Source organism: Lycorma delicatula, chromosome 4 (genome assembly GCF_047948215.1).
Source record: "Lycorma delicatula isolate Av1 chromosome 4, ASM4794821v1, whole genome shotgun sequence".
NCBI lineage: Eukaryota > Metazoa > Arthropoda > Insecta > Hemiptera > Fulgoridae > Lycorma > Lycorma delicatula.
The window spans coordinates 132,806,293-133,959,725 of record NC_134458.1 but is presented as its reverse complement, the minus strand read 5'-3'; the positions used below and the strand labels follow the sequence as shown (position 1 = coordinate 133,959,725).

The window sequence follows — 1,153,433 nt, the reverse complement described above, 5'->3', positions numbered from 1 at the left end:
TTCAAGTACGAAAAGGATATAAAAAATGTGAAGCAATACGATATATATATATATATTTTTTTTAATATGTCTCGTGTTTCAAATCATAATTAATTATTTATAGTTCAAAAACCACTAAGTACACACATATATAAAAAATGATGATAGATCCGAGGGTCCCAAAAGGATTGATAAAAAAAGATTTTAACACTTACAGGTGAGATCAGTCTTATTTTTTATATATGTGTGTACATGGTGGTTCTTGAACTATAAATAATTAATGTGTATTATTTATATATATCGTAAATACATTTGTATTTATTTATATTAAATATAAATAAATACAAAAAATGAAAAGAAATAATAGAATATAAAAAGGATATTATGATACAAGATAAGATAGAAAGAATGAAGAAATGTTCGCAACCAGTTAAATAACCGATGACAAGAAAAAAAGGCTGTCAACGTAACAATGAACCTTCAACGTTTCCTCACTGTACATCTAACGTACTAATAGTAATCCCTCTGCCCACAAACAATATTGGCAATTCGTTAAAAATACCGTTATATAATACTACATTTCAAATACAAATTTTACTTTGATCGATTATTTATTTTTTATAACAATTAATTTTGTAAACTAAGAAAATCTTTAAAATTTTTAATCAGTAAATTACTAAAAAAATAAATAAAAATCCTGCTAACAATATTATATTGAAGCGGAAATTATGATTTTTTTTTAACTCATCCGATTATAAACAAATTTTTATCAACGATCACTACATAAAATACATATATATTAAGGAAAAATGTTAGTTGATATTTTAAAAAAGATATAACTGATAAAATCAACCCAGAGAAACGCATACATGAAAAGTTAAACTTTTTTATAACTAATAATATAATTATAATTTTAATTGCTTAATTTCATTTATAATCTATTTTTTGGTTTTATAAAAATTCAAATAAACAATTTTTTTTTTTATTTATTACCTAAATTAAAAAAAATTGATTGTAAATGAATAAAATATTAATGGATTAAACATATAATACACAAACATTAACCAAAAAAAAAAAAAAAATCGAACGATTTCGGCTTTCACGTCATCAGGAATATATACAACAAAATTAATACACATTGTAACGACGAAGTCAAATTTTTGTGTACATTTTTATCCGTATGTTTTATTATAATGTTAACTTTTTATTAATGTTTTGGGACAAAACCAACAGTTTTTAATTATGACAAATAACTATGTAATAATTTTAAATACTATATTCTGATGATGGCGCAGAAACCGAAAACGCTCGATTTTCCCCCTCAATATAATTAGTCGTTAATAGTAATGTTTTATTATTTTTGATAAAATTATATATATTACATAATTTTCACCAACAGTCAAACAATATTAATCGGGTAAATTTCCAAATATTAATTTAAAAAAAATATATTAACTCAAATTACATAAATTTTTAAAAACGAGAGAAAACACAAAATACCTTTTTTTTATAGATAAAAAAGTTTCATACAATTTCTTTAATTCTTAATTATTATTCTTTTTCTTCTTTCGATGTCTCCTCCTTTCTTCTTCCAGTGACTTTCACAAAACTTCTTCCATCCCTAGTAATTTATTAGGTTTTAGCCCCTTTCATGAACTTAATACTTCTTCCCCTTTTATTGTGTAACATTTGGCAATTTCTTTAGCAATTTGCTTTTCGTTCAATCCACCCTTATTCTCGTCGTACTTTTAAACAAAGAAATATCCATCTAATAAAATTGTCGTAAAATAAATTTGAGCAAATAAATTATGGTATAAATATAAATTTCGAAGTGAAATTTAACAGTGTAATGTGAATATAGATATATATATAACAAACACATATAAACGCGCTTGTTAATATTGATTAAATGTAAATTAAAAATAATTTTTTTTTCTGAATACTTTAATAATAATTTTCACTTCAAGAATATATCAACATACTACCTTCCTCAGTTTTCCCTAATTTTGGGTAAATTCTTTTCCATTAAATTTTTACGTCTACAAAATTAAACCTAAACATTTAAAAAAATAGATCAATGAATTGCTTATTAAAAGTCAGGTGGATTTTATTAAATTTTATTTCCTATGAATTTACTTAAATTCTTAAGTTTTAGATACTCGTTTTTTTCATTATCGGAATTCGAAAAGTAAAATTAAAGTTACTTAAAATGTTCAACTACAATAATATGAAAAAGTTTCATTTGTTTTTTTTCTTTAATTACCATTTCACTAGTTTAATGATGTTTTCGATTATTTTTTTAATATTCTGTATCAATCTTTAAGGTTTTAATTCGTCCTACATTCACGTGCACAATTATCTGTTTAGTATACTGTTCAGAAAGTGACGCAACCTTATGGAAGAATGTTTCCTTCTCCAGTTGCTGGTTTAAATGAGGAAAATGAGTTACACAAATCAGCATAGAATATTCATCATCTCCCAATACATTAGATGTCCCAGTTTTGCCGAGAACCAGAATGCCTTCACAGAAAAGTACCGTGTGGATACACTAAAAATGCCCTCCATCAAGCGGCTGTACAAGTTCCAAGAGATAGGGAATGTGGCATACGAAGCCAAAAGTGGTGGACCGAAAGTGCTAACACCAGAAAAGTTGGTCAACGTGCAAGCTGCATATTCTGTTAATCCACAGACGTCTGTACGGCGCCTACGTAATCAGTCTGGTCTCTCATTTGGTAGTGCAAACACGGCATTGCTCAAGTGTTTAAAGATGCATACGTACAGAATTCGTGTTGTTCACGAGTTGTTACTTGTAGACACGGGAAAACTTGTAGCTTTCTGTCAGTGGTCATCTGTAACGCCAGATGGAAGAAATCGATGATTGGTTTCGGTCTGACAAGACATGGTTTCACCTTGATGGATACGTTAATGCACAGAATACACGCATTTGGTGCACGGAAAATCCACATGCACGCTGCACCAGTCTCCTCTGCACGGACAAAAAATTGGTGTTTGGTGTGCAATGTCACGTAGACGAATCTTCATGACATTCTTTTACGGCAGTATGAACAGTGAGCGTTACATACAGATCGTACAACAATTTGTGAACACTATACTTGTAGACCCGCTAGAGTAAAAGTGGTTTCTGCAGGACAATGCTACAGCTCTTACAGCCAACAACACTATGAAGTTTTTGGATCAGTGTTTTAATGGACAAGTGATTTCGAAGGGGTTGTGGCACCCTCGGTCTCCTGATTTATTTTCTTGTTCCGGGTACCTTAAGGATGCTGCTTACAAAATTCATCCTCACATCATTCCGAATTGCAGAGTGAAATTCAACGATGTGTCGCTGCAATTCCTCAACAAACGTTACAGCATGTGCTTAAGAGCGTGCAATGTCGTATTCAATTATATGAATCGTGCAATGGAGGGCACTTTCAACTATTGTAACTTACTCATTTTCCCATAAGGTTGGGTCACTTTTTGAACACTGTATATTCCAATATTGTCCTTTTATTAATTTTATTTTCATTACTTCCTTCTACAAAGAGATTTAACATTTTCTTTCCTTTTACAATATTCAGTCCAAATTTTCAATGCTTTACAAATCATCTTAAAATTTTTCTTCATTTCCAATTCTGTCAACCGACCTAAATTTTTAATATTTTCTTTAAAACTACAATTCAAAAATGTACACTATTTTATTCCATGTTTCGCCAACACCTTTATTATCGGGGACTGTAAACGGATTTCGTTAATACACTAATTTTCATTTCTATTTTTTTTTTTTTTGAGTTTGAATAAAAGTTAAGATTTAATTATTTTTTTGGATTACAAACTGAAAAACAAAAAAAAAATAGTTTTTTCTTCCTACTTTTTGCACTTATTTATAAATCAAATTTTTACATTCTGCTGATATTGAAACACGTTTTATCTAGCTCCGAAGAAGGTAAAAAATTCACAAATATATATATAAATAAACTGGAGGAATACATTTGAATCTGTGGATTGAGAAGCTAAAATTGTATATACGGTATCTGTATTCTAAAGAATAATTAGATATATTTAAAGAGAAAAAAACTATCTAAAACCGAACTTTCAATAGAAATGCATTTTAATGCAATTTAAATACGTACTAAATTCTCGATTTTTAATGAAGAATTTTAAAGGAGAAATACAATTTTCAAACTATGAAGAAATGTAAGGTTATTTTTTAACAATAATAAAAGGTAAAAACCTGATTTCGATAAAAGTTATAACGTTGAAATACATGATTAATTATTTAAAGAAAAAAAATACTAAATGGAAAGAATATATTCTTAACGAGGCATTTCAATCCTGTCATATCCTAAAATATATAATCTAACAGATTATCTTTAAAGAAAATAAAAAATCCTGAATGTAAATAAAGAACAATAAAAATAAATTGTTTTTTTAAATTATTTAAAATCAATTTTTTACAATTTTTACAAACATAATGCTTTTTGAATGTTTGAAGAATTTTATCTGATACTTAAATAAATTAATTAAATTGTCCAGTTGCTTAACAACCAAATAAACATTTAAAATTCAACACATATTTTTTTGTTGTTGACGACTTACAAATTTATTATGACTTTTTACTGTAGAACTTAAATGTACGCAGTCAAACAAGTTAAATATTTATGTATTTTTTTCTTGTTATCTGGACTAATCTTTATGGTTTAATATTTAATGCCAATAAATTGAAAGCTTTGATTACTAGTTTCAGTAGACTTATGTCCAGTATCGATTTATACGCTGAGAAAAAGAATGAAAAACTATGGACCTCAATCTTTTTGAATTATCTTTGATTTTTTTTTAGTGTTGTATTATTTACAGCGATTATTCTAAAGGCATGAAAATATGCAAACAACGAGCCTTGAATTATACTGTGAATTTTATTTTCGACGCTCAGAAAGATTTCTACATTATTCTTTTTAAATAATAAATTGTCAAACAGTTTAATTCAGTATTTTATAACTGAAATATTGTAAAATTTATTTTTAAAACGATATATTTTCTTATTTAAGGACTCTTTTTAAAATTATGTCTGTACTGGATAAAAGGTATATGCATCTACACCGAAAAGTAAAATTTAATGAAGCATTTTTAGTGTGTCAGCCCGTAGGATGTGAAATAAATAGTTAACTTATTTGTTATACTAAGATCAATGGATTACTTTTAAAAAAACGAAAAAGAAAACTTTGAGCTCCTTATTGAAAAACTGTATTTTTATGTAATTCTATTTTATTATTGTCTTAATTTCTATGATTTTACTTTGTTGAACAATATAACATTTGTATTTCTTGTTTTTTTCTATTTTGCGGCTTATATTAATTAATCATGACTATGAAATAAAGCAAACTATAATTTTTATTTTTATTTTAATCTTAATCTTAATTTTCCTTATTTTTCTGTTATTATGAGAGATATATTTGGAAAGGATTTTTACAGCCGGATATTTTGCTGACAATAAAATATGATAGAGGTTGCCAAAAAAAATGTTGATATAAATGTCCTACGTCTTTTAAACGGGGTAATTATATCTGTACAGCTAATATTTCACTAATAAACTCTTCAATTTAACATTTATCAGTATCTTTCATTAAATTTCAATTGAATTTTTCATTTCTATTTCAATTACATTTATGATGTTTTGTTAAAGACAAAAAATTCCTTATTATGTGTGTTTATTTTGATTTCAATTGTTTACTTTATTAATTGATTTTTCAATAAATTAAATTACCTTGTGCATACTGTTATAAATACGTTACCGGTTTCAATATAAATTATAAAATACGGTTGGTCGATTCAATTTCTCTTATAAATGATAAAAAATAAGATTATAAAAAAGAACACCGCTTGAGTAATGAATTTATAGGTACTCCATATGTATTAATTTACATTTCAAAAATAAAACTTAAAAACAACAAAGAAATGAATGGATAGAAGAATGAATTAATGAATAAATGAAATATACAACAATTATTAAATAAAATAAAGAAAATAATTGCAATACATAATAGTATGAGTTAACAATGAGTTATAGCATAGCAAGTTATACCCCAACAGATGTTCATGATATAATTCAACTTGTGTTGTTCTGAATTGATTAGCAGCAGAGAATGTATAGTATAGTATGTTCTGAGCCTAGAGGGGGATATAAAAGTGGGTTGGGAATGGGGTGGATGTAGTAAAGAGAGGGTCTGAATGTGGGATATATGAACTAAAGGGAGGGAGAAATATATATTGGCATAAAAGCGTGCAGTCACAATCTTTAAACGGATTTAAAAGTCAAGATTGTATTTTTAATCTATTTTTTTCCCAGCCTGCATTTTATTACACACAATATATTTTTTTTTATAAATATTTACAAAAAAAAAGTAAAAAATAATATAGGTTGTACGACATACGTATAAACTACCCATGGTCAGAACCTACATTAAACACTATCCTTTTTGCTAAGAGAATGTTTCCATATTTCTTGAATTTATTTTAAAAATTTATCGGAAAATAACAGAACCACCCATATAAAATAACACTTCATGATAAAAAAAAAAGTGTTACGGTAAGTAAAATAAAAATATTGAAAAAATTATTAATAATTCTGAAAACATTCTCAAGTACTTTAACCAACAGACCCAAGTAGGATAAATTAAATCGGTTAGAGAATAAGCGGGACACTATTCTTCTAAAATTCAACGCTGGAAAGTAAACGGATAGGTTTACGCTTATACAAAAATAAATATTAATATTTTTCTTTATTTGGCTTTTTTAAATTACATGAAGACATATCTAATTTTCCAAAAAAATAAAATAATCAGGATATCTAGGAGTTGTGATAAAAATCCAAGGACATTTCAGATTAGATTATTATTGTAATACGTTGTTTTGAATGAATGGATTAGCTGATTTTTTAACATTTGATCACGTTAAAATAAATATTAATGTTTTGAAATGATCGAAGGTTTTTTAAAGGTTAAATTAAATGTCTGTTTTTTTTTTTTTTTTAAGGAAAGAGCGTAGATGAACTCTACGCTGAAAATTATTTCATTAATAATAATTTATTTTTATATATGAAGTCAATGAATTAAGTAAACACAAATAATGAACAAGTTGTTAGGGATGTAGGATGTAGAGGGTATACTGAAATGAAACGACTAGCACTGGATAGGGAATCTTGGAGAGCTGCATCAAACCAGTCAAAGACAAAAAATATAATGAACTAAATACATATTTTAAGAAATAAATTTCATCCTAAGTAAACATAACAAGAAAATAATAATATTAAAATACAATTTGTTACAGTTATCATAGCGTAAATATACAGGTACATAACTGTCCAGTAATAGTATTAGAATTTAATATAAAGGCGGACCTCTACCTCGAAACAACCAATTAGACTAACGCAACAACCCCCACCATAAATTGAACCGATCTGCAAGTCGTCAAAACTAATATAACTTTAATTTACAATACACTTTTTAGTTGAAGAAATGAAAATACTTCTGCAATATTTACAGAAAAAAAAAAAAATTGTTTAATTCTAACACCCTGTAAAATATATTTGAATTTAATACATTTTTGTATAAAAATAATAATTATACAGACGTAAAAAACTACCAATTTTTTGAAATTGTTTTATTTTTAATTAAATATTTTTACCTAAAATGAATCTATTTGATTTCGAAATTAACTAAACTGCAGCAAAATTTTATGATAATTTATATAAAATAATATTTAATTATTTTACTTTTAATTAACACAATTATTTATTTATTTTTTTAATACACGGATCAGCGGTGTAAGTCTTTTATATTTATAGTTTTATTTTATATGAATATCATTAACATAATATTATACTAATTAAACAATTTTTTTAAAAATAAAAAGAAATACAAATGAAAAAAGAAAGGCAAAAATTGGGTAAGATTTTTTTTTTTGTTAGAACTTTGAAGACACGAAGATTAATTTTCAACGATCGAGATACAACAGGAAATACCACCATTTAGTCAAGGTTACAAACAAAAGAAATATAACTAAGTTCTGAAAAAATGTATACCTGCAACCTAAATCAATTTACAGAGAACCAAGACAACAAAATTAAAAAAATTAAATTTACTAATAATAGAAAAAAGAGGAATATTTTTACAATTACTTGATTAAAATAACAAATTAAATAAATTAACAATCTACGGTTTTTTTTAATTTTTTTTTTTTTTAAGATGTTAATTAGTTATATGATGTTTAAACATAATATCAATATTTTTTTAATATAAATATTTATTATTACAATTAATAATATGAATAAAATTCACACTCCTCTGATCACTGTGGAAGAGTGATAGCATCTTGGCTATTCATTTGGAGGTTCCGGGTTCTAATTCTGATTAGGTATGGTATTTTTCTCAAGCTAAAAAATCTAATATATACCATTACCGGTAACTATTACTTGGCGTCAGCCTGTTGTTAGGGTATATATAAATAAATAAATCACAATTACATTTTAAAATGTTATAAAGTGATTTATATATCAAAACGATGGATAAAAAGGATATAGGTCATGTAAAACGAAATCATTCCTTTTAAAGAATAAAAGATACATGATAACATTGAAATTGTTTTACAATTTAACGCATGGATAACATTGACATGTTTTGCTTGAGGCGGTAAAAAAGCACGAGCTTGCTTTCGACACTACATTACTCTCTCTATTTTCTATGACTTTCCCTTTATAAATAGACAAGTATACGATTTGATTTGCATTCTTGTACATAAAATATTTTGCCAAAGATAAACGATTCTGATATTTAATAATCTATATATTTTAATAAATAATTACTATAAACACTAAATAAAACTTGCATTTCATTTATAGCGAAGTTTTCAAATTTAGTATTAAATTTAACTCGAATAAAACAACAAATTGTTTTCGTCAATTAATAATTCAAAACTTTATTTAATAATGATTAAATTTATGATAAACTTATAGTAGTTATATTGTACATAAAATTTATAGACTCAAGCACACACGCAAATATACCTTGTATAAAATATATTTAGGTACCCTAAAATAAAACCACTATTTCAAAATGCCTTTCTCATATGTAATATCTAAAACAATGAACGGAATTTTCCCTGCGGTCATCTGAAATCGAGTTAAATACATACGTGTACTGTTCTCATATCAACCGAATCATTTGACCACACCTTACGTCATAACATATATACATATTATATATACACACATACATACAGTCTAAGCTAGCAATAAACCCACAAAGAATTTGTGTACGTGTGTGTAAGAAAAAAGAACAAAAATTAAACGGTTTTTTTTTCAGTGGAGTTAAACTTATTTAGCAATTCTAGTAGGCAATATGAAAAAAAATTAAAATTAAAATGTTTGCATTTCTGAACATGAAAATATATTTATACTCAAAAACAATATATTGTTATAAATCTATATCACGTTAAAAAATATATAAATAGATATTAATCGGGCGCGGTCTAAGAATACAAAAAAATGATGAGAGAAAAAATAAGTTCAACATTAAATTTTAAGATTATAAATTTTTATAACCTTAATATTACAAAAATTGGACCAATGGAATATAAAAAAAAATCCGCACGGTGTAGAGAACCGTTGTATGAATGTACCCAGTTATACAAAAATTCTTGTACAGTTCTGCGCAAGAAAACCGATTATTCGTTATTTTATTTTGTATAATTTTTTACGCAAGAAAAATATACAAAACATAAATTAAACGAGAAAACTAAAAGAGCTATAATTTCTTTTTATACATATATTAAAATATATTTTCTTTTTATACGAAAATTCAATTATTATAACCGTAATTTGATGAAACAATTAAAAATAACGAGTAGATCCTATTAGACCCAATACACAAGCATCAAGATTAGACTCATTCACCACTGTGACTTACTTCATAAGCGCGTATGAAAATACACCAATACAAATTCAACACAACCTCAAAATGAGGTTCTTGCCTGTTGTTAACCTTAAGCGTAACTCAAGAACGACTCATCAAATCTACATCTACATGACTGGAATTAGTCTTTAAGCACGCATTTTACCAATGGTAGGGAAGGAAAGAGAAAAACAAAGGAGTTGGGGGTGAGCGTGTTGTAAATAGAATAGGTTTTTAGTATTTTTTTAAAAATAACATTATTTTGTAATAATAACGCTGCGGAACAAGAAGGGTCAATAGTTGATTAATAATTAATTATTAAGCCGGTCAACTACTGTTTAAGGGAATCTGATACAACACGAACGCGGTTAACCTAATCGGGTATTTTTTTTCATTACATCCAGCTACTGTTTACCAGTATTTACGAATTTCTTTTTTTTATACTATGAAAAGTATTAAAAAGCAATATTACGAGTTAAACAGAAGTTAAAGATTTATAATATCGTTAAAAAAGGGAAAAAAATACAAAATTCATGAAAAGCCATTAAAGCAAATTGATGATAGCGTCGGCAACAGTATAACAGGAGAAGGCGAAAAAGAACAATTGTTTTTAAAAACAAATTACAGTCAGTAAACAGGTCATTACTTGAAGGTTATAAAAACGAAGAAATGGAATCCGTAATGAGGTAGGGCGGCTTTGGAATAATATAGAAGAGGTGGCGCAGATGTAATGAAGGTTGAGAATACAACGGGGCAGGCAAAAAGTTTCCTTTCTAAAGCCCAGGAGGGGTCAGTTCCAATAGAAACGACATGCCGCGCCGAGTTGTATTGCCGCCGTATACTGAGACTGCCTACTTGGTTCGTATCTCCACCATTCGACGCTCTGCTGCCGCTTTATACACCTCCTGTCGGCCTGCTAGTTTCTTAACACAGTACCCTCTCGCTTATATACCCAGCGGCTGACGTCGCTGTATATGCATGTATAGTCATCGAAAGAGCCGTTTGTTTGTTACCATGCTGCTGCTGCCGCCTTGTTCTACGTTTTTATGCAATCCACCGACCAAACAACTAACTGAATAACAAAACTCTTACAGACTGTATACAATGATCTGACATCAGCAAAAAAAAAAAAAAGAAAAGAAAAAAACCACTGCTGATTCTATCAACTATTAATTACTGCCAACAACCGTTTTATATTTACAATATTCATGTTCTCCCTACAGCAAAATTCAAACGTAAAGGTTTCTATACAACCGAACAAGAAAACTAGTTGGGAAAGACATACAATACAGTTTAATATTAAACACTTGTATAAAAATAATAATATATATTATCAGTCAACATCAAAATGTCATTATTTCGATTAGTATAGAGTGTTGTTACACGTATTTCAAATTATTTTATTATTATTTATTTTACTTTTTATAAAATATACATCGCAATATAATAAACAGTAACGTTCCATATAATATAATTACGGTAAATCCGGACTAACTAAAACCGGTTCAGTTCAGGATAATCGAAAATAACATTTTTTTAAAAATAATTATTTTTGACTCTGAAATAAATCTATTCTATATGTTTTAATTAATGTGCCTCCTTTAAAAACGTTCATTATATATATATATAACACACACACAAAACTTGTCAGATTTTTACTGACCTTTTTTTATTTTTTTAGAAAATGATGTAAAATATAGAATAGTATAAATTTTATTGTAAAATAAGTTCTTTTAAAACATTATTAATTTTGAAATAAAATGTATGGTATACAGAAAAAATAAATCAGTTAAAAATTGTTAACCATACTTTATTTTTAACTAAAAGAACATTAATAAATTATAAAAAAGGTTAAATAATTACAGAGAGATTAATAAAAGGTCACTGCAATAACTTTTTCATATGTTCTCTTTTATTATTTATATGATTCTTTTCAAAATAAAATACAGAAAAATTTAATAAATGATTTCGTTGATATGTTTTAATTAGTTGGTATGAAAATATGTTAACAGAAATAAAATATAATGTTTTTTAACAAATAGTTAATAGTAGATCTTTAATAAATAATCTCATACTTTATATACGGATGTAATCTTATGTTACAATAGTTATATATTTCACAGAAAAAAAAGCAAACTAAAATTAGCTTTGAATCGACTTAAAAGACTTCTTCAATAAAATGTCACCTTTTATAACAAGAACATATATATATATATAATTCATCCTTAGAACTGGCCAGCCGTAATTCGATGAAAATTTAGGTTAATTAGTCTAATATAATATTAGCCTTATGTAACATATAATATTACGCACCAGTTAATTTAAAAAATCAACATTTATTTTAATTCTGTGAAATAATAAATAAAATTTATTTTCAAATTTGTATATCAACCCTAAAATAAATTGCAACCAACCACTAGAGTAATATTTAAAAAAATGCTCTGCTAAGAAAATTTTTTAAGGGGTTACCCACCTAAAAACAATATTAAAAAGATGTTCGGGGCACAGTTCTTGATTAAGCAGAAAAAATTAGAATCATAAATTTCATAATAGATTTTCAAAATCTTGGATCAAGAGCGGAGGCAACGTATCACATACGATATTTGATAAGATAATATTCTGTCATTGTGTTTCTTCAGTGTTAATGTCTTATAAGTTTTTCTCCCTAATAGTTTTACGCCAACCAAAAATGTATATATAAGATTTATTTTATCGTCATTAAAATTAAACATTTTTAAGCTTCACTTTCAACAAATATCGGTGTGACCGACAAATGTGTATCGAATGACATCAGAGGGGGGAAAAACAAAAAAAAAAAAACTGTTAAATAGTATTACACAGTCGTAGCTAACATTACACAACTGCGATCAGCTAACACTGAACTGCAGGTCATTCAACTTTTGTCTGTAAGATAAGATTTTTTTTTTTAAATTGACTTAGGAAATTTTTAAGTTAATTTCAAAAGTATATTCTTTTTTGTCAAGTATCTAACAGAAATTTCAATGACTGTTCATTGTTAATTCGATTCAAAATCGAACTATTTCGATTTTGATGGAACCTTATTTCTGGTTCCATCTTTTTTTTTCTTGATGATATCGCCACATAAGTTGGAAACTTGTGCATGGGATATAGAAATGGAATTTTGTACTGTACTGTAAAAGAGATGTCATGCTGGACCGCCGGGATTCGAACCCGGGACCTCCGGTGAAAGGCCGAGACGCTACCACTCAGAACCTTTCATATATTTTTATTTACTTATCTTCCTTAGTAACATACTACATGTAAAACATATCCGAGTTTACAATATTAAAATAAAAACGTAAAAGAATTATTGAAATGTCAACTAGACCTATAAAATCGTAAGCCTCTCGCTTATAGTTTCATAAAATACGAAATAATTACGTAATTTATGATTAAAAATATAAATAATAATATTATACTGCAAAATTAAAATTATAAATAAGGAAATCGGCGAAATATAATTTGTTTTAAAATTACCAAACAATTTATTTTAAATTACACTGATAAATGAAAGGTAAAAAAAAGAAATATACATGTTTATATACATCATGAATAAACTAGAATTTCTACATAATAATTAGTTTAATAATTATAACCAGTTATAAATCATTATTGTTATTATTATTATGATTATATTATAATAACTAATTAAAGTAATTTTCATACTACAATTTAAAGGCGACTGATGTTAGTCGAAGCTATCAGCAATAAATAGACATGAATGAATGGTTCATTCAACATCAATCAATCATCTTAAAAAAAAAATCATTTGTACTCGTACAGCAAGTAAGAGTAAGATGGAATATTAAAAATAAAAAGAAATAGAAAGAGGGCGACAATAAATTACAATGTAATAGGAATGAGAAAAATAACAACATGAAAAATCACTATAACCTAATTTCAATAAACAACTGGCGTACAATATTACTATTACTACTACTATTATTATTATTTCTATTGAAAAAGAAGAGATAATTTGAAACCCAATATTGTTACAAAACCCAATAGACTGAAAGAGCTTTAATTAAAAATTGTTTAAAGCTTAAAGTTAGTTTCCCTGTAAGTCAAAAATAATGGAATAGCTATATTAGAAAGTAATTGGTAAAAATATTTAATTAATTACGTTTATTTTCCTAACATTATTACTATACAGTACAAGTAAAATCCGCCTTGCCATAGCGTGATTTTTCTTCTAGCTGTGGAAAGGCGCTTGATATACTCGATTTATTTTAAGAGTTATCATTTTGTAAACAATCTGCGTGGCGTTGTAATAGACTGTCTCGAAAGTTAGGGAGTACAAATTAATAGCTTAGCCAGAGAAAAAATATTAAAAAAACACAAATGCCAAAAAAAAACATTGCCTTTAATATAGGATAATTAAAGAGCGTGTGGGTGACAATTTTGTATTAAACCTATAGTAAAAAAATGTTTAAACGTATATTAACAAAAATCAACAGTTTTTGCATTTTTTTTTTAAATTATGTATGGGACATACACAATATATATATATATATTTATTTATATAGCCTATGACACTCCCGGTAACACAAGGATTCCAACGCGGGGTCATACATCTAAATCGGTTCAGCTGTTGAGCTGCTACGGTGGAACAAACATAAAAACATACATACATACACCTAAATACATTACATTCCTTTTTGGGCAGTCGTGTATTAAAAAAATAACAGTAAAAAATGTAAGAATGATCAATTTATTATTTAGTGTTTTCATGTGGGGCTGATTGAATCGAGTTATTTATTCGAATTAACTACATGACAGCTATATTTTAAAGTTATATCACTGTTGACAAAAAACACGATAGACAATAAAGTATTATAAATACTGATGAGGACTAACAAATTGAGTCACCCGGTACATTACAGCACCAACACAAACACTCTGCAGTAAAATCTCACTACACAAATAACAGCTAGGATAGCTCTTACGCTGTCTTACGCTGAACACAATACAGTTACAAGGTTCGTTTGATTACGGTTTTTAAAAGTTTGTTGGTCACTTAATTTAAGAAAAAGGAAAACGGTTACGTTAAATAAAAAACATAGTTGCCATGGTTACTAGTCAAAAGGTCAAGCTATACGTAACATTTTAATTACTATTCTTATTTATCTTTCATTCGAGAGTAGATTTCCAGTTTAATTTTCACAGAACTACATGAAAATTATTTGATTTATTTAACGAATCTATTAGATATATAATCTAGAAATGTAATATTACATTATCAAATTTTAAAAAACTGAAATTTCATTAACATAACAGGAAAAGTACGCAAGAGATTCTGATTATGATCATTATAAAACGGATAATAATTATTACTTGTTTATTTGTTTGTGTGTGCGCGTTTGTTAAAGTAAACGTACAAGCAATACGAAACTTTCAAAGATTTTATTAAAATTAAAATAAATTTAGGCAAGATAAAAATTTAAGATATGAAGTCTAAAAATAAATATAAAAACAAAAATAATAATCTTACAGTCGTCAAAAAAGAATTCAATAAAAGCAACTAACTTAGATCAGTATTGTACTGGTTTACCCAGACAGGATTGCAGTAGGGAATTCGCGGGTACACCTACCTCTTAACCATTAGCTGTGAATCGGGTTACTGATTTTCCATTAGTTGAGGTAAGCAACGTTCCCGTCACCAAGACTAATATCCTGTGTAACTGGGCTTAAACATTATTCAGTTTCCTACAGGAAACAGGAATAGTAGTAGTAGAATTCTTCCCCCACCGATTCAACAAGATTATCTTCCCTTTTTTTTAAGAAAAATAATTAAACGGTATTGTAGATAATTCAGTAATAATAAATAAATAATTATAATAAATTCTTCCAAAACTAATTTTATTCCTTCGATGACTAATGTATTAATTCAGGGAAGAGGAATTTATGTTTCGTATAATGTATGTAAAACCTATCATCATAACCATAAAAAGAATTATGTAATAAACCAACACCATTCAATAACCTTGGATTCTTACAGCATTATTATAATAATCTTGCTTTTATTATGCATAACATCACTAGTAGCATTCTATTAGATTTAAAAGACCTTAAGGGAATAAAATTACATTTATGTTCATTCTACCAATATACGCTTCGTAAACATTTTCTCTTCATTTTATATAAACAAAAAACAAAACAAATAAAACACCAAAACATCTACCTCACATATGCTTATTATCGAGCAAGTCGATATTCTAATATAAATTAAATCAGATTTAATCCATAAATTAAACAATATAGAATTAATTTAAAGAAAGTTAACTGTTGTAAAAGTGTTAAAAATGATTAAAAAATGAATATCTTATTAGTCTAATGTTTAATATTTTTTTATGATTAACTAGTGGCTGCTAGCTGCTCCGCAATGTATTATTACAATACAATGTTATATAATTTTTAAAAATCGCGTAAAACCTATTCTATTTACAACACGTCTCACCTCCAACCCCTTTGTTTTTCTCTTTCCTTTTCTACCGCAGGTAAAATTCTTGCTCAGTACTTATCTCCAGTCCGTCCAGAAGTTCCTTTGGACGGATCAGGCTGATTTTTTTTTTATACTGCTCGGAATGGTCCGCAGATATGTGATAAAGTATTGGCAGACTTTCAAATTGATTTTCCTGTGAGTAATAACCTCGGAAAATCCTCAATTAAGTAACAAATGAGGATTTTTTTTTTAGGGATTCTCAGAGGAAATTCAAGTTTGGGATACGATGACATTATATGACATATCTGCGAGTCATCTCAAACAGAATAAATAAAAACAGACCGATCCGTCCAGTAGAACGTCCAGAAATAGGTTTTCAGCCCATTTTTTTTTTAATATGTAAGAAAATAACTTTAAATCGCTGTAAATTTTCATTAGAACGAGGTAAAAGTTTTATTTTATATATACATATATGTTAAAGTAAAGATAGATGTACAACATATCCAGATAATAAAAGAACCTTTTTCAACAACTATCTGAAAAAATAAAGGAAACCTGTGGGAAAACTACAAATATATACCGTAAAATATTTCAATTTTCATTGAAGAAGAAAAAACAGAAAGAAAATGTAACAAAAAAATTGTAAAAAAGTTTAAATAGCATTATTTAAGCTAGCGTAGAAGATAAACCAAAGAATCTTTATGTAGAAGTAAGAACTTAATAATTATAAGAGTAAAGATACTAAGATAACATCTTAAAAGAAGATTATAAAACTGAAAACGAAATAAAAAGATAAACAATAATTAAGGAATAATTTAAATGAAAGGAACAGTTAAACAGTAAGATGAAATAAAGTCTTGAAAATTAGTTTTACGAAATATTACGTTTGTAGCGTATTTCTGTGTGAATATCAGATAGATAAGAAAGAGAGAAAAAGAAAATTGGAAGCATATGAAACATGAACATAACAGAGATCAGAGAAGATTAAATGGAAAGAAAAGATGAAGTAATGAGGCTAATTAAGGTTAATTGAACAATTCAGAATCGGAGAGACTACTTAGGACAGATCATCAGAGGAAAAGGAATGATTAAAACATTGCCAGGATTTCTCTCTCACTCACTCTCTCTCGCTCGCTCACTCTCTCTCTCTCCCCCTCTCTCTCTCTCTCGCTGTGTGTGTGTGTGTGTGTTGCAAAAAATGGCCGGAATTAAATAAAGTTCTAAAAGATAATGAAGAAGGAAAAAGTGCAAAGGAATTGTCTTCGACCACAGGATGATGACGGTTTTACTCTATACAACATCAAAAAAATTTGTTGGAAAATGTTTTATAAAATAAAAACAGAATATGGCAGAGGAAAGCAAATGTACAATGAAACGGAAATTGTGATCTTTATTTGTAATTAGAAAAATAAAAAAATTTAATTAATTATTCTAAAGTAATAATAATAAAATTGGCATATTAATTTGTAAGTTTATTTTATTTCATATTCAATTTTTCCAGACGAAGCTAACGATTTATAAAAACGAGAGTGGAAAATTTATCTTTTTTCGTGTAATATACGTAACTACGGAAACAACGTCAATAAAAGATGGAAAGCATCAAACCTTTTTTTTATTTATTTTTTAATCGTCTAAACTTAGATCTGAAAAGATAGAAAATTAATTTCATACAGTAGGAGTTTTATTTTATGAAATAAGAGATAATTTAAATTGAAATTTTTTTTTCTTTAATATTTCATACACTTTTAATCACTTATTTTTTTTTTTTATTCATACAATAATATTTCACTTCAGATCTATATTTTTAATCGCAATGGCAAAAAAATAAAATTTTTATATTTTACTAGCAAAAAACGAAGGAAAATCTAGAATAACAGCGATTATCATATGTACGTAGGAATTTCAAAAAACTGTTCACATTTACTAAACGTATTATATCATATGAGTTTAAGGTCAAACAAACTTATGAACTTTTCCGTCAATTAGCGGATTTAAAATAGTCAAATTTAATTAAATATTTACAGTATATTTATATTCAATCATGAAATACAAATGTATCATTAAAATATCTTCCAAAATTGTAGTTGTAGAAAAAATGGAAATTTAATGAGAAATAGCTAGTATTAGTCGGATTATATCTATCACGTTAGTTAGAAGCTTAATAACTTGTTTTATAATAACGGTAAAAAACGGAGAGTGGTATTTTAATATATGTATATTTCTCAATTAATGAATAATTTCCAGTTAAATCATGCAATTTCAATCCGTTATTAAAAATTTCCCTTAAATAAATTGAAAAGAAAAAAAATATTTTTACGACGTAAATATACGTCAAATTAACTTCTTAATAATTAAGTTGTCCTCTTTCATTTTAAGCGGTGTTTTATTTTAATTAACTTAATCCATTTATCTACTATTTTTCAAATACCAACTATTTCAGTCGCTTATTATTTAATATTAAAAAAAGGAAACTATATGTTCAATTAGATATCACTCGAATAATACAAAATTCGTACAGCAATTAATAACAAATTATTACAGCAGCCTTAAAAAATCCTAAATTATGTCCTGCGGAGAGAAGAAAGTATTGTTAACTTACGACTACATATAAGCTACTACTGTAGACAGATACTTGTTTGTAAGATAGTGCATCGGAATTAGTAAAAGATCAAACGAATTTGCAAACATGCATGATACGCAATTGCATTAAGACTGTTCCCTCGTAATTATTTTAAATGTATTGCAATTTTCATTACAACAAAAAATGTTGTTTTTAAAGTTTATTATCTACTATTTATTCGAAACAACTTTGAAAAAAAATTTTTTAAACCACCTAAATTAAAAGTCGAAAATGAAAAATTTGCAAATTTCCCAACCTCTTAAGAAACAGTTTTAACATAATAGTTGCCCCAAGTTTAAACAAAATTGGTTCATCCAATCTGAAGATATTTAGCAAAAGCAATGCTACTACACTAAATGACACGTTTAATTGAAACTATTGTTTAAATGGAGATGATTTAAGTATTATTCTTTATAAAAAAATGTAATTCAAGGTCAGGCGTAAGAAAAGGAAATAAATTGTTTACATTTTATAAGAGCATCTCATATTGTTTAATGTTTCCACGTGTATTTATTTTTATCGTTAATACGTATTACGGTATTCTTTTTAATACAATACGTATGTATTTATAATCAGTTGATCGATTTCAAAAATTAATGACCGATTGTAATGTCTTGATTCATACAGAAATAGTTTGAAAATTGCCATTTTACGCGCCATAAAAAAAAATGTTGAAATTACATTGATAACTTAGGCGGTGGTGTGATGAACTGTCGATAACTAAAGAAAATGTTTTTATTGTGAATAGTAGTTACAAACTCCGGTAAGAAAGTTACACTACATGCTACTCCGTAGTCTCAACTAAACGTGTCATTGAGCGAGTATACATACATATGTTAGTGTACGTAAGAGTGCACAAACATCAATTTGGAAAAAAGTTTGTTCTTTTAGTCTTAATGGACTCCTTTAGTTTGAGAAACATCGAGATTTGTAAAAAAAAATCGGTAGTGATTTTTTTCTGACTTAACCTAACCGGGTGTTAGTTTCAAAACGCAAACCAATTTAAACAAAAATAATACGCTATATTTAATGCTACTACTTATAAATATTATAATTATTTGTGCAAAACAATAGTGCGATCAGAGTTTTATAACAAATGTTGAAAGTGTCCACCATTTTCATCAATGCAAGCCTTCCTCTTTTTCATATTCTGTGTAACCTTCCGTAGTGTACCTCATCCAATTTCTCGTAATTCTTGAATTATGTTATCTTCAAGTATTTTTGAATACACAACCTCTTAGAGATTTTTTTTCTTCCAGAGAAAAAAATCCGCAGTAGAAAGATCAGTTGATTTAGTTGGCCATAAGCCAGTCGATAATATTCTTTCACCAAATAAATTTCTCAAAAGATCTATTGTTACTCTTGCCGTATGACATGTGGTCCCATCTTATAGAAACCGCGAATCTCTATCATTTAATTATAAATTTGCAATTAATTTCATTAATATTTGTTGGTAGAGGTCTGCATTAGAACTGTTTTCAAAGAATATGAGGCCAATTATACTTCGCTTGGAAACTGTACACCACACCAATTTTCTGTGGGTGTAGAGGTTGTGAACGGATGATGTGAGGATTGTTGGAGCTCCAAAAGCGATCATTTCGACTATTAACGTAACCACTCAAATGAAACCAAGCCTCATCTGTAAAAAATTATCCAACACTTTAATGCTCTTCCGAACAACCTAGGAGCATAATCAATTGGTTTTAATTCATATGATACATGCATTCGGTATGGCTATAGGAGCCGGGTAGGTTTAAAGGCACTACGCTGAGATATTTCTTTAGTTGGGCAAGTATTCATAATGATTTATTAGGTGAGTAGCTTAACGGTATTAAATATACAGCCGGTATTAATACTTACCGGCTTCGGTAAGTAGTTAATGACGAAACATATATATGTTTTGTCATTAACTACTGAACGTTTTCGGTTATGTTTCTGATTGCAAGAAGAATCAATCCTTCATATTTTTTTATCAAACGATGATTTGATGATATTTCGTACTTTCTTACCCGGGAACTGTAATTGAAAAGCATTTTGGCACAAAACAAAATATTTAGTTGTAAATAATTTTCCACGATAAAAATCCTTTTTACCGTATTCAAAACCAATTCTTCTTAATAAAAAACACAAATAACTAATTGTTCACAAAAAATAAATAGAAAATTACATCAGCTGATTATAAAATAACAAAAATAGGTAGGTGCCAACCTCTTCATCCGAAATTATTGTACTAACTTTTTAAAAAAGTATTTTGCTTGGGTTGCATTATAAAATAAATACCCAGTACATGAGTACAATATACAAAATATATATTCGGGAAAATAAAAGGATACTTTCATTGAGTTTTTCTTTGTCAAATTATTTTTTTACAAAAAAAAAAACGGATAAATATCAATACAAAAAAATGGATTTTTATCGGTATTATACAAGTTTAATTTCAATGGTAAAGGTAACTTACTAGTAACTAGTACTGTAGAATAAAACAGCTGCAACGAAAAGTTTTAAAAAGTAACTAACTTCAAATTGGGAATTTTTATGGCGTTATAAATAAAGAAGTGTCTTCTCGAATATATTATCCTAACATTTGATTCTACAAAAAAAAAAAGATCTTTCTACAAGTAGCATTAAGCGAATAAAAAAATAAGTGTACATATACACTAAGAGTATTATTAAATCATTACGTCTACTCACAAAACAAATTAATTTTATTGTTTATTTTTTTTTTGTTTTTTTTTCTTCTTTTCTTTTTTATATATAAATACTTAATGTTTTATTTATTCCATTTTATTTTTATTTAAAGTCTTAATGTGATGAAACATCTGGTTTTATCATTAATACTAACCAAATTAGGAATAATAAACTCTTATAGAATAAAATATCTATACGAAGTAACAAAAGATGCAAGAAGAAAATGTTGATTGTAAGCCAATACAAGTTAACGGTGTATTTCTTTCTTTTATAGAACTTTAAATTACTCAATTTTTTTTTAATCCCTTATAAAGAATAAGTACTTACAGACTATTCAATGTAGAGAAACCGGTTAAAAAAAAAACGAAATAAATAAATTGTATTTCTTTTTCTTTATTTGTTTTATAATAAATTCTTTAACTTAGCAATTACGCTACAAAATAAATTACCTTTACAAAATAAATACCAATTACAATAATTTATATATATTTTTTTATTTTATCGTTAACAAATAAACATTAAATATAGTAAACAAAGGTAAATTAATATACTAAAATCTACATTAGAAATGATTAGACTAATAAACAAAAATAAAACTATAAATAAATTAATTAAAATACCAAAGAAATCTAAAGAACTACTTTAATTAAAATAAATATTAATTATATAAATTGTCCAAGAAGAGTGGTGTAAACTAAATGATTGTTTAAAAACAAAAAAAAAATATTGTTCCATTTATTTATTTTTAGCTTTACAATTACAAAACCTTTTAATATAATTAGCAAAAAGTTTGTTAAAAAACTCGTTTAATATATTAAAAATATAAATATTTGTCAAGTGATACAGAATTACACCTACATTTTATAAAAATCATAAATTCATCAAAAAAAGTAAAATTAATTAAAATAAATTAAAAAAAAAAAAATAACATTTAAGCAGTGGTTAAAAATTATTAATAACTTAGATATTATTAATAGAATCGAATGATGTAGATATACATCGTTTTTAAGTATTGTACACAATTGATGGGTAAAGAATAGTAACATAAAAAGTATCATGCGCAGATCATGAATATTAAGTCAACTGCACATCCATGGAGTACAAACTAAAATGCAATAAATTTACTTCATCGTGATATCAGTAATGTACTTAATTCATAACTGTAACTGTTAATTTACTATGTAAATAATTTTACTGTTTTATTTTTTAATATTATTATAAAACGATAATAATTATATTTCCTCAAAGTTTAGCTAATATTTTTAGTAATCCAATTTAATTTATAATAAAATGGCACAATATACATACATGCATGCATGTGTGTGTGTGTGTGTGTGTGTGTGTGTGTGTGAGTGCGCGCGCGTGTGTATAAAAACAAGAACTACAATAAAAGAACATAAATCGATTTTAATCCTTTTTTCCTTGTTATTGTTCCTCGCCTCACGGAGCCGGATCCGCAACTAAATATAAACTCGGCTCCGAGGGGTGCCATAGCTTCTAACTTCCTCGTCGGGAATAAAGTTCCCGCCAAATAGCCGAGACTCAGTCTTTTTGGCACCGTGCCACTAACGAGGGACCCCCAAAGTTCCCACCACCGGGATTCATTGACAGGACGTCAAAAGTGACAGACTCACCTGTCGTCTAACGAAGCTCCCGAAGAAACTCGTCCTGTGACGTGAGAGCATCCACCCTTACCAGTCAGGGCCGTAGTAGCACCCGGAAACCGGAGGTGGAGGTCCTCTCTTTGGCCCTGCCGGACGGAGAGGACTCTGGTTTCTCCTGGTGAAACTGCCCCTTTCACCGAGCGGAGAATCTGAAAAGGTCGCTCCGACTTGACCACAATTGTAGTTAGTAGTCGGTGGACCCGCGGGTCGCTTCTTACCTGCCAGCATCGATGATGGTGATGCCCGTGCCAGACGAACGAGAATGTGTTTTCCCATCCTTCTCCCTGCGTACTCGACGGACAGCCGTAAGACTTGTCCGACCCGTCCCTGTGGACCACAGAAGCACACCCGCCGATCGTGTCCATTCTCTAACACCCGCGGGATGGACCTGCAAATAGCAGAAGCCACCCCACGATCCCTCGCCGCTAAATCGATGACCAGAGAGTAATCGGTCCGCCCAACCTACAGAGCTTTCCAAAGCACTGTCATATTCTGAAAATGCTCAATCCCAACCGCCATGTCAACAATCCAGGCGGAGCCAACTCCTTCGTCCAAACTGTCAGTAGCCTCAAAAAGAGCGGAGGACTGGAAGATGTCCTCGGGCCAGCCCCTGAGGACCAGCTGTTCAAAATCAGCATCAGGGACCTCATCTTCGACTGCCCGCCGCAGCTCCTCAAGCGACCAAGTTGTAGCTCGACCGAATCCCCCATCCGGAGTTTGAGTTGCCTCATCAGAGACAATCTGGTAAGTCTGTGTGGCTTCGTTCTTCATACTTGGCCACATATATGTTGCCTCTGAAGTCCCCCTTCTAGTCGGTTTAGAACTTCCTCAAACGACTCCAACATACGAACGCTGCGGCCCATGTCTCCAAGAGCACTCCTTAATCTCGAACTTAGTTGTCGAGTGTTGTTGGACCAACACATTCAGCTCCCTCACATTACAAAAGAGAAGTCACATACTGTTGGCAAAACACTTCTTCTGTTTTACAAGAGCCGATTCTGTACAAACTACACGCCGTTGTCCTGCAGATCCTTCTTCCCCCATACCGGAAACGTCCGTTGACGACTCGTATCTCTCCAAGTCAGAAGCCTCCTCCGTCGAATATAGGAAACTCCAACCGGCCCGAGACTTCTTCTTCCCCTCACAGGCCGTAGGAGAAACACGTAGTCGACGCTTCCCTTCATGCTTTACCGATCTCTGTCCGTTATCCTGGTCGTCACTCGACCCTGTAGGGAGAAACGGAAGATCTATTTCCTTAACTGACGAATCAGACGAGCCAACAACCCTCTTCTGACGTCGAACTGTTACCTCTCCAGTCTTCTTCGACTTACTTCTTGAAAGCAAGAGATCAGCACGCCGAATCTCCGCTATAACCATCTCTTCAATACTCTCACCACCACTGCTGTCAGACAAATTTCCTGCACAGTGACCGCACACCATCTCCATCTGCAGGATCTCCGACCCGTAACAGGAGAAAATCCCTCCTCATCGATCGGAACGTCGCCCTCAAATCCACCTGGATCTGTCATATCAATTAAGTATAATACAAATATATATCAAGTAATATATGCACGTTATAAAAAAAAAATAATTAAAATAAAATTATTCTTACAAATTCGACTTAATAGACTAGTGTAATAGTGTAATAGAATAGTGTAAACCGAAGGTAAACAGAGATCTAAACTCACATTTTAACCTTAAAAAAGTACATATTGACTTATTCCGTAAGAATTAATAGTGTTTATTTATTAAATAAATTGGTAACTGCTCCAGTGTAAAATCAAAGACACGCACTAAAAATATATATTAATTTCCACAATATACTAAAATAATTTCAAAAATATTTTATGTTAAATAATAATTGTTTTACGTATATTCAAAAAATAATTTAAAGATATCAAAACTAAATTATGCTCCACTGAGACAATATGGGGAGGAACAAAAATATATTGACCAATATTAACTTAAAGGGAAATGAATTTTAGTATTTAAAATACAGATTTATATTAGTTTAACCTCAACTCATGTCACCTCTAAAAAATACAAATGCAAGTTTAAAGTGCTTTATCCAAATTCTTCTTATAAATTTACTTATCACGAAAAATTAATTATTTTATGAGCTACTGTGTAACAATTAGTCCAAATTTTCATCAGAAAAAAGTGATTTTTTTCTTATTTATCAAAAATTATATTAGCCTAATTAAAAAATAATATGAAAATATCAATTAATGCAGTTTCCTTGTTCTATTTGCTCGTGAAAAATAATTATTTTAGAAATCTTAGAAAACTGTAATTTATCCAGATAAAAATCATTAATTCGAATACACATAAAAATTAACAATGGCAATCGTTTTGCAGATTATGACAAAAGAGACCTTTTTTTTTTTAAATCAAATTTCCACGATTCAAATTTTTACTATAGAATAATATGTTTTTTTCTTTCAAATAGGGTTTTTTCCATAGGAAAAAATATGGAAAATAAAAAAAAAATTTTAAATGTAAATTTTTTTAATGGATACAATTAATTTCGTGTTTTTGATGGTTATATTTTTAATTTAAATTTTTAAGTTAAATACTTTTATAGCATTTAAACTTAAAAAAATAAATAAAACGAGTGATTAAGGACAACAGAGAAAATAGAGATCGAGAAAACGTATATAAAAGCTGTTGAATTTTTCATGGGTAAAACTTGTAAATAAATAAATAAATAATGATTTCCAATCCAGTGTTAGAAAATGTATAATAAAACAGAACAAAATAAATCAAAGTATTACGGTACATTAAACATTGTATGTGTAGTAAATTTATTCATTTATTTGCTAACATGGATAAAGGGTAAAAAAAAAGAAAAAAGAGGACTACAACTAGTAATAGTAATAAGAGAATTGGGATAGAACAGAGAAAAAGAGAGGGGTTGAGAGGAAGGTGAATACAAAAGAGAGATAGCGATATTCTCTGGACACCCATACATTGTCCTACCAGAGTACACCTGGTGTACCTCTTCTATACAGCTACAGAAGCCCACCTGCCATTGCCACAATGATGGAACAGTTCCCACAATCCACTTGACCGATACTGGTCGCTACTATTGTGCCCTTCATATCTAAAACGCAAGCGTATGTGTAACTTTATAAAAAAAAGATGAAAATAAAGAAAATTGTAAATGAAAATTTAATAAAAGACTGTACAGGACTGCTTTTAAATTACATTTGAGAAAAGAAAGAATTAGTTTATTTTAATTTAACGGCCAATAAATTCAGCTTTAATAGCAAAAATATATAATTCCATATACAAGACTATACCTAAACACGGTAGAGAGTAATGACAAATTTATAACGATTAATAACTTAAGGTAAGGAAAAAAAATAGTAAATTCACAATGATAAAAGGTTGTTACAAGTGTCGTTTTCAGAAAAGTATCTGACCATGTAAAATATTGTATTTCAGATTCCAACACGGCTTCCGTCCGAACTACTCTACAATAACTAATCTTGACACATTTACATCTGATATATCTTATCATTGGATATTGGATCTCGGGTGGATGCAATTTCCCTTGACTATAAACCATTTGACAGTGTTGAGCGCTCAATATTATTTTTTAAAAATGCATTATTTGGGTTCCAAATTAAGACGTCGTAGTACTTTTGTATTATTTGGAGGATGTAGTTCAGATATGTTTTGCCATAACTTCGGGAGTTCCCCAAGGAAGTAACCTAGGCCCTCTTTTATTTTTATTATTAATCAACGACCAACCTAGCTGTTTCAGATATTCAAGATGTTTTATGTATGCGAAAGATATTAAGATTTATCGCTCGATCCTTTCTAACGATGACTGTATTCTGCTCAAACAGAATCTTATACGATTTTACGGTGGAATCATAAAAATTGTCTTGAATTAAGTATTAAGAAATCAAATACATAAAATTCACCGGAAATTAAATTATCAGATCTACAAATACTCTATTAACGATACAAATCTGGTAAGAGTAATTGTGATGAAAGATCTCGGAATACTACTGGACTCTACATTGACTTACTTAAAACGGATTGACTTCCTAATCAATAAGATTAAATTTCTAAGACTCTTATATTACAGGAAATTAAAAAACCTTTGTCCTTTGGAATATCATTCAGAATCTGAAAGGAATATTTAACATCGAATCCTTAAAGGTAAGGCGGGAAATCGTCTCAGTGGAATTTTTTTAATAAATTTATCAATCACTAGGTGGAGCTTTCGTCGCTGCTCGAGCGTGTTTGTTTCTTTGTGCCTCCAAATATACCTAGATCCGATATGTTGTTTGTTATTCCAAAATATAATACGGTCCACCAATATTCTAAAGAATGTCTCACCTCTAAAGAGTTTTGTCTCTTGTTAACAGATTAAATCCGACTACCGATATATTTAATTAGTTTATTTCAGATTGAAAAGTTACGTTAATCGCTCACTATGCCGTAGCAAATGAATAATTAAAACCAGAATGTATTGTTAATTCTACGTTTAGTTTAGTTTTATAAAGTTTAGATAGCATAATTAGTTGTAATTAATTTAAGCTGAAAACGTTTTTGAATGTGAATAAGATTATTAAATGGAGCAATCTGTTAGCAATTTATATAACTGCTAAATAAATAAACAACTCGTAACAATTTTTGTTGATTAATAGCAAATATTTAACTATTTTGAACAAATTAATTACCATTTTAAGCCATACAATTATTAAATGAGAGAAAATAATATTATTACTTTTTTTACTTATTAAAAAAGTAATAAATCACAATTCACTATTATTAGTTACTTTAACACTAAATACAACATAAAACTACAAAATTCAGTAGTGCTTTAATATTTAATAAATCCATTCATTTACAAAATTAGTGATAAAAAACCACCAAATACGAGGAGCATTCTTCAATATTGTATTTCCAACATTTCAAGAGGATTTCAATTAAATAAAAATATAAAAACATTACGATGAAATATCCGTTTAGTGAACCCATTCAATACAAATAATATATATGTATATAATATATTTATTGATAAATGAAAACAGAATTATTTACCTTTTTTGTCTTTTTTTTTTGAGTTTTACGAGCATCAACTGGTGCGGTCATTAGCCCGATGGAAATTTGTAGCGTACGAAATGTCATGCCTGAATGGGATTCCAACCCGGGATCTCTGGATGAAAGGTTAAAACGCTACCACTCCCCCCATCGGCTTATTTAATTTTTAATATTATTCGGTACAGTATGATTTTACTATATGTTTTGTTGAGGTTATCGATTTTTAATTACAACATTAATAAACCGTAGATATAAATAAAATAACACCAGTTTCAAGAATGTCTCATATATAATTTTCAGTTATTCTGCATTAGTTTCCCCAGTTTAAATATTAAGATTTCTAAAATGCTGTACTATATATATTTTACCATGAGAATTCAGAAAAAACGAAAACCGTCATTGACCGAATTTTTAACGGTAAAATATTATTATACCTCTACACAAAACAACATGTCTCTTTTTATATTACTAATTTTTTTAAAAAAGCTGATACAAGCATGTTAAAAAAACAAGATAAAATTTATGAAACTGTAAATAATAGTAGTATTTATTTACGTTGTTATATTATTATGACAAAATTATTTTTCTACAATCAAACTAAAATCTGTAATTATGTAAATTTTACATAAATAATAATATTTAGATTACGTCGTCCGTACTAACGTTGTCACGATAAGCAAACGATTTACCTTTCTCTCTGTATATATCGCGCGCGATGTGTGAATGCATAAGTCGGTAAGGTAGCCAAATAAATTAAAAATTATTATATAATAGTTACATTTTTATGTTAATAAATAACAAAAGTAAGTTTGCATATACGTAAAACATTTTAAAAGCTCGCCTACGACATGACACATATGTATAAAATAATAAATAACATGTTAACCTGAAATAAGTAAGTGAATAAATAAATAAATGTAATGTAATATTAAGTATACACTGAGTACATATCTAGAACTACATGAAAAATAAAACAAATACAATAGATAAACTGTACAGTACAGTTATTCAATATTAGAACCGCAGAAGTAAAGTAACACTATCTCTTTTTTTCATCCTCAAACTGTCTCTGTTTAGTAATCTCTTTCTCTTTCCCCATATTCACATATATACGCGCCTGTGTGCAAACAAACACACACACAAAACTCGATATCGTCTCTCCTGTGTCGACTGGCTTTCAGCCCTTTACTAGTTCCCTTGCGCGATTACACCCCTTTTACAATAAACTAGAGTAGTAGGTATATTCAAAAGGATCAATATCTCGGGACAAGTTTGATTAGCATAAAGTTAATTAGCATTGTGCAGAAGGCTTTACGTTAAATTATACTAAAACTTTAAATGATATCTTACTATTAACAAATTTTAAATACGCCTAGAATAATTAAAAAAGAAAATGTTTTTAAATTTAACGTTATTTTTTTTAGATTATTTTAATGATATAATATTAATTATTATTAAATGTTACATCATTAAAATCAATTATTAAGTGTAATAATTACTATTTTTTATTGTGTTCTAATTATTTTAAAAATTATGTTTAAATTATCTGAATGGGGAAAAAATATTTATAATTTCATAAAATTTATAAAAATTAGCTTGATAGATCAAATCTAACCATATTTAAAACATTTTAAATGTAAATAAACAAATATATAGTATCCATGGAAATAAAATTTGAAGTCTAATTATAAATTTGTATTCTTATTTAGAATTTCAAATAAATTTGACCGACTATCATTCTTTAATATTCTAGAATGTAAGTTACTGAAAATTTTGCTTTTTAATTAAAATAAACAATTCAAATTTTTCAAAATATCAATAAAAATCGTGATTTTAACTATTCAAGCAGTGAAAAAAATTAATATATTTTATATACATTGGATTTCCACCGTATTTTAAGATCGTTTTTCCAGATTTTTCCTGACTAAATTAGTAAAAGTTTCCTATCATAATTTTATGCTACTACCGTTACTACTACTATGCAAAATATATACCGTATTTGTTCGAAAATAAGCCCCCCTCGATTGTAAGACCCTTCAAATTTTGCGGGCAAATTTTACAAAAAAAAAATTAGGAATGTTAGTCCATCAGTTTGACAGGCTGTAATTCCTAGAAAAACAGTTCTTCGGGAATTTCTTTGTTATCTGTACATACACCCAATTGTTGGTCAAGGACAAATTTTACCCTTTCAGGTGTTTGCGAAACAATACTATGGTATTTGTCGAAGGGGGAGGACGTTGACCTTCACACAGTATCAGCTTCAATGGTTCTACCTGCTTTCTTTTTATTAGTAAAACAAGACCTTTAGTTAGAACAATAGCAACTTTATTGAAAGTTACTTTTTATTGTTTTTTATCTGTGTTACCGGTAAAATGAATTCACGAATTTTTCCCGGTAGGGTAAAGTTAGATGTTATGGAATTCGCTGAAAAAAATGGTGTACGAGCTGCAGGTCGAGTATTCGGTACAACCAAACATTCGTTACTGGAGACATCTGAGAGATAAACTTAAAGCCGCGAAAAAAAGAACTCGATGTTTTCGTGGTCCTAAAAAGGACGCCATCCCGCAATGGATGATCTCTCTATAGAGACTGAGTGGGTGGAAGAGAAGAGTGCTGTATAGTGACCTGTGAAATGACACAAATGAAAGGGCGCGAAATAGCAGAACACCATATAAATGCGAGTGACTTTAAAGCCAGTCGCGGGTGAGTGGTTCGATTAATGAGAAGAAAGGAATTCACTTTGAGGCGGATAACTTCTTTGTGCCAACGACTAGCAGCAGAATATACTGACAAAGTTTTGGAGTTTCAACGATACGTACTTCGTGAAACAGGAAAACATCAGTACCCATCTCAGATTCTTCTTCTTTTTCCTGTTTAGCCTCCGGTAACTACCGTTTAGATAATTCTTCAGAGGATGATATGTATGAGTGTAAATGAAGTGTTAGTCTTGTACATTCTCAGTTCGACTATATTGAGATGTGTGGTTAATTGAAACCCAACCACCAAAGAACACCGGTATCCACGATCTAGTATTCAAATCCATGTAAAAATATCTGGCTTTACTAGGACTTGAACGCTGTAACTTTCGACTTCCAAATCAGCTGATTTGGGAAGACGCGTTAACCACTAGACCAACCCGGTGGGTTACCTCATCTCAGATTGGAAACACCTATCTTTTTTGAAATGCCGCGGAACACAACTGTAAATAAATCGGGCAAATCCACTGTACTGGTGAAAACAGCTGGAGCAGAAAAAATAAGATGCACAGTTATGTTAGCCATTTGTGCAGATGCGAAAAAATTGTCTCCTTAAGTCATTTTTAAAACAAAAATTCTGCCGAAGGGAAAACTACCAAGAAGTTTATATGTTCGCGTACAAAATAAGAGGTGGACGGACGCGAAACTAATATGGGACGGTTGGAAGTCGTTTGGAATCGTAGCCCTGGAGCAATGTTAAAGAAACGAAGATTTCTCGTTTTAGATAGCTTCCGTAGCCATCTTGAAGATTCTGTGAAGATTCGAGTCGATTAAATGTACACAGATGCTGCATTTATTCCGGGAGGCCTCACTTCTGTGCTGCAACCCTTGGACGTGAGCATTAATAAGCCGTTCAAGGACCACCTTAAAGTGTTTTACACTAAATGGACGGCAGATGGAAATAACATATTCACGAAGAGTGGACAAATGCAAAAACCTTCAATAGAGTTTCTTTGCAAGTGGATTGTCAAACCTGGGAGGAAATTACTCCGAAAATGAAAATCAAGTTTCAAAAAGACTGGCATCTCCTGCTCATTGCATGGAACGGAAGATCACCTCATATACGAGGATTCTGACGACACAGCTAAGGGAGAGACTGACATGGATGTGGCTGAAGACGAGGATGATGATGAAAGCAGCACGGATTGCAAGTAAACAACAGTGTTCCGGGTAATTAAAACACAATACCGCATTTTCTGCACTGTTGTTAAAATAACGGCAATTGGTTCGAATTATAAATTCGTAAGTCGTTCATTTCTGTTTTCAGACATACCGGTACCTGTGAACCTGAACAAAGCCACGCCCCTGATGTCAAATGGCACGTATCCTCAAATAACAAGACTTTTTATGTGTGTAACTTACAATAGTTAGTGTTTAATAAAACATACTAAATTTACAATTTGGTAAAGTTATTTTTATTTTCATTTTCCGAAATACCCGTTTGTAAGACCCGGCTCGAATATAAGACCGCCTCCCAACAAGTTTTGGAGTATAACTGCATAAAAAAAGGGGGTCTTCTTATTCGAGTAAATACGGTTAAAGTTAATTTTTTAATGACTTTTTTTACAATATACAATTAAAATTAGATTATTTTTTGTGATAAATTGTTTCAGCAAGTTACACTGCAAAGTAAAAAAAAAAAAATAATAATATTTAATAAGTTTCTTGCATAAAAATTAACATCATAGTAACTAAAAGTAACATAGATAAGAAATAAAAACTACTAAAGCATTTTTTAAAAATAATTGGCTTACACGTAAGATTGCTTAAAAATTTTAAACAAAAACTAACCTACATTATTTTGTAAAGTAAACAAAAAATATATATATATTTAATAACCTGGTTTGCATTAAAATGCTAAGAAACACAGATTTCAATTTAACGAAGAATATATGAAGGATTACAACTTAAACAAAACTAAAATCACTGTGAATATAAGTAATACAGATAAGGAAACTAGAATAGAACATCTTATTTTGTACAGAAAACAAAGGTTATCAACATTTACTTGAAAAATATTTTGTCATTATTATTCTAACGTATTTGCAGAATGCCATCAAAAATATGTTGCGGGGACATGATTAATGAAGTAGAGCAATTAGTAGAACCAGGCTGGAATTTTGACGCTATACAACTACCAGGAAACATCATTTTAAAGGTTGCATCAAAATCTTCAATGAACTTAAGGATAAATTACTTTGTACAACATTGAGAACCCTCATAATCTCCACCTTAGAAACATCGTCTTTATAAGAAAAAGAAATAATTAATTGTGTTGTCATTTTGTGTAAATGAAGTCGACGATCAGATGTATTGTTTGCTGCTGAAATGCTATTACTCTGACCAGAAGATCCAGAGAAAGAACACACAGATGTATCTCAACCACCGTTCTTACAACTGTTGATCAAAGTTTTAGTCTGCTGAGTTGAAGTGCAACTGGGAGATAAAAAGGTTTTAGTGAAGGCTGAGAATTACTTATCTTAATTATTTCATTATGCTACTTTACTGTGCGAAATCACTGTCTTTCGGCCCATATTGCCCAGTCCAAAACGTTTTTCACACACATTACTACCTCTTCTCAACCGACTGAATTCTGGATGTAAATTTATATCTAACAACTGATCAGTAAACAGAATCATTTTAGATGCCATTTAAAAGCAATTAATTACCTAAAATGCAAAAAAAGTTCATGGTGGTTTGAAAGAATTCCAACAAAATAGTTAACAACCTTTTAAATTGTTCAATGGTGACTTTTTATTAAAATTTCACCAATGAAAAAATTAACTGCGATTTGGAATATTCCTTCTTTAATATAATAGAATTATTAGGGAATATAAGTAAGAACATGACATTTTAACGGCTGCACGTAGTTGCAATGTGGTGGGCGAAGGGGGTCGCCACTTCCCGAAGCCCGGAAAGTATAACAAATATATTTTGTCATTACGTAAAAAATATTTTATTAATAACTAACGTTTTTAAATTTAATTCGGTAACAAAAATGCAATTAACTGAATTTTTTGCAATATTTTCTGAGTTTTCTAAAAATTCCTGACTAAGTTTATATTTCTTGAATTTTTCCGCCTATGGGAACCATGTATACAACAAGGTATACGTGTAAAAATTACGTTGACGGGTGAAAATGTACCTCGCAGTGATTTTTTTTTTTCATATCATCTGGAATATTAGAAAAGAAACTTTTTCTTTTTTCAAACACATAAATAAAAATCTATATTTATTAGCCCTATAATCCTTCTCGCAATAGAAGGAATGTACATAAAATATTAAGCCGCTTTCTGAAGATTGATTCAGTAGAAATTAAAATTAAAACAAAAAACATCAGTTTGTTAAAAATAAAAATTTTTAAACGTTTTTGTTTAATTGTTAAATTTAAAGTGCAATTAATGTTCTATAAGATGATTTTAGGGCCGGCCTCCGTGGTAGGGTCTTGGCCTTTCATCCGGAGATCCCGGGTTTGAATCCCGGTCAGGCATGGCATTTTCACACACGCTACAAATCGTCTGAAGCAGTAATTAACGGTGGTCCCGGAGGTTAAACAAAAAAAAAAGAAAAAAAAGATTTTATGATTGAAAACTACAAAACAGAACGTTATAATTTAACTGATAATAATACGCCTGTTTTTGATTCCTTCCCGGAAGTTCCTTTATTCCAAACAAAAATAATGATTTAATTAAAAAATTCAGAACTGCATCATCAAGCAATAATAAAATAAAATATTTCTTATGATATTATGTAAAACAAATAAAAAGATAGAAAATTAATAATAAATAGTTCTGATTTTTTTTTAATATAATAAAACCTTCTGTTAAAGTAGAGGATTTAAAAAAACTGTTTTAATTATAAATTTAAAAACAAAACGGAAATCATTATGATTAAACATATTCTGTCCGATTATTATATTCTTTTTCTCTCATTTATGATGAAGAAAAGATAACAAGAGAAAAAAAATATAAGTTAAGTCGAGGATGGATTTAATTTAGACGGCAGAGGTTTGAATATTTTTTTAATCACCCGGTTTACTCGCCCATTAACAAGAAAGAAGTTTTAATCAAGAAATGAAACAGCAAGCCAAAACAAGGAAGGTTGAAAATAACTTGGAGGAGGGGTGAATGAATAAAGAGGAGGTATAAGGAGTATAACAGAAGAAAAAAAGGATAGAAATAAGGGGTGAGCGAGTGACGGGAGTGAAAAGGAAAAACTCTTCATCAGACTTACAGACAGACATTTGTGCTGTACGATTTCTCCCCTAAGCCTTTTTGCTATTCATCTTTACTATTCTCACAATCTTACACATTTCCCTGAAAATATTTTCAGTGCATTTTCTTTCTGCTCAACAATTTTATTTTCATACTTTGACTAAAATCCTAATATTCCAAATAAAATATCAAGTATCTTTCAACTTTTTTTTCTTTCAGATAAATCCTGTATTTTATATTTCTTCATGACAACATTCCCGTCGTTTTTAAGTTTCTTTAGATAAAAATAAGCTTCAAATCTACCATGAATAAACCACACAATAAATACAATAACAAAAAAAAAGGAAGAAGAAAACAAACATAAATTTAGCAGCGATAAAAAACTGATTTTATCACGAAAATTCTTTATTTAAATATTAGATTTTTTTTAACAAGAAAAAATAACTTTAGAAAATTATTACCTGCAAAAATGATTTCCATTTGAATGATTAATTCTATACATAATGAAATCTCTTAGTATTCAAAAATAAATTCCCTTTTTAATGCGGCAAGAAAAAAACGTATAAAACGATAAATTATATATAAAAAATAATTTTACTTTTATCATTAACTTACACTTAAAACAAAACAATAAAAAAGTATTAATATCTTAATAATAATATTTTGTTCCTTAATCTAAATAAATATTTTAATAGAAAAAAACATGTTTTTTTGCACAAATTATTTATATTAGTACTAAGGTACCACATTCGAAAAAAACATATATGTTCAACAAAGAGGTCGTAATAAATATGAGATATTTTAATGTAATTCAATAATTAAACTACATATAAAATGACTAATAATTTAATAATAAACAAAATAATTTCAAACATTTAATATAATAATTGTATAATAATTAATAAGTATTTGAAACAAAAAAAAAATGGAACCGCTACGAAGACCATGAAATGTAATGCACGTATATAGAATTATAAGATTACCACCTGTCCCTATCGATGCTGTATATTATTATACGTACTATATATTGGGTCAAAAAGGTTTAAGCGAGATACCTCGATTTTTGATGATTTTATTAACGGTATTATACATCTTGTGCAGAAACTCACATTACCTGCCCTACAGATCATATAACATCATCTAACGACGCATACATGCACAATATCAGTATTCCCATCGCCCCTATCTACTCGCCGGACGATGAAAAAGATCTTTTTGCCAATTTTCAGCCCGAGTTTTTGCGTCTAAAAACGTTTCTAAACATCATGGAACCACCGCGAAAAACAGCTGCGTCGATTGCAACAAGATTTATTTTAATCGGATTAATAGGAAAAAAGTTACGCACGAACAAATATTTAAAAAAATATACGGGTCGAATACATACCTCCTTTTTTGAAGTCGGTTAAAATTTCGGGGTTTTTCGGTTAACACGAGTTAAACGAAATAGGGTATGATTTGTTACTAAAAAACTTAATGGATAATTTTGATTTTAACATAGGTCTACGCAAGCTTTGCAACTACCGGGCAGAAAATCCCCACCACAGGATTTTCAATCATAGATAGTCTTCTGTCAACAGATTATACCATGGATGAATTGGTTCAACAGGGTACGGAGTTTTCAACATGAAACTAGCAGGATCAGACAGAACCGAAAATGGAAAAAAGAAGGGATAAAGAAAAAGAATGGGGGATAAAAAATGATCACAACACAAAACAAAAAAAAAAAAAAAATCAATTCTTAAAGGAAAACTGAAGAACACCTCCAGCAGCAGACATCCTTATTACTTGCAATTCCACGTAAATCATGCCAGTTTCATATACATGGAAACAGAGAAAATACACTGATCGAAAATTTTGCGTCGACCGACTTAAATGCTGCAATAAAATGTAATTTTCCCATAGAAATAAAGAATCACCGGATAACAGATAAAAGATTCTTAAGGGCATAATTTTATCCAACCCAGGAATTATCCTCATATTAAATTATATAAAAACTATATATAAGATGTTCATCCATTCCATCAATGGAAATGGAATGTAATCTTAAAGTCAAAATAAAAATGTTTATAAGTCTTAAAACTTAAATATAGTAATTTAAGATAGTATAAAAGTATAAAAATTTATAAATAAAGTTGGGTAAGAAGAAACAATAAAACAAAAGGAAATAAAACAGATTATAGGTAAATAAGTAAGACAATGAATTCAGGAATTTTAGAAAATATTTCACGGGTCGAGGGTAAAAATGAAGATAACGAACAAAAATTGAAAATGAAAATATGGGAAAGGTTTATAAAGATTAAAGAGAATAACCTTGTTCAAAGGTTATGACAAGGTCCAAAGAAATTTTGGAAATTTAAAACGAAAGAATATTTGTTGAGAGATTTATTAAAATGAACAAATGTTCATTTTACATATGTTCAAAAACCTACTATATATATTCACTTGTATGTAAATATTTATTACATATATATTTAGAAACAAATGTTAAGCAAAGGAATGGAAAAGAAGAATAAAGTTAGGAGAAAATATAAAAGAAGAGTATGAATAAATAAAGATTAAGAGAGACGCAGAATAAGAATATCAAAGAAAAACGGCAAGAAACAACTGAAAAGAAACCAAAAGAAGAAAAATACAATAAATAAAAATAGAAGTAAACAAAAAAAAAAACTTAAAAATAAATGAAGTACGATAAGACAAACCTAAAATAGATACATTAAAATGTTTATAATGATGGTAATAAAAAACTATACGTATATTTCATATACATAACTTATATTTAAAATAACATATGACCTCTACATAATATAACTATATTTCTAGTTTAGAAATATATCTAACTTACACAAATTGTAATGCAATAGTAATCTTTGCACTGAATGGCAACACTGTATGATCATGAGAGCGACTGATATTCTTCCTAAGACCGAACTATAGTGTAAACGAGGGGAAGATATAAACGGTAATAGGATAATGTTGACCACGAAAAGATTACCCTTGTTAACTAGAGGGTGAAAACAGGGTATGACGGGCTGCGTGAGCCAGTTTCTTTATTGGTTTATTTTAAAGCCCTAATATAAAACTGTGTAAACACTGAGCCGTTCCTCATTATATAAAAATAATATCATCCATTTTTTTCATTTTGATTAATCTGTTAATCAATTCTTTTGTTATTTTTATTTCATATAAATTTCTAAATACAAATAATAAAATAGAAACCGATCAAAAATAGGTAAAAAGATTTCAATTAGTAAAAAAAAAAAAAAAGGTGGTCGAAGAACTATTATCCAACATTAATTCTAATGCTGAGAAGAATAGAAAATTACAAATGCTCAATAACTGGAGTTTTAGAAAAAATCTTTAACGGAATGAATTATTATATTTTAATATTAAATATTTAACCCTATTCGTAATCAAATTAATCAATTTCAATAAGTTTTTTCTTTCATTTTGTAAAAGAACTTCCTCTAGTGCAGCGATTCTCAACCTTTTTAGCTTCACGACCCACGACATGTAAAAAAAAAATATACAATGAATATTTCGCAAATCCCCAACCCCAACCCATTGAAACCTAATTAAAACTTTTTATCTGCGGCTGTTTGCTAAACTATGCGATGAAATGGGCGAAAAGAAAAATCTCTTTTATTTCACACAGAAGTCAGATTGTTATCGCGGAGAAAAGTGTTATAACCCGGTTATTGGAATTGCAAGATGAATTAATATTTTTCTAGGATAAAAAAGCCGATGTATTTTCGCATTTAAACGATTTGAATGTGAATTTACAAGGACGTGATAAAAACATTTTATTAAAGAAGTTTGACATTTGGATTATTCGCCTTAAAGCAAAAATGTTGATATGTTTCCACTCGCTTGCGATTACATCGAATAAAATTTGAATGAAGAAGACACTATTATTCACCACAGTTTGGAAATCATGAAGATGCATTTGCGTGAGCTAAAAATTGAGTCGGCGGAGTATTTCCGGGAAGATCAAAATGATCTCTCGAAGAGATGGCTACTGAATCCATTTAGTGAAAACATTGATGGAGCTGCTAGTTACTGGTTGAGATTCACGACCAGCTCATCGAAATGTCTGTCGATAAAAAGTTACAACTACGATTCACATCTGAAGATTTAGATATGTCGAAGTGAATATGGAAATTTAGTCAAGGAAGCATTGAAAATATTAATACCTTTCGCCACATCTTATCTCTATGAAAAGGGTTATTCGTCTATGGTTGCGCTAAAAACTAAACATAGGAATCGTCTTTTACTACTTCAAAACGATTTGCTTTTGTGTGTTTCTAAAGTAGATCCCCGTATGGAGGAATTTTTAAATGAAAAACAAACGCAACCATCTCATTAATTTATTCTCTTTACATGTATACTTATAAACGTAAGTAAAATCTATATAATAAAGGATGTTTTTCTCATAAAATGATTTAATTATTGTTTACGTGTAAAGTTGTAAGCTAATTTTGCGACCCCCCTTTCACAACACCGCTATCACCGTGAGGGCCGCGACCTCCGGGTTGAAAAAACCCTGTTTTAGCGCTTCTGTTGTAAGTTTTTTCTGTGTAATTTAAGTGAAAAAGTTTTTAAATACCGTAAATAATTTGTAGATTTAAAAAAAAATTTATCGTTGCTTAATTTTTGTGTTACTATTATAGCACAATGACATACATTTATAGTTCGTATTCAAAGGATTTTCACCTGAAACTCAAGAAAATTAGTCAGAAAACATAAATATAAAAGTAATACTTATACCCGCATTACAAATAGTCTTATCTCACGCTTTTATCAGTGTCTATATCATTTCATTTCTTATTTTTATCCAGACGCACGTTTTTCGAATTTACGTTTTTTGTGAATGGCTTTTATTCTTACGTGAAGCTCTTTTTAGATCTAAAATATAATAAGAAAAATGAAAACTAATTTTCAAAAATAATTTTTAAAAAATAATTTGTAGATTTCAATTATTTGAAATTGACATTAAATTAAGGATTAATAATTTTTTGATATTATTTGTTTTTAATTTAGCGCTGACATCTAAAAGTCAACATTAAAAAAAAATCGAAAAAGTATTTTTTTTATTTTGTAGTAAATTATTGAAGTTGGTTTTATTATATCATTCTCCAATGAATGATACGATTTTTACTGATTTTCACCCAGCTTAGGCAAATCGTTGAATAACGAATATTTTTTTTTATTGATAAAAAAACTTTTTTCCCGTTTATTTTAAATCAGAAATCAAAGTGAAATCAAAGAGTTTATTTACATCAAATACACTGATAAAATGCTTGGTAACCGGTAGGAATATTTCATTTATTGGATTTTTCAAAGTAATCATTTTGTTTCAAATTGATGACAAGCTGGTTTTATTTAGTAACTTTTCGGTTACATACAACACACAATTTTTTTTTTTTAATCTACATTTAACAATAATTAAAAGGAAAAAAGTAGTAAAGAAATCATTAAAGTTGTTTCTTTTAATATCACATAAACAAAAGATAAACAAACATAACTCATTAAAAAAATAAATCGCAGAGAGTTTATCCTAATTTAGTTAAACCGATAGAACAATTTTATTAATAACTGCATCAAGTAAATTAAAAAAACTACTTTAATATTATATATCCTTAAAATTAAAAAAAAATAACTTACGGTAATACGTACGAATTAGTAATTTGTTTTAATAATATAATACTTAATCTATTAAAAAAATAATACTAACATACTCTTAAACATATAAAAACATTTAAACGAATGCAATAAAAGGTCTTTGTACTAAAAGAAGCATTAAAAAAAATAATACTAATAAAAGACCTGCGGAAATACACAAAAGCTTACAAAACGACTTTTGCGTAATAAATATTTCTTTTACCTTTAAAAAAAAAAGCTAATCGTTCAATTAACCACACTAATTTTTTAATGTCGTATATAAAAGAGAGAAAAAGGAATAATAAAACAAAGCAACCAATTAAAATTAAATTCTTGTAAGCTGTCAAACGTATGAACTAAAATCCGATAAGGAAACTAAGGTAGATAATAAAATGGTATAATTGAAAATGAATAAATAACAAAAATTGATTTCACAAAAAAAAATATGTAAAAAGAGAAATTTATTAATAATTCATGAGTATTACAAAAAAAGTAAGAACAAATTTTAAAAATTTACAGTTAAGATAATAAACTCCATGTCATATGATTTCCTTAAATACATTTTTTTTTTTTTTGTATTAAATAATCTAGAAAGAGATTATTTCAACTTTTTTAATACTCAAATTGTAAAACCTAAAAGGAACAAAGAACTATCTGATGAATAATTAAAAATAGTATTATAAAAGAAAAGAATGTAATACTTTGTTTAAATTAAATTTCATTCTACTTCTAAGGTCATGCACCTATAGAATAGATATAAATAATTAAATAAAATAAAAAAATTGAATGTCGTTCTAATTTCATCATTACCTTGAGTAATACTAGTTTATAATATAACACAGTTGATCTACCTGTTTGTCCTTCATAATTGTTGAAACTAAAATTGTTTTAGTTAAAAAAATTAACGCAACTCCTAAGCTTTTCTATTAAATTTTAAAAAATAAAAAAAAGCTAACATTTAATTACTTAAAAATTAATTTTTACCACAATAATAATACCATTTTAATTCAATCTTAATTTTTGAGAAAACGTAAACGAATTTTGAGACTGAAGTAACTAATAAATAAAAAATCTTTTATTGTGATCGATAAATAATAATATACCCGTATAATTCTCGTCATTCAGAAGGAAATTATAATTAAAAAAAAAAAACAAATTAAAAGAAAAAAATACGTAGATGAGATTATTTCCATATTAATTATTAAATATAAACATGAAATATGTTACAATAAATATAAAAAATTACTGCAAAATAATTCACAATTCAGAAGAGGCTATTGCAAATTATTTTGAGCACATATTTATGTACATGTTGAAACGGGATAGAGAAAAATTAGTATTATTTAATAATTCATCAACACAGTATTACTGTATCCGTAAAAGAACATTTTTTAAATGTATTTTTAATAAATTGGTAAGACGATTTTCAAATGGTTGGGCAATTTATTCAAAATAGCAACGGAAACATAGTAAGCCATTTTCGCCTAAGCCAATATTATTGTGTTGAATTATACGAAAACAGTATCGTTATCTCATTTGGTAGAGGTGAATATTGTTTTCTTTTTTTAAAGAATAATTAGTGACTATTCCTTTTTGCAAAGATAACACATTCATAAATAAAACAACAGTAAGTTAACATATTTAATTTTCTAAATGTAGGTCTACAAAATTCATCTTCTGCGTAACAGGTCTGACAATCTGACAACCATTTTTGTATCTTGAAATCTCGTTCTGACTTTTAAAGGTAGCCCCAACAGACAACATTATACTTTAAAAAGAAATATATAACCATATTAAAAATATTTAATAATAATTACAAGCTTATGGTTTTGTTAAGACCCTTGAAAGAAATACAGTATGTTTGATTTTGTTGCAAATGGAATCAGTTTGATTATCCCAAGAGAATTTACCTAATAAAATTTCATCTTGAAAACAGCACCTCTGGAGATTTCACCTGAAACCCGGCGTGAATAGTTGTGGAAGGAGAAATTATTAGATGAAACGGGTATCGTACCCAAAGAAGAGCTCCGTAGAGGATTAGCGGGCGCTGAATCGACTTTGAAATAGAGCGGCAAGAAGTCGAAGTAATATGGTGAGAGATGACGATGTGCAGAAAGTGATAGGTGTGATTAAAGATAGATCCAAACAATAGAACATCTGCTCCTGTTCGCAAATTTGTGAGAGAGAGGATTGCATACATGAAATAGTGTTGGTAATAAGTGACAAGTAGGATCATAGCTGCTGAATATTGAAAGTAATAATATAATGATATCTTTTTATTCCCGGACACGAAAAGTAAGCATCTAGTAAAAAATAAAAAAATTCAGCTTCATGAATAACAAAAACACTATCGTTATCATTAATGGGAATTCAATCCCGCGATCAACAATTTTACGTTTACCTAAGAAGCAATATACAACAGTTTTAGCCATACTTAAAGTAAGATGATTAAAAACCATCCAGTAAATAATTTTTTGAATCGCTGTCTTACAATTTTCAATTTGATAAAAACCAAAATGAATTAAAAATTCTACGAAAGGAATCAATTTATGATTAATAAAGAACTTCAGCGTAAAAATCGATAAGAATAAAATTAAATGGGAACTAAAAGAGAATAATTAGATAGGATAATATAATATTCCATAATTAGGAAATTTTTATTTTTTAGATAGTAAAATTACAAACGATGGACGAAAAGAGCAATCACGCAGAAAAGCACTTACTTAACACCAAATATAAATCTAAGAATTACAGATAAATGTTTGAAAATATTTGCGCAAAATGTAGTCTTATGGTAGTGTAACATCAGCAATAAGAAAAGCAGAAAAGATAAGAACAGAAGCATTTGAGAGATATTAAAATGAATCGGAGTGGTAAGAGAAACTTGAAAAGGGTTGGTGACCCACGCATTAGAATACACACATTTAGTTAACTTGGTGATAGAAGGACGTGTAAAAAGAAAACTCGATAGAGGATGATGACAAAGATTGGAGTATATGAATAAATTAATTCAGGCTATATAGACAGTAGTAAATATATTAAGATTAAAAGATTAGTCGACAACAGAAAGGAAACTGAAATTAATTAAAAATATTACGTAAAATATAGATTATATGTAACAGTACAAATTAAACAGATTTTAAGTTGTACGCTCGCAAACAGTTTTTTCACAAACGCAGGTACACAAACGATACATTAAAATATAATAATAACATGTTACAACAATTCTCCAACAAAGTATAAATAATAAAAGAAATGACTGTACTAGAGGGCCTACATGTGTTCAGGTAAAAACCACATTCCTTCTCATTGTTAAAAGTATAATGAATGGTCTTATTGTCCGGGGACCCTCTAAAACGTAAAAAAAAACTTAGTGCTGTGTGAACTTTCTACAATATAACCTACAAGTATCAACTATAAGGTAGGTATAATTCAATCTGTAAAGTTGGCAATAATTTTATGCCATAACATTAAACGTTTAAGACAGATGGTTATTTGCAATCCTGCCAACAAAGTTTAAAAAAAATATCATTCTATTTTCTTTGTTACAATACCTTAAATACTTTTAAATGATTCATTATAATGAAGTATTTATTGTAATTTTATAATAAAGTAAAAAAATAATAGGTACGTAATTTTTCTTAAATTACAATCATTTTTGGTCATGTTTTTTACTAAATTATGAGGCAAAGTATACTCATAAATAATATATATAATCAATACATCATACATTATGTATAATTATTTAAATTTATCTACGGTAATGTTAATAAATATAATACGCAGTTTATGTCACAATTATTAACAACTTAATTCATACATAGATCAAATATAATTACTACTTCTACCCTATGATCAGAATTACCAACTTACCGAATCATAATTCCCAAACAAATTTTAAATTAATACTTCCAAAACATTATAATCGTAAGATTTTTTTCTTTATTTTTTTACTTCCTTGTACGAAGTATAGGAAGTATTCTGATCGCGAAATAATTCGGTTTTCAGATTTCAACGGAAATATCCATTTTGACTAGTTTCAGAGTGACGTCTACGTACGTATGCATGTACGTATCTCGCATAACTTAAAAACGATTAGTCGTAGGATGCTGAAATTTTGGAATTAGGACTGTTCTAATATCTAATTTTGCATCTCCCCCTATTGATTGCAATCGACTGAACCAAAAGTGTCCAGAAAAGCCTAAAATCTCCTAAAATTTGGATTTAAGACGTTTTTTTAACTTCAGTAATAAGCTTTTCATTGAGAGCTTTTCAACGATGTATCATAAGTGGTTTTTATTATTTTCATTGGTTCCAGAGTTATAGCCAAATGAAATTTTAATTAATGAAATATTTGGATCTATAAGGGGAAGGCACATCGGTTCGAATCAGACTTCATCTCCTTTTTTGTTTTCTAACTTTTTTAAAATTTATTTTTTTAACCTTTTTTTAAATTAAATATATTGATTTATTAATAATTATTAACCTGTGATTATAAAAAAAGTTTTATAATACATTATTCAATAATAACAATTAAAAAAATCTCTATCTTTACATTCATCATTCTCTGTTAATCTTTTTATTCTTTCCTTGGTCTTAACGTTTTCTTCCTCTTTATATTTATCATCTTCTCTCAATCTTTTTATCCTTTCTTTGGTTTTAACATTTTCTTCCTCTTTATATTTAATCATGTTCCCTTAATTTTTTTTTTATTTTTCCCGTTAACATTTTCTTCACCTTTATATTCATCTTTTTGTCCTTTTTTGATTTATATTTCTTCATGTATCTTTCTTTTTCCTGTATGATTGTTCATTTTTCATTTATGATTATTCACCAAATAATTCAATAATAAAAACTGAATATTTTACACCGTAACGTCGAAATTAACATTTGTAACCAGTATAGAGGAGTTCACTAAACGGAACGGTTTAATTATCATTAACTTTTATTTATACGATACAGAAATCTGAAACTTCTGTTAATCAGCAACTCACAAAGATACGAATAATACCGATCAAGTAATACGAGAAATAAAAGGACTTTTACTCTAACCTAATAGTTCATGTAAGACGATTGAATTAATAATTGTATAAATATTTGATGTCAATAAAAATTAATATTTCAGTAACCGTGTAACTGTCCACTTTCTTAAAGAATTGGGAGGATCATATCTCACTTTTAAATGGAATAAATTTAAATGAAGTACAGCAAAAAATGTGTATATGTAATAGGCGTACAAGGTAGTCATATGGTGTCCACATCAGATTTTTACAATCACGTGACCATAATTTGTTAATAAATTAATAACGTAATGTTGCATTAAAATAATAAATAATTGAACAAAAGTTTTGTATATTTTCCCCTCAGCAATATTAATTACTTTATTAAATTTTATTAGGATAATAAGAAATGAATATTAAAACGTAACGGTGAAGAGACAAAATGATTCTCCGTATTTTATAACAATTAGTCGGGTGACGAAGCATCAATTAATTGATGCGGCAAAGAGATAACGTTTCTCTTCGACAATTATTTTGGCTAATTTTCGGTAGTGTTTCTTATATTTTATTATAACCATAACTCATAATGTTATGATGATTGATGATAATGAAAAGATATTTTGTTTTATTTTTTTTGGGGGAATAACAGTTCCCAACAGTGAGTAGATTGCGTGACAGGGTGAAAAATAATTGCAATTTTTTTTACACGGTATACATCTACAATCTGCTGTATAATAAAGATGAAATTATATCTTGAAAGAGAGATAATACAACAAGAGATCCCGCAGAAAACCTGACAGGTTTTATATAAAATTACAGTTAAAAAACACACAAACGAAATAGTCATTTATGATATAAAAAAATCATCAAAATATTTTAATTGTTTTTACTGTAAAATGATATTGGTGAAACTTCTTTTTTTTCATAATAGCATCGAATTTTGAAATTTTGGCTTTGATACAATGTTACAAGTATGTAGATTTATGTCCAAAACGGTTAAATGACTGGCCTCTCTTTTTTATCTTTTTTCCGTGGAGTTGTTTATATGTATGTATTTTGAATTTATAATTGATATTAAAACAATAATTCAAGAATTTATTTGCAATTTAATTCATTAATCATTATTTAAAATTCTATCCATAAGACAATATTATGTCTTCCTTTCTAGAATTAAATGGAAAATATATATATGTACAGAATAATTATAAAGAAAAATTTAATTTGAAATTATTCTAAAATATATAGTACTGATATTCATCAACAAGATTGCTTTTATTCAAGGACAACTGCAGGGAGATCTACTTTAAGGATATGGGTACACGATAAATTGGATCGGATTCTAAAAGAATTAAAAATGATTTAAATAAAAAAGTAAAATATAAATTTACTACGATGAAGTACAAACAAAGGAACAGAAGATTACCCATTTAAGCTTGTTTTAATAACCATTTATAGTAATATCTATGTATTTTACGTCAGAGATATCAAACAACATTTCGAGCTGATGATAAAAGGTACGAGAATTAATTCTTGATATACCTTTCAACAGGCATTAAAAAAGGTTAATATAATACCGTTAACTATTAATTAATTATATTATAAAAAAATCAAAAATGTTTTTTTTTTGTTTTTAATAAATTAATTTTAATTAGAATAAATAAAGGAAATGTTAGTTAAAAATAAATAATTACAATAATTTCAAAGCGGAAAAAATAACTCAAAATAAATAAATTAGTTATTTCCGTGAATCTAATTCTACTAACATCATCGTTAACATGTTTAATAAAGACAATAAAAATATCACATAAAAATATATCAGATAATTAAATTATTAATTATAAATGATTGTTATTAATACAAAGTTAAAAATTTGAAAGTTAAATTAATATTTATCACGTCTTTAACAGAGTAAAATGTATAAATGAAATTTTAAAAAAACCCGATATTAAAATAAAATAACAGTTATTAAATCAGATAAAAAAATAATAAAAAATTAAATTAAAAAAAAATTAAAAAATTATTTATCTGAATTTAAATAAACTGCATCATGAAAGTACGACATATGGCCGATTATATGGAATTATCATCTGTATTAATTATAGTAATATCTGTAGTACCAATCAATATTAATATAAGAGGAAAAGGATAGAATGAAATAAAGTGGAAGAGAAAGATAGAAAAAGTAATAGTAGTAATAAAAAAAGTACGGTTGAGAAGGAGGGGGGAAAATCGTAAAATAATTTTACGAGCCATGTGGCTAAGCACGTTCTTAGAAGTTGGTCGCGGATGAACCTGAAGCGTTCAATGGCATTAGTAATAATACTAATAAAAAATAATACATTTATTCATTCTACAATGTTCCTTTACTTGACTTACGTCGTAATCCTAAAAATAAAGTAAATAATTTATTTTCAAAAATAAATTAATCTTTTAAAATAAATTAATAAGTACCATATTTTTTTTTTTTTTTTTTTTTTTTTTAATTAAAATCAATATCAATTAGGTTGCTAAATTTTTTATAATTATTATTACTTTCCCATCGGCTCTATAGCTGTAGAAGGGAAAGTATTGAAATCGGTCCAATTTGGGCATACGCGGTTTTCACCGGATCTTGACGTTTTCACACCTACGGAACCCAAAAATTCGGATGGAAATTTTCCGGATATTAATGTTCGTATGTACGTGTGTGCGTTCGGTGTTGGCCTCTAAATCATCTTATATCTCCAGAACTACGGGACATATTTTGACAGAACTTGGTCAGATTAATTCTGTATGTAGGGTATTGTTTGGGAGAAAAAATACATAATTTTTTTTTATTTTCAATAGATATCATAATCTATTTTATAAAGTAAGTTGTTAAAGTTATAATAGTTTAAAAAATAAATAAATTTAAAAAAATGATGTTATTGACCACGTAAACAACAGAATGGAATTTTTAAGTGACCTACAAATAATTGAGAACGACCATAAATTTTATCAAAGGTTTTACATAATAATTTAAATTCTGTAAAGGGATCCGGATACGGTTCAGGGTTCCTTCTACACGCTACACAGTTTTGGAGATTTTACTTTAAGGAAACCTGAAGGATCGCTTCAAATAGCTCTTTAGTATCTACAATGAAAAAATCAATTTATTGAAAGACGTACTTAAATTGGTCTACACAAAATCTGTTGTTCAGTGATGTGTTGGAAACATCCTGGGGTAAAGATATCCCTATTTCACAAGGGGGTTTGAGAAGGATGATGCCTAGTGCCTGTAAAGAACCTAAAATACTCTTTCATATCTTTTTATCGCGTTTCGTGGTCCCTCTGTAAATAGATCGCCTTATCACTTTCCTATTATCTTTCATCATTTCTTCCCAGGTAGTTTTCAAAAGGTTTTTAGTTGAAGTATGTATTAAAAATGTATTGATGCTTTGAGTTACTGTGTTTTTTTGTATTCGTATGGTTTGTTGTCGGCAATTCTTTAGTCACATAACCCACCGGGTTGGTCTAGAGGTGAACGCGTCTTCGCAAATCAACTGCTTTCGAGGTCGAGAGTTCCAACGTTCAAGTCCTAGTAAAGGCAGTTACTTTTATACGGATTTGAATACTAGATCGTGGATACCGGTGTTCTTTAGTAGCTGGGTTGCAATTAACCACACATCTCAGAAATGGTCGACCTGAGACTGTCAAAACTACAGTACACTTACACTCATTCATACCATCCTCATTCATCCCCTGACGTAATACCAGACAGTGATTCACAGAGGATAAACAGGAAAGGAAAAAAGAAAAGGTTCTTTAGTCACAAACCTATCAAATCTCCGTGGCGGACTGGTAGCGTCTCAACCTTTCATCGGAAGGTCCTGAGTTCGAATCCCAGTCAGGTATGTAATTTTTCACAGGCTACAAATTTTCATTCTCATATGGCAAAATGTCCAAAACCGATCCAGGGAATCTTATTTCTGGTAATGGTACAAAGAGCTCAGGTTTTTGGTGACGTACTTATCATGCCAGGCTTCCTAATGATCCCTAAAAAAATGCAAAACAATTGTATTGAACTGTCTTCCGTAATTGGATTTGTATGATACAGTTAGTTACCTGAGTAATGGTTAGATAAAAAGTGATCGGTCTATGACTTTTTGCTTAACAATAATCTATATAAAATTTTGGTGTAACCGCTGGATAGTCAAAGCATCTATTTTATGATTTATTTTTAGTTTTTATAGCTTTAATCATTAGCAAGGATATGTACTAATGCGATATCTTAGGTTTTTAAATTTATTTTTATTACATGAAGTACTGAAAACTGTGGGTTAGTGGGTTGGAGGAGGGAGCACGGAGATTTTCAGTAACAAGTGCGCCTGCTCAGAATACCACTCTTGGCAGTTCAATCGACCTAAAAATTTTCATACTGTCTACCACATGTAATTTTTTTATAAAAAAAAAAAAATAAATAAATATATTAAAACAGAAATTGTACTTTCTGAGTTTTCATAAAAATATCAACGATGAAATGTATATTTCATTAATAAATAAATGACACGATATAATTTGTTGTAAACTTTAATTTTTTTCTTTTAAAATTATAACAGTTCAAGCTGAGGTATTTTATTTTATTATTCAAACAACTGTTTTAGACGAATGAAAAAGAAATATTCAATTTATTAATACATATAAACTTTAAAATCAGTAAAAAAAATTACAACTGAAAAAATGGAAAAAAATACGAACAGTAGCCTTGGGTAGACCGATTCTGATATTGTACGGGCAAACTGCGATAAATGAGTTAATCCCTTAAGGAACGAAGGAAGGGAGCGAATGTAACGACAACGTACTTCTCTCCCTCTCCCTATACGTTTCTCTCACCATTACACTCCCGTTCCACCGTCATCCATTACCTCTTTTTCTCATACATTCTTTCTCTTTTCAGGTTTTAATTAAAATATTCTTCTACTCTTCTATAAGCTTAGTCAACTTCAAACCTCCGATGCTACGTTAAACCCTACTATAGGGATTATGACAGGAAAAGCAATAACTTAAAAGGAATAAATTAGTCCTTTTAACAAATAGTAAATTACAAATTCTGTTAAAAAGAGAAAGATAGAGTTCGTTCACTTTTATAAATTGACTACGATTTAGTCATATAAAATTAATAATCTTAAACAAAATGTATGTATATAATTATTAGATTAAATAAATTCCCATAATTAGTTTTTAAAATAAATTATTTGTAACTGTTAGAACCAATTTTTTTGTATAAATTATCGAAGTACAAGGTAATAATAATTATCCTAAAAGTAATGTATTTTTAAGCGGTTATTAACTTACAATTAAATCCTATAGGATTTAGTTTTAGGAAACTAGTTTTAGTTTTAGTGTTGTGAGGAATTGTTAAGAATGTAACTGATTTATCAAACTTAGAAAGTTATAGATAATTCATTTCAAATAAATTTACGTAAAATTATTGTAAAACAGTTTGAAACTAGTATTGAATAAATAAAAGATATAGTTTTGTCATCAAAAAATATTAATTTTTAATTTTGAGTAAGTTACCATCATGAGGTGCTGGATAAAATAGTTTGAAACAAAGAAATACTATATAAAACCTTTTAAATATACTATGCAATATTCATTTTGTTCCTAAAGCCATTTACGGGATAAGGGGAGATAGAAGCCTTTAGAAATCTTATGGTTTTTTCCTTTTACTTGTTTCGTAATAAACATTAATATATTCCTTATAATGTAAAAGAATGATCATCCGCCCTCACACGTCCCCATGAAATTTCTACCCTGGTCCGGTAACTCTTCACAGGGAACTTTACTAAGAGGGTTTCTTTTAGCCCTTTTCTGGATTCCTCCCATTATTATATTTTTTACTACTTTCTTCTTAATCGGTAAGAATCCGTTACTCAGGTCCGATATACCGATCTTGTTACACTCTCCCCTCCTGAAAGCTGTTTGTCCCGAACAGCTCCCTGATAAAACGCCAGACGATCCAGATGAATTATCATTTTCTTATTTATTGAACTGCGCTGATTCCTGTAGACCAAATCGTTGACTCTGTTCAATGCGGCGGAAGGTCCTTCCCAAATGGTCTGGCGTTTCAGAGATCTTCCCCTTGTCTTCCTGACCCGATCTCCTTCCCGGAACCCGGAAGAATTTGCCCGGAGGTCGTACCTTGCACCTGCTTTGACTTCATCTTCTTGAAGGTGTTCTATGTACCGAGCTGTTTGATTCGGGATCTTCTCTTTCAAACTTCTACGAGCTGCCCAGAGTGCAGGCTTACACCTTCCCGAACGGCTCCTCCCGCTACAGTCTTCTTAGTAGGTCCGAAGTTGAACGGAAATAGTAGACCTCTTTTTGCAGTCTACTTTTCAGTGGCCTGGTTTGCCGCAGTTCCAGCAGACACACACATCTAAATAAGAGTTAGCACTTTCTATTATCTTCTCTAAATTCGGTAATATAATTATTGAATTTATCCACAATACGAGACATATTACACATCTTTTCTTTTAGTTTATTCATATTTTCGTTCATCTGAGTTAAGAAGGCCATAATGTCCTCCTTACTAACATCCATCTTAGCATTAATAAATTACTGTTACAAGCACAAAATAAAATAAAGTAAAATAAAGGATATGAAAAGAGAATTTTTTAACGTATGAAAAATCCCATTCCTGATCGGGATTCAACCCAGGAAAACCGGATGAAAAACCGAGAAGCGACCATTCCGCCACGGAGATCGGTAATTAATATTTTAATAATAAAAATCACCGATAAAAATATTTAAACTGTTTGGAAATAAAAAGAATAGGATAGTTTTATTACAGTGAATATTAAGAGTAAAAAATGTACGTGTAAAGGCTATCACATAAAAATTACATGCACGCGCGCGCGCACACACACACGGGGAGAGAGAGAGAGAGAAATACAGATAATATTTAGGAATAGAAACATAAAATATACAAAAAATTAAATTATAATGAAATATAAATAAAGCAAATGTTCCAAAAATATAAAAAAAGTGCGTTCTAAAAGAAAAAACTATACAAAGGAATTCATTATATATTAAATGAAAAAAGCCGTAATACTGCAGAGGTTTAAAATTACTACCATTTGTACCTACGAGCAAGTCCACTTAAGATTTCATTTGAACGAATGAAAAAAGATAGAGACAATCGGCTGGATAGACGGAGAATTTTGTAGATGTACACGATGAAGACATGGAAAATACACGAGTATGTTTATTGACCCGACCCGGCGACCAGCAGTGTGTGGCAAAACCGAAGGAAAGAGAAGAAGAGAACTGGAAAGGGGCAAGTAGGAGAGGAAATAAAGAAGAGGGAGAGAGAAAGACGGAGATATAAAGAGAGAATAGCCAACAGCAGTTTATAACTTTACATCAGTTACTGTACACTGTCGATATTAATAGATAAAATAACTTTAATCTGGCCAACCGACATAGCAATTTCTTCTTCTGTAATTGGATAAATTACATTACACTACGGTAAATAATATGCTATTTTATTTTACTAAAAATAAACGATGCATCTAATTAAATAAACAATTAATTAAAGAAAGAAATACGAAGAGATTGTTTTTAGAAAATACTCATACAAACCGATTTAACTTGGCGCTGTGTTCAGCCATGTGTTTTAGACTTTCACCATTTTCAAAATGTTTTATTTTTTTCACTAGTAGCCAGGTCGTTTATTCTTTTATCCATTTTTTAAAATTCCTTTTTTTTACTGACATAAACTATATAGCCTAATAATATGTAAGTCTCTAGGATTTTTTAATAATTTGAAATCTTTCAGCAGATTTTTTACTTGTTCAATAAATTATATTCTAAATTAATTATGTTACATATTACTAGATGTTTTGAAATTATAATCCAATAAAAACTGATAGAGGAAGAAACATATTTAAGCAATATTTTTTCTGGTTAATAAAATACCGTAAAAGCAATGATTTATTGTAGAATTTATAAAAATAATCAATAGTATCAATTATTAATTAATCAATAATAATTCTAATTTATTTTTACCAATTACCAACTTTTAACAATAGAACTATCTTCGATTATAGATTTTATACTTTTAGTATGACATTTTTTAAAAATTCTCTTTATTCTTTACTCTAATAACTGTAAAACACAACTCATTTTTGCAGTGTAATGGATACTTGTGTATATATATATACTTGTATATATACAAGTTTTATAATTTACTTATAAAACTAAATTTCCCGATATTATATATTAAAAAGAAAGAAATAATGTTGCGTTAGAATCCCAAACGGATAGGTTCTTATACAAAATAAAAGTAAAAGATATACGGATATATTTGGAAAAAAAAAAAATTTCTCCTGAGAAAATAAAAGAAATATTTGTAACTTTCATAACAAAGTCTCTGTATTACATGAATAAAATAATACAGCATTGAAAAAATCTAATGTGGACAACACATGACTTCCTTGTACGCCTATTAAATTACACATACACATTTTTTTATAATCAGAGGTTAATAATTATTAACAAATCAATATATTTAAATTAAAAAAAAGGAAATGAAGTCGGATTTTAACCGATGTGTCTTCCCCTTGTAAGTTCCAAATATTTCATTAATTAAAATGTTATTTGGTTATAACTCTGAAACCAATGAAAATTAGTAACTCTTATGATATATATCATTGAAAAGCTCTCAATGAGAGCTTATTACTGCAATTAAGAAAAAACCCAAAATCCAATCTTTTTGGAATTTTGGGCTTTTCTGGACAATTTTGGTTCAGTCGATTGCAATCAAAAGGGGAGGTGCACAACTAGATGTTACAACAGTCCTACATCTAAAATTTCAACATTCTACGGCTAATCGTTTTTGAGTTATGCCAGATACATAAGTACGTGCGTACAGACATCACGCCGAAAGTAGTCAAAATGGATTCAGTGATGGTCAAAATGTATATTTCCGTTGAAATCTGAAAACCGAAATTTTTGCGATCACAATACTTCCTTTGCTTCGTACAAGGAAGTAAAAAATGAGATAAAACTTTTATCATATAAAATAGATTTTCATTATCCCGAGAGAAAAAAAACTTAAAAAAATATTATTATATAAAAACATATAAAGGATAAAAACTATCTTATAAAACAATTAAGGTTAATTAAAATATTTTTAACATGAATTTTACATAGCAAAAAATATAATGGAATTTACAGGTTGCAATGCATTAAATCTAAATTAAAAAACAAATTTATTAAAGAAATTCTTATAATTGTAAATTCTTTGTCTCTCAAACCAAAGAAATTTTGGATATCATACAATTTTTTTTAAAAAAGATAATAAAATTTATATATTTAGGAAAAACGATTCAACAAAATGGCGATCCATGAAAAAAATGGGAAAATGGAGAAAGCATGCGTAATAACAAAATGGATCTAAAACAAAAAGTTTCCTTTTAATAACCGAAAATCCCGATCTCCGTGGCAGTGGCAGCGTTTCGATCTTTTATTCGGGGATCCCGGGTTCGAATCCCGGACAGGCATGGAATCTTTCTTACGCTAAAAAATTCTACAAGCTTCTGTGGAGAATTAATTCATCAAGCAGAAAAAAATAAAAAATAAAAATATATCTTAAAAAAAAAATATAAGAGATTGTAACTAGGTAATTAAATCAGAAAGTCTTTGCTTATCAAAATGTTTAAAACTAAAGAAAAAAAAGGAAACTTAGTAAAAAGAGAAAGAAAAATTTTAAGATCCACAAAAGAGAATGAAACCTTTAAAATAAATAACTCCAAATTATAGAAAAACAAAAGCCATTCAATAAGAAAGAAAAGGTTAATGTTTTACGGGCATCTTTTAAGAATTAAAAAAAGAAAATATACCAATTCTTTAAAAACTGTATTAACTTGATTTTCAGAAGGCAGAAGAGAGTTGAGAGAAAAACTATCTCTGAATAGGAAAACCATTAAAACGAAAATTTTAAGAAAAAGTTAAAAAATTGGAAGGTTTCTAAAACAAAAAAAACCTAACGAATTAAGATCCAGTATTTGGAAGGCAGAATGAAACGGCAGTATGAAATGAAGGACTGGACAGAGAAAAAACAGAATAAGACGAAATAAAACATACAACGCGGTCCACTGGGGCCAAATTGAAAAAATAAAAATAAATTCAATCTAAAATAATGTAATACTTTTTCAATACCTAAACCTTTAAGCTTTTTGAAATCAGCGCTAAATTAAAACACCCTTTAACTATTCCGTTAAAAACGTTACAAATTACACCATTCATTTAGCGCCGGTTTATAAAATATAAATTAAAAAAATTGAAAAAGTATTTTTTAACTTTTTTATATTTTTTAATTAGATTTTTAAAAGTATTTTATATGGGTCAAAATAACAATACTGTGTTCAAATCTATATATATATATATATATAAACTGTCTGTTTAAAGAAGTATTTCATAAGAAAAGTGCAATAATGAATAACTTGTTTTCATAAAAATAATGGACATAAAAAGATGACATGAGAATATTACTTAGCCTGAACTAAAGCATTCTTGAGTACAAATGTATGTATGTCATCTTGTACCTCAAATTTTCAAAAATATTCTTTAACCTTTCTCAAAAATATTTATCAATGAAGTATCAAATTATACGTCATCTCACATTCATTTATTACTGCTAGCATAAATAAATAATTAAGATTAATTATCTGATTTCTACGTATATCCTCACATTTACTATAATTAACAAGCAAAAAAACTACGACTTACAAAGGTTTTATACAGCGCATGCATGATATTTTAATAATAACATTTTCACATGCAAAAATAATAAATAAAACATAATTAGATGCAAAATAATTAAAAAGGTAAGTCATAAAATTTAATTATTTATTTTAAATGATAATTGATAAAAAATAAATTCCCATGAACAAAAAAAATTTCAAGCTAAAACTAAATTCTTTTTAATAAAACAAAAAACAAATATTATAGCAAAATAATAAGACTTTTTTTTAGAAAAAAATAATAAAAATAAACAATACCTAAGAGAGGAAGAAAAATAGAAAGAAACAGTGTGAGAGAGACAGATAAATAGGATAAAACAAAGAATAAAAAATAAAATAATATTAACAGATATAATAACTCAGATAAGTTCTTTAGTAAAACGCAATAATTTCCCACTAAATTAAATGTTGACTACTAATAAACTAATTAAAAGATAATTATACCATCAAATAACGATTGATTATCTCTTTAAAACGTGCGCGCGCAAGGTAGATCAGATAATACGCGCAAGCACACACGATTAAACACTAAATAAATTAACCGCATTTCAATTAACAACATATATTAGTTGACGTGACATCGCACCATAACCTGTCTCTGAACAGTTTTACAGGTTTCCATATAAGAAAACCTTTATAGAGCTAAGAAATAACAAGAAAGAAAAAAGATTGTATTCACTAATAATAAAAATGGAAGATAAAATAAATATAATTAGCCGAGTATTGAAATGGTTTTTTTTTAAATAAAAAAAGCAATGAATAATGAGTAATAACAATTTCAACTAAAAAAAAAAAAAAATTATTTCACAAAAATAATTTCATACGTACAAAAAAAAGTTATAATTAGAACATTCGGAATCATTAAAAATAAATAAATAAAATAGATACAAATAAGTTTTAACAACCAGCACCCCAGTTTTTATTTGAAAAGTTAAGCAAGAGGAAAAAACATATTTACTGTAGTTTAAAGAGTAGGAATTTCGTGGAAAAGATTTTGCCTATAAAAAAAAAATTATAACGATTTTTTGTGTTTACAAACTTTTATTCATTTCAACACAGAAACGGGTTGTAAATCATACTGAGTTTATGTCATGCATTGTCAAATCTGTAAATATTCTAATTAATTTTTTAAATCTACGAAATAAAAGGTTTAAATATTACCTAAACATGGAATTTTATGTATTCGAACGAAACCAAAACCTACATTTAATTATGGATATGAATATTTTTTTCGTAAAGTCATTTATTTATTAAAAAGACATAAACTACATAAATTGTTACTACACATAATACTAACTGATAGTAATTGTAAATAAGAAATCCCTTGAGAAGAACGAAAGAAAGTGGAAATCCATGACGTGCGTTGAAAAAAAGTGGGGACTGCGGACTCTGTGGAGGACACAATGAAAGGTAAACATTATCAACTGTGTGCGCATAACGGTCACAAAAGCAATTATTTTATATTTAATAGTAAAGAGAAAGATATAAATTATAACAAGTAACCTTTAAAAAAATATCTTTGCTTCTAGTAACATTATTCTTATTACAGGGAAAAATATATATATTTATTTATAACAAATGTCAACAGATTAAAGTCTAATTATAATCAATTAATTATAACAAGATAAAGATGGAATTAAAAAAAAAGAAGAAAAAAAAAGAGTTATATACAACAGAAAAAAATTACAATAAAAAAATAGAAAAACGTTCATAATAAATTGGAAAAAAAAGCCTGCATAAATTATAAAAAAACGCGTACATGCATGTGCCAGAGGCTGCCAGCTGCATATCAAAGCGAACGATAATTTGCAATAATGACAGACATATGTCTGTTTACATGCCCTTACAAGCAAAAAAATAAAAAATAAATGAACAAAAAATTTAAATATTCAACCTTAATAAAATAAATTTTAACCGTCAATTATAATATTTAGAAAAATCGAAATGTACATTTTTTAACTCGATGAAAAATAAAACGTACTGCAATACCACACGCGCGTACACAAACAAACATTAATAAAACTATAAACATTATAATGTATATAAATAAAAGACAATCTTCGTTTTGTATGTGCCCTAATAACTCAAAGACTACTTAACCGACTTCGCTGAAAATTTCAAAATTTATTATTTCTCCCGGGACTGTTTACATGTCATTAGTTCCATAATTTTTAATCGCACAATAACTGTCTGGGAAGTCGATATTGACAACGATCGATATAAACTATGACAATCGATATGACGATATCTCTTGATATATACAACGACATTAAATTTTGTAAAAGAAGTTTTAGGTTATTTATTTATACAATTATTTTTTAATGATTTATATAGCAGTGATATTGGTGAGGTTTGAACTGTGGTAAGCATTCCGAGAGTCATAAGAAGAAAGAAACTTAATAGTGAATTAATATTGTACAGTTTATTGTATTTGTAATATTTTCGGTCAAAACAATAACGTATAATGTCTTACAACAGATTACTTTAAAGTAGTTAAAAAGTGAAAAATCCACCTTACCAGAAAATAAAAAATACTTATCTAGATCTTTCGGTTTTTTCAAACCATCATCAGGAGATTAAAATATTATATAAAAGTTAAAAATTAAAATGAAACACTTCGATCAAACATTCGCAAACAGTTTTGAGTGTAATTCATTTTAATTCTTGACTTTTATATATATTTTAATCTCCTGATGACGGTTTGAAAAAAACGGAAAGATCTAGAGAACGTATTTTTTTATTTGCTGGTAAGATGGATTTTTTACTTTTTAATTATTTTATTAAAGTATATAGCGGAAACCATGTTTAAGAAATTTATACATTAATTTAAGCATTAAAAAAATATAAAGAATTAACATTTTTTCCAGTTTTTGCGAATTAATGATATAAAAACATCAGTAACTTGATTTAGCAAAAATAATGAAATCTTAAATATAACTGTGTACTTTCATAAAATCATTCCTTTAAATGTTTCTTGAAATAAATTTATTATTAAAAAAAAAAAAAAAAAAAAAATCAATGTTCACTTCTTTAGCAAGGTTTTTTCGATCGATTTACATGATTATTTTAATGTACTCGTAAGTTTCAACTTCGTTTTTAATGCAGTTATGTTTTTTTAATATTATAAATTTGTTAAAACAATTTAGGTAATTTATTTTTTAATGATAAAATCGTTTTTCTATTTGAAGCACCTCGGTACGCTTTTTTGTTAAAAAACAAAAAAAAACCTATTTACAATCGATCAATCGATTTTGTAAAAATCAGACTAAGGGTTACGTCTGGTACAATAAGTGGTGGGAATAAACGCACTTAACGTCAGGTTAGTAATTGTGATGTAATCGAGGCTTAACGGATAGATGGAATATTACGTAGTAGAACTTACAGGGGGACGAAGAATACAACATATGTTGAACTATAGTTACGCTTGAGAAGCCAACAATTGTACACCACCGAATGCCAATAAATAAAATAATATAAATTTACAAGGACATTCGTTTTATAATTATATTAGAATCGTACTTTTTTAACGGTTTTTCCCACAAGTAAAATGTTTATTATATTTAACAACTTTTCGAAGAAAAGTACGGTATTATTTTCGGTTGCATGGTAAGACAGGAGGGAGGGGAGAATTTTCTTTACGAAAATATCAATCATGTATAAAAGATTGTGGCTCGAAAATCTTCAAAGTTACTGCATCAACTTCATTGAAGTCTAGATGTGCTGTAGTAGAGAATCTGAAGTTGTGCATGCAAAAATTTGAGGAAGATTGATTGAGTTACGCTCAATTTAAGGTCGAAAACTAATAACATAACCTTAATTTGAGGTTATATTGATTGTGTAGTGATGTACTTTTCATACTCGCTTACGCAGTGAGTCACAACGGTGAGCGAGTTGAAACATGGTGTTTGTATGTAGGGTCTACCCAGTAAACGAACTATGTATTATGAAAAGCAGTGCGTTTCTGACTGCGAAATAATACGGCGTCGGAAACGAAAAGTCGGTCTTACGCAGAACTGCGCAAGTTTTTTCTTAAGATTTGTGAAAGATATGAAAAGGACAAAACGTAACGGATAAATACATTTTATTTTTTTAATGAATGGACAAATAGAAAAATTATTACCAGCCTAGAACATACAAAAAAAATGCTTACATTAGGATGTACTATAAAGAATAATTATGGAATCTTTATTTTTAAAAGCTTAAAAAAAATGTTTAAATAAGTGATCCACAAAAAATACGGAATTTACCAGGGATGGACAAACTTTATTCAGTTTTTACATCAAAACTGTACAATTTTTACAACTACTGAATATCCTATTTATAAATGAAAAGTTTTAATTTGAAACAAAATATGGAAGACACATTCAGTGATAGAAATTGCGAATTTTTTATATTAATAGTTGATGTAAGTAACAATTGAGTATTATTTACGTGTAATAATTTTATATTAAGTCATTCTTGTCATGTCTATTTTTGTATTGTAAGTATAGTTTTTTAACTTGTAGTGTAATTTCTGTATTTGTAAACACTTGTAGTGCAATTTGTGTATTTGTAAATTCTTGTACTGTAATTACGTGATAGGGGGTTATCTCGCAGATTTGGCGCTGTTATTGCGTTATTCGTTACCGTCGTGCTGCGTCGGGTCGTTTATCGTATTGCGTTTTCGGATTTGTTTATTTGAGTTTAAGCGTGACCGTGTCTACGTTTGTATCTGTAGCGAAATTCGCACCTGTGTAGTCACAGGGCTATTAAAAAGAAAAAATTTCGTGTTTCACTTGTAGTATTATATATGTAATATAGTTATTGTAGTAGGTTAGTGTTGTAATGTTAAGTCGTTGTGGGGTGTTGTTGGTTCGAACTTTCGTTGAAGCTAGAGTGACCACGTCTGGAGCCTGCGTACCCTGAAGTTATGTCTAATGGTGGTTCCGGGGTGTGCAGGATAACTCCAAACGGGGGTGGTTTTAGTCGGTAGTTTGCTGGTGGCGGTCATCAGTAGGAGTCCGACACTCCGTGAGTAAATGCATTCCCACCTCCAAAAAAAAATAAAATTAAAAGTCATCCCGATTTCACTGTATTTTAATCAAATTAAATTTTAAATCATCGATTAAATTTTTAATCAAAATATAATAACACCTAGAGAAAGACCAAGACAGAGAGTTAAATTATATAAAAGAAGTCCTGAATAAAGAGAACAACGGTGAAAAAAGTTCTTAAAAAGGAATGATAGAGAGAGATGAGTTAATGGAAACTGAAACTATGAATTTCCAACAACAATTTGATTAGAGGAAAGGAAAGGATTACGGTGACAATGATCTTTACTGCATTAGTTGAACCTTCTATTAGAATTGTTCAGTTGGGATAAATATCTAACTAAGGCAAGATACTCCATTAATTTGTCTTCATACCTTTAGAGTACTGGATAATTTCAAATAAATAATGTTGACGCACACGATGTTCGTAAATCATTGAGAAGAGTTATTTTAAACGTACTTTATCGCAAACTAGTTGTAATTAAATAAATAAATAAACGTAAGTAATAAAAGGTATCGCACATAAATGTACCTAAATATATCGTACATAATTTTTATAAAAGGAAAATAAATATTGGCGCGGCATCTGTAAACTATCCATGCAAACGAATAATAAGAGACGTAACACTTTACCCCAGCTATTTCCCCCATTCATTCAGAGACTCTGACTTCAAACTTTACATCGTTAATATATAAAGTCATCTTGCAAAATATGAATATTTCCATCCAGTTAATCCCAAATTATTAATCCAAATAGACAAAACCTCCAAAAGAATTTTAGGACATGTTCTAGAAATGAAACTAAAGAAAAAAGGACAAACATCAGTCCAACACTTCGTTTTTTAGTTATAATTTTCGAAACATTTGCCCTTACTTCTGTTTCAAGCGTAAAACTGAGCATTTTAAAATTAAACAGTAATTTTTATGAATTAATGTGGTTTTTGATGAAAAAAATAAAAAGCAAGTCCCAGAACTCTATTCCTAGTAATTTTTGAGAAAATCATTGTAAGATAGATTGTTTATACTTCGTACTATTACTTCGATAACCAAGTAAATAAACAGATTTTTTTTCAACAAAAATTTGTACAGAATTTAATTCTGAGATAACTTACATATAAATTCTATGTAAGTGATGTCAACTGAATATGAACGGTAATTTTAATTTTTTTTTAAACACAAAAAGAGAAACAAAATAGGTTGAAACGTTACAAAAAATTTATCCCTTCCTTTTTTACACGACTGCCCAAAAAGAGTGTAATGTATTTAGGGTGTATGTTTTTTCCACCGTAGAAGCTCAACAGCCGAACCGATTTAGATGTATGACCCCTCCGCGTTGGAATCCTTACGTTACCGGGATTGTCATAGGCTATATAAATATGCATTATATATAATTATGTAGTAGTGGAGATTTACCGATTCAAGCACAAACCTAAATTTAATTCATTAAATTAATGAACTGTTAACTGTGAGCTTCTAACACTGAGTTAGCTGGGTTTGAACTGAACTATTCAAATCAATCGAATGAACGATATTACAAAAATAATAGAATTAAATTTACGTTTAAAAAGATAAAATATTAAATAAACTTTAATAATAATAGGCTTCTAGCGGGGATGCAGGTGAAACTAGAACGGTGATGTGATGCGAGCACCTCGTGCGAGGCTAAACCAATCATCACCATCAACCGGTAACAAACGGGTGCTTCTGGGGCGCTGTTTTGGAAGATGTAATGGGATGCTCTTATAATACCTCTGCAAACGATCCTCCGATTTTCAAAATTCAAACGAGGTATTTTTTAGTAGGTAGAAGGCTAACTTTTGCAGGTATCGGATACACTCTCGGTCTAACGGATCACGGCTACTCGGAAATGTTGTTATATCTTCGCTGCTGATCTTCCGATTTTCAAATTCAAACGGGGTATTTGTGAGTGGCCTGCGTTACGACGAGACCAGCTTGAGCCAGGCGTGCTCCCACAAACGGTCTTTGTACAGTTTGATAGACGATTGGCTGTAGGCATGGGATTGAGGATCGACCCCACTATTGTAATTTACTTTTGTAATTTTTCGACATTTTCTCGAGTCAAGAAACAAAAAAAAGGGGTGGGAAGATTACATGTTGTATTCGGTTACCACACATTCTTCTAATTTAAGTATTTATGTATATAATACTATAACTGCACAAGAAAAAAAGTCCTAATAACAAGATAAAGAATTTAAATGTTATATTTAACACAATGTCATAAAATAATTCAGTATTAAATACTTCTTTTCATACTGATTTGTAACAGCTTTCCTGGAACAATTTTAATCTAAAAACTAATACGAGAATTCACCGTAAAAGAAACGGAAAATGGAAATATAAAACGGTTTTATTACGTCGATTCTTTTATTATAAATATTTATATTAAAAAAAATATGGCCTTTGTAAGGATGAATATAAAAAATATATATAATAGTACTTACATTATTATAAAAAATATATATATATATATATTTTGGTTTTTTTTTTAATTTTATAAAAATTAATATATTAACAATTATTATAAATAAATAGTAAAAAAATAAATAAATAAAATAAAATTTCTCAATTATTCTCCACTATTATTGGGTTAAAATAGAAAAAAACCCACAATAATATAACTTTATGAAAGTTACTACCATGACAGGAATTATTATGCAATACTATTTCAATTATCCGGCAGTGAAATTTACGCTTTCTCTGTCATGTCTGCGATATGCCCGACTGATTTGTTAGTACCTAACGCAACTATCACAAACAGCGAACCTAAATTAAGATTACTCATATGTAAGTATATATATATATAAAGAAATAGCGTAAAAGATTTGACTTCGTTATATTTTTATTCTTTAGAATCATTAAAAATAAAATTTGAGTCATTATAAATTTTAATGTGTTTTTACAAATGTGCTATATAATTAAAAAAAAGATTGCACGTAAATTATAATTATAAATATATATTAAAATTAACTAAAAAAAAACCTTGACTATTAAGAAAAAATAAAACATTAATCACAATGTAACTTTACTGTAGTACGTAAATACTAAACAAATTATTTTATTATGACAAAAAATCCAACTTATGCTTTTTGATAGGTCCCTGTCATAAAACAAAAATATTAAACTGCGAAATTTTTTTAAATAGAACTAAGTATAGTCAACAGCTTTAAGAAGTTTTTGTTTTAATCATTCCTTAATCATAATAAATTAATTAATATAATTTTAATATTTAAAACTCTGTTATGCTAAAAATAAAAATTAATTGGTAAATTTGGAATAAAATATAAATTAATGTATATTCCTATACACCACCGTTCAAGCTCAATATAGTTTCATTACTCTGGCTGTCTCTTCCTGTTGGTTTCTTATGAACTGTTTTTTTCTTTTTTCAGGGAAATATTTTTTTTACAGATATCATATAACCAATAAGCTAAAAAAATCTGATGTGGACACCACATGACTTCCTTGTACGGCCATTAAATTACATATATTTTGTATTACATACTTTTTCATTTTTTTTTTTTTTTTTGCTATTATTGAATTATTAATTATTATAAATCTTTTTTTTTACAATCACAGGTTAATAATTAATAAATCAAAATATTTAAATTAAAAAAAGTTAAAAAGGAAATGAAGTCGGATTCTCGCCGATGTACCTAAAAAACCTAACTTAATCACAATGTTTTTTTTTTAGTAAAAAAAAAAAAAAAAAAAAAAAAAAAAAAAAAACCCTTGTATGGTCCAAATACATCATTAATTAATGCTTTATTGAGCTATAACTCTGGAACCAATGAAAATAAGTACCACTTATATATATCGTTGGAAAGCTGTCAAATAGGGCTTATTACTGCAGTTTAAAAAAAGTCCAAAATCCAAATTTTTTGGACACTTTTAGTTCAGTCCATTCCAATCAAAAGGGGAGGTGCACAACTAGACGTTACAACGGTCCTATATCCAAAATTTCAACATCCTACGGCTAATCGTTTTTGAGTTATTATGCGAGATACACACGTACACACATACATACGTACGTACAGATATCACGCCGAAACTAGTCAAAATGGATTTAGGGATGGTCAAAATCGATATTTCCGTTGAAATCTGAAAACCGAAATTTTATGCAATTGAAATACTTCCTTGTACTTTGTACAAGGAAGTAAAAAAACTTCCTAAATTCTTCAAAAATCTAGTTTTTATGTCGATACAAAATTAAAGATTAGTAATTTTTTGTTTAAATTTGACATAAGCTTTAAATAGTGAAAGATTACCTTTTTGTTCAACTGATATTAAAACTAGTTTACCTAGTGGTTAACTCGTCATCGCAAATCAACTGATTTCGAAGTCGAGAGTTTTAAGGTTCAAATCCTAGTAAAGGCAATTACTTTTATACGGATTTAAATATTAGATCGGGGATACCAGTGTTCTTTGATAGTTGTGCTCAATTAACCACACATCTCAGGAGTGGTCGACCTGAGACTGTACAAGACTACACTTCATTTACATTCATACATATCATACTCATTCATTCTCTGCAGTAATACCTTACAGCGGTTTCGGAGGATAAACAGAAAAAGAGAGAGAACTAGTGAACAATAAGCAATCCCCCCTCAACCCAAAGAGATGAGGATTACATGTATAATATGTATATGATGTATAGTCTTGTGAAGAATCAGACCGCTCTTTCCTGAGATGTGTGGTTAATTGAACTCCAACAACTGAAGTACATGGTTATCCACTGTCTAGTATTCAAATCCGTATAAAAGCAACTAACTTTTACTAGAATTTGAACCTCAGAATCTTCGACTTAGCTGTTAAAACAATTGATTTGCGACGAAGAGTTAACCACTAGACCAGCCCGGTGGGCTATTTATTTATTAATTTCAAACGAAAAAATGTTGATAATCTTATCTACATTTTGAAAAATCCATAATTGTTAGCAATTATATATATATATATATATATATATATATATATATATATATATATATATATATATAAAATCAAAATTTATAAATTATAAAAATCAAAATTGTATATATATATATATACAATTTTTATTTTTCAGAATGTAGATAATATATTTATAAATATTAAGAAAAAAATATAGTATATATATAAAACGTTAATTGTTCTGTTAAAATTAAAACTAATAAAATTGTAATTTTAAAATACTCGAAAATTATAATGATTTTAATAACATAAAAACTTAAAAAATTATAAACGAAAACATATCTGAGCAACAAAAATTACTCATTTAAAGAAAAGGAAAAAATAGATATTATAACTACCTTTTTTTCATTTCAATTAAATCACACGGGAAAAAATGAAAACTACTGATAAATATTAATAAGCATATTAAATTATATTTGTGAAAAAAAAATTACGAACATAAAAAAATAAAATATAATTCTGAAATAAATAAAATAACCAATAAAACTGATAAATATATTTCTGATTTGTAAATTAGTTAAACTAATGTAATCTGTATAACTAATCTTAAACTACTATATCATCACAGACTGGTACACAATTTTACTATTTTACAGTCGTTAGTCACGCTAATATAATCGTTCTCTCTATTTTCCCCTTCACTCTTAACTCATTCTTATACATTCTATAGGCCTAAGATTATTATTATATTATGTATCATTTTCCACTCGTATAATAATATAAAACTAAGTAAAATATTATGATTAAAAAAATCCTCAAAATTTACATTTTTATCGCGTAAAAGAAATATCACAATTGAAAACTCGGAGAAACAAAAACAAAAATTAATTAATTTTTTTAATAAAGGAAGATAAAATATAATAATTTCGAAATAATATGAATTGAAATAAATTAGTTAATTAAAATATTAACTGATGAAAGAATATTATCCATTATCATATAAAATATATATTTAGTACGGCCTACCAAAAGATTAGAAAACATTACAAGGTTCAACAAATAATTAATCTTTAATTAAAAATGTAATAACTAAATAATAATGAAAAACAATATAATTTAAATACATTGAATCTGAACCTAATAATTTCTTTATACATAAATATATATAAAAGTTTTAAACCTCCACTACAAATTTGGCTAAAGTTTTGTACAATTTATTGTTCATACCTTCCGTTAACGTATGAAAATAACTATTTAACTATTTTTTTATCTCCAGAAAAAGCAATTTGTTGCAATATGTAGTTAAGATGGTGTACACAAAAATTATTAATCAGTAATATGATGTTTTGTCCTGAGATATCTCAAAGGATTGTGCACGATATGAATGCAATTTGTTTTAAAGGACCTAAGGTACTCCTTTGAGTTGGATTTTCTGTCTTGTTTTGCGCGTAGATTGTCTTTTCATTACTAACCGACCTTTTCCGTAAAGCTTCATCCTTTTTTTTCCGATGAGTTTTTACTAGATGCTCATTTTTTTCCTGTTTAGCCTCCGAGAATCACCGTAAGGTTTACTTCAGAGGATGACATGTATGAAAGTAAATGCAGTGTAGTCCTGTAGAGATTCAGGTCGACCATTCCTGAGATGTGTGGTAATTGAAACCCAACCACCAAAGAACACCGGCATCCGTGAACAAGTATTCAAATCCAAATAAAAGTAACTGCCCTTACTAGGATTTGAACCTTAGAACTGTCGACTTCGAAATCAGCTGATTTGCGGTGACGAGTTCACCACTAGACCAACCCGGTGGGTTACTAGATGCTCATTGGTTACATATTGAGATACTAAAGCTTTTTTTGAGTTTCTAGTTTTATGGATGACAGCTATGCATATAAACATATCCAGAAACACTATTTCCTATCCCGCGAGTGAAATAAAACCCCATCTCAGCTTATAGGGTAAAGATAGACCTGTAATATTTTTTAATATATATTAAGTTACAAAACAATTATTTTAACAATTCTACAAAACAGATGGATAACCGTTACAAAATAAAAATTTTAAATCTATTTGAAAAACCTCACAAAGAAATATTATAAAATAATATATATTTTGTTACAAAATGTCTTCATGAAAATTATCCGCTTTATATAAAACATCGCTTTTTATTTTCATTGGTTTTCAATTTTTTCATCAGTTTTTACTGCGGCAATTTTTTTTAGGAAGAGGTAAGCGTTGGAACTAACAGTACTTTGTTTACTTTTTGTTTATATAATACATTAAATATGATTTCATGTTTTTGGGGAAAAAATAATACATACAATTTTATTTTTACAAATAAAATACTTAGAATTTTTACAATTTATTTTACGGAGAATATCTACTTAAAATACCATTTAATTTATGTTAGTATGGCCTACCAAAAGATTATTCAAAATTGCAAGGTACAACAAATAATTAATCTTTAATTACAAATATAACAACTGAATCTATCTTAGAAGAAAAAGAAGGCAGCTGAGAAAATAAAAGCATCTTTTTATTCGACCGGAAATTGAATAAGACTTCGGCATCAGATCGGGATTAGCTTAAAGATAAAACTGGTTTTATAAATTTCTCCATATCGAGTACAATAAATTTTTCTCCAGAAGGGCAAATACCGTTCTTACGGTTTATTTTTTATGATTCATGAACTTTTTTAATATTATTAAGAATTTTAATTACAGTGGAGTCTATATTACATCAACGGTGATGGTTTTAATATATATATATATATATATATATATATATATATGCACATCCATGCAATTTCTTGCTTCATATACAGTGTATTTTATTCCAATTTCAAACAAAACCGATACCATCTGAGAGATTATTATATTTATTAGTAGCATCGTCTGCCAGCTGTTCCAAGAAGGTGCAAAACCTAGCTCAAACAAGTTTCACTAAATGCTAATAACTGTATTAAACATGATTTGAACTGTTATAACAAAGTATTTTAATCATAAGGGTTCAGTTAATGGAAAATTCTGAAGAACGGTCGTCAACATAAGAGCTGGACAAAACAAACATTTGGTGAACTATAATTGGTTTAAAACTATGTTGTAAAGTAGAAATAAAAAAAAAATAAAATAAAATTACGTTATATAAATTCGCACGCTTGGTGCCAATAAATCATATAAAAACGTTAATCCTTATCAATTTAAATATTGAAGTTTCAATAAATTTGATAAAATACACATAAATAAAAAAATAAGTTCTTAAATTGTATTATTAATTGAATAAATATTAAGTTACTTGATTAATTAGATAAAATATATAATTTAAAATAAAATAATAAATGTTTTCAAATAAATAATAAAAGAATAAATATGAAATAGAAAGATAAAATTAAATTGAACAAAGAAGAGGCTTTTATATACATATATATATATATATATATATATATATATATATATATATATATATATATATATATATATATATATATATAAATACATACATAGACACAAGGCGGCTGCCCGAACAAACGGATATGGTTGGCTGATTTACTAGAATGGATAGGTTGAATACGGGCAAAATAACAACAAAAAAGAACAGGTAGGTTGGTAAAGAATGAACGAACGAATAGTATAAAAGATGATAAAAGCGAATAAAAGACAGAAAAAATAAGGGTACAAGAGAATTATGAACAAAAAATAAAAAATAAAAGAAAGATCTGATGTGAAATATTATGTAACAAAATAACAAATTAATTCAAGTCCACAATTTTCAAGTGAAGTTGAATCGATCGATACACTCTGTACTTTTAACAAATAAAAAGAAAAAACTAGAAGGAAAAATAAAAAAAAAAGACGTAAAAAAGTTAAGATAGGAGTTTATTTGTTGCGCTCAAGTTTAAATGTGTTACAGAGGATTTATTCAGTCTTATGTTATACGAACAAAGAATTACAATATGGGAGGTCGTAAGGTTGCTGTCTTTTATACAAACGGACACATGGGCAGAATCTTTGAATTACTTTGAACACGTTTAAGTGCAAATATTCCTCTCATTACTTTCAAATTTTATAAAAAAAATATATATATATTTTTTTTTATAAGCAATTCAGAAAATAAAAGTTTCTTCTCAACGATTTTTTAATTGTATGTATTATTCTATTAGTAGTATCAATCTTTCTTTTATTTCCAGTAATATTTATTTCATGATTTACTACCTTTTTTTAATTAAGAGCCATTACTCCGGTTTATCCGCTTCTTCATTATTCAGTTATTCTTTAATCTTTTATCTATTTTCAATAGATGTTTGTTGGAGTAAACAGCCTTATCTTTCTTTACACATACCATATTCTATTGAAGATTACAATGTGCTCGCGCAAGCCGTTAAACATAATATTTCTGTTTGAATCGCTGTATTTTAATGTTTGGATTACTAAATCTGAGGTATTGTAAGTTAAAAATGAAAAATATAAACGGAATCCCTAATTAAAATTACTTCTCCGTAAAAACAAATGTTAAATTACTTATCATTAACCTCAACTAAATTGATATTTATGCTTATAAAAAAGCACATTATTTTTTGAAATTATCTTTAAAATTTTATTATAGAACAATTGGAAGAAATAAAAATACGTAACAATCGATGAAAAAAAAAATTGAATTAATTTTATTCCTTAAGTATTCCTGAATTTATGTATGCAGTATTTCAGTCACAAAAAAAAACAAAGATAAAAGTGAGCGTCACTAAATTATAGTAAAAACCTGATAAAAAAAACCTCTGTTATTTTCTTTAAAGTTATTATACCCGCATACTAATGGAACGATCACAATTTGAAATATTTTTTATATGCTTTCTATTATAAAACATATTCATATCAGTAAATATTTTTTTCTTTTTTTAATGAAAGAACGAGCATCAACAGCTATGACCATTAGCCCGGTGGAACTTGGTAGCGTATGAAAAAATGTCATGCCTGATCAGGATTCGAACCCGGAACCTCAGCAAAAAATGCCGAGACGCTACCTTCTCAGCCACGGAGATCGGCAAATAGTTATTTTATTCACTGCAACTGGATGAAAAGTAATATATAACGATATTTTTTATGATCAATTTACCGTATAAGCTTCAAAGCTAGTGCATGGGAATATGAAATGGATATTTCATGAAAAATGCCATGCCTGACTAAGATTCGAACCGGGGACATCCGGATGAAAGGACGAGACGCTATCACTCCACCTCGAAGATTGTTTATTTAATTAACTGTTATAAAATTATTTTAAATAATCAGGTACGGGTTAGGAACAAAAAATTAAACATAAATAGATATCGATAAATCTACATGAAAATATGATAAATTACAATTAAATACTATTATTTTTTACTTTTAAAAATTTCAATAAATTAGTTTAATACCTTTCCCATAAAAAAGGATGGGTTTGTTTGTTTGATGTAAGTGCTCACATTTTCTTTTAGCTACTACTGGCACAGATCGGACCACGTGGTGCGCCAGGCAGCTGCGCGCACCGCACGATTTATACTTCTCGAATGACTCATTCGTTCGAACGATTTATACTTCTTTATACGAACGATTTATCTAAAATTACATTTGTGTAATGGGGGTTAAAATAGGAAAACACTGGCGTTAGAGCTGTATTAAAAATCAGAAATCAAGAAACAGTAAAAATGTTTAGGATTTTGAAGATTTTGTTGTTGTTAGTACGCTAATTTCTTGAACGTTATTTAGTCACAGTTGTCAAAAACATTTAACAAAATCATGTGTAATGAAACATAAACCATGTATCATATCCACGGCGGGCCCCAGGTCCGCCTTTTTTCTAGTAGATATAATAAGAATGAACAGTCACCGCTAGTAAATAAAATACAATTATTATTTCAAGTGACAATCTTTTCAACACTTATTTTATTTATTCCTTCTTTAAATTATTTTTAAATTAGTGTTTTTTTTTTTAGTTAATAATTAAAAGAAAATTGGTAAAAATTATGTAATTAATAATAAAATATGCTAGATTAAATCGTAAAAATAAATAAAAAATAATTACATCATGCTTTTTCCACTTTCTTAACAATTAATTTACTGTTATTAAATAAACCTTATAAGATAAACTAATCTGGGTTTTACTTTCATCGTATCATAGCTCTACAGCTTTGCTGCAAGAAGAAAAATATGGTAACAGTAAAAAAAAATGGGTATGGTATTTTTTTTGCATTTCTCGACGTTTCATAACCCAGGAACCCCAAATAACAAAAATAGTAAGAGTAATGTTCGTACGTATATACGTGTGTTGGCGTTTTTGAAGCTTCACAGCTTTTGACTGCATAAACAGATTTTTATCAAATTTTGTTCAGATAAAAGAGGCAATTTATCGGTAAAATTTTAGGGTTAATATGTCCAGGGAGTAGGTAGATAGTCTTTTGGGGTCAATTTTCTCAAAGGTTTGCAAATATATTTCTTTATATTAAGCACAGTACAGCGCATGCTTATCATCTTAAAAAAAATTTTGCACCAAAATTACCCCTTCCCTAAAAATTTAAAAATCTATCTTTTTATTTATTAAATATTTTTAACCGTTCTTTTATGTCTTCCTAAGAATATAGTAGTAGTGCAAATAATAAAAATAAATTAAAAAATACTTTGGAAGCAATACTGGTGGTGAAGGAACCGATCAAATTTAAAAATATCAATTATTTTGAATTTCTAAAAACTCCATCACCACCCACAAGAAAGAAATCTTATGTAATTTTTTATTGGTTGTACATATTTCAGAGAAATTTTTTTTAGTTTCTTCCATTTAACATAGCAAACGTAGAATAATCAAACAGTTTCTTGGAAGGTGATTTTGGAAGTGGGGAGCTAGAAAATAAAATATAGATTTTTTGAATTTTTCTACTTTTTTGGTTTATTTAACAAATAATGATAATTTTACAATAAAACTTCAACATAAATTGCCCCATCCCAAAAAATAAATTTTAGATAATCTTTTTCATATATCATTATTTCTCCACTATATAAGAATAAATTACCAATGCCAGAAAAGTATTACAACTTTATTATTGTCAAGTTTTATTTCACCAAATATAAAGTACATTATCAAAAAAATAATTCAGGATTTTTTTTTTACAGGAATGATCATAAAATACTCGACAATAATCATCAGGGTAATATTTAGTATGAAAAAATAAATTCATATCAAATATTTTTAAACTAAAAAAATAACGTTAGGACACTAATTTAGAATTAGACCTACGTAACTTAATTCGGTCTAATAATATAAATTACTGAATAACATATCGTATAATAAAGTTTACCAACAATTTTTACCTTCCTTAAGAGTTATTTTCCTTAAAATATACCATAGTAATAGCAGTTTAAAAACAACATAAATAATATACGTTATAAAATTATAATCGTACCATAATAACGTATGATAGAATTGTAGAACCTTCCTTTATACGGTATTAAAAACTTCAGGTTTTTAATAACGTGTCATGCATTGAGATTGAGAAATAAATATTATATATAATTTTTATCCATTACAGGTAGTAGTACTAAACTATTGTTTACTATTTTTATCACCACTGTCATTAGATACGGTACGCATATATGTCACGCGTAAACTGTACTCACGACATCTACACTAATACGTTAAGTGCACGTATATAGAAATGTGCATTACGAAACCGTGCTACAATATACATGAAAAGGTTATTTATTTATTAAAAATGTTTCCGTTTATAAAAATAAAAAAATATAAAAATACTTATCGATCTTGCTTGAAAGCTTATTTTTTTTTTAAACTACCTTTGCAGTCGTATTTTCAATTCAGTTAAATATCATTTCATAAAAACTCATGTAATCATCCATCCATTGATTTTATTTTTTTAATATACTTTTTTGTAATTTAATGAAATAACAAAATATTATTTATGAATTTCACAAAGTATTCGATGATCATGTAAAATTAACCGAGATTATTATTATTATTTACCTTATTATAAAAAAAAAATATTTTTTTTAAAAATTCCTTATGAAAATAAAAAAATCTACAACGTTTGGAATTTTAAAAATAGATTTAACTTTTAAATTTGAATTTTTTTACGAAAATTGATGGATATAATTTTAGATTCAATGAATTACTACGACTATTTATTAAAAGAATGAAATTTTACGAATGATACGGAGAAATTAAATAAGAAAAACCTAAAACGTAATTTAAATGTTGCATTTATCTACCTTACTCTACAAAAGATGTTAAAAATGATCACCTGGGCACCGATGCGCTTTTCTGCTCGACTGATCATATTGAGAGTAGTCTGACGCAAAACGTTGTTGTCAATTGCGTTGATTTTTCCTAGAATATTCACCTTCAGTTCACCAATATTGTGGGGATTAGATGCATAAACTCTCTCTCATTTAAGTAATCCCAAAGGAAAAAATCGCAAGCAGATAACTCTAAGGAACGTGGAGGCCACCGTCCTCTGCTGACAGCTCGTTCATGTGTGAAAGCTGCATGAACGCGATTCAGTGAAACGTTTGATTTGTGATACCTTGCTCCGTCTTGTTGGAAAAAGCTGTATTCTTTTTCATTATCAGTTAATTGCGCATAGAATTCTTAGAAAATTGTGAGTAAACTTGTATATTGACAGTACGGTCAAAAAATATGGGTCCCGCTAAATGACTACCGGAAACGGCACACCAAACACCAATTTTCTTATCGTGAAGTGGACGCTCGAATATATCGTGAGGATTCCTCGCCATCCAATACCTGGTGTTCTGCGAATTAACATGGCCGGATAAATGAAACCATGCCTCGTCTGATATGAAATACAACATCGGGTTTATCTGTCCACCAACAATGTTTTCGAGAAGCCAGTTGCAATAAAGTCGTTTCGGTTTGTCTGTCTCCTTCAGTTGTAACCCGGTATGGTTTCAATTTTAATGAATGAAGAATTTTACGACAAGATGTGTATTTAATACTAGATTATTGGTATAACTTGAATAATGATTCTTTTAGACTGGCAGTAATTCTCCTTTCAATATCGGCAATGGCCTGTGGTGTCCTAACGGAAGGATGCCTATTTCGTTTTACATTTGAAACCGAACCTGGTGTACGCCATTTTTTAACTACATTGTGTATGCTACTCTTCACTGGGATACAGGCACTGGGAAATTTTTCTACGAATACTTAGTGTGATCCTTCAAACGATCCAGAACGAATATAGGCCTCAACTACAGCTATGTTCGCCTGGATTGAATAAGACAGTTTACGTAAACACAACTGCACTGCCACAAAACGTATACTGCACTGACAAGTAACCACCTAACAAAAGGCAGCAGCAATCAATAGTAACATATACATCCACTAGTCGTGCTAGCTGTGCGAGTCTTTCATAAATAGTGTTGGGTAGCGGTTTGATTATGGATTCGGTTTTATGTTGCTCATCTATATATACCGGGTTATCCTTATCTGTGATTAGTTGAATTATTTGGGTTGTAATAAATAACTAATAGTACGATTTTTCATAATGTATATATTTAATTCCAAATAATATACAATAAACAGATTAAAGAAAAGGAGGCGATTATAATTTTGATCCGTATGTTTATTTCTTTTTATTGTGGATTTTTAAGCATTCGTTATTCATTACCAAATGATCGATTAAGAGGATTCTTTTTTTAATTTGGTAGAGGACGCTCAATTAGTAGTAACTACTTGTTACTTTCAAATAACAGTCCAAAATTTTAAAATATGTTAAGTTTTCTTACAATTTGCTAAATACATGCATATATATATTCACTAGCATCCACGTCGCGGCTTCGCCCGCTCTTTATGTTTATTTGCTTTTCCCGTCGCGGGCAATTTTTTTTTTTTATTTTATGTTTTATACACAAGTAACCGGAGACAGCTACAGCCAGTCGCGTCGCGCATACAATAAACAGTGGCAGCGGCTGTGTTGGTTGAGCCGCCGCGCCGTACACGGATTTAGATATTTATTTGAAGATTATTTGCAAGCTCAAATTTACTAAAATCTCGTTTAAAATCGTCAAAAATAACAAAAATTTAAAATCACTGTTCAAAATAGTTTTATCTTTCTTCACCGATTTCAGGTTGAATTTCAACAAACTTATTAATTGGTTTTTAGATATTAATATGAAGATTACACACAGCAAAAATGAAGTTGATGTCTCCATTTGTTACCGAAAAATTAAAAAAATAGTCGAGGAAGAAACAAAATTCAAAAATCCATTATAACCCTTTAAACTCGGAATTTCAAAAATCCTTTTTAGTTGCACAGTAAGAAGAATGGGTATACAAATTTTGCTGGGCTTTGATTATGAATGACTCACAACATGATATTTTATATATATATATATATATATATAAAACAATTTACTTTACGTATGTGCATGTGTGCGCGCGCGTCTGTGCGTGTTAGTATTAATAATTTCGACATTTTGAAGACGGTGCTAAATAAAGCGTAAGAAAGTTGTTTGTTTTCTATTTGGCATTTACAAAAAAAACGAAAAAACATTAATTTAGTTTTAGTGCATTATTTTTTTAATTCGGTTATATATAATTTTAAAGTTCATTTATAATTATCCCGTCTTTATAATGAATTAAGACTGCAATAAAAATTATAAGATATTGTTATGCCACTATTAATCATTACCTATCTACCTTTTTATTATTATTAATTAAACAGTATTATAAACCATTTAAAAATTGATTGAAGCATATTTAATGTAATTTTTTAAAGCCGATTTTTTTTTCTTAATTTTTGTTAGCGATCTGTCAGCATAATAATTATTTTAAATTTATTAACAGTTTAACTTTTATAAATTTAATTGTAAGCTATTTTGAAAAAAATAAATTGCCTTAAACTACTGCGTCATAACTGTTATAATTTATTAAACGAAAATAAAATTGTTTAAAAAAATGTAATATGCTTTTTTTTAATAAAACAACAAATTACAACTCATAATACAGCAAAATAGTTTCTAAATATGTAAAATGCTTATAAAACGCAGTGCAGACTAATTAAATAGCTTTAATAAATTAATATTTAATTAAACAAAAGGTAAATATTTCAAACAACTTTGTAACAGAGAACAATAATATACTTTACAAAAGCAAAAACTAACTTTATAAGTTGACATACCGTTTGTATGGAATAAAAATTAGATTTAATAAAAAAATTAAGTAAAAACTTAAAGGGTCGTCAATGACAGATAAAATTACATGAACGAACAAAAGACATAAAGATTTGTACAAACATGTGTGTGTGTTTGTATTGTAAGTGTGTGTGCGAGTGCGCGCTCACCCGAGACAGAAAATGTGTGCGCGTAAACAGACAGTGTGCGAGTTTGTTTTTATCAGAATTGTAAGCAGAAGAAATGGTTGGGTTATAGCAGAAAGGGGGATGGCTGGAATCTATGAAACGAAATGGTAAGCAGCTTGGGGTAGAATTGAGCGAGAAAAAGGAGGGAGAGAAGAGAAACAGAGAGAATAGAAATACGCTCCCCGTTAAAACATTATTTCACATCAATAAGGGTGTGTAGACGAAGGACCTGGCCTCGACTTCCCCCTAAACCGTTCCTACCATCAGAACCACCCCCGACTGCGACAGGGATTTTGAGTTGAGAAAATGGGGGAGCTGGCATTGCGCGTCCGCAGAGAGAAATATTTAATGAGAATCACTCCCTCTCCTTCCCTTATCATGCCATAACCTCACTACTACTTTGTCTTTCACCCCTTCAGGCGGCGTCACTACCGTATTTGCCAAATTGCTGCTCCCCGTACTAGAGACTGCTTGGTTTAACTCGGTTGCCTGCCTGCATCCGAGATGGAATTAAAGACTAATTAGAAAATAAACAGCAATAAAACGTAACGACATGTTATACAAAAACACAAAATGTAAAAGTGTACACACAAATAAACGGGGAAAAAAACAATCACTGTAACACAGTTTTACAGTGTCGTAATTCGTATATAAAGGAAACTCTGCATTAACATTAGTCCTAATTGATGTGCGCTACATCTTATTCATGAATTTTAATACTCTTTTCTTTAACGAAAAAACAAAACAAAAATAAAATAGAGAGGCACAAATTCTATTGGAGGTTGATTTAGCAGAAAAAATAACCACAGGTTTTAACTCTTTGAATCTCTATAAAAGAACGCTTTAAAACAATGAAATACAAATTAAATTAAATAGCTGATCAGAAATGTATTTAGATTTTTAAAGCTATAATCCGAAGGATTCATTTTTTCCACTTTTATACATCACAAAATAGGCAAAAATAAGGAGGTACATAGAGCATGGTGGTTAATCTGGTCTCAAAGGGAGAAAATAATTATATAAATTTACAAAATTTGGAATATCCTACATAAAAAAAAGTAATTAAGATTAATGCATAAAATTAAATAAACCTGCCGGGTCAGTCAAGAAGTTAAACTCAAAATCAGAAGATTTTCGAACTCGAGAGTTCTAAGGTTCGAATCCTTGTAAAGGCAGTTGCTTTTATATAGATTTGAATGCTAAACTGTGGATAACAGTGTTCTTTGGTGGTTGGGTTTCAATTAACTATACATCTCAAGAGTGGTCATGAGTGTTCCGTACTACATGTTTACCGGTACAAATATATATATATATATATATATATATATAGTTTTATTTATACTAATATAAGGAGGAAAACGTATACGAGTAGTGAAATATACCGTGGATTAGGTATAACTTATACATAAGATAAATGATTGAATTGTTATAAAAATACTTGCTCTTAAGCAAAATTTAAAATTACTTTAAACGATAATTTTTTTTTTAAAGGAAGGATTTTGGTTACGGTCAAAAAAAAAAGAGGTGAAAAGATTAATCAATGGGAAACAGTCGAATAAATATCAGTATTCCGCAGACCTTAAAACTTAAATTTATTGGTCAAGTCACGGTAACTCTTTAAGTAAGAGTTCCTGATATTCCTAGTCTGTTGTTGAATGGAGGGCCAATTATCCGATAGTGCATTACCGTGGAGAAACAAGAAACAACATACTCGAAAGGGTGGTAATTTTGGAATAACCAGACGGAACTCTCAAAGAAATAATTTCGTTATGATGATAAAACATGTTATCCAAGTAACGATGGAGCCTCAAAAAGAGAGGCGAGCATTTTAGCCGCCCCAAAAATTAAAAATGATGTTGCAACCTAGTAAAACAACAGATGAAATCATGAAACTGACGATAAAGGTGAACGGATAATTTCATTAATAGAGTTGGCACCAATGGATGTGAACGACTGAAGGCTATTGGCAAATAATAAATAACCTTGGGATGAAGACTACTGAGGATTAAAAAACCTATACTTGGCTGTAAATCCATAATAGGTAAATAAATAATAAAAATAAAAATATGTCCTGCTTTTGAAAACAATATTTATTTTAAACTAGCTAAAACCGAATACGTTAATTATAATGGGGCAAATCGTAACTTATGTAGACGAGGGCGTTTTTATGGATCAGTGTGCTAAAAAATGTCTTACAGAATGTTACAATCATTTTTACTACACATACAGGATTAGATTACCACTTGATCAAAATTATTTGACTGAAAATTAACAAATTACATAACATGTTAGTCATTTTTTGTCAACGTATATGTTATACTGACATATTAATTGTTATTTAACTGACCAGAATGATAAGTTGTAGGTTGATATTTTCAAACAACAGTAATGTATGTTAAAAAGATTTTAAAATAGTATAGTAACTGAATGTTAAGGATTTAAAAAATAAATAATAACAATAAATCAATAAAATAAGTAACTAAGAAGAACTGCTGGAATAATAGTGAAAGACATTATGTTAAAAAAATAATAAGTGGTCTATTTATAATGAGAAGATATTGTACTAGTGATGTCAGATTCGTTAGTCAAGGAAATGCTACTTAGCTTGGACAGCTTGTAATTCCATACGATTAACACAACCAACATATATATATATATATATATATATAATTTTAAAGCAAAATATCTGAAGAGTTCGGATAAATTTAATAAACTTTTTTTTTAATATTAATAATTAGGTCGAATGCTGAATATTTGCAAAAGATTTACCACAGACAATTCATTTTCATAAAATTATAGAAAAAAGAACCAATCTCCCCGCGTTTTTAGTACACAAAATCTAGATTGGTGTTCTCAGATATACTAATGGGAGGGACGCCAAACCGATCTAATACAGAGTTATTAATCCCATTCAATCTATAAAAAATGGTACTTAAGTACTTTATTCTTCGTTAAAATACCTAAGCGTGGCTTTAATCAACTATTTTTTTTATTTATTCATCTTTTTTTTTAATTGATTGCTCTAAAGAAGTTAAACCTTTTAATGATCCGATAATTATTAGTAAATCCTTGGGTTATTAATTTAGATAAATTCTTTAAAAACATATTTATTACACTGCAACTTGATTTCAGATTATTTAATATAATTTTCACAATTTTATACATAAAATAATAATAAATCAATAAAGTGATAAATAATGAAAGATATCATGTTCAAAAAAAAAATCAATTTACTGTTAATGTAATACTTCATATTACGGTTTAAAGCGTATTCATTATTAAAAAAAAATTTCCAAACTGGATGAAAAGGGTTACAGCCCATTAAACTTTAATGTATTCACCGAAGAAAATTTTCATGTAACGTCTGTTTTACAGCCCAAATAAGGTTATATGAAATCTAATGAATAAGAATAGACTAAATTATTGGTCATATAATCAATCATAAGATAAAATAAATAGCAATAAATGTGTGTGTGTATATATGTGTATATATATATATATATATATATATATATATATATATATATATATATATATATACAGAAAAATTAAAATCGTAAATCAGTAACCAGATTACTTGAATATATTTGTTTAACTAAGAATTGAACCTGATACATGCAACAATGTTGACTGTTATTCATGTATTTAATTCTATAATGATATTATCTTTAATTACTTCTCTGAATTATATGAATTATCAAATAAAATAAAAACAAATAATTAAATAATAAATTAACAAATTAATGAGATAAAATTTAACAGTTGTTAAAATTTATAACATATACAAGAAATAACGAGTTTTATAGAAACTTGTTCGAGTGAATAGTTCAATACAAAAAACAAAGATTTATATCATATAAAACCAATATCTCTACCATTTAACCTTTACCACAAGCTCTATAAAGCAGATCTAGTCTTTTTCTAAAGAACCTTATTTTATTTAATCCCCTATGCAGTATTAAATCCTTACTAAGGATTCACTCACTCTTCCTTTACTTTATTACATTTTCTCATTCCTACGATAAAAAAACTAGGCCACGAATATTACTAAAAACATACTGACAAAATTATTATAATACATTTCTTAGTTATTTAAAAAAATAATAATAATAAATAAAAAATAATAATAATAGTTATTTAAAATAAAAAATCCAAATTAATTGTAAAAATAATGTGGTAGTACATATAATTTATCAATCAACAATATTACATGCGCAGATCTTAAAACTTTAAATCTTCTGCGCATATAAAAGGACACTGAATAATTTATTTTATAACTCAATTAATACAATTTTATCACAAATCGATAATAAGTATTCATAAAGTACATATAGATAATTTCGCCTTTTTACTTTAATAACAATAACAATTAACTTTAACTTAACAAAACAATTTAACTTTTCACGTTCTAATTCACCTTCCGTATTCAGTAAATCGAATAAACTGGAAGAATCCTGGACGATTATAGATAGTTGACTGTATTACATAAATATTTAATAAGTAGTTATGAAAAAATACCATTCCTCATACTGATCACATAAAGTTCAAAGAATTTATATTAAAATAAGTTAGAAAAGAGTTCCGACATATACGGTGTGAAATGAAATAAATAGAAAAAAAAAAAATTATTATTATTAAAATATTTTAAAAATACACTAAATTAAAATTAAATCAGTAAAATTTAAAAATACAAAATTTACAATTTATACTACACGAATAATTACGTATATATGAGAAAACACTGAGCGCGCGCGCGTTTGTGACATTGATATAAATTTAAACAGCAACCGAATAAAGGTTAATTTAAATGTAATAGCAATAAAAAGTAAACTTAGAAGTTGGATAATGCAAGTCACAAAATATTAAATTCAATTTAAAATAACTATTCTAAAAATATTTATAATCAATATTACATCTATTATATAAAACAAAAGATTTTTTATGTACGAGAATAAATAATATAGATATTCATCACGTAATATTATTACAACTATTAATAATTAATTAAAATATACATTGTAAAAAATGTTATAATTAATTTTATATTTGTAATATAGAAAATAGTCGATTTTTTACTAATATATCTTTAAAAATAAATAAATCACTATTGTTAATAATTAAAATCATAATTTATAAAAAAAGGCACATGAATAAATTAAATAATATAAAATAAATAATTTAAAAAAAACCATTAAAAGAAGTTTGATAAATTTTATGTTAACGTAATTATTTTTTCATAATTATAAAACGTTAATGAATAAGTGGTTATCAATTCAACTACTAATAATATTGAATGATTTATTTCAAATCCAGTAGAAACTTCAGTAAAATATACTAAACTAACTGTACTAATTATGTTTTATATCTTTGCCCATGAATGTAAAGCTGATAACACAGTTAAAAAAAAAAATGATAAAAAGAAACTCCAGATTGTCTCTCATTCCTTAATTTATATTCAATGTAATTTTATTTCATAAATTTATCTTTAAAAATACTCTTTATGGCTGATTTATAACTTGGTTCAACTTAAAAAAAAATTCGTAAAAATATATCCTAAAAAAAGGATTTTACGACGGTATGTTTTCCAATTTAAAAAAATAAAAACGGTTCGTTTAGATGAGGTAGTAAAACTTATTAATGGCACAAAAAAAAACAGTATATCTATTTTGTCACTAGTCCGACAAATAATGCAAACAGTTTATGATATCTTGTTACTTGCCAAAAACTTAGCGTAAATATATAGATGCGTAGTAGTTTTACTTGGAGTGTCTACAATATTATTAAGCATTTCTACTAGTACAGTGTACCGTGACAAAGTTGTAAGTAGCTAGAACCAAGTCGCCGGTTCAGCAATTCATCCACACCCGAGCGCCAACTGAGTTATCTAAACTTTGACCAGTAATTACTACACAGCTCTCAGATTCGCATTAACGCAGATATACGAGTATATATTTTTCAATAAAAAAATGGCTTAATACTTTTTTTTTGTTCTACTACCAGTATATTTACAATCGGCTCCTTAAGCGAAACCATAAATAAATCATTTGACAAGAAGCACGTGATAAAGGGTTCTTAAAGAACTCCCATAATAAGTAAATCATAATAATAGTTATCGATAATATTAAAGTTGATTAGAAAAAATATTTCTGTCTACAAAAACAAAACATTAATAAATAATAAAAACAAATAAATAATCAAACCAAAGAAAAATAAGGAAATAAAGTAGACAAGAATATCACTAGATTTGGCGTTGTTATTTATGAAACTGTCATTCAGTAGCCCCAAGTCAAGCACATGGAGAAGTTTCAACCTTCGGACATCCTTGCCGTTTATCAAGCAGATTGATTGCTAAGTGGTTGACCTGTTTTTCAAGCCGTTGTTGGTATTTAACACTGCGCTGTCTCACAACCTCACTAAACGTGAGAAGCTCCAGATATTCATGAATTTCATCATTCCGTGTGAACCATGGTACCTCTCCAATTGCTCTCGTTACTTTGTTTTGGAAGCGTTGTAAGATATCTATGTTGGTATAACTTGCTGTTCCCCACACCTCCACACCAGACTGGTCGTAGGATAACTTTGTAACTCACTACTATATTAGACAACGTGAGGCGTGAATTTCTCCGTAACAGCCGATGCTGTTCCCTATACTTCGCGTATAGTGTTTTCTTTTCATCCTCAAGTTGACACCTCCAGGTCAAACGCCAATCTAGGTGAAGTCCTAGATACTGCACACTCTTTGTTTGTGGAATCAAGACATCATCCATGTACACGCTGGGACAGTCACCCTTTCGCATGGCGAGTGTGAGCTTTGATTTATCCTGATTAACTTTAATCTTCCATTTTTTCTGCCGTGCGTAGACAAGGTCTAATGCCATTTGCAGCTCCCGCAAGGCTAGGTCTTCGTTAACGGCAAGGATAGCAGTGTCATCGGCAAATGTGGCGACGATGGAATCTTCCAGGGCTGGAAGTTCCGTTGTGAATATGGAATATAACACAGGACCTAGTACAAAGCCCTGAGGGACACCCGACCTAATGTCAAAGAATTTCGATTAATACTTAACAACAGTCGTTAATAACATAAACAGCTGTTGTTTTGCGATTTAGCTGTGTTTATTAAGTGTTGTTATATTTGATAATTGTGAAATAGATATTTGTACGAGATTATTGCGGACCTCGTTACGTATTTGGGAGAGAAAACAAAAACTCTTTTTTGTAAGGACAAAAATGTTAACATGTTGTTAATACTTAAGGATAATTAAATAAGATTGATAGATAGTACAAATTAAGAATAATATTAGGTAATCGAAATTTTAAATGTTACGTTATCTGTAAATAAGATTTCATACCTATTAATTAAACTAAACGTAATGAACTGTTAAAACTGTTCAGTGTTACACCGAAAAAAAAAGGACCAAAAAGAAATAATACATATATGAAAAAATAAACGCCAAAACCCTAATCCTTTTGGGTTTGGTGGTTATTCCTTTCTTGATTTCGTTTTCAATAACGAATCAGTTTCAATTTCAAATAAAACTTTTACCAGTAAGCTGTATACAATTGTCGTTGTACTGGTTATTTAAAGGGCGAAGAAATAAAAATTTGAACAGTACATACTTTCAAAATCTACGACTATATTAATCTTTTTAAATAATTCCGCCTAGGTTATTTTTAAATGATTAATTAATATTTTAGGAACATTAATTAATATATCCTAAAAATAATCAAGAAAATAAAAATAAAAAGCAAGGATTTTTATTCATTACAAAAGATATGCGTATTAAAACATTGTAGTAAATTATTAATTAAACTAAGATCAGTCGAAGCTGATAATCGTTTACAATATTATCATCGTTAATTTATCTTAATTAAAAAGACGACGTAATCGTTATTAGATTTCTATACCCAATTAACCTACAAATAAATCTAAAAGAAGTTGCCTAAGTATGAATACATAAATATTTTCTGTGTGAATGTATGTACGCGTGCGTGTATATATGCGTGCGTAGAAAGAGGTTGAAGTGGAAGGGGGTTAAGAGCGTTTTAATGACCTTCTTACGTACTTGCTACTATTATAAACACATTTTAAAATAACACAATGCTGTTTAAATACAACAACACTGTTTTATTACGACTACACTGGTATTATACATACAATAAATGCAACATCATATTTCTACATATATATGTATAATAAAATTAAATAAAATAAATACGAGCAAAAGATAGGCTTAAATGTAAATAATAATAAACTTACAGAAAATTATCTTCAACAGCACAATTTATGTATTATTCATTAGCAATAAATAAACAAATAAAAAGCATATTTTATGAAAATAATAAAGTATTAAGTATTTGTACTATTTAAGGAAACTTATAAAATTATCAAAAACAAGAATTCATACAAAAAAATATGTCGTTTAATATCGAAGGTAGATTAAAAAACTAAAAATATTTCTCTATGGTCTAATAAGACTTATGACAACATAGGTTTAAGGAAAGCTAAAACTTATACAATCTTTTATTTGTAAAATTAAAAATAAAATGAGTTAAAAAGTTCATTAAGAAAAACAATCTGAGAAAAAAAGGTGGATTCAAATCCTAGTAAAGACATTTATTTTTGTACGGATTTGAATACTAGATCGTGGATACCGGTGTTCTTTGGTGGTTGGATTTTAATTAACCACACATCTCTGGAATGGTCGACCTGAGACTGTACAATATTACACTTCATTTACATTAATACATATCACCCTCATCCATCCTCTGTATACTTTACGGTGGTTCCGGAGGCTAAAGAGAAAAAAGAGACAATTATTAGAGTATGAAAAAGGCCCCACCTGACCGCCATTCGAACGCGGACCTCCGGATGAAAAGCCGAGACGTTACCACTCCGCTATATGATCGGCGGAGATCAAATTTTATTGAAAACTAACGCTACATCGAAGATAATTACATGCATTTATTCATTAATTTAAGAGAATAATAATTTAATAAATTTTTTTGTAAATAATAATTATTAAACAATTAAATAAAATCTACACAGAATAGATCTTTAAATAATTCTCTTTAAGGTAGAATGAAAAATTTAAAAGGATGGTGGGGAATTTTTTTACCACAAACTTCCCTTTACGTGATGTAACCTGTTAACTCAAGTAAATGGAAACAAATTTACATTATCCTTCGTATCACATTTTAATTTTTAATCGAACTGAACAGCGAACTTGATATGCGATGAGATGGCAGGATATAACTTTTAAGTTGATCAGTTTGAATTATGTTTTGGAAGATTAAAATGATATGTTGAAAAGCGGATTTAAAACAGCTTTATAACTTTTTCATATAATGACTGTATTGGTTGCTTATTATATCCATAAATTGCCAGGAATAAATTTTATTACTTGAGATTATAAAATTAATAGTTGCTAATAGCAGAAGTTATTATTTACACAAAGAAGGTCGTTTGGAAGGCCTCCCAAAACAATTAAAAGAATATTATTTATTTATTTACTAAAATACACTAATACAAATCTGGCAAGGCTAAGGGATTTGTGACGAAAACATCGTAAATCATAAATAAGAATAGCATTTAAGTTTTACTCGTAAATAATAGTACAATTCTGTAATTAACATTTTTTCTTCTTTTTATACGATAATTTCGTATTTTATCTAAAGATAAAACATGGAAATATATATTTCTGTATTCATAAATTAGCACTGTTTACTACAAATACTTTAAGAAAAATTTTCTAACTTTTAAAATATTAATATAATAAGAAGAAAAGGAAATTTTGCCGTTTTCGAGGTCAAAAGCGGTTCGAAAATAAAATATAATCGCATCAGTTTTTTGTTTTTTGAAAAAAAAATTTAAATAGATTTTCCAACATTTTATAAAATTCTATTGCTAAATCACTAAATAGATTCACCTACGACTAAACAAAAAATTAATCTTTTTAAAGGAGTAATTAAACAAAATATGGTTCAAAAAATTAAATAGTTAAGAGAATTTTGAAAAAAAAACATGAAATATTATAAAAGCAAAAATCACAATTCGTCATAATTTTTAAAATTAATAATTTTTGTTAAAAGCTCGTATTATTAAAATACTCAGAAATTAAAATTGTAAAAGAGTATAAATATTAATAAAATGAAAGTTGTTGACACTGATATTACACAGGATTAATCAATGTAGAAATATATTTTTATTCCAGTTTATTAAAACATCAATTTCATGTTAACCAATAATCCTGTAAAATAATTTCTTTATCTAACAACATTACTGGTATTTTAATATTTATTTATATGTAAAATTTTACTACTAAAAACCGAATATTACTAAACAATATTAAAAAAATAACTGTTACCTTTAAAAAAAACAACACCCAAGCTGTTTTAAATCAATAAAACGTTTTTGATGTAAAATTAAAATTCACATTGTTCAGTTTCTCATCAAGACCAACTGAATTAATTGCTAATCTAAAATACATAGCCTCAGATAGTTACGTATATAAACTTCACGAATTAAAAAATTAAAACTTAATTTATATTCTCCAGTTTTTTTTTTACATTTAATTATTCAACCGCAGGAATATAAGGAAATAAAAAATGAATAATATTGAAATACTTGTAACAGAATAAATATTATTTTTATTTGTAATATTATACACCAAACACGCGAAACTCGGTAATCATTATTTATATATCTAACAGGTTTACGGTAATTAAACAATAAATATAATATTTTGAATTTCCGTCTTTCATCTTCATCAATAAAATTATAGGATTTAAATTCCACTCAAGATTGTCATCGACATTTCTCACACTACAAAATCATTTATTTCTCGTCTTCTTAATTATCATCATCACCACGTAAAAAGCAACTATAATTGAAAGGTTATTTTAGATTATTAAGAAAAGACCGGTTGAAATTTTATTAATCATTAATTTTAACTGTACAAGTAAAGGTTATATAAATAATTTAATAAAATTCAACTTTTTTTTTTTCTATAATTAACTAAACTAACACTTTGAAGTTTATATTTTTAATTGTATAACTTAAATTGAACAAGCAGAATGTTAAAAAAGGAGAAAATATTGATATACATAAATTTAAAAAAATAAATAAATATATTTCTTTCTCACTAAGATGACTGACTCCTGTGCGCTTTTTTTATGTACTAAAAAAAAACTTTAACATAAAAATTCACCAGAAATCAGTATTAATTTCTACCGGTAAATCATATACGAGAGGAATTTTTAAGACGAAAATAACATGATATGATTCAAAGCTACTGTTTATTTGTTTGCCCATATTACTTCTTCTAATTGGATTTTTTTTAGAGTAAATGATACATAACTTATAACTTATTCATTTACTCAAATATTTAAAATATTTCAATATAACTTTCAAGAAAATTTTATGTAAAAAAATAAAAATAAAAAAAATAAATAAATTCCTTCATTTCAGACCTCAGCTCAAATTCGATAGTAGTTAAATTTTTCTAGTATTCTTTGTTTTTTTTCATCAGAAAAATGTTTATTTCCTTTTACGTTTGTTACGAATAGTTTTTTCAGGCGATAGTTTTTTTTTTGTAAGCACACCTATATTTTGAGTAAATAAAAATAAAAAAACATTTAAAAAAATTATTTTTCAATCCCTTTAATTTTAACATTTTAGAGTTGACGGAAAATTAAAGATTTTGTTGGCTTTTTACGTGGCGCACCGACTCCAAAACGGCTAAATTTAAAAGTTATTAATTAAAAAATTATGCTTGCAATTATTATGGTGATAATTCTGAGCCGATATAAATAAGAGTTTAATTGGATTCCTTTAAAAAGTTTTTTTAAAATTAACTACAGGTTAATTATAAGTCAAATAATAAATAGCTACCCAAATAATAAATAAGCTACTTTGATTGTAGCTTATTTCTTATAGCACCCCATGATTCCGAAAGGGTTACCGATGGATTCATAGATAAATTTTCGTAAATCAAAAAAAGACTATGCACTGTATAGGATAAATTGGTCGAGTTCTTTTCAAGAAAACACAGGAACACATTCCGAGAACTGAGCGGAACCATTCACTAAATGCAACTAATTAAACTTTTTTTATTTAGGTTTTACGGACATTCTTTACAACGCAGTTCGAAAGGTATACAGCAAAAGCTGAACGACTTTGCATTAATCCGAGCAGTTCGTAGCAGTATTCCAATAATATTTTTATTTTATCCAGTAATAAAAAGTTACGTGGTTAAAAAAAAACTGCTGAGAATCTCTCCGATTCGCACCAATTGTTAATTTAAATTATCTAATGTAAATAAATAATATAAAGGATACAACAGAGTTCGTTGTTATAACAGAAAATTATTTTACCACAAATCCAGTATGCAATATCTCCGACCTAGTTCATATAACCTAACCTAACTGGATATTCTGATCGTGAATCGGACAAGCAAACTCCATTGTAAATAAGGTTAGAATACGTTTTCCTTTAAATGGAATAAATCAAAATGAATTTCCGACTAAAAACTTAGTTTTAAAACAGAATGTTTTAAAACATTAGTTTTATTTAGTTATTAGTTTTATTTTTTAAACTATATGAACAACGGTTAATAAAAATCTAATTACTATACCATTATTAAAAATAAAGAAATAAATATGTATATACAAATTCTAGATCTCATCTTAAACGTTAAGTTAATTTTGTTGACAGTACACATTTTTATTTCTTTAATGATTTACTTTATCGCAATTTCCTTGAATAATTGGATTTCATCTTATCTATCAAGTGTAATAAAATAAATACTGCATGCTACTTATGTGAATATATCGGGAAATAAATAGTACTTATAAGTTAATAAACTCTCCATCATCTTAAATTAAACTTAAGATTTAATTAGATATTAAAAAAAGTTGCTTATATCATTTAAATGTAATAGATACTGTGCGTAGTATATTATTAAGTAATTGAATTAAAAAATAATTTCTAAATTAACAACATAAATAACTACATCAGTTTAAAATAAAAAAATCATTTATTTTTTCTCAATAAAAAATTACTAAAATTTTAATTTTTATATACAAAGAAAAAAATCGAATGCATAAATGTACGCATTAATAAAAGTTGTGAACCAATTTTCATTAAAACTGGTCCCTTGGTTCTCGAAATATCAGGAATATAAATTTAATATAAACAAATTTCAATAAAAACACACAATTTTTTTTTTTTTTTGTAACTTGGACGAAACAAAATCCAGAGAAGGAAAAAATTAAGTATCTTAAACAAAAAGAGGAAATAGAATTATCAATAATATTTGCGGTTGAAATAATAATATGATTTTTACCGTAGAATAAAAAAATCTATACGTACAAATAAAACCAGTGACCAATGAAAAATCTAGTAAGACTTTCCTCAACGAATCTTCTTCTTCTTATTATTATTATTATTACTGTTCTTTCAATTATTATTTCATTTCAAGTTATATCTCTAACTTCTCTTAGCACAGATTATTACTTATTACATATTTGTAACACATATTAAGGTATTACTGTTTGATTCACGTAGTATGTTAGTCATAATTTATAGTCTTGTATAACGTGGTCTTGTATTCCTTTTCAGTATCTGCTACAATTATAAAGTTAAACATTTTTATAATTTTAAATTTCAAAAAAAATTTTATAAATCTGCAGTTGGCGTAAATGAGTTTGCAATAGTTTTAATAAATCTCTGCTACATACGCTAAAAGTTAATAAAATTTACTTTGGCAGTTTTATGGTTCTTTTGTCAATTATAAACAAATTAGTTTTTCCATAATGTTTGGGTCTTACAATTGATTTACAAAATTGATATCTATATAATTTATGCATTTTAGTAAACCTTACATCAGTGCGTTTGAAACAATTTGTTAGCTAATACCGTTCTTGCGCAATTATAATTACAACATTTTAATTTTGACGGCCATTCGTATATTTTTGTAATCCTCTAACTACGCTTAATCCGAATCAAAATCCGATACAAAAAGAATATAAAGTAGCAAAAAGGTGAGACATTTACTTAAGTGAGTTTTTCATCAATTTAATCTGATGATTTTGAGATTATAACCTAGAAACGCGTAGTTAAATTGATCAATAATTAAAAAAAAAAGGTTTGTTAATATCAAAAACGTTATAACTGAAATAAATTAGAGATAAAAAGTCTGTTTAGAGTTTATACGGATATAATTTTGGCAAATAAATATTTTAAATCGATGTAAAATAATAAACTGAAAAAGAATTTTATGATATTTTTTTTGTTACATTAAACACGTAATAAATCTCTTCAATAACAATATTCATACTGACATCACATGCAAGTACGTTATTTTTAACAAAATTGTATTTTATACTACAATGATAAATTTTATCATACTTTTAAAAACAATACAAGTTAAGCTTTAAATCTAACTGATTTTTTTCACGTTTATGTAGCTATTAATAAAAATTAAAAGTTCAATACAAACCAAACCTAACTTAGAACAATTAGTACTACTACTTTTATTACTATTAACGACCCATAATTTAATAGAAAATACTCTGGTCACGTTGTCATGGTTACGACTGGCGCCGCGTCTGTAAAAGCCAACATTAAACCGTATATGGCTATTTATTTTGATTTTTTTTTTAATTCTAACGAGCGAAAAGTCTATTATCTTTATATAAATAGAAACACTTGATAGCAAATAACTCAAATATAAATACATACTATCTACGGAATCAAACAGATAAGACACAATTTGTTTTTTAAAACGGTGTTAAAATTTCTGAAAATATTTTTATCAATGAAAACCGCGCACAAACATAGAGGCCGATTGTCTAATAGCACTAGCTGAAAAAGCCCAGTATCTTATTTTTGAAACAATTTTATTAATACAATAATATTTTTAAAACAATATTTAGACTTCAATAAACTTATTTAAATAATAGAGAAGGGTTAAATCACTCTTACATATGTATATACTCGAACCTGATAAGTTCGCAAGTTTTGCAAAATCACATCATGCCCTAACGAAAACCTGACCATATGTATGTGTGTGTGTATCTATATATATAGAAAGTCGTGGTAATTTGCATTAATTATATAACACCTTATTTTTAATTTATTCGTTGATTCACAACACAAATGAATTAGATAAAACATAAATATTACACGAAAAAACAAACCGTTTATTAATATTTATAATAGAAGTACTTCCGTTGTGCTATTAATTATAATGCATAATAAACAGTAATATGAGGCCTCCATAAATTAATTCATTTGTACGATTTTTTTACAGACTTTTCGAAGAAAAGTACGGTATTACTTTCAGTCGCAAGACGGGATTGGTGTAGGGTGAAATTGTATTGTCTTTACGTTTTAGGTATGAGGAGTACGAAAATACTTAAATTGTGATTTCCTTATACGCATATTTATTTATAGACTTATGTATACATTTTTGTGGCTAGAAAATCTCCAAAACTACTGGATTAATTTCATTTAAATTTAGCAGTGTACCGGAAGTTGTGCGTGTGAAAATTTGATGAAAAATGGTCGAGTCGTTCCTGAATTACCCTTAATTTAAGATCGACAACAGGCAAAATAACCTCAATTTCCAATCGCACGGTGGGATTGGGGGTGAAAATGAATTTTCTTTACATTTTGAGGTATGATGATTACAGAAATACCATTCATGTATAAAATATTGTGGTTATTGAAATTTAGATACGCTGCAGTATGTGTATCTGAGGTTGTGCATGTGAAATTTGATGAAGATCGAGTGATTCTTCAGTTATGCTCAATTTGGGTTCTACAACAGACAACATAAGTTCAGTTTGAGGTTATGTTGACTTTGTATCGGTGTATTTTTTCACACGCGCTAATGCAGCGAGTCAAGTGGTGGGTGAGGTTAAACTTGATGATTGCGTGTAGGGTCTACTTATACAAAAATAGTGTGGGCGTCGGAAACTAAGTCGGTTTCTGCACAAGAGTTTATTTTTAATATTCTTTTATATACTTAATAAATTATTTTTATTATATAATAGCAGTACGATGATTAATACAGAATTAGTAAATACCCGACTGTACCAGTAGCGTTTAAATTGTAAAAAAAAAAAACACCAGTACCTGACTTGACGGTCAGCGGTTTGCGTTGTCGAATCATACCAGTAGTTAGTTATTATGAGTGAAATTAAACAAATGTAATTAATTACTTAAAATGGATGCGGGTCGAAAGAAATGTTTTAATTAAATGTATGCTAACCGTTAAAATTTTTTTTTTAGTAATCATTTTTTCATTTCTTAGCTACAAGTTAAAAAAAATGAATAGACTTGTTCATTATACGGGTGCCAGTTTAATTTGTTCTTCTACTTTAATGCAATGAACCAATTAATAAAAATATATATTTATATTTAAGTGACTTTGGATGGTTAAATTCCGAATCATGAACCTATGTTAAAAAAAGCCCACATAAATCACAAAACTTATTAAACAAATAAAAGCTTGAAAATTATTCTTTCTGGATATATTAAAATTCGAATACGTCTTGTATCATTTGAGTAATATATATGGTTTTATACGCTCCTATACCATCTTCCGTAACAAAGTTTTTAAAAAATTCAGTGATGTTGAAATCAATTTCAAATGTTATGGAAAATTTTTTACAAAATATCCAATAAAAATTATAAATAAAATAAACAATACTATCGATTTTATATAATATAATAACGCTTCAATAGAAAATAAACATTTTCAGACAAGCGGTAAATAAATTTATGATTTTTTATACTTTCACAACTTCATATTGTTAAATATATTATTTTAAAACATTCAAAATTTTAAAAAAATTATTTTTAATTAAATCTGTTTATTTTCTAAAATAGGTTTAAAATAAAATTGGATTTATTTTATAATTTTTTTTTACCGTTTTAACACAATCTTTGAACTCAATAAAAATGTTTTTCTTTTTTAATTACATATTTATGAAGACGTAGTAACAACCAAACAGCTATTTTATTATTTATTTTTTTTTTAATTACTGAATCAACAGATAAATGGCTATATGTGTTTTTTAATGATTATTTCGTTTTTAAAATAATTTTATAATTTTAAGATTAAGTTGTTAAAATTATGACAATACTTTACAAATCCATCGTATAAAAATATATATTTAACGTTAATTAAAAATATTTTTTTTTTAAATTAAAAAAAATTGAAAAGCATTCATGTAAAAAAAAACAAGATGTTTTATATTTAACAGCAGAGCAATATGATAAACTAAACGTAAAACAAGATAAAGTTTTATACTTTGAATTGTACGGCTGATTCTAATGGTTTATCCTTTAAACATAACGGGACAAAATTTAAAAATAAAATGTTGATACAGATATTAAGGATTTTATAAAAGAGTAAAACGTAATAAGTTAGTAATTCCAACGGGTAATGTTATAAATATTCAAGATATAACATAACGGTAAATCTAATCTCCAATATTTAAAATAATTTAACAGTTGTATCTTATCGCTTCTATTAATATTATTATTTTAACTAATGAGTAATCGAATAACTAAAAAATTATTTAACTAGCAATAGTATTTTAAAACAAGCTAAGGCATTGGTATTTTATTTTTTATGATAATTTATAATCTGGAATAGTATGGGCAACTGAAATTTGTTTGTTTCTTCCAAATGTTACGGTTCAGAACATAAATTTAAACAATCGCGTAAACAAATAATGTAAATTTTACCGTTTTAATGTTCTATACATAAAAAAGAGCAATTATCTTTTTTTAAATTTCAGTCAATAATTTTGTCTTATATATATATTTCAAAAAATAAACATTAATAATTTATATTTAAATAAGAAAAACAATAATGAGATACAGGTTGTATAAATCTGAACAATTAAAAATATATATATATATAAATTATAAAACATTTTTACGCAAGAAAATCAACCACATAGACATTTTTCCCGTTCAACGTTCATTGTACTTTTTTTTTAAATCAGAAATAGCATTTTGTTTTCTATAAAAAAAAGCAAAGTAAAAGTCTTTCAAATTTTCTTTTAGCAAATGTAGATTTAAAACTACTTTTTTAAAGAAAAAATATATATAAATGTATTTAGAAAGGCGTAATTACGTAAATATAATTTTAATAATATTATAGCACGTGTTTTTTTGTTTTTTCTAAACTTTATAAGTAAAAAAGCAAAATAAATAAAATACCATCAATTAACTTATTTTCCCTTCTATATGTACTAGATTTTTAAAAGAAAATTAAATCAAAAAAGCCAAAATACTGGAGGTTACTTTTTAGTTTTTTACACGGCAAATTTTAAAAATTATTATTGTTAAAAAAATTAATTTTTTTTTTTAAAATTCTTTTTTGATAAGTAATAATTTTGAAAATAATAAACACAAAATTTTTTAACATAAATAAAGATACAGAAAACATGTGATTATCTGTTAAAAATATTTTAGTTTTCCATTATATTTTTTTAATAGGGCACAATTGGAGGTATTTTAGCAGAAAATTTTTTTTTCCAAAACGTTAACTGTTAAAAGATGTTCTACCGGACAGGTTTTAAAAAATAATTCTCAAATACTTAGTATATAAATTAGTTTAAATATGTGCAAAAAATATAATTTTTGATTTTATATCTATTTTTTCTAAAAAAAAATAAAGAAGGGGAAGAACTAATTCTTACGGGTCAACAATGAAGTAGAGCGTTAAACAATTTTATCCAACACGAACAAAAAGTGCTCAGATAATTTATATTACTTTCCTGTAATAAATAAAAGACAAAATAGTCTTAATAATGCTTTAAAATACTGTTACAGATATTATTTCAAGAGGACTTCATTAAAACCGTCACACTTATTAAATCAAATAATTGTACTACTAAAGCAAAGATGCATGTAATAAAAATTGGTACAATCTTTTTTTGGCATTTTTCAAATTAATATACTACGACTTGGAAAAAAGTAATAAATTTAATAAACAATTATTTCTCTTACTAATAAAAGTGCCGTATAAAGTATAAACCAAAGCTATACAGAATTGTTATAGATAAATTAAATAATTGATAACTACTATTACACTATCCCGTTGAAAATAATTTCAATTTAAAAAAACAATGTTTACAAATCTTTCATTGAATAAACAAATTATTGTTAACGGAAAAAAAACATTTAACAACTAATTTAGTTAATCTACTAAATAAACATAATTGAAAACAAATAACTTCTTTTAACAGTCTACATACATCTCAATACGGAAAACTAATCAAAATTAATTGCAACTAAAAAGAAAAAAATCATTAACCTACAAGAAATTATTGATTTAATAATGCACATAAATCAAATTAATTTAAATCACATTTCACTAAATAAAATTAAAAAACAATACTAAATATGTATTTGAAGGTTACCTTATCAAAAAATGTACTTATGGCTTTTTTTTTATTAAAAATAGATAGATAGCTTTTTTCAATAAGAATAATATATAATAATTTTTAAAACCATAATTTTTTTTTTTAATTATTGAATATACTTTTAAAGAAATAATGACAAGCATCTTGAATAAAAGTACTTTAAAGTTTTTAAAATAAAGCAAAAATAAATAAAAAAAGGGTTCTTTTAACCTAATAAAAAAAAAATTAATACTTATTAAAAATTAAAGCTTATAATTTTGTTAAAAACCAATCTTTTATGGATCATAAAACAGTAATAATTACTATTTTAGATATAACTAATTAAAATAGTAAATAATTATTTAAGTTATACCAGAAAAAAAATTATACTAGATATAAAATTTATAAAAACACTTTTCTTAGGCCAAAAATATAAAATTATATTAACATTGGATTTAAAAAAAACACATTACTTTCACGAATTTTAACCATCCAAATCAAAGCAAATTAAAAAGAATATTTATCTACTCTACAAGACAATAATAATAAAAAAACTTAAAAAATAAAAAATATAGTACATAACATAATTAAAACATAAAACTGAGTAACACCGCTATTAAAAATGATTATACTATTAGCAAAGCATTATATACTTGATAGCCTACTTAACATTTCGTTAATTTATTTTTTTTAGCTTTAAAAGTATTCTAAAATCATTTAAATCATGATAAATGTCAAATAATGACGTTTTAAAGCATTTTAATTCACAAATAAAAGTTAATTTTAGAAATAAAAATAACACAGTGACACTGGGAATTATAATTTTTTAAATATACTTATGTTTAGCAGTATTTAGGTATCACCTATGTTGTTATTCAATTATTACTATTTGTAATAATTGAACTCAAAATTGACTTCTTTATATTTGCAGACAGATTTAAGAAAAAAAAATTTAACGAAAATAAAAGAAACGGGATCAGTGATTTTTATATAAACACATAAAGTTACTCATTAAAAAAAGTTATGTACAATACATTAGCATAAAAATATATACAGGACTCAAATTGTAAAATAAATTTCTTGTACAATTTTTTATGCCAAAAATTAATCAATTAAAAAGGCACTCGTTCCACTATAAATTTTGATTTATTACGATTAATTTTGTTTAATCTACACGAACTAAATTTTAGTGTACAATACAAATTAAAAAACTTCAACAGAAAAATTTTAATTATACCTACTCGTTCGTCAGTTTTTATAAATAAAGTTTGTCTAGTTTTATTTTGATGAAATTGTTTTCATGTTGGAATCGTATAAAATCAATTTGTAACACAAATTATAGCATCAAATTAATTTGAAAATTTCATCTAAACTATTCAAAATAATTATTTAAAATGCAATCGAATTAAATTTTGTTGTAGCGTACCTCAAGATCCTCATATGTCCGGAACGAAAGAATAGCGAATCCATCAATGACATCCTCTTCAAAAAGCGGTTCCTTAGATTTTTTCCGGCGACTCGGAGGCGGAGGTCGTTGGGGCTTGTCTCTAGTCGGTGATTCGTCCTCACCGCTATCGCCTATGAAACCTTTTCCTTCCCGTTTCTGAGCTTGCATGCGCTGGGCCCTTTCTCGCCTTCTATTTCTTTGAGTCCTTTGTTTCACTTCGTTTTCCATCTTACCTCATTTTCCACAGCACTGATACACCACAAAGCACCACCACGCACCAACACACTTTGTTTGGGATGGCTGATCGGCAGCCGCGGCGGCATCGACTCTAAAATGGCCGCCCGCGATACTTTTGCTCGGTTAGCTGCCCATCAGGCATCTATCCGTACACCACACAATAAAACACATTTATGCACAAACCACTTAACACTCTGTACACCATTATCCTCCGCGAAATTACGACAAGACAGCTAAACAACGGATACACAACAGCACACGACACAACAGACAAAGCACAGAGAAGAGAATGAATGTACTGAGTCGCAAAGGTACCAACCTAACGCACCGTAAAGACCCCGTCTCACTACACCGACACAACTAACAGCTCTAGCAGCAGCTGCTCTCTCTGGTGCCGCTTAGAAAAATTAATACCCATTCATTTCTTCGATTGATTCGTCGAGTATGAATAGTGCCGATTAGTGTGCTCCACTTAACTTTGACGCTTTAACTGTATTTTAACAAACTATTCCTACACATAAGAACTATCATTATATTTAACTATTATTATTTCATTTCTATTATAATTATTTTGAAAATACACAAAATGATTAGATTACATCAACAACTACGTTCAAGCAACTCCATTTCACTTGGTCTGTACATAAATACATTTTAATGTCGTGGAACAACAGTTGGCACATACTCGTTTCATTTAGTCATGAATTTATTAATTCGGTGAGTATACATAATTTTATACTATTATTTAATAGTCGTAAAATTTAATTGTTATAAATTACTATATCTCTTGTTTGTATTAATCTAATCAATATTAACACTTACTTATATTTAAATATTGTTATTTAATATAGCTCCTTCTGTATCTTAATTGTTTTTATCATTACACAAAAAAATTATGAACTTAACAGTCTTATTAAACATTTAAATTTTCACATTGTTTCATTGTGACAACGTAATAGTAATAATCATTAAATTAAATTTAAAAAAATCGTTCCTAAATATTTAAAATAAAATATATATATATATATATATATATATATATATATATATATATATATATATATATATATATATATATATATATATAGAATAATTAAAGCTTTTGAATCAGATAAATGAAAAAAGTAAGTAATTTTCAAAAATTAAATTTGGAGAATTTTCAGTGTAATGGAAGTATTAAAAATTTTATTTATCTTTTAGATAAGATTAACCAGTTGTTTGTTTATACATTCCGTCTTTTTTTTTTTTATTTCAACCCAATTGCCTTATTTAAAATAATTTCTGTCATCGTACAAAAAAAAATCGCTCTTCCCTGATTAGTTTGATCAACTGGTTTCACCCTTCGTAAAAACTGTAATTGTTAATATATGGTATTGATGATCCATCTGCTAGTTTCTAAATAAATTAATGTTTCCCAAGTTAATTTACTAGAATCGGCTAAAAATAATTTTTCACTTTTTAAAAAAAATTAAACTTCGTCATAAAAAATATCATGAAATTTTGATTAAAAAATAATATATATATATAAACTAAAGAAATATAAATAACTCGCTTTAGAATGACATGAGAAATTTCTTTCAAAAAGCTTTTTCAGAGGTAATTTTACAGTTCCTGCCTGGTCTACTTCGTAATTTCCAGCCAACTGGGCAAACTACAGAAAATCATAAGTAATCTATTTATCTATTGTTATTACTTTCCCGGAAAATTTTGCCTGAAAAATATATTAAAGGGGAAAGTATGGTGATCATATAAAAAATGGGGTATCGGGTTTTTGCAGAATCTTTACGTTCTAGAGTCCAACTAGTTCAGCTAGACCAAAAAAAAACAACATATATATGTATGTACATATGTGTACTGCTTTTGGCCTTATATCATACGATTGACCCAACCGATTTTTTCAAATTTGGTTTAAATATTTCTATGTACGGGGGCATTGATAATATTTTTTTCAAGTTTCGTTAAGGTGGTGGGGGTTATTGCGAAAAATCAATTTGTATTTTCTTCAAAGGCATTTTAGAGAAAACTTTATTAAAGCAAATTTCTTACCTACAATGCATTTATAAATAATCCAAAAAAATATTTTTTGGAAAATCAACTCCCACCTCTTAAAATTTAAATATATGTTTTTTTCTTTTGCTCTACTTCTCTTCGGTTTAATATTTTTTTCAAGAAATTGCTTGAAAGTTTATTATTATACTTCATATATAGAGCAATCAAAAAATACCTATTTTTTTTTTTTTTAAATTACAAACCCCCGTACCTAAAATTCAGAAAGGGTTTTTTTTTTTAAATTGTTTTTTCGTATTTTAACTATTATTGAAGGAGGTGTAAGATTTAGAGAAAACTTTACTTAAGCAAGTTCGTTAAGCTTAACCTATATATAAATGGTTTTAGAAACATTTTTCTTAAAATTTATACCCTATTACTAAAATTTTTGTTTTTTGGTTCTAATATTTTTAATTTTTATTCTTAATAACCGGTTAAGCCGTTCAATACTAGTCAACGTTTTTTAAAATTAAAAACATTTATAATAATTATAAATATTTATAATGTAATAATTGCTACTCTTTACAAAAGAAAAATACCCTTGTTCGTTCCCTTTATACATATAACAATAGAAAACATATACTGTTAACATTTATGCTACACTGTTTTTGTATTTACATTATTCTATATTACTATGTACAAATAAAGTAAATAAAAACGGAGTTTTGAAAGACACGACATTAATAAATATGCAGTTAAAAATATCCGACTCGTCATGTCATTTGAGTCACATATACTCGAAAAAAAAACGAATCTAGAATTTTTGTGATGAGTTCTATATTCTTTTACACTAGCCCACATTGAATCGATCGAACTCATGTATTAACTCTTGTATTAGGGTCAACGAAATTTAAAAATTGATTCACGGTCTGGTGAATGTAATTATGTGTAGTCATGAGGGGAAGTATGGTATTATAAGATGACCACAAATCGGGCATTGTAATATACTTGGGACTTATCCTGATGATAAAAACAATCAAGTAAAGTTTGAGCTGTTAGGTCGAGCAAAAGAAATATTCCTTCGTATCCCTTTAAATATTCCGCTAAACTTGCTGAGGATATTAATGCTGAACATTGTACTTAAACCGATTTAACACAATATTTTTATTTTATAATCTTCCTAATGCCACCTATTTCATAGGAATTTGTTATAAAATATTGACATAAATATTTTGACAATAGATTCTTCAGTTTTGTTATATCACAAGAATTGTAAGCTCTGTATTGCTTAGCCTATATATAAAGAAATAGTATAATTTTAGAATCAAATTTATTTACTTCCTATTTAAAAAGTGGTAATAATAATTAATAAATCCTGAGATATCGATGGATAAATTGCTAAAGAATCAATAGAAATAAATCGGCACACAATGGCTTAACAATAAATACAATAATTTAATATTGCAACGTACTGAACTAGTCTCGTTAGCGGCTAATAAAGGAATAACGAAGACCTAATTTTTTTTTTTCAGTGGGGTTATTAAAACATTTTTTTAATGACACCCATTAAAAAAAATGTTATAAAACCTATCTTTTATTTAAAAAATTATTTTTATCTAATTTATTGTGATTTTTTTTTAAGACAGAAAGGTGTATAGATTCGAACCAATTTTTGTTTTCTGATACAAAAATTTCCTGTCAATGGTATACAGAATAACTTCCCTGTGTTACCTACTCTTGTGTTGTCAATTATTCACTCTCTCGTCATCTTTTATATTCACCCCAAGGTCAACCCCCATTGAAGTCATATAACTTTCCCTTCCGATTTCATTCGCTGTACTTTTCTTCTCGATCCCCTTTCATAGTTCTATATAAAACATAACTGTACTACTCTAAATTTTCCTTAGAGTTAGCCAGTAGCAAAACATCATTTCTAAAAGTTATGTCCATCATTCTAACCGAGTTAGATAAACTGTGTTCATTCTAAAGTACCCGCTTTGGTGGTTGGGTTTCAATTAACCACACATCTCAGGAATGGTCGAACTGAGAATGTACAAGACTACACTTCATTTACACTCATACATATCATCCTCATTCATCCTCTGAAGAATTATCTAAAAACGGTAGTTACCGGAGGCTAAACAGGAAAAGAAAAGAAATTCTAAAGTACCCGAAAGGATTTATTTTAATTTGAAAATTAGTTATCATTCCCCAATACTGTAATAAAAAATAATAATAAATAAAATTAAAAAAAAAAATTAACGATGAAAAACATCTGCGCTCTGGAGATAAATTCCGCAGGTTTTATATTTTATTCTGAAATTCATTTATTAAATTTCTTCTAACCTTTAATTCACAAATTTCTATTAAATTCCTTCTTTGTGATTTTATATAACTGATGTACGAGTAAAATATATTATTTTATATAAAAAAAATTACGGTTAAGAAATATACCCTTTAATTATGTCATTTATAATTTTATTTTTATTTTTAAAATTAATAAAAATAAATTATTTACTAGCTTGTATTAAAGTAAAAATATAATTTAGACAGAATTACTCAATGAGATCTTTATATGAAACATATGTCCTGTAGGATAAGATATTACAATCTTTTAAATTACGAGTAGTAATTTATTTTTTCTAAGGGCAAACAACTCGGTGGATTCTCCAAAGTCCACAATCAGCAAAGTGTTACACAATACAGTGTAGGCGAAAAGTCCGTTTACATGTTAATAGCATAGTACAGTTAAACATGAAACATTGTTATGAATACAAAACAATACAAAAAACGGTAAATATATTTTTTTAAATTTAATTTTATTTATTTATTTTTATGTTATTTATTTTTTTTGTGTTTTTCTTTTGAGCAGATTGACTCTTTATTTCCAGCCATAACCTAGTCCAGCACATGTCACTTCAGTTAGTGTGGGAAGGACGCGACAGTCACGAGTTAAACCATGGCGGACAGAAGTGCTTTCACATTGAGGAGCGTTTGGTGGCTTCTGTATGGGTTCACGAACGTCAGAACACAAAGAAGACAATGACAGACATTTTAAGGGACTTCGCTGTGCGATTTGGAAAACCGCCGCCATCACGACCAACGATATTGGCATGCGAGAAGAAAACCTTTGCGACGGGACGTGTTCTCGATGCACCACGAAGCGAAAGGCCTACGACTCGCACCAAAACTTCTGTTGCTGCGGCGGAATCAATTGAAGTATCGCGATGAAATCAACCCGTAAGCAGTCTGCAGAATTAAGCATTCCGAGATCGACTATGCGAGACCACATGCGGAAAGACTTGAATGTTTCATGTTTTTGGGCATCCTCAGCGAATGAGTTGAGTGATGGTGACTTGGAACAACGTGTGCGTGCATGTAAAATGCTACTCGCACGCTTCCCACGTGCAAATGATCAAAAAATGTTTTGTTCTCTAACGAGTTTGCGATTTGCTCACGTAGTCGTAACATCTTTTTTTTAGCAAAAGACAATCCGCACTTTTATGAGGAAATCGAGTGCAATCCGCCGCATTTTATGATTTGGATAGGGATAACGGCAGATCATCTGCTTAGACCGTATTTCTTAGACCTTCTTTTTTCTATTTTTTTTTCCTGTTTAGCCTCCGGTAACTACCGTTTAGATAATACTTCAGAGGATGAATGAGGATGATATGTATGAGTGTAAATGAAGTGTAGTCTTGTACAGTCTCAGTTCGACCATTCCTGAGATGTGTGGTTAATTGAAACCCAGCCACCAAAGAACACCGGTATCCACGAACTAGTATTCAAGTCCGTGTAAAAATAACTGGCTTTACTAGAACTTGAACGCTGGAACTCTCGACTTCCAAATCAGCTGATTTGGGAAGACGCGTTCACCACTAGACCAACCCGGTGGGTTCGTATTTCTTAGACCGTATTTGTGATCACCACTGCTATCTTCACACGATTAACACGTGGTTGCTTCCAATATTAACCGCATGAGGAATAGCTGACATCGTTACACTTCAACGAAATGGCGCTCCACTACCTTTTGCTGTGAGTTTCCGCACACGGCTAAATGAACTGTTTCCAAACCGCTGGATTGGATGTGGATCACGTGACCTTCCAGCACCGTTGCCATGGTCTCCACGAAGCCCAGACCTCACCACACCGGACAATGCACTACGGGGGATTATAAAAGAAGACCTTCGTAAACGACGATCAACTGAAAGACAGAGTTCGCGTGGCATTTGAAAGGATCACCCCTGATATGCTGCAGCGAATGCACATAAGAATATGGCGACGCATCAACCTTTGCATCGAACATGGAGGAGTGCACACTTTTTGATAAATGAACCTTGAACCTTTGTAACAATGTCATTCACAATAAATTTTAATGTTAACCAGACATAAATGTTGAAATATACTGTTTTTTTGGATTCATAACAATGTTTCTCTACATATCTAACTGTACTATGCTATTAACATGTAAAGGGATTTTTCTGTACTTGACTACATAGTTAAACAATTCCTCTCATTTATTTATTATTTATTTTTTGGTTTTCTGCAAACAGAATCACTAATGAGTCTGTAAAGGGCCCTCAAGCGTAGAAGAAATTTAAAAATACATATATTAATAAACCTAACTGATAGGCGTAAAATGTATCATTCTGAAAAAATCAAGCTATTAAAAATGAAACCATTTATACGAAAATAAAAACAATGAAATATTGTTTATATATAATTGTTATTTATATGTAACATTATGTAATATTGTTATTTATTTACTGGAACCAGTTTTTCAGCTACTGCCGGGTCTGGGTGTATGTGATAGGCAAATGCAATTACCACTGGGCTTGCCAGGCTTGACGTAGCTGCAATGTAGTGTAAATTTACCGGAAAACATGCAGTCTCGAACATGCTCAGGTCGACCACTCCTGAGACGTGTGTTTAATTGAAACCAACCACCAAAGAGCACCGGTATCCACAGAATAGCATTCAAATCCATATTAAAGCCTTTACAAGGATTCGAACGTTAGAACTCTCGACTTCAAAAATCAGCTGATTTTGAATTTAACCGCTACACTAACCCGGTGGGTTATTTACATATATCGTTATAAATTATTATAATTGAGTTAAGAATTAAAAATGGCTCAGAGAGAATTAAAAATATCTTAAAATTCAACAAAAGACTTAAAAGTTTTCAAACATTTTTTTAATTCCGGCTTTTTTTTATTATCTAACATATAACCAATACTGTACCGAATCTGTTAAATGATAAGAGTACTGATTTAGAACATAGTAATAAGTGATTGGTACTTAATCCATCGTTTGCACAGACATATTACAACAACGTTAAATTGAACAGTATGATTAGTAAGAAGACTTCCAATAAAGATCTGAATAAACGGTTTATAGTTTGTCCTATCTACTGGGGTGCCTCTTTTTCTTCTGTAGGAATTATTCAACGTGAAATGTTTTAACAGTTATGCTCTTTTCCCCTCTGATTAATAATATCCCGAGGGATTATGAGTAGACGGAATGTATGGAAGAAATCCCAACTTTTTTCCCGGGACCAGCGGTAGATATTGCTTCAGAGGATGAGGTGAATGATTTGTAGCGTGTGAAAATACCATGCCTAACTGGGATTCGAACCCGAAACCTGCGGATGAAAGGCCGAGACGTTACCACCCGCGCCACGGAGACCGGAAACTTTTATCTGGATACAGTTATCGGTTTCGTATAAGATTCCTCCTCGGGTAAATAACTTTTCCACACCATTTTCCTAATTGTTCCCCATATTTTCCCCATTACCTTATTTTAATATCTGTGATTATAGATCTGATTAAGAATTCTGTTACTAATCTGCGCTAAGGTTATTAGTCCATATAAAACAAGTACAGAGGATCTTCAGTATACTCTGAAAGTGTTTACCATTTCTGTCAATCCAGAGATTTATAATTCCTGTCCGGAAGCTACAAAATAAGCTAATGTTTGATGTCTCTATTGAGTAAAATTGGACTTCTTAATTTCTGGTAAAACACGTTAAATATAAATATATCTTATGGGAAAAATCCTTTCTGTTTCCCCAGTAATAGAAAAATGTAACGATTTTTCAATACTATTTAATCTAGGTGGTTTGAACTGTAAATATTTTGTTATAATTCATTAAGGTTTATTCCGAATTCTGATATATCAAATTCAGATAACTTTAATTCAAATTTATCTCTTAATAAACGATTACTAGAGAACTGAGTTATAAATAAATGTGTCATATATCAATTGTTAAAAGATAATGAAAAACGTAATACTTCCTTCTGTATCATTGTGTAGATAAGAGCAACATTAGTAACCTCATAGCCGCGTAATCAGTCATAAAGTTAAAGCTTTTAATTCGATTGTAATTGGTTGATATATCTATTGGTCGAATATTAACTGAGGATTTAATAACCTTCCCTTGTGAATTGCATTCATTCCCAGTTGTGTCGATAATAGGTTTTAATACAATTTATATGTGTATTTGTCGGAGATAAACGTATTTTCATCTAAGTAAATCATAATTATGCTTACATTTGCAGTTAAATTAACGTACCATTTGTAATCCTATTTTACCCAATTTAACTTATGATGAATTTTGAATGTATTTTATTATAATATTATATTGTACTACATTTTCAAGTTTTTATTTTTTAGATTTTTTAATCATTATACTTTTCTTAATTGTTGTTTTTATTTTTTTTATTTTAAGTGTTGTTGGATTAAGGACGGAATATATAATGCATTGTTTCACAATGGAAGAGGTACATTAATCTATTTTACACCCACTTATTCCAGCCTTTCTTAAGACAGTGACGGGTGGCTGTAAAGTACCAGAATTACAAGAGGGAGCACTCAGAACTGTATGAAATTAATGCTTTTCATTATATAGCCAGTTTTCCTGTGGTAAATGAGTGAAGGATTCATTTTTTCGGCTGAGTATCACTCCTTGTTTTGATGGTTTTAATTAGCTTATATGCAACACCACATTCGGCTTAATGAAAAAGGTAACTGGATACCACTTAAATCTTAATTTTCCCTGTAAGTCTTAAATGAAATTTTGGTTATTCGTAACATTGACTGAAAATTTTGATTATCGTTTTTCATATCATGAATCACTGTGTTTAGGAGTACTTAAAAAATAATTAATAATTTATTGCAGGAGGTTTGGGAATAGAAAGAATGAGTTAAATAGTACATTATGACGTTCCAATCAGTCGGTCTGATGTTCGTAGTTTTGCTTTATTTAGAAACCAGTGTTGTGGAAGGTGCTTGGCGTCAATTAGTAATGATTATAATATGCCAAACTATACTATTTCAGTTATATAAGTATTAGTTAACGGGTTTTTTTTTAGCTGCTGAAAATTAGATGAATCACAATAAATAATTTTTCAATAAAATGTTTTTTCCCTATTGTTTCCTACACCTGTGACAGTACATTCACACTTAACATTAAGAATTACTAGTAAGTCTTATCAGCGTAAACAATTATTCGCAGAATAATTAAAATATTTTAGTTCTTACATTAATTTATATTACCTTAATTTATCAAGTATTAAACTAAAAAAAAACCAGTCCAACTGTGTTTTATTTAATTCTGAAAGTTACTATACTTAATAAATAGTGGGGGAAGGAATAATATTTATATAGTGGCATTAACCACTCGCTATAAATAAACTTTCAAACAAGATGCTTTTGTGTAGCGCATATCCAGATCCCTTGCAGATTGAGAGTTGCCAATAACGAATGTTCAATTTATTGTACTCCTGTCATAAAGTATTTTTAATTTGACGCTGAACTATTAATTGAGTTTTTAGTTTATGAAGTAAATCTCTAGTAAAATGCTGTTGGCAATATTTTTAATTTCCTTGCGCTCACTTCGATAACTTATACACAGGATTAAATTTTTCACTCACAAGGGTTTATTTATATTTTACAACATAAACTATTTTTTTTTCTAAGATCTAAACCAAATTTTAAATAAAGAAGGTGTTTTACTTTGTTAAAAAAGTTTTCACTGAAGTATAAGATACTTTTAACAGTGAATAACTTGATTAGCAGTAGATTAAAATAGAACTTCTTTTTTTTTTAATTTGACCAGAAACTATTTACCTCGTCTTGGACAAAAAATAGACTTATTTTATAGTGGACTGGTTTGATGCATTTCTACTATTCTTCGCAAACTTCTCAATCTTGATATATTTTCTACATCCTACAGTATATACTTAATTATTTCAATTATGTTTTATAATCTTTTTCTATTTTTTTACAATTTTGTACTTTTTACGCTGTCTCTTACAAAAATGAAATTAACTAACATTATATTTCTTAATACTGAACGTGATCCAAAAAACATGTTCTTATTTTTACACGATCTATCCACAATTTTTTTGTAATTAATTTTAAACATCTCATTTTCTTATGTATCTCTACTGTAATACTACATAAAAGTCTCTTTTTATTGCTTTTTTACCTTTTATTTATTTTCTTATAAAGTACTATAATACGTATAGATATTATTAAGATTTTATTTCTGAACCGTAAATTTATGTTTAATATCAAAAGTTTCTTTCTGGATAAAAGCAGTTTGTTTTTCATGTCTTTTTTAATTCGTCTATGTTTTGTAATTAAAATATATTTATGCTGTTAATTTTTTATCAAAACTTTATTATAATACTAAAAATTAGAATATTATTAAATTGTTTACAGTTTTGCTTAAATTTTTTTAAAATAGTGGTCAGCCAATTCATTTCTTTTTTATTAAAAAAATATATAAATTTTATTTAAAATTATATAACATTAATTTAAAAAAAAAAAAAAAAATAATTTGATATATCGATAAAGTTGGATGAAAAATTAAAAAAAAAAAAAAAAAAAACAAATGCAATCGATGTTGATTGTAAATATAATTTTTATTATATATAACTTTTTTAAAAATAAGCTTTTAAAAATCAAAAAGGGAAATTTTTTTGCAACTTAAGTTCTAGTGTATTTTTATGCCTGCTTAAATGAAAATACGTAAGTCGTTTATTATATAGCGTGGCATTGTAACCGTTCGATCTGGAAAGTCCCAAACAATGAGGGTAGTAGAAATTTTACTTGAAACCCTTAGTGTGCATTAGTTATCGGAATATGTAATCAGGTAAGGTTGACGTGATAAACAGGTAGAAAAAGGTACATTATATCCGGTTACAACCTAGTCTGTATATTGTTCATTTTATTTTACCTTTTTCTTTGAGAAGGGGAATTTTGATAAACGTAAAAAAAAGAAATACAAAGGTTATTGTTAAAATGTTAGTTGCACTACACTTTTAAACGGGGAAAAATGTAGAAAAACTTAGGCATTTTCTAAATTATGTGTAATTGTTAATTATTTGGTGTTTTTAAAAAAATAAAATAAAGTGATGTTTTAATTTCTTTTTAATAATGATTTTATCGTCAAATAAGACTTTTACTACATTTATGCATAATTATAAAAGTTTATGTAAAATAATATTTTAAAGAAGTAATTTTTCTACTAAAAATATGAGGTTTTTAAAGCATTGTGACATATTAAACAGATCAATTCAAATCTTGAAACTATTATTCAAATTAACTGAAGATTTGGATTAACTAGATAATCTCGACGTTTCCTATTAATATTTGTAATCTGTCTGAAGATAGATTTTTGAAGTGTTGAAAGAAAAACTTACTGGATTTTTCCTCCTAGAACCTGGAAAAAAATGTAATTAAATTTATGATGGCTGGAAAATGTAACTAGGGAAATCGGGATCACAACTTAATACATGCGTCCTTGGTATTTAGGTAATTTGGTCGGGAAGAATTTTTCTACAGACCTGTTTAGACCTACTTTTCTTATCCGTCGCTCCAAAAAACCCAGAGCATAAGCCGGAGATATTTATTGGATAAATCTTGATCTCTTAATCCCTTGTTTTATTGTACGTAAACATGCATTTAGGTAAGGTATGCCTATCTGTAACCCTCCGCGTTGGTCTAGTGGTGAACTCGTCATCGCAAATCAGCTGATTTCGAAGTCGAGATTCCAACGTTCAAATCCTAGTGATGGCAGTTACTTGTATACGGATTTGAATATTAGATCGTGGATACAGGTGTTCTTTGGTGGTTGGGTTTCAATTAACCACACATTTCAGGAGCGGTCGACCAGAAACTGTACATAACTACACTTCATTTACATTCAAACATATCATCCTCATTCATCCTTTCAAGTAATACCTTACGGTGGTTAAACAGATAAAGAAGAAGAAAATATACCTATCTTTGTGGTGAAATGAGTGGTAATAATAGATCAGATTAATACGCTGATGGTTTATGTTCATTAAAGAAGGCAACAGAAGCCATACTTCCTTGTTCAAGGTAGGGGTTTTGTATTTTTTGGTTTTAGTATGGCTATACCATTTTCCAGACTGATTTGTCTCATATGAGACGTTCGTAACTATTATAATTCAGGCACTTAAATGAATTATTAAAAACGATTGATTACTCAAAAAAATATTATGATTCTAAAATCCAAGATCTATAACATTCTTCTTTATTGATTAAGCAATCCATGTCAATTTAGTTTTATTTTATTGTACATTTTTATCAACATAATTAAAATGAAGTATATGCATTAATTTATTTCTGTAGTAGATCTCAATTAAATTGATAATGATTTTAAATAAGCATAGTTGAATTGTAATAAATCAACATAATTATTTATACTACGGATAGCGGGATCAATCCTAAAATAAAGCCATTATTTCTCATCAAGATGCTTGGAAAGATTAATTTTTAAATATTCTACACACTTTTGGGTTAAATATAATTTATTTCATTTGTTTGAAACTGATGTAAACAAACTTTTCCAGTGCAAGGTTGAGTTAGTAAAAAACGTCCTACCGGTGGTCAATAGAACACCGCATAAATTAAATAAATATTTTGTCTCCTACACAACCAGACATCAGCTATGATAAGAAAATGAAAGATAATCAGTTTACAATTAGACAATTTAATTTTTATTAGAGAACGTGAATACGATTAAAAATTGTTTACAAAAAAATTATTTAAAATCTAAAACTAGATAGCCATTTATTTCATTTGCTAAACAGCCATCGTCAGTATACATTGAGGAAAATTAAAAAAAAGTAGTAATTACAAATATTCATAGAATAAAACTAAAAAAAAGAAAAACTGAGATGTGAGAAGTTTCATTTTAAACAATCTTAGTTTAAAGAGTAATTTCCTGTATATTTCTTCAGATTGATATAAGGTTTATGTTACCTCTATCTCTCTTAATATAAATTTTGATCTTATCCAACCATATAGTTGTATGAAATCGGATAGATTAGTTAGGGTTAGCCTTACGTAGGAGCATTCATTATGATGTGATAGTCAAAATGAACTGCAGGTTTTAGGTGTTTTGATTGTGATTACCTAAAAACTAAACTTCTCACTTTTTTTATCAACAACTTTTTAAAAAACCTTTTTTTATATACCCGGTTAAAAATACTTTTTTATAGCGTTTCGTGCTATTATTTCTTCATTATCACTTAATTATTTAATATACTTTTTTCTCAATGTCTAATGATGATAATTATTTGATAATTGAAATGATTATTGGGTTTTATATTCTACATAAAATGTTTATATCATTTTTATTTATTTTTAGAAAAAGTACGTATTACTTTCGGTCTCATGGTGGGAGTGAGGGATGAAAATGAATTTTCTTTAAGGTATGAGGAGTAGGAAATACCATTAACTTAAATTGGGTTTCCTTATGTATTTGTATTTAAATATATACTTTAATATGTGTAGACCTATGTATAAAATTTTGTGACTTGAAAATCTCCAAAACTACTTGATCAATTTCACTGAAATTTAGATGTTATGCTATTATAATGTAACTGAAGTTGTGAATGTGAATATTGGTTGAGTCGTTCTTGAGTTACGCTGAATTTAATGTCGAAAAAATTTGAGCGAGCAATTTAGAAGCTTGGTTCGTTATGATGCTGCAAGTCTGAACGTTGACGTTTCTTCATCTTTGGTTAGCAATATCTTACGTATTCTGATAGCGTTACCTACTTTGAGAGTCATGATGACTGAGTACATGTTTTTTATCTAAGGATTATGTTGACTTATGTTTGTTTTGGTGGATTTTTCATATGGCTTATACAATAAGCGAGTGTGAGTAAGTTGAAACTTGATGCTTATATGTAGAGTCTACTGGACTCTAAAAAAAAAATATTAAAACCAAATTAAATTAACAAAAAGTCGGCCTTCTGAGCTCAAAGTTTATCTCGCCGATAAACGGTTGGAGATTTTATTTTTATTAGTTCCAAACATGAGTGGAATGAAGTTTAGATTGATGATTATTAGAAGTTCATTTTAAAACATTAAATATAAACATAATTTGAATAATAGAATGAATTAATTATTCTAATCGAAATATAAATTATTTATATTTATCTTATCAGTTGGCAGTAGTAAATATACAATGTGATAGCCATGAATATTGATTCTATAGTTATTAGTAACAGGTGTGAAGGTGTTACATTACGTGCCACAGTCATGCATGGACACAGCAATGCCTCCTTATTTAAACATGCGTTGTTGTGTCAACTATCATCTTAGTTGAAACATACTATAGATCTTTTTGTTTGAATGACATGTCACGTAATTCGAATTAATTTAATACAGATTAAGCTGTGAAAAATATTACTGATCACATTAAAATATATATAACATATTTTTCTATACTATATAAAATAAGTTGTAATTTAATTTTATGTACTCTGTACAACCATTTATAGAATATCTGTAAAATATACTAAGGAATAGATTTTGTTTCTATTCATGTAATTTTTTATCATCTATTTCATGGAACAACGCCAAGATTTATTGGATTTCTATTAATAGAAACAAAACTTTTACCGTCTTTAAATTATATTTTCTATAAATATTTATGAAATATATTTTTTTGTTATAGCATAAATTACTTGTTTAATAATACTATATAATTGTCACTTATGTTTTATCTTCACGTTTATAATTTACTGCTGAAAGGTTCGTTCAACAACAAACGATAAATAGGCTATATTTAATGTTAGAAAAACTATTTTCCTTTAATAACTTATTGTTTATTTTTTATAGCTCATAATAACATCTTTTTATTGAAATATGTTTTACGATATTTTATTTTCCTCCATTTCACCCATTCTTCCAGTCCTACCTTTCAAATACTTTTAATTTCCTTTTTTTATTATTTATAGTGCTTATTATTATAGTTATAATAGACATATCATGGAGGTATTCTTTCAGTAATTTCACATAACGTGAAGTTAAGTGCTATATATTATATAGAGTGATCCACGATGAATATAACAAACTTTCAGGAGGGCTGGCGAAAGATTTCGTCCACCGACACTCGTCAACGAAGCAACCCTGCGGGGGCCATTTGAAATCTATAGTATATGAACTAAAGTGCAATCCAAAGAAGAGTTAGTTAGTAGGATTAAGAGTTAGTTAGTTATTAGGAAGAGTTAGGTTAGTGCAATAAAAAACAACATTTAAAAAAAAAACAAAAAACAACCCTTAAAATACGGAAAACCACCAGAAACATAATTCGTCGGGCAGAGTACTGTATATACTATGACGGAGGACATTTTCAGTAGTTTATTTAATTATTTGTAAGTTGGTTTTATTGTTTAATATTTTTATAAAATATTTAATTATTTTGTTTTGTAATATTGAAGATTTTGTTTCTTTTAATATCTAGTTGAAATCTACCACATTTTGATTTTTTGTTTATTAGTCAACTTCAAAAGTCTTACGTTTGTATTTAGTTTTTGTGGACTTGTTCATACCATTTTACTCAGAATAAAATTCTCTATAAGTTTTGTTTTTACTTTTATGCGTTTATTATCCATTTAACGAAGTTATTTATGCCAAACATAAAGTAGTATTTTTAGACCCAATCTTTTATCTTTTATCCCAAATTTTTCGAAAAAAATAAATAAAATACAGTTCTTGGACTTTTTCAATTTTTCAGGTCACACTTCTTTTAACCACTAAATTTATCCATTAATTTGAATCCCAAGAATTATAACCTGGCTAAATTTTAACGAAGGCGCAGAAATCAGGACGAAGTAACACTTCTTTAGCCTGCTAAAGAAGTGTTACCGAACCTATGTTTTTATGAATTTTCTTCTTTATTTTCAGCAGTAGAACATGTCCTGAAAATTTGTTACATTCTTCATGAATCACTGTATATCTCTATATAGAGAACTTCTCATAATTCTCAAAAGCAAGGGTTTCCTAAAAAAAAACCCCGCAACGTTTGGTTTTTAGGAAATTTTATATTACTGTGGAACTTGGAAGTTTATATTTTTATAAATAAATTTTGTTAAATGTGTAAATAGGTTTATATATCGGCACTGTTTGTTGTTCAACACAAAAAAAAAACTATATTCTGTAACATACAAGTTTTCTAGATCATTGTATTCCATCATGATCATTGTGTAAAGAGTGTTAAATGATTTAGATTACGAATTTTCACAAAATAAACAAAATTTTCTTTATATAATTCTAGTGAAAAGGCATTTATCGGCTGGAGATCTTGATTTTTTCGCGGTAAGGAATTAAGTTCTGTTTAGCAATCCACTGATAAGGAAATCTCAAAATGTGAAGGTTCCTCCATTCGTACACAAACTGACCATGTTTTTCATCAATTTACAGGAAAGTTACATATTTGTCTAAATAGTTGCTAAAATGACTAATTTTTCCTGTAAAGAAAAATTATCCTATAACGTTTCTGTAACTGATTCTTTACCAAACTTTTATTTCTGGAAAATCGTAAAAATTATTCCCTATAACTTCAGAAACAAGAGAAGGGCAATCTATAAATCATGAATAAAGCTACACAAAATGTTGTAATAGCATATGAAAATGCCATACCTCACCGGAGTTCGAACCCAGGACCTCCGGATGAAAGACTATTAACAGTCCGGTTTTTCTTCTTTTTTTAATTATGATTTTTTTTTTTAAATCGTCATGGTTTGACATTAGTGTGAATGTACTATCTCATTGTAAAAAAACCATGAACCATAAGGAAGTCAGAAAAAATATAGAGGTTATAGAGGTGAGATGTTTAAGCGAAGAAGAAAACAATTTGTGGTTAATTTTTTTTTTTTTTTTTCTTTTAGTATCCTAAACAAGATTGGTAGATGAAATATTAAAATAGTTTTAGAAGAAGATGTTGGGGATAAAAAATACAAAAATCTGAATATATGAAACATATAATTAAGACTGTAGATGTTATGGTTCAGTTAAGTCCTTATGTTATGTTAAGGTTACGATTAGTATCGAACAGAAAGAAATAGAGACGTACATCAAACTAATAAAAAAATGTTGGCAAAAAATAAAAAAGTAGTTGACCTTAAAGAAATTAATATCATTCCTTCATTTTCAGCAATCAGATCTACAAAGAAAATTTTTATTTTAAATAACTATAACCGCATCTGTTAGATAGTTTTAATGTCCATTCTCATTCAATCTCTTTATTTTTGCCGTTGCTGATTTAGTAGGAATTACTTCGTTTCTTCCAAGCAACTTTCTTAAATAATTTATTGCCGTAATTGATAGTTATGCACAGCGACAATCCCGAATGTATATTTATTTAATTCGCATAGCCACAAACATTATAGGCGTACAAATTGTTTAATGAATTTAATATAATTTTACGATTTGATTTATTTATTTTTAGTATTATTTATATTTATTTATTAATATTGTACGTTTTTTAGCATTCACTTACTATTTAAATGATATAACAAGTCGAATCTCCCTTATATACTCAGACTTAATGAGTATGGAATTATCGCTGTTCAGAACAGAATGATTTGCATGTGTGTTCCTCTCTTTTGAAAAGTTCAAGCTGTAGAGCTTGAACCTTCTACTCTTGCTGTTGGGTCATTCTACATACGAAAGATGTATTCATAATACTTTTGTGCACGTAAGGTAAGACTACATTCCTATCCTTCTGGGTCACAGGTCATTTTAGGGTGCAAACGACGTGGGGTCTGGTTGGGAAAGTTGTAACAATTGTGTCGTTCTCCCGGTTCAATTCCTTTTCAGTCCGTCTTCTGAAAACCGTTTCGATACTAGGACTTGGGTTGATCTAGCAGGAATACGATAGATGGGGTCCTACTTTTATGGTCGTTGTACCCTCTCTTGCACAATGAGATATCTCGCATTGAACATTCATTGCCGAATGGGGTAGCTTCAACTTGGCAAAGTTAGTACGGTTCAGTTGGGTTGTTTAGGAAGCGGGAACGTGCCTGTAAATTCCTCTTTTTCTTCTTTAATCTTTGGCATGTTTCTGCTTTGTTGTTTGTGTTATTCGCAATTTGTCTCGTTATCTTTTTTTTTTGCATCGATTGATTTGAGCAAGCTTGTACACTCAGCCTACAATAAATACTGTGCTGAATAACTGTTAGTACATTGTTGAGAAAAGGATGGTGTGTAATCCAAGCATTTATATCAGCCTGTATTAGTTGAATTGCATAACCTACAACACCGTCTATCTGTCTATAATTATTCTGGTGCGCTCTGTTTACAAGATTGGAAATTATGGTATTTATTAGCATTACGAATATTTTAATATTCTCCGAGACATGCGTTTCAATATGCACGTTACAATTATTAATTGTTTATTATTACTTAAATTAATTATCTGTCAATAGCGGGTCTATTAATTAACTAGTAAGTAGTCGTAAGTTGTTTATAATTTTACTAGATAATTTTTAAATATTTGTAAATAATTTATAATTTAATTTTATAATTTTATGAAATTATTATTATTAATGTTATTTGATTCTTTTTCTTCTTTATCAAAAAATGTGTCAATTTATAAAATTACATAATATGTATGCATCCAGTTATGTGTAATGTTACATGTTATATTTAGTTGTGAATAAAATTTTTCTGAATTACGTTCGTAGAATCTTCAAAGTCTTGTTTTGGTTTTTAAACTGTTTTTTCAACACGTTTTATCCTTTTTTTTAAAGATAACGTTTACTGAATGTCGTTAATATTATTTATGTTTAGTTATCTTATTACTGATATATTTAAAAAAAAAATATATATATATAATTTTAATTAAACATTTATTTGTTTGTAATTAAATATATATTTAATATATTCAATAATTTTAATAATAAAAAAATAATATTTTGTCATTCCTTTTTATATTTTACGGTATACAGAATTTATTTTATTAAAGCGTAAATGTTTTTGCGTTGGTTTAATCATTGTATATTGGAAGAGCATATTGCATATGTCAGCTAATTACTATAATATATAGGATATGTACAAAACTAAAAGTACGTCCCTTTTATTGTGATCGCGAAAAATTTCGATTTCAAATTTCAACGGAAATATCCATTTTGACCATCCCTGAATCCATTTTAACAAGTTTCGGCATGACGTCTGTATCTCGCATAACTCAAAAACGATTAGCCGTAGGATGTTGAAATTCTGGATTTAGGGCTGTTGTAACATCTAGTTGTGCACCTCCCCTTTTGATTGCAATCGACTGGACCAAAAAAACCAAAAATCCAAAAAATTAGGGTTTTTGACTTTTTCTTAACTGCAGTAATATGCCCATATTGAGAGCTTTTCACGATATATCATAAGTGGTACTTATTTTCATTGGTTCCAGAATAATAGCCAAATGAAATTTTAATTAATGAAATATTTGGATCTATAAGGGGAACGCACATCGTTTCAAATCAGATTTCATCTCCTTTTTTATTTTCTAACTTTTTTATTTATTTTTTTAACCTCTTTTTTAAAATTAAATATATTGATTTATTAATAATTATTAACCTGCGATTGTAAAAAAGTTTTACAATGAATAATTATTCAATAATAACAATAAAAAAAAGAAAAATATCAGAAGTTATTAATGAAATAAAATTTTATGTACTTTTCATTTAAAAAAAATGTGTATACGTAATTAAATGGCGTACAAGGAAGTCATGTCGTGTCCACATCAGATTTTTCCATCTCTTAATTATAAAAAAGAGATCTTTGGCTCAATAAGGTATTGGTGAGAGAAAATAAATGCTTTTGTTTAAAGTAGTAAGTACAGAACGGAGTGACGTTGCATTTCCAGGTTGTTATATAGGCGCACCTACATAGAGTATCAGTTAGTATAGTACTTCCTTAATGAAACTACGGCATTTTTTCTCATTTATTTCAATTCACGATTTTATAATAAATAATGTTTATTTTCTAAAGAAATTATTACTGTTTAATAAAAAAAAGTAATAATTTAAATATTATATTAGATCTACTCAAAGTATTACATTGCAACACTCAATTTATGTATTAATAAAATTGGCATGTAGGCAGCTAATTGTAAATATTAATTTAAAAGAAATTTCTTTAATTGAAAGGCGTATTATAATAAATTATCTTTTCAAGCTTTATTTGTCATTAATATTATTATTATTATTACAGCTTCATCGACCTTGAATCTACTATTCAGATTATGTTAATAAATTAAAAACATGAAGTAGTTAATTTGACGTGTTATCGATATGCGAGGAATCAGATCTAGCAACCGATAAATCTTGTAAAGAATACATCTAATGTATTTTAAAATTAATTTATACATTTAAAATTGAACCGTTTCCTGTAATTTTTTTTTCATGATAAAAAGGGACGTCTAGTTGTAAATAAAATAAAATTATAATGAAAATTACAACTTATCTGTGTACGTTGAACGTGGATGAACAGCGATAAAGCCTATTTTATAGGCTTTTTTCGATATAGACTGCCAAAATATAGGCTGCATTATTTTTAGGCTTATTTATTTAATTTTTGTAAACATTTCTTGAGCGTATTCTTTTTAATACTTTATTTTACAAACCACTTAGTATTACCTCTTTTAATTTAATTAAATCTCTCGAATATATAGGATTTGTAATTATTTGTGACCCTTCATCCTTTCCTAATTAGCATTCATGTTTTTATATAAAATAAATAATAATAATAATAAATAAATAAAATGTGGATATGCATAAGTGTTGGAGAATTAAATTAAAATAATAAACACTTTTATGCTATACTATAATTTCTTAATTTAATTTAAGTAGGATAAAATAAATCTTTTATTTGTGGATTTGAACTAACATAATAACAAATTAGATAATTAAATATTAAAAAAATTCCCAAAATCTTTAACGGGATTCGAGCCCTGACCCTAATTTATAGTACGTAAATATGTTTACCAATTTTATTCTCTCACTCTCTCTCTCTCTCTCTCTCTCTCTCTCTCTATATATATATATATATATATATATATATATATGATTTCTTTTTTTTAATGTTAAACTGTTACATTTTTTAACGTTGTTGCGGGCTTTGAATATTTGAAGGAAATGGAAGGAAAACATTCCTGTTTCCTTTTATAAGATGAAGTAAAAAACAATGTAATTTAAAGGAAATGATGTCTCATTATTGGAATAGCGTGCTATAATTGACGCAGTTTTTTTCGCTTATATTTTATAAAGAAAATGAAACCAAAAAATAAACCGGCTTAAAGTGGAAATGGATTTCGAAAATAAAAACCTCTGATAAATCAAACTTAAAATATAGTAATTTTATTTTTCTTTAAAAATGTTTCATATGTATTCAGTTTTTATTAATATTTTTTTCAACTTCAGGGAATAATTTCTTCGTTAGATCATCAATTAAATATAAATCTACTTATAAAATTCGGGAATAATGTTTAATTAAAATCAATTAAGCGTATTAAATTCAATAAGTCGAATTAAAATTATAGTCACAGAGAAATAATTGTAACAGAAATTCAGCTTTATTCTATATAACAATTGGCAATATTACTTTTTTTTTATACGAGTTTCATAAAAATTGAGATTTTATCATCTGGTCTTAGTTTAATGTTTCACATTCCATAGTTCTGTTCAGTTTAATAATTCCAATTAATCGTTTTCTCGTAGTTCTGTAAATTATGTCTATTCCACTTTCATTTGAAACTGATGTAAACAAACGTTCGTCATCAGTTATTATTAGTGGTTTGAAACCTTGAGCTCGCTAAAAATTCTTACCATGGCACATCCTGTTTATACATTTTTTTAAATAAAAAATTAATTTCTTTTTTTAAATAAGTAAAAATAATTTGTGTTTTCAAAATACGATAAATTTTTATCTAAAAAAAAAAAGCTTGTTGAGTCTTTATTCTCTTTTAAAAGTTTATCGAGGGTAAGAAGGTCATTTACTATTATAAAAAGAATGAATATTTTTTTGGATGGCATTTCTATCGAAATTCCAATTTATTTTCTAATTTCTTCCGATATTTTCCTGGATTTTTAAAAATGTTTTCTTTAACATGTTAAAAGTCTTGGTTTTATTAACGACTGTATTTTTTTTTTTGAGGTTTTTAGTGGCATCGACTACTTTGGTCATTAGTCCCATCCCACTTCAAAAAAAAAAAATAAAAAAAAAGGTTCAGTGATTCACATTCTCATGAATCAAAAAAATGTCAAAAATTACATTTTTCTATAACTTCGAATCCAAAAAATTACTTCCTAGGCTTTCCTTTCGGCCATCCTTTCTTGCACAGTTTCTCCATTCTTCTAACGGCCTCAAACTCTGATGACAGCGTATCTGAGGCCTCAGACATGGCGTCGTCTTCCTCTCTTTCCGATGCCAGTGACGTTCTGCGGCTGACGTCAGGAGACAAAAACTTCGTTGGTGCAGTTAGCATCGTTGCTATTGAATCTAAACTAGCAAGCGATGCACTTTCCGCCGCTGATGATCTGGATTCTATCTCTACTGCAGTGCTGGGTCCAGCTGAAATGGATGCTCTCACTGAAGCTGTTCTTTGAGCTTTTGGAGGCTCCATTGTTGCAGTTGTTATATCATCTTTATCTGGTGCTTTCTCGATAGTAACTTGCACCTCCATTTCGGTAGACTCGGATTTTCTTGTCACAATTTCTTTAGGCTTGTGACTAGTCGACGGAGTGATCTGTTTCTCTTTGTCAGATAAGTCAAGATTTTTAATTTTTACGCTAGTTGGTGGCTTTACGATCGCAGATTTGGCTGGTTTTTTAAACGGCGCTGGTGCGTCTCTCATGTCAACGGCGTCAGTCAGGGGATGAGCCGTCTCATCTTTATTTTGTTTTTTCTGATGAGTCGACTCAATCTTTGAATCAATGATTCTTTCAATCATTGTCGCAAGACTTGGAGCCATCGTGTTAAGCAACTGCTCCATGTTAATTTTAGATGTGGAAGGGGCAGCTGCTGCTTCTGCATTAAGAAGTCGATGGTCGTGATGTACGCTGATTAACAATTTTCTTCGCTTCAGGATAACTGACCTTCTGAAGCGCGTTTTAACTTCCTGAATGGCTGTTTCTAATTTATATGTAGGGCAGTTCCTTGAACGACAGTTGTGATGCCCTTCACAGTTAACGCAGATTGGAGGGTCTTTACATGGGTTACCCTTGTGTGTGTTTTCTCTTCACATATACATATTTCCTGCGCTTCACATCTAGCTGCTGTGTGTCCGAATCGTTGACACTTAAAACATCTCATCGGCTGCGGAATGAATGCCCGTACATCAAGCCGATGGATGCCAGCTCGTACCTTTTCAGGAAGGTTCGGCCTATTAAATGTTAAAACATGGGAGGCCGAAGGAAGAACTTCACCATTTCTTCGCATGGTTAGTCTGCGACACTGAGTCACACTCCCTGACTCGATATTTCTTGTGCAATTTCTTCTTCTGTACAATTAAGAAGATCACGACAAACAACAACTCCTCTGGATGAGTTAAGTGTGCTATGCGGTTGGACAGAAACCGCAAATTCACCGATCTTCTTCAACGCCTGAACTTTCTGGCTTTGCATGTCGTTGATGGTTTCGACATGTAATCCATTAAAAGTTTTACGAATTTCCTTAACAGGACCACCAGCACAATTTGTTATTTCTCTTGCGATTAAAAATGGGCTAACCTTTTGAAAGTTTCCATTCTCCTTTGTAATAATTTAAAATCTTGGTTTGGGAGCAATGTTTCCAAACAACTACTTTCTCAATTCCCTACTAATTTTGTCAGCATCTCTGTTGATTTTATCTGACTCCTTGCTCTTTTTCCTCTTCGCTTGTGGCGAATCGGAGGTTTCTAAACGAGGGTGTTTACGTGCACCCTCTGCCACGTTACTTTGTTCAATATTCATGAACATTTATCCCTTCTGTAGCAAGGCTAGCCACCGGGGTACATCCCCACACCAGGGCTACTAACCTTCGAGGTCCGATCCGGTACTCCGGTGGAACCGGCATATGTCCTGGCAGAGAGCGGATGCGCAATCTCTGCACTGACTCCAGGCTCCTACTCACCGAAGCTTTCAGAGCTCCCATGCACCGACATATATGGGCACCATTGCTACATGCTTGCCATCGCCGGGGGCACGTGGACAACGGAAGAGTCTCCGTTACACCTGCAATAACATTGACCCTGGCCGCCACATCGCCAGCTCTAAAAGTGTTATGAGTCCATTTCCAAAATCGTTTATTATTCCATTTCCTGCAGGTAGCCAAAAAATCCAGTCCCTTTAGTGACCTGAAGTTGAAAACAGGTCAAACGTAAAAAAAGCATAACCGAGGAATTTACTCGGAACCCCGTTAGCCAGCTATATGTAATGTACGTAAGTACACAGCTGTTGCCGCCCTGGACGTGGAACATAGATATTGTGTTCCGGACGTGGGGATTATCTACCTCAGGGCAACGAGACTGTATTAGTTGATGTCATATATTCTAAATCTTTTATGATAACATACGAATTATCAACTATAAAAAAAAATCACCATTTTTTACCGCTAATTTTAACTTATTCTTTTAAAATGGATATAAAATATTTAAATAATTATTAATCTTACTAATTAAGCTATTAGAGACGTAGATATGGTATAGGATAGAAAGCCTGGACTTTACTAATGGCGCACTAATTTGGGTTGGAACTTCTGGAGAAGAACAGTCTTCTTGTAAAGATTCCGCAGGCAAACAAATTTATTATCCTACTAAATTTAATTATATCTGGACCTACTGTCATGTCCGCTACCAGGAGGTATCATGACGTCAGAGACGGAACATATGGGCTGACCCGATTCCCATGAAACTTATTTGTAAATGAAGTAATAAAGAAAAGAAGGGAAGAAATAGATGATCAACTAATAAAATTACCTCTGATCGGGTAAAATGAGATACTATGCGTATCTGATATAAGATGTAAAATGTAAGATGCGTAAAATATAAAATGATATTTACTTGATAAATGTATATAATTAACGATCTTATAACAGAAAATCACTGTTGTCTATTACTTCATAATATTCTCACATGAAACAAATTTTACATGAAAACAAGACAATGTTACGCGGGAAAAAGAATTAACCGACTGAAAAGAGAGAAAATCGAGTAGCTTGCGTGCGTCGAAAAATATATAAAATGCTATAAATAAATTTATAGATAAGCGATTAATTTAAGTTTTATAATCTATGAACAGTAATTAATAATATTTAATTACTTATAAATTGTTTTTTTTTTTTTTACTTATACTAAGACCTGATCGTAGTTTTAAATACTAATTTATTCGTACGAACTGAAGTCTGTATTCACGGTACAAATGATTTACTAACCCAACCTAACCTCGGAATAAAGCTTTTTTTGTTATTTTTTCTAAACATAAGGGATATAGATTGTAACTATATTTTACTTTTTCAAAATATTATAACAAATATAATTTTATAAAAATGTTAATTTATTAAGTAGGATTAATATTATAAATTATTACATTAGTTTTCTAATTACATTATAAATGAAATATTAGTTGACAAATCACTTAAAAGAATATTGAAAAATATTTTAATATGTAATAGTATAATACATTAATGCATTGTGATAATTATTTGCAATTTAAAAAACCGTTTATTTTAAGTTTCCAATTTTAAATCTTGGAATGAAACTTAATAATTTTCATGAATCTCCAAAAAGTAACGATATGTTGATGAATATTTAGAAAAAATATACATTTTACTAAAAAGGTCTTTTATAGAATTCAAGTTAAAATGTGACGTAATTAAATATGATATTTTCATTAAAAATACGACATGTTTTTGATTTATATTAATATATTGTACATGTACACATTAAAAAGAAATTAATTTAATTAAATATATTAATAATAAATACCCAATTTATTACAATTAATGTTTTCCTTAAAAAAAAGAAAATTTGTTGATTGTAACTAGTTTTATTTCTTTTATGTTAGTCTAAAAATTAAGATTCTTAATACAAGTTCCTGTTCAGAATTTACAAGTTAAAGATCTAACAGGTTATTGACCTCATTTATTATCCTTAGTAATCACATCACAGTTTCCTTACGTTTTTGGATTTACCATCCTTTTAAAAACATGTTTTGTCATTCGACTTCCGATATTGCAGCATTAAATCAAATAAAACTTTATCTGTATTTTATTTTATTTTTTTAAGTTGCTGTAGCGTAAAATTGTTTTAATTATTTCAGCATTTAATTTATTACTTCCTAATAATATTCACGAGTTCATTTTATTAGAAAAATTGATAATAAATTCATTTAAATCAGCGTGATAGGTTTTATCTTAACTAACTTAATATAAAATTTACTACAGGAAATGAGAATAAAAATTTAAATACTCTACCTCCCAAGTCGTGCCAACTACTTGCTTTAATTTTTTTTTTTTTAAGTATAAAATTAAAAATTAAGTAAAATCACTGATGGACACCTCCTCCTGCTCACCAACTAAATCATTTAAAAACCTAACCTACATGTGTGTTTCTACATAAATGATGGGCTTCTTGTTGATTCATAATTCAAAAAGAGATTAATCTACTTTTATGGAGATGGAAATCTAATAATTTCTTTAAAAATACTGGAGAATGAGTTCCAGCTAGTTCTTAAAAATTAATTATTACTGCCAATTTAAAACTATTTTTACTCTTTTCTATAAACTTTAAATAAAATGGGTTGCATAATTAGAGCGTGTGACTTTACCTGATAAATCCTTAAGTACCAGATTGGTTTTTTTTTATGCAACCATAAAATATAAAACAGGGTTCCGGGATATGTCTATAAATGGAATCGTTTCCCGTCAAAGTAGACAAAAATTAACGGCAAGAAAGTTTTTCAAATTCCTTAACACGGATAAAATGCACGACTAGAAAAAATCACCGGGGAGGAAAGGATCAAACGTAACGGAACATGTTCGATGAAGATATACAAAATCCAACTGGGAGGGAATGTAAAACGAGACAAATAACCCCATCCAATTGAATACTTCATGAAGTGGAAATCCATCCTGCCCACAACTCCTCTGGGCATGATATGATGGTCGTCCAACATGATATCCAGTTTATTGCTCCTTATTTTCGATTTTAGAAAACATTTTATCAGCAATTTATTAATTTAATTTAAAATTTATTTAAGATTAAAAAAAGTAACGAAATAAAGCGATTAGTATTTTATTTTTTATTACCCCAATTTGTTTTGTTTTTTAATAATTTTTATATTTGCTGTGCAGAATAAATATTATAATTATAATTTTCTCTTTTAAGTTATCTTTGTAATGGAAAAAATAAATTATTTTTTGTCACTAATTCCTCTTCTAAGTACCGTAAAATTTGTTCGATTTTGAGTCCTAATTTGATTACTGGAGTTAAGAATATATTTCTAGCGGTCGATTTGAAACTTATGGAAAATTGTTATCATATACTTTTAATTTTTTTTTAAAAATTAGTACTGTTAGTTAACAGATTATAAAATGAATTGAAGTTCAAAAAGAGGTTTAGACGTGTCTTAAGTGTACCATTTACTGACGGATCAGTCCGTCGAATGTGTCCATGTAATCACTATATTTGTCCTGATACCCTTGTGAAGTTCATCGGGTACTGAGCGATCAAGAAATATTTATGTGTAAGTGAATAAACCATACATTTTCTTCTAGACATGATATTAACTTGCCGTTAGTATTGCGTTATTTTAGTATGTATTTATCCAGATAATGTCTTTTTGCGTATATAATAAGCAATCTTGGGATTGTTTTATATTGTTGTATAATTCAATGCGTTGCTTGTGGTATATCAAAAGTAAACAGAATTCAAAAAAAAAAAAAACATAATTACAAAATAATGCCTAATGAGAAATAAATTGAAAAATGCAAAAAAATTTGTCCTAAGGCAGACGACATTCATTAATAAAACTCTTGACACTTTTAATGTTGGTTTTCTGGGGGACTGGAAGGAAAGCATGAAATTCAAGAGGACTGAAACTTCTGGATAGCGGATGATCTATTTTATCATAAATTTCACAATTATTACTGATTTATTTTATTATCCTTGATTATGCAGTCGCAAATAACTATTTCTGGTTGATCCAGAAGGATGGGGATTTTTATTAATTGAATGTTCATGTTATACTTAATACGGGAAGTTCAGTATTAAATAAATATTCGCTTTGTCTATCTGCGTGTGTTTCTGTTCACAATGGATTTATCTATAGGAGAGACCACAGTACTAATCCGTGTATGAATGGTACCCGAATGAGTAATAATTTTTTTAAATGATAGTTAATAAAATATATACAAATTTAACGGGTTTGTAAACATTCATTATAGGTACTAAAATTAAAATTTTAGAGATTTTTGATTTTTAATATTTTTAAACCTCAGACATAATATGTGAGTGTCGTGATTTAGTTTTCACGATCTTAAAAATATTCTTAAAATTATTATATAATATTTAAAAAAGAAACGATTTGTGTGGGATAAACATTATGTTATATAAAATAGCTGATAAATTTGATATAAAAGTATTAAATAAAACATATTTAAAAATTTTTATACAACAATTATATGCAGTAGTTGTATGTAATACGATTTTAAGTAGGAGATTAAGTACAATAAATTGTAATGACAGGAAATAATTAGAGAAAAAGATAGCAATAGTGCAAAATGTTTAAAAGTTTAGTGTAAAACAAGTTAAGTTGGTAGCCCTTGGGGTAACTCCCATGGTGGGAGTGGAGGGGGGGAGCGTTGACACGAAGAGTATGCGGAGCATCAGCTGTGAATTCTAACAAACTAACCTAGCAATTCCCACATACTCCTCGTTACACGAGCTATATCTACTACTCACAACCTATCTCTTTCTCGCTTACTTTCTCTCTCGGTCTCTCTCACTCACTCGCGCTCTCTCTCTCTCTCTCTCACACACACACACACACAGCATTACAAACACATGCACGCACATCATGTCATTAAATCGTAGGCAACGCTATTTATATCTAATTTCACACATCACATATTTTAATGATAAATTTTACATTACTGGTATTGTCAGTGTTGAAAAATTTGATAAAATAATGCAGTTATAAAAAAAAAAAAAAATCCGATATATTAACATTAATAATTAATTTTTACAATTTATAACTATCCTCGCGTACGTTCATTTGATAAAATAAATTATATATATCAAATTTTGAGTGTAACAGTTATTTTAAATAGCGTAACTATTTGTCACGGTCGGGTTACATTTTTGCCGATGAGTTTAAAGCTAAAAAAGAACGTGTTGTTTTTTAATAATCCTTTTAAAAAAATCCAGGTTCGTCCTATTTTATTTTCCAGTCAAGTTTTTATTAAAGTTTCATTTCATAGCAGTTTCACTTCATGTTTCCTTCAGAAAACAAAAAAAAAAAAAAAATACCAATATTTTAATATTTCTCAAACTTGATTTATACCCTTGTGAAAAGCATAAAGAAAATTTAAGAATATGTCCTATTAACGATTTATAACTAATATCGTCTCACTAAAAGTGATCTTAAATTAATAATATTCTAACCAACGGTAATTTTTCTCGTAATAATTATTTCAGTGAGAATATTTTTTTAAATTAAAAAAAATCTTGATGTTCATTTTTATAAGATGCTTGCATATATAGATATATACAATAGTTTTATATTACTTACTTTTTAAGCGTCTCGGCCTTTCATCCGGAGGTTCCGGGTTCGAATCCCAGTTTGGCATGGCATTTTTCAAACGCTACTAATTTTCATACTCATATTCCTACGCATAAGCTTTTGCAGTAAATTAATTCATTGTAAAAAAAAAATTTGTTTATGACAAATGGAAAAATCGAATTAAATTTTATAATAAAACCTTTTCAAACTATTTTTTCTTTTTCTTACTTTCGGGACCAACGTTAGGTTTTGCTTCAGAGGATGAGATGAATGAAAATTTTTGTATTTTTTTAATTCAGATGAAAAGCCGATACGCTACCACTCGTGTACAGAGACCGGCAAAACAAACTTACTTCAAAACGTTTTCAGTCACGGTTATGGATCAGCCTCTGAATAGTGCTATTGTTTTCAGATATTGCTGGCATTTTTTCTTTTTTTTTTTTTTTTTTTTTTTTTTTTAGCAGACAAACAGATTTTAAAAATGTGCTCGAAAAGAGCATGTGATTTGAATTGTGTTTTATACAAAATGTTTGAAATTCAAACTAATGACATCGCCGACCATCTTCAACAATTCGTCGCGGGCTAATTCATATTTATATATAAAATATGATTAAATATTCTACATAGTGCACTCAATTTACAGTACACCTTCATCTTATGAGTAATATTCTGCAATAACAGTGTTTATGCTATTGCGTAATTATTGTAGTAATTTTTGCTTCCACAACACATAATGTAATATTTTTTTTTTTTACTGATTAACTTATTCACCACAGAAGCTTATACGTGGGAATATAAAAATATAAATTTGTAACGAATGAAAATTGCCTTGCCTAACCGGGATTCGAACCCAGGACCTACGAATGAAAGGACGAGACACTGCCACTCTGCAATGGAGATTGGCACAATTTACTTTATAAGAATTTTCTTTTAAGTGCTATTTCATCATAATAACAGTTACTTTTCATTTCTGTGCATTATTTTTAATTTTTAATGAACATACCAATTTTTAATTTTTTTTTATCAACCATTCATACTAAAATAGTCATTACTTGAAAGATGTCCGATAAATAGAATATTTTTTGTCCCAAAAAAGTCCAAATTGTGCGAGGATAATAAGAAACAATTATTTATTAGGCAGTTAGGACATATTTTTAGTTTTCTATTTTTGTATTTAACAAGGGCATTAAATTGCGTTAGGTTAAAAAGCAATAAAAAAGAGTACTTATGTTTATTATATTGGAAAATTTCAATAATTAAAATAAATTGCATTAATCAATAGCATAATGATTGGAGAATATGATCAGTCACGATATTTTACTGCTATTATGAAGCGTGTTAGCAAGTTCCAAAGTCATTGGCAAATATAATTTGTGTGTAGATAGTATTATTATTATTTTTAGCAAAATATCTTTTAAAAAAATAAATAAAAAATAAATTTAAAACTGAATGGATATAAAAAATAAACGATCCATCAGAATTTGTTTAAGTTCAATATACTAATTAAACAGTGAGCTTCAAAAAAAATTATCAAAATTATTTTTAATCAGTAAATTTTTTTTGTCTTCAGTAATAATTGTTATTATTTAATTTATAAAATAATTAAAATTTATTGTTATTATTACAGTATAATAATCTCTTAAAATATTTAAAAAAATTAGTAAGAAATTTCTAATAAAGGTAAGGTTCTAATAATAATAATTATTATTATTTAATAATTATTTAAAAATATTTACATTAAATTACCAATTACTACTTAATAAATACGTTATTATAATAAAAATATAAAATAAATTTTTATATTAAATAAAATATGTTTTTAATAAAGATTTAATTTAATTACGGCTTATATCATTAATTTAATATAGCTAATTGAATCTAGTTACTGTTGTTATTCCATATTTGGTGATACCTAGTCAAAAAATTCTCTTTAGGCTATTTAATTTTATCAAGATAAATTCGATTTAATTTTCCTACATTTTACAATCGGTAGGAACTCAAAACTATGTATACCTATGTATACCTTATAGTTCGATCAGTTTAATTTTAATTTTAAATTTAACGTAAAATTAATTTTATTAAAAATATTTTAACGCACGTAATTAATTCTGTAATGTCTTGTATATTTTTAATTGTTTTATCATAACTTTATTTACAGCTTCATAATTCTTTTATTGTAATATATTTTATCATTTTTTTACTATTTTTTTTTTTTACTTTTTGGTAATTAGTTTAAACAATGGTTAATTCGTTTTGTTTACATAGTCTGTAACGTTACGGTAATACTAGGTATAACAATACGTAACCCACCGGGTTTGTCTAGTGGTGAACGCGTCTTCCCAAATCAGCTGATTTGGAAGTCAAGAGTTCCAGGGTTCAAGTCCTACTATAGTCAGTTATTTTTACACGGATTTGAATACTAGATCGTGGGTACCGGTGTTCTTTGGTGGTTGGGGTTCAATTAACCACACATCTCAGGAATGGTCGAACTGAGACTGTACAAGACTACACTTCATTTACACTCGTACGTATCATCCTGTGAAGTATTATCTAAACGGTAATTCCCGGAGGCTAAACAGGAAAAAGAAAAGTATAACAATTCGTGATCTATCTGGAGGGGACAATGGATGTAGAATTGATGTGGGCCGCACTGACTATGCTTTATCGGTTGATTCGGCGGTTGAGGACTGCGAGGTGGCCTCAGTCATTTGCAGATTCGTACCGCAAGTGATGCAAGATAGTCAGGATCGACTAATCTGCTTTTCTGGCCCGCCCTCGGGTCGGCTTGGGCAGATTCTACGGAGTTCCGCGGAGTACATGTGTAGGTGGTGGGGGGTGGAGAAGAAACATTATGTATGGCTCACACGTTCCATCGACATCGTCATTAAAGAGCAAGAGACCACCCGTGGGTTCTCCAACAACAACGGAAGTGGTTAGGGCAGAAGGTAAGATATGCTGACCTACTTCGATCCATCAAGCGGGCAGTGTCGTCGGGTGAAGTCGGGGTCCTCTCCGCACGAAAGGGGCAGTGGAGGACCTACATCTCCGGGTTCCAGCTGATAGTGGTGTGACTGAACAACTGAGCAAGGAAATCGTTGAAAAGATAGAGGGTGTCATTACGGCTCTGACGGGAAGAGGCGGCCGGAGGGTTCACGTTGTTGTTAAGGACGTGGACGTACTCACTACGAAGGATGAGTTCCTAAAGGAACTTCGTCAGGTTACAGAGGGGTCGGTCTCACTAGATGTACTATCCATGCGGCCGGCATTTGCGGCAACGCAAGTGGTCACTTTGGCAGTGCCGCCCATCTTGGCGGACAAATGCCCATCTTGGATGGGCAAATTCGAATTGGGTGGGTGGCCTCTCGGGTGATGAGGCGCACCTTTGATGACTTATGTTTTTGGTGCTGGAAGCCAGGCCACATGGTCAAATTGTGTCTTGGACCAGATCGCAGCGGCCACTGCTTTACCTGTGGCGGACCTGACCACTTGCGAAAGGACTGTATGCAGAAGCCTCGGTGTCTCACATGGAAATTGCATGGACATGCTTCTGGAGGCCGTGGATATAAGGCGACTTCGCCCGCGTCATGAATCCGCTGGAGTTTGCACAACGAAGCTGCGGTGTCTGTAGGGGACATACCCATCCAGGAGGAGTGGGAGGCTCTGGCGTCCCAACATCAATGACTGGGTGGGGACTCCTTTACAGTCGCCATTGAAGGGGGGGGGGATGCAAAACCGTAGTTCCGGTGGGGGATCCCTCCAAGGGTTTTCCATTAGAGGCAGAGCGTCAAGACCGGAGTCCCGGCGGGGGAATCCCTTGAGGTTCCCCCGCTAGAGGCATGGCATGTAACACAAGACCGAGTCTCGACTACCTGGTGAGGCCTAGCGCCCTACAGAGGTAGTTTGAGGCGAAGGCACCCTTTGGAGCTGAGTTTATGCGTAATTGCGGATCCGGATCCAGTGGTGGGTGGGGAGATTACAGACGGAAAAAATTTATAACAATACAACTGCACTTTGTAATAAGTATAAAGAAAAAAATGTGGGTTAAATAAAAAAAAATTGTAAGCGATAAATATGGTTGGGTTGAATAGTTCTGACAAATTTGATGATGAAAATATGTAAGTATCAAAAAATAAATTTATTCAAGCAGATTGTTAACAATACGTGACTCTAGAATATTTGAAGTAGGGTTGGCACTGCTAATAACAACAGAGAAGGAGATAGTGTAACGCGATAGGATGTCGTAGGTAGCAAGAAACCAATCGTCAGTCCAGTAATCCATCCTCATCCTGCACGTCAATTGAGCTTTTGTAAACTTCGTTATCATCATTTCCTTTCCGGTTTAGTTCATAGACCTGTTCTGTTTTCTCGGACGTCCTCTTGATTTTCTTTCTACAGGTGTGTAGTTTAAGGCTTATTTGAAAATTCTAAATTCTTTCATTTTTAACAAATTTTTCTGCCATTTCTCTCTTTAAGCAAAATCTTGTTATGGATAGAAACTATATTTAGATCTTTCCGAAAATCTTCGTTTTTAATTCTATCCAGAGGAACGCTCAGAGATTTTAAAACCTAGGTCTCTCAACTGTATAATAGGACCATCATAACCACTACCATATAACATTTTAGCTGGCTGTCAATTTTTGCCTTATTCTTTAGGTTTCGTTTTATAGTTCTACACACCGACGTATAGAAATAGTTTTAGTATTAGTTTTAGAATTAATATTGTTGTCTCCATCATAAGATAGGTAACAATCTAGGTATTTAAAAGAGCTAACTTGTACAAGAACTTCATTTTCTAATACAATTTTTGATCTGATAGGTTAGGCCTTCGATTTCTTGATTGAAAATTCCCTGTTAATTTGCAGTTAAAGACTTTAGCCATCTTGCTGAATTTAAATATAACTGCAGATCATAATAACAAAGATTTTAATCATAACAACAATAATGACAATAATCATCATCATAATGACAATAATTTATAAATAACTGCAGATCATTTTCATTGTAAACTTTGACGAGTAATATCATTAAATAACCTCCTATAAAGTCGAAGAAAGTTATAAACTTAGATTGATACGATCAGTTTTAGCCGTGAGTGATAATCTTTAGTAATAACGGTTGAGAACGCAATCTCATTGAAGATTTGTCAACTAGACCCGCAGAACAATTCTTGGCAGGGCGTAAAGTCTCACCGTTTACAAGAAGCTAATTTGTCCTTGACTGTATTTGCATAGTAGTAGTATCTGACCGTCTCCAGAAAAGGGTCAATCCTCATATATTTGTTGTATTGTATAAAATACTCGACTTTACTCGATAAACACTATATGTTATCAGACGATGAAGTTTTTGTATCACTATATACGTTATTGACTAAAGATTTTTTGTACACTAGCTGAAATTTATGCTACATCAACTTATTTTTTCTCCAAATATTAAATAAAAATTCAACTGAGGCTCAAGTGTCTTTAAGGAAAAACCACATCTATTTTCAGAATTATATGACTAGTGGAAGCATCCAACCGTTCTGCTAAATGCAATTGGAGAAGAATTTATAACGGTTGAAAAATGTATGTAAATTAGATCTATAACAAATTTATATATATATATATGGAGGTATTTTAATAATACATGGAGGTTCAAATACTCCATTTGAATTTTGAAAATCGGATGATTGTTTGCAGAGATATTATAAGAGCACCCCCATTGAACCTCTCAAAACAGAGCCCCAGAGCACCCCGTTTGTTATCAGTTGAAGATGATTGGTCTAGTATCCCACGAGGTGCTCGCATACCCACCGCTTTAGCTTCATACGCAGCCCCTACGGGAACTTCATTATTGTTAAATAGAAATTTATTTAATACTATTTTATTTAACGTAAATTTTAATCTATTATTTTTCTAATATTATTCATTCGATTGATTTGCATCATTTTGTTCAAACCCAGCTCACACAGTGATAGACTCACAGTTCAAAGTTCATTAGTCCAATTCATTAAAGTTTGTGCTTCAACCGGCAAATTTCCATTATTTTTTTTTTTCGTGATGAAATATATCTAAAAACCTTCTCAGTAATGCCAAGAAAGATGGGTAAAAATTTGGTTTCAATTGATCGAGTAGTTTTTTTGTTTATCCCGAACAAACAAAAACCCTCTTCCTCTTTGTATAATAGTAAATAGATATTTATTTTTATTTGCAATTAAATTAATTAATTATTTAAATAATTATTAATAGATTATTTTTATATTGAAGAATTTGAATCTTTAATTTTAATTTAATTTTTAATATGAATTTTTAAATTTTGTTTTAATTTTTAATTTAACAGAAAAAAGGTTAGACTAGAATGAATAAAAAGATTATATGTTTTAAATTTAAAATAAAAATAAATGCATGTTATGTTATTATATTTTACGAAGTTTTTAATGTAATTTGAGATGAATATATAATGCAGCTGATGATGCGAGTAAATCGCGTTAGCGCTACTGCATATACGTAGTGGAATAAATTACTTTATTCTGCAATTATGTTGATCTAATAAAATAAAAATAAATATATTCGTATATAGTACAAAGAAGTATGATTCTTAAAAGAATTGATTTAAAAAAAATAGTAGATTATAAAATTTGTTTTTTCACAATAAAGTCTTAGAACGCATGGATTTATTCGCTAAGTATGGATCGACATAGACTTGTTTCTGATGGCGATATGTCATTTTCATCGAACAAAATTCTGTATCAATCCACTGATTTATTTGGAATCGATCATGAGACCTTTCACCTTTGTAATATTACTAATAAAATGAGCCACTTAAGCGGTCAGCGTATATGATATTTTTCAGTAGCTTATGATAATGTAAAAACATGATACAAACTAAACAACGTGATATTAAGTATTCATTTATTCATTTATTAACATGAAGGTAAAAACTTTACAGATTATTATGCTATACATTATACGGATAATTTTATTATTTATTTTTTATTATACATTTAAAACTTTAATAAGTTTTAAATTGACTTAGATTTTTTTTTTATTAAGAGAAATATGTTCCTACACTAATTTTACTTTATTATAAGTTAGCTAAATTTTTGAAATAAATGAACATTTTAGTACTGGGTTTTAAGAAAAAGGTCTTAAAAGTTTGTGTTTATTTAACAAAATTTATTATTAAAGTTTTTTTTTACTACTAACAAAAGTTTGTTATAAAATTTTATCTCGGTATGAATATAAAATATAACTAGGTTATTAATTAAAAATTTAAAACCGTATTTTCTTTTTAATGATGATTAATACTACTTTTACTTGTTTACATAAAATTTATTTATTTATGAAATTTTTAACTTATGAGTTATAATACAATTTTTTAAAAATCAAATAAAAAATTATTACAGATTTACTTAATTTTAAATTAAAATGAATAGTTTAATATAGTCAGAACGCGTACTTTATGCAAGCCTAATTTCCGTACGAGCAATAAACGAATAAATATCAATAAAAATTAGATTATAGATTTTAATTTCTTAACAATGAAAAAATTTCTTTTCTTAGAAATTCAAATATTCACTTGTTATTAATGAAATAATTAATTTATTTTGGAATCATGGGAGGAGCTGTTTACAGCTGAGTTTACCTTACCGACGATTTAGGATTGAAATTTATCTTTCGATAGAACTCATAAATCCTCAATTCAAAATATAGAGCGCCAGCCAAAGGAATTATATTTGATCCTTTCCCCTTTCCTCTTTTAGGTAGATTTCCTAAGAAAGCTACCTATTGTAATGGGTACCATGGTTCAACTTCCGGAAAATTTTTACTTATCTTCGCGTTTCACATCTCCCAGACCCCAAAACTACCGTCAACTCAAAATTTTATATATATATATAAAATGCAATGCAAATTGCAAAGCTTGGACATTTGTTCCTTGCTGCTGGGTCATTCTATTTAATTGGAGGGTATTTATTTTTAATGGCAGTTATATATTTTTTTAAGTTCGTTTTTAAGATGGACGGAGTCTGGGATTGCGTTCTGAGTTATTTTTTAGAATGTAAGTTTGATAAAGTTTTACTGGGGTTATTCCAATGGGAGATTTGAAAAATCTCTGCGTCCTTCTCCCAACGCGATTCCCTTTCAGTCAGTCCATCATCTTAAGGCTTTTCGGTGCTAGTCCCTTTCAGTCTAGCAGGAAGGTGCTTGGTGGGACCCTAGTTTTGTAGAGGGTATAATGCGTTCTCTTCGCGGAGAGAGTCCCATATGGTAGCTGAATGCGGTTGTCTGCCAATTTGTTTTTTTAAAATGAGGAAACGGTAGGGAATCTGGGTTGTGGAGGTTCTTCTTCTTCTTCTTCTTTTGGGGGTATGGGCAGTAAACTTGAGGAATTTTATAACAGATATTACTTTAATTATGTGCCTATAATCATGTGTACCTAATTAATTATGTGTACTTTATGTAATCATTCAAAATTATTAATATTACTGATACTGAACATTACCTCCAGTATTGTTTTCTTTTTTCTTTCTTGGGCATATTCAGACTCAATCTTTTATGGAAATCCCTTACCTATGATCAAATTAAAATAGGATGGCAGGTATCATTATTGCGATCTAGAAGAAATAGAGGTAGACTACTACGTAGATGGGTGCCGGAAGATGATTTATAGTCTAACCGAGTTTGAGAAAAGAAGAAGATATATGTATGTATATATATTAAAAATGATCTTTGGTATAAAACACGCGCGCACATATTCATATATATATGTATATATATACGAGGTGCGACAATAAAGTAATGAGACTGATATGAAAAAAAATGTTGCTTACCGTTTTAGTCATGTTTAGTGTTGTCTCCTTCAAAGCAGTTCTCCTCTGATTGCACACACTTATTCCAGCGCTTCTGCCATTGATGGTAACATTTCTGGAACTCATCTTCTGTAATATCCTCCAAGACCCTCGTCACAGGTTTTTGGACATCTTGTGTTGATTGAAAATGGTGTCCCTTGACCGCCATTTTGACTCTTGGAAATAGAAAAAAGTCGCACGGAGCGATATCTGGTGAATAAGGTGGCTGTGGTAGTACTGAAATTTGTTTTGAGATTAAAAATTGCTGTACTGACAGAGCAGTATGGGGTGGCGCATTATCGTGATGCAGAATCCAATTATCTGCAATGTTGGCACGGACCGAAGAACTCGTTTACGAAGTCTTTCTAAAATTTCTTTGTTGAAATATCGGTTAACTGTTTGTCCAGGAGGCACCCACTCTTTATGAACATTTCCCTTGGAATCGAAGAAGTACACAAGCATGCATTTCACTTTTGACTTTGACATGCGAGCTTTTTTTGGTCTGGGTGATCCCTTTGAGTACCATTGCGAACTTTGGCGTTTTGTCTCTGGATCGTATTGAAAAGACCAACCTTCATCACCAGTGATAACACGGCTCAACAAATCTGGATTGATTTCCGTTTGCTCTAACAGATCGGCTGAACATTTTTCCGTGTTTCTCGCTGTTGTGTGAGATTTTTGGGGACCATTTTTGCACAAAATCTTTTATACCAAGATCTTCAGTTAATATTAGACGAACCGTTTCTCGATTGATGTTGAGTTCTTCAGCAATCATTTTCACGGATAATCTTCGATCAGATCGTACGATTTCACGCACCCTGGTCAAGTTGACATCTGTCCGTGAGGTTGATGGTCGTCCACTGCGGTCTTCATCTTCAATATTCGTTCTGCCTTCACTAAAAATTTTATGCCACCGAAAAACTTGAGCTCTTGACATAACCACCTCTCCAAAGGCCTTCTGAAGCTTACCATAAGTTGTCGTCGCGTTTTCACCCAATTTAACGCAAAAAGAAATGGCATATCGTTGCGCAATATTTTGCGGTTTCATTTCTGTGACGAAAGACACAAACACGTGTTCACTTATTACAGCACAATTCACGAATGAGCAGTTGCATGAATGTGCCGCTTGGACTAGAAGTAGCTTATAGACCAAGGTCAAAGATGGTGTGCCTACGCAAGCTGCAAGGTTGCCACATCTTCTAAAGAAAAATCAGTCTCATTACTTTATTGTCGCACCTCGTATATGTGTTTTTATCAAAAACCAAAAAAAGGAATTGTTTTTGGAAAATGGCCACCATTTTGATACCGACGATCGGAGATTTAAAAAAAATACTTAAACTATAGATATAACTTTGTTTTTCTAAAAATAAAATTAAACATTAATTTATTATATCATTTTTTAACGAAGTTATGGAACGTTGAAATTGTACTATCAGGAAGTAGAGAAAACTCTGCTGCAGTAAGTGAGTCAGAAGGGCGGATTTTCATTTTAGTTAGAGAGAAAGGATGTTGCACTTCCGTAATGATTTTTGAAAATAATATTGCTTTCGGTGTTTTTTTGTATTTCATTTTTTGTTAGTATCGAGTGTTTTTTTGTACTGAGTACAGTTAGATAACTGTATTCAGTACAGAAATGTGGATACATTTCTTAGCTTCGTCATAATTAAATCATACGTTGACCCGTTTAGGATATACTCCATTTTCAAAACACACTGTCGGTGTGGAGTACTGTGAGTTTTGAATATGGAGTATATCTGAAACGGGTCAACGTACGATTTAATTATGACAAAGCTCAGAAATGTAGATAATTGTACTCAATACAAAAATTATGACAATCTTTGCAGAAAAAAATTAATAATAATCACGTATTCTTTTATAATACTGCGGCGAGGTACTGCATTCGTTTTCAATAAATACATTATACTTGTATATTTGCGTTTTTTCTTCCTTCTCTTCACACAGTTATTGAGTTGTGACTGCATCAATTGCTTAATTGTCCACAAAAAAGAAAAGGTTCAAACTGACCAAAAACAGACCCAAAACGATTAAAACTTTAAAAATGATTTTTTGGACACCGACATTTCCATTACTATACCAGATTACATTTCTGACTATTGCGAAACTAAAGTATTATAGTGAAACTAACTCGCACCTGTCGGTGCTCGCAAAAATCTGATTTGGGCTATAAAAATTGATGTTTTGGGACCACTGGAAAACCAGTTCGCAACTGGTGATGCTTGAAAAATCTAATTTTGGCTTTCTAACATGTCATCCTTCAAGTTACAAAATTAAAACCTTGAAAACGTATCCGAAAACCCGAAAACGGTTTCTGTGAACCGATTCGATTGAAAATCAATAGGGTTTTATTTCTACAAGTTTTACATCATTCTACCAAGTTTTATCAAAATCTGTTAAAAATTGCGCCCAGTAGAACGAAAGAAAGCTGAAAATGTAATCTCAGTAGCGATTTCTACAAAATTCTTTGGAAATCCGCTAAAAAACGCGGGATGTATTTTATACGAATTTTTTCTAATTCCTACAGTTTTCTTCGAGTAAACTACGACTCATAAAAATAACACCCCAAAGAACTAGATTTAATAAGGTACTAGGAAGAAGGCGCTGCGAAAATGTTACATGAATTATCTTTTATTATACATGATTTTGTTAAATTATTTTGCCAATTGTAAATAATGTTCATGAATTTATCGAACTAACAACAGCAAGAACGTTTACAACGAAAACCTTCAAAATCGTGAACATTTTTAGCTATTTTTTGAATTATGATTTTTTAACACAGCTTTAACCCGAATGTTTTCCTTTTTTATCCCCAAAACACAAATATAATTCTAGATAAATATTTAGAAACAAAAATTAAATAATAAAAACATTACAATAAAAAAAGAAATCAAAATGAAGAAAAATAATGACAATCTTAAAATTTATAATTTTGAATATTATTCAAAAACAAATTGCAACAAAAATAAAGCAAGCAAATGCAGTTTGCTACTTTGTTGCAGTTTGCTAAGAAGTGCTTCAAAATGCAAGCACATACACCAAACACACTGCAAAAATTTTTATTCAACAGAAATTTTTTAAATTTATTTAATATTATTTTAATTAACATAAATTTAATTCTATTATTTTTGTTATATTAATCGTTCGATTGATTTGAATCATTTAGTTCAAGCACAGCGATAGAGGCTCACAGTTCACAGTTCATTAATTCAATACATTAAAGCTTACAATTTCATTCAAAATAAAAATGTGAGCACATACAGCAAACAAAGCAACGTACCATACTTTTTTATTGGAGAGAAGATAAAATAATATTTTCTATTTGGCAGTTCGTAATGCATCTTTTTCATCTCATTTACTTTTGCTTTCGTCACAAGTGCTGTAATCAGTTTTTGGTTTTGATGCTGCAGTTTTTAACAAGAAAAAGTTTTTTTTTTCCAATTTTACCCGTCTTTTTTTAGCAACTTTTATAAAGAATTAAACAAATGTTTTTTACTGGTCTTCTTATTTTTCCACAATAACTTACTTTAAAAAAAAGTTTTTACCTTAATTTAAGTTATGAAGGATTATTAATTATTTTTTCGAATTGAAATAATTGAGAAATTATTACAATACGGACGTAGTCACTTAGACTTAAAACCTTATTTAACTTTGGCGAATTTTAACAAAAGGACGATCAATTGTTTTTTTTTTTATGTATATATATATATATATATATATATATAAAAAAAAAAAAAAAAAAAAAAAAAAAAAAAAAAAAAAAAAAAAAGTTTTTTTTTTTTTTTTTTTTTTTTTTTAATTTTTTTTTTTTTTTAATTGTATATATATATATATATATATATATACAATTTAAATATGTAAGATTATAATTATTATAGTCCTCTTGAAGATGGAGAAATAGCCGAAAGCGGTTGGAGGAAATTAAATTGGAATTTGGTAAACGGTTTTTAAAATTACATATTAATTATTGTTGATTCTTTTATTTATTATTCATCCTTTTACTTTACTCATTCACAAAATAATTCATGTTATTATTTAAACTTCGAGAAAAATCATTGTTATAAAAATATTTACCAGGAATTCTGGGAGGGAAATTTAAAAATTGGAACAAATCCAGGATATCTGTCATTTGTTCCCCATATATTTAATCGTATACTACGACTAATGTGGGTTATTTTTAACTACCATTGTTTAAATAGCTTTTTTAGAACTTGTCATTATGATTTACGTAGCATAATTTGTTGAAAAATAAATTTTGATTTATTTTATAATAGAAAAATATTATGTCAGAATAGTATTTACTATAAATATAAAAAAAAGAAGTTTTCTATTAAACTGTGCTGTCTCATTTATCTAATATTAGTACAACACTTATGGTTAATAGAAAGTTAGTGAAGTAGAAAACGCTAATCTTTATTCTTGTAATGAAAAAATAATTTCAAAGAAAATTAAAATAGAAATATTTAGAAAGAGTGCGGGATTGTGTACATGTACGCGTGCTCTCACGCACGTGCTTAAACGTAAAGGATTGGAAGTTTAAAAAATATGTATTCTGTATACGTATACGATTGTGCGTATACACATAATTAAGAAGAATATATTATGGCAATTTGCCAGAGTAAAGATAAAAAAGGTACACGAGTTAAATGTTCATATTTACAGTCAGTAATATATCATTAGTGTAATGGGCTTTTAGCACATTATTTTACTGAAAGTCTTACTGAACATAAGCTACTCATTATATGTTATTGTATGTATGCGTATATAATATATTAACTTACTACTTACCTTACTTGTATAATTAGAATAAATACGTTTAAATTATTTTATAAAATTTATTCTTGAAGAAAATAAATATACATTTTATTGTAATTAAATGTACGACCGTCATTAAATTTTTATTACTTATAATTTTATTTCATTAGAAAAAAGTTAATAATTTTAAAATAAAAACGTTAATAATTAAATAAAAGACAGTTAAAATTGCTGGTTATTTAAGTTTTTCTAGTAATTCTTTTCTTTGGCGTAGTAGTTGTGTTGGGTGAACATAAATTACTCAGCGCATTTTAGGGGTTAATCAAAATAAACAAAGCAATTTAGCGCGTGTGATTTTTTTTCAAACATTAGTGTAGGTACTATAGCTACTCATGACCTTGAATGAACACGCCGGCGCGATGTAACGACAAGGGGGATCATCAGTTGAGCAACGGCTTCCGGGCAGGAGAAAGCAATGTGGGTGCTAAGGTTTCATGAAAGCGGATCTCTTATTACTGTTCGTAGACGTTTTCGTTTAAAGTAAGATCGTGATCCTCCTACTAAATACTCTATTAATTGTTGGTGTCAGCAGCTTAAGGATACTGGAAGTGTATTGCACAAAATGATGGCAGACCTCTCGTTTCCAAGGAAGTTGTGGATCGAATAAAATAAAGTTTTCAGAGAAGCCCGGGTAAATCGACACTTCGTGCAAGTTTAGAACTGGGAATACTGCAATCGATAATTTTAAAGGTTTTATACAAGCGCCTAAAACCTCATGCGTACAACATTAGTTGATGCATGCAGTTGAAGACGACGATAAACCACGCCGTTACGGTTTTGCCATGGAGTTTCTTGATAAACTGAACGAAGATAATGTGTTTTTAGAAAAATTGAACTTCTGTGACGACGAAACTACCTTCCATGTTTCTGGTCACGTTAACAGTCATAATTATTGGATTTGGGGTAGCAAGAAACCTCATGCCGTTCGGCAAACACAACGATAGCCCAAAAATTAACTTTTGGTATGCGTTGACTGCTTATGAAGTGATCGGACCATTGTTCTTCGCCGTACCAACGGTACGTTTTACCACAAATTGAACATCGTCAACCCAACGTTTACTTCCAACAAGATGGCGCACCACCAGACTGGGTCCCTAACATGTTTTTATTAACACCAAATGCGCTGAATAATTTGTAATCACTCTGTACATCCTAAATTTTATTTTTACTTCATTAGTTGAATTCTCGATATGAATTACGTATGTTGCCTTCTATATTTTTTAATTATAGATTTTAAATTGAAGGATTGAAAGTAAATGCGAAAAAATAAAAGAATTTATTTGTGGTTGTAATTGCAACGGCAACTTGCCAGGAAAAGTTAAATTCTCTGCAGTAGATAGACATAACTTTTTATGTATATATATCTTGTTTCACAAAACATAAACGTTGTTCTACAGAAATGTAGTAATTTAGTAAAATTTATTAAATATCTACCTCTTTCACAAGTTACTGTCGACTGGAGTAATTATAAATAGTAAATTATTTTTCAAATGGTAATTTTTTCATCTTTTGGGAATAACATTTTTCCCTTGAAAAAATCCAAAAAAAATCTGTATTTTTTCCGGCTTTTACTGTATCAGGAAAATCATGTTAATCGGGATAAATTTTATATATTGAAATTTTGACGATCTTGAAGTTTCATGACGCCGTATTTAACGCCAACAAAGTCCAAAAGGACGTATGTAGTGACTTATTTCTTTGATTATATTTCCAGATTTGATAGACCGATTTGGATGAAATTTGATCCGATGATTTCTGTGTTTAGGGCACTGACATAATTTAATTTTGCCACAAATGGAGAAGAGGGCAGAAGATACGGATGATGTGGGTTCCCTATCGCAACATTTTAGAAGATAGGTAAATTTTTCACATAATTTAATGCCCTTTAAATAGATAAGATTTTCTCATGATCTTTGATATTATTCAGACCTCTCTTAAAAGGGTGAGCACAAAAAAAAATTTTTTCGTTTCTGGATTATGTCAATATTTGTTCACATATTTTGAATATTTTATTATGAGGTTGAGGAAAATAAGCCTATATTTGTTTTTGCTTTATTCACCAGTAAACGTTTTGCTTGATATCTTCTGAATGGATTAACCGATTTTTATAAAATTTTGTGCGATGAGCTTTTTAATATGGGAGACCGCAGAATATGGCCCACACCCACATGCTGCTGGCTAAATGACAGTGTTATGAAAAATGCACATTAATTTCGATGTCGACTTTGATAAGAAGAAAAAACTTATCTTTTTCATGTCAAATGTTTAACTTTTTTTCGTGAATTAGACTTTTAGAGACTTATTTTGTCATCGTTTGTCTACGGACCTCCAAAAGCAACGACCATTTTCGTACAGTCTGATTTTTATAATTTAAGTTATATTTTTTCGGCTCATAATTTTTTAATAATATATAAAAAATAAAATTGAAGTGAGGGTTAAGAATTAAACCAAACAATTTTAATAAACAAAAAAAAAAAAAAAACATTTTATGCATGAAAATGAAAATTTTAACAACTTAACACAAAATGTTTTATTCAATGGAATAGTTCAATTTTAATACGCGCAAATTTCCGTAGAGTTACAAAAAAAAAACCTAGCAACCTCCTTAGTGGTTGGTTTTGCTTGTCTCTTTTGGGTATCGTCGGCAGTCCGGAGTTTTTAGATATGGCTCTGGGTCCTAGTCTCTCAAGTTTGATTCTGCTAGACGTAAACAAACGGGTTGTAGGATATGTTTAAGCTACAGATGTGTCCGTCACACACCGTTTAAGGAAGTGATAATATCTTTCATTAAAAAATATGATAACAGTGAATAATTAATGTTAAAATAAAACACAGACCAAATTTTTAATTAAAACAAATTTTATGTGGAAGGGCAACTTTTAATTCTCCAAAAATGCAGTACCAGAACGACATTCCGGCACCACTAACTGTTAGTAATGTAACAAAAACAAAATTGTAGTAAACTACTTTATAAATTAAACAGTAAATTTAACAAAAGAATAGAATAACGTTGCAGGGAATAAAGAATTAGATTACTGAATAATACAGAAAAACTTATAAAAATAAAATTGTCTAACATCGGATTTGTGCAATAATAAATTTATAATGAATAATGATTATTATTTACGAATTTATTATCTGTGAGCTGAAATTAGAAATATTTATAAGTAGATATATTTATACCAATGGAAATCAAATAAATCAGAAATATATAAACACACACACACACACACACACACACGCGCGCGCGCGCGAGATTTAAAATATGAATATAATGGAATCAGCTCAATAAAGAAATTATGTTTTCCTTGCTTAAATGTTTGTTCTTCGAGTAGTTCTCAAGGAATATATTTCATGCTGGAAGCATCGCTTAAGTAGGTCCAGGTACAGCTCTACATAATACTCTGGAGTAATTATGTGTACAGTATAAAGTACGGTCTATCTTTTCTTTTACTTATTGTACACAAACTGCTTTTACTACAACAGTCACGAAAATGTTTCTCATAGTTTGCAAACTGCATCACTTATTATTTAAAAAAAAATAATATAGCTGAAATTTTGTGTATTTCCGGTTCTAATCGTTACAAAACTCATAACAAAACTTCGTTGGAGTACTTGTAGTTAAAACTATAAACATAACTGAATGAGATCCTCAAATCCTTCTGGTTGGTACAATCATATGTGTAAAATAAAAGTACAATTAATTTCACTTTTATATGAAACTGATGTGAACAAAACGGTCAAGTGTGATATTGGGTTTTAGTAAAAAGATTCATCCGGTTGCGTCTCGGCCTTTCACCCGGAGGGTCCCGGTTTCGAATCCCAGTCAGGCATGGCATTTTTCACACACTCTACAAGTCATTCATCTCATCCTCTGTGCAGTAATGCTTAACTGCGGACCCGAAGGTTAAAAAAAAAGATTCATCCGGAGGTCCTGGGTTCGAATTCCCGGTCAGGGATTGCATTTTCACATACGCTACAAATCATTCATCTCGTCCTCTGAAGCAATATCTAACGGTGATCCCGGAGGTTAAAAAAAAATGTCTAATTTGGTTGATAACCACCTCTATCTGTCTTCCAATATAACTTTGTGTCAGCAGTAATTTATAAGAAATCAACATATATATTAATTAAATATGTATTTTTAATAATATTATGTTAAATTTTAATATTGTGTTAATAGTGTAATCTTTAATTGAGATGAGTTGCGCTAAATGTTTTCAGTGAATTCAAGTATACGATTAAGAGAAAGTATGATAATCGGGTCAAATTTTGCATGTCTTGTTTTTGGTGATCTTGACCTTCCGTGAATCAAAAAATATAATTATCGTATATATATATATATCCTTCCGGAATTTTTCAAGTATTTTTTCCCCTATACCTAGGAGGGTGGAAATGCATTGCACACTTACATAAGTATTTATGTATGTTGGTCTGTTTTTGATTAGTATCTCCAGGCAGGATGGACTAATTTTAGCAAAATTCGGTTCGATTATTTCTGAATAGGGGGCAATGTTTAACACATCATAATTGGCCCTGGAGGCCAATTATTGAGATAGGGAAATAATAGTCTCCAATCTCAAAACTTATGTCCATTATGTCTAATACGTCTTTCTGCCGTATTTAGACTTATTCAAACCCTCAAAAGGCTGAGGGCAAAAAACCCTATTTTATTTTTTGTCGTTTCTGGCTTGAACATTCTTGTACAAAGATTTATGCACGTGGATAATTCCATTTATAAGTGGAGTAATTAACTTCTGTAATGTGTAGTCTAAAAATACAGTCAATGGATCCAGTATCTCGCTTTACTCAAAGAGGAGAATAACATTTTTACGTACTTTATAATCTCTTAGGCTTATACACTTTCGGTTGAAATATTACATCTTACTTTCCCTTTAATATGTAAACTTTCCCTTTTCTATTACAATTGTAAAGTAGGAGCATCGGGTTTTTGCAATTCTTTGCAATTCTGAAAAACATCATTCAGCTTAGTCCTGCAACGAGCTTGCGAAGAATTTTCACAAGACTAACATTCCGCAAAGTACAGAATGAAGAACGTTAAATTCTCACGGACTGAGTCCTTATGTTTAGAAAGTTCAACACCTCCAGTTTGTTGACAGTACAGACGACTAGTTTTGTCAATGAGTTAACAATAATTACATGATTTCGTTCAAATTTCACTTTCCTCCTGAGTCACTGTGTATAACTTTCCTGGTGAAGTTATGCAGCTCTTTGTCGGCTTTAATAATTGTTGCAGATAAGTACAAAAAATATATCTGCTTAGAAATATGGTGAATTATCAATTATCGATTTACGATACAGTAACTTTAATTTCAATATTATGGGAAAGTGTAAATTATATTTATAGTGTATACACAGGTAAGAAGCAAAACAAGTAATTTACAAGACCTGCTCCGTTGATTCACGATAAAATGTTTAGAGATTTTAACTTGTTTTTTCTTTACGTAAAAACATTTCAAAACCAGATGTAAAACAATTATGAAAACATAATACTATAAAATTTATTAAGTAAAATAATCAAGTATATAGAATAAATATTTTATTAAAAAACAAGCATTTATAAAAATTTGTAATAATTTTGCTTATGATTTATATTTGCAATTAAAATTACATTTATTTATTTATGACTAATAATAAAATCATTTTATAACTTCATTAGTCTTGTAGCAAGCAGCAGTAAATATATGGACAATGAAACGAATTTTATAGCTCATTTTTATTGCCTGTGGCATTGCGTGCAAGTAAGTTCTTTTTTTCTGTTTCTATAAGTTGTCGTTGATCCCCAGGCGGTTACTTAGTGCAGGTCGTTCTCTGTCTCTCTTTCACTAATGCTTTTTATATCTCCTTTCCTTAAATCTATAATAGTATATTTTTGTAGATACGTAAGTGTATACTATATACTTAGTAATCTTCTAGCATAAAGAGTTTTAACTGAAACACTGGTTCAATGTATTGTGTAGGTGTGTTTAATAGTGCTATTTTTTATTCAGGTTTCAGTTTTATTAATTTTATTGATTAAATTATGCTAATAAAAATATGATTTATGCTAATGTGTGTTGTCATTAGCATGAGTGTTTTTCAATTTTAGGCAGAGTTAGTATAAAAAAAATTATACTTATAACAATAGGTAGCTTATTACTCAATATCATACGAGTTAAATATATTTTCCGTCATATAAAAAAGTAATATATTTTCAGTCATATAAAAAAGTAATATATTTAAAGTGTAACTTTTACATTTTATAATCCAAAGTAATTATATATTGTAAAATTTATTCTAAATATTGTTTTTATCTCTTAACAAATCTTATGAATACAATAGAATTTACAAATATTTTACGTTTTTTAATTTATATAGTGTGTGTAAAGCTTAATAAATAGTAAAAATACGACAATGCTATTTATCTCGTATCTTAATAGCCGCTGTTGCCAAAGTTATATTGACTTACGCTGCGTATGGGATAAGCATATGCCTACACTGATACATGTGTACTATTGCACGAAGACCGACCAACACTCAAAAATGTAATACTACTAAGTATTGTTATTGTTATTTATTGTTGTACATCTGTACATCTGTTTTATAAGAACCATGTTTTTTTTTAATTTTGTAAATACCACACTTATTAACGAAACACACATCACATATATATAACGTCAAAAGAACTATAATTGTAATTTTTTACATAATGAATCTTTTGCCTAGAACCTTAAATTTCAGTTGTAAGTGAACTGTCATAATAAACTGATCCTCTACCCAGTTTATTTGGGAAAATGAAAAATAATAGTTTCCATTGTCCAAAAATACTATTGCTCTGTCAACTTAATTGAAATGCAGATGATATTCATCTTTAAAAGTGACATTTTATTCTTTTTCACTAGTTTCTACATGTTTCATGAACATAATTATGAGTATTTTCAGAGAAAATAACATTGATTGGCAAGTCTTAACTCTGGTTTCTAAGCACAAAATGTTATTTCCTTCAACGAAAATAGTACAGGAAAGTAGTTTTATACATACTACTTTCCCGCAACAAAGGGGAAATTTAAAATTGTTTAAAGAAAAAGAACAAATATATTTATAATTTTCTTTAATACAGTAAAACCTGTGTTAAAACCTCATAGTAACTTGAATGATCGAGTAACAAAATAATTGAGAAGAGCAGAAGGAAGAAGAGGTAGTGTTTGGTTGGAATGGCTTAAAGAAAAGAAAGTGTACAATAACATTTTTTATTTAATTCAAAATTTTAAACATTAGAAAATGTTAGATTGATATTTTGTGCAACTCCTAGACAGGAAACAAAATCCTCTCAAAACTGTCAAAACACTTCTATGTTTAAACCACACTAGGTATCCTGAAACAAGTAAATTATTAAAAAAGATGCCAGAATAATACCACAGATGGAACAAGGATGGAGGCTGACATAATCCTAACGATAACTATTCAAGGAAGGATTAAGAATAATGAATCAGATATCAAGAAAATTCATTCCTCTATTTTAATTTAAGTGTTTTTGTTGTATTAATCTACACAATCACTATTTATTCCTAGTTATAGATTTACATTTCTACTAACCTACTGAAGGTGCATGTGGAATTTTAAAGTTTGAGGTTACTGGGAAACAATATACAACTATGTCTTTTCACATGGTCTTTTTTCACTTTCAAATTATTTTTTGGGGAAAAAGTTTCAACACAATTTCTTGGATTCCTTTTCTTATGCTCTTCTTCATTCCTTTCTGCTTTGCACTGATAATTTCAACAATTACTATATGCTATGTTACTTAAAGTTGTCTTTCCTATTAATATCAAATTTCAAAGATCTTTTTACCTTTGCTTTCTGATTTTCCTATGTATATTTTCTAAACATAAGCACTACTCATATTTTTAAAAATATCTAACTCAGCTTTAATATTTTGAAAACTTTAGTCTTGAGATCTCTATCGCCACAAAATGTGCTAGTTTGAAACTTGTTTGAAGTTGTAAACAAAACTTTTAAAATTACCCTTTTCAAAATGTGCTGAATAATTCCAAACTCTGATGCATGTTATGAAATTAATAATTGAGCTACTTAACCAAGATTGCTATGGTGAAGTATAAGTTTTATTTACTAGAAAGATACATCAGAAAAAAACTTTCAGTCATGTGACTTTACTCAGTATAGTATCATCAGGTAAATATTTAAAAACTAAAATATTTAATAAAAGAAATGTTGTAGATTTAAGAAGACTAGTTAAAAAACTGAAAAGTACACCCACAAATACCAGCAAAATACAGTTTCATGTTTAAATATTATTAGAGATGCTTGATAAAAATACTTCATAGATCAGAATAAAAAATTTGTGTGCGAAATGAAATTACAGTCTCATTCTTATGCATACTGTAAAATTCTGGGAATGTGCTAGGGGGTTTCCTTAAAGAAAATTGAGCATGTTCTTAGAAGGTTCTTAGTATATGAATTTATCTCATCCTGGGTAAAAATAACATTCTAAAAAATAGGTGAACTGCACGCCCAGTACCTAGGATAGGCCTTGAATAAACATCAGATGGATTGATTGTCTTCATCCTTGATCTCTTTTATCTGATGCGTTTTCCTCCTGATATTGGTATTACTTTCCTTGGCATTTACATTATTTTGGTAGAAATAGCTTTTTTCAGTGATAAAAACCTTTTGCCTAAGGTCTTTATCAAGTAAAATTAGATATAATCTATCCTAATATATAGAAATAGTAATTTTTGAACTAAATAATTTACCCTCTCCTCTCTAAATTAGATGTCATATTGAAATAATTGATGACAATTGAATGTGGTCCATAAACAGGTAACAGTCAGGGCCACTACACGTTACTTGTAATAATATACATTATAAAAATCTTTCATTTACAACATTATTTCATTGATATTTATTATGAATTTAAGCAGAAAGCTAGAAATAGGAATGTAGGAACGAGTAATACGAGGCCTTTCCCACGAGAAGAACATAAATTATTACATATATTGAAAATCTGTTATAAAACATAATAGATTTATGTGTTGACCAATTTGTAAAATTTACCTACAAATTCATAAAATTCTCTTGATTTTGACTTTTTCAAGAAATACAGATTATTTCCTGATTGGATCATGAAACTTTCTCCAAGGTGATTACAGATTTCCACAACAATAAATGCTTTAAGTTATAATTCTTATTCAGACTTAGACAATCTATTCATATAAGCAATCTAAAATTCTGTATACATAATATTCATATAATTACTGTTTTATACAAGAAATAAAGTAGACAGTAAAGTTGTAAGAGGTGTTGTAATCAATTCAAAGACAAAGTAATTTGTTTATAAAGTTTCTAATCCCATAATCAAAAGTTACACTTCCATCTTGTAATACCATAGTAAAACCATATATTGAAACCCTAAGATGACATAGTATATACTATTAAATTTATATTATACAAAACTATGCGTGTTTATATATCAAAATTATTTATTCATGTAATAATATGCAGTACAATTTAAATAAAAAATAATTTTTTATACAGACATGGAAGTTAGATACTTCCATAAAGTTATATACTGACATATATAGTAGATGAATCTATGAAACACGTCAAACATGATGACTGCAGATAACTTACTAATACCATTAACTAACAAAAAAAATACATAAAATAATACATTTGTAATAACCAGGTATCAGTAAGAATCATAAAGAAAAATACAATTTCACGGGTAAAAACCGTATTTATGGTTTTCAGTAATAACGCAAAACAAACTGACACACCCACGTAACTTGACGACCACAACCAGTAAATCAACATTATTAAATACTGAGTAGACATAAATCAATACAACCAAAATAAAGATTACTACAATCCACATTCTTAGAAACTCTCTCACTAAATACTGAAGAATCAAATTAAATAAAAGAACTAAGAAATGAAAGTACAGTCTGACGCACAAAAAGATCCAACGTTTGGTTTGTTAAAAAAATTGTTTATTTTAATCGCAATACAGATAAGTAAAATATAACGTATTTACTATTGTTGATTCATTTTCTTTCTTTTTCTTTCTAATTATTGGTAAATAAACAACTGTCACATTCTTCTTATTCACTAAATAAAGATATTATATCATGTTAGCTTATTAAACCAGCTGATGTTGCATATTCTATTTTTAACTAAAATGAATTGTTCATTACGAATTTTTTTGACAATCTACACCTATAAACACGTCTAGGTTATAAAAACGTATAAAACATTTAATATTAACATAATTTTAAACTTACCTCAATTAATATGAAATAATATATAAAGAAAAATGTTGCAATAAAGTTAATTAAGATGATGAGACATTTAAGTGAATAAAAGTGAATAAAAAATTAATGAACATTTGAATTGCCGGCTATTATTAAAGTAAGATAGTTTAACAAAACTTAGGTTCTGCACCGAGGCTGTGATTATCGTACATTAAAACTATATACCTGGAGATTATCCACATGTTCAATATGACCACCATCACGTCTAACAGCTTCAACACGACTGAACTCCTATGTTGTTAATAAATCGACGACATATATCCTTTATCTTGTTGCACGCTTCAATGATCAACATTCGCAGTTTCATCACTGTTCGAGGATGTTTAGGGAAAATCTTCTGCTTTAGAAATCTTCAAAGAAAATAATCACACGGATTCAATTCAGGACTGTTCGGTGGCCAGTTACGTCCACACGCAAAACGATTAGAAAATCTGTTTTGAGATGACAATGCGTTGCAGAGAGTCTAAAACATTAGGTCTGTGCGGTCTGGCTCCATTCTGCATTAACCACTCGTTTTCTAATCGAAACCCTTTTGCAAGAAGCTGAGAAACAAAATTATTACGCATCATGTTTAGATAACGTTCACTGTTCAAAAAAGAATGGCCCTATTTACTCGTGACTAGAGATTGCGATCCGTACCGTAATTCTTGGAGCGTGATGCACCTTTTCATGAAGGGCGTGTGGATTTTCGGAAGCCCAAAAACGCACATTTTATTAACCCAGACTACGTGAAAATGTGCCTCATCTGAAAACCAAACATCGTTCAACCGTTTTTTGAAGTTTGTTGTCAACCGTTTATTTTGTACGGATACAAATCCAAAGCTGTTCTTAAAATTCGCCGCACAGATCGCCTAGAAGTCCCAAGTTGTGCTGCTTTTCTTGATGCTGCTCTGACGGCTTCGACATTCTCTGGAGAACGAACATCGGCAGGCCGTACGCGCTTACACTAAATACTAAACCAACACTATTAAATTTTTCGTAAAGTCTACGTATCTTTTTTAAATGAGGGCGACCACAGAGTTTGAAAATGTGCACGAAACCGTTTTTGTGTAAGCACCACGCTATTAGTTTAATTAAAAAAGTCTTTACGCGCTGTTCAACATTGTATTCTTTTGTCAGCCATCTTGGAATATACAGAAAGAGAAGAAATTAATATTCATGAACTGCTGTCACTTCTGTGAGCATAAAACGCATTATTATTAACCTAACAGTTATTGCCAAAACATATGTTGCCTCATTTCGTGCGCCACTCTGAATATTAGACTTGTTCTACAAATATTTTGTATGCAGTTATCACATTTTTAAAAAAGTTGACTTCAATATAACATTCAAATAAATACGAAACGTTCATCTGATACAAAATTCCAAAACCAGGAAAAACAATATAGTTTTCAACAGATACTATGAAAACAATTAAGTATTCCAAAATAACATAGTTTCACCATTTTATAATTATTGAAATACAATACAGTGATGTAAAACCATACAAACAAAAACCATATATCAAAATATTTAAATGATATGGAATATTCATTTACAAAAATACACCCACAATAACAAAAATGTAGAGTCCTGTGTAAGATAGTATTCTCTACAATCTGATACCATTTATTAGTGAACCATATAGAGGTTGGGGAATTTAAAATCTAAAAAAGCTATTCATAAATGACTTAAGGAGGAACAAGAGAAAGAATTTCAATTTAATATTTAATCTATAAGTTCAGTTTAAAACCATACGTCTGTATGGTGTGTATGGTGTGCATCGCACACCATACAGTACCATTTTTTCCACAACAGTTACCACATTCTACAAAAAAAATTGCATTATGGGTTGATGTAACATAGAATCATGTGCAAATATTTATTCAAAATTGTTTTTTGTAAATTTTATTTTTCAGATTCATTAAATCTAACTCCTCATGATTGTTTAAAAATTATCAGTAACTTCCACTAAAGAACTTCGTACTAAAAAGTTTTGACATTATTCCAAAAAGAAAATTGAACCTGAAACTTGGTTCTGTTCATCTTTGAAAAAATTGTAAAGAAATATTATTTTACATAAAAATTGATCACAATTTTGTTTTTAATATATCATTATGCTGTTTATCAGTTTGAACTGTTACCACTTAGGGTACTTAGTATTTAGTATTTAGAGTTTAAACTCTCTTAAAAAGAATATTTTTATTGAAAACAGTGCTATCCAAAAAATATACTACTTAATGTAATAATTTTTATATACATTTTCAGAATTATAAGTACTCACAATGTTAACTTGAACTGAAACTCTTCAGTTAACTCTTAATTTTTAGTACTTGTAACTTATTTTTATGAAAAAATGAAATAATTCTGTCTTGAACATAATCATGGATGAATTATTCAGACAAAGCAACTACGATCTGAACAAAAATGAAGTGTACACATTATAGTTGAAGTAAATCAATTTTTGGTAAAAAGTATACTGTAATAGGACTTTTAATCATATAGATTTCATAGATAAACATAACTGTTTTCAAAATATTAAAAATAACCAGTGACTTACTTTCATATAGGCAAGACCTGATTCTGTTGAGCTTCAACTGATCTGGATACATTCTAAGCTACTCCCTCTTCTGCAACCTTCCCACCTTATTCCTCTTTCACCTGTTGCCTAACATACATTCTTTTCTTTACACTCTCTATTTCTTTCCATTGCTCTTGGACCACCATGATCTAATTTCTCTTCTCATTCTCATTTTCCATTTACAACTCTCAAGTATTTCACTTCTCTAACCTGAAGCTTGTTTCAATTCCCTCTATCATTTTGCATAATCCAGCTTCATACATTACTTTCAAATTACAAGGAAACTGTTCTTCCAGAAGATTTTTCCAAACAGATATTGCCAGTAGAGTTACCAGCATCATTGTTGTTAAGGTGCTTGTCTTAATGGAACTTCAAAAAAATTAACTCTTCTTACTAGATACTCATGGGATTATACAGAAAGAAAAAATTAACATGAGGTTTTGGAAGAGGGAAAATTATTGGTGGTGATTAGAAGAGACCGTACTTTGAGACAAAAGCTAATAGAGAACTAAAGACTCACAGAAATAAGACTGTACAGATGGATATGTACCTTCTGAAATTAAGGCCTTTTTAGAAATAGTAGATCTGAATGGACTAAATGTATTGGTGTGGTACAGTTTATGAAAGTGAAAAAGAATTCACAAATTTAAAAAAAAAATAATTGTACAATACTGAAGAATATATTTCTTACATGAAAATACTCAATATGATAATTTATGGGAGAAGAGAATGTTTGGTAGAAAGTGAACTAGTTAAATTTAGAAAGAGTACAGATATAAAAAGGCTCTCAGATTAATCTTAGAAATTAGTCTTAAGAAAAGCAAACCCACCTACTTTGCATTGTACTTTTGCAAAAACTACAAATGATTAGAAAAAATATTTAAATGTCATGCATTTATTACTTGAAAAAAATTCATTTTAAGATAAATGTATTGATATGTAAGATAATGAAGAATTTAATATAAAGGTAGAAGAATATAATATTCCAGAGGTCTTAGGAGATCTCTTTAAGAGGTCTTAGGAGGTACAGGAGGACAGAAAGATCTTGTAAAGAGACAAATTAACATGGTGGGCTAAACATCAAGGTATCAGGATTGGTTACTGTAGGGATGTGTGTAGGATATAAACTGTAAAGGAGCACAAAGACTGGAATTTATGTATGTATAAAACAAATAATTTAAGACATGATTACATTGAAGTTAAAAGTTTAGCACTGAAAATAAAGGGATAGAGAGTGGCATTAAGCATAATGAATAAGATCAAACAACTGATGACTCAAATAAAGAACTGGCATCTTTGGATGCCAATTTTTGCCATTGTAATGCTTATAGATGATGTGGCACTGAAGTTAAGATCTTCTGCAAGAAAAATTTCTTCTTAATTTGAATGTGAGAAAAAAAGACGTTAAATAAATTAATAAATTGGGAAATATCTTTTGGTACTTCTACATATATATATATAATATTACATATGTGGGTATATAAAACAGAATCACACATGAACAGCTTTCTGGATATCTGGTGCACTTTAATCAATTAGTTAGCATGTCTGTAATTAGCTTTATAGCTGCTTTAGTGGTTCAGTAAGTGACAGTGTACATATCTATTTGCATTACATTCTATCTTCACCACACCAGACTGTGCGGTTAATTAGAATCCAGAAACAGATAATGGTCAATAGACTGAACCAAAGTGCTGATGTGTTAAAAAATTAAAAATTAACTGTTAAATTAGCCCTTGATCTGCCAGTCTTTCATTTCAGGTTACCGTCTATTATAATAAAATAAAATGTCATTTCCTGGAGAACATTAAAGAGTTTGTCATGCGATCTTACATGAGATAAAAAAAAAAATTATAAATTTAGACATTATACACCTTGCATTATAATATGAAAGATGAAATTATTGATAACAAAATTGGTGGTAGATGAACCCAAGATCAAATGATTTAGAAGTGAGCAAACTAATGATTACACCAACTGGCAGGCTACTGTCTTAGATCTTCTCTTTCTTTCTCTATTATTAATGCCTAATTATTCCTCTGAATGTTACTACTTCATAAATTTATTTCAGGTTTTCTATTTTTAGTCTCTACACTGCTTATCATTTACTCTCTTCAGTAATTTTGCTTATTTTGTAATTTTGTTTGTAAATTTTCTTTTTAAAAGTTCATTTAAAAAGAACTTCATTTTTTTCACTATCTAAATCTTTGATGTATAAATGCGTTAATTAATAAAATCCATTTTATGTATTGTTGGCGCATGTTGGCTTACTATCGGCGAGCGCAATACTAGCCGGTAGATGCGGCCCCAGCACTCGCAGGCGACTTTATAAGCAGCGCACAGCAAAGCAAGAGCGATTATATGAAGATCGCTGAAAGTTACCGACGAAAATGGAAGCAAAAGCTCAGCAATTCACTGATGGAAGAGCGAAGAGGCCTGCTCTTTCCCCTGTGTTGTCTTTTTCAGGGCTCACAGATCTTTCTGAGGTTACGATCTATAATTATTTACAAAATACGGAAAGGCAGGCCAAAGAAGAGAGAAAAAGTAAATAAACCTTAAGAATACGAAGTCGGTTCAGCCGTGGCCCGGCCGATGTAAGACAAAGAAGATGGCGAGATTGAAGAAGAGTCTACGAAACCTTAATTCAGTTATGTAAAAATAAACTGAAAATCAACCTTACCAACAATTTGTGTTTCTCTAGTACTTTCGGTCATTCGACCATCTTCAGGAGATAAGTTTTCTCTCAATTTAAAAAAATTCTTTTAATTCACCTATCATCCTTCTTTCCTCTGTGTTACAATTTAGTCCCATCGACTAATACAAATCCTCCGGAGAAGCACATGCAACTCCCTCCAGCGAAGGGAGTGCATTGCATCCTCCAACAACTAGGATCCTCTCAGGCGCATTCCTGCTAGACCGCAAAGCACTAGTGGTCTACAGTGGACGTACAGAAGGGGAATCATGCAGGAAGACACAAGCACTTTGCTAATGGTCAGTAATGGTCAATCCATTAACAATTTTCAAATTGATCTGTAAGTCGATCTCCGTGACGCGAGTGGTAGCGTCTCGGCCTTTCATCCGGAGGTCTCGGGTTCGAATCACGATCAGGCATGGCACGCTAGAAATCATTTATTTCATCCTCTGAAGCAATACCTAAAGGTGGATCTGGAGGTTAAACAGACAAAAAAGAAAAATTAATCTGTAAGCATCGGAACCCAATTCACAATTCCATCCATAAGCAAAACTAACATATAACCGACATAAACAAATGCCCGCTCAATAATAAAAAAGACCCTGCAGTAAGGGACTGTTGTGCAGATTCTGCGATTAATAGGGGGGATATTTGTCTTCAGCTATATTTGCGTTCCGTTCCGAAAGCAATTCTCTCGCGGACCACCACCAGGAGGTCAGCTCCTGGTGGTGGTCCAAGAAGAGGTGACCAAGAAGAAGAATGTGGGACCTCCCGGCGCAGCAGCAGGCCTTGCTGGCCCTCCGAGGGAGCCGCTGGGTGCGGGGGTCACCTTCCTGCCCCAGCTTGACGGGATTCAAGCGCCCTGGCCGGCGGGCCGACCAAAGGCCCTACCAGCAGGAGCCGGCCTAACGTGGGATCGCTCGGGGAGAATCTCCTTGACCGCCGGGGGGGAAGACGACCGACCCCGACCTGACACTACTGGGCTCTGGGGGCCACCATTGCCTCGCTATAGTGGGGACAAAACTGCCGTTGAAGCGAAGCTCAATACGATTTCAATGGACGAGCCGCTACTTCCTGATTACAGCCTGGCCGACATCTCCGGAGAACAGCTACCAGATTCAACAGCTCTTCTCAGGGCTGTCTCACCAAGCACACAAACAGCCTTTTTCAGGGCCACCACTCTAAAAACCAAAAGCACTTTTCAGGGCTATCACAAGATTCTAAGGTGCCACATGGCATCAAAGCCATTTGGCAACAATATATATATATATATATATAACAAAAAAATTTCCATATTTGTCTGTTAAATGATACTTTCAATGTAATAATTTATATTCTTTATTTTGTTATATTTTCAATCATCTATCACTTCAAGAGATCCTAAATCTATAGCAGAAGGGAATTTGAATTAGTAAAAAAAATTGACTACTATTGAATATATAATTTCAATATACATATACAAGTCTAACTCAATATAAGGTTATTTGTAACTGGATTTGAATACCTGTGCTACTAGTACACTTTGTTTACAGGATTTTTAGGTGGGTGTAGTTATAGTAGTTAAAATATCTACCACCATAGGTCCAACTTCTCAGAAATAATGATAAAATAACAATTTGAATGTGTTTAAAATTATATTTTATTTGGTGAATTGAGTTTTTGTACGTAAATGACATATTCCCAAATATTTATAAAAGGAGTAATTACTGTCATGTAGTGATTATATTTGTTTTTTTTTTTTTGAGTACTACTAGGCTTCTTAGAGAAATTGGACTATCAAAAATGTTCAATAAATTAGAAACTACCATTAGCAAGTTAATTCATTTTTAATAAATGTTAAAATTAACTTAGGAAATTTGTTTAGTATAAACATTTTCTTTAGATTTTGTACTATTGCTGGCATTATGCTGCATTACCAGAGTGTAGAGATATAATGGATAACAAAAATACTACATATATACACTCATAACCTTACATATAATGAATGACCTTGAAGGAACAAACCGATTTTCTCATTCAAATCAATAACTTTATATGTTTCATTTGGGGTTGTGATATAAGAAAATGTTTGATATCACTACATCTACTAAGGTCATTAAGTGAACCATTAATTTATATAGATCTTTAAGACTTACATTGAATAGGGTTTCTAATTAAAACTAATACAGAAAATATAAATGAACTTTTTTCTACTTAGTTTGTTAAGCTGGTTATTAAATTTTATTAACTGAAAAAGCAGTTAAGAACTTATTAAACACTGATAAAATACTCTAGTTAATCAAAATATAAACATTTAGATATGAGAGTAGTAAAACACTCAGAGAAGTCTTATTTTAGTATCATGAAATGATAAGAAAACCATTATATATGTAGTGTAGGTTTGCTTGTTCTAAGTGATAGCTATAGACACCAACTCATACTAAACAGTAGGTTTACCCATAAGAGCAATAAATTTCTGCCCGGATAAAGCAAATCACCTTTCAAGTAAATGATATCTTGTTGTACTTGTTTTCCCTGGAATTTTCATTTGTTTACTACACAGCAGAATGTTTCTAATACTTCTACATATCTCCTAGAATTGTGTTTTACAAACTAAGGGTTCTGTTAATTGAGCATATTCATACAACGATGTGAATATTTCAAGGTCATGTGATATTTCGATGGGAATGGGAGAAGACAAGTAAGAATAATATATTTATGCTATTTTGATGGAAATTCTTGAATATCTGTAGTACTGAAGCAGTGTTTTTATGTTTTTTCTATCAAATAATTAATGATGTGATACAGGTGTAATGTTATAGCAGTGACTCATGTAATAATAATTATAATTTAAAAAAAGTTACGAAATTTTTAAGACTTTGTGAGCATAACATAATCTTATACAAAAGAAAAACACCTCGTTATGTATTGCATTCCCTGAAAGTTTTCTTTAATAAAACTAGCTTTATTTTATCATAAACTTTTATCAATAATAAATTTAGTATTTTTTTATACATCTGATTTTTTAATTATTTATTTGGAATGAAATGTTTATTTAATTGTTCATTCAGCCTAAAAAAATTAAATGAATAATATTTAGCAAGATAATGTTTTGTAAAATTATTTGTTAATATGTTTCAGGTAAAGGATACCTGAAGAAATACATAAAAATTGAAATATTAGTTGAAATTTATTGCATTTTTTCATGTAATTTTAAAGTATTTATAATAATGTCTAGATCACCTGTATTAATCAATCCTATTACGTTTTTAGTTTCCAATTTTATACAGACAATTTTCCTCAGAATCTGTCTATTATTTCTTTAATTTATGGTTACCTTTAAATTTATTTATTTAATATTTTTTTATGGTATTAATTTCAATTATAAATTTAGAATATCTCAATTTTTCTGGTTGTTTCTAGTGCTACTAGCATTCCATGCCAGGACTTCTGAGGAGATTGAAAAATGAACGTTTCAGTTGCCTTCTTTACTGAGTCAAATCCACTGTTGCATATTATCAACATGCCAAGTGCGTTTAAATGTGAATGATATTCATCTCTACAAATTAGATCTTCACTCTATTCACCAAAGGGACTAGCTGATTAATGAACATCATTACTCTCAGAAAAAGTAACTTGATTAGTGGTAAATTGTGCTTCATATTTTTTTACATGTATCACAGTCATAAGAAAGAACTTAGTGATAGTGTAAAGCAACAAATTATTTTATTCCTTCTCTCTGATGAAGCAATGCAATTACTTAGTAGGGGAAATAAAAACAAATATTACGAGAACAATTTTGATATCGTACTATCATAATATTGTAGGATAATTCAATGGGATAGTTTAACGTAGACCTTGGCATGGTTGAAGGCAATTGAAATAAAAAATCAGTAAAAAAAATAAGTAAAACAAAATCTGATGTAGACACCACATGACTTCCTTGCACGCCTATTAAATTACATATACAATTTTTTATAAATGAAACGTACATAAATTTTTATTTCATTAATAACTTCTGATATTTTTTCACATTTTTTTTGTATTATTTTTATGATATTTTTTTTGTATTATAAATTTTTTTTACAGAGGTTAATAATTGTTAATTATTAATAAATCAAAATATATTTAAATTAAAAAAAAAGATGAAGTCTGATTCGAATCGATGTGCCTTCCCCTTGTAAGATCCAAATATTTCATTAATTAAAATTTTATTTGGCTATAAGTCTGGAACCAATGAACATCAGTACACCTTATATCATTGAAAATCTCTCAATGAGGGATTATTACTGCAGTTAAGAAAAAGTCCAAAATCCAAATTTTTTGGGATTTTGGGCTTTTCTAGACACTTTTGGTTCCGTCGATTGTAGTTAAAAGGGGAGGTACACAACTAGATGTTACAACAGTCCTAAACGCAAAATTTCAACATCCTACGACTAATCGTTTTTGAGTTATGCGAGATACATACGTACGTATAGATGTCACGCTGAAACTAGTCCAATTGGATTCAAGGATGGTCAAAATGGATATTTCCGTTGAAATTTGAAATCGAAATTTTTCGCGATCACAGTACTTCCTTTAGTTCGTACAAGGTTGTAATTAGTAAAACGTTTTGCTTATCCAATAATTATATTACTGGAAAAAAATTAAGAAAAAATATTTTTGAAGGTTTTTTGAATTTATGGACAGAGATTTTGGTGTAATAAAATTTTAATATAAGAGAAGAGACAAAATTCATGAAACTGTGTCATATCTATACGATATATTATAAAAATAAAAATAACAATATAAAGAATGTTTCTGCTGCGCCACAGGTGAATTTCTCTCATTAAAACTATGAAAAAGTTTGTATGGTCTTGAAACCAGCTTTGTTTTTGTGTTACGACTAGCGAAAAAATTCGCCCAGATTTCTGCTCTAAAAAACAAATAATATTGTATTAAAACTATAGATTTAGGTAACTGAACAGAATTAGTGGTCTTATGTACAATCTTGTATTACAATTTGAAAAAAATGATCCCAAAAATATATAACTCGTAGTTTCCGAGAAAATTGTTGTAAAAATAAAAGAATTGGGGTCTGAAAGCACATTTTTATTAGATTTGGCGAAAATTTGTTTTGTTAAATTACCAATAACTAAATAAAACTTTTAAACAAAATTTGTCCAAAGTTTTATTCTTAGAAAATTTATGTAATTAGAAGTCCTAATAAAATTTAAAAACATCCTTTTTTATTGAAATCCAAACAACAAAAAAAAAAGTAGAAAGTAAAACATCCTTTCTATTTTACTATATTTAATTTTTTGTTTGTTTTTTAATTGCTAGCAGCTCTAATCTATATAATTTTAGTATGTTCTTTATCAAAACATGTAGGCATTCTTATAGTAATTATTTTTCGGTGGATCATGTCATTTAGGTTAAAATTCAATATAAAATAAAAGTAAGAAGTGTACAAATTTCATTAGCAATTTTTTGTTAACGAAATATCAGAAGTAGAGTATTGTTTTTACTATTTTTAAAATCACTATTAATGATTTGGAACAGGAATCATAGGTAAATGCCGTATAAATTCATAAACGAGGGATACGCATGTACTCATTTTATCTACGGGTATTGCAATAGTAATATTTAGAAATTGTTGAGGAATGTTGTCGACGATTTCCTAACAGAATTATCCCCAGTAGACAGATATTTAGAGATATTCATAAAAAAAAAAAAAAAAAAAAAAACTGAGAGAAGGAAGGTCATTCGGAGTAAATTTTAGAATTGGAAACTAATAACTGCCAACAGGTGTTGCTGATGACAGAGTGACGTCATTCATTTGCGGCCCAAGAAATAAAAATGAGCCCTAGAATGTTAGAAAGGCAAATGTTCGTAAATCGTCGCGCTGAAATGTACATTTATCTCTGATAAGTAATATTATTACTTAAAATTAATTTAAGAAGTAGTTAAAATAATAATTTGGATTGATTACAAAATTATTCTGAGAGAAGTAGATTTTTTAACTCATCATTTACACTGGAAGATATTCAAACAATCTTGTTTGGTTTTAATAAAACTGAATTTTTTTAAACAATTATTTGGTTTTTATCAACTTTAATTACATCAATTTTCTTTGAATTAGATTTTTCTCTAATCTTGTCTTTAACTTTTATTAGTTTAATAAGCAAATTAAATTTACGCTAAACTGAAAACATGCTTTTCAACTCCATTTTTTTCGTTCTTCAACAACAATTTTCTCATTACTGGAGATGCAATGATGGGACCAATTTTCCGCCCACCAATTTTTCATGTAAGGTTGCATATAAAATCACTAATTTTGTTTAACAATTTTTTTCCGTAGAGCATTATTTGAGCCTTAGAGCAGAAATCTGGGTGAAATCTTTCGCTAGCCAAAATTTGAAAACTAACCGTTTCCACATCTGTGTTTACAAAACATTTTTTATTATCTTGATGAGAGGAATAAAGTTTGGCAAAAATTTCCTGAAGCACTGTATGTATAATAACTGTATAATAAGAAAAATTTTTTAAAGTAAAAAAAGATTTATTGTTCAGCCAAGACATTAAATTTATTAGATTAAACTTTGCGCATCAAATTTCATTATTTTTTTTTACAGTCATTATTAAATAATATAAGTAAAAAATATACCTTCCCAAAAAAGTTTAAAATTGTACTTTTCTAATCTTTCTTTAATGTTTGACTTTCTAAAATTGGTATCGATTGGAAAATAACTATCAACAATATATACTATCCGTTAATTTGGTGCCTACTTCAAAAAGATAAAATTTAAAGAATTGAAAACGTAACTATTTTTTGCTGCATTTTTGAGAAATCCACTTTATTATATATTTTTAAACGGTTTTATTTTATACTCTTTTATTTTTGTTTACCGTGTGGGTAATCCTACGAAAAATATATGAAAAAATAAACTTATAATCAACGAGAAGGCAAAAAAGGAACATCTTGATAAAATAACAAAATGCAAAATTGCATATTTTTATTTAGCCTCCTACAAAATAAGAAAGAACTCCAAGAAGCAGTGTAACAGACTGTAAAAAAGCTTTCTGAAAGGTGGAAAAACATACATTGTTTTTTTCTTACTAATAATTAACCTAAGTTTGCTTAATAATTATCTTGAATTTCCAACAGAAAATGATTTCAATACTGCAATAATTAAAATGTATTCAGTTACGATACAGAGATCCAAAATTAAGCAAGCATGAAGACAAAAAATATCTTCAAATTCTTTTACAAGAATTGTCTTTCACAAGACAATTGAATTTTTTGTTAAAAAGGTTGCTCATTTGATGAAACTTATGATTGGATTATTCAAGAAATTCCTCCATAAAATAAAAACAGAATGATTTTTTATGAATATTTTAATAATTGTGTTTCACGACTGATAATGCTGCAAGAATACAGTGAAAGTGTGCTTTCTTACAGGTGAATAATCCAATCTTTTATTACGCTATTTGTATGAAATGTTTTTGATATTTGATAAAAAAAAAATAAAAAAGAATATGCATATAAGTTCTGCTTAAATAAAAAAGGTTAAAGTTTATTTGTTTAGTAAATCCTGAAATTAATTACTAAACAAAATTACTATTATGATATAGTAATAATAACAATAAACTCATTTTTGTGTTTAATTGTTCAGAGAGTATTTACTAATAACTACATGGATTTACAAGTGCTATAATACAAGACTATCTATCTACGCTCTCAAACAGAATGATGTGAGAGCTAGCTGTCTTCATGTTACTTACCAGTTAATATACCAAGATGACTTAAGAGAAGGTGGAGAAGTATGTTCAGTAATTATTAAATCAATGTCAGAAACCTGTTGATGGATGATATCCTCTTTGCTCTTGTTATTTTCACATCTGTTACTCTTAGAATCATGGCTGTTTCATTTTGTTAACATTTGCTGAATATTTAACAAAAAAAAATTTAGTGAAAAAGTAATTGTTTGTATTATTATGATCCTCTATATGTCATTTGTGCAATAAAGAAACAAAATTAATTTTGTTATTTTAGTTTTAATGATATTTTTACTGGTGAATAATGTTAAAAAATCTGATGTTGACACCACATGACTTCCTTGTACACCTATTAAATTACATATACATGCTTTTTAAAATGAAAACTATATAAAATTTTATTTCGTTAATAACTTCTTATATTTTTTCATATTTATTTATTTTTATTGTTATTATTGAATTATTATTTATTGAAAAACTTTTTTTTTACAATCAGAGGTCAATAATTATTTACAAATCATTACATTTAAATTAAAAAAAAAGTTAAAAAAGTAGATGATGTCTGATTCGAACCGATCTGCCTTCCCTTGTATGATCCAAATATATCATTAACTAAATTTTGTTTGGCTATAACTCTGGAACCGATGAAAATAAGTGTCACTTATGATTGATCGTTGAAAAGCTCTCAATGAGAGCTGATTACTGCAGTTAAGAAAAAGTCAAAACTCCACATTTTTCGGGATTTTGGGCTTTGTTGGACACTTTTGATTCAGTCGATTGCAATCAAAAGGGGAGGTGTACAATTAGATGTTACAATAGTCCAAAATGCAAAATTTCAACTTCCTACGGCTAATCGCTTTAGATTTTTGCCAGATACGTACATACGTACGTACAGACGTCACGCCGAAACTACTCAAAATGGAAAGAGATTGTTAAAGTGGATATTTCCGTTAAAATCTGAAAACCGAAATTTTTCGCGATCATAATACTTCCTTTACTTAGTACAAGGAAGTAAAAAACATGTTATGATAGCGTTTATTGTTTACAATACTGTTTAGTAATATACAGTTTATAATAGTGTATGATGAATTTTTTTTTCTTTTATGAACGACAATTGACTTTCATAGCTTATAAGTTAATTGTGTTGTGATCTTGATTTGAATTGCAATAAAACAGCTGGCAATTCTTTGCTATTTTTAACAAACATATTGTTGTTTCTAATCCACACATAAACAAGTATTAAATTGGCTTTCCAAGTACAACAAATAAAATAAAGAAATTTTTTATAAGGGAGTCATGGAAATTCTATATTCTTCCTTATCTGTAGTTTATTTTATATTAAAGAAAACGTAACTATTTTAGATCGGTTAACATTTTTTTTTTTTTTTTTTTTTTTTTTTTAACAAAGATGCGTGTAGGAATTTATTTATATTAACCATTTTAAGGTCATATCAACTAAAATCAGATACATTTGAGAAACTAAAAAAGGTAGAGTTTTGTATTCGCACGAGCGTGCTTTTCAAGTGCTGATAATAAAATCTACGATTCACTAATTTTTTTCAGTTATATTAACAAAAAACAGCCTTTTCATGTTAGGGCTACCTTATTCTGTGGGGTAAATTTAGGTAAAATTTATTTATAAAACAGTGATCTCTAACTAAAAAAATTAATGTAAAAGAGAATTGTAAAAATAATTAAAAAATAAGTGTAACTTTTATGAAAGTACAAATTTTCTTTTGTAAAGTTTTCTCTGAATCCCTTTCAACACAGGCTAAAATAAGAAAAAATAAATTTTCAAAAACATTTTCTACATTTTAGGTCCAGGGTTTATAATTTAAAAAATCTGTAGCATTTCTTGATAGTTCTATGTATGAAATATAAACTTTAAAAAATTTTTGAAAAATATTTAAACCGAAGGGAGATAGAGCAAAATAACGAAAAAACATACATATCAATTTTAAGGTGTGGGTTAATTTTATGAAAAGAAAAAACAACTTATTTTGGATTATTTACGAGTATAAATGCATTGTAACAAATTTGGTTTAATTAAGTTTTCTCTAAAATACCATGAAGAGAATCGAAATTGTTTTGTTCGTGATATCACCCCGCGACTTGAATTTTGAAAAAAATATTTTATACGATCAATGCCATATAGAAAATTTGAGCCAAATTTGAAAAAAAATCGGTTAGGTCAATCCTGAGATATAAGACCAAAAGCAGTGCGACACACATACGTAAATATGATAAAAGTTCAAAAATATGTTTGTGTATTAAACGTATGTATGCATTAGTTCAAATATATGTATGTGCGCATAAACATACAGTTTTTTTTTTAATCTAGATGAACTAGTTGGTTTCTAAAACGTAAAGATTTGCAGAAAATCAGATTTACTATTATTCTCGTGATCTCCGTACTTTCCCCTTTAATACAGCTGTTCTAGCTATATTTATTGGGGAAGTAAAATGGTACCACTTAAATTTATTCGTGAAAAAGTTAAATAAATTTCATTAAATTTTTAATAAATATTCATTTTGTATATTTATTCCAACCAAATCAGAAACTTGGAAGTATTGTGCATTTGCATTATCTGTTAATTTACAATTCATTACTTGTTCTAGTAATTAAATAATTATTAATTATTTTACTCTGATCAGTATACAATTGTTATCGTAATATATACATCCCGTCAGGAATGGATAGATATACTAGTTCATAGGTAAAGAAGAAATTACCCCAATATTTGCCTGGATGGATCAAGGGAAACCATAATAAAACCTTGTTCAGAGTAGCATCACAAAATACACAGTTAATAATTATATAATTAAAAATAGTTGTGATTAATTATTTAAAATATAAACACATTAAATAATGCTAGGTAAATACACGAAGATGTTAAATATGAAAATAACTACAAAATAATTTAAAATTCAGAAAATTTTAAAAGAAAAGAAGAATTTCGGTTTTATTTATATAGCAGTGTTTGTTTCACGTCCATTCACCCGGTTTTTAATTCTTTAGCTATTGTCTAATTCATAGATATTAAATTCGTAAATAGAACATCATAGATAAAAATTAATATAAATAATAAAATTCTTAACAAAGTTTATTTATTCTTTGATCAAAAGCACTAAAAACTGGGTGATTGAAAAAGCCAAATATTGTTTTATTAATATTAATCCTCGTAAAAGGAAATATTGACCCAATAAAAGCCTGTTAAGTGAATAACTTAAAGGAATAAATAAATAATTTACTACTTTACGATGGTATGAATTATTTTTTTATAAAATATAGATAATTACGATGTTTTCAAACTGGTAACAAAGGTAGTTGAACCTTCAGTCCAGGTAAGCTGTTTCAGATTAGTTTAAAACAGCTTTTACAATTCTCCTCTTTGTTTATTCATTAAATAAACTTTCCGTAATTTGTTTTGAACTAGTATGGTGATACAGTTATTAAGATGATGGTATAATGTAACAGAGCAGTAGCTCGTTTGCTGATTACTATACTACTGGGCAATTGATTATTGCTATCATCATCATCGTTACTGAAGTACATTATGTTAATGAAGTTAATTTTGAATTTATGTTATTATTAGAATGTTAATCAAGTGCTTCGAAATTTTAGTAATAATATATATTTATTATTATTTTTTTTTGATTGTTAAAATATTTAACGCAATAGTTTTCAAAACGTATTAGTTATGTGCATGTATTTATCATTTTTAGAAAAAAAAATTGGAACTGATAAATTTAAAGATAAATGAGAATTTTTAGAGAGAGAGAGAGAGAGAGAGAGAGAGAGAGAGAGAGAGAGAGAGAGAGAGAGAGAGAGAGAGAGAGAGAGAGAGAGAGAGAGAGAGAGATATTAAAAATGTATTAAAGAAATCTACAACATTTTCTAATTATGTTAACACAAGGGTAATTTAAAATTACTCGTATACAATTTTAATAAATAATCTATATACATCTTGTTACTACATTTACACAAAGTAAGAGCCATTCCTTGATTATCTATATAAAAAAAAAACGAATGTTTGTTTGTTTGTCCCGTATGCGTTCCTATACCATTCATACGATTGCGATGAAACTTTGGTGAGTTGTTGTGCGCACGCCCGTGAAGGTTTCTGAGTTAGTTTGGACCAGCTAGGTGGCGCTGGGATCGAGAATTTCGAAAAATTGTTTATGGTCCGATTTGGCTTATATTCAGAATATATATTAGTTACGTGAAAATAATAAGTTTTGCAAAAATTATACCCGCTAGGTGGCACCGGTGTCGAGATATTTACGAATAAACAAACAAATATACAAACAGACTTTCTTCTATATATATATAAAAGAAAATGTTCGTATGTGTGTCCGCTATAGACTAAAAAACTACTGGACCGATTTACGTGCGGATTTTTGCAAAATGGTCCGCGTTGTCAGGAAAATGTTTAAAGCTATTGAAATCCTCAATCTGGCCAGTAGAAAGAAAGTTAGGGTTATTTTGAATCGACTACTGTGTTTAGAGAGTAGTTTGAATTAAATCCGATAGGTAGTGCTGTTTTGACAATTGGTTTTATTTACATTCTGACTTTTATAAAGTGAAAGATTAAATTTTGTGAAGTTCCGTAATGTTCAGTTTTTTAATGTTTTATCAAACTTTCAATTGTGCTCATTTAATCTACATATGTATATATATATATACTCAAATCTACCAGTAACGAAGCATCTGCTAGTAAGAACATATAAAATTGATTACATCTAGGTGGTAATAACTGGCATTCAATAATTTCTATTACTCTTTACCTAATAACCGATGAACCTTCAATATTGAACCTTCCGTTCAATATGAACGATAAATATTTATCGTTTAGGCTCTTTACGAGAAAGAATTGCTACCTGAAAATTTTTGTTGTAGATGATATTCGTGTAAAAAGTACCCTCTCAATTATAAATACCAATTTAAATTTATGATCGATACTAAAATAAAAGAAGTGGTATATTAAAAGATTATAAAAAATAAACTTCTTTACATGTATATGTAGAAGCAATAAACAAAGATAATGATAACTTTACATCGACTATAAGGTATATCTGCCGGTTTGCATCATACAAAAATATTAATATAGTTATTTTTTTCACGATTTTAATTAATACTGGCTAAAAGAAAAATGTTTAATTTTATTCATCTTTATTAAAAAACAGTCTATATTACGGTTTGTGAAAACATTTTATTATCTAAATATATGTGCGCGTATATAAAAATATATCTATACTTAATTTATATATATAAATATTAAATGTATACATTTTTATATAAAAAAATATATATTTCTAATATATTTTAGATCTAATTATATGTTATCTAAATATATGTATACTTTGTTATGATTAAACAAAAAAAATGTGGTCTATGATTGGCTGTGAAGTAGTACGATCGCCGTTCTGTACCCTAATTTGCTTTCTTTTTCCTGTTTAGCCGCCGATACCATTTAGATAATACTTCAGAGGATGATGTGTATGAGTGTGAATGAAGTGTAGTCTTGTACATTCTCAGTTCGACCATACCTGAGATGTGTGGTTAATTGAAACCCAACCACCACCAAAGAACACCGGTGTTCACGATCTAGTATTCAAATCCGTGTAAAAATAACTGACTTTACTAGGACTTGAACGCTGGAACTCTCGACTTTACAATTCAGCTGATTTGGGAAGACGCGTTCACCACTAGACCAAGCCGGTGGGTTACCTTAATTTGCTAGTTAAATTATGCATCACGATTTGTCTAAATTTATTGTATTCCAGTTGGTTAAAAATAATAATTAGATAACAATATATTGTCCTCACCCTTATTGTAATAGATCCCCCTACTCACACATGACTCATCTTTAGATAATTATACGTATGTATCTCTTTATATAACCTAATTGATATTTCCTGTGTATTGAAACCTTTACGATGCACATATTTTTCTCAAAAATTACCAACATTAAACATTATTTTCCTTACAACTAAGGAAAATTTAAATAAATGCTTTTTTAAATTAAATTGACATATGTATTGCTTAATCCGGCTATGTCCGTTCTATTGTTGACAGCGTTTGTATTTCTCGTGATGAATATCATTTTTAGAGTGGTCTTTTATGTGTATTTTGTTCTTTGTCTAATATTTTGGTGCTGTTGAAATCAAACGAGTGTTTATGTTCTGTTGTTTGTTTTGTGAGCGCTGTCACTTCCTTTTTTCTACATTTATGGGCTTCTATTCTTTTTTAAGGTATTGAGATGTTTATTCAATGTACACAACGTTACAATCTTTACACGTAATGCTGCATACTACGTTGGCTTGCTGATTTTTTTTCTATCGGCGATTTTAATTTAGTAAACTCAGATTGTTGCAATTTTAATGGGATATTGCGAAATTTTGTAGCAATTTTTTATTATTTTTCGACAGATCCGCGACATATGGTAATGCAACATAATTCTCAGTCTTATTATTTTTATTAGGATGGTTGGCTGATATATTTATTATTATAGCGTTTATTAATTGTACTTTTAAATATTTTATTTATGATATTTTCCGGATAATTATTATTTATTAATAGATTTTTTGCTTTTTTTTATATCTTGGACAATCTTCGGGGTTTGTAAATTTTATTACTCTGTTTGCAAGTTTCTTGACTGCTGAATTTTTATGTGATATTGGTTGTGTTGATAGGAAATTTAGGTATATACCTGAGATGTTGGTTTTATATACCGTTTTGTTGATATTTTCTTTTCGGAAAAAGCTATTGTTAATCTCAACTTCCTTTGTAAATTGTATATGTTCATTAAATAGATTAAATTCTTTTAATATTAAATCAATATCCTGTTCATGTGCACATACTACAATGTCATCTACGTATCTTTTTTAGAAAGAGAACTTAGTTAATTTTTCTAATACTTTATTTTTCTATATATTCCACAGTTAAGTTTGCTAAGCTTGCTGGAATTGGTGACCCCATCCCTATCCCTTGGCATTGTTCAAATAATTTATTTTTAAATTTAAAGTACATATTATCTATGCGAATGTTTATAATTCCAAAAATTCTGTTTTTTTAATTTTAGTTATTTTTTCAATTTCACTCCATTTGCTTTCTATCGCTTCAATCACTAAATTCTTCGGAATGCTGGTATATAATGAAATTACGTCCAACGAAATTAATTTGTGGTATGTGGGTATTATTTGCTTATTAATAAATGTGTGGAATTCCCACGATTATTTAATGTTGTATTTAATTTTTCCGATAATTTGTTGTAATATTTTAATTACAAATTTGGATAGCTTATATTTTATATGCAGTTTACTATAACTCTTACAGGATAATCATTTTTAATAATTTTTGTAATTTGATCAGACCGTAAATTCTGGGCGGTATCGCGTTATTTATACTTATTAGTTTCGCTTCTTCTTGTTATATACCCATGTGCAGACAACTTTTTGGCTATTTTATTATTTTCTAGGTGTAATTTATTGGTCGGATCTCTTTTTATTTATCTGTATGTGGTTTTATTATTTTACATATTTTACATTTTTTTTGAATAATTTTTATTGTCCACGATACTGTTTTATTACTTTTAAATATTATGATTTTATGGCTATTACGCTGTATGAATGTCTTTGTTTTTGATGCGTTTATGATGATATTTTCTATTACTTTTTCCGCTTCCGTATTTACTATGTTATTGTATATTCTCATTTTGATTTTTTTATTACATGCCTTAGTATTACTTTTATATATTTGTATTGCCTTGCATATATTATTACGTATTTTATTTTTTTCTTCCTCATTGTCAATAACTCTAATGGCGTTTTCAATATTTGTAATGAAGTTTTTTGTTGGCAACGGTTTGTGTGTAACTTGTGTCTCGCTCGTGATTATTTAATGCTACCAGTAACGTAAATTTAGGTCCTAGCGATAGACTTTTATTTACTTATTCAGGAATTAGTAATGTTGATAAATTTTGTATCCATTTTTCGTTGTATTCAACGAAGTTAGGTTGGCTGTGCCTATTTCTTAAGCGGTTGAAATTTTTAATATTTTTTTCTTTGATAATTTTGAAACTACTTTCGCATTTGTATTCTTCCAAAATTATAAAACTCTCAAATAATTGTCTAGGTAAACTATCCTTTAAGGTATTTATTTCTTTAGAAATATCATCTTTAATATTCTTTTTAATTTGCACTGTATGTTTTATTAGCGAGTTTATAACTTTTTTCTTAAAATTATATACGATATTAATGAATTTGTCTCCATTATCTTTGGTTTGGAATTCAGTATGCTTGAAATTGAACTCCATAAATTTTGGAAATATATTATTTGATCTAGCTTTAAGTAAAAATATTTTTCGATTTTTGTATTTTATCTGTTTGTTTTGTATTTTATTATAGTTTTTCGTAACTTTTGTAGTATTGTATCCATAATTCATAGTGATATCTTCTTAAAACCCCATTTTAACCAATAATTTCTTTCATGCATTCACATTATATACGTATTTCGTATATATATATAACTTTACGAACATCGAATTACGGGTGTAAACGATTTGCAGCATTGGTTTTTTGTTATATTTTCTTATGGTTCTATTTTAAACTAATTCAAGAATACGTTTGGTTCAATGGTTTTATTTATTTCAATATTAGCCGAATATCAGAAATTTTCCGTTTAATTTTGTTTTTAAAGGATAAAGCGCGAACGCTGGAAAGCTGTTTTAAGTAATCACTAACAATAAGGTTAATTTTCTAACAAGAAATGTTGTTTTAAAATGACAACACTATCTGTTTTACTGCAACTGAAAGTAGTAGTATTACAATTCGGCCTTCTATCTTGGCGAAAAGGTTTTTACCATTTACTGTTGCTCAGAAAACTAAATACTCATATATAAGGTTATTCGTTTACACGTGATTTAATTTATCCATGATCCTCTTATTTCAAGTTGATTATCTAAATCTGTACATTTAGGTGTTTGAAGGGATAACGCGTAAAACGTCATTAGGCGTTTAAATCCCTTAAGAAAATCCCTTTAGTAAATTAGTCATTTATTCTGCCCAACGCAGTCCTTTCGGTTCTGAATGAGACGTGTAATAAGATTAGTGAGTACTCAGTCGGGTTAATCGAAATGGAGTTTTTATACATTCTTATTCTCATCTCCTAATTTTTTTCGTACAATTGTAAGGTATTAAAAAATAGAAGCATTAAATCTCAGATTCACATTGATTTTCATAGATTTTATGATACTTTAAATTTAACGATTTTAAAAATTATACAAAGTTTTAACATTTGTCGATTTCCGCAACAGATTGGAGATCTCCGCGACAAATTGGGGTAGCGTCTCGGCTTTTATCCGGGTGTCCAGGTTCGAATCCCGGTCAGGCATAGCATTTTTTATACGCTACAAAATTCCATTACCGTATTCCCACGTACAATCTTCAAAAACTTATGAGGTGAATTAATAAGTTAATTCATCGTTAGAATTGGGCTATTATTTTTCCATATAACACATACATGTTCTTCATTTGCAAAACTAATGTAATTAATTTCCTAAGCTTACAAGAAATCCAAACAGTTTTTCCTTTAATAAAGTGATGTCTTTTTTGTAGGTGTTTCTTTTTCTAGAACGTTTTTCAGTTTTGCTATTCGCAAAAAAATGTTTAAGTATGTCTATGTGACTTGCTAAGAGTTTTTCATACCTTTTTTGTGATGTGTATGTGTGTGCGCACTTGCATGTCTTTTGTAGAAAAATCTACAAAAGACTTATCACTTTATTGAAGAAAAAAGTGATAAGCACAAAGTATTAGTTTTTACATACATACATACATATATATATATGCCCGTGCATGTGCGCGTTTGAGCGGGGTTAACACAACAGTTAATCAAAACTAATATAAACTCTTTATTTTTTTCAGTTATTTTAAGCTAAAAAGCTTATACTAAGATAAATGTTTACGGAATTTGAATAAATGTTACACGCGTACTTAATACTATTGTTATGCAGCAGCATTCATACTACTTTGTGACAACCTATGTGCTCCAATCATCATGTGATCATACATAAGCCATCATCACACCAAGTAAAATCTCCAAGTGCCAAGTTCTTTTATCTTTGGACTTCTGTACGGATAAATTTCCGTTTCGGATAATTGATATAAATTGCAAAATTCCATTGCCAATAATGATTAAGGTTTATGAGACGAAATTATGTCAAAAGTTCATTTTGTATGCGACACTGGTGGAAAATGAACCCACATTATCTGAATACTTCTTTTAAGATATTCTCAAGAACTAAAGGGAAAAAGCGGGAACTTCTTATACATGTAAAACCATTATCTATAAGAAAAATCAATTGACCTAAATATTAACTTATCATCTATAACGATCTATCTTCATTTTTTTTGTAGGAAGCAGACAGTACTAAATCCGTACTTTCATGTTCTCAATAAAACTCACGCTAGATAGTCTAAATTATAATCGGATTTGAGTTGTGTATTATGAATGGTAAAATTTTATTTATCCACGTAAGATAAACTTTAGTTTGTTAACGGTCAAGATAATTCTGTACAATGGTTGGCCAAAACTTGCAGATTTCCGAACAATTATAGTGTACGCTTTCATGATTCATAAAAAATGGTATTGTGAATGATTAGAATATGGTGTTAACACTGTTCAGTACCGCGGTTGGTCAGATTTGGTGCATTCTAATTTGTCAGAATTTTTTATTGTTGTGGTTGGTAACGAAACGAGGAATTATGATTAATTTAAACTTGTACATTCTAATTGATCAGTTCCTTTCAATGCTATGATTGGTGCAAATGTACTGTTTTTTTTTTATTGGTCAAATGCATTCACGGTTGTGATTAGTTAAGAAAATGGAGTATTCTGATTAATTGGAAATAAGCGTAATCTGATTTTTTTTAACGGATTGCTATTGCAGTGTTCTGAGAATTCTGTGTTTGGGGATGTAAAACTTAAGTGGAATCTGTGATACGCTAGGATTAAGGTGTGTTGTCATTGGTTAATGCTTATCAGTTTCATTTCGGAAGATTAGAATCATATATCTTGCTTGGGTCATATTTTTCTTTCTGTTTACGTACATAATATTCGGTTATAAAGGAACAAAATTTCAATGTATTTTCAATAAAATCTGCATGGATTTGAAAGTAGTGATTGTGTTGTAAAGATTTTTATTTATAGATATTTCTCTTGCATGGCCAAGGTAAATTAACTGTTATACAAATTATAATACGTTTATGTGCGTATAATTTATTTTTTGGGCCCGAAAAATAAAATGGCAGACAGCAAAAATTTGTTTAGTAAATGATATTTATATACTGTGTAAGTAATTAACTTCTGTAAATAGTTGCTAAAATGGGTTTATTTTCATGTTATTTATTGGTCCCAAACAGAACTAAATCAAAATGCCTCTTGGCTCAAAGGTTTTTATTTATTTAAATTTGTAGCAATCATCTCAATTAGTAAAAAGCGTAGTAAAAAAATTAGTCAAATAGTATAAAGCAAAATTTATAAAAAAATCACAAGGAAGAATTTATTTAAACTACACTTAGTAAGTTGCGCAACTAAAAATCTATTAACATTTACTATTTTTCATTTGAAATATTTATAAATAGTTTGCCCTTCTTGATTAAAAGTAGTAAGTTATTCTTGCTCATGATAGATTTACTAAACAAAAACATATACTCGTAGGATAAGAATTAACTCGTCCGCCTTGTTTGCAGTACAACTTTTTTTTTTATTATAAACAAGTTATAGTCGGCTAACTTTCTGTTTGATTTCAAGCTATCACGTGTAAAGAATAATTTACGTATATCTCTCATTTCTGTTTCAATGATGGGATTTTAAGTTTTTTGTTACTGTCATATCTTTTACCCATTCGTCCTCTAATGAATCTATCCACTATTTACCTTGTTCTAACATTTTCTGTTGTTTTAACATTTTTAAAACAATAATTAAAGAGAAATATTTAATTTTCAAACTTACTGAGAGAATTGTTCTACAATTATAGAAAAATATGTGCAGAAATGTAGTAGTCTGTACAACAATAAATACATTAAAATTTTATCAGTCATAAATCAACCATTGTTGAGAAATTAATTTTTGAAATTGTGCAATTTATGAAATAATAAAAATAAATTATTGTATTGCAAAAATAATATGACGAGTAGTAACAGTAATATGTCATAAATGGAATTTTTGGAATTTTTATGCTTTTACATTTAAGGTGTTTAGTGTTTACCAATCTTTAATTTTAACACATTTGTTAATTTTAGTGCTTTATTTGGTGCTCCATGTAATCTCTGACTTCCCTTAAAATTATTTCTCAGCAGATTGATTAACTTTTAAGTTTACAAAATTAAGTAATTTGTGTAATTTTCCCAAAAAGTACTGAATATTTTTCATTACAGAACTTTTTAAATAAAATTTTCACTTCTTTCTAATTTGCTTTGGACACTTTTCATTTTATGTTCTATTAATTACACCAATTACAATATTCTTCTTTTATATTGCATTTCAAACAATCCTTTTTCTTTTGGTTTTCCTGTTGTCTAGAATTTTCTACAGTCAAAATGTAGATGAAGTCATTACTTCTACTTAATTTCAAAATCTGAATCAGTAGTAAAAAATGTTGGTAAATCTTTGCTAATGCCTTTGCTAAAATGCTTTTGACAATTCTCCCCACTTTATACAAAACAAAAACATTATACTCATAGGGGAAGAATTAAGTCGTGCACCTGGCTTGCAGTAACAGCTTTTTTTTCTATTACAAACAAGTTATAGTTGACAAAGAATCATCAGTAATTTAATAATTAAAGACTTCTTTATTCCCTTCTGTTTCCACTTATGTACATTATACACTTCTTTCTATTACAGAATTAATAACCCTAGTTTCCTGGATACATATGACCTACCAACCTAGATCTTCAAGGTAGAATTTTCCACTAGCTCATTTTTTTCTCCAGTTCGTTTTCTCCTGTTCATTTTGATCTCTTTCAATCCACTTAATATCAACAATTTTTATAATATCATATTTCCAAAGCCTGTACTCGTTTCTTTCTGGTTTTCCTGTTACCTGTGTTTTACTATTTTAGAGTGTTACATTTCTATAATACTAAAAATGTCTCTCAAACTGCAAAATCTATATTTGATACAAATCTCTTCTCTACATAAAAATACTCTTTCATTAAACTTTTAATGTCATCCCTACATCATCCATTCTTTGTAATTTTTGATTCCAAATAAAAAAAATTTAATAGTTGACATAAACACATAATAGTGAACAGTAAAAGTTATTTTAAAGTAAATTTAAAAGATAACAAAATTTTTAATATAATGTTTTTTTAGCAATATCGTAAAATTGTTCAATTTATGAACAATAGACGATACTAAGGTGTGTTATATTCTCCCAATATAGTATTTAATACATAATTTGCTTCCTTTTTTTCTTTCTTTTATTATCATTTATTTTCAAATTATATTTTATTATTTCGTTTAATTCATTTTTAGTTTCAGGTTAAAAAACAATATCATCAGCAATTAAATTAACTCCATACTCTTTCTCTCTAGATTGTTAATCTACTCTCAAATTTTTTATTTAACTTATTTTATACTTTTTTTTTTAAGATTTGGAAAACAATAAGGATAGAGAATATCCTTATTTCATTCTGTCCCACTTGCAAATTATTTTTCTTGATTTTCCACTCTATTGTTAGATTTATATGTGCAATTTATCTGCCCAAGGATAGATCTGACCCATAAGCAATGTAATTATCACCTTTTTACAAAAGTATTCGGATCAGTGTTTTATATAATAAGACCAATTTCTTTTCCTCTCTAGAGTAGTCTCCAAAAACTTATCGCTTGTTGAATAAAATGTAGACAAAAGATTTATATTCCTTCATTCTATACTGATCAGTTGTTAATAACAAGTTAGACGCACAATCTACAGATATGAACTGTTTTACTCTTATCTTTTTCTAACTAACAAATTGATCAATAACATTTTCTTTCATAAAAAAATTAAATTGGTGAATAACAAAATTTTACATTTTATTCTTAACTGTATTTCTCTTTCAAATTATTATTTTAATTCTGAGATAATGTTCTAAAAGCTTAAAAACTTTATGTTGATGAAATAATCCTATGTGTTAATTTTAAAACATTTTCTTGATTTTTTTTTTAATTATAATTTTTGAGAACTGGGATCTGTGATGCTGTTAGTTGTTTGGGGTGAAGTAATGTATGTGGCTCTCTTGTGGTTTGTTAGCGTGCTTTATTTAAATGATGCGTGTAGTTGTGTTGGGATGTTTAATATAGGGGTAGGCTACATTACATATTTACATCTATCTTTTTCTCTCCTTTTCTCTCTCTCTCTCTTTTTCTATGGACTTTACTTTGAAATAAGCCAAACCTAAGTGTAATTACTTATAACTGGATGAAAAAAATGTAAAATATATATATATACATATATATATATACATATATATATATATATACATATTAATGATCAAAACATGTCTATTTCATGCCATAACAGTAGTACTTTAAATATGAATGATGAGTTTTAATTATTATTTAAGTCGTTTTGTATTTAATAATGATGTTAGAAAAATACATTTATTTTTAAAACCAAATAGAAATTAATTTTAATTTTGTTCTCCTAAATTATCCATTACATTTTAGAATTATATGAAAAAATTTACCCAGTTTTTGGAGTTATTACACAGTAAAAATTAAAAAAAAAATTAATATATATTTTTAAATTAAAAAAAAAAATATTCTGTAAGCATTAACAAAATAATATTATTAATAAATTAGATTTCATTGCGCCTCTTTATAAGCTAGTATAAGCCTCTAGTATAACTCGATTTACCACAGAGCTTAATCAGTTTACAAAGAATTTTAAATCTTATGGTTTAACAAGGTAATGTCAATTATTTAACTGATTGTAAAATCCCTTCTCTGGCTGTAAGTATTACTGAGTTTTGATTGCTTATTAGAATATGATCAATGTATGTGAATTTCTGAAATATATATCTTTATGATAAGTAATTGACATTATTGAAATGTGATTATTTCACCGTCATTGTTACAGGTATTATATTGTTATAATTTTACACTGTTATTAATAGTTCACATGCCATCTATAATTTCTAAAGGTGTGAAAAACTGGTTCTCCTCATCACAGTATTTGGTTAAGAAAATCTCTTTAATGCTGCCTAGGCTTTAACTAGCAACTGGCTATATCAAACTAGACTTTGGGCTAATGACCGTATGTCATATGTCAAAAAAAGGTAAGAAATATTCCACACTTAACTGGTCTCATGAATGCACTGATTAATTAACGTCAGTTCTTATTGTTATTCTGATTGATAATGCATATACTGATAATATCATAATGTTTGGCTAGATTAGAATGGACAATAGTAATATTGTAAACAGAACTCATGACTTGAATTTACTATGATAGTCATTTTTTTCATTACTCATTGTATTACTCTTTTAGATACTGAATTTTAGTATTTTACTTAAAAATATAAAATTATAAAAAAACAAACTAGATTTTATGAATAAATGTTTTTAATAACTTCAAAAAAATTTTCAGCCATTTTTATGCCATCTTCAGTGAGTGACTAATGCTACTGTTCTGATCCTGATGGCTGATTGATTTTTGCATCAGGCATATTTGCATTTAGAATATTGTTGAAAAGTGTATTGGGTTAGAATGTTCATTTAGAATATCATTGTGTTTTAAAATCTCATATTATTTAAATGTGTTTAGATGTGGTTCAGTTTTGTGTATGACTAGAAGAATACCAAGATTTATAAATACTGATAGCCTTGTAATTTGTGTCTATTATGAATGAATATTTTAATCACATTATAAATTCTATTAAAGTATCGAATTAATCTGGTACCAGAAATACGTTTAGAAACTAAAACTGTAATGGGAGAAAAAATGGTTATTTGTGAGAAATTAGGAATTCTTTCTATCAGGCAATTAGGCTTATTGTACAGGCATTGGAGAAGAAACAAAGCCTCTAAAAAGGTTCACAAATGGGTACACAATGTATATAATTTGCATTCCAGTGAGATCTGCACAAACTGAATCTAAACAGGGGAAGAAGGTATCAAGAGTATAAAGGAAGGGTGCGAAGGATGATGTATCTTAAAGGGATAATACGAACAACCCCATTTGGTTATAAGGATGAGGATACTTTTGAGGCATCTATTAGTAAGTCTATCTGCACCCCTTGGGAGAATTAGATCTTTGTAATGTAAAATGGGAGCAACATGTTACTGGTCAGTAGTTAATTTTACATTGAAAAATCTAATTATAAACTGCAAAAAACAATGCTTTCTTCTAAAAACCAAAAGCCCATTCAAGAATAAGCTTAAACTTCTTCACGGAAAAAAGTTTAATAATCTTACTTAATCCAAGAATTGTGTGGTGAGTAAATACATTAACAAAATTCTTAACTTAATAGAGTTACTAGTACTGGTAATAGCAAACTGTAATTACAAATGGTGATGTGCAATTATCACCATTTAAGGAGGTGCGTAGTTAGATATGGAAGGTTCTCTGGAAGAATAATAATTTTAATTTACTTTGGAAGTGAGTAATTTATAAATTTGTAATATTTTAAAACTTTTTTCCTATTAAACAGGACTTTCTATATTGTTTTTTCTGATTAATAAAACAATCTAGGATCAGAGAATTTTATGTAAGTTGAAGATGAAGAAATATTTTTGGCTTATTGCTACTATAAATTCTAAATAAAATTTTTTGTATTATAGTATTTGTAAGTAATGTCTTGATAATTTTTTTCCTTTAAATTTAAATCCTTTTAAAGTTCAAGTAACAATTATAATGTTCATTTTTTCCAATTATACTTGTAGTTTTCTAATTGAGTATTTTGAATGATTGACTGGCTTTCAATTACAATTATAAGACCGTTTGTGCAGAGTTATGTATTTTTGAAGTAGAAAATTAACTTAGATTTGAGTTAGTAAATTGGAAAATGTTGGTTCAGTACTTTACTGAACATTAAAGCTTGTTTACTTTAATATTTTACTGATATTTCTTTTTGGATGAATGTTATATAATGTTTTATATTGGAGTATGAATATAAAAGTTGTTAATGAGTAATTTCTTAAAATATCTAATGTATGTCTGCTTAGTTTGGATTTGTGGGTAGTTGGGACTTACAGGTATTTATTGTTAATTTAGGTGAGATGTTTATTTGCTTGAATTAGACTAGGGTACCAAAACTGGTTGCATAATGTTTAATAGAGGATAGAAATAAGTAAATATTTTTCTTTGCATATCTTATGTATTTGACTAGAAGAAGTAATAAGGAATTTATAATATTAAATCTTAATTATTTTGTCTACGTGTTTGTCTGTTAAAAACAAAAGACAGCCTCCATATTGAAATACAAGTAAGTGTATTATTCTGAAAGATATGTACAAACATTTAATTTATAAAAGGCTTTCTTGTTTAGTCTACAAGCATTATTACAAATCTATAGACAAATGTCATTAATCATAGTTGCTCTCTTTAAGAGTAATAATGTTCATTATATAGTCAGTCTCTGTAGTGAACATAGTGAAATAGTAACTGTTAAATTTTAGTGGGATAATATGCTGATATGCAATACAATATTTAGCTCTTTGAAAATGTAATGAGAAATTACTTCCTTTCTCTCATAAGTGTTTATTAAGATTTTACTACTTTTGAGAATGCATATCTCATTTCAAGAAGTTACTGACATTTCATATTAGCTTACTTAAAACCTTTTGTTATGAACCCAAAATAATATATTAGCCCAATTACTGCTCAACAATTGATCTTGTCAAGTTTCAAGCAGACCATTCAAAAGATAGTTAGACTCATTTAATCAAACTGGTCAGAGTGCTCAGGTAACAGAAGCATTCAGATCCACTTACTTTATAACTTTGCTAGACTTGAACTTCATCCTCCAGTATCAAAGATAAATGATTAAAACTGATTGAAGATGATTCTAAAAAAAATTGTTTAATAAAAAAACATTATTGAAATGAGCGATGGACATTCATGATTTATAATGTGAATGTGTGCATATCCCTTATTAAAAGAAGAAAGATGGAGATTAGAAAAATACTTAAGTGTTGTAATATAATAATTTACTGTAATAATACACTGGACAACAGCCAACATTCAGTTGTTATCAGATGAAATTAATTCCAACAGATCAAGTTCTACTATTGTGGATTAATTAAGAAAAAAGCTTTTAACAAAAGTTACAAACTAATAAAAACCAACTAAGAAAGATACTAACTGTAACACTGTTTCTAGTACCAATATAAAGTGTTAAACGAAAATCCTTGTAGACTTATTCGTACGTAAAGCAACATCTCTCCTTCAGAAGATTCTTAACTCTTTTTTTTCTCTTCACTTCTTTTCTTTTCACTTCTCTTTTTCTTTTAACTCCTCAAATTCTATTCATTTCATTCATTCATTTATTATAAGGTGATGCTTTACCTCAAAAGAAAACTTTTATTTAATCATTTTCACCATCTAATTTTAAAGTAAAAGGAAGTCTTTTTAATTTAAAACACCATAAAAGAAAGGAAAATATGAATTATTAATTAAATTAATTTAATTTTTATTTTTCATTTCTGAAAAGAAATGAGAATGGTATTAAAAAGTAATTGAATTATATGAAGTTAATTACATATTACTGATTCAGTTAAAAGTAGGCGGTACATTTATTTTATAATAATAAAAAAATCAACTATTAAATATTGTTATAAAATCTAATTAAAGTATTTTAAATTATAATACCATGTATAATTGTAAATTTTCTTTACTTATATTTCAAACATCTCTTTGCTAGTAAAATGTTTAGAAATAATTTTGAAGACGTTTGAGTAAATTATTTTAATGTTTTTGATGATAGCTGGTTACTCATTATATATAGGTCTTCACATTGCTCCCCAGAAGAAAATATCAGGAGTATTGGATCAGGTGACCACGGATGAAGTCTTTTTGAAATTATGTGATTACTGAAGCAATCTTTGTGAAGAGGCATTGAATTTCAAGCAGTATATACAATAGTGCCAGTTTGTTGAAAATAGCCATTTTACCATTCTGCTTTTTTCTGAGAACAAATATAGAATTTCTGAGCAATAATGATGAACTTTTAATGAAATTTTCAAGAATATGTAATCTATAATTTCTTATCACGGGAACTGCTATCCAAACACTGTTTTTGGAATTTTTAAGAATGGGAAGTGGATTTTCTGTGCTCCATAAACAAAATTTTTTTAACAATTAGATAAAATAAAAACTTTCTGTGATAAAAATTTCATAAAATGTTCAGTACTTTAATTCCATTTTATTGAATTAGATTTTTAAATTTACAATACTGCATCCTCTTAAGGTAACCTATTAGCTGTAATTCTAGAGCAATTGAATACCTAAGGAAAATAATTTAATTCCTTATTCATAGATATCTGAACTGGTTATACAATACTCTGATATTTAGTTTACTATCCTGAATTATTCTTAAGGGCTTTTAAATATGAGGAAAAAAAACAGCTATAGGACTCATTAGAAATTAACTTATTAGATAATAAATTTATTAGAAATTATTAAAAGTTTATATCCATATAAAAACACAGAGTCAACCACTTCTTGGTGTATCCATGGTGTTGAAATTACATAAAAAATATGAGTTCAATCTTCTATTGTCATACTTTAGGGACATGGGAGTTCCTAAAAATCTCTCTTGGAATTTTTCTTGAGAAAAACTATGGCTCACCAGATTTAAATACTTGATTCACTACAAACGTATGTTGTTCATAGTCAACGTATTGAATTACTTCTCATATGTAAATCCAACACACAAAAGTTTCTTAAAGACAAGAAAGCAAATATTTGGAAGAATGGCGTGTACATTTATAATTTTACATAGAGATCAATGAAGTTGAGAAGCATCTTCTAACTTGGGTGTTTTAACTTACTGCTGGGGTACCTTTTGAACAGACTATATTAAGCATCCTTGATTATTCGACCGGACAACAAAATAGGGCAGTGATCAATCACTGATGGATTGAGCCTTTAATTTTGGTTAAATTAGGGTGTTTAAAATGGCTACTGAGATATGGAAGTATAAAAAAAGGAAAAACATTATATACATATTATGTTCTTCCTAATAAATTTCAGAGTTTGAATTATTTTCTTCTTTTTTTTCATTACCAAGTGTTAGCCAAAAGCAACACAACTTCTTTTGTCAGAAGACTCAATCATAACTTTTTAATCACTCCCACTTCAACTTCCAATTGTGAGTAAAAATATTAAAGAGTATCATTTAGTAAAATTTTTAAAGTTTTCTTTGTTTATCTATAAATGGAACGGTTACAGAGCTTGGAATCAAATTTAAACATATTTTTTTTATAAAAATTAAAGTCTGTCTAGTTTTTATAACAGTTTTTTCCTGATTTGTTTGAATCCATGCAAAGTTGAATAAAATTATTCCATTATGTCATTTATTAGTGTCAGTTAATCAGTAGTGTAAGCTTTCTTCCAAGTATGGCTGAAGTGAATTAAACGAAACTTACAGAATGAACATATATATTAATCCAAAATAAGATTTTAACTAAATCTGAAGTTAAAATATTATAATCAGCTATTACTTTTGGATTTTTTTTCTCTGGATATATTTTACTAAAAAAATTAACGGGACAAAATTTAATTTGTTTAAAATCTTTCTGGAATTTTCATAGGTATATTTTGCAATTTTGAACAGTTGCTGAACCCCTCTATTAGAAAAGCAAATTTTTTTATAATTTCATAACAGTAGGATTAATTTTAGAAAAATAAAAATATAATTTGAAACATTTTCCTAATAAATATAATACCTAAATTTTTAAATTTCTAACGGTAGTACCATCTACGGAATAACCTCTTTTGAGAGAAAAAAAAAAAAACGTTTTACTTGATGAACAAGCAAATGAATGAAGTTACTATTTTATGAAATAAAACTACTGTTTTCATGCGTAGGGTGTGAAATAGATAAGAGCGACTGATTTCAGAAGTCGATAATGGTCTTGTTTCCATCTACAATTCATTTTCCCTTGAACTGAAATTCTCCAGCTTCTTTTTTAGTCTAGCTAAGTCAAGCTATACGCTTAGTTTTTTCTTTGTTTCCTCATATTTTAAACTAATAAAAGACAGTTTATAAAATTCTACTTACCAATAGAATAGGAAGATACATAACAAATAATAATATCAAGATGATTGTTTAATATGCATTCATCAGTGCCCTGACCTAGCGATGGAAAAGAAGCCGAAATATGCGTGTTGATAACAAATATAATTACGTGTTTTAAATTGTTTAAGGTATTTTAAACAGTGAAATCATAAGATTATTTTACTCTTTTTACATTTTGGCAGACCAATTGTTACGTTTATGAAACGTACGAGTTATTGTACTTTGTGTAATTGTGTTTACATTAAATTAAAATAAATTTACACAAAATCACAATTATAAAATCATATTTAACTAATAAAAAAAATGTAAAATAAATATATCGCTTTATCGATTTGAAAAAGAAGAAATATCAAAATTATACAATACAGAATAAATTAATATCACGATGACACATAGAAGGGGTTGTAATTAATTCTACGTAAGGGTTGGGAATTGGCTTTCCAACCCTCAAGAACTCTTAGGGGAGCTCTTCTCTACTGAACAGGTCGATATTTCATGCCAACAAATAATCATTTCTGTAATTTTTTTAAGTATATTTTATCTGTTCACTTTTCTTTCTATTACATTCTTTCTGCTTAAATATTTTTCACTGCTTACATTTAAGCAAAACACACACCCACACCCACCCACCCACACACACACACACACACACACACACACACACACACACGCACACACACACGCACACACAACATCACATGCCTGTTTGTATTTGCGTGTATTCTCGTGAAATAATATAGTACTATCTAACAAGAGAATTTGCATATCTGATTCTAATTTTGTGTTCACAATAAGATCACATTTCTGAGACAGTAAACCATTAACCACAAAATGAATTCCTAAGCGTGAAATATCATTAAAAAGGTACTGTTTATCACTACTGAAATATTACCTACTTTAAATAATCTTATTTTCAGCTTTTTTTTTTTAAATAAGAGATGAAATAAAATGTTGATTTAGATAGCTGAATAGTTTTTTACAGTGCAAATTAATTTTTTATTACCGGTTTTTTAAATCTAGTTTGGTGCAGTTCTTCATCTTTTTGGTATGTCTTACGATTTTTTCCTTTTTTGTTAAGTTATCTCGAAACTAAAATCTGGCTTAAAACTTCTTCACGTGGTATTTTATAAATCTGTCTAATTTTCAGTATTTTCTTGATACGCCTAATCTATATAAATAAAAGACAATCTTTGTTTTGTACATGCCGTAATAAGTCAAACACTGCTTAACCGATTTCGCTGAAAATTTCACAATTTATCATTTTTCGTCCCGAGAGTGTTTACATGTTACTATTTCCATAAGTTTTAATAATTTAATAACATAATATTTGATCACTTAATAAATGTCTGATTTAAGTCTAACTGTCGACATTGACATTGACAATCGATTTAAACGATATCTCTCGATATATAAAACGCCATAAAATTTAATAAAAGAAGTTTATAGGCTATTTACTTATAACGTTTTTTACATCCTTGTACTAAGTAAAGGAAGTATTATGATCGCGAAAAATTTCGGTTTTCAGATTTCAACGGAAATATCCACTTTGACCATCTCTCTCTCCATTTTGAGTAGTTTCGGCGTGACGTCTGTACCTACGTATGTACGTATCTGGCATAAATCTAAAACGATTAGTTGTAGGATGTTAAAAGTTTGCGTTTAGGACTGTTGTAACATCTAGTTGTACACCTCCCATTTTGATTGCAATCGACTGAACCAAAAGTGTCCAACAAAGCCCAAAATCCCGAAACATTTGGAGTTTTGACTTTTTCTTAACTGCAGTAATCAGCCCTCATTGAGAGCTTTTCAAATTTATACATAAGTTGCACTTATTTTCATCGATTCCAGAGTTATAACCAAATAAAATTTTAGTTAATAAAATATTTGGATTTTACAAGGGAAGGCACATCGATTTGAATCAGACATCATCTCCTTTTTTTAACTTTTTTTTTTAAAATTTAAATAGATTGATTTATTAATAATTATTGACCTCTGATTGTAAAAAAAGTTTTACGATGAATAATAATAATAAAAATATCAGAATTTATTAATGAAATAAAATTTTATGTACTTATCATAAAGAAAAATATGTATATGTTATTTAATAGGCGTACAAGGAAGTCAATTGGTATCCATATCAGATTTTTTTATGGTTTATATAGTAGTGAGATTGGTGAGGTTTCAATCAATAGCGAATAAATATATCATTTTTATTGTTTATTCTTCTACCATTGTTATTCTTTTTTATTTGTCATAAAGCTTACATTTCACATACAACTATTTCGCGAATTTGTATTCAATTCCTAAAAATGTCAGATTTATTTTTATATTTTGGTAGGGTTTAGAGGCTTTGATTTACTTGGTAGCCTTGTCAGTCTGAGGCTGCTTGTGTAGTCACCGGACTGGAAACAGTATTTCTGAAAAAGTATACAAGTAGAGTCGGCTATTCCCCAGATTGCACTAAGCACGCATTACCACGCATCACCAAGGACCTGATTCGTACTGAAAGACTCAATCTACATGACGGGATTAACGACAAAGAAATAGGTTGATAAAGGGTTATCTATCTTTTGAAATACCACAGCACGATACAACTGAACCCAAATGATGTTGATCCAGCTAAGCAGTGATCATCCAACCTGTTCACAACCCCTTAGAGAATCAGAATATTTTCATATAAACCGGGTTGGGAGCAATATCTGTGCTGATAAATAATTTTGTGCTGTAAAATTCAGATATACGCAGCAAAAAAATTGCTTTTTTTGGCAGAAACTAAAAATTTATGTTAACTTTCCCAAAGGAGTGTCATCACTCATTTGCAGTACTGTGTGGTGTGTGTAAGTAACTAACTGAATTAAAAACAGTTAGATTTCTGCTAGAGAAAAAAAAATTTACCTCAACAGACCTCTATGTGTTGAAAACATTCCTATTATATTAGTTGCGTTATTCTGCTTAACAGTAAAATCATATTTCAATTTAAATATGATAATTTCGTCCTCTTGTCCTGAATGTTTAATTTTGCTGTTTACAAATTGTTACTGTTTGTAAAAGTTGATAAACCTGAACAATTTTACAAATATTTTATTCGTTGTCCAGGGATGACAGATGATCTCAGTCGAAGAGTTATTTTCTACACATTTTTTCTTTGGTTTTGTCAACTATAGAGATAAAAATCTATTCTAAAATATACTTGAACTCTGATAAAAAATTTATTTGGCTTAACCTTCTCCGTTTGAGATAAATTTCAAAATGATTTATGCTAACGACCACACTACAGGACAGTTTCTGTTTTGATATCATAACAATGATTTGATTGATGAAGTGGTAAGTAGGCTTTGATTAGTAAGATTTGCAAGTTTAAACATCCTAAATTTATTACAATTAGCATAGCTGTATTATAGACGCATTTCGGCAGAAAAAGAAACAAAATTAATGATTTTTTTTTAATCAAAATCTTATTTGCAAAAATTTGCTTCTAAAATAAAAAAATTACTATTATACCAAAATTGAACGAAACCGTTTTTGAGAAATTAAACTTTGAAAACCTTCTTAATAAATATTTACCAATTTTGTTTTAAATAGTAAATTTTGTATTTGGTTCAAACTGATTATATTCGTATTTATATTGTGCGAATTATGTTTTACATTTTATAGATTTCAGATTGTATATATATTAAAGTTCTGTTGTGTGAATTATCCTTTACATTTTACAGATTTCAGACTGTATGTCTATTAAAGTAGATACCAAGATTTTTTTTTATTAATTTAATTATTTTTACTTTTAAGGTAATTTTTATTTTAAATTCTTCTGACCTTAGGGGGGACTTTTACATCAGAATATCTTTCCTAAAGATAAGATAAAACTGAATTATAAGATTTCAACAGTAGTAAATTAAATTAATGGCCACTTATTTTTTATTTCCGATGTTAGACTGATTAGAGAGCATCATGAAGCAGAATTAATTTATTATGATTATATATACCAGTGAAATAGTGTTTTTTTATTTTTTTTTATTTTATTTGAATGAATGAGGAAACAGCAGACAAATTATTACGAAAGACAAGAATTATTTTATAGCAGTAAATGGAGAATGAGTTAGTAGAATGATGAGTTTGTAAGAGAAAATACTGTAAGGAGCGGAGGAATGGAGGAAAATGGAAGAGGAACACCGTTGGTTAGATGTTGATATAACTGTGTTGGAGAAAAGTCAGTTTGTGACCTATTTATATAAAGCTTGGAGTGGGATGAAAGGGTATGGGGATAGAACTGTACAGTAGCAGACTTAGTAAATTGTGTTAGTTTATATATCTCATGGGTTGTCCATATTACATGATGAGTTTTCCAAGTTTGATTACACGAAATAATTTCATTAAAAGCTGTAAACTGTAAATAAGTTTCAGTTTTATAACTGAATTTTTTTGTGAGTGTTAATTAGTTAATACGTTATAAAAATTGAGCGAACACATTAAAAATAAAATTAAAAGTAAGTTAATAAATGATACTGGTGGAACAGTTTAAAAAAATCGATGTAGCACTGGATTACTTGAGCTATGCACGTACTGATTAAAGAAAAATGAAAAAGAATAGTAATTAAATATTATTCTAGCACAACTATAGGACGATAAAATTTGGTCCCTGAGATGAGGACTAGTAAATATCATCATTAAACGACATCTAAATTAAGTCTTTTCAACCTGAGATTATCATTAATTATTGATTTACGAAAAAAATTATTAACAGAAGTTAAGGTATAAGTTTACCCACAGATTGCAAGAAAAGAAGATTGGATGTGCGACATATTTGAAATTATTCTGGAATAATACATTTTTTGCTGTACCTAAACTACGGCAAACTTATGGAATGATGGGATCAGTCGGTGAAGGGCAGATAAACCTGTAGACTGATCTCGGATTTCCAGAGGTGGTTGGACGGCAAACACAGGGAACTGGAGTACGAGTTGACCTAGTTTCTTACCGATCACGGGTGTTTTAAGGCATATCTATGTGCACTCCTCAGACCATGGGGTATATACAGAGAATTGAACGGGCGTGGCATGCAGTGTCCACGGTGTTGGTCAAAATTAACCGTACGAAGATGGTGGAAGAAGTGCAACGGTGATTAATTCCCCTTAAGTCCACCTTGGGACTGTATTAATATTAAATCAGGTCCGGTCTCAAAGTGTTGTAACCAAGAAAAACTTATGGATTGACAATGAGGAGCAACGATCCATTGACCTGTGAAGCAACTGGGGGTTACTTAAACTTAGAAAAAAAGTTACGCAAATTAGAAAACCGAATTCTGTGCAGAATGCTTAGAAAAGCGTAGAAAAAGAGTAAACCAAAATAATCATTAAAGACAGTAATGATAAAAACAATCGAAGCAGCTGGAATATTTGATATGGAAATTTCACTTGTTAGAGGATGTCGGTCATAAAAAGTTTAAAAATAACGTGATCAAATAAGTTTTTAAATTAGCCCGTTTTATTTTCTAAACCAATAAAATCAGCATTAAACTTTAAAAATCGGGTAGCTTTGGACGAATGGTATTTCACATATTTTGGGCCAAATTACGAATTCTTCATGTGACAATTCAGAGACTAAACTACCAAAATAGTCTTTTTGGATGACATTTAGAATCACGATCCTAAATAACTATGAAATTTCTAAGAAGTAAGATTAGATTGGAAAATCTATTTATTTCATAGCGAAGAATGATATGAATTATCAACGAGGAAGGCGGGTCATAGAATAGAGAAAGTTTCAAGAACTTCGTTATAAAATAATTAATTCGATTTCTACAAGTTGATAATATTTTATATCATCCATCAGATAGATATTTGTTTTTTTAAAAAATATTTCAACGAAAATTAATACAGGAGCGTTTGCAGAATAATGGTATTTGCTAGTAGTAGTTCTCATGGATGTGGTGGTTCTAGCGGCGACGGCCAACACTAACTAAACTAATGTAATTTAACAACTTGCATAGAACAAATTTCGCTTGTACGTTCGGCAGCTGGTGTAGTTGCGAGGCTTAACGCACCAAATAGTGAGTCAACCGGACGATCGAGTTCGAGACCCAGCCAGACAGAGTTACTTCTTTACACTTTAAATATTATTCATTTTTTAATCTACCGCTCACCCGTGACGTCACAACATAGCAGACGACTGCAACAGAATGTTTTGGGGTGGAGGTGAGATTTAAAAAAATTGTTTTGCAAATATTTTTATTTTTTAATCGTTAACAAATGTGCCTAAGAAAAATATGATCTTAATTAGGTAAAATCTCGAGATATTGAGGATGACCTTGCTATATAGCCTCACTCCCTTGACCTTTAAGTTGAAAATTTAATGGCATCAATGCCATATATATAGAAGTAACCTGACCAGGTTTTGTAAAATCGGTCCAGTAGTTCTGGAGATATAAGTTGATTTAGAGGCCAACATCGAATACACATACATACAGACATTAACATTCGAAAAATTTCCATCCGATTTTTTGGGTTCCTTAGGTGTCAAAACTTTAAGATCTGGCGATTATCCCATATGCCCAAATTGGACCAATTGCAATACTTTCCCTTAGAAAGTATTGAGCTCTGCTATAGCGCTATCTAGACGGGAAAGTAAATATGAAACAGAATTTTTCTTAGAAAAGCTGCATAATAAATTTAGGAAATATATTTATGATAATCAAACTGGTAGAGCTTTCAACAATTTATCACACGGAAAAATTTATCCAAACTAATTAAATGATTAGGGAAATATAAAATTCTTAAAATTTAAGTGGCAATGAACGTTTTCTTTAATCGTAGTAATGAATAACGTATTAGAAAACGAAAAATATGTACTCTCACTTTAAAAAAGGTAATAGAACTGAGAGTGAAGTCGAAATTTGGTCCTTATCTCTACTACGAAACTTTTGTTTTCGTATTTTCTTCCAAATATTAATAATCATAATTAGTAGAAATGATTTTTTACTGTAATTTAAGATAATTTAAGCACTTTTTTTTCTTAATCTATTATTAATTGCTTATTTTACGCGCTATATTCATATATATTAATTGATAATGATATCTATATTGATACGCACTCGGAAAAATTAATATTAATAATATAGAGAAATTCATTTAAATTAATAATAGTAAAATGTTTATATAGAATCACAACTCTTTTGTACAACGATAAGAGTAGGCCATGCAACGAATTACATTTTCTAAATAATTTTTTAATGAATAAAAACCGGAAATGTTGTTTGAGATATATAAAATGGATAATTCCTAGTTAAGATTCTTGTTTAGGTTTGTGTAGATACTCGTACGGTGACTAAATAAAAATGATTATAAGTAAAAGATGGGAGTTGAATCTGGGACTTCAATACTTTTTTCTGTTGTTCTACTGATTGAACTGCCGAGATAAGTTTTATTAAATAAAAGATTAAGTTTTTTTCTATTAAAAAATATTTTACACGATAGGAGATTTAATCCATTTATTAAAATAACCAATTTTTTTGTTTGTTGTAACTGAGCAGGTTTGGAATGTTAAATATACAATGGCTTTAACAATAAGTTTTTAAGTTTGAACGGTTTTATACATTCTACAACGCTTTGTTTTTGAAGTCAAACAAAGTTTTTTTTTTTAAGGCAGCGTAGAAAACTCGTTTGTCATAATTTAGTACGTAATATTCCCCCTTATCTTTTTTTCTCAACTTCGAATCTAATAGACCTATCAACAACCAACCCTTGCGGATCTGTCAAGGGCAAAACTTTTAAAGAAAAGGAGTTTACTTTTATTTCAGTTCTACTCCCTATATTTACAATGTTTCTCTATAGAGTTTGTTTTATTTATTTTTCAGTGTATGAAATGGGTTTTATTACTTATTGTAGCAAAAATATTGGTTCTCTTTAAAAGTTTTAAGAGCTTCTTCGTATCGTAGCTTTTTTTAAAAATTAATTAAAGTTTTTATTTAGAAGTTTTCAATCTTATTGTTTTAATCAAGACTAAAATCTGTAACTCTGCTCGTGCGCGTGCGGGTGTATATGTATTTATGTACGCATACACGCACACACTCTTTATTAATATAATGATTTTAATACAGGTTTAAATTTTTTTTAATGATAAAAAGTAAAACTTTCTTTTTCAGCAGTAACTTTCCATTACGTATTACTTCGAGGATACTTTAGAAAAACATAGAACACTGTTTCACGTTTAATTTTATTTTTATTTCAATGATAAGTTATCAATTACTAGTCAGAAATTTTTTTAAATTTAGATTTCGATAAGTTATAAAATGTTTTGAACAGATCACAAAAATAATGTATCAGGCTGGGCGTACAGTGTAAGACGTATCTAATAATCTATCCACTCATGGGTTGGCGAATGAAAATTATCTACTACAAAAAAAGCATTTATTTATATTTACAAACAAACAAACAAACAAACAAACAAACAAACAAACAAACAAACAAACAAACAAACAAACAAACAAACAAACAAACAAACAAACAAACAAACAAACAAACAAACAAACAAACAAACAAACAAACAAACAAACAAACAAACAAACAAACAAACAAACAAACAAACAAACAAACAAACAAACAAACAAACAAACAAACAAACAAACAAACAAACAAACAAACAAACAAACAAACAAACAAACAAACAAACAAACAAACAAACAAACAAACAAACAAACAAACAAACAAACAAACAAACAAACAAACAAACAAACAAACAAACAAACAAACAAACAAACAAACAAACAAACAAACAAACAAACAAACAAACAAACAAACAAACAAACAAACAAACAAACAAACAAACAAACAAACAAACAAACAAACAAACAAACAAACAAACAGACAAACAGACAAACAGACAAACAAACAAACAAACAAACAAACAGACAAACAGACAAACAGACAAACAGACAAACAGACAAACAGACAAACAGACAAACAGACAAACAGACAAACAGACAAACAGACAAACAGACAAACAAACAAACAAACAAACAAACAAACAAACAAACAAACAGACAAACAGACAAACAGACAAACAGACAAACAGACAAACAGACAAACAGACAAACAGACAAACAGACAAACAGACAAACAGACAAACAGACAAACAGACAAACAAACAAACAAACAAACAAACAAACAAACAAACAGGCAGGCAGACAGGCAGACAGGCAGACAGGCAGACAGGCAGACAGGCAGACAGGCAGACAAACAGACAGGCAGACAGGCAGACAGGCAGACAGGCAGACAGGCAGACAGGCAGACAGGCAGACAGGCAGACAGGCAGACAGGCAGACAGGCAGACAGGCAGACAGGCAGACAGGCAGACAGGCAGACAGGCAGACAGGCAGACAGGCAGACAGGCAGACAGGCAGACAGGCAGACAGGCAGACAGGCAGACAGGCAGACAGGCAGACAGGCAGACAGGCAGACAGGCAGACAGGCAGACAGGCAGACAGGCAGACAGGCAGACAGGCAGACAGGCAGACAGGCAGACAGGCAGACAGGCAGACAGGCAGACAGGCAGACAGGCAGACAGGCAGACAGGCAGACAGGCAGACAGGCAGACAGGCAGACAGGCAGACAAACAAACAAACAATTTTGTTTTACGATTGATGCCCCGACTCCACAACACTAAGTTGTAATTATTGATATATTTCTTTTTAACATCATCAAATTAGATGATCCTTCGTCTGAAATATTTAATCCATTGTATCAAAATTGAGTATTTGTAATTCGAATTAATTTTCTATTAAATATTCGTAAATATTCTGTTTAATTAAACATATATTATGAACTGATAGACAGATGTAATTACAGCGTAATTTTGCCTCAAGGTAATTAATATATACGAGTATATTCGGTATTGGTTGTACCAATACAACATGTAGTATATATAGGTACGCGCTGTTGTTTGCCCCCATTTAATAACAGTAGTAAATTAAAATTTTCTGATGTTATTTAACATAATGCATTTTGTATCACTATAGTCTACTAATGAAAAAAGACACCTGACTATGAGCTTTTATAATTTATTTTGAAAACAAGATGTATAAGAATCAATCCATTAGATTAAAGTTTTTTTTTTAGTTTATAAAGAATTCATTTAACAACAAGAAAAGCGTTGTTTATTTTTAAAGAAAAAACTTGGGAAAACATGGTTTCTACGCTTTTTTTATGTATACAATATTCGAGCTATAAAACCTCAACAAAAGATGCTAATAAAATATTTAATTAATATTTGTTAAAGTACAGAATTTGTCTTCATTCTTATCGAATTTGAGATCATTTTTACATCTCACACTTATAAAATAATCACTGCTTGCAAGCATGTGATTTCTTTTGTTATCAAGAGAGAGGTACATTTTTAATTTTATTTTTCTAATTTACGTAACATGTTGTTTATAATTGCGAGGATTAGGTACTGATATCTGTTAAGTATTTGACTATGGAACTGCATAATAATTCTGAAAATATCATTTACAAACATGTTTATATTATTTACTAAGTAAATATTTTTTATTTATTTTAAATGTGTACTTTATTTTATCGTATGGGTCAAAGAATGGAAGTAATTGAACGTAATTGCTACAAAATTTCATATTCCATGTGCAAGGTTCAGAGCTTCTGAGTAATTCATCAACCAAAGAATAAATAAATAATAAAATAAATTTATTTTATTAAGCTTTTATAGCGAATAGGATTGTTAAAAAATAATAAATAAATTAAAAAGCAATTTTTTAAAATATTTGTTTAAGAAGCCGTTTCCTCTTAGAACATAAATTAGCTAGTTTTTCTATTCTGAATTATTGTTTTTATTAAACTTTTATTCTCGTTTACTCTCCTCATTACTTTTCATTTTTCAATTTATCTACTTAATTTTCTCCATTAGATCCAAGCCCGCATTTCAAATGCCTTCTTTTCTTAAAAAGGGAAGATATTCCATCTTTTTAAAAGAAAACCATTAAAAGAAAAATTCCAACATTAAAAGAAAAATCCTAATATATTCCAAGTTCATGTTACCAAACAAAGAAATTTAGCCATTAATTATTAATCGCTTAAAAATAAAATGTAGTTTACCGGACGTGAGAATAATTGAAATTAATATTTACATGTTTTGCATTCTTTTAAAATTTAAAACAAATAAAATAAATAATTTAACTTATAACAAATATCCATGTAAAATTTAGATTATATCCATTGGAATTTGCATCAGATAACTACGGTGATAAAATAAAATTTTATTTCATTGAAAAATATTTATTATAAAATGAGGAACATTTTTACTTTCTTGTACAAAATAAAGGAAGTATTGTAATTGCAAAAACTTTCGGTTTTCAGATTTCAACGGAAATATCCATTTTGACCATCCCTGAATCCATTTTGGCTAGTTTCGGTGTGACGTCTGTACGTACGTATGTGTGTATGTACATACACACCTCGCATAAATCTAAACCGATTAGCTACAGGATGCTGAAATTTTTAATTTAGGACTGTAGTAACATCTAGTTGTGCACCTCCCCTTTTGATTGCAATTGACTGAACCAAAAGTGTCAAAAAAGCCCAAAATCCAAAAAAATTGGATTTTTGACTTTTTCTTAACTGCAGTGATAAGCCCTCATTGAGAGATTTTCAATGATATATCTAAGTGGTACTTATTTTCATCGGTTCCAGAGTTATAGTAAAGTAAAATTTTAATTAATGAAATATTTGGATCTTACAAGGGGAAGGCACATCGATTCGAATCAGACTTCATCTTTTTTTTTTTAATTTAAATATATTGATTTATTAACCTCTGTAAAAAAAATTTACGATAAATAATTAAAAAAAAAATTTTAAATGTGAAAAAATATCAAAAATTATTAATGAAATAAAATTTTATGTACGTTTCATTTAAAAAAAATATGTACATGAAATTTAATAGGCGTACAAGGAAGTTATGTGGTGTCTACATCAGATTTTTTAAATGTTTTCCTAGACATAGTAGTAGTGCATGTGACTCAAAAAATTATTTTGGGGGTAATATTGGGATGGGAGTGGATCAAAGTTTAAAAATATCGATTTTTTAATTTTTAAAAACGTTTTAAGATTTACTTAAACTATTAATGTAGTCAAATTATTTATTAAAAGTATTAAATATTTAAAAGTTTAACTAATAAACTTTTTTTAGTAATAATTTTGAATAAAATTTCATCTTAATTTATCCCTCACTACCAAAAAAGAAATCTTAGATAACGTTTTGCTGGTTGTAAATTTTTCATTGAGACTATATTCATTTCTGAAATTTAACATAGTTAAGCAAAAAAAAAAAAAAAAAAAAATATTTTTTGGTGGTGGAGGAGCAGAAAAAAAATTTACCGAATTTTTTAAATTAAAAAAATTTTTTTGGTTTATTTAAATATATAATGATAATTTTACAATAAAACCTCATCATAAATTACCTTCTCCACAAAAAAAAAATTCTTAGGTTATTCTTCATATATAATTATTTTTCTACTATATAAGAATAAATAACCAGTGCCAGGAAAGCATTACAAATTTGTTGTCAGTTTTTTTTATATATCTACAAATTAGTAATTATGTAAAAGGAAATAGTAAATTTGATACTTTTTCTTTTTATTTAGTAACTCTTTAACAATTTTTTTTATACTTTTGTAGAGATTTTATCTTTTTCTTATATGATCATCTAACAAATAAAATTAACATTAATTATACAGTTTTATCTGTAAACAGACTAGTAGATTATATTGAAAGTCAAGTTTAGTAATGATTTATTTATTTTTATTATTAATAGTTTATAATTGTTATTAATTATTATGTAATATTTAATAATATGGGGAAGACGGTTGAACGACTTATAGCCTCCAGACTACAGAATGAGTTAGAGGAGAAGAATTGCCTACACCAAGAACAGTACGGCTTTAGGAAAGGGTGTTCCACGATACAGGCGATTAAGAGAGTTACGGAATGGGTAATAGCAGCCAAAAGCGGTACTCGGAGATATAGAAGTCTGCCATTACTTGTGTTACTGGATGTAAAAAACGCATTTGGATCTGTACCGTGGCCGGCGATTATTGATGCTGTAATAAACATGAACATCAGTGATTACATTGTAAATCAGATTAATCAGTACTTACACGATAGACATACTGAGGTCAAGACTGTTGAGGGCACGGTAAATTTTCAGATGTTTGGCGGCGTCCCACAGGGGTCCGTTCTAGGACCCATACTCTGGAATGTTTTCTATGATGAAATATTTAGGCTTCCTTATCCGGAAGGAGTGAGAATTGTCGGCTATGCAGATGACGTTGCGGTACTGGTAGAAGATAGGGAAGTGGACCGTCTTGAAATTAAGCCAAATCAGGCCTTACAACTATTAGACGAATGGTTAGATAACAACCAACTCCAAGTAGCCCCAGCTAAGTCAAAATGCATTTTGCTCACTGGTAGGAGAAGGGTCAAAGGAATAAATATAGAAATAAGGGGGAAAATTATTCGTGAAGTCAGTAACGTCAAATACTTGGGCGTATTCATAGTCTAAAGTACGGTTATCACATAGATATGATTTGTCAAAAGGTTGCCCCTACAATTAAGGCTCTAAGAGGTGTATTTAATAACCACTGTGCACCGAAACTGGTAGTCAGAAGGTTGATCACAACGGCAATGATGTCATCTATCTTATACGCGGCACCAGTCTGGGGCACTGCAATGAATGTACAACGCAATAAACGCAAACTTAGAAGCGTGCACAGAGTAGCACTAATACGAGTTGTCTCAGGATATGGAACAATTTCTTACAATGCGTTATGTGTCTTAGCTGAAACGCCTCCCATTGAATTACAGATAAAAGGCCGAAGCATGAGTGCGGCAGGTGTGCCAAGAGCCGACGTAGAAGACACAGTCGTTAGCAACTGGCAAACCGCACGGTCATCCGCTCAAACAGGAGAGTGGACAAGGAGACTTATTCCCAATCTGAAAGAGTGGCTGGGTAGGGAGAAAGGCGGACTAAATTTCCACACCAATCAGTTGATGACAGGACATGGGTCGTTCGGGAAATACCTTAATAGAATCGACGTCAAGGTGTCCGTACTGTCAGGAAGAAGACGACGCGGAACACACCGTATTCAACTGCTATAGATGGGAGGGTCTCAGACATGAAATAAGGGATAATAGCCTGACACCTGACAACCTGGTTAGCTGGCTAATGCAATCCAATAACAACTGGAATTGGTTTTCCAATTTTGCGAGCACCGTCCTCAAATCTAAAGAGGAAGAGGAGAGGCATCACAGACGATAGGCGCGAAGATAGGGCAGGGAGAACAGTCCCACCCCGGAGGTATGCGGGTTCCGGTGATGAGGTGGGAACTCCTGGGGTTGCTTGAAAGGAATAAAGAAAAAACCGAGTCCCGGCCGGCGGTGTCGGTTCCTGGGGGCGCTTCGGTGCTTGCTGGGGCTGGCGCCGCCGGTTTGAGGAAGGCATAAAAGAGTAAAGACCGAGACCCGGTTCTCTGCGTGTGGGGGGGGGGGGGACCTTCCCTTACGTGCGGTGGATTAGAGGCGGGCACCTATAAGAAAAGATCCGGAACCAGGGGAGCTGATCTGCCGTGCCGGACGTACAGCCGGTTAGTGGGGAGGCCCCCTTAGAGTCACAAGGACACATCCCTGGGACGTGTATACTTGAGTGGATGTCCGGCCCAGTGATGAAGGGGAAAAGAAAATAAACCATCAAAAATAATTTTTTGATGGTTTAAAATTATTTTTTTATTGGTATTTAATATCATTCGACTCCTTCATCTTCTTCAGCTACCTTCAACTTAATATTTTAGTTTTTATTCAGCATTTATTAAAATATTTATTAAATTCTTAACAATATGATTTTGAAATAGTTATAGAGAAATTTAGCTTACGCTCAGTGGTCATATTTTTACTTTTTTCTCTGCATTTCTTCCCTTATTTTTTTTATTCCATTTTTATTCAAAATGTAGGTTTTTATCTTACTGTTCCTTGTGAAAGGTATTTTTTTCTATGAGTAGCATTTTTTATAATCTACCCGTAATTTAAATAAAAATGAAACTTAAAATGTTAATAAATAAAATAAAATAAATATATTAAAATTGATTTCAAAAAGCAATGGCACTAAAAATTAAAGAAAAGAAAACCTTTTAATTCTTTAAATTTAGATTTTTTGAAGTATGGATTAAATTAAAATGTAGATTGCTATGTTATCACTAATAAATAACCAACTCTAATCGTCACTGGTAGAAAAAAGTGGAAATTTAAAGAACTGAACAAAAAAATATACAATTTTTATTTTTTTTAATGATCATTAAATTTATTTTAACAATTATTATTGTCAAATAACACACACACACACACACACACACACACACACACATATATATATATATATATATATATATATATATATATATATATATATATATATGAGAGGATGTCTGTATAAAGGGAAGAGTACGGGTTGACCAAAAGTGTCTGAAGAAAATGTTGAAGCATTAGGGGGTCTTTCCTGCGTAATCTTAAACAAATTGTTAGGAAGGCCGGCCGAGAAGTAGGAATGCCGGTAATGATAACGTGGAATATTTTAAGGAAATGCTTACATGTGCGTCCATACCGTTTATAGCTGTTTCCGGCTTTGAAGCCTACCGACTTCGCTCTGCGTACCAACTTCGGAAATGAAACGTTGCAGCACGAAAGTTATGACTTTCTTGATCGTATTCTGTTTAGCCGATGAATCAACATTTCATCTTAGCGGGAAAGTTAATACACATAATGTACGCTGACATTAATCCGGGAGTCAGAAAATCCTTATGAGCTCCTTCAGTGTGCAAGGGACTCCGTAAAATTAAATGTTTTCTATGTTATGTCCCGACGAATTTTAAGGATCGTTCATTCTGTTTCGTTGAAGTAATGGGAATTGCTTATTTGGATTGGCTTCGAATATGACATTTTTATCAACTGCAAGATTGAACAGAGAATTTTAATCGCTAACAAGATGGTGCACTTCCTGAGTGGCTTAATTGCGTACGAGATCGGATGAACGAAATTTTCCCCAACCGCTGGATCGTTCGGGGTGGACCCATTGACAGAGCTTGTTTGCGGTGGCTTCAAGGTCACGCGATTTGATCCCATGTAACTTTTTCTTTTGCGATTTTATAAATGATCTTGTGTATTTACCTCCGATAGCTACTGATCTACCCGATTTGAGGCACAGGGTTGAAACATTACTCGCTTTCATTACTCCAGATATGTTGATTTAAGTATTGGACGAAGTCTTTTATCGGTTGGATGTGCGTGTTTGACAAAAGTGTTTGACAGGGGTGCGACGGTGTACAGCACGGCGGTACAACCTTCTCATCGAGTGCCACTGGATGAGATGATTCTTTGTCTCCAGTTACTTAACTAAAAAACATAAAATAAAATAATTGACCTCGACGGGTATCCATATAGCATGGGCAAAGCTGTGACGGGGGTGCTAGTATATGTATTTTCCGTTACTACATATTACCTCCTCTCGGGGTAGTCGGATAAAAATATTTTTTTTTTTGTTATTGCTTCAAGTGAAACTTTAAAAGGGAATTTATGCCTAATTTAACTATGATTTATTATCTCTTATTTATGCATTCTGATAGTAATTAAAATTGAATGGTAATTATGCCTATGTGTAATCCGTTTCACTTATGTTTGAAACTGATGTAAATGATTATGGGCTCGTAGCGGACGTGCTCCCAGCGGAATTTGCTCTAAGCTGACGTAAACGTTTAATCCTACGCGTAATGGACAAGGGACAAGTTATCAGTATATATATACTGATAACTAAATATTCACTGTATTAATTTATTTAGTTCAAAAAATTTTATGTTTTTAAGATATACATGATAAGAAAATAATGACAAGTCTATCCTCTAAGGAATAATTTTTTTATATTTAAAAAGTATACATTCTTAGTTATTGAAATTTGCATATTATTTATTGCGACTAAAACACAAAAAAAAAAACAACGTAACGAAGTTTTCTGTTTATTTCGTCAACCGGTGAATTTCGTCAACCGTAACCTAATACTTAATATTAGTATAGAAATTACTAAAATTTGATAAGAAAAGAGGCAGAGTATCACGTCGCCCTTGTCTTCTTTCCAGCGGAACCCAATCGAACACTTTATTAGGCCATTCATTTCCTCCCATCCTTCGTAAATGATCATACTGTTTTAATCTTTGTCGATCTGTATCCCCGTTTCACTCAGAATTCTCATATTCTATTCGTTCATTACATACTATTATCTGGAGACTCAACTTCTCAAGAAATCATTTAGGCAGCTAAGCTAGCTTTTTTAATTTCTTTCTGTTAACTTAAGTTTTTTTTGGATGGAATTTCCGATTCTTCTTTTAATCTCATTCCAAAGCTACCTAGACCATAAATTTAAATTTAACGTCTGGATAGATTTTCTTCCTTGTGCAATTCTGTTCCGTAAGTAGTTCGTCGCATACTTCTATTGTTTTTTATTTTATTTGTAGATTTTTCCCGGCAATCTTTTCGGTAAATACAATGTTTTATTAAAATTTATATTCAGACCTCCCACTTCCTGTATGTCTCCATTAGTTTTCTTATCATTTACTTACTACTGGATTTATAATAAAATATGAAAAGTAGATAATTGTTAGGACGTGTCCAATTAAAATATGTTTCTTCTACTGGACGTGTTCCAATTCATGTTACTAAAATAAATGTATTTAGTATAATTAAAAATTTAGTACGAGTAGTGTTAATAGTTTTCATAGGGAAAACGCGCACTATGCGGCTGCGCCACGGCCAGCGGCCGGTCATACATTCCATTTTACCAAGCCGTTTTTGAAAAGTCATGCTTTATAATTTTTTTGTGATCTGTGTCAACATGAAAAAAATTTTCAATATCACAAGAATGCCAGTCAAGAACTCTGATGATTTATCAAATAAAATTGCAGACACATACGAGGTATAGACACATCACTAAGTCTGTGCATAGGGCATTTTTGTTCGAATATTCATCGGGAGACAGATCTCATAAACTTGATCTTTCTTTAACTTCTGAAATGAATTTTTCTGTACCAAAATCAATTTCTGACATTATATCAATATTTTTAAAAAAAGAGTCAAGAGGAAAAAACGAATTTGAAAAATATACGCCCGCACGTTTTTGCTAAATTACGCATTAAAACTACAATTTAATACAATTTTGCATACGTTTGCACAAAACTGAACAGGTCGCTGTCTGATCGCATATTGGTCCTCTGGCGTGCCCCTTATTCCATTACAAATAATACAAATTTTCACCACAAGATTTCGGTTGGTCGTGGCGGCCAGAACGACAAACCTCTGGCCGCAGTGGCCAGTTGACCGGTCACGTGCCCGTTCATTCACACGAATTCCATACAAATTGGCCGCTTGCGACCAGCTGCTTTCCTGGCCGTAACCGTAGACGTGAAGTGCGCGTTTGTCCTAATGCTATGTTCGTCAGACGCTATAAAAACTTGACCTTTTTTTTCGGGCGGCGTATAGCTGTGGACATTGCGTGCGAGAGAGATAAAAGTATAGGACGGGTGGAACAGTTAGTCATTCCTTTACGAATGATCTCGTTCATACAGCTCCGTGTACTTTCATCGTATGGAGTATTAAAATGTCAGAGTTGTTGGATAGTTAATTAATAGTGCGGTAAGCTAGCCATCAATCTACGTGCACAGCAATACGCTGCTCGTCATACAAACAAAAGGCTGTTGTAAATAATTTTTATTTATCACTAATCACATAGTTGGACATTACATGCTTTACATTATTTTAATAAATTGTTTGAATATGCTTATCAATATTTAATTCATCATTATATAGTGATCTATAATATCTCTAATATTTGAAGATCGAAGTCCTTTAAATATAGAAGAGTCTGTGAGAATCAATTCCCTAATTTAGTCATCGATTTTTACAAATCATGTAAACTTATGACAATCCCACGATATTATTATAATAAATATATTATAAAAAGCGATTAAAATGATGCATTTATATATAATTAAAAAGAAAAATACATAAATATGGAATAACTGCCTTATTTGTCTTTGAGAAGAATGTGCGTTAATTTTCACACAAAATTGATATCGAAGTGTATTAAAAGTAATTAATATCAACGTGGACACTTTTCTGAGCAGGTAAGTCCAGTTTTAAGTAATTGCTAATTACGCGTACAGTTGAGGAGCTCAGGAGGAAGCGAAGAGAATAGATATTAGGCACAACTGAAAATATATCTCATTTATTTATTTTTTTAATTCAGTTGATAAATAGACGAAAACGTTTACAAAAATGAAGTGTTATTATTTATAGAAAATAACTTAAAGGTACAATTTTACAAAGTATGGAAAAAGATAAGTTATAAAAATGACGAATGAAAAAAAAAAGATCCTCTCTAATAACATTATCATGTATGGTCTAGTAGATTTATATACGAGTTAAAGGTAATAGTTTGATAGCATCGTAACATTTGCATAAGGTTGTTTTTATTTTAACCTCGTATTTTTTTTTTTAAGTTCATGGAAACTTGAGTTTTATAGAATCGTTACATCTGCTAATAAAATATGTTTATACGGGTATGCTTATTCTAACTAGATACACGTGCGAAACATTTCTTCTGCAATAAATTCAGAAAAAAAAATGATTTTTAAATTTATTCAGAAGTTAAAAGCATTAATTTCAAACATACTCACCGAAACTATATACACATTCTACTCGTTATACAATAATATTTTTTTTGTGTAAATTAATATCATATTATTAATCTCTCTCTCTCTCTCTCTCTCTCTCTCTCTCTGTGTGTGTGTGTGTATGTGTGTTAAACATGTTTTGATTAAAACTAGCGACATCTTGAACTGAAAGTTATATTATTATTCACATAAAAAAAGGTAGAATGATACTTTATTTTTGATAAACAAAAAAAAAGTTCTGAATAATAATAATAATAACAATAATTTTTTATTTGAGATATCTTATACGTCATATAATTTAATCTGAAAAAAAAAACATCAAAATAACCTATCTTAATCAAACCAAATGAATAATAATAAAAATAAAATCTGATTTTATAAGATTATAAAACAAAATGATTTTCTAGTAAATTAACTTAAAAAATTGTAATTTTTTTAAATTACTTTGACTTTATTATTTTTCGTTAAATAAATGCATAATTTAATGATAAAGTTTTTTAACTTTTAACTTTCCCGGCTAATAAAGCAAGTATAACTATACAGAAGGGAAAGTGTAGAATCGATTTCAAAAAATAATAAAAATCACTCTTTTTTTTTTAAATTGTGCTCGGGGACATTTTAGAAAAAAAATCACCAAAAAAATTATCCTACCTTTTTATATTAGAATTAAAAAAAAACTGTTTTTATGTATCCCAAAACAATCGTTTTTATAACTGAATCTTTATTACGTACTTACGTATACATATGAATGTTGGGCTTTTCTGAAGCTTAATAACTCAGGATTCCGTTAACCAATTTTCTTCAAAATTGGTAGAAAGATATCGTCCTCAAGGGGATTTATTATATTAAATTTTTACAAAAATTGGAAAAAGGAATGATGTGTTTTGGACAATATAAAATTTTAAAATTTTACTGAGCATTTTATCAACAATTTTTCTTACAATAATTGAAGTCCTTTTTATCAGGAAAACAAATTGCCAAATTTCTTTTTTAATATTCACCTCCACCTCCAAAATTTAGCTTGAAAATTTTTCATTAATATAGGAGTTAATGGAAAATTTTATAATTTTATTTTATGGGCCTTTAAATGATTATAAAAAATTTGCGCCCTTTCTATTCGAATTGTCTGTGGCAACGAAAAATCGTTTTTTGAATTGTTTAAAAGTTCAATTTATAATACCCATTGCTTTTAAAAATAATGTGAGAGTATTGATGTTTCATTATTTTCAAATGTGTAGTAAATTTACAAATAAAAAATTCGCAAAAGATTTCACCCCTTCCTAAAAAATTACCTTTGAATTTATTTCAAATTATAATTAGATCTTTTTATTTTTTCAGTATTTTTGAACAATTTAAAAAAAAATCTATTACCACTTTGAGGCTATTTTCTTAACATTAATTTTACTAAATTACTACCTCTATTCTAGAGTAAGGGAGCCCCAAATTCATAATTCTTTTTGCAATTCCGAATTTTCAATGCCTGAAATTTATTTCTATTAGCATAAAAGTCACATATAGCTCCCTTTAATGCGGAGGCAACCAATTAAAAAAAAAAAATTTTTTTTTTTGGATTTCGATTTTCATTTATTTAATACTAATTTTAAAGCATATTAGACTCATTAAAATAGTCCCTTGATTGGAGGGCTCCCAATTTTTGAAATAATTATTGTTATCATGGTAGTCGCGTTTCACAGAAGAATCCCCATTGAGTGGCTAAAATAGAAATAGGATTAAACGGAGTTGTCAAGATATATTACTTTTATTAATATTAATACTTTTACTGATATTAATACTGTTATATTAAATAATTGTTTTTTAATTCTTCAGGATGTCCATAAATTTCCATACATAGGAAAAATAAGCATTTTTTTATTAAAACAATTTTTATCTATTTTTATTATTACTATTATTTACTTTTATGTATTCTATGCTTGGAAACTTATGGGTTACACTGTATTTGAAAACAAACAGCGTCTAAGTCACACATAGATAGCTTCCTTTATCCATGGTGTCATTTCTCGCAGTCGCTTTAAATGTAACTGCTTGCAATCCGAATTTTTATTATAATAGTGAAATTTCTGTTTACGTAATATATAGAAGTCTACGGGCTGTCTTACGAAGAAATGAAAAAAAAAAATTCAGGACATTTTCTTAAGTGAAAATAAAGAAAAATATTCATTCATACGTAAGTCCAGAATTGCTTCTTTTTCAAGTAACAACTTGTGAAAAATTTCGTTCTGATTTCTACTCTAAAGATAAAATCAAGAATACTGAAATTTTTGAAACTTAAATTAAGAGGTAAATTTGACGAATACTTATGGTTTCTGACCTGAAAAATTAATAGAATGGATCTCAGAACGTACAATCGAAGGATTTTCTTAGAATTACCTCCTCTACCAAATTTTGTAGTAAAGTTTTTTTTGTTCAGTAGCAATTTAACTAGATTATTTTTCTTCAAATCTAACTTTTTTTCGAAAACAATTTTTCGTGTTTTAGGATAATTTTATCAAAAATTACCAGAGATATAGCTCTGGAACCTATTGTGTTTAATTTTTCAGGTCAAAAGAATATGAAACCATCAAAATTATTCCTTAATTGATGTTCCAAGAATTTTAGGATGGGTCGTTTTACTTTTGGACGGTAAATTCTAGGCAAGCGATAACTAAAAATCGAAGCGTTTCTGAATCCATAACTATGTAAACCTTTTTATTTATTTTCATTTTTAGAACTTCTTTTGAAATGTTCTCTTTATTTCGTGAGATATTCTGTGTGGATTTCAACGATAAGACTATGGATACCGGCATTCTTTGATGGTTTTTTTTTTAAACCTCCGGGACCACCGTTAGGTATTGATTCAGAGTACGAGATGAACGAAAATTTTTGTAGCGTGTGAAAAATGCCATGCCTGACCGGGATTCGAACCCGGAACCTCCGGGTGAAAGGCCGAGACGCTACCACTCGCGCCACGGAGGCCGGCGTTCTTTGATGGTTGGGTTTCAACTAACCGCGCCACTCAGGAGTGGTTGACCTGAGTCTGTTCAAGACTACATGTTTACTGGTACATTTACACTTACACTACATTCGTTTGCAGGTACGTCAAGCCTGGCAAGCTGGTAATGGTGATTGCAGCTCCTAATCTATACAACACTCAGACTCGGCAGTAGCTGGAAAAATGGTTGGAGAAGACATTTCGTGAAACATACTTTATAATTGAAAAAATTATTTTATCATGCTCTAAAATTTTATTATTTCGATTAATACAAGTTCTACGATTCCTATTTTAAATTTGTTCAAACCATTATTACAGTATTTTACAAAAATGTATTTTTAGTAAACTGCTTTTTAAATATAAAAAAAAATTCATATATATATATATATATATATATATATATATATATATATATATATATATATATATAACTGACTAATTCATTAACGCCCAACAAAAACTACTGAAGATAAATTGATGAAAATTTGTATACATTTTCTTCTTACGGTAAGTGCGCACTAAGAAAGAATTTTTTTTAAATTCCGAATTTAAAGGGTTAAAATGGAGTAACAATGAAATTTACTGTTTTTTTAATATCTAGATAATAAATGAAGCTATGAGCTTGATTTTTGGTGTGTGTAATCTTCATGAAAATATTTAAAAACTAATTTCTAGATTTTTGAAATTCCGAGTTTAAAGGGTTAATATGAAATTTGAATTTTTTTTGAAACCCAGCTATTTTTATTTTAATTTCCTGGCAACAAATAAAGATATTAACTTGATTTTTGGTGTGTGTAATTTTCATGTAATTATCTAAAAACCAATTTCTAGATTTTTCGAAATTCGACCGTGAAAGGGGTAAAAAAAGGTAAACAAATTTGAACAATAATTGAAAGTTTTTCCCTATTTCCGACTATACTAAACGAGATATTCACTAGACTGGGGCTTAAAAATACTATTCAGATAAATATTTAATAACCATTTTCAAGGTGTTTTGGAATTTCGAGTTATTAAGGGGTTCTTGAATCCTGATGCTACGGGTTATTGTGGTTGTCAATAGATAATACATGTTTGGCCTCTCCAGCATTACCAGCATTTTCGTTGCGAAGCTGTTTACTATTAATAAGGCCTTAAGTTTACTTAGTCTAACATTTCCACATGTACTTATTTGCTTGGATCCTTGAGTGCCTTACAGGCGATTAGTGACATGTACTCCAGACACCCTGTTGTCTGTGAGATTTATTGTGTTATTTCGCAAATTAGTAGACATAATACAAGAGTGAGCATTTGCTGGGTCCCGAGCCATATTGGAATTTCTGTTAATAAGCGCGCAGATAGTGCGGCAAAAGAGGCATGTTTTCAGCCTACTTTTACCAATCGTGTTGCTTCTAACGATCTAGTCTGTTTTCTGAAGAGGGTTGTTCAAGATGAATGGCAAATTGAATGGGATGCTGCTATTAACGATAAACTTCATCCATTTAAGCAGACTGTGTCGCCGTGGAGCTCCTCATGCAGAAATAACCGTCAAGAGGAGGTTATTATTAGCCGTTTGCGAATAGGGCAATTAGGCACACTCATAGATATCTGATGACGCAAACTTTTGTTCTAGCTGTGACTGCCAACTAACTGTGCACTACATCCTTGTGGATTGTATCTGTTAGCGGCAGTCGGTCACAAGTTTAAACTAGGGTCTGGCATGTGAAATATATTGGGGAACAATGCAATGATGTTGTCGACTGTCTTGCGATTTAAAAAGACCATGCATCTTGAATTAAGAATTTAATTTTTTATCGGTCCTTGTCGACTGAGTATACCATTTGTCATATGCCAGATGGTCATTTTTATTCTTTTAAGTTCCTTTTGCTATGCTATCCTTTTGCTATTAAAAAAAAGACGATCATATTAAAGATGTACTTTAAACGGCTGATGTAAATAGTTCTGCACAAAAAAACTTTGATTGTTTACCCGCTACATTGGTTCAGGTAAATGGTAGAAATAATTTACTAATTAACTGTCATGATATTTCAAGAAAAATAAACTATTTATTAGCATTTAGTGAAAGTTGAAATGTATTGTACATGAAGCACTTGCATAGTGGACGACTCTTGTCCAACAAGCACACTGGAGTCTGTAATGCAACTGACTAAACCATTTTTACAAAAAAAAACAAAAAAAAACCCAAGTAACTGATTAAGAATTTTATTTTGCTTGTTGTCAGGTTTTTATATTTGCATTAGTAGTGCACTCATGATGAGCAGGGTTCATGCATTTATATGAATGCTGCCCTTACACTAGTGCAGTAGTGAAAGGAGTTACCAGGCTACGTTCATTTATTATATTTGTATATGGTCTAGAATATTGCTGACATTATTTATATTTAATTTTATTCCTGATTATAATTCCTCCCATTGGTTTTTAGTTGTAAGCACATTTATGGATATTGCTCATTTATGCACTTTGCAGAAATTATTCAAAAACTTTAACAACTGTTAATAAAAAAAAAAAAATCACCTAAATTCATGGTCGATTTTTCAAACTTGTGGTATTGGCTTTTTCCAAACACAACCAGTCTGAAATTTTCAATTGATACCTGGTGATAGTTATTAATATTTCTTACAAAAAAGAGTCCCTTAATAGGTAATATCCATTTGTCAGTATCTGGCAAAGATTCAATGTATCAACTCATGTTGATGTAGCCTTCTAGTGAAATGGTTTAAAAACATAAAAAGAAAATTTTTTTTTCTGAGTTATGTGAAATAATTAAAATGCTATGATACTTAAGAACTAAAAGACATCTACACAAAATGTTAGCATATATTGATGTTAGCTTTTCTTTGATGTAAATCACAATTTTCATACCTAAGTGCTTGGTACCAATGTTCACTTTTAAATTTAAGAAGTCAAGTTCATTTGAGTTCTTTTGCTCCATATATCAGTCTTGTAAATTTTCTTTTAAATGTTGGGAGACCGAATTATATATGACTGTAATCTTATAGTTTGGCTGATTTAATTGAAATAAACTTGACTTAGCAAAAGATAAAGTTATATTGACATTAAAAAAAACTTGTAGAACTTTTTTTGATATTCTTTTTTGTGGAAATGCCATTAACCAAAGCCTATTATTTTTGCGAATTAATTTTTTGTTCTTTGTGTCCCATGCCTGTTGAATTTTTCTCTTTTAAAAAGTTTTTTTTTATTGTCTTTCTGTGGAAAGAATGTAAATAATAAATATAAAAATTAACAGTATAATACTTTAAATAGATTATTATTACAATATTACATTTATGAAAATCTAAAAAAAACAAATAAAACTAACCACTGCTGTATGTAAAAGCAGAATTACGTCTGTGGATTGTAACAGCTTATTAATTCATTCCCTTTTCTAAATACATATCTTTTCATTCAAATTATTCTGCAGAAGAATAAGGGAATTATTATAAGTTTGTTTAATTTTATTTGGTCGCTTATTGATGCTCTTTTATTTGAAATATTTCACTTAGCATTTCGGGAACAGAAAAAGTAATTTTTTTTCTGATTCCCAAAAATAACTTTTTTTTTAGCCCAAAATTTTTCATATTTGCTCGGTAAAAAAATGTTCAAAAGGATGATTGATGTATAAGCGATTTTAGAATTGCATTTGCTATATGTCCCAGAATGAGAATTTGGCTAAAAAATTCAAATAATTTTTCTTATCACCAGCTGCAGTGATTGATTTCATGTAACTCACATTAAAACATAGTTTTTTTATTAATTTGCATCGATGAGTTAGTTACATGGCTGTAAATCTATAATTCATCTTTCATTTTATTATACAGGTTGTAGATGAATGAATTTTCTTGTATATAAATTAGAAATAAATCAGAATTAAACAAAAGGGACATTTACTATTCTTATGACTTTTATCAAAATGACAACAATCTGTGATCATGCACTAATTATCAGCATTATACATTTATTCAGTCTGAATATTATCATTGCATTGGTGCTACAGTAAAAACATTTATCAGCCTATGTTCACTAGTAATATGTATGTACTGTACAATGATGCTTACATTGTTGGTTTTTTTTTTACTATTGTTTGGTAGCTCTAAGAGATGAACAACCAAAAATGGCATTTTTTTCAGTTGAATTTTTAAGGTTCATTAAAATGTATTGGGTCTTTAGAAATGATTGTTAACTATATAATTGAAATGTTAACCACAGATAGATGCATCATAATTGTTACACAGAATTTAAAAAATGAAGGTAATTTACAAACAATTTAGGAACATGGAACTAAACTCCCATAATTTAAATATTTAAATATTCTTTGGGGCTTTCAAACAGATAAAATTTCACTATACTTAAATGTTTTTCTTTTTTCTTCTCTTAACTTTGTGATAATTATGCTTTTTAGATTCTCAGTCCAGTGTTAGGTCTTTTTAATAAAACAAAAAATTGTTTCTCACTAGTGATCAACAGAATCCATTTTATATCTTTGTATTCTGTCCTTGCAGTGGGGTAGTATTAAAAGCACCTATATTTATTTATTACATGTGTGTGGTCTAGAATATTGTTGACGTTGATTTATTTTGTAATCTTATTTATTCTTTTAGGATTTTGTTTTAGTTAGTCTGAATTTTGAGGAGTTTTTTACCCCTTTTTTAAGAGTATTAAATTGGACAACATTTCACTAATGTCTCTAAATGCAAAGACAACTTACACTACGCTCTCCAAATAGTGATAATATTAAAAAAAAAGTTTCATCAATAAATTAATTTTTAGAAAGAATTTAACTAGCATTTAAAGAATGTAGTGGATGTTTAAAAAATGTCATCTCCATTAGTAAATACCTTACATTAATCCACAATAGAATGAAGCATAATCTTATACATAATATTTAATTACCTAATTAAACATTATAATGTTACTTACTATAATCTAATATCAACTGTTTAAACTTATAACAGTTAAGTAATAAAGGCGAATGTAGATGTTTCTAAACAACATAAAAAAGAGTTGTAATGATATGGGTATTTTGAAAACCTTTTTTGTCATATTTTACATACCGAAACTGAATATTATTTTTAAGGTTAAATGTAAAGTGAAAATTAGTCACCTCAGAGTAAAATTGTATTTCAGTCTTAGATTATTATAAATAAATATTTAACCAGTTTTAAAAAAATATATATTAAAAAAGTAAAGTATTAGGAGCATATATTTACCTACTTTAATTTGACCCTTGCAACAATGCATTATAAAAGTAATTATCAGTCTCATAATAATTTACTGTGAGTTTGTTGTAGAATGTCAGTTATATTTGCGTAGTGTCACCTTTTGTAAGTCTAAAAAAGTGTATAATTGTTTTGGGTTTCCATCACAAACCCAAGAGTAAGTTTGTAGATTTGATAGGAGTTTTTCTCTGATATCATAATCTGTGTCTTGAAGTTTAGGTATAATAGCAAAAAATTCTTTACTAATTGCCAAATCCTTATTTAATTTCCTAATTTGATGGTTTCTTATGTTTTATGAAATTCCCAGTGCATTCTTTCTTCTTTTTAATGTAACTACTTAAAAACTCTTTTTAAGTTTAATGCATTTTCTTTTATACATTCAGGAAAATTTCATGTTTTTATATGTTAATACAGTGAGGTATTCATTAGATAACTTTCCATAAAAATACACTCAAAAAATAAAAACTATGAAAAAAAATCAATGAAGTCAAAATATTGCTTTTTCTTTTTCTTTTGTCTTCCAGTTTTTTCTTCTCTAAATTATTTTCAGCAGTAATTATTTTTTGTGTAGACATTTGTGATTCAGCTTGTTAATTGATGTTTCTTTTGATAGTTCACTTTTGCTTTGATAAAGGTAGTTCTAAGTATGTTAAAGCGTACGAATATCTCTTATAATTTAATAAGTTCATCATACTTAATCAGTTTAGATATATTGCACTAGTATTCTGCAGCTTTGTTGCTTTTAATAAAGGAGTTATATTTGGATTTGTTGCACACTAACATATTTACACATTTCAAACAGTTGTGAATGTAGATGGTTTAAGAAATACATTAACAAATATGCTTTTATAAAACTATACAGTATTTATAAATGATAACATTTTTATTTAATAATTTTTAAGGAAAAGGGACGCGATAGCGTATTTCTTCTTTTCATTCGGAAGATTCTAGGTTCAAATCTCAGTTAGACTTAGCATTTTCCATATTTACAAATACATTATTATAAAAAAACACACAAGGAGGAGGTGACTGCTAGTCTGTACTTGTATAAAATAAGAATAATAAATTACATAAAATTAAAATTTAATGTAATCACATTAACATTAATGTTTTATTAAAATTAATGCTCTAAGTTTTTCTATTTCTAAATTTAATTGTTAATATTTAAACTGAGTTTATTTAAATATTCTTTAAAGAAGAAGAGAGAGCTTAGTGAATATAATTATTTAAAGTTAAAAACAATTAACTGAGTAAATACATGTGAATATTTAAAAGAGGGTTGTAAAATTCTATTATTATTATTACAAAAGAAAGGAAGAAGTTTTACATTTTATCAAACAAATTTCTGAAATAAAACAGTCTGTAGGCAAAGTATATTAGGATTTACTTTAACGTACAAGTAAATGAAACATGCACAAGCACACGCGCATATACTTATGAATTTTATGTTGTTTCAGCCATGGAAATGTATTCTTCTAAAGTAGGGTAGTACATAAATTATTAATACTAATGTAAAAGTTTTTTTTTGTACTCAACATCACTTTACTAACACTACTAAAACCCGTTAGTCTAATCTGTTTTAAAAATTCTAGAATTGCAAACATGATCTACTTTTAAATTTATTTATTTATCTTTGTAAAAAAAGGTTTTAATTAAATTAAAACTGTATTAATTTTAAAACAAATGAATTACTGCTTTAGTTTGCTTTTAAACAAAGTTGAATATTTCATTTAGTTAAAATTAATTTTATGTATGTACGTATGTATATATATATATATATATATATATATATATATATATATATATATATATATATAAAAGTCGATTTAACTAATATATATATATATATATAAGTCGATTTGTGAATACAATTTTATTTTATAATCATAAAAAAGTAATTTTTTAAAACTTACTTTTATGTTTAATTTTTGTATAATTTATTATAATTATAAAAAAATTATTTTTATAATTTATGTATAATTTTTTTATGTATGATTTATTTAATGTATAATTATATTTACCGAGAGAATACATCAAATATGAAAAAAAATAAAATGGTTCATTTTGTAAGATATAAATTAATTTTCTTTATTAGCGAAGTCAGACCATATTTCTACTTACCAGAATCTGGTTTATAGTTCATTTATACTGAGACAGTTCTAAAAACATCGTTATTATCGGTAAATGTTAAATACAGTATGGGCTGAAACAGATGTTTTCGGGATGGCATAACTGACACACCTCTTACCCTCTTGGCATAAACAACCGTTAAATTGGCATAAACAACTATTAATAAATTTGCATAAACAACTGTTAATAAATTTTACTTTCCTGTTTTATTATATAATAGAAGGAAAGTATGTGGCTATCGAGCTAAAACTTATCCATCGAGATATAAGTGTATTTTCTGAATTAAGGGATCATGAAATATTGAGATCCGGTAGTGATATCTATTTCGCTTAATTCCTCAGCTATGGGTTGATATAAGAACTTTAAATTTGGTAGAATGACTTCTTATATGAGGGGTAGGCATTGATTTTATTTATTTATTTTTTAAATCTGTTGACGGAGATCTCATATTTAATAAAATCGTCCGAACGGTAAATTCTTTTTTTACCTTTCTATTATCATTTAAGTTCTATTAATATTTGCAAAATTTATGTAATGTAAAATATTTACAAAACATATGTAAAACTACTACACAAAAAACAATTTCAATATTATTTCTTTTTTTTTTTAAATTCTTTTGTATTATTATTTGTATATGCGCGCACGTGTGTGTATAAGTATGTATGTATCAAAATCATCTTTTGGATTAGTTAAAGTAGTTAAGATAATATTAAATTTTTAAAGCAAAAATTATTTGTATTTATCTGTAATTTCTGTATTTTAATCTATTCTCTCTAAAAGTTAATTCCAAACAATTATTTCAATAAACGACGAGATTTCATCGCAAATGAGAAATATAAAAAAAAGATGAGTGGCTGAACAGATGAATTAAAAGAGGAATTTTTTAACAATGAAGAAAGAAGTTTATTCTCTAGAAAGTAAGTGGGAATATCGAAAATCTCGTTTGTCTTATAGATTTACGTTCCCTCCCTTTTGATTTGAATATCCAGAGATTTTCCTTATTTTTTATCTACAACGATATAAAAATGCTGTTTAACTCATCGCTTGAAAATTTCTCTCTGTAAATCACCTAGTCATCCATCTTTTTTATATATGCAATTTTAATATGTTTAAAAAAAAATATATATTTTTAACGAAACTATTTTCAGTCAATAAATTAATATTGTTAACTGCTATAGTAGTTAGTCTTATTTTTTCTATCCAGTACGTTTAATCTCCTGGTAAGATGACCCAATTTTTAAAATGAATTGTAAGCATGTGGTAAAATACTCAATAATATTAAAATGTATTATAAAATGTAACTTATGTCAAAAAAGTGAAATAAATTTCTTTTACTGATATAAATTCCTCTTAGATAATAAATATTTTCGTAGTCTCTTCTCTTTTAGTTCCGTACTTTATATTTCTATAAAAAGAATTCATAATATTTTCTTGAATAAAAAAGAATATAAATCTATTATTTTATGATTATTTTGACAGAAACATCTTGTCACATTTTAATTTTTAATTCAGAAAATTGAATCTTGGATATATGAATAATTCATGATGTTTTTTTTAGTGATTTATTTCTTTTCTTAATGTATTATTGTTGCTATAAGTTTTTGAAAAAAGATAACTTTTCATTAAATTATTGTAAAAATTTGCGCAATATAAATTGTTTTGAGTATGAATTCTTTTCTATTTTCCCAGGATTTATTTATTTTTTTGATTTGAGTCCTAATTTATACACACACACACACACACACACACACACACACACACATATATATATATATATGTGTGTGTGTGTGTGTGTGTGTATATGTGACACACACACATAAACTCATATTATATGTATGAAGTGGATTGGAAATTTTGTAGCGTTAGTCATTATTGCCGGCATTCAAACCTGGAACCTTCTGGATAAAAGTTTAGTCGCTATCACTGCATTACTTAAAGAAGTTTTCAGTAAGAAGAAGAGACTACTATTTAGTAAAAGTCTGGGCTTAAAGTTAAGGAAAAGGTTAGCCAAATGCTATTGAGTGTCTTGTTTCAGGGAAGTGAGGCATGGACGATGAGGAAGAGGGAGAGAAACTGGAAACTGAATTGAGGGATTTGAGATATTGATATAGAGAAGGATGGATTGAGTAAGATAATGTGAGGAAGGATGAAGTAGCAAAATTAAGAGCTCTTGTGTGGGTGGTACACAAAAAAGTAAACTGGTTAGGACGTGTAGTTAGAAGTGGAATCTTGACAATTGTAGTGGTAAGGTCAGTAGAAGGAGAAAAGAATCGAGGAAGAATAAGAACGAAGTTAATAGATGAGGTGAAGATTGGAAACTACAAGGGGATGAAGGAGAAGACTTGGAACAGAATGGATGGAGTCAGCTGTGACGAAAGGGAACTGCCACTAGTCAGAACATCAAATGATGTTGACTCCAGATCGGAGGAGACAGAGCTGAAAAATTATGCCCGATCTTTTTTCGAAAACGGACAAATTTGTTAAAAATATATTATAACAGTAAAAAATCAGTTTTACGTATAACTGATTTGCTTTCATAATAGGAGGCCTAAATAAGGTCAAATCTTTAACGATATACTGCAAACTTTGATCGAGTCCCTGTCGGGTCCCTGTCGATGCTACATTGGCGCCACGTCGATTCGTATAAGTAGAAATGTAGCATAGATCTCAATATTCCACATGCCTTGCGATTCCGTCTTTTCGCTGCTGCCCATAAACTCTCCTCTGTGTATGTGTGCAAGCCAGTAATTGGATCTCGAACGGTAACCGAGTGATAAAAGTTTGATGTGTAAAATTTTAACCTTATAGATTAGGTATATTATCGTAACTCCGCCACCAATCAGAAATTATGTTCGTCCCAGACTTTTTTTTTGTTCTTGATGAGTAGGAGGAACTCCACTTACGGGCGAAGTGTCGGACTCGCTAACAGGTTCCGCAAGGTGTTACTAAGAGAGCGTACGTGTGCCTGCGCCATACCGACTAAACCTACTATCTCACCGATCCTCCCCTCCCGAGGCCATACCTGCGAATTAGCGTTACACAGCCCCAGGAGGTACCTTCAAGCTCAGAGGATCCACAGTCCCCATGCTTCATCAACGTCGTCCAAACACGCAAGCGCGGAAAACGACGGCTCTGCAGGAGGCTGTCCTGCACCCCTTTGCTCTCCGGTTCTTCTCCACTTCAGTTGAGGGCTTTTCTACGGTCTTTCTTACATCTCCACTCTTGGGAGCTTAAGGGATTCAGAGTCTCCGCGCTTCCTCATCGCCGCCCACTCGTGAACACACGGACAGACGGCGACTCCACTTGAGGCTGTCTTATCACCCTCTCGCTATTCCATCTTCCCTGTCTTTAGTTCGTAGGACTACTGTGATTAGTCTTGATACGGATGTAAACTCATCCACGTCCGAAAGCATATGTCGTACTATCGTGTCGAATGTCAAAACACTGTAATTCGTTCGCATTGTTATCTTTCCCAGATCTAACACACTTCTCACACTTCACATCCCAGATCTAATACACTTCTTTATAACGCTTAATAACGTATATTTCGTTCGCTCGAGGACCACATATACGAAACTGCTTGTTTCCCTGCAAATTCCCGCAAATACCTACTGCTGGAGGTAAACAGTTCCCACATTGTAATTTCGCGTTGAAAAAATAAATTCATCTATTTCCAAGTTCAGATCATTTCCGCCTATTATTATTGGGTTACGAAGTAACATATCCTCTCACACTTCTCTTAAAAAATTCTTCCAGTCAGTTACAGCGGCAATACACATACCGAATTCTTTGTTACAAAACTTTAAACTGATATTGTCCCTTTAGCATGTAAAAAACGAACAGTATGTTTCTTATCTGGCACCTCACAGATTACGTCAATCGAACCCATGTCGGATAAAAATAATGATTACTGACAAAAACAGCAAACACAGGGATTGAAATTGACCGCACCGAGTAGTACACAGCCAGCTACATAACTGTAAGATAATACGGGCTGAAATATATACTAATACAACGACAGATAAGATAAACATTAGCAATTTAATATTGTATATTATTACTTAATCCATAAATAATGTTCATATAGATATTAGCATTCTAGAAAATGAAAATTTAAGAACGTGTCTGATTTCCAAATAAGAGCAGTTTTGCCTTTTTAAAATTTTGACCGATTACAATGCTAAATATGTTTTATATAATTTTTTTAAAAAGAAATTCTGATTTTGGTAACTCCTACTTTGGTTTTATTAAAAAATATAAACCAGATCTACGAATTAAGTTTAATTAAAAGAAAAATTTGTATTTATCCATTCCATATAAAGTTTTGATATATTTTTTATTTGAATAAAAAATATGAAATACATCCAATAAAAAATTTAGAAAAATAACTCAGTTTTTAACGAATTCTTTAACCTTGACGTTAAATTCTTTAACGCCAACAATTTAACGTCTGCGTAAAAATCGCAGATCCAATTTTTACTTCGTACGTACAAGGAAGTATTGTAATCGCGAAAGTTTTCGATTTTCAAATTTCAATGGAAATATCCGTTTTGACCATCCCTGAATCCATTTTGACTAGTTTCGGCGTGACGTCTGTACGTATGTATCTCGCATAACTCAAAAACGATTACCCGTAATATTTTTATAAAAATCTCAAAATATAATTTCATCAAAAGGTTCTTTGACCTGACTTATATAACAACATACAAATTGTATTGTTTATCGATAATACACTATAAATGTTTTTAGAGTACTTTAAATTTTTTAAGAAATGTTCTTTATTTATATTCTAACAATAATAATTTTCGCCAAATCCCATTATACCTAACCAATGTAATGAAAACTGACCTTAGTAACGTTTCACGTTCATAATCGTAATAGTTATTTATTTTCTGAATAACCTCAGCAACATTTTCTTAATGTAATTGTTTTTGTTAGAATTTTTAATTCTTTTAGCATCTATTTGCTGTTTAGTCGTTATGATAGAGGCCTATTACTTCTCCAATGAATACAGGTAGAATAGCTATATTAAAAGGGGAACCATCGTGATAATGTCAAAAATGGGAGTATCGGGATTTTTTTTGCAAATATTTGTCTTTTTGGATCCTACTAGTTCATGTAGACCAAAAAAACATATGTATATACATGTATATGTGTCGCACTATTTTTCCCCTTATACATCAGGATGACCGAACCGATTTTCTTCAAATATTTCTATATATGATATACTGATTATATTGTTTTTTTTTTCAAATTTGTTGATCGGTGGGGGATATCCCGAAAAAAACAATTTTGATTTCTTCAGAAGCATTTTAGAAAAAAGTTTTATTAAAGCGAATTGTTACCTACAATGGATATATAAATAATCTGAAAAAAAGTTTTTCCAAAATCCTACCTCTTAAAATTGAAATATGTAGTTTCTGTTCTTTTGCTCTATCTCCCTTCGGTTTAAATATTTTCAAACCTTTTTGAAAGTTTTTACTTCATTATAGAGCTATCAAGAAATATCTACAATTTTTTAAAATTATTAACTTCGGACCTAAAATACAGAAAGGTTTTTTGAAAATTTCCTTTTTCTTATATTCGCCTTTATTGAAGGGTTGTTAGATTTCGAGAAAACAACTTGAGCAAATTTGTTAAGCTTAAACCTATATATGAATATTTTTAGATAAAGTTTTCTAAAATAAAATAAAAATAAAAACCTCTAAAAAATAAAATATTCTATTTTTTTGGATGTAACTCGTTTAATCTTTAATTAATAGCCAGGAAATTTTGAAATATGTACTTTACTTGCTTTTAAGGGATGTAGCCCTAATCACTGCAATACTTGCACGTTTATTTTGACTTCATTGATAATACATGACACACTCCCATAATCTCTCAGCTTTATAGTTTTGATACCCTCAAAAACATTTTTTTTTGTTCTGAAGTTCATACACTATGATGTTATTGAATAACTTCATAGCGTTTTGAGTTAAAAGTAAAAGTGCTATACGTTCACTTTTGTAAAAGAATTGGATCAGCCAGTGTCTACAAAACTGGTTTTACTAACAGCTGTTAAAGCAATAGATATGTTTTATTTATGAGTGCCCTCTTCATCTTATTGTAAATGTTTTATTTAAAACACCTTTTTATTTACACCAGGTGTCTGTTGTAGAAGGGCACAATCCACTGTAAAATAACAGTGATACTTGTTAATAACAATGATACTGATCAATTTTTTTTGCGTAAATAAGAATAGTATAATTAAAAATTATCCATAATTGCAGACACAAAAATCTGATTTTTTATTAATTTATTTTTGGTAAAATTAGAGGAAATTATTAATCTTGTTGTTACTGTTATCAAATTAGACATTTTTTAAAGTTCGTGATCTTTATACAGTCATACCTAATTTTTGTTTACCTTTAAGAAATTTATTTTAATTCAATTTTTGATTCTTATGAATTAATATATCTATAGTAACGAATTTAAATGTCCAACAGTAATCGGCTAGCATGTTAGTACTCCATTTCCCTTTACAGCGGCCTTCCATGACCGAAATGTCTTGGTGGAAACGTTTACCGTGTTCGTCACTTACCTCTCCGAGGTTGTCCGGAAAAAAATCCAGATAAGAGTGGAGGAAATGTGTTTTCAAAGACATACTACATCCCCATAGCTCTGTATGAAATAAGAAGTTGATTAAAAATATCGTGATAATTGTCGGATTTTTGTTTGCCGGGAAAAGTTTTGCAAACGTCTTTAAATGAAGCTCAAGCTGCACTTTCTACATTATTTAACATTGAGTTATACATCATCTTTGACCAATTCTCTTATTTGAGGAACAACAAATATTACTTCTTTAATTTTCCTTCATTTACATTCGGAAATTTTTGCCTGATGTACAAAAATCCGGGACTATCCTTCTTCATTGCTTTTACAAAATGTTTTATTAGTCCTAGCTTGGTATGGAGAGGGAGTAAAAATATTTTTTTGGGTTCGAATTCAACCCTGAGTATGGTGACAATCATTCGTTCAAATAATTTCCCAGTGGTATTTAACAGACATATCGGTCTGTATGTAGTTTCTCCTGGATTTTGGTCTTTGGTTTTTGGAATCAAGCCTAATCTTGTGTTTTTCCAACAGTCTGGGAAGCATGTATTTTCTAGTGCCACGTTGAATGCGTACAATACTGTCCAAGGGTGTCTGTACACTATTTCCTTAACAATTTTGCCTGCAACCGGGTCAGGCCCCGGGCACTTGGGATGTAAGGTGGTTACCGCAGATTTAAGTTCACCAATAGTGAACATATTGTTATGCACTACCGGAATCTCCCTCCATTCGGTCTCTACGACTGGAAATAATTATTTCACATACTCAATCACCACTTCACCAAGAAGAGGGTGGATATGTCTACCAAATCGGTCCATCACAGCCTTGTAGGCTCCCCCCCCCAAGGATCAGCATCAAGCTCAGCAATGAACTTCTCCCATGCATTTATCTTAGCTTTTCTGATAGTATCAGTCTTTCTTGCACGACGGTATTCTTCTCTTTTTACCTCATCCACTTGACCAGTTCTACGCGTGTACTGCTGCATTCTTCTCCTCAATGCGAGTGATGATGCTCTTATTTCGGCAATTACCACCAGTATACTCGGGGTCTACCTGGCCCATCCTGCTGTCCTGCACGTCTGCAGGCATTTTGCAAGTACTCAGAAAGATGTTCTGGGGATATTTGTGTATTTACGGCGAACATTTGCGAAACCTCATCAGCCACGTTTCTGGCTTCGTAGTCCGTTGGCTTCCAGAGTTGGGTTCTGGTATATCCGGGCCGTGTGCAAGCCACAGAAAATGCGATGGCGTTGTGGTCAGTAGCAAGTTCCTACTGTCGCACGCGCCAGTCAGTAATGGTTGGAATTATGCTTTCTGTTGCCATCGTTATGCCAACGATCGAGCCTTGACCCCGTCCGATGTATGTGAAGACACAGCCCCTGTTGCATGCCACGAGCCCTACTGCCGTAAACATACTGGCCATGGTATATCCGCGTCTTGTCGAGATCCTACCACCCAGCTCACGACATTCAGAATTCAGATCGTCCTTTTATGTAATGGGTTTCCGAGTCCTCTTATAAATTCAAGTTCTTTTATAAATTCAGAAAAAATTGCCATCCCGAGTTAGGGGAGATATATGTAGATATTAGTATATGTTCAGTCAACTTCACAGCAACAAATCCGTTATGTCTAGAGACAACTATCTGTGCATATCGACCTGATACAGAATAGCAGCGTCTGGATTTCCATCAGTCTCCCAAGTGTAAACAGCCACCCTCCTCTTGTTAGGTTTCAAAACCACTAGAAAGTCGATGCTTTCCTCAATTGCTGTTCTCCAAGTCGTGCGCTAAGGCACAACGGTTTGCATTGACTTGCATCAATTTCATCTGTCAGTCTTCTTGCAGGCCCGGCTGTCAGTCCGATGGCCAGCCTTATTACATTTCAGGCACTTTGAAGGCTCCGTACAGTCTTTTTTCTTATGGCCTTGTCCGCTGCAGTTACAACATCGACCAGTGCAATCAAGCCCGTTACATTGAGAGGAGGAGTGACCCAGCATCTAAAGCAATGAGTATCGGATCTTATCTGGACTCTACAAAGTACCCATCCTGTACGAATTCTTGCTTGTATTAGTTTCATTGCCGCTCTGTGTGTAGTGATAAGTGACGCATTTTCCGTATTGCCGTAAGCGACAACAAAGTTGTAATACGTTTCAGGCATTGGTTATTTGTTTAATATACTGGAAAAATAATGATACTGAAAAAAATTACCCAAAATTTCTTTTTCTGGAGGGTAGTTTATGATGAGGTTTTATAGTAAAATTATCATTATATGTTTAAGTAAACCAAAAAATTAAAAAAATCGGAATTTTTTTATTTTTTCTCCTCCCCCACCTTCAGAATTACCTTTCAAGATGTGATTTTTCTACGTCTACTATGTTAAATATAAGAGAATTAAAAAAAATCCACTGAAAATTATAAAACCAATAAAAAGTTACCTAAGATTTCTTTGTTTTTGAAAGCCCGGTGAATTATGATGATGAAATTTTCTTGTAATATTATTATTAAAAGTTTATTATTTAAACTTAAAGTTAAACATAATAAACTTTTAGTAATAAACCAAAAAAGTTTTAAAAAATTAAAAAAATCAATATTTTTAAACTTTGATCGACTGCTCCATCCCGTATTACCCCCAAGGTATTTTCTTTGAGTCACTTGCACTACAAGTATACTTTGGAAGACATAAAAAAAATCGGTTACAAATATTCAATAAATAAAAAAGTAGCTTTTTTCAATTTTTGCGGAAGGAGGAATTTTGGGGCAAAATTCTTTTAAAAATGGTAAGATAAGCATGCACTCATGTACTGAGATCAATATAAAGTGGGGTTATATTTGTAAAATTATAAGAAAATTGACCCCCAAAAAACTATTTATCCTACCCCCTGCAAATATTGACCTCAGAGTTTTACCAAAAGATTGCCTCATATACACGAGCCTCTGCACAAAATTTCATTAAAATCAGTTTATCCAGTCAAAAGTTATTAAGCTTCAAAAATGCCAACACACATATATATATATATGTACGTACGTACAAACATTACACCCCTCCTTTTTTTGAGATCCTGAGTCATGAAATTTCCATAAATTAAAAAAAAAACCCATACTCCATTTTTTGAGTGATTTCCATACTTTTCTCTTGCAGCTTAGATTTAGAGCTATAATGCAAAGAAACTAAAACTGTCTACAAAATAAAACACAATTCAGAAGGTGTTAATGAAAATTTTCTGAGTACATATTTATATTAATGTTGAACTGAGATGCAGAAAAGCCCCAGGTTTTATTTATAATTTTTTTAAGAGTTTTATTTAAAAATTCATTGAAGAGTAAAAGTTGTTCCTGTAACAGAAAATTTTTAAATTGTATTCTAAACAAACTGATAAGAAAATTTTTTTAAAATGGTTCGCTAATTTATTAAAAATTCCAATTAAAGCATAACAAGAACTTTCTTTTATGCCGAAGTAATGTGTTGTGTTATACGAAAATAGTTCTGTTTTCTGGTTTAATAAAGGAGGATATAAATACATATGTATATATATATTTTTTTTTTCTTTAAAAATGAGTGATTATTACACGACTGCTCAAAAAAGGAGTGTAATGTATTTAGGGCACATGCATGTTTGTTCCACCGTAGCAGCTGAACGGCTGAACCGACTGTCACCCGATAGCTCTTTAATTATCCTATATTAAAGAGCAATGTTTGTCAGCAATGTTGTTTTTGGGCAGTCGTGCTTTTAATTTTTAATATTTATCTCTTGTTATAATTCTTTTTAATAAACATTGCAATTCATAAATATAAACACATAACTGGACTAACTTAATAAAGGTGAAATACGTCAGTGTGAACTTCATTTTTTTTGCTGTTTTAAACTTTTCAATGAAGGAAAACATCTATTTCTGAAAAATTAAAAATTAAATTTCATAGTGTCTTATATATTAAAAATTACAAAATAGTTTGATGTTTTTTACCATCCTGACGAATTACCCGTTCTACCATGTTATTACAATGTCATTACAGCTAGTTGGTAAAATGGTTAGTACGCTGACCTCTAGATCTGGAGGTCTCGGGTTAATTCCCGGTAAGAGACTTGAACCTTTTTCATCTTTCATTATTCCACATGATGATATGGATGAAACAAGAAAGTTGCTTCTTGTTAAAATACGTGTGTAGCATAACCAAGGTTTTAATAACAAATAATTTTAAAATATCAGCGCAATGCAGTATTTTTTACAAATTGGTGAAATTATATTTTTTTTCATTGGTTGAATAATTTTAAATCGATGAGTATAAAATAAATCTTAAAAAAAATTGTTTAAATTTAGTTCTTGTTCAGCCATTAAATTTTTCGAGAATTATTAAACAGTATTTTTTTTAATTTTATTAAAAGGTAAATAAAAAATATGAATGAAAATTTTAATGATAGACATCTTTATTTACTCTTTAAAATATATCTGAATGGATTTTTCATAAAAAAAAACTTTTCAACAGTGTTTTATTTTTTAAAGATAATACATTTAATGAATTAAACTATTTATACTCTATTGAAATGTATTAAATATTTATTTATTTTGTAAAATATTACTGTTATGAAACATGTATGAATATTTTTTTACATGTTAATATGTGTTCTGTTCATTGATATTCAGCGTTGTACGGTAGATTAAATGAGACAGACGTAGCTTATTTCAGTTTTCGAGGATAAATTCACATATTTCTATCGGTCATATTACATTTATTTAGGTTTATTTACTGATGTACTCACTTCAGTATTAATGGAAAGGGAAATTTGTGCAGATTATTGCTTTGAAATTGCCAATAAATAGTTATCATACAATTACGTTTAGAAATCACGTATGCTGTAAAAAATATTAAAACTCTAATTTAAAAAAAAAATGTTTGATATGCTCTTTTAATTGTTACTCCAGTTAAAAAAAAAAAAAAAAAAAAAAAAAAAAATATATATATATATAAATTTAACTTGAAGCAGATAAGTTTGTTCTATCACATAGAAGCATGATATTTTTTAGTGGTATCTAGATTTTATATATCCAGACTTCGGGAAGAGTATCCAGAAAACATAAATTCTGAATAACCATAAGCCTAAACTGTTCTACTGTACTTAGCTGTCTCTTATACTGTACTATCGGGATCCCATATGAAACTCTGCGCCAATGTTTAAAATATGTTTAAATTTTAAGACGGAAGTTCTGAATTTCAAATTTTAGTAAAAATTTGAAAAGTTACCTTTATACGCATTTGAATCCTAGACAGTGGATACCGGTGTACTTTCGTGGTAGGAGTTCAATTAACCACGCGTCTCAGGAATGGTCGGCCTGAGTCTACACAAGACTAGACCTCATTTACATGTTATACGTATCCATACTCATCTCATTGGGCTGTGGGGGGTTTGCTTATTGTTTACTAGTTGAAAGTGTGCAACGTACACTTTAGGAAAATAAAAAATAAATTATATTTAAATAACTAACAGAAACAAGAATAAAAATAAATTTTTATTTATAGGAGATGCTCAAAATGGCCACCATTCGCCTTCGGGCAACCCTGGACAGGTTTCAGTATGTTTGAAAATGTACACTGAAGCATCAAAGGAGTGAATTCATTTACATTTACCAATTCAGTTATTTTTCAATTGATCCAGGTTAAAAGGTTTCTTCTTGTAAACAGATCCTTTCATTGCTTCCCGAAAATAAAAATTTGTAGTTGTAAGATCTGGGGACCCACATGTGCATCGGAATGAGTCTATCCCAAAATTTTACTCAGGACATTTAGTGAAACATTGACGGTGTGCGCATTGTTCCATCTTGTTGAAGTGCCATCTAGCGATTTGTTCCTCATTTAGTTGGCAAATGAGAGGATAAATGATTTCATTGAAACAATTTGGACGAGTAATTAGAAAATTTAATTCATTATATTTAAATAACAATGTCAGAAACAGGAAAATACAATAAATTTTCTGTGTTTACTTTGTTCTAAAAAAGTGGATTATCATTCATTTTATTAGGATTATTATTCAGTTTATCCTTGGATTATCGAAGTTTTTCGGAATTTATCGATCAAGTTTCTGGACAGCATTCTGATATGGAATAACAACGTCTAGAAAACTTATTTAATTGAAATTAGGAAATTACTCTTTTATTGAATTAAGTTAAGAGAAAAAAAGGTGGTTTATGTTTTTTTTTACATGTTTTACACGAACGGAAAGTTGAAATTAGGTTAGATAAAATATGGTTAACTATAAAATACGAAAAAAAAGAAGATAAAAATATGTCTGTTTTCTTTTTGTTTATCGACTATTCGAAGACTTTCACAGTTCATGGTGGTGATTGAGAAGTGAAAAGATTTTTTTAGGTTTGAGGTATTAGGAGTACAAAAATACCATTCACTTAAATTGCGTTTTTTTAAATATTTATTTACAGGCTTATGAATAACATTTTGTGGTTCAAAAATCTCCGAAACTACTGGTTCAATTTCACTGAAATTTAGATATGCTGTATCTAAATTGTATGACATCACTGTATGATAATTGTGAATGTAAAAATTTGATGAAAATTGGTCGAGTCGTTCTTGATTTACGCTGAATTTAAAGTCGATATTTGCATTTTTGTGTTTTTCATACGCGCTTACGGAGTGAGTTACAGTGGTGAGTGAGATTAAACTTGATGCTTGTGTGTAAGGTCTACTCGTTATTTTTAATTATTTCATCAAATTACGGTTTTAATAATTTATTTTTCTTATAAACAGAAAATATATTTTAATATTAAATAAAAAAAATAAATATATACCTCTTAGTTTTCTCATTTAATTTGTGGTTTGTATATTTCTTGTGCAAAAATTATACAAAAAATATTACAAAATAAAATAACGAAAGTCAATCTTCTTGCGCAGAAGTGCGCAAGAATTTATAGTTTTATTTCAGTCTATTAAATATAAATTTCAATAATATAACGCAACTTCATTGATAAATGAAAACGTGATGACTAAAAATAAAACTAAAATTTAAAAAAAAATGTTATTTTAATTTTTTTATTAACGTTCTAATAAAGCGATTTGTTAAGTTTCAAACGGATTGAAAAATATATAACCCGATTAATTGGTTATTTGTTAAGCTAGATTACAAAATCTGATTAACACCCAGAGAGAAAATTTCAAGAAAGAATTTTCAGGGAGAGTAGTATCATATCAAATCACGGAATTCATTTTCTACAATTTTTTCGGCTACATAAATATATATTTTAATTTTATTATTCTAATCAATTATTATTAAAAAAAAAACACGTTAAAATTTTTTTAAATGAGTAAGATATATGTTTTATAATAAAATTGTAATGAAATGACATCTTAATATTCAAAGGCAAATAGAATTTTATTTGCCTTTGAAAAAAAGTATTTTTCTCGTCGCGTTTTTTTGTTTTGATTTAATATCAAAGTCTTATAATATTCCTGCGTTACAATGTTTTTTTTTTCAAAAATTATCATACTATTAATTCCTGTTAAAAAAAAAATTATACAACAAAGTTTATGTGTGATTAATTCTAATAGAAGTTAAACAAGGATTGTTATCCGACTAGTTATTTAGAGGCAGGCAACACTAAGATAAGAGTTGTAATTAGATGATAAAGGTTTACAGAAGGGGTATTCGATGACGGGGTTTAATTTCCGCAAGATTTTAATAGAATAGGGGACGGATAGTTTTGTCCGTAATGACTCTGTAAAACAAGTAATTATCTTGTACTTTTGCGTATTTTTTCCTTTTTCAAACAGTTGTTTTTAAACAACTTCTCATAAAAATAATTAATTTTATATATATAAAAGAATTCTTTGACATCTTTAACGAAAATATTTGTTTTAACAAATTTTTTAAATGTATTAAAATACATCTAATCCTTACATTTTATATTTCAGAATTATTATACGGGTCAGAATTTTTTCCAAGTCTTTTCACATTTTTTGTTTAATATGTTATTAAAATTTATTTGTTTTTTACTAAAAACATCGCAAAAAGGTAAATGTAAAAACATTTAAAATATTTTGAAGCAGTTTATTATTTTTAGTAATAGCTACTTTATATAATATAGTATTAAGTATTATATAATTAAGCGGCATAAAAATATAACCAGATTGTTCTTAAAAAAAAAAATACTTGAAAAAGAAATATAATTTGAAAAATACATTGCTTTAATTCCAATTAATTTTCTAAAATCATTGAAATTCCATTTCATTATTAAACCTAACAATAAAATTATTATTATTTTATTTTACTAATATTATTACTATATGACCTGAACGTAACATTTACAATTTAAAAACAAAAAAACAAAACTGATTTAAAACCTTACATGGTCCAATACCTCTCTCTATATTCTTGTCGAGTAGAAGTAAAAGCTTTTCTCTATATCACGTTTGATATTGACATTTTCATTATTTTTATTTACTAAATCCGAAATAGTTTTGTCATGTGATGTACAACGTATTCAGGCTATATCAATTTTTTCCGTTTTACTTATCTAACGTCAATTTGCCATTATTTTACTATTTTTAATCTAACATTTCAATAGATATATAAAAATGTTATTTTAAACAATATTTCTCAATTTAATTTGATGTTAAATTTGAATTTATTAAGTAAAATATTTTTATGACATAAATTTTATAAAGTTTTATCGGGTTTTTGACATAAATATGTGCATGTTATGGATTGAAAAAGACTCATAATTTAAAAAAAAAAATTAATCCTTAACATACCATGTCCAGTTGAGGATGGATTATCTTCCTTAAACTTTTCCCGAGCAATTCAAGAAAGATTTTGAAATATTTAACTGGATTCTTCAATGATAAATCGTTATTAAATGTTTATTAATTGAAGAAAATTACGAATATATTTATGTTTTGTTGAATAATGCGTAACATATTATGTAAACATATTGTGTACTTGTGGCTATATTGTTTATATAGATTGAAGGAAAACTAAACGAGTTCTAATCCCTGGGGTCGTTACTACACGTGATCTAAAAAAAATCAGAGTCCCTAAGGAGATATTACCCCATAAGTTATTGACATATTTGTGCTATGATTTTGACGCTGATATACGATATATGCCATCTCTGCCAAATGTCAGTTTTGCTTGATAACGGTATTTTTTTTTTATTACTATGAAACTCGATAAAGGATATGATTTTTTGCATATCATTTTTTTTTTTCGCAGAATAAATTAAAAATAAAACCTTTGTTTTATTTTTAATAATAAGTAATATTTTTAATAACATTTTAATAATTTATTTTATCTTAATATAGTATAAAGAGCATATCTCTTTAAACTTTTAGATATAAAACATTAAATACTTTGTTACCGGTGTTAAGAACTTAGTCTATTAATCAGATAGTATTTTTATATACTTAAACATTTCAGAGTTTTTGATATATACTTTATTAAAAACTTTATGAATTATGTAAATAAATAAACTTCGATTGTATCTTAATTCCTCATCTTAATATTTTAGTATAAACTGATGAATATAATAGTATACTGTCTAGCACTTTACTAGTTTACAAGTTAAATTGTTTAACTCGATTGTACATCGTGTTAGGAAAACTGCTGCTGTAACATTCATTCTTGTTTTAGCTTTATTTTACTGATAAGAGAGAAGTTTCCTTATTATATTTTGTTTCATATTCATTATAAATTTCTTATAAATAATAAAAGTTTTTAATAATAAAAAGAATAAATATAAAGTTTCAGTATCTTATTATTCTCTTATGTAATATAAAAAAAAATAAAAAAAAATAATAATGTTATTTATTAAAAATTTTAAAAGAAATAGATTTCATTAAACGGCGTGCTCCGTGATTTTAATTGGTTGAAAGTATTTTATATATATATGTATATAAAACGATCGATTTCAAGGAATTTCGCATATTTACCAGAATGTGATTAGAAATTAAAAGTTTGCCGTTGATATATTATTCATTTCTCAATTAACCACTCAATAGAAAAAATAAGTTCATACCATATTAAACCTATATTTTCTGAGTTATTCTTTAAACATTTTAATTTATTTGAAAAAAAAACCGGTAGGAATTATAAGGAATTACGTATAAAGTGGTTTTCTCTTATTTTTATTTTTATGGATTTTTAATATTTCTAACTTCCCATAATAAGTTTTATAAAAAAAGATTAATATTTAAGTATTTATAGGAATAGAATTTAATTTAACTTTTAATTTTTATTTTCAGATTGTTAGATTCAGTACGTCGGCGGGCATTAAAAAAAACTATTCCATTTTTGGGAAAGATAATCTTTTTTTTGTACTGAGCTATTTGTTTTATCATAGCTATAACGTACGAACGCAATCTCAATTAACAACTACTTGGGAAACAGCAGTTATTAAAAAAAAATAATATTTATTGCAACTGCTGGCGATCTCGGATTTCCGTTCGATAAGACAATTGTAGATATTTACAACTAAAATATATTCAAGAGAACAGATTTAGTGTTTACTAACAATTGGTGTAGGTTTCCGCTTGGAGTTATGAATATTGAAATTCTATTATCATGAAAAAAACAAAAAAAAAAAACAAAAATAGAGTATTTATTATGCTTAATTTGCTATAAGCCCTAAAGATCTTTTTTCTTAGAATAAATTTAAATTCTGAATAATAACGTTAAAAAGGGGGAAATTATATTTTATTCAAAAATGTCTAAAATATAAAATTCTTCAAAGACAAGCTCTTTTATCGTGAAGAAAAATTACAGAATCAAAAATATACTGTAAACTATTTTTTTTTATGAAAAAAATGAACTGTAAAAATAAAATACAGGTTTTCAATAGTATGTGAAAATTTATTTTACAGCAGAGGAATACCAAGCAATAAGCTGAATCTACTAATATTTATAAAAAAATGCTGACAACTGATTTTTATTTTTGGTCCACCACGAAATGTTACTTGGTTTATGTTTCATTACACATGATTTTTTTAAATTGTTTTTGCCAACTGTAACTAAATAACTTTCATGTATTTAGCGTACTAACAACAACAAAAACTTTTACAACGAAAAGCTTCAAAATCCAGAACATTTTTGAAGTTCCTTGAGTTGTGACTTTAACACCGCTCTAACACCAATTTTTTCCTTTCTTATCCCCCAAACACAAATATAATTTTAGATAAATCGTTCATATAAAGAAATATAAATCGTTTAAACGAATGAGTCGTTCGTGCGCTGAGCGCAGCTGTCCGGCGCACTACGTGGTCCGTTCTGCGCCAGTAGCCGCTAAAATAAAAATGTGAGCACATACATCAAACAAAAAAAATCCACGCACCATCCTTTTTTAGGGGAAATAATAAAATAATTTCACCTTTTTATAAAATATAATAAAAGTTTACTAACACAATTGGAAAATGTTTTTGGCAACCAAATTTTTTTTAATGAAAGAACAGGCATCAACAGTTATGGTCATTAGTCCGATAGAAATTGGTAGCGAATAAAAAGATGCCATGTCTGACCGGGATTCGATCCCAGGACCTCTGCACGAAATGCCGAGCCGCGCCCTACTCAGCCACAAACATATAAGTAATTTCTATTTTCTTATCAGATTTCTCTTTTTTATTAATGGTTTTTTGGTTGCAATATGAAATTAAATAAAGCCTTAAAATAAAATTGTACGCTTATTGCTAACTTTTAAAAAATTATAAGTATTATGAAGTCTACATGTTAAAACTTTGTTGCTTATTTAGATTTGCAACCAGTAAATAAATATAAAAATAAATTTAAAAAAGTGAAAGTAAAAAAAAAAAAAGATAAAAGGATGAATACTCGAACTGTAGTTCATCCATTGGAATACATTTGTAGCAAAACTTCAACTAAATGTAAACATACTTGATAAAAAGGTCTTCATATTTTGAAGAAGAACTTTTTTATTGTCTGCTTTAAGTCTTACAAAAATACTTTAACCTTAAAGGATAGTTAGAAATTATTCTTCGTTGACCTTCTTTACCTCTTAGCTATAGTTGCATCCAGGAATATGTTTCTTCAAGTACATAAAAAAAAACCAAAACATTAAAATTTGACCATTCTAATGGCCTGTTGAAATGCTCATTATTCGGTCCAATTCAGCGATTAGCCATCATAATTAAAAATAAATGTTTTATAATGTTTATATAATTATATTAATTAAAACGTTTTTTATGGCAATTTAAAAGATAAATTGCTTAAATACGTGAAAACTAACAAAATCTATTTTCGAGTCCAACAGGCATTTATACAATTTTTATTGGAGATAAAATTCTGGAATTCAGATTTGAAAAATTTGTTTGGTTCGAAAAAACTACCAATTTTACTTCACAGTTTTTGTATCAACTATTTCAATATGCACTAATTTTACTATTGATGTAGAAATTGGGGCAAAATTTTTGCTCCTCGTCACTTGAAAACAAACTTTTTTCAGACCCATGTTTATCATGAAATCTTTAAATTACTTAAATGTCTGTAAAGTTGAGCAAAAACTTCTTGAATTATTCTGTACAGTTTAGCGAAAGGAGCAGTTAATTTGAGGAATAATTGTTAAATACAAAAAAATTATATTTAAGCCTGTTCAGATTTTACAATACACTGTTTTTTAAAAAAATATTTTAAAACGCATCATTTATATTTAAAGAAAAAATTCGGGAAAACAAGATTTTTCCGGGTTTTTTGATTATATTTTTTTCTAATATGTACGAGGTGTGGCTATTAAATAAGGAGACTAATGCTATACAATATTTTATTTGAAATTTATACATATTTAGTTATTATCCCTTCAATATACACCGCTCCTCTACCCCTACAATGCTCCATGCGAATTTTCCATTATTCGAAACTGTGCTGGAAGTCTTCTTCTGTGAGCTGTTTCATGACGTGTCCCGCTTTTTCTTTCACAGCTTCAACGGTCTGAAATCTTGTTCCTTTTAATGCACATTTGACCTTAGGGAACAGATAAAAGTCACATGATGCCAGGTCAAGCAAATAAGATGGATGGTCTAACGCTGGGATGTTATACTTGGCTAGAAACGTCTTGCCAGATAATGCGGTGTGAACCGGTGCGTTGTCCTGATGAAGAACCCATGACTTGTTCTTTCATAATTCGGGTCCTTTTTTTCTTATTTTTTCATGGAGTTGAAGAAGGATCTCGAGCTAGTAATGTTGATTAGTAGTTTGTTCTTCAGGAACCCAGTGAAGGTACACAATCCCATGAATATCGAGAAAGAAACGATCATCATCGCTTTGAATCTTTATCACCTCTTTGAATTCAACGTTTTCTCGGCCATCTTGGAAACGCTTAAACTACTCAAATTCATTGTCATATACTTTTTTTTAATAAAAGATAAGTTTCAGTAGCGGTTTTTCCAAGTTTTATATGAAATTTCACGACAATTCTTTGCTTTAATAAAACACTTGTAATTTTTTCGGCAAAACAAAAAAAGAGATGTTATCCAAACAAAGGCCACGGCCAGACTAATATGTCTACAGAAACTGGAGTGGCAACAATCGAAAGAGAAGGCTTCACGCTATACAGCTGTCGGTCGTACGAATTTGGCGCATGCGCAGTTCTACTATAGTGTCGTTATTTAATAGCCACACCTCGTACATTGCCATCTGTTCAACTAGTGAACAATAAGCAACCCTTCTCAGCCCAATGAGATGAGGGTGATATATACATGTAAATGAGGTGTAGTCTTGTACAGACTTCGGCCGACCATTCTTTAAATATGTGGGTTAATTGAACCCCTCAACCACCAAGTATACCGGTGTCCACTTTCTAGTATTCAAATGTGTATAAAAGCAAGTAATATTTACTAGGATATGAATCTAAGTTTCCGTTTGAAATAATAATTACATAAAATATGTTTTTATTTTTATTATTAAGACTTGATTTAATGTTTTAGTTTTAAAAGGAACAAGGATAAATGAAATTTTAAGCGAAAAATGCTAGATCCACGATGGGAATCGAACCCGAGACCAACTGATTTAAATCCCAGCATGCTAATTACTAAACCAACTAATCTAACATTAATTAACATTAAGTTCATATATGACTTTTGTGTTTTTCTTTCATATAATTTTGATATTACCTGTTATATAATGAGCCATTAAAATAATGATAAATCCATCTCTAGTTATCATACCGAAATGATTTTTAATAATAATAAATAATTTTATATAAAAAAATAAAAACTTTCAATATTTCAGAATTTGACGAGTAGTTGAAAAGAAAGAGTGAATTTAATGTAAAAAAAAAAATATTTAAAAATTTTCGGTTAACCTCTTATTAAATTAGTATAACCTTGTAGTACAGAAAGTTACTTATTTTGTTTATTTCGCTAGATGATTTCACCACAAAGTTTGAAGCTTGTGCGCGGGAATATGAAAATGGAATTTTTTAGTGTTTGAGAAATGCCACCTGACCGGCATTCAAACCCGGGACCTCCGGATTGAAGGCCGAATGCTACCACTCCGCCACGGAGATCGGCTTTTTTAATTACATGCAAAGAATATTTCCAGATGTACAACTTATTTTAATTTAAATGTATTTTTTTAAATATTTTAAATTTAAGTATTTTCATTAAAAACTTTAATTTTCATTGTAATTTTCTATATTCAAGAAAATATCATTAATGTATTACTGTTTTATTTCGTCAAAAAGTAAATAATTTCTGTTATTCTATGAATATTTAATAATTCTTTCTTTTTGTGTTAGAATAACGTAGTATGATATTTCATATAACTCTGCTGTATTTAGAGAAGTGTGTTATTAACATACTTAAAAAAAAGATGGAAAAATCTCGATCTGTATGTTTATTTGCCTACTTTTAACTTGATAACCTATTGAGATAAAGTTTTTTGAGGATTTTCGAGGGTTTTATTGAGAAGTACGCTTTTATGCGTATTTATACAGGTACCTTTATATATTCTACGTTGGTTTTATTCATAATAGCATGATGCTCAGTTTTTTCTTGGATTATAAAAGTTAACCCATATATCTAACACAGTACCCAATTTTAATAACATAAACGAATTTAACTGATGCGAAAAAAGGGAATATATTTTAATATTATATTTATATTTTATACATATATATTATTTTAAAAACAAATATAACTTAAATAATTTATCCATCAGACACTGTTCAAATAAATGATAAGAATACTCTTCATACTACTAGTCGTGCAGCAGTTGGGAGGAGTAAAATGTGATAGCTGTTTTTTATTTATTGCAACAAATGTGTCGTGTCTAGGCGAAGTGTTTTTCGCCAAGAAAAAAAATACTCAACTAACTGTAGCACTTTCGGAGTGTTACTCCATCATCAGCAGTCAAATTTTTCAAATCACACACAATTAAAATAAATTAAAGTTTATTTAAAAATTGATATTGAATTTCATTAAAATGTATATTTGTGTCACCGTTAAAAGCTGCAATGAAATTCATTTAAAATTTTTAACTAGTTTTAATTTATTTTAGTTTATAAAATTTGATTGCTTATTGATGGAGTAACACTCCGAAAGAGCTACAGTTAGGTCAGTTTTCTTTTATTCGTACTATATCTGGTGGATATAGTACATTTTTTTTTTAAATAATGATATGGTGGTATATATAATATTTAAGAAAAAACATAAATATATTGTGGCGTGTTCGCGGATCGACAGGATATTGAGAGATAGTACACGTTAAAATTCTTACAAATACAATTTATTTACTCTTAAATAACTTATATTGTACAAAACAGGTTAATTATAAATAAAAAAATGATAATTCCTTTTTTACTATTTCTTACAACAGCTATTACAAATTAATACAAAATTAATACGAGATTAACAGCGAGATGTCATAAAATCAACAATTCACTTTATGCAAGAATTGTATACTTTTAACGTTTACAAAAGGAAACTAGCTTACATTTTTATAAATGAATAACGTTACTTGTCTTCTATTCACAAAGAACTCACCGAACAGCTTCTGGTACTTATCTGCAGGCAACACTTTCCGAAAACGGAGTACTCGAGAAGCACTCTTCGTTCGTTTGTTACCACACACTCACTCTGAATTCTCTCGCACTTTGTCCTCGCATTTATGGCAAACGGTACTCGAGTTTATAGCACACTGTACTGAACGGAAACTGAAAAAATTCGCTAATCTTCGGCAGTATTCATAAATCCCGGCCTAAGGCTTGATAGTGGTAACATTAGCCGATCCACCCTTTTGTTTGTCCAAGTGAAATGATTTATAGTTTTTGCTCCTTCTATGCTTTTCTATAAATTCTTCCCAGAAAGAATTTCATTCTTGTTTCTTCTGGATTTTTCGTTCATCATTTTTTAGCTCTTTCTTCTTCTGGAAGCTTCTCTATCCCTTACAATATATATATATATATATATATATATATATATATATATATATATATATATATATATATATATATATATATACAAAGCTTTTCAATTAATAAAACTTGTTTTTTGAAAGATGTTTCGTAGCTTTTTATTAACATCTCTTTCAGTATAGTTACTGATAGGACTACTATTAATTACGCGCGTCTCAAAAAGATTGGCAAAACTATTTATTCTTTCTCTGCTCTGTTTGTCTGTCTAATATACTGCTTCTGTCTAATTTGATGTTGGTACTCGTATTTTATATTATTCGTTTTTAAGTGTTGCGTGTAAATTTGCATCTTGGGTTTAACGTTTTTGTATGAACATCCTGTTTATTTGAGATGATTTATAAAAATTTTATTCTATAATAGTATATTGTTGTTCCTTATACTATGACTCTATTATGTATTCCTTTTAACATTTAAAGATAAATGGCATCCTCTCTGTCCGCTGTAGTTAGTTTAATCAATTATAGTTTACAATTCATGATTTTTATCAGTGTATTTTTTGTATTGAAAGCAATATGGTATCTATTTTTCTTGAAAATATTGATAATTCTGTCATCAATAGTTAATGAATTTTATTATTGGTTTTTTGTTACTAGACGTGTTCTTGATTTTTTTTTTGTTACCAAAACACTTACTACTGTTACAAAAATGATAATAATAATTTTGATTCGATAATTGGGGAAAGAAGTATATTTTTTTAATAACGTATTATCACCGAAAATTCAGAAAAATAACCTGAAATTTTATGAAGTTAAATTGAAAATCCATAATGTAACTTACGATTATATATTTTAGACGTATTTTGTGGAAATTATTCTGCTTTGAAATTGCGTAAATGCAATTTTATCGTGGAAGTAAAGACTATGCTTCTACATCTGCAGCTTTTTGAAATTTTTTTATTAATATAATGGTTACATTTTTTCCTATTTAAAAAAATTTTAAATGAGTAATTTGAAATAGAGCAAGCCTTAATTTGGTATATTTTGTACTGGGTCATTAATAAAGAATGTAACAAATTTTCAGGACATGTTCTAAACGAAGAAAGTTCTAAACAGAGATTCGGTTACGCTTCGTTAACGAGTGACGGCTGGCGAAAAGTTTTGTACTGATTTCTGCGCCTTCGGTAAAATTAAGCCAGACTTTAATTACCCAAACTAAGGGGTAAATTTAGAAATTTTTAATTAAATCTAAACTAAAAAGTTGAAAAAGTAGGTGTCATAACTGTTTTTCTAGTAGTTTTCGAGAAATCTGGGGTAAAAGACAAAAGATTAGGGGTTGAAAAACACAGTATTTTATGTTGTTTTTTATTTCATTTTCCTAATGTTTACGTTGCAGTCTGTTCAAGTAGCTAACAATAAGCAACTCCACCACGGCCCAATGGCCGTGGTGGAGTTGCTTATTGATGTGGATGATATTATCCCATGTAAATGAGGAATAGGCTTGTGTAGACTCAGGCCGACCACTCTTGAAACGTGTGGTTAATTGAACCCCAACCACCAAAGTACACCGGTATCCACTGTCTAGTATTCAAATCCGTATAAAAGCAAGTAACGTTTATTTAGCATTTGAACTTCAGAACCTTCGATTTCAAAAATCCGCTGTTAAACAATTGATTTGGACGAGTTAACCACTCCGGTGGGCTATTTTTTATGTTTGGCGTAAAATAACTTAGTTAAATGGGTGATAAACAAGTAAAAGTTTTAAACAAAACTTAAAGAGAACTTGATTCTGAGTAAAACGGTATTAATAAGATCAACAGAAACTAAAATACAAACGTAAGAATTTTTAAGTTTATTAAAAATAAAACATACATCAACTTTTTTTATACCTCTTTTTATAAAAATACATTTTTTATAAAAATGTAACAGCGCAAACTTAGATGTCTTCTTTGGTTAACCAAACTACAGTTCAAAGGCAGTAAAAAAATGATACAGCTTTAGATCATTATCGTTACAAATATGCTTAACAGAAAGGAATGGAAAGGTACATCAAAGTAATTGAGGATCATAAAAATAAAATTAGCTAATTAAATTTAACGTAAAAGGTTATTTATAAGAAAATATTTTATTTTTAAATATGACATTTTTTACGTTTAGTATTTTCAGTCCAAGAAGAAAGTTAATTTTATTTGAAAGCATTTGTTATTATTTATAAATAAATTCAAGCGAGTCGTTCAATCTACCGCAATTGAGGGATTTCAAACCTCCCTCGATATATATAGGTTACTTTCATTCGTATTCTTTCTCTCTTTTACCTTCTCCCTCATTCTTTCTCTCACTCTCTCTTCCTCCACTCTTTCCCTCCCCGACCCGCTCTTTCTCTTTCCCGTACACCCTTTTCTTCCACCCTCTAGTTTCCTTCAATTCTTATTCTGAACTTTACCGCTACCGCAACTTGTCGAGAATTTCATACATTTTTCCTTTTCGTGTGCTCAGAATATTTATTTTGAGTAAGTTACTTTTATTTGAACTTTTTATCATTTCTGCTTATTACTTCAAATAACTTTAGATATTATGTACCTAAAACTCTATGATTTACTATCTCATAAATATTGAATAGAATCATTTTTTTCTCATAAAAATATTACATTTTTATTATTCTTTTTTTTTTATCTATTACCTAATTCGATATTACAGAATTAATTTATTTAATTATAAAACTGTTTAGATCATTCCAGTGATTTTATTTTTTACTTTTATTTCTACAAACATAAAAATAGAAATTCTTTCACGATTGAGACCAAAACCAGGACTCATTTGCCAATCTCTGTGGTTGAGTAGGTAGCGTCTCGGCATTTCATACGTAGGTCCCGGGTTCGAATACCGGTCAAACATGGCATCTTTTCGTGCATCGGGCTAATGAATAGAACTGTTGATACCTGCTCTTTCATAAAAAAAAGGATTATTTTAACAACATACTTTTTTAAATTATTATAAAATTACCTTAAAATTCAAATGAAGAATTTATTTCTTCTTACTTCAAATCTGTTAACAAGAATGTTTAATTATTAATTCTGTTACACACAGTGTAGTATCATGAATGTTAGAAGGAAATTAAACTGTTAGAATTTATAAAAAAATTCAAAATGAATTTTTAGGTTAATATCTATGTCAAATTTTTACTTGATAACTTAAGGAACTAAAGCTAACTAACTTATTTATACATAAAGATAACTTAAAAGTAAGTCCTCTGAATGGAAACCATATATATACACACATAAAGGGTACCGGGGAAAAAGGGGTTTACTTACATATGCCAATTTTAAAGATCTTTGTTTTTAGAAAATGTATAATAGCTTTTAATAAATTAATTTTTTTAAATTTATTTAATGATAACCTCATAAAAAATTAGGTTTTCTTAAAATAACAATTCCTACAGAAATATAAATCAAATACAAAACAAATATGTTCGTTGATATAATTTGCACCCAAAAAAGGAGTAAAATTGCAGATTTAACTCTTTCTTTTTGACAAATTATTATAAATAAATTAACGTACTAGTTTTTCTTCTCCGAATAATTAACCTTGGAACACGTTGTATAATTTATTTATTTCGATTGTTTCTTTTTTTCTGTTTTTCTATCTGCCTAGTACCTCTTCATTCTTTCTGATATCTCTTTCCTTCGTTCTTCAGAAAAGTTCAGCTCTGTTGTTCTTGCGTTTTGGCCCTTCTTGGAACCTTTTATTTTCATATTTTAATATTCTCTTAAAAATTTCTCTTTCATATAATTTCTTCAGTTCTTTTAGATCTTTTTGGCCTTGTGTGAACCATTTGAATTCATTTCAAAATGGAATCCCTGAATACATTTTGAGTAGTTTTGGCGTGACGTCTGTACGTACGTATGTATCTCGCATAACTCAAAAACGATTAGCCGTAGAATGTTGAAATTTTGGATTTAGGACTGCTGTAACATCTAGTTGTGCACTTCCCCTTTTTTTGCAATAGACTGAACCAAAGGTGTCCAAAAAAGCCCAAAATCCAAAATATTTGGATTTTAGAGTTTTTCTTAACTGCAGTAATAAGCCCTCATTGAGAGCTTTTCAACGATATAAGTTGTACTTATTTTCATTGGTTCCAGAGTTATAGCCAGATAAAATTCTAATTAATGAAATATTTGGATCTTACAAGGGGAAGGCATATCGGTTTCGAATGCGATTTCGTTTCCTTTCTTTTTTAACTTTTTTTAAATTTAAATATATTGGTTTATTAGTAATTATTAACCACTGATTGTAAAAAAAAAAAAAAAAATGTTACGGTAAATAATAATTCAATAATAACAATAATAATAAAATTAAAAAAAATATGAAAAAAAATCAGAAGTTATTAGTGAAATAAAATTATATGTACTTTTAAAAATATATATATGTAATTTAATAGGCGTAAAAGGAAGTCACATGGTGACCTCATCAGATTTGGTGAAACATCTGATTATTTAATATTAATTGAAAATTATAATTTAGAATCGTATTATAATTTTATGTACTTCTCATTTAAAAAAAATGTGTATGCAATTTAATAGGCGTACAAGGAAGTCATGTAGTGTACACATCAGTTATTTTTTCTATATTTTCTAGAAAAAAAAATAATTTATGGATATGTGTGATGTTACTAACGTAATAGTTATGAAACGAAAAACATTTAGAATCATACCTTTAATAGCACTGAAAAATGTTACTATTAATACAATTAAATTATAGTAATATATTTTTAGTAATACAATAAAATATAAAAATGAAGCCACAAATTAGAAAAAAATAGAAAAAATAATATTTGATAAATGTATAATAAACTGTTAACGCCTTTAAATAATGAAATATGTGTTTTTTTTTTACAACAGCGGTATTTTTTCAGTTAGTGGTGACCTATTTTATGGTGACCTATTATCTCGTTGGCTTGTAAAAGATTTATCGGAAAATTCAATCGATTTTGTAAGAATTTTTTTATTAGCTTAATTCATGGATAAAATAAACGATTTTTTCAGACTTCAATATTTTTAACTATTTTTGACAATGTTAAATTTTACTTTTTAATTAAAGTAGTTTGTATTTTTAAAATTTGAATCGTTTTTTCATTGTCTTTTGCTGGATGATTAAAGATATTAACCCAAATAATAAGAATTTTGCTCATTACTAAGATTAATCTCATTAAAACACTTAAGAATCTGTTTTATCTTTTAACTAGGACAGACTTAAAAATTTAATTCGTTTGCATTTGCAATCATTGCCGAACTCATATTTGATAATTTACTCATTTTACTTCATTCATTTATAGTGCTATGCCATTAGGGCAGGTCCTGTCACGGCTGCTGCTATCCACTTTGTTCTATCCTTTGCTAATCTCTTTTTTCAGCATATTTTCCCTTTTCCATAATCCCAACCATCATTTAAAATCTATTCCTTTCCTTCTATTCACGAATCCTTCTATCGCATCCACTAATACACATACACACCTTCTTCTCATACAATATCCTAGCCAGTTTCTTTTCCTATATTTAATCACGTTTATATATCTTTTCCTATATTTAATCACATTTTCCTGTTCTCTCCGATTCTTCTTAATATTTCTTCACTTGTTACATGATCTTGCCATCTGACATTTACTATTCTGCGCCGCATCCATATCTCAAAAGCCTAAATTCGTTTTCTGTTTGCCTTTCTCATCGACCACGTTTCAGTTCCATGAAGCATCACAATCCAAATAAAAACATCTTTCTACTAACGTCTGTTAATCTGTCATTGAATATTTCCATCATTTTCTTCATTCTATCTGCTTCTTATGTTACTAATAATATAAAATAAAAAAATTACTAACTGAAAATTAAGCAAAAACGAAAATGAATAACAGAAAACTGTATGAATTCAGAGTATAACAATTAGACTAACTATGAACTTGGTTGTTGGTTGAGGCTGACTTTAGATTCAACTGTATTATGAATAATGATGATTTTCATGAAATAGAATGAATATTCAAAGAGCATTTGTACTTAGCTCTTTCTTTTCATGTTCAGTGAACTAATCCATTTCTTGCCTGAACGACGTTTTACAGTTCATCTATATACTTGCAACTAAAATTTTTTTCTCTATTACAATGAATGAACAGAAAGATGTGAATCATCACCAAGATTCTCATGATGTAATAAAACAAAACTCAGTAAGAATGGACTAAACTCTTTTTTCCTTGTATCCTTCATGTATAAAACGTTGTTTTCTGTAAAAGATGTTCATTAATTTTTTATTTTATACAATTTTTATCCGTTTTATTTTTTGCTGTATTGCATAAAAAGCATTTAGGGTAAAAACAGCACTATACAGAGTTGTTTTCTCTGAAAGTAACAGTGTTCTCTTAATTTACTGCCATGAAAGAGGTGTTTCTGATAGAATACAATATCAACTGAATTTTGGTGAGTTCGATGTACAGTAGTATATTCTACGGATGATAGATGACTGGGTGAAAGAGAGGGGGCTGCAGTTATCAACTGACAAATGTAAGTATCTTATATTCACTGGGAAGAGGATATTAGACCATCCGACCATCAAAATTGGGAATCAGCAAATAATAGAGGTTGAAAAGATCATTGAAAAGATCAAATATCTAAGCGTGATGTTCGAGAGGAATTTCCGGTTCACTCAGCATATAATAGACGTATGTGCAAAAGGAGAACAGATGACCAAGAATCTGAATGTGATAATGTCAACGCAGCGAGCTCCAAGACCCTCTAAGAGAAGAGTGATATCGTCCACAGTGATCTCGATGATGTTATATGCGGTACCAGTTTGGTGGCCCTCAGTCAGGATTAAAAGGAATCTTAACAGAATGGTGAGCACTCATAGGAGGCTGTTGCTGGGGGTTGTTTCAGCTTACAGGATGGTCTCCTATGAGACGCTGTGGGTTTTGTCTGGGGTCCCACCGATAGATTTGATGGCCCTAAACAGAGTTGAGTGGGCACAAGGCCTTGAAGCAAACGAAGCCAAAGCAAGACTAAGACGTAGATGGCAAAACAGATGGCGAGAAGATGGACCGGCCAAGCGTACTAAAGAGCTAATTCCAGATCTGGCAGTATGGTTGGACAGGAAGCATAGGGAGACGAATTATCACATTACGCAATTTTTCACAGGTCACGGCAACTTTAATGAGTACCTCCATCGTGTTGGAAGAAGGCCAGGACCAGAATGTATGTATTGTGGAAGAGTTGATAATGCAGAACACACCTTTCTCTGTTGTGAGAAGTGGGAAATCAAAAGGAGGAACTCTGGCATAGTAGGAATGAGCCCAGCAGAAGTACTAGTTTATATGTTGAGGAGCGAAATAAATTGGAAGAAAGTAACAGAATTTATAATAGCAGTGTTATCAGAGAAAGACATGGATGAAAAACGACTGGGATACTAGTTTAGAATAGGGAAGGGTGAACAGCCTCAGTGGTGAGAGACGGCATGCCGAGGTGTGTCGTTCTCAATGATCCACTGAGGACTCCAAGGGTTAGATAGGCCTCGGCGAAGAACGAAGAGTAGTAAAAGACCCTGGTGCCACGTCACGGCTAATCGAGGTGTGGTGTGGTTACCAAATGGGCAAAGTAGCAAACACTCAAAAGAGTTGACACCGGCGAGCCGACCTGCCGGTAGGCGGGGAGGCTCGTTAGAGTTTACCAGACACTCCCCTGGGTGGCGCAATACCAACCAGTCGGACCGGCCCAGGGGAGTAGAGTGGAAAAAAAAAGAAAAAGTATATTCGGCTTAGTGAAAAGTGTAATAGGAAACTATTGAACACCTCACTTTACCTGCTAAGCCTGAGATGGAATGCTTTTTATTCTTGGAAATAGGGCTGTGCTGTTTTCATGAATGATTTGCGACTTGAACCAGATCGCCTCCAACCATTAGATAACACTGAATGCACATAATAGTTTATTGCTAAAGTAATTCAGTTTGCAGCTACGTACTTCATTAGCGGTTCTGACACTCAGACGCCACGTGAAGATCAGTCAGCTATTTTCAGGGCTGTGTTGTGCAAAGAAATTACTGGATTTCACTTTATTTGTATTTTAAAGTCATAGGGGACAACTATTATTGTCACTGTTATGATAATATGTGTGTTTAAGGTGAGTATAGATGATTAGTGGTTAGCCTTCCCATGTAATAATTTAATAGTTCAAGACCTAGACAAATCAGTTTTTTTTTTTGGGGGGTTCTAATTAATAGTACATCTTGACCTGGAAAATCTATGGATATAACAAGATACAGAAACAAGTGTCTGCTTATGGTCTCCAAATCAAGAAAAGTGCTCTAAACATTTGGAGAATCATATTTGATTGGTGGTTTGTATAAATTTAGATTTATACGAACCATAAAATTTAAACAATAGCTTAAAAATTCTAATGTTTAAGTTAAAATTTAAAACCGTGAATGAATTTTTTGAAAAGAAAACACAAAATTTTTACTATTAAATCCTGAGATATTAATGAACCTAAAATATATTAGAAACCGATAACATCATATCTGAAATGTAGATGTAAGTCAGTTGTAAGCAGCTTTAGTGCAATCTATCAAGAGGCAGTCAAAGGATATCATTTTTGAGAGGTAATAGTTATAAGTTAATAAAAGATTCACTGCATTGAATTAGTATTAAAAAGTATTAGTTAATAATATAAAATGAAAGTAGTAAATATAAAAATTATTATAAAAATAAAACTTAATACTATGACAATAAAAAGTATTAAATAGTATTAAAATAAATAATTAGTAAATAAATTAACAATTAATATAATCCGCCTTACCAGCACTTTGATACGTTTTCTAGATCTTTCGGCTTACTTGGAAGCCATAATCAGGAGTTAAAATTAATGCGTTAAGTCAAAGTTTAAAAATCATAGTTAAAATTTAAAAACAGTCATGACTGTCCCGATCCGAAAGATCTAAAGAACGGATCAAAGTACTGATAAAGTGGATTATATTAATTGTTAATTTATTTATTTAACATATCAGCGATACCATGTTTGAGAAATTAAATAATTAGTATTTAAAAGGTTGGATTTTAGTGTTATATTTTACAATTTGATGGAAGTTAAAATTAATTTTGCAAAAAATGATCAATTTTTATTTTATTTTCAACTTTTTTTGACCCCCAATTTTGTTAAGATGATAATTTTAAATTCAAAAGCTGATATTTCTGTTAATTCTTTATTTATAAGTTTAATATAATTAAAAATGTAAAATATACCTGTATAAAAAGTTAATTTTTATTACAGAGTGAAAAATATAATAGGAAACTACTGCACGCCTCTCTTTCGCTGCTAAGCTTGAAATGGAATGCTTTTATTTCTTGGGAGTATGGCTGTGCTGTTTTCATGAATGGGATGTTTTCATGAGGCCCTTCTGTTACACACACACACACACACACACACACACACACACACACACACACACACACACACACACACACACACACACACACACACACACACACACACACACACAGAGAGAGAGAGAGAGAGAGAGAGAGAGAGAGAGAGAGAGAGAGAGAGAGAGAGAGAGAGAGAGAGAGAGAGAGAGAGAGAGAGAGAGAGAGAGAGAGAGAGAGAGAGAGAGAGAGAGAGAGAGAGAGAGAGAGAGAGAGAGAGTGAGAGAGAGAGAGAGATACACAAATAAACAATTTTTACAGATATTTTTATCGGTTCTGGTTAAACTAATAAACTTTGCAGCCTAATGAGTCCATACCAATTAAGGTGTTTTTTGGAATAGCATCTAGACAACTAATGATAAAGTACCAATGGTCTAAGTCAATGAACCATTTAATCTTCATAGATCTATGAAGTAAAAGACCATTAGGTGTAGTTTTGATCATACACGTTTGTATTATTTAGCGGCTATTGACTGTATGTCATTAGGGTATATAATTTCTTTAAAAAAATAATAATTTAATTTATTCTACAAAAATGTTCCAATTCTATAAGTCTATTCTTAGTAATAACAATATTTTATTTGCTTAAATTAAATAAATAGTAGTTTTATTTATAGTTACATTCAAATATTTATGTAAATGAGTTTCACAACCCTCAAGCAAAATATTATGTATATTTAATTCAGAGCCCTCATGTAGTATTTGTTGAATAATAATAATAATAATAATAATAATAATAATAATAATAATAATAATAATAATAATAATAATACAGTTAATAAATAACAATGTATATATGTGTAATTAATTAACTATGCATTCAGCACCACTGATCAGCTTCTGATTTAATAATGAAATAAATAAAACTGATTAAAAAAAGACATACTTTATCATTTTTAATTTTGTTTTTTTTTTTATAAAGAATGTAACATAATTGTACAAGTAGAAGTAAGGTTAGAATAAATAAAAATTGAGGACTAAGGAAGGAATTAAGTAAAATTAATATGACTTGTCTTACCCGTTTAAAAATTATTTCAAAATATAATAATAAAATTATAAATCAGTATATAATCTTTTAGGAATAACATTATTTTGTGAGGAGGATTAAAAAACAATTTGTAAGAAGAAAAAAAAATTTGCTTGTAAACATTTAGGGTATTAATTTAATACTGTTGCACTTAGTGTGCACATTTTTCCCTTTATACCTTATTAGAAAGTTATAATAGAATTAAGTAATGATGGTTTTTTTTTTGTTTGTAGAGCTCACTGGTGAAGATTAAATAGAATTATTAAATTTAAAAGATGAATTAAAATCAAATCTAAATTTAACGGACTTTTACTTTTCTCTAGATTTTTAAAATTATTTCTTTAGTCATTATCAATATCATTGATGATATTACTACTTTGATCACGATACTATTTTAAAAGTATTAAAAATATTTTTGAATGTAAATTAAAAATCTAAATTAAAATTTGGTTCAGTTGACATTTAAAATTAGTCGGCCAGCATCGGAAACATACTAGAGAAAACTTTGAACAAAAAACAAACCAAATAAGTAATATTTAATTTGATTAGTATTATGGATAAATCTTGAATACATTAGAAGAGATTAGTCCGATTGGATATGAACCTCATCACTTTAATTATCCTACATAATTGAAATTCTACTTCAACAACACTTCTGTATTTACTGAAATGAGAGAATAGATGTAAAGATGAGAGCGTGATAAAACTGGTCCGGATGGGCTGATTGGTTATTTTATAATTTTGATGAACTCCTATCATTTTTTTAAGAAGTATACGACTAACATGTTTTCATAAATGTTTAACATGTTAATATGTTTAACATAAATTAACATGTTTTTAATAAAATAATTTAAAAAATAAAAACAGACTTCAAAAAATAATAGTACTAAAAAGTTACAAATAATTATATTTTTATTTATTAACTATTAAAGTAAAACTATTTACAACAAATAACTATTTTTGAAGTCGGTGCCAGTCAACCACAAATTAAACATAATCACAAAAATTAGTACCTCAACCGACCACTAGGCGGCTAAAGAGGCTAAAACGGGATTCCCAAATGATATGTAAAATGTGTGATCTCAGGAGCATATAAGAGATCGTCTCAACATTATACCTCATCTTGAGTTCGCTAAGGTATGTATACGTGGTGATAGTAAATGTACCTAAGGATTAGTATTAAATAGATCATAGGTTTCTTTTTGTTTAACTTGTGTAGGTGGGCACCGACTTCAAAAATAGTTATTTTTGTAAATAGTTTTACTTTATTTAATAAAAACATATAATTATTTGTAAATTTTTATTATCTTTTGAAGCCGGTTTTTATTTTAATTTTTTTAAATTATTTTATTCCACAATTTTTAGTGGTATCTAGTATTTCCGTATATATTACATTTAATATATAATATTATAAATATAATATATTTTATTTAATGTATACACACATATATATATATATATATATATATATATATATATATATATATATTTATAATTAAAATAGGCCTATTAGACGCGTTGCTCAAGTGAGACAGCGCGATGTTTAAAGGGAATTTGCCAAGAAAATAATGCCGTGAATATTTTCGCAGAGACTTCTCAACAACGAGAATATACTCTATTACAAATGAGAACGTACAAGAGTCGATTCTTACGGAATGAAAATCTAGAGTCATGTTCATTGTGTCGGTTTAATACACAAACGTTAGTCAAAGGATACGCAAGAGCTACGTTCTCACCGCCTTGGTTTGATATACGAGGGAGAAGTTACCGGAAACTGTACTCATAAAATTTGATGACGAGACTATTGATCTTAGAATGAAAGAAGTTGATGATTGCGTAGCCATTTCACTAGTTTGTACAACATTCCAAGCGACAAAGGGATACGGAGATGTCGAGCGCAGAATGCTACGTCTAATATTAAGCTGGTCTATAACTGTTCACAAACTGCAAGGTACAACTCTTGACATCCCAAACATAGGGGAAGAAACCCGCCTTGTGGCGCTTCCGGTCGCCTCACTGCTCCTCCCCGTTCCTAGCCCTGATGGACTTTAACGGAAGTCGTCTTTCGCCCTCTAACTTTTTACATCCCATAGTAATAAGCCAGGCCTCGTTGGAATGTTACTGATGTAAATGCTTCGGTAGACGTTTACATCTGTGATTTTAAACTCAGCTTTTGCCTTCGCTGCAGGACTCATCCGGACATCTTGAATGTCCTACATCGTTGCCCTCTGAACTAGCTAACCGAGTTCGCGGAAGAACAAATCCCGCGCCTAGTTCTACATTTTATAGTGGCAATTCGTGTGTAAATATCTCATAAAATTTGAGGTAAATGAATGATAACATACTACCAAAAATGTTGTTCGCAACAACGAAATTTAGTCCTAGTTCCTTTAGTGAACTCAACTTCAGTTCATACCCCTGACTTGGTTTCATTATGGACTCCGGTCTGGTCTACCAGGGAGAGGCGGACGACCTCCTACTCCCACTCAGCTCCAGCGCAGAGTCCCGCGTGGCATTTAATTTCACTTACTACCATCGTCGAGATGCCGCTACACCTCACGGTACAACTCTTGACAGGACAATGATAGACTTCGACAAGAAATGTTTTGCCAAGGGACAGATTTATATTGCTCTTAGTCGAGTTGAAACTTTAGAGGGCATCGCCTTGTCTGATTTGGACCCAAATAATTATTAAATATGATGAGAAAGCTATGATAGAAATGATGAGGTTAAATCTATCCAATTTATAGGTTTCATTATTGCGAGTAGACTTTGGGACAAAGTTTGCGAGTACCCGGTTAAAAAAGGTGTTTATAATAACTACAGACTATTATTTATTGTAAAATTATAATAAACTAACTTCATACAGAGTGATGTCGGTTTGGAGTTTGTTGTATGGCTATTTATTTAATATTGCAAAATTAGAATTTATTCTGCAACTGGCAGACCCGGCAATGCTTCGCTATTGCTAGATTTGAGTATTATATATAGATTAAATGAACACAATTGAAAGCTTGATGAAACATCACGGAACTTCACAAAATTTAATCTTTCACTTAATCCCTTTTTCCCTCCTTCCTTTTTCCCCGTTATTCCCTTATCCTCGTTTTCCCTTTTCTCCTTTTTCCTCCCCGCGCCTAAATCGGTTCAGTAGTTTTAGTCTGTAGCGGACACACAAAATTTTTCTAAATATTTCAACCCCAGCCCCACCTAGCGTCCATTTATCGCAAAAATATTTCTTTTCACATAACTAATATATATATACTGAATATGAGCCGAATCGGACCATACGTAAAACTTTTCGAAATATCTCAACCCCAGCGCCATCTAGCGAGTCCAAACTAACTCAGAAACCTTCGCGGGCGTGCACAACTCACCAAAGTTTAATCGCAAACGGATGAACGGTATAGGAACGTATACAGGACAAACAAACATTCATCTATATATATATATATATATATATATATACATATTATATACTAGTGGACCCGACAGACGTTGTCCTATTCAAACGTAAATCCAAAAATTGACAAATTTTTCAAGTAAACTATAAATTGTTTGGACCGTTTTGATGAAAGGTATTTTTATTTTTAAAATACCTGAGGCGACCACGTGTACAGTTATCACAACTCGACCTAAGAGATCTTTCAGCGTTCTATCGAGAGCTTCAAGTGATGCTTGTGAGCCATAGTGCATTCATCTCAGATAATAATTTTGCATTTTCTCAGAACTTCAGCCATGCCTGAATTCTTCTTTATGTTACATATTGCGTCTGGATTTGTGTGAATGTTCAATAGCAACTTGAGTGCGGAATGCGCAGTCCGCCCACCATCAAGCAAGATCGCTGCAATGCCTGATGAAGCAATTGCCAACGCAAAAACTTTTCCAAAGTTGCTACTATTTCTCGCTCCTCCATCTGCTCGATGTGGTTGTATTGGCCCGTGTGTTAATTTGTTGCTCTTCATTGGCCTTGAAGTAGATTTGCAAAAATTTTGGATCGGCATCAGGCAATGAGAACAAAGAACCAATTTGATGATACACTTGGCCCTGAATCTTAAAATGTTGATTCAAAATTACCATCCTCATTCTGAACGATTTTTGTCATTTGGAAGCAAGAATTGAATTTACGAATTTTACGCATAAACAATTTCGATTGAGATGTGGCTCCAGCCAATAGTTTTTTCAATGGTTCTGGCTGCGAATTCAATGGTGGAAGTGAAACTTTTCTTGATGCGCAGCAAAGACCGGCCGATTCACTTTTGTATTTAAATGCATGACAGTGTTGGCATTCTTTGTCCATATTACCGATGACAGTTAGTGCATGTGACGAATAGTCTATTTCCGGTTCATATTCGAACGCAAGGCGGTGAAGTGAAGCACGTGCCAATGCGCAACGTTCTTGCACTCGCTGTCGACTATGTGCTCTGTGTGTGTCGGTGACTCGTTGACGTGCCTCTGTTTGTCTCAATGCATTAGCTCGAAGACGTTCATTGTGATGCTCTCGACTTTCATTTGCACGTGTGTTTGCAACCTGTTCTCTTAAATTTACATTGGCCGTCAATTGATCTTCTGCCGTTCTATTTAACCGACGGTTATGGACAATTTGTGCATGCTGTGTACGTCGTAAAATTAATAATTAGTGTAATTAATAAATTTTCATCCACATTAGTGCTAATTTTTACTTAAGATCATTCTAAAAAAGTACCTCCTACACTTTTTTTTATTTAATAATTTTGAAGTTTCATAACCATGTCTTAGCTTAATTAATAAATTAATAAAAAAATTAAAGCACTGTAAAAAAAAGCAACGTAGTTAAAATTTTAGTAGACATTTTTATCATTTTTTTCATTCTTTATTTTAACATTTATTTTACCACATTTTAGGTGATTGTAAATTAAAAACAATTTTTGAAAATTTTTTATAAAATTAATCCGCTACAAAAATTATAACTCTAATTTTTTAAAATATACTTTAAACTATAATTATTATAAATAACTTATATTTTAATTTTATAAATGTTATAATTTTTTTACAATCTTACATTTTTATTTTCAAAGAGCCATTCAATACTCCATAAGTTGCATAGAATCAAATGAGAACTGACAACTTAAATTTGTCGGTTAAGTTAATTGTTATTGAATGCACGTGTATACGTCATTAAAATTCATGAAATATCATGTAAAATACTCACTTCAATACTGCACCTTACAAATTTGCACAATGTGTATCCCAAGAACCACAACACAAATAAATAAATTATAAAAAACATTTTCTATCGGATCAAACTATGAATCTAAACCATTCTCAAATCAACTTCACACAAAATTTCATCAAAATCAGTCCAGCCGTTTAGGAGTTCAGTCACATACACACGGACAGAAGAAATATATATATATTTATATTAAATTTTGTAATTAGGGATAATACACTTTTTCACTATTTTATATAAATATTAAATTTAGGTTTAATATTTGTGTGGAGTTTAGAGGAAAGTAGCCAAAAAAAGGAATGATTGTTTAAGGAAGAAAAATAGAGAAAGAAATGCCATGAATATTTCCACAGAGACTAAACAACGATAATATAGGCTGTTATTAATATCCTTGTCACACAGGGAACAGAGAGCAACACTGTACTGGTGCGAGTGGTCAGCGGCTAAGGGTGTCGAGCCGTTCGGTTTATTTGGCATTTTTCCTAAGATTATCATCGGGTTTGGTTAAAATTTATATGGGACCACTGCAAAAGTATACTCTTTCGATTAAAAAAAAAAATTATCAATCTGTTTACTATGTCGGAGATATTGTGTAATATATATTAACAAAAAAATAAAAAAGTACAGTCAAATTGATAACCTTCTCCTTTTTTGAAGTCGGCTAAAAATTATTACAAAATTTTGATTACAATTAAAGAATATGTACATTAAAATTGTTAATTTTTCGACAAACTGAGTCAAATGTAAAAAAAAAAAAACAAAAGTATTTATTTAATCTATAAAACTTTCAGTATGTGTAATGCTTGTCAAGAGTGATTATCTCGACTCTTGTGTTGCACTTTAGTTTTTACTAAAGTAATTAATGTGGTTATTTTGCAAGCAGCAGAAACACAAACAATGTGGCCAAAATGTGTATTACGTACATTTTAACTTTGTTTGACTCTAACATCAATATTTATGCAATTTTTTATTTTATTTTTTTAATCTTTTTTATAAAGTATGGTTCTTTGTTTTATTTAAATACCATATCTAGATTGTTGTTGTTATATTATTACTTTTCATGATCTGTTTTTATGAGGTGGTAAGCCATTTCTATTAATCAGGCATGATTATACATATATATATATATATGTTCATTGTATTATATTGATGTAGTTGAAACTACAACCGGTTTGATGTATAATGTAGCACAGTTGAAGTAGTCTAGAGTGAATACTCTTCTGGCAATTTATTTATTCAGTAAATGTGGTCTCAATGATAATTAATTTAATTTTATCTGAGGATTATTTTATCTACTTTTTTTTAATCCTGCATAACAGTTTTTCAGAATGTTTGTTTATGTATGTGTTAGTAGTAGGTAATTTTTTTTAAAAAAATGACCTAGATAATAGATATTGAAATAAATAAAAGCGAAAAAATGCACAAATTGTTTAAAAAATGAAATTTAAAACTCGATGTAGATTTTGGTTATTAAACTTACGAGTATATTAAAGTATATCAGGGATAATAAAAACAGAATATTTATGAAGCACTATAAAAAAAGTATTATCAGTTTTTAATAATAAATAAACAAAATAGGCTATAAATAAAAATTAAACAGTATAATTTCAGTCAGTCCAAGTCAAAAGAGCAGTGTTTAATTCTCACTTTTGAGTTTAATTGTCTAAGGGGATGTCATATAATTTTTTGTAAACGTTGGTTTTATAGTTATTTATTTTGTAATGTTTAATAAGTATTGATTTCTTTGAAAGCAAACTGCGCTGTCATCTATAAAGTTACAAAATTTAATTATCATATTTTATAAAAATATTTTCATTTAATTCATAATTATTGGTATGAATTTTCATGATAAAAATAATAGACTATATTTTGTAAGTATATTATGTGCCCTCATTTGCTTAAGGCTGTATACAAATTTATACGCAGGTGTATAATGCATTTGTGTACCTTACTAAAAGTGGAAACTTCAATTTTCTTTATTTTGGTTATTCGATAAGATCCAGTTTCTTGTATGTATCTGTTGTAAGTAAAGCTAACCGCGCAAAAGGCATTGAAAATCTTACTGCTTTTAAGAATAAAGTAGTGAATAGAAATTGGCTTATCATAAAGAAAACTGTTTTGTAATTCAGATTAGAATACTGTAAAATAAAAAAAATCAGTTTACAGAAACAAATATGTACGCATATATAAGTAATTGCACAATATTTTTCTTATAAAATTTTAGTATTTAGTTATTTACATCAATTATAAAAAAAATTAATTTGTAGATTACGAACATCAATCGTGTTTTCTAAGTATTAACTTATATTATTTTTTTATTATATAGAGTATTTCTAAAATGGTGGGCTGGCTATACTCTTTCGGATTCTACTTTTAAAACTAAACAAAAAATAACCTTAGAAAAATGGCAATTTCTCCTTCGTTCTACCACTGTCCGCCATTTTGTTATTTTTATATACAAATTTATATCTCAAGTACTGATAGACAAATCACATCAATATTTGGTAATCGTCTTGGTAATAAAGTTTTAAAATAAGCAAAAAATCAGGACTTAAATACCTTCGCAAATTATAAAATGACGGCCATGTTTATTTTTAAATCTGTTATATCTCCATAAATATTATTTTTATCAAAATGTATGTTTTGCTAAAATATTAAGCCTTTTATTTTGAACAAAATGACATTTTAATTTTTTAAATCGGTTAACAAATAGTCGAGTTATGGGAGAAAATTGATGTAATTTTGTGTCATAATTATTGAGTCTATTACTGTGAGAAAATTATTACTTAATTTGATACTAATTTACAATACTAGAATTAACAATAAATAAAAACAAATTAATAATTCATCGAATTGAACGTAAATTGGACATGAAAACAGACATATTACATCAATTTTCTGCCATGACACGGCATATCTTTTTGATACACTCTGTAATATATTTTATGGTAGTATTTTAATTCTATGAAAATATAATAGTTTAATATGTTTTAAACGTAAAAAAATTAAGTAGAATACTCAATAAAATGACAAATAGTTCAGTGAGAGATGGCTCACCTAATTATGGTTTTAAAATGAGTAGAAAAGAAACCAGGAAATTTGTTTCTGATATTGAGAATATAGATATCATAGTAATATCATATTTGATATCATAGTGATAAAACATCTCTGAATACTAGGAAATGAAGGCTTCTGGATTACAAGTTGGTTAAGGTTTATTTGATTACTTCCACGTGCCACACTGTTCCAGTGTCCAGGGAAGGATGAGGATATACCCTTAGGAAATGTAAGGTTAATCTTAGATACCTCTTTAATTTCTGCTAAAAAGCAATTTTTGTTGCTGCATAAATTTAAATGGATGAATGCTAAATTGGTGATCAATTACATACTGTTCTCATCCTGGGGGTTAAATGCCCTGATTTACTGATGAATATAAGTGAGTTAGGGATTATCTGTAGCAGAAGGTAAAAGTAATCACTACAGTTGCTCTTTTGGTAGATCATATAACCATCTAATCCTTTTTTCCATTCTTGATGATTTCATTCTGGTTTCGTGTTCTGTGAGTGAACACAAAACTGGATCCACGGAAACTGTCAGATCCGCTTGATTCATGCTAAGGGTGTAGAGCCAGTTCATTCTAGTTGTGATTTAGAGGAAATGGTTGTCTCTGGATACAGTGAGCTTAGTGTCTGAAATGCCTAAAATTAGACCTCCAAATTATATATAAAATACAGCATAGTAAAAAAAATGTATATGGCGAAATGTAAAATCTACTAGAAAATGTCAGGTAGAAAAAGTAGTTGCATCTTAATACTAGTAAAATATTAGTACTACTTCAAAAACTTGTGATTGCGAAGCACTCATACGGTAACATATCAAATATTAAATAAGCTATAATTATTTACTTTAAACTGATTGAAGGTTGTGATGATCTATTCAGAATGATTTATAATATTATAAAGATTGATAAGAAGAAAAATTCCTTTCCTGGAAACAGGTTATACATTTGCGTGATATTTTGTATATCTCCAGGTACTTATTGCAACTTTGTTGAATCTGGGCTTGTTTATGTAGTGGTATATCCAGTGTGTATTGGACAGAAACAGAGGGTTAGTCTCATACAAGAATCTTGATAGAGCAGTTTCATAGTAGCAAATGCTATAAATTTCTTGATATTTTCTCTTAGCAAACATTCTACTATTGGCTTTTGATTAACAACACATCCTGAACTGGTGATCCAGTCATAATAACTACAGAATACACTAAATATTTATCAAGGCTACTGTCTGTGGTGCTGATTCTAAAAAGCCACGTTTTACTGCATTGCATTAATGGAAGTTTTATAAAATTTAGAATAGTTGGAAATTAATGATACAATTCTTATTCAGCATTATTTGTTTCTCTGTTTTACAGAAGTACCACTGAATATAAATAAAACTTACCATATTTAAGAACATAATTTTTTTTAATCAAATTAAAATGAATATTAACAAACATTCACAAAAAAATTGAAAATAGTTTTACTTTAATTATTTACATATTTATTGAAAATTAGTTTGGAATCTGAAATTATTCACTATAAATTAATGCTGAATTAAAATAGAGCAGTTTTGTTAATGGATTGAATATACATTAATAATTCATAACTATTAATATTAATTACTTCTGTATGTTGCAAAAAGATCAAATAAACTTTATGGTATACTGTATAAAAAGGGGGATATTTTTATTATAAAAGGGAAAATATATTGGAAAATAAGTTGGTAGTACTGATGCCCTACTTAATAACACCCCATATTAGAATGTCTGGGTCACATTTAGCGGGTTGTTTCATCACTGATGTGCTTATTTTTATTTTTTATTTTTTGTGAGCACTCTTGTAATAAAATATATAATGTATAAAATCTATTTATATTTATAGTGTAATTTCAAAGAAAATGTTTTAGCTATTAATTTATATATATATCTTTTATTTATTTTTTTAAAAATTATTTTGCTATAAACTTTATTGTACTGAAATGATTGTCTTTCTTTGAAATTATTATATGATTTATTTAAAGTTAAAAAAAGGAAAAAATACTGAATTTCTACTATTTTATTATATTTTAATAAAGTATGGAATTATATTAATAATTTACCTGTATATGTGCTTCTCTCTCTCCCTTTCTATAAATCACTGTTCCTTTTTATTGAATAAATAGTTGATATTTTGAACACCTGACTGCTTCAATAAAATTTTCCATTAAAAGATAATATTTTAATTTTAATTCAATTATTACATCTCATATTTCAGATACATTTTATAAATTATAATTTCTAGATTTTCCTTGTTTTCTCCCTCAATTTTTCTTTTTAAGTGATAAATGATGAAAACATTTTTAGTTATTAGATTTTATTTTGATCTTCTGCTACCTTTACTCTTATTTTATAATGTTCTTATATCATATTCTATCAATCCTTTTCTTAGAAGAATCATTTTTATAAAGCTTTTTTTTAATTTAATGAATTTAATGCTGTCTGTATATTTCATCCTCAGAAAGTAGTATTCCAAGAAATACGCTTGAGAAATAGATATTTTCTAAAATGCTGTCTTTAATTTTATTCTTAACAATGTTATTAAATTCTGCTTTGCTCTTTTTCATCTGAATGTTTACTGTCATATTTTATAGAATTATGGCATCTGGATTTAATGGAGCTTTTAGTTCATTATGTAAGAAATTTCCCCATCTTTTGTATATTGAATACATTGAATTTTATATTGAATATATTGAATTGAATACATTTTGTATATTATTAGTTTTTTCACTACCTGCTCCAGACTTTCTTATGGCTCTTAACACGAATAAAGCATCTGAGGTACTAATGGCATTGTTAGAGTTGGTTCTTTTGAAAGTAATGATGTTCATTACTCTTTGAGGTAAAGAGAGTGAAGTTCTGATTTACACAATTTAATATTACTTTTATTTGAAGGATTTTGAATATTTATATGCAACGGTATATTCAGCAGGAGTTTCCTGCTGGATCTCTTTTACTCTTCACTCTTCTTCATAAACCTGGTATGTTGGTTCTTATTTTTGGAAATATCTGTGGAATTTTCATAACTAAGTTATATTTCATGTACAATAATAACATTATGGTTGAGTGCAAATAAAAACTTGAGGCTTATTTTTATATCATGTGAAGAATAAAAAAAGGCAAAAAATCTAAAAAGCTATATTTTTATAAAATAATATCTAAAAATGAATCATTATTTGCTTATGTATTTTTTAAACAAGAAGAAGGAATATGAAATGTTAATAAAATTTATTTTGTGAAATGTACAGAAACTCTTCAGTAGTATGAGTGTCTGTCTCCATTTAGGGTAGAATTATAAAAAATTCTACCCTAAATTCTATCTTTAAAGTTTCACCCTAAAGTTAGAACTTAAGGGAGAAGAGAGTGATTTAGTGACAGAATGAACTTAAGAGTGGAACTAACGGATCTAAAATACACAGAAAACAAATGGTGTATGCATCTAGCAAATAAGTATTTAATGACATAGGAGCAGAAAGTATATTCAATAATGTATATAATATATGTAATACATATAATAATATAAATAATAGATAACAGTATTATAGAATAGAATAGTCTTGAATAGATTATATTTGATAAAGTCTATATTAAGCATGAATATGTAAAAGAAAATGTTTAATTTCAATCTATACCAACCACAGAAGAGAAAGAAATGGATAAATATATTAAATTAGTCAAATGAAAAAATGAATGTTTAAAGAAATAAAAAATCTTTATTCTAATCAAAACAATAAATAAATTATATAGATCACATCAATATAAGATAAATTACAAGAATACATTTTTTAAAAAGTTTTCACAAGGGAAGAGGAACATGAGATGCTATTGGATTACTGAAAACTATTGGTGAAAGGTACATTGAAAACGGAAGAGTTTTGTATATAATTTTCGTAAATCTTGAAAAGGCTTTTGACCGAGTTCAGTGGAATAAACTATTGACCATTCTAAAAAATAAAGGTGTTGAGTGGAAGGAAAGGGGTTAATAAATAATTGGACCTTGAACAAGAAGTGAAAATTTGAATAGGAAATTGACTTAATGGAGGAAGGCAAGATTGGAAGAGGTGAGACAGGAGTGCTGTCTTTCACCTACCATGTTTAACATTTACCTTGAGGAGATCATAGGAAAGTGCATGAAAGGAAAGGGAAGTGTATGTTTTGGTGAGAAGAGGGTAGAATGCATCAGATTTGCTGATGACATGGTATTGCTTGCAGAAAAAATTAAGTCAGTGACAGGAATGCTGGAAAACTTAGAGTGTGTAAGGACTTTGATATGAAAATAATAGTCATTAACATTTTTTTTTTCTGTTTACTCTCCAAAACTACTGTAAGGTATTACTTCACAGAGGATGAATGAGGATGATAAGTATGAATGTAAACGAAGTGTAGTCTTGTACAGTCTCACATCAACCATTCCTGAGATGAGTGGTTAATTGAAACCCAACCACCATAGAACACTGGTATCCATGATCTATGTATAATAAACACACAGTCTAGTGAATTTCGTCGTATAGCAGAATTTATTTTATTAATTTATTTCACTTACTGTTCTTTTTTTTGTACTAAAGAAGGTATTATTGAAAATTATTTTGAACATACGTTTATGTACGTGTTGAATGGTATGCAGATAAACATTTTTTTTTTTTTATTAGAATTATTTAAAAATTCATTAACATTAATATGTATTAAATATAAATATTATACTTATAATTAAGTAATATTAGTAATATTAAATATAATTAATATATATTAAATATATTAATATTGTTTCTATAAAAAAAATCTTTTTATTGCACTTCAAATAATTAGTGAAAGCTTTATCAAGGTTGGATTTATGACTTGTTTTTAAAAACATTTATTGAAAATAAAGCAGTTGTAGGGTATTTTTGTAACTAACCTGTTAGCTTTCTAGCGAAAAAGTATTCTGAAACTATATTTAATCCTTTTTTCAAATAAAGTAGGAAGCCACTTCTCTGGTTCTGGTTACAAGAGGCATTTTTATAGAATGTAATCGTTAAAGTAATTAGGAACTGATGCATCTAGAAAATAGTCTTATATTGCAAAACCTATAAGTTGAAATCAGTAATCTCATGGTTTAGCCAGAGATGAAATTAGAATACTTTTTTTAATATATTCTAATTAAAAAACATATGTAAATTAAATTTTATGTAATTTATTTACACATTTATTATCTCTCTCTCTCTTCATCATGAATATTACATAATTATATATCTATTTAATTTTACTGTTAATAAATTGGTTGTGATTTGATATTTTATATGTAATTAAAATTAATTATTAGTTACTTGCAAAAACAACAACATTATTTTTTTAATTTCCATTGCAACTACTAAATTAAATTCGACAATTAATAATTAATTCTCAGACAGACTTATTAAATAAATAATATCAAACCAAAATACTAACTTTATAAAATTTACAGTGCCATTCAAAATATTAATAATTTCTACCTAGCCTTTTTCTAGCTATTTTATTTTTCCTTCCCCCTCTCTCTCTTTTTTATATGTATATTTTCTCTTTAACCCTCCTGCTTTCTTTCTAAGGCAACTATTTCACATCTTTTATTCTATTTGATTATAATTACTAGCTTGAAGAAATATTAATTCCCTGAGATGAAAATCACAATTATTTATTTATAAAAAAAAAAATTGTTTTATTTAATATAGAAAGTAAATTATCTTGATGTTAAATAATAATATCATTTTACGAGTATCAACATGTTTTTATGTTTTTTAAAAATATTTCAGTTTATGAAAATCACTCTTAATTAATTAATTTAAGGCATTAGATGCTAATGATATAGAGATTTTTATTTAAATAATAATGCTGCCACATATAAATCATAGAATTTTGATATTCTTCTTTCATTTTTTTTAAAAATCTGTGCACACAAGTATCAATTCATTTTTTTTATATCTCAATAGAAATTTTAATGAAATTTGCATTGAAAGTTAACTATGACAGAGTTGTGCTCTACCTTTTAATATGAATATTTGTGGGAAGATACTACTCATCAAACAATTTTCAAATGATATCTCCTACATATAATGAAAGTTATAAAAATTGTATTTTTAACTATGTGGTATAACTTTTCTTTAATAAAAAAAAAAAAATGTATAAATATTATTTTTAGATAAAATATAATATAATATGGTTTGAAAATGATGACTGAAATAGGAAAATAAAATATTTAATTTTAATTTTTAAAAAATGTAAAGATAATTTACATTTAAAAATATATTCAAATGTGATATATAATCAATAGTTAATAAACTATCCATTCTTTAGTCTTAAGGTTAATCTTTAATTTGTAAAATCTATTACAAATTGTAGTAGCAGATAAGTTGATTTTCTTTATTGACTGAGATATTAAATATGTATCTCTATAATTTTAATGTGTTAAATTATGTTTTAATCACCTTTTATTAAAAAAAATTGTTTTGATGAGGCAAAGAATTTTGTGAAAGAACTAACAATGATAAAAAAAAGCAATAAATTTAAAAAAAAACATTAATTTTTTAATAAAATGATTTTGTTTTGCTGATAGGTTGGAGATTTTCTTAATTATTTTATTACATAAAGTTACTTGTTATGTTCAGGCTTGTTTTTGTAAATGCTGTGAATGAAATTGCTTATAGCTGGTAAAATATTTTCTTTTCTAGAGAAAATTTTCTTATTTTGAAAAAATTTGCTTAGAGAATAATATTTATATTAAACCTTTGTAGATCCTTCTGTAAACAAAGAGATAAAGAAAATATTTTCATTTCAAGCCCTTAAAATTATATTTTTTGCATTCACTTTATTAAATAATTGCAAGTTTACCTACATGATTTATTAGTATTTATCATTTCTAACTAAATCTAAATTATCAGTCTATCACTCTAATTATTAAAATAAAGTTGCTAAAATAAAGTTAATAATTATTAACTATTAAAGTTAATTATTATTAACTATTAAAGTTAATTATTATTAACTATTAAAGTTAATTATTATTATTATTTAATAATTATTAAAATGAAGTTGTTATTATCAATAAAGGTTGCTAACTGCAATATTGGCAAATTTTACTGGAATTTGCACGGAGCTTAAAATTTCACGACCTTTCCCAGAGGTATAATTTAAAATTATTTTTATCTTTAATGTTGCAAATTTACTGTTGCAAATATATATATTTGCAACAGTATATTTTTCATTCACAATGAAGAAACCCCTTCACTCCTCATTTTATCTAATGATCTTTTTATGAAAAGTAATAAGAATAAAATAGAATAGTAGTAATAAAGTGAAAAGTAGTTAAAATAATTTTTTTATTGTCATTGTTTATAAATTCAAATAATAAATTGAGTTGTTAAATGGGGAAATTTTATTTCTATCTTTTTATAGATTTTTTTATAATAATAATAATTTTCAAATTTCAATTCTAATTTATTAGTGGTTTTACAAAATGAATTATTTATTACATTTATTTATTATTTTAGCTTTAATTATTCTTAGATATTGCTAAGAATGATTTAAACTTCTGTCTCATATCATATTGCTTTCAATATGATTATGGGATACAACATACATAGAAAGTTAATTAATCATTTGATGTAAGAATTCAGTTATCATGAATAAAAGAATGTTGTTTCAAACATTAATTATTATTATTTACAAAAGCAGTTTGATACTCAGTAATCAAACCTTTTTACAATTAAAGAGGTATTTTGTAATATGTAAAAATATCTGGGCCAAATGGGAATTTGAAACAAGAAATTTTTATATGAAATAAAGAGGTTCTTTTTTGATAGATGACATTGCTGCTATGATCATTAATAAAAATACATTGTCAAAAATACGCCAGGTTTAATGGTTGGGTTACAAGCAACACTTAAATGTGTTTTATATTCATTAAATATAAATTTCATAGCTCACCTTACTTCTGACATATTTTAGTAATTTTTGTAAATGTTGTCAGAAATAAAACAACACAACAGCATAAGGTATGTAGAGCCTTGGTCAAGGAAAAAATCTATGTATGCTATTTATGACCATACCTATATATTATCACTTATATTTTACTTAGGCTTGTAGTTTACAATTTTGGCCACATTTTCTTTCCATTCTGCACCACCTAACATTACTTTTCTGTATCTGTCTTTGAACCTGTAGAACTGCTGGCCTCGCCTCTGTTATCAGAATATATTTTTCCAGTTTTGACAATCTCTTAGTTGTCCCATTGGCAGGAAAACTCAATGACGTTGCTTGATTTGTTTCTATTTATTTATCCTTGGATTGAGCTTTCGCTGGTTAAGTCTCCTAGTTATAATTTCTTTTATTAAAAAATTCTCTCTTCCTAAATGCAAAAAAGGATTTTTTGGGTTAAGGTACCCTTTTTTGGGGTTTGCTATATGCAAGAGGAGGTAAATGTACAATATGGTTCATCATAATAACACATAAATATTATTATTAAATGAATTGTTATATGCAAATCAAGATCTTGCTTGATTTGACATCACAGTGTCAAATATATAAAATTAGACAATAAACAAGACATGCCATCTGAAAGAGATGGTAAATGTTACATTTGATTGTTTTGCAATGCTTAGAAAGCACATTAACATCTTGGAAAATGAGGGTTGTGAGAAGTGAGGTCAATTGCCAACAGCTAAAGCCACATTAAGTGCAGTTTCATTTTGTAAAACCACTAATAAGTCGGAATTGAAATTTGAAAATTATTATTATAAAAAAAAGATAGAAATAAAATTTCCCCATTTAACAACTCAATTTATTATCTGAATTTATAAACAATTTGATATGAAAAACATTATTTTAATAAATATTAAAGTAGGTTAAAATAATAATTGCGCCCTGAGGTAGGTAATCCCCACGTCCGGAACACAACATCTACGTTCCACGTCCAGGGCGGCAACAGCTGTACTTACGTACATTACATATAACTGGCTAACGGGGTTCCAGTGTTGTTCTCGGATATGCCGAATTTCATCTACAGGCCGAATTTTAGGACTGGATTTCGCGGCCACCTGCAGGTACGAAACTTTTAACGATTATGGACATCGATTGATACCACCTTTAGAGCTGGCGATGTTGCGGCCACGGTCGAAGTTATTTGCAGGTATAACGGAGGCCTTTCGTTGTCCACATGCCCCCCGCGATGGCAAGCATGTAGTTAAGGTGCCCATGTTTTTCGGGGCATGGGAGCCCTGAAAACCTCGGTATGTAGGGGCCTGGAGTCAGTGCAGAGACTGCGCATCCGCTCTCTGCCAAGACATATGCCGGTTCCACCGGAGTACCGGAACGGACCTCCAGGGTTGGTAGCCCTGGAGAGGGGGTGTACCCCGGCGGCTAGCCTTACTACAGAAGGGATCAACGATCATGCAAACTGATAAAAAAACAAACGTGGCAGAGGGTTCTTCACGTAAACACCCTCGTCTAGAACCGGCCGTTTCGCCTGAGGCAAAACGGAGAAAGAGTGTGGAGTTCAAGAAAATTGTAGGAGATGCTAGAAAAAGCTTTTTTTAAGCATAGTAATGTACCAAAACCTAAGTATCTGGTCATTACAAAGGAGGATGGTAATTTTTCGAGAGTGAGTCCTTTTCTCATTGCTCGGGAGATAACTAAATGTGCTGGAAGCCCTGTGAAAGAAATAAGAAAAACGTTTACTGGACTTCATGTGGAGACTGTGAATGATGCACAGTCTCAGAAGATCCTAGGGCTCCAAAAGATAGGAGATTTTGCTGTACGCGTCGATCCCCACGGCACGCTCAACATTTCAAGGGGTGTTGTGGTCTGTTGGGATCTTCTTAACTGCACGGAGCAGGAAATTGTGGAAGAATTAGCACTGCAAGGAGTACTAGAGTGTCGGAGGTTGAACATGAGAAGGAATGGCGAAGTCCTACCTTTAGCCTCTCATGTACTTACTTTTAACCGGCCAACTTTGCCGGAGAAGATAAGAGCGGGCATACATCGATTAGACGTGCGAGCATTTGTCCCGCAACCAATGCGATGTTTTAAGTGTCAAACCTTTGGTGTGGCGCTTGCCACACCGCTGTTAGGTGTGAGAGACCACAGATATGCGTGTGTGGTGATGAAGTACATGAAGGAGAGACATGTAAGGAGCCTCCTACTTGTATTAATTGCAAAGGACAACATTCTTGTGGATCCAGGAACTGTCCTGTATACAAAGACGAAGTAGCTGTGCAGGAAGTAAAAACGCTGCAAAAGGCCAGCTACTTCGAAGCAAAGAAGATTGTAAATGCCCGCAGACCTAGAGCAACAACAACCTATGCTCAGGCTGCGGCTGCTGTTCCTGCTCCTGCTCCAGTTGCTGTTGATGAGAATGCAATCATTAACAAACTTGCGCCTACTTTGGCTGGCTTAATTGAAAGGATCATTGAAAATAAAATCAAGCCTTTCAGCAGTAAAGAACCTGTTAAGCCAAGAATAATTGTACAGTCTCCTCAAGATACATCTTCGAAACAGAAAGTTGCTCCTGTCCAAAAGAAAACGGACGTTAAACCAGAAGTCCAAGTTCGACTTAGTGAGATATTAGATGACTAGAAGAAAGTGATTGCTTTGCAGTCCGTTATGGAGGCTCCCAAGCCTCCTGCAACTGAAGTGGCCTCTAAGCCTCAAAGGCCACAAAAAACCACACAGGGGGGCGAGTGTCCCCTATTCCACAGGCGGTAACCGGTGATGCTACCGTGTCGGGGGTCGGCCAGGTTGCCGCCTCTCAATCGGCGCCTGAAACCGGCGCCGATCCATGGCCGTCGTCGTCGGCGGCTTCGATGATCTCTGATTCGGAGACCGGAAGCTACACGGGTGACGACGTTCTCCGCGAACACGAAGCTGTTCGCAATATGGAGAAAAAAAGAAAAAAAGGATGGCTGAAAGGCAAACCCAGACAATAATTTAATTTAAAATTAGCGAGTCGATTGTACAATGGATGTTTTTCAAACATCCATGAGCTCCAACGCTTGGTAGATGATGTAGACCCGATTTGTATATTATTGCAAGAAACGCATTTCAGCCGAAATGAAAATTTTTAATTTAAAGGATATGATATATTTCGGCGAGATCAACCGCCAAATGTAAGAGTTAGAGGTGGAGTAGCCATATTAACATCGACTAGAGCTACCAGCGAAGCGGTTGTTCTAAATACAAATCTACAAGCGGTCGCCATTAGAATGAAGCGTCCGCTTCAGGTCACAGTTTGCAGCATATACCTGCCGTATTTTGATTGGAAGAAGGATGACATAGCGCGATTAATTTCTGAGTTTCCCCACCTGTCTTATTGGTGGATGATTTTAATGCTCATAATTCTCTTTGGGGATCGGATCGAGTAGATCCCCGTGGAAGAGAATTGGAAAGGTTCCTGATGAATTCTGAACTTATGCTTTTAAACGATGGGTCAGGAACCTTTTTCAATGCCAGAGATGGATCGACGTCTTGTATAGATCTTGCACTCATAAGCGGATCGATAGCACCGAGGTACAGCTTCCATGTTTTAGACAATTTACATGGAAGCGATCATTTCCCGGTGCAAATTGTAACTGATGTTTCATGATAAATATATTCCCATCTCTAAAATATGGTTGTTTGAAAAGGCAGATTGGACGAGCTTCACAGCTAGAACGATACTCCCTGAAACAACTGGAGTTATCGAGGACGATGTCGACGCTATAACAAATGCAATACTTGAGTCGGCATCGAGATTCATTTCCAAAACATCTGGGAAACTTACGAAGAAATCCATTCCATGGTGGAACGATGAAATAAGTGAAGCTATAAAAAGAAAGAAAAGAGCGTATAACGCCTTTAAGAAACGTTCTACCACAGAAAATCTTATTGCCTTTAAGAAATACAGGGCGTATGCAAAACGTCTCATGATAGATTCTAAGAAACGATCCTGGCAGAAATACGTGTCATCCATCAACAGAACCACTAATGCATCAGACGTTTGGAGGAAAGTGAAGGCGATTTGTGGGCGTAAAAATTTTTCTCCCATAACTAGCCTTCAAGATGAAGATGAAATTAAAGACACCCCAAATGAAATTGCAGGGCTATTATCCAATCACTTCGAAAAGGCCAGCAAAACGGCCAACTACGAAGAAGATTTTCGGACAAAAAAAGAAGAACTTGAAGGTCTACTAAACTTCAGAACTGAGTATAATTACTCATATAAGGTACCATTTAAAATGGAAGAATTCATGAAAGCGTTGGAGAAAGCAGGCAACACGCTGCTGATCCGGATGAAATCCATTATAATATGATCAGGCTGCTGAATACCAGTGCAAAACACAGATTATTAGAACTGTATAATCAAATATGGCAGGATGGAGTGTACCCGCAGCAGTGGAAAAAAGCTCATGTTGTTACAGTACCAAAGAAAAATAAAAATTTAACAGATCGCAATAGTTATCGTCCCATTTCCTTGACGTACGCTATGGGAAAAATACTCGAAAAAATGATTAATAATCGACTCGTTTGGGTTTTAGAAAAAGAAAACCTGATATCACCATATCAAGCAGGTTTTCGACAATACCATTCTACCACGGATCAAATGAGCAACTTGGAGAACATTATATATAACAGGTTTATTACAAGGAAACATTGTGTCGGAGTCTTCTTTGATCTTCAGAAGGCTTTCGACATAACCTGGCGTCATGGTATAATGCTCCAGATACATGAATGGGGCATTCGTGGCAATTTGCCAGTCTTACTGAGGAACTATATCAATGACCGTACTTTCCAAGTACGTGTCAACAATGAATATTCATCTGTAAAAATCTTGGAAACTGGCATACCACAAGGTTCGCCGTTGAGCGGTACCTTGTTTATGATCGCTAGTAATAAATTGATATTAGCCATTCCAGTAGAAATCAGCAAAAGCGTCTATGTTGATGATTTGGCAATTGTGTATGCCAGAAACAAGCCTGCTATGGTGAAATACAAATTGCAACGAGCGATTAACGCTCTAAATGAAGTTGCAAGGAATAATGGATTCCAATTTTCACCAGAAAAAACGTGCTGTCTATACTTCTGTAGGAAGAGAATTCCTCATCAAAGTCCTACGTTGACAATCAGCAATAATCCAATACAATATAAGGATAATGTGAGATTTTTAGGACTAGTATTGGATAAATCCCTTACGTGGGGATTACACATACAGGACTTGAGTGTTAGATGCAAAAAAGCCCTAAACATTATCAAATGTTTATCGAACATTAATTGGGGCTCAGATAAAGAGATATTATTGAGATTGTATAAGGCATTGGTTCAATCAAAACTAGACTACGGATGTATTGTATATTCATCCGCTAGGAAGTCACATCTAAGAAAGCTAGACGTTATTCATAATAACGGAATAAGATATGCGACAGGCGCTTTCCGCACAAGTCCGGCGACTAGTCTAATGTCCGAAGCCGGAATAATGCCACTACATTACAGAAGAGAGATCCTTTTACTAAGATATGCAGCAAACGTATGGGCTTTTCCTGCCCATATAAATCACAAACTTTTTACGTATCATTCTATGGCTGCATTATACGAACGTCGTGCTACCTATTCCAGACAACCGGAATTAGGTACCACGAATTAAGAAGAAAACACGAAATTGCTATTCCTAAGACACTAGCAATTTCCACGAGAGAAATACCGCCATGGCTCTTGCCTGCGGTAAATACAAGGTTGGATCTCTCTCAGGGAGAAATAAAAAAGAAGCCAGCAGTGGTCATCCAACAGGAATTTTTAGCCACCGTCAGTAATTATGAAGAACATATCAGAATTTATACTGACGGCTCTAAAAGTGAACATGGTGTTGGATGCTCCATATATGTAAATGGAGAAGCCCCTTGTTGGAAACTGCCAGATATGGCCAGTGTTTATACGGCAGAACTTACTGCCATTCAGCAAGCTCTTCGCTTCACAGAACATTATTGCGAAGAGAGAGTGCTAATTTGTTCCGATTCTCTAAGTGCACTTGTTGCAATTCGGAACAAAAACATTAAGGATGTCTTAATTTCAAACATCCTGTCCATTTTATACGTTTTAAATCAACGAGGACAGCGATGCATATTTGTATGGACTCCAGGGCATGCTGGTATTACAGGCAATGAGAGCGCAGACGAAGCTGCCAGAAAGGGAACAGTCTGTGATGATTTGGATGGATTTCCTGTAAGAGTGGCAGATGTTAAAAATTGTCTAATGAACGTAGTAAAAAACAAGTGGAATACTGAATGAAGGAGTTTAAATACAAAATTAAACTCAGTAAAAACGTCTCCATATAAATGGAAAAGCGACGTGAAGTTGACTCGCCGAGAACAAGTAGCTGTGACCAGACTTAGAATCGGTCACACGCGATTAACAAATTCATCTTTGTTAACCGGCGATGAGAGACCAATGTGCGGTGTTTGCAATAAAACACTTACAATTAAGCATCTAATAGAAGAGTGTACAATATATGAGGACCTTAGAAACAGGTTCCGTCAAGAAATAATATTACTGCTGATTTAGCTAATGAAAATGAAAGAAAAATAGTTGCATAATAGTAATAGTTTGCATAATAGTAATATAGTAATAGTTTACACGCCAGTGGACTTCTTAAAAGTCTATAAAAATGGAAATTTTAAAGCTGTGTTAAAGAGTCTCTAAGAGGTAGTTTCATTCATATATGGGAGTCTCGAAGCGTGGGACGTATAGTAACAGGAGGTAGCCCTCTTGCCTAGGCCACCCTGGCTTGTCTGCATTCAAGAGCAGTGAGTCGGGGTGTGTCCAATGATGGCATGGGAGACCCTCAAGGGTGGACTGAGGGCGCGAGTCTATGGGTGGGCGCAATGCATGCCTGTAGCCTGTTTATATGGAGAGTCAACTGCCACGGCACCTGGCGCGACTGATATTCTGCTTAACGGTGGTTCTGGTCGCCCCGAGGGTGCTAAAATTAACAAATAATCGAGACAGGTAGAAGAAGATAATGGTATTGATAACTTGTATTTTTAATTTCATGGTTTTTTGAGAACCTTATCTCAAATTTTAATATCGGGGCCCTTTACACCCCGTAAGTGTTGTGCTTGTCTTTGCTATTTGTGTTTTAATGTTCTGTGTAGTTTGTGCTTTTAAATAAAATGTAAGGGCCCTTTACTCCCTTACATATGATGATCCTGATGGTCATACTAATTTCTTTCTAAGAACGTGACGAGGGCTAATGACCTTAGTAGTCGACGCCCGTAAAAATTCAAGAAAGAAGAATAATAATAATTGTTATAATATGTATATGCAGTTGTACCTACAATCTCATGTGCATATTAGAGACAAGCTTATTTAAGCATGGTGTTTAAGTCACTCCAAAAAATAAGTCTCTATTATGCTAATAACATAGTTTAAAATAATTAAAATTAATAAAAATTATGTGGGAATTAATTTATTTATGTTTTTGATGTAAACTATTTTTTACCATGAGAAGTAAAGGTGTCTCAAAATACAAAAAAAAACATTTGTCAATGAAAAGCCTAGTAAGGTTTTCCTGAACCAACATTTTTCTAATTATGACTGTTATTACGTAATTATTATTATAAAATTTGAACTTTGGCGACCATTTTCAAAGACTTAAATTTACTTGTAGACATTAAGGATTTTTAAAATATGTTTTTATAAGAATGATAAATTAATAATAATATTGTTTATAACATTTTATTCATGTATTTGTCAGTATGTAATTAATAATGATTAACATTTGGAATCAATAACCATTAATTCCTAAAAAAAAAATAGCGTGACCAAATACAAAAGCGTATCTAAATCCCATCATTTGGATCAATTATTGTAAATAATCCAGACTCACCTGGTAAAGAAAATTCAAAAAATCTTTCTGATGTACTAGCAATATTCCTATATATCAAGCCAGAAAAAAATCTATTTTTTTGTTACATTGTATAATACTTCAGTTTACAAGAATGATTTTATTATGCCTCAGCTTCTACTTTAATTAAATTATCTAGTGTTCTAAACAAATCTTCTGACCAATTTATTTAAAATTAAATTTAAAAAAAATCCTTTTTATAGAAACAATATTGCTTTGTTGAAGAGTTTTTAAACAATACTAATTAGATAAACTTAAATTTTTGCCAAGTTTAACATTTATTTTAACATACATTCCAATATTTAATAACTACTAATATTTTATTTTAATGTGAACAGATTTCTTTTATTTGTTATTTTCACATGGTTTAACAACATTTTTATTGATAATTCTGCATTTGTGATGCTGTTCTGATCAAGGTTTTACTGCAGTTTTTCTTGGTTCTTCCAGGCAAATGTTGGAGTTATCCATGCAAGAAGAAACCTTATCCATGTTATCCTTATCCTTAGTTATCCATGCAAGAAGAATATTCCTGATATGATCTATACCATATATATTTATGTTTTGATTTGAATAGAGTATTTAATTACATTTATTTATTACATATTTTAGCTTTAAATTAATATTTTATTGTAATAAAGAGTATAAAACATGTACAAACATAATAAAATATTTAATAATGTATGACAATGATGAGATATATCTTCAAGAAAAAGAAATCATGAATATATAATAACTCTTTCAGTAGTAAGTTTTGAAATGGTATAAAATGAAACAAGTGTAAGTATTACTGGCATAAGAAGTGTAGATTTAGGTGGGAATAAGAGAGTAGTTGAGTTTAAATCATGACGGGAGAGAAAAAGGGGGAGGGAGAATGGTAGAGAGTAGGGTAAACTATAACTTGAGTGATTCTGATGGTAGAAGGAGCATGTGCCTCCTGCCTGTAAAACTGTTTGCCAAGTTGAAGCCAAGGGAGTTAAAAGTTGTTCAAGTTAGCTCTTCTAATGTTCCAGCCAAACTTTTCTGATTTTCACTACCTTTATACAAAACTTTGTCTTTTCAGACAACATTTCATTAACTCAGAATAACTGAATCAGTGAGATAATACTTACTGTTCTTCTCTTTATCCATTATCAACAAATACAATAAAAAATAATGATCATTTTTGAACAAGTTTGATAACACCTTTTAGAAGTAATCTATCTTTTCTTAATTTAACTCGTAATTACAAAGTATTTTGTTTGATTTTAAGTGTTTAAATAATAAAGCACTTTATTTTTAAAGTGAAACTATCCTTCTTGTGTTATGATGATTATATGAGAATGAGTATGTGTTTTTTAATATGCTACCTACACATACACGAATTTAAGTGTTTATTGATTTTATTTAGGTGTTTTTCTTTGTTGATTAACATTAAATTTAACTATATTCAGTTTTAAATTATAAAAGTAAAAATATAAATTTATAATAAATTTTGATTTAACTCTATTTCATTTTAAAATAAATTGAATGCAATTAAAAAAAATCGAATTAGAACATTTGATTATCTTATTGACAAACAAGTTATGAATCTTGATTGATGAATAAAAACGATTATTTACTTTTCTCATTAATGAACTAGTAACGTTATATGATTTTATAAGTGAATGAATATTTTAATGATAGAGTAACATATTCATAAACATCAACCTCAAGTAAGCAAAGAAACGTCTAAATTTAAAGTATTTTATATTACCCAGATAAATATAACAATAATAGTTGTACAAGAACTAATAAAAAAAAATATATCTTATTTTTAAATTTAACTGGAAAAAGAGAAAATTAGGTAAAAATGTAGAAAAACCCATTAAGAGTATTTTAAGATGCATTTTATAAAAATTTAAGGCAAAGTAGAGAATATTTTCTTCCAAAGACCTTCTAGAATTAATCACAACCTTTTTCACTGGAGTATTTGGTAGCAATGTTGCTATTGGCAAAAGAACTTTTTAAAGCTAAGTGTCATTTCAAAGTAAATTTTTTTATATTTAATGTGTTATCATACTTCATGCTATTAAAAAAGTTTAATTCATTTTTATTATTTATTTGTGACTAAAATATGAAATAAATAAATTTATCTTTTATAGAAGTGGATGGGCAATGGAATAATCTATCAATTCAGATGGGATATTTTTTGATCCCATCTTGAGGGCTCCCAATGTTTCAGTTAAAATTTCTCAAGTTTGATTTTAATAATTAACTTAACTCTATCTGATACAAGTTTAATTCATGATGGTTCATTAATTACTATACTGGTTCAAGAAATATTTCAATTATTAGCAGAAAAATTTCCAAGCAGCTGTATATCCCAATAAAGAATAATTGTTTTCAAAATTAAAACAAAATAAGCAACCTTCTATTAGGACTCCAGAGGTCATAGTCAAAGAAGAATTTCTGCTGGTCTGAAAAAATCTATATTAAATTATCACAACAAAGTGGTGTAAAATGAACATCTAGCTGTAAGATTCTTTGTGAATTAAATTTGAAACCATATTGAGTAATTATTGTGCAACAGCTTAATAGAACAGATGAACCAAAATGTCTCAATCATTGTGAATGGCTTCTCAAAAATGTTGTTGCTTCATGATTATAGATCTGACATTCCCAAAAACAATATACCTATCTTTAACAATAACAAGCATACCATGCTAAGCTTATCAGAGAAAGTAAGAAGTGGAGTAGTTTACTATTTTCTTGTTTGTCAAATCAATTGTACAATTGAATATCAGCATGCACGCTCATTGAAATATAAGCAGTATTCAGCTCTTCAAGTGACATTTACATTCCGTTCACTACAACTGGCTGCAAAGGAAATATCATTGCTCTCAGAGAAAATAATTCTGATGGGTGATTCTTGGACCTTGCTTGCTTTACACGTATCATAGCCATAACAAAGACTCGAATGGATAGTGTAAAGCAACAAATTATACGTGTTCCTTTCTGTTATACAAAGCGTTCAATAGGTTCTTGCTAAATTATCAACCATATTCTCTTAATTTAAGTAATGAAAATTTTCAGATAAACGTGGGCTCAGGATTGTTTTGTTTCTGAGTTCTGGCCATTCAAAAATTTTCCTTCCTTTTCATATCAAAGGAGACCGAAAGCAGAAACTTAAATGAGTACATGCAGTACCATATTAATGCAAATGCAATTTATAAAGTTAAAATAAATGATTTTAGGTGTAATTTTGCAATAAGAATTAAAAACAAAATAAATTTGTGTGCCAGTGTTATGCATTAATACTTTTTTGAAATAATTCTTGTGAAATATAAAAAATACTCAAAAATATAACTTGTTGCCTTTTTTATTATGAAAAAAAATTGCATAGGAACTTCTTCATAGAAAATATTCAATATGCACTGTTCAGGCCAATTTAAAAAAAAAATTATTCATATAAAAAATGATAAATTAACCATTTAATTGTGTTCAAATTGCAGTATTAAATTGTTTTAACAATGCTTTAACAATTTTACGCCATAATAGCCGGAAACCTTTTGGTTGGCCATAAGTAAAAAACAGTGTTTGTAACATTTAGTTTAATCACATCTCACTTCCACCACATCTCTTCCAAACAATTTAGTAAGATTTATCCACTGTTATAAATAAAAGGCATTCTTATATGTTTTTTGTCAGGTGATCATAATGTGTCTTGTTATTCTTACCCCTCAATATATCTGGCAAAATGAACTCAGCTTATGCATATCCTCTCATCATTATAATTCTTGCTGTAGCATACTAGTTCTATACTGTTAGACAAAATCTGGTTCTTACAATTATGGTCATATTTCAAATAATTATCCCTCTTTAAAAAGATTAAAAATGCAACAAATTTTCAAGAAAAAGTAATAATATATATATATATATATATATATATATATATATATGAAGTATACTCATCTGTTGTCTGACTAAAGGTAAGTAATAATGAAAATAATTTTCTAACACTAAATAACTCCATAATGCTTTATCAGATCTCAGTGTATATAAAAAATTATTTAATTGGTTTATAACAGAGACCATCCTTACCTCCTTTTAATGAAAGGATCTTACTGAAGACTGCTAATTACCTTTTGAAGAACCCTCAAATTAAGCATATCAAATAAATACAGTCAATAAGTTTACTAACAATATAGAATCTCTTGCAATATAAGGAACTGCAATTTTATATATATATTTCATAAAAAATTTGGATTATTATATTAAAGTTCCAGTACAGGACATCAGAATTTGAATATACATTCATAATAAATTACAAAAATTTTAAAATGGGAAACAATCTTGACAAACTGACAAGTTATAAAATGTATGTTTTAATGTAGGTGTAGAATTCAATACCAACTGAAGATGCGGGATGCCGCGAAAATTGATTTATTGAAAATTAATATGGTAAGTTTAATTTATCTAATTACTGTGTTTTGGTGGTTTAAATATATATATATATATATATATATATATGTGTGTGTGTGTGTGTAGTATATTGTAATGGTAGAGAGATTTCAGAAAGAAGAGAGAGAGAGAGAGAGAAAAAAAAGAAGAATTTAGAAGAGACAACAAAGGGTTTCTTTCGAGAAAAGAACTTATAGAAAAGGGTAGAAGGTGCGAACAATGGAAATTATTGCGCTTCAACGATCAAAAGGCGGGTCGGGTACTGGTACTGTTGGTCAGGAGATGAGAAGTACTGCTGGGGACCAGTGGAGAGACAGTTTATTGAGATTTTTAGTTCATTGTGCGATAAAAGTGATCGCAGTGTGCGGGAGCATTCGATGTATTAGGTAACAAACGAGTGAAGAGTGGGTACAAGTATTCCACTCACAAGTTTTTGGACAGTGGTTGAAAACAAGAAATCTGTTTGTGAACACGATTGAAAGTGACATCCTATTCGTTTGTAAAGTGTGGGGTAGTTCTTTTGTAAACAGTAAAAGTGAATAATTATTGCATCGAATATATTATTGATTTTCTGATGGTTATTTTACTGTTTATATTAGTTACTATTAGATATTTTAAAGTTTTTAGTAAATCAGAATTGTACTGTTATTTTGGTATTTATAATTAATTTTTATTAAATTAATTTTGTATTTAATTTGAATTGCTATCTTTGTACCTTAACGGTTAAATGGATATTAAATGGTAATAATATTAATTGTATAAAAATAAAGTTCGTTTTATAAAAACAGAACTTATTGAGTTTGAAACTTAAATGTCGCAGTCGGTAGGACCCTTCAAATTGTATCAGCGCATATGATATCAATTTCGATTTCAATCGTTAATGAAGGGACCTAAATAAAATAAAAGTCATCTAGAGATGTTAATGAATATAATGTCTTCGATCATCGTGTTGTTAACGAAGTGCATCGGACGACAAGAATAAAAGTAAATTATTCGTCAGAGTCCACATCGAAGTCAGCGATCGACAGTAGTTAGGGGAGCTACCTGATCGATTCAATCTTAGAACTACAGCTTGTAGAGATAACTGTTCCAAACGGCAGAATTAGCGAACATAATCCTGATCTATTACGCAGTCATCGAAGACACGACCAATCGACTAGGGCAACTCTCTATATCGGCAACCCGATCAACGAAGGCCACCCAATCACCATGTATGTAATGATAAAAGTAGTACTGTAAGTAAGAAAAACATTTAAGTAATACGTAAGAAATATTTCGATAATTCTAGTAATATATAAATATAACTGTGTGTATAATATTTAAAAATGGCAGTACCAGTATTAAGAAAGGAATTTTTAAATATGTTACCCGAATCTACAGGTGACCCTTTAACTTTAAATAATTTTGTTACTTTGTGTGACAAATTAGTAGTCAAATTTTATGTCGCCAATAATCCGGAAGACTTTCAAAATAAATATTTGTTTTCCACAATTATTTCTAAAATAAAATCACCTTCATTAGAATTAGTAATAGGATCAAATTGTTATAAATGGAATGATGCCAGGCAGGTATTATTAAATGGTTATCTCGATAAAAGAGATTGTTTTACTTAAATTTAGAATTAGCTGAGAGAGTAGTGAAACTACTTTTAGTTTTTATGAACGTATACAAAAATTATTAAACTCGCAAGTAGAATTTTTACGAATAAAGAGGCAGTAACAGCGAATGTTTTAATTGAATATGTAAAGCAGTTAGTGTTAAGAGTAATATTAAAAGTTTTAATTGAACGGATAGGATCACTAATGCGAACGAAAAACTCCAATTCTTTAGAAGAAGCTTTACGTATTTTAACTAATGATTTTCAATTTAAAATGAATAAGTTCAATTTTGTTAATAAAATAGTAATAAAAATCAAATTGTTAAGAAAGCTGCTTCGATCCTAAATCCAAATACCTATAAATATCAGACAAGATACCCCAGTTATTACCAAAATTATACTCCTAAAACCTCAAGCTTCCAAAGAACACCCTTTAACACACAATCTCATAATCACATTCACCCAATTATTACCAAAAAAACTCCTTTCCAAAATCCCAATCAATGATCATTATTTAAACGAACATAAGAAACACCAATGAGCATAAATACAAAAGATTCAGTAGAACCTCAGAATAAACACTCAAAACTATATCAACTGGCGAGTAATAGGCCCAGAAACGGAAAACTAAAAGAACCTTATGATAATATTACTAGACGTATGGTAAAATCAATTTAAGAAATAATAATAAACAATTATAATAATAAAAAAAATTAACAGACGAGTAAATGTAAATCAGGTGAGAGAGAGAAAAAATAGGAACAAAAAATCGTTAGAACCTAGGAAAAATATTTAAAAAAAAACTAGAATTAATCCCGGTAGTGAAGGTGAAGACAATAAAGTAGAAAATTTTAATTTACCAAATGAAACAGTATTGGGAGATTTTGAGGTTAGTAACTTTCACTACAATTTCGAGAATGAAAATAATGAATTAAACGAGGAATTTGAAGACGGTGAGTAAGGTTACGATTTATATAAGAACTAGAATACCAGGAAAATATTTTGGAATAAATAGATGGTTTTAACTTACAAAATAAATTTAGTGATGAAAATAACGACTTAAATGAAGAATTTTTGACCGATCCTTTTTTATGGGATACGAGCCTCGGAAGAGATCAATAAAACAAATTTTATTAGGGAGAAGACCCACTTTAAAATTATTAGAATCAATGCATGATATAGAACCAATAAATGATTATAATAATAATAATAAGAAGAAGAATAAGAAAGGAAATATAATAAATAATATTGTTAACAATAAATATGATAAAAGTGCTGATATTAAATTTGACATATATTAAACGAAATAAAACAGATATTAAAAATAGGCTGCCAAATATTAATAAAAATAATTAATGAAAATGAAGGTAATAATTGTGAGAAGAAAAATGTAAATAGTTGTATATTGCCAAATGCTAATAATAATAATAATATAGTAACGAATCTTAGAAATAGGTGCCAAGTATTATAGACAATAAAAATAAAAATATTAAGAAGAGAAAGCGCAAAGTTAATAAGTGTAGTAAAGAAAATATTGAAGAAATAAGTTGCCAATTACAAGTAATAATTATGATATTAATACTAATAAACACAATAATTATAATAAAAAGAGGAAAGGTGGGAATAATAATAATATTAATTGTGTATTGCCAAACATTACTGACGAAGATAATAATAATTATAGTAAAAGGAAGTATAGAAATAGGAAAGGAAATAAAATAAATAATATTGAAATGTTGCTAAATAATAATAAATGTGATAGGCAGAAAATTGGTAGAAATAATAAAAGTATGTTGCCGAAAATAAATGGATATGATAAGTATATTATTGAAGAAATATATAGTGATAATAATAATAATGTTACAGATGAAATTAATAATACTAATTTACTGCCAAATAACAATAATATAAAGATAGTATTAAAATAAATGACGACGTTAATGAAATAGTTAAAGAGGATATTATTAAGAAGTTGCCAAAAACCAATGATTTTGCATATAAAGAAAATTATACAAATGTTAGGAAGAAAAATGATAAGAATAATAATAATATGTTGCCGAAAATTAATATTGAAGTTAACGAAATAATAATAAATGGTAATGACAAAAATGATGATTATAATAAAATAGAAATGAATACTGAAACTAATAATATGTGCCAAATAATAAATGCCATATTAAGACAAATAAAATAAATAAAAAAATACCAATGATTAAAAAAAAGAATATTATTGTAAATAAACATAAATAAATCATAAATAAACATAAATAAATTGTAAGAGATTTATTTATTTTAAGCATTTAGATACTATTAAATAATATGGATTAATTTAATGAAGAACTTGTATGTATTGAAATAAAATAATTATTTGAATAAAATAAAAATAAATATTAAAATAAAATAAAATTGAAGAAATTGTGTTATGTAATGAAATAATTTATTGATAAATTATTTATTTGTAATAAAAATTAATTATTTATAATAAAACAAATAATACAATTTGTTTTATTGATCTATTCCGAGGCTCGTATCCCATAAAAAAGGATCGGTCAAAAATAATAAAGTTTTATTTATTATGTTATATTAATTTAACATTGTGTTAAGAGGATGAATAAAAATACATAAGGAGATATTTTCACAGCTGTACGGCAAAGATTAACTGTCGCGTACATTTGATAATAATACCAAGGCTGTATTACAGTGAAAAAAGCTATTTATACAGTATATAATAAAATATATTATGTTAGAAAATAATTATGAATTAAAATATAAAAATTAAAATGAAAAATAATGCAAGAATTAAATAAAAAAAAATATATGTTATGCATCCAACATAATTATACGAAATAAATGTATTACTATGAATAAGTGTTAGATTAGTTGAAATATTTGTTATAAATAATTAATGAAGAATATATCCGATAGAAGATCGGATATACCGAACGGGGCACACAAATTTTGGTTTCAATAACCGATATACCAATATCATAGGAACCAGTTAATTATAGTAAAAATCCAAGTAATAATAAGATTAGTTAAAAATAATCCAAGAAAAGTTATTTGAAAATACTAAGACAGGAATAAATGTAAAAATAACCGAATACAATTAATTTTGTTTAAGAATATGTGATACCAAATGTAAAATATAGTTTCTACTTTCAAAATGATTTTTATGAAAGATTTACAACTATTATAAACGAATATTTTAAGAGTATTCAATTATAATTAATTAAATGTAATAGTAAATTATTAGGTATTTTTAATAATGATGAATTAAAAGAAATAACAAATAATTATCACGTAGGAAAAACTAATCATCGTGGAATACAAGAATCGTATCAACAAAGAAAAACAAAATATTGTGCTCCGAATTTAAAAGTGAAAATATAGAAACCAAAATAAAATATGCAGTTATTGCATATAATAGTATTATTATTCATTCGGTTAATAAGCTGACCCCTTATGAAGTTTTGTATGGCCATATTAATCTCAGCTCATTATTAGAAATAAATATACAGCAACAAGTAGTGAATGATTATGTTAATACATTCAAAGAAAAAGTTGAAAAGTTATATGAACTTGTAAAGGAAATAAATGAAAAAATGAAACAAAGTGAACGTTAATAGAGAAGAATTACCCGGTACATCGCAGGAAGTATGTGTTAAAACGGTCAAAAAACAAAGTAAAACAAAGAATAAATATAATAAAGAAAATTATGTCGATTAATGAAAAAAGGAAAACAGCGGAGATTGAAGGAAGAAATTATAATTAAAAAAATGAAATTCATTTATCAAATATAAAACGTCCTAGAAAGTTTAAAAAAATTCGACGGGAAAACCAATCTTACTGTACAAAAACTAATCCTTACTTAAATCCTGTTGTAGGTACATCCTCATCCTTAAACGAGATTAATCCCAAACACCTTTGTCTAATAATCAACCCCAGGATGTTTTATTTGGGGAAGGAGGAGTTATGTTACAGTAAAATCGTGACGCATTGCATTCCATTGGTCACGCATGCTTCATATCACTAAATACTAAGAAATCCACCGTGTGATGGAATGTAATGCAGCTGCATCCTTTGTCAAGTGTAAAGAATAATTACTCAGTTCTCATACTAGACTCGTTCGATGAACATCGTCCTATATTAGAGTATATCTTTAGTACTCGTTCGATGCAGACCATCGTCCTATTTAATTCATCATTAAAATGTACGCAAAATGATGTAAAACTATTTAAATGTATATTAGATAGTTAACAATTAATTATTAACCACCAAAACACAATAACAAATAAAACCTAAAAAAAAATAATACCAATAGTCAACTTTCATGGGATCCCCATCATCAGTCGGAGTTAGTTTTTTAAGGGTTTATTTGTTTCTACGATTTGGTGGTTGTATATATATATATATATATATAGTATTTTGAAATTATTTAAAAGTCTCTGATTATATCCCAATTTAAAATTTACTATTAGAAATTAAACAAATAGTAAATCTGCCTAAGGGTTTTTGAATATTAACTCAATTTACTTTTGTTTTCCCTGTATTATTTCAACTGGAAATTTAAACTGGACCATAGTTAGAGATAAACTCTGCGATTTAACTGTTCTTGTATGTCATGAACTAGAATGGAAAGTACTGAATGTTATTTCCAGATTCCGATCCAGTTTTTTCACCGCCCGGGGCAAAAATTATTTTCGCTGCCCTTTACATAATATTTTGGAACAATCTTTGACAGCGAATTTTTGTAGATATTTATAAAAAGTAAAAACATTAGAAAAAAAATTATATAAAGAATAATATCAAAAAATACAACATATATTTAAAATTTTCATTTAAAAAAAAATAGTAGACAATGTATATATTTAAATATGTATACGTTATTAAAATATGAAAGAAAATAAATTGGTTTTAAAAATGTACAGTTAATAATAAAATAAAAATGCTTTTAATTGACTAAAATTTTCTCCCAAACCTTTTTCTTCGAAATTTATTTCTAGTTTAGAAAAACTTCTTTCACCACTTGTTACGGATAATGGCAAATTTATAATAATTCTAAGAGCAATATTAATATTTGGCCCGAAATTTAATGATGCGTTGAATTTCAACAATTCCCTTGGGGAGATTTTTTTTTTTGTACTAATGTACACAGAGTGACAACTCATCTGCAAGCTCTATTGCATTTATATCAAATGAATCTCCAATGGTTTTCTAAGTCCTTGCAATGATTTTAAACCTCAGTCTTAACCATCTGTCTTAAATTATATATATTATAAAGAAATTCAAAATATTTATTATGGTATTGATTTGGGAAAATCCTGATTCTATCCAGTTTATTTCTATACCGATTATATAAAAAAAAAATTTTGAATTTTTCTTTTGGATCGATAATAATTGGCTCATCATGACACTAATAATTGAAATGCCTATCGTTTTTATTTCAAACTATGTTTATTTGAAGTGTGGAAACTGATTTCTCCGTCAATTTCAGAAGCCAATTCTTTTTTCTTCAAAACTTATTTGATCAAAAAGTCATCTGAACGTGATTTTTCAAAATGGTCTTAAATATTCTTCAGTAACTGAATTACTGATTTTAACTCTACGCCTATACTTTGCATTAATTTGCTGACAGTACTTATTCGATTCAACGTTTCAAACCAAATTACAATAGGACATGAAAAGTTAATTTGATTCAATAGACCGGAAGTTTCATCTCCTACCAATGCGGTCATATTTGAATCTTCGTATATACTTAACAACGCATCGCGTATCTCGTATATATGACACTTTAACGGTTTTATCGTGTCTATTCGATTTTCCCACCTTGTATCATTAAGAGGTTTCAATTTTAAGTCTTTTAAGTGTTTCAAGAGGATCGACCATCTTAAATTTGAAGATGAGAGGAGGACGTATACATCTTTTGCACTACATTAAAATTTGCAACTTCTAGTGAGGATTTCGCAGTATAATTTATTACTAAATTGAATGAATGACTACTACAAAGAACGTAGAATGCTCGCGGATTCATGTTCCTTATCTTAGCTTTGACTCCCCCCTCCCATGAGCACTTTTCATATTGGTTCCGTTGTAATGCCCTTTATCCTCTCGTATCTTGTAAAGGCAATCCTAGTGTGCTTAACATTAGGTCTCTCGGTTAGTTCCAATCCTGAAAACTCTACGGGTAAAAATCCTAGAAAACTCGTTTATTACAATTTCTGATTTGAATTTTTACCGGTGTGGTTGATAGTAACATCTAATTATCATTGTTATCTGTTCAGTTTTACTCGCATCAGGTGTTCAATCTAAGATGATCGAATATTTTGATTTTTTAACAGCTTTAGAACAAGTTGCTTAATATTGTCAGATATTATATTAACTAATTCATTCTGAATAGTTTTACTATTCAACCAGGTTGCCTGTATTTCATCTTCTTTTAAAACTCTTCGTACATGTTCTTCCATAAGAGGATTTAAACTCGGCCAATAACTCAATTAGTTTAAAAAGTTGTCAATTTAATGATCTATTTCTGAATTAATGAACTTCTAAAATTCTAAAGTGTTTCTGATGAATTTAATCTGCGTGTAAGTTTCTATAGGATTTTTTGATTTCCAGGTGGCTTTTTGATGTTTCATGAGATTTTAATATAACACCAATGTTTCCAGTTATTATAACCACTTTTGCCTAGAATAGACGAAGTTATATTAAAAAGTTTAAAACAAAAGCAACAAACAAAGTTTTTTGTGGTAGAATAAACAAGCCGATCCCTCAAAAGTATCTCGCCGTTATTAAGTTTTCTTTTATAATTTTGCAAAACAAATCTGCATCTATAATTTTCATTCGGAAATTCATAGTCGCACAGTAAACTTAGAGGATCTTTATTTATCAAAAAATATTCTTTTGCATTTTTTATTATATCGGGCCAAGTTGCTGGGTCGGAAGTCAAAATTGTGCTAAAATTTGGTGTTTCCTGAATATCTTAGTATTTTCTGAATATGGAGATAATTGACTATGTAATTGTATTTGTGATGTATTACTTGTAGTGGCAGTAGTGTCTGTAGTAGCACTTGTTGTAGTGGGGTTCAAATTTTCTTCAGGTTCAATATACGGTTCAATGTGGTTAAATCAGATTCATCTTCATGTGCTGGTAATGTTTCAAGCGTGAAGAACTTTCTGTAAGACGTTTTCTGTAAGAAGGATTCTAATGCTACCACTTGTTTTTTTTTTTTATTTCCTGTTTCTTTCTCGAGTTTCTTTTTCTGTACCGGCACCCCGAAAGACGTTTCCTGTTAGCCATTCTGTGGAGAAATATTATAATATAATAATGAATATTTTTTTATCATATAAATTACAAACCGAAACAATAGATATATTTTTCAATTTAACATAAGCGTACGCGTTTTTTAAAACTTATTTAGTAAAACGATCAATCGAAGAGTAAAATTGTTGATCCTAACTACGATTATAATCTTAAAAATAATATTTAATTCCCATTTTATAAATGCGAATGAAAAAGAAATACTCTGGTCGAAGTAAACCTACATAAAACGAAATGCACAATTATTTACAATGTATCATATTAAAATATAATTAAATTAATTAAAATCTCTGTATGTTAGACAATAATAAACATACGAAAAATGTTCTTGAAAATTTACCGTTTTTTAGAGAATCGGAAGACGAGTAAATTTTCAAATAATAAAATTTTAAGTCTTATTTATACTGGTAAAATAAAATTAAATTAGAATTTATTTTTTAAAACTTCTTATGCTTCAGGATTTTTTAGCAATTAGTACCCGCTCGATAAAACTGGCATTTTAGTATATTTGTCCACTGACGAAACTATTTGTTCAGTAGGACCGATTATAAACTCGAAACCCACCGAGTTGGTCTAGTGGTGAACGCGTCTGATTTGGAAGTCGAGAGTTCCAGTGTTCGAGTCCTAGTAAAGTCAGATATTTTTACACGGATTTGAATACTAGATTGTGGATACCGGTGTTCTTTGGTGGTCGCGTTTCAATTAACCACATGGTCAAATTGACACTGTACAAGACTACACTTCACTTACACTCGTACATATTATCCTCATTCATCCTCTGAAGTATTATCTGAACGGTAATTACCGGAGGCTAAACAGGAAAAACAAAAAAAAGATAATAAACTTGAAAAAGGTTATATGTAAATATTATGAAAATGTATGAATAAGAATTATATGAAAACACTCTATTTCTCGAGAATACAATGTTTTAACAATGCCCTCTTTTTATATTTTCATCACTTTTCCTCTTCACAGACAAAATTCTGTCATTGAATTTAAATTAATCAACTTCTTAAATAACAAGAGGCTTCAGGGTTATATTATTTTCTTCAGCTTCAATGTTATATTTGTCGATGTTCACTTTTGAAACCAAACCTCACTGTGTTACTCGTCAAGGAAATCCGTAAGACAATCCATCGCAATAATTCAGAACAGTTCACTTGCAGGTAGTTACTCTTATTTACTTCAAATGAGAAAGTAAAAAAAGACTCTATATTGTGTCATCAAAATAAACAATGACAGATTTGTTTTTTTTTTCTGAATGTTCTTATTTCAAACTACATTTCCACCAGTCGGTCATAAAATTAAATTGACATGTTTAAGTCCTCCAATTGGTAGAGGGTCTGGAATTCAGTGGCCACAAAATTTTCAGACCACAAGAACTTTTCAGTGACTGCTAGAAGTCCCTCTTATGACAACTTCCTTTAGAACATAATTAAAGAAAAAAATCTCCTATTTGTGACCAAGAAGTGTTTATGAAATGAAAATTTGGAATCAAACTATTTTTATGAGTTTAAAAACCGCTATGAAAGAGAATGTCTAAATGCACTTGGTGACTGATAAAACTGAGTGGACAAGGAGGAGAACACACTTAAAGATATAATTTAAAGTTAGTTTTATATGTAAAAATATTAAATAAAATGATGATAAAAGATTTGTGTTTATCTTTTTTAAATGGAAAAGAACTTTGTGGTCACTTGTAATATACAAAGTAAAAAGTTTCTCTCTCAGGATTTATCTAATGCAATCCATTTGATCGAAAAAATTGACTTATGTCTTTTTACAGCTTGTGTTTTTTTTTACTTTTATTAACATGATGAATAATTTAGGGTAAGTAAACTTATCAATACATAATAGTAATTTTTTTTTAATATTCTTGGATCATCTTCTATAAATAACCAAATATTTCATTGTGAAATAATGATGTTTAAGTTTTAAATGTTTTCTGATTCAAGGTTGCTGCTGATGTTTATAAAATACTCAAATATGATTCCTTGTGAATTACATATTAAAGTAATTACATCTGGTGTAGTTTTTTCATGACAGTTTGTGAAATAAATTATTTAAAACTATACATGTTTGAAACAATAAACTAAACAAAATTTAATAAATATGTTTTGAACCTGGTTCATAACATTTTCAGGGACTGGTGCTGCTATTTGCATTCTGATGTCAGGTGATATTAATGTTGAAAGAAAAAGAGATAAATTAGAGACAAAGTTGTAATTCAATAATAATTTCATTGAATGCTGAATTTTGAAAAAGAATGAAAGTGAAAAGTACAGTTTAAGAAGAAAACTGAGTAGAAGCTGTTGCTTTGGTATGGACATTTAATGAGGATGAGTAAGAACTATTTGCTTAAGAAAGTTTTTGAATGGGAACCTGCAGAAAGAAGATGGAGAGGTCATCCAAGGTTTGTAATGGAAAATAAGAGTGGTAGATACTTATACATCAAGGAAGAGGAAAAACCTTGTAAACTTTTTAAATTCAGAAATTTGGTGTGAAAAATTACATGTAGTATAAGTAATTGAGTAATCTGTATAAGAAAATTCTAATAATCTTTTTGCTACCATGGTATATGTTCCACTTTTAGGATACATTCTACACTTCAATCATGTTTAAAAATAGCTCTGTATATTTCTTAATAATATTGACATTGGCGCTGAAGTTCAGCAGCAAACCAACAAGACTATCTACAACTAAAATTAGATCGATGATCAAATTAGTTTAATTTTCTAAGTTTCAACTAGAAAAACAGATTTTTCTATTTATTTTAATGTTTCATTTTCTCTTGAATTGTAATATATTGCATTAAGACTTACAGAATTAAAAAGCATAAAACTAAGAATTTGTCTTACCTATATAGTGATAATGTACTTACAGAATTAAAAAGCATAAAACTAAGAATTTGTCTTACCTATATAGTGATAATGTACTATCGGTAGAAACATCCACATCTTCAGCTCATTCACTGGTATTCACATATTTACAAATCTTACCGGCAGAAGACAAATAAATACAGTTGAAAGAAATGTTTAACATTGTAAGCCTGTCAGTGGACTTAAAGATAACAAGTTTCTCTATTAAAAAATCTATTGATAAAATGATCCTGGACAACTTCATTCACATTTATCAGTATCAAAAGAAACAGAAACTATTAAAAATAAATCAAATACTGTTGAGAGCAATTAAACACGAGTAATCAATATGCCATTTATTAACTCATACCTTATTGAAAACTTTGAGAAAATGTCTGGACAGATATATAGGACAAACACAATTTCATAATAACTGGTACTATGATAAATTAAATATACAACAGAATAATTGCTGTTTACATTTAAAATTAATTACTCTTATTCTTATTTATGAACATAAAAACTACATATCTGTATAAACAGAATGAAATCTTTAAATTAAATGTCAAAAAAATATCATAGAATTATGAATTTGTAAATGTAGATAAGAAAGTTTTCACATGATTTTTTTAAAATAAGTTGAATGCAGTCATCAAAGTTAGTATTTTCTTTCTTTTCAGTTAGAAAAGGCATGATGTAATGCCTTTACATTGGTCATGTGTATCATAATGGTAATCTCCATAATTTCTCAGATCTTCTAACTTCATCGTCTTAGTCTGCTGCATGAAGTTACATATTGTTTTTTCATCTACCTGTTTTTCTCTGATTGTCCAAATCCTTTATAAACCAAATCGATTGCAACAACCACCTGAAAATGTAGAAAACCTAATCTGGAAAACTCACACTATATTTTTAATTATAAGGGTTTTTCCCTAGCCTATATTTACCTACACTGTGATTGGCCAATGGGAGACACAGTTTCACTGAACAAATCAGGGGATTGCACGTTTCCTCTCAACAAGGAAGGATGAGCATCCCCATTGCAATTTTTTTTTCATATTGTTGTGTTTCACATTCAATTTAATTTTCACCTAACCTGTTACCCCTCCAATCATCTGAATCCTTTTAGATTCATCCAAGTTGGGCTGTACAACCTCCTGAGGTTATTAACACACAGAAAGGAACTGTACACTACTGCCTGAACATAAATGTCCCTCATTGGTTGGCCTGCATGTACCGCTCTACTAATGATTTGTCAGGTTAGCCTGCCCCCCCCCCCTGGGCTGATTACATTTCTATAAAAGTTCTTGGTTATGGAAAGTAATCGCTACCTAGCAACTGACCTCTGCCAAGAATCCTTTTTTTTTATCCTGACTGAATGAAAATATCTGCACTTCTGCTTTCAATAGTTATCTACCAAAACTGCTTGCTGTTCAGAATCACTCTCCTGCTGAGCAGCTCTCCTGATATGGTTTATGGACTATTTGAACAAAGACAAGTCTAGTCCACCAAGGAGCAATTTTCTTTCGACCCAAACTGTAGGGAATTGAATTCTCAGTGGAATCGATTAAAGCCAGAGAAAATCTTTCTGCCAGGATTTCCAATTGAACATCTTCCAGACTTCGGTCTAAGATACGGAGTCTAGCAGAGACTCCGTATCTTAATACGGAGTATTAAGATTTTTAGTATTTTTAGTATTAGGATTTTTAGGACAATCCGCCTTCCTGTACAGGAAGCACCCCTAATGAACAGGGACATTGCATCTATTAGGAACTCCTTAACCAGCTCAAAAATAATTAATTGATCACTAGAACAATCATCAACAACAAACTAATCATCAACCTTACCAGGAATATTCCTACCAACATTAATATCAATATTTATTCAGCAAACAATCTCCTTCCATCTACCATTCCAGCATATGTTGGTAACTTACGAAAAACATTAAAGCCCCCTAATCCAAAGTGCACAACAAAGCCTTGAACTAATTCACCACTATCATTTGTGACTCCACTATGCCAAAGAAGCAACTTAGTCTTTACATCAGTGCCTAGTACTATAGGACATTTACCAACAAGACCAAGAATTCTATCTCACCTTTCTAAACATAACTCAGTGGGGTCTCCATATTGAAAATATGAATTAACAACACAGAAATCAAGACCATCAATAACAAGTTTATGATGAGTTATCAGAAACTTGCCTCAAAAAGACAATCCAAGGTCCTCCTAGACAGAAGTGCAGACGTACTGTTACTTCCAGTACAAAATTAATATAATCGCTATCTAGCAACTGACCTACCAAATTGTATAATTTTTCTTTTTACTTTCCCTCTCTCTTTTCCTACTCTGTAGACCAATTTTACAACATTGAAATATAATAATGCCCTAGCATAATAATGCACCTAATCTATATCCTCTACTAATCAAAATCTTTTATTGATTACAGCAACCACTCAGAAATGTATAACCCCTTTCTGAATGTCTAAATGCCTCTATTCACTGTGATAAGCATCTCTTCTTATCTGTGTTTCTATTTCTGTTTCTCTTCATTGACCCCTATTCCATTTTTCTTCTTTTTTCTGTTTTCTGATTCAGTTCTGCATCTGCAACCAAAGATACTATTCAGTAAAGAAGGGTGTGTGCATATATATGTATATATATATAAAAAACAGAATTACATATAAATGTAATATAAATGTAATATTGTATATAACAGTATATATATTATAGTGTTGTTTTAACAACATTGTAATTATATTGTATTTTAACAAAAAATAATGCTTTTAGTGTAATTATTGTTTATGTTTTAATATTTTGTTGTCACTATTTAATCAGTCGTGTAAATAATTTTGGCACAACCAAATACATATATAAATGTTTTTCTTAACTTTTTAAATGTTTTGGCTTTCATCAGTAGTTAAAAGTAACTTTAATACAATGTGTTTAATGCTAGTATTTCTTTATTTGTTTGAATTAAAAATATGCAATAATAAATCTTAATTAATAATAATTATATAATTTATAGTTTTGCAAGTTTTTATTAACCAAATTATTGAAATATATTTATTACTTTACTGATTTTTTTAGCAAACACAGAATATTTAGAATAATTGGTAACTTACTGAAAACATTAAAGCCCTCTAATCCAAAGTGCACAACAAAGCCTTGAACTAATTCACCACTATTAAACACCATTATTTGACACCAGTTTCCATAAAATATTTGTAGATATCAAGTCAGTGTTATTTTAGACCACTTTTAATCTTCATTGAATCTTTGAACCTCCATCAAATTTTCTAAAGTTGAATGATTTTATTTTTAAGGACCTTAGGTTAATGCACTGATGATTTTTAACTTTTTTAGTTATATTTTTTTACTTCAAAAGTGATTTTTTTCTGTTTATTTTAGGGTATTTTTTATTTATTTTGCATAGGAGACAATACTCATTACTACGTACAATAATGGAGCTACATCTTTTAATGTTTAAAGTAGGATAATGACTGAAGATTCATAAACCGTAGTTCTAAAATCTCAAAAGAGTGTCGTTGTTGGTTTCATTTATTTTTACTGTACAAAGAATAAAGTATTGGATAAAAACTGTGTTGCTATAATTCGGCTGAAACTCCAGTGAATAACAACAAATTTGCTGTCACTGATGAAATCTGACTGTGCCTGACTAAAAATACTTTTATATTTTACTATAATATTATTCATTATTCTATGTGTTTATATTTAATTAATATGGTCTTTAAACACAACTATGTTTTGATCTATACAATGTATTTTTATCTTCTGATCAGAATAAAGATTTATTTATTTGGATTAAAATAATCTGTTTTATTTTAATTCAGTTTACTAAAATAAAAATTTAGACAGTAATATATTTACATTATTATATATTTTTTTGTTTAACAATCATATTTTTTTGGGTAACTACTTATTCCTTATATAACAAAAATAATTGTATGTTGTTGGTTGTAGGTTACACAACTTATCCTTGAATTGGCCAAAATGTTAAAATGATAGTTGTATAGTATTTCATAACCACTTTCAATTTTTTTCATACTTAATTGTATATATTTGTATGTTATTTTCACCATGAATTGCAAATTTCTGGTAGTTTTGAGATCTGATTGTATTCTTTTATTGAAATTATTTCATTAATTCTCTAATGTTATATTATAAATATTAAATGCCTTTTCCCGTAGTTATAGTTACAAGGAATCAATAACAAAGACTCATCAAAATGTTTAATTGCTTATTATCGGCATACCACAGCACCAGATAAGTGGCAGCTTACAGTAAATTATTATACACTAAAAAAATAATTGTACTTTCACATGGGAGTGACAAAATGATTCAGCCTTAAACTTCTGAGATGTAACTCATACATGTGGAATTCATATTTATATTTGCTGCACCGTTTCATGACACAAGGTTATGTCTTTGTAATTGCTATTGTGAACTTTTCACTAAATTACAACTAGGTGCTGGATAATCATTTCCTTGTTGAATTATTATACATCACTTGCTCTGGTGCGGAAAAAATATAATTTAATTACATTTTTATTTACAGTTATAAATTTATCCACGATGTAATAAAAGTTTGTGTATATGTATGTAATGTTAATTAGTACACACATTTTCTTTTTCATTTTATCTAAATAAACATACCATTAAAAAAACTTAACCATTCCTGTCTGAAATATTCGTTTCTTGAAAAAAGGTAATTAGAAAATTGTTTTTTCAAAACTGAATTCAAAAACTATCTCATAACTTTTAAATTTGAAACAGATCAAATTTGAATTAATGCTTTCTCAAATAAAAAAATTAATTCTTAATAATTATTGGAGCATATTTTTGTTTTATGTGATAAAGTAAAATTATATTAAAAAGTAAAAAAGCCACTTTTCTTTTGGTTTTTAAAATTTTTTTGAAGATAACTTCAGTATTGAAGTGAGATTCTAAAGTTAATAAAAGAAAGGAAAAATTAGCTCACGCTTGAATTTTTTTACCTTAATTGCAAATCCAGTTATTAATCTTTAAACTCACCAAAAAACACTCGTACCAGCACACAAAGTACTTAAAAAACATTTCCTCCAAAATTTCTCAGCAGATTTCAGTACTTGCTTTTTATTTCATGACATAAATCCGTCCAATGTGAATTACATAATTGTTCTTTTACGTATTCATTGTCCATAAAATATGCAACAATAAAATATTCAAACTTTTTTTCAGTGATTCCAATTTGACCAATGCTTATTTTTCTCATCAAATTCATAATATCTTCTATTTTAAAATTAATAATTCAATCTTTTTGAATCATTTGTAATTTGTGCGTAGGCCGTTGTCGACTGCTTCAGCAAACAAAACTAATCTTTCATCTGGTTTCCAGTTTGAAAATGGGTAATAATATAAAGTTGCTCGAATAACTTACTGTGGTCATGAAAAATACACAGTATAATTTAAAATTGAATACCACTATAGAATTTCATTAATTTGATAAAACTAAAGAAAAATGAAGATTTGCCATACAAAAAATTGGAAAATGATTATTATTTTCATTACATTAAAATAAATAAAAAATAATTATTTATTAGTGTAACAATCCTTTTCTATGTTAAAATTTTGTAAATTTACATTAGGGAATAATTAACATTTGTAAAGTATAAAAAAGGAAACCTATATTAGTTAATTTCTGTTAGCGACAATTGGATTGTCTAGCATTCATTTAAAGTAATATGTGAATTGTTGAAACAAAATGGAATGCAAGTCTGTTGAGGGATATTATATCCCTCTAATTATCTTAGATTGTGCCAGATTTGCTGACTATCTGCTGATTGTTACTAACAACACTCAGACATTTACGAGGAATGATAAAAACATCAGAAGTAGGGTTAAAGGAATATGGAATGAAAATAAATGTGAGGAAAACAAAAGTTATGAAGGTGAATAAGAGAAAAGATATGAATGTTGTAACAGCAGAAGGAAAAACTGAACAAGTAAAAAAATGCAGTTATCTCGGGACAGTACTAACTGATGACTGGAGGAGTAAAGAAGAGATTAAGACAAGAATTACAATGGCAAAGGAAGCCTTTTTTAGAAAGAAAAACCTACTTTGCAGCAACGTGGATATGAATCTAAGGAAGAGATCAGTAGAATATTATTTTTTGGGTATATTTTTGTACGGCAGTGAAACATGAACACAGAGGAAACAGGAAAAAATAAGATCAAGACTTTTGAGATGTGGATTTGGAGGAGAATGGAGAAGATAAAATGGGTGGACAGAATAAGTAATGTAGAAGTATTAAGAAGAACAAATGCAGATAGAACAATATTGGCGACTATTAGAAGGAGGAAAGGAAACTGGATCAGGCATATAATTAGGGAAAAGGAATAATAAATACAGTTTTTGAAGGCTCCATAGAAGGTGAAAAAAGAAGAGGAAGGAAGAGGCTGAAGTTAGTAAATGACATAAAGGGTACTGAAAGTTATGATGAGACGAAAAGAAAAGCATGGGATGGAAGCAGAGGGAGACAAAAACTGTGTCAGGGACCTGCCAACAGGCAAAATACCACATGATGATGACCATAATGTCATAATACTCATAGTATTTCTGTTACTGTTTCATATATATTACAATCATAATACCAATTATACATTTAAGGTTAATTTTTTTGTGGTTCAATCTAGCTAAAAATTACATGAATTAATTATATCTTGGTCATTACAACATTAAAATAATTGTCATAATCTTCATAAAAAAAAAAAAAAAAAAAAAAATAATAATAATACAAGAAGTTCTTCCTCTGTTGAGGAAGATGTAAATGTTATGATTAAATTAGCCTGCAAGTTATTATCGTTTATTCTTCTCTAATATTTTCATTCTTAACACGTTATTTCTTCTCCAGAAATGAACAGATACAGCCTGTTCAAAAAGTGAACAGATTGACCAGTGAAATTGACCAGCTCAGATACCTCATTTCATCAGCCTGTTGATGTAACTCTTCCTGTGTAATAATATAACTTAGGACATCTATCATGTCTCACTTTCTTAGTAAAATTATAAATAAAAAATAACTTCCATAACTTTTTAAGGTTGAAATAGGACTTCACTTAACCAACAGAGCAGGATGGAGATATAGCTCAGGTTTAAAAAAAAAAATTATATTTAAATTGAAAAACATATTTTATCACTGAATGAAAGATCATTGGAGAAAACATTACATTTTAAACATTTTCAAAGCTGGATCATTTTTTAGATGTTTCAGGTCAGTATTTCTCAAAATTTAGCACATCACTATCATTGTTATGCAGAATCCATGAACAAAGCAGATATTTTGTTTTGTGGGAAGAGGTCCAGTTTGAAAACTGGGTATTTTCAATTTGAAAACCCAGAGTTGTATAAACTTAATTAAAAATTAATAAAATAAAATTGAAATTGGAATATTATTGTATTTCCTGTTATTGACCAATGGTATTTCAGTTACATTTTTGCTATCATCTTAGTTATTCTCATAGAAAAAAAGGGCAGGTTTATTCTGAAAACAATAAAAGTTCATAATTTTTTTTGAGGATTATCCTGACCTCCTGGCTGTTTTTCTAAGACTATTATTTTAGGTCATAGATAGGATCTTTATATGCAATTATAATAAATTAACAAAATTGTAGTATAATTTAAAAAAAAAGAAATTACCTAATTTTTTATCTGAAAATATTTTTCTTAGTTCTAATATTGTTAATGACTATCCTCTTCACTGACCTCTATAATGCAGTGGTAGCATCCATTATGGAGGTTCTTTCATCAATTATTATTAAGATCCAAATCAAAAATCTTTCAAGATCAAAAATCTTGGATTTGAATCCCTCATAGCTTAGCATTTTTACATTATACAATAATTATATTTCTTTAATCAATAAAATGGGGAAAAACAGTCAAAATTGGATGCCATATTACCAGAATGAATAAAACAAGGAAAATTTTTAAAAAGAGAAATAAGCTAGAATGTTTTAGTAAATTAATTTATGTATTTAAAATTGATAGAAATAATGATGTTTATTTAAGTATAAGTTTTACAAAAATAAGACAAAAAATTTAATATAAAATAAGTACAATTAAATATAAATCAGAACAGTAATTTAAAAATTCATTTATGTTAAAATGTGAATTTAATTTCATTTATAATATAAAAAATTACAGACAGAAAATGAAAGAATCTTATTTTATCACACTTTGTCTTTTCTTCTAAAATGAAAAACTTCTTTTTATTTTATTAGAGATGGATCTGGTAAAGAATTATTATATGAATATCTAATAATCTTCTCTTCAGTAAATGCAATTAATTTTAAGAGCTAAAACTTAGATATCAGGTAGTTTTAAACTAGAACAAACTTTTCACAACAATTGTTGGAGTATAGAAGCAATTTTCATTAAATTTAAACTTTACGAGAACCATCGATAAAAAGTTTTGTTTGTTTTATTCTTTTTAAATAAAATTTTTATTTTTGATAAGATTAGATTATTAGTGCAGTTACTTTAATTAATTTCATTTCTTTCTTAAATTGTACTCATAACAAGAATGATGATTTAAATTTAAAAAAATTTCTCACTATGGATGCAACACCACATAGCAGTTGATTTTATTTATTATATAGCTTCAAGTGGGTCATTTCTCCTAATACCATTTAAAATGAAGTTAATATATTAATTTTATTTAAGCCTTCATAATAATATACTTATTTATTAAATGATTTTTCAAGCTATTTTAAAACTTTATTTATATTTTGGTTAATGATATATATTTTAAATGTTTTTTCATATTTTGCATTTCTGATACTATTGTGTTATTGAACTACATATAATACATATTTTCTTTAAGTGCTCTTTATTATCAGCTTCACCAATGTTATGAGAAAAATAATATCACAAAAAACATTTAACCACTGAAATTAGATACCTTAATAAGCAAACCTGTTTGAGTTACCATCTTTATGATAGATAATAGATGAGAATATTGCAAACATTATCAAGAAGTAGTATTCACAGTCAAATAGCTCAAATTTTCTCAATATTTGTATGTTTTAGGTCATAAAAAATTGATGGTGAGCAAGATGACTTGAGCCACTAGTCACTACCAAAAATAGCACAACCTTTTTCTTTTGGACCACATTCCACGCTTGGTAAGGAAAGAAAAAGTAAAATAGCTTGCTGTTAAGTTCTTCATTAAGATGAATGTCTTTTTGACATAAGTATGTTAAACACGCTACAGTACGTAAAAAAAACAATGAGAAATCATTACATTCTAATAAAGATGTATGTAATATTCATCCCCTAAAGTAACATCGGTGCTCTGTTTACTACTAGGACTGGGTGTGTAATCAGCATTGCTACTCACAGGGAAAGCAATTTTGATTGATGTCACTTATAACTCAGATGCTTTATATATCACAGTTGTAAGAAAGACACAGACATATAGTAAAGACAATTAATTAATAAATCCTTTGTAAGAGAAACAATGCATTAAATCACCATTCACTTTGTTAGTAGAGAAAAATTTATATATTTCCTGTATGTGTGTCTTTTCTAAGTATAAATACTATTAAATTAGATGTGATAAAAGAGTAAAGAGACTGGCTCACGAGTATCAATATTTTATGACAACAGCGTTGATTAAAATTTTGTGTTTACAAATATAACCCTCTTATGTAGAACTACTTTCTACACCATTAAGTAGATTTCTTTACTGCTTTTACACAGTTGCATAGCATTCTGTTAAAAAATTAGTGATTGAAATCTTCCAAAAATTAAAAATCTGATGTGGACACCACATCTCACATCACTGTACTCCTATTAAATTACATATATACAGTTTTAGAAGTAAATAAAATGTTATTTCTCTAATGACTTCTGAATTTTTTCCAATTTTTTTTTTTGTTGTTATTGAATTATTTATTATAATTTTTTTTTTTTTTTTAGAAACAGGTTAATAATTATTAATAAATCAATATATTTAAATTAAAAAAAGTTAAGGAAAAAATGTTGCAAACAAAGAAAGAATAAAAGAATTAAGAGGATGGTGAATACAAAGAAAGAGAAAATTTTAAAACTAGAGAATGTGTACACAAATTAAGATCAGAAGAATTGTATCAGACCAAAGAGCACTTATATGATTGGCAACAAAAAACAAATAAATGAGATGTTGATCAACTTCTATATGTTGTTGTATATGTTGTAACTTCTATATGTTGTATATGCTGTTCTTGTGAGGGTCTATTTTTCAGTTACTCTGTAGTCAACTTTAAGGTAGAAAAAATTAAACAGAAATTCCAGAATAATTAAATAAAGTTAAACAGAAATTAAACTAGAAAATCCAAAAATAATACAATTCTAAATTATAATTTTCAATTAATATTAGATAATAAGATGTTTCACCAAATCTATTACATATACACATATGTATAATATAATTCCTATTAAATTACGTATACACATTTTTAAAAGTACATAAAATTTTATTTCATTTATAACTTCTGACATTTTTTAATTTTTTTAATTAAGATTTTATTTGGCTATAACTCTGGAACCAATCGTAAGTACCACTTACGATATATCATTGAAAAGCTCTCAATGAGGGCTTATAGCTGCAGTTAAGAAAAAGTCCAAAATCTAAATCTTTTTTTGGATTTTTGGCTTTTTTGGACACTTTTAGTTCAGTTAATTGCAATCAAGAGGGGAGGTGCACAACTAGTTGTTACAACAGTCCTAAATCAAAAATTTCTACATATTATGGCTAATAGTTTTTGAGTTATGCGAGATAGATACGTACATACATACATACATACATACAATATATAGTACGTACAAACATCATGCTGAAACTAGTCAAAATAGATTCAGGCATGGTCAGAATGTTTATTTCCGATGAAATCTGAAATTTTTTCGATCACAATACTTCCTTTACTTGGTACAAGGAAGTAAAAATGTAGATTTCTTAGTTGATAGGAATTTAATTAATTTTTTCATCTTCCTGATTCAGTACTCTAATTGAGAAATAGATCATAGACTGTCATTTTTTTACCACACCACAATTTTTCTTCGATATAACCCCTATCTAATTTTTGGCTCTCTTTATTATACTTTTTAATTTCATTCAGATATCATTAATTTGATCTAACTCTTGACTTCTTCCCATTTATTATCCAGTTCTACATTTTTAATTTCATTTCTTTCCTTGTTCATGGTATTAATTTTATTATGTTTATCCTATCCAACAGATTTCCTTCATTAAAGATTTCTTTCTATTCTTTCAGTTATAACTATTTTTAAAAAAGTCAGAGGGGTAATATCTTGGTTTTTATTTTTTCTAATTTCTGTCAGGCATGGCATTTTTGATTCACTACAGATCATCAAGAAAAAAAAACAAGGTGTATAGCAAAATAATCTGATTTATATTTTCTTTTCAGAATAAATTTTACTTAACTACTATCTTAAATAAATTACATAAATTTTTTTTTATGTTTGTTATAAATTTGTTAATTATGTTATTTCATATGTTTCTTATAACTGGTTATTTTTTATTAGATTTATCTTTGCATTGGCTATCAATTTCTTAAATTTGTCTAATAAATTGACTAGAGAATTAGCATTATACTGGTGAATTTCTGAGCTCTTGGCATGAAACAACAATAGAGCTAAATTAAATAAAATGAAATAAATACAGTAAAATATTAAATGAAATCTTATTCTAATTACTACTACTTTAACTAATTCTACCATTACCTCCACCAAATGCAGTAACTTTTTAAAAAATATAATGTAACTAACATAATTTTATGAGGAAAGGATATCTATCATTAATTATCATTTAGAAATGACTTTTTTGATTTATCTTTTTATTTGTACACAAATTATTAACGTTGCCTGTAAGTTTTAATACTAGCTTATACCATTTATATTTGGCTATTTTAAAACTATTTCATTATGCTATTTTAAATTATGTTGCACGATGTAAATCTTATTCTTTGTGCCATAGGGGTATTCCAAGTTAACTTCTGGTTGGTCAGTAAATGTAAAACTAGAGAAAAAGGTTCTATTGTACATATAAGTTACTTATAAATCTATTTTACTTCTCTATACAAGTACAATCTAGATTCAGGCAGACATTGTATCATGCAGGCAGTTTTATATTCAATCAATTATTGCATCATGATACTAGCTTTTGCAGATCATTGTCAAGGAATTTTCCTGCCAGGTTATCTTACCTGTTACTAACCCCCATCTGTGAATTTGTTATTGGTTTCAAAGCACTGGCTAACCAGCTAGATATTCACCTTAGCAAAGAATGGATGTCATTCAGTACCAAGTCCAGGTTGTTCTCACTTCAACTACAAAGATAAAGCCTTTGTTTTACTTGTGAAAAGGGAGTATGATCTTTCATTGGAAGAACATTTTTAGAAGTATCCTAAATGCTGAAACTTTTTCAGCACAAAAAAAATTTTTTCACAATGAACTTTTGATCCCAGATTTTTCATGGTGATCCCAAATTTCATGTATTTGGTCAATAAAATTCCTTTTTGATTCCAAAACTCTGTAGTCAATACTTTTCAATTCATCAGTATTAGTGCTTTCTTGAAATTCTTTCACTTGTTAGGTGGATGAGTGTGCATTCACCCATTCATTGAGTGGGATAATGACATTATTATCATAAACATGACATAAATGTTGAATCTTAGCAATGTCCTTCCACTTTTAAAAAACAAATCACATTATGCACCTTGTAGATGGGGCAGAGGCAATAATATTGATCAGCAATAAAAATATGATCCATATTTCATGAAATATGAACTTACCAGTACTGAATAGATGGGAAATTAATGAAATTATAATTTTTGATCGCTATTGTACATATGTTATTATGGTAACCATAATATTTTCAAAAGCCAGTCCGAAATAAATTATGAAAAAGCCCTTGCATTTTATTGATTTTCATTTCTTTAATGCTATGTAATTGAATTGGTTAATAAGTTCTCAGGTTATGAGCAGATATATGAAAAAATAAACCATTTATTTCAGATTTCCTTTTTTTTTTTGTTGAAATTGATTAAAAATTATGGATTTTACAAAGTTGAAAAGCAAAAATAAGAGATTGAGTTGGTGTGTATTAATTCTATGTATAATTATAAACATATAATATATATGTGTATATATATATATATACTATATAAAGACATACATGTATGTAACGGTAACCACAGTGGTTTATTATGTTATGTGTTAGATGTGGTTTTATATTATTTGAATAAATAATGTATAATTAAACCTGTATTGTATTTGTTTATTGAGTTTGTCAGTGGTTATGTTTTGCGATTTTGATATATTTCTAATCTCTTGATTATTTTTCTTTACATTGACTAGTTGTATTATATAATATCTTATTACACATGTTCATTAATGACAATTTATTTGAATAAATTATCTGATCAAGGTTAAAAATCTGTCTTGTAAATGCATTTATATGTGTATTTTCCCTGATATTGATAGTGCTTCAGTATTGTTGTATCTGTAATCAGTAGCAACTGAGGAAATTCTGTAATGAAGAGGATATATGCTGAAAAAACTTTCATTAGCATATTTTATGTTTAGTGATCTTAACCTGTAAGAACTAGAAACCAAAAATATTCTAATGTTTTATGAAATGAAATATAAGTATTCCTGTACATTCAGATTACCACAATATAATTTATATTATTTATTGTTGAGTTATAATGTGTAGTACTGCGTTGAAAATTTTTACATTAAAGCTTTCAACACAATATAACCTCCCTAATGAAGTTACGGGAAATGATGTATTTCAAGGCTACTAATGCATCGTTCATCAGCATCAGTATATGGACCAAAAGTATAATTTAGAGGTATTATTGAATGAATAATTTTTTGAATATAGATTAAAAAAAATATATAATTAAAAATTAAACAGTAAAGCTTTAACTAGAAGATATTTTTCACTGTCTTTCTTTTGAGTTTTGTTGGCAGTTTCATGATGTTTTTGTCTACAATAGTGAAAATTATAACAAATTTTTTTTTAATGATATCTTAATTTATTTTCATACAGAAAAGTCTTTTATTTGAATTCATCTTATAATGCTTTGTCATTTTTATGGCCAACTTCAGCGACTCGAATTGCTAATTTTTTATTCTAGCGTCAACCAATATTATTGCTGGCAGATTTTTTGAATTATAAAAATATATATCTAGAGTATCTCAAAAAAAATGTTAGATTTGTATTTTTTTTATTCATTTAATTTATTGCTGTGCATTTTTTTTTATTATGTAAAAGTCTGGTAAAGTGAAGTTTTTTTTTAATATTTAAGTACGAGGTCTGTAAATAAAGTAATGAGACTAGTTTTTTTTTGGCAGCCAAAGTGGCAAAACTGTAAAGTTACTATTAAATATATGGTTATATGAACAGCTGATTTATATTGGGTATTAATATTTTTAGTCCACTGTTGCCACATGAGATGTAAACAAACTGTTCGTGAAACGAGTTTTTGTTGTGCGCTACAAAAATGAGTGATACTAATTATGAGCAACGTTGTGCAATCAAGTTTTGTATTAAACTCAGTGAGAATGCTACTGAAACCTTTTCAAAATAGAAAAAGGCTATGGAGATGATGCTCTGTCATGAGCCCAAGTTTTTAGGTGGTTTGAAGCATTTTCAGATGACCGGGAATCAGTTACATATGATCCATGCTCTGTAAGACCATTAATGTCAAAAAGTGACAATAATGTTGAGTAATCAGAGACTTGATATGGTACGACTGGCGATTAACTATCAGAATAATTGCAGAACAATTGAATTTGAACCGTACCACAGTCCATCAAATTTTGACAAATGAATCGGATATAAAAAAAGTTTGTGTAAAATTGGTTCCAAAAAACCTCATTGTTGAACAGAAAAACAACAGGGTGGAAGTGTGCCGCGATCTTCTAGAGTGAATTGAAACTGATCTTGATTTCTTTAAAAAAAATGTTATTATTGGTGATGACATTTGAGTATGACCCAGAAACAAAATGCCAGAGCAAGGAGTGGCACACTTCAAACTCACCACGTCCCAAAAACGCAAAAATGAGCAAATTAAACCAGCTAATTTGTTTCTTTGATAGTGATGGCATTGTCCAAAAAGAAGTTTTGCTTACAGGGCAGACTGTAAATCAATATGTTTACAGAGAAATTCTTGAAAGACTGCAGAAAAGAGTTGCATGAGACCAGCCATCAAAGACAACTGGATGCTGCATCATGACAATGCACCCTTGTCACTCTGCATTATCAATCAATTAATGAAATTTTGGCAAAGAAAAACATTCCTGTATTCACACCTTATTTACCTAACTTGAGTTCCTGTGTTTTTTACTTGTTTTTGACTTTAAAAACCATCTCAAAGAACACCATTTTGGAACAGTAGAAAACATTTTTAAAAATGTAACCGACCATCTGAAGGATATTCCGGTTTCTGAGTTCCAACACTGCTATGAAGAGTGGGAAAACTGTTTGAAGTGTTGCATGGCTTCCTAAGGGAACTAATTCGAAGGTGATATACATGAGTCCATGTATAACTGAATTGTAAATAAAAAGTTTTTCTGAACCAGTCTCATTATTTTATTTACAGACCTTGTATATCAAAATTTTTGTAAATATTTATGGATTTATTATTTAATCTAATTAGCAATTGTTAACTGGCAATTATATTGTTGTGGAGTACTTATGTGTGTTCTTTGTTTGATATTGTATCCTATATGTACAATACAAAATATTTTGCAGTTGAAACAGTATACCTCATATTATTGTGTTTGTTTAGATATTGTATTTTTTGTGATTGTTTGTTTTGTTTTTTCTTCTAAAGGTTGTATTGTACAGAGTTTTTAACTTTGAAAACTATTCTCTGTGAGTCCTTGTTAATCTATAATGTTATGTATTTTTTATTTGGTTATTTATTATCTTCTGTGTATGAATGTTATTATACCTGTTTTTATGTGCTAGGTATTTTTTATAGTGTTGTGTTCTTTATATGATCGTCAGGTGATGTGGGTATTAAATAATGTATGAATTAATGTATGCTTATGTATTAATGTATGTTTCTAAAAGTTAAGACTTAAATATAAGTTTGAATAGTTGAGATAATGAAAATGTAGCATGTTGATTTTCTGTATTTTGAAGTATTATTTTCTGTTGCTTTTTGTAATGATGAAGTCAAGAATATGTATTTATTGTAATAATTTTCACCTACAAATTCTATTTGTGGTGTATTTTTATCAAGTATATTCTTCTCATATATTTTATTATTTCCATACAATAAAATGTTTTTATGTACTTACCTGTACCTATATATTATTTTGTGGGCATCTCTAATTTTTCTGAAAATTTATATTTGTGAATGTTTTACCTTTGAAAAAAACAAAAAAAATTATTGTCTAAAATATAAAATGTCCATCTCATTAAAATAGACAACAGAATAATTTGTAACAGCACAATATTTCAGTATAAGAGAAAGGATCTTGTTATCTTTTCATTGTTATTTTTAATAAATTACTTAATCATCTAAAAGCCCTTAATGTATTTTTAAAAAAATTAAAGTTTCTTTTTTTTACAAAACCATCATCATTACTCTAAAAAGGAGGTTTTAAATGAAATTAATAAAAAAATAAAAACAATCCGATTTCATACATCATTTAACATATACAAATAATATGCATAGTTTCAATTAACTCCTTAATTTTTTTTTTTTATATTGATTTTATTATTTTTTTCATGAATTCTCTTCACTGTTACTTCATATATTCATTATTCTTTTGTATTAATATGCATTTTTAACAACTTTTAAAAATAATCATTTGTGTATTTAGAGATATTTATCTTTGTTTGCATTTATTTTTAACATCAGCATTAATAAATGAATTTTAAGATTATCATACATAAAAATGAAAATACTAATCACTTGGTTGTTTATTTACTTATTTACCTAAGATCTCTTGAATCTATGGCACTAGGAATGTGAAATTATATAGGAATAATAAGATTATTCACTTTGCTCCTAGACATCTAGAAAACTGTAACAATTTAACCTCCAGAAAGAATAAAATTAGGGGTCTAACTGGTATTGCAAACAGCCAAAAATAAAAAAAAATAAAGAATTATGATTTTTTTTAATACCAATATTGTTTACACGACAGAATTTTAAATTATTAGTTCTACAAGGTTAAATGGGTTCAAATCATTAGAGATCAGGGTATCTATATCCCAGTCTTAAGGAATTGAAGGCAAATTGAGCACCCATAACCTAACTGGACTTTTGAGCACCCTTTGAATAGTTTTTCATCTTTTTCTTTACTCTTCTGGGGATAGGTCATCTCTTTTTCATGCTCAATTACAGCTACTCTCTTTTTTATGGTGAGAAATCCATTTTGTAGAATGTGAAAAATGCCAAAATTTACAAGGAATTGAACCAAGATTATCTTTGTAAACATGGTAAACCACAGAATCATATATATATTTATGGTTTGATGGGAGAGGGTTGCTCTGTGGGCTTGTCTAAGGGGACAATATTTTAGTAGAGTTGAAGGTTCTGTTGAATACGGACATACTTCTGTGTGCTCTTTTCTTATTTTGTTTTTTTTTTTTGGTGTTCGGCTTTAGCTATCTGGTCTGTAGGATTGGCAATTGTTGGTAGAATATATTTGGATTTGTTTCTTTATTTTAGAATGACTTTGGAAAACGGACTTACCTTTTTATAAAGTCTTTTAGCTTCACAACCTTATTGCCATTGGCAATAAGGCCACTGTCAGTGGCAGTTTCAGATAGCATTGATGACTACTGTAATTTTGTTTTGTTTGGTGATAAGAATTGGATAGTGGAATTAATTAATTTTATTTCAATTATTTGTTATCTATTGAGAGCATAGACTGGTGAAGCACTGTATGTTATTATTATAATTTTATTTTTGTTCAGTGATAAGAACTTGACAGTGAAGTTAATTAATTTTAATTTCAAGTATTTGTTATCTTTCATGATAGCATAGACTAGTGCAGATTTATATTTTAAGCTACAGCTTAATCTATTATATACTTAATAACAGTATATTCATTTTTTTGTATTATTTAGATAATAAGGATACAAAATGATATTGAACTATTGTGTTGAACTAAATAGAGGAACGAGTGCATAAATCATCAGAAGAACCAATGGAGCCAAGAGTGGTGATGCAAGGGGCTGTTGGAACTGAAGTGAGGCCAGACATAGCAGGCATGTCAGTGACTGTTTCCATAGTTGAAGGGTTGTCCCCGGTGGTGCACAGAATAGGAGCAGAGGCCAGGAAAGGGGCTCAAAGGCCCTGGCAGATTCATCAATTCTCCACAGAGGAGGATGAGTTGCCGCAGGAATTAGGTGATCTGGTCAACAGGCTGGAACACTTGGTGCACGAATTGCAAAAGAATATTGATAAGAATGTCAAGCGAGCGATTAAGGACCTTGAGGTGGATTTGCCCTTAACAGTTGTTGAGGAAGGCTTACGATGCTACAGCTTTCATCTCCTTGGACAGAAAGCAGACAGCTGAAATTGGTACACAGACGCTGATAGATACGGGATGTCCTATTAAGGATGCATTAAATAACGGTGTACTACATGATCGGATGGCAGACTTTATTAAGCAAGAGTGGCCTAAGGACGCATACAGGCATATAAAAGTCTGATTTCCCGATCGGGGAGAAGGCGCCATTAACACAGTTGCGGTGATTGACACCAGAGAGGTAGCGGAGAATAAGCTGCTGGAGAGTGCCGGTTACAACAAATTCCATCTGGCCTGTGACGACATGGGAGATGCCGACGACTTACGTAAAGCATTAGTCGATGCCTTTGCCAAAATAAAGCGAAATATTGGTGGGGGATTAGGTGCTGCACATGTGGATATACACGGGCAGGGTACGGCAGCATACGTCCGAAGAATATTAGAATGTTGGGGGGAGGATATCGGGACGTAACTATCATATGATAGCGCCTGCAGGCAGATTCCCAGCGAAATGGCGCACAGATATCCAAATAGAGTCTAAACATAGAACTGAGACCCTTGTACGTCAAGGCAACTTACACAGACTTGTTGAGGTCAGTCAGGTCTGAGATTATTGTGCCGGACGCAGCCGAGATTCTCTCCATGAGGAAGGCAGGAGAAGGCATGGGGGTACGAATTAAAGAGGAAAAGATAAAAACAGGAGAATTTAAACAGTTACTGATGACTGCAATAAAACAAGGAACGGTGCAGACGAAGTCAAAAATAGTGGCCCTTAGGATCCGAGATCTAGAGGGAGACATGGAACCGGGAGATATATGGCGAGGCCTCAGAGATGCGGTTGGAAGGATCTACCGGAAAACGTACAGATCTACACCAGGACGGGCTACGATGAAACCAAAGTAACGACGTGTCGGCTCCTGGCGCTGTTAGCCGCACTGGTGGCAAAGAAAGGAAGATGAGGATCGATCTCGTATCCTGCAGGGACGACCTTGTTGACCTGCCACAGAGGTGTTTCAATTGTCTGGAATCAGGGCACGTAGCCAGAAATTGTAGATGAGAAGACAGGGCCCAAGACTGTTTTAACTGCGGAGGAGAAGGCCACCAGACGGGGGTCTACAGTCTGACCCCAGGTGCCTAACATGCGGCACGTAGGGACATCGCACTGGTGCTGAAACATGCCCCATAGGAGTCATTAAGGATACAACTACCGAAAGGCGGGGGGGAGGAACGGCCAGACCTCAACCCGCCGTTAATGAAATTATACAAGTGAATATCAATCATTCGTGATTGGCTCAGAATCTGATGAGCAGATACGCTGCGAGATGGGCGTGGATGTCGTGCTCATCTCCGAGTTCAACGCTTGTCCGTCACGACCAGGATGTTTGGAATCAGAAGATGGGCGGGCAGCGATCTGGATCTGTGTGGACTTACCTCCAGGTGATGTTCAAAAAGGGAATGGATACGCCAGAGCAATGATAGGCGAGATAGTATGTTGCTCATGCTGCCTGTCGCCCAACATTGGTATGGAGTACAAGAAGATTCTGACTTCCATTACGAGGGATGTTTCCACACATCGGCCTTTCTTTCTGGCCGGTGATTTTAATGCCTAGTCGACGGAGTAGGAGTCGGCCAGGATGAACGAGCGTGGAAGAGTACTGTCGGAGGTTGTAGCGGCCACGGACCTTGCATGTCTAAATTGGGGAGGTGTATATACTGTAACATGACTGGTATAGCGAGCCTGAGTAAGGGATTTCTACCAATTTTTATGAAAGTAGTAGAAAATATAATAATGGGAGAATCCAGAAAGGGACAGTAAAAGAAACCCTTTTAACTACAAGGTACAGGTCCGTTTAACAATCGTCTTTTGTTATACTGCCCGCAGTCAAACAATAAACACCTGTTGTACCGTGAGAAGAGACCAAGTTTGGAATTCATGGGAACAAAAGCCTTGGTCTTGTTCTCGTTTCGACTTGGGTCCGGTCCGACAGGTAAAGAGGCTAGAAGTATAAATAGTCAGGGTAAACCAGCTACAAATGAGAACGGGCGAATCAGCCTAGCGAGACGTTACGACATCAGTCCCGCTAGAGCAGTTCTGCGAGGAGTTCAGCGAGGAGAGGCTGCGAGTTGTGTGAGTTCGGCGGAGTTTTACGAACCAGTCAGGCGAGACATTACGACGTCAACTTAGCGAGGAGAGTCTGCGAGACGAAAGTGCGACACGTCAGTTTGCGAGAGCATTCTACGGGGAGGTATGAAGGAGCTTAAGGTGACGCTACGGGGAATTTCAGTAAACAAGAAACACTATCGGTGAGTTGCAGTAAAACTAAAATGAAAGAAATGATGTAATAAATTTCATTCATAAACTGTTAGGGTAGTTTTATTTGTGAACATCAAGGTATTTGCAAGTAAACTTTATACGATTGTTGTTAATACAAGACTAGTAGTTGAAAAGGGTTAAGATCAGTAGTTTCTTTTGTTAATGGGTCTGAATTCTAGTTTTCTATTTATCATCCTGGAATAAATTCCGAACGACTATATATTTTGAACCCTTTCTTGTGTGTAATCTCTATTTATAATTTACTATTTACATTTACCACTATTTAATGTGGTAATATTATGATTATTATCCTTTGTTGATTACGTTATATGTATTATGCTCTGTTTGTATGTCAAGTTTATTGTTTTGACTGTGTTATGTATTATTAATTGTTTGATTTGTTTGTTATGAACATGTAATATTTTATCGTTTACTATTGTTTATTATTACTATTATCCTGATTATTATTGTAGTAGTAATTATTATATTAATATTTGTTTATTTACTATTTTTATTAATTGTTTTATTATTACCACTTATTATTATTATTATCATTATTATTTTAGATTTGTCTGGTTGTAATTATAAACATTTTAAATCAATAAACTGAAATTATATAAACATTCTAAATTGTCAATCTCTCAATATCCTGATCGAGTCGCGAACACGCGACAATATCTTCAGAAGGAGGATGATGGGCTCCGTGGTCGACGTGACATTTGTCACTTCTGAGCTGGCTGCCCGGATAAGTAACTGGAGGGTCTGGAAGAGGTTCACTGCTAGTGACCACCAGGACCTGCTAATGACAATAGCTGATGACAGATCCGGCGAGACTGGTCTGCTCACGTTCACAGGATGGAGCGTGAAGAATTCTGATCCGGGGGCGTTCGCCACGGCAATCAACCTTCGGGGTGTAAGTGAGGTTCAAACAGCTGATGAGAAGGTTACTTTTATTCTGGATGGCCTTATGAAGGCCTGTGACATCCTTCCGAAGAAATATACCAGGAAAAGACATCCGGCCACGTATTGGTGGACCAACGAGATTGCCCGGCAGAGGGAAGAATGCCATAAAACGAGGAACCAGCGTATATCAGCACTCATTAAGGAATATTTATACTGAATGCTACAAGGAAAGCAAGAAGGAGTTAGCAAGTCTCATCAGAGAGTCGAAACGAAAATGCTGGAGGGAGCTAATAGAGGAGGTGGACTCAAATCCGTGGGGGGACCCTACGGGATATTGGTATGAAGGAACCTTAGATCCAGAGTCCCAGTCGTGAGAAGTATGCAAGAAGTACAGCATATAATTAATTGATGGACTCTTCCTCCACGGTGATGAGTCAGCGGATGAAGATTGAGGCGTGAGGCTGAATTACTCCTACCGTTCACCCGTGAGGAGCTAGTGGCGGCGACTACACGAATGCCGCCGGCCAAGGCGCCTGGCCCAGGATCTGCTGCCAAATTTGGTGATCAAGGTGGCGGCCCAGGCTGAGTCAGAGGTGTTTTTGGATACATATAACGCCTGCCTTGAGGACAGGGTGTTCCCGGGAAGCGGGAGACGCCAGCGGTTGGTACTGGTGCCAAAACCGGGGAGGATCCGTCACTTCCCACCTCGTACCGGCCGCTGGAAATGATTGATGCCGAAGCAAAAGTACTAGAACGCACATTGAAGCAAAGGATCGCTAGAGCGATTGAAGAGGCGGGCGAGCTCTTTGCGAGATAGTTTGGTTTTCGCAGGGGTAAGTCCGCCCTTGACGTCGTAGCTGGCGTATGCGAGGCGGTAAGAAGGACACTTAAAGCGTGTGATGCCATGCACACATGGCATCACACAAGTGTGTGTTACAAGGGCACACCCTTGTTACACTGGATGTTAAGAATCCTTTTAATTTCATCCAGCAATCCGCAATCTTGAGGTCCCTGGAGAAACTAAGGGTTCCACAATATCTAAGCACAATGGTTAGACCATATCTCTTGGGGTGCAGACTAATAGGCAGAGAGAGTTCGCGACAAGGGGGTTTCCCAGGGTTCGGTCCTCGAGCCGACACTGTGAATCTCGGCCTATGACGACGTTTTTCGGACCGTACTTCCTCTAGGGGTTACATTGACAGGGTACGCTGTTGACCTCGCCTTGATGGTCGGGGCGAACACCGAGCGAGAGGCAGTGGAAAAAATAAGAGAACCCTATTATGTCATCAGTAACTGAATGGCTGGTAAGGGATTGATCATGGCCCCTGAGAGGACAGAGGCTATGAAGATTTCCATTGCGAAAAAGAGGGGTCCACTTTGAAGATAGCACTGGAAGGTAGAGAAATCCGCACGAAATCGGCTATAAAATACCTGGCAGATTGGATGGACGCCACGCTTAGGTTTGGCGTCCACGTAATAAATGCTTGTGAGAAGGCGAAGAGGATGGCACGATTAATCTCAGGCCTTCTTTCCAACACTGGTGGACCAAGACAACAGCGGAGGAGACTGTTGGCCGGTGTGGTCTACTCGACGATAATGTACGGAGCCGAAATTTGGGCTGGCGTCATAAGATATGGCATATATCGGGGGAAGTTAGAGGTGCTGCTTGAGGGTTATTGCAGCATATCGAACAGTCTCTCTTAAGGTGGCGGGACTCCCACCAATAGATTTAATGATTGGGCAACGGAGAAGGATCAAGGAGCTGGAGCATTTTCCACCAGACGAAAAGAAAAGAAAAGTAAAAGAGATCACCGAGGAAATGATCCAGATTTGGCAGGAGTGGTGGGACCGGGGAACTAAAGGCAGGTGTACCCACCGTCTCATAGAGGATATCCGGAGCTGATGTCGGCGACCGTATGGCTCGCTGCGCTTCGAGCTCACGCAGTTACTAGCGGGACACGGTGGTTACCGGTCGTATTTGCATCTTTTCGGGCTGGACCACTCAGACCTATGCCCCAGTGCGATCAAGAGGAGACCCCTATCCATGTATTTTTATGAGTGTATAAGATTCGATTTGGAGCGCACAGAAATGCTGCATACACTGGGCCGAATAAGTATGCTCAGACCTGAGGAGACACTAGAAGTAATAATTAAGGGAGAGAAGGAATGGAGGGTGCTTTTTTCTCCGAAGCAACGACGGATGGCCGCTGTGGGTAAGTATGCGAGTTGTGTGCATGTCTGCTGGGCGAATGCGTGTGCGGTGAGCGTGTGTGTGGTTATTAAGCGTGCCTGAGAGTGCCTTTTGGGCTTGGTCTGTTATCTCTCTCTTTAGTCCTTATGCGATGTGCTACGTCTGTGTGTTGGCATGGTTTGTTCTTGAGTGTGTAAATGTGTGTGGTATGTGTGTGCGAGGTATATATGTGCCTGTCCGGTATATTTGTGCTTGGAATGGTATCGTGGTGATATTTTGATGGGTTTTGCTGCGTTTTGTGTGATGCGCGCGGGATGGTTGGATTTTGATGTTTGCTTGTGGTGACTGACTGTGTGTGTGGGCATTTGCTCCCCTCCTGAAGTAATGCTCTATTAGCGCTTTTATGGGTGGGTGGGTTGCCAGGGGTGGAGGTTTAGTCTGTAATGCGCAGGAATACGTACGCACTTAATAACATCTTGCGGAACCTGTTAGCGAACCCGACACTGTTTCGACGCCCGTAAATTGTGTTCCTCCACCTCTTCAAAAAAAAAAAACAAAAAACGGGGGACATATTGTGTATTTGGTGATTGCACAAAAAGCCCAACCTAGGAATGAAGGGTTCACCAGCATTTGATTCTTGTCAATTACATTCTCATTTTCTCATTGAGGGTTCCACTATGACCATCTGGCAAGAAAAATTAAAAAAAAAAAATACTTGTAAAAAAAGACTTCTCCTGGTGTATAGTTATTTTGGAGCCGTTATCATTGTAACATATTACCTATTTATTTAGGTTAACTTCCTAAAAGGGTGTATATATATATATATATATATATATATATATATATCGATCTCCATGGTGGAGTGGTAGCATCTCGGCCTTTCATACGGAATTACTGGGTTCGAATCCCGGTCAGGGAAGCTATTTTCACACACTATCAATTACCATTTTAACATTATCATGTACAACTTCTTTCTAGACTTCTGTGGATTTTTGAATCAAAATATATATATGTCAATTACATCCTAAACATAATTTTTAATATATATATGTATGTACAATAAGTATCGTTTATAGTGACATCGGATATAGTGACCAAAAACTTGGCTCTTGGTTGGTTTTGTATGCTGTTAATGCATAAATATAGTATGTACTTCGGGTGTAGTGACATATTGGTTATTACGACTTTTTTTTCTATTGCAATGCAACATTTTATCGCTTATAATGACGGACGGAAGTGACTAGAAAAAAGAGCAGTACATTTACTTGAGAAATTGATTAGTATATCTACACTATACCTACAGAAATATTTTGACGATTAAAATGAGTCACTTTTTCCTTTTTACCTGCATATGTATTACATTTCTTGTTTTTCTTATCTTCCCCTGCTTCAGATTATTGTAAACTGAAGCAGCCACGTTCAACTGTTACTAATCATTTGCTGCGAGCGTATCATATCGTGCGGGTACAGTATTTTATTTTACGTATCCTGCGTAATTCATTTAATAGTGATTTAATTATGATTTCGCGAAAAACATTCACGATAGAGGAAAAGGCGCACATTATCTAGCAGTTAAAGAATGGTGAAACTAATGAGGAGATTGCCCAAGAATTAGGCGTAGGTCATCGACAATGTCAGTAATATGGAAGAACCGTGAAAAAATTAAGAAAAACTTTGAAACAAATTCTATGAAATCAATAAAATTACGGCCTAATCAACATAATGATGTAGACCAAGCGCCGTTAAAATGGTTTAAATACCAGAGGGCTAGTGATATCCCTATTAGCTGTTCTATATTGCAAACTAAGGCGAACGATTTTTCTAAAAATTCTGTAAACCACGTGAAATAACTTCAGCTTGGATACAACGGTTCCGTCAGCGTCACGATATTGTGTCGGGGAGAATAAGCGGCGAGGCCGCAGCAGCTTCAACCGGTGAGTGAAAAAAAAGTATCCATTTGGCCAAAATTAAAAGAGGGCTATTCGGATGAAAAAAATCTATAATGCTGGTGAATCCGGTATTTTGTTTAAACTGACGCCAGAAAGAAGCCTTCAGTTTAAAAGCGAGACATATTCGGGGGGAAAATTATCAAATTATCAAAAGAAAGACTAACAGTACTAATTGCTAAAAATATGATTGGAACTAACAAAAAATAACTTCTGTTTGTAGGAAAAAGTGCTAAACTCCAATGTTTTAAAAATTTGAAATCACTTCTTGTTATGTATGAAAGTAACAAGAAAGCTTGGATGACAAGTGAAATCTTTACATCTTGGTTACGAAAATGGGACCGTGAATGAAAGATAGAAAATGACAAAATACTGCTGCTCATTGACAATTGTCCGGCTCAACCACACGTTGAAAATCTCTCGTGTATAAAGTTAGTGTTCTTACTAACGAAAACAACAGCAGTCTTACAGCCATTAGATCAAGGCGCGATCAAGTCGGTAAAAGTCCACTACAAAAAAGACTTAATTTTACAAATGACACAGGATTTAGATAAAAAAAAAGGAAACACGACTAACTATTCTGGATGCTATAATTATGTTAGGAAGATCATGGAATGAGGTTTCTCCGCTGACTGTAAAAAATTGCTTTCGACATGCAGGATTTTTACCACAGGCTGGCGAAGTTACTGACATCGCCTGCGAAGAAGAATCTTTAGCGGAATAGGACAATAATCTGCAAATCAATCGTTGTCAAATGCATTGTTTGAAGATTATCAAGAGGTTGACAAAGATTTAGAAACGCATGAAACTGTAACAGATGATGATGTAGTGGCATCCTTACTAGCAGAAATAGACGGGGACGTAAGTAATGACAACGAAGGTAACGATGAAGACATCAACCCGCCAAATCTTCCAGAAGTTTTAGCAGCAATGAAAACCTTTTGTCGGTTTCTCAGATTTACAGAAATTGCTAACGAAGAAACAAACAGTATTTGTTCTGATTTAGACAAGAACCATCAAAAACTACGTTACAACACGAAATGTTCGAAACAAGAAAAATTACAGAGTCTTTGCAGAAAAAGTATTTTTTCAATTTTTCTCTCTCTTCTTTTACTCTACCGTATTTGTATTTATTATTGCGTATTTCTGTTTTTTTATATTATTTTATTACTGAAATAAATTTATTATTATTATTATTGTATTACAATACCCATTTAAATGGCATATTAAAGTAGTACCACTAAACTACCTAAATGTCTGTTATTGTGACTATCGGTTATTGTGACGTCGGTCCCTTGGATGACACTATAAACGATATTTACTGTAAAATTTATGTATATATATACATACATATATATATATATATATATATATATATATATATATATATATATATATATATATATATATATATATATACACACACACACACACACACACACATATATATATATGTATAAATGTTATATCTTTTGAAAATTTTGTAAATTATAGCTGGATTTAAATTTATGGAGAATTCACTTAATTTTCAGTTCTATATCCAAGCTCAGTCAATTTAATTCATGTTTTGATTTAGTACTGTTCTTTATTAAATTCACTAGTTTTTTATCTTACTTAAAGTGTATTTTAATGACCACCTGTTTTTTTTCTTTTTTGTAATTTAGTGAATATTATAAAAAGTATGACACAGATTTAAAATAAAAGTTATTAACTTTTGAAGTTTTGAAATGTAAGTTAATTGTGACTCATTTAATTACATTATACTTATATAAAAGTAAATAGTTTTAAATTTAGAAATGAAACAGACAGCAGAATTTCAGAATTTAAAATATCTCTTGGTCCTTTGTAAAAGATTTAAAAAAATAAATAAAAGGACCTTAAGAGCACATTTAAACTCAAATTTCATGATATAGTAGTGAAATTTAATGAAGATTTATATAAAACGTGATATCACAAGCAATCATCTCTATATTTAGAATATGATTTTAATAGTTTCATTTTATGTCATTTTAATCAGTAGAACAAAATATCATAAGTAAATAAAGTTATTAAAATTTCATCTGTAAACTCTTAACTATGTAAGAAAGTAAAATTTAAGTAATTAAAACTATTCAAAATCACTTTTACTGAATTCTTTTCTTTAGGCCAACTTTTTCTTGTTACAATGATAAAACATATTTTTGTTTTGTAAATTTGTGTAAAATGACAAACATTTATAAAAATTATTTATCTGTAATATGATTAGTAACATATTTCATCACATAATTACTATGAAAGTTGCTGTTTGTAAGAAATAAAAGTTGAGTTAACTTCTGAAGTTACAAACTGTGATAAAAATTATGTTTTTGTAGGTTTTTATATAATTACAATCAATTTTTCTAATTTAAAAAAAATTTACTTCATTACCATCAAAGCCCTTCAAGGAGGGTTTGTGTTAAATAATATGTTAGAAATCAATTTTATAGCAAAAAATATCCGTTTAAAAGTGAAACAATTTTTTCTACATCCTTACTCTATCTAGCGGAATAACGTAGCAACCGACGTTATTTACCAGTAACCTATCTAGAGAGCAGCACGGTGTATTAAGTTGTTCGCGATAAACAAAAGAGACTTATCATTATTTTGTTAAGGCGGTTTAACCTAACAACTGTATTAACTTTGACTGCAAAGTTTGTTTCGTACCAAAAAACTTTGAAACTTTATTCATCATGTATCGTGGTGACTTAGTGAACTTATCTATTAGATTAAGTTGTTTCATTGGATTTTGTTTATCATACTATTCATATTTCGTTGAAACTCGAATGGAACACGATAAATCATACACTCCAATTTGTGACATAAGCCCTCATATGAGTTGCAGTCGTGCATTCTTATCAGAGTAAGTACTTTTAGAAGTCATTTAGTTCTTGAAGAACTTGTTAATAATCGTTAAAAAATATTATTGAGTTTTCTTTGTGTATTTTTTAAGGAAGTTGTGACTTTTAAACTTATTCTTTTTAAATTAAACCATGTTCGTAGTTGATGGTCCTTGCACTTGTCCACTAAATTGTAAATTTATATTTTACTTTTCAGTGATGGTCATAATGCGTTCTATTTTTTTCGACTATTTTGATTTCGTGATTTTTGTTCACAGAATTATAAAGAATAATAATAATTTTTAAGAATAATAATTTTTTTAAATGGGCAAATCGAGTAATACAGAGTATCCGTTTAATCTCATTTTTGGTTTAATTGTGTGCCAGTATATTGTATCTTCATTTTTTTATTTGGCTTTTAGAACATTTAGTTTTGGTTTTAATTCCTGGTGAAGGTCTCTGTTTTTGCTTGTCGTTTTGTTCATCCCATTGTTAAAATACCTGCAAATGAATGTCTGAGGTTGCATAATAATAACAATAAAAATAATGATTAAAAATTTTGAACAGAATAAAAAAAACAGTTTGGTCAAATAGCCAGTGTTCTACATTTAGAATGTTCTCAAACACAGTTTGAAAATTTTTACAGGAGCTTCAAAACATTAATGTAAGACTTTGTCTCTCATTATTTTGCTTTTTTCCAATTTCTTATTAACAGAAACAAAATGTTTGATTTTTATTTGTTTTGAACAAAAGTTTGCTCAGCTTTATTCATGCATACTTATAATAAAAAAATGTTAAAACATATTGTATTTATTCTCTTTACATCCTTATATCTAATAAAATGTTAGCATTAATTTTTTTTTTAGTTTTCCTACTTTGTTGTGGTAACAATAATGAAATGCTGTGTTAATGTGGTATGTGTTAAAAAAAAAAAATAATTTCTTACCTGGTACAATTTAATCTAACATATTGTTACCATATATTTCTAGTTGAAATATGAGACAGACAGTGATCCCCCTTGTAGTACAGTGATCCTGTCTATATTATGATAAAAAAACTATAATGCATTTTGTTTTAAAATTTGTAATTTTTAGGATAAAACTTTATGAAATCTGTTTTAAGTTAAATAATATAATAAAATGTTAATGTAATTGAGATTTATAAAACTACTTGTATTTGTATAAAAAGAGTCACTAAATATTACCTCACTATCTGATCTTATTAAAATTAAAAAAATAGTGTCCATTAAATATTAACTAAATATTTATAATTTACAATATTGTGCTATTCTTTTCACTACTGTTAATGGAGCTATCCTTTATTGAATGGGTATTGTTTTCCATTGAAAGGTGTATATTGATTCGCTTTGTATGTAGTTGTTGAGGCATGTAAGGCACCAGTTAGAGCTCCTTTGACATCAATGATGTCTCTATGTTCATTGTGGTGAACAAAGTGAAGATGTCACCTATAAGGATGATTATTGTCTTATGTTTCAGCAGAATTCTTTGTTGATATGTGACTTTATATTTGGTTCTGTGAAGAAACCAATAGTAAAAATTTTCTTCGCTAATCCTGTCACAAGAGGCTTCTTAATTTTGAGTATAGCTATGTCAATTTTGGGAATAATTACGATTCATGATAGATAACTGACAATTTTTAAGGTTGTCAGACTTAACACACATACAAGAGATATAAGCTAGTTCTGAAATAATCTAAATTCCATTTCTCATACTTTCATTTCGTCCAGAATCTTTAAATAGTTTTAGTTATTTTGTGGAAAAGTAGGACTTTATTCTGCACAAATAAATATAATTTTTTATTTATTTCATAAATTACATTACAAATATATTATTGTTGAAATATTTAATTTTTCTTCTATGCAATTAATCAGTATTGGGAACACTTATTGTGACATTTCAAGTGAGTGATATATATGTCATAGTTTTATTGCTACATTGGTGTTAATGGGAACTTTTCAGACGGAATTTTTTTTAACCTATATAAACTTGATGTTTTGTATTCTGTCAAAAAAATATTTATAGATCTCATAAGTGTTAAATTTACTAGCATCACTACTGAAGAATTGCTTTTATGCAAGATTAATGAATTGTGTTCACTATACAACCAGTACACTGATGAACAGTGTGAGGGTGTCAGTTGTAGGGCTGAATTTCTTGCATTTTAGTAGGTGTAGCATGCTGCTATCAGTTATATTTTCATATTTTTAAAGAAAACGATAAACTATATCCTGAACAAAGATTACAAACTAGAAGGGAACGAAGAAAAAGGCTTGGAACAGAGGTGGATGGAGACAGCAGTGGTGTAAGGGGTCTGCTGCCAGCCAGAACACCACATGAAGGTGACCTCAAACAAATATGGTATTAATGCTTGTTGTTCATAGGAATGGTCAAACCAGTTTCAGTAGAAACTAATGTCTTGTGTGAGGTCTTCTGCAACCATTTCAGTGACTTGACATTACTGTTGTCTGGATTACAGATAAAATTAGTGGTAGAGAACCATAAATGTATATTTACATATGTTACTATAAATCTCCAGAAACCATTTTTTTAATTTCAAAAATATATTTTCTTTTTATATAAAGTGTATGTAACGACCTATGAAGAGTGTTTCATCACTCACATGTAACATATCAGTTGGAGCAGCATGAAAAAGTTTTACTGAAATCTTGTCCTACTAGAGGATCGCGAACAACAGAGGTCTTCTAGGTCAGGACAATATTGAAAACAAAATATTGTTACTAATTACTGTTAGAACTGTTAAAAATGTTTATAGGCTGTATCTGGCCAAGCACCTAGTTTTGAATTGTATGTTGAACTGATTTAAAATCTTTTTTTTTTACAGAGATTGTATTAATAAAAGAAAAATATTGTATATGTTTTGAAAATATAGACATGAAAACAGTTCATTTGAGTAAGAATTATTAAAATTTACATAATAAATATCAAAAGTGTAGGTTCCCATAAATTCTTTTTTGTGTTCTTTGTATGGATGGGTAATATATGAACCTATGCATCTTGTGTCCCATATTTGTATCTGTATGAATGCCATTGTTTTAGGAAATAAGTAACGGTAGTAGGAAAAAGGTGGGTAGAATACTTTACTGCCGTTCTATCTTGCAAGTATTAGTTTGGGTTAATGTGTGTGGGTGTATCATACTACTATTATTGATGAAGTCAAAGTTTTAAGAGATACAACATAATAGCAAATACCGTAGATAGAAACCTTGGTAAATGGCCTGAAAAAGTGGCACAGTCTGTACAAAATATTATTTTGCTAATGTAATTTTTAAAATGAACAGCCATGTTGTTTGTTTAGATTCTTTGTATTTGTGTTTTATTCTTTTAATACTAGAAACCAGAAATTATTTCTTACTAACGTTTTATTTATTGTAATACGTTGACTTTTATATTTTCATTGTTTATAAAAGATCCCCATTCTTTATAAAGGTTTGTGTATAGCATAATGTAATTTGCTGTAATTTAATGTGAAAAGTACTATATTGCACTGTGTTAATATGACTTTGTGAAATAATAAATTATTTGCAAATTTTTGGGTTATATTGTTTCTTTAAATGTTTGCAGGTATGGTAAAGGTTTTGGGCTTGTAAATGCTGTACTTGGAAATGATTCTGTTTTAAACAAACCAAATGGTGTTATTGGATGCATATTTTATGCCTTGTTTTTCATTCTGAGTAAGTATTTGATTGTATTATTATTAATGTATGCAATTTGTGTTTTTTTAAAGGCAAATGCTGATGAGTTGTAGGGATTGTGAGAAAAGGAGTTTACAGAATTGGTACAAAAGTTTAAAATTATTATGTTCTTTGTACGTATGGAAAAAACCTCCTCTAAATGTACACATATATGTTTTTAAGGAAATTTCTGTAATTTTTATAGACAGATCCTTCTCACCAAAATGATGAAAAATTTTGTATAAACATAGATCTGAAAAATACACTTTTTCAGGTTATAGCTAGCAAAATATTTCTTGTACATTTCTGTTCCAAACATCAAATAATGTTATACTGAACCCCTTCAGATACAAATTATTGAGCAAAATTAATGATTTTATATATAAATTTACATGAGAAATTGAAAAAAAAATCAGTCATGAGAGATTCAGAAGTGTATCTCCAGTAGCTTCCAAAAAAATTTGGAAAATTTGGACTAATGTTAATTGGAGTTAATCATTAAAAACTGTTTGGGTATGTCATCAGTCACTATAGTAATTTCTTTCACTTCTTTTAGTTTCTTCTCTACACTGATATATGTGGTTTGCTTCTTTTTCTTCAGTTCTTCTGAAAATTTGTAAATTTCTTATGTTATTGATCTTCTTGTACTACTTGCAGGAAAATCATATAATATATTTGCATCATTTTATTAGCATAAAAATATTGAATATCATTGTGCTTTTAATGTCTTGACTCTGTTACAAGCAATTATTTTCTTAATGTTGTATTACAGAATTTAAAAAAAAAAATTAACTATTAATGTATGATTGAATCTAATATTTCAAAAGTTTCCAGGTATCTTGTGTAGCTTTGCCGATTCAGAGTCTGTAGGAAACTGCATTTCTTGTTTGATTTATAAGTGTATCTGCTATTTGATTAATTTTTTGATTTGCCTGGCATCATAATAGTATTTGGGAGGTGGTGTTGAGAAGTTGTTACTGGTGGACAGGAATATTAAGTTTGCGGGCAGAGTGTGAAACGCATTGTCAGATGTTTGTATCAGATCAAGTGATACAATATCAGTCTACAACAAGTTTGCTCTAAAACTGAACACAGTATTATTTTAAATATTTTTCTGTAATACCATACTTAGCCTTTATCACTTACTTTTTTTGCTTACTTTGTCACCCATGTGTCACTGGTTTTTTCTTTTCTTTTTTCTCAAACACACAATAACTGGAGGAATTTGTCTTGAAATGTTAAGTAAACGGCTAATGCCTAAACTAGAGGCAGACATTGAGAACATCATTTTTGTATAAGCTGGAGTTTCGTCCAATTGGCAAGTAGATTACAAAATTATCTGGATGAACATGTTCCAAGAGGTTAGATTGACCATGCAACAGATGAAAATATGACGTTGGTACAGTGACCACAAAGAAGTCCAAATTTAATACTTTTTGACTATTCTTTGTGTGTTTATAAAAGACAAAAGTTTTTGTCTCTTCCCTTCCTGTTGTTGTAAATTACTTAAAAAACAAATTATAAATGCTATTACTAGGGTTGAACAGGCTATTCTTTCATGTATTTAGGATGAATTGGACTATTTTGTTGGTACCTATCACTTGAACACCTGTAAATATAAACTTTAAGAAATTTCCTGTAAAATCATACCAGCAATAATCTTAATTTTTAAAAAAAATAAGTTTTTTACAAATTATCAACAGTATTTCTTTCATTTGTAATCAATGTGTATATGAATCCTGGGCATGCACAGTTCACTTTTGTGGGCATGTGTTTGCACAAAAAAGAACTAATCTATTAGGTATCATATATAACAATTTACAAATAAGTATTAATTATTCATAATTGCTTTTGTTCTTGTAAGTCTAAAAATTAATTAGTTTCAATATCATTTTTATTTATTTTTTTTTTAGTAATTCACTGAAATTTATAATCTGAACTAAATTTATACAAGTTATATTAAGTTATATAACCCATTTCCTCGGAGTAATTAACTTAAACTTTAAATATGAGTACTACAGTAAAATGAAAACATAAACAACATAAACAACATGTTAAGTTATATTAAGTTTATACAAGTTATATTGAAAGTCAGTGTGAAAAAACTGCTTCTTTGTTTCATTCCATACTTGTCATTTATTTATTTTTTTAATATTTCAATTATAATTTTATTGGAAACCAATGGCACTTCTATGATTTTGTAATTGGTTTGGTGATAATTGAAGAAATATTTTTATATTTTTTCTTCCTTAAACATTCCTTTCTTCAAAGATTCTTTATAAATAAGTACAAACTAACTTGTAATTATTGCCAACAAAAGTTTTTTGCTTATTCAAATGAAATGATTGATTTAATACTTATATTGATTTTTATCATGATCTCAACAATTATTTTATTTATGTGCTAACTAGTATTTTATGATTATCACTAAGAACTGTAATTTGTTGTTTAAAAAATAAAATAATGTGTGTGTGTGTATGTGCACACTTGTGCGCATGTGTGTACAGTAGATGCCATTTATTAGAATCACTGGATAATTGAATAATCTGGATTATTGAATCATTTTTCTAAAACCTAAACCAAAATACAGGAAATTTGTTTAAATTTCTTCATGTAATAGAGTGAAGAATGAGCTTATTATATTAACATTTTAATATTTTACGTTTATTTGTTATAATAAAAAACAGATTATGTTTATTGTACTGCATTATGTTGTTTATGTTTTCATTTTACTGTAGTACTCATATTTAAAGTTTAAGTTAATTACTCCGAGGAAATGGGTTATATCATTCCATGGTCTTGCTGCTAACTGGTTAAAGAAAAACACTGTGGCGCCAGATTTCCATCGGTAAAATTTTGCAGACCAAATATGTGTACATGCAGTGCACGTACACATAAAGCCGTATTCATTTGTTGTATTTCAAGCCATATTTGTCTTTCAGTGCGTTTCATCTTTCTACATTGAGTATACTGCATATACTAAATCTTTTAGTTTTCTTTTTGTGTGTGCTTCAGCTGTTGTTAATGTTTAGTGTTACATTATTATTGTTTCATTATGATCAATTGTGATTTTGTCCGTTTTCTATTTTTTGTGTAATGTACTGAAATTCCTCCTCTATGAATCATGAGACCTTGCCGTTGGTGAGGGGGCTTGAGTGCTCAGGGATACAGAGTAGCTGGACCGAAGGTGCAACCATATCGGAGAGGTATCTGTTGAGAGCCAGACTAAGGAATGATTCCTGAAAGAGGGCAGCAGCTCTTTCAGTAGTTGTTAGGGGCGTGAGTCAGGACGACTTAAACGGCCGTATCAACATCACTCAGTCCTCTGAGTACTGCGCAGCTGAAAGCAATGGAAAACTACAGCTGTTTTTTTTTCCCAAGAAAATGTGGCTCTGCATTTTCAAAAGCAATAATGGAGGCGCCTTCCTTGGTAAAATATTCCGGAGGTAAAATAGTCCCCCGTTCGGATCTCCGGGTGGGGACTACTAAGGAAGGGGTCACCAGAAAAGTAAAAAATAACATTCTACGAGTCGGAGCGTGGAATGTTAGAAGCTTAAAAAAGGTTGGTAGGCTAGAGAATTTAAAAAGGGAAATGGATAGGGTAAACGTGGATATAGTAGGAATTAGTGAGGTTCGGTGGGAAGAGGAAGGCGACTTTTGGTCGGGTGACTTTAGAGTAATTAACTCAGCGTCAAATAATGGGCAGGCAGGAGTAGGTTTCGTGATGAACAAGAAAATAGGGAGGAGAGTGGAGTATTTCAAGACGCATAGCGATAGAGTCATTGTAATAAGGATAAATTCAAAACCTAAACCGACAACGATTGTTAACGTCTATATGCCTACAAGCGCCCATGATGATGATGAGGTAGAATGTGTATACGAAGAGATTGATGAAGCAATTAAACACGTAAAAGGAGATGAAAATTTAATAATAGTTGGAGATTGGAATGCAAGCATTGGAAAAGGCAAGGAAGGAAATATAGTGGGTGAATACGGGCTGGGCAAAAGGAATGAAAGAGGGGACCGACTTATAGAGTTTTGCACGAAGTATAATTTAGTAATTGCCAACACCCAATTTAAAAATCATAATAGAAGAATATACACTTGGAAAAAGCCAGGCGATACTGGAAGGTATCAGATAGATTATATCATGGTTAAGCAAAGATTTAGAAATCAACTCGTTGACTGCAAAACTTACCCTGGAGCAGACATTGATAGCGACCATAATTTGGTGATAATGAAATGTAGATTGGGTTTTAAAAACCTGAAGAAAAGGTGTCAGATGAATCGGTGGAATTTAGAGAAGCTTGAGGAAGAGGAGGTAAAGAAGATTTTTGAGGAGGACATCGCTAGAGGTCTGAGTAAAAAAGATAAGATAGAAAATGTAGAAGAAGAATGGGAGAATGTTAAAAAGGAAATTCTTAAATCAGCAGAAGCGAACTTAGGCGGAATAAAGAGAACTGGTAGAAAACCTTGGGTTTCAGACGATATATTGCAGCTGATGGATGAACGTAGAAAATATAAGAATGCTAGTGATGAAGAAAGTAAAAGGAACTATCGGCAATTAAGAAATGCTATAAACAGGAAGTGCAAACTGGCGAAAGAAGAGTGGATTAAAGAAAAGTGTTCAGAAGTGGAAAGAGAAATGAACATTGGTAAAATAGACGGAGCATACAGGAAAGTTAAGGAAAATTTTGGGGTACATAAATTAAAATCTAATAATGTGTTAAACAAAGATGGTACACCTATATATAATACGAAAGGTAAAGTCGATAGATGGGTGGAATATATTGAAGAGTTATACGGAGGAAATGAATTAGAAAATGGTTTTATAGAGGAAGAAGAGGAAGTTGAGGAGGATGAAATGGGAGAAACAATACTGAGATCTGAATTTAAGAGAGCATTAAAAGATTTAAATGGCAGAAAGGCTCCTGGAATAGACGGAATACCTGTAGAATTACTGCGCAGTGCAGGGGAGGAGGCGATTGATAGATTATACAAACTGGTGTGTAATATTTATGAAAAAGGGGAATTTCCGTCAGACTTCAAAAAAAGTGTTATAGTAATGATACCAAAGAAATCAGGGGCAGATAAATGTGAAGAATACAGAACAATTAGTTTAACTAGTCATGCATCAAAAATCTTAACTAGAATTCTATACAGAAGAATTGAGAGGAGAGTGGAGGAAGTGTTAGGAGAAGACCAATTTGGTTTCAGGAAAAGTATAGGGACACGGAAAGCAATTTTAGGCCTCAGATTAATAGTAGAAGGAAGATTAAAGAAAAACAAACCAACATACTTGGCGTTTATAGACCTAGAAAAGGCATTCGATAACGTAGACTGGAATAAAATGTTCAGCATTTTAAAAAAATTAGAGTTCAAATACAGAGATAGAAGAACAATTGCTAACATGTACAGGAACCAAACAGCAACAGTAGCAATTGAAGAACATAAGAAAGAAGCCATAATAAGAAAGGGAGTCCGACAAGGATGTTCTCTATCTCCGTTACTTTTTAATCTTTACATGGAACTAGCAGTTAATGATGTTAAAGAACAATTTAGATTCGGAGTAACAGTACAAGGTGAAAAGATAAAGATGCTACGATTTGCTGATGATATAGTAATTCTAGCCGAGAATAAAAAGGATTTAGAAGAAACAATGAACGGCATAGATGAAGTCCTACGCAAGAACTATCGCATGAAAATAAACAAGAACAAAACAAAAGTAATGAAATGTAGTAGAAATAACAAAGATGGACCACTGAATGTGAAAATAGGAGGAGAAAAGATTATGGAGGTAGAAGAATTTTGTTATTTGGGAAGTAGAATTACTAAAGATGGACGAAGCAGGAGCGATATAAAATGCCGAATAGCACAAGCTAAACGAGCCTTCAGTAAGAAATATAAGTTGTTTACATCAAAAATTAATTTAAATGTCAGGAAAAGATTTTTGAAAGTGTATGTTTGGAGTGTCGCTTTATATGGAAGTGAAACTTGGACAATCGGAGTATCTGAGAAGAAAAGGTTAGAAGCTTTTGAAATGTGGTGCTATAGGAGAATGTTAAAAATCAGATGGGTGGATAAAGTGACAAATGAGGAGGTATTGCGGCAAATAGATGAAGAAAGAAGCATTTGGAAAAATATAGTTAAAAGAAGAGACAGACTTATAGGCCACATACTAAGGCATCCTGGAATAGTCGCTTTAATTTTGGAAGGACAGGTAGAAGGGAAAAATTGTGTAGGCAGGCCACGTTTGGAATATGTAAAACAAATTGTTAGGGATGTAGGATGTAGAGGGTATACTGAAATGAAACGACTAGCACTAGATAGGGAATCTTGGAGAGCTGCATCAAACCAGTCAAGTGACTGAAGACAAAAAAAAAAAAAAAAAAAAAAAAGTACTGAAATTTTTGTGAATTTCAAAGCCGTCACATAAACGTCATAAGGACTTAAATTTACATGAGAAATTAGATGTTTTAAAAAAATATGATAAACTTCCTAATTGTAGTCAGCGAGAAGTTGCAATGACACTGGGAATTTCTCAGACTTCATTTTCTCATATCATTAAAAGCTGCAAAGAATTGGAGGCTGCAGTTGTCTTAAATGAGAATGTGAACATAAAGAGGAAACATGATGATAAGAATGAAAATGTTGAACACACTTTATTAAAGTGGTTCACTGAGGCAAGAACACTAAATGTGCCCATCAGTTGTGGAATCTTAATGGTAAAAGCAAAACAATTTGCAGAAAAATTTGGTAATGATTGCAACCATCAAATGGTTGGCTCTCTTGTTGGAAAGAGAGAAACTATATTGTTTACAAGAAAATCATTTGGCGAAAAATTGGATGCTGATCAACCTGCTGCAGACGACTGGGGTAAGAACTGCATTCCTGAAATTTCAAAAAATCTCAAACGTGTAAAATGCAGAAATACCGCATAACAGTTCTCCTCACTTGCAACATGAGTGGAAGTGATAAAAAAGAACTCCTAGTTATAGGTAAATCAGAAAATCTTAGATCTTTCTTTGTCTGTAAACTACAATTCAAACAAAAATGCATGGATGAGATCTTATTTTATTTCCCAGTTTTTGATTAAATGGAATGAAAAATTAATCAGTCAGAAAAGATAAATAGCTTTAATTTTGGACAATTATACAGCTCGTACATCAGCAAGTTATAATTTTAAAAGCATTGAATTATTTTTTTTACTGTTGAATGCAATGGCTTTAATACAGCCCTTAGATCAGGGAATTATAAAAACCCTGAGTTTTATATAAAAAAAATATGAAGAGATTTAGTAACTGATTTTTTTTTTTTTTTAGTATCTGATTTTAATATCTTTTTATACTTTTTATAATACAGTTCTGTATTTAATAGAACTGACTAAAACAAAAACACATGACAGTAAAGATAAGTTTTTCTTTTTGTTTTTTCAGTATTAGATTAGTTTGTTTTAACTTATCTTATTATCTAAATTAATACTTTACCTAATACATATAGTCTGTGTATGTAACTGCGTACATTATGTTTTATGATCTTTTTATGTAAAATTAGGTTATGCTTGTAAGCATACAGGAGAATGACCTTCAATGCTTAATTGAATCAGCCAGTTAATTGACTCAGTTTTGTTATATACAAAAGTGATTCTTATAAGTGGCATCTAATGTATAACTAAAATAAATTTTTTTTTTTTTTTTTTTTTTTAGCATAACAGTTTTATCAGTATGTTAGCTGATAGAAGTAAAAAAAAATCATGGTATCTAAAATAAAAATATTGTAATAACAGCTAAGTAGAACTGGACATATACAGTCTTAGGGGCTGTTGCAGTTCATTCTTTGAGGAACTATCATGGAATGAGCAACTCCTAGGTTTTTCTTACCCAGAAATGAATAACACTTAATGGTAGTTTAAATTCCTGGTAAAATACTAGGTCTTCACTAAAACTAAATTGATTCATGAGAAAACAACTTATACATTAAGTGTCAATAGATGTTAGTAGTAGAATCGGTTATAGCAGTAATAGTACAAAAATTTTGAAGTAATAAGTAATCACAGTAACTTTACAACAAGTAATTGAAGTAAATGAACTCTTACACTACTTAAACACTTTAAGTTATACCTTTTTTTTTGTAATAAATTTTAAACAAAGCTGGCTGCTATGATCATAATCTTCTAATAAATTATTATAATATGTAGGCAATTACAACATCTAATGTTATTTAACTTTGATTATATGTGACAACTGGTTTATTGTGATATATCAGTTTTTGTGCTCTATCTAGAAGTTGCACAAAAACTGAACCACTGATAAATTAACCATTTGGTAAAATTAAGCCTCCTACAATTGGTCAATTTAAAATTAATCTAAAACTGAATATCAGATTGTAAAACAGGAATGACTGAATTGTAAATATATTTATATGGCTGTATATATAGTAGTAAGTTCATAATTTTCAAGGAGGATTCAATAAAAATCAAACTTCTAAATTGCAAGGAAGTGGATGAATTGTCATGGAGGGAAAATATTTTTCTTTCTTATACTGCTTTGACAATCAACAAAGATTCTAAATCGTAAAACATGTCAAACCATTAGATATAATAGTTAATATATTTTTAGTAAATTAATTTTCATTTATCAACAACTTTATTTTTTATTTTTTTTCACAGGTTTCTGGAATAAATATGCAGTTATTATAACTCTTATGGTATTAGCCAGTTTGTCAAATTTTGCTTCAGCATACCTAGCAGCTGTTCTTTATTTTGCCCTTTATGATGCATGTGTTGTGTGCATATCGACATATGTGATTAATGCTGTTTTACTTTTATTAGCTAGTCAGAAATTAAAATCATTTAAAATTAAGAATACTAAATTGCTCTGAAAAAAGAAAAAAAAAATTTATATGAATAATAAATTAATTATAATTAATTTATTTTTAATGAAATTTTATTCAATTTTTTAATGTTTAACAGATAAAACTTTTTTTGTAATTAAAAAAAAATTATGAAATTTTAATTACTCTATCAGTTACTTGTAAAAAAATTGTTCTCTATTATATGTAAACAGTGTTTGACAATAAGGAATGTTTCTTGTTTGCATTATAGGTATATTAACAGGTGTTTATATATTAAAAGAAGTGTTCTTATCGTACTAGTACTGCATGTCTGTTTGCTTTTTGTTTAAGAAAACAAAGTTGAGTCTTGTTATGTTGTGTAATTGAATGAAACTTTATAGTTTTTAGAAAATTAATTATTTTTCATAAATTTAAGATCTGAAGAATTTCTATATTATAATATACTGAATTTAATAAGTTTTATGCCATTTTCTTTTGTGAATCATCATGTTACAGCCTTTGTAAAATAAGACTGTGTGTATTATTATGATGAGCTGTGAATTCAAAGATTTATTTCTTTTAATCGGATTTAATTGCTTATGATAATTTCAGTATAAAATAAATGCAATATTATTTTGTGATATCTTTGGTTCAGTTAATATACTGCCGCTTGAAGGTGTGTCTTAACCCATCTGTTAATTTTCAGGTGGATCCATCTTAAAAATTTCAAGCGTAAAACATTAATGGTGCATCCATACATTTAGGTTTAAAACTTCCTACATATCTTTCCCCCTATATTGAGATGATTCTAGCTGGATAAATACGTTACTCTTTTTGCATTACTGATTGATTTCGTACAATATTGCACAATAATTTATAACATTATAATCATGTTTTGTTTATTTTTTATTTATAATAAAACTAGTCAAAATTGAAACTAAATATTTTTTTATTTTTTTACGAGCATCAACTGCTGTGGTCATTAGCTCAATGGAAATTTGTAGCGTATGAAAAATGCCATGCCTGATCGGGAATCAAACCTGGGACCTCTGGATGAAAGGTCAAGATGTTACCATTCTACCACAGATCGGCATAATCTTTCAAATCTATGTTATGTATATACAAATTATATAGATTTGAAGTTTTTTTAAGTGGCAAATTTTAAATTATTATTTTTTGTCCAAATTATTATTATAGTTATTAATTGTCTAAAAATACTCGAGAAACATTTTTCAAAATAAGAAAAAAATCTGTGATAGTAAGTTTAATATATGGAGATTTTTTAACTAATAAAAAACTATTTATATATTATTCATAAAAAGATACTATTTGAAAGTCCACTATTTTCTAGAAAGATTTTGTGTATATGGTTAATTGAAACCAACTCTCCCGTACTGTATTTGGGCTGATAGCCTAGAGATTGTAAATTAAAAAAAAACAAAAAAAAACATAAAATTAATAGGCAAATTAACATTTTAATAGGTATTCTGTTTTGATTGTATATAGGTGTGCTTTTTTTTATAGATAAAAAGTTTTATTTATAGGAATGTTCTTTTAATTTTATTCCTCTTACAAAACAGGAAACAATTAATATATTATTGTTGAATATGTTTTCATTTGTTTGATTAAGTTGATTTTAATTTGATATCTATTACAATACAGGAAGCAGTTAATGTATTTGTATCAAATACAAATTTATTTGCTTCTTTAAATCGGGTATCTTTTCTTATATATATAATTAGCAGATTCTTTATCAGTATTTCTGATATCACAATTTTCCAGTAATACAGGTACTTTGACACGAACAGATGCAAATGTTGATGGCATACATATTAATGAGCTACTTGAACTTTCAGCTGTGTTTAATAAAGTTGGCCTTTCTTGTGGTTTATTTGAAAACTAAGAAGATACAGTAGAAGAAGATGCTGCTGCACCAGCCGTGCAACAGCTCTCAGTAGTTTAGCACAGTTGCAGAGACGTGCTGTATAAGGAGAAGTTAGCAATTTCCAAACAAGGCAGGCTGCAAATTTTACTAAAGTTGCAGCAAAAAAGACTGAAGCAATTAAAAAACCTTTATTGTTTTTCAAAAACCATTATGGAAACCGGTCGACATTAAGGACACAGTTTCTACAACCAGGGTTGGGCAAAATCAGTCTTGTCAGTCGCTAATATGCAAAACTTTTACATTAGCTAAACTACTGAGAGCTGTTGTACGGCTGGTGCAGCAGCATCTTCTTCCACTGTATCATTCTCTTGGTTTTCAGTTAAACTGCAGACATGGTTAACTTTATTAAAAACAGCTGCAAGTTCAAGTTCAAGTAGCTCATTAATATCTAAGCCATCGACATTTGCATCTGTTCATGTCAAAGTACCTGTATATATATATATATATATATATATATATATATATATGTAACATATATCATTTTTTTTCTAATGGGCTTTTTGAAAATTCTCAAGAGGTTTTTCCTAGATTATGGATCAATCAATGATATGTATCAGTACACTTTTTTATAATGTCTTTACCAAAATGTTACCAGTATATCATTTTGTTTTAATACAAGAAGGGAGAGGGGATACTACCTTGCTTCTTTGTTTCTTTTTACTTTTACTATCGTTGATCATTAATTTTACAGCTATTTAGCATTGAGATTTTAGTTCAGCCATATTAATGTGATTTTGTTGGATTAGATATACTATTGTTTGATTTTTTAGTTTATTTTTAAGTAATTATTTTTTCTTAGATTTCTGTGCTGACCAGTACTTTTTTAAATTTACAAGGTTTTATGGCTTTAGTAGGTATTTATAAGAGATATTATATTTCTTGTTATGCATTTATTACATTTAAGTTGTTATTACTAATCATTAAATATATATTTATTTTTCAATTAGTATTTTATTTTGACTACTGTTACTTTTAAATTAAAAGTTTTTGTTTCTGTTCTTTATGATTTATTTGTAAAACAGTATGGATTTTGGTTTTGGTTGCGATCAGTAATAGTGTTGTAAGTTGTGCCTTTTATTATGTTTTAAACCATATTTTAATACTGCATTAGAAGTTTTTTTTTTTACAAAAATAACATATTGAAGGAAACTTCTGTGAGATAGAAGTGGTGAATATTTTCAGTGTTCTATTATTAAATAATTGAATTTCATTCTAAGTATTATATAAATTATTATAGAAATTAGCCATGACACCTTCTAATTTGTGTGATCACGAATGGTTGAATGATTTCTCAGTATTAAGCAGATGTACTGGAATGGATCAGATGTTTCTGTTGTATGCAGTTCTACTGTTAGTCGCATTTACATTTTATTTTGTCTGCAGTTAATATTTTTTATTGTTCTAAATAGCAGGTTATATTGAATGTTTATTTGTATATGTAACCTGCAAATGCAGGTTAACTGCCCAATTACAGTCATTTAAGACTGATATGTAGCATGTAAAAAATACAAACCTAGACCAGGATTTGATTACAATAACTTTTGGATGAAAGGCAGAGACTGCCACTTCACCAAGATTGGGTGTATGAGGAGCACAACACCAAAAAGCCTACGGTTTTAAAATTTTGTGATTTTTTATCAGCCAAGTAAATAATTTTTCTGCATTTAAAATTTAGACTGTAATTTATGTTTCTTTTACAAAAATTGTTGAGTAACATTGCAATCTCTAGATATGTGTTGTGCTTATTCAAAATTTTTGTTCCACTCTAAAGTAGTGAAATATTTTCGTATGTTCTCACCTCTAAAGACAAATTTTTATGTGCATTTTTAATCATTTATTACAACGTAATAAATTGCTACATATAATAAACTAAAAAACTACTATTGTATGTTATATTTTGACTTTCAAAAGTCAAAAGTAGTGACAAGTTTCACTTGTCACTACAGTGATATTACAGTGTTTATTTTTAAATGAAAAAAAAATTATTTATTTGTGAATTTTTATGTTTAGCTGACATAAAGGAAATTTATTTTTTTTGCTCTGGAGAAATAAATTTTAAAATTCACAAAATAATTAATTTAAAAAAAATTGGAACTGTTTATTAAATCACTGAATATTATGTTTGGTTGATTTTGAGGAGTTTAACAAATTGAAAAACGTTACTAAATCAAGTTCTGTCGAAAGCTTGGTGTTATCCAAAGTGAAACAGTTTATAATAAGTAGCTACAACTAGTAGCCATTTCAAAAGAGTAATATGAAAAATAGTTTCTAGCAATGGACCACCGTGGTAAGTGTACAGTTACAAGGGGGACTACTTCAAATGTGACAAGGATTGATAAGCTACTTTCATGGCCTTTGCTTGAATACTTTTTGAACAAATCTTGTATTTAGAGGCTGATGTTAATCTCTGAATTATTACTCTGTATTTTGTTTGTTATATAATTTTATTAGCTTTTATAATACTATTTGGTATACTAATAAAATGTGTGTTAATTGCTTATTAATTGTTATTGTTTACAATACAACTTGTGAAACATATTATTTCTGTTTACTTTTAATTGATGCAATGACTACAGAATCTTCTTTCATTTTATTATAAAACTAATTATTAAATTAATTAGTATTATTAATCACAATAATTATTAACAAAACTACCTCAGATTTTGGTTATACAAACATCATGGTCTGACACTACTGCTATGTGTCAATAGGGAAATGAAATCACGCATAAACTATGGGTGACTGTGCCAGTGCAATAACAATTAGACAAATTTCATCATTAACCTTACAAGTTATATGAATTAGCATTAATTTCTATATAAAAATAGCAAAAAAGAAAAAAAATGTGATAAGCAAATTAGTTGGGTCACTGTTTATCTCATCTTGTGTTATTTTCTTTTCCAATGCACTTTACAAAGTAGCCACTAAGTTACATTAAATATGTACTATGAAGTATTATTGAAATCTATTACAACTGATTGTTTCTATAACTGTCATAATATATATATATATATATATATATATATATATATATATATACACACACTAAGAGAGCAGACAATGATTTATTTCATTTTGATTGGTTGAATTCCCTTTTTGATGTTAATTGAAGTGGTGTAGTGCAGCATTTAAGTGATTTTCTTTTTATATAGAATAATGTTCCAAAACTGGAAATCTAGCTTGGGTTAAATCTAATGTTAACAGTTCTGTACACTGGCTCTTCTTTTTTTATTCTTTAATGACACATTTTGTCCTGGCAAAGATTTTAATAAAGAACAAGTGTACTATCAGTTATAAAAATAGACTATAACAGCATTTGAACTAATTCTCAGATATAGAAATGTTCACTAAAAATGGAAAAAACTAATATGGATTAAGGAGTAATCTACTTTTCAAGGTAATAATTATATTTGATTTTTTTTTTTTTTTTTTATTTTAAGTATTTAAAAACAAGTTAGCTAAATATTTATGTATTGTTTTATTTGGTTGTGAATTATTTATTTTTTTAATATAAATATCAGACCAAAAATAATTTAAAAAATTGTGATGTGAATTTCTTTATTGATTGAAATAAACATTTGTTAAAAAAAATCTGATGTGGACTCACATGACTTCCTTGTGCGCCTATTAAATTACATTTACACATTTTTTTAAAAGTATGTAAAATTTTATTTTATTAAAAACTTCTGATATTTTTTCTTATTGTATTATTATTCATCGTAAAGATTTTTTTACAATGAGAGGTTATTAATTATTAATAAATCAACATATCTAAATAAAAAGAAATGTTAAAAAAAAAAAAGGAAATGAAGTCTGATTTGAACCGATGTGCCTTCCCCTTATAAGATCCAAATATTTCATTAATTAAGATTTTATTTTTGTTGTAACTTAGAACCAGTGAAATTAAGTACACTTATATCATTGAAAAGCTCTCAATGAGAACTTATTACTGCAGTTAAGAAAAAGTCCAAAATCAAATCGAACCTGCCCACACACAGTCATAACAATCCAATAATGTCACGCACCACAAAAATAACACTACTGGAAGCAACACATACAGCACATCAAATGCATACACTGACAACAACACACAAGAACCTGCAGAAAACAGGACACGTTACTAACATCCACAACACCCACGTGTTATATACCCACACAGCTGTCAAGACAGAAATCTTAAATAGTCACACCACTTACCAGTAGCTACCATCAGATGCACGAGCAGAGTGTCTACTACTACTACTACTACTATGCTTAGGAAGACAAAACAAATTTGGTTAAAAAATATGCAATAAATAAAAAGATAACTTTGTTTGATTTTTGGGAAAGGGGAGGAATTTTGGGGCAAACTTAAAAAAAAAAAAAAAATGTTAAGATGAGATTGCATGCATGTACTGAGCTAAATATAAAGTGGGATTATGTTAGTAAAATTTTGAGAAAATTGGCCCCAAAAAGCTACCACCAGGTGGTATTGACTTGAAAATTTTATTGACAAATTACTATAGATATATTTATATATTTGAGTACAAAATTTCATCACGATCTGTTTATTCAGTCAAAAGTTATTAAGTTTTAAACACACCTACACATGTAAGTATGAACCATTACCTCCACTTTTTTGTTTTTTAGGGTCCCTGTGTCATGAAACATCAAGAAATGCAATTTGATGTTTACCATACTTTCCTTCTTGCAGCATAGCTCTAGAGCTACAATGCCAGGAATGTAAAAGGATTAATCAATGAAATTAAAAACTTTGCTGGGGTACAATATGGAGTCCCACAAGGATCCGTATTGGGAGCCATACTATTCATAATATATGTAAATAGTGTCTGTTCGGCACCGCTTAAAGGTAATGTATATGCGTTTGCAGGTGATACTGCCTTGTGTTATGTCCGCAACACCTGGATAGAAGTGGCTGAGGACATACAATTGGATTTAGATGCACTGCGGTTATGCTTTTCAAATCATTATATGATCTTGAGCGTTGAAAAAACTTTGTATATCAACTTCTGCTTAAAGGGGAAAATAAAATTGCCACTTACAATAAAATATAAATGTAAAAAATGTGTGATAAATAAATTCAACTGTTTAGAATGTAGTGAGATCAAACAACGTGATATTTGTAAATACTTGGGCATTGTGTTAAATAGTCGTCTAACCTGGAAGAATCATATTGCGCTATTAAAGTGTAAACTTTTAAGCTATCTTAGGATATTTTATATTTTAAACAAACTATCCCCAAAAATAACCATGAGAAAACTTTCTTTTGCTATTGTGCATAGTCGACAGACTACGACATCAGCTGTTGGGGAGGAACTTATGTTACAAATTTAGATTCCATAATCAAAATCCAAAAAAGACTCGTTAGAATGATAAGTAAAAAAAGAACTATGGATCATTCTTTGCCAATATTTAGGGATTTGTCTATATTATCGCTACGTTATTTATATGTTTATAAAGTAATGAAAATTTTCTTTATCAGAAGTGGTCATAGAGATAGTATGATAACAGAGTACGAACTAAAAGTAAAAGGAATGTATATGTCCCCAGAGCAAATAAAATGAGTTATATGAAGTTCTTTTCAAGTACTGCTCCTAGATCGTATAACATACTTCCTAATCATATAAAGACCAGTAGGAACCTAAACACTTTCTTAAAGCTACTAAGACGATGGCTAATTAATATTGATGACGTTGAAAGTATGTTCCATGTAATTACATGATTTATGATTACATATATAATTTATTATAATGCTTTATACTATTGGTCTTAACATAGTAATAGATTTTTTACATATATAACTTAATGGGTAGCACTGGATGAAAGGCTTATTAGTAAACATAAATATTTGGCGACGATTGATCTTCTCTATACTTAACTGCAGAAAAGATAAGTTTCCACCAGAGTAAATCATGAATTGAACCAAAACTAATTCTCCTATATAAGATAAAACTGTTTACTTTTTGTCCCCTTACTTAAACTAAAAAGATTAATAGAAAAGGGATGGTGTCACAAGACCCTTGTGGACACCTAATCTTTCATCTTTTATAAATAATATAAATTAAGTATTATTAATTTAAGTAATAAATATTAAATTGTATTATAAAACAATGTTAAATTAAGTATGATTAAGTTAAGTAATATTATACTTAGTATTAGGATTACTCCATTAATTATTAATTCTGTAAAGGTGAAAGAAATTAAAAAAAAAAATTGTGCATGTTGTATGATCTAGAAGTCAATGCATGTTTCATAAACAAGTCTTATCACTTTTAGATGCTCATTAATACTGATGCTCTGTTTTTCACTATGGTGTCAGATGTTATTGCCAGAATTTTTAAAAATTAATTTGGGATTAAAGAATTTAATTTAGTTCATTTTAAAATATTTATTACATTCCAGTAAAGAAGTAATCCTTTATTTCTGTATGTATAGAATATCAAATTTGGTTTATTTGCTTCTTGATTTTTGTGAGGCGACTGGTAAAAGTTGATTACATTGAAATTTATTTGTTCAATTAATAATTACAGACTGAAGCCCTGTTATAGCTACCCTCCTTTTTAATAGAAATATTTATTTTATGAAATCTGAAAAATGCCAGGACTAAGTGTGATCTGAAGTGACTTCTAGAGGAAAGTTAGAGGTTAGGATTTTATGTTATGGAATACTTTTGTGTTCATTGAATCTATTTGAAGCTTGATCAAGCTTATTTTGGTCTAGTGGTTAAACTCATCATCGAAAATCAGCTGATTTTGTAGTTGAGAGTTCTAAGGTTCAAATCCTAGTAAAGGCAATTAATTACTTTTATACAGATTTGAACACTAGATCGTGGATACCGGTGTTCTTTGGTGGTTGGGTTTCAATTAATCACACATCTAAGGAATGATCGACCTGAGACTGTTTAAGACTATACTTCATTTACAGTCATATATATCAGCCTCATTCATCCTCTGAAGTAATACCTTACGGTGGTTCTGGAGGCTAAACAGAAAAAGAGAGCTGACTATGTATTCTAGAGGTACTGTTTTTGTCTGGTTATTCTATTTCTTATTCTGCCAGAATAGTTTTTACCAGACATTTTTCTGAATGTTTATCAAGATGTGCTTTTGGTTACGGTAATTTTCATTTATTCGTGTAATCAATGATATGAGTGTGGTGTTACAATAGTTTGTGTATGCTAGATTGTTCAGTTGTATGTAATTTTCCATTGTCATGAATTGGATAGGTATTTTGTATTTCATGGTCCTAAAAGATCTTTTATTTATTTGAGATGGGTATTTTTGAAATATTTTAAGTTGCTTTTTGTATAATGTAAGGTTGGGCTTTTTTCTTTTTTGTATTGTATGGATTATTAAGACACTGTTATAATATTTTATATAGTTTTTGTTTCACATCCACTAGATGGATGTTACATGCTAATAATAATTTCTTATAGGGATCAAATGATATTGCTTCAGTTTTTATTACACAGATCAGTCATAGCCTATTAAACATATACTTTTTACTAATTCCAACCACCTTTCTTTAGTGGACTACATTATCCAATTCATTCTTATTCATTTAAAAAACAATTAGTATATCTTGTGAACAATAAATTATGTTAGTGGATCTAAAGACAAGTAATTCAGTTTAAAATCATCAAGAGTAATTAAGAAACTGTAAGAAATTAAACAATTGGAATTATTAGAATAATTTAGGGCGATCGACATTTAGTTTTAAATAACTGCATATCTTTAGCTTTGACATTTTTTAAAATGTACGAACGCAAATAACCGAGTTCATACGATTAGACACCGAACAATGTCTTTAAATATCAACAAATAAACAACAAAAATATCGCCTAAGTTTTGAAACAGTATTAAAGGATACAACTCCCGCGTTCCTTGAATAAAAATCAGTTTATTTATTTAAATAATTATATAATAGAAGGTTAATAAGGTTAATATTAAACATTAATTGCCAACCTAGACACATAAAATCTTAGAACAAATGCTACACATGATTAAGACTATTAACCTAAAAATTTAACAGCTGACTTAATTAGTAAAAGGAACTAGCCATCGGTAAGTAATTAAGATTTAACATAAGAAATATTCTTGAAAATATACGCTAGAGAGATTATTTTTTGGATATTAAAACAAATTAAATTGGATTAAAATATTTAACTACGTAATTATATGTTTAATAATAATTATTAGGATTACTTTGTAGTATTTATTGTTGTTGATTCGAGTTATTAACGAATGGGAAATTTAAACACCACACGGTTAAATAACTGCAAGTTGGATTTGCTGTTTAATGTGTTTCATGAGAGGTTGATTTACGTTAATTAGTGTTTATTTAATAATTAGAGCTTATCAATGCAGTATGTACAATATTCAAGGTAGATTAGTTAATATTTTTAAACTACTTTACAGGGAACTGGTAAATATTAAATTCTGAGACACGGTACGAAATAGATGAATAATTTTATTATTATAAGTTATTTTACTATCACTGTCTTGTTTGTATATTTACGTTTAAATCATACAAGTTACAGGTTAAAACACGAGCAGTATTCAGTTCATATACATTTAATTTTCTTTAATTCTGGTAAACATTTTCTTAAGACCGATTTTTTATACAACTCTGAGTGAATTGTATAAAATAATCTGTGTCGCGTTTCCAATAGTTGCATCTGTTGGGAATCCGACAAAAGACGATACCCGAAAGTCATTTTCAACAGCAGCTTTCTTCCAAGGAAAAGTAAAGAAGTGAACCTATTCCGTTTCCTTAACTGAGCCGAATGTACCAAGAGTATTTATATAAGAAATTTACGGTTTTTGTTTTTTTTTTTTTAGAAATTGTAGTAGTGTATTAAAATTATATATCTTTTGTCAATTTCTTAAAATTTGGATAAATTGAAATATGGCATAGAGAACTAAGATTAGAAGATCGAAAAATCTTTCCTGACTAAACCGCTCATTATATAGATACTATATTAAATAAGAGACTTAATGAAAAGAACTTCAAATTTATAAAATTGAAGTTGTGCAATACTTAAATCCCAATTTACGGTGGGTACACATCTATCGTACCTTATGTTGTTAACTATTTTACCAATTTCTATAAAGGTGATGTTTACAATATCATCATATTACTCGGATCACCAGATTTGAATTGCTCCTTTCTAGAGACTGAATTCAATCATTTTAGTTGTTTGGTAGCATATACAGCGTGTCCCACTGAGAAACTTTCCGGACATGTTCTGCTGGTGAAAATAATGAAAAACGTTCATAAACATAAGTCTGGAAACGCTTAGTTTTCGAATTACGACTAGCGAAAAATTTCGCCCGTATTTAAGCTCTTATGATAACAAAAACCCCTAATGTAATTTTTTATTTGTATCTAAATTAAGGAGTAGAGTTGGTGGTTTCTTATATAATTTTTGCTGTGAAATAGGATAAAACAGGTCCTAGAACTGTAACTCCAGTAGTTTTTAAGATATCTGATGTAAAACACAAAATTCGGTATGGATAAACAATTTTTTTTTAAGTTTAGCTTTGTTAAATGACTAATTAACGCGGAAAATTTATTTAATTAAATTAAATGTTAAAATTAATATTAAAAATTAAAATATTAACTTTTTTAATAATTTTTTTTAAAAGTTTATTTTAAATTTAAATTTATCTCACAATTTAGTCGCTGAACTTAAAACTAAAAAAATCCTTATTTTTGATAACCCTTATTCTTTAGTATTTTTAAAAAAATTAGCCGAGATTTTCAGTCCCTTCCAAGAAAATTACAACTTATTTAGAATTTAATAAGCCTGTATCTTCGTATTTAAAAAAAAAATAAAAAGCTCTTTTTTAAATTTATCACCAGTTAGGGATTATCTTCTTAAAAATTCGATTTATCCTAGTGCTTCCTACTGTGAATGGGAACCCCAAAATTATTATTTTTTCTTTTTAGCATCATTCAGGCTAAGAAATTAATTCCATAACTTAACTGACATATGAAGTTATTAATTGTAGTAATTAACATCATTAAAAATATGTATACTATACATTAGTTTAAATAGATTGAATAATTAATAAAATGGATTTAATAATTATAAATTATTATTGTATTTTTATTTAAATAAAAAACTATAAAATGATTTTTTTGTTTTTAAAAATTATTTCGGTTAGTTAAGTTGTCTTGAGTTAGACTAATATTATATAACCCACCGGTTTGGTCTAGTGGTGAACGCGTCTTCCCAAATCAGCAAATTTGGAAGCCGAGAGTTCCAGCGTTCAAGTCCTAGTAAAGCCAGTTATTTTTACACGGATTTGAATGCAGATCGTGGATACCGGTGTTCTTTGGTGGTTGGGTTTCAATTAACCACACATCTCAGGATTGGTCGAACTGAGAATGTACAAGACCACACTTCATTTACACTCATACATATCATCCTCATTCATCCTCTGAAGTATTATCTAAAAACGGTATTTACCGAAGGCTAAACAGGAAAAAAAGAAAAAGACTAATATTATATAAACCCGTCGGGTTGGTCTAGTGGTGAACGCATCTTCCCAGATCAGCTGATTTGGAAGTCGAGAGTTCCAGCGTTCAAGTCATAGTAAAGGCAGTTAATTTTTTACGGCTTTGAATACTAGATTGTGGATACCGGTGTTCTTTGGCGGTTGGGTTTTCAATTAACTACACATCTCAGGAATGGTCGAACTACAAGACTACACTTCATTTACACTCATACATATCATCCTCTGATGTAATACCTAAATGGTGATTGCCGGAAGCTAAACAGGAAAAAAAAGACTAATATTATATAAACATTTTTTTTTAGAATCTGTGTTTTGTTTAGGTCTGAATTTTAAAAAGATTGTTAAATGTTTTGTATTTTATTAAGTTTAGGAACATACGATACAATAATTAGTACACATAATTATGCTCCACAATGTTTACTTTTTAAACGGTTTTTGAGTCGAAAGTTTAAAGCTACTTAGTCATTGTGATTTAAAACAAATATCAGTACAAACTATGCATAAAGTATATCTATATAAAAGTATATATATAATAAAGTAAATAAAAATAATAAAATATTGACTAATAAACAGTACTTATGTAAAACTATAAAACCATAACACAATAGAATAGAACTAGTTTTAAGTGTTTCATAAATAAAAAATTTTATATATAATTTTCCGTTATTTCTACTGATGAAGATCGTTTAAGAATCGTAATGGGCACCAAGTTAAATTTTTGTTAATGGTTTTTGAGCGTAATCTTGTTTCACAATTTATTTCAAAAACCATTTAGTGTAACTTAATATTCGTATATGAAATAAAACTGACAAAGTATAGCATGATTTTCTCATGGTCGTTATTCAGTGATACCTTGCATTAACTTTTTTATTGCAATTTACGCATTAAGGATGAATTTTAGGTTCGGGGTCTACAATTTAAAAAAAATGAAATTCTTAATAGCTCGATATATCAGAGTAAACTTTCAAAACATTCAAACTGAAGAGAGATAGAGCAAAAGAACTAAAATCTTATGTTTCCATTTTAAGAGGGGGTTTGAGTTTTCGAAAAACGTTTTTTGAATTATTTATATGTGGATTGTAGGTAAAAAATTTACTTGAATAAAGTTTTCTCTAAAATGCCCCTGAAGAATATCGAAATTGGGTTTTTCGTGATATCCCCCAACCCCTTAACGAATTAAAAAAAAAAAATAGTAATAATATGATCATCAGTGTCTCATTTGTAGAAATATTTCATCCAAATCTGAAGAAAATCGGTTCGGTCAATTTTGAGATATAAGACCAAAAGCTGTGCGACACACATACGTAGAGCACATACATAAATACTTTCCTTTTTTTTTTGTTTAGATGAACTAGTTGGACTTTAAAACATAAAGATTTGCAGAAAAACTCGATATCCCATTTTTGACATGATCACTCTACTTTCCCCTTTAATGTAGATATTCTAGCTATATTCTCTGGGAAAGTAAATATATTTTTGATTATAAGTTTTCTTTTTATAATTAGCGTTTCGGCGGTTTTTTGTTTCTTTGATGGTGTTGAAATTGTTAGGAAATGTTGTTCATAAGGGAACAGGGATTAAACTTCTTTATTTTACTGTCTTTATTCGTTACAACCTTCATGAAGAGGTACTTTTATTTAGTGCATACAGTTTGAGCTGATCCATGTTAAAAGATTAATGAAAAAATACAGTTATTCAGAACGAATAGTATGTCGTTATTATTCTGTATTTTATTTACTGACAGAAATATTTCCGTTGTCAAATAAAAAAGAAGGTTAATAAATGTTTTCGATTATTGTAAATATATGTACTGAAAATTCGTGTCGGCAAATACGAGTACGTTCTGTATAGTCTCGTTATTACACATACATACGAATATAATAACATCCTACATTATTTGCAAATCTACCTACATCTGTTCTAGTTTATTAAAATCTAATGTTGTCTACAAGTCTGTGTTACTTACCTGTCATAGAGCGGCGTCACCGTTTTGCAATGTAACGTAAAAGGGGAGAGATCATCGTCCCACAGGAGTAGAACGGAAACTTATAGACGAATCGGGGCTCCTTCCGGGTGAACTGATTTAATTTCTACTTTATCCTATATTAATTTCCTTTTTACGTTATATTTCATTAAATTTATTAATTTTTTTAACTGAAGTATGCTTTTTTTGTTTAAAAAGATTATTTGATTCGTCAAACTACTTTTATATCACGAGTGAAACAAAATCAGTAAGAATTTTGAATGTATACAGGTTTTATTTTTTAATTTTGGTAATTTATAATTTTTTGTGTTTTTTTGTATAACTGTATAGCTTGTGTTATACACGGAGAATATTTCATGTTTTATTTAGAATAAGCACCAATGGTTTCACTCAAAGCTAAGAAAATTATTGCTAGAAACGTTCTCTGAAATGTTTTTCAGTCCATAAAGTTTGTAAGTTATGCCTCTTCATAACTTCACTATTACCAATAGATTTTTTTCAGTGTCGATCATCGTTTAATGCTTGTTATTTCATTATACCCTAAAAATTCCAGAAAATCTTTATCGTCAATAATAATAAATAAATAAATATGTGTGTGTGTGTGTGTTCATTAATTTATTTAGATTACATTTTTTATAGTCTATTTTTTCTTTTCCTCTGTACGTTAAGTAACTCTATATAATATAATATTTTTTTCAGCCTTCGCAAAGAACAGAATTAGAAAACACTCTTACCTTTACTTTTTTTGTTCATCAAAACGTTTCGGGGCCTAAGCCCATCTTCAGCGATATTCTTTCTTTTAATACATTTTTCATTTGTTTACACTTAAATATTAATTTTAGGTTTTTACATTTTATTTTGTAAATAAAATTTACAAACATTTAAAAAATGCAGAACAAATATTTTTTCAGTCAAAGAAACGAAAAGGTATTGTTTTTTCATTCTCAATAGCCTGCAATACTTTGTATTATATGTGTATGTATATATATATATATATATATCAACATATATACATATATGTATGTATATATATATATATATATATATATATATATATATATATATATATATATATATATATATATATATATACATATATGTATGTATATATATATATATATATATATACATATATATGTATATGTATGTAGGTATATCACAAGGAGGAGAGTAATGTGTTTGAAAGCTTATTTATTTATTTTTTTGTTAGTTTTCTTTAACTCCAGAATGATTCTACAGGTAAAATAAATGTAGATATTGTAAAATTTGTTTAAAGTGCATCGTTGACAAATTATATGATTATACGAAAAAACCCACAACAAAATAACGGATACGCTGTTTTTCATTTAAACAAATATTGTTTTAAAAATAATCAAGGGGGTTACAAATAAACATGTGTAAAAATAATTTAAAGGATTCATATTGCCATTATGTTACAAAAATAATTATAAAGTTTAGAAAAACATGTTCATTTAGGAGAAATAATCGTTAAAAAAAAATTAATTATTTAAATATTTAACCTATGCTGTTGAACACTTAAAGTTTGTCTGTCTGAAATAATCTCAAGAATTATTGAACCGTTATGAAAAACTATTACGCTGTTTTAAAGTTACACCTTTTCAAGTGTCATTTTCTAATGAAGTAATTACGTAATCCCTCCCCCCTGATTCCGTTAAATTCGCCCACTTTGATAAACCTTCTTGGTAATATGACTAATAATATATTAATAAAAAATAAAGCATGATTGTAAAAAAAAACTTATCATATATAAACCAGTTTTTCGAATTTGATTCTTCGAAATCAGAAGCGTACCGTCACTGGGGTTGAAAATTTAATCCGGTTTTCCTGATTTACACCCGTAAAGAAAGTTAAAAATACAGAGAAATTTAATTTTTGTTTTCAAAACTAATATTAACCAGAAAATATTAAAAATAATAAACATTTACTAGAAGAGGGAATTTAATTTAGCTCTCTTGTTCCAGGTCGCTCAATCCCCTTCACCCGCCTAAATTCTAACTGTTCTTAAACAAGTTCTACTTGCTCTCCAAAGTACACCTTAATCAACAAAAAGAGAAATAATACGATTGTATAGAACAATTATTTAAAAATATGTGTTTTATCTTATCTTAAGAAACAATTAAGAAAGCTATGGTGCCTAAGAGATTCTGAATACTTTGCCTGTCCTAAAATGGTATCTAGCCTCCTAGCTCCCTTCAGTTAACGAAAATAGAAATTTATGATATCCATACTGTTTCTTCTTTAATTTTTTAAATGTATTTTACTTTCAGAAAAAAAATTAAATAAAAAGAAGAAAAAATTTAGGCCTTTTTGTTCCCGGTTTTCACATTCTCTAGCCCGTTCAGTTAACAACATATATAAATTAGTGATGTTCCTATTGTGTTTTGTAAAAATGTGCTAACCTCCAGAAAAAAAGTAGAAAAAGAACAGGTTCCATATCTTTTTATTCTCTAAAACGCTTATTCTCCTAGTCCCTACAGGTAACAAAAGATTATACGATGCATTAATGTAATATCAAAATATTTTCTTAAATTTGTTATATAAATTCAGAAAAATATTATAAAAACGATTGATGTACAAGAGATTATGAGGCCTGTCTTACTAAGGGCCTTGCTTCCTAGATCTCTTAGTCAACAAAATTGAAAATTGTATTTTCTAATTATGTGTTCTACTTTTACAAAAAAGAAAAAAACAAAATTAGTTACTCGAGTGAATTAGGGCTTCTTGCTCCAGATTTTTTCGTTATTTGTTATATATATAAATACTTATGTATTAGTATAGTTGAATCTTTTTTTTACAAAATTATGAAATGTGTCTTAAGATTTTCAAGTTTTCTCGTTCCCTTTGGGGCTCTACTCCGCAAGCCCTCTAAATGATCAAAAATTGAAGTATTGTCGTGTTTGAATTTTTCTTTTTCATAATGTGTAATCATGTAATTTAAAAAATCTGATGTGGACACTACATGACTTCCTTGTACGCCTATTAAATAAATTACATATACACATTTTTTTTTTTAAATGAAAAGTTCATAATATTTTATAACTTCTGATATTTTTTAAAATATTTTTTTTATTGAATTATTGCTTATTGTAATTTTTTTTACAATCAGAGGTTACTAATTGTTAATAAATTTATATATTTAAATTAAAAAAAGAGTTATTCGAACCGATGTGCCTTCCCTTTGTAAGATCCAATTATTTCATTAATTAAACTTTTATTTGGTTATAATTCTGGAACCGATGAAAATAAGTAGCACTTATGATAAATCGTTGAAAAGCTCTCAATGAGGGCTTATTACTGCAGTTAAGAAAAAGTCCAGAATCCAACTTTTTTGGATTTTGGGCTTTTTTTGAGCAATTTTGGTCCAGTCGATTACAATCAAAAGGGGAGGTGCATAACTAGATGTTGCAACAGTCCTAAACATTTTAACATTTTAAATTTCAACATTTAATGGCTAATCGTTTTTGAGTTATGCGAGATACGTGCGTACAGACGTTACGCCGAAACTAGTCAAAACGGATTCAGGGATGGTCAAAATGGATATTTCCGTTGAAATTTGAATTCCAAAATTTTTTGCGATTACAATATTTCCTTTACTTTGTACAAAAAAGTAAAAATTAGTTACATTAGTCTGAGTTAAATGCTTTTATTTTTCTAGAAAGGCTGGAATTATTATTAATAAAAATGTTACTTTTTTATTTCGTTAGATCTTCTACAGATCGCATTAAAAAAATAGTTTTTTATTTTTATCCTGTTTCCTTTTTTCCCAGTATAATTCCATTTGTTGATTAATTCGTCTCTCTTTCTTTTTGGGAAAATCTTCTTTACCTTTTTTCTTCGTAGTTTCTCTTGTAAAGTCTTGGAATTTTTAGATTTATCTCTGAAAATGTTTTTGACTAATCTCTTTTTATTTAATATTTGTATCTTTTAAAAATATTAAATAAATATGTACTTCTCTCTCCCTTGTACTTTTCTCGACTTTTGAAACCAGATATTTTTAATTTAGAATTAGAGTTTTTAATTTAGAAAGATAATTAAAGATTCTCTTTGGTAATGTTGTTCTTCATTATTTTTGTATGTTCGAAAAGCCTTGTATTCTTTTTCTTATAAAATCCGTTATTTTTTAAATTTCTGGTAATTTCTTCATTTGATCTTAAGATATTTTATTTTGATGATATTAGATTTAGTTCCTAAAATCATTCTTTTTTTTTATGTAGGACAAAAATTTACAGTCGTTTTCTCGTTTATAAAATATATTTTATAGTAACAACTAAGATCCAATAAACAATTATTATGTCATAAGCGCTAACATCACTTGATTCTATAACATGTCCAATCTATGGACCACATGTGACCAACGCATTCAGTTCGCACGCGATGTCTTTTATTAAATATAAGATTAACACAGGTAGATAAACGAACGAATGAAAACAGCGTTGAAAAGTAAGAAAAAAAGAGTAATAGCGTTAAAACAACAAAAATAACCGTTAAAACAATAGTAAACAAAAAATAATAACAAATAATACCGGAAAAAAAGATGAAAATAGAGTATCTTCAACGAACATCACTAAGATCGACACACCATTCTTAAAATTCTTTTTCTGTTTTAATTAATTTTTCCAGTATCGATTTTTTGATTATTATCTTCGTTCCTGCAACATATAAAAACTATTCGTTTAACGGTTGTGTTTGCCTACAGCGTCTAATTTTTTTTTAAAAGAGAGAGATTTTGTGTTATATTTTATTTTCCCGGCGAATGTAGCTAGAAAACTATATTTAAGGGGAAGTTGTGGTGATCATGTCAAAAATGGGGTATCGGGTTTTTTCAAAATCTTTATGTTTTAAAGTCCAACTAGTTTATCTAAAGTTTTACACCAAAAAAATACATATGTATGAATGTATGTATATATATGCGTATGCATATGTATCGCACTGCTTTTTGCCTTATTTCAGCTTGACCGAACTATTTGTTTTTCAAAATTGGCTAAAATATTTCTATATACAGGGCATTCAGTGATCATATTAACTTTTTTTTTCAAAATTCATAAAGGGATGGGGGATATCACGAAAAAAGTAATTTCGATTTTCTTTTGAGGCATTTAAGAGAAACCTTTATTTAAGCAGAAATTTACCTACGATGCCTATATAAATAATAATAATAAAAAATCAACCCCTACATCTTAAAATTGAAGCATATGTTTTTTGTTCTTTTACTCTATCAGCCTTCGGTTTAAATGATAAAACAATTTTTTATTTTATTCTATACGTTGTAGATATAGCTATCAAAAAATGTCTTCAATTTTCTAAATTTATAAAACTAGGAACTTAAATACTGAAAAGTTTTTTTGAAACTTATTACGTTCTTGTTTTAACTTTATCCAGAGTGGTGTTAAATTTAGATAAAACTTTACTGAAACAAATTTGTTAAGCTTAATCTTATATGAATATTTTTAGCATACGTTTTCTTAAAATTTATTCCCAATCTCTAAAAAATACATATACTTTATTCTGTGTTTAACTCTTTTGATTTTTGTTATTAATAGCTAGGAAAATCATGCAATATTTTGGTAGATTTTTTGTTAGCTGATAGGCTAGTTCCGTTTTATTTGCTTTCGTTTCTTAGTTTAATCTTTTCAGGGCATTACGCTGTATTATTTCTCAGAGATATTTATCATCTTCTACTACGTATTTTAATTTTATCGTAGTTAAAATTTTTTAAGGAAAAAATAAAAATGGCCCTTTTATTTATGAAAATATTTATTTATTTAAAAAGTTGTCAGTAGATTTATATTTAAAAAAAATAACAAAGTTTTATTACTCATAAAAAAACATTTTTTTAACCGACTAAAAATTTTATATTTTGCGCGCGCACGTGTGTACGCTCATGCGCGCGCGATCTGCACGTGTTTGGTTTGACTGAATTTACGAAACAAGATTGATTATTCTGATTTATTAAAAAAAAAACACCATTCTTAATTTGAATTTTATAATTTCTTCTTATTGTGCGATTATATTTTGTAATAAACAAACTGACACAAAAACGAATAATTTTTTTACAAGTTAAAAAAGACTATTCATTGTCTTTACAATTTAATAACCTGAAACATTTTAATAGTCTAGATTATTATAGGTAACTATCGATACCTTACTTAGGTTGTAAGTTAACTATAGACTACCTGTCCTTAGAAGTGATTATTTTATTTTAAAATCAGCCGGTCACATAATTTTCAAAACAATTCATAAGCGATAGTGAAATAAGATCTGAATTATGTTCTCTTCTATTACCTTAGTAACTATAGATATATATTTTACCTGACATTGATAATTGGACAATGATGTATTTATTCATTGTAAATCTTTTTACTTTTGCTCGTTTGTTATTCTTTTAATTTCGTTCATTTTTTTTACAGCTGTAGTGTCTTGTTATAAAATATTACTGTTTGCTTACATCAAATCAAATTTAATGTTTTGCTGGTTTTTTTTCCATAGTAAATAAAAATTGCATGAGATCATTGTCCGTAACGAATAACGCAAAATTTATAAAATAGGTGTGAGTATATATGTATGCATCGGAAAATTACTAGAATTTTTTATATTACTGATGAGTAAGAAATTTATGAAATATTCATATTGAATATAATCTTTTTTATCAGAAAGAAAATAAAAACTATTATACTGACTGTCAAGTAATAAATCTTATATAGTAAACTCTTATTTTTTACGTCTACTATTTGTATTCAAAACGACTCATCATCTTGTCCTGAAAAGAGTAATATAATTTGCCGGATTGTATCTTTGATTTATCAAATACTATAAACTATATTATCATTGAGAAATACATAACAGAAATTTATTAAGCAGGGAAATTAAAAATGTGTCTGATATTAATTTAAATTAAGTTTATTTTCTATTCGAAATTGTTCATGTTTTGATTACGAATATTCTGTACTTTTTAAATTAAACCTATTAAAAAAATATTTTGGATATCTTTATTTTTCCTTTAAGCAAGTCAAACGCTTAAAGGTCAATTATTTTCACGAAGTTAAAAATTAAAAATTTTGAAGGTTTAAGAGTTATGGAAAAGAAATTCAGACTAGACGTTACATATCCATTTTAAAAAAATAATTTAAAAAATATTAGTAACCTATGTTTACTTCATTAAAAATTTTTTATAATTCGAAATTCCCCAAAAAAAAATTTAGGTTATAAATGATAAAATACCATGTGTTTCAAAATGAATATCGGGATTTTAAAGTTATGTAATGTTTATTAAGATTTACTTACTTTGTTAAATTATTTATGAAATAAAAGAGAAACTCAATTACAAGTATTCAATGTACCAGAGTACCATTTATTACACGGCACACATCCAGCCGATAGGAGAGTTCATCCCATACTTTAATCAGCAAGTTTGGAGTAAATGATGCGACAGCAGTTTCAATCCTGTGTTTCAAGTCGAGTAGATCAGCTGGTAATGATGGCACATACACTTGATACTTTATAAACCTCCAAAGAAAAAATCCTACGGGTCAGATCGGGCGAACGTGGAAGCCACGGCAAACGAGCCCTGTCATTTGGTTCCCGGCGACGGATCTAGCGATCGGGGAGAATTTAATTCAACCAATCACGTACAGTATTAAACTAGTGAGGAGCCATCTTGTTGCCAAATAAAGTTCCGTGCTTCGTACTACAGTTAAGGAGAGAGCCATAAATGTAACATATCAAGATAGTTTATTCCAGGCACAGTTGATTCCGCGAAAAAAAGCCCGTAAACTTGCCGACGGGATACGGAACAAAAAACATTCACTTTTGGGGAGTCTTGTTCACACTACAATATTTCGTGAGGATTTTCTAATCCTCAGATACGCACATTATGAGTTTAACATGAAATGTGTATGTCACTGAATACGACATGGTAAAGAGTTTTCGTAGTCACGGTGCATGATTTCATTTGAAAAGCTAGCACGCAAACCATAATCTGTAGGCTTTAGAGCTTGTGCACATGTTAAACTGTTGAGTTAATTTTTCATTTTATGTATAATTAATCAATGTACGTAAAACTTGAGAAATATTACATAGTTTTAAAACCGTGATATTCATCTACAGATACATAAGTACCAGCGGCGGCTCGTAGCTAAAGCAAGGAGCAGCAAACCTTAGGGGGTTTGCTGCTCCAGAAAATTTTTTTTGGGCCTTTTCATGGCCATGATTAAATTTTTCTGTAAAATAAAAGAACCGAAAAAATGAATCAAATAGAAAAGCTGGAAGTAGGATAATAACACTTCTATACTTCTGCACTTTATCAGATTAAAGAATATGGTATACGGTTTTACCGAATACGGTTTTAAACTGTCAATACAGATAATATTTTTTAGTATTATTAGATAATAACTTAATAATGTCCGCTTAAAAACACTATATTACAATAATGCTTAATTTAAATTTCTATGTACACGGAAACAAATACATAATTAGTTTTTACGAATTACCTTCTCTTTCGCCCTTCCAGCGTGTTTTTGGAGAGATTTGGCAATCAAAGAGCCCTTGATTTCCGTCATCTTCTGATCATTACTGAACTAAAGAAAAAGGGACTCATTAAATTAAATGTTATCGATAATATCAAGTGGAAATAGAGGATGCTGCAGTTCCACAGTGCCTATACGCGAATCGCCACTGATAAATACAGTATATAAGGAACCGATAATATGTAAAATGCAAAGTGAAATCCACATGTATGAGCGATGCTTTGCTAATGCTAAGTTTTTGGATTTGCGGTGCAGGCGTGGCTTGTTGCTACAAAACTTCCAATGGCGAAACAGCAATTGACATTATACTCCTTCCTCCCAATAAAATACACCGTTAAGCCATGACGTATATGATCTCACGATGAATGTTCCCCCGCAAAATCACCACAAGCCGATGCCGTCTCAGTGATTGAAACTGTGGCTTAAATCCTAGAGTATTTACTGCAGAACCAGATCTTCCTGTTAACGAAAAATATGCTTTTGACTTTTTTCAAAATGCAAATTAAAAACAGAAAGAGACTACACGTTGTCTGAAATTTTGGTTTGGTAGAGTTTCAACAGGGGTTTCGTCCTCTTTCTGGTGGAAATATATTTTGAAATAGATTTATGATGAGTTTTAGAGAAATATTTCAAAGGCACAAATTAAATATAATTTAAATATACTTTTCTAGTTTAAATTATTGAAAACATATTTTTTAAAAAATAATTTTAAATTTTGAAGGAAGATTTCAAATCGTTTTTCAACAAAATATAATTTCTGTTTTACTTGTTGAGAATCTAATTTAACGAAAAATTTAAGGAAACAACATAAAACCAATCGTAAGAAATATTTTTCAAAATTCGACTGAGGGTTTCCTTCCAGGTAGTAATAATTACTGTAAACCGTTTAAAGGCGGATTAATGTAGTATGTAAATCTCTAAAAAAGGTTTTTATAATTTTGATATTGTGAATGAGTTTTGTGGTTTTAGGAAACGAAATGATCAACTGAAAAGAATGTTGCATCAAACCAAAGTGGACGTTTACGTGAGTTTATCTGGCGCAAAAAGAGCATGAATTATGCATTATATGAGAATTATAGTATTTTATATATTAGAATCCAGTTTGCAGAAGCTTATTACATGATATAAAATTTTAAATTCATCGACAGAAATGTTTACGAATTTCCGATCCTCGTCGACGTATTATGGCGTCTCATTTAAATAATGAATGTTAGGTTTTGTACGTTTTTTATTCGGGTTTATTAATCAGTTTTTTTCCATACAAATGAGAACGATAATTAAAATTTTAATGCTTCAAAAATATTCTCTCTCGTTTGTTAAGATATCCTGAAGTTTAAAAAAAAAACTTGATTAATACTCGTACGTTCCATTGTATAATTTGCTGAAGAATTTTCTTTTATTTTAGTTAATCAAAGATAGCACGAAATTTAGAAAAGTAGTTACGGGTGTCGAAGTTTCCAGAAATCTCGTTGCGTTTATCAGGAGTTTCCTCAGCAGTTGGTCCTTTCGAGTTTGAGTCAGAACGACGATATCCGAAAGTTTCATACTAGAAAACGGAATACCACAGAGAAGTGTTCGAGTGTCACCTTATTTGCTGTAGCCATAAATAGTATAACAAACTGCGTGCGAAAACCCGTTATGTATTCTTTATTTGTTGATGATTTCCCAATTTACGTAACATCTAGAACTTAATTTTCAATCGCGAGACTGCTGCAGAATACAATAACCCGTTTAGAATCGTGGTGTAAAACGACTGGATTCACGTTTTCTCCGGAGAAAACGAAACGCATCTACTTTTCACGCTTGAGAGAAGATGCTGACCCTCAAGTGTTTTTCCATGGTTAACCGGTTGAAGCGTGCACAAGGGTTAGATTTTTAGGAATGCGGTTTGACCAACGACTAACGTGGGTAATAGCTGAAGGTAAAATGTTGGACATGTTGAGAGTTTATCTATTAATAATCGATGGGAAGCAGATCGAATATGCATGTTGCGCTTCTACCGAGCTCTAGTCCGTTCCTGTTTGGACTACGGCTGAGTGATTTATTTGTTCATTCGGTCCACCGTTCTTAGAATATTAGATGCAGACCATTCGTCCTGCTACAAGTGTATTTCGTTCAAGCCCTGTTGTAAGTTTACTGGTGGAAAGTGGTGAGCCATCCCTTTCGAATAGACGGAATCTAATTATCTGCACTTTCGTAGCTCGTATTAAAGCGTAACGAAATCATCCACATTTGATGCGGTGTTTTCTACCCAACATCTGATTCGATACCAAGAACAGCCGAGGTCTACTGCTCCACTAGGCATCAGAACTCACCGCCTTTTCTCAGCTCTAAATATACGTACAATTACCTCCAGTCCCTATTGTTGCTCCATTTTATTATCCTCCTTGGCGGCCTTTTCTCGTTAATTACTACTTTGATCTTTGACAGTATCATAAAAAGAACATAAATCCGATTATCTTACAAAATGTATTTTATAATATTGTAAAATAATAATGAATTTTATAATATTTTTATTGCGTGAGTCCTGGTTATATTCTTTATACGGACGGTTCTTGAAACGTTAATTCTGTTGGTTGTGATTTTGTGGTGTTGACAACAAAACTTGCATGTTTGGTCTTCCCAGCATCCCCCGTATTTTTGTTGCGGATCTGTATGCTATTAATAAGGCCTTAAGTATTTGCCCAAAATTTCGACTTGTTCTTGATTGCTGAGATTCCAGGAATGCCTTACAGACGATTAATGACGAGTACTCCAGACACCCTGTTGTCTGTGAGATTCAGTTTGTTATTTCACAAATGAATCACAGTAATAAAACAGTGAGCTTCTGCTGAATTCCCAGCCATATTGGGAATTCAGGCAATGAGCGCCCTGATGGTGCAGCAAAGAGACTTGTTTCCAACCTCCTTTCAGCAATTGCGTCGCTTCGACCGATTTTTGTTTTCTGAAGAGGGTGGTTCATAATGAGTGGTAAGTAACTGGAATGCTAATATTAACAATAAACTTCATCCGGTCAAGAACACTGTGTCACCGTGTAGCTCCTCATGCAGAAATAACCATCAGAGGAGATTATTATTTGCCGTTTGCGAATATGGCACACTAGGCTCTCTCATGGATATCTGATAACGCAAACAGATGCACCCGTTTGTGCACGCTGAGACTGCCAACTAACAGTGCACCACATCCTTGTAGATTGTATCTGTTATGCGGCATCGCGTCACAAATTTAAACTAGGGGTTAACGTGTGAACTATTCTAGGGGATAATGAAATATTTATATCTAATATTTCACGGCTTCTTAGGGCCGTTCTTTTATATTCAATTATTTGAATTACTGTATTATGTTTCTCAACTCATGCCAATTTCCGTAAAGCAGATGCTAATTTTATTATTTTAATTGAGATATATAATGAGATATATCTTTGTTTATTACAACATATATATCGTGTCTGGGCGATGATAGCGCGGAAGCGTTTTTCGCAAAAAAAAAATTACAGAAATTATCTAAACCAGGAACAACACTTGGACAGATGAAAGACGAAAAAACCAAAGGCAGTGAATGAAAGCATTTGGGGAAAGAAAAAAAAAGAGAAATTGATACTACGTAAATCGTGATCTTTAATTGGTTAAATACGAAAAAAATGAACCGGTAGTTAATTTTCTTTCGTAGTAATCAGTTTTGGTTAATTATTCATTCTTTATGTGTTAATCGGTTTAATATTTAGGAGGTCATGGATTGAAAACATTTGTTGGTAGGAGAAGAGGTGTGTGTTTGAAGGAGGCCACTGAAGGAAGTGTAGTGTAGGCCGAAAAGGTCTACATTATTTCCCCGCCTTATGTCTAACCAAATTACTGCAGTTATATTACCAACATGATAATACAGTATTTCCCTTATATTAAAAATACATATATTGTAAGTTTAAGAACTCTTTTTTAAGAGCTCGTTAAAAAAATAAATAAATAAATAAATTATGATTTTTTTTTTTTTTATTAAAAGAAAACATATTTTAAGAATTATTAAAACAATACAGATTAATTATTGAAAATATTTGTATAGTTAAAAGTTTACTACTTCTATTCTGCATTCACCTTAAATAAATTGTGGTTGAATAAATAACAATGAAGGGAAAGGAAAACCGTGAATTTATCCATTTACGTCAACTAAAATGATAACCAAAATTAACTAACTTCAAAAAACTTTGTTGCAATATGAGATAAAAAAACTAGATTGGTGGGAAATTTTTTGAGCTACTCTTGGTTAGTTAATTAACTAATAGAAGAAATAGCGAGTTTGAAATACATTCTTAGAATAATATATTGTAATAGGACCGCTATAACGGACCAGGGTAACGGATTTCTTCCAAATAAGAAGAAATAATGAGAAAATAATAATGAAAAGAGGAATCCAGAAGGAACTAAAGGGATTCTTTTTGCAGACTAACAGGTCCGTTTAACAGTCTGTTCTTTGTAATACAGACAATGACACCTCTAAAAGCTGTTGTTCAACCGGAAGGGTTACTGGATTGGAATAAGAATTTATGGGAAAACGTAAGGGCGCGGATGATGAAAATTATTACGCTTCAAAAGTTAAGGGATGAGGCGGGTACTGGTTCTGCCGACCAGGGGGTAAAAATACTGCCAGGGACCAGCGGAGATAGTAGTTCTGTGAATAGTTACGTAAGGCCGTGTTCGGCGTAGTCGTAATAACGAGCCATAGCAGCGAGTAGTTTCGCAAGCCCGAGTTCGACGCGGTTACGGTGACGGCGATATCGTTAAGCGTGTGGTAACAACGAGTGAAGAGTACGTCATAGTGGGTGAATGCAGCAAGTTGTTCGGTGCGTTACTGGTAACAAGTAGTGAAAGTGACAGTATTCTACTCATTCAGAAAGTATAGGGTAATTCTATTGTAGGTTGTAAATATTTGCAGATATTGAATTATATGAACTTCGGACTTTTCTAGTGTTATCTTGCTGTTAATACAATATTAGGTATTAACATTAGCGGTCATTATAACGTTTTTAGTAAATTGGACTATAGTCTGGTTTTTATAATTTAACTGTCTTTAAACAAATCTTGTTCTTATCTGAATTACTGTTTTGTATGCCATATATTCATCATTATTATTATTGTTTATTTTATTTTCTATGTTTTTAGAGAAATAAACTATATTTATAAGAAATGTTTGGTTTGTTACTCTCTCAGCATCCTAGTCGAACCGCTAACACGTGAAAAATATCAATCCGATAAGTGAGGATATAAAATGTAATAAGCATCTTGAGATTAGAGCAATCTAGATCAGAATTAAGGAAAATGCATCAAACTCTTTCGAAAAATAAATGAAAACCTAAACTTATTTTTGTTTACTATAAAATATTCTGGCTTTTAAATTATATTATTCTGGTAATAAATATTCTAATATTAATCACCAAAGAAAACAACGTATGCCTATGAAAATATTTCCTTATTGTTTTTTACCGCTGTGTCTGTCTATTTTTTGTTTTAAACAGGTGCTTTTTAAAGAAAAACATATTGAAATAATATTTAGTAAAACTGTTTAAATCAACAATCACTTGTTAATGAATATGATAATTTTAATTTTTAAAATTTATAGAATTGGTGTTAACATTTTTTAATATTTCAAACAAATTAAGTTTTATTAACTAAAATTATTAAATAAAATAAAATAAAACTTTATTAACTATACAATATTTTATCATGAGTCATCGTGTTTATTGAAATACGATTAAAACAAACGAATGATGGCGGTAAAGCTTTGTAATGAAAAACATAAAAATTTTGAAGAAATACGAGTATTTTTAAACTATTTCTGGAATATTTCAGCAAAAAGAAATTATTACTTTATTGTTTTTAAAAGCTGTTATACCAAATAGGTAAGAGATTTGCTCAGAGATATTTATACCAACTTGATCATTCTATTAAGGTCCATGACTTCAGCTAAGAAATCTTTTTAAAAAAATAAACTCCAAAATATTAAAAATACGGAATAGAATAACCGATTGACTTGTTAATTCTTCCATTTTTTAAATAAATAGAAAATACGAGTAATAACTAGATTTTTTACTTATTTCTTTTTAACTATCTAAAATAATATAATAATCTAAATACAATAAATATAACTATATAAATATAATAATCTCTCGATTTTATATGTATAGGGCTCATTTCGCCCTTCGCACTTCTTGTTTATCCAGGACTGGAACCTCACTGTGTTCATTATGCTTGTGACAATAATAATAAAAGTCTGTTCAATTTATAAAAAATATTATTTTATTATTATTTCTTTAAAGCAACAGTCAGTTTGGTCAACTCAGAACTCGAAACTTTCTCAAGTATGCTGGTTTCAGAATAGTCGACTTTATCTTAAAAAAGTATTTATAACCAGTTACTCCCTTCGTACGGATAAAATCGTATTTTACACAGTTCTTAGCGTTACCCGACACACACTACGAGGAGGTGACCGTATTTCGTTTCTCATTTTTATTTGTTTTATGATTATTTTTTTAACTTTTTTGTGTTTTCGTTTTTTTTGTGTACACTTTGAGAACAACATAATCTAAAGAATGGACTTAAAGTATTCACAGCTTTTCTCTGGAGTGTATATATACAGATTGATTCTCACAGGAGACTGGAGCAAGCCACATCAGAATAGCCCATGCGAGAAATATTGACTCTCCAAGTGGAGACCAGCCGCTTGAAGTGTCTGGCCTTGTGACTTATATTTATATACATCGGAAAAGCAACTTTAAGTGGAAAGTGAAGAAGCTTAAAAGTGAAAGGTAAGTCTTAAGGAATGTTCGCCGTACATCTTTAAATCAACTTTTTTCGATAACCGAAAGATATATCGAAAAAGATCTTTATCAGACCTTTTTTGTAGAAAATTTAATTTCAAATACTGCAAGTGGACTCCGAGTTCTATTTGATGAACGGTTTGGCCATAATAAAGTTTAATATCGGCAAGGAAGATAATTTCGTTGTTACCTCAAACCATTAAAACGACTACGATTTTGAAGCGGTGAAACACTTCGTAACGGCAATAGTCCTGTGATGCTGAACATACAGTTGCTCTGAAGAAATTATAATAAAATGATAATTTTTATGAATTAAACTGGCTTTTATTATTAATTATCAGCATTATTCTCACAAGCACAATGAACTCAGTGGGGGTCCAGTCTTGTTTTAACGGAAAGGGCGCGAAGGACGAAATGAGCCCTATATATATATATGTTTTTATCACTTTCTGACTATTTAAAAAAATGGAAGAATTACCGTGTCATCAGTTATTTTATACTCTATTTCTTTTGGAGTTAAATTTTTTAAAAAGGTTTCTTAGCTGAAAAAAATGGTTTTATTAAATATAAACCATTCCTAAACTCTAGGATCTAGGAAATTTAAATTTTATTTGGTGTTTTCCATACTCTAAGAAATCTTAAAAAAATATTTCAATAATGTAAGGATTGAAATTAGTGATCAACTCATGAATATTCTTTTATTTGTTGAACAGTCAAAAAATGGTAGCCTGATTGCCTAATAATAGCTTAAATAATTAGCCTTAATTAATAGTAGCCTAATTTTGTACGCATTCTGTATTTTTTTTTCAATTATTATTTAGTTGGTAGTTAAATCTTCCAAGAAGATGTTCTTTAAGAACATCTTCTTGATGTTCTTTAAGAACATCTTTAGGACGAGCAGCCAAAGCTTTTTAAGAACTGAAGTTTTTCTTTTAAACATACGTTTTTCTTAATTGATCAACTGAAATGAGATCCTTTCTTAATTTGTTCCTTTAGCGTTTTATCTATGGTTCGTCTATGGTTTCGGTCAAACGAATTTTCCAGATTTTTATGAAATTTTGCATATGGTTCCTAGCCATTAGGTGGAATAACATATGTGTAACGATTTTTCATAATATTTTTTATTTCAGTGTGGCGTCTGTTATCTTTTTTAGACAGGAGATGAAAGAGAAATGTGGAGAAGGGGAAATATCATCATTAAGTCACCGCTGCCGCAGAATGGGCAGGTGTTCTCTCCTTCACGCCCTATACCATTCACCCATGACGTCATACATTTATCTCTCAGGGGATGTGCGTTAGATACTTTAAGAGTTTATCCTATTTTTTAGGTTAACCTTTATCTTTAATCTTACTGCTGTAGAGAAATGCATCTTTCTTAATACGCAGTATAATAAAATACTTAAAAAGTTATTTTTAACTATTAAAAAATAAAAGTATTTTATTAATGATAAAGTTATTTTTATCGTTTTGTTTCCGTTTTCTATATATAAGAAAAAAACATATTCGAATATGTTGAAATACCTCCACTAAATCAGTATTGTCCATTGTCCATGGATATGCAGTGCATTTCTTTAATGCAAGTATTACACAGTCAATTTCGATTGAGAAAACCAATGTGTACTTTATTTTAATTTTAACATTATTAATTCAGTTTTGTGGTAGGGTTCAAATTGTTAAAATTCATCACAAAATGAGCTAGTTTTGTTCACAAAATGCTACTAAGTTCTTTTTTAATCATTCATAGCAAAGTAATATATAGGATATAGTAAGGAACTAATTTAGGTTTATATTAGGTAAAAAGATCTTATAAAGCGACCTATGAAATATATAAAAATTAAGTATATTTATGTGACACCTAAGAGGTTTATTTTTAAGAAAGGCTGACTATGTTTGTTCATTTTTATATTTTTTACTTTAAGTTAAAACTGTAAAAAATATGATTAATTCGATACGTCTGTAGAATAAATGAATTTGTTTTTAATTGCACATTATTATTTTAACGAAAAAGTTTTGTTTGATCTTTGCATGAGAGTTTTATTTCTTTAGAATAAATAAACGCTAAAGTCACAGATCGATAAGTATTTTTTTTAATAATAAAAAACATTATTGTTGAAGGCATACAATAGCTTTATACACCGTACAAGTTTTATACGCTGTACAATAGTTTAGCAATTATATTGTAAAAATTTTATTTTAATTATGAAAGAATTATGTGATGCAAATAAATTATCAGTGTTACCAACAGTTATTATATATTTCATAATGCAGTAAGAGAATAATTCTGATATAACAATAAAAAATAAAAGATTTAACGCCTGACATGTGGTATCTATATGGTTTAATTTGTAAAACGGACAAGTTGTTACACAACTTTTTGCTGCCCACAATAAAATTAGTTTTATCTACCTGGGATCGCTAGTTAGAAAGGCAGCAGGCAGACACAACCTGACTTTAAACTTTACCAATAATGGAGATGTTTATTGTTAAATATAATTTTTTTATAAATGTTAATGTATTGTTACTATTATTTTATTTCATTTTTAAATTATGTTTTTAAATACATATAAATTTATTACGTTTAAACAAATGATATGATTATGTTGCCGCTAATCCTTTTTAATAGACTTAAAACAAACAGTGAGGAGGTTCTCAGTTCGACGGAATATTATTTTATTAATAAGCCTTAATTTTTACCATATGCAATTTCGATATTTAAAAAAAATATTATACAGAAGAAATTTTTCTGGTGATACGTAGTAAGTTTATATTACATAACTTTATTGGGAAACGTTTGAAACGAAAAATTACATATTTCAAATTCACGATTCGAAGCTTTTTTTGTCATTTCATAGCGTTGGATATTATTATTGTGTAATGACACATTAATTATTTTTACCCGAAACTTCAAGAAAATTTATTTGAAAATTTAAGGTGAAAAAAAAATAATACGAGGGTCATTCAATAATAAAGACACTAATAGCTGTGTATGCATAACAGTTGGTAAGAGGGTTATGATAGATACAGAACAGTAAGTCGGTAACTCTGAGGTGACCTTTGATCAGCTGTTTGAGTAAAAGTATTTTTTATAACCTCAAAGTCGCACTTTACGTTAGCGAGTCTTCTTGAAGTTTGCGAATTAGTTAAACAGCTGCAGTGATCTTTTTCTTTTTCTACCGTAAAACAAGCGCAGATGGGTTCAAGAGAACTGACAGATCACTATGAGGAGACAAGACTTCGCATGTGCACTGAGCTGAAACAATGGTGTCAGCAGGAAGGTTTTTACGTTTTTGCACAGTATTCTAACCTGTTAAGAGGTGCGAATTCACCATTATGAACCGGAATCAAAAATACAGAGCATGGAATGAATGCAGAGAATGGAGTTCACCTATCAAGGAAAAATTCCGAAGCCGACCATCAGCAGGGAATCATGATGACAATCTTTTTGGATGGAAAACGTCCGATTTTTTTCGATTTTTTAGATCAGCGAACAGTGTACATCGCATACTTCTGTGACATGCTTATCGACAAAGTGAAACCAGAATTGTTAAAAAAACGCCCTGGATGTCAGCACAAAGGCATCATTCTGCTTACTGACGCCTGGTCTCACCCAGCTCAGATAACTAGAAAAGTTGGATCGAGAAGTACTACTTCACCCATATAAAATCCAGACTTGGACCGATGGGATTTCCACTTGTTGGTCCACTCAAGGAAGCGCTATTTGGTAATAAGTTTAATGGCAATGACGATGTCAAAGAAAATGTGCCAAATTCATTCCGGCATCAAGACAAAAATTTCTTTTGTAGTAGGTATAAATAAGGTGATTTCGAGATAGAACAGGTGCATTAATGTTGCTGGAGATTATGCTGAAAAGTTAAAAAAATGTCACATTGATTAAATAAAGTGTTTTAGTTCCAGAGCAATCTGTGTTTGTAGTTAGTGAATGACCCTCGTACAAAGGCGTATTTCTGCCCTGCAGATGTCTTTAGTTTAACATACTTGCTATTTGCTAGTAGTCACTTTACGTTGCTTTTCTACATTGATTTTCTTATTTTTGTATATAAATATATATGTAAAACAGGTTTATAGTCTTTTATATTTCTTGTAAAAGTATTTTTTCATTCGGGCAGCGTTTTTGTATTAATCAAATAGCTTTGTCAACTCTTCTTTATATTTCGACATTTCGAAGTTATTAAAAATTTTGTTTACATTAAATATACCTCAAGCACGGAAATTCTGTTTAAAAAGAACTGAAAAATTTTATTTGTAAATTTTGAGCCATTTATTATTAGTATTATTTTTAATTTATTTTATTAAACATTTTTCATTCTTTGATTTTTTTAAAGATAATATATTAATTTTTAGTTATTAATTTATCTGATATGTTTATCTGAGTATATTAGTACTGAAAATTTATACAAAAATTAACTTATTGTTTAAAATAAAAAGCCATCACAATAAGTTGTAATATAAAACGTCTAAGGTCGTCGGTCATTTAACTGCTATATAATACTGAAATGAAACAATACTATATAAAAAAAAAAATAGTAATAAAAAAAGCAATTAGCACAGTAGTTTGCTTGTTTTTAAGTTCTTATGCGAGATAATTAAAAACTGTTCTTATAATATTCTGAAGTGTTAGTCTTTATAGGTATAGGCAAGATTTGGCAAACGTGAACAGTTCTAATTACTAACTTTTTTATACATTGTCTAGTAATGGGGGGGGGGGGGCTATAAACATAAAGAGGGGCAGCTTAGAAAGTTAATTGCATTATCATAAAAACGGTCGAGTTGTATAACTTTCCCTGAGAAAGATATACAATTCTAGTTATTATTGAGGGCTTTGTTCTCGACAGACTTCTATTTAGGAGGAAAATTAAGTGGAATATTAAAGTATATATGTAAAAAAAGAATTATATGAAGAGAAAAATTCTATTCTTTGAGTTAAATTCTGAGATAGGGGTGATCATATTTCCCTACTTCCTTGACCAGTTATAATCAAAATTAAATGTCAGTGATTCATACCCAAAAGATATCGTATAAAATATTTTAAAAATCGGTTAATCGAGCCTGAAGCAAAATGATAGTTCATAAAAGAAGCAAAAAGATTGGCTTATTTTCCTCCACTTTTTAATAGAATAGCCAAAACAGATAGCCTAAGGGACATTACTAATGTAATGGAATCATCTAATTATTGTTACAAGAATGTAACGTATTCTTGCTTATGGAATCTCATTGCTTGTTGATTTTCTTATAAAGAATATAAATTGTTGTTGATGTCTCTACATAATTAATAGGTTTTGTTAATGAGACCACAAAATTTCTTTGGGATTAAAAACCGAGTTTTTAGTTTCCAATCTAACTAGATTCCTGATCCTAAAGTACTAAAAATACAAAAGATTTAGCCTTATTACCTTCCAATACATATGTGGAAGAGTGTAGGCATTGACATCGCTTCCAAAAGTGGACCAGAGTGGAGCGAGATAGAATATGTTTTCACTAGAAGGTTATTAAATTTGTGAATTTTTTCTTGATTTTTAAGTAAATCAAGAATACTTTGAGTAAATTAAATTGTGGGACAAAATTGTCATTGTTGCAATCAACACTTGTTTTGTCGGTATGAGAATAGTATTTTTGGTGTTTAAAGACTCAATTAAGAGATGATCTGAGTGCACAGTCCAATTAGTCAGATATGGGAAGAGTTTTAATATGAAATTTTCGGTGTTAGAAAAAGGCACGGGGATCGCGCTTCCGCGAATCGGTTAATTTTATAGTTGAGGGTTGTAAATTATGGTAGCCGGTCGTGGTTGGAAAAAGCCATACGAAGGCGACAGTAAGTTGTGTAAATACAGTGATGGAAGTGTTTGCCGAGGCATTTACATCGGTGGCATCCTGAAGAATTCAAACTGATGACTGTGATGTGTTGTAAGCTTTAGAGGGTCTAAAAGACGACCTCCGGTAAACCCCATCAGGGCTAAGAATGGAGGAGGTGGTGTGGCGTCCGGGTTTGTCATAAGGTGGGTGTCTTGCCCTACTGGGATCAGGATGTCTGAATACATAATCAAATTGACATACTAGTAAATTAATTGGTCATCTAATTAGAAGAAGAATATGACGGTGAGTCTAAAAAATGAAAGTAAAGAAAAAAATTTCTTCCCACCCCCTATATTGGGGGTTGAATAAGACCAAATACCATCACGAAATATCTTAGCTACCTAAGGGTCATTAAATTATATGAAACAATTTACCTATCTTTTAAATAAAAGATTAAGGTGCAGGACCCAAAATGTTCACATATCTCTGCTCTTCTGACCAAAATTAAACGGTACCAGATATATGCATCCAGATCGGTCTAATTTTTTTCAACTCACCGGCTTGGTCTAGCGGTGAACGCGTCTTCCCAAATCAGCTGATTTGGAAGTCGAGAGTTCCAGCGTTCAAGTCCTAGTAAAGTCAGTTATTTTTACACGAATTTGAATAATAGATCGTGGATACCGGTGTTCTTTGGTGTGGTTGGGTTTCAATTAACCACATATCTCAGAAACGGTCGACCTGGGACTACACAAGACTACACTTCATTTACACTCATACATATCCTCATTCATCCTCTGAAGTATTATCTGAAAAGTAATAATACTGGAGGCTAAACAGGAAAAAGAAAGAAAAAGATCGGTCTAATTTGGAGATATCAAGCAAAAAAAGCCAACATATATCTTTCCGGAATGTTTCAATGCTAAAACTGTCATTTTTTATTAGAGGGAGTCATGAAAAGTAAAGATTTGCAAAAAATCCTTACATACAAAATTTGATCCAATTAGATTACTTTAATTTACATAATTGGTATATTTTATAGCTATGTAGTTTAACTATACAGCCGGAAAAATAAAAAACAAAACATGTAATATTTATGGAAATTCTTTTGTTTACTCGAAATACAATTGAAGATCTGCTTTTGCACATCATCAATAGATTTATTTAACCATTTATCTTAACGTGATACGAGTCTTTCCACATTCGATAGCCAGATTATCGAATTCTTGACCCATGTGCGACAACTATTTCTTCTTTGAATTTTAGACCTATTTTAGGAGTGATATCAACGCTTCTTAGGGTCTCTTTCATGAAACTGAAAACACGGAAATTACAGGGGGCACGGTCAGGTCTATCGGAAATGTGTTATCACACACCTTCTACTTGAATTTTTTTTCAGGGTATTGTTTCTGACGCGTGTCGAATGAGGTATTGTCATGCAGAAGCATAACATTTATTATAAATTTTCCCGAAAAACTTTAATATTACTTATTAACTTTTATATTTTCTTCAGCCTCTTCAAATTTTATATAATATGATTCCGCATTAATCGTAGAATCTTTCAGCACGATTCAACAAGTAGAATACCTTGCATCCTTTTATCTTGAATAATAATTTGATTTAAATTTGGATGGATGATTTTTATTTTCTTGAGTGATCGATTTTTCTCCGCCAGATTTTCCAAGAAAATCGTTTCGGTTATTTACGTTTTTCTTTTAGCAAGATATTATTTGGTTTGCACTATTTAATTTTCTATTATGTAGGAATATTCTGTAACACGTAGAGAGCATAATATTATATTTATTTTTATTGTCCCCAAAAATTAAAAAAAAACCGCTAAATGTGGTTTTTATTTTAATTTTTTTAGTGCCAATCATAATTTATTGTTTTAAAAACATTCCCAACGATTTTATTTCAATTTGTTTTCTCTAATTTTACATTTAAATTATTTTTTCGTGATTAAACTATGCTTTGTATATTTTTTATAATCTTATAAAAACTGCATATGTTAAAATGTTGCTTCAGAATCCTTTAAAAAATATTTATTTTTGAAGGTTTTTTTCTTTCATTGATTTGAAAACCCAATTAAAAAAAACTTCCACCTAAAATTTACAATTCTGTTTTTTCTTTTCTTATACCTTAAGGTTATCGTAACTACTTATGCTGATTTGCTTGTTATCTATTTCACGAATATCTATGTATTATTATGTATGTGGAAAGTTTCCTGAGATTAGTTTTATCGGAAATTTTGCTATATTTTACTTTTAATTTTGGTCTTTGGGGTTACGTTTAAATTTAAAAATATTATTTTACTTTTTTTTTTTCATATAAAAACAACATTTTGTGGAAGTAGAGAACGGTTTTAAATTTTAATGTGTAGCGTTATTCTAATTCTGTATAGTTATTAAAATACAGTAATATGTAGGTAGGTTAATAATTTGGTTTGTTTATTATTAATAAACGCATTAATTATTTTATTAAGGATTTTGTTTACCGATCATGCTGATCATCCGTAATTTAAAATTCTGTTATAAATTCTTTGTGTGGGAGTAACTGATGTTTAAAGTATGGAGGTCGTATAATATGTATTTATGTATATATATATATATATATATATATATATATATATATATATATATATATATTTATGTTGATTAAATTTTGATGCTTTTGAAGATGTATAATAATCAAATATATTTTATATTGCAATAATTTAGTACCCAGTGTCAAGTCAAAACACCCTAAAGTATTTAGTGGTTTGCTAGTACAGTAAACAGAAGTTAAGTGGGCGAGTAGTTCAGTCCTTGAACAACCCACGTGCTAGTGCACTGTCGTCGAGCTGTGTCGGACATCTAACTGGATTGGACAGTATATCGCGTTCCTTCGATCTGTTAAGACGACTGTTTGTCTTCTTTTTTTTAATCGGTTACTTTACTTGTCTATTTAAGTGTCCTCTTACTATTTTATTATCACTTTACCGACTTTTATTACGTAGTAAGTGTTTATATTCGTTAACGTTGTTATTGTTGTTATATGAAATTACAACAATAAGTGTTGTGCCTCATTTTCTTAGGAAGTAAGTAGATTTAATTTGTTGTATACTTAATGTAATTTAATACATATTCAAAAGTATTATATAATTATAACATATCTATATTATTATTGTGATAAATTAATCGTAAATTAAAAAAATTCTTATTTGAAATAAATTACGCAGAGATTTATTAATTTTATTTTTTAATATGTTATTAAAAAAATCTATGCGGACACCATACGAGTTCCTTGTACGTCTATTAAATTACATATACACATTTTTTTTAAAATGAACAGTACACAAATTTTATTTCATTAATAATTTAAGATACTTTTTTCATATTTTTCATTTTTATTGTTATTGAATTTGTTTATTGGAATTTTTTTTTACAATCAGAGGTTAATAATTATTAATAAATAAATATATTTAAATTAAAAAAAGGAGATGACATTGGATTCGAAATGATCCGGCTGGTACAAGCGCCTTCCCTTTGTAAGATCCAAATATTTCATTAATTAAAATTTTATTTGGCTATAACTCTGGAACTTATGAAAATAAGTACCACTTAAGATATATCGTTGAAAAGCTCTCAATGAGGGCTTATTAGTGCAGTTAAGAAAAAATCCAAAATTCAATTTTTTGGATTTTGGGCTTTTTTGGACGCTTTCGGTTCAGTCAATTGCGATCAAAAGGGGAAGTGCACAATACAACAGTACTAAATCCAAAATTTCAACATCCTACGGCTAATCGTTATGCGAGATAGATACGTACGTTCGTACAGACGTCACGCAGAAACTAGTCGAAATGGATTTAGGGTTTGTCAAAATGGATGTCTCCGTTGAAATCTGATTTTCTTGAGTGATCGATTTATCTCCGCCATATTTTCCAAGAAAATCGTTTCGGTCATTTACGTTTTTCTTTTAGCAAGATATTATTTGGTTTGCATTATTATTTATATTTATTATATATATTATTATATATATTATTATATTTATTATATATATTATTATATATATTTATATTTATTTAATTATTATTTATATTTATATTATAATATAAATATAAATAATATATTTTCGCGATTACTGCTTCCTTTACTTTGTACAAGGAAGTAAAAAATAATTTATTATTTTTTAAATTAATTATTTTCAAAAAAGTTACATTTTTAGTAACAACATGATTGTGTGATACTTTTTCTAATGGTCGTATTTAAAGATGAATTCATGTATTTTGAATGGGTGTTTTTTTTGATACGATATTATTATGATTATTTTTTAATATATTATTGAGCTACTTTGTAAACCAGTAGAAAAGTTCATTATAATATTTAGAAAAATTTTTTGCATAAGGAAAAATAAATTTTAGTTTTATTTATCGAAAATTTCTTATTGCTACGTTTTTTGTCAGGTTAAAAAAATAATGTTTTAATTTTCTTATAACCTTTCTGCTCTATTTTCAGTCTGTAGAAAAAAATCGGATTTTCATGTTAAAACAGTGTAAAAGGTTCAATAATTTTAAAAAATACATATTTTTATCTGAGATTAGACAAATTTTGGGGTTTGGTTTTATTTATTATATTTAAATAAAATTTAGTAAAGTATGAGTGATTATTCCACGGGTATTGTTTGTGATAAAAAAAGAAAATAATTATTGTTGGTAGTTTTTTATTTTGTAAGTACCCCTTATGACTATTTAGTCTTTTAATATTTATGTTTTGCAAAAGTGGAGTTTTAATACTTTAACTTATTTTTCGAAAATCTGAAAATAGTAAATAAATGTTGTAGTTATTTACAGCCTGTAAGGTTGTAGTTATTTCCTGAGTTCGAATCTCGGTCAGGCACGGCGCGCTAAATTTCCATATCCCAGCAAAAGCTTTCAAGCTTATCATCAAGAAAATAAAAATAATAAAAAAAAATTGTTGTAGTTAAATAATATATTTTTTCTACAATTAAAATTTAAGACAATACACTTAAAACTTTTCAGTATAAATTAAATTTTTTTGTATTCTTTTTTAATCGAATTTGTTCATTTCTTTATTTTCTTTCATAATTAAATAGAAAAACTTAGGGTAGTTAAAAAAACCTTTGTTTCATTTACGAATTGATTGAATATAGTGCATGGCTATATGTTTTAAATATATTTTGCTATTCACAATAGCAAAATTTCGTTAATTTGTTGTTTTTCATTATTTGTCCTAGTATTATAAAAGGGGTACTGGTTTTTTTTTATTTGTTTTTTCTGAGAGTAATGGATATTCATTTTATAGTCGGTCCCTGTATGAAATATAGAGATATTATACGCTTGTAAGGTTCACAACCTATTTTTAAAAAGGATTGGCCGTCTAATATGTAGACAATTATAGGTTGAATTCGGCTTAGTAAAAAAGACAACGTGAAACTGCTTCACTTCCACTTCTAGTTAGTCTGTAATAAAATATAAATTATTCTTTTACATTGTCTTCAATGTTGACTTACCTATATCCGGTAAAGTTGCTAAAGACTTTATGATATCTATCAAACGTATAAACATACGAAAGAGTTGCTAATAAATTGAACGTAATATAAATAACTTAATATAAATTTGTAACGCAATATAAATCTACTTCGGAGGTGTGAGAAAATTTTTAAGATTTGTTGTTTTTTATTATTATTATTTTCTGTTTTGGTTAAAATAAATAAAGAATTTATAAAAAAAAGGAATTGATAATGTACGATGATTTGTAATCACAATTTTATTTCATAGTGATTTTTAAAAATATTTTGATATTTTAGGACAGATATTTCTTTTAAATTTTAAACTGACTGTGATTTCTATATTAATTATTTAATCAACACATCAATAGTATTTATATTTAGTATGCAACAAAAGTCAAGAACAAAAGAATTAAAAGAATGAAGTATTTATCAGTCTAGGCTAATGTAGTTATAAACATTTTAAAATTTTGTGTTTATACAATTTTATATTAAACTGATCTATTTCTAATCATAAATTAAATTATTTAGATTAATATATAATTTTATTTATATTTTTTATGGTAAAATTCTAGTGAACTAGGATGAATGCGTTTAAAATTAAAAAAAAAAAAAAAACTTATCAATAATTGTATGAATTTTAATTTAATTTTTCATACTTATTTTATTTGGTTTAAAATATATTGAAATTTTCAATTTTACTTTTTTGAAAAACTTCTTTATATTTAAAAAAATCTTTCTTTTATTCGTTAGCCGATATTAATTATTATTATTATTTTGTTTTTATGTAAAATATAGATAAACGTTCTTTAATTTAGATTTATAATAGAATGGGGGCTTCGCTGGATATGCAATCTATTCATGTTATTTTATAAATTGTAAAAAAAAGATTACGTTCAAAAACCGTTTTCAAAAATTTTAATAAAATCTAAAACTTGATAAGTGCTTCAGTTTTTAAACAGTCAGTAGGAACTGAGGAAAAGTATGTTTAAAATATATAAATAAATTAAAAACACAAAAATTGATGATATAACGTCTTTTTTAAATTAACAAATAAATATCACTTGTGAAAAACGTTTGTTAAAAGAGAACTTTTAGATATTTTTTTAGATTTAGAGTAAAAAATACAAATAACTATTAACTTTCTAAGCAATCCCAAATAGTTTTTTTTTTTTTTTTTAATTTCAATAGGAGAACTACATGCTTTTTTCTCAGTATTTATTAATGATTGTTTAGCAATCGAAGTTTTAGTTATAAGTAAAATTTTTGTAAACGATTTTCAGTTAGTTTTTTCCATTTATTTCAATTCTTTATTTGTAGTCGTATGTTATTTAATTTTGCTGAAAGTATGTGTTTACTGATTGTACAGGGTGATTTTTTAGTCCTGTTACCCAATTTTAAAAGTAATTTAAGTAAGGGAAATTTAGGTGGAATAAAAGAATGTATTTGTTACTTACAAAAGAGATTTAATAAAAAGCTATTACTTACATAATTGTTAAAGAATATACTCAAAATGCCCACCCCTTGCGGTTGTACATGCACGGACTCTTTTCAGCATATTAGCAGAAACCTTTTTAAGAGTTGCATTGGAAATATTCGTGATTGAGTCTGTAATATTGACTTTAAGTTCATCAATAGTGTGAGGATTGTTTTTGAAGGCCTTGGACTTAATATTGCCCTGCAAAAAGGTAGTCAGGAGATGTGAGGTCTGGGTACCTTGGAGGCCATAAGCCCTTGCTTATTATTCGATAATCAAAGAACTCTTGCAAAAAATCCATGGTTTCTCGAGATGTGTGGCATGTAGCGCCGTCTTGCTGAAACCAGCAATACCGTTCTTGAGGTTCCAGGAGGGACACAAATTGGCCCACAATATTCCTGTATACTTCACCATTTACTGTCTGTTCGAAGAATATGGTTCCGACTATACAATGACGAGATATCGCACACCACACACCAATTTTTTCAGGATGCAAAGATTTGTCTTGTAAAGCGTTAGGATTTTCAACCGCCCAAATTCGACAGTTTTGACTGTTCACATAACCATCGAGATGGATCCAAGCTTCATCACTAAAGAACACTGTGTTTAAAATTCGATTCCGTTATCATTTACGAGAGACCTAAACCAACGGCAATATTGCAATCGCTTGTTTAAGTCTGGAGGCTGAAGCTCTTGGACTAATCATACGCGATACGGATACAATTTCAATTGTTTAGCAGCTTTCTGAACACTCGATGACAAACGAACTTGTGTGGAAAGTTTTCGTAAACTTTTCTGTGGAGAATTGAGCAATCTTGTTTTCAAATTCTCTAAAACGTCATCTGTCAAGCGAGTTGGTCGACCACTACGTTTTCTGTCAAAATATTGTTCAAGAATGAAAACTCGTTGTTCTATGGTAAAAGACATTCTGTTCGTAACACGACCGGAAACGGAAAAAAGTTTACACAGCTCAAGGATAATCAACTCACACTGCCGTATATATACCGGTTGAGTAGCGCTACCAACTTCGTGTCACAAAAAAAATTTCCTTTTCTTAGAAAAAAATTACCAGACATTAACAAATGGGTAACAGGCCTAAAAAATCACACTGTAGAATATTCCTAAAAAAAAATCCAATTTTTGTTTTTAATTAATTATATATTTTATGTATAAAATTAACGTATATACATATTTATGTAGTATTATTGTACTCGATAAATTTTTTGTATAAATTGTATTTGTTGATAAATGTATTTAAGAAATTAATAAATTATATAAGTTTTTTGTTTGCAGTTTTGGATTATAAACTGTATTCGATTATATTACTCAATATATATACTCGTACGTTAATGGGGCTCCATAGGAGTAATATATACATATTTATTTATTAATACACACACACGCGCGCGCGCGCGCGCATACTTAATTTATATGTTTTAACTAATGAGTTATTTTGAATAAATATGAAAATATTTGATTACTAAACTTCTAAGAAAAAGTGTAGTTTATATGAAAATGAAATAGTCTATCATATTTGGTCATTACCAGTTAATATTCAAGGTTTCTCTTACAAGAAAAAAAATAATAAACAAAATTAGAATGCTCAGTCCAATAGAATTTACTTATAAGGTAACAGAATTTGTACTAATTTTATCATGTGCCAATGTGTCTATATTAAAAACAAAATATTTTAAGTATTGTATGTGTGTGTGTGTGTGTACGCACGCGCGCGCGATTACGTTTCTGTCTCATTCTAGTTCACTAAAATTTTAACTTATAAAATATAAATAAATTCGTGTTTTAATGTGTTTAATTGTGTTTTAATCTCATTTAAGTTGGTAATAGGTCAGTTTAAATATAAACTTGTATGTAGTAAAAAAATAATTTTTTATAGCTATATTATACGTTAGGTGTATTCTAGATTTATAAATACTTAATTTAAAAAAAAAAGTTTCATTCTCGATTTACTGTGGCATAATTAAATACGAACATAAATAGTAATGATAAGTTGATTAAATAATTAATATAACTGGAATATACCTTAGGATTAACCAATAATTTCTATTAAGGCTGGCTTCTTTGTTGATGTTATTAAAATGACAGTACAGAAAAAAATTCTGAAATTCACAACCAAATTTATAGGTCTAATCTTAAATACAAGAACTATTTAATTTCATCTTCTTTCTTCGTTGTTTGTGACCTTGGTCATGATTCATAAATGTATTTTAACGAGGTAGGTTTAATGAATAAAATATTAGGTAAAATAAATGAGTTTTTCTGGGAACTAAAATTGAAAACAGGTTGATTTAGAAGTCGATTTGAATTTTTTTTGGATATATTTTTTATGTGAAACCCATTTTACATTCTGCTAATGTATATGAAACCTTTAAATATACTAGCTTTATTAATTGTTACAACAAATGATTTCGTGGATGTAACAATAAGATTTATTTTATAACATTAATTTCATTGATTAAAATTTATTCAGATTTTGAACGAACAAATGGTTCATCTAAAAAAAAACATATTATTTATATTGATAATAAATTTTATAATTGATAATAAATTATATTAAAGTCGCTTATGAATACGGTTATTATATCTCTGTCAACATTATTGAGACAGCAAACCTACAAAAAGAATATAAATTATGTTAAAATATGGTCACGTATTTATTTTCACTTGTTTAACATTAATCTATTGGACGCGTTTCGCTTTTTAAAAAACATCGATAGTGAAATTAATTATTAATTATATTTTTTAAATAAACTTGTGTTTATTTTAAAAGATTTTTATTAGTCATGTTGGATAACACAAGAATTTCATTGATACATTTTGAAAAAAAATAGTTTTAACATTTTAATGAATGAGATTTTATTATATTTTATCTGAATATAATTTTGAATCAATGATGTTTGAGCAGTTATAATATAACTGTTTTAATGTTGTACGTTTAGATATACGTTTATATCTTAAATTGATATAAAAGGAAATTCAAAGTTGCTCTTGGGGGAATTATTTTAATTTAAATCTTATTATACGAGTGCATAGATATTTAGGTATTGTAAAGGATGGTCGGATTTTCAGATTATTTTTAGAACTGAGTTCTACCCGTTTCATTAAAGTCACCTTTAATTTTGATTTTTTATCATTGCAGAAATCTCTCTTCTTTCATTAATACTCTTCTAATAAAAATAAATAACTTTTTAAATTTTAATATTAAATAATAAAATTAATCTTTCGATAAATTATACATTTTTTTCCTTTTTTTTTTAATTACATAACTCTACCCTAGTATCTGATAATCTGATCTATTAATTAGACATTGTACGTATTGTATGCAAGCTAGAATCTATACAAAATTAAATAACCCTTCGTTAGCGAGTGTCAGGATGCGAAAGATTTCGCTTTGGGTTTTGCGTTTAAAATTAAGCAAACTATAATTCTTGGGACCAAAATTAAAGTGTAAATTCAGTGGTATTATATGAAAGCTGACATGAGTGTTTTTTTTAGAAAGATAGGTCTCAGAACTGTATCTTTTGTCTTTTTTTTTTACTCTAGATTCTCGAAAACTATTAAAAATACAGTTCTGAGACCTATTTTGTTTTTCAATCATTTAAGTCAGATTTTATATAAAACTATCAAATTTACCCGTTAATTTGGGTTCCAAAAATTAAGTCTGGCTTAATTTTACCGAAAGGGCAAAAATGAGACAGGTATATTTTGCTACCGGATACTCGTTAACGAAGCCTTTCCGAACCTACGTTTGTATGATCTTTTTTTTTTATTTCCTCCACTAGAACGTGTCCTGAAAATTTGTTATGTTCTTCCTGAATCACTATTTATATAAACTGAAACTAATATTTAATGTTTTTAGTATATTAGTGGAAGAATATAAAATCTTATGCTAACTTTTTTAAGAATATATATATTTTGTTATTGGATCTGTTATTGGTAATTCTACCTAAAATTAAGCACGTTATTTGCAAAATTATTTAAATTGTTAAAAATGCTATTAATAATTTTGTTGTAAAAAAGTAATAACATTATTATAAAAAAAAACTTGGTACTTTTTTTGGTTCATTTTTAAGTTTCGGCCTTTTAAAGACGGCAATAGATTAAAATAAAATAACTTACTACCCGTTAATTTGATGCTCACTTGAAAAAAGGAAAATTTAAGGAAGAATTAAATAATATTTATATTTATTGAATCCAATTTTTATTTTTTAAAGATTGTTTTAGTTAAATATTTTATTTTTATTTTTATTAAAATATGAGTACTAGAAAACCCTTCGACATTGTGAAAAAAAGTTATTTACAAGAAATATGAGAAATGAATGAAATTCCAATTTTTTTTTTTTTTAAAGTAAGAAATTAAATAGAAGTGATTTAAATGTATAAAATATTGAGCGTCAGTTTTGGTTATTTGGGGAGTTTTAAATGGAGAGTTATATATATTACCTTTTTCTCCCTTAAATTTTCTGTATACATTACGTGAAATTGGAGTAAAAATCTTCCTAGTAAATAACAATACAGTACTAAGTAATAATACGTCAAACAAAAACCATTGTCTCATTGTCTACAAAACTTTGTAATTATGTTCTATTATGTAATGCGAATGAACGGAAATTTTCAATTTTTCCTCCACAATAAGAAAAGTGATAGAAATTAATGCCTTTGGTGAAGTATAAGACTTGAACGTACATAAAAAAATATTTACAGGTATAATTATTAAGAACCTCTCTTTTTTGCATTCTCTTAAAAATGGAAGTTGAGTTTGTACAGCAGAATACTTAATCAAATATCAGCAATCATTAGTTCGATGTTAGGTTCGATCTTCCTGATCGGTTCATAGTGATGAAATTAAAATTTTTTCAGAGAAATCCCCTAAAGCCATTTGTGTTTAGTATGGTTCTTAGATTAAAAAAAAATTATGTTCAGCAGATAATTTACGTATTTCGAATTATACAGTGAAAAAGAATTATCCGATTTCAAAAGTACATTTCGTAATAAAAATTGTATTACATCTACAAGAAATATTATACACCACTAATAATTTTTTTAAATTTCTCTTATCAATTTATAAATGTTCTCCATTGCTACACGGATCACGTCCAGATATAGCTAAATTCATCTGCAACGCGTTGCAGACAGTATTTTGTTACTGCAGCGGTGATCCTGTTTTCAACTAATTTAAATTAATAGGTGTTACATAAACATTTTGTTTACAAGGTGTATGTCACAAGGTGTAATGTCTGAGGATCTAGAGGGCTATGAATGTAGTACCAAGTCTTGGGCTTCCGTACGTCCTATCCTGCGTCGAGGCAATTTTTCATTTTTCAACCGACGAAATTGATTATAGCAATGTGCCAGGGCCCCCCATTTTTTCTGAAAAATGAATTCTTCAGAGTTTTCATTTAGTTATGGAAAAAAGCGAGTCCTAAAACATCTCGAAATAAGAATTCCTTATTGCTGCTCCTCAGCAAGACGGAGTCCATAAGAACGGTTTAGCGTGCGTTTCAACAGCGTTTCAGGATTGATCTACCATCACCGAAGAACATTCGTCGCTAGTATAAACAATTTGAAGAATCGTGGTGTATATCTAAGGTGAAAGAGTCTAGGGTGAACACGCACTTGAGGAAAATGTACAACGAATTCAAGATGGCTTTTTAGCGAAGCCCGAAAACGTCCACTGGTCGTACTTTGTTACTAAGGGCAATAATTTTTTTTTGTAAACAAAAGTGCGCAAAATAATTAACTTTTGGTGAATCTCTCTCGTACTGTACATCTCTTGCGGATTTTTAAGTTCCCATATGCGAACGTTGTTACGTAAAATTTTACTGCTTAAATGAAATGTTGCTTTACCAAAAAAGATTTAATCCAGTAATAACCTATCGTCTTCCATATCAATTAAAAGCATATCACAGAAATCTTTACGTTTACTTTTGTTTATTACCCCGAAGAGCTTGTACCAGTTGTAATTCTTATGGCTTGAAATGCAAGCGCGTTGCCTTAACACACGCCAAACAGTCATATTGCAAGTCCATATATTGGTAAAGGATGTGGATGCACTCACTTCTCAAGAGGAATTTGTAACATACCTTCGCCGGGTGACGGGGTGGCGGTGACGCTCGACGTATTGTCTATGCTGCCGGCGTATGGAGCGACACAATTTATGACGGTGGCTGTGCCACCCATCCTCGTCGACAAGTTGTTGGCAGATGGTCGGGTGCGTATAGGATGGGTGGCCTTCAGATCCCTGGAGGGCCGCTGCTGGCGTCCGGGGCACAGGGCAAAAGCGTGTAGTGGCACGGACCGTTCCGGCCATTGTTTTAATTGTGGAGAGGCTGGCCACGTCAGGAAGGATTGTCACCGGGAGGCCAGGTGTTCTTCCTGTAATGTGCATGGACACGCCCCTGGAGGCCGAGGTTGCAGAATTACCCATGCGGCATGAGAATCGGCTGCTGCTGCACCTGAATACCACGCGGTTCCGGTCAGGGATAGCTCTGTCCGGGAGGGGTGGGATGCTCCGGTGTTTCACTTTCGATGATCGGGTGGGGACTCCTTCCGCAGCCGCCGGGGGAAAAATTAAAACCGTTGTCCCGGTGCAAATAACCTCTCGGGGTCTCCTTATTTGAGGCATGGAAAGAAGAGACCGAGTCTCCTGGGTGGAGCCTTGGGAACGGCATAGTCAGGCTCAGGGTTATTTCCCAGGTGGTTTGAGGCAATGGCACCCCCCAGAGCTGAATTTCTGTTTGAGTGCGTGTCCGGCTCTGGGAGGCGGGACAAATAAAGAGGAAAAAAACATTCGTATGGGAATGGTAAGTTTTCGACTTTACTTTTTCAACTTTTTGGGCTTCTCTGAAAAACCTCTCGAATTCGTTTATATTTTCCTCTGAAGTGCGGGTTCGCTCTGGACTTTTTCTTCCCCGTACATAAACAAACCGATTCTTCAAATTGTTAATACCAGCGACGAATATTCTAAGCCGTTGTTGGATCAGTTCTGAAACGCTGTCAACGCATGCTGAATCGTTACTACGGATTCTGTCTTGCTGCTAATTTGTAGAACACGAAACTCTTTCTGTTGCATAGACAATGTTGTTTACAACTGAGATTAGCGTCGTTTGAGGACTAGTATTGCAATCTGACGACCGGTATCTCTAAATAAATCTGAAACTTTAGGACGCGAAATTTTAAATGGTGCAAATTTCATTCATTGAACACGCGTGGTTGCACAGGTGTACGGTTTTGAAATCGGATAATTTTTTTTTGGTACGCGCTGTATATTTTTGGGTAGTTATGTTAATTTGTGATTATAAATGATTAATATTTAAATATTACGGATTGTTTATTAATTTTGAGGTCTTTCTGTATAAAGTTTTTCAAGAACAATATCAAAATAAAAAAAGACTTTTTGTAAGTTTATGAATTAAGTTACCTAATATATAATGTATTATAAATGTATACAATGTAAGTGGATTCTTTTATTTGATTTTTTTTTATAATCTTTGATCCCATTATATATACCACAGTTCTGAAAAGGATTTGAAAGCCAAAAGAATTAAATTAAATAAATGACAGATAACTAGGAAGAAGAAATAATAATTTTAATTATGACTAATGCAATAATATAAACTGACACATTTAAAAAAAAAAACCGTGATATTATAGCCTGTATTACTTATGTAAGCTATTATAATCTTTTAACCTTTATTTTTTTATATATTTAACTTTTACACTAAATATAAATACGGTATGACTACTGCAAGGACATTGTACTATGTTGTCTTATACTGTTATAATAATAATTATTTTTAGAATGGATATCTTTTAAATTACGTTAAAATTAATTTAATTTTATTAAAAATAAATCTACTGTAAATATTCTATAGTGTGTGAGAAGCTTGGTAAAACGCATTACATTATATGAATGCTATGTACGAGTATATATTATGACCGCTATTGTGTAACAAGTGCAGGCAGTTAACTTACTACGGAGTTTCATTGTTGCCCTTTTGCAGGGTAGTACTTACTTTAAATCAAAAAGGGCAACTTCCAACTTGGCTTCATTTTGGAGTAACTACATTAAAGTGGCCTATTTGTTTATTTACTGATATATCAACGGCAGGAGAGCGTTCCATTCTCATAGTGGATAGGTCCTCCAGATTCGAGTCACCGTGTGTCGTCTTTTTTAATTTTTTTTCTTACATATACACTATCTCAGATAATTTTTATTATATAGTATTTATAGTATCATTTATAAGAATCTGGAAAAAAAACTGTATGAATTTCATGTTTGCTAATTATTATTTTATTTGAATATAACAATCGTTTACTTTAAAATTTTTATCAATATGTGGAAATAAGGATTACATGGGGAATGAAGAATTAACAGATAATCAACAAACAGATTTTGTTTTATAAAACTTAAAAAAAATTATTGATTGATTTTATAATTTTCTATGTGCTATTACAATCAGTAGGACGATAATTATATTAAAAAAAAAAAAAAAACACAAGAAATAACGAAATATAAATATTTTCGGTAAGTTGAAAATTAAAATAGATTTAGTGTTTTAAAACAAGATTTGTTTGTTAAATTTTATAAAATTGTTATAATTGTTCTCTATTCAAATAAAATAATTATCAGGTAATATGAAATTGATAAAGTTTTTCCCCAGATTCTTATATATATTATTATTTTAAATACTATTTTGTATAATAAAAAGTCATCTATATAATAAAAATGAACAGAAGAGAAAAAACGGGTGCACTCCGAGAAAATGAAGGAAATATGCAAAAAAAAAAAAACAAAAAAAAAGGAATGACATTTTAGCGTGGTTCCTAGTAGATCGTTTCGAAATAAAAAAAGAAAATAAATTATCTACGTTAGTGAAAATGTAAGAATAATATAGAAGTTAAAACAAAACCACACGGAGACTTGAATTCGATACTTCTCGATTGTGAGACTGGAACGCTCGTCACTGGGCTGCTGTCCCTATCATGATTAAAAATATACAAATAAACTGTTTGAACCACTCAAAAATCTTTAAATGGAGTTCACTCCAAAATCGAGTCAAATCTGAAGCTGACGTTTTGGATTTAATGTTGGGCACCCCTTTCTTACCACCTTGCAAAAGGGAATTAATATCTTTGCTGTAAGCCTGCCTTTATTGACCTCCTGCGCTTATAAGTTAATTTTATTCTTTCCTCTCGCATTATCTTCCTTTTGATTTCCTGGTAACCTCGATGATTTAGGCGGAAAAGAGGTAATGAATCATATTTATGAAATATGTTGGCTGCTGCAATTAAGTATAATGACTTCGGATGAATGCATGAATGTATGAGATCTAGCAAAAAGAGGGGAAAACAATCTAAAATACATAACTAACGAATGATCCCCTCCACATAATTTCCTACGTTTACGAATGCGTAATTGGACGTTATGAGAATACATTTGGCAACATTGTTGTCAGAAAAAGGAACGCTTTGTCAAGTAGTTTTTTTTTTGTTTTAAGATTATGTTTTTTTATAAAAGGATATGCACTCAGTAAGAGTTTGTGAGCCAAAATATCCGAAGCCAGAAAAAGTCAATATATTTTTAATTGATTACTTCCATGGCAGAGTGGTAGCAACTCATTCTTTCATCCGGAACGTTTCGAATTCGAAAACTGGCCAGCCATGTCATTTTTCATATGCTAAAAAATTTCCTTTCCTTATTTCAGTGCAAAGCTAAAAGAAAAAAGAAAAATTGATTTTAACGCGATGAACATTGAACATCAATAATTATTGAGGGATCCGTTTTATTATTATTATTTTTTCTTTAAAACAATTTTCTGTTACGAGAATAATAAATAAGTATAGTATTAGGAATTGCGTATTATAACTTTTTTATTAATCTAGATTTAAAGATATAAAATTTTGCGGTTTTATTTTTTTAGGTAGTTATGCAGATATTAAATGATTGGGATTTATTTAAAAATGTAATTTTATAATATAAGAATGCGGTAGCGTTCCGCTTCGTTTCCATAATTGGTAAAAAACAAATTTTTTAACATCAGTTTTGTTGTTTTTGAACGGTGTCAATTTTGCATGTATAGAACGAATTCAAAGTTGATTTTTCTTAATTTTATTATTATTATTGTTAATATAATTGCGCATTTAAAAATTATTGGTTCTATAATTTTTCATTTACCCGATTTTCGTGGGGTTCCCTTATGATTTCCTGGATTTTTCCCTTTTTTTAATGAATTTAATTCTATTTTTTGTTTTATCTTATTTCTGTCATCATTATCTGGGTGGGTGAACGTAACAATAATATGACATGAACTTGAAGGTTGAGTATAGAAAGTAGAATTTGAAATTTAAGCCTATGAATCTGGGAACTTTCGGAGAGTAGGCAGCGGACATTTCTACTTCTGTCTTTTCCTTTCTTCCCGCTGATTATTTAATTTTTCCTCAAGATATCCTATCGTTTGGTTTTTCTTCCGTCTATTTTCTTAAAATAATTAGGGGTTTCTTGTTAACCCTTTTTCATCCGTGAATTTCTTTGCCTTAAGTTCTTTATATATCTCACCTTAACTGATTTAAAGAACACGTTCAATACTTAGTAGAATTTTTGCAGATATTTTCCACAGATCTATTTTTACATGTTAAAGCTGCCTTAATCTGGGTCTCCTACTGAAATTTTTTTTCTTACAGACCGGTATTTCATGTAACCATGTTTCTGATCCCTCTTCTGTGAGTATTTTCACTTTTTTTGTCTTCTTTGTTTGTCTTTATTCCTTAATCCTCATTTTCCATCATCACGTGAAGCTCCTTCTTACAACCTATTATCAGATTGATCATCATTATACTTAATTCACCTTTTACGACTTTCCTCTTTTACTACCATCTCTTCTATTTCTTCCCATGTCTCATCCATTCCTTCATCTTTGTATAAATTGAAAAGACTTGGTCCTAAGCAGCAGCATTGAGTTACACTACTTTAGATTACGTTTTCCTCTTCATCATTCCTCCTACCACTACTTCTTGAGTTACTTCACTTTTCAAACTGATTTTAATATTTTTACGCTCAGGGGAATATACATAAATACAAAACATTTTGAGTGGTTATTATTTTTTTTTAACGATAACAGTATAATCCATATAATATATAACAGACCAGGAAAGTACAAAGTTGATCTGTTATTTTATTTTACATAAAAATAAATTATGAGCTTCAGTTCTGTTGACATTTCAATCATAGCCATATAATTAAGAGCTGTGAATTGGGTATTTAAACACGTTAACATTTAATTACAATATAAATAGAACATTTAAAATTATATTATAAATCATTTTATATATATATATATATATATATATATATATATATATATATATATATATATATCCAAATTGAACTAAAGCAGTTTAGTTTTACTGATACTAAACAACGTAATAATATTTTACATAAATTTACATAAGAAAAAGTGTTACAATAACTTTGTCGTCTTAACATTTATAAGAGTTCAACTATTATTACTAACGTTATTCGCTAACATGTATACATGTATCTTATATCGTTATTAATGAACCAGAAGTACTTTCCAATGAACCAGCTGACTGTGTTATTACAGTAAAGAAATTCTTGTTAGATTTTTTTTTTTACCAGGACTGGTCAGCAACATACTATTGAATATATAGGGTTGGTCAACTTTTTATGTTACGCTGCATTATGTATTTGTAAGTTAATGATTACATAACACCACGTTGTTTATTTATGTTCGTTTTAATAACATCTTATCCAGTCATCTTTTTTTTAAATTTATTTATTAAGTTAGTAAGAAACATTGCACATAAATAATGTATCATGTAATCTATTTTTATTATTATTAATTTCATTGGTACGTGTTTCTTTTTTAAAATACTGTTTAATTAAATCCATTTCAATTCGCATATCGTTTTTATAATTGCATATTAATAATAACAATAATAATAATAATTATTATTATTTATTAGAAAACAATAGAATGAGAAACTATCTATTTAAATTTTGATTGTTGTACTGGATACCTAAATAGGTATGAAATAACTAAACACACAGCTTACATATTGATCATAATTTTTAATTTTAATTTAAAAATTGAATATTCAAACTTTAATATTTTAAGAGGTAAGAGTTACCTTATATTAAAAAATAAAAATAACTAGATTCCTTAGTAAGTTTAGAAGACTATGAAAGGCTAGCTGAAATACTAAAATTATTATGTTTATCTTTAATTTGTTCGTGAAAATATATTAACATAGATGTTTAGAACGGGATTACAATCGTAAAAACAATCGTAAAACGTTAGATTGTAATGTTATACCTAAGAAGTAGGAGGTATATTCAGGTTAAAATATTATCCTGAAATAGAAAAAATTGAGAAATATATTAAACCTATCTGACAAAAATACTTGTATAATCCTTTATGCAAAGCTTTGTCTGTCTAATTGTATGTTTTTATCAGTATCACACGAGAACCAACTGACCGATCCCATTCAGATTTTCAGGATTAATTCGTGTTATCCCAGGGAAGATTTTAAGCCATAGATCGAGACCCTAGCTTCCTTGGGGTGAAATTGTGATTTAAAGATATTCATTAAAAAAAAGAATCCATTTAATTCGTTATTATATTCTTGTCACCTTGACGATTGAGATAGGTAGTGGAAGGTTTCCTCGTCAAAGGTCTGTATGTCTTAGTTACCATAGTTACTACTATTCAGTCTTTTGTAATTTAGTCTCTTTTTCAGGTCTTTATAGAGACCTGAAAAAGACACTAAAAAAGAAAAAAACTGAAAAGATTTGTTTATCAACAAAGTTTTTTGGCCAAACTAGAGTAGCGAGCGAAGCTAGCTTTGCAGCCCTGGGTTCGGCCCTGTGATCCCTGGTGGTTCTGAGCTCATCTGAGTAGATCTGGGCTCCGGGGGTCCTGGGGCCTCGCTCACTGGCTAGACGGTCAAGCGAGCGAAGCGATCGTTGACCGGCTAGTTAATAAATAAAAACAATCGGTATAAAGGAACGAGTAGCGTACGAATTTGAATGCTGTAAATAATTCTAGAGGTTGATGTGCAGTGGTTGGCTGATGTTCCTATTTCATCATTTTATTAAAATTATTCGCCTGAGAGTACATTCGGATCATGTTCAAACGAGTAGTTCAGGTAATTTGATGTTCTACACTACCTCGATTTGGTTCTTTGCATAATTATATTAACTGTGTTTTTTTTTATTTTTTTTTTTTTTTTTAGTAAACTATGTTTTTCTATGAAGGAGGGGAAGTCAGTGGCCCTAATTAAATGAAAATAATAATTACGAAACATTACGGTTTTATCTGACTAACTTGGTTACTGTGATTATTGATTGAATATTGAATTCAATAGTTTCATTTACAAACAGTTTCTTTCTTTGTTTTTTTTCCTTTTTATTTATTTATTATCTTCGATGCACAATTCCTGTAAGATTTCTCTTTTCGTATAATTTCAAAATGTTTGTGGAAAGAGTATTGTTATTATTAAAATTAAAATGAACGTACTCTCAAATTATCGAAATCATTGTTTTTCAATCATTTTATAATGTAATATTATTACATTACTATATTTTATGTTTGTTATTTTAACGTATATGTTTCTGGTAAAAATCAATTTTTTCCATCCTTTCTATATTAGGCTGTCTCAAGCTAACAAGGGGAGGCGGTCAACTTACAAAGAAGTTTATTAGTGCTCTTTTGCAGGATAGTAGGATAGGGGCTCTATTTTAAATTTAAAATGACAGCTTCCAACATGATTCCCTTCTGAAGTAAATTCCATTTAAAGATTTTCGGTTAATTCAGGTAATTTATTTGTTTATTTACAAACACGGCAACGGAAAGAACCAAGTGGAGATCGCCTTACATTCTCATAATGGGTAGGTCCCGGGTTCGAATCACTGTGTGACGTCTTTTTACGTCTTTTTTACGGGGAATCTAACTAGAATAGCTATATTAAAGGGGAATGTTTGGTGGTTGTGTCAAAATGGGGTTTTTGCAAATCTTTACGTTTAAGGGCCGACTAGTTCATTTAGACAAAAAAAACATTTATACGCAAATATATGTGTGTCGCACGGCTTTAACTCAGGATTGACGGAACCGATTTTCTTCAAATTTGGGTCAACTATTTCTATATATAGGACATTGATCATATTTTTTTCAAAATTTATTAAGAGGGCGGGGGATATCGCAAAGAAACCAATTTCGAATTTCTATAGGAACACTTAAGAAAAAACTTTGGCAAATGTTTTACCTGCTTGCCTATATAACTAATCAAAAAAAAATTTCAAAAATGAATTCCCCTCTAAAAATTGAAATTTATATTTTTTGTGTTTTTTTTGCTCTACCTCCCTTCGAGTTTAATATTTAAAAAAAGAAAATCGGTATTTTACACATCATAGGGCTATCAAAAAATTTCTACAATTTTATAAAATTATTAACTCCGGACCTTAAACAGAAAAGTTTTTAAAACTTTTTACATTCTTGTTTTACCCTTTATTGGAGGGGGTATTAGATTTATAGAAAACTTTACTTAAGCGAATTTGTTAAGCTTCACACACAGACACACACACACACACACACACACACACACATATATATATATATATATGTATAAATGAATATTTTTAGAAAAAATTTTAAAATGCTGTTCTCAACCTCTAAAGAATATATAAACTGTTTTTTTTGTTCTTTTCACTCTAACTCTTTTAATTTTTATTATTAATTTTTTTTATATTTTTCTTTTTCACTTTAAGGGCAATTAATATAAAAATATTTTTGTCCCCTATAATATACCCCGGATCCAAAATAAGAAGCAGTTTTCTGCATTACAATCATTAAAGTTATACTTAATTTTTTCGATATTTTGAAACAATCCTTTTTTTTAAATTTGTTTATTTTTGTTAAGAAATAGTTTTTTATACAATTTTTTTACTAAGTTGACCCCCACAGAGTAAGGGAACCCCCAAAATCAAAGATTTTTTTTATTTAAAATTTAGAAATTTTGGTGCTTAAATCTTATTTTGGTAATCATAATCAATAAAAACGCTTCACTGATACGGGCTTCCAAAATTGTAAAAAAACCGTAAATTATTTTTTTTGTTACTTATATTTAAACGTTTATTATGAAAATAAAATAAGACTTTTAATTATTGAATTGCAAAGACTTCGTAGCTTTACTGGTAAGAAAAAAAAACTTTGCAATAAAAAAGCTGTGAAAGGTATTGCATATTTGACCGGTGTAGCTGCAAAATTAATAAATGTATTGTGAAAATAAGAAAAATATTCAATAATATAACATATGAAGGGAGAAAAATGAAGTTACGTTCTACTTATTTAATATGAGGTTGTTTATTTCTGTTATATTGTGAAAATTTATCTTGCAACAGATTTAAAAAAAAAATAATAATATTGTAATTCAGTTGATTTAAGTTGTTTCTAGGATTCGTTTGCTGATAAATGATTATCAGCATTTAAGAAAATAATATAAATTACATTTTTTATATTTATTAAATAATATTAAAGATTATCGTAAAAGTAAACTGAGAACGAATGATAGAATAGCAGATAAATAGTAAAATACATTTTAACACTGAATGTCAATCATTTTTTTTTTACGCAGTTATAAGTTAAAAATGATAAACACAACATCTCTTATAAGGTCAACCAAGTCAAGAAAACAACTTAGTGATATATATATATATATAAAAAGAGGTAACGCTGGGGATAAGCATGCCGACTTATTCGAGGTTATAATAAAGACAATGCTAAAGAGTAAAGAGTTTCTTGCTGTGAGATTGTTTGCCTTATCTGTCCGACGTCCCCGTGTTAACATCGTGACGCAATTGTCCCCCAGCTATATCGTCCGTTTTAGTACACAGCTGAGTCATTTAAAACACCTAAAATAACCTCACCTGTGATAGTTCAATTGAATTTACACAATGACTTATGATAACTATCTTTTATTTATTCATTTTTATATTTATTCAGTGGTGACAGAAATAATTTTCTATAGGTTTGTATTTTAATATAAAATACACTGATTATTTATCTGGCTTACGTTTCGTATTGTAGAGATTTTCATATATATATATTTTTTAGTAGGAATAATTTTTTTGAAGTGTTTATTTAATAAGCAGTAAATTTAGACAGGATTCTATAATCAGAAAACGATGAAAACATAATAGTTTCGTTGAAATAGATCTACTTACATGTTGAAATCAGCAAAAAAAACTGTATACTTTGACATAACGGCTATTAGGTAGAGTACAATTTCAGTTAAAATTATAGCTTTACACTCAATTTTGTTTATTTTCCTAAATGTGAAACTGGGTCAGTTTAGAATTATGTACGAGTATACAGAGCACAGCGCTTTATGAAAAATATTTAAAAACTACAAAAAAAAAAAACGAATAGAAGTTAGAAAAAATATTAAAGGTTAGAATTCCTTAATAAATGAATAGGTCGTCCTCCGTTATCCTCCCCGGTCTATCGAACGTCATTATCTTGCAATTTATATTATATTTATTGATACACGTATAAAAACCTCTATTAATGAGATTTATAACTCAGCTTCATATTCATTTCCGTCTATTTTAAGTTTTAGATTGTCCCCACCATATAATGGTTTACGTAATTTGAACACGAATTATGTGCGCCATACTGTGAATCATTCTCAGAATTTCACTGACCAACTTACGGGTGAGTATACTCAAATATAGTACGCCTGGTGGTGGGGGGGGGGGGGCAAAAATAAAATACGTTGTAAATCAAGTATAATAACAGAATAACTAGACGGCTACATATGCGAATTCTTATGGCGGATAAAGGTGAAAATAGATAATCTCAATGTATTTCAAGCTGTTCTAGAATATATTTACGCTTTTTGGTCTACACAGTAAATATTTGTGTTCACATGTAAGTATTCACCGTTTTAAATATTATTATCTCCGTTTTAGTTTTCATTATTTTGTATTGAATCATTTCAATTTACAATTCTTTTTATATTAAAAACAATTTTTGATTTTTTTTTACACATTTTTTCCTAATTTAAAAAAATGTGAAGTAACAGTTTAAACATTTTTTAAATATTTTTCCAGAAGTGCTGTAGAATCTTCTGCCAGAAATACGCAAAAAAGAAATAGGGAGAGGGGAGAAGGATAACGGAGGATAAAAAATGATTTGATTTTTAATGAAACGGAAAAAGAATGTTAATTGAAAGAAAACTGAATTGTCGATAATTAAATTAAGCTGGGATCAATCAATCATTGATCTCATTGGGAGCTGTGAAGTATGTATCGTTAAGCGAATTTTTAAAAATTGTTGACATTTGCGTGGTAATGGTAGACATAATTGGAGGACGAGAGTGGCTAGGATAAACTGCTACTGCAAGTATACAATTACCATATAGGTTGACTAAATTGCCAGTTATTCTAGTCTGAGCTTGCGCACTCATTATCAAAAGCCCACATGCATCACAGTCCTCGGTACATTCTGTTTAATAGAAAGTAGACTGTAAATATTAGTTTGTGCATCACTAGTTATAATCGTTATCGCGTATGATATAATAAAAACTTATATTTTCATTGTATTGCCCATTATAACAATAATATTAAGTAAATTTTTAAGCACACGTAATAATTGTGAAGTTTAATTAATACAAATATTTCTATCTTGAATTTGAAACTTATTTCTTGATTTATAAATATATTCTATATTTAACAAAATTTTTTTATCATAATATACACTGCATTATTTAGATTGCAATTCATAAACTAAGCCATAAAAGTTTATACAGCAATTTAAAACAATTTTCAAAAATGTTTCAACAATTTATTTAATGATGATTCACATGAATTATTCTCGCATTTAACGTGTAAATTAGAAATTACATAACTTTATAAAAAAAAAAAAAAAAAAAAAATCATTATTATAACCAGCTAACAAGTTCAGTAAAATTAATGTAGTTTCATATCAATGAATTAGAACTCTAGTTGCATCGCTACAAGATTGTAGATTTACTCCTGTTAACCTGTCTAACAGATCTGCGTTCTCCATTCGATAACCGTGGTGTATATAGCTCATCCACACTTTCTAAAAAACGGTACCTACTGTTTTTGGAGTTACATTTTACGGTTTTTTGAACAGGTTTACTCTATTAAATGAAATGCTATCTAAAATTGGTAATTACCTTTGAACGGGCACGATCAATATAATTTTCATCATTTAAAATATTAAATTAAAGAAAAAATTGTAAATTTTAATACACTATAAATTATATTCAATAATAATATTTGTGCTGTTTAAAAATTTTCACAAAACAACGATAATACATTCTATATCATTTATAACTCATTAAAAAATTATGTAAATCACTAATGCTAATGTTATATTAATTTAAACTAAATAAAAAAAAAAAAAAAAAAAAATAATTATTTTTCACGAAAAAAGGTATAATTATTATTATAATATTGTGCACTCATAAAGTTAGATATTCTTTTTTGTTGTTACACTTCTAAAAAAAACTAATAATAAAAAAGAAGAAAAAACATTGAATTACACTCACAAAATAACAAAAATAAATCTTAAACTCGTAGTAAAAATATTCCGAAAGAATGTAAATAAACAGTAAAAAAATATTAGAGACGATAAACATATCCAAAATTTTTTTTAACCATTTTTAATGTGTTTTTTTTTTAAACAAAATTATCGTGTGAGTATTCTGAAAGGGAAGTTGCATTGTTTATTATTGTACAGAAACAAGTATTGGCCAGTGAATAACATTATTAATAACAAAAAAAAGCGATTGAAATCAAGGCTTGCAACTAACGTGGTTACTGTTACGGCTACAGTCACTAATGTGGCAGCTGCGCGATGTTAAACCATTATTAGGGTTAAGCGATGTTTGTCATTCATTCAACTGTTTCTTTCAATTTCCCTGGCGTAAAAATCTTGTTTTCTTTATTTTTTTTTTTTCAAATATAAATGACATGTCTCTTGTTTGATAAATATCACAGCGTACAAAAAGGATTAAATTTGATAGATATATGATATCTACAAAATTATTGCAATTCATATTCAAATATTTTCTATTCTTAGCTTAAATGTAATTGGCTGTGTAAACCCCAATTATTAGAATCGCGAATTATTTTTACACAAATCAAGTTCTAGAATGTTCAGTAATTAATTAACAATTAAAAAAATAATGCTTTACATGGACTTAATATAATAAAAAGTCGTAATTTAGAGAGAAAAAAAACAAATAAATTCTTTTTTTCTGATAAGTATAGTAGTAATTCATTATACAGATCACCTCCAATATAAGATAAATTATAAATATAAAAAAAAATTATAAGATTAAAAATAGATGTGATTAATTATTTAATACTACCACATGAAATGTTAAGGTAACACACATTAAATACAATTTAATATATTAAATATAAAAATTGCTACAAAAATAATTCACAGTTCTGAAGCTGCTAGTGAACATTTTTGAGCACATATTTATGTATATTATGACTGGGGTGCAGTAGATAAAAGTTTGTTTTGAATTTATTAATTAATATTATTTAAAAAATTCATCGATAGCGTAATATTGTTTCCTTAAAAAAATCTTTTAATTGTATTTTAAATAAATTAATGGGAAGATTTTTCAAACGATTTGGTAATTTATTAGAAATGGCAACGAAAGCATAATGAGGTTCTTTCTCGTTAAGTCAAAATATTGTGTTAACTACACGAAAACAGCCGATGGGAATATCACATGTGGCATTCGAATCGGTGGTATCCTGACTGAGGCAAGAACAAGACTGAGAGATGCTGGGGTTTTGAAGATGACCTTCGGTAAAGCCCATAAGGGCTCGGTACGGAGGGGGTGTCATGGCGACCGCAACTGTCACATGGTAGGTGTATTCCCCTACGGGCTCAATTCTGTTATCTGTAAGGTGAATATTGCTATTTTTGAAGAAAAACAGAAAAAAAAGATTTTTTTTAGGTAAGATGACACATTAATAAATACATGGTGAATATAAATTATTTGGCGCATTTTAGTGGTTAATAAAAAACAAACAAAGCCGTCTAGCGCGCGTAGATTTTTTAAAAATATTAGTGTAGGTACTAGAGTTACTGTGATCTTGAATAAACACGTCAGCAGGATTAACGACAGGGGAGATCGCCAGTTGAGCCCTGGATACCGTGCAGGAGAAAGAAATGTGCGTACTGTCGTTTCATGAAAGCGGATATATTATTACAATTTGCAGACTTTTTTGTTTAGAGTACGGCCGTGATCCTCCTAATAAAAATTCTGTTAAATGTTGGTGCCAGGATCTTATGGATACAAGAAGTGGTTACAAGTTGTTTATGAACACAAAAAAGGTGCTGGTAGACCTCGCGTCTCCGAGGAAGTTGTGGGTCGAATAAGAGAAACTTTTCGGCGAAGACCGGATAAATCGACCCGTCATACGAGTTTAGAACTGGAAATACCGTAATCTACAATTGTGAAGGATTTTCACAAGCGCCTAAAACCTCATGCGTACAAAATTCAGTTGATAATAAGATAATGTGTTTTTAGAAAGAGTAATTTCTCCGAAGAAACTACCTTACATGTTTCTGATCGCGTTAGTAGTCATAATTGTCAAATTTGGGATAATGAGAAACCCCATGCCGTTCGACAAACAACGTGATTGCCCGAAAATTAACTTTTGGTGTGCGTTGACTGCTTATGAAATGATCGGACCATTCTTCTTCGCCGACCAACGGTAACGCTAATTATCAAGACATGTTACAGTAGTATGAAGTACCACAAACTGAATATCGGCAACCCAACATTTACTTCCAACAAGATGGCGCACTTTCTCACTAAGGTTTACATGTTAGAGATTACCTACACGAACAATTTCCTCAAAGTTGGATTGGCCGTGATGGACCAGTTTCTTGGCCACCTTGTGTTCCCCTGACGTTACGCTACTCGATTTCTTTCTTTGGGGATTTGTCAAAGACAGGGTGTACGCAATAAAGGGTTTCAACATGAATGAACTAAAAAGAAGAATTGAAGGTGCAATTAATGGAATAACTCCAGATATTCTTCGTAATGTGTGGCCTGAAATTGAATATCGTCTAAACATTTGACAACCACAAATGGTGCTCATGTGGAACTTGTTTGAAGTTAAGTGTTGTAAACAAAACTCTTTAAAATTCCGTTTAACAATTAATGAGTGTAAGTACGCTAATGAATTAATGCATGTAAGTACGTTGCTTTGTTATTTTTTAATTAACACTTAAAATGCGCTGAATAATTTATGATCTCTGTATAAACACAAGGATAAGTTAACATATTTAATTTTCTAAATATCGGTTTACACGATTCATACTTATGGGCGCTAAATAATGATCTGACCACCCACTTTTTACTTGCTTTTCTTTAACTCGCAATGTCTTTTTTCTTGTTTATCCTCATATATATCATCCTTAATTTAACATACTTTCTGACATTGCCGATTGATGAAATTTTGCACAGTTACTAAGGTCGGGTGAAAATACAATAATCCACTATTACCTTTGCAAACATCTCCCCGTATGGGGATAAATTAAGGGTGCGGGTGTAAAAAATTGCAAAATCTGCAAAACGGCTGTGCGGGGTTTTTGGGGTCGCAGATGACATATCCGATAACCGTTTGATATAAAAAAAATGCAAAAATTTGGTACGGGAGTTTTTGTGGTTTTACATTTGACCAAATTTTTATATATATATATATATATATATATATACGCAGGTGATTTTTGGCGGGCAGTATGTTGAGATACTGTTCCTTAATTCATAATTTAATTAAGTAAATGAAATAAAAACTTCACTATGCAAAAAATTCACTATTTCGTTATTTTGTATAGTAAATTTTTGATTGAAAATTTGATATTTTATAAATATATTAGAAATTTCAATATATGATGTTTTTTTTTGAAATTCAAATTAACCTTTTAATTAAACTCATGCAGTGTATGATAATAGTTTGATTAAATAATGACTAAAAAGTATAAAGCAAGTTTTTACGAATTTTTAAAATGTTTATAATATTATTTATTTTGATTCTGATTTTTTTGAGGGAACCCCAAAATACGACATTATACTTTATAAGGGAATATAAATACGTTTAGTAATTATTTAATAATGATTACAAGTTATTACGACTGACAGCAATGTGAAACTTAAAAAACCTTAACATTATTAATTTTTCTAAACTATAACTTTTTTTTAATTTTATAAAAAGTACACCGTAAACAGAGATATATATATTATTACTTCTTAATATAGGTATTGATGTAAATATTATTGAAGAATTTTTTCTAATACTCGTAATAAAAAAACTAATAAGTAGGATTTAATAAATGAATCGAGGTTGTTAGTATTAATACAACGTTTTTATAGCAACACATGGTAAAAAAAACGAAAACAAAACCATAACTTGTAACTATCACCATTTGTAATAATAATAATTAAAAAGATTATAAAGAGAAACTGTGAAAAGGTCAGATAGGTCTATTTTTACAAGAATTTATTAGTATATTTTTATTTAAAAAAAGCTGAGGATTTTTTTATGAAAAAAATATTACGTAAAAAAGTTTTATTCTTTGTTATATTCAGTAATTACCTAATTATTATTCAAGTAATATTAAATAGGTGTAATATGGTTTATTAATATAATCAGCTTGAAATAAATTTTTTTTCTGTTTTAATTTTTTTTTAATAAAATGGAGTGACTGAGAATATAATATGGGAGAAAACATTACTTTTATTTCTAAGATGTTAAATTTATTAACATATTTGTTGTTATTTTATAAATATCTTTGTGTAGAGATATAAATAAAATAAAATGTAGACCGTGTTTGCTGATTGGGTAATATGTATGCATTAGATTATAAACACATTAAACATTTTATTTTAGGTTGAGTTGTAACAGTAAATAAAGAAATGTTCAGCGAGGAGTAAACAAAAATAACGATAAAATATGTGAATGATATGATATAAAGGAGATTTTTGGTTTAACAAATCGAAAAGAAAGGCGTATAGAATATTATGGAAGAATGACTACGGTTAGAATTTGCGTAGTAGAAAACCCGAAGAAGACAACTATAAGGAAAAAATTGTGGGAAGTTATTAAATATATATATATTACACAATTTATTAAATTATATAAGTGTAATATAATAAAAAAGAAAATAATATAGGAAAAGGAAACAAAGAAATTAGAAAAACAATACTTCATTCCATTACTAGTAGTAACAGTAGTAGTATCTTGACCAGCGATCCATACCGTCAAGAAAAAACACTAAATTAACTACTTTGTGTATACTGTTTGAGTTCATCAGTTTTCAGCTATCATTTATAAATATATATTAATATGCCAAATCATATGTAATAAAAAAAAAATTAAAAAAACAACTTTGTAAATTAGACTAAGATTACCGATTCAAGATAAAGTGTAATAGAAAAAAAACATGATTAATGTATTAATTAATTAATTGCTTTTAAATAAGAAAATAATATTTTTATGTAGCTGTCTCATTGGAGTTATAATTACTTTTGTCTAATCGGCATTAAGAATAAAAGATAATACCTAAAAGCAATTTGATATTGTCAATCATTTTATAACGAATTGTATGGTACTGATGTATAAAATTGTTATTTCACATTGCACGTTCATTGAAATAAAATTGAGTTCAATATACTGTCCTAATAAATATTAATTATTAAAAAAAAAATGAATAATAAAACTACAAAGAAGATTGCTAGAAAAGAGTAATGGAGAAAAAGATGTTGAATATAGGAGAAGAGAAATTATTCTTTCTAAAATTCAATATAGAAGAAAATAAATATTAATTATGAAAAGAATAGGAAAATGAATGCTAAATGAATTAAAAAGAAAAAAAAACTTCTTTTTCTCATTGTCCTTTATGTTTTAATTCGTTAATTTTATTTCAAGCGGAAATTTTTTTCTTTTTGTCATAATTTATCTTGATTCTACTTTGTTTTTACCATCTGAAGTAAGTTTAATTCAAATTTCACAATCCGCTTTAGTAATACGAAACTATTAGATTTTTTTCTAATGGAACAGCATCGCCAGTTCGCTTAACCTGACAATTATACATAGGTATGTACTTCAATGAAAATTTTGTAAATGACAACGTCAAAAATCAGAAACAAAGATAATTTAAAATTTACTTTATCAAATATATGTAAAAGTAAGTTAGAATAAAGCGCGTTTTTCTCTCTGCGATTATTTAATCATGTGTATTTAATCATTGAGTTCATGAATAGAAAATTTCTTTTAAACAGTAAAAATATTTTGTTTTATTTAGTTCATTGTTGGATAGAACGTTTTTGACTTTAAGTCAAGATATAAAATAGCCTATGATTTTTACGAGGCCTATAAATTACTCAACTGTTTTCGGGTGTGTGAAATGTGAGAGAAATACAGGAGAATACTCTCTATATAAAATACTCTCTCCGACATACTGCTGTCACCTATAAATGAGACTATTCAGGTACTCTTAAAATTAGATTTATTTTGATGGAAACTTAATTATTAGGAAAAGAATTCATAATATAATAATGCATGCAGTAATTACAATATTTTATTTAAATTAAGTAATAGAGTATTAAAATTTGATTTATATTAATTACATTCATTATGAAATAACGGAAGCGTAATATATCAATAGTTTTTTATTTACGAGGGATATCTATAAAGTAAAGACTGCTGGGAAATTTCTCTCCTTAAAGTTGGTGAACCTGTGCCGTTGATAGCCACGCTAATAAATTACACATTGTTGTGTGTAAGTTGTCGCGTTGTATTATCTTTTATTACGTGCGAGTTAGTACGTTATAAAATGAATAGGAAAATCGATGTTGCCGCCGACTGTGAAATACGTGTAGTCATACGTTTTTTAAATCATCAGAACGGTAAGCCGGCTGAAATTCATAAGCAATTGGTTGCTGTGTACGGTGATAGTGTAATGAATGAAAGAAACATCCGAAAACGGTGTCACCCTCAATCACCAACCAGACTGAAAAGGGTCAAGCCACAGTCACTTGGACGCAAACTGATGGACACAGTCTTTTGGGATCAGTTTGGCATACTGCTGATTGATTTCATGCCACGTGGGACGACTATAAATGCAGAAGCCTAGTGCGAAGCTCTCCGTAAGTTACGGCACGCCATTCAAAATCGGCGACATGGGCGGCTGACCGACGGCGTCGTCAGGCTGCACGATAATGCACGTCTACATGTTGCGGATCCGACACGTGATTTACTGAGAACATTTGGATGGGAAATTTACGATCACCCACCATATAGTCCGAACTTATCTCCTGATTACCATTTGTTTGGGAAATTGAAAGAATTTTTGAGTAGTAAGCAATTCGCAGGTGACGATGAACTTAAAAATGCTGTTAATCAGTTGCTAAATGGATACCACGAGAGTATATTGAAGCTGGTGTATCGCTACGATAAATGTCTTAATTCATGTGGCGATTATATAGAGAAGTAGTATAATTTATGAAGTTTAAGAGAAATAAAAAATATTTGCAAAGTTTTTAGAATAAATTATTTTACAATGAAACTGTCTGTTCTTTAGAGATAATCTCCCGTAATTCTGATAGTTGCTTGCTGTACTTATTGTGAAGCGTCGGTGAGGGAAAGAAGTTTATGCAGTACGCTAAATATAACCTCTTAAAAAGGGGAATTTTTGTGCAGGCTCACAACCAGGTGTTTCAGTAATTCATGGACGTCAACATGAACTGTTCAGCTGTGCTAGAATTTTATGTATTCAGTAAGCCAAATATTAACCACTCTTAAAGTAATAGAAATCTTTAAAACTAATATTTAAAAAAAAAATTCAGTTTAATTTTATTTTTGTTATGAAGTAGATAAAAGCATTAGTTTTAGACTTTTGCTAATTTAAGGCACTTCCTATTGTTTCATGTAAATGTATCTTCCTAGTTTTATGTTATTATAAGGATATGGGCCGTATTATCAACTCCCTTCATTTCACTTAATTAATTCTATCAATAATTTGTATCATCTTATGCGATTGGAATGTTATACTTACATAAATATACTAATTCTGCTAGTTCATTCTAGAGTGGCGCACGAAATGATCCAATATTTGGTTTTGTTAAAAGATATTTATTTGAATCCCAGTACAGAAAAGTAAAATACAACGTATTTAATATATACCTGGAGATTATGTTCTGCTTATCACATGTTCAGTATGACCACCTCACGTGTAGCAACTTCTTCAACACAAACTCCTATGTTGTTAATAACTCAATGATGGCTCTCGCAGTTCCATCATTGTACGAAGATGTTTAGGGAAAATCTTTTCCTTTAGAAATCCCAAAAGAAAATAATCACACGAATTCAAATCAGGACTGTTTCGGGGCCAGTTCTGTCCACACGCAAAACGATTAGGTTTGAAATGACATTTGAGTTAAAGGTTTTATGCAGAAAATCTAAAAGAACATTAGCTGTGTGTGGTCTGACTCTATCCTGCTTGAACCATTCGTTTTCTAGTTGTATCCCTTTTGCAAGAAGCCGAGGAACAAAACGCAGTATGTTTAGATAACCTTCGTTTTTCACTGTCTGTTCAAAAAAGAATGGGTCTGTTACACAGTGACATAGTGGCCCGTACCGTAATTATTGGTGCGTGATGCACCTTTTCATGAAGCACGTATAGATTTTCGGAAGTCCAAAAACGCACATTTTCTTTATTAACAATCCCGTCTAGGTGAAAGTGTGCCTCATCTGAAAACCAAACATTGTTCAGTAATACGTCGTGGTACACAGCACGTTCAGCAAATGCCATTCTTTGATGTTTGTTGTCAACCGTTAATTTAGGCAACACTGTTTTGTACGGATACATATGCAAATCGGTTTTTAAAATTCGCTGCACAGATCGCCTAGAAATCTCAAGTTGTACTACTGCTTTTTTTGTTGATTTGCCCGGACTCCTAAGCAACTCTGCTCTGACAGTTCGACATTGTGTGGCGAACGAAAATTAGCAGGCCGTTCGAACTTACTCTCAAATACTGTACCATCATTATTAAAGTTTTCGTAAAGTCTTCGAATTGTTTTAAATGAAAGTGACAACCGAGTCTGAAAATGTGCACGAAACTGTCATTCTGTAAGCACCACACTTTTCGTTTCGTGAAAAAACATCACAATCTTTGCGCGCTATTCAACAGTCAGTCTTCCTTTGTCAACCATCTTGGAACGATGCACAGACAGCGCACTCGGAAAGAGAAGAAACTAAAATTCATGAACTGCTGTCCCTTCTGCCAATATAAAACACATTAATGTGTTTTATGTGTGTGTTAATTATTAACCTAAACAATTTTTGCCAAAACAAATGTTCCCAGCAACTATTATAATTGCGTGTTACATTCTTAACGCTATTTTGTCAGAGAAATCTTCTTTGAAGTTATTTTAATTTGTAATTAAAAAAAGAATTTGTCATCGTATGATTATCTGCCTTTATGCAGGTCCCTCGCTCCTGTCTCCATCTTCCTCTAATTCCAGCTAAACTATTTTGAGTTACTGATAATTTCCATTTAAATCATCTGGAATTTTACCTTTGTCAACGTACGTTTTGCATACTCTATTCAGCGTAACACTGTTTAAACAATCTCTTTTCTCGTACAAAATATGTTTCACCCAGTTAGCTTTCTATTCTGAGTTATTTTGATTAAGCTCCTATTCTCTTTCACTCTTCACTACTTTTTCATTTTTAACTTTTTTCATTAAATCTTCTTCAGTCGACATATGCCGACATTTCAAAAGACTTAGACCACCATGTTTCACAACCGTACTAAAGTACATTTCAAACAACATTTCATAATATGCTTATTCTATCTTTTTCAATTAAAACTATTAGTTTCTATTAAATACTTCGTTAGTCATAGCTATTTTGTTTTTATTTCATTTTTTCAATCTTTTTTCAAATTTATAACTTCTTTTAATTGTACCTTACAGATGTGTACTGATTTATGTTCAATTCTAACTATATTCTTTGTAGATATTCATTGCCTTTTTATCTCCTACCCTCTCTTAAGATTCATTTTTATACCATATTCTATAATAATATCTTGTAATTTTGTTGAAAATCCTATGCTGTGCTTCATGTAAAAAAAAAAAATTGGATTCTTATGAAGTTATTTTCTTCCTCCCACTCTGATTTCTTCAATATTGTTTTAGAATATTTTTTTTGATCGTATCTACAACTTAATATATACTAAAAAAAGGTTGGTGAGAGGCAACATCTTTGCTTTTTTTCCGCTTCCAAGGTCGTACCTCCTAGTTTAAAATATGTAAACCGTTTATAAAAAATAAGTTATTGTAACATTTTTTCAAAGAATTAATACTCTTATTTCATAATAGTGTACTGTTTTCATATCTAAAAGTATTTTTAGTAATATTATAATGTACTTACTGTTTCGAACGTGTTCAATTACTGAAAATGGAAATTTTTTTGTAAGCAGTTGGTTTAGGGTTTTTAAAAATTCCATTTTTTGTATTCAATTTTATAAACGAAATAAATATGCACCGACCACAGCGCTGTGTCCATAAGAAATGTTAATGATCCTTTTTTATAGTTATTTTCTGATAAGGTACACTTTTAAAATTAATTTTTTTCTTAAAGATAGAAAGTAGTTTTAGATGTATAGATTAAAAGAAGTGAATAATAAGATTAACGGTTAAATCGTTAATTGTTATTAACTATGTCATCGGTGAAACTTAAATAAATTATAAGACAAATTTTATCAAAAAATATTTTATCATTTTTTAAATTTTCATAAGATAAAATTATTTAAAAAAATATTTCGTTAAAACTACTGTTGTAATTCAAAGTTCCTAATATTATAAGATTATTCTTAAAACATTAAGGCAAATTATCTGTAATTTTCTATATTAATTTAAAAATGAATACAAATCAAACGGGAATTACATTGTTCTCTAATTATTTTTCTTTTGATGTACTGTTCATCAAAGAACAGGAAGAACTTAGAAAATATACTACTAACTTGAAAGTAAACAATTTAGGCGTGAAGATAAGATATTAACTTATTAATTATGTGAAAAAATGTTACAATAATATTTTTTGTTTTAACTTATAAGCTTTTATATTTCTTTTGTGGTAGTAAGAATATTCTTTTTTTAAATTTTAATATCAGATTATTACAGCGAGAAATCTGAACGCCACATTTCTAAAAAAATTTGAATTCAACTTTACCGTGGTAATGAAGTGAGGAAAGTACTGTCTGCTCATCGATTAGTATTTTAGTTTAATATAAAATATGTTATAACAATAAGTAAATGAAAAGTTGTACGACTAGCAATACAAGATAAAAATCTTAGTGTTGAGAAAAAAGAGTAAAATTGTAACATTTCAAATATTAAAATTGAAAAATAAAGTAGGAGTATAGTGGAATGGTCTGATTAAATTTTAATAGGGAATGGAAAGAAAAGTTAATGTTTTTCTTTAGAAGAAAATGTAGTTGTTTTGGAAGTAGTAAGACGAGAGGAAAATTATTGTACTAAAAGAGGATCCGTGGATGATAATAGAAAAAGCAGACGATGGAAAATATAAACGATCACGAATTTAAAGGAAATAGAAATAAAGAAAGAAATCAAAAGAGTAGCAAGAAACATGAGTGGAGTACAAAAAATGTAAAGTATAATTTTAATCATTTTTCTAACGAAATGTAATTTTGGTCGTACAGTTTAAATTTGAAAATGTTATGAGTCACATGTAATAGTTACGAATAATTCTTTTGAACTATTAATCAGTTCATTAAATATGTTAACAGAATTGTTATACGTGATAGCTTTTCATTATATGTTACGGTATGCGGAAATAACTTTTTTCTACAACGTGAGTGAATTTGATTACTAATAGAAAAACAGATGAATATTCTTTTATTTAAAAACAATGTATATAGTAATGCATTTTTACGATAATCAGTAGTTTTTACAATGGAAAAACATAATAATGATCTTATTCATGTGCACTTATACATGTAAGAAAATAACTTATCTAAAAGAAGTTATAAAATTTGAATTTAAATGAGTTAATTTAAAAAAATGAGGTATATATACTCGTAGAAATAAAATCGACTCGGTTACAGTTAATATTTTATTATCCGTATGCTATTAGTTGTAAATATAAGTTTTTCTGTTATTATAGATGTAGATTAAAAAAAAAAATCTTAGACTTCCTACGTAACGATTATCTTGTATAATCAATTTCAAGTTGTATTCCTTGACATAATATGATGTTAATATTTTTTATGAATCAGTAATATTTTATATTACTATAACTATTTTGTACTAGTTAAAGGTTACAAGTTATTTAAATTTTTACAACGTCATATGTACGTATTTTCATATGTTTCGCTGTAAAATCATATGTGGCTCGTTTTAGAAAAAAGTATAGGACATTTTTCATGGGAGCAGAAAATATGAAATTAAAAAAGAATATATTTATTTTTCGGGCATTATCTCAATTGCTGCTATAAAGAAAAAGTATAGCGATTGGCCAGAGTTTTCTATTTTCGGGGTTTTTGCAAATATGGAACGGTCAAGAGCCTCTTAGTTCAAAAAACACAAAAAAGTTGTAAATATTTTTGGAAGATGTATGTAGCACGTACGTGTTGGCCTGTATTTTGATTCTGTGTGTCGGAGTGGTTCAAGATAAATTCTTCGAAAATAGCCCAAAATGTTCTGTTACGGGGCATTTATAGAGATAAAATTAGAAAAGGGGATAGTTTAAAAAAAAAGTTTAATTAAAAAGGAGTTTTTTCTTTCTTAAATTTTTGTATAGTGATTGAAAAAATTGAGCTTTAGTGCGGTAAAAGAATTTAATTTATTTAAAATTCTAAAGTTTTAAGTCAATCGGATATATGGGTGAGAGGATATTGTATATTATTTCTTCTTCTTCTACACTTCATGTATTAGGCAACAATGACTGTTCGGGGAACCATCTCCTCGTCGGTCGGCCAACACTCCGACGTCCTTCGGATTTATATCTTTTCGTCTGCACTGGAAAACGTCGTCGGTACGTTCTAAATGATCACACCAGTTTCTTTTATACGTCAATTGTGTTTCTTCAGTACTAAAAATATTCAATTCTCTTCTTATGTTTGTCGGACCCAAATGGGTTCGAGAACGCTGGTACAAACGGATATGGAATGCTAATAAATCCGTCCATAAAATATAATAAAACACTAAAACTTAGACCCGTCATTAAAAATAAACCCTTAAACACGCCCGATTATAGAATCATACAGCAGCAAGGGACACTTCCAGGCTCTGGGATTCGAAGGGAGAATTTGTGAAACTCCCGCCACCTTTGCATTCCATTCCATCTTTTTATGTCCTCATTCGGCAATCTATCTTGCAACCTGCACTCTTTCATTGGTCTATAAAACCTCATTTCCGCTACACGCAGTCGTTCCTTTTCTCTTCTACAAAGCAACCACATTTCACTACCTTACAATGCTACTGGTATCGCCATAATTTTATGAAATTTATGCCTTGTATCTTTCCGAGTTTTAATTTTTAAGACTATATCTAAACCTATTAATCTTGTCCATCTTTGTTTTCGAAGAAAGATACGTCACAACCTAAATATTTAAAGCGGGTTCTTACTCAATAATTGTATCATTGAGTACAATTTTGAATCTATTAAAATAGATTCAAAATTGTACTTGATCCTTCCATAAAAGAACCTGCGTTTTTCAACATTATTTCGAAACAATTTTTACCTCGTACTCGTTGACCAAAAAGTTGAAATTTGGCACAAATATTTGACTATACTGTGTTCATCGTAAGATATATCCTAGCTGTTGTTTGTAGTAGTGAGATTTTACTGCAGCGTTTACGATTGTTTTAGTGCCGTATGGTACGGATGACTCAATTTGTTAGTCCTCACCAGTATTTGGTATTTGATACTTTATCGTCTATCGTGCTTTTGTCAACAGTGATACAACTTTAAATAATTCGTAAATAACTCTATTCATTCGGCGCCAAATGAAAACATCAAACATAAATCGGTCATAAATCAAACACAAAACATCAAAACGTATAATTTATACGCATAACTTTCGAGACAGTCTATTGGAACGCCACGTGTTTACAGCAGAATAGCTGTGAAAGGGAATTGAATGTATATGTATATATCCCATCTTTGGTCTGATTTTTTGACCCGACCCGGTAAGGGGAAATCATATTTATGATTTCCCCTGGATTGTATCCATATTTAAAAAAAATTAACCTGTAATTTTATTTAGCCTTATTGAATAATATTGCACCAAAATTACTGGAGTAACAATTTGCTTAATTAAGCTTTTAAGCCCTAAAAAACAAGGGTGCTTAATGGGACACATACTTAAAATATAAATTTTTTAAACCTTAATTTTCAAGATTGAAAATCCGTCGGTATCAGTTTCAATCTAGACAGCGTAGGATTTGTTTGAAAAGGGGTTTCCATAGGATCCAACTGAAGAATTTAAAACATTCTTGAATCTTTTATAATTTATTATACTTACCTATTTCTTGTGGCTGTTATTAAAAATGTTGTATGAGGTAGCTTCGAGCAAAGGGACCAAATGGATGTAAAAAAAAAAAAAATGTTTTTATATTCCAATGCAGCATAAGTTTGATGATAAAAAACGCCATTGTGTCAAGGGTATCAATTGGGGTCCAACATTTATATTAAGAATTTTGATTTTTTTTTCTCAATTTTACTATTGACACTATGCAATTTTTTTTTAGGTAAAAACGTTTTTATTTTATCATAACAGTACTCAGCTACTGTTACACTACATGTCATTTGTTTTTTTCTACAGCTCATTCCAATCGCTTTGTTTCTTTATAGTTCGTTCCTATATGTAACGCTGTTACAAAATCAAAACATGCATGTCTTAATGTATGGTCCAAAAATTTATTTCATCTCCTTCCAAGATTCTGCCACAACTTTTTCTGTTAATTGTCTAAAAACTTATTTAAAAGTTACTCGCTTAACTTTTCAAAGTTTTCTGTAATACAAGAGTTTATAAAGTTTTAACTGTTACCTCGTACATCCTCTTTCTTTCTCGTTAAAATAAAATTATTGTATATTTTTCATTGCACTATAATGCAAACAAATACTATGAATTTCTGTCTAATTTATATAATTTTTTTTCTGATACTAGAAGACTTTTCTGATTGAAATCGTTATTTTGCTTATGTGCCACAGCCTGTTTTGTATATCTTCTTTATCTCATCCGTTCTTTGTAATTTAACTAACTAATAAATTCTGGTTTAATTCCTTATCATGATATTTCATTCCTTATTCTTTCTACCATATTAAATTAACTTAGTTTTATTTTTATTTATTTTTAAACTGAATCTCTTCTAATAATAAATCCAATAATTCTAAACTAGAAATAAGGCAGCCAATATGTCTTCTGATTAATTTTTGGTTTCAATCAAAGGAAGTTACAAGCGAGTCTTAACATCTTCATTTTCTGTTCTTGGCTGGTTATTCCGTTTTCAAAATTTTCCTTCATTTCACGTAGAGCTTCTATTTAAAAGTTGAAAAAAAAAACGGAGGAGGGATAGATTACATTCTTGCCTCACAGTTTTTTAAAACTTGTCTTTTTGTAATATTTGTAAATAACTCTTTTCCACATGTAGTTTTAGTTTTTCTTTAATTTTTTTATTATTCCATTTTACATTTTGAAATGTTTTTCCAGATTTCAAAATACGTGACTTTTTATTCTTTTTAAGGCTAGGTTAAATAGTAAATCTGAGGACAAGATCAGTGAAAGTTTTATATCTACGTAGTTCAAAATTCAGATTGGTCCTCATCTAATATATCTTTACGAACTACTCCTTTGTAAACTATTTTTGTGTGTATTTTCTACTTGAGACATTAAAGTCGGTAGTCCACTATGCTTCTGTTTGGAAGGCTTACTTGATTAATTCTCGATTGTATCTTTGACTTTTCTATAAATGATAACCACGACACATCCCAATATTATTAAATTGTATATGTAATATTGATATAAAATTAAATATTCGAGTGTTTATTTATAAGTTTGTTATCTTATTTTCTTATCGCAGATGATCTCTAGTTGTATCGGGAGATTTAGCAATGCAGCTGAGATGAAGTCTCATAGCTTTGAAAGTGCGTGTTAAGTAAATTTTTTTACCGATTTTTCAAAGAAAAGTACGGTATTACTTTCGATCGCAAGGTAGGATTGGGAGTGAAAATGAATTTTTCTTTACATTTTGAGGTATGAGGAGTACGAAAACACCATTCACTTAAATTCGGATTTCCTTTTATATATAAGCTTATGTATAATATTTTGTGGCTTGAAAATCTCCAAAACCACTTGATCAATTTCACTGAAATTTATATATGATGTAGTAGTATATTTGGAGTTGTACACGTGAAAATTTGATGAAGATTGGTTGTGTCGTTCTTGAGTTGAGGTACGCTCCAATTAAATTGAAAATAAACAACGTAACCTCAATTTGAGGTTATGTTGACTTTTTATTGGTGTATTTTTCATACGGTGTTATGCAGTGAGTAACAGTGGTGAGTGAGTTTAAAGTTGATGCTTGTGTGTAGGTACTCGTTAATCGAACTTATACAGTGCGTTGTACTATAAAAATCAGTGCGTTTCTGACTGCGAAATAGGGTTTCGGAAACGAAAAATTGGTCTTGCGCAGTTCTACGCCAGAATGTTTTTAGTATTACGTCTCTTTTTTATCTATATACGTTTTACGTGTAAATGTTTTTCATGACTTATTGAAAAAATTAATTGCAGTTTAACGTCGTAATATTAATAGGGTCATCTAGTATAATTTTTACTGCGGCTTGTGCTAAAAGCGTTTCTGTAGCATGCACGATTTAATTTAATCTTCACGCGTCTTATTGTGTTATATAAGATTTCGGTTCAAATTCTGAATACAGAAGTATATCCACCATGAAAGGAAATGGTTTATTTAACTTTCAACAAGAACAGTTTGTTTGTATGAGCTCCAAACGTAACCCACCGGGTTAGTCTAGTGGTTAACTCGTCATCGCAAATTAGCTGATTTCGAAGTCGAAAGTTGTAAGGTTCAAATCCTAGTAAAGGCATTTAGTTACATCGATACGGATTTGAATACTAGATCATGGATATCTGTGTTCTTTGGTGGTTTTTTTTCCTCTCAACTCCCCTGGGCCGGACGGACCGACTTGTTGGTATTACGCCACCCAGGGGAGTGTCTTTTGACTCTAATGGGCCTCCCCACCTACCGGCTGTACGTACGGCATGGCAGGTCGACCCACCGGTTCAGCTCTTTTGAGAGTTCCTTATTTAGATTTGCCCATTTCTGACACCACGCCATACCTGGTTTGCCGTGGCGTGGTGTCGGGTCTTTTCACTGATCTTCCTTTTCCAATATTCCTAACTTAGAGCCCCTGGAGTCCCCAGCGGTTCATTGGAACCGACACACCTCGGCATGTCGGCCCTCCCCGCTGAGGCTGTCCTCCCTACCCTAGTCTATACTAATATCCTTAGCTTCTTTCATCAACATATTTCTGGGTTAGAATCTGCCTAACATAACCTGCTACTGTGTTCCAGTTATATTCACTGCTAGTCATAAATTGCACTATATTGTCAGGTGTTAATCCATTGATGTTCTGATTAAATCTCAAGACGGCCCACCTGTCACACATGAAAAAGGTGTGCTCCGCATCGTCAAGTTGGTCACAATACATACAGGTTTTTTCTTCCCTTTTCCCTATTTTATTTAAATAATAATTAAATACACCGTGTCCACAGAAAAATTGTGTCAAGTAATGGTCCATTTCACCGTATCCTCTTCTTACCCACGGTGTAATATCAGGGATGAGCCGCCTCGTCCATCGACCCACAACATCATTGGTCCATTTTTCTTGCCACAAATTATTAATTTCCTCTTTGGCCTCTTGTTCTATTTTTCCCTTAGACCTCTCAACCCTGTATTTCGCGATGGTGTATTTCTTTGGTGGTTGGGTTTCAATTAACAGCACATCTTAGGAATGTTCGTTCCTGAGACTGTACAAGACAACACTTCATTTGCATTCATACATATCATTCTCATTCATCCTCTGAGGTAATACCTTACGATGGTTCTGGAGGCTAAACAGAAAAAGAAAGCTCCAAACGTTAGAGGAATGAATTATAGACCGAGTGCAGCAGTACTCCCATGTATTTTCTATTGATATCCTTGGTATGTTAACTTATTATACTTTTCTTTTTAAATATGAAAGGACTCTACAGTCTTATAAATCTCGTTTCTATTTCCGTTTTGGTTTTAATGAAAGGAACCATGTTGTCCACGAATACTAAAATCTTTATTTTTTGTCTCACCTTTAGTTGTACACTCCCAACATATTTTTACTTGAATATGAAAAAATGTTGCCTATCCAATATATGTGGAAAGATTATACTTTTTTAAATATGGATAAAATAATTATTCTTTTTAATGAAAATATTATTGAGAAAAATTTTATTTATATATACTTTTTTTAGTGTTTCAAAGTAAACACTAAAAAAGACTATCACTTGATTTTTTATTTGCTTTTATCAAAGAAATGTTTTAGCAAACGTTTTTTTAGTTGCTTTTCTTAGATTGTTCAAGACATTGAAACAGTTCATTTACCTTTAGCGTTACTAATGAAGAAAATACTTCTTTCATATGCTGATGTTTTCTATGCTACATAAATATTTATTTTAGCGACAAAAAATTTAGATGATATTGTTCGATTTGTATTATTGTATATTTACGTCTGCTATTTTTATTAATACTTTTTTTATTCTTTATAAGTGTTTTTATATTTAAAATACAAACTTGTCTTACTGCTTGCGTATTCATTGATATGCAGATATTACAACCGTTCTGTAGTGTTTGAAGTGCCAGATTCAATTGAAAATAAAAGTTTAAATGTGTTATACTTGTAAATCAGTATTAGTGCGGTTCAGTTAATAACACTATTTTGGACAATGTTAGTCGGCTTGCTTCTCATGAAGCAAAAAAAAAAAAAAAAACGTTAATTTTAATTTAAAATCCAAAGGAAGGTTAAATGAAATGAATAAATAATTGCCTATTATTATCAAAGATAACATGTTTTACAAGATTTTATGTATTTTTTAAATTAAATTTAGGTAGAAGTATTAACCTTTGTATTAACTGGATGTTATGTCCACGTTACTCGTGCATATTGGTTTTATAGATTTCTAAAATTAACGTTATTATGTAACTGACTGATTACTCTAAGAACTATTGGTCAAAATACTTCTGTCGAATTATAATTTCGACTCACAACATCTTTTTTGTATTATAACATTATTATTATTATTTCGTATTATAACATTTTGAAAAAAAATTCATGTACGGAAAGCATTAAAACTCATGTGTTAAATTTATTGGAAATAAAATAAATTTAAGAAAGGTGGAAAGATATTGACTTTCCCAGCTGTTAATAATTAAAATTAGAAGATTTAGACCCCCCTCCAAAAAACAAAAAAAAACAGAATATATATTTTTTAGAGGTGGGGAATAAATTCTTAAGAAACATTTTTCTAAAAATATTCATATGTACGCGCTTAATAAATTTGCTTGAGTAGAGTTTTTTTAAAATCTAACACCCCCTTCAATAGAGGCTAAAATAAGGAAAACATTTTCAAAAAATCTTTTCTGCATTTTAGCTCCCGGGTTTATAATGTGAAAAAAATGTAGAAATTTGTTGATTAGCGTTATATATCAAGTGTAACCTTTCAAAAAATCTTTGAAAAATATTTAAACCGAAGGGGGATAGAGCAAAAGAACAAAAAAAATATATTTCAATTTTAAGAAGAGGGTTGAATTTTCGAAAAAACCTTTTTGGATTATTTATAGCTATATAAATTGTAGGTAACAAATTTACTTGAATAAAGTTTTCTCTAAAATAAGAAAATCGAAAATGATTTTTTCAAGATATCCCCCACACCTTTAACGAATTTTGAAAAAAATAAAATGATCAATGCCCCATGTATAAAAGATATTTCAGCGAAATTTAAGAAAATAATTTAATTTAATTTAAGAAAATCGGTTTTGGTCAATCTTGAGATATAAGGCCAAAAGAAGTGCGACATGCATTCGTATAAGTTTTTTTTTGTCTAGATGAACGAGTTGGGCCCTAAAACGTAAACGTTTGCAAAAAACCCGATACCTGTTTTTGACATGTTCATCATGCTTTTCCCTTTAATAGCTATATTCGACGGGAAAATAAAAAAAAAAGCGGACAACAAAGTTGTTATACTTTCCTAGCATTGATTATTTATTCCTGTCTGCTGGAAAAATAATGTAGTAGATGATTCTCTATATAAGAATAAACCAAAAAGATTTTAAATTTAAAAAAAAAAAATTTAATTGCCCCAGATACACGAGTCTGTATAAAATTTCATCAAAATTGGTTTATCCAATCAAATGTTACTAAGTTTCAAACACGCCAACATACGAATGAACATTACCCCCTCCCAGCCAGTTTCTTTTGTTTTCTGTGGTCTCTGGGTCATGAAACGTCGAGAGATGCAAAAAAAAAATCCATGCCCCCCCACCGTTTCTGACTGATTCCATACTTTCCTTTTTGCTGTATAGCTTTAGAGCTATGATGCCAAGAAACTAATAGACTGTGCTAAATATAAATCTCTTCATAAAGCAAAAAATAATGTATGTTTGCAAATTTTCTTTAAATTTAGAATTTTAGAATTTGGTGACAAATTAAAAACAAATATAAACAATTTCGTAAACTTAAATTTGATACCACTTTAAAAAAAAAATACAATTTTAATGAATTGAAAAAGTTTTTTTTAATAGTCGATTTTATTATTTTTTGAAAGTTAATATTACATGTAATTATCGGAACTACTTTTCTTATAATTTCATTAATACGATGTATAAAAATACACTTTTCAGCTACTCATCACCTTGGACTAGAAGCCGCAATCTGATACTGACATTTTGTAGTCGTAATTTGACTATTCCTTTATCTATCAATTTACTGATGAGGAAAATAAAAATTAAATCTTTTTAGTACAAAAAGTATAATTAGCCTCCAACTAATAAATTAAAAAGATAATTAAAATTACCTTAACTATAATAATATAGTTTAGATTTATTTTTATTTAAAATGTGGATTGGTGTAAAACTAAAAAACCGCAGCCAGAAAGAAAAGTTTTTATTTGTAAGAAAAGAAATATCAAGCAACTTAAGGCCTTTGTAAAAAAAAAAATTTTTTTCTTATTGCTACCGATTGTGAGTTACGGTAAAGTTGCCTCTTTACCACGGCTGGTTTATAATTTTAGGTTATGTCCGGTTCAGTTGTGTAAAAAAGGGCTCTTTGGTTCTCTTTCTACAACAAAATTAATCGTTCGTAGTTATTTATTAACTATTTTTACTAAATAATATTATACAACTAATCGTTTGAGAAAATAAATATTATTACAAATTTTTCAAAAAATATTTGATCATTCAAATCAAATTAAGTTTATTTATTAATGAACGACCGTATACAATGCTGATATTTGATGATGGTTAATAGTCTATGAACATAGTGAAAATCGTACCTGTAACTTGGATCACGGGTGATGTGTTCAGATCATCTAATGATATTTTATTGTGTATACTGTATATCTTCATTATTATTGATTAATTGTTATTTTTTGATTCGAGAGACTTTATGATTTTAATTTATATAATAAAGTTTTATATTTAATTATCTGTAATCATGCCTAAACGTAAATGTACTTTAAATCAGCGTCTTCAAAAATGTATCCCTAGATTACACAGATTGGTGGTTCTGATCATAAAGACATAGGATATACCGATTGATGTTTTCAATTTAGCAGAAAGGAAAAGGAATCTTAAGGGTTGTATTAGGATAAAAAGATAGCTTTTAAATAAAGGTTTTACAGAATAAAAAACTGGTTGGAAAGAGAGAGCATGGTAATAAAAACTAATATTTTTAATAATTATTAAATACATTTCAAGTTGCTATTTTAATGAATTTCATTAATTAAAAATAATATCAGCCAAGCTTCAATAGTTGAACAAGATTGATGAGATGTTGCTAAACTTTCTTCTCAAAATAATAAAACTAAATAATTAAAATATATTTATATATTTTAAATAAAATAATTATGAAACTATATTTTTATAACTAAGCAGATGTAATTAAACAGATAAATAAAAAAAACCTGATATAATAAGGGAACTCCTTATTCTACCCATCATTAATCATTTTACCCTCATTTTGAATTTCGAAAATATTTGTACAAGTTTTTTTACAAAAGAATACATCTCCCACACGTTTTCTAGCTATTCTATTTTTTAATTTTCACGTGAAAATATCAGGGTGACATCATCAGATATATAATTACGAACTCGAATACTAAAAATATTCTTGCCCAGTTCTACGCAAGAAGACCGACTTTTCGTTGTTATATTTTGTTTCCTTTTGAAAAAGTATCAACTCATTCTAATCTAAAATTTTATAAAAAACAAAAAACCTTTGATCTATAAAAAATATTTACTCGCCAAAAACGCATTACAATAAAAAATAAAAATTTAGTAATTCGAAAAATATGAAATGCATATTAATGCAACAATAGATATCGCAGATAAACTTCAACAGATGACATGTCAACGTTGCAACTTGCAGCATCATAACGAACCACATTTCTAACTTGTCTTGCTCAAATTTTTCGACCTTAAGTAAATTGTAACTGAAGAACGACTAAACCAATTTTCATATGCATAACTTCAGTTAAACTATATCATACATAGATTTCAGTGAAATTCATCGAGCAGTTTTGGAGATTTTCGTGACACAAAATGTTAAACATAGGGTTATAAATATATAAAGAAACCCCCCAATTTAAGTAAATGGTATTTTTGTATTTATCATACCTGAAAATATAAAGAAAACTCATTTTCATCCATCCACTCTCACCATGCGATCGAAACTAATGCAGTACTTTTCTTGGAAAAGTTGGTTACAATGATAACTAAAAAAGAAAAGAAAGTTCTTTTAGCATTTATGTAAATAATTTTAGGTTTAGTTTTAAAACTACGTAACGAAGACTATCTGGAAAAAATTATAATGGAATATAATCTGGGAAACTTCCTCTAAAAGCTAAAAACAATCAACGAAATCAGTTTATTTGATGAAAGTAAGGTTAAAAAAAGTATTAAAAAATGGAAAAATAGAAATATATGTGGATCGGACTGAGAAGTTTTTTATTTTAATGTATATTTATCTTTTACTTTGTTAATTAAATTAAGTAACTATATCATTACCAGTTTACTGCTAACAAATTACGTTAATTTCTTCCCCCAATTTCTTAAGAATACTTTAATTTTAATGTATATATTTTTTACAACCAAAACGATAGTTCGTTTTGTCAGTTATATCTAATCATGAATGGTATATGTTTTTTCTGAATTTACACCACCCACATTTGATTTTTTGGATGCTATGTGGGTATATAGGTATGCATATTACAGAATATATACTCAATGGAGGCGAGTAACTGCAACCACACAGCCCAAATTTGGTTACATCGAGGACTTTTTTATATCTGAAAAAAAATAAAAATAGTTTCGTAAGCTTTTCTCTTATTTAAATGTTTTCTTATATTTATTTTTTATCTCTATCTCCTTTCTTATTGTATGACAACTCAAGTTTTTAACTCAGGTGCTTATTTACACGTGTCTATCTCGCCCTCACACAAATATACACACACACATATATATATATATATATATATATATATATTTTATTTATTTTGATTTTGTCACTTATGCAATGTGTTTTGTTTGTATTTTTTTTTTAAATTTGTTTATGTGGGTTGAGATGTCACAAACACTTAGTATTTAATTAGATAGATATTTTATGTGAATTATTATTATTATTACTATTAAAATAGTTCTTAAGCGTGTTAGTAATAATTTAACCTAAATTTTCAGGCTAAAATAGGCTTACTTTTTTACATGCTAGTAATAAATTTATGAACTATTGCTGTCATAATATTCTTTTTTATATAATATATAAAATGTGACCCAATAAAACCTCCCAAATTCTAAAGGCTAATAAAATAAAATGTATTGCAGATAGAAACTTGTTTATTCAAAATATAAAATGATATTAAAAACGGTTTGTGATTACTTTGTTCTGAAAATTACTTCTGCTAAATGTTGCCCATTGTTATCAATACACATTTGAAGACAATTTTTAAAGGCTATCATCATCCGACGTGTCATGTCTTGTAGAATAGCTGCTACCTCCGCTTGAATTGCTACCTTGAGGTTGTCAAGACTGTGGGGCTGATGTGTGTGAAACTTAGATTTAAGGTATCCCCCCAAAAAAATAATAATTTGGGGTGAGGTCTGGTGAACAGGGCGACTAAGCAACATAATCGCGTAACGAGATAAGTTTTCCAGGAAACAGGTCTCTTAGTTGATATTGATATCCAGCGATGTGCGCTGTATCTTTTTGAAACCTCACATCAAGGATATCCAGTCCGAAGTAATGAAGCTAAATCCTTAAGAAGTTCTCCAGCTCATTACTGTGGGACGATACTGTAAATGTTACATCCTCCTCTTCAAAAAATGCCATTTCTATAAATTGTACAGAAAAACAGCCACTTTATCAGAGTGCAATGATCTTTCGTACAGGATTCTTGGGTTTTCATCTCTACAGAAAAGAACAGCATCTTCTGGGACACTTTGGAGGACGTTCTCACATGACTGCTGACATCTTAAAAAATCTGCTGGTTTAAGTTCTTGGACAATCATAATTTTATAAGGGTGAAGGTGCAGGTCTTCTTGTAAATTTCCTTTTGAATTCTCCCTAGGAAGCCCAACAGCTGCAGCATTCTTCCTTTCAGAACGTTTTGGGGACTAGAAAACAGACTGTTTCACAGCCTCAATAATCTCAAGGGTACGAGCACTTTTAGGTTGGCCAGATGAGTTTTTTCAAAGCTTAACCCATTATTCGGAAATTCTCGACCCACTGCAAGATAGTTTTCCGATCAGGAACATTTTCATTTTGTGGAATAGCAAACTTTAAGCGAAAAGTTCTTTGCAATATAATGATAGAACTGCTCTGCTTTTGAAAACCACTTCAAATGGGTGTGTATTTACTTTTGTATGCGCGATGAGCTCTTGACCAAATTATAATGACGATTGAAAACGGCAGGAGATTGTTGGGCGGAAGCAATGACTCCCACTTCTCTCGCTCTTCTCCACTGATAGCGCTACAGCCGATAAAAAAACGGGGGGGTTTTATTAGGCCAACTTTACATTTTTTTTTTGAAAAAACTTATTTCATACAATATAAATATGAAGATGCAAAATAAATAATATACTTAGATTTTGATCCATTTTTTTCAGTAAACTCTTCGTTCATATTTTTAAAATTTATCTAATTATAGGAAAAAGTCTTCATTTTTCTTTTAATTTTGTTTTTATCAACTGTTTTACTCAATCTGAACGAATTAAATACATATAAATTGAACGGGACGATTAAAATGAGTGTTTCATTTTAATCGTCCCAAGGGATTTTCTCGTAAACTACGCACAATACAAAAAAATGACCTAAACAAAAGTTACTTGGATTATGGGGGAATATTTCATGCTGATCTTTGATTTTGACCTTAAGCTTGAACTTGACCGTTATTTCAAAGTTAACACGATTTTTTTAAACGGAATGATCAATTTTTGACCCCACTAATGAAAAGAGCAGAAACTTTTACATTGAAATATGTGATCACACATATGACCTTGAACCTTTTTAAAGATCATACGGCTGTCCATCAGAGATAGTATAAAGTCATTTTTGTACTCTTTCCCATAGTTTACGAGATAAATGGCATTAATTATAAACACTGTAGGAATATTGTATGACCTTCAGAAACGTGTAACTTGTACAACACTATCTCCGTATAAGACTATCACCCGTATAACACTTCCTTTGGTGGTTAGCCGTATGACTTTCAGAAAAGGTCCGAGGTTATACGTGTGATCACATATTTCAATGTAAAATTTTCTGCTCTTTTCATTGGTGAGTCAAAAATTGATTATTTCATTTGAAAAAAAATAATATTAACCTTGAAATATATATATATATACTAGCCTGTCGGAGCTTCACCTCTTAGAAACCCGGGGTAAAGATAGGTCTAGACGAACACCGGAGCCGACCTAGGGGATCCCCGGGACTATCTCAGGTTTGCAGAGCGCGCTTCGCTCGTCATTCACATTTAGCCAGGGGGCTCCGCCCCCTGAACTCTCGCAGTGTTCGTTACCCTCGTGGTTGTGTGAATAATACTGATAAAATAAAAATTAAATTATTCAGAAAGAAATTAAAGTATTAAAAAGAAACTAAATTACAAAAGACAAAATAGTGTAACTATGGTAACTAATGTACACAACTTTGACGACGAAAAGTTCCTAACTTATTTCTGTTGCCTTGGTGACAGAAATATAATATTTTTTTTAGATAACAGGAGGAATTTATCCTGCAAATTTGAAAGCAATCTGTTGGTTGGTTCTCGTGTGATCGAGAACAGACATACTTACAAACTTTCGGCTTTATGTAGAAGATTTATAAGTTCATAATAGTTCTATAAATTGTAAATTAAAAAAAAAAACCGTATTTTGCTACGAACTGGACACAAAAAAAAGTGATATAAGGATGTGTATTACGTTAATAATTTTTTTTTATAATTAAAGCTAGAAAGAAACTGAAAAAAAAAGATTTTTAAATGTTTAGGGTACTAATACTTTCGTCAATTATGATAATTTTTATTGATGAAAATAATGATGTGGACACCACATGACCTCCTTCTATGCCTATTAAATACACATATTAAAAAAAATGAATACACATTAAAAAAAATGAAATATATACACATTTAAAAAAAAATGAAAAGTACATAAAATTTTATCTCATTAATAACTTCTGATATTTTTCAAATTTAAACATCTTTTATTGTTATTATTGAATTATTATTTATTGTAAACATTTTTTTTACAATCGGAGGTTAATAATTATTAATAAATCAATATATTTAAATAAAAAATAAAAAAATAAAAAAAAAGGAGATGAAGTCGAATTCGAACCGATCTGCCTTCCTCTTGTAGGATCCAAATATTTCATTAATTAAAATTTTATTTGGCTATAATTCTGGAACCTATGAAAATAAGTACCACTTATGATATATCGTTGAAAATTTCTCAATGAGGGCTTATTACTGCAGTTAAGAAAAAGTTCAAAATCCGAAATGTTTGGATTTTGGGATCTTATTGAACATTTTTGGTCAGTCGATTGCAATCAAAAGGGGAGGAGCACATCTACATGTTACAGAAGTCCTAAATCCAAAATTTCAACATTCTACGGGTAGTCGTTTATGAGTTATGCGAGATACATACGTACGTTCAGGCGTCACGCCGAAACTAGTCAAAATGGATTTAAGGGTGGTCAAAATGGATATTTCCGATGAAATCTGAAAACCGAAATTTTTCGCCAACACAAAACTTCCTTTACTTCGTACAAGGAAGTAAAAAATTAAATTTAAGAGAACTGATATTTAGATATGATTCAATTAGTTTTATGTTTGTAATAAGTTAAAAGTGGATTTCCCATATTAATAATCATTGATTTCGAAGGTCATGGTTTTATTTTGAGACAAGCCTTTAATTAATTTTAAACTCCATCATTTTCCTACACGTTTATATTCTTTATATGGTTATGCTTCACCGCTATTTATCATTTATTATTACTATTGTTATACATACGTGGCCGCTATTGTTTTTATATAAAGAGTTTCCCGAGATCTGTTGGTCAAACTTAAGGACTGATTCAGGACATCAAAATAAGCAAAAACGAATATCTGGACAAATACACTATCTCGCTTTATTTTTCCTCAGTCTTCCATTTTGTATTCTTACAATAAAAATATGTATCTTAAGAACCGCTGAATTTATTTCAATTAAATTTACTGTAAATGTATCCAACACCTTCTAAAAAATACATAATTTAATTTTATCTATTAAAATTTCAAAATGGCGACGATTAAAATTTTTTAATAATTAATAGATTAAAAAATACTACTTTATTGAATTATTTTTTTATTAGATAAAATGTTAAGCTTTTTATTATAAATAAAATGACGCCTTATTTGTTCAAATCGGTTGATGAACAGCAGAGTTATGGCTGAAATTGTGGGTTAAATGTGGATCGCAAAAATTATGTTCTGATGATTTTGTGCCTGTTGTGCTTTCCTTCACTAATTGAATTAAAAATAATAATTTCTATGTTAACAAATCCAGTCTCCACCGATTTGTTTTGGTGTTTATTTTTCTTTATACCTCAGAATGTTTTTATATAAAATTATAATATTTTACTCGGTAGCTGGTAATATTAATTTTCCTAGTGTAGGTCTTTACCCCAAGTTTTTTAACTAGTCCTCTTCTAGGCTGTTCTCATCTATTTTTTATTTTCTTCTGTAATCTGTTTAGCAGTAAAGAATGTAATAAACTGTTTTTACATTATTTGTTTAAAAATAAATAAATAAAATTAAATTGCGTATTACATTTATGTAAATTGCATGTAAATTTACAAAGTTGGAGGCCGTTACTTACTGATATCGATCAACAGGTATTTGTTCGTAAACATTACGATTAATATGGTTATGTCCAGGATTTTAATTGGCATAAGTAAAACGCCAGGTACTTTCATTTGACGCCAAGTATTTTCAATGCCTTGTATTTGATTCTTCTTTTTAGAATATACAAAATTATACAATTATTTTAACATAAGGTGATTATAATTTTACGGAAAATTTTGATATTCCATTTGTGCCCGTCACTTGAAAGATAATTGTGTAACCTGGAAGGAAATAGTTTTGAATTATTATGGGTAACTATTTATATTTTCTGTTGCGTATAAAAAAAAGAAGCCTTTTGTCTCGAGAAAATATTCAGTAAATATTCATTATTGGGGCAATATACAATAGATGATTTTTTTTTCGGGATAATTTTTTTTGTCGATTTCAGCTGACCTGGACTATTGATTTTAATGGGATTCCTTAAAAGCTTATACTTAACGTACTCAAATTCTTGTACACAGAATTTTTCGGTTGCTAATGTTTAAGACCAACAATTAATTAATTAATTTAATAAATTAAATTATTTAATTAATTAAATATTTTTTAGAAACAAAAAATATTTTTGAGATATAAAAAAGTGCCATTTGCTTGTATTCATTACACTCTCATTTGTATTCATATGCTCCCATATGTATTTATATGACTCGCGTCATTACAGTCCCACTTGTATTCATTACATTCCATTTAGTCAATGAATGGCTAAATTTTAAGTCGCAATTTACAATTTCTTGTAAATTTCGACTTATTGCAAATTATTGTTATTATTCGACTTATTGACCTTGTAAATTTACAAGGAATTGTAAATTACAAATTCGTTTAAAATGAAAATTCCTTTACAAGGAATTGTAAATTGCGACTTAAGGATGACAGCGTTGCCTGTCGTCATTAAGTCGCAATCCGTTTTGATATATCCTTTTTCACTGAAAAGGGATGTAACAAAACGGAAGAGATCTGAGGTTTATCTCCAGTACTTAAAATATTATCATCCAACCTTCTTCCTGATTTCTCTTTCCTTCGTATGGACGCCGTCCTATTATTCTCTTAGTCCATCCGTCATCTCTGATTATGCCCTGTCCTATGTTTTCATAAAAAAAATCTTCTTTTTACATTAATAAATTATTTCTTATTGTTATCTTGGGTCCTTTTGTCATCCATTTCTATTTTTCTCTCCCTTTTCAGCACGAGTTTGTTTCGCTCCTTCATTCTGTTCATACGCCCCACCATTCCAATCGCCGCTCCCACATTTTTTCAACTCTAATGCTATTTCCATTATATTCCTTATAATTCCAAATTCCGCTTCTTCCGAAGATCATCTCAATGTTTCAAATCTCTGTTGCATAACTTTTCTTCCTTCTTACGTACAGCCATATAACAAACTTGGTCGTACAATCTGGACTTTTTCTCCTTACAATCTGGACTTCTCTTCGTACAATCTGGATTTTTTTCCTTTAAAATACCAGACATAATTTTGACTATGAAATTATACCTACACAACGTCTGATTTCCTCCATGAATTCACATTTAGTTGAACCGATGCTACAAACATCCGAACACAAAGAATATTGTTTTCTATTTTAACTCTCTTACTGCTCTCCATATTCTAATGTATTCTCTTTCCATTCCACTTACGTTCTACACATTCTATCCAAAAATCTAATTTCTGTTTGTATTTCCTATCAGTTCATCACTACGGAGGATTTTGAAAAGTATACAATTTCGATACCTCTTGATTGATATCTATTAAAATCGTAACTAAAATTACAATAAAAGGTTAAAAGAGAATAAAATAAATTTTTTAAAACAATAGACTTTTTTGAAATCGATGCTAAATTAAGGATTAGAAGTTATTTGAAATCTTTTTTTAAATAGCATTCCTGTCGCAGCTTCGCCTATGTTTTTAAAAATATAATGTTATGCGCATAAAACTTAAAAAATTGGAAATAATTTTTAATATTGCTTTAATAATGGGCTGTTGCTCTCAAATTTATCGATTTTTTGTAACTTACCGGATAAAAGAGATTAATTTAGATGAATAACAATTTTCAGTAAAATAAAATTTCATAAAACATGATCAGATAAGAAAACTATAAAATTTCTGAATAAATTATATTTATTTTTTGTTACCCATTCGCATTAAGGTTATTTGGCTGTTAGGATTTTCAGATTTGAAAAATCCTATATGTGATTGGCCGAGAAAGAAATACTCTGAACGGAGATCCACTCCAGCGTGATTAAATTTAGCTTTGCGATTTGTTTTAATAGTAATAATAAAAGAAACTCTAACTAGGAATTGTGGACGTTTAAATTGCAATGTAGGACTAAAGGGTTCACAGGAATTCGAGGACTAAATGAAATTTCTTCTGTCACTGGCCTCGTAAGAATTGTAGGTCCAATGGTATTGAGTATATGATGAATTTTAAATGTTCATTCAATATTATATTCAATATTCAATGGTATTGTTACGCATAGCTCTGATACGTGAATAGCACAGATTGGGAGTTTGAAGGTAACATTTGAAGAACCAATTTTTAATTTCAATTATAACAAATTTAAATTTAGTAAAACACATAATAACTTTCTGGAGAAGTCAGTATTAATATTGAAATTCAATATTTTTCAAACCATTAAACCTGTATTATGTATTTAAATAGTCGTTATTCCCCTTAATTTTATCATCAGATTAATTTTTTTACGTATATTACGATAATAATACAAATTGATCTTTAATATACAATGTTATTCAATTTTCTTTTCTTTTTTAACCTCTGGGACCACCGTTAGGTATCACTTCAGAGGATAAGATGAATGACAATTTTTTTAGCGTGTGAAAATGCCATTGTCCGAGATTCGAACCCGGCATCTCCGAATGAAAGGCCGAGACGCTACCACTCGCGTCACGGAGGTCGGAAATTTCATTCAATTTAGTTAATCACAAATACTCGTAACTGTTTGAAGAAGTCGAAAGTGGTATAGAAAATAATCGATTCAGACAATAACATTAAATTTAATAAAATAAGTTTTAAATTAGTTGTTTATGATTTATATAGAAGTGAAATAGGTGAGGTTTAAACTGTGGTAAATATTCCGGGGGTCATAAGAAAGCTACAGTTAAAATTTTGTAATGATTGGATCAGTGGTTTTCATGGTTATCGTAAAAAAAGGAAAAATACGTTATCTCTTTTTACAGTAGAAAGATTTAACGCAGATTTAAATCAGATAAAAATTAAAACATAAAATAGAAAAAATAATTTTTTTATTTTTAGCTCTTTTTTGTTTATTTTATTAGAATTTTCCTCCTTTTCATTACGTTTGAACAGAAGAAACTTTTAACATTTTTATTAGCTGCCTTATATTTTTTCCTCGTTTTAAATTCCTTTTCTCTAATTTATCTGCTTTTATTTTATTCATTGTTTTAAACCTTTTTTATGACTTAATCTGCAATTGTTTTTGCAAAATTATTGTTAGTTATTTAAAATAAACGATAATAAATAAATAAAACGGATGGAAAAAATTAATGGAGTAATGGAAAATAAATCAACTGGTAATTTATTATATTTCATATATTCACTTATAAAACACACACATACACACACAGACTTGTTTACAAACACGATTTTCGTTTCTTAACTATACATTATTATAAACGAATATTATTATTTTAGCTGAATAAAAGAAAGGTGTGTATCACGTAGGCTACTTATAATATATTTATGCAAAACAGTAATAAATGTGTATATTCACATATATATACGGAGGTCAATTTATTCTTTAAGGACAATTCTTACTCACGTATCTTGTCTTACCTTATTGTAATCAGTAAGCCTATTGGGAATGGTCAGTGGTGGGAGTCATTGTGTCATGGTCAATAACATTTTATTTTATATAATCTTGTCGTTTACCGGGCTATTAATTATTATTTAAACAAATTATAACACGGGTTATGATGTATTATAATTATATTATAAGCTTTAAATTAATTTTAGAATTAGATAAATGTAGCTTGTGTTGTACAATTTATCACTAACAATAATGCGATAATAGTCTTAAATCAATAAGTTAGGTTAATTATTTGATAAATTTTAGCGATTATTGTTTATCCGAGCGTAATTTATTCTTTTAAACCGGTCATGCATTATATATTATTACTTGTTTTTATCATTATTAAATATTTTGTCTTAAGGCAAGTCCCTGACACTAGTAATTTCTCTGTTCTATTATATAGCACCAGATTACTTTATCTAAAATAATTATTTAATGTTATTCATTTACTCGACTGCAAAATATTATTAATCAGTATCCCCCGTCGCGGCTTGCTTCCCCTCGCAATTTGCGTATAGAAGTTAAAAAATTGGAAATAGTTTTTTAGTAAATGTGTGGGCTGTTGCCCTCAGAGTTATCGCTATTCACAACTTCCCTTTTTTTCTCTTTTGTTTCAAAGATGTCATTTGAACTAGGGTATTTTGCTATTTAACATTTTCTAAGAAATTTAAAATAAAAAATCCCAAAATCAAATTTTTAATGAAAGCAGGCGGATATTGAAACTGTTTTGAACTACTTTGCCCCCGGTACAGCAAAGTTCAGGAGTTTCGTCATTCTACTTTTGGCATTGGAATGGTTATATATTTTAATTATGTTACGTATTTGAATATTTTCCAAATTCAGTTGAGACCTAAATTATTTATCGAAGGTGTTGAACTCGATTTTGAGCCGAGTGTATTCACTGCTCTTCAAGTCACTGAGAACGCGTTGGCGTAGATTTACGTTGTCTACTATCATAGATTCTAGTAGCCCTAGAAATTCTTCTTCGTCTGTGATCTCGCCGACCTAGGTATTATGGAAATATTAAAAACAGATTGAACGTCAAATCATTGCCGATTATGTGTATGGCTTGCCCTGATAGAACTTAGTTTAGTGTATAAAAATGTACATATTCCTACTTAACTCTCGTGAGGGTGAGTTCTCGCGGGTCGCCGCCAGAATAGACAATGACCTTAAATTTAGTAAAATAACGTTCTGAAGAAATTGATATTGATATCGAAATTCAATGTTTCTCAAACCATCAAAACTTTGTAAAATGTGTATGTAAATAATCGTCTTTCCCTTTTATTATCAAACTAACTTTTTTTATGTATATTACTGTAATAATATCAACTGATGTTTTATAGACTATGAATTTCATTTAGTAAATCACATAACGATCTGAAGAAGACGATAATAGACAATAATCAATAAAGACAATGACAGTCGATATAGACGATATCTGTTGATGTAGGCAATGACATTAATTTTTGTTTTGCTCCACAATTTGTTTATTTACAATCGGTTCCGAGTTCGGAAACACAAGTAAATCGGATAACAAAATGCGTTTGATGAGCGGTTTCCAACGAACACTCTGAATAAAACGTACATATACAGAAAAGATATAATAAAGTACATATATACATATATAAAGTTAATATGTACAAACATACTCGCACTGAATAAGATGTTAAAAAAAAATTTAACATCAGTAAACAATAAAAGAAGACGAACAAATAGTAATATAACAAACAAACAAACTCATGGAGATATATAGAAAGAGGCTAGGCTTCTCATCAAGGCGTAGAAAGATGCTCATCACATATGTGGCATTGAACCAGCTTTAATGACTCAGATTCCCCCAAGCCCAGAACATGTAGGCAATTCAGTCGCCTGACATCCTCGCTATTGTCTAGGAGATAACTGCTAGAAAGTTTACTTGATTATTTAACCGCTATCTATACTTCGAATCGAACCATTTGACCTCATCACGAACGTAAAGTAATTCTAGGTATTCGTAAATTTCTTCGTTCCGTGCGAACCACGGTGCCTCTGCTCTGCAATGGATCTCGCTAACTTATTCTGGAAACGTATAGTCTCAATGGTACTCTTGCTCGTCGTACCTCTTAGCTCTATGCCATACATCCAAGTCGGTTTTAGAATCACCCTTGTATATTAAAAGTCTGTTGGAGAGTGACAAGTGTGAATTGCTGTCGAACAACCGGAGTAATAACACATTAATTTCCTGCCTAACAACACGAGGTATCTTCTTACACCTCGTGTTTAACCGTTTCCTTTTTTTTTCTTCTTGACGTGGTATTTTCACGCCAAATGACGATCAAAACATTTCATTTATAAAAGAAGTTTTAGATTATTTATTTGTACTTTTTTTACTTACGATTTATGTAGTAATAAGATTGGCAAGATATGAACTGTGGTAAATATTCCGGGGATCATAAACAAAAACTAGTTAAAATTTCGTAATGATTGGTTTAGTATTTCTTGTGATTATCCGGAACAAACAAAAAATACGTTGTCTTTTTATGTAGTAATAAGATTTATTTCAAATATATCTTGTATTTTATGTAACAGATATTTAAAATTTGTTTACTTTAATTATAAAATAGATTGTGCTAAGAAAAGATGTTACAGTCAAAAGTGTTTATGTTTAAGGGAAAAAATGTAATACTAATTTTTAGTTCGGGGAGCATTTCCGGGTTAATTCTGTTTTTAGATTTAGAAATCTACAATTTATGTTTCAAAGTTTTTGTTTGCCTATAATTCCAAAGTTAATAGGACATTTAAAAGTACTTTTTCAAAAATTTAAATGATTGTCAGAATGATCCACATTATAAATTTCATTCCTTTTTGCAGCTGTTTATCAACCGAAATAAACAAGTGAGGTGTTGTTTTGTTCACAATAAAATTCTTAAAATTTTATCTTATTAAAGATAATTCTATAAAACTAATGTTACGGAGCTATTAATGATTTAAATGGCTCTCATTTTTGGATTTTCAAACTTAATTTTGTAGATCTTGGATACATACAGAGTGTATTACGAAGTTCTCCAGGGATTTTCATAACCTATTCTGCTCGTGAAAATAATGGAAAATATTCAATAAACATATGTCCTAAAACGCTTCGTTTGCGAGTTACGGCTAGTGAAATATTTCGTTCGGATTTCAGTTACCCCGGTGAAATGAGGTACTGAAGTTTATAGGACGTTAATTAAGAAACATAATTACTAATTTTTTATGGTTTCTGACCTGAAAACCCGAATAAAATGGGTCTCAGAACCGTATTTGGAGTAGTTTTTGAGAAATGTGGGGTGAAAACCAATAAAGTGGGGTAAAGAACCCTGATTTTTTATGTTTGATGTAAAATAACCTTGTTAAATGGGTAATAAATACATAAAAAAAACTTGTAGAGAATTTAATTCTAAAGAAAATGATTTAAGATACGTTAGTAAAAGAAAAACAATTAGAAAAGTCTAATTTTATTTAGTAACAGTACATTGTTACATTTGTCAGAAAATAACTTATTTAATGTAAACAAAAACCAAATTATTTTTTAGTGAAGTGAAAAAAAAATTTGTAAAAGCAAAATTTACTGTTAAAAATTACTGCTAAAAAATTAAAAAAAAAAAAATGGATTTTAAAGAAAAAAAAGAAAAATTATTTTATAATAATTTTTTATTATTAATGACAGAAATATAATAAATTATTATTTTTGAGTTGGCAATAAAATAACAGCTGATCAACAGTGCGCAATACTGCATTCTGTAAGGTACAAGTGTATCGGATTCTATGAACTATGCTGTCGTTAGCGAAGCTTTCCTGTGAATTCTAGTTTGAACGTGATCGGTTTGCCATTGACGTAATGCTGTACTTATTTACAACACAAGAATACGCTGATATGGTATTCAATTTGGGTGTGTGTAATGATGATGCTACAGTTACCAGCTGGTGTGCTGGTGATACTAGTTGAATATGAAGTACGTTTCCCGAATCTGAGGGATAGAGGCAAATCAAGTTAGATGGGCATTTACCCAGATGAAAGTTTTTGATTATGTCGATGTCCTGAATCAATCCCCTAAGTTTAATCTTCACCAGGTTAAGCACTGTTTTCATAAAATTTTCTTGATTTACCGATCTCTATTTTTAACGTAAAAATTTAAATTTACTTCTGTATATACATATTAGTAAATTTTTTAATATTTTATTTGATTTAATTTTTAACGTAATCATAAGTTTTATCGTTATGCAGGGTGTAAAAAACAAACATCGTAGTTTTAAAGATGTCTAATATCTCTTAACTTTACTTTCAGTAATGAATCACAAATAAAATGAAAGAATAACTTTTACCATTTTTCCCCACAATTGTTCAGTGTGAACATATTTCGCGGTACACATCCAACCGATAGAAAAGTTACTCCCACATTTTAACCAGGATGTCTAGAGTATTGGAAGAGACAGCTGCTTCAATCCTGCGCCTCTAATCGGGTGGATCATTAGGTAGTGGGAGAACATTCATAAAACTTTTTATAAAACCCCCAAAGAAAAAAATCACATTGGGTCAGATCGGGTGACCTTGGAGGCCACCGAAAATAAAATTTGTCATTGGATCCACGCCGACAGATCAAGTGGTTGGGGAAACGTCATTCAGCCAATCCCGTACAGAGTTATACCAGTGAAGAGGCGCACCACCTTGTTAAATAAAATGTTCATGTCCTTCTTGCAGCCGAGGAAAGTCATGTATGCCGTATTGCCAAATAAGCATCTTATTCTAAAAAAAAACAACATAATTTTGGAAAGTCCCTTTCGCGTTGTAAGAGTTCGGGTATTTTTTGACCCCCAGATACGGACGTTATGTGTGTTAACTTTTTCACTAAGATGAAAATGTTGACTCATCACTAAACACTATACAACGAAGAAACTCGTCATTCATGCCGCCCGCACAGTTCTATTACACTGGCTTCAAAAACTGTAAACGGTACGATGCATACGTATTTTCTTAAAATAATTCACAATGTCATCCCCGGCGTTACTAGTTTGCGTCCAACCTTCCTAACAAATTTTTCGGACTACGCAGGAAAGACTCCTCGCTACAACCTTCCCTTTACATAGGTAAACATAATCCGTCGTTTCAAACCGATTATGCATCGACAAATGTTATTATAACTCGGAAAATCAGGATTAAACATTCAACGATCGTACGTTAAAGTGTAACTACATATTCACATTTAGCAAATTGCCATACACCGCAGAAGGCTTTCTATTTATGAATCGCTATTTATGCCAGTGGCGCTGTCGAGTGGAAAGACAAGGAATCAATGTACGGTCGAGCTCGCAACTTAAACTCTCCTTTTTGCTATTTGAATGTACTCTTAACTCAACATTGTACGCCTCGTCCAAGAACTATTACTAGTACAACAAATTAAAACCCCATAATTTTTTTTTTTTTGTAGATAATTATTTATCTTCATTTTCAGAGCAGTTTCTGGCTTCAAATAATTTTATATTTTGTATCACTGACGTATAGATTTTTTGATAAAATTATCTAAATCAGTGTAAAATAGTGAATATTTTAATGATAGATTTTAATTATATTAATTGTTTATTCCTGCAATTATAAAAAAATTGTAATTTCATGTCTCCCTAATCATTATATAATCATTCATCTTAAATCATACAGAATATCACTGGGCGTCTAATTCATCGAAAATATTTCAAATTTGTTTGTTTAAAATTAAATGTTACGGTTCGTAAAAAAAAAAAATATTTAATACTAGTGAAATTCGTACGACTATTTTTGATCTAGAAATTTCCGCAATCGGAAATCATAGGATTTCTTTAATTTTTTCTCTCATAATTTATATTTTTAATTATTTTCTATAATGACCTAGGTTTTCATTTCAGCCTGCGTTCTTCTTTATATATTTTTTTATTTGTGTATTCAATTGTTATGTGACAAATGAATCGAATTCGATAATTGCATTTTGGTTTTTAAAAAGATTATAAATTTTTTCACATAATTTTTAATGGAACATGTTTTTATTTTTAAAAAAATATATATTATCTTTATTTTTTTAATTTCTTTTGTTGTCAATTCTGATGCTAAAATTTAAGAAAATTAATTGGAACTCTAGAAAATTAGCGGTTGAAAAAATATCTCGTATTCCATAGAACCTTAGCTTATCTCATCGTTATCAGTCTACGTACTTATCTGTATCTCTTTTCGTATTTTTATGAAGATGCTGTTGTCTTATTTTCGCATTTTTTATATAAACAGCCATTTTATAGGCTTATTAAAGGTTTTAAGTAAAAACTTGGGGAATCATACTGCTCCACAGCATCAGTAAACAAATTAACTTATTTTAATATATAGATGTTTAACTTACCGTGTGGTTCATAAGACTTCCTTCCAGACAACATTAGCTCTGCGTCGACACTGATGTTGCTTCTCCAGATTCACATTTTTTAAAAAAATTGGCGCGTGATAGGGCAACCTAAAACTGTCCATGACTGAAAACTGTTTTAAGATCTAAACGAAGTAGCTTCTTCGATACGGCGGTTTGAGTGTATTTTTAGGAGTGAGGAAATGTATATGTTCATTCGAAAAGGTTTTAGAAGTTGAGTGATTGAAGTCGGTGTGGGTTCATTTGATGGGGCTTTAGGGTAAGTGTATTAAGATCCGAATAAATTCTGTATCTTAATTAGTCGTTGAGATATCTCGATTTGAATGCCCTTGAGATAAGTGTTTAAGTATAAGAAAAGCTACGTTCTCTTAAAACTCATCTCATAACTGAGCGAGAGTAGTCGCTGGTGCATGATGGATATGTTACATGCTGGTACCATCTGTGTCCTATTGTAATGAGTGTTTTAAGACCCCAACGAATTCTGTAATTAAATTAGTTACTGAGTAATTGCAGAAATACTAAATTGTTTAGTTTGCTTACCAAATTTTTTTAATATATAGAGGATTAAACAATGTAAAATGAAAAAAAAGAACTTTTTATATCGGTGACTGAAATGGTAAACATATCTCTGTGTAATTTTAATATTTTAAATTAAATTAAAAATGAAAACGTTCTGATGAAGCAAAGATTAAATAAATCGTTCTGATTGAAGGAGATGAATTAAGATTAAACAATTTTTATGTGAAAAATTAATTTTATTTAAAAAAAATAATACTACTTAATTACATAAAAGTGCGATAACACTAAAGAGTAATTTTTTTTTTTTATATTCTTTAAATTTCAAATTTTTGGAGTCTTTACCAAATTAGTTATATTTTGCGCCGACTTCCAAAAGTCACATGTAATGCTATATTTCAATTTTTAACTGTAGTTTTTTAAGTCTGTTTTATTATTTGCTTAAAAATTTATTTTATAATAGTTTATTTATTTATTGACGTGTTGCTACAATTTAATAAAAATTAACTTCATTAGTGTATTATCTCTGTAACCGTGATTTTTGTTAAACAGTACGACGATCAGAAGACGAAATTATTCAATTTTTTTGTCTATTGGAAAAAAAAAATGTTTTTAGATGATAGTACACATTTCTTAGATGTATTGTAATGGGAATTAATATGTGTGAGTGCGATTGTATCTAAGTTGAAAAATTCTTTGTAAGTACTTAGTACAATTTCCTTGAAAGATTAATTTTATATAATTTTATAGTAAGATTTACATCAACGTTTTTCTTACTTATTTACGTTCTTATTAAGTTCTTATTTACGTCCAACATATATTTTTTTTATGATGTAAGAATGTTGTAAACAAACCTTGAATGCTTAATGCAGTTTTTTCATTTATGAAACTTTTATAGTTTTATGATCTCATGTAGGCTAATATATATATATATATATATATATTTATTTATTGTTGCCATTATAACATACCCATAGGATACATAAATCTGTAAGTAATAAAATTAACTTTTGTTTTTAATTTAAGTCGTAAATTACTCGTTAATGTAGTTTACTTATATTACTTTTACCTGATTGCGGAAATGGGAGTAGTGTGTTTGCATGCATATATATTTGTATCTAATGATTGGTTACACGGATTTTTTGAATTGTTATCAAAAAAATGTCTAACAGTTTTAAGTGATGCTTGACATATTTCGATTAAAAATTAATTAGCAACATTGGCGGACATCATTTTTTTAAAGTCGTAAATTACTTGAAAATCATCAAGCGGTGTCGCTTAAAAAATTCTTTAAAAGAGCAGTGTAATTTAAAAAAAAAAAAAATTCAAAAACTAATTCAAAAAATCAAATAAAAATATCTCAAGTGAAAAGCCGGGAACGTTATGAAATCTTTTGTCATTATTTTTTTTATTTTTAGGTATCTGAACTGTAAAATTTGTTTAACGAAAAATCAAATTATAAACATAGAAGATTTAAAGGATTTTTTTATCTTAATTTTTTGCCTTTAAATTTGTTAGTACTGTTGTAGGGCTGATATTATTTTAATAACTAAAATACACAAAAATGAAACAGATTTAATAATAAAGATTAACTATTAAATAAAAAAAAAGGTGTAATCTGACATTCCAGAAGGCCCTTAGCTCATGGTCGGTTGTTAGCAGGTATTTTATAACGTTGGTTTTTAAAGTTTCAGGTTCTCAATTTTTTTCATAGAGCCTTTTTTGTAGCTCTATCTGCAGTTTAAATAAAAATAAAATGTATTTAAAATTCAGTACCACACCATATTTATTTATTTTTTTATATAAATAATATAATGTAAACTGGATGAGTAAAATATTGATTAGATAATATAAGAGATAAATCTTGATTAGAATATAAGAGATAACGTTTATTTATCGTTTAATCCTTGGACAAAGTTATTATCCAGAGCAAAACATGTGTCTAAGTTGACAGCAATTTAATTAATATTAAATTGCTATTACAGTATTATGTAAAGCGTTATTGTTCAACACAATGAATCAATGTATTGTGACAACAACTAGGGTTAGCTTGAAAGTGAACAAGAAACAAGAAGAGTTTAGGTTGTTCGTTAATTAATTTTCCACATGCTCTTTTATATGTAAAATAAACACCAAGTAGATTTATATTTATACTTTACTAAATATATATGTATTTTTAAATTTATTTTCTCACGGGGTTTAATTTAATTTAATTTTATAATATTGTAGAATTAATTGATGCAATCGATTTTCATGTATAAATTAATTAATTTATAATTGATATTACTTTACTGAATTACGTCTGATCGTCAACGAAACTCATTTATGATTTTTTCTAACGGTTTTTTCTTTTTGAATGGAAATTTTTTAAAAATGTCGGTCCCGTTATTTATATCTAAATACCTTTCTTTACTTATGGATATTTTTAATTTTTTCATTATTTATGTACTTAAATAACATGAGTCATTTGTAATCAACGTCTAGCAAAAACTGTTGAAAATAAATTGATGAAAATTTGTACGTTTTTCTTACGGTGTAAGTGCACACTAAGAAAGGATTTATTGAAATTCTACTATTTGCCATTATAGCAAGAATCATTCACTGATTCCCATTAATAACAGGTATAAGGATAAATAAAACGTGATTAAAAATCCAATTCTCCACCAACAAAAAAAAAAACTATAATCAAACATAAAAAAAAAACTCAGTTTAAAGGATTAAATCGATATTTGAATTGTTTTTGAAACGCGTCTATTTTTTTAATTTATCGGTTAAAAATGAATATATCATGATTTTTTGTGGGTATAATCTTCATGTGAATATCTAAAAAATTAATTTCAAGATATTTTAAATTCCGAATTTAAAGGATTAGATTGGGGTAAGATTAAATTCTACTATTCTTTGAATTTTTGAGTAACAAATGAAGATATCAGCTTGAGTTTTGGTGTATGTAATCTTCATGTGAGTATCTTAAAAAATATTTCTTGATTTTTCGAAATTAAAAATAAGGGGTGAAGAAAGGAAAAAAAAAATACTTGCAAATTTTCCCTATTTCTAACTACACTAAACGAATTATTCAGTAGATTTGGGATTGAAAATACTCTTAAAGATAAATATCTAAAAACTATTTTCGGGGTTTATTGTATTTCGATTTTTTTAATGGGTGCGACGGTGTGTAGTGCGGCGGCTGAACCAGCACAGCCACTGCCACTGTTATGTAGTTGCGATGAGACTGGCATTACTTCTCTAAAAAAACATAAAATAAAAATAATAAATAAATAACGTACGGTTACCTCCTAGTGGTGTTTGTCGGATAACACTAAGAACCGGGCAAAATAAATTTTATCCGTACTAAGGCCGGGTAACCAGCTATAACTAATATCTTTAAGATGGAGGCCGAACATTTTAAAACTCGCATTCTTCAGATAACTTAGAGATCCGATTAGGAAATATCTACTGAATTTATTAAAACTTTATAAAAATTAATGTATGTATACAAACAAAATGAAAAATAAATTTAAATGTAGGATTTACGTGATTAAATTTATCCAGTAACAGCAAAGTTTTATAATCAGCAAAAAGGATAGATAATGTGTATGTGGGTTTTATTAGTTTTAGATACAAATCAAGGTTTGTCAGAGCCAATAGGAATTAAAGCGAAATAGAAAACTCCCTTCTTTTTCCAAATCTCCATACATTTTTATTGGATTTAATTCGTTTTCTCCCCTCTGGCAATGAAACTTAAATAGATCGGTCATAAAACTGAAGAATTAAAAAAAAAAGTTTTTATTTACGTAAAAAACAATTTTTTTGAGGGGGGCAGCTAAAATTTTCCATTCTCTACGTATTTAATTCAATAAAAAAATTATTATATTTTTATTTTTAGAACTGGCGGATAAAGAACAAAGGATAGCGAAATTTACTTTTATAATTTTGTATTGTTTATTAAATTTTGTTCTATGTATTCTTCGTCACAATTTTCTACTAATATCGTATTACAACTAAGCATCAAAACGTTTATATGAATTATAATAAATTATGCAATATTACGAAATAAACGTAAATATTTCTTCTAATATTTTAAAATCTACTGTGTTATAATGCATCTTAATGTAGTAAGCTATATAAGTATACTGTTGAAACACCATCAGGTAGATTCATCAGGTTTGCGTGTAAATAATTTGTCTATTTAAAAACGAAGTGGAAATGATACATGATCCATTAAACACCTGTGACTTCCATCCATTATTACTAAAGACACAAAAATAAATTAAAGGAAAAAAACATAATATAACAATGAACACGAAATGTATTATTGTTATTACTCGTAATAACCTTTATTGTATATTTAATGAGATTTCGAGGAAAACCTCTTTTATGTGTTTTCGGTGGTATTAATGGTAATTGTGTAATTTTAAATAGATTATTTTTCCTTATTTTTAATAAATTTCTTTTTCTCTAATAAATAAAATTATCGTATTTTAAAACAGTTTAACTGTTGTCACAGATTTTTTTAATATTGTATTTTACAATGAACTAAAAATAATTATGAAATCGTTAAAAATATGTATTTTTAGCTGTTTAGTTACTTCTGATGCATTTTATTTAATACATCTGCGATGTTCCTTCTTTTTAATGATAAACGTACTGCGGTCACGTCAGGAGAATTTACATATAAGTGGGAGTAAAATATATAAAATCTATCTCTCCTTGATAAAATATACCTGTTTTTAAAAAATAATTGAGTCATAGGTTTAGTTGAAGAAAGTAAAAGGAACTATCGGCAATTAAGAAATGCTATAAACAGGAAGTGCAAACTGGCGAAAGAAGAGTGGATTAAAGAAAAGTGTTCAGAAGTGGAAAGAGAAATGAACATTGGTAAAATAGACGGAGCATACAGGAAAGTTAAGGAAAATTTTGGGGTACATAAATTAAAATCTAATAATGTGTTAAACAAAGATGGTACACCAATATATAATACGAAAGGTAAAGTCGATAGATGGATGGAATATATTGAAGAGTTATACGGAGGAAATGAATTAGAAAATGGTGTATTAGAGGAAGAAGAGGAAGTTGAGGAGGATGAAATGGGAGAAACAATACTGAGATCTGAATTTAAGAGAGCATTAAAAGATTTAAATGGCAGAAAGGCTCCTGGAATAGACGGAATACCTATAGAATTACTGCGCAGTGCAAGTGAGGAAGCGAATGATAGATTATACAAACTGGTGTGTAATATTTATGAAAAAGGGGAATTTCCGTCAGACTTCAAAAAAAGTGTTATAGTAATGAAACCAAAGAAAGCAGGGGCAGATAAATGTGAAGAATACCGAACAATTAGTTTAACTAGTCATGCATAAAAAATCTTAACTAGAATTCTATACAGAAGAATTGAAAGGAGAAGAATTGAAAGGAAGTGTTAGGAGAAGACCAATTTGGTTTCAGGAAAAGTATAGGGACAAGGGAAGCAATTTTAGGCCTCAGATTAATAGTAGAAGGAAGATTAAAGAAAAACAAACCAACATACTTGGCGTTTATGGACCTAGAAAAGGCATTCGATAACGTAGACTGGAATAAAATGTTCAGCATTTAAAAAAAATTAGGGTTCAAATACAGAGATAGAATAACACTTGCTAACATGTACAGGAACCAAACAGCAACAGTAACAATTGTTAGAACATAAGAAAGAAGCCGTAATAAGAAAGGGAGTCCGACAAGGATGTTCCCTATCTCCGTTACTTTTTAGTCTTTACATGGAACTAGCAGTTAATGATGTTAAAGAACAATTTAGATTCGGAGTAACAGTACAAGGTGAAAAGATAAAGATGCTACGATTTGCTGATGATATAGTAATTCTAGCCGAGAGTAAAAAGGATTTAGAAGAAACAATGAACGGCATAGATGAAGTCCTACGCAAGAACTATCGCATGAAAATAAACAAGAACAAAACAAAAGTAATGAAATGTAGTAGAAATAACAAAGATGAACCACTGAATGTGAAAATAGGAGGAGAAAAGTTTATGGAGGTAGAAAGGATTTTTGTTATTTGGGAAGTAGAATTACTAAAGATGGACGAAGCAGGAGCGATATAAAATGCCGAATAGCACAAGCTAAACGAGCCTTCAGTAAGAAATATAATTTGTTTACATCAAAAATTAATTTAAATGTCAAGAAAAGATTTTTGATAGTGTATGTTTGGAGTGTCGCTTTATATGGAAGTGAAACTCGGACGATCTGAGTATCTGAGAAGAAAAGATTAGAAGCTTTTGAAATGCGGTGCTATAGGAGAATGTTAAAAATCAGATGGGTGGATAAAGTGACAAATGAAGAGGTATTGCGGCAAATAGATGAAGAAAGAAGCATTTGGAAAAATATAGTTAAAAGAAGAGATAGACTTATAGGCCACATACTAAGGCATCCTGGAATAGTCGCTTTAATATTGGAAGGACAGGTAGAAGGGAAAAATTGTGTAGGCAGGCCACGTTTGGAATATGTAAAACAAATTGTTAGGGATGTAGGATGTAGAGGGTATACTGAAATGAAACGACTAGTATTAGATAGGGAATCTTGGAGAGCTGCATCAAACCAGTCAAATGACTGAAGACAAAAAAAAAAGAAAAGGTTTAGTTATCTCAGCATGATGTTTTTAGGCCGACCAGTAAAGTGTTTAATGTATATATACTACGCCGGTGTACTTCAACTTTTTTTGAACAATTCCTATATAAATTATAATTATGTAGTAAACATGGTGTATGCCTTTAATTTTTGCGTCTAAAGTACCATTGTAATTAAAAACACGGGTCAGATTTTGTTGATGTTTTCCTCAATGTGGAGCTTGAGTATTGTCATCATTTTAACAATGCTGTGCTAGTTAAAAAATAATTAAAATCTATTATTCATCAGTTCTACTCGATAAACCGTTAAAGAAATAAATTACAGCAAATAATTTTGCTGCGTGTAACAGATGTTTAATTAAATAATTAATTAGAAAGATGTGTGTGAGAAGATGCTGGAAAAGTTAACGTTAATTTGTCTTTATGCTATATAACTGAGTAATCTGTAATTGATATTAGTAGAAAAATATCTACATTACTTCACATACCTTCCATCATCATCAGTTGGTGCCCTGTCTGGAGGCAGGTTTCTTACGCTACCGCTGTGTCCATCCATTTCTGTCCCAAGCCTTCTCCTTCATCCCCTTGTAGTTTCCAACCTTCACCTTGTCTATTAATTTTATTTTCCTTCTTCCTTTCTCCTTCTATTGACTCTTCCAATCCAATTGTCAAGATTTATTCCCTCTGATTAAATTCATTTTCTTTTGTGCACTTTCCCACATAATTGCTCTTTCTTTTTTATTCCTGTTTATTATTTCTTCATTCCTTATTTTACCCTTCCATCTTACTTTCTTCATCCTTTTCCATACCCGCTTCTAAAACTTCTCAAATCATATTCCAAAGCCACATCATATATCGAATATTCAATTCCTCTCTTTTTCTAAATGAACTTGTGGTAATTAAAATTGAGGATAACAGTTCATAATCTGGCTGAAAATGTCTAAAAAAACCAGGTGGCTGAAAAATCATTGATTAATTTGAATATTAAACAGATTAATATATTTATTTCTCGTTGAATAAGAAAAAGTCAATCTTCTGAATATATTTTGAAAATTCATAGAAAGAGTTGGAATAACATTAAAATCTTAGTTTTTGGCAATAAAAAAGTAAAATACTTAGGAATTTCAATTAACATTACATTAAATGGATTGAGCATATTAAGAATTTAAATTATAAGCTTAGAGAAATGATATATATATATATTTTTTTTTTTGTAGTATTACAAAGGATTTGTAATTTGAAAATCATTGAACATTATTTGCTTTGATGCACTAATACCAGATGTGCCACAATATTTAATTATGAGAATATGGATGGATGCTTTACTGACTCGGTAAAACCTCTATAGTTTAGAAATATTAGATATTGATAAAATGTATGAAAATAATGTATTAAAAAACTTATGATTAAAAAATATATAAATGATTTTCTAGTTATAAACTACGAGACAGCAAATAGGTAAATTGTTAGAAATTAAACGAACTTGTATCACTAAAGGGATGAATTATTAGGCAGTAGTGGGATCCAGACTTTATAATTCATTATTATAACAAATTTAAAGCTGTCGTAAAAGAAATTTAACAATTATAAATTTTCAAAATATTAATTACATTTAATTTGAGTGAATAGTCATAAATCAATATTATTTTAATGAAATATATATTTTATTTTATATAGATTTGGTTGTTCTACACTAATTATTCTGAATTTTTAGGAAGTTAAAGTTCTTTAAAAATATTTTTTCTTTATAACAGATGGATTTCTCCCCTACGCTCTGATTGTCGTAGTGGTCGAGTTGGGCAATTTAGTTCTATACTTATTATTATTGTATATAGTATTTTGTTATTTCAATCTTATTTGGAAAATTAATCATCCAAAAAAACTGCTTAGTTAAAATATATTTGATACAAATTTTCCTTACGCAATTACAGTACGTCTACATACTTATTCTAATGATTTTATGTTCCTTTTTTTGCAAAAGATTCTGATCATCTTTTCCAACGATCACCTTGCTTATTTCAAATTAATTTCGAAATTTCCACTTACGAAAATGTTTCAGAATTTTTTCTTTTCACTAAATAGTAGAAAAATGGTAATATCTGTCTTCGGCTGTTATTATGACACCTTATAATCTCACTTAGTGATCACATGTCTTAACACTATAACCATTTATGTCAATTATAGGCTAGGCGATATACGACACAACCTTGCACAGTCTTTTAGTAACAAAAAAATACTTTTTCACGTGAAAGATTCTACGTTGAGTAGTTTCGTTCACTCAACAAAACTTCTTTCAAAATGTTTAATTAATTTATCTATGTTTATTAAAAATGCATTAATTTCATTTTCTTCAATTTTTTATCTAGACATATAATTTTTTTAAATTTATATAGTTCCTGGTTACTAAATTAAACAATCCTTGGTTACTAAATAAATATGTATCAGTATAGAATTTTTTAAATATTTATCAGCTAATTATCTGTTTCTATGAACAATTATCATATAATATAATCAAAACAAATAATGAAAGTTATTTCACAGTTAATGACATCTGATATATTATTACAACATGCAACTTACCTGTTCTATCGTGATGCACGTATTTATTTCAGTTACATAGGAAATAACTGGTTTAATTTATTTAATAGTTTGATACATTTAAACAAGGGTTACAAGGTCATCTTGGTCAGAAAAAATGAATTACGTATTTTAAATAGACTGTTCTGTATAACTACGATGGTAAGCGTGAGAAAATTTACACTCTCCATTGGTGGTTGAATAGATTATTTTAGATTTAAAGAATAAAAACTATAATATTTTATACTTATTGACAACGTACATTGTAAATAAATTAACCGACAAACTCAGAAGTCAAACAACTTTTTTCTTTTTTTATTATTAGCTATTTATTTCCTATAAATATCATATAAAAAAAACTTATATGAAAGTTATTATTTGATAATACCTTTATTATTATTTATTTAAAAATTATACGCATCCTTGAAAATAAATAAAGATTATTTATTTTTTCCTTAAGCTATAAATATTTTAAAAATTTTATTACGTAAAAAATGAAAGAAAAAAAATGCGGGAAAGAATCAACAGACTACACAAGTTTTCTCTTTCGTATTTTTCTTTTGTCTTCAGTCATTTGACTGGTTTGATGCAGCTCTCCAAGATTCCCTATCTAGTGCTAGTCGTTTCATTTTGGTATACCCCCTACATCCTACATCCCTAACAATTTGTTTTACATATTCCAAATGTTGCTTGCCTGCACAATTTTTCTCTTCTACCTGTCCCTCAAATAATAAAGCGACTATTCCAGGATGCCTTAATATGTGGCCTACAAGTCTCTCTTTTTTTAATTATATTTTTCAAAATGATTCTTTTTTCATCAATTTGCCACAAAACCTCTTCATTTGTCACCTTATCCACCCATCTGTTTAACATTCTTCTATAGCACTACATTTCAAAGCTTCTAATCTTTTCTTCTCAGGTACTCCAATCGTGAAGTTTCACTTCTGTATAAAACTATGCTCCGAACATATACTTTCAAAAATGTTTTCCTGACGTTTAAATTAATTTTTGATGTAAACAAATTATATTTCTGACTGAAGGCTTGTTTCGCCTGTGCTATTCGGCATTTTATATCACTCCTGATTCATCTATCTTTAGCAATTTTACTTCCCAAATAACAAAATTCTACCTCCATAATCTTTTCTCTTCCTATTTTTACATTTAGTGGTCCATCTTCATTATTTCTACTACATTTCATTGCTTTCGTTTTGTTCTTGTTTATTTTCATGCGGTAGTTCATGAGTAGGACTTCATCCATGCCGTTCATTGTTTCTTCTAAATCTATTTTACTCTCGGCCAGAATTACTATATCATCAGCAAATCGTAGCATCTTTATCTTTTCACATTGTACTGTTACTCCGGATCTAAATTGTTCTTTAACATCATAAACTGCTCGTTCTATGCAACGATTAAAAACGGTTCTATGTAAAGATTAAAAAGTAACTGAGATAGGGAACATCTTTGTCGGACTCCATTTTTTATTTTTTATTCTTATGTTCTTCAATTGTTACTGTTGCTGTTTGGTTACTGTAAATGTTAGCAGTTGTTCTTCTATCTCTATACTTGAACCCTAAATTTTTTAAAATGCTAAACATTTTATTCTAGTCTACGTTATCGAATGCCTTTTCTAAGTCTATAAATGCCAAGTATATTGATTTGTTTTTTCTTTAATCTTCCTCCTTATATTAATCTGAGCGCTAAAGTTGCTTCCTTTGACCCTATACCTTTCCTGAAACCAAATTGGTTTTCTGTTCACACTTCTTCCACTCTCCTCTCAATTCTTCTGTACAGAATTCTAATTAAGATTTGTTATGCATGACTAGTTAAGCTGATTGTTCTGTATTCTTCACATTTATCTGCTACTGCTTTCTTTGGTATTATGACTATAACCTTTTTGAAGTCTGATGGGACTTCAAACAGGATTTTAACTGGCTTCAAAAAAAGAAAAGTTTCCAAATTCGATCTTTAGGTTTTTTGAATGTAATTCAAACTTTTTCCCAAATGTAACAATTTTAGTGATTATTACCGACTTTTAGAAGAAACATTTGTTATTACTTTCGGTCTCATGGCGGTAGTTTGAGGGGGAAATGAATTTTGTTCACGTTTTGAGGTATTAGAAGTACGAAAATGCTATTCACTAATATTGGGGTTTCGTTACATCTGTATACAGAGGGGTCCAAAATAATGTACTCACTCTTTGCTAGTCCTCATCTCGTGACAAATTTGACTTGACGTGACAATTTTTGGCACTGAGAGAGGGTTATGATATGTGTTCGAAATGACCACCAGCAGCTTCTATACAACACCCATGGCACCGAGCTGCACACTGAACTACGGCTGTTAGTGAATCTGGCGTAATGGCAGCATATGACTCTACGATTTTTTCACGTAGCTTGTCGATTGTTGCTGGTTTTTGTCGATACATGTCATTCTTGACGGTCCCCCATAGGTAGAATAAGGAAGAAGAGATGTCAAATCAGGAAACCGAGGTGGGTACTTAACAGCAGCTTTTCGACCCACCCACCGTCCGAATAGAGTTTATCTAGGTACAACCTGACATCTCGATGGTAATGAGACGGGGCTCCGTATTGTTCCACGTAAAAAGGTTCATCACCATACATGTTTTGGATGGCAGACAGAATCCTTGTCTGAAGCATATCAAGATGCGCCTCACCAGTTACGGTACCCTCGAAGAAGAAGGGACCAATCAAACTACGCACTGATAGACCACACCACACAGCAACCCCCAGGTAGATTTACTGCCCTGTCCACATGAGCTTGAGGATTTTCAGGAGCTCGGTAGACAAAATTATGGCGGTTCACAGTACCGTTAAGTTAGAATTGCACTTTGTCAGTCCACACAAACTTCTCTGCAAATTCCTCATCCTCGCCAACCATGTGCTGAATTCACAGTACTCCATCCTTCGATCTGGGTCGTCCTCATTCATTGCATGTAGTTGTCTTGGAATGTACACTGCCAATTTGCTCTCTTCAAAATGAATCTTACACTTGACCGGCTCACCCCAGTTTCGCGCGCTCCCTGCTTCACTGATTTTTACGGTGATCGGGTGAAATGTTGCAACACCACAGCATTGGACGCCCGACTTGTAGCTGTTCGTGGTCGGCCGGATCTTTTCTTGTTCCCAACTCTTTCCGCTACTGCCGTTGTACCTCGTGAATGTTCTCTTTCTCCCTGTACCAATTCAGTACAGCCTTGCGTTCAACAAACGATAAGCGTACCTCAGCCATTGTTACTACTCTTTTTCTTTTCTTTCTTTTCCTGTTTAGCCTCCGGTAACTACCGTTTAGATAATACTTCAGTGGATGAATGAGGATGATATGTATGAGTGTAAATGAAGTGTAGTCTTGTACATTCTCAGTTCGACCATTCCTGATATGTGTGGTTAATTGAAACCCAACCACCAAAGAACACCGGTATCCACGATCTAGTATTCAAATCCATGAACTAGGACTTTTTTTTTTTAACTTTAGGACTTGAACTAGGACTTGAACGCTGGAACTCTCGACTTCCAAATCAGCTGATTTGGGAAGACGCGTTCACCACTAGACCAACCCGGTGAGTTATTGTTACTACTCGAGTGTCTTCTGCTGCACTGGATAAAATGACTAACTCGTTCCACCACCAACCACCCGCGCATGCGCGGCATAAATTGTAAGCTCCGCCTACCACAACAAATTTAATACTTTACACTACACTACACATTAGACTAGTGAGTGTAAGTCTTTTTGTTTAGATATTACGTAATTACAAACAGCGAGTACATTTCTTTGGACCTCTCTCTGTGTATATATATATATCCCCATGGTTGTGAGAATATTAAATATTTTATTTAGTTAATCAAGTTGACAGAAATATAATGAAGTAAAAAGATTAATTATTTTTCTTTAATGAATATCATTAACTCACAACGTTACCCCCCAGGGGCGCTAGAGCCTTGATCTATGGTTTAAAACCTTTCCTGGGATAACATGAATGTATCCTGAAAATTTGAAAGCAATCGGTCGGTTGGTTACTACAAACAAACTGTTACAATAAACAAACTTTTTCATAAATGCGGAAGTTTGTTTGTTTGTTTGCAGCAGCATCACACAAGAACCATCCGACCAAATTTTCAGACATTTCATCCTTTGCATTTGTTATATATAAATGGCGTGCGAAAATTTGTCAGTTTTTCTGTTTGTTTTCAACAGCATCACACGAGAACCAACCAATTGATATATATATATAAATATATATATATATATATATATATTTATATATATATATATAGGCCTATGTATAACATTTTGTGATTTGTTAATATCTAAAACTAGTACATAAATTTCATTGAAGTTTATAAATGCTGCAGCAGTGAATCTGAAATTGTGCATATGAAAATTTAAAGAAGATTGGTTCTTGAGTTATACTCAATTTAAAGTTCAAATTTTGTGGTTCGAAAATCTCCAAAACTACTAGATCTATTTCATCGAAATTTGTATGTATATGCTGTAGTATCTGAAGTTGTGCATGTGAAAATTCAATGAAGATTGGTTGAGTCGTTCTTGTGTTACACTCTGTATCAGGTCGAAAAAATTTCAGCGGAGCAAATTAGAAACATGTTTCGTTATGATGCTGCTGATGCTGCAAGTTGGAACGTTGATTTTTTTATCTGCTGTATCTATTGTTAGCAATATTAAAGCAAATTAAAAAGAAATATTTAAATCAAATATCATCAAAAAGTCGGTTTTCTTGGGTAGAACTGCGCAAGATTTCTTTTACTTTGTAGAGGAAGTTTCTCGCGTTAAGTTTCCTCCTGATTAACTTAATGCTGTAAAAAAATTTAAAAATTATAATTCTTAATTTTCTTAGACAATTTGAAGATATTTTCATTTATTATCATACTATAATACTTTGCTATTTCTGATAACTAAGTTCATTTATACTACAGTTGTAGATTTAAAAAAAAATGCTGTCATTGAAATGCTATTATATTTTTTCGTAGGCTGTTTCAGTTTGTTACTTCCCACAGTTATTGTTTTACCTAGAACACCGTTGACAGTTTTTCTGTAGTTTGTATATTGTATATTATTATTGATCTCTATCTTATATATATATATTTTATTTCTTATTTTTATGAGGCGAAAAACGTTTTCACTTATCATCGCCCGTCTCTATCTTATATTAAACAACATAATATATGTAGAACAAAACTTGATATTTTTAATTTATTATAAACCGAGTTGATAATATATTATTGGTAGTTTCATTTGATTGAAATCTGCCCATCAGACCGATAATACACATGTGTATATATATATATATCTATTTTTATGATTCTCTTTTAAAATGTATCGTAGGATTTACTTCATATATAAGTATGTTTTTGTTCGTTTGTTTTTTTTTCAGTTATTAATTGGGTTTTTTGTATGATTTACTTCTGTACGATTACTTTTAATCTTTTCCTTAATATTTTGGATTTACTGATGACTGTTTAACAACCGAAATGCGCATTTTCTTTTGCATAGAGTTTATTTAATATACTCCTCGATAATAATATTCTATACGTTTACTTATCTCTTCTACGAGTGAACTTTCAAAAATAAAAAAAAAACAATTTCTCTTACAACCAGTGTATTTTGGTGGTTGGGGTTCAATTAAACACACGTCAGAAATGGTCATCCTGAGTCTGTACAAGACTACAGCTCATTTAAATGTCTATACCTATCATCCTCATCTCATTGGGTCGGTTGGTAAAATGTAGTGAAATTTTAAATCTTCATCAAAATTTCATTCATTAAAAGAAATTATTTTGATATTCTATTAATTATATCCTTTTTCCATTATATATCCTTAAGGATCTATGGAAAATATTTTTTTCAATACATTGACGAATTGTTATAAAAAAAATAATTATTTGATTAATATTACTTCGTTTTATCGAACGCGTGGTATTTTAGCAAAGATTAAGGATGAAGAGTTTAGAATATTTTTCATAAATTCTTTGAATATAATATACGGGTTTAAGATTTATTTAAAAAAAAAATTGAACGTCAAAATCATTCATTTTTTGCCAAAAAATGTAACATACGGTAATTAAAATAAGTAAAAATATGTATATGCGTATTTGAAACTGCAAACGTTTTTGTCGATATCTAATGTTGTAATCGAACACACGGGCACACGCACACAAGCGTACTAATCTAAAAAGGCTCATATATTCTAGGAATTTCTTATTCAAATTAAACTAAATAATCTTCAGTTAGTTATTTTACGAGTATGTTAATTACACTATTGTTTGGAAGAATTTTTTTTTAATCATAAAGGTACTTCATTCAAAAAAAAAACTTATGCTTAGTTTCAAGGTCGAATGTAAAATATTTTTTTGTCACCTGTACTAGTTATATTTGAATAATTTATCGCATGTCCCTGATATGTCAGATTTATGTTTTTTTCTTTTATAAAAGGTGTGTTAAAGTTTATGTAGGAAGAAGCACTTTTTGTTTTATTTTTACATTCATTTTGATGACTTATTTATTTATGAATGCATATTTACTGTTTATTAATTTATTTTTTTTGATTTGTTGTTTTGGATATTAATCTAATTAACTGATTCAAATGAATCTATTCCGTTTTAATTTAAAATTAACTGGGTTTTTCTGCTAAATTATGCGTAATTGTTATTAGAGTTTATCTGTGCATTAAAAATTTTAATTTACGACTATAATGAATTAGTTATGTTAAATGCGTAGTTATTATATTAAGTTTAAAAATTAATGATTAACTAAGCAAACGTTCTACTAGAACGTTTGTAGTTTTTGTGGACGACCTGACATGAATTACAAGTCAGTTTCTTAATTACATAGTTATCTTCACGAATAAAAAGCATCGTATGCCAGGTTTATTAGAAAAAATGAGAAGTGAAGTGATTTCCCATAGCTTTATTTACTAAACCAATTGTATAGATGCATATAACTTGCCAAGCCTAACGAAATGTAAGTGATAATCCTGCAAGTGACGCCTTCACTTTGTTCACGCAAAGCTGTATAGTGGTCGTCATTAATCAGAAAAAAGCAACTATGACTGGTGTCTCTTGTACCTCAGGTACTTTTCATGTGTTATAGTCGTAAGAAATTCTGAGATTAAAAGTAATAAAATTAATATTCTTTCTATTGTGAATGTCTCATATATTCCGGTTCAACTTAGCAGATAGTCTAACTTAAATACTCTAAATTCAAATAATGGTTAATAAAAAGATTTAGCTTAGAAAATATTATGGGTATATTTTATGACGTAAAAATACAAAAAGGTCGGTTAGAAAAAATATATAAATACTATTTTTTAACCCATTCTAAAATTTTTACCTTCATCTTTTTTCGTCATACTGGATTCAACGTTTTTTAGATAACACCATGTGTCATAACACATCATTTCCATTTAAATTTTTTTTTTTTCTCAATAACAATTATAATTACAATCGGCTCTCCTGCGGAGCCATAAGTAAGTCTCCTGAAAAAAGCACGTGATAAGAAGTTCCTTAAGGAACCCCCAAAATAAATAATACACAATAAATAGTTGCAAGCAAACTTAAAGTTAAATATGAAATTTCAAGCTAAGTCATAAATCACAAACCAGTAATTTCAGCACCATATATTTCACAAAGCAAATATTAATAACAAATAAAAAAGAACAAGAAAGAGAAGTAACAAGAAATTAAATACGACACCACTAAACTTGACGGTGTTAGATTCCAAACTGTTACGCAGACCCTAATTCGAGTACATGGGCTTGTTTCAACCATTGGATGTCCCTGCTGTTATCGAGTAGATTAATTGCAAACTGGTTTACATGATTCTCAAGCCTCTGCAGGTATTTGTGCTGTCGTGCAACCTCACGAACCGATGGGAGCTCCAGATAATCGTGAATCTCATCATTCCGCGTGAACCATGCAGCTTCGGCAATTACCCTCGCTACTTTGTTCTGAAATCGTTGTATAATTTCCACATTACTAGTACTAGACGTTCCCCACAGTTCTACACCGTACGTCCAGATTGGTCGCAGGATAACTTTATAAATTAAGATCTTGTTGGATAACGATGGCCTGAGTTCCTCCGTAACAGCCAATGAAGTTCCCTGTACCTTGCGTTTAGCCGTTTCCTCTTCACCCTCACATGACACTTCCAGGTCAAACGCCGATCCACATGAAGTCCCAGATACCGCACAGTCTCCGTTTGCGGGATCAAAACACTATCGAGGTACACACCACCTCTCCGCATGGCAAATGTGACGTGCCTCGACTTACCTTGATTAATCTTAATCCTCCACTTTTTCTGCCACACGCACACACGATCCAGAGCCATTTGTAGGTTCTGGGAGGCTAGGCCAGAGTTTTCATTAACGGCCAGGATAGAAGTGTCATCAGCGAACGTGGCGACGATGCAATCATCCAGGACTAGAATGTCCGCAGCGAATATGGAATAGAACACAGGGCCTAGCACAGAGCCCTGAGGGACACCCGATCCAATCTCAAAGAACCTTGAAAACTCGTCATTACATTTCACCTGAGCAAAACGCCCTTCAAGATAATTCCGCAAGAATAGGGAGGAAGTAGGGTTGAGGAAGTTGGGTTGAGGAAGTTGTAGCTTTAGCTTGTAGAGTAAACTATACCTTATCAAAGGTCTGTTGGATGTCTAAGAACGCCGCCGAGCAGAATTTCTGCTCCTCCAGACACCCACTGATGACTCTAAGAGATTGTTCGATTGTGGAATGGCCACACCTGAACCCAAACTGATGGTCCGGAATTATCCCCTTACTCTCCAACACTGGCCTAAGCCTGTCCTGTTTAGCTTCTCAAACAATTTAGATGAGACCGGTAACAGGCTAATTGATCTGTAAGAAGAAACTTCCTGTGCAGGCTTCCCTGGCTTCAAAATCATCGCCACCTGCGACACCTTCGATTCCGCTGGGAAGTAAGACGTCCGCAGAACAGCGTTAAACATATTCCGGATGTACTCGATGCCTTTAAGGGGTAGCATGAAAAGCACTTTGTGCGTCACTAAGTCAAAGCCTGGGGCCTTCCTTAATAGTCTTCCTTGGTTGACTAATTTCAGAATCTCACTTGCAGAGATCGGTTTAATCGGGAACCTGATTGGCATCGGGCTCTCAAGGAAGTCGTTAACATCCACATCACCGGAGCCCTCTGCATCGTGCGGTCGGAACGTTACCTCTAGCTGTGAAGCAAACAGATCGGCCTTTTCTTTGTCAGTCCTCGCCCACGATCCAGTACGCCTCTGTAGGACGGGGAGCGTTCCTGATGATCGTTGCAGTTCCTTTGTAGCCTACCATAAGGAGCATCAGTCCCCATTCAGGTGAGAAAGATTTCCTATGTACTCCTTGAATGTCTCGTCCCTGATAGTCCTCAACAATCTCCTCAGCCTCCGCGCCGTCCTATTAAGAAGAGTCTTATCGTCTGGCCTTCTGAAACGCTGCCAATTCCGCCGAAGACGCCGCTTTGAGACAACTAGTTCTGTCACTTCCTTCGGATAGGTATTGCCTCTGGCTGAGTGAAAATCATCAGGTGTAGACCGCCATGCTCACTCCTGCATGACCAACGTCAAAAAGTACTTCGCGTAATCAATATCCCCAGGGGTATCGAGTGGAAACGGGTCAGTCAGTTTCTCTTCGATCCAATCCTGGTAAGAAACCCAATCCGTTCGTCTCGTATGAAGAGTAGGCCTCTCTTTCCTCCTTAGTACCGTCGTACTCAATGTAAGTAGAACGGGCGAGTGGTCCGACGATGAATCATAGTTGTTCTCCACCAGAGTGTTTGCAGATGATATACCCGAGGTAACAAAAAAATCAAGCAAATCCGGGATCTTTGTCGGTTCGTAGGCCAGTATGTCGGCGGGATCCCGGTCCAGGTGCAGATTTTTAACACATTTCCTCAGCGATGTATCCCTGCTGGTAGTCAACCGGGAAACCCCACAATGAGTCTTTCGCGTTCCAGTCTCCTCCGGCAATAAATCTAGAACCCAGAGTCGCAAAGAAAACAGAAAACAACTCATCAATTACAGTATGCCGTGGAGGGCAGTACACAGCGGACAGCCTAATAGGCCCCAACCAGTCTGTAATTTCAACCGTGGTTGCCTGAATCTGGTCAGTGCAAAAGCCCGCAAGTTGATGATGCCGCAGAGAAATCCGAATCAGAATCGCGGTTCCTCCATGGGCCCTCCCTTCTGGGTGATTCGACACATACACAGAATAACCGTGAAGCCTGAGGTAGTTCCGGTCAGTAAAGTGTTTTTCCGATATCAAAATGACGTCCAGGGAATTTCAAACTCCCACAACTCCTAGCTCCTCACGCCTAGAAAGTAGACCATTAATGTTCCATGCAGCGATTCTAAGAAATCTGGACATCAACAGATTTTGGAGAGCACCTGGGCGAGCAATGCAGTCAGACTCCCAGTCTGTTGAACCAGGAAGTCTATATTTGATGAAAGCCTGTCCAGCTTGTCCACACTGCCTTCACTAGCACGCCCAGCTGCCGCAGCATACGTTTTACGGAGAGATTCAGGCTCCGCATTGACTGTCCTCGGCACCCCACGACCCAACGAAGGGAAGTTCTTATCATCAAGCGATGGGCCGGCCACCTTGCGGCTAGCGGGTTCGATTCTCGGAGCAAGTTGCGAGTTCCAGTTCGCCTTTCGCCTACACTTCCTCTCCAATCTCTCTTGATATACTCTACCGCCTCGGTAATTTGCCGGATGGTCGGACTGACACAAGGCGTAGGTTGCAGGAGTGCTCCTGTCTTTTCTGAGACAGTCAGCAGTCCGATGGCCCTCCCCACATTTCACACAGTGGAAAGGCCTCATACAATTGTTATTAGTGTGCCCATATTGCTAACACCTCATGCATTGCACGAGGCCTGTAGACTTCCGTGGCGTCTCGAATGACACCCTGCAATTGGCACTGTACTTCAATTCAAAAATGGTCTTATTGTTCTTCTCTGGCTCCAGGTTCACGAAGAAAGTCGATGTGGGCTCCTTAGTTATCCTGTGCCATGCATTTATCAAGTCCTTCACCCAATGCCCATGGCCTTCGATTTCGTCCTTTATCATCTCCAGTGGAATAGATTGGTACAGGTTTCTGATTACAACACGAAAGGCTCGTTGATCCTTCCTTGTGAAAGTATGACCTATCAGACCGTGCTCTCGAACAACATGCATAATCTTCTTGTACGCCTCGACGTTCCTAGAGATTAATCTCAGCTACTTACCTCCAGCCAGTTGAATGCTGTAATCACTCTTGCACACGGCCGCTTCCAGCAGCTCGTACAACTTCAGCACGCGTTTATTCCGTAAAGCACAATTGGAGGAGGCTTGACTGGCTCAGGTTGGTTCAAAACTTCCGTATCATCTAGTGGAAGGTCACTAAACCTATTCGATAGCGGTAAGTCGCCATTGCTAGGACTACAATTCACTGTTTTCCTCCTTGGCACAGGTATCGTCCTGTACTGACTAGTAGTAGGCTGAGAGTCAATGGTTACACTCTCGTTATCACTCGACGCACCTGACAGATTGTTTGCCAAGTCGTCTCTAATAAGCTTCCTGCGCGCAGGAAGCTTATATGGTAGACGAGGGGTCCCTTGTCTACCATATCTGCCGAAGGCAGCTGATCCATATCGTGCAAGAACTAAGCGTACATAATCATAAACGAAACTAGAAACCATAAAAAGTAAACACAAAGAAATAAGTAAAAAAGTAAACGAAACAATAAACAAACAATTAATACTCTTTAGCAACGGAGCGGTGGAACGAATGATCCTCCAAGATTACAGGAAAGAAAAAAAAAAAAAACTTATTCCTTTTTTTTTTTTTTGTTTAGCCTCCGGTAACTACCGTTTAGATAATACTAATTATCTAAACGTTAGATAATAAACGTTATTTAATTATCTAAACGTTTAGATAATACTAATTATCTAAACGTTCACCGTCTAGTGGTGAACGCGTATTCCCAAATCAGCTGATTTGGAAGTCGAGAGTTCCAGCGTTCAAGTCCTAGTAAAGTCAGTTATTTTTACACGGATTTAAATACTAGAACGTGGATACCGGTGTTGTTTGGTGGTTTGGTTTCAATTAACCACACATCTCAGGAATGGTCGAACTGAGACTGTACAAGACAACACTTCATTTACACTCATACATATCATCCTCTGAAGTATTATCTGCAAGGCAATTACCGGAGGCTAAACAGGAAAAAGAAAGATATAAGGAGAGCATATAAAATTACAGTATACTACCTGGAGATTGGGGTATACAATTTTGAACACCTATCTCCTAATAATTTAAAAATAAAATAATAAAAATTGTACCAATTTCAGAAGAAAAACAAATCGATTTTTATTTTTACTTGATTTTTGTTTGCTGCCAGTCAAATTCTAGATATTAAATTAATAAACAAACATCCTCAGTCAGTAGTTTTTAATGGCAAATATCTTTAAAACCGATAGATGTCGATGCAGGGTTTTCGGCATTTGCTTTTTCATCAAATTTTACATGGAAATGATGTGTGATATGACCACCATAGTGTCATTAAAAAAAGAATCCAATATGGCGGAAAAAGTTTAGAATAGGTTAAAAAATAATATTTATTTCCAAAATAGATATGGCGTCGATCAGTATTCTCGGAATTTACAACTATAGAAAAAAGGTGGGTAGAAACTTATGTTCATTCTCTCTCTCTCTCTCTCTCTATGTGTGTGTGCGCGCGCGTGTGTATTATTTTTTTACATCTTAAAATACTTCAATTTTTTTTGTAATTTGAAATTAAAATTCTGACTTTCATATCTGGAATGAATAGTTGTATTTCCCAATATATTTCTTCTAGTCGCAGTATTTTTTTGTAAAGAACGTCTAGATTAAATATAGTAACCGGTATGATGATTACTGAACCAAGTTTATTGGAATTACCTTCCTATTTCTGTCGAATGAAGTTTTTTTTAATAAATTTGTATATTCTTTTAAAAGATTTATATTGTTGATAATTATAATTTTATCTCTTCCAAATTCTGGAAAAGGAAAATTTATTCAACAAAATTGTCTCTATCTCTTTCTATCAGTCAATAATTTGTTTTTATTGTATGACGTAATAGATACATTACAATATAATTCAAGGTGACCTTTAATATTATGATTTTTCATAGCTATTTCATATGTATGATGATGATCATTATTATCACTGCTCAATATCGTCTAAGTTATGTTTTAGTGCGCTACATTTTTTTGTTATTATGATATACAGTATTGATATAATTAAAGTGTGTAAATTTATACACAAATAAAATCATGAAGTATGATGGGTTTTTTATTTTAATTTTATGAATACTTATTATATTATTTATATTTTAATAATTATTGTTTTAAATTGAGATCAAATTAATGGTACTGTAATTAGTAATTTGAAAACAATTTTCTGCTGTTTGGTATAAGATATTAGTATTTCTAGCTCCAGTTTTAAAGGTTTTTTTTTTTTAATAAAATCTTTTACAAAATAAAAATGGATATTTGTTTGTTAAGATTCACAGAGATCAAATATAAAAAAAGAAGATTAAAAATAAAATTGGGAAAATATTAAAAAATATAACTTTTAAAGTAAAAATATTTTTATATATAATTATAGATTATAAAACCGCTTACCAACAATTATCAGCAGTAATACTACTACGTTCTAGCATTTTCAGAAAATTATTTCCATTTTCAGGGACGTATGATAGTTAGTTATGTATGTATTAATTACATATTAATATTTACTTCACATATTAAGTTATATAAATAAAATAATACTTGTATAAATATAACAACTGATCGTCAAAATTATTAAAATCAAGTCATACGTAATTCGTCTTGTCAGTATGGTAGTCTCAATTGTTATCAAATAACTGACTACCATACGTTCCTGAAGATGGAAATAATTTTCTGAAAGCGCTAGAATGTGTATTACTACTGATAATTGTTGGTAAGCGGTTTTATAACTTATAATTATATATACTAACGGGCCATGTTAAACAAAATTAATCAAAAACATTTTTATTTGTACTGATAAAAAAGTAAAAAAAATACTAGTTAAAGAATAAAATATTGCTTTGAGCAGTCCAAGTAACAAATATAAGGTTAGTTTACACTATAGTGCAATGCTACTTAAAGTACAGTTATGGATTGACCAAATATGGCTCATACTTAGATCATTCAATATTGCATATATATATATATATATATATACATTTTTTTCCGTTATAATTATACAAATTGTAGAGGATGATATAATATGATTTACGCTAATTTAATTTCTGATCTACTTGGCAATTTAGACGCTATGTAGTGGCGTCTCAGCCTTTCATCCGGAATGACCCGGGTTGGAATCCTGCTTTAGGCGTGCCATTTTTATAAACTACGAAATTCCTACTTCCACGTACAAACTTTGAGGTTTATGTTGAATTAATCATAAAAAAAGTTGTATGAGGATAAACTTTTTAAATAAAACTTTTTTTTTTATTATATAAATTTGTAACAGTTTAATTTAAAAATCCTTGTTTCTACAATGAAAATATATCTTAAACTATTTTGATATCGTAGCACTTTTGGAATCGGGAGGTGAATAACTCATTAAAGAACTGGTATCTACTTGTGGAAGAATCTGACAGATATTATCATCGGCCCGCTCACGTTTTCCGCTCAAACATTACTCTAATTTCCAGAAAATTTGTAAGTCAGATGGCATCATAACTGGATTGTAAAGAGGATGGAACCTCTAATCCGAATTTTTGCAACTGTTGCTTCATATTTTGTGCACTGTCAAGAAGTGTATTATCAATGAAAACATACGCATCTATGTATTGAGCAGGTTATAACCATCGTACCATATAGCTTTTTGTAACTTTTTAAAGGTTTTGCTGTACCTTTCAGCGTTGATGGATTCTACTCGATACGATTAGAAGAATGCCTCTTTCCGCTCCCAAAAACCTTTGATGACTGATAAGCGTCCAGATCTTGTTTCATTTCCATTTTTGTCTTTAATTAAATAACCGACAGTATTTCTACACATTTAGCTCGTTCATCGCACTTTCTCCATACATATCAATTATCGGTCGATAAATTTCAGGTAGATTAATGTTTTTTTTCCATTTAAAAAACGTATCATCGTTTACAATTAGCAAACGGCAGATCGATGACTGGTATTAATAAGATTGCACTGAAAAATATCGTCTGTTGCATTGAATAGCTTGGGAAACTGTTTGACAGCATTACAGATGTGTTTTAAGACCCGGTGTGTTTTTAATATATTCAAACGATTCTTATTTAAAATTGAGTCTCGTATTTTTTGTTTTTAAATCTTTATTTATCCCCAGGGTTTTAAGGTATTTAAAAGTCAATAAGAGGCTTTATTTTTGTTACTTCGTACCCGGTAATTTATAGTTATGTTTAAGTAACGCTTCACTACTTTTAATTTGAATAATTAAAATTCCCCAAGTTTAGCTATTCAATTATTTAAATAATCAAAAATATAAATTCGCTTAAATCTGTTTTCCCTAAACTTTTGGAAACTTTTGTTATATCAGTTAATTAATAGTCTCCAAGATATTTTATAGTTTAATTTTTATTAGGTTTTTTCGAATTTTGTTATTAATATCATAAAATTTATGAACAGATGTTTAAATTAACCTTCCGTATCCTATATTAAATAAAATTATTATTTAAATAATACAAAATAAAAAGAATCAATTTTTTTACATCTTATTTATGTAGTATTTTTATATTATGATAAATTATGTTACAAAATGAGCGTACGTTACGATAATCAGATAGTATGCTTCGAAACCATATGGATACGAAAAAGAAATAATGTTACGTTATAAAAATGTATTATTTATTCAGTGTTAAAAATTTTGCGTAGGTTTTTAAAATAAAATAAAAAAAAATGTGTTAAAACAGGATGAATAAATGAATGAATACATAATATAACATTTGAATGGAAATAGAATAAAAAACCGAATAGATGATTACAAAATAAGATAAAATATTATATTTTTAGTAACGAGTTAAATTTTATATATATATATATATATATTTAGAATAATGTACTGTCTCATTATTTTTTTTTAATACCTTTATCTATATTTTTATTTTTATAAATTATTATTCTAAGTGTTTATGACCTCATGTAAAACATTAAAACAGCTGTATCTGAGTGGGTCACACAATTCTTTGAAGGGCAAGGTAGTTCGTCTTCAAGGTTATTATTAGGTACTTCTAATGTTTTATTTTTTATTTTTATTATTTATCATTCCTTCTCTTTATCTTTATTCTTTTATAAAATAAAATTGAAGAAGGAAGGTCAGGCATCTTTTATTATAAAAAAGGGGGAGGAAATATACATAAATTTATATCTTAATAATAATAATTATTATTATAATTTTTCTATTCACTATGCATTTATTTATTTATTATAATCGTGATTAATTTGTCAGTTACTTAATACGTTATATTAATAATAGTAAAATGATAAAAGAAAATATTATAAAAACTAAATATTAGTGTTGTAAAAAGATCACATGACCATGAATTATTAAGTTTAATTCATTGAATGAATTTTAACTTATGATTGTTCTTGGAATATTTTTATTATATATTTTTTTTTGTTACGCTTAGCCTTTAACCTGGTGTGAAGAAAGTTCCGTAAACTTATGTCAAAACTTCTTTTTATAATAATTCTTTAAGAAATATTGTTTTTCGTCGTTTTGTAATTTATTTTTTATAACTTACCGTCTGTCGGTTAAATTACCTTGAATTACCTTATTATTTGAATTAACTGTTTTTATTTGAATTATCAGTTCTTAATTTTTATTGTTAAAATTTATTTTATTGCACAAATAAAGGTGTAAGATTAAATCAATCTTAATTATAATTTCCTTATATTTACATTGTTTATACTAACATAATAAAATTACCACTATTAGCAGAATACAATCAATTTATGAACCCTTTTAAATTTTATCAATCTTTTCCAGTTATTTTTATTAGAATATTATTGGTAAGCCAATAAAAAAGTCTATTTAAACATTTAAGAATTTCTTTTATTTATGTATTTAAAAAGGAATTTTCATAACAAAATAGCCCCCATTATGTTCATCATCCTCTTGCTTGTTATTTATAACATTAAAACTTATCTAATTTATAAAAACTATGAGTTTATTACAATTTCTTCAGTGCAATATTTTAATCACCCGAAACTTTGAGTGATCTGAAGAATGGGGGTTTCAAAACGATCGGCCTCCATCTTAAAAAATATTAGTTACAATTAACCCGTCCTTCGTTAGGGTAAAAATGGGTACTTTTTGGTTTCTTCCCTCCAAACGTTTGCAAGTTTTTCACCAGGAAATAACTCAGAATAGAAGGAAATATTGATATTAACAATAACTGTGTTGGAAAAATAACCCAATAGCCCGATATAACCTTTTATATTACCATTCTCATAACCATTTATATTTATTTATTTTATAAATATAATCTAATCAAACTTAACTACGCTCGCTAACCTTGACTAATTAACAGTAATCCGGGGGCCCCGGGTTCGAATCCCGGTCAGGTATGGCATTTTTCACACACGCTACAAATCATTCATCTCATCCTCTGAAGCAATATCTGACGGTGGTCCCGGAGGTTAAACAAGAAAAAAATAATAAATTCAGTAATTATTGGAATTATCTATTATTTAAATTATCTAAAGATTACTGTTAATTAGTCAACTGTTAATTAGTTAGTTAACTACACTCTCTTCGCGAGTGTAGTTAAGTTTGGTTAGATTATATTTATAATTTATATCTATAATTGTAAGCAATAATGCTTATCATTTTAATATGTAAAATATGTTAATATCGGAAATGTTTAAATTGATCGGTATAAAACAGCATTTTAGTGTGTTACGGGATTATTGTTATGTTATTTCTTCAAACTGGTTATGGTTAATATCAATATTTTCTGCTATTTGGAGTTTGGTAATATAAATGGTTATATCGGGTTATTTCTCCAACCTGGTTATTGTTAGTATCAATATTTCCTGCTATTTTGAGTTATTTCCAGGTGAAAAACTTGTAATATTTTTGTGGGGAGGAGAAACGAAAAAGTACCTAAAAATAAATTTTGCCCAGTTCTTACCGTTACCTGACAAACACCACTAGGAGGTGTTTGAACTTCATTTTTCTTTTTTTTTTTTAAATAAAATTTTTATTTTTTATTTTATGTTTTTTAGTCGAGTAACCGGAGGCATGTGCAACCAGTCGCGACGCACATACAATAACAATGGCAGTGGCTATTTTGGTTGGGCCGCCGCGCCGTATACCATTCCACCCCTTAAAAAATGGATATTCAGAAAAACCCGAAAATTGTTTTTAGATATTTACGTGAAGAGTATTTGCAAGCACAAATGTAGAGAATATCTCGTTTAGTATAGTCTGAAGTGAAGAAAATTTGCAATAATTGTTCAAAAACCTTTACCTTTCTTCACCCCTTTAAAGGCCGAATTTCGAAAATTCTAAAAATCGGTTTTTAGATATTTACCTGAAAATTATAGACTCCAAAAATCAAGTTAATAGATATTAACTACTATTAATTAATAACTAGTATTAGATATTAACTCGTATTAGTTACCGAGAAATTCAAAAAATAGTAAAATCCAATGTTACTCCATTTTAATCCTTTAATCCATTTTAATCCTTTAAGTTCGGAATTTCGAAAAACCCTTTGTTAAATGTTCATTTACATCGTAAGAACGTGTATACAAATTTTTATCAATTTATATTCAGTAGTTGGGCGTTATATTTAGTAAAAAAATATTTGTGAAAATTTTTAAGATATGAAACAAAATGCTTTAGTGATGAATATACTTCATCCATAGACTTAAATTTGGAATTTTAAGTATGTTAACAAGCACTTCTATCGTTCTAAAGCTCAGTTTTCTACGACTATTATACAATAAGTAAAATATTCAAAATAGGAGTAACATCCTTTGCCCATTTTAAATTTTGTCCAAAGTTTAATGCCATTATTACTCCATATGTAGAAAATTTTGAGTTGTCTTTGAAAAATTTATGTTCAATCAGTTCGGAGATATTAATCAAAATACTGGTAAACATAGATGTGTATTTACATATATATTCCGGTTGTTTCTATTGCGTTTTTTTGAGTAAGATCTTGAAAATTCGGTGTTTGAAAAAAAAACCCCGATACTCAAAATTATTGCCGATAGCTGTACTTACCATCTACAGATAAGCTGCTGAAGCAGCAATAAAGTTACAGCGGGGAAAATAAAAGTAATAAATTTTTAATTTTGAGAGCAGGGACGTCCTTAAAATAATTTATATATTTATTTAATTATTTTTTATGTTATAGTTTTTTTTTAATATAAAAACAATTAGAGAACATAGATTTTTTAGTCATCCTACAATCCGTTCCACACTCCTTTATAATGTTTAATCGCAATAAAACTATTCTACAGTAATACTGTGGCAAAGATATGACGCATAAAATAATTGCAATTATTACAAAAGGTAAATAACTAAAAACATTTACACAATAAAATATCTTTGCCTATATTTGTAACAAAATTACTTAAGTAGAATTATCACTTTGCATCATAGTATTTTATAATTAACCTTGTACCAGGGTTAAACTACAATTAATCTCATAAAGCCATAACTAGTATTATTTGGTCGGTCTGCCGTTTGGTCGATTATAGAGTAATAGCCGCTGCGCTGTTGTTTCTGTACAGTAGATCAAGGCGACGCAAGAATGATTCTCTGTATAAGAGGTCGCACCTTATATGGAACTGGCATCCTCGACATACTCGTATTTGCACCTTTATACAAGTATATATATATTTATAGCAGCCGGTTTGTATACAGTATGTTTGTATGTATGTTGCTGTATTTATTTATATCTCCAAATAAAAAAAGAATGTTTCGAACATTTATATTTGAGTTTTTTATTAAGTATTTTTTTTTTCATTTACATTCTCTATATAAATTAAACTATTTATTTTACAATAAAAAAATAAATGATATAAAAAATTAACATTAAAATAGTTTTATAGTAAATAGTTATTGAAATCGATTAGAAATTAAGAAAACGCTCAAAAAGCATTTACAAGTTTTTACTTAAAATCTAAAACTGTACGGCCATTTCGATTGTTAAACACTCATCAAAGGACACTGAGGCATATGCCTAAGAAAATAAATAAATGAAAGATGAAGCAATAAAAAAATAAATAAAAAAATGATTGAGAAAGTAATACGTAAGAAACACCACAAAACGAGTAGTGTTTTTAAGTGATTTTATCATTAGTAGAGTAAAAAACAAATGTAAAATTGTACTTGAAGCCATACTAACTAACCGTGGTTCAACACATTACAGATTACGACAAAGTTGCTCGGCTGCAGTTGTGTGTGGAAATGATGGATAGAACTGCAGACGACGATACATTTTTAGACAATGTAATTTTTAGTGATGTAAACGTTTCACATCAGCGGCAAGGTGAACACCCATAGCTACCGAATATGGGTTTGCGAAAACCCTCATGAAACTTTGCAACACATTGATGATAGCCTTAAGGTCAATGTTTTTTGTGCCCGAAGCAAACAAAGACTGTACGGCCTGTTATTTTTCCAGGAGGTGACCGTAAATGCTATCGTTTATCTGGACATGCTTCAAAATTTTCTAATTCCTCAGTTAGACAGACGATGATGACCAAGATGGACGCCATTACTATCAGCAGGATGGGGCATCACCTCACTACCGCCTAGAATATAAATCGATTCAATACGGTCTTGATTCCCAGGTCGGTGGATCGTTCGTGAAGACCCTATCGCACCCTATCTGCCCCCCAGATTTGATTCCGCTAGATTCTTTCTTGTGGGATTTCATTTAAGATCGGGTTATGTACCACCTTTGCCTGTTGATCGTTTTAAGCTAAGATTTTGAATTAAAGCCACAGCTGCAGAGGTAACACCCAACTTGCTGGTTACAGTCTGGAATGTAATCAACTTCAGGTGGGTTGTATGTCGGATTACAAACGGAAGCCATATCTATCCAAAGTGAATGTTGGGTGCCAAACCTGTTCTATTTTTCTATGAAATCAGAGTTCAACCGGATCTTTAAGATATCTAAATAAATTTTTATATGCTTTTAAAGTTGTAAACTAATTGTTGAATCACCCGGTAGAACGATGAGTTTTTAAATAAAATAAAACTTGAATTTTCTTTATCTCTGTTAAATGTCTGCATAATTATTTACTCAACCAATTTATTAACCGCCCTCCGTGGCACGAGTGATAGAATCTCCGCTATCAATCGCAGTGGAGCGGAGGCCCATCCGGAGGTTCAGGGTTCGAATCCTGGTCAGCCATGCCATTTTCACACACGCTACAAATCATTCATCTCATCCTCTGAAGCAATACCTAACGGTGGTCCCGGAGGTTAAAAAAAAAATTAACACCTTCCTAATTGTTTTTTTAATTTATTTTATTTATTTGATATCTTCAAATATACTATTTTACGTATTTATATTTTAGATAAATGCACTATATATATATATATATATATATTATTATTATTATTATTATTATTATCCCGCACTTTCACAGCTTTTACTTTTGCCGGTGACATTCCTTAAACTCGGAGTAATTTATACCAACGAGATTAGGCTTACTATTGTTGACTAAGTGCCTTCCGGGCAACATGGCAGGTGTCAATTATCATGCTCCTTTGCATTAGCGCGTGGGACTTCCACTGGATCTTCAGTTTTTGAAGGCTGTTGTGCAAAGTAAATATTATTATTCCCTCCGCAGATATAATTAATGGGATTATATACACTTCTTTTTGATTCCACATTTATTTAATTTCAAAAGCAAGATCTGTATATTTCTGCAGCTTCTCATTGTGTTTAGTGTTGATGTTACTTGATGGGATGGCTACGTCTATTAGGTAAGTTACTTTTCCATTTTATCAACTACTACTATATCTGGCCTATTACAGTTGATGGGTTTTGCTGTTACAATTCCCTGGTTCCAGAAAATTTGTGCGTTGTTGTTCTCCAAAAAGGAGGCTGGCTCATAAGTATAGTAGGGCCCTTTTTGAAACTCTAACTTGTATCTATTGCAGAGTTCTATGTGTACAATTTTTGCCACGTTGTTGTGCCTCCTGGTGTACTCCGTCGGAGCTAGAATCGGACAGCCAGTGATTATATGGTCTGTTGTTTCATTGTGTTGCATTCGTAGCCTACATTTGTTGTTGATATTTTCTTTAAGAATAAATCTTTTAAAATTTCTTGTTGCTACTACTTGATCCTGTATGCTACATATAAACCCGTCCGTCTCGGAATGTAAGTTTCCTTGCACAAGCCAATTATTTGAAGCTGCTTTGTCGACTCCTTCCTGGTCTAGACGGTGTCTATATCTCCCATGCAGCTCTTTTCTTCCCCAATCTAGAATTTTATATGGATTGCTCTCTTTCTTGTGTTCTACGTTGTTAGTCCTGTTGGCTAGGTTTAATGGCGTATAGTTTTGTTCTGCCGCTACGATGGCTTGATAGAAGGGGTGTTGCCTGCTATGGAAGTATCCCTTAAGTTTTCTTTCTGGTCGTAGCATAGATTTTTAATATCGAGTATTTCTCTTCCACTTTCCTTTATTCGGAGCGTGAATCTTTTTTGACGAGTGGATGTGGTGGGACCTTTCCTGGTAGAATATTTTGCTAGTGAGCGGAACGTTTTTGTTATTTAATAATTTTATTATTTTTATTATTATTTAATAATAACTTATTATTATAATAATGAACTTTTAATAGCTTCTACTTTTTTATTTTATAATTGTATATTTTTGTGATCTCTGATCAATGTTTCACTACGGATTTCCTTTATTTCTCTGGAAAGGGCAATATTTTTTTATCCGTAGAGTAGAATGTCTACCCCTATTCTGATTAGATCTATATAATAAATTATTATGTATAAATATGAATAAAACATTTATTTATTGTTTTAGTATTTAGAAAGAGATTAAAAAATTATATTTGTATTCAGTGTAACCGAATAAAACTCAAACATAATATGGCTGCGAAATATGAATAATATTAAAGTAATAATATTATAAATAAAGACTTTTTGATTGCGGTATTAGAGAAAAGTTTTGAAAATTAAGCGAATTGATAAATTTAAAAAAACAAATTTAAATAAATCGTTGAAGAAAGAAGCTTATGAGGAAACTTACTAAAAGAATTAGATTGGTAAATCATTTATTAAAATACCTAGGACTTGATTTAGTAATAGAAAGAAGTGTAAACTGGGAACTGTGAAACTTTATAAAGAAAAAAGAGAATATAAAAGATATATTCAGATTATTCCGGATGGTGTTGGCCAAACTTATATGACTGATTCAGAATATCAAAATAAACAAAAACGCTCATATAGGCAAATGGATTATCTCGCTTTATTTTCCTCTAGTTAAATTAAAAATAATTTCCATTTTTAGGAATTGAAAAGAGGAAAATAATTGCTATACTGCATAACTTTTGCGATCCACTTTAACAGTTTCGGACTTATCTCAGCTGTTTATTAACCGATTTTAATAAATGAGGTTTCATTTTGTTATTAATAAAAAGGCTTACAATTTTGTCTAATAAAACATAATTCGATAAAAACAATGTGTACGGAGTTATTAATTATTAAAAGACTTAAATAGTTGCAATTTTGGAGTTTGTTCAATTCGTTCTAAAGATATAGATTTTAAGGCGAGCAAACGAAAATAAAGCCAGGTAGGGATTTGGCTAAATGAACATTTTTGTTTATTTTCATGTACTAGATCAGTCCCTTAAGTCTGGGCAACACCTTCTGGGACACTTGCAAGCAATTAACGTGGAACAAAAGCAAGAAGTGTGCCAAACCTATCTAATGGTAACTGTTGCTAAAATATTGGGTGACGATTGTGACGAACATATCCGCACATTGACGAATGTACGGGTGTATTCCTGTCATACACACACTTAAGAATCCTTTTAATAAATATTTTTATTATTATTGCTAATAATATCTGTTATAAGTTAGTATGAAATAAGTTGATATATATTTTTTTCCTTATAAACCATAACATTATACGTGATTGTGAAATAAGTATTAATTATCTAAATATAACTTAGCGGAAACAAAAGGGAAAAATCCCATAAAAGGTAGAGATGTGTATTGTGACGTCATAGAAATACCTAACCTTGAAATACTTGTGTATATTTATACATATGTTTTCTTTACTTTGCGACACAATTCTTAGTAAAAATATATTTAATATCTTTTACATTTACACAGAGATGGTAATGAGAAAACAAACAATGACAAAATGAAATCTAATAACCATAATCGGTACGCATTTGTGTGTAGGTACAAAAAAAGAGATAGATGTTTGTATAATGTATTGAAAAAGATTATTTACTGGTAATATGATTTCATCACTGCTTTACTTTACGTTGTAAGTTATATTTAAACCTTGATTTTAGACATTGACGGCTCGTAGCTAAAATTAGTGAGGTGCTGCTCCAGAAAATATATTTCTGGGCTTTTTCAAGGCTATGGTTAAAGTTTTCTGTAAAATAAAATAACCGAAAAAAAGAATAAATCAAATAGAATAGCTGCAAGCAAGATGGTCTAATTCTACATTTTATCACATTCAAGAATATTGTACACGGTTTTTAAATGCATTGTGGTTAAAACCCGAATTCGGTTTAACCAAATAAATAATAAAATGTCAATACAGATAATATTTTTTATTATTATTAGATAATAACTTAATAAATGTCCGCTTAAAAACATTATAGTCCACTGATGCTTAATTTAAATTTCTATGTACACAGAAACAAATACATAATTAGTTTTTACTAATTACCTTCTCTATCGACCTTCCAGCGTGTTTTGGACAGATTTGGCAATCAAATAGCCTTAGCTTTCCAACATCTGATCACTACTGAAAAAGCAACTAAACCACTTTCATATTCCTTCCAGCAACTGGATACGCTCCATACACACGCGGAGTAAAAAAAAAAACTACCTTCCACCAGCACGCCAGGGTCGGCACTGCGGGAGTGACAGTGCTCTCTCCCCCTCGCTGCCTCGCGTGCATCTTCTTATGTGCGCACGCTCACAACATCAAACACCAAGCTGCTGGAACTGTGAAGTGCACAGTTCCATACGAAGATTTTTGGATCTTTTTCGTAAACTGGGGAATGGCTACTGACATTAAGCTTAAGGATTATATATTGTACAAGTATAAAGAAAGAATTAATGAAAAAGAACTCATATTAAATGTTATCGATAATATAAAGTGGATATAGGGAGTGCTGCAGTTCAACAGTGCCTATACGCGAGTCGCCACTGGTTTTAGATTATATTAACTGGGTTATTTTTGTGACTTAGCCATTTCCGGTATGATTTGAAAAATTCTACAATTTTTCTATCAGATTTTTTCCTTTAAAATCTTATATATATATATATATATATATATATATATATACATATGTAATTTTTATGTCATCTGGAAAATACTTTTATTATTTTCTTTTTGTAGCTGGATTCACCGTCTCTCCTTCTAGGTAACAATACGTACGCATTGTGAGTATTAGATCGAGTTAACAGTATGGTTTGAACAATTATATAAGTTTTAGTATGTTGTACTTTTCAAAAAGAAAAAAATAATTAAGAGTCACTAAAGCGGTTAAAATTAATCTTAACAAGAAACAAACCGTAAAGTAGTTTGAGGCCAAATCAAATACGTATGTAAGATGAAGTAAAAACATTCAAATAACAGAAAAAAAAAGATTTGAAAATTTTGGATAACATGATTGACACAGGAAACGAACAGATTTTGTCATACTGACTCAAAACTAAAATTGAGATTAAATAGTTCGTAAAAGTCTGAAGATTGTCGAAACCTTCCTTATGGATTCATATAATTAATTACCCGAAGAAACTACTCGATCATAAAGTTTGCTAGCGTCAGTTGTACGAGGGTGGTCTGAAAAGTTCAGACTCGTCCATAGATCGCAGCACTAATCACATGATTTTTTTTTCCCGTAAGTTGATACAACTGTTAGAAGACACCAACTGAAATTGCAAGTCATTCTATTCGGTAGTTGGCAGTAAGCAGCCGTCTGAATCAGTTGCGGTACATGTATTATTGGAAAAGGATAAAATCGAGTATCGTCAGTGATAAAATTCTTCGTAAAAGAAAGTTTGACGCCGACCAATATTCATTCGAGGATCGTAAATGAGTATGGTGACTTCTTCAATTTCCACCGTGAAGAAATGGGCGAACGAGTTTAAACTTGGTCGTGAAAGCGTTCAAGATGATCCAAGTGAAGGACGTCTGAAAAGTGCAACCACACCGGAAATCATCGAAAAAGTGTGTGATATGATTTTGAAAGATCGGCGTAGGAAGGTGCGTGAAATTATTAATACTGTAGGGATTTGAAAAGAACGCGTCGGTTATATTTTGCATGAAGAATGCACATGAAAAAGCTTTAGCGCAAGAAAAGCCGCGCGTGCACGGCCGATCAAAAACGCATTCACACGACACTTTTCGAGCAGTAGTTGGCGCGTTTTACGAAAAACAAGAATAATTTTCTGCGTCGATATGTGACAATGGATGAAAAATGGATTCACTATTACACACCAAAACAAAAAAAAAAAAACAATACATGCAGTGGAGAGAAGCCGGGTCTTCAGCTCTGATGAAAGCAAAGACGGTGTCATCGGCGGGAAAGGTCATGGCGTCGATTTTTTGGGACGCGAAAGAAATTCTGTTAAACGAATATCTTGAAAAAAAGTTAAACGATAACTGGGGAATATTATTCTAACCTTTTAACGAAACTGGACTAAAAAAAATCAACTTCTATAAGGACAATGCACCTGTCCACAAAAGTGTCTTGGGGATGGGAAAATTGAGGGATTTGCACTATGACGTGCTAGAACAACCACTGTATTCCCCAGATTTTGCTTCCTCAGACTTCCATCTCTTTCTAAAACTCAGTCTTCCTCGCCGGTCAGCGTTTTTCGTCCAATCAAGAAGAGATTGCGGCTGTAGAGGCAGCAATTCTGGAAGAACATTACGGAGTCGGGTTTATGGCGCTAGAACACCGCTGGATGAAATGTATTAATATTAAAGATTATATTGAAAAATAAAATTTTTTTGAAAACATAAATTCCCATTTCACTGTCAGGCCGAGAAATTTTCAGAGTATTCAAACTACAACCAAACACACATGATGTCATTTACTAACAAATTCTCTAAACCTTTTTCTAATAAGGCCTTACATTTTAATACCGATGTTTGTAATAAATAACTTTTTACCGTGAAAGACTTATGGAAAAAAGTAATAAAATATGTTTTCTTCTATAAGCTTGTTTTAAAGAATATTTTTTGAATATCCATTTCTCTCCCCACATACACAAACACATACATTATACACACATACGCATTTATATTTTTTCCCATTTGCATAATTACTTAGTATTTTAAATGTTTCTCGTTATTTTTACGTACGTTTTCGTTGTCTTTCCTTATTAATGGTTTTACACTCATCTTAAATTAATTATTTTATTTTGTAGGGGTTCCTTTACAACAGTGTTTATGTTTTTAGTTTTTTACCGGTTGTCAGATTACAGCTAATCCGCGGTTGAGATCAAGTGAAAAAAATGTATTACCCATTTTATAGCCGTTATTTTTCTTGTAGAAATAGAAATTTTATTTTACATATCTACGTTAAAAACAACTATCTGAGATCTTGCTTCATCATCTAAAGTTCCAATCGGTAGTTTTTTATTACAGATAATTATACATGATCGATTATATTTCTTTACAATCTTATTGGTTGAATACATATTTTATGAATTAATACTTCTTTGTTTTGTTAAAAAATTTTATCACGTATTTTTTTTTGCCAACATTTCTGAAATTATTTGGAGATAAAATGTCGTTCTGTCGTGTCTTTTTATGTACTGCAATTTAAAAAGTTTGATAATAAAATCAAAATGAAATGTATATTCTAATAGATACAAAATTTATTAGAAAATAACAGGCTATCAAGGTAAAAATTATTTTATCAGAGTGCAAGGTGGTTTAAATTTTAAGCCATTTAATAGTTCTCCCTAAAGTACAGTTCAGCTATTATCATTGCCAGCTATTAGAAAGACCTTTAATGTTAGTAATGATTGTTATTTTGTTTAGTTAATACGATTAATAAATATTATTGTACTTAATTATCTTAAAAGATTAATTTTACTTTAAAGAATACTATACCTAGACTTAATTATCTCAAATTTTTTTTGGGTGAGCTCGGTCCTACCTAAAATTAGCTCATTCAGGATTACAATATCTTAAATTGTAGATAGAATGAACTGTATTTATTATTTATTTTAACAAAAAATAAGTGAATAAAATTCCGAATCTGGCTCCGAAGGCTTCGGCTCCTCCACTTAGGAGGAGTCGAAGCCTTAACAGGTAACACTTAGGAGGAAAATTATTAATAAGCCTTAACTTCAATAATTTTGTGAATTTTCTTCCGCATGCTTTTCAATAATTTTATTGCATATTATTTATGGAATTCCACTGCTTGCTGATTTTCTATTAATGAATATTAATCAGTGTTGATGACTCCACAATGTTGATGACAAGCAATAGGTTTTTTTTTAAATGGGATCACAAATTTTCTAAAGTATTAGATTCTTGAACCTAAGATTTATACATATAATAAAATTATAACTAGAGTCATACCTGTGCGCGCATCGCAAAATCTACAGGACAGATTTTAATTTAACTTTGCAGTTCTATACCTTAGAAGAATGGTCATTATCTCCAATTAAAATTATCACGATATTCCTAATGCGGATTAAGATGGTAAAGATATACATTAAAGAAAAAAATTCTTTTACTTCATTGTATCTGTTACCATGTTAAAAGAAAAAGATCTCTCAGATCTATATAATACTTTTATATAGTTTAATATCTTGTTATATTATTATTATTGAAATTAGCTGAAATAAGCCCATTTAGCCTACTTTTATGGGTTTTGATTGTTTAGTTTGGTTATCGGTACTGGATTGTCAAAAGTTAAAAAAAAATGCCTTCGAGAAAGATAAGTAACCTTTTTTGTAATTTAAATACGCTAAAAGAATGAGATTGTCTCAGTCCTTTGAAACAGCTAGCGCGTGATTCCCGGTTAGCTGCTGACCGAGAGTCCTACGCCCAAACTCTATCTGCAATAAATGTGCAACGCGAGTTGCAGTTAAATTCCTCACGAATTCATACAGATATAACTGTACCATGGTCACATAGGTATTGAAGTGGCTTTAGTTATAATGTACAAAGTACGCTGATCATGCACATATTGCCGCCATGACGGAAGTGTGTTCGAATTGTCATGCTCAGAAATAGAAAGGGGAACCAAAAGGGATATATTCATTTACAGCAGGAGCATATCAGAACTTCTATGTCAAGAACGCGGGAAAGATTGGATGAAAGAGAGCTTTTCAGGCTTTAATTGTTATTTATCAGTGTTAATTTCACAACCATGAGAATAACGAACACAGCGAGGGTCCAGGAGGTTCCTCCTGGACCCTCTGTTACTACTAAAAAGCAAAAGAATTAGGCTTATTATCCCCCATCCCTAAATGAAATTGTCCAAATACATAACCAAAATTACACAATAATGTAATGGAATCATCTAATTATACAAGAATGTGACGTTGAGTCCAAAAAGACAAAAAAAAGACAAAAGTGTTTTTTGCCACTTCTTTAAAAAACGTTTGTTTCCTCCCCACCTCTTTAAAAAGTTTTTGACTAAGATAAAACATCATCAAATCGTATCTTAGCGACCTAAGGGGCATTAAATTTTGTAAAAACATACCTACCCTTCGAGTAATATTTTAAGATGTGAGTTCCATAAGGGCCTATCTTTCTGTCCCTTGACCGATTCTGACTAAAATTAAAAGGCATTAGTACTTCGTATATTGACATAATCATGCCAGATTTCATTGAAATCGGTAGGTCCAGTCTGGAGATGTAAAAAACAAAAACAGGTCAACTTATATACATCATTTTGGAATTTTTCATTGTTAAAATTAAATATTTTTTTGTTAGTGGAGATCATGAAAGGTCATTTGCTAAAGTACCGATTTGGAAATTTTCTCTTGCATAGTTATGGTAAAAATATACAGTATATAGTTGGGGAAGTAAAATAATAATTTTAACATAATATCTGTTTGTAAAATTTCAGTTATTTCGTTCCTTTGAAAAATATACCTTTTTTATTAATTAGAAATATTTTTAGAAAATTATTTTCTTGTCTTTAATATAGTTTACGTTTTTTTTACAGTACTATATTAAAAAAAAAGAAAGAAATGGGACGTTAGTTTTTATTTCACAATCAACAGAGTGATCTAATTGGAAATAATTGTTTGATTAGATGAATTTACTGATTGAATAAACAAAATTAGTAAACGAATAAATGAATGAAAGAAAGATTTAAAGTTATATAACTATCATTTAATGAAAGTTATAAAACAGTTTTGTCATATTGAAATGCTTATCGCTTCTGTTATTATTATTGTTATTATTACTTGGAGTCGGCTCGTTAACCTGTTCAAAATGAACTGTTCCGAGATGTTATTTCCACTTGAACTCAAATCAGATACCATGACGTCTAGTCAATAAAATATATACTAGTTTTTGCATTTTGTTTTGTATATATAAATAAATATATATATTTTTTCTTTTGAATTTATTTAAAATAAATCTTTATTAATATAAAAAAAAACTAGTTTGATTATCCTTTGAAAAACTCAACAGGCGAGTTAAATAAATACAAATAAATATTCAAGTAAATATATACGAGTACAGTAATTTTTTAACCGCGTATAAAATGAATAGTTTTTTAAACGATTTACAAAGAGAAGTTATTCTCTATTTATTTAAAAAAATATATATATCTCTTCAAGCCTTGATTCTTACTGAAGGGGTCAATTTCGGTAATTGTTGTTTATTTTGTAGAGGTAGTTTCCGCTAATTATTCCGTTATATATTTTTTCCAGATCACTTGTGGATCACAAATGGAAGATTTTTTAACAAAATATCACTTACGATTTGAATATATTTTACTTTTTTTGTTGGTATCAATGTTTAGTATTGAAATATTATAATGTAATAATTTTTGAATCTATATCATTCTTATCAGAGCATTCTTATCTTCAAAGTATTTAAAGCTAAGATTTAAGAAAATTAGAAGGGTAAATGAATAAATAATTTATTTGGATCATAACATATCTATTATACATTATTTATATTATACGGATCATGTTAAGAATAGTTTATTAGATATTCTATGGATAATAAAAAATGGAATTCGTTTTAGTATTATACTATGTACAAATTATTCATAAAGAAAAGAAATAAGTTAAGTTAATATTTATGTAGGAAAATTAATTGTTGTTTTCGTAAATAGTATTATTATAATTAAGGAATGATAATCTCACTTTTATATTAAGAGATAACGGCTGCTTTTCGTTTGTTCGCGATAACCGCGAAAACTACTGAACCAATAATTACGAAATTTTGACTGTAGCTTTCTTATGACCTTCATAATGTTTACCACAGTTCAAACCTCACCAATCCCACATTTATATAAATCATAAATTAAAAAAAAAGTACGAATTAATAAATAATTTACAACTTCTTTTACTAAATTTAATGCCATTGTTTATATTGATCATTGCTCATGTCAATATTGACTAATTTAGACAGTGACTATGGGCTTTACTAAATAGAACGTCATCGTCTATAAAAGATCAATTTGTATTATTATCGGAATATAGTAAAAACAGATTAGTTTCATAATAAAATTAAAGAAATTAACTGCTGCTTACATAGTTAAAGTTTTTATGGTTAGGGGAATATTAAATTTTGGTATCGATACAGACTTCTTCAGAAAATTACTATTGTTTGTTTTACTTAATTTAATGCCTTTGTCTAATCTGGTGTTACCTTTATTTTTAAACCTACTAAAGGCTTTGTGGGACATGGTTGTTGACAATCAAGGGCTACAAGCTCCTGCTTGTAGCCTTGATTGCAAGGGCCTCTTTTCAGCAAGCCAGAAACAGGAATATTTCTGGCTTGCTGAAAAGAGGCCAGACTGGTCTTCCTTCCGAAGCTGAACGTTGGTGGCCAGATTAATCTGGCGGCGACCTTTTTTTTCACTTTTTGTTTAGCCGCTGGAACCACCGTCAGGATTAATTTAGAGGATGAATGAGGATGATATGTATGAATGTAAGTGAAATGTAGTCTTGTACAGTCTCAGGTCGACGATTTCTGAAATGTGTGGTTAATTGAAACCCAACTACCAAAGAACACGGTATCTACGATCTAGTATTCAAATCCGTATAAAAGTAACTGCTTTTACTAGGACTTGAACCTTAGAACTCTCGACTTCGAAATCGATGATGAGTTTTTTTTTTATCTCTACTCCCCTGGGCCGGACCGACTTGATGGTATTACGCCACCCAGGGGAGTGTCCGTTACTCTGATAGGCCCACCCCGCTTACCGGCTATATACCGGCATGGCAGGTCAGGCTTACCGGTGGCTCTTTGAGACTTTTTATTCTCTATTATGTCCTCTATGGAACCACACCATACCTGCAAGTCGTGATGTGACCCCCGGATCTTTTATAATACGCTCTTGTCCCTACAGCACACCCCAAGGAGTCCTCAGCGGATCATTGAAACCAGCACACATAAGCATGCTGGCCCTCACCGCTGAGGCTGTCCACCCAACCTAACATACTAGAAACCCATACTTTTTTCATCTTCATTCGTCTGTTTTAGTACTGTCTTTATATAATCAGCGACCTTCCTCCAGTTCTCCTTACTGCTGAGCATGAAATCCATGGTCTCTTTCGGCGTTTTTCCATGAATACCCGAGTCGTGTCTTAGCCTTATCCATTTATTACATACTAAAAAGGTATGCTCAGAATCATCGTCCTGTTCGCAGTACATGCACGTGGGTTCATTCCTTCTTCCCACCTTATTGAGATAACCATTGAAACACCCATGTCCCGTCAGGAACTGGGTGATCCAATAGTCAGTCTCTCCATGCCGCCTGTTAATCCATCCTGTTAATTCTGGAATTAAAGTTCTTTTCCATCCAGGCACTCCAGCCTCCGCCCATCTCTTCTGCCAGATTCTATGTATGTTTTCCCTGACTTAATTTTCTGCTCTCCCTAAAAACCTGTCAGTTCTGTATCTGGCGATAAGGTCAATCGGTAACATTCTCGAGAGTACACAGAGGGCCTCGTAAGAAACAGTTTTATAGTAAGATACTACTCCCAGTAGTATCTACCAGTAGTAGTTAGAATCTTTCTTTTTCTTTTTAAGTACTCACGGAGAATTTTCAATTCGTTTTAAACAATTACCTCTGATTTAGATACTGTTATAACATCAAAGAAAATGGCAACGAATAGTATGATATTTCGAGGAACATAATTTACAAAAAAATCTTAGACTTTATAAACAGTAATACATGTTCAAACATATCGGTCTAAATGTTATTAGTATAAGAAACAACACAGGAATACGGTTTTCAGCCGGTATATAATGCGATGGTAGCGAATATTCTGAGTACATACCGCTAAAATGACTTATTTCATGAAGAAAATGTAATTTACGTGTTTTTTATGCTTTTTCCAGTTTATCACAACGCGTTACCTCACTTTAAAAAAATATTCATCAATATTCAGTGATTAGAACTAGAGATATCAATTACCGCGATGGTTTGAAGTCCTGTGGTCACTAATTTTCGAGCGCTTAAGAGCCGTGAAGCATACGACATCGCGCTACGCTACTAGTGTAAAGTCGATCGCGCGGTCGGTTCACTGTTTTGTCATTGCTTTTTCTTGAAAAATTTATCATTAAAAAATACACGTAAAATCAATGTTTAAACATTCCTTAGTCATCCCTTAAAATTTCAACTATTGTTGAAATTTCCAATAAAATGAATTTTGCAATAAAAAACACATTATTTAGAATACATCTGAAACTACAGAACATATTAAAGATTTTTAAGAGTAAATTAAAGGTAAAAAAAGTACTTTCAGATGCATTTAGTTTCATTTGAATACATGCATTTTTCGTCCAGATATTGCATTTTAGAATATTGCAAAATTTTATAAACATTAATAAAAAATAGAAAGATGAGCTGAAAAATAATGTTTTTGATAAGAAAAGGTCAAATTTTGTCTTTTATTTCAATTTAGCCCAAGTAGACCCAGAAATCCCTGTATGCCCAAAAGTTACGGATACTTCGAATATTTTTGCAAAATGCTTATTTTGCAATAACAGATAATTAAATTATGTGGTAGGGAGTACTTTATGGATAACATTAGAGCCATTTTTTCCCAAAATTTGAAGTGTTTTGAAAAATATTAAAAAAAGCTACTGAGTCTCAAAATATCAGGTTCATTTTTTCGCACTTCATGTTGCACGTGTTCTAATTATGAAATCGTTATCTAGAACGTTTCAAATGATAGGTTAAGCGATTACCTAAAATCTTTTCTTCTGAAAGTATTCTGCCGAGCTATATACAATTTTCGCCGGTCATTCGGGCCATATTTTCCAATTTTCCCCTCTTTGCCACCCTTCCGAAACTTGATTTATTTAAATTTTTTGTTGAAAACATTAGTTTCCCTTGGTTGCATCATCAAGTGAAGTTACAGAGTGGTAGAATTTTTCTGAAAAATCGCCTGTTTTATGTCGAATGTTCCTGGCCTAGTTGTTGAGGTTATTGATGTTTGAAACTGCTGGCCTCTAAGGCTTCTTAACACTAAACATCTGTTTAGTGTTATTATTAATATGTTATATGCAAGCCTTTATTGATTGAGTTCAAAAAAAAAAGGTACTCAGAGTATATACGTGCGGGTATGTATATATATATATAATAAAGTACAGGCCTACATACATGTTTTATGTATTTTCAAAAATGAATCGTACTTTTACCAAAATGCGTCAATTTATATGATTCTTTTTGCGTATTTTATACCATATTTTTTGATGATCCCTAATGTTTCTTCATGATAATTTAAGAGAAAGAAATAATATGGCTTTTTACAACAAAAATTTCGTGGTTTTTATTAACGATTTATGAAGGTAACTTTTTTTTAATTTGTTTATCACAATGGTTGTAATACTGTCCAAAAATTATAACTATATAAAATTGTACAATGATATATTTACAGTCGATTTAAAAGCAAATTTATCGAAAAATGCCTTTGGTTAGAGGCATTTAAAGTATAGTTGTGAATTAGTCCTTTCATTGGCTCTTTCGTTTACGGTAGGTGCAGTGGTCAATTGGCTATATAGTAAGGGATGAGTACATTTTTGCCGGCCTCCGTGGCGCGAGTGGTAGCGTCTCGGCCTTTCATCTGGAGGTCCTGGGTTCGAATTCCGGTCAGGCATGGCATTTTAACATGCTAAAAGAAAAAAAGAGTACGCTGTTCGACTGTCATTTGATTGTGCTCTTGTATATAACTGAATTTATTTCTTTTTCGTCCGTCGTTTGTATATGTCTAACATTTATTTCAAGTTTTTTTTTAATTTCTTTAAAAAGTAAGACCACAAGTTACTCGCTTTTCGTTTTTTTTCCTTTTGGTGGTAGTTTTTGATTTATATAGTAATTATTTTTTGAAAGTACATAGTCTGTTTTTCATATGGTAAGTGGGATATTTGTAGGCTTAATAATATTAAAAAACAGCATCAAAAATAAAAATAAATAAAACCGATTTAAATTCCTATCAAGATGTTGGCAGTTTTTATGTCTTTTTTTAAATTATTACAGACTTCAAAAAGTCGAGTTAAAGAAAAAAATATAATTGTTTTCCTCTTTTAGTTTTTTTTTTCAGTTTAATCTTATATAAAAATGAGTTGGAATTAAATTTCGAATCGATTCGGGATACTGGGATTTTATAGAACAAGTAGCCGGTCAGGACTCGCTTTGCTTGCCCGAACCAGGGCAAGCAAGCCCGAGCTTGTCCGAGCCAGGGGTCGGAGCCTCTGGACTCCCGACGCGTTCTTTTTCTTCATGGTTGTGAGAATATTAAGTATTTTACAGACATTCATTAAAAAAAAAAGTTAGTCATTCTGTTGCTATGGTGATAGAAATATAATGAACTAAAAGGGTTAACTCTTTTCTTTAATGAAATTTTTTAATTCCCCAAGGGTTTCTTTATTTAACTCCAAGAGGGCTAGGGCCTTCATCCCTATGGCTTAAAACCTTCCCTGGAATAACAAGAATGCATCCTGAAAATTTGAAAGCATCAGTCTGTTAGTTCTCGCGTGATGCTTTTGCAAAAAAAACAAAAACCAAAAACAAACACAAATTTATTTATTTATTTAGTTATTATCAGTTGGTTGGGTTGCAATCTCGTAGCGTTCGAACTGTTATAAGAGCAATTTAATAACATAATTGTACTATAATTATATAAAATATAGAAATTCATTCATTGATTACCTAAGAAACGATTACTATATATATATAGGTAATTAAACGTTTAATTAACGTAATTAAACAATACCTATTTAAAATAAATCTGAGTAGAAAATTCGGTTCGTTCAAGTTATATTACAATAAGAGTGATATGTACTCTCATTAGCTATTGGATTTGTAGTTAGTTTGTTTAGTTTACACTAGGTCGCGTGGCAGTATAGAGTTCCACTCTAATACTGTGTGTTGATGAAGCATAATAATACAGTTTGTCGTAGATAAAGCATTCTTGTGTGAGTTTGCTTTTTAATTTAAAAAGCATATTATGTGTAAATACATATTTGAAATAATTTTTTTTTTTCATTATCCATTACAAATAATACAAAAAATTATGTCAATAATAAAAGTATGGTCTTTGAACACTAAAAGATAAGCACAGTAATTTATATTTTTTAGAAAATTCTTTGAGAATTCTGTTCTTATCTTTGTAATTGGATGTATAATATTTTCCCTGTTGATACTCTTTTTTATAAATAAATGTTTCATATATACTAAACGTTTTTGTTTGAAAATATTTTTCCAAATTTTGAGCGCGTACTTGTATGAATAAAAAAGTAAACCGTTTGTAAATTGCTCATTTAAAAGGGGGAAAACAAATACCATTTCACTTTTTTGAAGTTTGTGATAATTTAGAAAGTAAGAACATACAACCAATTAAACGTAACTGGTTTTTAATTTGATGCTAACCTCAAACTTTCATAATTAAAAGAATACTATTTTTTAAATTATTTTAATGTTTTTAGTTGCTTTTATATCAAATACAGGAAGATCTATAAAAAAAAGCTGCCCGAATAAACAAATCCGTTTGTTTTCATAAAATGCAAATTTTCAAAGAACTCCGTCTAAAAAATAAAGACAAAATGATAAGAAAAAGGCGTAACGAAATTATTATTAAGAATAAGCTAAGTATGCGGGAATATGAACATTCTGAAATAGCTAGAGAGAATCCCACGAAAAAAATACGAACAGTGTGATACACGGTAACCTACCTATCAAATCTACTGAGCAACGTTCTCGTTGCTCCATTTTTTTGAGTGAGATCTATTAAATGAATATATTGAACCACATTCCCGACAATTGATAATACGTGTAACGATGATGAACAAAAAAAAATTTTCAAATCATCCTTATAGACTATATATAATAAAAAAGAAACACTTACATAGGTCAACCCACAGGGAAAATGAGTAAATATCTCAGAAACTAAGATTTTGATATTGTTTTCAAATGTAATCATTCGCTAGGTAAAATCATTAAGAATAACAAAAGTAAAACTGATAAACTTAAAAAGTCAGGAGTTTACAAATTTGAGTGTGGTTCTTGTGATAAAGCTTATGTTTGAGAACCCACCGGGTTGGTCTAGTGGTGAACGCGTCTTCCCAAATCACCTGATTTGGAAGTAGAGAGTTCCAGCGTTCAAGTCCTAGTAAAGCCAGCTATTTTTACACGGACTTGAATACTAGATCGTGGATACCGGTGTTCTTTGGAGGTTGGGCTTCAATTAACCACACATCTCAGGTATGGTCGAACTGAGAATGTACAAGACTACACTTCATTCACACTCATACATATCATTCTCATTCATCCTCTGAAGTATTATCTAAACGGTAGTTACCGGAGGCTAAACAGGAAAAAAAAGAAAAAAAAGCTTATGTTGGAGAGACAGATTTTCTTTTGAAAAAAGTATAATGGACACAAATCTTGCTTTTCCAAAAAAAAAAGAGGGAATCTATTATGTATTTCATTTAATTGATGAAAATCGTGTTTTTAATCATAATTATAAAGTACTGCACGGTTGAGATCAAAGATTTTGAACTAAACCGTTTAGAGTCATTGAAATTAATAAATTCAAAAATTCTAAATTAATTTTAAATTATCAATTAGATTTGAATAATTCACCGTTATTAAATTATAAATTTAAAGATAATCTTCGAATCTATCTAAATGTAATGTAAGTACCGTCCATTTTATGAAATAGACCAATATGTTGTGAACTGATAAATTTAAACAGAATGTATCATGAAGTTTTCCTGGGATTCTCTTAATCTAGTCTACTCGTCAATATAATGAAAAAATGTTCATATAAACATATTTCCTAAAATGCTTCGTTTGCGAGTTACGGCTAGAGAAAAAATCCTCTCGGATTTCAGCTACCCCGCTGAAATGAGGTCGTACTGAAACTTTCAGGACGTTAATTAAGGGACAAAAATAGTGATTTCTTATAGTTTTTGGACTGAAAAATTGAATAAAATAGGTTCTAAAACCATACATGCAGTAATTTTTGAGAAGTCTAGGGTGAAAACCAATAAATTGGGGTAAAAATCCCTGTTTTTTATATTTGACGTACAATAACTTTGTTTAATGAGTAATAAACACATAAAACTTTCAAACAAAACTTGTAGAGAATTTAATTCTGAAAAAATGGCGTAAGTTAAGTTTACAAAGTAGTTTAAGAAGTTAAAGATGAAAGTCCTGGGACAACTTCGTGATACAGTCTGTATATGACTCATAAATGTGTACACTGCCGACTGTTACGTTTTATGTCTACTGATTTAATGCATTTAACTTGTTTGTATCTAACTTTTAAGCTTAGTATTCTGTACTTAACAGCTAAAGAAAGTACTTGTATCAAAACAGTTGCTATATTTAAATAAAACTTGTGAAAGAAAGATTGTTTTCATTTTCCAATTTTTGATTTTTGATTTTCACAAGGTAAAGGCATCATCCATCGACTGTTACGTATATATTTTAATTTCAAAAATTGTTTAATAATTCTTATTTAAATTTATCTTAAAGAAAGTTACTAAGGAATTATTAGAGCATCATCTATAAAATAAGAGTAAATCGTCACAGAGCATTTACTCTTATTCAGTATTTATATTGTACAATTTAAAAGACTAACGAACATATTGTAGTATGTTATTATTGTAAAATAAGATTAGAACATACATTCTAATCATGTTAAGTAATTTTTTCCGGGTGTAGATATAATGATATCATTTTCATATATGGTAACATAAGTAGTTGATGATTTTGAGAAAGATCGTTTATAAATAATTATAAGAATGTAAACTTCTGTTTTTTGATTATATTTTTTTCTTTAACCAGTAGGGAAGTTCATACTCAACCAATTTTACAGAATAATGTTATTCAATAGTAATATTTGTTTTGTCAAATGTCGGCTAAAGGCAGTTTGGCAGAAAGAGTGGTTTACAGTTGTCGACAATAGGCTTTGTCGTATTAAATCTAGAATATTGACTTTAGTTGTCAATGGGAGATAGCCGTCGTGTCATTTGTGTTTGATTCTAGATTAATCGTAGATGCTTCGCGTCAACTGGTGATGTACCAATATGTCACTTGGATTACTGCAGCGTAATTATGTGTCACATTCTATTTGATTGTGTAGGTTATATGGCACTCCGTCATTAGGCTTAAATTAGCAAATTGGCGTTATTTTGACTGATGATGAGCCAGTTATAAAAAAAACCTTTCAAATTCTATAAAACAATTAAATTTTTAATTGAATTTTGATTTATTTTTTATTCCTTTTTGTGAAATCCTTTAAATTATCTTTTTTATAAAATATTAGCGATTCATTTACGTAATTCATTTATTGTTTTACCATTAATTTTATGGAGTTGATTTTTCTAAGCGATGAATTTTCATGTCTTCATCCTTTTAAAATTCCTACATTTTTAATTTAATGCATTAACTCATTATGAAAGTATTTACTTCATTAGCTTATATTAAGATTATTATTTTTTAAGTATGTATTTTGATTTTCTTTTATTTGTTATTTATATTTCTTATATATTTTACTTAAACTTTTATTATAGGTTTTCATAGTTCGAATCAATGCGGTATTCTATTACTTATTTCTAAAGCGATAATAACCTTAAATGTTGTTTGTCTTAAAAAAAAATTCCACTCCTTTCTTATACTTTTAAAGCTATTTATTCTTTACCCCTTATCTTTTTTTCTAACATCATAACTATATAGTCTCTAAAAAATTTAGCATAGTCGCTAATATTTCCTCGGTCAATATTTCGCTAAATATCAGAATAATTAATGATATAGAGTAGTTTTAGATTGCATAAATTTTTTATCCTTTAGCTATTATATACTTATCGTTCGTTATACAGTGTAAGAGCGCGCGCGTGTTTTGTGGATGCAAGCGCGCAATCTAACAAGAAAAAAACATTTTTCATTCTTTATTTACCTCTAATGATTATTTATTTATGTATGTTCATTATTTATCATAGGATCAGATAAAATCACGAAATTTTAGGCTTGGCTAAATTGATTACTAGTCTAACCTAAACACAGACGAGACGTATGCAAATTTTAAATTTACTATTCACCATGGTAATACGGTTTATTCATTTATTTTTGTTTTAGCTCATACCTCTTTTACTTTTTTTTAACTTAGTGAATATTATGTAATCTGATAGCCTGTGCTTATTATTTTTTTTCTATTATGATTGAATACTATCAGTGTTATTATTGTTCACGTTATGGCATCACAAATAGTTCCGCGAAATACAATCATAATTTAAATTAAATTGTCTTCCTACTTAAATGACAGACATTTTATTAATTATTCATCAATACAATAACTTCTAAAAAATCCGTTAACATTAATAAGATACTAAAAACCCTTTTGTTCCAAAAAAAATTGTGAATTTTAATCGACTTTAAGAAGGAGATTCTCAAACCAAACTTATGTATTAGTGAAACAAAACTTGAGACATCGATTAAGACAATAATTAGAAGCCGTCGATGCTTTAATTTGATATATAGTTTTATTTATTTATTTAGATTCTGAAGATTTGTTAGGAGAAGAAGGAGTTGTAAAGTGGATACTTTAGCAAATATATCAGTAGCTAATAATTAAAAAAAATATATATATATCTAATATTTATATATGTATGATGATTCAGGGTAAACCGGTATTTTGAAAATTAAGTTATCTTATGAAAATATTGTATTAAATAAATTTAATTATAACATTTAAATAGAAAAAACATGCCATTTATGAATACATACACGGAAATCTATTTTTTTGAAAATCATATCTTGCAGGTTAGTTTTGTCTCTGCGTTGACATTCCTGTAGTCCTGTAGTAAAACGGTGCATGATTCGACGCAGCATTTCAACAGGAATTTCAGCAATTTCTTTTTGGATTTTAGCTTTTGATATTTTCTGTCGTAGCAGGTCGATCACTACACACTTTACTTTAAGGTGACCCCTCAAGAAGAAATCGGACACTGACTAATCAGGAGACCTTTTTTCCCTTCTTTTTCCTGTTTTAGCCTCCGGTAACTACCGTTCAGATAATACTTCAGAGGATGAATGAGGATGATATGAATGAGTGTAAATGAAATGCAGTCTTGTACAGTCTCAGTTCGACTATTCCTGAGATGTGTGGTTAATTGAAACCCAACCACCAAAGAACACCGGTATCCACGATTTAGTAATCAAATCCGTGTAAAAGTAACAGACTCTACTAGGACTTGAACGCTGAAACTCTCGACTTTCAAATCAGCTGATTCGGGAAGACTCATTCACCACTAGACCAACCCGGTAGGTTAAATCAGGAGACCTGGGAGGCCATTTACTGTCACCATTTCTCAGAATTATACGGTTGCCAAACAATTCGCTTACAGCAGTATATTCGTGCAGGATATTCTTGCTATGCGTGATGTTGATCGATTTTGATGAAACCAAACGTTGTCAGTAATATATGGAAATGTCTGTAGTTTTGAGCAACAAAATTTTTCAGCTTGACGACTTATCGAGCTGATTAGGCATTAATAATTCAGTATGCCATACTATGACACAGCCAACGCACGATAATTTTGTTGATATCTAGCTGGTGTAAACCCATGGGGTTGATCTAGTGGTGAACTTGTCATCGTAAGTCAGCTGATTTCGAAGTCGAGAGTTCTAAGGTTCAAATCTTAGTAAAGTTACTTTTATATGGATTTGAATAATAGATCGTGGATACCAGTGTTCCTTGGTGGTTGAGTTTCAATTAACCACACATCTCAGAACTGGTCGACCTGAGACTGTATATATATATATATATAGATAGAGAGAGAGAGAGAGAGAGAGAGAGAGACTACACTTCATATATATATATATATATATATAATTCTCTTTCATCCTCTGAAGTGATACCTTACGGTGGTTCCAGAGGCTAAAGCGCTAGTGTAGCTGTGTAGGATTCTCAAGAGGCCAAAAATAAAATTTTTTTATTAACAAATCCGTTAAGGTGGGAATGGGCTTCGTCCGACAACCACAGTTTGTTAACAAAATCACTGTCCTCGTTTATCTTTACAACTGTTCGTTAATAGAATTGACGGTACATTACGTGATCGTTTTATTTCAGTTTCTGGACGATCTGCAACTTGTACGTACGGTAAAGTAAGTCTTGCAACAGTATTCTTCGAACAATTGAACTGTACAACTGTAAAAAACTGCAAGACAACGAATTGAACGGTGTGAGCTTCTTATGACAGCAGCTCGAATAATTCCGATATTGTCTGGTTAGGAACTGTTACGAACGCATGGAGTTTTTTCATTCCTGAACTTTTTTCCTCAAAATGACGTTTGTGTGTTAACTGTATGTAGTGAAGGTACACGATAGCGGTGTCCTAAATTAAACTAAAAACGAAATTCTCTAGGACCAGCCTCCACATTGTGTTTATTTTTATAAATAGCTTTGATGGCCAAAGCATGTTTTGCATCAATCAAATTATCCGTGATAACTAAATGCCAAAAAGGCATGGGCTGATTTTCTATAAGTTATTGAGTGCTGACATTTGCCTAGGGCTATCAATAGAAATTTCAAAATATCCCGTTTCCCAGAATCACCGTTATATGAGTGTTTTACCCGATCCTTTTTATACTAGTCTTCCTTTCCCCTTCCAATAAATCTGCAGAACATTAAAAAAATAAATAAAACTACACATATTAAGTTAAAGCGTTTTTAGCCTCGAGTTATTCCCTTCTTCAATGTCTATAGTTTTACTGCACTAATATATTAAAAATTTAATATATAAAATGTTACCAGAATGGAAGTTTATAAAATTCCTCTACACTTTCCTGTTTTCTTTTTTTTTGTTACGAAAGAGCGGCCATAAATATCCTAGGGGAAGACACCCGCCTAGTGACGTTCCGGTCGCCACACCACCCACCCCCGTTCGTAGCCCTGTTGGGCTTTAACGGGAGAAAGCGGGCATCAACAGCTACAGTCATTAGAACGGTAGAAATTGATAGCGTATGAAAGATGTCATACCGACCACACTGGGAACTCCGCACGAGATGCCGAGCCGCTATCTATTCAGCCATGGAGGTTATACCTGTGATTCACAATGGCGGTATTCTTATTGTCTTAACTGTACGATTCGAATGTAATTTTTTATAAAAAATTATCACATATTGTTATATTTTAATGGTTATTATCAGTTAAAGAAATGCAAAAATTATAAACAAATTTACCCATTTTCTTGTTAATTGGTTATTTAAAAACTAAAGAATATCTACAGTTTTTTTACAATTTCTTTTAATCGTGAACAAGTTCCCGAAAAAGTATTTTTAAAGACAATGGATTTTTGCGTACTTTGTCCTGAACTCCGTCAATTTTTAAAATATATTAGCGAAAGAAAAATCACTTTTTTATTTTATTATTTTTTAATTCCTTATTATCGTGAAAAAGTTTCATTAGAAATCTTCTTTCACTTTCAAGTTACAAAATGAAGAAAAAATCGCTTATTTTTTTTTTTTTAGAGTAAAACGAAAATAAAATCTTTAGTTGAATTTATAACCTTTAAAGAAAAATCTGAAAACAGTTTCTTTTTTTGTAACATCAATAATTTTTCTTGATATTTGTAAAAATACACCACATTTACTCTTTTTCCTCCCGTTCAGACACACTTATAAACCTATCTATCTACGCGTCAGGATTATTTAGAAACTTAAAACATGAGTAAAATTAAAAATACCAAGCAACGATATCAATGGAACTTATTTTTTCTTCAACTACACATAATTTTTCGTTTGTTTTTTGCTGTACGTTTCATTAAATAGGATTTCTATGACTTTTTATGTCTTTTTCTTTTTTTAATTTACAGAAAAGCTTCTTTGGTGTTCTCTTAGAATGTTTCTTTTAAAAAATAATTGTAATGAAAGCTATTATTATATATTATAGTTAATCAGTAACTACGAAGCTCTTTAGAATAGGGTCATATAAATTATTTTTTACCAAGTTTTACGATGAATCTTTTTTAAATTTTCGTGCGAGTATTTTTTAATCTAAACTTTTATCATTCGCATTAACAAATTCAGTACTAACCAATGATGACAGCAAATTCTTTCTGTATATAATATAACACGTAATTGTTAATATTTGTTAAAATTTTAAGATATTCGGAAGACGCTTATTACGGTACCACCAGAGAATATGGTGGTTCAAAATAAAAAAGAAAATCTATGCATTTGTTTAAAACTAAGGATTGAATTTAAAAAATAGAAAAATAACTTATACAGGTCGAATTGAGAATCTCTTACTTTTGTTATGAAGTCGGCTTAAAGAAAGACAAAGCCGGTAAGTAAAAAAATGAGAAAAAGAAGTAAGCTATGATATTTATATTTAGTGAATTTACTTATAGATGGAAGTGAAAGGATAAAAGTAATAAAGGAAAACAACGATTGTAATATATTAAATAGATAACTCAGAATTTAAAAGGTATTTTATATTCCGGATAAGAAATTAGCCTAAAATAAAAATAGATTGAGACGTGCTTGAAACCAGTTAAACTACTAACAAAAAACAATACTAATGAATTTTACTTTGTACAAAAAATAAAATAATGCCAAATTTTTTAACCGTCCTTACTTTACGAGGTACAAAAGAATGTATAGCTTAGCCGTGTTTTTATCTTATAATTATAATGATTCTGCGTTTCACCTGACAGTACCTATAAACAGGACCTTGAAAATCAAGTGAATTCCATTCTTAACGTATATCAAAGAGTTTTAACTCGATTTATCTAAAGTAATGTAAAGTTAACTATAGTAAAGGTGTTCTATCGTTCAGTTGTTTTACTTCTTGTAACATGTAATTGTTGTAAGAACAATTTATGCAATTATACAACTAACTTAAACTAGCTCACGCAGTCCTACAGGTCAGCACGATATTATTATTATAATTCAGTTTATTTTAACCATTGCCTTTTCGCATAATATTTATCGGTTTTTTGTTTTATTTTGTTTATAACTTTCTTATCTATCTTGCTTCTATATTATTTTGGATAATAAAAAAATTTACATAAATATTAGTTAATTTATTAAAATGTAGTATATAAAGAACATAGTAATTTTTATTAAGCGTAATAATAAATAATAATATTAATAAATATTTTTCATTCATAAATATTTAAATTCATTCATGAGGTTTAATAAAAATTCCGTTTTAACGATCATACGTTGAATATAAACTTTAATCTTAATCGGATGACCTCTTTTAAGAATTAGTCTGATGAGTTTATGTGCTTTAATTTAGACGGAATATTTCAGAAATTTAAAACAGACTGGCATCGGGAAGGAAAGGAATCTATTTTTTATACTGATATAAAAAATTGATTTAAAAATTATAAAAATAAATTTTTTAAAATATATGTGCGAGTGTAACGCTCGCTTTATGTATTGTTTCTGGAAAATATTCAAAATTAAGCTAATCTAAAAAAATTTAAATTAAATACTGTAGAAGAAAACAAAGACTGGAATATATAAAACAGATTATTAAGAATGTAAGATATAGCAACTATGTTGGGTTTAAAATATTAAAACACAAGAGAAAAATTAATAAAGAATAGTATGAACTAGCCTATTAATTGATGAATTCAGGGAAATACCGGATGAATAAAAAAAGAATATCGGGTTTTAATGCCTCTTGGATGGACTGTAAAATGTTGATTTAAGGCTAGAAACAAACAGAAAATAGGATAGTCCTAATGGCGCGGATGGCCCTAAATTGACTCTATATCTTTCTGTTTGACAGCACCACTAACACAGATGGCGACTCCTTAACAGAAAGCCTTCCGTGTTTTACTGTTTGCTAATCGCGAATCTAACGTTACAATTTAACGTGCGTTTCGCAAATGTTTATTTGTGATCATTCAAGTGACAATAACATTCGTCGATGACATAATAATTTTGAAATAACCGGATGCATGTGTAAAGGGAAGAGTTCGGAAAAACCGAGTTTTTTTAAAGAAAATATTGAACGTATCAGGGAGTCTTTCCTGCATATTCCTAAAAAATCAGTTAGGAAAGACAGCCGCGACCTAGCAATACCGATGATGACAATATGGAATGTTTTAAGAAAACGGTTAAATATAAGTCCATACCGTTTATAGCTGTTTTCAGATTTTGAAGCCTACTGACTACGCCAAGTTTGCCGACTTCGCAATCAGAATATGTTGCAGCATGAAGATGACAACTGTCTTGATCGAATTGTGTTTAGTGATAAGTCTATATTTCATTTTATTGGAAAAGTTAACACGCATAATGTCCATATCTGAGGATCAGAAAACTCCCATGAACTCCATGAATTGTTTTCTGTGCAGTATCCCGACGGCAATTTCACGGGCCGTTCTTTTTCACTGAAACAAGCGTAACAGGAGTCCCTAATGTGGATATGTTGTGCGGAAGGCTCTTTCATGAACTGCAAAATGGACCAGAGAATTCTATTTAGCAATAAGATGATACGATATCTTACTGGTTTAACTTTGTACGAGATTGGTTGAATGATTTTTCTCCAGCTGTTGGGTCGGTCGGCATGGACCCGATGAAGGAGCGTGTTGCGGTGCCTCCAAGGTCACCCCACGAAATTTTTTTACTTTGGGGTTTTAAAAAAGAACCTTATTTACGAGCCTCCGATAGCTACGATCTACCTGATTTGACGCACAGGATTGAAGCAGCTGCCGCTTCTGTTATTCCAAACATACTGGATAAAGTATGGGACAAACTCTCCTATCGGTTTTATGTGTGCTGGGTGACAGAATGTTCTCATATTGGACACTTGTAGGGAAAACATTGTAAGAGTACTCTTCCATTTTATTTGTGATTCATTACTGTAAGTTAAAGTAAAGTAACTAAATTATATCAAGTAAAATGTATCAATAAGTGTGAAGTAGTAATTATTTTAATTACTTTTTTATTCAACAATTTCGAGTCGAGGAAAATGTTGAAAAATGAATTCCTTACCTAAAACATACAAACAGCAATGATTATTCCAGAATTCTGAAAAAATAAAATAATATTACAACTGAAAAAAATGTAATTAATTATGTTTCACAATTATAATTTATTAATTTTTGTTGTTGTTTTCTGTTGCAGGTAAGTTACTTCGCTTGTACAGATTATTTATTTGAAACACGTTTTTGTAAGTTAAATATATTATAATATAAAAAAAAAATTCTGTTTAGATTGTTACATTATACTTAATATTTATCGTATATATTTAAAAAAGAACTCCAATTTTGGTAATGTATGTTTGAAATATCTTTTCACTATATAAAATTTAAATTGTAAAAATATTCAGGTATGTGAATGTACGAGTATTATATGAAGTGCTATAACCGTTGGTGGTTTGATATAAATCATAAGTCATTTTAAAAAATGATATAACCATTATAAAAAAAAAACAGACATCCTAAGCCAGGTTTAGTAAATGAGAAATGAAGTGATTTCCTGTTTTTGCCTTCTTAATCGAGCCGAATGTACTGTTGCATATGTGTATTCTCATACCTTACATGTGTATCCTCATAAGGTATTACATATGTGTATTCTCATAAGGTATGTGTAAAAGTCATACCTTCAATATGTTAATTGCATTAACTGGTTGTGTAATAGACCTCATTTACCTCAAAGCAAGAGACACTGACTAGCTTTTTTTGTATTACAGGTCATTTACGACCTTAAGAAAGACTGGGGCTGGTAAAGCCCCAGTCTTTCTTAAGGTCTTTCTTCAGATCACATGTGTACCTTTAATTTTATATTAGGTGCATTGAAGGTGATTTCGCCTTTCCTTGTTATTAGTTATTTATTTCATTACATTTGTAGCCATTTTTTATGTTTGTTCACTAATGTTTAAAATCTTACGTCGTTGTTAAATTTTAGTTCGTCGAGTATAAGAAACTTTTTCTAAAAGACTTTTTATATATTCAGAAAGGTAAAAATTGATGATTTATTTCCGGGAGATCTTGACTTTCACTTTTGATATAATCGATGACCAAAAAAATTCTTCCAAAAAAAAAAATTAAATTAAATTCTTGCTCTTGATTCGTTAGCATCAATATGACCGATAGGGTTACCGTGCTGAAATGGCTTAATCCAATGCTGTCATTGCTTTCTCTTTAACAGTAATCTGTTGGGATTAATTCAATACAAACTTCACCAACTACACCGTTGTAAAAATAAAGAATTTATTATACGGTGACTGGAAAGCATTCATCGAACTTCATTTCGTATATGTGTGTAGATTGTGAAAACTTTCATCGTAACATCTTCGATTATTTTGGTTCATTACTAAAAGTAATATCGATCCATCTTTTTTACTTCTTTGTGCGACGTAAAGAAAGATTGTGATCGCGAAAAATTTCGGTTTCAGATTTCAGCGGAAATATCCATTTTGACCGTCCCTGAATTCATTTTGACTAGTTTCGTCGTGACGTCTGTACGTACGTATGTATCTTGCATAATTAAAACACGATTAGTCGTATGATGTTGAAATTTTGAATTTAGGACTGTTGTAACATCTAACTGTACAACTTCCGTTTTGATTGCAATCGACTGAACCAAAAGTGTCCAAAAAAGCTCAAACTCCAAAGAAATTTAAGTTTTCGACTAACTCCAGTAATAAGCCCTCAATGAGAGCTTTTCAACGATCTATCATAAGTGGTACTTATTTTTATTAGTTCCAGAGTCATAGCCAAAATGAATTTAAATAATGAAATATAGGGATCTTAGGGGAAAGCACATCGGTTCGAATCAGACTTCATCTCCTTTTTTTATTTTAATTTAAATATATTGATTTATTAATAATTATTAATCTCTTATTATAAAAAAAAAAAACGATGAATAATAATTCAAGAACAAACAAACAGAAAAAACGATATGAAACAATTAAGAATTTATTAATGAAATAAAATGTTATATACTTTTCATTTAAAAACAATGTCATTTGTTAAAAAACGTAACAGTATTTTTAGCTCAGGGAAGAAAACAACGTGAAACCATTTCACTTCTCAGTCACTTAGTAAACATGTCATGGAACTTCTTTATCAGTTTCAGGAGTGAGTTTTATCTTATATGAGGTCTACTACCTTTTTTGTTATGGCTCCTAACGTATAAATGAGGATCAATCAACCTGTAAGTTGTTTGAGGGTTTAGTTATAATATATGTGTTTATTAAATATTATTAATCTATTTAGTAAACCACTGAATTTTGAAGATCAGAAATTCAACCACTGTCTTTTGTATCTTTTTAAAGCCCTCAAACGGATGACGCCCGCTCTAAGAATGTTAATTGAGTTTTAATTTTTGAAATATGATTTTTAATAAAAAAAAGGAAAAATTGACAAATAACTATGTCATGGATTAATAAAAATATTTTTTTTTTTAAAGAACTGTATTTTTAAATTTCATAAGAAATTAAAGAAAATTTGAACAAAATAGGAAAATATAGATCATACAATAGTTCTGTTTTACGTATATGATTTTTTTTTAGACTCCTTTTTTATTTGAGAAAGTTTTCGAGAAATATACATTGCATTATACTATCATTGTTTACATTACGCCTAATATTTTTTGTTAATAAAAAAGGATGAAGAAATTCTGATCATGTATTTGTTATATGATAAATAATATATTTTTTCTCACACTATATGGTATGGCACTTGATATAGCCAACTAGAGGATAGTAGTTATTTTATTGTTAAAAAAATACGCATGCGCTCTTTTACTTTATTATTATTCTAGATGAGATTAAGTTTTAAGGCGTGCTTTGGTATTAATTTGATTTGTTGCGGTGGCAAGACTGCCTGTCAGTGTGTGATTTATGTGGGAACACTGGCACAATGTACAGCTAGTAATGGTGAAGATTTACCTTTCTTGTAATATTAGGCAGATTATTTTTTCATGTATTATTATTAGCAACTATTTTATATATATATACACACGATGGTTCTGTACTTCTTTATAATTCTATCATGATTTACTTGAAACTATATTAGAATACTAATGATTTAGATTATAAAATTTATTTTATTATAAATTAAATTTTTGGAAATTATTTATTAGCTTTTAAGTGATTTTTGACAAATAGTTAAAAATTAACGGTGTGTGTGTGTGTGTGTGTGTGTGTGTGTGTGTGTGTGTGTGTGTGTGTTTGTGTAAGGGGGATTATTATTATGAAATTTAATTTTTAAATTTCTGCAGATTATTGTACGTATGTTGTTTCTTAATTTATGATATTTCTCTCTCTCTCTCTGTGTGTGTGTGAGAGCGTTTAGGAGAGAGAGGGTGAGAAAGATTTTGTGTGTCTGTATGTGTGTATGTGTGTGTGTGTGTGTGTGTGTGTGTGTGTGTGTGTGTGTGTGTGTGTGTGTGTGTGTGTGTGTGTGTGTGTGTGTGTGTGTGTGTGTGTGTGTGTGTGTGTGTGTGTGTGTGTGTGTGTGTGTGTTTATGGAACTATAAGAAAAAGAAACTATTAGAAAACTAAACTATTAGAAAAAGTTTTTTCTAAACTATTAGAAAAAGAAAATTCCTTCTACTTTCCTTAATCTTTTTAAGTTAAAGGATAATAACAAAGAGAATAGTTAAAAATGGCTTTAAAAATTTAGTATTTGTCCACACCAAGGGCGGGTAGTTGGCTTTTAAGTATTTGGAATTTTAAGAAGAATTTAAAAGAATTGTTATTTAAAAAAAGATTTTTGTAGTTATTTTTAAGTCGATTTTTTAGATTTATCTAACAAATATATGAATTAGATTATTAATCGAGATAAAAATTTTAAAAACAACCTAAACTGTAGTTAATTAATAGTAATATTATTTTCCATTAAAAACTTTGCACAAACACATAATTATAATAAAAACTAACTTAAAAAAATCATTTGATTTTTATTGGAGGTAAATCTGATTCAAATAAAAATTTTTTTATTACTTTTATTTATATTCGCATCAGAAATTATTGTGATTAGCCACTGATGAGTGTAATGTAACTGTACCGTAAATATGTGGTCTTGAAAAACCTCAGGCCGACAATTTTGAGACGTGTGGTTAATTGAAACCCAACCATCAAAGAGCCGACCTCCGTGGTGCGAGTGGTAGCGTCTCGGCGTTTCACCCGGAGGTCCCGGGTTCGAGTCCCGGTCAGGCATGGCATTTTCACACGACACAAAAAATTGTCATTCATCTCATCCTCTGAAACAATACCTAACAGTGGTCCCGGAGGTTAAATAAATAAATAAAAAACACCAAAGAACACCGGTATCCACGATCTAGCATTCAAATCCGAATAAAAGAAACTACCTTTATTAGTATTTGAACATGAGAACTTCGACTTCGAAATCAGCTGATTTCCGGCAATGAGTGAGTTTATCACTAGACCAATCCGGTAAGTTGAAGTAATATTGTTTTGATTAACGTTAATATTTTTCATAAATAATTTCAGTGCTAAATCGAGATGTAACTACGGTACAGTAATGATTTTTAGGTGAGGTGGGTCAAAATCCCAGTATTGTATTGCAAAGCGCTTCAAAATTTGATAAATAACGGTCTGTATTCTTAGGAAAAAGTTATAATTTCGTTATAGATAATAGTTAAATTTAAGTTTCAGTCATTCAATTTAAATTATACCGGCAAATATGAAAAAAAATCTATAATTTTGTGAGCCTATTATATTTAAATTTTATTAAAATTTTAATAGTTTAATTTAAAAACAAAGTTTTTGTATAATTCATCGATGACGATAACGATAACCATATATTATTAACAACAGGATACGCAAGATTTATTCTTTATTTTTAAATGAATATATCATCTTACACTTAGTCGAATGATTTATTTTTATTTTTTTGATTTTGTTAGAACTTTCTTGTTTTCATTCTGCATTTGTCCGATGTAATAAAAATATTTTTTTTTGTATTATGAATATTTATATATTTTTTTGGTATTAAAAAAATTTCGGTTTATTTTTTTCTAGTTATTATTATTTTTATTTATTTATTTCGAGCGTAAAGTACCATATCAAAGGTCAGTAAAGACGCGGAATTACAGGTGGATCAAGTGTGTAGTGGGAGTAAAGAGTTGTAGAGGTCAAAAAACGAAAAACTAAGGAAGATCAAGACGGGTGGATAATATTGTCCTTGAAAGTAGCTTGGCGACCTTCCACTTTGTACACAAGAAATAATGACGGGAGTGAGGTAAAAGCTTGTGGGTTGAGACGTAAGAGTGTAGGCTATTCTTTATTATATAATGTCGTCTTTGTTTTTACATACGTTTTATTCTTTAATTTTATGAAATTATACATAAAGTTAATATTTATGATAACGCATACATGTAAATAGGTTTTGAGGTTTTATTTAATTTTAGAGTAATTACTTTTTGTTTAACAATTGTTTTCTATATTAATAAAAAATATGTAAATAAAGTTATAAATTATTAAGATTTTTTGATTCAAACAAAAACATATACTTAATAATCTAAGGTTTAAAAAAATTATTTTAGACTCTGCGTCGAAAAGTACAAAATAAAATTTAAAAAAATGACTTAAAAAATTTAATTCTTTGAATTAGACTTTGAAGTTTGCGACTAATAAATATCTGTCCATCAATAACCTAGTACCGCTTAATTTGTTGCCAACTTCAAAAAGTCGAAATTTTAACAAAAATTAAAAAAAATATATTTTTTTAATTTCTTTGTGGTGTAAATAAATATTTATACTGCTGATCGCTAGATCATAATACATTATATACCTCAATTCAGGCATATCCTACTCTAAGGATAAAAAATGCAGCGGTATTTTGCTTAAATGGATCAAGAGAATCCTCCGCAGATCCGTAATCAAATCCTTGTTCAAAAGAATACGAAATTGATTATTAAAAAAAAAACAAAAAAAAGTAATTAATTAACCACAAAATAAATAATTCAGAAGGCATTAATTAAAATTGTTTATTATAAAAAGGAACGTGCAAAGATAAGAAATCTGCACGGCTAAAAAGGGAGTGTAGAGGAACTAGGTAAAAATAATACTGCCGAACGTGAGCTAAGATTATCTGAAATGAAAAAAAAGTTATTTTCGTATATATTATATCTTTATCTTAGTTTTTAAAATGCTAAACAGATTTCCTAAAATCTGTTGTTACACTTTTGTCTGAATATATATTTAGTTTATTCGGTTTATTTTAACATTTTACATTAATATGTCAATTGTACCTAATTTACAAATAAAATAAGCTCATCAAAAAGTATGCTTTTAAATAATTATTTGTGAATGTACACACTTAAGTGTATTTATAAGCATCTTATTTTATTAATTGTATATCAGTTTGTTCTCATTTATTACTTTTTTTTAATAATAATCCCTTCATAAGTGGGAGTTATTTTTTATGTATTTTTCATGTTATATTTAAAAATGTTGATTTGTTTTTACATTAAATTTACTCTTTTACCTTTTTTTTATTGAAAATTTACATGTTATATATTGTTTTAATCATGGCTCTTAAAGGGTGGTGGTCAATCTGGTTATTCGCCCTTGAAAATGAAAATGAAAAAAGGAACATAAGTCTTTTATTTAAGTATTTTCATTAACCTTTCTATGAGTATACCTTAACTATGAGAATAACATTTGGTTGTGTATTAATACGTTATTACAAATCTAAATTTGATGACCATTAAATATATAAATAATCTCATCTCACAATATAAAGAGACGTCTGTTTCGTTTATTCCTGATAACCGCGAAAACTACCGAACCAATCATTACGAAATTTTAACTGTAGCATACTTATGACCCCCGGCATGTTTACCACGATTTAAACCTCTTCAATCTTACTACTATATAAATCATAAATAAAAACAAGTATAAATAATTAACCTAGAACTTCTTTTAGTAATATAGTGATATTGTATAGATCGATAGGTATTGTCTACATCGATCTTTATCTGTGTCAGTATCAACTTCTTCATTCAGTTATAGTGTGATATACTAAATTTACACCCACCGGGCTGGTCTACTGGTTAACTCGTCGTCGCAAATCAGTTGTTTAACTGCTGATTTTAGAAGTCGAAGGTTCTGAGATTCAAATCCTAGTAAAAGCTACTTGATTTTTTACGGATTTGAATACTAGCGAGTGGATACCGGTGTACTTTGGTGGTTGGAGTTCAATTAATCACACGACTGAGGAATTGTCGGCCTAAGGCTGTACAAGACTATAACTTCTTTATATGCCATACACATCATCCTCATCTCATTGGGCGGTAGGTGGGGGAGTTGCTTATTGTTCACTAGTTATTCACCCACAATAGCTTACTAAAATGTAGAACTAAGCGTGGGATTCGTGCTTCCACGAACTCGGTTAGCTAATTTAGAGGGCAACGAAGTAGGACAATCAAGATATCCGAAAGAAGTCTACAGCAAAGGCGAAGGCTGAGTCAAAATTCACCGATGTAAATGTGTACCGAGGCATTTACATCGGTGGCATCCCAACGAGGCCAGGCTTATTACTATGAGATATAAAAAGTTAGAGGGTCAAAAGAAGACCATCGTTAAAGCCCATCAGGGGTATGATCGTGGAAGGGAGGGGGGAGATGTGGCGACCGGAATCGTCACAAGACGAGTGTCTTTTCCTACGGGGGTTGAGATGTTCACTACTTGAACAAATTGCTATGTACACTTAGGAAAATAAGTAAAATATATTAAATGTAATTATATGTATATGTAAAAACAAATAAGGTTGATAATAGAATTAAAGGGAATATTCATTCAAATATATAACAACTGAGAAATTTTTATTCAACCAAATTAATTTGTTTTATCCGATAAATTGTGAATATCAATAACCTTTAAAGCAACAGCCCACACGTGATTATTAAATAATATTACAAAAAGTTTAAAAAAAATTTTAAAAGTCTTAGTTGTACTTTAATCAAATTATTATCATACGTTGCATGAGTTTAATTAGTAGATTAATTTGGAATCAGTAGATAATATCAGATTTTGCAATTTCTAATATATTTATAAAATATTAAACAAATTTCATTCAAACATTTACTACACAAAGTAATGAAATAGTTTTTGCATAGTGAAGTTTTTATTTCATTTACTTAATTAACTATTTCAATTTTTGACTAACTTTTTTATGAGTTTTTATAAAAGATTTCTCATTTTATTTCTCAGACGGTTATCGGATTTGTCATCTGCGACCCCAAAAACCCGCATAACCGTTTTTCAGATTTTGCAATTTTTTTACACCCGCACCCTTAATTTACCCCCGTACGGAGGGATGTTTGCAAAAGTAATGATGGAATATTGTATTGTCACCCGACCTTAGTAACTGTGCAAAATTTCATCAGCCGGCAATGTCAGGAAGTATGTTAAATTAAGGATGCAAGATTTGAGGACAAACATGAAAGAAAAAACATTGCTAGTTAAATAAAAGCAAGTAAAAACTAATTAAAATTTTTTAAGTTCTATCTGCATATAGCGTGGGCGAAGCTGCGCTGGGGAATGATAATATTTTATAAAGAGAATTTTTTTTTTTTTAAATGTTCCCATTTATGCAGAAAGAAAACCAACAGGAACTTTTTTTACAAAATGTTAAGGTTAAAATAACCAAAACTTCTGACTTTTAATGAGATTAGATAAAAATAATTAAATTTGTACAAGAATATAATATATAATCGGTCCAAAAGGGAGAGGCATAATAATTATTATTCTAACGGTTTTGTGAAATTTTTTGTTGGGACAGCAGAAAATATATAGCAAGAATTTAAAGCGATCTTTTTATTTCGTTTATTGTTATAATTTATAGGCTATATTAAAAAAAAGATTAAAAATCCTGCAAAAAAATTTATTGAACGTGAATTTTAAGTTTAGGGTTATTACACTTTAATACAAAAATGAATGGATACAAAGAAGAAAAAAGCTAGTTTTTACTTCTTTTTTTTATGTTTTTTTTTTATAGTTAAGTTGTTTGATGTGCACGTGCGATTAAATAACATATATGAGTAGGTGCTTAAAGATAGTACAATGCTGTGTAACGTTGAATTATGTACTATATAGTGTTGTATTATATCTAGTATATACCATAGTTTGCCGCTCATACATTAGACAGATAATCTAACTGTTGGCAGTACCGCTTAATTGCTTTCTACTCATCTTTTATAATCTGATAAAAAGTTCAACTTGTACTCGTTTTTTTTTCTTCTTTTCTTATATATTGTATTTTAAAAATATTTCTCTTTTTCTTATTCTGCTATTATATTTCTAATTCTAATCGTTTGTATTATTATTTTTTTTCACTTTTATCGAGTTATAAAATTATAATCTACTAAGTATTTTTGTTATCAAATCCTTCAATTACATACCGTTCTTTATAATTTAGTATTTGATTATTTTGATTTATGTCATTTCATATACGTAATATAACGTTGTTTCTATTTGCTAGTATCGGATTGTTTTTCATTATTCCTTTAATCATATATTTATAAAAACGAAAATATGATTTATTGGAAAGAATAACATATAATTTTATAATAGAATTATTTATTTTTAATTTTACGGTTAATATTTCCAGTCCTTACATAAAAAAAATAATAGAAGAATAAAATGTTTTTATAGTTTAAAAAAAGATTAAGAAATAGAAATAAAACTTTGGTTTTAATTACAATATTTACCTGTGTAATGGAAGAATCCTTTTTTAAGTTTATTAACCTAAACAAATTTTGTAATTTTAATTGAAATAGTATTTTTTTAAATACGATTATATATTATTTTGTTTAAATATTATTCAATTTAAAATAAAATAAAAGTAGCACGTAAAAGTAAAAAAAAATGTTCTTTTAAATTACTATAGTAGTAATTATTTAGGTTGGTCAGTGGATGACATATTAATTAAAATCCGTAGTTTTCGAAAAAGTGGCAGTGGAACAATGGTGTATATTTAATACTGAAATCATTGATTGAAGAATTGTAAAAAATGCTTCTGTTAAACGAATGAGAAATATCATTTCATTATAGTCTGTTGATTTCTATCTTTTTTAATTCGCTTTTGGTAGGACTTTGTCGATAGTCTGCAATGGTACGATCGGCTGAACTATATTATTTCAGTTGTATGTATTATTTTGATATATTCAACTGAATTACATTCCCTATAACTCTTATCACTTTTCTTCTCTCTATTTCCCTCATCTGTTACTTTTGCTTTGCTACAAAAAGCAAGAAAAGTACGTAGAGTGAAATGTATTTAGATTGAGATGTGTATTTTGGATCCTTTAAGGATTAGCTTTGGACCAAGAAACAGATAGTAGAAAGAATTTGAATCGATGAAAAGGTGGATGTCGAAGACGATGGCTCCAATGGTTTTGGTACTTTTATGGAATGGGTGCGATCAGACTGAAAAAACAGTTCATGAAAATAAGACTTTCATGATCAGATGTCTACGAAAATAATTATTCTAATTGAAAACATTAGGTGAAAGACCAAGAGATAAAAACTTCCAATTCCTGGTTCTCGCACAAATATTTTAGCATTTGATCCAACGATTGGATTCTGCTAGATGGTTGGATCAAGTGCAGTGCAACTAAGAAGCTGCGAAGCCATCACAAATTTAAGAAACGAGCGAAGAATATTGTATGTATGTATGTATGACTCGTGTGGTTCATTAGGCCTATTAACGTGAAAAAAGAAAGAAAAGAAGAAGATGAAGAAAACAACTTTTAATCATTTCCTAAATGAAAAAAAAGCTGACCACAAAGTTGTAATACTTTTCTGGTATTGGCTATTTATTCTTATACAGTGGAAAAATAATTATACATGATATATAGATTTATAATTTGGGATGAGGAATGGATGGAAGTTAATTATGAAGTTTTATTGTAAAATTGTCATTACATGTTTAAATAAACCAAAATAGTTTTAAAAATTCAAAAAAATTGGTATTTTTTTTTCTGCTCCCGCACCTCCAAAATCACATTCCAGGAAAGTTTTTCATTTTCTACGTCTACTATGTTAAATGGCAGAAACTAAAAAAAAAATCCATTAAAAATGTATAAAAAGTTACCTAAGATTTCTTTTTTGGGGATAGGCTGAATTGTAATGAAATTTTTTTATTTAAACTTAATGATATTAAACAAACCGAAAAAAGTTTTGAAAGATTCAAAAAATCGATATTTTGTAACTTTAATCGGCTCCCCCCACCAACTAGTATTGCTTTTCACCCCCCCAAGTGTTGTCTTTTGGGTTGCTTGACTACTATTTTGCTTAGGAAGACATTCAAAAAATAGGTTAAAAAATATACCATAGATGATAGCTTTTTTCGATTTTTTGGGAAGGTGTAATTTTGGGGTAAATTAAAAAAAAAAATGGTTACATTAGCATGCACGCTTGTATTGAGTTTAATATAAGGTAGGATTATGGTTGCAAAATTTTGAAAAAAGGTTACCGCAAAAACTTATCCTTCTAAAAATATTTCCCTCAAAATTCTACCAAATAATTCTCACTTACACGTGTCTCTATGTACAAAATTTCTTAAAATCGGTTTATCCAGTCAAAAATTATTAAGTTTCAAATGCTCCAACACAGCACATACGTATGTACCCTCCTTCATTTTGTTTTATGGGGTTCCTGAGTCATTAGACGTCAAGAAATGCAAAATTACCGTACCCCCTTTTTTTTGATTGATTATCATACTTTCCCACTTGCAGCATAGCTCTAAAGATTTTTTTATTTATTAATGTATATTTTTAAATATACTTTCACCAGGAAGAATTAAGCTACTTTAATATAATCGCATATTCTGAGGTAGTGAGATCGAGGAGACTAAGGAAATCTTCGATCCTGGAAATTAAATGAACAGGAAACAAATTCAGTAGGAGTTCATGGAATGTCTGGCGATGTGGGTTTTAGCCCCATCTTGTTGGAACCACACATCTTGTTCTAAGTTCAACATCTAGTTCTGGGAGAAAAAGGTGTTCATGTGCGTGTAACGATTGGAATTTACTAGTATCGTAACACTCCTCTCTTCAAAAAAAGAGATCTATAACGTTACGCTTGGAAATCGCACACTCACCACGCTGTTATACGGGTGAATGCAGAGTTCATGTGATTGAAAAATAAATGGCATTAGTTCATACACAAATTTAGAGTTAAATTAACTTTTATCGTTCACTCAAAAATGAGAACATTCTCTTGTGCCATCTATTTAAATGATAAATATTTTTTTGTAAAATCATGCTCATTTATAAAGATTGAACGGGGGACCAGTTTTAACGATATTTGTGTGGTTCAGTACCTTTTCTGAAGAGTATGTTTCAGAAGGTTTTTAATTACTGTATTTCTCGGGAAGCCTACCAGAAATCATATCTAATTATTTAACCGTTGAAGATATAGAATTAATACTTTTTATAATCGAGACCCTACCCGAGAAACTAGACAATTTCTATGTAAAAACGTAAAAATCTATTAAGTCTCTCGTTTTTAAAGCATCTTTAATTGATAAAACACACTTTCACTAGGAAGAATTAAGGCTACTTTATAAATATTTTTAATTAAGATATAGCTACGATTTAAAGTTGATAAATGTAAGTCGATAAAATTTGTGACTAGTTTGTTCAGAATATTTTAAAGAACTTTAATTTTTGTTACATAAAATTTGTATTTTAATTTCTTCGTTTGTCATAACAGTTTATGAGAACATAGATAAAATTTTTATAGTATATATATATATATATATATTTATAGTATATATATATATTATTTTTATAGTATATATATATTAATTAAACTGCCCAATGCTTGTAGGACCCGAGTAGAAAATATTACGAAATTAATTTGCACTTATTCTTTTAATCACCTTCATAAATTATAAAGACATTCTTTTTGTAATTGATTTTATCTACAACTTATAAAAATAGTTTAAAGGATAAGTGTAACTATTAATAATGATATAATACTTATAATGACATAGTAATTATTCAAATACGTATATAAAATTTAAAGAAAAACACAAAGATAAATAATATGAAATGAAAATAAATTAATATCATCTACACAGTGTTATATTGATAAGAATTGTAAAAAGGTTAATGCCCTATGAGAGAGTTGGCTTGCAACAATCTGGTGAGGTCAACTCCGAGAGTGTTTTGTTTATTTTGATCTTTCTTAACCCCCCTTATAATCTGACTGCATCACTCCCCACTTGTTTAACCGCAACACGCACTCCCACCGCTCTTCTTTCCAACTCGCTGCGTATATATGTGTTTTGTATACATGTATCCATTGTGTATGTGTGTGTGTGTGTGTGTGTGTGTGTGTGTGTGTGTGTGTGTGTGTGTGTGTGTGTGTGTGTGTGTGTGTGTGTGTGTGTGTGTGTGTGTGTGTGTGTGTGTGTGTTTGTGTAAAAGAGGGAGATAGAGTAAGAGAGAAAAGTATAAGAGAGTAGTATGCAAATCTAGACTCTTTCCTCCAAGGTGGTCCCATTAAGTCCATCCTTACCGGGGGCGGTCTTCGCGATTGCGTATAATAAAACTATGTACTATAATAAGACAGAAGCGCTTCTCACTTATATTAAACAAATCCTACTGTATTATTATAATAATGTAATATGTAATCTATATTAAAAAAAGTGTAAATTACGATACTATTTAATAACATGTGAAACTATTAATTTATTATTTTTAATGATAGAAACTTATGTAACTCGTATTTAAATCATTAGGTTTTTATCAGTAACATTTTAATTAATAAAAAGTATTATTTATTGATTATTTTACAGTTTAGTTATATAAAGTTACTTGAATAAGAATATACTTTTATTTAATTAGACGTTAAATATTTCAATTAATAAAAAATGTATTTTATATTATTCTTCTATTCTTATACCGTTAATTAAAAAATATATAAAATAAAAAATTTTAAATTTCAAATTCAAAAATATTTTTGCCAATTTCCGTGGTAAAAGTGAAGTAGCATATCTGCCTGTCAAACGCTGATTCCAAGTTTGAACCTTGTTTAGGCATAGCAATTTTCATACGTTAGAAAATTTATTATCATCCATCAATAACTGTTATTGGGCGTCAGCCAGTTTTTGCTGTATAAATAAATATTAAAGGTGACTGTTACGTAGTCGTCATAAAAGTGTTCCGTATAAGTAAAACAGGATCGTATAATACATTAAAAAAAACAAAAAAAAAAAAAAAAACAGAATGCCGTTTTTGGGCTTTGATTCATATATTTCGTTTAAAGATAAATTATAGTTTAAAAAATGAATGAAAATATAGTTAAATGAATTTGTAACAAATTTTAATTTAAAAATTCGTGTTAATTATAAATATTGTTTTAAAACACGTTATCGTCGTTATCTACATTCGTAATTTCATTCAGAATTCTTTACTTTCCCGGCGACTATAGGTAGAATAGCTACAATAAATGGAAGGGTAAAGTATGGTGATAATGTGAAAAATGGGGTATTGAGTTTCTGAAAATTTTTACGTTTTAGAGTCCAACTAGTTATCTAGACAAAAAAAAAACGTATGTATATATGTGCGTACGTATGTAGGTATGTGTGTAGCACTGTTTTTGTCCTTATATCTCAGGATTGACTGAACCAATTTTTCAATTTTAGCACTATATTGATATATAAGGGACATTGATCATATTATTTTTTTTCGAAATTCGTTCAGGAATATTGCAGATAAACCAATTTCGATTTTCTTAAATGTATGATAGAGAAACATTTATTAATGTAAATTTCTTACCTACAATGTATTTATAAATAATAAAAAAAATCAACCCCACCTCTTAAAATGAAAAGTAATTTTTAAATCTTTTGCTCTCACTACCTCGGCTTAAATATAAAAAAATGAAATGTTTTTGAAAGTTTATACTTTATATATAAAAAAAGTTTACATTTAAAAAAATTATATATCCAGAACCAAAAATTCAAAAATGATTTTAAAAATTTTCTTTTTCTTATATTAGCCTTTGTTGAAAGGGGTGTTAGATTAAAAAAAAGTTAAGCAAATTTGTTAATTTTAACCTATTTATGAATATTTTTATAAAAACATCTGTTAAAATTTATTCCCAATCATTAATAAATACTTTTTTTTTTTTTGGCTGTAACTCTTTAATTTTCATTATTAATAGCCAGTAAATTCACGCCAATACTTTGCTCTAGCTTTTGCATTTTTTTATTTTAATATTTTTCATTTTTTTATTTATTATTTTTCCATATTACATCTTATCTTACTTTATTTAATTTTAATGATACATTTTAAAATTATTTTTCATGCATTGAAGAAATAAACATAATTTATTCAACGTAAGAGAAGAATCATAATCATAAAATAATAAATAATAATGATTCTATGAAAATTTGTAGTGTATCTATGAATTAAGATATGCATGTAGGTAGTTAATTGGTATCCCAATAACGACACATACTATATAATGAATTCTTGTGTAAAATATTACATAAAAAAAATTAATAAATTGAAAAAAATTGTTGTAGAATCCTTATTAAACATGTATTTAAAATTAATTTTAGAAAACACGTAAAATTAAAAAACCTGGTGGTATCTGCGTTCCTTTTTTATGAGGATTATATCCTGAAAATCCTTCTGCATTTTAAATTTTAATGAATGAATTTACCGATAGCAGTGTTCTAGAGTCCATTGTATCTTTTCATTCAACATTGTATTGTTTTTAGAAACAACAACTTAATAATAATCTACAGTAGCTTTGCGTCCTTCAAAATTTTTTTAAAGAAAAATATCAGAAAAAATAAAAGTTCGACTAAATTAAATAAAAGATTAGCAAGTATAACTACACAAAAACGAACAAAATCTCAAGGATAATCACAAAGTGTAATCAAACATAAAGTAATTAGTGATATTAATAAATTATCGTGTATTCAATTAATACCGTTTAGAGGCAGTTCCAAGACTTGCGTCATCTACTATTTTCATCTAGCGAAAAACGTGCGTTACAATGGGCACTCTTTACTGATGTAAAGGTTGTTTCAAGTTCAGGCATCCGTTACACAGTTACTCATCGTCTAACTGTTTAATATTATAATTTCAATATTTTTATCAAAGTCGGTGAATCATGGTCATGAAAAAAAGCTTATACGGTCTGTTGCGGGCGAAGTACAAAAAAGTGGCAAGTAAGTAAACATTCGTACTATGGTAGTAATTGTTCAATTTTATTCTCTCGGTTGAGCGAAAATTTTACATATTTATTAACGTGACGTGTTTTCATGGGTCAGTGTTTTTAAAAAATAGCGTTGTTCGTTATAGAAAGAGACACACAGACAGCTTATTCGAATGTTACCTCCGCAACATGAATCAAGCTGAGAGGGAAGGTTTATATGTTTGCTGGTGGACCGTGTTGTATTCTACTTCAAGTACTGTGGTACTTTTCTATTATCTATACCTTCCCCCTTATTTTCTCGTAAATGAATAATTTCATTTTTTTTTATTTAAACATTTACGAAAGTTTGAAAAATTTTCCAAATCTGGAGCTCTCTTGATAAATTACGGACGATAAAGATATTTTTTTGGCATGAAATACTCTTCTATCTTCTCGTTATATCATTACTTCCAAAAATGATAGTTTTGCATGTCGAAACTAAAGATTAATCATACATTTAGTTAATCCAATTTTATTGTACAATCCACCAGTAGTCGAGATAATTGACATGATCCCTTAGGTAACTGATATTATCATCTTGACTGATATTATTATTTCTCTGATATACTCGTATATATTATCTAGATTTCCCAAGAAAGCCGTTTATATTCCTAGAACTTTCACGGGGAGAAATGCTCTAGTTACTTAGACATTCATTTCGTTGTTTCTTGCGAAATAAATTCTGATATTTAACGACTTAATTGCTTTTTACAATGATGTTTTTCAATTTGTACGTACTGTTATTGAATGTTATGTTACCCTGCAGTATACTTTCTCTTTTCATCCGTTTATATAATGAAGTTGTGGATCTTCCGATTTCAGAAGAACAAGCTGTCGCTTTTTTTAAAAGAGTACACTGTTGTGCCCAGTAACCGGGTTTATGAAATGAAATTGTACTTCAGAGAAATTTCGTGAAATATCAAATCGTGGAAGCAAAAACTGGGGTGCGTGTGGGGAACTGGTCGGAAGATTCGCGGTTCCGTTTGTCACGGTCATACGTTTTATTTTACTGTTGCTGTAAAGAGATTAATTACCTCTATTGATTTTTGTGATTACCATTTTAAAATGAATAAAAGTACCATTATCGATTGCAATATGTATTTGGGCGAAATATTTTGGTACGTCATCGCAAAAAGAGGTGGCGTAAATTGGGGATCCCAGATGCGTAGCCAAATCGTCGAAATTCCAATCCCTCGCCGAAAATGAAATACAGGCTATGTTCTGCCCTAAAAGTAGATTATCCAAGGATATGTACTGAAAAAACAAATTGTTTATAATTATAATAATTTACTGAAATTCGTCAAAGAGAGGATGGTTCTACAATTTACTCTTGTGTGCTGGAAGGCGTACAAATACGACGAACTGGAGTTGGCAAGTTTCACACATGAGACGATTAACCACAAGTATAATTTCGTCGATCCCGATAGCGAAGTACATATACACACAGCACGTAGAATGTTTGTTGGGCACCATCAAATGGCGGTATAAAATTTATTGTGGCATGGCAAGGCACCATACAGAATCGTTTCTAGCGGAATTCATGTTTCGTGCTAAACATTCCTAGGTTAATATCTTCAAAAGCATCATACAGTTCATCGTGAATTTTCACCCCCCCCCCCCAAGTAAGTAGAAGCACGGTAAGAAAATGTATACACTTATTCCTGTGTTTTTTTTTGTAATACTTTTACGTGTTTTTAGTAATAGAATTTACTACTAGTCAGCACTTCAATAGTGGCGATCGAGGTAATGGACTAGATGCATAGGCTCACATATATGTGTAACCTCCGGTTACGACCTCAAATTAAATGCAATTATTATACATAATAAGGTACCGAAACCGCTGTTCGTAATTACTAATTGAATAAAATTATCTAATTTTTTCTTAGTGATAATATCAAAAAATGAAAATGATTATTTTACGATAAAAAATGAGGTGGCTGTCGAAATGATAGAAAAGTTCCACACGGATTACTTATGATTTTAACCTATTATCATGGATATACTTTCAACCCAAATTAGTATATATATTTTTTAAATATGCGGGTGGCTTTCAAATTATTCACTATTTTATTCTCAAAAAAAAGCAAAGAGAGAAGGTTCATCTATTTGTTGATATTGTATTCTACTACGCAAACTAAACTAATTTCTTCTATATTTTTGACAGATAATTATAATAACAGAAGTCTTTTACAATTATCTTAATTAAAAATCTGATAATTATCTTGTTAAATAAAATGTAGAATTTTATAAATAGTTTCTTTATAAACATAAATTTATAATAAAATTTAATTACTTATACGTTATTACTTATTTTACTAATGATTAATAGGTAATAAAAAAAGATATTATCTGAAATATCTAATAAATTTTTTTAAAAAATTTTAAAGTACATGCAATTTAACATTAAATAAACATACGAGATATAAGACACGGTACTAAATAAAACTAATACATGACATGATCCATTAGATCTCGTACTAAGAAATGTATACAGATACAAGTTATAATTTACACTATTATTATTGTATTACATGTTAATTTTACTACTTACTGTGAAACTAATATTATTCGTGTAATTTTTTATATATAATTTTTGCTATAATGTAATTGCTTAAATTTTACGTTGTCATCTAAACGCAGATTCTATAAAATAATTATAGTTGTAATTTTGTGCGTAGTGTTATATAAATACTAGTATATAGAGATAAATGATGCAGTGTTTTCATGTTTGTGCATATGATGTAATCTAGTAAAAAAAAACCTGATGTAATATCTGGATTGTCTTGTAATGTTATTTCACCTATGATACTTGTACTTAAAATTGTTATATATATATATGTTACCCGCATAACAGATCTTCGTTTATTATTATACTGTATTATTACGTAGACTTTGTACATATATGGTTCATATTTTATTTCAAATTACGTAGGAAACCAGTAATATTTATGATATACATAGTATAATATAAAATATTACACGTTTTTTGAAATGTGAAAAAAATCACTATAATCTTTTAATATATGTTTTTTTATTGTTATATTACAAAGGTAAAAGAAAAAAATATATTATTTGAATCTAATTATAATAATTATGAAAATATCTACTACCGCAAACGATCTACTTTTTAAAAGAAATTAATATCAACAAAGGCGAAAATACGTTTGTCCGACCAGTATTTATATCAGAAAATATTGATGGGAATTTTTCAGTATAAGTTTGAAAAACTCATTGAAAATTTATATATGAAGTCATAGAAATTTATATAAACACAGTACTATCTCAAAAATATTTAGCGATATCACTTTAATTTTTGTTTATAAATTAACGAGAAATTTCACAAAAGAGCTGTTGATTTACCTAAAGTTATGGATATGTAACCGATCTTGAAAGAGAGGTAACAAAGAAATTTTTATCTGCAAACCAGTGATTCTTAACCGTTTTTTTCTCCACGATCCCCAAAAAGTAAAAATATATGTATTATGAATATTTGTGTACCCCCCCCAACCATAACCCAATGAAACCTAGTTAAAATGATTTAGCTTCGTTGATAGCGACGGGTATGAACATGCATGAATGATGTGTACGTGCTCCTTGGTAATTTGATCTGCTTGCATAATATCCCCTGTGAGAGCATCATGTTGGAATAAATTATATGATATTTTTAAACCCGTCGTGTGCTCAGAAGTATAAAAAGGCGTAAGGGATTGCAGAACGTCAATTTAGTTTCAAATGCGAAACGTTCGTGTGGTACATTTATTTAAGTTTTTAAAAGCGTAGTTTCATTGACAATTATAATAATGGAGGTTTCAGTTTTTTAGTGTGCAGTCAAACTGTGTAACTGTTTTTTTTTTTCAATTAGATTCTTACGAAAAATGGATAAATTTATAAAAAAAACGAAGTGAGCCATTTACATTCAGTGAATCCATTGGTAAAAATCAAGACTACAATGTCAGTTATTTAATTAAATTTTAACCTCATTGGATGGAAAGCCACAGTGTTATTTGCTTTTAAATTCTCTCCGATGAGGACATGAAGCCATCAAAATTAGTTCAAAACTTGGAAACTAAACATCCGGATATAAAAGCAAACCTTTGGAATCTTTCGAAAAAATTACATACTTTGAGAAATCAACAAGCTTCTATATTGTAAATCAAACCGTACTGATAAAAGTACACTTGAAGCATCTTTTCTCGTAGCATTTAGAGTAGCTAAGATGTCTAAACCCTATACAATCGTAGAAAACCTCATATTGCCTGCTGAAATTGATGTGGTTAGTGTTTTAATTGGCATAGAAGAAACAAACAATCGAAAAAATTCCGCTTTCTAACCAAGGCGAATTGACATGGCTACCGATGTTCGCGATCAGCAAGTGAGTTCAAGTGAATTTTTTAGTATTCAATTTAATGAATCAACAAATGTGGCAAAAATTTCTTAATTCTTCTTATGTTTTGTGAGACTTGTATGGGATAGGGTCAGATCAACCAAAGAAAATATTTTGTTTTGAAAATCAGAAACTGGTTACGCAAGAGGACAGTGTCTTTTTGTTGTTTTTTGAAGCTAATAAAAACTATAACATAGATCGGACAAAATATATTGCAGTATGTGGTGTTGGTGCAAAGGCGATAACAGGAAAGAATAGTGGATTTCTGAAAAAAATTAAAAGATCATTCTATACCAAGGGCGGATGGACGTACTGCTTACTTCACAGACATACTCTTGTCATAAAAAATATGCCGAAAAATCTCAAAAAAAATTCTTGTAATGCTGTAAAGATGGTTAATTTAATTAAAAGTTTACCATTACAGAATAGGCTGTTTGATAAACTATGTGATGAGATGGGCGAAAAGAAAAAATCTCTTCTTTTCCATATAGAAGTCAGATAGATGGCTATCGCAGCGGAATGTGTTAACCCAGATATTAGAATTACGAGATGAATTAATAATATTTTTCCAGAATAAATAAAAGTCATTCTCTATGTTTTTACAGAATAATAAATATATGTTGAGGTTGTTGGCTTACTTAACTGATAAACGACCTAAATTTACGAAGACGTGATAAAAATATTTTATTAATGACAGACAAGTTCATGTTTTAATTAAGAAGATTGATATCTGAATTATTCGCCTTCAAAGTAAAAATTTTGATATGTTTCCAGTCACCGATTACATTGAGAAAAATTTTGGTGAAGAAGACACTATTATTCACCACAGTTTGGATAGCATGAAGATGCATTTGAGTGAACTAAAATTTCAGTTGGAGGAGTATTTCCCGTAAGATAAAAATGACTTCTGGAAGTGATTTGAATCCATTAAGTGAAAACGTTTTTGCAGTGGCTAAGTTACCGGTTAAGATTCACAACCAGTTCATCGAAATGTTTGACGATAAAACGTTACACGAAGATTTAGATACGTTTTGGCTTTCTTGTCGACGTAAATATGAAAATTTAGTCACAGCAGCATTGAAGATATTAATATTGGCTTATCGACACGTATTACCTCTGTGAAAAGGGTTTTTCGTCTATGGTTGCGTTAAAAGATAAATATAGGGCTTGTCTTTTATCTCTTGGAAACAATTTTCTTTTATGTGTTTCTAACAGAACCACGTATGGAGAAATTTTTAAATGGAAAACAAACGCAACCATCTCGTTAATTAATTTTCTTTACATGTGTACATATAAATGTAAGTAAAATGTTTGCAATAAATGATTTTTTTTCTCATAAAATGATTTCATTATTGTTTACGTGTACAGTTGTAGGCTGATTTCGCAAACCCTCTTTTATATCACCGCGACCCTCAGGTTTGAAACGCTGCTCTAGAGGAACGTTTAAAGTTATTGTTGTAACAACTTTAATAAATTTGATTAACTTAAAACCGAAACCGCTGGACTAATCGCAGTTGCGATATGTATCATTTTATGAATGGAATAAAACAAATGAAAACGTAAGTCAAATTTATTTACATTAGACAAAGTATACTTATTTACCGTATTTAAAAAAAAGGGGGTACGAAGTGAGCGCCCTGCATAAAGATGCACTTTTGTTCATGAGTGATCATACTGAAAGGTACCTGACGCAAAGAGTTGATGTCAATATCATCGATTTCTTGTTGAATGTTCGTCTTCAGTTGATCGTTAAGTTGATGTTAATGTGTGTGTTGATCGTTTATTGATAAACTCTATACTTCTAATAGCCCTAAAGGAAAAAATCGCAACTAGATAAATGTAGGGAACGCGGAGGCCACTATCCTCTGACAGTTCGTTCTTCTTTAAAAACCTCATGAATGCGTGCTAGTGAATCGTATGATGTGTAACACGTTGCTACGTCTTATTGGAGGAAACTAAAATCTTTTTCATGATCTATTGACTGAGATAGAATTCTTCAAAAATTGTACGGTACACTTCTTTATTGACAATCCGATCAAAACTTATTGATCCCTCTATATGATTACCAAAAACAACACATAATACACTGATTTTCTCATTGTGAACTAAACGCTGAAACATCTGGTGAGGAGTCTGTCTTGCAATAGATGGTGTTGGGTGAATTAACATGCTTAGATAAATGAAACCGTGACTCGTTTGATATGAAATACAGCATCGGAATTATCTGCCCAGCGACGTAGTTTATTTTTTTTTTGAGAAGCTAGTCACACTAATTAAGACGTTACAGTTTTTCTTTCTCTTAAGTTGCGCGATATAGTTTTAAGTTAAATCGTAATGAGTCTTATGGAAAGATGTGTATTTTACACAATTTTCTTTGATAACTTCGGGTGGAACAATAGTTTAAAAATAACTGAAAATACTTTTCTACATAAATATGAATTGACCCGTTCATCTGTCTGAGTCCGGTACTTTCCAAAGTTACTAAATAAATTTTGATTAAGTTTTTTTTTATTTCGTTTTCCATTTTCAAAGAAAATTAGATGGATTAAACTTTTTAAGTCGGGCGTAACTTAAAATTTTCAAAACGTGAAAATAGTAAAATACTCCACATTTTTTTTTATGAAACTCGAATGGAGTGCTCAGTACTATGACATTCAGTGAATCATAATTTTTTTCAAATTTTATCGCTTGGAAAGTATTTTAACAAACACACTTTTACGGATAAAATATCATTTAATCTGTATATAATTAATGATATGTTGCCAGTTCCTTTCCCATTTGGATTATGTATTACCAATCAGTGGTCGCTAAACTATCTTTTCATTTATTCGTGCGTCCCTATTCCTTTTCAACTCACTATCAATATATCATCTCTTATTGCACAATGCTTTGGCAGAATTTTAGAGATATTTACTTGAAAGTTATAAGATAGTGGCTGATTAATATATCACTCATTGTTTCCTAAGCCTATCATATATTCTGATTAACTTATATTACTTTATAAATTTCTTAATGTACTTATAACCAGCCATCGCACATGTAACAGTGTTATGTGATCAGACATGGAAGAACATGGGATATATATATATATATATATATATATAGCGGGAGTAATGTGCTTTAAATAAGATCTTATATGTCAACGAAATGACGGGTGAAAAAATTACCAACCCGAACCAAGTGTTAAATCTGGGACCAACTATGGCGGTAGTATAATATTAGCTTTAGACGCTAATGTATTGTTAGTCTTTTATAATAATTGACTAGAAGAAGGTTTTCCCCCAAAACATATTACTGCTGCTTAATTGACTCAATTACCGACCCAATTACATTCCCATCTTGTTCCCTTTCGTACCGAGAAACACCTTTAGAAATAATCGGGTAGAATAAACATGTATAACAAATCTTTATTATCACTAATCTGATGTAACTCTTTCTATATTAAAATAATATTATTTTTATTAGACTAGGTTATAATAAAATGTTAAGCAATTTTATTATTGTTATGGAAATAAATTGAGTTTCATTTCATTATAAACTAATGATTATAAAAGTGAAATGTCAAACAATCACTCTAATTAGTTACTGGTCACTATACAATTAGTGAAAGGTCATTACGTACATGATGCGTGACAGTGATGGGAAAACATTCTGTATCTGTATTAGCATTACTTTACTTGTCATGTCACGATAAGGAGTGGTATAAAATGTACTCTAATAAAAAGATCAAATAAAAACGAACCGACTTGATTTTCAATCTATTTGATGTTAATTTATTTACGGTGATGTAATAATAACAATAATAATTTTATATTGCATCGATAGATTGTGATCAAGAAGGCTGTAGTAAAGTTCAAAATGTTATGTATTCAGTTAGTCTATATGATGATGATGATTGGTTCTTACAGGACCTAAAAAAAAAAAAATCTTGATGAATGATTCATGCGATCGACAACTTTAAGAATGCAGTTGATGTTTTATGTTTTACTAAGGCGTAAGTGTGTTTCTCTAAAGACCAATTGTAGGAGGAAACTGATGACTGCTGGGCCCAAAATTTAACAGAAAACAAAAAAAAAAATTATCAGGATTGATAATATTCTCTTTGATGAAATTTATTTAATTTAATTTAAATATTACATCACTAATATAACATTTAAAAAATAGGTTATATGATTGCTATTAAAATAAATAAATAAAACCAAATAGTTCAGTTACAAAAAATTTTAATAATTATATTTATAAATATTTCTTTATTTATGTGAAATTAGTATTCAAAATTTAAATAGCTCATGGTCTACGACTCGCTGAAAATGACAAAGTGAAAATGGTTGTTATAGTTGGAATTTTTCCATAAGACTACAGATGGACGCAGACTACATCCATTGCATTTTAGATTGGGACACCCGATGGTCCACCCTAGTCCAGCCGCGAAGTATTTAGGCCTGTGGCTGAACAAGAACCTATCCTTATACATGTTGAGGAGGCGGCGGCGAGAAAGGGCGAAAATGTGGTGAAGGCTCTCAGCAAAATGATGAGAAATAAGGGCAGTCCTCAGACGGGTAAGAGGAAACTGTTGGCCAGTGTGCACTCTTCGGTGGTGTTATATAGACTTCCTGTATGGCTGGGAGCGTTGTCGAGGGCCAGGAACGTGAGGCGTTTGATTATGCAGCAACGTAGGCTAAACATACGTATCATCGCAGGGTATCGTACGATCAGCGCCGAGACAGCATCGGTTATAGCTGGAGTACCGCCCATAGACTTACAAGCGGAAATGAGAGCTTCAAAAGTGAATAGACGGGACAGAAAGGAAGCAATTGACGGTCTCTACATAACTTGGCATGATAGATGGCGAGATTCGGACAAAGGAAGGTGGACCTATGGGCTCATAAGCGACGTCCGGAACTGGGTGGAGCGAAAGCATGGTAACACAGGCTACGAATTCACCCAGTTCCTGTCTGGACATGGATGTTTTTGGTACTATCTGTACAGGATGTCCAGATGCCATACAAGTCGCTGTCACGATTGCTGCGGACTGGATATGCAGAGCATGTGCTGTTTTTTTGCCCTAGATGGCGCAACTTAAGAGTAGTGCTCGAGGGTCAGGGTGTGGAGGGGGCCAACAATATAATCGAGGTGATGCTCAGCAATAGCAACAAATGGGAATGTGTCTCGACTACGATCATATCAGTGATAGGAGAGAAAGCCAATGAAGAGAGGCGACGACAGGCTGAGCAGATGCGGATCTATAGAGTCGTGGAGTTCGATGACGGGTGATCAAGGGAGGGCAGCTTCTGGGGGTGGGCGACTGGGGCTCCTCGCAGTCGCCGCTCGTCGATCACCCTGGGGACGCCTTCCGGTCATACGGATTCGGATAGTAGAGTGCCTGGGTGATCATGCAGGGATGTACATTCCATATGGCTTAGATCCGGCCCTTGCATGATAGGAGGGGAGGTTTTTTAGCGGGTTTTAAATAAATCTAAATGAATCGAAGTTACATTTTCTATTTCTTTGTGAACGATTTTTTTAATAATGTAATAAATATATATATATTTGCAAAATTAAGACATTTAAATACGGTTATCCTTCCAGAAGTGTTTTTACTCTGTAAAATATTTGACAATAATCACTAAGAATCTTTTAAAAGAAAGAAAAGGAATTTTTAAGGAAAGCATTTAGTTCTATAAAGTGTTACACACATAATATGTACATTTACAAACTCCGCCCCCACAAAATGCTACCAGAAATGCTATTAGAAGTAACGTATGCCAGGAAATTGTCTTTTATTGCCACATTTATTTTAAGAGTGAATGATAATAGAATGCCCAAGAAAATCCTCCTCTTTTATCTGGAAAAAAAAACAACTAAAAGTGTGTATTGTAATGAAGTTAAGAAAAACTTTAACAAAGCGTTAATTTTTGCTATTAGGTGCAATATACCTATGAGAAAGACTTGTTAGATATTTTCGCGTGTTCACCGTTCGACAAGGATATTGAGAGATTAACAGACGTAGAAATTTGTTATAAATACAATTTATTACTTTAAAAATATTTAAAATAAAATAAATAATAATAATAATAAATATATAACATACATAGACTGCACTGCCGATGGGCATGGGACACCATGCAGCTGTGAGGTGTAGCGGCATCTCAACGGTAATTTATGAGGTGAATGTCACGCGGGACTCTGCGATGGAGCAGGAGGTCTGTCCGCCTCTCCCTAGTGGATCAGATCGGAATCCATAATTTAACCTAAGTCTGGAGCTTGATTTAAGTTGAGTTCACTAAGGGAACTAGGACTAAATTTTCGTTGTTGCGATCAACATGTTTGGTGGTATGTTGTGTTCATTTTGCCTCAAATTTCGAGACATTCACGAAATTGGCTCATAATAAGTAGAATTAGGCGCGGGGTTTGCGCTTCCGCGAGCTCGGTTAGCTAATTTAGAGGGCAACGAAGTAGGACATTCAAGATGTCCGGACGAGGCTTACAGCGAAGACAATAAGCTGAGTTATTAAATCACCGATACAAATGTCTACCGAGGCATTTACATCGGTGGCATCCCAACGAGGCCAGGCTTATTACTATGAGATGTAAAAAGTTAGAGGGCGAAAGACGACTGCCGTTAAAGCCCATCAGGGCTAGGAACGTTGGGGTGGTGTGGCAACCGGAAGCGTCACCAGTGTGCCTTTGTGCGCCTTTCTACAAGTCCTTTTCTATAATGAATCCCTTTTGTTTCCTTCTAGATTCTTCTTTCTTAATTTCTCTCTAGTTCTTCTTTTTGGAAGAAACCCGTTACACTGGCCCCGTTACAATATTGTAAAGCAATATATTAATATTCCTTTCTTTGTGAAACAGTGAATTGAACGTGCTATTTGGATTCAGTAGGGAAGAATGCAGAGTATTCTTTTGTTACTGTAAATAACCGATTTAGTATTTTGTTTTCAATATTCTGCAAAATTGATGCGAATCAATCAGTCTAATTTAAAACTTTTTGATTGAATGAAGGCAGCTATATTAGAATGTATTTATTTAAATTTGACCGGACTATACTTCTTTCGAAATGAAGTTTTCAGCTCTTAGTAAATGTAGTATAATTAATTGTATTGCTTGTTGGAACTGTTTTAAATTCAAATGATGAATTTGTTTAAAGCCGGAACATAATATTAATTCAATTCGACCTTGAGTATGTACAGAAAAAATTAATTAATTATACTGTCCTGTGATTATTATCTCTCTAGCAAGCTAATTATCAATGACTGTTAATATATTTGCTGTTGACAGAATCCTTAATAAAACTAATTATTAGCTTTATAGCTTCATTATTATGAACATAAAAAATTAATGAAAAATGTAAGCGAAATAAATTCATTTATATAAAGTTTAGTTTTTATTTACAGTTTTTTTTTTGTTGGCTTAATCTATTTTTAGAGCCTTATTAAATATTTGTAATAGGAAGAGAATGTAAGGAAATGCTAGCGTTTTTCCATAGTGGTAATTAATACGTCTTCCTTCTAACATAATAGATTTTTATCTCGTGAAGTTCAACGGAAATAATTAATTTATATTTACTAGGTGAATGATAACATCAAAAGTGTAAAAGCTCTTTTCTTGTCTATCATTAAAGTCAAAATTTATTAGTATACTCAACTGTAGTTCTATTTTTTATGGTTGTAGGTTGGTGCTAAGTTCGTTTATTGTAAAATAATTGGTTGGTTAAATTGCTGCTGCCCAATTTTTATTCAACCTAGAACATACTAAAAAGTGAAAATTATCAATTCTTTACATTTCTGTTCTTTGAAATGATGCCAGATTATAAACCAACAAAATGCTCACAACTTACTAATCCTTAATTTGTTTCAGACTTAAAAAAACACAAATTAAAAAGGTAAGTGATATTATCTTTTTTTGCGTCGTGTACGTTTTTTACAGTTTTTAGTCGGTTTTACAATTTTTAAAGGTTTATTTTATTATAAATTTTTTGTTTTAATTTTACGTTAAATATAAATAGAACTACACAAAAACATCACTAGTCAAAAAATAGCTGTTCGCGTAAAATTAAAAAACAAGAAACCTCGACTTGATATAGAAAATAATGAGCAGAAACAAGGTTAGTTAACGCTACTAAGTGTGTACTTAAGTTGTTCGGATAACGGGAAAAAGTTTTTTCTTAAAAGATTACTCGTGAAAATACTTTAATATTTAAATATCATAAAGCAGGATGTATATTATTACTCTACAACGGTCCAGTTCTTGGTAATGATGATGTATAATAAAAAGAAAAATGTATTTAAAACCTTTGCATGGAATTTTAATTCAAAACTTTTTCTATATGCAAAATGATTTATAAAGTGTCAGCTGGTCATGTAGTAAGCATTTTCGCTAATTACATGCGTAACTGTTTTTATTTTATTGTCCAGGAATGCTGAAGTTCCCAGATTCAAATTTAATAAATGGTAGCCTATTATTATTATCTTTAATTGAATTTAATCGTTTTCTGTTAGGATTCAATTAACAGAATTTTTTTCAGGAATAGACGGTTTGAGAAGACAAAGATGAACTACCGAATTTTAATTTGCTTTACTTTATAAACCGTGAAGTTTAATCAACTGACGAGTAAAGCGAGGTTCTTTTTTGGATACTTATTTTGAATAAAGTTCCTTGCTTTTAGATGGAATGACGTATGTAATTTTTTTTTTTAAATTTACAATTTCGGAGTAGCGGCTGCTTATCTTTCTTAGACTGAGCATGTTGGGTAGATCTGATGAAGGAGAAGTTTCAGTCGCCTTATCGTGTTACTAAGTAAACACGAGGGCTTCTCTACACTCCTCACCACTACTACTCATAACAATGATTAAATTCTTAAACTTATCTCTCATTGGCTGCACATAAGATACTTGTTATCTACGTTTTACTCCACCTTTAAGTCTAATGTTTCTTTCCGAGACCATTCTGTTCAATATTAAACCCTTCTCAAGGGTTTATTAATTTATCTTACATTAGATTTAAATATATATATTTTTTTAATCGTTTATCAATTACATCAGTCGGTGACATTTTGTATACCTGAAATTTTTGTTACGGTTTACGATTAAAATAGGATTATTTTTGACATTGGTTAAACCTTTCTCAATAAATTATAATAAGCAGTTCCATTTATTATTTTAATCCTCACCTTGTTAATCTTATTTAGTTGTACAGCTCATTTGTAAAATTAATCATAAATTAAGCGTGGTCTACTGTTCACTGAACTACTAGCATAATTAAGTACGAATAAATTTGTCTTTAGTGGTCAAATTAAGGTCTTTGTGATCAAATTAACCCATGAAATGATATATTTCAAACATTAATCCAACGATAAATTAATGGGATTTAACATTTATATTGTAGATTTTATAAAAAACTAATATGGTCGCCATTTTCTTTCTATTTAATTCATCGTATAGGCATTAAGGTTAGTCACGATGGATAATTTGATGTATATTTCATGAAATTCGGAGCAACTATATTGGGTTTAACTCAAGTAGACATATATATATATAAAAGAACATGTCCTGACTTACTGATTAATCAACGGCCAGCAAAAAACTGAAGAAAAATTAAAGAAGATTTGTATACATATTCTTCTTAAGGTGTAAGTGCATACTAAGAAAGGATTTCTTGTAATTCCGAGATTAAAGGGTTAAAACGAATTTTGAATTTTCTTTGAAACCCGGCTATTTTTTTTTAATTTCTCGGTAAGAAATTAAGATATCAATTTGATTTTGAGTGTGTAATCTTCCTGTGATAATCTAAAAACTAATTACTAAATTTTTTGAAATTCCGAATTCAAGGGTTAAAAATGGATTTTGATTTTTTTTAAACCCGTCTATTTTTTTGATAAATACTCTTCAAATAAATATTTAAAAAACATTTTCAGGTTTTTTGAATTTCGATCTTTTAAGGGGCGCGACAGTTTACGGCGCGGCGGCTCAACCAACAGAGTCACTGTTACTTTATGTACGACGCGACTGGCTCTGCATTTGCCTCCAGTTACTTATCTAAAAAAATAAAAAATAAAAGTAATTAAGAAAAAAAAGTGAAACGAAGTACGGTTATTTCCTAGTGGTGTTTGTCGGGTAACGATAAGAACCGGACAAAATACACTTTTACTTGTACGAAGTACGGGTATAAAAAATACCAGTTATTTTTACTTGCATTTCTCATCGCAGTCATCAGATATTTAGCTGATGACTATTTAGCGGTTAGAATAGCAGAGTCTTCAAGAGGCTCTGCTATTCTAACCTCTTAAAAAAAAACTGAAATTTTTAAGATGAAGAGTGACTGTTTTGAAACCCACATTCTTAGATCACTCAAAGTTAAGGCTTGTACTGATCAAACTGTTGCTGTGAAGAAATTGTAGTACACTGATAGTTTTTTTTTTAATTGAACGGACTTAAATTTTTATTTACTATTATTCTTACAAACATGAATTTAATGTAAACAGGAGGTTTAGGGGGCAGAGCCTCTGACTAAAAGGGAAGGGCGAGCCAAAGATCCCCTGACCGCGATGGAAAACGCAAGTAACCATATAGCGCGGGCGAAGTCGCGACGGGTCTGCTATTATGTATAAAAGAACACGTCTTGATTGATTCAGAATCAACACGCAGCAAAAACTACTGAAGATAAATTGATGAAAATTTGCATACTTCTTACGATGTAAGTGTACACTAAGAAAGGATTTTCTTAAATTCAGAATTTAAAGGGTTAAATGAAGTAACAATGTAATTTACTATTTTTTTAATCTATTTGTTACAAACGAAGATATCAGCTTGATTATCGGTGTGTGTAATCTTCAGGTGAATATTAAAAAAATAATTATAGATTTTTTGAAATTCGATCTTGAAAGGGGTGAAGAAAGGTAAAAATATTTCGAATAGTGATTGCAAATTTTCCCCATTTCCGACTACACTAAACAAGATATTCAGTCGTCTTGTGCTTGCATATATTCTTCAGATAAATATCTAAACACCATTTTTGGGGTTTTTGAATTTTCATATTTTAAGGGGTAAAAAAAATAAATTGTATTTTTACATTTTTATCATTTTATGCTACTGCTATTGAATTAATCTTTATGGAATTTGGTAAAATTATGATGGTAATTTATATTTGTGATTTTGAATATGTTTTTGCGAGCGAAGCCGTGTCGGAAATCTAAAAAAAACCAATTAATGGGTCTTTTTTTGTTTAACTTCCGGGACCACCGTTAGATACTGCTTCAGAGAATGAGATGAATTATTTGTAGCGTTTGTGAAAATGCCATGCCTGACTGGGATTCGAACCCGGGACTTCCGGATGAAAGGTCGAGACGCTACCACTCGCGCCAAGGAGGCCGACAATTAATGGGTCCTGTGCTGACCGAACTCTTGCTCAGAAGAAATTACAATACATTGATAGTTTCTATAAACTGAACATAGTTTAATTATTATTTATCATTATTACTCTCACAAGCATGAGTTTAATGAACACAGGAGGTTCTGCTATTCTAACCAGCTAAATATCTCATGACTGCGATGAGAAATGGAAGTAACCATATAGCGCCAGGGGATGCTAATATATGTATATATATATATATATATAAAGCAGATCCTTATCTGTGAATCGGAATGTATGCGTACAAAAATGTGCGGTTAAAATTTGAAAAACTGCTTGACCAATTTAAATGATTCTTTTATCTATATTTTTATAAAATTTGAGGATGATTTTTTGTGTAAATAGTAAACTTTAAACAGCCTTACTTTAAATAGTAAGCCTTAAACAGAAAGCTTATTCTACTTTACAATGATATTTATCGTGTAGTAAAAATTTATGTTTTTTTAATTAAATCACATTTAAGTAAGAATAGACTTTTAAACAATTCCCGATAACGAGATTAACAAAATTTCGAAATGGCGAAAATTACTCTTCCCCTATTTTTAATTTCTCCAAAAATTCAATTACACCAATATCCCATCCATATATAGAAATATTTTGAGGCATTTTTGAAGAATCTATATCGAGTCAGTCCGGAGATATTAATCAAAATACAGACCAATAAGATGTACGTACTTTCGTACGTACATCTTCTAGGAAGTAGTATGATAGGAAATTTATATCATTTTTTTATTTTTATTTACGGTGTCGTGAAACATTAACATTCACAAAACACCTGATATTGACATTTTGGACCGATTTATACTCTTCCCTTTGTATTGCAGTAATAAAGCTATAATCGAGAAAGTTTTTTCTTTTCTTTCTTTTTATAATTTCAAAGTTTATTTACAGTTGATTACATTTATATAAACCTTAAGTAAATTGGATCACACTTGCAATCACATGATAATGAGTTCATAGCAAAACTCACAAAAATTGCACTGTAGTATTACAAAGAACTTTTGTGGCAAGGAGCACATACACTAAATAATTATGAACAACATTTAACACCTAACAGTAGAACAAGGAATGAAAAATAAAAGAAGCAATAAACAGCGAGAAAAACGATAAAACAATGAGAAGAAAAAGAGAACGAAAAATATATGTAATAAATTTGAAAATAAAAATCGAAGAGATAATGCCCTCAGAGCTAAAGTTACACTTAGACACTATAGATACTTATAGAGTAGATACTTAAAGTTTAGAACGTGTAGCCGTTTTAACCTTCTAACATCTTTCCAGTTGTCTAGGAGGTTCACGGCTAAATGATCCTCGTGGTTATTAAGTCGCAGTTCGTATTTTAAACTGAAACGTTATATTTCCTTCCGGACGTATAGTAAACCTAAATATTCGAATATTTCACTGTTTTTTTTTTTGCAAACCAAGGTGCCTCTGTTACACACCTCGCTAGTTATTTTCAAACAGCTGTAAGATTTCACAGTACTCAAAAGTTTGATCCCATAAGTCCAAATTGGTTTTAGAATTGTTAAGTATACCAACAGCTTACTAGATAAAATTGAGTACTTCCGCCCAAAAACCAGGAAGCATTTCCTTCAACATTATCTAAACTTGCTTTTTCTTCTCTGTTATATGAATTTTCCACGTTAGTCGACGGTCGAGGGGTAGACTTAGGTACCGTACACTCTCAGTTTGCGGAATTACAACGCCAAGAAAGTGGGTCTGTAGACAGTCAAAAAAAATTAATTTTATTTATTCGTTTATTTTGGTGTGTTTAGTTTATTATGTCAAACTGTTTTTAGATAAAAAAAATTATTTTAGACCGACTTTTATACATATAAATGAGTGATTTCATTTTTCGTAGCGAGCGCTATCTATATACTGAATATAATTGAAGTAATATTTATAAATAATTAATGAAATGAGATTATTTTGGAGCTATTTTTACATTCCTTACAAACCCTAAATTTAAAGGTTTTCGATTTATTGACATTTCAGTGTCATATATTGTATTTCAGTTTTCACGGCTAAGTGATCTGCGTGGTTATTAAGTCGCAGTTCGTATGTTAAACTGAACCTTATATTTCCTTCCGGACGTAATTTATACGTCCGGAAGAGTATAAAATACTATACTATAAACTTTACACTATATATTTACTATTACTCACTATTTACTTTACACTATAGTAAAAAGAGTATAAAATACGTCCGGTTGAGCATCTTTTAGATCAATTCGTTTTAATTTAAATTATTATTATTTTATTAATGTATATATCTATATTTAATTTAATATAGGTGCACGTGTATCAGATTTTACGGCCCATCTTCTTTAATGTTAATATGTGTTAATCATCGCTATTTAAAATTAAATTTCATTAAACTTAATTCATTTTCCTCATATTCAAGAATTACTCGTAAGGGGCCTTTAAACACACACATTAATTTACATTTCTTTGTTTATTTATTAGGAAAGCACGCTCTTTACGGTGACTTACAAGTCCTAATTTCGCTAAAGAAGGATTAATAATTTAAATAACATGTCGACGTAATTAAAGTAAAATAAACATAAAACTAAAAACGTACAGAAAATAAAATTAGTAATTAAAACAATATTCTATATTTCATTACATTTCGATACTAATCAAACTTTTTGAAATTGACACCGACGCTAATTCTGTCCATTTGTATCCGTTCTGATAGTAGTACTGATGGATTATGTACGTATGATATAATAATTTACTTTAATTATTTATCAACCATTATTTTTTTATCTCTTTTGAATTTAACTTTAATTATTACATTAAATCTTTACGAAACTTAATGAAAATAAATTTAAATGGTTCCAGTTTGGCTGAGTTAAATAGTTTTTTCTGTTGTCCCCAAAAAAATGATAATGACCCGGGTGAAGCGTGGTATTATTGCTACTTATTTAAAAAACAAAATAAAATTTAAAACGTTAAGAGAAATATAAATAATAATAATAAAGACGGATGTAGAAAATATAGACATTAAATTTAACTGATAATTTGGCAGAATAATTATAGTAATTATCTTAAAGATTGCTCGTTAAATGACTTCATTTTCTTTCTCACCTTTTTTATTACATTTATCATTATATTTATAATAGTAATTTTACCGGAATTCCTTCTCAGGAACAGAAATTAATTTATTTGAATTATTAAAACGAAACTAAAAGTTTCAATTTTTTTATAGTCTATTTAACAAGAAAAATAATAATATATGGACCCAGTTGAGTATCTTTTAGATTAATTCGTTTTAATTTAAATTATTATTATTTTATTAATGTATATATCTATATTTAATTTAACATAGGTGCACGTGTATCAGATTTTACGGCCCATCTTCCTTAATGTAACCGTTTCCGGTTCTTGTTTATGTTAATATGTGTTAATCGTCGCTATTTAACTGGTTTGTTATTGTTAAAGAAAGATCATTTTGTTTATAACAACACTTTATTTTTTTATTACACTTATTATTTTTTTCGTTATTATTAATTCTGTTCAGTTAAGCTTGAAAATTTAACCAAAAATTTTTGTTGTTGCATGTATATTTTACATTGTTTTTAAGGTGCAATAATCGTTGTTTAAAAAAAAATTCGCATACAAGATACTAAATTAAATTTTATTAAAAAGTTTATTAAAAATTTTAGTTTTTTTTAAAAAATAAAATAAGTTATATGTTTAAATTTCATTAAACTTAATTCATTTTCCTCATATTCAAGAATTACTAATAAGGGGGCCTTTGTACACGTACATTAATTTACATTTCTTTGTTTATTTATTAGGAAAGCACGCTCTTTACGGTGACTTACGAGCCCTAATTTCGCTAAAAAAGGATTAATAATTTAAATAACATGTCGACGTGCTTAAAGTAAAATAAACATAAAACTTTAACGTACAGAAAATAAAACAAAATAAAATTAGTAATTAAAACAATATTCTATATTTCATTCGTTACTAATTCAATTTTTTTGAAATTGAAAGCAATTAAAAAAAAAAAACAATAAACTTTGTTTCATGCTGACTGAAAGAAATCGAAATTTAAATAAAAATAAATTTATCTATTTTTTGATTATTTTGTTGTTTTATATACTCTCATATATAGCGTGATTCACGAAATGTGTAACAAACTTTCAGGACGTGTACCACTGATGAAAATAAAGAAGAAAGTTCACATAAACCATAAGTTTGGAAACGCTTCGTTTGCTAGTGTCGGCTGGCGAAAGATTTAGTTCAGATTTCTGTGCCTTCAGTAAAATTAAGCTAGACAGTGAGTGTTGGGACCCAAATTAAGTAGTATATTTAGTGATTTTTATATAAAATCTGACCTGAAAAATTGAAAAAAAAAAAAATATATATATCCCAGAACTGTATTTTTACCAGTTTGAGAAATCTGGGGTAAAAGACTAAACACTGAAGTGAAATAACTTTTTTAAAGGGTTATAAATACATAAAGGTTTAAAAAAAATATCATGTAGAGAATTTAATTCTGAGTAAAATTGTTTGAATAAAGTTCACGGAGACTAAATAAAAACGTAAAAATTTCACAGTTTATTTAAAATATCAAAATGTGACTGATTTTGTTTGTAATACTGAAAATTTTATTTCGTTTTATACCTAGTTACTGGTCAATATTTATATTTATTGTTTTTAATAAACTTTGAAATCCTTACATTTGTATTTAGTTTCTGTGCAGTTTATGCATACCATTTTACAAATGGTCTGAGTAATCTAATAAAATTCTCTATAAGTTTTGATTAAAATTTTGTGTATTCATCACCCATTTAACAAAATTATTTTACACCAATCATAAAATAGTAATTTTTCGGCCCCGTCTTTTGTTATTTACCCCAGTTTTCTTGAAAACTACTAAAAATACAGTTCTAGGAACTGTTTTTATTTTTCAGGTAAGATTTTATATAAAACCACGAATTTTATCCTTTAATTTGAGTTCAAAGAATTACAGTTTGACTTAATTTAACCGAAGGCGCAGAAATTAGGGCGAAATTTATTTCGTCAGCCGACACTCGTTAACAAAGCGTTTTCGAACTTATTCTTATATGAATTTTGTTCTTTACTTCATCTGTATAACATGTCTTGAAAGTTTGTTTCAGTCTTCTTGAATCACGTTGTATTTAAAAATAAAAAAATAAATTGTTTAAAACCAGCCTCACCTTTTTCTAGAAATGTAAAAAAATAAAAAACCTACCTTTTGATAAAAAAAAAAGAAAAAAAAGAAAAGGAATTCAGAGAAATGACGTTAGATAATTGTTATTAAGAGTTTCAAGGCTATCTGGAATACGGATGTATGTGTTATGGTTTTACTTCGATTTCCCACGTAATTTTCTGAAATTTTCCATGAAAATACTTTAAATAATGAATTGACTTCAAACAAATTTTCTAATTAACCATGTAAACTATGAGGTCTTTCGGTTTAAAAAAAATATCTATCTGTTTAAGTTATCAAAAGAAATTTATTGTGAAATCATTCTTAACAAATAAAATTATCAGTATTGGTACATTTGAATAAGGCTTGAACGTATATACATTTAAAAGTCATTGGGTTTTTTTTTTGTTTTTGAAATCCGTTTAAAATCCGATCTGATGGCAAGTGCGGGGTTCTCACCCTTAAACCTCCCCCTCCCCTTTGCGGCGCAGAAGCCAGACCTAATCCACATGGTACGTACGCAGCTCCTGGGCAATCACCCGGGAGCTCTTGTCACCGAATTAGAATAGCTAGAGCGACGTCTCCAGGGGATCATCGGCGAAGGACGGCTTCGAGGAGCCCCCGCCGCCCAACCTCTAAGGCTGGCCATCCGGTGTCGATCGCTCCACCTCAGGTCAATTACAGACTTCCAGCTCGCCTGCCCCTCTCCACCGCTGCCTTATTTCGAATTATGGTTGACATCGTAGTCGTTACTCTTGTCCAAGCATCTTTGTCACCCAACATCACATTTATGTCATTATCCAAACTTAGTGCGCCGTGGTCAATCATGGCGGTCCTCAAGTCTTTCCACCTAGTGCAAAAAAACACTAGTGTTCCGCCGTATCCTGCTATCCACAATCATAGCAGCTTCTCATGGTACTCCTACTCATACGGTACAGGTAATATTGAAAGCATCCGTGCCCTGATAGAAACTGGGTGAGCTCGTAATTGGTAACATTCCGCTCTACCCAGCTCCTAACGACACTGATGAGCCAGTGTGTCGATCGTTACGTCACCGCCGCATTCCACCTGTCGTTCCAAGCTCTGAAGATCTCGTCGACAGTCACTTTCTTCTCACTCTCCGAAGCAATAGAATGTCTCATTTTGGCTTGCAGATCAATCGGTGGCACACCAGCTATGACTGACGCCGCCTCTGTTGTTATCGTCTGGTTCCCTGCGATAACCCGCAGATTGAGTCGCCGTTGTTGGCTCAACAACCTTCTTCTGTTGCGTGCCCTATCCAGAGATCTTACTCAAACAGACGTCATATAGAGCACTTCTTAAGAGTACACAATGAACAGTAGCCTCCTCTTCGCTGTCCTGGGGCCACCCATATTGCTCATCAACCTTGTCAGGGCTTGGACAACACACTCGCCCTTTCTGACAGCTTCCTCTAAATGTATGGAGAAAAACCTTCTTTTTTTTTCTCTCAGATCCCCTGGGCTGGACCGACTTGTTGGTATTACGCCGCCCAGGGGAGTGTCTTTAAACTCAAATAGGCCTCCCCACCTACCGGCTATATACCGGCATGGCAGGTCGGCCTACCGGTTAGCTCTTTTTGAGAGTTCTTTATTAATATTGCCCTTTTGGACACCACGCCACACCCAGTGCGCCGCGACGCGGCGCCGTGTCCCTTCGGTATTCAGTGTGCTGTTACCTGACTGTTACCCGTGGAGTCCTTGGTGGCTCATCAGTGCCAACACACCGCGCAGCATGCTGGATCTCACCAGCAAGGCTGTCCACTCAGTCTTATTCTAGCCAACACCTTGTCTTCTCTCATCGGATTATTTCTGTAGAACGACTTGTATAACCAAACTAGCAAAATTATTCCAGTTTGACTCGCTTCTTAGCATGTATTCTATTGTTGTCTCTGGAGTTATACCTGTGAGTGCCTTATTATGTCTAAGTGTGTCCCACCTATTGCACTCAAAAAAGGTGTGCTCAGCATCATTTATCTCGTTGCAGTAGTTGCAAATTGGCTCTTCTCTCTTGCCTATTTTGTGTAGGTAATTATTGAAGGAACCATGTCCTGTAAAAAACTGCAATAGGTGATGATCAACCTCACCAAATCTTCTCGACAACCATGGCTTGATGTTGGGGATGAGGTTTCTCGTCCATCGACCCACACCTTCCTGCGACCATCTTTCCTGCCAGATATTATAAACATCATCCCTGAACTCTTGTTCTGGCTTGCCTTGTGCCCTCTCCACCCTCTTTTTTGCGATTAGGTCAATAGGAGGTGCACCCGATAACACGCAGCTTAGATGTATGCGGACCAGTGACATTCGCCATCAGTTTACTTAGATCTCTGACTGCCCGCTGTACACGTAGACATACCTCTTTTGTGTGCCTCGTAAAGAACCTCCGGATGTCCATCCAGATCCCGAGATATTTAACCTACCGGGAAGTCCGTGTTGAGCAACCCACGAGAGTTTTATTAAAGACAATAATAGGAGATATTATTGAAGGGTAAAGTAATGATGTTGGATGTAGCTCCTATGAGGAGATGAAACTGAGATCGCGAAATAGACAGAATGGAGGACTGCAACAAACCAATCTGAAGATTGTTAACTAAAGAAGAAGAAAAACTAATCTTGCATCAAATTTTTGAATCATTTTAGTTGCTTTTTGACAACGAATTTTTCAATTACCAACCATTTGTCAAGTAATAATTTATTTAGACAGGAATAATTATTAAACAAAATCTTACAACAAAGTTGTAATACTTTATGAAATTGGTTATTTATTCGTATATAGTAGAAAAATTATATGTTAAAAGTTATTTAAGATTTCTTTTTTTGGGGTGGGGGTAATTTTTGATGAAGTTTTACTGTAAAATTGTCATTTTATAGGTATCTAAATAAATCAAAAAAAGTTAAAAATTAAAAAAATCAGTATTTTTTTTTCTGCTTCCCCACTGCCAAAATTACCTTCCATACAATTTTTTACTTTTTCTAGTTTTAGTACGTTAAATGAAAGAAAATGAAAATATAAAAACCACTAAAAAATGTAAAACCAATAAAAATTTACCTAAGATTTCTTTGGGGGGGTGGGGGGAGTGGTTGCGGATAAACTATTATGAGATTTTGTTGTGATATTAGTACTAAAAGCTCATTATTTCAACTTTTAATATTATTAAAAGTTTAAAAACCCCAAAAAAGTTTGAAAAATTAAAAAAAATATATATTTTTAAGCATTGAACATTCCCAAACCCGAATTTTGCTCAAACGTATTTTTTTGGAAGTTGCCTGCATTACTACTATGCCTTGGAACATTTAAAAAAAAATCGGTTAAAAATATGCAATAAATAAAAATATAGTTTTTCCGATTTTTGAGTGTAGGTAGAATTTTGGGGAAATTTTTCTTTTCTTAAAAATGATAAGATAACTACGCTCGAATGTACTGAGCTTAATATAAAGTGGGATTATATTACAAAATTTTGAGAAAATTTATCCCCAAAAGTGTATGAATGTACGTTTTAAAATCCCCCCCCCACTTCTTTTGTTTGTTTGGATTCTGGGTCAAATAAACGTCGAGAAATAAAAAAAAAACCATATCTCATTTTTTGACTGATTACCGTACTTTCCTTCTTGCAGCATAAATTGCGCGCGCTATGATAAGAGGACAGTAAAACCCTACAAATAAACTGATATTGTAATTAAATGAAACCATTATTGTAACAGGCGGGAGTGGTACTTAAAAAAAATATTTTAAAATAATTGTTTCTTAACAACTACGGAGAGGTTGTAAATCAACAACCATATAATAATAAAGACTATTTGTTATTCTGGACTGTTTTTCTTAAGATCAGCTTGATTAATATTTTCTCGGGAAATTTAATATATTTTATATATATATATATATATATATATACAGTATATAATAATTATAGTTTTTCATTCTTTTTTTACTTAGTTTATCAAAACATGTAATTTTTGTTTGAATTGCTACTAGAACTTGCAAAATGGTTAATAAATGAAATACAGTTGATTCAGAAATAGTCAAATGAAATGAGAATAAAAAAAGATGATTTAATAGGTTTTTTGTAAGAAGTCGTGTTTTTAAATTTTTCAGCAATTTTCACGGACATGAAATGGAAGTAGTGTAAAAGCAGTGAATAAGAAAAACTTTTCTTCAGATATATGCCATTTTTCTACAGAATTATGCCAGTAAGGAGTTGTACTATTTTGTTGTAGAATATAATTTTTGATCCATCCTGCAGTCAAGAAAAGAGCTATATCTACAACATACCCAAATAAGTAACTACAGTTACGCATGCATGCTTCAGGGAAAAAGAACGGCCCGTGAAATTGCCCTTGGGATATTGCACAGTAAACATTAATTTTAGGAAGTACCTTACGAATTTTAAGAGTTCATAGGGATTTTTTAACCCTCAAATTCGGGTATGTATATTAACTTTTAAATTAAGATAAAATGTCGACTCATCTCTAAACATAATACGTTCAAGAAAGTAATCTTCATGCTGCAATATTTTGATTGCGATGTCGAACGCAGAACAGTCGACAGGCTCAAAGTCTGTAACAGATGTAAACGGTATGGACGCATATATAAACACCCTTCCCTTAAACGATTCAGCACTGTTATCACTGGCATTGCTAGTTATCACATTTAGCTTTCGTAAGAGATTTTTTAAGTCTAGCAGGAAATACTGCATGAAACATTCAAGATTTTCTTCAGACACCCTCAGTCTTTCTGCATTCTTTCAACAGACATCCGGTCGTTTCAAACTGATTATGGCATCAGCGAATGTTATTGTCACTGGGAGGATCACAACTAAATTTTCTGCATGTCGAACTGTAACTACAGATTCATATTTATCAAACTCAAAAATACAGTCTTTCTATTTAGGAGTCGATGTCTTTGCTAGTGTTGCTACCAATCGGAAAGATATAATTGAAAATATAAGATATAGTCGATCTATCATCCGCGCAACTAAAACTGTCTTTTTTGCTCTTTGATTCCAGCCTTAAAATCAATATATATTTAAACAAAATTAAAACCTAGGTATTCTTATTTTGTACCACCGCATTATTGTTAATTTTTTTTGTTATTCTTATAATTTTTTTTTATTAAGATTTCATGTCTTTATTGCAATCTGTGGTATGTTATAAATCGTTAACTTGTACAATTGGCAGTGCGTTGTATCTTGTGCTATACACACACACACACGCGCGCGCGCGCCTTTTCTTTTTCTATTTTCATGCCGTTAATAATTTTTTATTCACATCTTGTTAGAATTATTTTTCACAAGTTCAATTTAATAGAAAGAAAAATACAGTTCGTCATCAAAAAATTAGTGTTTTTTTATTCTGAATTGTATAATGAATGTTTTTTTTGTCCTTATGAACTCTTTCGTTCGTTTTAGAAAGTAAAGTTAAAAGAATTATTTACCTTGTTTCTCAAATCGAATGTATAATGATTCAAGATTTCATACAACATTCTGGGTTCAAAGCCAGTACAGTGTATATTTTTGTTTTCGAACTTAATATTATGAATGAGATGTTTAGCTTTGTTCTTTGGAAAGAGTGACAGCTTAAAATAAATGAAATGTTTGAAATACTGACTTTATTAAAATAAAAATTTGATCTGGACACCACATAACTTCCTTGTACGCCTATTACATTACATATAAACATTTTTGCTGCACTTCATTTAAACTTATTTCATGTGAAAGTGAGATACGATCCTCTAATTCTTTAATAAAGTGGACAGTTACACAATTTATAAAATATTAGTTTTTATTAAAAATAACTATAGTGACCTTTTTCTATAAAAAGTTAATTATAAGGCACCTAAGGTCCACATTACTGTAGCTAACAAGGGGAAAGCAAGGGCTTCGGAACACCGATTTCAACCATATTGCGTGTGTGAATAGTACACTGTTTATCTGTCTTCATCACAAAATACTAACACGCAGTATTCAGTCATACTCAAGAAAAATGGCCCTAAAAATTTCCTTAGTATTTTATATTAGTTTATATATTAATTTTGTTAATTTTATTAACCTCTGATTTTAAAAAGTTTTGAATTAAAATGAAAAGTATATCAAATTTTATTACACTGATAAGTTCTGAGTTTTTTCATAATTTTTTTTTAATATTGTTATTATTGAACTATTATTTATATTTTTTTTTACAATCAGAGGTTAATTAATTATTAATAAATCAATATATTTAAATTAAAAAAATAAATAAATAAAGAATATGTATGTATAAGAAGTCGGATTCGAACCGATATGCCTTCCCCTTATAAGAACCAAACATTTCGTTAATTAAACTTTTATTTGTTTGTAACTCCGGAACCAATGAAAATAAGTACCACTAACGATATATCGTTAAAAAGCTCTCAATGAGAACTTATTACTGCGGTTAAGAAAAAGTCCAAAATCCAAATGTTTCAAGATTGAAACTCTCTGTATACACATTTTTGGTCCAGTCGATTGCAATCAAAAGGGGAGGTGCACAACTAGATGTTACAACATTCCTAAATACAAAATTTCACATTCTACGGCTAATCATTGAGTTATGCGAGATATATACGTACGTACAGACATCACGCCGGAACTAGTCGAATGGATTCAGGGCTGGTTAAAATGGATATTTCCGTTGAAATTTGAAATCGAAATTTTTCACAATTACAATATTTCCTTTACATCGTACAAGGAATTAAAAAAGAAAAATTAATTCATATTAATAGAATATTATTTGGAATTATTGTAAACAAGATTATAATAGAATCCTTATTTAAAAAAATAATTGAACTTTATTAGTTTAATTAAATTATATTTCATTTAAATTTAAAATAAAAATGGCTTTATTTATTTACATACACTTAATATACATTATAACACATTTTTCCCGATTTTTACAAAGTAGGATTTTTTCAGTTTGATCTGTAGTTTTTTTACATGTTCAAATATTTATATTAATCAGATTCACTGATTTAAATAATACTATTTTATATTGTAAAAGAAAATGTCTTTGACATTTACTTGTCTTTATTTAATAGTCCATTAGTAAGTTTATTTTAGTTATCTCAAGCGGAAGATTTTTTAACGAAAAATTACTTTGTGTGTACAGACTAGTTGAAACATTTTCCATTTTTTGCAATTATTATTGCTTAGTTATGGATCGCTAGAGAATATTTATATAACTTTACTTCATTCAATGTATGTTCAAGTGGAAATTCAACAAAGTTGACTGCTAAAAATTTAATCTAAGAAAAAAAAACAATATATTCCCGGATTCTTGAAAGACCTTATTTTTATATTTTGTAATAGAATTTTCACGTGATTTCTCTGTCACTTTTATTATTTTTATATGATACAAAGTTTTTACTTTTTGTGTTTTATGAAATAAGCCCTTTTTTGTATTACAACGTTACACATATTTTGCCATATTTTTCTTTTACACAAATATATAATACATGAAAGAATATATAGTAAAAAACATTTTTAATCCTGCCAGAAATCGAGTCGTATGTTAGGTGATGTCAAAGCTATCATATTAAAGATTACGTCAACTAGTAGTAGTTTTCATACAGGTTTTTTCCTACAAATGTAATCACGTCTTAAGTAAATATTAAAATATCTTCATAGATAAAACAGATTTAAAAATGATGCACTAAAGAGTAAAAAAAAATTCTTTTTTCAATTCTGTTTAAATATTACCTTTTAAAAGTTGGTCGTATTTTGAATTGTTCGATTTGAAATTTACGTCAAATTTAGGAATATTATTTTTTTATTTTATAGAGATTATTTTTCAGTCATATTTACTTTTTAAATAGGTTTATTTTAATTACAACTGAATAAATATTCTTTCAAGTGAATCAATATTACATATTTGTTTATTACGTCTTATTTCTTTCTAAACTTACATTTATTATTTTTTTTTCTAAAAAGACGTTTTAATAGGTTTATTTAACCTTGATTTTTTAAAAGATTTAATAAATAAAATTTATTTGCATGTATGGCAATTTATTTTTAATATATACTATTTTTATTGATGTTTGCGTTACTCTGAATTAAAAAAAATAAATAAGGTTTGTTACTATGTATTGTATTGTTATTCGTTATGTAATCAAGAAGCGGATTCGTTGTTGGGTGACGGCCAGTTTATAAAAAAGAAGAAGAAGAGAAGAACGTAGTATTAGAGGAATGATAAAAAATAATAGAACGAGAAAGTGGTCATAAAAGAGCATAGGAAAGATCGAGATAGAATTCTTCTTGTCCTTTATAACTACAATCACCTAACATCAGTTACAATGTTCTTTTCGCAGAAACTGTTTGGTGCTACTGCCTTTAAAACTTGGAAGTCGCAATTCATCTACCACAGGCGTCTGTATTAAACATAACATTCCTGAAATAACAAACTTCACTCAACATCAACGTTTTGTGTGACTTATTATGTACTACATGTACGAGTATACTTCAGACGTGCTTCTTTATACATATTAAATATAGTACTATGCGTTCTGTCTTGCATGTTTTACCTCTAGTATATTCGAAATTCCATCTTGTATCGACAGTTAATTTAAACTTTACAGCCTTTTGGTTTTAACAAGTTTTCTGTCTGTTACAATAAACACTTTGCTATGTTAAAACCTCATATATATATATATATATATATATAGAATGTTTATAAACGAATTCCTGGGTTATGTTTAAAGTATTACTTACATGAGCAAATATTCTGAAAGGCTTAATTCTGAAGTTATTTTGGTGTTTAATACGTTTCGGTACGTGCACCATTTGTACACGTCCTGTTGCCTTGTACACGTCCAGACAGTAATCTAGCTCTTCTCCACGTACTCGCCAGCATGTCGGGTGTAATGGATGCTACTGCTGCAACGATACATACCCTCCCTTAACTGGTTGATCACAGATTTTCTCTAAGTAAGCCTAATTATTTACATACCTCTACAAAAATAAATTTAGTGGGGTCATGTCTGGGCTCCTAGGTGTCCATGCAATCGGCTCTCCTATAATGTTAAATGCAGCACGGGCACGGTTGCTGTAATGTGGTGGAGCGCCGTCCAGCTGATAGAAAATTAATCCTTTTTCTTCTTCAATATCGTCAAGCTATGGAAAGACGTAAATTTCGAGCATATCACAGAAAATATCTCCGTTAATTGTACTTTCTACAAAAACGAAGGACCCCACAATGCGGTCATTCATCAGACCGCACCAAAGATTGACCTTGGAAGATACAGGCTGATGTTCAGTAACTCCATGCGGTGGCTCTGATTCCCAAATCTTGCGATTATATTCATTTACTAACTCGCTAATGGGAATGCAATTGTGTCGATTTACTGACTCACTAGTGTGAATGTCACCTGATTTGAAAACATGACATTTTTCAGATAGTTTTCATTTTCATCAATGTTGTTAAGCATTAAAGCTGCAAACTCCAATATTTAAAATTTGTCATTGAATTTGATTTCATGTAAAAGTTGTATTTTATGCGTACTTAGTCCAAGCATCTCAGCGATTAATTTTTACACTGTAGTTTTAGGTATTCCTAACTCTAAAATGCGCCTTGCTAATGACTTTTACGAGCTACGCGTACAAGATACTCGGATCCGTTCCATGTTTTGTTCAGATACTGATGGCCTGCCTGGTGACGTCTCCATTAAGACTTTACCTGTTTCCTTGAACTTGATTAAATCACTGGAGTATTATTTTATTGGTAGGGGTGGTACCATCATATTCACATTAATAATTACGCTGAACTGTGATAAGCGATCGTCTTTCGATAATTCAAATCACGCATTGACCTTTCTGTTGCGGTGTTGTCATGACTGAGAGTGAGACTGCCGACGGGATTTGCTGTGTTGGTCACACAGTGGTGCCAACCCTGACTAATATTTGCGATGAAAAACTTAATAATGTAATGAACATAAATATGAAAACCGGTGGCTTTTAACCGATTCTATTATTCCTTAACGACTTTTTTGAACCCAGAAATTCTTTTATAAATACAGCGTATATATTTATATTTAATCATACGTATAAAATTAATGTAGTGTTGCCTGTACTTCACTACGGAACGTCTTTATTATTTTATAAAAAATTATATCTAGAAAAAAATACAAGTAATAAATAACTAAGGATAGAACCTTTAAAATAACTTTTTCGAAGTTCGTAAAACCGCATTATTGACTACGTTGGTTTTCTGTTAGCATATTACGTTGAAGCTCTCTTTTTCAGGTTGGAATTTATTTAAATCGTTTATTTAGCGGTTGCATAGGACATAAGTGAAGGTAAATTCCAACAGACTATTCATTTTTTTTATTATCGGTTTGAAAAATATTTTTATAATTAATAAGTGATACTGTACCGGTCCCAACATTCCAGCAACTTCTTAAATGAAACCTTGATGTCGATTTTCGTTGACGAGTCTAGAACAATTTACGATTCGTGCTGGAACGCTGGGAATGGTATTAAAGCGGCGACCTTTCATCTTCACCTTCAGGAAAAGGAAGAAAGTCCGCAGGAGCTAAAACAAACCTCGTAAAGAACCTGTTGTTCTTAGCGATGAAACTACAAACAAGTTATTATCGGTGATAGAGTGCATTGTCGTAATGAGAATCCAGTTTTTTGCGCGCTACAGATCCGGTCGCTTTTGTCAAACGATTAAGAACTTGCCAATAAAATCCTCTATTGACGGTCTGGCTCGGGGAGACGAATTTTCGGTGAAGTTTTGCTTCACATTTTCTGAAACGGAGGTAGTGGAATGTCTTTCGGATCGCTTGTCGTTCTCCAGGGATGTACTTCTAATTTTGAAGAATGCGTGCTTATAAAAACATTGTTTACAATCAATCGCCTTATCGCCGTAAGCTTACAGAACAAAAATTAAATGTCTCTGAAACCGATTTTCCTAGCTTAACGCAAAATTTCACGATGGCTTTTTGTTCCAAATTCTTATCCATGACGTTATCGCATCCTTTCATAGCCACCTAATCAGAGAAACAACAATTTAACAATTTCCAATGTAACCACTGTAATGTCACTTGGTACATTGCATTATAAGATTTAGAGGTTGGCTCACTGTTTCTGTAACCCTATCCTGCGCGTTACAGAACTAGTCCGGGAACCTTGTATAATGCGAAAAATATCCGCATTATTAACTTTTTTCTTTTTTTTTAACATCTGGGTCCACCGCTAAGTATTGCTTCAGAGGATGAGATGGATGATTTGTAGCGTGTGAAAATGCCATGCCTGATCGGGATTCGAACCCGGGACCTCCGGATGAAACGTGATCTTTTCTAACCACAAATTAAAGTCTCAAAATTCTATTAATATGTAAATCGTCTACTGATTTCCACAATTTTTTAATACATTTTTTTATTTTTTAAAAATTGATTCATTTGGTAAATTGGTACATTTTTCTTATTTTTTAAAAATTGGTTTAGAGCTTATTTTTGCTGTTATATTAAACAAAATTAATCAATTTCTGAATATTTTAGTTTTGAAAATGTTGAATTTCTTTTACAGATTTGCAGATAAAAGTTTGCTTGAAGTATTCTAAAGGTGATTTTTCTAGATAAATAAATAAGTACCGGCAATATGTCACAAGTATTTACAAAATAGACCAATTAATTAATAATTGCAGTATTACACTCGTATAAGAATTTATAATTACGTCAATTATACGTCAAAAATAAAACAATAAAATAGTTCCAAAAAAGGTATATTAAACGTTTTTCTAAATTTATTTATTTTTTCGTGAATCATTTTTGGTTTTTCATTGTCTTTTTTATTTTTGATTTAATATATTTTTCATATATTTTTTTTTTACAAATAAATGAGTATAGATTGTAATTCTAAAAAAATGGCTAAGAATAAAGTTATGGGTATTTCAATATTTGAGATCTGGGAAATATTTGAAATCGAAAAAACTTACATTCAGTAAATCAGGTTAATTAATTAACTTTCCTAAAAAAAACCTATACATAAAAATAATGTTTTATGGTGAATTGTACTGGCTGAAGTTAACATTTACGGTTGGTCACGTGGATTTAAAATTGTTTCTCTCAACATAATTTAGGTTTGCTTATTAGATAAAAATTGTTCGCAGTAAGGTTAATTTTTATGTGAAAATATAATAATCGTAAAACGAGTGAAAAAATATAATATTTATGATGTATTCATATTTTACGATTTTCTTCTTGAAGTTATAATCTTTTTTAGTTATTTATATATTTTATAGTTAAAATATAGAAAATTATTAAACACAATTAGATATGGTAATAAATCAATAAAAAATTATTATTTAATGTAAAATTTTAAGTGACAAATGTTTTAATTTGTGGGTAAAACAATTAACTAATATATATTACTTTATTATTATTTTAAAATAATGTAAGTAAAGTGTGTCTATACTGCACCTCTTAAGAACGACCCTTTCTTTCTTGGCATTAAAACCTTTTATCCTTAATTAAAACTTTTACTTTATGAAATAATATCCACGTGATGAGGGAAACCTGAAGAATGTCTGAGTAATTAATAATTATATTGTGAGAAAACCTCTCCTTAATTGCAGCTTGTATGCTTAAATTGCACCATTCATAAGCCCAAAATATACCGTCTTTTTTTTTAAATTGCCCTTCAGGGAAATAAATACATTGTAAATAGAAAAGAAAGTTTATTATATCAATTAAGTACAAAGAACAAGTTTTTCTCAGATTAACGAATAAATATATGAGTTTTCTTAAAACGTTATAACATAATTGTAAAAAACCCAAGGTTTCGGTTTTACACTTAGAACAGCTTGGTGTACAAGTCACGAAAGAAAGATAACCTTCGTTTACCGTAAAGTCAAATCTGGGTGTCTTGATATAAATGACTAATACCACTTGTACCTGCCGTTTTAAATTGTTTGTTGAATCGATGAGGAATGGAATCGGCTTCAGCCATTTCGAAAGCCAATTTTTTCTGTTCGTCTCTACCAAGATCACAAAACATTTTTTCTAGTTCTAAAATACGCTGAAGTAATTGATTTTCTATTTCAGGAGGCAAATGTTGGGGACTACCAAAAACGTTTTAGCGTTTACAACGAATTTGTTTGTCCCTTCAAGCCGACGTTTCAAGGTTTTCTTTGGTACTTGATAAGTTCAACAAATGGAGTTAAGCCCAATACTCCCATTGTTATAGGAAGCAATTGCTCTCTTCATATCTTCTTTCAGCCATAGGCCATACTTTCTGCCTTTATTCGCATCTGAAATAAAAAATACGTATAAACTTAAATTGCACCATCTAAAAACAAGGTGGAGTCAAGGAAAACCGGCGTAGTGCAATTTAAGTAAAACTGCTATATTATACAAATTCCGAGTTGTTATAGGTTAGGATGCAAATTTTTTATTAAACTTGAGATTATTTTACGGCTAAGTCTAACCACTTTAAGACTAGATAATTAAAACTTTATTCACTATATGCAAGAGTGTGTTGTCAGCACCATAACAACGCATGAAAATAACAAAAGAAACACAATTTCGGAATAGTTTTTTTTTATAGCGGAGCTGTTATGTACACGAGGATGAAGGAAACGCAGTGCGAGGACTGGAGTGGTGTTGAAGTTCACAAATTTCCTCCTTGGATAGTTGTATGCAATATTCTTTCGACGCTATGATAGCGGTGCAATTTTAAGCAGTGTGGCAAATTAGCCGCACTTCCCTATATTTCTGTATAACTAAGCCCAGACAAATGAAAATTGAATTTGTTTAACATGATCGTGTATTACAATCCATATGTTTAAATTAAAAGTGAAAATAATTTGAAAATTTTTTACGTGTAATCCCAAATAAATTTTAACAATTATGAGAACATTAACATTTACTATAATTATTGCTCGGTTAAACTTTAGAAAGTTCGGTTGACGCGCAGATTACGGGTAGATTGTTTGATCAACGACTGGCTTTTTGCTACCTACGACTTACTGTCGCAGTTCACTACCCCCTCCACTATACTATCAGAATTGCCAACGCTAATTCTTTACTACCCCATACAGAACTACAATGGATCTTTGTACTTGTGCTTTCTAAATTTTTGTGAGTAAATAAAAAGGGGAACAAATTTAGCTACTAAAAATAATACGAATTTTGAAGTCGATTTTTAATCAAATTTAATGAACGAGATTGTTCTCAGTTGGATTCGTATTTTTTTGTTAATGGTTGTTGAAACCTTACTGTATATCAAATGCATCAATTTAAAAATGTCTTTTTTATTGTGTAGTTGAAGTATATCTGATAATCTTGTTGCAGACTTCTTCTATTTATGTTAAATGGAAGATAAAATGTCTTTTGATAATATCATTTGATAAAATATCTTTAGGGGTTTTTACAGTATAAAATGTGTATCTTTAAATTATAATATATTTACGAAAAAAATCTGTTAAATATTTTTTCTTATTCACACAGGTAAATGTGGAAGATAAAATAAATTATAATACTATTAATAAATACAATTTATCACTATATTATAGAAGATTTAATTTATATTACCGAAGACTAAATTATTATTTCTGTAATGAATTATGTGCTTAAATTTTAATTTAAAAAAAATATTTTTGGATTTTTAATCATATTATTTTTTTTTGTATTAAAAATAAAAAAAAATAAAATGGTGTAGTATTAAGTTAACAGTAAGAATTACCATTACCAACATTACGTGATAAAACCAATAATGATAGAAACGAACAAAAATTATGTTTTGTATAATTTACAAATAAATAAATAAATAAGAAGTTTGATTAAAATTAGCGGTTTGTGGTTAAATCAGAAAAATACACACGCTAACATCTTTTATAAGAATAAAATTCTTTAATCATGATCGTGTAGAATTCTTCTTAAAATAAATGTATTTCGTAACATTCTTTTGTGTTATTCCTAGTTCAGTAAGTCCTGGTGAGAAATTTGCTATTACGAAATAATATCATTATTATTATGTATTATTAGATAAATATTTTTCGCTTGAAATTGAAATATTTTTGCTGGTAAATATTTTATTATAATAATTTGAAACAATATATCATTTTATACCGTATATATTTCTTTATTTGTAACCATAAAAAATGCGTATAACAATAACGGGATAGGCTAATCGGATTTATATGATTCATTTCTATTGCTAAATTGTAGAAATGAACTAACCTGAATTAAAAGGTTTAGCTTACAAACATCAGTGCCATGTTTATTCATTCAGAATCAGTAATTATATTTAAAAAAAGTATGCTGAAGGATTTTGAAAGCGAGGAGTATGTGAAATGGAATTGGGAGCAGATTGTTAAATATAAATATCTGATAAAGAAAATATTAAAGCTTGCCTGTGTATCGATCTTTCAAAGCACATGATGTCCAAGTAAATTACCGTTTTCCTTTTATGTTTTCTGTTGAACTGAAAATAATATTAACAGTTGGGGCAAACTCAAAAAATTAAACCGAGAACTTTTTAACGATAAAGTTCTATTAATAACACTAAGTTTCCATTATACGTTCGAAAATATATTCCACACCAGCTTTTTAAATAATCTACATCATGGGTATTCAATCCGCGTTCGGCCTCAAAGATTTTTGTGTTCCGCGGTCTCAAAAATATTAGTTATGAAAATTTATCTTAATTTATTAAATAGTTGAGTATTTATAAAGCAAATGTGCATGAATTGAAATATAAAAAATCTTATCTTAAACGCTTATCTTATTTAATTTCATTGATTTTTTTGTCGAATTTGTAATAAATTAACTACAGTAGTAAGTAAAGGCCACAGAACTGAATGTAGTGAATACATAACAATTTAAGAATTTTCTAAGCTTAATGAATAAATCTCAGTTTTCTTCTCAAAAGAAGATTTTTATCCTCTACTTAGCACTGGTGAAATCTACCTCCGCCTTCTGGCGTGCCGAAAGGGATTTTTTTTTGTATCATAGCGGAAACTTTTTCTCAAAAACCTGAAGAAAATTTAAATTAAATTACCCTTCTGTTGTTTTATAAATTACCTGTAATTTAGGTTCTTTTCAAGCCAAGAAAAAACAATATAAGAATTATTCCTTATTAATCACTTAATAACTAATCTTTATAGTGTAACTCTGTATGGTTGTGAGTCGTGGACGATGGGAACAGTGCAGAGGGAAAGACTGGAAAGGAAGACTGGACTAGACTGGAAGACTGGTGTTAAAGGAGGTATATAAAGTAAAGTGAGATGGATCAATAAGGTCAGTAATGAAGAGATTTTGGAGAGAATTGTTAAAAAAAGTTTTTGGCAAAATATTGTGAAAAGATGAGATATAAGTGAATTTATTGGCCGTATTGTTCGTTTCGAGAGCTTATTAAACACAATAATAGAAGGTTACATTGAAGGGAAAAGAGGAAGAGGACAAATTATTAATGATTAACAATTTAACAGGTTAAATTGTTACTGATTTCGGATATATTTCCCTTGAGGAGATGAAACTGAGAACGCAGAGTAGAAGAGAATGGAGGACCACCACAAACCAATCTGAGGATTGTTAACTAAAGAAGAAGAAAACTAATCTTACGTCAACATTCTGAACCATTTTAGATACTTTTTGACAATGGATTTTTCAGTTATCAGCCATTTGTCAAATAATAATTATTTTAGACAGGAATAATTATTGAAAAAAGCTGACAACAAAGTTTTAATACTTTCCTGGCACTGGTTATTTATTCTTATATAGTTGAAAAATTATACATGAAAAAATTACCTAAGTCTTTTTTGGGGTGGGGGGTGGTATTTTATGATGAAGCTTTTTTTAAAAAAAATATCATTATATGTGTAATTAGTCAAACAAATTTTTTAAATTCAAAAAATCAGTATTTTTTATTTTTTCTGGTTTTCCACTTTCAAAAACATCTACCAAGAAATTTTTTTTGATTTTTTTACGATTACTGTTTTAAATGGAAGAAATTAAAAAAAAAAATATTCCACTAAAAAATGAACAACCAATAGATTTAATAGATTTAGAATTATTACCCCTAAGATTTCCTTTTTTAAAAGAATTAAAAAAATCGTTATTTTTAAACTTTGAACAACTTCCCTACCACAATATTTTTTTTTGGTCGCTTGCCAAGCGACTACTATGTCTAGGAAGACACTAAAAAAATGGGTTAAAAAGTATGCAATAAATAAAAATATATCTATCGATTTTTGAGGAAGGAAGAAGTTTGGGGAATGTTTTTTTTTAAATAATAAGATAAGCATGCACGCATGTACTGATCTTAATATAAAGTGAGGTTTTGCTTACAATATTTTGAGAAAATTGATCCCCAAAAAATGTATGTACGTACGACGTACGAAAATTACCCCCCCCCCCCACTTTTTCTTTGTTTTTGGAATCCTTGGGTCGAAGAAACTTCGAAAAATGCAAAAACTCATACCCCATTCTTTGACTGATTACCATACTTTCCTTCTTACAGCATAGCTTCAATGCCAGGGAAGTAAAAATTATTTTCGACGTTATCTTGAGGAAAAAAGGGGTTAATTTTAACGAGATGGAAGTATTCAGTAGAGTTTACAGAAATTGTGTTCCGAGTTATTTTATTAAATTATTAATTAATTAATTAATTTTTTTGTGCGATATAATTGTTTTAAATGTTAATTTAAAGTTTACGAGTAGAAAAATGGTACAAATATTTTTATCGCATAAAAAAATGGCAAGCCTGATCGGGATTCGAATACAGATAATCTATTGGATGAAAGTTAGAGACACTATTACTCCACCTACATAAACTTAGTATTATAAGTTGGATTAGTTCAGCTCTATAAATATATGGCGAAGAAGAAAGGGAGGGGATTATGAGTGTTTACATATCGGAAAATGTGATAGCTCGTTAAAAGTAATTTTACTATTCTCATTATTATCTCCAGTTGCAATGATAATTTTACTAACGGTAGATTGTATGAATTGATGTCATGTGTATGATCCCTGAGTTTAGCTTATTATAATTATCTTACAAATATTATTATTATTATTATTATTACCTGTGAAATATGATATGTTCAATATCACCCACGCCGCAATCTCTTTGTCATTATCACTACCTCTCTCTCTCTCTCACTATGTTTATATGTGATTGGAGATTGTTTGTGGTGCGATAAAGAAAAGAAAAGAAGTAATGTTTTCTATCTTTGTCTTCGTGACTCACTGTCTGGAATGTGGGCCGAAATTTGCATGTCTTCCACTGCGTTAACACAGCCTGTTCATAAAACCTACATTCCTTGTTTAGTATTACGCTTCTCATCAGGTTTTATTAATTTATTTTTATCTATCACTTTTATAATTTTAATATTAATTTTTTTTACCACCGTTTATATTAAAAACTATTATTTAAAGTTGCATATAATAATATGATTTTGTTTATTTATTATTTTTTTATGAGTTTATAGTCTTTCGTTTTAATCAGTAAGAATTTTTATACCACAGGGACCAGTAGATAGATATAATTAACGCCTTAGGCTTTTATTTTTAATATTTTTTTGTCTCGTAATTTCTAAAATTTTTATAAGTGTAAAAGAACCTGAAACAATACATTGTATGTTAAATTTATCTAAATTTAATATTTGAGAAGGTTGTTTTTCGGGCGATTTTTAAAATTAATCATAATTTATGGTAAAAATAAGTGTAAAAACATGCAGGTTTCATTATAAGGAACGAAGTTTTCATTTTTAAAAAGAGTTAATATATTAAACAATCAGAAATAAAATGCTAACTTTTTTATTAATGAAAAATTTTACTTTCCTGGTATTATAGCTCTAGAACTAAGCTGCAAGAAGAAAACTATGGTGATCAGTCAAAAAATGGAGTATTTTTTTGTATTTATCGATTTTTCATCAACCAGGAACAAAACAAAAAAAGGAGTCACTTCCTGCGTACGTAGGGTGTTTGAAGTTTAATAAATTTTCACTGGATAAACCGATTTTGTTGAAATATGGTATTGATTCTCGAGTATATGGGGCAATTTGATGGTAAAAGTTTGGACTTATCTCCAGGGAGTGCGGTAGAAATAGTTTCTTTGTGGTCAGTTTTCTCAAAATTTTGCAAATATAACCACTTTGTATTAAGCTTAACACATGAATACATGTTTATCTTATTATTTAAAAATATATTTTCCTCCTAAATTCCCCAAATATTTTACCACTTCCCAAAAATCGTAAAGGCTATCTTTTTTGCATAATTTTTAACCAATTTTTTCACGATTTCCTAAGCACTGCAGTAGTGCAAGTGGTCCAAAACAAAATACTTTGAAGGCATTATCAAAGTTGGTGGGGAAATAATTTTAATATTAATTTTTTTTACCACCGTTTATATTAAAAACTATTAATTTAAAGTTTAAAAATATCTTAACTATTAAGCTTAAAAATACCGATTTTTGGAATTTTTTAAACTTTTTTCATGTACTATTATTTTTTAATTACATAAGAGTAAATAAACCAGTGCCAGGAACGTATAAAAATTTGCTGTCAACTTTTTTTTTATTAGAAAAATGTATTAAAAATAATTTTTTTTTTATAAAAATGTAATAGATAAAAAATCCTACTTTATTACATTGAAAAATAAGTAAATCAGTGTAAGATTTTATTTTATAATTGTAATATACCTGTTTAGGTAAAAAGGAACTTTGGTGCAAATATTAATAGTATTCTGTATAATATACTTAGTAATCTTAATATAAGTTTTATAGAGGAAACAAAAAATAGCATTTTACAATGGTAAATCAAAATACTTTTCGAAATAAGTTTAAGAAATTATTAATACCGATAAACTTGAGGAAGAGCTACATCAATTTTTTTTTTAGAGTTTATTTTTATTAAGAGAAGACAAACGGATTGTCAGATTGAAGAAAAAAATTATTACGCTTTGAAATGTAAGGAAATAAGTGGTTTAGCGAGAAGCAAAAATTATTAAAAGAAGAGAGGGGAAAAATATTTGATGATATTAATAAATAGAAGGAAATTGCATGGATTTGGCATGTATTCAAGAAAAAAATATTCAGATAAAGGATGATTGAAGGAGAGATATAAGGAAAGAGGAGAAAAGAATAGCCATTTTAACTGAGATTACAGGAAGGTCATTACAGTGATATAGAAGGATGGATGAAGAAGATAAAAGATAGAAAATTTGCTGGCACTTACCTTAAGAAAGTTAAAAAAAGGCTTATGTAAGGTTAAAAAAGGCTTATACAAAAAGGGCTTATATAAACCGTACATAAATACATTAAAAAAAATTCCGGAATGTTTGATTTATTTAAAATATCTTGGACCAGCTTCTACTATTTCCCTCTTCGTTTGTCATAAATTAAATTTCTTGTTGATATCTTCTTCTTGATATCTTTATTTAACGCGCTTCTGTATTTATAAATTAAGTTACATTTCCGAAACTACATAAATATGCGCGCGCACGTGTGTCTGCGCGCGAATAAAATTATGAATATGATTTTATTAATCAAAAGGTTTTGTCTCTTTTAGATAGTAAGTTAATATGCCTAATTTTAAGAAATGTGGTTTTCATTGTGATTTGTATACATTTATCAATCTTTGATTCCACTTGTCGATTTTGTAACAACTTTTAAAGATAAGACAATTTACAGTCAAGTTTTATGTATTTAAACACTCAAATAAATATAAATATTACGATGATTTTTTTTATTATTGAAGAAAATTACTTTTATGATCCCACAACAAGTTTGTTTCAGATAATTTAAGTGGAAGATTGTTGTATTGAAAATCTTTCATGGTCTGTACAAAGTGTATTATGATATATATATATTTTTTTCATCAATGAAACCAATACTATCAGTTCTTTAAATTTCAATTTTTTGAAGTCGATTACAAGTTAAGTGTTACTACCGAGCTTATAATTATTTGATTTTAATTTTGAATACAAATTTCTTGAAGTTAGTTTTTAAAAAAAAGTTTATTATATGAAAAAAAAATAAGTTAAAAAATTAAGCCGAAATATTACATAATAAATTTAATTCTAATAATATTTTATATGTTTATCTACTTACTATTTTTTGTTTTATTATCTATTCAGATCGAATGATATATGTCTTACCAAATAATATCATTTTTCTGTGGCGTTTTATATATGAGTATATTGCTTCCTGGCTGGGACTGAGGACACATAAACTGGTTTACAGTATGAAACGATATATATTAGCCGATCAGGTCACGCTTTATGTATGTCCTCTGAATCCTTCACCCCCCCGGAGAATTGTTTAATAAAATATAGTATAAGATAAATACCCGTTCTTCGTTCAGATAAAAATTCAGCGGGATTTATTTATCAATCAGATTCGTGTTTTTAATGCATAGTACATTTTAGTTCTGCGGTACTCTATTTTCTACAGAAATAAATAAGAATTCAACATAATAATTTTTAAATTTAACACAATATACATATTATAAGAATACATTTTAATTTGTGTTGTTTAATTGGAATAAATTTCAGAATTTTTTTGAATTTAGTAGTTATGAAATCTAACGAATCTAGTATACGAAATCTAACCTGAAAAATTGAAAAAAATAAATCCCACAATTATATTGAAGTTATTCTTCTTTTGTCGCGTCAGGAGAAACTGATCACAGTGTATTTTCAGCAAGTTACGGAAGTTGCGCGCGCTGATGTAACGCGCCATGAAGTTAGTTTTTAGTGAGAGTTTTTTTTATTATTATGATTATTATTTTCTTTTCGGTCTGAAATTATCCAAGTTATCCACTTGTACTATTTGCAAGGTTGCTCATATATAAATAAGGAAATTTATTTTATTATTATATGTTGAGTTAATTCATCAATTTACAAAATTAATTTTAATGAATATAATTGAAGGAAAATAAATATTATGAATGTTGAATCAAGAAATTTAAATAATAAATAAAGCATATTTAAATTTGTTTTTTTTTTATTGAATCGTCCGATTTAATATTATTTTTTGCAAAATTTATGTATAAATATATATATATATATATTTATATTTTTTTAACTGCCTTCATTTGAAAGATTCTAACGTGTAATTTTAATTTTTTTTTAGTTTTCAAGATGCCCAAAACGAACGTGTTATTTATTCAAATCTTTATTCATGGTATTTGATGTCATCGTTTGACTCAAATCGAATTTGTTTCGAATGCGTAAAAAAATCATTTTTTTATTCACGCCAAAGAAGTATAACTTCTTACTTGCGTACATAAGTACATACACGCTTTTTTTTTTTTTAATAGTTTTCGAGAAGTCTAGACGTAAAATACAAAAGGAGTCGAAAATACATTATTTCTTTATTTTTGGCGTTAAATAAATTTGTTAATTGGGTAATAAGCACATAAAAGTTTTAAAATGAGTAGAATGGTATGAATAAAGTCCACAAAAAATAAGGACAAATAATAATTTAAAGTCCGACTTAAATTTTACGGAAGGCACAGAAATCAAGGCGAAATCTTTCGCAGCCGACACTCGCTAACGAAGCGTTTGCGAATCTTTTTTTATATAAAATTTCTTCATTATTTTCACCAGTAGAACATGTCCTGAAAGTTTTTTACATTCTTCGTGATCATTCTATATATAAATTTGCTGCTCTATTCTATCGTCCACAGTCTTTGTTATGGTTGCGACGCATGTAAAGCTTGTTAGATAAAAAAGCACACAAAAGTTGCTTTTTCTGATATTAATCATTCAATACACGGCCAGTCCCTGTGTTGAATGGAATGAAGGTGTCGCTTCTAGAGCTGATTATCATATACATTTCGGTGAACTTGACATGCTGATAGGAAAAAGTAAATTCATTTCTGTGAAGACGGCAACTTTAAATCATTTCATTCCTAATTTTATCTAGTAAGTCTGGCTGGCATAGGACATGGTATTCTTAAAAATAGCAATGTCATTGTTTGAAATTTTGTACGATTCACGATAAGTCGTCTACAACATTTACGGTTATTTGGTATCATGTAGTAATTACAATTAACGTAGACATATTTGTATTAGCGAATAAATAAAATAAAAATCTATTAGCTGTGTTTGCCCTTTATGTAATATAATCCATTAACTCTTCATTTGTGTTCTGTTGCAATATAAAATTATGAAAATGATTAATACTGTGATAAAATACTCGTAATAAAATATAAACCAAATATTTTAAATTAAAATATTAATTCTTTCAAGAGAATGTAGCTACTCTGTTAACGTTCTGTTTATAACAAAGAAATAAATAATCACCGACCAATTCAATCCAGATTTAACTTCTTTGAAGGCTTACAAGAGCCGTGTGCGGCCGATAAAATGCAAGAAGAAGCGAGAGAAAAATAGAATTGTCGTCGTGCTTTAAAAGAATAAAACGCTGTAAAAAGTAAATTGCCATTTGTTTCAGAAATAATGTCTTACAATGTTATTTCCGACAAGCAGGGAGGTAATGAACAACTAATTTATATTGTGATTAGCTTTATAGCAAGTTGATAAAAGCAAAGATTCCGCCATGCAATACAACTGTAAAGACAAACAACTAAAACAGAAACAAAATAAAATAACTTAAAATAAAAAAAAAAAAAACAATCAAAACAAAAGAGTTGCTGGTTGGTATTCGAAAATACGTTTCTAAAAGATCCATTAAAAAATTTCTTATTCTTTTTTTTAAGTAAGTGTTTTCATTTGAGTAAAATACTTTGCGAGTTAAATTACTGTCACTTATTTAATATTAAAAAGTTTAGTTTGGAAAAAAATGATGAAACAGTAATAATAGTGTGTGACAATTTATTAGAAACAATTTCGTGTGTATTATAATATGTACTATAAAAATAATGCTTGTATTTGAAATACTGACCTAAAAAAAACACACATATATATTTTAGCATACCCCGTCGCGACTTCGCCCACAATATAGATGCAGCTTCACTCGCAGTGCTTTTTTAATAGCAAACTTATTTTTTTATAAATAAAAAATATTTAATCACCAATATTATGTTTAAATTTTCATTAAATCCTGATAAAACGATAATAAAAATTTTTATGAAAAATACCGAAGGAATATACGATAAACAATGAATTTTTGCCCAAAACTTAAACAAAGGAAAACGAAAAAAGGTAGATAAGAAAATTGAACAATATTTGATAGACCAATCCATTTTATGAATGAATTAAAATAGTTCAATATAAAAGTCCGATAAAGATAAACAAAAAATTTATAACAATCCCAAATCTAGCACCCCATCGCGGCTTCGCCCGTGCTCTATGGTTACTTGCGCTTCCCGTTACGATCAGAAGGTCATGGCTCACTTCGCTCTCCCTTCCCGTTTTCTCCCGTTTCTCTTTCCATTAATTCCCTTTCCCCTTCATCTTCCCCCATTTCCCATTTGCCATTCCCCCTTCCTCTTTCCTCTTTCCACTTTTACCATTTTTCCCTTTTTCTTTTCCCCATTTTCCCTTTTACCTTTTTCGATTTTTCCCTTTCTCCCTTATTCCCCGCGCGTAAATCGGTCCAGTAGTTTTTTAGTCTATAGCGGACAGACATATCAGAAACATAGTAATGGAATCGTAAAATATTTAGTATAGCGTATGTTGCTTTTACGTCCAACAGTTAGCGCTGTTAACACGAAATTTAGTTTTTTATCGATTTGAACCCCTTAAAATAAAAATTTCGCAAAATCGTTTCTTAGTGCATGCCTACTTAAAGATACGATTGTACCCTGAAAATTTCAAGTCTCTATCCATAATAGTTTTGGTTGTACGTTGATTATGAGTCAATGAATCAGTCAGGACATTCTCTTATACATAAGATATATATATATATATATATATATATATATATATATATATATCGTATAAAAAGAAAAAAAAATAATCTATACATATAATTAAGTGATAACTAGGGTTGTCCCTGTGCGCGTATCACGCAAAAACTACTGGACAGATTTTAATAAAACTTTACAGACTTTTACCTTACAGACTTGGTCATTATCTCCTATGAGTAGAATTATAATGAATTTCCTAATGCGGGTTAATATATTAAAGATATTAATTAAAAATAAAGTTAATCCTTTTTCTTTGTTATATTTCTGTTACCATGGTAACAGAAAAAAGATCTCCGAGTGTAGATCTACATACTAATCATCTAATCTAATCTGTAAAATATTCAATATTTAAAATATTTTATAATTTATTATTGTAATTAGCTTAAATTAGCACATTAGCAAACTTTTATGGGTTTTTTATTATTTAAATTTCTTAAACATGGTTTCCGCTGATATATTTTAATAATAAAAAATTGTTAAACAATTTTTTTAACCACCTTACCAGCAAGAAAAGATGTATTTTTTCAAGATATTTCGGGGTTTTTCAAGCCATCATCAGGAGATTAAAAATATTATAAGTCAAAAATTAAAATGAGAATACAGTCATAACTGTTTGAGTGTCAACAGTATACTCAAAAATGGTGAAAAATAAAAAAAATATGTCATGGGAAAATACATATTTTTTTGCTGGTAAGGTGGTTAAAAAAAAATTTTAATTATTTTTTATTTTTATAATTTGATTTTCAATTTTGGGTTGTCAAAAATTAATAAAAATATACCTTAAAGAAAGAGAAATAATCTCTCTTATTATTCAAAGTCTGCTAAAACATTGAGAGTATCTCGGTTCTCTGAAAAAATTGAAGTGCGTGGTTCTTGTTTAGCTGCTGTCCGAGAGCGCTATGCCCAGATTCAAGCTGTATCTTTGTTTACAGCAGGAGCATTCGAGAGCTTCTACGTCAAGGTCATAGAAACGTTGAAAAAATGAGAGCTTTCCAGGCTTTAATTGTTATTTATCAGTATTATTCTCACAATCATTAGTATAACGAACACAGCGGAATCCAGGAGGCTCCTCCGCCTGACCGGCTAGTAAATAAATAAAAGTTTATTCGGAATTATAAGTAAATTTTATTAATCATTAAGTTATATAAAAAGAATTTAATACCCTAGAAAAATACCCTTTACAAAATTAAAAAATTAATCTGGCCACTACGGACTTCCTTGTACTCCTATTAAATTACATATACACATTTGTTTTTTAAATGTAAAGTACATAAAATTTTATTTCATTAATAACTTCTGATATTTTTTTAATTAATTTTTTTATTGTTATTGGATTATTATTTATTGTATTTTTTTTTAAATCAGTGGTTAATAATTGTTAATAAATCAATATATTTACCGATGTGCCTTTCCCTTGTCAGATCAAAATATTTCATTAATTAAAATCTTATTTGGCTATAACTCTAGAACAAATGAAAATAAGTACCACGTACGATATACGTGTACGTTGAAAAGCTCTCAATGAGGGCTTATTACTACAGTTAAGAAAAAGTCCAAAATCCAAATTATTTGGATTTTGGACCTTTTTTGGACGCTTTTGGTCCAGTTCGATTACAATCAAAAGGAGAGCTACACAAATAGTTGTTAGAACAGTCCTAAATAAAACATTTCAACATCCTACGGCTAATCGGTTTTGAGTTTGCGAGATACATACGTACAGACGTCACGAAAATCGATATTTTCGTTGAAATCTGAAAACTGAAATTTTTCGCGATCACAATACTTCCTTTACTTCGTACAAGGAAGTAAAAATCAAACCAATAAAATAAAATTTGATTCGGTAAGGCTTGTTGGATAATACAAAACAAAAATAAATACACACATAAGTTAAGAACTTCATTGCTTTAAGTCATCAAAAAAATATCGGGTATCCGAGAATTATCTGAACAAATTTGATATCGAGGAAATAATTTATTTATTAAGATAAAAAAAAAGGCTATATGAATTTAGTAACGTTAAAACTGAAAGTTTTTTTACTTGTAATCCAAGACATTCAGTGTGTGCACCATTAGTAATTCACATAATATCCAACCGGTAATTAATTCCATGCCATGTTCGTTGTAACACATTCACATCTGTGAGTTGGAATGCGTTAACAATCCTCTCCTAAAGTCATCAATATTCACTACAGGAGTTTTATGTACATTATCCTTGATAAAACCCCACAGAAAAAATCATACGGAATTATATCCGGTGATCAAGGTGGCTTAGCGATCGGTCTACCACGTCCAATCCAGTGATTTGGGAATGTGTTGTTGAGGATTTACGCACTAATAAACCCAATTCTGCGGCGCTGCATCTTGTTGGAATATGATTTCGGGTTGTAACTCTTTAAGCTGAGGTAAACAAAATCCTTTTAACAATTCCAGATAGACATTCCCGTTAACTGCGGTTTCCGCAAATAAAAAAGTTCCAACCACACGATCGTGAAGCAGTGCGCACCAAACATTAGTTTTTCGGCAATCTATAATACGGTAAAATGTAACGTGAATTCTCTGATTCCCATATTCGAACGTTCTGAGCGTTCAATTTTCTAAACAGTTGAAATGTAACCTCGTCTAAGAATATGACGTTTTTAATGTAACAATAATCATTTTCAATTCTTTCAATCTTTTCAAATTTAACATACAAATTGATTTCTATAATTGTGATCTTCTGGTGTAATATGGTACAATATTTGCAATTTATAAGGGTGCAATTTTAATAGTTTCTTCAAAACATCGTGAATGGTAGATTGCGGAAGATTTAACTCGCGCGCTGCACTCCGAGTTGACTTCCCAGGCAACTTGGCATTTTTCACACTATAGAAAATTCATTGTCACACATCCATCGGCAGATGTTGTTAATAGTGCCACATGTTGTAAAAGTAGATAATTAAATTATATACGAGTATTATGTAGTTATATTTTTATAATCATCAATCAGCGTTGTTTTTAAAATGTAAAACGCATTATTTGACTGTTGTAAAATAATACGTTACCATAGTAGTTCTCGTGACTCTGATGCAAATAAAGCACCTACAGTACAAGATACAATAATCAAAGTATTTCTCTGAGAGTAGTATTCATTCTACAGCCAGTCTCTGTTGTTAAATGAGCCTGTGTTAAATTAAGGCTGAGTATCACAGCTTTTTAGTGGGCTTAGCGTGTTGAAGAGGAGGTCGTATAATTGGCATAGCAAAAAAGAAAAAGAAAAACCACTCCCTTCCACTATTTTCATAATAAGTCAAATATGAAAGTCTTATAAATATGGAGAGTGGTTGAATTTTCGGATATGACGTATGAGTCGACGAACAATCATTATGTTTGAGACACATATCTTTCAATTTTTTTAGTATGTTAAAAAAGACATACATTTCTATTAAGGTATTATTAATATTGATTATTACGTATTTTTTATTCTTCAGAATGGCGGAGGATCAGGATCAAGATGGAACAAGTAACGGGCTTAAAGTTCTTTCAGTGCAACGTTTTGAGGCACCAGCACCGTCTAATGCATTGGTGAGTAAGATATTTTTATTTATTCATTCAGTAATACTAGATAATTTATTTTACAAAAATGTTTAAAGAATGAAAATATAATGTAAGTAGCATACAGCAAAGACGTCTTGTACTGGTTAGCGAGAGCCAGATAACAAAACTGATTCAGAAATACAAATGAATTTCTTTATAAAATCTCAATAAAAACGTATCAAATAAATGACCAATACATCAGTAAAATAATCATCATTAAATAAATTACAAAAAAATCAGAAACTTCAAGACCATATCAGTTTAATTAATCAACCAAAATTATTCAAAGTAATAGTAAATATGTTTTAAAATTTGGATAATCTAATTTTCTTAAATTTATGTTATATTTTATCAACGTATGTTTATATTATACTTATTTTGCGCCTGAAACATAGCCAAGTCTCTCGAATAATGTTCTTTTATATTAAGGAATATGGAAATTGCTGGTTTTGTCGTTTAAGTCGAAAACTTGTACAAATCAAAAAATCAAAAATGTAATATTCTTTATAGATAAGTGATGATAATATTAAATTATGGTGAAACGCCCTGAACTGTTTATATAATGTTTTAGTAGAACATCGTCTTGGTTGATTACAAATAATTTTGATTAATGGGTTCAAATTTTGTATTTAAAGATCTAATATGATAATCATAAGCATTAGCTCAGAAAATATAGTCGGATTCACAAAGAATATAACAACTTTTCACATGTTCTAGTGGTAAAGATAAAGAAGAAATTTCATATAAACATAGGTTCGGAAACGCTTAGTTAGCGACTGTCAGCTGGTGAAAAAGTTGGCCCTGATTTCGCGCCATCGGTAAAATTAAGCCACATAGTAATTTTTGAGAACGAAATTAAGAGATAAGTTTTTAGTGGTTTTATATGAAATCTGATCTGGAAAATTAAAAAAAAGAAAAAAAATAGGTCCAGGACTGTATTTTTAATAGTTTTCGAGAAATCTGGAGTAAAAGACAAAAAAATTAAAGTTAAAAAGCACTATTTTATGTTTGGTGTAGAATAACTTTGTTAAATGGGTGATAAACAGTTAAAAGTTTTAAACGATTTATAGAGAATAAATTGATATGAATAAGTACACAGAAACTAAATATGTAAATATTTCGTAGTTTATTAAATACAGAATATACTAAAATGTGACAGTTTTAACTAGGAATTAAACGAAAAAAAATTTCAATATTACAAAACACAAAAATCAAATATTAAAAAAATTAACAAATAAAAACATAAAAAATAAAATCGATTTACAATCAATTAAATAATTTGCTGAAAATGTTCTTCGTCGTGGTGGATACTCTGTTCGATACGCAATGTTTTTGGTAGCTTTCCGTGTATCAAGTTGGTTTTGTATTAGTTGTAACACGCTGAAAATTCTAATAACTTCTCTTTTCTTTATGCTCTACATTACGCTTCCTATATTACGCATGAGAATTGTTAATTTAATCAGAATAAATATAAAATCCTGTGGTCTTGAAAGATTTCAGATAGATTTGAACTAAAAATAAACTATGATAGTGCTTGCATGGGTTGCGCAGAAGTTTCCAGATGGAAGGTTTACAAATGGAGTCCTGTCCACAGCTGTTTAAATTTTATTTGCTGTCGGTTCGCAATTTTTGTTTTTTGTCCAAAAATTATTTAACTGGTCACACAACCTACTCTGATCTATCTGGAATATAATGCAGCTATAGCTATCATAACGGAAAAAGGGCAAAGCTACTATATTGGCAGAGAAATTAAAGATTCACCTAACAATTTACAGACTTGTGTATTATTAAATGGCTTTCAACATCATTTAATCGGCACTAATATTTGTATGTATTTGTTTGAACGTTTTACATAACTATTCAGTTTAAGTGTGGCGAATAACAAAATGTAATATTTAGATTAATTTTTGTATAACGTATGTGGATTATTGTATAAAGACTGATTTTAATAAATATTTCATACGACTCTTTTCTTTTGTTCTTCAATTTTATTTTCTTCAGATTCTCACGTGCACACCAGATAATTGCAAGTTGTCTGTATAAAACTGCGTGTATTCAGAACATTAAAGTCACCGAATGCGAACTGGTGTTCCAGAATTAGCGCGTTCTTTTTAACCACTCGTTGAAGTCTCCGTTTTACATCATCACGTACATCTCGGGAAGTACGAAATTTTCTCATATCTTTTTTCTATACGTGTCTTTTTCTTTTCATTTTTAAAAAAACTAGTTTATGTTTTTATTGCCTAAGATATATTTTGATGAAAAAACTTACAAACTGGTTTTTTTGTGGTTTATCGATAAGTTAATAATTTTAAATAGACCTTTTTCTGGTAAATAATTTTACTTAATGTATCTTCGTTAGTTTTATTGAAAGTTGGTTAGAAATTAATATTAAATTGTTTTAGATTTATAGTAAGTGTTAGAATAAAATATTTTTTTTTGTGTGTTCACATCGCTTGCCCTTTGTGGTTTTTTTTTTTTTTTTTTTTTTTTTTTGTATAAAAGAAACAGGTTATTTTTTAGTTATATTCAACAAGCTGAAATTTTTTAGGAGAATTGTAACAGATCTGTCAGTATTTTTTAGGAGAATTGTAACAGATCTGTCAGTATTTTTTTAAGGTAAAAAGACAGATATTTTTTTAAAAATTGAGGCGGGTAAAAAAATGGGAAGTTTATAAAATTCTTTAAAAATTACAATTTATTTTAAATTTCTAACTATTGAAATTACTTATGTGATAAGAGTTATTTTTACTTGCAATATTCAAATAAATTAAAGTACCTAAAAATATTTAGCAGCTCTTGAAAATGAGAAGGAAAGTTATAACATTATAAAGAATAGCTTTTTCCTTCCTTGTACGAAGTAAAGGAAGTACCGTGATCGCGAAAGATTTCGGTTTTCAGATTTCAATGGAAATATCCATTTTGACCATCCCTGAATCCATTTTAGACTAGTTTTGTCGTGATGTCTGAACGTACGTACGTATCTTGCATAACTCAAAAGCGATCAGTCGTAGGATATTGAAATTTTAGATTTAGGATTGTTGTAACACCTAGTTGTGCACCTCCGTTTTCGATTGCTATTGACTGGACGAAAAGTGTTAAAAAAAACACAAAAGCCAAAAGAATTCGGGTTTTGGAATTTTTCATAACCGCAGTAATAAGCTCTCATTGAGAGATTTTATCAATATATCTAGAATTTAAGAATATGCCCCAATATTTTTAAAACTTTACAATATTTATTTGCTGTACAATAAAAACATAACATCAGAAAGAAAAAATACACGTTACTATTTAAGATATTGCACAAATAAATTCAAAACTACAAAGGTTATTATACACCAGTATTATGAAACGTTACAATAAAATTATTTACGGTGTGATGATAAAATATAACCTCCAACAGGACAGGTCATTTCAGTATCGCTATTAATATACCTTTCTTCCTCCGCCTTCTGTTTCAGTATCCTATGTGCCAGGTTGGCTACCTCTAACCAACCCGCCTCGGTCTGCATCGTGTGGCCAATAACAGAATCCGGTGTTATGTTCGTCGTAAGCCTGTTCCTCGCAGCTTCCCACCAGTCACAGCCAAGCCAAACAGGTGTGCTCAGCAATGTCCACTCCCGCTCAGTACCTCAGGCCGCCGTCCTTCTGATCTCAAAACTCTGCAGATAACTGCCGAAATTTCCGTGGCCTGATAGGAAATGGGTGAGTCGGAAGTCAACTTCCCCGTGTCGACGACCCACCCACACCCTCACATCGGGAATCAGAAGCCGGGTCCATCGGCCCTTCTGGTGGCCCACTACGCATCTCGCCTGCCAGACGTTTACGATCCTCGCCCTAGGCTCCGCTTTCGACATTCCGTTGAACCAAAGGCTTCTCTCCTCCGCCAATAGATCTATCGGCGGAGTTCCTGCGATGACGCAGATCGTGTCATAAGAGACTGTCCTGTACGCGCACGTCGTACACAGAAGCAGCCTCCAATGAATAGACTCAAGTAATGCATTGTACTTCCCGATGCGTAGGGCTGTTATCCACGCTAGACACGCGTAGAGTAGCACAGATGTCACCGAGGCCGCAATTGTACTTCGTTTCTCTCGTGGTCCCTCAGTATTGGCCGTCAACCCTGATTGTTTGCTGGTCCTGTAATAAATTTGCCGTGGGGTGGAAATGGGGATCCATTTTCGAAAAAAACAAAATATCGCTATAACTTTCTTATTTAGTAAAAAATCGAATTCGTTTTAAGTTCTTAAAACTTACTATTCTTTGGATAAGGGCCTAAAACCTATCTAATAAAGTTTTTTGATATCACCAACCATTGGCCCAGGGGGTGAAAAAAATGAGTTTTCAGAGATAAAAAAAAATCATACCTCCCTAATAGACACAGTATCGAATCGTTTTAATGTGGGTCGTTAGTCTTCTAAACATTACCTGAAAATTTTGTCAAAACAATTTTTGATATGATCAACACTTACGGCTAGATATGACCAAAATGTTGCTGGAGTTGTAAGAAGATGGGGCTTGTATGCTAAACATGTAAAACTTTTTTTCACGTGCAACCATTTCGTATTGAGTAAATTTGAAGTTTTTCTTAATTTTAAAGTGGAAATCTTTTTTATTCCGTACTTAGCATCGGTGAAATCTACCTCCGCCTTCCGGCGTGTCGAAAGGGATTTTTTATTTTTATAAAAACGGCTTGAGGGGTTTTTCGCCTTTTGCGTTTCTTGCGTCTGGGATTTTTCAACGGTGGCGGTTTTTTGTTTATTTTTGTACACTTTTAAAAACACACAATGAATAACACAAAAATATTATTCAATTCTTTGTATTTTTACTCTTTGAAAGCGGGACCAACATATTAATTGTTAGGAAGTTAGTGGCTATTAATTTTAATTTGGGTCGGATTTCAAAATAATGAATAGGAAGAAACTGAATTTCTTTACACGTTACAATTGAAACTAAAGGTGTATAAATTGAACGAAATTTTACGAAGGAATTGAATGCTGTATTTTGAAAATACTCCATAGTAAAGTTCTATTTAGAATTCGTAGGATATTTTTTCATACTCTAGAGTCTGGATGTGGATGATAAAATATTGTTTCTCTTCTAGTTATTTCTTTACAAACTTAAACAATTCAAACAAAGAATTTTCAGCAATTTCCCAAATATTTATTCATCTGTCCTTTCTGATAAGATTCAAAATCAGTATTATATACGGCTTTTGAAACGACTACTTTTAACGCTATTTACCCCCGTTCATTAGAAAACAAAGTTTTCTACAAATAGGTTGCTTTTAATTAGTTTTATAATCTATTAATTTAATTTCATTCTGGTTCTTACCCCACTGTTGTACGACATAAATTGACCAAGGTATTGAAAACCACAGATTTAGCATGTTCTTAAAATATATTACCTTATCAAAAGGTATTTAAAAGAAGCCTCTGAAAAAATTGTGATCGTGTACTTTAAGTTCAGTATGAGATGGATTATTGTGTTGAGTTAACAGAATTAACAGAAGCTAACAGAATACTGAAAATACGGAGGTTAACACAATTTATCGTTCTTTGAAAATGTTTTAATCGTGCTTCTGTCACGGTTCAGTATGAAACCATGATAACTAATAAATCCGGACCCATTAAATCGGGTAAAATCATATAAATAATCTTTCTGTTTCTATTCCATGAAAAGTCTTATTTCATTTTTTTTTCTTTCACTAACGTTAATATCTTTATTAAAACATACTTACTAAGCGTGTTGAAACTGTCGAAATAGTGAATTGTTATCTTCATAATTTCTTAATTACATTTAATTTAATTTAGCTGCGAGTTATAATTAAATAACTTAGATCTATATAATAGTGGGGGGTTGATAGGTTGTGTTTATACGGGTAAAAGAATGAAATTCCTATTCGTAATCCAGTCAAGGTTATTGTCATAAGCTGTATGTGATATAAATAATAAAATAATAATTAATGCTTTCATTTTAAAAATAATTTATGTAACAATATAACATATATATATTTATCACATTTAATATATATGTTTAAAATGTTTTGATAAATTATTATTATTATTGTTTTTATATTAAGTTATATGTTTACTTTATCCTTTATATAAACATTACTTGTAGCTTAATTCAAATAAATATTATGATAAAAAGCAAATAAAATAGTAGATTACTATTTAGGTCACAATTTATCAGCGCACATACAGCTAATATTATACATGTATAATGCAATTCATCACGTAAGCTCGATTTTCTTTTATGGAAAAGTAGAATGTAGAACTTACAAAGCGTTATGAAGCGGTTTTTGTGTTGTCAGATGGCCGAAATTTTTGGTAGTTTTAATTGTAAAAATTTTTCTTTCTTGCATAATTCTTTTTTAATCCAGTTTATAAAATTATTTAACTATGTACGTTCGGAACATCTGTTTCCCTGTGGCAGTTGTAGTATGGCAAACAAGTGAAAAATCAGTTTGGACCTATAGGGCTTTATAAAGCTGTTCAATCCTCTTAGCTAAATTGTATCACTGCTATCATCTGCCTACACTGAAGCCGATAAAAATCTCTACAGTCAGTATTAAATCTAGTGAATTTTTATATCTAGTTGTATACTTTCGTTAATACGATAAAAATAAACTGAATATTTTCAATGTGAATAATTTTGTAAGGGTTTTATTATTACATTTTAAGAAATGGACTGATATTGTGTTAGTGTAGAGACTACTTGACCCATGGTATTACCGAAATTGACTACGTTTTTATTACATTTAAAATTCATTTAAAAAACAGTCTTTTGTAGGGTACCGGCTATTCTTCTGCTGCATACACTGAGAACAGTAAACAAAGTTTATTGTTATTCATTCACTGATATTCCCAATTATCAATCTAAAATACATTACGTATTCAGCTTGACCACTCGAGATAAGGGTGAATCAATCCTCCCTGCTGCCGTTGGGCTCGCTGTACTAATTGAGCGGAGTTGGTCCCATTTTAGGTCCATCATAGGTTTCGAGTTCGGTGAACGAGCGGGTACTCCGTACAATTCACCGCGAGAACTAACTTCTATGTTTGTAAGAAACCAACAATATAATTCTGACACAGCCTAACGTCATCTGTTAAGATGGGTAGAAATACAGTTCTGGTTTGTAGAGGCGCAAGGAACAGATTACTGTCTCTCGTCTTAAAGATATCTCAGTCACTGAAATTTTTATAACTGTTATTTACAGTTTATTACATATTATCTAATCTTTAGTGAATTTTCTATTTCTTAAAACTCATTTTATAGTAATAATAATTATTATTATACATTAGCACGTTTTTATACGATGAAAAATAAACAACGGAAGCCTTCTAGTAATAAGAGAATATAAAAAAAACCAGTTTGCTGCGGTCTGGGATCTTATTTCACCGAAGATTAAGAAAAAATTGTTTAAAAACAATTGTCAAGGTTGAATAAATACTGTGAGACAAGATCCCCTGATTATGTGTATTGTTTATTTGAATTAAAGTTTTATTTCATAATGCTAATCTTGTTTTCTTTCTATTTGAATTTATCTTTCTGGCTTGCTTTCTTCCTTGTAATTTATAACCGCTGTACAGATTTTTTATAAAATCAAGCGATTCCTCTAAACTGCGGTAATAGTAAAGAGGAAATGTCTGGATTTTATAAATAAACTTGCTTTATAATGTAATTTAGAGCCATCCTTAGGTTTTATAATCTATCTAGCCAGAGGGCTCTGCTCCTTGGACCCCCGCTGTATTCACTGAACTCATGCTTGTGAGAATAATGATAAATAAAAATCAAAGACTGTTCAATTTATAGAAAATATCAATGTATTATTACTTCTTCAGATCAAATGTTTGGTCGGCACAAGACCGGAAACTTTGAATGATTAAGAATGTGGGTTTTAAAACAGACGGCCTCCATCTTAAAAATATTAGTTATAACTAGTTATCCGTACGAAGTACAGGTAAAAATGTATTATGCCCGGTTTTTAGCGTTACCCGACAATCACAACAAGAAAGTGACCTTACATCATTTTTCATTTTATATTATTTTCAACATTTTATATTAAATATGCATGCTATTTTATATTTTGTAAGTAGTCGTACGTTATTTTGTCGTAAAATTAGGAAAATTGTTTACGTCAATATTAATTAATCGCAAACGCTTCATTTTCTGGTTATGATTAGATAAGAAAACCTATCTCTACCTGCTGCTTTATTACTGAAATGAGGCTATAGTGAATTTCAGAGTATATAAGTTATGGGAATAATTCGTAGTTTCGTGTACGTTTATTACTGAAGCTGTACCTCAAAAATAATGTTTTTCCAGACTTAGGTTTATAGAATTCCTAACAATATTATAAAAAATCCCTTTCGGCACGCCGGAAGACGGAGGTAAATTTCACCGGTGCTAAGTAGGGGATAAATAACCCATCGGGTTGGTCTAGTGGTGAACGCGTCTTCCCAAATCAGCTGATTTGGAAATCGAGAGTTCCAGCGTTCAAGTCCTAGTAAAGCCAGTTGTTTTTACACGGATTTGAATACTAGATCGTGGATACCGGTGTTCTTTGGTGGTTGGGTTTCAATTAACCACACATCTCAGGAACGGTCGAACTGAGAATGTACAAGACTACACTTCATTTACACTCATACATGTCATCCTCATTCATCCTCTGAAGAATTATCTAAAAGGTATTTACCGGAGGCTAAACAGGAAAAAGGAAAAGTAGGGGATAAAAAAGATTTCCACCTGCATCTGAAAAAAGTTTCACATGTTTAGAATACGACATATTCTTATAATTCCAACAAAAGTTTGGTCATCCCTTGCCGTAAGGGTTGGTCATATGAAAAATTGTGACACACAAAAGTTTTAGGTAATTTTTACAGAACTAACGATCACTTTAAACCGATTTGATACTGTGCCTATTAAGGGAGGTATGATGTTTTTTTGTCTTCAAAACCCAATTTTTTCCAACCTCTGGGCCAATGGTTGGTGATATCAAAAAAATTTACTTAGATAAGTTTTAAGCCCTTATTTCAAGAATAGTAGGACTTTAAACGAATTGGATATTTTACTTAATAAGAAAGTTATAGCGATTTTTTGTTTTTTTTCAAAAAAAACCCCATTTCCATCCTTATGGTTCGATTTTGCCCATTAACAAACTCAAACGAGATTTTGGGTCGTCATATTTTATGTATCAATTTGAAAGTGATTGGCGCAAAATTACGGCAGATATTGTGTCCACAAGAAAGTTAAATATATATATGTATATGTATATATAAATGTAAGCTGTTGAACTGACGGTAGTTTTGGGGTCTGGAGGAGGTAGAAAATATTTATATATATATATATATATATATATATATATATATATACATATATTTATTATTTATACTATTGCATAAAGAGGAAGAGGGGTTTTGTTTGTTCGGGGAAAAAAAAATTAATCCATCAATCGCAACCAAATTTTTACCCGTTTTTATAGGCATAACTGAAAAGGTAAGACATTTCATCTCGGAAAAAAAAATTATATACATGCAGTATTGGAGGTTTGCCGATGGAAGCACAAACTTTAATGAATTGAATTAATGAACTGTGAGCTGTGAGTCTCTATCATTGTGTGAGCTGGGTTTGAATCGAAATCATTCAAATGAATAATATAATAAAATAATATAATTAAATTTACGTTAAATAAAATAATATTAAATAAATTTAAAGAATTTCTCTTTAACAATAATGGGCTTCCCGTAGGGATTGCGTGTAAGGCTAGAGTGGTGAGGTGTACGAGCACGTCGTGAGAGGCTAGATTACTCTTCATAATAAACTGGTAAGAAATGGGGTGTCCCTGGGGTGCTGTTTTGGGAGGTGCTATGGGGTGCTGTTATAATTTCTTTGCTAATTTTATTCTTTGCTAATTAACGGGATATTTGTTAGTAGGTTGAATACTAACTTTTGCATGCCTTAGGTACACTCTGGATCTAACAGATTACAGTTATTCGGAAATATATATATATATACACACATATAAAGTTAGTCTGTTGTCGCATCATGCGAGAACAAACCGATCGATTACTTTCAAATTTGCAGGATGCATTTGTGTTATTCCAGGAAAGGGTTTAAGCCAACGACCGAGGCTCTAGCCACCGTGAAGGTTAAGATATTAAAAAATATTCATTATTTCTTCGCCCTCGGGGATGGTAAAGTTGTAAATTTAAGATATTCATTAAGGAAAAGATAGATTAATCCTTTTACGTCATTATTATATTTCTGCCACGATGGCAAAGAAATAAGTTACGAATTCTTCATCGTCAAGGTAACTTTAGTTACCATAGTTACTATTATTCTGTCTTTGGTAATTTAGTTTCTTTTCCAGGTTTCTATAAAGCCTGAATACTATAATTATTATTTATCGATATTATTCTCACAACCATGAGGATAACGTACAGAGCGGGAATCCAAGGAGCAGAGCCTTCTGAGTAGATGGGAATGGCAACCTAAGTAAGCTCTGTCTGCGGGTGTCTAGAGCGCCGGTCTCCCTGTAAAATTGGGAATGGTTAGCGAAGCGTGCTGTACGACCATGGGGTAGGTCCCTTATGCCCCGAGGATCCCCTGAATTGGCTCCGGGATTCGCCTGGGCTGACCTGAGCCCCGAGGTTCCAGGTTTTGGCTAGACGGGCCGGCTAGTGTATACATATGTACAAGAAGATTTAAATTGAATCGTAGGAAATTTTTACCCTGCGTTAATATAATAACCTGCTGCTATTGTGATAGTGGCTCTTATTCAAAAAATTTCTTAGGCATTTATTAGTCATTTGACAAAGTTAATGTACTTCAAAAACGTGTTTTCCCACGAAAGTTTCTGTTTTTTGTTGTATATAATGAAATCTACAGGAGATACAATTCTGCGATTTGTTTTATTTGATTTTTCATGGCAAAAAACTTAAGAAACCATCAAATTACTCTTTATATAACACCTTAAAAATTTCATTATGACCTCTTTTCACGGGGGAACTGAAATCCGGGCGAAATGTTTCGCTAACTGTAACTCTATAACGAAGCGTTTTCGGAACATAAGTTTATATGAACTTTTCCCTTTTTTCAAGCGCTAGAATTAGTTGCAAAATTATTTCCCTTTCGTTCTTGAATCAGGCTGTATATACGTGAGTGACTTAGTTCTACTTTTCAATATATAAAAAGAAAAAAAGCGAAAAAAACGTTTAAAGTATTATGTCTTATTTTTGAAGAAGCATCTATACAGAATTTATCAATCAGTATTCATACATATTGTTTATTATTCTTACATAATAAAAATAATTGTTTCAATTTGTTATAGATTGTTTAAGTATTATTATAAAAGTTTCCACATCTGTTCATGTACATATGTAAAATTAAGCGTAAATTTTTATTTATTAAAAAAAAAAACATTTTTTTATTAAAATATTAGAATGAACTTTTCGAAGGTATATGTAATTAAAAATAATTAACCATTCAGGCTCGACATCTATACATAAAATTCATTTTACCTCAGTATGAAACTTAAATTAAAGTTACAGCGAATTATTAAACCTAAAATTGTATTGCATTATCAAGTAATTAAACTTTGATAATATTATATGTGATAGTAATATTACAAAATAGTATGATGTAATTTTTAATACAAATAAGAAAGAAAATTATAAGTTATAATAATCTTATTGTGAAATGTTAATAATTGTTTTGTTAATTACCGCGAGAAATAGAAAATTTTATTAAACAAAATACTTTAAGGTTTAATCATTATTTGTAATATTATAATTGCAATGTATATTTAACTGATAAACACTATTCTTACGTATCATCTCTTGACTGAGTGATTAGATTAAAATTTTGATCAGACGTCAGTTAGTAACTTAAATAAATAATTACTTTACGTCATTTGATTATACAGATTACGACAGGAATGGTAAAATTGTTATTCACAGATAATAATAAAAAAAATTATTTATATTGCTTTTACACAAAGGATCAAAGGAAACTGTCAAAAAAGCTTGATCAGAATAGCATTATAAAGTACAAAATTATTGATAAAAAAAATCTGTTGTATTATTTTTGTTATAATTGTACAGAAGATTCACGAAGAATGTTTTTGCAGGACTTCTTCTACTGGTTAAAATAAAGAATGATCCTATAAACATAGATACGGAAATTCTTTGTTAGCTAGTGTCTGCTTGCGAAAGATTTCGCCCTCCATGACTTCTGCGCCTTCGGTAAAATTAAGCTAAATTATAATTCTTTGGAACAAAATTAAGCGGTAAATTTTGTGATTTAATAAGAAATCTAACATGAAAAATTGAAAAAATAAATTAAAAATTAACTCCAGAACTGTATTTTTAATAGTTAGAAATTTGGGGTAAAAAACAAAAGATAAATATATATTTTGTTTTTTACCGGTCGATAAATATATATTTTGTGTGGTATAAAATAACTTTGCTAAATGTGCAATAAGTACACATAGGTTTTAAATATTGTCGAAAATTTGATTCTGGATAAAATTATATAAGTAAAATCCATAGAAACTAAACACAAACGTATGAATTCGAAGTTTACTAAAAACAATACATATCAAAATTTGGCAGAGTTTAGCTAGATGTTGAACGAAAACTTTTTTTCAATATTACAAAACAAAATCTGTCACATTTTGATGTTTTTAATAAACTTTGAAATTTACAAATATTACAGAACAAAAGAATTAAATATTTAAAAAAAAATAATGCAAACACAAACAATAAAAAAAAAAAATTAAATAAACTGCAGAAAAAATCCTTCGCTCACAGTGGATGCAATATTCTGGTCGACAAACAGTTTTTTCGTTGCTTTCTGTATTTCAACAGGGTTGTTCTGTATTAGATGTTTCGCAATTTTTACGTTTATATTTAGTATCTGTGGACTTTATTCATACCATTTTACTCAACTTCTCTACAAGGCATTTTTAAATTTTATCTGTTTTTATTCATTTAACACAGTTATTTTACGCGAAACATAAAATACATTTTTTCTATCCAAATTTTTTTGTCTTTTACCCAAAAGTTCTTGAAAAATCCTAAAAATACAGTTGTGAGACCTTTTTGTATTTTATTTTTTCCAATTTTTCAGGTCAATTTATATAAAACCAATCAATTTACCGCTTAATTTTGGCCACAAGATATACAGATTTGCTTAATTTTAACGAAGGCGCAGAAATCAGGGTGAAACATTTTTTCGGGAATCACTAGATAACGACGTGTTTCCTAATCTATGTATATATGAACTTTCTTCTTTAGTTTTATTAGTAGAACATGTCCTTAAAATTTGTTACATTTTTCGTGAACCTCTCTGTTTTAAAAATAATAATTTCATGAAATAATAGCGAGTGATACATCTATTCGAAGAAAATACATAAGAGTAAATGAAATTAATGCACATTAAAAAAATAATTTTTAAGGAGTTTATTGTTAAACGTTGGAGTACACGTATTTGTATATTTTAAAGAAGTATAACTTCAGATTTAACTTAGAATTATTTATTAATAACATGGTAACATTTTTCCTGTAAAAATATATATCCTAATTCATTTTTAAATAAATTCTTCTTCATAAGATTTATCTAATCATTTCGTAATTTATTAAACATATAAACTAAAGTGTAATAAAGTAATTTATCTTAAACCGAAGTATTATGCTTGTAACACGAAAAACGTTTTGTTGTCTGGTTTAATAAGTAAATATTGTTTTCTTCTTATTTTTTTAGAAACAAATTGCTTTTTTCCAGTCTTTTTATTTTATATACCTTACACTTCTGTAAATATAAACTTGTGTATATGTCAAACTTTTTTTTTAATTAACATGAATCATATTTATTTGCACCAAACCGTGATCTGATAATAGCTCATCTTATTTTTGCGTCATGCAGACTCGTTCTGATTTTTTTGTTCTTCAAACAATTCCAGCACGCAGTATTTTATTTTAGACGTGAGTATAAATTGGTATAATATATATTTAATAGTGATGTTATGCTTAATGATTGATTGATTGATTTTGCTTTATATAGAATCAATATTGTTTGATTTGTTGCAAACGAAATTGATTTGGTCATTCCATTAATATTTGTCATCTTACAAAATGCCTAATAATTTTACATTATGGTCAACAAAAATAAATTATCGTAAATGGTAATGCAAAATTGTATTTATGTATATCTGTGAAACTCACTGTAACGATTTCATTTGTAATTAAAGTGAAATTTTTTACCATTCTTCCAATGTATGAATTTTTTTACTGTTAACGTAGAATTTTCTAACCCTAATTGGTAGTTTATTTTTTGATATAGGTACAATCGGTTTAGATTTATTTTATTAATTTTTACTTTTCTGACATCATAGCTCTAGAGCTATGCTGTAAGCAAAAAGTATGATAATCAGTCAAAAAATCGGGTATGGGTCTTTTTGCATTTTTTTTTAAATTGCCCAAAATTCCCCCTTCCTAAAAATCGAAAAATTTATTTTTTTATTTATTGCTAATCTTTTAACCGGATTTTTTTTTGTCTGCTTAAGCATAGAAGTAGTGCAACTGACCCCCCTAAAAAATACTTTGGGCAATATTAGGAATGGAGGAACCAATATTTAAAGTTTAAACGTTTTTGAAACTTAAACAATTTTTTTTTGGTTTATTATTAAAATTTAATAATAATATTACAATAGAATCTCAACATAATTAACTCCCTACCACAAAAAAAAAAAAAAATATTAGGTAAATTATTGGTTATATATTTTTCAGTGAAATATTTTTAATTTCTTCCATGTAACGTAATAAACGTAAAAAAAAAAAAAAAAAAAAAAAAAAAATAATTTTTGGAAGGTGATTTTGGATTAGTAGAACAGGAAAAAAAACAGTTTTTTAATTCTTTAAATATTTTTTTGTTTATTAATATATATTGATAATTTTACAATAAAACTTCATCATCAATTACCCCCACCAAAAAAAAAATCTAGGTTACTAACAACCTAAAAATCTAGGTTTCTACTATATAAGAATAAATAAGCAGTGTCAGGAAAGTATTACAACTTTGTTGTCAGCTTTTTTTAGAGCATTCTTTTAACTGTGTTGTGCGTTTTTTAAAAGTTACTGTTTATCTTCATTTTTATTGTTTTAATCAATGTCGGTAAATAACTTTATTAATGTGACATTGTTTCATAGAAATTTTAATAAATGTGATCAATTGAATTTTAATATTTTATAATATAATTGGAAATTGCAATTAGATAAATTATGATTATTAATCTTGTTTAAAATAAATTATTATAATATTCCAATTTTCCCTTTGCATATTAATGTTGTTTTGTAACTTCATTATTTGAAATAACTAACGTGATTTCTAAAGTATAAAATTCTTATTCAAACTTTATAAGCATATAAATATATTTTATCTATTAAACGACTGACATTGATCAGTTACCTATAATTTTTTTTACCGAATACAAAAATAAATATATTTGTATTGCATCTTAGAGTAGAACAACAACAAGGTGAGTTATTATGCAAACATTAAATATTACAGAATTACACTATCGATAAATATCCGTAATATATTACAAAAAGGAATTTTAAAATGACATTAGAGATGTATATGACTATGTATTTCTTTTACTGAAAATTCTCTTACTAATAAGTATTTATGAGCTATTCAATGCTAAAGGCAATACTATTTATCAGTACATAATCTGTATTACAATTTTATAGGCTATTATCTTATTACACCATGGTTAATATGTTATTTTACATAATTTACACGCAATTACTTCTACTATATCAAGTTTCTTTTAAGTCTTAAATTGCTTTTTTTATTATATTGAAGACAATTTTTTATTTTATTAAAAAATAAGAATAAATAAAATTAACTTATTATATTTTAAATAAAAATAAAATAAATAAAAATATGTTTTTATATATTTTATAAACAAAGTCATTAATTAAAAGAAAAAAAAGCATATAATTTAATTAATAGCTCTATAACTATAAAAATATATATACGAAACCGGAATAATTTACACTGGCCTTTGGATGATTTAATAAAAAAGAATTAAAATCAAGGCAATGTAAATTTCTTAATGAAAATATGATAAATGAAAAAAAAAAAACATTTGCTACTAAGTATTAATGAGATACGACATTATATAATTTAAATGGGACTAATGCTTATACTTTTACTTTACGGTTGCACCGTTTTAGATGTTTTGTAATGTTCACGGTCGGCCAACCTATATTATTTCAGCTATATAAGATGTTATTCAGGAGTTAGTGAGTAAAAGGACTATTGTTTATATGATTCATTGCTCAAAAATTGTATAGAAAAACTAAAATAAAATACGAATAGCTTTAAAATCTTTTTTTAAATTCATATTTGAATGCAATTTCCAGTATCTCTCCTCTCGCAATCTCTCCGTACGTCATCTCCATATTTCCTTTAATGGTATGAGATCGAAATTTTTTCGACGATTCCGCACAAAGCCATCTTAGAGAGAAATTGTATTTAAATATTTTTTTCAAGTCTGTAGCTTCAAAGTTTCCAGTACAGGTCAGTTGTACTTTTGCGGTGTATATCAGCAAGAGAGAACGTGAACATTCTGTTCACCCTTGCGGGTTTCCTCGTGCGAACGAATGCTTTCTTTTTCCTGTTTAGCCTCCGGTAATTACCTTTCAGATAATACTTCAGAGGATGAATGAGGATGACATTTATGTGTTTAATGAAGTGTAGTCTTGTACAGTCTCAGTTCGACCATTCATGAGATATGTGCTTAATTGAAACCCAACCACCGAAGAACACCGGTCTCCACGATCTAGTATCCAAATCCGTGTAAAAATAACTGACTTTACTAGGACTTGAACGCTGGAACTTTCGACTTTCAAATCAGCTGATTTGGGAAGATGCGTTCACCACTAGAACAACCCGGTGGGTTCGTGCGAACGACTAATTAACCTTAAGCTTACCTTACAGGGTTTTTGTGTACAATTGAGGAGGGCCATCAAAAGCCCCACGTTACACTAAACCTGATAACTATAGCGTCAGTTTTTATCTTGTTACGTCACACACAGGTAGCCTTTCCAATATCTATATGTAGTCGTGGATCTCAGAAAAAAGTTTACTGCTGTTCATCTCCGATATTGTCAACTAACAATCAGCATGACCGCACAAGGTAAGCGTTAATAAACCCTTCTCTGTTCCAAGATTGTTCGAACGGATTTATTTGAAGGAAGATCTAATCCCTTATAGACAATCATATCTTTCTACGGTTACACTTAGCTTCAGCCGACACAATGTGCGAGGTGCAGAACTGCTTCACCAGTTCTTTGATTAAGAACAGATTACAGCGCCTTAGTCAGCCTAGGGCTACTTGCAACTTATCTGTGCCCAGATTTGGCGTATAAAAGTGTAGTCGCATGTTCTGTCTAGAATTAAATTCTTTGCAGGGAACTGGGTTCGGATGAAACAAAGCAATAGGGACAGTCTTTTGTTGAGATTTGAATTCAGTTATAGGATGAATCCTTCTCATGAGTAGTTTTGTGTGGCTACTCCAAAGAGTTCCTGTTAGTGATCATTCTGCCGCCAAATAGACGAACAGCCAATATAATATGTAAAGTGTTTTTTGATGTTTTTAACAGATGAGTTTATGCTATTACATTTATTTTTGGTTGAAATTTAAGAATATTTAAAATAATTCTTTGCGATTTCTCGACGACCACGTGGTCATCAGAAAATGGAATTTTTATGAATCGCTACTGCAGGTTATTACATTTGTATCATTTTATTCATCAAATAGTTGTTTTGTGACGTTAATGACAAGTTAGCTGTAGATACCTCTATGAAACACATCCAAATTAAATGGAAAAATGATTCTTACCTCATAACGCGTATTTATAACAAAATGCGAATTATAAAGATTCATTTTGTTTTTAGCCTACCAATATCAAAGCGTTTTCTAACCGCCAAAATAAAATCTCCACTATATTGAAATCTAGGAGCTTGATTTAAGTACGCTAGTATATCTATAATTTTGACATCTGGTGCATTACATAATTTCTTGATATTATTCGTGATTTTAATCATTAAATCATTCATTCTTTTAATCCACTAAATTTCAATTATTTTTAAATTTAAATTGTTTATTCCTTTAAGTAAAATTTTCATAATATTTATCAGATTTTTTCTATATAGATAAAAAATTTCGGGAATAGTTCTTTTCATAATGATTGGATATTTGTATCTTTAACTTTGTAGACGATTTCCCGAAAGAGGGAAAACGACACTGGCTTTAAAGGTAGTATTTTCTATGTGGCCATGATATGATAGTGTTGTATGTTTCATTTTCTGATCAGTCAGTACATTTGAGATTATGTATTTTCTACTACTCGTAGGATATATCTGTCGCAGGAAATGATGAAAACGGAGATTTGATCAGATCCCTATGGTAGATGATCAATTCACGAAAGATGTTAAAATTACAACTCTGTGGGGTGATTTCCCTAAAGAAAGTAAGTAATTTAATCAAATCCCTTAACTGTTTTAGTGAAAAGATGAAATAATATTGTTTAGATTTTAAAAGTATTGATTTAGTCAACCATGCGTTATTAAATGTAGAGTAGGTAATACAACAATAGTCATTGAAACACAAATTATTTATTTACTTTTACTTAATTACTAACTTAAGTTAAGTAATTAAGTTATAAGTTTTTTCATAGTATTTTTTCAATTATTTTCGAATAAATAATTTGTGTTTCAATGACTATTGTTGTATTATCTACTCTACATTTAATAATGTATGGTTTACTAAATAAATAAAATAAGTCGTGACACCTTCTACCCTTCGTTATTTGAGTCCTGAATTGTTTATTTCAAGATAAACAAACAGGACTCAAAAGGTAAACAAACAGGACTCGCGGTATTAACGTGTCCTAAAGATACCTTAGGGATTTGATCAAATCTCCGTTTTTATCATCTCTCGGCGACATATCTATCTTTTAGGAAGTGCGACATTTTTAAAAGAAATTTTGAAATTTTCTTTTGTTCTGGGTACAATTTTAACAAATAAAATTATTGATGTTTTTTAAAACTGAATGTCTTGTAAGGGAAAAAGTTCAAATGTCAAACGCGAATTATTGCTAAATATTGGTTTATTAATTTATCGACAATAATCTATCAAAAAGTTGCACAATGGCGATTAACTTTGTTCGGTTACATCTCCGAAGATAATTAACGAATCGAAATTCTTTTTTTTCAAAAGAAACGTTTTTCCTAGTACTTTTAAGCAGTGCTTTTTAAAATTAATTTAGATAAAAATTCGTGAAGATATTAAATTTGTTAAAAGCAAAAAATTACAAGTATGATTGAAAAATTCCCTAGGCTCTCACAACTCTACTTTACTTTAGGCTCTACTCAATTTTGAATAATCGCACTTTTAAAAAAGTTTGGAATGCATAATTATTGTGCAAAAAGTGTCATACGGATTTTGTTGAAATTTAGGGACTTGCTTTATAATATCAAAAGGTTCTTCCAGGCAAAACTGATGGTCCTGTGTATAAGAACTCGATAAAAATTCCCAAAAATCTAGTTTTTTTTTCATTTTTTTGACAGTTTATATACTCTTTATATACTCTTTTTATATCAATAATAACGTATTTTTCGATTTGCATTCGATGCTGTTGTGTTTACAATTTAATAACAAAACAGGAGAAAAAAATGGATATTTTGCGAGTTTTTTACATTTTGTTTAATGAAATTTAAGCACACTTTTTTCAACAAAATAATCATTTCTGATGATTCTGGAGGCATTAAAGCAAAATTTAGCTGTCATATAGAAAAAATCCAAATATTCCCATTTTAAAAGAGATACCGCCTGGACTATTATTTGTATAGAAATGGTGAGGGTTTTGAGAAAAATCGTAGAAGTACAGAATTATTTAATAGAATAATCTATTAACAGATTATTTATTAAGAATTACTTTTTTTATTGCTGATATAAATACCATAAAAGACTATGAGGTTTTGCTTTTAGATAAAGAAGCATGTTTTTATTGTAAACATTTAATTTTCTATGATGAAAACAAATTTAAATTAATTACTTAAGAAAACAACAACAACATTAATTACTTTTTAAGCTGTAATTTAATTATGCAAGGTACGTGATTTTTTTTTTGTGTAAAAAAAAATTTATTACTTACAAATTTATTCTATCAATTATACACCATGAAGGTAACGTGATATTTTACATTTAACAATATATCGCTTTGTATAAAAATATCGATTATAATGTACGTATAAGTATTTATTTATGCATGCCGGTTGTAATATAATATTCAATGTCAGTTCCCCTTTAAATAAATGGCTATATAACATGAATATAAATTAATATAAAATTTAATACAAAGAGATGAGATGAGTCACGTTATAATGACCCTTATAACCTCTTTTAATGAGTCATGACTCATGAAATTTTTATAATTAACGAATTGTATTTACATATATCAAAAATTTATATATATATTCAAATTTTATTATGTATAATCCTTGAATAATTTATTTTTAATAAATATCTAATTTTCTGTATTTGTAAACGTATGTTACAGAAGTACATTCTTGATGTGGTTCGATTTAATGTAATTTAATTATTAGAATGTTTTATTTGCCTACTTTACTTGTAATGATTGATTTTAAATCTTTTTAAAAAGTATTTCGTAGAATTTATCCTAGTAAATTATCCAATGAATTCTCATAATTTAAATATATAGCTGTTATTTAGTCAATAAATAAATGACAGCTGTAAATGTGGTATAACTAATAAAAATGGCTAATTGAAGCCTCTTTAGTTAATCCTAATATTATAACTAAGTAGTAAATTATAGATTTTTCACAATTTAAAACTACTGGCGAATCCATAAATTGGGTGTAGGAGTTATTCAAAAATACCATAGTTTTAGAATTACTGTTGTAAGTATCTCCATGAATGATATGAAAGAAATTCAAGATTAATTGAAAATCTATTTACCACAATAATTTCAATCATCTTCGTGAGGTTCTGTAGATGATCTATGTAGATTTGTTATATCATAATTTTGTTAATTTAAATTCTTCCACTTTTCCGTATTCTGATTCCTTCCTCTGTTTCTGATCTTTTTGCACATATTGCCTTCTGTATCATTTGTTTCATCCTTAGGGTGTAACTGCTTATCTAACTATTAACTATTTTTTTTTTCTTTTAACAGCACACAATGATTTATTTTTTCTTTAGCATTCTCATCAAGTCCATTTTGTTTTTAACTCTTTTTCGATAGCCAAACTCTTCTTTACAAATTTACTTGGTCAGAATTTGATCCTTCATTCATTAATAGTGTTCTGTCAGTAGGGCAGTTCCTGTCACGGCTGCTGCTCTACACCTTGTTCTCTCCTTTGCCTAATTTCTTTGTTCCAGCATATTATCCCTGTTCCATAATGCCATCCGTCATTTGAAATCTCTTCCTTTCCTTGCGTTCACCAAGCCATCTATCGCATCCACTAATAAACACCTTCTCATATAATGTCGTAGCCAGTTCTTTTTCCTATAGTCAATCACATTTAGCATTTTCCTGTTCTCTACGATTCTCCTCAATACTTCTTTATTTGTTACATGGTGTTTTTCATCTAATGTTTATCATTCTGCGCCACATACCCATCTCAAAAGTCTCAATTCGTTTTTCTGTCTGCCTTTCTCATCATCCAGGTTTCAGCTCCATAGAGCATCGCACTCCAAATAAAAAATTTAATTAATCTCTTCTGTGATAATAATATTCTATAATATTAAACGTTTGGATAGAATGTATATTTATGTATAATAGTTGTGCTGAATTTTTGCCGATTTGTTTAGGCTTGGTAACTTGATTTATATTGATAGTAATAAACGAATGGTGGTTTTTTTATTCAAAACATCATTTTCTGTTAACTCAAATATCTCAATTTGATGTATGTTTTAAAAATATTGAACCGAAAGTCTAAAAAAAATGTGTATCCTATTTTCACATTTTAAAGTAATTTTATTTTACAAACAACTAACTATAAATATACCTGTTAATTTCTTTAAAATTAATTTTTCCCTATATCCTCTCCCAATCTAGTCGTTTTATTATAAATTGTTTACCTGTTATTCATTTTTAAGTAATAGTTATTCAAATTATGAATAGTTAATTTTTAAAATAAAAATATAAAAACTTGGTTCGTTTAGGTTTATAAGTAAATGTGTCTAATAATCACAAAAGAATTATCATTACTTCATGGATAAAGTTATATTTGTAAATAAATATGATTAATATTTCGTGTCATAGTTATAGTAGGTACATTTACTATAGTGATGTGTAGTAAATATCGCAAGAAAATATCTGTACATTGTCTTATAAACAGAAGTGTATAATGTAATCCATGTTATTGTGTAATGTTACAGTACTTTTTCCTTTCTGAAGTAGTTTTTTTAAAACATTGTTTTCTATCAAATATTTCTTTGTCGTATTAATGGTTATTTTTAATTGCTATACACATTTTCCTTTGAAGTTTTCAAAGACTAATCACTAGTTATTTTTTGTTTTTAATTTTAAAAAATACTGTTTCGGTAATTGATGTATGGAAAGCCAGCCCAAAAGAAACTTAATGACATCTGTATAGGAAAGATTTTAATTTTAAGAAAAATTCAGATAGTGAAAGAAAATACCGTAGTTTAATAGAAAATGATTGGGGAAATAAAAACCATCTTTGATTTACCAGTGTTACGAGCCACTAAGCTTTGAACTTATTATTGGAAAGGATATAAAACAGTTTGTATAGTTAAATTTTCTTTTAAGATGAAGAATAATTAAATATGTTACATAAAATATTTTTATACTCGTAATAATTAAGATTTATTGAACTATTTCGTATAATAATATTTTTATAAATTCATTAAAGTTCAATTATAAGAATGAAATATTAACTATAAACACACACACACACACACACACACACACACACACACACACACACACACACACACACACACACACACACACACACACACACACACACATACAAACAGTGCACAAGTATACACACAGAGAGACAAAAGAAAAATAATGACATCTATATAGGAGTGATTTTTAACTCGTGACGGAATAGTTGAGTTAGGTTAGGCGTGTGACGTAATCACTATTATAATGCTGACTGACTGGGAGTTATTTTATTTTTTAGACGTTTTAGTATTGGAGTAGAGATTGAAATATGTTTAAAGCTGGCATATAAACAATAATACTTTAGTAAAAAAATAACGTGTAAAATATGGAAAATATTTTTTAAGGCATTTCACACAGCATATTTCTGACTTATTATTACGATTTATATTATTCGCTTTTTCTTGAATCACACCTATTTATGGTATATAGGTTCAATGAAAATAGCTTTGTTTAAAATAAAATTTGACTTGACCAATTAGATGTCTTTTATTTTCACAAAATATTGATTAATTTATTGATTACATAACATAAATTTACTAAGATTACTTCCTGAGTTTAATATTTGTAAATTAGAACGGCCGTCATTTTAATATTTTAAAATGTAAATTTAGCTAATTTAATTATAAATTCTCAGTTCTCGAAATATTGATTAAAAAAGGGAGAAAAAAAACAGAAATTGGCGGAAATTAGCTTTTCCGAATCTATGTTATTCAAGTTTTTTTAAAGATATTTCGCTGCCAGCAAACTTAAAAATGCAAGATTATCTTAAATCATTAGCGATAAAAGTTCATTATGTTTTCGAAAAGAATCGAAAGCATTGGAACAAGAAAAAAAATTTTTATGTACTTTTCCAATAACGGATAAGTATTTGAATTAATTTATAAAATATTATGGTTATTGCATGTCGGATAAATGAAAATTACACCAGAAAGTAATTTCAAAGAATTTTTAAATAAATTTATCTGCGCAATGCATTTAATAATTAACTTATCAATATTAAATTAAAAACAAGTTTAATAATTATTAGTGACTCCCTTGAGTCTGTCTTGCAGAACAAAGCTTTTCGAAGGAAGGTTTAATATTAGAAATAAACACTCTGAATTCTTCTTCTATATTTAGCTAGATTTATATTTTGCTTCAAAGCAGCCACCGCAGAAAATCCGGTTTCGCAAAGGTAGGGTGTTGAAAATGGTAATAGTACACAAAATGCTCTTGTTTTCAGCGGAGAAAACTCATCATCCACTCCTGCTCAAAATTCAAAGAGTGATTGATTACTAAATTATTTTTTTTGATTTCGCCACTTGGCGTGAAGTCCGTTGCTTATCGAAACAGTAAGTTTTTTAACAAGCACTGCCAAGTTAATAGAGTCTTCGTTAGCAAGATATAAAGAATAAGCCCATCAAAATCATTTACCTTGATTTTATTATTGATAAATAATACATATATAAGTTATCTAAATTTTTATTGTTTTTTTTTAATTATTACAACTGTAATTATAAATGTTTAATCACAAGTCACAGAATTGAACTTCATTACATTCAGCGTTAGAAACTCTGAACGATTACCTCAAGTACTTTATTCTAAAAAAATACTGAAAAAGTTAGTGTAAAATTAAAAATTAACTTATATCTTATATAAGTTATAAAGTGTAACTTATATCTTTTCATCTTGAGATGAATCAATTGGAGAATTTTGATTATACAGAGTAATTCAGGAGGAAAGAGAAATAATTTAGGAACTGATTCTGGAGCTAGAAATAAGGATTCTACTTTTCGTTGTTTATAATGAAAGCCACGGGAGATACAGTTCTAGGATCTGTTTTATTCGATCTTTTGGTTTAAAAATGTAAGAAACCATCAAGTTTACCCGCTAATATAAACATCTTAAAAATTTCATTATGACTATTTCACCGGGAAAACTGATATTCCGGCGAAATATTTCGCTAGCCGTAACTCTATACCAAAGCGTTTTTGGGCATGTATTTGTATGAACTGTTTTCTATATTTCAAGCTGTGGAATCGGTTTCCAAATTATATTCCTTTTCTCTTGAATCACTCATTCTGTATAGCCTAAAACTATGAAAATCATGTCTATACACTCTCTCTCTTTAAAAAACACACACACACACACACACACACACACACACACACACACACACACACACACACACAAAATGCGTACCAATTATTATAAACTAGTATTTATTAAAAATATAATAATAAATATTAAATATAGAATAAAAGTGAATAATACAAACCGTTGTAATATGGCTGACAATTGATTCAGTTGTTTCAGTGGCTTACATATTTTAAATTAAGTGTAAGCTTTCCTGAGATTAACTAAAGGAACAGTTTGTAATTTTTACCTTTATTTTATTAACACTTATAGAATTATAGTGTTTCATAATTATAGTATATTTATTACTATTATAATTGTTTATATATGTACTACTAACCTTCCTCAGTACTAACGGAAATTGTTTAACATTCCATAATCGAAATGGTCATCTAATTTTAGATGTTTTAAATAAAATTATTCGTAATTGGTTTTTGAGCGTTTCGCTAAAAAAAAAAAAAAAAAAAAAAAAAAAATACTAAAAGTTTAAAAGATTTTACGTAGTAAATTTTAGATATATGATTATTTCTATAAGATAATGAGAGTATTAGCTGAAGAGCGAAATGCTTCAAGTATCTTACTTATTATATCCTTTAATAATATATTGTAGCTATAAACAAAGGCGTCATTAGTTCATACAATTATTTAGTAAGCTATAGTTATGCTTCAGACTGTAATATCTAGCTAAGGTTAAGTTAAGCAGTTATAAAATAATGATTTATTATTTAAGCATATTACAAATTTATAACTAAGTTATATAAAATACCCTTTTTCAACTGATGAATTACTTCTTTTTTTTTTATATCTCATAAAATAAAAATTACTGCATTCTTTGGTAAGACATCAAGAAAAATAATCAGGTAAGTTATTATTTTGTAGATGAGCTTCTATTTTTTTATTTAAGGCTTGTGTGCTGTATTTTTACAGTACAGCTATGATTTTATGGTTGCCAATAGTTATAGTTTGTATTTATAATATCAATTACATATTTTATAAATAAAATAGTCTAATTTGTTAACCAATTTCGAAAGTAGGAAACATTCTCAGGTTATTTAAAACCGTACAGGTTATTTAACCTGTACGTAATTTTTTAATTTATATTCAAGCATTCCTATTCACTAAATCGTAATAAATTTTTGGTTATTATTTTTTAAATTTTTTTTGGAAGAAGTACTTTAATAAGTTAGCATAAGGCGATAATTTACCATCTGCATGAAGTAATGACTGGTAGTATTGATAAAATCGTGCAGTAATTTAAACTCTAGTTATACGGCAAATCTCTTATTAATTATTTAAAACCCTAATCAAAATGTAGTTCGATTTAAGTATTATTTTAAAATATAATTCATTGTGGCTTCTTTACTTTTTTTAAACGTTCATTACCACAGTATTCTTTTACCTATTTTACGACCATTATCGTAGTTCAATGATTTAAATCTAACCAGATTGCATTTAATTACAATATTTTAAATAAATTATTTTTAATGAATTTCACCAAAAATGGAGGTTCTCAGATCGATTGAAATATATATATATATATATATATATATATATATATATATATATATTCATACGAATGTATGAATACTCAGTATGAATATACTCTGTACGAACGAACACTCTGTATGAATATACAGAGTGTTAATAAAGTGCAGGACCTTTAAGTAACAGTTCCAACAGTTAAACATAGAAAAATGAAATTTAGGAAATGTTTCTACCATGAAAAGATCTATTTTTCGGCATGAGATCACCACACTTCCAATTCCTCATGGGCTTGTTCTAAATTTCCATTAATAATAATATGCTTACAGCGAGGAAAAATAATAATAATGATAATTCAATTTAGTAAATACGATCCCTTCTTCACAAACGATACCACCGATTAAATCCGATACAAAAAAAAGCTGTTTTACAGTATTAGACCACTAGTTAAGGTATACTGTAGTCCGCTTTTAAAACTAGCTATGAAAAATTTAAATAACCGCTATTTTTGTTAGGGTGTCGTAGACTGCTTTATTTAGTAAAAATTTTTATTTTTCAGTGCACTTTAAAATAGTGAATCAAAACAAAAATTTAAAAAAGTATAAGTCTATAAAAACACATTTTTCACTTATTAAATTGAAATCTTGTAATACATGTATACAGTGGGTTGTATAAATATAGAAAATAAATGAATTTGTACTCGTTAACCCTTGTTGCTTTTATGATTTCGGATAAAATAATGTTGAAAATTCTATCTTTTGTTTATCAAAAGGAATTCATGTCTGGATCGTTGCCAGTATTATGTCTGACTAAATGTAGAGTTCTTAATGGCATATGATATAGTGTTAACAACATTCAGGGACAGTACCTATGTTATCGGTCAAAATGTTTTTGTGTTCCAATCGATACGTTTCATTCTCATCTTATGATTGTTAAAAAGCAAGTATATGATTGATTTGACTGTACTGCCTTATCGGTAACGTTCAGTTTCTTTTTACAGTTCTAATTGGTGGGAATTAGTGCCTTCTTGATTGAGCAATCCTCTTGGTATATTTGATTGGCTATTAAAATACGGTATTATGATTTTTTAGTTACTGAATTAATCTTTGGGGGCGGTGAAACAGAAGTGTAATATTTGAGATAAGCAAGGTAGGTTGGATGTGTATTCTCATTGATTTATTTTTTATCAGTATTGGTGTAGGAGGACTACAGGGTTTGTTTCATTTAGCATTGTTTATACGAACGTTAAGGGACGGATTTTTTAAGGGGCCAATGATGAATATATTTTCAGAGAAACTTACTAATATTTAAAACCAATTAGTACTGGTACATTAATCGTTTACTGATTCTTACATCAGCCTCTGGCATTAAAATGGTTATTGAAAATTTATAAACGTTTTACACATGCATTTTTACGATTACCCGTTAAAATATACCTTTATTTGAAAATTAAATTGATATAACGCATTGTGAAACTTTATCTATTTAGAAATTTTAGGATTGCATATTTACTGTGGGATTTCATTAATTTTTTATATGGTTCTGGAATATATTTCAGATTATGACTTTCAGAACATACCTTCTAATTCGTTGTTATTTGTTTTAGATTTAAAAATCGTAATATTTGTAATGCATATTGTGAATACAATATCTCGTATTTTAATATTCAAAGTTTTCTCACCCAAAAGTCTAAGAAAGTTTTTAGGTAACGTTTGGTAAATTAGATTAATATCTGAATAGAAAAAAGTAATTTTTTTTCTCATATCAGACAGCTTTAGTTTTTGCTCAGTAGTAGTCTTTTTACGCCATTTTCCTGTTCGTTTTTTCATTTTTATTAAGACGCAGGATTCTTGCCGTAGTAGTTTCTCCGAATGTTATGTTTTATTCGTGCAGCGTGTAATTTAGCCGTATGGATATTTTGAACAGATACAAAATTATAAAAAGACGTCTGCCAAAAAAAAACATTGCTGATAAAATTTTCTCTTTAATATAGTATAATTAAACAGTGTGCGGGTTACTATTTTGTATATAATTTAATATCTTTTTTTTCTTATTTTAAAAAAACACACACACATATATATATATATATATATATATATATATATATATACACGTACACAAAGATATAAGGCTATGGTACTGCTGGTAACATAAGGATTCCGACGCGAGGTCAGTCTACAAAATTGGTTCAGCCCTTGAGCTGCTATGGTGGAACAAACAAGCAAACTAAAAGCAAATAAACAAACATACATGCATACATAAGTACGTAAATACATGCATACAAACACTCTAATTACATTGCACTCCTTTTTGGGCAGTCGTGTAAAAATGTGTAAAAAATAAACCCACTTTTAAAAATAGATAATAATAATATTTAATCCTTTATATTTTATTAATTTTTGGCATTTACATTTTGTTTTTTAGAGTTTTCTTTTATAATAAATACGATAAAGTTTTCCGTATCCTTGTTTTTAATATACTTCCGGTAAGTTATACTCGTAGTATAGGTGGTCTACATAATAAGTACTTACTTAAAAAATATATAAAAATTTACATTTGTTATTTTTACTTCCTTGTACAAAGTAAAGGAAGTATTATGATCGCAAAACATTTCGGTTTTCATATTTCAACGGAAATATCTATTTTGATCACCTCTGAATCCATTTTGACTAGTTTCGACGTGACGTCTGTACGTACGTTGTATGTATGTGTGTGTGTGTATCTCGCATAACTCAAAAATGATTAGCCGTAGGATGTTGAAATTTTGGATTTAGAACTGTTGTAACATCTAGTTGGGCACCTTTCTTTTTGATTGCAATCGAGATTAAATTAAAAATTTTAATTAATGAAATATTTTGAACTTAAAGGGAGGCACATCGGTTCGTATCAGACTTCATCTCCATTTGTTTTTTTTTTACTTTTTTATTTGTTTTTTAACTATTTTTTTTTAATTTAAATATATTGATCTAACAATTATTAACCCGTGATTTAAAAAAAAAAAACTTTTACAATAAATAATAATTCAATAATAAAAAAAGAAAAATGAAAAAATTATTAGTGAAATAAACTTTTATGTACCTTTAAAAATGTGTAAATGTAATCTAATAGGCATTACTTATGTGTATATGTAATAGATTTGGTGAAACATCTGATTATTTAATATTAATTGAAAATTATATTTTAGAATCGTATTATTTTTGGATTTTCTAGTTTAATTTCTGTTTAATTTTATTTAATTATTCTGGAATTTCTGTTTAATTTTATCTACATTAAAGTTAACTACAGAGTGACTGAGAAATACACCCTCACAAGAAAAATATGTGTACTGAGGCATACGTGCCCGATCTTTAATAAATTGCAAATAATCTTATCTTTTAGTTCATTACTCCTCTGAAATTGTCGGACAATATTCTCCCTAAGTCGGAGTTGATCATAATTTCATTTATTTTTTTTTTGTTGCCACTCATTTAATCGTTCTTAGGGTTGATATAATTCTTCTGATCTTAATTTGTGTACACGTTATCTAGTTTTCAAATTTTCTCTCTCTTTATATTAATCATCCTCTCTTAATCTCTTTATTCATTCCTTGGTCTTTCAACGTTTTCTTCCTCTTTATATTTATAATTTTCTTTTACTTTTTTTATTCTTCCCTTATTTTTAACATTTTCTTCATTTCATGTTCATCTTCTTATTGACTTTTTGAGATATGTTTCTTCATGTTATCTTTTTTTTTCCTGTATGACTGTTTCTTTTTCATTTTTGATTATTTACCAAATAATCTAATAATAAAAACTGAATATTTTACACCCTAAGGTCGGAATTAACATTTGTAACCAGTATACAGGAGTTCACTAAACGGAATATTTTAATTACTATTAGCTTTTGTTTATACGACACACCAGAAATCTAAAACCTTATTTAATCAGCAACTCAAGAAGATACGAATAATAAAGCGACTTTTACTGTATCCTAATATTTCATGTAAGATTGTTGAATTAATAATTGCATAAATATTTGATTTTAATAAAAACTCTTATTTCAAGAATTGTGTAACTGTCCTCTTTATTAAAGAACTGGAGGATCGTATTTCACTTTCAGATGAAATAAGTTTAAATAAGTACAGCAAAAAATGTGTATGTATAATGTAATAGGCGTACAAGGAAGTCATGTGGTGTACACATCAAATTTTTTCTACACAATGTTGTACATTACTAGTGTATTAAATAAAAGTAAATTTATTTTTCAAGTATATTTTAAATAAACAACAGGGATTTTCATCTTATCAGATTTTCTAGCGATTTACAGTAGTGAGATTAGGCTACTGTTAAAACGGATAGATAGTTAATCGACTTATAAACATACTCGTATTATGTTTGTTTCAACATATCTGACTTCAAATTTATAAATTTATTTATTTTTACAATTAATTAATTATATAAAAAATAATTTTTGGTGTATTCTTAATATCCTACATATTAAAGAAAGGCCGTGGAATTTTTATCACGTAATTTCAAGGGCTTATTTATTAAATGTACTGCAATAAAAAGATGTCAACAATGAAAAAAATAATAATTATTTTAGAATATAAATTACCTTGAAATATTTATTCTCGGCTAAAAATAAATATTAAATGTATAGATGTTTTTTTGATATCTTCAGAGGTTTTTTACTTTTACAGAGACTAGACATTAATTACATTTAAATTACATGATTATTAAATAAACACATTATAAATTGCTTTTTTTTGAGGATAATAAAACTGAACGTTTAAGAAGAAGCTATAAAAAAGATGAACTAGTAAGTTTGTCAAATCTTTCTCTATGTCTGTGAATTTTTAGGTAATGTTTCAACCGTTCATCTGAAAGATCCCGGGTCGAATCCCGGTCAAGTTTGACATTTTTCATTACGCTATAAAACTTCAATTTCATGTTCATCACATAAGCTCAACCTTATGTGGTGAATTAAGTATCTTTAAATAATTTTAACTCATACATGATTAATTCTGATTTATTTCGAATAAAATTAATTTCTTTATAAAATTCGAAAAGTGGGGGCTTCTACAATTTTAAATCGAAATAATTACGTGTTCTAGAAAAAAAGAAGAAAAAAATACACACACACACGCGCGCATTTAAAAATAAACAAAAATAAAAATCTGTTAGAATTGAATAATCAAGGAGAATTACCAAGATCGAAAAATTAGTGATAGATTAAAAAAAAGAGCTGACAAAAATTTTGTTATACTTTCCAGGCATGATTATTTATTCTTATATAGTAGAAACATAGGTAATGATACGTGAAAAAATTCAAAAAAGTCTGTATTTTTTATGATTTTTACTTCCTTGTACAAAGTAAAGGAAGTATTGTGATCCCGAAAAATTTTGGTTTTCAGATTCCAACGGAAATATCCATTTTCATCATTCCTGAATCTAATTTTGACTAGTTTCGGTGTGACGTCTGTACAAACGTGTGTACGTATCTCGCATAACTCAAAAACGATTAGCCGTAGGATGTTGAAATTTGTGACTTAGAACTGTTGTAACATATAGTTGTTCACCTCTCCTTTTGATTACAATTGACTGAACCAAAAGTGTTCAAAAAAGTCCAAAATTCGAAAGATTTGGATTTTAGACTTTTTCTTAAATGTAGTAATAAGCACTCATTGAGAGCTTTTCAACGATATATCATAAGTGGTATTTATTTTCATTGGTTCCAGAGTTATAGCGAAATGAAATTTTAGTTAATGAAATATTTGGATCTTACAAGGGGAAGGCACATCGGTTCGAATCCGACTTCATCTCCTTTTTTAACTTTTTTTTAAATTTAAATATATTGATTTATTAATAATTAAATTTGGTCATGTGGTGTCCACATCAAATTTTTGCTGCTTTCCGAAACCCAAAATCACCTCCCAAGAAAATTTTTTTGATTTGTTTACCTTTGTTATGTTAAATGGTAGAAAAAAATAGTCAATTTCAGTCAATAAAACGTTACCTAAAATTTATTTTTTTGTGGGTGGGGGTAAATTATGATGAAATTTTATTGTAATATTATTGTTAAAAGTTTAATAAAGCAAAAGAGTTTTAAATACTTCCAAAGATCAACATTTTTAAACTTTGATCGGCTCCCCTAGCCACAATATCTTTCTCAAAGTATGTTTTGGGGTTGTTTGCACTACTACGCCTAGGAATACAGAAAAAAAATCGGTTAAAAATATGCAATAAGTAAAGATATAGCATTTTTTTGATTTTGGGGAAGGGGGAGTATTTGGGAGAATAGTTTTAAAAAAATGTTAGGATGCACGAATGTACTGAGCTTAATATAAAGTGGGGTTATCTTTGCAAAATTTTGAAAAAATTCACCTCAAAAAACTATTCACCCTACCCTCTTGAGGTATTGACTCCAGTTTTACTAACAAATTGGCCCATATACACGAGTATCTGTACAAAATTTCATCAAAATTGGATTATCCAGCCAAAAGTTATTATACTTTAAACATGCTAACACACGTAGATACGTAAGAAATTTCCCCCTTTTTTTGTTTTTTTTGGGCACCCTGGTTCATAAAACGTTGAGAAATGAAAAAAATCCCTTATACCATTTTTAACTGATTACCATACTTTCCTTCTTGCAGCATAGCACTAGAGCTATGATGCCAGAAAAATATATACATAAATAAATAAATAAAAATATTTAAATGAACAAATTTTTCTTTTCTTTATATATGTTTACAGTCTATATTTAAAAAATTTTCCTTTCTAATTTATTATTTTTAAATCCAAAAAAGAAATTAATTACTTCATAGCTATGCTGATTTCGTTTTATTCTACTAATCTATTTTTTAATTACGTTCTACTTGTTTTTTAATTAAACATTTATATAAAAAAATAAAACAATTAATATATAACAAATCTTCTTGTTGCAAGTGATTAATTCATGTAATATAATCTTTAAAGTTTCTGTGTGAAATTATGGAATTTTAAGTTTTTTACTTAATAAAAAATGCCTTGATTGAAACCCCCCCACTCACCCATGGACGTAGGCTAAATTATTATTTTAGCCTATGAATGATAATGTTGATCGTTCACAAGTAAATTGTGAAAGATCAATATAATTCTTTACTTTATTTTTTTAAATTATACCATTTTTTAATTGAAGTCTTATCTGAATGTGAATTATTATAACAAGTTATTTAAGCTCTATCCAAATTCCTAATTTATATATATATATATATATATATATATTTTAATATTCAAATTATGATAACAGAAATAAATAACAATTTATTATCAATTATGCAAGAGTAATTTATTTTATTTCAGTGTCTTCAGGTGATACATATATCTGCGAAAGTAATAAGCGTGGGTAAATATAAGCTAAGTTAATGATAAAATTATTTAAAAAAAAAAATGTATATATATATATATATATATATATATTTATATATGTGTGTGTGTATGTGTATGTGTATGTGCGTGTTTGTGTGTGTGTGTGTGTGTGTGTGTGTGTGTGTGTGTGTGTGTGTGTGTGTGTGTGTGTGTGTGTGTGTGTGTGTGTGTGTGTGTGTGTGTGTGTGTGTGTGGGGCATTTAATTATACAAATATATGCATTATAATAATAAACAAGAATTTGAAGGTCGTCGAATAAATAATTTATTAAAATAGATAAATATTTAAAAAATAATTTATTTTAAATAAATTAAAATTTAATCGATGGAGATTTTTTACAAAAAATTTCGAAATTAATATTGAAAAATAAAAATGTTAAAGATACTTTTTGTAATTTAGTAAATCATCATGCCAAAGATTAAATAGTGTGGTTTTTTGAGCCTAATCTCTTATCTTTTGTCGCCGGCCTCCGTGGCGCGAGTGGTAGCGTCTTGGTCTTTCATCCGGAGGTTCCGGGTTCGATTCCCGGTCAGGCATGGCATTTTCACACGCTACAATAATTGTCATTCATCTAATCCTCTGAAGTAATACATAACAGTGGTCCTGGAGGTTAAAAAAAACTCTTTTTGTCTTTTACTCCAAATTTCTGAAAAACTACTAAAAATACAGTTATGGGACTTATTTTTGTCAATTTTTTTGGTCCGATTTCATATAGAGCCACTACATTTACCCATTATTTTGAGTTCCAAGAATTACAATCTGGCTTAATTTTATGGAAGGCTCAGAAATCAGGGTAAAATCTTTTGTCAACCGATACTCGCTAACGAAGAGTTTTGGAACTTATGTTTATGTGAACTTTCATCCCTATTTTCATCAGTAAAAAATATCTTGAAAGTTTGTTACATTCTTTTTGAGTCTGTAGTTTTCCCTCTTCTTTCATAGTAAAAATATTTAAACTACAAATGTATTGATTTTAATTTAGTAAATATAAATTAAAGGTGACTGGATTACTTTAGCTGTCTTTTTATTACTTTAACATAGTAATATTTTTATCAGAGTGCTTTTATTTAGTATTAAGAAAATTTGGCATTGTAAATTCTTTTTTAAGAAGAAAAATAAATAAAAACATATTACGACATTTATTTAAAACACAGAAATTGCTTTCAAGATATCTTTTCAGAGTTATTTTACAGTTTTTGGGTGTCAGTAGTTTACGCTGTTAAACCCGAATTAAGTTGTTATAACAACTATTTGAAAAAAATTCCAAACGGAAAAATCTTAGTATTATTTTAATTTCTAAGTGGTACGCGTTTTCATCTATCACGATTACATTAAAAAATACAATAATTTTTATAAGCATATATTATAATACGTAGTTGGGGTCATTTATAAACGATTCATCGATGTTTGATTAATGTGTTTGAAGTTTGCATTAAGCTTTTAAAGGATAAAAGTATATTTGTTAATTTACAATGTATAGAAAATTATTATTGCATTAAAATCTCTTCGAATATCGTTGGATCTTCTGTTAAAATAAGCTCTTCATCACTGTGACTGTTAGTGAAGAAATTTTGATTGTTATTTTATATTTCGTTTTGATTACTAAAATTAGCTATCATCTAGCCGGCTTTATTTCAGCGAGAACGCATCAATGAATGACTTGTTTCCATTCATCAATCATCATTAAATATTATATCTGACATTATAGTAAGTTAGTATAACTTTAAATTTCTCTTGTATTTTTCATATTGTCCATTCATCCAATGGGGTTACATTAAATCATTGTTCTTGTATGTATATCCATGACGCTGTCGCGGGTGGTCCTCATAAAATGTCCTTCATTTTACATCCGTCTTTTGTCTTCTTTATATATATATATATATATATATATATATATATATATATATATATATATTTTATTTTTTTATTTTATTTAAATAACTTTTTTTTTGTATATAATCTCTTGACACTTTACTGACATCAAACACAGTATCTCTGGTAATATATTACATTTTAATTAAATTCTTTATTTTGGTGTTTATGGTAACTAATTCGATTATCTAAATTAGTTACGGAATAGAGTATCACTATTATTATTTGTTGATGTTTTAAATAATTTTTTCTAGAGGATCTATTTATTTTTTGCTTGTTAAAAGCATATTTATTTTTTAAACAACGTTTTATTTTATAGTTATTTTTTTCCTCAGTATTATTTAATCATAATAAATTATTTTGTATTAAAATTCTTACGAATTATGAAATCAGTTGAAAATAATCAATTAAGAAAAGAATAATGAATTACAAATTAGGAGCCGATTTATAAAAAAGTTTTATTTAAAAAAAAATATAAATATACGTATTCTCTGCGTTAATTCACAGGATTGAAACTGTTTTGAACAAAATTTATTTTTTACCAACTTTTTTGTAAAAGTTCCACAATTTAGTATATTAAAAACAATAACCATACTTTTCCGTATAATTTACATATTTTAATGTGTTTTAATTGCCATTTTCAAAATACAAAACCCATCATAACGGAACGTTTTACAAGGAAAAATCTTATCTTCATGGATAAATCAAAATGTAAATGTGTTTGTTTTTTTATTTTTCTATGTTTGTTTAAAACTCAGAAACCGCTGGGGCCGAATTATTTATTCGTTTACCGCTTTATTTTTTGTTTGGCTTAAGGATATCTTAGGCAGTAATTAAGACAAAAACATAATAATAGGACAAAAAATTAAAGCAGTCCCCGTTTGGATAAAATATTTTTTAATATTAATAATTTTTTGAGCGTGTAATATTAATACGCTCAATATACATTTTTAATCCACAGAGTTGGTCTAGTGGTGAACTCCTCATCGCAAATCAGATGATTTCGACTTGAGAGTTGTAATGTTCAAATCCTAGTAAAGGTTACTTTTTTACGGATTTGAATACTAGATCGTGGATACCGGTGTTGTTTGGTGGTTGGATTTAATTAACCACACATCACAGGAATAGTCGACCTGAGACTGTACAAGACTCATTTCATTTACATTCATACATATCCTCAATCATCTTCTGAAGTAATACCTTACGGTGGTTCCGGAGTCTAAACAGAAAGAAAGAAGTATACATTTTTAAAAAGGATTTACGAACAAAAAAGTTTAAAATAAAATAACTTTTAGGAAATTTTTTTAAAATTTCGGACAAGAAACGGAAATTCCATTCTCATGTTGGCATAACTATCTTTTAAGGTTTTACCAGTTGAGATTGAATTTTAATAAATAAATTTTAATCGATGAAAATTAAAGGAAATATATATTTAAATAGTCTTCACAGTGAAGTTTTTGAAATTTTGAATGGAGGTTTCTTCACCTTTCTTTCCGAGACAATATTTTCTGATTTACTTATATAAGATGAATTTTAGTGAATTATTTCAGCGTGTCAAGGATTAAAGCCGATAAAATTTTTAACAAATTTTGCACCAATTCTATTCTGAAGATTTCATTGAAGTTTTCTTTCAGGTAATAAGTAAGATCTGATTTCCAAATGAAACACCAGATTTTTCAAATTATAATTAATAAAATAATGCATTAATCAAATTTAAAATTATCATTAAAAATGGCACTTGAGCTAATCCACAGTTAAAAGAAATCTGATGTGGACATCACGTGACTTCCTTTTACGCCTATTAAATTACATATACACGTTTTTTTTTAATGAAAAGTACATAAAATTTTATTTCATTAATAACTACTGATATTTTTTCATATTTTTAGGTAGATTTCATTAGAAAGCTACTTATTGCAATGAGTACCATGGTCTGACTTCCGGAAAATTTCGATATATCTTTGCATTTCACATCCCCCAGATCCCAAAACCACAATCAGTTCAAAAGTTTGTATATGATTATATATATATATTTCACTTTCTTGTGGACACGATAACTGCCGTAATTTTGCGCCAATCACTTTCAAATTGATAAATAAATTATAAAGACCCAAAGTCTCGGTCAAGTTAGTTAATGAGAAAAATCAGACCACGGGGGGGATCATTTTGTAAAATATCGAATTCGTTTAAAGTTCCTATTATTTTTTTTTTTTTTATAGGGGCCTAGAACTTATCTAAGTAAAGGTTTTTGATATCACGAACCACTGACCCAGGGGGTGGAAAAAATGGGGTTTTGAAGACAAAATATCATACCTCTCTTTATAGGCACAGCATCGAATCTGTTTAAAGTGGTCGTTAAACATTACCTAAAACCTTTGTCTGAAACAATTTTTGATATGACCAACCCTTAGGATGAAAAACATTTTGCTGGAATTGTAGGATGGGCTTGTGGTATGCTAAACATGTGAAACTTTTTTCTCATGCAACCATTGTCGTATTAAGTAAATTTGAAGTTTTTCTTAATTTTACGGTGGAAATATTTTTTATCCCCTCCTTAGCACCGGTGAAATCTACCTCCGCCTTCCGGCGTGCCGAAAGAGTTTTTTTTCCATTTGATGACCCGCGGGACTCGAATATGTCATTTTACTCATTTTTTTAATGTACCTTTACGAATCCCGCTGCTACATATTACTTGATGGTACTAAGTAGCGAATAAAAACTTGATAATGTACTTGGAATAATAAAATTTAAAAGAAAATATACTGCAGCTTGTTTTAATAGTAAATGCTGTTATGTAAATGAAAGTACTGAAGATGAAACAATTTTTTTAATTCCCATCACTTGTTTTAAAAAAAAAAGGATTAGTTTGCAAGAGATTATACTAGTTTTATTAAAAAAGGAATAAATAAAACAGAAATTTATTCCATTGGAAAAATCAAATTTAACGATAAAAATCGAGGGTTACACTTATAAAGTAATAAGTGCAATATTACATCACGATTTTCGATTTGTAAAGGTCATTATACTAGTTTTATTAAAAAAGGAAATATATGGTATGAAGTGAATGATATGACTATCAATAAAAAAAATTGACCGTGAAATTCAATTAGTTTTTTCTAAGGCAATAAATTTTTTTATAAATCCATAAGATAACAAACATTAATACATAAAAAAAATAAAAGAATAATCTAACAAAACGCAGTGGTATCCAAAAAAATTACAATAAAATTGTAAACCGTTCGGTGAGAGTCTCGCAGATATCATTTCTTCTTAAAAAACAAAAATTTCTGTAAAGTAAATAAAACTGTTTTTAACGAAACGATACTGATATCAAAAAAGGTAAGACATTACATTTCTATTATCAAAATCTGTTATTAATTTAGGATTTTCTTTAAAAAAATTACAAATTAAATATATGTAATAGACAATAGATATATACAATAATAGATAATAAACAGTGTTTAAGCGTTCCATATAATAAGGAAAAAAAAAAAGAAAAATTTGTTACAAAACTCTTACCGGCCCGATTTCATTTGTTAAACCACGAATAATCATAAGAATTGTATTATTTCTGTATACGTGATGTGTTACATATTTACGATTTACTGTCTACTTTTCGTCTGTTTTGCTTCAATAAAAAACCGATTTTTATTTACATTTTAAGTTTTTATTTATATTTTAATGGCTATATTTACATTAATTTTCTCAGAATTAAATTCTCTACAAGTTTTGTTACTAAATCTTTCACATTTATTAGTTATGTAACAAAGCTATTTTACTACAAACTTAAAAAAAAATTTTTTTCCGACACTGAATTTTGTGTTTTGCGTCGGATATCTTAAGAAGTATTAAAGTTACGATTGTGGGACTTATTTTATGCTATTTTCCAGTTTAAATTACATAAAAATTTACCAACTTTACTCCTTAATTTGAGCAACAAAAATTATAGTAGGGCTTCTTTTTATTAGAAGAGCTGAAATCCGAGTGAAATATTTCGATAGCCGTAACTCAAAACAAAGCTTTTTAAGACCTATGTTTAATGAACTTTTTTCATTATTTTCACCAGTAGAACAAGTCTTAAAAGTTTTTCCATTTCTTCATGAGACAACCTGTATAATATTGCTTAAAAAATAAAGAAAATAAGTTTTATTAATTTATATTACAAACCTGATATTACAGAGGAAAAACTGTAAAAAATATGCACAAAAAACCAAATCTGTGGCTTTATTGGGTAAACAACCAGTCTGTACGAAAATATTTTTAGATAACAAGTTAATAGAACGAGTATCTCAATTCTGTAACCTGGGTTGTGACATTATATATAATGTTGATCGGGATGTTGACCATAAACTGAGCTAGATCTAGTCAATATGTGGAACAATCCGGCGAACATTGACGAAGAAGACTAAGAAAGAGGACAAAAATTTTATAAAACAGTGGCCGTAAGTGCTTTATAATATAGTTCAGAGACGTGGGTGTGTAATATAAAGCATAAAAGCAGAATTCAAGCAACGGGAATGAGGTTTCTAAGATCTGTGAAAGGTTGTACGAGGCTAGTTAGGTTCTACAATGATAATATGCGGTTGGAGTTAAATATATTTAAGATAGAATATTAGGAAATAAATAAAGATGGTTAGCGCATGTGGAGAGAATGCAAATGAAAGGTTACCCAAGAAGGTATGAAGATACAAACCTATTGGTCAAAGAGAGGTGGGAAGACCAACGAAGCGTTGTTGTGGCACGTTGAGGTATTATTTTGAGATCGGAACAGACGGTTCGCCTATATCCTAAGGACGAAGAAGAACAAGAAAATGTCACCTTAATTTTTAGTTTCCTTAATGGCTTACAAAAAAAATGTTTTCGAAATAACAACCAAACTTTCTGGCACGCTTTTGAAAAGCAGATAAATATTTTCAGCACAATCGGAAAACAAAATTGAAATTTCTTTAGTTCTGAGTGATTTTAAGGGAAATCCCAAAATCCATTTTCATAGAATTACTTTCATTCTATTGAATTTTAAAGAAATTGTTTATAATCAGTTAGAAAAGTCAACGTTAAGTAGAGAATGTGTACTCATCTTTTTTCATTCATCATGGACTGATTCACTCACAATGTTTTTTTAACATATTATTATAATTACTTTTATTATTAAATATTTTTCTATCATAAAGTGGTCTGTAAAATAAATGTAGTTATGATTTCCGCTTGTAATCCAATTTAAAATTTTTAATGGTACAGTAAATGTATAAAAAAAAGTAAGGAAATAGCAATTTTAATTTTAACTTTGACGGGAGATTTTAAGAAAAATTTATAAATTTAATAGTAGTTATTATTTTTCATAAGTATTATTGAATTAAATATTCCTGATATATTCTCAGTGTTTTTTCTCAATTGGAGTGATATAAACCGGTTCTGAGAAGTTAGGTTGCAATTATTTTTACCCTCTAGGGACGAATGAGGAAAAAATAATTTCTTAAAGTAGCTCACTAACTAAAGGGATTTTCCCTGATAGGTTTGATGTTTCCTGCTAGTCTATTTTTAAATCTCTTTACTCTTTTAGGGATTATTAACCAAAATAATTTTTGCTTAATATTCTAAAAAAAAATCTTAGAAATAACTACCATCTTAGAAAATTTTAGCTTTTGGGATATTTCTCTAACAGTTACTACTACTACTCTAATTCTCAGATTATACTATTGTAGAGTTTGTAGTAAATGTGAGCATTCTTGTTTAGAAATATATATAACACTAGTTACATTCTAAATAGAAAAAAAAAACCAGTGTAGGAATAGAACTCGTGTAACATGAATCAAGTTGCGAATAGTAGGCCTATATTACGAACGTTGTAGTTAGGTGTAAGAGGAAATTGTTATTGTTATGTACCATCCTATATATGTATTAGGCCTACAAGAGTATGTATGAATGTACAGTGTAGTATAACACTGTATTATGTCGGGAGTTTTTTTTTTTTAAAGTATAATGCACTTCACCACGCGTCATTCATTTGTAAACTTGACGTAATTTCCTTTTCCTGTTTTCTATCTTTTCATATGATGATAATAAAATATGTTGCGTTATTTTCTGTCTGTGCTTCCAGTGCAACGGGATTTTTTTTATTGTTTCTTTATGTAATACTTTTTTTGTTGTATTAATGATATTCATTCGTGCAGTAAAATATTCACAAAATAACACCGTTTTAAAATAAAAATTGCTTTTTTACGTGAAACTTAATTTTTATTTATTTATTTTGTTACAGAATAAAGCCGTTAATTTTTATTAAATTGTAATTATTTCTGGCTTTAAATATAAAATTTTAACCTAATTAATTGAATAATATATGCGAGCTTCAAACTGCAAACTCTGCACACACAACTTTGTGCGTGCGCGTGCGCGTGCGCGTGCACAAACAATTATACATACATTAGTGTGTGTTTTGTGCATGTGATGTCATTTTTCCTGCTATAATAATCGAACATTAAAAAGAGTTTCACTGAAATTTTGTAAAATTGTTCCTCAAAACTCTTTTAAGTCAGTTTGATAATCTGAGAAAACTGGTTCAGATATTTAATTACCTTATTAAGGGATGAGCAGATCCCTCCGTAATTCAATTATTTTTTTCTAATATGAAGATTTGTTTTATTTGAACTGTTTTTTACTTTTTAAAATAATTTGGGACGTAAAAATTAACAAAAACTTGTCTAAAGAGAAATGTATTAATATTCTAATAATTATTTTAAATTAACCCGAATTTCTAAATTGTATTTTATTTTTAATATTCTTAGTCATTTTTTAGTGATTCTGATATTTTTTTTTGTGAATGGTTTGTATTAAAAGTGTCATAAAGACTTTACAACCAACATTTTTAAAGTGACCGTCGATAATTAGCAACCTTCATCAAATTATAAAGAACATTAAACTAAAAAAAAATATATTTCTTTAATTATATAAAAATTGCCTGTTTTTGCTAAAATTATGTAAAAAACATGTGTTCTGTTTAATAACGAATATAATTTTATCAAATTATATAAACCATATTTTATTAAGTTTCAATTTTTCTTATTGTAATACGTATTTATGTAAAGATTTAATCTTTTGGGTTGATTTGTGTGAAAAATTATTAAAACCAGCTTAGAAAAAGGCTGTCAAAGTATTGCATGACTTTCCCGGCTACTAATAATAAAAAATTAAAAGAATTAGAACAAAAAACAAAAAGAAAACCGAATATATATTTTTTAAATGTAGGGAATAAATTTGAAGAAACTTGTTTCTAAAAATATTCATACATAGGTTAAGCTTAGCTTACTGATGTAAATTTTTCTCTAAATCTAACATTCCCTTAAATAAAGGCTAAAATAAGAAAAAGAAAGTTTTCACAATCCTTTCTGCATTTTAGGTTCGGGATCTATAATTTAAAAAATTGTAAACATTGCTTGATAGTTCTATATACGAATTAAAAACAGTTTCTGAAAAATATTTAAACGAAAGGGAGATAAGAGTAAAAGAATAAAAAACCCATACATTTCAATTTTAAGAGGTAGGGATTGACTTTTTTAAAAAAAGTTTTTGAATTATATATATTAGCATTGTAGGCAAAAAATTGCATTAATAAGTTTTCTCTAAAATGCTTCGGAAGAAAATCGAAATTAGTTTTTCCACGATTTCCCTCTCCCCCTTAACGAATTTTGAAAAAAATCATACGAACAATACTCCAAATATAGAAATGTTTGAGCCAAATTTGAAGAAAATCCGTTTGCTCAATCCTGAGGTACAGGGCCAAACGCATTATGACATACATACATATGCACATTCATACATACATTCTTTTTGGTCTAGGTGGAACTAATTGGACCCCTATAATGTAAAGGTTTGAAAAAAACCCGATATCCCATTTTTTACATGATCATCATAATTCCCCCTTTAATATAACTATTCTAGTCGTATTCGTCAGGAAAATAAAATTTATAAATTTACTATTAAAAAAGGGATACTGCAAAAAGTAACATAATTTTTTTTTTGTAGTATTTATTTATTATTATAAGTAAAAATAGGATGGAATATTTAGCTCATGAAGAATGGCATGTCTGAACGGGTTTCGAACACCGAACTTTCTAGATGTAAGACAAGGACCATAACATCTCAAAATTATTGATGCGTTAGACAACATTTGTAACTAGAAATAGAAAAACTGGTTCTTTTAGGCAACCCCTGTTTGTAAAATTTAGATTGAATATTTTGTAAACAAGATTTTTTTAGATAAAAATATATGAATCTTATTCTATTCTGTATTATTTGTTGTTCCTACTGTGCAGAATATGTATAACTGTTGCACGATAATTTATTTGCACTTTTAATCTAGTCGATTCATTGAACCTGTCTCATTGTGTCATGTTTACTTTATGCAAAAACACGTTTTTGTTTTTTTTTCAACCATACATTTAAGGTAGTCAGATATTGTTACAAGACCACCCACACTAAGTATTTGGACTAAAGTTGCAAAGTATGATGGTGATGTTATACCAAATTATATAGTTCCTTACCTTAAAACATCATTTTTTTTAAAGTACATAGGAAACAATCTTTTATAACGCTAGTTGGAGTATGGTCAGAGGAGAGGTTTAACATTTTTTAATAATTTTTTGGAATTTTTGACAAGTAATTTATGAACACAAGTTTTACGTCTTAATAACCGAAAATATATGTGTGTGTGTGTGTATATATATATATATTATACACACAAGAGCAGTTATGTTCATGACTGCTACGGTACAAAAAAAATACCAACCTATTTTTATTGAAAAAAAAATAAAACATTATTTTAGAATTCCGGTTTACTGATTTTTATTCACATAAATATTTATAAAATTTTTTTGTTCTTTTTAAAGCCACTCATACATAGAAGTACTATTTATACTGACACAAATTATTTCAGCTGAAGAAGATACATAAAAACACAGGATGTTAATAAAGTATCGCAACCCTGTAAAAACCTTTCAGTAGTTAAATATAGAAAAACTGAATTTAGCAAATTTTCCTATCTCAAAATATTTTCGGTAAGAGACATCCCGAGTGTTCACGGGTCTTTCATCAGGGGAAACTCAAACGTTTTTAATAGAAAGAGTATAGTTATTGGACATCATCATAAAGAAAACAAAATGATGAAACAAAAAGATTCGGGTTACGAAAAACTATAACCAAAATTGGATGGCATTTATGTTTTTCATAGTTAGTTTCAAAACTGGTTTAAATACTTCTTTAATATCTGCTCAAAAGTGAACCAAAAAAAACCTGATGCCGACATCACATGACTTCAACATCACATCGCATGACATGACATCACATGACATTTTATTAAATTGAAAAGTACATACAATTTTATTTTTCTAATAACTTCTGATTTTTTTTAAAATTGTTATTACTGAATTATTATTTATTGTAAAAAAAACTTTTTATAATCAGATATTAATAATTATTAATAAATCAATATATTTAAATTTAAAAAAAAAGTTAAAAAAAAGGAAATGGAGATTCGAACCAGTGTGTCTCCCTTTGTAAGATCCAAATATTTCATTAATTAAAATTTTATTTGGCTATAACTCTGGAACCAATGAAAATAAATACCACTTATGATATATCGTTGAAAAGTTTTCAATGAGGATTTATTACTGCAGTTAAGATAAAGTCCAAAATCATACTTTTGGTCCAGTCGACTGCAATCGAAAGAGGAAGTGCACAACTAGATGTTGCAACAGTGCTAAACCCAAAATTTCAGCATTCTACGGCTAATCGTTTTTGAATTATTTGAGATACATACAGATACGTACAGACGTACGCTGAAACTAGTCAAAATGGATTCAGGGGTGGTCAAAGTGGATATTTCTGTTGAAATCTGAAAACCGAAATTTTTCGCGATTACAATACTTCCTTGTACTTAAAAATGAGCAAATTTCCATGATTTTCGGACTATAAAACGATTTCGGAATACTACGATTTTTAACTGGTGGCTCATTTTGGTTAGAGTTGTCGTAGCCTGTAGTTTTTTAAGTAAAAAAATTAAAATTAAAATTAAAATTGAAGAATAGAAACAAGTATCTCCACTCCACCTTTGATGTATCGGGCTCCCAGGGTTGAATTTTAGTTATTTGTAGTATTTTTGTCTGATTATAAAAGTTATCTCACATCTTATAAATTGAATGATTAGATCTATTTAATAAAGTGAATAAATAACGAATAAATCCTTTTTGTTTTTAAGGGTATAAACGAGGTCTTATTTAATTAAGTTTTATTTAAGGCTATTAAAAAATGTATGTATGTAAATTTATATAAATTAGTGATTGTGAGCTTAGAGAAAAAAATATTGATAAATTAAACACATCTATAGTAATCATTTGTTTTGTTAAGGTATAATGAACCTGTCTTGCTTTCACTTAAAGGCTGGCCTTCAAGATTTTATTCTGTTTATACACTGTACTGTGTATGACCAAAAGTATTCGCTATTGGGTTGTTAAAATGTTTACATCCTTTAATGCATACTATATTTCCTCATTTCACCTACTTTTGTCCTTCAAGATTAATCTCCAACAATTTTTAGTAGTTATTGTTGTTGTATTATAGATAACATATATATTAACAATGCATACATATATACATATAATTATATTTTTATAATCATTTCATTTGGAATTACGTGTGATATTGAATAAATACATACATGAATAGTACGCTGTAAAAATATTTTAAATAAATTATAATGCCGTAAAACGTTAAACATTAAAATTTACCGTTGTAATAAAAAAGCTGGTAAAGTTTTGCATGATTTTACCGGTTATTAATAATAAAAATTAAAAGAGTACAGTCAAATAAAAAAAAAAAGACAGAATATTTATTTTTAGAAGCGGGGAATAAGATTTAAAAAACTTTTTTCTAACAATATTCATATACATTTTTTTCAATAATATTCATATATTTGTTAAGATTAGCAAATTCTCTTAAACAAAGTTTTCTCTAAATATAACTACCCCTTCAATAAACGCTAAAATAAGAAAAATAAAATTTTCAAAAAAATTTTCTGCATTTAAGGCCCGCGGTGTGCAATTGAAAAAAATGTATAGATTGAGAGTTCTGTTGTATCTGCACTATATATGAAGTATAGACTTTCAAAACATTTCTGAAAAATATTTAAATCGAAGGGAGTTACAGCAAAATAAAAATAAAAACCTATTATACCTATAAAAAAGCTATTTTATTACCTATTATAACTATTATATACCTATTTCAATTTTAAATGCTGGGTGTTAATTTTTTGACAAACCTTTTTTTATTGTCTATATATGCATTATTTGCCACAAATTTGCTTTTTAATAAACTTTTCTCTAAAATGCCTCTGAAGAAAATCAAAATTGGGTTTTCGGCAATATTCCCTCACCCACATAAAAATTTTTGAAAAAAAAATTAATGTGTTCAATGCATCATATATAGAAATATTTTTAGCCAAATTTGAAGAAGATCGATTCCTGAGATATAAGCCCAAAAGCAGTGCGGCACACATATATACATACTTACGTACATACATACATATGTTTTTTTTTTTTGGTCTAGGTAAACTAGTTGATCTCTAAAATGTTAAGATTTGCAAAACCCATTAACTCATTTTTGACATGATCACCATACTTCCAAATTTAGCTAAAATAGCTATAGCTATATTCGCAGGGGTATTAAAACGATTAAAAAGTAAAGAAAACAAACAGAATTTAAAATCTCTGTATTATAGTCCATAGTGGAATTATAGTGTATAATATCATACATGTGCACGATAATATGTTCTCACTATTCGTGCTCACAGATAATTTCCGCCGATTCATTATTTGATCAATACTTTAAATTCCACACTTTTAAATTTTTCTCTAAAATTGAATACTATCTTTTGCCTCATTCGTTCTTCTGTGGAAATTGTCAGTGAAATCTCTAAATCTACCATCTAAAATTTGATTGTTCTCATTATAATTGCAATCAAACAAATGAATTCCATTGTTTACATTCGTACTCGTATTTAATTGAATTTAATAATCAATTTCAGTTGTACATAATTAATTTTTTCTTGTTTTATTGCTTTTAAGAATGCGGTTTGAAGGAAAAGGATAATGTGTTTTTTTTATATATAAAGGTACAAAATTATACTTATGTTGAATAAAAGAAAATTCATCTGTTTCTGAGAAATGTAGGAGTTGTCTGGATCTACATACAATAATAATATTATTATAATAGTAAGAGACAATCTTTATCAATAGAAATGACCTTGGCTGTCCTATTGTAAGTTTAATATATTCTCGTAACATCAGGCTCTCATCTAACTTTGGCTATAAAATTAAAAGGATGTTTTATTTATTTATTTTTAATGTTGAATGACCAAAAACACAATACAAAATATTTATTGAGTTATGACATTCCTTGCATAACGAAACTTTTATGGGATGATTATTAATACAGGATGTATTATGCAATATATATTAATGCAATGTATAATAAATATTAATGATTTCCACGTATAGTTTCCTGCAGTTAAAGGTCGTATTGTTAAAGTCTTCGATAAAAGAGTGACAATGTCACAGTGACCGACTCTTTTTATTAAATATTTTTATTGTCATATCTAATCATCGTTATTGAACGTGTCCAGGGTTAAAAAATAAGTTCCTTTTTGTAAAAAAAAAGAAGAAAAAACATCTGTTCAACTATGAGGGAAAGCGGGAAAGTATACAGTATTTTTTTATTGTTTTTTAAGATATATTTTTTTTATTAATACGCTACTGAGAATCTACGACTAGATGAAAAATTCTGGAAATTGAATTATTTGAATGATATTAATTAGACATTTACTCTCTGAACTCCAGTGTGATTAAAATATTTTATCTTCAAAAAAATAATTTCAAATAAAGAGGTGCATTTTATGATAACTGAAATTAATGGTAAAGCAAGTTTATGCTAGAACCGACTTTTCATTATTTTATTTTGTATCCTTTTGTAAAAAAGCATCAACTCATTCTAATCTAAAATGATATAAAGAAAACGAATTAAGAAACAAGTAAGATACAGAAATAAGTAAATTATCAAATCGCAAATTAAAATAAAATAAAATTATACATAAATATAAATAATAATAAAAAAATAATTTTTATATACTGTAACAAAAGAGTCCGCTATAAGTTAATTCCGACGCCCTCACACCAATACAAAGTCAACATAATCCTTAGATAAAAAACAGATACTCACTCATCATGACTCTCAAAGTAGGTAACGCTATCAGATTACGTAAAATATTGCTAATAGCTACCGCAGATAAAGAAAGTCAATGTTCAAACTTGAGCTTCATAACAAACCACCCTTCTATCTTGTCTCGCTCAAATTTTCTCGACCTTAAATTGATCGAAACTCAAGAACGACTCAACCAATCTTCATCAAATTATCATATACATAACTTCAGATACACTACTACAGCATATCTAAATTTCAATGAAAAATATTTAGTAGTTTGGAGATCTCGAGCCACAAAACTTTATATGTAAGCCTATAAATAAATATAGTCGTATATATAAATATATAAGGAAACCTCAGTTTTAGTGAATGGTATTTTCGTACTCCTCATCCTCAAATTGTAAAGAAAATTAATTTTTATCCTCTCCCCGCTCACCATGTGACCGAAAATAATTCCGTACTTATCTTAGAAAAGTTGGTAAAAACCAGTTAAAAATATTTTCTTTAATTTAAATGTAGATATCCGTTTCGATTTTTATACGATAATAATTACTTCGGAAAAAGTTACATGTATAGATATGTAAAAAAAATAAACAAAAACAATAGTTGCCTGACAAGTAAATACTACTTTCGACACATGAAACCAGTTATTTTTAAGAATACAAAATAAAAGTAAAAATGTAATCAATTGTCGTTTTAGATAATCCCAATAGAAGATTTGATTTAGTTTAAAAATATCTAATTATAATATCAAAATAAAACTGTAAACCTTAATACCGGACTTCTTAATAGGGATTTTTTTTTCTTCCCCCGACCGGATATCCATTTAAGTATACGCAGTCGGGGAGAGTGTCCATATACTCAAAGGAGGCGTCCCACACCCACCGGCAGCACGTCCGGCACGGCAGGTTAGCCTCCCCGGTCACGGATCTTTTATTTTCCATTTGCCATGCCTCTAATCCCCCACCTCATGGCCAAGGTCCGGCAACGCCATCCCTCAGCCCCTCGGCAGGGAACCGGGTCTCGGTCTTTATCTTTTGCCATGCCTCAAACCGGCGGCACCCGCAGGGCCGACACCGCCGGCCGGGACTTGGTCTTAACTTTACCCCACAGTTCCCCAGGAGTTCCCTCCCTTCTCAGGAACCCGCACACCTCAGCATGCGGGCCCTCCACGGAGGGACTGTCTTTCCTTCCCTACTTTAACTACGACCCCCGTCTTCTGTCTTCGTCTTCTTTAATACGGAGAATTTCCCCCGCGAACTTCTTGAATCAGTCCCAACTTTCCTGACTATACACCATCCAATTAATTAAATTGTCAGGGGTCAGTCTATTAATTAAAATTTCCCTTCTATTATCAGCCCATCTGGGACATGCGAAGATGGTGTGTTCTACATTGTCGATCTCCTGACAATAAACGCATAGTGGGGTGGCCCTCTTCCCAATTCTGAATAAGTATTGACCAAAACAACCATGGCTTGTCAATAGTTGCGTGCTATAGAAGTTCACGTCACCCAGTCTCTTATCAACCCATGTATTTATGTTGGGGATTAGCCTTCTCGTCCAATCCCCAACTCTTGAGTGCGCCCACGCACTCTGCCACTCTTGCTGTATTAGCTCTATGGTCTCGCCTCTGAGAAGTCCCGTGGCTCTTAATGTCCTCTCTCTAATTTGCAAATCTATAGGGGGAACTAACACAACGCATCATACGACACTGTTCTGTAGCCTGCAGCCACCCTAAGCAGAGCGAGTCTATGAAAACTTTTTAGTTTAGTTTTATTTCTCTGTGTATTTATTGCATTTCCCCATACCGGGGCCGCATACAATAACGCCGATGTGGTGGCCGCCGTTATCAGCCTCCTGATTAGAGTTTTCGAGAGTATTGTACCGATATAATTTGCCAATTATTAAATATATATATATATATATATATATATATATATATATATTACTTACTCTTTTTTCGTATATATATATATATATATATATATATATATATATATATTTATATATTTTTTTCTCCAGTGCCTACTGATTATGTCATCGAAATGGTTAAGATTACTACTGATTAGGATTGTAATCGAAATGGCCATTTATGTTAAGATTTTAAGTATAATTAATACATCCAATTTTTTGTGACTAATCTCATCACCAATTTGTTAAAATTAATGGACAGTATATTTAATGTATTTAAAAAAAAATTTATTCAATAGTCAGCTAAAATGTGTGAACTTTAAACCTATAAAACTACAAACTGACGAACAGGGAATTGAATTTTCTGAATCCATGGTGTTACTGCGTCGTCTTTTTTTTATCACAGAAACTCACTTCACCAAAATAATTTAAAAAAGCTATTTTATCTAATCCTTTAATGTGATTAAATAAATATTAGCACTCACGTACAGTGTGTACAACAAACCATAAAAATAATTATTATTTTATATTAAAAACATTTTTTAGTTTTCTAAATAAATATTTTTAAAAATACATATCCGTTCACGCGAAATGATGAGATTCATGATTATCTGGAGCTCCCATCGGTTCGTGAGATTGCACAACAGCGCAATGTCAAATACCTGCAGAGGCTTCAGAATCATGTAAACCACATTGCAATTAATCTACTCGATAACAGCAGAGACGTCCGACGGTTAATCCGAACCCATGTACTCAACTTAGGGTCTGCGTAACAGTTTGGAATCCAACACCGTCAAGTTTAGTGGTGTCTTATCTAATTTCTTGTTACTTCTCTTTCTTTTTCTTTTTTATTTGTTATTAATGTTTGTTTTGTGGACTATATGGTGTTGAAATTAATGGTTTGTGATTTATGACTGCGCTTGAAATTTTATATTTGACTTTAAGTTTGCTTGCAACTGTTTATTGTGTATTATTTATTTTGGGGGTTCCTTAAGGACCTTCTTATCACGTGCTTTTGTCAGGAAACTTACTTTTGGCTCCGCAGGAGAGCCGATTGTAATTATAATTGTTACTGAGCAAAAAAAAAAAAATACATATCTTATAAAAATACAACATACACAATCAAAAGATAAACTTTTTTTTAATAATTATTTGATCGGTTTTATTAAATTTTTATTTATTTTATAAAACATTTATAAAAAAAATTATAAAAGATTCATTCCTCATGATCTGGTTTTAGAGTCTATAATATTTTTTACTGATTTCATTTTGTCACCTCCTGAAAAAGTGTTTTAATTTTTGAACAATTTTTATCTGCTTTATCATTTTGTGAATTACATCACTAACGAATAATTTTTGGAATCGTAAATGATTTTTTTGTTATACATATGATGTAATTATTAAAATAAATTATTGAACTAAAATTAACTTATGATTTATGAAATTAATTGTGAAAAAAAATTATGAAAAAGAAATTATATTTTTTTAATATTAGATTTAATTACGCTGTTAAATTAAACCACATAAATTTATAGTATTGTTAAAATAAGTTAAATCTGTTTGGGAATTTGATTTAATTTATTATGGTTTATTGAATACTATGAACTTAAAGGCAAATTTTTATTTAATCATATTAAGAGATAGATAAATAGATTTTAAAATTTTTGTCGAATGAGTTTGCATGACGAGACGTCGCAGTAATATCCTAGATTCAAAAGATTTCAACTTCCTACAAGTTAGTTTATAATTAAAATAAGATAATTAATCACTACAATCAAAAATACCGTTGTAATAAAGAGTATTTGAAATTTAAAAACAACATAGGATTCTCTTACTATTAAAAAAAAGTAAAAAAATTACATTTTCGGAACGCTTCATATTTTTAATACATCTTAAGCACATCCTGAGTGTAGTTTGAACGAAGAGCTTTCCAACGGAATTTCAAATACCTCTTTCATCAACTAGAAGATAGAATAAAACATATATTCCGAACTTTTGCCAAACCCTTTTGTATATGAATGGAATGGTAGGTTACTGTTAATAACAGAAAGAATTTCACCAGTATTTTCCTACATGAATTATGAGAGAACACGGCAAAATCTCAATCAGAATTACATTCATTGACAAAATTTAAAATTAATGAATCAGAAAAAATAAGAGATTAAAATACCATAGTACATAAAAATATAATTATACTAAATAGTTAGTGATTTAACAATGTAAAAATAATATTTAAAAAATCGGTACACATAAATGACAATTTTGATCTTGTAAAAAAAACTACTGGCAACAAATAAAGATACCTAACATTCCATTTCTATATAATATAAACTTGTTCTTATTTACCTCAAGATGTAATATTACATTTTAGATGGAAGTATACGGTAAGTTTAATAAGTATTAAATAATAGTGATAAAATATATAATTTTTTGATTAACATTTGTAAGTTTTTCCGATAATAACGTAGTATGGAATGTTTAAAACTGAAAAAAATTATATGATTTTGTAGGAATAGAGAATTTTTATTCAGAAAAGGGATTTACTAGTAATTTTAATATAAAAAATAGAATGATAAATTTTAATAATATTTTTATGTAATTTTATAGCGCTTTTAGTTAAGTAAATATGGACGGTTTAAGAAGATTCGTAGAAAATAGAAACCTTTGATACATTTTTAATTAAAATATTGGTTGTTTTACTAACCAACCTACTATCGTTTCTGGTTCCAAACCTACCCTTTCTGGTTTTGTTTGGTTGTTGACCTAATGAATTGCATTAGAAAATTTTCTATTAATTTGGATAATTTTCTAGTGTATTTATTTTTTTTTATATTTTTGTCTAACGAAAGAATTGGGTGTAGTTTTTATTCATAATATAAATAATATATTTCATTGTTTGTTTATTGTCGCATCAACAATAACAGTTTTTAGCAATTTAAATAAAACTAAGTATTCATTTAGAAATTAGGCAACAAACACCTAACATTGGATAACAAATATCGAAACAGGAACATGACCACTAGATTTACATTGTACGCCGGCGTTTTACATTGTACGCCTTACATTTCTGTTGAGGAGAGCCAAATAGGTGAGTTCGGGGTTATATTTATGTGCCCAATCCTCAGCCGCGTTAGGATAACTTGGTCTTTTCTATTGTTTCGAATAAAAGATTTCTGGAAGACGTTCTCACAGATGCCATGTAAGCCCGTAGGAAGACTCAGCTGCCAAAACTTATTCAATTAACTACGTAGTTTGACACGGATTTCTTTCGTGAAGTTCTCTCGCACGTCAATTCTAGTCGGAGGCCGCTCTGTTTGCAGCATCATAAACTCGTTCGTTCCCGACGATGCCGCGATGGATCGGGTCTAATACGAATACCGCTGTCTTGTTTACTCGTGAGAGGGTGTCATAGATAATTTGAATGATGGGGTCAGATCGTCTGTGTTCAAGCTCTCAAAAAATACTCCTAGTCAGTTATTATCAGGAAGCTTTCGACACAGCGTTCCTCAATAACTCTCAAGGCAAAGTAAATTGCGTAGGCCTTGCAAAAGAACACAGAGGAGTCGACACTAAGCTTATATATTATCTCGTTATCAGGGAGTACTGTAGAAAAACAACCATACCCGTCGGCCGAGACAGAGCAGTTTGTATTAATGTGTGTGTAACCGTTGAACTTCTTAGTCATCTTGCTAAATTGGTCCCTAGCAGATCGCTAATGTGTAATATATTAAATCACCTTTGCAGTTAGTAAATTTCTTAATTGAAAGAATTTTATAACGTGAAATTTGTTAAAACTGTTGGAAATATAAAGGTTTGAATATAACAAATAAATAATTTTATGATTGGAAAATTAAATAATGCCTAAATAAATAAATAAAATATTTTGAGGGTGATCTAAATTATTTTTAAGGGTGAACTGATTGTTTTTAAGAAATCCAGTTTCGATATTTTCCAAAATAATGCTTAGTAAGTTTTTTATTTACGCTGATTTTTTAACATTTTTTTCTAAATGATGAGGTACGGTATTTTATTTTGTAATTTTTTACACGATGCCTTTTTTTATATAACAATTTATATATAGTCTAATAAAAATAACGTTCTATATTCTTGTACCCTTAATTTAATTTATTCAGATTAAAAATATTATAAGCTTATATATATATATATATATATATATATATATATATATATATATATATATATATATATATAAATATAAAATTTAGTAATTCTACATAATATGAAGTTATTTATAATTTATCTCTTTTCTGAAAATTACTTCAGTAACCTTGAGTTAACTTTAAATGATGCTTTAAAATATAATAAGATTTTTCCGGTACGTGCGATCGCTACAAAGAATTAAGCTATTTATAATTTTATGATCTTTATCCGGCCATAACTGGTTTTAAATTATAATATGTTAATAAATTTACTTATAATGCAACTTGAATAATAAATTTATGAACCAGAATTTACGTTTAAAGGAATTTTTATTGAAATAAATGCTCTTATGGAAAAACAATCTAAATGAATTAATACATTACAACAAACTATATAATACAATAATACAAAGAGTTTAGGGTGTATTAAATTAATTTTTTTTAAAGGAATCCTAAATTTGTAATATTACAATAGTTAATTTGTTTTTTGTTTTCTAAACATCTATTTAAAAAAATAATACCATAATTTATGTAGCAACATATTTTTATTTTCTCCAAAAAGTTTGGAATACATCATATGATTTATTTAAATAAAATAATTAATTAAACCTACTATAAAAAAAATTGGCAAAATATTGAATGACTTCCCCGGCTACGCCGGTCAAGTCATACAATAAGTTGCACTGCTTTTTCATTTTGTATTTTTTTTATTTTGTATGTTGTACAATTTTTCTAGAAACATTCTCTTACAGGTGAAGCTTAACAAATTGTTTAAGTAAAATTTTCTCTAAATATAACATCCCCCTTCAAAAGTGACTAAAATTAGCAAAAGAAAATTTTCTAAAACCTTTCTAAATTTTAGGTCCTGGATCAATAATTTTACCCAATGATTGATTGGTTTTCTAGACATTAATTAGAGATAGAATATTGGTCCTGAAATAAGACAACTTATGAACGATTTGTTAGGCTGGGAAAAAAACAAGATCCTATTTTTTTTCTTAAATACCTGCTATTGTTTATAAACCTTTTTAATCAATTAACAACTACTGAAACCTTTCTCAGCTGGTTATTTCTCAGTACTAATGTAGTCAGATAATATATCACAAAATATAATTTGAAAAAATTTGAACATTTTGAAATTTAGATACAATTTAAATTGTACTCGAGTTTTTCAAGTTTAATATTCTCACTGTTAGACAATGGTGATATTACTGAATACTGATTATCTCCATAAAACGCAATGAGACTTATTCTAATTAATGCAGTTTTTTTCTACCCTACCACCGGGCCGGATCCACAACAAAGCAAAGAACAGCACAGCCCAGGGGTTATCTACTCAAACGGGCCTCTCCGTCCGCCGGCCATGTCTCGTCTGACAGGTCAGCCCGCCGGTTAGATCTTTTCATTGCCTGCCTCTAATCCCTAGGGCGGGGTATCGAAGTTCGACTATGTCATTCCTGAACCCGACCCCAGAAGCCGGGATTCGCTCTTGATGCCGATGCCTCTGGTGAGAACACTCTTTGTAGGGCACTCACACCGGGTCTCGGTGTTTTTCGCGAAGTAGTTTAGTATGGCTAAAGTGCATAAATTATACAGAGCCAGAAATTTAAAAAAAATTGATAAGTAAGGTTGAGTCTTATAGAAATTTTGGTGTTGATTGCAGGAAAAATAGTTTTGCACAAAAATTCGATCAAGAACCATTTACCACGCTTTTCGTTCATTTTGTGAAAAACATCTTTTGTTTTGTAGAGAAATCATATTTGAAATTATCATATCACACAACGAAGAATCATATATTAAATTTAAAAATAATTTTCTGTGAACTTTTCTCTGCAGGTTGTTTCAAGACTGTATAAATTTTCAATACATTTAAGCGATAGGATTTTTTTCTTAAGTTCGTTTATTTTACTCTTTTACTTTTCTGGGGAATACAGCTAAATAACTATATTAAAAGGTAAGTAAGTAAGTAAGTATCTTGTCACGACAAAAATAGAGTATCAGGTTTTTTGAGAATCTTTACGTTTAATGCTTCAGTTAGTTCATCTAAACCAAATATATATATGTATATATATATATATATATATATATATATATATATATATATATATATATATATATATATTAATGTATGGATGTGCGTACGTAAGTGTGTCGAACTGCTTTTGGCCTTATATCTCAGAATTGACCGGACCAATTTTCTTTAAATTTTGCTCAAATATTTATATATATATATATATATATATATATATATATGGGATCCCATATACGAGTACACACACACACACTCTCATATATATATATATATATATATATATATGGGATCATATTAATTTTTTTTCAAAATTCGTTATTCGTTGAGTGTGTGAGCGGTATCTCAAAAAATAATTTGTATTTTCTTCAGACATTTTAGAGAAATTTTATTAAAGCAAATTTTTTATCTTCAATGCACATATAAATAGTACAAAAAACATTTTTTTTTTTAATTTAGCCCTCACTTCTTAAAATTAAAATTTATGTTTTTAGTTCTTTTGATCTACCTCCTTTCGATTTAAATATTTTTCAAAATATTTTTAAAGTTTATACTTCATATACAGAAATATCAGATTTTTTTTTTTAAATTGTTGAGAGTTTTAGGATTCAAATCCTAGTAAAGGCAGTTACTTTTATACGGATTTGAATACTAGATCGTGGATACCGGTGTTCTTTGATAGTTGGGTTTCAATTGACCACACATCTCAAGATAGTCGACATGAGACTTTACAAGACTACATTTTATTTACATTCAATCATATCATCTTCACTCATCATCTGAAGTAATACTTTATGGTATTTCCAGAGGCTAAACAAAAAAGAAAGATCCCGGACCTAAAATGCAGTAAGGTTTTATGAAAATTTTGTTTTTCTTATTTTAGCCACAATCCACACCAAACAGAGAATTTTTCGAATGTAATATTACTGTTGAATCATTTATGAATTCGGATCATCTTAAATACGGTATCTTTGCTTGTTTACAAAGCTGTTAAGCCAAAAAAGAACCTCATTTGGAAAGATAATTTTTTTTTTTTAATTTGGATCCAGTTCAAGCTGCTTTAGAGTCCAATCAGCTACCCTGATACGCGCAAAGAATGGTCTCGTAGTTTTAACTCTTGAGTTAGTTGAATCTTACATGGATTTAGATCAAGATCATAATGCAAAATTCGACATATTTCTGTTGTAAAAAGGCCTAAATTCTCGTGAACAATGTGAAACCGATAAATTTCGATTTTCACAAACAGTTGCACTTACAGCAGCAATATTCTTTTGACTCCTTGCATTTCTTTTGTGAATTTCAACATCAAGTAGACAAAATTTTCTTTGAATTTTTTAACCAAAAAATGAATTGTGCTTTTATTTAGACGGTTTTGAACACCATAAATATCGCGAACGGTACGATACGTAATTGTGACTGATTTCATATTTCGGTAATACATTTTTTTGATCTGTAAACGTTGTTGAAGCATGTAGCGTTCCATGATGATTTGTCATAAACTACTGAGAGCAAATGAAGCTTTAAAAATAAAATAAAAATAAAATTCGCCACCACAATCTGTCAACCTTTTTGTGCTCAATTTGGAAGACGCCTTATAATTGATAAATTTTCTGCTATTTACAAGGTAAAAGCTACTAAAAACTTACCGTTCAACTAGTGCTACTTGAAAAAGTAAAACTTTAAAGAATAAAAAATATAAATATTTTTTAAAGGTAATTAATTAAAATTTTCTAATTTTGAGATTTTATTAAAATTTAGAGGTAGGTCTACATAAAACACTGAAATACCGTTCACAAGAATCGCAATGTGTGTCTTGGTGACTATAAGAAACAGACTGCAAATAAACAACGTTAATAAGTAACTAATACCGACCGTGAGCTAAGGAAGTCTAGAACGCAGAATTTATATACAGAATGATTCACGAAGAATGTAACAAATTTTCAGTAATTGTTCTACTGGTAAAAATATGGAGGAAAGTTCATTTACGAGGCTGTTCAAGAAATACGTAGTCTGTTTGAATTACTCGGGTCCAGTTGGTTCCACTCAAATCCGCTTGGCGTCGCCATGTTAGTACAGATCAATTGATTAAAAAGCAGATTTTTGATCGCAAATTTCATTATTGGTTGCTTAGCTACGCGGTTGTTTGTGAAGTGTGTTTTTTCGTTTGGCGGATTTTAGAATGAGTACTTGAACGATCAAAGAGCAAAATCTGCGAGTGAAACTTTTGATATTCTCAAGACAGCTTACGGCGACGTTGCTATGAAGCGTGCGATATGTTTTAAGTGGCATGGACGTTTGAAAGATGGTCTTCAGTCGATTGAAGACGATGAGCGTCCTGGATCCTTCCACGTCAACTGACGACTCACACGTGGACAAAATCAACACCCTGGTTCGGGCAAATCGACATCTAAAATTCTGAGAGCTTGCTGAAGAGTGTGGGATGTCAGTTGGATAATGTTACGAGATTTCGAGATCATTTTACGAGAGTGGTGACTGGTTTTTTCATCACGATAAAGCTGCAACCCATTCAGCCCTCAGAACTCGTGAGTTTTTGGCCAAACACTCGATCACTGTTCTTCCCCATCCACCCTATTCATCTGACCTTGCTCCTTGTGACTTTTTCTTGTTCCCCAAACTCAAAAGACCTTTGAAAAGAAGAAGATTAGAGTCGATTCCCGCGATTGAGGCAAATGCGACGAAGAAATTGAAGAACATCACTAAAGAAGCGTCCCAGGACTGCTTCCAAAAGTGGAAACACCGCTGGGATGAGTGTGTGCGTCGGGGAGGAGAGTACTTTGAAGGGAACCTTCTAAATAAAACTTCTAAATAAAGTACATTTTGTTTTACGACGTTAGTCTACGTATTTTTTGAACAGACCTCGTAAACATAGGTTCAAAAACGCTTCGTTAGCGAATGTCGGCTGGTCAAAAATTTTGCCTTGATTTCTGCGCCTTTGGCAAAATTAAGCCAGACTGTAATCTTCGACCCAAATTAAAGGGTAAATTTAGTGGTTTATATGAAATTTGACTTGAAAAAAAAATAGGTCATTTAATTGAAAAAGATTTAAACTTACAGAAAGATTTTTAGTAATTATTTTTATTTTTGAAGTAAATTTTGTACCTCTTTTAGATTAAAAGGATGGATTTATCTTTTCCAAGTATTCGCCATGCCTTGCTTTGTAATAAACCAGTAAGTAAGAAATTCTTCTGGTATTGATGCCCAGGGTATGCACAGTGTATTGAATTATGCTTTCTATTTCCCCGGGAGGATGTTATTCTTGTCGTTCAGCAGTATTTGAAGAAGACAGCAATGATCAGAAATATGTAAAAAATTAATTATAGAAGCAAGGTTGTGTGACCTTGAATCCACTTCTTTGGAACTCTTTGATTATATAATAAATATTAGGGTCTTAAATGGATACTAATATGAGCCGTAAGAACAGTTGAGTGCCAAGTACTAAAAACATGTGGATGTATTGATACAGAAAAATCGTAAAAATTTCGTAGTCGGTTAAGTAAATTAAGAGGTATTATCCAGTACTAAGAAGGATAGAGGAAACGTCAACTCTATGGTAGATATTAAAAGTCGAGATGAGTGAATGGTTCACATATATCGTCAGTGTTTATTATAGGCCAGAAGTATTGAAGAAAAGAATTTAGGGAGGGGAAATAGATCAATAGATGCGTATATAAGACAAATCATAGATTTTTTTGAGTTTCACTCTTATAATAAACAAAGAAACTGAAGAACAGAGAAATACGGATGATAGCCGCTGACAATAACCAATTAACAAATTGAAAAAGAGAACATTACAGAAAAATTAGAAGTATTCCTAATGAATTTTGCTCAGTATAATTTAGCTAAGATTGTGAATTATTAAAATTGTTGGTACTTTTTCAACCTTTTTTCGTATAATCTTGAGTTGAATTTATTGAAGTAGTTTATGTGGTTTCCAATATTTATTAATGATAATAATATTCTCTGGTGAGTAATAAATTTATCTCAATATGAGACTTTTTTTTATTATTTATTCTCTATATCCAATTTAGATTTTTAATTTATTTCGAGGTACTTAATTTTCAAAACCGGTAAAATGTAATGTTATTCTGAATCGTGAAAGGCAAGATTTCGCATCAGTATAAAATTACCGACTATATATTTTTTTTTACTATGATTTTAAATTACTCAATACTGTAACACGATATAAATTATTGAGAATATATTTTTAATATCTTTTTTTCCTTGTAAAGACAAAAAATAACTTGCAGTATGTTGCAGTAAAAGAGAGATAGATTGAGTGAGAGGTAACAGTATTTTATATACAATATTACGTCATAGAAAATACTAGTATAGTTTGTCTGATAAAAAGAGAGTGATATTAGACTTAGGTCAGTCAAGAAAGAAAGAATAAGATCCAATACGATATTACAATATCGAATTATGACATAATCGATATGTATATTGTATGTAGGTCTATAAATGATGCGTTCTAACTCATTCCAGTATTTTATAAAAATATTTTCTATAATCGTTAAAGTGATATAAATGAAAATTCATTGAATATTAATTACTTCATTAAATTCGGGTCAAGATTTGTTTTTCAAGATTTTCTTTTTTTAGAGTACTTCTATCAGATGAAAAATAGTTTTAATTTTCATTGTTGTGAGAATTGACTGAAGAGAATTATTAATTGTTTTATAGGAGAAAAGTTTGATTATAGAAAATATTGAAACGGTTTTATTGGAATTAGTTAGAATGCATCATTTATATGAACACACATACACACACACACACTAACACACACACATCAATACAGGACTTGTTCTTGTCCAGCAAGTTATACTAGTTTTAATCACATATTCCGACCCTACATTATCTTGTACTCATACAATAAATAACTAGCAGTAGTAGCCTGTATCTCTACAGGAAAGAGTTGGGTTTACTGTAAGCTGTATCTAGACTATTAATATGATAAACGTAACTGATATTAAAAATATAGGTTATATATTAAAATTATAATGATAATATATTATATAATAAAATTACTTTGTAATTTACTATAATATAAAATGTAGTTTTTTTTATTTTTTGTTTAAGGGACGTAAATGTATAATTAATAATGTACCTTTTGATTTCTCTTCCTTTTTCGCATCAATTCGTTTATAAAAAAATAAAGGAATAATTTATTTATTTGTTTTTACCACTCAGTTAATTATATTTTTATAGTTAATTTTTTGTTGTTTATATTTTATCATATTTTTTCTTTACAAATAGGTCTATAAATAAATAATGTAACTTGAAATATAAATAATTTATACTTTGTAAGGTTAAATAACTTTGAATAATTTCCTGATTGAATTTGACTAGAGAAAACCAAGAAATTAAATTCGTCTGTCTGCATAGACAATCTATCAGGAGTTCCACACAGTTCTTGTTTAGGTCCTATTCTATATTTGATATACACTGCAGACCTTCCCAGTACAAAAGATGTCACAGTTGCATACTATGCAGACAACACAGCAATTTTGGCGGTAGGTGGTGATCCCGACCTTGCCTCGGGCAAACTGCAAGCTGCCCTTGACCTTATTAACGAATGGCTGCAAAGATAGAGGGTGAAAGTCAATCCTGCCAAATCAAGTCATGTGACATTTACCATGAGGAGGAATAATTGCCCTCCGGTTCAACTGGACAATACTCTCATCCCTGACGCGGACACGGTACGGTACCTAGGGTTATATCTAGATCTTTGGTTGATCTGGAAGGATCACATGAAAGAGAAGAGGAGAAAACTGAATGCTCAGGAGAAAACAAGGTTCTCAGGATGGTATCAGGGCCTCCATGGTTCGGTAGGAACGATGAGGTGCACGGGTATCTTGGGGTGCCATATGTTCATGAGGAGCTACGGAGAACCAGTAGGGACTACTATCAAAGCTAGACAAGCATGTGAATTCTGGCATTGAATTTATTTTAAAGTTCTGAGGAAGAACAACCTGAGGAAAAAACTGAGGAGGAAAAAAAATTGAGGAGGTTACATTTACTGGACCTCGTTGATATTTGAGTGCATGGATGATCATTGGAGTGCGTGACCTGTGATTATAGTGGTTATTATATTAAATACAGTTTAAATTTTTAGAATGTATAATATTTTTGTTTGTCTTCATCTGACTTTAATATACTTTACTTGAATGACTTTTATGTTTTGTAACTTTATTATTACTATCTTCTTTATCTTATTTTATTATTTGCTTTATCTTTGTTTTTATTAATTGTTTCGTTTGTGTCATGAGAGGTGATGCAAATTATTAATATTGTATTTGAGATGAACTATTTTTGGATGATCTCCTGACGACACGTTACTCTTAGTCATACAGTTTTACTTGTAGTCACAATCCTTTTGATGACCAATTGTAAAAAATAAATTTCTTAAAAAAATTAATTTTTTTTTAATCTGATTATACAAGAAAGTATTGTAAGTGTGATTGCTTATGCGTCTATTACTAAATAACGCCGATGTTTTTTTATTCAATTCTTATTTAATAAAAAAATTTGTGTGATTTAGGGAAAAATGACATATACTCATTTACATTTTTGTACGTTTTTTTTTTAAATCAAGTAATCATTTTCGGTAGGAGATTATTGAATCCGTTATTTTATGAAAATTGAAAAAAAAAACATTTCACTCACGAAAAAATGTATTGACTTGAATGACTTCGTTAACTCGTAGAGGAATCTCTTTTGACTGTTCGTAGTAATTTATCAAAGAAGTTAGCGAATTTCGGCAGACGAAATCTTTTGTTTTTAAAAAAACTTTGAAATTTTTACGTTTGTATTTATTTTCTATGGGCATTATTCATAAAATTTTACTCGTAATCCTATTCTCTACAAGTTTTATTTAAGGCTTTTATGTATTTATTACTCATTTAACAAAGTTAGTGCCAAACATAAAATAGTGTGTTTATCGAACGCCAATTAATTGCTTTTTTTTAATCCGGAGGCCCCGGGTTCGAATCCCGGTCAGGCATGGCATTTTTCACACGCTACAAAAATTGTTATCCATCTCATCCTCTGAAGCAATACCTAAACGGCGGTCCCGGAGGTTAAAAAAAAATTAATTGCTTTTACCCTACATTTCTGGAAAACTGCTAAAAATATAGTTCTGGGACTAATTTTGTTCAACGTATCTGGTTAAATTTAATAAAAAAAGTCACTAAATTTACTCCTTAATTTGGGACCTTGAATTACAAACTGGATTAATTTTACCGAAGGAACAGAAATAAAAGCGAAATTTTTCGCCAGCCGATAACGAAGTGTTTCCGAACCTGTGTTTATACAGTTTTTTTATTTTAACCAGTAGAACATATCCTGAAAGTTTATTACATTCTTTGTGAATCATTCTATACATATACTCGTATATCCTGAAGTCATTTTCACGAAGAATTTTAACTAGGAAAATTTAAGGTAAAAAAGTAATATATATATATATATATATATATTTTATTCCAGAGATCCTTAGTTCACGAATATTATTATTTCCTTAACATTTTTTTTCTTATTTTTTTCAAAAAAATAGATTTCTTGCCATTTCGTCTTTCCTTCAAACTAGTATAGATTTTTAACTTACTGATATTTTAAATGAACTCTAATAAAAGTTTTGGTTTTGAAATGGCTCGTAAAATTACGCAGAAGTAAATAAGAAGGAGGAAGCGTAAAAAAAGTTAGCTTCCGCGTTTTTTTTTTTGAGAATATATCACGTTCGTTTTTGTTTGAATAAGTTCTTTAAAACTATTATGGAGATAAACAAACTTTGTATTGGTTTATATTAAATTTTGTATAACGGTTTATTGAGAAATTGTTGCAGTCTAAGATCGAGTATATTCATTCATTTGCCTGACTATAGAATAATTTTAATTTGATATGAATTAAACAATCCTGTATAGTTTTTCGTTAATAAAAATTTATAATTAAAAAATATTAATGTAATTATGATTCCTTGTTCAACATTTTAAAGTTGAAATTCTTCCGTACTTTTTCAAATCCAAAGCATGTTATCCGTTATATTTAGTACTATGTTTTTCTTGAGTTATTTATCATTTAAAATATTTCATACTTTTTTACAGTCAGTTTTTTACGCTCGGTTCGTCCTATGAATATGTGTTGAGGAATTTTCAAAAAATAACAATTTTTTTGTACAGCAATTTTTTTGAATGTATAAAAATGGATTTTCTAATGACATTAATTATATTTTGATTCTGTAGCAGTTTAAATGCAAAATCATCATTAAGACCTACTTAATGACATTTACATCTCACATCACCGTTATGAAAATAAATCAATTACCATCTAAGTTCAATTACCTCCAATTAATTAATATATACTTCTTTTTTGTTTAATTCTACTTTCTTATATTTTCGATTATTTATTAACTTTTTTTTTCAAAGAATACCACAACGCTAAAATCACGCATTAATAAAAAGTTAGAAAATCTTTCTTTTAATTAGGGAATTATTTTATTATAAAATAATTGTTTATTATTCAGTTGTATGCAGAAAGAAAATTTGGCAGTGTTGTTTAAACATCTGTTATAATTTTAAAATTGCTAGAAGCTACATTAATATATAAGTTTGGGCTACAACATGTTATCTTCATGGGAACAGACCATATTTATTTATGTTTAGCATGTGATTCAACGTATCTACATGCCATTTTAGTTAAGAGTTCAACGTTTTAGCTTTCTGCATTTTATAATATTCGAGTTATTAAGTGTATGTAATGTAAAAAAATGTTGAAATTTTTTTTACGTTATACTGCTATATATTTGTATAATTTACTCTCATTAATTACATTACGTCTGTCTTGTGATGTAAGTCTTTTTGATCAAAAGATACTCAGTGGCATGTTTTCTTGTGACTTCTATGTTAACTGTTTTGTCTTCTCGTAATTTGGAATGTTGTATTTCAAATGTAGAATAGATTTATTGTTTAGTGTTCCTTTAAAAATAAATCTGTCGGCGTTTAGTTTACACGGCATCTTACAGTTTTTTAAGTGATTTAGTGCTTTATAATTTGGATGGATTTCTAATTTTGGTTAATATGCTTGCGGAAAATCGCGGATTTTTTCTTTAATGTTGGAGATGTTTATATAAGTGAATAACTGAGTTACAAATTTACTACGGTGACTTTTTAATTATGCAAACCTATTTGGATTGAAATTATTATAAAATGTTAATTTTTTATTTGCTTTTTATTCATTATAATTGTATTAGAGATATCCAAATCGGTTTAATAATAATTTTATTGTAAAAAAAATCTTCGATGTTTTCGGTAAAATTAAATGAAGTTGTTGAAACTTGTGATTTAATTGCTTTAGTTCTGTCCGTTTATGAGCTTTTCAAATGTATTTTTTTAGGGTACAATCTGAGATATTCAGGCGGATCTGATATGGGAACTTGAAGGTTGCCAAGGAATGTGGTGGTTATTTAAATATAATTTTTTTGCACTTACTGCTTTGGGTTTTCTTGTGATTAATATTTTCGCAGCGATCTTCATTTCATCAGGATGTTTATGAACAGAGTGTTAATGAAGTATAGCAACCTTGAAATAACTTTTCAGCTGTTAGACATGAAAAAATAAAATTCAACGAATGATCCTGTCTTAAAAGCATTTATATTAGGTTTGAAAACACCACATGCCAAGCAACTTGAAGGGGTAATTAAAAAAAAATATTAAATAGAAAGGTTAGAGTTGTAACATATCGTTTTAAAGACCATTAAAAATTTAAAATATTTAAAATAATAAAATTTGGTCTACGACAATCCTAACCAAATGGCGGCTATTTAATATTTTTTGCAGATTTTTCAAAAGTGGTCTGTTGTAAACCCCAAGTAGTGACATCATACCTAAAAAAAAGCCTAAAAATAAACTTTTTTGAGGAAGGATAATTTTATAAATGTTTTCAGTATTTCATTGTTGGGAAGTTAATTAGGAGGTGCTGTAGAGCACTTTTAAAACAACTTGGGAAAGAAGTTAAGCCTCCATTTATATTAGGATTGTCTTAGCCTGGACATTTTTACGTCAGATTTTTTTTTTTTCAATGCCTATTAAAATGATTTTCATAATCCTAACCATTTATTAAAAATTTATAATTTTTTTGTGGGTTGCAATATTTTTTTAACATACTGTACATAGGATTTAATTGTTTTTTCTGCTCAATAACAATTATAATTACAATCAGCTCTCCTGCGAAGCCATAAGTAAGTTTCCTGACAAAAGCACGTGATAAGAAGGTCCTTAAGGAACCACCAAAATAAATAATACACAATAAATAGTTGCAAGTAAACTTAAAGTCAAATATGAAATCTCAAGCTCAGTCATAAATTTCAAACCATTAATTTCAGCACCATATAGTCCACAAAGCAAACATTAATAACAAATAAAAAAGAAAAAGAAAGAGAAGTAACAAGAAATTAAATACGACACCACTAAAGTTAACGGTGTTAGATTCCAAACCGTTCCGCAGTTCCGCAGTCCCTTTTTTCTTTTTCCTGTTTAGCCTCCGGCAACTACCGTTTAGATAATTCTTCAGAGGATGATATGTATGAGTGTAAATGAAGTGTAGTCTTGTACATTCTCAGTTCGACCATTCCTGAGATGTGTGGTTAATTGAAACCCAACCACCAAAGAACACCGGTATCCACGATTTAGTATTCAAATCCACGTAAAAATATCTGGCTTTACTAGGACGTGAACGCTGCAACTCTCGACTTCCAAATCAGCTGATTTGGGAAGACGCGTTAACCACTAGACCAACCCGGTGGGTTGTTCCGCAGACCCTAAGTCGACTACATGGGCTCGTTTCAACCATCGGACGTGTCTGCTGTTATCGAGTAGATTAATTGCAAAGTGGTTTACGTGATTCTCAAGCCTCTGCAGGTATTTGACACTGCGCTGTTGTGCAATTTCACGAACCGATGGTAGCTCCAGATAACTCTGAATCTCATCATTCCGCGTGAACCACGGAGCTTGGGCAATTACCCTCGCTATTTTGTTCTGAAATCGTTGTATAATTTCCACATTACTAGTATTAGACGTTCCGCACAATTCTACACCGTATGTCCAGATTGGGCGCAGGATAGCCTTATAAATTAAGATCTTGTTGGATACCGTGAGGCCTGAGTTCCTCCGTTGCAGCCAATGTGAAGTTGCCTGAACCTTGGGTTTAGCTGTTTCATCTTCATCCTCACGTGACACTTCCAGGTCAAACGCTGATCCAAGTGAAGACCCAGATACCGCAAAGTCTCCGTTTATGGGATCAAAACACCATCGAGGATTTCATTTAAAAAAAAAAATTAAATACATAATATAAACTAAAATTCGGAGGTAGTGTTCGTACGTACTATGTACGTGCGTTGACGTGTTTACACTTAATAATTTTTTACCGGATAAACCGATTTTGATGAAGTTTTGTTCAGACTCGTGTATATGGGGCAATTTATCGGTAAAATCTTGGGGTCAATCTTCTCAAAATTTTGCAAACATTTGTATTAAGTCCCTCACTTTATATTAAGCTCGGTGCATGCGTATCTTACCGTTAAAAAAAAAAATTTCCCCAAATTCCCTTTTCCAAACATCGAAAAAAAACAATTTTTTAATTTTTAACCGAATTTTTCTTATATATTCCTTGGTGTATTAGTAGTGCAAGTTACAAAAATATATATATATAGATATTAATTTTGATAGCAATGTTGGCGGTAGGGAACGATGAAAGTTTTAAAGATTACGAATTTTGAATTTTTTAAACGTTTTTTGATTTATTTTCATGTATAATTATTTTTCCACTACGTTTAATTATGTTTAAATTAAAATTCATTGATGTTCTTTATATTTTAACCATTTTTAATTATTATTATTTTAATTTAACGCTTAATTTAAGCCTATTCATGTTTATGTCAATCAGAGTACCCATTATGTTACTAAGTTTTATAGTACGGGTATACTGATTTATTGTTATTTTATTGGTACTATTTATTTTCGATTTACACCCATTTTAGTAGTAATTTCTATTTTTAAATTTTATTATAGTTTCATAAAATTTATTTAATTTTTTAAATAATATATCTTTCTCCAAATTGATTTGTTTAATTTATAATAATATGAAAATGATTAGATTAATTATATCTAATCTATAATTTTGTATTATAGTTATAAGTATTATATCATCCATAGTTTAAAAAAAATATTTGTGATATTATTTAACAATAAAAGTAATCCTTATTAGGATCTCTTCTGGTTAATTATATTTCAGAAAAATGAAAGATAATTTTTATTAGTGTAGAATTTTGATGATCAATTTAAGTTAATAAAACTACTTTTATCTGAGAATCGTAAAAATGCAGTGTTAAAATTTTGTATAAAAAATCATTAAAATAAATAAATAAAGTGATATTGAACTAGTAAAAACGACTTTTAAAAAATCCATTAAAAAGTAAAATAAAAAAAATTTGTCTTTTAATTTCGGTTTTCTGAAAACACCGCTAAATTATAAATTTTTTTCTTTAAGCTGTTTGTTTTTAATCTATCGCCGTCTTCAAAAAGTTGAAATTTAATGAATTTTTTTATTTTTATTTTTAGTAGGTGTTTTGACAACATAGTATAATTATTATTTTTCATTTTTAAAAAGATTTTTTCATTGACAAAAAGAACGTTGACTTATATCGTATTAAATTTAATAATAGTCTCTATGTTGCTATGATAAATAACGTTACATATAACCTATAATTGTTAATTTTATAACTGTTATTATTTTAACCAAGTAAAAAAATTAATGAAATAAATATTATGAAATGTTAGGATGTTGTGATTATAGGTGGTTTGACGTTTAGTGTGGTATTAGAATTAATAAATATCAGTGAAATTGTTGAACTGTGACCATCATGAATTTGTGTGTGGAATTATGGTATATAGCATATCTACTATAAAGAGAAACCGACTCGAAAATTTTGCGCAACATTCCTTTTGTTATTTTTTTCTCGTTATACCGGATGAATTCATTAAAATTTATAATTGAAATACTTCTTACCTTTTTGTTATTTCAAATGTTAACTCATAAGTTGTTTATTGAATACTGATTATTTTTGAGTAAATGCGTTATGCATTATAATGATATTACATATTTCTCCATATTAGTAGGTTATGTATATATTAATTTTAAAGATACATTTATAATTTTTCTCTTTTAATTTTATTAACCGGCATAACAATAATCTTTTCCCGAATTCCGCGAAGGACGGATATGCCTTTCCTTGATATGTTTTATAAAAATATATATTATTAACAAATTACGTGAATGGTAGGTGATTACAAAGACTGTGCAGTTAATTCGGTAAAAAGACAAAGAAATGTATTTTTCCATTAAAGCGTAAATTATTCAAGCAGGGTTACATAGTATTTTTTATTAATTTGATCTTCATCGGCTAGTAAGGCAGTATTTTCCATCACACGAAAAAAAGGCAAATTTAGTATGTATTTATTTATTTCTTTACGCGTCAGTGTACATTCAAGATGGGTGTAGTTGTTTTTTGTAATTTAGTTATTTACCGATTTTTTTTTGTCTTTTCCCAGTGAGAATGGGTAGATTTGTAAAATTAAAATAAATGAGTAGATGAAATTTCTCAAACTGAAAATCAAATAAAAATAATTTTTTGTTCATCAAATACGATGTCAAATAGAATTGTAGCAAAATTGTAAAATAATAATGAAAGTATTTTTCAAAAATATTTTCATCATTTAATTTTGTACAAAATTTAATAAAAAACACTGTTCTGTAGTTTATAACAACAAATATGTGATAAAAATATTAAATTAAAATATGTGATGCCATGAAAATAAAATCATTATTCACTATCATTGTATTTTAGATAAAATTTAAAATAAAGTATGATTATATTGAAAAAAAAAACAATTACAATAAAAAGCTATTTTAAAATCAAACGAGGAAATTTATAAAAAATAGAAAATATAATAGACATAATTAAGAAAAACGAATAATAATTTTTTAACGGCCATTTAAAGAGAATAAATGAAGAAAGATTTTCATCTTCTTTGATAATCTCAAAAGTAAAAACAATTAGTTTCTAGAGATAAGAAAGGACCCCCAAGAGACCAGAATAAGAGAAAAATAAATTTTAGATAAGGAAATGCTCAAGGAAAAAATACACGATTTTAAAAGATTTAAAGTGGCTCAAGACGGAAGAGGAAACAATTAACTAGAGAATCACAGAAGAATACACAGAAAAATTAAGAAAAATCGTTACCAAAAGATAATAGAAAATTAAAGCCTCAAAGGAAAAGTAAAGCAGGTTTACGTGGTCCAGAAATGGTCAGTTCGAAAAACAGCATTTTTACAAATTTCATTCCAGAAAAAAACAATTGTTTTTTAACAATTAAAGTATAATTCAAACAAAATTTAAGAAAAAGAATCAATCAAAATAATTCAAAAATTTTAATATTTACGTGAAATAATTATCCCCATTGCTTTACAAAAAAAAAAAAAAAAAATCAGGACACAACAAATGAAAATGGCTTATCATCTTACAAGAAACATTTACAATAAAAAATCCTCATCCAAAAACTCGAAGTTAAGACGCTAAAAAACCGTAGTTTTACCAGAGGCTTAAAATTAACTGATTCAAAGAAATTAAAATTGTTAAAATTATTCAATTTTCCAAAGGAATAATCTTCGACGGGCAGTATTTCAAAAATTAGTGGATGAATCTAAATTTCCAGAAAAACAGAAAAGAAAATAAAGTGAATAAACGGAAGAAAGGAGATAAAAGTTAAGGGAAAGAATGGAAGAATAATGGAAAAAGTCAGGATAATGCTTATGTGATTCTTAGGAAGTCTGATCTCAAAAATAAGAAAGAAAATTTAAAAAAATAAGTATTTAAAGAAGTAAAAATCTCAAAACTGTTATGGAAAAGATCAATTCTTTTACCGAATCTACTGATCAAATTTTGTGGATTGGCCTGATGTCTGATCAATTGACTCTTGTGAAGTGGTAATTTGGAATAAAGACTTGAATAAAGTTCCTGTTTATAGTATTTTCTATGAAAGGAACTTTTAAATTAAAATGATATTTTAAATTGTAATGAATACATAATAAGGAGAAGTGATATTCAAAAGAAGAAATTTAGCTTGAAATTTTTAATGGATTTTAAATTAATTTGTTTTGTAGTGGAATTAAATGCCTTACACCTAAAGTAGTTTACGAGACATATATTGTAGTAACCTTTTTTTAAAAATTACCTATGAGATATTTCTCAAGACAAGACATTCCATTTTAATATGACATTATAGGTAAGCCGTTGATCCACATGATCAACGATGCCTAGGATAGCGAACAGTGGAATGACTGTTTAAATTAGGAAAAACAGTGCCATATCACTGTGCAGACTGATCGTGACGTGCAGATTTATCAGCTTAATCTTTAATCTTTTCAACAAGATATCTCTTCCTGAGATGTAAGTGAGTAAGTTAAAGATTGATATTGTAAAAAATGATTTTGTGAATAATGCCTGTGTCGTCAAAATAATTTGCTGTTTTAATTTTCTGTATAACTGACGAATCTGAAGTGTAAATTAAACAGAGAATGGGTGAAAGTGTAAAGTCTTGCGATACAATTAATTAAATTTTTCTTTTATCAGAGTAAACGGTTTAAAAAGAATTTTGTTCTCAGAAGTAAATACAATGATTTGAATATGGTTTAAATTGAATATTTTAATCCATTACGACTTGTTAAATAATGTCAGATCGAGGTATAAAATTGAGAGAAATTCCCGTTCAGTCAAATCGTATGATAGAATATAGACATCTCAATGTCTAAATTTAAATTGATGTAATTTAAATTTTCAAAATTAAAAAAAATTCTTCCTAAAAAAAATAAATATTATGGTATTTTATGGGTTTACATTTTTTCTATAACTTATTTTCGTGTAATTAATCCTGATCAAGTTAATGACAAAAAATGTGTTTTAATAAAGAATTAAAAAAAATTTGTTGCGTAGAAATCTGTTTGTGATTTAATCATTTGGAATAAGTTTTTAGAGATAGTTTCAAGCTAGGGTTAATGAAATAAAATTGAAACAACTTCTGTAAAAGGTTTCGTCTATTTTAAAAAAAAGTTATTTTATGCTATTTTCATCCTTCATGTTCGTTAAAACATCGACTTAGTCGTTTTTCTTTAATATTCTTTTATTTATGTAATGCATAAAAAATGATATATGGGCTACTTTTTTTTTTCTTTTGTATGAAAACGAAAGTTATGGTGAACGAAATTTCATCTATTTAAAAAAAAAATATTCTATATTATCATCATCAAAAATATATTCTGGTTTTGATACATTCTATGAAAATCTTCCTTAAAAAATCTATGGAATATTTTTCATAATAAAATACCTTTTAAATATTTTCCATTTATTTTTAATTAATGAAAATATGAATCTAATTTTTTTTTTTAATAATATTACTGAAATAATCCTTCCTTGATTCTTTTTAGTAAATGTTTCTTAACATATTTAACCGAATATTCATGATTTATTTTTAACTGACCTCTTAATAAAACGAATTTCTCTTTCTACCAGAATGAATATATTAAAAAGATGAACTGGTATAAAGAACAGGAGTGGTTATGGTGATGATATAATCGTTTAAAATCATAGCTTAACTGACTATAAATATATGGTGATTATATGATTTATTATTTTTGAAAATATAACATGATGTCAGATAACATACTTTTAATGAAAAGGAAGAAGAATTAAGTTCTCATTTCCTTTTAATAAAAAGAGTTAAATTTCTTTTTATTGAGTACTTATAATTTTAATATTATGTGATTTTTTGGAATATTCATAAAAACAACTTCAAGTAGAATTAGAATATTATATTATAAAATATAAATACAATATTCGTATTTGACAAACCGAAAGAAAAAAAAATTTGTTGATAATCAAGCAATATTTCTCTTACAAACAAGAGATATTACGAGAGAGAAAGAAAAGGGGATTGATAGCATCACTGGGATGGAATAATTATGTGACCATCACCTTCATAGGAAGACACTTCCTTATTAAGCAATATTTAAATTTTTACTTTTGTCATTGATCAGACCCACTGTTATGAACTCAATACGATATGGCCCAGTTTCTAACCGGTCAGGGGTGTTTTAAGGCATATCTGTGCGCGTGGACGATGTGACCCTGCGTGAATGTGATTATTGCGGGGAAGAGGGTATCGAAGAACGCACAGAGTTCATGGGCGATCGGGTCCTACAGAAAAGAGTAACATACCGAAGAGAATTTGGCACGCATATCCCAAAGAAAATCATTGGAACTAAGTAGATCGAGTGGCGTGATCATTCTAACAGTAATGACGGACGAAGTCCAGGGGTGAATAATTCTTTCTGACTCTTCTTTAGGATATGTCACTGGCTCCAAAATCGAGGTATAGATAAAAAAATGTAAAAAAACTGCAGAACCCCGATTGGTTCGAGGCGGGATGCCGACAAAGAGGGAGCTTTGGGTGAAGACAAGACACATAGGGTGCTGTGATATACCGTAAAGTGGGCCAGCATATCATGTTGTAGATGATGAGGGGTTTTAGTGGATAGGCTCGCTATCCACATGGAAAATCCCATGCTACGATGGGGTTCGAGATGAGATCACTTGGTGCTTATAAAATGTTTTCTCATATCCGAAAAAGTAAAAGACAAAATTATTACAAAATTTTACATTTTTTCAGAATTTTTGGGTAAATACTTCACTAACTGATTTAATGAGGTCTAAACAGAAAAAAGTTGCAGTCGAGTTCACGTAAAATAGAATGATTCGTAAACATTCCTAAACTAGAATTTCTGTATCCAGAAGTACTCTCTAACAGAAAAATAAATTGTATTAAAACTACTAAAAATATTTCATTTTTAAACCTATTTGTATTTTAGAAAATAATTGACCCGGATTTACCCGCAGCATGTCAACGTTGTTATACAAACAAAGGGTTGGAAAGTGGGTTCCTGGATAGATATACAGACAGCTCCTCTCCACCAGGTCACAACAAGGTTGTCCTGGGGATGACGCAACCTTAATTTATAACTAATGGAGTATGTTTTAAAATTAAAAGAAAAGCTAAAAGATTTAATTGAGGAAAAAGTTTAAGGATATGGATAAAGAGTTTAAGGATGGCGAGAAAAAATAATCTACTCATTTAGGATCCACAACACTAGGCAATGTGGATAGTTTCAGCATTACACATGGTAATGGTCGTTCATCAAGTTCAGTAATCCTGGAGGAATGATGGTATTTTTTTCCACGGTGGAATTGAAGGTGAACTTGGATATTATTCTCATATTATGCAAGTTTAATAATAATTGGAATTAATTAAATAACAAAATGTCTACTTTCTGACTATTTAAGAAGTATAGAAAGTAGCATAAGTCGATCAGTCAGTTCAATTCCTTCTTTTAATCTTTGGGGTTGAATTAAAAAAAAAAAAACCTTATTTTCTTAGTCCTGGAACATTCCTACAAAATGTTAATTTATGATGACCGTTAACTCAACAATATTGTTATATCTGAGTGTAATTTTTTATTTTATACTACATAGATCATATGTTTTTGTCTTTCATTCGAAGCTGTCGGGTTTGAATTCTGATTAAGTGTAATATTTTTCACATACTATATGTGTCCTTATTACATGTCCTCTTGTATAATGGGCATAGAAAGGAAATTAAGCCGTAATAATTCCGCCTAGTCCATTCGCCCAACCTTAGAAAAACTGAAAATTGGAAATAGGGGATTAAAGGATGAAAAGTATATTCATATTTAAGGTATGTTTATAAATCACATATTAATAGCTGAGAATAATTAAAAAACTAATATTTTTATCAGTTATGTATTTATTTAACTATTTACAAAGAAATTTTTTCTTCATCAGTATTTTATTAAAATAAAATGTTATTTAAAAAATTAAAACTTTATATTATTAGTTTGCATTTCTTTTAAATTTATTCATTTAAAATATTAAACAATATTTTTTTTTTTAGATATTATTCGTAATTTGAATAAAACTAACTATTCTTTTGCTACCACTTAAAACTAATAATTTAGTTCTACGTTTGAATATGATTTTAAATAAAAATAATAAATTTATGACTAATTTAAATTAATTTTTTTAATTCACAGGTCCAATCATCCATTTAAAATTTGTTTTTGTTCATTAACTATATTTTGAATGTTATTTTTGATCGAGTTTAAAAAAAAATTACCGTTTGTCTGTTAAATTTTAATACTGATTTATTTTCTACACTTGAAACTTTGCGTTTTTTCTATATCATCAGCCCACTGAGAGCTTTGTTTATTGTATTCATACATTTAATAATGTTACTGAAAACGTTTTTAAAATCCCATTTTGTCATTTCTGTGTAAACATTTTATAATTTTACTTTCAGCATTATATGTTATAAACATTTGCTTTATTATACTAATTAGAATTTGGTGTTTTATTTATTCCATTCAATTGCTTGTTATTAGATTTAAAATAAATTTTATAATTAGTTTTTAAGAGAAGGTTTTTCTTTTACTGTGTATGATAATTGTAACTATCTTACTATGTATTATAATATTTTTATGTAATTTAAAGGAAATAAAAATTATTTTGCGTCTAATTTAATGTTGTAAAATTATTATTAATTTTTATTTTGTTTAAATTGATGTTTATTAATGTTCTTTATATTTTAACGATTTTTAGTTGCTAAGCATTTTGTTAAATTAAAGTCAACATTAAAACTCTGCATAGTTTTAGATTTTTCAAATTCAACCTTGAAGGGGTAAAGAAAGGTAAAAGAAATTTTTAACAATGCTTGCAAATTTTCCCCATTTTCGACTGTCTTTAACGATTTATTCTCTAGATTGGGGTTCGCAAATACTCCTCAAATGAATATCTAAAAACAATTTTCGGTCTTTTATTTAATTTCGATTTTTTAAGGGATGCGACGGTGGCTCAACCAACACAGCCACTATTACTGTATTTACGACGCGACTGGATGTATTTGCCTCCGGTAACTTGACTAAAAAACATAAAATAAAAGTAATTAAAAAAAAAATGAGAAACGAAATACGGTGACCTTCTAGTGGTGTTTGTCGGATTACGCTAAGAACCGGGCAAAATTCATTTTTACCCTTTCTTCGTACGGGTAACCAATTATAACTAATATTTTTAAGATGGGAGGCCGACTGCTTTGAAACCTACATTCTTATATCACTCAAATTTAAGGCCTGCACTGACCAAACTGTTGCTGTATAGAAATTACAGTACACTGATAGTTTTTAAAGTGAACATGCTTTAATTTTTATTTTTAATTATTATTATTCTCACAAGCATGAGTCTAATGAACATGGGGGGGGGGGGGTCGAAAGGGCAGAGCCTGTGTGTCCTTTCCGGCTAAACATCCCTTGATCGCGACGGGAAAAGCAAGTAACCATATAGCACGAGCGAAACCGTGACAAGGATGTTAGGAATAAAATATTTTAATATGCAAAATCTGATAAACGCTCTATCAAACAGCACGTTTGAATGAAAACAATTCATTATTACGCAATATGTTTGTTCTGCTTATTAACTCATCAACATAACATGTCATTTATTTTTAATTACTCTTAATTTTTCGTATATGTAAATTATTATTATTATTATTTTTAGTGTTAGAACAAAAAAAAATTGTATTTTGAAGGGTATAATTTATATTAAGTATAATTTTTTGCTTGGTTCAGTTTGCAGTTGTTTTTTTTGTTTATTATATATTTTAGTTTATTTCATTAAGTGGAAACTCAATGTATATTTTTTTCGTTTTCTGAACTTATTATATAAACATTTCTTTGTAAAAACCATCGCGGTTTTTATTTTATTAATAATTAACGTTTCTCTCTTGAATTGATTTCCTTTATTATGCTAACTTCTGTTTATTTTTATGTTTTTTTTTTTTTTAATTATGAGAACATTTACTTATTTTCGTCTTAAACATCTTAATCATTTAATATATAATTATAAGGAATACTTTAAAAATTCGAAGTTTTTCAGATTTCCACAACATTTTTTGGAATTTGATAAATTATTTTTCATCACGATAACTAAAGCTTTAACTGATTCTATTCCAAAATAATTTTTATTTAGTTATTTGTTATGAAAGAGCGCGGATCAACACCTATGGTCATAGGTCGGTAGAATTGGTAGCATATGAAAAGACGCTGTGCCTGACCAGGATTCGAATCCGGTCATATTAAAACTTGAATAATAATACCCCGGTAATTTAAAACTTCAACACTAAGTCGGGGGTTGGGTTCCGCAAGGCTCAGTTTTGGGACGAGTCTTATTCTGTACCTTTATCGCCGAACTTCCGGTTGAGAATGGAGTCACTGTCCCTTCTTTTTCGATCACACGGCTATTCTGGCTGTTGTTGACAACCCAAATGTGTTTTAACTAACCTACAAGCCAAATTAAATCTAATCTGAAGGTGGCTGGGTTCATGGAAGAGAAGGGTTTATCAAGCTAAGTGGAGCCATGTGACTTACGCAATGAGGAGAGGAGATGCCAACGGGTCCCCCACCTTGATGGTATTTTAATCCCGCATACCGAAAATGTAAGGTACTTACATTAACGATCCAAGATAACGACCAGGATAATGATCCAGGTGTTCACCTGGATCGTTATTTAACGTGGAAGATTCATATGAGGGAAGGTTCATATGGCGTCCAACTTTGGGGCAAGAAGTAAAATATTAAAATAATACAGCGATTTCAGACAAACTAGCGAGGAGTCTAGCTGAGGCGCCGTGGTTTGCTTAAAACAGTGAAATCCACGAATATTTGGTTCTACTATACGTTAAGGAAGAAATACAACGTTTTAGTTTGAAATATGAACTTCAGCTAAATGACCATGTTAACCACTTAGCCGTAAACCTCGAAGACACCGATGACAATATTAGGTGACTTAAGCGGGTATACGTTCTGGACTTTATTAACTCTAGTGTAATTACAATCGCTGAGATGGATTATTAATCAATCCTTCATTCCCTTCCTCTCTGATTTTGTTTTCACTTTAATTTTTAATCTTTTTATTTCTGGTTTATTCCTTTTATTTTCTAATTATTTCATCAATTTATTTTTGTGATTTTATTACTGTTTTCTATTCTACTACTCATAGAACAGTTCATCAAAATTATGTTGTATACGTACTACGTTCTACCCTCACATGTTCTATGCAGTAATAGTATATAATTTTTGAGGAATTTCAATGTGGATTACTGTGTATAAATGTGAGATAATTTACTTACGATTCCTTCAAAAATATAACCAGTTGTAAATAAAAATTTGAAACAAAATATATATATATATATATTGTTTCATTTTTGAAACACTTTAAAAAAAAAAAAAAAATCAGGTTTAAGGGTTGTAAAGTTTTTTAATCATTTATTTTTAATTTGAAATCGATTTGAAAAAATCAGAATTTAAAAAATAATTATTTTTACCGACTATTAGAAGAAAAGTACGGTATTACTTTCAGCCATATGATAGAAGTGGGGGGTGAAAATTAATTTTTTTTACATTTTGAGATATAAAAAGTACGAAAATACCATCCACTTAAAGTGGGGTTTCCTTATATATTTATAGGTCTGTCTATAAAATTTTATGACTCGTAAATTTCCTAAATTACTGGATTAATTTGAATGAAATTTAGATATGTTGTAGTAGTGTATCTGAAATTGCGGGTGAAAAAATTGGATGGAGATTGGTTTAGTCGTTCTTGAGTTACGCTCAATTTAAAGTCGAAAACATTTGTGCGGGCAAGTTAGTGTGGTTATTTATATTTTTTATGCTGTTTTATTTTTTTAACTTTATGTTAATTATATATTTACTTTTATTATTTTATTTTGTAACCACGGTACTGATAAAAGAATATTTCAAAACCTTGTCATAAATAGTTAACAATTTATTAAAAATAAAATCTAAAAAAAAGGAAAAGAGTACTATTTTTATGTAAATGGAATTTCTTTGTTTTTCATTTTACTTATATTTATTCCTTGTTTTTCTTAATTATTGGGAAAACTGAATACATACATAATTACGCTTTTTTAATCTAATTTTGTCGTAATTACATAGTCCTGATATTTCTAAGATATCTCTACTGCAAGTTCAAAGTTCACTGCAAAGTTCAATCCACACATATTTCAGTAGCTTTTTATTTAAAAAAATATCTCACGTCAGATTTAATGATTTCTTATACTATAACTATATATATACTATAACATTTGAAACACAAGTGCTACATTTTTTTTTGACTTGATGATATCGCCTCATAAGCTTGAAGCTTGTGCGTGGGACATGGAAGTGGGATTTTGTAGCGTCTGAAAGATGCCATGACTGATTTGTTTAGGTATTGCACTTTTAACTAGAACTTCTAAAATATTTTCTGCGGTAATTTGTTTAATATCTTCATAAAAATAAGGATCCTAACGTTCTTCATTCCAAATATCTATTCTACGATTTATTCTACCCATAAATAGAAATTTCTCAAATCTACTCGGATTAATAAATAGATCCATGATTTAAAAAAAAACTTCCTATAGCATCAATAAATAAATTTTTTCCTGAATTAGGAGGACGGTAAGTATACATTGAATTACATTACCCATTTTTACGATATAATTTTTTTAAACATTTTTCATTATAAATAAATTGAAATAATAATAATAGAACAAGTAATAAGTATATAGATTCATCTGCTGTTAAGTAACTACTGTTGTAATCTTCTTCGTTTAAACAATTTAGAGTTTGTTTTCCAGGCAGAAACAAGAGGAACAGTATCAACAATTTCTTGAAAATTTAGTCGGTGAAACTCAACCTGATTGCGTGGAATCTGCATCTGAAAGCATAAACTGTATTGCCGGCCGAGCTCTCTCAATCTTTGCAGGACGCACAGCAGCCGGTCTCTGAATCAGAAGTTGAAGAAGTATCTTCACCAACACCTGTAAAATCTGCACAGAAAAGGAAATGTGCCAAGGGAACTTCTGCCATGAAACGGTGCATGAAGAAACCTGCTTCGCCATCCAAGGAGACGACGACTGCTCAACAACAAGTCAATCGGAAGACAATAACTGCTACAACGACAGAAACGGTGAATTTGTTCGTACAATGTGATCTATTGTATGAACAGTTGCGTACGATTTGAAGTGCCGCCAGTCTGGGTTTGGGTGTCGTGAAAGGCGACGATGATGAAAAGATCAGCATCGGACTTCCTGAATCTATGGATTCGTTGGACTTGCGTTCCAATCCCTTTAAGAATTATAATGCGCTCATCGCTTCGAACGAAAGAAAAAAATAGCAGTTAACTGCATGTTATAAAAAAAAGATGTATGTTAAATGTTATTCCGTTATTTGGTTATAATACTATAACCATTTTGAATCTGTTTTGATGGCAGATAAACGGATAGTACTTAAAAAAACTAAGTAATGAAACTATCTAAACACTAAGAAAGAAGGGGAAAAATAATAAATAAAAACTTTTTGTAAAATTATTCTCGTTTCTGTATTTCTTGGTTTTGCGCGTTGTTTTAGTTATTCGTTCTAATATTAAACATTATTGAGTTATTGTGGAGCCTATGCTAATAAGAATATTCTGTTTTTATGATATGATCTAATGGCAGAGTTGTATAAAAAATGTATCAGTTTGATAATTAAGTCAGTAATTATTGCCAATCACTAGTCATTAATGTTGAAAAATGCGGATCAAATCCAGTTAAATTATTGTCATAAATTATATATATATTGTCATCCTTCTTTTTCTTCTTCTTACACAAGGATTATTACCTGTTTCGAATTCATAATGAGCTATTGCCATCTTTTACGTGGTCTTCCAATGTCTCTCCTTTCTCCTGTCTGATAATTTTGTACTTTTATGGGAATCATATTATCAAACATTCTCTCCAGTAGCTATTTCCATCGATTGCGGTAATCTATCAGTCTTTCATTCAAGCTATAAATATCCAGTTTGATTCGTATTTTTTCATTCCGTACCCGATCTAACCGTGTGACACTCTTCAGCCTCCTTAGAAATCTCATCTCCATGCCTGTGCCTTACTTTCTTGTCTTTTTGTGGTAACCTATAACTCGTTTCAATAAAGAAGAATTGGGGTGGCCATAATCTTATAGAATTTCAATTGTGTCTCTTTCCTAACTCTTATTCAACATCCTCTTATGATACCACAACACAGCTTGGCATTTATTAACTTTCTTTTCTACATCTAAGTTCTTATCAAAACTAATATCACATCCCAGATAATTGTAGCGAGACACTCGTTCGAGTACTACATCTTCCAGTACTATCTTTGAACGAACCGGACCATTACTCCTGAATGTCATAATTTTTATTTTGGGACAGAAATGGAAGATTGTAAGTCTTGCATAATTCATATTACCGTACTTTTAAATAAATTTGAAATATCGTCTTGTCAGATGTTCCTCATTCAATTAAGAAATCTATCTTAATTGAACTTAAAACTAGGTGGGTAAATTATCGATCGTTAATTGGGTTTAGGCAATAGCCCGTTTTTAGGCAATTTAATCTTCAAAAGAGATAATAACTTTCGCAGGAATGAATTAGTACATCTAACACATTGTTCATTAAATATTACAAAGTTATTATTATAACATTCTAAAAAGTTCTATAACATGAACATTTTTAAAGGATTTTTCTTTTTGTATATATTTAAAAAAAGTAATTATATTTACTGTATTGTATTATTTATTATCAAATTAATAGTGTAGTGATCTGTAAAGTCTTAATACCTGTTAATTTTACAACTTTTTTCAAAGCTTGCTCGTATTAAACAGTATTACAGTACAGTAGGTAGTTGGAATGACGAGGTAGAACGCCACAGAATCAGGTGTGTGATGGCAGGCAGGGTGAGGCTGTGAATTGTGGGAGGGGAAGGTCGCTTGTTGGCTCAGTGCTGGGCGATCCGTCGGCCTCAACGGTTGTGTTTTTGTGGTGCTCTGATTTTTTTAATTGGAATTTTATATTTTCATTTGTTTTTTTAGTTTGTTTATCATTTAATTGCGTGTGTTTTCTCTGGTGTTTTATTTTGTGAAATATAATGGTGGTTTATTTTTATTATTTTTAATTTGGAAATAATGTACAAGATAATTAATGCGTGCATTAGAATTTTTATTTTTAGCATAAAAAATATTTTTTTCACTCAACTAAGTTAATTTTTAAATACATTTTTGATATTTTGGTTGGAAGCAAAAAATTAAATTATCACAGATTTCCTTTCTCTACGCTTACTCCCTCGCTCTCTCTCTTTTTATCTATTAATTTCTCTTTTTGGAAAATTTTAGCGTGCAAATTATACCGGCATACCGCTATACAGAAGCAAATGTTTATACATATTTACACTTCTACCATTCTTGTATTAAATTACTCGTAATGAAATAATTGAATAGATAATTTGAGTAAAATTTAAATAGAATTTTGTTTATTGTAACAACGTATATAGAAGATTATTGTTATTTTTAGTAGCAAAAAAAAAAACGTGAATTAAGGTAAATATCGTTATTCCATTAAAAAAAAAATTATCCAATAAAATGTAACAAGTCACGTGTTTTATTATGTAAGCAAAGTAATGGAATGAAACATTTCATTAATTTCATAAATATTTTTTTTAGTTATTATTTTTCAACGATTTTATTATATGCGAATATAAATAATTGTATTTTAAATTAAATGTTGGAATATAAAATAAAGTATTTAAAAATGAAATACTTGAATTGTTTCTTACTATATATTTTTTTCTTTTATTGGATGATTAATTAACCCTATTAGCTTGATGCTTGTGCATGGAAATATGAAATGGAAATTTTTTAGCGTATGAAAAATGTCATGCCTAACCGGGATTCGAACCTGGTACCTCGGATGAAAGTCACATGTTTTTATTACAATGAATTGAATAAAAGCATTATTTTTCGAATAAACTTTTTTCATTTATTAATTTTAAATGTATTTCCTGTATAAACGATAACTAAAAAGGTACCTTTAAACTAGTTACCTTCAGGCCAAGATATTTATTTTTATTTTTTCATTAAAAGGTGCAATTTGATGTATATTGATTAAAAATCATTATTGAATGATTAAGACTTATTGGAAATAGAAAATTGTAGTTTTTATGCAATAATAATGTATAAGAATTGAACCCAGGGCTTTGATATTATCACAAGTGAGCCGGGCAATGTAAATAAAATTCAGATAATTCATATATAATTCTATAGCACTCTATATAATAATATTTTTTATGTATACGTCATTTGTTTGCCATTTGTTACATAAAAGTTTTAATAAATTTTTATTGTATTATAGCCTAAATAATTTCTTATCATTAAATGAAACTCATAAGTTTATTATTATTTTTTTTAATTAATAAAATTTTCTAATATTAATAATTTCGAATCAATAATAAAGGACTGCAAAATCATTTATTTTTTCATAGGATTTCCGAAAATAAGTTAGTAAACTTTAATTATCTATGGAATAAAATTGTAATGATTACGTATGAAATCCAGCACAAAAAAATATATATACTTTATTCGGATTTATTAATTATATTCCGAATTAGACCTCGCCAGGATTGGTAGGTATATTATTATTTTTATTATTCCATTGATATAAAAAAGGTACGGTTCCTGAATTTTCCTGGAATAATTGAGTTAAACCATAGGAATACCTTAACCAAAAGAGCATTAAAAACAAAATTAATGAATAAATATAGAAATTTTTTTTTGGTCTATATTTTATACTATTATTATATGAAATAATAGTAATCTGACTATATATGAGATTTAAAAAAAATAAATTGGTGTAGAATAAAATAAGAATTCTTTAAAAAATATTTAAGTACATCTTAAATTCTGATATATTTAATCAATAGTATTTAAAAATTCATCAACAGAATAAATTATATTATATTTTTAAAAGTAAATATATTAATTTAAATTAACTGACTGGTTGGGAGATCTTTTAAATCGTTTGGTAGTATATTACAAATAAAAACTTAAGCGTATTAAGATCCTTTCTATTAGTTCAAAATGTGAAAAAAATTTCTATTGCTATTTTTACAATTTTTTTCTTCGTAACTATTTTTATTTATTATTTTCCCGGCAACAGCTATACTAAATTGGGAGTACGATGATCATGATAAAGGTGGGGTTTCGAGTTTTTTGCAAATCTTTATATTTTAAGGTCCAACTAGTTCATTTAAACCAAAAAAAACATATGTATTTGTGTACGTAGATATATATATATATATCACAATGCTATTAGCCTTAGGATAGACCGAGCCGTTTTTCTTTAAATTTGGCTTAAATATTTTTATATATGGGAAAATGATCATATTGATTTTTTCGGGGATATCTGAAAAAACTCAATTTCGATTTTCCTCAGAGGCATTTTAGAGAAAACTTTATTAAAGCTAATCTATTACCTACAATGCATGTAGAAATAATCCATTTTTTCCTCTTTAAATACAACTCTCGCATGGAATAAATGTGTTTTGTTCTATCTCCCTTCGATTTAAATAGTTATCAAACATTTTTTGAAACTTTATACTTCATATATAGAGCTATCAAGAAATATTTACAATTTTTTTTTTAGATTATAAACCCAGACCTAGAATGCAATAGTTTTTTTAAATTTTATTTTTTAGCCTCTATTGAATTGGGTGTTAGATTGAAGAAAACTTTACTTAAGCAAATTTGTTAAGTTTAACTTATATATAAATATTTTTAGAAAACATATTTCGTAAAATTTATTCCCCGACTCGAAAAATTTATATATTATGTTTTTGGCTGTAACTCTTTTAATTTTTATTATTAATAGCTGAGAAAGTCATGCAATATTTTACTATGTTTTTTTTATAGCAAAGGTAGCATGTTAATTATTAGAAACTGTTACACCCACACATACATCGGGGAAAAAAATATATATACACATTTTATTCATTATAGTTAACAATTAATGAAACAGTTTCTATTTTCATAGTCACATGATTTTTATGTGTATACACGCAATGGATAGTGAAAATAGTGGGGATAAACCTTCACAATTATATATATATATATATATATATATATATATATATATATATATATATATATATATATATATATATATACAATCTAATTTGTGGGTATTTACTTAAACACATAAATTTACGTTTTTTTCGTATATTGGCAAATATGCTACTATTATTTTGGGTTTTACGCCAAGGTTTGTTTAATTATATTGATATCAGTAATATGTTTAATTATATATTTTAATGCCAAAACTTTACTTTCTAAATAAATTTAAATGTAAAAAAATTCACTTAAAGGATTGCGAATCGACTTAATGCAAGTTTTTTGACTGAAGAGTTGACCTTGTATACTATTTAATTTATTTGACATATTATAAATTCTTTCTTAATTGTTTTTTCGTTCTGATTAATTAGAATTTTTGTTAACGTATCTAAATTCTTTTAAGTATTTAAATTTTTTTATTGTAAAGTTAAGAAATTTGTTTTCGTATTAGTATCAATTTTTTTTTTAATTGGTAAAATAAAAATGCATATCAGTTTAAATTTAGTTTTATTTTATAATCCATACAGAATTAATAAACGTAACTTGATAAAAAAAAAACTTTTATGTAATTTAAAAAAATGAGAATTTTTTAAAAGAGAATATTAACAAATACTTAATATAAAGTGTAAAAATTAAAAATTATTTAGCTTTTTCTGAATCCTTATAGCATCTCCATATATTGTATTACGCACACAATATGTGTCTGATGGGATAGGTATCTTAGAGATAATACTACCCTCTTCCTTTTTTCTTCATTGACCTGCTGAATCCAGATATCAGAAACTACATAGTTTTTTCTTAAATAATAGTAACAATAAAAAAAGCTCTTGCGCAAGAAGACCGACTGTTCAATAGTTTAATTTAATTTTAATTTTTTTTCTTAATTTCGTTTAATATTGCTAACGATAGATACCGCAGATATTAAAGTCAACGATCCAACAGTTTCAGCATGATAACGAACCACGCTTTTAACTTCCCTCGCCTAACTATTTTGACCTTAAATTGAGCGTAACTCAAGAACGACTCAACCAATGTTCATCAAATTTTCACATGCACAACTTAAATCACCGTTAGAGCATATTTAAATTTTAATGAAATTGATCTAGTTTTGGAGATTTTTGAGCTGCTAAATTTTATACTTAGGCCTTATAAATGTATAAGGAAATCCAAATTTAAATTAATGGTATTTTTGTACTCCTCATATCTCAAAATATAATGAAAATTCATTTTAACCCCCCATCCCGCTCTGCAACCGAAAGTAATACCGTACGTTTTTCGAAAAGTCGGTAAAACTATTATTATTTGTTTCTTAACTAATCGACTTCAGAATGGAAGGAATATTCTCAATTCGTTTTATATATACTTTTTATCTAACTTTAAGTCTTTTTTTCGTCCAAATACTTCAGTTTAGATTTTTATTCTATTTTTATTTTATAAAGGACGTGTTGCTGGTAATTCAAAATTATTTTCTTCCAGATAACTTATGTGAATAATTTTAAAATTAAAAATTCATGGTTTACTTACATAATTTGAAAATTTTTTCATATCTTTATTATTTAATATTAGATTGCAATACTGTTATAGAATACAGCTTGAAGTGATTTTAATATTAACAGTATTTACAAGTAAAATTTAAGAAAATTAGTTAGAAAATTTCTAGTAAAATAATCGTATTCTAGCAGTCCAGATAGTGTTAGCTAGTTTATTACAATTACTTAACGTAGCTTTTCTTGTATTCTTCATTTTTTTCAATTTTTATCAAGACGAGAGTTTCTCGTTCTTAATATTTTCCCTACAAAGAATATATATTTATACGGATGGGATATTTTTTTATATACATATATTTTAATTAATAAAATCAATTAAAGAAAATAACACTAACTTGAAAAAAAAAATGTTAAAAACCTATTAAATTCTACTTAAGAGTTCGCTGTTTTTAAATCTACGCCAAATTAATGGTAAATAAGCAGTTGATTATTTTTAATTTGAGACCTACATAAAAAAACTTAAAATTTAAAGAATTGATAATATTGTTACTTTTTAATGTTTCTTTCAAATCGTTTTTAATTTCTATAGTGTGTTTTTTTTGTGTTAATTTTAACTGTTCATTTGATTTGGATCTTATAACTAAAATGATTCTATTTATCCATTGCTATTTAATATTACATTTTTTTATGATATTTAAATGATATTGCCGTTTTTTGGTCACCCGGTAAAATATAAAAACGAAAAAAAATTTTTGGTGCAATAATGAAATATAAAGTTATTTACTTTTACTTAAAAACGTATTCAATCGGTACAGCATCTTTTGAGTTACATATATCCCAGTCATAGGAACTAAAAAATATGAGGGTTGAATATTAAGAAATTTGCGTTTTTGTTGTCTGTAAAACTCTTTCTCTATTAAAAGAGAAAGAGTTTATTAAAAATTATACTTTTTTAAAATTTTTACTTAAAATAACCAACAAAAGAAATAAATAAAATATGTTATTATATTTATCCATACATATTTAATATTAGATTTATATCTTTTATGATGTTAAATGATAATAAGTTTTTTTTTTGGTCACTCGGTAAAATAAAAAAGTTCTTATTGTAAAAAATAAATATAGATTATTAAAATAACTAATGTACTTTATTAAATTACTACATGTTAAAGAAGAATTCCAGTTCAATTTATGTTTGTATTATTCATTTTTTTCTATACATTGATACATGTATGGAATAATGATTTACAATATAAAAATAATAAGTTCAATGTACTGTAACTAATTTGAGATACATTTCGTAATGAGAATAAATATATTTTTGCAATATAATTAAAAAAAGAACAATAAATAAATCATCGATTTTTTTTGCGTGCTTTTAGAAACCGTGAAAATTTCAGAAGTCGTGGCGAAATTTAATTGCTCTCAGTTATTATTAATACTTTGTGGTTTCAATAATCGTTGATGATACTTATCAGACCGTCACGCAGTAATGTAAATCACTGTTCCTTTTATTTTTTCTTCCTTTCTATCTCGTTTTAAGTATATCTATACTAGTACCGTAATTAAGAGTGTTTTAGAACGTTGCGGTAAAATTTTATTTAACTAGGTCAAGTTGGTATGCGTAGATACATCAATTATCATAAATTATTCTTTATAATGAATAAATGCTTATTATTATAACTATCACTTTTTAAATCTAAAATTCTATTAACAGTAGAATTATCCTAATGAATTATTTCTAGGTTTAGTTTGACGTAAAATGTAACTTTTAAAATAAAAAAAAAGTCGATGAGTTTTAAATTATAGTGCTGATCCGTTACCGGATGTTAGTGATCCACATGGCAATTTTGGCCTTGTCGACGTATAACACTAAATAAACCAAAGGTCATGTTGAACCTAATAGTGGTCAAATTTCTAAGCCAAGAAAATCCTCTGTCTAGGTCATATATATTTTTGTCTTGTAATTTTACCTTGAAGTTTATCTTGTAGGTTAAATTTATCTTTAAAAACAAATTTTAAGTCACGGAACATATAATTTTAATATTTTTTTTTTTAATTCCAAAATATCTATTGTACTTTAATTTATTTAATTACGTAAAATAAAGCCATGTTGAATATTTAGGGTTTTTAACCGTAACTTTAAGGACAAGTCTTAATATGTCTGTAACGATTATAAAACGTATGAGGTAAAAATGAAAGTTAATGTTGCTTCCTTTGAGTAACGATGTCACACAGTTACATGATAATTTCACAGGCATTCCGTGTAGTGAATAAATGAAGGAATATTTTATAGTGCTGAATATCACCAGAATTTTGGTTGGATTAATTGATGTATGTAATAGTAAATATATACCAATATTTTTTTTCACTGTAAAAGATACAAGAAAACTACTACACTCCTCACATTCTCTTATAACCTGGTATTGGCAGGTTGTAAGGGTAGACCTTACAATCATTTAATAGTGACAGCAAACATAACTGCGTAGTTAGATTAAGATAGCAAAACCTGGATGGTTGATAGGACAAAGTATCGATGTCTTTAATATTTACGTAGTATAGATAAACACTGATCTATTAAGCTTTCTCAAAGATTGACAACGTATCTTGTAAAAAAATATTTATTACATAAAGGAAAATGAATTATTAGATTTATTTTTTAAAGAAAAATTCCTGATTTCCAAACGACAAAAAAATTAATTTAAAAATTATCGTTTTATAAATAAAAGCATTGACAAATAATTTAAAATTTAAATCGAAGCAAAAGAGAGAGAAAAAAGTTATTAAAAACAAATTAAAAATTGGTAATTTTATTTGCTTGTGTAACTTAACAACTGAAAATCAAACAATGAATCGTTTAAATAATATGGTACTTGAAAACTGGGAAAATTAACTGACAATTTAAACTCATGATGAGTTAATGTAGTAATCAGCTAGTTTATATATCAATTGGTGATGACAGTTTTAATTCTGGAAACAGTTCTAGATTTTTCTTCAGTTAGTAATTTATTTATATAAAATTTAAATCACATGTATAAAAGTGTGTTAGCTACGGTCCATTAGCTCGATGGAGATTGGTACCGTATGAAAAGATGCTATGCCTGACCGGGATTTAAACCCTGGACCACCGTACAAAATGCTACCTACTCGGCCATGGTGATCAGCCAGTTTAAATTAATTTAACCTAATAACAATATAAACAGTAAAATTGATTAATAATCAAATATATAAATTTAATGTTGGTAATATTACTTGTTTTTAAGAAGAAAAAAAATTGTATCGGCGTGATATATCTTTCTCCTAAACAAATTTCTACTATATGATCAAAGTAACTCATTTTTTTAATAGGATTACATATTTTACTTAAATTTATTAATTTTACTTTAATAAATAATAAAATCACGTTAATTCAATAAACAAAATTGATTTATGCATAATTGGAAGTTAATTGTAAAAGATAATTGTAATCCTATTATAAAATGTTGGAAGATATTTATATGATTTAGTGTATATGAGATTATTAAATTTAGTTAAAACAATAAATAAATTATTAAGCAAGAAATTATTTTTGTTAAGTTAAATAGAAATATACGTAAATACATGAATTTTTTGTTTGTTTGTAAAAATAACCAATCTTTTATTTACAAAATTAAACTACATATAAAATTTGCAATACACAACTTTATCACATTCTGTAACATATTCATATACCTTTGAAAAACCATTCATTTATTTGGAATGTTTAAACATTGCCACAATTTTTTATAGAGTTGTTGTTTAAATGTGGCAATTTTATTAATAGTATTATTTTGGGTATGTGTGTATGTATATATACATATCAAATAGAGTTATTCAAAATAGAGTTAGGTAGGTAGGTAGAGAGAGAGAGAGAGAGACTTTGTTTTATATCCACGTAATAATATAATTAATGATCCTTGTTTAAATTCTATATCCTCCTTCACGAGCCTATTTCTATTTATTTTTAGTAAAGACTAGAATATTAAAAAATATCGGCAGTTTTTCTCTAAAAGAATAATTGTCATGAAATGTTGATAAATTCTTGAATAACCATATTTGTTACCTACCATATCTGTTTTAATTGCTATCCATAGTTTTATTATTTATTATCTAAGTTTCATTGCCATATCATTACAAATTCTGAACAAATATCTTTTCGTTACCTACTGTCTACATCTGATACTACTACATTCCTTTTACGTAGCAATCTATTTTGTTTTAATCTGTTTGTTTTCTCTCCCTTTATTTTTATTTTACAATATTACAACTAGTTATGAAATGAAAAAAGAAAATTGTAAAAAAGATTATGTAAATTGTATAAAGTTAAAAATTTTTCTCTTGTATTTGATTTTTACAAATTATTAAGAACTATTAAGGAGATTTTAGGGAATAAGAAAAAAACATCCCACGCCTATGAATTTAAAGTAATGTGTTTCATAATAATTGTAAAAAACTCAGGGTAGTTTAAAAAAATAATAAATAAAAATATTTAAATGGTACTTTTCCACGGATTTCTGAAAAGAAATCCATAGAAAAGTACCATTTTTGATTAATTTTTCACCTTCATTACTTTGGATTTTCAAACGAAAATAAACTTCCTGTTTGTCTGCCTTTAAAAAAATTTCTTTTCAACTTTAAAAAAAACTATTTTCTTCAAAAGAGATTTTAAAGAAAAATTTTTTCTTTTTTTTTAAATTTCTTTTATACGTTTTAAAACGTATAAAAACAAAATATAAGACTGTCATACTAATAGTTTAATAATTAATAGGGTGGTCCTTAATTATTTTTGAACTTACAATCATTATTAATGAAATTGATTTTAAGATGTGTAATAATGAAAGACGCTTCCTTTTTGTCTTCAAATTTCTTTAATTGACATGTATATTTAAGATAAATATTTTGAATTTCAGTAATATTTATTTATTTAAATATTTTTAAAAGTAATGTTCTATCTACATTATTATAAGAGATGAACAACAGTAAAGAAATGGTACGATTAGATTTTTATAATCTGATACAGTAGTTAGCTGACTGAAAACACTGTGATTTTTCATTTAAATTGCCTACTATTACACTATATTCTTATATACGAGTACATATTCGTATTTTTCAGAAATTAAAAAGTGCTGATATTTTGTAATATTATTAACATATTAATAATATATATTATTTCGTATATTATTATTCGTATTAATAATCAATTAAATATGTTATTATTAATTTGTAAAACATTTTATATTTTATTTTAAATAAAATTCCGATGTTTTAATCATTATTATAAAACCTTTTATATTATAAGTTGGATTTAAATAAGTTATTTCTTTGTATATAATGCATTCATTTTTTATATTTTATTCATTTTTAGATGTAAATTTTTAACCTTTCTGTTAAAAAAACGTAATTAATTTCCATAAGTGGTGTACGATAATTAAAATAAATATTGGTGTTTTAATTCTGACAGTGTTATTGTAGTGGTGTTTTTTTTTATATGAAAAAAATAAATAAAAACAAAGTGACTTTTGTTTTAAAAGTATAAATGACAATGATGTGATGGCTGGATTTTAAAATTATTATTATAATTAATTATGTTTGTATAAAATCATATATACTTATATACTTCATTAATTATAATTAAAAACATTTTCTCATGGTTGTAATACTTATTGTATCTGCCCCCGGGACGGCAGATCCAACAACAATTATAAAAGGTAGTGGGGATTGTTCAACAACATCTGTTTCATTTATTTCATCTTCTTGTTCTTCTTCTTCACAGGTGGATCCTGATAACGCATTCGCAACAACAAAAGAAGGTAAGGGCTTCATTTTTTATTTTTTAAATACAGTCTGTATTAAATTATAAAATTTATGTAATTTTTAAAAATATTTTAATATATATTTCAAGAATTAGTTACTACTTGAAAAAATAATAAAAGAAATTGACGGAAATTTACTAATTTACGTTTAGGTGCACTAGTTTGTGTACAATATATTTGTAGAAATGGTTTATGCTATTTGTAGAAATATGGTTGTATATTTGTAGAAAAGGTTTTTTTTTTGTCTTCAGTCATTTGATTGGTGTGATGCAGCTCTCCAAGATTCTTTAACTAGTGCCAGTCGTTTCATTTTGGTATACCCCCTACATCGTACATCCCTAACAATTTATTTTACATATTCCAAACGTTGCCAGCCTGCACAATCATTCCCTTCTACTTGTCCCTCCAATATTAAAGCGACTATTCCAGGATACCTTAATATTTGGCCTATAAGTCTCTTCTTTTAAGTATATTTTTCCAAATGCTTCTTTCTTCATCTATTTGTCGCAATACCTCTTCATTTGTCACTTTATCCACCCATCTGATTTGTAACATTCTCCTATAGCACCACATTTCATAAGCTTCTAATATTTTCTTCTCAGGTACTTGATCGTCCAAGTTACACTTCCATATAAAGCTACGCTCCAAACATACACTTTCAAAACTGTTTTCCTGACATTTAAATTAATATTTGATGTATACAAATTATATTTCTAAATGAAGCCTCGATTAGCCTGTGATATTCGGCATTATATATCTCCTGCTTCGTCCATATTTAGTAATTCTACTTCCCAAATAATAAAATTCTTCTACCTCCGTAATATTTTCTCTTCCTATTTTTATATTCAGTGGTTCATCTACATTATTTCTACTACATTTCATTACTTTCGTTTTGTTCTTGTTTATTTTCATGCGGTAGTTTTTGCGTAAGACTTCATCCATGACGTTCATTGTTTCTTCTAAATCTCTTTTACTCTCATCTGGAATTACTATATCATCAGCAAATCGTAGCATCTTTATCTTTTCACTTTGTACTTTACTCTGGATCTAAATTGTTCTTTTATTTGTTATGTTAAACTTACATAGACTTAATCTTTAAGTACTTTCTTTAATTTGAATTATCACTCAGTTGACTGGTTTTATGTTTTTCTACTGTATGCTAATCTCTTACTTTGGACATGTTTACTAAAGCCTATATCCTCAATTATCAATTTAGCATATTTTAATCTCTGTTTGCCTCTGTATTTTTATCTTGTACTTGCCCATATCACGAAATTAAATAAACCTAGATGTCTTAATATACATGGCCCCCAAAGTACGGTACACCTTTTTACACCTCTTCTTTCTGAAGTATGTGAGTACACCTCTTTACAAGTTTCTCCCACAAATTTTCAGTCTTTCCTTTTAGTTTTAAGATTCTTCATTTTATTCTTAATCGACCCACTTATTTTCAATATTCTCCTACATCACACGTTTTAAAGGCCTTTATTATTTTCCTTTCTGCTTTTTCTTACTGTTTCTATTTCAGTTACCACGAAACTCTACATAGATATTTTCAAAAAATGCTTTGTAATCTCATAAATTTTTATTGGATATAAACAGATTTTTTTTCAAGAAAACTATCATTTTCTTTTGAGATTTGCGTAACTTCTTCCATTGTTTGTATATTTTATTTAAAATTTGATTAAAGTTCTCCTATTTCCGATAAAGAATTTTATTTATTTAAATTCTCTTAAGATTCTGGTATATTGAGTTCCCTTATTTTGGTTTTTAATTTATTTTGGTTTATATAGAGTAAACATAAGTTATTCAGTGCATTTTAGGTGGTTAATAAAAAATTAACAAACTACATTGGTTTTTTCAAATATTAGTTTGAGGACTAGAGTTACTGATGAATGAACATGCCGGCGCGATGTAACGACAGCGGGGATCGTCAGTTGAGCAGTGCCTTCCGTGCAGGAGAAAGTAATATGCGTACTATGGTTTTATGAAAGCGGATCTGTTAATACTGTTCGTAGACGTTTTCATTTAGAGTACGGCGGTGATTCTCCTACTAAAGACTATTGAACATTAATATCAGCAGTTTAAGGATACAGTAAGTATGGTACACAAAATTGTTAGCAAACATTCTGTTTCCGAGGAAGTTGTGGATCGAGTAAGAGAAACTTTTCAGGAAAGCCCGAGTAAATCAATTCATCGTGCGAGTTTAGAACTGAGAATACCTCAATCGACAATTATGAAGGTTCTGCACAAGCATCTGAAACTTCATGCAAAGAAAATTCAGTCCGTGTGTGCGATTGAAGATGACGATAAACCACGCCGTTCGCCGTTGAAATTCTTGTTAAAGTAAACGAAAATAATGCGTTTTTAGAAAAAGTAATCTTCTCTGACGAAATACCTTCCGCTTTCTGGTCACGTTAAGAGTCATAATTGTCGAATTTGAGGTAACGAGAACCCACATGCCGTACTACAAACACATTGTGATAGACTGAAAGTTAACGTTCGGTCTGCGTTGACTGCTGATGAAGTGATCGGACCATTCTTCTTCTCTGACCCAACAGTTGCTAGTGCTAGTTATCTAAAAATGTTAGATGAGTATGCAGTACCACAGATTACATGAGCAACATCGGCAACCCAACATTTACTTGCAAAAAGATGGCGCTCATCACACTGGGGTTTACGTGTTACGGACTACTTACATAAATAATCTTTACAAAGTTGGATTGGCCGTGATGGACCAATTTCCTAGTCATGTTACGCCATTCAATTTCTTTCTTTGGAGGTTTGTCAAAAAACAAGGTGTACATAACGATGGTCGTCAACATGAATGAACTAAAAAGAAGAACCGAAGGTGTAATTACTGGAATAACTCCAAATATTCTTCGTAATGTGAAATCGAGATTGAATATCGTTTAGATATTTGGCGCCCCACAAAAGGTGCTAATGTGGAACTTGTTTGAAGTTAAGTGCTGTAAATAAAACTGTTTGAAATGTCCTGTTCAACAATAAAACATGCGTGTAAGTACATTGCTTTGTTGATTTTTTATTAGCACCTAAAATGCGTTGAATAATTTATGATGACCCTAAATTATTATTTTTATAATATATTGTATTAGATATATCTAATTCTCAGATTAATGTGTTCTCTTGATTATAATAATTTGATGTTATAATATTTTTTGTAAACTTCATGAATATATATACTTTTTAATGTAAAAAAAGTATTGTTTACATTATTAATAAAATTGATTGTAAAATGTACAGTAAATAATTTTTAAAAATGTATTTGTAAAGTGCAGTAGAATAATGTTTACTTGTTATTTCATGAGAACTAGGTCAGTTGGTTACTTATGCTATAAATATAAAAAGTAAGCAAAAGAACAGTATAGTATGCTCGTTCGATGCAGTTAACAATCGTTCGTATAAAACAAGGAACTCCCATAAAGATTTAACTTCGTTTGATTTACTATATTGTTACTGTTATTATTTCTTTTTATTTTATATTGTCTGTACTAACCTTATTATTTTTACAGAATAGAGACAAGCATCTATAAAACGTACTTAAGTTACTAGTAATATTGTTATGCTATTAAATAAAATGAAACGTGTTCAAATATTATTATTATTAATTTTATTTTTATTTAAGTTATTGTACATATTCGGTACTTTTTTCTTTGAAGATTATATCTACTTAAATATAATATCATTGTGTTTTTGAATGGTAGTAAGTGAATGAATGTGTTTGACGTAATATATAAATATATATATGTATTCACGTACGTATAAAATAATATCGCAAAATAAAATCTTTCTTGCAAACACTTCTGTTTATCTTAGCTTACCGTTTGCATAGCATGTACATAGTTAAGTAACGTAAACGTTTACGTTAACTGTGCACCGTGTACGTTCTGTGAGTACCATATATATATAAACAAATTACTTTCTCTTAGCATATCGTTAAATCTTTATATAAGTATATCATATATAGTATTGTATATTTAATGTGTATAACTCTTATTAAATTTATATTTTATAAACGTAAGTAGGACCATAAAATGTAATTTGAAAATTTATTTAACGTTATCAGAATTTATTATTATCATTATTTAAATACTTAATTTATTATACACCAAGTTTTTAATATAAAACTGCTGTGAAGTATGACTGATATGATGATTTTAAAAAGCTAGATATAACATTATAAAATAAACTTTATGCGGTTACTTTTTTCTTTTTCGTTTCATCCGACTTAAGGGTACGTAGGAGTAATACCTTTATTTTACCCCAGTATTGTTTCATTCTTTCCAATCTTACTTCTTTTTTCTTCGGAGAACTGGATCTTACGTTTGGTTTTGGTTTTGGCTTGGAATCTCGTTTTCTTGTACTTGATGATTCTTCTGGCAGTTTTGTCCAGAAGTATGCTTTCTGTGATTTGGAGTGCTACTAGATCTTATTCTGTTTGGTTGAACCAATATGGTTTGGTTTTTTAATTATGGAAAAAATCAAATATCTTTTTGGTTTGTCTGTTTGCGCTCATTCTGAAGACGTGTCCGTAGAAATCAATTCTTCTTTTCTTTTTGTGTCCGCCAATTTTTCTGATTTTTGGTATAGGGTTTCGTTTTATGATGTGGATTAGTTCGTTGTTTTGGAATTTGGTGACCTAGAATTTTTTTTAAGATTTTCCTTTGTTTGGTTTTCAGTCTTTAGATTGAGCCAGGGTAATGTTTCGGCTGCAAATAGAGCATCCGGTTTGATTACCGTGTCGTAGTGTTGTAGTTTTGCATTCCAGGATAGAGATATTTTGTTGAAGGTGTTTTTGTTAAATTGAGAGGTTAGTTCGTTTGTTTCTTCTGGTTTCCATCGCCTTTTTCTCGAGGATATTCCAGCTGATCATTCTCGAGTAACATTCTCAAATGTTATTATTAATTTTTTCGATCTTCAGGGTTATTTGGGATATATAATTCAAATTATTAGTATTTCAGAATTATGTTCTAGTTTTAAATTAGGATTTAATGAATAGTTTACGTTAAAAATTGCAGTAAATACTGATGAATGAAAAGGTGGTATAAAAAATTGCTGATGATTAATGATTTAGATTTTAGCAGTTATCCCAAGTGAAACTGCACAAACCATTAATATATTATATTGAAATGATAATGATAGGAACAGAAATAATACTTCAATAATCTTATTTATCGGAGTTCATCAATACGCTATCATTTGCTTGAACGCATTTTAACGTGCTTGAAAATATATATTGAAACATCAAAGAAGTGATATCATTTACATTTGTAAAAAATCCAACTATGTTACTTTTCAGCTCATTCAGGATATGATTATGTCCTTTTAAATAAATCCTTTTATTGCTTCCTATAAATAAAAATTTACAGGTGTAAGATTTGGGAGTCTTATTGACTAGATTTCCTTTGAAGTGAGTCTATCCCCGAAAACTTCACGCGGAGAATTTAGCGAAACATTGGCGGTGTGGGTTGTTGCTCCATTTCGTTGGAAGTACCCTCTAGAATTTTCTTCCTCATTTAGTTGACCGATAAAAGAATAAATAAATTCAATTGAAAAAAACATTCTGAATTAACTATGTTCTGGAAAAGCTAAATGATTATCCGCTTACGTGATTTAGAACACCAAACTCCAATTTTACGTCATATTATGGTTGTTCCAAAAACTCATGAGTATCATTCAAAGACCATTTCCGACTGCTCTGGATGTTGATATGATCCGATAACTGAAATTACATTTCATCTGAAAGAAAAATTTACCTTGAGAATGTCTTCTCCTTTTTCATTTATAAAATTCAAAAACCTTTGGTACTATTCAACATGTTTGGAAAAATCTGTATTATACAACTAATTCAATGCGATGATTTTGTACGGGTGCAGTTTTAAATGTTTAATCAATACTCTGTACTTCTTTTCATCGATTTTTAAGTGTCTAGGTTATTCAATGCTTGAGATTAAGATGTTTTATAGTGGATTTGAAAAAAATTGCGTGGTATAATTTATTAAAACAAAAAAAAATTAATCAGTAGAACCTGTTTATGTACAAAGATTTTCATCTAATATTAAAAATCGATATTGTTAGGATTGCTGTAAATAATTAACTTTTGGATCAGTATTTTGTAACTTATGCAGATGATCATACGAATGGTCAAGAGTGAATTACCGACACAAAAGGAGGATTTCTGTTATTTACCGAGGTAGATTAAGAAAGCACTATAGGAAAATCTCGTGTCAGAACAGAACTACGTTTTAAAAAGTCAAGAAATAAAAAGAAAAAGTGAGATAGTATTAATATTTAAATACAATAATTATATTAAAAAATGATAATGCAAACATATAACAATAAATTAAACTAAATCAGTACAGAATAAAGAAACAGTTTTGAAAGTCTTTATTCACAAGTGAATATTTAATTACATTGAACGAGGACATAGAAATTTTTAATTGCCTATTTATTATTTAAACCTCTACAACGGATTATTATTTTTTTTCTAAAAGAAAATATTTTAATTAACGGTAAGTCTAATTTAAAATTAATTTATTTAAATATTGTTTGAAACTGCATAGTAGAACGTATACAGAATATAATACAAAAAGTAAGCTATGACGAACAGGTTTTAAAATCGAAATGAGAAGCGCTTACTAAAAGCGAATTCCGGTTGCTAATCAATCATAATTAGTAAATGCATGAATAAATATATAGGTAAAAAACGAAAAGTAAATAAACAAAAATAAATAATGCAAATATAGATAGCATTTATATTTTTCAATCAGAAGGTTCTTAGTACGAATCCCAACCAGTTCATACGCTAAAAATTTCATTAATTTCCACAAAAATACCTTATTTTTCCTATGATGAGTAGTAATTTGTTAAACATAAATGAGTAAAATAAAATTACAATTTCTCTTTGGATGGTGGTCCTAGTAAAGAGTGAAGTTGGTTATAATTTATATATTTTTTTCTTTCCCCGTCTCCCAAAGCCGGATTCGCATTTAAGCATTACACAGCCTTGGGAGGTGTCTGCCTCTAGCCACCCAGGCAGTCACACTAGGACCAGCTACGCCTTTCTCAACAGCACCGCCCGAGCGCCGGGACTCGGTCTTCTTTTTTCTGCCTGCCTCTAGTTAGGGGACCTCCGAGAATGTCCCCTCACCGGGCCATTGCTTTTCATTTTTCCCACGTATTCTCCCCCGGAGTCCTCATTCACTCAACGAAGGTGGAACGCCAGAGCATTCCACCCCTCTTGAGTGATGATATCCACCCTTCCCTACACTATCATAGTCCTTTGACCATGCCCCTCCTTTTTTCTGAAGATCCGAATGGCTAGTTTTGCCACCACTATGCACTCCCTCTTCTCCCGAGCATAAAATTAGCATGTTATCCAGCGTTAGATAAAGTAATCCAAGGTGTCTTCGCAGCGGCACCCACCTCCCACAGTCGAAGAAGGTGTGCTCGGACTGTCCTCTTCCCAGATGTAGACACACCCAGGATCTTCCTATATGCGGAATCTGTGCGAAACTTCTTGAAATTTGGGTATAATATGCCCCACTACTAAGTACAAAAATCTATCAGAAATCAGAGCTCAAAACGCACTCAAACCACCAAAAACCTTCACTTTCTCTGGAGTACTGAAGCAAGCATGTTCCTTTAACCGTATCCGTTACTCAACTAGGTTATACCTTATCTAACCTTTTACTTTTAACTTTGACTGTAGAAAGCGATGTCTTATCACATTTTAAATAACGGCTGTTATTACTATTAATATTTCTTTATTTTAATAAGTTCTCTTTTAACTTTCCAAAAGTAACTTTTTACGAAAGTATGGGAATTATGTTAAAAATGGTTGAAAGGTGTGTTAGATTTACAGAAAATTTTACCTAAACAAATTGTCAAACTTAACTTATATATGAATATTTTTAGAAAACGGTTTTTAAAATTTATTCATCACTTCTAAAAGAAGTACATTCTGTTTTTGGCTCTACCTCTTTTAATTTTTATTAAAAGAAATTTTCTTTGTCACTTTAACGGCAATTAAAATTTAGTAGTTTTGGGTCTTACAATACACCCCGGACCCAAAATAAAAGCAACATTTTTTCATAAAAGTTATACTTTATTTTTCAATATTATTAAGCAATCTTTTTTTTTAATTTTTTTTGTTCGATCATTTCTTATAAAAAAAGTGTTTACTAAATTGTTCCCACAGAGTAAGAGATCCTCCATTTTCAAAAATTATTTTGTTTGATATTTGAACATTTTGATGCTTACATCCCATTTTGGTATTCATTATAATCACTAAAATCGTCTACTGATAAGGAGCCCCAAAACATAAAAAAAATTTGGAACAATATTTTGTTACTTATATTTAAACGTTCATTATGAAAATAAAAAATAAGACTTTCCATTATTGAATTGCAAAGGCTTTCCGGCAAAGCCGGAATAGTTGTACAATGAAAAAGTTGTGCAAGGCATTGTACAACTTGACCGGCGTAGCCTGGAAAGTCATGTAATTTGCCAGCTTTTTTAAATTTTTCTTAATATTGGTTAACTAACTAGTTTTCTTATTATTGTTTTGTTACTTTTTTGTTTAATATTCTATTTATTTGTTTTAAGTTTTTTTCGTTTATACTCGAATTATTACTTCTTTTGCTAATCTATCTTTTTAAACTAATAATGATTGTTTAACAATCGAAATGCGCATCTAGTTTTAAATTTTTATTTTTTGTAAACCATTATTATATATTTTTCTTTTTAATTTTTTTTAAATTTTTATAAAAATTTCTTCTGAATTATTCTATTTCTATGAATTCGAATTTCTAAAGAATTTGGAAATCGCTACTGCGCCCGGTCATCTTTATATATATATATATATATTTATATATGTATGTTTAAGATTTTTTCTTCCGCTCTACCGGAGGCAAATCGTAACTGATTTTGACGATGCTTGATGCGATGATGTAAACCAATGGAGAATAGAGCCGTATTGATTTTCAAGCGAATCGGTGAGTTAGAGCCAAAAAAACAAATTTTTGGGTACATTTTCAGCTTTTTTAAAATTCTACTGGTACAATTTTTAACTGGTTTTGATAGAACTTGGTTGGTTGATGTAAACCTAGTAGAAGTAGGAAACTATCGATTTTCAAATGAATCAGGTCACAGGAACCGGAGCTATTGAAGAAAAAAGTGATCTTTTGGGTACGTTTTCAAGGTTAACTAATACCGGAAATCCTCCCTTATGACGCATTTAATATAACAGAGATTTTTTTTCTATAAAATCAGCTTAGAAATAAACTTCTTTAATTGTGATAGGATTCAAAATGTAGATCTGAATGGGTAAATTTTTAATTAGATTTAACTGAAATGTTGAATTTATTTTCAAGGTCAAGGCAAATTTAATTTAGTTATCTAGCATAAATTAATCACAATAATTATAAAATTAGTCTGATATCCTGTGATTTATCTTAATAACAGAGTCCAGTCCTGTGGATATTAGCCTATCCTTTTTTTGGAAAAATGGTTTATTCCATTCATCATTAAGAATTTTTCTAATTTATTGTTACCATGTTCGATAATAATAAAACTGCATGCTTTGATCTTTTAATTATTTTCTTTTTACCACAGAAAATAATAATTATAATGACTGTGAAATAACCAATTTTTTTAAAGACTGCATATTCAATCATAACAACTTCAATTTTAAATTTCATTCATGGAAGAAAGTGGGTTAGTTAAATGTTTAGATCAACTAATAAAAAAAAATTGATTACTGAATTAATTAATTGACTTGTATTTGAAATTAAATTACATTTTATATCCTTTTTATTATTAAAATTAAGATTGATTTTTTTTTTTAAACAAAAAATTTGATTCGATTTAAAACAAAAGTTAATTATTTTTATTCATTTTTTTCTTGAAATTAACATTTTATCTAATGGTGAATCGTTAAATATATTCTTTTATAAATATACTAATTAAAGTTGTTTATTATTTGCTTTTTTAACTACAGTTTTATTAGTCATTTTTATTATTATTATGAATTATTTTATTTAATAGGTTATAAATTCTATTAAAGGAATAAAGAAAAAATAACAATAAATGAGTTTTTAAATGAAATCTTTTCCATTAAATAGTTATAATAATAAAATAATACTAAATTCTTCATTTAGAATAAATAAATTGTTTTAAAAAAACAAACATTCTTATATGGCGGTTATTTAATTTTTAATTTTAACTACATTAAAACATCTACATGTTTGTATGTATATTTTAATTGATTGTTTAACTCGGTCGTTAAAGATAATAGCTTATGTAATGAAGTCCTGTGTTTGATTCTTGGTTTTTATTTAATATTATTTTATCTGAAATCCGTATCATATCTGACATAATGCATTACGTAATCTGATTACTATGTTGTTTTATAAAATTTATTGATTTTTTTTTTATAAATATTTTTCTGATCATTCTGCCGATACACAGGTTTAATTAAATATTTATATACTTTTCTAGGTTGAATTTTTTTTCTGATAGAATAAAAAAAATTATAGAAAATCTTGGGAAGTCTGGTTCAAAAGCTGTAGTATAAAAACTAACATTAATAAAAGTGTACGAATAACGTTTAGGTTAATAGCAACGTTTAATTCAAACACGTGGTATATATCTATCACAAACTGACAAAATGTACATCTCTGTCTTTTCGTGTAAAATTAAATTACGTGTTACCGAATACATAGAACTTTGTGATAATAAAAATAATTGTTTATATTTCTTGACTTTCAATTTAAAAAAATATTACTACTCTATTTAATATTCCAATTTCATAATCTTTTTTAAAAAACTATTTTGAGTGTAGGATAACCAAATTTATTGCATGAAAATTATAAATAAAGTAATTATCGTGTATAAAATAAAATTATTTCAAAATAACTTTTAAGACGAGCAATTGATGCTACCGTCTATTACAACATTAAACTTAATTATGAAATTAGTTATTATAACGTTTCTCACATTAGTGAAATTTAACTACGTTTTAAATATAAAAAACTAAATTGCAATAATAGCCAAATAAATACCAACGTAAATCAACCAGATCTACGATCTAATTCTCTTCAAAACTGAAAAAAAGGGTTCATAATTGTGCGCTGTAATAATGATATATCGCCCAATTGAAATGAATGATTGATTATCTAAGTTAATCAACCTTTACGGTTGGAGTGCTTCTTGAACAGCGGTCTCATTAAACCCTTAAAAATCTATTTTAAATTATTTTTTATTATATTCAAGAGTATTTTATCAATTACTTTGAAAGTAAATTCTTATAATTATTAGAAAAAACTACTAGTTCACTGGAAGAAGAATAAAAATTTACCAGTGAATTTGTTGTGAGCTGTTGTTTTTTAAAATTAATACCTTAAATATTTCCGTTAAGATTATTTTAATCTTACATCATCATATGAATGCTCTATAACAAAATGTGTAATGAAAATTGAAAACGAATTAAATGCAAAAATAGCAATGGCCAAAAAAGAATTTAATAGAAAGAAATAATCATTGTTCATTAAGATGGAGTTTTTATGCTTTAAGAGTTGAAGTCTTGAAGTGTATTAAATCTAGAATGTAATTTTGCGTTTGATGTCAAATATGGACACTATGAAAAACAGAAAAAAGAAAGGCTGGAGGAGGCATATAAAATGTGGGCATGGAACAGATTGAATGGATAGTGATAAGTAAAGAAGTTACGGGGAGAATTAGCAAGAATATAAGCTTAATTAAAACAATTCCGATTAGAAAAGGCTAACTGGTGGTAGATGTGATGAAAGAAGAAAGAATGATGAAAACAGTGCTAGAAGGTACAAAAAAGAGAGGCAAGAAGAAAGTAAAGATTATAGGTTATCCAAAAGAAAATTGGGATTACCAATATTTTAAAAGTTTAGCTGGAAGTAGGGATGAACAGAGACGAACATGGTGCAAGGGCATTTCTGTCTCGGGGTAGATGATGATGTGATTTGCCGATAGTGGAATGTAGATTATGTAATGATACATTTTTAAGAGCAGTTTATCTTTGATATATAGAATTTCAGATCTTAGATCAGTAGTTTATCTTAGATGTGCGTTGATAATGTTTTGGATTATTATTTACACAAAATTTAGAAAGAGTTTTTAGACTACAAAGAATTCATTAGGTGTACGGCAGAAAACATGAAATATAAGATCTAAGTCAATTTTTTGAAGATCTGTAAGTAATACTGATCTACCATTAAATATTATTAAACAATTAGTTATTGAAAAGCAAATTTTAAAAGAAATTTGAGTACTCGTAATACAAGAAGTAGATTAATAAAATATTTTTTTGGAAGTAAGCTACGTTTTATTGGACCAAAGTTCGTGGATAAATTAATGTATGACATTGGTAAATGTGATAATAGAAAACGTATTTGTGGAAGACTAAAGCTGTGTTATTCGTTTTTAAAACTGATAGAAAATTCCTTTCTCTTTAAATAACTGCGTAAATAGTTGCAAGTGTAGAAGTAAATTTAAGTTTAAATTTTGACTCATTCTGTACTAAGTACTTATTCATCAGATGTCATTAAAAATAATAAAAAAAAAATTATAATAGGTCTGTAATAAAATAGCGTAAGTTTAAGTACATAATTATGTAGCTACTGGATTAAAAAACTAATGTATTATTTTCCTGTATATATACACATTAATTTGTATTTTATTATATTTTATTTGGCTGATGCTTTTCATATTTGCTGTTCAACAGGTAAGCTTGCTAAACAAATCTTAGCTGTGAGTTGTAATAAAACTGAATATTACGTAATGTTGACTTTAAAAATGTGGATTTGAAAAAAAACTGTGTAATTAGAAAATAACCTATTTACATATTAATTCAAAGTTAAAAAAAAGGAAAAAACTACGTAATATAAATTGCAGTATGAGTTGAATACAGAAAATATGTTTGTATAGTAAGTTATAAATATTAACTTTGTAAAAAATAATCTCGCGACTTATTTTTGACGTTATTGGAGAATAATTATACATTGTATAATGCAATTAATAATTCTAGGAACGTTTAAAGACACTGTATGAAACAGAAAGTGTAACCTGAGATGAATAAAAAGTTTGTAATTAATATTCTAACCTCTAAACTAAATCTTTTCTTTATTTTTCTTTTCATACTATTATTATTTTTTTAATTTATTAACTTCTAGTTTAGATTTTTTTAAATTTGTTATCTTTCAAGAAAAAACCCATGCTGAAAATAATAAAAAATTTTATTAGAATAAAAATAATTTCCAACAATTTACAAACTATTACATAATCTAATGGATTAAATTTAAAGAAAAAATCTAGCAAACTATTATACGACATTCCCAGCTACGTCGGTCAGGTCTTAATAAGTTTAAAAAATTGTAGACAATCCTTGATAATTCTATATATGATGTATAAACTTCCAAAAATTAAAAAAAAAATATTTAAACCGAATAGAGATAGAGCAAAAGATTTTTTTCAATTTTAAGAGGGAGGATTGACTGAAATTTATTTTTGGATTATTTATATCTGCGTTGTAGATAACAAATATGTTTTAACAATTTTTCTCTAAAATGCCTCTGAAGAAAAGATTGGTTTTTCGGCGATATCCCTTCACCCCCCTGACTGAATTAAAAAAAAAATTACTTTGATTAATACTCGATGTACAGAAATATTTGACCCAAATTTGAAGAAAATCAGCTCTATCAATCCTGAGATATAAGATATATAAGCAGTGCAACACACATGCTTCATACCTACATACATTTTATTTTTTTGTCTGGATGTATAGTTGGACCCTAAAACGTATCCAGTTTAAGATATGATCACCATACTTTTTCCTTTAATATAGTTATTCTAGCTATATTCACCTGGAACGTAAAAGTACCTTTTTTTGGAAATGTTTTAATATATATGTATTAGATTTATTTAAAAAAAATTAAAACAGCTGTCAATTTAAAATAAAACCCTTAGAAAAAAAAACATAAAGCTAAGATGCATATGTTTTAATAACCAGTTTGCAGAAAAATTACAGAGAAACTGCTTGAAATGTGTATAACAAAGTGTGAGTTTCTGTGATGCCAGCACAAATTTTATTTTCAAATTGGACTGAAATTCCATGTAAAGATAGTCTGTATGACATCAAGTTATTTATTATTACGTTATGAAGTTTAAATTTTATGGTTTCATGATAACATTTTTTTCAAATCGTCTATCAACGCCAAGCAATTTTTATTTAAAAAAGTATTTTCATTTGAAAGTAATGTATTACAGACTCCCAGAGGAACGACCTCAAACATATCTTTTTAACTTCTACAAAGAGTTAACATCAAGTTGCTCATTTTTCTCATTCTTTATACCATTGGTCTCTGTCCTTCCATACATTTTCATTGATAATTCAGTTTTACCTTCCACGCTTTCTCCTTTCCTATGGAACCCATTCATACACTTACAGTAGGCTGGACGAAACGTTATTAATAAACTCTCATTTCTGCAACATTTGCAGATGTCACAAGTACATGTCCTTGGAATGAATTATAATTTGAACTTTACAGAGCGTACCTTCTCTCCAATCCTGTTATTACGTCTAAACAACACAAACAAATTAGGCTTTCGGAGACGGTGGGGATTTACACGCTTTACAAATATAACATTTTTACGAAGATTTACACTTATTAAGCGTGCATTCGATAAGGAACTAAGACTGCACTTATTTTTAGTACAAGATAGAATCGCGTTTTATACATTTATACAAAACATTTATACAAAACCCATCACGTTTTATACATTTTACACCACGAAGAAATGCTACGTTAAAAATACCCATGAGGATCACAGGCTCGCACAGGTGGGTAAGTATCGTACATCGTTTACACTTCTTCTTTGAGGGGTACACTTACAGAAGTGCTCACCTGTCAAATGAATTTAGATAAGTTAAGCGTGTATCTACCGACTAAATCGAAATTATCTGTACCTATAAAGTAACTTATCCTGACTGACTAACTGATTCATCAATGCCCAGTAAAAAAATACTGAAGATAAATTAATGAAAATTTGTAAACATGTTCTTCTTACGGTGTAAATGCACTTTAAGAAAGGATCTTTTTAAATTCCGAGTTTAAAGGGTAAAAATTGAATAATAGTGAAATTTAATATTTTTTGAATTTCTCTGTAACAAATAAAAATATCAACTTGAGTTTTGGTGTGTACCAGTATAATTTTCATGCGAATATCTAAAAACCAATTTCTAAATGTTTTGAAATTCACCTTGAAAGAGGTGAACAGGGTAAAAAATCTCGAAAAATGATTGCAAATTTTTCCTATTTCCGACTATATTAAACGAAATATTCACTCGCTTCGGCTTGCAAATATCTTTAAGATAAATTTATAAAATCATTGTTCCGGTTTTCTTAATTTTAATATTTTAAGGGGCAAAATAATTAAATAGTTTTTTACGCTTTAACCGTTTTATGCTACTGTTATTGAATTAATCTTTATGAAATTTGGTAACATTGTGATGGTAATTTATGTATGTAATTCTGATTATGTATTTGGCGAGCGAAGCTGCGGCGGGAATTCTAAAAAACCAATTATGTGTTCTGCACTGACCTTGTTGTTCTGAGTGAATTACAATACATTAGTACTGATGGTTTTTATAAATTAAACAGACTTTAATTTTTATTTATCAATATTATTTTCACAAGCATGAGTTTAATGAACACAGCGGGGTCTAAGGGGCAGAGTCCTCTGGCTAGGCGATTAAACTCTGACCGGCTAAACTTCCCCTAACCACGACGGGAAACGCAAGCAATCATGTAACACGGGCGAACCCGTGGTGAGGATGCTAGTATATATATTTAAGTAAATTTTTTTTTTTACTAATACGATATAAGACAACAATATTATTATTTTTTTTTTTATAGAATTATTTTCAATTTATTTTGATTTATTATTTGTTTCTTATAAAAAACATTTTCCTTTTATTAAAAGTTATAAAATCATATTATTATAGAAATTCTTCAGCGTTGTAATATTATTATTATTACTTATTGTATTTTTCCATCATATTTTTGTAAATAATGCGAAAAATTGAATGAGTTATGCTAATTAAATTATACGGTACTGTTGGAGAGGAACTCCAAATCTTTTTTTTTGGTGTAAATATTTTTATTTAGTCAGTCAATCGTGACATGAATGTCGATGACGACTCAATTCGTCAGCACTTATAACCGTACAATACATATATAAAATCTTTTCCCTAATGTGATTTGATATTTGTTGATGTAAGTTTATTCTCATTTCATTTCATCTTTTATTAAGAGATATGAGAAATTATTCAAATATATGCAACGTTTCGTAACTTTTGAAAGTTTTTTTTTTTTTTTTATAATCGTATTGTACATAAACTAATGTTTATCATCCTTTTGCTAATGCTGACATACTTTTAATATCTTATGGTTGCGATCAAAAGAACGGTTTTATCTGATTAAGATTTCGTATTTAATAGACAAAATATGCCTGTATATATGATTAATCTATAATTTTAGGTGTATTTTTATTATAATTTTTTTCTGTTTGGAAAACAAAAGAATTTTTATTAAAAGGGATTTCTTGAATGAAATAAAAAAATTATTCCAAAGCGATATTCTCTTTAATTTTTGTTTCTTGAAATCTTTTTCTTGAACAAATTTCTAATAAATAAACAGGAAAAACATATTTTCTTCACAGGTCACAAATCCTATGTAAAATTTAAAAATGTTTTTACAATGAAATTATTAAAAAATCTTTATTCCCTTAAATTTTCTACAAAATAAAATTTCCTGTGAGGATGAATAAAGGAAATTATTGAAATCAGAACTAACTCAAAATTCAGTCTGATTATTTCCCGTTTTGAAATTGCAATGTGTTTACATGTTTCTTTTCTAATTAGGCTATTTAAAATTGCATTTAAATAAGTAAGGTGTCAATTTTGTTCAGAATAAAGTAATTCAGATTTTTTATAATAAAAACATTGTTTAATTGAGATATGTTTACCTTATTAATAATTAAATAAATGAATTGGCCACCATTGTGAAATTGTGATAGTGTAGAAAAATACACATGGAGATTTATTTCACAAAAAATTTCAGATAAATTTATATATGTATCCTGTCAAAGTTATTTAAATTTTTGTTTTAGTTTATTTTATTTTTCTTCTTTTAAAAAATTTCAGTTAGAAAATGTCTAAAAATAAATTGCCAAGATGGGTGCAAGCTCCATTGTAAAAGTGAAATACATGTTTTTTCATAGTAATTATTCGAAATTTTATTACCTTAATTTTTATCAATAGAAATATTTTACAGTTTGTCCTTAATGATTTATTCAGTACCAAAAAATTGTTTGTACCCAAAAGAATTGCAGTCCTCGTTAAAAATTTCGAATTACTTTTTAAGTCTACACGTATAATTGTTGATAATTGTATAATTTTTACTTTCCTGGCAAGATACTCGTAGTTCTAGAACTATGCCGCAAGAAGGAAAGTAATGTAATCATTAAAAAATGGGGTATGAGTTTTTTAAAATTTCTCGACTTTTCATGACCCAGGAACGCAAAAACAAAAATAATTGGAGGAGTTCGTACATACAGTATGTATGTGTTGGTTTGTTTGAAACTTAATAACTTTTGATTGGATAAAACGATTTTGATGAAGTTTAATACAAAGACTCGTGTATAAGGGGCAACTTGTTGATAAAACTTGGGTCAATATCTCCACGGAGGGGGTTTTTTGGGGATAAATTTTCTCAAAATTTTGCAAACATTACCTCACCTTTATATTAACTCAGTACATGGGTGCTGAGCTTAATATAAAAAAAGGATTAGTCTAATGGTGAACTCGTCGTCGCAAATCAGTTGATTTCAAAGTCGAGAGTTCTAAGGTTCAAATGCTAGTAAAGGCAGTTACTTTTATATGGATTTAAATACTAGATCGTCGATACCGGTGTTCTTTAGTGGTTGGGTTTCAATTAACCACTCATCTCAGGAATGGTTGACCAAACTACTTTTCATTTACATTCATAATATCTTCATCATTCATCCTTTGAAGTAATACCTTATGGTGGTTCTGGAGGCTAAACAGAAAAAGAAAGTACATGCGGGGATGCTTAACTGATTATTTTTTTTAAAATTTGCCCCTTCCCTGGAAGCTATCGAAAAAATTTAATCCCGGGAAAATCGAAAAAAGTTATCTTTTTATTTCTTGCATATAATTTTTTAACGGACTTTTTTAAAAAAATGTCTTCCTAGGCATAGTAGTAGTGCAAACGACCCAGAAAATACTTTGGGGCGTGGGAGCCGGTTAAATTTTTAAAATATTGATATTTTATAGTTTTGAAAACTTTTTTTGTTAAATTTTTTTCCTAAATAAACTTTTAGTAGTATATTACAATACAATTTCTTCATAATTCATTCCCCACCTCAAAAAAAGAAATCTTACGTAACTTTTTCATTGGCTTTACATTTTTTTTTCTTCCATTTGACATAGTAAAACTAAAAAATAAACAAAAAAATCTTGAAAGGTGATTTTTGGAGGTGAGAGAGCAGAACAAATAAAGAAATACCGATTTTTGGAATTTTTAAAACTTGTTTTGAATTTATTTAAACATATAATGAAAATTTTCACAATAAAACTTCGTCATAAATTACCCCCACCAAAAGAAAGAGGCTTTAGGTAAATTTTTTCATGTATAATTATTTTTGCTACTATATAAGAATAAATAATCAATGTCAGAAAGTATTATAAGTTTGTTGTCAGATTTTTTTTGTCCAAAATCTATTTTCAATATATAAAAAATAACCACTTCCGATCTATGTTATACGTAGGTATTATCTATGAATCTAAATATTATTGAGATATTATTTAAACGTGTAGTTTTTTATAAGTGAATAAAATAAATATATATATATATATACACATACTCTTAAAACGGTAGTACTTAAAATAAGCATTCAAATGTATATAATAAATAAACTATCGTTAAGATAAGTTTACCCCAAAAGTTCCAATAAGATCATACATTCAACCGTTTTTTTGATTCGCAAAATGAAAAAAAAAAACAAATCCATGTTTCTTCAGTAGGTTAAACAGCTGGTGACATAGAATAGTATTGTTGAATTGTAAAATTAAGATAAAAACGGTATTGTACCCCTAACAACTGACAAAATACCAAGATCATAATAATCTCAGGAGTGATAAGACAAGAATAATCATTGTGTGATGATTCGACAACAATGTGTTTGTTACCATGACTACGGTCTATGCCGATAAAGCAATTTCTAAACCAAATCTGTATAACGTAGAAACGGCAGAAATATTTTGGTGTGATTAAACAGAAAGGTGTTTAGAAAAGTAAATATTTTTAACAAAGTACTGATGAAGTTCAATTTTATTTATTTATACACCTCTTTATTATACTCGTATTTAATTTTATAGATTATAAAAAAAAACAAAAACAAATCTAGGAGATTAAATTAAACTACTGATTACTAGAAGTGGATTATTTTGATCTGAAGTTCTCTAGTTTATTATAGGGTACACTAAATTGAAACGCTCATAATTGTAATAAATTTACCGTATTATATAACAAAAACTGTTTTATTTTTTATCAAATAAATTATTATTTATAATCATATGATACCGATTTCCTATCAACAACTGTTTTCATGCGAATCGTGTACTGTTATGTAGAAAAGGGATAAATATACAATAAAAATACCGGATATTAATACAATAGTTTGTTGGTAAGTATTGTTTGTCATACAGAATTATATTAACAAAAGCTTGTTGTTTACTATTGTATTATGTGCGTATTTTAAATTAGAATTTATCGTCTGCGGTAATGTTGTTCTCAAATTTGAATATTGCTACACCCTGTTTACAAACTTTTGACGGGATGTATTATATTATCTTGTCTTTTTTATAGATATAAAAACATTTTGTTATTTACCATTGAATTTAGATTATTTTATTTATTTTTAATCTGTTGATTCATTTTCAATGCTGTAAAAAAATGGTGATTCAAACAGAAGGACTGTTTAGATGGTATGTTTATGTGTTCGTTTCTCCTGTAACTCCAGAAAGGTAACTCTAATTTTCATAAATTTCTTCATGATAATCCCATCATAAATAAATCATGAAATGATTTATTCAAGAAAATCATGAATTTTTGGATTTCTTTAAAAAAAGTAACCTTTTTTTGCAAGCAAATGATGCTCACAAAAATGATATAAAATTAAAAAATAGTTGTTAAAACTCAGTTTATCCGAATAAAAAAACAAACCGCTTAAAAGAGTAAGTTTACAAAAAAAACTACTCAAAAATCAGATTAAAAAACATTTTTATTATTACATTTTAATATTATTAGATTAAAACGTTTTTAGAAATAATGTTTTTCTTATTCTCTGATGATTTACTTTAGAGAGTTATATAAAATTTCATAGATTATCAGAGAAATCGTTGTGAAATGAAATAAGACTATCTTCAATTTTTTTTTCATTTACTATATACCGATGTTATTAAGCTAACGATATTTACTTACTGTTATCAATGATATTTGGTGTAAATTACTGAACCTATTGAAATACTTTTTTCAAATTTTTACTTACAATCGGTTACATCTTTGTTGGAACTTTGAGTAAGTTATATCACATTAAATTTAATTCACATTAAAAAGGAATTCCCATTGAGATTCTAAGAACAAGGTAATAATTTTGAGGAAGGTTCTTTTTAAACGACGTTCAGTAAGTTCTGTGAAGTGCATCTCTGAAATCAAGACGACGTCCAACGATTCAGCAAGTATTAAAGCCTCTAGTTCCTGCCCTCGACCAGCAAGACTATTGATATTTCAGGTACTTATTGGAATTAAAGTAGATTTATATTTTAATAAAATATCCTGTTTTATTAAAATATAAATTTTAATAGATCACATTAAAACAAAAGAAAACATAAAGATTTATAATATTCTTTATTAATTTTAGAAATCAATCCACTCGGTGCGTCGTGAATCCCTCTTTAAAGTTCTTAAAGAATTAAAAATTGATAATAAAGCAATAAATATAATTAAAGAAACAATTTCAAAAGTCAATCTTGAAGGCGAATTATCAGATTCATTTGAAATAAAAATGTTGTAAGACAAGCCGATGAACTTTCCACAATAAAATTCAACTGCACCCTTGAAATATTAATAACAGATTGGACTAAAGAAATTGAAAACCTAAATATTCCAAAAACAGTAAAATTAGAAACAGAATCCAAAGGACTTGGAATTGATATTTTGGATTTTGTTGTTATATTCTGCCTTTAGTAAAAACAAAAGAAGAAGAAAAACAAAAATTCCAGATCTTAGGAAAACACGCAAATAGAATAGATTTCTTAGAAAAAATAGAATGTCTGTCCAATACCCAAAATAAAAACAAATTAAAATATCATAAAACAAAACAATAAAAAATGTTTGTCCAAAACTCAAATTAAAAACAATGAGATTAAATTATCAGAATAAAACAATCAAAAAGTTACATAAATTTAAATGGTTGGGAGAAATAATAACTTCAACAGAGCTAGAAAAAGAAGTAATGAAAGTAAGAGTACAGAAAATGGAAGTAGCGCATCATTTAATTGCTATACGATAGAGAAGCTATTAAGACATATATAATAGTAATCCTTTCAGAAACATTATGCGGTTCAGAAACACTACAAAAATTCACTATAATCATTCATTCTCTAAATGCTATAAACTATGAACATAAGCAAAGTTGAAAATAGTATTCTCAGAAAAATATATGATCCGAAATATAAGGATGAATGTACAAACTAAGAAAAGCGAATGAATTATATCAAGAAATACAAAGTACTGAAATAACAATGAGGAAAAAAGGTTTAAATTCTAGGGGCATCTTTTTAGAATGAACAATAACTGACTGACAAAGAATATTTTTAATTTTATTACTGATAAAAGAAGACGAAAACAAATTGGTACAAACAAATCGAATAAGACCTCAAGGAACTACAGATTAACAAAAAATTTTCATATGAATGAGATACGTTTAGGAAATTGATTGATAAATACAATTTCAATAAAAAATGAAACTTAAAATAAATCTCAAGTGAAGCGAAGAAAGAATAAAAAACAATTAGAGATAATGAAGAGGTTTTGGGAAAAGAAAAAAGCCAAATAATGTAAACGTAGTCCGATGATGGCTTGAATAAAAAAAGCACATATCTGATTATTGAAGAAAGTTATTTTTTAATATTTTTTCTTTAAAAATCTGTTGTTTAATAAAATTTGTAACGTGAGTTCTTGCCTGAAGTAGAAATGACTGATTTTTGCATGCAGACATCCTTTCGTGTCTTGTTTATAATCGCATGTTTTTTGAAACAAATACTGGAAAAGTACAAAGTAATAACCTAAGTTAGGTTGCATACATTATACTTGATATCTGTCGTATATTTCTTGGAATATATTGTTACTGAAACCAGTTAAGATACATAATTCTTAGCTGTATTTATCTTATGAAACATTTATTCTGTTTTAGTATTAGTTACTGGAAGTATTCTATCTGTTAAAATTGCATCGTTTCTATTATTAATACTCTGTCACCGATCAATATGTCGGCTACTTGCTTTTGTAAATACATTACACTATCAACAGTTTTTAACTGTAAGTGGATGCCAGAAAATGAAAATTTGGGAACGAATAGTAGGTATTAAAATTGTTGAAAACGTCTTATTTTCTAGTCCGCTTTGTTATATCCACCTTTTACCTTTTGTACCACGGTACACAGCCCCTGCGGATTCATTCCATTGTTTATCTTCTTGTTTTTGAACAGAAGTTGTAAAAATAAAAACAAATATCGGATTGTAATAAGTTATTGTTTTCTGCACCTAAAATAATAAAAGATTTCAACACTTATTATAGGATTGCATAAATTATAGGTTACACGATTACAATCGCTCACGAACACTGAATTGCCTTTACTAAGACTAAGAAGTATCTTATGCCATGTTTATTTGGGAAAAATGAGATGATTCCTTTTACCTACCTTTAATAAAAAGAAAGTACTGTTGTATACCAACACGCAAAGCCCTTTAAGTAGAGTTGATATTAAATCCTACAAGCGAAATTTTCACTCTGTTCAATACCTAGATTCGTGGTATAATAAAAACTATTACTTTCAGAGGAAGCAGTTACATTGGTATCACTTGTAAATTTACAAACTTAATCAATGAATTTTTTAGTAACGGAGTTTTCCTTTGCTGCCTTAAGATTTCTTTTGTTATTTCTACAGTTTCGTTATTGCATATATTTTCTAAAGTATTTGAAAAAAATTATGTTAAATCGACTCTTAACTTTTGTTGAAAAGCGTAAGTAAATGGCTTTGTCGGTAGAAACGTTTAGGGAAAAATTTTCTATCGACATAGCCGTTTCCCAACTTTTGGAAAATATTTTTAATTCCGTAGATAAAAAAATATTCCATTTTCAATTTTTTTGTGATGTCAATAAAACGTATACTCGATTTAATAGTATTTTTTACTGATGAAAAAACTTAGTTACTATGGTATCAGAGCAGCTGCTTATAACTGGTTGTCATACCTTACCACCCGTAAACAAATAGAGGAAATTTTATAATTTGATAAGAATATACATTTAAAATTTAGGATTGCAATTTGAGATGTAGAACACGGAGTGCTTCAAGAAGTTTTTTCGGTGCCTTGCTTTTTTTATTGTTTTTTAATGATGTACTTCAAGCTTTTTAGCCATTCATTATAACCCTTTTTGCAAATGACACAACTGTACCTATATTTGAAGATAATTATTTAGAAGGAATAATAGAAAATTGTAGATATTAGCCCAAAAATCTATTTCGATAATGGACTGTAACCATCTAAATTTATATATGAAAAAAACTGTTGCATTGTGCTTCTAGATAGAGATAACATTCCTGATCTCTTGGGTTATTGATAACGCTTATTTCCATTACTGATAATGCTGGTGCGTTATCAGTAATGGAAATAAGCGCCAGTGTTAATGGATAACGCACCAGCGTTATCAGTAATGCTGAGAACAAATGTTTTTGGGTGTTTTATTTAATGAAAACTTCTAGTGGAATGATCAAATTGTTTTCGTTTGTAACAAAATTAAGCCATTTTATTTGACTCTGAAGTATCTTAATACAACTGTAAGCTTGTCATAATTATTAAATATTTATTACACTTACATATATTCTTGTATAAAGTATGTCATTTCTTCGGGTTCTCTCAAGAAATCAGAACGCGTTTTTAAGATGAAAAATGGACTGTCAAATCTTTATCCGGCGTCCATGAGTATGAATCATGTAGGTTTACATTTGGAAAATTAGATATGTAAACTTGACCCGCCGGTCTGGTCTAGTGGTGAACGCGTCTTCACAAATCAGCTGATTTGGAAGTCGAGAGTTCCAGCGCTCAAGTCCTAGTAAAGTCAGTTATTTTAACATGGATTTGAATACTAGATCGTTGATACCGGTGTTCTTTGGTGGTTGGGTTTCAATTAACTACACATCTCAGGAATGGTCGAAGTGAGACTGTACGAGACTACACTTAATTTACACTCATACGTATCATCCTCATTCATCCTCTGAAGTATTATCTGAAAGGTAATTACCGGAGGCTAAACAGGAAAGAGAAAGAAAGGTATGTAAATTTATCCTTGTGTTTATATTTATGAATATGCAATCTTTGCTGAAAAGAACGGTCAATTACTCTTAAAAAGTAACACTTTACCAAATAAGACAACGAAACTGTTTTCGTTTATTCAACACAATTCTTTGGTTTACGAAAAATGGCCTTATACTGCTTTTATAACTATTTTTAATAAATTGTCGAACCATTCAGTTTATTTAAAATACAATTAAAAAAATTTGTTTTACGGAAACACTATTATTCTGTTGACGATTTTTTAAATAATAGTGATTAAAAGCAAAACAAAAAACTCGCTTTATCTGCATTCCGTTCAACGTGTACATAAATATTTGATCAAAATAATTTTCAATAGTGATCTCTGATTTGTGAATTATTTTGTAGTATTTTTTTATATTTAATGTAGATACGTTAAATATAAAAATCTATCTTAACGTTATTTCATGAGTTACTATTTGAATAATTAATATGGATTTTAAACACACTTATTTTTTATTTTATAATTTTCATCTTTATATTTATGTTTTCATCTTATATTGATGTTATCTATATAATTTATTTTTATGTACCGATCAGAATAAAGATTTATTTATGTACATAAGGTGAGGAAGTCTTGGAAAGATAATGTATAACAGATTGATCTACCCCTTTCTGTTGAAACAGTGCATTAGATACACTACTCAGTAGGGGATCTGACTTGCCTAGAAGGTCTTTTTCTTTAGTATATAACAATTTTGATAAATAAAACTGCAAACAGTATTAGCTTTATCATCATCATATCTGCCCTTAGGCAGGTCTTTTGCACCACGCCCGTCTCCAATCTCTTCTACTCCTAGCTAAACTTTTAAGATCTTGATAACTCTTATTTCCTGTTAGGTTATCGATAATTTTCATTCTTTTGCGGCCTTTAATCCTTTAATTATTCTTTCTCATTTTGTCTGTCCATTTAATATTCTCCAATCTCCTTCATGTCTATATTTCATGCTCTTGACCGTTTTTTTCTCTTTTTATTTTTGTTTCTCTTTCACATTTGTAGGCCTAGATTTCTAGTAATAGTAGTTTAGATATACGTTATTTGTATTAAGTTATTATTATGAATAATAATTTCAAAACATCGTATTCATTTGATCAGTTTTGTAATAAAGTAAGCTAAACTATTTTATTTCTTATTAAGATTTCGTATTCAGATGATCTTATTTACACAAACGATTGTTAACTAATAGCAATTTTAAACAATTATTATTTCATTGAAATAAAATTTATTTAAATTTTTATGTAAAATTATTACTGTAATACATTTTTATTAATTGATGTAGAAAGTAATTATTGAATTAACACACCGGGTTGGTCTAGTGGTAAAGTCGTCAGCAGATTTCGAAGTCGAAAGTTCTCAGGTTCAAATCCTAATAAGGGTAGAGTTGCTTTTATTCGGATTTGAATATTATATCGTGGATACCGGTGTTCTTTGGTGGTTGAGTTTCAATTAACCACACGCTTTAGGAATGTATAAATGTAACTGTGGTTACATTTATACATTTTACTAATAATTAGCTAATGACCTTAATTGTGGATTCGGCTATAAATAAAAATAATGATTGAACTGAATCAAGGTATTCACCTTCATTTTGTAAGAAAACAGATTTTATATCAAAAAAGAAAGAAGATGAGGTCTTTTATTTTATGATGATTTAAATGAAAAAAAGTATTTTTAATTAAAAAGACGAGTATATATGTATATTGTATATTTATCGTCATATCTCTGTAATTAGTTTTATACAAACCCCAGTAAAATTTTCTTCAGTTGATTATTATTGATATTAAATTAACGAGTTCAAATCTTCGTAATTATCAGACAAGTTGAATTTTTTTTTACAGATTCATTGGGTTTTTCAAAATTTGTTAAAATCATTCTGAAAGTATCTACAATAATTAGGTTTATGTATAAAAAAATATGTTAGCATTTTAAATGAATAAGTAAAATGAAATAAAAGTAGTTAAGGTAGTTAATGTAAGAAAGTATATTTAATTGATTGCTCATAAATGAGAGTTGATAAAAAAATAATGAAATATAATAAATATCGGTTTCATTTTAAGAATTCCAGTTTTATGGTTGAGTAATTTTTTTATCATTATTGTCAATTAGAATATTATCAATTTTAAAATGATGTCAAGCAAAATTTTTGTGAATTGAATTTAATGTTAATGATGCAAATCACTTCTTGCAATCTCTTCTAAAATTATATCAACTCGATTTAAATTTCAATTATTCTATGATATTGCTACACCTTTACGATCATTTCGAAATCAATAAATCGATACTATATCGGTTTTTTTATTGTAAAATTGCTGTAACATATACAATTGTATAAAATTGATTCATTTTTATTTTACTATAATTATCTTTTTTAAAGCAAATTTTATTACTTGGGTTTCCTTTTCTTCTACTTAGTGATTGCTACGTTTCTTTTATAATAGTGATGATTTGGCATAAGTTTAAGTTATGAGATGGAAATACGTAATTTTGATGGCGACTAATATACAGTTCCTATCGAAAACATATAAAATTTAAAGAAACTTCATAATGAAATATAAATTACCTAAGAACATTCCAAGAAGAAAGGACACCACTCCAAAGTTATTCAAAAATTAAAAGTAAGAAAAAAGTATGTCATATATACGTAGATCCCGGAATAGCTTTACTGAATTTGAAACTTTTGTGTAAAACAGCCAAACATCTATGAGTAGTATACATTACTATTTATGGATAAAATTGGATCACATTGAAATAAGATTTCATTTCGTTTAATCAATGATGTCACCATGCTTTTCAAATTAATGAAACGGTTTTTTTATAATCTGCTTTTCTAACAAAAAGCCGTGTTAAACTTATAGATGATTTTTCACTATTAAATTGAGTTTTGTTTTGGGGTTTTTTCTTCTTGGTTTCCGTAGGGGGAGGAAAAAAGCTCTGTCAGTCACCGTCAAGCCCACACTGATGCCAGTGCGGGGTTCTCACCCGCTAAAAAGCTTCCCCCTCTTATCATGAAGGGGCCGGATCTAAACCATATGGTATGTACAGTCGCTGCGTGATCATTCAGGCACTCCACTATCCGAATCTGGATGACCGGAAGGCGTCCCCTGGAGGCGATCGACGAGCGACGACTCCCAGGAGCCCCGCCGCCCAGCTCCAGAAGCTGGCCTCCCTTGATCACTCATCATCGAATTCAATTCCCTATCGATCCGCACCTCCTGAGTCTGTCGTCGCCTCTCTTCTTTGACATTCTCTCCTATCATTGTTGCGATCGTAGTCGAGACACATTCCCATTTGTTGCTATTGCTGAGCATCACCTCGATTATATTGTTGGCCCCTCCACACACTGATCCTGAGTACTAATCTTAAGTCGCGCCATCTAGGGCAAAAGAACACCAGATGCTCTGCTTTAACCAGATCGCCGCAATCATGACAGCGACTTCTATTGATCCGCCCATCCTGTACAGATGGTCCCGGAAAAATCCATGTCCAGACAGGAACTGGGTGAATTAGTAGCCTGTGTGACCATACTTTCGCACCACCCAGTTCATAACGTCGCTTATGAGCTACCTTCCTACTATATGTCTACCTTCCTTTGTCCGAATCCCGCTATCTGCCACGTCAAGCCATGTAGAGACCATCAGTTGCTCCCTTTCTATCCAGTCCGGCCTTTATTGAACATCTCATTTGCGTTTGTAAGTCTATGTGCGGCACCCAACTATAACCGATGCCGCCTCGGTGCTGATCGTACGATACCCCGTGATTATACGGCCTACGTTGTTGCGTAACCAAACGCCTCACGTTCCTGGCCCTCGAAAACGCTCTCAGCCATACAGGAACTCCATGTAACACTACCGAAGAGTGCACACTGGCCAACAGTTTCCTATTTCCCGTCTGAGGACCGCCCTTATTCCTCATGATTTTACTAGCGCCTGCACCACATTTTCTCCTTTTCTCGCCTCCTCCTCAACATGTATAGTAAAGGACCGGTGCTTGTTCAGCCATACACCTAAATACTTCACGGCTAGGCTAGGGTGGAACATCGTGTTTCCTGATCTAAAATGCACTGGATTTAGTCTACGTCTCCTAGCCATAACAACCACTCTCACCTTGTCTTCAGCGAGCCGTAGACCATTAGCTATTAGCCACCTTCTGACCAGTCAGCCTCTTCTTTACCGGCTGCCATCAGTTCCTCTTGCGCACAATCACAAGTGCTAAATTATCGGCGAACGCCATCTGGGTAACGCTCGCCGGGTAGTGCTGCCTTAGAACATTATCGAAAGCAATGCTCCACAGAGCCGAACCCAGCATCGAACCCTGTTGGACACCCCTCCCCAACGGAAATTTCGTTTCACTACCTTCTTACCTGCCCACCACGAATCTGTCCTTAAAATATTCGTACAACATATTTCAATAACTTACGCAGGTATGCCGGGATTCGTCTGGCTTTTAGTTCACGAAGTATAACTTCCCATGGCAGCTCATTAAACGCACTGCGTATATCTAACATCATGACCGCTCCTATCTCTCTCGTCCTCCACGTTCCCTGCTTAGCTGATCGAAAAATATTCATCACTCGCCCGATCGCATCAATCGCCAAGCGTCCCGGTTGAAAACCAAATTGGTCCTCATGAAGTCCCCCTGCCATTTCTACACCATCATTTAATCTCCATCGAAAGAATGGAAGGAATCTTCCATTCCTTTTGGAAACAATTCGTCAACGCCTTTCTTCAGCTCATCTTCGGATACGAGAGGCAGCCTTCTTCCAAACCTTTTTCTGACGATACGATAGGCGTCACCCCACGGATAAACTTCCACAGTGTCTCACAACTGCTGCCACTTGCGTTTTTTTACGCAGCAATTGCTCCTCGAATATTTTGTCTCGCAAATCTTAACCTTCTGAGCTCCTCTATGATGTTCTTGCCTCGCCTCTGCATTCTCTTGAGGCAACGCCTGCTCGTCACACATCTTTTTCTCAGTTCGGCGAGTTCGGGGGTCCACCAATATACTCCTACACGCCCTGAAATTACTTCCTTAATTACATCCGTTTCCACGCCTACTCTGAATACTGTGTCTCTTATCTCATTCAAGTCCGTGTCTTCGTTATAGCCAAGTTCAGCATCAATATCCGCTGTGAATTGACTGACACTGCCTGGATGAAATCTCACTCTCCTGGTGCGTGCCTGTTCTTTCTGGATATTGTAGGCAACTTCAAAAGTGATTAGTCGGTGGTCACTGAAGGTCTCCTCCTCCAACATCTCCCATATCATCAACCTCTGCAAGCCTCTCATTCTGAAAAATGTCAGATCCGAGACGGAGCCCCCAACTCCTCCTCTCACGAACGTCATTTCGCCTCTTCGATTGACGTACAGAAGGTACACTGAAGCTTTGCGTCCTCAAGAAGTCTGCCTCATCGATTTGTATTTGTTTTCTATTTACTTAATTTATATTATTTACTTAGAAATAAATACTTTACAAAATTTTATTTCTACCGTTTTTTATTTATCACATTTTAACAAAGCTAATTTGTGACAGATCTATAAAACCGTGTTTTTTAGATTCCCATTTTCTGGGCTTATACAAATTTTCTTACAAGTTATTAGAGATCCTATTCTAGAAAATGTTTAATTAAATTAGGTAAAACAATACTATTTTTTTCGTAATTTGCATCTCAAGAATTTGAATATAGTTTTATTTTATCTATGGAACAGAAATCATAACATATTTTGCCAGTTCTAAATCGAGTATGGACTTATGTTTGCAAGAGATATCATCTCTTATCTTTTTTTAAAAGTTTTTTAAACATTTTCTGTTTTTAGCAGAATTAAAACGTCTTTTTTTAAAATGGTAATTTTATTGAGTTATATCATTCAATTCATTTTTGGGTTTTAAATCAGTTCCTATTTAAAAATTAAGTTATTCTTTTTTCATAACTACCGAGCCATTTTAGAGGCAATTATTAATGATGTTACATAAAACTAACAAATACATTCTTGTATTTGCTACATCTTACATATATTTGTACCAGTTAAGTTATTTTGACAGGATAATTTCACTTTCAAAACGGTTAATTTCTTTTTCATTACGTTAAATTTGCTCATCTTCATTCATTTTTGGAATCATCCACATTTATAACATTTTCTACTAAACTTTCGTTTGAAAAATCTTTAACTTATATTTATTACCACTTCATTACGTCAAATGAATTATTCAGAATATTATGAATGTATAAATAAAGTTGAAACATACTTCGTTAACAAGTAATTTATCTTCGAAATCTAACATTGGTGATAACTGAATTCATTGCAAATTTCTGTTAGCTTTTTATATGGAAAAAATGATCCGATAATAATTTCGATAATTTTTGACGATAAATGTTCCTCAATTAACTATTAGGAAAAAGGAAAGTACTGTATAAACACAGAAACCGTAAGTGCTCAGTTTGTTATGCCTGTGTTTTTTCTAATAGCAACTTTGAAATATTTTAATAAAATATTGTCCATGCATTTAGATCAATAGTCTGTATGAAATAAAAATGGAAATTTTAAGTTTGCAAATATCACAATTGCGACTGCGACCATATTATTTTTTTAAATCATTAATATCTCAGAAATTAATTTAGATAGGTTTAATTTATTTTATTAAATACAATTTTAAATTACGTCTGTATTATCTAAATCTGTTTTAAAACAAATGTTTTATGGTGAAAATTATCAGGCTGAATCTTTATTTAAACTCCAGAATTTTAAAATAAAAGATATAATTTTGTGACAAATTTCGTTTCGCTTTTATGAACTTATAAAAAAAAAGATGAAGTACTGTTGAATAACAGTAATTTTGTGACAATGTTGGCAGTTGTTTAGTGAATTTACGTATAATTTAGTAATTGTTATTAAACTGATGTTAAATAATTCATTTCTCATTATTTGTCTTCAGATAGTTTTACGAAAATTTTAAGTCCTTCATTATATGATTAAAAATAAATCAGAAGATTAAATCTAATACAAAATTATTTTTTTATTAAATATATTATTTAAAACGATTTCTATAGGTTCGGTGCCATCACAAACGTTACGGATTTGGCATGAAGGCTTGTTCCGACACCAGATCAATGAAACAGAAGTTCTTTTTTCTTGAAATTTAAAAAAAAACGCTGATCGTGTAAGTTGTGAAATCCAGTAACCGGGTTTGTACAACGTTACACTACCTTGCCGATCTGCAGTTAAAGATTCGCTGTGGCATATGACCATCTGACATCCGTATTATATAAATATACCGTTTTTCTCTATTATCCTGAATGATGCTTAACGCACATTATATATTAGTCCTTGTCATGTATTTTCATTTCACTTATTATTCAGTAAACTCTGCCAGATGTCTTAGTAATTTCATAAAAACAGTCAGTCCAATCTCAGCTTTTTTTTTTTGTTGAACCGTCAAGGTTCAACATTTCGAATCGCACAACACAAAACCGGTTTAAAATAAAATGTCAAAACTATCCAATCGCCGGTAATTGTTTTCCTAAATGTATTTCTGTAATTTTTGTAATTTAATTTCAGTGTTTTTTTTTAATGTAATGTATGTAAACGAATTAACTTGTTCTAATGTTTTATTCTAAATAAACACGTTACTTGTAAGAGTGTCAACTCTCTTAACTTTGTTTTTCTCTGATTAATTGTTTAGTCCATATTTATCAGTAACGAAATAAAGTAAACAAAGATCTATAAACGCCACCTTTTAATTCAGTAAAACAATATCTGAATCTGTCGAATGTACCGTTGTAATAAAATCCTTTTTCATGGAGCGTACATATGCAGATTATATAAAGTAGATAATAATGGGTATTCTTGTCAGACACTCGTAAGGTTTAGTTCTTATGTCATTCTAAAATCGCTTCATTATAATGCCTTTATGCTAATTCTTCAGCACTTTATTAAAAAAAAATAAATATATAAATTTGCTTATCATACTGTCTCTTTAATATTTAATGAGTTATAAACGAATTAAATTTTATACTATTTAAATATTTTACCATAAAGTGATGTTAACTAACAACTAAAATGATAATTTAACCAATTACATTAGAAAAATGAAAAATTCAGAAGAACTTTTTATTTACCCCATTCAAACTTCTCTACCATTCGTTTTCATGTAAATCAGACGTCACACTTCCCTTTTTTCTCTTTTTGAAAAATATTCAAAGTATGGAGCGGTTTGCACATCAAAATAAGGGTGGAAGGAGGCATTTAGTGCGGAAATGGGATATATGAAATTTTATCTCTATTTTAGGCCATTTCTTCCATTTTTTCTATGGAATTCTTTTGATGCTTTTATTATTCTGACATAAGGGAGAAGAAAACTTGATCTTTTATTATAATTTATTTTATTAATCGAATATGTCATGTATTGCTAAATAAATAAAACTAAAAATAAACAAATTATTTTATAATTTATAAATACGAATTCCAATCAAATGATTTGAAAAAAGGGTTTCGAAAGCTCTTCATTTTTATATATAAAAAAAAAAATAATAAAAGAAAAAGTTAGTAATGTTCTTAACATGTAGCTGATCACAATCAAATATTCAATTCATGTTCTATAATATTTACGTCATAACACTGCATTAAAGCAATGTAGAAGCTTAAGTCATGAAATCTGGTCGTTTTTAGCAAGAATAGACTGGAATAAATAAAAATAAAAAAATTAATTTATCAAAAAGCTTTTAAATTATTGCATAAAAATGTGAAGTATATATATTTAAAAAAATAATCTTAATGTATAATATTTATCAATTATTATAAAAAAAAAGTTCTTTGAATGGAACCTTCTTTGTTTTCTATATTTTTATAAAATGTACGTGTAAGATTGTTACACAAAGTCATGACTCTTTTTTTTTTGTTTTGTTTTGCTTTTCTTTTTTTCTCATCTTGGCTTTGATGCGATTAGAATCCAAGGACATCCAGGTTATATACTCTCTTCCAAAATGTCACGACTTTGTCCATTTGTCACATGGTTAGTTGTAGCTTTATGTGAAATTAACAATTTTACTTTTATTTGTTTTTTGTGTAAAATAGTTTTATTTTTTTCTAAGTTATATATTTTTTCATTTTCAAAAAATTATATTTAATTTATAATTTTTATTATTTTATATTATATATAATAAAGTAACAATTCAAATTAGATTTAAGAAAAAAAGGTTAATTTTGTTTTTAAAAATGAAAAAAAAATCACAAAGTATCATTGTAAATCATGTAAATTGTAATGAATAAAATAAAGTTAAATTTACGCGTGATATTTTTAACTATGATATTATATTAAAATCACGATTGATCGATCATACGTGTTCATCTCTGATAACAGCTAACATTTCATACGGTTACAAAATAAAAGAAATATACAATTTACCTTTCTAATCTAAAATAAAAGGTTAGAAATTACTAACCTCTTACTGATAGTTATTTTTTTAAAAATGTTCGTTAGAGTTTAAGGATGTACAATAAGTTCTGTCAGATTATTTAATTGCACTACGTTTTGTTTTTTTAATAACACTGGTAAACATGATTTTTGTCTCACGAGTACCAATAGGCGTACTTAATGCAGTTTTTTATCCTGTTTTAATTTTTTTTTATATTTTAAAACATTTTCCGTCCATTTGTCTATTGTCAAGTAATGATGGTACCAAATGAGCTAACGCAAAGGGCAGTGTTTATACTGTTGTACAGGTTCAGACGTCCACAGTGGTTCAGGTTCAGGTCCACAGTGACATCCATGATGTTATATGCGGTACCAGTGTGGTGGCACTCAGTCAGGGTTAAAAGAAATTTGAACAGACTGGTTAGTACTCATAGGAGGCTGTTGCTGGGGGTGGTTTCAGCTTACAGGACGGTCTCCTATGAGGCGTTGTGCGTGTTGTCTGGGGTGCCACCAATAGACTTAATGGCCCTTAATAGAGTCGAGAGGGCGCAAGGCCTCGAAGCAAATGAAGCAAAAGATAGACTTAGACATAGATGGCAGGAGGATGGACCAGCCAGACGCACGAAGGAGCTGATTCCAGATCTGGCACTATGGTTAGACAGGAAATATGGTGAGTTAAATTATCATATCACGCAGTTTTTTACAGGTCATGGCGATTTCAATGAGTACCTCCATCGTGTTGGAAGAAGGCCAGGTCCAGAATGTATGTACTGTGAGAGAATTGACAACGCAGAACACACATTTTTCTGCTGCGAGAGGTGGGCAATTAAAAGGAGGAACTGTGGCATAATAGGTATGAGCCCAGCAGAGGTCCTAGAACGCATGTTGAGGAGCGAAATAAACTGGAAGAAGGTTACGGAATTTATAGTAGCAGTATTAACAGAGAAGGATATAGATGAAAGGCGACTAGGTTACTAGTGTAGAATAGGGTAAGGTGGACAGCCTCAGTGGTGAGAGACGGCATACTGAGGTGTGTCGTTCTCAATGATCCACTGAGGACTCCAAGGGTTTAGATAGGTTCTAATGAAGAAGAAGAGTAAGAAAAGACCCGGTGCCACGTTACGGCTAATCAAGGTATGTCGTGGTTACCAAATGGGCAAACAGAAAATCACTCAAAAGAGCTGACACCGGCGAGCCGACCTGCCATGCCGGACATTCAGCCGGTAGGCGGGGAGGCTCGTTAGAGTTTAGTGTAGCACACGTTCATCAGAATGATGCCAGTTGTGAGATAGTAGTGAACCAGTAAACACGTCATTGTGAGTGCTTTGTGTGTCTGAATTATTGTGTATTATACATTTACAACTTTATTTATTTTAATTAGTCGTTAGTTACAAAACGTCTAGAGTTTGTTTAAATCATCCTAACAATTTTTGTTATATATGTGGTGAAGTGACGCTCAACTCTCAAAGGCCTTATTCATTAGTAAAAAAGTGTTGTGAACTTTATTTTGGGTGTAAAGTCGGGGATTAAACAAGAGCCTAGGCCCCACATATCTGTATTTTATCGTGTTCTACTCTTCTCACTGCATGGAAAAATGGCACACGCTACATGCCATTTGCTATCCCTTTAATTTAGAGAGAACCCAAAGATCACTCTTCAGACTGTTATTTCTGCTTAACAAACATTAAAGGGATTACATCATAATCAAAAGCATACAGTAGTGTACCCTAACTTGCAATCTGCAATGAGACCAGTTCCACACTGCGAAGAATTGCCCATACCATAGCATCCAGAACGTGTGACATTAGATGAAGAGAGCTCAGAGTCTGACGGAAGTAAGGAAGAAAAAGAAACAGATTCTGGTGATACAACTTTTGAAAGCACTTCATCTGAGCCTCATTTACTGACTCAAGAAAATCTTAACTCTCTCATACGTGATTTAAAGTTATCCAAAAAGCAGTCTGAAATGCATGCTTACCGGCTAAAAGGATGGTATCTTCTTTAAAAAAAAATACAAAGATATGTAGTTATAGTAATCGTCATTCTGAATTTAAAGACTGTTTTTCTGAAGAAAATGACTTAGTGTTTTGTAATGACATTTCTTCTCTTATTCTTCTCTTATGAAGACACTTTGTAATGAACATAACCCAACAGAATGGCGCTTTTTCATTGATTCCTCTAAAGTTAGTTTAGTAGGTGTGCTTCTGCATAATGGCAATAAATTCCCATCAGTATCTGTGACTTACTCTGCTAGTATGAAAAGAAGATATGAAAACTTTACATTTATATTGGAAAAGCTTCAGTAGGCAGTGTATGAATGGAATATTACTGGTGATTTTGAAATCCTAGTAAACGTTAGTTGATTTTATACAAATTTGAATACTAGGCAGTGGATACCGGTGTGCTTTGGTGGTTGTGGTTCAATTAACCACACGATTCAGGAGTGGTCGATCTGAGTCATATTTTTTATTTTTTTGTATCCAATGTTATCAAATCCATTTCGTTAGGATGTTTTTGTTAGAAGAATTTATTATTTATTGTGAAGCGGATCCTCGTTCATATTTCTTTACTGATTGATGAGCTTTGATGAAGATATTTAAAATTGAACGGCTTCAATTATAATCTGATGAATATCCTTATATAATTTTGGAGAAGGAACCTAATGAAATGTGTAGTTCATGTTTGGTACTGATCTCAAAGAAAAAGGATTGTTGGAATCTTATTTCTTCGACGGAAGTGTAACAGTCCATTTTGACTCAGCTTATATTTAGTATAAGCTGAATAGATGATACTTCCTCACAATGATTTTTTTTGTTAGAGGTTACCTGAATAAAAACCTTTTCCTGAATGTATAGGAAGCCAAACACTTGGGTACATTTTTAGATTATCCAATACCGGAAGTTTGATTTTGTATTATAGTAGACCCCAATAATATGGTCTACAGCCACAGGCGGCTGGTTAAATGGCAATGTAATGAAAACTGAACATTCATTTCGTTGTTTACACTGATCAGAAGCAAAACGTATCATTTTCATATCATTTCTTTTGTTTTTTTCGTGAATTACATTTTTAAAAATTTAGTTTGTCGCTGTTTACCTACGGATATCCAAAAGCAAGGACCATTTTCGTGCGGTTTAACTTCTATAATTTAGGTAATATTTTTTTTCGGCTTACGTTAAAACAAATTTTATGTAAACACGTGTTTTTATTTCTCCTAAAAAGCAGTCCGGAATGGCGTTTCAGCACCAGTGCATCTCTGGCCAGACAAAAATCTAGTAGCTGTCTGATTTGAATTTTTTGTTGCTGAAGAATCCTCAGTCATTCTATTTTCTTAAAATTCAAATGATATGAATATTTTAAGCAGTCGACTGAAAATCTTATAAATTAGGGAAAAAATTTTAATTAAATAAATGTGGTAATTCAGTGATCTTTCAATGACACTTTGAACACTTTCTCTGAAGTGCATTAAAAAGGTAATCATAAATTAATTAAAACATCCTTTTTTATAAGATTCCTTCTTTTTATTATAAAAGAGCGGGCATCAGCAGCTATAGTCTGGTGTGGAGATTGGTAGCGTAGAGAAAAGATGCCATACCTGATCGGGATTCGAATCCGGAACTCCCACACAAAATGCAGAAACGCTACCTGCTTAGCCACGGAAGTCGGGTGTTTTTTTTTTTCAGCAATTCGGGAAATAGAAATAGCTCGCATATATTTTTAAAAACCTAATTTTAATTTATTATATCTTCTGACATTTGAATATCTTCTGACATTTTGTTTCTTGTTGGAAGTTTTATTAAGAAATTAGTACGGGTCTTAATCAAAATATCAGAATTTTCTTTGTTTTTAATTAAAAAACGGTCGTGGTTTTTTTAAAAAAATGTAAATAATACTTTTCGTATGTTATATATTATATGAAATATAATATATAAAGTGAGAAATAAGTTGTATTTGGCAATATTTCATGCGGAATGTCTGATGAGTGCGTATATACGAACATAAGTTGTTTATATGTTGTAATCTGTATACTGGAGCACGGAAAGAAGAGGCGACGAGGTTAGCCCGTGTCTTAAAACACCAACCTGTTTTCTTTCTTCATGGTGTACAGTATATTACCTTTTAATTTGCAGAATGTTAAATTAATCTTAGAGATTTTAAATGTATTTCTTTCTTTATCCTCGTTTTACTTGTTTCTTTTTTTTGTAGATTAAATTATTTCTCAATTTTGTCCTTTATACCTGAACTGTATTTTATTTCACGTAATTGCTAAACATATGTGGTCGATTACGTAATGTTATTTTATTTTTATCTTTTAATTATATAGCTGTTATAATTTATTTAGTTAGTACTTGTATTTGTATTGAATTAAAGAGTTTATATAAAGAATTTTTGTTACGTATGAAAGAGGTTAATCTTAATATCATGCTTTAGTTGATTTTTTAAAAAGTGAAAGTGGTCACCTGCTTTTTACCCATATAGGTATGTGGCATTTATAGCCTATGAAACCTTTCGTTTATGGTATACTGGCCTACTAGGATGTTTCTTTCCGCTTGTGATTGTATAGCTTCAGATTAGTTAAATTAATCATTTTATTCAGCTTGTTAATTATTTATTATTTTTAATCATTGTTTCTTAAAAAAAAATTAAAAAAAATACTTTAATTTTCAGTATCAGTAATTTATTGTTATTAATACAACCTTTTTTTTAGGATATAAACAAAAGTTGGGGTGTTAGTTTTAAAAAAACAACTTGTGGAAATAAAATTCGCTTCTTTTGGGAAAGTATGAGTCAAAATAAAGTTTTATACATAAAAAGAAAATTAACATTGCTCTAAGTTAATGAATGAATAACACAAAACAAATTTTTAATATTTTTTTGATAATAATAGATATTTTATATTCTCGTTTTAATTTTTGTTTAATTTTATTTTATTATAACTGAAGTTCTAACCATCATCGAATAATTCAACTTATTTAATTAATTTTTTTCCAATTTAGAAAATTGTAACTTTTCCTTTCAAAAGTAACATTTTCTCAGAAACCAATTAAATCTCGTTTTCTTTTTTTTCTTTTCATGGCAATTTAACCTTATATAGATTATTCTATTATTTTACTTAAAGGAAGAGAGAAATTCATGTTTGCAATCTTAGCTTAACTGTAAAATCAATTAAATCCATCTGTTAAAACTTTAGGAAATTTTTTAATGTTTTTGTTTACAATATTGAATTGTATGTAACGTTTAGTAAACGTTGCTCGCTACAAGTATTGATAGATACATTTTTGTTCATACTTACGAGATTCTAGAACTGTTATTTCCAATCAGCTGTATAGTAAAGTATGATGCAAAATTTTTCATTTTTCTGTTGAAAAATATAAGTTATGTGTTCAGGAAATGAGCCTAAATCATAAGGTAATAAATAAAGTTAGAATGTATAACAACTCTTAAAGCAGAGATAATGAGAGCAAAAATTAAATTATTAAAAATAAGGAAAAAACAGATGTAAATCTATTTGGAGGAGAAATAGATAACCGGGTATAACGGATAACCGGACGAAACGTAAAGGCACTATAGAGTTACTTATTACCACATCTGGTTTACAGAAGAGGAACCATCTGGAAGTATCCTATGTCCAAAATTACGAAATACATGGTCCAAATATAACAGATATTTTTAAAAATTTAATAAACCATTACATAAACGTGTGAAAAACGTCCTTAAAATTACTGTATTTTATCAGCCAATAAACTTGTCTATTTTAAGAACTTTACTTTGGAATTTTTGGCATTTTTTAATGAAGGGAATGAAGTGAAGTGTATTTCATCGGCTTGGACTACAAGAAGGATTTTTCATAATTAAAACAAGATAAATTAGATGCCAGAAGATTTTGACACTGAAAATTCTCTTAACAAATGGATAAAAGATTGAAGAAATAGAATCATTGTCAAGAGAAGGCTGAAGAAACTGATTAAATATGAAACTGAAATTCATCGAAGAACGTAGGATAACTTTTATTTTAATCTCTGAAAACTGTAATTTTTCAGCCTAAAAGTAACATTTCCTCAGCAACCATCCTGATCCCCGTACGGGTACATCCCGCCTTGTGAAGATCCCGATCGCCACAAACCGTTCCTAACCATGATGGGGTTTATCGGAGGTCGTCTGTTAGACCCTCTATATTTGATAACAAAACACAGTTGCAAATGCCTTGGCAGACATTTTCATTAGTGTATTTATACAACCTACAATCGCCTTCTTACGACCTCTTCCAACCACAACCACCTACCATAACTTACAACCCTCAACTATCAAATTAATCGATTCGAGGAAGCGCGATCCCGCGCTTTCCTCCAACCCGAAGGTTTCACGCAAAATCTCTTCCTATATCTAACTTTATAGACTATGCGGTCTAATATCTAATTATATCTAATAGACTTATATCTAATTAGACTACGCAGTCAGATATACTTGATTGAGTCTTTAAACACCAAAAATACTATCCTCACACTTAACAAAACAAAGTTTTGATCAACCAATTTTTAAAAAGGTTTTCAGGGTACTTTGACCTCATGAAAGAATACGATTTATCTATAAAGTAAAAAATCTTATTTATGTTATTCGCAAATCTCAAAATTTTGAATTAGAAACAATAATGAGAGAATTATTATCATAAGTTCTAATAATTATAACGAACCTCTTCCGTTTAAAATATATCAAATTTCAACAAAGGTGTAAGAAAAATGCATAATTGTATGATAAAACTGAGAAAATGTTTCTTAAACCTGTATGAAATATAGCAAGCCGATGTGCTCTTAAATAATTAACCAACCTGGAAAAAATCTCTTTAAAAAGTAATAGCAGTTATAATTATTATAATAACAGCAAAATAACTGACGTAATAAGAATGATAATTGCCAATCTCTGTCGCGAAGTGGTACTGTCTCGGCCTATCATCCGGAGCTCCCGGGTTCGAATCCCGGTTAGCAATGTTATTTTTTATACGCTAAAAATTTCCATTTTCACGTTCTAACATAAAAACGTCTTTGTAAGCTTCTGTGGTAAATTAATTCATCGGTAAATAATAAATAATGCTTTATCCTGACTCCGAAGAGGAAGAACCCTCTATGGCGGTCGCGTTCACGGTCGCCACTCCACCCCCTCCATAACTAGCCCTAAGAGGCTTCACCAGAGGTCCTCTTCAACACTTCAGCAACAGACATCTTTCAGTTTCAATTGTCTCAGTCAGGGTGCCACCGATGCGAATGCCACAAATGGCATTTCCATCGGTGTACTACACTAACGTAATTAAACCTAGCCAATAGTCTTAAGGAAGACCATACCGAGTGAGCTCAATTACTCTACCTACCCGAAAACGGTAGAAAGAGGCGAGTCCAACACGCAACACCGATCGAAAATTAATAAAAACAAAACCTAACTAAAAAAAAAAAACAGAAAGAAAAGAAAACAAAATAACTAACAATCAGATTCTACAACCAATAAACCGAAATCACAAGATCAAAAATAAAAATGTACATACATCTAAACAAAAACAAAACCTAACGCAAAAACCAAAACCAAAATCATAAACAAACTGTGAGAACACTAACCAAAAACTAAAACACAAAGAGAAACATTCCGTTCTTCTATGAATTCTTTTTACTTTTTGAAATCGGCAATAATTTAAATATAACTACCAACAGCTAAGCCTTTTAATTTGATGCCAAATTTAAAATAAGATATGAAAAAGTGTAATTTTATTTATTTATTTTTTTAAAGTTTCTTGTCTAGGAATTAAAGGACGAAGTGTGGATAGGATTATAAAAAATTCTGTCATTTAAAACGAAAAAACCGTTCACAAGAAACTTTTGTTTCGAGTAAAATTAGAATGAAAAAAAATTACACTAACATCAATCTTGCCCCACGATTCTTTAAATAGAGAATTTATACTATTTTTATCCTAAATTTTACAAATTAATTTTCTCGAGGTATTTTTCGAAAATATTTTGAATATATTGTATAATATAATATTCGATATTTTTTCAATACCATAAAAATCTATCACTTAGCAAAAAGATGACAAGAAAAATAGTTAATCATTCTAGTAGCTAATCAATATTACCATTAAAAAATGTTTTATTTATGTTTAAAAACATACAGAGAAACTATCAAATGACTTAAGAAAATGAAAAATATTCATCCAAAATCGGTAGGTTTATTAAAAATATAAGACTTTAACTAACGAAAAAAACATACGTACTGAATTAGATATAACCTCCTTACATTAGTATATCAACTTAATAAAAGAAAAATATCATCGGTTCAGTAAATTTATTTTTGTACATAATATTTATCTGCTTATAAAATTGATCTTCTCTTTATACAAAAACAATTAATGAACTCGGACAAGGGTGTGGTGGCACTTTTTCAATTACGTTTTCTAATCTTTTCATAAAAAAATTTTTGTGTAACATCTTATTGAAAATATTTTTTATTTATAAATAAATTCAAAATACGTAATTCGATAAAGTTTTGTTGAAATTAGTTTATAATAATCATTTATCGACAGTCTATTATGAAACATGTCGTATGAGAAGGTCTGCTGGCAATTAACGTCTATGTTTATAATTTTTTTATTAAATTAAAAAAAAAGAAAATACGTAATTTTAAGTTAATTTAAATAAACACGGTTAAATAAAATAATTAGATTAATTAATTTTTTAATTAAATTTTTAAATTAAAAATTTCTTAATTACTTTTTTTCATTTATTTTTTTAATTCTGGGTTTTTGTAGTCGTGACTAACATTAAACGTCCTAAAGATCAATGCTCCAAATTACGCTACAAAATTTGGAATTCAAAATTAATTAATATCTGAAGTTATACAGAAGGTAAATAAATGTTTTAATATTTTAAATGTCCTTCAATTTTGTGAAAAATTAATTTAATTTTATTCATTTATCAAGATATTTCTCAGTAAGTTTATTCATTATCAGAGTACATATAAAATTACTTATTTATTTTATGCGTTAAATAAATCTTCCATAATTTTTTCTTTGTAAAATCTTTTTTATACATTTGTTAAGTCATATAACCGCAAACCGTTGTCGGGGACCTGACATTATTCATATGCATCTCCCTATAAAAAACCATCAACCTTCTCAATAATGACAATCATATCATGGAGTGAAGTGGTTTCCTGATGCCTTCTTCATGAACTGAATATACTGTTGTTGGCCTGCTAATAAGCAGGCCAAACTCACCGAAACGCAGATGATTATTACATTTAAAGTAGTGATACCGTCACCACAGGATAGTTAGTTATTATAAAAATCATTACTCTCAAAGCAGTTGTTACTCGTTTTTATTTTACCTAAAATGTTTAATATGCTTTACTGGCATAATAAAGATTAAGATAGTATAAATTAACAGATTAATGTAAATTTTTCTGTAACACTTAACTTTCTATTCCACTTTTAATACGTACACTGCTTCAACTAAGTAGGTAATTACACAATTGTTTTATTTATTAATGTTCTTATCATTTTACGTTTAAGTTTGTATAAGTGCTCTAAAGATTTAATTGTTTGTAGTTTGAAGCATATTTCTACTATTTAAGCGTTGAACTCTTTATTTTAGAGCTCAAGCACACAGTTAAATTTTAAAAAATCCAGTTTCTGAATTTAATTTCATGTAAATTAAATTTTTTTTAAAATCTTTGGAAAATATAGATCCACCAGTAAATTATGTGATCAATTTATTGTTCAAATGAATACGACAACAAATTACATAATTCTGATGATAGGCGATAGGTTTCCTTGGGATAATACCTAAGCTTGTTCTCAAGTAGTTCTGTACTACTACCTGAAAAAAATTATTTGTTGCAACAAATAATATTTGAGTTGTTGATGAAAATTCATTAAGAAGTAGTTTTTTGCTGTTATGGGCAGAAATATGTTGATCTTCGAAGTATTAATGGACAGGATATGCATTTTTTACCTTGAAAGACCTTAAAGAATCGCTCTTTTATTTCTCATTTTGTGGTTTCCTTTAGAGTATTCCTCTTTCACTTTACCCATTACTTCCTCCTACCCTTGGCTCTTTTATTCCCTGAAGTAATCTGTAACTATTGGTTATAAAGACCCAATGGAACTACAATGAGATTATCATGACCTGTTGTCTTCTTAGTATTTGTGTGGTACAATGGGGGGAACTCTGTAGAATTCAAAACCACCCTGGAGTTGAGGTGGTAATCAGGGTAACCTCAAAACTCTCCCTAATATATAAATCCGTACCTAAAATATATTTTAAAAATAAAACGAAAGACTAATAGTATTTTAGTGATTATCTTAGACTTCATTTATTTTAACTTACAGTCAGCATTTGGTTGAATATGAAGATGGATCAGGGTAACTAATTCAAAACATTATTATTTATCGTAATTGGCTACACGTTTTTTAAACATTTAATTTTTCAGCTTTTTTTATTTTAAGGATATGGAATTATTCTTTTATTTTCCATTTTGCTAACTGCTTTTTGATTTATCATATTTTTCTAGAAGAAAATTAATGCAGTAAAATACACCGATGGATAAAAATCTGTGTAATCTATAAATATTTATGTGTCAGTGATTTTTTTTTCCAATACATTATGACCTTGAAAAAAGTAAGATCATAAAACATATGATTTTGAAAAAAAAAGTAAAATATAAATAAATCGTGTTGCAATTTATATTAAAAGTGATTTGGTGTTATCAAGTTATTGTGTATTTTTGTTAAAGGTATATTTTAAAATTCTTAATTTACGAATGACAAAAAAGATATTTTTTCCTGAATTAATAAATTTAGATATGCATTTAAGATATTGAATTGTAAAATTATAAATAATCTTTTTTTTTTGTATTGAATTTGCTTTGAAATAAACGAAAACTGCAAAAAAAAATATTTTCTACGTATAGAACTGTCATTAATTTAGTTCTCTCTAATCAGGAGAACAAATATTTCATTCAATATATGTTTTTTTAAAGTCTAAGTGAAAGAATTTGGCCAAAAACTTCATTAGAACAATTGTAAAATTAACATTTTTAATTCATTAAATTATAATGATGTTTATTTTTTATTTTTAATAAAAACAACATGATTAGGTACAGTTTGTCAGTGACGTATTATTTTTAATTATGTTTGAAATCTACTAACAAAGAAAGACTATAATTTTTTTGTCCAACGATGTTAAAAAATGATTTGTTCTTTTATCAGAATGACAAAAAATATATATGGTTTTGATAAAATTAGAATGGTAACTGTAGGGATCATTTTATGTATTTTCTAAGGTAATGTACATGTAAAAATCGTTCATGACTTTATTTTTTTGCAACTAGTGTCTTTTTGAGAATCGGTATATCTTAAAGTTTTGCTGCTTTAAAAGAAAACCTACCATTTTCAGTTTAGTAAATACGACTCGTTACGTCTAATAAAAACTGAATGCAATGTGAGATTATTTTGCACGGTATTTTCCAACATTTTTGCTACATGTTTTAATCAGGTGTATTTTCTGAAAAAATTTAAGTAACTTATTTTTAAAAACGTCGCTTGATGTCTTCACTCACTTCTTTCGACGTGCCTCGGTGAATAACAATGAACGACGTGCCAATTAATTAAATAGGAATCACCCTATTAAATCTATACATGTTAAATCGAAGTGAATAGTCGTTGCAAGTTAAGTTTTTAAGAAAAAGTGGAAAGTTGTTTCTTTTGTTTCTGTTTATTTTACATGAATAAGATACGTGTTAAGGAAACAAAAGTCACTATACTTCATTTTTGTCTTTCTTATCGTTATTGGTATTTATTTCTTTATTTTTGTTTCTTACTTCCTTTCCATTCCTATTTTTATCTTTCTGTCAATTTTAAGTATTATCTGAATCAAATTCTTGCATAATCGAACCTAGGTAGGAACAACATAGACAACAGATCCATCCATTTTCCAACCACCACTTTGCAGTATAGGGTTATAGTCTACTGTTCATAACAGTAGTCGACTTGGTTTTGAAACATTTCAATCGACCATGTATATCGGTTATAAATACGTCATTCGGCTTGATACACATCTAAAATTCATTGCTGTAAACCAGAAAAGATAGAAAGTGGATCTGATAGGGGCGTCAACAAGATTCTCAATTGGTATCTACAAGAAGTATCAGCTTTAACTATATACCCACAAGTAATCACTGCCACTTTCAACATTTTTTTTTTGGAATTATGCCTCAATTGATGTAGTTGTTATACTTGTCTCAAGTCAAATCAGTTCTTTTCTGCACTCTTTCAAACGATATGTTTGTAAATCCTCCACTTATAAAAAACCTAAAACAGGATACAAGTAACCTCATATTAATATTATCAGGTGAATTTCTTCAACATCTTTATATACTAGAGAAAGAATTGTGTACGGACACATCCTTTGTCACCTGTAAATCTTTTTCCCTCGTAACGCTCCAATGAGCGAACGTTATCCTTGAAACTACACTTTCTTTCAATACATATCAATGAGTGAGCATCTTTGCTCTAATGCGTTTAAATTATTTATTTAAAATTGAATAAATTTATTTTTAACTTTAGACAGAAAAAAGTATAAATAATTTAATTTTTACCGTTATGGTATTATAATTTAAATCTGATTTAAAAAAAAAAATGTTTTATTATTTTAAATGAATGAATAATTGTGGTTTTTAGTTACAACTTTTGTAGACTTAAACCATTTTGGTGCAATAGTTAATAGAAAAATGGTTTATAAATAAAACTGCTAACTTAATTAGATGTTCATCAATCGCTATGATGGGAACATGGAATTGAGGTTCTCATTATCTGAGTTATTATTACCAAAACTATTTTATTTCCCGAATATATATTTTTTTCTTAGGGTACGGACTTCACCAGGAAATTAGTAATTCATATTGCTATCATGATTTTGGATACAATAGATCTTAACACCTCAGTAGTTATAAATTAAACTGAAATTCCTTAACCGTGAAACTGAATAATTCGATTTTTGTCCAAAGATTATTCTTTTCCGAAAGTTTTCATGAAAAATAGTAATTAGAAATGAGGCTTTCTCGTTTTAATAAGATTAATCTCTTTAGCTGAATTCAGTGGGTATAATTAAAATATAAATTTCTCATAAAATTTTCCATCTTGGTATGACTTAAAAAAAAAAAATTGTTATTATACTTGTGGTTATTTGAAGGAGAATTTCAATAAACTATTTTAACATTAGAGACTGGATTTAAAGATAAATTTATTTACAACATTGTTTATTAGATAATAGGGTTTTTATTTATTTATTTTATTTCACCGGGATAATATCTATTATAGATAATGAAACTCTTAATAAAAGGTTAAATAATTTAATGTGGTATTACCATTAATGCTATATATTATTTTAAACATTAATATCTGTGGATAATAATAGCAGAAAATTATTACAATATTTAATTATTATTATTATCACTACTTCATACGACTTATAGGTTATAAATAAATATATATACCCATATATATATGCATAAATTGTAATATTTCTCATACTTCCTTTAGTGAATCATTTATAATATATTAGGTAATATATTTCACTATTTATTTATTGCCCATATTTGATGTTGTATATTATATATACACATACACACACACACACACACACACACACACATAACAGAGTATGTTAAATTATTCTTTTGAGGAAGAGCAGAGTTCAGATTTAATTAAAATACATGTCTATTTATTAAAAAAACAAAGTCTATTATTAAAACAATTGTGGTTATTTAAATTGAAATGCTTGCTTATAAATTTATTGTATTTAAAATTTATAGCGCTATTTTATTTATAACTTTACCATAAATTATTATTATCATTCTTTCTCTTGCTATTAAAGGTAAGTTATTCCATTCGTTATTATTTCACATTGATATATATATATATATATATAAGAGTATAACGTGTTTTGCAAGAAATGATTTCTATAATCTAAAAGAAAAGAATGCACTTATCATAAGGTTTCAAGAAAGAATTTCTGTTATGAATGTAAAATAATTTAAGTGTTCTTTTATTATAATAATTGTAAACAACTCTTACATGTGTGAATTAAATGTTTTACAATAATTATAATTTATTTTTTAAAAACTTCCGTAAGAATTTATAATATCTAATTACCAATTCATTTATCATTTTCTTCAAAATAAGAAATAATGTTTCTTTATCTATAATTAATTTGAAATTTTCAAGAAACTGTAACTTGATTTTAACGTATATTTAAATGCAGGTTCCAAAAAAACAACCCAAGTTTTTTCCAGTGGATAATTTTCAGAACGAGAAATTTTAATTGAAAGAAGTTTATTTTGCGCTCAAAACAGTAGTGTAAAAATATACTTTTCTTGAAGTTATAAAGAAAAAATAGATAATGGGATATAAAAACTGTTCGATAACTAATTATTTAGTTCGTTTTTAAATAAAAAAAAAAAAAAAAAAACAGTTCACTTTCCTATCAATTAAAAAAAAATCAGTATAGTTAAACATCACCATCTATTTTAGTTATAACACTACCCAATTATGAAGAGTTAAATAAACATTTTTTTCGTAATATTTATATAATTTTTTATACTCTTAGAAGCCAATGTAATAATTTTAATATTATTATTTAAGTTAATTTTTTAAGGATTATCTAGTTCTGCCTTATATTCAGTTTTACTAGAGTTGTGTTAAGTTGGAACGAATTAATTTGTTCAGTATGAAAATATAATTAAAATTATTTAAATATTTAAACGTAATAAGTTTAAATATGAATAATATAATTTAGTTTAGTTATATTAAAATATATTTATTTGAATAATATAATTTAATATTAAAATACTATTATTCTTAGTACTCCAGTTAAAAATATGAGCAGGCTTTAAGTTCGATCCGTATATAGTTATTAATTTTGAAGTCTAACTCACATCCAAACTTATGGGTTAGACGTTTCTTTTTCCGTTTTATTGAGGAAATTAGGAACTTAATTAGTCTATTCCAGTTAAGTTAAAGATTTTTTCATTAAATATAACGCAATCGCACAGAAAATATTAAGATTTTATCGATATCGCTGCTTAGAAATGGATTGTTGTAGTTTGAAATGGTTAGACGTATATAGCAATTGTTTTGTTTTACATATATATTCACATACAGAGTGTTCCTGATGTTATTTTAACTGGAGGTAGTAGTTATAGATTTATGTTCTTGTAACAATTTATTTGTTCAAATCGGTTGATAAACAACTGAGATGTGGCTGAAGTTGTTAAAGTGTTCGGAAAGATTACGCACTCTTGACAGTTTTGTGGCAGTTTTCACTTATTAATATTAGACATTATCATTAATTATTTTTAACCGATCTCCATGGTGGAGAGGTAACGTCTCTTGTCTTTTATTCGGAGGTTATTAGTTTGAGTCCCGGTCAGGCACGCAATTTTTTTTCACACGCTACGAAAAATTTGTTTATTATTATAATCAATTGGTTGCTGTTACAAGGTTCCAGTCATAATAATCAGTATATAACCGATTTATTGTTGTTGGGCTTTCTCTCCTTCAGCTTAATTATAGACATTGAACGCATCTATCTATCTTTTCGTTGTTCTGAGAGAACATTGTAGCTGTTTAATTGTGTAAAAAAAAGAAATTTTTAATTCAATTACCGAAGGAAGTGAAAACACTTACAGAATTAACGGCCAACATTTTGTTTGGTATTTTCGTAGATAAAACTTTCAAGTTTATTTATTCTGTAGATTATGCTGGTTACATGTACATCAAATTTAAAATACCACAATCCATTATTAAGGTATAATCTTTTATAAAAAAATACAAATTGTCAGATAGAGTGAAAATTAATGAGATGGGGAATTTTTCTATTTTTTTTTGTTAATTTTGACGTCCTGAATCAGTTCCTTAAGTTCGGACATTACTTTCCGAGACACGATTGTATATCACTTGAAATAATTTTGGTCTTAAAATTTTTTGTAATCTTTAAAAAATTTGTTAGTGGGTAAATTTTAAGGATAAATAATTTTATATTTTCTGATGTTCCAGACAATCTGAGTTCACGGTCAATAGTCGTTCCTCTAAACTTTTTTCTTATTTTTATCAGAGCATTCTTTTTAAAATTTTTTAACATGTTATTTGTTTTAAATTTGGTTTGACTTAAAAAATAGTGGTTAGAATGGAGAATTCCCGTTCGCAAGAAGAATGGATCTTTTTTTAAATAAAAAAGTAGATTTTGTTAATTTGCTGTGATATAGACGACAGTGAATATTTTCAGATTGGATCAATATTTTAATATTACTATTTATAGTTGTTCCCAAAATTGGACAACTATCGGTCAGCTGCTATTAGTAGTAAGTAAAATGTGTAATTAACATTTTTCCATTTTAAACCAGGCAATTTAAAAAGCATTTGCTCACTTCAGCATTGGCTATATTCACGTCACGAAAATATTTCTTAAAATTAAGGATTTTTTTGTTTTTCTTTGCAGTATTATACGTTCATTGAAATAAATGATGAAAATCGATTATGTCATACAAAATTTTCTAAAAGCGTCGTACGTTATTGGAAGAATTATAAATTCATAATATAAGTATTTTGTAATTTCTCTTAAATTGTCCATCTCTTTTTATTGTAATTTATAATACAGTTACTAATATATAAATAAATTACTTTAATCATTTTAAAATTATGATTTATTAATTACTAATAAATTTATTATTAATATTATTTTAACCGGTCTTACAGCATACTCGTAGTTATTCACATTACGCATTGTCCTTCAGTAGCTATAAAGGAGAAAACATAACTGTAAATGAATATCATTCCTTCTAATAAATGACCTTCGGGTCAGCTGGTAAAAGGTTTTTAAAAAATTAAATAACATTTTTTAAGTTAAGAACTTCGTTAACTATCTGACAGCATATCTAGAGGAAATCCCGCTGAGTGGCTGTATGTTTTTGATTCACGGCTCATTTTCCCAGCGTATAAAATATATAGTCTACTATGAAATATAGTTGCTGTTCCACTAGAATAATTGCAGGAAAAAAGATATTATATGCATAATTAATCAATCCATAAAGAATCTTTACTATTATTATTATTTTTTTAAGTTTAATTTTCAATTATTATTTACACCGGATAATTCGATTAATTTTATTTTAATTACGTCAATATTAGTTGGTGTAAATAATTACTATGCGATATAAAACAGTAAGTAAATCTCAGAATTATTCTTTGTTATTTTTAATTTGTTTTCTGAATTATTTTTATTTAAATATTTGGAAGAAATAAAAAAAAAAAAATATTCTCTTTCTCTTAAATCAGTACTCTCCTAAGGGTTCCACAGATAAAACGTCAAACTTTAATAAATGGCAAAGGATTGGTTCTGCTTACGACTAGATCTTCTTCTTAAACTGAATGTACTAAACAAAGGTTGCAGCAGATAGAACATGAAAAAGACTTAAATAACTACCATAGTTATTTAAGTCTTTTTCATGTTCTATGTTTCTTGTTCATGTTGAATGAGTACCATACTCATTCACTTTAAAAATCATTCTATACTTTACTAAACACCATAATTCATTGGAAACGTAAATAAATAAAAGTAAAATTATAAGACCACCTAACATTTGATTTAAAATTATTTAAGCTTGTTTAGGTAATAATATATTGAAGATGAACAAATAAATTCAAACACGCATATTCAATTTAAAGATAATTTAATAATTGATGCGGGTATTTTACATGCGTGCGAAAAAATAGAAACAATGTATGTGAAAATGCGGGTAAGAAATGCAATGCGGGAAAATTTATTGTACCGAAGTCTCCTAATTGGTTTCTTATTATTATACGTTTAGATCGGTGTTTATAATATTTATTTTCATAATACAAGTTAGTAATGAATGATTTTTGTTGATCTTACATTAGTTACAACTCAACTAAAAAGGGTTTACACAACCATTTCCAAGAACATTAAACCACATATGTGTATAATATTGTTGTTAAATAATGAAATTTGTGGTTAAGATTAACATAAGTGAACTCGTTTGAATGTGCAATATGACGATTATCTTCAAACAATCAGCGTAATCTACAGGATGAACTTCAAGTAGTGAAAGTGTATTTAAAATAAACAAATATCCGTAATTAATGCAATCTCTTTTATCATTTGTTTTAAAAAATGATATTAGTGTAGCTAAATGCAATCTGTTATAAATAAAAGATTCTTCAAATTGTGATACATACTGTACATTTCAGTATATTGTTATAATTTTTTCCATTTCCTTATTAATATCTTCGAAGGCTTCACTTGATCTTTGTTCCTTTTCTTAAATGTTTTCTTTCAAATAATCTCAAAAAAATTACGTACATGTAAACCTAGACATACTGATGGCCAAATAATTCTTCAATTTCGAAAATTCAATCGAATTGGAAATATTTTTAGGAAAATAATCACCCCCTCTTCAATCATAATTTAGATCTTTCTGAACCAAAAGTTAGTTCTCATTTTTTAAAGTAATTTTAGAAAATGTTAGCAGACAGATGAACTGTGAATTTTACTATTTTGTTGTACCAATAACTCCAAACGTTTTCACTCCAGACTAAATTATTATGTGTAATGGTTGCTTATAAACAAAGAATATAAGATTCGAAAGACCTTAGTTTACAGTATTGTTTGTTTAATATACTATTTAAATAGAAATGAAGTTCGTCCAACATTATTAAATTGTGTAACCTTCGAGGGTTTTCATATAACACTTGAATTTTTAATGATTCAACAGAATTTTCTGAATCTATTTTAATTTTTTATGGGCGAAATTAAAGATCATGATGGATATAGTAACTTGAACTAATATTTTACTTTAAACTTGGACTATCTAAAGCGGTATTGATTTTTTTCTGTAGTCAATAGTTGTTTGTATTAATTATACGTTTTTACAATGAATATTAAAAATACAATTTCTCTCAATTTTCTTAGGTTCTAGTTTTATTTTTGTATATTAAATTTTTTTTTTATATTCATTTGAGTTTTCATTAATTTTCATTTAAATTGAACTAGTACGTAAAGACGGTGAAATTTTATATTCTAATTAGAATAATGAGAAGAACTTCTAATTAGAAGTTTGACGATGAACCAAAGAAAGGGTTTCTACTTAAAATACAGATAGATTAGTGTAATTCTATATAACGTTTAAATTCACATATGTTTATGTGAATATTTCCCATTACTTTCAGAAGTAGAATAGGTTATAAAAGTTCCGGGAGAACTTCGTGATAAGGTATATACAGGAGGATGTAACCTCCTGTATATACCTTTATTCATTTTTCTGTTTAGTCTCTGGAACCGACAGGATTACTTCAGAAGATCAATGAGGATGTAATGTATGACTGTAAATGAAATGTAGTCTTGTACAGTTTTTTGTCGACCATTCCTAAGATGTGGTTAATTGAAGCACAACCATCAAAGAACAACGGTATTCACGATCTAGTATTCAAATCCGTATAAAAGTAACTGCCTTTACTAGAATTTGAACCATAGAACTCTCAACTTCACTCTCAAACTTCGCAAATCAGCTGATTTGCGAAGACGCGTTCACCACTAGACCAACCCGGTGGGTTTCCTCCTGTTTATACCTTTTATTTTTTTATTTTTTTTTCTACACTCCCCGACCGGATATCCAATTAAGTATACTCAGTCGGGGAGAGTGTCCTTTTACTCTCAAAGGAGGCGTCCCCCACCCGCCGGCTATACGTCCGGCACGGCAGGTTGGCCTCCCCGGTATCGGATCTTTTGTTTTACATTGCCTGCCTCTAATCCCCCGCTTTAGAGCCAAGGTCCGGTTATGCCGTCCCCAGTGCCTCAGCAGGGAACCGGGACTCGGTCTTTACGCCTTTGGCCTCTAATCGACAGCGCCGACCCCACAAAGAGCCTAGGCTCCCGCAGGGACGACCCCGCCGACCGGGACTTGGTCTTTTATTTTAACCCAAACTCAAACTCCCCTGGAGTTCACCCCCTTCTCTGGTACCCGCACACCAAGGCGTACAGGCCCTCCATGGAGTAACTGTCCGCCCTACCCTACTGTTTATACTCCCATTCTTCTGTCTTCATCCTCTTTGGCCCGCAGGACCTCCCCGGCGAACCTGCCGAACCATTCCCAGTTCTCATTGTTGTACCCCAACCAGTTTATGAGATTTTCTGGTGTAAGACCATTAATTACTATTTGATCTCTGTTAACGGCCCATCTTGGACATATGAACAACGTATGTTCGGCATCGTCGTTCTCTGGACAATAGATGCACTGCGGGGTGGCTCTCTTCCCGATCCTATACTGATACTGACCGAAAGAGTCGTGCCCCGACAGTAACTGTGTCATGTAAAAAATGACATCTCCGAGTCTATTGTTATTCCAGGTTTTAATATTAGGGATTAGGCGTCTGGTACATTCTCCCACTCTGGACCCTGCCCACTCTTCTTGCCATTCTTGTTCTATAATCCCTTCCATCTCTTCTTTCGACATACCGCTGTGTCTGAAGGTTCTGGCTTTTATCTGAAGGTCTATGGGTAGGACCCCGGTCAGTACGCACAGCACGTAATACGATACCGTACAGTAACTAGCAGCTACACGCAGCAATGCCAGTCTATGGACACTTCTCAACTTCTTTTTATTTCGCTGTATGTTCATTGCCGCCCCCCATGTGGGAGCCGCATACAGTACCGCCGAAGTGATAGCCGCGGTTATCAATCTTCGAATAACCATTTTAGGTGTGCCGTGGTTTTGAAATAATCCTCTTAATCCCTTTACAGCAGGAGTAACTCTCCCACAAATCATATCAATATGCTTGCTGAACCTTAAACTTTTGTCCAGAAGTACCCCCAAGTATTTTTTTTCTTTTACTTCATCAATTCTCTGTCCTCTGATATTTAGATTCACACTTCTTAATGGTCTTCTACCCGAGAGGACCAGGCAACAGGATTTATTAGGAGCTATTTCTAATTTGTTATCCTCAATCCATTCATCTATTGTTCTAAGCGCTTGGTTTGCCTTGTTCTCCAGTTCATTAATATCTGTGTCTTCTACTAATATTGCGATATCATCCGCGTATCCTACTATCGATACCCCTTCGGGGTAGTTCAGCCTGAAGATTTAATCATAGAAAACATTCCATAAGGTTGGGCCAAGGACAGATCCCTGCGGCACCCCTCCGAATACCTGAAATATGGCTTTCCTTTCTAGGGTTTTGACCTCTATGAACCTATTTTGCAGATATTGATCTATCTGATTTACTAAGTATTTACTTATTTGCATGGCTTGAAGCGCCTCAATGATGGCTGTCCAGGGGACCGTACCAAATGCGTTTCTAACATCAAGCATTATGATCATGGGGATTTTTGCAGTCCTCCATGTACCGCTTCTGCAATTTAATGCCCAGTTTTTTACCTTCTCGACTGCGGTCACCGTGGACCGTCCCTTTCTAAATCCGTATTGTTCCGGATGTAGACATTGTTTTTCCTCTATTTCCTCTCTAAGTCTATTTTCTAACAACCTTTCAACTACTTTTCCCATATTATTTATGAGCGTAATCGGTCTATATGCTGTGTTCTCTTGAATTTGTCCTGCCTTTGGGAGGAAGACTGTTCTTGCTTCCTTCCAGCATTCAGGGAAGCTTCTATTTTGCAGGCCGTAGCTGGCTACATCGACTATTTCCCAAGGTACGATCCTAGCTATTATCTTAATGATGGCCGCTGGGATGCCATCTGGGCCGGGGCTTTTCTTATTTTTTAATTTATTTATAGCTTCCAGGACCTCTTTTTGTGTAAATCTTCCTCCCTGGCATTCTATCACCTCTCTATTATATTGCTTTTCCGTTCTGGGGAATAACTTTCTGATCTGCAACGCAGCCATTTCTTCATTCAGTGTCAGAGCTTGTCTCCCAAGCCGCTTGGTTACTATTTTGAAAGCCTTTCCCCACGGATCAGCATTCAACTCCTCGCATAGTTCTAACCATTTCCTTCTTTTGGCCTGCTTTATGAGGAAGTTAAGCGTCTTTCTCGCTTGCCTATATTGCTCTGTCGCAATGTTACATCCTATTTCCGAACCAACTCTAGCTCGCAACCTCTGGGCCGTCCTCTTGTGTCTTTGCATAATTCTACGCTGTTCCTCTATCTCCCTGGACCACCAGTAGACCATATTATGTTTAATATTATTTCTCCTCGGTATGTTCGCCATCTCTTCTTTAACTATATTTTGGAATATTTCAGGTGTTATCTGAGTACTATTTCTAATTCTATTTGCCGCATTATTAGCCACTCTATATATCTGTTGATCAGACAGTCTGATATTGTTATTTATCTGTCTTATTTCTGACCGTTGCTCTCTGAAGTTAACAAAGATGGCTCTGTGATCGCTGGCTGTTTCGTCATTAAGAACCATGAAATCAGCTGCATCAGTGCGCATCCTTCCATCAGTTATAACTAAATCCAGGACCGATTGATGCCCTCTTGCTTGGTAGGTGGCTGTCCCGTCATTAATACATGTCATTCCTGTCGCTGCCAGCAATTCCTCCAGGAGTTTTCCTCTAGCGTTCGAGGAGACCGCTCCAGCTAGAACAGTCCTGCAGTTAAAGTCTCCAAGGACTACTATTCTCTTCCGAGCTCGTGTAATGACTTGTTGGAGGTCAAGGAGTCTGTTCTTAAGAGATTCCCTGCTGCAGTTAGGGCTGATATATACACCTATTATAATCTTATCGCTTACCTCAACAGCAATGAGTCCGTCACCTCTACCATACAGATCATAATCCACATTTCCAACGATATTTCTAATTGCCACATCACCATTCCCATCGGTCAGCCACTGTTCTCTGGCCGCCGAATACACATTAGGTTCGGTGGCCACCAGGAAGTCCGCTTCGTATCTAGCTGCTATTTCTATGCTCAAATCACTAGAGAGTAGGCTCCTGTTATTATTAACTAGTATTACTTTAGTCATGACCTTTGTTACAGCACGGGTTCCCGGTCCTATGTGAAGTGGCTCCACAGTCCAGGCATATGGTCGCCTCCTTGCAATCTTTAATTACATGGCCGGGTTTACCACAGTTGAAGCAGAGGTTTGAACGGTCCTGGCCTCTGCACTCTCTTCTGCTGTGACCGACATCCCAAAATCGATAACATTTCTCTATATCCGTCCGGATGTAGGCCCTGCAACTCACCCACCCTACTCTCAGCCTTGCTGCAATTAATTTCGTTGCATTCCTTTGACTTGTGACCACCGTGGCATTTTTTGTGTTTCCAAATGTCTCCCTTAGTGATGTGACCTGAAAGTTTTCTCCTTGTCCTAGTACCTTCTCCTGTTTATACCTATACTATATAACACCTACGTAGCCAAGTGAATAATAAATACTCGGATTATCATGCGTTATAGTAGAAAATTGAAGATTTAATAACATCGGCAATCTATGTGCTTGCAGAATTAAACTTCATTCTGCAATGAGGAGAAAAGTCGTAAGGGAAACGGATACATTTTGATATATCAGATATATTTTGGATTAAAAAGTTTGTTGTTATACAAATAAATGGAGTTCCTAATCGTGAATACCATTTAGGAAAGATAAATGGATAGCTTATTAAGCTATTTTAATAAGATTCGTTAGAAACAAATTTGGTTTGAATAACCTGTTGTTGTTTTTATTATTTATTATTTACTTTATTATTTATTATTTTTTTATTATACTTTTATTATTTTTTTCTATTTTTCTTAATTTCCCTGAACTACTGATGAATGAATTTTAACAATCGAAATGCGCATCTAATTTTTTATTTTTACGTTATTATTATTTTATTATAAATAGTTAAATTAATCTCCTGATATAATGTCCGATTGCACAATTTTACACGATATAAAAATTCTATTGTATCTTATACATACAGAGTCGTAAACTGTGAATAAATCTGTTAGACCTTATCTTTTTGAATAAATTGTCCGTAGCTGATTAAATTCAGCCTCTTTAGTTCCCAAGATATGTTTCTCTCAACATTTATTTTCTCTTGTAGCCTACGATTTTATACATTTTCACCGTTATCAAATTCAATTCTAATTTAAAACAATTTATCGAATAAGTCATCTGTAACACTTTATACAATTTAACTTGACAAATAAATATTTACACATAAAATTGTACTTGTTTTAACGCATGATTGAATTTAAGGTATGTGAGTATTTTTAGTTAATAAATCTTGTTTTGTGTTTTATATTCTACTTTTTATTATTATTATTTTATTTTTTATAAGTGATATATTTAGTTTTGTAATACATTTCACGTTTTTTCCGTTTATCCATCAATTCAAACTTTTTTAATATAGTAAAATTATTATAATTTTCAATATTATTTTTACATGAGATATATCTCAAATTTAAAAATTCCTAAAGAGTTCATTCATAGGTTGCAGCTTGATTCTTAACTGTTAAAAAATTATTAGTTCCCATTTTCTTTTTCTTACTGCTCCATATTTCGTAATGTTTACATGTAAAGTATATATGCCTGTAAATTTATCATTTTTACCTTTCATATCTAGAAATATCCTTTTTTACTCTTTCAAAATAGTAACTAAAATCAAGCTTGTAGTTTTACTAATATAATAAGAATCGTGTACTGCCAAAAACGTTTGTGATGTATATGTGCTATTGTACTTAAATTTCATAAGGTATACTTGAGGCTATTTTAAATTGGGGAACCAATTTTGTTTTATAGAAAATAGAATTAATAGTAAAGAGAAAGGTAACTTGATACGTTATGTAAATACGACACGGATATGATTTTTTAATGCATGATTCCTTTAAGTCAGATTCTTAGAACACCAGAAATGTATTTTTTTTTAATGGTAGTGTTACGTGTTATATCTGTACCTATAAAGCAATTTGTTCTGACTGACTGATTCATCAATAAAACTACTGAAGATAAATTGATGAGAATTTGTTTACGTATTCTTCGTACGGTGTAACCGCATACTAAGAAAGGATTTTCTGAAATTCCGAGTTTAAAGGGTTAAAATGGATTTTGAATTTTATTTTTTTTTTAATCTCTCGATAAAATGAAGATGTCAACTTGATTTTTGGTATGTATAATCTTCATGTGAATTTCAAAAAAACTAATTTCTACATCTTTTTGAAGTTCGGCCTCGAAAGGGGTGAATAAAAGATTAAACAATTATTGCAAATTTTTCCAATTTCTGACAATATTAAACGAGATATTCACTAAATTTGTGCTTGCAAATACTCTTCAGATAAATATCTAAAAGCCACTCACTGTTTTTTTTAATTTTCATTTGTTCAGGGGTGCGACGGTATATGGCGTAACGTCTTAACTGTTACTCTATGTGCGACGTGACTGGCTCCGGTTACTTGACCAATAAACATAAAAGTAATTAAAATATTAAAAAAAAAGAAACGAAGTACGATCACCTCCTAGAGGTGCTTATCAGGTAACACTAAGAACCGAGCAAAATACATTTTTACCCGTACTTCGTGCAGGTAATAAGTTGTAATTAATATTTTTATGATTGAAACCGATTGTTCTGAAACCCACATTCTTACGTCACTCAAAGTTTCGGGCCGTGTATTGACCAAACTGTTGCACTCAAGAAATTACACTGATATTTTCTATAAATTGAACAGGCTTAATCTTTATTTATCATTATTATTCTCACAAGCATGATTTTAATTAACACAGCTGGGGTCCAAGGGGCAGAGTCCTCTTGCTAAAATTCCATGACCGCGACGGGAAACACAATTAATCGTATAGCGCGGGTGAAGCCGAGACGGGGATGCTGGATGCTAGTATACTACACACACACACACACACACACACACACACACACACACACACACACATACACTTTTTTTTTTGGGTATGACAGAATTTTCAATGATTTTGAGATCTTCACATCTAATTTTTAATGTAGTACACATGATTGGCTAAAATATATTTATAAATATTTTATAATTTATTTAAATCTTATATGATATGACGTGTTAATGAATTTCTTACTTAGATTCATTTTATTTGAGAGCGCGACTGGTTTGGTTTAGAAAGGTTTTGTGATAGATGAAATTAAAAACATTTAACTTACCTAAATAATAATATAGTATGTGAAAAAATACTCATGAATTATCATTGTATTTATTTAAATATTCATATCAAAACAACAGTTTTAATATTAACATAACTTATAATAGATCTGTATAGGTGCTGGTGGTACGCGTTTATGATGTTATTTGACCTTGTCAATGTCAACGCGTGATGATTTTTCCGGTACATGTTTATTGCATCAAGTCATTCTGAGATTCCTTTTGAAGACTGTTTTGTCTATTTCTTTGATTGATCGAAGCATAGAATTGAAAACAAAGATTTACTGAAGAGATGTGCTGATTATACAATAAATGAATTATGATATCTATAAATTACTGATTACGGTGTGAAGTTCTTAACTATTAATGATAAAGATACCACAGCGTCGTAAGTTCACTTATAACAGATCCTGTTGCTGTTTAAGTAAAAGCATATATGCTCTTTCAATGATAAATTATACACAGTATAACTAATATCTAATTATCAAATCTGTTACATTATCGTGTAATTAACTTAACTTTTTCTTTTTTAATTATCAATATTTCTTTTTGTATTTTACCATATTCATTATATTTTAGAACACGATTTTCGCGAACTGTAATTCACTCTTCCGACACCATATGCAGGCTTTTTTGAGATTAATACGCGTATACTTACTCTATTATATATATAAATTTAAAACATAATCGTCCAATCCTTTTGTTTTATCCTCCGTGATTTTAACCAATAAACTTGGATACTATTGTAATTTAACTCCGCCTTCATCTGAGTACAGTCCTTTTATTAAAAATTATGAAATTAAAAATTGATTGGATGTACCATTGATACTTTTAGGTAAATTTTATACAACGCTTCGTAATATTTAAATCCTTTAACCTTTTTCACAATATAATTTTAATTTATACCATTACATGATTCCCTTTTTTATTGTATGTCCGATTTTAATTTTTACAGAGTATTAAAAGTAAAAAATTTACTTGGACTGTGATTTTTTTCTACTACTGGTTTGTGAACCTACATTCACAGACATATATGATTATTAGTTTTAATTTAATGTTTTTTATTTAAGTGTTAGTAATGACATACCCTCCTCTATGAATCATGAGACCTTGCCGTTGGTGAGGGGGCTTGAGTGCTCAGGGATACAGAGTAGCTGGACCGAAGGTGCAACCATATCGGAGAGGTATCTGTTGAGAGCCAAACTAAGGAATGATTCCTGAAAGAGGGCAGCAGCTCTTTCAGTAGTTGTTAGGGGCGCCAGTCACAATGACTTAAACGGCCGTATCAACATCACTCAGTCCTCTGAGTACTGCGCAGCTGAAAGCAATGGAAAACTACAGCTGTTTTTTTTCCAAGAAAATGTGGCTCTCTGCATTTTCACATAGCAACAATGGAGGCGCCTTCCTTGGTAAAATATTCCGGAGGTAAAATAGTCCCCCGTTCGGATCTCCGGGTGGGGACTACTAAGGAAGGGGTCACCAGAAAATTAAAAAATAACATTCTACGAGTCGGAGCGTGGAATGTTAGAAGCTTAAAAAAGGTTGGTAGGCTAGAAAATTTAAAAAGGGAAATGGATAGGGTGAATGTGGATATAGTAGGAATTAGTGAGGTGAGGTGGGAAGAGGAAGGCGACTTTTGGTCAGGTGATTTTAGAGTAATTAACTCAGCGTCAAATAATGGGCAGGCAGGAGTAGGTTTCGTGATGAACAAGAAGATAGGGAGGAGAGTGGAGTATTTCAAAACGCATAGCGATAGAATCATTGTAATAAGGATAAAATCAAAACCTAAACCGACAACGATTGTTAACGTTTATATGCCTACAAGCGCCCATGATGATGATGAGGTAGAGTGTGTATACGAAGAGATTGATGAAGCAATTAAACACGTAAAGGGAGATGAAAATTTAATAATAGTTGGAGATTGGAATGCAAGCATTGGAAAAGGCAAGGAAGGAAATATAGTGGGTGAATATGGGCTGGGCAAAAGGAATGAAAGAGGGGACCGACTTATAGAATTTTGCACGAAGTATAATTTAGTAATTGCCAACACCCAATTTAAAAATCATAATAGAAGAATATACACTTGGAAAAAGCCAGGCGATACTGGAAGGTATCAGATAGATTATATCATGGTTAAGCAAAGATTTAGAAATCAACTCGTTGACTGCAAAACTTACCCTGGAGCAGACATTGATAGCGACCATAATTTGGTGATAATGAAATGTAGATTGGGGTTTAAAAACCTGAAGAAAAGTTGTCAGATGAATCGGTGGAATTTAGAGAAGCTTGAGGAAGAGGAGGTAAAGAAGATTTTTGAGGAGGACATCGCAAGAGGTCTGAGTAAAAAAGATATGGTAGAAAATGTAGAAGAAGAATGGGAGAATGTTAAAAAGGAAATTCTTAAATCAGCTGAAGCAAACTTAGGCGGAATAAAGAGAACTGGTAGAAAACCTTGGGTTTCAGACAATATATTGCAGCTGATGGATGAACGTAGAAAATATAAGAATGCTAATGATGAAGAAAGTAAAAGGAACTATCGGCAATTAAGAAATGCTATAAATAGGAAATGCAAACTGGCGAAAGAAGAGTGGATTAAAGAAAAGTGTTCAGAAGTGGAAAGAGAAATGAACATTGGTAAAATTGACGGAGCATACAGGAAAGTTAAGGAAAATTTTGGGGTACATAAATTAAAATCTAATAATGTGTTAAACAAAGATGGTACACCAATATATAATACGAAAGGTAAAGTCGATAGATGGGTGGAATATATTGAAGAGTTATACGGAGGAAATGAATTAGAAAATGGTGTTATAGAGGAAGAAGAGGAAGTTGAGGAGGATGAAATGGGAGAAACAATACTGAGATCTGAATTTAAGAGAGCATTAAAAGATTTAAATGGCAGAAAGGCTCCTGGAATAGACGGAATACCTGTAGAATTACTGCGCAGTGCAGGTGAGGAAGCGATTGATAGATTATACAAACTGGTGTGTAATATTTATGAAAAAGGGGAATTTCCGTCAGACTTCAAAAAAAGTGTTATAGTTATGATACCAAAGAAAGCAGGGGCAGATAAATGTGAAGAATACAGAACAATTAGTTTAACTAGTCATGCATCAAAAATCTTAACTAGAATTTTATACAGAAGAATTGAGAGGAGAGTGGAAGAAGTGTTAGGAGAAGACCAATTTGGTTTCAGGAAAAGTATAGGGACAAGGGAAGCAATTTTAGGCCTCAGATTAATAGTAGAAGGAAGATTAAAGAAAAACAAACCAACATACTTGGCGTTTATAGACCTAGAAAAGGCTTTCGATAACGTAGATTGGAATAAAATGTTCAGCATTTTAAAAAAATTAGGGTTCAAATACAGAGATAGAAGAACAATTGCTAACATGTACAGGAACCAAACAGCAACAATAACAATTGAAGAACATAAGAAAGAAGCCCTAATAAGAAAGGGAGTCCGACAAGGATGTTCCCTATCTCCGTTACTTTTTAATCTTTACATGGAACTAGCAGTTAATGATATTAAAGAACAATTTAGATTCGGAGTAACAGTACAAGGTGAAAAGATAAAGATGCTACGATTTGCTGATGATATAGTAATTCTAGCCGAGAGTAAAAAGGATTTAGAAGAAACAATGAATGGCATAGATGAAGTCCTACGCAAGAACTATCGCATGAAAATAAACAAGAACAAAACAAAAGTAATGAAATGTAGTAGAAATAACAAAGATGGACCCCTGAATGTGAAAATAGGAGGAGAAAAGATTATGGAGGTAGAAGAATTTTGTTATTTGGGAAGTAAAATTACTAAAGATGGACGAAGCAGGAGCGATATAAAATGCCGAATAGCACAAGCTAAACGAGCCTTCAGTAAGAAATATAATTTGTTTACATCAAAAATGAATTTAAATGTCAGGAAAAGATTTTTGAAAGTGTATGTTTGGAGTGTCGCTTTATATGGAAGTGAAACTTGGACAATCGGAGTATCTGAGAAGAAAAGATTAGAAGCTTTTGAAATGTGGTGCTATAGGAGAATGTTAAAAATCAGATGGGTGGATAAAGTGACAAATGAAGAGGTATTGCGGCAAATAGATGAAGAAAGAAGCATTTGGAAGAATATAGTTAAAAGAAGAGACAGACTTATAGGCCACATACTAAGGCATCCTGGAATAGTCGCTTTAATATTGGAAGGACAGGTAGAAGGGAAAAATTGTGTAGGCAGGCCACGTTTGGAGTATGTAAAACAAATTGTTGGGGATGTAGGATGTAGAGGGTATACTGAAATGAAACGACTAGCACTAGATAGGGAATCTTGGAGAGCTGCATCAAACCAGTCAAATGACTGAAGACAAAAAAAAAAAAAAAAAAAAAAAAAAAAAATCACATACATTTATTCTGAAAGATTATTTCGAGTAGCCTTAAAAATAATCTTCTGATGTTCAAATTCTTTTGTTATATTGACGGTCCTTTTAAGCGCTTTTATATATTTATTTAGGATAGTTTAGTTGACTGAAGATATTAAATTTGAGAATATATTATTTACTCCTGATCACCTTACGTTGGAGGTTTAATATATTTTTGATCAATTGGTTTTTTGAATAAAAATTACAAAAAGGTAAATATAATAATATTTTTTTTTGCAATAACACAAGAGTGTTGGTAAGTAAATAATGTCGAAAACTGTCTGAAATTGAGAACTAATTAGCATGTCACTATTTTATACCAGATTACAGTTTATTGAACAGGAAGAAGAGACATTATATTCTCTTGTAGAAGTTTCACTGCTTGCTTATTTGTTCTTTGGCATAGTCATATGATCTCTTTAACAAATGCATTATTTTGAGTATGATTTTTGAATATTGCACAAATTATTTCGTGAAGAAGGTTAAATAAATATAAATTTATTTTTAAATGTTAGATAAATCTGATTATTATTAAATTTTAGCAGATGTTAATTTATTGAATTGATAGATTGTTATACATCCACGTATTAAATTTTTTTTAAATTTCTAGTCGGGCTCTGTTGTTAGAGAATTCCTCTTCAAATACAATCTATAAATGTCTCTCTATAAATATCAATCCCTTGATATCTATAAATATCAATCTTTTCAAATACACTGTAAATATTAATCTTTAATTTTTATGTCTAGTTAAGAGTTGTGATATTTGAACGTTTATTGTACTATTTTTTTATTGAACAAGATTTTTTTCATTTAATCTTTGTATAACGTCTAGGTTTTTGAAGGGTTTTAAATTTGTACTTCATAAATTAAATACACAATATTTTTTTAAGTTATAAAATTTGAAGGATCTATTTTATTATAACTTCCAGTTTTATTTCTACGTAAATACAATGAACAGCATCTGTTATTTTATTTGACTATACCAAAATTTGTTTATTTTATGAAATAGAGTTAATTTTTCCCAGTATTAAACTACTAACATAATAAGCCAAGAAAATTTAGTGTGATGATTCATAAAAAACTGATTTATTCGCTAATAAGTTCCATCGCATGGTAAATCGTTAGTCAAAATATCAATCTTGTAACTTTTTCGTTATTTTAATAGAAAGAAAAAGATGTTTAAATGCTAAAAAAAAAAAATTATATTAAATGTGCGAAAGGTCTGTGATAATTGTTTCAGATTTATGAAAAGCGTACCTATTTTACCTATGATACGATGAATCCTTACTGTACCTTATTTAAGAATTACCTAGAATAACTTTTATGTTTTGAATCCAGTACTTTAGAGTCTTTCTCAATTTCTACTTACTACTAAAAATATCTGAATGCAGAACAAACCGGATGTTGTAATACCTACTGTGAATTTACATGTAGCGCATGTACTGTAGAGTCGTGCAAGTCGAACAAGTCATACTGACTTGTGCGACTAGCTTATGGGAGACGAGAAATGTCTTTTAGCCAACAGTGTATGATTTATTTGTATTAGAAGGATCTTAGGAATATTATTTTAAGTTTTAAATTAGAATTATTGGTTCGTTTTCTTTACGTAAATGATAAGATCGATTTTAAATTAAATGCTGTGAAGATGACCAAAGTTGAAATAAGTTAATCAAAGAATATTATTACAATTTCAAAAATAATAAAAGAAAAACATAACGAAAGCAAGCTATTATTTAAAAAGAATAAGATTCAATATATTTGTATCAAGATGAGAAACAAATGAAAAAAATAAAAGAAAAACAGAAAAAGTCTGCTTCACGTACAGTAATATTTTAAATAAAACATGTTTCTGTCGAATAATGTATATTTATAAGTATAGGAAGAATAATTTTAATATTGAAGTACAACAGGTTTTACTTCCATTTCTTTGTAAGAAATGAAAGTATTGTAATACCGTGAACAATTTAAAATGAAGATAAGGTCAAATTCATGATTTACGAGCACTAAAATATAAAGAAATGTTTTTACTTTCTGTCGATTGATTTTTTTTTTAAATTCACTTATCTTTTACTGAATTATAAACTTATATCTTCCGAATTTAAGTTTTTAAATAGTAAACTTGAATCTTTTTATATTATTAATAATCTTTCTTGTACATTAATATATAGAAAACACGGATACAAAACTAAGTTATAAAAATGATTTCTTAAGATCTGCCCCTAATTCAGCCTGAAGATTTAAAACACTAGAAGTTAATGATTTAAAGAAATAAAAATAACTTTAGTCGGCGGTACAGTTAAAATAACACTGAGTTTGAAATACATTTAAAAACGTTTAATTTCTATTCTAACAATTTATGAAATTTTACCTATTTAACAATTTGGTTTCAGGTCCCAACAATTACACCGTATTGGTAGGTTATCTTGCAACAAATTTATTTATTTAGCGTATGACACCAAAGCACAACATCAATTACAGTCAAAAATTACAAACAAACATTAAGAAATTAATATAAGCTACTGATTCTGTCGCGCATCAGGAAATGTTCAGTAGTCCCTTCATAAGCTCTCCTAAGGAAAATTTCTGTGATATGTTTAACGGTTTGATTTTCACCACACTCGCACAGGAGCGTCGGTGTTTTACCCCATTCATGCAGGAAATAGGCGCACCTACCATGTTGAGTTCGTATTCTGTTTAGCGTTGACCATGTCTTACGTGGCAAGTCAAAACCCGGCGGCTTTTGAGTAATACATGGGATTTGGTTATTCTGCCTTGTGGTCCATTCTTGACGCCAGGCGTCAGTTAGGTTAAATCCTTCCTCTGTAGCAGCAATTGCTGTTTTGATAGGTGACTTTCTATATCGAAGGCGACCATGATTGGCATCCTCAATGTCCTCATGTATTGGTAGGTTTCGATTGTCCATAATCTTCTTGTACCCCATTATAAGAGCATTCATAGGGCGCAGGTTTGGGGGTGGTATGTGGCTCAATACTGGGAGCCATTTCACAGGAGTAGACCTGATAACCCCGGCAATCATTTTATAGTGTTATTAAGTTGAGCATCAATTCTATGAACATAATGACTGTTACGCCACACTGGCGCACAATATTCTGCAGCCGAGAAGACGAGGTTCAGAGCCGATGTGCGCAAAGTGGAAGCCGATGCTCCCCACGTTGTTCCACAGAGCTTATGTATAATATTGTTTCTCGCTTTCAATTTATCTGCAGTTTTCATTAGGTGCTTCTTAAATGAAAGCATTCTATCAAGTGTCACGTAGGTATTTTGGTGTCTTATTGTGAAAGAGCTATATATTCTCCAATAGAATTTTAAGCTCCCTATTAGCGAACTTTTTACTTAGATGGAAGCATGACACTTCTGTTTTACTAGCGTTTGGTTGGAGGTGCCATCTTCGGAATGTGCAACAAAATTTCCTTCTTAAAAAAAAGAAGAAGTATGCTACTGGTATCTTCTTCGAAGTTGCTCGAGCATTTGTCAGTATTTTCGTAATTTTCACAGTCATCTTCTACAATTAATTTCCTTCCCACGAATTATTTTTTCACCATCTTGGAGCTGGACCTGCTTTGATATGAAAACAACCCCAAGGTATATTTAGGAGAAATTCTTCACTCCAGCACTTCTTTCACCATCTTTCTCTGGATAATATTAAACAACATCGTGGACACCGCGTGCCACGATCGGTTGATCTACAGCATAGTACCGATGATAATATCTGGGGTTAACACGCCAAATTCTCTCCGGTTTCCCTATGCTACAGGAACCGATTGTACAAGAAAACTCTTGTGTTCTGCAGTATTCTCCTCCCCGCAGTAATCACAATCAGTGCCCATAGGTATACCTTAAAACACCCGTGACCGGTAAGGAACTGGATCAGCTCATACCCCAGTTCCCCGTGTTTGCGGACGAGCCATATCTGGAGGTCCAGGATCAGTCTGCGGATCCATCTTCATCGCCTCATTCTATCTCTCCTGCCACCTGCGGACCTCCGCATCCATTTTACCTGCTTCTTTCTACATCTGGTCCATCTTCCGAACGAGAAGATCCGGGGAACTACGCTGGCTGCATCGTCAGAGAAAGTTCTGTACCCGAAATCTTTCTTGTGACTTTGGCGTACATTACGTACAAGAGGTACAGTCACGTTGTATTTCCTGAAAGTAATGATGTTGACTATTCAGTTAGTCCATGGTGAGTTTGACATGTTGATATCCAACTGTAAATTCAGCTTAGTGCAAACGTAAATGACTCGCTTTCTTTTGTAAGTTTGCCGTGAGATACTTGTAATTCTTGAGAGTGATTAAGTAATTTTCTAAAGTGATTTTTGACTCGTGTCTCGTCACCAAAGAAATCACCACAGTTGTGGGCTTAATATTATTTCTTATATAAAGAAAAACATTTTCTTTTATATGTTATCTTTCTATAACTAAATCATTGGTTACCTATTTTTTCAATTTAAAATGTGTGAATAATAAAACATTAAGAAATTTGTTAGTGCTGGTATATAAACTACTACAATTTTCAGCACGCCAGTTGCTATGAAAATTATATTAAAGTAACACATAGCGAAAAATAAGAAGAAAAAATACCAAATATTTCCGGTTTATTTCGTTCAGTAAAGTAATGAAACGTAATGTATTTCATTTTCCAATAATTTAACATAAACTGAGAAAAATACGTCTAAAATATTTGGAAGATTTTTCTAGATTCGCCTTCAACAAAGAGAAAGTTTTATGAAATTCCCGTTTCACATCTGGTACTCCCTATATATAAATTATTTTCTTCTAAACAAAATAAAGAAGCGACAGTAACAACGTTCGTTTAAAAAAATTAAAATTAGCAATGAGCTTAGCAAAAAGTATATTCTGGAGTTAAATAAAAGAGATAAACTGGTACGGCACTTCTGATGGAAATATAAAAAGTAGAGGTACGAAACTATAGCTGAAAATGATCCTTTAATCAACAATAAGTATATTTTCTTTGTATGTAGAATTAAAAATAGTATTTAATAATAAGCAGTTTAATTTTTTTAGATTATTTTTAATTAATAAATTCATTATTGTGTGGATTAAGAATGATAAGAGCATCATAATCTTAATTAGAATTTGATCTGGTGTATTTTATTTATTGTTATTCGTATCGCTGATATAGTGTTATTTGCATTTTCTTATATAGAAACAGAAAGTAGAAAAGGAGTTTTATTTTTTCGTTTTTTAACGACAATAAATATCTTGCTTATTCTAATCTATCTATTTATGAGTATAAGATTTTCTTTATACTGCTTAAAATTACTTTTGTCGCTATGCATAATTTGTTTTTAATAAATTTACAAAAATATAAATAAATATTATTGTAGAATTTATTTTATAAATATGTTAATTAAGTTAAGACTTTTATTACTGTTATTGTTATTATTATTACTGCTGTTAAATAAGGACTCCAAATTTCAAATTTAATTGGTTGTGCTATAAATTTATCGTATTGAATTTTGCATTAAATTAATAAGGTATTTCAAGGTATTATATTGTATAAATTAGAATTTATTGCCCGTTATTTTCTTATTACAGTCGTGATATTATGTGGGTGGTAAATATACCATAGCATAGGAGGGGTTGTTAAATTAATTTTTTTTATACCTTAAAACATCGATTCCCTTCGTATGGTTTTTTAACGATTTTTATTTTTAAATATTATTTTGTCTTCTCTATTCTTCTTTATTATACTTTTTTTTCTTTTACTTTAGGGTCAAATGTTTCCACCTCTTTATTCAGTTCTCTTTGCCCGCCGGGTCACAACAGGCAGGCGGGTGTGAGCAGTTCAAACCGCTACACTCCGCCAGTTGAATCACTCATGCCTGACTGAAATATGACCCGGCGAAAGCGAAGAGAATCGAAGTGCGATCATTTCAGTCAACCCAATCCGTTTAAACTATATATAGCAGTATATATAAATATACAGTTGATCACTTGAGTAAAGAACCTTTCCGTTGTAACCAGGTACTTTTGTTTTATTCCTACGGCTATTTCCATTGTATCTTTTTATTCTTTAATTTTTTAGGAAAAAATAACCATTCATCTGTATTTTTACGTTAAACGTTAATTTATTTAAATAGTTACATTTTTTGTATAGTTAATTGTGTGTCTAATCTCTAAAAAACGTTTTTACACATAGAAAATTACGAGTATGAGCATCAAATAACCCAAAAGAAATAAAAATCATAGAAAAGTTTATCTTAATAATGAATGAAATACAAAAATGAGAATCACTTGACATATCTTTTAATAAGTTATCTTTTATATTGTAGCCGTAAATCAAAAGAAAATTAAAGTTTCACCAAAAAAACTTTTACTTAGAGTATTACTATTAAATGCGTATTTTGGGGGATTATTTTTAAATTATAAAAAATGTAATATTTTTTTACCAGATGGTATCAGGAAAAAGGGTCATAAATTTGAGTGGATATTTATTTGTTTTTGTCAAGTACTATTTTAGTGTACATGTGAAATAAATAACTAAACTCTTCTTGACAGTTCAGTTGCATGAGTAACGCTTTGTACATGTTCATTTAAAAAAATAGATAATGATAAAAATACGGTATTTTTAAAACTTCAGCTAGGAAACACGTAATTCAAAAACTTTATTCATTAGGGTAAATGGAATTTTTTACAAAAAAATTTTTATAAAGCTTTGGTAAAATAATTTTTTTAAATATATAAGTTTATTATATTTTTCACTAAGGTGTTTAGTTAATTATTATTTATATTTTTATTTTTTTTATTTTTTATTTATTTATTTATTTTTTTCTTTCCGTAGCGGAGGAAAAAGCTCTGCCAGCCGCCGTCAGGCCCGTACTGACGGCAGTGCGGGGCTCTCACCCGCTAAAAAACCTCCCCTTCTACCATGCAGGGGCCGGATCTAAGCCATATGGTATGTACAGCCCCTGCATGTTTACCCAGGCACTCCACTATCCGAATCCGTGTGATCGGAAGGCGTCCCCAGGGGGTGATCGACGAGCGACAACTCCGAGGAACCCCCGCCGCCCACCCCTAGAAGCTGGCCTCCCTTGATCACCCGTCATCGAACTCCAAGCCTCCATACATTCGCATCAACTCAGCCTGCCGTCGCCTCTCTTCATTGGCCTTCTCTCGTATCATTGATGCGATCGTAGTCGAGACACATTCCCACTTGTTGCCATTGCTGAACGTTACCTCGATTATATTGTTTGCCCCCTCCACGCCCTGACCCTCGAGCACTACGCGGAAGTTCCGCCATCAAGGGCAAAAATATACTACATGCTCTGCTGTATCCAGTCCGCCGCAATCGTGACAGCGACTTGTATGGCATCTGCCCATCCTGTACAGGTAGTCTCGAAAACATCCATGTTCAGACAGGAACTGGGTGAATTCGTAGCCTGTATTACCATGCTTTCGCTCCACCCAGTTCCCGACGTCTCGTATGAGCCCATAGGTCCACCTTCCTTTGTCTGACTCTCGCCATCTGACTCTCAATTGTAATGTTTGTTTTATATATTCTAAAAAATGTTCTCGTTGATTTTTCTTCGGTTAAGTCGCCAAGCCATGTAGAGACCGTCAATTGCCTCCTTTCTGTCCCCTCCATTCACTATTGCAGCTCTCATTTGCGCTTGTAAGTCTATGGGCGGTACTCCAGCTATAACCGAAACGTCTCGGCGCTGATCGTTCGATACCCTGCGATGACACGTATGTTCAGCCTACGTTGTTGCATAACCAAACGTCTCACGTTCCTTGCCCTCGACAACGCTTCCAGCCATACAGGAACTCCACATAACACCACAGAACAGTACACACTGGCAAAAATTTCCTCTTACCCGCCCTTATTTCTCATCATGTTGCTCAGCGCCTTCACCACAAATCGCCCTTTCTCGCCGCCTCCTCAACATGTATAGTAAAGGATCGGTTCTTGTCCAGCCACACGCCTAAATACTTCGCGGCTGGAATATTATTTTATTTTTATTTTTATTTTTTTATATTTTTATTTTTATTATAACGTTACAGTAACTTTACAATCTGTTCAGAGTTAAAATTGAACAATAATTAAATAAGTTAAATTTGGAATAAACATTAAGAAGCTACAGACCCAGTGGTTTGTAACTTAACAACGAAAAGAAATGAAATTGAAGACTTCCTAAAGCTGGTTTATAAAACCATTTAATTGAATCGATGTATCAAATCAAGAATATTGTTTCTCATTAATCTTGAAAAATGCCTGAATAGTGTTATCTAGTAAATTGACTGCTATATAATTTGGATGCCGATCCAAACGATTTTGATATCGTTGACTGATCAGAGAGATTTTTTTCCTAACGTTTCGTAATTTAAAATCATTATACATGAGGTTATTGCCTATATACCAAAGTATGTATAACATTTTTCGCAGTGTTTTTGTTGATAACGTTCAACTATGTCAATACTGGAATTGCTTGATGTACTCCAGAATTCAAGCCCATACATCCAAATTGGTTTCAAGATGGATTTATAAATCAATAATTTATTTTCTACTGAGAGGCGAGATCTGTGTTCTGTTAGCCAGTACATGTTTTTAAACTTTAGGCCTAACTGTATTCGCTTAGATTTGATATGATTTACCCAAGTAAGGCGTCGGTCAAGATGAAAACCTAAATATTTACATTCTTGAGAACTTGGAATTGGAATATTAAAAATAGAAACAGTAAGGTAGTTTTACTTTAAAAAGATGAATGTGACGTGCTTCGACTTTGTTTCGTTTATCTTTATTTTCCAACTTGTAAGCCAGGATTCGAGAAGAGTGAGATAATCTTGAATATAATGATATGCAATAGCTGGATTTTTATGGACAGCAAGAATTGAAGTATCATCAGCAAACGTTGCAACGATTGTATCTGCCGTAATTGGCGAGTCAGCAGTAAACAGAACACATAAGATGGGTCCGAGAACGCTTCCTTGCGGAACCCCTGATTTATTAGGTACAAATACGTTAAAGCTTCTTTATGTTTAACTTGAAAATATCTATATTTTAGGTAAGATTTTAGCAATACATAGAAAACATGCAGTAACACTTTTTTTTAATTTATAGAGCAATCCTACGCGCCAAACTATGTCAAAAGCTTAACTGACATCGAGGAAAACCACTGAACAGTATTTTTTGTTGTCTAGAGCATGATTTATAACGTTAAAAATTCTGTTTCTTTCTTCCACAGAAGCATGTTTTTCCCTAAACCCAAATTAGTAATTTGGAATTTGATCATTTACGAACTGCTTCATTCTTTTTAAAAAGAGTTTTTCAAACGATTTAGAGAGCACTGGAAGCTGGATGATAGGCCTATAAGATTTAAAATCCGTTGCTTCTTTACCTGGTTTTGGTATAACAATTATTTGTAAAATTTTCCACGGACCAGGAAAATGACCAATTCGAATAACAGAATTAAAAATTAGAGTGACTAAACATATCGCTTGTCCAGGAAATGCTTGAAGAACCTGACCGGTGATTAAATCATATCCCGGCGCCTTTGTTGGATGTACTTAGTTGTTAACCACTGAACAAACCTCGTGGATTGTAAAGCGTTTAATTGGTAAGCAAATTTGAAAAGGAGAAATCAAATATTTGGAAATTTTTCAAATTTTTGGATCCGTTTCGATATTATTGGGTTGGAACACGTCGAAAAAGTGCTTAGCTACTAAGTTCGCCTTTTCTTGAAAACTTCTCGCCCATGTTCTGTTATTTTTACGGAGAGGAGAAATCGACTGCTGAGATCTCTTGAGCGACTCTCCATAAATTATAATCAGCAGACTGCCTATCAGAGATATCTTCCACGTAAGATATCGATTGAAACGAAATGTTTTTAAAAGATTGAATTAATCTTTTTAAGTCTTGAGAAGCCCTGTTAAATCTTCTCTTATCAGCAGGGTAACAGTTCTCTGCCATACGCGTCGTAGTCTCCGGCGTTCTTCTATCTCTTCTCTGATGAAGACCGGATATGTATTTTGAGCTGGGGGAGCAGAATCCAAGTTAGGAGTGGAGGCTCACGTCGCTGACTGAATCATTTTGGTCAATTTGTGTTCTGCATTGCGCACATTGGCCGGTGATTTTAAAGGTACGTCCAACTTTGTATTTTCCTCGAAAAAGTCTTGAAAATGTCTATTTATTAAATAGAGTGGAAGATCGATCAGTTACAATTACGTCAAAAGATATCCTAAGCATAACAGGTGTATGATCTGACAAGTCAAAATGTGGTTCAATTTGTAAATGGTTTTCAGAAATACCTTTGAAAATGAAAAAAAAATCCAGATCTGGAATTTTATTAAGATCTATAGGCCAGTAAGTTGGTTCTCCAGAAGACAAACACTCCAAATTATTGTCAGTCATCGATCTGAAAAGTTGCCTGCCTTTTGGTGATGTTAGTCGCGATCCCCAGTGTAGGGGCTTAGAATTCCAATCTCCACCACAGATGAATCTCGGACCCAAGGATCTAACGAATGATGTAAACTGATCCGCCTTCACAGCATGCCTTGGTGGGCAGTAAACGGAAGAGAAAGAAAATTGCGATCGTTCATCGTGGACAACCAAGGTAATAGCTTGTAAAAAGTACTTTTTGTGTTCAAGCGATATAATTGAAAAAGAGTACTTTTAATAATAACCGCAGTATCGTCGTGCGCATTACCTGATAGATGATTGGTGTAATATATCGTATAGCCATGAAACTTTACAAAATGTCTATCAGTAAACCTTACTTCAGATATAAACATTATGTTTGTTTTATTAATATTTAAAAAAGCTTCTAATTCTATTTTTTTATCAGACAACTCGTTAGCATTCCAGATTGCTAGTCTGAAACAGTTCATTTTTTCTCAAGACGATTCATGAATAGTTCAATAATTCTATCCATCATATTTTCAAGCATTCGCTCAAATCTTTGAAACATATGGTCCACGACATTCATGAGCCATGAAAATTGTGCTTATCAATAGTTTGTTGAACATAGGAACAACTCATTTTAACTTTTTCAGCGTAGCTAGGACCAGAAATATTCTTTCTATTATTGTGTTCATTATTATTGTTATCACTAACATTACTACTATTATAATTATGAAAATCATTGTTATTATTGACATTAGTATAATTATTATTATCAGTAGAATTGTTTTTAGTTGCAACTCTGAAAGATAGGGCGAGTTTGGGAGAACAGACCTTAGTTTTATACTGATAATAAATTTTACACTCTTTGTAACTCGCTGAGTGTTGATCGCCGCAGTTGACACAGGAAGCTGGAACCTGTGGTGCCTTAGAACAGACTACCGTGGCATGATCTGCACCACATTTTACACAACGTTGCGGGTGATTGCATAGATTTTTGGTATGCCCAAAGCGTTGGCATCGTTTGCATTGGATAACTTTTTTTTAACATACAGAGCTTCAAAGCTTACAATTGTATAGTTGAGAAATCTCACGTCAAAAATGTCTTTATTATTTGATTTGCACTTCAAAACGACGAAATAAAGTGGCAGCGGTTCCTTCGTTTGACGATGAAGAACGCTAGTAACGCTTCTAACCTCGTGGCCTAACTTCGACAATTCATCAATGATTACTGATTTATCTTCCGAGTGATGCATGTCTCGCATGACCACTCTGTATGCTCTTTCATGTTTAAGTTTATATGTCCAGTGAGTGATATTGTTTTCAAGCAGTTTTGAACTAATAATTTTATATATTTCAATATCAACTGGCGGAACCTTTACCGTGTGGTGGCCCGATTTCATTGTTGCCAATTTATATTTAATAACATTACAATTAGGAAATAATTGTGACAGAAAATTTTTCAATTCAGTTATTGCATTAACGCCTGTTACAAAAATAGGGTCAGGTTTTAATGTTTTTGCATGAAAACCTTCGTTGTCAACAATTTTTTCAAGAAGACTAAATTTATTTGACGTAGGAGCAGTAAAAATAGATGGACCAGCTGACTGTACGCGATTATTAGGTTCAATATAATTTGTACGTTGGCGTTTATTTGCCACTGAAATTTCATCGTTCTGCCAACTGACATTTTCGTTTTGTTTGCACAATACTGGTATTGCTTGGTAGAGAGGGTTTGCGTTACTAAAATCCGTAATATCACTTTCACTCTCTGCTCCTGAAAAGTCACTCCTGTTATCGATAATGTCGTCTCTAATTAACTTGCGCCCCGCCGATTTTCGAAAGTCCCTGTCAGAACACCTTATAAGCAAACGTATTCTATTATGTCGTAGGTTAGGGTTTACACGAGATAGTAGGTTATTGTTTACTTGCAATGATTCGCCGTTACTAGGAGTAACAAACAGATTGTAGCAGGTCCATAGCAACGCGCTATAGAAGGTTATGCCGCTTATTTAAAAACGACAGCGAGTAAAAGTATTCCTTCTTGAGACAATACTAAGATAATAATACCCAATATAGTCTACAGTAGAGTACCTGGTTATATTCAGTATAAGATAAATTTTCACTGGAACTCACTAGACACGTCTGTCTTACACGTGTCTTACACGTCTGTCCTATAGTGTCAGCTTCTGCACTGTAATTATACTACAAAAAAAAAATTATTAATATTAAAAATATTTGCTTAAAAATGAAGTTAAAATAAAAATGAAAAAGTTTCTTTAAAAAATAAATAAATTGAATTTTTAAATAAAGTTTAAATATTAATTTTTTAAAAATAAAATTTAAAAAAACTGAATTTTCGTGGATGGATTGTATAATTCTTCTACAGCCTCCGATTGACCCAAGAGGCATGCCAACTTATATATATATATATATATAAAAAAGGAACTACATCATGCTGTTGCGGCATCGATAGCGCTATAAGAATATACAACTTCAAAAATTGGAAATAGTTTTATTGATTACATGTGAGCTGGTAATTATGTGTGGGCTGTTGCTTTCACAGTTATTGCAGTTCCAAAATAAAATTTTTAATAAAATCATGAGGGTATTGTAGTTGTTCAAGAACTTTTTTGTTCCCAGCACAGCAGCGTCCAGGAGTTTCATTCATCAATCCATTTTTTGGTATTGCAGTGGTTACATATTTTAATCATGTTTTACCTATTTGAATATCATTAAAATTTAGATAGCCAATTTCAGGTGATAATCAAAAGCTGATTTAAGACCTAACATATTCTCGAAGCTTAAATTCGATTTTGAGCCGAGTGCATACGTCGCTCTTCAAGTCTTTGGTCTTTGAGAACGCTCTGGTGTAGATTCACGTTGTCTACGATCATGAATTCTAGTAGCCCTAGAAGTTCTTCCTCGCCGACGAAGGCATTATGAAAATATTAATACTAAATTAAAAGTTGAAACTATGCCAATTATGTGTACTAGGTTTATCCTGGTGGATAAAGCTTCTTTACTCTCATGAGAATTAGTTCTCACGGGTGTCGTCCAGATTAGACAGTGAATAATATTTAGTAAATCACATAATTACTGTCTGAAGATGTCGATATTGACATAGGCCATGTTCAATATAGATAAGACATTAAATTCAGTAAGAGGAGTTCTAGGTTTATTTATTTTTTATTTTTTTATTTATGATTTGTATAGTAGTGAGATTGAAAAGGTTTGAACTGCGGTAAACATTAAAGGGGGTAATTAAGTAAGCAACGGTTAAAATTTCGTAATGATTCGTTCCCCAGTTTTCACGTTATCGGGAAGAAACGAAAAAGACATCTCTGTACATAGTGAAATTATTTTGATCTTTTGAAGTTTATACGCCAATTTCAGGCCTAGAGAAATCTCACGCTATATATATCAGCGGATTTTTTTGTTGTTTTCTTTCATAATATATTTTTATTTACTTTTTATGTTTATTATTTAATTTAATAAATAAAACTGAATAAATATTATTAACTTAATACAAAATAAGCTAAATTAATGTAACGTAAAATGATATTTTAGTAACTATTGAATTTGCAGTGCGATGTTGGGTTTTATCATTGTCAAATATTTGTTAATTTTTTTTTTTTTACTTGTTTTGTTGATAACTTATATTACTTATCAAATATAATTTAAAAATACATACAATAGTGTTTACAAAATTTTAAAAACCGATTTATTTATTTATTTACCTTCTAATTTTAATATTGATTCCATTTGTTAATGATTCATTACGACACGTTCAGTTACGTGTAGAGAATTTGCAGTATTACGGGTAATTATTTTCTGATAGAAAAACGATACCCTTTTATTCTTTAGCCTTATCGATATCTTACTAATCTTATCCAAATATTCCTTCTACATTTTCATCCTCTTGTCTTCTTTCATCTTTCTCCAGCTTTCGTTCACTGAAATTACACCCATGTTGTACATATTAAGTCTGGCATTAATCTCACATACGTGTGACGATTTATGATTCTTTAAAATTAAACCTTTTGTATTTCAGTTTTTTTTTGTAAAATCTCTTCAAATTGATTTTCTTATTAGTCAGATTCTAAGCTTGTTTTTATTCTGCTCAAAAACTATTGAGTTTAATTATGGGTTTCTATTCCGCATTTCTTAATTCAAAATTTTATTTTGTTTTGTTTAATTTTCTGTAATAATATTTTGTTTTAATGATAAAATACATTGTGAAACGATCTATAAATATTTCCTGATTATATTTACAGTATTGCGAGGTATTTTTAAACATTTTAACATGATACTTTATATCACATTTTCTTATAACAGTAAAGGTAGTTTAAAAGGATTGGGAAGAAAGTGTGGGTGTTTCCTCTATTGTTCCATTTATAGAGAAAAATAATCTGTACAACTTATACAAATTTTTAAATGTTTTCAACTTTATAATTTACTTTAATATTATTGCTATAAATGTCTTAGAATCAATTGTTATTTTAGACATCTGAAGGCCATTTAAATAGTTCTGTTATATAGTTATGTTTTTTTTATAAATAATAATAATAATAACAATAATAATAAATGTTGTTATTATATCTATTATTCTTATTATTATTAACAGCATGACTTAACCATGCTTTGAGACCAACTGTTAAGATACAACTCGCTTGCAACAACATACGGAGTTGTTCTGCGACCTAGTAATGTCCTTGTCGTTATAAAAAGAAGTTTCTTCCTAAATTAGACAAGAAAAAACACGATCAACATTTTTAGTAAGTTACCACAAGACAAGAAATATTGAAATCAAAAGTGGTTTATTCTATCTGTGCAGTTGCGGTTGTTAGTCTGTATTTCTTATTGCATTAATCTTTCTTGTTTTCAAACGAAGTCTGTATTAGATCTTACCGCTCTCTTCAACTACATTCATATTGATATTTTATTAAACTAATAATATTATGGTTAAGAATTCACACGATCTCTTTCTTCCAGCTCTTTCTGCATATATTTACATACATATATATTTACATACATATATATATACATATATACATATACATATATATATATATATATATAACATACACAATCGCCACTACTCCAACGATCTTCATAATGGAGGTTAACCCGGAGGTTCCGGGTTCGATTCCTAATCAAGCATTTACTTTTTTTTCACACGCTGAAAATTCATTATCATTCATTATAATGATAACAAATGGACATCACCTACTATTATTATTGTTTGAATAAATAGATAAATTGTACTAGTATATACTATTGATTGTATTGTGTCAACAATACGTATTTGTATAAACACAATAATACATACACTATTTTCCTGTATTATTCTTCTTGTTTGTATAAGTGATTTATCAAACAGCAGTATATTTTAAATAAATAAAACTGTTATATCCAACAATCCTATTTCCCAAATAAAAATAAAATTATAATTCAAATGCATAATAAGCAAATAAAGTATTTTTCATTGGCTGGAAATACGAAAGCCAGATAAAATAGTTTTTTTTTTTTGTAAGAGGCTATTTTAATTTATTTAAAATTTTTACATTCCCATTATTTAAATAAATTTTATAGAAAAATAATTGGTCTTTATAAATATATTTTGATTTAATTAGTTAACATATTTCACATTTTATTGGTTATATTACACAAAATTACATTTTTGTACTGTTTTAAAAGAAAAGATGATTAATTCTTACTGGTTCAATCCAAATAACGAAATTTTTGATTTTTTAAAATTAGATTTTAATGAAATTTGATATTTTTTGCTGGTTATATTTATGGAATATGATTGGTTTACTGATTTGATGTTATGATTAATTAAAATTTTGAAATCCCTATTGTTAAACTTTTGAAAACTGATTAAACTTTTTTTTCGTTTTAATTGGTTGAAATTTTGTACCCCTGCCATTTGAAAATCGATTTTTATTTTGTATCAATTTATTAGTTTTTCTTTTGACAAATTAAAAAATATAATTGATCTGACTGTAACGGTAAAAATTGTCTGATTCATATTATTCTTGCGAGAAACTAATTTAAAGTTAATCAATTGATTTATTTGTTATTAATATATATCTTCTATAGCATTTTAATTTATTAGTCACAGAACTTCATTGGTTATTTATTTATACTCACTGCAGAAAAACACCAAATGTCGATTTATTTTCCCGGGTATTGTTATATAGTAAATAGTATAGTGCCGACCTGGTGGCGCGAGTGGTAACGTCTCGGCCGTTCATCCGGAGGCGCAGGTTCGAATCCCGGTCAGGCGTGGCATTCTCACACACGCTGCAAATCATTCATCTCATCCTCTAAAGCAATACGTAAACGGTCGTCCCGGAGATTAAAAAAAAAAAAGAAATGTATATAGTGTAGTGTATTGTGTACTATATAACGAATATTAGGTAATACGAAATAAAAAAGTTACCACAATACGTGTTACCTCGTTCTATTACCATGATTTTTCTGTTTTTTGCAAATTTAATCGGTTATAATTCGAAAACGCAATCATTTATCGAGAAACTGGTTTTGCCTTCGATCTTTTCGTAAAAGTGTACATTAAAATCATGTTTCACATATCCACCTTCCTATTTAAAAAAAAAAAGTTTGATACAATGTGGCAGATCCAAGATGGCGGAGAAAAACTTCAAACACCCTAACGTAGTAATTTTGTAACTATGTAGATTCTTACTTCTTTCTACTTCTAGAATCCCTCACTTTTGAAACATGAAACCGTTTCCATACTTTAATATCGCTGTTATTATATTATAGGTTATTATTAAAATTCGGGGATGGTAATCGTGCAAAAATCATCTTTTTACATTTTTTTTTGGTTTCTGAATTATTGGACTCTAAGGTTATAAATATCCAGAAATGCAAAACAGCCTTCTTTTTTAATACCCCAGGGTAAATCTTTAATTTTTCGTACATACGCGCGTGCATATCTGGACTAATAACTTGAGATTGGTTGACCAACTATCTTCAAATTTATCATCGAAACTTCTATACATAGCGGATTAAATTTTGAGTCAAGGGTCTCAAAGAGATGGTGAGAGAATGAAGGAGATGTTACGGGTTCATATATCGGTCTTTGCTGTGAAATTTTATAGAGCTGTAGAGTGTAGAGTGTAGGCTGTGAAGTGTTTGTTCATTATAGAAGTAACATCTAGGAAACTTTCAAACAGTTATCCCTTTTTAATAAGATGATCATAAAGAAAAGGTTGTTTTTAAATTCGGTTTTTTACGAAGTTCAAACTCACTGCTCTATAAAAAAATGTATTTTTAATAAATTTTATATTCTATTTTAAAACTATTTATTTAAATTTATTTTATTATAAATTAAAAATTTAAATTTTATTTATTATTTTTATTTCATTTAAAATTTAAATGAAATATTTTTTATTTGGAATTCCTAACTCTACCAATTTTTAATATTGGGAATGTTGTTTGAAATTATGAAGCAGTGTTATATAACTGAAATCTAGAATGTTTATTAGAAGCACTGCGTCGTTTACGAACAGTTTGAGATATGCAAGCTTCAAGGTAATTTGTATTTAATATACGCAGTTATTAAAGGATAATTCTTTTATGTAACGAAACTTGTTAATCTTAATAAAAAGTATAAATAAATATTAACAAATTTAAACTACTTATGTATTATGTATGGTTATTAAATTATATCATGTATGAATAACTACTAAGTTCATAAAAAACCATACATTATGTCGTGTTTATTTCATGTTTTAATTTGTGTACGTAAAATTTATTTTCTTGGTATGTTATAATTTATTTGATTTTTCCAATTAACATTTCAATAAAATAAATAAATATGTTTAAATATAAATAAATAATTATACTATGAATTATGTTTTGTGTGTAGATTATACACAAATTATTATGAGAATCATGCGTCAACAAAACTCACGATAGAACGTGTGTGATGTACTATAAATTAAGCTGTCAAGATGTTACTTTTCGAAATAACACACGATATTCGTAACACGCCGTTTATAAACTACATTTATATTTAAAAACAATATTTTATTAATTAATTGTAGTTAAGGTTTTTTTTGTATAAAACAATAAATATTATATATCTTTTTTCCTTTTAAATATATTCATTAAAATATAAAACAAATTAATTTTTCTTAAGTTATTATTAAAACCCGATCATCAACCCGATAAATACACTGATAAAATGTATGTTTGCGCGCGCGAGCAAGAGCATGTTGTTTAACCAGATGAAATATGAAAATTAAGTTTTTGCATTATAATAAAAAAAAATACCGTCTAGAAAATTTGCCATCGATTTGACCATGAGGTACGCTTACAGAATATATATCATCCATATAACTTTAAAATAAATTCTTTATCCTAAAGCAGTAATATATTAGTATGGGATCATTAATCAATAATGTGATTTATACGTGGGTTGAAACTAATATGGAACCGGGTGAAAATAAATAGGAAAAAAACAATCAAAAAGATCTATGCACTTCTTCAGAGATGAGAGATGGATTAGCGGCTATTTGTTACACTCATTATTGTGTAAAATATGTTGCCAATTTTTTTTAATCTATTTTTTTTTTTATATTTTTTTTTAAACACGACTTTAGTTTTGCTTTTAATTTGACAAAAATAAATCTCTTTAAATTCACAAGATTAAAAAAATAGAAGGCTAAGTAACATAAATAAATTGCTATCTATGAAAAATAAATTAAAGAAAACTAGCTATAGATTTGATGTAACATTTTAAATTCAATTTAATTTTACCTTATTTCAGATTTTATAATCACATTTATAAACCGGAGAATGTATCTTTTTATCGCATTAATTTTACTCTTTACTGCATAAAGGACATATAAAAATCTCCACGTTTGAGAAAAAAATTATTCTATTATATTTTAATATATGAAAGGAATAATTTGTCACTAATAATAAAAATAGTCTTTTGCACAACATAAGGTTAAATAGTTACATGAGTTGTCTGGCAAGTTTCATGAGTGAATGAACTGTCTGGCTTTTTCGACATCAATTTGAGCGTTTCGCAGGGCTCAGTTTTGGGGCCGGTCCTATACCTGGTATTCATATCAGACCTTCTCAACTCAGACTGTATTACTATTATATTCTTTGTGGACTATACGGTAAGGCTGACGAAAGACGGTGATCCAACTCTATTCTCGGACAAACTTCAGTCGGTGTTGTACGTTATCAGCATCTTGCTGCATAGGTGGAAGATAAAGGTTAACCCAGCAAAGTCCAACCACGTTATGTTTACGTTGAGGAGAGGGACTGTCCACGAGTTTACTTTGACAATGTCGATATTCCCCACTCTAACATCGTTAGGTTTACATCTACATCGTCGTTTGACATGAAGGGACCACGTAACGAAGAAACGAAAGCAACTTAACATTAAGATCAAGAGGATATTCTAGCTTCTAGCCAGGAGTTCTGTTCTCAGCTCTTTCTGTTTAACAAGGTATTACTATACAAGGTGTTCTTAAAGCCAAGGTTTGGACCTACGGAATTAAACTATGCGGTGCTACTAGTAACAATAACGTCGATGTCATTCAGCAATTCAGTGCAAGAAACATAGCGCAGTCACTACGGTTCATGAAGAATATTGAGATCGACGGGCATCTGGGTTCATCTCGTTTGTCCGTGAGGGGATTAGGCGAATGAGCTCGAAATACATATCCCGACTGAATTCGCATACAATCATCTTGCTTTAAATTTACTGGATAACGGCGGGGATATCATAAGTCTCCAAAGACTCCACCTGTTGGTTCTAGGCGACGGATATGGATGGTTTAGATAATATGCCTCTTTTGGACAGTTTTGCTTATTATTGACGCTTGTCTGGGAGATCGTCTACCAATGAAGTTGGGTGACGACGTTGAGGACGATGGACCTCAACGTCCATCGAGGACAGTAAAGAAACGCAGGCTACGGCTTTCCCACCCCAAAATAAGAGAGGAGAAAATAAAATCGAAGACAGGCAGTAGAAATAACTTGTACTCCTGGGAGAACGTCTCCGATCTCGAACGTGGTTCTGTCTCCCGCATGGAAGAGGTGGCCAGGGGAAGCGAAACCGGAGGGTAGTGCAAATATGGACTTTCGGAAACGGAAGAAGTGTTTGGCGTTTAACACTGGAGTTTTAACGCTGTATTTCAAAGAACTGAGCTAACTTATCCGCCAAAACGCGACCTCTAACCTGGAAATAAAAATAAATATAGTGCTCCCGCAGTATGGAAGGTATTGCCCGTATGGTGGAAATTTAAAAAAATGTACTTGACGATACAACTGTGCGGCCTCAGCCAAGGCGGCCTGCACAAATGGATATGGTGGATGAGGCCACACAGACTTACTTCATCATCACGGATGTGGCCTCACAGATACCGGACCGGGCCTGCGGCAGAACATGGCTAGGACGGGTAAGGATCTAAGGCAGACGATCGGTGATGGGGCCACAGACGCAGACCTCGAACGGCTGGTTTTGAGAGGTTGGTCTGAAGACGTCTTCCAATCTTCAGTCCTGATAGAAGATGTTACAGGATTGGAAGAAGACGTTGGATCCGTTTGGATTATTGAGTTGGGCGGTTGTGGTCGAGAACCCTCAAAACGCTATGATGTTCCAGAGGGCCCGGTGGATTCGGGACCTGGCTCGTACCGGTAGACTGAGGTGGGTCAGGTCCTTGTTGAGCAATCAACTACCCGCGATCTATCTGGTGGAGAAGATGCGTGTAAAATAGATCTTGAAAGGATGGATTACATTTTAGTAATCGATTTGACGGTTGGGGATCATGGGATGGCCTCTGTCATCAGTAGCTCAGTTTCCCAAGTGCTGAATGGTGGACGGTTGACCGGTCTGTTCTACGATCCGCCTGAGAGGATCGGACAGATTTTAAGGCGCACGTTGAGTATACGTGTAGGCAGGTAGGGAAGCGGCATTTTGTTCACTTGTTCCGACCGTCTTCAACATTGATGCCGCAAAGCAAGAAGCGACCGGCGGCGCCACCGACCCCCACAAAGGGTGATCAGGGTGGAGGGGAGATCCTACGCTGATCTCCACTGCTCCGTAAAGGGTGCAGTGTCGCCGGGTGAAACCGAGGTCCTCTTCATACGGAAGGGCCAGAGGAAGGATCTTCACCTCTGGGTGCGAGCCGATGGTGGTGCGACCGAACAGTTGAGCAGAGATGTCGCCGAAAAAATTGAGGGTGCTACTACGGCCCTGGTTGGAAGGGGTGGTAGGAGAGTTCATGTCGTTGTTAAGGACGTGGACACTCTCACGACGCAGGATTTTTCTCAGGGAAATTCGTAAAATAACTGGTGAGTCGGTCACTAAAGATGTTCTATCAATGCGGCCGGCTTACGGCTCTACGCAAGTAGTAATATTAGCAGTGCCGTTTCTTCTTGCGGATAAACGGCTGTCGTATGGGCGTGCGCATTGGTTGGGTGGTCTATCGGGTGACGTGGCGTGCCTTCGACCAACTCTGCTTTAGATACTGGAGTCCAGGCCACAGGGCGAAGTTCTGTAATGGCGAAAATAGAAGTGGACATTATTTTACGTGTGGTAAGGCCGGCCATATACGTAATGATTGTAAGCAGGAGCCTCGATGTACATCCTTCAAGTTGTACGATCATGCGCCCAGAGGTCCATATGCCTCACAGTAACGTCATGGTGTCTTTGAAGGTCAGCTCCGTTCGGAAGGGATGGGAGGCATCCGTCTTCTACCTTCAACGATCGGGACTCCTTTGAGATGCCATTTGGGGGGATGTAAGACCGTAGTTGCGGTGGGGGATCCCTTTGGAGGATTCCCCTAAAGGACTGCCTGGGGGCCTTGGGGCTGCCTGGACGGGGCCTTGAGTGCTTTCGAGGTAGTTTGAAGAGAAGGCACCCCCCGGAGCTGAGTTTACGCTTAATTGTGTGTCCAGCTCCGGGAAAAGATTATTATTATTTCTTATTTGTGCTATTCACTAACCTGACTCTTTTTAAAATTACTTACGTAACAACTTCAACTCAACTTCTTTTCTGATTGCAAATATTTACAACTATATGTATTAAATTATTTAAATATAATTTATTCAGTAGATAATATAATTTCAAAATTCGATCACTGTACCACCAGAAATGTAAAAAAGGACATTTATTTACCTTTTTCCTCAATATTTTCCGTTCCTATCCATATCCAATGGAAAAATAAATTAGTAATGTAAATTATCTTTTTTAAATTTTATACTTTATAGCCACGAATTTTGCTCGCTATCAAAAAAATCAGTTTCTGCTACAATGAAAGCTGTTAGTATTGGGAATAAATAAGTAAAATAAAGTTGATCACCTAAATTTTTCTTATTAGTTTTAGCCCAGAATACGTTTAGGCAACAGTAAATATGTAACATTGTTTTGTATACGAGTATAATACATTCTTAGTGTCAAAAGCAACACATTTCATTACCTTCATTGTCTTCGTATTACGTAAATATAGTGATATCCTCTTCTTATGAGAAAAAAATTAAGGATTAGTAGCTGAGGATCATAATGTAAGATTGTTATTTAAATATATCTCTCGAGAAATGGGGCCTTATGAATAACTCGAACGATTTCTATTTTACTGATCATCCTTTTCAAGGTACAAAAATAGGCTGTCAGTACATTGTTTGGATCTTTAAATATGATTAATTTAAAATGTTACTCGTATTTAAAAAAATAAAAATACAGCGTTTTCATGTATAGAATATATAAAATAATAAGAATAAATAATAATAAAACATAAAAATAAATAAACATGGTTTTATAAAAAAATAAATATTTTTCATAGGTATAGAAACTTCCGAGAAACACTGTATTAACTTATCCTTATGTTTATATTTATGAATGTACAGTTTTCTGGATTCCTCCCTTTATTATATTTTCTACAAATTTCTTCTTAATTGGTAGGAGTCCGTTACTCAGATCCGATATACCGATCTTGTTGTAAAATTATTATTCCTTTGTTATAATAAACCTATGAACGAAATATTTGGAAAAGCTCTAACATGAAAGAAAACCTGCATCTTTACGTTATTCTTGCTATCCTTACATACACTTCCACAATCAATTATTTCAATATTTGTTGAATAATTCTTTATTTAAAAATTTGGTCTAATTTTTTTAATTATTGGCTATTGGTTTTTTCGTAGATCGCTACTTTTGTATAGGTCGTTGCTTACACTTTACTTACTTCTGCAAATAAAATACAATATTGTATGGTAACTTCCTACCCAAAATAAACATCTTACAATTTAATATTAACTGTGTTCATCTTTTCCAGTAAGATCGAATAAGAAAGTATAAAGTTAGATGATATCTATTACATTTAATCCGCAATAATATTAAAATTGATTTGAATGATATATACACAGTATTAGACCACTGAAAAATTTTTATTCTTGGAACTAAAAATACCACCAGGGATAAAATTATTAGTAATAAATTTACTAATAATAGTAACAATTTTATAGTTAAAGTTTAATGACTTTGAGATGTTTACAAATAGATCATTTATGTGGTTGTGAGTAAAGAAAAAGTTAAATAAAATGATGTGCTTACCTATATTTAGTTCATAAAATGCTGAACATGTAGTTAAGCAAATTTTATAGGGAAACTGTTTTATGGTTGTCCTGTATGGTTTATTATAATAAAATAGTAAATAAATTTAGATTTTAATTTTTTTTAACTACAAAGAACTCAACTTTTTTCGATTAAATCTATAAATTTTAAGATATAACTCTTATTTATTTTGTTTTTTTTTCACTCTTTAAATTCTTGTAAAAACCAGTCTCCATTTTTATTTTAAAAAAAGTGGCTATATGTAAAATAGAGATGAAGAAAATTTTCTAAAAAATTATATGAATATGTGATATGAGACAGCTTAAAGAATTATTATCGTTGTATAAATAAATTATGCTTAATAAAAAAATATATTTTGTAAGCTTTTATTTCCTTCTATATTAAACTTGTACATTAAAATATATTGTGAATTTATTTATTTATGACTGAACTTTATTTTTAACTGTTTATCGTTTGTTTACTAATTGCTTCAAATTTATTTGATTTTAGAATACACAATTTTCGTCCAATAAATAATTCATCTAATTATTCATTTTTATATATTATATACATTAAAAAAATATATGTATTTCAGCTTTTAAAATTTGTTTTAAAAAAAAAAAATATTATTTATTACAATTTTTAAAATTTATTGAGAATATTTTCATTTCTTTTAATTACAATGTATGTGATCAGCAGTCTCATTAAAAAATGATTATATAATCACGAGAAAAAAAACAAGTGTAATTATTATGATTTTATACAAACTTAATGATAGAATTAAGTGTACAATAAATTTCCTCTTTCTGAAATTGCAAATTACTTCTTCTTTTTTTTTAATACAGATTAAAAATGCAAAATAGTGTAACAAATTTTATTATTCTTGATGTAACTTTTTAAAATGGTAAACGCTTTATTTTATAATTTGATTTTTTTGTTATTAAATTTAAAGTAATTCAATGTAGGTATAAAATTTATGTAATATGTGGATTTATACAGAAATCGTATAAATCGTACGGAGTATCGTATTTAAATTCTATACAACTTGAAAGTAATAATTTAAAATTTAAAGCCGATATTGTACTGTCGACTCATTTAATCCCTGTCGATGTCTATGTAATCTTTATCTTATGAACATTACGAGTAAGGTGATTTTAAATATGTAAATAAGGCTTATCATATAAAATTGAAATTATTAATCGGTCAGTCATTTAAAAAAAAATTGTTAAGTATTTACTTGTTGAATATTAAGGTGTACAAATAATAATATTGAATATTAAGGCACAGGTTCCGCGGTAGTTATACCAGAAATGAATATTTTATTAAAACTTCCAGCTGATGTTTCTATCTTCAACAGCGAGGGTTTTGCCATTGTGCAAGTATTAAAACACATAGACTAAACTGATACATAAAAAATAATAAACTTCACAGATTCCCATGGTGCAATAACAGCAAAAGAAAATAAATTAACGGACAACGCCATAATCCAAAAAATAAACGAAACGTAAACCAAATTAAAGTCAAAAGAACTTTTGCAAACATAAAACAGCTTGATACCATCCCACTTAGGCATTAAACTGAATGAAGAAGCAGACAAGTTGACTAAACAAGCTGCTGAATATTACCTACACTATGTGCAATTGAAAATTTTGCCTATGCTTAAAGAAGCTCAAAAACTATCAAAAAAGAAAATAATTAACAGCTAGAACAAAAAATGGCAACAGATCCGACCTCAAAAATTCCATCAAATACGAAAAAGTATTTATGAAGAAAATCCTGCATGCTCTTTTGCAAGGAAACAAGTCATCGCAACTCGATTGAGAATAGGATACGTTAACTTCATCCGACTCTAGAATGTTATTTTATTATTTTCTGGTGATCCCTTCCTTAGTAGTTCCCACCCGGATATCCGAATGGGGAACTAGTTTACCTCCGGAATATTTTACCTAGGAAGGCTCCTCCATCTTTGTTACATGAAAATGCAAAGCTAAATTTTCTTGGAAAAAAACAACCGTAGTTTTCCATTGCCTTAGGCTTAAAAACAAAATTTTAGGGGTGTAGGATGTATGTAGGGGGTAAACCGAAATGAAACGACTGGCACTAGATAGGGAATCTTGGAGAGCTGCATCAAATCAGTTAAATGACTGAAAAACCTTCATCCACGTACATCTCATATTAAAAAAGGAGCGAAATCTATGTGAATATTACCAGGATTATCTATCAGAAAAACACATTATTACCGACTGTCTACACCAGACGGAAAGAATGAAACACAAAATACCTCAAGATGTAGATAAGTGTTAGTTCCTATAAATAAAATTTATAAATACTTTTATTTAATGGAATTAACATTAATAAATGTTATTTATTTAATATTTTTATTAATTAAATGTTAATGAAACATTTACTAAAATTAAATAAATAAATATATAAATGGTTTTGATAATTTTATCCTAATATAATTAATTTTTCTCAAAAATTAAAAGAAAAATAAATATTTTAGGATTAAAATTTTTATATATTATTATTATTATTATTTACTTTTGTTATGGCATAAATATAATAAAAATGAATCGTTTGTTTATTTTATATGCTACTCATACCTTTAAGTAAATTAGTTACGCTATTTTCAGTTATTACAACAGTTACACATTGTATAAAAACAACTTTTGAAATAGGTTAAATAAAGCTGAGTTAAGACTTTTAGATTAGTACTGTAGTAAAAGAAAATTGTGAGCTACAACGAACACAATAGGATTCCAACAATGGATATTGTTACGGGTTGGAATTTCTTTTCACAGTTGAATAACGAGCAAGGTTCGGTTAGTGGTGAAGAAAAAAACAGATTACAGAGAGCGCCACTGCTGCGTTCCACAATTGCCCCTTAGGTTAATTCTAATTTAGCGGTACCTAAATATGGATGTGTGATTTAATATTTTAATTTTTAAATTAATATCTATCTAATCTAGATTAAATTTGTTGAACTAGTCTTGTTTTTTAACGCAGAATTATTATATATTATGTTTATGGCCGAACGCAACTTTTTTTCTATCAGGTGAAATGAATTAATAATCATCTGACATGCGAACTAAAATCTAAAAAATTATTTAATTTTATAAAATTTTTATAAAATCGAATTAAATTTTATTTCTATATTTATTTTGCTAAAGATTCCACTGAATCTTTAGACCAGAAAGGTCCAATGATTTACTAAGTAAGTAAATAAATATTTTATTTAAAGTGATACATAATATTTAATCATATCATTTTAGTAATTTTACTTTTTATGAATAAATGATTAAACAATTTTAAAAGCGTCTACATTATTTTATATATATATATATGTCACCCGCGAATTGCTTACCACTCAAACATTCTTTCAATTTCCCAAAAATGGCAATCTGCAAAAAGGAAATGGCAATCAGAATAGGATCTGCAAAAAGCAGATCCTATTCAGATTTTTTGTGACGTTCAGTTAAGACGTGCGGCACCCTACGTGCACAAACCTTTCTGAAGCCTAAATGGTCATGAACAATGCGACCGATAACAGCTCTTGCAACATCAGGAAAAAGAAGTTCCAGGTCGGAAATCGTTGAGCGACGATCTTTTCTGATTTCATCATCAACGCGTTTCAACAAGTCCTCGGTGATTATCGAGAGCCACCTCGAACGTTCTTCATCATGCACATTAATTCTCTTATTTCTAAACCTTTCACACAATTTTTGAACGTTTCATTCATTCATTACATTGTCACCGTACACCAGCAACCAACTGCCTATGAATTTCTGCTGTCATAACGTTTTCATGGTTTAAAATACGTGTGACTCCACGTATTTCACAGTCGGCGGCAACATCGATATTCCCATTCATTTTATAACGTAATAACTCACACGTAATCAAAGATAGTAAAATGTGACAACTTACAAACAATAATTCTAATTCATTTGCTGATTACGCATTCAATTTGAATTGAAATGATCATAAAATTTTAATATAAAATATAATTTATTAATAACCAGCTTACTATAAACGTTTGAAAAAATTATTTTTCAAAACTAATGAATGATTTTCAAAATGGATTTTTTTATATTTTGTGAAAAAATGTTGTTAGCAATATTCAGCAATCGTTGTAACTTATCCCGATGCCCAACATTATTGAATTTTTATCAATTTTCAATAACCTTTAAAAACTGAATGATGATTTCAACAGCAGCCCTTCTAATTTATTAACCCTTGAAAGGTGACGGAAATTAGGTAACTTTAAGCCTGTATTCACACTCACCTTATCTACAGTTATTCCTTGAGATTTATAAATAATAACTGTATACGCCGGCGTTAACGGGAATTGTTTTCAAGAACAAGAAATTTCATTTTATTTTTTTTTTTAAGATGCCGCTGCTCGTACAATAGGCACAGAATTATCAGAGTTGATTCTGTGTATTTTTCTTGACACAAATATGCAAAGTTTTATATATTCGTTGTAATTTTCGCTTTAAATTTCAAGATTGTAAATTTTATTAATAATTTTCTACTAATCTGTTAACTAGTCTTTTTGTGATACAAAGATTTTGTATGAGCTAGGATTGAATTGAGCACCCTCTGAATAATATATAGAACGTGTATGGGAAATTTCAGAATATTTGGTCACATTGTTTCAGAGGAACCTACGAACAAAGTTTTCACTAATTTGGCTCAAGAAGACTACGTCAAATTTCATAAAGCTCAACTCAAACGTATTTGTGGACTGGCTTTACATTATTGGATTCTAAAAGTCAAAATAAACAAAAAAATACCTTGAGAAAAATTTCGATTTTCCCTTCGTTTTCCTTCTACTCGCCATGTTGTATTTATTTATTAATGAAAAGTTTATGTTACATCTCAAGATCGGATTGATAAATCACAATAATATTTGGTAGATACATTTATTTGTGCCTAGGTTCGTAATAGATAAAAGATTACGGTGTAAACATCTTCGCCTGGGTGTAAAGGTGTAAACACCTTTAAAATAATGGCAATATTAAATTTTCAATTCTTCATAACGCGGTTTCCCGGTTTTATCATATTACATTTTTTTGTTAACGATTTCAAAACTAAGATTTCGTACACACAATAACATGCTTAGCAAATAAAACGGTAAGTAAATACCTGAACATATAAGTTTAGTAAAGCGAATATATTATTTATTCATTCAAACTAACTACTCATTTAATAAAACGAATAAAGTTTTATAAAACCTTAATGAAAATTGTTTGAAGTTTTATTTGTGGTCAACATTTTAAATCAAGGTATAGATAATTCAGTTTTTTAAAAACTTATTTAAAAATTCATCAAAAAATTCATATTGGTTTAAAAAATCTTTTAGTCTTATTTTAAATAAATTGATGGTGATAAGATCTTTAAATGATAATTTGTTATAAAATGAATCACAATGAAGTCCCGATTTTTGTACGCCGCAGTAAAGTAAAATACGAATTTCGTGTGTAATTTATATTAAAGAAAACCAGTTCTATTTTCTCGTATCGTAGAGTGGATATTGTTATATTTTTTACGAAATAAATGACTGTTTTCTTTTTGAAAATTTAATTTATTCATAAATAAAAAGGCACGGATAAGTTGAAAATTTTAATTCATTAAAGTTCATTGTGTATGATTTACGTTTTTGAACTCCAAACTGTGATCTAAAAGACAATTATTGTTTGTTGAAAACTCGTTTTGATTTTTTTAAGGAATCCTTAGAGATAGTACCGATTGATTCAAAAAGGACTTCACAACTCAAAAATCATATAAAGTTTTTTGAGGTGACTTACAGATTCGGTTGAGGTCTCATTTCATAGCAAAACACATCAAATTCTCACTGAAGTAGTTCATTAGTACCGAATTTGGCCACCAGTGTTAAAAATGGATATATTTACTGGTACGGGATGTGCTCGCTGTGTGCTTTGGTTTCACAATTTGTAGTCAGCAACTGAAGTTCAACGTTAATTTTCGTAGAGTACGGTAGGAAGCCTCCTAGTAGGAATACAATTTACTCTTGGCACCATACCTTCGTTGAGACAGGTTGTTCTTCCAGACAAAACGGCCTGGTCTTCTTCCAGGACGCAACCGTAAACGGTATTGTTTATCTGGTCATGTTTCAAAATTTTCTAATTCTTTAGTTGGACGATGATGACTGTGATGGATGCCGTTACTATCAGCAAGACGGGGCACCACCTCAGTACCGCCTAGAAGTCCGAAATTTTCTTGATACTCGATTCCCAGGTCGGTGGATCGGTCATGAAGGTCCAATCGCATAGCCACTTCGCTTCTCAGATTTGACACCGCTAAATTATTTGTTATGGAGTTTCATTAAAGATCGGGTTTATGTACCACCTTTGTTTACTGACATTATCGAACTAAGAATTCGAATTAACGCCGAAGCTGCAGAGGTAACTTCCGACTTGCTGGCTACGATCTGGAATAAAATCGACTTTAGGTGGAATGTATGTCGCGTTACAAATGGAAGCCATATCGAAGCAAAGTGAATGTTGGGTGACAAACCTTATGTGTTTTTCTATGAAATGAGACCTCAATCGAATCTGTAACTTATCTCAATAAATTTTTATTTGCTTTTAAAGTAGTGTGGTCCATTTTGAAACACGCGGTCTTTCTGGTGAGAATAAATGTAGTCATAATAAATATCTATGATGAGCTTATCAATGTAGATATCATAATTACTTCTTACCTCTTTGGCGGAACGATATGTTATAATGATTACAACAAATTTCATTAATCTATATGGAACATCTATAATTTTATATCCTATAAAATTGCATTTTAAGGAATAAGGTTAGGAGGTAAACTGGGACGATTGGTTGTAAATCATTTATCTCATATTATTGAATTAGTTTAGATGAAATTTCTTGAAACCGTCATTAGTCAATCGTATGTTTTCTTTGTCTGTTTATTTTTATGTTGGCCAGTTTTATTTTACATTTTAACGTATAAGTATATAGAAAAAAAAACGCGAAAAATATTAACCAGTAGTTAACGACTACAGTTCTTATTAAGACTGTTTTATAATTCTTAAATCTTATTTAATATTTCAATTGATTCATTTTTTTTTGCATCTTAACCAAAATTACCTAGAGGATAACATTAAATATTTATAATTTGTAAATTTGCACAAAACAAAAAGGAAAAGTTATAACTTATTTTACCATATTGTTCTTAACAACCAGAGCGGAAAATTATTATTTTCTTTAATATGTTGAATTACAAAATCTAGTTAAAAGTTGTAAATTAGTTTTAAAAAAGGATGTATTCAAGGTTATTTTCATTATATAGGAATGAATTAATTTAAGGATTTTTCTAAGGGATTTTCTTTAGTAATTTTATTATTATTTTAATTAAAAAGGTTAAGCAGTATTAAATAATTTGAAACAGGATATTATTTATGAATTTTTATTATTATTCCTAATATACTAATGATTTGATACCTTTCATTCCTATATATTATTTACTACATTTCCTTCTTTTCCTATTTATCCTGCATTCCATTTTATTTAAATTTAAATAGCTATCCAATAAATACATTTCGTTTAATCTTATTTTCTTTAATCCCCTTTTTTCTTCGTCACATAAACATATTATTCGGTCTTAGATATCTTAAATTACTCCTTAAAAATAGTTTAAAATTTTCTTTCTTTTAATAATTTTCTTCTTAATATCCTTCAGAGCAATTTTCAGAAAACACAGGTTTTTATTAACATATCCTTTTTCAAACACTATTTTACTTTTATGGCTTTTGTATTTAATATTATGTTTTTAATGAGAGGAAGACAATTTTTAGGTTATTAATTTTTATAATAATTTTATACTAGCCTAGAATTAATACGCGTCCCAACCCCGTAGGGGAAGACATCAGCCTTGTGATGCTTCCGGTTGCCATACCACCCTCCCCTTCCCATTCATAGCCATGATGCGCTAGAATTAATACCCAGCAATTTTTTTCTGTTGCTTACTACGTTTCCCAAACTAACATTGCTGATTGTGTTAACATAGAGCAGATTCTTAACTTTTTTAGCCCCACGATCCCCAAAAAGTAAAAAAAAATACATAATGAATATTTCGCGACCCCCTCCCCTATCAGCAACCCAATGAAACCTAGTTTATTTAGCTGTGGTTGTTTGCTAAACTATGCGATGAAGTGGATGAAAAGAAAAAAAATCTCTTCTTTTCTATGCAGAAGTCAGATGGTTATCGTTGGGGAAAGTGTTAACCCGGTTATTCGAATTGCGAGATGAATTAATAATATTTTTCCAGGATAAACAAGCACCATTCTCATTGTTTTTACAGAATAATGAGTATATGTTGCTGTTGGCTTACTTAGCTGGTGTATTTTCGCATTTAAACGACTTGAATTTGAATTTACAAGGACGTGATAAAAAAATTTTGTTTATGACAAACAGTTCATAATTTCATTGAGAAGCTTGATGAAATCTTGATTATTGGCCTACAAAGCATAAATTTTGATATTTTTCTACTCACCTCCGATTATATTAAGAAAAATTTAGTTGAAGAAGACACTATTATTCACCATAGTTTGGATAGCATGAGGATGCATTTGCGTGAGCCAAAATTCAGTTGGCGGAGTATTTCCCGGAAGATAAAAATGATTTCTCGAAGAGATGGGTATTGAATCCATTAAGTGAAAATTGTTGCAGTAGCTAAATTACCAGTTGAGATTCACGACCAGCTCATTGAAATATCTGTCGATAAATCGTTACAACTAAAATTCACATCTGAAGATTTAGATGTTTTGAATTTCTGGTCGACGTTAATATGCAAACTGAGTCACATAGCATTGAAAATATTAATCCCTTTTGCCACGTCTTACCTCTGTGAAAAGGGGTTTTCGAATCTGGTTGCGCTAAAAACTAAATATAGAAATTGTCTTTTATCTCTTGAAAACAATTTGCTTTTGTGTGTTTCTAACATAGATCCACGTATGAAAACCCTTTAAATGAAAAACAACCGGAACCATCTCGATAATTTATTTTCTTTACACATATACTTATAAATGTAGGTAAAATGTTTATAATAACTGATTTTTTTTTTTAATCATAGAACGATTTCATTGTTGTTTACGTGTAAAGTTGTAAGATAATTTCGCGACCCCCCCCCCCTTTCAGATCACTGCGATCTCCGTAGGGGTCGAGACCCACAGGTTGAGAAGCTCTGCGCTCTATCGCCATCAGGCGCAACAAAGAGAGACTGGCGAGGACGCACAGGTGTGTGCTCCTAGGTGTTGTGTCCGCATACAGGACAGTGTCCTATGCCCCCCTGTGCGTGTTATCGGGTACACCTCCTATTGACCTAATCGCAAAAAAGAGGGTGGAGAGGGCACAAGGCAAGCCAGAACAAGAGGTCAGGGATGCCGTTTATAATATCTGGCAGGAAAGATGGTCGCAGGAAGCTGTGGGTCGATGGACGAGAACCCTCATCCCTAACATCAAGCCATGGTTGTCGAGAAGATAGGCAAGAGAGAAGAGCCAATTTGCAACTACTGCAACGAGATAGATGATGCTGAGCACAACTTTTTTGAGTGCAATAGGTGGGACACACTTAGACATAGTAAGGCACTCACAGGTATAACTCCAGAGACAACAATAGACTACATGCTAAGAAGCGACTCAAACTGGAATAATTTTGCTAGTTTTGTTAGACAAGTTGTTGTACAGAAATACTTCGATGAGAGAAGACAAGGTGTTGGCTAGAATAGGACTGGGTGGACAGCCTTGCTGGTGAGGTCCAGCATGCTGCGGTGTGTTGGCACTGATGAGCCACCAAGGACTCCACGGGTAACAGTCAGGTAACAGCACACTGAATACTGAAGGGACCCGGCGCCGCGTCGCGGCGAACTGGGTCTGGCGTGGCGTCCAAAAGGGCAATATTAATAAAGAACTCTCAAAAAGAGCTAACCGTAGGCCGACCTGCCATGCCGGTATATAGCCGGTAGGTGGGGAGGCCTTTTTTTTTTTTTTCCTTTCTTATTAAACACCCCAAGGCAACCAGCCTCCGCCCGTTAGGACATAGCATAGTCACCTTGCAGTGTCGTGGCAGCAGTCTCTGCCCACCCTATCTGCCTCCTACCGTAGGATCTCCCGCCGGAGTCCCCAAAGCCTCGTCAGAGCGGGCCAAACACCTCTTCTGGACGGCCAACCCACTCCTCCGCTATGGGGCTACCCTCCCCGCCACTATCCTACTTGCAGCCGGCACGCCTTCCGCGCACCGCTGCCCCCTCGCGTTCCTCTCACACCTGAGGGTCCTTAATGCCATCATCGGGGAGCCCCGACTCCATAATATGGGGCCAGAACACCCTAGGGCCTCCCTGGGCCCTAATCGTCGCCACGATTCAACCCCAGCCTCAGGTGGGGAGGCCTATTTGAGTTTAAAGACACTCCCCTGGGCGGCGTAATACCAACAAGTCGGTCCGGCCCAGGGGAGCTGAGAGAGAAAAAAAAAAAAAAAAAAGTTGAGAAGCTCTGACATAGAGTATTCTGAGAGCCCTATCCTAAATAATAATTCTATTAAAAACAAGGAAAAAAATTATTTTTTTAATGTTGGTTTTTTGTTTTTGCTTGTTGCAGGTAATAATTTTATTCAATCTACAAATTACGATTAAAAAGGTAAATTGAAAAAATAATTATCTTAAATTTATATATATGTATTACGTCTAATGTTAAGTAAATTATTAAAATTTTCCTTAATATTATAGTTTATGAATGGATTATAGCCAGTAAATTTTCCACCCACCATCTCTTTCCTGTACAGTTTTTTTAAGTATTACAGTGGCAGGAACCACGATTTCTTTGTGATAAATTATGGAACCAATATCATCATCATAACTGAGAAAAAATGATCGAAGAAACAATTTTTTATTACAAAAACAAAGATTGTTTTTGTCATAAACATATTTATTATAGTAATCATAATTTTTCATTTTTTTTTTTATTCATGGGGCTATTTTAGAAATTCTCAGATAAATATTTTTCTTTCAGTTAAGTCATTGAACAGTTGAAAAATATGAATACATAATTCCGAGAATTTTTATGCCTCCTTATTTTATAATAAGAAAGTTTTTACAAGAACGTATAACCCTGAAAGTTATATACGTTCCTTTATGATTTTTCTTTTACTAGGTCATGACAGAATTAACACAGCAGTATAAAGGAAATGGTATATTAGTTTTCATTAAAAAAATAATATATCGTCAATTTGAATAACATAGTATACCAAGAGAAGTATGAGATTTTATAAAAAAAATATTAAATTTCGTTGTAAAGATTCAGAAAGTTATTCAATAAAATTAATTTTGAGTAATTTTTTAAACAAAATTTAGTATAGAACGGAGTTTTCACTGTAGTCCAAAAATTTCATACGGTCACTGAAAGTTTTAATTTTTTGTTCATTACTTACCATTAATTAAAAAATTAATTCAGTTAACAAAGAATACATTAATTACATTTCGAAGTTTATAAATTAATCATTATTAATTTTAATGTTTTATTACATTTACTAGGTAAATCTAGTTTATTATTAGTCAGGCTTTCAGGGTTATGTAGTAAACATTAAATCTTTTTTTAGTGAAGTATTTTTAGATATCCTTCCATACATATTTATAACGGTAATAATAGTAGTAATAACAATGTTTGACTGATAAAAATATTACAATATAATATATTAATACACAAATATTAATTTTTTTAAACATTTAAAAAGTCTTTAATTTTTATAGTATTTAAATTAATTATATTTTTTCTATAATTTAACTTAAATTAATATTTTTTAATATAACTTTCAGCCCATAAAAGGCATGAAAAATATTACGTCCGTTTGACTACATTTTCAAACATTATAGAATAACATAAATTAATAAGAAATAATATTAATTAAAACATTTATTTTAATTTATTCGTAATTTATAAGTTTCAGTTATACTTTAATTTATATTAACAAAGCTAAACAAAACGCTACATTTTCCCTAATCAAAAAAAAAAAATGTTTTCACATAACAAAAAATACAAAAATAATTGAAGGTTTTATTCCATTACAGCTTCAGGAGGAAAACACACAACTCTGTCAGTTATAACAACTACGTCAATCTGTATTTCTATTTATATCTAATTGGTTGTTTTTTGCACTGTTAGTTAATTTATTTACCTATGGATTAATTTTTTTAAATATTTATCTACATTTCTTGTTTACTAATCTCTTCATAGTCTAATGTAACCAGAACCTTTCAGTCATGCAGTATGTAGATTTTATCTCAAGGTATAAGAAATCTTTATGAACTCTATGTTTTAGGCTACGTACATAAAGCATAATAACATATATATTTATATAAACATATTTAGAAAATAATTTTTTTCACCTTCGTTTCTGTCTGTCAGTAATTAGTAATGTTATACATTATTTTTATTTTTTTTTTTAATTGAACTTCTTTACTTTTTTTCTGTATGTGTAAGCCTAAATCATGCTCAAAAACCGTTTATAAAAATTTTAATTACTACATGGTCTTTTCGGTTGTTAAAGTCATGGTCAGTGTTTATATATATATTGAGGAAAATAAATATGAAAAACAATTCATTTCTCTATTCAAAAATAACAGCACGCGTTCATGTATTTATATAAATAAATTTATGATTGACAGATAAATTTTTTTTGTCTTCAGTCATTTGACTGGTTTTATGGAGTTCTCCAAGTTTCCCTAACTAGTGCCAGTCGTTTCATTTCGATGTACCCCTACATCTTACATCCCTAACAATCTGTTTTACATATTCCAAACGTTTCCTGCCTGCATCATTTTTCCCATCTCCAATATCATTTTTGTTCCTCCAATATCAAAGCGACTATTCCAGGATGCCTTAAGATGTGGCCTATAAGTCTGTCTCTTCTTTTATCTATATTTTTCCAAATGCTTTTTTCTTCATCAATTTGCCGCAATATCTCGTCATTTGCCACTTTATCCACCCATCTGATTTTTAACATTCTCCTATAGCAACACGTTTCAAAAGCTTCTAATATTTCCTTCTTAGATACTTCAATCATCCAAGTTTCACTTCCATATAAAGCGACACTTCAAACATATACTTTCAAAAATCTTTTCCTTACATTTAAATTAATTTTTGATTTAAACAAATTATATTTCTGATTGAAGGCTCGTTTCGCCTCTGCTATTCGGCATTTTATATCGCTCCTGATTCGTCCAACTCTAGTTATTCTACTTCCCAAATAACAAAATTCTTCTACCGCCATAATCTTTTCTCTCCCAATTTTTATATTCATTGGTCCATCTGCATTATATTTACTACATTTCAAAACTTTCATTTTGTTCTTGTTTATTTTAATGCGGTAGTTCTTGCATAGGACTTCATCCATACCATTCATTGTTTCTTCTAGGAAAGAGTAGTTGCTTAATGAGAGAGGGCTTTATTATGAGAACTTTTAAATGAAAATAATATTCAAATAGAGGTTTTAAAAGAACATTTCCAAGTAAAATGTATTATTTTATTTTTGATTGTTTCAAAATGGGGGGTAGCATGAAACTCAAAATTTACATTTAATGCTTAATTATTAGCAAATAATTAATAAATATCTGTAATTATTGTCACATCTAATCCTATTTAAACTTGAAACCCTTATAACGGGATAAAAAAAAATTAATTTACTCATTACGATCTAATTTTAAAGAGTTTGCGTTAGTAAAAAACGGTTTAATCGAGTTTATTTTCTATCATTAACGTTTTTTTAGTGGATGCCAAGTCTACTCTAAGCACAGATATGCTAAACCATGTGCTTAAAAAAGAAAAACCAAAACAAAATTTTATCAGGTTTAATGTTAGTTTCATTTGCAGGGCTACATTTTAATCATTACTCATTGTTCAGTATTATTGAAACGATTGTGTTGTTGCGGGTTGTAGTAATTAAAAAAAAAAAATGATATAATTTTTTTATGATCAAATTGTTTTCACATTCTGTTCATTTCAAGTCAATTATTAATAATTGACTTTAGCGTTTATATTGAATTTCGTTAAAGAGCTCGTAACAATGTAAAGATTTTTAGCTATGACCGAACAAATATTTCCAAATTTACGAGTTAAAAAAAAAAAAACATAAATAAAATAACCTTCCAAAATAAGTATGTTATGACATTAATTTAATTACATTATATGTTATAATAACAAGTTAATTTAATTAAATAATTGAGCATAAAAACTAACTATAAATTTTCAGTTTTAGGCAGTATAATTTAAACAAAAAATATTAGAAAAATAGATTTAATATTATAATGTTTTTTTAAAAAAAACCTTTTATAATTAGGTATTATTCGTTTATCAAAATTACGAGAAAATAATCCTTTAAAATTTCTTTAACAATATTCTTCTATATTCAAAATAGGCCTGAAAATAGCTTCATTGTAATTTACGTATTTGATTTAATGAAAAATTATTTTACATCAAAATTCTACAGCTGTTTTTTACAACACGTAAAACTGATGTTACGAATAACTGTGGATAGTTTTCTTAAAAATTTGACGAATTAAGAAGAAATTAAAAACTGTAACACAGGAAAAAAATTAATTTTCAATTAATTAATTTTTATAATTTTAATTTACCGAAAAATTAATAGAAATCGTTTTTTTACATCGGAATTAATATTTTTTACTTAAAAAAAAATCTGAAGACTGTTAATGATACTCTTGTTATTTCCCTTTAATAAGTCGTATTATCATTTATTTAATTATTTATTTTATGAAAGATTCATTAATACGTTGTACTATAAAACTACAATTTTATTTTTAATGGGTAATATTTCCTTTCTTTATGTCTTACTTTTACTTGAGTTCGTTAACTCAACTCCAAAGTTTTTTCCATTATTTTTAATTGCAGTGATAAATATAGCTTATAATGAGAAAACAGGTTTTAATTTTGAATTTGAACAAATAAAAGTAGCTGTAAAAAAATGGAATATTATTTTTTCCTCCTTTTTTAAGATTTTCGCTGTAATTCATTATTTTTTTTTTTGTTTTTTATTTCTTGTGATTACAAACAGTTCTTTTATTATCCGATCAGGAATCCCTCGTGGTTTAATCTCGCCTAATTCATCAAAATTTCTTACTTTTTTTTTGTGACGTAATATAATTTCACTTTTTGTGTCCATTTTTTTGTGTGCGGATATTATACATATATTTATTTTACGTAAAAATCGAATATCATATCTGAGACCATCCAGTCTAGTGGTTAACATGTAGTCGCAAATGAGTCATTTAACAGCTGCTTTTCGAAATTGAAAGTTCTGATGTTCAAATCCTAGTAAAATTCAGTTGATTTTATTCGGATTTGAGTAGTAGGTAACGGATACCGGTGTACTTTGGTGGTTGGGGTTTGAATTAACCACACGTCTCACGAATGCTTGACCTGAGTTTGTACAAGACTACACCTCATTTATATGTTACAGATATCATCCTCATCTCATTGGTCCGTCGGGGAGTTGCTTATTGTTAACTAGTTGAACAGATTGTAACGTGCACATAAGAAAATAAAATATGTGAGATATTCTGATATACGTAGATTACTATTCAGTTTTAAAATCTTTATTTCCTTAATTGAAACCGTTTGAGATTTTAATTTTAGTCTTGTTGTGGTATGTACCAAGCGCTTTGTTGTTAGTACTATGGGTCCTGTATGAGGCGTGATATTTAGGTTTCTGCTCATCGATTTTATTTCAGTAGGGGTTATTTTAGTGACTGTTCAGATTGATCGTCTTGTAAGGGTTTATGTCCTAACTCATTAGGCAATAGCTAAATTATTATGACGGTTTCGTTCAAAAGTTTAAAAATAATATATTTCTTTTTGTCGCATGCATCATCCATAGCTTATTAATATAACTTACAGTATTAGTCTATTTTACTTATTACTTTCCCGGTTATATGTTTATTACTGTTACAGCAGCACAATTATAAAAGGAAAGTATAACGATCGGCCAAAATCTAGGATACTGGACTTTTTCCAAGTGTCAGCTTTTCAAAAATACTTTAAACAAAAACAGATTTAACAATTTTCGGAGGTTTTTTAAAGGTAAAAGCGTTTTCCCGAATTTTGATTAATATATTCGACCTGGCTCAATAAAAATTCTTAGAAAATTGCTTAAAAGAATTATCTAAAAATGTTTGGAAAAAATTATAAATGACGATAGATTAGTTGTATTAATCTTTTACTTTTTCTATTGCAGTCGTAAAAAATTGAGCTTTATTCCGATAAACATGCTTAAGATATTTAAAATTCCAAAATTTTAAGACAGTTGGAAAAAAACAATAAATCATTATTTATTATTTCTAAACAGTTTTTGAAACGATTATAAAAAAATCCTTATTACTAAAACAGTTTAAATTTGTCTATATCTATTTCACCTTTGGGCTGATTTTCAACCTCATAAGTAAGCGCATCATGTATGTATTTTTAGTACAGTATAATTTTTTTACTTTGTTGAACAACATTGTACCAAATTGGGCTAACTTATTAATGTAATTAATTAATCTAATAAATAAACTTTTAAGTCCCAAAAAACAAGTGGGCTGAATTCCCGTACTTAAAATTCAATTTTTTTTTACAGTAACTCTCAATAATTAAAATCCAAGTATATCCAGTAATAATGTAAACGACATGTGATTTTTTTTAAAAACTCAACTTAAGAATTAAAAAAAAATATTTTTTGAATTTTTATACTGTAATCTTTTTCCATTTGGGTCTGTTTTTAAAAATTTTATATAAGGTTGGCAAATGAGTCAAATGGCATCCAAACTGATTTAATAAAAATTTTGATATTTTTACTTCCTTGTACGAAGTAAAGGACGTATTGTGATCGCCAAAAATTTCGGTTTTCAGATTTCAACGGAACTATCTATTTTGACCATCCCTGAATCCACCCACTTACTAGTTTCGATGTGACGTCTGTACGTACCCAGGTATGTACGTATCTCGCGTAACTCAAAAACGATTAGCCGTATGATGTTGAAATTTTGGATTTAGGACTGTTGTAACATCTAGTTGTGCACCTTCCCTTTTGATTACAATCGACTGAACCAAAAGTGTCCATTAAAGCCCAAAACCCCAAAAAATTGGATTTTAATAAGCCCTCATTGAGAGATTTTCAAAGATATGTCATAAGGGGTATTTATTTTCACTGGTCCCAGAGATATGGCCAAATTAAATTTTAATTAATGAAATATTTGGATCTTAGGGAAAGGCACATCGGCTCGAATCAGACTTCATCTCCTTTTGATCTTACTTTTTTTTTAAATTTAAATATATTGATTTTATTAATAATTATTAACCTCTTTTTTTCCCTCCCGCAGACCAGATTCCACAACGAAGCACGATAAATTCCGGGGGTACTCTAACGACCCTCCCCTCCTGCCGGCAGTACGCCCGGCAGGACAGGTCGGCTAGCCGGTCGGATGTTATGTTATCGCCTGCCTCTAACCCCAGGGGTAGGGTTAACAGGCCCGACTATGCCGTTCCTGTTCTCCTACCCCAGGAGCCCGCTGGGGCAACGGTCTTTTCCATGCGTTCCACAAGAGGACAAGAGCCTCCGTGCCTCATCACTGCCATCCATCTGTGCAAGCACAAACGAATGGCAGCTCAGCAGAGAGCTGTCCCTCATCCCCTCGTCGGGCAGCAGCTCTATCCTTCAGTCGAAAGATCCGACAAGGAAGCAAGTAGAGAAAAATTCCATTACCGGGCTGTACAACCCCCCAGCGTGTGGCCCTCCGAACCACAGACACCACACCTCCGCGAAGTAGGACATTGGGCTGGCTGATGACCCTCCTGATCACAGTTTGGCGCGGTCAGGACCCGTGCATCCAAACAACATATGTCCCAGGCCCCAACATCTGAAGCATCGGTCCTCAGGATCACGCATACGAACCCGACAATGCACCCAGCCTACCTTCAATCGCCGGGCAATCAACTGCTTGGCCACCCCATACGTCGTAATGACAGTAGCGTTCTGCGTGCTACCAAATTCCGGACGGAGTGAAGACACGCGAAAATCGGCGTCAGGTCCAACCACCTGCCTCACACCGTTTATCACCTCAGCTTCAACCACCTTGTCCTCAAGATCGTGAATATGGACCACAGCGTGCTGGTCCTCCTTCGACTGCAGGTCCACCCACAATCCCGCTGAACTACCACGAATTAACCTCTCATTGTAAATAAAATTTTACGATGAATAATAATTCAACAAAAAAAAAATATTTTGAAGTTTAATGACATAAAACTTTATGTATTTTTCATTTTAAGGCGTACAAAGAAGTCATATGTGTCCACAACATATTTTTTTTTTTCAGTTCTATCTAAATACAGTACGATTTGATAATAAAAGCTTTATTTAGTATTTGGTGAAGTAGTTCAATTGGAGCTCAAATTTCTTACTAAGAATTTTGATTCTTTTTTCTTAATTATACTTTTAATAATGCATCATTTTTAAGATAAAAATTTAATTTTATATTTTTCCCAATTGTACTCTAAATATTTTATAATTCACTTTTTAATATTTGAAAATCCTATGGAACATTTTAAATAAAATTTGTCAGTGACAAAGCCGGAGAAGTTAAACAGTTTGTACCGGCTTCTTTTCCTAATTTTTTCTACCTATTTGACACAGATTTTAGGAGGAGCCCTTTGTTTGTTAATTCGAATGTTTTTTTTGTAAAATGATGTCTATTTGATTCTTCTAAATCAATTCTACATACATCCAGAAGATGGTTTATCAAACCAGAACCTTTTTCTAAGAGAGATCATTACTTATAGGAATTACAATGATTTTTGATTATTTATTCCATAAAATCTCATCGAATTATTGCAATCTACATTTTAGATCTTTTCGAAAAGGGGCCATAGTTTTTAAATAATTTCTTGTAGTAAAATTTCCAGTTTGCAAAGTAATCACCTTACATAGACGTTTTTTGGGAATATATGAAGAGATCCAGCAAGATATTTAGTGTTTTTTTTCCAATTAAAATAATTTAGAATTAAGTGTAATTTGAAGTATTAAATTTCTTTTGGTATAGTTTTTTTATGTTAACGCAAAGAAAGCAAAATAATTAGTATGCAGTACTAATACTGGTATATAGTTTGCAGTAGTATCCAGGTTGTATAACTACAACCTGTATGTAGTTTAAAAATTTCATTCTGTACAGAGCGGATATAGATTCTCTCAAAATTCGAAATTTTAGAAATAAAAATAGTATTCCTACTAATTGGATTTTAATGTAATTAAGATCCTTGAAGTAGAAATTACGTCAATATTGAAGATATTCGAACTGAAATTTACAAAAATAATATTAAGCTATATCTTTTTTCTAACGACTGTTGTTCAGGCAATGTGGTATCAAAATATTTTGTTTCAGTTTTATTATTATTATTTTTACCGCTGGTGTTATTTATTTTTGTTATTAAACATTTGAGTGATTTCATATTTGTGTATTCTAAAACAAATAAATAGTATTAACGTCGAAACGCAAACAAAATTAATTGATTTTGTTTTCAAGAAATAATAATAACAAAAAAAATTATTCAATAAAATTTTAGGTGTGGTGGTTTATTATGACCTGATTATAATTACATTTCTCTTTAAATAGGATTGGTAAATAGTTTACGGATTATTCTTACCTATAGACGGGACGGGTTTTTTGGTTTTTTTTTAATATATGTAAATCGGTGATAATCAATAACAATTTTTAAGCATTTACATTTTTAACGCTTTATATTACAATGTGTTTTGTTGTTCAATAAACGTTTTTAGCATATTACAGTGTCAAGATTGGATGATAATGAGTTATAAACGTTCCTTAATAAGGGTGTATTTATGTTATCATTAGAGAGTAATATAACATGCATGTTGCTAAATATTTTTGAATATAATTATCTACAATAACAATATATATACGTAACTTATATACTACAGTCGGCATGTTATATTTTTCTTTTTTTTAAATATTAAATTGCAGTTCTCTGAACTCCAATGTATGCGTGTTTGCGTTGAAAAGTAAAACAAAACGTTAAAAAAAAGAAGAAAACAAAAACATTGTTCGGGGTGTGGTTAGGCGCTTGGCATTTTGCAAATAATTTTTTAAATCATGTGAATCGGATACCTGTGTGATTTCACACATCAGATATATGTATGTGTTGTATTTTAATACTTGTTACTTTTATTTTGCTACCGGTTGTTGTAATCATATTTTATTTTTATATTCGTAATTTAAATGCGATAATTTACTACGAGTATAACGGTTATGTTAAATTAAATTATAATCCTTATAAAATTTCCGTTTTAGTTTTATTAAATTTTAAAATAAAATATTCTAATAATATTCATCGATAATTAAACAATTAATATTTAATTTGTAATAACGTATTACATTTAAATTACATAAAATTATCTGTTAATGGGTGCTAATATATCCTGTTAATGTATCCTTATTAACCATATTTGATCATATAATTTTTTTTTTTTAATAATAATTATTTAATGTAAAGTTTGATTTTAAATAAATTACACGCTATTTAGTAGGTGTTTGTAATTTTTTTACATTAAATTAACCATTAACTTATATGTTAGGTCATGTGTATCATGGGTTATTACTCGTACATTTTATAATTAATTGAAAATATTTAGGTCGTTGTACTTTTTATTAAAATTTCAACTTTCATATATAATGATTAATATTTTACATTTTTAATCAATAAAATTATATTTTTACAGAATATTAGGTGCATGTTTGGTTACCATGAGGAATATAAAGTAATGATGACGGAGTGTGGACGGTAACATTTTTTTTTTTTTGGTGTTTGTCAATTAATATTTTTACTCAATAAAATTATATTTTGATTATTTTTATCTCAAGAGTTCTGTACGGCTTTATTTCACTGGAGGAGATGAAATCTGGGCGAAATTTTTTGCCAGCCGTAAATCGTTTCGGACGTAGCGCTTCCGGACCTATGTTTATATGTACTTTTTTCTTTATTTTTACATATAGAACGAGCTGCCAAAGCATCTGCATAACGTGGTAAATCACTTTGTGTATATATATATATATATATATATATATACACACAGAGTTTCGGGTATAACTGTTATATCAGAAATAAACTAATTAAAAACAAAAATTTGTATTTTTGTTCGGGGTTAATTGATGTAAGGAGTCTATTTTATCCATTTGAATCTTAGATTGATGCTACTGACTTATGATCTTTACACAATGATTAAATTTATGGTTTACATTTTTTGAAATAAAATTCATTACATTGTGTATTTTAAATAGATATTTTCTGTTTAAAAATTTCATCGACTTTTTTCTTTATAGTACTTAAAATTAATAATGTTATTATTTTTAAATTCATCGACTATTTTTAACAACGAAATTCTCTGGATGCAAATTTTTTTCCACTGAAAAACAAAGTAAATTCCGATTTATACTACTGTACATATAAAATTTAATTTACTTTTTCAGTTTTTCATTTCATTAAAAAAATGTTACATATCCCATCTGTGTCTAGCCTCTAGCGGTACGGTTTTAAGTTGCACACCCGGTACATACTAGAACTACACATAATCGAACCTAGGTGGGCAAGTTGCACACCTCGGATCGATTATGTAAAAACGTTTATGAAATGATTGTTTGTATATTAACAAAAAATTTGGCTATCTTGTAAAAAAAATACTAATTAATTGTTATGAAATATATTTTGTTGGCATGAATATACTAAGAACCGATTCCGTTAGGTTGTTGGAAAACAGCCGTAGTTTTTATAGTTTGTAGATATTGCAAAGGCGTTAGATGTAGTAAGAATTTCAGTCTAATGATATTTTTTTATTATAAAAAGTTATTTTGGAAGAAATAATTAAGTGTTAAGTTTTAGTATTTCTACCGATCGATTTTTAATAATTTTTTATTATATTTTCCTAAAATCGTGGTAAAGAATAAATCATAAACTTTAAGTGATCTTTATATTGAAAGGCACAAGAAATTTCCATTTTTTATACGATAGGATATAAATATTATTAAAACAGTTGGATTTGTATTCATATTTATAAATTTTCACTACTTTAATAAGTAAATTTAGTTATAATTTTTACTAATTATTTTTAATAAAAAGATGTTTAAATAAGAAAGTTTTCATCAAATTGCAGAAGAGATTAGATTTTAAACGCTCTGCAAATTTCAGAAAAGTTTGACAGCATCATTGCTAATTTTTATGGTTATCCTTTCATCCGGTGGTCCCGGGTTCGAATCCCGGGTAGATATTGAATTTTTCACACGCTAAAAAATTCCATTTCCACATCCCACAATCAAGTTTCAAGGTTATGTAGTGATATCATCAAGAAGAAAAAAAAAAGAAAAGTTAGTTATCGATCTTTTTATTTATTTATTTTTGTGTATTATTATATGGGTTGTTATTTTGTAATAATTATATTGATTTCAAACATTTATTTATTTATTACTTTTTATTATAACATTTAGATAAGTAGTTTTTTTTATAACCTACTAAAAATAAATACATAATTTAAAAAATGGAGCTATGTAATAATCATATTAAATTATGATTTGACTTGGAATTATTTGTTTATCCGCTTCGTTGAATTCTTTGTAATATTATTATTATTTCTACTTTTCACGCTTTAGTTATTTATTTGATTACTGTTTACCTGTAAATTAGTTACTTCATTTCATCACCTTTTTTTCAAATATTCTAACAGATAAAGAATATATATATAGATGAAATAAAATAACACAAATAGTGTCTTCTTCTTTACATAAGAAAGATTTATTTATATTTAGATAAGCGAATAATTCTATTAAAATCATCAAACAATAAATATTTACTATTTTACCATCTTTTAAAAATTACTAAAACTTGTACTTGTACTTGTTTATATACAGAGTGATTCAAAAGAAGTGATAAAATTTTATAACATGTTCTTCTGGAAAAAATAAACAAGAAAGTTCATATATACATAGGTTTGGAAAGGCTTTGTTAAAAAGCAAAGGATTTCATTCTGATTTCTGCCCGTCTGTAAAATTAAGCGATACTATAATCTTGGGTCTCAAATTAAGGGGTAAATTTAGTGGTTTTTGTATGTAATCTGATATGAAAAATTTAAAAAATGGGTCCCAGAACTGTTTTTAGTAGTTTTTGAGAAATCTGGGATAAAAGACAAACAAAAAATTAGGATCGAAAAACAAACATTTATTTTGGCGTAAAATAACTTTGTTACATATGTAATAATAGTTTTATACAAAACTTTTAGAGAATTTAATTCTGAGTAAAATGATGTGAATGAAGTTCATAGAAACTAAATAAAAACGAAAGAATTTCGAAGTTTATTAAAACCAAAACATATTATAATGTGACAGATTTTTACTAGATATTAAACGAAACAAAATTTTCAGTATAACAAAACAAAGGAATTAAATATTTTAGAAAAATAAACAGTCGCAATTTAAAAAAAAATAAAAATCAAATAAAACAACAAAACGATTTATTAGAAAGCTTTAACTCTTGTTAAAAGTTAATTTTTTTTTTATTTGTTTGAAACAATATATTTTAGAAGTTGGAAACAGCTGATTCCAACAATTAAGATTTTTGAATTGCATTTGAACAGCAGCAAACATTTTTAAAAATCGTGCGCACAGAAATCAATTAAAAATCACCCTATTTTGGTTAAAATAGTAAGGAGGAGGTGTTGCTCCTCCTTATTTTTATATACCATATATAGGAACCACAATTTAAGTGAATGGTATTTTTGTACTCTTCGTACTTCAAAAAGTAAAAAGATTTCATTTTCATCCCCCCATTCCTCCATGGGAAAGAAAGTAATACCGTACTTTTCTTCGAAAAGTTAGTAAAAATTGAATGGAATAGTGCGTGTATGTCAATATTGTCATTGTACACGTACGTCTTATATAAGTCACACACACACATCACACATATTATTTTATATATATATATATATATATATGTAGGGGCTAAAAGGAACCTTTTTAGTAAAGGTAACAGGTCTCTTTAACAATGGTCCGTTGTAATACTGCCTACTGACACACCTAAACAAATGTTGTTCCGTGAGAAGAGTTACCAGAACAGGGTAGGAATTTCACGGGAATATGTGAGGTTTGATGATCATTTTCATGCTTCGAGTTGGGTCCGGTCTGATAGGTAAAGAGGATAGAAGTATAAATACTCCGGGGAAAACCAGTTGAGATGATGTCAGTCTACGAGGAGAGCCTGCGAGATCAGTCTGCGAGGAGAGTCTGCGAAAGAGTGCTGCGATATAGAGTTCTAAACGAGGAGTTATTTTGTGAGTTTGAAGCGAGAGTATTCCGCGAGGAGGTCAGTGAAGGAGCTAATTTCTACTGTGTTAGTTCGACACGATTAAGGTGACGTCACGAGTAATTCCAAAATATGAAAACAAGAGTGAGTTACTGTTAGTCTATAAGTGAAAGAGATAATCTTCTGAATTTCATTCATAAACTGTTAGGGTAGTTGTATTTGTCAACAGCGAAGATATCTGCAGTGAAAGAACTTTATACTTGTTTTGATGTTAATACAAGTGGCTAAAAGTTTTAAGACCAGCGGTCATGCTAATGTCTTTATTCAATGGGACTGAATTATATTTAACTACCTGTAAATAAATCCTGACAATTACTTTAAATTTTTGTTTGTATATAATCACTGTTTTTTATTATTATTATTAATGTTGTGGTTGTGATTACTTTCTGTGGTTGTGATTACTATGATTATTATTTGTTTATTATTTATATTTACTATTCTTATTGTCGTTGTTGTTATTATTGATTTGTCTTATTTTATTTATGTTCTTAAACTAATGATTTTGAATTGTAGGTAAATAAACATTTTCAATTGTCAATCTCTCAATATCCTTATCGAGCTACGAACATGCGACAATATATGTATATATATATATATATATATATATATATATATATATATATATATACATATATATATATTGATATATATATACATATATATATATATTGATATATATATAAATTATTATATAATGTAATTTTTTTTGTTTTATAAATCAATCGTCAATTAAAAACAGTTAATTTAGCGTCAGTTTCAAAAAGTAGTAATTAAAATTTTACTACATTCTCTTTTTTTCGTTTTTCTTAAGTTTATTTGTATCTATTACTTTTATTTTTATTGATTGGATAGGTCTATAAAGAACGTTGCGTATGAGATAAAAAGTTGTTTGAAAAGAACACAGAGATTGAGAAACTAGCGTCTCCGTAAGTATAGTTACAAATGAAATACAGCAGAGTAAAGAGAGTGCTATTTGCGTAACCTAGGACTCTTATCAAATACAGAAATATGAATTTTATTTTTTACCCTAAATTTTCGAAGTAATTGTTTTCCTTTTTAACTTCTCAAAAAAATATTTTGGATATTAGAATGATATTCGATGAATATAATTGTATTACACTAATCCAGTACTAAGCAATTTTGGCAAAAAAAGAACCACTTTTAGAAACACTCTGTAATAATCGATTTCCAAAATTGTTTTCCATTTCATATTAATTAATTGATTTGATCGATTTCACTCGTATGTAATAACCTAATAATAGAAAAAATAAAGTCATTAGTATTTATTAATCCTGCGGCGTATATGAAAAAAAATTTGTCATAGATGATGCCGGCAAAGTTATGCAACTCCATATCGTCTTTTTTTGGTTATGTATTATACTTTTCCTATAAGTTTTGCGTATTTAGCTACAATACGGCTTTATTTCTGTTGCTCGGATTTTCCAGACGATGATAATGATAATCTGTCTTAAAAAAAATATATGTATATATTTTGGTACTTTCTGATTAAACGAAGGCCATTGTAACACAGCGCGCTGCGACTGTTAGGTTGAGGATATAAATAAAGGCCTATTTGTGTGTACTGTGGTACATGTACTGTGTGTACATGTTTGAATTTTTTTATATAATAAATAAATATAATGTAACCAAACATAACCTACGTTCGCTTCGCTCGCTAACCTTGACTAGCGAGCGTAGGTTAAGTTTGGTTAGATTAAAATAATGGAACCAAATGTTTGAATTTTTTTTTAAAAACATCATTCTTCCTTATGAAAACAGGTGGCTTCCATTTAATCAGAAAGTACCTATATTTTTATATGTTTATTTATATATATATATATATTTTTTTTGTTTGTTTATATTTATTTATAAAATATTATATATATATATATATATATATATATATATATATATATATATATATATATAAATATAATTTGTCAAAAGTGATCATCCTTATACTGGGTAAAACCAACTAATTGAACTGTTAAAGTAAACTAACTAAAAAAAAACTTTTTTTAGGGAATGTACTGCCACAAAAGAGGTTAAGAGGTTATGGAAACCTCTTCTATTTTCCTGAATTAAACACATTTTTTAAGCGATAGCTTCTTAAATGTCTTCAGGCCATGTTTTGTGCTGATTATTTATTGTTATTTAGATGGTTAAACGTAATAATATCAGTTGTGCTTAAGTTAATTAAAAGTATTGAACACATTTTTCTCAGGTTCAATTTGTTAATTGAGCTGACTTCATTAACGGATCAGTTTGTTGCAGTCCTTAAACTAATTGTTGTAAGTAGAGATTGTTATATTTTCTTATTTCAATAATGTAAGGACTAGTACAGACTGAATCCAAAATAATAAAATGAACTCAACTCATGATTTAATACTAAAATAGTTTAAATTATGGTTAGTTACTGATTTTTGTTTTCTGCTGATATTAAGCTACAGATTGGGAACTGTTCGGAGATTTACTGATTCTTTTCCAGTAAAATATACGCGCGCGCACAGTAAATGTTTTTCTCTGAGAATATGCATTGTCTGTTAGTGCATGGATGTGTTGTGGAAACTGTAATATAAAATTAGAAAAATTTAATTTAAACATTTGCCTCATTTTTTATCTTCTTCTGTTCTTATTTTTGCCTTCCAAAGTTCTCCTATATTTCTATTAGACAGGGTTCAACAACATTGCAAATGAAGATTGAAGATTTGGAAGAAAAATAACAACACAAAACAGTCGTCAACACCTAATTGGGTTTTAGTTAGAGGCAAGTTGTATTTACTAAAATCTAGAGATGTTTATAAAATATTTTGCGGTAATTTCATATAATGTAGTATTTATACAATTATAGTATTAATACAATCATTTTATATTTAGTTGATTTAGATAACCAATAATTTTAAAATGATCTTATTTAACTGATTGATTTTTTATGGATGAGTTGTTTCCATTCGTGCAAAACAACGAAGCAAAATTGATATTGGATTTAGTGTTACGTTACGGAACACATATACTTATACTAATAATTGGTGCAATTGCCAAATACGTAAGTTCACGTTCTCTTGCTACGGTACATTACATAAATAAAGGTTTTTATAATTTAGAATAAAAATTCCCGTAGGCAAATTTAAAATTAGTTTACTGTTATAGATTTTATAAAATAATTATTTATGTTTAGGAAAAGGTTTTTATTTTACAATTATATTTATATTAGAATTTTTTTGTCGTTATTGATGCTACTTACTGTTAACAGAATGAGTTCAAAAATTTACGATTTTTTTTACATTTTTTCATCAATATTAATCTATGAAAATACTCTTAAAATAAAAAGTATTGTTATAATATAAATATTTAAAACGCTAGGCGATCTCTTTATTGAGTTTAATTTTAACTATTTCTGCTGGTAAAGATTCAGGATTTTATTTATTTTTACAGTAATTTATTGTATTCTGTGGATATTTTTATCGTAATTTTTTATTATTTTAACAATATTTCTATTACAATAGAGAATTTAGGTAAACCAGTTCGTTATCAATAGTAGCAGGTATACAAAAGATGCCAATTTTATCCCTCGGATTAATTTTAGTAGGTAGGTCTAATTAGAATAAAACCTCCTAAATTATATTTGTAGATCTATTGATATTTGTAGATTATATTTGTAAACCATATATGTTAATGTTTAAAAGAACCTATTTTTTTAGAATTTTAAGAAAACTAAACTGATAATATAGGCAAAGAAGACTTGTATATACAGGCTGTATGAAATTACATAACAATGCTATAATTAGAAGGCGAAGAAATTGTCTGAAAAGCATTTGATTCAAAAAAATAATAATGAGAAAGGATATAGCCTGTCGCTATAACTTTACAACTTGTATTTGCAGGTAATTGGAAGTCAAACTTGAGAATGGAGTAACTATCCAAGGTGGAAAAAACAAAAAAGTGAGAACAAAATTGTGAAGTGATTTATTTTTTTTTAAAAACGTTTAATTTGAAAATAAACCAAATTTAATAAAATTTTATTGAAGGGAAGGTAATTAGAAATTCATCATTGAAATAAAAGGCAATTAAATTACAAATAATGGACGAAGAAATGAAGAAATAAAAAGCAGACTGGTTCGTACAAAGAGAGAATTCATGCAAAAAAGAATTTGCTAGCAGTAAATACGGATCGAAGAGTAGAAAGTATTTGAGTAGAACGGTAGCGCTTTCTGATAATGAAACGTAGATAATAGAAAAAAACATAAACCTTTGAAATTTGCTGTTAGAGGAGGATATTAAAATTTATGTACGATATAATTGGAAATAAAGAAGTCTTAAGACCAATACAAGAGGAAAAAATTTGTGGCAGACCTATGTAAATAGACTTTTCGGCTATACGTCCACGCTTCAAAAGAAATTAGAAGCCGTCCAAAACATAGCGTTGTGGTTGATATCTGGAGACACGCAGCTGTTTGTGAGAGCGGCCGTGTCCGATCACGGCCATCTCCGGGACATCTGCCGAGAGGACCGTACTCCACAAGGTATAAGAAAACTGCCTCATGCCGTATTAAACGAACTACCGTGAAGAGGCGGTACGAGAGCCAAAAAGTGACAAACTAGGAGCCTCTATATCGCGTAACCTATAAATGGAAAACCGCGCGAAAATTTCAGCCGCTAAAGGGACCGTTTTCGCAATTAAATTTTGTTAAAACTATAAAAAGCTAGACACCTCACACCGTCCCACGAAGAGACCACAATTTCATTTAGTTTATATGCGACTCCCTCTGGAGAACGGGGCGCATTTCTTCCTTCAAATAACTAGGACTCCGTTAGGGGCACTCCTGCTAGCCCATAGGTGCTGGTACCGATAGGACTTCAGCGGATGGACTGAAGGGGAATCACGCCGGGATTACTAGGCTCAAAAGCTTAGTCTCTCACGGTCAGAACCGGTAAATAAATTTCACGCTGGTCCTTACGGATAGGAACGCAAATTACCAAATCCGTCCATAAATAAAACTTAAAATTTGTAACCGCCACTAAATAACCGATGAAATCCGCCCGATAATAGAAAGATACAGCAGCAAGGGATATTGTCCAGGCTCTGCGATCTATAGGGAGAAATATTGAAACTCCCGCCATTCTTGCGTTCCGTTCCGTTCCGTAAATAAAAGAACTAGGTTACTGTGCAACGAATTAAGATATCCTGGTTTAATAAATTTGGTTACTTGTAGAATTTTCAGAAAGTAAAAATTGTAGAGAATTAGGAAGAGCGGAATACAAAACACATAATTAAAGATTGTATGTATAAACTTGGATTTTCACAAAGCGATATGATAAAACAACATTTTTTCATAGCAGAAATGTTTTTTACCAATATGTTTACACGTTAGATGTATTTACTGATTGAATATTCGGGAAAAATTAAAGATAGTAAAAGCCGACGATAAAGTTGTAATACTTTCCAGGCATTGGTTATTTATTCTTATGTAGTGGAAAAATAACTGAAAAACGTTACCTAATATTTGTTTTTTTAAGATGGGAATAATTTATGATGAAATTTTATTGTAAAATTATCGCTTACAATAATACTTTTAATTATAATTTTATTAAATAAATAAAAAAACGATCTAAAAATTTAAAAAAAAAATCGCTATTTTTATTTTTTCTGCTCCCTCATCTGCAAAACGAACTTCCAAAAGAATTCTTTGATTTTTATACGTTTACTATGTTGAATGAAAGAATTCTTTTTAAAAATCCACTAAAAAATGTACAATCTATAAAAAATTACCTAAGATTTATTTTTTTGAGATGGTGGTGAATTATGATGAAATCTTATTATAATATTATTACTGAAAGTTTATTATTATTATATATTTTAGATTTTTGGGGAAAAAGAAAATTATGGGACAAAATGGTAAGATAATCATGCACGCAAATATTAAGCTTAATATAAATTGGGGTTATGGTTTTCCAAAAAATTGAGAAAAATGATTCCCCAAGACCTTAATACGCATTTGGAGATATTGACCCCAAAATTTTACTAATAAATTTTCATATATACACGAGTGTCTGTATAAATTTTCATCAAAATCGGTTTATTCAGTCAAAAGTTATTAAGCTTCAAACACGCCAACACACGTACATACTTATATACATTACCCCTTTTTTTAAGGGGTTCTTGAGTCATGAAACGTCAAGAAAAGCAAAAAAAAAATCCATGCCCTATTTTTTCGACTGATTACCATACTTTCCTTCTTGCAAAATATCATACTTTCATTTTTGCAACATAAGCTCTAGTAAAACGAATAGTAGACTTTTGAAATTTTTCAATAAAGAAAATACTGGGAAATAGATGGACAGACAACGTTTAAAACGGATCAGGTTAAGAAAGAATATTGAAAACGTAGAATTTTATGTCAGAATCATGCAAAAAGAGACCTACGATTACACTGGAGACCGTTATATTAGGGAACGATTTGGTATGTTGGAGTGATGTATTGCCTTCTCGTCCTGGTGGTTGCAGTTTCGAAACTAGGCTGAACTAATTATTTTTTAATGCTAATGGTCCTGTAATGTTTTTCTGCCACAATTCTGCGATATAGTCTAATTTACAATTAAAATCCTTTCAATAACAACAGATTTTCCTGGTCTGACAATACAGTGATGTAAACAAGTTGTAATATCTTCGGTATAACAAAAGGGATCCACTACTTATAAGGTTTGAACTAACAAAGCTGTATTACATAAACAGAGATCTCCGGAAAATCTTATTGATCAATGAAACAATCTAATTGAGTTTTCTTTTTTAGCTACATAATCAAACTATTATAGATTGTTATGAGTAAAGGTAAATTCTTACAGCGGTTTTATTGCATTTAAAATTTCCGTTATTATCTTTAACATAATAGGCTAATTCTTCGTAGAAAACCTGAAAATAATTAATTTGGCGTTGAACTCAAAAAGGAAGTAAAAAAAAATTATTTGAATAATATTATTTTTTACTTTAAGTTTTGATGTTGTTTTATTATTATTTTTTTAATGTTTGTTGTGTTTCTAAAAATTAGTCTTATCTCTGTTTAAAATTCGGTAAGCATACAAAGAAATGTCGTTCGTACAAGTAAAGCCGTTCGCAAATTATACAAAAGGGAAGGAATTTATATTTCGATAAAAGTCAATATAGGAATACAGAGTTAATTAAGAATTAAAAAACATTCGAGAAGGTTATCTGGAATGTGAAAATCCATAAAGTTACCTCAAGTTTTCTAAATGATTTTTATTCTCTTGAAAATACTTTGAATATCAATATTACTTAAGGCGATGTATTTTTTACATCACAGTAATTCAGTACTTTAAGTGATGATGATAAAAAAAAAACAAATTTTTTAAATCATCTTTATGAATATATAATTATTTGTTTAAAACAATCATCCAGTTACGTCATATTTCTAAAAGAAACACATTAAGGGATCACCAAACAAACTTTCTCTATAAAATATTATTATCGAGATCGGTGCATAAATACTAAATTGTAGGTGTGGTTAAAAGAATAAAAGAAATACACTGGCATCGAATTGTGAATTTTTTTTTATTCAGTTTGTTATCACCAGTTTGTTGTCACCAGCATTAATACCCAACAAAATTCTAACAATTTTCATGAGATATAGAAGGCATAAATAAACAAAATTATGAGCTAAATCCGAAAAGTTGTTTGTTGTGTAATAAAAATTGAGTGTTATTTAATGTTATAAATTAAAGTTTAAATTTTGTTCTGTCGAAACTAACTTGTTCCCCTTCTATTAAAATATAATTATATTCTAATATATAACTGTTGAATAAAACAAATTTATTCTAAAAGTTTTCCAAGATTAAGAAAAATTTAAGAAGTAGAAGGTAATCATCACATTAATTATACAGGCCAAGTTCTGGGTTTTGGGCATTTCCCTCCTTTTTTATATGTAATTGAATAAATCTTTCTTGTTTTTGCAAACTTGTTACGTTTTTTTTTATTATTTTTCCGGTGTTTTTTAATGTTCTATTTTTTTTGTCGTCATTTATCTTAAAAAGTTTATTCTTTGTATCATTATTTAAATTAATTTGAAATTTACATAATGATACTTTTTTTGAGAAGGTTTTCAGGCCCTCCTGCTGTCTTTACTTGGTGTTTAATACTAGGTTATATAAAACTCTCTATCTTTCTTGTAGTTGTGTTGTGTGTTTGTGTGTGTGTGTGTGTGTGTGTGTGTGTGTGTGTGTGTGTGTGTGTGTGTGTGTGTGTGTGTGTGTGTGTATGTATGTATGTATGTATGTGTTGGCGAGTATATACGAAAGAGAGAAAGAGAGTAACTTAATTTTGGTTCAACGATTTGTCAATTAGTTATCATTAAATGATCACTTTACATGTTTGGCCTTTTACATTATCATACGAAAATGTCAAGGTTATGTGTACCAAACATGTTATGATACATTGTATATGTTCGTAGTTATTTATTTTATATTGTCATCAAGGTAATACTTGTTATACTACATTTGCGTTATATTTTTCAGTATAATTATTAATTTTATTATTTGAAAAAGTTTATTGTTGTTGTCTTATTGCTGTCAAGTTTATTTACCCGGTTACTGAATAAAATTTATAAATTTTGTAACTTGTAATTGAAGGAAAAACCCGTAGATATTTTTCCTTTACTCTCGTTTTCTTTATTTTTTATGGAATTACATGGGTGGAATTTATCAAGATGTTTATGGAATAACCAGTTTTTTTTTACCTTTATATATGCTTTTTTTTAATATACCATACTTGTGTATATATTTTATTACTTTTACGAGAAATTTACGGGATCTAATTTTTAATAAAAAGTCTATATCATGTTAAAATATTATTTTATTTATCTTAATTAAATCTTATCCGTAGTTTTATTAAGTAAAGAAGCTTCTTTGATTGGTGGGTTATGAAAAATGAATTAATTGGTAGGAGTAGATGTTGCTTAGCAACAAATAATTCTAGCCAATCAGGAAATATATGTTTTTATAGAAACTCCTATCTGCAAAATTTAATTTTTCAAAAAAATCTCATCCATTTACGTGGTATCTTTTAATTTAATATGTTCGATTATTAATTGAATTTTATAAATGAATGCTATAGTAATTTTCTTGAGACGGTCCTTTTGAACAATAGTATTTGTCGAGTGTTGAAAAGTTTAAATTTTGTTATAAACTGGGAAAATGCTAGTCTTCGGTAGACTACCACATAGTTTTACATTTTTCGTAAACTTTTTGTAATGGTCTTTGAACGTAGTTTTTCCTAATTATCTTAATAATTGTTTAGCTCATCTCCTTTTGTTATATTTATACATCTGTTAAATAAAACCGGAATTTAGAATTTTCATTTATTGTTATCTATATTCACATTTTAAATGTATACGTAATTCTTTCATATTCTCTAAAATAACGAATATTTTTAAAAATAACACTTATTTAAATGAAGTTTTAGGTAGTAGAAATTAAGTCTGCAAAATTCAAAATATTTTACCAAAAAATTTTAATTTAGTGCATAGTTTAAATTTTTTTACTTAGGTTCTTTTACTTTTCACATTTCTACAAAAAATAACTTGTGAAATAGGACGTATGTTTAAAATTAAGTATATCTAAATAGGAAAAAAATATTGTTTAATATTGATTTGTACTCTGGGTTATTTTTCAAATGGGAGAAGTATTTTATTTTATATTATAATTTTAAGATTTTACAACATAAAAATTGCTTTACAGATATTCAAAATAACTTCTTTTTTATTTTATTTTATTTTATACTGCAAGATAAACTTTCTTATATACAACCAATAAAAATTTGCCTAAGATTTGTATTTTGGTTGTGGGGATGAATTGTAATGAAACTTTATTGTAATATTATTACTAAAAATATATTATTCAAACTTTTAATAATATAAAAAAAATTAAAAAGTTTTACAGAATTAAAAAAAAATCGGTATTTAAAACATTGAATGACTCACCTGCCCCCAATATTGCCCCTAAAATATTTTTTTTTTGGACTGCTGGTACTACGACTATGCCTAGAAGGATATTTTTAAAAAATTTGTTCAAAAGTATGCAATAAATAAAAAGGGAGCTTTTTTAGATTTTTGAGGAAGAGGGAATTTTGAGGCAAATATTTTTAAAAATTGTAAGGTAAACATGCACGCAAGTACTGACCTTAATATAAAGTGGAGTTATGTTTACAAAGTTTTAATAAAATTGATCTCCAACCCCCCCCCTTCTGGAGATATTGATTTTTAGTGAAAGGAAGGAAATTTTCGGGCAATTTTGAAGAAAAGGTAAAATAATTATGCATGCATGTACTGAGCTTAATATCAGCTCGTTACATGCATAAATTGGGGCTATATAAGTGTATATATATTTATATATAAGTTGCAGAATTTTAAGAAAATTGACCCCAAAAAATATACATATGTACGATCATTACCCCTATTTTATAAGAAATGCAAAAATAAACCCCATTGTTTGACTGATTACCGTACTTTCCTTCTTGGAGCATAGTTCTAAAGCTATGATGCCAAGAAATTAAGAATCCCCAAAAACCTTTCTTTTTAAGTTTTGTGTGTTAAGGAGGCATTTAAAAAAAATGTTTTAAAATCGGTTTTAACTTCATTGCGTTTATCTAAAACGTTAGTACTTTTATAACGTGTACAACATGTACAACGAAACATATAAAATCTTTTAAGAAAATTTGCTTTGAAGTCCAGGGAATATTATTTTAGAGCAAAAATAAAACGTAATTATAAATAATACTAAAAACTACTAATCGTAGTCTTTATTATGTCATTTCCTAATTGGATTCTGTCTAGCCGCTATAAGGAGGTCGTGTAGACTTGTTTTACTGTTTAAAATTCTGGTTTAATCTTTTTTTTTTTTATTCCAATTGAATTGTGTTATATTACGAAATTTACATGAAATTAATCCCGTTGCAATTACATATTAGTATATTTTATATAATACATTATTTAGAACGGAAGATTGTTAAATGTATTATTCACTTTTACTAGTTTTTTCTAAAATTAAAAATAACTTGTAATTAAAAAACGTGAAATTGATTTTATGTCAGTGTAATGGACTAATTTCTTAAGAAACCTTTCAGAAGGATAATGTAATATCCCACAGAATTTATAGTCGGTCATTTATAAAACATAATTTTATATATTCTTATAATATACAGTAATTTATTTACCTTTATTCTAATGTAGGGTGTACAAACTGCATTACTAAGGCAAAAATAAAATTACTGCATAGGATTCTGTAAATAACAATTCATGCATTATGTTTTTATATTTAATTTTTATCGTATGTCATTTAACCCTAATCGTTTATTATAAAAATGTAACCCCTAGAAAATGCTTAAAAATTAATAATTCCTTCATTCGTAGTTAATAATTATGTTTTCATTTATACAGTAAATGTCTTCTGATGTGATTTACGTATACATAATTTTCTACTACATTAGAGAATGTGTGTGTACAAGAAATTTGTAGTAGAAGGATTGCTTAAAAGATTTTTTTTTTTAAATATAAAAGATACAATATGATCCTGAAGAAGGTGAGAGATATTGCGTTTAAAAATGAAAATGAAGTGTTCAAAATTTGATAGCAGGTAATGGGGTTGTATAGTTCTCACTATTGTAAATTATAAAGGTGGATCCTATAGCTTCAGTACTTCAACAATATTTGACGTGAAGTTAAATATGGGAGTAGAAAAGAGGAGGTAATATCTTCTGTTGCTTATTTCGAATCTTTATAGAAACTTAATTAAATTTCTAATACTGATATTGCAATTTCGAATGACTCTTGTAAATATATATTATGTTCATATACACATTGTTATTCTGCTGTATCATCATCATACAAAATCACTTGACCGAAATTAAAAAAAAATATATTTACCTGATCTTTGACTAGGATTAAATAAAACTCAGTCGTCATGTACAGAATATTCAACAAACTGAAGCATAAAAAATTAAATTAAATTGCGAAAAGAAAATTTAATTATGTTTAATTTTAACGGTACTATAAATTTTCAAGATTTAATTTAATAATACGATCATTATTTATCTCAATTAACTTAATTATATTACTTTGTTCTGGAATCGTTGGAGGAAGAGTTTTCTATTCACTTTGAATTACTTTGCAATGTTCCGGCTGTTATAAAATGCATTTGTATTGTTATGTTTTTAACTTCATCACTAATTTGGTGTATCGTCCAACGAATCTTTTCTTTCAGTTGTTCAAGATTTCAATGCCTATCTGCATAAATTTTCATTTTTAAATATACCCAGAGAAATTAATGCGAAGGAATTAAATTTTTTATATGAGGTCTTTCAATGAAGCTTCCTCATCTAATCTAATGATTGGGGAAAATTTCATTAAAATAGTTTCGAACATCTTGGTGATAATAAGGTTATCTTCATCTAACTGAAACTACAAAATTATTAAACTGAATTAGTGGATGCTAGGTTTTTGGTATTTTATAATTTTTTCAATAATATATTTTAATCATTAAATCGTATGTTTAAATCATTTGTTAATGAGCAGAACTGCACTTAATGATCTAACTTACAAAATGACGAAAATGAGAAAAAGACTTTCAAAACTATTAAAGCACTTTATTTTAAGGGTGACTGTTTTACGAATCGGGAATATAAAATGTAAATTGAGTATTATATATATATATATTATGGATACAGATTCAGAGGGTTGGATCTGTAAACAACGCTCTAGACTTTAGCTCTTCGTATATTTTTGTATGTAGCTGCACTGAATTATCTCTATTCAGGCAGTTGTATGTAAATAAAATGGAATATTACATTCATGAAGTATGTGCGTGTGTAATGCGGGATAATCTTTACGTATATAATTTACAGTTATTTAGTATTTTTCCCTATTGCTTAATATATATTCTAATTGCGCATGTTAAATATTTAATTCAAATAAAAGAAAAAAATTAAAATATTGGTAATTATTTAAAATTTTAATTTTTTACAATTACAGACCGAAACAAATTAAAATAAAAACTGCTACTATTAATATTAGTACTAAAGATGACCACATGACTGAGTAAACACACTGTACATAAGTTTTAAAAACAATACATTTATTTAATTCGGTTTGGTTCTTAAGTTTAAAAAGTGTCTTTATTTTAAATAATTTTCATCATCGATTCTCTCATGAAGGATATAAGAAGCTCCTCCTTGAGGATAAATGTTTTAATATTTTAACACATTTTTACTTTCCCGTCTAAATATCACTGTAGCATAGCTGTAGTTCTAGAAGAGAAAGTATTGTAACGTCGATCCATTTTGAGCATAAGCGGTTTTCACCGGATCTTGACGTTTTGATACCTAAGGAACCCAAAAAACCGGATGGAAATTTTCCGGATGTTCGTATGTACGTGTGTTCGGTTTTGGCCTCTAAATCATCTTATATTTACAGAACTATTGGACCGATTTTGACCAAACTTGTTTAGATTACTTCTATATATGGAGCATTGATGTAATTAAATTTTCAACTTAAAAGTTCAAGAGGTCAGGCTAAAGAGCAAGGTCACCCTCAGTATATCGACATTTCGCCTAATTAAGGTCATATTTTTCTTAAGCACTTTTTTAAACAATTAAAATATAACAATATTTACAAAAACCTTTCCTAAAATCGCATCCACACTAAAAAAATGCTTTAAACTACTGGTATGTTGTGACATCACAGGTGAAGGATAGAATTAAATAAATTAATAATATTTAAAGTGTAAAAAGCTAACTCGGTTTTGCTGGGTCTCGAACTCGGTCGGCCGGTTGACTCGGTACCTGGTGCGTTAAGCCTTGTGGCTATACCAGTCTGCTGACCGTACAAGCGAAATTTGTTCTATTTAAGTTGTGGAATTACATTAATTTAGTTAATGCCGACCGCCAAACCCGCGCAAATTAAATACTGTATGCGTTCGCGCTTTAGTTAGAATTATTGAATTAAATAAACGAGAAAGTATTATATTTAAATAAAATGATAAATATTTTAAATTAAGTTGTGTGTGTAAGCCGTGCATCCGAAACAATCCACAGTTATAGAACTTTACGAGAACCCGGCTTTAGCCACGTGATGGGAAAGTCCTACAACTGTGTTGTCAGCTCTTTAATTAATTCAATTAATAATTTTCATTTATAGAGTTAACAGAAAAACAATTGGATAAAGGCTAACCATACATCGGTTTCAATTGTTCCATGAATTTTGTTTTTAACTTCCGGAACCACCGTTAGGTATTACTTCAGAGGATGAGATCAATGACAAATTTGTAATGTGTGAAAATGCCATGTCTGACCGGGATTCGAACCTGGGAGCTTCGGATGAAAGGTCGGACGCTACCACTCTCGCCACGGAAGCCGGCGTGTTCCACGAATTTAAGTACATCTCACCTTATCCAATTTGTAAATGCTCACTTCATGATATCGAAATACAATGGTTCATCGCATTTTAGTTAATCAAAAAGCTAATTTTAAAATATCATTTGTCTGATCTTTTTTTAATATTATATTACATTTGGTTCTTTGGATTCATCAGTCTATTTAATTGTTTATTATATAATTGAGTATACTGTATAAGATACGCACATACTGTATAATGCATACACACATGTATACCATGTATATGCATATATAATTATCGAAAGGTTTCAATGGAGATCTCTCTTTGCATGTCATGTGTTTATTGTAATCAAATTTACTTACGGTTTCGATTAACTGGGACTGATTGTAAATAATTTTACAGGCAAAAAAACATTGATTTATTGATTGAAAAACCCAGCTGGTTAAACAAAACTGTTGAGTATCGGCATGTTATGACAAGAAAGAAAGAAATCGATTTTTTCTGTGTTTACCAATAATTGTTTCTTTATATATATATTTTTTTTTTAAGGAGAATAATTAAATTGTAATTAAAATTGTAAGAAAGTTTCGCGTATCGGTCGGTCTGTTTTTTCAATTTTTGTTGCACTAGAAATATTTATCTCTGTACTAACTGCATTAGACTCGGAATGTTGTCTGCATAATAATTACAAATACCAATGTTAAATTATAAATTACAGTCAATCGATTAGATTTATAAAAAAAATTTATCATTCAATTGCGAGAAGATAAATTATTCCAGCCAATCAACCGTGTAGATTCCAGCAGTGGATTACCTTTTCCTTATTACTTTTAATATAAAACGTGAAATGTAATTAATCATTACTTCTACATATAGAAAAAAGTTAAATTGTTACTTATTATAAAAAAAAATACAAATTCTAAAAACAAGGTAGGTGATAATAACAGTAAAGTTTATTTTGTGTTAGTGTCCCTGATATATTACTTCCCCGACTCCCGTTTATTCTTGAGCTACACGAACTATATGTATAATTCCTATATTTACGTTAGGCTGATTATATAGAATACGTAGAATCGTGGAATCTAAATATGTTTCCTGTACCAAGTAGAATTCTGATAAACAAAACGATTAACCTACTATATGTAGAGTAACGCCTTAAGGAATTCTTTCGTAAATCGTTTTACAAAAAATTTGTTCATTTTAAAAATATTTTGTAACAGTTTTATTTTCACCTGTATATTATATTAAATTACAAAACAAATAAATATGTATTACATAATCGGTTATCAAATATATAAAAAAATAATATACTCGTAGTATATCTCAATTCCGCTGAATGATAAATCAACCTATATTTATCCGGGTTTTATAAAATTATACGAATAATTTCTTAACATGTTAACTAGTCATACTATATATAGAATATACAGTTCGGACAAGCTTATACTAAACTACTCGCTATTTCTAAATCGCTACTAGCTGTGTTATATCCTATTATACAATAATATGTCGTGTTGTAACTAAAACTGGTTCTAAAAATATAAACTGCAATATCGTCATTATGTATATCGATGTTATAAGAAATTCTATATCTAATTACTATATAGTAATATAAATTTTTTTTTTTATTAATTACATCTGTTTTTTAACCGACTTTGAGAAATAAGGAAATTCTCAATTCGATTCGTATGTGTGTACTACGTTAAGATCTTACTTTCTACAAAACGTACAGATTGTAGTAATTATTTTTTTATTTTGTAGAAATTTTTCTCATGGTCTTATACTGTAAAAGTTTTTCATGGTTTGCATATACGATTTAATGATAATTTTTACTCATTTATCACCATTAGTGTTGATTATTTTATTGTTATGTATATCACAACTACCAAAATATTCATTGTACAAGTGCTATTAAATCTCCGTATCACAAAAACAGAATGATATAAACGAAATGGTGAATAATACAAATCCCAGAAAACACTTATACTGTAATGGAATCCCACAGAAAACGTTTGTTTGTCCCGAGTCCGGAAAAAAATCATATACAAAGAAACCGAATATTATTTTTTACTTTCAAATTCTTAAAACACAATATTTTGCTTCAAACGCAGAGAAAAAATATTTAATAAATTAAGTTGTGCAAAATTTTAAAAAAGTTACAAAAATTCAAAAATACGCGGCTGCTTTATTTATAAACTAATAAACAGCAAAATAATGTTACTCTAAGTAGATGTTGCTTGCTCTTAATGACTGAGTAGCTTGCTTGTTTTTTTTCTAAACCAGTTGTTTGTTATACTTTCAAACAACCTCGTGGCGAGTGAATTTTCGTAATATTTTTCAAGTTTTTGTACAACTTATTTATTAAATGATTCTGTGTTTGAAGCAAAAAATTGTGTTTTAGAGAAGGTTGAGAGTAGAAAATAATATTCAGTTTCTTTGTATATCAATGGTTTTCGGATTCGGCATAAACAATTGTTTTTTGGGGGGTTTGCATTAGTCACCATTATTCATTTTTTGTTATAAGGAGATTCATTAACGCAATTCTACAATGAAATTGTTTCTTTGATAGTTGTGATTTCAGTTATTTTTGTTATATCTTGCTAAAGTGTATGTTGATTGTTTCTTTTTCTCTAAGAAAAGTATATTGGCATTTCTTGACTTTCCTGGCTGTTTTTATGGATGCTTAGATCGTTTATCCGAATCCAATTCATTTTCTATTATATTAATATGTATAATTTATATTAAACAGTTTTTTTCACAATAACCTTTTGTTACGTATCCTAGTAATTTCTGAACCCTGACAGATTGCGCCATGTGACAAAATATAGACAAAACGTATGCTTGATGTCAGAGAAGAATAAAAATGGAGGTTTCATTTTGCGTGATGATAAAACAGTAAAAACATGTGAACGTGTCAATTAAAGAATATTTAATGGTGGAATTAGCTTTTATATAAAAAAGAATGCATCAAAAATGGTATTACCGGTAATCATGATAGTGTTTGTTTTTTTAGTGAACGAAAAGTCGCGACCTTCATACGAAGCTTAACCATTTCTCTAAATACTCCCAGTTGGCATTTTCTTGTGTTTGGTAGTGTTTCTTGTGTTTTCTTGAGTTTTTGGCAGAGATTCACTCGACTTCCAAATGGGAATTCTTGATAAAGTAATGGTTATAGCTGAAATCATCCGGATATTCAAAATATTTTGCTCAGAAATTTGAGTAAACCTACACTAAATCTAAAAAATAAAATAAAATAGATTAATAAACGTTTTTTACATAATTTTGATACAATTACTTTGCATTTTTATGAAGTTTATCATGCTTTTCGTTATTTTAGAACAGCTGTTTTTATATGGCCAGCGTTTTTAGTTTTTTTAAGCATAACCATTTTTTAAATAGAAACAAAAAACTAAAAAATTAAAAAAAAGGTGGCAAAGTATTTCATGACTTTTCCGGCTACGCCGGTCAGATCATATACTATGCACAGCTTTTTCATTGCAAAACCTTCCCGAAAGTGTTTGCAATTCAGACATTAAAAGTCTCATTATTTTCATAACAAACGAATGTTTTAAAATTTTGGAACCCCCTTATCAGTGTATATAATAATCTATAGTATAAAGAATTTTTATTGAATTTGATTACCAAAATAATTTTTTTTTGTTTCAAATTTTTATTTACATTCGGTTACATTTCTGTAGGAACCGTAAATAAATTATACCACATATATTCACATTAAAAAGTAATCACCACTGAAATTCCGAAAAAATTATACTAATACTATATAAAACTTCTGAGGATAGAACGTATACGTAGTTTTGAAGAACTATTCTATCAGTAGTATAGTAGAAAACAATAACAAGAATCATAAAAATAGCATATGCCCTGAGGTAGATAATCCCCACGTCCGGAACACAACATCTACGTTCCACGTCCAGGGCGGCAACAGCTATTGCCTTCGTACATTGCATATAGCTGGCTAACGGGGTTCCGAGTAAATTCCTCGGTTATGCTTTCTTAAGTTTGACCTGGTTCCAACTTCAGGTCACTAAACGGACTGGATTTTTGGCTACCTGCAGGAAATGGAATAACAAACGATTTTGGAAATGGATTCATACCACTCTTAGAGCTGGCGGTGTGGCGGCCAGGGTCAATGTTATTGCAGGTGTAACGGAGACCCTTCCGTTGTCCACATGCCCCCTGCGATGGCAAGCATGTAACAATGGTGCCTATGTATGTCGGTGCATGGGAGCTCTGAAAGCTTCGGTGAGTAGGAGCCTGAAGTCAGTGCAGAGACTGCGCATCCGCTCTCTGCCAGGACATATGCCGGTTCCACCGGAGTACCGGATCGGACCTCCAAGGTTAGTAGCCCTGGAGTGGGGGTGTACCCCGGTGGCTAGCCTTGCTACAGAAGGGATCAATGTTCATGAATATTCCTGAACAAACTAACGTGGCAGAGGGTGCACGTAAACACCCTCGTTTAGAACCGGCCGTTTCGCCTGAGGCGAAACGCCGAAAGAGTGCAGAAACCAGAAGGATTGAGATTGAGGCTAGGAAAAGCTTGCAGAAAGCTTTTTTCAAGAGCAGCATTCCAAAACCTAAGTATTCGGTTATCACTAAGGAAGAAGGTAATTTCTCGAAGGTGAGTCCTTTCCTCATCGCTCGAGAAATAAACAAATGTGCTGGAGGCCCTGTTAAAGAAATAAGAAAAACTTTCACGGGACTTCATGTAGAGACTGTTAATGATATACAGTCTCAGAAGATTCTAGGACTGAAGAAAATTGGAGAACTAGCTGTACGTGTTGATCCCCACGGCACGCTCAACACCTCAAGGGGTGTTGTGGTCTGTCGGGATCTATTAAATTGTTTGGAGCAAGAGATTGTAGAGGAACTGGCAGCACAAGGAGTAATAGAGTGCCGTCGATTGAACATGAGAAGGAACGGTGAGGTCTTACCCTCAGCTTCTCATGTCCTCACTTTCAACCGGCCTACTTTGCCGGAAAAGATAAGAGCAGGGATTCACCGTTTGGATGTGCCGGTATTTGTCCCACAGCCAATGAGGTGCTTTAAGTGCCAACTCTTTGGCCACACCGCTCTTAGATGCGAAAGACCGCAAATATGCGTGTGCGGTGAAGAGGAGCATGAAGGAGAGCCGTGTAAAGAGCCTCCTACATGTATCAATTGCAAAGGAGCGCATTCTTGTAGATCAAGGAATTGTCCTGTCTACAAAGATGAAGTAGCTGTGCAGGAAGTAAAAACCCTGCAAAAGGTCAGCTACTTCGATGCAAAGAAGATAGTTAACGCCCGTAAGCCTAGAGCAACAACAACCTACGCTCAGGCTGCGGCTGCCGCTCCTGTCCCTGCTCCAGTTGCTGTCGATGAAGGTCAATTTATCAGTAAACTTGCTCCGACCTTGGCTAATATGATCGAAAGAATTATTGACAATAAAATGAAACCTTTCAATAGTAAAGATCCTATAAAGCCAAAGATATTAGTACAGCCTCCTCCCGAAGATAAAACACCGAAAGCTGCTCCTGTTCTGAAGAAAACGGACGCCAAAGCAGAATGCCAAGTCCGACTCAGTGATATTCTTGATGACAAGGAAAAAGTGATACCTACAGAAACTATTATGGGGGCTCCCAAGCCTCCTGTAACTGAAGTGGCCTCTAAGCCTCAGAGGCAACAAAAACTTACACAGGGGGGCGAGTGTCCCCCCTCCCTCAGGCGGTGAACGGTGCGACCCCCGTGTTGGGGAGCGGCCAGGTTGCCGCCTCTCAATCGGCGCCTGGAACCGGCGCCGATCCATGCTCGTCGTCGTCAGCGGCTTCGGTGGTCTCCGATACGGACACCGGAAGCCTTACAGGCGACGACCTTCTCCGCGAACACGATGCTGTTCGTAGGATGGAGAAGAAAAGGAAAAAAGGATGGCCGAAAGGAAAACCCAGACAATAATTTAATTAGAAATTAGCGAGTCGATTGTACAATGGAACATCAATGGATGTTTTTCAAACATCCATGAGCTCCAACGCTTGGTACATGACGTAGACCCAATTTGTATATGTCTCCAAGAAACGCATTTACGCCGAAATGAAAATTTTAAATTAAAAGGATTCGATATATTTCGGCGAGATCAACCGCCAAATGTAAGAGTTAGAGGTGGAGTAGCTATATTAACATCGACTAGAGCTACCACCGAAGCGGTTGTTCTAAACACAAACCTACAAGCGGTCGCCGTTAGAATGAAGCGTCCGCTCCAGGTCACTGTCAGCATATACTTTCCGTATTTTGATTGGAATAAGGATGACATAGCAAGACTAATTTCCAAGCTTCCCCCACCTGTTTTACTGGTGGGTGACTTTAATGCTCATAATTCTCTTTGGGGATCAGATCAAGTAGATCCCCGTGGAAGAGAACTGGAAGGGTTCCTGATGAATTCAGAACTTATTATTTTAAACGACGGATCAGGAACCTTTTTCAATGCCAGAGATGGATCGACGTCCTGTATAGATCTTGCACTTATAAGCGGATCGATAGCACCGAGGTACAGCTTCCATGTCATAGACGATCTGCATGGAAGCGATCATTTCCCGGTGCAAATTGTAACTGATGTTACAAGAACAATATATCCCATCCCTAAAAGATGGTTATTTGAAAAGGCAGACTGGGCGAGCTTCACAGCTAGAACGATACTCCCGGAAACAACTGGAGTTATCGAAGACGATGTCGACGCCACAACAAATGCAATAATTGAGTCGGCATCGAGATATATTCCCAAAACATCTGGGAAACTTACGAAAAAACCCGTTCCATGGTGGAACGATGAAATAAGTGAAGCTATAAAAAGAAAGAAAAGGGCGTATAACGCCTTTAAGATGCGTCCTAGCATAGAAAATCTTGTTGCCTTTAAGAAATACAGGGCGTATGCAAAACGTCTTATGATAGACTCGAAAAAACGATCCTGGCAGCAATACGTGTCATCCATCGACAAAACTACTACTGCATCAGATGTTTGGAGGAAAGTGAAGGCGATTTGTGGGCGTAATGATTTTGCTTCCATAACTAGCCTTCAAGATGAAGATGAAATAAAAGACACTCCATATGAAATTGCAGAGCTGTTATCCAATCACTTCGAAAAGGCCAGCAGAACGGCCAACTACGAGGAAGGTTTTCGAACCAAAAAAGAAGAACTCGAAGGTCTACTAAATTTTAGAACTGAGTATAATTACTCATATAATGTACCATTTAAAATGGAAGAATTTGCGAAAGCGTTGGAAAAAGCAGGTAACACAGCTGCTGGTCCGGATAAAATCCATTATAATATGATCAGGCAGCTGAATACCACTGCAAAACGCAGATTATTAGAACTTTATAATAAAATATGGCGGGATAGAACGTACCCGCAGCAGTGGAAAAAAGCTCACGCTGTTCCAGTACCAAAGAAAAATAAAAATTTAACAGACCCCAATAGCTATCGTCTTATTTCTTTGACGTGTGCTATGGGAAAAATACTGGAAAAAATGATTAATAATCGACTCGTCTGGGTTTTGGAAAAAGAAAACCTGATATCACCGTATCAAGCAGGTTTTCGGCAATACCATTCTACCACTGATCAAATGATCAGCTTAGAGGACATTATATATAACAGCTTTATTACAAGGAAACATTGTGTCGGAGTCTTCTTTGATCTTCAGAAGGCTTTCGATATGACCTGGCGTCATGGTATAATGCTCCAGATACATGAATGGGGCATTCGTGGCAATCTGCCTATACTGCTCAGCAACAACATGAATGACCGTACCTTCCAAGTACGCGTCAACAATGAATATTCATGTGAAAGAATCTTGGAAAATGGCATACCGCAGGGTTCGCCGTTGAGCGGTACCTTGTCTACCATTGCCATTAATAAATTGATACTAGCCATTCCAGTAGAAATCAGCAAAAGCGTCTATGTTGGGGATCTAGCAATTGTGTATGCCAGCAACAAGACTGCTATGGTGAGGTACAAATTGCAACGAGCAATCAATGCTCTAAATGAAGTTGCAAGGAATAACGGATTCCAATTCTCACCAGAGAAAACGTGCTGTGTACACTTTTGTAGGAAGAGAATTCCTCATCAAAGTCCTGCGTTGACAATTGACGATAATCCAATACAATATAAAGATAGCGTAAGATATTTAGGACTAGTATTGGATAAATCCCTTACATGGGGATTACATATACAGGACTTGAGTGATAGATGCAAAAGAGCCCTAAACATTATAAAATGTTTATCGAATTTAAATTGGGGCTCAGACAAAGAGACATTATTGAGATTGTATAAAGCATTGGTTCAATCTAAACTAGACTACGGATGTATCGTTTATTCATCCGCTAAAAAGTCGCACTTAAGAAAGTTAGACGTAGTTCATAATAGGGAAATAAGATATGCAACAGGCGCTTTCCGCACAAGTCCGGCGGCTAGTCTGATGTCTGAAGCCGGATAATGCCACTACATTATAGAAGAGAGATCCTTTTGTTAAGATATGCAGCAAATGTATGGGCTTTCCCTGCTCATATAAATAATAAATTGTTTACGAATCATCCTATGGCTGCAGTATATGAACATCGTGCTACCTATTCCAGACCAACCGGAATTAGGTACCACGAATTAAGAAGAAAATATGAAATTGCTATACCAGAGACACTAGAAATTTCTACTAGAGAAATACCGCCATGGCTCTTGCCAGCGGTAAATACAAGTTTCGATTTCTCTCAAGGAGAAATAAAAAAGAAACCAGTAGTGATCATCCAGCAGGAATTTTTGGCAACCGTCAGTAGTTACGAAGAACACATTAGAATTTATACTGACGGTTCTAAAACCGAACATGGTGTTGGATGCTCGATATATGTAAATGAAGAAGCCCACTTTTGGAGACTGCCAGATGTGGCCAGTGTCTACACGGCAGAACTCACTGCAATTCAGCAAGCTCTTCGCTACACTGAACACTATTGCGAAGAGAGAGTGCTAATATGTTCCGATTCATTAAGTGCACTCGTCGCAATTCGGAACAAGAACATTAAGGATGTCCTAATCGCAAACATCCTGTCCATTTTATACGTACTAAAACAACGAGGACAGCGATGCGTATTTGTATGGACTCCAGGGCATGCTGGTATTACAGGTAATGAAATCGCAGACGAAGCTGCCAGAAAGGCAACAGTCTGCGATGACTTGGATGCATTTCCTGTAAGAGTGGCAGATGTTAAAAACCATCTAACAAACATAGTAAGAAACAAGTGGAACGCTGAATGGAGGAGTTTAAATACAAAATTAAACTCAGTTAAAACTTCTCCTTATAAATGGAAAAGCGACTTTAAGTTGACTCGCTGTGAACAAGTAGCGGTGACCAGACTTAGAATCGGTCACACGCGATTAACAAATTTATATTTGTTAACCGGCGAAGTGAGACCAATGTGCGGTGTTTGTAATAAAACTCTGACAATCAAGCATCTAATAGAAGAGTGTACCATATATGAGGACCTCAGAAAGAGGTTCCGTCTTACAAATAATATTAGTGCTGATCTGGATAATGGAAATGAAGAAAATATAGTTGCATTTTTACACGCCAGTGGACTTCTTAAAAATCTATAAAATGGAAGTTTAAAGCTGTGGTAAAAGATACTCTAAGCGGTAGTTTTATATATACATATAAGGGAGTCTCGAAGCGTGGCACGTATAGTGACGGGAGGTAGCCTTCTTGCCTAGGCCATTTTGGCTCACCTGCATTCAAGAGCAGTGAGTCGGGGTGTGTCCGATGATGGCATTGGGGACCCTCAAGGGTGGATTGAGGGCGCGAGGCTATGGATGTACGCCGTGCATGCCTATGGCCTGATATAAGAAGGATTCAACTGCCACGGCACCCTGGCACGACTGTTATACTGCTCAACGGCGGTTCTGGTCGCCCCGAGGGTGCTTAAACAAACTATAAATGAGACTCCGTAGAAGAAAGAAAGAAAGTTATGGTATTGATAAGTTTAATTTTAATTTTAATTTCATGGTCTTTTGAGAACCTATCTCAAATTTTAATATTGGGGCCCTTTACACCCCGTAAGTGTTTGTGATTGTCCTTGCTTTTATGTTTTAATGTTTATTGTGAAGTTTGTGTTTTTAAATAAAATGTAAGGGCCCTTTACACCCTTACATATGACGATCCTGATGGAGATAATAATTTCTTTTAAAGAATGTGACGAGAGCTAATGACCTTAGCAGTCGATGCCCGTAAAAATACAATTAAAAAAAAAAAAAAAATAGCAGATTTAAGAAAAAAAATAATAAAGAAATAGAAAAGAAAAAATTTAAAAATGAAAGTGAAATCAGAAACAGAAAGGAAAGGAATGAAGGATTGATTAATGTACAATATTCATCGGATGTAATAACACTATAAAGTTACTGAGGTCCAGAAGTGTAGCCGCTTAAGTCTTCGAACATCCTCACTATTATCTAGGAGATTTACCGCCAAGTGGTCAACGTGGTCATTTAACCGAAGTTCATATTTCAAACTGAAACGTTGTATTTCTTTCTTGACGTAACGTAGACCTAAATATTCATGTGTTTCACTCACTTTAGAAACCATGGCGCCTCAGCAATATATCTCGCTAATTTGTTCTGAAACCGCAGTGTGATATCAACATTTGTCTTGCTTGCCGTGTTCCGTAGTTGGACGCTATATGTTCATATTGGTTCAAAATTTCTGAGTATAAAAAGTAGCTTATTAGACAAAGATAACTCAGATTTTTGCCAAACAACCAGTAGATTCATAAAAAAATGTTTGATTTGGAGTCTCCCTTACTCAGTGAGGACAATTTAGTAAAATATTTTTATAAAGAAGTGTGATTTTTTATAAAAAAGTAATAATGTTAAAATTTAAAAAAAGAATTGTTCAAAAATATTGAAAAGGAAAATTAAAGCATAACTTTTATGATAATAATCTAAAAAATTGCTTCTCATTTTGGGTCTGGGGTATTTTATAAGGGCCAAAACTTCTTAAATTTTAATTGCCCTTAAAGTGATAAAAGAAGAATAGTTTTTTTTTTATTTTAATAATAAAAATTAAAAAAGTAAGGAAAAAAAACATTATTTTAAGAGGTGGGAAATAAGTCTTAAAAAAAAAATATTTTTGTATAAATTAAGGTTAACAAATTTGGCTAAATGAAGTTAATCTAAACCTAACACATCCTCCAATAATAGCTACAACAAGAACGTAAAACTTTTCAAAAACCTTTTCTATGTTTTAAGGTCCGGGATTTATCCTTTTGGAAAATTAGAAACATTCTTGTTAGCCATATATATATTGTATATAAAATATCAAAAAATTTGTTTTGAAAATAATAAAACCAAAGAGAAACGGATCAAAAAAGTAACATGAAGTAACTCTGAAGTAACAAATTTTCCAAAGTAAAAGTTTTCTAAATTGCCTCTGAACAAAAATGAAATTGGGATTTTCGCGATATCCCCATCCGCTGAAAGAATTTTGAAAAAATAAGTTATATGATCAATCCTCCACGTATAGAAATATTTGAAGAAATTTGGTTCAGTTATTCCTTAGATATAAGGCCAAAAGCAGTAAACACACATACGTTCGCACATACATACATAAATGCGTTTCTTATTTTTCTAGGTGTGGATTCTAAACTTAAATATTTGCAAAAAATTAGATAGCCCATTTTTTATATGATCATAATTTTTCTTTAACACAGCTTTCAATTTTAGCATATTCGCCGGGTAAGTAGTATAGCCATAAAACCGAAGTAAAAAATATTTTTTTAGACTTCATTAAATTGCGGAGTTTTGAAGTCGACGCCAAATTAACAATTAGTAAGTTTTGTTTTTTAACTTGGTGTTGCTTTCAAGAACGAGAAAGTTGAAGAAGGATTTTAAAAGAATAGTAATTTTTTTAATGCTTCTTTATTTAATGTCTCTTTAATTACATTTTTTAAACAGTTTATAACTGAAATATTTTATCAAGCATTATAATACTTTTAAATTATTTTATTACGTTCAATTTTTTCCTACGTTTTATTAGTTAAGATAAAAACTTGTGATCATTTTATTACTATGGGTTTTTTAAAAGCATTTTAGTGTTTTGATGGATGGTTTTTTCTTTTATTATCCAACAAATTATTTTTATATAAGTGAATGAATCATCATCATACAATAAAGTTTTCCTGGAATGTCTTTTTTCTAAAAATGTTAGTGAAAATATTACTTAGAAACAACACATATTCATCATTATAAATTAGTTCTAAAATTTCCTTTTGTTATTTATGCCACATCATCTGATAGTTTAAAATAATAATCGACTAAGGTACGTCACTTCCGCTTGTTATTTAATTAAATTAATCACCTTGTTTAACGGAAAATAAACAAGGATTATGTTTATAAATATGCTTTATAAAATATTACTCTATTATTCAACTAATCTTCAATTCATTTTTCCAAGTTTTTATTTTTTTCGAATATCTGTCCCTAAAGAAACTGAAAAGGATGAATGGACAATTTTTATAGTGCATCATATATAAATGTATATGTCTTGTTTAGAAGGGACCTACAAGTTAACATAAACATACTGTTTTTAATACAGGAGGAGGCTTAGAAAAAAGATCTTTAATATCATCATATGATAGAATGATTGTAATTAACAGAGTTAGCTGCCCTTAGACAGGTCCCTCGCACAATGTCTGCTTCCATTTCTCTATTCCAAAAGAATTAAACTTTTTTTAAAGCTCTTGTTAGCTCCCGTTTCCTTTTATTTCGTCTGTTATCTTAACTCTTTTCCAGAGTTTCTTTTTTAAACCATCTTTTTACTCTGCACTGTTTTAATCAATCCTTCTCCTTTGATGCCCCTGTCAGTTTGCTTCCGTAATATGAATTGTTCTGATTTAAATTTTATTCTCATTAGCACTCATATCCTCACCATATCTACATTCTTCAGTTTATCTCTCCATTTCATCCTCTCTGATCTCTTCCATTTCCATATTTCAAATGCTTTCTGTCTTTCCATTTTTTTTTACCTTTACCTTAGTAAAAGCTACATTCGTGCAGAAGTAGATTTCAAAAGTAGCAGCTTACGAGACGCTTTAAGTCTTACTACATAATACATGTTTCTTACTGTTAAATGCTTCCTTGGTTATTGTTGTTCTTTTTTTTTACTTCGTCTGTAGTCTTGCAATTTTCTGTTAACGTGACACGTATCTTTACTATTTTACTTCCCTCTTTTGTACAAATATTTATTAATGGATTATTGTCTCCTATTCTCATTCCTTTACTTTTCCTTACATTTATACATTTATTCTTTCATAGTAAATTCTAATTTTGGAATTATCACTTGAATATGCTCTGCTTCATCTTCTAAGAAACCATGTCTTTTATAAACCTTAAACAATTTATTCTCCTTCTTCCTACATAATTCTTTCATCATCTAGAATATTTTGTATGTCTTCGATATGTATATTGAACAAATCGATATATACTTGTAATTTTACCTTATTCCTCGTTCCTAGATAAAATAACTCGGTTTGAGCATTTTTATTTTCAAACCAGTTTTCTGATTCAGGTACGTACAAATAAGTATTCTAACTTTTCAATCCACTGTTTGGCTTCATAATATTTCCATTAGTTTATCCCAGTTGAAACAGTCAAACGTTTTTCCTTTCTACAGTGTAAAACATACATACATGTCTTTGTTTCTTTGTAAATATATATATATATATATATATATATATACTTCTAATTAGCCCGATTACATTCCTTGTCCCTCTTTCCTTCCTGTATTCATGTTGTTCTTTTATGCCCATTCACTCCCATTTTTTTTTTTTATTCATCTTTCTGTTCAGAATTTGGAGAAGAATCTTTGCTGAATGCGAAATCAAAGTGACTGTTTTGAGGCTTGTAATTATGGTTATTTTCAGAAAATAATTTTGCCACGTCCTACTGTTATAGATTTTACTGCATAATTTCCCCATTTCTTGTAATTTTTCGTCATTAACCATTTAATCACTATTCCTGCAGGTGTCTCATTCTTCAAATATTAAATTGCTTGAGATTTTAAGATTAATTCATCCTCTTCCACTTCAATTTGATCCTTGTATGACAAGATCATGTGATTTCTATTAAATTAGTACAACTCCTTCATGTATTCCTGCTAATTTAGAATACATCTTTCTCTATGATCATACATTTAACCGTTCCTACTGGAAATTTCTTTAGTACCTACACTCCTTATTATATTTTTTGTTGTTTTTTTTTTTTGTTATCGCCACTATGAACCATATTTAAGATTCCTTATTCCAGGATTTTCTTTGTATTTCTGATATTGTAATTCTAAGTCTTTCACGTTGTTTTCCTATGATGTTTCAATTTTCCGAAATTCAAAATTATACATTATTATTTTTCTGAATAAGTCTTTTTCATAAATATCAACAGAGATATATAATTCTTCTAAGTCTTTTTCTGTTCCATAAACCAAATTTGATCATAACTTTTTTGTTGTTATAAAATTCAAAAACTTTTATAATTAACTTATTAGTTAGTATTCATTCGTAAAAATAGGCTTGGTTTTTAATATTCCTGGTTTTTATAAATTTCATCATTAGGTTTTAATAATCGAATCGAATTCCATCTTTGATTTTTGGAGCTAGAAATATTTCTTATAATTTTGCATTTTTTTTCATAATATTTTCTAATTGTCCGGTTTTATGTAGAGTTAAACATTCAGATGAAAAAAGTTCCGGTTTTATCGTTGTGATATGATGCCTTAATTTTATGTTAATTGATTAAGATTTTTTGTTTTAAGTCTATTTTTTTTAGCTTATACGCAAAGCTATCATCTTAATTATTATATAAAAATCTTACGCGTGTATACATGAGTAAACTTAGTTTTTGTAAGCGTATATTTATTTGCATATAAGTAGATTAAACAGAACCTTTTTTTATTAATTAAAAAAATATTTGGTGTTATATTTTTCTTTTAATTGATTTAATGAAAAATTAGTTCTTAAAAAAAAAAAAATTAAATTACGCTAGAATTGTTTCCTGTGTGTTTTGGTGTTACTTCCTTTGTACATGAATCAGCTAGCAGAACTGTTGTGTGAAAGGTCATGCTTTACGTGAATGAGGTCACCAGAGCAAATAATATAATTAATACAAGTACAAACTGAACATAAGGGAAGATATTCATTCATTTAATTAAACACTACGAATAAAATCTTAAATTAGCTGTTTTTATTTGTCAAACAAATATTTTTTTTTTCATTTTCTATTAACAACTGAATAAGTAAAATTTTAAAAAAATAATTACCAAATTTTCGGATTATTCCAGAACAAAATTTGAAATTGATTAATTTTCATTTTATAAAAATATAATGCCGATTTTTTCGGGAATTATATATCGTGGATAGATAATTCGAGTGTTTCCAGATAGATTTATAGTCTATTTTATTTATTTCTTGGTTAAGTTTTAAAAGAATAATTTTATCTATTTATAGATAAATACTAATTTATTTGTTGATTTTCGTGGCCGAGTGGTAACGTGTCTATCTTTCATCTGGAAGATTCGGGTTCACGTTCCGTCAAAAGTAACAGGAATAAAATTTATTTCGACGTTACAAAAATTGATTGTTATTGGGTAACAACCTGTTGTTGCTATGTGAATAAATAAATAAATTATACAAAAAGGATTTGCTCATGGTAGGAAATATTTCCAGTCGTACTCCAGTTACCAGTGTACCATTACTTGCATACTGGCCGTAGCAGTTTTTCCAGCTTGGAACATTTTTTTTGGAAATAATATTAGGTTACACTAATTTCAGGACTTCAGGATTTATTATTAGATAACCTAAAATTTATTGTCATTGTTAAAAAGAATAAAACTAGATCCAGTTACAATTTCAGTGGGATTTTTAATCAGTACCTGTTATAGTAAATTTAGAAACAGAAATCCATTAATTCTTGACAATTATAATTATGTCTAGCCCTACTTTTCACGTCTTAATTAAATAGCTGATAATAGGATTAAAAAAAAAATAACAAACATTACCTTTAACTATGTTCAAACAATATACGCTATTAAAAAAAAAAAAAATTATGAAGTCACGCCAAATTTTCAATATTTCCTACTATTGACCATTTCCTCTTGTCGTAAGATTCTCACCCGGGCATATTCAAACGTAATCATTACCGGAAAATCCTTCATCTGTTGAATAACCATCATTACATCTTCACCTTCACTGTCCTCACGTATTCTATATAAAATCCTTAAACAACGATTGAAATTTCCATAGATTGTCAACAAATGGTCTTTGGTCACTCACCTTTTATATAATCTCTGAGATATAGTCGGAATGAGGCGATGCATAAACCTACAAAGAGCAGTGATCCATCTTTCCTGTCTTGTTTACATCATTTCCTGTTCTATAACCTTAGTAACTACTATATTGTACCTTCCTGTTACTTTTTCTTCATAAGTATACTTACTTGAGAGAGCCTTAAGATAAATTCAGATACATCCTGACCAAATGTATAGCGCGTTACCAGATACTGTACGATATATGTCGTTAAAACTTAGGTTAATTATCTAACAGGCCTATTCTGCAATTTTTAATAATATTACGGAATATTTTCAGGGCTTATATTTACAACGAATTTAAAAAAATTTAAACTATCATTAATCTCTGTAAGTTAATAAATTATTATTTTAATAAATTCAGTAATTATACTCAAAAAACAATAAATACTCAAAAACTTACGGTGTTAATTAGTCAAGGTTAGCGAGCGAACCGAGCGTAGGTTAAGTTTGGTTTAATTATGTTTATAAAATAAATAAATATAAATAACCATTTCTTAAAATTAATAAAGAGACTCAATAAAATAAATACTCGATTTTAAATAAAGCTGTAGCTGCAGTGGCGTTAATACGTAAGTACCCAGTAATGTATAATGTAACAGTTTTTTTGTAAAGTAAACAATTGTTTTTTTTTTTTTGGAAAAAAATTATGATAAATACAAAATTGTAGTTTATGACGTTTTTATAAAATATATAAATACTTTCAAAAACGACTGTAATCTTTTTATTGCTTTACCTTTCTGAGATGTAACTCTATCGCTATGATGTATTATATGTTTAAATGTTCAGTATTACTCAACTGATCTCTTATTTAAATGAATGATAAGTAAAAATTAAGACTTCTGAGAACCGCTGATTTAGATTCTAATAGTTTTATAATCATAATATTTTATTGTTAGCGCAAAGTAAAACCTCTTTCGTATTTGTGTTCACTCAAACCTATTCTATATGGAATTGATGCGGTGCCCAATTGTCAAAAACCGTGCGTTATAATTTACATTCTACCCAAATTTTAATATCGTTAAAGGAAAATTAATGTACAATCGGTCTCCATTCAAACAAAATTAAAGATAATATAAATTAACGATGATTTTGGTTTTTATAAGTCGAAATTATCGTTACCAAAAAAATCCTGTTGTAACTAGTGAAATGAAGGAGCGTCGATAACTTTTTTTAAAATTCTTATTTGTTATACGAATGGTATCTGGTAAGTTTTAAAATTGAAAGTAATGAATCAATTAAGTTCTATTCCTTATTACGAAAAGTTTGGATTGTTAAACTTTTGAATTAGATACTCCGTAAGTATTTCTTCAACTTTATTTGTTGGAGAGAACAACTACTGAAAAGTTGCTCTATGTAAAACCAGAAGTAACAAATCCCTTAATATTATAGAAAAAGTTTTAAATAAGTAAAAAAATCTATATTTAAAAAAAAAATTAATTTTCTTTAAATAAGGAAAAAAGTTGTGCTTAAAACACTTATAGTTGTTATGTTTTAAGTATAAAGATCATTAAAAAGGATGACTAATACACAATTATTTTCTAAACAAAATTAAAGGAAACCCTCAAAATAATTGCAGTCAGTTTATAAGTTTATAGTTTCCAGTTTTATGTTATAATTGTATATCTACTCTAATTTTATTATTATTTATGATAATGATTTTTATACATGCAAATGTATGAAAATATATGTAAATATTTTCTTTTAGTTCTGCTTTTCATAGAAAAGAAAACGAAGAGAAGACTATACAATGAATGATTTTTTTCCCCTTAACTTTGTGTTAAAACTGTAACCATGAATTAATTAATAATGACTTTGATTTTCTTCTTCTTTTACTTGAAATTTCATTATACGAACCTCGATTACTACCTCGTAAATTTGAATTCACATTTTTATATACTTATTTAGAATTTAATTTCTTTATTTTCGATCTTAGTACGATAAAAATAGTAATTTTTATAATAAAAAATTATCAAGTTAAGAAGTATACATAATTTTTAACTGTTTATATGTTTATATATTAATGTTATATTTCAAAGTATGTATGTTTGTTTTTCCCTCTGATTTTATCAATATATTTTATGATACATATTTTTTAATTAAAAGACCATGCCGCTCTACAGTCGTAATGTAAAAAACTGAGTCCTAGATAAACAGTATCTTGAATTTGAATTATTACTTGGTGAGGGTAGTCGTTACTATAGCGATGTATTGTCAATCAGCGCAAAGCTGATGGCATTAATTTCCAAAACAATAGTTTCCATCATCAGATTTATTTTAAAAGATTTCGCCAACCTATTACAGTTATTTAGATATTATTACAGCAGATTGGAATCACTTGACCGTAAAGATGTCCCGTTGTAATGTAAAAAAAATATGTCATAAGAGGAGCAATATCTTGAAATGAGAATTATTAAGTGGCGAGGATAATAGTTTCTGTGTAAACACATATCATTGACCAGTGATGAGCAGGAGGCATATTTTAGTGTAGTAACAATCACTGCCGCTTAATGAATTCTCCAAGTTTAAGCCAGTCAAATCTAGCTATTTACATATTATAACTACAATAGGTAGGAATTACATGAAATTTTTAAAGAAGATAAAAACGAAATCAGTGTAACGGGGTGAAAGTAATTTATTTGCTTTTCTTTTCTTTCTTACTTTTCTAAACTGTGCTGTAATATTAATTTTGGAGAGATTTTTCAATTAGAAAAAAAAACAAGATTTCTATTAAGTACTTTTAAATAATATCAATTCTATATCATTTAAATTCGTTACCAAGTAGGATTTTGTAATTTTTTATTTTTGTATTTATATTTATGTAAAAACTGTAATGCTCAACTAACTACTGAACTTTTTAACTGCTCTTTAGCGGATTTATTTGTACCCTTTTTTTCAGTAATGGTAACATAGCTTATATTTTATCTTCAGATAATCAATAAGTTTATAACCTATCTACATAGGTTACTTATGTATGTGTAACGTAGGTACGTAGGTAGTACTCACTTAAAAACTTAAAATGTTGGCAAAGGCTTTACCTAAATTTTACTGAAATATGATCCATTTTAACTTCCCACCACTCTGATATCTTGAATCCAAACTTTAATTTCATTAAGACCCAATATAATAATACGCGTGGGCGCGCACACACACACATACATACACATTCAAATAAACACAAACAGAATTCTATCTTTTGATTTCATAACGGTTCATGATTCCCTAAATCCAAAATTCGACAAATTGGTAACGCAATTTTTGGAACGGTTTTTTATTTAAATAATATATACTTAGCTATAACTGTCACAAAAGAAGAAATATATTAAAAAGTTACTGAGTGACCCGTAAGTCACGACGTGGTTCAAACATTTAATTTTTTGTTTGTTTGCTAATATTTATTTATGATAATAATTAAGAACACATTATGGAGATTACTTAACACTTTGAACGGAAAATTACATCTTTTAATATCTTCCACTTTCGACTTCTCCGACGAGCTCTTTCATATATTCCATAAGAGCTGTTAGTATTTGTAGCTATAGTGCCCTAATTTCTACACGAATGTGTTTCTGTGGTTGAAGATTTGTCTCGGGTTTATTCATAAATTAGTTCATAAACCCTTTCTTTTAGGTGTCCCCATAAAAATAGTTAGGGATCGTCAGACCTGGAGACCATGGCGACCAATTTATATTATGACCTCCGCTGTATGGCAAGTGGATCCATCTTACTGAAACCTCATTCCATGCCTATTTTCCATTGCAGATCTTATGAAATTTTGAAGCATTTTCCGAAATGTTCTCAATTCACCGTCATAGTACCACCATTGACATTTTCGAAGAAGAACGGTCCGATGATGCCATGTAATGTTATCCCCACACCAAACCGTGTATTTGAGAGGGTGCAATTCATGTTTCTTTATAGCTCTTGGATTATCAGTGCCTCAAATTATTCCGTCGATCTACAGCACTGTTGAGAGGAAAGGAGCCTGATCGAAAGTAATTTAGTGAATAAAATAATTTTCTTCCCTTGTCAGTTTTTGAAAATCGGACTGAATAATTCAGCTGTCGTGGATAATGTGCAGGTTTTATTTCCTGTACCAATAGAATCTGGTATAGGAAAGATGTAAACTGGGTAATATTTTCTTCAACCACGAGAGATGTGAATTCGAGTAGCTCGTCTTCTGGTTGACATTACTGGTTTTTCTTTGACACTTTCTTGCACAAATTCCACATTCGCAACTGTCCTAGATACACGATTCCTGATCTTCCATTAAGTGGAAGGTCAGTTACTGAAACCCTGTTGCTGGGAATGATTCATTAAGCAACGAATCATTGATTTCTGAGGGTACAACTCTTACGTTAAACTGATGACAATACACTCGTTACGTTCTAACAATTGAATGTTTGTTTTGGAAGATAACCAGAACGATTTTGGTGAATTGTAGGAATTTAAATTTTTCCATGGTGAATTTTCAGACAACTGACTACAAATGCTAAAACAAATGAAAAAAAAATTAATCAAAAATGTAATTGTCAGTCCAAACTCCGACGTGACTCATGGGCTACCCGTTAAATTTTTATTTTGAGTTTACACAAAATTTATCAGTTAATATAATTTGTTGTCATTCTACATTCCGTAAAAACTATATTCTAAAAACTGAATGAAAAAAGTTAAGAATTAAGTATTAAATATAATGTTCATTATCTACCGTTTGTATTTTGTTTTCACAGATATAATTTTGTTAAAAATTTATTCATTTATCTTTTTACACTGTTTTGGTTTGTAAATATATAAAGATGAACGTATAACTTAAATTCGCAAACCATTTTTGCCTCAACAATAACATACTGGAACAAATAATTAAACAAATTTAAATATATATATAAAAAAAATATGTATAATTTATTTTTAATGCATGACTTAAATAAATAATGTCTTACCATATTTATTGTGAAGTATACAACTTCTATGAAATTTCAGACTAGATAAAAAAATATATCGTCATGTTTAGTGGTTTCTGCAAAAAATTAAAAACATATCCATAGCGTAGAAAGATGATTTATAAATGAAACTGATACTTCTTGAAACCTTAGATAGGAAACAAGTAATATCTTTTGACATTTTCTTGTAACAAAATAATGCACATTTGACCTGTTAATACGAGTGAAGTGTGAAATTAGTTACCATATTATCATCATATACCATACCATCAATGGAAAGCCGTTTGAGATGATAATCACTAAATCACCATTATTTCTATCTCATTTTCTCCTTAAAATGATGTTAAACATTACAGACGACCAGTACATACACTCATATAATTTTTTTTTGACGGATAGCAATGAATTCTACGAGACAAGATCAGTCATCTCGTCATTTCGCATTATTTATTTATTTTTCAAAACGATAAAGTTCAAGTGGCTGAACGTTATTTAAATATATTTTGTGAGTTATCCGTAAAATCTTGAAATTCATTTTTCAGGAGAAAAGATATAGAGGTATTTCATTACCGGACTGAAAAATTATTTGCTAATCCCGTTTTGTATTCTTGGATTTTGGTCTGTTTCCATTTTAGTTTTATACAGAAAATACTTTATATAAAACGAAATGTTTTACTTTTTTTATTTTATTATAGTTATTCGTTTTATGTAATGAATGAATATAGATAATTAAGTGACGAGATACCAAATTAATTATTCATTATGTTTGTTTTATTTTTCTTATTATTCAAATGACTGGTTTGTGAAATTTTCCATTTCTTTCTATTCTTTTTTAATATTTAAATTTAGAAATATTTGATAAATGTTAAATTATTTTCTTCTTCTTGTATTTTAATTATTTTTATATTTCTTTAAGGGTTTTAATTTTTAAATCTATCCCGATAATTAAATCTGAATGACTTGATTGTTATTTACCAAAATAAATAATTATTTTTACATGGTTCTATAATTATCTTCTTTATGATATAAATTTTTTTTTATTAATCATTGCCCCTAATTTGTGTTAAATATTGTACGTTAAAGAGAAGAATTTATTCTTTCTATTTAATTTTCTTTCGGTTTACGTACCAATACCGTTAAATATTACACTCCATCTAATATATTTCATTAATTTCTTATGTCACATTCAATCAGTTTTGTATTATTTATTTCTGAAATTAAATTTTTCACGTAAATACTTAATCAGTATTTATTTTCTACTGTTACTTAATTCTATTATTAAAACAATGTAAACAGCAAATCTGAACGTATTCGATTACAAGTTTTAAAAATATATTATGGTTGGTTCATTTACTTCAACCATTTTGTGGCTTTCAGTTTTTGTTAATGATCTAAGTACCCGGACCGGTTTGTAATCTTTCTAAATACTACACGCTTTAACTACTTCTAGATTAATTTTTTTTCAGAATAAAATAAAAAATGTTTTGTTTTTAAGTCTGCTTAATATTTTTTTCTTTGAATTTCAGAGACGAATTTCATAAGCTATCTTGGTAATTGTTTTGGTTAAATCTTTCTTTTATAGCCATTTAATATTTCCCCCTCCCGTTAGTAAGTACTACTATTTAGAAAACTGTATTTAAATTATTATTTAATCTTAAAAAATTATTCACTTAAATTTTTAAATTCCTTTAAATAACATCAAAATGTCCGGTAATATTCTTTGCCTATTCGATTCTCAAAATACCTAATAACATAATAGAAACAAAATGAATGATAGTAGACGTAAAGAAAAAAAAAGTAGTAAAAAAAAACTAATTAAAAAAGGAACGAGATGAAAATAATGAAAAATTATATTAGTTTTTTTATAAAAAATGTCAATTAGACATATTCTTATGTTATGGTTAAGAAAGATTAGATATACAAACTTCTGTGATTAGTCGATTTAAAATACCATTGAGAAAAATATATTTTCATTTTTAAGAGATGTGTTATCTGTAAATTTATTATTCTTTTAATTAGGAGTAAAATATATACTAGTATATTAACTTCATTTTTTCCTTTTTAAATAAATCTTAAACGTGTTGCTGTCGAAATAATATTATTTATTAGATTTCATAACTATCAAAAACTCTAAATCAAAATTATTGTTTATTCTTAAAACAATGTAAGATAGATGTATTTATATATAACAAGAGTCATTAATTTGATAGAAATATCATCAGTGTATAACCAATCAGAACTTATAACTTTGGTTCATTGTTAATTTTTTCTATTATAAAAAATTATTTATAAGAAATGTAATTAACTATGTCATAAAATGATAATAAAAGAAGATGTAATAAAAATAATAACAAGAATTAAAAAAAAAGAGTAAATTATAACATAAAAATAGCTGTAAAATGTTCATTTAAAACAAAGATCTTTTTTAGCAAATGAAGCAGGTTTTTCAGGCATCTTAAAATTTCTTGTTTCTTTTATTATGTGGTCGTGGGTTTTCTTAACTTATCTCTTAAATCTTAAAAAAAATGTAAGTTTATTAAAGTAATCAATTAATGTTTGTCAAATTTTAGGAATATTCTTTCGGGAAAGATTATCTTGCCTATATATCAATGTTATTTATTATATTTTATATTTTTCATTTTAAATTAAAAAAACCGTTGATATAAAGAAACATATATTAAATTCACATAAGAAATATAAGTAAAATTATTTTTTTTCTTTAGTATTACGGATGGCTCCGTTGATAAATTAGAAATAGTAAAAATAAAATTGCATTTTATTGCATTTTTTAAAACATATATTAAATTCACATGAGAAATATAAGTAAGAACTTTTATTTAGCATTATGGATGATTCAGTTGATAAATTAGAAATAGTAAAAATAAAATTGCATTTTATTGCATTTTTTAAAACATATATTAAATTCACATAAGAAATATAAGTAAGAATTTTTATTTTAGCATTATGGATGGTTCAGTTGATAAATTAGAAATAATAAAAATAAAATTGCATTAAAACCCTGGATTTTATGTACTCTTATCTTCGTTTAACGTATATAAATTATAGGTGCTCAAATCATTTGCATTAAGAGCTATTAAATCTCTATTTTTACTTTCTTCGCGTCATGACTCTAGATCTATGCTACCAGAAGGAAAGTATGGTAATCAATAAAAAAATGGAATATGGTTTTTTTTCATTTTTCGACGTTTCTTGACCCAGGGACCCCAAAAATAAAAAAAAGTGAGAGGTAAAATATTACTTGTGTTGGCGTATTTGAAGCTTAATAACCTTTGACTGGATAAACCAATTTTGATGAAATTTGATACGAAGACTTGTGTGTATAAGGCAGTTTGCTGGTAAGAGTTTTGTTGAGGTCAAAACCTACACGGGGTGATATAAATAGTTTCTTTGGGGGTCAATTTTCTCAAAACTCTGTAAACATAACCGCAATTTATATTAAGCTCAGTACATGGGTTCATGCTTATATTACCATTTTTAAAAAAGATTTACACCTTCCCTTAAAATCGATAAAGGCTATCTTTATATTTATTACATTTTTTTAACAGAGGTTTTTTATATATCTTGTTAGGTACAGTAGCAGCGCAAACGACCCAAAAACGTACTTTGGGGGCACTATTGATGAGGGGGTAATACGTTTTGGAATTTAAAAGAATATTTTTGGTTTATTTAAACTTTTAGTAATAATATTGTAGTAAATTTCATCATAATTCACCTCCCACCTCCAAAAAATTAACCGTAGGTAAATTTTTCAGTGGAATTTTCTTTGGTTTCTTTCATTTAAATTTCATTTATCTACGTTTTCATAGAAAACGTAGATAAATCGAAAAAATTCTTGGAAGGAAATTTTGGTGGTGGAGGAGCAGAAAAAGTTTTAAAATATAGATTTAAAAAATGTTTTCATGTATCATTATTTTTCCATTATACGTATAAGAATAAATAACCAATGCCAGAAAAGTATAACAACTTTGTTGTCAAATTTTTTTCTTCTTTAATTATTTAATATCATAACAAATTTACTTTCCTATTATTTAACATGTTTTTTTTTTAACGTATTAATATATATATATATATATATATATATATATATATATATATATATATATATATATATATACATACAAAGAGTTATAAATAGTATGACAGCCCTTAAATAACTTTTCAACTGCTGGACACAGAAAAATGAAATTTTAGCAAATGATGTTAAGTCGAAAGAGCTGTTTTTCCGTATGACACCACCACAGCTCTATGTGGTTGGGGGATAATTGAAAATCTTAAATGGAATAAATGAGTTTGTGACATATAATCCTAAAGGGCTTGGAAAAACAAGAGTTTTATCAAAAAAACATCGGGTTATGACAACCTATCAAAATGGTGATTGTTAAATATATTTTACAGTCTTTTAAAAAGTGGTTTACAGTTCCAATTAGTGGCCTAATATCGAAAATTAGTCGTTTTAAGGTTGATTTGTGAAAAATAATGTTGCTTACCGTTTTAGTCATGTTTAGTGTTGTCTCCTTCAAAGTAGTTCCCCTCTGATTGCACACACTTATTCCAGCGCTTCTGCCATTGATGGTAACATTTCTGGAACTTATCTTCTGTAATATCCTCCAAGACCCTCGTCACAGCTTTTTGGACATCTTGTGTTGTTTCAAAATGGTGTCCCTTGCCCACCATTTTGACTCTTCGAAATAGAAAAAAGTCGCACGGAGCGATATCTGGTGAATAAGGTGGCTGTGGTAGTACTGAAATTTGTTTTGAGGTTAAACATTTCTGTACTGACAGAGCAGTACGGGATGGTGCATTATCGTGATGCAGAATCCAATTATCAGCAATGTTGGCACGGACACGAACCAACATTTAAAATACGAAGTCTTTACGAAGTCTTTTTAAAATTTCTTTGTAGAAATATTGGTTAACTGTTTGTCCAGGAGGTACCCACTCTTTATGAACAATTCCCTTGGAATTGAAGAAGCACACAAGCATGCATTTCACTTTTGACTTTGACATGCGATCTTTTTTTGGTCTGGGTGATCCCTTTGAGCACCATTGCGAACTTTGGTGTTTTGTCTCTGGATCGTATTGAAAAAACCAACCTTCATCACCAGTGATAAACACGGCTCAACAAATCTGGATTGATTTCCGTTTGGTCTAACAGATCGGCTGCCACATTTTTCCGTGTTTCTCGCTGTTGTTGTATGAGATTTTTGGGGACCATTTTTGCACAAATCTTTCTCATACCAAGATCTTCAGTTAATATTAGACGAACCGTTTCTCGATTGATGTTGAGTTCTTCTGCAATCATTTTCACGGATAATCTTCGATCAGATCGTACGGTTTCACGCACCCTGGTCAAGTTGACATCTGTCCGTGAGGTTGATGGTCATCCACTGCGGTCTTCATCTTCAACATTCGTTCTGCCTTCACAAAAAATTTTATGCCACCGAAAAAACTTGAGCTCTTGACATAACCTTCTTTCCAAAAGCCTTCAAAGCTTACCATAAGTTGTCGTCGCGTTTTCACCCAATTTAACGCAAAAAGAAATGGCATACCGTTGCGCAATATTTTGCGGTTTTATTTCTGTGACGAGAGACACAAACACGTGTTCACTTATTACAGCACAACTCACGACTGAGCAGTTGCATCAATGTGCCGCTTGGACTAGAAGTAGCTTATAGACTAAGGTCAAAGATGGTGTGCCTACGCAAGCTGCAGGGTTGCCACATGCTGCAAAGAAAAATCAGTCTCATTACTTTATTGTCGCACCTCGTGTATATATATATATATATATATATATATATATATATATATATATATATATATGTATATAAATATAAAAGACACTGACACGGAAATAAATTAATAAAATTTACTACTGTAATTCATTCATTCAAATCATAGCCGATCTTTAAACACAACAATTTCGATACAAATAAATCGATACTGAAATTGTTATCGATTATCGATTTAAAATCGTATGTATGAATTTTTGTGGCCATTTAATTACAAGTAAACAAACATATGTACTTGTTTAAATAGCCTATGACACTCCCGGACGTAAGTATTCCAGCGCAGCGTCATACATTTAAATCGGTACAGTCGTTGAACTGCTTTGGTGGAAAAACATACATACACCCTAAATACATTACACTCCTTTTTGGGTGGTCGTGTAAAAATTAAGAAACTGAAGAAATAAAATTTGAATTAGGGGAGAGCGAACTGATGATTTGGAATTGTGAAACCTTGCTACCTTCTTGTACGAAGTAAAGGAAGTATTGTGATCGCGAAAAATGTCAGTTTTCAGATTTCAACGGAAATATTCATTTTGAGCATCCCTGAATCCAGTTTTATTAATTTCGGCTTGACGTCTTAAGAACGTACGTATGTGTGTATCTCGCGTAACTCAAAAATTTGGAAAATTTTTGAGTTTTGGAAATTTTGGAATTAGGACTTTGTAACATCTAGTTAGTTGTGCACCTCCCCTTTCGATTGTAATCGATTGGACCAAAAGTCCATTAAGTTCAAAATCCAAAAAAAAATTGATTTTTGACACTTTCTTAACTGCAGTAATAAGCCCTCATTGAGAGATTTTCAACGATCTATCATAAGTGGTACTTATTTTCATTGGTTCCAGAGTTATAGCGGAATGAAATTATAATTAATGAAATACGAGTATTTGGATCTTATAAGAGGAAGGTTCGAATCCTACTTCATCTCCTTTTTTTTAATTTAAATGTATTTGATTTATTAATAATTCTGATTGTACAAAAAAATTACAATAAATAATAATTCAGTAATAACAATAAAAAAAAATATGATAAAATATCGGAAGTTATTAATGAAATAAATCTTATGGGCTTTTCATTAAAAAAAAAGTGTATATGTAATTTAATAGGCGGACAAGGAAGTTATGTTGTGTACACATCAGATTTTTTCTTAAAATATTTCGACGCGATTCCATTTGTTATTTTACATTTTCAATTTATAATATTTTATGGCCCGTTCATTTAATAAAAAAAGTGATTTATATGAAATTAATAAACAAATAATTTGTTAAAAATGTGATCTCCAGGATATATTTCCAATGATATCTTAGGAAATTTTATATCAAAATCTTCGACATAAAAGTAAGAATAACGAGAGATCAAAATCTACTAAATATATAGTTATACTATCAATCAATTCGATCATTATTACTCGCAAAGTATATTTTATCAGGCATTGAACTAAACAATTGAAGGATTGCATAATACACAATAATTCGTAAAACTTATAACAATCACTATGGGATAGCGTAATAATATACAACTATAACAACAGAACAATTGATGATACGTTTTACATTGAATTATTTTTAACTGCATACATATTATAGCGCACTGCAATTTATATTGTGGGAATAAGGTCATGGTTAACATTAGTAAATGGAGTTCGCATAAAAAAAAAACATAACCTTGAATTTATGCACTAGCATAATCAAATATTAACACTTTTATATACGTTTTAGTCAAATACTAATTCATGTTCAAAATACAACTTAGAATTACCATATTTTATTACGCTACGCGAATAAAATTTATAGCATAGTAATTAAATCATAACTATTTGGTTAGTACAGTAATTATTTGATTACACAAATAATTTTAAAAAAAAGTTAAGGAAGTATGTTTTATCTTGTCATATACTAAAGGTTTATATTTTTCTCAAAAATTACTTAATATAAATAAAACATATTTTTCATTTAAATTACACAATTTTTAACTTTTATCAAAAAAGTTCTGAAACTTAGGACAAACAATAACACAATTTTTTAGACAAAACACCACTCCAGGATGGAAAGGTGAACTACTAGAAAAGCCAAACTGAGGCACTAACCACAGTCATCAAACCAGTAATACTGTATGGATAAAAAACATTCGCTAAATATAGAACCAAAACCCTTGAGAAAATAGTAAAGAAGATATAAGCCGTAAAGAATATATGAGCCGTTGAAAATAGAAGAAGGCTCCATAAAAATGCCCATACAAAAAATAAATGAACGTAGGGCAGACATTTACTAAACTATCATCAGATGAAAACTCAAATTCCACGGACACATAATAAGGATGGAAGAGAAAAGGTGGATCGAACAAATCTATATCAAAATGATGAACTCCAAAACCAATTACACTTTCACCAAAAGAATGAAAGAGTAACTAAACAAACATAATATCACAAATGAATTATGCAACAGAACAGAATACAGAAAACACCTGCACAACATCAGAGCCTTTGCAAACGAAGAAGACGTCAAGGAGAAGTCCAGGGGTCGGATGAAAGAAAAAAGAAATTCTCATATCAGATAAAAGTTTTGACAAAAGAGAAAAATTAACCCCAAAAACCTTCCATTTAATATTTGCGTAGTCCGTTTAGAAGGCTGGATCGCAAGAGAAAAAAAGTTATTTATAAGTGACATTAAAACATAAAAAAATGTTTTTATAATTTTTTATTTTAATTTGTCAAGTTCTACTGAAAACCATGTAAAAGCTCAAAAACTATTTACAAAAAAAAAAAAATAATAATAATAATAATAATTTAAAATCAACAAACTAGATTACCGTTTTGATTATTTTTAACAATCAACATCAGCCTTTGAAAAAAGGCTTTGTTATTGACTTTTATTTTTAATTCGTTACAGGAAATTTAATCATTCAACAGTTAATTATAAAATAAAATTGCGAAAAATTTTCAAATAAACAATTTAATCCGATATTATCCCCTTGATCAAATGACGATTTTTATCTTAAAAATTATACAGTATTAAAAGTATAATTGAGAAAGAAATCAAAAATTCTTCGTAAAAACGTTTGGATTCTTATTGACCTCTTTGAGCAAATGACGTTTTTATCATCCACGTAATCCTGTAATAAAAACTTTTTTTAAGTTCAATAACAAAATTTGGATCCTATTTGATCCCCTTGCTCAACAGTTATGCCATATACTCTTATTTTTAGTAACAGACACAACTTGCAAAAAAGATATCAGAAATAAAAAATTCAAAAATGTTTAAATTCTTTATTCGGGACCAGAATAAAGCATTTAAAACTTCCCATTTCATCTAAATTCATACTAAATGCGGTTTGATTTTTGATCTTAAATAAGTTTAAAAAGAAATTGATATTATAAGTAAGTTCCATTCAGCCCTCTTGTTATTTAAGGTTTAAAATTTTACTTCAATAAGTCTGAATAATTTGGTGCAATATTATTCAAAAGGCTAACAGAAATTATAGTTTACGAATAAAAAAAAGATTAAGGATACCAAAATGCTTCTTGTCCAACTGGGTCAAAAATACTGAACGTAACTCTGGACATATTTTTAGTACTATGGAGGTGACAAGCGCCCCTTGATCTCTTCTCTCTCGAAGAGAAAAGAGATGTTCAGGAAGGGGATAAGATGAACGTAGAGGCATCGCTTGTCCGTAAATGCAGGAGAAGTGGAATCAATCGATGAAGAGCGGATGAACCCACAGGCTGATCCCAGACCTTCAAAAAAGGCTGGATCGCAAGCACGGAGAATTGGGGTACGAGTCGATCCAATTGTTTGTCGGTCACGAATGCTTCAAATCATACCTATGTACGCGGACGTTGAGACCCTCTACAGAATGTGATTACTGCTGGAAGGAGGACAACGCAAGACACACGGTGTCTGTGTGAATTCTGTTCTTGGAGGATAGGGAAGCATGCTGGAGAGAATTCGGCGTATTATCCTAGTTGACATCACGGGGAGTATGCTGCGTACAAGGTGTCCGCGATGTTTATAAAAATTTACTGTACGAAGAAAGCGGAAGAAGTGCCGGAGTGACTAAAACCCCTGAATGTGCCACGGATAAAAAAAAAAAAAAGAAAGCGTGGGACCAACTATCGAGGCTTGAAGTGACTAAAGACCCATGCGATGCCGTGATAATACTGTTGGTGGGCCCGGAATCCCATGTTTTAGAGGGGGAGGGGTGTTAGTAGGTAGAGCCGCAAAGGAAAGTCCCGCACTACCATGGTGTTCGAGACCATATAGTGTCTGTAAAGATTTTCCCTTCTCCTAGAAAAAAAAGTGACAGGCAATATTCTGGAATAATTTATGGATATACCGTATATATATATATTTACGGATACTGATCATCTTTTGAATTTAACGCAAAGTATTTATTACAACCAAAAGTAAAAAATCGTAATAAAATTTAATTTAACCTTTTAATAGAATACAATATTTTATTTTTTATGGTTTAACTGGTATTTTATAAATGGAAAATTTTTATAAATAGTTACATTACCAGTTATTTAATTTTTAATCTGTTTTATACAATAATTACAGTACTCAAAAAAGTATATGAAAATTAAATTGGTTAGTCATTGAAACAGTACCTACTTTTTTTATTTTTTTTAAAATAAGTTAATTAGTTCTACGTGATAACTAACTTCTGTTTTTTTTACATAATCCTTAAATAACTATTAACGTAAAATTATAACTTATATCGCCTACCAATAAAAAAATAAAAACAACCTTTTAATTTTTACATTAATTAATCGTGAAATAACTGATTAATATCTATATTCACATTAATTAACCTTTTTTTTCTCTTTCTTCTTTATGTAATAATTTATATCTAAGGACTTCTATAACTTTAAAACCTTGATTTTTTGTTGATCAACAGTAATTATATTTATTGTTTTTATTCATTTTTTACTTTCATTTTTCTAAATTTTTTGGGTTTAATGAGATTTTCAAGGGCTGTATACCCTTTTTAAAACATATCTGATATTAGGAATAAAGTATAGAAAGCTTCAGCTTGCTAAAAAATATCTAAACTGTAACATTAATTAAAATTTCCGGATGAATGATGGAAGTACTACAATCTGCCTCGAAGTTGGGCTAAAATCCTATTTTATGTTACGTAAAATAGGCATATATATAATATATATGTATATATATATATATTGTCTTAATTAAAACTATTCGTGATATCTTTTTGTAATTTATTTCTTACATAAAGTGTGAAAGTGAATTCTGTAAAAGCATGCACATTCATAAGCTATATACGAATGTTTTGCGTGCAGTTTTGAACATTTTATGTGATGTGGATGTACATGGTGGACTTCCCACACTTTCTATGTTTCTGAACGACAATCTCATATGATGATGACACTAGTATTTTCACCTTATAATATAAGATTTTATACGTGAAGGAATATTTAAACTATGATATGGTTACTTATTAAGAAAAATATAATCATGTTAATTTAAGAAGAGAGAGTGTGTGAAATTAGAATTTATTATTTCTTAAAAAATAATTCTTTAGTGAAAAATTATAGTTATCATTCTAATGTTTAATCTAGCTACGTAATTTATTATATTAGGGAAAATTGTTTTTTATCACCACGAATTGTATAACGTTCTCTTGATTATTCTCGAAGTTGTCTCAATTTAAAATTAACTATTTTATATAAGTATAAAATTATCTAAATGAAATTAATGTTGGTTAGGATTTAGAAAATATAAATAAAAATATATTTGGCAAGAAAGGTGTTTATTATTGGCAAGTAACCATCTTTATTTTCGATATCAGTAGTCGATTTGTATCTCAGCCATTCATCTGAAATGTTTTTCATTCAACTCATTCCAATTATCGGAGAAAATTTAATATTTTTCATACATTAAAAAATTTCAATATTAATCTTCGAGCGATACTGTTTTCAAGGGTTGCTTTTGGAAAACAGCAACCATGGAAATAAGTTTTTTTAAATGAATTTATAATTCTGTTTGTTTTTACTTTCCCGGTGTATATAACTATAGTAGCTATATTAAAGGGGTATCATGTCAAAAATTGGGTATTTGGGTTTTTGCAAAGCTTTATGGTTTAGGGTCCAATTAGTTATCTGGACCAAAAAACATATGTATGTATGTATGTATGTGCGTACGTATGTGTGTCGCACTCTTTTGCCCTTATATCTTAGGATTGGCCAAACCGATTTTCTTCAAATTTGGCTCAAATATTTCTATATATGGGCACTGATTATGTTAATTCTTTTCAAAATTCGTTGAGGGGATAGGGGGTAAAGTTATTTCGATTTTTTTCAGAGGAATTTTAGAGAAAACTTTATTAAAGGAAATTTGTTTACCTACAATGTGTATATAAATAATCCAATATTTTTCAAAAAATCAACAACCCACCTCTTAAAAATGAAATTTATGATTTTGTTCTTTTGATGTATCTTTCTTTGGCTTAAATATTTTTCAAACATCTTTTGAAAGTTTCTACTTCATATATAGAACTATCAAGAAATGTTTACGGGTTTTTTTTTAATTGTAGACGCCTAAAATGGTGAAAAATCTTTTTTTAAATTTTCTTTTCCTTATTATAGCCCTTATTAAAGAGGTGTTAAGGTGTTAAGAGGTGTTAATTTGTTAAACTTAACCTATATATAAATATTTTTAGAAAATGTTTTCTTAAAATTTATTCCCACCTCTAAACAAATGTATGTTTTTTGGCTACACACTTTTAATTGTTATTATTAATAATCGGGAAAGTCATGCTATACTTTATCAGCTGTTTTTATTTTTGGTAGAGTAAAATATTTTTCGCAAATGAAGACTTTATGTAAAACTAAAACATTAGCGCTAAATCATTATATTTTAATAGTTTACCATGATTTCTGTCGGAGTTACTTATAAAATTTTTATTTGACCATACGTTGTTTTTTTTTTTTCGAAAAGTGTAGATCTGATGTAGCCACACCCACCGGGTTGGTCAAGTGGTGAATGCGTCTTCCCAAATCAGCTGATTTGGAAGCCGAGAGTTCCAGCGTTCAAGTCCTAGTACAGCCAATTATTTTTACATGGATTTGAATGCTAGATCGTGGATACCGGTGTTCATTGGTGCTAGTTGGGTTTCAATTAACCACACATCTCAGGATTGGTCAAACTGAGAATGTACAAGACTACACTTCATTTACACTCATACATATCATCCTCTGAAGTATTATCTAAACGGTAGTTACCGGAAGCTAAACAGGAAAAAGAGAAAGATCTGACGCAGCCTATTTTCATATGTTGACACATACAGTAGATGATATCAAAATTTTACAGACAGACTAATTAATATTACGTTATCATCCATCAACAGTCTACGTATCTAGGACTCAAGGTTTTCTGGATTTCTGTTAAAATTTGATGTAGCATATCCAGTTTCCGTTATGAATCGGACTATTGATTATATCAATCGACTTCCTTATAATCCAGATCTGATTACGTATAAAAATTAGCCAATTATCCTAATGAAAAATAATAAGTCAAATTAGATTGTGATGAACATTAATGTGGAGTTTTACCGTAATTAGAATAATTTTTTTTTGGATAATTACTTCTGAAATAATTATTAAAATATATATATATATATATATATATATATACCAGCGGACCCGACAGACGTTGTCCTGACGCGGCATTATTCTGTAATAAATGCACACACATAAATATAAGTAACTTAAGTTAAAATTAGCAGGAATGTGTTCTAAATTTCATTAAAATGACTATTAGTATGATATTATCAGTTTGTGACTGTTGTATTATTGTAATGGGTTTATTGATTAATTATGTGTAGTATGGTTAATATTTATTTTCACTAAATATTGAGATGTCCGATGAAAATTGAATTAAAAAATCGGCACGTCGTAAAATTAACATCATTCTAAAAAAGTACCTACATAAGTCCTACATATTTTTTTTTTTTTTAATAATTTTGATGTTTCATAACCATGTAACAGCTTAATTAATCAATTAATAAAAAAATTAAAGCACTGTAAAAAAGCAACGTAGTTGAAATTTTAGTAGAAATTTTTATCATTTTTCTCATTCTTTATTTTAACATCTATTTTACCAAATTTTAGATAAGTGTAAATTAAAAATAATTTTAGAAAACTTTTTATAAAATTAATCTGCTAAAACATTATAAATTGAATTTTTTAAATATACTTTAAACTATATTATAAGTAACTTATATTTTAATTTTATAAATGTTATAATTTTTATTTTCAAAGAGCCGTTCAATACTTCATAAGTTGCATAGAATCAAATGAGAACTGACAATTTAAATTTGTAGGTTAAGTTGATTGTTATTGAATGCACGTGTACACATCATTAAAATTCATGAAAAATCATGTAAAATACTCACTTCAATACGCACCTTACAAATTTGCACAATGTACATTTTTCAATTAAACTTTAAAACGTTATTTCAATAAATAATAATATAATATAATATTCTCAATAAGCGCGCAATTCTAGCAGACTCGGCAATGCTTCGCTATTGCTAGATCTGAGTATACATACAGATTAAATGACAATTGAAAGTTTCATAAAACCTTAAAAAACTGAACATTAGCAATTTAACAAAATTTAACCTTTCACTTTATAAAAGTCAGAATGTAAATAAATCCAAATGGCAAAACAACAGCACTACCTATCGGATTTAATTCACACCACTCTCTAATAACAGTATTCGGTGGAAAATAATTGTTTAACGAAAAGTGTTGTGGCTGCAAAATCATTACAATTAATACTGAACTTTAAGAAACTTACAAAACATTACGGAACCTTATAAAATTTCACCTTTAACTTTATAAAATTCAGAATGTAAATAAATCCAATTGTCAGAACAGCACTACCTATCGGATTTAATTCAAACTATTCTCTAAACACAGTAGTTCGTTAAAAATACGAATTTTAATGTAAGAACAACACTAAGCTACGAAGCAAGTAACTGATATGCGAAAAAGCAGCAAAATAAAACAAATTCCTAGAATCCGATCGCAGCACCAACTACCGGGTTTGAATGAAAACCAAAAATTAAAAAAAAAAACTTCTAAAACGCGATCGCAGCTCTGCCTACCGGACCCAATTGTGAACGTTAACCATCCCAAGATCAACAACACAAATAAATTAAAAAAACATTTTCACTTCAATACTGTAACTTACAAATTTGCACAATGTATATTTTTTAATTACACTTTAAAACGTTATTTCAATAAATAATAATATAATATTTCTCAATGTCAGCACAATTCTAAACGCGATCGCAGTGCAGCCTACTTGTTACTTAAGCAGTTGTGATTTTGTTTACATTGGCAACGGCCATACGGGCTCTTTGTGATTGGTCGTTGTGTTTGACAGCGGCCATCTTGCATTGATCTGATTGGTTTTCCTTTGTTTACATTTCCATCTGATTTATTAGCCTTTTATTTATTAAAAAACTGTTTTCTCGCGATTTTTTGTAACACAATAATAACACAAAATTACGAAATATTTTTCTCAATTTGATTGCAGCAGCAACTGTCGGGATAAACTAAAATTATAATAGAATATTATTGAATATTCGATACTGCGATGGTAGCGCAGTCTGCCGGATCCAATATAAAAATTCCAAAATCAACAACTACGTATAAATAAAAAAAGAATTAAAACAACATTTTCCAGTGGACCAAATTGTGAATCTAAATCATTCTTGAATCGCCTTGATCACACACAAAAAATTTCATCAAAATCAGTGTCCAGACGTTTAGGAGGAGTTCACTTTCATACAAACGCACACAAGAAATATATATATACTTAGTGACCAATAATGCTTAAATTAAAAAAAATGTCGGTTACAAACCAGGTTATTGAGAGATGTAATTGTTAAAAATTCTGGTAGAATTTTTCTAGAAATTTATGAATTTATGTGCTTTGTTTACTTTTACACGAGTTATTATAGTGTTTACTTTTTTAGTCATATAGTGATTTTTGATCTAACATACTTTTATTTTCCATATTAGATTGAATCGCTATGTAGAAATAAAAACTTCCTGTGCGTTTGTTGAAGTGAATTAAAATTCTTTTAAACAAGAAATTTAAAAAAGCCAGTTTTTGAAAACCTAACATTTATTTACTCTTTGCACTTCAATAATGTACCTTTAAAATGTGAATTTATATCTGAAGGAATAGATGTTCTATAACTTCAGATAAAAATTCCTGATGTTTATAATTTATTTATAAAAATAAAATATATATTTTTTCTAATGAAAATAAAAGATCTTCTATGAAACAGATTCATATTAAAAGGAGAATAGTAGCAGGAATGATGGGAGAAGAGAAGAAAGATACATCTGGTGGTATAAGAGATTTTTATTATTTGGCACCAAGATATTTTAATGCTTTGCCTCCAGTTTTTTGTTACTTTTATACGGATTTGAATACTAGATCGTGGATACCGGTGTTCTTTGGTGGTTTTTTTTCCCTACTCTCCCCAACCGGATATCCATTTAAGTATACTCAGTCGGGGAGAGTGTCCTTTTACTCTAAGGGAGCGTCCCCCGCCCACCGGTTGTACACCCGGCACGGCAGGTTAGCTCCCCCGGTCTCGGATCTTTAATTTTATTTTATTCGCCTGCCTCTAATCCCCTGCCTCGGAGACGGGGTATGGCTACGCCACCTCCCATCCCCTCAGCAGGGAACCGGGTCTCGGTCATTATGCCTTTGCCTCTAATCAGCGGCACCGACCCCACTAAGCGCCGAGGCACCCGCAGGAGCGGCACCGCCAACCGAAACTCGGTCTTTTATTTGTCCCACACTCCCCAGGAGTTCCCCCCCTTCTCAGGAACCCGCACACCACGGCGTACGGGCCCTCCACGGAGGGACTGTCCTCCCTACCCTAATTTCACAAACCCCTTCTTCTGTCCTCTTCTTCCTTGGTGCGTAAGATTTCCCCGGCAAACCTACGGAACCAATCCCAGTTATCGTCACTATAGACCATCCAATTTAAGAGGTCTTCAGGTGTAAGTCCGTTGTCCGAAATTTCTCTTCTATTTGGAGCCCATCTTCGGCATACAAACACAGTGTGTTCCGCATCATCACTCTCTGGGCAGTACACACATTGTGGGGTAGGTCTTTTTCCAATTCTAAACAGATAATGGCCGAACGAGCCATGCCCCGTCAACAGTTGTGTCGTATAAAAATCTACATTACCTAGTCTATTACTAGTCCACGTATTTATGTTGTGGATTAGTCGCCTGGTCCAATCCCCAACTCTAGAGTGTGTCCATGTACCCTGCCACTATTGATCAATTAGCCGTTCAACCTCCTCTTTGGACATACCCCTATATCTAAGTGTTCTTCCTTTAATTTGTAAATCAATGGGTATAACCTTCGTTAATATACACAACGCGTCGTATGACACTGTTCTGTATCCCGCGGCTACACGCAGTAAAGCAAGCCTGTGTACTCTTTTTAATTTTGTTTTGTTTCTCTGAATATTCATTGTATCTCCCCATATCGGGGCCGCATATAAAATTGCTGACGTGGTAGCCGCAGTTATCAGTCTCCTTATTACCATTTTCAGTGTACCATGGTTCTGGAAAAGAGTCCTCAATGCCTTAATCAAAGGAGTGACCTTCTTACAAATCATCTCTACGTGTTTGCTAAATCTTAGGCTTTTATCCAAAAGAACCCCTAAATACTTTGCTTCTTTGACCTCCTTAATTCTCTCTCCTCTAATGTTTATATTGAGGTTTCTAATAGGTCTTCTACCTGAAAACACCAAACAACAGGATTTGTTAGGGGATATCTGTAGCATGCTTCCTACCAGCCATTCATCAATTATTCGTAACGCCTGATTTGCTTTATCTTCTAGGTTGTTAACTTCTCTGTCTTCCACTAGGATAGCAATGTCATCAGCATATCCAACAACAAAAACCCCCTCGGGATAATCCAATCTAAAAATTTTGTCATAAAAAATATTCCACAGTATAAGCCCAAGGACTGATCCTTGTTGAACTCCTCCAAATATCTCAAATGTGGATTTTCCTTTAACGTTTTAACCTCAATGAATCTATGGTAAAGGTATTGATTAATCTGGTTGACTAGATAATCACTTATATTCATGGCTTGTAATGCTGCGTTAATGGCTCTCCAAGGAACAGATCCAAAAGCATTTTTTATATCCAACATTATAATAAGTGGGATTTTCCTAGTTCTCCACGTGCCGTTTCTACTATTTAATGCCCAGGTCTTAACTTTATCGATCGCGTTTATCGTAGACCGGCCTTTTCTAAAACCATATTGCTCCTCATGTAAACAATCTTTTTCCTCGATTTCTTCTCTGAGTCGGGTTTCTAATAGTCTTTCGAATACCTTACCCATGTTATTTATTAGTGTGATTGGTCTGTATCCTACTTGTTCTTGATTTGGTCCTATTTTAGGAATGAAAACAGTTCTGGCTTCTTTCCAACTATTGGGGAAGTTACGGTTTTGTAAGCCATAACTTGCAACATCCACTAATTCCCAGGGTATGATCCTGGCAAGGTCTTTAATGATGGCGGCAGGTATGCCATCCGGTCCTGGACTTTTTTTATTTTTTAATTTCATGATGGCTTCCAAAACCTCCTTTTGAGTGAACCTGCCAGCCTGACCTCTCTATTGAGATCTTCTATTCTGGGAAATAGCAATTGACCACACATCTCAGGAAAGGTCGACCTGAGACTGTAGAAGACTAAAATTCATTTACACTTATACATATCATCCTCTGAAGTAATACCTTACGGCGGTTTCAGAGGTTAAACAGAAAACATCTGATGTTGACACCGTATGAATTCCTTGTACGCCTATGAAATTTTATATACACATTTTTTTTTTTTTAATGAAAAGCACATAAAATTTTTTCATTAATAACGTTTGATATTTTTTATTTATTTTTTATTGTTATTACTGAATTATTTTTTATCGTAAAAACCTTTTACAATTAGAAGTTAATAATTATTAATAAATCAATATATTTAAATTAAAAAAAAAAAAAAAATTAAAAAAAGAAGATGAAGTCGGATTCGAACCGATGTGCCTTCCCCTTATAAGATCCAGATACTCGTATTTCATTAATTAAATTTCATTCGGCTATAACTCTGGACCAATGAAAATAAGTACCAGTATGTCAAAAGCTCCCAATGAGGGATTATTACTGCATTTGAGAAAAAAGTTCAAAATCCAAATTTTTTTTGGATTTTGGTTCAGTCAGTGTCACACTTATGATTCAGTCGATTGCAATCAAAAGGGGAGGTGCACAACTAGTTGTTACAACAGTCGTAAATCCAAAATTTCAAAATCCAACGGCTTATCATTTTTGAGTTATGCGAGATATACGTACGTACAGACGTCACGCTGGAACCAGTCAAAATGGAGTCAGGAATGGCCAAAATGTATATTTCCATTGAAATCTGAGAACCGAAATTTTTCGGTTACTGTTTACTGTTCTGTTGGAATAGACTGTAGATATTTTTTATTGTCAAAAAAAAAGTGAAATGAAACTTTGGGAAGTATTTTAAGCAGTTAAAAATTTTATACATTTTTGAACGGGGGAAAAGTTATAATTTTATAAGTAATATCTATAAATAAGTTAAAAAAAAACAACAAAACAATATATAGTACATACAATTTCTATTTTACTAGTTAAAGTATATATATATATATATATATAAGCACGTGCACTCTTGCTTTTATACTCCAGTGTACCTATATATAAACTCGTCTATATAAAAAGATGCCATACTATTAATCAAATAGTATGACAGGTATACAATAATAAATAATTTAAATCAGGTAGCAACTCTAGCTATTTATTCATTGAATCCCATCATTTTCATAATGTACATATGTATATGAATAGAATAAATAGTATAGTTATTTATTTATTTAGGTATATATTTATACCAAGGACAACTATATGCTCGTATATATAGATTAATTCAACGATAGATTGGTAGATCAATAGGCGAGCAGTATGTACATGTATAAAAAATAAATTATTTATTATTTTTTTTTAATAGTAATTAAGTAAGAGGTAAAATAATTGCAATGTAAATTGTAATTATTGATTATAATAAGTCGATGTTAGGAACACTAATGAACTAATGTAGTTACTGTTGAATTATTTTTTCGGTCCATGTATAATTACATAATATTATTTATCTTTATGGATGACTAAACGCTGTAGCCTTGCTTCTGGAGTTTATTTTTACTTTTTTCCAAGTATTTATTCCTATAAAACTTATAAAATTAAATATTAATCTACTTTCAGTAGCTATATTTAGGATTATAATTATTTTAAAGATATATTAATCTATTTATTGACAATGTAAAAATACTATTCTGTCAGTAAAAAAAAAAAACGATAATTATATTGTTGAAAAAAAAATTAACTTTATTTCCATATTAAAGGGTGTAATTTATTTAATAATTGTAAATCTATTATTTATTATTGTAGTAAATTGCTATTAAATTTTTTTTTAATTACATATACTAAAAATTTAAGGTCAGTATAAAGAAAATAATTAATTACATATCTGAAAAATATATATACAAAATGTAGATTTAATTTATTGATTTTTGAAATGTCTTTACAAATTTTTTTTCTGATAAAATTTTTTTTTTTCAAATAAAATATATAATAATATATATCATTTTCGATCATTTTTTGAGACTACTTATACGTATGTCGATTAAATCCATAATTATTAGTACTGTATTATTATATACAAGTTAATCAGTATGTGTATCGTTTGAATCGGTAATGATACATATCGATTGTGTATTACATATATCGATATATGTTTTGTGTGTGTGTGTATATATATATATATATATATATATATATATATATATATATATATATATATATATATATTTTAAAAGACAGTTATAAAAGATGACTTTTAAATCTTATTACAATTGGTTTCTTCTTTGTTTCACAGATAAGAACTCCTTTTTGCGCGAAATTTACGCGTAGTTTGATATAATCGTATATTATTGTATTGTTTTATTATAACAATTTATATACATTTTTAACGTGGTTTCCTTTTTAAATAAATATTACTTTGAGTTTTCTTTAATTTATTCATCCATTTTAGGTTTTTAACATTTGTTACTTTTCTAATTGCTAGTATTACTTGAAAGGAATGCAAATTCCTTATTTCATGTTACGGTAAGAAAAATAAAAAAAAGTTGGCACAAATAAAAATTTTATTTTATTAAGGTTTTGATTATTTTGTTGTTTTTTCTTTTATTCCACTATATTAAATTTGTTATTTTAATTCTCTTTTGCAGAAGAATGGGTGACAAAAAAGAAAGTAGAATTAACAACAAAACGTCAAATTGAAACAAGAGTAAAACGGCAAGTTGTTTTAGAAGATGGTAAAGTAGTACAAGACACTGGTCCAATTGTTACAACAAATACAACAGAGGACACTGAGAAACAAGAGTCCAGCCATACCGAGGTAAGTAAACGGTTTTTTTTCTCTACTGTACTCTATTGTTGAAATTTAATATTGGTTAAATGATTTTATTTATATTTTTATTTTAAACCTATTTCTATATTTCTCTTTATTAGTTAAGGAAATACAGAAAAACTCGTTTATTCGTTTAACCATCAGTGCCTGGTTATTCGCCAGGGTCAGTGAAATGTATCTTCCGCGTGGATTGCGTGTCTACTACAATCGTGTCATTCTATTGTATTTGGTACACACAGGAACATTACTTTCTCCGTACTAGCTTTGCTACATCTTTGCCGCTCAGTTTTTAGCTTTATGAATAACTTCATAATTAAGGTAAAAAATCGAGACCGGCTTTATTTTAATTCTTAATCACTTTCCTTTTTGTTGGTTTAAGCGATTTCATTTTAATATTAAAATTTTTCTTCTTGTACTTAAAAAAATAAAATACAGATACCCTCTTTGACTAGTTAACCTTTATTTAATACCGGTAAAAAAAGAGAAAAATGTAACACCATATCATTTTGCGCATTTTCTTACTCAAATTATTATCAAAACAAACATACCAATTTTTTTTTTTAATTACAGTTTATAAAATAAAATAAACAAAAGAATTTTTTTCACTACTTTTAAACGTAATTCGATTATGTGGATACAAAAGCATTTTTAAATTTTAGCCCATTAACTTCTCAATTACTTTTTTTCTCCACTGTTCTTATTTAATTTGGGTGTTTTTAAAAGTAAATGGAAACATTTTTAGTCTATAAATTATTTCTTTTTCTTTTCCAAGTTATAAATGTATTGATGTACTGCAGTTGTGTTTTCTGTTGCATGTTTTTATATAAAATTATTTTTATACTGAACGATGTAATAATACATTTATTATTCTAACCTGATTTGTTTTTTTTTTAAGTAAATATATTTATTTCCTTATTATCTATAATCTCTGACAATCTGATAATCAAAATCTCTGTATTGTTTTAAAAGTTCTATAAAAATGGGTGTTTATTCTCTTATCCGTCCCGGTCATGTCCCGATTCCTGACTAATAATTGAAATTCTACCAAGCTGGCGTTTTAATTGTGAATTTAGATACAAAACGGCGTATTTAAAACTTAAATTTTGATAAAAATATGAATGTGAGAGATGCTTTCTATTCATAATATAAAGCCATGGAAAATTATTCGTACTATTATTCCACCTTCAGTCTTTTTTAACTTTTTCATATAGTACATAAAGATGAAAGTACTGAAAACATATAGTGGTCCCTTGCTACTTTATTTCATCGAAGTTTTCACAAAAATATTCGTTATTTTCCACAGATTAAATTGCATTAAATTTATGTGACTTGTGATAAAGAAACTCGCTATTATCTAAACATTTATTAAATTTATTTGAAAAGAATTTTCTTTACTATAGCATATAAAATTATGATACATTAATTGGTAATTCAAAGCAACCTAATTAAAAACTGTTGTTCTTACATTTGAAGAGCTGTTATTACAAAAAGCTTATTATTCTTTAATAGAAATGTAGAATTCCCTGATATAACTGTAATAAGCAGAAAAAACCCGTATATTCATTGCGTTGATTTTATTTGTAATTGTATTGTTTTATGATGAATTATTTTTGAATTTTAAGTAAATTATTGTTTTTCTGTGGAAAGATTCTGTAGACGTTGTAAACTTAGTATAAGTACAACTAGTTAAAAAATATTATCTTTATTAAAAAAAAAAAACCTAGTAAAAATCCCATTCCTAATTGTATATATGTAAAAACCAAATTTCTTCCTTCGTTTCCTTCTTTTTTTCTGGGCAAATTTACATTCCAGTAAATGTAATAACATACATTAGAGTTTATAAAATATTTAATATTTTGTATGAAAAATTTGTTATAAATAATTCAAAAAGTGAGTAAAACATTTCCATTTCGTTAAAACTAATGTTAAGTATTTAGTTGTCAATGGCATGCACTTATACTTCCATGTCGTGTATATTTCAAGTACATTTTAAAATTAAAAACTTTTAAGTCTATCAAGATCTTCAAATATATTTTTATAATTTCTTTCGTAAGATTTTACGTAAGTGCATAATTATTTTACATCTTGTTTTTTGTAGAAAGATTTATATTGTTTTTTACGTATTTTTTACATATTTACTCTAAAGTTTGTTTACTATCGTTTAATAGTTTACTTTTTTACTAGTTTATTTACTATTAATTAATAATTAGTAAAATGAAAAATTATATACGTTAAAATATTAATGATCTTTTGAAATCTACTTAATTTAAAAAAATTAAACATGACCTAGAAAAGTTTTGGACGTTCCTCTTGTTTTTATTTATCTTACAAAAATAAAATTTCATTAAATATTTTTTTACGAAAATTGTTTCAAATTTTATTTGTTTAAATCTTTTTTCGTTGACATCTATTTTTTTAACGTACATTGTCAGTATGTAAAAAAACTTTACAGCGTGGAACCACGTTTGAAAAATATAATTCTTTTTCACCTTCAAAAGTTATACGTGCTTAATTCTTTCGAAACGGAAATTTGTAATTCCGTTAAAATATGATTTGTTTTAATTTATCATCTTTCAAATTTTTCTAAAATGAACCCTGAACGTTTAAATTTAAAAAATAAATTTTCTTGAAATATTGCAGAAGTCGGTTGAAATAAAAAAAAACTTTCACCACGAAATTCATCTATAGTGTTTAATAATAATTTTTGCAGTGAAATAATATATTTTATGAACAAAACTGCATCAATTGTGTTTTCCTAGAAAAAATATTTTTAAAGATTTTTTAAAGAATTAAATTGATCTCTGTTATATGAAAATAAGTTGAAATGCAAATAACGACAAAATAACATTTTTTTCAAAGAACTATTAACTTATAATGTACATTTATTTATTTTTATTTTAGCGATTTTTGTATAATTTGGATGAGATGAATAATTAACATGTGAAGTCTGCCAAACATGACCGGGGTTTGAAACCATATTGTTTCCGGATGAGAGATGCCTACCATTCTAACGCATACATCATCAGACTCCGTTCAGATGTGATAAGAAATACATTTGAAAACTTATAAAAACCTATGATTTCATTTTATTTTTTGAGTTATTGTGTCTAGATTGAGTATTTTAGCGGTTTTTAAGGCGCTTACGTATGTATCTTTTGGACTTTAATCATTTCGCTTACATACTTTGAAAAAAAAAATTAATAACTTAGAAATTGAAATAATTTTAAAAATAAGTTATTCATGTTGGTTTTTAGATTAGTTAGTGTCGGATTTGATTTTAGGTAAGGTCTTCTTTTGACGTAGGAGGGGAAACCTTTTATAGGCACCATATGATCTAAACTCGAACTTCACGGTAGTGTAGGATTCTCCCTTTCGGGCCTACCCATTAATACCCCCTCCCCTTCTACGACATTCCGAGCCCACCTTATGGTATTTTCACAACACTCCATGTGTCTTGTCTTCATCCTGACCCCGATTGCTAGCTCCACGATTCGAACCCATCGGGGTCCTATGGTTCTTTTGTTTTTAATTTAAACCTCGATCTTTGGGCCAGGGACACACCCAAAAGGAGATTCAGAGGGAATTATTCACCCCTAGATTTCTTCTGTTATCATTTTTTGCCTCCCGTTCAGTCTACAGCATAGTCCCAATGATGATCTCTGGGGGAAGAGCGCCTAATTCTCTCCGCCATGCTTTAGCAACCTATCGCACATGAATTCCGTGTGTTTTGCGGTATCCCCCTCCCATAGCAATCACATTCCGTGGAGGATCTCAGTGTCCACGCACACAGACATGCCTTAAAACACCCGTGACCAGTAAGGTATGGGGTAACTTACCCCAGTTCCCCGTGTTTTCGGTACAGCTCTCTCTGAAGGTTCAGGGATCAGTCTGTAGTTCCATCTGGCTTTCCTCGACTGATCCCAACTCTTCTGCCAACTGCGGAAAAGCAATACCTCTGCATCAGTCTTACCTACCACTCTGTACATCTTCTCCCTCTTTCGAACGAGGTAATCCAGGTACGTAAGTTCCGCCACTGTGCTGGCGGCATCGCCTGAAAAGATCCTGATTCTCACCCCCCTCACGGTAAGGGTCTGCCACTTTCTTACCTATAGTTCAATCTGTCTCATTTTCCTTGGTAATAAAAATATAGAAGTACGTACGAGGTCGTAATAATTATAATAAAACCTGTACTTATATCGCTTTCATTAATTAAATATTTAATAGAATCATAAAACGGTTTTTTTCTTATATTTATCTTTATTTTTATTTAATCAACCTGATGATGTGCTACAGAAGGAGCTACAAAACTCCTAGATTTAATTTAATTTTATTTTAAATTATATAAGTAATTATACTACAGTACAATTATAGTAGAAGTTTAAGTTTACAAATATATATATGTTGCTTATTTATTTTATGAACAAATCTGGTTTTCAATTCGTATAAAATTAACAGGGTTATTCATATTTTAACATGTGGTATCTAGCAAATGTGAATTCATCCAAATTACATTGTTTGCTAACTGATTCAAGTTAGATATGCGAGATATAACACGTACAAAAAGATAGATATAATCTCCAGGTTATAGCTATCCTATGTTTCTAAGAGTTGTACATTTACAAACTCTTATATAATAATAAGTCGGCAATATAGTTTATTTATGAGAGAAATATATCCTCTGTATAGATAAACCTGTATGATAAGATAACTAGGCCTTTAATTACAGTATATATATTATATTTATAATAGGTATTATTCCAGATTCTATTCTCATCTAGTTAAAATAAGCAGAAAATTACATCGTTATAAAATTATACCAAGTTATAATATATTATTATATCACAACCAACTGTTTTAAATCTGTATGTTTGGATAATATTAATTTCAAGTTTATTATACAAGTTTGGAAACATACAATAACGACGAATATTTGTATTGGGTCAATTTGCTGTTATTTATGAGAAGTAATGCTATTCAACAATTTTTTATATAATCATTTTAAAATTAAAGTGTTTTCTTTTTCCGGTACGGCTTTATGTTTTAATCACAAGGAAAAATATATATCAATTAAAAAGTGAATTGTTTGACTTATGAAGTATAACCTTAATTTCAATAATTCCCGTTTAATTTTGAATTTATATTCACATGCATTTTTAATTTATGTATAAAGAAGGGATCACCTTATCCAATTAAAACCTTTGGCTAGTAATTATAATTATTATTCAGCCCCCTGCAGAGGATTTAGAGTCTTTGAAGAAGTTCACCAGGTATTGGACATTGATGTGCAATTTCGTGGAAAGAAGGATTCAAGGATAAAGTAAGGAAGAAGGTTAAAGAAGTTGACCAACCTATAAAGGGAACAATATAAAAATCTATGAAGAAATAAAAAAACCCCGCGCTGGTATAAAACGCATGTATTTTTTAAACAGTTTTTATCTAGATAGGAGTTGCTTATTCAGCCCTAAGTCGTTTCTGTGTAGAATAATCGCCATGAAGTAAAACTATAGGGCCAGTATATTTCCTGAAGAACATCTTCATCGCAGTCCTAAGAATAATGGTTGGTGAATATTCTGAAAACAAAATTAATTCAAAAGAATACACTTTTATTTTCCAGGCTTAATATTCAACGAACGAACAGTTCGTTATTGAATTCAATATGTATGTGTGAACACTTTTTGCCTCGGAATTTGATTTTGATCTCGGTATCGTTAGAGGATTACAAAAATACACAGATGGCTGCTACCGCCGTCGGGTTCACCTCAAAATGGCCGCCAAAATTAAAATTTTGTAATAATCATTACGCAATGATTGTGTAAACTACCAAGTTGTTTCAAACGCACTAATTTAAGATTTACTAAAATATATAAATAATAATTTTATAAATAAAGTTAAAAGACCCTAAAGTGGTGGAAAAACTATCTTTCTAATAATTGAAAAAAGCCATAAAACCGCCAAAACACGAGATAAATAAATTATGTTAATTGATTTGAGTGTTATTTTCTGCCCTTCCTAGCATTTCCACTCTAATATTCGTAGTTGACGCGTTTCGGAGTATCTCTATTCTTAAAACTACTTTTATCACCACTGGAGTCCTAAAAGTATTTTTGAGAGTGGAGGTACTCCGAAACGTGCCAACTACGAAGGTTACTGTGACAGTACTAGAAAGGGCAAAAATAATACTCAAATTCATTATGATAATCCTAGCGGAAATATAAAATATTGTGAAAATTTTATAATTATATTAAATTAGCTTGTGTAAGACATCAATAGAAATTTATTAAAACCATAACACACTCATTTGCACTACCTGTAGGTTTTTAAACAAACCTTTTTAAATTTAAAATTAGAAAAATGTGTAATTTTTAAATTATAACACATTGAAAAGGAACCAATATCACATAAGACTATAAATTATGATTAACGTAATATGTGAGCACTGATTTTATCGGCCATTAAAAAATGGTCATGTGACCTAAGGAAATTTTAAACATAAAAATTCGTACATATAAAATCTATAAATAGCAATTGCATAAAATCAAACAATAATACTCAAATATATTTTACAAACCGTAATATGTAATAGATTTAATTTAATTTAATTTTAAATTATGTAAGTAATTATACTATTGTAAAATTATAGTAGAAGTTTAAGTTTATGAATATATATATGTTGCTTATTTATTTTATGAACAAATCTGGTTTTCAGTTCGTATAAAATTAACGGGGTTATTAATATTTTAATATGTGTAATAATTGAGAGGACATAATAATAATAATAATAGAAATGTTCGTTCGGGAAAGTCTTACTAGAAATTTCATTGATAAATGGTTATATATATGAAGTGTAAAGATACATTGTGATTCAATATTTTTACAGAAGCGTTATAAAATTTTAAATAAATGTATTTTATAGACTTCGGTAAGGGAAAACTCTCTTTGATTATGTAAATTAAAGGGCAATGGAGAGAAGACATAAAATGGCACGTGGAATTAACGTTATTCTGCATGATTGTATGATTATAACTTATTAAATTCAGCTAAAATAACGTTCGAGTTTCATGTTATTTTTCACATTAAACTTTATCTATAATTCAAGTCTGTATCCATTACCCACGCATCTGATATACTTGGTTTTATTTTGTACTTGCATTTTTTTACTTGCGCGTTATATAACATGTACTCTGCGTTTAATATTTTCATTATTATTCTCATCTTTCTTGTGTGTCTTGTAATTAAATTAATTTCCGAAATGATGGATTTGTGTACTAAACGGACAACTTCGTTTTTTTATACTGAATAAGATGGTAAACTTCGTTTCATTAAATCCTAATGGTTCTGTTATTATTAGATATATCAGAAAGAAATATCCTAAAAAGTGGTTTGAATTAAGAATGAAATGATAACAGCCAGACAAACCATACAACCAAAGTAAAAAGAATATTGGGTAAGTTTTTCTGTACTCGCATTGGCATTTATATTGGTCACAAAAAATTCCTTTTTTAATGATATTAAAAATTTTAAAGTTTTTTAAGTAAAATTATATAACGGTAAATTCATTTGCGTAGCACTTTTCTGTAACCAAGTTGTAATCAATCTGATTTTTCATCTGTTAATTTTTTTAAAAATCTGCGCTTAAGGGAAAAATCTTAAATTTCATTTCGTATTTTGTTTATGTGCATAAGCATGCAAATTTGGTAAGCACCAAATTTAAACCTTTGTTTAGATTAATGGTTAGAAAGCGCATTCTATGGGGTTAGCTATTAAAACGCTGTTCTGCAATGCTTTTGAGCCTAGTATAAATTCAGTTAGAGCTTTATAGTATTTAAACGCATACGTTAATAGAGTAGATCAGTTTTAAATTAACGTTACTGTTTCAGGAATGATCAGCAAAAAATTAGACCAGCTTAAATCCTTGATTGTAATTGGGTTTACAAAATTTTCTAAGCCAGTAAAATTTTAACAGAATAAAATGCAAAATTTTAAAAATAAAAACATATCTTTCTAAAATATAAGAGAATTCGTGACTCAGGTATAATGTCTTTTTTTTTGTTTTATATTTTTATTTATTTATCTATTATCAAGGATTTTAGTTTATTTAATCATTTAATTTTTAAAATATTATATTAATTTTTTTATTATTCCAGCACCGCCAGGTTGGTGATAAACCTGGAGAAGAAGACGGTACAGGGGAATGGGTGGCAGTTCCTGGCCAAGATGGACTTATTAAAGAAGTTCGAGAAAAAAATGTTAGAAGCAGAGAAGAAAAAGAGGAAAGAGTTGAAACTGAAGATGTGCAACATTTTGGAGATATCTCTGACGATGTAAGTTTACTTCTTAAATTATTACCAATACATTTATGTAATCATTTTCTTAATTAATTTTTTTTTAAATTTATTTTGAGGAATTATTTTAACAATGATGAATTTTAAACTTTTTTTTAACTTAGAAAAAGGAAGTATATTACCAGTCTAAAAATATAAGTTATATAATGATTCGTAAATAGTTTTGTGGAAAATACTGGAAGGGGAAGGTAAAAAAATTATTTAGAACTGCAGTAAAAAAATACCTTACTTAACTTTAATCGCATAACATTGCGATGTTTAGTGTTTGTACTATTTAAAATAGTACAATAAAAATTAGTATATTTAATCTAAAATTGAGGATATTTTTTCTAATTTTGTACAATTTTTTCCCGTTTTTATTTTATATTTTTATGGTTTTTTTAATTTTTTAGAGAAAAATTTATGTTTAAATAATTAATTCAAACTTTTATAGACAGAAAAAGAGAATTTTTTGAAAGTAATATTTTTTTAAGGTGAATGTGAATCTATCTGTAGTTACGACCGGTTTTAAACAATTAAAACAATAAAAATTTCTGACTAAATTAACCTTATTATTTTTATTACAACGTAACATTTTTATTCATCTATTTGTTATGGTATTTATTTATATTATAAAGTTATTCAAGGATAAAAAAGTATTATTCAAATTGATTTTTTTATATGATGAATATAACTTAGGCAAATCCGGTATACTGAAAAATAAATACACTCGACATTAAAATATTCATGATAGTGTTATAATAAAAACAAGGTAAGTTCTTTTTACAGCTCATAGATGGCGTACTGTGTGCTACTGCTGATATTTAATATACACGCTATGTAGTATACTCACGTTCTTTGTACACAACATCCTACGCAAAAGAATGTTAACTTGACGCTTCATAGAAGTCCTAAATTGGTTTTTGTTTTTATGATACATGAAGTATATTTTATTTTAAAATAATTTGTAAAAGAACACGAAGATTGAATTTCAGAATTAAATAAATACAAGGCCAATAAATTATTTTTTTGTGTTTTATAAGTAGATTCGTTTTTGAAAGTGGGTTCAAATTAAACTACAGTAATTGGAAAAAAACAATTTTAAATTTAAAAAAAATATTTTTCAACAAATTCAATGATCTATTATTATATAAATTAATATTTTAATTTTACAACTTAATTAGGCAAAAAATTAGCTTTATTAATAAAGTAATGCAACTTAATAAAAGTTTGGATTGGTCATCAGGCTTAAAAATAGATGTCTGATGGCCAGTTAGAAACTAAATTTTTTAAACAAATATTACGCATCAACTACTTGAATTATGATCGGTTAGCACATCATTTATCTATTCATTTTTTCATCAACGTAAATTTGTTCGTCCTATTATTAAATTACTTCCACAAAATATTATTTTCTAATCGATTTTCAGTTTCAAATCTTTTGATTTCATATTTTGCTCATTTTGGTATTTTTATTTCTGCTTTTTGTACTGTTTATTAAGAAAAGTAAGTAGATAACAAGATGTACTAATCGACTTTATTACATGATAATTTCTAGACAGTTCATAAGATTGACATCAGTACTTCGGCTATGTTCGAAATTTTGCTGAACCCATCCTGAATTTACTGATATAAAATAAAATGTACCAGGTATTTCTAAAAATATTTCATGTTTCTCTCCTTTAGTTTAATTTTGAATATTTTTGCTACATTCGTAGAACATTTATGATGGTTGATTGGTATCGTGATTTAATATTTAGTGCAAGTAGTACGCAATTTGTCGCTAAATGCGTTTTTTTTTTTTCACTAATAAAACTTTAATTTTGTAATTTATTTTTAATTATTTGGTTCAAAATTTAGTTGTCTATTACCGTTTTTTAAAACTTACACAAAACTTTATTATTAAACTTTTTTGTTTTTATTTTCTGGCTGAATAGCTGAACTTTTTATCATATAGGTCCTGTGCAGTCAAGCTCATTTTATTGACTTTACTTACTTTTACTTTACTTTGTACTTTTCGAAGAAATGTACGATATTTTTTCGGTCGCAAAGTGGAACTGGATGGTGAAAATGAACTTTCTTTACATTTTGAGGTATGAGGATTACGAAAATATCATTCATATATATTTTGTTTGCGGCTGGAAAATCTCTAAAATTACCGGATCAGTTTCATTGAAATTTAGATATGCTGTATTTTAGTATATCTGAAATTGTGCGTATGAAAGTTATAAGAAGATTAGTTCAGTCGTTCTTCAGTAATGCTCAATTTAAAGTCGACAGCAGAATTTGTATTGCTGTATTTTTCATATGTGCTTATGCAGTGTCACAGTGGTGAGTTTAAACTTGATGCTTGTCTGAAAGGTCTACTCGTTATTTTTAATTATTTCAACAAATTACCGTTATAATATTTAATTTTCTTATAAACAGAAAATATATTTTAATATTATAAATATTATACGAAATAGAATAACTAAATGTCGGTCTTCTTGCGCAGTATTACACAAGAATTTTTTACTTTATTTTTTCAATTATGTATTATTTTTTAATAATTAGAATACAATTAAGTATTTTGTTTCTTTCGTTAATCTTATTAGATAAATATTTAGAATTTATTTCTCGTACTAATATGTTTTATTCTTATTATTATTTTTTAAAAAATGTATTGCTTAGTAAATTATAATTGTTTTCTGATAATCCTTATCTTTTATTTAAATATTCTTGAAGACTTATCTTTACGAGTTTGTGCATTTGCAATAAAATACTATCTGCATGCAATACAGGTTAAGTTATTTTATAAACAAAGTTTTTACACTATTATACAAATATTTTATTCTAAAAACGTCAATACAAGAACCATTTGCAGTTTATTACATTCTTTTTTTCGCTGCGTAGGTCGAAAGAATTGTAAAGGACGATGATCCTTCTTTCTTCCTATCCATTAATCTGTACTTCTCCCTCTCTATATGTCTCAAATCTTTATTTTCTTTTATCTGTTGCTTGTTCATATTGTTAAAAGTTTAGACTAACGAATAAATGCTTTCATCGAAACGCGAATCATTGTATATCGTAGATTTTTTAGTATGTATTCAAATTTTTTCTGTTATTTTAAACAAATTTAAGTGTAAATATTTAACTTAAATTTAACCTAGTTAACTTTTCAATTGAAATATGGGGTCAGATTTAACCAAAGAAAAGAATAAGCTTTTTCTGCGAAAATTGATCAAGTTTTTATTAGTCTCTCCTTTTATAAATTTATTATTTCGAAATTTGAAAATAAAGATCGATTTAAATTAAGGTTTTTTTTTAATAGCTTATAAAACAAAATAAAATTAGATGTACTCGGTACTTAAAAAAAAAATATTTGAAAATAAAACACAAGAAAAACCCGCCAGGTTAGTCTATAGTCTAGTGGTTAAATTCGTCATCGCAAGATCATCTGATTTTTGTAGTCCAGAGTTGTAAGGTTCGAGTTCTTGCAAAGTCAGTTACTTTTAAATATATTTGAATGCTAGACTGTGTTCTTTGGTGGTTAGGGTTCAATTAACCACAAGTCTCAGGAATGGTCGGTCTGAGTCTGTTCAAGATTACACATTTACCGGTACATTTACAGTTACTCCAGTCGCTAATAACTTGTTGACTTAATTGTTGATACGACTATAAATAAAAATATATTTTTAAAAAATGCACAACAAAGTCTTAAACATGAGTGAGAACTTACTAAAATATTTGATTCCGTATTTCATTATTAGATGCATACAAACAGTTTTCGGAGAAGATTGTCATTTTTTCATCCTTTTATTAGAGATATAACTTCGCATTTTTTAGATACATTATTGCCTTTATTTGTCCTGTTTTCTTTCACGATTATGATATATTCCCCGTTTTTTACGTTCTGATTAATATCATCTTCCTTTTTCACCTAACGTTTGACCTGAAACCACACAGTTGAAGAAAATATTTTATTTCTTATTTATATTTGCCGATTTTGACGCCTGTCTTAAATTGTATGTTTGATAAAAAAAATTAAAAATGCTACATGTAGAAATTTCTTGCTACTACATCCTGACCCGCCGTAAGGGACCACACCCACCATGTGACAGTTGCGGTCGCCACTCCACCCCCTCCGTACACCGCCATTATGGACTTTACCGAAAGTCATCTTCAAAACCTCGGCAAAAGGCATCTCTCAGCTTTGTTCTTGCCTCAATCAGATTGCCATATCTGACATTTCCATTGGTGTACTACTATCCCAAAAAAAGAAAAAACACATCGTACGTTAGTCTCAAACAAGACTGAATACAAAAAATAAGAAAAGGAACTAAACAAAAAGAATCCACTATCTACCCGAAGGTAAAAGAAGTGAGTTGAACACGCAGTTACAACAAAACAAAGCAACAACAAAAAATTAGCAATTAAAAAAAAACAACAAATGAGGACGCGGAAAAGCCCAGGCGACATCCTAAATGCCCTCGGCAATTCTTTCCTTTGCCAAATAGTGTATGAAATTCTCAACAATTATCCATTCGGCCTGGTTTCGCTAATTGACACGGAGATTCAGCGCCGACCGGATAACATCGAGCCGACAGATGATCTCGGTGCGTATTAACTCATACTTTGAACAAACGTACAGAACATTATGTACATCGTCCAATTGTCCGTATTGGGGACGCTTTCCTGAGTCCTCCAGGCCGAAACTCTGCAGCATATCCCGGAAAGCGCCATGCCCAGAAAGATATTGCGTCACGTACTTATTAAAGTATACCCCAAGAAGCCCTTTGCAAACTAACAGCATCAGGAAACAGACCATGCGTATAACGTTTGTACTCCCTGTCTCATCCGATTTGGACTAACATGAAGCATTACCATGTTGTTCAATTCCCCGAACTTTGTCAGAAGTTAACTCGCCTAAATTATTGGCGACATAATGCTGTTGCCGCTCTGACGCAATTAAGTCTATCGGTTTCACGCCCGCAATCACCAAGATCGCCTCCCGTGAAATCTTACGGTAGCCACCCACTACCGTTAAAAGTATAAGGCGTTGAGTCCTCAAAAATATGTCCCGGTAACTTTGAAACTTTAGTCTATCCGCCCAAATAGGCGCGGTATATAGCATAACTGCCTCTCAGACGCTCTTAAACAGGATACTCATGATCTTAAAATTAAGACCTCAATCAGGATTGACCACACGCCGAATACCAAAGAAGGCATTACAGGCCTTCTCCGCGATGTATTGAAGATGCTTCTTGAATTGCATTTTTTCATCGATAAACACCCCGAAGTACTTTTGAGTCTGAAAATATTTCATGCGCTTGCCTGCCATCGAGACACGAACCTGCCCACTCACTGCCAAACGGCCTTTGAGGAGCATCATAGTGGTCTTCTCCGGGCTGAAAGTCATCTTATGTTGATGACCCCACAGCTAAAGTATCCTGCAAGCTTGAATGGCTCGGAACTCAACGTCCCTCCACGAGCATCTTTCGACCAGCAGGATCCCATCATCAGCATAAGCCACAATACGACACCCGCTGGGCAACCCCTCAGTCGCAGAAGAGAATCGAACTCCACCACCCACAACAAAGAATGCAACACGCTGCCCTGGGGACACCCCTTGGAAAGCGTCTTGCCTACCTCCTGACTGCCCTCGCGGAGCAGCACATCCCGATCACGGAAGTAACTTTGCATTACTTGCAATTCACTCACAGTGCATTCTCTTTTTTGCAGTTAATAAATGGCCGAGGGCTACCACGAATTGTTAAACGCCCCTGAAATGTCTAGGAAAATTCCCATGACATATTCCATCTCACTTTTCCGAGACGAAACCCGTATTGATTTTCCATCAATAAGCCACACGAGGTTAACCTCTCATTTATGCGAAGGGACAAAACCTTTTCAAAGACCTTACCAGTAACCGGTAGTAAGTCAAGGGTCTATACGACGAAATAGCAGTGGGATTCTTGTCACCTTTAAAAAATAATTTAACAATCCCCTTCTTCCAACAAACCGGGAAGCATCCGCCAAACAACAGTTTATTGAAAATACGCGTGATAATTCTCACGTTTACCCCTACCGAGCGAACAAGGAGCTGCGCCGTTATTCCGTCGAACCCCGGGGCTTACTCCTACCTAAACTACACATGGCTTCACGCACTTCGGCTTCAGTAATCTTCAAAGACGAAAATGAGCAACCTCACGCCGCACCCGCAGATGGTATGCGGTCTTCCCAGCTTCGTCGTCCTTGGCATCAGGGTTACGCATTATTTAGGCGTATATGTTATATTAAACTAAAGCAACGTTCAAAATTTCAAAAACCAGAACCTCGCCGTGTTTATTTATCAGATGTACACTTTTCTTTAAAGAATTAATTTTTTTGTTTTAACTATCCAATCCAGTCTCTGTGTTTTGTTTCACAATTAAAGTTGAACTTCTCAAATTTGGGTTTAATTTTAATAGACCTTATTTACATGAGTTTTTTTCACAATTAAATTCTCTACAACGTTAACTAGAAATTTTTATACGTTTATTGGTAAATTAAAAAAGTTATTTTATTCCAAACCTAAAAAATGTATTTACCGACAAAATGGTTTTGTGTTTTATTCCGTTTTTCGTGAAACCTAAGTAAGATAGAGGTTTGGGATTAAGTTTATTCATTTTCTGCAATCGTAAACTACAAAAAAGCACCAAATTTAGCCCTCGAATTGTACCCAAGAATTTTAGTACGGTTTAATTTCACAGAGGGAGCAGAAAGCAGGGCTAAATGTTTTGCGAGTCGGAACTCGCTAATTAACCGTTTCTGACCTATGTTTATATGAAATGTTTTCTTATTTTTTGCTATAGAATCATCTCCTGAGAGATTGCCGTGCAATTTGGAATCACCTGTATTTTAAATTTGTCTTCGAATTAAAAAAAATATATTAATCTATACTTGTTAAGGTGTTTCTACGAAGTTTATCTAATAAATTTGTATTAATTTTTAATCTTTATTTTATAAAATAAAATATCTCTAGTGTATTTTATTGAAATACTCTATTTTTATAACACTGACAGAAACAGAGCTGATGAACACGGAAAAATTTTAAGTTGGGTAACATATGGTCTTTCTTTTTCCTGTTTAGCCTCCGGGAATTACCGTTCAGGTATTACTTCAGAGGATGAATGAAGATGATATGTATGAGTGTAATGAAGTATAGTCTTATACAGTCTCAGTTTGACCATTCCTGAGGCGTGATTAATTGAAACCCAACCACCAAAGAACACATGCACAATCTAGTAATCAAATCCGTATAAAATTAACTGCCTTTACTAGGACTTGAACGCTGGAATTCTCGACTTCCAAATCAGCTGATTTGGGAAGACGCGTTCACCACTAGACCAACCCGGTGGGTTGGGTAACATATGGTCTACAATTAAAGTACAGTAAAATAGAAAATAAAGAAATCTGTTGCTTAACTTTCTTTAATAGAATTGTATTATTGAATTAACAGTTGTCCTTAAATCCTACTTCTTAATGTTGAATTATGAAATTTAATTGATAATATATACATGTAATTTTAAATTAAATAATTTCATATTTGACGAAGTGAAAGTTGAATAACATTGTTATAAATGATCTAAATTATCGTTTAGCTGTGTCATTAAATGACCAACAGACTTGTCATTTAGTGATTTTTACTGATGTTAAGTCTATATATGTCACACTAGAAATGTATTTACTCTTTTTTTAACGATCTTGATGATTGTGTTATTATCATTAATAATTTAAAAACTCTATCCTTTATTGGTATATAATAATTTTATTTCATCATATGGTTACGAAGTAAAATAATTTTTTTTTTTTATAAGATAATTTATTTGAAGGAGAAATAAATGTAGTATAAATAGCTTACGTTAGCTGATTATATTAACCCGTTATGGTTTAAAAATATTACCAAATCTGCGTAAAACGATTTATTATATTAATATGATAAAATATTAAATTTGTAATATTACGAATTAATTTCCTTACTTTATGATTTATTACATCAATATCTACTGCTAAATTTCTTCCTTGTTACATGTGTATACCTTATATTACGGCTTATAATGTCAATAATATTATTATAAAATGCCATTCACCATAATGTACTAAAATTTAATTTTAAAAATGGTCTAATTTTATAGTCCGAGTTGTTCAGACTATACATACAGAGTCATTCATGAAGAATGTAATGAACTTTTAGGACATGCTCACTGGTGAAAATGAAGAAGAAAGTTCATATAAACATAGGTTCGGAAACTCTTCATTAGAGTATCAGCTGGCCAAAGATTTTGTCCTGATTTCTACGCCTTTGGTAAAGTTAAGTCAGACTATAATTCTTGGAATCTAAATTAAGGGGTAAATTTTTTGATTTTATTTGAAATCTAATATGAAAAATTGAAAAAAAGGTAGGTCCCAAAACTGTATTTTTAGTAGTTTTTGAGAAATTTGGGATAAAAAACTAAAGATTGGGGTCGAAAACACATTAATTTTGTTTGGTGTAAAATAACTTTTTATTACATTTAAACGTTTAACATTTAACATTTATGTTATTAACATTTAAAAGTTTCAAAAAACTTGTAGAGAACTTAATTTTGAGTAAAATATTATGAATAAAGTCTATAGAAGCTAAATGAATACAAACGTAAGAACTTCGAAGTTTATTAAAAGCAAAACATATCAAAATGTGGCAGATTTTATCTAGGTATTAACCAAACAAAATTTTCAGTATTACAGAAGAAAATAATAAAAATATTACAGTATCAGCCGAAGTTATTACTGATGGTATTTTTTAAGTCTGAAAAATAAGTTTTAACGGTATATACGATCAAAAAACATTACGAATTTTTTATTTTTAAACAAAATATCTATGTTTACAGGTATCGTTTTTTATAATGTTGAATTTTTTAAATATGATAATTTTTAGGTTATTTATAATATCTACGTTATTATAACGTTGATGTATTTGTAATTAGTCTCTTTAAAGTGGTAGGTAGATCCCATTATGGAGTACTGTCATCTGTTTGTGTTCTTATCTGAATGTTCGGCCTATTTGTCCTATGTAAAATGTTATCCATTCAAACACGTTCTTGTCTATTTATATTTCTGCGTTATTGTGCGTGTTAATTATCTGTCAACGTTTATTTCTTAGTTTTGTTTCTATCCTGAAAACAATATTGTTTTTTATTAGTTCTTCTATTTTGTATTTTATAAATATAATTTAATATTTTACGGTAAAACATGAAAAAAAGACTTAGTAAATTAGAAAAGTATAATATCATTTCTGAAACAGATATCTTGTAAAAGTTTTTTTTTAGTCTTAATCCAGAAGGTTATTTTGGTGCAATATCGTCGAGATATATCTAACGGTGAGAGTTTGATGAAGTAATGAATTGTGATATGCATAAAGTGGGTGTAACACAAGTGTCATATTTTACGTGTCAACATATTTTAAAATTAAGTCTTTATTTTAAGATTAGTAAGTTTTTTTTGTAATCTTGAAAGATGTTTGTACTTCGTGCTTTTTTTAAAATTTATCTTAATTGTTGTTTTCTTCAACCAGTTTTCCAGCTATTGCCGGGTTTGTGTGTGCGTGTATAGGGGAATGTAATTACTGCTACTGGCTTGCCAGGCCGGACATAGCTGCAGATGTAGTGTAATATAATTGTAAATGTACCGGTAAACATGTAGTTTGGAATAGACTCAGGTGGACCATTCCTGAGACGTGCGGTTAGTTGAAACCCAACTACTAAAGAACACCGGTGTCCACAGCCTAGCATTCAAATCCATACAAAAGCAACTGGCTTTACAAGGACTAGAACCTTAGAACTCTCCACTTCGAAAATCAGCTGATTTTGCGTTGACGAGTTTAAACATTAGACTGATCCGGCGGATTTTTATCTTAATTATTGTCTTATAATTAGAAAAAAATTAATAGTAAGTTAATTTTTAACGTCCATGATTTTGGGCGTTATAAATTAATGGATTGTAACAGTAAGTATTAACACTTCAACATTTACATTAAATTTATCACACACGTGTTTTATTAAGAAAAATAAAACTAATAGGAATCTCTTAATAAAAAAATTAGTTGTACAATTAATTTTCCAATTAAAATATAAAATTAATATATTTTTCTTTTACTGTTAGCATTTCGTGGTAGGAAGTGTTCTTACGTATAAGAATAATTGTACATAGAATTAATGTAACGGCTATGCAGTTGAATTTTAAAGTAAATTTAAAAAAAAATTGTGTTTGTGCATTTATAGTAAACATATTTATGTTTTTCTTTTATTATTGATTTTAAAAATAAAGTAATAAATACTTTCAGTAAACTTAGAAAGGAAATAACGCATTAGAAATATAAAAAAAAATATATAATTATTTTTTTATTTATTTATGATCATATTAAAGAAAAAATTATACCTCAATAAAATAATTATAGTTATTTTAAAATTAAAAATCTAGTAATTACTAAAACCAGTATTTAAAAATGGTTTATATTAGCCTTGAAGTCATTAAAAAAATTGTTAATTATACAAGTACAACTAGTCGTTAAAATAGTCAGGTTTACTAGTTACAAGTCGTTAAAAAAAAAATGGTGAATGAATGTGCGAAACAATTCATAAGTTATTTTGTTGTAATAATAACAAACGATGGACTATAGTGATAGTTCATTGACCTTTATTTTTTTTAAAAGTAGCGTATTTCTTGATATAACAGATTTAGTTGGCGGGAAATTGTTATGATAATATCTTATTCATATCTTTTATTATGAGACCTGTTAACGATAAAACATTCTTATCTGTCTATCTTTTATCTTCTCTTATGTTCTTCTCTCTTGACGGTGAAATTGTATTAGTGGTCGTACTAGGATCTGTAAAATAATGGTGCAACATTCCGCTGTTACGAAAGAAAAGATGTGCTGTAAATTTTATTTCTGAATGGGTGTATTCTCTTCATTACTCTGTCTCACTCATTCACCCCCTTTTACACTTTACTATTTATATCTCTTATTCTTTAATTTTATCATTCTCTCTTATATTTAGAAATTTACTCGTTCGCACATACAAGTACACGTATATAGAGCATATTTAAATAATAAACAGATTAATCGGTCAGATCAAACACGGTTATTAAGATTTTATTTACATTTATTGTAATGGCGTATAATATTTATCGCTTTCTAATATTATTACCGTAAATAATTTTCTTCAAAATAATGCCGTATATTTAACTCAATTAGCATTCTGTAATCGTAAAAAATATATTTTTTTTTAATATAATTAAGTCGGATTTTCTATATGACTACGACAGAAGGAAGGTAATAATGTAAAGACGTTTTGCCAATTACGTCTCGTCAGGTTGTTTACTTTATGGAGACATGTCAATTACATCCTACAATTTAAAAATATAAATTTGTGAAAAACTATTTATAAAGAAGTGATTCCTAACAAAAAAATTAATTTAACAGAGAATTTTTAAAAACATTGAAAAAATAAAGTATAACTTATGAAAGTAATGAAAAAAATTGCTTCTCATTTTGGATCAGGAATATAGTATAGGTGCCAAGCTATTTTAATTTTAATAACTCTTTAAGTGATTAAGAAATATTTTATTAATAATAAATAAAAGAGTTAAAGAAAAAAACAACAAAACACAGAAAATATGTTTTTCAGAGGCGGGGATAAATTTTAGAAAAATGTTTAAAAAATATTCATATATATATATATATATGTATACAAAAAACTTAAGATTAAAAAATTTGCTTAAATAAAATTTTCTCCAAATCTAACAACCCCTCTCCAATAAAGGTTAAAATAAGAAAAATAAAATTTTCAAAAAACTCTTCTGCATTTTAGGTTTGGAGTCTACAGTTTAAAAATATTGCAGACTTTCTTGATATCTCTATATATGAAGTATAGACTTTCAAAAAGATTTTTAAAAATATTTAAACCGAATTAATTTCAATTTTAAGAGGTAGACGTTAATTTTCTGAAAAAAAATTGTAAAAACTCAAATAATTATAAAAATAATTAATAATAATTATAATAAAATTTATAAATTTGATTCAATTTGTCATAACAAACTAAATCACACTTATAAATGAATATTTTTAAGCTACTAACTTTCGTCGCTTTTGTGACCACCTTCACTGACAGTGCTTCATCAGCTCTCACCCTGATGACAATTGACGTTCGTGTTGGCGTCTTTTTAATTAGGCAGACTTGTATTTAGGATGTGTACAAAAAGTCTGTTGTATCTGAAATTTTCCTATTTATTTAGTATATAGTTTAATGTGTTTTATGTATTTCATAATATTCAAGTGATTTTTTAAAATTATTTTTCTTTTAATAATAAAATTTACCACCAACTAAAAGAATTATCCGTGGAAAATTGTGTTTGAGGAATTTTAGTTGAAATTTTGATGAACATATTTTATAACGAATAAATAAAAATTTAACAATATACAATTTTTTTTAAACAGATGTTTTAATAATTTATAAAGAATTTTTTTTTAAAGATAACCTTCATTTAAATATATATTTCCAAATCTTACAAAGTAATAATAAAAATTTAGTTATTTATTAATAAAGTAATAATAGAATTGAAAATAACAATAAATTGTGTATTATTTAAAATTAAAAAATTGTAAAAATAAAATTTAATTTGACATAGAAAAACCTTTAAAAACTTTAATTCCATTCAAAAAATTTTAATCATACAACTGAAAAAAAATTCTCGTATTAGATTCATATTTCAGGGACAATTATCTAAATTGAAAAAAAGAGAATTTAATAAAAAAATAAATTACACAAAATCACATATATAGGTGTGTTAATGACATGAAATATAAAAATTAGATGGAATAATTTTTTGAAAAAATAATTTCTTGGAAAAAATACTTAAAAATAATTTATTTTTGTTATCTATCTCAATATAATAAAACTCGGAAAATTACAAATCCAAATTAATATAATGTACTATAAAAAATTCAATTATTTATTTGTCAATACAAACTACATTAAATAAAAAGATGTAATTATAATTCCTAATTAGGTCAATACGTATATATATATATATATATATATATGAAGCTTATAACATAATCTTTGGTGAATGTTCAAGGAAAATTAAGTTATACCACAACTCACCTTTAGATAAAAATTCCGTCCTCCTCCTCCGTGACGTTCTTTAGTAAAATGGAGGACTTATTATCTTACTGTAAAGCTCTGCATTGTTATTACTGTAGCACAATATAATGGAACTTTCACTTTTATCTACTCTTTTGTATGTTATCATGTAGCTTTCTGTTTTTGAGATCCGGTAAGATTAAAAAAAAAATTAGCAATTTTTTTTTTTGATCCTTTATTCCCTATGTAATTTTTTCGCATAGCAACTAGGAGATTAAACTCGATCGTTTAGTCTCAGTTTAGTAGACTTATAGACTAATTAATTATTTTTCTCTTCGGAACTAAAAAGTGTTTCAGAAGTTATTTATATTACGTAATTTCTCTCTTCTTTCTATCTGTCCCTGATATACACGCTTGCACACATACACACAAAACAAAAAAAATCATTATATTGGTGGGAGACCGATGTAAAGTAAATGAAATTAATATCATATATAGTAAATATTTAATTATAACTGTTCATTTAATTTATGCATAATTTTCTGTTTACTTTTATTTTTTGTTTATAATAAACATATGTTTATAATTTTTTTTTCATTTTAATGTTTCATCTTTTTTAATCATTATCTAAGTAGGTTTAATTTACTTTTACTTACTCTTGTGTCAAGTCTACTATAATAAATAATTTATTCTGAAAGTTTTACTGGAGAAAGAAGAATGATTGCTACCAAACTTTACCTCTTTAAATAGATTCAGCTAACCAATAAATTAATCATTTTATTATTTTTATCGATACCCACTTTTACCAAATACCTGTATATACAACACTGCATTTGAATTAAAACAGTAAAGAAAAAGTAAAGTTAATTTTTGAAATCTAAATGATTCGACCTGCGATTTCGGTTATTAAAATAGTGTTTAGAATAAAGAAAAAATAAAATGGAAAAATATGACGTTAAAAAAGTTAGCAAAGTATTGCATGACTTTTTCCCGGCTATCTATATAAATAAAAGTCAATCTTCCGTTTTCCGTGCGCTCTAATAACTCATTAACTACTTAACTGATTTTACTGAAAATTTCACTATTTATTGTTATTTGACCCGGGAGTATTTACATGTTATTATTTCCATAATACTGAATAAAATAATAATTTAATAACATAATATTTAATCACATAATAACTATCTGAGGAAATCGATATTGACATAGACAACGATGGATGTAGACTATGACAATTGATACAGACGATATCTCTGGATATATACAATGACATTAAATTTAGTAAAAGAAGATTTAGGTTATTTATTTATGCGTTTTTCTAAATTATTTATATACGAGTAGTAGTGAGATTGGTGTGGTTTGAACTGTGGTAAACATTTTGGCAATAGCGAAGCATTGCTGGGTCCACTTGTTAATTATAAAAATTAAAAGAACTAAAACAAAAAAATAATAATAGAGATGGGGAATTAATTTTAAGAAACATTTTTCGAAAAACATTTATGTGTAGCTAAGTTTAACAAATTTCCTTGAGTAAACAAGTATTCATCTCATATCAGAATTTCTAAGTGACTACCGAAATAATTTCCCGTTTTCTTAATGAGTGAAATATGTTTCAATTCCATGACGATCAGAAATGAAAATCACTTAAAAATAGGGATTTTTTTAATATTTAATTTATAAAATTTCATTTAAGTGAACTGAATTTAATTTAATTTTTAAGTGAACTGATATAAAAGTATTACGCTGCAGTTTTTTTAATGAACAAATCTGATAAAATGTTCTTTAAAATAATTGGTACCTCTTCCTAATTATTCTTCAATAAAATATAGAAAAAAGTATACTTTTTTTAATATATATTTGATTTTTTTTTTTTAATTATGATATCTAGTAACGATGACAACTGTAAAAGATAACTGAAAAACTGATAGAATTTCCGTTACCATTAGGACTGCTTTTTTCTCCTAATTGTTTACATGTAAACCACATCGCTAGTACATCTATTTTTCTTCTAAATTAGTATTTTATACAAAGTATATTGTTTAATTTGAATCTATTTTTAGGTTTTGCATATATTTAACAATCTTTATAAAGCTATAAAAAAGGAAGCGAGTTTGGAAATGAAAAAGACAAAAAAAAATTAAGTAAGAAAAAAGAACTACGATATAACAGACAGCTTCATTATTAAGTACAAAATCAGTAGATTATCCTAATATGGTCTGTTTAAGTAACAGCAGCAGCAACAACAACAATCCTTTGTCTAGATGTTGAAAAAATAAAATAATAAGTTCAACTTAAATAAATAAAATACAAAATGATAGGATATAAAAATAGCTTATTTTTTTTAATCTGATCAAACCATTTAGGAATTAAAGATATAAATGTGAATTATGTTATGTCATACTCATATTGCTTTAAATTAAATTACAGAATGGGATAATGAAAATAATAAATCGGCTAAAGTTATGTGAACATTATCTAAAAATATCAATTGTGGTTAGATTGGAATATAGAAATGTTTTTTTTTCTAATTATTCGTTTTGCTATCTAAACGTTTTAGTAAGAATTATAATCTTCTAATTCTATATAACTACCATAGTATATAATTGAAATAGTATAAATTGACCGATCGTGACTGTTCTCTAATACCCGGCATAACTTCAGTGACTCATATGAAGCAAAACTATTAATATTAGGCCGAATCAAATAACATAATATCAAATCTCAGTTATTCATATTTCGTTTTTATAGTTCGTTTGCCAATGTTTTCAGTATGAAGTTTATACTCGTACTGTGAAATTTTTAAAATTCTTCTATAAACTATAGATCATCCAAAGGCCAACCTATGTTACTTCTACTGTACAATTTATGTGATTTTAATTGTTTTTGTTTTTTACGCTAAAGGTTTTACAAGAAACACTGTTACTTTATTATTATTATTTATAAACTTTCACTAGAATATGTACTTTTCCTTTAATTATTAAAATTTTTGTAACTGTACATTTTTCGGTAACAGAGTCGATTAAAATTTAATTCATTTAAAGGAAATTCTTACAAAAAGAAAAGCGATGGTTAAGGTTTAATTCTACATATTCCCATTCTTCCTCCTACAAGGTGCGGGAGGTAAAATCTGATGTAAATGTCAGTGAACTTGAAAACCGAAGTTATTTCATTTCTACGGTATATAATTACAGTTCCGTTTGTTTTAGTTAAACACTCTTCTGATTATTTTTTTCAACTTTGACTAATTTGATACACTTCTCTTATTTCTACGACCTGATGGTTTAATTTCAACATATATCTACTATATTATATAGATTTTATCCTTTAAAATACCTTTTCACACTGTATTAATGAAGAAGAATCTCGACAAGCTAAATTCCCTATCCTTCTTTCATCTTACAATATCTAGTCATGCAACCGGCTATACATACCATATGCGACTTCCTTCGAGAAGGGAGTGCATTGGACGGCCTGAAGGGGAATTGTGTCGGCAGAAGGATGAAAATATCTTTCTAATCTCCCAAGGAATAAACCAAGCAAAAATACTTTTCGCAAACACAATCCTCAAAGAATCGGACCACACCTAAAATTCTTCCATCTTAAAAACAAAATAAAAATAATTATATAACTGCCATTAAAAATTAAATACTTGCCATATAAATAGAAAGACCCATCTGATGTTCAGGCTGTGAAATAAATAGGGGATAAAACATATCCCGAGTTCTTTGCGTTCCATTCCGTTTCTCTGTATTAACTAGCATTGGTTGTTTTTATATATTAAAGGACATTTCTTATTTTTACAAAATTACATCACAGATTTCCTCTTTTAACCTTTCTTTCTGCAATTTTATTTACCGATCTAATCATTTTACCCAACTTTTTTTAAAATAGTGCAATAAGATCACCGTAATAAATAGTTTCAAAATTGTCTTTTAATTCCTAAATATATTTTTTATATTAGCAAATTCCTTTACTCTATTAATGCTTAAATTCTTTTTGCAGTTTTACTATTTAAATAACAAAATTTAATTTTAATTTTAGTATGTTGTATTCTTTTATCATATAATTTTCCTTTACTGAGTAGAAACAATATATACATAATGCATTGTTTCTTGAGAGAAGAAGGTATATTAATTTTTTAATGGTGGTTGTGACACATGAAAATCATCTGAGGTACAATACGCAGTATTTTAAGTGACCTTTTCTGAGATTATGTTATTCATTCAATAGGTAGTCCTTGTAAAGAGAAGAATGTGAAGAATGAATGCTAGAGCTGACTATCGTCTGAATGTTGGTGGACTTGGAATGCCGTTTTGCAATATTATGGTCGGCTCGATGAAGAATTTAGAAAGGGAAACCACTTCACTCCTTTTTTAAATAATGTGAGGTTTGGCATGGGATGCTCTATATATTGGGAATGGGTATAATAGTTTCAAATATAAGGTCATCTCTGCAAATTTTCTGGTAGTAGCACCAAACAAATATACGCGCACGCGCGCATACACATTGTGTTATTCCTTATTATTTTTCCTTTTTGTTACTTACCATTACATTTGTTTTACTGTTGTTTATTGTTAAATTGGAATTCTTTCCCTGCAATTTACCCAGTCTATTCATTATCTCATCTAATTTATTTTTGCATTCAGTCAGAACAATACCGTCACCGATCAGTTTTTTATGTTTTATTCTGCTCTTATTATTATTTTTTATTTCATGGTTTTGTTCCTTTATTACTTCGTCCAATCGTCCAAGTACAAATTAAAATGCAATATTAGTAGGCTACATCCTTTGTTATTTTATTTTTTTTTTATTTTTTTTTTGTTTCTGTACTTTAGCGTAACTTTAACCGTAATTTACTCTTTATTATCATTACTTGATTCTTGTATAAAAAAATTGTCTATTTATATGTTTAAATCAATATACATATTTATTTACATTTCACATTCTGAAATTGTTTTTCAAAGTTTAAATGCTTCTTAATTTTCATAATTTTGTTAGAAAACTTCATTATATTACATTCATAGAAATAAACGTTTTATACCTTGGCATCCCTCCATATAAATGTTTTTTTATTTTAGCAGTCGCAACTCAGTTGATCGGTATTTTCACTTGCTTATCAATTACCTGCACTTTCTTATCAAAACCTTAATGTTACATATATTTTTATTATTATTTAAGAATTATGTAGTGTGTGTGTGTGTGTGTGTGTGTGTGTGTGTGTGTGTGTGTGTGTGTGTGTGTGTGTGTGTGTGTGTGTGTGTTTATAAAAGTACTTCGTTATTTTTTATGAACAAAAGCTTTTAAATTTCTTAAGGTTATCATTCTTGTTTATATGATAATTATTTGTACAGTCCGTATTCAATGTTTTCATCAAATATATATCTTATGAAATACATCTTTCTATAGCATAGTTTGTACAACAATAATAATAATGTGATTTTAGCCTCCACCCTAAGATACTCTCACATATAAGATCATAAAACATAGTGCACAGTTGTAAATTATTACAAGTTAGTTTGTATATGTTGCTATAAAAGCGATAGCTTATACGGAGTGGCTGTCTTGATAGGAATTATTATTGTAATAGACTACTTAGTAGTTCCGTGACTATATTGTACATATTATTATTGTTATTGTTATTACACAATATTAATTCTCGTCTGTTTTGATGCTGTATATTATTTATTACTGGGTGTGAATGATACTGAAATGCATCAGATCAAGGTGTTACGTCATTACTGTAATTTTTTGCATTTACAATTTTTGTTACACATGATTATTAATTCGATAAAATTGTCTATTATTTTCTATAAGATCCCCTGTTAATAATATACTTATATATTCGTAATATAAATATATATTAAGTGTTTAACAAAGTATCTTCCATACTTTATAAGAGTATTCCTCTCGTCAAAATAATAAAATAAGTTTCTATAGGCATAGAAATGGAAAAACTTTGTTTTCAGATTACAACTAACGAAAGATTTCACCTAATTTTTTTATCTGAAGGTCAAATTATGGTATACTAAAACAACTGATAATAATTATAGTGCAAAATTATTGTTTTATATGAAATATTTAAAAAAAAAATGGATTCCAGAATTTTATTCCCGGTAGATTTTATCTTTCTCATTATTTTAGTGACAGAGTTACACTATAGAATGGCAGAAATTTCTGAGACAGTATAGTACGGAAGTAACTCAAAAGCTTATTTATTTTTAGTTCTGTCCTGATAAAACAGCATACTTCATCGAACGATTTCCAATTGGCTCGTTAAAAACTAATGAATCAGAATAAAAGATGCGTAAAGCGTGCGTTACTCTCCTGTTCCTGGCTATTGTTAAATCTCATCATAAACAGCTGTAACACAATTAACGTGCCTGTTGTATGTTAGTGGGAATGGTCTATTTCAGTACGACTAGTCTGAACTTCCATTTAGTTCAGTTCGTTTACACGAGGATAGAACTAAAACAAATGAAGTTCAGTGTTCAACTTAAAAGAGGCACCATTTCGTAGTTTAGTTTCTAAATAATAGTTTATTGGCAAAACTTACATAATAATATACAGAAAGTGTTGAAAATGATGTCCATCTACTTATATGCACTTGTCAATAGGCTTGACTATGTTCGTAGCTATTCGTTTTAACTGTACCCTATCTATTTGGATGGCATTGATAATGTTTATCTTCAATTCCTGCATGGTGTGTAAATTGCTATAAACAATTTATTTTAAGTAATCCCAAAGAAAGAAGTCTGGTCTAGTCAGATCAGGGGATCTTGGTGGTTACAATCCTTCAGAAATGATTCTTCCACAAAAAAAATCCTGTAGCACCTCCATAGCACAGCGAGCTCTATGGGAATTGTCGCTATCCTGCTGCAACCAGCAGTCACGTTCATCTTCCAACAGTAAGACGATGAACTGTAGGATGATTTCCTTGGTAGACGACAGCACCCATGTTTTTTTTTTTTTAAAAGAAGGAATTATTATTCGTCGCCTTAAAACCTCGCATCATATGCCTATTCCTATTTTTTTATTTTTTTGGGGTGTAGGGGAGATTCTAAAGAAAATCTGAGGGTTTTCAGTACCCGAGGTAGTTATGACTGTTAACATATCCACCCAGGTGAAACCACGTTTCATCTGTGAAAAACACTTGATCAAAAATGCCAGTGGTGCCTCTATTGAAGTTCTTGAACTACTGACACTAGTGTCAGCATTAGTTAGCTCATGACAAACCTGAATTCGATACGGATAACATTCCAGCATTTTCCTCATTGCAATGTGTGCTAAACCTAATGAAATGTTTTTTCCCCGGCTTAGTCTCCGCAAAGATTTTTGAGGAGATCTTGTACCTACCGCTTTAATAACCTGTACGACCTGCGTCGTTAAATTGACCTGTGTCGGGCACCCGTTTATGGTCTAACACCGAATCTGTTTCACAAAATCTTAAACTAACTTCTGAATAATACTTTTCACTGGTGCTTCCTTTTCAAATTTCTCCTTGAACTTTCGTCGATACAGAATATGAAATTTCTTCTTCAAATAAGTTTCCATCACGAATACACATTCTTCTGCTGTTAATCAGATTTTTATAATAACAACACACGAATATGCATCCTTGTTTAAAAGCCAGTACTCGACATAGTCCGGTAATACTCAAATGTGCAGGCAATATACAGTCCTCCCCACTCCAGCCCCAGTCTTTCCAACATCTTCTATATTATTTTACCCATCTCACACGAATATATGCATTTTAATAAAAATATGCATTTAGTATAGAATACCGAGCGATGGTGCCTTTTTTAAGTTAAACATTTTGTATAATGCATTTTTATGTATGACCATTTCATAAGAATATCATTCATCGAGTGAATTTCTGAATAGAATGACAGTATGGTTCAGTAAATAAATTTTTGTTTTAAATTTGGTCATTACTTTTTAATGATTTATTTAACCATTCCATATTTTAGAATAATTTTATTTATCATGGCTCGTTGCTATATATAATATAAAAATATATAAATTATAATTCCGCTTACCAACCAATGTAATAAATTATTATGTTCTCGCGCGTTGGTAAGTTATTTTTCCATCTTCAGGAACATCTGATAAACTTGTATATAAGTATTCACTTCACATATTAATCTGATGTAGATTGAAATTAAAATAAAATAAAATTTCCATAATTATAACAATCGATCGTCAAGTTATAAAATAAGTCATACATTTGTACGTCTGATCGATAAAATCGTCTCAATTGTTATGTTTATGGTATAAAAACAGTCTGACCAACACACGAATTAATAATTATTGTTTTATTCAAAAACATTTTAAACAGTAATTATTGATTCGTGTGTTGGTCAGACTGCTTTTATACCATAAACATAACAATTGAGACGCTTTTATCGACTAAGTCGTACATGTATGACTTGTTTTATAACTTGACGATCGATTGTTATAATCATGGAAATTTTATTTTATTTTAATTTTAATCTACATCAAATTAATATGTGAAGTGAATACTTATATACAAGTTTTTCATATGTTCCTGAAGATGGAAAAACAACTTCCGAAAGTGCTAGAACACAATAATTAATTACATTGGCTGGTAAGCGGTATTATAATTTATATATTTTTACATTCCATATTAGTTGCACTGTTATTATAATGTGCAATTAAAGGAAAAAATCGCAACTAGACAAATCTTGGGAACACGGAGGTCACCGCTCTGTGCTACAGTTCGTTCTTCCTTAAAAGCCGCATAAACGCGTGCTAGTTAATCGTTTGATACGTGACGCGTTGCTCCGTATTGTTGGAAGAAGCCTTATTCTTTTTCACAGTCTGTTAACTGAGCATAGAATTCTTCGAAAATTGTGTGAAACACTTCTGTATTGACAGTCTGGTCAAAATATATTGGACCCGCTATACGATTACTAGAAACCAAGGTTGTCCTCAGTTATTCTCCTTCCATTTATTTTACGCGTATTTCTGACAGAAAATTGCACGAGCATTTCGGGGGAAAATATTTTTAAAATTCTTAGTGTTACTTAAAAAAAAAATAAATAAATAAAAATAAAAAAATATGCAAAATGTGCAAAAACCATATCGATTTTTTTCTTGCACCGCCACTGTTCTTTGAAATATTCTGTTCTCTGTCATTTGAAATATTTAACGCTATGTCATGCCTCTGACTGTACAGTGTATATTATGGTAAACTTTGAAACAAACAAATCCAATTCATTTTATTTCTTGATGAAATAAACAATTCAAACGCATTCGCGTTTGAATTCGCGTTTCGGAAAATCCATAACTGTCACCGTTGCAATTATACAGCGGTGACAATAATTGTACAACACTGCTCAAATAAATACGATGTACTGATGTAATTGAAAAAAAAAAAATATCAAACAATCCAAATAACAGTATCCGCAGGACGATGATGTAATCAGACAAGTATGAACATGCTTGCTAAAATCTAACGTAATATTCATAATTGAACCAACCTCTTGGTGGGGGACTACCAAATTTAAATAGACAGGAACATGAACTTGAGTTATAGATTTCATTAATATAATCTTTTATGAGCGCAGTAATAAATTTAATATAAATCGAGGGGTACATTCGACAGACTGTGGGAAGGATAACGAAAAACGACTGAAACTGTGCACCATACACCGATTTTCTCATCGTGAAGTGGATGCTTAAACATCTGTGAGGGTTTTCAGTCATCCAATACCTGGTGTTGTGCAAATTAATAAGCTAAGATAAATGAAACTATGTCTTATCTCATATGAAATACCACAATGTTCATCCACAATGTTTTTGAGAAGGCAGTTACTGTATTTAACAGTTATCTGTTCTGTTAAGTTGTTGAACAGATCTTATGCGATACGGTTTCAAATTTAAATCATATATAATCTTACGGCAACATGTTTTTTACACCACTTTATTACGCATCCGGGGAAGTTCTTCTTTTCATATCGGCTGTGACATTTGGAGTGTTAATAGAAGATTGCCTGTTTCGTTTTACTTTTGAAACCGACATCAAAAAAATATATCAATATAATAAACCTTCAAAATATACCGAAAAAATTTTTACCTTCAATTTAGAAGTGATATTTTAGTTTAATTTTTACAAGTCGATGTCTGTTTACTCTCTCTAGTACAGCAAAGTTTTTTCCCATTCAATAACCGAGATATAAAAAACTCTATACGTCAATAAAACTTCATATTTTATGATTTTCAGGAATAATCATCATCATTTCTTTCTTCTGAGGTGATATTATAAGTTATGAATTAATGGTGTTAATTGATATATTTTAATTATTGATTAAAACTATTACAAAGAACATATTAAATTAACTGAAAATTATTCTGTTATGATTATGATGTAATAGTTTATTATAACTTCCAATAACTTGTATTTATTCTACAAGATAGGGGTGCGGTATTATGAATAACTTATATTTCTGGTTATGTCGTCAGCAAGTAATAGTAATAATAATGTTATCGGTAATAATAACAACAATAAAACAAAAATAAACGATACAATGTTTAGTTTTTAACAAAAAACGATTTGGCTCCTTTTGTGACAACGCCCTGACTGATTTTTTTTTTTTTTGATTTTTTTATAGGGATTTTTATTATTGTGATGGCATTCTTTGTTATTTTATTATTGTTATTTTACAATAGGAATAATAGGCGTGGGTTAAAAATTCAGGATGTGTATACACCATCTCCTATTAAATATTTTTTTTTTACGTACACGGTATGTGACGTATGATGTAATCATAAAACGATTCTAAATATTTTTTTTATTTAGATGAATTTTAGTGTGCAAGAAAATGTAGTTGTATATATACTGTATATATATTTATATACATATTTGAATTGTTAGATAAATGTTTCTATATTTAAAACTTCTTTCCGACAATGGTTTCTGTCTTCCTACCTTTGCTTTTGTCTTATTTTAAATATCTTGCATAACAGTTTTTATACGTACTCATTTCCTTTAATTTAGATTGATTTCCGATTAAGAAAATAGTTACCAAAAATTTTTGTAACTTTTAGAACTTACCGCATCTGCATCTTCGGTAAGTTCTAAAAGTTATATTCTATAAGATATATTCGTTAAAATTGGTTTTATAATTTTTTTTTAGAAAATTCGGAAAAAATAAATAAAAGACTATTAAACAATACTAGAAATCATATATATATATATATGATACATATATATACAGTATATACAGTATATGTGTATACTGAAAGTTATACTTTTAATTTGCACTATTCATAAACCTTACTCATTAATGTTGGAAATAACATGGTAGAAGTATTTATTTCAAATTTCTTAAAAATTGTATAAATTTATTTGCTATTAAGCAGATAAAAAAAAAATTCAGGCTATTAATCCTTTTAATTAAAATATTAAACAACTTACGCTATTTTTTTTATTAACGATGGAAAAACGTACAAAAATATCGTTCATATATTATCCATCGCGAAAGTAATCCAAAGGTTCAAGTGGTGATTCAAAATCCGAAGGTTCACAACTCATTGTGATTTTTTTTCTTTTCGTGTGATACCAAGTGAGCGATTCTTCATAATGTAACATGGAGTTAGCAGCAAAGTAAGTTTTTTACTACTTAGGTAAAATAAGTAAACCCACCGGGTTGGTCTAGTGGTTAACGCGCCTTCCCAAATCAGCTGATTTGGAAGTCGAGAGTTACAGCGTTCAAGTCCTAGTAAAACCAGATATTTTTACACGGATTTAAATACTAGATCGTGGATACCGGTGTTCTTTGGTGGTAGGGTTTCAATTAACCACACATCTCAGGAATGGTCGACCTGAGAATGTACAAGACTACACTTCATTTACACTCATACATATCATCCTCATTCATCCTCTGAAGAATTATCTAAACGGTAGTTACCGGAGGCTAAACAGGAAAAAGAAAGAAAGAAGAAGGTAAAATAAGTATTTACATAATACACAGGAATCATGTGTGAATGTTAACGCTTATTTTAATTTGATATTACGATAAATATCATGTTCACCCAGAGCCATGTCACGCGAAGAGAAGTGAATTAGAAGAGCATACACAGCTCGAATTTACGGCCGGCTGTAATATATGTAAAATTCGACTGTGGTAAATTTTCACTTGTATTACTTTAGCGGGCGGTTATAAGTTCTCATTTATTTTGAAATTTCAGAACACGTGTCAGTCGTTTCAAGTGTGGGCTTGTGAGAGTATTGGTGTCCCTTATTGCTTAATAAAACCGTTCTGCTCAACTCGTATTGTCTTATGTTTTAACTTTACTTTGCGATCGATGACCTCTGCCTTGTACTATTGCAGGATAGAAGGTTTTCAATGCCGCATAACAATTGGGATCTTGCAGAGTTCATCCTGATTGTTGGTTGTTCCTTGGTAGAATGGTTTTACCTGTCTCTGTGATTCCTCTGGATCCAAGCACTTCAACCGTGGTCGAACATGTCTGAAGTCTATAGTGGGCTACAAACTGGTTTTACTCCCATAAAAAAATCGGTTTTACTAAGTGGAACTCCATTAGAAGCGTGGAGGATTAATGTATTAATGTGTGGTGGCTGGTGATTGGCAGATGGAAGTACGGATGAATGAATATTATTTTTATAAATTTTATTTGTTTCGTGGCGCCCAAACAGAAGGAAGGCTGTGTATCAACGTGACAATTAAAGCTGCATTCGTCAGGTTTTTTATAACTGGTGGTGCGATTATCGTTTCAACATTAGACAGATGATTGCAATGATATAAGTAGGGCTGTACATGCTAAACATGGCTTTACGAGGGCTAAACACGACTCGTATAAGTATCCTTATGGTTAGATGTTGTATTATTTGTTGTTTTTTCTGTGTTGCTGTTTTTTTTCTGTGAAATATGTGTGCGCTTTCTGTTTCTTAAAATAGTGAATTTCTCATATGGTATCCATTTCGTAAAAATGAACGTAGTAAATTTTTCTTCTTGATGTTTCTATCTTCGAAGTGGCGATGAACAATATAAAATAGCGTTCTACTATAAATAGTAGAATATTACATTAGTATTTATAAGTACAGCAGGAATTTTAACTAATTTTATTTTCGAAAACAAGATTACGTTCATACGCCTGTTTTCAAATAATTACTTAAAATCTAAACTTAAATGTCTATTTCAACTATTAAGAAGTCATCATTAATAGACACTATGGAAAACAAATTTAAAAATTAGCCAAATATAAAAACAAATTAAATAAAAAATATTAATTGGCAAATAAATAGTACTTAATAAGAATTATAAAACTAGTTAGGTTTTTAACAGGTATTTAGAAAGCGAAAAAAATTTAGCTTAAAATCAACCAAAACATATAAACTTCCAATCTATATTCACTAAGTTAATGCACGCCTATTATATAGATTGGATAGATAAAACTTATCTCAAGAAAGATAAAAATACCAAAAAATTATATCAATGAAGAGTTATCTCCAAACTATTAAAAAAATTAAGGGAGGGAATAACCGTTTTATGTTATCCCCTCGTTTAAACTGTAATATTAATTTTTCATAAATTAAAAAAAGGCTGTTAGATATTGATTCGTTATTATTATGTGACAATGAAATTTCTTCATCATTATTGATAAATTAAGTTTCCTAATTTATCTATTTCTTATTTATTATGCACTCTTTTAAAAGCTAGCTTCTAATAAACTAATTTTATGAACTAATGATCTAAATCCGATTTTTCTCCCCTTGTTTATCTATAATGAGAAAAATGTTTTTTTTATTTTATTATAGTCCCGATATTTTTTTTAATTTGGCCTTTTTTCTGTAAGTTACAGTTATTGTTTTTAAAAATTGGTTTATGAATACCTGCTTTTTAATCGTGTTTAGTTTAATATTTATCATTTCTAAGGACAGAGGTCAAATTTCTAGAACCGGTGACGACATTAGATTAAAAAAAAAAATATATATATTAATTAATATATATAAATATATATAATAATATATATAAATATTTTTAAAAAAATATATATATTTTTTTACTTTCCCGTCTAGATAGCGTTTTAGCTCTAGAAAGGAAAGTATTGTAATTAGTCCAATTTGGGCAAATGTGATTTTCACTGGATCTTGACCTTTTGACACCTAAGAAACCCAAAAAACCGGATGGAAATTTTCCGGATGTTAATGTTCGTATCTACGTTTGTGTGTTCGGTATTGGCCTCTAAATCACCTTTTATCTCTAGCACTACCGGACCGATTTTGGCTAAACTTTTCAGATTACTTCTATATATGGGGCATTGATGCCATTAAATTTTCAACTTAAAAGGTCAAGGGGGTGAGGCTGTAGAGCAAGGTCACCCTCAGTATCTCGAGATTTCGTCTAATTAAGGTCATATTTTTCTTAGCCACATTTGTTAACAATTAAAAAATAACAATATTTGAAAATAAATTTTGCAAAATCGCACCCCCACCCAAAAGATTTTGTAAACTACTGTTAAGTTATGACATCACAGGTGAACGGTAGAATTAAATAAATGAATAATATTTAAAGTGTAAAAATGTAATTCGGTCTGGCTGGATCTCGAACTCGATCGCCTGGTTGACTCGGTACCTGGAGCGTTAAGCCTCGCGGCTACACCAGTCTGCCGGTCTTACAAGCGAAATTTGTTCTATGTAATTTGTGGAATTACATTAGTTTAGTTAGTGGCGACCGTCGCCGCTAGTACCGCCAAACCCGCGCGAATTAAATCCGGTATCCGCTCGCGCTTTACTTAGAATCATTGAATTAAATAAACGAATAAATGTTATATTTAAATAAAATGATAAATATTTTAAATTAAGTTGAGTGTGTAAGCCGTGCATCAGAAACAATCCACAGTTGTAGAACTTTACGGGAACGCGGGTAGCCGCGTGACGGAAAAGTTCTACAACTGTTGTCAGTTTTTTTGCATAATAGTATTTATAAGGCTATAAATAAGCCTTTATAAGGCTAGGTATTTATAAGGTTAGTAGTAGAAGTGCTAAACAAGCTTTCCGACCGTGAATATGTACATATATATGTGTATATACACACACATGCACATATACACGCACATGCACGCACATCCATAAATAATAAAATCTTGATTAATTTTATCTTTCACTAGTAATAGCTTACTGTTTATAAAAACCCTCTTATAAAATTGTTGAACCTGAATGAATAAACAATAGTAATGTAAAAGTAATTGATGAAATTACAAAAATTCATATTAAATTTACAGCTTTTTCAACACATTTCCTACGTTTATTTATAATAACAGCGTTTCATGAAATTGCCTTGTAAATTTTCTATAGTTATATGTTATTTTATTACCTATAAACGTCGCCACATACAATCGCATAACAACCAATAATTTTTCTTCTTTCACTGGATGATTGTATACTAAGTATGTGACTATTATGTTCGTATCTGCGTGGGTAAGTTTTTAACAGTTTTTTAAGGTAGAATCTAGTAGCAGGGTTACCAACTGTAATATACAATTGAGAAAATTTATTTCCCTTTTATATTTAAGGAATTACCTTTAAGTTAATGACCGGTCGGTCGGAAATTATAGTATATAATACTATATAATAAATTTAAAGATAATTAGTGTAAGGTGGAATATTATTGCAGCGTTAATCGTCACGATCCGTTTTTATTACTGCGTAGCATCACGCAATCTAATGTAGCTGCTATTCAAAACTGGATAGCTTATCAATTTCGTCTATATCTATAAAGTAAAGTTTACTAAAAAAAAAGTATGATTTTATCTAGGATAGAAAATATTTTCGATTTTACTTTCGTTTGATTTAAAAAATATTACTATTACCTTTGTTTTTTCTGTTTTAATGTGGTCTATATTTTTAAATTAATAGGTTTCAAATTATTTTAAGTTATGGTTCATTGCCAGAATATTATTGGAATATCATTTTTATATTTTCATTTCAGAATTTTCAAATCATTTTTATTTTAATGATTATAAATGGGTAGAGTAGTATAATATCTTTTTTTCCTTTTTCTAATAAAAAACAAAGAAATCTATTTAAAATATATACTAACTTTTTTTTTTTGTTAAAATTAAGTTATTTTATTAAATAATCTTCAGAATCGCTTTCTTGCCGTGATTTGTATCAAAGAGAACGATGGTATTGTTTCAAAGGCTGATGAATATAATATGCATTTCAGTAGGCTTGAATTGTTGAGGTGTATTTGTATGCATTAAACCCACTTAAGAGGAAATACATAATAGGATTCTTGCGGATGAATATGCCATTTTTGGAAATAATTTAATTATTTATATAACCAGTTGGTTATAATATTTAATAATTCGACTTATTTATATTGAATTTAAAAAAAAATCACTTCATACATCATTTACATTTTATAAAAATAAATCATTAACAATATGACACTAAACGAAATTCTTAACGATAAGAATGGATACTTTATGGCGTAAGGTTTGATTGTCATCCTGCAATTACAGAAAAATTCTCAAAATGAGGAAAATTTGATCTTTTTTTAGAAAAAAAAACAAAAAATCTAACAATAAAGTTGTAATACTTACCTGGCAATAGTTATTCATTCTTATTAGTGGAAAAATAATGAAACATGAAAAAAAAACTTACATTATTTTGTGGTGTGCGGGTAATTTACAATGAAGTTTTATTGTAAAATTATCATTAAACATTATCGTAATCAATTTGGATTATTTAAATAAACCCAAAAAAAAGTCTTAAAAAACCGGTATTTTTTATTTTTTTCCCTCCACCTCCAAAATTACCTTTCAAGAAGAATTTTTGATTTTCTACGTTTACTATGTTAAATGAAAAATATTTTAAAAAATTCCACTCAAAAAATATTCAACCAATAAAAAGTTACCTAAGATTTCTGTTTTGAAAATGAGGGTGAATTATGATGAAATTTTATTCAAATTATTATTAATAAGTATAAATAAACCAAAAACGTTTTAAAGAATGTAAAAAATAGATATTTTTAACTTTTATAGGCTTCCCCAACACTAATATTGCTCAGAATATGTGTTTTTGGGGGGTCATTTGCACTACTATTTTGCTTAGAAAGACATATAATAAAAATTCGGTTAAAAATATGCAACAAATTAAAAGATAACTTTTTTCGATCTTGGTGAAGGGGAATTTTGGGGAAAATTTTTTTAAAATGGTAAGATAAGCATATGCGTATGTGATTAATATAAAGTGGGATGTGTTTGCAAAATTTTGAGAAAATTGTTTATCTACCGCCTAACAACATTGACCTCAAAATCTTACCAAGATATAACCCCATATACACGATTCTCTTTACTCAATTCCATCAAAATCGGTTTATCCAGTCAAAAGTTATTAAACTTCAAATACGCTGACACATGTACATACGTACGTATGTACGTACATTACCCACACTCTTTTTAATTTTTTTGGGATCCCTGGGTCATGAAACGTCGAGAAATGCAAAAACCCTAATCACATTTTTTGACTGATTCATCATAATTTCCTTCTTACAGCAATGATGATCATAGCTCTAGCTATGATGTCAGGAAAGTAAAAGCGATTTTTCAGAAACTGAAAATCGTTTAAAGATTCGAGTTTGTTTCTTATTAAAACATAATTTTCTATTCTGATTTATTTTTATTTCTTTTATTTGAACGAGATAATGTAAACAAAATAAAATATCATAGGACTTAAAAAAAATTAACAACTACGAACTAGCGAGAAACTAGATAAGATAAGTAAACTAGATATTTAGTAAACGAGACGTTATAGAATTTTTCTATTTTAAAATTGTAAATGATTAACACCGATATTTATTGTTAAGATTGAATAAAGAAATAGCATAAGGAAGGAAATCTTTCCCACAAAACGAAGTTTAATTTTGTTTAAAATTAAAAATAACGTTTTTTTATGTTTGAATTTCTGATTTATTATGTTGTTTAAATTAGCTCACAAGTAATTAATGAGCACGTTATAAGCACCACACACTATATCAGGGTCATCAAATGAAAACTAACAATAACAAAAATTGACAATCAATCTTTACAACCGTACCGTATAAATACTTCCTATCTGTTTTAGTAACAGATAACAAAAACTGATCTATCAAAATTTGTTAGATTTTAACTGTTTGTTAAACGAAACAAAATTTTCCGCATTACAAAACGAAAGAATTAAATATTTTAGAAACTGCTACATTTTGATTTATTTTGTTATTACTAAACTTCGAAATTCTCACTTATGCACTTAGTTTCTGTGGACTTTATTCATACGATTTCATTCGGAATAAAATTCTTCTTTTTAAGCCAAACATAAAATAGTGAAGATTTTACCCCAATCTTTTGTCTTTTATCCCAGTTTTCTCGAAAACTACTAAAAGTACAGTTCTGGGACCAATCTTTATTTTTCAACCTGTATTTGAACCTTTTGTTCTCAACTTGTATTTTTCAGGTCAATTTTTATTTAAAACACTAAATTTACTCCTTAATTGGGTCCCAAGAATTATAGTTTGGCTTAATTTCATTGAAGGCGCAGAAATCAGCGCGAATCTTTCTTCAGCCAACACTTGCTAATGAAGGGTTTCCTTACCTATGTTTATTTATATAAAACTTATGTTTATATTAGGTACAGAAAGAATAATAAGATTTTCTGTCTACTTTTTCATCTGTCTTACTTCAAAAAACCGATTTTTAAAAGTTTTTATTTACTTTTTATTGGCTGTATTTACATTTATTTTTCTCAAAATTAAATTCTCTACAAATTTTGTTAATAAATCTTTCACATTTATTAGTCATTTAACAAAGATCTTGTACTACAAACCTAAAAAAACTTGTTTTTTGACACCGAATTTCGTCGGATATCTTAAAAACTACTAATGTTACAGTTCTGGAACCTGTTTTATCCTCTTTCCCGACTCGAAACCGCCAACTTTACTCCTTAATTTGGGTCCCAAAAATTACAGTAGGGCTTAGTTTTTGTTATAAGAGCTGAAATCCGTGCGAAATCTTTTACTAGCCGAAACTCGAAAACAGCGTTTCCACACCTATGTTTATATGAACATTTTTCATTATTTTCGCCAGTAGAACATGTTCTGAAGATTTGTCCGTTTCTTCGTGGGAGACTCTGTATATTATGTTTATATAACAGTTAATAACCGTCTTTATTTTCACTAGCAGAAAATGAGCTGACATTTGTTATTTTGGAAACTGTATGACAAAATTAATATATGGAGAAACTTGAATGAAATCTTTTTACTTAAACTGAACTAGATTTGATAAATTTTTCTTTAAAATTATTTCTAATTAAATAATAGAAATAACTGAATAAATATAAAATGTAAAGGAAGTATGAAGGAAAATTATAATATAATTTCGTTTATATATTATATAAACGAGAATTATTTTTCATTATAGATTATCGTTTTTGATTATTTTAATGGTTTTACTACACATTATATATTATACTTATAAATAGGTATAAAGAAAAGAAATAAATAAATTATATAGAACTATGTGTTTTAAAATGGTGAATTTTTTTTTATCTTAATAAGAATACTTAAGCAGTAATTCTCAGTTAAATGAATAATAAACTTTATATTACCTATAACGTTAAATTTGTTCCATAGTTCCATTCTATATGAATATTATAATTTACCCTTAATGAAGGTATTTTTAAAAATGAATGATTATGTTGTAGATTATTTGTTTTTAATTTTTATTTATTAAAATTATTGTGATATATAAATTACATACATCATTTCTTACATTTAATATGCGTCTATAAAACAATACTTATGCTAATTCTAAAACTTTATTGATTTAAATTGCTGAATATTATTCCTATGAAGTTCGTTTGTTAATTATCTACGAGTTTTATCAGTAAAATAACATATTATGTTGTTCACTCTAGTGAGTTTTAACGAATTTATTTATTGATGTATGCAAGCGTGGAGCGTGACAGTGACACCAGAGTTCGCGGCAGGTGAAAAATGTGGTAGTTGGAGGGAGAAGCGCGGGAAAGTCTTATAGTTTAAATTACCGCACTCAAGGATTTTTACTAAGTTATTTACGTACAAAATGAACTTTTTGCTGTAGTCCGTTATTTTTATTCAGAACTTTTACAATTTTTTTTAAACATATAATTACGAATCATGTCATTATTATCTAAGCCTCTTGTTTAGATTCGCGCGCACAGGTGTGCGTGCGCGTTCAACATTCATGTATACTCCAATCACTCGCTTGCTTATAAACACACATACACATTATATTATTATTTTTTTTAACATTTGTTTGTCTTGCGTTTTATGTCGGTTAACTTCTAAGACACTATAAATCTCATGACCGGTATTTATTGACCGTTGTGGAGAGTTGTAGTCCATACCATTGAAGCCATCCAAGTGGCTACATATTGACAAAGAATGTTCTTAATTAAAATCTTGTAGCTGGATTTTGCAATACAATTTATCTTATTTATCCAGTTCTACTATTTATTACATTCTCCTCTTGCTTTATGTACATTTTTATCCTTTACTTATTTATTTATTTTTTAATAAAAAACTAAATGATTTATGTTTTTTAATAAAGAAAAAAAAAGAGTTAAATTTTCAATTAATTTTTTATATATTTTTTCTTTATATCGTAGTAATACTACTTTACATTTTTTCAAAAAAATCATTATCTTGTATTACAGATGGATTTATTAGTTCATCCGTATGCTTTAAGATTATTTTCTTGTTCAATATTTTTTACTTAATACTGTTACTGTTTATTTTATTTTATTTACTCATTATTACTATTCATTCCGTATCTTTTATTTTTAATAAGTTAAAATTACTTCGTTTCAATAAGTAGTGTTATTCTTTATTTTCTTTGTAATTTTTTTATCTTTTGTCTTGCGCGAACTTCGCATGTGTAATATCATGATATTATATTCAGTATATATACTTATGTATATATACGTATATATGTATTTTTTATATGTATGGTATGAATATAATGGTTTTTTTTTTAGTTTCTCTGTAAAAAAAGAAGATATTAACCTGAATTTTGTTAAGTGTAATCTTCATGTGAATATCTAAAAATCAATTCCTAGATTTTTCGAAATTCAACCTTGAAAAGGAGTGAAGAAAGGTAAAAATTTTGTTCAATGATTACAAGTTTTCCCATTTCCAACTCTACTAAACGAGATATTCAGTAGATTTGGGCTTGCAAATACTCTTCAGATAAATATTTAACAAAACTTTTTTTTAATCTCAAATGTTTAAGGAGTACTACGGTGTACGGTGGGTTAACTAACAGCCAAGCCACTGTCACTCTATTATTGTGTATGCGTCGCGACTGGTTGGACTTAACCGTATAATGCGGGCGAAACCGCGACGGGGATGCTAATATATATATATATATATAAATATATATATATATATATATATATATATATTATATATATATATATATACATATATAATAATAAGACATTTTAATTTATAAAAATATGTTTATTATAACTTTTTTATTTTACGGCTCGGTACATGCATATCTCCCCATTAGTTGTTTAGAAAGTAATTTTATTTGTAACCTTGATCGTATTTCTTAACATTAATAACAATCTTTTTTAAAAACATTATCTTCCAGCTTTAATAAAACCAATAATTTTTACTTTACCTTTACAGCCTAAATGATGATTCAAATTGTAACTTATTGATGCTGCAATTTTTTTTTTTTTTTTTTTTTGAGAAAGACATCAATAAATATAACTTATTTGGGCCATCTTTTTATTTAATTCATTTTTAAATTTCAAGTTGTTTACATTTTTATACGACTGCCCAAAAAGGAGTGTAATGTATTTAGGGTGTATGTATGTTTGTTCCACCGTAGCAGCTCAATGGTTGAACCGATTCACATGTATGACCCCGTATTGGAATCCTTAAGCGTTGGTTTTGAGGAATCCTCACGTTATCGGGAATGTTATAGGCTATGTAAATATGTATATATGCAGGTGGTTCAAAAAGAAGGGGCAATAATCTGGAAACTGATTCTAGAGCTTGAAATAAGGAAAACCGTTCATACAAACATATGTTCAAAAACGCTTTGTTATCGAGTTATGGCTAGCGAAAACTTTCGCGCCGATTTCAGTTTCCCCGGTGAGATTTTCGTATATTGGGGTAAACTTGGTGGTTTCTTAGATTTTGTAAAGTGAAAAATCAAATAAAACAGGTCCCAGAACTGTATTTCCTGTAGTTTTTATGATATCTAACGTAAAACTGATATATTTGGTGACGAAAAACTTTTTTTAGGTTTGAAACATAATAAGTTTGTTAAATGACTAATAAATGCGTAAATTTTATTATCAGAACGTATAGAAAATATTATTCTGAGAAAATTTATTTAATAAAGTTATGAAAAACAAAAAAATCAACTGTTATTAATAACAAACTTAAAAAAAAAATCTTATGGATGTGTAAAAATTAAAAACGGCTGAATTTAGTATAATAAATTTAAACCTTTGAAAAATTAAAATATTTTTAATTTTTAAAAAAAAAATACTCACTGTGGTTTGTACTTTAGTAATTTATTAAACGTCTGCCCAGAATGGTGTGTAATGTATTTAGGGTGTATGTAGGTTCCAACGTAGCAGTTCTGTGGAATTCTTAGGTTACCGGAAGTGTCATAGGATATATATATATATATATATATATATATTTAAATAAATTAAAAAGTTTAAAAACAAAATTATACTATATACAGAATTGTCACCCGCACGCTCTTTAATTATCCTATATTCAAGAGCAATGTTTTTTTTGGCAGTCGTGTTTTTTAATTTTTAATATTATTTCTTGTAATTTTATTTTGTTGGGAGTAAGTTGTAAACACTCATTATATTAGATTATATTGGTTTTTTTTTCATTCCACTAAAATAATATATTTTACAATAACAGGAAAAATATAATAACACAATTTTTTTTTACGTAATTCCAAAATCAACTGAATATTAGGCAAAATTCTGTCTACCTTTTTTTTATAACATTTTTAAAATTCATTTAATTACTTACAGTTAGTTCTCCTTTTTACCATATTTATGCAATTAAATTATATACGTAAACATCCTAATTTCATTTTCTTTTTTATATAAATTGTAGTTTAAAGTAATAATTATAAAAAAAAGTTGATCAATTACAGTAGATTTATGCAAGATCCCTTTTTAAAACATCTTTCTACTATTATTTATAATTTTTTTTAATGTGTCACAAGATTATACGTGCGAGCGCGCGTTTATATATATATATATATATATATATATATATATATATATATATATACATATCTCCTTTGATTTTTTGAAGAAAATCTTTCTTTTTTTTTTGAGGCAATTAGGCTCAATTGCCAATTTTCAGCCAATCTCTTTCTACGTATGTCTAAGCGTCCTAACCTTCAATATCTGTTTATTAAATTTTTCCTCTTTTACTGTTTATACTCTTCATACTTCTTCTTAATTCAAAGGTTACTAATTCTATGCCACTTCTATTTTCTACATTTTTCCATAAAAAACCTTTTCATTTTGTTCTCTATTAACCCTTCTTATTTAGTATCATCCTCTTCTCTAGCATTACATTTTAAAAGTTTCTTATTTTTATTTTTGGTGGTTTCCTCGTATTACGCTATTACATAACCCTACATGTTTCGTAGGTTTTTATTCATATTTACTGATGTAATAATAAACCAATAATCTAGTATGATTTTTTTAAAAGATTAACTTAATTAAAAAATAAATAAAGTCGTAAGAGTTAAAAGCAATTTTTAGTTTCATCAATAACAAAGGATTAAATTATAAGTTATGTGTAAAGACTGAGAAAAGTAAACAATGTCATTTCCAAAATTGAAAAAAAACGTTTATGATGTTTTATAAAAATTACAAAAATATTCAACAAACAGTATTTAATAATGGATTTATCCTAGTAACCGCACGTTAGTTTGTTTTTATAAATATTAATTTATTTTAAATATGCAAGGCAAATCACTTATTTGTGCATAATGTGGGTGCACTCTGATTAGTTCAATAATGTTTTTTTTTTTTTTATATTATGTAATCTAACCAACTAATGTCACTAGATTTGAATTTTTAGTATAAATAAGTGAAAGTTTAATTCATTACGAATACACTTCCTAGTAATTTTTATGACTATCTTATACTTATTTTTTTATTTATTTCTAACTGGGCATTAACCCAGTTGTAATAAAAACAGCTGGGACATATCCATATTCACCCACATACTCCTACTTAGTTCCTTTTAGTTTACAATCATATTTGTATTCTTATCACTGACATTCCCTCCAAGAAAAAATAATTATAATTTTAAGCTAATTTGGACCTAGTTTCTAGTTTATCACTTCCTTATTTAGCAATGATTTTTACATTTTTTTCATTACTCTCTAACTTTTTCTAGAATTTTTAATATTATTTTATATTTTTCTTGAAGGACGACAGGTGTATATTTAAAATTTTGGGAATTAACTCTGTGTGTTTCTAAATATTTTTAACGTGGTTGACAATAATAAAAAGCCCTTTAAACTGTAAATTATTATTATTTTTTTAAATATTAAATATGAAAATTGTTTAAATAAATTGAAAATAAAATTAAAAATTTTGTATTTAACACCGCAATTGTACGCAATAAGTTTTTTCCGACAGATTTTCTTTTTTTTATACCAAAACGTAAGTTACTTTATGGACAGCCCGCGTTTATTACTTTTTGATAATTTGAAAGGAAGATTTTTAAAAAATGAAAAATTATACGCGGCGCATAGATTGCTTGAAGATATTTTTTATCAATTTGCCGTCATCATTGCTTAATATTTAATGTTAGTGATAATAGGCTAACCTAATGACGTAGACAGTAGCCTATAGTCATTATGATTTTCAAATCCAAAAAAAGTAGTTAGCAATCCAAGAAGGCTATTTTTCAAACTTACATCTCTCCAATCGACACAGCTTTTGTTCATGTTCGATAGTAGTTACTTAACATCACCGTTTCTACTATTTGTTTTATTTTATTATTCAAGACCTCATCTTCTCATTTCGTACACATGGTATTTTCCATGTGGCAAAGTATTTGTTTTAGGTTTAATGACATTTAAAAAAACAAAAACGTTTAAAGTTAACCAATAAAAATGACTTAAAATAAGCAATAAAAAATATAAATAATTTAAATTTATTTTGAACTAGCAGACCCGGCAATGCTTCGCTATTGCTCTCTATATATATATATATATGTAGAGAGAGAGAGAGAGAGTGAGAGAGAGTAAGTGGGAGAGAGAGGGTTTAAATGAACACAATTGAAAATTTGATAAAAAAATTAAAAAACTGACCTTCACAAATTTTACATTTCACTTATTTTCCTTCCCCTTTTCCCTTTCCAACATCTCCCTCGCCCTCTCACAGTTTCCTTTTTACCTTTTCCCGTTTTCCCATTTTCTCTTTCCATCTTTTCCCCGTTTTCCATTTTCCCCTTTTTCCCTTTTGCCCGCGCGTAAATAGGTCCATAGTTTTTTGGTCTTTAGCAGACACACACACGAACATGCCTTTTATATATATATATATATATATAAAGAATAAAAAAGTCTGTTTATATATTTGTTTGTTTGTTTCGTAAATATCTCGACACCGGCCCCCATCTAGCGGGTATAGTTTTTGCAAAAATATTTCTTTTCACGTAACTAATATTCATATTCTGAATATGAACCAAATCGGTCCATAAATATAATTTTTCTAAATATTTCAACCCCAGCGCCATCTAGCGGGTTCATTTTTTGCAGAGATAATTCTTTCCATGTAAGTAACATGTAATTTGAATATGAGGCAAATCGGACCATAAATACAATTTTTCGAAATATCTCGACGCCAGCGCCACTTAGCGGGTCCAAACTAATTCAGAAACCTTCCCTGGCATGCGTCCAACCATTCCCCAAAGTTTCGTCGCTATCGGTTGAACGGTTTATGAAGGCATAAGAGACATACAGACAGACAAACATTCATTTTTATATATATAGATTACAAGCTCTTTACTTAATTAAAATCTTTTTATTTTTACTTTAGAAAAATAGTGAGTATAGTCCGTAATTTTGTTTTCTTCAAATATTTACCCTCAAATAATTTTTGAGAGATGAATACATTTTTTATAAAAATAATTGTATTTATTTTTAAATTATAAGGATACAAATAAAAAAAAAAATATAACTAACCAAATGTATTAAACTCTTTCTGATACATTCAGTTAGTATTTAAGTGTTTCATACATTATAAATTTAATAATAATAAGCCTTTTTTAATGAAAAATAGAGAAATTAATGGTAGTTTTTCTATCACAAAAGCTTTTCCATTTTTTAATGGAAAAGCAACATTTACTGTTTATTTTTGTGATGTAATATTTGTAAGCAACTTCAAGTTGCTTACAAAGATGCCACCGATGCATTTGCATCGGTGGCATCCTGACAGAGGCCAAACTGATGACTGTGTTGTGTTAACAAGTTTAGAGGGTCTAAAAGACGACCTCCGGTAAAGCCATCAGGGCCAGGAACGGAGGGAGTGGTGTGGTGACCGGGATCGTCACGAGGTGGGTATCTTTTTCTGCGGAGGTCAGGATGAAATGAAATGTCGCTCTATTAAACACAGAGACAAGCTGAAGATCATTATACTCGCAGATCTGTTAGTGATCATCTCACGTGACAATATTCACACCAGATGCTTTACATGCATAATAATCATGGCAAAGATAAAAAAGATAATGGACATCAACAAATAAACCTATATCCTTCTGTTGCAAAACCACGTATTATATAAAATGGTTCGCTTTAGTAAGAAGGGCCTGTGATTATACGGTTGAAACTATTGTAAACTTCTGATATTAAATAACGGTTTATTTTTGCAATAGAAATTCGTTCTCTTAATATTTTTTTCTGCCCACATAAATCTGTTATAAATGGTGATAAACATATAATCTTATAATGAAATAATGAAACATATTACACATTCTATATTAGCCTTGACATGGTGAGGAGCAGTACAGGTGTAATTTCCCTCTCACATAAAAAGTTTCCCTTTATTATAACTACTAATTTTATTACAAGTATACTACTAGTAGTTGGTAAAACTGTAATTCTTAATTTAAGAGACAGAGTAAGAATGAATTATTGAGACTTGATATACATGGTTTCTTTTGTGTTATACCTTTTAAAATACCAGAGGTAAAACTATTAAAATAATCGTGCTGTGCCTTTTCTTCTATTCGTAGCATAATATATAGGCGGCAATGTACTGTGTGTGTGTGTGTGTGTGTGTGTGTGTGTGTGTGTGTGTAGAAGAAGAGAGATAGGGAGTGAATGAGAGGGGGAAATTTGATCCCAATGAATTATATATATATATATATACATATACACGAGTATATTCTTTATTATAAGTTTTATTTACTAAGAAATGATTCAATTCTTAGTTGAAATAAAGTCGGCCTGAATAAAATATTTAATATCATAGTAGGTCTAGTCAAAACAAAACCCTTTTAAAGGATTTAATCTATGAAAAAATTCTTAATAATAATAATACTATGCAAAAGAATATATTCTGTAATTTGTTATATAAAATTTAATAAACTACCATTTGACAGAGATATTTTTATTTAAAAAAAAAGCTTTATATATAACTGATGACCTGACTTGGACAATAGAAATTAAAACAAGAATATCAAGAAGTAAGCAGACATTTAATAAAAAGCGAAGACTGCAGTGTGGAAAGTTAGACTTAGCGTTAAGGAAGAGATTAATTGAATGTTTTATTTAGAGTGTGATGCTCTATGAAACTGAAACGTGGACTATGAAAAAGGCAGACAGAAAACGAATTGAGGCTTTTGAGATGTGGATGTGGCGCAGGAGGATAAATGTCAGATTGCAAGACCATGTAACAAATGAAGAAGTATTAAAAAATCGGAGAGAACAGTATAATGCTAAATGTGATTGAATTAGGAAAAGGAACTGGCTAGAACATTGTATGAGAAGAAGGTGTTTATTAGTGTATGCGATAGAAGGCTTGTGAATGGAAGGAGAGGAAGAGGAAGGCAGAGATTTCAAATGATGGATGGGTTTACGGAGAAGGAAAAATATGCTGAATCAAAGAGGTTAGCAAAAGGTAGAAAAAGGTGGAGAGCAACAGCCGTGATAGAACCTGCCCTAATGGCAGAACACTATGAATGAATCCTTGTGCTTCATAAAAAAGCTAAATAAAGCCTATATTTACGATTGCCTTTTTAATTGGGGAACCAAGCAGCAAGAAGGACAAAATCAAATTTAATCCTGAAGTTTTATGTGAATTATAATTTAACATATAATATTTAAAAGGCGTTTACTTTTTTTTTTAAACAAATTAGCAAGGAAATACTTTATACTTCCCTTGAAAGTAAACTCTTGCATCCCAAGATACAGTAAACTGTATCTTGATCGAGAATTTACCAGCAGAAACAGGATTTACGCCCAATTAGAGCTTATTTATGATAAATGAATTTTGTAGCGTATAAAAATGCTAAGCATGACAGAGATCTATCCTGAGCCTTTCTGATGAAAGGCAGAGATGCTAGCAATCCACCACGGAGGTCGGCGTAGTGGTTATATATTGTTATTATTTATTAATGATAAATATTGGGAAAATGATATATATATATTTTCTTTCTCTCCCTCTGTGTACACACACACACACACACACACACACACACACACACACACACACAGAGAGAGAGAGAGAGAGAGAGAGAGTGATAGAGAGAGAGAGAGTGTGTGTGCGTGTGTGTGTGTGTGTGTGTGTGTGTGTGTGTGTGTGTGTGTATCACACGAAGTTCTCCCGGGACTCTCATAAGCTATACTACACGAGAAATAGTGGAAAAAATCATATGCACATATGTCTTAAAATGCTTCGTTAGCAAGTTTCGGCTAGTGAATGATTTCGCTCGGATTTTAGCTAACCCGGTGAAAAAAGGTCATACTGAAATTTTTAGGACGTTAAGTTAGGGACAAAATTAATGATTTCTTGTGGGTATTGACTTGAAAATCGAGTAAAATAGATTCCAGAACCGTTATCTGCAATACTGTTTGAGAAATCTGAGGTAAAAACCTATAAATTCGGGCAAAAACCATGTTTTTTATGTTTGACTTACAATAAATTTGTTAAGTAAGTAATCAATACATCAAATTTTTAAACAAAACTTGTAGAGAATGTAAATCTGAAGAAAATGGTATAAGATAAGTTAAATAAAACACAGAAAACCGGAGAACTCTGTGATACATTCAGTATATTTAAATATTCGATTAAATTGAATGATCTACTATTCTGAGATTCTTATTTCTCACTTTGTCAATCCTAACATCATTTTTTTCCAAATTACTTGTTAATAATTTAGTAAACGTGATTTATTTGAAACGTAACGGAAATTTTAATGTTGAGTAGCGTGAATGTAATTGTGAAATGCAATTGTTAAAGCTAACAGTAGACAATAATACTGTTGTGACACTTAATAAATGTCATTGAAATAGATGTGTATGTAGCCTGTCTCTCTAAAGATATACAAGTACATGTTGTTTCAATTGCAGGCTATAGTAAATTAGTACTAGGTGTTTGTGAAACACCTTTAAATTTTGTTGTCGTGCTGGGCTAAGTGCTTTTATCATTTAAAGAAAGTTTATCCTTATTTTTATTTCTTTTATTACGATTTACTATATATATGTTGTTTTAATTTTATCTTGCAAGAACAGGATTAACTTAAAGTAATGTGATGAGTATTTGTTTAAATCCTACTAAATTTTTATAGTATTTTGTTGGACGGGTTTTTTAATTTGTTTTTTTTTTATTTTTATATTTGTGTAATTTATAGTCGTAGTCGTAACTATAATAGACATGGCAAAAACAAAATAATTCTAATAAAATTGTTCAGCTTTCAGAAGATTTTCAGTTTTTTCCAATTTGGAATTCTTCGAAAATGGTTAAAAAATTATTTCTTTTTTTAAACCTATGTTATTAATACTAAAATGAGCAAAATAAAAAATTTATGGGGTCTTAAACTCGTTTATTGTTCCTTATAAGAATATACTCGTTTAATGTTGGATGGAACTGTGAAGAATGTAAAAACATTTAGCCTTTTATTATGTTTTTATCGATCCAATTTCTTATATTATACATTTTTTTGCCTTTTAATTTTTACGTTTTTTCAGAATTACCTAATATTTGATCATGTTACATAACATGTTTGCCGTACACACATGTTAACCAAGCGAAGCGAGATCCTGTTTGAAGTCAATTTTTTTAATATTTCTTCTATAGTGTATGATATAGTTACGGCCAAGTGTGTTTTTAATTTTTATGAAAATTTGTAATAAGGTTCTAACAATTAAATGAAACTTATTTGTAATGATTTTTCATAAAATTTATGTTTCAAAATGGTGGCAGATGTGTTCCTTAACCAAAAATGAAGAAAGATGTGTTGGTGACAACAGCGAAAAAACTATTTAATAGAAAAGAACTGAAATTTTCTGACGTTCAATTTGGCCGTCCTGACATAGAAAATATCAGCTGTTCGAAAAGCATTTCGATTGTTTATTCCAAAACGTTGTATCTGTTTGGAAGTATAGCGTGGAAGAACGGTCTGCTTTCTGAAGGTGTAAGACTGGCCAAAATTTTTTCATATTAAAACCGTACGATAAAAAGTGTATGAATCGTAAATGTTTTGTAAGGGAATCATACAGTTTAAATCACCGATTTTCGTCGTAATGAAAAACCGGAGGAAGTTTTGACTGACGCTTTGAAAAATCATTTATGATCTTATTCACAAGGACAGACGAGTAAAAATTTGGGAAATTGCTGAAATCTGTAGTTCGTGTATCGGCACTGTCTGTTTCATTATTCATGATAGTAATTTTGCTGAAATATCGCATAACGTGTTCCACTCAAAATTACTAATACCCGAATTCACATTTGTACGGAAAATAAACGATAGGTTTTAGAGGAAGGTAGTGCTATTTATTTTAGATCGCAAAATCACTTGTGAAATTTGATTCATAATTTTGAACCGGAAACATTATTCAGAGCATGGATTGTAAAGATCCAAGTTCGCTCGCTAGGACAAAATTCAAAATCTACGTGTCGGCTGGTAAAGTGATGCTAACGTTGTTTTGAGACTTTAAAGACTTAGTTTATTACGATTGTTTTAAAGAACAATGTACAAGCAACAGTAAATACTATTGTGATGGGCAAGAAAATAAAATGAAACCCACAGTAAGGAGAAAATGACTCGGTTCCTTCTCAAAATGTGTAATTCTTCTGTATGATAATGTCAGCCCCGTACCGCTCAAAAGTCACGAAAAGCTATTCAAAAACTGAATGCCTATATATTACGTATTATTATTTATATATTATTATTATTCATTCCTATATATCTGGGATAATATATATATGCAGGTGTTTCACGAAGTTTTCCCGAAACTTTCATAACCTATTCTACTCGTGAAAATAATGGAAAACGTTTATATAAACATGTTCTAAAATACTTCGTTTACGAGTTACGGCTAGTGAAAAATTTCGTTCGGATTTTAGTCACCGCGGTGAAATGAGGTCGTACTGAAATTTTTAAGACGTCAATTAAGGAACAGAATTAATGATTTCTTATGGTTTTTAACTATATATATATATATATATATATAATAGAAAATATAACAATTCTATTAGGTTAGGTTCTTCTAAAGGAGAACAATCAGAAATAATACTAATATACTCGTGTATATATATATATATATATATATATATATATATATATATGATCGTAATTAAACAAAAGATCAGAATCCAATTCTTTAGAATAGTTGGAAATATATTGAAAATTATAAGTGACTTGCTATCAAATTAGACAGTGATAGAGGTTTTCATCTTTAAAGAGAGTTGTTGATAATTTTGTATTTTTTTTTACCGACTTAAAAAAAGTACGGTATTACATTTGGTCGTATGGCGTTAGTGGCGGAAGAGGGGTGAAAATTAATTTTATTTACGTTTTATGGTATTAGGAGTATGAAAAATTTGAGCGAGGGAAGTTAGAAGCGTAGTTCGTTATGATGCTGTAAGTTAGATCGTTAAGATTTTTTTATCTACGGTATCTATTGCTAGGAATATTGTTTGGCGTATCCAGGTACGTTACATACTTTGACGGTCATGATGACCGGTGTGTTTTTTATCTAACGGTTATTTCGACTGCGTGTCTGTGTATTTTCATGTGCGCTTATGCATTGAGTCAAAGTGGTAACTGAAATTTGATACTTGTTTGTTGGATCTACTCGTTAATCTCTTTTCTGTAGTGCGTTGTACTCGGTGAAAATCATTGCGTTTCTGACAGCGGAATATGAGGGCGTCATAATTATTAATTTACGAGTAATAATGACTTTCTTGTTACAGTATATTAAAATATTTTTTTAAAATTATTATTTATATTTGTGTATAGTTTTATTTTATTTTAATTTTCTTCTTGATTGTATACTTTTCTGTTTCTTATTTATTTCTTAATTCGTTTTCTTTTTAATATTTTAGATCAGAACGAGTTGATACTTTTTCAAAAGGAAACAAAATAAAATAATGAAAAGTCGGTCTTCTTGCGCAGAATTGCGCAACAGTATTTTTAAATATATTATTATTCCTTTCTTCTTGTTCAACGAATGGATGAAATTACTTTTATTTGAAAAATCTTGAACACATTATTACGGAAGAATTTTTTTTTTAATTTAGCGGATTATTTTAATCTCTAATTGCTTGTTTCCTAAGGATATTTCATAAATATCCTTTTTCCTCTTTCTTGATTTTTTTTCTTGCATCAGAGTTCATTGTTAATTGGTGTTAATAATAAAAATTGGGTAACATTTTTTTTGTTGTTGTTCAATACAGTGTGAAATAGCTAATGCACTGATTAAAAGTTTAATACGTAGTTGGTTTTCAGTGAAGTTAAACAACAAAACTCTTATTGAGAAAGTGGTTCTGTATTAATTGACCTAAAATTATGTAATATTTTCAACCATTAACCGTTTAATGTATATAGCAAACTCCTCTTAAAACCGGATTTCTAAGATAAAACTGTAATAATCTAACTATAAATACCTCAAGTATTTCAATTGGTAATAAAAACAAGGTTTATACTCGTATGATGGTATTAATACTTTTACTGCTTAAATTTATCAGGGATTTATTATTATTTATTATTTTAATAAAAAATTATGGTTTTTTGGCTTATTATTTTTATATCTTTGTATGTAATTTCAATGTATTTTTTCAACTGAAGATTTATTTAACCATTTTACAGATTCATAACTTAAGCATGAAATTTATAGCTAGCTTTATTCCGGATACCAGTTTTTATATGTTATGCAGAAGGAAATCCCTTTAAAAATTTCGAAAAAATTTTTATCTGAAATTGTTTTCCTAGTTTTAGTTCTTTGTATTCAATTTTTACTGGAAATATTTTTCTAAAATGTATTTTGTGTGAGTAAATCATAAAAATAACAATTTTTTGTACAAGATTCAAACAGAGGCTTGTTTTATTTATATATTTTTGCTTCCTTGTACGAAGTAAAGGCAGTATTGTGATCGCGAAAAATTTCGGTTTTCAGATTTGAACGGAAATATCCATTTTGACTATCCCTGAATCCATTTTGTCTAATTTCAGCGTGACGTCTGCACGTACGTACGTATGTATTAACCCAAAAACGATTAGCTGTAGGATGTTGAAATTTTGGATCTAGGACTGTTATAATATCTAGTTGTGCACCTCTGCAATCCACTGCACCAAAAGTGTCAAAAAAAGCCCAAAATCCAAAAAAATTAGGATTTTGGACTTTTTCTTAACTGCAGTAGTAAGCCCTCATTGAGGGCTTTTCAACGATATTCATAAGAGGTACTTCTTTTCATTGTTTCCAGTGTTATGGCCAATTAAAATTTTAATTAATGAAATATTTGGATCTTAGGGGAAGGCACATCGGTTCGAATCAGACTTCATGTCCTTTTTTTAATTTAAATATATTGATTTATCAATAATTATTAATTTGTAAAAAAAATTTACGATAAATAATAATTCAATAAAAAAAAAAGACAAAATATCAGAAGTTATTAATTAAATAAATCTTATGTACTTTTAATTTTTATAAAATGTGTATATGTAATTTAATAGGCGTACAAGGCTGTTATGTGGTGTCCACGTCAGATTCTTTAAATTTGTCTTTTAGACGTTAGTTATAATTTGATTCCATTTAATTTTTATCTTTGGGTATATATAATTATGTAATAAATCATTTAAAAAAAAAACAACAAAATTTATCATGAACAAGTAAAAATTGTTAAATTTTATTTTAATTTCTAATAAATAAATGCGGAAGCATATGGCGGGTTTGTCTGTCCGTGTACAACAGGATCACTCGAAAACTAATGGACCGATTACTTCCAAATTTTCAGGATACATTCGTATTATTCCAGGGAAGGATTTAAGCTATAGATCGAGTCCGTAATCTCTTTGAGGTGAAGTGAATTTTTCCTCGTCAAGTGTCTGTGTACTTTAGAGAAAATAGTTAATACTATTCTGTCTAATTTAATCTCTTTTAGGTATTTATAAAGTGTGTACACTTTAATTGTTATTTATTAGTATTTCTTCTCACAAGCATGACGATAACAAACACAGCGGGGGTCGCTGGCTAAAATACTAGCTGATCAGGACGAGCGAAGCGAGGTCCTTCCGGTTAGTATTTTATATAATTAATCTTAAGTATGTGTAAAACATAAAAATAACTACAATACAATCTTATTGAAACTGGTTTACAATTTATATATTTTTTAAGAAATTTTTTACAAATTCTATTCTTTAATTTTTACTCCATGATATCAAATACATTCTTTGTGAGCTGTTATAAAATAAAGCATAGTCATTGAAAGTATACAGTTCAATTTTTATTTTTAAAAATTTTTGGCAGTTCAAACGAAACGCTAAATTTTTATGGAAAAATAGCACCGGCCTCTGTGGTGCGAGTGGGAGCGTCTCGGCCTTTCACCCGAAGGTCCTGAGTTCGAATCCCGGTCGGGCATGGCATTTTCCACACACGTTACAAAACATTCATCTCATCCTCTGCGGAATGAATTGCTTGACTGCGGACCCGGAGGTGAAACAAGCCAAAAAAAAAGAAAGTTAATAATTGTTTGATTTAGCGTTGCTAAAACCAAAAAAGCTTTTTTTCGCTTGCTTTTAGTACCTTACCTTATATTTATAAAAATTTCGATATATTTGCCATTAAATTTCTGTCTTAGTCCAATGATTTTAATCTTTATGTTCGATTTAATGCAGAAATACATTTATCTATTTTATTTTTTATACTTGTTCAAGTTCTTAATTATTCTAGTCAAACTGTTTGAATTGTAAGCAGAAATCTTAAATTAAATATATATACTACAGACCCGTCGCGGTTCGCCAGCGCTATATGGTGACTTGCGTTTCCCGTCGCGGTCAGGGGATGTTTAGATAGTCAGGGCTTGCTCCACTCGCCCTTACCATCTAGCCAGGGACTCTGCCGCCTGAATCCTGTGTTCATTAATCTCACGCTTGTGAGAATAATAATAACAATAAATAAAAATTAAAGCCACTTCAATTTACAGAAACTATTAATGTAACGTAATTTCTTAATTCCTAAGAATGGTTGGTTTCAAAACTGTCGTTCGGATAAAAATGTATCTTGCCCGGTTCTTATCTTTAGCCGACAAGAATCACTAGGACGTGACTGTACTTCGTTTGTAATTTTTTTAATTATTTTTATTCTATGTGTTTTAGTCAAGTAACCGGAAGCGAATGCAGCAATCGCGTCGTACGTACCTTTCTTCATTCCTTTCAAGGTTGAATTTAAAAATAATCTAGAGATTGATTTTTAGATATTTATATGAAAATTACAAACACCAAAAATCAAATTGATATTTTCATTTTCTATCGAAAAATTAAAAAAAATAATAAATTTCAATTTTACTCCATTTCAACCCTTTAAACTGTGAATTTTGAAAAAGTCATTTCTTAGTGTGTACTTAAACCGTAAGAATAATTCGTATACAAATCTACATTAATTTATCCCTAAAATAAAATAAATACGTACTTATTCCATCATTTTGCTCGGATAACTATATAATATGCTCCTTTATGGAAGCATGGGATTCGTAATGGGATAACACAAATTTGCTCCTTTATCAACTTATTCGGAAACGGTATATTTTTAATCAAACTTATCAAATATATTTTTTTAAAGAAAAATTTTATCTCTTGCTTTATCGATCACATAATTCTATACCGTTCTTGAAAAGTTGACAAAACCATTCTACTTTGTTACTTTTGCTTTATTTTATTTATTTTTGACTTTATATAATTACTCGTATATCATTAACTCATTTAACAAGTATAATATTTTTCTTACGGAAAAAAGTAGCGTAAAAAGTTATGTTTTAAATAACAATGTTAAAAAAATACATTCATATTATTAAAATTATTAAAGACAGACCTGTCGTCATCTTTAACTGTTGCATCTTTGGGGATAATATGCAAGTGATCTCACTTTAGTGTCTGCGTATAACACCCGTAAAATTTTACTAATACGTAATTTAGGTTTGTAATATAGTACTTCTAAATTATTTTGATTTGTTTGTAACATATTATTTTGTTTTGCCAACAGTGTATATATATTTATATATATATATATATATATATATATATATACTCGCGTGTGTGTGTGTTCGGGCGTGTGTGGGTCTAAAGAAAAAATAAATAGATAGAATAATTATGTATGTGATAATCATGTAAATAATATTTTGTATGTCCATGACATTTTTCTTATTCTATTCATTTTTAAACAACTTTTATGACTATTTATGTTGCATTTTCAAATATTATAAGTTGTTTACTAGTTTAGAAGGATTCAATATAACTTATATTTTATTTGCATGTTGAATGATTATTTGGTGATGTAAATTATTTATATATTACATTTTCTCTTTCTCACTCCCTCACTTTGTATGTCTGTCTGTCTGTCCCTCTCTTTCACATACACACACACACACGCACGCACGCACACACACACACACACACACACACACACACTCACACACACACACACACACACTACAAGAAACACCGCGCATGTATGTGTGTGTGTGCGAGAGTGTGTTTAGGCTATTATTCTATGAGACGTAAACAACGAATAATATTTTTTTATAGTTCATGCAAGTTTTATGTGTTTTTTTTAAACTGGTTAAGTTCATTAACCTAAGTTAAAACTATATATGGACACGTATTTAATAACGTGGTTCGTTCAACATATTATTGCAGGTTTAATTTGTTTGCATAATTTATCATATAAGTTTTAGTGCTATAACATATTAATATACGTTGAACATGTTTTATTTATTTACTTATATTTGCTTTTATTTTTATTGAATTGTATTTTTTTCCCCTAACAATATATACTTACATGTTAAAATATTTTTATTTATGTATAAGTTGGATATGTTTTACCTTTAAATGTTATTTATATTCTATATTTAAATAGCTAGATCTGTTGTATTATATTTTGTAATGACAGAATCTTTTTTTTAGTTCAGTAAAAATGTTGCTTTTACAACATATATGATATCTTACAGATGTATCGAAGCGTTACACCAAAGACCAAAGACAAGTAATATAAATTACTGTTAGGGTTAAAATTAAATAAAGAAATTAGTTCTGATATTCAATACATCGTAAATAATTTTTTTTCTTAGATAAGTATAACTGAAAATCAATTATAGAAATACAACTTTTTATAAAAATCCACTTTTTAAGTTATAAATATTTTTCAAAGAGAATGTACGAGTAATAAGAAAAAAACGAAGTTGCTTAATTATAAAAATAGGTCGTAACTGTTACTTTTGTATGTACGTATAAATAAATAGAATTATAAATTATGGCTCCACAAAATAGGTGTTGTCGTTAAGTATGATTAAGTAGATTTAACCGTCATGAGGATGGTTCATGAGGATGTGAGATGCTACACTGTTAAATAACGACAACGTCTAGAAAATCAAGTCATCCGTTTAGTGATTGATCTGCTTGATAACAGCGGGGACGACCAAAGATTGAAACGTCTCAATGCGCTTGACTTAGGGGCTACTGAATGACAGTTTGCAGTTATCACCAAATCTAGTAGTATTATTTAAGTAATGTGGTGGAAGTCGGACGTGTTTCTGCCGGCTTCTTACTAGTGTTCTATGTACTTTTTTTCTGTTTGTAATTACTGTTCTGTGTTCTGTTAATGTTATTTCATTTTATTGAATTTTCCGTTGTATTTAGTGGACAAATCTTAATTTAAGTTTATTCTCGTAAATTTTTCTAAGTCCTTAGATTAGTTTTTATTAGGGAATTCTTTGCTCCTTAATAATTTCTGAACCACTCGTCCTACATTCCTCATCCCAAGTTATAAATCCATCCCAAAAAGTTTCCTACCCCCTGAACCCCCCCTACCCCAAAATTTTGGACCCTATTTTTGGGTTGATAGATTTTACCAACCCCCCGACCATCACCCAAATTTCTTTTGAGACTCCCATCCCCGAGTGGGTACTCGTTGGACTCGGGATCGTCCCCGTAGTCCAACAGCGCTAATATGAGAAGAAGAGGATCACTCCCCTTAGAGGGATCATCGCAGGGAGCTTCTAGTTCACAAAAGGTTACCATTACTAAGAAAATGGAGGACAAATGTAAAAAGAGACCCGGACAGGGGTCCTCAGAAGAAGAAGAAGGACCGCCGGAGAGCCTTAACAATCTGGTTTACCAATTGGGATTAACTATGGTGGCGTTGAGACAGCATATGAGACCGGGTCTCTCAAAATACATAAGTACACATGAGCAGGAGCTCAAAGGCATATATGATGGGCTTAATGCCTCGACGCAAGTCTCGTCCCCTTTATCAGTTGTTACACAGGCTACTCAGATGGACCCTATAGTTGTGGAAGATGAGATGGAGCAAATTCTTACTAAGGAGCTGACAGATGAGCAAATAATAGATCTACTGCCCAAAAGGTGGCCAAATAGTTTGCGGAACAAAATTAGTTTGATTAATGAGTTGCCTTCTGAGGTGGTGGACTCTTGTACTGTTAGTGATTTAAGTAAATCAAGTCAAGGGGATGAAAAAGAAAGTATTAGTACCAAATACAAAGTAGGCGACATTCGTAAAGATGTACAATCAATTCTTGGAGAGTGTGACGACATTAAGAAAAGTAAATACAAAATCTACTATGATGGTAATGCTACTGAGAAGAGCACAATGGGAGCTATATTGAGGGCTTTAAGGAAGATTATTCCTCAGGCTGATAATTTAGTTTTTGTCGTCCCCAATAATAATATTGGAAACTATATGAAGAAATTAATATCTTATTTGCGGAGAGACGAGGAAGTAGCGGTTAAAGTGCTTACGATCCCAGTTGAAAGTAAAGCTATACAAGGCAAGCCTGGACAAGCCCATATTAAAAAGTCGACACCACCGGCAGTTGACAGTCGTACTGTGGTTATCAAAGCAGCTGGAAAATCCTATTCTGATTTACTTAAAACGATGAAGTCTGCAGTAAGTAGCGAAGATGCAAAAGAGGTCATCTCCTTACTAAGGGCAGAAATGAAGAACTCCACGTGAGAATTCAGGGAGCGCAGAAAGCTGCAGAGTTTACAAGTAACCTACGAGATAAGGCGGCAGATCTGCATGTTGACCTGCGTACAAGAGCGGGAAGGCGCACAATAGTTCACATCAGGGATGTAGAATATGACACCACTGAGACAGAAATTCTTGCTGCAATTACTGCAAGAGTAGGTGCTGATGAGGACATCAAGATATCGTCAATTAGAAAAGGATACGCCGAGACGCAGAACATTACAGTAATCACAACGTATAGGACCCCCTGTAAACTCGTAGAGGATAGGATACGAATAGGATGGGTCAACTGCCGGGCTTTTATCCGAGACGATGGGGATAGGTGTTTTAGATGTTGGGGCACCGGACATCGGCGGCAGGAATGCAAGGGGCCAGATAGGAGGGCCTCTGCTTTAACTGTGGAGGGCGAGGTCATATGATTGCTGAATGCAAAGAACCAAAGAGTTGTCTCGACTGCGGTAGCGGTGAGCACAAGACTGGTGCTTGGGCGTGCTCTGACAATCATGATTAAGCTTCTCCTAGCCAACGTGAACAGAAGCGTGCTATCGCATGATTTGCTGTATAGACTTGCTATTGAGTGTGATGTAGACTTGTTGGCAATCACTGAACCCAACATACACTGAACCCGGATGGATGGGGGATACTGTGGGTGATGCCATTATTAGGAACGTCAGTAATAGGGTGGCTCTGAGTTTCAAGGAGAGAGCAGAGGGAGTCATAGTGACTGAACTAGAGTCTAAAATAATTGTAACAGCGTATGTCTCGCCCAACATCACGATTGCGGATTATGACAGGTTTTTAGACAGTATATATCGAATTCTGTCCAGACAGAGCAAGAAATTCGTGTTGTTGGGTGAATTCAACTGTAAGACGACTTTTGCTGGTTGCTCCCGCAGTAATAGAAGAGGAGAGCTAATTGAAGAACTGATGGAATCCCTCGAAGGTCGCTGTTTAAATGATGGTACTCCAACTTACGAGGCTCGGGGCCACTACTCTGTTTTAGATCTGGTCATTGCTGATAATAGATGGTCAATGGACCAGCTAGAGCTAACAGTGATGGATAACGATATTTCCAGTGATCACCTTCCGCTACATCTGATCATAAAGGAAAGCAATGACTTTGTAGTTGAAAGACCTTTGGTTACAAGACCTACAGCCCGTCAGGTTGACAAAATAGTTGATAGAGTAGCTCAAAGGCTACGTAATATGATTGAGTTGACGCCAGATACTCTTACCTCGGTAATACAGCAAGAAATGGATAAGGAATTAAGGGCCACTGGGGGCAGACGACAAGTCTACTGGTGGTCAAATGATATAGCACGCTTACGAGATAATTTACAGCAGGCTAGGAGAAGGAAACAAAGACTGAGGATCAGAGGTGGTGCTGAGTTTGATACTGCAGCCAAACTATATATAGAGGCTAGACGCCACTTGAACAGGCCCATTAAGAGATCAAAAAGGGATCATTGGTTCAAACTCTGTGAGGAATTGGAAAATGATCCCTGGGGCCAAGCCTACAAGATAGTTACTAAGAGATTTGGCAGGCGTCTGCCTGTATTGAGTGAACGGCAGGCTATGGCATAGTTTGACGAATTATTTCCATGTCCAGCAGAGGCAACTGACATCTTGCCTGAATATGAGCTGAGGAGGTTTACCCCTGCTGGGCTAAGTAACGCTATCGGACAACTCGGTAATAAAAAGAGCCCCGGCACTGATAGAATCCCTGCTGCATTACTCAAGTCTTTAAGAGTTGAAAGAGACCAGGGAGTTGGAATTCACGAATCAAGGCAGCCGCTAATGGCAAAGTGGCAGGACATGTGGAATGAGAATGGCCCTGGAGGTAGAACGAAGAGACTCATCCCCGATATTAAAAGCTGGATACATAGGAAGCATGGGGAAGTGAATTTTCACCTGTCACAATACTTTACAGGGCATGGCAACTTTAATTTTTACTTGCACAGAATCGGTAGAAGAGCATCGACGGAATGTATGTATTGCGATCGCGAAGATGATGTTGCGCACACATTTACTGACTGCCATAAATGGAGAGAAGAATTAGTAGACATCGATCTATCATCTGATGGTAACGGCAGATTAATTAATCACATGTTGCAGAGTGAAGATGCCTGGAAGAGGGTTGATTCAGCTATTAAGAAAATATTAACGCAGAAAAATGAGGACGAGAGGAGATTGGGGTTCTGATCTTAGTATAGGGAAGGGCGGATAGCCCCAGTGGTGAGGACTGGCATGCTGAGGTGTGCCAGTTTCGATGAGCCACTGGGGACTCCAAGGGTTTTCTTGATAGGAAAGATCAAAGAAAAGACCCAATCATCACCTCAAGACAATCGTGGTATGGCGTGGCGATATATGTAGATGGGCATATCAATAGACTCAAAAGAACTGACCGGTGGGCCGACTTGCCATGCCGGACATACAGCCGGTAGGTGGGAAGGCCCATTTGAGTACAACAGGCACTCCCCTGGGTGGCGCAATACCAACCAGTCGGACCGGCCCAGGGGGGAGAGTCAAAAAAAAAGAAAAAAACAAGAAAGTTTATTCTCGCGTTGCTAAGGAAAGTTACCCTTAGCAGCCGCAGATTACGGTTCAGATTTATATATTTTTTTTTGGTAATTTTAACTATTTTATTGTTATTTGGATTTAATTGCCCTTAACTACTGTGTTTGGAGTGAATTTACACAATTTTGGTGGTTTTATATTCATTTCACGTGAGAAACTGTTTATTTTATACTTCGTTTGTAATAGCTGCTCGGAGTTGTATACATTTTCAACTTTGAAATTTTTTTTACTGTGTCGGTTAACTTTTGCATTGCCAATGGAAGTTTCACCGTTAACAAAACTTTTCATACGATGTCTACAATAGATGATGTTCGGTGTGGCAAGGGGCATGGTCCGGCCTCTGCGAGTGACGGGGAACCTGAGAGGAGAGGTGGTTTCCGCAGGCTGCCGACTAAAGGCAGCAGAAGGACAGGTCGGGTGAAAGATGCGAATTCATCGATGGATGTTTCTTCTTCGCGGCAGGATGCCAGAGAAAATTTATGGAGCATTCGACGCGGTGTCATCATTTCAGATAGTATATCTGATGATTCGCCGGAGGATGGTAAACATGAGTATGATTATGACGGGGAATTTCCACCTTTGGCAGGGGCGTCACGTGGGGACTCTCATATGTGCATGTCCCCAGGACAAATGACAAGACAATTGCAAGAAGAACGGAAACGAAGGTTGAGCTCTTCTCCTAATGAAGAGGACTTGAAGAAGTTGTGGTCGGCTGACCGGGGCTCGAGTTCGCTAACTGAGGTTGCAGGAGTTGAAGCGCCCGGCCAGGAGTGTGGAGGGTCGGCTGGATGGAGTTTAGTGATAGGTAGACAAGTTCGGCCGAGGATGACGAGGAGGAGGCCCACACGTTTTGGGCTATAGTGGAGGACATACGTAATGACTTTAGGACTTTGAAGTCACTACCTAATATATCATAATCCTAACACGAAGTTAGAAATCATTGATAAAGAGCTTTCCTTCCTGATCGGCGAATTTAAAGAATTACGTAAGATGTTCTCACTAGCCGGGGCACCCATTGCGCCTCGGGAGACAGCTGGAGCCGGAACACAGATGGATAAGCTCAGGAGAACGGCAGTTGCGAAAGGAGAAATATAGAAGAAATTAGAGGAAGGTGTTACGCATGAAGAAATCGCGGGCCTGATCTCCGCAAAGCGGGCAGATGATCTTTTCTGCAGTATGGATATTAAAACGAGTATCCCGGATCTGGACCAGGTCATAAGGTTATAATGGTCCTAGACTTAAAACAGGACAAGAAACGTCTGTTTGTCAGGAGAGTACGTGATGGTGTCCCACGATTAGGCAGTGTTCTGAGAGAAGCTTCAGAAACCGAGATTCTACTTGGAGGACTTTTGTGATCATCATAAATTCGGACATGGAAGATGTCCAGGTTACTAAGCATATTCTGGATTGTATTTTTAAGATATAGGGTTTAGTTAAAAACCCAATCTTTGTGTGCAGGACAGGGAACAAGGTTAAGCGGCTATTAGAATACTTGGTCAGGAGAGATGGCAAGAGAAGATCGCTCCATATAGCCAAGGAGCAGAGGGTCGAACGGATACCAGATAAGACTGAAGTGGCTACAAGAAAGATAATTATAAACAAAGAAGGATTATCTTATGCTCAACTCTTAAGAAAGCTCAAGGTAATGAAGCACGGAGACTCTGGGTCCCTCTGGCCCAAAGGCACCTCCCTTGAATACTGGATCGTGGATACTGGTGATATTTGGTGGGTTTTTTTTTTATCTTATCCCCTAGGCCTGTAGACCCGGACCCGCCGCGGAAGCACACTCGGTCCTAGGGGTGCCAGTGCTTCTAACCTTCCGGGCGACCATGCCGGAGCCGGCTGTGCCGTCCCCGGTATGGAGTACCACCCGGTCAGCCGGGACCAGGTTCTCTCAATTGCCTGCCTCAAATCAGGGGTTCCCTAACCGAGTCTCGGTCTTTATTTGCCTGCCTCAAATCAGAGGTACCCCAGATCTTTGGTGGTTGGGTTTCAATTAACCACACTTCTCGGGAACGGTCGATCTGGGACTGTAAAAGATTACACTTCATTTACATTCATATACGTAATCCTCATTCACAGAAAAAGAAAAAAGGTAGATTAAAAAAAAACTAATTAAAATACCGTATTTCCGCGCGTAATTCACGTATACATTTTTAAACTGTATTTTTTAAAAATATTCAGTCAAATAAGTATCAATTTTTCCCTCATTATTGCATTTTAGTTTCATTATAAATCTATGTCGTTTCCTCGCATAAATTACGAACTTAATTTTATAAAAATTCTTATAAAAAAAGTGTGTGAATTATTTTAGTAAATACGGTAGTTCTTGTCAAAGTTGACTTCGCCAACGATGCATATTATATGAAGTGTATAATTTTATTAAAAATAAAAAAATACTACAAAACTGTGATAAAGCCGGAAGCACTTTATGCGCAGAAACATGAAAACTATGCAACAAAGGTTTACTAAAAATCTAGAAAAAAAGAAAGGAGATTATAAGAAAAATGTTAGGTTCTAAATTTCAAAATAATCAGGTAAAATTAATTCCATAAAATAAACTTTATACTAAAATTGAAAAACTGTCTAGGGAAAAGACGAATTTCATTTACTTAGAATGAATTACAGCATAATTGTTACCAAAAGTAAATAACGATTTCAGAAATTTTCCATGCGTATTACTATTTCCTTACAATACTTTTTTCAACTAATTTTCGTGAATAATCGCGCAAAAATGTTGAATATCAGATTGACATTAGTGTTCACCACTAAGCTATTCTACTGTACTCTACAACAATCAAATTCTAAGCAAAAATGATGCAAAAAATAAATATCTTCGAATTGAAAATATAGTGAATACATTTGTTTTTTTTTGTTATCTGTTGATTTATCCGTAGAACTTCCTTTATAAAAGATAAAATAAAAATACAATTTTGTCAAATTGAGTACCTCTTCCTGTTTTTCAAATTGGTAAATAAGATAAAACAGAATGAGTATATTTAAATAAAATAAATGCATTTAAAATGGGTGGCTAAAATAGCACTTGTAATTAATTTTGTTTCTCTTTTGAAATCGGGAGACCGATCTAAATGTTTTATACTGATTTTACAAACATATACACACTCAGAATAATTGATTAATTGATATATATATATATGAAATAGTTTAATTATTAACTAAAAAAAGGTAATAATACAAAAGTCTAAATGATATTTTGAATGGTTTGGCTATTTATAAAATTATCAGTTTTTTCTAATGTAAACAATGTATGACACGTTTGGTAAAATACAATGTCAAGTTCCATCTCTGGTGGAAATAATAACTGCTTGTTTATTTCTCTTCTTAAAAAAAGGATGACAACTGTGTATTTCGATTAATATTAAGCCGTAAAAATAAAATTAATTTCATGGCTTAACAGTGTTTTTTTTCTGTGAACTAAAATTGTAACTAAATAATTTTTAAGTTTTCAGTTGAACAGTTAGAATCGAATGAATTGTGACAATTAGGGCGTTGAAAATAGCTGGATTGGATAGATAAATAAGCGTAACGTTGTTATCTATGGAAACTGGACTGTAGTTTACTTGTATCCAATATTATACAAGCTGTACTACTGCAATTTCTGATGATCGTAGGAACTAGTTAAATGACATTTTCATTTCCGTTAATCTCACCTTCCTTTAAAGTAGTATTAGTAGTATAAATATTGCATTTGTATTAGTATTACTACTGCTACGGACATGTGTGTATGTGAAGATAGCCAATAAAATATGTAGGTCGAGATCTCCTTCCTTAATTCCTTGGATGGACTTTTACTTAGTTGCATGTCGTATATCGTACATTACTTTATCTGACATTTCCAGTTTTATTTATATCATGCTTTATTTATATGCACGGTGTCGGTTGACATATAAAAAATAGGCAGCTAGACATTGTATATAAATATAGCTTAAAATTGAAATAAATATCTGTTCATATATTATCGATTGTAAAATACAGGCAAATTTATATTGTGAATTTATAAAACTGCGATAAATATGAAATACTGTAAAATAATTCCTAATGCCTAACATAACGCAATAGATTAAAAAAAGGTAAAATTTTACTGCCTTTCCAGAACAATAAAAACTCTACTCTAACGGATTTAAACAAATTAAGAATAGTACAATTAACTCATAATTAGTACAATTCCGATTATAATTAATACGGTTTGGGTAAAATATCTTTTCTTTTTGTTACGTATTGCTGTTACATAGATTTTTTTTTAATTGAAATTAGCTGAGTTTACGTAGAATTTTATATCTACGTAGGATTATATAGTAAATATTCATCGCTCGATACAAAATAAAATTATCTCTAACTGTATATTTAGCTCGCTGTAAAGACTATACCGTCATAGTAATTTGAATTGTTAGTTTATCAGAAAAACGTAGCTTTCTATGTTTTATTAGCGAATAAAACCAGAAGGTTATTATTTCCCTCGTTCCAAAAAAAAAAAAAAAAAAAATAGCAATCTCATTGCGCAAATTAAAGAATATAAATATTTAACTAAAAACTGTTAACTAAACTAGCTGCAGTTAAGTTAAGATGAGTGTAATCTATCAGACAGAAAAAAAAAATTAAAAATTACATGAAAATGAATGTAAAAATAAAAAATAAAAAAGTTGATATTGAAAATGTACAAATATATACATCTACATATTAACGCCCTCTTTAAAAATATAAACAGCACAGAGTAATTCTGTCAATATTTATAAGTCTTATTACAGCAACCGTTAACGGTTTCGTAAAAAAAAAGAAAACTAGTAAGGAGTAGCTAATAAACACACACACAAACACACACACACACACACACACACACACACACACACACACACACACACACACACACACACACACACACACAAAGTATAGAAATACAATGAAAAATTCAGAAATATTTTATAGATTGATTCCTAGAAACGATGTAAATGTTATCGAAACAACTATTAATGTTTATTTTAATAACAATAATTCTGGTTTTATTCATAAAAACATCTGCTATAAATATTTTTTTAATCTTGTATTTTACCGAAAAAAATTCTTGTATCAGTATAACATATATTATTATTTATAAATTACTGTAGTTTAAAATTTAAAAAATCTTTGTTTTTTAGTTTAGGAGTTATATAAAAATATGATGATTATTTTATTATATCATGGCATATTTATACATAAACACAAAATGAATAAAATTAGGTTTATTTATACAGGTTTAGACTTATTAGAAATAGCGTTTATACTTTCGTAAAATTTTTGCTTTTAAAATAAGAAATATTACAAAACATTAGAAATTTACTAATTTTGTTTTGTAAAATCCACTTTTTACTTAAGAATCATCCAATTCAGCTGCCTTTCATTGATCGTGGAGGTGATAGGTTCCGATCACACGTATATTGTTACTCATCGGTTCTGTTTTAACACGGTAAACGGATAAGAAGGGTTATTGATAACAAGATGTAACTTATTAAATATAAGGAATTGGCATGAGAACATTCGTGTTAGATAATTACCTTGAAAAAGTGTAATACCCAAGCAAAAACTTTGATGTTTGTCGCTTGGGTGTTACAATATTAATGGATGGATTCTTCTTACGTTTTACGTGATATTTTAGATTATCAACCTGTAAATTTCGGGAAGGCTGTCGCCAAAAACATTTTGGTTTGCGTATTTACAACGGGGTTTTTTCAAAGTAAGAATCGTTTTACCATAAAATATCTTATTATACCTAAAATACTTGTTTTTACAAATTTAATTTATGTGCAATACTGCTTTTCAATGTAATCTTCGTTGGCATCCAAGCACTTTTGAGATATGAGACGAGCTTGACAATCCCCTCAACAAACACTACCGCCTGTTCCTTTAACCTGTAGAATTTGGTGGACGTCGGCATCGGTCTGCTACGTTTTCTGCTTAAAAACCTCTTTAATTTTAGAAAAAGTGAAAGTTAAATGGCGTCGGATGTAGACTGTACGAAGAATAGTCTAAAACCTCCATAAAAACCTTAAAATTCTTTTACAGTGTTTTGAGCAACACGAAGATTCGTGTTATCTTATAGGAGAAACACGAATTTAAAAACTGCCAACTAACAGATCTGTATAGAGTGTAGTAATACTTTAAAGGTTTCCCAATACCTTATTAGGTTAATTTTTTTCCTAAACAGAAAATCAATCAGAAGAATGACTTTATGATGCCCAAAAAACCGCTTGCAATGATTTTCATGATTGAACTTGCCTGTTTAAACTAAACACTTTCTATATTTGTTCGGAGAATGTGATTGGTGCAATTCAAGAGACTCGTTCGGTTTGAAGTGAGCAATGTAACATCGAAGTATCATCTCCCGTCAGTAAACGATCGAAGAATTCATTCGTTTTTTACAATCAAGGAATATTCAAGAAACTGTTGTTTCTGTTCTGGCATCAGTGTTCTTCGGAACCATCTCGCAAAAGTTTTTTTAGTTTTGTTACTGACAATTTTTGCAAATAATAGAATGAAAAATATTAGAGAAAGCGGCATAAAACTCATCCATTTGAATTTCCAGTTTTATCGAATATTTGCATCAGTAATAGTTTTCAGTTCTTCGGTGATGGCAGATTGGCGACCAGTTCCTATAAAATCATGCTTGTTTATTTCTCCCTTTGTTGAATAATCGATACTATTTCCGCACCTTCTCCACATACCTCAACTATCTGGATTTTAGCTAGATTTTAGAATGACATTTGTGGCATTGAAGGCGAATCGCGGATCGTTACTTCGCAATCAGCGGAATTGACGATTGACATTATTAATGAAATACTACTGAAAATACCATCTGATGCACTCAAGTGCTTGGAGCTAATTGACAGCGTTACTGACAGGTTAGAACATACTCCCCACCCTGTTGCATTCCTAAGTGTCAACTTGTGCTGTAAATATATGCAAACGATTCTTACGCTAATCTTACTTTAAAAATAATCCTCGTGTTTAGTTTACAGTTTTTTAATAAGGAGTAGTTTTTATTGTGTTAGGTGTTTTTCAAATAATTCTTTAAGTTTTATTGTTTAACTGCAAAATAAGTTTTTCTTTTGGAAAATTTAAAGATTTTTTTAGTATCAAATGACTTCTCTGAAGGAGTAGGTCTCAACTCTACCAGTGTGTATATTTTACTTTCCTGGTATCATAGATCTAGAGCTATGCTGCAAGAAGTATTGGTAATCAGTCAAAAACGTGGCGTATGTGATTTTTAAAAAATTTCTCTGTTACATAACCCAAAAAATCAAAAAAAGTGGGGGTAATGGTCGATGTACATGTATTGGCGTGTTTGAGGCTTGATAGCTTTTGACTGGATAAATCAATTTTGATGAAATTTGGTACAGAGACTTGTGCGTATGGGGAAATGTTTTGGCAAACGTTAGGGGATCAATATCTTCCCCTTAAGTGTTGGAGTAGATAGTTTCTTTGGGGTAAATTTACTCAAAATTTTGTAAAAATAACTCTACTTTATATTTGCTTAGTACATTTGTACTTGCTTATCTTACAATTTAAATAAAAATTCCCCCAAATTCCCTTTTCCTAAAATCTAAAAAAAAACTATCATTTTATTTATTGCATATTTTTAACAAAATTTTTTTATGTCTTCCTAGGTTTAGTAGTAGTGTAACCCCCCCCCCAAAAAAAAAAAAAAAACAAAAAAATACTGTAGGCAATATTAGGAACAGAAAAGCCGTTAAAAGTTTAAAAATATCGATTTTTTTTTAATCTTTTAGATATTTTTTTGGTTTATTTCAATTTTTAATAATAATATTACAATAAAATGTCATCAAAATTCACTCAACCACCAAAAAATAAATTTTAGGTAATTTTTTATTGGTTATACATTTTTCTGTGGAATTTTTACTTTCTACCATTTAACGGATAAACGTAGACAAATGAAAAAAATTTCTTGGGAGGTAATTTTAGGAGTGGGAGAGCAGGATAAAGTAAAAAATATAGGTTTTTTGAATTTTTTAGATTTTTTTCTTGTATTATTATTTTTACACTATAAATGAATAAATAACCAATGACAGGAATCCCTAAAAACTTTGTTGTTATACTTTTTGAATCTTACACACGACTAAATCCACCAATCTTAGTAATATTATTATTCTTTTATATTTTGTTAATGAAGTTCTTATGGTGATCAGATAGTAAATTTCTTGCAGTTAAACCATCTGAAGATATTTAGAGAGAAAAAGAATCATACAGGCAATGAAAAATCACATAGGGAATTTGTCGATTTGAGAATATTTTATTTGTTATCATAATTAAATAGTATTGTTGTAGCCTAATTATAAAAACGCCTTGAATCATTCTGACATTCAAAGTATTTTTACACAAAATTAAAAAAAAAAAGAAAAAACGTATTACCGGAATCCAGATAGCCTTTGTACACGTTCCGTTGTAATCACTTAACATTATTTCTTTGCACTAAATTTCTTATTTTTATCTAACAAGTTTCTTGATTTTGCGTTTCTTCTGGACAATTTTTTTTTCATTCTATCGGCATTTATTTTTTGTAAGGCTACCCGTATTTTAAATAAATTAATGTTATAAAAAATTTGATTTAAAAGTTATTAAAAAAATAAATAATAACAGTAATAGATTCGTTTATAAATTTTGACGATTTGAATCATTTTAATATCGAAATATAAAGAAGCGATGAAATATTATACCTTTTTTATTTTTAAAAGTTTTCTAAGTCGTTCGTATTAGTATATTTTAATGTTTTTTTTATTACTTAAAGTTTGTTTTGGGCGGAGTAAAATTATATTAAAAGCACTATATAATATTTGATGACGTTTATGCTTTTAGTATTTGAAGATAAAAATCTGTTTATTAGCCAATAGAATTTCTCGTTTTAAGCGACATTTGTTTAGAATTGTATAGATAAGAGACACTATAAAGGATAGGTAGGAGATAAAAATAAGCAAAAGAGAAAGAATGAAGGGAGAGAGAGAGAGAAAATATAATCTGATAAATTACAGTCTAAAAGTAACGGTTTATATATTATATAATGAAAGTCTAGTAATGACTTAATTGTGCATGCATAAATTATGGATTAAGTAACTTAAAATATAGTGTGCTCCGTTAACGGGTACGTGCTCTGTTTCACTTATGCTTCATTAAACTTAGTTTCATGATTTTCAGTATAACTGAGTCGTGTAATTTTATCACCCTTACAAAAACATGAAATTTATTTATTGGATTTGATAAATAAAAATTGACCTTTAAAGTTAGATAATTATTAGGGTAATAATTTTTGGTTTGACTTTTATTCTTGTTGTTATTTTATTGCGGCAAATTCGTTACATCACATATTGCTATTCATCGTTAATATTAAGTCGTTTGGGCAGTCCTTTATCTTTTGACACATTACCGTATTCTAAATTTTAAATTGCGAAATTTTCCCTCTATTTTCTTATTATATTATTTCTTATTCTATAATTAAATACCTATCTTTTTCTATCTTATCTTACATACTTTTCAAGTTCATTATCGTAAACATATTTTCCCCGTATCCACTTATTACTATGTCAGATTTTGTATCATAAACTTTGTCCCTCCTTAAATATCTTTTCCAACTCTTTCTCTTTTCCTTGTTTTCCTTTACGTCATGAGTGATAATCAGGAAGTTTTCTTTTTTTCCCTGCAATTCTTCTTTGAATTATATTTAAACTATAAATTTCTTTTCCAGTCCTTGCAGTTGATACTCTCGATAAGTACTCAAACCATCTTTTCTCTTCATTTCTCTCTTACAAATCCTAGATATTCCTTATTGCAGCATTTATTATTTCAATTTTTCTTTTCTCCTCCAGTGCTTTCTAAAAAAAATCCTTCATCTTATTATTTCAATTTCTTATCTCTTTCTATCTGTCTATAATAATCTTACGAGAAAGGAACTTTAGCAATTGACACATATTGCATAAATGACAACAAAGATTAAATCATTGTTATCATACTTAGAGCAATATTGTACGTTTATAACAAAAATACTTTCTTAAAAATTAAAAAATTATCCATCCATACTTACTGTGAATATGTGCATGTTTGTGAGTGTAAATTGGTGTATTATCCACGTTAATGAGTGTAGTAAATTTTAAAAGTAATTAGAACTTTAGTATTTTTGCGTTAGTGGGTTGTAATAATAATTTTTGTTGTTATTACAGTTTTTAAATCGTTTTTATTTTTATTAAAAATGATTTTATTATCAGTTAGTTATATTATTTTTTTCCGATCGTCTTGGGTGGGAAGGAGGTTGAAGATCCTGTCTTAATTAAAAATATTTTCTTATGAGAATTGTAATAAATTATCTTTTATGTATACTTTACAAAAATTACACCCTTAGCACCTAAATTAAAAAAAAATAAATCAATTATTGTTTTGCTTTCACGAAATAGAGATTTTCTGTTTCAAAATTTTCATATGATATTTTCTTATCGAATAGGTTAAAAAAAAAAAAAAAAACGTTTTTGGTTAATGGGTTTGGGATTTGTAGCTCACCGTTTAAAATCTCAAAAAATATTATTGCAATAATTGAGTGAACTTAGTTTATTTTTAATCACTCTCTTTCTCTCTTTTAGAAATATTCAACTTCACTTAATAAATATAAAATAAAGCTATTTTTATTTACGTGGTTTGGGCGGATCTTATTCAAAATTATTTTAAATTAAATGTAATCAAGATTTCAATTACGGTTAAAATAATTCTACTCGTTATTTTTTTATTAAAATCGTTTCACCTGTTCTTGCATCTTACCGACAGATGAACCCAAGTGGTTAATCTTGTATTAAAAATGTATTCCGCACAATTTCAAATTTGTATATATAATATGACGGAGGGAATAAATATAAAATAAAATTTACCAAATAGAAAGTAGCGTATTAGGCTATATGATAGTGCGTAGCGGGCCGTATAATCCGCAGGTGCATTCCTGTGTTGCGAGAAGTGCATTGTGCATCTAGGTCGTGGCGCAGGAGGGAGCCGTTTTTCTCCGCTCCTTTCTACCTTCTCCCCTACTTCTTCAACTAGTGTATACTGTATACCCTTTACAGTGTTAGTATTATTAGTGAAGGGGGCGGGAGGTAACCTGGTGTTCAGTTGCTGAACGACTGACTAGTGCAGCAAGTTCAAACAGCGTTGTTCTCTCCAGCATCCTCGAGGTTCTAACAGCGTGTATCTTGATATTCAACTCCCAAGGTAAGACTCCATTCCTTCTGTTGTTATTTTTTTTCAACATACCAACCGGATATTTCTTTTATTCTTAATTTTTACGTAAGTATATTTGTTAAACTTTTTATATTAGAATTTAAACTGAAAGTGATCATCAAGTTTTTCATATAAGATAAAATAAAATTTTGCGTTGCGTAAAATAAATATGTGTGTTAGATTGCATATAAATTATTAGGGAAAGGTTTAGGTGGCCTTGTAACGATTAACTTTAATTGCACCTGTTAATTTTATTTTTACATATAAAACAGGTTTAAACCAGTAGTTTTTTATTTTTATAAAATTTTCAGTTAAATACTATATTATTTTCTTCTACTTTTGTTTTACAGTTTATTTATTTATTTTTATGATAATAATTGAATATTGTACTATATTGTAACTTTATAAGTAGATAAATATATATTTAAATAAGATGTAGATCTATATATATATATCCTAACACTATTATAAAATCAACGTGGGATTTTTTTTATAAAATTGATATTTTATATGTGAGTTTTTTCATTTAACATAATATAATACATTTGTCTGCTAGTAATTTTGTATAATTATTAAAATAACTAGATATTTCTTAAAGTCTTATCTTACCAATCATTACTGTAAATAAAATGTTGTTTTTTTAACGGACACATTGGAATACAATTTAAACATTCTTAATGCATTTTATTTATTGATTTAGAATAGTTGAGTAATACACTCATCTGAATTTCTCTTAAGAGTGATGATAAATAATAGTAATAAAGTGTATTTTTTAAGAACATAAAAATACATATCTAATTCTATACATCTCTGAATTATTAATTATAAATATGCTTGTTTGTCTTCTTGATATACATATTGAAGTATAGCACATTTTTATGTGCTATTCTTCAATAAAATGACTATTAAAATAATAAAAAATGACTATTTTTATAGTCATTCTTCAGATCAACTTAAAATAGAATATTTTATGTAATTAATCAAAACAAAGGTAACACACCATAGAAACATGCATACAAACGTTTCTGTTGTGATTTCCGATCATTTATGAAATAATTATAAAAAAAACTATGTTTGTAGGTGAAAAATTGGTTTAAAATCGGAGCTGCCATATTGTATAACGGTGATTCAATATCATGATTTTAGTATTTTCCGCTCATATTTATAAAGTGTATAATTTATTAAGAAAATATAATTATAAATAAATTTTGTATTAAATTTTTTTTTAAATTTTGCGCATAACTGCTCAAGAATATCGACTTTTCGTTAATTTAATTTGGTTTTAATATGTATCTTTTTAATTTAGTTTAATATTGCTAACAATATATATAAAACATATAAAGAAATGTCAACGTTCCAACTTGCAGAATCGTTACGAACTACGTTTGTCACTTGCCATGCTCAAATTTTTTCGATCCTTAGTTGAGCGTAACGCATGAACGAATAAGCCAATCTTAATCAAATTTTTATATGCACAATTTCAGATACATTACTACAGTACGAATACGAGTATATCTGAATTTCAATGAAATTGATTTTGTAGTTTTGGAAATTTTTGAGCCACACAATTTTAAACATAGGCCTATCTATATATAGTAATTTCCTATATATATGGAAACCCTAATTTAAGCGAATGGTATTTTCACTCCAGCCCCATTCCCAACATGCTACCGAAAGTAATATCGTACTTTTCTTCTGAAAATTCTGTAAAAAATTTCTTTTTTTAATAGTTTGAAATTTATTATAAAATATATTTACCGGATTTAATATAAATGTTATTTGTATTGTTAATTATGTTAAATATGTTGTTAATTTAAGTGTTGCTTACTATTCTACATAGATATAATGTAAGTAAACAAATAATTTTATTAATCTTGCTAGAAAAGTAAAGTGTTTTTTGTTAAATATTAACTATGAATTAAATCATGCTGAATCTGAAAAAAAATATGTAATGAACTATTTTGGAGGTTTAATGAATAACATTGAATTATGTCATTTTTATACAGTTTATACTCGTATATAGGTTTTTATCACGGTATAACTGTTCTCAGTTTTTTATTGTACTTCTGTATTATAAAATGTTTATATTTTAAAGTCTTCGTATGTTTATCAATATTTGAATTAAAATGTTACACGGGTCTATATAGAAATTAGTTAATAATGCGAATTTTTTTCATTAATTTATAAATTTTAGTTATAAGTTTTGATGACGTATTTTTTCTGAAGGTCAGTATTAAATTTAAAATGGATATATCTTTATAAAACCTGTTTTAAATCTCAGTTTTTTCTGATAGTTTATTTTTATAATAAAACTTTAGCGTATACTTAAAAAAAAACATTAATTTAGAAATAATTTACAGCAATTAAAACAAAAAAATTTGTAATTAAATAAAACTATAATGGTTTCTCTTATACGGTCATATTTGTATAAATAGAAAAAAAGAAAGTTAACCTTTAAAGGTTTGGATGTATCAACCAGACTGGAGATGACCATGAAGAGTATCGTGTTTGTGTATATTACGGTTTATATAAATATCATGATATTCAGAAATTTAAAGAGCGAATACTGATTGGAACTTAAACGTTATCCAGTAATGATTGTTGATAAGGAAAAAAAAATACAATTTACAATTTATTGCTATTAAAGTAAAGAAAAATTATTTTATTCCATTCTAAAAAAAATGTTTAAACATTATTACAATATGTTTGGTGTGTTAAACGTATTTCAAAGTGAAATCATATTTGTTACTTATAAAATAAATAATCTTTTTAATACTTACCTGGTTGCACCTATGTGCTTAAAACTGTCAATACACACTGTTTATTTATTATTAAAATGCATTATAACCTTTGGCTTTACTCATAAAATGACTGTCATTTAGTTAGTGACGTTCAGTTAACTCAAGTCGTAAATAAACATCCTATCAGGTAATTTCTACCAATAAATACGATCTTTAAAAGGTTATTAAATTTGTTGAGGTCTTTTAATATTTAATTATCATTTATTTGTAACTGTTTATCTTACCTAAATTTCTAATAGAATTAAAATTATGAGATTTCCCAATAAACTTAGAAGTTTTATATATATACGCTTGTATGTAAAATACGTCAGTAAAATTAACACAAACAAACAAGAACTTAAAATTAATAAATAATAAAATTTTACGATAAAGAAAACAAAAATTAGTTTAAGCTTACATATATTTTTGGCTTTATTATTTATTTAATATAAATTACACTTTTTCGTTGTGTATGTGTTTTTTTTTATATTTTATTTTCTATGACTGGTAATTGGTAATCTAAAAAATTATATATATTCAAGGAAAGAGAGAGATTGAATGAAAAATTTGCTCTTAAAAAAGTGTTGAAAATCCTTAAAATAAAGAAATTTTATCCATTTTTGCAAGATTTACGTTAGTTTAGACAAAAAGTATTTACATAATTATTACTTAAGGTTTGAGTATTTTTTACTAAACGTAGGTTTTAGCTTAAAACCTCAGAATATTCTTGTAGACAAAATTCTCCTCCCTAAAAAAAATAAAATATATAATTAATGAAAAATAAAATTTGCTAATTTCAGAATTAAATTTTACTGTTATCAAAATAAGTTATGATAAGAAATAAATGATGTTTCAATGTTATCATCTTTTATTATTAAAAGTTTGTACGGTTATTAATGAACGTGTAATGTACGCGTTTACGTGATAACCAGGAATATGATGTAAATGAAATCTTTTGGAAAATTGAAATCAATGTGTGCTGATTTATTTACAACCGGGTCTGAAGAACGCAAACAGAAATTACTTCACTAAACATGTTCACTCTTGAGCATGAATTACTTATTATTATTACTGGGAATAGATATGAACGATATGGGTCTGGTGTCAATAGATCACCTACTGTTACCGGCACCAAATATTTACATTCGTAATTGGTATTATTATTCAATAAATTTAATGTGAACATTTCAAAAATAAAATTTGATAAGTATTTTTAATTCTTAAGTTTAACTTTTTACTTTCCTGTTGAATATAGAACAATTATATTAAAGGGGAAAGTATATTGGTGATATGTCAAAAATGGGGTATTGAGTATTTTGGCATATATTCACGTTTTAGGGTACAACTAATTCATCTAGAACAAAAACGAAAAAAAATGTTTATGTATGTGGATAGGTAAATGTGTAGCATTGATTTTGTCCTTATATTTCAGAATTAAGCAAACCGATTTTCTTAAAATTGAGCCAAATATTTTTATATAAGGTACATTGATTATATTGATTTTTTTTGTCAAAATTCATTAAGGATTGGTTGGAGGATATCGCGAAAAAACAAATTTCGATTTTCTTCAGAGGCATTTTGGAAAAATTATTATTATAGAAAATTTGTTACCTACAAAGCATATATAAATATTCAAACATTTTTTTCCTAAAAAATCAACCCCCACCTTTTAAAATTGAAATACATGCTTTTTTTATTCTTTTGCTTTATCTCCTTTTGATTAAATATTTAAAAACAACCTTTTTATATTTCATATACTGCTCTATCAAGAAATGTCTACCATTTTTTTTTAAATTATAGACTCCGACCTAATATGCAAAAACGTTTTTTGAAAATTTTCTTTTCCTTATTTTAGCTTTAAGTGAAGGAGGTTTTAGATTCCGAGAAAAATTTACTTAAGCATATGTGTTAATATATGAATATTTTTGGAAAAACCTTTCTTTAGATTTTGTTTTTTTTTGGCTCTAACTCTTCTAATTTTTATTATTAATGGCAAGAAGTCATGCAATACTTTGCCAGCTTTTTATAGAGTATTCATAAAATATACATCACAAATCGTTTGTGTTAGATTAAAGGGAATGATTTATTTCCATCAGTGGTTTATTCCAATTTATTTTTCTTACTTTTATCAAGACTGTTGTTATTTTCTTCTTTTTTTTTTTTGAGAACGGAATTTTTCATATAGGCAATACTTTTATTGTAGGCCTATTCTAATTTCTATTAAAAGGGAAAACTATTCAAAAACAAAATATTTTAATGAAAAATCAGCCAACAAAATCACTTTAAAAGAAAAGCAATATTTTTTTCAATTATACACATTTTATTTTTCAAAGTCGACAACAGATGGGTTAATAAATTCTTGGTTTTTTCTTGATGCCGGTTTCTAAAATCTAATTTTTTTAAAAATGTCATTTTTTTTTAAATTTTGAGTGCCGTTTATTAATATTGATTTTATTAGTAATAAAAATTGTGTTAAAGTTGATGAATATTCATTTATCAGTTTTAAAATTGTCATAAAAATTTTTAACATTATTATAGATAATAAATACTTTTCCATTAAAGGGAGAAATTATTTGGCTTCTCCTTTCCAAATGTCCTTGCCAATTACGCGCTTTACAGTACACGAGGTCTCTTCAGTCATTAACGATGAAATACATCCAGCAAAGGCGCCAGGGTATGATTTGATCACCGGTCGGGTTCTCCAGGCACTATCTCGGCATGCGATACGACGCTTGGTTACTTTAATTTTTAAAGCTATTGTCCGAATTGGACATTTTCCTGGTCCGTGGAAAATTTTACAGATAGTTGTGCAAAACCGGGTAAAGGTCTGACAAATGTAACATCTTATAAGCCTATCAGCCTGCTTCCTATGATCTCTAAGGTGATTGAGAAGCTCTTTTTGAGAAAACTGAAGCAGTTCGTGGGCGAGCAAATTCCAGCTCACCAATTTGGGTTTAGGGAGCAACATGCTGCTGTGGAGCAGACAAACAGGATTGTTAACGTTATATATCATGCTCTAGACAAGAAACAATACAGTTCAGCGGTTTTCCTCGATGTCAGTCAGGCTTTTGACAAGGTTTGGCATGTAGGGTTGCTCTATAAATTGAAAAAGCTTTTACTGCATGTTTTCTACGTAGTGCTAAAATCTTACCTAGAACACAGGTGTTTTCAGGTTAAACATGGAGATATTTTGATGGATTTGTTCCTTATTCAATCAGGAGTACCTCAAGAAAGCGTTCTCGGACTCATCTTATATGTGCTGTTTACGGCTAACTTGCCAATTACGGCAGATACCACAGTTGCGACGTTTGCTGACGATACTGCAATTCTTGCTGTCCACGAAGATCCGGCCACTTCGCCCCGTTTCATTCATGATTATATCATTCTCCTCGAATTGTAACTTACACGTTGGAAGATAAAAATAAACGAAACAAAATCAAAGCACATCACGTTCATCCTTCGTAGGGAACACTGTTCTCTTGTTTCTATCTTCAATGTTCCGATTTCAAGATGTCAGAACTGTAAATATTTGGGTTTTCATCTTGACCGACGACTTACTTGAGCGAAACATATCAAATCTAAGCGGAAACAGTTGGATCTCAAGTTTAAAAACATGTACTGGCTGATAGGACATAGATCTCGGCTTTCAGTAGAAAGTAAATTATTGATTTATGAATCAGTTTTGAAGCCTGTTTGGACTTACGGGCTTGAATTGTGGGGTACGGCGTCCAATTCCAGTATTGACATACTTGAACGCTACCAGACAAAAACACTGCGAAAAATGCTACACATACCCTGGTACATAAGCAATAACCTTATGTATAATGATCTTAAGTTGTGAACTGTTCGGCAGGAAATCTCTCTGGTCAGCTTACGTTATCGGAATGGTTTGGATAGGCATCCGAGTTATTTGGCGATCAATTTATTAGATAGCACGGTCAGTGATTTTTCAAGATTGCTGAGGAACAATATTCTTGGTTTGCCTTATCGTTTCAGTTAGGTGACTTTATGGTCTGGCTGTATGGGTGCTCTTCTATTTCGTTTCTTTGTTATTGTTAAGTCACCATCCGCTGGGTCTGTGACTATTTAATGTTGAAATAAATCTTATTTATTTATTGTTCAATTATCTTACTGAACAGATTGTAAAGTTTCTGTGTCGTTATAATAAACAAAAAAAAAAATTAAAGGGAGAAAGTAAAAATTCATAGCCGTTCGCAGAAATGTACCTTAATTAATCATTAAAGTAATGTAGTTTATGGTTCACAAAAAAGGTTATAACACATAAAATTATACGGCATTCTTTTTGAAGAGGTCATAAAATAAATAATTTTATAAAAGTTTACAATTTAACTTATTCTAAAGAAGAGTATTTATTTATATTATAATTATTTGTAGAAGTGAAAGTCCATTTTATATTACTGTTAATATACTAAAAAACCATAAATTGATCTATTATAATATTATAACTATTCACAACAAATATAATACAGAAGGTGTCAGAAATATCTAATCCTTAATATTTTTACTCGATTTATTACAATAATATTTATTCATTGTGAAACTTATTTAATACCGATTATTATATTACTTTTTTCTTTTAATTATGTTACCTTCTTTATTTTTCTGTTTAGCCTCCTGTACTACCGTAAGGTATTACTTCAGAGGATGATATGTATGATTGTAAATGAAGTGTAGTCTTCACTCTCAGGTCGACCATTCCTGAGAAGTGTGATTAATTGAAACCCAACCACCAAAGAACACCGGTATCCACGATCTAGCATTCAAATCCTCGTAAAAGTAACTGTCTTTACTAGAATTTTGTTACCTAATACTTTATTCTCTTATTTATAAAATACATAAATTTAATTTATTAATTTTTAGGGTTTTCTGTTCCTGTATTTTCTGACGGTCAACAATCGCCATGTTCCTAATCTTAATCTTTCATTCCATACCAGATGTACAAAGTTTACGGTTGAGGTGCTAAAATTCAAATCTAGCCACATTTTCCGTAAAGTTTTACAAAGTAAATACGAAAATTTCCAAGATATAGAAGTTTAAGTATATGTTTATGAATTTACATCATAATTTAAGATAAAAAAATGCATAAACCCAAATTTATTTCATGAGCCTCTTTACTTCAATTCTCTAAATTACTTACATTTTTATCGAGGTACAAGATTTTGCTGATTGAATTTGTCACAAATGAATAAAAAAGTTCTATAAAATAAGAATTTAAAAAAATATTTTTTTAAAAATTCCAATCTTTTGAAATAAACGTCAAATAAAGTTTTCTTTTTTTAAATTAATTTTAGTCGCTTTCAATTTAGTGCCGACTTAAAAAATTTGAAATATAAAAAAATATACAAAATGTTTCTTTTCGGTACGTGTTAACTCAATTTTCTTTGTTTCCTTTTTTTTGGCATTTCATAGGAAATATATATATAAATATAAACTAGCACCCCCGTTGCGGCTTCTCTCGCGCTATATGATTGCTTGCGTTTCCCGTCGCGGTCAGGGAATGTTTAGCCGGTCAGGACTAATTAAAAATAATGATAAAAGGTTCGATCTATTAATCGGCTTTTATTGCTGATTAGAGTACGACGTCTCTTATTACATTTAATGAAATTTAATTAGTTTCATTTTTGTATGAAAATATCACATTTATATTACATAAGCGGATTTTATGATATCATAAAATAAAGTAATTACTGCAGAAGTCTTCAGTACCGATTGCAGTAAACTTAAAATAACTGGAGGTTATCTCTAAAGTAAAGACCGTTTCATTACAAAAAAATTTATTCTGAAAACTTTATAAATATATTTATTTCTCTTCAACTACATGCCTTATACTACTTCTCTACATAATCGCCACATGAAATAAGACATTTATCGTAGCGATACACCAGCTTCAGTATACCTTCGTCATATTCTTCTGTCGTCAGTTCATTTAGCCACTGATTAACAGCGTTTTTAAGTTCATCGTCTCCCGCGAATTCCTTACCACTCAAAAATTCTTGCAGTTTCCCAAACAAACGATAGCTATGTCCAGATTATATGGTGGGTGATCGTAAATTTCCCATCAAAATGTCCTCAGCAAATCACGTGTCGGATCCCCAACATGTGGACGTGCATTATCGTACAGCAGGACGACGCCGGCAGTCAGCCGCCCACGTCGCCGATTTTGAATGGTATGCTGTAACTTACGTAGAGTTTCGCAGTAGGCTTCTGCAATTATAGTCGTTTCACGTGGCATGAAATCAGTCAGCAGTATGCCAGTATGCCAAACCGATCCCAAAAGACTGTGGCCATCAGTTTGCGTCCAAACGGCTGTGGCTTGACCTTTGTTGGTCTGGTTGGTGATTTAGGACGATGCCATTATTCACTTGATTGCCGTTTTTTCTCTGGCGTGCAATACGAAATCCATGTTTCATCGCCGGTAACAAATGAATGGAATGGTGACAAACGTGACTCATCACGTTCGTCTGTCTAGCGCATCAAAAATTTCAAAGCAGATCCCATTCGAATTTTTTTGTGACATTCCGTTAACACGTGACGTGCACAAACCTTTCTGAAGCCTAAATGGTCATGAACAATGCGACCGATATCAGCTCTTGAAACATTAGGAAAAAGAAGGGCCAGCTCGGAAGTCGGTGAGCGATGATCTTTTCTGATTTCACCATCGATGCGTTTCAACAAGTCCTCGGTGATTATCGAAGGCCACCCTGAACGTTCTTCATCATACATATTAATCTTTTATTTCTAAACCGTTCACACCATTTTCGGATGTTTCTTTATTCATTACATTATCACCGCACACAGCAACCAACTGCCTATAAATTTCAGCTGGATTAACATTTTGATGCTTTAAAAACTTATGACTCCACGTATTTCACAGTCGGCGGCAACATCGATTTTCCTATTTATTTTATAACGTAAAACGTCATTTTATTACATTGGTCATAAACGACACAGGTTCACCAACCTTAAGGAAAGAGATTTCTCTGCGGTCTTTACTTTAAAGATATCCCTCGTAGTTTATAGTAAAACTAGCATCCCCTCGCGGCTTCACTCGCTCTATATGGTTACTTGCGTTTCCCGTCGCAGTCACGGAATGTTTAGCCGATCATGACTCACTTCGCTCGCCCTTCCCGTCTAGATTTACATCTGGACCTTCCTGTTTTCATTAAACTCATGCTTGTGAGAATAATAATGATAAATAAAAATTACAACCTGTTCAATTTATGAAAACTACCATTTTATTGTATTTCCTCGGAGCAATGTTTGGTCAGTACAGGACCCACTAATTGAGTTTTAGGTTTCTCATCAACGAAATCGAAAATGGGTAAAATTTACAATCAATATTCGAAAAAGTTTTACCATTTTACCCTCTTCAACGTCGAATTCCAAAAAAAATCTAGAAAATATGGGTTTTATATATTCACATGAAGATTTCACATAACGAAGATCAAATTGATATCTTCATTTGTTACCGAGAAATTAAAAAAATTGCCAAGTTTCAAAAAAATGAAAAAAATCCATTTCACCCTTTAAACGAGGAATTTCAAAAAAAATTATAAATCTGTTTTTAAATATTCAGATGAAGAATACCCACATCAAAAATCAAGTTGATATCTTCTTTTGTTATCGAGAGATTAAAAAAATAGTAAATTTCATTGTTATTCTGTTTTAACCCTTTAAACTCAGAATTTAAAAGATCCTTTCTTAGTGGGCACTTACTCTTTACGAACATTTATACAAATTTTCATCAATTTACATTCAGTAGTTTTTACTGGATGTTGATGAATCAGTCTGTCAGTCAATGAGAGCAGGTTGCTTTATAAGTAAAGATATCCTGGATCTAAGAAACGCGTGAACAATTTAGTGTGGTTTTTAATGGTTTTACTCCAGTAATTTGTTTTTTGTTAGTGGAGCTGTTTTCTTTCCTTAGACCACGCCAAATTGTTAACTTGCTTTTTTAATTCTTGAACCCACTGAAATTCTTGATTTTGTCTCGAAATATTTTTTTCTTCATCGGTGATGTTTATTTCTTGCATACCTTTACGGATATCGTCGACCCATCTAGTATCCTTTTGAGATTTGATGTAAGTACATGAATACGTACATCAAATTCTTAAAATGTACGTTTGAATACGTTTAGTGAATCTTATGTCATTCATACGAAAAATGTGTTCATAGAATTGGATCTTGCGTTTTTGTATTATACCGGTGAGTATTTCACAGTGTGTGAAGTATTCTGTTTTACAAAGGATTGAAAAGCAGGTTATTATAATATGAGTGAATGAATACTTTTTATTGGTACGACTTTTCTAGTGTAAATTAATCAAAATTAACGTATATTATAACGTAATGTATTTGGAGAAATAGATAAATTTCCAATAATCTTAAAAATTAAGTTACTGTTTGCATTTTTTATTAGTCAGCCATTTATATTATGTTATTTTTCTTTCTTACATTTACCTATTTTAAATTAGTTTTTTCTCATTTTCTGATGAGCATAAGCGGAAAAGCTTACATATAATTTGATTATAAAATCTATTCGATTTTTTTTATTGATTTTTCACTTATATATGTTTCTCTAAAGAATATACATCAAGGCGTGTGTATTTATTTAAAAAAGTTATCCTTTAATTCATTATTAGTCCTTTTAATTAATAAATAATATTTTTTATTCCATCTTTCAATTTTCTTATCTTTGTTGTTATTACATAAGCACAAACAACTAACTATCTTTTTCCCGCATTGTTTTTGTTTTTGTAAACATCTGATTTTGTTTTCAGTACTGTTTTTTTTTTCTGAATATCGTTACGTTCCTCAAAATGATATCATGAAAATTACTATATTTATATTTATTAATAAACCTTAAAAACTAATTCATAGTTACTTATTCAAAAATAGTTTTCATATGCAGTTTTGTTTTACTATTTTATCTTTCCACCGACATCTGTCGGCTGATTTTTACACATTTCTACTTAGTAAAAATTAGGAGCTCCTTTTAAATAATGGTAACAGAATTCTTATTAAAAAATCAAAAAAAAAAATCGCGAGTAACTCGATAAGAATTGTACGCAAATCTATTGTTTTGGATGCATAAAGAAGAAAGAACCAATTCTGTTTTGGTTGATTTGTAGATTTAATTCCAGCCGATAAAAAAAAAGTTAGTTCTTTTGAAAATGATTATCGGATTGTTTTTCCCTTAAAGTTCATTGACCCATTTCCATCTTCATTAAATCTTTAAACTTATTATGTAGTTAAAGAAAATTTTTTTAAACCGGAACATAAGAGTTACCGTTAGCTCAAAATTTTACCTCATTTCCTTCAAAAACAGTTTGAATAAAATAAAATTATATACTTATAAAAAACAATGTTCTCTGAAATTCAAAAAAACAATCATTGAAATTCTCTTTGTTTATTTCACCTTTTATATTCTGTTAGAAATCATGAAGTTAAAAAAATCAATTAAATGATTAATAGTTTTTATTTAACACTGTCTTGTCTGATGTTTTAACTGTTAACTTTTAACATTTCAGTATTGCAGTGTTGAATTCAATGTTTTACTTTATTATTGTAATTATTACAACATCATAAGAAACAACTGGATCACATCTATTTTCTATTACGTAACGTTTTTTAGCGCATCTATAAAATTATCTTTGCCTTTCATTTTTATTTATTTACGTTTTTTATAATTCGTTTTATTGAGAACCTTTTTACTACTACATTTAAAATAATAATTGTTAATGTGTTCACGTTTATCCATTTTAACCAATTATCTTTTATATTTTATCTATAGTGTTTGTAAAGTTTAGAAAAAAGCATCGGTCTTATTGACAACAACGTTGCCAGATCTGATGACGTAATACCCAATCACGGATTCTTGAATATAACGAATGATATGGTGGATGGGTTTACTTGTATATTTTAGAATGTTCGCTCTTTCTGTTTGCACACATTCACGAATGTACGTATATGTACATTATTATATTCCGTGGCAACAGAGCCGAATTTTTTGTGTTACGATTAGTTAGTTACTTTTTAACCTCCTTGGCCATCGAACCAATCAGGGAATATAGAGGGGTTAACTTTGACAACAGCCTTAAAAACATAATGCATTATCTAATATAGAGATACATACTAAATCCTACATATAATATAGCATTAAAACTTTTCTTGTATTATTTATAGCATACAAAAAAAATTATTAATCTTTTTTTTTTGTATAACTTTTTATTTATAAAAATTGTAAGATGAATTCCATTTCCACATGAAAAAAATTAACTTTTTCATTACGTAGTTTATTTAATGATGTTTTAAATTTGAATTTTTTCATTAATAGCTATTTTCTAAGTTCCTTAAAGATATGTATTATTATTTTAATAAACAGTGAAATGTACACGTAATCGAAACATGACATATCGGACACAAAATAAATTTAATTTTAGTTTTATACATTTATTATAAATAATTCATAATTTTCCTGATTATTAAATATATTTTGGTTAATGAATTAAATTTTTTTTTAATTTCGATTTTTCTGGGAGAGAAAGAACTTTTACAGTGAAATTACGAAATGATTTTATTTTTTGTAATTTGTTTAATTATTCAGTCTTATATGGAACTTATTAACATCGTTTTAAAGGGAGAAATTCCTTTTTGAAATTTATAAGTGTTAATGAAATTAGAATAAAATAATTTCTTTTTAATTTTAGGCTAGGAATATACTACAAATCCTCTTTTGTACATAATTTTTTTTTGTTACTTTAATTTTACTGATATATTTGCCTATATTATTTGTTTCAAACTACCAAATATTTATCTACGAGTATGTACGAGTATAATAGTTATAAAAATAAATTTAAATTTTTCTATTTTATTATACATGAAATAAAGTTAACATCAAGTAAAAAAATATAAAATTCATTAAATTTTTAAATTTTATAATGAAGATATATAATATTTGGCCCGAATAGAATTAGATCAAGTTTAAAAAAATGAAATATACATATATATATATACACACACACGAATATATACGTACATACTATATAAAAATAACGTTGGCTTTCATTTTAGCAAATATTTCGCATTCTATAGTAATGACATATGATTATACATGTAGTCTACATGTTTATAAATAATACTGCGAAGAAAAACTAAAAACATACGTTACAACTGGAAAGAAGATCTGGGATAATGATAGGTTATGCTAATTTAATAGATCCAGTTACTAAAATTATCTGGTCACTGGTTTAGTTTCTACACGAAACAATTTATTTCAGAGCAAAATGTATTCAGAGCAAAATATATTATCTTAATTTTAGGTGACCTATGCAAAAAATAATCGGGGAAGATTACTAGAGAAAATATGTTTTAATATTAATAAAATACTTATTCCACGAATAAGATGACATTTCGATAATTTGATCACATTAACTCTAACTTTATAATTTTGAAATTTAATAATTTAGATCATTCTGATAATAACTTTATGGATTAAGAAAACTGCGTTAAGGTTAGATTGCCCTAATAAATAAATGAGACACAACTGGTTTACAAAGTTAAAGTTTTATGGAACCTTCTTTTTCTTCTACTTTAAAATAAAAATAGTTCCACAAGCAAATCGTATTACAAAGGGGATTCCAACGAACACCCTAAATAAAACGTACATATACAAAAAAGGCGTAATGAAGAACATACATACATATATAAAGTTCATGTATATAAACGTACATTATCGTACTGAATAAGAACACATAGTTTCAAGAGTTCTAATGAAAAGCCCAATAAAAAAAAATTATAACATCAATAAACAATAACAGAAGACAAAAAATAGTAATAAAACAAAATTGTGGATATAAATGGAAAGAAGCTAGACTCCTCATCAATTCATAGAAAGATGCTCATCACATATGTGATATTGAACCAGCTTAAAAGTTACTGAGATTCCCCAAATGTAGCATATGTAGGCGTTTCAGTCTCCGGACATCCTCGCTGTTGTCTAAGAGATTAACTGCTAGTAAGCTTTCATAATTATTTAACCGCTTTCTATATTTTAAACCGCGTTTGACCTCTTCGCGAATATAAGGTAATTCTAGGAAGTCGTGAATTTCTTCGTTTCGTGCGAACACCAGTGCCTATGCTCTGCAATGGATCTCGCCAACTAATCCTGGAAACGTTTTATAATCTCAATGTTACTCTTGCTCGTCGTACTACATAACTCTCCATATCATACGTCAAAATTGGTTTTAGAATCACTTTATATAAAAATAATTGAATTCTTTTTCCAAGAATCCTAGAAGAAGCTTTAAGAAGAAAATAAAAGAGGAAAATTTCTGAAAGTTATTTCAACTTTCAAAAATATATCGATACTTTCATTAAAAATACTATAATACTGGTAAATTAATAAAGGTAATGTAATATCGAATATTATCACTGCTCATTCATATATTTTTATTGATTTTTTTTTAATAATCGTTAAATTTTATTATGTATATATTTGTATTATTATTACTGATGTGTAGATTGCAATCTATTCAACTAGTGAACAATAAGCAATCCCCGTCCATGGTCCAATAAGATGAGGATGATATGTATAACGTAATAAACGAGGTATAGTCTTTTACAGACTCTAGCCGACCATTCCAGAGATGTGTGGTTAATTGAACCCCAATCATCAAAGTACACCGGTATCCACTGTCTAGTATTCAAATCTGTATAAAAGTTACTAACTTTTACTAAGATTTGAACCCGAGAAACAACCTTCGACTACAAAAATCAGTTGCTAAACAAGTCATTTGCGACTACGAGTTTACTACTAAACTAGGTGGACTTATAAATATACATAAATCTAATAACATTAAATTTTAAAGTTGTCTTACAGTGTGTTTCAAAATGAATATTGGAGTATTAAAGCCATGTAATATTTCTCAAGTTAATTGTACATGAAATAAAATAGCAATTCAAACAGTTTTAGATGTTTGCAAGCTCATAAACCTTTTCCTGTACCTTCTACTTGAAAGCGCAAGTTGCAAAGATGGTGACCCACCAACAGAAAGCGTTATCTATTTTACAGTTTCTAAAGTGCGAAATTGTAATTACCGTTCAACCAGTACCGTTCAAATTTTGCGTTCCATTGTGATCCCTCGAGTGACAATAACATTCGTAGATGGTGTTAATAATCTGAAACCACTGGCTGCATTTGTAAAGGAAAGAGCACGGCACGACCGAGTGTGTCCGAAGACAATGTTGAACGTGTAAGAGAGTTTTTTGTGCTTAGTCATAAGAAATCTGCTAGGAAGGTTAGCCGCGAATTATCAGTGACGTCTATGTGGAGGGTTTTAAGAAAACGCTTACAACTGCGCCCATATCGTTTATAGCTGTTACAAGATCTAATGTCTAACGATTATGGTTTGCCTGCTAGCTTCGCAAATGAAATGATGCACCATGACAATGAACACTTTCTTTGTCGTGTCGTATTTAGTGACAAATCAATATTCCACGTTAATGGAAAAAATAAAAACTCGTAATGTACGTATCTGGGGATCAGAAAATCCTCACGAAACATTGCAGTGTGAACGAGACTCCCCAAAACTGAATGTGTCGTATCCCGATGGCAAATTTACTGGTCGTTCTTTTTTGTGGAAGCAAGTGTGTCTAGAATGAACTATCTTGATATGCTACAACTATTGCTTTTTCCTCAACTGCAATATGAACCATAGAACTTTATTTAGCAATAAGATGGTGCGTCTCCTCATTGGCATAACGCTGTACGTGATGAGACCGCTGTTCGGAGACCGGATGACAGGGCTTGTTTGCCGTGGCTTCCACGTTCATCCTATATGACCCCGTGCGATTTTTTTCTTTGGAGGTTTATAAAGGATCAAGTGTATGTGCCACTGTTACCAGCCGACCTCCCGATTTGAGAATCCTTTACATGAAAGCATTGAAGCAGCTGTCGCATCGGTTACTTCAGACTTGCAAATTAAAGTATGGGATGAACTCTTCTACCAACTGGATGTGTGCTGTGTAACGAATGGTGTTCACATTGAACTTAAGGATAAAACTGTTTGAATTGTTCCTTCATTTCTTGTATAAACTTATCATTGTAATTAAATCTTAATAAAAATTACATAACTTTAAAACCCCGATATTCATTTTGATACAATCTGTATTTTACGGCATAAAAATTTATATAGAATTGCTTTTTTAATTTTATTCTTTCTTTTTCTTTTGTGCCTTAATATTTACTTATCGAACTATAATTTGCTCACTTTTCTGTTTAAATAAAACGACCGTTTAATTATTTATAATTAACATAAATACTGTTATAATCCAGTAATAGTATTAGTCGATCGTTATGATTCATTTTAATAATAAGCATAATCATAAAAATGTAATATACATTTAAAATTATGATATTTTCTCCTCGAATATTATTAAACGTAATAACTAAACAGAACAATAAACTTAAATATAAAGGACATAACACAGCATATAACTAACTGGATCAAGGTAAATTGAAACAAGTGTGTGTTTGCACTCACTGTTCGTATGTTTCTGTTACTTTATACATATTGTATTGTATTATATATTATTGTCTGGTAACACTTTGAAAACATGATAACTGCTCACGATTTTAAGTTAAAATAATAAACTTATAATTTTAAAATAGAAAGTTACACCCCTTAAATAATAATGCTTCTTTATATACTCTTTATTTTTTTTATTGATAAAATATAATAAAATTTTATTCTACTTTAACACATATGTATTTATGATATATATAATTTAAGTGATAAAAAAAGAGTCGTTAAATAGGTAACTGGTTCGATGCTATTTTACATTCCTTTCTATTTTGTGCTAATCTTTTAACCGCAACAAATTTACTGTATGCTCCTATATCTTTAGTTATGTGTTATTTGTATTCCGGTTTTATCTTCATCTAAAATACTTTCTACACATATCTTTAATACCAAATTAACTAAACATGAACGATCCTCCAATCTAGCACATCTTTCTATAAGATTCTCCACAAACTTATCTCCTCCCCTATTCGTCTTAAGACCACTTACTTCATTTTGTATTTTATTGATGCATCTAATTTTAAAAAGATTTTCTGTAACACTATTGTTTTAAGACACTTATAATTTTCCTTTTTTGTTTTTTCTATTGTCCACGCTTCACTATCAGAAAGCCTTACACTCTGCGCAAATATTTTCAAGAATTTCTTTCATATTCGTAGATTTATATTTGATACGTATAAAAATGTTATCTTCTTTACATGAAAGTTATGTTTTTTTCTGGCAATCTGCTTTTTAAATTAATTTTCAATCTTTTGTAATTACAAAAGTTCTCCAATCTCTCTTATATTGTTTTCTGTATATTAACATTTAATACTTTATTATCAGATTTTCTGTCACATTTCATTACTTTTATTTTATTTTCAGATTAAATCTCTTTGTTAATAATAAGTTAATGCAATTTGATATTTTTTTACCTCATCAGTACACACATACTAGACATAAAATGTAAAAAATCTGGCGAAAAAAATACGAGAAAAGTGGTCAGATGTAATTTAGTTTGGATTATGTTTGGAGATAGCTCATTGATAATTGTAATTTAATACGATTTTCATCTTTAAATGTCTTCTATTAAAATTAATATGTAGGAATAATATCTAGTATTACTACTCAGAAAAATCTAAATATCTTCTTTTTTTTCGAAAACATTTCTTACCATAAAGTTCTCTTTGGTTTGTAACAGTTCCTTTTGATTTTCCATTATTTCATCCTTTATGATTTTTGCTACCGAAAAAAAAAAAATTGTAACCTTTGGTATAATCATCCACCTTGTATCTATCATTTTTTAATCATTTTGTACACGACTCTTATTTCATACAGAGCTTTATTAAACTTTTTAAGTGTACCTGTAAATAGAATAAGTACCGCCAAGCCCATAAAAACATCATTACTGTTGGAATTAATATAAATCAAATCTTTACCATATTTTTTTAACTTTTACCAGCTAATAATTTATCTATTTTTTAATAATATTATAAAACTGGAAATCTTTAAAGAAATTTATACATTTATGAGGTGGCTGTTTAAGTTTAATGTTAATCATTGATTCATTGGCACATTCTATATTAGTTTCACTGATATTCATGATCAGTAAGTTACTAAGTAGTTCACATTATATACAAGATATATTTTTTATTGAATTAATTAAATTTTGAATTTCATCAGTCGTCATCTATAATTAAAAATTTTTCAAGGTCTCACCGAAAATATTTCCTCAAATCTGAGTTGAGATAAGAGTGTCCATTTATGTTTTCTCAATATTATAACATAGTAAGAAAAAAACTGAAATTCTGGCCGTGAAGCGGCCACGGGGCGTAGCCCTCTAAATATATAATTTTATTTTTTATTTAAAGCAATGGGTTTTTGTTATGGACTAAATTTTAATATTAATTTACGTTTATTTTATGTAACCTGTACTTCTTTTGAAAATAGAATTATTCATTTTAATAGACTTATCTTATTTAACTTTTTTTAACTTATTTAATAAATAAATTATACTGAAATATAACATAAAATGAAGGTTTATTATGATTTTCTTTCCTACATGCAACATTTATATTATGTAATTATTTGTAATAATATTATGTTCCATAATTATGGAAAATAGTGCTCTACACTGATACAATAATTATATTTTAAAGACATATATACAATATGTATACGAGTACGTAATACATCATCGATTTAATTTATAAGTCTAATAATGTATACATTAATAATAAGTTAACAATGTAAAACATTCATATAAAGGGAAATTATATAGCTTTACAAGTACTGTATATAGTAAACAGATGGTATGACCTACTAAATACATGTATGTATATTATATAGACAATAATCTTTCATTCATTTAAGTGACATTTTACTCCATTTGATAAATGATATCTATTCAGTAAAATCATTTCTTTGATATACATGTAGCTATGGGAAAAATACATGCATACAGTTTATTAATAATAACTAGAATATAAACTGGTTTTAATAGTCATAATCCAAATGTCATATAGGTTTTATTAAATATCAACTTGAGTTCAAATATTAACCTATTTTTTTTTATTATATTCATTATTTTATGTGTTTATTTACAGCGTAGCCTGTTGATGTTTAGTTTTTGTATTTAATAAAAAGTACAGTTCCATGTACAGTAAACCGAGAATATAATTAAAAAATTGGTAAAAGTCGACCGGCAAAAACAATTATGGATTTCCTTATGATAATTATAACGAATATAAATATGACTGGAGTTTAGGTTATGATTTCATAATCAATTGTGAATGAGAATCGATTACAAGAGTCGAACGGATAAGCAGATGAAGAAAAACAAAAAGCTAGTACGGAAAAGGAATAAAAGAAAGAAAACAAGATAAGTAAATTAATAGAACAAATAAGAGAACTCTATAAAAGTTCAAGCTCTTAAAAACTCGTAAATTGTGTAAACGCGGGATCAATTTAAAAAGAATAAAAGGAAAATCCCTTAATGAAATTAAACCAGATTTTTTACCTTATTGAAATAAGATAAAATCAGTATATTTAAGTCAACCGCTTGATAATTTCAATGAAATTTGGAGAGAAAGAAAAAAATCGATATTTCTACATGAGACTTAGAAGAAAAATTTGTGGCTCCGAAGTAAACGAAGCATGAGGGAAATTTATAGCAGGTGAAAAAAAAAATTTGAAATTAATTTCGTAAAATATGGCAATGAAATCAAAGATTTAAGGACACTTGATATAAAAACAACTAATATTTTACTTTTCCGTCAATTATACTGTAACATTATACGAGTATAAGAAGGAGTAAGTATGGTAAACTTCTGCCAAATGAAATCACTTTTGTAGTTTTTGGAATCAAGGTTTACGAAAATAACGGGAAATGTAAAAAAATGGTATAAATTCTATTCGTTTGTATTTATGTGTGTATGAGTGAATGCGCGCGCGCGCGTGTGTGTTAATATAATTTGTGATTTGCTTGACTAAGTATTTTCAAATGTGGGTGGTGATTTACATAAATAGGGCACTGGTGCTAACCCACCGGCCTGGTCTAGTTGTGAAAGCGTCTTCCCAAATCAACTGATTTGGAAGTCGAGAGTTCCAGCGTTCAAGTCCTAGTAAAGTGAGATATTTTTTTACACGGATTTGAATACTAGATCGTTGATACTGGTGTTCTTTGGTGGTTGGGTTTCAATTAACCACACATCTTAAAATGGTCGAACTGAGACTGTACAAGACTACTCTTTATTTACACTCATACATATCATCCTCATTCCTCCTCTGAAGTATTATCTGAACGGTAATTACCGGAGGCTAAACAGGAAAAAGAAAGAAAAAGGCCACTGATGCTACTGATGTTAAGATTGGAGATCTTCGTAGGTTGTGAAAATAGTGGGATGTCATAATCTCGATTGAGGTGGACTTAATAAAGTTTTATTTATATGTGTTATAAAGTCTTTTACAAAGCTAAATTTCTTATAATATTTTTCCCAACATATAAAAAAATAGTGTTAATCGAAATTTTTTGCATTCTCCAGTTTATATCGTTAGGAGGTAATATTTTAAAATAAATATATGTAGGTTTTATATAATAAAAGATTTTTTGTTGTACTATATTTCTATATATTCTAAATCTGGACTGCTAAATTTTGTCACACTTTTTTTTTATTATGCTTCTTTGCTTTTATTTAAAATTTTCCCGCAATCTCGTAGTTATATTGTATAATTATATAAGGTTATACTATATATAGATGTTATACTGTAAAATGGAAAAAATACTAATCGGATCAAATCTTTTATGTCAGTTTTTTGCAATCTTGATGTTTCATTACCCCGTCTAAGCAAGACACATAATTTTAGCGCTGAAGAATTCCTTAATGATAGAACCTGTCATTAAGTACATATTCTTACTATGTAACGTAAGTTAGCCAATTTTTTGCTTAAAATCATCAGATGAACAGATTTGAATAAAATTTGTCACGATGATTTTCCGTATGTGGGGCATTGATACCGGTTAATTTTTTCACAATCTGTTGAGAGGGCAGGGAGACCCTTTTACGTTCCCTATATGAAAAGTTTACTCAAAAGAAAAAATAATTATTGGGTAGCTAAATAATGTCCCTTAGATAGTTAGATCTCTTCCTGATGATGTTATTCATATTCAAACCCTGTAAAGGAGTAGAAGCAAAAAACACTTTTTTAAATTACGTACATTTCTTCTTCTTCTTCTTGCCATCCTGTATAGGCATTAAACTTGTACCAACTTTAAGTAGAAATTATAACCACCTCTTCAGCAGTTTTCCCACACTTCTCTTTCCTCTTTGTTTATAGTTAATCACTTGCTTAACCCATCTATCATTATCCAATTTAGATATATGCTGAAGCCAGTTCTCCTTGTAATGCGCAATTAGCTCAGTAAGAGAGAATATATATAATTCTTTTCTTATAACATCTTTCGTAAATAGGTCCCATCTATAACAACCTTTTACCGATCTAAGATATCGGATCTCTGCTGCCTGAACTTTTGAGTTAGTCCTCCCGCGATGAACCCGTGCCCCACTTTCATACATTGTCAGAGGTACAGCCATTACTTTGTATAACTTCAGCATTGTGTCTGTTCTAGCTTTATCGTGAAGGAATCTTTTTATTGCCCGGCACATATTTAGAGAACTCTGAATTTTATTTTCTGCATCTATATCTGATCCTGATTTCGCATCTTAAGTATTTAAAATATGAAACCTTTTCAATTGTTCCCTTGCCCCAGAAGGCTATATCTTTGTTTTATTCAGTGATAATTTTAAATTCTATTAACTAAATATGTTATTCAATTCACATTAAGATCTTTGTAAAGCTTCTTTTAATGGCTTTATAATAAGCTGATCGTCTGCAAAGTGTATGCATTTAAAACCGTTATTCTTGGACCAAGCGTTATACCATAATAAACATTATTTTTCTATTGTTTCACAACGTCATCAATGTAAATATTGAAAAGTGTAGACTATAAACTATATGCTTGTCTTATATCTATGTTAGTATTTACCAGTCCACTGTTAAAGCCGTCATTTATTACAATTTTTGTTTTAGTATATAGATCTTTAATCACTTTTATCAGATGCAGTGGGTAACCCCTTTTTATCATAATTTCCCAGAGATTCTGTCTTAAAACATGACCAAAAGCTTTTTCATAGTCGCAAATTTAATGTGTGATTCCAAACCAAACTCTCTATTCTTTTCAATCACTTGATTAAGTATAGTTACGTTATCGATCTACCTCTACGAAAACCAATTTGTTGCTCTCCTTATAAGACCTCTGAAATCCGTTGAAGACGCATATTTAAGATCTTAGGGTACACTATAAACAGAGTTTAATAGGCTTATTCCTCTATAATTTTCGCATTTGGTTCTGTTGTCTTTCTTAAACCTCTGCAACTTTCCAAGACTCAGGTATTGTGTAGGACTTCCAGGACATACTGTTAATTTTAGTTTGTTGCTTCCAGCAACAAACTTCAACAAGTCAACATTTATACTGTCTATACCGGCTGCCTTTCTATTCGGGTTTGTTTCAATGGCAAACGAAGTTCCTCTAAATTATATCATCCCCGTTGTAAGCATAATCCAACTCATCGATTTCTACTAGATCATCTCTACACCATCAATCACGATAACGGGCGATCCACTGTTCCACTGTTCAGTCTTAATTGTACATATCCGGGCAACCTCTTTCTCAAATTTATTGAGATGTTTTATCATCTTATACCTGAAGGTTTAACTTCTGTGCAGATCGCTCTTCACCGCGCTTATTAATCTATCACATGACTCCTGGTGTGCTTTACAAACCGCTTCCTATACCGTTTCTTTTTCCTTATAAATTTCCTCATTTTCTTCTGTAACATCAACAGATACGCTTGTCTCCCTGTACAATTCTATCTAAATCTTTATTCCACTCGCGCAAGTCTCGTTACCCCTTTACGCTTTCTTTGTAATCTCAACGACTTCAAAAGCAATACTTTTAACATAATAATTACGTGACTGATACTGAATCTGCTATCGAAAACCACCCCTGGCGATGGGGTATGCTCACCAACTATGATTGGAGGGTACTGAGGAAATAAAAAACCCAAGGTAGACAAAAACCAGTGAACCGGTCAACGGCCTTGAAGGTGGATGAGAAAGAAATTCCCAACGGCTGAGAGGGAGGAAGACCTTAGGAAGTGGCTCTTCGAATGAAACAGAGCGGGTCTACGGGCTCTAAGGTGGTAGTCTCATCACTCATCTTACTCTAGGAAGCGTTGGTAGCGCTCTTAGAGGAACTTTTTTTTTTACTCATAGTCTTCAACTAGAAAATCAGGACATGATTATTACGTATTTTTTAAAATACATTTTTAAATTGAAATCATTTATTATTAAAAACAGGACTGTTTGCATTAACTAATAGTTTAAATTTCCCGAATTTTCCATCTATACTTCATTCACATATTATTGTTCTGTTTTATATAAAGAAAATAGAATAAATATCCGACTTAACTTTGCCAGGAAATCTATTTAACTCTTTACCGGATTTTTGTTGATTATTTTAACTAGTTTTTTGTATTTTGATTTTAAAGTTGCTTGTATTAGAGCGTAACATGTTTTGTCGATTGCAAATAAATAGTATAATTAATATCCACTCCTAAAACTTCTTTATTTGTTGGTGCAAAACGTTCTCTAAATGATAGGTATACGCGTAGATGCTAAACTCCCCACTTTTACCTTACCGAAAATCCAAAACCCGTAAATAAACTCTTTTAATTAAAATTGATAAAACAATTTTTTAAATATTTATGCTAATATACAAGTTACAAGAATAATTATTATAATTTTATTTTATTTTTAGATTTTACAAAAATTGTTTACTTAGTTGTTTCACGAATTATGTTGAATATATATAAAATCAACTAATTTATTTATTTTTTTTTTGTATGAGTAGAGTTGAAGATGGAATTATACTAAGAGTTCCATGTAGATAAAGTCATAGTTGCTCTTAAATAACCTTTTTTGTATAAAAAAGAACGATCACTAATTCTGAAAATAAATTCGGAGAAAAATTTCTGTTTTGATAAAGCGTGGTTGTATGCGTGAACAGTGTTCAATATAAATATTAAATAAATCATGAAAAATACTTGACTATATATATATATATAGTCAATAATATATATATATATATATGGTTATGACAATATTTGTATGACTATGTATAAAATTTTGGGGCTCAAAAATCCCCAAACTACATCAGTTTAAAATTGCATGTTAAAATTCGTCGAGTGGTTCTTGATCGATCAGGATCAGCTGATTTCGGTTGGACCACTTCTGAAGTCTGAATAGTTTTAGCGTAGTTACTGTCTGTGAGACTTTGATGTGCTCCAATAAAAAAATAAGAATGCTAATCGAAAAACTGTTTTGTTCATAAGATTACATTTTTGCTCACGAATCTTAAACACAATTCATATACCCAAAACCATTCTTATTTAATCAATAAAATGAATCTGAAGATTTGGAAGGTGTCGAAAAAACATATTTTCAAGATATAGAGGTAGCATCGCCGCCTCTCTGTCAAGTTTTCATACTTGCCAGAGGGGGCGCTAGCGATGCCCCTCGATAAGATACTATTTTAAAAATTCATTAAGAGACTGAAGGAGCTTTCGCTCTTAATTAAAAGGGAAATTTAGTTTTCTCTATGAATAAAATCACAAAATAAACAAGGAAAATAAAGTGCTTTCTTACTGTGAATGGTTGTATCGCGGTGTTTGTAATATTTTACGGCAAAAATTAAAAGATTTAATTTAAATCAATTCATGTGATTTAAATGTAATTGTTTATGGAAATTAAATTAAATTATAGGATTTAAATGCGATTTTAAATTAATTAAAAGTTAAAGTCGTGGAGAATACTTATTAAATTTATCAAGTTTTTAAAATAACTATATTTATTTTGTAAATAACGATGTGGGTTTTAAAATTCTAATGAAAGAATTGACTTAAAATATCTTAAAAATCATTCAAGTTACAGAAAAAGTAAATTAGGAATTCCAATTAAGTCATATAAGTTTAAATCAGATTTCTGTACGCTTAGTTATTATACTTTTTTTTTTCAACATTTTACTGTTTATTTGGAGTACACCATTCACCTTTTATCGAAAGTTTTTTTTTTTTAAGACGTTAATGATTGATTTAATAGCAGCCGGTTACCATTTTTTTTTCTCTGCGAATGACCCGTTTTTTACCGTAACGAGTTTACCAGTGGCACTTTAGTAGTTTAATTTTAATTCTTTTATTTCATTTTTCATAGACTTTAAAAAAATAATTGGAAGAGATCTGTATATAAATTACTTATTTATCTTTTGAGTCTTTAATATTTTTACAATGTCGTTTTATGAAATTTATTTAAATAATTTGTTTTTTTGTATTTATTTATATTTTTTCTTTAAAGTTCAAAAAAAAAAATCTTTTTTTTTCCTTTTATCCGGCTCTATTACAGTCTAATATTATTATTTTTGTTATAGTTGATGGAATTGTTTTATTTTTTAGTTGTTTTATTGTTTAATTTTTTAATAATATTTTAAGGATTTTTAAAACATTAAAATTTTCGTCTGAAAATTTCAGTTGAGAAGCTGGAAAATAGATTTTTAATAAACTGTAAATCAGTTAGCACATACATTATTCCTAGTTTTTTTACGTTTTCCGATTCGCTCACAGTAGTAAACTAACAAAAACATTAATTGTGAACATGTATAATGTACTACACGAAAAAGTGTATATTATGCAGTTATTTACTGTTTATATCTTAAGATGAAACGTCATAACACTGAGTTCTTGATAGAACAGCACCCAGTTTTTAATTTTTATTTTCTATTTTGAACAACGTGATTTAATCTAAACATTTGCGCATTTATAACTGCGTATCTAACCATAAATGCTGTCACTTTGTCCATTACGGGGCTGTTTGTTTAATATTTGTTCAAAATTCGGTAATTATCTTTTAATTTACTCGTAGTAACAAAATTCTTATAAAATATACTACCTATTGAGAAGGAGTTTTATTTTGAACAACATTTTTAAATTATCAATAATTTACTAATCCTGGAAGGAATTCCATCGCTTTCTATAAAAACAAATGAATGAAATTACTGGGCTTGGTAATATAATTTAATTAAAATTACTCAAAACACACATCATTTTTTTTTTTTTTTAGAACTGGACACTACTAGGTTATATTGTTAGAAGGTGGACTGGCTCACTCTCAGTTACTCTAGCGGTATTGGTTGCAGTACCGCCAATAGTAACAAGCCACCGTCATCAGAATTACTGAAACATTTAATCGGTATTCATAAGCTTTGACACTCGACAGTAACGAAGAAATTTATAATCTACGTTGTAATTTCGTCATGAGTACTTTTTTTTTTACACGACCAACATTATATTGAGAGTGAATAAATCGTTGTCGACTAACCATATATCAGCTCTACCCGTCTTGTTCTTACATTATTCAACTGTAAATAATGTGGGTATTTTACAGTTAATAAAAAGACAGTCGTACATTTCTTAATTTATTCATCATAATAAAAGTAACCCTTAATGATGATATTCCGGAACATTTATAACATTTTGATATCGATCATCTGAAAAAAGTAATTATTAAGATATATAAAAGCAATATTATTTACTTGATTAAACAAATTTACTACTTCATAAAATGTTTAATTTTAATAGATTGAAATTATAATTCTTATTATAATTGCTTGAGTTTCTGGTTTGTTTATAATATCTATAATAAATTAATATTATAAACAACTTCACTAAGTTTGTTTCTATCTTGTTATTATTATTATTATTAATAATTACAAAAGAAATACTGCTATTATAGTAAATGTATAATAAATCTTCCAGAAAATTACATCATATTGCAACATTTAATATATAATTTATCAAAAACTTAAGTTATAATGCAATAAAACGTCATTAAATTTTCCATATTAATTATTTATATATGAAATTATTATTACTTGTAATAAACTGTATTTATTGCAGAACATATACATTTGCTTACTGATGTTTTACTCGTATATGAATTTCAGTTTTAACTATTTTACTTTGTGTTGTATAGGTTATTTCTTAGATAATATTTTATGTGAAAATTAATTTAATTGCTCGATTGTATTAATTGTAATCATAAAATATGATTAGAAGAATGTAAAAAGTGTAGTAGGAATTTCCAAGATATAATCTGTTTAAATAAACATAATAGTTTTAGTGATATAGAATTTAATCTTTGTTAGAATAAAAATTTATTCAAATCCTTTCATTAAAAAATACATAATTTTTTAATTTTATCCCAAATTCTAGTAGTATATGTTATTTTATAAAGTAACTGATTAGGAAAAAAACATTATAATAAAAACACCAAATTCTAAAGATTAATTATCTTTACAAACTCACATTGCATAAAAAAATTAGCATTAACTTAATGTTAAATGCTGATAAAAATTCCTATAATTTTACTAAATAGTCATTTCTTAATTTAAATTAAGAAATTTAATCTGCTTAATTATGAATTTATGTCTGTTTAATTAGCTAGCTGAAAAAAAAATACCTCTTGCAATCATATAACTGATCGATAACGAACAGAAAGGTGTTTGATTATACTAATCAGCCTTTTGACCCACCGTTCCTTTAGATAATTGTATCGGAATTACTAAAATTTTAACATTGGATTAAATAAATAAATATATATATAATAAAAATTAAACAATGAGTAACATATTTCTACTATCAGTTTATTTACTCTGAAAAAAAAAAACAACTACAAAATTAGATATTCTTTTCTAATTCTGTAAACGTTTTACAATACACTTTGATGTTTTTAAAAGGCTTCGGTTTATGCTCCACAGCTTAAAGGATGATGTAGTGAGTTTTTTCTGCTCGTTGTTGATCAGTAGCCGACTACTTTAAAAAATGAACAAAAGGGAACTATATTTTAGAAGCAGGGTGGTAAAGATTGATTGCTCGATATAATTCTAAAAATTACATTTTAATTATTTTTATTTCATATTTCACAATTAAATTTAGTATAAGTAATGACCAAATAAGTTAAAAGGTCTGTTAAATTTCGATTTATTAAAGAAAAAAATTGTACTCATTGTTAAACTTTTATTTTTAAATAAATTAAGTCAAGCTACAGAGTGTATTACATATCCTTCACTGTGTTAATTATCAATTTCTTTATTAATTTATTTATTCTTATTTTTTATTTATGTATTCTGTTATTACATTTTTTTGTTTATTTTTTCCAGGTAAGTACTAATGGCGTGATTCATAAATCTGTAAGTTTTACTTATATTATTTGTGTATACAAACACATATTAATTAATTAATTTATTCTTTAATCATTCACAGCAGACCGCAATTAGGTCTGATTATTGCAAACGACAATAAAAATTACTGTGTTTAAATTACGATTAGATTATTACGTAATCATATTTACAACAGAAAATTAAGCTCTACGCAATACAAACTAATTCCATACACGAATTATAGTACAATTTAAAAAAAAATGAATTAAATATAAACCAGTCTACAAATAAAGAACAAAATATACCCAACACTAAATTATATAAAACATAAAAACCACCTAACACTATATTCCCTGAAAGCACAAGAAAGAAAAAAACACTTAATATACGTATTCATATTAATTATTAATTTGAGAAGCCACTATCACGGAAATCTTAACTCTCTTATAACTGAGATAAAAAATTCAGCATCAAATTGAAAACCGATTATATCAAACAAAGTAGCGTAAAGGTACAGGAAAATTCAAGGCGTGTTTGGTTCCATGAATTCTATCGTAAAATAAACGTCGCGATCTAGGATTAGTTATTACGGTATTAAAATAGATACTTCTTTAATTAATTCTCATCGTTCGCCTTCCTAAGCACAAAGCGCTTTAGGTAAAGCAAGGCGGCAACTCTTCATCTTAATTCAATTGAGTTGGTATAAGATGTAAAAAAGTAAATCCTTGTATGGTATTTGAAATAAAAAAAATTTGTATAATTTATAAAACAAATAGGGGAGAAATTTTTTCAATATAATTAACATAACACGAATAGTAAGAACACCAGATAACTGTTGCGTACATCTATGTAAAAGTATATGTACGTATATTTTTAGAATAGTCAATTATACAAATTAATCCGTAGAATATAAAGGTCAGCTGAATTGCTAAGAGCACTGGTCCGAGCATGCGCACTTGTTATTAAATGTAAGCATCCCGTTCTGGAATCACAATTTCGATACATACTATATAACATTAAATATTAACAACAAGAACATAATCTGATGGATTACTATACACGCACGTGCACGCCCGCACGCGCACGCACGCACACACACATTACTAGCATGTATAATACAATACATATTATTCGCATTTATTATGTAGCTATTATAACAATACTAAATTTTATAACATATAAATACATTTATAATGTCAATATAATACGTCAGAAATAATACAATTGTATGTTTTAGTATAGAAATGTTTATTTTGAAATGGAAATTACTACCTGACGTTTTATTTATTCTACAATTAGCAACACTTTGTTTTTATTATATAATGCATTATTTACATTGTGATATAAAACAAAGAATCAAAGACATAAAAGTTATTCAGTGATTAATAGCAATATTCTAAAAAAGCATATACATGCTAATGTTTACGAATTATATAATAATGAAGCATATGTATTATATATATATATATATATATATATATATATATGTATAATTTATACATTAAGAATAAAGCTTTAAAATTTATAAAGAACCCATTTTATAACCAACGTTTACTTGTTTTTTTAAATTAATTCCATCCTCATGTAAACAAACAGAACTCATAGGTATAGCCTATACGTAGAAAAAGATTTATTCCCACTAACAACAGTAGACGATGGTACAACGCACATTGTTATACCGTAGCTGTTATTTCACTGAGTTTGACAACACTACATCTAGCTCAAAACATATCTGCTGCACTCATGCGCATGCTCTTATTCATTTGCTACTGCTTGACGAGCCAATTAAAAAGCGTTCCATTATGTTATTCCGTTTATAGCAGGATAGAAATAAGGTTTGTTTCACTATTTTTATATCGACAGGCACTCCATACGGTTGTCTACGTTCGGTTACTAATGCAAAGTCTTATCAGTGTCTTTGATAAAATACGAAAACGTCCTTATGATACTCTAGTCGCATTGATGAGAGACTGTATTGTAGACTTTCAAGTGAACCAGCGTCTACTGTTCGTTAACCTAGTAACAATTTTGCATTTTATATATGTATATATATATATTTATAAAACGTAAAATTGTGTGTCGCGTAATAGCTTATAAATATTCAGTTATAAATAGGAACATCTAATAGATTTCAAGATTTACCTCTACGTTTAGGATATTTTTAATTTGAACTATTTCTTAAGATGACAGTCATATTTATTTTTAAAAGGATGAGAAATAAAATTACGGGTTATAAAAGTACAAAAATTATATATATCGGGGTATTAAAGCTATTTAATATACCTTAACTTTGACTTATGTTGTAATAATTAATTACAAACAAAACGAAAGAGTAACTTTTATTTCTAGATAATTTTTCACTACAAGTGTGAAATGAGAGCAACTTCGTGACGAGGTACACATTCAACTGATAGGAGAGTTTGCCCCTTACTTTTACCAGCTGTCTGGAGTAATGGAAGCGACAGCTACTTCAATCCTGGCTGCCTCAAATCGGGTAGATCAGTAGGAAGCGGAGGCATATAAGGTCCTTTCTAAAATCCTAAAGGAAAAAATCACAGGGAGTCAGATCGGGTGACCTTGGAGGCCACTGGAAACGAGTTCTGTTATCGCATCCATGTCGACTGATCCAGCGGTTGGGGAAAACATCATTCAACCGATCCCGTACAGAGGTATACCACTGTGAGGGCGCACCATCTTATTGCCAAATAAAATTCTGTGGTACATCTTACAGTTGGAAAAAGAACCATTTTCGCATCTTATCCAAATAATCAACTTCTATTACGATCGCTTCAGCGAAAAAGAACGGCCCGTAAATCCATTGGGATACTGTACAGAAAATATTTATTTTTAGGAAGTCCTTTTTGGATTGTAAAGGTTTATAGAGTTTTTCTGATCCCTGATAAACACATTATAGGTATTAAATTTCCATTAAGATGATATTTAGCTCATCATTAAATGGAATACGATCAAGAAAGTTGTCAACTTAATGATGAAACATTTCGATTGCGAAGTCGGCACGCACAGTGTAGTAGGGAATGATTCAAAACCTATAACAGCTAAATGATATGGACGCATATGTAACCGTTTCGCATTAACGGCATTATTCGTGCTAGGCTGGCCTTCCCAGAAAATTTGTTAGGACTACGTAGGAAAAATTTCTTGACACGCTCAAATTTTTCTTCAGACACCCCAGTCTTTCGGAATTCTTCCCTTTACTTAGTCATCTGATCGTTTCAAACTCATTATGCCGTCGACGAATGTTATTGTCAGTTGAAGGATCACAATTAAACTATCTTTAGAACGTAAATTAAATAATAACTATTGATTCACATTTAGGAAACTGTAAAACAAAAGAGCCTTTCTGTTAAGAATTCGCCGTCTTTTATAGTGGCGCTGTCAAGCGGAAAAATAGGGAATCAACTACGGCCATCCGTGCAACTAAAACTGTTTATTTTGCTTTTTAATTCAATTCTTAAATCAACACTGAAACGTCATCAAAGAGATATTATAAAAATCAAAACCCCGATATTCAGTTTTTTAAACCCGGTATTATTCTGTTTAATCGGTTTCAACCGCTCATGTAGAATTTTTTCACTTACAGATGGATATCTTAGTAAATCTACTTACGGACCCCAAAAATGTTTTTTAATAAACTTTCGTAAAATCTGTTGAGTTTTTACAAAAGAGAATATATGTTCTATCTAATTTCCCGTACATTCCGTCTGCCTGATTTCAATATATTATTTTTTATTTTGGGTGCTGAGATACATTAGAATTTTTTTAATTAATTTTTTCCTTTTATATGTTTATAGAAGTAAATTTAAATATTGACTACGATCTAATTTACTGATTTTTAAATTTTTGTAAGAAATAACTTAAAAGAGATTTTAAAAGATTAGATTTAAAAAAACATTTAGTTTAGACAAAAAATTTCTTTGGTTAAATTAAATTAAATTTGTATCTTTAATAGAGGCTACTTCATTAAATTACACATGCAATCTACTATCTAATCTAGTCCAAGAAATGGGTTGTTAATTACGGCCACAGCCTTACTTCCATATCCTTTAAACTTATATGATTACGTACATTGACATTTTCACATTTACATTTGTTGAGTTATAAGCTAAATATGTATTTATGTTCAAACTTTTCTAAAATATCTTTAAATATCTTTTGTAAAATATTTTTTATCGTCTCATATTTACGAGTAAATAGAAGAGAATCGAGTAATGAAGATACACTTCAAACATTTTAGAAATGTTTATCGTAAAACACAAAATACATGTAAAAAATTGCAATAATTTATTGGTGAGAACAATTAATAAATATAAAATAAGTTCACATCAGTTCAAATATAAATGTTACAATTATTTTATAACTGATCAATTTAGAAACGTACGTGACTGGACATTGGTAAATTACGTTATTCAACTTGTCACTCTCTTGTATATAGATATTAGCTGACTCGGCAATGCTTTCGCTATTGCTAGATTTGAGTGTATGTGTGTGTATAGATGATTTGAGTGTGTGTGTGTGTGCGTGTGTATATGTATAGATTAAATTAACATAATTGAAAGTTTGATAAAACATTAAAAAACTGAACATTACGGGACTTCACAAAATTTAACCTTTCATTCTTACCCTATTTATCTGTTTCCCTGTACCCTATATCATTATTTTCCCCCAATTTCCCCCTTTACCGTTCACCATTTTCCCCCTTTCCCTTTTCCCTTTTTTCCTTTCCCAATTTTCCCTTTTTCCTTTTTTTCATGTCCCTTTTACTCTTTTCCCCTCCCCCATTTCTCTTTCCTCTTTTCACCTTTCCCCCTTTCCCTTTTTCCCATTTTCCAGCCTGTAAATCGGTCCAGTAGTATTATAGTCTATAGCGGACACACATAAGAACATTGCTTTTTATATACATAGAAGAAGAAAGTCTGTATTTATATTTGTTTGTTTTGTATATATCTCGACACCGGCGCCACCTTTCGGGGATAGTTTTGCAAAAAATTTTCTTTTCACGTAACTAATATATATTCTGAATATGAGCTAAGTCGGACCATAAATGCAATTTTTCCAAACATCTCAACCTCAGCACCATCTAGCGGGTCCATTTTTGCAGAGGTATTTTTTCCATGTAACACATATTTTGAATATGAGCCAAATCGAATTATAAATACAATTTTTCGAAATATCTCGACCCCAGCGCCATCTAGCGGGTTCAGACTAATTCAGAAACCTTTCGCGGGCGTGCCCACAACAACTCACCAATATTTCATCGCAATCAGATGAATGGGATAGGAACGCATACGGGACAAACAAACATTCATTTATATATATATGTGATATGAATTTTTTTCTCCTTCCAGCTATCTACAGAAAGGTATTAACATTTTCCAGTTTCAAAAAACAGTCCCTTCATATTCTTTCCCACTTTCTGATTTGGCTGATTTCTTTTTGTAAACTACTTTTTGTAAAAGATTAGTTACGATGTTACCATTTACGGTATTTTTTTATCAGTTTTGTACCACTTTTCTTACTTCGATTAGACATTATTAGAGATATTCAATTTATATCTCTGGTATGAAAATCCTTCAAATTCAAAAGGATATTTTGAAGTGGTATTGCAAGTAAACTTGGTAAAGAAAGCCAAAACTTATGAATACCTGATTTACCATGGTAAATTATGGAGGGTGGAAGATGGTTGTACTTAAAAGGAATTAATACATTAGACACAGATCAAGTGAAAATGTTCGAAAAAGATATCCATTTTTTTTCTGTATAATAGCAAAATAAATGTGAATCAATTGAAAACTGTAAAAGTTGTTGATAAGATCGACCATTACACAAATATTTTGGAAGTGTATTCTATTAAAAATACAGAAAAAAAGTAATAAAAGAAAGGAGGTTTGATAAATCATATAAACTTTAATAGAGAAAGAGTTAGATATCTGATAAAAAAAAGTGGAGGAAATGAACATATAAAAAGATAACATATAAAAGGTAAATTTAATAAAATGAAATAAATGATTCTCTTTTTTTTTGTCGATATTAGATCTGAATTATTAGATAACGTGTATCTTTTACGACACAGGTTACTTTCAACGATATTACAAAATTATTTTTTCTTGAGAAATTTTAAGTTTAGCCTATAAATTATATTATTTTTGCTAACCAAGTAGTATAAACAAATAGTCATCGTGATTATCCTAAGGGGTCTTTAATACCATTTCAGTACTTACTGTATTAGTAAAATTTATACTTTGTACACTATTTTAAAAATCTGCTTCCAGCAGCTGACAGATGCGTGCATTGCTGTGTGAAAGTGAAAATAATTGCACCAATTCTAAACAGCGGAACTGTTAGTTGTAGTTGGTGCTTTATATAGAGAAAGTTTATTTATAAACGTTCAAGTGCATGTAAAACAAAGAATGGTTCTTAAGAATGGGTTTTAGCGCTTAGAGACACATTCATATACAAAAAAAAAACACAACACACGCACACAAGTACATACAAAAAATATATATATATATATGCAACATGTTAATAAACAATATGCCGTTGAAATATCAACGTACAATGTAATGCTTTGAAGCAGGACGTAATTTTTAACATAATGTATGACGTTATATTTTATATTTATTTATGCATATGATGTAATGATGTAATTTCTTTTAAATCGTACTAGCACACATACATACGTAATTCTTTTTACATACCGGTAAATGTCATTTTATTTAAAACATTTACTGTTGTTGGTTATAACTATGATTCATAAAAAAAATAATAAATATGTTGTTTTATTTTTGTAGATAAAACTTTACTGAAATGACCTGATAGACTATTGTGCGACCACTATTAATTGTACTCTAGCTAAATAAACAGTGTTGCCGTGTTTAAAATTTTTTGTACTGTTACGATGGCAACAAAATATTTCTACTCATATAAATATTTATTATACGGTTACACCCACAAATTTTGAACCGCTTAATTAATATGAACGGTATTAATGTATGGAAATGTTAAACTACAAAAAACAAAAACAAAAACCTATTGTAATAAGCATAATACTATAAGAAAATATGGTGCTTTGCGAAATTCTAGAACTTTATTAGTTAAAATCGCGATGCTTTTATAGTAATTAATTTCAACCCCTTGATCTATTCTTAATTAAAACATGAGAATGAAGTATTGTATTTATGGTTTTAGTGTTGCCAAACTTATCTCTTCTACGTTTTAATAGGCACGTACAGCAGCTAAATACCAATAAATTTTAAGTTTGTATAACTAAATTTTTTGGGTCCCTATTCTGCAAACTGTGCTAAAATTGCTTCACCCTTTCATTTTGTGTTGGGTAAAGAAATAAATACTAATTGAAATAATGGAAAAGGTTGATTTAATTTTTACATTAAATGTAATACAAATATGTTTTTTGTTCAACAAATCTACCACCAAATTTAAATTTTATACTCTCACTCATCATAAATTCTCCAAAACTATGAATTTAGAAAACTGAAATTTTTCTAAAGTGTTTTACATACTTCAAAGGTATCTAAAGATATCTTTTTAATTTCTTGTTCAAATGCCTTCCACTTCAAAGTCATGGTCTTTTTTTGTGATTTCCTTTAATAAGGAATAAGAAATAAACTCTTAAAAAGGTTGATGTGGATATATGAAATCACTGTTTATTCTTATTGCATAGTTTTAGGATGAATTATTACGTTTCCTGATAATTAGGATATGCAGTTATTCTGAAATTGACAAAAAGCGGATTAGTCTTTAAGAAATGTTATAATTTTATAAATAAAAGTTACATTATTTTTTTAAGATATAAATTTATTAACTACATCAAATATATTATGTGATGAACTAATATTAATAAATAAATAAATAAATTGTAGGCACATACTTAACGTTTTACTTACTTATAACAATGTAATAACGCAACACTGCTTTTAATGTAACAATGTGTATTATATTAATTCTCATGAGTAATTAAGGAATAAGGATTGTTACAACATTTAAATTTATTTATGAAATATATTATAAAATAAATACCTTTGTCATAGTATGAATTATTATTATTCGTACACATCAAGTAAATTCAAATTATTATTACGATTGTTGAATGAATTAGTAAACAAGGAAGATACTTTACAAAGAATGAAGTGGGACATATCCAAAGTTCATCAGGTCATAAAGTATTTTTTTTTTTTTTAAGCTATGCTTTCACCATACTATATAAAACTATATTTGTTGTGGTTTAATTCCTTGTATAACTATTTCCATTCTATCGTGACTCACAGTTCTCTTGGCATTATTGTAAAATTCATAATTTCTTTTTTTTTAAAGTGATTATTTCTTCCCGTTTATCAACCTATTCATATTAAATGATTACCGTTACTATATTAAAAAAAAAAAAAAAAAAAAAAAAAAAAAAAAAAAAAAAAAAAAAAAAAAATTCGTACGATTTTGATCATACACTTAATGCAATACAATTACTATACTGTATTTGTTGTACATTCATACAGGAGATGCCTAGAACTAAACATACGGAAGTAGGCCGCCTCTAAGCTCAAAGTTAACAAAATGTGACCTTTTTGATATTAAATTATTTTTTGTCATCAGTTTATAATTGGTTGCAATTTTCCATTCCTTGCTAAAGTGGATTATTCTTTTATTGTACACACTACCATTTTTTTATTCTTACTGATACAGTGTAAGCAGTTATTCTTCTTTTTTTTAAATTTAGAGAATAATCTTTACACGATTCTCTCTCCTCCGCTTGTTGTTAAAACGTCTTAGTATATATTAACCAAAATAATTCTTCAATAATATCATATTTCAGAAGGATCTGTGAATTTAATACAAAAGTTTTAAATAAATAAAAAATTCATAAACTTTTAACAGATTTTTACTAAAACATCTTTTCGAGATTGATACTAAGCGGCTGAATATTATAGAAAGTTAATGTCTATTAAATACTATGTTGATGATATATTAAAAATGTATTTCATTTATTAATTTCAGTAGTTCATTCAATTAATGATTTCGCCTAATTATTCTTGTAGATTAATCCATTTTATGGCGTCTGGGTTGTTTTTTGTTTTTGTTCTTCTGTCTTAACGCACTGCGATAGTTGAAGATATTTTTACTTTTAAATAAAAATTATTTTCAATTGTTCATTTAAAAAAAACCAATCCACACCGCTGTAGTCTCTCCAACTTATTTCTTATTTATATCGAAAGGTGTACAGAACAGTTTCCCTTAAGTTATCACCTTTCATAGTGATACTCCCCTATAAATGTGTAGGATGAGTACAAAGTATATGTATGATGTTAAATAAGTAAATAAATAAATATATATATATATATATAGATTATGTTACTTTGTCGAATACTGCCGCCCTCATTTGTTCCCTTCAAATCGGTGGTTTTTTGAACGAATTTCTTGGTTCTTTGTTAATTTACCGGCTGCTGCATTATTTAAAATTAAAGATTACGGAAAATTTACTTACTGATCTAAATGACGACTTCCTGTAGCCAGGTATCCCTTATTGCATCGAGTAATTTCTGGCACAGGTTCTCTCATCCCCTATCATGTGATGCTACATCAATTCGGCGAAGAAAGATTCCACTTGATGCCTGACAGTTCGCCTATGCTTTTTATTCGTCATTTCAGTGATCCCCACAAGAATTTAATGCCATGAATACTTTTGTGGTAAGATTTTGCGTTGAAACTCCATACAACACCGTCAGTTTCGTAAAGATATATAGCAATGTCCATTGTGATATGTTCCTGGTTCCCTGTAGAATGCTAAGCTGTTGCAGGAACTCAATGGCATCGTGTTTGTCGTCGACAAATTCTAAGCATTCATGTTAAACGTCGGTAGCGAAATTAAACATTTTCACGATAAACGTACAGAACCAACTCTACGCAATCGGCTGCAATACATCATATATGATACAGAGTTGAATTTACGTCATTATGATAAGGAAACTTACTCTTTACTTATTTTTTCCCAAGGCATTTAAAATTTTTAAGTAGCATTCCTATATTGTTAAAAAGAAATAAATTGAGTATTTAAACAAATAATCAGTGGCGCCGATATTCGATAAATGTACCTAAATTAATTTCCAAACATAAAAAATATACATTAAATCTTATTTTAGATTAAATTGGAAACAGGAATATGAAAAATTAATTGTTAATTGAAAGAGTAATCCTTCTTTTTATTTTAGGTATTAATTAAACATTTTTCTTATTATCTAATCAATAAAACTACAATCTGATCGGCAACTTAAAATTATATATATATATATTTATGTTTGTATTAGTCAAGAGTGTTGCCATCTTGTAATAGTAATTTTTATTATATTACTATAATAAATTTTATTTTTATTTTACGCGTTATTTTTTTATTAATTTAAAAAAAAAACTATAAAATTTGTGTAAAATCGTAAATATGCAACATAAAACTTATTAGGCTTACATACTTTTCCTTTCCCGGCGAATACAGCTAGATTAAGTATATTAAAGGGGAAAATATGGTGATCATGTCAAAAATGGAGTATTAAGTTTTTTGCAAATTTTACATTTAGGATACAACTAGCTCAACTAAACCGAAAAAAAAACATACGTACATATGTGTGTCATATTGCTTCTGGCCTTATATCTCGGAATTTACCAAACCGATTTTCTTTTATTTGGTTCAAATATTTATACATATGTGGCATTGATCATATTATTTTTTTTTAATTCGTTCATATAAATAAATAATTCATTTATTTATATCTCGTAAAAAATAATTTCGATTTTCTGCAGAGGTATTTTAAAAAAAAACCTTATTGAAGCAAATTTGTTACGTACAATTTAAATATAAATAAATAATTCTGAACTTTTAAAAAAAAATCAGTCCTCACCCGTTAAAATTGAAATATACGACTTTTGTACTTTCGCTCTATCTTCCTTCCGTTTAAATATTTTTCAAAAATGTCTTGAAAGTTTTTTCTTAATATATGGAGCTATCAAGAAATTCTACAATCCTTTTTTACTTCCTTGCACAAAGTAAAGGAAGTATTGTGATCGCAAAAAAATTCGGTTTTCAGATTTCTACGGAAATATCCATTTTGACCATCCCTGAATCCACTTTGACTAGTTTCAGTGTGACGTCTGTACGTACATACGTACGAATGTACGTACCTCGCATAACTAAGAATAATTAGCCGTAGGATGTTGAAATTTTGGATTTAGGACTGTAGTAACACCTAGTTGTGCACCTCCCCTTTTGATTGCAATCGATTGAACCAAAAGTGTCCAGAAAACCCCAAAATCAAAAAGAAAATTGGATTTTGAACTTTTTTTTAACTGCAATAATAATTTCTTACTGAGAGCTTCTTTTCAACAATGTATCGTAAGTGGTACTTATTTTCAATAGTTCCAGAGTTATAGACAAATAAAATTTTAATTAATGAAATATTTGGGTATTTGGGAAGGTTCGAATCAGATTTCATCTCCTTTTTTAATTTAAATATACTGATTTATTAATAATTATTAAACTCTGATTGTAAAAACAACTTTACTATAAATAGCAATTCAATAATAACAATAAAAAATGAATAAAAAATATCAGAAGTTATTAATGAAATACAATTTTATGTACGTTTAATTAAAAAAAAATGTGTATATGTAATTTAACAAGGGTATAAGGAAGTCATGAGTTGTACACATCAGCTTTTTTAAAATTATATACCCCAAACCTAAAGTAGAAAAAGATTATTTGAAAATATCCTTTTTCTTATTTTAGCCTTTATTTAAGGGGGTGATAGATTTAGAGTAAACTTTAATTAAGCAGATTTTTTTAACTTAATTAAATGGATATTTTTAGAAAAGGTTTTCTTAAAATTCATTTCCCATCTCTATAAAATATATTCTTTTTTTACTTTATTTTTTCTTTATTTTTTTTTGCTCTACTCTTCTAATTCTTATTATTAATAATCGCAAAAGCCATACAATATATTGCCAGAAGTTTTTTTTTGTTATTTCATAATTCAATATTCTGTTTTTATTGAAAAAAGAAATAGTATATAACTAATCCATTCTTTCAATATATAATTTGCAAAAAAAACTTATACATATTTATAACTTTTCCTCATTGTTCTTACCTTTTTTTTGCGTAAACTTATGCATATGTAATAACAGTACGCAAATTCTGTTGCAATTTTATTTAAATAATTTATGATACAACATAGTACGGTATATACCGTGAGGTTAGAAAAAATGTATATTTATCAATTAGCTGCACTTGTATTTTTTTCTTTTTGAAATCACAATCAAGAATTTTGGTGGAGAACAATTGGTAAAACACAAAGCGAAACCGTTATCACTATCAGTTAGTAAATAATAGTAAATGAAAAAAATAAATCATAATTTTTGTTGGCTGTTTATTTATTTGTTAATATTAGAGAAAGTAAATTAATTTACTTATCGTGAAAAATATATAGTTTATTTCCGGTCATTAAATATTCATTTTCAATATTGTAGTTAAGTGGTAGCTATTACTTGATGATTTTCTTATTTATGTTTACCGTAACAATACATTTAAATATGGTCCCTGTTTTCTTGTTTTTTTTTTTTAAATATAAAAATGAAAGCTTTTATTTAGAGTTTTCTTTCTGTTATAATAGGTTATTAAATAAATAATCAAATTACACAGCTCATTAACTTATTTTTTTCATTTTATTGTATTTTAAAGTGTTAGAAATACATTTTAAAATCTTACGTCCGAGAAAATAAATTATTATAAAGTTTTTAAAATAAGATATATTGTATTATTTTTCAGTGATGTAAATATTATTTCGAAATACTTGGCGGAACAAAATGAAAATGAATAAAATTTAACGCTTATCAAATATAACATTAAATAAAATTTCCTTTTAAAATATTTTTAACTCTTAATTATTTCCTTTTTTACGCGAAATAAAATTTATTATAGGAGTATATAAATAATACGAGGAATTTATTTGTTATTACATGAAGATTTCCTGAATTTTTCTTTTTTAGTTTATTGTCATTATTTTACAAGCAGACGCTTATTTTAATATATGTGATGAAAAAATTTTAAATTTTACATACATATATTTCTGTTTAGTAATATTAATTACACAAGAGAGATTTTCTTATTTTTTTATAAAATTATTTGAGTCATAAATCTAAGGTAGTGTTATTTATTTATTATATATTCTCTTTTTTTTACAAAGCGATGACTAAATTAAATTATTTTGTCAGGTAAATGATTATCTAAGCACCTGAAATAGTTAAATCATTATTGCAGCAATTGACTCATCTCTAAATTATGCTATTGGATTAGCAAATAATATTGAAATATCCAAAAATAACTGAAAAAATGTAATGATTTATGACTATAATTAATCTTTAATTTAAATTTGAGTTACAAAAAAAAGATGGGAATGTTAAAACATTATATACATTCCAATAAATGGAGAGATTTATAACTGTTGTACAAAAGAGTTCAATTCTTTTTTTTTATTCAAATAATTTTTCATTTTTACTTATTTATTTAAATCAATTCACTTGTAATCCGTATAACATACAGCTTTTTTTTACCTTATCCAATGCAATGGTATATAGTAGAAGGAAAATACTGCAATCCGATAAAAAATTACCCCAACCCAGAATTTTTTTTTTTAACGTTTTGAGACTCTGACTTCAAAAATACTAAACCTTTGATTTAAAATAATGTATTATTCATGTAAGTGTGTATGGATTGTGTGTGTGTTTGATGATATCTATAGAAAACTTTTCAAACACTAGGGAAAACTTCGGGAGTGGATTCCTTATAAATAAGTAAAAATATGTAATAATGGTCTATAAATATGTATGTATAGAAATATTTTCTTTTTTTCTTTTTAGGGGTTTTCAACAGACATTTATAACTCAAGAGTAAATAAAAAAATTTAATTTTAAATAAATTTAAATAGTTAACCAATTTTTGTTAATTTTGTTAAAATCGTTTAATTATGTGCTAAATTATACGTTTAGAATACCCACCACCTACTTCTAAACTAGCTTTCACTCTTTGAAAAACATTGTTCAATGCGAATACTCAGTTCTTGTAATCTTCTCATTTTCTTTTTTTATATTCATCTTCATTTCTTTAATGGGGAGAGGATTATTATTATTGTTATTAAAATAATCATATCTTTAGTTATTATGTGTTGGTAAAGACATTTATTGATGGTATTGATGTAGATTTACTGCATATACCCGCAGTATATAAAAAACAATTTTTGTATCCGGGGCCAAAAATCGATACAATTTTTAAATAAAAATATTTAAGCGATAACTATAGAAAAGATTTATGTTAAAGAAGTAAGCAAGTGAGAATCATAAATCCATAATTTCGACAGATTATTCATTAGATTAAAATATACACTTAAATTGTATTATCTATAAGCAGATAATTAATTATCAAAGATAGATTAGGTCACAAACTGCCAACCAAAGATAAATATAATACTATCCCTATTAGTAAATTTTTAATTTTTTATTTTGCATAATTAATATGTTTATTAATATTATCTCTAATTACTGTATTAATTTATTTTAAGTATTTAGCACTGAAGGATAAATAATTGCTCTAGTTATCTAGAGACAATTTATGTCGTTATATATATGTGTACACAGTAATTGGTTGGAATAAAGATATACTAAAATTAACAACTAACAACTTCCTTCCGCGAAATAACAACCAAACATCAATTTTTTCACTTTATTGGGGCGATTCATGAAACGCATATTGGTCTACCATTTCCAAATTGATCTATTCTGTGCGTTACTTTTATTTCTTAAACAAAACCTAGCTTCATCACTGAATATTATCTAACAATGTACGCATATTTTAATAAAAAAATTAAAACCTCTTTCTGTCATTAATCCGTTTTTTCTATTTAATTATTTTTTTAAATCATCCGAGGAAACAATTTATATTTGATTTATTCGGCAAACTTGTCTCAGGAAATATATTCCATTATAATTGTTACGTCTAGATGTAAGAGTTAGTTTGTTGATAATGTTCTAAAACATAAATTGCTTCGTAGTGAAAAATTCATTAAACATTTACGCAACAAACGTTTCATGAAAGGAAGTATGATTGACTGTTTAAGTAAACGAACGTATACCACGTTAAGAAGAGGATATTCAATATCACCAATAACATATTAATTTCACTACAGATCTCTGATTCCAAGAGCTTTCTTTCTTTTTCTGAAGAGTTTTAAACAAAAGAAAAAAATTTACTTTTTCTTTTTGTGTAAAAATCTGTAGGGGTAATAAATGTCATTTTTATTGGGTTTATTTATTTAATTATAATAAAATTTACTATTTTATATCTATTGCATCAACTTTAATGTATAACCAAATAGGTTAAGTCATATATCTCATTGTAAGCGTCTTTATGATGTGTGGTTAATTGAAACCCAACCAATAAAGAACACCGGTATCCACAATAAGGTTTAAATCCTAGTAAAGGCAGTTACTAGTAACTGCTTTTACTAGGATATAAACCTTAGAACTCTCAACTTCGAAATCAGCTGATTTGCAACGACGAGTTCACCACTAGACCAACCCGGTGAATTTCTGATCCCAAGAGCTACATTTTCAAATTCTGAGTTGCGAGACTTTTTGATTATCTGTAATTTATACCTACAGCTGTTTTTTTGGTAAAGATTTCCTTTAACAATATAAACAAAACATTATTTTATTCCCTTTAAAATTATTTATTCTCTTTCACTTAATCTCTCAAATATTTTTGATTATCCATTATCGAACTTAATCTCCTTCAATTTCATATTGACATTTTAAATGCTTGTTTAACTTATTTTTATTTTCTACCATAATATCTTTTAATTATTAAAACATAAATGAGTTACATTGATCTAGATTTGATATGTTAATGTAAGGAACAATCATTTAGATATAAGTAGCACGTATCAACGCAGACACTATATCTATAGATAATATTAATTAAAATGTAGCCTATACGATTTTGATATTTGTATCTACGAGAATAATCGATAAAAAATTCTTGTCGAGACTGAATTAAAAAAGATGTCTTTATAACAGTTTATATTAGTATAATAATCTTAGGTTTTCTTTTTCTTTTGGATGATTAATTCACCACATAAAGCTTGTGCATGAGAATATGAAATAGAAATTTTGTAGCGTATGAAAAACTCCATGCCTGACCGGGTTTTGAACCCGGGATTTCCGGATGGAAGGCCGAGACGCTATCGCTCTACCACCGAGATCAGCAAATTCGATTTGATTGCATCTTGGAAGCGTTAAAATGATAATAATTTAAAAAGGGGTTTCTTTTTGTGTAAAAATCTGTAGGGGTAACAACTTTCATTTTTATAGGGTTTATTTATTTAATTTTAATAAAGTTTATTATTTTATATCAATTGCATCAAATGTATAATTAAATAGGTTAAATCATTTATTTCATTGTAAAAGCACTTATATTTAACTATAAATAAACATTAATATCAATTTCATATTCGTTACACAACTTTTTTATAATCAGAATTATCTAATTGGTAATAAAAACGTAAACCTTTGTAAATAAGTATTATTTATGATATATTTTATGTATTTATCCCTCACCTAATTATGATTTTTGCTACTTTAACTATATTAAAGTTTTATTAATAAATAATAATAACTGACGTTTGAAATAGTCGGGTACTTTATTTTTAGCTTATTATACGTATAATATTTATTTGTAACAGTTAAAAGTTCTAATCGTCCTTCATTTTACCGTATAAGATGTAAGCTAACTTTACACATAATCTTGGTGTAATTTTAGATGTATATGAGTTCTATTTCTTTTTGTTGTGTGTATGTGTGCGCATGTGTGTATGATGAATAATACGGAGGGAGAAAGTGAATGTTGTACTTTTTTTTTTGTCTATGAGTTTCTTGTCTACAATTTCATTTTGCAGTCTGAGTTATACACCACAAAAACCACAAAATATCAGGCTTCCCTCAACCCGTTCTTTAATTTCACATTTAAAAGACGTATTTATCTAACATTAGATGACATTGAAAGTTGTGACAGACACACCACATTGATAATTATAATTTATCTTTTGCAACCAGTAGAATGTCGGTTGGTTAATTTTTGTAATACTTTTTTTTTACCAAATAATTTTAAATATTTCATATTTAATTGTTAAATATTACGAAATTTAATACATTATTTATTTCTATTACATGTTAATATTATATCAGATATATCTGATATATATCAGATATTATATAAGATATATTTATGTCTTAAGATTACAAAAAAATTACTTTTTTTGCCATATCTGGTTGAAAAGTAATTTTACTACTATTTACTTTAAGTACTTATATCTGTGCCTATAAAACAACTTTCCCGACTGACTGATTCATTAACACCCAGCAAAAACTACTGAAGATAAATTGATGAAAATTTGTACACATGTTTTTCTTACGGTGTAAGTGCACATCAAAAAATTATTTTTGAAATTCCGAGTTTAAAGGATTAAAATGAATTTTGAATATTTTTAGAACCTTGCTAATTTTTTTTTTTTTTTTTTTTAATTTCTCGGTAACAAATGAAGATATCAATTGATTTTTGATGTGTATAATTTTCATTAAATATCTAAAACCCAATTTCTAGTTTTTTCGAAATTCGAATTTGAAAGGGTGAAGAAAGGTAAAAAAATGTCAACAATGCTTGCAAATTTGTGACTATACTAAACGAGATATTCACTAGATTGGAGCTTGCAAATACTCTTCAGATAAATATCTAAAACCATTCTCCGTTTTTTTTTTTTTAATTTCGAACTTTAAAGGGGTGCGACGGTGTACGGCGTGGCGGCTCACCAACATAGCTACTGTTGCTGTATGTGGGACGCAATTGGCTGAAGCTGCCACCAGTTACTTAACTAAAAACATAAAATAAAAGTAATTGAAAATAAATGAGAAACGAAGTACGGTCACTTCTTAGTGGTATTTGTTGGGTAACGCTAAAAACCAAGTAAAATACTTTTTTACCCGTACGAAGTACAGATAACCAGTTTCAACTAATACTTTTAAGATGGAGGCCGATTGTTTTGAAATCTATACTCTTAGATCACTGAAAATGTTGGGTCCTGTACTGAATAAACTGTTGCTCTGAAGAAATTAAAATACAATGATATTTTTCATAAATTGGACAGGGTTTAATTTTTATTTATCATTATTATTCTCACAAGCGTGAATTAATACAGCAGGGTTTTAGGGGCAGAGCCTCCCTGGCTGAACGAGAACGGCGAACGAAGCAAGCCATGACCGGCTAAATATCCCCAGATCGCGACTGGAAATGCAAATAATCATATAACGCGGGCACAATCGCGACGGGAATGCTCTATTTTTTTGGCTTCAGATATATAATCAAAACAAGATATATTTATATATAAACCATTCAGATATATATTTCAAAAACCATTTTCGAGATTTTTTGAATTTCGATTATTTAAAGGTGCGACGGCATACGGCGCGCGGTTCAAACTATACAGCCACTGTCATTGTTACTGTCTGCGGGACGCGATTCGGTTACTTGACCTTATTTACTTGACTAAAAAACATAATTAAAAATAAATTTACCGCGATGGGAAACGCAAGTAACCAAAAACCGCGACGGGGATGCTAGTATATCTATATAAACGTAAAACAACTACTCGTGATTGATTCATTATCTACGCCCAGCAAAAACTACTGAAGATAAATTGATGAAAATTTGTATACACATTCTTCTTACGGTGTAAGTGCACACTTTGAAAGGATTTCCGAAATTCCGAATTTAAAGGGTAAAAATGGATTAACAATGAAATTTATAATTTCTCGGTATCAAATGAAGATATCAATTTGATTTTTAATGTATGTAATTTTCATTGGAATATCTGAAAATCAATTTCTAGATTGTACGAAATTCGACCTTGAAAGAGGTGAAAGATTTTAAAAAAAATTACACAATGATTGAAAATTTTCCCCATTTTCAACTATTGTCGGTATTGGTCGGGTAACGCTAAGAAACGGACGAAATATATTTTTACCCGTTCTCCGTACGGGTAACTAGTTATACTTACTATTTTTAAAATGTAGGCCGAATATTTTGAAACCCAAATCTTCAGGTCACTCAAATTTTCCGGTCCTGTGCTAACCAAACTCTTGCTTTGAAGAAATTGCAATACACTGATTTTTTTTATACGAGTAAATTGAACAGGCTTTAATTTTTATTTTTTATATCATTATTATTCTCACAAGCATAAGTTTAATGAACTCAGGGGGGTCCAAGGTACAGAACCACCTGGCTAGACGAGAAGGGCAAGCGAATTGAGCCATGACCGGCTAAACATCCCCTAACTGCGACGGGGATGCTAGTTTTAATACAACAAACTAGTTATTTTAAGGTAACTAGTTTCTACTGCAGTTGGTGCTGAAGCTTCGGTAATAATTACTTTATGATTTCATAAAATTCGCTTGTGTAATAAATATGATATTTTGATACAAAAATGAAAGTAAATTTCATTATATGTAATAAGAGACATTTTACTCTATTCAGTAATAAAAGCCGATTAATAAATCAAACGATTTCATTACTTTTAATTAATATTGATGTACGGATCGCAAGTTTAGTTCTAATAAAATAAGTATTATTTAAAAAAGTAAAGAAAAATATAGGTTAACTTTTATTATGCAATATTAAATATTAATAAGTTTAAATATAAGCTTTTTCACTGTACATTTCTTCGGTATTCAATGTAATCCTATATACTGAAAAGGGAAGTATAATAAAGGTTTGGTTTTATAATAAATAAATCTAGGCGAAGTCCAGTCCAGAAGTTTCTACTTTTATTAGGAATAGAACACGTTTATTTTCATTCTATTGATGATGTATTAATTCTGAGTATTTTCATAACCTTCCTGTTTGATCTTGTCTATTTTACGGTATTTTCACGTCATTTTACTCTTTTACGTAACGTTTTTGATAGTATAATCAATATTTACATAAATGGGCAATCTAATTTTTGCTAACCTTATGTTTTTCAATCGATTTAAACTAAATTATTACTTTTTTGGCAACTTTGATGTGAATTAATTGTTTATCGTGGCTATATCCTTTTCATTCTGTCATCTTTCGTTTTTTGTTGTAATTTTGTTTGTTCTTGTTGCATTTTTCCTTATTAAATTTTTACTTACATATATATATGATGCAAAAAAAATTTCACTAATTTTTTTTTATTTTTATTAATCCTTCAATCGTTATACTAATACTCAATCCTAACTTAATTTAATAGGTTAGTTGTAATTCTCTTGAAGCATGACAATACAGTAAATATTGTATTACTTCTTTTTCTATATTCATATGCCAGTAGTTTTCAAATTATGTACAGTTTATAAAAATATTATTAACCTAAAAAAAATTATTAATTTTTCTAAACATGTTGCTAAACTGCTACTTCTCTATAAATGTATATATTTATATATTTACTATTAATATTTCTTAAATAAATATTTTCGTAGTTTTGTTTAAACTAGTATAAATTTCATTTTTTTCTATATCATACGTAAAATTGAATCTTTACGTTTAGATTGTTTTATATTTTTATCAAAATTTGAATTCGCAACCTAATTTACTAACCTTCAAATAATATTGTTTGTTTAGAATCAGTGATATCTGTACATTTTTTGACCACAAAACTAGCATCAGTAGTTTTAACAAAGGAAAATACTGTGATCTGTTATAATACCAAAGTTTGCAATTTACTTATTTTAGAGAATTTTCTATAATTCTTTGTATATCAAAATAATTTTTTTCAAAAGAGAATCCAAACATGAATTCCAATTTTCAGAGAATTTTTCATTATTTAAAAAAAAAGAATGTTAAGTATTAAATTTTAAATTAGATTTTCTAGTATTAATGTCATATAAATTTCTTAAAACATAATTTGTTTCATAAATGATAAGAATATAGAAAATAAACTGTTATTAATATTAAATTATTGAGTTATGTATTGAGTTTTCGATCAATGTTTATATTTACCCACCGGAGTGGTCTAGTGGTGAACGCGTCTTCCCATATCAGCTGATTTGGAAGTCGAGAGTTCCAGCGTTCAAGTTCTAGTTAAAGTCAGTTATTTTTACACGGATTTGAATACTAGCTCGTGGTTACCGGTGTTCTTTGCTGGTTGGGTTTCAATTAACCAACACATCTCAGGAATGGTCCACTGAGACTGCACAAGACTACACTTCATTTACACTCATACATATCATCCTCTGAAGTATTATCTGAAAGGTAATTACAGGAGGCTAAACAGGAAAAAGAAACAAGTTGATCAATATTTTATATGAAATGAGCTCATATTTTTGAAGATATTTTAAAATGTTTGCTAATAATTTATTAAACGCATATTTATTATTCTTGGGAATCGTTATGGTATTAATTAAATAAGTATAGTGAATTAATTTAAATGGCAAAATTCCTTAAAAGTAAAGTATTGAGTCCATCTACTTCTGTAATTTCATATTAAACACTACTCTATAATTATTGAGTTAACAGTAAACTTAATTTTCCCATTTATACAAATTCTAAATTTTATTACACATTAATATTAACGCAATATATATATTGTGTTAATATTACATATTGCGTTAAAATATTTTATTACATATACATATATGTAATAAAATATTTTATATATATATATATATATATATGTAATAAAATATTTTATATATATAATATAACCGTTATATAAATAACGGTAATAAAGACATAAATTTTTTCACGTGTAAAAGAATTTATGAGATATATTTTTTATTTTTGATTTAAGATTATTTTAATTGTTTAAATTCTTTTTCTCTTGGGTGGTTTGTTAAAGATCAAGTAGTGATGATGTTTCGTTGCGATGGTTTGAGAATAAGCAGTAACATCTTAGCAAAAGCCATGAATATTACATATACGTATACATATAGTGTGTGTGTGTGTATGTGTGTGTTTTGTGTGTAACTAACGTGCCGATATTTCAACTTGAACGAATATTATTATCAAGATTACCTGCTTGCTGTTCCTCTTTTCCACTCCTTCCCCCACCGCCTTTTCCACTCTCATACCTTGCTATGTCACGAATAGCCTTCAGCTAATATAAAGATACAAACTGTATGATGTGATGTAAAAGTATGTATGTGTATACATATATACAACATACATATATACGTTTTTATATGTTGTGTTATGCTGGTAGTTTAGTTATAGAGTATAGTTAAGAGTAAAATGGCGATTCTTCATTCTCTTGTGAATCGATCCCAATCGATCATCTTTTAACTTTGGTTTGTCTAGTGCTATAAGCACTTACGTATTTTTAACCTTGTAGTTTAAAGTTAGCTAATTTTCTTTTGTAATCAACCGTAACGAGTAGTTAATTTTTTAGTCTACGATACAAATTAGTTTGCATTTTTTTTTTAGATTTACGTCCACTTTATTTAATACTTTTTAATAATTTATGTATCTAATTAAAACTTTTTCTTTTTAAGTTTAAAAACGCTCTTTCATTAAAAAAAAAACTCGGAATAATAAAATTAAAACTATTTAATGTAAAACATTAATTAAAAAGAAAAAGACTCTATGTACATCTCAATTCAATCATATATATGATCGTATTCAATTTTTATTTATATTTGAATTTTGGTTCCATTATTATTATTTTTTTGTTTATCAGTCATTTAAATAAGTTTATGAAAGCGGAATGAGTAGTATATTCCTTTACATTATACATTAAATATAAAGGTAAGAATCATGACACTACGATTGTATGTAGCCTAATTCATGGGAAAGAAAAGATAAAATATCGTTATCAAAGTACAAATAGACAAGAATATACGATACTGTAAAGTAACAACGCATACTCTAATTCAGCAATCGATGAATACATAAATTAAACAGTAAACTACATTTTTAACGTGTTAATAGATTTTTTAAATATTTTACTTTCAAAATATCATGTAAATTGTACTTCTAACTTAATTTGACTTGACTTGACTTAACTTAACTTGAGTCTTTCCGCATCAAATTATGTTACATATCTTTAGAAATGTTATGGTAGTATTTCTCTGAATGGCACCCATTTTATTATGATTAGGAAACCATCTTTTTTTACAAAAACGAAAAATATGTTTTAGTTTTATTGTATGTTTTCTCGTATTATGTTTTTGGTTAGTAAAATTATTAGTTTATTTCCTTCGTTAATAAAGTTTTACTTACTTCGTAATTAAATTTTATTTGGTTAAATTGAATTTTATCTTAGATTAATTGAAATTTTATTATTTTTTTCACTGACATTCCATTTATTTATATAATTCTAATATAATTACAAGAAAAATCCTATAAATGACTAAATTGTTTTGTTTTTGCCTAAATTTATATAATTGTGCTAAATGTATATAAAAACTTTTCAAGAACTACATTTTTTTATTATGTATATATAGAGTTAAGAAAGAGGTTAGCCAAATGCTGTGTATGGAATGTCTTGTCTTGTCGTATGGGAGTGAAGACTGGATAATAAGGAAGAGGGAGAGGGAATGGATTAAGGCTTTTGAGATGTGGATTTGGAGAAGGTCGGAGAAATAAGATGGGTAGATAAAGTGAGGAATAAAGAAGTAATGAACAGCATTAAAGAAGAAAGTGCACTTGTACGGGAAGTACACAAAAGCAAAGGAAACCGGGCTGGGTCATGCAGTTAGAGGAAACGGAATCTTGACAACTGAATTGGAGGGGTCAGTAAAAGGAGAAAGGAAGCGAGGAAAAAGAAGGATTAACTTAATAAATGAGGTGAAAATTTCAAACTGCAAGGGGGCGAAGGTAAAGGAGTGGAACAGAAATGGATGGAGACCGAGAACCTGCGACAAGCAGAACACCAGATGATGAAAAAAATTGAAATCCAGCTAAAGCGACTGCGGCAAATGTTAGCAGAACGGTTAGTAGGCGGAAATCCAAATCTTTTCTGTTTGTTGTTGGACAGTACCGTAATTTAAATGAATTTAGGTGAAAAATATCTTAAGTGAAGATGTATCAGGATGTCTGGTTTATACATGTTTTATATTAGTTTTCATTAAATGAAACCAGAGGTGTGTGAAATGATCTGTGAATACGCATAAGCGCACGTATACGCTTTCTATTTGTTATATAATTTCATGTATGATTCATGCTGAGAAAAGATTAAATGAGAAGATGTACCAGTACATATTATAATATACTTTTATACTTACGAATAACTATACTTAATAACGTAGAAATCGTTAAGATAAAAATTTTCTCGTGAAAGGTTTCACGACCAGTGTGCAAATGGGATGGGAGGTTCATCGAAGATGTTGACATTCAGGTTACGACTGTCGTGATCTGAAAAGAATATTAAGTTAAATGAGAGAGAAAATACAACAGTATAATTATTATTATTCTTGTGTTCTTCTTAATATCCGGTCTTGTTGCCCTGAATTTTCAAAAATGGTAAATACAAGGAGATAAGGAAGGAATAAAATAAATTAATAATGGTAAACAATAATAAGAAATATGTAAAAAAGAAAAAAAAGTGTGTAAAGAAAGAAGGCAGTTTGTTTTATGTTTGAAGGTCGATATTTAAACTCGTAATTGTGATTGGTGGCGCGGTTTACCGCCTGAAGTATGAACTTACTCTTCATTATCATACTCTCTTTTTCTAGTAATATATTTCACTCTTTCTTTCTTTCTTATACATGCATACATATATAAAACACCACACCTTTCTGCAAACTGATAGGTACTTGCTAAAAATCAAGTATAGGTTACTATCTGTATAACCTATTATTGTGATTTTGGCAATCTGATAGAACAGTCACGAAATGTGTCCATACGTACATAATATCATGCATGTAAGGTTAGTTTATTTTGTACATTTTTTGTGTTGAAAAAAAAACAGAATGAGCAAATGCCTATAATATATCGTTATAGAAAATTGATAGCCTTAGCATAATGAGTTGTAAATGTTATTTCTGCCGTATGATTTTAAATTTTAAATCTCTGTCTACTAAAATCCGGAACGACCGTTTTTTTAGCTGTGATAAAAATTACTGTTTTAAAATTTAATTTGTATATTGCTTTTGTATTTATCTAGTACATTCATGTATTTTAAATGTGTTTTTGCGTAATAAGCCGCTGTGGGTTATGCATAAACAAAACTACTTCAGTTTGGGATGTTTTCCCTTTTCCCAGTAAATTTTCACGCTTTCCTAGTTCACGCTAGTCCATTCTATTTTGTTACTTCCTGTTGTTCTGTTTTTGGTTTTTCTCCTGCTCTTCTGATTTTTACAGTTTTTGTTCTAAAAAGATCTCTGATGAGTATTTTTTTTTTTTTTTTTTAACTGTATTTTTACGGGCATCGACTGCTAAGGTCATTAGCCCTCATCACATTCTTTAAAAGAAATTATTATCTCCATCAGGATCGTCATATGTAAGGGTGTAAAGGGCCCTTACATTTTATTTAAAAACACAAACTTCACAATAAACATTAAAACATAAAAGACAAGGACAATCACAAACACTTACGGGGTGTAAAGGGCCCCAATATTAAAATTTGAGATAGGTTCTCAAAAGACCTGAAATTAAAATTAAAATTAAACTTATCAATACAATATCTTTCTTTCTTTCTTCTACGAAGTATCATTTATAGTTTGTTTAAGCACCCTCGGGGCGACCAGAACCGCCGTTGAGCAGTATATCAGTCGTGCCAGGGTGCCGTGGCAGTTGAATCCTTCTTATATCAGGCCATAGGCATGCACGGCGTACACCCATAGCCTCGCGCCCTCAATCCACCCTTGAGGGTCCCCCATGCCATCATCGGACACACCCCGACTCACTGATCTTGAATGCAGGTGAGCCAAAATGGCCTAGGCAAGAGGGCTACCTCCCGTCACTATACGTGCCACGCTTCGAGACTCCCTTATATGTATATATAAAACTACCGCTTAGAGTATCTTTTACCACAGCTTTAAACTTCCATTTTATAGATTTTTAAGAAGTCCACTGGCGTGTAAAAATGCAACTATATTTTCTTCATTTCCATTATCCAGATCAGCACTAATATTATTTGTAAGACGGAACCTCTTTCTGAGGTCCTCATATATAGTACACTCTTCTATTAGATGCTTGATTGTCAGTGTTTTATTACAAACACCGCACATTGGTCTCACTTCGCCGGTTAACATATATAAATTTGTTAATCGCGTGTGACCGATTCTAAGTCTGGTCACCGCTACTTATTCACGGCGAGTCAACTTAAAGTCGCTTTTCCATTTATAAGGAGAAGTTTTAACTGAGTTTAATTTTGTATTTAAACTCCTCCATTCAGCGTTCCACTTGTTTCTTACTATGTTTGTTAGACGGTTTTTAACATCTGCCACTCTTACAGGAAATGCATCCAAGTCATCGCAGACTGTTGCCTTTCTGGCAGCTTCGTCTGCGATTTCATTACCTGTAATACCAGCATGCCCTGGAGTCCATACAAATACGCATCGCTGTCCTCGTTGTTTTAGTACGTATAAAATGGACAGGATGTTTGCAATTAGGACATCCTTAATTTTCTTGTTCCGAATTGCGACGAGTGCACTTAATGAATCGGAACATATTAGCACTCTCTCTTCGCAATAGTGTTCAGTGTAGTGAAGAGCTTGCTGAATTGCAGTGAGTTCTGCCGTGTAGACACTGGCCACATCTGGCAGTCTCAAAAAGTGGGCTTCTTCATTTACATATATCGAGCATCCAACACCATGTTCGGTTTTAGAACCGTCAGTATAAATTCTAATATGTTCTTCGTAACTACTGACTGTTGCTAAAAATTCCTGCTGGATGATCACTGCTGGTTTCTTTTTTATTTCTCCTTGAGAGAGATCCAAACTTGTATTTACCGCTGGCAAGAGCCATGGCGATATTTCTCTAGTAGAAATTGCTAGTGTCTCTGGTATAGCAATTTCATATTTTCTTCTTAATTCGTGGTACCTAATTCCGGTTGGTCTGGAATAGGTAGCACGATGTTCATATACTGCAGCCATAGGATGATTCGTAAACAATTTATTATTTATATGAGCAGGAAAAGCCCATACATTTGCTGCATATCTTAACAAAAGGATCTCTCTTCTATAATGTAGTGGCATTATTCCGGCTTCAGACATCAGACTAGCCACCGGACTTGTGCGGAAAGCGCCTGATGCATATCTTATTCCGCTTTTATGAACTACGTCTAACTTTCTTAAGTGCGACTTTCTAGCGGATGAATATACGATACATCCGTAGTCTAGTTTAGATTGAACCAATGCTTTATACAATATCAATAATGTCTCTTAAATTCCCCAATTTAAATTCGATAAATATTTTATAATGTTAAGTCACTTTTGCATCTATCACTCAAGTCCTGTATTTGTAATCCCCATGTAAGGGATTTACCCAATACTAGTCCTAAATATCTTACGCTATTTTTATATTGTATTGGATTATCGTCAATTGTCAACGCAGGACTTTGATGAGGAATTCTCTACCTACAAAAGTGTACACAGCACGTTTTCTCTGGTGAGAATTGGAATCCGGTATTCCTTGCAACTTCATTTAGAGCATTGATCGCTCGTTGCAATTTGTACCTCACCATAGCAGTCTTGTTGCTGGCATACACAATTGCCAGATCATCAACATAGACGCTTTTGGCTGATTTCTACTGGAATGGCTAGTATCAATTTATTAATGGCAATGGTAAACAAGGTACCGCTCAACGGCGAACCCTGCGGTATGCCATTTTCCAAGATTCTTTCACATGAATATTCATTGTTGACGCGTACTTGGAAGGTACGGTCATTCATGTAGTTGCTGAGCAGTATAGGCAGATTGCCACGAATGCCCCATTCATGTATCTGGAGCATTATACCATGACGCCATAAAGCCTTCTGAAGATCAAAGAAGACTCCGACACAATGTTTCCTCGTAATAAAGCTGTTATATATAATGTCCTCTAAGCTGATCATTTGATCAGTGGTAGAATGGTATTGCCGAAAACCTGCTTGATACGGTGATATCAGGTTTTCTTTTTCCAAAACCCAGACGAGTCGATTATTAATAATTTTTTCCAGTATTTTTCCCATAGCACACGTCAAAGAAATAGGACGATAGCTATTGGGATCTGTTAAATTTTTATTTTTATTTGGTACTGGAACAACATGAGCTTTTTTCCACTGCTGCGGGTACGTTCCATCCCGCCATATTTTATTATAAAGTTCTAATAATCTGCTTTTTGCAGTGGTATTCAGCTGCCTGATCATATTATAATGGATTTCATCCGGACCAGCAGCTGTGTTACCTGCTTTTTCCAACGCTTTCGCGAATTCTTCCATTTTAAATGGTACATTATATGAGTAATTATACTCAGTTCTAAAATTTAGTAGACCTTCGAGTTCTTTTTTGGTTCGAAAACCTTCCTCGTAGTTGGCCGTTCTGCTGGCCTTTTCGAAGTGATTGGATAACAGCTCTGCAATTTCATATGGAGTGTCTTTTATTTTATTTTCATCTTGAAGGCTAGTTATGGGAGCAAAATCATTACGCCCACAAATCGCCTTCACTTTCCTCCAAACATCTGATGCAGTAGTAGTTTTGTCGATGGATGACACGTATTGCTGCCAGGATCGTTTTTTCGAGTCTGTCATAAGACGTTTTGCATACGCCCTGTATTTCTTAAAGGCAACAAAATTTTCTATGCTAGGACGCTTCTTAAATGCGTTATACGCCCTTTTCTTTCTTTTCATAGCTTCACTTATTTCATCGTTCCACCATGGAACGGGTTTTTTCGTAAGTTTCCCAGATGTTTTGGGAATATATCTCGATGCCGACTCAATTATTGCATTTGTTATGGCGTCGACATCGTCTCCGATAACTCCAGTTGTTTCCGGGAGTATCGTTCTAGCTGTGAAGCTCGTCCAGTCTGCCTTTTCAAATAACCATCTTTTAGTGATGGGATATATTGTTCTTGTAACATCAGTTACAATTTGCACCGGGAAATGATCGCTTCCATGCAGATCGTCTATGACATGGAAGCTGTACCTCGGTGCTATCGATCCGCTTATAAGTGCAAGATCTATACAGGACGTCGATCCATCTCTGGCATTGAAAAAGGTTCCTGATCCGTCGTTTAAAATAATAAGTTCTGAATTCATCAGGAACCCTTCGAGTTCTCTTCCACGGGGATCTACTCGATCTGATCCCCAAAGAGAATTATGAGCATTAAAGTCACCCACCAGTAAAACAGGTGGGGGAAGCTCGGAAATTAGTCTTGCTATGTCATCCTTATTCCAATCAAAATACGGCAAGTATATGCTGCAGACAGTGACCTGGAGCGGACGCTTCATTCTAACGGCGACCGCTTGTAGGTTTGTGTTTAGAACAACCGCTTCGGTGGTAGCTCTAGTCGATGTTAATATAGCTACTCCACCTCTAACCCTTACATTTGGCGGTTGATCTCGCCGAAATATATCGAATCCTTTTAATTAAAAATTTTCATTTCGGCGGAAATGCGTTTCTTGCAGACATATACAAATCGGGTCTACGTCATGTACCAAGCGTTGGAGCTTATGGATGTTTGAAAAACATCCATTGATGTTCCATTGTACAATCGACTCGCTAATTTTTAATTAAATTATTGTATGGGTTTTCCTTTCGGCCATCCTTTTTTCCTTTTCTTCTCCATCCTACGAACAGCATCGTGTTCGCGGAGAAGGTCGTCGCCTGTAAGGCTTCCGGTCTCCGTATCGGAGACCACCGAAGCCGCCGACGACGACGGGCATGGATCGGCGCCAATCTTTCTGTACTTCTTTAAATCAATTTGTTTTTGTTTTCCTATTTTCAAAAATGTTAAGGATGGTTACCTAAATTCTATCTGTGTTCATTCTACAACTGTTACCTCAGATTTTACTTTTCTTATTTTGATTTTGGTTTTTAGTTTTTCGATTTTTTCGTTAAGATCTTTATTTGATCCCAGGTAAAATTCAGTTATTATTTACTTTCTTAGGTCCCTCGATTTTTCTTAATATTTTTCTTCCCTTTTTTTTAATTCTTAGATTAAGTTTTTCTTATTAAAGATTAAACATTCTGCTGCGTGTATGGTTGTGTGTTTTCTACTGATAATTTTACTTGTTTAATTGTTAGTATATAATATATTAACTGTATGTTTAAATTCCAGATAATCCCCTTAGAATTTGTATAAATATTTTCTACGTTTTAACTATAAAATCGCACATCGGTATAAATAAATATTACCTGAATGGGTCGCCCCTTTATTTCAATAAATAAAATTGTTTATCATCTATTAAAATATTAAAAATGAACAAAAAAACCATTATAAAAACACATGGCGAAGCAGATGTCTACTAATCAGTCAAAAGATTTAATAAATGACTAGCTGTAGGGCGTGTCTAAGGCACGCCTCCGCAGCTTGGCCTTCCGGGCGGGTTGCCCTGGCAGGCGGCGTCTCTGAATGGAATTATTAGGTGTCCAAAACTGATTACCTCTTGTGTAAAAATATTTTATTTTGAATGATGAAAATTTATATAACGAAAGTTAAATTACAAATTTAACTCTAGATATTGATACTAACGAATCGGGATTTTCCGCTGGTGATCGGTACATTCCGGTGCCTACTTTTTGGTTATAGTTCATTACTTTATGAAGAAAAGCAGTTACATAAATAAATAAAAATTATGTAAAAAAAAATTTTGAAACACCATTTTTAAATTAAACCAACTAAAAAGTAAAAAATAATTTTAGGACTGTATCTCACGATGAATTTGACAACAAGCTTTAATGATGATACGTAAGATTATGTGAAAGTCATAGCTTCAAATAAAAAATTTGATGTTTTTGCCAATTTTTTTTTATGCGTGTTTGCACCACACTCTTTAGGCCAATCATCACGAATAAGAAAACATTGGCAAAACATCAAATTTTTAATTTGAAGCTATGACTTTCACATAATCTTAGATATCACCATCAAAGCTTGTTGTTGTCAAATCCATTCTGAGATACGATCTAAAATTATTTTTTACATTTTAGCGAGTTTAATTTAAGAGTGGTGTTTTAAAAATCGTTTTTACAAATTTTTTGTTTTCTACTTTTTAGTTCATTTAACATAAGAGTGGTTTTTAAAAAAATTTTTTTATGTATTTCTTACCTTTTAGTCTTCATAAGTTTATATTTTAAAGCTGCGCTAGCGTACAGGTTTTGAGCATATTTTGCGAAAGATCGCATCGGTACGTTTTATGGTGAGTGAGTGCAATCAAAACATAGGACTTCCAGATAGTGAAGATGATACCGGTGTTCTTTGGTGGTTGGGTTTCAATTAACCACACATCTCAGGAATGGTCGGACTGAGAATGTACAAGACTACACTTCATTTACACTCATACATATCATCCTCATTCATCCTCTGAAGAATTATCTAAACGGTAGTTACCGGAGGCTAAACAGGAAAAAGAAAGAAAGAAAGAAAGAAAGGACTTCCAGATAACCAAGATCCGTTTGATCAAGAGGGTATCCGATGCGTTAAACACTTAGCGCTCGATCTGCTGATACATATGCCGTTTGAATCATGAAAATCGGATGAGCGGTTTCCGAGATATTACGGTGGCACCCCATCACTCTCTGTCCCCAATTTCCGAACGGCGCCCCGGGGGCACTTGAAAATATTATCATCAGACGGATACTACTGCGAGTGGATGAGGTGTACTTGAGGGAAGTCGAAAAAAATTTTCAGAGCGCTAGGACTGACCGTTTTTGAGATATTTGCGATTTTTGTCCAAAAATTCGGATCCGGTTAAAATGTCCTAAATTTTCCCAAAATTTCGATATATAATAATATACACCTGACCAAGACGAGATATGTACTAACGAATCGGGATTTTCCGCTAGTGATCGCTACATTCCGTGCTAAGCTAAGGGGGACGCACCCACAGATAGACATACAATTGCCGTTTAGTAGGGTAGGATTTTTATTATGAAAGAATCTTGATTATTATGAAAACTGGTAAACCTTCGTAGGATCGTAATTCTTATACTCAAAACCCATATTCTTCTCCATTTCAAATGCTTCTTCCTAGAAAATTTCCTCTTGAAAAATTGTATCTTCCCAGAATCGTATGTTTGATTCGCAAATAATTCTCAATCATCCGTTTGGTTTACATATCAATCCCATTATCTATTAGTCATACAGGGTAATGGCCATTCTTACCATTATCCTTTACTTTAGTCAAGTTAATATTTTTAAAATTAACAAGGAACTATTTCAAGTTTTCTTATCCCCTATATACGAGGGTTATTTCTTTTTCAAGGTCCGATCGGTCGCGAAATAAAAACCTGAGCAAAAATCGGATGAACCTTTGCGCATATGTGTTGCGCAGCGTCTCTAGTATGGCCTTCAATCACGTCGCGTCACTTCATTTAGTTCTGAACACGCAGCTAGCACGTAAAAATGTCTACAACAATAGCATCTCCCGCCAAGTGTGAAGTGCGTGCGGTAATTCGATCTCTTCAGGCTGAGGTATGTAATGCAGCTGAAATTCATCGACGAATAAGTAATGTGTACGGTGAAACTTCAATGAGTGACAGCAAAGTGCGACAATGGTGCAGGAACTTTAAAGCAGGACGTACAGATGTTCATGATGCAGGCAGGCGGTCAGGGAAGGAAGCGAGTGTCAACCGATGATCTCGTTGATCGAGTGGATGAGGCAATTCGAGAAAATCATCGGTTCACAATTTCTGTATGGAGTGATTCGTTTCCTGAAATTTCAAGATCAGCTCTCTACACTATTGTGAGTCAGAGACTTCAGTACTGTAAATTGTGTGTGAGACGGGTTCCCAAGATGGTGTTCGACCATCACAAAACAATGAGAATGGACGCCCTAACGTTTCTCCAGCGCTACCACAATGATGGAGAAGATTTTTTGAACAAAATTGTCACAGGGGACGAGACACGGGTCCATTTCGAAACTGAAGAAACAAAAGAACAATCCAAACAGTGGATGCATTCTCATTCTCCCAGTAAACCAAAGAAGTTCAAGCGAACCTTCTCCGACAGAAAGTGTATGGCTACTGTGTTCTGGGACCGGAATGGAGTTCTCTTGGTGGAATTCATGGAACGTGGCACGACCACGTAGCCTGAGCTTCATGCTGCGTGACTCTTCATACTGCAGCCTCATACTGCATGACTCTTCAACGTCTACGAAGGGCAATTCAGAATAAGCGGAGAGGAATGTTGTCATCAGGCATTATCTTTCTCCATGACAATGCTCGCCCGCCCACTGCAGCTGTAACAAAGAAGCTCCTGCAGCGTTTTCGTTGGGAAGTGTTTGATCACCCACCATACAGCCCAGACTTGACTCCATTCGATTTTCACCTCTTTGCTCACATGAAACGCTGGCTAAGAGGACAACATTTTGGCACAGATATCGAGCTGCAGACCAGCGTAGAAACATAGCTGAAAACACAGGCGGCTCCGTTCTATGACGAGGGTATTGGAAAGTTGGTACCATGCTACGACAAATGTCTAAATCGGAGTGGCGACTATGTAGAGAAATAGCGTAACTATGTAAGTACTTGTTACAAATTAAAAATTTTTTTTTTTCACTGTGGTTTTAATTTCGTGACCGATCGGACCTTGAAAAAAAAATAACCCTCGTATTATCTTAATTTTAAATCTTTCTTACTAATTAAATTTTTCTCAGTTTCAAAAGATAGTGTTTAATTTAACAATGTTTAGGCGTATCACAAGGTTTAATTCGTTTTTCTCTTCTTTTAAAGATATTTATATCTCTGCCTAAGAAAACTTTGGGCTCTTACGCAGATAATATGGTTATTTTATTTTTTTCTGATGTCTCGTTTGATGAAATTACCTTATTAATTTTGAAGTTTACTTCACATACTGGCGTATAACATTAACAAAACTGTACAAGTGACTTTTACTTTATGATATTAAAACTGTGCGCCTGCTTTACTGTAAGATTCACTGCTGCTTCAAACTGATAGATGAAATATCTCTAGTTCTATATCGATACAGCAACTGAACTGAAATCAATGTACTACCACATCGCGTAAACCTTTTGATACTTAATATAAGTGATATTGTTCCTTAAATTGCAGATCCTCGGCAGTAGATTTTTATCAAAACCTTCAGGTATATAAATCCTTAAAACCCACTGAGATATAACATTTTTTGATGGGTTCAAAAACAATCGTTTTACTATCTTACCTAAAAAAATAACCTTTCAATCGGATTTATTAAGCTAAGTAAATGATAATAAGTTTCTTATAGGTAAGTAACTGATAGTAAGCCTTTTTATGAACAAATGAAACGTTAAACTCAGATTTATGTAGTTCAGTTTTCTATGATAAATTTTGTTGCATTTAAGGATGAATTAAATCGTAACCCAACCACAAATTGACCTACCCTATAAAAACTACCAACAATAAAAACTGAAATGATGTAAAAGTTAATATATGTCTGATTAAAATATGCATCGAATTAATAAATTAATTAATTTTTAATCACTTCTTTAATTCTATCGCAGGGCAATGTTATCCCTATTGCCTTTTTATATCATTTTAATTGTTTTTTTTTCATTTCTTGTATTTTATTTTTGTAGTTGAATAGTCTAATAAAAATAACAAAGTAGTTATGAAAGAAGAGAGAGAAAAAACCATATGACAGTGGGATTCCTCTAGCTGGAGATGGATAGTTTACATAACTACAGGCTAATTTTCAGTAAAAATTACCTTCCGTTTCTGCCATAATGTTGAATGATGAATTTTAAACCAATTTCAAAAAAAAAATAAGGATGTTATCAATTCGACTCGCATTTATTTTATTTGTTTAATTTCTTAATGTGCGCTGATTTCGATTTTTCTTTGATAAGTAGAGGAATTATTCATTAATACACGCATAAACTTTTTTCATACATAATTCTTTGTAAAAATTGGTACAACCATTCTAGAACTGTTAGGTATAAACATAAAAGTAGTTGGTATTATTTTTAATTTTCGTTGACATTTATAACAGAAATAAAGCAGTCTGTTTTCCATGAATTATTGAGGATAGAGGTTGTGCCCACAACAGAGAAGTAGTAAAATTGTATATATATATATATATATATATATATATATATATATATATATATATATATACAGCGTATTTCAAAATGAGGTGTACGCTTTTGATTTTGTATCACTCGCCGATTCCTCCACCAATTCTATTGAAATTTTACAGACCTTTTAACGAAGGTTCTAAAAATGTTGTATGAAAATTTTAACCTTCTAAGATTCACAGAAACATCAATTTCAGATAAACCACATGTTTTATTCATATCAAAATAACTGGTAAAAATGATTAAAAATAGATGTATTACAAAATGAAAACAACTCGTAAAAAATTTGAGAAATTCTTGTATGAATTAATAAAGAAAATACATTACTCAAACTGAAATCTATCAACAGCGACACCCCGGTAACATTATTTAATAAATCATGTGTATGCATTCGTAAAGAAATGTCTTGGAATTTATATAATTTCTTCTTCCATGACTCTCTTCAGCTCTTCATTCGGATTAAGGCTATGAGAATACACACATTCCTTTAAATAGCCCCACAAGAAAAAGTCACAGACAGTAAGGTCTGGCGACCTCAATGACCTGTCCAAATATTCACTTCCACGACCAATCCAACCACCCTGAAGGTTCAGTTGCAGTTAACTAAGTTTACAAAATGAGGCGCAGCTCAATCTTGCTGAAAAATAACATATCTTATTTCTGGAACAGTAAAATGAGGCATTATTTGTTGATTTAACACTTCTAGATATCTGTTTGCAGTTATTATGTTGTCTCATATGTTGTAGGATAATACACAATTCATAGTAACAGCTGCCCAGACATCAATGCCTTTTGATTTAAGCTGCTTCTGCCAAGAATATGAGCATTTTCGGTGTTACTGAAACACGTTTATGCCAGTCTGGATTGACTTCATGATGCTCAATAATACGCGAAAAAACTCAACTCTACTATCTGGGTCATCAAATGATTATGAACTAGGTGGCTTTTAAAAAATTTTACTTTATTCCTTTTGCTATTCTTTGTACAGCACACCAGTATCCAAAGAAACTTCTCACGGATTTAGTTTTATCTGGAAATCGCAGTAATGAAGCACACACTATTTTCTCTTTTCCTTCATCAGTAGATCGGCTGTAGTTTTAACTACACTGCCAGTTTCCAACAACAACTTCCACTTAGAAACTGACATTTTGGTTGGTGGATCTACGTCAGGAAATTCAGCTGTGAAATATCGTATGCACTCTACTAGAGTGTCAAATGCAATGATCCATGCACATCATTTAACGTTTTGTTCAGTTGTAAATCCCATTTTAACAATTAAATGTTTACACAGGAAAGTGAAGCAAGGTTTTGACTAATGTTTTAACATGTTTTATTAAATTTTAACAGCTGTTTAACAATCTGGTTTCAATATTTTTACCACCTATTTTTAATGAATAAAAAATCTGGTTTATCTGAAATTAATGTTTTTATTTGAAAGCCGTCATTTGAATATTAGAAAGTTGAAATTTTCACAGAACGTTTTTAGAACCTTCGTTAAAGGTTTGTAAAGTTTCTATAGAATCAATGGGGTAATGAGCGAGGGATACTAAATCAAAACGTATACCTCTTCGTGGGACACACGGATGTATATTAAATAAAAATATATTAATTTATAACAGGTTAAATTCTTTATAGTGAAGATTTAGTGAAAGTGAATTATACAACTTATTAAACATTAAAAAAAAGATCAATCAATTATAATTTAAAAATTTTAATTTTTATTATTTTATATTATTTTTGATAATCATTTTCTTATAATAGGTTCTTGGGAAATATTCATATTATTTTTTTATGCTGTTACATCATACAACGGTGTATATATTGACGCCATGTACTGCAACAGCCATAGTGTGAACGAACGTAATGTGAGACACCTTTTAACGTTATTCAGGGTTAAATCTTTAAACTACGTCTCTTTTCTTTTTTTATAATTAGCGTACGATAAAGAAAAAAACAGTGTATAGGTTATGGTGGGGATGGAAATCCCTCTTTCAGTGTTGTCGTCAAGGTTGGTTGAGGCCAAGAAGGGCACGTGTGTTGTATACTGTTGAAGTTCCGCATCTCTTGTAATATACAATTACTACTATCCAATACTTCTATGTCCACTTAATTTATTATTTCGTGAACAGTACTTTCATTTTCTCTAGTTCACTTAATGAAATTTTAGAATATGAGTAATTTGATTCTACCGGAAATAAAATTTACCTTTTTCATTATGTAATAATAAGTGATTATATATACAGTATATATATATATATTTAACATGCAGTTTGAATCTAGTTTTAGTAAACAAAAAAGATAGTACAGTAAGGAAATATTTAAATACAACTGACGTTTTTGGCTTAATATATTTAATTTTACTTACTTAAAATTCTGGAGAGTTTTAAGGAAGAGTCTATAAACGGTTTTTGGAAAGGGAATGTAGGATAAAACAATATTTTTGGAAATATACTGAAACCAATTATTTTTGAAAAAATTAAACAGACATTCATTAAAGCTCATAAAATTCTCTGAAATGTGATATTTTATTTCAATTTGTCCGACAAAAATTAAACGATTTTTGCGTTTTTAAATTTTTTCTTTTTTTCTGTTCTCCCTTTGAATGAGTTTGTCTTATGCAGTTTTTCGTTACAGTATAGCATGTTTTCCTTATATGTATAGATTTAAATAAAAAATATGATGTGGACACCACATGACTATCTTGTTAAACAAATTACATATAAACATTTTTTTCTCAATACTTCCCTTACTTCGTACAAGGAAGTAAAAATAAAATTTTAAGGTATTCTATAAGCTTTACAAAAGGTCTGTATATAATAAGATTAAAATAATGATTAAATTCATTATTACAAGATATTAAAAAAATATATCATTTTAGTTATCCTTTTTCTGAAAAAATGGACGCAGGCTATTATTAATATTACTTTTCAGAATCTTGAGTAAGTAAAAATGTCAAACAAAAAATTCAATGACTCTTCATTTATGCAATGTTTACTCTTATTATAAATTTATATAATTTTTGTATTAAATCGTTAGTAAATTTATTCCTAGTAAATTAATTAATTCTCACAATGATACATCTTATCTCAGCAACTTGTTTTACATTTTTGTTCTATATATCACTTGACTTCGTGTCTAATATTCTTTTTTTAACAGAGGACATATTTTCACGAAATCATTTTTTTAATAATTTTTCTCTTCTCTGTTGTTAGTATCAATTATTTTCAAACTGATTTTAATGTCATATAGCACAAATTAAATCTCTTTTAATTAAATTTTGAACAGAGTTTTTTTTTTAAATATTGTCAACAATTATTTTTTTAGAAAAAGTTAATATATTTAGGGAAAATTTCCTAAAGTTTGATTTTTTAAAAAAATACATCTTGTTATATTTTGACACAACACATCAGATCATGAAAATGTTCAATGATAATTAACAATTAAAACAAAAACTTCTTTTGACAAAACTATTTCCATCTCTATAATTTTCAGATCTCTAAAATTGTTATATTTTCATGAATAATTGTTTTTTTTCTCAATTTTTTGTAAGTTATCTCAGTTTTATTAAAAAAAAAGTAATTTTTCATATGAATATAAAATGTTGGTCATGCATATCATGGAAAATCAATAACTTTTTTAAAATTTAATTTAAATAAGACTTATGTTTGAAGTATTGTTTAGGGCAAATCAATAAAAATAATAATTATAAATATCACAGTTAGGTTCCAAACTAATAAACGTTATTTTTATATTCTGAAAATTATAAAAATGAATTTTCCTGAATGTAATTAAAAAATATTGGAACTATTTTTAAACATTTCTTAAAATTTTAAATGCACAAGAGGAAATTAAATCCAAAATACGTGAACCTTTATTAGATTAAAGATGCAAACAAAAAGTTAAGTGTAAAATTCTATACAATTTTTTTTTTTACACAGTAGTTTAAAAATTACTACTTTTCGTATTAATTAATCGAAATAAATTTATCTTTTACTTTGTGCTGTATAAAAAAATTTGAATGTGTTTAAGAGAGGAATAATAATAATGTATATATTCATAAAAGACAAAGTCGGGCACGCCTTTTCGAAGAAAAGTGCGGTTTTACTTTTGGTGGCACTGTTGGTTTGGGGACGGGGGGTGATATTGAATTGCTTTTCGTTTTAAGCTATGAGGAGTACGAAAATACCATTCAAATAGAATAGTATTCAAATAAAATAGAATCCGACATTGGGTTAAACTGAATTTTGTAGTACGTTTTGTTCTGTTATTTTACTTTACGTGTTTTTAAACTTAATTTTCAGTTTTCTTCATATTATTTTATAATATTAAGTGTTTAAAAATCTGTTTTTAATAAACTAGGGCTTATTTACCTAGTTACCCAGCTGTTTGATTTGTTTACTCGTTTTCATTGACGTGTGCAGAATTAATTACTTTCTGCAATTACTTACTGTTGATTTTCGTTTTTTTTTGGATTCTTTTAATTTGCTTTTGCTGTTGGAATCATGATCGACCCAGAACTGTCAGAGGGTGCGATTCGACCCAGTGAGGAGGGATTTTCTCCGGTAGTAGGACTACGGTGCAACAGGAGAGGAGCTTCTCGTATCCAGTTGCGGGAAGTCCTCTCCGACAGTAGTGCCTGTGAAAGCTTATCGGAGATGGTAATAGAAGAAATTCGACGTGCAGATCGGCTGGTGACCAGGTGAAAAGAGAAGAAGAAGGGAGAAGCATCGTCTCGGCGACGACTGAAGACTTTCGACTCACCGGTTCTGGCCTCTGTGGGGGCCTCGGGTAGTGGGGGCCCTTGAGAGAGATTTTTCACCCCTACCAATGAAGTTAGGTGACGGACATTGAGAACGATGGACCGAGACTTTCGTGGATGGTGGGGAAACGCAGGCTAAGGCGGGCGATCGATGATGGAGCCTCCCACCCAGACCTCGAACTGCTGGTTTTTTTAGGGGCTGGCCTGAAGGTGTCTTTCAATTCAATCTTCAGCCCTGGTAAAAGATGCTACAGAATTGAAGAAGGTATTGGATTGGTTTGGATTATTTATTGATATCGCAGTTGAGGTAAACAACCCTAAAACACTATGTTGTTCCAGAGGGTTCCGTGGATTCGGGACCTGGCTTGTGCCGGTAGGCTGAGAGTCGGTCAGATTCTTGTTGAGCGATCGACTACCCGCGATCTATCTGGTGGTGATGATGTAAGATAGATTTTGAAAGGAAGGATTACGTTTTAGTAATCGACTCGACGGTTGGGATCATGGGGTGGTCTCTATCAGCTGCAGATCAGTTTCCCAAGTGCTGAATGATGAACAGAGTCGACCGGTCTGTTTCTACGGGCCGCCTGGGCGGATCGGACAGATTTTAAGGCGCCCCGTTGAGTATACGTGTAGGCTGGTAGGAAAGCGGCATTTTGTATTCGTCGTCAACGTTGCAGCCGCAAAGAAAGAAGCGACCGGCGGGGCCACCGACCACCACAGTGGTGGTCAAGGTGAAGGGAAGGTCCTACGCTGATCTTCTCCGATCCGTGAAGGGTAAAGTGTCGCCGGGTGAAACTGGGGTCCTCTCCGTACGGAAGGGCCAAAGGGAGGATCTTCACTTCCGGGTGCGAGCCGAACAGTTGAGCAGAGATATTGCCGAAAAATTGGAGGGTGCTATTACGGCCCTGGATGGAAGGGGAGATAGGAGGGTCTACGTCCTTGATAAGGACGTGGATGCTCTCACGACGCAGGATGAGTTTCTCAGAGAAATTCGTAAAATAACTGGTGAGTCGGTTACTATAGATGTTTTATCAAGGCGGAATTACGGCTCGACGCAAGTAGTAACATTAGCTGTGCCACCCCTCCTTGCGGAAAAATTGCTGTCTGATGGGCGTGTTCGCATTGAGTGGATGGCCTGTCGGGTGATGCAGCGGGCCTCCGACGAACTCTGCTTTAGATGCTGGAGTCCAGGCCACAGATTCAAGTTCTGTAATGGAATTGGCCATTGATTTACGTGTAAGCAGGAGCCTCGATGTACATCCTGCAAGTTGTACGGTCATGTGCCCGGAGGTCGAAGATGCAAGATGGATCCATCTGCATCAGGAGTTGTGTCTTCACAGTAACGTCATGGTGTCTTTGAGGGACAGCTCCAACCGGGATGGGTGGAAGCTTCGGTCTTCCACCTTCAGTGATTGGGTGGGGACTCCTTTGAGATGGCAATTGGGGAAATGTAAGACCGTAGTCCCGATGGAGGATCCCTTCAGGGGGTTCCCAACTAGAAGCAGCGAGGCGTCAAGAGACAGAAGTCCTGGTGAAGAGTTACCTTGGGAACTCCTCACTTGAGGCATAGCATGCAGAGGACCGAGTCCCAGCTGCCTGGACGGGCCCTTGCGTCCCGAGATAGTTTGAGGAGTTGAGTTTATGCTTAATTGTGTGTCCGACGCCGTGGGATGGGGAAACTACAAATGTACAGGTTGACAACGGACAACATAACCTCAAGTTGAGCTTATATTGTCATAAAATTATATTGTTATAAAAATGTTGTTTTTTTATTTATTTACTTTGTATTAGTGTAGTTTTTACACGCGCTTATGCAGTGAACCACAGTAGTGAATAAGTCTAAACTTTATGCATGTGTGTAAGGTATACTCGTTACTTTTAATTACATTATGAAATTACGGTTATAATAATTAAATGTTCTTATAAACAGAAGATATATTTCAATATTAAATAAAAAGAAAAGATTATACCTCTTTTTTATTTTCTCATTTAATTTACTTTTTTTATATTTCTTGAGCAAAAAATTATATTAAAAATATTAAATAAAATGAAATAACGAAAACCGTAGTTTTTTTTTTTTTTAATTTGTCATCCTTTATATAGATCATATTTAGATAAAAAAATTATATTTTCAGATATTGAGATTATTACAATACTTTTTAAAGATAGTACGGCTGTATTCGAATATCATACCAATCGGTTTTTAAAAAAGTGGTGACAATTACTTTTGTCATTTCTAAGATTTTTACCTTTACCTGATTTACATTTTTCAGTTTATTTTACTTCTACATTATACAACGTTACAGTCTTTTATTTCATAGTAATGTTATTACAATATTTTTTTAATCTACTTTTTGTAAATCAATAAAGAGAATTGAAATATTTATTCTATATTTTTATCTTTTTTTATATTATTTTTTAGAGAAATTAATATAAATTTTATTATTAGAGGAGCAATATGAAAGTGAGAGTTAAACTATACGCTACACACGGATACGGGGTATAGTGGTCAGTGTTATTCTTAAAACTGACATCATCACCCACCTTTCGTTGTATTTCTTCATCTTTCTCTACATCATTTCCTGCTCTTCCTTCTTCATTTTACTATTATTTTTTTAATATTTTATCTATTTCGTTTGTTTATACACTATTCTCATGATTCTTATAAACATTGGTCACGAGAATATTCCGATATTTAAACGTTCTACGATGTCGTTGTACAATGCTTATGTTAGTAAAATATATATATATACATATATATATCGCAACTCTTTGATCTCAACTCGTGTGGTTTGTGATTGTTGGTCATGCCATCTTAGCATACATTAAAAAAAAAATCATTTTAAAAGTTAAACAACTCTTCGCTATGGTCTTCTTTTTTTATTTATTTTCTTCTTTTGTCATGCTTTATTTATAACAATATATTTTATTTTTCTATCGGAATAACACGATAATGTTTATTGCTTATCAGTATAAAAATAAACATAATAATAATAATTTATAATAGTATTATAATATACTACTTTATTATTTATAAAATAAAACATATGATTATTTATTGCGATAACGTTTTATTTATATATTTTTAGTAATTTATTTAAATTTAATTTTCATTGGAACTAGTTGTGGTAAAATAATAAATCAATTATAATAATTTATTTTAATTTTTGCCTTTTAAATATTATAAAAAAAGGTATTTTTCTCCTACTGTAGATTGTATTGAAGAAAAAAGATAATTCACGTAATTTTTAATTTTTGTTTCTCGCTACTTCTCTATCATATACAAAATTGATGGGAATGAGTGTTATATTATTTAGTTTCTTTTTATACTTCTATATACAAAGTATACCTTTTTATCTAAGTATTATTTACTTTAAAATCGTATTTTCTTATAGTACATTTTATTCTAGATCAGTCTGAAAATTGTAACCATTTTCAAGACAGACATATTATATATATATATATATATATATATATATATACACATACATAAAACCGAAAGTTTGTTTGTTCTCGCATCACACGATAACCAACCGACCGATTGCTTTCAAATTTACACGATACATTCGTGTTATCCCAGGGAAGGTTTTAAAGCCACAGATCGAGGCCCCAGTCCCAGTGGAGGTGAAGTTGTCATTTAAAGATATTCATTAAAGAAAAAAAAATTAATCCTTTTGCTTCCTCGTTATATTTCTGTCAGCATGTCAACAGAAATAAGTTGCGAAGTTTTCTTCGACAAAGTTCTGTGTACTTTACCTACCATAGTTACTACTATTCTGTCTTTTGTAATTTAGTTTCTGTTTAGGTAAAACCTGATTACTTTAATTCTTATTTATCAGTATTATTCTTACAACTATCATAATAATGAACACTGCCGAGGTTCAGAGGGTGGAACCTTCCGGCTAAACGGGAATGACGAGCGAAGCGAGTTCTGTGGGATCCAAGAGCTAGTTGGGCCTCGCTTTGCTCGCACGATCGGCTGGGAGCCACTCGGGGAGCCGGGAATGCCTCAGGGAGAGGAGAGTCGTCTCTCTGGCACCCGGGAGTGGCCGGGGAAACCCTGGGTCGAACTAGGGGGTTTAGGAGTCAGAGCCCCCTGGCTTGACGGTTGGGGATCGCTTCTGTCGCCCGACCGGCTAGTATATATATATATATATATTTATATATATATATATATTTATATATATATATGTGTGTGTGTGTGTGTGTGTGTGTGTGTGTGTGTGTGTGTGTTGAACTTTATATGTATACAGAAACAATTAATCTATTTCATAAAGGGCGATGAATTTTCTCAATTGTATCCCTAATTCTCTCTCTCTCTCTCTCACTCTCTCTCTCTCTCTCTCTCTCTCTCTCTCTCTGTGTGTGTGTGTGCATTGTTTATAGGTACATTATGTTTTTTTTGACTACGATACATTTAAAAAAAAATCATGGTGGTAATTATTTGCATAGGTTTCTGTGATTCTTTTATTTTCATTTAAAAACAAGTATATCTGTTGTCTTTTAATACATTCCTTCCAGATATCTTAAAGTAGAAATATTTTTAAAACAAAAAATCATTTGATTTATAATATGATCTGATGATACACTATTTTTTTTGTTATTATTGTTAGTATTAAATATACGAAATATTAAGGATTTTATGGCATAATAATGCATAATCTGATGTCACTCTGATTTTCAAAGGATTTTATCGTAGAAATTCAAGAAAATTATTTGGACAACTTGAGGTAAATAAGTAATATAGTCCTGCATTCTACAGAGCTAGATCATGCTTGGTACTAGCTAATCTACGTTACTTTTTTTATTATTCATTTTATCTAACAGGGTTTTCACCTTTCTAAATGTATTATGGCTGTTTGTTTTCATATAGGTAGATTTTTCAGGAGTATACATATTAAAAAACGAAATTAAAACCAAAAAAACTCTTAACAAAATAATTTTTTTTTAATTTTGTTAATTTTTATTTTGAAGTTTGAATCAAATTTTCAGTTGGCAAGTTTTTATTAGTTTTTCCTTTTTTTAATTTTAGAGCAGATTTAAATGTTCAAGATGAAAATATATATAACTATTTGTTAATTTGGTGAATTTTTTAATTCGGTTTTATTTTTTAACAGATTATTATTACCACCTTTTCGATGTTTTAGGTTACTTATTTTTTAAATAATTTTTTATTGTTTCCATATCAGCAGTAATAAATATATCTGCATTCAAAATTCAAACTATGGTTAAAAATTCCTAATTAAGTAAATAACATAGAATTTTATCATTGATTTATTTAAAACCTTTAATATTAAAATGATTAACCATGATATAATGTATCAGATACCTAGCGGTATCGCCTGGCATTTTCCAAGTGTATCGGTGTATCGATGACTCGATCCCGAAATATATTCCAAGTCATCTTAGAGACAATTATAATGGGGATCAGTTTTTCTAATTTTTCTTACTTCCTGTTTGTCCAAGACCAAAACCCCCGCGGATCTCCACCCATCCGGGCCTCCGCTATCTTCTGACGCCAATTCTAAAAAAACTAAAAAAATTGCCCCCCCCAAAAAAAAAATTCTTCGCCAGGCCAAATCTTTAGGTTTGTAGGCGTTTAACTTTTTTCCTTGAATTCGGTATTTTGGGAAAGATGTTTGATAGGTAGGAAATGGCGTGAAACGCTTAGAAACGGAAGGATTTTACCTGGCGAAGATTTTTTTGGGGGCAGGTTATTTTTGGAATTTTTCGGAATTGGGGTCAGGAGATAGCGGAGGCCCGGATCGGTGGAGATCCTGGTGCGTTTTGGTCTGGGACGAACATGAAGTGAGAAATCTTAGAAAAAGTTATCCCCCTTATAATTGTCTCGTTGAGGACAGAATAAATTTCGTGTTCCAGACAGCGATACGCCGACTAACCACATCTCAGCCAAACGGTCTTTGAGGAGCATCGTCGTGCTCTTTTCTGAGATAACGAATGGTTATGTTGATGACTCTTTAGCTCGATTATCCTGCATGCTTGAGCGGCTTGGTATTCAACCTCCGTCCACGAGCCTCCCTCGAACAGCAGGAGACCATCGTCAGCATAATCCACACCCCGAGGTGAATAAACTCCGCCGCTCACAATAACTGACCTACAAACTGCCCTGCGGACAATCCTTCTACAGTATTTCCCCCAATCCATGGCTGCCCACGATTTTGTTCCATTAAAAAAAAATCCGTAGCCCGTCACCCTACCTGCTTAGGTCGGAAACACTCCAGACACATTAAATACCTGCAAATTATGTTGTGCTGATAAGCTCTGAATCAATTCACCGCCATCATCGGTGAAACAGGAATTCTACAAAAGTGACATAACGTTCAGATCCGCACAAACAGGGAATAGACTGGTACCTGCGAATCGTTCGATTTTATACCAGTCCTCAAGATGACGATCAGCAGGATATCTATATTGAAAATATGAACTTGCAACGTACAGATGCAATTTCTGTTCATCCACACGGACAACAACGTGATGATCGTTTGCGAAATGTCGAATGAAGTTCCTATCTGCAAAAAGCAGAAGACATGCTATCAAAACAAAAATAAAATCTTTTCCAACGAGAGAAATTTGGCAGTCCACCGGATACAACTTAGGATGCTGCAAAAAGACAACATCCAACAGACTACCCATGGCGATCTCACCAATTTAAATGTGTGCAATGTAAACCCCTTTACGCATTTAATTGCCAAATTTTAACAATTTCTGTCTTTTGTCTTCAGTCATTTCGCTGGTTTGATGCAGCTCACCAAGATTCCGTATCTAGTGCTACTCGTTTAATTTCGGTATACCCCCTAAATCCTACGTCCCTACCAATTTGTTTTACATATTCCAAACGTGGCCTGCCTACGCAATTTTTTCCTTCTATCTGTCCCTCCAATATTAAAGCGACTATTCCAGGATGCCTTAATATGTGGCCTATAAGACTGTCTCTTCTTTTACCTATATTTTTCCTAATGCTTCTTTCTTCATCTATTTGCCGCAACACCTCTTCATTTGTCACTTTATCCACCTATCTGATTTTTAACGTTCTCCTATAGCACCACATTTCAAAAGCTTCTAATCTTTCCTTCTTAGATACTCCGATTGTCCAAGTTTCACTTCCATATAAAGCGACACTCCAAACATATACTTTAAAAAATCGTTTCCTGGCATTTAAATTATTTTTTGATGTAAAAAAATTATATTTCTGACTGAAGGCTCGTTTCCCCTGTGCTATTCGGTATTTTATATCGCCCCTACTTCGTCCAACTTTAGTAATTCTACTTCTCAAATAACAAAATTCTTCTACCTCCATAATCTTTTTCCCTCCTATTTTCACATTCAGTGGTCCATCTTTGTTATTTCTAGTACATTTCATTACTTTCGTTTTGTTCTTGTTTATTTTCATGCGGTAGATCTTGCGTCGGACTTTATCCATGCCATTCATTGTTTCTTCTAAATCCTTATTGTTCTCAGCTAGAATTACCATATCATCAGCAAACCGATCATCCTTTTCTTTTCACTTTTACTATTACTCCGAATCTAAATTGTTCTTTAACATCATTAATTGCTAGTTCCACGTGAAGATTAAAAAGTAACGGTGATAGGGAACTTCCTTGTCTTACTCCCTTTCTTATTACGGCTTCATTCTTTTTTTCTTCAATTATTACTCTTGATGTTTGGTTCCTGTACATGTTAGCAATTGTTCTTCTATCTCTGTATTTGAACCCTAATTTTTTTAAAATGCTGAACATTTTATTCCAGTTTACGTTATCGAATGCCTTTTCTAGGTCTATAAACCAGTATGTTGGTTTGTTTTTCTTTAATCTTCCTTCTACTATTAATCTGAGGCCTAAAATTGCTTCCCTTGTCCCTATACTTTTCCTGAAACCAAATTGGTCTTCTCCTAACACTTCTTCCACTCTCCTCTCAATTCTTCTGTATAGAATTCTAGTTAACATTTTTGATGCATGACTAGTTAAACTAATTGTTCTGTATTCTTCACATTTATCTGATCTTGCTTTCTTTGTTATCTTGACTATAACACTTTTTTGAAGTCTGATGGAACTTCCCCTTTTTCATAAATATTACACACCAGTTTGTATAATCTTATCAATCGCTTCTTCATCTGCACTACGCAGTAATTCTACAGGTATATCGTCTATTCCAGGAGTCTTTCTGCCATTCAAATCTTTTAATGCTCTCTTAAATTCAGATCTCAGTATTGTTTCTCCCATTTCATCCTCTTCAACTTCCTCTTCTACATCTATAACACCATTTTCTAATTCATTTCCTCCGTATAACTCTTCAATATATTCCACTCACCTATCGACTTTACCTTCCGTATTATACACCAATCGGTGTACCATCTTTGTTTAACACATTATTGGATTTTAATTTATGTACCCCAAGATTTTCCTTAAATTTCCTGTATGCTCTGTCTATTTTACCAATGTTCATTTCTCTTTTCACATCTGAACACTTTTCTTAAATCCACTCTTCTTTCGCTGGTTTGCACTTCCAGTTAATAAATACTATAAATTTCTTAATTGTTTATAGTTCCTTTTACTTTCTTCATCACTAGCATTCTTATATTTTATACGTTCATCCACAGCTGCAATATATCGGCTGAAACCCAAAGTTTTCTACCAGTTCTCTTTGTTCCGCCTAAGTTCGCTTCTGCTGATTTAAGAATTTCCTTTTTAACATTCTCCCATTCTACTTCTACATTTTCTACATTATCTTATTTTCTCAGACCTCTTGCGATGTCCTCCTCAGACATCTTCTTTATCTCTTCTTCCTCAGGCTACTCTAAATTCCACCGATTCATCTGACACCTTTTCTTCAGGTTTTTATACCCCAATCTACATTGCATTATCACTAAACTATGGTCACTATCAACGTCTTCTCCAGGGTAAGGCTTGCACTCAACGAGTTGATTTCTAAATCTTTGCTTAAAAGGCAATGTTTTAATATTTTGTATAGTGTTGTCGTGTATATATATATTTACACATTCTGTCAATCATTTATGGTTTACTAGTAAATTGTAAATTTAACCAATAAATAATAGTCAATACTTAGTCACTAAATGACTACGTTGCACTTTATCTGGTCAAATCCATTAATCATTTTCATTAACTTACGACTGTAAGAAAGAAAGGAGTTTGCTATCTTCTTTTACAAATCCTGCCTCAAAGCGACCTTCCCCATACTGATTAAGCTTTTATACTTATATATATATATATATATATCATCTGGTGTTAATTAGATAGTAGTGCTGGTAAATTTCAAACCAACGTTTCATTCTAATGTCTTATACTCATTGTTCATATGTTTTATAAATTCACTAAATTCAAAACTTGTTCTCTTATTTGAATGGTCATCTTGAAATAAAACGTTTAAACTGGTTTTAAAGAAAGGTAGAAAAAAATTTAATGGCCGCTTTTATTTTTAAAAATTAATTTTTTATCACTTCTTAATAATTAATCTTACTTTTATTTATTAAAACAATAATTTTTTTCTTTTTTTGTAGGTAAGTAACGGCCCTGTTACACAAAAAATTGTAAGTTGTACTAATATTATTATTATTATTATTATTATTATTATTATTCGCATCTTATATATATACTATAGAAATGAGATGAATTTTAAGCATTTATAAATTTAAAAGTTACGCGCTTTGCGAAACTTTGTCGAATATAGTATAATGAAGTGTTAATTTGTATCTTCACAATATATGTTATACAGAGCTATTCACGAATAATGTAAAAAACTTTCAAGACGTGCTCTACTGGTAAAAATAAAGAAGAAAATTTGTGTAAACCAAGGTTCAGAAACGATTCGTTAAGAAAGTGTCGCTGGCGAAAAATCTTTTAAGAAAAATTTCAGTATTACAAAACTAAAGAATTAAATATTTTAGAAAAACGAACAATCAAAATGATATGTTTTGAACCTACCGGTTTGATCTAGTGGTAAACTCATCTTCGTAAATCAACTGATTTTGACGTCGAAGTACTCAGCTCAAGTCCTAATAAAGGTTATAAGGTTAATTATTGTTTTTATTCGGTTTTGAATGATAGATCGTGGATACCGGTGTTCTTTAGCGGTTGGGTTTCAGTTAACCACACGTCTCAGGAATGGTCGGCCTGAGTTTGTTCAAGACTACACATATACTGGTATAGTTACATTACACTAATAAGTCACTAATGACTAATTGCGGATGCGACTATAAATAAAAGTATTAAAAATAATTATATTTTTTGTTTTTAATAAAATTTGAAATACTTAGGACTGTGTTTAGTTTTTGTAGACTTTATTCATACCAGTTTACTCAGAATCAAATTCTCTATAATTTTTGTTTAGACATACATGTGTTTACTATTCATTTAACAAAATTATTTTACGCCAAACAATAAATAGTGCGTTCATCTATCCCAATCTTTTGTCTGTTACCCAAGATTTCTCAAAAACTATTAAAAATAAAACTCTAGGACCTATTTTTTTTTTTACAATTTTTCAGGTCAGATTTCATAAAAAATCAGTAAATTTACCGCTTAGTTTGCGTTCCCAGAATTACAGTCTGGTCTTAATTTTACCAAAGGCGCAAAATAAGACGAAAATATTTCATCAGCCCACATGCATCCGAACCTATGTCTCTGTGAACTTTCTTTTTTATTCTTACCTATAGAACATGTCCAGAGTTTGTTTCATTCTTCGTGAATCACTCTTTATAAAATAGAAGAAGCATTTAATGCTACTAGAAAATATTTTCACGGTACCTGTAATCTTACTAAAATACATGTGATGTTACTAGAAAATTCTGGTGGTAATTAATTAAATATCAATATAATATTATATTTTTTCATATTATATATTTTTCGATTAATTATAAATATCTTGACAGTACTCAATTTGCAGCAGAGTAAACTTTTCACTAAACTTCACATGTCATTACAAGATGTGATTTCCAACTCCTAAGTATTTCCTTACCCCCTTAATATAACTAAATTTAATAACATATATAGAAAGAATCATACCAAATTTCAGTTTTTTCTTTCTTTTGTTGCTAAGATATACCTGTCGATAAAATAGTTGAAATATAATGAATATATCGATAATCTTAATCAGATTTAATAACATTTACTTTTTTACTTTCTAATTATTATATTATATAACAGAGAGAAAATATTTCTTTTGATCAAAAAATAACCATCGAAATATTTAGGCCCTAGTAAAGATCTCAAAACGAGAAGATTTGTAAAAATGTTTGGTAAAAAATTCCGAACGCACGTATGGGAGTCGCTCCCAAAGTTATTTTAAGAGTAGTTAATGCATGATGACGATAAAAACACACAAAGGTTTGGGAAAAAATTCCTTGTATGTTTTTAATTTATACTAATTATGATAAATTGAAATTGTTTTTGAATTTTTCATGATATTAAACTTTTACGTGCTTGTCGTGATAGAAACTGGTAAGGGATAATACGAAAATGAAAAATTAACTAAATATGCCGCATTTGAAACGAATACAATTAACTTTTAATCAATTACCGATAAAAAAGGATATTTTCTTATTCAACCATGCATTTTCTGGAAGAATAAATAAATAAAAACTGTTTTGGTATATTTATGAAAAAAAAACAAGATTATTTACCGGAAATATTTCATTTTATTCTACGCAGAAAATTTACAGTTAGAATAATTTTGATTATGACTTAACATATTAACTGTGTTCGGTTTATACATAAGTACTATACTTTACTGTACATGTATGCATTTTAAATGGAGCGTGATACGGTACTACTGCTGAGAAAGGATAAGTAACAGTGAGGTGTTCAACGTCCTTGAGGGTCTAGAAAGTGACCCCCAATGACGTCATGTTATTATAGCCTTGCTCTCTGCTCCCTTCGCGACACCCACCTACGCGACATTCCTCGGGCCAAAACCTCTCCCTAAAACGTTCTCACTGGTTTCTCTCCTTCCTTTTTGTTTGTCTTTTTATCATTTAATCTTTCTGTTTCTTTCTCTCTCGTTCACTCTTTATTATTCTTTTCATCTTTTATTTTTTATATTTGTTTGCGGTATGAATATGCTGATCAGATAAAAAGAAAATCAGATAAAAAACGATTTGGAAACATTCGCCAAATAAAAAAATAAAAATACGTGTTGATTTTAATAAGATTTTGATTTTATTGCAGAGAGTTACTATAAAATAAATTTTTTATTCATTTAAATTATATACTTATTTTATTAAAAATTACGTAAATGAAAAAAATAGTTATTTATAATTTTTTAGATGAAGTTTTCTTAAGATTATGAAGTTTAGGTTTTTTCTTTTTCATAAAAAGTTTTACGATTTGAAAATAGAAAGCGTTCGTTACACAACTATAATAAATAATGTAATCATTTTTATTCCATTAGTAGTATTTTCTAAGCTATCTGCGTTAATAGAAATATTTTCTCCTCTTTGTAGATAATCAAGAAGGTTTTTTCATTTTTTCTCTCACTGTCTTTATGTATAAATATACTTTTATATATTTATATAGCTTAATATATTATTTATAGATATAATAAAAAAGTTTGCTTCTTTACAAATTTTGGCGTAACAAGACGATTAATTAACTGAGAATGTTATTTCAAGAGATCCATATTAAGTTTTAAAATTATGTCCTGCCCCCTTAGTTGTTCATTATCATCAGCTAATCATCTAAACCTGAGGCAGGTCATTTGTACCATAACCACCTCCATTTTAACTATTTTTCAGTTAAAATTATGGAATCCTGGTAGCTCCCTTTTCCTTTTAAGTATACAGATGTGAGGTCTGGACATTGAAAGCGGCGACTATTAAGCGAGTGAAAGCGTTTGAAATGCGGCTCAATAGAAGAATTTTTTGCATCCCATGGATGGCACGGAGGTCTAATGAAGACGTTTTGAGAAGAGCCGAGGTTGAACGAGAGCTCCTGAAAACTATTAAGTGAAGGAAGCTTATTTGAGTGCTTTAAGGGGGAGCCAGTATCAACTTTTGAATTGGTTCTTCAGGTAAAGATTGAGGGGCATAGAGAAGTTGGAAGGAGATGAACCTACTGGTTTAACAACATTAAGGACTGGACCGGTATCCAAGGCATAGAAGCATTTTTTCATAGTGCTCAGAACAGAGAGGAATACGCCAGATTTATAGTCAACGTCAGGGCGCTTGATATGACACTTTAAGAAGAGTCTATCATTTTTATTTTTTACCGGTCCCTCTTTTTTCCATCATCTACTGATTTTTCCAGCGTAGTTTCAATCAATCTTTCTTCTCTTATTATACAATTTGTTAGCTTTTTCATTCTGAATTGCTACTTGTTTAAAATTCTGCTTTTATTCACTCTCTTTATTAGTTCTTTGTTCTTCACCCATTTAGATTTCCACCTTACCCACACTTCAAATGCTCCCAATTTTTCTTTCTTCTCCCCTTTTCTTAATGTTTCAGATTCATATTGAAACACTAAAAAATAAAAAAAAATAATAATTGGTTTTTTCTTTAAATTTCGGGGTTTTTAAGTCAGCCTTTAATTAAAATCTAATAACAACCAAAATCTTATTATTTATTCTACGCCCTCTTCAAAATTAAAGTTTAATGAATATTTTAAAAATTATTATTTTGTAATTTTACTGCCTTTTTGAAATTGGTTTTATTATTATCATTTTTTTACTACAACGTGGTGAAGTGAAAATATCATTCGCTCTAAATGATAAATAGGAGAAACCGGTAACTTGATAAAATTATAAATTGGAGGGAAAGGATGAACAGAGATTATTACGAGCATGAGTTAAAATTTTTTGGATTGCAAGAGTATAAATTATTTCGTAATCGAAAGTTTTTTTTTACTAATTTTTAGATTTTGGCAACAATATTTTGATAATAATGACATCAGATCACTTATTATGCTATTAAAATATAATAGTAAGCAATGATAATAACAGTATATGAAGAATATTTAAAAATATTTATGTGAGCGATTTTTTTGTATAAAATAATCTGCCTCTTATTTTACCCGGAGATTAACAACGGGACTACAACAGAAACTTCATAATAAAAAGGAAAAGAAAATTGTTGAAATTAAAGTATTTTTGATAGAAAAGTCTCGAAAATACATCAAATAAATACATACTGGTTGAACTAAGTTTTCTATTTTTCTTGAAGTCTATAAAAAAATATTGTCCACCCTTTAGATGTTTTTTCTTAAATTGGTACTATTTTGGCTTATTGATTGTTTTTCGTTTGTTAAATCTTAGAATTACTTAAGTTTCAATTTCGATTTGATGAACCGATCTATTTATTTATAAATGTAACGTACATTACGTAAAATCATTGTATCCTACGATATCACTTATTTTTCGTACCTGAATGATTTAACTGATAATATTTTATTTCAGAACATCTTATCGAGCAAATTGTGTGTTATTTAAAGAATCCGTATAAAGATATTTATTTTGTCCGCGTTAATTAATGAATTATTGTTTAAAAGCATCTGTTAGTAATCTTCTTTTAATCATGAGAGAGGGAAGACAGGATTTTTTTTCTAAAGGATCTTTGTTGTACTTTTCCCTTTTTATTTTTTTATCTTCTTTTCTTTAAACCATCTTCTTGCATAAATACGTACATACAAAGTAAAAATTTAGTAGTACCACCTACACGTAAAACTGGAACTATGAATGACTCTGCGAAAACTTTTTATATACAATAAAGAATCAATGAAATAAAAGAGATAGCGCCAGCACCTACGCATGAAAATAACGTGAGCACCCACAACACCATGAACTATGATCTCATCCTACATTACTGAAAATAATAATAAAATTATTATTATTTATAATAAATTTGTAAAATACATATTATCTATTCATGACAGTCATCTTTCATCATTATTATAACGTTGTTCTTAAATCAAAATATTTACTTTAAATGTGTACTTAAATCATTTAATGAGCAATTTAATATTACCCCAACTTTATTTATTTTTTCTTCGTATGTCCATATATTTTCTATATGCAACACGTATTCTTAAATTTAAAACTTTAGCAGTAAAACGTAAAAAAATTCTTCACAAAAGCATCACGCAAAAGGAAGGATGATGACAAGACATGAAAATTGTCTTCAAATGGTTTTTTTATACAATGTAGTTTTTTTTTTAATTTAGATCATCCTCATATGTTATTTGAGAAAATTACCAGAAATATCAAATATCAAATCCTCAATAAATAAATAAAACAAGTTTCAAAATCAAGGAGTTTTATAAAAAGTAACGGTTGTAGGCACAATCTTTACAAATTGGTTGAATTAGTTATTTTTTAAAATTTGCTTGATTATGGCTCACCTGTTTTAAGATATTTTTTACAAAGTAATTGGTGATACTTTATCTTAATTGCTTTCTCGCCAAATCATAGGACTGCTTAAGTAAAAGAATATTGTTTTGATGGATCTTTGAATGGTTTTTTCATATTGATAGAAATTTTTACATGCTTACCTGTATTTTAAATAAAAATATTTTTTTTTAGAAATAAATAATAAAACAAACTAAACATTTTCCACTTTTTAAAATTTAAATGTTTTGAGGTTGGAACATATTAGGATTTAATTATTTTTAATTAAAAAAGACTTTTAATTATTTATATTTATGTTGATTTTACGTAAGTATATATAAGATCGACTACTTAGCTCCAAGATTTTTCAACAATCTACCATTTTTCTTTAAATTTAAATACCAATTAAATTCGCTTTAACATTAAACTTAAAGTATATCTCTATGAAAGGAAAGACCACTTAATGTCACTTGACCACTTGAATTATTTTAAGTAATTATTGTGTAAAAAATTGCCCCGGCTTTTGGTTTCCATCGACTGCCATAATATTCAAAATAACCTTTAGATTTATAATTAATTATTTAGTATTTTCTTAAGATTTTATTTAAATTAAAATTTTCTGAATTATTATTTTGATTTAATTTTTATTTTTAACTTTATTAACTTCATAAGTATTTCGAATTCAGCAAGTATTGGAATTGTTAAGTATTTTTAATTAGGTCCTAAAATTTTATTTCTACTTTCTAGTTAACTTTTAGTTAATTAAGGCGATTGGCGTTTTAATAACGTATACAAAATTAGATAATTAACCCGTAGGATTGGTAAAAAAATGGGATTTTTAAAAATAAGCCAAATATGAGTATTAATTGACCGTTTTGTTTTTTTTATTATTTAAAAACTAAAAATATCCTTTTACATTTGCGAATCGAATTAAAAAAAAAATCATAACATGTTGTTATTTATAAATCTTATATAAAAAGAACAAATTGACTAAAGTAATAACTTAAAAATATCAGATTTAATTTATACAATGAAATACGTTTTGCTTTCTTGGCATCATATCTATAGAGCTGTGATGGAAAGAGGAAGGTATGGTAAACATACCATCTTCAAAAAATAGGGTACGGGTTGTCTTGCATTTCTCGATGTTTCAAGACCCAGGAACCCCAAAAAACAAAAAAAGTAGGGGTAATTTTCGTACGTACGCAGACATGACCCTACTTTATATTAAGCTCCGTAAATGCGTTCAACCCACGGGTTTGGTGTAGTGGTGAAATCGTAAATCATCTGATTTCGAAGTCGAGAGTTCTAATTTTCAATCCTTGTAAAGGCAGTTTTATACGAATTATTAACTTTTATAATTTTATACGAATTTGAATACTAGATCGTGGATAGCGGTGTTCTTTGGTAGTTGGGTTCATTTAACCACACAACTCAGAAATGATCGACCACAGACAGTACAAGACTACACTTCATTTACATTCATACATATCCTCATTCATCCTCTGTGGTGGTTCCGCAGGCTAAATAGAAAAAAAAGAGAGTACATGTGTGCATGTTTATCTTACCATTTTTAAAAATATTATGTCCCAAAATTCCACCTTCCCCCCTCACCAAAAAAAAATACTATCTTTTTATTATTGCATATTTTTTAACCGATTTTTTTTGTCTTCCTAGGCATAGTAGTAGTGTAAGTGACAAAAAAAATACTTTGGAGGTGGAGAAGCCGATCAAAATTTAAAAAATATCGATTTTTTTTATATTTTAAAAACATTTTTGGTTTATATAATTTTTTAATAATAATATTACAATAAAATTTCATCACAATTCACCCCCACCCGCAAAAAAAAAAAACAAATCATAAGTTACTTTTTATTGGTTGTCCTTTTTCAGTGGAATTTTTTTACTTTCTTCCATTTAACATAGTAAAAATAGAAAAATCAACAAATATTCTTCGAAGGGGGAGCAGAAAAAATAAAATTACCGATTTTTTTAATTAAACATTTTTTTGGTTTAAACATATAATAATAACTTTACAATAAAACTTCATCATAAATTGTCCCCACCCCAAAAAGGAGATCTTAGGTAACGTTTTACATGTATCTTTAATTTTCCATTATATATGAATAAATAACTAGTACCAGGAAAGTATTACTTATTTTGTTATACGATTTTTTAATTTTTATGCTGTACATAGTATTGATTAAGAGGTAATTGATACCCAAAGAGCACAAATTTTTAGAATCAATTGTCGATCCAGTTTCAGTCTTTCACACGTGCACGCACAAACACACTAAAGAATTACAACTAAAACATGTTTATGCAATCTAAAAAGAAGGTTCATTAAAATCAGGTCAATAGTTTTGAAGTTCGTTCCGTTCAAACTAATAGGCAGATTCTTTTTTTATATGCGATAAGGTATAAGGCAATAAATGATTCCGTAATTTAGATTAAATATTGCCTAAATTAACATAATAACAAAATTATGCTTATAATAGGTTAACCTATTAAGGAGCCTGTTAGGTTATTCCAAGAGACTGGAAATAAACTAGAAAAGAGTAGAGGATAGTTCTTTTTGTATGTGGCTATTTACAAGTTTTTTTTTGTTGTTGTTAATAGAAATACCTGATTATTTCGTTTGACATTTAACCTTGAAATCTCAATAAATTTTGAGTAAATAATTACTAAACATACTGTAGTAAATTTTGTTCTAAGGTTATTTATTTAATAAATTAATAATTTATTGCTTTTCAATAGATTTTATACATATATATATATATATATATATATATATATATATATATGGAGAATTCTTCTTCAACCATTATTAGATTTCTTAAGCTGATAATAATTAAACAATAACGATGGTGCCTCCCTCTATATAAAAGAAATACAACTATTCATAACAGCTGATCATTATATTCTCTTTGTAGTAAGTATCCTATTGTGTTTTTTTATTGTTTATTTCATATTATAAAATAATAAAATATAATAAATTTGGTCATAATTATATATATCGTAATATGATAATGTAATAAATTATTAAATAACTTCCTTAATTTGTAATTTAATTGGCAATTGTTAGACTGTCATAGTTATTTTTTTCTAGTTTATTTAGTAGACTAATAACTTTTTTCTGTCGTATAATGTTTAAATCGTGAATTAGTGAGTAATAATCACATATGAGTGTAGTTGCGTACACGTTTTAATTCTATATAAAACAACATTCTTTTTACTTATTTCGCTTTAAAATAGTTCAGTTACTAAATTGCACAGCCACGCTGTGGCTGTGCAATTTCAGTTTGACTATTTATCAATTAAAAAAAATTAATAAAAAAAGTTTTTAATGGAGAAATTTAAATTTTAAACAAAACTTTATTTAAATTTGAGTTTGGATTTCAGTGTTCAAAAAACAGCAATATCTCTACGATTTTATTTACAAGTATATTATATCATTCATTTAATATTCTGTTGATCGACCAAGTTTAATTCTTTAAGCAGATCTTGCATGTTTTCCTTTATAATCGTTTTTTTTTAATTTTCGACTATATAAATTCTGAAGTATAATATTAATTTATTTAAAAAATATATATGAATTTAGTTTATAATTTTGTAATATGAAATGATTTGTTCTAAAATGAATTAAAAACAGAGATAATACAAAATATGAACCATTTTTAAGTAAATACATAAAAATACCAAGGTTTTTTTATAGTCTTGTAAAATTTATTTGAAATTACTTTTATTTATAAATAAAAAAGGAGATTAGAATTGACAAAAAAATAACTGGACTAGTCCAAGACTAGAAACAGTATTTATAAAACAATAATAATGGGAAAAATTTATGGATTGAAAATAAAAATAAAACAAAACGTTGTAGTTCATTGAGTTATCTCGGACTGATTTCTTAGTGAACAATAACTGTTATTTTGGACAGATAAATTTATTTAAAATTCGACAAATAGTAACAAGCCATTTAAGGTTATCTAATTCATTGAAAGCTTGATGTAAAATGAGAGAATATATTTAAGGGAGTTTACCGATGCGTCTTAAAAAAAATTATTAAAATTATAAAATTTTTTTGGTTGTTATGATTTATAGAAAATTCAAAGGCTTAGGAATACAAGATGTAGGTCTGCCTAAGTTCCTTAAAAAGAAACATGTTAAATGTGATAAAAATATCCTACTAAGAGAAATCAGGCAAAAAACTAAAACAAGTTGTGTTATAAAATCAGTGAATTTATTAATGGAGTTAAGAATGGATCTATACTGAGAAGGTTAAATCAGATGGAAATGAGAACTGGATGCTTTTTCATTACCGGAAAATCAAAAGAAGGAAAAAGATCATCTGTAGAAATAAGGCAGACAGCGGCACAAAAAAAAGGAAAATGTATAAAAAAAATTGAAGTCGTTTGCCCAGAAGTTGTACATTAATGGTCAATAATCAATTAATCAAATGGTATTAATAATACCTTAATTTCTTTTTTTTGATTTGGTACTCTTAGTTATTTTTTCTTTAAACAGTGTGCTATTTTGAGAGCAAATTGAAAAAAAAACCCAAAATTATTACTTTATAAAGGATTTTTCTATATAAAGTTATATGAAAAAAAAAGAGATTTCGGTAACATTTAAGCAAGTAAAAATATTATTACTGTAAGAAATTGGAGAATAATTTTAAAATTCCACCAATTTTATGGTTGGTTGATAAGTAAAGTGAAGAATATATTTTTCCCTGTTTAAAGAGATTTTTTTTGACAGATGAATTTATTCCCTACAGAAGCTGACAAAGAAGTTTGAACGTGGGATTATGAAGGTGGAAATTTGTAGCGTATGAAAAATGTCTTGCCAACCGGAATTCGAGCAAGGAACCTCCACATGAAAGTCCGAAACCCACTCCTTCACGGAAATTTTTATATTTTAGCCAAAATATTCAAATTATAAATTTTAATATAGGTGAAAATTGAGTCAAATGGTCCGTGTACCACCTGCTCTTTAATTGCTCAATCTTTGGAACCTTCCGATAAAACTTAGACCTAAGTTCGAGTATGAAATTTCTATTAAACCAGAACGAAGGCATAAAACGTGTATTACGGTTCCTCTCCTACAGTGGAATGAAGAATACGATTTAGTGATTTTTGTCTGATTTATGTATTTTATTTTGTATTTATTGTTGTCACTTGTCTATGTTTATTCTTTATTGTTCCTGTTTCTTTATTGTTTATTTTTGTTCTTTATTATTTTTGTTGTTTTATGTAATACTAGATGATAGTGTTACTGTACCGTTAATGACTATAATTGTTGATGAAACTGTAAATAACAGCATTAAAAAAAAAGAATCTTTTAAAAGAGTTTATTTATAAGTATTTTTATTTTTAAATTAATAATTATTAAATGTTGTCTAATTGTAGAAACAATTAGAATACTTAATCTGTACATTAAGATGTGCACTAAAAATTAGTGCACATATATACGTATATATTTCTTACTTTTTTTTATTTTTCATCCGATATTTAACATCATTCTCCTTTCAAATTTACAGTAAAAAATTTCGTTAATTCTTTTGTTTTGTGTTTATCACAATAATTTTTATCTGTATGATATTACGATTTTTTTTTTAGATGATTAACAATTTTCCGACTCTAAATTATTTAATACTTTTTACGTAACACACTTTTTTTTTAAAAAAAAAGATAGTTAAAGAGTTAGATAATAATATTACAGCTTTTTGAAGTCAAAGAATTTTTTTCACTAGCTTAGCTTTCTTAGATTATTGCTAATTTATTTTTTTTTTCAACTTTGCTCTGTCAATGCGTAAAATAGGTTGCAGAAATTAGTTCAATAGAATTATATACGTAGATTTTTTAAAAATATTTATTCATTGAACACTAAAACAATGAATTACATTCATTCTCGCTATAAATACAGACCAATTTATTTCTGTTTTCTAGTGTAATTGACTTCTGTTGTTCGTATGACAACTTATCGTGTGATTGTGTGTACGTATATATATATCATTCACTTAAAATAATAATTAATGGGACAGATATACAGTGAAAGGGTTAGGCTACTTATAACCAGTAGCGTACTTTTATAAACCAGTATAACCATTCAGCTTTATTACTTATAGCAAATTTATACAGCAGTAAACTATTGTATGTTTACATAAACTAGATAATGTAATATTATATTTGTTATGTAATATATATATATATATATATATATATATATATGCTATACTTTCTACGCTTACTGTATAAATTAGAGATAGACTGTTGTAAACAAATAATATTACGTTAAATTCAGGTTTTTTTTCAGTAATCATATATTGGCAGCTTACAAACATTACAAGTTAAAATAATGTTAGTCAAGTACCTTATTATACATTTTTTGTTTAATATATAGTTAAGCCTAAATTTTGTTAAAATAAAAACGGGTGGAGTTTAGATAAAACTGTATACCGTATAATATATATGAATTTAATTGAGATTTGATATAAATAGGTTAAGACCCTTATCATATCATTTGTCTATGATAAATGTTGAGAATAGTTAATACCTAAGAGTAACTAGTAGAAACATAAGAGTTTAGAAAGAGTAATATTATTAATTATATATTGTGTTGCTGTATAAAATAAAAGAGTAAAATTCTATACTAGCAGCACTCAAGAGATCTTTATTTCATTTTTGTACGCTACTTATACCAAATTTAAATTTATTTGATAAAGATAAATATAGCTTTGAACTACTTTTAACTTCGGTAAATAAAAAAATGTTATTTTATGAAGTGGTTTTTTGTATTTTGCATAAATTTATAGATAGACGTTTACAACAATGTAAACCAGCTGTTGAATAAATTACTAACTACACCAACAATCATTTATTACCAGAATTGTTGCAATATCCTGATCTAAATCAATTTTAGATTGTTTGTATTAAATTTAAATACAAAATTTATTTAAAATTTTTTTTTGTATTTAATCAGATATAAATAGCCGTATTTACCGGTGTACTTTTATTCGGTGGAGTTTAATTAAGAGAAATGTACAAGGTCTTGACTGTATACAAGACAAAGACTGCTTAATTGTTTGTTTAATATTTATTTAGTTAAGAGACTATTATAGTTGTGTTATCTCTCTTTTTTCCTGTTTAGCCTCCGAGAATTACCGTTCAGGCATTACTTTAGAGGATGATATGTATGAGTGTAAATGAAGTGTAGTCTTGTACAGTCTCAGTACGACCATTCCTGAGATTTGTGGTTAATTGAAACCCAACCACCAAAGAACACCGGTATCCACGATCTAGTATTCAAATCCGTATAAATGTAACTGCCGTTACTAGGACTTGAACGCCGGAACTCTCGACTTCCAAATCAGCTGATTTGGAAAGACGCGTTTACCACTAGGTAGTAGTGTTATCTAGAAACACAAAAGTTAACACAATAAAAAATTAAGTTAGATCATTTACTATTTTAGCTGCTCTTAAAATAATATTTCTGATTATTATTTCTGCAAAATGAACAGTAATAAATTTCTTAAGAACCGTCATTTTTGACAATAGGTCTTTTTCTCCTTCTTATTGTATTGTATCTGCCAAAGATCATTGCCGTGCATCTGAGAAATTATTTTTCATGTACTGTTATACTGAACAATGAATTTCTTGATACAGAATTCGCTATATTAATTTCCTCAGCCAATATATTTTTCTCTTCCCGGAATTTTGTCATTCCTTTATTATTCCCTTAAATGTAATTTTTATAAATATATGTTTTCTTTAAGTATAGGATAATAGTATAATACATATCATGTTGTCTCAGCAAATATGGAAAAATTAACTTCATTAAAAAGCAAAAACACAAAAAAACGAATATATCGTTTTAAAAATTTAAGAGAGAAAAGTGTTATCTTTAAACAAAAACAAAAATATTGCAAATGAGTATTTATCTTTAAAAACAAGATTCCAGTATTTTTAATCATATTTTTCAAAGCTGACTAATTAGTAGATGGAAGAGAGGAACTGGGCCTAGCCGAAACGTAGTTGCCGGATTGCAAGATGGTAACGTATTCCTCTCTCTCTCTCTCTCTCTCTCTCTCTCTCCCTCTTTCTCAAACGGTGATCGTTTTTGGTAAAATTAATGTTTTAACAGATGAATGTCAGAGTTATTGGCGATGAAAAACCATAGTGTGATGATATTTTTCAAATTTTTATTTGGAAAAGCTGTGGTGGCTAGCTGCTATGACAACGTCCAATAATAATACAGAAAAATGATAGTTTAGTCAGTCTCTAAATAAAATAACGTTCAAATCTGAATAATATTAATCGACTCGCGTAAAATTCATTAAAGGATTTTTTATGGTCAGTATTCAAGTTTCAAAAATTCAAAAAAAATAATAAAACACTTGCGCCATTCTGCGCAAGTGACCGACTATTCGTTTTCTATCCTCTCACAATTTCGCAGTCAGAAATGCACTACATAAGTTTGATTAACGCGTAGACCCTACACACGAACATGAAGTTTCAACTCGCTCACCACTATGATTCACTGCTTACGCCCAAATGAAAAATATACCATTACACAGACAACATAACCTCAAATTTTTTCGACCTTAAATTGAGTTTAACTCAAGAACGACTCAACCAATCTTTATGAAATTTTTAACATGCCCAATATTAGATACACTACTACAGCATATCTAAATTTCAATGAAATTGATGAAATAGATTAGGAGATTTTCGAACCACAGAATTATATACATGGCCCGTAATATATATATATATATATATATATATATGTAAGAAAATTAAACTTTAAGTGAATGGTATTTTCCTACTCCTCATATTTCAAAATGTAAAGAAAATCCATTTTCTTCCGCACTCCCACCATGCGACCGAAAGTAATGCCGTACTTTACTTAGGAAAGTCGGTAAAAAAATTTTTTTTAATTTTTTAAATCAATTATTTCTTGAATGTTCTAAAGGATAAGTTAGTTTAGATCCTTTCTTTTATGTTCCTTTTCTTAATGTTATGCTGTATATATATATACTTTTTTTTTTTTAGCGTACCTAAAGGAGAAGAAATAAAAATTAATTGATTTGATTTCTTTAGAACAAGTCACAGACGCTAATATAATCTGTCTCAAACAGTTTTCATAGTTTATAATGCTTCAAAGCAGAATTAGTAACAGGCAAGCGCCTAAATATAGTGAGACAGTTTCGAAGATTATTTTTTGAGATAAACTTGATAATAAATTTGAAATGCTAGTCGGCATTCGAACACAAGGTTAGCTTATTTAGAGGCCATTATACTGACCATTAAACAAACCAATTGGTCGGCCTAGTTATTTAAAAAGAGATATAGTTAATAAAATACTATGAATTTTTATAAGTTCTTATATCATTTTTATATTTAAAAGATACCGGTAGACTGATGAATATTCAAAATCATTATTTTTGTAATATTTTTATAAAAAAATTAATTAATTTAAGAAAATAATATGTTAATTTTAAAAATATCAGCAATTTTTTTTATTTACTCGTGGTTTTCTTTGATTTTTCCGACATTTGGTAGGTTGTTAAATTTTACTCTGTTTTTTTTTTTTTTTTTTTTGTAAAAAACTATCGATAGATTTAATACAAAATTATTCTGTTTACATTCGTGACATCATAGCTCCAGAGCTATGTGCTGTAAGGAGAAAATAATCAGTCAAACAATGGGGTATGGGATTTTTTCCATTTCTTGATGTTTCATGACCCAGGGACGGGACCCCAAAAAACAAAAAAAGGAGTGGGAGTAACATACGTACGTATGTGTGTTCGCATGTTTGAAGTTTAATAACTTTTTATTAGAATAAACGGATTTTGATGAAATTTTGTACAGAGACTCGTGTATATGCGACAATTTGTTGCTAAAATTTTGGGTTCAATATCTTCAGGTGGGTAGGTAGTTTTATAGGGAGAAGTTTCTTAAAATTTTGCAAATATTACCCCAATTCATCTTATTATTTGTTTTTATATTTATAATTTACCTTACATTAAAATGATCTGAATAATGTATTATTATGTTCCGATCAAAATAAAATTATTTATTTATTTAGGGAAGCGGTGGTAAATCGCTGATCCGAGCAGCTTCATGATGCAATTATAAAATAAAAAATAAAATTTGTTGAAGTTTACATTAATAATTTTAAAATAATAGTAAATTATGATAATATATGAAGATCATAATCAAATTAAAGTAAGTTATAGTAAATAAGAGTTGGTTGTTACTTAATAAAAATGATTTCAGCATTTATATTTGTACATGTTAAATCGGAGATGCAGAAAAATTAAGTTTTTTATCTTTTTTTATAGTTGGTACTTAGAATTTCATGAAAATAATATTGTTTGTGTGAAAGAAAATCATATTTTTTTTTAGTAATATCAAATTAATGGTAGGAAGCTTTATTATTTCGGTGGGTAATTTGTTGGAATTGCAAAAAAAGGATTGCAAAGTACTTTTTCTTAAACCGAAGTATTGCGTTGAATTGTACAAATTTAGATATTTATGGTTTTTTTTTTAACTATTGTTATTTTTTTTATTTTATTTGCACATTCATAAATATAAACACATAGATGTTTTTGAACTGTCAAACAATGGTCTAGACGATCTATTTTCATATCTTGAAAACACGTTCTGATTTTTTGAGAGAGTCTCAAAAAAGTTATATCTTAGCGGGGAATATACATAGATATAATAAATATTTAATAATGACGTCAAAGAAAATGATTTTAAATCTTGTAATTCACAAGAAATAGGATTTAATAAATGTAATATTTATCATTTATATTTTCGGTGAAAAAAAGTAACTATAGTGTGGTTCAAACAGTATATATAAAGCTTAAATCGTAGAGTATTTTATTATAGTACTTACAGGTTACGAAAAGCACGGACTATGTTAATATTCCTTTATGCTCATAATGAGGTGTTGATTTAGGTTTAATTGCTTATAACTTTGTAAATTATCCTAAATCAGTCCGTCTTCATTATTTCAGGTAAATGGAAATCTACTGTAGTTCATTTTTTATACGGTACATTTGTATAATACTGAAATTCTATCAAAATTATTTTTATTAGATAATATAAAGAACTATTTATATTAAAAACAGTTAAACTATAATCATAAATAGGATAGGTTTTTATCGTTTTCTTTTGTTATATTTATTTATTACCAATTACAAGGAAGTAAAGAAAAGTTGGTGATGAGATTAACAGGACCATGTCTCATAAATAATTTACTTTTATACGTTTTTAACTAATAGATCTTAAATTATAAATAGAATACATGCTTGTCTAGTTTAATCGGATGGATATTTTTTATTATAGGCTAGACTATGTATTATAAAGTAATAATAAATTTATCCTTTATTAAAGGATATATATATATTTTATATCCTTTTTTTTATCTACTAATGAATTCTTGTCTTCATATACTTAAGGTTGTTAGTTGATTTATTTCTTTTATTGCTACAAGGATTGAAGGTGAGGCAAAGGTGATGTTGCAGAATCTGTTATACATGCATTCATGTATATATATATATATATATATATATATACATGCATTCATGTATATATATATATATATATATATAAGTTATATATATATATATAAGTTGTACGAAAAAGGATTAAAGAATAAAGAGAGGAATTGAAAGAATAAAAAAGCGTCGGTATCTTCTCTGGCTATATATATTTTTTTTCTTTGTTTCTTTCTGGCACAATGATAATACAGCACAACAGCTATGTCATTAAAATCCCAGTACTTATGAACTTCTTATCCTATCTGATATAAGTATATATATATACATCTGATTCTTCTTCAGCTGAACAACATTTCGGTGTAAAATACTTAAATTAAAGGGTACATAATTTCTATTACCTACTTACTTTATATTATCGTTAACTGTAATGATAAAAAGAAAGATAAGTTATTATTAATTTGTAATGCATGTAGAAGTTTTATTTTTAGCTCGTGAATTGTGACAAATTTACTCGGGAATTGTCTTTTTTTTATGTGAACAATAAATGCTGTTATTATAACAGTTTCCTTTTTTTTTAGACGAGGAGTTTATAATTTGATATTGCTTTAAAAATAACGGGCTGACCTTTTGGTTATAATTTCATAGATGACCTTTTTAGTATAGTAGTTGTACATAGAATGATAAATTGAGATATTGATTTGATTATAGGGTCCCAATATTTCACGTTTCATGATTGTTTTTTTTTTTTTTTTTAGTTAATTTAATTTTTTGAGGTGGTAATTTTAGTGGACTGTTTATAAAATTATATTTTTTTTTAATTAAGTTGAAATATATTATACTGAAGTCATATGCAGTCAGCTTTTCCCTAGATTCTATTTATTTTAATTACTGGGTCTTAAAAGTGTAATAAGGTACAGAGATTAACAGTATTTAATAAAAGTGTACTGTTTATATGCTTTTTACAAAAGCATATTATTTTATCGTAATACAGATTTATTTATTGGTAAATGATATTTCTTCAATTTTTTGTCACTTTTTGGGTAATCGCAAATTTTGTAAATTGAAATTAGGTTATTAGATTAAAATTTTTTCAAAAATATTTTAAATTTATATTTACATTTGAACTGGTACGTTTAATTAGGTAAAAACAAAACTACAGGATTAGATTATAACGCCTTTTTCAAACTTTTTTCTGCTGACAACTTTTGCCACTGTGACTAAAATTAAAGAAATTTAATTGACCAGCAAAGCAAATATATTTTTTTCTTAAAGTCAAAACGTCAAAATAGAATAAAAATCGGTTTAAATTAAAACGTAAGTTGCAGGTAGAATTACCTGAGTACATAACGATTTAAAGTACATGATTGTGAACGTTTGTTTGTGAAAATAATTTTTCTTAGGAAATAACTTATTTAAATAAAAGACCTATCTGTAATTTAATCTAAGAATTTAGAAAATATTATGAAATTTCTGTTAAAATTTTATTTGAATTTTATTTGTTTAATTTGTTTGAGATGATGTTATATTTTCATATGAACTAATCTTTTTAACAGTTTTACGCGTGCGTTGGTTTTATTTTTTAAAAAGTAATATCATGGGAAAAAATCGTAAAAATTCATAAGGCGTTTCACTTCTAAAAATTGGAATTTTTTAATAAGAAAACAAAACTTTTTTATTGTATTAACTGAACTGATAAAAATTGAATCATCTTTTACTGAACAAGGCGTTATTAGAAGTGGAGAAAAATGTTATAGCTTCATCACTGGGTAGTTAGTAAAATTGGAAAAGAAAATGGAGCTGTTCAAATGAAAGGAAACTCTTTTAAATCTTTTCAATTCATCGAAATTAGTTGGAACGTAGTTATTTTTTGCAAATCTAAAATAATTTAATTTTAAATTAAGTTAACAGAAATGTTATTTTCAATATTATATCGTATAAAACACAAAATAAATTTATTCACTTTTTTATAAATATACTAAATATTCTCTTGGGACAAGGAAACATTTATTCGTATAAATTCCATATCTGTCACGGTTTTAAAAGATATGACATGAGTCACAAATCACTCCTAAAAATGACACAGCCATCCTTAAGAATAATTAGCATCTTGTGCCAGGCTTTTTTGGAAAAAAGATGAGTGAAGTGATTTCCTGTTGCCTTCTTCACATACCCAAATATACTGTTGCATAACAGTATGACAAACCCATCGAAATGCAGTTGATATTTAATCCTGTTAGTGACAGGATTAAATATCAGGAGTTAAACATTTATTTGCACAGTGAACATCATTACTCTCAGAGAAAACGACACTAACTGGTGTTTCTTGTACTCAAAGTGCAGTACATGCATACAAGAATAGGAAAGACTAGGAAAAATGATGTAAATCAACAATAGTGTTGTCCTTTTCTGTAGAGAAACAATACATCATGTACACTGCAAGGAAGGAGATACGGATTAATCAGGTATATATTTATCAAAATCCGCTTTCCTAATTGATCCCCAGTTAGAGTTAGAGAAAAAAAACTTTTTTTTTTTATCTTGATAGCAAGAAAATGATGTTTATACAATGTAAGTTATAAAAAAAAGATTTTAATTTTAAAAGGTTTATGAAGATTTTGAACGGATAACTTTTTTAAATTTATGATCAATTTTCAAGTAGATTAATTCTTTAAGTTAGAGGATCATAATAATAAATTTATACTGGTATAAATCATTTCTTTGGCTTAAAAAAAAATTAAATAGTTAAGATAAAGAAATCTAGCTAACAAAAACAAATCGGTAGCAAATTTTATACCAGTGCGTTAAGTTATACAATTTCATCTGACAAGTAAAAATATATTATTAACAGTAATAATATATTATAAGAAATAAGCCCTTAGGTAAATTATGAATATTAAGTTTTGTTGCGTTCTACTACTAAGACCTCTATTAAATGTTGTAAAAATATTTATAATATAGTCTGAAAGAATACCTATATAAATTATTCATTGTCAAAATAATTTATGTTGAAGAAATTGCCTCAAGGCATTTTTCGTAAGTACAGTACAGTAAATATTATTCATATTCAATGATCTTCTGTTAAATCTTACATATATTTTATCATATAATTACTTTTTTTTGAAGAATATCAAATAAATTAAATATGTGTGAGTTATTATGCTTTACAAAGAATTCATCCCATCTACTGGTAATAAAGTAAAGTTCAACATGATCATACAGTGGACTTAGGACAGTAATTCAATAATACTCATTCTGAATAAAGTCATTTACCTTTTTAAGATCTGCACAGATTCAAGAAATTATGGTAAAGTTTCTTGAATCTAAGGGAAGATTTTATTTGAAAGAAAAATACATATATATTTCTAACTTATGATTCAGTTACTAAAGATTATTAACACCAATTAATTATTTCTACCCGTTAAATTTAGTGATAGAATTGCAAAGTGAAATCTCATTAAATCACAATTATAATTAAGCTACATTTCTGTAGGTGATCTATATAACATTATACTGGTCACACCATTCATAGAGTTTTGTAATTTTATATCTAATATGTGTTTTCAGATGAGGTAGAAGAATTATAGAGTAATATGGATTTATTAATAAATACAGCATAAAAGAATAATAACAAGGAATTAGATTTTAGGTTAAGGGAACATAATATACCAGAAGTGGGAGAATTTTGTTATTTAGGTAATTAAATTACAAGAGTAGATATAAAAATTTTAAATATTAAAAAATTATTAAATTTTTAAAAAATTAAAAATTACAAGTAATGAAGATAAAAAAAAAACAGACTGCCACAAAATAAAGACAGCTTTCATGTAATAAGGAAAGCTTCCATGCTGGAGTATCAAATACGGATCTGATAATTAGAACAAAATTTAATAGAATTACAAAAAGTGGAAATAGAAAGGAAAAGAAATGTAGTGTTAAAGGAGAATGATAAAAATAAGATGGGATAATAAAACTTAAAATAATATCTAATGCCTTTAGACAAATAGGAGAGAGGAGAATATTGTGTAGAAAACTTATAAAGAGATAAACCAAGTTGAGACATCAAAGTTTAGTTAATCTGGTAATAAAAGGAAATGTAAAAGAAAAATGGCAGAGAAAAATAAAAATTGGAGTATACGAAACAGATAATTAAAGCTGTAAATAAGTAATTATCAAACCAGCCAATTTATCAATGACTTCAAAAAGAATGTTGTTGTTTTGTGTGTTAGGACAGTTTAGTAGGTCTTTCAACTTATCCAACAATTATTACAACTGTTCTGAAGCCATAGGACAGGAAATCAGTGTTCTCAAGTTCTCACAAGACTTAATTAGACCCCTTGTCCTACAACATTAAAAATGAAAATAGGGAAGTTAAAGAATTCTTGTTATAGAAAGGATTGTTGGTTCCCAATCCTGAATGACCTGTAGTAATATAATACAATCCCACCTGGAGAAAAGCTCAAGGCTCACTGTAAGCAGCAAGCACTCATCTAACCAACAATCCCTCACCTACTTAGAAAGACCACAACACTAACCAATTCTCAGTTGACCAGCTAAAATATATTGCACAATGGGACGTGCTTTTCAACTATTTCTGGAATTTTCTAACTTTACAAACAAATAACTTAGCTAAGTAGGCTAATTTAATGTTTTAAATATGTGTATGTAACAATACTAAATCGTTATGATTCATCTTGTAAACACAAAGCATAATGGTCTACTCATAAAATTTGATAAGGAGTTGAATTTTGAAATTATGGCTGCTTTGTATATGTAAAAATTTCCCTATAAATTATTAGTTTACCTTTTATTAACTGGTTGTGTCAATGGAAAGAATAAGTTTAAAAGCAATTTGGTTATGAACGTTAAGGGTCACAACTGTATTGATTTCAGATGACATGACATGAGTCACAAATCACTCCAGAAAATAAGGAACCCATTTTCAAGAATAACTAACATTTATGCCAAGAATTATTAAGGAAAAGAAAATTCTCATAGCATTTTTTCACATCTGAATCTACTGCTGTATATCAGCATACTTACCCAAAGAAATGCGTTTGATATTCACTTTATGAGTGACACCATTCTTTTAACTTAGGAGATGACTGTAAAGTAAAAATTATTTCTTTCAGAGTAGAAGAACTTTGGTGTTTCTAGTACCCAAGATGGTTTATATGTGTCATAACCATAAGAAAGATAGAATAGATAGTACAAAGCAACAAACTGATGCACGATTTTCTGTTGTAAAATGATATATTCTATATAACTATTTTAACTCAGCAAGTGTGAAAAAATTTTCTGAAATATATAAATCTAGTTATGCTTCAAAAAGATATGAGTTAGATAATAGCATTAAAGGTGCAAAAAAAAACATTGAAATAAGTGATAGATCTCAATGAATAGTGTTTCATTAAAAATAGCGTTGAGAAGAAATAAAAAAAATATATCAGAGCTTTCTCTGAATGCCCACCAACCAATCATTTTATCGACAAGATTGAAAAATTATAATTGTGTTCCGTTATCTGATAACTATCGTGTAACAGTTTGTCGTATTCTCCTTGGTTCTTTTTGTATGTTATACAACATTGCGGCTAATATTCAAATTAACCCACAATATTGGTGGGATTTTACGTGATGATGTTGAAATTGATTGTAGTACTAGGTTTTCTGAAATCTTTTAAAATATTGTTTGAATTTTAATCAATTTTCTTTCTGGTTACTGTTCGTCCTTGTGGGGAGATATTTTCTCACCTTATTCAATTTCTGGCATTTTCCGTTTATAAATGTTTATGCATGTATGTATGTATTTATTTCTAGGTTTTTAAAATTATATATATATATATATATTTACATTAGTTCTATTATATTTTTGAATAACTGATTTTTACATCAATAGTAGTTTGATTTTTTCCATTTGCAGATTGATATTTGCAAATATACTGTACTATAAAACTCCTTATTTTTTGCTTTTGTATGATTATTCTTGCCAAATTTCGTTTATGAATTTTCACATTTTCAAAAAAATTACATAATTTTAAAATGTTTTTACCACTTCTTTTGTGGCATTTGCTGCTCTATTTTTTCCGTTGATAATAATCTTCTGGGTTGTTCGTTTTTTAGTTCTACTGAATAAATCATATTAATTACACAAAAGCTAATCTTACCAAATTGTAGTTTAAATCATAAGAAATTTTAATTAAAATTTTAGTATTTTTAGATTCATGGAACTTTAAAACGGTCAAGAAATTCAAAACCCGGTTGGATTTAATTTCTTCGCTGTATAAATAATTTTCTTCTTTTATATTTTACAAGAGAAAAGTAAATCAAGTCCGACAAAAAAATTATTAATACATTTTTTATTCTGTTTTCAAAAGAACGTTACTACATTACTTAAATTTAAAAAATACTATTGTTTCTAAATTATTTTTTTAGTTTTTGTTAAATCTACAGTAAATAATATTATTCGAAATTATTCACAGTTTTACGGATTTAAAAAAAAATTCTAAACATCAGCGCATTTTCTCCTTTTATTATTATTTTTTTTTCTTATTAAAATCCAGGTTATCTCACGGCAGTTGTATTTTCATTGCATCGTTTGTTTTAATTGTTCTTATTTTCTTTATCCCAGTTTAATTTTTGTTTTTTTTTTTTACTCTACGTAATAACGGAATTAATCTTATACAAAGTTATGGTAAATTTAATTTTTAACGGTTTTTGTAAGTATTTAAAAATAATATTGTTTTTTACTAAAACATAGAACAATAAATTCTTTCACTTGTGTTCCATAAATATCAGTCACTCCAACATAAATTGATAATGAAAACCCAAATTTCTTTTCTGACTTTAATAAATAAAATAAAAATAAGAAAAATATTTTTTTTGTTGGAAAGATGAATTGCAAATATTCTAGAAGTGAGTTAAAAATAAGATATTTTAACCATAACAAATTTCTGAAATATTCAGATAATCAAAAAAAAAATTAAATCAGGCCTTCTCTTATCGATAGACTAATTAATATTAAATAGATCTTTGATGAAATTATGATTTCATTATCGTAAATAATGGTTATATTTAAAATGATTTTCCGTTTAAATATTGTTAATTTTAAGGGTAAATCTTGTAAAGAAAAATTAAAAATTTTAAATTGCATTCAATGTTTTAAACAAAATATTATTAAATTTAAATTATAAAATAAATTTAACTTTAAAAACTATTTTAAATACAACAAAAATCTACCAGTTTCGTGATTTATGGACCGTATCATCAGGTTGATTTTAACAAAATTAAATAAAAAAGCGTTTTTGTATATCTATTTCGTCATATTTATTTTCAAAAACAGTTATAAAGAAACAATAGAATAAATAGAATTTAAAAAATACCATTAGTTATTTGTAATAAAGAACTAATATATATATATATATTTTTTTTTAAATTACCTGAAGATGCAATTCGGAAATTGTGAAACTCGTTGATTCCAAAATAAAATAAATAGGGTGAGGGATGAATTGCACCTGAATCTGTAGGCCTCTTATCAATCCACTTGTTAAAGATCCTTTTTAAAGATAATTGCATCTTATCAATCGCCTGCCTTCGTTGAATTCAAGAAGAGCCCTCTTCTTGATGAACGAAGCCGAAACATGATGAACGTAGCGTCAGCAGTCGCCGTGATAAGCCTCAGTTAGATGAGAAATAAGATTTTGTGTTATTCGAATATCGTAATTCCCAGTTTCCAAATAAATTACGCCTTTCCACCTGATGTCAGCCTCTCAGCTTCAAGCTGGACTGGCTTACTGTTGAGAACAGAGGAATTTTATCAGGGAATGGTTTAAACTCGCGCTATAGGCTTCGAGATGACCAACCTATCTTGATGCAATCAGCCAGTTCCAACCAATCAACCCGCGAGGTAAAACGGCTTTCCCAGTGAACAGTGATCCACAGACTATGACTCAATCTGAGGGTCACCTGCTTTAGAAGTTGAAGCCTGGGCTTTAGAGACAGAGGCCACTGATTGCAAAGTCACGTTGAATTATGAGACACTCTGGATAAAGCGGAGCTTGTCCCGGGTTTGACAATAGAACCTTCCTTTTGCTTTTTCTTATCTGAATTTGTTGATACCGTGTGTGCTTTGATATTTTCTCCAAAGTCTTGCCGACTGGCTGTTTTTTACATTACTGGACATTTTATTACTCAGTTTCCGTTCATAATAGCAACCGATTGTAACAACCGAATTTATTCTCTTGCACATGAGACTGGGTACCGGGCTGGCCCGGATTGCCACCATCAGAAATCAGGTGGTTTCTACTTTATATTTCATAATAAATATTTTATTTTATTTTTCTTTACATATTTTGGATGATGGAGCCGTTTTTATAGCACTATTTTTTTTCTGCCGTAAAAAATATCAATAACGGGTTAAAGGGGAGGTTTATTTATTTTTTTTAAATTCAAAAAAGTCTTGTTTGCAATTTTTTATTTTTTTAATAAATTCTATTGAAACGATACCTTGAAAAAATATCGTTCGTGATTAATTCTTTAATAGCTCAAATCATCCTCAAGGTGGGTTTATCATAAGTTCAAATAAGTTTAAAGAAGAATAAAGATGGATTAGACGTTTCGAAGTAATTTTATGTAGCTACGTATATGAAATGATTGGTGAATAGTTTATAACTGAAAAACTTTTTAAAAATTCACCATTTACCTAGCAAATATTGACAGGACGATCTAATAAGTAAATGTACATGCTACAGACGGAGCGGTCGATTAAATTTATACGAATAATCCTGGTTAGTATATTTATATCTACTGTTCAAACCGAATCAGTTTGAACAGAAGTAATGAACGTATCTAATAATAAAATTTCATTCTTCAATATGTTTAAAAATACACAAAAAATTGAATGAAATAAAATGTTATATCATTCAGAAGGTATCGTATTTTAAATTGTGTGGGCCATACATATTTGTATATCATATTAGCTTTGTATACATATTAGCTTTTTTATAACAAGATAAGATATAATTTGTTTAGGTTTTAGGTTGTAAAGTTAGTATCCTGATTTTATCTCATTTCCTTTTCTTTCAGAATATAGAATAACAAATAAATAATGTAACATTGTAAAGAATTAATATTCAAATTATTTTAACAAAATACGGTTCACATAAAACTAGATTTTTAACATAAAATTCTGTTTAGTTAAAATATTATAAAAGTATTTTTTAAATAAAAAATAAAATAAAAATAATATTTAGAATGATTTAATTTCTATAGTTTTAATTTTTAACATTTTTATCTAGCAGTCTGACCAGTATAGCATATATCTGTCGTCATTTCTTTTTCTATTCTTGATTTTTTTCCATACGTTATGTTTGTTATAAATAACACACAAGTCACCAAATATAATAAAATAAATCCTTCCCTTGTATTATTGAAACATTATTGATACAGTCTTTGTTATTAATAGTCTTGTCTTCATCTGTAGAACGGAGAAATATGGTCAGAGACTTTTTAGAGAAACGTCCTCAGTCAGGGTCAGCGTCTAAGGATTGAATTCAAAACGTTCTTTTCCTTAACCAGTACTAGTTTTTATTTTTATATTGTTGTAGAATTGAATTGACGTGAATAACCAATTACGGCAATAAAAGTAAGGTCTCTTTTTACTTTATTTTCTGTTCTTCCTTTCTATTTTTCATTTCTTGTTTTCTTTTCCTGTTTTTTTTTCTTTATACTTCCGTTGTTTCCTACAGTTTTTTTTCTATTTTAGTCATAGCATTAACCTTTTGGCTTTCGTTTTTTTTATAATTTTTATTTTTTCGTAGCATGGTTTTTTAGTGTATTTTTTCTTAAATAATCCAGAACACAGAATAGTATAATACATTTTAAATTTATAAACATTTTAAATGTTTTAAAATATTTTTCATATTTTCATTAATTTTTACCAAAAAAATTCCCCCTTGTAAGTAGAGGCAGTGTATATAATTTTTTTTCACAAATACATTGTTTTACATTTACGTTTACCAAAGTTTTTTCATAATTTCTAATCTCTTTTAAGGAAAATATTTTATCCATGCTTATTCTGTAAAAGTAATTACAAATGAAACAAAATTCATTTATTTATTTTAATTTTAACTAAGATAGAATTACCTAAAAATGTAAAATAAGTATGTAAGTTCTCGTGTTATTAATTAAGAGTCACGAGTATACTTGGTCTTGTGAAAAAAGACGAAAATTATCTCTTTGGCGTCTTTTTGTGACTGTAAAATACTTGGGATATAAAAGGCATCCATCATAGTTGTTTTCTTTGTAAGTAGTGATGTTCTACAACATATTCAATCCTTTTGGTGAACAGAATGATGATGCTACGTGCAGAGCTGAGTGTCCTCATTTCATTCGGTTTAGCACGGGAATATACATATCAATATATTTGTTCAGTGAATAAAACACCAGAAAACTGGTTGTCTTCTTTTATTTTTAACGGATACTTGTTCTTGAGAATGGTTGTCATTCTCAGAAGTGATGTGTTTCATGTCAAGTTGCCAACAGTCGTTTATAACCTATTCTACTTGTGAAAATAATGGAAAAACTTCACATAAAAATATGTCCTAAAATTATTCGTTTGCGAGTTACGGATTGTGAAAGATTCGATCGGATTTCAGCTAACGCGGTGAAGTGAGGTCGGACTGAAATTTTTAGGACGTTAATTAAGGGACAGAATTAGTGATTTCTTATGGTTTTTTATGTGAAACATCGAATAAAATAGGTTCCAGAACCTATCGATAGTAGTTTTTGAGAAATTTGAAGTGAAAACTAATAAATGGAAGTAAAAAACCCTGCCCATTATCTTTGACGTACAATAACTTTGTTAAATGGATATCACATAATATTTTTTTTTAATTGGATAACACACATAGAACCATTAAACAAAACTTGAAGAGATTTTAATTCTGAACAAAATGTTGTAAGTTAAGTTGAATAAAACAAAGAAAAGTCAGAAAAATTGGAATTTTATTTAAAAACAGTACGTTACATTACATTTACCAGAAAATACTTATTACTTATATGTAAACAAAAACCAAATCCTTTTTTGGTGGTGAAAAATTTGTAAAAACAAAATTCGTTATTAAAAATTGCTGTTAAAAAAATTTAAAAAAAACCTGAAAATTGCACAAAAATTGTAAAATGCAGATAAGTAAATAAAAATTACTTAGATAATAATTTTTTTATTAATGATAGAAATACATACAATAAATTATTTAAAAAATTATTTCGAAGTTGGCAATAAAATAACAACATGCATAAATAAAAACTATTAGAATTTTGTTCGATTTTAAAATTCTGTGTTATTTTACATTAAAATTTATGCAGTCATAGATTTTAAAAACGAATTTAGATATTAAGATTTGGTTTATTTTTATTTAAATGTGTATACTAGGTATCTAATAATAGAATTTTTTTAATTTCATAACTTAAAAAAAAAAAAAATCTTTATATTTCCATTATTATAAAAACCGCTCTGATTTTGGTCAAAATCTTTTAACCAGTTTATTGAACACGTATGTTTTACTTATTATTCTTCGCCATATGTGATCTGCAATCATCTCCTCCGCGAGTTACTTTATAAATTCCATTTTTGGTTCTATTCTGTAATCTTTTCATTCTACTATCGTGATGCATTGGGTAATCTTTTCTTTCATCCGTTCTTTATTATTTTGTCTTTCATAGGTTAATTACTTTTTTTCTTTTAAATATTGCATTCCGTAAGATTATAAGGTGATCTGATTATAGTGTCTTTTTTAAATTTCACAGCCATTTAAAAAAAAAAAAAGCAAACATCCCATATCAGACTTGTAGGTAGTATAAGAAGTGGTTTCCCATTGTTATCAAAGAAAGCTAGTCTAACCATTATTGTAATTATAAAAAAAATTCTGGGATTTATATTGTAATACAACGAATAAAAGTATGCACTTGCACACATCCAATATACCATAAGATTGAAGATGAGCTGTCATGAGATACAGGCTACAAATAGTTAACCATTTTCAAGAATATCAGTCATTCCATGTCAGGTTTCAAAGGAATTAAAGGATTGAAGTGATTTTCCGTTTCTTTCTTTAATGAATCGAATATATTATTACAAATTTTCTTTTGCAAAGCCAAAGAAATGCAAATGATTCAATCCTACTACTATTTTCAGTACGAGAACTACTTCTAGACTGAATGTAATTATAATTAGAAAAAGTATTGCTAACTTTGCGTCTTGTACTTCAGAATGATCACTTAGAAGTCTTCTTTTGCCTTCTTCAGAAATTCGGTATTCTTATCTACCTAAAGGATTCTAAGCTTCTACAATAAAATCAGATATTATTTCCGTAGTCTTCCCGTTTTGTCATTTTTTTATTCCACCTGCAGACTTTCAATAGGATTTTTTTAAAATTAGAACTAAACAAAGAACATGTTGTTAAACACTTTTTTCCTCTTCTGAAATTAGAAGAAGCTTCGCCTGTTTTATCCTTACAATCACTCGTTTTTTTCCCTTATTCTATATATGTAGATTAGTATTTAACATGTAATATCCTATATATTGGTCATATTTTATAAGAATTGTTCGTGTAGTTTTGATTTACTACTCAGTTTTCTTATTTTCTGATTATACCTGGTGCTTTATCAACATGTTTTCCAGTTTTTCCAATATCTGTATAAGCTCTCTTTATGGTTTATTCATGATATTACACCAATAAAATTTTTATTTTTTCCCCGGCGAATATACCTAAAACAGTTATATTAAAGGCCAAAGTATGATGACAACAAAAAAAGTTATACGTCGTGGGATCTATATGTTTAGTACATCTAGACCAAAAAAACGTATGTGTGTATGTATATGCGTACTTATGTACGTGTGTGTGTCGGCCTGTTTTTGGTCTTATACCTCTTATATCTGAGATATAAGACCAAAAGCAAACTTAATTTTAGCTATCCCATATACAGGAGAAATAATTGTTCAATGAATTTGAGGTGTATTCACAATAGATAACCCAATATTAAATAGATTTTTCACATTCCACTTCATTTTAATAATCATTTTAGCAGTAATAATCGTAATACACTTTATATTCCTAGATGAAACAGGATCGTCAAATCTTTGGAAAAGAAAACAACATTGATAAAATTCCCTTCCATCCATACTTTACCATCAAAGACATTATAGGAATAACAATTACGCTAATACAACTTATGATAATAATTAACATGAACCCATTCCTTACTATAAACCCAGAAAACTTTACACCAGTAAACTCAGTAAGACAACCCCCTCACATTCAACCAGAATGATATTTTTTATTCGGCTACACAATCCTAAGATCAATCCTCAGAAAATTAGGAGAAATAATTGCATTGATAATATCAGTCATAATTATTATATCAATACCATTCTCTATAAAAATCAAGTTTCAAATAAACTAATTCTATCCAGTAAAATATTCTGAACTATATGAAATACATTTTATTCTACTAACATGAATTGTCAGTAGAAGAGCCATACATTATTACAGGTCAAATTTTAACAATTATGTACTTTTCATACTTCGTTGTAAACCCAAAACCTTCATATAGTCCTTTAAATAAAAGTCCTTAATAAATAACAGTTCTTCAAATTTGGTTCAAATATTTCTATATGTGGGGCATTGCCATATATTTTTTTAAATTCGTTAAGGTGGTGGAGGATATCACAAAAAAAATCAATTTCGATTTTCTTTAGAGGCATTTTACAGAAAAATTTATTAAAGAAAATGTATTACCTATAATGCGTATATAAAAATCCAAAAAGGTTTTCTAAAAATCAACCCCCATCTCTTAAAATTTAAATATATGTTTATTGCTATTTTGTTCTATCTCCAGAGGGTTTAAATGTTTTTCAAAATATTTTTGAAGATCTGAACTTCATATATAGAGCTATCAATAAATGTCCACAATTTTTTAAATTATACACCCCGGAACTAAAATCCAAAAAAGGTTTTTGATAATTCTATTTTTCCTATTTTATCCTTTATTGAAGGAGGTGTTAGATTTAGATAAAACTTTACTTAAACAAATCTGATAAGCTTAAACTACATGAGTATTTAAAAAAAAAGTTTTCTTAAAATTTATTCTCCGTCTCTGAAAAGTACGTATTCTATTTTTCTTTTTTGTTTTTTATTCTCTACTGTTTTAATTTTTTTTTAATAGCCGGGAAAGTCATGCAGTGCTTTACTAGCTTTATTTATTTCCTATTATGAAATTAAATATTACATAAAAAAATTATAGAAACTTGAAAAGCATGATAGAAGGAACGTAATTGCTTTTTACCGATTGACTTTTCAACAGATAAAATACAATTAAATTGATTGACCAATTCAAATAATACGTGTAAGTAAATCGTGAAGATATATATTAAAAAAGTTTTAAAGCTAATTTTATATCTCTTTGTAAAATCGTAATTATTATTATTTATAATATTTTAACGTACATTTTATTTTATTTTTATAATAATATCAAAAGAGGTCATTTCGTGATGTTTTTATTTATTTATTTTTACTAATAAATTATTTATAAGTGTACTAAAATCTTTTGTTACATTTTATGAGATGAAAATTTATGAACAACTCTCGTTTTCCGTTATCATGTCATTCTCTAGTAACATCTATAGTAATTTTGTATTATTGTACTTCAAATTACGTAATAATTTATGCTATTATATTGTAGCATCTTTATTTCTCTTCTACTATTCACTCTGTCTCTCTCTCTCTCTCTCTCTTTCTCATATTATACTTGTATAATATAAGATGTACTATCTTAACAGTTATATCATTTATTTTGAAATATTTTCTTAAGTTAAAATTGTAGTTGTCTTTCTGTAATCATAATATAATTTTGCTGTTATCTACTAAAATTATTAAAGTTACTATGTTTTTAAAATTATTATGAAATAATATTAAAATTTATGAAGTCAGTATGCGAGTTATATATATATATATATATATATAAATGTATTTTTTTAAAATGTATTTCTACTCGTATAATGATAATAATAACTGTTGATTGCAAAATTCATATTGTGATTTTTTTTATACCGTCAGTAGTTTTCTTTAGTATTATATGTAAATATTGTTGTAATTCAATTAATTATAATGTTAATGATTATTTTTTTATGCTACATATTTATAAATTTAATTTACGCTTGAAGTCAAATAATTATAATTAATCTAACAAATATAAACCGATAATCTAACATTTAAATGATTAATTATGGAAGAAATACTGTATGATTAGGCCTGTCTCATTAACTTTTCAGCTTTATATAAAATTTTAGTAAATTTGATTAAGAAAAATTAAACATTTTCTTGTTGGCAGTAAAATTTTTCTACACTTTGGATTACAAATTTATTTTCCATTTTAAATAATTTTACTGTATAAACGTATTTGGATGTTACAGCTCCTTATTTATTGGCTTGTCTATGCCCGTATAATTCCAAAATGGTGGAAAAGTCTGTTATGAATCATGTTTCAAACGATTTGCTTCAATTGTACCAGTGAAACTGAGTATTGTAGGTGTTTCCCAATAATAATCAAAGTTAAAATATACACTTAAGGGATATGGTACATTACTGTCCCGTTGGTTGCCAAATCCGTTATCACTAAGAAACCAGTTTAGCTTACTGTTGCTGTGGAAAGCTTCATTTTTGCATTGTGTAATTTCATGAGCAAATATTTGTCGTTTTTCGCAAAACTGAGTTTACTGATTTGAAGAAGATAGATTTTATTTAAAAAAAATAAAAATAATCCAATATCAAAACAAAACTTTGATGATGAAACTATCTATTAAACTCAAATCTACGAATGGTTTACAAAGAGCATCCATTTTTAAATGGCAATTTAAAATCCATTTTTAAGTGCCAGTTTAAATAATGAAAGGTCTGGATTTTAATTGATATTACCGACTTAAAATAAAATGAAAAAATTCCTAATATTCATAAGGTTTTAGGTTTTTTATATGGAACTTAACAAATAATTTTGCCCTAAGATCTTAAAAGTCTCCGTGTTATAGAAAAATTATTTCAATACGTATTACCGATCGAACAGAAAGCTAACTAATTAACTAAAAGAGCTAACTAGCTCTTTTTGAGCTAAAAAAGAGAGGTCAAATTAATGCAATTGTATAAAATTAATTGTGTATAATTGTGAAATTGTGTAAAATTTAATTTCAAATTAAGCAACCGCTTATTTCTTATTTTATTTTTATTTTAAATGTATCCATAAATGCAAAACTGAGACATTATAACACAATACTGAAACCAATAATCCTCTATAAAAACAGAAACCTCCAATGTAAAAAATCTAGAATCACTTTTAAAAACTGAAAGGAGAATTTTAAAAAGGATCCATGGCTCAAAAAAAAACGAAAGATGGTTACAGAATGAAGTAAAATACAGACATTTACAAAATTAAAGAAAAAAAATGATAAAACGTTTGAAGATTTAAAAACCACATTCAAATGGATTCAGATAGATTGAAAAAAGAATTTTTTGATACATTTTGGAAATATTAAACTCCGCCCCCAGGGTAGATTTATTTTTTTCTGTTTGAGCGAAAAATAATGACAATACTCGTATTTATCGGAAGTAATTAATAATAAAACCATTATCCTTTGATTTAACTAAACTAAGGATGAAAGTTATTAACGATGAACAGCCGAAATTGTTGAATTTGTATTTATTAAAATACTGTATTTCGTTATACATTTTAGTATCTATAAAACTGGTAGGTGGTAATCCACTAGCTGATGTTTTTCCTATCATATTAGGTCGTAAAGTGTGAACTTTCGAATTGAATTTAGAACATAATTTTAAAAAATGAATCCATTTTCTCTCCTTCCCTCTCTTTCTATCTCACTCGTTCCCCCTTTCCATACACTCACTCATTCACGCTATCTTTTCGTTTCTTATTTTTAAAAATCTGAATGAGAGTGACTTTATTACGCAAATCAGGTGGCAGCGATTTAAATAATTTACTATGAAATTTTATCTATGTTATAAAAAAACGCGCACACACAAACACATACACACATACCTAAATATTTATAATATTAACTTGTTAAGATACAACAAAGTACTTCTTCCACCTGAGGGGCTATTCAAATAGAATCAACAGCGGACAAAGACCTTCTTCTAAACTTCTAACCTGTATAGGCCGTCTTAAGGGGTCGATACCACGTGCAGATACGCGTGGGGGCCCACACGTGTCCAATCGAACTGTCAACATTCCCGAACCGTTCCTAAAATTTATTCAAAACCAGTCCTTAACTGTATTATGTACCATATGTTAGAATAATATTAAATATTTTGTATAAATAACAGAAAAATATGGTCAACATTTTTGTATTATTTATTCTTGTCATTTACACTTTTTTTTTTTTTAATTATCTTTTTATTTGTTGATTTTAGAAAAACTATTGTACAGATAAGATAATAAAATTTACTTACCTATAATATGGTGTAAAAAAAACCACACACATATACATATTGTACAAAAAAACCTTTTGTGAACATATTCATTATATGAAAATTAAATTAACAAATATGATATTTTTCTTTTTTTTTTATTAATCTGTTTTTTAATTTGTTATTTATAATTTTCTGGCATTATCTTATCTGTTTTAATGCTTCTACATATATGGTTGTTTGTGGCTCAGTTGTCTTTTAAGTGTACTGTTTTGAAAGTTCTCTCTCTCTCTCTCTCTCTCTCTCTCTATATATATATATATATATATATATATATATATTATATATATATATATATATATATATATATATATATATCTAATTAAATAGTTTGATCTCATAGAATAGTTTTCAAGACTTTTGATAGAATTCAATTTAATGTTACAAGTATATTTCATTAACTAATAATTTGATTATTTTTTTTTTAATTATAAAAATGTCTAATATATTTATTTTTCCAGCAGCTCTATTGCTGCTGATGCAGCATAGCTATAAAAAGATAAATAGCAATCGACCAAAATTTTGTGTATCGGAATGTTTGCAAATGATGACGTTTCAAGATCACCTTAGTACGAAAAGAAAAACCAAAAAAAGATAAAAATTTCCGGAAGATCTATGTATGTACATACATGTGTTGGCCTGTATTTACTCGTATATTAATACTTCTGGATTGACTCGACATAAATTCTCCATAAATGGCTCAAAAACTTTCTATAAGTGAGGTATTGATGGCATTAAATTTTGGAAAAAATTAAAAAAAGAGCAGGGTAGTCTTTGATATTTTTAATTTTTTATTCTTTGTATAGGGATCTTAGAAAATTTTAAGTACAACAAAACTACTTATCAAATTGTTTACAATTCCAAAGATTTAAATCATCGAATTTAGGGATAGTTGATATTCAAGATTATTTATAAACAGTTTTTAACTCATATCTTGAGAACCCATTGACCAAAAAGTTGAAATTTGGTACAAATATTTAACTATATATATATATATATATATATGTATTTTTTTTATTAATAACTACAGTGTTTTTTTAGCCTTGTTGAATAATGATGCATTGAATCAAGCCAACTTATGAAGTAAATTATTACTTCAATAAATAAACTTTTAAGACCCAGAAAAAAATAGGAGAATGAATAGAATGGCCGTACTGAAAATTCAAATTTTTTCAATTTTAATTTTAAAAATTGAAAATCCAGTGGGGCTCAATTTAAGAATTTAAAAAAAATGTTTTTTTTTTTGTTATAATTTCTGATAGTTTATATGTTTTTAAGTTGTAGCTGTTATTAATTTTTTTATAAAATAGCTGTTGAGCAAGGGTCAAGTGAGATGCAAACTATGTTTACTAAAAATTTTGATTTTTTTTTTTTTTTTAAAGATCTCTAAAGATTTTAGGGTCATCTGGGACCGAAAATAATTATTCAATTTTCTTTCTCAATTATTATATTTTTGATACAGGATAGTTTTTAAGGTAAAATGTCATTTGGTCAAAGAGGTCAAATTAGACCCAAATTTTTGTTTGAGTATTTTTATATTTTTTGCAGTTTAACTCTAAATATTGCATAATTTACTCATTAATATTAAAAATCCTCTGTGGCATATTTTTATTTCTTAGTTTATCGTAGAAGGCTACTTACTTTCTTGCTTTGTTGTTTATGTATATGTTAGTTAACCTTCACCAAACTTTAGTTGATTATTCTTTAATACTTTAGTTGCAGCTGGTTAAATTCAAAACTTATTGAGCATAAACAAACAGTGAAAATCTCATTTTATAATAAGAGGACTGATATAAATTTCTACATCATGATCTATTTACTGCATGATGTAGAATGTGTGGTAACTCAGATAAATGTTTACAGTCCTGTGATTTCTTTAATGTTTTTTCTCAAAATCTCAGAACATTCATTTTTACCCTTTTCAGAAATAGTAGCACTGTACCACCCAAAAATAATCAACAAATTTCTATATTATAAACTGAAACAATTAATGATTAATTGAATTTCAATTTTAAAAAAGATAAAAGCATTTTGGTTTGCTTTTCAGATAAATATACTATTAATAATTGTGTAGCTAGTATTCTCATTGTAATAATACTAATATTTCTGTTGTTCACAGTATAAAAGTTTTGGATGTCTTGTTATAATCAAAATGATTTCATTTCAAACTCTAACCTTGTCGTTGCTAAATATGTATTATATTGCTTTATAATACATCTTGGAGCTCATTCATAAAGTCAGAATGAGTTGTCAGGGTATAAAAATGGAGTTTCAAATCATTGTTTGGAGCCCAATAAGTATGAAATATGTTAACTAATATTTTACAAATAAATAATTCTTACATAAATTTGTATTTATAAATGCATTACCTTTGTTTAAAAACTATAATTTACTTTTAAAATATAACAAATATCATTAATATGACTTAGTACTCAGCCTTAAAAAAGGGCCTTATTATTCATACATTGTTAATTTTAATACTTCAAAAAAAATGTTGCTCCATTGATTCATTTTGAAATAGTTAATCAAATAAGCCTGAAGTTACTAACCTCATTTAATTTGTATAAAGAATACATCCTCAAATATTTTCTATTAATGCATAAAAAAGTTATTTTTATTTTGCAATAATCTTTTTTATTTATAATATTTAGATATTTTTCATATCTCTTTTTCAGTTAATTACAATTTTTGTTTTTTTAATTTGATTTTTAACTACTATGATTTTTTAATTATATATATTGTAATATTGTTACTTTAGTCAAGGTAGTTGCGTGATCCTTCCAGGCAAATGGAGGGCAATTATAATTGTTATCTGTGAAACAGTACACCTACCTATTCAATCCTGATTATGCATAATTATATACCAACCTGTATAAAATATTAATTTATTTTCATATCATTGAAATAGTTTATATTCCTCCCTCCAGAGTAAAAAAGTCAACAAAATTGTTTTAAAAATAAAAATCACATTTTATTTTCTATTCTTAATGTACGTTGTTATCTGTTCAACTTTTGAACAATAACCAATTCTATGGCCCAACAAAAATTAGGTATATTTTTGTACATATTCAAGTGTACCATGCCTGAGATGTGTGATTGATTGAACTCTAACCAATAAAGTACACCGGTATCCACTGTCTAGTATTCAAATTCGCTATTAAACACAATTTAATGTTATGACAATGAAAAATCACATTAATGTGAAATTTTTATGTAGTGCAAATAGTTTTAAGGATTTAAACGATTTTTTATATATGAATATGTCATTTTTGTTTTAATTATGAAACTTTAGGTTCATTGACCCCTACCTTGTTGAACGTATGACTGTAGCTTAGTTGCATTGTATAATTAATAACTATTTGTTTTAATAGATTTTTCTTATTCTCAATGTAAATACATTATCTTGAGCTGTTGTATTATTGTATAGTGAGTAATTAGGTTACTAATAGAGTAGAATTGCAGTAAGAATATACTAGAAAAGAGATATACATAGCGTATTGCAGATATCAAAATAGGCATATCTTACAAAAAATATCACTTGCTGCAAAAGAGTAAATCTTGTTTCCATACGTTGCATATAGGTTGATGTTCTAACAGTATTAAAACAGTATAGTGCAGATTTCTGCATTCGAAGTGTAATCTATCCAATACCTTAGCATTACGTTTAGTATAATTCAGAATAACTAAATTGTAAATTATTGTTATTAGAGTTTACTATTTAATTTAATAATTATACATAATGTAACAAGGTAGAAGTAATGGAAAACTCAGTTTAAATTTATGATAAATATGTTTACATAACGGTTTGTTAGAAAGTTTAAGCATCTGATTGCATGTGTTTGTTTCATTTATTAATATTCATATCCTGTGGTAAATATATAAATATATTTTCATTCTAACAGCAGAAATATTTAAGACTCATTGTAACGCTTTGTATTTTTATTCCATTATTTATAACACAGTATAATTTACAAGCTATGTTTAAAAATTAGAAATGGAAATATTGTTACTTATACGAGTATGTTGATTTTTCTCTGCTAAAAATTTGTATGTATTTTATGTTGTTTTTATGACATATAACAATTTCAAAATGATTTCCTTAAATAGTAATAATTAACAGAGTTAATTTTTAAAAAAATTATATTTATACTAAATACATGATATTATTCTACTCATATGACTTTCACTTAACCTTTAACCTCAATAATGAGTATTTTAACTTTTAGTTACCTTTCTTCTTTTTTCATTGCTGTTACTGTGACTTTTTTCTTTCTTTTTGTATCATTATATTTCTTTTTATGTACCTTCTCTTCCTTTCTGTATTCTTAATACCTTGACACTGAAGTTTATAACTCTTGAATGCTTTAAAAATTTTTAACTGCAGTCAAGTTAATAGATGAAAGTTAATAAATTAAACAACATAAAATCTTATATAATCACACATTTTATTATTTATGTATGTGTCACACATTATATTATATATAGATATGATAATACATAATAAAATTTAATTATGATATTAACAATTTTCAAAAAATAATAATTTTATAATTTGTTTGAAATTATTTATTAAAAACAGTTGTAATAACTATTATTATTAAGTAAAATATTTCAGGTGCATATGTCTGTGTCTGTAAAATCCACTTGGATATTTTCCAAAGCTCTTTTTATCAGTAGGTAAATATCACATGCTCAAAAGCAACATAAGCTATACATTTTTATACTTCAAAATCATTGAGTAAAATATGGGTAGTATTCTCCTTTATATTGCACTTGAATATATGAATCTAGGTCCTTTAGTATCGCATAACAGGCTGATCAGAGACAATGATAAATGCTATTCATTAATTAATCCATCTTGACTGAATTTGAATTTTAACATTATTTTTACAAAATTATTTGTCTGTTAATTAATCAACAAAAATAATAATGGGATTTTATTATGTAATATATAAAGAATTAGAGTTGTGAGGATGAGAAATAAAATATAAGTAGGTTCTTTTCTAGTTCAGATAATCGCAGCATTGAAAGCATATGTTGACCCAAACTGCATAATGATAGATAATTTAAATATGTATAAGTGCACTTTGTTACCTGATGGTTGAGAGGTAACTACAAAATAATTACTGTACTTGCGCAGACACTATCAAGAAAATTAATCATACTATGCCTTTGATTTTTTTTAATCAAAGGTAAGTTCTCACCTTACTACATACTGTAATTTGTAAGGATGAAAATTTAAAGAAAAATAATCAATTACACAGTAAACTGCAGTCCTTACAACTTGATAGTTTCCCAACACTTGAAATGCCTCAGGGTGTTGCGCCTAGAAACTGAGTAAGATAAAATGCCAGTTGCCAAAGGCTCATTTAATAAACCTGTTCCGATGTATCATTGAAGTTAAACAATATTTCTTTCATTTCACTACATGGCACTGGCATTTACTTGTGGCTAATAAATGCCACTAATAAATAATACCATTTTAATAAGGAAAAATAGTAAGTGAGGTATTATTTCATTTGTAGCATATATCCTTTAATCATTCAACTCCTATAAAAATTAAGATATTGAAATTTTACTGACGTTAATTTCATACAACCAATTATATGTTTATATAGTTTTTTATTCTGCTTATTTAATGGCAATGTAGTGAAGAGTAAACCAATTTATACCACTGAAAGGTTGACTGTAAAAAGTGAAAAAAAATTTAAAACAAAAATTGTTTAGCTTTTAATTTACCTTCTTCTTATTTTCCCCCTATAATATGCGTTCAAAGTTATAAAATACCAGAAAAATGTTATTCAAAGAAAGTTGCAATACCCAGTGAATTATAAACAGTGACAAAAGCATCATAAAAGTTACTTTGAAATCAGTATTATATTTTTAAGCTAATGAAATCGAGTTTTTTAACAGAAAAAAAGTTAAAATCATGTTGCTGCAAGTTAATGCTAAAAAAAAGAAAAAAACAACTTTCACACTTTGATTTAAAAAGATTAATAAACAAATTAAAGAAATTTTTGGGACAAAGTTGTTTGTTTTTATGTAAAATAGTTCCTAAAAAGACTAATTTCCTATTAAAAAAAAAGAAAATATTTAACCTTTTTTACCTTGAAAATTTACCTTGAAAGTACCTATCAAATCTGTTGTTAACATTGCTATTTTCTTTCTCTATTTAAATTAAAAAAATAAAGTCAGAATTTATCTGGAATATGGATACATTTTTAAAAAATTTTAACTTTTAATAAAAAAAAAAAATAAAAAATAAAAAACCTTCATATACAGTTAAATGATATTAATATGTATACATTCCACAGTATTGTGATTGTAACAAAGTCCATAAAAAGCAAGTTATAATATAAGGAGATGTTTATGACTAATAATTAATTATACAGTAAGAAACAAGAAAGTAATCATACTGTAATAAACAGAAAAGTTGTAAATTTATGAATATGAAAAAAAACATGTAGCATTTTATAATTGAAATTAAATGCTAATTTTCTGTTTAATGGTTGTAATAGAATATTAGTCATGCCCAAGAATATCCACAACTACAAAATACATAACAAAAAACAAGAATTATAAATAATTTATTAAATTATAAAATACTTATTTAGTTCAATTATATGACATGAATAAAATATTTTGTTTTGCTTTTTAACAAAGATTAATTTGAATCTAACATTTTTTCAGGCATATCAGTCCGCAATCCAGAGTTTGGAGCCTGATTTGCGTTTGGCTTTACAGAGATCACGTGGTCAGGAACTTAAAGAAGCAAGTAGTACACCAAGAATTGTACACCAGTCTTGCAAGAGTAAAAAAGTTGTAGACACTGAAGACAGTCAAAAGTTGTCTGCTGTACAACAAGACGGTCGTATAATCACTGAAACAAGAAAAACAACAGAACACGAAGAAGTAAGTTGATCTATTATTTAAATAATATTTATCATTTACTTTGCTTGTTGTTTTATCTTGATGCTTAATGACATCAAGACTGTATTTGTTTTCTAAATTATGGTAAGAATAATAATAAATTAATGAATGTTATTACCACACCATTCATAGCCATCTTATTATTCTTGGTAGTAATAATTGTTTGACATTTAATTATAGAGCTTACGTCACCTAGAGTTACTGTTTTCCTTCTTTGATGAAAAGAGATACTTTTGCATTCTTTGATGAAAAGAGATACTTTTGCATTCTTTATGAATGTAAAAAAGAATTAATATTAAAATAATATTTTTATTGAAAATTTACAATGCCTGTGTAACCATCATCTGAAATTTATTATTATATCTTGGTCCTACTCACAAAATCAAAAAAACTTTTCAGAGTACACAAATGGGCTGCCAAATCATTATTTGGTATTTATAAGTATGAAAAATATATAGGTTGATCAATATCAGTTGATCAGGTCTATTATTTAGTGAAGTAAAAATTCTAACACTTTTTTGTATTTATTAATATGCTATTTTTACTAAACATAATCATATGTACTTAATAATAAAAGCAAAACATTCACTTACATTCATTAGTCAAATAGAATTATTTTTGGATTAAGCAGAAGAATACTCTGATATATGAAAAAATATTTTTAATAGTAATCTTAATGTTGTCTTTTATCTTAATGTTAATATGCTTAAAATTAATTTTAGTAAATTATTTAATCCAACAAATCTTACCAATTTATCAATATTAGCCTGTCAATAAGTTTTTAAATAATATTAACTTGATAAACCTATATTTTGTACTTTTTCATTTAACAGTTTTATATTTTTCAATAAATTTCTTTAAAATTGTTCCATTATTTTATACCAAATTTAATCAATTATTACCTTCATACACTCATATCACTGTTTTTTTAAAATTATTTTAATATATAGTATTAATAAAAAAGTTGTACAAAGAGTTATAATATGTTATCTTTGTAACAGTATAATATTAATGAATAAATGCTGATTTTCCTGGTGGAGTGGTAGCATCTCAGCCTTTCATCCAGCAATCCTGGGTTTGAATCCTGGTCAGGCATGACATTTTTCATTCTTTCCTAACAGTTAACTTTTTCTCTTAAATTTTCGGGATATTGTTTGTCCAAAAACTTATTGTAATATTTATCTTACTTTTATAAAAATGTATACTCAAAATATTTACTGGTTCATTTTATACATAAATCAGAGGAATCTCCTGTAACCCAGTATTCACTGGAAACTGGTCACAAATTAGTTTATTAGAAATGAATTAAAAAAAAAAAAAAAATGTTCATAATAAATAAGAATTAGATAATTGGGAAACTTACTTTATCATTTTTAATGCAGAAACTTTATTGCTGAACAAAGAATGGAGACCAATTTCTAATAACCTTTTAGAATTTTAAATTTATTAAAAACGTTTTTCTGAAAGCTTTTAATCATAAGATCACTGGACATTTACCAACGCTCTTACATTTTTTTGTAGAAGGGATATCACTTCGATTTATTTGTGATCCAAACTATTTCTCTTTTTTTTGAGATAAATTTTTATCTACCCAATCTTTTAAAGTGGTATAAATTAAGTTATAATGGGTAGTCTGATTAGAAATTGCAGTGATTCTGAGATGTGTTTAACCTATTTACACTTTTGACTGGGATTGTCTAAAGTGATGGTTGCTATTTGTATTTTTTACTTATTTTAAAAAAATTGTTAAAAATAAACATTTTATGTCATTTTGTAAGTACTGTTTACTTGTCAATTATTTATTGTTATTATTTCTTCTTTTTTCATATATTTATTTATTTTTTTACAAATACTTTTCCTCATTGTTTACCGATTTGATTGTTTTACATTTAAAATGTGTTTTTACTTTTAGGTTTTTAGTAAAGTTTTGAGTATTTACTTATTTTATAATTTAATTATGATGAACAATGATCAATATTTTAATTGTCACCATTTCATTAGTATTATGAAATCATGCAATGAAATAGATCCTTCTATTTCATTCTTGCATGAAATAGTAAACTGTAGAGTTAACACATTTAATAGAACTAAGTATATGTCTAAGGAAAAAGAAGCAAACCTCATAGAGTAACAAAATCAGAAAATCTTTAAGTGGCATGTTTAATTTTCTAATTTAACTTAAAGTTTAAAATGTATTGGTATTTGAAAAATTTTGCTGCAAATGTTTTTTGTCCTATGAATTTTTGTTATACATTTTGAAAATTTTTAAGAAGTCTAATTTTGTTGAAAAACTGATGACAGTTTTCATTTTAGTTGTGATTTATCCATCTGAAAATGTTATTAACAAATTCCTGATAGTGTTTGAAAGATAAAATATGCTTAAATAATGATTTTCATTTTCAATTAACAGGATGTTTCTTTCCCAATAATCCAAAAACTATTCATACTTATAACAGAAAGTCATTTTGTAAGAAACTAAAAATATTTTGGGCTTTTATTTTATCAAAAGATAGGTGGTATGTAGTAAAATCATTAAAATTATTTTCTATGAAAAAGTGATCTGGTATTTTGAATTATTGGAATGTAATTATTGAAGTAAAAAAAAAAAAAAAAATTTGTATAGTTTATATATATTGACTGTTTATACTTTATATTGACTTATGACTTATATTGATTATTTATTTATTTATATTATAGTATATTATATAAATCTTGAATTGACCTTTCTTAAAGTGTATTAACCTAATTTTCAAATCATGACCTCTACAATAGATATATTTATTCAAATTATTATTCAGTAGAGTGAAACTTGAATACCTCAATCAATCACTTGTTAAACTTTCATCTTCAGATGATTTCAAATTATTTACTTCCTGCAGAGTGATAAATGATATCAATCATTTATTTTTGTTAAAATTAATATTGTTATTTAATTTTATGTACAGGTACATAACGAAGAGGAGCCGGATGACAGGAGTAGTTCAGAAGAAGCTCACGAGGAACATAAGGAGAGCTCGGAGCATTATACAAAATCGAAAGATCAAGAATTAGTCGAGTACTTGGCAGACGGAGTTAAAATCGGAGGAGAGATGAGGTAATCTGTCATATCTATCTTTAAAATTCAATATATTATATGTTGTGATCTATTATTCATTTCTGAAACATTCATTAAGCGTGTAATAGAAATAAAATTTATTTATAGTCGTATATTAATTCTTAAAAATTTTCAATCTAGTCTTGTTTGGCAAATTTCAATGAAACTGTTATTTTTAATTTATATTTCTATAGTTATTTTACCATTAATTTTTAACCTTCTTTCTGTAGCTTACTGCTATTCATTTTTTTATTATATCATTTTGTTTTATGTGTATTTTTTAAATCTTTTATTATCTTGATTTTATTTATTCCTAATTAATTGGACTTCATTTATTAAAGGTCTGTATTCCTATCTTTTTTTTGGTGTTAATCTGCAGCTCTATTTTCTCTCTGAATGTTTGATGTTTGACTATTCATCCCCAGCCACATAACTTAATTTATTCAAATGATAAATGTCTAATTCAGTTATATTATTTACATATAAAATGGTGCCTCTCAGATCAAGATGTTTTGTGTATATAAAAATTACTTAGGTTCAATTAAAAACACAGTTTCAAAAAAGAATCGGTACTCTGAATCTATACAAAATCCATTATCTAATAAGTATTATTATTCACTTATATATAGGTTAAATCTTTTTATATATTATTTTATTTATTAGGTTAGTTTATTATTCAGATATATATATATATATATATATATAGGTTAGGTTTTTCTTGATCTAATATATATAGAATGAAATGAAACTTTTGAAAACATAAATTATAATATTATATTTACACTAACATGAAATCATTAAAAGGAAAGAATGTAAAATCATGTAAAATTCATCCCCAATAATTTTTATTTTTTGTTTTGTAGTAATTTACACACAGTTTTAATTAGTGTAACCTCAGACTAAAGAAAAAATTATATAAAAATAAAAAATTAAAATTCATGAATCTGATTTTTAAAAAGTTACTAATATTTAATATTGAACATTTCTACAGTAGGTTGGTTTATTCTCAAGTTATAATGTTTAGAATCTTTACTCAGAAAGTCGATTTTCATAAGAAAATGCCTTGTGTGTAGTAAAATATTTAGATACAGCTCTTATAGACAACTGTAGTATTAAAATTAGTATTGTATTGATATTTGGATGTTTGTAATTACTATGTCTTGCTTAACACGAATAACAACCTTTAAATATATAACTAGTATCCATAGTAATGCACACTTTGTTAGATGATTATGTTGTTACTAAAAAGTAAGTGTAGGACAACTTGCCAAAAATATTTATTAAAATGATATCACTTAATTTGTTAATATTGTTGCAATTATAATTATGTTTAAGATTTTTTTCATTTTTGTTTAATTAGTTCATTTGTAGTTACTAATCATTTGATTTATTTGTTTTCTTCTCTGTAGGAAAATATTGATGGGTTAAGACCACATAGCTGATTTCTAATTTGTTTTTAGATAACTTTTATTATTTTAGTAATAAAGTACTATATTGTTAGATTTCTGTAATTATTTATAAGATTTTGAAATATGGATTACGAAGCAAACTGCATGACAATATTGTTGCTGTTTCTTTAATACTTCCAATACAATCCTAATTTTAATAATAATGATATTACAAAAAAAGAGATTTTCTGAAGAACTTTATTTGATTTATGTCTTGGAGAATTGTTTTCAATAATTCCAAAAGATTACATCATTTAAAAAAAAAATCTAAATAATTAGAATAAATTTCTTAAACTTGTTTTTAAAATAAATAATTTATTTTTTTTACCTTTTTAACATTTACTGTTAGTGCATTATGAATTATCTGAACCTGTATTACACAAAAAATCATATAAAAAAATAATAAACTTTGATAACTAACATATCCTTACTTTTATCAACAAAAGTTTTAATCTGTAATAAAAAAAAAATCTTGAGTAAATAGTTATGATAACTTTCATTGTTATGAAAAAAATAAGACAAACAATGTGGGTGCTACAAGATAGTAAAGAGCAAATTTTTTTCTACTGTACTTCCAACATCTCAGGGAATAGAATCATAGAATATGTACAGATATTAAGTGGGTAAACAAGCAAATTTTAATATTATACAAAGATAATGCAGTACGATAAGAAACAACAAAAGATTATGGGGGTGTGTATAAAATTTTCTCTACATTTATTCATTGCAAATGTTGAATAAATAAATAAATATGTGTATATATATATATATATATATATATATAGAACTACATATCAGTGCAAGTTGTACACAAATTGATTGAAGTGTAAGATTAAATGAAGTAACTTTTATATGTTTTGCAATAATATTAAAAAAAAAAATCTAATCCATTTAAACATTTTAATTTTTTAAGGAAAGAATGTGCATAATTGCTGACAAAACATAGCATTAAAACAATAAATTCCTTAGTTTATTTTTGTTGATGCTGAGATAAAATTTAATGTTTCCAAACATCAGCATTCTGTACTATGTTGTCTTGGCACTTAACTAAGCACAGAAAATACCAAATGAATAAGTTATGTTTATTTAAGCAGCACCTTCAGATAATTTAAAAAAAATAATAATGGGTGTATCTTCTATCAGTATGGATGACAGCATTTTTCTAGTATTTTCTGGCTAATAGCCAAAGCACATGATATCACAAGATTAAAATAAAATAATAATGTTACTCGTTGTATGATACTATTTGCATCATATAATCAACCAGAAAATCTCATAAGTTGTTTTGAAATTATTAAGTTTTTAAGTTATATTAAATGAAACAACCAAATAAAAGGATTAAGTTATTTATTCATTAATACTTGAATGAAAGTCATCCGTATGTCTTCAGACACTTTTAACTGGGATATAGGTATGTGACAGCTATTTGAGTATTTAAATTCATTTACTAGAGTAACATCATCATATGGTAATTTTAAATAGTTATCTAATCACTACCATTCGTTTTTAGATAACATTATCTTTACACTGTATAAGAATATCTATATTTGCCTTTAGCTATCTGAATTGATTCTAAAATTCTTGGATAAGAGAAGGTTTATGTACTATCTAGCCTTTGAGAGTAGATGTTTCTTGAAATTATCCTACATACTCTCATTATCCTTTGCAGGTAATTAAATTACAGCAACTGATTTAATAAATGATAATCATTTCATTTCTGTTTTTTATTCCTAATGTGTATGTTGCAATCTTTTCAACTTGTGAACGATAACAGACTTCATGGCTCAATAAAATAAGGATGATATGTATGACGTGTACATGAGGTATAGTTTTGTACAGACTCAGGCTGACCATTCCTGAGATGTGTGGTTAATTGAACCCCGACTACCAAAGTGCACTAGTTTCCATTGTCTGGTATTCGAATCCACGTATATCTAAGTAACTTACCTTTACTAGGATTTGAATCTCAGAACTTTCAGCTTTGAAAATTAGCTGTTAAGCATCTAATTTTCAACAATGATTTTACCACTTCACCAACCTGGTAGGTTATTTAACTACTATGTTTTTGTTTCATACATAAATATGTCTACTCTTTTTTTTTAAATATATAATGTATTTTGAAGTTTTATATTAATTAGCATTACTTATGTTAAAATTTTATGAGTTTATAAAAATTTTCTAAGTTAATAAAAAATTAAATGTCAAATATAATGTTTTTTTTACTTATTAATTTTGAATATATTTTTTTACAAGTGTTTTTGTGAAAAGAAAAATAGTTTATTATTATCTGGGAAGTTGTCAGTATCAGTATTTAAGAAGAAAATAGATACATGATACACATCTATTGATGTTGGACACTCTTCAAAGAAGAATATGGTTATAATCCCCCTAACACTGATGTATGCAGCCAATTACAATATATTGTTTCTTTATAAATAATTCATTATTCTAATGGATAGATTATTTATATTGATATCTCTTAATTGTGAGAGGTTTAAAATAAAATCAATTAAATTTATTCTATTAGCATATAAAATAAATTTATGTCATACATGATTTACAAACATATAAAATAACATAATTATTGATTGTAAGTATCATTCGTAAATTAATTATGGCTAGCACAAATGTTTTAAATAGATTTAATTTTCTAAATTCAGGAATAGATTTTTCTATTCTTTGAAAACGGTTAAAAATTAACCATGCATTTACAACAGATGTATTTAATAGTACTTCAAATGCCACCTTATGGTACCACCTAATTGTTTTACAGAGTAGTGAAAAGTAGTCATTTGATCTGATAAGTCGATTCCCTGTTTACCTTTATTTTAGTCTATTATGGCTGCAGGTTTTGTGACAAACTCACTTGATCTATTACTTTTACCAGTTGGTTTCATTTCTAACGTATGTTTTGAGGTAAGGAAATGGACATCACACCTATCCTTTCATTTTGCAACTACAATTCTGATTGAATTTTGTTTCCAACTATCTGTCTTTTTTTTTTGCTGCATTAATTCTGTAGGTAAAACTTTTCTTCAAAGTATGCCTAGCAAATGAGTATTCATTTGGATTAATGAATTTACGAATGGCACAGTTGTATATTAATTGTCACAAACTATGGTGCAACCTTCAAACAGAAATGTTTCTGCTAGTTGTAGTATAAAATTTCTGCAACACCTCGACTATTTGGTCTACCAGGCATTTTACCTGATTATACTGTAGGTGGTAATATATATCCAACAGGATTGCTTAATTTAAACATTTTAATCTCATATTTATGAGACTTGTTTGGTAAATATTGCAGAAACAGTAATCTTCCTCTGAAAGGGATCATACTCTCATCAATAGCAACTATCTCTCCTAGGGGTGTACTCACTTGCAAACCTTTCATGAATTATATCAGGTAGGTTTTGTACAATCTATTATCAGTTACTATTTTCTGTGAAATTAACAAATCTCAGAATCAATTGAAACCTGTTGCAACTCATCCCCTTTGATATGACGCAGTTTCTATGCAGGATATTGGTAGACCAATAATCAGATATCTTATCATATATATGATAACTGCAAAGAATTTCCACATTTATTCTTCACATGTATTATTCACTTCAACTGAGAACGCGTCTCTCTATTATTCTGTAAATAATTTAGTGCATTTTTATTGGTTTCTGCAACTATCATTTTTAATATTCGAGTAATAAAATATTGTTCATAAACTTGAACTATCAACAAATTCTCTTTATTATATAGATAATGTTTATCATAATTATAATTTTCCCTGCCTGTAGAAGTTATATGTAAAGATAATATACCGGCTTCAACTTCCTGCCATTCATCTGGAGATGGCTGTGAGTGAGGTTGTGTAACAGTAATATCATGTAAACTGTCATTATTATCATAAAAAAAAGAAAGAAGTGTCATATAAACTGTCATTATTATCATATTCTGAAGAAGAGTTTATAGAAAATAAACTCCAATATCACTCTCTTGAAGAGCAGATAAGAGTTCATTATCTGATAATACCTTACTAGGCTTTTCCTGTTTGTAACTACACTACAATCTGGTTCAGAATCCATATTTAAAGATAAAAAACAGTTAAAAAATACCCTCTACTCTTAGAAAATGTATTCACATTAAAGTATCACTAAATTTTCACCACTATCAGTTTCTTTAAGGTTGGTTTACGATATATTATGGCTTGAAAAATGCTAAATTAGCCTAATACTAGCAGTTATCAACTACATTAAAAATACTCAACACAAAACTAAACAAAAAATAGCACAAAATAATCTCTAAAGAACAACATAACCAAAGTTGACGAATATTCATTAGAAAACAAGTGGTTAGTTCTAAAAAAAAGGCAGTAAATGGTGAACATTTGCAACATTAAAATTGACATTTCCTATATACTGCAAAACAGATAAAAACATGTTCCTGTGAACCACTCTCTTCTGATTCTGATTAAAAACGCTATGTTTGAGGAATGCTGGTATTTTTCAGGTACAGAAGTTATGAAACCTGAGTAGTGCAGGCAATCCTCACGGTACCGAACAAACTGCCCTATATTCTTATCGGTAGCCAAAGTATTAAATTACCATATGGTAGTTAACTAAACTATAAATAGTTTCTATTGACAGAAATATACTATCTACAGGATCAGTTAAAATTATGACCCCTAGATTTTAAATTTCTTGTTATTCAACATTATTATGACAAGATTAATTTGACATATGAAAATATGTCAGTTGTACTCAGTTACTCAAAGCATAAACTAAACCAATAATTATTTAGTTTTGAATCTAATTTACAGAAAAATTTATTGAACATGGTTTTGATTTTTTTTTCATCTGTAATCTCCCTGCCCCCTGGAGCATCTCCACCCAATCATTGGTGGTGGGATGCCAGAGCTTCCCACCCCTCCCAAACAGGACTGTCCTTTACAGACACCGCAGCTTTGCCGCCAAGATGGGCGGCACTGCCAGGGCACCACTTGCATCACCCCAGATGCCAGCTCCATGGATAGTATATCTAGTGAGACCGACTCCCTTGTAACCTGGCGAAGTTCCTATAGGAACTCGTCCTTTGTAGCGAGTACGTCTACGTCCTTAACAACAACGTGGACTCTCCGGCCGCCTCTTCCCGTCAGAGCCGTAGTATCACTCTCTACTTTTTCGGCCTTTGTCCTTGCTCAGTTGTTCAGCCGCACTACTATCAGCTCGCACTCGGAGATGTAGGTGTTCCCCCTGCCCCTTTCGTGCGGAGAGGATCCCGACCTCACCCGTCAACACTGCCCCCTTGACATTTTGAAGGAGGTCACCATAGGTCTTACCTTCTGCCCTAACCACCACCGTTGTTGTTGGTGGACCCACGGGTGTTCTCGTGCTCTTTAACGACGATGCCGATGGTACTCGTGAAAGACATACAATGTTTCTTCTCCATCCGCCCACACATGTACTCTACGGACGGCGGTAGAATTAGCCTACGCCAACCCGAGGGCCTACAAAAGCAGACTGGTCGATTCTATCTATTTTGTATCACTACGGTACGGACCTGCAAATGACCGAGGCCACCTCGTAGTCCCCAACAGCCGAATCAACCTCTAAAGCATAGTCAGTCCGGGCCACATCAATTTTACATCCATTGTCCCCCCCCCCCGGATAGATCACGTGCAGTGTACTGCTCCACAAGGACCTGGTCCGCCTCCAATTTGCCCGCTCGGGCCAGTTTCCGAATCCATGAAGCCGTACGGTACACTGGTGCATGTTGTGGGTGTTCGACTCCCTACGTCATGTCTATAATCCAAACAGACCCAAATCCTCTGGCAACTCAGCGGTGTCCTCCACTAGAGTTGAAGATAGGAAGACCTCCTGAGGCCAGCCTCTAAGAACTAACCGCTCAATGTCTGCCTCTGCAACTCCGCAATCAATCGCTCGTCAATCGACGACCAAGTTGCAGCCCTTTTTTGACCCCCATTCGGAGAGTCTCCGACACCATATCAGTGATGACAAAATGTGTTTGTATAGCCTCATCTGCTGTGCTCAGCCGAGTAGATGACCTCCCCTGAGGCTCCACAGGTATTTCATCCAAAACATCTGCAAATTTCTCCAACATGCGAATATGACTGTTCATGCGCTCGAAGCACTCTTTGATCTCAACTTTTGTGGTTGTATGTAGTCGGACCAGTGAGTTTAACTTCCTAACTTTATGCAACAAAAGAGTTATGTTATATACAAAACATTTCTTCCGTGATTGAAGGCTCTTTTCCATGCGACCTGTATGCTTCCCTCCTTCTGGCTCCTCTTCTCCTATTCATGAGACGTCCATAAGAGATGCAGATCTCTCTAGATCTGAGACTATCTCCGGCAAGTATAAGGAACTTCAGGAACTTGAGGGGAACCTTCGCTTCCCCGAAGGTTTCAAAGGACGTTTTACCGCCATCCATGACGTCGTCCGACCGGACCGGAAAAGCGGGAAAGTCCTCAACATCCCTACTCGTCGACGCAAGCAGACCGACAGCCCTCTGCTGCCTCCGAGTCATCTTCTCACCCGTCTTCCACCCTTTGTGCTTCCTCAACAACTGACCCGCGCGCCGAAGTTCTTCCATCACCGCTACAGCCAAGCTACCACTGCAACTACTGTCCGATAGGACGTCTTCCATCTGAACCCTAGAAGACTCCTTCCTATTGGATCGTCGCCTCACCACTGGAGAGAAACCCTCTTTGTCTGGTGTTGGTACTCAGTCTGACTGATGTGAGTCAGCCATAAGAGTAATAACAATATTGAAAAAAAAATTAATCCAAAAGAAATCAATTAAATGAACGAAAAATAAATTAAAGAAAAATTCATTTAAATAATAAGTAATAAATCAAAAGTAAACTTCAACTTAGAAACTCCGATTCGAATGTAATTAGTCTATAAAAGCTGTGCAAGGCCATAGTTACCCTAGTCTCAAAACCGAAAAATAAATATAAAATATTTATTTTACAGAAAGTAAAACAACGAAACAAATAAACAAAAAACAGAAATATAAAACAAAAAAAATATAACGAACCCAAGACGAAAAGAAACAACTAAATATTAGGAAAAAACTACCACGGTAAAACAGCGGAAGTACGAAGCATAAAAAAAAAAATACCGTATCGGTCTAGAGCTCAATCTAACGTAACATGATTTTGATTGTTGGCATTTTATCCCATTCTATTTATTTTACACAAGCTTGGTATAGGAGGTATTTTGGAGTCCTTGAAATAATTTTTTTAACAGATTTAGTTAGTTATAAAATGTTGTAAAATTACGAAAAGGTGAATTGATATTATTTTTTATTTATTAATGTATTATTTGTATTAGTCAAATGTAAAGAATACTGAAATTAATTAGAACCACAATGTATTATAGGACCTAAAGAGAATTTTGTTGAGGCTTTATTCCTTAAGAATATCTTTAAATGTGATTTTTTTATGTGCTGAAGAAATATTTCATTTATATTTATTTCATTTATATATAAGAGATATTTACAATTGTATATCAAAATTTTGACTAATTTTTAACTCTGAAGCTTTCAAAAGATTGAATAATTTATCTGTTTATTTATTCTTTTCATGATTTTTGCTTACAAATTTATTTTTCTTGCTGTTCACAATTGCCAATAGTTATTAACTTTTTTCTATTTACTGAAAATTGTTCTTTAGTTATCCATACATTTATATAGTCCCTTGTAGGTCTTATTTATTTTTATCTCATTGACACTTACTGTCATGGAGTTATTTATTGGCTGTTAGAATGCAGTTTTACAATGAATAAAAGACTTTTTATAACTTAAGGCTACTAACATGTATATAAGATTTAATTTAAATTCCACCATCTCTTTACCAATGCCTTTATGCACCTACCTTTGCACTCCACAGTTATGGTTGTCACAAAGTAATGTATACGTTTATATTTTTCTTAGTAATAAGATTGTTTTTTGTGTTGTCTATAGTCGCAAGAGTGTTGTATAATAAATTCTAACCTGTACATACATTGTTGTTTTGTTAATTTATAACCTATTTAAAAAAAAAAAGTTTCTTCTCTTGGCCCAATAAATATATTTTTTTTTAATTTATGTTCCGATCTTGCTTTTTGTAATATGTTATTACATTGACAAGTTGGAAGATTTTTATTTATCATCATTGTTTGATGTAATGAACTGTTAAGTAAAATTAATGTAATTTGATGTCATTCTAAACTTTAATTATATTGCATCAAAATTATAGAAAATTGGATAAGTATTTTCTTTATATTCATTTTATGATTTTTATGAAGATCTGATTGCTTTGAATTTTGCATTTTGACCTTAGCATTTTTTAGTTTGTTTTTTGGAAAAAAATATTTTCTATCTACTATGAGTAAATTTAAAGTTTTTAAATTTTACACCAAATTTAAGTGTTAAGTTGTTTTTAACGTGGTGATAGCTTCAAAAAGCCTAAATGAAGTTTGAAAAGTATTTTTTCTTTTAATTTTTCATTAAAAAAATAATAATTTTGTATTTATACAGTATTTATATAGTGAAATTTTTCACATCTTTAGTATGAAAAAGTGCTGCATCTTATAATCTTGTTTAGAGTTTTGAATAAGTTCTTTTAGATGATACTTGATATCTTATTAGCAAGCTCAACATTGTTTACTTCTAAATTCATTTCACTCTCTTAATCTAAAATCAGGTTTCATATTTTCAAATTAAATAATCTGATTTGTAACTTATACAACCTCTTAGCAATGACTAAAAAGTTTAATTTTTGAAGATTATTTTCTATTATCTCTAAAAAATATATATATATTAATGTTTCTAACTTTATAACCAATATCAACTGATTATGGAGTAATTAGGGAGCGCATCATAAATAAAAAACCTGTCGTATCATTTAGTGTATAACCATTATATGTTACAGCTCAAAATTAAACAAGTTATATATATAATGTATCAATATTAATAGACAGAAAAGATGCACTTACAAAAAAACCGCTTGATTTCGATCAAGAAGAAGAAACTCGTAAAGTAGAGACATCAAAATGGCTGGAACATCATTTTGGAAGTGAATCACAATCATCTAAAGGTTCAATTGATGATGATGATTATATATATATATATATATATATATATATATATATATATATATATATATATATTTAAATGAACTTAAATCAGATTATTTTTCTTTAATTTTACTGGTTTTATAGACAGGTTACTCGTAATTAATATATAAAGTCATGTGTTTACTGCACTAGATAAATTCAATGGTATAATGTATTAGATAAAATAAATTACTCCCATTTTGCAATTGTAGTGCAAGATAAGGAAGGTAATTGAAAACATGCTTACATAAATGACATCCTAAAAAAACATCACCACTATATAACCATATTTGTAGACACAATATTATTTTGTTCCCAACATTCATGTAATGATTAATTTTGATCTGGTATTGTTTAAATTGGATTAAAAGATTTGAAAGTTAAATAGAAGGAATTGAATTTGTTGTAGATTAAAACTGCTGTATTTTTTGCATCAGTAATAAAATAAACAGGATTATGAGATAGATTTAGAATCTCTCATCTACCATTTGTGTTAGTCAAACGTAATTCCAGAACAATATTCACTTTCTGTTAACATTAATAATAGTAGTATTAATGTCAGTAATTGTAATAGTTTGTTTTGTTTTTAGGTATGAAGCGGAAAATGTTGAAGGAGGTAGAAGAGGTGATCCTATGGATTCTCAACAGTGGGATAGTTTGTCGACAAGAATAAGAAAAATGAGGAAGCAAAAGTTATTGAAAACAACTCCTGATGGATCAATATTAATAGACAGAAAAGATGCACTTACAAAAAAACCGCTTGATTTCGATCAAGAAGAAGAAACTCGTAAAGTAGAGACATCAAAATGGCTGGAACATCATTTTGGAAGTGAATCACAATCATCTAAAGGTTCAATTGATGATGATGATATAAGACCGTCAGGTTCTTCGACAAGCTTTATAAATGTAACAATGAAATCAACAAAAAATAAATCAACCAATCGAGTAACATCACCAATTGAAAGTAATCATAATTCTGTACCAAAAACATACAATAGAGTAGCAAATAGTTCTTCAAGAGTATTTGTTTCATCACCAGACTCAAATTCAAATCCTTCACCGCTGCCACAAAAAACAAGTTATTTTCAGGGCATTAGTGAATGGAAATCAGAAAAGGAAAATCTAAAGCATGTTAGATCATCATTTAGTCCACCTATAAGAGAACGAGTTCAAGTATTGCCAACAGGTCCAAATCATACGTTTAATAAGTCTCCAAGCCCTTCTTTTAACCAACCGTTATCAAAGAATCTTCAGAATGGATCGTCTGGTCATGAGAGCCCATCTTTTCACCAAGCTGAACGGTAAATATCAATTAATTTAAAAATGCCTTATTTTTTTATTTATTTTATATTTTTTTATGTATAATGTAACAGTGAAAAATTTAACATTTATTTAACAGTGAAAAATTGCCTAATTCTATCTTGGATAACTAAATATCATATAAAAAGAAGATTGAGAGTATAGTATAAAAAATAAATTCTAATTTTCCAGATTTTATAATCGTAAGTAGATAAACTTTTAATTGATACAATTAAGAAATCCACCGTGTAAACATATGAAAACAATATTCTAAATGAACAAATACCATTTAAATCACACATTCTTCATACACATCATAAGCCACAAAGATGTTAAAAAACCTATTCAAACACTATTACCATGTGTTAGGAACATCAGTCATTCACTAAAGGAAATTAGCGTAGCAAAAGCTTAAATTATGAGCAATTTTTCCTAATACTATCATGTACCATTTACCTATTTATCATACTTGATATTTTGGAATTAATGACAGTGCCGTGAGTAAAGCTATTTGATTTTTACTTTATTTCAATATTTATAGGTTTTGTTGGAAAAAAAAATAGTAATATTTAGTAACAAAGTTTTGGTAAAGAAATTTTAGGTTCTGTAAAATTATAATGATGCAGTCAGTTATATGTTTGACAAGTTATTAGTATCATTGGTAATTAGCTTTTGTAAAGTTAATCTCTTTTTATAATGTTCAGATACAGGTTCAAATTCAATTTTTGGCATATTTATTCTGAACTGAATTTGAGCTATGGTTTAATGTAGTTTGGTGTTCCAATTTGCAGCAACTTTGTATCATAACTTGCAACTGGACTCATAGTTCTTTGTAAGAGATTTGAATCAAATTTAAATTTTATTATTTTTTACATAGTTAAAATTCTAAATTATTTAGTTTTAGAGATAGTAAAGAAAAGAAAACAAAAAAAGTAATAAGTTAGTATTTTTTCTTGCTCTGCAGTTGATTTAATATTTTAAATTTTTCTGTTTTTAATTTCTTTATGAAAAATATTCCCATGTGTTTGCAGTTTGAGAGCTCACGTAAAAATTCTTACAAATATTACTCTTAAATAATGTATAAAAAAGTCAATTTTAATTAGCAAAATACAATTCCAATTTTGCTGAAAGAGCTATATTTTGTCTTACAATAGCTAATACTAAATAACAAAATATTATAACAGTAAGATAACAACCACAAAATCAATAATTACTTATGTTTACAAAAAGAAACTAGCTAACTTTATAAATGAATTATGTCACTTTGACCCCCTGTTTACAAAGAACTCACTGAACAGCTTCTTGTACTTAATCACTGTCCAAAAATGGAATTTTCTTTGTGCACTTTTTGCTTGTTTGTTACCACACACTAGTGTGGTCTAGTGTGCTCCCACCACACTGTCCTCACATTTATTGTACACTGAAAGAAAACTGTAAACTTTGCTGGTCCTTGGCAGCAAATGATTTTTAATATCTGCACCTTCTATGGTTTTCTATAAATTCTTTCTAGAAAAAATCTGTTATTTCTTCTGGATTTTTTGTTATGATTTTCTTCCTCTCTTCCTTTGTAAATTTTTTACCCATATAATATCATGTTGAGGATAAAAATAAATAATCTCATATAAAAATAATCATATATAAACAAAATATTTTTTGTGGTATTATATTTGTCATCTAATACCTGGAATCTCAGTATATAAAAATCTGTCAGATTACTTATGAAAGATTACTTATGAAATTATTCAGTACAAGAAATATTTATAAAATTATTCACTGTTTTTTCTTGAAACCAAATATATAAACTATAAATATGGATAAATGAAATAACTTTTATTATTCAACTAATTTTGTTGTAGGTTGTCTTGAAATAACCAAAACACATTTGCTTTTTTATTACTATAAAAAAAACTTGCTTTCACAGTTGTCACCTGTTTATCACAATGTATAAACATATTTGTTGTGTATATGAATATGCTGTGTTACTACTCAGCATCAGATGTTCATTATCAATCCAAATTTACAAACCTGTTTGGCGTCTCCTATGTACAGGCACCTAGGACATGTGCCCTTCTAGGCATCCGTTTAGGCACATAGGTTGGAAAAAATCAAGCACTTATTTAAAGTTTAAGTGCCCAGTGTAGAACTTTAATTGTATGCACTGGTATTTTTAAAACAACTTACTACGAGCCTCCCACTGTATTAGGAAAGACTCCCCCAATCGATTTAGTGGTGAAAGTTCGGGTCACCATGTGGAAATTGTGAAGGAGCAGGGAGGTTGAGGTATTTGGGATGAGGTTTCAAGCTGGGCCTGTACCGGAGCAGAACGGTGATCTCAATGCACCAGTTATAAATTTTGAACAGTTGCCTGCCAGTGGAGGAGGCTTTACAGCCTTGCGATGGAAGAATGGCATGCTACGACTAAGGGAAGGTCCTTGTATAGATTTATACAGGATCTGGGGGATGGTATGTCTCTCCTTCATTTTTAAGGGCAACAGGAGCCTGAGTGCTCTCCAACCATGTAAATTTAAACCAATATTTGTTTCAATTCCACCTGGCAGCTGATGAGCCGTGCGTCTGTGGGAAGGTCCAGTCGAGTGAACACATGTTGTTCGACTGCTTAGCTCTTGGGGGAGCCAGAACTCAGGCCACCCTGGAACTTAGAAATTAAGGGGAAAATTGGCCACTCACAAGCGGTGAGTCAATGTGGCGAGAGCTGCATTGTCGGACCGTATGAGAGTTCCTTGATGCAATTACTTTGTTTAACCGACATCAGTAGTTTACCTAAGGGAAAAGACTCCTATTGTGCTGCTGTAGGAAGCTAACTGAGAGATATGGCTAGCTACCAGCCAGATTAAGGCTCCAAGCACTTTAGTGGTGAACAGATACTTGCTGGCATACAGCGACCTAGGTGTGGCAGTGAATTGCTGTCTTTGACGAGATAAATTAATTATTGATAGTCATATATGTTTTAGTAGTTGATGGAGTGCGCCTACCCATTTTAGTGATATATAACAAGTGGGCAGTGGGACACACAAGCGAGTGGTGTATGATACCAAGCTTATTCCACTCAACGCTTTTAGGTTAGCTCTAGGGGCTAGTTAAGACACTGGTCACTAAACTGTTTGGTGGCTCAGTAGCCGTTTGTGGCACAGACATTCGGTCTTATGCTTTAGGGCGACTGAATGGGGTGGTGGCGAGAAAAATTCCAAGCAAACCAATGTGCCCTTCTAGAACTCATTTCTAGTTTTTCATGTTTGCAGTGTGCATTTAGGGATAAGTGAAATATACTTTTTAAGAACTTGATGGTTGTGAATTATGAAATTCAGTAGATGCCCATTTGAATGCATTATATTTAGATAAATTAACCTGTTTGTAATTCGTCAGTTGATATGTTGTAGATAATATATAGAAAAGATTAAAAATAGTATTTACTATAATCAAAAATTTTTGTTTATTTGATAGCAAAGGAAAACAGATTGGTATCAAAATACACCATAGTTCATTAATTATTATAAATTTATTCAATAAATTATACCTCTTTCATTATGTATTAATGAAATTGAAATCATAAGTAATGGTAAATCATATATAAGTAAAAATATTTTTATGCTACTTAAATTTTAAAAAAATATGATTTATGTGGAACAACAAAATTTAATTTAACAGCTAATGATTTATTTAATATCTTACAGATACACTTATAATCGATACTACGAAAGAAACGAATCGCCTTCACGAGAAAAAAATTCATCACCGATGTATCCTGGTATTCGATCTTCACCATATGACAGATCAGCTTCACCATATACATCCAAGAATGTTTTAAATGGAAATGGAAAATTATCTTCTGAAGAAGAACAAAGAAGTGTTTCACCATTATCAAGAAGGAAAAAATATAATAGTCAAATTGAGGTAAGTTTAAATTTCATATATTTGATAATACTTGTAGCATAAATAATATACATTATTTTTTTTTATGAAACTTATTCTTTCATAAAATAGATTATTTGTTCATTTCACAAAATTAGTTGCTTGTGCACATATTTTTTTATGAAAAACATGCATCTAACATCAAACAAAGAAGGAGCTGAACAATTTTCTTAAAATTAGCAATTTTTAAATATGATACTTCCAAATATTTCCCAGAAGTTGTAATCTATTAATTTTAAGGGAACAAAGATAACTTCCGTATTCACAACTCATTTTTTCTCTACGACAAAACTCATTCTTATTAAACAATAGGATTATGACACATCTTTTTAATGGAAAAAAATTGATAGGGTTATGACAACTCACAAAAAAATGGTACCCATCTAACATTTTTCACAACTAGTTTCAAAAGTACAGTAGTGTACAAATTAATCCAAACAGATGTTTAATAAAAAGTAGCTTTATTTAGAAAAAAAATATTTGTACAATTTGTGAATATCTAGAAATTAATATGTGGTTTATTCTTAATCATTCATATATGCAATTTGGCATCAATTCAACAAGTGTACTACCACATTTTTCTTTATTGCTTCACCATGAAAGCATATCGATATTATCACTTAAATGAAACAATTTTTGTTGTACAATTCATTTTTGACAGTGATTTTTTGACTATCGTCCAAAGATTTTCAATTGGGTTTATGTCTAGGGACTTGCCTGGGCACAGGAGCTCTATCTTTCATTCTTCTTAAACTTTTTCCACTTTGGCAGTATGGTGTGGTGCCAAATCTTTTTAACACTCCGTTGCCTTGTGGGAATCTTTTGAAATTATCACAAACCTTTTCTTCAGAATCTTGATATATCTATCTCTTTTCAGCATTCATTTTTACTGGAAGTAATGAACAAGGGTCTTCAAATATAAAAAAACCCAAAATATTCTTTTCTGAGGACATTTAACTGATTATTGGACATGATCCAGTGATGTTTTTTCATCTGATGCTTTTCTAACATATCGAATTCTTTGTCCCTGAACATAAAAATGTGACTCATCGGAAACAAACATTTTTCCTGTCTCCTTTGTTCTAGTTAGCATGTCCTTTGGCCCACCTTCTTTTAGTACATTGCTGGTATTTATTAAAAGCTACTTTTTAGCTGGCCTAGGAGCTTTCCTTTCAGCTCCAAGATGTCAGTGTGTAACAGCTGTCACATGTAATTCTGTTCCATTGGCTGCTAATTCTCAATTTAACTCCACGCAGATGATTTTGGATCAAGTTTACTTTTTCTCACTAATAACAGTCCTGGAGTAGTTTTTTTTCTGTTACAGACACATTTACCTTTCCTTTGAGATGAAAAGGAACAGTTTCTTTAAATTACTTTAAAATAGCTTTCACTGTCCCTAGTCTTAACACCACACTCAGAAGCTATTTGTCATTATGTCATACTGGTATTCTCAGAAAGAGAAATAATTTTCAAATGCTTTCTTGCAGTTATGTCCATTATATAATCAAGACACACAGAACAAAGAATTCGAAAATATGTTATTGTAATAAAAAATGAAATAAACTTTCACAAAAAACTATTTATAACATGAAAATTGCTAACTAATGAAGTACAATGACCTCACGTTACAGTCAACTAAAAGAATGGGTGTTGTCAAGCAGTATAACCACAACATAGAAATAAACAAAAAACTTCCTAGTGCATATTATACACTATAATAATTATACATTATATTATACTATAATAATTTATAATCATATTAGGCCAAAGCACCTAGATGTGATAAACTGAATAAATTTGCAACTAGTTTTCTACCAATCATAACCATCCATTGAATTATTTTCTTTTATGTATAATAATTTTTAAATAAGTAGGCCTATATTGAACAAATCAAGTGGAATTCTATTATCTGGTACAATTTTTCTATTTATCAAATTTCTTCCAAACAAGAGTTCATGAATTAAAGTTAAAATTCAAGCCTAACCAGTAGCATAGTTTTTTAAAGCGTTTGGTTTAATTATAGTTTCTTGATTACACATATTACATTGTAGTAACCAAATTATTATTGTTTATATAAGTGCTTACATTTAAACAATCAAAAAAGGAAAAATAAATTATACTTAAAATTTCTTGCTAATGTCTCGTTAAAAAAAAAATGTTTATTTTAATGGTTAAAATGGAATTCACATGAATATAGTAACCAAGATTCTTTTTTTAAAACATTACCAAGACAGTGTTACATATGGATGACAGTGTTTCATATGAAAAGGCAGTATTTCAATATTTTCCATATGTAACAGTTTATCTAACAGTAACTGTTTTTTTTTATTACTATCCTTATTGATGTGCATGTGTATATACTTTTAATGTAAACTATATATATATATATATATAATTATCAATTAACCACATAAGTTCAAAGCTTATCATGGAAATATGGAATGGAAATTTTGTAGCATATAAAATATCATGCCATTTTGGACCTTCCAGATGAAAAAATGAGACACTAAATTAATCTGTTTTTTGTATTATCTTAAACAGAGTAAACCTTTTATTTTTTTTTTAAAATATATTAAGTATATTAAAGTTGACATATTGTTTTTCCTCAACTTCTGCAATTAATCATCTGTATTCCGGTTCTCTTTTTCCAAATATAAATCCCCACTTATTAAGTATTATATTGAAATTTTGTGTATTTACTGGTGTTCCCTTGTCATGGCTTTACCTGCGATATCAGTGCAACTTCACCAGCAATATTTTTTTTAATAGCAAACTTATTTATTATAATAATTATTTAAAAAATATTGATTTTATATTTTCATTTAATCCTGATTAAAGGTTTAGAAGGTAGCACTGAAAAGTGTTTGACATATTTTTATTTTAGGATTTTCTTATAAATTGTTTTGGCCAATTTTTTATTTTGTTGTGCTAGAATGGATAAACTTTTTTTTTCGCATAGCATCTGTGTACTTACTCATTATTTTCTAAATGTTGCCTTTGTAACAGATGACGCTGTCAAATCTAGAAATGTGGGTTTCAAAATAGTTGACCTCCATCTTAAAAATATTATAACTGGTTACCTGCACTTTGTACAGAAACAAAACGATTTTGCCTGTGTTTTTAGTGAATATCTCATTTAGTATAGTCAGAAATTAATTTTTTATTATTAATTTATTTTTGGGAAAATTTTCAATCACTGTTCAAATTTTTTTACCTTTCTTCACCACCTTCAAGGTTGAATATCAAAAAAAACTAGAAATTGGTTTTTAGATATTTACATGAAAATTACACAAACCAAAAATAAAGTTGATGTCTTCATTTGTTACCGAGAAATTACAAAAATAGGTGGGATTAAAAAAAAATTCAAAATCCATTTTAACCCTTTAAACTCGGAATTTTAAAATATCTAGACATTAGTGTTAAGATATTTTACACGTAAATTACACATACCCAAAATCAAGTTGATATCTTCATTTAGTACCAAGAAATTAAAAAAAATTATAAATTTCATTGTTACTTCATTTTAACACTTGAAACTCTGAATTTCAAAAAATCCTTTCTTAGTGTGTACCTTACACCATAAGAATAACCTATGAACAAATTTTCATCAATTTATCATTAGTAGTTTTTGCTGGGTGTAGATGAATCACCCAGTCAGTTAGGACAAGTTGCTTTTTATATATAAATAAATAAAACTTGATCCACCATGTACAGAATAAAATTAAATTAGGTAGAACAACACTTACCTTATATCTTTATATTTACACAAGAGTACTTACATGATTTTCTCGGATCTTCAGTTGATTCAATATTTTAATTGTTCATGTAAAATTACATATTACAAATACATTACATTAACAAAATAAAATCTTGATAAATACAATAAAACAAAATTTGTTAAAACTTTCAAACTTTAAAATCAGTTCAAATCAAAACGGAATTAATTTTTTTTTCCTTTTAAATTTAAAATTTTAAGATTTAAAATCAAAATTAAAAGTTTAAAAAATTAAAGTTAAAGTATAAAAATTTCATATTTAAAAATACGTCGTCAAATAATAAAAATATTAAAGTTAAAATTATGAATATGTTAAAAAAGAATGAATAATATATGCATGTGTTAGCCAGTATATTACTGTGTCAATATATATATATAATTAAGAAATCCAGAACATAACAGATAAAAACCAAGAGCTGTTTCAGATAAATTTAATACTAAAGTTCTGCTTTGAAACCCAAAAACCTTCTAAGAAGTACAAAGAATCTATCACAATACCATGGAGGTAAAAACGGCTTCACCCCAAACTCTAATAAAATGTTAGAGTTAAGAAATTGTATATGGTTTTATCATGAATAGATAAATTAATACATTAATAAAAAATAAATTTGAAAAAATAACATGAAAAGTATGAAAATAAAAAAAAAAATTGCAGAAAAATCAAGTAGAATAATTCTATTGTTTTAATCATTTCTCAAGTTTGAAAAAATAAAAAAATATTAAATAAAGGAAATTAGTAACTTTATGAAAAGTAAATTTAAAGCAGTTTTTCAATTTTATCTATGAAAGAAAGTAAATGTAAAGCAGTTTTTCAATTTTATTGATCCCTCATGAATGATATGTTCATATTTGAAAATATAGACAAATTTTACTGGTTGTAACTATATCTCAACATATGTGCAAATGTTGTTATAAATAAAATCCACTTTAGCAATCATCTATAAAATATAACAAACTGAATAAATAAAAAATTGATTGATTGTTATAAAAATATGACCAACAATTAATGTACATGCAGTTTTAAAAGCTAAATTCTGAAGGTATTAAATTCTACTGCTTAAAGCTAAATGCTTTTTTCTAAACTATTTATGTGTGAATAAATCCATAGATGGTTTCAGCATTTATGGATTTATTTGTTTGGGTTATATTTAATTATAAATGCCACAAAAGTATTGTAAACTAACTGTTAAAGTGTTGTGATTTGGAAAATATTAATTGGTTTAACTAATTCATTAGAAATAAAATTAGGATTTGAGCAATCTTTTATTTTAATTTTTATTTTAAAGGCACTTAGAATATAAGAAAATGTATTACTAGTTAATTAGTTTACTAATTTAAACAAACTTCTGTGCTTTCTCACAGTACTTTTAGTAAATTAATAAAATATTATAGTTATTCATTCTCTAATAAGTAATAATAATTTTTTAGTCCACTAGAAGTAAATCCAATATTTAATTATTTTTGAATAATTAAACATAAACATAAACATAAGTATATGGGTGGAATCTACTTATTCTAATTTTTTCTTAATTTCAATTTTATATTAGCATTTTATTTCATTTTTTTTTTTTTTTTTTTGTAAATTGTGTAGTAAGAGTTTAAACTTAACCCTAATGTTTTAAATTGTTCTGAAAAATAAGCAAAAATAGAATAAAATTAAAATATTTGATGTAAATTTTTCAACTAAATAAATAAATAAAATTTCCAACTAAGCTTTTATAGAAATGAAATCAGTTTTTCTTCTCCACCCTCAGGTTTTTAGTTATGACCCTTTAAAATATTGAGAAACTTCTTAAATAACAGAATACAAAAATAATAATTTCAATTAAAATTCCTACCTTTATTTTGCAGACATTTACGTTATCTTAATTTCTTTTCCTTATTTTTCTTTTGTGTTCAGTGAAGTTTATTCTTTTTATGATCCAGCAATAGTCACTCATTGTAGATTTATCCCATCTGCCTTGATAATGTTGTTCCATCTGCAATATAATCTTGTTTTCTCCTTGTTCATTGCTAATTTCACCCAAGTTTAAAGGGAAAAAGTCCAAATGAGAATCTAAAAAATGAATTTTCAGTGACATTCTGCGGCCTAAATTTTTGTAGTTCACTAAGAGTTGATTGATAAGCTGATCATGATTTTCAGCTTTTTTGTTTCAAAGAAAACCAGTAATGACATCTTTGAATTACTTCTATGCTAGTAGTTCTTTAGCATTCAGTTAGCTGTCAAATATATTAATTTTCTTATTTGTGACTTGATGAATATTCCCTATTTTAATTTGGTTTCAATTAATTGTGTAAAAACCAGTCTCACCATCTTTATCTAATGCTTTTACAAAATTCTTCTTCAGGCCTAGCTTTATATGTAGAGCAGGTAAAACAATACCATCTGCTTCGACAAGGGGAATATTGACAACATTTTCCTTTCCTGGGGGTAAACTGATTTCTTTTTGGCCAGTCTTTAACTGCGTAGTGTTTATTTATAGTCCAATTATCCCACAAACACAAAAACACATATTTTGTAAAGCCATTCTGGAGACCAAGAAGAAGCCTTTCAGCCTTGCTCACTTTCAGGTAAACAGTGATTCTAATGATTCACCATGAGTCTTCATCATTCTTATAGCTTTTAAAATTTTTGACATACTTAATATGTTTCTTTCATTCCTACAGCATGTGCTACCGGTACAGAAGAAAACTTATTCAAGTTCTGCAACAACACTGTCTTTAAGCTTCTTTTTGATGAGTCTATAAATAAATGTCAATCATGAATAACATATTCAATGTCCAGTTCAGACATGAGCCCCCTAACATCATGGCAGGAACAAATTAAACCATCTCTTCTATTTCAGTACAGTTTTGTTTCGATTTCTATATACTGAAATTTTAGTAACCTTGTTTAATAAATTCCATTCTTTAAGACGTGAACCTAGGAGTTCTGCAAGTTGTTTTGACAAATGAATTGGGTTGCATCATGAATTAGTTCACTCAATTCTGCTTGTGTGATGAGGTAAGGTTCAGTATTTAATTCTTCTGGAATGTAATTAATATCTATTGAAGTTGAGAATTGATCGATTGAACCTCCTGGGGAATCAGAAATTTCTTTCCAAGAAGTTGGAGCAATTAGTAAAAATCAACTCCATGAAGTATTGGTCTCATAACTGAATGAATATTTGGGTGTGCAATACATCTTTTATTGTTTGAATTGAAACCAGTAACATTTGTTAAGCAAAAATAGTAATCATAATGGTTAGTAGGCTCTCGCCAAATCATAGATATGCCAAAAGGCAAATGTTCTTTTTTTCCTTTTAACCACTGTTAGTTTAACATAGAACTTGATGCTACATGTGGAGCCCAGAATTTATCTTGGTCTCCCAAGGGACATTTCGATTCCCCCGCCGAGGGGAGAAGAACCCACCTCGTAGCGTGTCCGGTCGCTACACCACCCCCTCCGTTCCTAGCCAGCAGTGGCTTTAAGGGACAGTCAAAATAATGTTTGTAAGCAGTTTTCAGCAGATTGAATACTGGTTTTTAACTTTACATTGTGAATTCTCTACATCTTACACTTACTACATCTAACCATTTTACACTTCACAAACATGCAGTTTTCTTACACTTTTTAGATTTACTTAGACATCTTAGCCAACAACACAATATAATAAAATATCTTGCACAGATTAATGGTTTACCCACACTTACAAACAAAATGCTGTTTAAAATACACAACAAAATGAAACACCTAATTTCACAGAATATGTAATGCTAACATACTCTACCAACACTCTTACAAAGATTGCCAACATTTTTAGGAAAATTTTTAGATTACTTTGTCGCTTTCAAAACAATAAGCAAGATACACAAGATTGTGTAAATAACAAAATACAGCATCCTGTGATTATAATGATTGCATTTAGTAGATAAGATGCTAACCTTAATATGTAAATTTTTTATACACATATAGACAAACATCTCAACACATTTGAAAAGTATGAAATTTACAAATACACGGTATTTAACAAAAACATCTTAACTGAATAATTATAACAAATATTGAATATATTATTCAGTTAAGTACTTAGGGTTTACGACTGGTGCCATTGACAACTCCACTGAGGAAGATAATTAGCTCTAAAGGTCTTTGGAAGTAAAAATTACATTCTAAACGTGAATGTAATATTTAATGGTTTTAAATATATCACTTGACAAAAAAAAAGTTCAGGAAATCAAAAATAAAAGTTATCTAACAAAGATGTTTACTTTAACTTATGATTTGTGAATCAAAATAAAGCATTATACAGGTTTTATTTCAGATGGTAACCATAATTCAGTGTTTTACTAAAAATAATGGTTTTTCATCGTTGAAACCAAAATAAAATTGTGAAGAAAAGAGCCCTTTTGTATAATTTTAGTTCTTTTCTTCGATCCCATATATTGTGTATGTATAGAATCTGAAATATATTATGATCTGTTTATGTAAAATATCTGTATCTTTCTCATTACCAAATTGTAATGTAACACATTAATTTACTACATTGTAATGTAGTGTAGAGTGGGTTTTAACATTTTATGAGGAAAAGTATTAGTAATAATGTACAATGACATTCATTACAACTGTATTGAGATAAATCAAATACAAATGCAATGATGAAATTTCATTCTGTTTAGTTTATAATTTATTAGATGCATAAACTGTATATTGAATAATTCTTTGAATATTATTTCTTTCAACCTGTTAAAGAAAATTATAATTCAAGGAACTAGGCATGATATATACTAGTTTTAATTGTTAAACAAATTAAATTTTTTTCACATTTATTTGATTCACCACCATATATGTGAACATGAATAGATGTTTTGGTTTTATTTAATTTTATTACATTACGCTTTACCACTCCTTTATTGGCTTATTTCCAGGTTTTTCAAACACCTGAATTATTTTTTATATAAACAACATAAAGATAAATTTATTTAAAAAAAAGAAAATTAAAATACTCATATAAGTTTTAAAATAGGTTTTACTTGTCTAAACATTTTTCATGACAAAGTTTATTTAATTTAATTTTATGAATGTGTAGTTTGTTTTTTGTATGAGATCTGTTCAGAAAATAACCGAACTTTATTTTTTTAATCTTTATTATTAATTTTACAGTTTATTAATTCTTTTCCCCTTTCAAAGTACTCCCCTCCCCTATTCACACACTTTTCACAGCAGTGTTTCCACTTGAAGATACACAGGACTGCTTCGCAAAGTGGCCTTTAAGGTTCATAACGAATTTGCTTTAATGTGATCAATAGTCTCAAAACGTGTCCTTTCATCAGTAATTTTAATTTCGCCTCACGATTTTCTCACATTTCGTCAGGTCTGGCGAATAGGAAGGCTGAGGGAAGATAGTCATCTGATTTTTATCACAAAACTGGCGAATTGTAAAGCTGAGTGTGCGGCCGCATTATCTGATGAAGGACCATGAGTTGTCTCGCCACAACTCTGGTCTCCTTTTGCGGATTTTTTCCCCTAACCGTTGTAAAACACCTTGAGTACGCATGGTTCACTGTTTCCCTTTGAGGCAAGAATTCAAAATGCCCAATTCTATTAAAATCTAAAAAAGAGGAGAGCATCACTTTGAAATTGGATCGAGACTGATGTGCTTTCATGGGGCGTGGAGATCCTTTGCCAAGCCATTGTGATGATTGAGCGTTTTTTCAATGTTGTAGCTGTAAACCCAGCTTTCGTTTCACATTGTGATTCTTTGCTTCGTCATCGGCTTGTTCAAGAAGTTGCCAACAAACGTCCACTCGATTTTATTTCTACTGTTCGGTCATCAAACGAGGAATAAACTTTGCTGCAACTCTATACATGTTAAATTTTTCAGTCAAAATGTCATGGATGATTCAATTGAGATGCTAACCTCTTCTGCAAGTTCTCTGACAGTCAATAAGCGATTTTCACGCACCAGATCGTTGATTTTCTAAACATGGATGTTTAGAATCTGTTGAAGACGAAGGCCTTCCTGGTCGAGGGTCATCTTCAATTGACTGACGACCACAATCGAGAAAATCATTCGTAACACTGCATACAACCGAGAGCATCATCTCCGTAAGCTTGTTTCAAAAGTTGAAACGTTGCTGTGAAAGTTTTTCCCAGTTTCACGCAAAATTTAACATTGTATCGTTACTCCTGAAAAATCTCACATTACAAAAATCACTAGTAACATTTAAATATATTGTACTCAAATAACAATAATACGAAAAATAAACATATCAACAATCCAAGAATATGTGGTTACAGAGGAGGTTATGCAGAACACAATGCTGCCAACCGCACGTTACTAAATATCTTCTTTGGTGCGTAATTAAAAATGTTTGGTTATTTTCTGAACAGACTTCGTATATTTATTCTCATATGTGTATTTGGATACTTAAAATATACTAGTAAACTTGACTTAGAGAATTTCAGTGTGTCCAAATAAGTGAAAAAATCATTCTTTTTTTAATCCTCATCACGATTGTTATGAAACTATAATATTGAAGTAAGTCAAATGATTGACATGTTTTATAAAGCCCTTAGTGACATTCTGTCTGAATTTTTATTGTTCAGTTTGATATTTATACTAGCCCTAATGTTTTTATTATTAGAAAAGTGTATCATTAGGGAAATTTGAGGTTTTTCTTTAATGATTGACCTGTTTGTATGTTTTGGATCCAGGTCAGAGGCCTGTTTTTATTATTTTTTTAACTTTTCATTTCTCCCTTTTCATATTTTTTGGTTATTTTCTTTTTTTTAAAATTAAATATAAAAATTGAAGAGAGAAGTAGGAAGTAAGGTGTAACATACAATTTATAAAAGACTGAATTTATAAAAAATGAAGAGTGAAGTTTTGCTTTGGTTTTTAAAAGGGTTCTCTGAATTTTCAGAACGTACTTTTCAATATAATGTTGAAAAGCGCAACGTATGTGAATTAAGAATAAGATAACTCTGTATGCAATTCTATTAGTTGCATATAAACAATACAGCAAAGAAGGTTAAAACAGTTTATTTGAAAAAGCAAGAAACAGCTTTAACAGTTTGTTTTAGTTTAAACAGCTAAAAAAGAAACAAGCTAAAACATAAGCAGCTGAAACAGAAAAATTAAATTAATGTTTTTATCTGAGTTTAACCCAAGAGTTGAAAATTGAATTATGGATTTCTGAGATTTATTTTTAAGTTAAGGTAATAATTGAATTATGGATTTCTGAGATTTATTTTTAAGTTAAGGTAATTACTTCCAACTAAACTTTTAAGAAAAATTGTACATAAAAGTGTTATTTGTAAGTACAAAATAGACTTTACCAAACAATCAGCAGCGTTGAAGAGTAAACATGAAAAGTTTTCAAACATTGATTTCAAAAAAAAGAATCAGAAATAATCTTAGTATATCTACAATTTTATCACTTTTTAAAATTACTATTAAAAAACGACAAAAATAAACCATACAAAAGGTAAAAATGAAAAATTAATGTTCTTCATAAAACATCAAATAAGCCATGTACATTTAAAAAAGAAAAACAAATCAATTTTTATTTTACAAATTCTGCAGAATGAAAAGTGAAAAATAGAGTAGAAAAGTGACTCAAAAATAAATTCACTGTTTCATAATGAAAATGATGAAAACACCTGTGAAACTGGTACATACTTGCTCTATCTATGGAGGAATGCATTTTAACCCAGGCACTTTGTTCTTGTCTGATTGTTGTATAATAAGTTTTATTGTTAAGATAACTTATCAAGTAATCCTGCCCAAACAGCAAATGTTTTATAAAATATATGTCTTATTTGTGAAAAAAAAAGTATTTAAATATATATCCTTCCCTTCAATTAATCACTATGATTGTAGTAATGAAATTCATAGAATATAAATTTGTGTATTGCATCCCTAAATTATATAAAGTTTGTTTTTACACAATTGTCCAAATGGAGTGAAATCCATTTAGGGTATGTATGTTCCATTGTAGCATCTCAATGGCTGAACCAATTTAGATGTATTGACCATGTATTGGATTCCTTATATTACTGGGAGTATGACAGGCTATATAAATAAAGAAATTATATATATATAAAAGAGGGTAAGTCAATTATTTTATTCCCATTGCCATTTTTTTTTTCATTGCTCTGTTTTGCTTCTGATTTTTCACCTAACCTCTTAACCTTCAATCATCTGAATCTTTTCAGATTCATCCAAGTTGGACTCCTGAGGTTGTGTACAACCTCCTGAGGTTACTAACGCACAGAAAGGAACATGTACATGCTACTGCTCGGACATAAATGTTTGTCATAGGTTGCCCCGCATGTAACACACTACTAATGATTCATCAGGTTAGCGTGCCCTCCCCCAGGCTGACTACATTTCCATAAAAGTTCTTTGTTATGGAAATGTAGTTACACTTCTTAAGCCTTCTTCGTTATGGAAAGTAATCTCTACCAAACAACTGACCTTTGCCAAGAATCCCTTTTTTTGCCCCTACCAAATGCAAATATTTAGACCTCTGCCTTTGATAGTCATCTACCAAAACAGCTTGCCATTCAGGATCACTCTCCTGCTGAGCAGCTTTCCTAAGATGTTGGTTCACAGACTGTTTCAACAAAGACAGCTGTCTAATCCACGAAGGGGCAATTCTCTCTCGTCCCAAACTACTGGGAATTGAATTCTCAGCGGCATTAGTGAAAGCCAGAGAAAATCCTTCTGCCAGATCTTCCAATTGAATATCAGCCCAGTCTTTGGTCTAAGACACAGAGAAAATATTAACAAATTTAGGCCAGTCCACCTTCTTGTGCAGGAATCACCCCTAATGAACAGGGACATTGCATCTATTAGGAAATCCCTAACCAACTCCCTTGCAACTCCTTAACCAACTCTAAAATAATTAATCACTAGAACAATTACCAACAGACCAAGCATCAGTAACCAGGAATATTCCTACAAATGGTAATATCAATATTCATTCCAGCAATCAAACTCCTTCCATCTACCATTCCAGCAAATGTTGGTAACTAACTGAAAACATTAAGACCTTTAATCCATACTGCACCACAAAGCCTTCAACTAATTCACCACTAACCCACTTGTGAACCCAAAGAAGCAACTTAGCATTTACATCAGCGCCTAGCACTATAGGACAGTTACCAACAAGACCAAGAACTCTATCTACCTATCTAAATGTAACTCAGTGGGATCTCTATATTGAAAATACGAACCAACAACACAGAAATCAGGACCATCAATAACAAGTTTAACAGCGACATGATGAGTATCAGAAACTTGCCTCAAAAAGACAATCCAAGTTCCTCCTACACAGAACTGCAGACATACTGTTACTTCAGTATAAAATTAATGTAATCCCTACCTAGCAACTGACCTACGAAATTGCATAATCTTTCTTTTTACTTTCACTCTCTTTTTTCCTACTTTGTAGACCAGTTTTACAACAATAAATTGTAATAATGCCCTAACATAATAATGCACCTAATCTGTATTATAAACTATCAAAATCTTTTACTGATTACAGCAGCCACTTGAAAATGTATAACCCCTTTCTGAATATCTAAATGTCTAAATAATTTTGAAACAACCAAATACACATATAGATGTTTTTTGTAATTTTTTAAACGTTTTGGCTTTCATCAGGTTAAAAGTAACTTTAATACACTGTGGTTGCTGTTATTTTTTATTTGTTTGAATCACAAATATCCAGTAACAAATCTTAACTAATAATAATTATAATTTATAGTTTTGCAAGTTTTTATTAGCCAAATTAACTGAAATATATTACTTTACTGATTTTTTTAGCAAATAGAATATTTGGGTTGGAAGTATTACATCCGACACAAATTTCCATAAAATATTTTTTTAGTTAGGGTTATTTTAGTAAATTTTTAATTCTTCATTGAATCTTTGAACCTCCATCAATTTTTTTAAAGTTGAGTAATTTTATTGTTAAGGACCTTAAAAGTGATTTTTTCTGAACTTTGTTTATTTTAGTGTTATTGTTTATTTAGTGTTTATTTGTTTATTTACCTTTCATAGGATATAATAATCATTACATAATAATCATAATGGAGCTACATCTATTAACTTTTAAATTAGGATAATGGGTGAAGATCCATAAATCATAGTTCTAAAATCTAAAAAGTGTGTTGGTTTCCTTTATTTTTACTGCATAAAGAAAAAAGTACTGGATAAAAACTTTAACTTCAAACACCTATGAATAACAACAAATATGCTGTTCTGGTGTGGGATACAGGTGGATCAGAGAAATAAGAGAGGATCTGAAGGAAATTGGACTTACCACAAGACACTGCAGATAAGATAAAATTAAACAAGAAAATCAAGAACAAAAACACTTGCTTCACACTCAAGAAAAAACTTCAACACAAATGTTCTCAATACTAGTAAGTGCACAAAGATTGGAATGTATGAAAAAGTGCTGGGAGGACCGCAAGGCCCAAACAGTCCCATCGAAGAGACTTTGATAATGGACTGCCTAAAGTGATCCTATGTGGTCATAAAAGATAATAATATACAAGTATATCATGTCAAGTATTATCAATAGATAATATGATGGGGAAATCTTTTAAATGGTTAAATAATTGATTAAATCTGTAATGAAAACACAATAAGGCCTTTTCTCATTAGATGAAGTATTAAATAGTTACATGAAAGCAGTTAGTTCTGTTGTCTGGTTTAATAGAAGTGGATATTATTTTTTTTAAAAATGACTTTTTAGCAAAGGTTGCACATTTATTGATTTAAAACATGAATAATCTAAATAAAAATATTTAATTATATTAATGTTTACGTTTAATATAATAATAATAATAATAATAATAATAATAATAATAATAATAAAAATAATAATAATAAAAATAATAATAAAAATAATAATAATAAAAATAATAATAAAAATAATAATAAAAATAATAATAATAATAAAAATAATAATAAAAATAATAAAAATAATAAAAATAATAAAAATAATAAAAAAAATAAAAAATAATAAAAATAATAATAAAAAATAATAAAAATAATAATAAAAATAATAAAAATAATAATAAAAATAATAAAAATAAAAATAATAAAAATAAAAATAATAATAATAAAAATAAAAATAATAATAATAATAATAAATAATAAAAATAATAATAATAATAAATAATAAAAATAATAATAATAAATAATAAAAATAATAATAATAAATAATAAAAATAATAATAATAATAAATAATAATAAACAATTTATATTTATGTTCACTAAATAATTAACAGCCATTTTTTTACCATAAAAACTTTTTGAGGAAGCCTCAAATGGATGATAGTATATTTAAGACAGGAATGTACATAAATATAATAAATGACAAGTTTATCATTTCATTAAGACTATTCAAAGAAAAATATTACAGTTTGATTGTACATTTGTTATATTTACATTAGTAGTATCAAAGGACAGATGCAAACTTGTAAAGTACAAAACAAATATATGAAATATGTCATATATATAATATGTCCTTATTATTCTATATTCCCATTAATATAAACTAAAAATAATATTTATTTATCTGCCTAGTTTCTCTTCAGTAAGATATAATACAGAAATATAAGATATAGACATTTAACCGTAATTGTAGTTATTCTGAAAATCTCTCATTCATTCTTGACATTTTTCTTACTATTCATCCTTTCTTTATAGCCATGTTTCTGAGTTAATAGATTTTTACCATTCTTGTTTGAATTCAATTTGTTCTCAGAGTGTAAACGTTCTCAATTTTAATCTGTAATAACTCAAGAATATTTAATTGAATTAACTTAAATTCATTATGGTGATTCACTAACATTAATTTTCACAAATTATGGTAATAATTTTTTAAATAATCTTAAGTAAATGAAAAACATGTTTAAATGAATTAAATTATAAATAAAATGAGAATCAGTTGTTTGGTTACAGGACACACTGTTTTCAAAATAAAAATTACAACACATTCAATTATTTATTAAATTAAATTATACCAAACAACATTTTGAAAAGATTAAATTTCAATAAGTTGAAGTTGAATAAAATGTAATTACCAACTTCAATGATGGAGTGGTAGCATCTTAGGCTTCCATCCAAAAGGTCCCAGGTTTGAATCCCAGTCAGGCAGTGCATTTTTTCACATTGTACAAGTTCCAGCTCATATTTTCACACATAAGCTCCATATCAGGTTGAAGATTAATTTATCATAAATTTATAAATTAACCTCCTATCCTAAAAAACAAGATATTTGCGGGAAATCGGTTAAATCTGTGAGATTTCTCAAAATGATCTGTATTTATTGCCGATAATAATAATGACTTGTCATTCATTTAAATACACAGATTGATTTGTGTTTATTATTTTTTTTATTTACAATTTTTGAGTTTTTTTTTTAGATATTAATGTAGTTTTTTTAGTTATTAATGTAACTTATAAAAAAAAAAAGATTAATTTATATTAAGATAAAAATACATTTTATATAAACAGTCACGAACTACCCATTGTCTCATGAGGTACTACACAATAACATGGTTGCTATGTAGTTACTATTACCAATTTATAATAGTTTGTCTGCCTTTAAGTAACACATTTAACTTGGTTTACCATTCTGTCTGTCTTTCCTTTCCTTTTTAATAATAAAATTAATAAGAGTGTAAAATAACAAAAGATCGACTAAAATAGAAATTTTCAACAAAATACAGGAATCTGTAGAAGTATTGTACATAATAAAAAAATTTATCAAATCTGATCTAAACAGGAAAATGTAATTGATGGTCTCAGGGGGATGTATTTTGAGTTCATAATTTGACAGTGTTTTCAAAAACAATAATGTTTGGGAAAGCAAAATTATAGAATCATGAAGAACCATCACATTTTTGAAAAGCATGTTTTATATTAAGCTGCTGTTTGTTGAACTATTATCATCATTTCCCAAACTTATCACAATAACTTCAATAATATTTTCACACAAACTGTCTGCTTCCTATACTTTTTTCTTTTTTAATTAGACATTGAATGCAATCTTTTGAAGCGTTTGAATATACTCTATCAATAAATCTACCATATACCTTCGATCAATAAATATTTTATGGCTCTAACTTAAATGTTGTGTTATTATTACTCCCAATGTAGCCTTTGACTGGTAAAGCTGGTACATACTTGCTGTTTTCTATGGGAGAATGTATTTTTACTCAGGTACTTTGTTCTTGTCCGAATGTTGTATATAAAGTTTTATTGTTGAAATAACTATCAAATAATCTCAAACAACAAATGTTTTATAAAATGTACATTTATATTTATAAAAAAACAACATATATTTAAATACATATCCTCCTCCCCTTCAATTATTAATAACCGTGATTGTAGTAATGAAATTTGTGTTTTATGAATGTGCATTGCATTCCTAAATTATATTTAAAGTCTGTTTTTTCTTTATGAAAAGTATTATTTTGTAGTTCTTCTAAGTATTATTTTCTAAAGTATATTCATCATTGAAGAAATTATAATAATTTACTTACTAGGAATGGTGAGGATTATTAATTTATTATATACACACACACACACACACACACACATATATATATATATATATATATTTTTTACCTATTAGGATATTATCTGAATACTTTCATTTCAGGGAAAATTTATTAGTTTTGATCTGAAAAATTATTTGATTATTGGTTCTTCTAAGTGAGAAATAAATATTTTTGCTGGGTGATAAATAATATTGAAAAAAAATTCAGATACTATGAGGCCTTACTTCTGAAAATGACTCATAATATCACACCCACTCTTTTGTGGTCAACACTTGGTTTCACTTACCAAATGAGGTGCTGCATTATAAAGCAATGAACTTACTTGTCTCTCATTTTTCATAATCTGAGATTATGAATCATTTACTACCATTATTATTCTAGATGAATACTTTCATTTAGATTTTACTTTAACCATTATAAAATGAACTTATTTATAATTACATAAAATATCCTAATGGCAATATTTAGTTTTATTTTTAAATATTTTTTTTATAATTATCAATTAGTATATCAGTGATTTGAAAGTTTATTTAAAGATGAGATGGATAACATAATAATAAATTAAAAAAACAAGATTTAATTCATAAACTATTTACAAACATTTTAATTATAATCTAAACTTATATGGTCATTTCATTTGTTGGATAATCATTCTTGAGGAAAAACGTATATATAGATAAATGAAAAAAGAAAAAGTAATAGAAAAATATCAAGCGACAAGTAAACAGCATTTATGAAACACTTCAAAATAAGTAATAAAAAATTTATTTTCTAGTATTATAAAAGCACTGATAAAAATGCGTTTTTTAATCATGTTTTGTAAAACTGTTGTTTGTCAATAATGTTTATTTGTAAAGTTATTGTTTATTATTATTTCTTTTCATTACTTATTTTCTTATAATACTTTTGTTGTTTGTCAATAATGTTTATTTGTAAAGTTATTGTTTATTATTATTTCTTTTTTATTACTTATTTTCTTATAACTTTTTCTGCCGTATTTGCTGATGATTTTTATTTAACAGTTGAAATAGCCTTGAGGTTAGGTATTAAATTAATTTTTATTTATTAATTTTGACTGTAATATTTTTTCAAATTTAATTAAATAATCGTTTAACTCATTATTTGTATTTATAATATAATAAATGCAGGAGGAACAAGTAATATTGAATACAGATTATACATTTTTTAGAACTGGTGTTTTGATATCAGAGCTGAAGGGGTTACTGAACATATATGTATAGTCTAGAATCATTTTTAGGGATAATAAATGATGTTTATTAATTCATTTAAAAGTAATGTTCTGATTATTTTAATTATTTTAGGTTACATAACTATTATGTTTGCAGTACCTAACATAAAGTGGTAATTACTTCCAAAAATGACTCGGCATTTGTTAATATTGGGAATGCATATTCCCAATCTTAACAAACAGTCATCGTGTCTGATATCTTATTATCAAAAACAAGTGTTGTGTCTGTATATATCCATTATCTTCAAAGAAAGCAAATCTGATCAGTGCTTCATGTACCTGAGATGCAGAGCCATGAGAAATACTGGCATACATAATAAAAATGTAACTCTTTTTGGGGGAACAATACATTTCTACATTACTTCAGTTTAGTAGAGGAATATTCTCAATAAAAATAGATGAAAATGTTATTCCATCAACATTGAAGATGTTAATAGTGCATTCCTCTTCAATTTTTAAAACACATTTTAAACTTGTAATCTTGTACCAAATGTGCATGTTTATTGGTTTTGTTATACCAAATGTGTTTATTTTTTTATATTTTTTATTTGAAAGAAAAATAATTGCAACAGAATTAAGTATAAGAAAAACATGATTTTAATGTTTTAAAATGATATTTAATGTTAAGAGTTATGAAAGGTTTAAATTCAGTCTTAAGTGTCAGGAATGCTTTTTTATATTTTACCTTGAATGAACTTTAATAATCGGATATAATCATGCATTTATAAAAAATAACTTTTTGAAATGCTTAAAAAAAAAGTCTTAAATTTCACACTAGACTTTTGAATATCCTATAAATAATTACAAATAATTTTGCTACTTAAAAACCAGAATGATCTATATAATGAGGTAGATGAAATAAATATATTTATTTTAAAAAAATTAAGAAATTACTTTTCAATATTAAATTATTATTTATTATTCACTGCTGATTGGAGACAGTGTGGATTATGTATTGTTTCCCACATAAAGGACACATTAATTTTCTTTACACTTCTTTCTTCATTTCATTTTTTGTACTGCTGTCTTTCTTATAGTTGTAACTCTTCAAAAACTCCTACGGTACAAGTGGTGGTACCATTCAATTTGCTTTCTTTGAGAGTAGTGATGTCCACTATATGACTAGACCCTGCAGTGAACAGAGTGAAATGTCACTTGTAGAGATAAATATATCACCTCTGTTTTTATGAGCTTGGGATGGTCATATGCAACGTTATAATTAACTCTTTTGTAACTCTGAAGAAAGTGTAGATCATGTTATATCTCACTCTTTATTAAGCCAGGGATAGGATGCTTGTAGTTCTTAAGAATGGCTATATTTATTGTTTTCAGAAGTGATTTGTATTTTGTCTGGTTACTTACAACCATAACAATGGCATTAAACATATACACCTTAAATATTATTATAAACATTGTTAATTTTGAATCTGTGTTCCATATAACTCTTCCTTCATAAAGGAAGGGGGGGGTCTTTTCTTTTTACCTGCTGTACCCCTGTATAGAATTATTTATAATGCGTAATAAATCAATTTATAAGACTGAATATGGATTTATAAAGTAATTGAAATGTTTGTAAAATAATACTTAGCTGAAATAATAATGTGTTTATCTTTAAGAAGTTTATCTTTGTGCTTTACCAAGTAAATTTTAATTCTTGTGTTAATGATTTTATTATTTTACAAATTATGATATGAGACATTACATTTGCACATAATATTAATGAGAAAAATAAGATGAATAATATAAAAGTTCAAAACTGAAAATCAGTGATACAAATTAATTTGTAAAAATTACAAATTTTATCTGAAATTGAACCCAGAATCAGGTAAATTAGAAATCATAATATTGACCTGACCCCTTCACTATTTGGCTGACTATAAAATTAATGTAGATATTTTCATGATAATAATGTAAAGTGATGTTACAGTATAATCTTTGTTTTCCATTGAAGAACAAGATTGTTCCCAGTCAGAAAATTATAATGGTAAAGAAAGGTTATGTCAAAGCTTTTTATTTTAATTGTGGTTTTTTATTATAATTGGGTTATAGTTGAATGAGGATAAGTAATTGTCAATATTAAAAAATTTTTCTTCATATTTCCATAATCTAAAAGCAGTAAAATCTTTTTTTAAGAGGTAAAATGTGACTGAAGTATACTTAGATACTTGCATATATATTATTAACAATCCAAGATTATTATTATTATTATTATTATTATTATTATTATTATTATTAATCTAATAATTTATTCCTTTAGTTCTATTAGTAATGTTTAATATATGTAATCGTTATATAATCTCATGATGTAGGTGTAACAAGGGCATATGATGAGTTTAACAGATGCAATTACTGTAGGTGTGTGCTTCCACATGGTGGTTATATTTGTGTGTATATGTGTGTACACCTTACAAGGTCATGTTATCTATATTTACTACTATCCTATTAATACAGCATGTTTGTTTCATTTCATTTATAATACATTGTAGGTTGTCTTCTTCAATGTATTACTTTTTATGTTAAAATCCTTAATTTATTGCCTTCTGTGATAAATGTAAAAAAATACATTGATTTTTTTTGTTTAATGATTATTACATTGTTTTACGTTTTTAGTATTATATACAATATATATTTACATGTGTGAATGCACACATGTATGTGCATACTTGCTCACATGCATGGATTTGACCATTTAAAGTTCTTTACTGCTTTTACTTTCAATGCCTTCATATGAATGAAATAACCTCCAAAACTATGATTTTTATAAAAATTCTATTTTGGTACAAATAAATCATATACAAAATGGAAATTATTTGAAATTACTAGACAACTTATATTGAACATGTGGGTTTTTTAATGAAAAAAGCCTTGGTTCAATTCCTGATATTTAGATTTTTTTTTATTTATATGTAAACATAACTGTAGTTTTCTGTTTGTCACCTGATTTTATAAACAATGGTCAATCAAATTTCAAGTTCAACTTATTAATAAATATTTATTCAGATTGATAATTGTCTTTATATATATATATATATATATATATATATATATATATATATATATATAAAACTTTAGTTATAATACTTTAGTTATTATGTACATGTTCATTTAACTTTAAAATTAATATGCTTTATTTGTGCAAGTATATATTACATAATTTTGGTGTGAAAATTAAAAGTCTGTTTTTTTAAAAGAATTACTACATTTTTATTAATCTATAGATTCATCCATATCAGTACTGATACATACCAGTCTTATTTTGCTTCCTGCTATACTGTAAATAAATTTTCATGAAATTCTTTTGTAATTAGATCCCAATTCCTCTAAGTCTTTTACCCCTAATTTTTTAGTCCCATTTTCAAAAAAAAAAACCAATTCTTTCTACATATGTAAAATATCAACTTAGAAAATAGCTTGTTCTTAACCTACCAGTGTTACCATCAGTTTTTATATAAAGCATAAGTAACAGTTACTAGTAGGGCAAGACAAGATATGCAGTAATGGAGTAGAAAGAAAAAACAATGATTATAAAATATAAACATTAAATTTAAAAATAATATCAAATTTTATCTTTTTTTAATGTTAATATAATTAAAAGTAATTATATTTTATCTTTAATCTATGTTGATATAAACAAAGTAAGTTGTCAAGTGATGTCAAATTAAAAATAAAACATCAAAATAGCATCAAAATTTGACATGAAAAATTCATAACACGAATAAATACAATGACAAAAATTCTTAATAGATTCATTGAAAGATTAAACAGAGTAAAATTATAAATTTAACAATTAATAAATGATAATTATTATATTGATTGTATTTGTATGTAATAATATAGATATGTAAAAAAAAATATTAAACTAATAATAACGAATATAAAAGATATACATATGTATGTATTATATATATATATATATATATATACAATTTTGTTATATTTATTATTTATCCTTGCGATAAGATGTCCAAGGTTAGGTTAGGTTTAATGTTAGGAGTGGTATTACAGGTGGGTGAGAGTACAATAGCTGGCCCAGTCGGTCGACTTTTTTTCAATTTACATAATAGCTAACTTGGAATGTTAGGTGGGTACTAAACCATGACAATAAACAATACATTTTGTAATAATAATAAAAATGATAATAAAAAAATAAAGAAAAATTTCAAAATTGTAATACTTAGTTTAATACTTAATTGTAATACTTAATACTGGCGTTGATATCAAAAGCAAATTTTATAGCATTTAATGATTATGCACATCATATATCTGCTTAATATTTAATAAATTGTCTTGTACTTTTATTTACATTTATTATTTTTTTCAATTATATTGCAGTATAAAGTATTGAACAACTTTTTTTGTTTATATTACCATAATTATTACTCGAAGCAGCTTGAGAAGTAAGATTGGTGAATGTTTTACTAATCAATGACATTTCTTTTAAAATGCCCACAGTATTTTTTGAGGCACCAACTTTCACTCAGTAAATAATCAGCAAATAAAAATAAATTTTACTCAGTACTGTTAAATTATATTTTAAATACTATTAATAAAAACCACCTAGTACAGAATATTGAGATAAGACATATTGTACCTTAATTTTATCATGAAAGTACTTTCACGAGACAGATGATCTTGACCACCATCATGGACACTGGAAACCAGGCCTGTTTGGTTGCTTTCCTATGCTGCAGGAACTGCACAAATACTATGTGTTCTGCAGTATCTTCCTCCCCACAATGTCACATTCTGCAAAGGATCTCAGTGTACAGTATTTGCACACAGGTATGTTTTAAAAAACTGTCACTGGTAAGGAACTGGATCAGATCAACTTATCCCTCAGTTTCCCATATTCATGATTCAGCTGTACCTGGAGGTCCAAGATCAGCCTGTAGGTCCATTTGTCCTTCATCAACTGATTCCATCTCTTCTGCCACCTGTAGACAAGTGATGCCTCTGCATTGTATTAGACCAACTGCCAAAACTAAAAGAAAGAGATGGGATAGAGAATAAGACAAAAATGTTGGTATTCTACTAACACTGAATTTAAATCATAATGAAAAAAATAACTAAATTACATCAAAATTGAAAATTTGTCTAGATGAATGACTTGTCATCTGTAAAAAATGGTATATTTGTTCAATCTCAAGTTTTTTTCATTTGAAAGTGTGATCTTAACCAATTATATAATGACTGAACCAGTTATAAATAGATTACTTAATTAAAAAAGAATGTTCAAACTTATATTATGAGACAAATTGTGAAACCTGTAATATGAAAAATAAGAGGTTCTAAATAAGATTCTAAACTGATGAAACTGTGAAAGATGGTAGCCTGCACCATTACAACATTTTTTATAATCTCTGGGCTATCATCTCAGAGAATGGTGTTCTGGCAATTAAAGGGTAAAATAAGGGGAAGTAAGGGTAAAATGTCAATGGTAAAGGCTCATTAAGTGATTCCTTGATTATAAAATTACTGGTTACAAATTTACTTCATGTTGTTAACTTTTTATTAATGCTTAACAACCAAACAGTCTCATTGCCACTTAAAGGTGTATAGTGGAAAAAAGAAAATGTTATAATATTGTTAAATTTATATCTAAATTTTTAACAATTTTGTACTGATGTGAAAAAAACTAATATTTACAATATAGTTTTTCTAAGTTTAACATTAAACATTGACTTATTAATCAGATTCTTTTGAAACATGGAAAATACAAATTGTTAATTTTGATGAGAGAGCAGTACTTATTCTATGTACATTGTACATTACACTAGAGGGAGAGAGAGAAAAAGAGAGGGAATGTGAGGAAACACTTTCATAAAGAGTGAAACAATCACTTTTACTGTATGTAAACAATTAGCTTATGCATTATATACTGCAAACTTATAGCAATGGATAAAATCTTATTTTTTATTTAAAATCCAGCATGACTGTATTGACATGCTGTTTATTTCTTATTTAATTTAATATATGATTAATAAATTGTTGTAACATGCTGTTGTTTGGGGATAATAATAATAATAATAATAATAATAATAATAATAATATATACTTTTATTATATAAAGAATGATTTTAAAACAAATATAGTGAGTTGAACAAAGTCCATAAATATAATGTATATAGTTTTTTCTGAAAATAACTATAACATTACATAATAGATTATTAAATTAAAAAAATGACTGACTGATTTTGAAAGTTATCATTTACAAAAAATTCTCTAGTGGTTAATTTTCATAAAAAGATATTGTATCAATTTGGTCAGATTCATATAACAGTTCACCAAACTGTTGGTGCTGGTTTGTTCAGTTGTCTATGTTACAAATTACACAGCCCACTATGTTAATTTCTTTTTTTCGACTCTTATGGTCGATGTAAAAAAAAATTGTAAAATGTAAATTTACATAACCTTATGGACAGCACTATAATATTACATTTACCAGTAGTAATTATAGAGTAAATTTTAATAGGAACAGAACACTATTCATTTTATAACAATCTTCATTGAGATTATAATGAAACGCATAAGAAGAAAAGAAGCACAGAATAAGACAATTTTGAAAAAGTCTTTTAAATTATAATTTTAATAATAAAATGTTACCATCCAATTAATGGTGGTAAGAGTCCTTACATCTTCTTCTAAAAAAAGGATGTTTTAATTTTCTTATTAAATAATTTTTCTTAATTTTAATTTTTTTAATGTTTCTACTTTATTTTAAATAAATTTAAAATACTTATTTGTATTCAAATAACATTGATATCAATCATAGTATCTTAATAAATGTTTAGTAACACCTCAGTTACATTCAGAATATGAGCAAGACCTCCGCATGATAAAAATGAATTTTCTTAGTTCATAACAGTCAAAAACATATTAAAAAGTGTAAAAATGTTTACAGTTCCATAAAACTACAATAAAAATCTATTGTACTTAATTAAAATTGTTAATATAAAATATTGTTTTTTACTTGAGTAAAGTTTTTGTGGAGGAGGTCCCACCTGCCAAATGACAAAAAGCATTATATGTTGAATGAAATATGGGTATAACTTAAATTATACTATTGCATCATTAATTTGACACAAGTAAAAAGAGAACAAGAAGAAAGAATACCAGTAGTAGAATATCGCAATGATGATTATTATAGCAATTAGCTGGCTGCATGTAAGTGTATTTGGGAAATAAGGAAATCAGTTAAATAAGATCAGCTACATTTTATACCTGTTTTGTATATTAAATAAAGAATTTTATATACAATTCGAATATGCTTGCAGTTAAACAAATCAATTGTATTATCGAGGATTACCTATATTGTAAATTTTTTTCTAGGAGGAAGAGGAAAGAGAAAGTAGTAAGCATTTTATAAAAAGAGAGAGAGAAAATTGGCAAGAACCAGTGCCTGATTATTCTCCACAGAGAGAAACTCCTTCTCCCCCAGATATTCGTTCAACACCACCCCCTGAAGTTACAAAAAAGAAGATTTATCAACGGACAAGATTTGCTGCTGATATACCTCCTGTAAAGCCAAAACCTCAGGTAAATATACGTATGTTTTTTTTTCTAATAACATAACATATAAACTAAAAGTCATCATAGTTTTGTTTTTAATTCATGGGTGTGTGATTGTGATTTGGATACTGTAGGTATGACAGTGTCTATCTACTATAAACAGAAGTAATGTACATAGTACATTGTTTCTTAACAGAAGGAGTACACTTAATTTCTTGTTTTACTCAATCTGTCCCAGTCTTTCTTATAGCTTTAGTGTATATTTAGATGTACAAAAGGCACTGGTCAAGAGTTGCTTTCTAAGAGTTATGATGTTCATTACACACCCAGTCTCAATGGTGAACAGAGTGAAGGCACTTGTAGAGCTGAAGATCTGAATTTCAGTGGGCTTACACATGCAACAGGAAATTTGGCACTAAAAATTTCATTTTCCCCAGTAAGCTTGGAATTAAATGTTTTATACTCTAATAAAAGTTGTGCTTGTTTCAGGAATGATTTGTATTTCATGTCAGATCACATATATTTTTCAAGGTTAAAACACCTAACATATAAAGTAAATACAAAGTTTTATGCAATTTTATACAGTTTTTTTTTAATTCATCTCTAAGATCAATAATTCTGAAATTAATTTTAATTGGGAAAAATTTAGAGAATGTGTCAATAATATAAATGATTGCTTTGAAAGTATGACAGGATTAGGGTTAAAATTTCATATAAAGAAAAAATATATAAATTGATTTTGCAGTTTTGGAAATAGTTTTCTTAGGAAAATAGGAATTTTGATCTATCATTGTTGAACTGTTGTTTGATGTTTCAGTGCCTTCTTCCCTCATATAAGATAACAAAATACCACACCATCCTGAAATCGTAAACTAAATATCAATAGGAAGCTGATCCTTAACTAAGTTCTTGCATTATTGTGTGTGGAAGGTTAAAATCATAGTACACTGGTTAATTTTAACAGTATCAGTTAGTTTTTTAGTATTTCCTGGTACCACTTGTTCTAGTGAACTAATAACCAATATACCCTAACCAACATAGTCATAAAACCTCTATCACTCTGTGATCAAAGGACCCAGCTACAAATAGGTTTAGATTAAATAAACAACTCGGACAGCCTGAAGATTTATTATTTAACGGATGACTTGCCCATTTTGAAGAGCAGTGTTTTATTGGCTGGTATAAAATCTTCTCATTTCTGTTTATAATTTCTATTTAGAAATTATATGTTTAATTTTATGTTTAAAATTTTTATTTAGAATGTTTTTTTACATGGGTGCCTGTCAGATTTTCTATGATTACATTATTATCTCTTAAAACTATTTTGGTATGAAAGAATATATAAGTTTTTTGTGTATGTATCTATTTGAAGTATTTTTTGTTGTTATCTACTAGTTATTGAAAATTTTTCAAGATTCATTTTCAGTATTTACATTTAACAGACACCTGCAAAATTTAGGAATCCAAATATTAGCAGTATTGCTAAAACAGCAAGGGTTTTCAAAAAAGAAGAGTGAGGTTGTAATGGTGTTGTGTAGCGATTAAGTAAATTAGAACTGATAGCTAAAAGATACCTGTGGGAGGACATAAATGAATAACTCGAAGATTGCTTATCCCATTGCTTTACAGTTAGGTAACTGACTGATATTTTATTAAAAAACTGATACTCAATTGTAGTTTACATGTCATAATTGTCAGTAAGAACATTATAATGGGCTGTTTGTTTTCATACTTCACTTACTGGAGTATTCCAGTTTGTCACAATTTTTATCTTTTAACTCTTTACCAGCTTTCAGAATTTTCTTTTCTTAATGCAACTTTTTGGGTAAAACGCTGTATGCATACTGAAAGTTTTGCAATTATTATGATTGACATTCAAGATACAATGATTCCTAAAGGAGAAATATGGAAATTGTCATAATGATGATTTACAATTTCCACAACTAATTTAAACCAGTATATTTATGTTATGATAAATAATAATGTATTAAATACAAATTTAAATATATTTTAATTAACTTTCTACAACTCCTTCTTTCATAATAAAAATTTAAAAGAGCCTAAAATTAGTTAGTATTACTTATGTAGAACATGAGGACAAGTTAATAATGCCTTATTACTTGTTAAGAATTTCTCCTGCGCATATACTTACAAATACCTTAAAACTGTTAAAAAGAGACCATAATAGTCAGCTTTTAGGAGAAGGGGAAGTTTACTTTTTTCTTTATCTTGGCAGTTTGCCATCTACATATATTAAACATGTATCTTTATATGTATTTCAATTTAATGTAATGTAGAACGGCCATTTAATCATTATAAACTGAGTCGATGCTCTCACATGATCTAGTTTTTTCTGTATATATAAAATATCTACTATAACCAAAATTATTTATTTACCGTGACAAATATTTTCTTTTGCTCTTCCCACATGTTATTGCTTAAAAATTAATCCAACTTAGCACATCGCCTCTGCAAATATTGCTTTAAATAATTGGTCCACTGCTTGTGAGGTATGTAATAATTATAGAATTTATTACCTGTAATTTTAATCTACAGAAATATTAGTTTGATTTTCAAGTATAATTTTTATAAATATATATATTTTTCTTTTACTTAAAATGTTTAGTTTTTTACCTTTCAAAATTCTAATATAGTTATACTGTACTATAAAAAAATGTTTATTTTGTAAACAGATGTGATGATTTTATCATAACTATGGTTTATACTTAAATAATAGTAGCAATAATAATAATAATAAAATAGTACATTATAAACGAGGTGGTTTTCACGTTCAAGGTCAAAATAAATCTCTTTTGTTATTAATAGTTATTATAAACTGCAATGTAGATAATAATTTTTGCAAACCAATATTGTTGTATCGTTTTTATTTAATATGGCTGTGATTCTACCTACCTACATAAATGTAATTTCATTTTTCATTTTCTTTGCTTTACTATTATTAATATTTGTTTTGTTCTGTCAGTAGTTTATGCCTGTAATTGTACTGACAGAAAACTCACAGTATGTAAACATGACAGTACATTTAATATTTATATTAATATCATTTTAACATTTAGATTAATGATATCTACTACTTTGTATTATTTCTTTATTATTATAATTATTTTAATATAAAAACTGTTAGTTATTTTATAACAAAGTAAATTGTTGCTAGCTAGTACATTTAAATAAGAAAAACTGAAAACAACTTTTTTTAATTTTATAAAAAAAGGATGCAGAGGAAGTTGATTGTATGCTTTTATGTATATAAAACTTTTACAATTGACTGTTTCCTTTGTACAATTTAAATTATAGATTAATTTATCAATTTTTTATTTGTATTATAACTTCTTTACTTTTAGTTTACATTCTTTCATTTATATTATTTTAAACAGTTTATATTTTATGAAAAATGCTAACTTTAAGTTTGTTGAACTAGTTATAAAGATTTTTATATCAACAAGCCAGTTAAACCCTAATTACTAAAATAAAATGAAACTGACAGAACTCTAACTAAACCCTTTAAACCAGTAGCTACTTATGTACGAATGGGCAAATTGTTTTAACAAAAATATTTCCTAAAAAACCAATGTAACAGGCTGAACCATGAGCAGTGAGATGAATTTAGATAGCAACCCTATGAATTTTTGGAAATACATTAAGTTTAGGCAGAATTCAAAACATACCGAAACTTTGTTTGTTGATGGTGTATCTGTGACAGATTTGCAAGAGATGTCACTATTTTGGTGAATAGTATCAATCTGTTTTCCAATCTTTTCAGGAGGATCGGGGGAACCTTCCCTTCCATTGATGAAAACAATTTAGTGTTCTGATATCGACATTCCAAATATCATACTTGCTGATGTTTTGGCCACCACTGAGAATCTGAGTGCTGGATCTGTTGTTGGTTCTGATGACATTGCTATTTACATCATCAAAGGCATTGGCCATATCACTCCTTTTTTGGTTTCTATTTGTAACTGGTGCCTTTGTTCAGCATCCTTTTCCTAGCCTTTGGAAGAAAAAGACTATCACTTCCATTCCTAATCGTGGATCCCTTACTACAGTGGTGTATGCAGAATTTTGTTAAAGGGGGGGGGGTCATTATTAATATTCTTTACAATTGACATTGGGATCTTAAATTTTGTGTGTTATATTATATTATTATTATCATATCATGTTATGATATATTTATTTTACAATGTTCGAATATAACACATTCATAAATAGCCTAAAAATCTTATATAATATATTTTTTTCACAGCCGTAAGCTACAATTTTTTTAACAACTTTTAACATCTATTTCCTTTTGTATGATAAAAATTCTTGTGCTAATGCCACATGCTATTATTACACTTTGGCTATACAATAATCATATATTTCAGTCAACGGATATTTCTATACGATAGGTAAGACACTTTACATAACATATAAAATCCATGGATGCAATCAAATATAGTGAAATGCATTTAATTCAACACAAGATGTCAATATGGAAGTCACTGAGGTCGAAGAATGAAACTGGCACTGATGAATCCACATTCTATGAAGGAATTTGAACAAAGAATTGAATGCAGTTGTCTCAAACGTTCAAATCAGTACTCTACTATAATGTATTATTGTTTTGAAAAATCATTGTTTAAAAAGAGTACTGGTAGTTAAATTAATATAGTATTTATAATGTACGTAGCCTATTTATATTATATTACTATGTTCAGAAATTTCAGCATTCACAATACAATTTCCAAACATTTCTTTTTCATTACTTTATTTAACACATCTTGTGCAGTTGGAATGTAGTTTCTATGTATGTTGAGGAGTGCTAATCCATTCAAATGTGTATTTCCAGTAGAATTATGCAAATATGTTTTTAGATGTCGTAATGTTGAGAAACATTAAATTGGTTGGTCTCCCTGTTCAAGACATGCAATTTTTGTGTACAAATTTTAATTCATTATGCAGGTCTTCCTGGCAACCGCTTCTTATGTCACTGGTGTAGAATTCTGTGATTGAAGTGAAAACATAAACTTAAGACGCCAGGGGCAGAAAGTCTGGGTTCATAGGTAAAAGGCATTGACAGCCTTTCAATATTTCCTTGTGTTTCAAGAAACACAAATCTAATTGGAACACAAAGGTATCCAGAAATGGTATAAAAGTAGAGACACTAAAGTAAAGAGCTTGCGTCACTGATAAGTCCAAGTTTATGGATTTTTGCTCATGCTGTCATATGAGGAATTTGAATGGAGGACCCCAGCTATTAAAGAATTCAGAAGCACAAATGAAAATTTTAGAAAATTCATCATTTTATTTCACGGTTAATATCTTCAGCAAGGTTTACTGCTTCCATGAGATCAATAGTTGAATTCTGCAGGAATTTACACAATGAGACTTCAAAAAAACAGTCTCTGAATACAAAACACTGGTATCATAAATTGATAGTCAAAGCCCATAGTCTTTGTCATTCCATTCTGATATGCTTTGCAATATAGGTGCTTTGTTGATATGGTTGCAATAATAGGGTCATACAATTCCACCACCATGGCCACGGAATTATACCTTTCCAACCAACCTTTTGCGCAAAGTTAAACAAGTATTTTACAGCGTGAAGTTGTAGTTTCCATTTCACTTATTGCCGATTTTAAAACATTTTGCCTTTTAGGGGTATTAAGAAATTTGTACAGACTCTATATTGTACCCATACAGTTTCTAATGGCAGTTACTTCACAAGCACTGGATACAGCTAAGTTCAGGCTGTGTGCTGAGCAGTGGACATACAAGTATAAAGCTGACAGAATTATTTCCTTTACATATGCCTTGACTCCGTTTACTCTTCCTGACATGGACATAGCTCCGTCATACCCGTGACTACGAATCTTATGTTTAAATTTAATGAATGTAACTTGTCCAATATTGCCATTGCAATTCCTTTTCCGGTCACATCATATAATGGTATGAATTGTAGAAAGTTTTCCTTCGCAGTGAAATTTTCTCTTATCAACATAATGAACACAGTGATAATTGTTCTAAGCCTGATATGTCTGACATCTCGTTGGCCAGAATAGAGAAGCAGCTGGAGGCATTTTTCATGAGATTTCAAACAATCAGGTCGTGCACACTTAAATTATTTCATTCTGTATTCTAGGACTGATGTGCTACGCATTTCCAACACTACACGTTAACATGTGTATCAGTCTTACTACGAAATCGAAGAAGTGCCCTGAAATTGCCATCATTTTCTTCTGGTTCTTTGTCGACCTCGACCTCTATTCGTCCGGAATCCCTGTGGCCTCGCAGAGCGATACAATGTTTCCCGCAAAACAAGATATTCTCAATAATAGTAAATCTTTTCCTGTTCTCCAGTTTCTTTTTGAGTTGTTGCAGTATCTATAAGCACATCTGTAGGCTTTCTCTTCTTACATGAAATTTCAGTCAAAGTACCTACTACTTCCAAAATTTCTTTGTGATAAAGACACTTCTCATGTTGTGAAAATCGCTCGGTACTTACGTATTAACGCCACCGCAGTTACAACTGCTGTTTAGGTTATGTTGACTTCGTACGTATATGTTAACTTCGTGTACTAACAAATCGTACGTATATCAAAATAACGCTCGCTAACCTCTTATAATTAACATTAAATATGCATAATATATATAACTTATTAATAATATAACATTATAGCACCGAAATCGGTGCTTAATGTTAATCCACCGAAATCCGATTGACTACTTATTAATACGTAAGTACCAAATTTCTCACTACAAAGTTAACCTAAAGGTTGCTTGCCAGATCCAATACAGTTTCTTGGAGCAAAAAGTGAACAAAATTTACAAAAACTCCTCCCCTTAAATTCGGAATATGCAAGCCACTTGTAGCGATAAAGCCATTTAAACTGAAATCTCAGATCTCTTTCCTTTGGTTGGAAAAACAAACCCTGGATTTGGTTCTCAGATATTGTTAAAGACAAATTTTTTTCCTACGTAAACACCAATATCATAAGCGTGTGGTTCACTGAAACTTGAAGATGTTGAAGCTTCAGAAGCCAGAACAATATACTTAACACTTCTAAATGATTCAGCAGGCACGTCAGCATTATTGAGTGATGTCGATGTACATTCAATACCAGTCGAGATTTCACAGAAGGGTGTGAAACTAGTTTCGGAAAGAACGTTTGGGATAGCATCGTCACGTTGGCGGTAGCGAAGAAATATTTGGCAATGTGAAATTATCACTAACGTTACAAGAATTACCACTGGCACGCGACTTTTTGCCAAAAAAGTTGCAAAATTGAACTTTTGAGGTCGCTTAGACATATTAAAGAACACGGAACGATAATGTGAAGTTTCTATTTAAAAATATGAACTGCGAAATGAAACGTTAAACGAAATTTCCACAACAAAATCTAAACTCAGACTAACGAATGAATACCGTTAGACAATGTACAAAACTTTATATTTGCATTGCTGCCACTGCATACCTGTTCCGACAATATTTTTCACAGCAAGTAAGTTTATGTGTCGGCCTTATTCTACTATGAGGTCGGTATTATTATCGTACCTTCTTAATAAGCGGCACGGCTTTGATGCTCTTTCCTCTCTTTCAGTATATGACGACGGGTATATGCTTTGACACTAAATGCGCCAGTGAGAGCAAAGCCGCCTTCTCAGAATGCTGAATGATGGCTACTGTGTAGCACTTTGAGTGATGTACTGTGTACGTGCCGCAGCTCGTGGGTGGTGGACTTGATATTATGTCAATTTTATAACTCTTTGACAGTGAGAAATTTTTTTTTTTTTGTCTTCAGTCATTTGACTGGTTTGATGCAGCTCTCCAAGATTCCCTATCTAGTGCTAGTCGTTTCATTTCAGTATACCCTCTACATCCTACATCCCCAACAATTTGTTTTACATACTCCAAACGTGGCCTGCCTACACAATTTTTCCCTTCTACCTGTCCTTCCAATATTAAAGCGACTATTCCAGGATGCCTTAGTATGTGGCCTATAAGTCTGTCTCTTCTTTTAACTATATTTTTCCAAATGCTTCTTTCTTCATCTATTTGCCGCAATACCTCTTCATTTGTCACTTTATCCACCCATCTGATTTTTAACATTCTCCTATAGCACCACATTTCAAAAGCTTCTATTCTTTTCTTCTCAGATATTCCGATTGTCCAAGTTTCACTTCCATATAAAGCGACACTCCAAACATACACTTTCAAAAATCTTTTCCTGACATTTAAATTAATTTTTGATGTAAACAAATTATATTTCTTACAGAAGGCTCGTTTAGCTTGTGCTATTCGGCATTTTATATCGCTCCTGCTTCGTCCATCTTTAGTAATTTTACTTCCCAAATAACAAAATTCTTCTACCTCCATAATCTTTTCTCCTCCTATTTTCACATTCAGTGGTCCATCTTTGTTATTTCTACTACATTTCATTACTTTTGTTTTGTTCTTGTTTATTTTCATGCGATAGTTCTTGCGTAGGACTTCATCTATGCCGTTCATTGTTTCTTCTAAATCCTTTTTACTCTCGGCTAGAATTACTATATCATCAGCAAATCGTAGCATCTTTATCTTTTCACCTTGTACTGTTACTCCGAATCTAAATTGTTCTTTCACATCATAACTGCTAGTTCCATGTAAAGATTAAAAAGTAACGGAGATAGGGAACATCCTTGTCGGACTCCCTTTCTTATTAGGGCTTCTTTCTTATGTTCTTCAATTGTTATTGTTGCTGTTTGGTTCCTGTACATGTTAGCAATTGTTCTTCTATCTCTGTATTTGAACCCTAATTTTTTTTAAACGCTGAACATTATATTCTAATCTACATTATCGAAAGCCTTTTCTAGGTCTATAAACGCCAAGTATGTTGGTTTGTTTTTCTTTGATCTTCCTTCTACTATTAATCTGAGGCCTAAAATTGCTTCCCTTGTCCCTATACTTTTTCTGAAACCAAATTGGTCTTCTCCTAACACTTCTTCCACTCTCCTCTCAATTCTTCTGTATAAAATTCTAGTTAAGATTTTTGATGCATGACTAGTTAAACTAATTGTTCTATATTCTTCACATTTATCTGCCCCTGCTTTCTTTGGTATCATAACTATAACACTTTTTTTGAAGTCTGATGGAAATTCCCCTTTTTCATAAATATTACACACCAGTTTGTATAATCTATCAATCGCTTCCTCACCTGCACTGCGCAGTAATTCTACAGGTATTCCGTCTATTCCAGGAGCCTTTCTGCCATTTAAATCTTTTAATGCTCTCTTAAATTCAGATCTCAGTATTGTTTCTCCCATTTCATCCTCCTCAACTTCCTCTTCTTCCTCTATAACACCATTTTCTAATTCATTTCCTCCGTATAACTCTTCAATATATTCCACCCATCTATCGACTTTACCTTTCGTATTATATATTGGTGTACCATCTTTGTTTAACACATTATTAGATTTTAATTTATGTACCCCAAAATTTTCCTTAACTTTCCTGTATGCTCCGTCTATTTTACCAATGTTCATTTCTCTTTCCACTTCTGAACACTTTTCTTTAATCCACTTTTCTTTCGCCAGTTTGCACTTCCTATTTATAGCATTTCTTAATTGCCGATAGTTCCTTTTACTTTCTTCATCATTAGCATTCTTATATTTTCTACGTTCATCCATCAGCTGCAATATATCGTCTGAAACCCAAGGTTTTCTACCAGTTCTCTTTATTCCGCCTAAGTTTGCTTCTGCTGATTTAAGAATTTCCTTTTTAACATTCTCCCATTCTTCTTCTACATTTTCTACCTTATCTTTTTTTCTCAGACCTCTTGCAATGTCCTCCTTAAAAATCTTCTTTACCCCCTCTTCCTCAAGCTTCTCTAAATTCCACAGATTCATCTGACAACTTTTCTTCAGGTTTTTAAACCCCAATCTACATTTCATTATCACCAAATTATGGTCGCTATCAATGTCTGCTCCAGGGTAAGTTTTGCAGTCAACGAGTTGATTTCTAAATCTTTGCTTAACCATGATATAATCTATCTGATACCTTGCAGTATCGCCTGGCTTTTTCCAAGTGTATATTCTTCTATTATGATTTTTAAATTGGGTGTTGGCAATTACTAAATTATACTTCGTGCAAAACTCTATAAGTCGGTCCCCTCTTTCATTCCTTTTGCCCAGCCCGTATTCACCCACTATATTTCCTTCCTTGCCTTTTCCAATGCTTGCATTCCAATCTCTAACTATTATTAAATTTTCATCTCCTTTTACGTGTTTAATTGCTTCATCAATCTCTTCGTATACACACTCTACCTCATCATCATCATGGGCGCTTGTAGGCATATAAACGTTAACAATCGTTGTCGAAATTAGAGGAGGGTTTACGATGGATTTTTAAAAAGATAGTCAAATTTAGATACGTGTAAATTTATAGTAGGTTTATTTTATATAGGCCTAATATTAAAAAGTACTTAACCTTTCAAGGGGGGGGGGGTTCAAACCCAGTAACCCCCCTTGTGTATGTCCCCACTATAAGCAATTTTCTTCTGATCTCAATCTTACTCTCCTTCTTTAAGATCATTGAAATAGTTTTACGCTCCTATATTTACAATTGTGTTCATCCTAAAATTTCCGTTCACCAGCATGGTTTCTTGAAACAGCATTCTACCTGCTCAGATTTAAATTCTTACCTTGCTGTGACTGGTTTGAATGAAGAAAATAGACGTCAGGCTGATGCTTTTTACTTTGATTTTGCCAAAGCTTTTGACAAAATGGTGCACTTTCTTCATAAACTTCAAAACATTGGACTCAGTGATCACCTGAATAGCGGATTTCCTTGTACCTCAAAGTCATGGGTTTTCTGTTTGCTATGCTGGTGTTGCATTTGAACATGAATGTTGCACCACTTGGTTCCCTGCTTTTTCTGATATTTGTTAATGACATAACAGATTATCTCTGTTGGGATTTCCATTTATGCTGACTATTTGAAAATTTGCCATTCGATTTGTTCTGTTAATGATTACACTGTTTTGCAGAATAATATTAATTCTATTTTTACCTGGGAACTCAAAATAACAAGAGTGCTGATTAACTTCAATAAAATTTATTATGCTCAGTTTACAAGAAAGACAAATATTTCTTATTTCAAGTATACTATCAACTCTTTTAAAATTTCCACATCCAATAAAGCCATGGATCATGGCATCTTACTGGATAGTAAACTGTTTCTGAGTAGTCATGTGAATGTCATAACTAGTGAGGCTTAAGTGTAATTTGGGTTTGCTTAAATGGCTGGCCAAGCCTGTTAAGAGCATTCAAACATGTGCTCTTCTGTATAATTCATTGGTTCACAGTATACTTGAGTATTTCATTACCACCTGGAAGAGAAATTGGAGTTATACCAAAAAGATCTTGATGTGTGCAGAGTAATTTTCTCAGTTGGCTACACTTTAAATTTAAACTTCAACGTATCTCCATTATTGTTATTCAACAACAATTAAATTTGTCACCCTTATCTCTCAACAAAGATATGTTTCACTTAATAAGAATTTTCATGGTCTGAACATTTATAATCTGTTCTAATTTGCCAGAAACATAAGTAAATTTGAATACAAAAAAAAAAGACTTGCAGAGAGGGAGTTTCCATTGAAATCACTCAAAGAAATATGTATACATATCCTAAACAGTATACATAAATATATTATAAACATAAATAAGTACATATAAAGATGAATCCAGAGAATATTGATAAAGTTCAGAACATAAAAAGCAAAGAAAACAATAAAAAAGTCTTATCAATCACACAAAGAATCAAATGTGAAACAAATCAGAGAACCAACAAAAGTAAGTGGTGAAATGAAATGAAGAATTTTGACGATGCACAACATCCTAGAGTAACTGATTCACTTCAAAATCATGGAGAACTTACAAATCTAATATATGCAGTCACTTAAGGAGCCTAACGTTTTAGATTATCAAGGAGGTTAACCGTGAGGCGGTTCACATCTTTGTTCAGTCTCATTTTGTATTTTGTACCGAATTTTGTATTTTGTATTTCCTCTAGAATGGTTGGAATTCCCATATAATCATGTATTTCAGCGTTTTTCGCAAACTATGGCGCTTCTGTTATATTTCTCAATAGTTTGTTCTGGAATTGCTGTACTACTTCAATGTTTTTCTCGCTTATCGTACTTCACAGGTGGATTCTGTGGGTCCAAATCAGTTTCAGGACCGCTGAAACAAAAATTGCTTGTTAAATAATGATAGTTGCGACCTCCTGCTTAGCAACTAGTACATCTCCCTGAACTTAATGTTAAGCTGCCTCCTTTTTTCCCTGACATGAATTCTTCTCATCAGACGGCAATTCAGATGATGTCCCAGGTGTCGCACGCTGTTAGCATGTGGGATAAAAATGCCATTAAGTTCCAGTCACCCATCCTCATCGCGAGGAACATGCATAGCTGGATTAACTTCACATTCCATCTACCTAGTCATTCGTTAATTAGATCCAATACAGACTACAGTTTGACAGAAACTACGATAGGGTTAGCATCTACAGCCAGGATTAAGGTGTCATCCGCAAACTATAAAAATGTGATGTCCTCTGGAGTTGGGAGGTCCACAGTGAAGACTGAGCATAGAATCAGCCCCAGAACTGAGCCCTTAGGAACACCCAACCCAGTATCAAAAATATAGACAAGTCTTGTTTGTACTTAACATGGAAAAAACACCCATCCAGGTTGCTGTGTAGGATCAGATAATTCAGTTGAGGAAGGCTCCTTTTCAATTTATACACTACACCTGGAAACCAGACCTTATCAAAGGCCTACTGGACATCCAAAAATCAGCTGTGTAACACATCTTCCCTTCTAGACACTTGCCATTCCTGTGTTGATATTCCTGTGTTGTGTGTTTGTTCAATTGTTTAGTGATCACCTCTGAGCCGAACTGATGGTCAGGAATAAGACCCCCTTCCTCTAAAATCGGCTGTAGGCTTAGAAGAAATAGTTTTTCAAATACCTTCAATAGTACAGGTAATATTAAGATAATATCGATAACAGCCTTATCGGCCTCTATGAAGCTACATTCATGACAGCTTATCCAGTTTTGGGACCTTTGCCATTTGCGATACCTTCCAATATGCTGGGAAGCTTGTAGTTCGAAGAATGTCATTAAAGAGAGTAGACTGGATGGCCTTGAACAAGAGCATAAACAGCATTTTGTTATCAAATCAACCCGGCAGCTTTCTTTGAATTTAGAAATATTAAATATAAAAACTCATTCATTAATAAAACTCATTTATTTAACTAAGGCGTAATGTTTAAAATATTTCACAGTATTGTATGATACAAATCATACCTTACATTGATTTAAAATTTTTTTTCCGTATCATATTCGAATACTTTAATACTAAAGAAAGGTACGAGTACAAAATAGAACTCGTACATAACAGTCTGAAGTTATAATCATAATTAAGGATTCTAAATAAACTACTGGTGTTATTTTAGAATTTGAAAATAATAAATAGAATTAGTTACATTAATAATATCTGTTTATATAATCACACAGCAACAACAGGCTGATGCTCAACAATAGTTATTGTGATTGACACTAATGAATTTTAGTAGCGTTTGAAAAATGCTATCCCTGACTGGGATTCAAACCTGGGATCTCTGGTTGAAAGACATAAAACTTGAAACTTGAAAGTTTGTATGAAAACTTTCATACAAATTAATTTTAAAAATGACTCACTTTCTAAGTATACCTATATGTATATATGCTACCAGAAGAGTTCTGTAAAGTTAAAATATAGTTCCTTCCTCAGTGATGTAAAAATTTGCAATATCAATGAAGAAGGAACTCTGTATCATAGGTCTGAAAAGATCTATTGGAAATATGTTTATATTAAGTCTTCTAAATTCTTTTTAATGAAAGTTTAAATCACATTTTGTTATTTTGGTCTAAATAAATATTACATTTAAAAAGGAAAAATATCAATGTGCCCACACTATAATTTATTCATCATATTAATATTACATATGTAATATATCCTAAAAAAGACATCCAGTAATAATAATTATTTTGTAATATTTTTTTCTTTCATTTCATTATAATAATGTAATTAAAAAACAAACAAATAATAAACATTTTATAAAATGTAATACATGTATGACCAAAAAATATCTTAAGAAAACTGTTTTACATGTAGGTGAGTGAGCTCGTTGCTTGCCAATTGCTTACGTTAGTTGTACTAGTCATAGGCTACCCATATCCAATTACTGACCGGTTATACAAGTTTTTTCCCTTCTTCGTGTTTAAAAAATTTTATAAACAGAATCAATTGACCTTCTTAATGTAATGAAAAATCAGTGTAGAATTAGAATTATAATAAATAGATCTTTATAAAAAAGTTTTAGTAGAGGACTGTTTGAAATAAGCTTGCAGAATCCTTTTTGGGGTCTTTATTCAGCTCCTTCAGTGGTACTGGTGTTTAGTACTAAGATTAACACATACAAAAAAAAATTGTATGGACAGAAAATGTAAATACAATTTATAACATACAGTATATCAACCATCATAGATTTGAAGTTATTAACCATAACATTGAAATATTGCACATTTAATAAAAAACTAAATGTATATAAATAATAAGAAATCTACTGATTTACCAACTATTTTTGTTTTTGTAGAATAGAAACAAAATTCGAAAGAAAAAAAAATAGAGCACAAGTCAGACTATTCTTAATCACATTCTTAACAGCTTCTAAACTGTCATCAATAACATCACCCACCACAGTCAGTGTTGTACCAAAGCACCGAATAGATCTTTGAGGAACAGATACATCAAATTTACATACAAAATTAGACATTTATTTAAATTAATTATTCAAAAGTTTATATCGCATTTAGTTATAAATTCCTTAAAATGTAATGTGTGAGGGATGATTTCAACAAACCACGCCTACTATGTTTTCTTTAGTCACGCAATGCTGTCGTAACTAAAACATTTTCGTATAGAGTTTATTTAAAAATTTAATTGAAAACACTAATAAATAAATTTAATTATTATAATAAATGAAATTGAAATAAATAGAATTTAAAATATTTCAATTTCAAGTTTTTTTTTTAATTTCAAATATTCAAAAGGTATCATCCAAAAGGTTTTTTATAAATTATATTAAAGCTTATACTAAAGCTCTGTCAAATAATGTTAATCTAAAAAAATTCTTATTCTAACATTTTATTTTAGAACGTTTATCATTTCGTTTAGTTAATTTAGACATTTTTCCATTAGAGAATTAAGAAAGATTTTTAATGAACTATGCCTGCCGATATTTATCAAATTATGTCTGTCATATCATTCTCTTTATTTAAAAAAGCAAGTTAAAAAAATCTCATTAACTTTAATTTATGTAACAGATTAAAATAATCTATGTAATTATTAAAATAATTTGTGCTAGAGACTTCTATTTATTTATTTACGAAACCGGCCACAAGTGGACCACAAGAGACCTCTTCACTTATTCTTTTGCAGTTTCATTTTCTTCGAGAATTCGAACATTATCTTATTCTTAATTCTTTCTTTCACTTATTCTTTTGCAGTTTCATTTTCTTCGAGAATTCGAACATTATCTTATTCTTAATTCTTTCTTTAAACCACATTTGTTCTGATTACTTGTGGGCTTTCTCTTGGAATCTCTTAAGATTTGTTACTTTTTTTTAGAATAAAGTTTACCTATTTAATATGTTTTCGTTGCATTTCTTCTAAATTTTTCTCATTCTGTGTTATCCATTTTGGTACAGTTTTTTCTTGTTGAAACAAAGATTTATTTTTCAGTATTTTCGGAGTTATTCTTTTATTAATATAAATCACATTTCAGTAGAAACATTTCCTCATCATATCTGATAATTTCTATTTTCGAAGAGTTTTCCCTTAGTTTTCAGTTATTTCCAATTTTACTTAGTCTTAGAATTTTTCCCTCTAATGACCTTGGAATACATTAGATAATTTATTTGCGGTTTTCTTTTTTCTGTTTTTCCTTTGTTCATCAGAAAGTTCAGCCCTGTTTTGCTTGCGTTTTGGCGCTTCTTGAAACCTTTTGTTTTCAAGAAAATATTCTCTTAAAAATTTCTCTTTCTCTTATAACTTCTTAAGTTCTTTTAGATCTTCTTGGACTTTAGCGAACAATTTGCCTTTAGGTTTTTTACTTGGAAGAAATCAAAAAACTGTTTAGTCAATCTACTGTTATTCATTCTAAATAAATAGGAATAAAATAGAGTTCGTCTTTTCCTTATCGTGTCTCACAGTTTTTCAATTTTATCACTTTGAAATTTACGACCTAAAATTTTTCTTAAAATTTTCGCTTTTTTTTCTAGATTTTCTAGTAGACCTTTGTTGCACAATCTTAGGGTTTCTGCCGCATGGAGTGCTTCCGGCTTTATCACAGTTTTTATTTTGTCGAAAGTTGAGTTCCATGATAAAGACTGTTTAAGTATTTTTCATTAGCTGGAAAGCTAATTCAATTTTATTAGCTCTAACTGTTAACGCTTTTTTATCTAAAGAACTGATCCATTCTACAAGATATTTGAAATTATCTTTGTCTCCTTTTTTATTATTTATACTAAGGAAATTTGGGCAGTTTTTATCATCAATCAAAATTTTCGTTTTCTGAAACGTGAATTTTAGTCCCATTTTAGCAGCTTGTTTTTCTAATTGTTTAATTTATTGTTCAGATTCTTCCCAGTTTTTTGCTAATAATGCCATATCATCAGCGAAAGCTAAACAGTTAATCCTTTAGTTCCCAGTCTTATTCCACTATTTACATCTAAATTTTTGTTCTTAACTACTTTTTCAAGAGTGCAGTTAAAACGTAGTGGATAAAGCCCATCTCCTTGTCTTACGCAGGTTTCGATTGGAAAAGATCTGACAATTCTCCCAGAAATTTTATTTTAGAGTATGTGTTAGTTAATGTTGCTTTGAATAAAGTATGCCGTTTTTGTTATCTAAACCTAATTCTGTTAATATTGAAAAATGTGATGTTCTGTCTATCAAAAAGTATGTTTTATCACGGAGTTCGTTAGAACTTCGTCGATAAGAAGCGACAAAGTCAACGAACTAATTTTACAGTTTTAAACATAGGAAAGTTCTAAACATAATAGGAAATTCAATCAAAAATTAATAATATTCATTAATTTTCCCTCATTTAAGTTGAAAATAAACTTCTGTCAAGTAGTAGTAAAAAATATTTTTCGTGGGATCTAATTTATCAAAATTTTTAAATGTTATAGTTTCCTATTATGTATTAATCTAATGTTATAAATATTCAAAATGCTGAAATTAAAATTAAATGTTTCCAGTTTATTTTAAATAAGTTACACCCTTAGGGCTATCCATCTTATACTGGAGCTAAAAAACAGAATTAATTTTATTTTCTTTAGAGATATTTTATTGTGTTTTGTTGTAATAATTACAATAAATACGAATTTCCTTAAATAGTAACCTAAGAAAATTTTAAATAAAACAAGAAAAAAATTAACAAACTATTTTGCTATTTTTAAACACTACAAAATAGGTGTTACTGATAAACCAACACCCATTTGTAATTTAATCAGAAGGTTAAAATATAATGGCCTACGTATATATAACTTTTTTCAGTGATAAGAGTAATGAGTTAAAATAAAATGCTTTTATATAATGTCGTAAAAATAAATATAAGGCAAAAGGATTGTATTGTTTTAAAGATAGATTCATTTTATTATTATTTTACGATTATTAGGGTATTTCATTTTTATCAACTAAAATTTTATAGGTATAACTAACAAGAAAAACTCCGGTATTTTATTATGCAAAAAGGAATATTTTATTTAAGTTGTATCACTATTACATTTTAAGTATGATCACTATAAGAAGAATACTCATTTTCGACCCTAATATTACAAAATTTGGCAACAATACCTTTTATCATCATTATTATTCTTATGTAACCCATCTAAAAAGATTTTCTGTACCGGTAATTTTACAAATAATCAAGGAACTTTTAAAGTTAGTTAAATAATTTTGGGGAAATTATTTAAATTATTTTAAATTATTATTTTGGAGAGTGGGGTTATTTTAAAGGAATATTATGAAAGATACAAAAGGGATTCCTACAGTGTTATGAAAGTAGATTTGAAATGTAAAACATTCGATTCTTAACAGTATCACAAATAATCTACAATGTTGCCAACATGTTACGCAAATTCTAACGTGATCATACTGTAGAATATGTATCCGGCACAATATTATCTTTTAATTAAAAATAAATCTTTAGAGATTAGTTTTTTGTTTAGTGATGTCTATTTTTTTTTATTTACTTTTTCGTTTAAAAGACTAAAAAAAGTATTTTATACTAATCAATAGATTATTAAAAAATAATTAGGTAATTTTGTATTGTACTTAAAAACTAAATTAAATTTAATTGAAACACGTTTCATTTTTTAAATTAAATATTTTTCTTCATATTAAAATATTAGTAGTTTATTTTCATCCACTCCTCCCCTCTGCTTCTTTTAAGGTACTCTATCCTATATCCATTTTTTTTAATAACACTTAAATCATATTTACAATAAAATCATATCAAATGAACATTTTATCGACCTCGCCCTAATATTTAATGTAAAAAATAAACAAAAAATAAACTCATTCATACAATATACGTTAGGTATACATATGATACAGGACATATTGTTCTCTATATGAACTAGCGTCATGGTATATGAACACAAGAAAAATATCGATATAAAGGTCAAAAAACTTCTACGACTCTCTTACTTGCCTACCTACTCTAAACCACCAACGTTTTGGCAACAAACGCGAAAATCGTATACAATAAAATATGTGATACTTAAACTAAATATTCATTAAGTTGTTTTGTTGAAAACTTTAACAGAATATTTAATAATATAAGATGTTTCTAAAAACAATAATAATAAATTTAATTTTGTATCTTTCCCGATTGTTTTATTTATTCGTATGAGATTACTTTTTTATTTGTGGTTTTTTTTTTAATAATATATTAAGATATTTTAAAACATTTTAATGTATTATGATTATTAAAATTACAAATTTATATAAATATTTAGCGAATAAACTTTTATGTGTTTGCTGATTTAACTGTGGTTTTAAAATTATTTAATTTTATTTAGGTAGGTTAAACGACAGGTGCGCTCTTATGTTTACATAAAATATATATGTGGATATTTAAAGCAATCATTTCCATTTAAATTTATTATTTCCAGCTATAGGCGTAATGTAGGAGGGTGTGTTATCTTCTCCTACCTCAATATTATAATATTAATAATAATATTATAATAATATTATTATAATAATAATATTATAATAATATTATTATAATAATTATATTATAATATTATTATAATTATTATAATATTATTATAATTATTATAATATTATTATAATTATTATAATATTATTATAATTATTATAATATTATTATAATTATTAAAATATAATAATAATAAATATAATTTGAAATAAATAAAATACTGTTATAATTTTAACTGCACTGACACAATGGAAAGTCAACTAAAGTCTACTGCTGGTCTTTATTTTGTTCAGATTCTTCCAGATCTTTATTATAAAAAGCATGATCTAGTCAAATTAGTGGAAGTGAAAGCACTATTGCAGCTCTAAAAAACACCCTCTTTTGAAAAGTTTGTCCACTATTAATAAAATAAAAACATAATACTGGAGTGGCAATGTTTTTATTTGAGGAATAAACCGTATAGTAAAAATAATTATTTAATCCTCGAAGTTTGTCAAGTGGACAAAACCAGTAGATTACTACTCATAGCTGATAGTAGTTGGAAACTTGACCTTCCTACCGATTCTGCTTAATATTTTTATGAAATGGTAGCCGTATAAGAACAAAATGGGAAGAATTATTTTTGGTTCAGCATCCCTTATAGTCCAATATTTCTCTTCTATCAGTATTTCCATATAGTTTATTCTGTTATTCTTTAAATGGTATTCCATTTAGGCTAGTAGATAGAAACGTTGCAACTAGTGGAGCTAGGCAAGAAGAGATATTGTGATACATTTTCTGTTTGAGTAGGTGATATTCTTTAATGAAAGACGATAGAGAATTTCAACCGATAATATTCGAAAATCTACAAATGTACGAATGGGAACGAAGATCAGATTGTTGTTGACTCTTCACTTCTCCCCACCGCCTAATGCGGTAAGAATTACCGGAAAGAACGGAGTAGCAATAGGAAGTGACAGTTTTCTATTGCTCCTCAATCAAGATTTTCTCTTAATGAATTTTTGTTTCGCTTCTCTCCACTTTCCTACGGCTGACTTTGTCAAATTAGAATACATTATATTTTTCTTTGATGAAAGAATTCTCATCTTTTTTTTTCATCTCAATCGGTGACTTAACTTAACTTAATTTCGATTTTACAAAATGCATTATTATCTTTTAGTGTTTTTCATTGCTATTAAAGGTTAAAGAAGAAAGCTTTCTTATATTCCTGTCTCACGATACAATGATATAATTATACAAGCAGTGATGACATAAAGTTATTTTACTACTTATTTTAGGATTTTGTAATCTTACTTCACCCGATTTTCTGTTGTTAGGCGAATGGAATTTGATTTTATTTCTTTTTAAGGCCGTGTAACTTTACTGACATCAAGCTTACTCTCTTTTCCTGTTTAGCCTCAAGAACTACCGTAAGGTATTACTTCAGAGGATGAATGAGGATAATATGTAATGAAGAAACATACATATCATGCGTATGTATGAATCTTCATACATGAATACATGTATGGAGTGTAGTAAATGAAGTGTAGTTTGTACAGTCTCAGATCGACCATTCCTGAGAGGTGTGGTTAATTGAAATCCAACCACCAAAGAACACCGGTATCTACGATCTAGTACTCAAATCTGTATAAAATTAACTGCCTTTACTAGGATTTGAACCTTAGAACTCGAGTTTTACCACTAGACCAACCCGGTGGGTTACATCAAACTACTACAGAGAATGCGAAATAAAATTTTACTAAGTGAAAAATATGTTGCTGATCGGAATTTAAAGCAGGAAATTTCTAGCTAAAAAAACAATTTTTGTGATTAAAACCAATAATTTATCATAAATCTGGTAATTTACATTACTTTCTCATGAAAATTTTGGTGTTATTTGCATAATTGTATATGCAAGTAACTTACAAACGAGTTCTATGCAATTTATGTTCATCATTTTGTTTCATCGGAAGATAGTCCTGGTTTTTTGAAATGACTATACTTTTTTTTGGAAAACATAAGTGTAATTTGTATCAAAATATCACCCTTAAAAAAAGCTCTTGATTGTGTTTACGTTTTATACAATTCACCTCGTTGGAGAGAACTAAAACTGTATTATCACAGAGAAGGATATTATTTATTTCTTCGTATAATCTATCTATTTTCATTATTTTTTAATTAATCATAAATATTTGCTTGTTAAAAATACCTGTATTAAAAATCTTCTACTATTATTTATTTAGTTATCTAGAAAAAAATACACTTTGTATCTGCTTAATTTACTATTAAAATCCATTTTTTAGCAAAATCTATTACAAAGATCACCACCTTACAGATAACCTTATATTAGTTTCATGTTTCGTTCTGATTCATCATATTTTAATCTACCTACTTTTGATAGCTACAGATAGAAGCGGCGGAAGTTTTGCATACAATCCGTATTCATGTAATGATGTTGCAATCTATTATTACATTATTTACTGTATAAAGAAACTACTTTAAAAAATATGTTTGTGTAGACTATTAATTTAATATTCCATAAGATCTTTTGTGTAAAACTGACTGTTCTCTTTAACAGAATAATGTATAAAATATTAATTTTATCCGTTAAAAATTCTATTTAACCTTCGGAACCATAAATTTGAATAATTTTTAGATTCTAAACATAAATTTATTATGAATACTGAAAAAAAATGTTTAAAATTCAGATTCTATTGTAGATTTAATACTGAAGAACTAAATTATTAACCCACATATAATTTTGAGTAAAGGAGAACTGAAATTCAGTTCTACACATGAATTTTACACACTATTTATCACAGGGATTGGCTGTAAAATTAAATTTATTAGTGTTACAGAAAGCAACTGTTATTAGTACTTGCTATACCTAAAATCTTAACATTTTTACTCTAGTAAAAAAGACTAAAATATTTTAAAATAGAGCAACCCCTTTCTGCTGTAAAGCGATATGATATTTACTATTTTAAAATTCAACGCCGGAAGAAGATTTTTAACTTTAAAAATAGTTCTCTTGATGGGTATTTCACATTAGTGTAGACGGTAGTGAAATTTGCTGGTAAAGTATGTCATTTTTTTAGATTTCGCTAGTAGAATTGATGTTGTCTACATGGACGTATTTAAGGATTTTGATAAGGTAGACCATAATATGATGATAAATAAAAATTTATTGTTACTTTTTTTTTGTAAAATTTTTACAAAATTGTTTTACAGATATCTTACAAGATATGAATAATATTTTCCAATCAGAATATAAAATTTATTCCTATATAAATTTCTCACGTGCATATCAGGGCTCCAGTGTCGGGACGTATTATTTCTTTTGTTCATAATTATTTTCTCATTGTAGATATCAGGAGGAGCATGTTCTCTTCAACTAACGAATTATTTTAAGATTTATAAGCAATAAATTATATTAATCTTTACTATTATTTGTATTTACATTTTCCTTACTTTATAATCTTTTTCTCACTTTTGCATATATTTTAATTAATTATTTATAAAAACTAAATTAAAATAATAGAATACAAGAACCTGTAAACAATCAAATTAAAATGAATAATTATTATTATTCATTTAAATATTATTGGCCTATCAAACCGAGTTTCTGTTTTAAATTGACCTTTTGATCTTCGTTTTTATTTGTATGTTTGTGACGTTGTTACGGCCAAAGCATTTTCTTATTTTTATAAAATTTTATAGAATAGTTTCTTGCTGTTAGAAACATATATATAACTGTTTCCTATAAAAGTTTCTTTTTCAATAAGGGTCAGCTATTTTTCTTAAAAAGGGTGGTTGAATAGAAAGATGCAATGGAGAAGTTTCCACATCCAAAACCACCGCTGTTCATAGATTGAACACTTGATCTTTCCTTCAGACATTGCCCAGCATTACAAATTCCACTGAGGCTTAGCCTTAGAGGAGTAAAACATTTCACGTTTTACTCCATTTTTAACTGTGATGTTTGTTTCTTGAGACTATTTCTGTACATCATATTACTTTTCTCAATATAGTATTAAATATTTTATCTTATAATTTTTTTCGATAAACTTATCACGTTTAACACGTCAAGAAGAATAGATTGGGATTAAGTGGAAATATTTTATCCTATTAGTCCAATGGTCAGTGATGTCTGATGTCTATGAAAATAATGGTTATATTAGTGCTAATACAGCTAATAACAATTCTAATTTGACAATTCTTCTTTGTACTTTCCACTTTTTAAAAGTTTTCCCTTTATTAATTGAATTCAATTTTAAAGCAAATTTATTGAATTCAGCGCAAAATAAGTAACGTCTACTGTTCGTGAATCTACTAGTTAATTATTATTAAGAATTAATTTACAAAGAATTATTTATTAATTGTATTAATACTGTTTTTAATTATAAGAATATTAATATAAATTTCATTTAAACAAATTATATAACCAATATTGCATATTTATTTTATTATACCTCTACTATTAATGTAATTAACATTCAATATTAAATACAAAGCACCTGAGAACGTTATACACACAAAATATAATTGTATACGTTATTTATATACGGAATATAATTGCTGTACTATTTTTATTACATTAATCGACTTCCAGTGCCAACTAGTAACATCTGTCTTTCATCCCGAAAGTTCTGAATTCAAATCTTGTCAGACATGCATTTTTTTAATATGCTACTAAGTTTATCTTCCATTAAGAAGATGTAATTAGTGCCGTACCGATTGTTTACAATCGGTTCCAATTTACCGGAATCATAAATATATTTGAATGCAAAGAAAAATAAATATTACATGCAGAGTTCAAATTAACAAATTAAGAAATTGACTTGTCTATAGACAAACAGTAGTTAGATCCATGTATAAGTATTATTTATTTTTTTATCTGTTGCGCACACCACCACCAGACATAAATATTATACTGCAGCTTTATTACTCTTTTCTTAAATGACATAAAACAAACAATTTTATTAATTTATATCTAATTTAAAATGACATATTTTTTAATATTTTCAAAGATGATTTGTAATAATTAATTTTGCAGAATCATTTATAAAATAAGAAGAGATGTAGAGTTCTGTCAACATAGAGGTGGATAATTTATAATCATACATATTACCTCGTTAAAATATCAATAAAGTAAAAAAGAAAATTGTTGCGTAAAAAAAATTTATTGTACACAAATAATACAATTTGTAAAGTTATGTTTATTAATTAACTAATAATAATCATGCTTTTCGGATTGTATTTCACACCTTGTTTGTGTTTGTTTATATTTTAATGTTTTGTTGAATAATAATAGTACATATATATATAAAATATTAATGTTAGTGATTGAGGTAGGGGTACTGGTGTCGGTGATTCTAATAATTGGTAATACAGTGGTGGGGGTTGATGCATGTATAAGATAGATTGTAAGACCTACGCCTATTTTAGTTGTCATGCCTTCTGTGATACAGGCACAGCAATCCAGCGGCAAGAGTGGCGGCATAGGACACTCGTTCCGCAAGCTGGTTGGAAGGTTACGATCTTCTAGCTCCGAAAGGAAGAAGGAAAAAAAGAAGCTGCAACAACAACAGCAAGCTGAAAGGATCGAACACGAATTAGACGGTGAACATTCAAGAAATCATCGATCTGATATGCCTTTACAAAGATATTATCTTGGAGAAGATCCTTTTGGTGGCAGTATATACGGAAGAGAAAAAGAATATCGGGGTGCCCAGCCTCCTCCTAGAAGACCCGCTCGTAGAGGATCTGAACACACTGATGAATCAAACAGGTGAGTTTTAATGTAGTTTTTTAAATTTAATATTACTACTATTCTTTGTCGTACTCACTATCTTGTGAAAAAATTTAAATCGCAAACTAATGAAGTATGATTTTGTAATATATTTATACAAAAAAAGTCATGATAATTTTTGTAAGAAAAAAAAGAAAAAAACAGGCTTTTAAAAAATAGCCTTATCTGAAATCAAAAACAACTTGATAATTTTTTTGTAAAATTAAAAAATTAATTTTTCTAAAACGGTTTGTAAAGTGTTTTTTTAAATTAATTTTTGCGTATATTTTTAGTACAAATAACTGACAAATTTTTTGAAAACTTTTTTATTTTAAATTGTTTAAATAATTATTTTTACAATACATTAAAAAATATATAAATATATCTTTAACAACTTCTATAACTTCAAAAAATCATCAGGAATCTTCGTAGTCGTAACTGACGTATATAATATTAATATATAACTGACGTATATATATGTTTTAATATTAAAACATTATTGGATAAATTACTTCAATAATGAATTTGATCCGATGATGTAAGTATAATTTTTATATCACAACAATTTCTATTTATTTATAAATCATGTTGATTATTTATTAATATATATTCTAAATAGACTATAACTTATTAAGTAATTATAAAAAATAATTTTCTTCAACTGAACTCGGGAAATTTCCATCTAAGAACCTTTTTTTTTAAATATATATTAATTATATATATTATATATAATTATGTGTGTGTGTATATATATTAAAACACTTAAACCTAATATTTATTTATTTAGTTTCTCTTTTATATAGATTTTAGCAGTTTATGAAAATTTCTTGAATCAATTCTGAAAAAATCCGTTGTTAGATTTTAATTTAAGCTAAATACTTTTTTTTTGTTTTCCAAACATAAAGTTAATATTACTTTGAAATTTTGTTTTCTATTTTTAATATTAATTTAAATAAATATCTTAATTAAAAATACAGAAATGTTAAATTTTTGAAACAGTCTACCCAGAAGTACACACAAGTGATTGATTATTTAGTTCGATGTTACAGATTTTCAATTTTCAATTTTTTTTTTGTATAATTGTGTATATATATATATATATATATATATATATATATATATATATATACACAATTCCAGATTTTTCAATTTTATTTTTACCTTATAAATGTTCTATGTAGTATTTTATTTTGTATAAGAAAAGGACAAGAGTTTATGATGGAACAGTAGAGGGAAGTTTTTAAATATAAAAAATTAATAAATTTAGATTAACTTCTCTTTTAAATATAAACCGTTCAATCATAAAAGTTGTAATTTCCATGAATATGGTCAAGGTTGTTTATTGTTATTTTTTATTTTATTATTTTTTTTTTACTAATGTTCTATTTATTAGCATTTATAAAGTAAACAACTATAAAATTAGTTATTACCTTTTACCTTCCAGCTGTTTAAAAATAGAAATTAAGTCTATTTTTAATAAAAGCGTTCATATAATCATCTGAAAATTTTTATACTGTATTACATCTAATTCAAACATTAGTTGATTCTAACAAAAATTTATTAAGTTTCAGTATGTAGAGTATTATACTCTTTTATATGATTCTATGCACGTATTGATCTCTGAACAAATTCATTAAATTAATTTTTGTTACAGACTAGAATTAAATCATATTTATTTCAAATTCATTATATCATTCAATGGGCAACAATAATGAGGTTTTTAAATCCTTATCACTTTTTTTTTATTAGTTACTTTTAAAGACTTAAACATATGTACTTTTGAAGAAAATCTTTATTCGAAATTTCGGTATGTATTAGAAATAGATTTATTTTTACCTAAAATGGTAAAAAAAGATCTTATATATGTTGGTTGTAACAAAGCTGAACAAAAATAATATTCTATCGTTTATCTTTTCGTGTTGTTGTCACTAACTGCTTGGAGAGAAAAAGTTCTATTCGGCTGCCTTTCTAGATATACAGCAAGCATTCGATATGGTATTGCTGTACAAATTAAAAACAAATCTACCTCAACCTTTTAGTTAATACTGCACAATTACTTGGCCGGACGCTTCTCCCAGATTAAATATAAGGAAGAGTGTTATGTGCGTTCTTTGATACTTGCTCGGGTGTACCTCAGGGCTCAGTGGTGGGGCTTATCCTCTATTCGAACTTCACTGCGGATATTCCAGTTAAGATGTATATGATTGTAAAATAAATCGAAAGGCGTAGAATTATCTTTACGTAAAGATGTCTTCTAAATCCCTCTTAATAAGTTATAACATAAATTAAAGTAGAAAGAGATTTCAAAAGGGAAAATATCGTTGTGAAATAAAATTGATTTTATTTACAAAATTATTTATAATAATTAAACGTAATGTTGAATTAAATTAAAATCTAAAATTATTGAGCCAGTATCTTTGAAACAATGAATCATAAATCGGTTGACAAAACTGTTTTATAATAAAATAATAAATTTGCTTTTTTTTAGAAGACAAATTGTATTAAAAGATCTGTCTTCTTAATGTTTTGTTAAATTTACATACCTGTGTATATTTTCAATTACATTCAGTAAATCAAACTTTTTTCTTAAATTTATAATGTAAATTATAAACCGCGACCATGGTATTTCAGCAGGTAGACAAATAACAATAGTAATTCAAAACTCCTGCCATGGTAGCTTCAAGTGGTTATGATCTTATTTTACCAAACTTTTTTTATTCGTAAAACGTGTGAAATATTCTCTGTATTTATTCACTGGCGTTAGTAAATGCATAAGTTTAACCCCATTGATGGGAATTAAGGGCAGATCGATTAAAAAATAATGGTAAAAATAATAATTAAAAAAAAGGATTTTTAACATTTTTCTCAGCTTAATGTTAAGAAAATAATAAAAACCATTCATCGATAACATTTTTTTAACGTTCAGTAAAATAAAGAAAAAAATTATCTGTGATTCTATCAATTAAATATTAAAAAAAAATAATTTCTTGCAATATTTTTATTTAACGTTGCCCATCTCATAACCGATTGTAACTTGTACCATGGTTGCCTTCACTCCTTATATTTAAAAATTCAACTAATTAGGTAAACATTTTGTATTGTAACAACAGGTTAGAAATTGTATACGAGTTTCTCTTTTATATAGATTTTAGCAGTTTATGAAAATTTCTTGAATCAATTCTGAAAAAATCCGTTGTTAGATTTTAATTTAAATACTTTTAAGCTAAATACTTTTTTTTTTGTTTTTCCAAACATAAAGTTAATATTACTTTGAAATTTTGTTTTCTATTTTTAATATTAATTTAAATAAATATCTTAATTAAAAATACAGAAATGTTAAATTTTTGAAACAGTCTACCCAGAAGTACACACAAGTGATTGATTATTTAGTTCGATGTTACAGATTTTCAAAATTACCAGCAAATATAATTATATTAAAAATTTTAAGTTCTGAATAACAATAGTTTTTTGTCATATTCATTGTATATTGATTTATGTAACGGATGAGATCCACTTCCTTGTTGAGTCATGCCAATTGTAAATACGAAATTTATCCCTTTTATGATGAAAGTCTTTTTTAATAATACCAGGAAATCTAACTTAAAAAAAATTATAAAAATTGAAGTTACTAAGTGAAATTAAAATATATGTAATTAGTCACTTATTAATTGACATCTAAATTTGAATAATAATATGTGCCTTCAGATTTGTTATAAATAAACCTAATCGGTTAAAAATTATAAGCAACGGTAGTCTGAAATCTTACTATCGGTTTCTCGATGTTCCTAATATTTACTATTTTTATCTGCTGGTACTACATATACTCGTAACATCTGCAGATTTAGTTAATACTGTAAACTTTCAACTTCTCATTTAATCACAAATTAAGTTTATTTCTAATATTTAAAACTAATTTTTTTTTATTAGATTGAATATTTTTGTCTGTAAAAAAAAAAAATAAATAAAAATATTCCTTTTTATTATGTTATTTTTAACGGTTTGAAAATTCATTAAAAAAATAATTACCTTCAAGATTCATGTTTGTTATATTTAATTGGATTTGAATTACCGAATTAATTAATCATATAAATGATTAATTTTGATTGGAGGTTAAATTAAAGTCTCTTATCTTAGAAGTGGTTGTTATCAGACTGGGCAAGACTGTTATTTTATCATTATATGCAACGGCCAAACTGTTATTAGGTTTATAAAGTTATTTTAAGAAAGTGATATTTCAAAGAAACATTTTTTTTTCTATTATAAAATATATCGGTTTTAGATATTAATTTGTTGACTTTTTGTCTATAACGCTAGGCAAGAAGTGTGATTATTTTGTATTTTGCAAGATTCAATACTATTTTAGATATAACATGTGTTTTTAATAGTTTGTTAATGTAAGGTACCATATCAAAATATACTTATTGATCTGAATATGATTTTACAACGGTTGAAAGTTAATGAATTCAGAACGATGTAATTACAATGTTAAACTATCATACATTAATTAATCAAAAATTTATCCAAAAATTTATCCAAAATTTTACGTTTATATTTTATTTATTTTTGTTAAATATTTTTTTTGAGACCCAAATAGCATTAAATATTTATTTATTTAGAGAGTTTGTCGATTTATTACAAAACCAACTTATATTTAAATTACGTTTAAGCATCTTGAAACACACCTGTTACTACCATATATGTACACATATTACTTACTGACGTACAATGTCTTTATGTTTATTACATAATAGGGTTATGTTGTAGTTCTAACATACGATATAGGCCTGAAGGTGTGTGTGTGTGTGTGTGTGTGTGTGTGTGTGTGTGTGCGCGCGCGCGTGCGAGCGAGCGCGTGTATAATATATATATTATTTTAACTTTTCTAAAGAATTGCTAATAAATTTTAAATGTGAGTGTATTTATATGTATGTATGTGTTTTATGATTTCATCATGATTAATATTTTCTTAAATAGATTTTAAATATTATAAATTTCACGTTGTAATAAATATTTAATCGTTTTAATACTTAGAAAAAGATTAATATGATTACAATATTTCTTAGAATAAATTAAAATGCTGAAAGCTCATAATTAAAGCAACTAAAAATTAAATTAAAGAAAAAAACGTTTTACTTCAAAAGTACATCTCTATTAAAACGTACTATTACTGCGTGACCTTTCTCAAAATGTAACCTCGTATTAAAAACGTACACACCCTGGTTTCTTAAATGTATAAAAATGTTTGTTAATAAATTTAAAGTAATAAAACTGTGGCAATAAAGTTAAAAACGGGAGAAATCCCACCTGTCCGAATATAGTAGAAAATTATAAAACTAGACTGACAACAAACATTATCTAAACAAGGGTATATCCATTATAAAATAATCTGTTATTGCCTATTACTTAAAATTTATTACATTTTTTCTGCAGATAACAATATGTTTTTTTTTTAATTTTAAAAAAGTCGAAAGTCCATATCCAATATTGAATATTTAAAATATTTGTACACTGTTATTAAAGCAATAATATTAAGAAAGATAAATTTAAATTAAAAAAATTATTTAATATTTTTATATCTGAATTACATCATAGGAACAAAGTTTAATTAATAGGAAAGAAGGTTTTACTACTAATGACTTCATATTGCAACATATGGAATCAGGTTTTGATATCAATCAATAGTTTAGATATCGTTTATTTTTAGTATGTGGAGTATTTAAAACTTATCTTTTATTACAAAATTACAATTTTTTTGCGTTAAATTTAAATGCGTTTGATTTAAATCAAAACTACGATTTTTTCATATAAAAGGCTATTTATGCTTCAAAAATCGTAATATATGGATAATGTTACAAGAAAAATATAGAAAAAAGAACTGATTAAAGAACCCAAAGAATTAGAAACTTTATTTCGACTATTATTTATTTGATAGATGTTGAAATTTGAATAAGTTTTGTTTAAAAGGCTTTATTCCCTTTTCACGCTCGTAATAATTACGAATGAAATAAAAATTGGCTTTTTTTGTTTAACGCAGAAGTAATTGTAAAATCTGAGAATGATAGATTACATTTCGGTTTGTACTATTGTATCATGACGCTTGCTAGAGGTGAGAAATTAAATTTTTTGTCGGAGCGAGCTAAGAGAGTATAGTTTGCCTCAATAAGGGCTTATTTGGGTGTTATAAAGTTGAAATTTGGCAAACGTGTGTCGCTTTTTTATTTAAACCGATGAAAGAAGAAAAAATTAATAATTTCTCAAAATCAATTAAGTAATCTGTAATAAATTAATGGAATATATATTTTTTTTTTGTATTGATAAATCAAATAATTATGGTTTTATTTTAATAAATTTAAAAACTAAAACACAATACGTATTACTAATAATATAAATTGTTTTTTAAATGTTAATTTATGAATCGACTGTAGAACATTAGTAGAAATATTATTTATTTTTCTACTAAATGAACGTTTGTTGAATTTTTTTTTGTTTTAATTTTATATGGATCATAGATATAATAATATGTTCTTTATCTACATTAATATAATTATCAAACAAACATATAACTACACCTGTTGTAAGTAATTTAATAAACACGTGCGCACAGCATACATATACATTCGCATTCATTACAAGTTAATTTTTAATAATTATAGCGTATTAAGTAAAATATCAGTTGATTTCCTTCACCCATTTAAGATATTTTACTGGAATATATTTTTTTTTTATTATTGATGCAGTCCAATACTTAATACAATTACATTACTGCGTGTTACATTGTTCACCACTGATATAAATTAGATTGCCTGTAGTCTTGCGCACGCACACACACACACACACACACGCACATACATACACGCGCACATACATACACGCGCATACATACATACATACATACATACATACATACATGCATACTAACGAACCAAATCATGTAAATTCCATTTAAAATAGGTGCATTAATTTTTTAAATTATAATTTACTGTATATTATTATTTATTAAAATAATATAAAATAGTTTTATATGGTTCTAATAATAATAATAATATTATTTAGTAAAATATTGTTTTAATGTTATAATTATATATTAATACATTTGGATTTGAAAAGTTGAAATAAATTATGTTATTTCTTTTTATTAATGCATTAAACTAAAATGCATCTTAGATTGGTTAACCTACAACTAGATTAGTTAAGTTAAACAGCTTAGAATTTATCCTGAATATTATTTACTTATTGTTTACAGTACTCAAAACACTCAATTATAATAAATTACGTTTTCTTTATTATGAAAATAATAAATCCTTGTTGGGTATCGAACTTCGATACCCAACGTCGTTTAAAATAATTAACAGAAAAATGTTGACCATCTCACTCACTAATTGGACGGCCGAATTATTATTTCATGAAAATATTTATCCTTTATAAAAAGATTTTATTATATTAGTTACAAAAAAAAGGGAATTATTAAATTGTTTCTATAATAAATGTTAATTTGTATCAATGTGATATGAAGATTCTGTAAAATCTGTTATAATATCGAAGCTCCTGAAGATAGTTCAAAAGAGATCGTTCTTCTGATCAGTTCTTTTGATATTAAACTTTGAATTTATTATAAGACATAATATTAAGGAAGTGTAACAATAGAATTGGTTTTTGGTAGTGTTTCAGAGTAACTAATAATATCATTAAATTCTGTAAAAAAAAAGAGCGTTTCCCAATCCCAATAATAATAATTTTCTCTCAGTTTCAAGATATTATTCATATACATTACATACTTAAGTGTTCAAAATTCAACATTTATAAATTTCCAATAAATTCTGTATTTCATTACTTTTTTTTCGTTATTTTAGATAGATACTCATGTTGAAATCCAATAATTTTGTATAAACTATCAACAATCTGTTAATAAATACTACAAGTAAAGAAACAAGCTGTTTGAAAAGCTTACACATTCAATAACAGTATTCAGTCATTTTAATTTCGTACGTTATAATTTTTTTATCTGCGTAGGCTTATTTTTAATATATCATATTTTTAAAAATGTACTTATATTTTTACATATGTGAAACTAAGTTAGTTCTTTAACCTTTAAATACCACTAAAATTAATAAATTTATTTCTATGTTATAAAATATGTTTTATTTATTTTAAAGGACAGGTTTAATAATAAACAAGATATTACATTTTACATCATCCAGGTTTATGTAGGTATACATGTATGAAAAGAAACCAGTTCGTAGTTATTTTATATAAAGTAAATGTTAGTTTGTGAAAGCTTGTTAAATGTAATAAATTGATTAAGTATTTTATGCCACTCACAACCTTCTTATATATGTAGAGAGAGAGAGAGCGCTCTTAAATACTAGATTTTTTCCCAAGTTTTTTTTTCTATTAAAAACAATTGTAATGATCAACTTTTTAAAATATAATTTTATTTTTTAATTATATAACTAGATTTACAAATAGGTCTCCAAAAAGTGGAATATCTTGATTTCGTTGTTGCACGTAATTATTAATATATATATATAATAAACACAAAAAATTGGTCACGTGGAAAAGTTTCATAAAATATTGTTATCAAATTACTTTTTTTGGCAAAAAATTTGTAACGTAAACAAGTTTATCCAAGTATTTTTCTTTTATTTTTTATTACTAATTTGGTAACATAAAAAAAGTATTTCGCTGATATGTTAATTCATGTTTCTATTTTTATTTTAATAAATTATCTTCAAATAAATGTGTTAATGAATAATAAAATTATAAGAGTCTGGTTTTCAACGTCATTTTAATGACCAAGGCGTTTACAAAAATATTTCATGTATGGTAAATTATTAATAGTGATTTTTTTTTTTATGATGCACGCTTCTGTAAGTCGTTTGGAGGATAAATTTGCATGGCCTTGATAGTTAAGTGAGGTTAGTTTTCTTTTAGTGATGTAGCTTGAAATTCTTTACAATAAATTATATTTATTTCAATCTGTTTCTATGCCGTTATTTATATTATCATAATATACTAAGCTGTGTAAAATAGCAGTTGGGTGAGTAATACATTACAGTCTTTTCTATAGTCCAGTCAGAAGGTTTTCTCTAAGAGAACTTAATCGATTTAATAGTTTCATACTCAGCAATATTTGCCTCTTATGTAAAGAATATAACTTTATTCAACAATCCTAAGATAGAATAAAATAATTATAGACTGTTCAAATATAATTTTTAACTTCTGAGTAAATTGAGCTAAAATTTGTTACTACGCGGTTATATTAATTTCGAAGTAAAAATCGAAGTAAGTTTTCTTCACCATTCTTTTAGATTACATTACATTATTTTTACATTTTCAGACTTTTTTTTTTTTTTACCAATTAAAAATATGTGTTTATAATCTCCTTTATTGCATTACGTAAAATAACTTAATTTGGAACAATGTAATTAATAACAATGTAAGAATGTATGGAACAATGTAAGATTTTAAAAATTAAAATTTTACACTTTTCTGTATTTTAATTTTTGCATTATCAAAATAAATCAGGAAAATGATTTTCTATAAGATGTTCAGTTTTTTAAATTTTTAAAAGTTCTGCACAACATGGCAACATTGCGGCAATAGTAAAGAACTGAGATGTTAAAAACTTCAACGATAAAAAGATAAAGAAACGATAAAAACGATAAAGAAACTTTATATTGTAAATTTTATTAGCCATCATTACCCGTAATTAATATTATCTTTCATCCTTTAAATATTCTAATAAATCTTCATATAATCCAGATTACATCTAGTTTTAAGTTATTTATTTTATTAATCGCTTAAATTCTATATAATTATCGTGTGATTTGTTTTCGTTTTATAACTTGCTTTAGTTTTATTCGGAATTAGAACTTTATGTTGCTTCTTTCTTACATAACAAAAATTAGAATATAAATATATATATATATTTACATATACTAGCCGGTTAGGGCTCATCCGACCATGGGGACTCCAGCCCCTGGACTCCCGACTCGTTCCTCTCGTGAACTCGTTCGACCTAATGGTTGAGAGAGCATTATTAAATAATTTACATTTTCATTATATTTCTCTTGCCTTTGTAACAAAAATATAATGAAGTGAAGGGATTAATTTTTATTTTAATAAGTATCTTTAATTCACAACTTCGCCTCCCAAGGGGGCTAGGGCCTCTAATTATGGCTTAAAACCTTCCCTGTAATAACATGAATGTATTGGTTGCATTGTAATAACATGCAATTTTTCGATTGGTTCTCGCGTGATGCTGTTACAAAGACAAACATTTGCATTTATATACATAATATAAATCACCACTATCAAAGATAAATTATGAGCCATCTGATAGATAAACTTGTAAATTCATATTAACGCTGTGTATATTTATTACGGTTAATTCTATTTCTGCTAAATCTCATCACTGCACTCAGAATTTTATGTAGTTTTGCGTCAGACATCTACCTAAGAACTCTTGATTTTTTGTTTTGTCTATTTATACATTGTACCGTGATAACTTCTATTTAGTAGACTTTTCCGTAACATAAAGAGAGATTATTTAAATTAAAAGCGTATATAATAAAAAATTAAAAATACTTTATAGTTTTTTTGTTATTCGCAGATTTATATTAATTTCCAACGGGAACGTGTAATTCTTATTAGGGATATTTGTCTGCGCATGAGTGTATGTGTGCGCGCGTAACACCTGAACAAGGTGTAGCGCCACCTAGTAGAGGCGGTAGACACACCAGACAACCTGTGAGTCATCCTGCGAGGATGTGAATTCAATACCATGACATCACATGATATTTACTATTGTGACACACACACATACACACATGCATACAGCATACACTCTTTAAATAAACCACATTTTCCTTATTTAAAAGGACAACTTCCATTGAAATACAGTATATGAATTTATTTATAGTCTGTAAAGTGTTCACTTTCATTCATATAAAAGATATGAAGAAAGGATATAAAGAATTAGGGTTAAGTTGTTTTTATTGGGATTATAAATGTATTCTAAATAGTAAATAGTTTTTTCTTTTTTACATTTTCTTTCGAACAAGCGACCGAAATAAAAGAATAAGGACAAAGTTAAATCAAGTTTAGATAACTGAAATACTAACAGTTATAACTGTGCTTAAACAGAAATATCTTATTTCGATTAATAATGATATCATCAAGTACAGATGATTCTCTACGGATAATTAAAAGAAACGGCCCAATATTTGACCGGAAATATTAAAAGAAAATTGTTATAAAATAAAATTAATAAATAAATATATATTTTTTTTACAATTATGATTAGTTGCAACGAATTTTCAATAGCATTTCTCAATGATATCAAGTTATTCATTCTTGAAGGAGGTTGAAGAAATAAAATATGTTTTCAAAGCTTATCAACAGTATATATTTTTTGTTTAAATATTTTTCTTAAAGAGAATTCTAAACAGATAAATCGGAAGATGATTTAGATAGATAATAATTAAAATGTTTAGATGAGTTATAAATGGCATAAAGAATAGTAAAAATTGTGATAAGACCAAAAGAAAAGGGCTGGGACAGAAACAGATGGAGACAATAGTGGTGCCTGGGACTTGCCAATAGGCAGAACACCACATGATGATATGACTATTTTCTTTTATTTAAAGGTAGCTCATAAATACAAAAATATTTAATTTACTAAATATTATGTAAGATTCATATTTACTGAAGTCAAAAATGATCTGTCAGTCCATTTTTATATTAGGAAAATTCTGACTGATTTTCTAAAGGAGCTGAAATATGTTTAAAATAAAAATGTATGTTAACATGCTAATGCGTACAAAATAATAATTATATTGTTTTGCTGACATACTTTTCAAAGCTAAAATACACATTTAGGAGTTGTTACAAAATTAAATTAGTAAATAAAAAAGTAACCTTGCATAGTTATTTGTTAATAAATGTAAACCAAAGTTACGTATGCGTTCTGAGGCTAACGGATAAAATATTCATTAACTATGAATTTAGTTAGATGTTTTTAGAATGTAAAGATCGTTAAAAAATAATTGTCATAGATTGTATTAAATAAAGTCCTTTTGTACATATTACTATTCGATAAGTCAGGAATAGCAACTTTTTATTCGGCTGTACATATGTTGTTGTCCTTGTAACTCTACAAGTTCATAATAATTTTGTTTTTCTATAGATTGGAAAAACAACAAATTAATTACTTGATAATTTCCTATATAATATAAATATATATATATATAATCAATCAGCCTATTAGTTTTAATCATAAATAAGAAAACGCCAATTAATTTTGTGTTTTCAGTATTTTTGTCCAGTTACTCCTGCGTTTAATTTTTAATACAGTTAGAATGCATAACAAATTTTGCTAGTTTTAATTTGAACGGGTATATATTAATCGACATCTAATTTGAGGGTTAACTACAGTTTCAGAATATATAAATAAATTAGTTGAAAAATGGTAAAAGTTCGATTTTACCATTAAAACTGGTGGTGAAATTATAATTTAACTTCTAAAACACAATTCCTATTTTATTTCAATTTTAGCAATTTTATTTTTTCAAGCAAAGCAAATTAAATTTTGAATTTTAAAGGTTTCCGAATTAACATCTTCGAAGATTTTTAATTTATTCATTTTTTAAAATCATAAACTTAATTTTTAATTGTTTTTTATCAGCGTAATCAGACTGATTTGAATCCTGTCTACCATTTCTTTCTACTCTTCATAATTTCGTAATCTGAATATAATAATTTTTCCTCTTCTCTTATTTCTACAAGCGAACTAAACATTCTGACATAGCATCACTTTTCAAAAGTCTTAATTGACTGTTTCGTCTAGTTTTCCTTTTTTCATATTTCGTTACAGAACATGTTGCATTCTGTAAAAAAATATTTGTAAGAATTTCTTATAAAAAAAATTACGTTTAGCACACGGTGCTGGTCTAGTAGTGGTTAACTTGTCGCAAATCATCTGTTTAACAGTGGATTTTCGAAGTCAAAGGTTCTGCGGTTCAAATAATAAAATTATTTTCTAATATATGGATTTAAATACTAGACAGTGGGCACCGGCGTATTTTGGTAGTTTGTTTTCAATTAAGTACACGTCTCAGGTATGGTCTGCCTTGTTCATGTCTGCTCAATTGTTCCCTAATTGAGCAGATTGCAACGCACAAATTACGAAAAATAAAAAGAATTACGTTTAGTAATATCTGATTTATTTTCTGCGCAACTGAACTTCTGGACTTAATATCAGGACTGTTTTTACTTTTTCTGTCTTACAATAACAGTTTATATATATATATATATAAATTGTTTTACGACCAGAAAAAGGTCTCGTCTTTCATAGCTTTGTAATGAATGCTATTTTATTGGTTTTGTTTTATATTAAAATCATATTATAGTCATGACATGTTATTGTTCTATTTGGCATTTACCAAAAACTATTGTTATATTTTATATATTCCTAGAATTTAATAAAATTATTCTAATCATGATTTTACACATTTATATTTCATTGAAAAATAATTAATTTTTGCTCATTCATTTATAATTTTTTTTTTATTAATTAATTTATTAGTAAATTTAATTCTAGTCACGTAATCTTTTAAAGAACAAAAGCCGCTCTTAAAATATTCAAACGTGATTTTTTTTTTTTTCAATAACAAAACTTAAAAGAATTTTAATTTTATAGAAATATTTATTTTATCATGAACTTTGTTATTTTACGAATGATAATAAAAAATTGAATATTATGAATTTGATTTTTATTTTATTATCTATTAACTGAAAAATCTTTAGGTTATTTCCTGGTATAATCTTCTAGGAAAAAAATATTTTTTTGAAATAGAAATATTCATACTTTTGAAATAGTATTTTCATTTAGAGAAAAAAAATTGTACAGAAAAGTAAGCTAAAATTTATACTATATTGAAAGAATAACTAACAAAAAATAAATTAATAAGATGTATTTAGTTATAAACATAATACATAGATTTAAAGTGCAGTCTAAAGCTACAATAAGTTCCATTATTATTTCGTTATTATTTGCTGTATTTTACAAAGAAAATGAACCAAATTTTTTAGTTCAGGACAGTAATGACTGATTTCTAAATTTGGTGATGAAGTTGTAACTAGAGTAATGTTGTGGATGGCTTACATCATTGTCTGTGTAATCCAGATTCCAATCGAATTCTTCGATTAATCTGAATTATCATTGCTTCGAAAAACGAATCTTTATCCATGACTAATTTTGTAATAGAGCATTAACATAGTTGTGAAAAACTAAATTTTTACCCTAAATATAAAATATTTTACCACTTAACTGAATTTTATAATTTGATTAACTGAAAAATTCGAGCAAATTTGTTCGAGTAAACATAATTTTTAAGTTTAAACAACTTTTCTAAAATAACTAAGGCAGGTTTTCAGTTTTTAGATTGTGATGAGTAAATTAATGAAGACTTTTTTTATTTATGAATTAATTCAGTACAGAAGCTTGTACGTGTACAAATATAAAAATTGAAATTTGTAACGTATGAAAGTGTGCCATACTTGACTGGGATTCGAACCCGAGATCTCAGGATGAAAGGCTGAGACGCTACCGCTCCCCAGGAAAATTGGCTATTTTCTTATAAACATTATTTTTAGCGATAGATGATTAGTAAAAATAAATCTTCATAGTTTTATTATTTTTAAATTATGTTTTTAATCAAAATTTATATAAAAAACTGTTCTGAAGTAGAAATATCTACACGAGTACTTAACGAAGATAATAAATGAAAGTAGTAAATGATAAAAATAAAAGTTTAATAAAATAATTATACTCGGTGAAATTTACTAAACCCACCTCTATTACTATATATCATAAATTTAATGTATACTTTATATTTCACCTGTCTAATAATTTAGAACCAGAAGTACATCTTTATCGAGTTAAATGTTTCCAGCACTTTAAAAAATATAAGCCAGAAATACGAAACTCCTTTATTCAATTTTTACATCGTAAAACATGTTCTAAAGGGAAATACAGAAATATTTTTGATGTAATTTTTATTTTACCTGTATCAAATATCTATTTTCTATTCAATAAGTTAAAAATCTTTAGTGGGAATTTGAAAATCAGCACTTATCCTGTTTCACTCTCTTAATCATACAGTTCGGCAACTGCCCTTATGAAAGTCTCTTGCATCATGTTCGTCTCTATTCTGTTTTGTTTCCAGCTACAATTTTGAGTTCATGATTGCTTATGTATCCTTTTAGTTTTTCTATAAGTATTTTTCTTTTTTACACTTTTTCCTTTGTACCTTTTACTGATACTTCTAGCACTTTATATCCCAATCATGAGGCCTGTTAGCTCTCTATTGTGAGTTTCTGATACAGATGTAAAAATGTTAATTCTCTTTCAATTCAGTCTTCTCTCTAATTTCTTTCATGGACACATTCAAACGCCTCCAAACTTTCTTTTTACTTTCTTCTTCTTAGTGACCCTTTTGCGTGTTTTCCTTCTTGATAGTGATTAAAAGTAAATGTTAATTTTTATTTTTAATTATCAATTATGAAACTTACTTTAGAGGAAAATCTCAGGTTATATCAAAATTGTTTGGTAATTTATGTAAACTCATACTTAATCTAGTCTTCATCCTTTTGGAATGTTTACAAGAGAACTTTTTACTATTTTTGTTGAATGTTAGAATTATCCAACATTCAGATATACTGAATTTTAAATTTCTATCGTAACGGGTTCGAAAGATATAAGGAGATTTGGGAATCTTTTTAGGGATACTTTTAAGGAAAATCCCTTAACTTGAAGTAAATATTTATCTAACTATTATATAATCGAATATGCCAAAATTAAAATGTCAGTGTCGCCTCAAGCTGGAATAATATATAGTAGTTTTAAAAATCGGTTAACCCTCTTTTTTATCTGTTTGGGTGGTGAAAGGAAAACTTCTTACTACGTAGGGAGTGACTACCTAGCAGGAATATTTTGGCCAGGTTTCAGATTTGTAGCACTGCGGTCTTGTTAAATCTTTTCAACCCGTTTTGAATTTTAGTCGTTCGGGTTTGCCAACTTTCCAAAAATAATTTACAAAATCTCACTCAACTTTCTAATTTTTTATGAAATTTAAGAAACAAGTACGCTTTTAGTGCTTTCCTGATTATACATTACATAGTATGTATTTTGCTTTAACCATTTTCATAAAAATATCCAACAAGAACAAATATATCTTGTACTACAAAATATTATGAAAACTAAAAGTGAATTAAAAGTGACAGAATTTTTGTTGTATTCGTACATACTAAAACCAGCTCAGTTTGATTGATTGGTTGAACTACTAGAATTAAGTTATCCATAAAGGATATCACAGTTAAGAGGTGGGAGGAGCTCTTGCTTACTGTGACCAATTAGGACTGTGGCTGGGTGAGTCACTTGAACGGTATAGACGTCACCCTATCCAACCTGGGATAATAGAGTAAGATAAATCGTACAATACGTGAATATAACAGGTTTGACGATTGAAAAGGAGACAAAGAGCATATGAAGGCATATATAGCGTATCATATTGTGGACATATATCATTGCCTGTCGTGTTATTGGGCATGAAATTATAAATTCCTCCAGGTTAAGCAGCTGCTAATATGGTTATCCATTTTTAATATCCAAAGTATTATTTCGAATCTGTAACAAATATATTGTGATCAGAAAATTTGCTTTTAATAAAAAAAGTATTACCTGGAATTAGGTAAAAGTGAATTATGTAAAGGATTAAAAATTGACAAAATTATTTTCTATTAAATATATATATATATATATATATTCATTTTTATAAGTATTCATTTTTACGTACATAATACAATGATATTTTTAAATAATGAATGAAAGAAATTTTTAAGGGAAAGAAAAAATAGGAACGATAAATTTTGCATTACTTTAAATAACATTTCAAAATTAGGGGAAAATAAAATATAGCCATTAATGTTTCCAGTTTTATTAAAGTTTAATAAACATAGAAAGAAATCCATTGTTGTGCTACTATTTGTCATGGAATTTAACGCAGTTAATTTCAATTAATCAAAAATATTTTAATTCTACTTTTCGCAACACAATCAATTATTTTTTATGTTAACTTTTTCATTAAAATGTTAATTCTTAACTGTTTTTAAATGGTTGTTTAGAATATAATTAATAGTTTTATAATGGAAATAACATTTTTCATCGTATGAATACATTTATGTTAATAACAATGCTTTCTCTTCATTGTCGTAATGATTTTTTTTTTAATTTCTCTTCTTTTATTGTTTTTTTTTTTTCTTTTGTAGAGTGAAAGCATAATTTTTCGTAATATTTTTTGCAATTGTAGGTGTTGATTGAGTTAAAATATTTACAATAAAAAATCAAAATGAATATTTTTTTATTCGTATAATTTGATAGATAAATCATTTATGATCTATGAAGAAAAAGAGTTTTAATTTCTTTTCCTTTTGATCTTTCGCCTACGATAAGATTTATCATATTTTTTTATTAATGAGTACCGGTATTTTAAATGAATAAAAATTTCAATAAACTAAGTATGTAGGCATCACACATATAACTTCATTCGATTTATTTGCTTAAACTTTATGTAGGTTGTTCTTAGATACATTTTTTCTTTTATTTTTTCATTAAATGTATTTTGTCTTCAAATAGATAAGAAAAAATGGATCGTTATTAATTTATAGAAAATCACATTTTCAATAATATATTATGTTAATTACTTATTGCTGAAAACATTTAAATACACTTTAAAATGATTTTAAATTAAATGGATTAAAGGATTTTAAATTATGGATTTTGATCTTATAATTGTCTTTCGAAGGTAATTATCACATCACCTTCTTTAGTAGAATTTTCGGTAGCATTTTATTAATGGCGCATGACTAAAAGTTTTTTTAATTTAAGTTTTTATCGTTTAACACCACCTCGGGGCCAGATCTGTTTAATGTGAACACAGCCCCAAGGGAGACCCAAGGGGGTATTATTCATCCCTGCACTTTTCCGCCATCTTCATACGGATAATTTTGACTAAGATATTGAACACGCGTGCCACGCCCGTTTGATCCGCAGCATAGCCGACCCACCCTTTTGTTTATTCAAGCGTAACGATTTCTATTTACCTTACTTTCTATGCTTTTCTATAAACTCTTTCTAGAAAAAAGATTCTTTGTTGTTCTAGATTTTCTTTCTTGGTTTTCTACCTCTTTCTTCTTTTAAAAACCTTTTTACCAGTTATAATATTGTCCGTTTCAGATAGGAGGTTTTTAGAGTGATGGTGAAAAATAGGTGCGGGGGGTGGACTACCAACACGTACGTAGTATCCATCCCCTCTATTCCTGAAGTTCTAATGGCTACACAGTCAGATACTTAATTACTTTACATTTTACTCTTAATCCTAATGTTCAATTATTAAATTGTTCTTCTAGTTTTGTAAAGCAATGGGGGTTTTCAGTATACTATTAATGGCGTAATTTAATATTTTTTTTTATTATGATTAACTTTTTTGACATTTTTTTCAGATATATTTAAAAAAATACTTCTAGTGATTTTCTAGTAAATTAGAACTTCTAGTTCTTTGGAATGCTAGTGTAAAAGAGAAATGAGAATTACTGGTTCTGTCTGTAATATAGGTATATAATTCAATAATATCTACGTTTTGTACCTTCGTTTAATATAATATTTTTGTCAAATTTTATGAGTGTGCTGATTTTATATTGTTCAATAGTTTTTAAGATTTCGATTTTTTTTGGTCCTTTATTTAAAAATTTTATTATACCATCCGGATGAAAGTATAATAAAAAGGCTTTAACGGAATTCATACAACGTGGTCCACTTCTCACTGAAAAATTTTATCATGGATCAATAGAATGGAACTTTATTGAGAATCTTCAATTTAAAAATAATTGTAAAACCATTTTTTTGAGAAATTACTATTTTAAGTTTTTCATTTTGATATTTATGTGTTCATCCTTGTTTTGTTTTATTCTAATTTGAATTACATTAAATTAATTATATTATCAGCTGGTTATTTTTTAAATCGAAATTTGTTACTTACAGCAATGTAATATGTAAATCGTACAAAAGAACCGTTTATGTAGAATAGACTACATAAACTAAATTAAGTAAATAAATTTAAAAAAAAAAAAAAAATTGAAAGATGAAAAAGTACATGTGAATTAATTTGCATAAATAAGTTAAAGAAGAATAGGATATTATTGTGCGTAGAATATTTTATGTTAGTATTAGTAAATATGGTTAGTGCCATGTATGGTTAAGTGTGGTTGCAAACCTGCCCCGATGTACGCGGTGTTACGGCAAGCCCAGCTGTTTGTAATTGGAACAGTTCTGAACTTCACTGCCCACTGACATCCTCCAATAAATTCATACAACAAAACACATACGGAATTTATGCATGCATGCATGTATTAGTGTAGGATATAGGTTTATATAGTATACTGAAATGAAATAACGAGTGCATTCATTAGTTTTCCTGGAACTTTTTATCAAAATAATAATTTGCTTATTATATTTCTTCGGAATTCTTTCTTCATGAAACTATTTTTATACGATTCATTTTTTCTAATAATTTTTTTGAGTACAAAATTGTGGTTGGATGATATTTAGTTACTTAATCAAATTAAATAATGTCATTATTTTTACGTAAATGTATCCAACTAAGTCGTAATGATTTCGACAATATTTTACCTCCTAGCATTCTTGACATCTCCTAAATATTTCTCCTTTAATACGTAATGGTTTTATTGAGTTATTTTTAAATATTTAATCAAATTTATTTCGACTTTTTTTTATTGACTTTGTGGTAAAAGGATTGGGGTCGAAAAATACACTACGTCTGGCATAAAATAACTTTATGAAATGTTTAACATAAAAAATATAAAATTAATATAAAATTTTAATTAAAATGGTATGATTAAATACCACAGAAACTATTTATAAACTTAAATGAACTACATATTATAAAAATAATATTTAATAATTGAATTACAAATAAATTGTAATATTTAAAATTTTGTTTTCGTTTAATACAGAGTTAAAATCTACCACATTCTGATATGTTCTGTTTTTAATAAACTTCTGGCGCCGATTTCTAAAAGTTAAAGTTTAAAAAAATGAACGTTTTTAGGGCTAATAATTTTGAGTCCGATTTCTAAAATTATTTTATTTTTTGTAAATTTTATGTTAAATTCAAATTTTTCTATTTATTTTAAATCAAAATAAACGCATAACAATGTAAGAAATTTCTTTAAGAAACACAGTTTTCTACTATTTATGTATTATTTGAACATAAATTTTGAAGCTCAAAGTGAAACAGATCGAAATATAATTTTAAATAGGAATTATATAAGAGCAAAATGAAGGTTAATTACTACACTAATTATTTCTGGACTGGTTTCCGTTGTTTCACCTTTTCATATACAAGTTTTTATAATTGGAAACGAATTTTCTGTCTATTTATTGAGAGATTACAACAAAAAATGAAAAATTATTTCAGTGAGATACTTACTCGTACGACGAACACAATAAAAACAACTATGTTACTCTCGATCTGGGAATAAAATGTTTTTCTTAGAAAACGTCTTTATATTTCCCAAGGATTTGAACAGGTAATGGGCACCGGATGCTTACAGGCGGTCTGAAACATTTCTATAGTTGAGATTGTTCTTGCCGCAAACTCTCGCATATCCGTATTGAGGAAAATGGGATCTATGAGCCATTCCCAGATACCCAGCACAGCATTGTCGCGGTAGCTCATAGATCCCATTTTCCTCAATACGGATATGCGAGAGTTTGCGGCAAGAACAATCTCAACTATAGAATGGCTGTCTGTGTACATATACAAGTCTATTTTCTAACTGATGATATAAGTTTAAGAAACAGAGGTGGTAACGATTCAGAGCTGGGCTACCTGTTCTCTCTATTTTTCTGTTTATCCTCCGAACCACCATAAGGTATTACTTCAGAAGATATGTATGAATGAAAGTGTATGTCTTGTACAGTCCTCATGTCGTCCATTCCTGAGATGTGTGGTTAATTGAAATCCAACCAACAAAGAACATCGGTATCCACAATCTAGTATTCAAATCCTTATAAAAATTACTCCTTTACTAGGATTAGAACCTTAGAATTCTCGACTTCGAAATCAGGTTATTTGTGATGAGTTCACCCACCACTAGACCAACCGGGTGGGTTACTTGACCTCTCTTAAGTACAAAAAAGAATGCAAGTACAATCTACTATTTATAAATTATATTTATTGCATGAGTAAAGGTACTGTTGTCTATTTATTGGCCTTTCTTATAGAATAATATATTAATTCTCAGAAGAACGAATTGTTAAAATCAATTTTTTTTTCTAATTCACAACATGTATTTACCATTTTAACGAACCCGTTTCTGTAAGATTAGTTACGAGGTCAATAGTCCTATTTCTTTTTAAATGTTCATTCAAGTTTACAGATAAAACTTATTTGTCATATTATATATTTTTTAAATCTTATTCTCAATTTTTAGACATTTCCATTTCTGTAACATGTTTTTTCGTTAGGAAATAACTATTACAAAAAGAAAAAAATGTTGAAGTATAAAAATAATAATAACTGTACAAATAATAAAATAATGATATTTTATCATGATTTTCAAAATTCTTTTCCTTAAAAATTTGCAATTTTTTTTTACTTTTTTTAATTATGTAATACAATTTGATTATACTTAAATAGTTACTATTACTTCCTTCTGTTTCATGAAATCGGTGAAATTGATGAGTATTTTCTTATTTATTAGTAGTGATACATAGTTAATATAATTCTTTATTAGTAGTTGTGATTCATAAAAGATAGCTTTTTTCTTCAAAAATCTCGTGTGAAGCTGAATTATAATTATTTTTGTTTTGTTAAACTTAATACATTGATTAAAGTATATTTTATTTGTTAAGATGCATGCATTACTGTTTTTCGGGATAATAACCTTACTGGCTGCTGTTTTTCATCTGAAATCCTTTAAAAAATTTTTTTTTAAATCTAATTTACAACATAATTCGGTAGACAAATATATAATTAATTTAATATTATTATAACATAATTATAACATAATTTGCTAAAAATTATATAACTTAATAAGACAGCTTTTTTATTTTTTAATCTACTTCATGGTAATAATTAATATTAATCCCATATTGAATACAGTTTTTCCCGGATTAAATAACGTGTGGTTTTTCGAACAGAAAAGAGTAAATTATTTTCTTGCTTTACATTTAGTGTTCCTGTGCTACGACCAATATAAAGCACATGGGAGTCAGGATCCTTCAATTAATGTTGTTTTCAAAGTGAATTTATTCTCTAAACAGTCATTACCTGTGATCAAAAGAATCGATGTCTCAACGCTTGTTGGACTGATTATCACATCCATTTCAATGGGTTTTATATGTTTATGTGTAGCGAGATATTCGGTTCTTTAAGACAGTAATGAATTTAAGACAGTAATCAGGAGTGAAAACCATTTCACTCCTGATTTTCTTAGTAAGCCTGGCATAAGATTCTTGTTATTTTTTAAGTTTGTTTTTTTAAGTAATGATGTCCGTCTTACGTCAGGTCGGGTAAAACTATTTGGTTGTGACAGAAGATACGTGACTGATATTAACATGAAAAATCTAGGCTACGAGAGAATTATAATTTTTATTTCTATAATATATTCATAAAAAAATTTTTTTTTGTTTTTTTTTAATAATTGAAATAAAATTTAAGAATCCGATCGGTATTTGGTTTTGTGCACTCTTCAAGTCTGCAAAAAAATTTGATACAAATAATATTAAAATCGCAAAGCATATAACGTTTAAAAAACCTTTATAAAATAATGGAAATTTAAAACTAGAAACACACTTCGATTGATATCCAATCATCAGCACATATAGAGGAATTAGGGAAAGGAAAAGCACCTAGTATTTACAAATAAATACCAAAGAAATACTTGCAATAAAAAAATAAATTAATAATTAAAAAATAATAGAAAAAATAAAACTTTTAGTAGAACAATAATGCAATATCGTACTGGACGATCCAAGTAGAATATGTAAGGTTACTTTATTAATTCCCCTCTCGGACTGATCACCATTTTGAAAAGAGAATTATATATTAAACTGTCAAATCAAGGTTGTACTGATTCACCAAATCCAAAATTATGTTCGACAGTCCTACCTCCTCTCTGGTGCGGACCAACTGTACCTAAAATATTACCGCTTATTAAATCTCAATGATAAAATTAACACCAGTAATAATACAATTTCAATTCAACGTAGTTATAGATCTAGAACAAGCCGGTAAACTGCATTTACTTACAATTGAATCTTCAAATTTTATGAAAAAAGAAAATATGTGAAATACAAATAAAATACATTTTTTTGAAGTTACGTTAAATAATATCGGATATAGTTTCTACTCGATTTGGTAATCACTACACACTTTGTTTTTTGGCGCTTTTTGGCTGTGGTCATAGTTGTAAATTTAAAAAAAAAATAATTATATTTAAACAGAACTGAACCAGGGTTCTGCAACATCACTGACGAGGATATCACAACGATGATGGCTGTTTGCTCAATCAACAAATTCATTGTCGGTCTTCATTAATTTTCCTATTAAAAAGTTATAATAATTATAGAGTACAACATTGTTTTTTTAAAACTAAATAGTAGAATTTTTTTTTTTTTTTATTTAATATTTTAATAAAAGACCGTATAATTTATCTAGTAAATACAATCAAACAATTTGAAAAATTATTAAAAAGGATAAAAAATATAGAAAGGACGACCAGCGTAGCAACAGAAAGGCGTTCCTTTCTATAGCAGGTCTAAACTACGCCCCGATTTTTAACTCGGGCATAGTATAGGGCCCGATTAAAAACATTTAGTGTATAATTCGTCCATAACTAAAACTTAAGTAACGCAGGATGTTTTCACGTGAAGAATAAACACATTTGGCATGCGCAATAAGCAGTACTCATTTACCCCGTGAGAGGCAATCCAGCGGACAAAAACTCACGGCAGATTAATCTGACATTTCGAATTGTTCAGAAAAATTATGTTGACCGGCTTGGAGGGAGTTTTGTTTTTGAAATATTGACTTATAGGGTCAAAAATTCCCCGGTTGTTTTCACATTATATATCAGATGGTTACCACCTGTTAAATGTTATAAAATGAAGGCACCTTTCTCCTGCCGGAAGGTATCTAATACTTATTTATAGTTCATACAATACTCTATAAAAATATTAAGTAACTGACCTAGTGGATTGATCTGTGGTTTTAATCCCTTGCTAATCTATATACATTATTCGGCTTGTTACTTCACAAATTTAAATTAAACCAGGTTCTCTTATAAAATTATTTAGTATTTTAATATCTATTTTCTATATTCCAGCAGTTTTTCCTTTTCGAAAGTGAGAATAAAAATAATGTCGCTTGCAAAACGTGACTCTTTAAAAAAAATGTAATGCCTCTTTTTTCCTCGAAAATGTAATCGGTTTAAATTAAAATTACAACTGTAAACAGAACGGTCATAATTTACAATGCAATATAATGTTTATAACATTTAAAAAAAATATGTAACTGACTTCAAAACAACCGCTCTATATATTAAAAAGTAATATTGTTTCAATTCTTAACATAAATGTTTTTTTTTTAAGTCGGCGCCGACTTCAGAAAAACTTAAAGGTCGTTAATTTGGTAACGATTGCAGAATAAAGATTAGAAGATTATTTTTTTATCGACGTTGGCTTTTCGTTATTTTCTGTTTTATGTTATTTTATTTTCAAATTTTTAAATATTATTTATTACTTGAGTAGGCCTACATAAGACGCTATCCGTATGAAAAAATTCGTTCCTAAGCAATGCAAAGGCGAGAAACCTATATCTTGATAAAAATAAGAAAGTGGGCGAAGAGATAAGAACTGCTACTACGCTTAAAGAAAAGATTTTCTAAAATACTAGAATGTGTTGTTTTCTTTAAAATTATTTTGTTTTTTAACCTAAATTTTCCTACTAAATTTCTCATAGAAATACTTGACTATATACAGAATTTATTCTTAATCTGGCTAACAGTAGTAATTATCATGAAAAAAAAAAGAAAAAAATATCTGCAAATCGTCTATTCTTTTAATTAATTTTTTAATTTAAAAAATTAAATCGTCAGACAAATTATTTACAAAAAATTTTAGGTTTATTTTTTTGTACAAATGGAACCGTCAAAGAAACTTATACAAAAAATCAAAAATCATCAAAATCCGTTTATTTATTGAAGCGTAAGATTAAACATCTTAAAAAAAATTTTAACGGTTTTAATTCAGATTTTCGTAATACATATTCCTAATTTTTTTGAAATTCCTTTGTTTTTCTCACTGCTAAAAGGATAGTCTAAAGTTAAAGGAAAGGTAAAGTTCTAGTAATTTCCGAAAAGAACATTATAATCAAGGTTTAATATTTTTAATTTTATCATAATGAAGAAAACATATATATATAGGGTTTTACTGTATCAGAATTATTAAATGTCCTTATTAAATACATAATAATATATATGTATTATTTAATACATAATTATTAAATACATTTTGAAGTTAGTATTTCCTACAAATTAAATTCATACAATCTTTAATCAGTTACGTTATTCGACATAGATTTTTTTTTTTTTTAGTAGGGTTTTGAAGTTTTAGTGCAATTAATTTTATATTAGCTAATTTTCATTTCAAGTGACCGTTCACTGTGGTGATTTAGTTTGTGTATATGTATTGTGTATATATATTTACCATTGGAAATAGTAATTGAACTTTAAAAATGCTGCACAGAATTTTTTTTTGTGAGGATGGGGGATTTTAAATCAACAAATAATGAATTTATTGATTTAAAGTACACATTTTTTAGACTGTTTTTTTTTTCGACCAAAGGAAAAAACTTTCTCGTCGTATGTCACAAATATAAGGTAATATTAAATATTCCTGTTTTAAGTAAATCGTTGAGAATATTGTTTGTTTCATTTTTTTCCTCAGCATTTTTCTCTACAGATTTTTTCAAATTATTATATGTTGAAAATGGATATAAGATAGTCTTATATTTTTTTTTTTTGTATTCTTTTTCTTTTGTTTTTTGTAGCTTTATTTCAATAAATAAATATATATATAACTAGTGTTATTTATACCGTACCTTTGTACACACAAATGTAGATACGTATTAAAACCTTTTCTTTATATAAGTTTTCTTAGTATTTCTTTTTAAGTCATTTATTTATTTATTTTTTTTATACAGCTTAAAATAGCATTGAAAAAAAAATATTTTTTTTTCTCTTTTTTAATTCAGTATTATAAATAATATATTGTAAGTTCCTTTGTCTTGAGTCAGATGGGCATAACAAACACATAAACGCAATGTTCTAGGAATGGCGTGAGAGTACACTCGCATCGTGTGCGGAACAAGTCACCCACTCAGGGCGGTGGGCGCGCGCAAATCGCAATTCGCCAGCGCCCTTGGCGCGCCTAAAAAGGCCAGGCGGGCCGGGAAGAGAAAGAAGAGGTGGCGCATGCGCCTCTCGACGTAACAACAATATTCTTGTTGCAATTAAACTGATACCGCCTAAACGGGAAAGACTTGACAGATATCTTAGCATAGGCTTCCTTCTGCCTAAATCCTATCTGTTATTATGGTAGTAATGGTTTATTCAGTGTAAAAGTAAACTTATGTAAAGGGGTCCTATCTGATTTTCATTTCAGATCATGATGTCAGCCTATAATTTGTCAATTTTAATTGAAAACAGAGAAAAATCAAATTTTATCTACCCTAAAAATAATCTTTCATTCACACAGATTATAATGCCGTAAAAAAAATTACGGTTGTTTTTTTATGCTATATTCTGGTAAAAAAAAATTAAGGAGACATAAAGTGAATTTTTGATGTGTGATTTACAAATCTATTTAAAGATAACTTAGTATTGCTATTTTTACGTTTTATAACTTTTTTTTGCTTGCAGCATCATTTTTGGGATTACTGAACATATATATAATAATAGTAATAATAATAATAAAAATAATAATAAAAAAAAATAATAATAATAATGTAGCCCTGAGGTAGGTAATCCCCACGTCTCCATCTTGTCTCCATCTTGTAATCCCCATGTCTCCATCTTCAGGTCAACAGACGGATTGGATTTTTCGCCTACCTGCAGGATATGAACAATTTATTGATTAGGAAGTGGACACATACCAAACTTAGAGCTGGCGATGTGGTGGCCAGGGTCAATGTTATTGCAGGTGTAACGGAGGCCCTTCCATTGTCCACATGCCCCCTGCAATGGCAAGCATGTAGCAATGGTGCCCATGTATGTCGGTGCATGGGAGCTCTGAAAGCTTCGGTGAGTAGGAGCCTGGAGTCAGTGCAGAGACTGCGCATCCGCTCTCTGCCAGGACATATGCCGGTTCCACCGGAGTACCGGATCGGACCTCCAAGGTTAGTAGCTCTGGAGTGGGGGTGTACCCCGGCGGCTAGCCTTGCTACAGAAGGGATATATGTTCATGAACATTCTTGAACAAACTTACGTGGCAGAGGGTGCACGTAAACACCCTCGTTTAGAAACCTCCGATTCGCCACAAGCGAAAAGGAAAAAAGTAAAGAATCTGATAAGATTAAGAAAGATGCTGATAGAATCAGTAAAGAATTAAAGAAAAGTCTATTTGGCTATAGCGCACCTAAGCCAAGATTTTTAATTATTACTAAGGAGAATGGAAACTTTCAAAAAGTTAGTCCATTCCTAATCGCAAGAGAAATTACTAATTGTGCTGGTGGTCCTGTCAATAAAATTCGTAAAACTTTTAATGGATTGCATGTCGAAACCATCAACGACATGCAAAGCCAGAAAGTTTTGGCGTTGAAGAAGATCGGTGAATTTGCGGTTTCTGTCCAACCGCATAGCACATTGAACTCATCCAGAGTTGTTGTTTGTCGCGATCTTCTTAATTGTACAGAAGAAGAAATTATACAAGAAATGTCAAATCAGGGAGTGACTCAATGTCGCAGACTTACTATGATAAGAAATGGTGAGATTCTTCCTTCGGCCTCGCATGTTTTGACATTTAATAGGCCGAATCTAGGAAGATTCGGCCTATTAAATGAAAAAGAGCTCGTACCTTTTCTCCTGAAAAGGTACGAGCTGGCATCCATCGGCTTGATGTACGAGCTTTCATCCCTGTCGATGAGATGTTTTAAGTGTCAACGATTCGGACACACAGCAGCAAGATGTGAAGCGCAGGAAATATGTATATGTGGAGAGAAAACACATGAGGGTGACCCATGTAAAGACCCTCCAACCTGCGTTAACTGTAAAGGGCATCACAATTGTCGTTCAAGAAACTGCCCTACGTATAAATTAGAAACAGCGATTCAGATAGTTAAAACGCTTCAGAAGGTCATTTATCCTGAAGCGAAGAAAATAGTCAATCAACGTACACCACGACCATCGACTTCTTACGCAGAAGCAGCGGCTGCCCCTTCCACATCTAAAATTAATGTGGAGCAGTTGCTTAACACGATGGCACCAAGTCTTGCGACAATGATTGAAAGAATCATTGATTCAAGGATTGAGTCGACTCATCAGAGAAAACAAAGTAAAGATGAGAAGGCTCATCCCCGGACTGACGCCGTTGACATGAAAAACACACCAGCGCCGTTTAAAAAACCTACTAAATCTGCGATTGTAAAGTCACCAACTTGTGTGGGAATTAAAAATCTTGACTTATCCAGCAAAGAGAAACGAATCACTCCGTCGCCTAGTCACAAGTTTAAAGAAATTGTGACAAAAAAATCTGAATCTGAAATGGAGGTGCAAGTTATTATAGGAAAAGCACCAGACGCAGATGAAATAAAACCTGTACCAATAGAGCTTCCAAAAGCGCAAAGATCAGCTTCGGTGAGAGCATCTATTTCAGCTAGACCCAGTACTGCAGTAGAGATAGAGTCCGGCTCATCCGCCGCGGAGACATCATCGCTTATATGTTTAGATTCGCTAGCAAAGATGTTAACAGCACCGGCGAAATTTTCATCAACTGACGTCAGCCGAAGAACGTCACTGGCATCCGAAATAGAGGAAGACGATGCCATGTCTGAGGCCTCAGATACGCTGTCATCAGAGGTTGAGGCCGTCAGAAGAATGGAGAAACGTAAAAAAGGATGGCCGAAAGGAAAGCCTAGAAAGTAATTTTATTGGATCAGAAGTTATAAGAAAAGTAAAACTTTGATCATTTTTTTGACACATGAAAATGTGAAATATTGTGAACCCTTTTTTTATTTTTTTTTGATGTGGGAATGGGGCTAATGACCAAAGTAGTCGATGCCCCTAAAAACCTCAAAAAAAAAAAAAAAAAAAAAAATGTATATATATCGAAAACGAATTGCGCAAAATTATTAAAACTAAATAATCTTTTTTTTTATTTATTAAATATCTTTATTACAGTTTATTTATAAATAACGTATGTATTAACGTAGAATATACGTATGTATTACATAGAATTTGTTTTTAATGTATATATTATAATATAAACTGTGTACTGTTATAAACTGTAAAAAAGATGACGCGTACTGTATTTAAGGAAACCAATGTGCACTGAGAGTAGGCGTGGTGTAACTAAAATGATCTAATAAAACGCCTTTCCTGATTGGTTCCGATTGATTTGAAAAATAACCCTTCATTTTTTATCAGTAATTTTTTTGGAAAAATTTTGTGTTCGTAATCTATCTGTGCTGTATTAGATATCAAAAATATAATTTTATTAAATTTGTCTTTGTGTTTTTAAAATATGAAAACCTGTTAACAAAATTTATATAAATTTAATTTATTCATTGTGAAAGGTTACTTGTTTTTTCTATAAAGCATAAACAAAAATCTATATATGTATTTTGAAAAAAGCTGATTCAACTTGCCTATGTTTCTTTATATCTTTGAGATATAAAATAGCTAAACCAGTTACAATACAGCCAACGAAAGAGAATATCTGAGTTTAAACTATATAATTTTGTAACAAACAGTAATAAAAAAGTTATATACCAAATTAAAGCGCGTTTTGTTTTCTATTTGAGAAGAAGATCGAATCGCTGTCTTGTGTTAAAATAAATTGCTTTTCTATATGGCTACTAGCTCTCTAAATTCAGCCGCATGAATTAATTAATCTACATTTTAGAGCTGTTAAATAGCCTTATAATTGTCACACATAGCTGTATTGTATATTTAAATGTTAACATCCGGATACTTTAAAGATTTATTTTTAAAAAAACATGGCCTACATAAAATGGAAAATAAACGTTAACTAAGAAGCCTTTTAACGAGTTGTAAACTTCATAGGATATACATCGTCAGGATATAAATAACAGGTAAACAGAACTGGTTTCAACTAAATTATAAAGACTAGGTAAAAAGTCTGTTAGTTACGTACAATTGAAATGGAAGTAGATTATTGAATTCAAAAATACAAATAGCTAAATTTTGAAAAACGTCTTTTAAACACTTTGCCTTAATTTTTAATGCGTTATTTTATTATATGTATAAAACAACTGGTACGGACATAAATAATTATTAAAGTTAAATAGCATATGCTATTAAACAAAAAGTAAAATAAATAATGAATTTGTGCGTAAAATTTTAACGTAAGCAAGTTTACTTTGTTAAACTTGAATCACGTACTTTGAAAATTGGCGGGAAGATTAAATAATATGATATACACGTACAAGAGACAACCGGTTAATACAGCAAGTGTATGTAAACATTGTTATGTTCTGGTATTGGGCAAGCCGCTTTGTATTAGCTACGTAGTGTACTTGGTCAGGATGAGAGAAAGTGGGTCAGTTCGAGGGCGGGCATGGAACCTGTCCTGGGGCGGTTGTTTTAACTTAAGAGGTTGTTGTACGTGCATGTATTTATGAAGAATGCAAACGTTCATATATATGTGGTTTTATACACGTTTAATGTACACATATAAAACACGCGCGTGCGTGCACTTACAAAGGTAGTTTCATACCATATAATTCTTTAATTTATTTGTTTCTGATACGTAAACGGATTTGACAAGGATACTTATGTTATTAATCTGGTTGTAGTTCTGAAATGTTGATTGTCTTTTACAAATTTATTGCCCATTCGTATGTTATTAACAAGCTTTTGTTATATAATTTTTCCTTCGTCTGAATTCTTTATAATGTTACATTGGTATTTTTCTGTTTTATTGTTTATAACTATTTATTGTTTTTACCTTGTTTGTTTATATACATTTTTTGCACTTTACATAAATCTTTTGTAAAATATTAAAAAGTCAGGTTAAATATGTCCTTTGGCAGGATAGAAATTTAGGCAGATTATTATTTTACAAATGGATTCCCTGTCCATTAGAATACTATTCTAATTGAAATAGCTTAATAGTTATCTAATTAAGCTATTAATCATTCTTGATATTACTTAGCTATGGTGTTGGTTAATTACAAGAAGCGTTGTATTATTATGATTAACTATGCCGGATGACCACTTAAATTATATTAAAATATATAATATTGAATAAAGAATTATTCAGATATGTTCAGAATATCTTGAGTTTTAATTAAACATCTGATATACTGATGTTTAATTAAAACTCAAGATATTCTGAACATATCTGAATAATTCTTTATTCAATATTTTTATTGGCTTAAGCTATTGTATAATACTTGAAGCTGAGTTTATTACTGTATGTGTTACAATGATCAAGTGACTATAGAAAAATTTAAATGAGGATTTCAATAATATTGTGTTAATGCAGAGAGAGAGATTTCAGTGAACATTTATTCATATGGTATGAGGAAGCTTTTGAAATATTTATGCTTATTGAAAAAAGGTGGAGGTTTCTGGTTTATTTACTCCAACAGTGGAGTGGATAAGTTTATCCACTCCACTGTTGGATGAGTAGTAAAGATTAAATAGTGGCATGTAATGTAATTTTTTGTGTTATGATATTCTGAGTCGTTTACTAAGTTTCTATAATAATTTTTATGATTCCACTAAATAAAATTAGAAAAAAAGACTAAAATTTATTTTGGTAGTTCATTTATTAAACTCCAGTTCTTAAGATATCAATGATTTTGTAGAACATTTCATTGTACTTGTTTGTAGGCATATTGAAAATTTTTCTATGTTCTGTTTGTGTCGTTAATGAATGTTTTACTTAACTGTTATTTCTGTATTCCATGAAAACTAGAGCAAAACAATTTTTTTCAATTGCTTTGTTTATTTTGTGTCTGTTATTTAATTTGTATCTATTTTACCGTTTTATATATCATTATTAACTTGTTTTCAAGAAATTTGAAAAGATTCCTATTTAAATAGACAATTTACATGACTGAGATCGTACAAATGACTGCTATTTCTTTACTTTTATTAGTGAAAATATCCTGTCTTAAAAAAATATTTTTTTTAATTTAGTGCATTAACAATAAAAAAGCAATGAACAAAACATTAAAAAGTGATAATAAAAAAATTAACCTGTTTCCTGTTTGGAATAATGTGGTGAATTTTCATTTAATATTTAGGGATCAAGAATTATTAAAGCAAATAAAATTTGAAGCAGTTTTCATAGAATATATTTTTCTGGAACTTTTTACTGAGGGTTCCCTTCTGGGTAATAAATAAAATTTGGTATCCAGACGACAATTGGCTCTTCTTAGATATTTTCATAAAATATTTAGCGATCAAGAATTATTAAAGCAAATAAAATTTGAAGCATTTTCATAGAATATAATTTTTTGGAACTTTTTACTGAGGGTTCCCTTCTGGGTAATAAATTAAAATTTGGTATCCAGATGACAATTGGCTCTTCTTAGATTTTTTTTTTTAATTTTGAAATGTAGAAGATATGGACCTAAGTTTACAACAAATTTAAAGGATCACCATAGCTGGAATGAGATTTTTTCTTTTTTCAATAATTAACTATAAAGTTCAGATTATCAAAATTTAGATTTACTTAAAAATTGTTTGGTTATGTGCATAAACATCTATGAATTCAAACTTTTATTTATGCTTACGTAATAAAATCAGTTAGTATTGATAAAAAAATGTTAAGTATGATCTGGTAATCAAATCTAAGAACTTAATTTCTGTTTTCAGGAAATTAGAAAACTTAATGAATAATATATTTATCTGTCAGGTACATACAATTCTTATTATAATAAGACTAGTTTTGTTGAAGGTATTATTATTTACCTGTGCATAAACATGATTACAATAGTGGTTGAAATTACAAACTTGACTTACATAAACTTAAACGATTTACATGACTGAAATCTTAGAAATGAGTAGCTATTTTTTTATTTTATCTGTATAAACCAACCTTAATATATGCAGTACAAAGTATGGACAATTTCTCTTCATCAATCTTTGCTCAGTGGTGTTGATACAAATATCTTTTAAACTTTTTTTTTAATAAACTCCTATTTATATAATAAATTATAAATTTACTGCATGTATAAAAAGATGTAACTATATGTAAAAACTTTTAAAAATATTATTTTCATTTTTCTTAATTTTTTAGCATTCGTGTTACTCATAATATGAATAAAAATCTATTGCTAAATATGTGATACTGAAAGTTAAATGTATGTAGTTCCTCTTACAAATGTATGATGTGTATACATGTGTATATATATAACATACATAGTAATATAAAATAGTATATTAATATAATATTAATATTGATAGTATAAATATGTATATTTACTGTAAATATATTGTATAATGTCATAGTTTATCAATAGAAAGAGGTTATTAGGTCTCTCCATTATACTTTCAGTCCCTTTTTATACCTATAAAGCATTCAAAATGTGTATCAAAAGGACCTAATCCAGGTTGATTTATCTGAGTATTGATTTTCACTAACACAGTATTATTATAGTAGATTAAGGTGTCACTTGTAGGGTTAAATATCTCTTACAATTTGGAGAACCTGAAACTAATATATATTTTAATCATTAAAAAATAAATAATAGAAAACTACTCAAATCCTGGCTTCTCTGATTAAATCTATGAGATACTTGTTATTTTCAGATATGCTGGTTTTTTTTTACCTTGAATTTTATGTCCTTATTTACTCTACTACATATATAATTTATAGTCTACAACCCTGCAGACATTAAATTCATTCTCATTCTAGAATATTAAGAAGTTATACTTCAGAGATCCAAACCTTCAATGTTGAGTAAAGAAAAATGATTGATGTTCATTATTGAAATAGAGAAAATGTTTATTAAGTAGCATAGTTAAATGTTTATAACGTCTATCTTGTTCAACGTATTTATGGATTTCAATAATAATAATGAGTGGTGTCAGAAAAATGGTAAAGACAAAATGAAATTATGTAAAATATTTGTGTCGAATATAAGATTTTACAAAATCTTATTTGAATTACAGAAAGAAAAAAGTGTTTTTCAGATATTTCTGAAAAATGGTAATAAGATGAATGAAGAAGATTGAAATTTCAGACCTTTGTTTAATTAGAATCAGGTTTACAGGTCATGAGTTAAAGCAACCAGGATTAGTTGATTTAGATGTAGGAAGTATGGAAGGTAAAAACTGTACGGGAAGTCAAGATTAGATTGTAGAAAAATAGATAATAATTAAATGTAGGAAATATTTTGAGGTTAAAAAATTAGGATAGGGGATATATAAGAATTAACAAGTGCATCCAGCCAGTAAATTGAAGGTGATAACAAAACCAAAAAAAAAGAAATTCAGCTGTATTTCTTTTCCTGTAGTACATTTCATGTTACATAGTATCAAATCTATCAGTCCAAAGAGGAAGATGCCCACAATCTTTTTAAAAGATTTTTTTTTGTTGTAATTTAAAGCTTTGCTGACTGATAACTCAGCAAAGGTTTTATTTTTGATTTAACTGCTGGCTTATTATTCCCCTTCTTTGTTGAAATAGTGTGTTACAATGATCAAGTGACTATAGAAAAATTTAAATGAGGATTTCAATAATATTGTTAATGCAGAGAGATTTCAGTGAACATTTATTCATATGGTATGAGGAAGATTTTGAAATATTTATGCTTATTGAAAAAAGGTGGAGGTTTCTGGTTTAAAATAAAAAAATGAATGTAATTCAAATGTTATCAGAATTAACCAATATAACAAATAAATATGTTAATATAAACAAATGAATAGCATAGATCAAGTTTATTTTACCAACTTATTATGAATAGAGAAACATATATTTTATCTATTTCAAGTTGACTAATGTAATACAATAAAATTTTTATTTTTTAATTTTATATAATTCTAAAATCAAAATTATTACAAATATTCATATTTAACTGTTTTCATTATTGCAGGATGATGATACTCATAACATTCAGTATAGACACCAATTTATTACAATTTTAACATAGTTTATTTAACAATTTTATTATTACTATATAAAGGTACATTATATATATATATATATATATATATATATATGTAATGAGATATTAAGTAGTTTAATCATCAGTCAATATTGTGGTTGAATTTAATGAAACATATTGCAAAACATTTGACTCCAATTTTTCTTACAAGGAAGAGAAAGTTGCATTAAACACATCGGAATTGTTAGCTTAGTTCTATCAAGGACAATACTTATATAAATGGCAGGAAAAAGATAATTATATATATATATATATATATATATACACACTAGACATAGATGGAGAGAGAGAAGCATCTGCATGTATTTAAAATTAAGTTAAAATTAAGTTAAAATACTGTTTATTTCATTAGATAAGTCTGTAGTCTTGGCTTAATTTTTTTCTTTTAGTATTTTTAACACTCTGTTCTTGGTTTATTAATATAACAAAGTAAATATGTGAGATAGTAAATACTATGCCAGATCTATACTGTAATTTAGCAATTACAAACCTGTTAAACAACCTTCACTATGATATTCTATTTCATTTTAATTTTATTTTATTCTTATTTTCATTCGTGATAATAAAATAAAACTGTACTATAATTTGTGTGCTTATACATATATGTTGAAGAAAAACAAGGAATATATATATATTTTTATTTATTTTTTTTTTAAACAGGATTATGTATTATTGGTATTACTTTTATAATTCAAGTTATAAAGATACATGAACACAACTCTGCTTTGCAATTATGTAAATTGTACATCTTTGTCAAACAGATTTGTTGAGTATGTACAGAATTGAATATAATCTGGTAAACAAGATAAAACAGAAAGTTTTTTTTTTGATATAACCAACTTGTAGACTATTAGGTCAGTACCAGCTAGTAGAGACATGTTTTGTGAAACAATGGTTATAAACATTATCGCAAAACTGTTAATAAATTAAATACGCACACATGTTAATTATTATGCGTTAATTGTTCTGCATAGAAATTAACAGAATGGTTTACTTGATTTAATTTTTCGTACATGTCTGTAAATTATAATTTCTTCTCATTGACATTTTGTTTACTTTTTTTGGTTTTAATAAGTACACTAATATTTAGTAAAAGTAATTAAAAAACAACAATAGATAAAAAAGTTAATAAACATATTGCAATTAATAAATGCATAAGGTAATCTACGCAATGTTAATTATTTACAAGTTTTAGATTAATGGGATTATATTTGTAGTGAAGTAGTTTTATTTTTTTAATCACAGATTTCGCAAAACAAGAAAAAGTGATAACTATTCATTTTTGCAATCCACATACTTTGTAGATCAAAAAGATAAAGGAGAACTGAGTGTTTTAGGTTAATAAGGGCTTGCACACTACTTGTGTATAACATATGTACAAGTGTTTATGATATAAATTGTTAAACTTTCTCTGTTACATTAGTCTGATTAATTTCATTATTCACTGAACCAGATCTTAAGTCAGTAAACAGGAAAACTTTTTAATTTATGATAACCAGACAAGTTTGTTTAAAACCAGTAGTTTATTTATTATTCTTTTTGCTGTCTTGAACTGCATTCTTAATACATACATAAAAAGTTAAGTAAAGAAATAAATCACTGATATTTTATGTTTTAAAAGGTATGATTTGAATTTTCACATAAAATTCTGTGTTCAATGTCAATAAATGACATTTTGCATGTAAATATTTTTGTATTATACATTTAAAAAAAGAGCTGAGACTTTACTTATTTGTAATATTACACAGATATGTATGTTTAATTTAACCTTCCAGAATCAATTGAGAAGCTTATGTTTGACATATTTTTAAATATGTCATCAAAATAAATATTTTAAATGAAATTCAAATTGTTATCAATACAGGTATATATAAAAATATTTCTAGTAATAAAAAGGAAAAATGAAATAAAAATTCTTTCATTATAAAGACAAGAACCAGTTCTTTTTAAGTAGTTAAGTAGTATTTTAACTTATTATCTTTAATTATTAGTTAAAATTGTTGAAGAAGTAAATCATCTGTATTCTATTTTGTTCCTTTATTTCACTATGAAAAGTATTAATACGGGTAAATTAATCCATGGTTTGGTTTGAGCATCACCAGTTCTGTTAACTGTGTTACAAGTATAGACCATAAGTAGCATTGAAGAGGCTGCTAAATCAAAGTTTTATTTCATAGTATGTATATACTTTCACTTGTAATTATTGTCTAATCATTAGTAGACTGCATTAACTGGATTGATAATTACCTTTTTTTAAAACTGTGATTTAGGAAAGACAGAACTATGCTAATTTTCCCTAATTAAAGACAGTCACTCTGTGGGTCATTGTCTTCTTCCTCTACTTTCCCCATTTCATTATTATTCTCTATTCTTCTTAGCTGAAAGGAGTATTTTGACAGCTCCACCTGTAGTATCATGCTAAAAAGGCAGGACAGTGGCTTGTATATAGGGTTCAATAGGGTGGAAACTTATCAGTGAGACTTCTAGTGATGTTTTTCCTGTACAGAAGTTACACAAAAGCCAGATTAGTGGGTTGTGGTATTAACTAAAATCAGGTCTCTTACGTCTAAAATTTAAAATTAGTGTATTCAAAGCAAATACATCTTAATATGTTTAATATACAGTAAATACAACCTGCTGCTCTACCTTCCATGCAGAAGATTCTGGATTCAAGTTTTGTAAGACATGGTATTTTTTACAAGTGACAGAAATTCACCTTTTAGAGAAAAAAAGTGGTAATTATAACTGGGTATTAGCCTAGCATGAATAAATAGAATAAAATATTATGTAGAAAATACTTTCATATATAATCAAAATATGTCATATAGATCTCATCAGAAATGGGAGAAATGTGCTATTGTTTTATGGATAAAAAAGGAATATCTGCCTGGAAGAGTCAAAGAGAAAAAGCCTTATTCAGAGTAGCATTATATATTATACAGTTAATAAATAAAAAGATAGGTTTTATTCTCTACATTAATAAGTAAAAATGATTATATGAAAACTGTAAGAGGTGCATCTGTGTGAATATTACAAATAAAACAAAAAAATTCAGTACAGAACTTTAAAAGCACATAAAAATTTATTTTGATAACTACAGATTCTGTTGTCTCTTTCATAGCAAAACCATCAAGTTTTGACTAAAGTAGTTCATTAGTTATGAATTCAGCCACCAGGGATGTCACTGTTGTTAAAAATGGATGCATTTACTGGTACAGAACATGCTTGCTGTGTGTTTTGGTTTCACGAATTGCAGTCAGCATCTGCAGTTCAACGTAATTTTTGTAAAAAGTTCGGTAGGGAGCCTTATAGTAGGCATACAATTTATTCTTGGCACAAAATCTTCATGGAGACAGGATGTTCTGTTAACATACATACCAGGACGGGGTCACATGTCCCAGAAGCTGCTGTGGAATAACATCGCAGCTTTACGCGTAGTAGAAGAAATCAACTCAACTCAACATGCATCACATGAGACTGGCAATCCACAAACAACTTTGGCACATATTACATAAATGATTTCACTAGAAGCCATACGAACTAACCATGTTTCAACACAACAGATTATGACAAAGTTGCTCAACTGCAGTTCTGTGTGGAAATGATAGATAGAATTACATCGTCTAAAAACGTATCATGATACATTTTTAGACATTTTAATTTTTAGTGATGTGTCAAAGTTTCATATCCTTGGTAAGGTGAACACCCATAAGTGCCTAATATGGGGTAACAAAAATTCTCATGAAACTATGCAGAACATTCGTGATAGCCCTAAGGTCAATGTATTTTGTGTCCTAAGCAAACAGATTGTATGGTCTGTTATTACAGGAAGCAACCATAAATGGTATTGTTTAACAGGACATGCTTCAAAATTCCTCAGTTAGACAAAGATCAACACCATTACTATCACCAAGATGGGGCACCACTTCACTACCGCCAAGATTTTCGAGATTATCTTTATACTCCAGTCCCAGGTTTCGTGGATTGGTTGAGGGTTTAATTGCATGGCCACCTCGTTAGACTTTTTCTTGTGGGGTTTCATTAAAAATTGGATTTATCCACATCTTTGTATACTGATCTTTTTGAGCTAAGACGCCGCAGGTGCAGAGCTAATGCCCGACTTGTTGGCTACGGTCTGAATGAAATCGACTAATGCAGTTAATCAACTAATCTACAAATGCAGTTAACATTTACAAATTTAAACTGGTAAGCAAAAAGCTGGTTTTGCTTTTTTCCTCGGTGACATTGAAAATGGATTTTGTCTGCTATGTTTTGTAGATTTTCATCAAAGTAATAAAACTATAACCTTAGAAAAAAGGTATTTTAAAAGTAATGTAAACCAGTATATAGTAAATATTATATTGTGATTGATTAATAATACATTATGTAGATAACTGCAGGAATGGATAGGTGTGTACTCAATAAAAAAAGGGGACTGCCCCAGCATTTTTTTGGGTGGGTCAAGGAAAACCGTGGTGGAACTTTAAATCAGAACATCACAAAATACACTACTAAATAAAAAATAGAAGTGGTTCAAATCCATATTAATATTTTAATTTATAAGTGCTTAAATCAAAATCTTCATTTCAGCTGTTATTGATCCAGTGCAGGATGAAGGACTCTTCAGCACATATCCAACTAATACAGTCTTGTGCGGTCTGCCAATTCAGTCCAGTGTACTTGATAACAGAATCAATGCAACAAGCCTTTGGTTTTTTCATGGGCATTTAACATATACTGGTATCCATTCAAGTGCTAATTTAGTTTAGTCAATCTGCAATCAGTTCTTGCTACATGGCATGCCTGCTGTCATTTTATTCTTTAACTTTCATGATATGAACTTTTGTTTGTTCCCTGATCCATTTACAGGTCTTCCTAATCCGTCTGGTTATTCCAAGCATACATAGTTCCATATTTCTTTGTATTGATCACAGCTTCTGTAATGATTGAACAGTTTGTCAAAGTCTCGTTTCCATAGGTAAAGACTGGCAGAAAGCATTGATCAACACTTTCTTTTTAAATTAAAACACTTTCTTGAAAATGCTGTAAGTCTCCTGAATACATTTATCTCTAGTTTATGTTTGTTGATGCAGATGTTAGCTTTTGATTCTTCATATATTGATTATACAACTTTTAAGTTGTATAAAGTTGTATTTATAAGTTGTAGCAAGTTTATAAACTGTAAATAAGTAGACTGTATTTACTAACCCTCTTTATGTAATAATTTAGTATGACTTTCATTGTTATCGAATCAAATGCCTTTTCATAGTCTATAAAAGCCATACATAGGGGTGTAGTATACTCATTTTGTCTCTGACTTGCCAAGCAACCTGAATGTGATCCATTGTGCTAAAACCGGTTCTGAAGCTTGCCTGCTCCTTTAGTTGGGATTTATTCATGTTGTTAGCAATCTTTTTTCTACTGTCTTGGTGAAAACCTTGTAGATAACTGAGACTGTTTATTGGGTTATAATTCTTCTGGTCTTCCTAAGTTCCTTTCTTAAATAGAAGAATCTATTTATTTGGAATCTATTGGTTTTTTTGAGGCACCTTGAGTACAGTTTTGCAAGTGCTGTGGGCAGTTTTTTCCACCAGCTTTCAGCAGTAATATTATCTGTTCCTTAAACTTTACCATTTGCATCTTCCAAATCATGCAGCTGAGAGAACCAATTCAATAGAGTAAGCTGAAAACGACTCTTATTTTAAGTTTTCATTTTTCTATTCTGCCTATCACCTATACAGATTTTGTAACTATAAAAAGGTCATAATGAAAATTAAGGGGTATGTAAAAAGTATGAAGGATTAAATTAAGGATTTTAAAATTATGTGAGCAAATAAAAATATTTTAAATAAATGACATAAAAAAATTATTTAACAAACTTCAGATGATAAAGAAAATCAAGTTTTTTTTAGTGTTATTTGTTGAATTTTTTTCTAAAAGAAATTTTTTTGTTGATTGGATCAGTATTTATTTAAAAAAAATATATATATATAAAAACATAATATGGCTCTTTCATGTATTATAAAGTATATTAAGTTAGATGAAAACAGATATGTTGTCTGGTGTGATAGATGTGGACATAGTTTTATATAATATGATATTTTTATGTATAGGAAAATGTTAGTGGATAGGAATAATCATTTAATTTTTTTTTTTTTGTATAGGAATCATGTAACAAGTTCAAGCACACTGGGGCGTCTAAGTAAATCTACTAGTCGTCTGACATCAGAAAGAACTGCACCACATACCATAAATCATGTAATTGATTATACTGATCGAGGTGGAATACAAACTTTACCTAGAAAGCTTCGTGATGGTGAACAGCGATTTAAAAAACCGGTAATTGAGTGTTCATTTTTATAAATCTTAACTGATTTAATCTAAAGTCAGGCCTAAATCTTAGTCAGATTCAGGCCTGAGAAAGCAAGATATTTTCTTGAATTCCTCACAGATACAAATTATGATTACACTGTTTTTCCTTTTCGATAATTTCTGTTTCTTTAAATGTTTAGTACCTTGAAACAATTTCTTTATAAATTGAAGTTATTTCCTAAATTTACACCTAAACACACATTTCAAACTAACAGATAATTGTGTTTTTGTGTTCCATTATATACATTACATCTTTTTTTGAATTAAAACAGGCAATTCTGTTAAAATAAATCAGTGACTGCAAATTTTGAGCTTAAATTTCATGATTAAATTTTATGACTACATTGAGAGAAAATAAGTAACTAATAATTAAACAGCAGTTGTTATAGCTTCAAAATCACATTACAACTATAATTAAATTATAATTCATGGCATCATTGTGAGTAGTACAGAATTTATAATAGCAAATAATACTGTAAATGGCTAACCACAAACTTCAGATACTATTTTTTTATAACCATGCAGTAATATACAATCCAAATTGTACTGAATATTTTTCAATAGTGTTAAAAAATAAAATTAAATACTGTAAATTTTTAATCATATTATTAATTATTGTAGATAAATTAATATCTGTGAAAAATGATTAAAAATAATTTCTCAATGTAGTCATAAAATTTAATCATGAAATTTAAGCTCAAAATTTGCAGTCACTGTGATGTATTTTAACAGAATTAGTATAATCAAACCTTTTAAAATATAATTTAGGAACTTTGAACAGTACCAAGGAATGACAATGGTAGATGGATGTAATGTTAAACATTTCTCTGATTGCTAGTACCCTATTATTATGTTTCATATTCAATTTTCAGTTGTTTATTGATTTCAGTATATAAATGTGGTTTGCTGATACCTTATTTCAACAAAGAAAAAAATATAACTTGATTTGATTTTTTTTTTAGAACAATTCCTTCTAATAATATTTTAGTGGATCGTATATAAAAATGGAAAGCCCATATTGCTGCTTTGTGTAAATATTTGCAGCAGTCTTTGCTCAGTCAAATTGATTAGGGATTTAATACGTGGGATTTAATGTGTATTTTTTCCTCAAGGTGCATGGTATAATATTTTGACAAAGCTCTTGTGACATTAATATTTGACCTTTCTATCTCAGAAGAGAGCTGTATGGTATTGTCATTTAATTTAACCTAAATCTTCTATTTCATATATAATATATTCAGATATATATCACACGCACATGTGCATGCGTGCTTTTGTGTGTGTGTGTGTGTGTGTGTGTGTGTGTGTGTGTGTGTATGTGTGTGTGTGTGTGTGTGTGTGTGTGTGTGTGTGTGTGTGTGTGTGTGTGTGTGTGTGTGTGTGTGTGTGTGTGTGTGTGTGTGTGTGTGTGTGATGAGTAGTTAACTAACTATAATCTTCTCATAACATAATTTTATTTGAAAATGTGCTTATCAATTGAAAATTAAAGTATTGAACAAGTTTCTTATGGAAATTAAATTGAAGGAAACTATAATAAAAATCACATTACACATTAGTGATTATTAAGCTGGCCAAGTATTCCATGACTTTTCTGTCTACTAATAATAAAATTTAAGAGCCAAAAAACAAAACAGATTATAACAAAATTCTTTCCAAAGATTATTCACATATAGATTAAACTTACCAAATTTGCTTAAGTAAAGTTTTCTCTAAATCTAACACCCCTTTCAGTTAAAGGCTAAAATAAAAAAAATAAAATTTTCAAAAACTTCAAAACACTGTAATTCAGATTGTAGCGTATAGTTTATTACAATAGATAGTGTTTTCTTTATTTTTTTATAGTGCTACTAACTATTATAAAAATGTAGTGGTAGACAGGTTGTTCATAAAATAGTTTCCTTTTGTAATATTGAATGAAAAAGTAAAATACTATAAATATTATTTATATTAAAACAGTGGAGAAAATTCATTTTAACCTTTCTATGAAGACTTGAAATTACTTAAACTATTGATATGTCTCTTGTCTTATATTGTTACTTGATGAATTAAAATATTTTTACCTTGTTTGCCATTTTATTGTTTTTTACATGTATTTGAATGTCATAGCACATGCCTCTACATTTTAAACATATGGGGAACATAGCTTATCAAGAGCACAAGTTATCATTGGCACAAATCATTGTTGGAAGGCCGAGAACACATTGAAGATCAACCTCGCTCAGGGAGACCTTAAACTTCAAAATCTGATGAAAACGTTAAGCATATGAGGGTTCTTGTGAGATAAGACCGTTGTTTAACAATAAGGATAATGAGTGAACAGTTAAATTTAAACACTTTCACCATACATCAAATTTTGACAGATGATTTGGACATGCAAAAGGTTTATGCGAAATTGGTGCCGAAAAACCTCATAACGGAACAGAAGGACAATCAAAGAAACGTGTGCGTTGATCTTCTTGAGAGGATTGACAATTACGTGGCAAAGCGAAGAGTGGCACAGTGTCATCTCCTCGACCAAAAAAATGTTGAATGAGCAAATCAAAGATCAAAACCATACTGATTTGCTTTTTTACAGTTGGGGTATCGTGTATAAAGAATTTGTTCCTCCAGAACAAACTGTCAACCAAGTGTTTTACAAACGTGTCCTTGAAAGGCTCAGGAAGAGAGTGATTCGCGTGAGACCAGAAATTGCAGACAAGTGGATGCTTCATCATGACAATGCCTCCGTGTCACACGGCCATTTCCATCAGGAAATTTTTGACTTCAAAACGCATTCCTAAGGTTCCTCAACCCCCCCTCCACTATTCATCTGATTTGAGTCCTTGACTTTTTCCTTTTCCCAAAATTGAAACATGTCTTAAAAGGACGTCATTTTGGAACTCTGGAGAAAATTCAAAAGACTATGATGACCGACCAGTTAAAAGCCCTACCAGTTGAAACCTTCCAGCGCTGCTACTAGGAGTAAGAATGACTCCGCCGGTGTATAGCTGCCCTTGAAAAAAATATGTGTATATATATGTATATGTGTAAAAATATGTGTATATATATGTATATGTGTAAAAATATATGTGTATATATATGTGTATATGTGTATATATATGTGTATATGTATATATGTGTATATGTATATATGTGTATATGTGTATATGATGTATATGTGTATATGTATATGTGTGTATATATATATAGTCTATTGACAGTTTTTATCAATATTGCTTTCTCCATATAGGATTGCCTTACTGTTCCTTTCATATTTTCTTTTTGTTCTTACTTAAGTTGATACTACAGTAATTCAATTTTTGTGATGTAAAGTGAAAAATATAAAAGATTATATTTTTCACTTTTCCTTATTATGTTAACTTTTTTTAAAACTATAATTAAAATTGCACATTGGGTAACTAATATTAGTAACTTTGATTTAATATTAGTAACTAGTTGCCTTATAAAGTCACACTGCAATAGTTGCTATTATAGTTACTGTATCTTGTAAGCCAATTAAATACTGATGTCAAATCATTTTTTAGTACTAAGATGCAAGAATATGGTCCACAGCCACAGACAGTTATATATGATAATGTAGAGAGTTGTACATAAATGTGTGGCAGTTGTATATTATAATGTTATTAGAAACGTATGTTCATTTCAGTGTTTATATTGATAAAAAGTGTTTAATTTTAATTTTAAGGGTTTAATTTTTTTATTAAGTGTTTAATTTACAGCTGTGTTCTTCATCGCACACCAATAATATCTTTAAGATAAATGATAACAATGAATATTTAATGTTAAAATAACATATGTCAGACTTTTTAGCATTACAATTACATTTGTAGCATTAAAACTAGAAAGATATTGATGGCTGATGACATAATTCTGTAACCACTTCCCTTTCTGTAAATCAATATCAACCTTTAAATTTGTAAATGTTGTACAGTATTTATTTATAAATACTTGTTTCTGACATGTTATATTATAAAAAAGTCTGTAATTTATTTATTTACATTTTTGTATTTTGATTACCCTTTATCATTTTTGTTGAAATTTTGTGCATAATTGTTTAGTCATTTTTTTGTAGTTACTGATCTTTTTATTTGATTGAGTAATGTGTAAATTGTTTCTTTTAAAGAGAAATATTGATAGAGTAAGAATATAAAGATGCTCCTTACTGTTAGCATCTGTGAAAAGTTTTATTACTTTGAATTTTAATATCAGTGATAAAGTTATAAAACTTTACTTGAGCATTAAAGTTACAATGAAGATAAAATAGGTACAACTGCTAATTAAGTAGTATTAAAATGTAACTTTCATCTTAAATAAAGTAGCACTATTATTTATTAAGACACAGTGTTTGATTTTTAACAGTTTAGTGATACTGGATTAAAAAATTACTGTAATTATATATTAGGCTTTAAAATGAAGCGCTATTGCTTTTAAGAGACCCCTTAAAAAACCTTTTAATGAAGTAATCAATAAAATATAAATGTGTAGCGCTATAATTGGTAATAATTATGTAAATACAGGGTGTAGCTATTAACGAGACTAATGCTGTAAAATATTTTAAATTTATATGTATTTAGTTATTATTCACTTCAATATACATCCCCTCCTCTGTCCCTACAATGCTCTATGCAAATTTTCCATTTTGCTGGAAATCTTCTGTGAGCTCTTTCATGATGCATGCTGCTTTTTCTTTCACAGCATCAGTGGTCTGAAATTTTGTTCCTTTAAATGCAAATCTGATCTTGGGGAACAGATAAGTCAAATGGTACCAGGTCAGGCGAATAAGGCAGATTGTCTGAAACTGGGATGTTATACTTGGCTAGAAATGTCTTGACAGACAATTGTCCTTGATGAAGAATGACTTGTTTTTCCACAATTCGAGTTGTTTTTTCTTATGTTTTTTCATGGAAAAAAACCATTTTTCCATGAAAAAAAATAGGTAAAAAAAATAGGTAAATAGGTAAAATACTAATATAGGTAAAAAATAGGTAAAATAGGTTTTTTTTTACCTTAAGGTAGTAATGTTGATTAGTAGTTTTACCTTCAGGAACCCAGTGAAGGTACACAATCCCATGAATATCAAAAAAAAAAAAAAGCAAGACCCAGGCAAACATCATCTTCAGGGTCTTCTGAACCACTCAAAAGTTGTGCACATGATAAAAATTCATTGCCATGTACTTTTTTTAATAAAAGATAAGTTTCAGTAGCGGTTTTTCCAAGTTTCAAATGAAATTTCACAACAATTCTTTGCTCTAATAAAACACTTTTTTCGGCAAAACAAATGTTATCCAAATGAAGGCCACAGCCAGACTAATATGTATACAGAAACTGAGTGGCAACAATTGAAAGAAAAAGGCTTCACGGTACACAGCTCTTTGGTTGTTTAAATTTGGCACATGTGCAGTTCTTCTGTAGCAGCATTAGTCTCATTATTTAATAGTCACACCTCATATGGTACATCATTAATGGGGGTATTTTCTTGTTATTCTAGTTCATCTTTTTGTTCTGATATGTGTAAGCAATTTTTTTATATATTATTAGACAAAGTAAGCATCAGTTTGTGCAAAAGTTATATGAATAATACATAGGAATTTCACTAAGTGATTTATATTTTTTCAGATTATTATTAAACATGCGTAAGTTTTAATAAGAAGCAACACACAGTAATATCAGTACTGGGTAGAGTTTTATTGTACACTGTTGGCATTTCTTAGTGGCTAATATCCACAGAGATATGTGCAAAAGAAAATCAGTAACAATATATATGTACCCATTCTTATAACAACTTGAAAAAAAGTTGTTACATCAGTTTTTGTTTATCTAGACAGTATGTTTAATATTTTATTAGCCTTTGGGTAATTATTTTTATGTTTTAATAGGTAAATGTGCAGCCATCATCAATGTCACCTCAACAGGTATGGGAAAGTCAACGCTACACTAAATATAACAGTACTAATCATGCTAATGGCAGTAACCTTAATACAAATGGCCACAGCAATTCTAGCAGTATGATAAATGTATCGATTGTGAATAAATCAACTCCACCATCATCATCATTGGGTATGAATCGTTCATCTACATCATCTGCATCACCAACAACTGGACCAGCAAAACCAGCACGTACATATCGTTCTTCATTACTTAGAAGTAAAAGTTTTAATGTACATGCTGGGGATGATTCACTTAGAGATTTTAATTCTGTATATAAATCAAACCCACAGTTACATCGATTAGATGAAGATCCAGCACCACTAAAGAGTCCTGGAATTGTTACAAGTATAAGTCGTAGTACAAAAGATATAAATGAAGCTGTGGAAGATTCAGATAAAGATGATTTACGTAAAACAATGGGTGGTTATGATACAAACAGATTTTCAAAAAGTACAAGTCATTTGAATGGTTATACAAATAGTAGAATTTCGACACATGAAACAAAAAAAAAGTTATTTATGAGAGGTTTAATGGATCGGGCACCAGAATTATACAAAACACTTCATGGAAATGATACTGATGACAGTCGTAAAAGTTCACCAATTCATGATGAATTAAATGGTAAGGTATTTGCTAGTACACCTGTAAGAAATGGTCACAGAGTTGTTGAATACAGCAGTTCATTCAGATCTAGTAACACGAGTTCACCACTTATTAATGGAGATAGAGTATCATCCCCGACATACACCACAAGTATTACGCATACACCATCTTTCCGTAAAAATAACGGTGAAATAACAAACAGAAGTGTTGTAAGAAGAGGAAGCAATGATGATTATTCAGAAACTGTTCGGATTACATCAAAATCAGATGATCCATTAAGACCAAGTGTTACTAATACAGTTCAAAGTTTTTCTAAAAAAACAATTCCGACTAAAGGTGGTAGAGCGATGGAAACTATAGAATCTAAAGAAACTAAAACCATAACTAAAAGTAGTCGATATCGTGGAACCGAACCTGATCTTAAATATTTAGAAAATAATAATAAATATTCTAACAGAAATGGTGGAGTTATTATTGAAGTAAGAAACAACAATAAATAATTTTTTTTTAACATTACATTCTTATTTATAATGTATCACATCTGTATATAAAAATGCATTTATATTATAACTGATTTTTAAGAACCTAATATATAAAAATCTTTAATGTACTGTACATAGTTATTACTATTTAATAAAGTAACAGTTATAATTGTCATTTAATATTTTGTTATTTTATATATTAGTCTAATAAAATAATAAAGAATATATATAACAACTTAATAAACTCATTACATTTTTATGTTTATGCGTACGTGCAAGAAATAAGAGTATTAATTTTTTCATGTTACACTTCAGTACTAGACCAAAGTATTTCATTTTAATTAACATAGTATGTAGGAAAGTATGATAATAATATTAACAAGAATAATCTTGTACAATGAATCAAACCGCTACTGTAAAATTACTGTCTATTTACTGGAAAAACAGGAATTTCCATTTATTTGATTTCTATAAAAAAATTGAAAGAATATGTTTAACATTTTGAAAACAACTACATCCATTCTGCTTTGAACAAGATGTAACCTGTACTTAAGTTATGCTTGAGCTCTCATTTTAACTTAATGGTATACAACTGAATGATTTCATTATTTTTGCTTGTTGGAGGTAAAGCACAAAAAGCACATATGAATTTTCCATTTTATTGTTACCAGGGATACTAACAATTTTTAATTATTATCCTAAGTCTAATAATTTTGACTTAAGTATGTTAAATTGAACTTAGGCTATAATATTTTTCTGATAGCAATAATTATTTATTTTTTATTATTATTGAACTTTACAGTGGTTTTTCATCTGGTAAGAGTATTTTTCATTTTGATTTCTTTTATTTTCATTCATTATTTTAAATTATTTTACATTATAAAAATTTTAACAATAGATTAAATTACATTCAGTTTTGTACATATTTTTTCAGATTACTTTTAAATTGTACAAAGAATGTAAAAAAGTAGTGCAAGCAGTCTGATGTTTTAAAAATGTTGGATATGGCATTTGAAATGTTAACTGCTTAAATATCCTGACATAATATAAAAATGTTTCCTATACTTTTTGTAACAGAGTATAATTCATTTAGGAAATACATAACTTATGTGCGTGCATAAACATGTTAATCTATCAAATGTAAATATTTATCTGTAAAACCCTGAATATGTATGTTTTTTTTACTTATAATTAATTTTTATATATTATAAGGGATCTGTGCTGTTGTAAAAATCAGCATTTTATTTCATTTTACTTTTTTTTAAATCTTATATTGTGCCATTTTTTCAGTGTCATATTAAAATGAGGTAACAGATATAGTTCTGGATTAGTCTTAATGTGTTATAATACATTCATATTTTTAAATAACATTTTAATATTTTAAATTTTTTATTGTATTTATCTGTAAGGTGCGAAATAAAATTTTATACAGTTGCACACAGCTTTAATGTATCTACCCTATTACAATTATTTATATTATATTAGATCACACAAAGATGTGAATCATTAAGATGTGAGAATGTACAATTTATTCTTTGAAAAAATATCTTTATTGTACATTTTTTGTTATGAATGATTTATATTTATTATGATATTCACTAATTAATAATTTATTAATAGTGTTTTATAAAAGAATGTTTTTATTTTAAAAAGTAATATGTTAAAACTTAATTATTAAAATAACTAAAGAGCTCAATATTAATTTTAATTAATCAATTATTGTATATTATTAAATTTTATATCGTGTAAAACATTTTAGGAATATTATGATCATATAACAAAAATGATATTATTAACATCTGATGATTCTTTTTTGCCAGTTATATAAATGTGAGCGCCTAAGTCAATAGTATTGTGCTTTTTATTATTCTTTCTTATGTGAAAAAAATGTATGACTGTATAATTTTTAGAAATTATTTACAGTAAGGCAATAGTTTTATATGTTAACATAAAAAAATTATTAAAAAAAATTATTAAAAAATTTATAATTATTTTATATAATTTATCAATTTTTTAACCTTTTTTTTCCGTAGTAACGTTATATCAGTGTCATTCTTTCATTTACAAAAGTATAAGTATTTTTTCATGGTACTCAAAATATTAACAATATAAGTTTCCACTATGAAAAGTGATAGGGGGTGTTTCTACTACTAAATTTCACAAAACGTTTTGCCAGTTTAGGACCTATTGTAACAGTTCAGCAGGTAATAAAAACAATATTTTTTTTACATTCTACTTACAATATAAATAAAAATATACTTACAATATACTTAAAAATAAAAAAAAATATTTTAAGACCAATACCTTTGAGGTCGCCACAGAAACGCCGTGAATGAGAATTGTAACAGACTGCTTTCAGAATTAATGGCATACTATCAAATGTCTCTTTCATGCTTAGAGCATGAGCTACTGGTCAAAAGGATTTTTGTTTGAATTATGCAACAGCATTGCTTTTAAGCTTCTTTTTAATACTGTTAAATAACTGCCAATTAAAATCAATACCCAAATATCAGGTATCAAACATTCTATGAAATAAAGGAACACAGATTTTTCTAGTTTTTATTATTTCTAAAATATAAAATTTTGTATCCTTATTCAATAAATTGCACTGCTTTAAGCACAAAACTAGAAATTCGATTTACTGTTTTGATAAATTGAACTTCTGTACCAAATTAAGTTACATTTTTGAATGAGATGTAGTTAACCATTTGAATTTTCTGGTATGAAGTCATAATCTCTTGAAACTTCTGGGAAGAGGATGTATGGGGGAGGGTATCTAATAGTCATGAAGAGGTTCGGGTCGTCCCTCCCCCTGCTCACGTCAGAACAGACAAGCCAAGCAATTAGAGTCTCTTTATTACTAGAGAAGGCGACAGTGGTTCCTCCAGAGTCCCGGGACCCGACGGAGTTCCAGGTTCCCCACTAAGAAAACTAACCAAATTATACCCAAATTAAGCGCTAACTAACCAAATGTGCGCTGGGCACAGGAAGTTTTCCCACACCCTGGAAGATTACTGTTGGTGGAGGATTGTCAGGCTCAATTTGGATTAGTCCAAGGTGAATCTACAATGCCTTACGAGTAGTTTCATGGGTAGAGACGTGCAGAGCGGGCACCTGGAGGACCGGAAAGATCCCTTTGATGGTCACGACGGCGAACGAAGGGGTGTACCTCAAGGTTCAGTCTTACGCTCCCTCCGCTGGAACATTTCTTTTGACGGCAAACATTCACCAAACACATAACAGAAATAAAACAAAAGGCGAATTACAAATTCACTAGGCAGACTTATGGGTAATAAATGGGGACTTTGAAACGTAAGATGATACTGGCAGTAGTTACTCTCTATGCCACCCCGGTATGACTCTCTGCAAAAATACCTGGAATTGAAAAAAAAATTGTAAAGGTATTAAAGGATTTATGAAATTTAAAACTCCTGATATTAATTTCCTTTATAGTTTTAAATATTTCTTTATCTTATTCACAATTGGTGGCAAATACAAAGGAGTCCTATTTCAACTGGTACAAAAAATATACCACCACCTAGTACAAGGTAGGATTGAATTTAAATAAGTGATACAAATTTTGATAATCAAACATCTGCAAAGTCAAAACCAATTTATAGTTAAATAAAAAAAATAACAAATTAAAAATAAGGTATAGGGAGGTGATCAGAAAATGAAATTTATACATATGACAGTATGTACTTTATTCTTAAATAAAATGGTTTAATTATAAAATAAATCTTAAATTTATCAACCTATCTTTACATTATTCAATTATTATTACCAATCCTCTTAGAACCAACTGTTCTTATAACAGTAATAAAAATGTACATAACCTTAATCAAAATAGTTCACAATATTTTCACAATTAGTCAAAAGTGCCACTGAGTTGTAAAATAAATTAATTTACAAATTTTTAAGCATAAACAAGACTTATTTATGTTTGACATAAATAAGACTTGATCACTAAAATAAAAAAAGGTTTTATTTAATTTGAATAAGAAATCATTTAACATAACTATCTTTAAGAAATGATATCAAGTGCACCAATTACTTACAGGCAAATTAAATATTCTTTTTTTACTTGAATTTGAAAATTGTGAACAATTTTATTTTAAATAAAATACTTAGCAACTGTATTAATTAAAGCTATTTACATTTAAATGATGCAACATTAAATAGGAAAATTAAGCAAAATTACATACAAAGGAGTCCATCAGAAGGATTTTATATTAGAAAATTAGTACCATAATAGTAATAATTTTAAATAACCAGATATGAGATGTTACTTCTGAAAATAGCATTGCCATTAAGAACTTGTTCCTTGTAATGAAACAACCGCTTTAAGAACAAAGAGAGCAATCCATATCACTTTTATACTGCCTTCTTCATTAAACCAAATAAATTAAATCAAAAAAATGTTCTCATTTATTCTGCTCACTGTAGTACTGGCTAACTTTATGAACATTCACTACTCTCAGAGAAAGAAACCTTAACAGGAGAGCTTCAACTATCAGAAAGACTTGATCAGGTAATGTAAAGCAACAGATTACATAGTGAAAGATACTTTTTTTTTATAAAAGATACATATATAAACAATACATATATATAAACTACATGTATAAACAATATTTTACTGAAATGATTTGAATTATTCCTCTGTACTGTTAGGTGGTTTATATTAATTGAATTAAAAATACAATTAACATAGTACAGAAACACCTAGTATATAAACCACCTAGTACAGGAGCTTCAACTATCAGAAAGACTTGGTCAGGTAATGTAAAGCAACAGATGACAAGCAACAGATGACATAGTGAAAGATACTTTTTTTTTTATAAAAGATAGATATATAAACAATACATATATATAAACTACATATATAAACAATATTTCAACTATCAGAAAGACTTTGTCAGGTAATGTAAAGCAACAGATTACATAGTGAAAGATACTTTTTTTTTTTATAAAAGATACATATATAAACAATACATATATATAAACTACATATATAAACAATATTTTACTGAAATTAATTTCTTTAAGATTTGAATTATTCCTCTGTACTGTTAGGTGGTTTATATTAATTGAATTAAAAATACAATTAACACCTAGAACAGAAACACCTAGTATATAAAACACCTAGTACAGGAGCTTCAACTATCAGAAAGACTTGGTCAGGTAATGTAAAGCAACAGATTACATAGTGAAAGATACTTTTTTTTTATAAAAGATACATATATAAACAATACATATATATAAACTACATATATAAACAATATTTTACTGAAATTAATTTCTTTAAGATTTGAATTATTCCTCTGTACTGTTAGGTGGTTTATATTAATTGAATTAAAAATACAATTAACATCTAGTACAGAAACACCTAGTATATAAACCACCTAGTACAGGAGCTACAACTATCAGAAAGTCTTGGTCAGGTAATGTAAAGCAACATATTACATAGTGAAAGATCTTTTACAAAAAAAAAAAGTATTATAACTACATATATAAACAATATTTTACTGAAATTAATATCTTTAAGATTTGAATTATTCCTCTGTACTGTTAGCTGGTTTATATTAATTGAATTAAAAATACAATTAACACCTAGTATATAAACCACCTAGCACAGAATATTGAGATAAGTACCTTAATTTTATCATGAAAGTATTTTCGTGCATCCAGCATTCTCAGTAATGATTGAATTATTTATTTAAACAGCATAATCAACCACTGTACTGTATACACTGCTTGTACAGAAGGGAATTTTATGATGAAATAATTTTTAATAACTGTTATGGTGTAATAATAAAAAATTTGTTCCTCTGCACCAATTGCAAAATCAATTATATTGGATTAATAATTAATTACATTTAAAAACAAATCTTATAAGCATAGAGAAAAATTTTCACTAATAAGCAATAATGAAGTAAGCATTACAAATATCGTAAAGTTCAACAAAATTTAATTCTACTGATGAACTGAATGCTATTAGCAATTCATCATCAAACAAACAATTTAAGTTTTGAATTGATTTTACTTTTATATACATAGTATGACAGGAAATAAATAAAATAAATTTTAAGCTGAAAATAAAAAAAAATCAACTGCAACTGATAGACAAAACATAACATACATACTTAAAAAATTACGATTTTAAATAACAAATATTCGTTTATTTAAATTTTACATGCAAAAGATTTTTTGAAGTAATTTTTTTTTTTGTAAAATAAGAAACATTTCATATATTTTTCAGTGATTTATTAATGGGTGATAAATAAATCAGCTAGGGAATGTAAGTTACTCTATTATCAAATGTACAGTATCATGAATAATAAATATATTAAAAAATAAAAAAATGTAAGGAATGTTTATGAAATAATATGTATATATATAATGTTTAATAATTAATCCTTATAAAAACATATATACAGCAGACCAACATTCTTAATTACTCATCAAAACAAATATTGATCTTTTCTGTCAATTATTTAATAACTATCAAAATTTGTTTAAACATATTAATTTGTGGTTAATCTAAAAGATGTATTCATTGAATATAATTTAATCTTTAATAAACAATTACACTAATAAGTTTCATTGGTAAGCGTGTCTATATGGATTTCTCTTGTCAATTAGTTTTGGGCTAAATATGAAATTAAATGCATGTTCCTGCAATGGCATAATATTTTTAGCTGAGGGAAAAATAATGTAGTTTTCTTGACTGATAAATTATTGTTTAATCTACAAAATGATTGGCGTTATCCCTTCACACTACAAAATGTACAAATTCATAAGATGCCTGTACACATTTACCTTAATACGTATCTAGAAGTATGTTAAATGTCACAAATTTATTGGATTTTCACAAATCAGTAATTTACATCTGTTAATATAACCAAATATGAGGCAGTTAAAATGATGAGAAAGGAAACGCTGAGAGATGAGATGATACCAATTGATGTATCTTAATTTATTAATTAACAATTTTCATGATCAATGTTTGAACATCATAATGTAAATGAAAATAAATAGAAAATTTATCAATAACAGAAAAAATGAATAAAAAATTAGACTTAAAAAAATAAAATCACATACTTTTTTGGTTTCTTGATAGAGTTGCAAATATTTCTTCAAAGCAATTGCACAATGAGCCGCCATTCTGTTCAACATAGTTCAGCTTGGCATGAAATTCATGCTAGCTGGGCATATCTTATATGATGTTTCAATTCTTCCAATCCTAAAGGAAAAAGTCTGGCGTGAAAGGTGGCAATTTTACTGGTTCGTTTTGACCAATCCATTGCTTATACTTGTTTATACAATCCATCAGACTTGTTTTTAAAAAATGTAAGCACCGCTCTTCATTAAGCCTGGGCAGTAAGAAAAAAGCACTAATGAGATTACCACCAGGAAGATCACACCACACATTAAACAAAAAAGTATGTTGGAAATGACTTACAGCAGTTCATAGGGATTTTCTTCTTTCTCAGTAATTAGAATATTACTTAGGAGATCAGCATGATATTCACATTTTCTAATTAAAATTGAGAAAATTTAATCCGTTTATCAAAATTAGATGATAATAACTCTTGTACACATGTATGGAATGAGTATAATTGTTGCTCCAGTAACATTCGCCACACACTTGATTGCAAAACATGAAAGCGATGTGACAACCTTCTGGTGCCGCAGATGGGAGATAATTGTACTACATGTTAATGACTAGCATAGAATTGTTGTGGTTTAAGCATATCTGTTTCTTGAACTCACCTCTCCAAAGCATCAAATGTTTTAAGATGTAATACTCTTCAACTTGGATAATTTTCCCAGTAATCACACACAGTAGCCAATCCATTTTTATGTACTTTACCTTAAATTAACAGCTTAACAGCATGTTTGTCAATTCTCCAAGTGAAAACAAATTTGTGGTATCAGCCATTGTGAATGACTTACTGAACAATAACAGCACAAATACTGCTAAGTGCATATTGAGATGCTAGACATTAAACTTAATTGTTGATCAGCTGTTATTGCCAACCTATGAAATAAACATTTTTAATATGTTTTAGAAGTATGTCTTTCAAATTTAGTTTTATAATTTTTAGCATTTGTATGTAAATTGTTCTGTTTAAGATCATATTATTTTTCCGAATCACGTATTTTGTTTCTAATTAAAGTTGAACTTAAAGTTAATTAAAGTTAATTAGACATTTTTATGTATTTGTTGGTAAATTAATAAAGTTATTTATCCTAAACCTAAAAAGGTATATTTTCAATAAACAAAAACTTTTTTGTTTATTAGTCCATTTTTCTGAAAACCTAAGTGAAAGAGTGATTTCTGGGACCACTTTTACTTAATTTCTTGCACCAAATTTACATTGTATGGTTGTTAATATCAGAAACTGAGCAGAAAGCAGGACTAAATGTTTCACGACCTGAAATTCGCTAACTAATAGTTTTCTGAATAATGTTTATATGAATTTTTTCTTATTTTTGGTTATAAAATCATATCCTGAGAGATTGCCGTGCAATTTGATGAAATCACTTTGTATATAATTTATTTATAATATATACTAGTACTATATATAAAAGGGTGAGCTTTAAAAAAAAACCAAGAAATTTTATAGTTTTATTTCAACATCAAGCGTTTATAAAACAAAAAAACAGACAAAAATAAACTTGATAAAATTTATGCTAAACAAATTTTAATAAATATTTTTTAAAATGAATTCTTCAAATTTTAATAGCCTCATATTTGATGGTTAGATATAACATAAATTTCTGCTGCTGTGAAAATTATTTTTAAATTTGTTACATTTGTTTTGTTTTAATAAACAGCAGAGAAAGATTTACTGTGTTATATATGCATCAACAAAATTCCATCTTGCTATGCTGCAAGAGCTTTTCATTGGCTGACTCTCAGAGCTCATTAATCCAGCATTAGACTTCAACACAGCTTACCAATGTGTGATAATTAAATGTAGCGTACACATATACTGATAAATAAAAGTGCAATTTTTATTTTACTATAGTAAACAGGTAAGTACTATAAACTTTAGATAGATATTTTAAGTAATTATCATAACATATATAATGAATAATTTCTTACCAACTAATATGTATGATTTTATTATACAGTTATGGTTACTAGAAAAATCATACAGATGTTTAGAGAAACATATACCACAAAATTATCGTAATAAATAATTACTATGTAAAAATAATCTTTCTTTCAACATAATATTGATAAAGGTACGTAATATTAAACTTTCTCTTAATCTAATAATATGGAAATTAAAATAATTTGAAGTTAACAAAAAGAGTTATATAATTAATATATCCTCAAACAGAAATATATCAGTCCAGACATAGTTTAGTAAGATTTAAAAAATAAATTATAATAATATTTTAAAACAAAAATTACCATTTTAAATAAACATTTATTCAGGGCAATGCTGGAAATAGAGTAATCTCAATTTATTTATTTAAAAGAGACGCAATTAAATTGTATGAAAAACTTTTTAGTTTGAAAAAAGCTTGCTAAGTGGACAAATGGATGTGTATTGTTTTTTTTTTTTACCTTAAGTTTTTCAAGTAATTTTATTTAATGTTTACATGAAATACTTTGAATATAAATAGTAGTATGTTTAGTATAACAAATACTTGTGTAATTCTTTTGTTTAGAAAATCTTTCAGTAAAGTTATATGAAAAACTTTTATTGGAACCACTATAGGAATGTTTTGTTTTATAGCAGTGAAATTTATAAATTTTATAAAGAGTGTTTTTTTAATCTATGGCTTGAACATACATTAAAAAAAACATGTTTGAGTACCTCTTCTTTTCTTGAAGTATAATAAAAACTGAAGATACAAATTAAAAAATAAAAAAGGAAATGATACCTAGTTGTTTAAATTAACTTTTATTGAGATTGTACTGCTACTCACAGACCATGCCAAACAGCAGTTAATGAATTTGACTAGACTAGTCTCTTCAATTATTTATGAAAAATAGAGATTATAAATATAATCTACTACTTACAATTAATAAATAAACATATAAGTTCATCAAGTAATTAATCTACTTGCACTACACTATTGTTGATAACAATATTTCAATCAGCTTAGGAAATAATGGCATCATATAATTACGTCATTTAAAGTGTGGAACTAACATTGGGAAGAAAATGGTAAAATTATTTTATCAATATAAGTATGCACAATAAGCATAATTTTTCTAACATTTACAGCAAATAACCCAAAACACGTAAATAATTTACATTTTTAATAGAATTAAATCAAATATTACTTAAAAAATATAAAAATTTATTTTTTAAATGACATACCATTAAAATAATAATTTAATCATTCAAATTATGAATCTTGTTACTGAATTAATTATTCAGTTAAAATCTTAACTTAAATGGTTCTGTCCATTGATGAAATTGCAGAGGTTTACAGAAAACTGATTGCTGAAACAAACTGAATTAAACAATGTTAACTAACAATTTTTTAACATTAACAAGCACTTAACTATTGTAATTTAATTTTAAGTGCTTATAGATAAGAAGTGGATAGGATAGTGGGAAATCGGATGGTGAGTAATATGCAAGACTTTTAAAAAATCTTTTTGTGTTTGAAATGCCCCAGTTACTTATAAAAATCTTTGATATACTAATGTTAATATGGGGCTGCACTTCAGTATTAATGTTAAGTTAGTTTAAACAATCACTGTCAAATATTTAAAACATGAGAAAAGTTTTTTTTTCTTGAAATTTTTTACAATAAACAAATTTTTAAAACAAAATGGTTAATCACATCATTGAAAAGAAATTTATCATTACACAACTATTGTTGTAGGCATATTTAATGATTGTATTATTAATAAAATAGTTAAATGTAAAATATTATTACGTAAAAACTTAAGCATTAAGTTTACAATACATTTATTTTGCATTATAACAGCAGAATATAATTACTTTAAAGGTTGTGCTTGCTCTTATTACTTTTAATCATCCTTGTGTGTAATTATCATAAATCCCAATGTAGTTGAGATTTTATAACTGAACATAATTAAAGTAACTTTTAATTAGTGTCAACTTATAATTGGAGCTGAAATTAAAATATAATTTTTTAAGGTTAGATTATTAAAGTACATTTGTAAAATAGTATATTATTTTTAAAAAAGTCAAAGTACACCCCAATAATATTCACAGTACATGTATTATATCACTGTTATTCATTAATGTTCAAAAAAATAATTTCTTGCAAGATTTTTGCTTTATAGTTCTTTGATTTTGACCAACACTAATTACCAAATTACATTTGAATTTGAGTGTGGAATTTTTTTTAATAGTGCTTATGCTTTTTCAGTTAATCATTAACAAGTTTATCACTTACTTTATGCATAAGTTTTAGCAAAATCTACCAGTTGTAACTTAAATGATGAATTATATATTTCACTTGTTTTGTAATACTTATCACTAAACAGTTAAATATACACTGATAAAGTCAAAATCTGATATTAAACCAATCAATAATATAACAAAAGTGAATGAAAACAAACTGTGGTGTTTCCTTGATAATATTATTTGATGAGTTAAAGCAGATATACTTAATTTTCATTCATGCTCATATCTGTTTTTACTATGGACCAGCCGTAACAGTTAGTAAATAAGTTCTCAAGAATATACACTGTGTGTTTGAAGTAGTAGTTTGAGCTTGGTTCTACTACTATTGCAATCCTGAAAAAGCAATAGATTAAATTCGTTCAACAGTAGAATTTTATCTTTATTTTTATCCCAAATTATACGGATCTTATAAGGATCTTTCTTTAATTTTCCAGAACACACAAAATGAAGATAGTTTTTAAAACAAGTCACTTTTTTAAATTCTTGAAGAAGCTACAACTTTGGCAAAAGTGCTCATGAGGAAGTTAAATGAAAGCGGTAAAAGAGTACAACTTTTAAAATTAGTATTTTATTGAGAAGATAGATAGTACTGGAACATTCTCTAGAACTATAGATGAAAATAGTTTATAAATTAGAAATACATAACAACAACATTATTTAGTTGACAGTAAACAAAAAAATTTGTTGAAAAAATCTGAGTATATTTAACAATTTTTACAAAGGATCTCTGAAGGAACTACAATGAACTGCATCAGTGAGGAACTACCAGGTCAAAAGGTTTGAGAAATCCTTAAGTAAATAATAATTGAATTAAAAAATTATATTACGTACTTATTTTCTTCAAATAATAATAATAAAATTAAGTATGAATTAAAATTAAATGCAAATTTATACATGTCTATAAAGACTACATTCACAACAAACATTGTTTATAAACCTCTGAATAAACCCAACTTGTACAATATATAGCATTTATAAATTATTATAAATATATAATTTATATAAACATAAACATCTATAATTCTATAGTGTAAGTAATTCTAATGAAATAACAATAAAAACAAAGAGAAGTGTAGTAAATGGACGGAAAAAGTTTTTGATACATTTTCCTTTTTTCTTTACCATAGTTTTTTTATAAAAATAAAGTGTTCTACACAGATTAACAGTCATACCTATTGTATGACTGTTAATGCTCTTTTAATACTAACCTGTAATACTAAAGATAAAAATATTTTTAAAAAAATCATGGTGAACAATATATGATTATTTTAAGGGAATAAACCATCTGTTGCAAGTTTCATCTTACTTATTAAATATACTGACATGTGAAATAATTAATTTTTTATATTTTCACCAATTAGAAAAAAATGTTCTTAGCTCTCTGTTTAGTATAAACACTCATTTAAATATCCATACTACCAATGACATGAGTGTAAACTCATGTCATGACTAACTCGAAGGTTAGTCATGGGAACATGAAATGAAAACTTTGTAACATGTAAAAAATGCCAGGTTTGAATAGGAATTTGAACACAGGACCTTCAGGATGAAAGGCTAAAATACTTGAAATATGTTTTCTAAGAATTTAATGATTTTGACTGATGACTGATGACTGATTATTGACAATTGACTGATTAAGTGTACAATCTATGGACACTTAAATGAAGAGAATTTATATTAGTTTTTACAAGTCAACAGATACCAATTTTTAAAAAAGTTTCATAAAAAATAATTTTTTTATTGAAGTTTCATTACCACATAACTGACTGGGGGATTTGAAACCAGGAGTTAACAAAAATTATAATACTTATTCAAGTTTGTCTTTAATGAGTTGTCTTACAAATTATTCAATGAAAAAGGTGAAGTTTTATACCAAATTAAAATTTGTTTTTTACCACATTATTGTTGTAAGTTTAAATTTTTAAATAGCATACTATTTTTTAGCCTGTTTTCCCAAAATGCAACTTAAGTATACTTATTATTCTTCGTTTTAGTATTAAAAAAAAAAATGGTGATTTTTAAAACAACTGCTGCATTGGCTGTCAATAAAGGAAGTCAATTTTTTTTGCACTGACTAAATTCATTCATTAAATTCTTATTAAAACTGCTGGAAATCTTGTTTTTTAGAAAAAATTATAGTTGCTCCACAGTGTTACACAGCGGAAAACTTTTACAGACAAGCACAAGGTCTGAATTAATGTAAAATTCAGATCATGAAATGTTACTCTTTTCTAAGAGACAATCGTGGCTGCCATTACTTTTAATGTTAAGACTTTTCCCTGATAACCATTTTTCAAATTGAAATTATAAAACTGTGTATTTACAGCAACAGAGATGTTAAATAGTTAAAAGCAAATGGTTAAAAGCAAAAATAGAAACTTACCAGTAGTAACAGACAAATAATTTATTTTAATACAATTTCCATATTGAACTCGCATCAAAAAATTGTTTGAAAATACTTCACTATTTTTTTAAATTATGGTAATTGAAACATTATCCAGAAAAAGGATGAAAAACAGCACTTTTATGTTTAATTTTCTATAATTCCAATTCATTTTCTTAAAATAAAAAGCAAACAAGAAAAGAAATAAGATTCTAAGATATTATTTATGATAAGTAATCTTATTACTATTAGATTCCAAGCTATTAGTTTTGTAACAAATCTTAATAAAGGAATCTGGTCCTAGGTAGGCCAGAAAACTGCATCATCACTTCTTGTTTCCTTGTTATATCTGAAGGAATATTATACTGGAAAATAAAAGGATGTGAAGTAAAAATTAAAACATGCTACCTTTAATAATTAACAATCCTGAATGTGTTTTAGATGAGTAAGTGCTGTTATAATTTTGAAGAAGGAAACTCAAAAAGGCTTGAAAAAAGTGCAGAAAAAATATTAAGAATTTTCATATGAAAAAATATTACATATATAATAAATATTATTTATTAATAAACGTAAATATTAAAATATATAGATATGTAGGATTTCTGAATTCACAAAGTATTCCTTTTTTATCTCAAAGAGCACAGCACATACTATAAATCATACATGATGATTTATAACATTTTATACAAACCTTATCATAAAACGAAAAAAAATTCTTTTAATAATAACCACAAATCCATAAGATTTTAAAAACAAATTGTATATGCAACTTTGAACTCTAAATGAGCAAAGTAAGTAAAGGATCTCTACTGCAGTTTGTTATTAAAAAAGATGAAATTAAAACTACATCCTAATATACAACAGTACATACAACTAAGTATGTAAAATCTACATATTTATAAAAAAAAATAAATGTACTACAATATTTTCATACATTGACTAGCTATTAAATTATTGTTATTATTATACTAAACAAAAAAAAAAATGTGTAAAAAGATTATATTAATTTTGTTTTGAAACAAAGACTACTTTAATGGAGCAAAAGAAATCATTATTATTATTACAAAAATTATTTGAAATATATGTCATAAATGTAACAAAAACTATTTTTTTTTTACTAAAATCGGCCATACTGGATAATTTTAAATTACACTGATAACATTTTAAACCTTTTTCTCCAAAGCTTTATAAAATATAAAATTAACTTTAGTCTCAGTATTACATTTTCCTTTAGTATTTTTGATTGGATAGATTAAAATAGATATAAAAAAATAAATATTTTATAATAAAGGCAATTCACTTGAAACTTATGCTATTTCACTAGCATTACAATTTCATGTTCACAGAATGGTTCCCCCATAGATAATTGACATTTTACAAATAACAAGTTCAGTAAAATTAAATTATTTTAAGCCATTCCTATTAATGTAATAGTAAAATTCTAGTTAAAAAAAAAATCTAGTGCTTGTTAGATGACATAAATTAAAGATGTAGACACTCTGATATGAGACAAAAGTCACTACAATGAAAATTCTCTAACTCAGTCAGAGTAATACATTAATATATTCTACTACATCTCTTGTACCACAAACACTTTACATATGTTATCGTATAAAAAAGACTGGGAGAGATAGTGTAAAGCAACAGATTAATGTACTTCTATAATGTCTCTTTCTGTTGTGACAATGCATAATATATTCACTACCACTAAGCACAATAAGTATGGTAAACCTTGATAGATAAAAGTTCATTAATTACTATGGTTTTAAAACACTGAACAATAAAAAAAATATATAAGTACCACAGAATGTCAATTATTAGAACAAATAAGAATCAAAACATGTTAAATATTGTTTCCTCTGTTTAGTTTGGTTACTGCAAATTTTAACAGAACAAATTACATTATGGTGTTATTACTGTTTTTTAATAAAAGTGTCATGCTTTCAGAATATTCTGGCTTATTTGTATAAAGTATATATAAAAAAAATTACAAAAAACATTCTTGTTTTAAAATAATAACATCTATGAAAGTAAAGAAGTATTACAATAAATGTTATTCAGAAGTTAAAATTTAAAAAACATTATTTCTAATTTATGTAAATACTACTGCTATCATACACATGCACACACATACTCAGTGATAGAACTCAGTCAGAGTAATACACTAATATATTCTACTACATCTCTTGTACCACAAACACTTTACATATGTTATCGTATAAAAAAGACTGGGAGAGATAGTGTAAAGCAACAGATTAATGTACTTCTATAATGTCTCTTTCTGTTGTGACAATGCATAATATATTCACTACCACTAAGCACAATAAGTATGGTAAACCTTGATAGATAAAAGTTCAATAATTACTATGGTTTTAAAACACTGAACAATAAAAAAATATATAAGAATGTCAATTATTAGAACAAATAAGAATCAAAACATGTTAAATATTGTTTCCTCTGTTTAGTTCTGTTACTGCAAATTTTAACACAACAAAGTAAATTATGGTGTTATTACTGTTTTTGAATAAAAGTGTCATGCTTTCAGAATATTCTGGCTTATTTGTATAAAGTATATATAAAAAAAAATTCAAAAAACATTCATGTTTTAAAATAATAACATCTATGAGACTAAAGAATTATTACAATAAATGTTATTCAGAAGTTAAAATTGAAAAAAATTATTTCTAATTTATGTAAATACTACTGCTATCATACACATGCACACACATACTCGGTGATAGAACTCAGTCAGAGTAATACACTAATATATTCTACTACATCTCTTGTACCACAAACACTTTACATATGTTATTGTATAAAAAAGACTGGGAGAGATAGTGTAAAGCAACAGATTAATGTACTTCTATAATGTCTCTTTCTGTTGTGACAATGCATAATATATTCACTACCACTAAGCACAATAAGTATGGTAAACCTTGATAGATAAAAGTTCATTAATTACTATGGTTTTAAAACACTGAACAATAAAAAATATATAAGTACCACAGAATGTCAATTATTAGAACAAATAAGAATCAAAACATGTTAAATAATGTTTCCTCTGTTTAGTTCTGTTACTGCAAATTTTAACAGAACAAATTACATTATGGTGTTATTACTGTTTTTGAATAAAAGTGTCATGCTTTCAGAATATTCTGGCTTATTTATATAAAGTATATATAAAAAAAAATCAAAAAACATTCATGTTTTAAAATAATAACATCTATGAGAGTAAAGAAGTATTACAATAAATGTTATTCAGAAGGTAAAATTTGAAAAACATTATTTCTAATTTATGTAAATACTACTGCTATCATACACATGCACACACATACTCAGTGATAGAACTCAGTCAGAGTAATACACTAATATATTCTACTACATCTCTTGTACCACAAACACTTTACATATGTTATCGTATAAAAAAGACTGGGAGAGATAGTGTAAAGCAACAGATTAATGTACTTCTATATTGTCTCTTTCTGTTGTGACAATGCATAATATATTCACTACCACTAAGCACAATAAGTATGGCAAACCTTGATAGATAAAAGTTCATTAATTACTATGGTTTTAAAACACTGAACAATTAAAAAATATATAAGTACCACAGAATGTCAATTATTAGAACAAATAAGAATCAAAACATGTTAAATATTGTTTCCTCTGTTTAGTTCTGTTACTGCAAATTTTAACAGAACAAATTACATTATGGTGTGAATAAAAGTGTCATGCTTTCAGAATATTCTGGCTTATTTGTATAATGTATATATAAAAAAAATTACAAAAAACATTCTTGTTTTAAAATAATAACATCTATGAGAGTAAAGAAGTATTACAATAAATGTTATTCAGAAGGTAAAATTTGAAAAACATTATTTCTAATTTATGTAAATACTACTGCTATCATACACATGCACACACATACTCAGTGATAGAACTCAGTCAGAGTAATACACTAATTTATTCTACTACATCTCTTGTACCACAAACACTTTACATATGTTATTGTATAAAAAAGACTGGAAGAGATAGTGTAAAGCAACAGATTAATGTACTTCTATAATGTCTCTTTCTGTTGTGACAATGCATAATATATTCACTACCACTAAGCACAATAAGTATGGTAAACCTTGATAGATAAAAGTTCATTAATTACTATGGTTTTAAAACACTGAACAATAAAAAAATATATAAGTACCACAGAATGTCAATTATTAGAACAAATAAGAATCAAAACATGTTAAATATTGTTTCCTCTGTTTAGTTCTGTTACTGCAAATTTTAACAGAACAAATTACATTATGGTGTTATTACTGTTTTTGAATAAAAGTGTCATGCTTTCAGAATATTCTGGCTTATTTATATAAAGTATATATAAAAAAAAATCAAAAAACATTCATGTTTTAAAATAATAACATCTATGAGAGTAAAGAAGTATTACAATAAATGTTATTCAGAAGGTAAAATTTGAAAAACATTATTTCTAATTTATGTAAATACTACTGCTATCATACACATGCACACACATACTCAGTGATACATTATTTAACTCAGAGAATGAGACATCAGAAGATTATATTTCAGTACATTACAAAAATGTCCAGCTTCTTAGTATATTTTTTAAACACATCTAAATAACTTGAATTTTTTATTTTAGCAAGGTTAACATCTGCTCACTTTGAAGAGTGGACCAATATTCTGAAAATTTTGAGCAAAAAATATTAAAATAGTCACATCCTTCTCTGTATGTTAAAAAATATTATTTGTTCAAAAATGTCAGTTAAGGATCTCTATAATAAACCATGTCAGTTAATAAACAGATCATAATCTCAGATATCTGTCCCCCTACACTATAGGTCCTGATTGAGTAAGTGCTTTATTCTATTTGCATTTATGTATACGCAATATATAAGTGGTAATTGTGATCATATTTCTCACTGAAATTAAAGTTGCAAATGAATATATTTATTTAATTTTTACTTTTGTTAATAGATTTAAACTTATTTTGTCCCTTATAAGTAAAATTTGTAAAATTCGTATTCTTAAAAAAAAAAAAAATTATATTAGAGTTCAAAATTATTATAACAGAAACATATTTTTAAAAAAAACATTCTGCATTAGTAAATTACTGCAATTTTTTTTAACCAATCAAAGACTTGTTATTTGTAGTTATGAATTATTCCTGAAATAGTACAACAAAGAGCAGTTCTCTGGAAAAATTAAGTAGAAGATGGCTCAATATATACAAACAGAATTAAATTTCAACAAATTTAACAATTCTTGGTAACATTTACTGTAAGTCGCTGCTGAGTATTGATCATTTACAAAGATTTACATTACAGAAATGAATTTCTAGTGAATGTGACCTGCTATGGTGTGGCTCCTTGTTTCACTAAAGTTGTTTCATTTTAAACCAAACGGTGTTATTTTATATTGTTAGAAAAA

At 29.5% G+C, this 1,153,433-nt stretch overlaps 3 protein-coding genes across 5 annotated transcripts in view; 2 read left to right on the top strand and 1 right to left on the bottom strand.

Annotated features, from left to right (window-relative positions):
- The window catches only part of LOC142323883 (uncharacterized), a 620,757-nt gene extending 521,278 nt beyond the window's left edge, over positions 1 to 99,479 (bottom strand). The window contains exon 1 of the mRNA XM_075364195.1: positions 98,960 to 99,479. Within this exon, the coding sequence (XP_075220310.1) occupies positions 98,960 to 99,208 (249 nt within the window). The 5' untranslated portion in view covers positions 99,209 to 99,479. The remainder of the gene's footprint in view (positions 1 to 98,959) is intronic.
- Positions 99,480 to 319,944: 220,465 nt separating this feature from the next.
- On the top strand, positions 319,945 to 335,621 carry Vkor (Vitamin-K epoxide reductase). Its single transcript, XM_075364194.1, has 3 exons — positions 319,945 to 320,212; positions 323,792 to 323,901; positions 332,570 to 335,621. Exons 1-3 carry the CDS (start codon positions 320,043 to 320,045, stop codon positions 332,779 to 332,781), a joined length of 492 nt encoding a protein of 163 aa, XP_075220309.1. The 5' UTR covers positions 319,945 to 320,042; the 3' UTR covers positions 332,782 to 335,621.
- Positions 335,622 to 371,152: 35,531 nt separating this feature from the next.
- chas (chascon) lies at positions 371,153 to 1,136,179 on the top strand. 3 transcript variants are annotated; one of them, XM_075364192.1, is made up of 13 exons: positions 371,153 to 371,420; positions 555,500 to 555,593; positions 649,309 to 649,345; positions 819,427 to 819,596; positions 827,753 to 827,929; positions 1,014,997 to 1,015,218; positions 1,018,182 to 1,018,330; positions 1,029,480 to 1,030,190; positions 1,033,881 to 1,034,100; positions 1,060,043 to 1,060,249; positions 1,084,986 to 1,085,305; positions 1,126,971 to 1,127,145; positions 1,133,055 to 1,136,179. In XM_075364192.1, exons 2-13 carry the CDS (start codon positions 555,501 to 555,503, stop codon positions 1,134,207 to 1,134,209), a joined length of 3,636 nt encoding a protein of 1,211 aa, XP_075220307.1. In that variant the 5' UTR covers positions 371,153 to 371,420; position 555,500; the 3' UTR covers positions 1,134,210 to 1,136,179. The 3 variants fall into 3 exon arrangements, with proteins under 3 accessions (XP_075220307.1, XP_075220308.1, XP_075220306.1); XM_075364193.1 differs by lacking the exon at positions 371,153 to 371,420 and adding an exon at positions 518,462 to 518,480; XM_075364191.1 differs by lacking the exons at positions 371,153 to 371,420; positions 555,500 to 555,593 and adding an exon at positions 638,869 to 639,020 and having other exon boundaries at positions 648,901 to 649,345.
- Positions 1,136,180 to 1,153,433: the final 17,254 nt, after the last annotated feature.

What these genes read in the sequence shown, in the direction of transcription:
- Vkor (XM_075364194.1), top strand. Translation starts at nt 320,043, where the DNA reads ATGTATCGTGGTGACTTAGTGAACTTATCTATTAGATTAAGTTGTTTC. An exon ending in AGTCGTGCATTCTTATCAGA is followed by an intron (nt 320,213 to 323,791) that starts GTAAGTACTTTT and finishes AAATGTTTGCAG; the next exon opens with GTATGGTAAAGGTTTTGGGC. An exon ending in TGCCTTGTTTTTCATTCTGA is followed by an intron (nt 323,902 to 332,569) that starts GTAAGTATTTGA and finishes TTTTTTTCACAG; the next exon opens with GTTTCTGGAATAAATATGCA.
- chas (XM_075364191.1), top strand. Translation starts at nt 649,183, where the DNA reads ATGGTTGTAATACTTATTGTATCTGCCCCCGGGACGGCAGATCCAACA. An exon ending in AATATAATAGTCAAATTGAG is followed by an intron (nt 1,034,101 to 1,060,042) that starts GTAAGTTTAAAT and finishes ATTTTTTTCTAG; the next exon opens with GAGGAAGAGGAAAGAGAAAG. An exon ending in CACACTGATGAATCAAACAG is followed by an intron (nt 1,085,306 to 1,126,970) that starts GTGAGTTTTAAT and finishes TTTTTTGTATAG; the next exon opens with GAATCATGTAACAAGTTCAA.